This window comes from Manis pentadactyla, chromosome 8 (genome assembly GCF_030020395.1).
Source record: "Manis pentadactyla isolate mManPen7 chromosome 8, mManPen7.hap1, whole genome shotgun sequence".
Taxonomy (NCBI): domain Eukaryota; kingdom Metazoa; phylum Chordata; class Mammalia; order Pholidota; family Manidae; genus Manis; species Manis pentadactyla.
This window is the reverse complement of record NC_080026.1, coordinates 118,280,708-119,390,450: the sequence shown is the minus strand read 5'-3', so window position 1 is coordinate 119,390,450 and position 1,109,743 is coordinate 118,280,708. Positions and strand designations below refer to the sequence as shown.

The 1,109,743-nt window shown below is 38.9% G+C and overlaps 1 protein-coding gene across 7 annotated transcripts; it reads left to right on the top strand.

Moving 5' to 3' along the window:
• The first annotated feature begins 355,673 nt into the window (after positions 1–355,673).
• On the top strand, positions 355,674–909,568 carry SORCS1 (sortilin related VPS10 domain containing receptor 1). Of its 7 annotated transcripts, none has more exons than XM_057506303.1 (27): positions 355,678–356,773; positions 581,548–581,615; positions 670,608–670,707; positions 724,137–724,295; positions 739,155–739,228; positions 774,703–774,767; positions 797,825–797,943; positions 800,392–800,481; positions 807,485–807,664; positions 816,682–816,828; positions 824,013–824,115; positions 824,382–824,458; positions 826,288–826,379; positions 827,639–827,746; positions 829,209–829,326; positions 830,803–830,933; positions 834,048–834,161; positions 846,304–846,475; positions 864,364–864,550; positions 869,571–869,704; positions 871,778–871,901; positions 877,735–877,847; positions 880,500–880,631; positions 889,206–889,305; positions 901,869–901,974; positions 902,097–902,257; positions 906,990–907,254. In XM_057506303.1, the coding sequence occupies exons 1-27, from the start codon at positions 356,216–356,218 to the stop codon at positions 907,067–907,069; spliced, it is 3,612 nt and encodes a 1,203-aa protein (XP_057362286.1). In that variant the 5' UTR covers positions 355,678–356,215; the 3' UTR covers positions 907,070–907,254. The 7 variants fall into 7 exon arrangements, with proteins under 7 accessions (XP_036762360.2, XP_057362286.1, XP_036762361.2 ...); XM_036906466.2 differs by having other exon boundaries at positions 355,679–356,773; positions 904,016–907,254; XM_036906467.2 differs by lacking the exon at positions 906,990–907,254 and adding an exon at positions 903,746–903,865 and having other exon boundaries at positions 355,777–356,773.
• The last annotated feature ends 200,175 nt before the right edge of the window (positions 909,569–1,109,743 follow it).

Here is a 1,109,743-nt window from a genome sequence, read left to right as displayed (position 1 = left end):
AATTATGTTAGAGACAGTTTATTGTAATGGAAGAGTAGATTTATTATTGGAATAACTCTCCCACAGACAAGCATACATTCTGATAAATATTATACTTAGAAAAAAAAAGGCATGAAAGAAAAAAGTAGAAGGAAGTTGACTCTTGAAATCAGGTAATGCCAATGAAGATTGCTTGCACTGATACAGAATTTCACCTGAGCATATCCTTGATGTTAGGCAGGGGAGAGTTAGAACACAAAGATAAAACAAAAATCTTACTGGACTAAGACACTAGAGGGCTGAGTTTGAGGCCACCAGGTAGACTAGAAAATAGAGAAGAGAATTTCCAGGAAGGACAAAGACACAGGAGAGGGAGGAAGCATTGAAATCTATGTGTAAATTCAGTCTAGCTCCATGAGTGACCCTGAAATATCCTTACCTTGGCTGCCCTTCCCCTATGCTAACCATGTATATGTATGTGTGTATTCATACATATGTGTGGGCAGGTGTGTTCACACAAATGTTAGGATTTCTACAGAAATACAAGCATCCAAACTCTGGATATCCATATTGAAAAATAATATGTTTAGTGATTAAGCAGCAAAATCTATTAATTAATTAATTAAAGGTAATTGAATGCATGTCTCTGTAATTATTGTCAGAAATAAATCAGAGCATGTAAAAAGACTGTTTAAGGTTCAAGTGAATTCTGAGGATGAGCAGTTTACCTAGATGGATTGATAGTTTCTGAGACAAGTTCATTGTGAAGCAAATATATCTCCACCTCAAGCATGCCTTCCACAAATATTGATTGATGATTAGTGTCAGCTAGGAGTGAGCACCTTGGCGAACAAAACCACCAGAGCCTGTCCTGCCCTAAAAGAACATATTCTAGCTGGGTGTAGGGGTACATGGAAATGAAGTAAGGAACACATTAAAAAATGTATGTGTGTGTGTGTGTGTGTGTGTATATTATATGTATATATATATATATATAAATTCAATCGAAATAGTAAAAAACTGCTGCTATCAAGAAAATAAGACAAGATCATGTAAGAAAGACTTACCATGGATTTATTGTTAGACTGAGTGGCCAGAGGAGACCTCTCTGAGGAGGGTGTCACTTTCACCTAGTGTCTCAGCTTTGAACTCACCCTTGTATACTCTTCCCACCTTGAAAATTGCTCATCATGCCAAGAACCAGGAAGATCTTAAACTGAGTGCAAAAATCAATCAATTGATGCCAATATCAAGATGACAGAGAGAGAGAGAGAGAGAGAGAGAGAGAGAGAGAGAGAGAGAGAAAGAAAATAACCAATTCAGAATATTGTCCTACCCTTGGGTGTATTTTCAGACTTCTGTTGTTGGTATACAGCACACAAGGTAGAGAAGACGCAGCAAAAAAGGCATTATGATTTTTGGTTTCCTCAAGCTCGGAAATGAAGACTTCCAAATCTAGGCTGGAATACCTAACCTGAGGTTCATATGACATTTGAAAGGTGGGCAGGTGGCTTGATCAGGACATCATTGAGAGGGTTTTCCTAGGGATTGCAAGCTTAATGTGTGCAATAGAATCTCAGGAAAGACACTGCCGAATATTCCCTTTGGGGAAAATTATCCCTCAGTTAAGAAATAGTGATGTAAATAAATCTTTAGCCTAGTATTGTGGTCAGAATTCCAAATCGAAAATGGAAAGATATTTGGATGAGAGTTCTTCCACCTAGAGCAATGGTGTATGCAAGAATGATTGGCAGGACAGCTACTGAAGGTGGGAATTATGTCTATGTTCTGAGGGGGTTCAGGGCACATTGCCCCAGGTTTGACACCTTGTCATATTGAATTTAAGGCGATAGAGTTTGATAAAACAACAGAAGCAGGAAGGTCTCTCCAACTGTCCCCTCAAACCACCTCTCTTAAAGCAGGTTCTCATTTCAGAGGACCCCTGTCTACCAGGAGAAAATGAATACACTTATCCCCAAGGAGATACCATTTCTTCAGGTCTTCATTTCCTTCTGAAGGTTCCCATGTCAGGTAAAATATATGTTATACAAATGCATATTCTTTTGTCCTGTTGATCTGTGTTATTCAGTTTAATTTTCAGACCCAGACAGGGTCTCTAAGTGGGTCAAGGAAAACTTTTTACTCCCCTACAGTTTTTATCTGTTGTATCTCCAGAGCCTAGCCCACAGTCAAGATAAGAAATTGACATGGATTAATGAATAAACCAATGAATGTCAGTGAAAATTTTTGCTTGCAAATGGGACTTGTTGAATTCAAAGTTCTTATAGATATGTTCAATGGGAAAAAATTAGACTTGCTGTGTTTGATGTTAGAGATGTTTTCCCAGAACAATGAGTATAATTTTAGGAAGGAGAGTACTGTTTCAATTAAGGAAACAGGCTATGTTATCTTGGATGATTCTGTTTTATCCCTTAGTATATTCTTGCTTCTCTGGGGTAGGAATCACATATTCCTTGATCACTGCTATGTTTCCCTTGCTAGCAAAGTGAATGCTAAATAGTAGACTTTTTTTTTTAATGATACCCATTTATAAGTGAAAACGTTTAAAACTCTTCAAATAAAAAAGTAGTGAGTCCCTGATCATTGGGGCTATTTTGGCACTCCCCAAATGTCTTTACAATGGGGATCTCATAACAAGGATGCAGGGATCAGGTAGTAGTTGAGCTGTGTGATATGTGGACTATGTATCTATTTTGATACTTTAGAATTCCATCAAATTTGTGCACCTAATTCTTTACACAATTGCTAGGAAAATCTGTCCCTCCATCTGTAAAGCATTCCTCAAAAAACAAAACTCCTTAGACCATGTGGGATGAGAGAGCTTGATTGTTTATGGGGAGACCATGTGGTAAACTTTTTATTATGGATTAAAAATACCTTTCCTTTATTCTCCTTCCAGATCATCTCACCCTGTTACATGCATTTCAAAATTTTCAGCTTTCTCATATCTGTGATAGGAGCCCCCTTACTAGAGGCTATCTGAATAAAATTTTCTTCCTAAATGGTGGCTGATTATGGGGTTTCTGTTGGGGAATACACTGCAGAAGCCAGGCCATCATCAATAAAACTTATGTTGTTAAATGTTCCTGAAGTGTTACTCCGAAGTGCCATACAAACATTATATATTGTGATGTGTGTGCTTTCTCTTCCTTGCGGATGCATTAACAGAGTACCCAGAGAGCCATAACAGGAGTGTCTTTAGGGCTTTCTAGCTCCTGGAGCACCTTTTCTGGGGACAAAATCATGCTGGCTGAAATTCTTTTTCTGGTGAAAATGCTCTGTGATTCTAAGACATCCCCAGAGTAGCAATGTCTGTTGCCACAGAAGAGCATCTTAGTTTTAAAAATAGCAGAGGCTTAAACCTGCAAAGGTTTTCTTAATCTGCCTGGAAACAATTGTGTGCCATTTGGGCATTTGCCTATTTGTTTCATCTCTCATGCATATATTTGCTCAATGGAAACATAATTTACTGTTTTCATTTTTTCTTAATTTAAAAGTATCAGCTTTTGAGAGTGAATAGAAATAACAATTAGCAATAAATAATAGTTGCAGAATGCTGAAAAATTGGCAAAGGAGACTGTAGTATATTTAAAAAAACAGTCACACTAGTTTGCAGTACCTCTGATTGAAAAGATGAGGTTTGAGTCCCCACCCCTTTCTGCTGTGCTGTGGTGTTTTGACTTCATGGCTGAGGTGACCTGCAGGTTCTGGGCCTAGGCTTCATGATGCCTTACAGCTTCAGCCTGGCTGCTTTTGAACTCCTGCACCCGTGTGTGAAGAAACTGCAGCTTGCAGGCCCCCAGTGCTGCCATAGTGAACAACCTGCCAGATGCCAGATGTGGGAGTAAATGTGTCCTAGTTCACCCAATGGCTAACCAGTCTGTTAGCTACAGTCAGACTACAGACTTACCCCAAGCCCAGCTGAGATCAACTGACTCCCATTATTGTGAGCTCAAAAAAGGTTGTTTTAAGCTACCAAACTTGGGTATGATTTGTTACACAGCAAAAAGATAACTAATACAGAAATACTTCATAGAAATGAGATAATACAGAAACAGATCTAAACCCTGTTTCTATTTTTTAACTTCTCTTCTAAAATGTAATCTAAGTAGAAGCAGCAACTTCATCTTACTTGCTGGTGGCTGTATCATCAGTTAATGGATTCAGTTTAGTGGCCAATACTTTCAGCATGAAACTGTTTTAATTTTACAAGATTCTGTCCTTCCTTATAATCTAGGAAAACTTATCAAGGGGTTTTCTATAAGATGAAAATATAGTAGTGGTATAAGAGACACAGCTTTCAGTTGTGGTTTAAGATAACTATATTTTGAATAAGAGTAATACTGTGTGCACTTTAGGGGCCAAACTGCTCTTGAGTAGACTGTAGTTTGGGAGAAGAGAGGAACTAGGGATTATATTTCCTTGATTAAGTACGGCAGATAGAGACATATTATCCTGACACATTCATAGAAGGTGACAGCAATCTTATAAACTCTGTAAACACAGACAGTCCTGACAAGTCTCAAGCCAACATCAGATGGCTCATGTCAATGCATACTCATGAGAAAAAGACAAAGCAAAACAAAAAACAAAACTGATCTACAGTCTAAATCAATAGGAAAAGATTAAAATGTAACTTAGATCTTAACAAAATGCCAAACTACTTAAATGGTAGCTATTAATTTCAGGCTCAGTTCACTAATTCATAGTATAAATATGTTTATATAAAAGAAAGGGGGGATCACGGGAAGATGGCGGCATGAGTAGTTCAGAGGAAATCTCCTCCCCAAAACATATATATTTATGAAAATACAATAAATACAACTATTCCTAAAAGAGACACCAGTGGACGCAGTAAAACAGCCAGGATACATCTACATCTGCGAGAACACAGGATACATCAGCATCACATGAAGGGGGTAAGATACAAGCTGCGGCCAGGCGGGACCCAAATGCTCCCCCACCCCAAAACCTGGCGGGAAGAAAGGAGTCGGAATGGGGATGGAGTGAAAGCCCAGGACTGCTAAACAACCAGCTCTAGAAATCTGCACCCAGAACGCAGACACAAGGTGCACAGGGTGCTGGATATTAGAGAAATGGAAAAGCAAAACCTGTGGGCAGGTCCCCGCAACCGGCGCCCCTGAGACAAAAGAAAAGTGAGTGCTTTCTGCAAGTCTTAAAGAGACAGGGACCCCATAGCTGGACAAAGTTGTCCCTGCAGCTGGGAATACCAGGGAAACTTAGGCACCCTAAGTGGAGGCAGTGCAGCTCTGAAGCCCCTCACAGGACTAGGCAGCCTGCCAGTCATTCCTCCAACTGGTGTGGAACCCAACACACGGGCCCAGTAGCAGGAGAGTGGGAGCATGCGCCAGGGGCGGAAGCACTAGAAGGAACCGAGAGCAGATCCATGCGTTGCAGGGCTAGCCCGCAACGGTGTGACCGAACAGCCCGGAGGGCAGCTCATGTGCATCGGCGGCAGTGAAGCCAGAGCCCAGTAGAAGCCTGCACGGAAAAGCCCCGCGCGCACCGACAGTGGAGCCACAGGGAGCAGGCATGCTCCCAGGAACCGACCAGAATTCCAGCCCAATGCACAGCCGCCCGTGCCAGACCCAAAGGCCGCTGCTGTCACACAGCTGCCCGGCAGGGTCGCCGCTAGAACAGAGGAGCGCACCTGGCGTGCCTGCCACTCCCCGCAGGACTCCGTGCTGCTCTGATGGACACCCCATCCATAGCAGCTTAGGATACTAACCCGATGGCTGCTCCAGGAATGCAGGTAGCCGTCATAGACAGCAGAAAAGGGCAAGGCATCCAGCAACCAGGAGAGGACTTTCTTCTCCCAGCTGACACACCCACAACCTGCCTACAGCCACTGCAATCACCATGAAAAGGCAAAAAAATCTGGTCCACACCAAGATAGTTACACCTGAGGAAGGATCTGCAGAGGCAGACCTAACCAGTCTCCCTGAAAAAGAATTCAAAATAAAAATCATAAACATGCTGATGGAGATGCAGAGAAATATGCAAGAGCTAAGGGGTGAAGTCTGGAGAGAGATTACAGACGTCCGGAGGGAGATTACGGAAGTGAAAAAAAATCTCTGGAAGGATTTATAAGTAGAATGGATAAGATGCAAGAGGCCATTGATGGAATAGAAAACAGAGAACAGGAATGCATAGAAGCTGATGCAGAGAGAGATAAAAGGATCTCCAGGAATGAAACAATATTAAGAGAACTGTGTGACCAATCCAAAAGGAACAATATCCGCATTATAGGGGTTCCAGAGGAAGAAAAGAGAGAAAAAGGGATAGAAAGTGTCTTTGAAGAAATAATTGCTGAGAACTTCCCCAAACTGGGGGAGGAAATAGGTGCTCAGACTACGGAGGCACACAGAACTCCCTAGAGATGGGATCCAATGAGGTCAACACCAAGACACATAATAATTAAAATGGCGAAGATCAAGGACAGGGACAGAGTATTAAAGGCAGCCAGAGAGAGTTAAAAGGTCACCTACAAAGGAAAACCCATCAGGCTATCATCAGACTTCTCAACAGAAACCTTACAGGCCAGAAGAGAATGGCATGATATATTTAACGCAATGAAACAGAAGGGCCTTGAACCAAGGATATTGTATCCAGCAAGATTATCATTTAAATATGAAGGAGGGATTAAACAATTCCCAGACAAGCAAAAGTTGAGGGAATTTGCCTCCCACAAACCACTTCTACAGGGTATCTTAGAGGGACTGCTCTAGATGGGAGCATTCCTAAAAAGAGCACAGAACAAAACACCCAACATATGAAGAGTGGAGAAGGAGGAAAAAGAACAGAAAGAAATAATCATCAGACTGTGTTTATAACAGCTCAATGAGTGAGTGAGGTCAGACAGTAAGGTATTAAACAAGCTAACCTTGAACCTTTGGTAACCACAAATCTAAAGCCTGCAATGGCAATAGGTACATACCTTTCGATAATCACCCAAATGTAAATGGACTGAATGCACCAATCAAAAGACACAGAGTAACAGAATGGATAAAACAGCAAGACCCATCTATATGCTGTTTACAAGAGACTCACTTCAAACCCAAAGACATGCACAGATTAAAAGTCAAGGGTTGGAGAAAGATATTTCATGCAAACAACAGAGAGAAAAAAGCAGGTGTTGCAATACTAGTATCAGACAAAATAGACCTCAAAATAAAGAAAGTAACAAGAGATAAAAAAGGACATTACAAAATGATAAAGGGCTCAGTCCAACAAGAGGATATAACCATTATAAACATATATGCACCCAACACAGGAGCACCAATATATGTGAAACAAATATTAACAGAATTAAAGGAGGAAATAGAATACAATGAATTCATTTTGGGAGACTTTAACACACCACTCACTCCAAAGGATAGATCCACCAGACAGAAAATAACTAAGGACACAGAGGCACTGAACAACACACTAGAACAGACGGACCTAATAGACATCTATAGAACTCTACATCCAAAAGCAACAGGATACACATTCTTCTCAAGTACACATGGAACATTCTCCAGAATAGACCACATACTAGGACACAAAAAGAACCTCAGTAAATTCCAAAAGATTGAAATTCTACCAACCAACTTTTCAGACCACAAACATATAAAACTAGAAATAAATTGTACAAAGAAAACAAAAAGGCTCACAAACACATGGAGGCTTAACAACATGCTCCTAAATAATCAATAGATCAATGACCAAATTAAAATAGAGATCCAGCAATATATGGAAACAAATGACAACAATAACACAAAGCCCCAAATTCTGTGGGATGCAGCAAAAGCAGTCCTAAGAGGAAAGTATATAGCAATCCAGGCATATTTAAAGAAGGAAGAACAATCCCAAATGAATAGTCTAATGTCACAATTATCGAAATTGGAAAAAGAAGAACAAATGAGGCCTAAGGTCAGCAGACAGAGGGACATAATAAAGATCAGAGAAGAAATAAATAAAATTGAGAAGAATAAAACAATAGCAAAAATCAATGAAACCAAGAGCTGGTTCTTCGAGAAAATAAACAAAATAGATAAGCCTCTAGCCAGACTTATTAAGAGAAAAAGAGAGTCAACACACATCAACAGAATTAGAAACGAGAAAGGAAAAATCATGACGGACCCCACAGAAATACAAAGAATTATTAGAGAATACTATGAAGACCTATATGCTAACAACCTGGAAAACCGAGGAGAAATGGACAACTTCTTAGAAAAATACAACCTTCCAAGACTGACCCAGAAAGAAACAGAAAATCTAAACAGACCAATTACCAGCAACAAAATTGAAGCAGTAATCAAAAATCTACCCAAGGACAAAACCCTCGGGCCAGATGGATTTACCTCAGAATTTTATCAAACATACAGAGAAGACATAACACCCATTCTCCTTAAAGTTTTCCAAAAAATAAAAGAGGAGGGAATACTCTCAAACTCATTCTATGAAGCCAACATCACCCTAATACCAAAACCAGGCAAAGACCCCACCAAAAAAGAAAACTACAGACCAATATCCCTGATGAACGTAGATGCAAAAATACTCAACAAAATATTAGCAAACCGAATTCAAAAATACATCAAGAGAATCATACACCATGACCAAGTGGGATTCATCCCAGGGATGCAAGGATGGTACAATATTCGAAAATCCATCAACATCATCTAACACATCAACAAAAAGAATGACAAAAACCACATGACCATCTCCATAGATGCTGAAAAAGCATTCGACAAAATTCAACATCCATTCATGATAAAAACTCTCAACAGAATGGGCATAGAGGTCAAGTACCTCAACATAATAAATGCCACATATGATAAACCCACAGCTAACATCATACTGAACAGTGAGAGGCTGAAAGCTTTTCCTCTGAGATCGGGGACAAGACAGGGATGCCCACTCTCCCCACTGTTATTCAACGTGGTACTGGAGGTCCTAGCCACGGCAATCAGACAAAACAAAGAAATACAAGGAATCCAGATTGGTAAAGAAGAAGTCAAACTGTCACTATCTGCATATGACATGATATTGTACATAAAAAACCCTAAAGACTCCACTGCAAAACTACTAGAACTAACATTACAATTCAGCAAAGTTGCAGGATACAAAATTAACACACAGAAATCTGTAGCTTTCCTATACACTAACAATGAACCAATAGAAAGAGAAATCAGGAAAACAATTCCATTCACAATTGCATCAAAAAGAATAAAATACCTAGGAATACACCTAACCAAGGAAGTGAAAGACCTATGCCCTGAAAACTACAAGACACTCTTAAGAGAAATTAAAGAGGTCACTAACAAATGGAAACTCATCCCATGCTCCTCGCTAGGAAGAATTAATATTGTCAAAATGGCCATCTGCCCAAAGCAATATACAGATTTGATGTAATCCCTATCAAATTACCAACAGCATTCTTCAATGAACTGGAACAAATAGTTCAAAAATTCATTTGGAACCGTCAAAGACCCCAAATAGCCAACGCAATCCTGAGAAGGAAGAATAAAGTGGGGGGGATCTCGCTCCCCAACTTCAAGCTCTACTACAAAGCCACAGTAATCAAGACAATTTGGTACTGGCGCAAGAACAGAGCCACAGACCAGTGGAACAGAATAGAGACTCCAGACATTAACCCAAACATATATGGCCAATTAATATTTGATAAAGGAGCCATGGACATACAATGGGGAAATGACAGTCTCTTCAACAGATGGTGCTGGCAAAACTGGACAGCTACATGTAAGAGAATGAAACTGGATCACTGTCTAACCCCATACACAAAAGTAAACTCCAAATGGATCAAAGACCTGAATGTAAGTCATTAAACCATAAAACTCTTAGAATAAAACGTAGGCAAAAATCTCATGGACATAAACATGAGTGACTTCTTCATGAACATATCTCCCTGGGCAAGGGAAACAAAGGCAAAAATGAAAAAGTGGGACTATATCAAGCTGAAAAGCTTCTGTACAGCAAAGGACACCATCAATAGAACAAAAAGCTATCCTACACTTTGGGAGAACATATTCATAAATGACAGATCTGAGAAAGGATTGACATCCAAAATATATAAAGAGCTCACATGCCTCAACAAACAAAAAGCAAATAATCCAATTAAAAAATGGGCAGAAGAGCTGAGTAGACAGTTCTCTAAAGAAGAAATCCAGATAGCCAACAGGCACATGAAAAGATGCTCCACATTGCTAATCATCAGAGAAATGCAAATTAAAACCACAATGAGATATCACCTCACACCGGTAAGGATCGCCATCATCGAAAAGACAAACAGCAATAAATGTTGGTGAGTTTGTGGAGAAAGGGGATCCCTCCTATACTGCTGGTGGGAATGTAAACTAGTTCAACCATTGTGGAAAGCAGTATGTAGGTTCCTCAGAATGCTCAAAATAGAAATACCATTTGACCCAGGAATTCCACTTCTAGGAATTTACCCTAAGAATGCAGCACTCCAGTTTGAAAAAGACAGATGCACCCCTATGTTTAGTGCTACACTATTTACAATAGCCAAGATATGGAAGCAACCTAAATGTCCATCAGTAGATGAATGGATAAAGAAGATGTGGTACATATACACAATGGAATATTATGCAGCCATAAGAAAAAAACAGATCCTACCATTCGCAACAACATGGATGGAGCTAGAGGGTATTATGCTCAGTGAAGTAGCCAAGTGGAGAAGGACAAGTACCAAATGATTTCACTCATATGTGGATTATAGGAACAAAGAAAAACTGAGGGAACAAAACAGCAGCAGAATCACAGAACCCAAGAATGGACTAATAGTTATCAAAGGGAAAGGGACTGGGGAGGATGGGTGGGAAGGGAGGGATAAGGGCGGGGAAAAAGAAAGAGGGCATTACAATTAGCATGTATAGTGTGTCGGGGGCACGGGGAGGGCTGTGCAACCCAGAGAAATCAAGTAGTGATTCTACAGCATCTTACTACACTGATGGACAGTGACTGTGAAGGGGTATGTGGGGTTACTTGGTGAAGGGGGGAACCTAGTAAACATAATGTTCTTTCTGTAATTGTAGATTAATGATACCAAAATAAAAATAAAAAAATAAAAAATAATTTAAAAAAAGAAAGGGAACAGCTGATATATGATAACATTCTGATTAGTAAGCACTACACTTATACCACACCCTTCTGTACTTGAATCCTTAGATCAGCAGCCATTAGAGAGAAAATATTTTAAAATCAAAGCTCACTATTTTACTACTACAACAAAAACATATATAGACTGGTTTGGAAAGAGGTAATCACTCTCGTCTGTTCATTTAGCGCTTATTTAATGACTGATGCCATTTAATCATGGTGAGGAAGGCAGGAAGAAGGTATAGCAGCTAAGGAGTAGGAAAAAAAAGCCATTTAACCACCCCCCTCCCTTTTCTTTGTGTTGTCTAGTAACAGAAACACTAGCCAGTATTTAAGTATAGCTTTAAATATATATTAATATACACTAAATAAAAGTAAAAGTTCAGTTCTTCAGTTGTACTAGCCACCTTTAAAGGTCTTGGTACCTGTATGTGGCTACTGTCTGCCATTTGAGACAGTCCAGATACAGAGTATTTCATCATCTCAGAAAATTCTATTGGACAACACTGTTCTAGAGTATGATTCCTCCAGTCTCTAATGTCACTCAAATGAAAAACTACATAGCATGATCAAAAATGGGCCCAATTTGAAATAAAAAGCTAACCATTTCAAACAATAAGGCTTCTCTCTCACTTACCAACTTAACATTTCCCTGTATGGCCCCGGAAGATGACTGGTTAGCCAGAGACGGGTAAGATTCCTCAAGGGAGGAACAACCTAAGACAGGCACAGTCACAGGGGGGCCATCAGGTGAGAAATTGGGGATCAACAGAGGTGAGGCTTTGAATCTCACCCCCCCGTTCTGAGAGAAATCTTCTGCATACGTGGATGTTTTATTGCCCTTGTCTAGCTTGGATTAACACATAGTCTACAGGCACACACCTGATCATCTACATTTGCCCTCTTACAGCACTAAACTATGTTTTCTACCTTTATCTTGCATCTACCTACCACTTCAGCATTTTATTAAAAATAATAATAATAAAGAGAGAAATGTGTTATCCACATATAAATCAAGTATAAAAGTCAAATGAGTATTCATATTTGAACTGACTGTTTATAATTCATAATGCATGAGCAAAACTGAAGGTTTCTGTGATGGCTGCCCTTGTAGTGTTCACCATGTAAGAACTTATTCACTATGTAAGAATTTGTTCTCCATGTAAGAACTTGTTTGTTATGCCTCAGGAGATTGGAGACTGATGAAAATTAGGCTTGGGGTGGATTAATGATTGTGCATTGAGCATTGACTCCCCTATACAGAATTTTATTGTTGTTAACAACCATTTGGTCAATAAATATGAGAGATACCCTCACACACACACACAAAAAAAGTATACACTTCCAATGGTAAAATAATAAGTAACCGGGATGTAATGAATATAGTCAAGATATTGTAACAGCTTGGTATGGTGATAGCTGGTACCTAGAATTGTCATGTATATAAATGTTGAATCACTATGTTGTACAACTGAAACTAATGTAATGTAATACCGTGTGTCATCTACCCTTCAATAAAAAAATAATTATAAAAAAAAAATGGGCCCAATTTTTGTTTTACATAAAGACTTTTATTCATATTGTAAATATAGATGAGCATTTCTCAAGTATTATCTAACAGAACTGTTCTATTGTGTGATTGAGAAGATTACCTATTTTGCTGTTGTTGGGTGAATTTTTCTAGAGATGTCTATTAAGTCTAGTTGATTTGTAATGTGGTTTGGGTTTTATATATCCTTTCTGGTCTTCTGCTTAGTTGTTCTTTATATTATTAAAAGTTACCTGAACTTCTGCTTTTGCTATAACATGTAGAGAGCTTGGGAGTCATCACTGGCATCCTGTAATGAGAAAAAACTGAAAATCTGAAAATCAGCAACCATGAAATCCAACTGAGAATTGAAGGCACAGGACAAAACGAATGTCATGGGATCTGGAGAGACAGATAAATATGGAGAATTAGAACATAATAGGAGCTCCAGCTACTGTAGGCTGAAACTTTTAGGAAAATGTATATTGTAATTGACAAATTTCTAGAGGTTCAGAATGGACCAGTTTGAGAGTTAGAAATTCCTAGGGGTCCAGTCTTAAGGAACTCCACACTGTTGTGAGATATACGTCTAGGCGCCTTACCAGTTCTGAAACTGAAAATCAGATAAAAATCCCCTTGTGCTTCCATTAGGGTACAATAAAAGTAACCATTTACAAATATTTCTGGAGTGTTCTAATCTCACCTTCCCCTAAGGGAAATAACTTCACCAAAGCCTAATTGAGATGCAGAAAAAGAAATAACTCCACACCCTCCACATCCTACTCTGTAAATTCTTAATTTTTTGTCACTTGGTAACTATTGAAATCTCTGCTTGGTAAGCTCAGTGGTCAGCTCATTATTCAAAAGAGATTTTCTTAGTCCTTGAACCAGTAAATCTCCCGCCCTTTGCTGAAGGCCTGTGTGTGTGTGCTGGGGCACATCTTCAACATTCCAGCAGTTTAAACCTCTACGTTAGTCTTCATTTATTTCTTGTACAGAGTCTCAAGGTCAGAGGTGAAAGATTTCAGCTTCTTAGATTTTTTCCTGGAGGAGAACACAGCTCTATAATGTCTCTGGCCTTCTAGATCCCCAGAATATATCAGAGCTTTAAAAAGTTCTCTGTAGACATCTCATTCTCCAGATTTTCATTTTAAGTTTACTATGTAGTCTTTTTGTTTGACCTAATTCACTCATCATTTCAGGTACCTGCAGTATTAAGTAAGTGTTGGTTGTTTCTAACAAACACATTAGGGTAGGGCTTTCTTCCATGGACAGGATGTGGGAACACGTAAGACTAGCCTTGTGAATGGAACTTTTCCAGTGAGTTCCCCAAAAAGTCAAATAGTGACAACTCCCTGGGGTGACACTTTTTCTTTTGGTGTGGCAAGGCACCAAATCCACTCCATCCTCTTCAGTGACTGTTAGACTGATTTGCACAACTTCCGTGGCTCTGAGGCTACTAGTTTTCAAGTTTACCTTGGACTACTGGAGACGGGTGGGAGTAGAGCAAGCTACAACATTGCTAATCTCATTGTTCTTTTTGATTTAGCCATTTTTCTTGAATTAGGGCTCTTTAGATTTTTTGTAAGACTGGTTATTTTCTGGAGTTCTGAAAATAAGATTTGACAAAATTTGCCAGTGTTCTCATTGCTATTATGGAGAAGCAGGTTTTGGCAGTCCTTACTCCATTATTCTGGATGTGTTTCACTTATTTATAGCTTTTAATTGGAAAAAAAAATCTAACATTAAATAAGTATGTTTAATGTGTACTTAACTAAATAAAGTTAAGTAGGTATGGCTTATACCACAGTCTTTCATGTACATATTCATGTTCAATAGGACTTTCTAGTTAGGAAAAGGAAAAATCTTTCCTTAGTATAGGAAAATCTTCCCCAAATTACTTGACTACAAGTAACTTATTTGGAACCTTTGTTTGCTTTTTCTTTGTTAATGGGATGAATACTTTGCAGAATATATTTGGAAAATTCTGGGATAGGTAGATTTTGACTATTATCTCTAGGCACTTGTACTCAAATTAGCTGATTCACTGAATAACAATCCAGAAATTTCACCCCTCTGAACAGACCAAGGATCTTAGTATGTGTGTGCCCAGTTAAAGTTTCCTGCCCTTGATCAAGAGGATGGACTTGTGTAAAAGAAGTGCCTGAATGTCTTCTCACCTTACGCCCTACAGGTTTAGTAGTTTGTTAAAAATCAAATCTCACAGTAATAGCAAAGCTTTCTTTAATCTCTTGAACTAATTGAGAGGGCAGTTAAATAGCTAAAAATCAGTAGCATTGTAATAAATTATAAAAGCTTTTAAAGGGATCTTAAATCTCCTAAAGGGGATGAAGATAATGAACACTCAGAGTTGTCTGTGTTGCCAAAGGATAATTAGGACATGCTAATAATCTATCCTCTGTTTTAGGCTAATATTTGTACATTACCTACTCTGTGAAAGACAATATGCTAGCAGGACAGGCTAAATAATTTTAGAGGATAAAAGTTAAATGTGAACTCATTTATTCAAAATTATCAAGAATTTCATGTCAGCAACAGCAGAGCTTTAAACCAAGTGTGGGACCCTTCTAAGAATGGAACCATGTTTGACAGTATGGATTGCATGTTCAAAATCTGGCCCTCTGTTCTAGCCACACTCATAGGTTGCACCATATTTAGCAAGGTAAACTTTTTAATTTAAGCCTCAAAAAATAAATTTTTGCCCAAGTTATACAACTTGTAAGTGGTGAGGTTAGGATGGGAACCCAGGGCTTCTGGTTTCAACCAGTCCCTTCCAGCCTGCCAAATCACACCACGAATCATTTCAACTTACCCTTCTTTGTGGCTAGGAGAAGGGACATAAGAGTGATACATGAAAAATAATACATTTAAAAAATAGGAAAATAAACTGCTAAAATGAAAACGTTTTATGAAACATCATGTGGTAGAAAAGCATGAGGCTTGTTAATAAAATAATAACCATTAATAAATGCATGTTTAAAAGCATTGAGCCAAGTGCTGTCACAAGCTATTGTGTCACTTATTCAACATAATATATGATCAAGGTGCTACTATTATCATTCTGAATTTACATAGGAGTTAACTGAGGCTTTTAAAGAATGAATTACATGTGAAAAGATAACAGAGTTTGGGACTGAAATTTGAACCGCCTGATCACTGTATGTTATTCCCCTTGGGTACAGTCAGGAGGTCTAACCTCCAGGTCTGAGGCTCTTCACAGTTCTGTCAGAGACTCAGGTCATGAACTTCAGACAAATCACTGCCCCTTACTTGGCTTTTGTTTGCTCACATCTAATTAAATACATGGTGCTTGGATGCTTCCCACCTCTAAAAGGCACTGGTTCTGTAAAAACAAAAGTAGTAAGATGGGAAATGAAACAATATCCTATTTTTTTCTTTAAGTGTGTTTTTCCCATTGACAACCCCAGTTGAAATGAAAACACTTCCTATAATCAAGTATAAGCACATTTTGCTTATATCTGAGAATTCCTGTGTACCATCAGCATAGATTTTCATTTTGTGAATATTTATCTTATGATCTAATTCCTCAGAATATTACTAGATATTAATTGCGAAATGGTTTCTAGCATTAATAGTTTCCAGGTTCTAAATTCATTAAAAATGCTTATAGCAAGTGTTTGTGCTCCTTGTGGTTCTTCAAGAAGGAATGTAATATATGCACTGATTCCTAAAGTTATTTAACCCAAGAAACCTATTTTTTAAAGGTTTTCACTGGGCCATTCTTATTCAGCACTCAGAGTTCTGTTGGTGACACTCAGCTTGCTTTATCAGAAAGTGCCAGCCAGCAACACATTTCCGTGACCCTCCTCAGAAGGCCGCAAACCTCAGGACCTGCTGATTCTCTCAGATTCCCTCCTCTCCTAAGGATTTAGGATGTCATTAAAACTAAACTCCTCAGCAGTAGGCATGGTTTCTCCAGTCAATGACAGAAGCATTTACCTTGGTACTTACATTCCATAAAGAAGGGAAAGAGTGACAGAACTCCAATTAGATGTCTGTGTCACCAGAGGTTTAGTAGAATCTGACTTATGGTGCATGGTTTCCACCATGCACCATATTCAATATTCACTGAATACCTACTGTGTGTCAGGCAACCTGCTAAGTAGGCACATTTATGCATGGTGTCCCATTTAGACCTCCTGATAATTGCTCAAGGTCTTGTTATTCCCCTTTTCAGTAAGCACCAAACTGTAAGTAATTTAAATGTTTCCCTAACTTACAAGCGGTGGAGCAGAGATAGGAGCGCAGAGTTTCTGATCCAAAGGCATTCTGCACTTCTTCAGCCACAGCCCTGACCAATGCAGTGGATGCTTCTTGGTGGGAGGAAAAGGAACTTTAGGCTCCTGCAAAGAATAAGAGCTGAAATAGACAATCCTGTTTAAGAAAGAGTGCAATAAAAGGTAAATAGCAGTCACTGGTCCATCGTGATTCTGGTCTATCGTGGACTGATATTGAAGTGGAGCTGGAAACATCATGCCTATTCCTTGATAGGGTCCAGTTTTACCACCTGAGAATGATTCTCTATAGCTTGTGGGTCTGCTTTCTTGCTCCCTGGTTCAGTTCTCTCAATCCTTTTTTTTTTCCCCCTTAATTGCAATTCTCTTAAAACCTTCATCAGATTCTTCTGAATAATTTGCACTTCAAGGTAGTAAAAGAAATCACACCTATGGATCTCTTCAAGACCCTGTTGCTCTCTGCTTTGGCTGGGAGCCAGAATGCAGGAGACAACCCACCAGATTCTTAAAAGTCTCTATCTTATTAAAAGGGTCTATGAAGCATAGCTTTAAATCCTTTTGAAATCTTAACAAAGGGCCTTGGTTTTACATTTTTTAAATCTTATTTATCCTGATAACATTTCTTTGAGAGGCTTTTGCCTTTGGATAGGCTGGTAATGAAAAACAGCTTTATATTTGAATCCAGAAAAGACTGGCACATTACTTTTTTTATATAAATTTTGCCTGAAATCAGAATAGTTCTTTGTTTATATTTTGTTTCTCTTTCTAGATACATAAATCCATATCTTGTCATCAGTCACTGAAAGGGACCAGATGGTACTTTCAATGATCTGCCTAGATACTTCCTTAGCAAAATCTCCAGTTCATTAGTTATTTTTTACATTTTCCATTTTATTTTTTATATTCCCCATTTGACAGTGTTGCCGAACTTCCTGCCACCGCATTGCAAGGGTTGCCTTTTATCCACACTCCTAATAATAGTAATTTCCTCCCAGTCCTTCTGGGCTTCATCATCACTCTGCCCAAGCCTTTTGCAACTTGTCTGCTGTCCAGTGCAGTTGCAGTGCCATATTTTGCAAGCTTTTGTTAACAGCAGTACCCCACTTCCAGGTACCAAATTCTAGTCCAATAAGATATGCTGTGTAACAAACTATTCTAAAACCTAGTGGCTTAAATTACAAGCATTGGAGGTAAGGACTTTGAGCAAGGCTTGGCTATATATACTTCTGTTTATGTAACATTAATGTAGGTCAGTGGATTGTATTCATCTGCTGAATGAGTTGTTCTGGAGGGTTCATAATGGTGTTGTCCTTCATATCCCTTGTACCTTGGTATGAATGGCTGGCTTCCTGGGCTCATATGGGAATCTCGAGCAAAACACTTACATACTCCTTTTTCAGCATGGAGATTTCAGGTTTGGATTTCTTACTTGTGGTCTCAACATGCCCAGAGGCCTAAATGGCAGCAACAAGGTTTCTAGTGGCCTAACCTCAGATGCTTCAGAACATCAATTCTCTGTATGGATTTGGTCAAGAAAGTCACCAATACCAAACTAGATTCAATAGTTTAGAATTAGATCTGCCTTCCTATAGGAAAAGTAGCAAATGATTTTTCAGCCATCTTTAATCATAAAAGAGTTTCCTTGTAGACAGTTTTTCATGGGAATGTGCAGTGTGGGCTCACACTGGATGAAAATGTCAATTGCAGAGAAATTTTTGTTTTCCATAGAATTTTCCTTTCTCCAGTCTGTTTTTTTCTCTGAAACCTCAGTGTTTCCCCAACTTTACATGTTTGTTCAATAACCAATTGGATCCTTTATGTTACAAGTGACTGAAAATCTGACTAAAGTCATATTTTCAGATACAAAAGTGAAAAAATCTTGGTCAGAAGAACAAATTTTCTGATCCAAGAAGTGGGAGGGATAGTGGTGGCTGGCTTCAGATGTGGCTTAAAGTAATGGACCAAATGTCATCAGGTATCAGTGTGATGCAATAAGCCTCAGGTCTATGCAATAGCAAAATTTATATTTTTAGGCCTATATGTAGTCCCATGTTCAAATCCAGTGGAAATAATGCCTATTTTTTTCAGTAATTCAAAAAGAAATCTGAGAAATAGTTCTGATTGGACCTTAACCAACCATTATGGATAGAAAAATAGAATAATGAGCCTAGATCATATGCCTATGATCCCATACACTCCTGGAGTAAGGGGCTGTGTGAAGCCATCTGGAGTCAAAAAGCATGAGAGTATGCCCAGTGCTTCCACAGAAGACAATGGGCTGTTGTTGTCAAGAAAATAATGACCTCATGCCAAGAAGCAGGTGCAACTTTCCATCACACTCAAATTCTTCCTTCACATGAGGAGCTATCCCTCACTGTCTCTGTCTGCTGGATCCTGCCCATCCTCTCAGGTCTTTCTAAAATGTTACTTTCTTTTTGAAATCTGTCTTGCCCCATTCACCCCTTCTATTACCAGAATTAGATGTTCTCCTCAATTTAGGTCATATTGAATTTTAACTCTCATGTGGCTTTATATAATGATTTAATCTTAAGCTGTTCTTGTACTTACTAGATTCTCCACAATCACCTCCAATTCTTAAGAGTAGAAATTTTGATGCCTTTGCATATTCAGGTCAGTAATCTATACTTAACAGGTATATTATAAAGATGTGTTAAATTATATGAACTCAGTGACCCCATGATTATAAGATAGGAATTAGGCTTCTACTATATATTTTTAAATTTTATACAAGACTTTGACATAAATTTGTACAAGTAGTCGAAGACATAGCATAATAAACACTGTATATTCCTGTCCAAGAATCAGCCCTGGTCATTAACTCCTTCTCATGTGATTTAGGGAGGAAATAATGGTTAGTTTAAACCAAATCACACATTTTTTTCTCTACCCCTTTTTTTTTGCCCCTGTGATTAGTATAAGGGTATCCATGTGACTATGTGACGGATCATAAGGTGTGAGGAATGAGTGATCTTCCAGAGGGATCTCTGAGTAAAATATCTTTGCTCCTAAAAAGAAACACATGTGAAGAGACAGTACTGTTTCCTTGGTTAGATCTTTTCATCTCTCTATGACATATGAAACTGTAGCAGACATTTTGTGACCATTAAAGGAGCTTGCTTGATGGATAAGGAAAATACAGTAAAGCTGAAGAGCTTTTACAGAGAGAGCACAAGCTCTGATGATGCCATAAAGTTGCTGTCTTAATGATCCTTGAGCTATCAGACTCTTCATATGATAAATGTGTTCATTGTTTAAGCAAGTTGGTATTGAGTTTCCCATCTGTAGCCAAAAGTATCTTTAATAATGACCAGATTCAAGAATGGAATGTGAGTTTATTGATTCCAAGCTCAGGAATTTTTCCACCAGATCTTTGCATTTAGTAAGAAGGAAGAACTTTGCCCAGAGCATGAAAGCATGGCAACTTGTGGGTCTGGCCTATATTGGTGGAGAAGGCTGATCACCTAGACAGCAATTCAGAGATTGAATGTGTAAGAAAGGATATGCTGGAGTCTTGAGGTATCCTTGGAACAATACAACAACATTGAGATCATAGTTTCTGTCCTTCACGATCTTTCATTCTTACCATATGCCTCAGGACTGAACTGCCCAGATTCCTAATGCGTGTCACAGCAGATTTTTCTGTTTCTTCTCTCAGCCAAGCCAGGTAAGAGTGAATGATAAGTTGTCAGTCACTTGATACACACAAGATCATTGGCTGATTGTGTAACTCCAGGGAAAACAAATCCCAAGAAGCAGAGGAGGAGAAGGGGAAATGCAGGATAGATAGAAAAACTTGGCCAATTCCATTACTGTGGTGGAAACATCCTAATTTTTACTTTGAAATACTATCAGTCCAAGTCTCAGAAATTGGCAATGACTCACCCTTAAGAGTTCTGAGTTCCCATGCGGATGAATGAGGAACATCTACTCTACATTAAGAATTATAAAGCAGAAGCTGCTCATGTAATGCCTTCTAAATTGCCATCTTAACATGGTGATTATGTTGTGTAGGTATGCCCTGAAGAGAAATTTAAATCCGGAAGCAGAGAACGGAGTACTAGGAGAGACATGTAATGCGACAGTAATGCTTCTTTGTGCAGGCTTTGGCTCCTTAGAGCTTAGGTATGTGTTTCATAAACATATCACAGAATCAGTTGTCACATCCTCCTAGGGATTCGTGATACCATTAAAACAAAAACAGAAACAAAACTAGCCCATGTCTTCTCATTTGTCATGATTTATTTTTCCTGCTTCGTAAATTAAGCAGCACAGTAGAATCCACCCTGACCTCTAAGTGATGGGCAGATGAAACTGAATTGCAATTGAACTTCTGCAGTTTAAAAATGTATTTTATTTCCTGGGGAGAAATACAGCTCTGAAATAGGTATTTTCTTTTTTTCTTTTGAGCTGATTAAGACCTTTACAATTGACATGACTGAATGGACTCTCTCTTTTTATTATTTGTTTTGCATTTGTCAAGAATTTATTCATTACCTATTTATTGAACACCTACAATGTGCTAAGCATCTTATTGGATGCATTAGTTTCCTATCACTGCTGTAACAAATTACCACAAACTTAGTGGCTTAGAACAGCACTTAAGAGTTTTAGAGGTCACAGTCTGGGATGAGTCTTACAGGGATAAAGTCAAAGAGTCAGCAGGACTGGTTCCTTCTTTTTGGAGGCTCCAAGGGAGAATGTATGTCTTGCCTCTTCCACTTGTAGAGGCTGTTGGCATCCTTTGGTTCATTACTACATGACTCTGACCTCTTGCTCTGATCAGTCTCCTACTACTCACTCTCATCTCCTGTCTTCCATTTATATGAGTCCTTGTATTTTTTCACATGGATAATTCAGTATAATCCCATCTCAAGATCCTTAACTTAATCACATCTTCAAAATCCATTTTTCCATATAAGGTTCATAATGTTTGGGGATTAGGAAGTGGACATCTTTTGGGGGAAGAGAGGGGCACTATTTAGCCAATCAGCCAACCACACATGTAAAGAAGGAGATGGCATGTTTCTTAAGAATTACATAGTCTAGTAAGGGAAAGTAATATGCTTAATTACAATGGTTTATAAAAATAAATGCCAAGAGAGAAGTACTGGGGAAATGTGAAGTCAGAAGCAAAAATGCTCATATCCATTGAGAGCACAGGGAATGTTTCCTGGAGGAGACGGTTGAGCTGGAATTGGAAGGATGGGGATATTTGGAGCTAGAATGATGAGAACTGACATATTTTGAGTACTTTCTAAAAGCCAGGGAACTTTGGTAAGTGCTTAATGAATTCCTTTATTTGTTATAAATGTCTCATAACGTAGGGGATACTATTATTCCATTGTAACAAATGGTTAAAGGCAGACAGAGGTTAAGTTATTTGCCCAAAGTCATAGTTCATGAGTAGAAAAGCTCTGCTTCAGGACATTTCGGGCCGAGGTAATAGCAGCTGTAAAGGCAGGGGTAGAGCGGTAAATGGGAAGTGGCTTTAGTTCCTGCAGCCCCTACAACCACCACAATGCCCTGTCACAGACAGAAATCTCAACACCTTATCCTATTTAGGCGGGGGAGGTGGCTTGTGCAACAAGAGGAAATGTAGAGACTAGAAATGTGGAAAAAAATAATTTACCTTCAAACTCTTAAAAACTCTGCTTTTGTTTTTCCAGTTTTAAAAGATCCTTCTAGAAGGTATTCATCTTGCATAACTGAAATTTTGTACTACAGTGTGACTTCAGTTAACAATACCATATCATATACTTAAAATTTGCTAAGCAGGTAATTCATAAGTGCTTAATTGTTCTCATGGAAGGAAGAAAAGTAAAATGGTTGTGAGGTGGTGGATATCTATTAGCTTGATTATGGTGATTATTTCATAGTGAACATATATCAAAACATCAAGTTATATGTGTCAAATACATATAAAATTTTATTCATCAGTTATACCTCAATAAAACTGGAAAAAAGTGACTTCTAAGTCACTCTTGTCACTGAGCCATAGAGCCTCTAACATGTGTGTCCAGAGCATCCTCATTGTAGAGGGAAGTCCCATGCCAGCCTCCCCACCAGACTATAGGAGTGCAATAAGAAAGAAACAACCAGGCGCACTGGCTATATCCTCATACTTACAACACAGCAGTGGGAAGTTGGCAACATAACTTCTATCTATGCAATAATTAAAATGATGTGAATCTATGTGTACAGACAAGGAAAGATATCCTATCTTGTTAATTGAGAAAAATAGGTTACGAAGCAGTCTCACAGCATCTCAGTTTTGTTTAAAAATATGTGTGCTATGAATAGATAAATGTTGGGAGAATAAACAAGGTGTTAGCAGCAGTTATATTTGCTTGATGAGAGTGTAGGTGATTTCTATTTTTTTCTTTTCTGTTTGGTTTGCTGTATGTTCTATTCCTTTTTTTTTTACAGTGGACATGGATTTCATTTATAATAAAAAAAGGAAATGATGCCAATAAAGACCTTTTGAAAAGAAGCTTCATATTCTTACCCACCTCAGTCTCACCCCAAATGCTATAAATATTTTATAGGATTATCTCAGGGATTACCCCTGGAGGCTCAGGAAAACAAAGGTTCCAGAGCAAGAAGCCAGAATGTGAAAATGTTTGAGGAAATAAAAAAATTTTGGTGTTTCCCAGCACTGTCTTGTGGTTTCTCAGTGGGATAATTAGAACAATGAAACAGGAAAAAAAGTAGTTCAATTATATTTAATTAGTTCCAGTGGCTGTAGGCTATTTTAACCCTCACCTATGAATACTATTAGCAGGCAGAATGAATCTTGGGTTGTAACCTGCATAAAACAGTTTTTTTTGTTTACTTGCTTATTTCGTTTTTATTCCTTATTTGTTTGCTTTCCTTTTTCTTGGCAGGATTATAGATTTGATTAGTGTTAAGCCTGTTATATGATATATTATTTTAGCAGCGCATGTAAGACAGTAATGAAGAGAAAATTCAATAGTATTTTCATGATAAAGTGAAAACTATTAATAAGGAGGAAGGGTTCATCATAGTCATTAGATTTAGAGTGTTGAAAAGAAGCATGATATGTTAGGGGTTGGCAATATTGCATTACAAAGTCTTTTAGTTTCTATATGGGTTTTTTTTAGTGAGTAATTAGTATAAATAATTCTGACTGGTTTTAAAAACCATGGATACTAGCAAAAATAAAGGAATAGATGATGGGAAGCAGATGGATCATTTAATTTATTTCTCATTACATTTGACACATTGGGCATAGAGATCTGCAAGTCATCTATTTCTTTATGGTTCATTTGCAGCTGTGTTTATTGGCATAGCAAATAAACATATTATCTCATTAATGAAACACTGAATAATTTTTATTCCAAAAAACACATTCACACACAATGCTTATGTCCCACAGAGAACACAAAAAGGGGAGAATATTTATCCAACCAAATGCAACAGAGGAGTAAGGCCTGTGTGGAGTGATGGCTTCAGAAAATAAGACGTGGTCACAGCAGAGCGTGACGCCCTTTTAGATATGATCTGTTAGTAATTAGGATGGTTTTCTTCTCAGATAGCCACACTGTCAAATGGAGTCACATTTGGAAATCTGTGCACTTCCTAGTTAATGTGTATTGCATCTGAGATGCCGATGGGTAACAAACTTTATTAGAGTCCGTTTTAGTATCTCTCTTCGACTAGAAATGCAAGAAAGTGGAGGAAATACCTACCTCCGGGGCTACATTTAAAGTGGTAGAAGCAACACACATTGGGTGAGGAGCAGACGGGTCCTTCATTCCTCAAGTGAGCAGATGGACTGTTACATTCTCCGTTAAGGTGATACAGCTGCTGGGGTTGTGGGTGAGGTGGTTGCTAAAGTTGGATCTAATGATCAAGAAACATGTAAGTATTGACCACCTACTACTTCTTCACTTTGTATGGGGAACTCATCTGGTCTATGAGTATTCAATGTTGACAATGGTTATATAAATGGATGTGCTATTGAAACATGCTGCTTGGCTTTGCTTGAACCTATAACCTGTATATTGACCCCATCATTAATTCCCTTGACTACTTTATCCTCTGTTAACTGACCATGTGGGCCACCTTTCTTCAATAGCATATCTTACAATTTATTCAAACCAAATTTTAGGAATATTAGGTGAGGTGTACAGAATCAAAAAGATGTGTATTCAAAATTCAGAATTGCACATTTTAGTTTTATGACCTTGGATTATTAATCCAATATTTCTGGGGCTCAGTTTCCTAATATGAAACATAGGATGATAAAAGTACCTATTTTGTTGGATTGTGACATTATAATAAATTCCTGTGAAAGCTCAGAAAAGTGTCGAGCACTGAGTAGGTGCTAAAATTATTATTTTGCATTACAAGATACATGGCTACATTATCACGTGTTCATATTGCATATTGTTATAATCTTTAATTTATAATTAACCCCCAATACTTGATAAAGAGTAGAAATGTATCATATGTGTTATGCATCAGCTTCCTCAGGGTGTAAGCTTGGGCATTTGGGCTGGTGATTTTCTTAAAGCAGACTATCTGTGTACCAGTTTAAGATATACAAAAATGACTCCTGTTCCAATAATGCATGCTAACCCTCAAAAGACAAATTCAAATCCTTTGTATCTCTGTGCTATGCTGAGGGTGCTGTACAGACACTCAAGGTTAGCAGGGATTGCCCATGGTTAGGCTAGTGTTAAGACTTTGGTGTGATGACAGATTTGATGCCATTCAAGAGGTAAAAGTCAGTCTAGGAAAAGCGGTTTGTATGCCAGCAGATAGGAATATTTGATGCCTTGTTAATCATAATTTCTAAAATTCACCAACTATTGTGAACGGCGAAATCCTTACTATGTTGCAGGTTGAGTTCATTCTCCTCAGCCCTTGTCCCCACCACAACAAAAAACTGAAAGGCAGAGACACAAAAGCCAAGCAGACTGAAAGCTTTATTTGAATAAACTCCAAGGGAAGCATGGGCCAGAGTCAAGGTAGACAAAGGCTCTGAACTTTTAGAGCAGGGTCTTTTATCATGACCTCACTGAGAGGTACTTCTTTGATTGACAGGGTGAGGTCATTTGATTGATAGTTCTGGTTATAGACCCATTCCTCTTGGTGTGCATGTCTTTTCCCAAAATGCATACAGAAAAGCCCCTAGGTGGGGGAGCAAAACTGCAATTCTATTTTAATGAGATTATGATGAGGTGTGATTTGAGTGGTTATTAGTTTTGTTCGACTGTGCCCACACTGGGACCTGGTTGGGACAGGTTTGGCCTGCTCCCAATAGGCAAGAAGTTATCTCCCTGCAAAGCTTTTGTTGTCTTCATGTGGGGCCTTCTACTTGGACAGAGTTTGGGCAGTTTTTTCCTTGAAACTTATCTTCCCTTTTCCTCACCCCCTTCTCCACTCCTCATGTCTTTTTCTACCTAACAGATAGACCTATTTCTCTCTCTTTCACACACACATGCACACACACACACACACACACAAATCCAGAATTAAGGGTGTCTTTGCATTTTCAGAGATTTGATGATGCATAGCTGCTCATTCCAGAATACTCCCTGATGAGTGTCTAATGGTGAGTCTAGACCAAAGAGAGAGGCTGACTAAAGAAAAGAAAGGAGAAGTTAGCAGAGGAGAGAGGGTTGAACTGGATTCTGAGCTGTATGATGCTAAAAAGAATTTCAGGAGGAAAATATCTAATAACAGCTAATAAATTGACTACACTGCTATGGTTTGTCATGTGGTTGATGCTTTCTTCATGACCCCTAAGTCTTTAGTGAAGTAAAAGTGGGTGAATTAACGGTGCAGTGTGGTTTTAATGGAGAAAGCATTAAAAGGTTATTTTAAGTCTGGGTGAGGGTCCAGGAAATAAATAAGGTACCAGCCCCAAGAAGCAGGGCAGGTCAAGGAAACTGAGGCCCAGATGAAATTCACCTAAATATTTTGGACTCCCACAGGCCATGGAATTGTGTGTGTCCTGAATTTAAGGCAATTTTGCCTAGATCTTTCGTTTCCTAAACCCTGGGCAACCATCCGGTTTACTGGTTTACTGTTATCATTTTCAAGACATTAATCATTGAGAGCTTGCCCATAGGTAAGCCACATGATTGAAAGCATGCATCTCCAAACAGCAATGAGGAGAAAATGTAGCCACAGCAACTTGTGCCTCCATGGACTCACCTTTGCAGAGGATATTTTTATCTTTCACCAAATGATGAGCAAAGAAAATGCAGCTTACTCCAAGTCTTCTCAGAAGTACAGTCTGTAAAACTCTGGGCTCTTTTTCTCTCTGTGAAGCTTGATTTTCCTGAGTTTACAGTTCAGTTTAACTCATGTGCAAGCTCAGACTATCAATCTCTTAATCCTGTTTCAGTGGGGGTGTTGCATGAATAATGGTGACAGCTAAAGACAAGCAGCTCTGGGGAACAATTGTGGAGAAGCAGGGGTGGATGGCAGTGGTTTTCAGGAGTGTGAAGGAATGTGTGGGTTCCTTTAAGATGCCAATTCCATGAGTCTTAGTAGGCTGCAGTTGGAAGGATAAATGGGGAAACAGAGGAGTTTGAATTTCAGGCTTAGGTCACAATTGCAGTAAAAATGGGTGACAGGTGGTGGCTGCTTCCTTACAGCGATTTTAAACTCATTTAAAAATTATGTAACTTGGCCATCATTTGGCAAAAAAAGTAAGGCTGGATCAGACAACTTCTAGTTTTTAATCCAGTGTTGCCTTCTTTGGCACGTATCATTTCTATATCAAGTTAGAGCTAGGATTGGGTATGGATTTGTGCATGTTTAAAATACAAAATCTTTGAGAGAGCATTAGAAGTATCTGACACAGCAGTCCATGGGCATGTCTGCATTTTAGAACTTCTCACAAATGATCGCTTAATCCTAGCAAAGTGCATGATGAAATTTATCATTTCTTCCTAGAAATGGATCATGAGTCCTGTAAGAATTAAGTTTTGGAACTAAAACAGAAAATTTCCTGTTCATTATCATAGTTGTACCCCTATTCATTTGTCCTCTCCAAAGCACTTAGTTCAAGCAGTCTGTTAGATGGTGTCAGTTATGGATTGTTTTAGAGTGTACATAACAGAAGCTCTATTATAATGGCTTAGTCAAATGGAGATTATTGACGCTCATCACATAACAAGAATCCAGGGCTAGGTAATCCTGGTTTTGTGCAGCTGCTCAAAGAACCAGGCTCCTTCTATTTTCTTACACCTTAGTTCATAGCTTTCTTTCTCACTTTGCAAGGCTTTTCCTCCTCTTGCCTTAAGTCGGTATTCCAGGTCGAAGACAAGAAAGAAGCAAAAAGCAATGGTAATGCTTGCATTAGAAAAGTGAAAGCATTTCCAGGATTTCCTACTATATATTGACTTATATTTCCTTGGAAAGTACTGTGTCATTAAGACTCTCATACCCTCAAGAAAAACTGGGAAATGTAGTATTTTAGTTAGGCACATCACTGACCAAAATAAAATAAAGGTTATAAAAGAAAACAAAGGTAGAAGGGATATTGGGAAGATAAAGAGCCATGTCTGCTATACCTGTAATGGTCTCATGCAGATGAGCTTCTGCTATGGAAAATCCAAGCCATGAAGTAATTATACTAATTTATTCATTCATACACTAATTTACCCTTAAGCAAATGTAGATCATGTTATTGTAATGGTTGTGCTGTTGGTACACAGGTTAGATACAGTCTCTTCCTTCAAGCCTACTATTAACCAGTGAGAGGAATTAGACACATAGTTGATTGCATTGCAAGATGGTACCCACTCTAAGAAGAGAGCCATAGGGCAGCTAAGGAAGCCCCAAGAAAGGGCAGCTGAGCCCCTAGGGAGAAAGTAAGTGAAGACTTGTGTAATGAAGTGCTCTCTAAAGAAACACTTGCACTTCAAATTTCAAAAGATTGGCCTTGAATATCATGTCAATTAAAAGGTAGAAAATTTCAGAGCAGATGCCACTTAGCAACAATCAGCCAAATTGCTTCATTTGTCTGAGCATCAGTTTCCCTCTACTGTTTTTACCAAAATCTTAGGGCTAATGTCAAGATCAGATGAGCTCATATTAAGTGAAATTAACTTGCCCTAGTAAGTACTGAATCAGTGTTGATGGAACACAAGACTAATTGCAGATTCTCCACTATCTCCATTTCATGGTTAAGGGCAGTACAGTTCAGAAAGGTTATGTACTGTGTTACCTGCTTCACGGACAGCAAGTGAAGGAGCTGAGGGCCCTGACCCAAGACATCTGACTTTAAAACCTATCTGTTTCACACCTTCCCACTTCCATCTTGGGATTCAGAAATGCCCAGTAGAATAAATTACACTGTGATGTTTACACAATGCCTGTGAAAAAAATATATCCTGTCTGTTCTGTGCAATTTGACCTTTCTTTCCCTTCATTCACCTCCAAGTAGTGTGATTCAAGCAACAGGATACCGCTGGGATGAAAGCACTGTGAAAGACAGAAAACATGCACTGCACATGGTGTTCTCTTTAACAGAACATTGATTTGTATGTTGCAGTATTTTGCTTTCTATGAATGTCTAGTTTATTTATGATTATTAGTTATTCTCCTTTCCTCACGAGTTCTCAAAAAACACTTGAAGTAGTGTTGAATAAAATGCACAAATACCAAAATAGGACAACACACAAAATTTCCAAAACAACAACAAAGCTCAAACAAAGCTAAATATAACCACCCACAGAGAAGGACGAATTAAGCAATAATGAATAATAATGATAGGGATGAAATCAGAAAATCTAAATTTAAGAATTTTAAGATCGTGAGATATAAAACTCAGTATTGATCTTCCTGAGATCCAAAGCAAACAATGAAATGAGACATATGACAGAGTTCTTATTACATAATAAAAGGATGTGGCTTTTCCTATATAATAAAAAGAATGAAGCCAGATTTTAATTTGTTTTACCAGTTTTGAAATTATGTGAGTATGTTACATGACTTCTCATGGAAGAGGCACTTAAAGGCCTAATTTATAAGGGTTAGGTTCCTGGTATTTAAAAATACAGATGATCTATTTATCAACTGTTTTAAAGAATTGTTTGAAGAACTGTTTTAAAATAGGTAACATGTCCATAGACTTGTCTAAGACAAAAACTGGTTTGATCCTAAGATACAGAGTGGACAGAGGAGTCTTTTGGGGAGCACATGAGCTCTGTTGCTCTGTACAAGTAAGGATCTGTAATTGTGCTTATTCTTTAATATCAACAAAGCCTCTAGCATTAGTTAAGGCTTCCCAGGTAGCTGTGTTCAGAGAATAAGCCAGTTATATCTTGGAGAAAGGGACTGGATCCTGCCTTTAACAGACCCAATATTGTTTCCAAACATCTTTTCCGAATATCCTTGGGTATTTGAAAAACAAAACTTGTTCTATGCCAATTTCATTGAAATGAAGTAAGAAGAGAAATACAGAAACCTCTAGTACATTATCAGTCAGAATTGTTTTCAAATAGTAATTTTAACATTTTTTTAGGGATATTCCTATCATTTTAAAGTTTGTATTCATTCATTTTATTCTGAGCTCTAGGTGGGTGACAGCCAAGTTCAATGTCTCTTCAAGGGAGAATATTTTGTGATAAGGAAAACCTGAGAATGCGAGGGTGTGTTTATTAGTATATGGCTTCTGTGCTTCTCTAACGAAGCATTGGAATGTCATACCAGGAAAATGGAAATGGAAATAGAATCCTTTTTTTGTGTGTGTGATTGGAGAACTGGATGTGGAGAGACTTGGAAGTGATCTTAATTGGCAATCAGTGTCTGAGAGGGGGAAATAAAGTCCACACGTTCATTAAAATCACGGAACAAAAATCTCGGCTTCATATGAATAGATGTAGTGTTTCTGCTATTTTATTTTCAATATATTTATGAGAGGAAAAAAAGCCTCAATTCAACACTGACAGTTATGTCAGAGCATTTTTGACTTAAAATTGACATGCAAATGGCCATGACAAATGTTCAACAGATTCATCACTCTTCCAAGTAGAGGAATATTCCTGAGGGAGGGAGAGCAGAGTCACTGACCTGCACCTTATTAAATCCACATAATCCAGATACAGAAAGTACCTTTAAATGCTCTCATTGGTTGGGGAGGGAGTATTCTTTGCCACTGATGTGAAAGTTAGCCAACCATGGCTTTGTTTTAGGTCCCCACTTCTAAAGATCTTCTGCCTCAGCCTCTTGCTGTCTATACATCTCACCCAAATGTTTCTCTAACTCTATGTCAATTTCTTAATAGTAATAGTTATAGTTCCCTGAATAATAAATTCCTATTGTTTCATGCCATTGCACCACCATTCAAACAGATCAGACAAGAAAATAGCTATAAATGCAGATTGTACTTCAATGTTCTGGAGTACCATATATAAACTCAAAGAGCCTCTACTTTGTTTGAACATGACTGCATGCACCATATTTCATTTCCATCAGCATTTAACATCATATGTGGAACCAGCACTCTCTGTAATGTTTAAAAACTTACTCTGTGAGATAAGTAAAGTTTATACTCAGAACAACCCTTCAAATGTCAATCAAAAAGTACTCTTGGTATCTTCTATGAGAAAGACCAACAGTAGTCTTTCAGGAGACTAACAGACTGGTGTTAATCTCCAAAAGACTTGAAAATTGCATCTTTGCTATCAATACAGAATACAAGGAATAACAGGACAATCACAACAAACTGGTTCTACTATAAGTCGAGCATTAGGAAGTAAAAAATAACAGTACCTATTTGTGTATTGATTCAGCCAACATTCATGATCATTCTGACCTAGCCACTGTGCTGGTCCTGCAACTACATTAATGAATAAAACACTGAAGACTCTTGCCTTCCTCAAACTGCCAGTGTAATGAGGGGACAAACAATAAGTAAGTAATCAAACACATAATGCAGCATCAAATTCTCATGAAGGAAAAATCCAGACTACTATGAAAGAGAAAATCAGGCGGACTATTTATATTGGACTCCCAAGACTTCCTGCCTGAAGATGCTAATACCGTTCTCAACAATGGGAATAAATGAAGCAGGGAGGGGAAAGAAGGGAGCGAAATTCTAGAAATAAGAAATTGCTCAGATCCAAGGGAGACATGATCTTGGTAAACATTTAAGAAACAGGAAGAAGACAAATGTGACTAGAGTATGCCCCAAGAGAAAGTACATGTGGTTGAAGTTGACAGGAATAGAGCTTATGGAAAGAGAGAGAGCTTGCGTCTTGGTGCTCATATAGAAAGCAATCTCCCTTTTATGGGGCAGGAGTTTAACCTTCTCTTAACCATGCTTTCTCTTTAGCACAGCAATGGTCTGTGATGTAATAAATTTCTTCAGTTATCATCACCCATTCTGAAGAAATTTTCAGAGAAGTCTCTTGGAAAAGCAAAATGTGAAACAGATTAAATCAAAATGTATCTTGGAGAAGGTCAGCTGTTTGCTTTTAAATCTTCCTTTGCTTCCCATGTGAAATAATAATATTCCAAACTATTTCTCTTCAGATATTCTTGTTGTGTTTCATTGAAAGAAAAGGCCTGTGGGGTTGTGGAAACTGACGTTCACAATATCCAGTCTTTAAAGCTCCATGTAGAAATACCACTGAATTGATTCAAACTTACTTTTATTGGTCACCTGGACTGGTGAATGGGCAAAGGGCTTTACATATGCTAATTTTTTAGAATTCCATCCAGGGAAGACTAAATGCAATTTTAGTATCTGCATTTTGAGATTGTTCTTTGCAAGCAACTCATTATTTGGAAGCACCACAATCTCCTCAGCCTACCTGGGAATGAAAAGTTTTGCATCCAAAACATCAATTAGAATGGACTTTAAGATCTCATTTTCAAACAGAGCTTGCAGATTCGCCACTGGGAGCATTTTTGCTTTGAGAAGACAAGTATATCATTTACCATTCTCTTGAATCAGCCTGGATTAATTCTGAACTGCAGTGAGAATAAGCATGAACTAAGATTCCCCCTTTATTGATAAAATATATATGCGCACACACATACACACACATATCATTTTACATATGACATATATATAATTATAGGACATATAATAAGAAGGATCATAGGCCAGACATAGTTACAATTATGTGAGCCTACTTCCCACAGGTTCCTGGCATTCACAAATGATCACTCTCTCATGACAACCACATCATTCACGTCATGGATATACTGGCTCACAAAGATGTTCCAAATGCAAGCACTGTTTACTTTGAAATTTTCAAATCATACTCTTAAAGAGAAAGCAATAATAACTATCATTTATTGAGCATTTACTGATGTCTCACACTGGGCTAAGCACTTTACAATAATTAATTTGCTATTTAGAGCAACTCTAAAACAAAGATAAATATTATATCTTTTTCATGTAAGCAAATTAATGGTTACATAGGTTCCTTAGCTTGCTCAAGAACACATGTGTGTGATATATCAGTATTAGAAACCAGTCCAGAATGACCACAGAATAATACAAGCTTTGAAATATCTATGAAGAAGATGGTAATATATAGGGAAACAGCCATGGATTTCAAGACAGGAGGACTGAGTTTCAATCACAATCACCCCAGTTTTCATATGTCTCTCTTACTCAACCATCCCAGTTACTCAGAGGCAAACCTCTGTGAAGTATAGTTTTCTTACTTCAGAAGAATGGACAAAATCTCTGTGAAAAGTGCACAGTATATTACCTGGCATTAAGGTAGGAATCCATTACTTACCTTGAACTTTATAGTTGTACCAGAAGCCAGACAAAAGTCTGTAATTTCTGCTCATGTGTGACTGCTTTGTTGCAATAGTTCAACATAAGTTCATGAGTGATGAGCCATTCATATTCTCCCAGCAGTTGGAAAATCCTACCTTTGATGACACTGACACCATTAGTGTCCAGAATATTGGGTGGTCAGGACTATGTGTGGAAATAATCACATGGAATATTGAGTTTTAGATGGCCTAAACTCTATTGGCAATGTTCTATTTCTTTAGCTGGGTGGTAGGTAAATGTATGGCCATTAAGTTACTTGTTATATATTTTACCTATGGGAAAAAATAAGTAAAAAATTTACTATTGACAAAATGAGTCCTCTCGATGCCTGTGATTTTCAGACAGAACACTATTCTACTTCATATTACTTGTGTTCGCCTCTCCCAGAGAGAACTCCCAGAAACAGATACCTTTCCCTTAAGTTAGTGATCCTTTTCTAGACTACCGTGCTAAAAGTCTTGTGTGGTTCATCATTACGCTGTTTCATGGTGATTTTAATGTCTCCAGGTAGAGCACCTTGAGAACAGATGTGCATCTTCCAATTTAGTGTTTATTTATTTATGGCATAAAGGTAATTGCAGACCCAGGACTGAAGACCCCAACTTTCCACTCTATCTCCAGGTCACATTGAGCAAGTCACTGCATGTCTCTGGGCGTAGGTTTCTTCCTCTGAAGAATACAAGTGTTGGGTTTGAATACTGTTTTTCTTTCCCAGATAGCATTCCATGATCCTGTGAGGTCTTATATAAAGATACCTATATTACTGTCCAGAAAAAAGCAGTTCTCAAAGTCTAAGATGCCTGCCAAATCATAATGTAAGCAAAGATGGCTTTCAAAAATTTACAATAATTATGGTGAAACTATATAATTTTGGAAACAAAACTTCTGGCTTGGAAAGAAATAAAATAGTGACAATCTTCATTAAAATCTTATCTGTTTCTAACGGCTACAATTCTCCTTTCCAAACTCTGGCCGTTAAATGCCAGGCCTCAAAGACTCCTTCTGGACGTCATATGTGACATTCACAGTGCAAGCACACCGGTTTTTGAAACACTTGCCTGCCAAGGAGCCATGAAGCTTCTGAACTGAATTTCTGAGCATCATTCACTGTAGTTTCCCAGATGATTTCCCAAGCAAATGAAATACTTTGGCATTTGGCCTCTGGCTAGTTCTTGGATGCCCATTGATAAAACAGCGTTATGGGAAAAGCCGGCCCTGAAGATCCCTGCATGTCTTCCCCATCTTGAATTTCTGTGTCTTCTCCCCATTCTTCCCACTTCAGCATTTGTGCAGAGTCCTCTATATGAACGGTTGTAACTTGAATGTTTAAGGCTCAGGGATGGTACTACTTTGAGCTGAAGTGGTTTCATGTCTTTTGTCTCTCTCTCTCTGCTCCCTTTATTGATTATAAAGGCTGAAAATTCAGATAATATACTTGATTTTCTAGCCTACTTTGAGGTTAGTTGGGACCTAGAGTAAGTCAGTGGGATCATAGAGAGTAAGAGAGAATACACCTAGAAAAATCAGCTCGTGGAAGGTAAGACAGGAGAGGTAGACAGGGAATTTCCAGAAGAGATGCACCAGGACCCATTCTCTGTCTTGCCAATGAGTGCAGACATGTGAAAGCATGCCTATAGCAGGGGCAACCAGCTTGTGGTTTGTTGTGATCTGGAGGGCACAGACTGGAGGGTTGAGACCAGCAAGCTGAAGAAGGCGGAGGAGAAAGGAGGAAGCACATGGGCACTGATGAGGCTGTTGTGAGGCTTAGTGAATAAACCCTGAGACTTTACATATCTTGCTTAGTGACAAAAGAAACACACTAATTCTAAGCTGTTTTTAATTGGAATATTCTATGCATTACAGTTAAAATCTTTCTAATTTAAATATTAATATTTTGAGTTTTTTCACTCCACTCCTTTTCGATCATGTTTACTCACAGCCATGCAATAAGGGAGGTAATACATTCTCTTTAAATGTCTAAGAGTTGAAGGACATTTTAAATATAATAAATGAAATTAACTATGAAGAGTACTACATGGAATGACTAAATTTTGAAATGAAAGTTAGAATTATTTATTCTGAAATTGTATAAAAACACAGTTTTTATTAAGGTAGGTATAATGTGAAAGGAAAATTTGAGCACAGAAGAGGCTGGATAGGCAACTCCATGCGCCAGGGGAAATAAACATACTGTATTGCAAAATAATAATTTAGAACCAAGGCTCATGACACCGACGTTGATTTCACCCTGACACGTGAGTCAGGCAGGCTCTTAAGGCCTGTAGTTGGTCCTCTAGTGGGGCTGACTATCATTTAAATGTGGCTAAATTGAGAACCACTACTCTCTGTCTCCTTCCTCTTGTCAACAGCACTCAAAGGTTTAGGGAACTTCATTAAAGCAATAATAATCACATATCCAAATTGTGGCCTTTTTCTTGATTTAGTTACCTGTTTGCTCCCAAATTGTCCCTTGCAAATAATATTGCAATTAGCCAAAAGATAGTACTTGCTTTCCTCCGTACCCTGTAATCAACAAGTATCTTCTTTAGAATAATTTCATGCACAACTCCAGTTCTATCTGAGAATTTTGGGAATTTGAAAATGGCAAATTAGTTATTACTTGTTTATATTTTATTCACTAGGGAGCCTTTCTAATTTGTTTAATTATTTTGAAGGTGGCATTTGCCTCATATTCACTGACTTCAGGAAGCTTACTGTGATCCATGCATCGGCTGTGGCTGACTGACCCTGTCAAATATACTGCTCTTAATTATTAGTTTGATACTTAGAAAACACACAAACAAAAAAACAACAGAACAACAGAGACATTTTTATTATTGAAATAAAATTTAAAAGTGCATTTTATTTCTGAGGACCTAAGCTGGTAAAATGAAAATGAGGGGAATATAGTTAGTGAATTCTTCTCCACAAATGCACTGTGTCCCCTGGGCTGGGTCGCTGTTCTTGGTGGCAGGCCTCATTGCTTAATTGCTTTCATCAGCATGTCAGACTGAGGTTGAAAAACAGTGTTTCAAAATGTCTTCTCTTCTAATTAATTATGACAGAGTAATTTGCTTCAATCTTAAACCAAGTCAGAGCTTGACAATATTTTTCTTAAAATGTTAAGAAGAAATTTATAAAAGCATAGAATGTGTATATAAAAGAAGTTTATAAAAGCATAGTATGTTTTTTTTAATGATGTCCAAATTTTTACAATTTTACTGAACTACCTATTATAAATATTAACTTTTTAAACTGACATAATCCTTATACTATCATTAATGAACTATGGAAAATGAGGTCTAGATGCTGAAATAATTTGGCAATTATTCAAATAGTTATAGTGTCTTCTCCCAGGAAAAATTAATGAAAGGTGAAGTATGAGTGTTGAATGGGAACATATTTTATACATTCATCAGTAATTGGGTAATCAGTGGAGTTATTTCTGCTGTTTGGAGTGCTGAGAAATTTTTACATAGACTATTGAGTAGACATTCAGTTCAAGAGATATTTATTAGGCCTTCACTGTGCTTAGGGGAACCATCCCTTATGTCCAAACCCATTCCCATCCATTTAGTTACAAAACTGAGATTATATATAGTGTCCTATTCAAGAATAAAAACACCTCTCAATTACCAAGGGCACTTAGGTTCATAAAAAGTCTGTAATACTTTAAGCAATTCTATAAGGAATTACCACAATGTCCATTTTATAGCCATGGAAGCAGTTTACAGATCATGTTCTAGAAGTTACTGAACCAGGACTCAGACAGAGGTTTCTTTTGTTATTTCACAACTAAACTCTAACCCTCCATGCAATAGAACATGTGCATGCACACACACACACACACGCCCTCATGCACATATGCTATGAAAAAGACTACTGTAGTGCTGATGGCTAATTGCAATGAAGGGAAGAGAAAGAATTACATTCTAATAGGAGAAAATAATTAATGTCAAGGCTAGTGGGTCCATTAACCTTCTCTCACCAAATTCAGAAAGGTTTTGGTGATGTCACAAAGAACAATTATGAGGCCATATGACTGTAGCCTCCAAATTGAAAGCATGAAAACAAAATTATGATGCACTTCCTGTGCCCAGAATAATAAATGCCCTGGAAACTAACCAAAGCAAACCAGTACACACAGTACGAATACATAATCCTACTAGTATTTGCTTAAAAATACTCACCTTATTTATACTTTACTTCTTAAATGTAAGAAATGATTTTAGATACACACTTTAAAGACTACGTTGGTCTTATTTCACATTTGATTTATAGAATGAATATGGTTAGCAGGAAATATATCATGCTCAACTTAAGGATACTTAAAACTCAAACATCCAAGACAATAAAATCTTATTTTTATTTTTTTAAGTATTATTTAAAGATACTATGAATCTGGTTTGGGAGTGGAATTATATTAGATTTAAAAAGGACAGTTAAGTATACATGACAGTAAAAAGAAACAACTAGAAGAGTGCCTAGCACATAGTTAGTGCTAACTGAATAGTTGAAGGATGGTTAATTAAATGACAATGGCAATGTATTAAACTATTGTTTGTGTAGTATATGAACATTTACTATGGCATGGAGTTTCACTGACATTGGCAAAATGTTGTATCTTGAGATTTTTATTCAAGAAATAATACTGAAAAGATGTTTCATTCTGGGAAAAACAGAAAGAAGAAATTTTGCATTTGAATCATATGCTAAAATATTAATGTTCATAAATAATTTAGAAAATATTTCCAATGACTTGTCTCATTTTGCATTAAGACTGAACAAATAATCACTATGAAATTCTTCAAGAATAATGAGTATTGCCTATTCCTCAAGGAGGATACACATGCACAGAGAGAAGTTTCCCTTTTTGTCAAAATGATTTTTAGATATTTCATCTTATAAAATTATGTAGGAAAAAAAATCCTATCTGTTAATTATGTTATGTGAGGATTTTTTTTTTTGAGTCTAAAGCTTTCCAGGTGGAAAATAATCTTAAATTGAGTTTTGTAAGGCTCTCGTTTTTTAAACACTGATTTAAATAATATAAAAACAAGGAGGGGTCCCTTAAGAGAGATTCAGGACCAGTCTTGTTTTGATGGTGACTCTTTAGTGACTTGCATAAAACAAATCAGTCTTATTGGAATAACCGGAAGTACATAACAAAATACACTTAAGATTGATTTTAAAGTAAGCATGATTGTCTGGTGACACAACAGAAGAAAATATTCAGCTCTTCTTTGTTAAATTATTAATCTAGTTCCCTTTTATAAAATCATTAATATTTGTGTTAGAGAAGGGAAGAGGGTGTCACAGTCTGACTTTGCTAGCCAGCAGCCTTGTCAAAAAATGAAATTACTTTTATTTAAATACATTTTATTTGCATTAGGCTTATTATAGTCCAGATAAAAGATTTATTCCTCATTGTGAAAAATAATGTTTGGCATGAAATATATAACAAAAATTTACTCAAGTTTTTGCTTAATTTTGTGTTATTCCCAAATCCACAGATTTTTTTTTCTGGATGAGTCATAATACACGAATAAATCTAGTCTATTCTGTTTGCACAGATGTTAACAACAGATCCTGGGTGGAGCACTGATTATATATGCAAGACACGATGTGTTCTAGCATTGTAGTTATATGGCAGCTCTGTACTCCGAGGCGGCTCACCTATGTAACAAAAGGTTAATTCAAAAGATAGTTATTTTCTGAACTGGCTAAAAAAACCACTCTCTGACTCTGTTCTAGGAAACTGAGAGTTGGCCACTCTGACAGAATTGGCACACTTCTTAGACCCCCTTAGAAGCATCTCACCCAAATTCTTGTATTAGGGAAATTATTATGTCCCTTGCCCTGAATATTTATCTTTCAAATTGCTCTCAGAAGGTTATTTTGGTATCATGGGTTTTATACATTTCTCTGATGGACTGCCTCATGTCTGTTCTTCTAATTTTTACTCTGGCATCCCTAAGTGTCCTGTGTGGTTATATGGCCCTTACCTGGGCAGAGAAACATTCTCTGACAGGAGATTGACTCTAAGCTCTATATCACTGAAGGGAAGTGATTCCTTGTTTATTAAATCATCTTCCTGACATGGCCCTATCTTACTATTGAAGACATAGGATATTTGTGGTTGCCATCCAAGCACCTGACTTGGCACAATTTCAAGGATGAGTCCAGTCCTTGACATTTCTCATTCTGGTGTCTCTCCCCAGCTCTAGTTTTCTTTGGGTCTTACGTGCTTGTGTGTGGGTTATGATTAAGAATGGATTCCTAATGCTTTCCCCTGTTACAAACATGAATGTAATAGGAATCTGAGGGTACTGAGAGAGTAACAATTGTAGTTTGTTTATTGACTTAGCTCTCTGGTGTTGTAGACTTCTTTCACGTCAGAGGTGCAAAGGAGAAGGACTTTTTACTCTTTAAAAACAGCATTAATAACATGGAAAAGATTAATAAGATAAATGAAAAAGTTTATTTCAAAGACTGAACTCCATATGCATTTAAACCACTTAAAGTTTGAGCAAAAGGAACTGGTGAAGCTGGCTTTACATCTTAAAGGACAGCATCAGAAGTTAAGGGCTGGGGCTGTCAGCTCTTAACAGTCAGCCCTGCAGGCTTCTTCTGCACTTTATGCCTGCGGATGACAGAACAGTCAAATCGAGGTAATCCAAGTACAGGCAAAGTTGGCTGCCCTGCACTCTTTAATCATTAGTCTTCCAACCCATCACTCTCACCTCAGTACTATGTTTTCCTCTTTTTCCAAAACTCCAGCTACAGAGGGACCATCTGCAATAAGGAGAGCATTTTGGGGTTCCCATAGGCAGAATGTAGAAGCTGCAAAAAAAGAGAAACATTGTGACTAACAGAGAATCAGGTGGTCAGGAGAGAGGCTTCTCGGAAGTCTGGAGTATCCCAAGATGCTGAGATCAGGACAGGTGTGATTTTAATGTGTTAGGTATTTCCTTAAAGGTTTCTCTGTGCTGAGGGGGAATCACTTGCTTTATAGCTGCATTTGGAAGTTCATCCTTTGTCCTGCAGTCAAAGGTGGAAGTGCTTCTTTTCTTTGAAGACTATCATATTTTATGTTTTTGATTAATTATTCAGTTTCATTGCTGAATGTTGCATCTTATTTTCTTTGTTTCCTTTTTGCCTCTAAAGTTCATTGTTGGGATTAATTATAATCACTTTATAATTAATTACCATATTATAGCAGTATGATGTCACATTAAGCCATTAACAATATCACTTTCATATAAAACTCACCAAGTCTCAGTGATAATCTTTAGTGTCCTCATAGTGGCCGATTTCTCTTCTCAGGCCCTTTTTTTTTTTTTCAAACAGATTTGAAGGTGCTTTTGGACTCATTGTTGGTCTTAGGTCCTACCCTGTTAGTAATCCATAATGTCCACAAACTTCTTATGGAGTCTTTGTTCTCAAACACAGCTTTGTCTCACTTCATAGATAATTATAATCCTCCTTTCTCCTTCCAGGTTGAATTCATTATTATTCTTTCTGAAGAATATAAAAAAGGAAGTGACAGTTTCAAAAACATACTGCTGTTTTGTGACTTCCCTCAGGACTGGCCTCTTGCCTCCTAATGTCAATTCCCATGCTTGTCATTTCACTATTAAGGCTTTAGTGAGCCTGGATGTCTTTGTGTATTCTGGATCAGAACCCAGTTAGAGGAGCACTATGCAAAACTGGGAGAGAATAGGACTCTTTTCAAGAAGATTTCTATTTTATTTCCACCCACACTCTATTTGAGATTCTTTGTAAATCATGTCACCATTGTTAGACCTTAGTTTTCTCACCTGTATGGTATAAAAATGGGCAGGATAGTGATGAAAATCCATTACAGCGCTATTCTTTTTATTATATTCAATTTAAACACAATTATATCCAAATGGCTTACAGGCTAAATGAGCCCAATTGCTAGGTTTTATGTGCATAAAAATTATCCTTCCTTTTATCATTTTCTGAAAATTAAAAAACATATATATCCATGTTGGTTTTTAATGCAAATGAGACTACCCAACAGTTGTTTGCACACAATCAAAACAATTATATGTAGTGGCCCCATTAAAAAGAGAAAAAATAGAATAAAACACTGTATGCCAGTTTACCTCTAGGCAGGGATTAGCAGGTACAAGATAAGCATCAATGTAAAGAAAGACATGTAAAAGAATTCCAGGCAGATGGACAAAGTTTCTGATGTATTGATGAGATATGGCAAGATGTCAGGATTATTCTGGAACAAAGATGACAGTGAGGTTCCATCTAGCATGCTTTCTTGAATTTATGGTGGTGGACATTGTTTTGAGGGGGATTCTGAGGTTACACCCAGGCAGTCTCTCCTGTAATACTTCTTCTCTCCAGTCTGTTCCCTGGAGGAAAGGAGGAAAGTCCTTTTTAATGATTTAGATACACTTATCTTGGTATTTCTAAGTTATATATATATATATATCCCCATTGATAAGTCTTAATTTTCTTAGTTTGTCAAGTTTCCACATTATCTACTTATATCATATCATGTGGAAATACCACTCTTACAGATAATTTTTCACTTGCATTGCCTGTAATATACTTAACATTGCTTATTCCTATCACTACTAATGTCAATCAGTAGTTTTGCTATTGTTATATTTTGCTCTTCCTTGACTTGGTTAAACCTTTCAGAAAATCTATAAATTCCCTTTTTTTATTTTTTTAAAATTTCTCCAGCACCTTCCTTCCTGGCGATTGCATCTTGCATTGATTGGATAGGTTGCTTTTTACCTACTTCAGAACGACTGTTTCCTTAACTTTGTCTCTTCCTTTTCTGGATTTATTCCCCACATTTTGTTGGGGAATATTTGTAGCTTTGTCAGAAAAAAATCTGGGAATTAAAAAATGAATCATTGCATATCTTAAAATTTTGTTCTATCTTCATATTACTAGCTTGTCATTTTGGCTGAATGTATAATTCTAGTTTAAAATTATTTTCCCTCAGACCATTGCGGAAGATAGGTATTTGATGTCTTCAGTAGCTAGGGCTGCTCTTATGAAGTTTTATGACATTCTGATCTCTATACTTTTCTAACCAGTGTGGAACCTTTTAGGGTCTTCTCTTCATCCCTTGCATTCTGAAATTCCATTCATTGGGCTGAGCTAACATTAAACTGTTTCAGTCTAGAACTTAATGTCACTTAGTTTTCAGAAGTTGGAAAAGTTTGGTTAAGTTATCAGTTCCCATTATGTTTGTTGGAAAGAAATTCACATTTATTTGCACCATCCCTGCTTCTTTGAGGCTCTGGAGACATGTTTGGTGTCACTATATGATTTCTAGACTCATGACTCAATCCCTTCCACCTCACACCATATGCAGCCCAAACTTTATGTTTTTTCAAATCCTCTCCCTTTCTCTCTTCCATCCATTCAAATTCTGCTTGTCTTCAGTGCTTGACCGAAGTCCCATGTGCTCTAGCAACGCCTCTGACAACTCTAATTTTCATGTCTATTACTTACAGAATCCTGTTGGGAGTAACTCACACTTTAGCACCAAGTTAGACACATGGCCACAGATACAAGGAATTGTAAAGTTATTAGTTTTTCCTAATCTCTTTAATTACCTTTACTTGCCTCTCTGTCTTTCTCCCAATTTCACTGAACATCAGGTGAATTAAATATCAAATAACTAATGATGTTAAGAACCATAATAGATCAAAACTTGAGTTTCATAGAAAGTTTAATATTTTTTTATTGCTTTCATTTGATATCTTCCTCCATCATTTCATCTCCCAGATCAACTATGCAAGTTCCTTCCAACTTTCCCAAGGAAAAATGTTGCACTGCTGCAAACTACCAGGAAGCTTTCTCGGAGGAGAAGACAAAATATATTTTTTTAGTGCTTTAAAAAGATTAAATTTAGAAAATGAAGCTCTTTATGGTGAATGGAATAAATGTACCACACTCCAATGAAAATAAGCATAAATCAATTTGATATTCTCATTGAGCTGCAAACTTTATTATTGTCCCTCTAGCACGATATAAATGCCATAAACCACATTCAAGTAGGCAGAAGAAATTATTTCCATGAGATGTTTTCAGCTGGATGAAACTTTTTGGGTTTCTCTGTACTACCTTGTCAGAACATTTTAATTTAAATGTATTCTTAATCATAGTTTAAGAAAACTCATCTCCTCACAAACTAACCAAAGTGCATTAAGTTCTAAATTAATGGCATATTTTAAAAATGTATCCAAAGTATCCTTAGTCAAGTTCTTTAAATATTCTACTTGTATTATTTAAAAAATTTATTCAATTGTGTTTGTAATTTCATAGAGTGTTTTTTTAGTGGAATACATGATGTGATGCAAACTTCCCAGCTCCCATTTCCAGGCACATTATCAGAAAAATCCATGAAATAACAGAAAATTTACCAAAAACAGAGGCTTTCTGGAAGCCACCAAATGAAGATCAGGAAATGCAGACTTTTGAAGGTTAAGTCAGACAAACGTAATCAGATATGAGAAAGCGAGGCGTGAGATAGGAATAGAAGACATTCTGACTTGCGCACAGTACCTTGGAGAAGGTATGATCTGCTGAAATAAAATGCCAGCTTCCTGATTTTCATATTCATGGTGAATCGTCACTTTCCATGCCTTCATTTCAAGGGAGTCTGCTGGGGATGAGGGGGAGTGGGTTAGTTTTGGTATATGAGTGCTAAAAATGATAAAAATGATACATCCTCCTAAGGACGAACTGATTGGTTCCTGCAAGAGAGTGTGCTGACACTTTCTACTGAGACGTCCACTCTTGGAATTTAAGTGGGCACATGACTTGTGTGTAATCAATAAAGTATAGCAGAAAAGACACTGTATGACTTTTCGGTCAGTTGCAGCTTCTGCCTGATTCTTTAGAGCCTTGAGCTACCATTTTAAGAACTTCCATGGGTTGAAGAAGCTAAGCCAAATAGAAATACGACATGTAGACCTCAAGGCTGGCAGTACTGACCTTCGAGTCACTGCAGCCAAGTGAACTATCCCTTGGGTGATTCTAACCTCCAGGCATATACAGGCCCCTGCAGTCTCTGAGCCTACCCACCTGAGGCCTCAGACATCATGAAAAAGAGATAAGGTACCCCACTGAATAATAAATTCCCAACTTGCAGAATTCCCAAGACTAATATGGTTACTTTAAACAAATGAGTTTTGGGGTAATTTTTTACACAGCAAATTGAACCAGAAAAAATAATTTGTCATTTGCAGTTTGGGGCAAAAATACATATATATACATATATATCCATATATATCCACTACCAGTGGATAAGGAACACAGTATCTTATCGGTTTAGTTTTTGTTTACTAATTTTTTGACAGGGGAAGAGTTGGAGGTATAGAAAATGTAAGTAATAATAAACCTAGAAATGTTCATTTGAACCACTCTGTCCTTCGAGTAGAATTTCACTTTATATACTATTTCAAAAAAGGATACAGAAAGGCCTTCCTTGATACCCTTTCTCTTTGTATTCTTGAGCAGATCTTGCCATATTAAGCCTTAATTTTAAAATCTAGTACCAAGATTTTGTTCTACTTTCCAGAGTATCTCAAAGAATGCAGAGGTACAGAGCTATTGCTGGGCTCTTTGAGTATCACACACACACTGACCATGAATGCCATGCTTTGGAGAGACCCTTGGACTAATTAAGATCCCAAATTGTGATGCTTATGGATTTCAAATTGTTTTTAGTCAGGAGACAGGCCTGTAATTAAACCTTTGACTTTTACAGTGATGTGCTCTGCACCAGCCTGGACCTTGATTTGCCATTGATCTACTCCATTCCATTTTACTCCATGCCACTCTATAGGTTACAGAGTGCTTTTCTACTTTTTTTTTTTTTTAAAGCATGTTGCCTTTGAATTTGGAATGAATGCTTTAAGGCAAGTGCGACAGTGAAATTTTTCTGAAGCTCCAAAACTCAAAAATAGAGCTAATTTCCAAAGCTATCAGCTGTAACTCATTCAAGACTAGAACCCACACCATAGAATTTAGGAGGTAATTTAACATTTATTGAGCACTTCTTGTGCTCCAGGTTCTGGGGTTACAAAGACTAATACAACATTCTCCTTATTCATGAGGACTCAAAGCTACCTACAGAAAAGAGATTTTGCAATCAGAGTTTTAAGTGATAAAACTGAGGTCTGAAAGTACAGTGAGATACAGAAAAAAAAGCAAATAACTTCAAGCCAAAAGGAAAAGCTGGTGTTCCTTAATCAGAGGATGAAAATGATGAGCCAGTGAGGAGTGGAGGGTCATTTAAATGTGTTCCATTCTCAGAGAAGAGAACAAGCAGGGCATGAAGTGCCCAGCATGTTGAGGGCACAGAGGGGGCATGCAGTGCTACTGGTGGGAAAGCCAGAAAAATATAGGAAGGGCTGTATGAGCAGGCTAACATCTAGGTGTCCCTTTAGGCAATTACAAATATATATTGATATAAACGCACGCACACACACACACACACACACACACACACACACACAAATACTTATTTACTTAAAATCGGGTGGCTCTTTGTCCACTGAGATAAAGGCCAACGAGAAGGACTGTGGAAAACTGCCTTGTTTCTATTATAGTGAGACGTTTGCCTCTACCCTAACATCACCTCTAGCCAAATTTCTGTTTCGTAGTTACTCTTGTCTTAGATGGAATTGTGAACAGATGATGGAATTCAAGCTTGCATGTTGGAAGTCTCACTACAGACCCGCGGCAGTCCAGCAAAACATTACTTAGAACCGTTGTAAACTTACCCCCAAATTAGATGTGCTCAGTGAAATATTTTTCTTATTGTAACAGTTAGAGCACTATTTTGGTGCTCTTGATAGATTACTGTCCTGGGTAACCAGTTTCCCAGCAGGCCCCCACAGGCTGAAACGTAGGGAGAAAAATGGAACAAGAGGCAGAGGTGAAGGGGAGGGTGAGTGGCTTTGCATGTCAACTTAAAACATTTGGACTAAGTTTTGCAGCCCACTAAGAGAGGAAAAAAAGATTGTGTGTGTCTGTGTGTGTGTGCACAGAGCCTAACCTCCTCTCAGTCTGCCACTAGTTCTTGAATGCCAAGCGGATAGTCTGATTGGTTTTAGTTAGCCTATAATGTTAGATACAGCTTGGAAATGCCCTAACCTATTTTAAACCTTTGTGCAATAGATTAATAAACTCAATAGGGTTTCTCTTTCTTTCAGCTTTATTCTTAACTTTAGATATACCTTCCTTCTAAATTCCATCTCATTATCCCAGTCTCCCTATTCTAAGCCCAGGATTCTTTTGATAATACTATACAGTTTCCAACTTTATTTTGTAATATGGAGGCAAAGTTATCTTTGCCTGATCAAGTCAATAAAGAAGACCAAATACTGTAATGTGTGAAAGCACTTCTCTTGGGGAAAGAATTACCTACGCGATCTAAAGTCACTGAATCACTAGTTGTTGACAATCTCAGGAAATAAGATACACAGAGGACCAAGTGCAATACCATTTCTACAGGCGCTCTATAAATAAGTGCTTAATGACTAAGTCTCAGAAGACTACTCCAAGCAAAGGTGGGTCTTAATATAACTTTGTTCCCATTGTGACAAGAAAGGAAATTTAAATTCATCATCAGAGGAAGACTTCAGTTACCAATGTGCCCCCCATCTGATGTAATGCTTTGTTTCCTTCATGTAAGAAAAATATGTAGTGTCATTTCATTCTACCAAAATATTTGAGCACATGATTTCAGGAGTTGAGTGGGAATCTGAGAACAGAGAATAACTCATGAAATTGACCTTGGTTACTTCCTGAGACTAGAACCTAACAGTGTGCCTACCAATGGTGTGGTGCATTTGAATGATTCACAGTATTTATGTTCAGACCATGATTCCATAATCTGAACAAGGCAGGCAGGCATTATCCTGGTGCTTAGTATCATTTGTTTCCATTCCATTTAAGTAAGCTAAAAGATTAATCAAGTTTCAGTGACTAAAACTATTTGCCTTGGAGGATCAGAAATTATTCTCTTCTTCCATGGTGTGTTATTACATGATTTTCTGAAATATTGTTCAATCTGGGGACAAGATTGCTACATAACACAAGGTAACTTTCAGATCCAAATTGGTCACACTTAAAGCTTTGGGAAATCTAAGAAGTAACTCTACAGGCTCTCTAGTCCCTCTCTGGAAGGAACTTCAAAATTGTTTATTTTCATGATTTCCAACCTATAAGCTGCTGACATTTTTTCCTACATACATATCAGTCTTGGCCAATTAATTGAACACAAACAATATATAGAAGCCAAGTGCTCTGATTAGAGATGCAAATTTTCACCTTAGTTCTTCCAATTGTTAAAACATGTAATTAAAGTCACTTAACTTCTCTGTGCCTCACTTATTTTCATCTTTGAATGGGAATAATAATGCCTGCCCTATGTCACAGAGTTGTTATAAGACTCAAACATAATTCATGTGCAAATAACTTAAAAATATCATAAGATATTATTACGGCATGAAAATGAAAATACAAACTTAGCACATTTTAAAGTAATAAATTGTGTTATAAACTAGGAGTGTTCTAAAAATGGAGAGAAATGGGTATTTTATGTAAGGACATTGGACATTCTTTGTTTTCAGTGATTAGGATTTAGCATATCCTGTTTTGGGGACACGCTTTTTGCCGTGCATGGGAAGGGAGGTGCTGTACATTCGCCACCCTGTCCTCGATTATTTTCTTGCTTCCCTCCTCCTATTCCAAGCTCTCCAGTTTGGTTCCTTGCTGTTGGTACCCATGCTGCTTCTCAGGACATACAGGGCACACTATTCACAGTTGCCCATGAAGCTGGAAATCACACACTCAAGCTTTCATCAGCACAATCTGCGTCTCAGTCGTCAGAGTTGCTGTTGTGAGTTCCAGCAGGCTGGCAGCTCCTCAGTGTCCCTTGCCATAGTATATACTCTCTTTAGGCGAAGTGAAAAAATTCCATTGGGATTCATACCACTGGGGGCTGATAAATTTAATAATGTAACATTGTAAAGCTTCCCTCTTTGTAGCACATTTTGAACAGGAAATCAAGTGCTCTGTGCAGGGAGAGAAAGAATAAATAAATATGTTCAACAGGATACTGAAATAAGAACATAGGTGGGACTTGTCTGGGAATGTGGCGATAACTTTCTATGCTATGATGTGTTCGTTTGTTTTTAAACCTGGGCCACCTTCTTGGCCATTGAGCAAAGGAGCAGGAGGATGAGAGGGACAACCCTGTGGGCTTCCTGTTGACATGATAGGGAAACAAATCCCCTGCGTCCCAGAGGCAGTCCTGCTGTCGCATATCTATTGACTGCCACAAAGCCAAGGGTCTCTGATATCTTGGCAAGCATTCTGCTGCTCATAGCAATAATCCAAATTATGTGAAGGGAGAGGTGGTGACAACACATTTCTGTGTCTCACTCTTGCCCTTATAATTGTGATGGCTCATGAAGATACCGGCTTTAAGTCTGTCTTTTGAATCAGCAGAAAACAACCGTTTTCCATTCTGAATCAGGCACAATGACTGATTGGAGTAGGTATAAAAATCACTTTCTGTTTTATGATGTGTGGATTAATGAAAGTATTAAACCATTCTAATGATAGATAAGGAAATTATTTCCACTGTAGCTGAAAGAAATAAAACTGTTCCATCTTAAATTAAAGAGGTCTAAAACTTTGCAAGCTCATCGAAAGTGCATGAGCAACAAAGAAGTACAAGTTTATAACCCATTCTGGAGCACCTTAATTTCTTAACATCCATCATTTTTCTGCTTCATTACTGTTGCTGTGCTTCTCAAAAGCTTCTGGGAAAACTAATTTTTTCAGAAAAGGATAATAAATATGGGTCAGGCTAATAACTTTTTTTTTAATAGGGAACACTGGGATTTCCCCATTTATTAGTATATTGCACTGTTAATTTTATTTCATTGACACTGTTGCCTTTGTAGCAGCTGGGTCCTAAGCTTGAATGGCATGATTTACTACTCACAGATTAAATCTATCCTTGGGCAAGATCCAGGCAACATCACTCCTGAAAAAGTTACAGCTTGTATGCATAGCCCCTCAAATTGGTGAGGTTTGGTCAAGTTTTGTTTATAGAGTCAGCATAGGCATGTGGAAAATAAGATACAGGAGTGACACCAGAATATACATATCAAGCATCTCCTGTGCAACTCTTTCCTCTGATTCCTTCATCTGATTTCAGGAAGAGTTGTGGACCCCAGGTCAACACAGCCTGTGACCAGCTTTGTTCACATTCAGCCTGAGGCCCTGGACCACTTGCTCCTTGCTTAATGAAGCTGTCGCCTGGGAAACTCATAAGAACTTATTTGGCATTTGTGTATACACAGGTGGAAAATCTGTCAGTTAATGACATGGAGCTACCCTTGACTAATGGGCCAAGGGCTTAGGAAGTCAAGCTTTCACTTTTCAGTCCGGGGACAAGAACTTTAGAGTCATTTCAAAATCTCCTCAGGGGATGTCCTGAATTGAGTCATCTTTAACAGTTGCCAGATTAATAACTTGTCCTTGTTCGGGCTTAACTTTGTTTCCCGTGTCCCTCAGCCTGGCTCTATGAGATTACATTAAAAAATAAATTACCTTCTAGGGAGCCTTTGTCTCATGTTCAGCTGTAAGGGGGAACCATAATAAGATAGTGCTTCTCCTACCCTTCTTCAGAGACGCTCATTCGGCCGCTTGTGCTGCTGTTCTCTCCCCCTGCTCACCACTAGTGATCGTAGAGCTCTCCTGCACTCCGCCAAGGAATGGCCTCACAGACTCCAGTGTAAGGTCTGGTTAGATTTACTGCTTGTTGTAATTAACCTCCTTGCCCTCGGTCCACTACCTCAGCTCCAGAGGGGACCCAGGGTTAATGGGCCAGTTTCTCTTTCTGAAATCAGCTACTTTCTGTAAGTGCACCAAAAACTAAGACCTACATCCCTCACCATGTACTTCTTTCATGTGTTTTGTGTGGCTGCTGGGCAGCCAGCAAGGCTACTTTTTTAGCTCATTTTTCTTTCTTACATGTCAGTCAGTGGCATTTTGGGTTCAATTTTCTGTCTCAGAAAGTATTACTCACTATTGGATTTTCAGAGCCAGTGATACAAATAGAAACTTCTAGTGTCACCTTGAAAATAACATTTTTCTACATATTGCCAAGAACATTTGTTCCCTGAACTCAAATTAGTTCCACCTCTGTACTTAAGTTCTTCCAAAAAACCTGCATTTTTGAGTTCTAGACTTTTATCTTCAGTACCTTATCATTTTCCTCTGTCTTACTAACTTAATATCCAAAATTTTCAGTCTTTGTTTTACTAAATTACACCCCTGAGATTCTAAACCTTGTCTTGACTTTTTTTGACTGCAATTAATTTTCTTATTTCCTCCCTGATGTGCTTGAAAAGTGTCCTTTAACTCAAGGATGAAAAACTTGTTTCCCAGAACTAAGAATGAGAGAAGTATGACAGTACAAAATTTCTGATACCTCTTTTTCCCCAATTACTCCAAAATAATGTGAAGGTGAGGGGTCTTTCTGGCTAATTACTGTGTCCTTCTTAACATCAGTGCCATTAAAGATTTATCATAAGTAATTCTAGAAAGAAATTATTAATGGGAAAATCAGTAGTGACTGGAAGAAAGCCAATAATCATGTAGGATGTAGATACCCTGACAAAGTGAATGAAATGAAGACTTCCAGGCAACAGGAAAGAGAATTGTTCCTTGAGCTCACATCCTATAGGAAATTACAAACTCCTGAAACAGGCCCTGAGAATTTCATTTATAAAGAACCTGAAGGGAAAAGGCGCTTGTCCCAGCATCTAAATATAGATGGGTAGGTATGCTCTGGGCGATATCACCTTTATCCATACTCACCACTTCTTGCTCCCTATTGTATTCTAGTCACTGCGGCAGCAACCAGTTGCCTGGAGATAGAAGCTGATGGCATTTCCCCTGAGCTGCTTGTTTCTACTCCAGTAAACTTTTGCCAGTTCTGAGTAAGATGCCTGTAGAAACTAACTCAGTCATTTTTATGTATATTCAAACCAAGGCATAGTAAGTATTTAACACCCCAATGAAAATCCTGTGGTCAGTGGGAAAGAGAGCTAGTAGGTATCAGTCCCTCTCTGTCTCTTTAGTAGAAAATTCTTATTTTTATTCTGCACAATACCTCAGAAGTTTCATAGTGGGGGAAATCACAGTTGTGATAAACTCTATAGCTCATTCTTCAATTACTTTTCCTTCCTTTCATTTTTCACTCTTGTAAGACCCAGTCTCCAACTCCTTGGGGTCACTTCCAAAAACAAACTAAATACATGCAGTTCTTCATCTCAGGCTCTGTTTTTGTGGGTCTTAATTTAAGATGTTTGTGCCCTGAAAAGCAGACCTTCAGGACAGGATTCTGAAACTAGACCACTCACAATTCAGCAACGATAAGGTTATTAATACTGATGATAAGTGGTTTGGTGACAGCTCCTGGCATATGAAAGCATCGTGATAACCAGCATTGTCATGGATTGGAGTTAGATTAAGTAAGGTGAAGTACTAGCTCATATTGAATGGTGGTACTTAAACAATATGTGGGCATTTAAATTATAAATGTTTTAAAGTTGACTGGAAGCTTTAGAAGCCTTAAAAAATGACTACAACATATTCAAAGTTAGCCAGCTATCAACTCAAGGGAAACTATGAAAGTTAGAGTGGCTCCATGGCAGTATTTAAATAGACCCTTAACTCCAGCAGCAGCAGAGTGAGTGTGCTGAATATTAAACTCAGGATTTAACTGTAAAACTAGCAGAGCTACACCAAAGACCCTGAATAGCCAAAGCAATCCTGAGAAAGAAGAATAAAGTAGGGGGATCTCACTCCCCAACTTCAAGCTCTACTACAAAGCCATAGTAATCAAGACAATTTGGTACTGTCACAAGAACAGAGCCACAGAACAGTGGAACAGATTAGAGACTCCAGACATTAACCCAAACATATATGATCAATTAATATTTGATAAAGGAGCCATGGACATACAATGGCGAAATGACAGTCTCTTCAACACATGGTGCTGGCAAAACTGGAGAGCTACATGTAGGAGAATGAAACTGGACCATTGTCTAACCCCATACACAAAAGTAAATTCAAAATGGATCAAAGACCTGAATATAAGTCATGAAACCATAAAACTCTTAGAAAAAAACATAGGCAAAAATCTCTTAGACATAAACATGAGTGACCTCTTCTTGAACATATCTCCCCGGGCAAGGAAAACAACAACAAAAATGACCAAGTGGGACTATATCAAGCTAAAAAGCTTCTGTACAGCAAAGGACACCATCAATAGAACAAAAGGTATCCTACAGAATGGGAGAATATATTCATAAATGACAGATCCGATAAAGGCTTGACGTCCAAAATATATAAAGAGCTCACCCACCTCAACAAATAAAAAGCAAATAATCCAATTAAAAAATGGGCAGAGGAGATGAACGGACAGTTCTCCAAAAAAGAAATACAGATGGCCAACAGACACATGAAAAGATGCTCCACATCGTTAATTATCAGAGAAATGCAAATTAAAACCACAATGAGGTATCACCTCACACCAGGAAGGATGGCTACCATCCAAAAGACAAACAACAACAAATGTTGGTGAGGCTGTGGAGAAAGGGGAACCCTCCTATGCTGCTGGTGGGAATGTAAATTAGTTCAATCATAGTGGAAAGCAGTATGGAGGTTCCTCAAAATGCTCAAAATAGACTTACCATTTGACCCAGGAATTCCACTCCTAGGAATTTACCCTAAGAATGCAGCACTCCAGTTTGAAAAAGACAGATGCACCCCTATGTTTGTCGCAGCACTATTTACAATAGCCAAGAATTGGAAGCAACCTAAGTGTCCATCAGTAGAAGAATGGATAAAGAAGATGTGGTACACATACACAACGGAATATTACTCAGCCATAAGAAGAAAACAAATCCTACCATTTGCAACAACATGGATAGAACTAGAGGGTACTATGCTCAGTGAAATAAGCCAAGTGGAGAAAGAGAAATACCAAATGATTTCACTCATCTGTGGAGTATAAGAACAAAGGAAAAACTGAAGGAACAAAGCAGCAGCAGAATCACAGAACCCAAGAATGGACTAACAAGTACCAAAGGGAAAGGAACTGGGGAGGATGGGTGGGTAGGGAGGGATAAGGCAGGGGAAGAAGAAAGGGGGTATTATGATTAGCATGCATAATGGGGGTTGGGAGAAAGGGGAGGGCTGTACAACACAGAGAAGACAAGTAGTGATTCTACAACATTTTGCTATGCTGATGGACAGTGACTGTAAAGGGGTTTGTGGGGGGGACCTGGTATAGGGAAGAGCCTAGTAAACATAATATTCTTCATGTAATTGTAGATTAATGATAACAAAAAGAAAAAAGAAAGAAAAGGGGGATTACTCCCTGATAGGATAAAACTAACTGCAAATCACCGATTAATGCATGCTTTAAATATCCTTAATTTTGATCAGTTAAAGGGTGTCAGATGATCAGCTATGGAAGTACATTTTTCTGATAATATTCCTTTCTCTTAAAAAAAAATAAAGCAGTTCCTGTGTGTTGATCTCCAATAAGTTCTTCACAATGATATAAAGGGCATATCAAAGTGTGGGCAATGGGTTTGTTGGTGTTTATACAGAGGATCAAAGCCTAATTTGGCTACCCAGAAAACGAATTAAGATACGATATGAAGAAGAACTTCCAACATCATCATTCTCTGGAATAGTCATTCCAGTGGATGATCATCAATAAACTTCAACAAAGATCCTGGTGCTGTTGCAGTTGTAGCTGTATTCATCCCACCAGTTCCTGGACTTGCCATTGGACTGAAGAAGGAGATATCTAAGCTGGCCTGTGCATACAGTAAAACAACAAATTTGACTGGATCTATACTGTCGGAACTCAACCAAGAATTAGGAGAAGTGCAAGTTGCAGCGCTCCAAAATCTTGCAATTATAGACTATCTACTGTTAAAAGAACATATGGGATGTGAACAGTTCCCAGGAATGTGTTGTTTTAATATGTCTGATTTTTCTCAAACTATTCAAGTTCAGTTAGACAATATCCATCATTTCATTGATAAGTTTTCACAAATGCCTAGGGTGCCTAACTGGTTTTCTTGGTTTCACTGGAGATGGCTGGTAAATGTAGGTCTGCTTTGGTTATGTAGCTGTACTCCTATTATGTTAATGAGTGCACGCAATTTAATTAGTAGTTTAAAACCTATACATGCTTATGTTACACTACAAGAAGATACATCAAAGAAATAATCAATCTTCCCATGTTTTCTTCCGTCTGCTACTTCTATAGCTTTTCTTCTTCCTTCCTAATTACAACCCTTAAGTAGAATTCGTGCCTCATATCGAAATTACTGAGTATCATAATTCTTCCAAGTGTTAAAGATACCTCAAGACAAATGCTGGGCGTAGAAGCCACAGGGCATAAATATGCAAAGAAGTAAAAAGCTAACCTTTTCAAACAATAATGCTTCTCTCTCACTTACCAACTTTACATTTCCCTGTATGGCCCCGGAAGATGACTGGTTAGCCATAGATGGGTAAGATTCCTCAAGGGAGGAACAACCTAAGACAGGCACAGTCGCAGGGGGGCCATCAGGTGATAAATTGGGGATCAACAGAGGTGAGGCTTAGAATCTCACCCCCCTGTTTTGAGAGAAATCTTCTGCATCCGTGGATGTTTTGTTGCCCTTGTCTAGCTTGGATTAATACTTAGTCTATAGGCACACACCTGATCATCTACATTTGCCCTTTTACAGCACTAAACTATGTTTTCTACCTTTATCTTGCATCTACCTACCACTTCAGCATTTTATTTAAAAATAATAATAATAATAATAAGGGAGAAATGTGGGATTCACATATAAATCAAGTATAAAAATCAAACAAATAATCATATTTGACCCAATTGTTTATAGTTTATGATGCGTCATCAAAACTGAAAGTTTCTGTGATATGACTGCCCTTGCACTGTTCACCATGTAAGAACTTATTCACTATGTGAGAACTTGTTCACCATGTAAGAACTTGTTCGTTATGCTTCAGAAGATTGGAGACTGTTGAGAATTAGGCTTGGGGTTGATTATATTGTTGTTAACAACCATATGATCAATAAATATGAGAGATGCCCTCTCAAAAAAAAAAAAAAACTAGCAGAGCTAAAAAGTAGAATGAATGCAAACCTCAATAAGTTTGATATGATACAGTCAGGATTATGGGAGGAGACATTGGGATCCTGAGATCTGAGAAAAGGACATTTTCACAAATCAGCTGAAGTAAAGTGAATGCCCATATTCCCCTAAGTCCTTATGGCCAGAAGAAGCAGCAATCTTCTCCATACAAGAAGTGGCCTTGAGATATGGCCAGTTGTTACCCTGAATCAGATGCATAAAAAAATTGATGCCTGCTCTACTCTTAGTATTGATCCCACCTTCCTTCCCTTATTGCAGCCACACTAATAACCCACATTTCAGCATAGTCCAAATGGGGAAATATAGTGCATACTGTAGAAGAAAATAGTGCATACTCTTCCCCCAAAAAATATTGCAATATCTGTCTATTGATTCCTGGAAGAAACTGAGGCATATGTGTCAGGATGAACTTTGAGGATGTTGGACCAATGAGGCTGAACAAAATGCTAGGTAGGCAACAGACATTAGATCTAGTGAACAGAGGCTAGCTACAGGTGCCACAGTGAAAAATCATGGCCTCTCATTGAATTTTCAGAGGTAAGCTAGTTTTCATTGATAGAAAGGAAGGCTGTGTCCCCTTTAGGAAGGGCTCGGCAATGCCACTGTTTGTACATATGATATATAGTGTTCTATAATTTCCCCATAGGGACTTGTAGTCATTTACCAGAAAAATAAACTCTAGAGATATATTCATGCTCATCATTACCGTGGCTAGGACCTCCAGTTCCAAGTTGAATAAAAGTGGGGAGAGTGGACATCCTTGTCTTGTTCCCAAGCACAGGGGTGGTTCACCAAGAAAAATGAAGCAGCAGTGCCTATTACAGGGGCAGTGGATATTGATCAGGCAGAAGCCACAAGGGGCCACTGCTACTTCAACCCTCTCAATCTTACTCCTCAGCCCCTTTTCATACATAACACGGGAGCTTGTGTTTCTCCCTGCCCTAACCTCTATGCCTAAACAAAACACAAAGCCCTCCTGCTAGGATTCCCACTTCTCTTCTGCTGCTCTTCCTGGGAAAGTCATATCCCTCTACAAACCCTCCATTAGTTTTTATATTTGCCTCTGTGATCAGGTGTGCTGAATAGCTTCTCCAAGTTGTGCTAACACATCTCCAGTGTTCTCTGTGAGATTCTCCATTTCTTTATAGGACCATTATTCAGGGAAAGTCACTCACTTCCTCAAAATCTTTTAACACCATTTGCTTTTGTGCAGGTGAAAGCATTCAAGCAGCCACAGAAGCCTACCAAGGTCATCAGAACTTCACTCATGCATTTTGTCAAGGACCAGCAAGTCTCCATAATAAACAGAAATAGGCTGAGATATTTAAACTACTCAGTTCATCATGGAACCAACAGGACATATGAGAAACACAGAAGGGAAAAGGGAGAGAGACAGTGCTAAATATGTCTAGCAAAGCCTCTTTTTTTATGTTTACTGCACAAGGTTAGGACTTGAAAATGAATTGGCTTTTCAAGAGTCATGCAACAACTCTGTCTTGAATCTCAAGTAAAGTTGCAGTCTCTCTTCTTTGCTGCTTGTCTTCTGTGCAGTGGGGAAAACTCAGCGATGGAATCAGGTACTTCACCTGTTTATGTCAAAGAGACTGAAAAAATCTCTCAATGATACTAGTAAGTCGTCCATGGTTGGTGCCCAGTGTAGAGTCTACAGTGAAGGATGCCATTCCTGAGTGTCCTAGTTAACTTTAGTCCCTATCCTGGGCTCTAACTAAATTCTTACTAATCATTTTTAAAAATACCATCATTTTGTCACAATGTGAGTGAAGGAAGAGAACATATTTAGGTCAGTGCATAAGAATGTACCCTACTGGAAAGGGACATCAATATGTATGATTTATTCATGTCAGGAATGTCTTTCTCAAGGTAAAGAATACCTGGCAGTTAGAGCACGATCCATGCAGGAGCAGGTGAGGAAGGCGGCAGTGGACTTGCCAGAACTCTCATCTCTTTTTATAGCTACAGAAAGAAGATGGACTCCTTAGAGTGTTAAAAGTGTTTTTCTTGGCTTCCTGTCTGGCTCCATGTCGGATCTTCATTAAATGGCTCTATCAGAAGGATTATGCTACCATATCCCAGAGTTCCAAAGAACTTCTGTACAGCTGGGAGCACTTGTTCTTCCCAAGCTGGATTATGTACACAATCACATCAGACTTAAATATCACACACGGTATCTCCACTATGATTAACCTTTCTCCTGGTTTTCCATTGCCTATAGATAACATTTCAAATTATTGGCATATCATGTTAAAAATTTTAGAATTTTGTGCCAATCTGACATTCCAACCATAGCTACAATCATGTTCTGGCAATTTCCCAAATATACTGTGTTCATTGATCTATTACACATGTTTTCAGTTCAGTCAGAAATGACCTTCTCTGATTGGTCATGTCCTGTGTCCAATCAAAATATTCCTGAGAAATCTTTCCAAATCCTTGAGCAAATTTTAGCCTTTCCTTCGTCTTTCCTCTCAAGGAAAGAAATTTTTAATTTATTAACATAATTATGCTACCAGAATTAGCTTTTGTCACTATGCTTGACATAAATAGTTTTAATAAATTTTACTTTGTTTATTTAATGCATTATTGCATGAATAATGAATTATATCTTAAAGATTACATGTCACTAGTACCCCTTCTGCTATTATAATAACTTCTTTTTCCTTTTTCCTTTCTTTTTTTTGTTTTCCTTCCTGCTTTTACCTCCCTTTCTTCCTTCCTTCATCCTTGGTTTATTCTTTATTCTTTTCGCTTTTAATTTAGTATACTTATACTTACTATATGTATAACTTTACCACATGTGCAACACTGAAAAAAAGGACAAAATCCCTGGCCTCTCAATATTTTCATCTTAGTAACATGAGACTAAACGTGCCTCGTTGGTGTATGTTGAATGGAGATATGGGTGATGAAGAAATAAAGCAGCGAAGATTGACAAATTGATTTTAAATAATGTGGTCAAGAAAGGTTTCACATACATGTATATATTTGAGCAAATTGCTGAAAATGAGGGAGATACCTGTGTCTATCTGGGAGATAAACAAGGACCAGTGACAGTAACATACCTGGTATGTTTGTGGGAAAACAAGGCAGCCAGTGTGGCTGAAAGGGAGTGACTGTAGTGCCTAATTTAACAGAAACCGTTACCGATGCCTCATCCTAGATTTCCAGGGCAGAAATATGACTCAATCAGTTAACATTGCTATATAACAATTCATCCCCAAATTAGAGGCTGAACACATTAGATATTTATTATTTCTCTTGAATCTCATGAGCTTCACAGCTTAGCTGATCTAGACCAGATCTGGCAAATAACAGTTGGGCTCAATGTGTCTGCAGCCTGCTGGCATCCGTTAGGAGACAGGTAGTCTTGGATGGCCCCTACTGAGACAACTTGGCTCTGACCTGATATCTTTTGTCCTCTGAGAGACTAACTCATCCTTTTCCTCATGGTGGAGGCAGGTATCCAGGAGGAAGAGCAGGGGTGTGCACAGCCTCTGGACTTGGCACACTGTCATTTATGTCACATCCTAGGAGCCAGAGAAAGTCACAAGACAACTGCAGACTGAGAATAGAGGAACAGACTCCATTGCTTAATGACAGGGCCTGCAAAGTCATGTTGCAAAGAGCATGGATATGGACAGGAGTAGAGAACTTGCACAATTTTGACAATAAATCTGTTACCCTCTATTCTCTGGCTACAGTTATTGACATCCTCTCATGTGAAAAATGCACTCACCCCTCCCAAACCCTCTAACTTCTAATCTAATGATGTATTTAACTCAAAATCCAAGATCTTTTGATCTACATCCCAGTATGGCATTAATTAATTTGAAGAACTGTGAATAAAATAGATATGTTTTCATCCCTCCTTCCAAATATATAAAATAGACAGTGGTGAATAGGAGCAGGGTAACCATAATAGACACTCTCATTCAAGAACGGGAAGCATGTACAGGACATAGAGGTACCTCATACATCACAGCTCCATAACTCTGGGAGGTGTTGCTGGTTGCCTCAACTCTCGGGATTGGGAATATTTATTGGTCAGGTCCCAGAGCTCTGCAGAAGCAGCATTGTGGTCTTGTTATTTGCTGGTTGCAGGTGTGCCTTCTGAGATGACTTTCCTTATCTGCCCTCTTTTGTTACTTATGAAGGAGAGAGAGAAAATGTATCTTTTGAATAACTTTCTCAACCTGCTTTCAACCCACAGAAAATTTGAGACTTCAGAAGCCTTTTAAAATTATAACCAGGGATGGCATAACCTTTTGCCTTTATAAGTCACTTAGCACTTGGTGGAATTTCTGTGAGCTTGATATTGAATGGAAGTTCACTCCCTGTGAACTTGTCTTTATCAGTGCCACCTTGGGTATGACAAGCTACTGTGGGATAATTCCGTTGAATTCTTACAAACCATTTTATCTAGATAAGGGATGTTTTAGTTAGGCTTTTCCAGAAAAAGAAAACAACAGAAACAAAATGAACCAATAGAATATGTGGTGTGTGTGTGTGTGCATGTGTGTACGTGTATAGAAGGGGAGAGAGAGAGAGAGAGTTATTTTAGGGAATTGGTTTAAGGGATTATGGCAACTGACAAATCCAGCATCTTCAGGGGGCCCAGGAAAAAGCCAGTATTGCAATCCAAGACTGAAGGCTGTCTGCTGCTGAATCCTTGCTTGCGGGAGGTCAGTCATTTGTTCTACTCAAGCCTTAACTGATTTGATGAGGTCTATTCATGTAAATGAAGACAGTCTGCCTTTCCTCAAAGTCCATTGATTTAAATGTCAGTCATCCCAAAACAATCAAACACCCAGAGCAATGTTTGACCACATAGTAGGGCACATCACAATGGTTTTACTAGATACTATGTTAATTCTTTAAGAATTCTTAACAAAGAATCCTATGGCACATCTTTAATTTAATCTTTGTTTCCCAGGCTTCATTTGACTCAAAAGATTTTAACAAGTGGGAAACTGGGAAATGGCAAGCAGTTTTTTTTTCTTAAGCATTCTTGGCTTCTCTCTGTTCCCTTTAAATTCTGCTTTCAATCTGAACAGTTCCTTCATTAATTTGCACCTTTTTTCTAATTTCTTATCATATGTAGTTTTTTCCCCAAAAGTCTAATTACTCATATCTATATAATTGTTAGATAAATACTCTGCCAAGTTACTGCAGATGATTGATTTACCAATAATTTCACTACTATATAACATAAATTGACATTTTTCCTGACATAACAATTTCCTCACCATATTTCCATCCCATGTCTGTTGCCTGGTTTCAATGACAGTGCTACGAATGTTAAGTTTTTTGTCATGACAGCACCTCATGTCTAGCTGTCAATTTCTGTATCAGTTAGTTATTTCTGCATAACAAACTGCTTCAGAACATAGTGGCTTATTGTTACCACTTATTATTGCTCATGAATCAGCAGGTTGGCTGTGCAATTTCGCTGATCTCAGCAAGGCTCAACGAGTGTCATTCAGACTCATGTGTGCTCTGTAATAGTGAGTATGTCAGCTGGGGGGAGCCACAGCAAAAATTGCACCTGAGAAGTTCAACAGGCAAGAAAGACTTTATTCAAGACTACTGCAATAAGAGAGAAAAATCAGAAATCAATCTAAATTCAAATTTGCCAAGGAAAGAGTAGGAGAGTTTTTAAGCCTTTGAGTATGTTAGTGATGATGTACTGAAAGACAATGGGGTAGTCATAGGCCATCTGTGTTTGCTAATTGAGTTTCTCAAAGGAAAAATAAACTCAAAACTTTTTGACAGGAGATGGTTTTGCAAATTGGAGGAATGTGCCCTGCCCGTGATCGTTAGGCTTCTCTTCTCCTACAGAGACTGGGAGATGGAGGGTTCTATCTTCATGAATACACATCAGGAGAGAGAGTTTCCAGATCCTTGAGAAAGACCCTAAAACTGACAAGAGGTGTTTTTTTTTAAGCTTTACATCTCAAAGAGGGCAAAGAATTTACAATTAGAGGTTTTCTAAAGAAAATGCCTTAGAAAAGGGAGGTCATGGGCATAGAGTCGGGAAGAAGCCTGTCTAAAATTTCAGTAAGCTGAGGGCATATTAAGGCTGACTTGGACTAGGATGACTGGGCTAGGATGACCTCGGGTGAGACGACTTTACTTTATTCCAAGGAGCCCCAAACCCTCCAGTAAACTAGCTCAGATTTGTTCTCGGATCAGATGCACAGGTGAGAGAGTCCAAATAAAATCAGGAAAGGCGTCTTCAAACCTAGGCTCAGAACTAGCACTTCTGTTCACTTCTATTGCCTTCTATTGACCAAATTACAAAAGGGTTTTATAATGGGGCCAAAAGTGTGGCAATAAATTCCACCTTTAATGTTAGGAACCAGGGAGATGTGGGAATACTCAAGGCACTTTGCAAAACAGTGTGAGTTGTAAAATTGGAGCATTTTGCCATTTGATCAATCAATCACAGTGATTCTCATTGCAGGACTGTAATTGTAATGGCATATATATATATATATATATATATATATACACATACACACACACAAATGCCTCTGAAGACCAAGACTTACTGTCTATAATTGGGAAAGATGGATCTTTAAAAAGGCACATTCTGAAATTTTCTCATAACCATTGGTGTAGAAAACACTTAGTAATCCATGAAATATATTTCAATGGTCACAAAGTAACTTAGCTTAAATTTCAAAAAATTAATGTATCTCTTATGCTTATAGCCAGCTTGTGCAGTCAAGTATTACACACTCTTAATACAGTGCAGAGAGCATGCCAACTTGCTTATTGCCTCTACAATAAGCTTTCTCCCTGTGGCTCTGTCTGTACTTTCTCCATCTGTGTTGTCACAAGTTCAACTCTATTGAACAGACTTAGATGGCTTGGGGGAAAATGGAAACTTATGGAAACTTTTCAGTGTTGTGTAATTCACAGGACTAAAGAGTCTAGAGTCATGCATGCTGATAATGATATTATTGATACTCAATTTCAGCACCTATAAATAAAGATATTGGACTTTGTCTTTTCCATTTTTAACATTGGTTGTTTCTGGGATTTAGTATCTTTATGCAATTTTTAATGAAATTATTAATTTCAGAGAACTTTGTAATGTTCTTTAAAAAATCTTTGTAGTGCATGATGATATTGTAGGTGCACTATCTGGAGTTATTGTCATTATTGCAATCTTTTACTGAGTGCTTTTGATATATCAGACATATATTATCTCATTTAACCCTCCCTGCAGATAATCCAGTAAGAGATGTTAGATTATCCTAATTTTATAACTGATATTCAAGCAAAAAAACCTTGAAACTCAGATCTTTCCCAAGGTTTCCATAACTAGGAAAATAGAGAATCTCTGTCAGGTTTGGGTCTGTATGATTCAAAGAACAACCTCTTGTCCACTCAGCTCTATTATCCATGAATGCAGAGTAAGAGTGACCACTGCTGGGCCCTCTCAGGATTCTTACAAGATCCAAAAACATGGGAGGGACAGGTTTTCCCATTCTTGACCACTCCCACTCTAGCAGTAGACACCCACTGTGTTCTTTAAAACCGATCCTCTATATCATGAAAATAATCTCAGACACCTGATAATACTAAGATTTCAATATTTGTAATTTAAAAATATTTCCCATACATATTTTTCAGTTTTGAATCTTCACTGGCTGAGACCTTGACTTCTGTGCTAGAAATTACATATAGATATACACAATCTGTATATAATCTCTATAGTATAATCTGTAAAGGGGTTTTATTGTTACATTAAACCCCTATGGATGATCCATACATTAAAAGCCAAAATTCAGAATGATCAGTGTGCTAATGTTCTCAAATTGCAAACAAACAGCGGAACAAGACCCATGAAAATTTTTTCCCTTGCACTGAACCTACTTATTTTAGTCGTACTTACTACTTAGTCGCATTTCTTTAGTGTTGGAGCTGGTCATTCCCTTTGGGCACCACTAAAAGATGAGGAAAGCAAATAGTCCATAAACAGCTACATAGGAATCTTAAGTTACTCTCCAAAGACTGAAGCCACATGGAGGACTGCTGGAAAAAATGGGCGTATATTGCTTGCCTATGTTTATTTAATACTCTGCTAAATATGTGCCTATAATCTTGATTTATATATTCAAAAATCAAATAAAAATTCCACTCATTTTGAGGAAGGAGACTCAGCAAGGGTGTCTCTGTGGCGGCAGTCGCTCTGTACGTTCTCGCCGTGAGGGGAGGGGCAAAAGTAGCAGAGCTATGCGTCAGAATCAAGCAGGAAGAGGCATATGCTGACTCCCCAGCACACGCTGCTTCTGGGCTTGGAAGCCCCGTTCTTGAGTGATGTGTCACGCCCATGTGGATGCATGTGTGTGTGCATACTGTTTATTTGTTGTATATCTCTAAAGGATAAGTGATTTAGAGACATTATCTCACGTCAGCCCTATCAGGTCAGTCTTGATTATTGCCCCTAGTTGGTGGGTCACTAAGTAATTGATTCAAAATGTGTAGTTTTTATATAATCAGAGGATTGGTATGTAGTGTGCTAGGTGCAGTAGATGATAAAGACAAAATTTGTAGTATTGTTGTGTAACTAAATATGGAATGAAATGTCAGTAAAAGAAACACAAAATACCTGTTTTAAACACAAAGTTGGTTGTTCCAGGCTGTAAAGGAGTTTTTAAGCAAGGAGAGTGAGGGGAGGTCTAGTGGGTCTAGTAAGGGAAGGGCTTTCCCTGCATGAGCAACAGCACAAGCAGAGACATTCAGGTGGAGAAATGTAATCACAACACAGTGAGTCCAGTGATTTGCATTCTATATCACATACTAATATTAGGAAGGAAGGACTAGACATAAGGGAAAGAGGGTTAATCTGGGAAGAATTCTCCAGAAAACAATGTGTCATGGACTGTGTCACTTTAATGAACTTTCCCTTCTCCCTGTGATTTTGCGCTGGCTGTCAATCAAGGGATGCTCACCTTCCTCCCTAGGAAAGAGTTTGCCTCAGATCAGCCAATCACAGACCACTTGAAGACTGAGGTGGACGAACCATCTCTGAGCGCATGAGTGTTGAGGACCATTAGGAGCGCAGCTGCTGGAGTCAGGGTGCTACCACCACAGGACCGACCTTCCTGAGAGAATCCAAGCAGGGGCCGCGAGCCGAGAATCAGGGAGAGACGGAATTCTGATGATGTAACCGAACCACTGGTCCTTCCCACAGGGATAATTTCAATTATTTTGTTTTGTTTTGTTTTTGTCTTTCATCGTGGAGAATTTGATAGCTTTAGCTACACTGAGCAAAAGACTACGGGATCTCTAAACAAAAGGCAAATCAGGATAACACTAATATTTACTACAAAACCTTCAAAATAAGAGTTGTTCCCCTGTGTCTTATTTAGAAGTATTAAAGTGTGTTAGAAGCCAGGAAGAGATGCATTTTTCAATAACCAAACATCATTTATTTAATTTGCGTTGCCAGTTGATTATTTCTTTTATAAGACTCGTTTCACATCCTGCTGCTTTCAAGAGAGCTGCGGCCTCCCCTTCACTCCTCTTACCTCTTCCGTTCTTTCAGTCAGTCAGTCAGCCTATGTGTTTGTTGCTCTTTTCCTATATCTTCCTCCTCATTTTCCATCTCAGAGAGTGAATCTTCTAACTCCGAACTGGGTAAATGACAGGGGGCCTAGGAAATTGTTTTCTTAAAGGGGCTGAATTATTTTTCTATATCCACTGAATGCCATTTTCTATTCTGCATCCCACACCTAAACAAAGCCGTGACCTGCCTGCCTTCACTTCTTAAATGGAAGTAACCTTTGTCCACGATCTCTGTGTTTTACAGTCATAACTTATACGAATAAAAGTTGATGTAGTGGGTGGGGTGGAGGTAAATTTGAGTTTGTAATGAGGATGATCCTTTGTTGTTCCCAACAGACCATGTGTACTCTGTGTAGGCAATGATTGAATAAGTGTCTCCGGGCTCATAAAAGCATAAGTAAGTTACCTAGTAACAGACCTTCAGTGAATCTAGGCTGGGTCTGAGTATAGAATAACTTCTTAGGCTTTTTTTGTAAAGAAGCTCTTCCAGAAATCATCCAGGTGGGGGAAGAGATTGAAGTAAGTTACGGTCCCAGGTGACAGCCAGCTCTGTTCTCACGTGTCCTCAGAAATGTAGAAGCCTGATGGGAGCTACTGCAGCTGTTAAAGAAGGGCACAGAAGATCTCTGAGAAAGCTTCAGATTCAAGGAGACACTCTCACAGGATAAAATGTTCAGTCATTAGCCTTAATAAATAGTGATTATTTGTGCAAGAAGGAATGAGCTGCCTATGCACTTGAAAGAAGTTAGGCTAGGCAGTAGTAAAAGCTTCTGACCAGGTAAATGTGTGGATTTTAGAGTGGAGGCCAACGGTAGTGACTGAAGCTATCTCTCTCCAGGTCAGGGCAGGACAGTGCTCACTTGTGATAGGAGTTTCCACAATGCCCTCACAAGATTACTTTCCATTACAGAAATAAATGTTAAGGCATATGTGTGAGAAGAAGGCGTAAGGAGGAATAGATGAGTTCCTGCTCTGCCTGTCTCTAATTCCCGGCATAGAGGAGAAAGAGCTGAAAAGAGAATGGGGGGTGGCATGGAGATAATGATTGAATGAGAGAATGAATGAATGGACATGGAAGAGGGGTAGCAAGGAGAAGGAACAGGGACGGCAGCAGGAAAGCCCCCAGTGCGTGCATCCATCATTTGGAGACCTGCAGGACAGGTACGATCAGATTGAACTGAACATGAACAGTAGGGAGGAATGAGAATGGAAACTGCTGCAAGGAAACAACTTCAGGCCTGAGAGCTGCAGTGTGTGGCAGCCAGGAGAGGGATGTGGCAGCCATCCTAGTTTTTTCTCAGGCTTGGGATAATTTATATCTGAGGGGTTTCTTGTGAACTGCATGAATCCTGGATTCCTTTTGTCCATCTCTTGGTAATAACATTGTGCTTTTTCTTTCTCTCCCTTTACTCTCCTTCCTATTTCAATAAATTAGTGCATCAAATCATCTGATTTTTGAGAGCAAGTGTCTCAGTTTGACACATCCTGATTGTGATTTGAAAATAAAGGAAAGAGTAAAGATCTGGCACACGTGATGTGGATGGGGACAGCAGTAAGACAGGTCTAGGTGTGATGTCTTACATAACAGTGTATGGATGCTACAGCCTTACTGCGTTTGTTAATCTCTCTGAGACTCAGTTTCCTAATCTTTAAAGTGTGAATAAATTCATTTATTTTAGGAATATAATGAAGAATGAAATACAAAAGTGCTTGACATGGTTCTTGTTATTGAATGTTATAAAATCCCATAGAAATGAGGTAAACAAAGAATCCAAGATTGAATGCTTGATATTAAGGAAGAGCAACAGGGAGTAGAGGGTTCTAAGAAAAGCTTTGGCTTAGGAGACAGGCAGAGTTCAGTTAAAATTCCAACCCTTTGGTGTACCAACTCTTTGCACTAGTTAGGTCATTTAAATTTTCATAACTGCAGTTTCCCCATCTGCAATTGGAAATAATAAAACCTACCTTCTGGCTCTTGGTAGGATTTTTCATAATGCTCAGGGAAGAAGAGCTTGATCATGAAATTGAATGATTTAAGGAAAGAAGATATTGGAAAGAGCATGTGTCCTTCTTATGCTATCTCTTGATGCAGGCTACAAAGATTGGGGTGATACTGAATAGTCTAGGTAAAAATAATCAGTCCATGATCAGGAGATGAAGAAATTGAGGCTTGAGGAACATCTCTCATTGGCAGTGGATGTCTATAGGTTAGAGATGGTAAAAACAAAAAACAAAACAGGGTAATTAGGTGAGTGTTCAGAGCTAACAACTACTAACATGATTGTCCTGTAAAAAAGGAAAGATAAGCATAAAAAGTAAATCCATCAAATTACTTACCTTAACAAGCAGTGTTTGTTTCTCTCTCAGATTCAGTCTGACTTGTCTTCCTAACTAAACATGTAGCCAGATCTCCAGAAGGTTCCAGATTTCCAGGTCCCAGGGAACTAGAACTTTCAGGAATCCAGGACATAGCTATTCAGCTTCTCTATATTCCTCATTCCCGCTTCTCTGTTTCTCTCTAATTTCTCTCTCTGTCTCTCTCTGTCTCTCTCTCTCTCCTCTTTATAGAACCCTCTGCTCTGGTCCAGGGCCATTCTTCTGGTGGTGGAAGATAGCATCCCTCAACTCTGAAATAATACATGGTGTGAATCCACACTCATTTTGTCCAAATCATCTCCAAGTCTGCATTAAAAACACCTATTACAGAGAAGACTGTTTACTCAAGTTGTATCAAGTGTCAAAGGATGGTTCAATCAACTGAGGCGAGAAGGTCAGGGTCTTTCTGTAGTCAAGAGAAACAGTGACCTGGTGGATACACAAAATGTAAATAATCAACAATTGCTTAAAGGGATAGGCCCACAGCTCCCAGTTTACAAAGGACACTTAGTGAGTGGCAGTTTTTCAGACTCACTTGCTTTGTTCAGGTGAAGTGATGGGAGGTAGAGTACTGCAGAGAAGAGATGCTCACCTGGGCAGAGTCAGAAAGAAAAAATATGGTGGGTGTTTGTTTCCCTCTGCCTGTCAGAAGAATAGAGTAATAGAAACTTTTGCATCTCTCCTTCCATATTTCAGTTTCCCATCAGGCAACATTTATTTTTTATTTTAGGCTGAGAATTTTCTTGGGGAGTTGGAGTGAGAGAAGTTTCCTATCACATCCTGTTCTAATAAGGGACTGTAGCTAGAGGGAAGGCACCAAATCCAGCATTAACATAAACATAAACCCAGTATTAACCCAGTGATTAATTTCATACATTTCCCCACTCATTAAGGCTAACTGCCAGATGACATTCTCTGCATTTTCTGTCTTCCACACCCCAAGTTACACAGATAAATTCTACTGGCATTTTTAGGGAAACACCTGTATGTATCTGAAGCTTTCATTATGTCAGCTTTTGCATAGATAAATCTCCAAAATTAAGTAATTTTAAAGTCTTATAAATCACTACACTGGGTTAATGAAGAATGACAGGGAATGAGTTTACCAGAAGAACAGGGAGTGTCAGTCAGTCTTTGTCCTCTTCCTGACCACTTCAGCCAACATCCCCTCCTTCCTCCAGCATAACTCTTCATCTGCGCTGCAGTTGAGAATTATGCCCACACAGGGCTGGCAAAGTGGTCATATCTCAGGTCCTGAGATGGATTAACAACGCTGTCTGTAATATGTGTTGAGAAGTATTCTGAGGTTTTTATCTAGGCTCAATTTAGAAGGAATGCAGGGATATCATTGCCTTTCCTAGAATAGAAGAGATTTCCAATTATGCCATTCAGTATATACTGCTGCCTCTGTCAAAAGGAGCCTTAAGCCTGGGGGACTGTTGTTGTTCCCATACTAGAATTACATCCTTCGGCATGTGACAGACACTCAACATACGTAATTATGCTCAACACAATCTCTGTTCCCTCTCTCTCTGTCACTCTCCACTAATTACACGATGAAGTAGGTGCTATTATCCTTACAGGAGTCTGAAGCGTTGAGAAGTAACATTCCCATAAACACATGGCTAGGGAGTGGTGGAACTGGGAATGTAGGCCAGAGAATCGGAGTCCAGTACTCTTTAACCCCTGTGCTGCCCAGGTTCTAATGCACTGGGCATTAACACTCACTGAGACATGGATGCGGGACAGTCAGGTAGACGTTTATGAACTTCATAATGGGCTCCTGCACATCAGCTTCACTGCTAACTTGATTCAGATCCCTCACTGTCTCTCTTACTTCCACAATAACCCTATTGGATAGCTATAATTACTCTTAAATATTCATCTTTAGACCTGCTTGCAAATGGTGAAAATTGTGACAATTATAACCATAAATGACAAGGAGAGATTCAAGTATCTCTTACTCTATAGTTAAGATACTAGCATTTGGAGGAGGGTGCAGTAGATACAGGAAGGCAGACACACTTGCAAGTCCCTATTAAGTCTCAACAAGGGTATGTAAAGGGACAAATTAAAAAGAATTCTGGTTGCAATCGAGTGCTATGTTTGAGTATACTTATTGTCAAACAGTATCAAATCTACTTCACTGCAGGTAAATATTTTATGAACTCATTTATGTTTATAATTCATTATGTATCACCTCTCTTGCCTGTCAGTATTTATGGTTTATTTAAAAGGACAACAAATTCATAAAAATTAAGTATTAGCAAAACCTTCCCTACGCCACTTCTCCCTCCCCTAAGTAATTTGTGCCTAGAGCATCTGTTTCAGGTTGATTTATTATTATCAAGCCTTTGCTTGGAAAAGCCCCTTTTCTGCTTATGACTGGTATAGATAAATCTTGGTCTCCTCATTCCTAATCCATTGCCTAGGCAACACACACAGATGGTCAGTAGTTCACACAAGTATGTCACAGACCATGTAAATAAACCTTCAAATTATTACTAGTACATTTTAGTAATAAAACCAAAATTCTGCATAAGAACTGATTGCATGTATACCCCTCCACATTAGTCCCTCTGGGAAAGGCAACAAGTAGGCTTTCTAATGCTGTATGATTTCAGCCTATGATTAGCATGGCTGCTTCACCAGATAGTCAGTGAACATCAGAGAAAGAAGCCTCAATTGGCAGAAAAGAGGTTTCCTTTTCTGTACCCCTATTTCAAAGTCATACAGGTTTATATATAAGAAATGACAGAAAAGGGGATATGTCAGTGTGCCATGCAGAAAGCTGGACTGGCACCTGCAAACCAAATATAAGACAGGGAAGGCAGCCCCATGATGCTGTAGAGTAAGCCAGGGCTGTCACAGACCTGCAGCCTGGATCAAATGCTCATCTGACCATTTACGTCCTGGGAGGCCTCTAGCAAGTTACTTAATATTGCAGAGACTGTTTCTTCATCTGTGAAGCAGTCATATGATGGTTCAGATTATTGTGCTGATTAAGTTCACAGCACTCTGGCTAAATGTCTACACCAAAGTAGTTGTTCAGCAAAATCCAGTTCCCTGACTAGTACTGTCCAGCACCTCCAACAGAAACTAAGATTTAATTTGAGTCCTACGCCTATCATTTCAGCAAAGACCTTTTCTTAATTGCCAAATGAACAGCTCTACAGGAAGAAGTCAGCCTCTTTTTTGTTAAATACTAATAACGTCAGGGTTGATATTTCTCCTGTGTGTTTGTGAGAGAATGATAAAAAGAAATATTCTGCCTTTAATCCATTTAGCTCCCTCTAGTTGTTTAACTTCTCCTTTTCTCTGGGTAATTGTACCCTGCACTCCTCTCTAATAGCATCTTGAGAAATCATCCCCTTCCCATCCTTTGTCCACTTAATTCAGGTTAGGTAAATTGTACATTCTGGTTCTAGAGGTAAGCATGGAACTCAGGCTCGGGTTAGTGAAAGCTTTCATTGCTTGTTTTATTAAAGCAATTTCAAAGGAGTATCTTTTACTTCAGAGATGGTGGACCAGAACCTAATATATGAAGAACATTTCTCCAGAATTAGTCTAAAATTGGAACAAAGGGTAGGGGGGGGAGAACAGGTTTTGTTGGCATGATTCTAGACCTTAGATCCAGCTACATCTAAAGTGTGGACCTTTTGATATTAGCACAAGTTGCTAAAGGGTGAGGGACACCTAATTGAGGCTGATGCAGAAAGCCAGGCACAAGTATTTGGGCACGGTTAGCCAGGGAAATAATGTAGGTACCGTGAGACTCTAAAAGGTAGCACAGGTGCACTGCTGTGTTAGTATGAAAGAAGATAGAGGTTGTGACAATGGGAAAAAAATTAAGAAAGATTGCTGATACAATTTTACAGTGTAGTTCTGTGGCGAAGCATTTTTGTTGGTGGTACTTTCATATTTTCTTTTTATAACTCATCATCCCTTAACTAGAAAAGTGAATGATGGAAAAACTCCTATAAATGAGTGCAAATAATAAAAACTGTATGTTTCTGAGGAAGGAGAGCTGAATTATCTGGATTATAAAGCAGTTCAGAGAAATAAGGGTAACAAAATATTAATGGAGAAACAAATGAGAACAGTATTTATTACCAGCAGGATGGTTAAAAATTCTTACTGGGGGCACAGAGGCATATTTTCCTTCATATAAAACTGTGCCTAAATGAGCTTCTCATGCATTATTTAAAATATTCCTTCCTTCCACACCATATCTGTTCCCTCCATTAATGTATTCCTTTCTATCTCTTGAAGAAAGCTCTGGAAAATTCTTTCCATATAAGCCCAGCCTACCACTTAATCCTTCTCTTCCACCATTGTGTTTGCCATTTTCTTCACCAGAGTTCAATAAATACTTGTCAAATGAATATTAAATGAATATTCATTGAATAATTTGTTCATCTATTCAGTAAGCAATTACTAAGCCCAGACTATTGGGCCCTGGGATTATGGAAATAAAAGAATCAGTCCTTGTCCTTAAGTCACTGACACATGATTGCTTACCGTGGAGAGCTTCCTGAGAGCACGATTTGTTTATTCTTTACCCTGCCTTCTCTGTATATGTCTAGAGCCACAAGATGAAACATCTAGAACATGAATAAATACTAATTGATTTACTCTTTTCATTTTATGCCTTATGGAAAAGGAAACAAGTAATTTTCATTTCAAGAGAAGTGGAGTTGCCAGAGAGGTATGGTCAAGCTATGTATTCACAGGATTCCTCAAAACGTCTGCTATGAAAATGAATGGAAACAAGACAAAGATGCCCAATCTCTCTACTTCTATTCAACGTAGTACTGGAGGTCCTAGCCATGGCAATCAGACAACACAAAGAATTAAGAGACATCCAGATTGGGAAGGAAGAACTTAAACTGTCCCTGTTTGCAGATGACATGATATTATACATAAAAAACCCTAAAAAATCCCCTCTAAAACTACTAGATCTAATATCTGAATTCAGCAAAGTTGCAGGATACAAAATTAATATGCAGAAATCTGTGGCATTCCTATACACTAACAATGAATTAGCAGAGAGAGAAAGCAGGAAAACAATTCCATTCACAGTTGCATCAAAAAGGAATAAACCTAACCAAGGAAGTGAAAGACCTATACTCTGAAAACTACAAGACACTCATGAAAGAAATTAAAGAAGATACAAATAAATGGAAACATCCTGTGCTCATGGATAGGAAGAATTAATATTGTCAAAATGGCCATCCTGCCTAAAGCAATCTACAGATTAAATGTAATTCCTATCAAAATACCAACAACATTCTTCAACGAACTAGAGAAAATCTTTCTAAAATTCATATGGAACCACAAAAGACCCTGAATAAACAAAGCAATCCTGAGAAGGAAGAATAAAGCTGGGGAGATTATGCTCCCCAACTTCAAGCTCTACTACAAAGCCACAGTAATCAAGACAATTTGGTACTGGCACAAGAATAGACCCATGGACCAATGGAACAGACTAGAGAGCCCTGATATAAACCCAACCAAATATGGTCAATTAATATATGATAAAGGAGCCATGCACATACAATGGGGGAAATGACAGCCTCTTCAACAGCTGGTGTTGGCAAAACTGGACAGCTACGTGCAAGAGAATGAATCTGGATTATTGTTTAACCCCATACACAAAAGGAAACTCGAAATGAATTAAAGACCTGAATATAAGTCATGAAATCATAAAACTCTTAGAAGACAACATAGGCAAAAATCTCCTGAATATAAGCATGAGCAACTTCTTCCTGAATGCATCTCTTTGAGCAAGGGAAACAAAAGTAAAAATGAACTCATGTCGCTACATCAAACTAAAAAGTTTCTGTATGGCAAATGACACAATCAACAGAACAAAAAGGCATCCTACAGTATGGGAGAACATATTTGTAAATGACATATCTGAGAAGGGGTTAACATCCAAAATATATAAAGAATTCACATGCCTCAATACCCAAAAAGCAAATAACCTTATTAAGAAATGGGCAGAGCATATGAAGAGACAGTTCTCCAAAGAAGAAATTCAGATGGCCAACAGACACATGAAAAGATGCTCCACATCACTAATCATCAGGGAAATGCAAATGAAAACCACAGTGAGATATCACCTCACACCAGTAAGGATGGCCAGCATCAAGAAGACTAAAAACAACAAATGCTGGAGAGGATGCACAGAAAGGGGAACCCTCCTACACTGCTGGTGGGAATGTAAGCTAGTTCAACCGTTGTGGAAAGCAATATGGAGGTTCCTCAAAAAACTAAAAATAGAAATACCATTTGACCTGGGAATCCCACTCCTTGTGATTTACCCAAAGAATACAACTTCTCAGATTCAAAAAGACATATGCACCCATATGTTTATTGAAGCACTATTTACAATAGCCAAGATATGGAAGCAACCTAAGTGTCCATCAGTAGATGAACAGATAAAAAAGATGTGGTACATATACACAGTGGAATACTATTCAGCCATAAGAAAGAAACAAATCCTACCATTTGCACCAACATGGATGGAGCTAGAGGATATTATGCTCAGTGAAATAAGCCAGGCAGAGAAAGGCAAATACCAAATGATTTCCCTCATTTGTGGAGTATAACAATGAAGCAAAACTGAAGGAACAAAATTGCAGTGGACTCAGAAACTCCAAGAAGGGACAAGTGGTTACAAAAGGGGAGGGGTGTGGAAGGGCGTGTGGGAAGGGAGGGAGAAGGGGATTGAGGGGTATTATGTTTAGTATACATGGTGTGGGGGATCACAGGGAAAACAGTGCAGCACAGAGAAGGCAAATAGTGAATCTGTGGCATCTTACTACACTGATGTATAGCGACTGCATTGGAGTATGGGTGGGAACTTGATAATATGGGTAAATGTAGTAACCACATTGTTTTGTCATGTGAAACCTTCATAAGAGTGTATATCAATAATACCTTAATAAAAAATTTTTTTGAAAAAGAAAGAAAGTGAATTGAGAGTAGTATAATTCCAAGTATGCTGATTTGTTCAAAGCTCAGCACTCAGTTTCTCTCTGCTACAGAGCTAGGTGGAGATTAAGATATAAGTGGGCAGCAAGGATTGAGTCCTGCCATCTGTAGTGTGAGCAAATATTGATATCTTTATGAGATGGTTAACTGTCCCTTCTGGCTGCAGTAGGGGAAAATGTAGAGTCTGAGAAGAGGGAAAAAATTTGCTTTCAGTGAAATGAATCTTTAATGCTAAATTTCTAAATTAATGTAGGATTAGTAGATTTGTCTGAGTTATAATTCATAAGTCATACTGAATCAACTTTGAATATTTTAACTAGATATGAGCTGGAATTATATGTTCACTACTACATAAGATATTTTAACACTAGATTCCTTTTTGTTGGTAATTTATTTCTTTTGCTTTTAAAGTTTCTGTTTTTTCTTAAAGAATATATGGCAATGAAAAAAAAAGCAGATGATGGGTTTTTAGTTCTCCTTTACAAGATAATAGGCTTTTGACTGAGAAAGATATATATTTTCTCTTTGCCTCTATCACCTTCTCTAGAAAATAGGGATGAAACTCCTGGACGCTTGAGCTGAGAGGTTATTTAAGATCCTGTGACCACACTTGTGATCACTCCCTTTTCTTAACATCCCTCTGAATCATTCTTTTCCTTTTATGTCAAGTTCTGAGAAACAGTCCTTCACAGTGTCTTTTCTTATTAGATTATACAATCAGTGAGGATAAGGAAAGGGTCTTATTATATAATATCATATATAATCACAGCACACAGTGGGTGCTCAGTTAATGTACTTGGAGGGGAGAGAGAGAAGGGGGCAAAAATAAAGAAGATGTGGTAAATATACACAGTGGAATACTCATTTACTTTTTCAACAGTAAATGTATTCATTTACTCATTCAACAGTTACATGCCATATAAATACCAGGAAAAAATACCATATAAATACTAGGTATTATTATGATTTACAGCCAGTAAGACAATGTGATTTCAACTTCACCTCTCCCTCTTTTGTTACACCAGCCTGTCTTCTTTGTGCTCCTCTGAGCCAGCATCCTGTGGGTATTATGTCCATTTTTTCATTCTACAAAGCTCTTAGAAACCTAAAGCAGTGATACTTAAATATCTATTGCATAAACTGAGGAAAGGAAGGACAAAAGAGGAAGAAAAGGACTGGTTTGAAGGTGATAGGAATTTTTCCCAGCTCACTCTTCTGAGTACTAGTTTTCTCGAGCAGATTTGGGCAAGGATCCTTGATGTCTGAAAAAGAACTTCCCCTTATTGCTCCAGTCTGCCCTTTGTGCTAAGGAACACATATTTCATATAACATAAGTGTTTTATTTTATTTATTTTTTTATTAAGGTATCATTATTGTACAATTAATTTTTTTATTAAGGTATTAATGATATACACTCTTATGAAGATTTCACACGAAAAACATTGTGGTTAGTTAAAGATGGCGGGGTGAGAGGTGAGACAGAGGCTTCCTCCTAAAATCACATATAATGTGAAAATATAATTACCACAACTAATCCTGAAAGAGCAACAGGAAAGAGGACTGTGCCTGACTGCATACACCTGGAGAAAAGAGCAGACCTCATGGAACAGAGTAACATACCAAAGCTGTGGCCCTGCAGGACCCAAGCCCTTCCTCCATGCCAGCTCACCAGTGGGAGGAAGAGAAATGGAGCGGGGAGGGAGTGGAGGCCTGGGACTGCTGAATACCTAACTTCGGAGATCTGCTCTGGGAGCACAAACCTACATTTCATGGTGCTTGCATGGTACTCTCATGATTACAGGGTTGGAAAGCTAAGATAGGCAGAATTCCTGGAAAGACTGAGATTCCAGCCACTTGTGGAAAGCAGGGATCCACATCCACCTGCTCTGGGACAAAAGAAAGGTGGGAAGTCTGAGAGACTTCCTAACAAGGAAGCCATTAGCAAGAGGGCTGCTAAAGGGGCAAGGACTGCACAGAGGTTACTTCTCAGGAGAAAGGACAGGTAGACAAAATTGTCCGGGTGCACTCTGCACAGCAGGTTCGGGGCTTTCACAATCTGCAGGTACTCCAGCCCCCTCGCTGACTACACAGTTCCACGACCCCCTCCATGATATGCAGCCTACTATGCCTTTCTCCCGGCCAGACCCACCTGGCTCGCAAACTGGCAAACCCTACCCTGGCATTAGGCCAGCCAGAGGGAAGATCTGTCTACAGCAACTACAAATGCAAAGCATAGAGGCTCATACCTGTGTGCTTGACCCACTGGTTCAGGCAGTGGAGACAGGCTTAGTGGCCGGGAAGCAGGAAACAGCTCTTTCCTCCTTCCAGGCACAAGTACTGCTCCCCTGTGACCCCTGACATTGCTTCAGGGGCTGAGCAGCTCCAGAGAGTAGAGCTTCTGGGTACTAGAGGGCACCATATACAAATATGAAACAGCAAAGGAACCTCGTTGAAAGTAAAATTATTAATAAAACTCTTGAGAAATATTTAAATGACATCAACCTCATGACTCTTCCTGAAAGGGAGTTCAAAATAAAAATCATTAACATGCTCATGGAGGTACAGAAAAATATTCAAGAACTCAGGAATTAATTCGGGTTGGAGATCCAGTCGTTCAAGAGCACAATGGAGGGTGTTAAAAGCAGATTAGATATGGTGGAGGCAGTGATAAATGGAATAGAAACTAGAGAGGAGGAATACAAAGAAGCTGAGGCACAGAGAGAAAAAGGATCTCTAAGAATGAAAGAATATTGAGAGAACTGTGTGACCAATCCAAACAGAACAATATTTGCATTATAGGAGTAACAGAAGAAAAAGAGAGAGAAAAAGGGATAGAAAGTGTCTTTGAGGAGGTAATTGCTGAAAACTTCTCCAGTCTGGGAAAGGTGATAGTCTATCAAGCCATGGATATCCTGAAACAAGGGACACAAAGAAGACAACTCCAAGACTTATGGTAATTAAAATGGCAAAGATCAAGGGTAAGAACACACTATTAAAAGCAGCCAGAGAGAGAAATAAGATCACATACAAAGGAAAGCCCATCAGGCTATCATCAGACATCACAGTAGAAACCTTACAGGCCAGAAGGGAGTGGCATGATGTATTTAATGCAATAAAGCAGAAGGGTCTAGAAGCAAGATTACTTTATCCGGCAAGATTATCATTTAAATTTGAAGGAGGGGTTAAACAATTTCCAGATAAACAAAAGCTGAGAGAATTTACCTCCCACAAACCATCTCTAAAGTGTATTTTGAAGGGTCCGCTATAGATGGAAGTGTTCCTAATATTTAATAACTCTCAACCAGAGGTAATAAAACTACAGTAAAAAAAGTAGAACAGGTAATTACAAAACATATGCAAAATTAAATTAACTATTCCCAAAGTCAATCAAGGGATAGACAAAAAGTACAGAATATGATACCTAATATATAAAGAATGCTGGTGGAAGAAAAAGGAGGAGAAAAAAAAGAACCTTTAGATTATATTTGTAATACTATATTAAGTGCATTAAGTTAGACTCTTAGATAGTAAGGAAGTTAACCTTGAACCTTTGGTAACCACAGATCTAAAGCCTGCAATGGCAATAAGTACATACCTATCAATAATCACCATCAATGTAAATGGACTGACTGCACCAATCAAAAGACATAGAGTCACTGAATGGATAAAAAAATAAGACCCATCTGTATGCTGCCTACAAGAGACTCACTTCAAATCCAAAAACATACACAGACTAAAAGTGAAGGAATGGAAAAAGATATTTCATGCAGCTAACTGGGAGACAAAAGCAGGACTTGCCGTACTTGTATCAGACAAAATAGACTTCAAAACAAAGAAAGTCACAAGAGACAAACAAGGACGTTACATAATGATAAAAGGGTCAATACAACAAGAAGATATGACCATTATAAATATCTATGCACCCAACACAGGAGCACCTACATATGTGAAACAAATACTAACAGAATTAAAAGGGGAAACAGAATGCAATGCATTAATTCTAGACTTCAACACTCCACTCACTCTGGAAGACAGATCAACCAGACAGAAAATAAGTAAGAAGACAGAGGCACTGAAAAATACATTGGAACAGATGGACCTAACAGATATCTGCAAAACTCTACACCCAAAAGCAGCAGAATACACATTCTTCTCAAGTGCACATGGAACATTTTCAAGAATAGGTCATATACTAGGCCACAAAAAGAGCCTCAGTAAATTCAAAAAGATTGAAATTATACCAACCAGTTTCTTAGACCCCAAAATATGAAACTAGAAATAAATTACATGGAGGAAACAAAAAATCCTGAAAACACAGGGAGGCTTCACACCATGATCCAAAATAACCAATAGATCAATGACCAAATAAAAACAGAGATCAAGCAATATATGGAGACAAATGACAACAATAATGCAACACCACAAAATCTGTGGGATGCAGTGAAGGCTGTCCTAAGAGGAAAATATATTGCAATACAGGCCTACCTCAGGAAAGAAAAACAATCCCATATAAGCAGTCTAAACTCACAATTAATGAAAGTAGAGAAAAGAACAAATGAGGCCCAAAGTCAGTAGAAGGACGGACATAATAAAGATTAGAGCAGAAATAAATAAAATTGAGAAGAATAAAACAATAGAAGGAATCAGTGAAAACAAGAGCTGTTTCTTCAAGAAAATAAACAAAATAGATAAACCCATAGCCAGACTGAAAAAGAAAAAAAAAAAGAGAGTCTACTCAGATAAACAGAATCAGATGTGAGAAAGGAAAATTCACTACAGACACCACAGAAATACAAAGAATTATCAGAGAACACTATGAAAAATTATATGCTAACAAACTGGATAACCTAGAAGAAATGGACAACTTTCTAAAAAAATAGAACCTTCCAAGGCTGACCCAGAAAGAAACAGAAAATCTGAACAGACCAATTACCAGCAACAAAATTGAACTGGTAATTAAAAACCTACCTAAGAACAAAACGGTGGACCAGATAGCTTCACCACTGAATTTTATCAAACATTTAGTAAAGACCTAATACCCATCCTCCTTAAAGTTTTCCAGAGAGTAAAAGAACATTGAGTACTTCAAACTCATTCTATGAGGCCAGCATCACTCTAATACCAAAACCAGGCAAAGATACCACAAAAAAAGAAAATTACAGACCAATATCCCTGATGAACATAGATGCAAAAATACTCAACAATATATTAGCAAACCGAATTCAAAATGCATGAAAAAAATAATCCATCATGATCAAGTAGTATTTATTCCAGGGATGCAAGGATAGTACAACATTCTATCCATCAACATCATCCACCACATCAACAAAAAGAAGGACAAAGCCACATGATCATCTCCACAGATGCTGAAAAAGCATTCGACAAAATTCAACATCCATTTATGATAAAAACTCTCAACAAAATGGATATAGAGGGCAAGTACCTCAACATAATAAATGCCATATATGACAAACCCACAGCCAACATTGTACTTAACAATGAGAAACTGAAAGCATTTCCTTTAAGATAGAGAACAAGACAAGGATGCCCACTTTCTCCACTTTCATTCAACATAGTACTGGAGGTCCTAGCCATGGCAATCAGACAACACAAATAAATCATCCAGATTGGCAAGGAAGAAGTTAAACTGTCCGTTTGCAGATGACATGATATTGTACATAAAAAACCCTAAAGAATCCCCTCCAGAACAATTTAACTCACTTAGTATACCATTACAAATACAATCTGAAGGGTCTTTTTTTTTTCCTTCTTTTTCTTCCTCCTCTATTCTTTATATATTAGGTGTCATATTCTGTAGTCATTGTCTATTCCTTGACTGACTTCGGGGGTGGTTTGTTTGATTTTGCATCTTCTTAGTAATTAATTGGTCTACTTCCTTTACTGTGTTTTTTTTTTTCTTCTGGTGAAAGCTATTTAGCCTTAAGAACACTTCCATCTATGGCAGTTCATCTAAAATCCACTATAGAGATGGTTTGGGGGAGGAAAATTACCTGTATTTTAGCTTATCTGCAAATAGTTTAATCCCTCCTTCAGATTTAAATGATAATCTTTCCAGGTAGAGTATTCTTGGTTGTAGTCCCTTCTGCTTCATTGCATTAATTATATCATGACACTCCATTCTGGCCTGTGAGGTTTCTTTTGAGTAGTCTGATGATTGCCCAATGGGTTTTCCTTTATATATGTTCTTTTTTCTTTCTCTGGCTGCTTTCCATACTTAGCTTATCATTGATCCTTGCCGTTTTAATTATTATATGTCTTGGTGTTTTCTTCCTTGGGTCCCTTGTGTTGGAAGATCTGTGCTCCTCCATGGCCTGAGAGACTATCTCCTTCCCCAGATTGGGGAAGTTTTCAGCAATTACCTCCTCAAAGGCACTTTCCCTTTTTCTCTCTCTTCTTCTCATACCTCTATAATGTGAATATTTTTCTGTTTCGATTGGTCACACAGTTATTTCAATGTTCTTTCATTCTTAGAGATACTTTTTTCTCTTTGTGCCTCAGCTTCTGTCTATTCCTGTTCTCTAATTTCTTTTTCATTTACTGTCTCCTCTACTTCATCTAATAAGCTTTTAAATACCTCCATTATATGTTTAATTTCAGATACTGTATTCTTTAATAATTGAATCTCATTCCTGAATTATTCCTTGAGTTCTTGAATATTTTTCTGTACCTCTGTGAGCATGTTTATGATTTTTATTTTGAAATTTCTTTCAGGAAGATTGATGAGTTTGGTTTCACTTGTTCCTCTTTCTGGTGTTTGTGGGATTTTGGTTTGAACCAGGTTCCTTTGGTGTTTCATATTTTTGGGTGGCACCCTCTAGTGCCCAGAAGCTCTACTCTCTAGAGCTGCTCGGCCCTTTGAGCAATGGCAGGGGTCTCAGGGGAGTGGTGCTGGGTCCTGTCAGGAGAAAAGAGCTGTTTCCTGCTTCCTGACTTCAGTGCCTGTCTTCACTGTCAGGGCCAGTGGGCCAAGTGCCCAGGTTGTAACCTCTATGCTTTGCATCTTTAGGTGCTATAGGCAGGGCCTCCCTCTGGCTGGCCCAGTGCAATGGTGGGGGCAGCTGGTTTTTTAGCTGGTGCCGGCCGGGAGGAAGGCAGAGAAGGTTGCGTATCATGTTGGGGGTCTCGTAGCTGAGTAGCCAGCTTGGGTGATGGAACACCTAAAGCTCCCAAAAGTTCCCATCCTGCTGGGCAGAGTTCACCTGGACAATTTTGTTCACTCTCCTTTCTTTTGAGTAGCAAACTATGTGTAATTGTGCCTCTTTAGCAACCATCTCATTGTTTGGAAGTCTCTTAGACTGCCCACCTTTCTTTTTTTCCAGGTCTTCTGGATATGTATTCCTGTTTTCCACAATGGGCTGGAATCTCAGTCTCTCCAGGTATTCTGCCTGTCTTAGCTTTCCAATACCCCTGATCTCCAGAGCACCATATAATGTAGTTTCATTCTCCCAGAGAAGATCTCTAGGCCTGGGTGTTAAGCAGTCCTAGGCCTCCACCCTTCCACACTGTTTCTCTTCCTCCCTCCATTGAGCTGGGGTAGGGGAAGGGCTTGGGTCCCTCTATATCATGGCTTTTGTATATTACCCTTTTCCTTGAGGTCTTTTTGGTTTCCCCAGGTGTAGACAGTCTGCTGCAGCTGCCTTTCCTGTTGCTCTTTCAGGATTTGATGTATTTGTTATATTTTAGTAATATGTGTTGTTTTGAGAGGAGGTTTCTGTTTCACCTCTCATGCTGCCATCTTTAATCCAATCCTGATGTACAATCTAATGAATGGTTCACATGAGCAACATTGTGGTTACTAAATTCACCTGTATTATCAAGTCCTCCCCACATACCCCATTATAGTCACTGTCCATCAACGTAGTAAGATGCTATAGAGTACATAAGTATTTTATATATTAACAGGTATATATTTGTAAACACAGAGTGTAGTGGATGGAATGAACATGTATTTTAGAAATAGCAGATCCTAGGTTCAAATCAAATCTCTACTACTGATAATCTGTGATCTTAAAAATATAACTTCTTTGAACCTCCTTTCTGTCCTCTTAAATATAACATAACAATACTTACTCATGGTGTGCATTAAATGAAATAATGCATGTCAGTAGCCTGTTCTGTGTGTGGATATTGGATAAGTAATAAATATTATAAAATCTTTAATATTCTAACATGCCAAAATTCAGAAATCAAATTTGAATAAAATTCACAATTTTTTAGTGAATGTCACTAACAGAGGTTAATCTGATTTGTCATAATCCTCAAGGAAAGCCTATCTGTCTTTATTTAGTTCTTTGTTGGTATGAGAGGGTTAGACTCATATCAGCATCAAGGCCTTGACCTGACAACCTCCCCACCACCCAGAATCCAGTCTTGGTAGAGACACTTGTTTTAGGAACATCAGCTGTTCTCAACTGGATCATGCTGTCATGAGGGAAGGGCTGTCTGTGGATGGCTGACAGAATGTCTTGGATTATTCCTCAAATCAGGGAGCTGCTCCTGGTACCGGGCTGTTTTGTCCTGAGATTCTTTAATCACTTAGCATCCTATCTCCACAGATTTAATCTTTTTTCCAAATGACCTGGAAGTTGCAGATAAATGCTTCCTCTGGTCTGGGAATTCATAATGGGAAGTAATTAATTACAGGTTAAGAAAATAAAATAGAAAATAAGGTAGTAGTTTCAAAGTTCTGAACAGAGAGAGTCAAGGGTTGGACCTGAACTAATTGGTTTCCTGATAAAGTTTTCCACCAGGGGCTCTGAGAGACCTTTTACTTTAATGAGTATTTGCCAAGATTAATGGCTTCTCTAAGCTACTGCCAACCAGTTACCATGAAAAAAGGTGGACAAGTCTAAAGTCAGAAACAGGCTCCCAAATTTCCTGTATTTAAAAGGAATATTATACGAAGAATGACACTGTAGTTGGAAGTGATTAATTTGCCCTTCTCTGAGTCACCACCCAAGGGAACTTATTTGAATTTTATTATTGTGCAGACTCAGATTTGTTAGGATTTGGTGGGATTTGCTTTGTCAGAAGTTTCTGAATTATGGTGCAGCCACTATGGAAAGCAGTATGGCAGTTCCTCAGAAAACTAAAAACAGAAATGTCATATGATCCAGTAACTCCACTTCTAGGAATTTACACAAAGGAGACAAAAGTCTCTGGTTTGAAAATATATATGCACCCTTATGTTTATTGCTGCATTATTTCCAATAGCTGAGATATAGAAGCAACCAATGTGTCCATCAATAGATGAATGGGTATAGAAGATGTGCTACATATACACAATGGAATATTATTTAGCCATAAAAAGAAAAGAACTGTCATTTGTGACAACATGTATGGACCAACAGGGTATTATGCTCAGTGAAATAAGCCAGGTGGAGAAAGACAAATACCAGATGTTTTCACATACATGTGTTCTTTAAAAACAAAACACAACAAAATAAAATGAACAAAACAGTAGTATATTCAAAGACACTGAGAAGTGACTGGTAGTTCCCATAGGGGAGGATTTGAGGGGTTTGTGTAGGGTGTATGAGAGGGATAGAGAGGCACCGAATCTTAATCATAATATAAGGTGATCATAAGGGTGGAAGTGCAGCATGGAGAATATAGCCAATGATTCGGTAACATCTTTCTATGTTGATAAGCAGTAACTGCTCTAGTTGGGGTGAGGAACAAAACATAGATGTTTTGTACTTGAAACCAATATAATATTTTTCAATTCAAAAAACAAAAAGCTTCTAAGAGCTGAAGATTTCTGATCCCCAAACCTGAGCCTCTACCTATAGCCCCTCTAAGCCAGTTAATTAAGAAATGTTTGTAGTTTTATCAGTTTTGAAATAATTTATGTTTCTAATATTGATATACTAAATGACCCTTTATACCCTAAATTGATCAGTGAATTAGCCATTCAAAGATGTTCTTCTAAGGCCTCACTGTACGTTTCTAGTTTGGGAGACAGGATATCACATGCAAAGTGATAGTAATAGTATTTCATGTTGTGTTAAGTATTGAAGACAGTAGTTCTGACATCACCAGTGTCCTCTGTGATAAGTGAGGATTTCCCAGAGGAAGTGACAGTTAACTGTGTTAAAAAAAATAGGACTTGGATGAGTGGAAAAATAGGGTAGTCCTGGGAAGTGGTATTTCATTAATATTAATGAAGAATCTTAAAAACACAAAGATTTGTTTGGTGGCATAACACTTTTACTTGTCTCCAATCAAAAGTTGGAGTCTATTCCATATCCCTTGAACATATCCTGGCCTGAGTAACTTGCTTATAAAAAATAAAAAATGACAAAATGATGCTGCATGACTTCTAGGGATAAATGATAAAAAGTGGTGTTACAGCTTCTGCATAACTGTCTTTTATGGCATAAGGACTTTGGGATCCTAAACTGCCATGTACAAACTCTGACAACATGAAAGCCTCCATGATGGGGAGACCAGATGGAGAAACTGCATTGAGAAAGATGGAGATGCTACAGAGATCCAGCTGATTCAGGCCCCGGATCTTCAGGTCTTCCCAGTTCATGCACCAGATATGGGAATGAAGAAGCCTTCAATAAGTCACCTGTCTTAAACTGCATGAGAAGCCCAGGCAAAGAATGCCTAGAAGAATGATAGTAAATGCTTGTTGTTGCTCATGTCTCTAAATTTGGGTATATTATTACATAGAACAGATAACAGAAATGAGAATAGTGACAGGGTCAATCTTGCTGCAGAAAAAAATCCTGGGGACAAAAGTGAAATAAAAGTAGAAAGCATTGTTAGACCAGACAAACAAAACCTTGAATGTTGGGCTGAAAATTCAACTTTTTCTCTTTGACAAAAGCAAAACATTTGGCATCGTCAGAAAATAATTCTGGTAAGTTCATGCAGACCATGACTTGGAAAGAGGTGACTGAGTCTGGGTAAGAACATTACTGAAAGCTCTGACTCACAAATAGCACAATGAAAACCCTAAAAGAGTGGAATAATGGAGATGGAAATAAAGAGATTGATTCTAAACTCAAAAAGAACACCCCCAGTTTGCTGGCACGTCAAATATTCCTGCCTTATTCTTGTTTTTATCCTTATAGTGCCTTCCACATTCTGACACATGGTAGGACCTCAACACATATTTATGGGCAAGAAAGAAATCATGGCTTAATAAAAATTTTTCTGGATTAAGACAGGAAGAGCATGATTCTATTTTTGGCTTCACAATTTACTGATCATGTAAAAAGTAAACTCCATGGGACTAATTTTCATCTATCGAAAATACAATGACACTATCTGCCTCATAGGCTTGCTACAAACGAATCATCTTCCTTTTAACCTCCCCTTAGCCAGTTATATCAATATCCATGGTTTCTGCTACCTTGTATAAGTATAGCCTTTTAAACATACATCACTAACCCCAATCTGTCCCCCTAATTCAGACCTATAGACCCACCTAACATTTCTATCAGAATGTCTACAGATAACTCAAAATAAACATGTCAAAAATGAAATTGGTCACCTCCTTATTCTGATGTCCCCATTACTACCACAATCTAAAAAAATGGTCTTTCAAAGGATCCATGACTTAATCAAAATAAATAAGCTTTAATGACAAAGTCTGGCTCCAGTGAGAGAGTATCAGAAGAAAAATATTTATTTGAGAAACAGTCTGGCATTACTTACAGTTCCCACCATAATAACTAGCTATCTCTTCTAACTAAATTTAGGTTTGCCCAAGTTACCTCTTAATCCCTGCACTTATTAAGTATTTATTAAAATGAATGAATTAATGAATGAAAGCCTGAATGTGGCTTACACATTCAGTGTATACATGTGTAACTGATGAATTTAAAAGTTACCTGCACACATACACATATGTGAGTGCAACTACAGCTGAATCAGCTGCATCCCAAAACAAACAACAAAAAGTAAAATAAAATATATAACCAGATGTGTAAGACCCAACGGCCTTATTCCGGTCTGCGCTTTCCTCCCCAGTGAGGAGATGAAGGCCACGGCAGATCGATGCAACAAGCAAGAGGTTTATTGTTATTCCAGCTAGCTGGGGTCCAAGTGTCTGCCCGACACAGCGGGTTTCAACAAGGACCCCGAGCACTCAAAACCAACGGTTTATATAGCATTTTGAAAACACTTAACTCTTAGTAATTTTCCACAGCTGCACATTATCTTTGCAAGACATACATCCTGGGGTTAAGCGAGAGCAAGATAAGACCACTCCTCAATTGTTAGGGAGGTTCTGCACGATAAGCTTGGTATGTAGGATTAACTGACCAAGGTTAGCTGACCGAAGGCCACAGCTGCCCCCATCCCGGTGTTCATGATTAACTTGTTTTCCAAGGCCTTACCCAGTTCCAGTTTTTTTCTTTTAAGTCACAACCTCAGAAAACTGCTTCTAGGCCCTTAAAATGGCTACTCTTATGCTAACTTATTCTCATTCTTACAGATGGCTAGTGATACCATAGACTGCATAGGTATTTGTGATCATAAATTCATTTCCTTTTGTGTCTAAAATATGTCTTAATTTCCTTTACTTTGAAAACACAAAGCACCTGACTACCTGAATGTTTATTCAATGTAGGCTCAATGCATTCTTTTCCATAACAAGGAATGTGGAATAAACTATAGTTCCTCATTCTAGAAAAGCAAGTGCGATGGAGAGTTTTGAAAAGTTTTTTCTCAGTGACTGCTTTTAAAATTATTCATTTATTTTTAGCAGCCTGAGCTGATTTACCTCTGGCAGGTTTGGAGGTAGCCCGGGCAAAAAGCCCAGGTTTACTGAGGGTGACTGGGACAGTTTAGGCTGATGGAAAGCAAAAGCCAAACTCTACAATCTGCATAAAAGGAGGCTAGGCTTGTGACTACCAAAGATGCCGCCTGTTTTCTAAGATCCCAGACTTGCTTCTGTCTTGCTTTTCAGATTCTTCTGTATATGAAAGTTTCAGGTGTCACCGATTCCCAGGAATAAGTCGTATCGTGACTGCATGATGACGTCAGCTACTTCTGCACCCTACACGTACCATGGTGACATCATTGCTACACCCCAGACCCTTAAAAACCCATTCTTCAGTTGCTGGTTAAAAGATCCAAGGTCATAATAAACAGATAGGAGGTTTTTTTTTACTAGTAGGAGGAGAAACTGATATTTATGTAAACCAAACTCATTACCAAAACATATTTAAGCTCAGTTAGAAGCAAATATTTACCAGAGTCATTTAATCACTACATTTAGGAAGTTTTATTTATCTGAAGAACTAAGCATAAGCTTTAGCTTCACCTACTCTTAGGTCACCAGAAAAATGGGAAAATATGGAAAAATAGTGATTGCACATATTAGAGAATGACAAGAAGGCAGCAAAAATTCAAGGCCAAGGAAGGAAGAGGCATTTTGTTAGAGCTGTATTTCAAGATTTTATCCTTGGGGCATTCCACATTACTATGGTGTACAACTCATGTAGTAGACTGAAGGCTTATTGGTTTGATGTGGTAGAGGGCACAGACTACTGCTGTCATAGTGACTGGAAATTGAGAGAATAATACTCAAAAGGAAAGAGCCACAATTGGGGGAGCCTCTAAATTTGCATATGAATTCCTTTCAAATCCATAACTGACCTCTGGATTTCATGCATAGGGGAAAATCCAAAAAACCCAGTAGGAAACAATAACTACAAAGCTGGAACAGCTGAATAGAACTTTCAGCTTCTCACCACTATAGGGGGAAGAACAGAAATTTGGAGTTTGATTCCTACTAAATTAGGTAGGCATGGTAAAAACATGGGGCTTTCCACTGAAACCCCAGGAGGGCTAACTAAGTTTAGGAATAAAGGCTGGATCCCAGGACTAAGAATTCACCTAAAAATAAGGGCAAATCTGAAGGAAAAAAACACACACACACTCTTACAATGTATAAACTTAAGAATGCACAATTTTAATGTGATTAATAATTTACTTATTTATTAGAATAAAAACAAACACTCTTCTGAGGAAGATAGCTGAAGACAGAGTATACATTGTGTCATTTAAAATGCCCAGTATACAATCAAATTTTTCTAGGATTGCAAAGAACCAGGATAATTTTAGCTAAGATTACAAGAAAAAGCATCATGATGCATGTGTTATATTAGCAGAAAAGAAAAGATCTCAAGGTGAAAAAAATAGACAGATAAATTAACTACTTGTAAATGAAGTAAATAGAATGTCTAGGATCTCAAATTAAAATGTATGAATTGAAAAATGTATTGACTGAGCCAATTGAACAACAAAAGAAAACAGGGTCAGTAATAGTAAAAACAGATCAGTAAAAAAATACTTGGCAAGAAAAGAGTAAAAAATAGATAAGCAAAGCCTCAGTAACCATGAGATGATATACAATGACTTAGCATATGTATAATAGGACCCGTGGAAGGGGGGGAGTTGTGGATTGCTTATTAACAGTTATGATATTTATCACTAATACTTACTAAGCACTGAACATGTTCTAGGCATTATGCAAAACCCTTTCATATATAATATCCCATTTAGTCCTCTTATCAACTCCATGTGTTAGGTATTCAGACATGCCAGTTTCATAAATGTATAAAATGAGACTCAGAGAACTTAAGTGGCTTTCCCAAATTCCCTCAGAGATAGAAAAATCTTATTGCCACACATATCTTAAGTCTACCTAAGCCCACACTTGTGTTCCCAACACATCTTACCTTCCAGTAATAAATGTATGAAATATTTCAAATATTCTAAATCTACCCCTACTGAAGTTTTAATGGAGATTTTATTCTTCAGACTCTCCTGACTAACTGAAGAGGAAATGTTTCAGGCATCATATCATAGCAACATTTTACAGATTGAAAAAAATGAAATGTAGTGTTTCAGAGCCAGTTTGTGTGAGCTTACAAGAGACAATTGTACACATTTCTCTCCAGGTGCGCATGCAGGGGCATCAGGCTAGTAACTTGAAATTGACATGGCAGTGTTTACACTATGGAGATGGGCAAACACTGCACATTGGAGCTTCCCCCCCATCACACTTCCTCTCTTCACCCCACCCCGAAGAGCCAGTGATAAACATTTGTGAGCATACCTCCGACATGTACCAACATAGCACTGAATCCTCTCTCGGTGACTTGAATTAAAACCTATTTTTCCATGAACACACACTACAAAATTAAAGACAACATATATATTCACATGTAGCATGAATCAAGGGCAGCAGATACATGGTATCTTCAATTTATTTTCTCTGTATGTATAGGCTTCACTTTATTCTCTTCATTGACTCCATTCTCAGACAGGCTCTCACTTAGTGATTAAAAGATGACTACGGAAATTCCAGGAGGAAAATAAATTTTAAAAAAGCATGGTTATCCCAGTGACATCCTAAGATTAGTTTTATTGGTTACAGCTTAGTTCCCTAACTACCTGTGTATCGAATTTTGTGGCCAAAAGAGGTTCAAGCCTAAGTCACATGCCTCTTTTAGGAGCTAGAAGTGGAGCCAGCTCTGCCCAAAGCGCAGCTTGAGATTAGAGGAACTGCAGTTCCTCCAAGAGCAGTGAGGGCAGGTTTACCAAAAAGGGGGATTCCGAGTTGCATGGCTAAAGGAACAGCAGACTTGCAATACTCAGCATACACATGGGTATTCTATTTTAAATGGTGTGAAATAAGAATTACATTATTTCCCAGACCAACACAGGGAATAAAACTGATAATACCTCTCCTCTCCAAGATTACAGACTTCTGGCCTTGCTACATTATGCAGGTCTTTTATGCCCACAGGAGGCCTCTCTGATGCAATACCTTCCTTGCTATGGAACAAATTAAGTAGGATTACAATCAAATTTCTTAGTAGCTGACATTTGTCTACATAGTGTCTTAGATGCTGAGTGGCCATCTAGCACAGTCCCAGAGCAGTGTGGATGAATGGACACTCACCTGGATAAAGGGTGAAAAAAAGAAGAAAGGAAAGCAAGAACTTTATTTGTCTAATGTTACAAGCATATTTATATATAAAAGAGCATGAGTTTAATCTGTGGGTTTTTCAAGTGATCTGGGATTTAGCATAAGAAATATTAAATGCAATGTGAAACCTTGTGAAAGAATGTGATTCTATGTTTTAGTTTTACTTAAAATGAATGAGGCTGCCAGTTCCCATTTCAGCAACAATATTTTATAAAGCTCTGCTTTGTAGGTTGATCCTGCTGCACACATGGATTACTAGAGAGGTACTGCTTGGGTTTCCAGAGCGGAGGAGTAGTCCTTGGAGACATAGTTAAAGAGGCAAACAGAGACAGGTAAATCTCTGCTTTCAACTTATTTTCTTCTTTTTCACTTTGCTTTGTTCTTTGAATAAGGTTACATTTGCTGTCACAGATGCTTCATTCTGCCTTGAATATGTTTACAATCCATTCATCCAAAGTAAAGCTGGTCCACATATTCCCACACTAGAGTCTTGGGTGGGATTCTTTTGGTCAAATGCCTGTTCAAATGTCACTATTATAGAAAGATATGTAGAGAAAGACATATATCTATATGCTGGCTCAAGATGATCTTTTCTCTAACACAACAATGCACTTTGAAACTTTTGTACTACAGACCTTACCCTTACTACTTTGGGACACACTACGTAAATTTGTATGCCCTTCCCTTCAATACATCCTTTAACCCTCCATTAAACTAAACCCTATTTGTTGCCAGGCAGCGCATCTGGGGAAGTCTCTCCCTGTGCACTAGGTGAGACCTCAACCTGGATGGGGCAGGGTTCTTGACTCTGAACAGGAAAGAATTCTCAAGCAGGTTGCACAAGTGTAGGTAAAGAAGAATTCATTAAAGCAAGAGCAGCAGCTAATGACAGCTGCTTTGCAGGCAGCAGAGAGCAAAGAAGAACAGAGGGAGAAAGGGAAGTTTTTTAAATTTCTGCATAGGGCAATCCCTTGCCAACTCCTAAAGCCAGGGTCACCTGGCCTCCAGTGTCTGCTTGAATCTGCATGGCCTGGAGACTAAGCCCCTTACCATCCCAGGCCTGGGGGGAGCCACAGAGCACTGGGTGGAGTGAGATGGTTTTGAGAACTTCCCAAAGGCAAAGAAAGGAGATTTGGGGGCAGGCTACTAAAAAGCATGATCGTACAGCTGCAGTCCTGTCAGGGTCAGCCGGGAGATGGGAACTTGCAAGCCCAAATCAGAGATCTCAGCAGCCCTTCCCTACTTGTCTGAAGTAAGGCAGAGAGAGTGAAACTTGTACTTAAGTCTAGAAAATAGAATGAAATAGCAAAGTAACAAAGACTCGTACCACTGGAAGAGCACAGAGACAAAACTCTAAGTTGAACAGAGAGAAGTTTTTATTTAAGGCAAGAACTGCATACTCAAAGGGGACTGTGGGTAACCTCAGAGAGGAGGCACACTTAAGGGCTTAGGATTCTGTCTTTTAAGGCTTTCAAGAATGGGGCAAAGGGCAGGGGGCAGGGATTTGTTAGGCATAGGCTTAACTTGTTCTCATGATGTCTGTCTCTAGTGAGAAACATTATGTCACTATCCATAGTCTGTCCTCTAGATATTCTGTAAGAAAAACTTAACACAAGGAATTTTTTGATACTGTTCTTCTCCAAGATTGTTGTTGCCCTCAAGCAGTGGGGATGTATCATTTAGGACTACTTGTCCCGCCTTAAGATAGGACCGGTTTTTGTCTGACTACCATAAAACATGTTAGAGGTCTTACCCAACTCTCCAGTTTTTAAAATGGAATCTTAGCCTTAAGATGGAGTCCCTTCTGTTCTTACTATACTATTTATATCTTGGCATTTTTAGAAAAACTAACCATGTTGCTTGTCCCATGTCTTTGCCCTACTTCACTGTATTTATTTTGCAATGTCACATTTATTCATATCATTCCTTTTCCTGCCACAAAAATTTTTCTCCTTCAGACATCAATCTAAATACTGTCCACATCCTAAGACCTGTTGCATATCTTATACCTCCTTCCCAAATGATCAATTTGGTATCAATTACCTACCAAATTGTTGGGGAGGAAGAAATTTTCTTACCCCTTGAGGTTCTTTCAGCTGGTCTAAGAATCAAATTGACATGACACAGATTAACAGGAGAAAAAAAGTCAAGTTTAGTAACATACATATGAAGAAGCCATAGATAGGGGTTACAAAACATCCAGGCAGAATGAGGTATATATGTCATCTTGAACCAAGAAGAAGAGGGTAGGGGTCTGAGACTTCAAAGGAAAAAGGAAGCAATTCACAAGAATATGAAAAGAGTAAATGTTTGGTAAGCAAAATACTGATGGGCCACAGAGAAACAGTGAGGGAGGACAAAGGAACTTTAATACTCTTAGCCACATCCCTCCCTGTCTACCACCCCTAGTTTACATCATAATGTAGCTATCTAAGGTGATACTCTCTTCCCGAGCATCTAAATTCTTTTTATGCAGTTGGGGGTGGGAGATCAAAGTTTCTTTCTGAGTCTTCGGGGCTTTGATGGTTTTCAGCTCACCTGCATGTCACAACGACACACCATGGGGTGCCCTGCCCTTGGTTCCTGCACCATCTACATTCATTGGCCCGTAACTGAAACCCTTTATCACTTATCAGCATAATTCATTTTACTGTTTATTCATGGAAGTTTTTTTTTCTTATGTATTTCTTTGTTTTGTTTTGCCTTTTACATTTTCGGAGCCAGAGCAGCCTCTGCACTCCTTAACAGCTGGGTCCATGACTTTGCGTCCCTCTTATATTTAAGTTCATAGTAACACTTGCTGCTGTAGTGACCCCAATTCTTTCCTCATATGTTACCACATTTTTCTAACTACTGATTTCTTAGTTCTCAGATTTGGTGTATTTCCATAGTATATGGGGGATATGGAAAAGTATATGTAAAGACACATTCGTGAGATTCACTCCTGAGGTTCCAATTTAGAAAATCTTTGATAGATTCAAGGATTTTGCTTTTATTTTTATAAAATTAACCCAAATTATTTTGAAGCTAGAGAGGCAAGACTGAATTTTGAAAAAATGTTTATGAGGAACTTTGGGCTGATTCCTTTCAGAGTATTCATGAAGTATTAGTAAATACTTTCCTAAAAAAATGAGAACAGCTCTGATCTCCACATACCACACGGCCCTCAAAATTCTAAGCATTAAAAAAAAAAAAAGACTGGAAGTAAAAGAGATTGCTTTTGAAAATGTGAAGTTTGAAGACACCCAGCTGCCTTTGTGCCTGGAGATTCCCCACCTGGGACAAGTTCCCTATGAATTCAAGGATACTGAAAGAGGACAAGGGGAAGGGCAAACACTTCCTCTCTGGTCCCCAACCAGCAATCCTGCTGTGTCCATCCCTCTGGCTGCAGCACTCGCTGTCCTGCCTGCCCCTTCCAGGAGGGACTCCATGGGTAGGTCCCTGGTGACTGGCAGGTACCAGACCAGTTAATGTACCAGGAATGGAGGGGAGGAGAGAATGGCCATTTTCTCTCCAGCCCTTGCCCTACCTCCACCAGAGGCTCTACCACGTAAACACTCATTGTTGTGCAAATAGGTTAAGACCAGGCAGGAAAATTTGGAAATTGTGGGTGAAAACTTCCATTTACCCCACAGATGCTGAGTAACCCAGGTTCATTTCACAAGTGAATTTTCCATGCTGGTGATTCCACAGAGGAAAGCCATGTACTTGGGTGGCCAGTCAGGTGTGCAAGTGTCATCAGCTGGAATCACAGGCTATCATTTACCTGATAAATCATGTTGTTTGATTCTCTCATTTTTTATTCAATTGCAGTTGTTGCTAAATGGTCATAAAAGAATCCAATCCTATTCACAATCAAAATATTTTTATACGATCGGGGGGGTCACCTGCATATTTACCAAATAAGCAGCTTTGGGGTCAGGCAGGATGTTGTGCCATTGGTGACTCATCCAGTGCCCATTAACAGCTCAAGAGAGATTTTCTCTTATGAAGCTCCAGAAACTGGACTAGGGAGCCATGAGAGACACAGAGGTAGAGCTGAATGGCATGATAGGAACGGTGCCATTTTGGTTGCAGGAAGCATGGGTTCTGGTTCCCAGTCTGTCTGAAATAATGATAGCTAACTTCATTAACACTTTTGCTCAGAGTTTTTCTTCATTTTCTCATTTGCGCTTCACAATAATGTTGCATTCTCCAGCCAAAGGGACCATGTTAGGATTAAATGATTATGCAGAATTTGTAAGTGATAAAATGGAGATTTGAAGCAGGCAGGCTGATTCTGGAAATTACTCTGTAGAAAACATGGAAATTCCATGGCCAGGATTCTCACCTGATCTTAATTTCACCCCTTGTATATGTGTAATGAAGTAATACTTAGACTGCTGCACACATATCTACTTGCATACTCATTGGCAGTAAGCTATTTATGGCCAATGTCACTTTAAGAAGAGTTCCGCCCAGTGTTAGGAGCAGAGGAAAGCAGCAGAACCTTGTGCTAAGAAGCCGGAGAGCAGAGCCTATAAAAGAGGGAAACAGCAGAGTCCCATGCTAGGAAGAGAGAAGGGAGTCTAGAGAAACAGCAGGAGAGAGTGAAATGGAGCCACAAATAGTGGCAATGGCTGGGGAGCAGAGGCTGGAGCCAGGGCAGAGGCTGAGATGGGTGGACAGGAGTCTAGGGCTCAACCTACTGCTGTGAAAATAAAGTTTGGTATGAGTCCCTCTTTATTCACAGTACTCTGTTGTCATTACTTGGTCTCAGCAAATTCATAGTGAACTTGCCCAGAGCTGAGGACACCCTCCGTCCAGAGCTACATTTTGTGTAAGTGGTAAAATGGAGTTTTCAAACAGGCAGGCTGATTCTGGAAACTACTCCAAACCACTAAAATACTGGAACCCATGTTAGGAATCTCATATAACTTAATCTATACACATTTATAATATAAGTTACATATATGCATATGCCAGTTTTGTGTATTGCATAAGATTCACTTATAGCTCGATTAAAAAAGAGTTACAAGTGAATTCAAGATAAAATTAAATGCCTACAGTGTCCAGACAGGTAATGTGGAGCATGTAATTATCCTGTTCAAATGAGTATGGAACATTTCCCTCTAGTCCTCTGTTACTATGTGGGAATACTGAGATAAAATTGCAAGGTCTCTCAATATTTCTTCCAGAATAATATGTGAAATATTTGACTTTTAAAAATTATCCAAGAAAAGCTGTGACAAATAGAAAATCATATCTGTAACATGCTAGCTAGCCTGAGTTCTATGCATTATACAAATGTAGTATTATTAGTAGAAGTAGCCTTTTTACCAGAACACTGCAGCAAATCACGTAGTTTACCCAGATCACTGGTATCTTGTATCTAAAATGGATCTGAGTGTAGAAATTTGCACCATATATTTTCTTAAAGCCTTCAACTCTCATTCTGAATTTTCAGATTCTATATGAAAAATCATACTCTTGATTTTGAGCAATTTACATTATGATTGGGAATATAGAAAACACATAAATAAAAATGTTTTTATTTTCTTTGAAAAATTTACAAAGAACATTCTCTTTTTAGAATTTGTTAGAAGAAGAAGTAATTGGAATAAGACTTCTAAAAAAGTTTCAAAGGGCAGGCAATTATCAGAGAACTATAAGGATAAAGCAACTGAAATTCTAGCAGTGGGAGTACACTTGGCAAAATGTAGGAAACAGGAAGCTAGGATTCTGGGACCTGGGCTTTGTCAGAATACATAGCCATCAGGGAGAGAAGACTGAGGAAGATACACCTTTTCAAAAAATTGTAGGGTTTTTGAAGGAACAAAAAAGCAGCAGATTCACAGAACTCAAGAATGGACTAACAGTTACCAAGGTGAAAGGGACTGGAGAGGATGGGTGGGAAGGGAGGGATAAGGGGGAAAATGGGGCATTACGGTTAGCACACATAATGGGGGGGACACGGGGAAGGCGGTATAACACAGAGAAGACAAGTAGTGATTCTACAGCATCTTACTACGCTGATGGACAGTGACTGTAATGGGGTATGTGGGGGGGACGTGGTGAAGGGGGGAGTCTAGTAACCATAATGTTGTTCAAGTAATTGTACATTAATGATATCAAAATAAAAAAAAAACGGAAAAAGAATTGTAGGGTTTTCCAATAGGAAAAAAGGGTTAAATTTGCTCTTTATACTTACAAGGATTAAAATTAGCATCTGAAGACAGCTTTTGTTTTTTTTAAAGAGTACTTCTCAAACCTATGATGCCTATCCAAGAGATAAGTGAGTTCCTTGTTACTAAAAACATCTGAAGAGAAGCAAGAGGAATAATGAGGCTGCTAAAAGAGGGATTTGAGCATTAAAAGATAAGGTGAATGCAGTACTGGTGCACAAAACTGATCATCAGGATTGTCTAGGAAGATCTGTAAATATGCAGCTTTAGACAATCTGATTCACTAGGTGTAGGGGGAGCCTGAACTTGTGTTGGGGGCAAACAATGCTGTTACTGTGTTGTAGACTCCTATCATAGGAACCAGTGGACTAAGTTCTCCAAAGCTCCTATTTCAGAGTTAGAATTCTCTAAAAGAGCCTTAAAAATGTTTACCTTGTATTGTGCACACACAGTGTGCAATGGACTTTGATATTTGTATTTCATTCATTATCTTTTCTAATGCTTGCCTCATGCCATGGAACTGGTTGTCCTTTATAAAAGAGGAAAGCAATACTTTTTGAGCTTATGTAGCGATGAAGTAGAAAAACTACTGTACGTACTTGCTGAATGCATGCTGCGTTGTGCCTAAGAGCAGAGTTACTCCTGGAATCAGGGGATCTGAGATAGAAGAAAGGAGGTGTCTACAGGTAACAACCGTGCAAGTTTTGAGCAAAGGCTGAATAGTCCTTTAACTAGTCTCCCAAACCACCCAAGCACCAAGTATATGAAGTATATGAAGTTTTCTGTAGTATATGAAGTTTATTCAAGGGGCAGGGAGAAAAGGGAAGGAGAGTGCAACAGAAGAGTCTAGAAAAAAAAGTATTTTCCAAATGAAATGAGTTTTATCTGATTAATGCTATGGCTTCCTGCCAAAATTTAATGCATTTCAGCACTTAGAGGCACACAGAATTTTCTCAAAAGTTGCTGAATGAGGAGGAATGTGATGAATATGTATAATGAACCCAGTAACACAAACACCATCAGGGTAACAACCAGTTTCAGAGGGGCAGTGTCTGTGGTAATATAAACTTCAATTTCTGTTGCCTTCTCAAATTCATAAAGGCAGCATGGGCACTTTGTGATGATCAGATGGCTCGATTCATGTCTTTAGTTAATTTTTTCCCTTCGGGATAGGAGAGTAGAAATAAATTCTGCCAATTTTTTCCAATCCAAACCAGACCAAATTTTGCTAAATTAAAATGATTCTGGATAAGCAAAGGTCAATCAAGTTTAAGGGCTCTTTCTTCATTAATAAATATTCAACATCCAGTTTTTTTGCTTCCAGCGTTTTTTTTTTTTAAATCAAACGGAGATTCTGTGGCAGATGCCATGACCAGGGCCCAGGGAAGAATGCATTACATCACTAGAATCATAAGCAGCTGGGGCAAGAGCCAATTATTATATATATAGTATATATTCACTTAATAGCGTAATAATTATATTATACTGTTTTTAAATAATACCATTTACACTAGAGATAATGACTTTTCTGGAAAAAAATGAAAGGGCAATTGTATTACACATTCATGCTTACTGTAGCTCTGGGCCAGAGGGTGTTCCAAAGCAGGTTCTTCCTGCCTTTCACTGATGTATGTCACTGGCCCGAGTAAGCATTGGAGTTCTCCACTCAAGGAGCTAGTAGAGAAGGTGGTACTCTGCTGTAGGTGCTTGTCCAACTTGGCCAGTCAAGGCATCCACAGCTTTTGGGTCCATTTTTGCACCCAACCCATGATGGGATAGGTGGTTATTGCCTTTATTGGGGCTGTTCTGCCAATCGGCTCCATAGCCAGCAAGATGTGGTACATGACAGCCAATTGTTTCTCTATTAAGGTGTATTGTACCTTTGTTCTTTTCCAGAGTTGTGATCAGAATCCAATAAGTTGACAATTTTATTCAAGCCATTGCCAGAGACCCCAGCCATAACCATCTTCAGTCACATGGACATCCAGCTCACAGGACCTTGATGGGTCTATTACACTCAAGGCTTGCACAGCCTTAACTGCCAATTTTGCAGCAATAAAAGCAGATACACATGTCTCATCCCTATCCCACATGACACCCTTTCATACCAAATGATATAAGGGCTTCAGAATTTGTTCCAAATGTGGGATAAGCACTCTCCAGTAGCCTAAAAGGCCCCAAAACTCTTGCAATTGTGCCACAAAGTTGGAGGGGTAGGGATGGCCCAGACTTTATCTATGACTGCTTCTGGGATAACTTTGGTCATGCCTGACCAACCAACCCCCAAGAATTTGAGTGAGAAACCACGTTCCTGAAACTTGGTGCTGTTCACCGCCCATCCTTTCTCCTGTAGATGTTGCAGCAGTCTAGGTGCTGCACATTCTAGGTTTGTAGGAGAATCAGACATGAGCATGATACCATCAATATAATGGTACAGTGCACAGTTGGCAATTTCTCCCATACTGACAAGTCCGTGACAGATGGTGGGGCTGTGGAGGTAGCCCTGTGGAAGGACAGTGAAAGTCCATTGTCATTCTTCCCACATGAAGGTAAACTGTTCCTACTTTCCAGTGCTATGTCAATGGAAAAGAAGGCATTAGCAATTATCACATAAGATAATGATGTGTCCCTAGTTCATGACTGAGGGTGTCCATAAGGCCTGAAATTCAGGGGATGACAGAATGCAGAGGGGGTATGACTTTATTCAGTTTCCATAATCCACAGTCATATGCCAGATGGCCTCCCGGCTTTCTTACTGGCTACACCAGGGAATTAAAAGGGCTATGGGTGGGCTTTATAATACCTACCTTCTCCAATTCCTGGAAGGTTTCCCCAATTTCTTTTTGCTCTCCAGGCAATTTGTATTGCTTGGTATTAGTCACCTGCTGAGGCATAGGCAAAACTATGGGCAGATGCTTAGCATGTCCCCTCAGAACTGTCTTCACATGTATTCTCAGTCTGAACTCACTTGCAGTGGTCTGTAACCATAGGCCCTGCAGGATATATATCCCCAAAATATCATTGGTAATGGGAGAAATATACACAGTATACTCCTTTGAGAGTATACACCCTATTCCCAGTGGAATTTGGGCTTTTTTCATCCTGATAGCCTTACCTCTGTATCCATTCATAACAGTGAGGACCTTGGGAAACTGATCAGGATTGCCATAAATCAGTGAGTGTTCAGCTTCTTCGTCTACCGGAGCCACAACACATTGTACAATCACTGGGAACCAAGAAACTGCTATTTCAGTGTGTGGTTTCCAACCCCATCTGGTTCCCCAACATGTGAGCCTTGACCCTCCCCTCAGTGAAACCTTATCACCCAATCATCTTCCTGTGCAGGTTGTGGTAAGGCCATCTCACTCTCCAGTAGGAAGTCTTGTAGACACACAGACCAGACTTGTGGCTCTGTTTCTGACCTCTGCTTGTTGGTCCTCAGCAGCTGAAACCTCTGCTCCAGCTTCAGATACTGCCACAGCTCCAGTAGGATTCTCTTTGACTTCCCATTCAATATCTCTTTGTCTGCTCCTGCCTTTATTCAATCAACCCACATCTGGGTCCTCATGACCTTCACAGGGCCCTTTTATCTCTTCCTCTAGGTAGTGGACTACACTCCCTTCCATGCCTGCATCGTATCAACCTCCCCCAAATCTATCACAGTACAGATAACTGCATTTATGGACTGCCCTGTGTGAGGGGCAAGAATAGCCACTAAGGGCCCAAAGAGGGATGGGGGAGCTGTTTGCAGCACCATATCCCTCATCCCATCCCTAAACAGCTCCTCTTCTTGGCCATGAATTACTGGGGTATAAATGGCTTTTTTCATGCCATCTCCTGTAATACCTTTTGGAGCTCTGCATAAATCTGCCATTTAATAGGGAAAGATGGTAAATCACCCTGATTGGGCCATCCAGTGGCAAGTGCACTCATAAGCCATTCGTGAAGGGATTGGTTCCCTGAGGTCTGATAGGCATTTTGTAATTGTTGCCTCATGCAGAATGAGTTGTCAGGGAAGCCAGATTTCCCATTTGTAACCTGGCCAGAATAATCCCATCTGCCCCTACATCCCAAAGCAGCAGGATCCAGGCCGATTTTGGCTCCAAGGCCTTCTGCTGAAGCTGGGAGCCCAATTCACCAGCTCTGCCTGTGTATAAGGGTAGAATGTATCGCACTCCGTGACCTGGGAGGAGGTTGTACCTCCCCTGGAGGAACCTGCAATTGCTGCATCTTCATTTTCTTAGCTGCTAGCAGGCAGGATTTCAATAGAGGTGGGGTTGATGCCTCTGGCACCACCTCTGCCTCCTTGTTTTCCCCTGGCATATCCCCTGCCAGTTCCGGAGCTGACAGCAGATGTCTCACTGCCCCAAGAGTGCTTCCATCTCAGTCACCACTACATCCATTTCCTTCACAGAGCTTTGCAAAAACCCCGCCTCAACTTAAACAAACCTTTTACCTCATCCACAGCACTCAGAGCTGCATTCTCATGCCTCCTCTTCTTGTGGTTCTCACAGGAGTATGCCCTTCTCCTTCATGGCCTTGATACTGTGAGAAATAGTCAACCCATGGCTCCCACCACTGTGTGGGCATCGCATTTCTTTAAGGATTTCCCAACCTTGTGGAGGGCCTCCACCAGTCCTCAGGCATCATCTCCTCCACCCAGTCCTGGGAAGGGGCCACTCCTCTAGGAGAACCAGCACTTCATGCCCAGGGGGGAACACTCAGGTATATGTTCATTCGTAGAGGCAACCTGCAGATTTGCCACATCTGTAGGGGCAGCCCACTGAAGTACCCCTTCCACAAGGGCAGCTTGTTTCATTTTTCAGTCTTCAGTGAATCTTGCTGACTATGCCAAAATGTAGCTCTGGTCCAAAGGGTGTTCCCAGCTCTGGGAAAGTTCACTCTGGATTCAGTGAGACAAAAATGACAACAGAACGTTATGGGGTAAAAGAGTTTATACCAAGCTTTATTCTTGTGATAGCAGTTTGAGTGCTAGAATCATGCCCACCTCTGGCAAGTCTGCATGCAGCAAGCTTTGTCTCTGACTCTGCTCCAGGTTCTGCCTCCTCTCCAGGATCTGTGTTGAGCACTGGGCAGAGCTCTTTATATAGCAACACAGGCAATAATAGCTTATTGCCAACATGTGTGCAAGTGTGAGTCTGCAAAGTAGCCCGAGTATTACATCATTGCACCTACACAGTGAGCAAGTAGATGAGGATCAGTTGAGGATCCTGGCCCTGGAACTTCCATTTTCCCTACTCTTACTCGGTGTTTTGTGTTCTTCAGCAATAAGACTATAACAACAGCAGATGTCAGATGGTTGCTGAGACAGGTATGACAGTTTTTGTTAAGAAACAAAATTCAACTAAAGTTTGAATATCTAATTGGCTTTATTAAATGATTCATGAATTGGGCAGCATACTATTTAGCAAATCAAATGTAGCTCCATTGAGCTGGAGGAAACCAAAGGTTTTTAAAAGCAGAGAGGGTGGGGGGGGAGGAATTTGTTAGCAAAGAGTACATTGTTTTAAGGAAGGTCACCCTCCTAAGGAGAAAAGAAGAGGTCTATCAGAGAAGTATCTCCTAATGTTGACTAGGAACTTTCCATTTGGCTGATTAAAGGTTACATTTCTGGGGATGCTGAAACTGCTGTTAGGTTAGGTGTTAAGTCTTGGTTTACTGACATGGAACCTTAACATAAGCAATTCCTTTTGGAGCCTGTGGTTTTCTTTTTCACATTCTTTAACCATGAATTGGGTTCTGTCACATTGTCTTTGTAACACAAAACATTTATAAAATATCTAGAGAGAGTATCTTCAAATCTTGTCACTAAATACATGCTAGATGGTGTAGAAAGTAAGTAGAAGTAGGAAACTCTTTAAAATGAGGAAGTAGGAATATTACTAAAAGAGAACTAGGACATTGAAATGTTTAAGAATTTAGTTGAGTAAAAATCAGTTTGAATTGGGCACTGCCAAACCAGAAATGGTTAGCAGTGCTCCAGCACAAGTAGCTAGGGGACAGGCTTTCATAGAGAAGAGACAGAAGCAAATCAAGGAAATTGTTTGATAGGCTGCAGCGTGAGTGGTTGCATTATGCAAAAGCCTGGATGGATCTTTGTGATTGGTTGTCCAGGTTTACATTTTTAGCCTTGAGGCATTACAGGCTTAGGTTTTGGTTTGCTTACATAGGCTGTTAGAGCATTAAAGTGAATTCAGTGGAATAGCTTCCTTGTTTAATAAATTTAACAGTACATAGTAGTAGACATCTAGAAGACTTGCTTCAGAGATAAGATTTGTACCTTTTACTATGTCAAGTAAATATCATTGCTCAACAACCGTTTGTTGAGCTGATTTAAATTTGGAATTTGATTAGGCAGAGAAGTGAGAAATGATTATTAGGCATAGTGCCTATATCAGGGGTAGGCAAACTGCTTCTCAGGGCCAGCTGCCTGTTTTTGTAAATAAAGCTTTATCCAAACACAGTCATGCCCCTTTGTTTACATATTGTTTATATTCGCTTTTGTGCTTTAATGACAGAGTTTGAATAATCATATCAGAGACCACATAGCCTTCAAGTCTAGAAGTCTGTTTATTCTCAGGGTGTTCATAAAATGTTTGCTGACACCTGTTACACATATTTATAATCGCTAATAGTAAGAAACACAAAAGGAGGTTTAAGAGTAGTTAGCAGGTAATGTTATCACTAAGAAAAACAAAAAAGAGGGTATAAAGTATAGATTATATGTTATCAGTATTAAAATATTCTCTATATTTAAGAAATATGGAAATTTTGAATTTTTTTTAAACATACTAGATACTAGATTGCTTAGTAAAGTGTAATCTTGTAAATGATTTGGAAGAAATAAATAACACTCAGATGTTATGAAGGAAAATGAATAATCATCATCATCACTTTTTCACACATCTTGAAACTGTTTTATGAACAATAAAAAACAGATCTATCAGAATTGTGTATTAAAGTTCTGTCAGGAAGTTAAAACTCTGCCAGCTAATTCAAAGGGCAAATTTATGACAGGGTTTTTAGACAGAGAAAGGGCAGATTAGAGCCTTTTGATACTGGCAGTCAGGATGTGTCTGAACAAACTCATAGACTCAGAGAAACTCAAGAGTTTCAGGATTCTTAGTCTCAACCAAATTCATCCAGCCATTCCTAACAATTTTCAGAAACCTACACCATCTCTGTCAATGCCTTAATCATCACATAACAGACACAGCAAATCTGTGAATTCAATTTATGCTATAATTCTGCAACCCAAACTATATTTTCAGTGTAATCATCCTAGCTAATATAAGGAATTAGAGAATCTTTCAAGAACTTCAAAGGTGCACTCTAATTCCTCAAAAATGATTTAAGTTAAGGGTTTAAAAAATCAGAGCTTGTGTTTTTCTTTTTGTAGCTCTCCAGTGCAGTCACAAATAGCCAAACTGCTTCCATAGCTTTTATAGGTATTACTGCAACCACTACAGTGACGTACTTCCCTCCCTATGTCCCCCAGAGCGTGTGCTTAGTAAGGAGATCATTACATTCAAACTTATAGTGAACCTCAGTACATTCACCTACATTCTGCTACAAACATTTTGTTGTATATACTTTACTAGTCATCTATCCATAAGTCTGTAACTTTATCCATCTTATTGTTGATGCATTTAAATAAATGCCATACATCATTACCTGTCACTCTAAAGATTTACTAACTAGAGTATAATACTTGTTTAAAGCTTCCAACCCCCACCTTTTAGATTTACATACAATTATATAAATGTTAAGTGTCATTTTGACTCAACCTTGTATATTTAATTTGTTTCATTGTTTTAAAGTATACTATGAAATACTATGATTTTTAAATATTAATAACATCCTGTGGTCTTGCTAAAAGCATTTACTTGTTCTAGCAGTTATTTTACAGGTTTTAAACTGTTCATGGAAATGGTTTATTAATTTTATTTCATTTTCTTTATTTCAGTGATATTTTACATTTATTTATTTCAATTATTGGGACCTCCTGTGTGATGTTGAATAGAAGAGAGAGGGATCATATATGATTTGTTCTCAATCTTAAGGAGGAAGCTTTCAGTATTTCACCATTCAGTGTATGATGTTAGGTATAGTTTTTCTGTTTAAAATATTGAGGAAATTCTCTTCTGCTCTTAGTTTCTGAGAGCTTTTATAATGTATAAATGTTGAACTTTTCAAATTTACTTCTGCAAACATTGAAATGATCATATGGTTCAATAAACTCTTGCCATATTTCTTATCATTAAGTCATCTGGCAATTAATTCTCTTAGGTCTATTTGATTGTTTGAAAAAGTCTTTACTTGATTTATTTTTGACATTTTTGTTTTATGATTCTAGAACTCTGACCAGGTAGCATTTTGTTCTTTGCTTTTCCTCACTTTTCAATACTTTAAAACTTTAAAGAAGTTGCTTCTATTTTCTAGTTTGCCCAATTTCTGAAGAGGGATCTGTAGTAATCCATGTATTATTTTCTTCTGTATTTTATGTTTCGTTTTCCTCTGGCTCCATTCAAGGTTATTATTCCTTTAGGTTTGAAAAAGTTGACTATGATATGCCTGTTACGTCTGTTGTGTTTAGTTTAATCTGTTTTCAGTTTTGTTGTGTATTGGGTTCTTCAAATTCTCAGTAGGGATTTCTGAGCTGCACGTATCTCTGGCTTGTTGTAATTAATTTTAGAAAAGTCTTGGCCATTATCACTTCAAATATTTCTTGAACAAACCTCTTTCCCTCTCCTCCATTTGGACTCCAATTATGTACGTATTAAGTGTAAGATATTGTTCCATGTTCTGTTCAGTACTTTCTTGACTGTTTTTTTCTTTTTTTTCCTTTAGGTAATTTTTTTGTGGGCCTATTTTCAAAGTTGCTTATTCTTCTTCTCTTGTGATCTGATTGTTGAAAAGTCTTTTGAAAACATCATATATATATATAAGAAATGTGTGTATAGGGGTGGTATTTCTAGCATATTTATTTCAGTCTTTTTCTTGATTACTCTTGTGGTAAGCAGAATAAAAGCCACTCAAATATGTATATAATCCAAACCCTAGAACTGGTAAAAATGTTGTATTACATGGTGAAAGGACCATTGATGATGTGACTAGACTTGAGGCCTTAAAGTAGGGAGAATTTCCTGGATTACCTGGGAGGGTCTAATCTAATCACATTAACCCTAAAAGTAGAAACTTTTTCTGGCTGGAGGCAGAAAAGATGTAGCAGAGGTGAAATCAGGTACGGCTGAAGTATTATTTAAGTCTTAATATGTTTTACTGGAGTTTTGTTGTTTTCAGCATCCAGATCACAAATATATTGCAGGGTTATAACAAATCCATCTTTTTCTTAGTAATGTAAATGGTATTTTAAGAAGAATATACTTCCTAAAAAAATTGTTTTTGGAGGTTGCCCTAGAGTTTAATGCATTGAACATATTTATCTGATTTTCAAGTATTTTTATGTCACCCAAGTTGCATAAAGTCCAATGCAAATGAATTCTCTCAGTGGTTGTATGAGAAAGTTTTTATTTCTCTTTCCTGTAGGCATAGAATTCTGCTCTGTCGTGCTATTGTTTTTGTGTTGTTTTTCAATTCATCACTTTAAAGATATTTCATTTCCTTCTCCCTTGCATTGTTTCATACAAGAAATCTTCTATAATTCTTTTATATTAGTTTCACTGTTGGCTACGTGTCTTTTTTTCCTTTGGGTGCCTTCTATCTGACTTTTGTTTTAGCAGTTTGAACGGGATATCGCTGGAATTTAGTGTTCTTGGTATTTATTCTACTTGGTATTTTCTGTGGTTCTCAAGTCTGTTGTTTGATGTCTGGTGTTAGTTTTGGTAAATTTTCAACTATTATTTCTTCAAATGTCCTTCAGTCCCATTTTTCCCCTTTTCTTCTGTGATTCCAGTTGCATATATTTTAGATCATTTGGTATTGTTCTGTATATGCCTTGATGTTTTATTCTGCTTTCTGTTTCTCTTTCTCTGATTTATTATTTCAGTTTGATAATTTCTAATGACAAATCTTCAACTTCACTGATTCTTTCCTTTGCTGTGTGAGCTCAACTGAGGAGCAGTGGAAGGCCCTGTTATTCCTGTTATGGTTTTCATTTCTAATACTTCCATTTAATTGTTTCTAATAGTTCTCATCTCTCTGCTGAAACCACCTATCTGAACCTAGGTGTCGTCCAACATTTCCACTAGAATCTGTATCATATTGAGCATAGTTATTAGAAATCCTAACAGATAATCCTACCTTCCGTGTCACATATAAGAATATGATTCTGATGAATGGTGTGTTTTTTTTTTGTAGTGCTCGTTTTCCCCATGTTTTTCATACCCTTAATATGTTAAGACATATTGAAAACAAGATTATTTTGTGCAGGACAGTAAAGACTGAGATAAACAGCTTTTAGGCCTGGAAATGGGCACATTTCTTTTTTCTTTGTGCTTGGTCTTTATTGATGAGTTTTGATTGAATGTAGTTAGAAATTTCACTGATATTGAGATTTTTTTGTTGAGTGGTTACTTACAATGCATCACATTCTTCAGTTCCCTGTCATTATTCCCTTTATTTAAAGAGGTGGCTGATTTGCAAAGGTTTTTTTTTCAATGCTGCCTAACATTGGTACTGTGTCTTTAGTCTTGAGAGTGGAGCTACTGTGGTCTTACTCCTTACCTTGTCTGTAGTTCTGAACTCGCCATTCATTCCTTCCTCTCCTCTAGGATAGGGACTCTTATTTCTGTTCTCTTCCCTTAGTTACAATGGGGTTTCACCAGGTTTTTTTTTTTTTTTTTTTGGCCTTCTCCACACAGATTAAGGCTTTTTTTCCCTTGAGGAGGAATTTTCTCCTCTACTTGAACTCCTGGTACCCTCTCCCTGCTCTCTATCATAAAGAACACTTTTCTTCAATTTTTTTCCAGTCTTCTCTGTGAACAACCAATGAAGTTCATGGAGAAAAAAAAATTCCCAAAAAAAGTATAGAATTCCTCAATTTCTGTGACTTTCAGGGGCTTCACACTCTATCAACAGTATAATGATCAGTGCATGATCCACTGATTTCACCAATATTCTTTGCTGAGCTGTATGATTGGTATCCACTTGTGTCTATTCCAGGTAATCCATTGTTCACATCTCATCTCTCCCTATAGGTATTTGACCCTTCTTCAATTTTAGGCTGAGAATTTGCCCAAAACCTCAGATATCTGATGAATTCAAGAAAACCTATAAAATTTCATTGTGTCTGAGTTAAATTTTTGTTGTAAGAATAAGCATGGTACTTTCTCTATCCTAAGTAGCACGATTAATTTTGGAAATTTAAATCCACATTGAATTTCTGGAATGTATAAATGATAAATTAATTTGTAGCAAAACTGCTTGCTATGAATTGCTAGTTTGCAGCTTCACTTTTATAAGGAGCTCATTCTGTGTTCAATAACCACACCAAATCCAGAATTCCAAACTTTGAGTATCTGTTCTCTAGGGCCACTACCGGTATTAGGGCAGTATATATAAGGGACCAACAGGAAAAATGGAAATCACATCCAATAATTCAACAGTGAATAATTACCTTAAAATATCATTCAATGAAGTTTAGGAAAAGCAGAAATAAATTATGGTAACATAGAAATAATAACTGCAGAAAGTATCTCTCATGAGGCTGGGGGAACAAATGGAGGAAGGTAGAATTATCTAAACCTAGAAATTCAGATGAGGAGTTAGCAGAGTTGGAATTAAGACCAGTGAGTAGGCGGGACCATGTTTGCTTCCAGTATCACAAGAGCTTGGAGGACAGACGTCTCAGAACTGGGGGTGAGACTTTTCTAGAGTAAGTGTTGTTCAACTATTGCTCAAACTCAGGATATCTTAAAAGGGTCCTGTGGATCTAAGTTGAGATTTCTAAGGAGAGAGGGCTTCTTAGCCTAATTAGTACTAAGGCTGATAAGACTGGTCTTAATTAAGAGTGCTGAAAGAAATCAAGGACTGCTAATGTCTTAAATTCCTTTGTTGAGGTGATGCACACAGGGGTGGCAGAAAAAAGAACCACATCATTTTCCTTCTCTCTCTGGAGTTTCACTTTTATTGGTAGAAACTAAAAGGAAGCCATATAAGAGAAGAGAAATATTTTTGCCTAATTAATTTCTAATATCCTAGCACAGAATAAATAAGTGATTAACAGAGATCATAGCATAATAATATGGGCTTTAGAAAGGTTTAATGTCACATTTAACTTTATTTTGTACAAAATTTGGGAGGAATATATAAATTCAAGGAAGAGGAGAGAATGTCATGTAGTTTTTTTGTAGGAGAGGAAAGAGAATAAACAAAAATATAGTCATATGTTATATATATTATGTGTCAATATGGTTGTATTATTTTGTGATCCTAGTTATGAAACCTTGGTGCATATGTTTGTGTGGAAGAGTCCAGGTGCATGTGTGTTTCTGTATTCTTACCCTTCCCATAGTATTTTAACTTAAACAGTGGGCTTAACTCATATGCATACTTACTACAAATGGAATCAATTCTCATTCATTTTGTAATAAAATTGTCTTACTAAATTTAAGTAAAAGAAATATAACCAATCATTACATAAAAAGATATCAAACAAATATAAAATATAAAAATATTAAGTAGTGTGAGCTTATAAATTACTTTATAAGAGGTCTTCTTTTTCTAAGTGGTTTATCTTTCATAATGAAGCAGTGTATGGGAACTCATATTCAATGTCATTTGTTCTGTAATAAGAGCCATTTGAAATTTTTCACTCTGTGTCTCATTATTCTTCCTGTATAAACCAAGAGATATTGTGGACTTGGTGAAAAATTACTACCTTTACAGAAATTTAAAGGAATTAGAAGTATTTTTATAATAGTTAAATATTACAACTCATGTTCTCTTAAATAAAGACAGACAAAATCGTTATAATATTTGAAAGGTTTTAAGAGAGAGAAATAAGGAAAGCAAGAACTAGATTCTGAAACTTGAACTACAAATTGGCAGGCAGAAATTCTGGACTTCTTTCAATTCCTGTGTCTACAAATAATTACACCACTAATTGCCAGATAACCCAGAGAAATCAAAAGGAAGAGCTACAGAAATAATTTGGAATCAAAAGCAAGGATTTATGAAATGAGACTTGTTTTTCATAAAACAGTGAAGATCCTGAAATCTTAGATGAAAAATCCTGCTAAGAAGTTTGGAGGTTGAATACATTGTTAATTCTGCCCCTCTAGTGTATTCTCTGATTGATGAGTAAATTCAGGCAATTTGAATAAGAAATAAAAGTTAGGGGAAAACCATCTCCTCTACAACTGTAGTGCTCTCTCATGGTTAAAAAGCATATTCTTACCACCAAAAAATAGTGATCTTTTTAGAAACAACAATGTGGTCAAACTAATAAAGGACTTCTTTGAAACCTTACATGATTAAGTTGGGAAGTGGGCCCCATTCCCATGTTTATTGATCTTGAAAATTTAGAACAATTATCATATTCAAGGTGGCTATAACTTTTCCATCAAATATTGATGATACTAATTCCAAAAATTTTGGTTTCTCAATGTTGATATTTTTTATAATAAATCAAACTATGTAGGATTCATTGAATGACACTGGGTTTTTAATCAACTGAATGGTTTAGAATCAATGTCAGCTCTCCTTATTTTGAGCCAAGGTTGACTGGACTACAGTTGTTTTGATCCAAGGTTCTTGAGGCATGCCTGGGTTACAGCTCTTATGCTGGTCAGTTGTCAGCTGTCAGGATATGACTTGAAAACTGACTGAATAAATAACTCTAGTGAGCCAAGAAATTATAGTCCCCAAGAAACCTCCTCATCCATGATTTCACATATTCATTCCTGCTAAGGCTGGGCACTGACATTCCATGTCTTTGCAAGGGAAGCTCATATTTACTGAACATCTGCAGTGGACTATACACTGGCATGAGGGTTTAAAGGCAGTATAAGGCACCTATCCCTCAGGAGACTTACAGTCTTCTTGGGGGGATATAGGCAAACAGAAAAAGAAAAAAATTTCTGTATTATGTAGTATGTGCTATGATGGAGGTATGTCCAGGGTTTGATGGGAACCCATTAGAGAAATGAGAATGAGATAGGGTAGTAGAATTCCAGTCCAAAATAGGTACTCAGGATGTACGGTTTAAGTTTTGAAATATTAAAGGCCTTCAGAGATAGAAATATGAGGGGATATAAATATTAGTATCAACACTTAATATTGCAGAATGCTTGTGCCAGTACCTATGCTAAGTTATTTGCATACATTATTCCATTTAATACCCTAAGCAAGTCTATGAAGTAGATGTCATTACTATTCTCATTTTATGAAAAAGGGCAGTTTAGTGAGATTAAGTATGAACTCAACATTAAGAATCGGTATTGGAGATTAAAGATGGTGGCATGAGAGGTGACACAGAAACCTCTCCCAAAACCACATTATAATATGAAAATATAGTTAATACAAATAATCCTGAAAAAACAAAAGGAAAGAAGGCTGCACCAGACTGCATAAACCTGGGGAAAACAGCACACCTCAAGAAAAAGGAAAATGTACTAAAGCCATGGTCTGGAGGGACCCAAGTCCTTCCCCAACCCCAGCTCACCAGTGGGAGGAAGAGAAATGGAGCAGGAAGGGGGTGGAGGCCTAGGACTGTTGAACATCCAGCTGTGGAGATCTTCTCTGGGAGCACAAACCTACATTACATGGAGCTCTGGAGATTAATGTGGTTGGAAAGCTAAGACAGGCAGAATACTTGGAGAGACTGAGTTTCCAGCCACTTGTGGAAACAGCAATCCACATCTGGCCACTCTGGGACAAAAGAAAGGTGGGCAGCCTGAGAGACTTCCTAACAGCAAAGGGGCTGCTAAAGGGGCAAGGATTGCACAGAGCTTGCTGCTCAGGAAAAAGGACAGGTGGACAAAATTGTCCAGATGCACTCTGCCCAGCAGGTTGGGAACTTTCAGGAGCTTCAGGTGCTCTATCACCCTGGTTGACTACACACCTTCAAGGGCCCCCATGAAACCCAGCCTGCTGCACCTTTCTCCAAGCCAGCACCACCTTAAAAACTGGCTGCCCCCACCATTGCACCAGGCTAGCCAGAGGGAAGCCCCACCTATGGAAGCTAAAGGTGCAAAGCATGGAGGCTTCTATCTGCACACTTAGCCCACTGGCCTTGGCAGTGAAGACAGGCGCTGCAACTGGGAAACAGGCAACAGCTCTTTCCTCCCAACAGGCACCAGTGCCCTTGCTTCCCACCCCTGTCATTGTTCCAGGGGCTGAGCACCTCTAGAGAGTAGAGCTTCTGGGCACTAGAGGGTACCACCTACAAATATGAAACTTCAAAGGAACCTGGTTCAAACCAAAGTCCCACAAACACCAGAAAGAGGGACAAGTAAAACTGAATTCATCAATTTTCCTGAAAGAGAGTTCAAAATAAAAATCATAAACTTGCCCACTGAGGTACAGAAAAATAGTCAAGAACTCAGGGAAAAATTCAGGAATGAGATTCAATTATGAAAAAGTAAAATATCTGAAATGAAACATACAATAGAGGGATTTAAAAGCAGATTAGGTGAAGTAGAGGAGACAGTAAATGAAATAGAAATTGGAGAACAGGAATATAAAGAAGCAGAGGCACACAGAGGAAAAAGGATAAGTAGAAATGAAAGAATATTTAAAGAACTGTATGACCAATCCAAATGTAACAATATTCACATTATAGGGGTACCAGAAGAAGAGAGAGAAAAAGGGATAGAAAGTGTCACTGAGGAGGTAATAGCTGAAAACTTCTACAATCTGGGGAAGGAGATAGTCTCTCAGGCCATGAAGGTGAACAGATCTCCCAACACAAGGGACTCATGGAAGACAACACCAAGACATATAATAATTAAAATGGCAAAGATCAATGATAAGGACAGATTATTAAAAGCAAGCAGAGAAAGAAAAAAGATCACATACAAAGGAAAACCATTAGGCTATCATCAGACTTCTCAGCAGAAACCTTACAGGCCAGAAGGGAGTGGCATGACATATTTAATGCCATGAAGCAGAAGGTACTCGAACCAAGAATACTCTACTAGGCAAGATTACCACTTATATTTGAAGGAGGGATTAAACAATTTCCAGATAAGCAAAAGCTGAGACAATTTACCTCCCACAAACCATCTCTACAGCATACTTTGGAGGGACTGATATAGTGGAAGTGTTCCTAAGGCTAAATAGCTGTCACCAGAGGACATAAAACCACAGTAAAGGAAGTAGAACAATTAATTACTAAGAAGATGGAAAACCAAATCAACTGCCCACAAAGTCAGTAAGGGATAGACAAAGACTACAGAATATGATACATAATATATAAAGAATGGAGGAGGAAGAAAAGGAGAAAAAAATTATTTAGATTATATTTGTTATAGCAAACTAAGTGAGTTAAATTAGACTGTAAGATAGTAAGGAAATTACCCTTGAACCTTTGGTTACCATGAATCTAAAGCCTGAAATGGAAATAAGCACATACCTATCAATAATCACCCTAAATTTAAATGGTCTGAATGAAAAAATTAAAATACATAGAGTCATTGAGTGGATAAAAAAGCAAGACCTGTCTATAGGCTACCTATAAGAGCCTCACTTCAAACCCAAAGACATACACATACTTAAAGTGAAGAGATGGAAAAAGGTATTTCATGCAACTAATAGGGAGAAAAAAGCATGAGTTGCAGTACTTGTGTCAAACAAAATAGACTTCAAAACAAAGAAAGTAACAAGGGACAAAGAAGGACATTTTATAACAATAAAGGGTCTGTCCAACAAGAGGATGTAACCATTATAAATATCTATGTACCCAACATAGGATCACATACATATGTGAAACAAATACTAACAGAAGTAAAGAGGGACATAGAAAGCAATGCATTCATTTTAGGAGACTTCAACGTGCCACTCACTCCAAAGGATAGATCAGTCAGACAGAAAATAAGTAAGGAGACAGAGGAACTGAGCAACACATTATAACAGATGGACCTAACAGACATCTACAGAACACTCCATCCGAAAGCAGCAGGATACACATTCTTCTCAAGTGCACCTGGAACATTTTCAAGAACAGATACTAGGCCACAAAAAGAACCTCAGTAAATTCCAAAAGATTGAAATGGTACCACCCAGCTTTTCAGAACACAAAGGTGTGAATCTAGAAATAAATTATTCAAAGAAAACAAAAAAGCCCACAAACACATGTAGGCTTAACAATGTGCTCCTAAGTAATCAATGGATCCATGATGGAATATAAAAGATATCAAGCAATATATGGAGACAAATGAAAACAATAATTCAATACTGCAAAATCTGTGGGACACAGTGAAGGCCATGCTAAGAGGGAAGTATGTTGTAATACAGGCCTACCTCAGCAAAGAAGAACAATTCCATGTGAATGGTATAAACTCACAAATAATGAAACTTGAAAAAGAAATACAAATGAGGCCCAAAGTAAGGAAAAAGAGGGACATAATAAAAATTAGAGCATAAATAAATAAAATTAAGGAGAATAAAATAGAGGCAATGAAAGCAGGAGCTGGTTCTTTGAGAAAATAAACAAAACAGATAAGCCCCTAGCCAGATTTATCAAGAAAAAGAGAGAGTCTACACACATAAACAGAATCAGACATAGGAAAGGGAAAATCATTACAGACACCACAGAAATACAAAGAATTATTATAGAATACTATGAAAAATTATATGCTAACAAAGTGGATAATGTAGAAGAAATGGACAGCTTTGTAGAAAAATACAACCTTGCAAGACTGACCCAGGAAGAAACAGAAATCAGAAAAGACCAATTACCAGTAATGAAATTGAATTGGCAATCAAAAAACTACCTAAGAACAAAATCACTGGACCAGATGGCTTCACTGCTGAATTTTATCAAACATTTAGTGAAGACCTAATACCCATCCTCCTTAAAATTTTCCAAAGAGTAGAAGAGGGAATACTTCCAAACTCATTCTATGAGGCCAGTATCACTCTAACACTAAAACCAGGCAGACATACAAAAAAAGAAAATTACAGACCAATATGCCTGATGAACATAGATGCAAAAATACTCAACAAAACATTAGCAAATCAAATTGAAAAATACATCAAAAAGATCATCTGTCATGATCAAGTAGGATTTATTCCAGGGATGCAAGGGTGGTACACTATTCAAAAATCCATCAACATCATATACCACATCAATAAAAAGAAGGACAAAACCATATAATCATCTCCATAGATGCTGAAAATGCATTTGACAAAATTCAACATCCATTCATGATAAAAAATCTCAAAAAACTGGGTATAGATGGCAAGTACGTCAACATAATAAGGACCATATGACAAACCCACAGCCAACATCATACTAAACAGTGAGAAGCTGAAAGCTCTTCCTTTAAGATCAAAAAAAAGACAAGGATGCCTGCTCTCCCCACTTCTATTCAACATAGTTCTGGAGGTCCTAGCCATGGCAATCAGACAACACAAAAGGCATCCAGATTGGTAAGGAAGAAGTTAAACTTTCACTGTTTGCAAATGACATAATATTGTACATAGAAAATCCTAAAGAATCCACCCAAAACCTACTAGAATGAATATCTGAATTCAGCAGTGTTGTAGGATACAAAATTAATACACAGAAATCTGTTGCATTTCTATACACTATGATGAACTACCAGAAAGAGAAATCAGTAAAACAATTCCATTTACAACTGTATCAAAAAGAATAAAATACCTAGTAATAAACCCAACCAAGGAAGTGAAAGACCTATACCCTGAAAACTACAAGACAATCATGAGATAAATTAAGAAGATACCAACAATTGGAATTAATATTGTCAAAATGGCCATCCTGCTTAAAGCAATCTACTGATTCAATGCAATCCCTATCAAAATTCCAACAGCATTCTTTAATGAACTATAACAAATAGTTCTAAAGTTCATATGGAACCACAAAAGACCCTGAATAGCTAAAGCATCCTGTGAAGGAAAAATAAGACTGGAGGGATTACACTCCCCAACTTCAAGCTCTACTACAAAGCCACAGTAATCAAGACAATTTGGTACCGGCACAAGAACTGACCTATAGACCTATGGAACAGACTAGACAGCCCAGATATAAACCCAAGCATATGGATCAATTAATATACAATAAAGGAGCCATGGATATACAGTGGGGAAATGACAGCCCGTTCAACAACTGGTGTTGGCAAAACTGGACAGCTACATGTAAGAGACTGAAACTGGATCACTGTCTAACCCCATACACAAAAGTAAACTCAAAATGGATCAAAGACCTAAATATAATTCATGAAACCATAAAACTCTTAGAAGAAAACATAGGCAAAAATCTCTTGAATATAATCATGAGCAACTTTTCCCTAAATGTATCTCCTTAGTCAAGGAAAGAAAATAAAAAATAAACAAATGGTACTACATCATGCTAAAAAGCTTCTGTACAGCAAAGGACACCATCAGCAGAACAAGAAGGCATCCTACAGTATGGGAGAATATATTTGTAAATGACATATCCGACAAGGGGTTAACATCCAAAATATATAAAGAACTCACACACCTCAACACCCAAAAAGCAAATAACCCTATTAATAAATGAGTGGAGAATATAAACAGACACTTGTCCAGGGAAGAAATTTAGATGGCTATCAGGCACATGAATATATGCTCCACATCACTAATTATCAGGGAAATGCAAATTAAAACCACAATTAGATATCATCTCACACCAGTTAGGATGGCCAACAGCAAAAAGACTAGGAACAATAAACACTCGTGAGGATGCGATGAAAGGGGAACTCTTCTACACTGCTGGTGGGAATGTAAAGTACTTCAACCATGGTAGAAAGCAATATGGAGGTTTCTTAAAAAACTGATCACAGAAATACCATTTGACCCGGGAATTCCACTCCTAGGAATTTACCCAAAGAAAACAAGATCTCACATTCAAAAAGACTTATGCACCCGTATGTTTATTGCAGCACTATTTACAATAGCCAAGATATGGAAGCAACCTAACTGTCCATCAGGAGATGAATGGATAAAGAAGAGTGGTACATATACACAATAGAATACTATTCAGCTATAGGAAGAAAACTAATCCTACTATTTGCAAAAACATGGATGGATCTAGAGGGTATTATGCTCAGTGAAATAAGCCAGGCAGAGAAAGAGAAGTACCTAATGATTTCACTCATTTGTGGAGTATAAAAAAGCAAAAGTGAAGGAACAAAACAGCAGGAGATTCACAGACTCCAAGAAGGAACTAGTGGTTACCACAGGGGAGAGGTGGTGAGGGAGGGAGTAAGGGATTGAGGGGAGTTATGATTAGCACACATGGTGTGGGGTATCATGGGGAAGGCAGTGTAGCACAGAGAAGACTAGTAGTGATTCCGTGGCATCTTACTATACTGATGGACAGTGACTTCAATGGATTATGGAAGAGATTTTATAATATGGATGAATGTAGTAACCATATTGTTTTTCATGTGAAACCTTCATAAGAATGTATTTCAATGATACCTTAAAAAAAAAGGTCAAGGTCTCTAACTCTGTAAATACTTGCTTTTAAATACCATGAGCCCTGCCTCTCTTTAATGGAAGAAGAGCACTGGAGGCAAATAGATGTACCTGTGATGACAATGAGTTGGGAAAGAATATAGCAAAGCGATAAATGACAACATTGGAGGGACCTGAAAGAACTGGATCCAATAAGACCTTGATGCTACAGTGCAGACCTGTATTTTTAAGTGGAAAGCATTTGTGGGCCAATTACATTTAGCTAGACAAATGCCATGGTCATATTTGCATTTTAGAATCTTATTCCATCAGAAGTGTGGATTAACTGGATTGTACATAGATGAGACCAGGGACCGGGAGACAAATCCAAATGTTGTATAATCCAGAAGTTATTGTACAAAGAGAACCTGAATTAAAGCAGGCGCTGTGAGATGTATAGGTGAAACAAGAATTAAAAGTCATTTAAAGGTGGATAATAGAATATATCGAAAGTTTGAGCCAAGGTCTCAAGAGGAATTGCTTGCTTTCACTTGCTGTCTCTTGGAACATCATCACTTTCATGATAGGAAGTTATAGCTAATGTGCTGGACCATGAGAGGTGACATAGACAAAAGTCCCAGTTGTGCAGGCCTAAGCCGTTCCAGACCGATACACTAGTTGAGGCACCAACTGTAGCACAACTAAGTCCTGTGGAACTTCCCACTGACCTATAGACTCGTCATCAGTAGTAAATGCTTGTTGTTTCAGTTCACTGATTTTTAAAGATATTTTGATGACTGATAAAACTTTTAATGTTTAAATCATCTTTGGAGCTTTCTGTAGTAATTCAGGGGGAAAAAAGAATAAAAGTTCTAAAAAGATGTCAGTAATATTGAATAGTTATTCAATTATATAGAAATTCAGCTTTCATGTTTTATTTTTCATATAGACATTTAGGTATGACGTTTTCATATATTGGTGTGGTTTGAACCAGGTAGAACACAAGTATCACCACTCTAAAGGGAGCTTTTTTCTAGAATCTGAATCACTTGTCATTTAGAAAGAGTGATAATCGTGCAGACCCTTGGAAGAGGCAGATCTGTGGCTAAATCCCCACTCTACACAGTCATTATATCATGACTGAGCAGAACCCCTTTTGCTCTCCATTTTCCTCTGTAATTTTTTCCTATTTGTAGGGGAGCTCATGTGATGATTTCTCTCTATAAGTGTGGGCAACTTATCCCTTAAAGAAGAACAAATAAAGTCAGATGAATTTTCACCAAAATAGCCATAAAAGGATTCTACTCTGCCTCTTCAATATCCTGTCCCTTCAACATCCCTTTAAGAATTGTTTTTTTTTTAATTAAAAAAGGATTCTGATAAAAGATGTTATGTTGATCACACATGGGCTTCTCTCACTTGGAGCACATGAGAAGAGAGCTACAGATTACAGCCCCTGCATAGCTGCCAAATGCTTGGTTTTAGATCCATTTAGACACATTGATTGACTGGATAGAAGATATTTTTCAGGAAAAGATTTTCAGGCCCCAATCAGTCTTCTAGCCTATTTACACCATTATTTATTTAGATGTGCTCATGTCCTGGATTTAGCAAGTGGTACCCATGAAGCTGGTATTCCTTGAGCACTTTCTTTTTTGGCGTAAAATAATATTGTAGACACCTCTTGTTCTCTTCCATCCTATTGCTGAAATCAGCCATTTTTCCAAAGTATCCTAGATCTTTAAATGCAAAATGTACGAGAAACCAAGATCTGGTCAGTAGGTATGCATACTGCTGCTTGGGTATCGTTGTTTCTAGGCTATTTCAGTGCATAGCACTGAGGAAACACATGTACATACAGATATGTATACACAGATATATCTATATATGCATATATTTAAGTATTTCTCAACATATCTATACTTATTTTTTTTCATATCTATACTTATTGATATTATATAATACAACCATACACATATACACACACACACACATAAATATAGATATAAAGCCAAAAACATCTATAATGATTTCTTTATTTCTATTAAAATCATAAGTTTATGTAATACCTTCAATTCCAACTGAATACTAGAGAGGTCATAATGTCCTTCTCCTTTTCAATATTTTTAACTTCTGTTTATCACAATAAGAAATCTGGCTTCCATTTTCTATAATACAGTTGATATTTACTTAGACCTAGAATACACAGAAAATAGTTTTCAGAATCGTTTTCCCACCACTTTTTGAAAAAGAAACCTGCAAATCATAGTACTACATATTTTATAATTAATTTTGTCTTTAGCCTAGGACATATAATGTAAATATTGAAAAGTTGAAGTATTACTAAATCAATGTAATAAGTGAAACAAGAATTAAAAGTCATTTAAAGGTGGATAATAGAATATATTGAAAGTTTGAGCCAAGGTCTCAAGAGGAATTGCTTGCTTTCACTTGCTGTCTCTTGGAACATCATCCCTTTCATGATAAGAAGTTACAGCTAATGTGCTGGACCATGAGAGGTGACACAGACAAAAGTCCCAGTTCTGGAAAGGCCAAAGCCATTCCAGACTGATACACAAGTTGAGGCACTAAGTGTAGCACAACTAAATCAAGTTCTTTTTTTTTTCTCTCTCCTTCCACTTCGCTTACACTATTTCTCCAAATATGGTTTAATGGGCTTCTATTTGTATTATATTTTAGCATTTCCTTCATACATGTTTACTTATTTCCCTTTTTCTTGATAATTTTAAACATAGTTGTAACAGCATAGTTGTAAAAGTCAAACTGTTAAAAAAAAATGGTGGTTTTATCAGAGAAACATCATTTCTCATCCTATATTCTGAACTTTCCGTCCTTTTTGCCCATGCCACATAACAAATTTCATTAATCTCTAGTTTATCTTTCCTGTATTTTGTTATACACAAATAAAAAATACACGCATATTTTCTCATGTCTCCATTTTTTGCATGGAAAGAATAGCATGCTTTGTATAATTTTTTACATTTTGATTTTTTTCACTTAATTGTATATCCTGAAAAATCACTCCATGTCATAGAGATTTTTCTCATCTTCATTTTTTTTTTTTTATTCTGGAGGCATTGTACTCCATTATGGGGTTATACCACAGTTTACTCAATCTGTTCTGTATATAAGCATATAAATTGTTTCCAATGTTTTTCATTTATAATCAATAAGGCAATAAAAACTCCTACATAGGAATTTTTCTATTTTTGGAGCTATGTCTTCAGAATAAATTCCAAGAAATTGGGTTGCTGGGACATAATGTAAACATACATGTAGTTTTGTTGAATAATAATAAATTCTTCTCCATGAGTTTATTACCAAAGTGTATTCTAAACAGCGTCACATGAGTATTGGAGTCACTGTTTCTCCACATCTTCACCAGCAGAGCATGATGTCATATTTTTTTATTTTTTGCCAATCAAATATTTGAGAAATGCTAACCCAGCATAATTTTATTTTCCATTTTTCCATTAGAGGGAGATTATATATCTTTTCATATATTTATATCTTTCTTGTAAATTATCTGTTAATGTCTTTTGCCCAATTCTATATCATATTTCTGGTATTTTTTCACTCATATTCAGAGTTCTTTGTATTTATGAATAGTAATTCTCAATTTTTTGTGAGATATATTGCAAATATTACCTTGCAGTTTTACAGCTGTGTTTTGAATTTTCATATGGGTTTTTTTGCCACTAAATTTTATTTTCTTGTCAAATTTATTAATATTCTCTTGCATCTAGACATGAAATGACTTTCGATATGATTCTAACCCTATTAAGTAGATGAGAACATTGAGTCCCAGAGAGACTGAATTGTCCAAAGTCAAGCTTTTATATATATATATATATACACACACACACAAACACACACACACACATACTGCATATAACCAAATATTCTAGCTCTAATGAAATTGTGCTCTGGGAAATATATTGTAAGGGGGATTACAAATATTAAACAAATACAGAACAATTATAGCTAGTTATAATTTCACTTTTGTATTATTAAGAGCATATAATAGAAATGATTGTCCTTGTTAGGATGGTTATTACGAATATTTCTAAAGAAGTAAGAAATGAGCTTGGATTTATAAGATGAGTACATGTTAATTAGGAGGCGATTGAGGGGGAGTAGAATTGTGGACCAGAAAGAAGATAACTGTGTCTGCAGGGAGTATGGCAAATGTAAGGAGCATGAAGTAGACCGGTAGTTGTCAAATTGAGAGAGAGGGCAGAATCTGAGATATGGTTGCTTGAGAGACAGATTGGCTAATTGATGTGGTTCTTAAAGATCAAAATTCTAAATTAAGCTGAAGAAAGGAAGATAATATAATATTATTTCATTTTATAAAACATCCAACATAGCAGTAAAATGGAGAATTGTTACAGTAGGGCAAATTTGGTTGAGGAGACCAATTCAGAAACTCTTTCTGTAAGCCAGGCTTTTACTGGAGTGTTGATGATAGAGATTCTTTAATTCGTAACTTATGTATTGAATTCCTGTTACATGCCAAGCCCTGAGTTAGGGACTGGAAATGAAAAGAAGTAAATAGATAAGAACAATATTTAAGAGTTAAAATAGACAGTACATGGTGAGACATTGGATAATAAGTGTAAAAGGTAATGCTCAAGTTTCTGGCTTGTCGAATACAGAATGTATAGTGGTTTTGAAAGGAGGCCTATGTTTGGGGAGGAAATTCAAGCATTTGGACTGGATATTTTGAGAACATACGAAGACTTTGAGACATCTTTTGGGAGTTGTCAACATCCAGGGAGTTCCGAGCTCAAGGAGATGTCTGAGTCAGAGATGCAGGCTAGTTTGTGAGTTGCCTGCAAATAAATGACATTTAAAAGTGTTGGTGTAGGTGAGATCCTCTAGGGAGAATGGAGAGAAGGAAGAAAGAGCAGAGTGTATACTGAGCCTTGAGGAACACCAGCACTTAATTACTGTGAGTGGAAGGAAATAAACCTGGCAAAAGAGATAAAAGGGAAGCTAGAATGGTATGGAATCCTGGAGACTAATTGGCTATAGTTTTTAAAGAAGCAAGGATTTATTGATAACGTCAAATACTTCTAATCGATTAAGTAGAAAAGGACTAAAACTGTTTACTTGGTTTAGTGACAGGGAGCCCATTCTTGACTTCAGTAAAAATGGGGGGAGTGAGGGAGAGGTGAGGAAGTGGGAATGGGGATGGTTGGCTGTAAAGCGGAAAAAAGGGAGATTGGAAGCGGGCTAATTTTTAATGAAAACATGCAAATTTGCTCTGGGTCTGAGAGTCTGAGTTTTTGCTGTTGTTGTTGTTTTTCTTCCTTTGCTTCATAAAACCAAAAAGGTTTGGATCTTAGGTTCTCTAGGAAATGCCCCCATAGATAAGTTAAGAAAATCCACCCTGGTTCTGAAATACACATGAAGATCCCACACTAGGCGAATCATCTCAGGGAAGAAGTACCCAGGTGGCTATTCAAAGGGTTCCCAGGATGGGAAGATAACATTTGACAACCAACATAAGGATTTTATCTTTATTAACCAGAGTGCAGCTCTGAGGAACATCTCAATATGAATAAATGATATTTTTGCTAATGCAGCCAGCATTCAAAAGTAACAAATCCACGGCTTTACATGGCAAGCAATAGTGACAGTTCTGTTTTCCTAAATAATCAGTCTCATTAACTGGGGCTGTCGACTTTCTTAGCACTAACTCACTTAATGCTTCCACTTGGATAAACACAAACTGCTCAAAACGATATATATTCTTCAAGATCCCCTAAACTCTGCATCTCTATGGCTCCTTTTGTTTCTATTGAGTAAGTTTAATCACTGCAAGAAGGTTGCAAATGGAGACTTGTCATTTTCTGGTGGCAATAATTTAGCATCTTACAAGCAAAACTCATAAACCCTGGCGACGTTCAGTAGCTCAGAGCTGATGCTGGGGGTGCAAAAGGTATTGATTTTAAAACAGAGTGAATGTGACTACGAAATTGAAGTTAGGCTGAGAAAGCACTCTCCAATACGTATACAAGAAGGAACAAAAATGAAATACTGAGTTAATATTACTGTAAGGTGTTAAACCAGCTGATGCCATGGTAGTAATATTAATAAAATAATAATCATGCTTTTGATAATAGTCCTCATTGATAAATTGATAAAGCGATGTAAACTATGGGGTCACACCCCACAGCATGGGCTTGGCACGTGCAAGGTGCTTCATTATTACCTTATACATTGTGCAAATGTCTTCTTGAAACTCCATTTATAAATCTGAAAAATTGAAATAAAAATAATGAATGAAGTCACAAAACAAACCTCATGTCACTGAGATAGATTTTAAATTTGGGTTCATTGTTCAAACGTTTAACCATCATGTTCATCATTGAACTAGTAGTAAGGATTCTTCCACATCTGACTACGAGTCAACCATGTGACTCAGTAAGAGAGAGGTTAAGAAAGAGGTTTCCATGTGAGTTGCCCCATACATAAAATGAGATTAAACTAGATAAATTCTATAATCCTATTCATAATTAACCATTTACCCTTTTATATTGCTAGAAACTTCTATAGAGATGCTACTTCTTAAATCCCTACTATCGCCACTAGGGAAAATAAAACTTAAATAGTCCTTCACAACTGAAGACCAAGATGTATAAGTGAAGGATTGAATACGTGAATGAATGAATGAATGAGCAAAGCTCTAGGTATATGGTGTTATTTTAATGGGTGCAGAGAATCAGTGATATATGAGGCTCAGAGTGATTATCATTTCTCTCTGACATCCCTAGCATGAGTTGTTTCTTATGTAAGAATTCTCAGGCTGAGTGGAATACTCAGATGTCATCAAAAGGATCTGTCCCTAACATTATCTTTAATTGTACTTGTTACCCAATATTATATTGGTTTCAGGTATACAATGTAGTGATTCAACAGTTAACTACATTATTAAATCCTCACCTCAGTTATTATCTGTCAACATAGGAAGATATTACAGTATTATTGACTATATTCTCTATGCTGTACTTTCATCCCATGACTAATTCATATTATGATAGAGATTTTGTGCCTCTTAATCTCCTTCACCTATTTCACCTCCCCCACCCCAACCCTTTCCTCATGGTAACCACTAGTCACTTCTTAGTGTCTATGAGTCTATTTCTATTTTGTTTGTTTTGATTTGTTTTTTTAGATTCCACATATTAGTGAAATCATATGGTAATCTTGCCGGATAAAGTAATCTTGGTTCCAGGCCCTTCTGCTTCATGGCATTAAATACATCATGCCACTCCCTTCTGGCCTGTAAGGTTTCTGCTGAGAAGTCTGATGTTAGCCTGATGGGCTTTCCTTTGTATGTGATCTTATTTCTCTCTTTGGCTGCTTTTAACAGTCTGTCCTTATTCTTGATCTTTGCCATTTTAATTACTATATGTCTTTGTGTTGTCTTCCTTGGGTCCCTTGTGTTGGAAGATCTGTGGATCTCCATGGCCTGAGAGACTATCTCCTTCCCCAGATTGGAGTTTTCAGCAATTACCTCCTCAAAGACACTTTCTATTCCTTTCTCTCTTCTTCTTCTGGTATCCCTATAATGTGAATATTGTTTTGTTTGGATTGGTCACACAGTTCTCTCAATATTCTTTCCTTTTTAGAGATCATTTTTTCTCTTTGTGCCTCAGCTTCTTTGTACTCCTCTTCTCTAGTTTATATTTCATTTATCATCTCCTCCACCATATCCAATCTGCTTTTAATTCCCTCCATTGTGCTCTTCAACAATTGGATGTCCGACTGGAATTCATTCCTGAGTCCTTGAATATCTTTCCGCACCTCCATTAGCATGTTAATGATTTTTATTTTGAACTCCCTTTCAGGAAGAGTCATGAAGCCCATGTCATCTTTCTCAGGGGTTATATTAATTTTCCTCTGGACCAGGTTCCTTTGGCGTTTCATATTTGTGTACGGCGCCCTCTAGTGTCCAGAAGCTCTACTCTCTGGAGCTGATGAGCCCCTGAAGCAATGTCAGGGGTCGCAGTGGAGTGGTATTGGTGCCTGGCGGGAGGAAAGAGCTGTTTCCTGCTTCCCGGCTGCCTTGCCTGTCTCCACTGCCTGAAGCTGTGGGCTGAGCACACAGGTATAAGCTTTTGTCCCAGAGCAGCCGGATATGGATCCCTGCTTTCCGCAAGTGGCCCAAATCTCAGTTTCTCCCTGAATTCTACCTGTCTTCGCTTTCCAACCCTGTAATCACGAGAGTATCATGAAAGCACCATGAAATGTAGATTTGTGCTCCCAGAGCAGATCTCCGGAGCTAGGTATTCAGCAGTCCCAGGCCTCCACTCCTTCTCTGCTCAGCTTCTCTTCCTCCTGCCTGTGAGCTGGGGTTGGGGAAGGGCTTGGGTCCCGCTGGGCCACAGCTTTGGTATGTTACCCTGTTACGTGAGGTCTGCTCTTTTCTCTAGGTGTATGCAGTCTGGCACTGTCCTCTTTCCTGTTGCGCTCTCAGGATTAGTTGTATTTATTATATTTTCATATTATATGCGGTTTTAGGAGGAAGCCTCTGTCTTACCTCTCATGCCTCCATCTTTAATCTCTCTCCATAATGCATATCTTATATATTGTAAACTTTATATTCTAATCAGTTTTGTCTGATATATACTAAAATTGGATTTTTGGTTAATATTTTTTGGGTTTATTTTTCCTCCCTGTTTTTATTAGGCATATCTCTTGTTATCAATATATAAAATACTTAAAAAATGTGAGACACATTTTTTAAACATGCAAGTGTAGTCAATTTAAATTTGATAATTTGCTATTTGCATTTATATTTCTACTAAGTAAAATAAACCAGTCACAGAGAGACAAATACTGTATGATTCCCCTTCTCTGAGGTACTTAGACTGGCCAAAATCATATGCAGAGAGAATAGAATGGTAGTTGTCAGGCACTGAGAGGAAAGGAAGAACAGGGAGTAACTGTTTTATGGATATAGAGTTGCAGTTTCACAAGATGAGAAGTTCTAGAGATGGATAGTGGTAATGGTAGCACATTTTGAATGTGTTTAATACCACTGAACTATTCAATTAAAAATATTAAGACAGTCAATTTTATGTTGACGTATTTTATCAAAAAAAAAAGGGCATTCGTATTTTTCTGTTGAGAAGTTTTTACATTTCTTCTGCCAGGAATCCTGAATTCATGGGTCCTAGATGAGTTTTGTGTCAATATCTCAAACAGAAATTTCAAACTTATGCAGCTCTTGAAAATTTGAGTCAGTTATATGTGGTCCAGACATAGGGAAGGAATTTTTAGTTTTTTTCCCCCCAAATAAACCACTTTAAGTCCAAACACTACCACAAGTACTGGTTATTTCAGCAACTATTATGATAGGGATCATCTCATCAGTTTAACAAAGAGAAAGATGAATTTGAGAAGGAAATTAAACTAGGCTATTCATAATCTGACAGGGAAAGTGAAATAATAGTTTAGTCTTGTATTGATTGGTTTTTAGTTACTTCATATCTTTATGTCTTTGTTTTAATTGAGGTATAATTGACATATATTTGTTTCAGATGTACAATATGATTCAGAATTTGTATATATTGCAAAATGGTCATATATTTTAAGTCTATTAACATCTGTCACCATATATAGTCACAGAATATTTTTGTGATGAAAACTTTTAAGATCTACTCTCTTAGTAACTTTTGAATATGCAATGCAGTTGTATAACTAGTTGCCATGCTGTACATCACCTCCCCTACTACTGATTTTGTAACTGCAAGTTTGTATCTTTTGACTCTCTTCATCTACTTCCACCTACCACCCTCATCTCACTCCCACCAATCTGTTCTCTGTATCTGTGAACTTGGATTTGTTTTGTTTTATTTTGCTTTTAGATGGCACATATAAATGAGATCATACAGCACTTGTCTTTCCCTGGTCTGACTTATTTCACTCAGCATAATGCCCTCAAAGTCCATTTGTTACCACAATGGCAAGATTTCATTCTTTTTTATAGCTTAATAATATTCCTGTGTGTGTATGTTTGTGTGTGTGTGTGTTGTATATGCACCATATTTTCTTTATTCATCCATCAGTGGACACTAAGGCCATTTCTATATCATTTACATAGTTATTGTAAATGATGTTGCAATGAACATGGGGGTAAATATAACTTTACATAGGTACATATGAACTCATGTCATAAGTTGAAGCTACAGACTTATCATGTGGTAAAGTAAATAAAAGTATCAATTTGAAGAAATTTTAATCAAAATGTATGTTTTATGCCCTTATGTAGATCTGATACTTTCACCCTAGGAATTAAAAGATGTAATTGAGAAAGTGTACAAAAAATAAATATAAGAATGTTCATCATAACATTGTTGAAAGTGTTGGAAAATCTGCAACAACACACTTGTCCAACAATGAATAATTGTTTAAATAATGATATCTATACACTGGAATATGATAAAAATATTAAAATGTTATATAAATATATTCATCAAGGTTGAAATAAGTTCATATTTAGTTACTTTAAAAAGTTACAAGTTATTATTGTACAAAGATTTTTGAAAAAATATTGTAGAGATAGGGATATATGTAGAGGTTTACATATCAGAGTATACTGGGATCATTTTCAGTTGGTTGGTGCATGAGTAATTTTTTGCTTCTTCATGCTTACCTTGAATATTTTATTTCCTTTAATGTATACATAACTTTTAAACAGTAAGATAATTTAGAAGACTAAAGGATGTATCTATGAAGATTTTCAGCATTTAAAGGATTTTTCTCAGGCTTTGTTGGAATTATTGCTTACAATTGGCTAATAAATATGAAACGTAGAATGTTGCAATTGTTTTTGTCCAACTGACAGCCAATTAGTCAAACTAATATCCAGCCTTTACAGTTAAAATGTGACCACCTGAATAATTCATAAATTAGTTTTTCATGCTTCCCTGCTGGGGTCATGGTATCCATATAGGCTGACCAAAGTTGAAGAGGAAACCGACAATGTGTTCTCTTGGGTGAGAGCTACAGTAGGAATGTCATATTCATTCTTATCGTGAGTCATTGTGCACCCACTCATGCATCTCTCCATTTTTTATATCTTATGTTTATTCGGAGGACACATTTTCTTCCTTCTCTGATGCTAAGCCATTTTAGGCCAGAATTTGTCATTGCTGTCTCTGTACTTGGCCTCTTTTTCTCTAATAGTGACTCACACAGTTCTTCACATAGATTAGGAATTCAATATAAATTGATTAAATGCAATACTTTATACATTAATGAAAAAACATTGCCATTATGCATGCTTTATATTATTCATGTGGTAATAGTCTCATGTTGACATGTATTATTTGTAAGTCTTTTTAATTGAACAGTAAATCAGTTGAAGAAAGTACCTATATCTTGTGTATATTTACACATGCTTTACTTTTTTCCATTTCTGTGTCTGAAGCTGTAGATCTCGATCATCCCTTCATTATACATTTTTTGAATAAATGTATTAATAAGTATTTGCATAAATGGACCCCTTCCTATCTTTCCAGTCATTCATTTAGTCACTCAGTCATTCTTGTTATTTACAGAATATCCTCTGTGCTAGACATTAGCATATTCACTACATATCCCAAGCATTCAGCACAGCCCTGCTCGGAGCCACCTCTGTGGTGTGTGTGTGTGTCTGTAGACTCATAGAAGAACATTACTGCTGGGAGAGGGTAGAAGAAGTAGGTGTCATACTTACACTTACGAGAAAGGAGAGCTCTTAGTCGGCTTTCCTTTTATGGTTCTGGTAATGATTGAATATGTGCAGAGGGTATGGCCAGAAACTGAGTTTCCAGCAGGAAGGGTTAGGCTGCTCTAAACACAGACTCACACTTGGGTTTTGGGTACACACCCCGATAACGGGGTTGAGAGATCAGCCTCAATGTTTTGAAGGAGCTAGAAAATCTCAAGGCCATAGTCCAGGCATAACGTCTACTTGGGAAATTTTAGCAGAGAATCCATGACTGGCACCGCTCAGATGTGAAGGAAGTCAGGTATTTGGCATGGGGAATCTGTTCTGAGCCATGACTAAAGCTTTATTTTAAGGAGCTAGAATTAAAGAACAAGAACAACAAATCATATTCAAAGAATGCATTAAAGAAATGAAGCTATCATGCCATCAAAATTTAACATTCGTTTGATAAAATGAAGAAAAACATTGGTTCTTTGGAACACTAATAATATAACATTCTCCAGCAAGACTTATCAAAAAGTAATAATATAACAGTCCCCGTCAACACACTCATCATTTAAAAAATATGTCTATGTCAAGATTAAATAATGGTAGATCATTTCAGATTTAATACCTATTTAGGTATTAAAGTGATAAAAGTAAATAATATGAACAAATATGATTACCGGTGGTGAAACATTAAATGATTTCTCACAGAGAGATGGAAAAAGGAAAAGATATCCTCTATAATCACTTTAATATAACATCATACTGGAGATTTTAACTATTTTAATAAGATGAGCAAAAATAAAAATAAAAGACATAAGTTTGGAAAATATTTTTAAAAATACCTGCCAGTCTTCTCTTTCTAATGATGAATATGCCCTTGGAGTATCTAAAAGAAATATACAGAAAAATATTAAATTAATAAATGAATTAAAAAAGACAGTAAGGTCTATATGTAAAAGTCAATTTTATTTTTATATATCTACAGTAAAAAACATAACAAGAAATGTAAAAAATCAGTCCCATTTTAAATGGCAACAAATAGCATCATGTTATTAATATAAAATGTTTACGATTTTATGAACATACCTATTTATCTTTTACATGGATTAGAAAAATTGATAATGTGAAAAACTGAATTTTTCTCATACTGGTCTATAAAGTGAATATAAGCATAAGTCCTATCAGGGAATAATGAAATTGTAAGGTGATTCTAGAATGTATCTGGAAATTCAAAGTGTGAAAATCAGCCAACATAATATTTCAAGTGAAAAAAAAGCTGGAGAACTTATGCTGCCAAATAACAACACATGTTAATAAACTATAGTAATGGAGATGGTGTGGTATTTACATAAGGATTGACAAATCGACCATGGAGAACACAACAGAAAAATCTTTAGCAGACCCCCATCATATGGTCTTATTGTACAAAAGATCATGCTGTGATGTAAACAGGAAAAGATATTTCAATAAATCATGCTGATCAATAGTATATCCATATTGAAAAAAATATGTATATGTAGAACTCTACCTTCCAGAATATTTAAAAAATAGGTAGATTATAATCTCAAATTTAAAATGAAAAATAATAAATCTATTTAAAGAAAGCATAAGAGACTGTGATGTTAAGGTTGGCAAGTATTTTTTCAAAGGAAATATAAACTGTTGCTAAACTGGCTTCATTAACATTAATTTTTTTTAATCAAGAAACATTTAGATAGTGAAGGTGAATCTTAATAAATGCTGGGTCAGTTTTCCATATCTATATCTACGTATCTATCTATGTATATATCTATCTATACTTATTGACATATATACATAGATATATCAATATGGATAGATGCAAATAAATAATATATAGATATAAACTTCACCCCCTCTTTTCACCATAAATTAACAAAATTAATTTGAAATGGATAATAAATGTGTAAAAATAGTGTATCTTCTATAAAATAGAGAAATATGATCTTGGGGAATGATAAGATTACCTAAATATAAAACAAGAAGGACAAACCACAAAAGAAAATACTAATAATATTTTCTTTAAAATTAAGAACATTTCTTCATTCAATAACGATACTAAGAGATTGAAAAGGAGAGCCACAGACAGGTAGAAAATATTTTTAATACATTTATTTAGTACGTGACTCACTGCTAGATATACAAATAACTCCTTCAAATTAATGATTGAAAGGCAAAACCCAATAGAAACTGAATAAAATGATTGAACTCATCTTCACGGTATGAGATATAGAAAATAACCAATTAAAAGGTGATAAAATTCATAAGTCATTGTGGCATGTAAATTAAAAACTACTATGAAATTCTTCTAAATATTCACCAGAATTGTTAAAATGGTAAAGACAGGTGATATAAAGTGTAGTTAATGGTGAAGAACCGGAATACTCACTCAGCGCTGGTGTGAGTGTAAATCGATTGAAACACAATTTAAAGCTGTGGCTGCATCAACTAAAGCTGAGTACATGCATACCTTATGCAGTGTTCCCACTCCCAGATATCTATCCAGGAGAAATTCTGAATCTCCTAAAGGTCTGCACAAGCATTTCCAACAGAAGTCTAATAAATTGTGATACACTCCTGCTAAGTATTCTTAGCATTCTTGAAATTCTAACCATTAAAGGGAATGAGTATACTACAACTGCGCACAGCGATGGAGATGACTCTCACAGTCCACACGCTGAGGAAGAAAAGCCAGACACAAACAAGTCCATTCTAGATGAGTTCATTTAGATCAGGTTTGAATACAAGCAACAGTAATCTGTAGTGTTAGAAGTCAATGTAATAATGAGGGCTGTGGGTATGTAGACCAGAGAAAATTAGACTTTTAGTATTATGGAAATTTTGTTAATTTAATTTTGGAGGTGGATTTACACATATACTTTATGAAAATTCTTTTTGCTCCATATTATAATTTTCACTTTTTGTGTAAATATATAATATACATTATTTTTAATGATTAAGGTCATGCAATGCTGGGTGCTTAGGATACAGCTCCCAGCCTCACAAAAGCTGAGTGAGGAATCCATAAAGTAAACTGATGATTGCAGTTGAATGACTTTGCTAGGATTCCCATAACAAAATACTGCAGATCGTGTGGCTTAAACAACAATTTGTTTTCTTATATGTGGAGGCTAGAAGTCCCAAATGAAGGTCCATCAGGATGGGTTTCTGGTGAGATCTTTCCTTGTGGCTTGTAGGTGGCTGCTATCTTCCTGGGTGCTCACATGACCTCTTTTTTGTGCATATATGGAGAGAGAGATAAAACCAGCTCCCTGGTATCCCTTCTTCTAAGGGAACTAGTCCTATTGGATGCAGGCCCCACTCTTATGGCCTCATTTAACCTTAATTATCTCCCAAAGACCCTACCTCCAGATATAGTCACATTGGGACTTCAACCTATAAATTTGGAAGAGATAAGATTCAGTCTATGGTAAATGGTCTTACTGCTCTGTGTGTGCATCCCTGGTGTCTCTTTGTGTGTCCACATTTCCTCTTCTTGTAAGGACACCAGTCAGATTTGATTAGGGTCCACCTTAACAGTCTGGTTTTAACTTAATCACATTTTTAAAGGCTCTATCTCCAAATACAGTCACATTCTTGGGTGCTGGGGTTAGCATTTCAACATATGAATTTTGGGGTGATAAGACTAACAGCAATATAATGTGATAAGTGACAAGATGGGAGATTTAGAAGCTTCCACAGTAGCATATATAAAGATGTAGCAGTGACTTACAAGATGCCCCTTTAAAACCACTTTCTCCTCATTTTGTATCTGGGCACCTGGCCTCACAAAATAAAAATTTCATTTCTTAATTACTCATTGTAGCTAAATTACCACGTGCAAGATTTTTGGAGAATCATACATGTGTGGTAATCATATGAACTATATTTGTGTTTTTAACCTCAAATCAATGAGACATCTTCTCCCCTTTCTTCCTACTTGCCACTGAGTGATGTGTTATCTTGTATATCTGGCTGTGAGTTGTCTTGGACCATACATATGAGAGTAGAAGATTAATATTGGAAGAGAATAATACAGCAAATACCTAGGTCCTGACATTATGGAGTGTCGTATTCCAGCCCTGGACTACCTAAGCCCAAAATGTTGCATGACAGAGAAATGAACTTTTATGTGGAAAATAACTATCTATTTTTAAAAACTATCTCTTAGCAGCCAAACCTATTAACTTATTACTGGACTAGAAGAGAGAAAAATCTCTTCTGGTCTTAGCTGGTGATGGAAAGTTCCTACTTCAGAGCTGATGCCTACCAGTAGAAGTGTTGAAGAGGGAGAGTTTGAGAGGAGAGGGATGAAGAGTATAGGGTTAAAAGTTCCTGGAGGAGCAAGCAGTCTGGATACAAACGAGGGATATGCAGGAATTACTCCGGATACCAAAAAGTGGGTCAGCTAGCATGAATTCTGAGTATGAGTCAGTGAGTAGTAAAGGATAAAGGCAGGAATGGTTAAGTTTATATCCAGTATGAAAAACTAGGATTATAGGTGGTATTAAAGTACTTGGACTTTAGGATGGAGAATTTGATGAATACCATATAAAGTTTGATGACTGACAGATAAGATTAGTCTTAATAACCGTAATAAATTTCTGAGGTGTACTGGAAATCATTAGGCCATAATCCACTCCCAAACTTATTTTAATCCTATCTGGATTGGGGAAAATGCACTTTATGGTTTATGATTTAAATTTCAAATGTGCCACATTAAAAAAAAATTCTCTAGAGGAATTTCCTAGGAGAATAATATCACACTGGGGATGTCCTTGCCTACCACTGTCTGGATTTACATGCCTATTTTTTAACAACAGCATTTCAGCTTGGCATGTTCAGGTTTATAACATGGCTCATGGCCAGAAGGCCTGCAGTGGAGGACATCTAGCCAAGGCTGAGCCTGAGCCGATATCTCACCAAGTGGACAGATACAGAAGCTCAGCAAAGGCAGGACTAACCCCTTGCAGTGCCATGTGAAGCCAACAAGGTGTTTCTGGCCTAGAAAATCTGTAAGCATATGAAAGCTTATTTGACATTTTCTTTCTTCATGACTTTTTCTTCTATTGCTTTCCCCCTCAATTTCTCTATAGTATTTTCTCCTTCACTTCTGTTTTTCTTCTATCTCCTCTCTGCACATTTTATCAGTTATAACCTGCTGCTCATCCTTTCTTGGCACTCTTTTACTTTCCTAGCTGTTTTAGTCTCTCCTTCCTTTTATCCTTTGACAAGTGGTCACATACTTTTTCTCCTATTCCTTCTTTGAAAGATTTCCAAGGCTGTGTAGACAGCCTCCCTTTCTCTCTCTGCCTCTGTTTCTGTCTCTGTCTTCTCTTCCTCCTCATATTTCTCCTCCTCTTCTCCTGTTCACCCACAGACTATAAGTAATTCAAGTTTTATTTAGAATGGGTAAAAATAAAAATGCTTCAGGGTTTAGACCATGTAGGCCAAGCTTTGCCTGGAGACAGTATTTACAGCTGAATGATAAATTGGGATTGTTATCAAGGGGTTGACAGCCAGTTAACTAAAGCAAGGCTGGAACTATTGCCGTAAGAATTGCTGAACATGAGAGAGTGAATACTTAATGGCTCCTGCAGTAAAAACAAATTGGCAAACAGAACCAACATAATAAGAGTTACAGTGGTCAGTTTGGGGATAGAGTTGTGATTAAGTTTTGGCCTGTGAGGATACTCTCACCTGGACTAAGACATCACCTTTAAAATAAGACAAAGATTAGTTGGAGTCCATGCTGACAGTTTGCTACATGGTTATCTGAAAGCTGGTCTTTGGACAAGTAGTGGCTAACAGATTTTCTAAAGATACCGTAGATTCCTGTCTCAAAGTACTGGAACTATAAAAAAGGTTAGGACTTAGACACAGAGAACAAGGCAAGAAGGTTATTTCTTTGGACTGGAGCACAGGTTTTTTTTTTCCAGAAACCCAGAAGTTACTTGTGAGATTCAGTGAATGAGATCAAGTTCTTTCTGTGCTCAGAGATGAACCACATTTATCAGTTTCCCTTTGCTATGTGTTCTTTCATATACAACAACAATAATAGTATTATACACAGCAGTAATAGTAGTGTAACTCCATTCAGGCTCCTGGACCCGATTCCAGAGTGTGTTTGTGTGGGAGAAGGTCTTCCCATGTATAACACCAAGCAATTCTCAAACACCAGCAGGGTGTTGGAGAACTCAGCTCAGTTCTGATGCTATCTGCTCAGACACAGCCCCCGATTAAGGGTTCTCTTCTACAAGACTGCCCTCCATTCCCCACTCCAGATGCTGGTTGCAAGCCCGAGGCTGTTACCTGTGCTTCTGATCTACTGTTTACAGACTGGACGTTCTCCTTAGATTTGATTCATTTGTTGGAGTGGGTCACAGAACTCAGTAACCCTTACAGTTACCAGTTTAATGAAGGATACCATAAAGGATAAAAGTGAACAGTCAGTTGAAGAGATACACAGAGCAAAGTCCCAAATAAAGGAACGTCTGTCCTTGTGGAGCTTGGGTCCTGACTTGGTGGCACATGGAGAGTTCTGGTTCCCCAAGAGTAGAAGTTCTCTCACCAACAGAAAAGCAAGATCCAAGAGAGTGATAAGCTCTTCTCAGGGGGTTTGTGAGGGTTTCATTAGATAGTAATGATTGACTAAAATTATTAGATATTGGCTGATTAAACTTCCAGCCCCTGCCCTTGGGTGGGGTCTAGAAGTCTCTCATTAATAGGACAAAACACCCATTACACCCTTAAGACCCTGCATTGTTTTCAGGAACTGTGGATGAAGACCATATATACCTGGGAAGTATGTATTTGTTCATATGAATGACCAAATACATATTTCTTATGACTCATTATGTTGTACCCTTACAGTGAAGTTTAGCTATGCTCCTAATTTGTGACCCGTAAAATGTAGGTAGAAGTCAAGTAAGTACCTCCAGGCCTCCCCATCTGACACTCCCACACATATTCCCATCCTCCATACCTTCCCCTCACTGTGGCCTGTTGGAGAAAACTTGGGATGGTAGCTTTTGAGATAGAAGAAGCCTGGAGGTTGAGTACTTCTGAAGGACAGCCATTAAACAAAAAAGGGGATAAAGGAAAAAGAAATGCACAGACACATGCCCCATAACAAACACCAAGAAAACTTGCATCAGGCTATACACTGAATAAGAAATGGGCATTTATTTTATAAAGAAAATAAACATCAGACCGAAATTAGTCTACCATGACAAATACAAGATAATAGAGCATTTGATAGCAAGGTTGATCAGGATGAACATGAGTTGATTGTGATCTTTCAGCTTTGCCATCCTTAATGTTTTTATTGCTAGAAATCAATTCCCAATCTCAGTCCATATTAAGAGGTGGCATAAGACTTGGGCCTGTATAATCAGCATATTCAGTCTCTCTGCCTCCCAGTTATACATTGATCCATAACCAAAAATGGCCCAATCAAAATGAAACTTGAGACTTGTTAGCATCAACAGGAAAGAAGTCTCTCTTTCTGATGGATGTGTACTACAGAAACGTCAATCTGAATCTTCTGGGGGTCTCCATAAAGGGAAAGCCTACTTCAAAATAAAGCCAAAATAGTAAGAAGCAAAACTGAGCGGCACAGAGAGCATTCTGACAAGACTGTTTGATTTGAACACCCGAAGCCAGCTATTCCTAAGGTGAGGTAGCTTTGAACTTTTTTACTTACATAGGCAATAAATTCACTTTTCCTTTAAGAAAGTTCAAGTGGGCCTTTCTGAGAATCAACTGAAATCATTGTTTTTAACTTTCACCTCCTATGGCTATGCTTCTGCAGATTTGGTGATGTGGCCCCAGATTAAAGTAAACATGGGAGGAGAAGGTGCATGGGGCAGGGTACCTCTCTGTTGGTCATCATTCAAAGGGACAAAAAATACTGAGCTTAGTACATACAGAATACTCAGTTAATGTTTTTAACCAGTTTTTAACTCAGTTAAAGTTAATACCATATAAATAACATTTGACTCTGATTCTTTGATTTCTTATACAATCTTAATCATAAAATTTCCTTATGACTATTATGACAATGTGATTTATCATCAAAACAGAGATACTTTTGAGAGTAAAAGAAAGCACTATTAATAATCACACCATAATAAGATGGATAAACTGAGACCTTCTTGGGCAAAGCTGGGCATGTGTTTCCCCACACTTAAATAAGGATTATTGATAGAAGCTCATGTATAAACCTTTTCATTCAACTCCCAGGAATGATACCCAATTCTGATTTATTCTCTCTAGGAAATAAACAATAATAAAGGTAAGTATGGGTATGTAAACAAACAAACAAAAATAAACATAAAAAAACAAAAATAAGTATGAGCCAGTGAGATTTTTTTATTCCTTCTGAGATAAAAAATAATTCGTGGGTATATATAACACATTGAATTTTTCATGAGGAAAATGGTCATAAGAAATTGTAGCATTGTGATCTTCTTCTGGAAACTAATTCTCACTCAATGCACAAATTCTTAACTAGCAGATCTAATGCTTGCTTGCTTGCTTTTTTTCACTCATCCATTCATTAAGGAAATATTTATTGAATCTTTAATGTTCCATTCACTATGCTGAGACCTAGGTTAGTCATATACATTTAAGGAGAAAGGAAAAAAAAAAGAGAAAAGCTGAAAGGAGTTCATTGAAAGGCAGCAAAAGGATGTGTCCTGTTAGAAGAGGGACATGTTCATTATGACTTACATGTTGCATGAGCTTAGCGGGTATTTAAAGGAAAGAAGTAGAATGAGTCCACATCTTGAAAGGCAAAATATTTGAGATTTTGCCTTCATATCTTCAGTGAAGTCAGCAGGAAGGTCTTCAAATATATGAATGATACAGTTCTGAAGACTTTTTGTGATAGCTGGGATGTCATAAGGCTGGCATTCATGATGAAAATAACAATGGTGATGGTAAGCATTTACCAGGCTCTTACTATCTTCTGGGTACTTTCACAGGTGCTTTACATGTTTTAACTCATATAATCCTTATTCAGTCCCATTAAGTTTGTTACTTTTACTAGCCACATTTTATATTGGAGGAAACCAAGGCACAAAGATTATAAGAAACTGTTCAAAGTCATAAAGATTGCCAATAGTGTTGCTGGAATTCAAATATAGACTCTTGTTTTTCAAACCCCACATGGAAGTGATAAATTATAAGACCTTCTTGGGATGGATAAAGCCTCAGCTAAAGGGAATAACCTTTGGAAACATGTGGAGAGTTAAGATATAGGATACAACTTTGGAGTGACAAGGTTCTGATGTCTTGATCATATGGCAGTGTAAGTTGTAAGATCCAAGGAGAGGGAAGAATTGGGAATAATCTTAAATTCTGAACTTGGACTATTGAATGGATGATACCTGAATCTCATAGAGCAAAGAGTAACAAGACTCTACAGGACATAGCTAAGCCAGCAAGCAGGTTGGTTGGTAATAATTCCATAGGTGCAAAAAGTACACAGTGGGACTCAGTGGATCAGAATAAGAAAAGATACCACTGCACAGTATACAGCAGGAATATGACCATAGCAGTACCACTGCATTGTCCCCAAGGCCACAGTGATGTGATGGGTTCAGATGGCAGTTACACACAGAGTGGGTTGCACTGCAGCTGAAGAACTCAAGGCCAAGGGCCCAGTATATTTTAGAGCAAACGATGAGTAGAGCAGTCCCCAGGCTCCAGGGAGGGAGCAGTTGTACTATGGTCATGCTGCAGCCGTCTGGCCTACTTTACTGCTTATATGACTAACAATAGAAATGGCTCCATGTCAGAGGACATTAAGGCCTTGAGGTTTGGCACAGCCAGCAGGAATGGGGGAGGACACTTGGGACCATGATAGACAGCCTCTTCTAATACATATTGATGACCTTAGTCAAGATAGGAACTATATTTAGTGTCCATTTTTTTTTAAAAAAAAGATAATATTCTCAATATGTGTGGGAATGTATTGAATTTGAGATCTTGTTAGGACACCCATAGAGAGCTACTTTCCTAGAACCAGTGAAAGGCCCTGGGGGTGAAGACTCACATACAGGAATTATCAGTAAGTAGTTAAAGCTACAGCTAAAGAAAAATTGAATAAGGTATTTTTTTCTTGTTACAATTAAATATATAGAGAATTACTCCCAATTTTCTCTCCCTCTCCCTCTCTATCAATTTCCTATTTACCCTTCAAGGTCCAGTTCAACATGATCTCTAGCACAGTTCTTGGGACAATATTGATATTCACTAATTTTAGTAATTGACCAACTAGTAGAGAGATTGATAGACTAAATAAAACAAAAAATTATCCTAGATCATCCTGTACCCTCATCTCAGTTTCTACAGTACTTGATATCTTGGTCATTCATTAGTCCCCATGTGTATACAAACTTTTGCAACTCATATTTTTCCTACTTATGTTTTACTGGCTTGGAAGCTATTTAAAGGCAGAGGCTACTAAATAAATGTCATAGTATTTCCCACAGCTTTTACCAAATACCAAACTACCTTGTCCAAGATTAGCTCTAAATGAAGGCCTTCATTTTGACCCAAATAGGCAGAGACTTCATACACATTTTGTGTTTGTGTTTATGTTCCCGAAAGAGGAAAACACCAAATAAATAGCTTTCATTTTTGAACATTTTGTATGTGTTCATCATAATACTCATATTATTATATACATTATCTCACTTAATAACATTTACTCACAATAGACCAGAAAGGCTGGCATTATTATCTCCTTTAAGCAGATGATGAAATTGAGACTCAGAGAGGATATATAATTTGCATAGCAATATAAAGACAGTGAATAGCAGAGTTGGGTTTAGTATCTTTGTATACACCATTTCAAAGCTCTTCTTAAGCACAAATGGAACTTACTACCTTTTTTATGCTTCTGCTTTCTTTTAGAAAGACATAGTTCTTACCATTATTTCTAGAATATGAATTTTAGGGGCAAGGTTATCTCTTTGCAGGACAGCAAGTTTCCTGACCAAAGCCCCTGAGTAAGCCTAGAGTGCAGCCAAAAATTAAGACAGTGGGTGCCATAGGGATTAGGGAAGCCTGACCTTGTCCCAAGTTCTTGGTCTGCCCCACTCATCCTACATGGCAAGAAAGGGCTGCATCTGCTCTTCCAAGGATGAAGGGGTGGAGGTGATAACGGCAGATCCACCATGTGCTCTCCTCTGTCTAGCTCACACTCTTATCAAGACAAGATTAGTAGTAGTAGATGTAAACAAACTTCTGTCCACCAAGTCCTCTTAAAACCCCATCAATGAACTGAAGTTTCAATCTCAGGCAATTGACTAGTGGCCAGTTCAGACTGTGGAACATAACCATTCAGGATGCATTACTTCCATGCTTTATAGAGGCTTACTTGGCAGCCTCCAAAATGCCCCCAGTAGCCTAAAGTTCTTTTAACAAATCATACTCATCTCTAATCTTTGTGCATATTCACTTGTATTTTATAAATCCTTATTTCCTACCAATAATTAATTATGACAAATATTAGAATTGTTTATAAATAATTAAGTTCAAAGCAGACACCTTAATTATCTTCACAGAAACCATGTGAGTGACCTTATGTTCCCATTTTTCAGATTAGAAAACTGAAGTCCAGGGACTCCAAGTAGCATGCACAACTCACTCTGTCAGTAAATGAAACAACCGGGATGTGAACTTACTTCCTGCTAATCTGACTGTTTCTCTACAGATTCTCTAAAGACATGCCTGCCAAATAACAGTGCTTTCCATTTGTTCAGTGCTTTATGATTGAACAATTTTCCCATGTAAATCATCTGACTCCATCCCCATAGCAACATCCCTTCTTTCATAGATGAAGAAATCAAGGCCAAAAGCATTTAAGAAGGTATTTGTCTGCGGGTACTTAGCAAGTGAGTAGCTGGGTCAGAACCTAAATTGCTCTCAGGAAAGTTCTACCACTGCTCTCCCCAGTGCATCACTGTGTGCTCATTCACTCCAGGAACTTCCATTTTATAACTGTGTCTTCTCTCAATGGCAAGAAGACATGGTTGTATAAATTTTTAAGAGAACACATAGTTGACTGAAAAGAGAGGGGAAAGAAAGGATATTCAGTGGCACAGGGATAAAGCAGAGGGAGGACAGCCAAATAGGGGTGACTTGGGTGCCCTGAGGCCCAAGTCTCAAGAAGCAGTATGCAGACAGCAGGCCACTGGCTTCAGGGTCTCTGTGGTGTAGCCAGAAAGTCCTGTAGCAAAGGTTTGTAGCCAGACTTCGGCATCTAACAAAGCTGGAGTACTTCACGGAGAGGCTGGGGGTGGGTAGTAAATGTACATGGCAGTTGCATATATGGTATTTGCCTCCAAAGGGGAGAATGAAGTGAAGGTTCATGTACCAATGGTGGTGATTTGTGTGGGGTTGGCATGGACAGGAAGTACACAGGAGGCTAAAGTCTAGCTCTCTCTACTGCATTGTTCCAAGAAATGACTTCAAGTTCCACTATCACATCTGTTTTCCTCATTCTTAAATTGTCCACAACAGTATAGAAGGGACTTTCATAGACATTGATTTCTTGGTTCTTCACAGCCATCCAAGTGAAGAGACAGTGGAGAGAGGATACTTCCCTCATGACCCATTTTGTATTCCCCATGTAGACCCTGTGAGATGTGGACAAGGACATCTATTGAATGACTAGTAGGGGAGGGCCAAGAAATCACTTTTTTTTAGCCCAATATACCCAAATTGGCAGGACTTCCACAGCTCAGCCAGAGAGTCTAAGCTTGAGGTAAATGTTGGAAGTGATCAACCCATTTTCCACCCACATTGGAACTTCCCTATTGTGATTCTGGGGTTGGGGATATCCCCACAATCTCAGGCAGCTCTTTTCTTTGCTGGAAAATGCTCCTACACCTGTGCTCAAACATGCCTCCAGGCTCACATTCTACCACTAACCTGTAAGACCAGTCTTACTCTCTCTACTCAACTAAACAAGGGGAATCTGCCCCACCTAAGAGAGCCACTCACTGACGGGAAAGGAGCCACCATCCCAGATACCCTGCTCGGTTCCCTCCTAGGTTGGGAATGTCCTTTCCTTCTGTTTCACCCATGACAGATATGTTCCTCCTGTAAGGTCTATATATAGCTCACACCAATTTCTCCTTTGAATTTTAAGCACATAATGTTTATACAATTTGTGTCACTATTTATCATAGAATGACTTAAAACACCATCAGCATATTCACACCTTGCTATCCTACCCATGTTGCCTGCTCCTTAAGGGAAGGAATAGTCATTTTTATTTTCTGTCAACCTACATTGTATAGACTGGTACCTAGAAAGTATTAAGAATTTGAGAAATATTAGTTGAATAACACATTTAAATTAAAAAGGAGAAGAATGTTTCTTGGCACTGTGATTGACTTGGCACAGAATTAATGTCCCAGATAGATGATGTGATGATGACAATCAAGTGCCCACTTCTTGGGCCTTCATTATTTGACAGGCTCTGTTCTACATGTTCTGAAGGGCTTATCTGGTCTTATAATTACAATAATTCAACCTTTGACAAAACAGAGGAAGAGAGATTAAGTAAGATGTCCAAAGGTGATGGAATTGAGCTTTGATCTTAGGTAGTCTGACTTTGGTCCACATTTTGAGCTACCACTTTATATTGCTCTTCAGTACTTGGTAGACCTGGGATTCCTTTACATGTAGTAGATACTCGTTTAATAAATGATTTTTGTTGGTGGTGATAGTGTTGACTGGCAAGATGCCATGGAGGAAAGCTGTTCTCACCTCAGACTCCTGGAATGTAATTGCACCTCAATAGAAAATTTTAATCTAGTTTATGTTCTGTCAGATCGACCGTGAGGGAAGAAGTGACATTGTATGTGTCTACTTTTATACCTGGTTCCAACACCTTAGCCCCAAACCCCCTTTCCATAATTATGCATACGTCTTCCTTGCAAAACATGCAAATGCCCAGATAACCTGAATGGAATTTCATTTTCCATGGCAGTTCCCTTCAAGCTATAATAGGCCAGATGGCAAATATCTCTAGAACATGGTTAAAACATATATTTTTATCTGTAATACTTGTCCCCTTAGGCACAAAGTGAGAGAGAGAGAGAGATCTATTTAGTGTGATTTTGCTCTTAAAATGTATGGCACTTTCTCCCCTTCAAAGAAGAGTTTCAGTCTGAGGAGCTGTTGGGTTTTGTGACCATGATTTTTTTTTTAATCACTTGCGAGTTTCTTTATAGTCTTGGCCTATTTGGAATTCAGAGTTCTATTTTTAAAAGTAAAGAAAGGAAAAGAAAGAGAAATACACTTTACTCTCATGTTTTTCTCCGGAAGGTCTAAGGCCCCTCCTCCTGTTAGTGACTGCAGCTCGGCTCCTGGAGGAGCAGCCTCCTAACTCAGCTCCGTGAATGGAGGCAGCGCTGGGTGGGAGGGGCTCACGGACGTGACAGAGAACACACTAGCGAGAGCTGTCCCCGTGTCCTCTGGGTCACACCAGTGTCAGCTCACAGTCTTGAGACTGAGAACTGGGGGAATCTCAGAGTGGGAAATCCCAAACTGGGGAACAACTGGGGGAGAGAAGGAAGGGTCAAAGGAAGTTCACTTCTCTGCAGTCGCTGTAGTGTGGATGGCTGCCTGACCTGCTCCGACTCCTGCTCTCTGAAGCAGTCAGTCTCCTGTGTCCTTCTCTTGGGTCTGATTCTCACTCATATTTGCTTCAGTAAGCCTTTCCTTTACCATTCCCTTGTCCTGGACAGTTTCTCCTCACCCTCCGTGTCTCAGCTCAGTCACTGCTTTCTTCATTCATTCACTCAAACCTAATTTTCACTACCTCTTGAGTCACCTGCTATCCTAAACACAGTGGACAGGGCAGGGAACAGAAGCAAGTGTCATCTCCTGCAGCTTACATTATATTTTCTGAGAAAGAAATCAGTATTCAAATAAACAAACTCATATATACTATTTACGGGGTTCAGAAATGCCGTGAAGAAAAAGGAAGCAAAGTAAGGCTTGCAAGGTAAGCAGGTAAGGCCAGGATAGAGGAGGCTTATTTTACTTAGGTTGCTCAGGAAAGCCTCCTTAATAAGGGGACATTAGAGTTGAGACCTGAAGAAAGTGAGGCACGAGCCAGGCTAGTATTTAGAAGAAGTGTCTGGGCAGAGGGAACAGAGTTACAAAGGCACTGGGGCAAGAACACTGTAGTGGGCTTGAAAACATCAAGGAGGGGAACGTGGTGAATGGGAGGATGTGCCGGAAGAGGAATGAAGTTGGAGCGATAGTGGGAGCCAGATTATAAAGAAGCCTGTGGGCCATAAGGATTTCGGATTTTATTCCAAGTTAGGAAGCCATTACGGGTTTTTGAAGAGAGATGTGAAATCATGTGACCTTTGGTTTAATGGGATGCTGTGAGGCAAGTCGGTTGACGGTGGAGTGGGCAGCTGGGAGGAGGTCAGTGTGACGGTGCTGTGATCCTTAGGGAGAGAGCAGTAGAGGTGCAGGTATTATGAAGTGATCATATTTTGAAGCTGTCTCTGCAGTAATCAAGATTTGCATGTGGTATGAGATAAAGGGGAGAATTAAGGGTGACTTTAACATTTTGGGTCTGAGAAAATTAAGAATGGGAAAATGAAATTGTCATTTCCTGAAAGAGGAAGAATATCAGCAGAGATAATTTGGATGAAAAATCAAAATTATACTTTTGAAACTATTAAATTTGTGATGCCTATAACATATCAAGTGGAGAGCATACCCTTATTTCCTCCTACTAAAACATAATTTTAATTAAGGACAAATTCAGAGAAAATGACAGCTCCTCATGACTCTCGAACTGCCTGGTCTTCTCTAGGAGTTTCCAAACCTGGCTGTTCATAAGACACAGAAGGAAACTCTATTTCTTTGCCAACAATTATGTTACCACTTGTGTAACCACTTCTGACACAATTCATTTCAAGAACCTCACGACCGCACTATGATACCTGGAAGGAAGGTCTCAAAGGTCTCAGCATATGGTTTTACTCATGGCCAAGATTTATTGCAGGGACACAGTAAGGATACACAACCAGATCAATAAGGGAGAAAGATATGCCAAGTTGTGTCCAGTGTCTAAATTCATATGGAGACTTCCTTTGCTCTCCTACAGAGGCCACACAGAGCACACACTCCCTCCACCCCTGAAATCAGTACCATATACACAGCTATTCTGCCCAGGGCAGCCCATTTGAATTTCAGAGGCCAGGACTTTTATGGATAGTTTACAGAGGCATGGTGGCCAGCCATAACTATCAAACTCAATCCTTCTACAAGGAAATGAGGTGATTGCAAAGGGTACAGCAGACAGGCAAACATTCTTATCTCTTAAAGAACTTTATAAAATGTTAAGTACCCAGTCACCAGTCAAGGGCCAGCCATGCAAGCATATTCTTCTCAAGATTAGGCTGTCTGTATTAATTTCTTCCTGCCTAATTATAGATTTTTCAGGGCAAGGACACTAGCATAGATTCATATATTACAAGTGGGACTGGCAAACCCATGGGTTTTTAGAAGATTTATAGCTAAGTGTAAATGATCACCCAGGTTTGGGAACCATTAATTTGAGTCACTTGCAATTCATTGCAGCCAAGCCCAATTAAAAGAAGCAGTATGAAATGAGAAGATACCACTCTCTTGGCCAATGCCCTTCCCCATGCCCTTCCCTCACCTTCCTTGAAATCCAGAAAGCAGAGCCATTGTCTCCCCTCCATCTCTTGAGGAATGCCTGAGCTGAGTCATGCTGCCTTTAACAGATTTCCTCTCCACATTGTCACAAGTGACAAGACAATTTTACAGGGGAAGGAGGAAATGTACTTATTTTGTAGGAGTGAAAGAGAGAGATTAAAACTTGAAGAGCCACAGGGCCTTCTGGGAGACTTCAAAGACAAGTCTGCCCTACGATGACTGTACTGATCAATCTTGGATTCTCAGGTCAGGGTGGCAGGGGAATCCACCCACCCTTTTGCCTATTTTCTTTCTGTAATCTTTTATGGTCTTCATGAGAAAACCTCAGCCTGCATGTTACCTGCAGTAACCAAGATGAAATAAGAAACTAAAGTATGTAACTCTGTCATAGAATTAAAAGATGCTCCTGCTAAACCTTTTCCTTTACACTTAGGGGTTACCAGAGCTATTGGCTTGATCTAGGTCCCCTAGCCACTAAGGTGTAGATCAGGACTAATAAAGATAGTAACACCTAACATGTATTAAACCCATAATAATGGAGTAGGTAGCCAATAATAATATAATATAAGGCAAGTTCTCTTCAAATTCTCAGCTTTAAAGAAAAGTACCTCTTCTTGGTTTATCCTTCCTCTGTTTTGCTGTCTCAAATTCTTCCTGTCTCCTGAATCGTATCAGTAAAGAGTTGACCCTTAAACAACACAGACTGGGCCAACATCCCCCACATACTCAAAAATCCACATTTAACTTTAACTACTGTTTAGCCTACTGTTGACTATAGCCTTACTTACATCATAAACACTCAGTTAACACATGTTTTATATATGTATTCATACTGTATTCTTATAATAAAGTAAACTAGAGAAAAGAAAATGTTATTTAAAAAATCATAAGGGAGAGAAAATTTACTTACAATACTATATTGTATTTATTGAAAAAAAATGTGTATAAGTGGACCTGAACAGTGGACTTGTGTTGTTCAGGGTCAACTGTACAGCATATTAGTGTCCCCAATCCTAAAAAACTCTCTTCTGGATTAACTTTCATCATCAAGTCATTTTTTTGTAATTCTTAATAGACAGAGTTTTCAAGAGAGTCTTTTAAACATGCCACCTCAACTTTCTCACCTCCTATTCACTGTTAGATCTACAATAAAATGGAATTTCTTCTTTACTGTTGCCATGATATCTGCTCTCATCAGGTATATCAACAATCTCCATATTGCTGATCCAGTACAAACTTACAATTTTTATGTCATTCAATCTTTTGAGCACATTCAACATTGTTGACCATTATTATCTCTAGCTTCTGTGATACTCACCCAAGTTTTCTTATTACTTATGGACCATATATTCTCTTAGTTATACAAATGCACATATGTGTATGTATGTGTATGAACACATGTGTATATATAGTAGTACAATATGCATGAGTAAAAATACTTAGTATGCCAGTTCAATCAATTTTTATATATACATATACTTTTGTAACTAAATCCCAGATACAATATTTTACAACCCAAATAGAATATTTTCAGAAGGCTCCCTCATGCTATTGCCCAGTCAATATACTTCTACTCAAAGAAGTCAATACTATTTTGTTTTCTCTAAACATATATTGCAGGGTTACCAATAGCAGCAAGAAATGGCAAGGCCTATTGACAAGCAGTTTGCATGCCTCTCTGTGAGACACACTTTTCTAATACACCATTGATGAAATCAGATAACATGGAAAAATCTAGTTTACAGTGGATTAAGAGACGCACTTCTAATTGGGAATAGCTGCAAAGTCAGATTGCAAAGGAATGTTCCCACTTTTGCTAAACACAGAAAGAGAAAAGAAGTGAGAGATTTGCTTGTATATTGTCTCCCCACTTACTACCACTCCAGCTGTGAGTCACAATATGTCATGACAGGGACTAAACCTACCATGTTAACAGTTGGTATCTAGAACCAAGTAATGTAATGTGGTTATTAATAAATATTTTGTTGAAGAAATTAATGATTAGTGGTTCGTATGTATTTAGGCCCAGTTTTCATAACCCTCATTTGATGTTTAGAGAATTACCCTAGAATAGCATCTTTGTAGATTGCAGAAAGAGGAACCCAGGGAGGGGTACAGGTTGCAAACACAGTGGCTATTGCAGATTGAGCTGAGGTGACAATTTCTGAAATCTCTGCATTCCAAGGCAGGGAAAGATCTGTATTCCTTTGTTCTTTCAAAACTCCCTGTTTGTTTATTAGTTTTCTGCTGGAGAAATTCTTTATTGTCCCTTTGGCTTTTGATTACATGCAATAATTACAATAATAATAACAACTAATATTTGTCAAGTGCTTAAAACATGGCAGGCACTGTGGTACATATCATGTTATTATATTTAGTTCTTAAAATATTTCTATGTAGAAAGATCATTGTTATTCTCATTTCACAAGCTAGAATATTGACACTTAGAGAAGTTAAGTAACCTGTTCTAGATCTCAAAGAAAATATGTGGCAGAACTGGGGCTCAAGCACAGGATTATCTGATTCTGAGCTCATTATCTTAAGCACTATGCCATCCTCACTCTCTATATTTGTTTGGAGGATGTATTTGTTTGGAGCTTTTAAAGTTAAAAATTTACTGGGATTTATCTAGATTCTTGGGATTGTACATGACTTTAAATGTCATCTAAGTTCTACACCAAACATTTGAAACTTCTTTCCAGTATACTTGACAAGTCTTCACCTGGTCATTTTTGTAACCCCTCCAGTAATAAGGGACTAAGGACTCTATTAGAAACCCATGACACTTCTAGGGTAGGAAATGTATTTCATAATCACAGTGAAGTTGAAAGCCAAGAGATCATCTCGAACTTTTACATCAGCCATCCCAGTGCCAGTAAATTGGTAACAATCAAAAAGAAGAATCTAGTGGCGATTATGTTGACAGTGCACTTATTTTATTACTGGTAAAACTGAATTAGAGAATTGTTTATAGCTTCCCACCTGAGCCCTGATTAAATTTACCCTCCAGATCATAAGTGAAGAGACTGGGAATGGGAGATTTACTCAATTGTGGGAAGGCAGGGAAAAGAGCAAAAGGATCTGGCCATGTGAGGCTCCGTGATATGGGGCAAGTGCTCAAAAGTCAAGAGAGAGAAAAATAGATGGTCCTCCATCCCCAGTATTTCAATTTAGTACTATGCCTTCCTGTCTGAGACAATCCATTTGATGTCAGATTCTCCCCCAATCTCTCTTTTCAAATTAGGAAATTCCTTTTTTAGAAGGGGCAGAGAGTGAGAGAATTGGCAAATGAAATAGAAGTGTTTACTCAGAAAAGCCAATTTGGAAATGTGCATGTGTGTCTGTGCACACTTGTGTATATGCACTTATGTGTGGACTGGGGGAGCTGAAAGAAACAAAGATCTGCAGGAATCATGAAGCAAAAGGAGTAAGTGTCCCGCCCCCACCACAACAGATACTCAGACACCATCACTTAGGAAGGGGTGGGGCTTCTCTTCACAAAGCTGAAGTAAAGAGTGGTGAACATAAGGGAAATCCGGAGTGTGATTTCTTTAGATAAATGTTGTTCCAGATCTGTTTCACAGAACATTTTCCCTGTAGTTGGTCCCTGAAGAAAAGGGTTTATTCCACACTTCCCCACCTTCTTTGGGCTTAAAAATCTGGGGAATGCAGTTATCCTTGTGTTTGGAAATCTATAAAACTCATTAATATTTTAAGGGATATAGCAAGTACAACAATTGAAACAAAGCTAACAGTAGTTAAACATAACTACCAAACACCTATTTCCCCATATAAAACTTTAGTAGTCCATGGAGCTAGTGTCTAAGAAAACACAGGCTAGCCTATACTGTTGTTCAAGTTGTATACTGTACAAGTCCAGAGGTTGCCTTTTACCTTGCTGTTCTTATAAATTTATGTGGCTATTCCAGTTTCCCAGCAGATGGCAATAAAGTTTCTTAAGGAAGGGATATCTTCAAAAAAATTGTGTTTCTCATTCACTTAAATTTACCCTTTATAGAAGTAGGAAAATACCACCATGCATCTCAGAAACATGCCTTTCACTGGTATTGGAAGAAATTGTACAAACCAAGACATGGCCCTTTTAAGTGAGTAGCTGAAATGGATTCCTTCAGGGTCTTTAGAAAACATAAAATTGGTGTTCCGGGAAACATTAAATTCAATTTCCCTCAAACATCCCAATACCTCCAACTGGAGGTACACTTTTTTTCTTCTTCTTCAGAACTTAATAAAACCAGTCAGCAAACACATGGTTTTCATCTCTGACCTAGGCCAGCGAGCCATGCCAAGCACCAGGGTTCTATTCCCTGAGGCAGTGGGGTTCCTGGACTTCATTAGTTTTAGGAGTCCAATTACCTGTGATTTATAGAAGTGGCCTGCTGCTGTGATCAGGCAGTGAGTTGGCAGGCAAGGCGTTTTGGTTCTAATTCTGACTTTGTGACATACGTGATTTTGGCCTATCAGCGTCCTTCCGTCTGCTCCAGTTTCCTGCTATGGAAAGTTGAAGTGATCATGTCTGCCATTCCTACCTTTCATAATTGTGGAACTGATCATAAAACGAGTTGTGAAAGGACATTGTAGGTAATAATGTACTACATAAATATAAACGTTTTTAAAATATCATTTCAATAGTCTCTAAGGCAAAGGTCACAAACTCTAGTCTTTAAAGGATTTTAGATAGTTGTGTCATCGGTTAAACTATTGACTCTCTGCTTCCAACAACCCTCCTTTCTTTATACTCTTTTGTAACATTAGACTCTGCAAATGCCATTTTGGCTCAGCACTCTGCTATAAACTCTGCCCACAGAGGGCCTGCAGGGAGGCTGCCAGGTTAGCAGAGGGTGGAAGAACTTGCACCTTTCAGTTTGCTTCCTTTGCACCTTTTATTTCCACTCCTGTTGTCATTCTGTTCCTACTTTTGCGTTTCTGTTTCTGTCACTGACAGCATAACATTTCTTCACCCCAGTATGAGCAGTACATTCCCAAACTAGAGATTCACTCCAGTTTGCAGATTTTCCAGCCTTTGCAGATCAAACCTCATTGTGCCTCCTCAGAGACACCCACCAACCTGTGCCCCTTTCCACAAGGGTCCTGGTTGCAGTTTCTGAGTGCTCCTTCTCAGAGGCTGATTTCAAGGCTGCTGGGCCTCCCACAGACCTTCACATTTTAACAAGTGCAACCTTCGTCCTGTTTTTCTCCCAGTGTTGCAGGGGCCAGCTGTTTCCTGCAGTTATATGGGTCCTGTCTCCTCACTGGCTCCTGATTAATGCAAAAATATAAATTGAGCAGGCTAGGTACAATTGTTTTTCTTACATATTCACTCTTAATTTGCATAGTAAACATATAATAGTCTCGATTTCCAAAGATTATGTGCTCTATCCCCTCTTCCTCTTTTTCTTGAAGCATATAACTCTCTTGTACTAGCTTAATTTACCCATGTCTGCACAACATGTGTATCCAATGAATATTTCACTTTTCTTTTAACATTAGTGAAAAATTTGAGCACAGTTGCAACAGAAAAAGACAACTCCTGCTGAACTCAGTATTGAGAGAAAAAAGGAGAGATGAGGGCAGTGACGAACTGGAGAACAAGCGCTGAAGGAGAGGACAGAATCAGCTCCTGCTGATGGTTACAAGGAGACATGTGACTTCAGTGTTGCTAGGTCTCCCAATTTTTCATGAAAAGCCAGAAATTCAAAGTTTTGTGACCTTAATTTAAATGTTTATAACTCATTGGAAAATAATATTAAATACTGTGCTGGCTAACATTGTATGGCCCAAACAATAGCCATCTGTGGCCCAAACAGTATCCACATGTGGGTCATAATCTGGCCCAGTGGTTTTCAAAGTTGCTTTACACATCCAATCCTGTTTGCATAAACCAAATCTCCATAGTCTCAGGTAATAACATTGCAGCATAAGGAGGCAAACACCCTGCAGCCAAGAGGAAAAGCTCAGTTATGAATGTAAGTCTTTGATCACATAATCATCATTTTAGAAAGACCTATTAAGAATAAGTACTCTTTATTACTGGAGCAATTTAGGAAAAAGTTGCTGTTGAAAGGTTTTGAGGAATAGAGGCTAGGTTGGAAAGAAAACCCTCTAAATTACTTTTTAAAGTCACTTGATTATATTGAACATAATTGGCATTTCCTTCCAAAACATAAATCTCAAAATAGTAAGGACAATTTCCAGACTCATGAAATAGTATAGCAGTTATTTATACAGAGCAACTGCTGTTCGTGAGGGAACCTCTGACAAGTTTTGGAAAATATTGAAGGCAGGTACAATTTTTCAGTAGTATATGATTTGTGAACTTTTTAATGTAGATTATTGTGCTGTATTTGTTGTAAGAGATCCTCTTTTATGTGATGATAGATTGTGAACATAGTATTTCCAATGGGGAGATAGAAGCTTTAGTTTACAGTCAATTTTTCAACAAATCATTTAGTAGGAACAGTTGCTAGTTGACTGAGAAACTGTGAACAGTGTTTTCCTACTACTACTTCACTTGTGCTCAACCTGTTTCAATTGCCTATATTCCCTCCCTATTTTATTCCATTTTCACCTGTCAGAGCATTACTGAATTTTCACTGTCTTCCTGTCTAGATAACATTTTTTAAGACTTTTTTTTTAGAGCAGTTTTAGATTAAAAGCAAAATTGAGAAGAATGTATCAAGATTTCCCAGATATTGATGAGCTTACATTGGATGCATAATAGTCACCCAAAGTCCATACTTTACATTATGATTCACTCTTGGTGGTGTAGTTTCTATGGATTTGGACAAAGGTATAATGACATGATTATAGTATCATACAGAGTATTTTCACTCCCTTAAAAATCCTCCAGGTTTGGCCTGTTCATCTCTTCCCCCACCCAAACCCAGTGTAATAACTGGGATAAATAAACCGGGAACTGAGGAACATCTTGGTTGCTTCCAATCTTGGGCAATTATGAATAAAGCTGCTATAAATATCCATGTATAGGTTTTTGTGTGGACATAAGTTTTTAGCACCTTTGAGTAAATACCAAGGAGCATGATTGCTGAATTGTATGGTAAGAGTATGTTTCCGTTTTGTAAGAAAGAGCCAAACAGTCTTTTAAAGTGTCTGAACCATTTTGCATTCCTGTCAACAATGAATGAGAGTCTCTGTCACTCCACATCCTTAATAGCATTGGTGGTGTCGGTGCTCTGGATTTTGACTGTTCTGATAGGTATGTAGTGATATTTCATTGTAGTTTTGATTTGCATTTCCCTGATGACATATGACATGGAGCATCTTTTCATGTGCTATTTTTTTGCCTTTTTTTGTGTGTGTCTTCTTTGGTGCAGTGTCTCTTAAGATCTTTGCCATGTTTTGATCAGGTTTTTTGTTTTCTTATTGTTGAGTTTTTTGAGTTCTTTGTATATTTTGGATAACAGTCTTTTTAGATGTGTCTTTTGCAAATATTTTCTTCAATCTGTGACTTGTCTTCTCATTCTCTGATCGTCTTTCACAGAAAAGTTTTTAATTTTAATAAAGTCCAGCCTATCAATTATTTCTTTCATAGATCATACCTTTAGTGTTGCATCTAAAAAGTCATTGCTATACCCGGGGTCATCTAGGCTTTCTTCTTTGATATCTTCTAGGAGTTTTATAGTTTTGCATTTTACATTTATGTCTGTGATTCATTTTGACTTAGTTTTTATAACGGATGTAAGGTCTGTGTCTAGGTTCAATCTTTTTTCTTTTCTTTTTTTCATGTGGATATCCAGTTTTCCCAGCTTAATTTGTTTAAAAGACTGTATTTGCTCCATCATTTACCTTTGCTCCTTTGTTGAAGATCAGCTGACGCTATTTATGAGGGTCTGTTTCTGGACTCTCTGTTTGTTCTTTAAGCTTATTTCACCAACCTCACATTGTTTTGATTACTGTAGCTTTATAGTAAGTCTTGACAGTGGGTAGTATTGGTCTGTCCTCCAACGTCATCTTCTCCTTCAGTTTTATGTTGGCTATTTTGTATCTTTTACCTCTCTATATAATATATAACCTTTTTAATATCCTTCATTTATTTCACCAAAAAATAATTTCTTATATTTCTTCTCTTTTATTAGTAAGCTCGTTATATAGTTGGCCTTGATAATTCCATTTAAGTATCCTTTGAATCCTTTAAGTGAAGCATTTCTATTGCCTTTCCTAAAATATTATATTTTCAAGGTAAAATCTATAGCCTTTTCCTTTTTTCTCCATACTCTTATCCTGAGAAATTTCATCTATACTCCTTGCTTTAATCCAGTCTATGTTCTGATAGATCCTGTAGTGAAAGGTTTGTTTCCAACCTGTTTTTTTTATTTCAGACATATCACTCTACCTGGACACCCCCAGCTTGCCATCAAATAGGCTCTACACTCCAAAATCATCACAGTAAGCCTTATTGTCTTTTTCCCTTCGCCTTGGAGTTAAAGCCAATAAACCTGGACATTCACCTTGGCTTGTCCCTCTCTCATCTCTCAGAGCTATTCAGTCACAAGACCTACTCTTTTCTTGCCTCTTAGTATTTTTCAAGTCTCTCTAACTCTCCCTATTCCTACAGCTGCTATCATCTCAGCCAAGGCCATATAATTCATCTCCTATATATATTCCTGCTCCGATCTGTGAATAAATCTTGCAGGCGTCAGTTCTGCCATAAACCAATCCATTCTCTACTTTGTGGCCAGAGAAATTTTGCCACAGCACAATTATGATCTATAACCCTGCTTACAAAACATGCATTGACTTGGTTTATAAATGTTTTGTCATCTGGCCTATAATTGACTTTATTTTCTTTCTGTGTTTCCCTTTGCAGCCTTTACTCCTGTGTTCATATGGGATCACTCTCTTTTCACTAAGCTTGCCTTGAACTTGAATTTCATATGTCAAATGCCTGAAAAGCCATTCCCAACCTCTTTCCTTTTTTTCTGTCATGCATTTAGTATTCTCTTCTATCCTTTTTTATTTCTTTCAGTGGTGAATTTATCTATTTGCTTGCCGGTTTCTCCAATTAGACAAAGAAAAATATAAAGATTATAATCTACGTACCAAATCCAATTAGTTGGTAGATGTTGTATGAAGCTCTGTGTTGACAGGATTTCTGAAGATTAATTGGACTCACTAAAGAAAAAATAATATGATTGATTATTATTGTGTGCTCCAAACAAGAGACTAACCGACACATTTCTGCATTCCGTGTCCTAGAAGGCATGGTAGAATCATATTTATCTAAGTACCTACTACATGTAAGGCACTATGTGAGACCCATTATATTTATTATTTTACTCTTACAATCATTATCTGTGAAACATAACCCTACTTGTTCAAATGAGAATGAAGTTATCTTCTTGTATAAGAACACGCAAAAAAAATGACGAAGGCAATATTATCCTTACATCATCTAACTCCAAAAGCCTGTATGTCTTTCAGAGACACATGCTGTACCCAATGTTCCTAAAATTAAGTAGATTGAAGGGAGTGTCTGATATATATAGCCATGTGCCAAATATTTTAATAATATAAAGGATATAAAAGAAGGCATTGTCCTCTAGGAGCTCATGTGAATGTGACAGAATGTCAAGTAACTGGCAGAAAAAATAAGCCCTAAAACTTATTCTGCATCCTTGATTGTGGGGGAAAAGCAAATGAGAGAAAAGAAGAGGGGACATTTTTAGTTGCAGGGCTGTAATGATGGTGATAAAAATGCAGATGCATGGAGTCTCTCATGAAGATTTAATTACCCCTCATTAAGACAAATTTCATTCTTTTTTAGAAAACAAACTACCTTATGTCCATTAGATTAGGCCTTGCTATTTTGAGTAATCTTCAGCTTTCTTGAGGAAAGTTAGAAGGGATGATAACCTTGTTATTGGAGCTATAATTAGCCGGTAAGAAATAATTACCCTTCCCGTGTGCAAAATACCATCCAAGATACTGGAAAGAACCTTGATTCAAAGTCATCCAGATACCAGTGCAAAGTTTTGTTTTACCACTTACTAACTTCATAATTTTGTGCAGTAACATAATTCTCTCTGAGTCATCCATAAATTGAGGAGATAATATTTAACTTGCCAGGATTTTTGTGAAGATTAAATGAAGTAATACATGCAAAGTACCTGACGTGCAGTAGGTGACCATGAAACGGTGGGTGAGAGTTGTGATGGAGTAACAATGATAAAGATGGTGCCAGTGGCCACAGTGACAGGGTTGATGTTGCAGTGACTTTGGTGGGGACACAGGCCTTCCAGCTCTGTATTCCAAATACAGGTCTGATGGCTGGCCAGTTTCTCCAAACTTCTTTGGCCTCCATTTTCTCAAATCTCCTTTTCTACAGCATGTAGAATCTCTATCACATGTTCATTTCAGGAGCTCATTCCCTTGAAGAGTAAACTACTTACTGCTTGGTGAATTCTAATATTAGATTAACAACTATATTCTGAGTTTCATAGTATTTGGTAGTTCACAGATTTTTTTCTAATTAACTCAATATACAGAATACATTTGAAGGAAAGCCAAGCACATAGTAAGTCCTATATAAATATTAGCTGCTATTAGTGTTAATGTTATTGTCAATTTATTTGTTAGTTCATCTGTTTCTTGCAATAACATACTGTGAAAAAGAGCAGATTTTTTATTTTTAATTAATTAATTAATTAATTTCTAATGTTAATTTTATCGAAGTTTGGGCAAAGCATAAAACTGCTTACATAGAAAGCAGCTGTAGAGCAGATTTTTTTATTCAAATGAACAGATTAAGATACCAGATCACACAAAAGTTTAAAGATTGCTAGCATTTAGCTCTGTGCTCAAGGGCAGGGAACTTTGATGCTTAAGAATACTTGTAGCACTTAGCGGCTGGCTGCTTACACAGCAGGTGCTCGGTCAATTTGTAAAATGCTTATATGGCTAATTTATACAGGCCATAGGAACACACAGGTTTGGGGGTCCATTTAGATCTAAGGCAAGTATAACAATTCTTATTAGTGTTAAAAATAAGAATAAGTTGGTTCAAACATTTGTATGCAAATAAAACAAAAGACTAATTAAATATAGACACTGTATAAACTGCATGAAAGCTATGCTTAAAATCACAAGGTCTTGAGCATCCACTGACCCTTCAAATATCCTCAAATGACTTTAATTTACTTGCTTTTGTTATAGTTAAGTAAAGTCTGAAAAGGTTGGTGATCAATACTGTCCTTACAGAGTTTGATAAAAGAAGTAAATGCCCAGGCCTTTGCCTGGGGCAAGAATGATTGAGACACTCTGTGTTTATCTCTTCAGATAAAGGATACATTTAACTAAGCAGACCTTGGTCGTCCCCTTGATAGGATGTGGTAAAATAGGCAGAGACCTAGAAACTGACAATTGTTTTGCAACAACTACTTCTTACAGAACCATGTTTAACTAAGGTTAAAAAAAAAGAAAAAGCTCTTAAATTACTTGATCCAAATGCTAAGGGAACGTGAAATTCTCAACTTGCAACCAGCGTGAGGCAGGCTTTGCACTAGGTGGGGTAGGGAGGGTTTGTAGTACACAAATACTTCAGAGAACTTCCGTCTATTTTTTTTACAACCATGTGAATCACTGTGTGTATCATGATTTCAACATATGTACTGTGAGTAAGGTGCTCACTGGACCAAACTTAGCAAAGAGAACAGTGGAGCAAGGCTTTAATGATGGTCTTGCAAGATCCGGTGTCTGGTGAGCAGGTACGCTCAGGGAGGTTACAACAATCAATTTATTCCTTAGCATGTGAGTCCCTCCCCTAGTTCCTCATTGGCTGAGTGCTACAGGGTTCACATTCTTTCCTGGATGTCGCCTAAGCAAAGTATATCTATATTAGGCTGTTTTTTACGTTTATTTCATTGGCTGGTTTAAAATTTTTCTGCATTTTTTTTTTCTCCAAAAAGGTGCACAGCCCTCACTTTTTTATCTTAATCTCCCTCCCCCTCCCACCCATAGTGACTCCCTGGTACATGTTGTGACATGTAGGCTTCTTGTTAATACCCTTTTTTAAAAATATTAATTCCTCTGGGAATAAATTACATTTAGTTTTATGCCATTTCTAACATGTACCATTACAATATAAGCTGATAACTGATAGAGTTACAATACAGAATACTCTGTATTGTTTTTACAACTCTTCTATAAATCTAAAATTATTCAAAGATAAGAATTTTATTTTAAAATATCTGACAAATTTCTTATGTTAGGGTAGCATGAGAGTACAGAGAATGACTGTGATAGTCTTGGTTCATTTTCATGAAAGGGTGGTAGTTAATTGGAAGTTAAAGAAAAGCGAGTACTGGTGGAGCAGAGGTAGGGAAGTAGGTGTTAAGTAACCTAATCTTTTTACCAAATAATATATTGTTATGTTGATTGCTCTATATATCACTTTTATTGGGTTCATTGTAGTTTCTGGAATAAATGTACACTATTGCTTTATGAACACTTAGGGTATTACTGTTTTTCATTCCTTTATAACCACATCTATAGGAAACTTAAACACTATGTCCACTTACATTTTAAGTAACTATTTGATTTTCTCCCAGTAAACTTTAATCTTCCTAAGAACAAAAGCTGTGTTTCTTTTATTAAGTCATTAGTCCCTGAGATACAGTATGACACTCTATTAAACTTTATTGAATGAATGAGGTTGTATCATAAGGAAAAAACATGGGCAGAATAAACAGGAAGGAATGTAAGAGACTTGCAAGTAGTTTTCTATAGCTGGAGTAAAGGATGCCTATTGAGAAATTTGGGAATAAGGGAATGAATTGAAAGGTTGACATTCACTCTCTAATACAAACAGTGACATGTTTATTTTAAAACCTATGTTTGGATCAGTCTGTATCACACACTGTAACTACAAAGATGAGAAAGACATGTTTGCTCACCCAGGGAGTTTGTGGTATTACAGGGGCCACAATAGGATTTTTTTCTTCTTTTCATTGTAAAAACTGTAAGAAGTCTGAAGTATTCTAAGTAGTAACTTTAGAAATATCTTTGCAAAAGGAAACAGAGAGAAAGGCAATATAAGGATGCAAAAGCGGTTAGACATCAGTTGCAATCCAAGTAGAAATGATGAGTGCTTCCACTAAACCGGCTGTGTGGAGACTGAGAAAGAGTGGCTGGAGGGGTAGCTGAGTTTACGAGGAGGATATAACATGGTAGCAGCTGCCAGAGGAGAGTCAAGAGGAGGAAGATGAATTAAGATCCATCTGGAGGTAGTACCAGCTAGCCTCTGAGACTAATTTGATGTGGAGGATAAGGTGCACAGAAATGGGAGTATGATTCTCAACTTAATGGCTTGCAACCCTGGGTGGTTGGAAATAGTACACACTGAGGAAGGTAAGATAAAAGACAGTGCAATCTGTTGTGGAAAGGGAATGGGCTATTTGGACACACTGAGTTGGAGGTAACTAAGATTTCGAGGTGAAGTGCCGGGTAGGCAGTTGAATACACTCGTGTCAAGGAAGGGAGTGGTGGGCTGAAGATGTTGATCTCCAGTTGACCAGCATATTAGTAAATATTGATTCAAAAGGCCGTATCTCTAGCGTTCCTTTTATATAACAGTTGTAAAAGAGATCACTCAAGAAAACTAAGTAGAAAAGCATAAAAGGAATTCAGAGTGGACTCTGGAGAATACCAGCACTTAAGATGGAAAAAGGGCAGCATAAGAGAGAAGCACATTTGTGAGAGTGGTGGGGGTACTAAACACAAATGATTTAGGAGGAGGCCCTTGAAATATTGTTCAGGAAAGAAGGGTGATTAAACACTACCAGGTGTGAATATGGGGTCAAGTGATGAATCTCCCATAAGTGATAGGATTTTCAATAATCTTTTCATAGTCTTAATTGGAGCAATGCCGGACTCTGTGCTGATTGCTTTACATGGAAAATTACATTTAATTTATGCAACACCTGATGAGGCAGGTAATACAATCCTAATTTTACAGATGAAGAAGTAGTAGCTTAACTAACTGACTCACTGCCTCACAACTAGTTAGCAGTAAACCTGAGATTCAGACCAGAGAAAACTTACACTGCAACTGCACCCTGAGTAACTAAGCTCTCCTGTGCCACCCACTGACACATCTAATTATTTTCAGTTCTGCACTTGACAGTTGAGAGTTTTGTTTTGTCCTCCAATTTTTCAGTAACATATTAATTCTCCAGTGCTATTCTAAAGCACCCTCAGGATGGAGACATATCATATTCTTCTGCATGTTTTTAGCTCAGAAACACATACCCATAGATTTCCTACAAATTCCAGTCAGTAGATGATATTGAAGAGAAATTAGTATTATTATAAAGGCAGACCACCCAAATTGTTCTCTAATGACTGAAACAATGGATCAAGAGAGCAGTGTACCTACTGATTATACTTTCTGTTCTAAGCACTAGATCATTATGTTTCTCAATGATTTATGTGCACAATTCCCAAGATTATAAGAACAGGTCACACACAGACCTTAATACAATGTAATGGGTTGAAAAAACTTCATGCATGACAAAGCAAATTACAGGAAATGTACAAAAGAGGTCAAACTCACATCCTTGGTGGCAGTTCCTTTGAGCTTCTACAAACTGCTGTAGAAGAAGAATATGAAGAATACTTTACATCTTCCATTTGTTTTATACTTTAAAAGATCTGAACAGCATCCCAGAGCTCTGCAAAGGCTTTATTCTCTAGTGCCATTGGCACACAAGCCATTGTCTTAAGTGTGTACATAATCTCATGCATAAGTGATGCCATGGATTCTGCACCCTTATGAAAAATGGCCACCATTGATATCTCTTGCATAGAACCGGCTGCCATGGTACAATTAGAGAAGAAATAAATCTTACCATCTTGATGACAGCCTGTGTAACCAAACTAGGCAATATAGATGGCTTTGAGAAAATGGAATCGTGTATTCTTTGACAGCGTAATTATTACTCTGTCAGCTTATTCTGCTTTTTCATAAAAATCACTTAATACTTCATAAAGATATTACTTTTGCCATCAAACATCACTTTGGGAAACATTAATAATTTAGGGACTTCTGTATTTAAAAAATGGCTAATTCACCAAATGTATGAGATACCATAACCTGAGAGTCCTCCCATTCTTAAATTTCTGTTTGAATAGTTCAGTCCCAATGTAACACATTGGATAGAAGAAGGGGGCTGCATTAAGGGTGTCCTGTCTGCTATTTAGAGCCCAGATGGTCAATTCAATTGCAAAGTATTTAGGAAAGCAATGCAAATATTTTTAGAAGAGTTTTCCTCTCTAGCAATAAAATTCTATGTTATTATATGCCTATGTTTTAAGCTTAAATTTGAAGCCTTGTCTTTAAAGACTTTTCTCTTTGAGCTAAAAGTACATTGACAATGGAAAACATTTAGTTATTTAGTTGATTTTTAAAATTTATTTATATAAAGTAAAATTCCCTTTTTTTGGTGTAGACTAATTTGAGTTTTTACCAACATATTGAGTCTTCTATTCACCATGATCAAAATACAGACCAATTCTTCTACACCACAAACCCCGAATTCCTTTACAAACAACCTCTCTCTCTATCCCAAGTTCCTGGCAACCATTCACTAATGTTTCCTATTCCTATAGATTTTCTTTCCACTATTATATAAATGGAATTATACAGTGCAGTGTGCAACATTTTAAGTCTGGAAATTCTTTCACCTAGAACAAGGTATTTGAGATACATATGTATTGTGTGTTATCAATAGTCCATTCTTTTTTTATTTTAGTTTTTTGAAATTACAGTCACTAAAATTTGTTTTTCTTTTTTACTTTTTTTTTTAAGGTATCATTGATACACACTCTTACGACAGTTTCACAAGAAAAACAGTGCAGTTATTACATTCACTCTTATTATTGAGTACCCCAATGCAGTCACTGTCCATCAGTGACTGTGTGTGCAGTAAGATGCCACAGAGTCCCTATTTGTCTTCTCTGAGCTACACTGTCTTCCCCGTGACCCTACACACACCATGTGCATCAATAATGATACCCCATAATCCCCTTCTCCCTCTTTCCCCACCCACCCTCCCCAACCCTTCCCCTTTGGTAACCACTAGTCCCTTCTTAGTCTGGGAGTCTGCTGCTATTTTGTTCCTACATTTTGCTTTGTTGTTATACTCCACAACTGAGGGAAATCATTTGGTATTGGTCTTTCTCTGCCCGATTTATTTCACTGAGCATAATACCTTCTAGCTCCATCCATGTTGTTGCAAATGGTAGGATTTGTTTTCTTCTTATGGCTGAATAATATTCCATTGTGTATAATTACCACATCTTCTTTATCCATTCATCTACTGATGGACACTTAGGTGGCTTCCATTTCTTGGATATTGTAAATAGTGCTGCAATAAACATAGGAGTGCATATGTCTTTTTCAAACTGGGCTGCTGCATTCTTAGGGTAAATTTCTAGGAGTGGAATTCCTGGGTCAAATGGTATTTCTATTTTTAGTTTTTTGAGAAACCTCCATATGCTTTCCACAATGGTTGAACTAGTTTACATTCCCACCAGCAGTGTAGGAGGGTTCCCCTTTCTCCACATCCTCGCCAACATTTATTGTTTGTCTTTTGGATGTTGGCCATCCTAACTGGTGTGAGGTTATATCTCATTGTGGTTCTAATTTGCATTTCCCTGATGATTAGTGATGTGGAGCATCTTTTCATGTGCCTGTTGACCATCTGAATTTCTTCTTTGGAGAAGTGTCTGTTCAGCTCCTCTGCCCATTTCTTAATTGGCTTATTTACTTTTTGTTTGTTGAAGTGAGTGACCTATATAATTTGGATGTCAACCCCTTATGGATATGTCACTTATGAATATATTCTCCCATACTGTAGGATGTCTTTTTGTTCCACTGATGGTGTCCTTTGCTGTACAGAAACTTTTTAGTTTGATATAGTCTCACTTGTTCATCTTTGCTTTTGTTTCCCTTGCCTGGGGAGATATGTTCATGAAGAAGTTGCTCATGTTTGTATCCAAGAGATTTTTTTGCCTACGTTTTTTTCTAAGAGTTTTATGGTTTCATGACTTGCATTCAGGTATTTGATGTATTTTGAGTTTGTTTTTGTGTATGGGGTTAGACAATAATCCAGTTTCATTCTCTTACATGTAGCTGTCCAGTTTTGCCATAACCAGCTATTGAAGAGGTCGTCATTTCCCCACTGTACACCCATGGCTCCTTTATGGTATATTAATTGACCATATATGCTTGAGTTTATATCTGGACTCTCTAGTCTGCTCCATTGGTCTATGGGTCTGTTCTTGTGCCAGTACCAAATTGCCTTGATTACTATGGCTTTGTAGTAGAGCTTGAAGTCAGGGAGCATAATCCCCCCAGATTTATTCTTCCTTCTCAGGATTGCTTTGGCTCTTCAGGGTCTTTTGTGGTTCCATATGAATTTTAAAACTATTTGCTCTAGTTAATTGAAGAATGCTGTTGCTATTTTGATAGGGATTACATTGAATCTGTAGATTGCTTTAGGGAGGATAACCATTTTGACAATATTAATTCTTCCTATCCATGAGCACAGGATGTTTTTCCATTTATTGGTATCTTCTTTAATTTCTTTCATGAGTGTCTTGTAGTTTCAGAGTATGAATCTTGCACTTACTTGGTTAGGTTTATTCCTAGGTATTTTATTGCATATGTCTTTTTGAATCTGAGTTGTTTTCTTTGGATAAATTCCTAGAAGTGGACTTCCTGGGTCAAATGGTATTTCTATTTTTAGTTTTTTGAGGAACCTCCATATTGCTTTCCACAATGGTTGAACTACTTTACATTCCCACCCGCAGTGAGGAGGGTTCTCCTTTCTCTGCATCCTTGCCAGAATTTGTTGTTCCTAGTCTTTTCTATGTTGGCCATCCTAACTGGTGTGAGGTGATATCTTATTGTAGTTTTAATCTGCATTTGCCTGATAATCGATGTGGAGCATCTTTTCATGTGTCTGTTGGCCATCTGAATTTCTTCTTTGGAGAAGTGTCTGTTCATATCCTCCACCCATTTTTTATTTGGGTTATTTGCTTTTTGTGTGTTGAGGCATGTGAGTTCTTTATATATTTTGGATGTTAACCCCTTGTCAGATATCTCATTTATCAATATATTCTCCCATATTTTAGGATGCCTTTTTGTTCTGCTGATGGTGTTCTTTGCTGTAGAGAAGGTTTTCACCATGATGTAGTCTCATTTGTTCATTTTTCATTTTGTTTCTCTTGTGTGAGGAGATGGATTCATGAAAAAGTTGCTCGTGTTTAAATTCAAGAAACTTTTACCTGTTTTCTTCTAAGAGTTTTATGGTTTCATGACTTACATTCAGGTGTTTTATCCATATTGTTTACTTTTGTGTATGGGGTTAGACAATAGTCCAGTTTCATTCTCTTGCATGTAGCTGTCCAGTATTGCCAACATCAGTTGTTGAAGAGGCTGTCATTTTTCCATTGTATATCTGTGGCTCCTTTATCATATATTAATTGACCATATATGCTTGGGTTTATATCTGGACACTCTTAGTCTGTTCCATTGGTCTTTGGGTCTGTTCTTGTGCCAGTACCAAATTGCCTTGATTACTATGGCTTTGTAGTAGAGCTTGAAGTTGGGGAATAGTCCATTATTTTGTATTGATGAAAACTATTTTATTGTACAGAATACCATGGCTTGTTTATCTGAATAAAAATGCATTTGTAGTACTATGATGGCAATGATAATAATGACATTTGGCATTGTAAGAATGCTTATTTTATATCAGGCATTGTTCTTGCTCTGCCCACATAACACCTCATTAATTTCTTCATCATATGAGAAAGGCTTTATCACTCTTCTACTTTATGGAAGAGAAAAGGGAAGCAAGGACATATTAGTAACTACTGCAGATCACACCATTTATATATGTCATAGTCTCTATTAGAATCTGGGCAGTCTAACTTCAGACCCATCATTGTAACCACTTTCATAAACTGCTTCCCAGTAATAGCTACCAATTTTTGAACATTTGCCCTTGGGCCATGGCAAGCATTTCTTCACTCCATTTTCACATGAATAAGGGTAGGTTGAAAAAAATGAGACTTGCAGAAATTATGTAACTTGTCCAAAATCACCTCACTAATATTACCTAATTTAAACCAAATTGTCAAAACAGGGTCTACGTACCTTTAAAGGTATTTAGTTTTTATCACTTTCTGAGTTTCAATTTTTTATTGTTTCCTCCTATGACATTGTATTTCCAATTCAACTCAACTCAGCATGCACAGAGCCTTTAGCAATTGGAATAGGTTGTTGGTCATGGGTACAAATCATTTTACAGCCTTTAAGATTAGATAATAAAATATATTTGGTACAAAAGAGACCTAGTCCCTATCTTGATTTATCTCTGCCTGTGGGGAATTGAAGAAATAGAGAAAAAATCTACTATCTTGAATTGAACTACATTCTGTTGACATGTGGAAAACATTTTTACATTCATTTTAACTTCAGTTTGCTCCTAAAGAGGTTAAGTCTTATTGCAGAATTAAGATAAAAGCAAAATTTGATGCTGGATTGCTTATGTTATCACCTCATCATGAGCACTATAGAATTAGGAACAACAATTTACAATAGAGATGACTAAAAGGAAGATGTGATTTTATTTACCAATTGCGTTTATAGTATAGTGGTAATTTACTCAATTTAAGAATGGCCTTAAAGTACTTTACATATTTTAATTAACCCTCACCATACTAAGGACAGAGATAATATATCAATTTTACTGGAGCCTAGAACATAGAAAGCAAATTTGAGTTCTTAGGGTCAAAGTCATCGCCCACTGGCAATAATAATGTTTTGTGGTGGACACAGATATGTTAAATAAAAGAACAGGAAAACCACACAGCAAATTCTGTGGCCTGACATTTCAGCAAAAATACACCCTTGCACATCCCAGTAGTCCATTGGATGATTAATTTTTCAGTAAGTTTCCATATAAGAAACATCTCCTGAATACTCTTTCCTAACCTCCTTTCTGGATTCATTTGTAGGATGCAACTGTAGAATAGTGAGGAAATGTGAAATATGGGGGAAAGTATCTCTTTTCTGAACAACCTTAAACATTCTGATCAACTCTCAAGTGATTCTTACTTACTAGACATTTGGATACCTGTGATTTTTAAGTCCTATATACATTTGGGTTATTATGGGAGCTATGACATGCAACACAATATATGTTCTGAGATGAGGTTAATGTAGGACCAGTTGGAGCAAGGATTATGGAGCAGTTCTGAGGTCTCCATGTTGTCAGCTATTTACAAATTTCAGCTCAATATAAGGGTGATTTTTTTTTATTAGATAATTGGAGCTTTTCAGAATAGGCTATCTTGTCATGAAGGCAGTTAATTAAGAAGAATCCTTTCTGCATCCAGTGGATTATCTGACAGGATGCAAACAAGGCCACATCTAGTTCTAAGAAACTAACTAGAAAATTAGTTTAAACTTTTATAAATAGCTTTGTTGAGGTATAATTGACATACAATAAAGTTTTTGTACTTTTATATATAATTTTGCCATCTTCACCATTTTTAAGTGTATAGTTCAGTAGTGTTAGTATATTCACACTGGCATACAACTAGATCTCTAGTTCATCCATGTTGTACCATATGGAAAAACTGAAACTCAATAATCATTAAACAACTCCCCATTTCCCCCACCCACCAACTGTTGTAATCACGATTCTACTTATTGTTTCTATCATTTGCCTACTATAAATGTGTTACATAAGTGTCATCCTATGTATTTGTATTTTTGTAGCTGGCTTATTTCACTTAGTGTAGTATCCACAAGGTTCGTCTATATTGTACCATATGGCAGGATTTGTATGTGTGATATTCCATTGTATGCTTATATCACATTTTGTTTATCAATTCCTCCACTGATGGTCATTTGGGTTGCTTTCTCCTCTTGGCTATTGTGAATAATGCTGCAATGAACATGGGTGTGCAAATATCCTATTGATGTCCAATTCTTTTGGATGTATACCCAGGAATGGAATTTCTTGATTATATGCTAATTCTATTTTTAGTTGTTTGAGGAACTGCCTTGCTATTTGCTACAGTGGCTGCACCATTTTACATTTCCACCAGTAATGCACAAGAGGTTCCAAATTCTCCACATCTTCACCAACACTTGTTATTTTCTGTTTTTTTCTTTTTTACTATAGTAGCCATCCTACTGGTTGTGAGGTATAGTTTAAACTTTAATAACTAGCAATCTTGTGAATTGAAAACCACACAAGTATTCTAGTTCAGATTGTTTCAGTCTTCTATTAATTATAAATTTGACCTTGTAAAAGTTAGTTCAACTCTCCTTGCAATTTTACCTGAGGTGTTAAATGAGAATAATAATACATATCCTAAAAACAGTTTTGCATATTATGTGATATAATTGTATGGGACATAATATGGTTATATAGGTATAGTATATAGAGAGATATATAAACATAAATATAGATGATTACACGTGATGGGTGATCATATGTGGTTAAATCCTTATATACAATAAGATGTAGGAAACAGAGATATGGTAATTTCCTTGGCAAATTTCACTATATAGCTCCCTTTCTTCTTCTGTCTCACTTCCCAAATTATCTCTGTGCCTAGAGTCTGAGGGCCTGCTTCTAGGGGAACCAGACTAATATAAGAACCCAATCACTTTATCATTCAGATACAGTATTTATTTAAAGCATGAATTAGGAGGAGTGTATCTGATGGACCTAGAAGAACTCTTGGCAATTTTCTTCATTTCTCATGTTACTGTTCTGATTGTTATATTCATCATATAGTATGAAGAATGAATCATAATTTTCTACCACCAACCCCCATCCCTATGTCTTCAATAGAGGACAAATGATATCCATGAATAGAGCACTACACAATCAGAGGTTGAGAATCTCAGACTGGAGTGAGACTGATAGCAGCACAAGGGCCATTTTCTCCATGTCTATTAGCAAATATAAGCACTGTCTTCAACAGTCTCATTTTTGCCTCTACATTTTCTCTTCTAATTATTGGAAGAGGAGACGTGATGAAAAATAAGAGTAGTAGAAGGTGAAATTAATTCTGTGTAGGTTTAAAAAGAGTTTGACCTGGGAACTAAAGCTTGAAGATGGCAATGTGAGAAGTGTGACAGAAACCTCTTCCAAAAGCCACTTATAATATGAAAATATAGCAAATACAACAAATTTTGAAAGAGTGACAGGAAAGAATACTGTGAAAGACTACCTACGTCTGGGAAAAAGAGAAGACCTCGTGGAAAAGGGTAAAATAGCAAAGCTGTAATCCAGTGGGACCCAAGCCCTCCCACCAGCCCAGCTCACCAGCGGGAGGAAGAGAAATGGAGTGGGGAAGGGGTAGAGCCTAGGACTGCTGAACATCTAGCTCTGGAGGTCTGTTCCAGGAGCACAAACCTACAATACATGGTGCTCTGGAGATTAATGGGGTTGGAAAGCTGAAACAGGCAGGCTACTCAGACAGACTGAGATTCCAGACACTTGTGGAGAACAGGTACCCACAACTGGCTGCTCTGGGACAAAATAAAGGCAGGCACTTTGAGAGACTTCCCAAGTGAGAGGGCTGCTAAAGGGGCAAGGATTTCACAGAGTTTGCTGCTCAGGAGAAAGGACAGGTGGACAAAACTGTCCCAGTGCACTCAGCCCAGCAGGCTAGAACTTCCAGGAGCCTCAGTTGCTCTATCCCCCTGGATGACAGTGCAGCCCTGAGGCACACCAATGTGATATATAATCTGCCACTCCTTCCTCCCAGCCAGCACTGGCTTGCAAATCTGCTGGCTCTGCCATTGTGCCAGGCCAGCCAGAGGGCAGTCCTGCCTACGGCAGCTACAGTGGTGTAGCATAGAGACTCCTCCCTGCATGCCCAGCCCACTGACACTGGCAGTGGAGGCAGGCACTAGTAGCCGGGAAGCAGGAAAGAGGTCTTTCCTCCCCACAGCACCAGACTGTTTGCCTGTGATCCCTGCCATTACTTCAGGTGCTGGGCTCCTCAAGAGAGTAGAGCTTCTGGGCACTTGAGGGCACCACCTACACAAAGTTATTATTCCATATTATTCATTACAAATATGAAATGTCTAAAGGTCCTGGTACAAACCAAATTCCTATAAATAGAAGAAAGATGGCTAAATGAAACTGAAATCACCAACCTTTCTGATAAATATTTCAAAATAAAAATCATAAACATGCTCACAGAGCTACAGAAAAATATTCAACACCTCAGGGATGACTTCAAGAAAGAGATAGAAATTTTGAAAAGAAAGTATCTGAAATAAAACATACAGAGGAGGGGTTTAAAACCAGATAACAGGAGGTAGAGTAGATGGTAAATGAAATAGAAAATAGAGAACAGGAATACAAAGAACCTAAGACACAGAGAGAAAAAAAGGATCTCTGGGAATGAAAGATTGGTAAGAGGACTGTGTAACCAAATGGAACAATATTCACATTATAGAAGTACCAGAAGAAGAAGAGAGAGAGAAAGGGATAGAAAGTGTCTTTGAGGAAACTATTGCTGAAAACGTCCCAATGTGGGGAAGGAAATAGTCTCTCAGGTCATGGGGGTGCACAGATTTCCCAACACAAGAGACCTAAGGAACACAACAACAAGACCCATCTATATTCTTCCTAGAAGAGACTCACTTCAAACCCAAAGACATGCACACACTGAAAGTGAAGGGATGGAAAAAGATATTTCATGCAACCAACAGGGAGAAAAAAGCAGGTGTTGCAGTACTTGTATGAGAGAAAATAGACTTCAAAACAAAGAAAGTAACAAGAGGCAAAGAAGGGCATTACATAATGATAAAGGGGTCAGTCCAACAAGAAGATATAACCATTTAAATATCTATGCACCCAACACAGGATCACATACATATGTGAAACAAATACTAACAGAATTAAAGAGGGAAATAGAAAGCAATGCATTCATTTTAGGAGACTTTAGCATGCCACTCACTCCAAAGGACATTATCAACCAGACAGAAATAAGAAGGAGACAGAGGCACTGAACAACACATTAGAACAGATGGACCTAACAGATATATACAGAACACTCCACCCAAAAGCAGCAGGATACACATTCTTCTCAAGTGCACATGGAACAACTTCCAGAATAGACCACATACTAGGCCACCAAAAGAGCCTCAGTAAATTCAGAATTGAAATTGTACCAACCAATTTCTCAGACCACATAGGTATGAAACCAGAAATATATTATGCAAAGAAACAAAAAAGCCCACAAACACATGGATGCTTAAGAACATGCTCCTGAATAATTAATGGTCAATGACCAAATAAAAACATAGACCAAACAATGTATGGAGACAAATGAAAACAAAACTCAACACTGCAAAATCTATGGGATGCAGCAAAGGCTGTGCTAAAAGGGAAATATATTGCAATACAAGCTCACCTCAGGAAAGAAGACAATCCCAAATGAACAGTCTAAATTCACAATTAATGAAACTAGAAAAAGAAGAACAAATGAGGTCCAAAATCAGTAGGAGAGAAATAATAAAGATCAATGCAGAAATAAATAAAATTGAGGATAATAAAACAATAGAAAAAAGTCAATGAAACCAGGTGCTGTTTCTTTGAGAAAATAAAAAAAAATAGATAAACCTGTGGCCAGAATTACCAAGAAAACAGTAAGAGTCTACAAACATAAACATAAACAGAAATTCAAAAGGAAAAATCACTACAGACACCATAGAAATACAAAGAATTATTAGAGAATACTATGAATAATTATATGCTAACAAACTGGATAACCTAGAAGAAATGGACTTCCTAGAAAAATACAAACTTCGAAGATGGATGCAGGAAGAAACAGAAAATCTGAACAGAGAAATTATCAGCAATTAATTTGAATTGGTAATAAAAAACTACCTAAGAACAAAACTCTTAGACCAGTTGGCTTCACTGCTGAATGTTATCAAACATTTGGACAAGACCTAATAGCCATCCTTCTTTAAGTTCTCCAAAAAGTATAAGAGGAGAAAGTACCTCCAAACTCATTCTGTGAGACCAGAAGAAAAAGACACCACACACACAAAAATTACAGAGCAATATCCCTGATGAACATAGAATCAAAAATACTCAACAAAATATTAAGAAACAAAATTCAAAAACACATCAAAAATATCATCCATCATGACCAAGAGGCATTTATTTATTCCAGGTATGCATGGATGGTAGAATATTTGAAAATACATCAACATCATCCACCACATCAACAAAAAGAAGGACAGAAATTAATTTTCTACATCACCTCAACAGATATAGAAAAAGCAATTTACAAAATTCAATATCCATTCATGATAAAAACTCTCAACAAAATGGGTATAGAGGGCAAGTACCTCAACATAATAACTGCCATATATGGCAAACTCACTGTCAACATTATGCTTAATAGCGAGAAGCTGAATGATTTTCCTTTAAAATCGGAAACAGAACAAGGATGCCCACTCTCCCCACTTCTATTCAGCATAGCACTGGAGGTCCTAGCCATGGCAATCAGATAACATAAAGAAATAAAAGGCATCCAGATTGGTAAAGGAGAAGTAAAACTGTCACTGTTTGCAGATGTCATGATATTGTACATAAAAAACTCTGAAGAATCCACCCAATAACTACTAGATCTAATATCTGAATTCAGCAAAGTTGCAGGATACAAAATTAATGCACAGAAATCTGTTGCATTCCTATATGCTAACAGAAAGATAAATCAGGAAAACAATTTCATTCACTATTGCATCAAAAAGAATAAAATACCTAGGAATAAACCTAACCCAGAACATGAAAAACTTATACCCTGAAAAGTGTGTACTTGTACAAAAAGATACCAATAAATGTAAATACATCCTGTGCTCATGGATAGGAAAAATTAATATTGTCAAAATGGCCATCTTGCCTAAAGCAATCTACAGATCCAATGCAATCCCTATCAAAATAACAACAGCATTCTTCAGTGAACTAGAACAAATAGTTCTAAAATTCATATGGAACCACAAAAGACCCTAAATAGCCAAAGCAACCCTGAGAAGGAAGAATAAAGCTGGGGGGATTATGCTCCCCAACTTCAAGCTCTACTACAAAGCCACAGTAATCAAGGCAATTTCTTACCAGAACAAGAAGAGATCCATAGATCAATGTAACAGACTAGAGAGCCCCAGATATAAACCCATCCATATATGGTCAATTAATAGATGCTAAGTGATCCATGATTATATAATGGGGAATGGCAGTCTTTTCAATATCTGGTGTTGTCAAAACTGGACAGCTACATGTAAGAGAATGAAACTGGATTATTGTCTAACTCTATATGCAAAAGTAAACTTGAAATGGATCAAAGACCTGAATGTAAGTCATGAAACCATAAAACTCTTAGAAGAAAACATAGGCAAAAATCTCTTGAATATAAACATGAGTGACTTTTTCATGAATGCATCCCCTCAGGCTAGGGAAACAAAAGCAGAAATGAACACAGGGGAGTACATCAAGCTTAAAAGCTTCTGTACAGCAAAGGACACCATCAGCAGAACAAAAAGGCATCCTACAGTATGGGAGAATATATATGTAAATGACATATGCAACATGTGTTTAACACCCAAAATATATAAAGAACTCACACACCTCAATACCCAAAAAGCAAATAACCCAATTAAAAAATGGCAGAGGATATGAACATGCACTTCTCCAAAGAAGAAATTCAGATGGTCAATATGCACATAAAAAGATGCTTCACATCACTAATTATCAGGAAAATGCAAATTAATACCACTATGAGATATCACCTCACACCAGTTAGGATGGCCAACATCTAAAAGACAAGGAACAACAAATACTGACAAGATTGTGGACAAAGGGAAACCCTCCTACACTGTCTATGGGGATGTAAATTAGCTCAATCTTTGTGGAAAGCAATATGGAGTTTCCTCAAAAAACTAAAAATAATAATATCATTTGACTCAGGAATTTCAATCCTAGGAATTTGCCCAAAGAAAACAAGATCCCAGATTCAAAAAGACATAGGCACCTGTATGTTTATTGCAGCACTGTTTACAATAGCCAAGATATGGAAGCAACCTAAGTGTCCATCAGTAGATGAATGGATAAATAAGATGTGGTACATATATACAATGGAATATTATTCAGCCATAAGAAGAAAAGAAATCCTATCATTTGCAGCAACATGGATGGAGCTAGAGGATATTATGCTCAATGAAATAAGCCATGTGGAGAAAGACAAGTATCAAATTATTTCACTCACTTGTGAAGTATAAAAACAAAGCAAAACTGAAGGAACAAAACAGCAGCAGATTCACAGACTCCAAGAAGGGACTTGTGGTTACCATAGGGGAGGGTGGGAGAGGCAGATTGTAGGTTATTATTATTGGCACACACAGTGTGTAGGGGTTCACAGGTAAGACAATATAGCACAGAGAAGACAAGTAGTGACTGTGGCATCTTGCTATGCTAATGGACAGTGAGTTTGGCGGGATGTGGGGGGAGCCTTGATAATACGGTTGTATGTAGTAACCACAGTGTTGCTCCTGTGAAACCTTCATAAGATTGTATATCAATGATACCTTAATAATAATAATAAAAAAAGAGTATTGCCTTACTGAAGCTGATTCTTGTAAAGAACTGTGTAGAGGTTGGATTTTTCTGCTGGTAAGACCTGTTTTAAACACTGACCTTCCGAGAATGGGTGGAGAGATAAATGAGTGCCAGACAAAATGCACTATGGTCTTGAGGCTGCAGCTTCTAATTTCCTTATGAAATCCTTCCTCACTGATTTCCACCTGCTCTATTTTATCTCAATAATCATCTTTTCCACTGCCTGTAAGGTCAAAAATGGAAAAAAGAAGTATGTTACATCTCTGTCTGACAGCATCCCCTGCACAACTCAAGTACAAATCAAAGCATCTTCACTAAGTCCTCCGTAAAATTCCCTCATCCCCTGGCCATTTTTTTCCTTGTCTTTTGTATGTTTCCATTGCATTCTATACTTACTTCTGCCGTAGTGATTAGTATTTTGTATGAAACTCCATCTACTCTCACCCTGGATTGAATGTGAGTGCCTAGGGAGTAGGAACCAATTTTTCTTCTTCTTTCTTTATCTGGAATCCAACATAGTGCTTGACATATATGCATAGATAAAAGTTTAATATCTATCATTGAATCTATAAACCTTTATTTCAGTTACTCAGGGGAGCAGCTGACATTATTGACCACATACTCAGTGCTAGGCGCTGTGCTAAATGCTTTATAAATTCATTTAATCTCACAAATGATCTATTCTTTATATATTGCTGCAAAACAAACCATCCTAAACTTAGTTTCTAAAACAAAAGCAACTAAGCCTTTGAAGCTGATGATCAGAGGGCACAACCTTGGGCATGTGCAAAGTCCACTGAGATGGCAGTGGTTTTTGCAGGTATCCCTGTGACTGTCTATTTCCCTGACCTCTTTGTTCTCTGTCTCTTCTAGTATCACACCCACCTCTTAGCCTCCACTGTATGCTGGCTAACTCTGTTACAGACAGTGTCCTGGGCATAAATGGCTACTCAGTCTGTGCCAATTAAATTTGGATCCATTCACTTAGGTAGTTTTTGAAACTAGTCTTTGAGGTTCTTCTGATGGGGTTTGATGTGGTGGGGTGTTGGAGGGATCCTCTTAGTTGTTTCCATGGTTCTCTCTGATGAACTATTTGGCTTTGGTTTAGCTTGTTTTCATGAAGCTATGTGACTCCTCTTTTTTGCTTACTATCAAAATACCATTTTGGGGTTGGAGCATGGCCTTGGACTTTATGTACTCTATGCTCTGTTTCAAATAAAGTGAGTTTACTGGAGGACAGCCACAGGACTCTCTGCTCTCATGGACTACCTCCACCCTGGGGACATTCTTCGAGCTGATGATCTGGACCTGGAGGTTCTAGAATGGTGGTCTGTTTTTCTTGTAGACCTCCTGTTTAGTGAGAAGGGAGCTGTGTGGGGGCAATAGCTTCTGGTCTCGGCTTGCCTCTCCCAGTGTGGAACCCTGCCCTGTGAGTAAGCTGCATGAGAACAGCTGGGACCCTCTTATTCTTACCTAGTGTGCCTGACATAGGGCCTCTGCTCTGTTTGTAAGAGGAGGAAGGCATACAGTTTTGACCATGCTCACCGCTCACCAGGAATTTAATCTCTGCAATTCACAGCTGGGAATGTGGGTAGATGAGAAATGCTTACTCCTTTTCCAAAAAAAAAAATGGCAGAAGTAATGCCACATGTTCCATGATGATACCATTGTGCTGAGGTACTTAACTGAGCTGAACTGTCGTCACCCCATCACTCCTGCTTCTGTACTCTGAACGTGCTCTTCCTGATGCTGCCCCCACCAAAACAGATTCCAGCATGTTCTTGCATTCTTGATTTGTGGTCTCATGAGCTTTCAATCAAAGTTGGGTTTGGTTGTAGTTGATTTGCAGAACCTAGGCTACCACCCTCCCTTCTAGCTCTAAGAGAAGTTGGGAGAGTGAGCCTCTAGTATGTTCATCTCTGTTTTGTGAAATTTGCCTTCTATCAATACTCACGAGGTTATAAGTTGCTCGTAAGTAGACAGGGAGTACATATGCTAGTTATACATATCTTTGAAAATCATATGTTGAATTGATAAATAACAGAACTGGAAAGAGTTATCAAGAGAGGTCATACTTAACTGTTACTGTGGATTTCCCTCAGGTCACTTCCAAGGATGAAGACTAAGTTCACAATGTCCCCATCCTCATAAGAAACGGATGAGAGGACTAACCTGAGTTTCATTGTTTTCACAATTCTTTATCAAATACTTCTCTTGGTGGCCATGGGTCATGTAAATGGGATTCAATGGAGAGGACAAGCAGACTTGTGCCTGCAATGATGGAGATTATAGTCTGAGAGAAGAATCCTGTTAATGTAAAAAAAAATGTAAATGTGTAAGTATCTTACAAGTGTTACAAGAGTTGTGTTATTGGGATATGATATAAGCAAAGGATTCAGAGAAAGCGTATCTGGGAAAGGATGGACTGAACAAAGATCTGAAGGGTAAAGAGAAAATAACTATATGAAAGGGGAAATGAGGATGGTAAATGAAAAGCATTCCTCATAGCAGAAGAAAGACAATTGTGATGGTCATAAAGAGGCTGGAGCCAGGGTCCCTCTGAGACATTGAAAAAGAGCACCTATTGACTGCCAGACGATTTTGTGCAATTTCAGGATGCAAACACAGAAACAGAACACTATTGAATTTTGGAGTACTTATTAAGGATAGGGATTTTTATCCTAAGAACTCTGAGTTACTAAGGCATTTTCAAGAAAGAACTCTTCGTCTTATAATCATATTTGTGTTTGGAAAAGGTAACTCTAGGCCCAGGGAGGAGAGTGGGTTGAAGGGAGGAAAAGGGTTTGCAGGATAGTGAAGAGGATGTTGAAGTGGCCTGGAGGAGAAAGGACGGAGGCTTAGCCTGGGTGTTGGTGGTAAAGACAGAAATGAAAATATACCCACCTTGAGCTGAAGCTGAAGGTGATGCTGGAGAAGTAGGTGGGAAAGAAGTATAGACACTGGCTTTGTATTCATTGAAGCCCGAGTTAATGCTGTACACAGGATGGCAGTTGAGAGTCCAAGTAGGTCAAACTCTCCTCTAACTTCATTATCTGCTGCTACTGAAAATGAACTTTTGGCATATGAAGGAAAAATACTTATCTTCATTCCTCTCTATTAAATATATATTCTTTATTTTATATATGTATTACACATATTTATTTTTACTTTTTTAAAATCAAATGTACATTACAGTGGTTCAATAGTCTCCCTACTCCTACCTACCACCCCCACCCACTCCTCTCCCTACTTGGTAACCACTAGTCATGTTTCAGTGTCTATGAGTCTAATGATGTTTTGTTCCTTCTGTTTTGCTTTGTTTTTATATTCCACAAATGAGTGAAATCATTTGGTTCTTGTCTTTCTCTGCCTGACTTATTTCACTGAGCATAATACCCTCTAGATCCATCCAGGTCATTGCAAGTGGAAGGATTTCTTTTCTTCTCATGGCTGAATAATATTCCACTCTGAATGTGTAAACACATCTTCTTTATCCATTCATCTATTATTGGATACTTAGGTTGCTTGCATATGTTGGTTATTGTAAACAGTGTGGGGATGAACACCAGGGTGCATATATCTTTTAGAATCAGGGATCTTGTTTTCTTTGGGTAAATTCCTAGCAGTGGAATTACTGGGTCAAATGGTATTTCTATTTTTAGTTTTTTGAGGAACCTCCATACTGCTTTCCCAGTGGTTGCACCAATTTGCAGTCCCACCAACAGTGTAAGAGGGTTCTTCATTCTCCACATCCTCTCCAGCATTTGTTTTTCCTTGTTTTTTGGATAGTAAGAACCCTAATTGGTGTGAGGCGATATCTCATTGTAGTTTTAATTTGCATTTCCATGATTATTAGTGATGTGTTGAATCTTTTCATGTCCCTGTTGGCCACTTGTATTTCTTCTTTGGAGAAATGTCTGTTCAGGTCCTACATTCATTTTTTAATCAGGTTATTTGTTTTTTGGGTGTTGAGGCATGTGTGTTCTTTGTATATTTTGGATGTTATCCCCTTATCAGATGAGTCATTTACAAATATGTTCTTCCATACTGTAGGATGCCTTTTTGTCCTGCTGATGGTATCCTTTGTTGTACAGAAGCTTTTTGCTTGATGTAGTCCCATTTGTTCATTTTTGCTTTTATTTTCCTTGCCCAAGGAGATGTATTCATGAAAAAGTTGCTCATATTTATATTCAAGAAATTTTTGCCTGTTTTCCTCTAAGAGTTTTACGGTTTCATGACTTACATTCAGGTCTTTGATCCATTTTGAATTGACTTTTATGAATGGAGTTAGACAATAATCTAGTTTAATTCTTTTACATGCAGCTATCCAGTTTTGCCAACATCAGTTGTTGAAGAGGCTGTCTTTTCCCCATTGTACATTCATGGATATTTAATCATATATTAATTGACCATATATGCATAGGTTTATATCTGGGCTGTCTATTCTGTTCCACTGATCTATGGGTCTATTCTTGTGACAGTACCAGTTTGTTTAGATTAGTGTAGCTTTGAAGTAGGGCTTGAAGTCAGGGTACATAATCCTCCCAGCTTTGTCTTTCTTTTTCAGAATTGCTTTAGCTATTTGGAGTCTTTTGTGGTTCCGTATGAATTTTAGAGCCATTTGTTTGTTCTAGTTCACTGAAGAATGCTGTTGGTATTTTGATAGGGATTTCATTGAATGTGTAAATTGCTTTGGGCAGAATGGCCATTTTGATAATTCTTCCTATACATGACCACAGGATAGATTTCCATTTTTTGGTGTCTTCTTCAATTTCTCTCATGAGTGTCTTGTGGTTTTTCAGAATATAGGTCTTTCATCTCCTTGGTTAGGTTTATTCCTAGGTATTTTACTTTTTTTGGTGAAATTGTAAATGGAGTTGTTTTCCTGATTTCTCTCTCTGCTAGTTCATTGTTAGTATATAGGAATGCCACAGATTTCTGTGTATTAATTTTGTACCCTGCAACTTTGCTGAATTCAGTTACTAGTTCTAGTAGTTCATTGGTGAATTATTTAGGGCTTTCTATGTATAATACCATGTCATGTGCAAATGGTAAGAGTTTAACTTCTTCCTTACCAATCTGAATGCCTTTTATTTCTTTGTGTTTTCTGAGTGCCATGGCTACAACCTTCAGTAAAATGTTGAATAAAAGTGGTGAGAGTGGGCATCCTTGTCTTGTTCCCAATCTTAGAGGAAAAGTTTTCAGTTTTTGGCTATTAAGTATGATGTTGGCTGTGGGTTTGTCATATATGGCTTTTATCATGTTGAGGTATGTACCTTTATACCCATTTTGTTATGCAATTCAACATCACAAATGGATGTTGAATTTTGTCAAATGCTATTGAGATGATCATGTGGTTTTTATGTTAATATGGTATATAATTTTGATTGATTTATTAATACTGTACCATCCTTGCATCCCTGGAATAAATCCCACTTGGTCGTGATGGATGGCCTTTTTTTATGTATTTTTGGATTTGGTTTGCTAATATTTTGTTGAGGATTTTTGCATATATGTTCATCAGGGATATTGGTCTGTAATTATTACTTTTTGTGGTGTTTTTGTCTGGTTTTGGTATTAGAGTGATGCTGACCTCATAGAATGAATTTGGAAATATTCTCTCCTTTTCTACATTTTGGAATGCTTTAAGATTGGTACTAGCTCTTCTTTAAACATTTAGTAGAATTCAGCTGTGAAGCCATCTGGTTATGGAGTTTTGTTTTGGGGGAAATTTTTGATTACCAGTTTGATTTCATTGCTGGTAATTGGTTTGTTCAGATTTTCTTTTTCTTCCTGGGTCAGTCCTGGAATGTTCTATTTGTCTAGGAAGTTGTCCATTTCATCTAAGTTGTCCAATTTATTGGCATAAAATTTTTCATAGTATTCTCTAATAATTCATTGCATTTCTGCTACACCCATTGTGATTATTCCTTCTTTCTGATTCTATTTATGTGTGTACACTCTTTTTTCTTAATAAGACTGTCTAGTGGTTTATCTATTTTGTTTATTTTCTCAAAGAACCACATTCTCATTTAATTGATTTTCTCTACTGTTTTATTCTTCTCTATTTTATTTCTTCTCTGATCTTTATAATGTTCCTCCTTCTACTTACTTTGGGTTTTATTTGTTCTTCTTTTTCTAGTTTCTTTAATTGTAATTTGTTGTTTATTTGGGATTGTTCTTGATTCTTGAGGTAAGCGTGTATTGCTATGTACTTTTCTCTTATAACTGCCTTTGCCACATCCCACACATTTTGGGCTGTTGTGTTTTTGTCTTCATTTGGCTCCATGTTTTACTTGATTTCTATTTTAATTTGTTCAATGATCCATTGATTATTTAAAAACATGCTGTTAAGCCTCCATGTGTTTGTAAGTCTTTTTTGTTTTCTTTATATAATTTATTTCTAGTTTCATACCATTGTGTCTGAGAAGCTGCTTGATACAATTTCAGTCTTTTTGAATTTATTGAGGCTCTTCTTGTGGCCTAGTATGTGATATATTCTGGATAATGTTCCATGTGTACTTGAGAAAAATGTGTATCCTTCTGCCTTTGGGTGGAATGTTCTGTAGATATCTGTTAAGTCCATTTGATCTAATGTAATATTCACTTCCTCTGTTTCCTTATTTATTTTCTCTCTGGTTGATCTATTGATGTGAATAGTTACATGTATTATTATACATCCAGTTGATTCAGTAAAATTCTTAATAACTCCTTTTTTATTTCTTTTTTTTGTAAGGTCTTCTTTTAAATATTTTAAGTAACGTAATTTATTAGAGATATTTTTTAACGCACAATTATTTCATTAATTATCACTAGCTTTAACTCAGAATCAAGTTATTTCTGACAAATAATATATTTTGCTTAACAAATATAATTTCCTCTGAAATTATTTAAGGTTATTATTAGGTGGGCTGAGATATTCTGGTGTTTATTTTTAGATGTTATCTCCTTTGCCACGAGTGAGACAGAACTGATCTGTTATCAAGAAGCAAGGTGGGATTGACTATCTGCTTTGTTTCCTGTGGAGTGTGAATGTATGTGATCATGTATGTTTGTTTCAGTTTGTAGGCATGCATGTGGTTGAGCATGTGTGTGTGGGGGGCAAGCATCTAGAGTATGGTTTATTGTGGTAGGAAGACAAAGAGACAAAGTTACCATTGAGGCTTCAGGAATGTTGAAGAATTACAGGGTGCTTGAGTGCTTGAGGTTGAAACAATGTAACAATGTATTATTCCCCTCCACCAGGACTCAGTGGTATGGAACAGCTTGTTGATAATATTCATAGAGATCCATTAGTTTATGGGAGGGTATTCAGGTAATCTTTACAAAGATAGATTAAAATATAACTAGCATCCTGGGTACAACTGTAGTGACCTAATAGTTCCCACTGCAATGATTCCTGGGTTACTCTTTTTTCTTTTTGTAGATAATTATTTTTTATTGAAGGGTAGTTGACACACAGTATTACATTACATTAGTTTAAGGTGTACAACACAGTGATCCAACATTTATATACATGATAATTCTAGGTACCAGCTATCACCATACTAAGTTGTTACAATATTTTGACTATATACCTTATGGTATACATTACATCCCGGTTACTTATTTATTTTACAATTGGAAGTGTATACTTTTTTTGTTGTTGTTGTAGTTGTTGCTGTGAGGGCATCTCTCATATTTATTGATCAAATGGTTGTTAACAACAATAAAATTCTGTATAGGGGACTCAATGCTCAATGCACAATCATTAATCCACCCAAAGCCTAATTTTCGTCAGTCTCCAAACTTCCGAAGCATAACGAACAAGTTCTTACATGGAGAACAAATTCTTACATAGTGAATAAGTTACATGGTGAACAGTACAAGGGCAGTCATCACAGAAACTTTTGGTTTTGCTCATGCATTATGAACTATAAACAGTCAATTCAAATATGGATACTCATTTGATTTTTATACTTGATTTATATGTGGATACCACATTTCTCTCTTTATTATTATTATTTTTAATAAAATACTGAAGTGGTAGGTAGATACAAGATAAAGGTAGAAAACATAGTTTAGTGTTGTAAGAGAGCAAATGTAGATGATCAGGTGTGTGCCTGTAGACTATGTGTTAATCCAAGCTAGACAAGGGCAATAAAACATCCACATATACAGAAGATTTCCCTCAGAACATGGGGGGGTGAGGTTCTAAGCCTCACCTCTGTTGATCCCCAATTTCTCACCTGATGACCCCCCTGTGACTGTGCCTGTCTTAGGTTGTTCCTCCCTTGAGGAATCTAACCCGTCTCTGGCTAACCAGTCATCTTCCGGGGCCATACAGGGAAATGTAAAGTTGGTAAGTGAGAGAGAAGCCTTATTGTTGAAAAGGTTAGCTTTTTACTTCTTTGCATATTTATGCCCTGTGGCTTCTATGCCCAGCATTTGTCTTGAGGTATCTTTACCACTTGGAAGAATTATGATACTCGGTAAATTTGATATGAGGCACGAATTCTATTTAAGGGTTGTAATTAGGAAGGAAGAAGAAAAGCTATAGAAGTAGCAGGCGGAATAAAACATGGGAAGATTGATTATTTCTTTGACATATCTTCTTGTAGAGTAACTTCAGCATGTATAGGTTTTAAACTACTAATTAAATTGCGCACACACATTAACATAATAGGAGTATAGTTACATAACCAAAGCATATCTGTAATTACCAGCCATCTCCAGTGAAACCAAGAACACCAGTTAGGCACCTTAAGCATATGTGAAAACTTATCTATGATATGGTGGATATTGTCCAACTGAACTTGAACAGTCTGAGAGAAATCAGAGAAATTAAAACAACTCATTCCTGGGAACTGTTCACATCCCACATGTTCTTTTAACAGTAAATAGTCTGTAGTTGTAAGATTTTGGAGTGCTACAATTTGCACTTCTCCTAATTCTTGGTTGAGTTAAAACAGTATAGATCCAGTCAAATTTGTTGTTTTACTGTATGCACAGGTCAGCTTAGATATCTCCTTCTTCACTCCCATGGCAAGTCCAGGAACTGGTGGGATGAGTGCATCTACAGCTGTAGTAGTGCATGGATCTTTGTTGGGGTTTTTTGATGATCATCTTCTGGCATGAGTCTTCCAGAGAGTGCTGATGTTGGAAGTTCTCTTTCATATCGTATCTTAGTTCATTTTCGGGGTAGCCCAGTTAGGCTTTGATCCTCTGTATAAACACAAACAGACCCTTTGCCTACACTTTTTTATACCCTTTTTACCCTTGTGTAGAACTCACTGGAGATCACCACACAGGAACTGCCTTTTTTTTTTTTTTTGGTATCATTAATCTACACTTACATGACAAATATTATGTTTACTAGGCTCTCCCCTATACCTGGTCCCCCCCACAAACCCCTTTACAGTCACTGTCCATCAGCATAGCAAAATGTTGTAGAATCACTACTTGCCTTCTCTGTGTTGTACAGCCCTCCCCTTTCTCCCACCCCCACCATGCATGCTAATCTTAATATCCCCTTCTTCTCCCCCCCTTATCCCTCCCTACCCACCCATCCTCCCCAGTCCCTTTCCCTTTGGTACCTGTTAGTCCATTCTTGACTTCTGTGATTCTGCTGCTGTTTTGTTCCTTCAGTTTTTACTTTGTTCTTATATTCCACAGATGAGTGAAATCATTTGGTATTTCTCTTTCTCCACCTGGCTTGTTTCACTGAGCATAATACCCTCCAGCTCCATCCATGTTGCTGCAGATGGTAGGATTTGCCCTTTTCTTATGGCTGAGTAGTATTCCATTGTGTATATGTACCACATCTTCTTTATCCATTCATCTATCGATGGACATTTAGGTTGCTTCCTATTCTTGGCTATTGTAAATAGTGCTGCAGTAAAAATAGGGGTGCATTGGTCTTTCTCATACTTTATTGCTGCATTCTTAGGGTAAATTCCTAGGAGTACAATTCCTGGGTCAAATGGTAAGTCTGTTTTGAGCATTTTGATGTACCTCCATACTGCTTTCCACAATGGTTGAACTAATTTACATTCCCACCAGCAGTGTAATAGGGTTCCCCTTTCTCCACAGCCTCGGCAACATTTGTTGTTCTCTGTCTTTAGGATGGCAGCCATCCTTACTGGTGTGAGGTGATACCTCATTGTAGTTTTAATTTGCATTTCTCTGATAATTAGCGATGTGGAGCATCTTTTCATGTGTCTGTGGGCCATCTGTATTTCTTTTTTGGAGAACTGTCTGTTCAGTTCCTCTGCGCATTTTTTAATTGGGTTATTTGTTTTTTGTTTGTTGAGGCGTGTGAGCTCTTTATATATTCTGGACGTCAAGCCTTTATCGGATGTGTCATTTTCAAATATATTCTCCCATACCGTAGGGATCCTTTTTGTTCTATTGATGGTGTCTTTTGCTGTACAGAAGCTTTTCAGCTTAATATAGTCCCACTTATTCATTTTTGCTGTTGTTCTCCTTGCCCAGGGAGATATGTTCAAGAAGAGGTCACTCATGTTTATGTCTAAGAGGTTTTTGCCTATGTTTTCTTCCAAGAGTTTAATGGTTTCATGACTTACATTCAGGTCTTTGATTCATTTTGAGTTTACTTTTGTATATGGGGTTAGACAATGGTCCAGTTTCATTCTCCTACATGTAGCTGTCAAGTTTTGCCAGCACCATCTGTTGAAGAGACTGTCATTTCCCCATTGTATGTCCATGGCTCCTTTATCAAATATTAATTGACCATATATGTATGGGATAATGTTTGGATTCTCTAGTCTGTTCCATTGGTCTGTGGCTCTGTTCTTGTGCCAGAACCAAATTGTCTTGATTACTATGGCTTTATAGTAGAGCTTGAAGTTGGGGACTGAGATACCCCTACTTTATTCTTCCTTCTCAGGATTGCTTTGACTATTCGGGGTCTTTGGTGTTTCCATATGAATTTTTGAATTATTTGTTCCAGTTCATTGAAGAATGTTGCTGGTAGTTTCATAGGGATTGCATCAAATCTGTATATTGCTTTGGGCAGGATGGCCATTTTGACGATATTAATTCTTCCTAGCCACGAGCATGGGATGAGTTTCCATCTGTTAGTGTACCCTTTAATTTCTCTTAAGAGTGACTTGTAGTTTTCAGAGTATAAGTCTTTCACTTCTTTGGTTAGGTTTATTCCTAGATATTTTTTTTTTGATGCAATTGTGAATGGAGTTGTTTTCCTGATTTCTCTTTCTGTTGGTTCTTTGTTATTGTATAGGAAAACCACAGATTTCTGTGTGTTGATTTTGTATCCTGCAACTTTGCTGTATTCCGATATGTTCTAGGAGTTTTGGGGTGGAGTCTTTAGGGTTTTTTATGTACAGTATCATGTCATCTGCAAATAGTGACAGTTTAACTTCTTCTTCACCAATGTGGATTCTTGTATTTTTTTGTTTTGTCTGATTGCCATGGCTAGGACCTCCAGTACTATGTTAAATAACAGTGGGGAGAGTGGGCATCCCTGTCTAGTTACCGATCTGAGAGGAAATGCTTCCAGCTTCTCGCTGTTCAATATAATGTTGGCTGTGGGTTTATCATAGATGGCCTTTATTATGTTGAGGTACTTGCCCTCTTTTCCCATTTTGCTGAGAGTTTTTATCATGAATGGATGTTGAACTTTGTCAAATGCTTTTTCAGCATCTATGGAGATGATCATGTGGTTTTTGTCTTTCTTTTTGTTGATGTGGTGGATGATGTTGATGGACTTTCAAATGTTGTACCATCCTTGCATCCCTGGGATGAATCCCACTTGGTCATGGTGTATGATCCTTTTAATGTATTTTTGAATTCGGTTTGCTAATATTTTGTTGAGTATTTTTGCATCTACGTTCATCAGGGATATTAGTCTGTAGTTTTCTTTTTTGGTGGGGTCTTTGCCTGGTTTTGGTATTAGGGTGATGTTAGGTTCATAGAATGAGTTTGGGAGTATCCCCTCCTCCTCTATTTTTTGGAAAACTTTAAGGAGAATGGGTATTATGTCTTCCCTGTATGTCTGATAAAATTCTGAGGTAAATCCATCTGGCCAGGGGTTTTGTTCTTTGGTAGTTTTTTGATTACCGCTTCAATTTCATTGCTGGTAATTGGTCTGTATAGATCTTCTGTTTCTTTCTGGGTCAGTCTTGGAAGGTTGTATTTTTCTAGGAAGTTGTCCATTTCTCCTAGGTTTCCCAGCTTGTTAGCATATAGGTTTTCATAGTATTCTCTAATAATTCTTTGTATTTCTGTGGGGTCCATCGAGATTTTTCCTTTCTCATTTCTGATACTGTTGATTTGTGTTGACTCTCTTTTCCTCTTAATAAGTCTTGCTAGAGGCTTATCTGTTTTGTTTATTTTCTTGAAGAACCAGCTCTTGGTTTCATTGATTTTTGCTATTGTTTTATTCTTCTCAATTTTATTTATTTCTTCTCTGATCTTTATTATATCCCTCCTTCTGCTGACCTTAGGCCTCATCTGTTCTTCTTTTTCCAATTTTGAAAACTGTGACATTAGATCATTCATTTGGGATTGTTCTCCCTTTTTTGAATATGCTTGGATTGCTATATACTTTCCTCTTAAGACTGCTTTTGCTGTGTCCCACAGAAGTTGGGGCTTAGTGTTGTTGTTGTCATTTGTTTCCATATATTGCTGGATCTCCATTTTGATTTGGTCATTGATCCATTGATTATTTAGGAGTGTGTTGTTAAGCCTCGTGTGTTTGTGAGCCTTTTTGCTTTCTTTGTACAGTTTATTTCTAGTTTTGTGCCTTTGTGGTCTGAAAAGTTGGTTGGTAGGATTTCAATCTTTTGGAATTTACTGAGGCTCTTTTTGTGGCCTAGTATGTGGTCTATTCTGGAGCATGTTCCATGTGCACTTGAGAAGAATGTATATCCTGTTGCTTTTGGATGTAGAGTTCTATAGATGTCTATTAGGTCCATCTGCTCTACTGTGTTGTTCAGTGCTTCTGTGTCCTTACTTATTTTCTGCCTGGTGGATCTATCCTTTGGGGTGAGTGGTGTGTTGAAGTCTCCTAGAATGAATGCATTGCAGTCTATTTCCCCCTTTAGTTCTGTTAGTATTTGTTTCACATATGCTGGTGCTCCTGTGTTGGGTGCATATATATTTAGAATGGTTATATCCTCTTTTTGGACAGAGCCCTTTATCATTATGTAGTGTTCTTCTTTATCTCTTGTTACTTTCTTTGTTTTGGAGTCTATTTTGTCTGATATTAGTACTGCAACCCCTGCTTTCTTCTTGCTGTTGTTTGCTTGAAATATGTTTTTCCATCCCTTGACTTTTAGTCTGTACATGTCTTTGGGTTTGAGGTGAGTTTCTTGTAAGCAGCATATAGATGGATCTTGCTTTTTTATCCATTCTATTACTCTATGTCTTTTGTTTGGTGCATTCAGTCCATTAACATTTAGGGTGACTATTGAAAGATATGTACTTATTGCCATTGCAGGCTTTAAATTTGTGGTTACCAATGGTTCAAGGTTAGCCTCTTTAGTATCTTACTGCCTAACTTAGCTCGCTTATTGGGCTGTTATATACACTGTCTGGAGATTCTTTTCTTCTCTCCCTTCTTATTCCTCCTCCTCCATTCTTCAAATGTTGGGTGTTTTGTTCTGTGCTCTTTCTAGGTGTGCTCCCATATAGAGCAGTCCCTGTAAGATGTCATGTAGAGGTGGTTTGTGGGAAGCAAATTCCCTCTGCTTTTGTTTGTCTGGGAATTGTTTAATACCACCATCATATTTGAATGATAATCGTGCTGGATACAGTATCCTTGGTTCAAGGCCCTTCTGTTTCATTGCATTAAATATATCATGCCATTCTCTTCTGGCCTGTAGGGTTTCTGTCGAGAAATCTGATGTTAGCCTGATGGGTTTTCTTTTATAGGTGACCTTTTTCTCTCTAGCTGCCTTTAAAACTCTTTCCTTGTCCTTGATCTTTGCCATTTTAATTATTATGTGTCTTGGTGTTGTCCTCCTTGGATCCTTTCTGTTGGTGGTTCTATGTATTTCCGTGGTCTGTTCGATTATTTCCTCCCCCAGTTTGGGGAAGTTTTCAGCAATTGTTTCTTCCAAGATACTTTCCATACCTTTTCCTCTCTCTTCTTCTTCTGGTACCCCTATAATATGGATATTGTTCCTTTTGGATTGGTCACACAGTTCTCTTAATATTGTTTCATTCCTGTAGATCCTTTTATCTCTCTCTATGTCAGCTTCTATGTGTTCCTGTTCTCTGGTTTCAATTCCATCAATGGCCTCTTGAATCCTATCCATTCTGCTTATAAACCCTTCCAGAGTTTGTTTCACTTATGTAATCTCGTTTCTGGCATCTGTGATCTCCCTCCGGACTTCATCCCATATCTCTTGCCATATCTCTCATCCCACATTTCTCTGTATCTCTATCAGCATGTTTATGATTCTTATTTTGAATTCTTTGTCAGGAAGACTGGTTAGGTCTGTCTCCTTGTCTGGTGTTGTCTCTGTGATCTTTGTCTGCCTGTAGCTTTGCCTTTTCATGGTGATAGGAATAGTTTGCAGAGCTGGGACGAGTGACGGCTGGAAGGACTTCCTTTCTTGTTGGTTTGTGGCCCTCCTCTCCTGGGAGAACAGCGACCTCTAGTGGCTTGTGCTGGGCAGCTGCGCACAGACAGGGTTTCTGCTTCCTGCCCGGCTGCTGTGGAGTTAATCTCCGCTGTTGCTGTGGGCGTGGCCTGGCTCGGGCAGCTACTTCAAAATGGTGGAGTCGCGTTGGAGCAGGAGCTGCTGGGAGGCTATTTGTCTCCGTAAGGGGCCTCCCTGCTCCCTGCAGCCCAGGGGTTAGGGTGCCCAGAGATCCCTGGATTCTCTATCTGTGGATTAATTGTCCCACCCTGCCCCTTTAAGACTTCCAAAAAGCACCCGCCAAAACAAAACAACCACACACACAAAAAAATTTTTTTTTAATTAAAAAAAAAGAAAAATAAATAAAAAATGGCTCCTCGTTTTTCTTTATTCTCCGGCACCAGCCTCAGGCATCTGCTCACTGGTCTTTCTGCCCTGTTTCCCTGGTATTGGGGTCCCTATCCCTTTAAGATTTCCAAAAAGTACTCGCCAAAACAAAATAGAAAAAAAAAAATGGCCGCTCTCTTTTCTTATGTCCTCCAGCACCAGGCCTCTGGTACCTGCTCACTCTTCTTGCTTCCCTGTTTCCCTAGTATCCAGGGCCCCACGCACACACTGTGTCTGCGCTCTGGCCCGGATGGCTGGGGCTGGGTGTTCGGCAGCCCTGGGCCCCGTCTCCCTCCCGCTCTGCCTGCTCTTCTCCCGCCGTGAGCTGAGGGGAGGGGCGCTCGGCTCCCGCCGGGCAGGGGCTTGTATCTTACCCCCTTCGCGAGGCGCTGGGTTCTTGCAGGTGTGGATGTGGTCTGGATGTTGTCCTGTGTCCTCTGGTCTTTATTCTAGGAAGAGTTGTCTTTGTTATATTTTCATAGATATATGTGGTTTTGGGAGGAGATTTCCGCTGCTCTACTCACGCCGCCATCTTGGCTCCCTCCTCCCTTCGTGTGTTATTCTTGTAGTGAATGTATGAAAGGCATGTCCCTGCTGCCTTTGGGTAGGAATCCATGGAGCCAGTGCTGGCACAAATAAATGCTGCTTCTCCCCAAATGTCCTGGTGTCCCAACTCCTTGTTCGTAGTTCCTGCGGTTCTTGCAACATTATCATAAATGAAAAGTGTGTTTCACCAAGAGATAGCCTAATGTTGAGAAATTACACATATTGATGGCTGGCAGTTGCAATAAGTGGTTGTCTTTATGAATACTTTTCCACCCCAAATCCACACCTCATAATACCCCTCTCCAGGCTCTGTCTCTGTACCTGAAATGTCTTTGTACTAAATAGAAATATTCCTTATAGAAATGTTACTGGAAATTGGGATCAGCTTGTAAATGTTCAATGGGATCATTATTACCAGATCCCCTGTATTTGGCAGTGGTGGAAAAAAATCACAGAAGCCATGGAGCTTTCAAGGATAACCTGTCAAAATCATAAATTTGTGGCCCATGTCTTTCTGGGAACAGTAATAGAGAAATAGAGGGGACTGGACACTTGTTAGTGGATAATGATTGTGCGAAAAGCTAACAAAACCTAAACTTAACTAATTCCACAGAATTGGTGGTGCCTCCCCTGCCTCCTACTTGTTAGTATTCCTAAGACTTACCATGGCTCCCTTTTTAGAAATAGATTTGTGATCCTTCAGGGGACAGTGCCTCTCACAGTATGGTCTCTAGACCAGCTGCATAAGCATCACCAGTGAACCACATTCACCCCTCAAATTTATAAGTAAAATATACTTTACTGGACAATTTAGGGAAATCAGAGGAAGAGGTCTGAGTGTACAATCTGCCATCTTTGTAAGCTCTGCAGTTAGGTCTACTCTTTATAACTCAACTACCCTGTGGGTGGGCACTTATCTGTGTTTCAGGATAAGAGAATAAAGCTCAGAGAGGCTCAGTAATTTTTCCAAGGTCATAGAGCAAGTGAATGACAGAACTGAGATCCCTCCCAGATCCCCTAACTCCAAGGCCAGTGCCATTTAAAGAAATATTACTAAGGCGGTGTGTGATGAGGAACACATTTCAGAAAAGAGCCTTATTGGTCCTAAGGTGGCCCTTTATTTTCTGAAGGTTGGAAGGAAATGGTGGGAGGTAGGAGTGAATTTCTCAGGAGATGAAGCTCAACACAGCAAACCCTCACAAGTGCTCCAGGGTCTCAGTCTACACTGAATTGAGTGGTGGGAAGTGCTCATAGCAAAGAGCAGCTTGTGAATCTTTCTAAACTCTCACAGCATCCCCCTTTTTGGGGCTGTGAATTGTATCCCCAAATATCACAGCAGGGGCGGGATAGGTGGGAAATGAGTATTTCATTCTTGAATGTGAGCCAGTGCACCTTGTCACTTCAGCCAGTGCCTAACAGCTTTCTTGGCTGAGATTTATGTCCATTGATTATGTCCCTGATTTCCTGCTGGACATCTAACCAACATGTGGACGCAGAATACAATTGTGAAGTGAGGGATGAGTGAGGTGAGGGGATCAAAATGAAAAAGAAGGAAGAAAGGAGAGTGGCCATATGCAATGTCTAGCACACCATTGACTCCCATTTACCTAATCCAGTGGCTGGCACAGAGGTCAGAAGAGTGGCCATAGGACACAAAAAATTGGAAATGCCCAGGGCCTCAGGAAGCCAATGACTTAGTTCTGAATCTGCCAGTACCTCCCTGAGGGACCTAGAGGGGCAGCTTCTTCCCTTCGGGTCTCGGTGGAGTCACATGTAAAAGGAATGGCTTATTTCCTTCATATGTATGTATGTTTCAGACAAACTTACTAGAAAATTAAATCCTTATTTGAAAAAGACTAAGTATAAAAACATGCGAAAATAGAAATTATTCAAGCCCTCTATGACTTCTCACTTTCTTAGTAGGGATTACCTGTTGATATAGGAACTCTGGAAACAAAATTCACTGTTGGTAAAGAAAGAAATATCATTAGTACCCTCAGCTCTGAACTAGAATGGATTTTCTAGGCAGTAAATTTTTAAATGATCATTTAAGATAGGTTTCTCTTTGAAATAGAGCTTGACTACTACAGAATTCAAATTGTTTTAATAAACTTTATTCTAGATGCTAGAATCTTAATAAATTGAAGATTAGAGGCACTAAGATGAAACCTAGTTAGTTATAATGACCACAAAATCATATCAACCGTGTTATTGCTTGGGATGCTGTGATCTCACAACTAACAAAACAGGATATTAGAATATCAGACAACAGGAAGACCAGGAGCATATGAACTGGTTCCCACAGGTAGCATTTAGATAAACAAAGTCTTTCTCTCTCTCTCTTTCTTTTTTTTTGGGGGTCTAAAGGAGGCAAAAATCAATTCTATTAGAATCTGTGTACAAAATGAAAAGCTTGGAATAATTGAAGGTGAACAGAAGTGAGTTCTTAAACCCTGGACAATGAGCAATCATAGTAGTCTTAGCTCATGCAGCTATAGTAAAGGAATAGGAATTCTTTTAGGTCAATTTAGGTTGGAGCTCCTATTCTTGAACAGACCACTGAATGTTTCTTAAGGGCATTGAGACACAGCAACCTTGGCAGAAAGAATATCCACTGATAGAAATCATTGCCTAAAGTACTAAGACACAGTGTAAGAAAACCAGAGTATATGATATATGGAATCATTGGAAAGCAAATTGCACAACCATTTTCATAGGTTACCTTATAGTCCCTTGAAAAGTTGAGGGTAAGAAAGCCTGCTACTGGTAATTACATTTTGGGGGTTATCCCTAGAGAAACCTCACATACATACACAAAGACATCTATAAAAGTGTCCAATATTTTTTAAATATGAAACAATCTGGATTCCCATCACTGTTGGAATGGATAAATAAGTTGTAGTATATGGCTGTGTGATGGAACACTATTCAGTAGTGAAAACAACTCAAATAGAAGAACATTATCTAAGGTTGGATTCTCCAGAAAATAGACTCTGAGTCACACATTTCACACACCAAGTTTATTAGGGATTGCTCTTGGAAACAACATCTATGGGGAAATGAATGAAGCAGGACTGAGCAGCAGCAGGTGTTTTGCTGTAACACAGTCCCCAAAAAGGCCTCCATTAATCCCATGTGGAACTTTAACATGAACACAGCTTTTCAGAATCATCCAAGATCCAGGGAAAGGTGCCAGACCTTTGTATCTTGCTTGACTAGTCATTAGGTAGTTGCTCCTGGGGAAGTGTAACCTGGGGCAAGACAGATACCTTTGGCTGAGGGCAATCCCTAGAGAGGACAATCCCTAGAAAGGGTCTCAGCTGAGAGTAATCTAGAGCCAACATATTTATTTGCTAAGGGAATGATTGTCTCAATTCTGAGAGTTCTGAAAGAAAATCTAAGTGGCATAAAAGTGCATCCACGTGTGTAAGCATGTATCCACATGGTTTTATTTCCTGAAATAATGTTGATGTGAAAAGCAAGTTGCATAATGAAACTGAAAAATGCAATGTAATAACTGTAAAACATTTTAAAACATGTGAAAACAATGCTGTTAGTGCTGTTAGACATCCATAAGAAATATACAACAATATGAGATAAATGGAAAATATCAAATTCAATATAATAATTACTTCGGAGTACAAAGGGAGGTGTATGTAGATGTTCACTATCTAGGTGTCTAGATGGCACATTTGGTAACATTCTTTACAAATGTTTATACATTTGACATATTTCATTAGAAAATCTCAAAAGTTTAATCTGAAAAAATAAAATAAGGATTTCTCATATATGCATTTATCTATCCATTCATTCATTCATTGTGATACACATACACAGACACACACACACACACACTTTTTTTTTTTTAACTGAGCTTAAATTTTAAGATGAACCTCCTTCTGAATGCAAGAGAGAAACCAGAGAGGTACAAAATCTGATCCTTGTTTTCAAAGGGTTTTGGTCTAGTTGGGAATACAAAATATATAGGGCAATTAAAACAATAACAAGATTTATAGAAAGGACTCTGTGAAGTTAAGATGCAGCTTTAGAAGTAGCATATAATGCAGGCTATCTCTCAAGGATCCAGCTAAAGATAAGAGAAAGCATGAATGTGAAGCAAGAACACAGGAAAAATAAAACCCTTTCCAGGATGCAGAAGAATCCATTAATTTGACAAGTGCTCCCATTTGAGCCTCTGTTATTTCAAACGTTTCTTAAAATGGCCCAAAATCCTGCACCAAGAGTAATTTCCATTCGTGGCTTGTGCTTTATCTAAGTAGCACAACTCTCTAGGAAGTGTATCAGTGATAGGAGCTGTATTAATCAGTGTTATGATATCTTGTGTTAGGTAATATTTATAGCTATTTTTCTACCTAAAGAACTTTTTTTTAAGAACATATGGGGTCACACAGAACATATTTTCCTCCTTTACTTCTTCTCACAGGAGGACCAATTGATTTACCAATTGTAGGAGGGTTCTGTGTCCTTGACAGCCATTTTTTGAAGGATTGTGTAAAATGGATTTACTTTCCACTTAAGGGAATGTCCTAGAACACCAGGGAGGACCTAGCCATACTGATACCCTTAGCTTCGGCAATCAGAAGTGAGGACTATGTCATAACATCACTGACTGCCTTTGGGAATTGTTGTCCTGCATGAATCTCTCTAAGCCCCAGGATCCATTGTAGTTGTTATTGTTTATTGTTTATGAGGATATGCTTTTGATAATATTGGAAGTAATAATGTACATCCAAAAATGACTTTCATTCCTGTGAAGATGAGGGGAAGGTTTATTTTTCTCCTCTGTCCCCAAATGATGTTTGAGATTCAAAGGAGAGTTCAATGTTCTGGTATTTTAATACTCTAATAATTCTCTGAAAAATGTTCAGACATGTTCAGAGGTCATTAAACATGACTGAGGTTATCTCACTAAACTTCACCAGTAATACTGCGGTTACTAGGGAACTGGGGTTGGGAGAGGTGGTAAAATATTGGTCAAATAGTACAAAAGTCTAGTTACATGGGATGAAAAAGTCTGGAAACCTAATGTACTATGATGACTATAGTGAATAATAATGGATTCTTTAACTTTACTAAGAGAATAGGTCTTAAATATCATAAACACATAAAAAAGGTAACTACATGAGGTGATGGATATGTTAACGGACTTAATTGCAGCGACCATTTCACACTCTGTATGTTTATTAAAACATCGTGTTGTACCCCTTAAATATATTTATTTTTTATTTGTTTAGTATATCTCAATAAAGCTGGGGAAAATATAAAGCAAGAGAAACATTGGATATTTTCAAATTTGGGGTATCCCAAGGAAATTCTATTACCTCATTTCATCCAAGTGCCATTATTAGGGCTTGTTGGCCAATGATAAAGGATTTCGTGAACAAATGAGCTGGGATAAACTCAGTCAAATAATGTGAAGTATGTTTCTATGCTGCAGGAATTTTCAGAGCCTTTTAGAATATTAAAGGTTATTCTCTGAGCATAGATACAGGGGATATTGTGTGTGTGTGTATATATATATATATATATATATATATTTTTTTTTTTTTTTTTTTTTTTGGCAGATTTGTTTGATCACAGAACTCATTTGGTTATTGCTTTATCTTGCCAAACACATTTTGGGAAACACTGGTCTAATCCAAGCCTATTAATATGTAAAATGGGAAATTAAAGAATAGTGAAATGGAGTGTTTTACCCAAGGTCACCCAACTGCTTAGTGAATGATACCAGAGAGCGGTGAAAGAGGGAGAATGCTCATTGTATAGCATTTACCCAAATAGATCTGAAAAACATGCAGCCTTTTTTAATAGACAGTGTATTGCTAATGAGATTTACCAACCCATAAAACCAAATAGTAATACATGACTTTTTCTCATATTTTTAAAGATCTCCATCATCATTAAACAGCAGACAGAACACCCCAAAACAGATTATGGCAACAATAATACCACTCTTGATGAATACCTACTGGACATCTGGGACTCCTAGGAGTAGCTGAACGTCGCTGACATGGTTCTCCTTTCACATGTACCTCATGTAATAATAGGCGTGTCGCTGTTAAATTATGCTTCCGTGTTCATAGGGTGTCAGTGGAGATTGAGATCTTAGAGAGCTCTTATCCTAAACTTTTGTCATTTTTCAGAAATAAAAACAGACCCATTTTGGGTAAACAGCAAGGTCGTATGGCTAATTTGTGACCACAGAAACCTGGAATCTCCATATTTCCACAGAAAAGTGTTTCCAACCCTGTATGAGTGTGCGTGACAATGCCAAATTACTGGCGTTTGCTCATAAGGTGCCACACTTAATTCTGATCTAAACTTGGGTAGGTTTTTCATGAAATACAACAATTTCTAAAATAAGATGGTTTGTCATTCCTGGGCAGCTAGTTCCCTATTCAGTTGAGCCAGAAAGTGAGGCCCGTGGCTTTCCCCCTGTGGTCAGCAAGAGAGGTAGCGTGCAGCGGCCTGCTTCACAGAAGATTCACCAGCCACGGATCGCTGTTGAAGAAATATTCCATACAGATCTTGCGTCTCCCCTCTCTGGGGGAAAAACAACCCCTCTATTTCATCTGTAAATGCCATCTATGCTACAAAGCACAAATAAGAGCAGTAATAAGAAAAAATAGGAAGGTGATGTAGCTCAGAACAAAAAAAATGGTAGATGGCAAATTCAACTTCTCCATATAATATACAGTGGAGAGAAATACTGAGGTGCATTTTGTTATTATGATTTTTGACTATAGGGGAGAGTAAGATTAAGAGTGTTGCGTTTCAGCCACTTGAACATTTGTCTTTGAGCAGACTTGGTGTCGTCTCGAAGGCTCACAGAGTGAGACGAAGAACCACATGAACTCTATTAACTTCACGACAACCGACCGTAGCTGCCTTATCACTGCAGTTTTACATTTAGGGAAGACCAGGTAATACAGTGTGGCACATATTGGATTCACCTTACAGAAGATTAATTCTCTCTCCTAGGGTTAGGGAAGTTAGTGAAGATTTTTTTTGCACGTATATACTCAATGACACATACATTACACATGTGGTAAAGATCCATATGTAAGTACAGAGCTCATGGACTTTCCACAAATTGAACTTAGCCATGCAATCAGCACCCAGATCAAGAAACAGACCTTCAGTAGCACCACCATTTTTTCCCTTGTGTTCTTTTTCAATCACTGAGCAAATACCAGCCTTACTTCTGACAACTTGGATTAGTTTTGACTGCTTTTGAACTTTACATGTGTGCTATCATATGGCGTGTGTTCTTTTGTGGCTGATTTTGTGCCTCAGATTGCTCAGCAGTTTATTCATACAATTTATCAATGTTGTTGTTCAATAGATTATTCATTTGTAATGCTTTAAATCACTTCACTGATGATGTTTCAACGATTGATTAGCAACTAGGGACTTAACAGTTTTTGCCTATTATAAGTACTGCTGCTATGTACATTTTAGTTTATGTTTTATGATTTGTATATATATGAAAATATATGAATTTATTTTGAGTAACTTAGCAAAGTAGAATTGTTGGGTCATCTAGAATGTGTGTGTGTGTGTGTGTGTGTGTATGCTGTGTGTGTATATTTACTATATATTCAATTCTAGTAGATACTGCCATACATTTTCTAAAGTCATTGTACCAATTTATACTCCCACCAGTACTGTATGAGTACTGGTAGCTCGTATCTACATCACTTGATACTATTAGTCTTTTGTCATTTGGCTTTTTGGTGGGTGTATAGCAGTATTTCACTGTGGCTTTTTTTTTAATTTTTAGCTTCATTATGATTCACTGTGGCTTTTTAACTGAGGTATAACTGACATATAGCATTATATTGGTTTCAGGCATACAATGTAATAAGTCAACATTTGTATATGCATTAAAATAAGGCTAGTTCAGTGTTTTCATCTGGCTTATCATATTGATTACTGAATTTGAACGGCTTTTCGTAGGTTTGTGGTCCTCTTTGTGACATCCTTGTTAACATTTTTGCCCAATTTTTAACTATTTTTTATTGATTTATAAAAGTTTACCATGTGTGTGTTTGTGTATAATGAATACAAATCCTTTGTCATATATATGTACTATAAATATATTTTCATTTTTTAGATTGAACTTTCATTCTATTAGTGCTTTTTGATAAAGAGAATTTCTTAAATTTCATATAGCCCAATTTGTCAGTTTTTTCTTTTCTGAATAGCAAATTGTGTGTCCTATTTCATATATATCTTCTTACTCTGATATCATGAATACATTCTCTTATGTTTTCCTCTCAATGTCTATGATTTGGGAATGGTGTAAGAGATAGGTGGGATATATTTTTCTCTGCATATATCCATTGAACTATGTGTTAATTTAAAAAGAAAACCTTTTCCTCACTGCAGTCCCAGCTTTGGTCATAAATCATTTCAGTGTATTTCTGTGGAACTTCTTCTGGATTGTCCTATTCCTTGTTTCATTTTTTTATCCTTGTTTCAGTACTCAGTTCCATCTCATGTACTCTGCTTGTACAATGGCCCTTTCTATCTGGTAGTGTAAGTCCTCTGGCTTTTCCCTTCTGACTATTCGTGGCCATTGCGTTTCCGTAATTTCATAATCAGGATGATAGAAAAAATAAACATGCATCGTTTTGATTAGGATTGAATGTGGGTGAATTGATATTTTTACAATACGGAGTCTTCCAATCTGTAAAAAGGATGTATCTCTTAAGTCTTCTTTAATTTCTTTCAGCTAAAATTTGTAATTTTCAGAGTAGAGATCTTGCACATCATTTTTTCTTTTTAGATTTATTCTGTTAATATGTTTTATGGTATCGTGGGAGTTTTTATTCCATTTCCCATTTGTTTGTTGTAAAATCATAAAAATAAAACTGAATTTTTTGACCTGGTATTTTGACATCTTGCTAAAATCACTTACAAACTTTAAATTTGTCCTTAGATTCTTTTGGATTTGGTAAGTACACAATCATGTATCCTGTCAGTAGTAACTACTTTACTTCTTGTTTCTCCATTCTTACTTCTTTTATTTGATTTTCCCAGCCTTAATGCAGTAGCTAGAGCTTCAGCAAAATTTTGGATAAAAGCACTGAAATCAGATTTCAATCTTTTTCTAGTTCTCAATCATAAGGGCAAAATTTTAATTATCTCATGACTATGTATGATGTTTGCTGTAGATTTTTTTATAAATATATCTAATCAGATTAAGAAGTTCTTAGTTGGCTGAAAAGTTTTATGTTAACAAGTGTTACACTTTGCCAAAAATTTTGGCTCCATGTGTTGAGATGATCATATTATGTGAAGTTTGTCATTGTGGAGTAGGTCTTACGATTCTATATTGTTATACACAAACATTCATACATGTATGTACAAATTAGGTCAAACATGGCAGTTTTATATATCCTCTGTCTTTATGGACTGTATCAGCTAAATTGCTGTCAGAGAAATAGCCACTGTTAGGTATATAGGCATAAAGGAATAGGGTAGGAGAAGCTAAGGAACATAATATATGGAAGGGAATTACACAGCATCAGAGAAATAATCACTAATCAGTCTGCCTCAAGTATCAATGTAGGTGTAGAAAATGAAACTTACAGGGAAAAATTTAAAAGCCAAGCATTTCAACTCACCAACATGGGAACACAAAAGAGTTCATGAAGAGGTCTTTGGGAAATTTTGCATCTGTGGACCTCTGTGGGTCCAACTGTCACACATCTGGTGGAGGCCTGGCACCATCTTTTTTTTTTTATTAAGGTATCATTGATATACACTCTTATGAAGGTTTCACAAGAAAAACAATGTAGTTATTACATTCACCGTTATTATCAAGTCCCCCACCATACCCCATTGTAATCACTGTCCATCAGTGTAGTAAGATGCAACAGAGTCACTACTTGTCTTCTATGAGCTACACTGTCTTCCCTGTGACCCCACACACACAATGTGCACCACTCATGATATCCCACAATCCCCTTCTCCCTCCCCTTTGGTAACCACTAGTCCCTTCTTGGAGTCTGTAAGTTTAGTGCTATTTTGTTCCTTCAGTTTTGCTTCATTGTTATACTCCACAAATAAGGGAAATCATTTGGTATTTGTCTTTCTCTGCCCGACTTATTTCACTGAGCATAATGTCCTCCATCTCCATCCATGTTGTTGCAAATGGTAGGATTTGTTTCTTTCTTATGACTAAATAGTATTCCATTGTGTATATGTACCACATCTTCTTTATCCATTCATCTACTGATGGACACTTAGGTTGCTTCCATATCTTAGCTATTATAAATAGCTGGCACCATCTTTTATAAGAGTCAGCAAAGGAGAATATCAGACAAAGTACATTCTAATGCAAGAATGATTACTAAAGTTAAAGGGAAATCTCATAATGACAAGTGGCTAATACAGTATGAAGATATTAAATTCAAATTTGTCCAGTAACATAGTTTTGGAATATACTGAGTAACAATTGACAGAACTTAAAAGGGAAAATGGAAAATCCCATAATCATAGTGGGCAATTTTAATAAATCTCTCCCAACAGCTGATTGGAAAAAGCCAAATAAAAAGAATCATTTGTCCAATCCTGTAAACAATAGTTCCCAGAGCTGCTTTTCCACATCATTCTGGGTTACAGATGACCAATAGAGAAACCTGCAATGTTATCTAGAAGCTAAAGCGGAGCAGCAAACATTTCTCTCAGGAGTTTCCATGATTAGACATGGCAATGGACAGATGTGAAAATGCCCCATTTCTGAAATTCAGGTTCCTGCAATGCTCTGCTTGCTATCTTTTCTAGTCTGCTCATCTTTTAGACTCATTACCCTGCTTATCAACTGCATCTCCAAGCCTTGACTGTGAATCCATAGAAAGTTGCCAATGATCAGACATGATGATGGATAAATGTAGAGGTGCCTGAGGTACTCCAGAGAAGAGAGCCCAGGTGCTGCACCTCGTAACACCTACCAGGATGTAAGAGGTGTGGTGCTTGAGGGGCCTTTTTAGATTTGAAGGCAACACATAACACGTTTGAGTGTAATCTTTCAAATCATCTACCAAGTAAAATAAAACTGATTCTTGATGTTTTAGGAAATTGGCCACTAGAATTGAAGTATTTATATTATATAGATTTTAAAAATATGGTAGTAAGCTTCTGATATATTTAATTCCTAAAGATATTGTGATGAAATAGCTACAGAAAACAAAGAATAGCTTTGCTCCAGAACCTTAGAGAACTCCTTATTAAATCTTTCTAGTAGATCTACATGGTGTCCTTTTCTACTCAATGCAGACCAAACACTGTGGTATCTACTGGGTCATTTCATTCAAGAAACAGAGCTGCATCTACCACAGCCTCTTTCTTCCTCTGTCTCCCATGCAAAACTGACAGCTATCCACATCACCCAGTAAATGAGATATAGCTGTATTCCTAAGAGCAAATATTTGCACCCTGAATTGGCCTAACAAGTTCTGTATTCTATTTTTTAATGGTAGGAGGTTCAATATGCAATAGCTTATCCTTGACATCGGAAGGATGTTCTGGTATGCCCCCAATCACTTAAGTCCTAAAAACTTCTCCGGAATGGCAGGGCTCTAAGTAGTTGCAGGGTTTACCTCCTGCCGTCTGGAGTATATATCTTACTAGGGCATCTAGAACCCTTGGTACTTCCTGTTCAGCAGGTCTTAAGTCATGAATATAGATGATCACCATGATGGTCTCTGGAAACACCGGGTGATCCGGGTCCTTTCAGACCACACTGTAAGAGAGGAGAATAACCCAGCTGTGAGGCAAAAGAGTGAATGTTTACTGTTGTTCATCCTAGGTGGATGTGAATCTCTTTGGATCCCCTGTCATGATGACTGTTGAATATAATCTATCAAGCAGATCAATAGTCAAGTTTTGTGTGCCAGAGGTCAGGCTGATCAGTTCAATTAAAAACATCTTATCTGGCAAAAAGCTGCATTTAAAGCTATTAGTTAGTTTGCAGTCCTCTAGTATCCATCATGAAACACTTGGTTTTCATGGGAGTTATACAGGGGAACTAAATATGTACATATATATATGAGTATGTACATATGTGTATATGTGTGTGTGTGTGTGTGTATAAGACCTACCTTTATATCTAACAGTTTTATATATATATATATATAGTGATGGGAACCATTCCTGAATCCTTTAATTCCTTCATGGTGACATTTATCTGTACCTTTTGATTTAAGATAGCCAAGACAGGTATTTTCAAAAGCTTGCATCTTTCCTGGTACAATAGCTTTTATTCCTTATGTGAAGAACCAGTGTGAGGTTTCAGCCAATTGGTAGTTATGTCTATTACAAGTATGCATTTGGGAAACAGGAAATGACTATGTGCTACAGTGTAAGCCAGGAATTCATTAATTATTTGACCTCATACACTCTTATCTTGTCATATGTTCTTAACAGTGTTTTGCTTCTCCTAACATCTGGTCTTGTTTTATAAGCTCAGTGTTATAATATAGCATCTCTTGAATGATTTCAGTTTTCACAGGTACACATCTATGAATCAATGAAATTTCTATATGGCAAAAGACCTAGGCATGGACTGACTCCATTTATAACTTGAACTCCATATGCTTTACTTTTTTGGAGTGAGCATATATCAGTCAAGGTTCTGCAGAGAAACAGAACCAGTAGGATGTTCAAATTATGCAGGTTGGGCCAGCAGGCTAGAGATCCAGCAGGGGACCCATGGAGAAACAGAACCAGTGTTGTAGTTGATTTATGAACGTGCTCTGATGGAAGAATTCTCTCTTGCTCAGAAGTCAGTCTTCTATTCTATCCAGGCCTTAAACTGATTAGATGAGGCCCACCTACATTATGGAGGGAAATCTGTTTTAACTCAAAGTTCACCAATTTAAATGCTAATCTCATTCAAAAAACATCCACGTAGGAACATCCATAATAATTTTTGACCATGTATCAGGGCACTGTGCCTAGCTAAGATGACACATAAAATTAACCATCACAGAACCTTATGGCGTTTTGTTTCTATTTATTTCTGTAAGACCTACCTTTGTATCTAACAGTTATTAAATTATCTGGGCATCCTGCCTTCTCTTATCTACAGTTAGTCATGTAACTCAAAAAAGTCTTTTCTTTTTAAGAAAGAACAACTATATTTGCAATAGCTGTGCCATTGCTGGTTTGTTTGTTCATTTGTTTCCTCAAGTTGGCCTTGCCTCATTTTAAAAATGTATTGTATGTCTGAGAACAGGCTTTGATTTGAAACTAGGCAAGGCATCATGACTTTTACTGGTGTGGTTGATGTTAAGCTTTTGTTAATCCATTTTTATCATATATGTATATCTCAAGTCCTTGTCAGCTGCCCATCTAGCTTGAACCCAAGCTGACATCATCTGTAAGTCACCTCCACAAATCCTTGCAGGTCAGGGTCCACTGAATGCCCTTTACCATAATTACATCCACCTTACTTTTGATTTTTTTGAGCTATTACCTGGCTTCTGCTATCCCAGAGTTCTATCAACCCCACTGATACTAGGTAGCCCAGTTTCCTAACAGTATCTTCTACTGTCATCTCTGACCTAAAAAGGATATCCATGGCTGAACTGCTTACCAGCATCAATGTCTTCTTTACCAGAATATTCCTGACCATTTTAGTAGAGGGTATGCCTTTTGAGCCCTCTTTTTTTTTTCAGCCAGTAATAGGTGTTTATTCATAAGTATTTATTACATACCTAATGACATCCTGTAGACCTTGGGTTCTGAAGAATACATTTAGGCAAAACTTGGATAGACACAATAATGACAGGAGGGAAGTGGATTTGGGGCAAATAAGAGAGGATAACCCTGAGAGTACAGAGATAGAAAAATAAGAAACAGTTCTCTCTATAGCCTGGTGATAAGAAGGATGAGAGAGAATCTAGATGGGGAGTGAGTCAACAGGATGCGTTGTGGTGACTGGAATGTGGTTGGAGGGTGATTAATTGTACCTACTGGTCTTCTAGGTTCCCATTTAGACTTCAATGCAAAGGTGTGGATCCCTATGGGATGGCTCATAAACTGATGTCTCCTCATAATCTTGGATGTGGAGGAAAGGAAATGTCAGACAGCTAACTTAACTAACATTATGTCTGACTGCTAGAGAAGCAATAAATGAGAAAAACTGAAAAATGATCACCATGATAAATTTCCCTGACATATTTATTACAATTCTTTCTGGAAACATTGTGAGGGAGACATTGATGAGGCCTGGACCATTTTGCACACTTAGCCACGTTCTCTGAGTTGCTTTGGAGAAGAGAGTTTTCAGTGCAGACAAATGTACCCTATATAGGCAGGACATTAAGCATTGTGGTTGCTCCTGGGTACGCATCTCATCTTGCCCAAGCCGACTGAAGTCTTCCATGGGCTCTGGGTGGGCCACCTGTTCTGTTAGATTCCTGAAGCTTCCATCCAAGATGAGAAATAGCCCAGCAACTTGCTTGGATCTCTCATTCATCCCAGGTCAAAATTCCCTAGGGCCTGGGGGAGTTACTCAGAGAACAGCAGAGGCAGACGCAGGTGGTAGGTGATGAGCAGCAGAAGATATTCCTGGGAGCTGTGCTCACACACTCTGTGGGCTGATTGGGTGAGGAAGGACGTGCTGGCAGCTTCACAAGGACCAGGCATGGCTCCTGTGCTGACTGCTTGCATGTGTTCTGCCCCCTGTTCTTAAGCTGGCCATCTGAGAGAAGTCAGGCAGCAGAGGCTTGTGTGCTCTGTGGATGTTTTCTGCTCTTCCTGGAGCTCTCTTAGGGGCGAGAGAAGGTAGATTTGCTCCTGCAGAGTCAGCTGTCCACACAAAAGACACGCCATCCATGCCAGTGAGGTGCATGGACATTGGAGGTGATTTCAGGGCACAGGAGAGGATCAGGTTAACTCTGTGATCTTCCCAGGACACGCAGCATCTTTCCTCATTGTTGTTCTTGGTTTTTTGTACTTTAATCTGTGGGAAATGTACAGCTGGGACTTTCAATGAGCTTATAGATCCTCAGGAAGGTAGAAGAGAGAGAAGCTTGGTAAAGATGAAAAGAGCTGGTTATCACTGATTCCTGCGAACCCAAACCCCCCTGTACTTGGGTCTGTTTCTGTACCTTCTGTTCAGCTTCCTCCATCCGTCCAGTTCAATGTAATTAGCAAACTGCCTTTTGAGCCCTCTTGAAGAGTGTAGATGATAAATGTTCAAGTCTTATGTAAGAGGTCCATTCTAGCTTTCTAACTTCTCTGAGCCTTTTAATCTCTACCTAGCTGTTCTGGCATCTCTACCCACTTAATGTGAGCTATTATTTTTTTTCTAAGAGCCACCCTAGAAGCAGATTAGAACCAGTGCAGGGGTGCTGGCCTGGGTACCAAGTCTTTAGATTTATATAGACAAAATCTATTCTGAGGCATAATCTCTCAGGTCCTGCCTGGATATGTTATCCAGATCCTCCTCCTGTGTAATCCTGAACATAAACCCTCTCTCTCCATAGCTGGTCCAGCACTTCTCCAGAAAGACCATGTTGAGACGACCATGGTTGTTGTTGTGATATTTAGAGGGAAGACCCTGCAGGTATTTACCTCACTTGAGGTCTCTGTAGTCTTCAGCCAAAAGATAGGCTGTGTATCTTTAGCAAGCAGGGAGCAAAGTGCTTCTCTTTGGGCAGAGGCTCAGAGGAATCTGGAGGTTCAAAGTTCGCAAGTAAATCTAACCAAATATCCCCATCCCAAGTCTAAGTGCTCCACTGATTCCCTGTCAGGGCCCTGATTTTGGCATTAGAGACTTACCATGCCTGTAAATTGTGCCTCCTATCATTATACTACTTCTACAATTACGTCCTATCTTACATTTTGCTGTCTGGCTACTGGTGAGTGCCACTTTAAATGCGGCCGTGTGAACCACCAGGATTTCAGACATTACCTTACACTGTTACTTGGTCAATGGAAAATTGTAATATCCAGAATATCTCACTTGGCTTTAGTTCATCTCCAGATGAACGGGTGTTCCTGAGGGGTGGAGAGAAGTAGTTCATCGGCAATATCAAGGGGTAATTACCTGGGTGACCAAGGGCTTATCTGAGCTGAGAGGTTGGTGGGAGGTCTCGCTTGCTTCTGCCAGAGCAGGAGAGAGAAGAGGCCCTGGACTGCAATTTTTAAGCAATAAACAGGTTTTAAACTTTATTTCTCCCTTTTACTGATTTCATTTTTAGAGGCATTTTGCCCTGGAATTTCTTCTCCCCAGACTTACAGTCACATTTGTCATTTTCTCTCTTCAGTGCCTTGGTGGTGCTCAGTGCTAACCACCCAGTTCTGTTGCCCTTCTGATTTCTATTTTCTCCACACTCCAAATCCCAGAGATGATGCACAAGTCCTTCCATTAGTCTCCTGCCCCAGTTCAGCAGAGATGAAAGCCTAAGCAGTTGTAATGCTACTGCATGCCAGTGGTTATCAGCATTCCACTTGTCACCAATAACGGGTTCCTCATGGCCAGCTGGCCAGTGAGCTCCAACTACAGAATCCTTTTCTTAGAAGTACCAGCTGTCTTAGGCCAAATTTCTAAAAGGAATCACCAAGGTTAGCATACATATTCAAGTGGTCTATTAAGTAAGTGTTCCCTGGTGTGAAACTATCAATTGGAGAAAGTACATTAGTGGAAGAGAAGGAGCTGTGTTAGTACACAATTTCAGTTGAAGCCCGATCCCAGTCTGATCTCATGAAAAGCACTACAATCTAAACAGCTCAGAATTTGTCCTATGTTGAGAAATAAAATTGAGCTTTTGTATTCCCTCACCAAGTATTTACTGGTTGTGAGCTGCTGTGGAACAGGCTGAGCAGTATAACTCCCAGGAATTTCTGGATCTCTGTAAAAACAGAGTGCCCCTAGTAACCCAAGGGCTCACTCTGAAGGAAGTTGTGGGTGGAAGCCCTTAATAAGAAAGCTAATAGGAGCTGGAATATGGTTACAGAGTTGTGGTAAAGGGGATCAAAATGAACCTGGGCAGAGCACCAACAGCACCTGCTGTACTTCCATAGTTTGGCACCCAGAGAGCACTGTGGTGCCAGAAGATCAGACTAGTAACAGTGCCTAGGAATTAGCATGGCATTAAACATTTTTTACATTCAATATGTCTTTCATATTCACAATATCCAAGTAGAATAGGCAGGAGAGATATTATCTCTTATGATTGTTGAAGAAACATAGTTACAAGGTCATCAAGTTAGTGAAGTGCTACAGGTAGCACCAAATTCCGGACCAACTGACTCCTTGCCCGAGTCTCTGGTGCCTCAGTGGTATTCAGAGGAATCTGAAGTTTCAATTAATGACGTTATCATAAACTTAAGCATCCCCCAAACTTGTTATTCACCTGTGCAAAGCCACCTTCTCATCTATGTATCTTTTTATCTGTTGTAAGTCAATTTTCAACACAATTGATCATTTGTAGAGTACCAAACATCAAATGTTAGTAGGATTGACATTCTGCTTGAAGACACAGGTGACACAGATGAGGATGAGAGCACCTTCCTTGTCTATGAAGGGCTTATAGGCAGTTATGGGTTGAATTGTGTCCCTCAAAAAGATGTTGACGACCCAATCACCAGTGCTATTGAATGTGACCCTGTTTGGAAATAGGGTCTTTGTAGACACAATCAAATTAAGATAAAATCCTTAGGGAGGATCTTCATCCAATATCGCTGGTATCCTTATAAGAAGATGGCTATGAAAAGACTCTGAGACACAGGGAGAATCCGTGTGATGACAGAGGTGGAGAGAAGTGATGCAGGTGCAAGCCAAGGAACAGCAGGACTGATGTCCTCCAGTGGACGCTGGAAAGAGACAAGGAAGGGTTCTCCTCTACAGCTTGCAGAGGTAGGATGGCCCTGCCACCACCTTGATTTCATACTCAGCCTACAGAACATGGAGATGATAAATTTCTGTTCTAAGCCTCCCAGTTTATGGCACTGTGGCATGGCAGCCCTAGGAAGCCAGGACATGTTCCATGTGAGGAGAGGAGGTAAGAGCCCTCACGGTAAGACTCAGCATTAAGTCTGATTACAAGTGTAATAAACGAACATTAAAAGACTGACTTTAGAATCTTGAATCCACAATGTCTAGGTTTTAACTTTGTATGAATCATTAGTTTTCCCTGAATAAATTCTCCAGAATAAGTTGTTTTGTTCCTTCCCTCAGTCCTAGCACTAAGTCAAGCAAAGGAGTGGTTAAGCAATGAAAAGTGAATAGTACTTCTTGCCCAATTTCTGTTTTATCTTGAGGGGAGACATTTGCTTTATTACATTTTAATGCTGATATAAAAAGTAAGTTTCTTAATATTATTTCTTCAAAGATATTTCAAAAAGCAGTTCAAAGATGCAAAATGCTCTCTGGAGTTGAGCTACGTTTAACTTCCCTTTGCAAATTTCCAGGGACTTACAGGCATTTGGTTTGTTTAGGTTCCTTGCTTCAACTGACAAACATTCCTATACTTGTGCCATATTAAAGCGAAGACAGAGATTAAAAGAAGTGGACATTGTTATGACACTTAGACAATGACAACTCATCAGGAAAAAGCCACTAAGGAGATTAAAATCTATGCAAAATTGTTGGAAATACTTACCCCCCTAGAATATTTTACAAAGTTACTGTGTGTAAAAGGGAGATGTTTGGAACACAAGCCCTCCCAGAGAGTGGAAAGTTCTAAATGTATTCACAGCTGTCTCCCCTCAGGGTTTAGGTTTTGCTCCAGAGCAAGTTTAAGAGTCTTATTTCAAATAAACACTTTTACTCAATCTGTAATAAATCGAGATTCCAGCAGGTAAAAATCATTGGGGAAATTGCTTCCCACAATGATATATGAGTCATTCATTCACATCTCTGAGCTATTTAAAAGAAATTATCCATGGAATTGTAACATTAGTTTAAAAGCTGCTGTAATTGTTGTGGGTTTTTTTTTCTGCCAGTATAGTTTTAAAACATGTTAAGAGTGTTCATGGCAAAAATGTATCTGAAAATGCATCTAACTCTTTCCCTGTTGCTGAAATTGGGGTATCAGAGGTTTTTTTTGTTTTTTGTTTTTCATTTGTAACCAGTTGATTAGGTAAACTTGAGAAGATAGCCCTCTGCTACATGTCACAAACTATAATCCCTTGTTAAGTCCTCTATTAGAGAGACTTTGCCTGGTCTGGATATAGTGAGAGAGAAAGGGTACCAAGTTCCTTTCTTGAAATCTGTTCTATATTTTGGTCATCTGGACGTATCAGTTCAGTTTCTGAGTTCCACAAGAATTTGAGCTACCATTCCAAATTCCAGATGGAATTCAAATTATTCCTCTGGGTTGCATGTGCAGTTGTTTTTGCTAATAGGACAAAAATGAAAAATCACATTCATGAAGGAAACACTAAAACACCAGCAAAAAAAGTGATGGGGACATTATATCTACATAGCATGTCATCTGGGTTTTCCTGATAAAGGACTTTTAAATGTGTAAAGGAAGCAAGTGAATAAATATCCAAATAAATAACACCAAAAAAGCAAGTGAATGAACATTGAAAGAAAACCTAGTTGAAGCTTACTATGTAAATTTGTGCTTCAGATAAACAAAAGCATTATATTTTTTGCTTGCTTTGTTTTGCTTTGCTTTCCCTGCAAGATATGTGTGTTGGTCTACATGAAGAGAAAGTAACTTTTCTTCCTAGATTATTGTTATAATATTTAATATATAAAGTTTGTCTGTTGTAAGCAGTTTATAGTTGCTTTTTGCTTTTATATAGCCTGAAAATCTTAAACTTGTCCCCCTGTAATAATTCGTTCCATTACAATTAGTGCAATTAATGATTTAGTTTGTATTGCCTATCTTTACGTTCTATTTGGCCTGGGTTCTGATCTTTTTTTTTTTACTCTATTTTTCTTCATTTGAATTAATGTATTTTTAAGTAATCTATTTTATTCTATTAACATATTACTCAAATTTTGTAAGTTTTATTAGTTATATTAGAAATGACAGAATTCATCCTTGATTGATTGCAATTTAATGCAAATCATTCCTTTTACCATTTGCTCTTCCTATTACAATGTTGTAATTTTTAAGCAGCATGGACCATCTCCTGACTTGTAAATTATTTTTCACTGGCTATCTGTCTCTAAGACATTATTTTCTTCTCGATCTGACCATATGTATTGAGAAATTAACTCAGTTCTATTTTTCCTTTGAAGATAATGTCTTTTTTATTCATCTTGTGTTTCTTATAATATTGTTTCTTTCTCTTTAGATTTGAGCATTTTTGCATGATATGTCAAAACATGTATTGGGTTTGTGTGTATATGTGTATGTCCTAATTAGTGTATAAGTTTGAGCTCCTTAAATTTTTAGGTTTATACCTTTTACCAGTTTTAATAATTTTTCAAACATTCTGTCTTCAAATACTATGTTTCATTCTCTCTTCTCCATCTGTGACACCTATATTATAACTTTTTGGTATGCCCCAAATCTCTCTTAGACTCTGATCTCTTTTTATTTCCTACATTTTATTATTCTCTATATGATTCTATTTGGGAACTTCTTTTAGAATTGGTTGGCTTTTGAATTGATGGATCTTTTGTCCAGTTAGGTGACAAATCCATTAATTAAATAGTTTTCCTTTCTTTTCTCCACACTTCAATTGAAGTACAATTTACATACAATACAATTCAAAAATTTAAAGTGTCTAATTCAATGAGTTTTTATAAATATACACAGTTTTGTAACACCACCTTAGTTGATATACAATATTAGTTTCAGGTATATGACATAGTGATGCAACTATTAGAAACATAATGAAATGCCACAATAGGTGTAGTTACCGTCTGTCACTGTACAAAGTTATTACAATCATGCAGCATTGGAAATCCCATGGTACTTTGTGGAAATCTTAGAGAACAGCACAAAAATCCAATTGGTGGTGATTAAATTATTTTACCTGGGTATTTATTTTCAGTGAGGCTCTCAGTGGCTTTCTGAATTACAACAATAAATAAGAAATAAGTAGCATCATATGTACATACTTTGTCACATTAAATTGAAAAGACTCTAAGATGATATCTGCCATCATCCAGCAAGTATAAAGCTCTCAGAGATGCATATGTAAAATACGTGGGGTGAGAGGGGACTCTTTCTAAATTGAGGGAGGCCAACTTTGCACTACCATAAGTGGCAATAATATGACAGCTAATAGTTTTTGAGTGTGTGGTATATGTCTCCATAATAACCATTTGGAATAGCTAATATGGACCAATATGTATATAGATATATATTAGGAAATTAATGTTCAGAGGGACAAAATAATTTACCTGTGGTCAAACAGGCACTGAACAGCAGATATGGGATTTGAAATAAGAAAGTTGAGTCCACATCACAAGTAACTAACCACTGTTCTGGTGCATTTCAATATGTCACTACATATGGTTAGATGGAAGTTCACCAACTTCACAGAGCAATGTGTGACAAGTGGAGGTGACATTTGGAGAAGGACTATGCAGATCAAAGAAAAAGGTCAAGGGTTAGCTGAAAAAGCCATTCAGTGTTTCTCTTTGCCTGCTGAAATACAGAAAAATATCAGCCAAGAAATTAATTACATGTGTGGGTGACACTTGCTGCAGCAGTCCCTTGGAGAGCCTCTGTGTTCCAGAAGGTCATCAGTTTTTGTCTTTTCTTTTGCCTAGGACAAGAGCTACTCTTTCTAGAGCTAAAGGATATATATCAAAAACAAAAGAAAAAGAAAACCGATCTGTGCAAAATATTTATAATATTGATACTGTTTTGGAGGAAACAATAGCAGGAAATTAAAAATTTTTTTCCAACTTTTTCGCCATTTGGCTATTGTTAGCTCTCAAAGAACAGCCACAGGCCCTAATAATGTAATTAATCCATGCTGTTTAATGTCTCATTAGTTCAGTGTATATTATTATGCATTGCTAAGATACAATAAGAGAAAAATTAAGTAACCAAGAAGGCATAATTTATGGAATTTTTATTTCTAAAGCATGCTTTTAAGTAACATTCAGTCAGAGAAGTGTCATCCAAGGTATTTGGGTATTGAACATTGTACTGTTAATAAATAGTTTGGGTAAGATGGATTGTATTAGTAGTGGCAATACAAGGTATATTTCATAGTGTGAATAAATGGGACCTCCTTCATCTGTTCGCCTGTGTAAGCTATGCAAGACAGGAATTAGGAAAATGTCAGAAGATCTGTGGAGATCGGGAACAGGAACCACTACTACCCCCAAATTCAAATACACTTTGAGAGAGAAGTATGACTTCACCAGACTTGGGGGGTGGGGGGAGTCAGCTTCCACTTCCTTCCTGCTCCTTGGAGACAGTTACGATCTCAAAGACCATGCTGGATAAATGAATTATCTGGCTCTAGGATGAGCCTTATGGCTTTGGGCTTTGAGTTTCATTATGAACTTCACAGCTTCTTTTATGATTATGTCTGAACATCTATTATGTGCAAAATCTTGTTTCCCCATGTAGAGGAGAACTGAAGAGAACAGGAGAGTGGAGTAATGTGTGGGTAAGAAAAAAATAATAAGAACTAAGAGAATGCATTTTCTTTCAAGATTTGCAGAGCCAAGAAAGATGAAGTACATGAGAAAAAGGAAAGTAAACTTAGAAGGATGGAAAAGAAGGCACCAGCCCCTCAGAGGACAAATAGTGGTGGAATTGGGGACAGCTGGTGGACTTCATGTAGCACCACTCAGGAGTACTTGTAGAGAGGGAGTGTACAACTTTGAGATCAGCTCAACTAAGAATGGGACTACTTTTTTAAAAACCTTTGACGTGTAATTGAAAGTGCACATACAAGTATGTATAGCTTGGCAAATTTTTATAAACTAACCCATCCAGATCAAATATACAGTATTACTAGTACCCAGAAGTCCTGCTCAAGCTGCCTTCCAATCGCTGTCCCCCTAGCATGACCACTACCCTGATTTCTAACAGTACAGATTAGTATCGCCTGCTTTGATAAATGGGTCATGTTTTCTTTAGCATCTGGCTTCTTTCCCTCAACATTATGTTTGTGAGATACAATTCATCCTTATGGTAGCATCATAGATTGTTTATTTTCACTGCTCTGTTATATTTTGTTGTGTGATTAGAACACAGTTCTTTTCTCCATTTTGTTCTTGATTGAAACTAGCATGTTCCCTTTTTACCTATTGAAAAATACCCCTCTATAAATCCTCTAACTCACGTCCTATTGTGAGCTTTTGTACACCTTTCCCTTAGGTTTTAACTAATAGTGGTATTGTTCATGCAAAGCATTCAAATATGTTCAGCCAGTTTTCAAGGCAGTTATACCAAAATTCCCACATACCATAAGTATATAAGAATTTTGTTTGAATATTGTAATAAAAAACTTGGTTTTTTCTCTCTAACATTTTAGCACTTCTGATGGAGCTATAGTGTAATTTTATTATTGTTCTAATTTGCATTTCACTGATGATATGTGAAGTTGAATGCTTTCACAGTTCCATTGGCTGTTTTCATATTTTATGTGTCTAATCATTTCTTATATATCTTTTCTACTCTGTATTTTTCTTACTGAATTTTAGGAGTAAATGATAAACATGATTATTATCTTTCCAATAAACCCCAAACATCTTATTCCATACAGGCTGCATTTTCTCTCTCTCATATTGTGTCTTATAATTAACCAAAGTTCTTCATTTTTAACATGCAAGAATTTATTACTTCCTTTTTTTTTGTTGTTAATGCTTTGATTGTCCTATTTAAGAAAATCTAGTCAACCCCCAAATAATCAAGTTTTTTCCTATGCTTTCCTCTAAAGCTGTTATCTTTCCTTCTTAATTGAGGTTTGCAACTACTCAAACAATTATTGTTGTATATAGTATGAAGTAGGAATCCGGATTAATTTTTCTCCAATTTGGATATTTAATTTGCATAGTATCTATATTCAAAAGACTATCCTTTCCTACTCTTTTTATAAGTTAGGTTACCAAGTAACTGTGGGGCAATTTCCAGAAACTTTATTCTCCTCCATTGTTTATTGTGTGTATCCTTTGGACAAGATCATGCTATAATATTTACTATAGATTTTTTAAAGTATTAATATCTGCAGTGTAAGTCCACCAGTTTATTTCTTCTTCAAGATTGTCTTGTCAATACGTGGCCCTGTACATTTCCATACACATTTTTAAAAAGGTTGTCAATTTCTGGGAAATTTATTGGGACTTTTACTGTCATTATATTATGTTTATGGGTAATTTTGGAAGAATTAACATCTTTCCAGTACCTAGTATGCCAGTCTAAGAATAGGACCTATCCCTCATTTTTTTCAGATCTTCCTTAACTTCTTTCATTTATGTTTTATAGTTTTCAGATATCCTGTGCATGTCTTTATTAACATTGATCCTAGATGATTGAATTTTAAAACTGAAATGATGTCGAGACTGGAAGCAACCAAAAGTGTCCTTCAATAGAAGAACAGATAAACTGTGGTGCATTTATATAGAAGAGTTAATTAGCAAAGTCTGCATACTTCATGATAACAATTAAATGACATTCTGAGAAAGACAAAATAGTGATGGCAGAAAGATCAGTGAGTATTAGGGGACCATGAGGAGGGGTGTAGGAGGAAGGGTTAAAGAGGTGAGTCATAGGGACATTTGAGGGTTTTGAAACTATAATTCTGTAAAGGTGGACACATGATACTATGTATTTGTCAAAACTCATAGATATCACAGCACAAAGAGTAAACTTAATGTATGCCAGTATTAAAAAGTCATTTAAGTAGTTGGGGATCCCAAGATAAAATAAAGAATATGATAAAAGAATCTAGCAGTAATACAAATGTGTAAAACAAATTCACTGAAGTGTTTGGGAGAAAAGATGCTGATTAAGAAAACTTTGAAATTAATGGTAGCTATAATACTAATGGCAAAAACAAACTTTATATGAGTACCATACTGTAGTTGAAAAAGCTGTTTCATACCACTGGTACATGCTTAGTAAAATGAAACAATTAGTGAAATGGACCATGGATGGTAGGAACCAGATTTCACACTTGGAGTGAAAGTTTATAGGTAAACAAAGACAGAAAGGTAGAATGATGCATGTGGTAACAGATTAGAGTTGGAGACATCAGTATGAATGCCTGTCTAGACTAATATCAATACAGATAGTTACATATAGAAATATTCTAGATATGAGTATACATGTGGTTTAGTACATACATACATTTCCTTGCTCTGCCAGCTGAGAGAACCTAGAAACAGTAACATTCCAGGAGTAATAAGCACACAAAGCAACCAGTACTGGGTTTCTAATGTCATTCCTTAATACAAAGAACTAGGACTCCTAAGAAAAAGGCTTATTTTAGGACTGAGTAGGGAATATAAAGATAAATGTGGAGCATCTTATAGAATCAGGAAGTACAAAAGTACTCAAAGAAAAAACAGCAGGATAGTAGTATGTGAAAGATCACAGAAGCCAAACGAAAAAGGCTACAATGGCCAAAGCAGAATCTATTTGGGCAACAAAGTAAAGTAATACTAGATTATAACCCAAATGGAATAAATATCCATGAGTCTATACTAATACAAATAAATGATTGAATAAATAAATAAATAAATGGAGAAGAGATAAGTCCCCCATGCAGAAAAATTCCAAATACTTTATGTATATATTCTGTTCTCTAAGACGTGAGCTTATCTCTCCACTCTTTAAGTGCAGGCTGCACTTAAAGACTTTCTTCCAAAGATTGCAGTGCAGAAAGTAGGGAGGAAGAGGGGAGAGCAACTTTATAGTGGAGAAACCCAACAAACAAAACCTCAGCCAGGTGGTCAAGGTCAATGTCATTAATGATACTCCTGTGAATAATACCTATTTTTGATACAATGTGATGCCAATGACCCTTTATTGCTGTGTTGTTCTTCCTCCTTCTCCAAAGCCAAAACCTAGTCTAATCATGAGAAAAATATCACTCAATTCCCAACTGAGATACATTTTCATTAAACTGTGAGGAATCAATTATATATTCATAAAAACCATATGATTCACTCCTAATACAGAATGTTTAATAGAGATGAATCACCTAGTAAATATGAAACTACAACTATAGATCTTCTAGAAGAAAACGTAGGATGATATTTTTACAACCTTAGAATTTTTTAAGCAAGCTACAAATGCTCTAACCAAAAGAGGCAGAGATAGATAAACGATGATAGACAGATAGATAGAGATAGGAAATAGGCAGATAAATAGTAGACAGAAAAATGGAAAAATATAGATAAATGAATAAATATAGGTAAATAGATAATAGATATTTCACTAAAATTAAGAACATCTGTTTATCAAAGAACATTGAGAAGTGAAAAGGCAAGCCATAGACTTAGAGAATATTTTTGATAACTGAATATATAAATAATTTTTAAGTATCAGTAATAAAAAAAACCCACCCAATTAAAACATGGGTAAATTTTTAACAGCCCTTTCATGAAAAAGAATAACCAAATGGCTAATAAGTACATGAAAAGTTGGTCGACATCGTTACTTAACATGAAAATGCAAATATTAGCATAATGTGATACCAATACAGTCCCACTAGATGAATAAAATAAAAAGACTTACGATGTTAATGCTGGCAGGATTGGGAAAAACCGGAACCTTGGAATTTTTTTTACATGCATATTTAAACATATCTTGGAAAGATTTCCATGTAAATTATATTGAAAACAACAATAGAGTTTGGTACTCAGACTTTCTAAACAATAAGACATAAAATTGTAAAACTCTTCTGAGTTTATTTTCCATATTTCCTTTCTCTAAGCCATTTACTTATCACTTTATATACACTACTTCCTGGTATTATCTTTTTTTTTTAATAAAGGTATCATAGATATGCAATCCTATGAGGGTTCCACATGAGCAACATTGTGGTTACTACATTCACCCATATTATCAAGTCCCCCCAACACCCCATTGCAGTCACTGTCCATCAGCATAGTAAGATACTATAGAGTCATTACTTGTCTTCTCCATGCTGTATGGCCTTCCCTGTGACCTACCTATATTGTGATTGCTAATTATAATGCCTCTTAGTCCCCTTCTTCCTTGCTCCCCACTCACTCTCCCCAACCCCAACCCTTTTGTAACCACTAGTCCCTTCTTGGAGTCTGTGAGTCTGTTGCTGTTTTCTTCCTTCAGTTTTGGTTTCTTGTTATACTTCATAAATGAGGGAAATCATTTGGTACTTGTCTTTCTCCACCTAGCTTATTTCACTGAGCATAATACCCTCTAGATCGATCCATGTTGTTACAAATGGTAGGATTTGTTTTCTTCTGAATAATATTCCATTGTGTATGTACCACTTCTGCTTTGTCCACTCATCTACTGATGGACACTTAGGTTGCTTACGTATTTTGGCTATTGTAAATAGTACAGTGATAAACATAGGGGTGCATATACCTTTTTGAATCAGGGATCTTGTTTTCTTTGGGTAAATTCCTAGGAGTAGAATTCCTGGGTCAACAGGTATTTGTATTTTTAGTTTTTCAAGGAAACTCCATATACTTTCCCCAATGGTTGAATCAATTTATATCCCCATCAGTGGTGTAGGAGGGTTCCCTTTCCTCCACATCCTTGCCAGCATTTGTTGTTTCTTGTCTTTTGGATGTTGGCCATCCTGACTGGTGTGAGGTGATATCTCATTTTGGATTTAATTTTCATTTTCCTTATAACTAGCAATGTGGAGCATCTTTCCATGTGCCTGTTGACAATTTGAATTTCTTCTTCAGAGAAGTATCTGTTCAGATCCTCTGCCCATTTTTTCATCAGGTTATTTCCTTTTGGGTGTTGAGGTGTGTGAGTTCTTGATATATTTTGGATGTTAACCCTTCATTGGATGTCATTTATGAATATATTCTCCCATACTGTAGGATGCCTTTTTGTTCTGTTGATGGTGTCCTTTGCCGGACAGAAGCTTTTTAGTTTGATGTAGTCCCATGAGTTCATTATTGCTTTTGTTTCTCTTGCCCAAGGAGTTGTGTTCAGGAAAAAGTTGCTCATGTTTATATTCAAGAGATTTTTGCCAATGTTTTCTTTTAAGAGTTTTATGGTTTCATGACTTACATTCAGATCTTTGATCCATTTTGAGATTACTTTTGTTTATAGAATTAGACAATAATCCATTTTCATTTTCTTACACCAAGCTGTCCAGTTTTGCCAACACCAGTTGTTGAAGAGGCTGTCATTTCCCCATTGTATGTCCATGGCTCCTTTCTGGTGTAATAATTGGCCGTATATGTGTGGATTCATATTTGGGATCTCTATTTTGTTCCATTGATCCATGGGTTTGTTATTGTACCAGTACCAAATTGTTGCTTACTTATGGTTTTGTAGTAGAGCTTGTAGTTGGGGAGCATAATCCCCCCAGCTTTATTCTTCCTTCTCAGGATTGCTTTGACTCTTCAGGGTCTTTTGTGGTTCCATGTGAATTTTAGAACTGTTTGTTCTAGTTCACTGAAGAATACTGTTAGTATTTTGACAGGGATTGCATTTAATCTGTAGATTCATTCTGCTTTAGGTAGGATGGACATTTAAACAGTATTCATTCTTTCTATTCAGTAGCATGGGATGTATTTCCATCTATGGGTGTCTTCCTTAATTTCTCTCATGAGTGTGTTGTAGTTTTCAGGTTATAGGTGTTTCACCTCCTTGGTTAGGTTTATTCTTAGGTATATATATGATGCAATTGTGAATGGAATTGTTTTCCTGATTTCTCTTTCTGTATAGTACATCATTAGTATACAGGAATGCAGCATATTTCTGTATATTAATCTTGTATCCTGCAACTTTCCTGAATTCAGTTATTAATTCTAGTAGGTTTGGAATGAATTCTTAAGGGTTTTTTATGTACAATGTCATGTCATCTGCAAACAGGGACAATTTAACTTCTTCCTTACCAATCTGGATGCCTTTTATTTCTTTGTATTGTCTGGTTGTGGTGGCTAGACCCTCCAGTTCTATGTTGAATAAAAGTGGGGAGAGTTGGCATCCTTGTCTTGTTCCTGATCTTAAAGGGAAGGTTTTCAGTTTCTTGCTGCTAAGTATAATGTTGGCAGCGGGTTTGTCATATATGGCCTTTGTTATGTTGAGGTACTTGCCCTCTATACCCATTTTGTTTAGAGTTTTTATCATGAATGGGTGTTGTGATTTGTCAAATGTTTTTCAGTATCTATTGAGATGATCATGTGGTTTTGTCCTTCTTTTTGTTGATGTTGTGTATGATGTTGATGGATTTTCGAGTATTTTACCATCCATACATTCCTGCAGTAAATCCCTCTTGGTCATGACGGATGATCTTTTTGATGTATTTTTGAATTTGGTTTGTTAATATTTTGTTGAGTATTTTTTCATGTATGTCCATCAGGGATATTGGTCTGTAATTTTCTTTTTTTGTGGTATCTTATTCCTGGTTTGGGTATTAGAGTGATGCTGGCCTCACAGAATGAGTTTGGAAATACTTCCTTCTCTTCTACTTTTTAGAAAACTTTAAGGAGGATGAGTATCAGGTCTTAGCCAAATGTTTGATAAAATTCAGTGGTGAAGCCATCTGGTCCAAGTATTTTATTCCTTAGGTAGTTTTTTTTATTACCAATTCAATTTTATTGCTGGTAATTGGTCTTTTCAGATTTTCTGTTTCTTCCTGGGTCAGCCTTGCAAGGTTATATTTTTCTAGAAAATTGTCCTTTTCTTCTAGATTATTCAATTTGTTGGCATATACTTTTTCATAGGATTGTCTCATAATTCTTTGTATTTCTGTAGCATCCATGATGATTTTTCCTTTCTCTTTTCTGATTCTGTTCAAGTGTGTACACTCTCTTTTTTCCTTGATAAGTCTGGCTATTAAGCCTATTTTGTTTATTTTCTTTAAGAATCACTTCCTGGTTTTGTTGATTCTTTCTATTGTTTTATTTTTCTCAGTTTTATTTCTCTCTGCTCTGATCTTTATTCTGTCCCTCCTTCTACTGACTTTGGGCCTCATTTGTTCTTCTTTTTCTAGTTTCATTAATTGTGAGTTTGTACTGTTCATTTGGGATTATTCTTGTTTCTTGAGGTAGGCCTGTATTGCTATATACTTCCCTCTTAGGACAGCCTCCACTGTGTCCCACAGATTTTGGGGTGTTGAGTTGTTTGTTTCATTTGTTCCATATATTGCTTGATATCTGTTTTTATTTGGTCATTGATCCATTGATTATTTAGGACCATGTCGTTAATCCTTCATGTGTTTGTGGGCTTTTTTGTTTTTCTGCATAATTTATTTCTGGTTTCATACCTTTCTGGTCTGAGAAGCTGGTTGCTACAATTTCATTCCTTCTGAATTTAATGAGGCTCTTTTCATGGCCTAGTATGTGATCAATTCTGGAAAATTGGAACCTTTGAATTTTCCTTGGAATGAAAATTAGTTCAACCATATGGGAAAACCATTTTTTAGAATTTACTAAAGCCAAACATATACTTGTACTGCTGTCCAGTATTTCCAGTCCTTGAAACATTCGCAGTAGAAATAAATATGCCAAAATGTGAGTGTAACTTTATTCATAATGGCCCCAAACTAGATACTAAAGATGCTCAGTAACAGTGGAAGTGGCAAATTGTTGTATACTCATAAAAACACAAAGTATTGGTACATGCAACATGGATGAGGTAAAGGAAATGGAAATTCATGACGAGGATTCTCACCAGCTTTAATATCACCCATTGTGTTCATAAAGAGCATGTTTGCATATCTATGGGTGGCAGGATGTTTAGTGTCAGCAGAGCCACCAGTCAGTCATGGGAGTACTGGTGCAGGGGAGGGGTGGAGAGGAAACACGCAAGCACCTGGGCGTAATTGGTTGGGCGTCTGCCAGTCACCATAGAGACTTGCTCACAGAATTTCTCTCAGTGTTTGGGTGGGGAAGGCAAAAAGTGTGAGTAGAGAAGTGGAAGCTTAGGGGGCAGAGAGAGGGAGCAGGAAGGGACAGCGCTGGAACCAAGAGGGAGTGAACTGTCTTTGCCACTTGTACACAGCAGGCGGATGCTACTTTAGCTCTTGACCCACTGCTATGAGAATAAATATGGTATGAGCCCCTTTTGAACCCCAACTTTCCCTTGTTTTTATTTGGTCTTATCAAATTCATAGTGAACTTCCCCATACTGGGGAACTACCTCCTCCTGGAGCAACAAAGGAAAATAATAAAATTTATGGTCAAGTAAAGAAGCAGGAACAAAATAGTGGACGTTTTATGATTCTGCTTATATGATGCTTAAGAAAAGGTTTAAATAATTTTAGAAATGAAATTTCTATGTGTTAGTAATTTTCACCTAAGAAGATAACCCTGCGGGGGTATTGAATTTAAATGGACGTCAGAGGATCTTCTGGGATTCTGGAAATAGCCTGTACCTTGATGTTTTTGTGTTTACACAGGTGACTGCATATGAAAAATGCATTGAAGAGTGTACATAAGATTAATTTACTGTGCATGTTCACTTAATTAAATGAATAAATAAAGGTAGGAATATATTACTGACTAATGATTGACTGAATGAACAAATAAAGCAGCATATGCTACACTAACTCATCTTGGATATATTAACACCTGACCACAGCACAGATTATGTGATCAGAGCTGTCCATAATGTGCTGAGTCTCATGATATCCATTTTACTGTGAAAGAGATAACAAAATGCACATGACCATGTAATCCACTCATCCTACTATATACTATGCCTCTCAGACTCTACCAGCTAACAGAAGAGTGAAATGACTTCATAAAATCTTATCTAAGGCACCAGATGAGGATGATCCTCTAAGGGCTTCAAAGCTTGCTTTATAATTTATTCAGCCATTATATGGGCTTATTTCCCTAACAGGTAAAAAAGTAGGTGGGGAAACCAGAAGGTGGATTTAGGAATGGATCTCCCTGTCATCACTGTCAGTGATACATCTGGAGACTGTTATCTGCTGCATTAGAAATTCAGTTTTTAAAGGTGAGAATGCTTCTAACAGATAAAGGAAAAGTTCTGTTAAACTTGAGACTATAGATGTTGTTGTTCATGGTCTCTTATTGTCACTATATCAGCAGGCAAAGAAAGGATTTTGCTATTCTGGTAATTGTGGTCTTTCCAATTATCATGAAATCTGTTTAGTGCTACATAATGGAAAGGAAGGGATGTCTATAATTTAGTGTGTTCTCTGGTATATATTTTGGTACTTCTATCCCCAGTAATAACCATGAATGGGCAGTTACAATCAGAGCTTCACAAGGGCATGACAAATAGATCAGACTCCATAGGAATACAGATCTGGCTTATGCTAAGAAAGCTGGAGTAGCCAAAGTGATGGACAAGTTTGAAGGAGGTTTTTGAATGTTTGGCAGAGGGGAAAATGTTGAATAGTAGCTGGGGATTAGCAACAGCCACAGCAGCAGAAACTATATTCTCTCTTTCTCTGCAATGTGATAAACTATACATTGAAGGATTAGTGATGGGATGAAGTAGATTTCATGGCTCCTGACTGGATGTATGGTACAGAGATGGATTATAGTGTAGGCTGTGCTGTCCAGCTTATATGCCCTCTGAACCCTACTCTGCATTATCTGCATCTCTTTGCTTGAAAGTATTCTATGCTTACTTCTTCCAGTTCTGCCTACCTGTCCAGTGAGCTGAACATTCCAGATGGTCAGTACCAACTGGGAGCAACCTTCCACAAATGAGTAATGGCTAGAAATTACAAATGCTCTCTTATTCTTTGGGTGAAATAGCTCTAAGACATGAGCATTAATTACACCGCTTTGAAGACTTTTTTGCAAGGACTAAGCCTGTACACCTAATGGAACCTTGCTTGACAATGCATCCTCTATTGACTGCCTCCTCTTACCTATATATACCCTCTCCCCACTTACCTACCAATGTACATATCAGAATCACTTCCCAAATAAAGTTCCTGCTTCAAAGTTGGCTTCTGAAAGGAAAGTAAGTACAGTGCTATATGCAATACTGCCTGATATATCTTTAATAATAATAAAAATAAAAAGACTATATGACCCTAAATAAGCTTCTTTTGCATTTTGGGGCAACTATAAAAAAAGCAAAGCACTGGATTTAGGAGATAGGGACTAAAGTCCCATGTTTAGTTACTGAGTAACCTTGGAAATCTTGAAAAGTCAAATAACCTTTCTGGACGTCATTTTTTCTGCTATAAAATGAATGCTTAATGATGTAAAACCCAGCATTTTATAATTCAATACTTTGCATTATTCTACAGAGGACTGAAATATTGTTTTTCTTTCCCAACCTCTTTCCTCTGTTCCTGCCAGTCATGACCTCTGCACCACATCATTTTCAAATATATTATACAAATTATATTTTTGTCTAGTTACCATGGTGATTGGTGCAACTCAAATCCTTAGATAGGAGTGCTGAATTTTGTTCTCATCAAAATAGTACTTACTGGTCCTGTTGCATCATATGAGGAGTTGAGGAACCTTAGAGCTGATGGCTGATGGCAATAGGGAATCTGAGTACATGTTGAAATCCTCTGCGGTAAGCAAAGTAGAGGTATGGAAGAAAGAGTATACAGTAGCAGCACCCTTAATAATTGGGAAATAAGGTTCTAAAGGGTTCACTGATTATCTGTGAGTCTGGGATGATGTACCTCTTTAATTTCAGCAGTGAAACAATTAACTGGGTGAATTTTGCTTACTGAGATACAATGACATTTGAAAGCTGCAGTAGAACTTCAGGTTAGCTTTTCGTATGCATTATTCTTGTCTCTTTAAGTGTTAAATGATAGGCACATGTGATTTTTGCTCTCCCAATCTGTGACCCCAACCAGAAATACTTTTCCATAATGTTTCACAGTAGAAATAGAACTCTTTATACTTCCTTAAAATTTGAGGTTTTAGTCTTCTGAGAGTACACAATAGCAGCCCCTGGGCTATATATGGGCCATGTATGAGTTCTGTAATGAGGCTGACTTAATAGTCCCAATTTGCCCAGGAGGCAGGAATTTCAGTTTTCAAATGGACTGTCCTAGGTGAATCAGGATGAGTTGTCACTCTAAAATTTTTTTTAACTACATTGTATTTTTTTAAAATATATTTTTGAGTCAATATCCCACATACAAAGATTCAGAAGTTTTGTATACTTATTTAGAATTTGAATTTTTCTTACAAAATTATATCTGTCAAACCTTTGGTCTTCAAATCCTCATAGCAGTGAGTATTTGAATAGCAGCTGTTCCCTTTATAGAGACGGGTCTTGATAACCACCCAAGTTTGTAACTATGGCCAGTCTCTCCCTATTGTCTCGCAGCAATGAGTTTGAGCTGTTATCTGCTCTCTTATGCTATTTGTTGTACCCTTGACCTACTTCACCTATTTATGTTACCTGCTTGGCCCATAGAAATTTTGAGATCACAACTGATGCCCTTCAAATATAAATATATACATGTAAAATGTACTATATAGTATTACATAATATATAAATTATTACAGATACTGCATTACATATAATAAATATGTTCTATATATATTATATATATGTGTGTGTGTGTGTGTGTGTGTGTGTGTGTGTGTTTTCCCAGGAAGGCTCATTCTCTAGCTATACTCAGAGAACACATTCTTATCTTTTAGAACAATTCAATCATGCTTTGATATTCCCTAAAATTTGAGTTGATTATTTCCTTTTCTATTTTTCCTCCCTGCATATCCACAGAATATTTATCACATGATGTCTCAATTATTTATAATTTCTCCATCCCCCCAAGACCATGACACAGAAGGAGAGAAAGGAAGAGAAAGAGACAGAGATAACAAAGAGACAGAGGCAGAGAGAATGGGCAAGTAATAAACATTTAATGGATCATCAATTCACTCTTACAACATTTGCAAAATGAGAATTGAAGTAGGGAGGTTATGTGGACTAAGTATTGGAGAATGAAAACAGCTCATTTAGAAAGGTACAATCCTACTGATGAGAACATAAATTTGCAGAGGCACTTTGGATAGCAAATTGAATGAGAAAAAAGTCTATGGTCCTAATGATACATCATTTTCACTTCTCAGCATCCTACTTTAGAGAAACACACTGACGACTCAAAAGGCACACACAATGACACTCATTTTAGCATTTGTTCAAATTGCGAAGATGGGGAAACAAACTAAATTACAAGGAAAGAAGGAATAGTTAATAAACTGTAGTGGTGTCTATGTTATGAAATATTATACAGCATACAAAGAATAAGGTAGATCCTTACCTTCATAGGTAAAGATCTCCATAACTTAGCAACTTAAAAGGCAAATAGTAGAGTAGAACAAAATATGCAGCACCAAAATATTTCATAAACCCAAATAAAAATGAAACTACATATAGATAAGTATATTAGGACATGCATTAAAAAGAAAAAGTCTGGCAGGAAATATACCACCCTGGAAGCAATGAATATCTTTGTGATGGGAACAAGATTTTGGAAATCATCAAAGCAGTTTTATTACCCTCTTTTCTTAAAAGAAGGTGATGTAAAAACACAGAAAATAAAGGAAAAATAGGGAAAGCCATATGGCTAGATTACATATTGCTATCATTGATAATTAACCACTCTTAACTATTGCTTTTTGCTTCCACTTTATTGTTTGTAAAAATAATGTGTTTATTATAAAGATTTCAAACAACATTTGACACCATTAAAAAATAAGTATCTTTTATATTAGATGGACATTGTTCCACAAAATCTTGTATATATGTATGTATGTATGTATGTATGTATATACACACACAGAATTATTTTGTATGACTTCAAATTATAAATAAATGCTTTTTTAATAAAAAGTACTCATTTCATTTTTATTTAAATGAAAATAGGAGAATAAATAAAGTAGTTCTTGAATGTAAAATATGTGCATTACCAGAGAATCTGGTTCTTAAATTATAGCTTTAACACCAAGGAATAAAACATTAACAAAAAAAATGAGCATAAAACCATAATGTGTTTCTTTAACCTTGTGTTTGAGTTTAATGTAACCTACACTCACTCTCATGAGGGAAGATGAAGGTAATGGACTGCTTGTTTTTGCCTTATCTTTGCCCTTCCCATGTTTTAAGTTGCACTGTTATTTTATAATGTCGACTTTAATAGGCTGTTCTGTTAAACACAATTTGATGTACTTTTATATATAAACTTGTTAACTGCACACTATCAGTTCTTTTGCTGTTTATCCATTAGTTTAAAAATATCTTAAATTACAGTATATGGTCATTAGAATTTTTTAATTCAAGAAAGATGCATGGGTGCTTTATTCCCTGATATATCATATTTGAGAATGCTTGCCTTTTGCCTTTGCATTTGAATATTCTTGGATCACTCTTTCTGCCTTCAGAACAAAAAGCTGCTATAGAGAAATCTTAAGCCCACCTGACTTTCTTTCTTACATTGGAAGTTTTTTTTTCTTTTTCTGATGCCTGTAGTTTCTTTCTTTATTCCTGAAGCTCAGTAGCCTAACTAATAGTGTGAATGTTTTGTATCAAATGTTCATAGAATATTTCATGATCTTTCAATATTTATATACAGTTCTCATTTTTTAAATTTAGGATATGTTATTACATAATTGAATAAATTTTGTTTTGTATTTACTCAAATACTCCAGTTGTTCTTATATTGAAATGTATTTATCAAGCTATTTTTCTTTTTTATGTACTTCTGCTGTGATTAGTTTAAACCTGTCCTTTGTCAAAAATTTTCTGTTTTCTACCTCTTTATTTCCATTCATTTATTACTACTGCTGCTATTTTTCTCAGGTTTGCAGTGTTCTGTCCCATTTCCTTCTTTCTTCCTTTCCTCTTGTCTTTCTGAGTTAAAATTATTTTTATGTAGTGACATAAAATAAAGAAATTGTAAATAATTTCCCTGTGCTCCTTGAAATATATTTTCATTTAGATCTGATTGTTTTTATTTTTTGTGGTTTCTTTCTTTCCTCCTTCCTTGCCTTTTCTTTCTTACAGTTAGGTTACCTTGACAGAAGGAACCTTTCGAAATTATATCAGTTCTGCATTTCACTCTGTTACCTCATTCTCAACATTTGCAGAGGCAGGCTGCTTGTTCGCTTCTTCTATCAGTTTGCAATTCTCATAGAAGTCAGAAAAACGTGAAACTTACTAATTGTGCTTCTTTCCCAGTTGGGTGTACTAGTAAGAATTCTCAGAATATTTTTGGCACACACAGACTATTTGGAGTGTTGGGGGTCCAAGTAAGAATCAAAGTGTCACTATAGCTCCCTGCTTCACTCCAGAATCTTCTATTTGTTTCATTTGCCACCTAATTTTTTGAAAACAAACATTTCAGTTCTAAATCCTAGATGAGTATTAGACTGTTGGGAACTTAATTTATTTTTAATGGAAATACTTAGGTTCTCGCTCTCAGAAAAATCTTCTTTAATGGGTCTGAGGTGGGATCCAGGCATTCTTATTTTTTTTAACTACCTAAGAAATTCTAATAAGCAGGCAAGTTTGAGAACCACTTTAGTATTCTCTGCCTTTCCCCTTTGACTCCTAGTAATAATTACCTTTCAGGGGGTAGAGCTAAATTTTTCCCAGTTAATTAAGGGTAAGAGCCTGAAACACAGTATCAATTCACTCTCTTAACCTTGATACAGACTGCGTATTTTGTAGAACAGGCTAGTCTGTAACAAATGGTCCCCGGTCTCAGAGCCCTATGACAATGAAGGTTTATTTCTCTTACATTTTATATGAAAAGTCCAATACAGATGTTCCTGTCTGTGTAACTCTACTGAGTGCCTCAGAAATCACAGCTGTCAAGGTTATGGTTCCACCAAGTTCAACACACGATTTGGAAATTATGTTGTCATCGTCCAGGTGGCAGTTGGGGACAGCAGAGAGATGATGGAGAAAGCATGCCCACCCCTCACTGTCGTGGCCAGGGAGACCCCTTATGTGAAGTGAAGTAGATGCAAGGCAGGGGGCCATGAAAACAAAATAGGTTTGGTGAGCAGCCAACCAGTCTCTGCCACACTGGCTCACTAATGTTTTCATATTTTTCCACAACAAATATTCATCATTTGCTATTAACTAAATTTAGAAAGTAAAGGGGAAATTAAATAATTTTGACAAAGAGATCTGGCAATGAAGAGACCAGTCTGCCTAGAGAAGAAAGATTTCTAGAAAGAAGGGAAAAAATGGTGGATTGGATAGAATAAACAAACCCCGAACATAAGGAGAACCTAGACATTCAGGCCGAGGAGCTAAAACAATAGAATTGGAAACAACAGACACGAAGTTTCTTGAGCAGGGGAGGAAAGATTACATGTCAAACCAACTGAAGTTAAAGTGCAGAAAATTAGGTAAGATCTTTGCCAAATTCCCCCAAAGAAATCAGAAAATGATAGTATATTCTTAGAACCCATAGCTTTTCTTGTCCCAGTTTGTTCCCTGCTTCCTGGCAGAACAGGTAAAATGGAACTTTGTCTTTTGTGCTCCCAAATCATTTCTTTGACCTTCCGTTGCAAAATTAAAAAGAGGCAGGAAAGTTTACAGGAAATGAAAAAGCATCCAGAAAGCAAACATCATCTCCCAACAAGAGCCTCCATTTTTATTTTGTGTGTGTGTGTGTGTGGAAAAAGCAATAATAAAGCTAGATAAATAGGATCCACGTAATCTTAGATAGAAGAACGGTTTTGTTTCCTGCAGGTGTTTGGAACAGAACCATCTCCTGAAACAAAGTGACACTGACTTCTCTCCCTGACAAATTCCCAGAACTTCCGTCTAAGAGGAAACTGGTAACGTAATCTGCAGCACAATAAACTCACAATCTGTTTCCATCCTTCCCTGCCTTACACTGATCTTTCAGAAGCACTGAGAATGATGGCTCCCTGAAGTGAGGTACTGTATAAGGTAGGCTGGGCCCACTGGACAGCCCAGCTCTATCCACCTGTTCCAGAATTAGGACACTGCACAAAGCCTTCCTAGGTACAGAGAACTGGGCTAAAATTTAGAGCATCTCACTCTTCTTGCTAAGCTATGAGCCTTTGCTCTCTGCTCCCTAAGGTGGATACCCAAGGAGATTTCCTTCACACCATAGGGGCAGGGTTTTCTAATTGCTCTTCTAGGAAAAGTGACCTTTTGAGGGTCTTTTCTAATTTGTACTGAAGGTCACATATGATGACCTGTAAACCATCCTAAATAAGAGACATTTCTGACTTTTACTTGGTTCGAAGTGAATCCTGTCTTTGAGATGTATGACAGGGGCTTTATCATTTTACCTTTCTGGTCATGGCTAGACTTGAAATAACCTTTTCTATCTTCTCTCACTGTACATGTGTATTTTCTTGCCAAGGATACAGACATAGGACTTCGCACATTTTTTCCTGAGGCCTATCGGATTCATCACTGAGAAACCAGAAACTCAGTGCTCTTACCCATATCTAGGATATCATGGTTAATATTTTTGAAGACTTTCTATAGACCACTGTCTGGCTTAGTCACTTTATATCCACCAGTGTACCCAGACCATGCAAACAGTCTTGGAGGTAGATATTATTGCTCTCCTTTCAAGAGGGAACACACGGAGAAGTTAGGTAACTAGTGTGTGGTCATGCTTCTGGTAGGTGCAGGTAGATCAGAATTGGAAATCATGTTCCCATGACTCAAAGGCCCATATACTAACCCAGTTTCCCTATATGCTTCCTATAGAGTTCCACTGATGCTTCACTGAGCTAGCATTTGCAAAATGTGCTGCATGAAAGGAAACTCGGTCTATATTCACTGGTAGTTCTCTTTTAGTCCTCATCTGTGGTGTGATATAGGTCTGTCATAAGCCTCTTTGAATTTAGGTCATTTCTCTGTATATTCCAGATTTAATCCTTAGTTTCTTTCTAACATGGTTACTTAGAGGCCCAGATTTATTTATTCATTTATATTTCCATTACATTAAAAATATTTTTGAATGCTCATTTGTGTCAGGAAATATTCCCAGTGCTGGGGATACAGTGATAAATAAAAAAGATAGCATTGCCCTCGTGGAACTTATATTCTAGTAGGAGAGCCCAATAAAGAATTAATTGTGTTTATCTTGCTCACAACTATGTCTCCAGGGTCATGGCACAGTTTCTGGCACATAGCAGCGATTAGTATTATACATGAATGCATGATTATCTACTGTGTCTTTTGGCAAATATTCCAGAAAGGATTGTATAATAGAAATACTTTGGAGTCCAGAGAACTGAATCCTAATTTCTTCTCTGCTTTTAACTTACAGTGTGACATTGGCTCATGCTGAGGGTTTGCAACCTGAATACTCAGCTGGTCTCCAAGATCCCTAAGCATCTGACATTCTGTTGTTCTGTTTCTTTGCCAATTCTCTCCTCAGTCTGTGTCAGAGATCATAGATAAACAAAAGAAGAAAATAATAGAAAAAGAATAAACAGTTAGTATGATCAGAGCCTACAAAAACAAAATGGTTTTAACCAGTGCCTTTTTATTACATGAACTTTTCATAGTCTGTATTGAAAGCAAAAACATCTCCAACCCACCTTGTCTATGAAATGGAGTGTATAGAGCACATATTACCATTAACTGGGATACCAAGTATGAAAGTAATTCCTATTGCCAACATAAATCAAACAAAAGAAATAGAAAAGTTGATGTCTCAATGTTTGTTATCTATTTTAATAGAATATACTATTAAAATTTCATGGAGTAGCCACATTAATCTGTCCATATTTTGTCATCTGAAATTATTCCTGCCCAAGGAGTTCATCAAGAAGGGAATACTAATGTTTTGCACTGAAATTAATCTGGCAGGTGGTAGGGTGGGGGGCTGTCAGGTGGCCTTAACTGCATGTATAATCTCAAAATAATCAATACATATACATTCCTAAAAGAAAAATCTCTGAGCAATATTTGATAGTCAAAAATATTTATTGAAATGATTCACCACTTGAAATTATAAAATCTCTGTAAAGAAAAGCTCAGTATGTTTTAAATGAAACAAACTGGCCCTTCTACCTTCATAATAGTTTCTTCATTTCCTGTTTGAGTAATGTTTAATGACATCCACAGTGCTGACTTTATCTTGTTTCCATTCACACTACTATAAGTTACAACCTTGGAGTATTTCAAGTTTTGAATTCAGTTGCACTTAATAATCACAAATTGGCAATGTAACTCTAGGAAGTTACATAATATCCTGTGTACCCAGCCACAAAAAGTAGTTAATATATTATTGACAATAGTATGATAAATACCGTGAGAATTATTAATAATCAGATTAACTGCTCATTTGATTGTTATGATATGTATTTAGTAGCCATATACAGAAGTAACTTTATGTTGGTTACTGCTTAGAAAGAAAATCAAAAAATCATAGCAGCTGAAGTTGTTATTCTTGAAAATATAATGTAATCCTTTCAGTCTACTTTTTACCCTAGAGTCAAATGTCATCAGTAAAATTAAGAAGGATGTAAGGTTATCTTCAGCATTTTCCCAGTTCTCCTTTCAAACTTTTCATCTCCATGTGGTATCACATTCAGACATACCACAGTTAAATCTTGCCTTCACGTTGTGCTCTGGATGTCCAGTGAGGATCCATACATAGTCCAGGCCTCTCTGATTGATCATCCATGTACATAACATCTCCAGTTCCTCCACATTAACTCTTGCTACTCAGTGAAGGTCTACTCATTGCTGTCTTCTCTTAGGTATCAGTTGAAAAGGACTGGTGGATTTCAGAAGTGCTGGTCATCCTGCTCTGTGAGAAAAAAGTATTGAAAATATGCTTCCCATCTTCAATTGCCCTACCCTTCACTCTTTTTCCTATATGAGCAGTGAGTTATCTGCCTTGGTAAATCCAATCTGACCTTTAATTTCCTGCCTGTGCTGCATGCCCTGTGGAGTAAGTGGGAAGCCCCAGGGGATTTTCTTCGGTTGTCTCCCATTCGGTAAGCAGACCAGGGTAGACAGGATTGAGGAAGTCCACTTGCTCCCAGGTTCTCACTGTGTCACTAGGTGAGGGTTCAGTCTACTTCAGTAGGGAAAGAACTAGAAAGGCCTTCTCTGTCTTTTGGTCTCAAGCTGAGTTTCCATTTTAAGCTTACCATTACCAGCATCTCTTTCAATTCTCACTGAATTTTAGGACCCAAAGAAGAGGAGAAATACTCAGAAAAACCTGATAGGTACAGCAAACTATTCAGTTTTGCACTGAAATTAAGATAACTAAAGCTTAGTTACCACAATGAAAACTATCTTAAAATACATTTTATTTCTCACTGATAGAGCAATGCAAAAGATACTGAGGCTGGGAAATTTCTTCAATGCACAGTAGAAACAGCAAAACAAGTATCTTACCATCTCTCTACTCCAAAGGCATATTTAAAAATTGATCATGCCATCAGATTTTATATTATTTTACTTAAAAAATGCATACTCTGGACCCAGTGTATCTGGCTTCTGTTCCCTGCTCACCTGTGTAAAAGATCAGTGACTCAGGGCAAGTTACTTAAATTTTCTATACTTCTGTTTGCACATCTGCAAAATGTGGAAAATACTACCAAACTTACAGGATTGTTTTCAGAAGTGAATACATTAGCACCTAAAAATTCATAGAATAATACCTAGTACATAATAAGCCTTCAAACTCAATAAGGTTTGCTCTTATGATTCTTATACTGATTATAATGAGGATATTGTATTCCTTCTTCGGCTCTCGTGCCTTTCCCTGTACCTTCCTCCCTCCCTCCCTTCCTCCCTCCTCTGTCCTCACAAGTCTATCCTTCATGCTTCCTATAATGTACTGATCACACATTTTCTTTCTCCTTGGAGTGTGTTCTCTTCTGGGGTTTGGGGGAAGTTGACATTCACAGTTCACAGTAATGTACTGAACATTAGCTGGACACTTGGAATATTCTAAGCAACTTAAAGTGTTGGGGACATTTAAAGGCATTAAAACTAATTACTCCAACTGGAATTTATCCAGAACAGCCATGGAAAATTCATCGTGAAGATTTTATTGACTGTAAGCTACAAAGACCTTGATTTTATGTGCCCTCTAAATGACAACACCTCCTTTCTTTAAATTGTCTGCTGCAAGTAGAGGAAGGCAAATCAGACTTCTTGACAGAGATTATTTGGGCCTAAAATGTCACAAAACTAATTCTTTTCAGGGAAAGGAGCAACATATAAAATATGTGGGAGGCCAGGTGGTAGAGACTCGAAGTCTGGGTTTCCTTGGCTTCTAATTCCCAGCCTGCTAACAGCTGTGAAGCTCAGACAACTGACTTAATGCTTCAGAGTCCCAGTTCCTCATCTGAAAAATGAGAATGAAAACATCTACATGACAGGCTTGCCATGTGGAGAAAAGGAAGTGAGATTAGTAGTGTGCCTTGCACAGGGCCTGGATCAAGTAGGCAATCAATAAACATCATTTTTATCCAGCTGATTTCAAACCTTCTCTTCCTTTGAAATTTCACTTTGATTGGAGTTTGAGTGAAGTCACCTCTTTCAGGTATCAGTTCTCAAACAGAACAAGCAAACAATATCCTCAAATCTGGGTTAAAGTTCAGAAGGCTCCCTTTTTGAGTTTTTACATATTCTACTGCTTGTGAGAGACTCTTGTCCCTGGTCAATAATCAGGATGCTGAGGAATTACTCACTGATTTGATGCATTAAATAAGCACCGTTGTGGACTAGGGGCTAGTCAATATATCGATTAAATAGGCAGCCAAGGCTTCAGCTCTCAGAGGGCCTGGCTTCTAATGATGGAGAGTCAGAATGAATGAATGAACCAACAAGCAAGGCATTTACAGAAACTCAAGAGTGCTGTGAGCTAAAACAAGAAACTCTGAGAAACAGTGTCTGGGTGGGGGATAACATTTTATTAATGAGTTTGTTTGATAAATGCTCAAACTCACAATTTCTAAGTGATGAGAGGAATCCAGCACTGAGCCAGTGTCTGGGAAGAACCTTCCAGGTAGAGGATGGGGCAAGTTCAAAGGCCTTGAGGGGAGAATGAGCTTAGATTATTAAAAGAACAGAAAGAAGGCCAGTGCGGCTGTAGCACGGTGACCACACGGAGGAGTGGCCCAAGGGGGGCCAGAACCAGATCAGGGGACTCGAGATGATGAGGTGTGCGATGGGAAATGACTGATAAATTTTAAGCATGAGAAAAACTTAATCTAGTTGCTTTTAATTTTCTCTTTTGCTGAGAAGTGGAGAAAGCTATAGATCCTGGAGCTGGAAGAGACTAATACGTCTTTGGTCTAAAATCCCTCATTTTAATGATAAAAATGTGGCTCACACACACACAAAAATGAGAGTATTTCAAAAGCTTATTATACATCTTACTAAAAGAGCAGGAACTAAACATGGAAATTTGATCTCTTGGCCTCTGTTCTTCCTAAACCAGGGTCCAAGACTCTGCTCACTGCCACCCAAGTCCTCAAGACTGTTGCTTATAGGAAAATAGACAAAGTACTCCATCAGAGCCCTCCCAAGAATCTCAAAAGGTCTCCAGGGGCACCTCCACCTCTCAGCCACCAGCCTGTCCAAATCATCTTCCCCTGCTCTGTCTTACTCTTGTTCACTTATGTGCTTGTGAGGACACCAGTGCCTGTGTCTGCAGTGTTGGCCTCTGTGCTCCCAGGGGCATCAGTCCTACGGGGGTAACAGAGTTCCCTGCAGCACTGGGGAAAAGGGTTCTTTTCCAGCCCCACACAGAATTTTGTCTTCTAGGTTCCAAATTGACACTACTTGGGCCATAGGCTCCCCCACTCTCTCCCCTAAGCATTCTCTGGTCAGGCACCAAAGCTGGAAAAAGTTACTGGGCAAGGGTATGCACCTCACATTTCTCACTTCCTCCTCCTCTCTTTCTCCATCCCTCCTGCATCAATCAACAATCACATATATTCCTGTCTGAACAAACCAAAACCTATTCATTCCAGTTTACACAGTTGAGTGCTCTAAGGAATCAGTTCTCCAGGATTTGGTTTTTCAAACAACCCAACTCTGGATCCCATACCAGATCACTCAAGATCCCCTGCTAAATGAGAACAGAGGGAAATCTGGCTGCTGATTGAGATTGCTGACCCTGCCCAAGCCCTTCTCCTGTGGCTTTAGAACAGAAAATTTTGCTTTTCAAGAAGGTGTCACCTCAGCAAAGTGTAGCCTTGTAATTCTCTGTGACTTAAGCAATGCCATTACTGCCTAGAGAGAATGGTGAGAGAGGGGATTTACTGCTTGGAAGACTTCTTAATAACTCATTGGCCTCAGCAGAGGTACTTTTCCTTAATTTATAGAGAAAGTGATAAGTCACTAGAAAATGCATCCTGCTCATTAAAGTGAACCATTGGCCTCCTGCCAGCTCATCCCACTGAACTGGAGGGTCTGGGCCCAGGGCATGTGGGACATCCCCTCTCTGCCATTGGTTTTCAGGTCACGGTTATGAATTTTATCATTGCATCAGGGCCCCTAAAACCTATAAAGTTGCTGGGATTTGGAAAACAGGTATGCAGGATGAAATGATAGAAAAGGAGGTTTATATTTCATAAGGCAAAGTGAAAGAAAAGAGCATCTCACTTTTCCTGAAGGTATAAATGACCCTAACTATGCCTGTGGACATAAGATTTAGATGATGGTCAAACTAGAGGCAGTTAGATGTACAATGAACATGGAGTTATCAAACCCCTAATCCTTTCTTTTCAAAATAAGGGAAAAGGGCAGGAGGAAGATTGGAGGAAACAGGAAAGCAAGAGGAAGGCAGGAGGCATGAAAGAAAATATAAAAATGGTGTTTCAAGTCAGAGATAGAGGAAGGTGAAATCTAGACTCATAATGTGTCTGTAATTGCTCAGCAGTCTGGCAGGCCTGACCCATATCTAATGTCCTTATTTTCAAATGCTGAAGCACTGAGAGATACCTGTTTCCTGTCCCTGTAATTTGTGTAAATGGAAAAACCCAGACACCAGGGCCACGTGCAGATGTTCCATGTCACAGAGGCATGAGCTCCTTCTGGATCTTCTGGCCACACAGAGGCGGCTCTGGGGCTGCTGCCTCCTAATGTGCACTTCCTGACTGTGAGCTCCTTGCCCTCCAGAGAGGGAAAAGGATATGGCCAACAAGAGCAACTGAGGAATATTTTGCTATCCTGCTATCACCAAGGTATTGCTCTAAGATCCTCCACAGTCTAATTATGAAGCAGCCCCCTAATAATTCTTATTTCTTGCACTCAAAACTTTCGCAGGATAATTCATCCACCTTTCTCCCAATAGTCTACTCTCAGAGATATCATATACACCAAGACATTGGTGGATGTTCCTGCCATCTGTATTTAACCCTAACTCTAAACAAATTAATTCCTATAGAATTTAGTTACTATCTAGTCTTAGTAAGAGTCTGTAGTCATCTGGAGTTCAATGAAAACATCCTTGAGAGTCTGTGGTGCCATATTTTTTTCCTTTAATATTGAGGAATTGTATTAAATACATCTCAATTTAAGATATTCTTTGTCATTTTTTCTTAAATATGTGATAGCCCTTTATTTTATTGAAATACAATATTATATTGGTTTCAGATAGACAGCATAGTGATTAAAAATTATAGATATAGATTAAAGGTGGCGTGAGAGGAGAGACAGAGGCTTCCTCCTAAAACTGGATACAATTAGAAAATTAAATTGGTGCAACTAATCCTGAGAGAGCAACAGGAAAGAGGATGCATTAGACTGCACACACCTGGAGAAAAGAGCAGACCTCAGCGAATGGGGTAACATACCAGAGCTGTGGCTCCACAGGACCTGACCCCTCCCCCACCCCAGCTCACCGGCAGGAGGAAGACAAACAGAGCAGGGAGGGAGGGGAAGGCTTGGAACTGCTGAATACCTAGCTCCAGAGATCTGCGCTGGTAGCCCAAACCTACATTTCATGATGCTTTCATGAGACTCACATGACTACTGGGTTCAAAAGTTAATACAGGTGGAGTTCCTGGGGAGACTGGGATTCCGGCTGCTTGTGGAAAGCAGGGATCCATACCTGGCTGCTCTGGGACAAAAACTTATACCTGTGTGCCCGGCCCACTGGCTCAGGCAGTGGAGACAAGCACAGGAGGCGGGGCACAGCTCTTTCCTACCCCCAGTACCGCTCCCCTGCAACCCCCAACATTGCTTCAGGGGCTCAGCAGCTCCAGAATAGAGCTTTTGGACACTAGAGGGCGCCATATACAAACATGAAACGCCAAGGGAACCTTGTCCAGAGTAAAACTGTTAATACAACTCCCGAGAAAGATTTAAATGATACGGACCTCGTGACTCTTCCTGAAAGGGAGTTCAAAATAAAAATAATCAAAATCCTAATGGAGGTACGGAAAGACATCCAGGAACTCAGGAATGAGTTTAGGTCAGAGATCCAATCATTAAAGAACACGATGGACAGTATTAAAAGCAGGTTGGATACAGTGGAGAAGACAATAAATGAAATAGAAACTAGAGAAGAGGAATATAAAGAAGCTGAGGCACAGAGAGAAAAAAGGATCTCTAAAAATGAAAGAATATTGAGAGAACTGTGTGACCAATCCAAGCGGAACAATATTTGCATTATAGGGATACCAGGAGAAGAAGAGAGAGATAAAGGGATAGAAAGTGTCTTTGAGGAGGTAGTTGCTAAAAACGTCCCCAATCTGGGGAAGGAGATAGTCTCTCAGGCCATGGAGATCCACAGATCTCCCAACACAAGGGACCCAAGGAAGACAACAGCAAGACATATAGTAATTAAAATGGGAAAGATCAAGGATAAGGACTGACTGTTAAAAGCAGCCAGAGTGAGAAATAAGATCACATACAAAGGAAAGCCCATCAGACTAACATCAGACTTCTCAGCAGAAACCTTACAGGCCAGAAGGGAGTGGCATGATGTATGTAATGCCATGAAGCAGAAGGGCCTGGAACCAAGATTGCTTTATCTGGTGAGATTATCATTTAAATTTGAAGGAGGGATTAAACAATTTCCAGATAAGCAAAAGCTGAGAGAGTTTACCTCCCACAAACCATCTCTGCAGTCTATTTTGGAGGGACTGCTATAGATGGAAGTGTTCCGAGAGTTGGATAGCTGTCACCAGAGGTAGTAAAATCATGGTAGAGAGGGGGGAGCAGCTGATTGCAAGGAAAATGAAAAATAAAATTGACTATCCCCAAAGCCAATCAAGGGATAGAGGAAAAGTATAGAATCTGATACCTAATATATAAAGAATGAAGGAGGAAGAAAAAGGAGGAGAAATAGAAAAGAACCTTTAGATTGTGTTTGTAACAGCATACTAAGTGAGTTAAGTTAGACTCTTAGATAGTAAGGAAAGTAACCTGGAAACTTTGGTAACCATGAATCTAAAGCCTGAAATGGCAATAAGTACATACCTATCAATAATCACCCTAAATGTAAATGGACTGAATGCACCAATCAAAAGACATTGAGTCACTGAATGGATAAAAAAACAAGACCCATCTATATGCTGCTTACAAGAGACTCACCTCAAACCCAAAGACATGTACAGACAAAGTCAAGGGATGGAAAAAGATATTTCATGCAAACAATAGGGAGAAAAAGCAGAAGTTGCAGTACTAGTATCAGACAAAATAGACTTCCAAATGAAGAAAGTAACAAGAGATAAAGAAGGACATTACAAAATGATAAAGGGCTCAGTCCAACGAGAGGATATAACCATTATAAATATATATGTACCCAACAGAGGAGAACCAGCATATGTGAAACAAATACTAACAGAACTAAAGGAGGAAATAGACTGCAATGCATTCATTTTAGGAGACTTCAACACACCATTCACTCCAAAGGACAGATCCACCAGATAGAAAATAAGTAAGGACACAGAGGCACCGGACAACACACTAGAACAGATGGACCTAATAGACATCTATAGAACTCTACATCCAAAAGCAACAGGATACACATTCTTATCAAGTGCACATGGAACATTCTCCAGAATAGAAAACATACTAGGCCACAAAAAGAGCCTCAGTAAATTAAAAAAGATTGAAATCCTACCAACTAACTTTTCAGACCACAAAGGTATAAAACTAGAAATAAATTGTACCAAGAAAGCAAAAAGGCTCACAAACACATGGAGGCTTAACAACACGCTTCTAAATAGTCAATGGATCAATGACCAAATTAAAATGGAGATCCAGCAATATATGGAAATAAATGACAACAACAACACAAAGCCCCAACTTCTGTGGGACGCAGAGAAAGCAGTCTTAAGAGGAAAGTATATAGCAATCTAGGCATATTTAAAGAAGGAAGAACAAACCCAAATGAATAGGCTAACATCACAGTTATCAAAATTGGAAAAAGAAGAACAAATGAGGCCTAAGGTCAGCAGACGGAGGGACATAATAAAGATCAGAGAAGAAATAAACAAAATTGAGAAGAATAAAACAATAGAAAAAATCAATGAAACCAAGAGCTGGTTTTCTTTGATAAAATAAACAAAATAGATAAGCCTCTAGCCAGACTTATTATGAGAAAAAGAGAATCAACACACATCAACAGAATCAGAAATGAGAAAGGAAACATCACAATGGACCCAACAGAAATACAAAGAATTATTAGAGACTACTATGAAAACCTATATGCTAACAAGCTGGAAAACCTAGAAGAAATGGACAACTTCCTAGAAAAATACAACCTTCTAAGACTCACCAAGGAAGAAACACAAAATCTAAACAAACCAATTACCAGCAAAGAAATTGAAATGGTAATCAAAAAACTACCAAGAAAAAAACCCTGGGCCAGCTGGATTTACCTCAGAATTTTATCAGACATACAGAGAAGATCTAATACCCATTCTCCTTAAAATTTTCCAAAAAAGAGAAGAGGAGGGAATACTCCAAAACTCATTCTATGAAGCCAACATCACCCTAATACCAAAACCAGGCAAAGACCCCACCAAAAAAGAAAACTACAGACCAATATCCCTGATGAACATAGATGCAAAAATACTCAATAAAATATTAGCAAGCCAAATTCAAAAATATATCAAAAGGATCATACACCATGACCAAGTGGGATTCATCCCAGGGATGCAAGGATGATACAACATTCGAAAATCCATCAACATCATCCACCACATCAACAAAAAGAAAGACAAAAACCACATGATCATCTCCATAGATGCTAAAAAAGCATTCGACAAAATTCAACATCCATTCATGATAAAAACTCTCAGCAAAATGGGCATAGAGGGCAAGTACGTCAACATAATAAAGGCCATCTATGAAAAACCCACAGCCAACATCATATTGAACAGTGAGAAGCTGAAAGCTTTTCCTCTGAGATAGGGAACAAGACAGCGATGCCCACTCTCTCCACTGTTATTTAACATAGTACTGGAGTTCCTAGCCACAGCAATTAGACAAAACAAAGAAATAGAAGGAATCCAGATTGGTAAAGAAGAAGTTAAACTCACTATTTGCAGATGACATGATATTGTACATAAAAAAACATAAGACTCCACGACAAAACTACTAGAACTAATATCGGAAATCAGCAAAGTTGCAGGATACAAAATTAACACACAGAAATCTGTGGCTTTCCTATACACCAACAATGAGCCAATAAAAAGAGAAATCAGGAAAACAATTCCATTCATAATTGCTTGAAAAAGAATAAAATACCTAGGAATAAACCTAACCAAAGAAGTGAAAGACCTATACCCTGACAACTATAAGACACTCTTAAGAGAAGTTAAAGAGGACACTAACAAATGGAAACTCATCCCATGCTCTTGGTTAGGAAGAATTAATATCATCAAAATGGCCATCCTGCCCAAAGCAATATACAGAATTGATGCAATCCCTATCAAATTAACAACAACATTCTTCAACAAACTGGAACAAATAGTTCAAAAATTCATATGGAAACACCAAAGACCCCGAATAGCCAAAGCAATTCTGAGAAAGAAGAATAAAGTGGGAGGGATCTCACTCCCCAACTTCAAGCTCTACTACAAAGCCATAGTAATCAAGACAATTTGGTACTGGCACAAGAACAGAGCCACAGACCAGTGGAACAGATTAGAGACTCCAGACATTCACCCAAACATATATGGTCAATTAATATTTGATAAAGGAGCCATGGACATACAATGGGGAAATGACAGTCTCTTCAACAGATGGTGCTGGCAGAACTGGACAGCTACATGTAAGAGAATGAAACTGGATCACTGTCTAACCCCATACACAAAAGTAAATTCAAAATGAATCAAAGACCTGAATGTAAGTCATGAAACCATAAAACTCTTAGAAAAAAACATAGACAAAAATCTCTTGGATGTGAACATTAGTGACTTCTTCATGAATATATCTCCCCAGGCAAGGAAAACAAAAGCAAAAATGAACAAATGGGACTATATCAAGCTGAAAAACTTCTGTAGAGCAAAGGACACCATCAATAGAACAAAAAGGTACTGTACAGTATGGGAGAATATTTTCGTAAATGACAGATCCAATAAAGACTTGACATCCAAAATATATAAAGAGCTCACACTCCTCAACAAACAAAAAGCAAATAATCCAATTTAAAAAATGGGCATAGGAGTTGAACAGACAGTTCTCCAAAGAAGAAATTCAGAGGGCCAACAGACACATGAAAAGATGCTCCACATTGCTTGTTATCAGAGAAATGCAAATTAAAACCACAATGAAATATCACCTCATACCAGTAAGGATGGCCACCATCCAAAAGACAAACAACAACAAATGTTGGCGAGGTTGCAGAGAAAGGGAAACCCTCCTACACTGTTGGTGGGAATGTAAATTAGTTCAACCATTGTGGAAAGCAGTATGAAGGTTCCTCAAAATGCTCAAAATAGACTTACCATTTGACCCAGGAATTCCACTTCTAGAAATTTACCCTAAGGATGCAGCACTCCAGTCTGAAAAAGACAGATACACCCCTATGTTTATCACAGCACTATTTACAATAGCCAAGAAATGGAAGCTACCTAAGTGTCCATCAGTAGATGAATGGATACAGAAGAGGTGGTATATATACACAATGGAATATTATTCAGCCATAAGAAGAAAACAAATCCTACCATTTGCAACAACATGGATGGAGCTAGAGGGTATTATGCTCAGTGAAATAAGCCAAGTGGAGAAAAACAAATACCAAATGATTTCACTCATCTGTGGAGTATAAGAACAAAAGAAAAACTGAAGGAACAAAACAGCATCAGAATCACAGAACCCAGGAATGGACTAACAGTTACCAAAGGGAAAGAGACTGGGGAGAATGGGAGGGTAGGGAGGGATAAGGGCGGGGAAGAAGAAAGGAGGTATTAAGATTAGCTTGTTTAATGTGGGGGGTGGGGGAAAGGGGAGGGCTTTGCAACACAGAGAAGACAAGTAGTGTTTCTACAACATCTTACTATGCTGATGGACAGTGACTGTAATGCGGTTTGTGGGGGGGACTTGGGGTAGGGGAGAGCCTAGTAAACATAATGTTCTTCGAAAAAACAAAAATAAGTAAATTAAAAAAAATTATAGATATAAATGCTCACCACATTAAGTTTAGTTACCATCTATTATGGTCTTGATTTGCATTTCCCTGATGATTAGCAGTGTAGAGCATCTAGTCATGTGCCTGTTGGCCATCTATATGTCGTCTTTGGAAAAATGTCTCTTCTGGCCCTCTGCCCATTTTTTAATTGGATTATTTGGTTTTTTAGTGTTGAGTTGTATGAGTTCTTTATATATTTTGGATGTTATGTCCTTGTCAGATACATCATTTATAAGTATATTGTCCCACACTGTAAGTTGCCTTTTTGTTGTATTGATGGTTTCTTTTGCTGTACAGAAGCTTTTTAGTTTGGTGTCATTCCACTTGTTTAGTTTTGCTTTTATTTCTCTTACCCAGGAGCACATGTCTAGAAAAAAAATGCTTTTACTTATATTCAAGAGATTTCTGCCTGTATTTTTTTCTGAGAGTTTTATGGTTTTATGTCTTATATTTAGGTCTTTGATCCATTTTGAGTTTACTTTTGTGTATAGTGTTAGATAGTAATCCAGTTTCATTCCCTAACATGTACCTGTCCAGTTTCCCCAGCATCATTTATTGAAGAGACTGTCTTTTTCCCATTGTATAATCTTACCTCCTTTGTCATGTACTAATTGACCATATATGTGTGAGTTTATATTTGGGCTTTCTATTCTGTTCCATTGATCTATGGGTCTGTTTTTGTGCCAGTACCATACTGTTTTGATCACTATAGCTTTATAGCATAGCTTGAAGTCAGGGAGCATTATCCCCCCAGCTCAGGATTGCTTTGACTATTTGGAGTCTTTTGTGGTTCCAGATGAATTTTAGGATTATTGGTTCTTGTTCATTAAGAAATGCTGCTGTTATTTTGATAGGGATTGCATTGAATCTATAAGTTGTTTTGGGTAGGATGACCATCTTGACAATACTAATTCTTCCTATCCACGAGCATGGAATAGATATCCATTTATTTGTGTTGTCTTTAATTTCCTTCATGAGTGTCTTGTGGTTTTCAGAGTATAGGTCTTTAACCTCCTTGATTAGGTTTATTCCTAGGTATTTTATTCTTTTTAATGCAATTGCAAGTTAATTTATTTTCTTAATTTCTCTTTCTGCTAGTTGTTGCATACAGGAATGCAACAGATATTTGTATATTCATTTTGTATCCTGTGACTTTACTGTATCTATTTATTAGTTCTAACAATTTTTTGGTGGAGTCTTTAAGGTTTTCTATATATAGAATCTTATCATCTGCAAATAGTGACAGTTCTTCCTTACCAATTTGGTAATCTTTCTTATCTCTTTTGTCTTGTCTGATTGCTATGGCTAAGAAGTCTGGTACTATGTTGAATAAAAGTGGTGAAAGTGGTCATCTTTGTCTTGCTCTTGATTTTAGAAGAAAAGCTTTCAGCTTTTTTGCCATTGAATATGTTGTTAGATTAGGGTTGGTTGTCTATGATCTTTATTAAGTTGAGATACATGCCTTGTATACCCATTTTGTTGAGAGTTTTTATCATGAGTGTTTGTTGAATTTTGTCAAATGCTTTTCAGCATCTATGGAGATGATTGTATGGTTTTTATCTCTCCTTTTGTTAATGTGGTTTTTGAAGTTGATTGATTTACAAATATTATACTATCCTTGCATTCCTGGAATAACTCTCACTTGGTTGTGAAGGATGAATTTGGTTTGCTAATATTTTGTTAAGGATTTTTGCATCTATGTTCATCAGGAATATCTGTCTGTAATTTTATTTTTTGTAATGTTTTTGTCTGGTTTTGATATTAGAGTAATGCTGCTCTCATAGAATGAGTTTGGAAGTATTCCATCATCTTCTATTTCTTGGAATACTTTACGAAGGATGGGTATTAGCTCTTCTTTAAATGTTTGGTAATTCACCTTTGAAGCCATCTGGTCTTAGACTTTTGTTTGTTGGGATTTTTTTGTTATCACTTTGTTTTTATTATTGGTAATCAGGCCATTCATATTTTCTGTTTCTTCCTGGGTCAGTTTTGGAAGATTGTACATTTATAGGAATTTGTCCATTTCTTCTAGATTGTCCTATGTATTGGCATACACTTTTCCATAGAATTCCTTTCATTTCTGATTTTGTTTATTTGTGTACTCTCTCTTCTTTTCTTGATAAGTCTGGCTGGGGGTTTGTCTGTTTTATTTATTTTCTTGAAGAACCAGTTCTTAGTTTAATTGATTTGTTTCCATTGTTTTTTATTCTCTATTTTATTTATTTCTGCACTGATTTTTTATATCCCTCCTTCTACTAACTTTGGGCTTTTCTTGTTCTTTTTCTAGTTTCTTTGGTTGTGAAGGTAGACTATTTATTTGGGATCATCTTGTTTCTTGAGGTAGGCCTGTATTGCTATGTATATACCTTTTAGAACTGCTTTCACTGTGTCCCACATATTTTGAACCATTGTGTTTCTGCTTTCATTTGTCTTCGTGTATTGTTTGATTTCCTCTTTGTTTTGTTCATTGATCTATTGATTATTTAGAAACATGTTGTTTAGTCTCTATGTATGTGTGTTTTTGGGGGGTTTTCTTCATGTAATTGATTTTTAGTTTTACACCATTGTGGTCTGAAAAGATGCTTGATACAATTCAATCTTTTTGAATTGACTTAAATTTCTTTTTGTTTCCTAATATGTGGTCTATTCTGGAGAACATTATATGTGCAGTTGAGAAAAGTGTGCACCCTGATGCTTTTGGGTGGAATATTCTGTATATATCTGTTAAACCCAGTTGGTCTAAAATGTTGTTCAGTGCCTCTGTTTCTGTATTTATTTTCTGCCTAGGTGATCTGTCCATTGATGTTAGTAGGGTATTAAAATTCCCTAATATTATTGTGTTGTTATTTCTCCCTCGTGGTCTATTAGTATTTGTTTTATATATTTAGGTGCTCCTATGTTAGGTGCGTGGATATTGACAATTGTTACATCCTTTTTTTTGGACTGATCCCTTTATCATTACATAGTGCCCTTCTTTGTCTCTTGTTATTTTCTTTGTTTTGAAGTCTATTTTGTCTGATATAAATACTGCTACTCCTGCTTTTTTTCTCCCTGTTATTTGCATGAAATATTTTTTTATCTTTTTTATCCCTTCACTTACAATCTATGTATGTCTTCAGGTCTGAAATGAGTCTTTTTTAGGCAACGTAGATGGATTTGTTCATTTATCTATTCTGTCATCCTATGTTTTTCAATCGGTGCATTTAGTCCATTTATATAAGGTAAATATAGAAGGCATGTACTTATTGCCATTTTATTAATTGTTTTCAGGTTTTTTTTTTATAGTTCCTATGTTCTGTTCTTCCTCCCTTATACCTTTATACCCTTCTCTTGTGATTTGATGGTTTTCTTTAGTGTTATGCTTGGATTCCTTTTTTTCTTTTAAATCTTTTGTGTATCTATTACAGGCTTTAGGTTTATGGTTACCATAAGGTTCATAGATAGTTTCCTAAGTTTATAACAGTTTATATTAAGTTGATGGTTACTAGATTTCAAATCCATTCTAAAAACATACTTTTTTTTCTTCCTCCTCCACACTTTATGAATAAGATGTCATAATCTACATCTTTTGTGTATCCTTTTATTAATTTTGTGTAAAGTTGGTTTTACTAATTTTACATTTTTAACTTCATATTTGCTTTGTAAATAATTGCTCAACAACCTTTACTGTAGGTTTATTTTCACTGGTGAAAAATATTTAGAGTTAAGAACATTTCCTTCTACAGAGGTCCCTTTATATATTGTAAGGCCAGCTTAGTGGTGATAAATTCTTTAAGCTTTGTTTTATCTGGGAAGTTTTTAATATCTCCTTCAATTGTAAATGATAAACTTGTTGGGTAGAGAATTCTTGGTTGTAGGTTCTTCTCTTTCAATACTTTGAATATTTCATGCCACTCCCTTCTTGCCTGTAGAGTTTCTGCTGAGAAACCTGATGAAGCCTTATAGAGTTTCTCTTATAGGTAACTGTCTGCCTCTCTCTTGCTGCTTTTAAGATTCTCTCTTTACCTTTAATTTTTGCCATTTTATTTACTGTGTGTCTTTGTGTTGTCCTCTTGAGGTTCTTCTTGTCAAGGGCTCTCTCTGTTTCCATGAGCCGTATGTCTATTTCCTCCCCCAGATGGGGAAGTTTTCAACTATTATTTTTTCAAATAGACAATCTACTCCTTTGTCTCTCTCTTCTCCTTCTGGGACCCCTATTATTTGAATATTTTTTTGTGTGTGGAGTAGTTATACAGCTCCCTTAATATCTTCTTATTTTTAGAAATTATATTTTTCCCTCCCTCACTTTGGTTACTCTGCAGTTCTCTGTCTTCCATTACACTAATTCTTTCCTCTGCTTCCATCAGTTTGTTATTCATTCCCTCCACTGTAATTTCATTTCAGTTATTGTATTCTTCAGCTCTGAGTATCTCTCTTTCATATTTTCTCTTTCTTTGTTGAATTTCTCACTGAGATCATCTTTTCCCCACTTCAGTGAGGATCTTTATGACGGTTACTTTGAATTTTTTATCAAGAAGATGGCTCATTTCTCTTTTATTTAGTTCTTTTTCTGGTTTTAGCTTGTTCTTTTGTTTGGGACATTATCCTCTGCTTCCTCATTTTTCTCTGGGTTCCTGTGTTTCTTCCTGTGTGTTAGATAGGTCAGTTATGCTTCCTAATCTTGAAAGTAATGACTTTATGAAGCAAGTATCCTGTGGTGCCCAGAAACTCAAGACTCTTTTCTCACCAGTGCATGGTTCTCTTTGCAGCTGAGCTGCAGTTGCTATTGATGGACTCTGGGCAGATCTGCCTTTCTGCTTGTCTACTGGCAATGTCTGATCCCCACAGCTATTCTCCATATGCCCTTTAGCTGATGTGAGGTATGTCTGCTGGCATTCATTGTGGGCGGGGCTCTCCTCTGCAGCTCAGCAATGGTCGACTGCTTCTGGGCTGAGTGTGCCAGGTGGAATGGGCATGCTGTGAGGTGCTGGTGTTGAGCCAATTGGGCAGGTGGGAAGTTTAGAACTAGCTCCCTGAAGCATCTGGCCAGTTGGGCTGAGGGTGGGCTGGGAAAGCTGGGAAAGTATCGTGTGCCCTCCACCTGCCATTCAGCAAAATAAGACTGCTGCTGGGCTGGGAAGGCTGTACACAGCAGGGAGGGTGCACAGGAAAGCACCTCTGTGGGGTTGAACCACCAGTGAGGAAGAGGCAGCATTTTGGAGCTTGCTTCTGCCAGTGCCTGACCAGTTGGGCTGAGTGAGAGTTAGGAAAGTGTCATTCATCTGCCTTTTCTCCTTTGGAAAGAGCTCCTTCCAAGCTCTGGCACTGTGGCACACTTCCTGCTGCTGATAAATCTTTCAAACTGATGCCTCTGTGTTGGGTTTCAAAAGGACCAACAGACCATACCTGTCCTCCACAAGCAACAGCAGTCTTGGCCCCCCAGAGTACTCCAGCTTTCCTTTCTGTCCAGTCTCATTAATCACCAAAGCCCAGTGCAATGTGGACTCTTTCCTGGAGCAGATCTCCAGGGCCAGGTGTGCCAGATTCCTGAGTGCTTATCCCCTCCCCATTCTCTTCTTCTCCCTCCCTCTTGTTGGTTGGGATGGGGGAAGGCTTGGGGCCCTATCAATCACAGGTTGGCCTCCTTACCCTTCTCAGTGTGGTCTTTTCTTCTTAACCTGGTGTAGATGGTTGGTTCTGCAGTGTTCAGGTCGTTTTTAGGGTTTGTGTTATTTGCTGTAGTTGCATTCTCAGTGTGCATGTAGAAGGAGGTTTCTGCTTTGCCATCCTCCTCCACTGTCTTTTAGCCATCTCCCCTCTGCCCCATTATAAGCCAATTTAACATGTAATTTTAAGCCTTGTTTTTGGTAACAAATGTACTTAGAATTATAATATTTAATATTCACTCTGTTTCTGTACTTTGACATTCTTTTTTGGAGCTACCTTTATGCTGTGTCTTCTTGCCTATGTTTAAATTAACACTTCCTCTTGAATCATTTTTTTGTTTATTTTATTTTTGCCTTTTTATTCAGTCTTCTGTTTATTCATAGTTAATTATAATTTCTGAATCTACTATTTTATAATTTTATTTATAAACCTTTATTAAGATACTAATGCATATCCAAATGTTTCTAATTATGATTAAGTTATATTTCATACCTTATTCCATTATCTTTATGTAGTTATCACCCTTTGAAGTATGTTATAATTCTCATCTCATTTGGGGTCATGTTTTCAGGCATGCTTACCTTGATGTGAAAATATCATTTTGCTACTTTCTTTTACTTAGAGAACTTTGTATAGGATTTTAATCCTAATATTTTCATTATTCACTATATTAAAAATAAAGGTTTTTTTTTTACCCATCACTTTCATGGCTTTAGCATACTCTCTTCTGTTGTTTTGTTGTGATGTTCAAAATATGTTTTCTTAATTTCTGATCCTCCTAATCTTATTCCACTCCTCCACTTTTATCTGGACCTTCTTTTTTCTATGTAACACCTCCCCTCAGTTAAGGGTTTTCCTGAAAGAGAGTTTTGGATGACTCAAAATGATGATTTTGAGAGTTCTCAGTAACTGAGACTCTTCAGCCTCTTTCTTTTTATATCAGCACCTTGCATTCACTCGCTTTTGGAGTTGACAAAACCCCTACAATTTAACAGCTGTTCTCAGGTGGCTGTCTAAGGTTTCCAGTGAGCACATGTTTATTCGTACAGTTTTTTGTGTTGTAAATGATTATCAAGTCCAGCAGATGCTTAGCCTTTTCTCCTTGCTTCACTGTGCAAATTTTATAACATGATTATTGTGTCTGATGGTGGTTTATATCTCCATTCTTGTATTACATGGTCACTGAAAAAAAATTTTACTAGTATTAATGCAGATATTTTCCAATTTGGTATGTCATTTGTCTTTGTTGCTATATAGAAATTATTTTTTCCTGGATCATTGGAAAGAGTTTAAATTATGCTATCATTTCCATTTTTAAGAAATTCCTTGAAGTATCTTATTTATTATTTTTCACAGTCCTTGGAGCTATTTAACATTATTATCTTCATTTCATGGGGAAGGAGACAGAGCTTTAGATATTAGGCAAATTTTTCAAGGTCAAACCTCTAGTAAAAAAAACAATTCAGATCTGCATTCATCCTTTTGTTCTGCAGAGTACTATTAAATACCTTCATAAGCTGCTTCTAAGTGTAATTGTAGCTGACAACAGAATGATAAGTAAGAAGTGAACAAGTGAAGAACAGGCAGAAACTCATTCCATGTGGAGAGACAATAGAATTGTGAAAAAGCCCTGATGCTTAATTTTTGAGAAATTGAAAGAAGTTCAGTGAGGTCAGTCTTATGGGCTAGGAGAAAACCATGAACTGACAGGTAGGAAGTCAGCAGTATATATATATGATTCAGAACATTGTAGAATGTAGCTATGACTGGATTTTATGGGATTCCATCAAAGTGTTTTAACATGTGCAAAATAACATGAAAGCTAAGATAAAGCATAAATTAGGTGTTTTGTATCTTGGACTTTGACTCTTTCATAGATTAGCAGTCCAAAAGGATGGGACATGTATAGAGCATTCATGGATCAGTGGGATGTTAACCAACCCTGAATTAAAGTGTTACCCAATATGGAGAGAAACCACAAGAAATGAGCTGGAGAGTTGGACCAGGTGAGTCTAGCCCATGAGGCCAGGGGATCATGGGAACTGTGACTTGATTGTCAGAGTGACTGCTGTCAGGCAGAGTTGTCCTGGAGACCATGAAGCCATGTTGCATAATCAGCAACTGAACAGAACAACTGCTTTAGTCAGAAATAGGAAAATACATTTTTTTAAGAGCCACATTATCTTTTACAGTTTTTAGAACCTGCATCAGAACCTCCATAACATACTCATGTGAAAATATTGTGGCAATGATGACTTCACTTCCTTGCTTTGTCTACCAGCTATCTTTTACTATTGCTACTGGCATTTTATGAATTGGTTTTGTGATGACTCTTAATATACTGTAACATTCTGTACTTTCTACATTCTTATTCAACAGTGCACATGCATCAGGGAAAACTGGAAAAGAAAATGCCTGTGACTCAGATATTACCTTTATATGCAATCAAATGAGTGAGGATGTTGAAACTCTGTTTATATAAGACTTAATATGTAGCATCACTAAAATTTAAAACTAAAGGAATATATAAGTTGAAGCCACAGTTTCACACTCTACTGTCACTTTAGCGTTAACAGAAGTTTTATGTTTCAATTTACACTTTGGCTTCTTCTATGTTTGGGATATGTGGGAAGTATTTGCGTAAAAGCCACTAAATAATGTGATGCCAATTAAGGGACATTATTACCTTCAAGGAGGTAGTTAGTCAGCAATATTTTTAAGGAGGTAGTTTGAAAGATTCTGACATTGTTCTAAATTATGAGTCATCTTACCGCCTCCAATGAGTTGAGTGATTGATTGTATCTTATGCATCTTTACAGGCTCAACTGCATTCTGTCTGGATATAGAATTATGATAGTTCCAAGAAAACACATACAACTGGACTACCTAATCTTTGACAAGTTCAGTTCTTGATACTGGAGACTATAGAGACTCTGAAGATGCTATACTTGATTTTAGCATACAGCTTATATACTCAAATTTAGACATTATATAAACAGCTTTAGATAAAATAATAATTTGATACATGTTATAAGTAGTTTTTTCTTGTGTTATTCCTTTATCTAAAACCTCTGTTAGAGCATTGAGTGGATTCTAATCAACTCTACATCTCTCAAGGTACCTGAAACTTAATATATTTTTGTTAAAATAATCATTGTGTTGGGAAAACAAAGTAAAAACACCTGAAAAACTTTCACAACATTATGAAAATAAAATAAAAATGCAATTCAATAATTCATAAATGATAAAAAATTATAACAAATACTTGTATACCTGAATTCTATTTTGGAAGACCATATAAAAAATAGAATTTCTAGTTCCTTTTTAAAAATAGATGTTGCAATTTTATAGAAAAGTTGCAAAAACAAGCACTGAAAACATTCTAGGACCATTAGGAAGAACATGCAAGCACACTGGAATACGAAGTGCATGGGGTCAGTTGTAGGTGGTGCAGGCTGCTTTCTCTTCAAGTGTTTTCCGGTAGTTTCACTGTCTTTGGGAAGCAAGGACCTCTGCATCATGGTTAATGAGTGAGAAGGGGGTAGTTGAGGTTAGGCAACAGGCAGTGAGATCCTAAAAAAACAGACATTTGCTTTGAATTTATTCATGTTACAAATTAGCCACAATATTTGGCCTACCAGAGCATTTTGTAAAATATCTGCTCCTATAGTTCAAAACCATAACATCTCACTGGTCATCAGAAAGCCATTTGTCTCTTGTTTCATCCCTTCAGTTAAAATTGATTGTTTTTGTCTTCAGATTTCTCTCTTGGAGTACTTAGTGGGTTTAGACACTTTGTTAACTCTTCTCTATGAAGTGCATTTTTCTTTTCAGTCTAAAAAAAAAAATCTCTTAGTTCGTGACAACTGCTAAGAGAGACAGGTTGAGTCATTTGGATAGTGTGTTCTGCTCTACTGCCCATTTAAAATGTCTCCAGTGCCCCACACAGTTCGCCTACATAGTGAATTATCAGTTTTCTCCTCTATGGATTTTATCATTTCTCCATCAAGTAGTGTTAATACTAACTCCCACCACATCTTCAGGGTCTAATGACCCTATTTTATTTCCTGCTGGTTCCAAAATAATCCTGTTCTCCCAGAATTCTATCCTCTGTGCCCCTAATCATCTCTCATATCCAATGGGCAACACTGTAATCCATCCTGTGAGACCATGAGCCCCTGACAATAGTCACCAGGTTTTATTTTTCCATGATCCTGCCAACCTGGCCTTAGGGAAAGTTTGGACTGCCTGACAGAGGAAGTCGGGGGGCATTCTTGCTGCATTTTTCAGGTTCCTGGCAGTTATTACAGGAAAGATTATGTACAGGAAGAGGACAGGGTTGAATTCAAGTTTTATGGGGCCTGAGCAAACAAAACTCTATGAATTTTCAAGAAAAATAATCTGAAAGTATCAATAGTAATCAGATATAAAGTAATTATTAAAATAAGAAAATAGGGAGCTTTGTCTTAATGTGGACATGCGGACTCAGCCATGTCTTCAGTCCTGGAGTCTCTTATAGGCATAAATCCTGGGATGAGGAAAATATTATTCACTAGAAAGTTTCTTCAGGGCATGATGTCTGGTTAGAAGGTAAAGCCCCAAGTGCAAGCTCAAGTACACAAGTATAGTCACTAGACTGTTTTGGTATGTCAAGAAAGGAAACCTGGGGCTACTGACAGAGGTTGTAGAGGAGGACAGATAGAAAAACAAGAAATGAAGAGGCATGGTAGAATATTGTAGTATTCCCCATGGGGTTCAGTGGTCAAAAAATATCTTTAGGCAATATAATTTCTAACAGGTGGGTTTTAGGTTGTACAATATAAAACATCCCCACTGCTATCCTTATATCCCCCATGAAGTCTTCAGTAAAGGCATTCTTACTCACCAACATATTAGATGAGACTGGAGGAAACACCTTGTTTTGACTCCAGAAAGTCAACATTAAGAGACAAAGGCCAAGCATAACTGCATTCTGTACTTTACAGCCAGAGTAAGTGTGCGGCTCATGGCAGGAATGAAGCAATAAAATGGGATAAATTCTTTTTTTGTGTTAGCCTAATGCAAAAGCACTTTTGTTTTACCTCGAATGATTCCCCATTATACAGTTGTAGAAACTAAACAAAAACCTAAGAGAGTGTATGCTCTGTTTAAGGTACATAATGTTCATTCCAGAGCACAAGGCCTTCGACACCAAGCCTAGCTTTCTTCATGTGGACCAAACCATTCTTACTTTGCCTGGCTTAATCCCTTTTCTCTCCTATTAGAGACTAATGGGATGTCTGTGCCCTGCACTAAGATCTGAGCAATGACATTGGCTGGGAATCTATAGACAGAGGCAGCAGAAGCCTTGGAGCATTGTGTTCTCAAAGTCTGTGCATCAAAGCAGTGCTGACTTGGTGTAGAGACATGGGAGCACCTGTTACCGGTTCTTTATACTCAAGTTCCTTGTGGTCTCCAAGGCAGGTTTTTATCAAGTGGGGACTTAACTTAGAAGCATTGAGCATTGATGAGACCCTTTCCAATAATGCCATTGTTTTAAGTTTAATGATTAAATAAGAAGGGGAAAAAATGTCACATTTCCTACTTTGCATATTATTGACCAGAACTCATCATTATTTAGGGGTATCTCTAGATATTCTGATAATTTTCATGAACACAATAAAATGCTGAGATTTTCTCTCTGTCTTGGATCTATATATATCCTTTTTGGCAACTTGAAGGTAATTTAACCACAGCTGGTCTCTGCTTCACCGTGTTATCTATTCAGGCCCAAGAGAAAGACAAATCAGGAAAGGTATGGGTTTTGACCTTTCTGTCCTAGCAGTTTGGCCTAGGACAAGAAATTCAACTGTATCTGTCAGTTTCCTGGATCACAGAAACCCAAGTTAAACGTGGAGATGGAAAAGGATGGAGAAAATTAATGGATAAAGAACCAGTAGATCTCACCTGAAATCCTTTGGCCAATTGCAATTTTGAGATGCCCATTTTCTATGTGTATAAAAAATTTAAAGTCTGCCAATTATTCTAAATTTATGGTTGAGTAACAGAATACTTTGAGTGCCAAAAAAAAAACCATTCAAAATTCTTCTCTAACATGTCTTGCTCTGTCTTTAGAATCCAGACTTAACTGAGGAAACTTCAGATTTATCAGGCTTCTATAGGGTCATGCCTTTAATACTTCTGAGAATCCCCTTGTCCAGATAAAATGATAGAGTTGTATGACTTTAACCCTTCCAGAGGTTGTTAATGAAAAATGTGAGCACCATATTCTACACTTCCTTTACCCTTAGGTTGTACCTTAATAAAAGTGTCCAGTTTACAACTGTGTCCTGAATCTTTGTTTGAATGGCCAAGCCTTTGAAATGATTGAAAAGTTTTTTTTAACCTGCAAACTGTGGAATGATATATATTCTCTATCAATTACATTTGTAAATCTTTTTATTGGAGCTCATTTTTTTGTAATAATTACTTTTCGAATTCATGTAGTAGCCACCAGCTCAAATGTAAATATTTTATTAAAATATCATTGATATACACTTTTATGATGATTTCAAATACACAACACAATGGTTCAGCATTTACCTCTATTATCAAGTCCTCACCCATTCCATTGCAATCACTGTCTTTTCACATAGTAAGATGTTATAGAGTCATTAACAGTATTCTCCGTGCTATGCTGTTATCACTGTGACCTATGTATATTGTGTTTGCGAATTATTGTGCCCCTTAATCCCCTTCTTTCTCCCCCCTCACCTTCCCCAATGCCTCGCCTTCGGTAACCAGTAGTCCCTTCTTGGTGTCTGTAAGTCTACTGCTATTTTGTTTTTTCTGTTTTGCTTTGTTTTTATACTCCACAAATGAGTGAAATCATTTGGTATTTGTCTTTCCCTGCCTGGTTTATTTCACTGAGCATAGTACACTCTAGATATGTCCATTTGTTGCAAATGGTAGGATTTCTTTTCTTTTTATGGCTGAATAATATTCCACTGTGTATATGTACTACTTCTTCTTTATCCATTCATCTATTGATGGACACTTAGGTTGCTTCCATATCTTGGCTATTGTAAATAGTGCTGCGATAAACATAGGGGTGCATATGTCCTTTTAAATCTGGGATCTTGTTTTCTTTGGGTTAAGTCATAGGAATGGAATTCCTGGGTCAAATGGTATTTCTATTTTTAGTTTTTTGAGGAACCTTCATAATGCTTTCCACAATGGTTGAACCAATTTACATTCCCACCAATAATGTAGGAGGGTTCCCCTTTCTCCACTTCCTTGCCAGCATTTATTGTTTCTTATCTTTTGAATAGTGGCCATCCTAACTGGTGGCAGGGGATATCTCATTGTGGTTTTAAATTGCCTTTCCCTGATGATTAGTGATGTGGAGCATCTTTTCATATGCCTGTTGGCCATCTGAATTTCTTCTTTGGAGAATGATCTGTTCATGTCCTCTGCTCATTTTTTAATCAGGTTATTTGTTTTTTGGGTATTGAGGCATAACACATTTTAAATATTATGACTCAAAACCTCCTAGCTGAGGCATAAAGTCTATTAATATATCTTCTGCATTCCACAGGTGATAGAGTCACCAAATACTTTGTGATTACATAACATGAGTTACCACTTTCCCAGCATCCCATAAGTGCTTTCTTACTGCTCATTCCCTGTCTCAGAGACAGTATTTTATTCTTCTGTTATGGCAGTACACCACTTTCAATGCCAATTTCTGCATCAGTATGCAATTACACAATGATATTGTATACTATACCATCCTAAATGGTATATAAAGAGCTTATAACAATGAATACTTAATCTTATTTTATGGGTCTGCACATGGGCTGCAGTTGGGCTTATCTAGACTGGCTCAGTTGTAGGCTGCAGGTTTGAGTTATCTGTTCCACATATATTTATTCTGTGGTCCATGCTGAAGTGGTTACTCCAAGCATGTTCTTCTAATCGCAGATCACTGGAGCATAAAAGGACAACCTTATGAGCACAATTAAAGCTTCTGCTTCTATCATATCTATTTAAATCCCATGAACCAAAGCACATCTCACGAGCAGTGTTTGAAAATCCAGAGATCTCATGAAAGTCCAAAGAACCCATCATGAAGCCATCACAATGGTGTGGATGTTATTCTTCTATAGAGAAATAATGAATTAGGACCAATAATTTAATCTATCACAGCATCCTACTCATGTTGAGCCAATCAGAAAATTTTCATTGACATTGAACTTACTTTTGATCTAAAAAGCCAAAGATAAGCTTTTTGTACCTTGTATGTTGTTTGGGGTTAGGGGTAAAGCTGCTCTACAGAGAAAGAGAAGAATGAAGCAGAATGACCACACAAAGCAGAAACGTGAGAAGGTGCCGAGGGCTCTCTTGTTTCCTGACAGCTTTCCCTGCCCTGAGTCTGGTTCCGTTACAATGCTCCGCCGCTTTCTTCTGTTTCTTTGAGCTTCTTGCCTAATCCTTGAAAGATATTCTGATTTTATTCTTAAATTAGGTCAAGAGGTTTTCCTGTAATTTGACCCTCAGCATTACCAATGAAAACAGAAGAATGCTAATGAGGGCAAAGTTATGTATTAGACCCCATTGGATTCAATATCCTAGTCTTGGCCAGCATGAAAGGAGCTAGACGGTCCACCTGGTCACTCCTAGCTTAGGAACTCCAGAGGAGGTTCCTTGCAGGGATCTGGCTGTCATGGGCAACCTGTTCCCTTCCTCATACTGGCAAGTGTTGCCATTGTCAGAGAAGACAGCCCAAAAAGGGCGGGTAATTCAGCATACTCCTACACTACAGAAACAGCTCAAAGTGTGTGTATCTCTCCTGCTAGGGCATAATGGTTATCTAGGCATCCACTGTGTACCTTCTTTCAGGGTCCAGAATAAACACTTTAACTCCAGGATTATTGTCACTTTTTATGTGAATGTGAGAAAAAAAAGGCCCTCTGCAAAATAATGAACAGGAAGCAAAATGAGATCGCTTACTAGAAGGTAGGCTTCACAGAGCAATGAGCTGTGTGTACAACATTGCTTGGGGTAAAATTGCCTCTTCTTTCGGGGCACACTGCCATTCATCCAGTCAACTTAACCTACTCTCCACTTCATCAGGAAACTGGATGGCAAGTTGAAGGATTTTGTCCTTGGGGATATTGTCACTGAACTTGGCAGAGATGCTGTCCCATGAGGAGGGGCAGCCGGTCAGTTGCTCCATTTTGCATCTGCCTAACATGAACATGGTTTTTCTTTCTTAGAGCGATGCCATTGACAGAAACACGTGAGCTCCAGATTTTTTTCACACACCCCAGAACAAAAGCTCCTACAGTCTTTACTGAGACAGTTGGACTACAGAGTCCCCCAGTGTGCATCCAGTATTAAACTCAGCACTTTGATAAAGAATATGGTTTAGCACCAGTCTCTATCCTTCTTAGTTTGGCAGTGTTATTTGAAGGAGATTTGGGTTGAAATATGCTATCTATAATTTGTTAGTGATCTCACATTAAGCTAATTACTTAATCTGTTTAAGGCTCATGTGTAAAGTGGAGAAAATAATGCCTACTTCACAGAGCCATTGTATTATAAGGAGATGATACGTCTGCATTGGTCAGCACGGTGTCTGGCAAATAGTAAGATTATTTTTTAATACCCTTGCTGCCTTGCTTTTATCTTTCCCTATTGCAATAACATTATATATGGATACACTACAGACGACACACCTATTTTTTATTGAAGTATCATTGATATACAATCTTATATTGGTTTCAAGTACAACACACAGTGGTTCAACAGTTACCCATACTGTTATATCCTCACCCCAACTAGTGCAGTTACTGTCTGTCAACATAGGAAGATGTTACAGAATCATTGGCTATTATTCTCCATGCTGTGTTATCATCCCCATGACTAATTTATATTATGATTGAGAATTGTGCTCCTTTATTCCCCTCACCTTCCCTACCCATCCATCCCAATCCCTTTTCCAAGGTAACCACCAGTCACTTCTGAGTGTCTATTAGTCTACTGTTTTGTTCATTTTGTTTTGTTTTGTTCTTAGATTCAACAAATAAGTGAAATCATGTGGTATTTGTCTTTCTTCACCTGGCTTATTAAAGTTAGCATAATACCCTGTAGGTCCATCCATGTCACAGTGGCAGGATTTCTTTCTTTTTATGGCTGAAGAATATTCCATTACATATATATATACCACTTCTTCTTTAACCATTCATCTATTGATGGACACTTAGGTTGCTTGGCTATTGTAAGGAGTGTGGTGATAAACATAGGCATGCACATATTTTTGAATCAGGGATTTTGTTTTCTTTAGGAAAATTGCTAGATGTGGAATTACTAGGTCATAAGGTATTTCTATTTCAGTTTTTTGAGGGACCTCCATAGTGCTTTCCACAGCAGCTGCACCAATTTATAGTCCCACCAACAATGTAGGAGTGTTCCCATTTCTCCACATCCTTGCCAACACTTGCTATTTCTTGTCTTTTGGATGGGGCCCATTCTGACTGGTGTTAGGTGCAACCTCATTGTGGTTTTGATTTGCATTTCCCCAATGATTAGCAATTTGGAGCATCTTTTCATGTGCCTGTTGGCCATCTGCATTTCTTCTTTGGAAAGATTTGTGTTCAGGTCCTCTTCCCATTTTTTAATGTTGAGAAATATGAGTTCTTATGTATTTTGGAGGTTAACCTCTTATCAGATAAATCATTTATGAATATATTCTCCCATACTGTAGGTGGCCTTTTTGTTCTGCTGATGGTGTCCTTTGCTGTACAGAAGCTTTTTAGCTTGATGTAGTCCCACATGTTCATTTTTAATTTTATTTCCCTTGCCTGAGGATATGTGTCTAGGAAAAAATTGTTCATGCTTATGTTCAGGAGATTTTGTTTGTGTTTTCATCTTAAGTTTTATGGCTTCATGTCTTACATTTAGGTCTTTGATCCATTTTGAGTTTACTTTTGTGTATGAAGTTAGACAGTAATCCAGTTTCCCTCTCTTGCATGTAGCTGTCCAATTTACCCAACACCGTTTATCAAAGAGACTGTCTTTTCCCCATTGTATATTCTTGCCTCCTTTGTCATATATTAATTGGCATGTATGTGTGGGTTTATATCTGGGCTTTCTGTCTGTTCCATTGATCTATGGGCTGTTCTTGTGCTGGTACCATACTGTTTTGATTACTACAGCTTTGTAATATAGCTTAAAGTCAGGGAGCATAATATCCCCAGCTTTGTTCTTCTTTCTCAGGATTGCTTTGGCTATTTGGGGTCTTTTGTAGTTCCATATGAATTTTAGGACTATTGGTTCTAGTTCATTGAAAAGTGCTGTTTGTATTTTGATAGGGATTTTATTAAATCTTAAATTGCTTTGGGTAGGATGGCCATCTTGACAATATTCTTCCAATCCATGAGCAGTGGATAGATTTCCATTTATTTGTGTCCTTTAATTTCTCTCATTAGGGCTTTATAATTTTCAAAGTACAGGTCTTTTACCTCCTTTGTTGGGTTTATTCTTAGGTATTTTATTCTTTTTGATGAAATTGTAAATATAATTGTTTCCTTGATTTCTCTTTCTGCTAGTTTGTTAGTATTAGGGACCCAATAGATTTCTGTGTATTAATTTTGTATCCTGCAACTTTGCTGAATCCACTTATTAGTTCTAAATAGATTTTTGGTGGAGTCCTTAGGGTTTTCTATGTATAATATCATGTCATCTGCAAATAGTGACATTTTAACTTCTTCCTTACCAATTTGGATGCCTATTATCTCTTTGTCTTGTCTGGTTGCCATGGTTAGGACCTCCAGTACTATGTTAAATAAAAGTGGTGAGAGTGGACATCCTTGTTTTGTTCCTTATCTTAGAGGAAAGGCTTTCTGTTTCTTACCACTGACTATGATGTTAGCTGTGGTTTTGTTGTATATGGCCTTTACTATGTTGTGGAATGTTCCCTCTGTACCCATTTTGTTGAGAGTTTTTATCATTAATGGGTTGAATTTTGTCATATTCTTTTTAAAAATCTTTTGAGATGAACATGTGGTTTTTATCCTTTTGGTCAATGTGTTGTATGATGTTGATAGATTTTCAAATATTGAACCATAATTCTATCCCTGTAATAAATCCTACTTCATCACAATGGGTGATCCTTTTGATGTATTTTTGAATTCAGTTTGCTAATATTTTGTTGAGGACTTTTTAATCTATGTTCGTCAGGGATATTGGCCTGAAATTTTCTTTTTTTAGTGTCTTTGTATGGTTTTGGTATTAGAGTGATGCTGGTCTCATAGAATGAGATTGGACGTACTCCCTCCTCTTCTACTTTATGCAACATTTTAAGAAGGCTAGGTATCAGCTCTTCTTTAAATGTTTGTTAGAATTCAGCTTTGAAGCCATCTGTTCCTGGGGATTTGTTTGTTGGGAGTTTTTTGATTACCAATTCAATTTCGTTGCTGGTAATTGGTCTGTTCAGATTTTGTGTTTCTTCCCAAGTCAGTCTCATGAGGCTGTATATTTCTAGGAATTTGCCAATTTTTTCTAGGTTGTCCAATTTATTAGCATATAACTTTTCACAGAATTCTCTATTACTTGTTTGTTTCCATTTTTGTTTATTTGTAAACACTCTCTTTTTTTCTTGGTAAGTCAAGCTAGGGGTTTGTGTATTTTGTTTATTTTCTCAAAGAATTGATTCTTGGTTTCATTGATTTTTTTTTTCTTTGGTTCATTTTTCTCTATTTTGTTTATTTCTGCTCTGATATTTATTTTGTCCCTCTTTCTAATAACTTCAGGTTTCATTTGTTCTTCATTTTCTAGTTTCCTTAATTGTGAGTTTAGACTATTTCAGATTTTTCTTATTTATTTAGGTAGGCCTCTATTGCTATGGACTTCCCTTTTAGAATGATTTTTGTAGTGTCCCACAAATTTTGGACTGTTGTATTTTTGTTTTCATTTGTCTCTATGTATTGCTTGATTTCTGTTTTAATTTGTTAATTGATCCATTGATTATTTAGAAGCATATTGTTTAGCCTTCATGTTTTTGTCAGCTTTTTTGTTTTGTGTAATTTGTTTCTAGTTTCATACCACTATGATCTGAGAAGCTGCCTGACAATTTTAATCTTCTTAAATTTATTGAAGCTCCTTTTGTGGCTTAGTATATGACCTATTCTGGGGAAGGTTCCATGTACACTTGAGAAAAATGTGTATCCTGCTGCTTTTTGGTGTAATATTCTGTAGATATCTGTTAATTCCATCTGATGTAATGTGTTGCTCAGTGACTCTGTTTCCATATTTATTTTCTTTCTGATTGATCTGTCTATTAATGTGAATGTGTGTTAAAAATCTCCTAAAATAATAAGTTGCAGTTTGTTTTCCCCTTTCATTCTGTTAGTATCTGTTTCACGTATTTAGGTGTTCCTATATTGGGTGCATAGATATTTATAATGGTTATATCCTTTTGTTGAACTGATCCCTTTATCATTATGTAATGTTATTCTTTGTGTCTTATTATTTTCTTTCTTTTGAAGTCTATTTTCTCTGATATGAGTACTGCTACTCCTGCTTTTTTCTCTCTATTATTTGTATGAAATATCTTTTTCTCTCTCTTCACTTTCAGTCTGTGTATGCCTTCAGGTCTGAAATGAGTCTCTTGTAGGCAATGTATAGATAGGTCTTGTTTCTTTATCCATTCTGCCACTCTTTCTTTTTTGAATTGGTGCATTCAATCCATTTACATTTAAGGTAACTATTGATAGGTGTGTATGTATTGCCATTTCATTTTTTTCTGCTTGTTTTTATAGGTCCTCTCTTTTCCTTTCTTCCTCTATTCTCTTGTTATTTGATGGTTTTCTTTAGTGTTGTGATTTGATTTCTTGTGTGTATGTGTGTATATGTGTGTGTGGATGTATTACAGGTTTTAGGTTTATGGGTACCATAAGGTTCAAGGATAGCTTCCTAATTATGTAACAGACTGTTAAGTTGATGATTGCTATATTTCAAACACAATCTAAAAGTACTTTTTTCTTCTTCTTCCTCCTCCACACTTTATTTATTAGATGTCATAATATGCCCTTTATGTGTATCCCTTTACTGATTTTTGTGTGTAGCTAATTTTACTACTTTTGTTTTGTTTTAATTTCATGCTTGCTTGGTAAGTAATTGGTCTAATACCTTTTCTGTGGGTTTATTTTCACTGGTGAAAACTAGTTAGGCTTAACAACATTTCCATCTACAGAAGTCCCTTTAACATATCCTATAATGCTGCTTTGTTTATTTATCATAAATTCCTTCAGCCTTTGTTTATCTGGAAAATTTTTAATCTCTCCTTCAAATTTGAATGATACTCTTGCTGAGTAGAGGATTCTTGGTTGAAGGTCATTCTACTTCAACACATTAAATATTTTATGCCACTCCATTCTGGCCTGTGAAGTTTCTGCTGAGAAGTCTACTAATAGCTCAATGGGGTTTCACTTATAATAATCACTTTTTCTCTCTGGCTGCTTTCAGTACTATCTTCTTACCCTTATTTTTTTTGTCACTTTAATTATTATATGTGTTGGTGTTGTTTTCCTGGGGTTCCTGTTTTTAGGAGCTCTCTGTGCTTTCATGACATGGAGGTATGATTCCTTCCCCAGATTGGCGACATTTTCAACAATTATTTCCTCAAATAAACTTTCTTCCCTTTTGTCTCTCCTCTCATTCTGATACCCCTGTTATGCAAATATTTTTTTGTTTGTAGCTGTTACATAGCTCTTGTAGCATTGTTTCATTTCTAGAGATTCTTTTTTCTCTCTGTTCCTCGGCTTCCTTGTTTTCCTGTTCTCTTATTTCCTTCTCATTGATTATCTCCTCTACTTGCAGGAATCTATCATTCATTTCTTCCATTGTGTATTTCATTTCAGTTACTGCATTCTTAGCTCTGAGTGTTTCTTTCTCAGACCTTTTGTATCTTTTATTAAGTCTTTCCTGAGATCTTGGTACTTTTCTGCAGTCAGTCAGCATATCTTTGACTGTTACTTTGATATCTTTATCAAGAAGAATCATGATCTTCGTTTCAGTTAGCCCTTTTTATGTTGTCTTATTCTGCAGTTTTGTTTGGAACATATTCTTCTTCCTCCTTATTTTCTCAGGATTTCTATGTTTCTTCCTTTGCATGAGATGGGTCTGCTGTGCTTCCTGGTTTCGAATGTAATGACTTTATGACAGAAGTGCATGTGGTGCCCAGAAGCTCAAGACTCTACTCACCAGTGCCTGGTTCTCCTTTGCAGTGGAGCTCCAGTTGCTATTGGTGGGCTGTGAGCGGGACCACCTTTTTGTCTGTCTGCCAGCAGTGGTCTGTCTCAATCTGCCATGGTTGGCAGTTTGCCCCAGGCAGCCCTTTGTAAGCAGAGAAGCAGTGCTTCTACTGGGATTGCTATAGATGAGGCCACCCTCCCCCTGCCCTGCAGCCATGCTGATGGCAGCTGCCTGGACAACAGGGTGGATGGGGTGGTCACATGGCTCTGGAGCAGGCACTGGGTGGCTTCAAGTCCCACAGAGGCAATGATGGCAAGTAGCACAGCCCAGGTTATGTGGGTGCACAACAGTGGCATGGCACCAGGCTGGGCTGCCCACAAGGAGGAAGGAATGCTCAGAGCTGGCTCCTGCAGGTCCCTCTAATTGGGCTGAGACAGTCCAAGAAAGCTGGGAAAGCCTCAGCCTGTCATCACAAAGTCTGATGCTGCTGGGCGGAGAGGCTGGCGAAGGTGGGGATGGGGTGTTTCACAGGGAAGTACATAGGGGCTGAGCCACCAAAGAAGGATATGGGTCATCTGGGTCTCCCAAGGGTGCCTGACCTTTGTGGTTGAGGGAAGGCTGGGGAAGTGTCACCCACCTGCCCTTTCTTCTGTGGAGAGAGTGCCTTCTAATATTCATCCCTCTGTCACCCCTCACAATGATAGCAAATCTTTCAGACTGCTACCTCTCTCTGTTTTGGGTCTCAGCAGGACTGGTGCATCATGCCTGTCCTCCAACAAGCTGCTGGAGTCTCAGAATTCCAGAGTGCTTCAACTCTCCCTGGTGTCCTGTCCTCTAATCACCAGAATGCAGTGCAGTGTGGACTCATGTTCTCAGAGCAGATCTCTAGGGCCAGGTGTGCAGAGTGCCTGGGTGCCTGTCCCCTCCCTGCTAATTCCTCTTCCTCCTGCTTATGGGCTGGGATGGGGGAAGGGCTGGGGTCTCAATGGATCATGCCTCTGCCACTTTACCCTTCTCTGTGTGGTCTTCTCTTCTTCATGTGTAGGTTGTCTTTACTGCAGTCTTCAAGTCATTTTCTGGTTTAGTTGTATTTGCTGCATTTGCTTTTTTGGTGTGTGGGGGGGAAGAGGTTTACCCTGCTTTCCTACTTTGCCATCTTTTTTCCCCCTTAAATTGACACACCTTTTTTTAGGAGAATATTAAAAGCCTTACCTCTTGCAATTTAGTATCTATTGATCTTTACTTCAATCTTATCCAGGTATTAACTGGACTAAAGCAGTTCTGTCCCTTTCCGTGGCTTTCTAGCTTCTCTGCTATGTCCTCATAGAATATTAGAACCAGAACCAGCCTTAAAGTTATTCATTTTGTAGATGAAGAAACAGACAACAGTCATTCAGCTGGGTAATGGCAAGGCTGACATTATACTGTATTCTAATCCATATTACACTGTGACAGCCAACCTGATGTCTGAAAATTCATTTTGTACAAATTTCTCTAGTTAGATTCCTGCTAATTTCTTAGCTGAAACCACAACAAAAATTTTAAAAGATAGTATCAAAACGGAAAAAAGGTCTGTTTTCCAACTTCTTAGTTTCAGATTACGGGCTTATATATTCATCTAAAGTTGCATGAACAACAGATAGAAACACAAATAACTGGGTAGATTTCAGAAATTAGTGTGAAGTAAATAAGTTCGTACAGCACAGATAACTCTAAAAAACCAATAGCCTTTGATGGCTCCACCATAGGATCCAATAAGAGAATAGAAGGGCCTTACAGAACCCAAACAAAGCTTCGGATCTGAGAGCATGCCACAGGAGCAGAGCAGCTATGATCTAGAAATACGCTTAATTAAAGCACACAGCAGTGTACAATGCTGGACCATGTGCATTGCTGAGACCTGAAATTTGTTTAAAACAGAATAAAAGAGAAAAAATAAAGAGAAAAAATATTCCAGTGCTTTCTTAGCACCGAGGGAGATATGTTGCAGTTGATCTCCTTCCAGTTATGCTCCATGAGAGGGTGTCTGCATGAAGTAGCCATCCTGAAAATTTATAGCTGTCCAATTAGAAGTTCAGCTTTAAGATAAAAATATATGAAGAGTTGGTAGAATGTGACTGGTGATTGCTAGTACTGTAGGTGGGAATGATGCATTTGACTTAGATGCAGAGAATAGCTATTTTCTATATTGAGACATCTGTAGGCACCATGTTTTGTGCCATGCACAGAGGTAGCAAATAGCATGGCTGAAGATGCTAGATTTGAAGATAATGACCACCAGAAGCATCAAAACCTCAGTGCCTGGTGAGCAAAGCAGGCAGTGAATGTAGTAGCATCTCAGTGAAAAGAGTCCACTAGGGTTGAGGGGTGAGGAAAGACTTCACACCAGAAGTGACACTGAACTTAGTTCATACTGGTCCCATATATACAGGCTGAGATCTCTCCGTTTCTTTTTCTCCCATGTTTTATTGGGTCTTTTGGTCCAGTTGTTCGCAGTTCAGTTTGGGTTTTTGTGCTTTCACCTTTGCTAAACCTACAGTTCAATTCAGACATTTTCTAAAAATTGTGACTCTGAGACCCTATTTCTGAGATTGCCTCTATGTTTTCAACCATCAGTACCATGCAATGTGGAATGCTCTTTACCAACCCATACTTAGCACACTGTTTTTATCTTTCTACTTACACACTTTCCAAGTGGCTGTGTCTTCCTAACAAAGGCCATTGAACACTATTTATTGTTAATGTTCTACAAATATCCCTGTCTTTTTACCCCAGTAGCAACTCTGGAATAGATTTCTTCTCCCAAATCAGTAGCTTTTTAATGCTGGATTTTAAATTTGCCAGTTCTCTTTATTCATATTTTTGAATGATTTAGCTTCTGAATGATTAATGAATTGTTCCCACCTTTAACAGAGAATCTCTTCACTATTCTAAGACCATCTTTATATCTACATAATTTGAATATCACAGTTAGTAACCCACTAACTGTAGACTGCTCTGAGAGCCTTTTAAGTTTCTCAAGATATAGGCAATTGTTGTTACCCTTAGCTAGTATAACAAGTTTTTTGCTGGTAGGTATTTAACAACCAGCTCTCCAGGGAAAACAGACCTGATTTCTAGTGTTTGCTGATTTCCATGCTGACTATTTCCCACCATGTCTGACTTTAAACCACATATTTGATGTGACTGAACACAGAATTGGGACAAGAAGCTCACAACCAGCTCTTTCAAGCCAATGTGAGCTGGCTCTAGCATGCCACTGAATAAGTATCATTTAGCAATGCCCTCTCTGCTGTAATACAATAAACATGTCATTATTTCTCTATGAATTTAAAATTTGAATAAGAAAAAATACACATACATGCAAACATACATATACACACATATTTTATGATAAGGTACAAAGCATAAGGGGAACTTTTCTAGATCCACAGTGGAGAAGTTACTTTTAGTGCAAATATTTTAAGTGTATGGTAAGCAGTGAGTGGACCGTCATGTTGTATGAAAAACCAGGAATTTCTATTACAAGATACATGTACATGCTTAGAACATTGCTTTGAAAAGGCAACCAACAAATTTACACATGGAAAATGTTTTGTTTACTCCTTTCTATTATTTTGAACAGCCACCCACTGGTCTCTAAATTTGGGCAGTTACTCGCTAGTCATTCTTAGTGAGGGTTGTAACATACAGACTTACTTATCCAACAGAAAGCTGCATGCTGTATGCTCTGTACCAGGCACCACACTAAGGGCCTGTGGTACAATAGAGTGAAATAGACAAGACCCTGTCTTCATACAGCTTGCTGAATAGAGAGTGTGTGTGTGTGTGTGTGTGTGTGTGTGTGTGCACGCGCGTGTGCGTGTGTGTGTGTGTGGTGTGTGTTGGGCAGGGGGGCAGAGGCATCCCGTATTTACCTGTGCAGTTGTGTGATTATATCTTTTATGAAAGGAATGTACAGGGTATTTTGAGAGCTCATGACAGGAAAATTCATCTAGTATGGGCGTAAGGGTATTCAGAGAACTTTTCTCTGATGATGAATAATTAATAATATGAAAGTGAGTCTATTTTAGTTTTGGAAAGTGGAAGGTAGTGGAGGGTACAGTAAAAGCCAAAGGAACTGTAGCCTGTTGAGACTTCCCAGGCATGGAGGGTATCAATTTAGAAAGTTAATGTGTAGACAGGATATAGAGAAGACAGCCTGAGATGAGGCTGGAAAGACAGATGAAGGGCAGACCAGGCAGGGTCTGGTGGATGGTGTTCAGCACTTTATATTTTATTCCAAGAACTAGGATAGTTCCTGGGCTCGGGTGTGAAGGAGGGGTGTACAGGATAGTGATAGACCAGAGGTGTCCTGAGGGCCTTGACACTATGGCAGTAAATGTGTACAGCATGGAGAAGTCTTGATTCTACTTAAAGCATTTCTGCTTTGGGGTGATATAAAGAAATACTTCATGCAACACCATTCCTATTTCTGGGTCTCTTTTTACAAAAGAATCCTGAGAATGTCATTGGATGCTTTTATCCTTGTGTCATCCATCTGGAAACCATACTCTGGACTACTCATACAGGTGGGCGGGGAAAAATCTGGTGCTATTTCTCTCTGGGGACAGTAGATTTCTTGAATGCTACCTGCCAGCCTCTTGTTAGGTGCAAAAATTGAGTACTTTGAGAACTTAGTTCCAAAACTGATAGACATGAGAATGTCTTCTGAAAGGGGAGGGGAGTAGAGTGGTTGTCTGTGAGAAAAGTCCCAGATATTTTACAGTTTTTAGAATTTGGGAGAGAATTAAGCTAACTCCTCACCAGCATTCCCCAGTCTCTCCTGCACAATGTTCAAACTTCTGTTCTGCAGGTTTTATAAATGGTTAAATATCAATTGAAGTTAACAACCTGAGATTTGACCAATCCAAAGAAATTACCAAAATCAGCACCTTGAGGTTCATTTCACACAGAGAGAGAGAATTAGAGAAGGATTTGCCATTGATTCTTCACTGCTGCCTCCTTAGATCCATTCTGAGGGTTTATTTGTCCATCTCCTTCACTCATCCTTTCTTTTCATGTATCCTGGCACAAACAATATAAAACACCTCCTTATCCCAGTTAATCTTAATACCACTTTCTTTTCTCTCCTTTTTATTTTTATTCCTATTGATTTCTTTATGGAGGTAAAACTGAGTAAAAGAAAATTTCTCCAGAATTTAACACAAAAATGTAATATGAAGAACTTCCTAACAGTCAGCTCCATTTGATGGTGAAATTAGACCCCAGGAGAAATAGTAAGGGGCAGTCATCTTAGTTATTTAAAAGTCACCTGGACAAAGTCATAGAATATGTGCTACCAGGAGCATTACAGCCAAATGGGAATGAAGAAAATGAGCATAAAAGATTTATTTTCTATTCTCAGTTCAGTTTTTCCCTAGGCCGAATACTGTAGCTCCTGTTAAAATCAGCTATATCCACAGACAAAAAAATTCCCTGTTTCTCTGCTATTACATTCCTTAAACAAGGGGAAAAAGTACAACAAATGGTCCCTCTTTCAATTATCAACGAGTAGCATAGACTCATAGACTCATTGGTAAGAATTTTAGGACCCAAGTTCTAATTTCAGGCCTATTCCCAATTCTATAGCAGTTCTATGGAAATCATATGGCAAAAGGCAACTATGCAGCATTTCAACAAATGTGGTGCCTACTTCTACATCACTTTCTGCAATTTCTAAGTGTCATTTTCATTTACAAATGGGTAATGCTTTCTTCCCACAAAAAGTATCTATTTTCTGACTACAAGGTATTATAGCAATTACTCTGAGGTCTATTTATATATTTGTTTGTTGGTTTTTTGATATTGAAGAGACTGGCTCCAGGTCAGTAACCTAGGTGATGTGTCAGCCTGACCATAGGCAAGTACACGGCTTGCCTAAGAGGCCTCATGGGAGGAAGCCGTCTTCCCCACACCACACTGCATGAGCAGTCAGTGCATTGAAGTTTTCTGTAGGAAGCTGAGGTCAAGAACATAGGCTTAGGCACCTCCATTCACACATTGAGTCCATTCAGTGGCATCTCTCCGGAACTTGTGCCAAGACCTCCTCATCAGGGGCCTTGGCCGATGCACTTTTCTTCATTCTGATTGGGTTTTTCTTCACTTCTACCTTTTCCCCATTCCCTTCCTGTGCTTCCTGGCTCCATAAAAAGGCAGAAGCCTTTTCTGCAGGGCTTCTCAGAAGGAAGATGTTTCCCTTGTCCTTACTCCATGTCATCTGACCTGAGCCTGTTGCCATTCTGTGGGGAAAAAGGGAACACTGGGGAGCTGGACTTTATTTTGCCTCTTGCCTATACTTTCTCAGTAAGGGAATAAAGGCTTGATTGTTGGCTTTCTGTTTTTGACTCCTTGTCTCTTCATCAGTATTACATAATGTTACAGAAAACTTTTCTGACCCCACATATGTGAAATAAATGCATTAAGGCATTGAGGAAAATCCATGTCCCTGTCACCTAGTATCTTGCCAAAGGGTTTCAGCCCCGGGCAAGTTCACTATGGATTCAGTGAGACCAAGGAATGACAGTGGAATGTTCTTGGGGTGAAAGGCTTGCTCTCCCGGCGATAGGATGAGCACTAGAATTATGTCTGCACCCAACAGTCTGCAGGTCTGTATCCTCCTTCATCTCTGCCTCTGCCCAGAGCACTGGGAAGAGCTCTTCAAATAGTGACTCAGTCAATAATAGCTCACTGCCTACAGGTGTGGAAGCAGTAGCCTAGCAGTAGGCCAGTTACATCATCAAGTAGTTAAGGTTCAGGTGAGGATCCTGGCCATAGGAACCTTCACTTTATCCACACCTAGCCCTCTAGGTCCACGGAAAGGTGAAGTGGCTTTCTATGACAATGGTGAAAGAAAGATAAATACAGCTCTTATCCTTCTCCAAAATTCAATAAAAATCCAATGTGTTCTCATAGTGCCATGTGCATAGCTCTCATAGTTTATGGAACTTTGTGTTAGACCGAGTAATATTCCCCCTAGAAATGTCCACATCCTTATTTCTGGACCCTGTGGATATGTCATAGTCCATGGCAGAAAGGATCTGAAGATGTGACTAAGTTTAAGATCTTGAGAGGGGGAGATGATCTTAGACTTTTCAGGTGGGCCCAGTGTAATTGCAAGAGCTTTGAAAAGTGGAAAAGAAAGGCAGAAGAGGAAGTCAAAAGGATGTAACAGAGAAGGACTGGACCCACCACTTCTGGTTTTGAAGATGAGCCCTTGAACCAAGGGTTAGCAAAGGCTTCTATGACTTAGAAGGACCAAGGAAATGGATTATTCGCTAGGACCTTCAGAAAGTAATGCAGCCTTGCTGACTCCTTGATTGCACTGCATGGAGCCCTGTGTTAAGCTTCTATCCTACAGAACTGTAAGACAAAAAATGCATATTGTTTTAATCCCCCCAAGTATGGGGTCATTTTTGTAACTGCAATAGTCAGCTAATACAGGCTCTTTCACAGGTATCCCTTCCTTTGATCTTCAAAACAGTTTCATGAAATAGTTTTATTATTATTTAGTGTATTTGAAAAATTATTTCTTATTTCTAAGCTTTAGGTTGTGCATTTTACCTGAAGCTCGGCCAGGGGGTACTAATTTGCTTTATGTTGCACAACTAGTAAGAGGAAGACCTGAAACTCACACATAGATAAGCATGAATCAAAGTCATGTCCCCTTTTATTATATCCTGTGTCCTCCTCAAGTTTTTTTAGGGCCCAACCCTCAGGAAAAATTCAGAGCTTTATTTCTAAATATTCACTGCCTCCTACCCCAGTCTTCTCTATATGCTTGGACAAATAACCAAACATAAATATAATGTGTTAATCATCACCCCAGAAGCAATTACTGCGTGTCTCCTTGCAATCAATTTTAAAGCACAGGAGAATTCTCCTGCAAATTCTCTTGGATTTTGTGCCATAGGATGAAGAAATTAACCCTGCACCTGACCATCATAGTCATCACTTTACGGGACTCTGTTACTTGGCTCCCTTATCAGCTTCACCACTGCGACCACCAGGCCACATCACCTAAAGGTCTTCCCATGTGCTTTGAGGAAGCAGCATGTGTGGACAGCAACAACTTAAGGTTGGTTAGTGGTAACAGAAGGGCCAAGCAAAGTTGGCCACCCTGCTGTCATAAGCAGGGGCACACTGTCTCCTGCAGCTGACTGGCTCCTTTTGCCAAGCACACCTAATCATCAAAACCCTCAAAGCCCAGACCTACAGGATGACAGAAATAAAAGCAGCAAACTGGTGGACATGGAATGAATACTGTGAATATTGTGAATCCTGCACAGGAGGAAAATGTGGCTGAATAAAGAAGTTAATCAGACCTCTACTCAGTTGTCCTTTGAGGAGGAAATGCTCTGTGTTCACCCTGCGTATCTCCCCAACAGAAGGGTTCTAGCATTGCCACCTGCCCACATAGCTTTGTGTCTCTAATCTACTGTTTATCTCTCTTTCTCATGTATTAATTCCAGTATTATTCAACCAGGCCTTCTGCTTTTTAACAGATTCATCTCAGAAAAAAATAATAATACTGATTATTTCTCTCAATTTTTATCTTGTGGTTCCTGCTCATATGTTGCACTGAGAAAAGGCTCACCTTTGTGGGAAACAGCTTCCTACACTGACAGCCAACAGAACTGAGATCCCAGATGCCAGGGCAGGGAAGTCAGCAGGCATCACTCTTTGGATTCTCTAGAAGTTGCCAAAAGATGGAGTATTTTGAGTTGGTTCTGTTATTCAGGCCCATTGTAAATAGTGGTGATGGTATAGTAAAAAGTATAACAGCATTAAAATATAATAATGACAGTCTTTTACTGAGATTTTCCTTTGCTAGGAATAATGAGAACATTAATTCATATTCTTACTTAATCATCACATAAATCCCCACAGGCATATATTAATATTCACTGTATTTTCAGATGAGAAAGTTGAACTTGAAGAAGTTAACCATATTTCTGAAGATCACATTCAGACCTATGCTTGATTCATAAGTGAATACTCTTTCTACACTGCTGTGCAAAGTGAGAATGCATGACCGGCTTTCACAGTAGGTGACTTCTTTGAGCCATATGTGTCTGATTTCTTTCCATCTCATAATTGCTGCTATGATGAGCAAGGACTGGACTCAGAGAAAGTGGATAGAAATCCATGGAAAAATGAGAAGGAGCCCAATGTAAAGGCTAGGTAACTTCTAAACTGAGTTAGCAATCTAAATGGTTTAGACACAAAAAGGGAATCTGTATTCAAAGCTCATGGTACAGAAATGAGCTCAAAGAGAAAACGGCCAAGTTTGGGGCAGAAGGTAAGTGATAGAGCCTGGCTTAATTCCCCAAGCTGACTGGCTCCAGGATGGTATTTAATTATAGTGAAAACATGGCTCTAGGGCTTAAGAAGACAGGGCTTCATATGGAGCTCTTATGAGAATATTGTTTAAAATAAGGAAAATTCTTTATTAACCAATTTAATTGCAGCATTCCTGACTACAGGAGACAGATGATTACACATTTCATTGAGCAGTATTTCCTGTGATTCCCTTATAAACTCACAAATTTGCTGGTTTATTTAGGTTTGACAAAACAAGGGAAAGATAAAGTACCTATTGTTTGTCCTCAAGAAACATAGTCTATTGTGAGGAAAAGATAAAACTCACAAAACCAGTTGGCAAAAAAACAATTGAGTGTGAACCTAAGAGTACCTGGTAGTATATTAGCGACGGGAGGAAACAGAGAGGAATGACATGGCCAGAGAGGTTTCACAGAATGGAAAGAGGCATAGTCTGGCCCTTGAAGGATATGCTGAATTTGCCTAAGTATGGAGGAGCAACACAGGAAGCTGAATGTTGTCATTCAAGGTGAAATGAGTATGTTACATCTCTATAGAGCTATTCAGATGAGGTCGGCAGGAAGTGGGCAATAAAGAAGTAACCTGATACTGAGATCAAGTAATTTAATCAAAATTACTATGCTTAAGTAATTCAACCAACATAAAAGCCTACTTGGAGTTTCTCTGGACTGGTAATGACAAAGATATTTCACATTCCACCAATTTTCCTTTCATGAGTGATAGGGCTCAAAATTCTCTTATTTCAATTATTTTCCCTAAATATGAAGTCTAGAGTGATGGAGGCAAAAATATTCATTGGTAAACCCACTAAGAAATGACATAATAAATGCTGTGTTCTGGGCACCATACTAGCAGACTCTGAGGATGTCAGAATGTATGAAAAAATATCCTTTTAAATAAAAAACTCATAATCTAGGGAGGGCAACAAATAAACATCTGAGTATAATATATAATGAAAAGGATATGGGGACAGTTACAGGCAGAGTTCAAGGTATCATGAAAGAATTAACCAATACTTCCTGATGGGCCAAAAGACTGTTAAAGATGGTTGAGCACTAACTCAAGAGACAAGTAGACATTTAGGAAGTTGATGAGGTAGGGAAAAGAACTGCAGGAAGAGGGAATCCCATTGGTACAAGCAGGGAAGTAAGACACAGCAGTGTTTAGAGAACAGTTTTTACTGAAGTACAGGTTACATTGAAGTTGAAGTTAAACAACTGAAGTCACCAAGAGAAGCAGAGATCCAGCTAACTGACTTGTGGATTAGATTAATCTTGCCATAGACATGCATTATAAACACACATACACACACAAAACTAGCCAAGTTTTTAACCTGACAAAATACAAGAATCCTAAGAGGGAAAAATACAAAAATGCTTCATCTAGACAAATGATGCACAAACAGTTAAAAACCAAAGACAGTGATAAATTAAGAGCATCCAGAGGGGAGGGAGAAAAGACAGATGGATTACTGTCTTGCCAATGGGTTTCAGCCCTGGGCAAATTCACTATGGTTTCAGTAAAACCGAAGAATGACAATGGAACATTCTTGGGGTGAAAGGGTTTATTACCTGGCTTGTTCTTCTGGCGATAGGTCGAGCACTAGAATTAACATCTGCATCCAACAGTCTGCAGGTCTGTATCCTCCTTCATCTCTGCCTCCACCCAGACCACTGGGCAGAGCTCTTTACATAGTCACTCAGTGAATAATAGCTTATTGCCTATGGGTGTGGAAGCAGCAGCCAAGCAGCAGGCCAGTGACATCATCAAGTAGTTTAGGTTCGGGTGAGGATCCTGGCCATAGGAACTTCAGTTTCCCCACACTCCACCCCTCCAGGATTCTTGCCTCACAATGTACACACTCTCAATCTTTCATGATGGTCCCTGTGTAAGAAAACTGGAGCATTGTAAGCAGATTCTTCAACAGCAACAGATGATAACAGCAACATGCAGATAATAACAAAAATTATGATATGAAAAAATTTTGATACAGGTAACAAAAATTATAATTATCCCTAAGCTTTAGGAGGTTATTCCAGGTATATTCAAACCCACTTCGACTCAGATGAGTTCATGACTTACACTTTGTTGAGTTACTGCTAGGGAGCTCCATGCACTCTAGCCAAGTAGCAGTTTTTTGCTATGGTGTGTGCCCAATCCACAAAGACTTTAAGGTTCATAAGACACATGTTTTAATGACACCAACATAGGTAAATCTTGTCCATCAGACAGGATGCAAGCAAAAGAGTGGTCCTGTGATAGGACTGTGGCAGGAAGGGGGTCCCATCCAGGTCTCGTATAACATACCTTTAACCCTCTCCCCATGGGGGTTACTGAGGGGTTTATATATACTGCTACTAGAGGTGCATGCAGTAGCCATAATGATAAACTCCCCAGTAAGATGCTCCTACCTTCTGGCCATTTAGGATATACTACTGTAATCTTTGGGGGTTCACTCTGCTGTTACTCCAGAAATACACAGGAGTCCAGCATCCAGGTCTTATCCTAAAGGTACCAGGAAGGCCAGCCATCGCTGGTCCATGTGAAATGTCCAAGGCCATGTCCACTCAATGGAGTCTCCAGGGTTTAGTGCAGTTGGTGCTGGTAGCAAGATATTGTTCTGGTGGCCAAATTTCAGCTTCAACAGTTCCTCCTTGGTTTGTACTTGCAGTTGTATAGGGAGGCAGCAATATGCATTAGGATGTCTACAGGGCTTAGTGCTTCTTTTTGGGGTAACTCATTCAAATGCTGTAGCACTGTCCTTAAGCAGACTGACTGCCTTGTAGACTGTTGGTGTCTAACTTCAGTCCAGATTTTAACAAACCATTATACCTCTTTATCATGCCTGCTGCTGTAAGATCATATGGCATATTAAAATTCCATTTGATTCCTATATGTCCAATAAAGTGGGTGCCTTGATCACTCTCAGATACCTGTGGTCGGCCATAGGCTGCAAAGAGATGCTCCAGGCTTCTTTTGGTCATCTGTTGGTCAGCACAATGTGTAGGAAAAACAAGCAGAAGTCCAGTAGCTTTGTCCACACAAGTCATGGCATATTGGTACCCTTCTGACATGGGCAGAGGGCTCAATATATTCTATCTGCACTTGATGAGGGGTATTGGCCCCTTAGATATTGCCCCATGTTGCTGTGAACCTGAGTGTAAGTCCCTTTTAGAGCATACAATGCATTCCTGCCAGGCTCTGCTGACTTCTTCAAAGGTCAAAGGCAAGACACATCTATGGGCTACAGCCCACATTGTCTTTTGCCCCACATGCAATAAATGTTGATGTAACCATTGGGCCACATCAGAGGCAGGCTTTCCTTCTAGCCAACACACCTGGGCCAATCCATCTGCTTCACTGTTTCCTGGGAATGCCAGCAGTAAATGACCTTTCACATAACATACGGTAACCATTTTAGTCTGACCACAGGCCCATAAGTCTTGCCACAATTCTTGCCCCCAAAGGGGTCAGTGATCAACCAGCCAGTTTGCATGGAGCCACAGGGTCAAGCCCTGATATAAGGCCCAGCTGTCAGTATTGGGGAAGGGCCTTCTGGCTGATGACAAGCCACACTGCCCACAACTCTGCCCATTGACTGCTCTTCCCCTCTCCGTCTTCCGTCCACATTGCCTCTGTCTTAGGATAGAAAGCTACATCCCTCCGTTTTGTTGGCTGCTCTCAACTGGAGCCCTCTGTGTACCATGTGTCTTTGGGTATAGGGGCTCTTCCCTCCCACTAAGGACTCTCTACTACTAATGGTTTTAAACTAAATTCTTCCTGCTTTTCACTAGCATATATATGTCACTGGCCTCAGTATGCATTGGGTGTTCTTCACTGAAGGGTCTAGTAGAGAGGGTGCCACGCTGCTGTATGCACACATGGCCAGTGTAGCCATCTGTACCAAACCACTCCATGGCTTTTGGGTCCAGTCTTGTGCCCACCACATGATAGGATAGGTGGTTATTACCTTTATTGAGGCATTCCAGTGATGGGTTCTGTAGCCAGCAAGACCTGATATATGGCAGCCAGTTGTTCATCTATCAAGGTGTATCGTATTTCTGCTCCTTCCCAGAGTTGCGACCAGAATCCAATTGGTTGGCAAATTCATTCAAGCCACTGCCAGAGACCCCAGCCATAACCATCTTAGGTTACATGAACATCCAACTCACAGGCCTTAATGGGTCTGTCACAGTCAAGGCCTGCACAGCCTTGACTGCGCATTTTGCTATAGTAAAGGCAGAGGCACATGTCGCATCCCAGTCCCACCTGATGCCCTTTTGTACCAAACAGTAAAAGGGCTTCCAAATTTGTGCCTAGTGTGGGATAAACACTTTCCAGTAGGCTATAAGACCCCAAAACTCCTGTAACAATGCCACAGTTGTAGAATTAGGAAAAACCTTGAGTTTATCTGACTGCTTCTGGTATAACTTTAATCTTACCTGATCAGATGACCTCCAAGAATTTGACTGACATACCAGGTCCCTGAACCTTGGTGCTGTTCACAGCCCATCCTTTCTCCTGTAGATGTTGCAGCAGTCTAGGTGGTGCACCTTCTAGATATGTAAGAGAATCAGATTTGAGCATGATAACATCAATATAACGTACAGCTGCACCATTGGTGGTTTCTCCTATGCTGCCAAGTCCTGGGCTAAAAGTCTGTGGCAGATGGTGGGACTGTGGATGTATCCCTGTGGAGGACAGTGAACATTCATTACCATTCTTCCCACATGAAGGCAAACTGTTCCTGACTTTCCACTGCTCTGTCAATGGAAAAGAAGGCATTAGCAAGATCTACAACATAATGGTGTGTTCCTAGTTTGTGACTGATAGTATCCATCAGTTCTGCAGTAGAACTGCAGCATGCATAGGGGGTATGACTTTATTCAGTTCTCTCTAATCCATGGTCATATGCCAGGAACCATCTGGCTTTTTTACTGGCCACACTGGGTAATTGAAAGGACTATGGGTGGGCCTTTAATACCTATCCTTTCCAGTTCCTGGAGGGTTTCTCCAATTTCTTTCTTCCCTCCAGGCAATTTGTATTGTTTCATATTCATCACCCACTGAGACACAAGCAAAGCTATGGGCGAGTGCCTTGCATGTCCCCTCATAACAGCCTTTGCCACCACATGTATCCTCAGTCTGAACTCACCTGCAGTGGTCTGAAACCACAGGCGCTGAAGGATATCTATGCCCAAAATAAATTCAGGAATTGGAGAGATATACAAAGTATACCTTTGGAGGTATATGCCCTATCCCCAAAGGGATTGGGCTTATTTCACTCTGATAGCCTTACCCTGGTATCCATTTATAATAGTGGGAGATCCCTGGGAACTGTTCAGGGTTGACATAAGTCAGTGAACATTCAGCTCCTGTGTCTGCCAGAGCCAGGACACATTGTACGTTCACTGGGTACCAATCGATAGATACTTCAACATGTGGCCTCCAGTCCCCTCTGGTACCTTGACCTTCCCTTCAGTAAACCGTGTCCCCTTATCATCGTCCTCTGTGGTTTCAAGCAAAGTTGGCTCACACTATAGCAGGAAGTCTTGCGACACACAGGCTGGACTTGTGGCTCTGTCTCTGGCCTCTGCCTTTTCATCATTAGTGGCTAAAACTGCTGCACCATTTTCAGTTGTTGCTATAGCTCCAGTAAAATTCTATTTGACTTCCCATGTAATTTCTTTCTGTCTTCTCCTGCCCCTATTAAATCAGCCCACATCTGGGTCCTTATATCCTTCATAGGGCCCTTTAAATTCTTCCTCTGAGTACCAGAACTTGTTTCTTTCCATGCTTTCATTACTTCAGCCTCTCCCAAGTCTGCTACCATATGGATAAGCTCACTTATGGGCTACCCTAAGTGAGGGCCAAGAATGGCCACTAGTGGCCCAAAGAGGGATGTGGAAGCCATTTGAAGCAAGTTTCTCATCTCTGCAGTAAAAGGCTCCTCGTCTGGGCTGTAATTCTCTGTACTTAGATGGTATTTTTCATGCCTAACTCTTATACCATCTGTTTGAACTCAGCATACATCTGCCATCTAGCTGGGGAGGATGGTAAAATCACCCTGATTGGGCCATAAAGCACAAAGCACAGCCATAAGCCAATCGAGGAGGGAGTGATTTCCTGGGTCTGATGTGCATTTTGTGATCACTGCCTCAAGGCAGGGTGTACTGTCAGGGAATCCAGCCTTCCCATCACTGATCCAGACAGAACAATTCCATCCCCCACTAAATCTCAAAGATTCAGGAGCTAAGCTGATATAAACTCTGAGGGCTTCTGCCAAAACCAGGAGCCCAAATCCATCAGCTCAGCCTGAGTATAGCAGTGGAGCATAGAGTGCTCCACGACCTGGGGAGGGAACTGCACGTCTCCCAGAGTAACCCTCAGTTGCTGTGTTTTTATTTGCTTTACAACCACTGGGCATACTTTCAGTACAGGAGGGTCAGTAACCCCTGGCACCACCCCTTCATCCTTCCCCAGCTCCTCAATTTCTGGGGCTAATTGCACCTTTCCCTCCACTCACCCAAGTGCCTCCTCTGCTACACTCTTTATCTTTTCTACAGTGCCTCACAGCAACGCTAGCTCAGTCTTCAACAGCTCTCTTACCTTCACCTCAATACCTCACAGCCTACGTTCTTGAACTCCCTCTACCTGTGCTCCCCCAGGAGTACCTCTTTATTCTCCTTGGACTTTGCCCCCGTCAGAGCACCTGGCAGCGCTGCTGTCTCATTCTGTAAAGAATCTTTTATCTCCTCCACTGGACCTCACAGCTCACGTTCTTGCACTGCCTCTTTTTGTGGTTTTTGCAGGGGTCAGTCCTTCTCCTTCTTGGTCCTTACCTCTTCCACAGCACCTTATAGCAACACCATTTCATTTTTTTAACAAACCTTTTACTTCCTCCACAGCACCTCGAAGCCAGTGTTCTTGTGCTGCCTCCTCTCATATCAATGCCATTTCAGTCTTCAATTAATCCACAGCAGTTTCCAGCTTGTGTTCTCATGCTGCCATTTCTCAATTCTCTTTCAAGAGCATGTTCTCATCTTATTTTAATATTGTAGACTTTTTTAATACTGTTAGATACAGCCAGCCCACAGTTCCCACTGCCTCAAGGGCACTCTGTTTCTCAAAGTGCCTCCTTATTATATACCAAGGGCCACCTCTACTGCCTCAGGTGTCACTTCTACCTGCCTCCATTCCTGGATTGGGTCCCAGCCCTCTAGGAGGCAAGCCACCTAAGACCACATGCCCACTGGGAACACTAAACTGTCTTCACATTCATAGAGGCAGCCTGCTGAAGCACCCCTCCCATAAGGGTATCCTGTTCTGTTCCTTAGTCAACAATGAATCCTACCAACAGTGTCAATTGTCTTGCCAATGGGTTTCAGCCCTGGGAAAGTTCACTATGGATTCAGTGAGACCAAGGAATGACAATGGAACATCCTTGGGGTGAAAAGGTCTAGTAATAGAATTACATTACATCTGCATCCAACAGTCTGCAGGTCTGTATCCTCCTTCATCTCTGCCTCACCCAAAGCACTGGGCAGAGCTGTTTAAATAGTGACTCAGTCAATAATAGCTTATTGCCTACGGGTGTAGAAGCAGTAGCCTATCAGCAGGCCAGTTACATCATCAAGTACTTTAGGGTCAGGTGAGGATCTGGTCATAGGAACTTCAATTTTCCCCCCACTTTCAAGAAAGCATTGACAATGTGTTGGCTATTTTAACCATGTGAAAGATTAAAAATGGAAGCCAATTAAATGATGTATCTAAAGTACTGAAAGGGAAAAAAAAAATGTGTTTTTCTAGAATTTTATCCCAGGGAGAACATGTCCCACAATTGAAAGCAATTTTTAGATATTTTCAGATTAATGAACCTGGAAGAATTTGTTTCCCATATATGTGCCTATAATATATACTAAAAGCTGAAATATAACTCTCAGATATAAATTTGGAACTACAGTAAAAAAAATTAAGGTCATAATAAAGGGAATATATGGGGATGTCACAGGTTAGATTTTTTTAGGACTGTTCCCATCACTGGGTAGTACTCTCAGGAATAATATCTTGTAATGTGAAAGAAGCAGGATTGGGCAAAGGAATTTGGCTGCCCTACTGTAACACAAAGGCCTCAGCTGATCTGGGACCTGCTACTCTCATATCTTCCATTCACTGGATGAGGCCTGCCAGGAGATAGGGGTGATCTTGGATGACTCTCTTCAAACAAGAACAAATGCAATGAAGGGAAACCAAATAATAAATAGCAATAAAACAGCTGTTGGCTGTTAACACTAACAGCAGCTGAGTGAATGAGCATTTCAGTCCTAGAGGTAGTTCTGGGCAGTGTAACGCCATGTCTATTACAGTCCACCTCTTGAGAACTTGGACCTTCTTATATCTTGTATGTTCTGGGAGCAGCTTCTTCAGGATTCTGGTAGGCTTTTCTTTTCTTTTCTCCTGGATGAATACTGTGATGAGAATATTTGTGGTTGCAGTTAGAGCTCTAACTACTGCAGCTGGTTTCTAGGTCAAAGTTAATTCTTATTGTCTTCTTTATCTACCATTGATTTCAGATTCCTCTTATCCTAAGGCTCCTGCCAATATAAGGGAATTACCTGGTGAGATGACAGATCCTCATTCTTGATGGAGTTACTAGGGTGTTCTCTGGATCAGGTTGCTATGTTTGCTCATTAGCTATCAAAGCTGGCCAAGAGATTCCCATGTGGATGATTTAGGTACCAAACATCTGCTTTCCAGCCCCATTTTATAACAGTAATCTTAGTTCTTCTGAATGATTGGAGCCCATGACAGGCACCAGGATGGTGACTCCTTTCCTTGTCTGGTGGTTTGAGGAGCTGAGAAACTTTAGGTGGTAGTTTCCACATGCAGTTTAGTAACACAATCCCCTCTGAGTTTACAGAACCAGGATTGTGTTTTCTCAGCTGGGCCTTGTGGAGCTGAGATTATGGCAGGGACCTGAGGATTCATAGACTCTTTAGAATCATCCTCCATCTGCCACATGATACGGGAAGAATCTGTTCCAGCCTCTTTCCAGGAAGGAGAATACCAAGTTTTCCTTTTCCTTCATCTGTGAATAGTAGAGAGAAAGATGAAACTACAGGCAGGAAGCTGCGGTGCTTTGCAGTTCTTGGAAGAATGCCAGCATGAGTTACCTTCTCTGACCTCAAGAGCTGCACATGAGGGGCCTGTGCACGTGAGATGTTTGCCACAACAGTCAGCCTCCCCTTCAAGCCTATACTTTCTCCAGTGTTGCCATGTTCCAGCTTGGCTCCCAAGGTGTGATCTGCTATTTACTGAGGTGCATCATGACTAACATGAAAAGAGAATCAATAAGCTACCCCTCCTGCATTTGAAGCTAGAGTTTGCCTTCTTGTTCCTCCACCTTCTCCATGCTGCCGGCTGCTGCTGCTGCCTTGCCGCCAACTCCTATCACATCCTCACTGTCCTTCTTGGTATGTGATAAGGAAAGTCAAGAAAGCCACCAGGATTTCTTGTTTCCTCTGACTCAGTGTACACCTTCATCATCCTCCCTACATAGTGTATCTAGCATATTACTGGAGACAGTTGAAATAATAGCAAAAGGATGGAATTTGAAATGTGCTAAGCTAAAACTCTAATTTTCCAACATCACATTGAGCAAGGCATTTTCCACCTGGGACATCAGGTCCCTCATATCTAAAAGGACTGAGTTTAACTGAAATATTATCAATTTCCCTTTCAGCTAAATAATGTGTAATTCTATCACAAATTCGAAGGTATTTTAGGGATTTTAATTTGCCAGAGATTTTCCAAAGGGAATAAGTATTCTTACATAATCTTAAAACTTTCTAAAGATGATATAGGCCTCTTAATGCTCTTATTTCTGCTACAGGACATCCATTTGATCAAATTTGGGCTAGTGATTTTTGAATGGAGTTTAGTTTCTTTAGCCAGCTGATTTCATGAACATTATGGTATAATGAAAAAACATTGAATGATAGTGACATGGGACCGAATATAGGGTGAGTCGTGTAACATCTGCCTGGCCCTAATTAAATCTTAGCTTCCTTGTCTGTGAATTAGGGACAGTACCCACTTCACAAGGTTTCTGTAAGGTTACATGATTGAATATTTGTAAATCAAATAGTTCAGTGCTAAAGTATGTCAACAGTTTAATATGCAGTACCATTTTCCTCAGTTTTTTAACATAACCATGATTTTAAGGTCAGTAATTTATAAATAGCAAGTAATATCCATGTCAACAAAGGTTAGGGAGAATGTTCCTCTTCTCCCTTTGACTAATATGTCTTATTAACAGGGCTAAGAAAATACTGAGCTCTAAAACCCTCAGCCCTCTTACATAAACAGCAAAATAAATGAATACTTAAATAATTTTTAAAATTTATCGATACTATACAACCAAAGTAAAGGATGGGGAAATGGAATCCAAAATGTGTTCATCTCTCTGAAATTATTATACAGCCACAGAGAACACTGATTGAACTGCAGAAGCCCCTACCTTGTGCTCCCTAATGTCACAGCACCCCTCTGGGTAGCTACTGCCCTCACTTCCAAGAGGATAGTTTATACTAATTTTTAAACTTTTTCTAAAATACAGTTCGTAAGTTTCATAAAGTCTTTTTAATAATTTTTTTCTCTTTTGTAGTTCTTCCTTATTAGGTCCTATCTAAAAAACCTATGATTTCCCAGTAGCCATGAAGATACTTCCTATAATTATTTCATGTTTATGGTTTTACTTTCATTATATGGTCTATTTTGAATAAATTTTGCATATAGTGTGAGGTAGAGGTCAGAATTTATATCTTTCCCAAATAGATATCTGTTTATTCCAGTTCCATTTCATGAACAGATTAGTCTTTCACATATTGAATTATTTTTGACATCTGACAGTTTTACTGAAAATCAACAGATATATATATATGTGTGTGTGTGTGTGTGTGTGTGTGCATGTGTGTATAAATTATACATATATGCATACATACATATATACATACACACACACACTTCTGGTTTTCCCATTCAGTTCAATTGATCTATGTATCTATTTTAATGCAAATATAATATTGTCTTAACTGTTGAAGTCAGGTAGTGTATAGTTCCTTCAGTGTTTTTCTTTTCAAGTTTATTTTGTGTATTTTAAATCTTTATTTTTTGCATTTTTATAAAATATGAGTATCAGATTTTATCTTTTTTTAAAAATGTGGCTCATATTTGGACAGGGCTTGTTTTGAATCTATAGATAAATCTTGACAATTTGAAGTCTTCCAATCTATGATTAATGTATGCTGGGCCCCATCAGTTCTTTAAGACAAGCCAGTCTCTCAGTAGCACCTGGAAAAGAGGATGCTAGATGAGCAGTCCAACTCTTTCCCTCCTCAGGGAGAAGCTGGAAACTGGGGTGTTATCACCCCTTTCACTGTTGTGAGCCAAGTAAGGAACTATGGCAAGTGCTGTACACTAGTTTAACCACCACTATATTCTCTGTAACCCCACTAGTCTAATTTGTAAATGGTCCCATCTTCATTGCAAGACAGGTGAGATAATAACCAGTCCCTCATTTAGCAGTCAGAGAGATTGGAATACTAGACATACAATCCAAATCCTTCTCTGCTCAGGGAGTAGCTGGGAGCTGGGGGTTCCTTCCCAACTATATGGCACGGTGGCAAGATAGGGGACAGAGGGATGTCTCTGCTCTTTCTGTCTTTTTCAATGTGGTTGGTTTCACAATTGCCCAGAGTGCAAGAGCCTCTCAACAATTGCCTGAATTTCTCACAAAGGAAATTGATCTGTGTTGCTGTTGATTTAGTGTGTGAGGGTAAGAGTTGAGAGTTTCCTATTCTCCCATCTTGCTGATATCACTTCTTGATCATTTTACTATTGTGATGCATCCCTCTTTATCTTTAGAAATATTTTTTTGTTTTAAAATAAATTTTTTCTTATCTTAGTATAGCCACTCAAACTTTCTTATGTCTGCTGTTTACATGATGTATCTTTTCCATCTTTTTACTGTCAACTTCTTTATATCTTTAGAACTAAATTGTGTCTCCTGTAAACAATATATATTTGTATCCCTTGGATTTTTTTTCATACATCCTGACAACCTCTGTTTTTGAATAGATTATTTAATCCTTTCATAATTAATGCTATTACTGATACAGTTGAATTTACATCTGCTACTTTAGTTTTGCTTTCTATGTCACATTTTTTATGTTCCTCTTTTTTTCTTTCTTTTCTTTGCTGATTTTGTTAACATTAAGTAAATAATTTCTTGTGTGACATTTGTAATTCTTTGATTTTTTACTTTTTTTAGCTATCTTCCTAATTTTTTCCCTAGAGCATAACTTGTACACCTTATCAGAAACTTATTCAGATTTATAACTTAACTCCACCCTGAGATGTAGAAATATTCTTCCTATATAGCTCTATTTCCCTTTCCCAACTTTTCATGCCATTTTTATTTATATATATATTTGTTTATAGATTTTACTTATTTATTTATTTAGATTTTAGTTATTTGATGTAAGATTTTAAATCTATGCATTTCCCCTATAAACTTTGATTTAGCAATGGGGACAAAGAAGTTTCAGCAGGTAAGAATAGGAAGGGAAGAAGCAGTTTTACATATTTTTTGTTACTAACTTGACTTGAGAGCAAGTTAAAGCAAATGATCTGGTACACCAGTCTGCCAAGAGGAATATGGATGCTTCTGATTTCTTTGGTACGAACAGACATAGCTGATCAATGAGATGTTAGATTTCAGTATGAGTTGAGAGAGTAGGAGGCTGAAACATCTTTACACAGCTAAAAATACCCTCACCATCCACTTGCCTGTCTCTTTCATTCAACCATTCCTTAATGAGTACCTAGTCTGTGCCAAGTACTGGACTAGGTCCAGAGCACTCTACAATCAACAAGGCACTGCTGTCAAAAAGTTCAAAACCTCAGACACTGACTATCTTTGTGGAGGCTAAATTGGATTTCTAGATAGGTAAACACTTAAGACTTGATATAATAAAGAAGTGTCAATTTCCATACCTAATTCTTCAAATTTCTAGCTGTGTAAAGTTGAAACCAATTACTTCTTTTCTTTGTGTCTCAGATTCTTTACCTTTAGAAGCAAATTAGAATGTTATATACCTCATATAGCTATGGTAAAGTTATTAACTATAAAGCCTTGGTAACATAGGTATTACTCTATTTTCTGTTTCTGTCATCAATGGTTATGTCTCCAAAGACATCTGAAAGGACATGGTAAAGAGGATTGTCCTCTGTTCAAGGAATGTTAGGGAAGCTAGAGATAGAGATGCCTAGGAAGCCAGACTCGTGTACCTAGGAGTTTTAGGTACAAAACATTTAATTTTTCCATCTGTGAAGAATTTACTTTACATAAGAAATCTGCTAAATCACTGCCAGGATGACAAAGTGATTCCTTGGAAGTGGGAGCATTTTAGAATTTGTAGGGCCCTTCAACATTGGTCTCAGTTCGGGGCCCTATTTCTTTCAAGAAGCATTCAGGTGTCGGGTTTTACTTCAAGGTTCATATTGTTTTTTTCTATTAATTTTATATTGCTCTGACATGTTTTGTTGCCTGAGAATATGTCCAGCCTATGAAGCTTGGAATTAAAATCCTAATTTACATTTTCATGAAGCCAGGGATGCACTTTTCTTCACGAGCATATGTCAGTTACTTGTAAGAAGAAATAAATCTCAAGAGAACATAGAATGACGTGAATATTTCGGATGGAAATCACAGATAGGTGAACTTGTGGGAGATCACAATGTTTTAAGGAGCCCTCTCAGGAAAAGTCCCTATTGTATCCACTGTTGGCCAGTGTAGATTCTGTGACTTCTTGAAAAAGAGATACGACTAATTATTCTCAGATTTTAGTTGATGTGAAAGACCATATGTCTGTGGGAGCCCATGGATGTCTTAGCTCTTGACCCATGTCCACATAGGAAAGAATGAAGGGCATAACCAGAGAGGAAGGAGTCCAAATTTATTTGGTTCATAATAGTGGAGCCTAAGATTTTTTAAGTCCAGCACCCACAAACATTTTCTGGAAAAGCATTGCCCAAAGTTCATTTGGGAAATCACCTTTTACCCATGCTCAGCTCATGTGTTTTCAAATGAGTTGGATGCAGTCACATCACCATGGTTAGGTCCTAAATTATCTGAACTGAGTTTTGTCAAACAAGTATTCATACTGGAATTATATAGGGCACTTTCAAAATGAACTGCCTCACTCCTAATTATTCTGACTTAATTTCTTTAGGGTGAGAAACATACCTAAGTATATTTTGAAACTCCTCAGGAGATTCTAATGAGGATTCATCCATATTTTAGAGTTTATGGCATGAGCTTCAGCAGATCTAATCTCACTTGCAATAGTGATTGGTTCACAGATAGGAATTCAGCCTACCTATAGCCATCTTGTAACCTTGAAGAAGGCATCCAAAAATAAAGCCAAAATACGAAGGAGGGTAACGCTGAGTTGAGAGATATAGAGAAAGGAATCCTGGTGACATTGTTCCAGCCACACCTGAAACCAGCCCTGCCCTGTCTCTGGACTTAACAATTCTGGGAGTCAGCATATTCCTTTTTGTCTTAAAATATCTTGGGTTGGATTTCCTAACACTTGCAACAGGAAGTGTCGTAAGTAATGCAATGGCATGGAAACTTAGACCACAGTTTATTTTCAAACTTCATCTCTGAACAATAAAATCTAACAATAGACTTACTAAAATTAAGGGTTTCCAATCCAATGTTTTTAGTATAGAAATGAAATGATGACAAGCAGAGTGACTAATTAGTGACAAAGCTATATTTCAAATTCAAAGTTACAGACTAGAACCCCAGTGCATTGTCCACCATCCTACACTGCTTTTGTATTTTATTAAAGTAAATTTTATTTCTTGAAAGCCAATAATATGCTTAGTTCTATGTATTATTTAGTGTAATAGAGGAAGAATAAATAAATGGGCCTATACCCAAACATCAATTCATTGAACTATTTTCTAAAAATCTTCTATATGCAAGAAAATTTTAAGATATGGGAAAAAATATAAAAGGTATATGATTCTTGTTCTTAACAAGTTACATTTAACCTCAGAAACCAAAGAAACATTGATTGGACATAGTAATGGATTCCCCAACTTCTAGAAGAGAAGAACTATGTAACATACAGACTTAATATCAAGCACAACCACTATCTTGCCTCCTTCACTTGCTAATTTTTTACCTTGTACAAGCTACATAACCCTTTAAAGCCTCCATTTTATGGTTTTAAAATTAGAGATAACCATGTATACCTTTGTAAAGATTAAATGAAATATTATAGATTCAGTGCTCAGCACAGTGCTTGATAAAAATGTTCAATAAAATAATATTATTTCCTTTATGTACGTAAAAATACATAAGGAAATGCATGTCTCAAATATCATTATATCTACTGTGGGATGCAAAATATATCACAACATAACAGATGCATGTTACTCAGAGGATATAAAAGGGCAGCTTGTTGGTTGAATATGGTCAGTAGGTCATTTTGTTGGCCTATATATTGTATTTTTAAAACACTCTAATGATTTGCCAATATCTGAAAATAAGACTTCACATAAATATCTGGATTATTGTCTTCTCTTGGAAAAACCGAAAGATTTGAATACACCATACCCGGATTTCTCCGCAGCAGCAGCCTGCTGGAGCAGAGCAGTAGCTACCCATCTTCTTTTTCTCTTCATCAACATGAGCTTCCCTATTTGTCAAAGTACTGACCTTCTTTCCTTTATTCATTTGCAGTATCTGCCTGGTCCTTGTAGGCATTTAAATTTGGGGATACTAATGAATGTGTATCAAAAAATATCATCAGTTCCATGATAATATGTTAAATAGGTTTTACTTACACACATAATATGTATACACACACACACACACACACACACACACACACACACACACACGAAGAATTACTCAGGTAAAAGAGTTCAATGTGCTTCATATTGAAACAACCCCTTCCTGGAGCATCACAATTGACTTAAGTGTGTAAGAAATGCTTAAGTAAAGAAAATTGTTTTTTAAATTAACTTCAATAAGTTTTCCAAGTGTTTTTCCCCCAAAGAGGGCTTATTATAGTGCTAAGAAGTGGTATTAGTCTAACATAGTTTCAGTCCACTGGTACAGATATATGTATACCTGTGGGTTCAGAAGAGGGAAAAATTAATAAAAGGTTATTTATATCATGTTTTTCTGATATTTAGAAACATTCTCTAAAACAGGACTTGAGAGTAGAATTAATAAATAATCTAAAATGTAGAACATAAAATAAAATTGATATTTTTAAAATAAAAAGTTAACAATCAAAGAGTAAGGAAATTTTAGATTCAGGGGTGGGTATAAGTAATGTGAGATGAATGTTGTACTCATGTAAAGTGAGAGTTATAGGAGATTACCCAAGTAAGTTCTGACACAATTCCTTGAGGTAAAAGGTCTTATGATAATAACACTGTATTTTAATGTAATCTTAATTTTGAACTATTGTCAGCTTTGTGTGTTTCTCATTTTCCCCATATTTTACATTATGATGATCATACAGTCTCTATTTGAACTCATTTCTCCAAGAACTGAGTATTTTTTGTTTGTGGAAGATTGAAAGATGGAAGGGCTAATGATTTGCTTTTATTCTCTGACATGAACACACAGTAATCAGTAAACTTTCACTTTAAATCTTTTGTCTACTGATCTTAATTTTCTCTTTTCTCTCTAAGGGATGTTAAAGAACCATGATTTTGCTCTGCACCCTGGCTTTACTTGGTAAGTTTTGAAATATTGTGAATAACCTATAATGAGACTAAGGTATTCAATACATATAGTAGACAATTTGTAAAGTGCAGAATAGAATAAAGACAATGAAAAATAATAAACTAGCAATAGTATTAGGTAATATTTTAACATGTTTCCCATGACCACAATGGTCTTAAAGTTCATTCACCTCAGCTTAACTAAACTTCAGACAGGTTTCTTCCTGACTACAGAGCAGTGCCCTCCTTCTCTGAGAACATTTCCTTTAGAAGACTCACAGTTGTAAATTTTTTCTATGCCTCATTGAAATGTAAATCTTCTTCCAGTCTCTTGCAAGCTTTACAACCCAGGAATGTCTTTCTCCAGGACCTGGAAGCTATCCCTTTGAAATGCAATCATCAAGAAAGACAACTAGAGGCCATCTACAAGGTCTTTGGGAGCAATAAGAACCATAGACCAACTTCCCCATAATATCTGCTGGTACTTTAAACTGCCCGAATGGTTAAAAACCATTCTGCCTTTTGTTTCAGCCAAGTTAAGTTCAGTCTCTCTCACGTATTGTAAAAGTTTTGATTGAAGTCTTCTTTTGCCTATTTAATTATGTCTGGTGCAATTTTTTTTGACACCTCTTCCTTTGTCTTTCATGAAGTACAATTTAACATAGTCCTTACGTTTTGTATTCCCATATAATATGTATTTTAACTACAGGATTATAAGAAGTTCACTCAAACACCATTTAAAATTAATCTAAGAAAACTACTCAAATGTCCATCAACAATAGAAAATTGCACAATAGTATATTTACAAATATAATATGCACAATAAAAGTAAACTACAACTACACGCAGAAGTATGGATGGTGAGCAAAATAAGACAGACATAAAAGAGTAGATATTCTATGATATTGTTATGGGAGTGTTGTATATTTTTCTTGGTTCTCGTCCCCGCTGCAACAAATGACTGAAGAGCAGAGACACAGTAGTGAAGCAAAGTAAGAGAGAAATCTCCTGGCTGCTCTGGGTGACATTCCCTAGGGCCCAATTTTAACCTGCCTTCTAGGGAGGGGTTCCCCGCAAGGCAAGCACAAGTGGGCACTGCCTCCAGCTGGGTCTGGTAGACATCTCATGACCAAGTAGATCATGAGATGGGGGTCCTTGGGATTTGTCCCAATTAGCTGAACAGCAGATAACACAAAAAGCGTGGAGGAAAGAAAAGAAATGCAGCAAGTAGGAGAAATCTGAGAAGATAGAAAAGGAATTCTCTGCATGGACATTGTCTTACAGTCAGTGAGGGGCCTAATGCAATCTTCCATGACCAACTTATTTTGTCATGGGAGTCTTCCGGCGAGCACCCTACAGCCTTTACTGCTCAACCCATGGCCAAGGTGTGGCTGTTTTTGGTCCATGAGAGACAGAGAAGAAAGGAAAGGATCCCCAGAGAAGAGATAGATAGTGAATGAGTGCCTCATCAGGGGGTGAGGCACATGTGGTTTACCAGGGGTGGAAATCCATCCAAGTAATGGCACCAAATATGTCTGGGGGGGCGTTCTGTATTTTCCTGGCTCCTTGTCCCCACCACAACAAAGAATTGAAGGGCAGAGACACAATAGTGAAGCAGAGTAAAAGTTTTATTTAAAGTTACTTAAAGAGAGGAAAAGTGCAGGAGACCTCAGGGAGGAGAGGTGTCCTGAAAGTTTAGAGAGAGAAAGTTTAAGGCTGCACACTTAGGAAGTGAGGGAGACCTCAGAAAGAGGTGCGCTCTGAAAGGTTGGAGAAAAAAATCTGTGCACTTAAAAAGTGCGGGTGATCTTAGAGCTGCACCCTGAAAGGTTGAGGGCTGGGGGCTGGGCTGAGTTATTATCTGTTTGCTAAAGAGTAAATTAAGAATCTTACTTCTTAACTTCCTGGGTTTTAAAAATGCAATCTTATCTTTAAGATGGAATCCTTCCTGCCTTTTACTATGTGTTTTACAGTTGGGCCTTCTTGCTAAATTAGTTGCCCAGATTGCAAATTTACTTGATCAGGGGATGGGGGAGGAAAAACAGCATATAGGTAAAGCTGGGCTTTTTAGCAGGCTAAAGTGAATCTTATAATGTCATGATCTAATGGACACAATGAAGACATGGGCTCAGATACTTTTCCTTATCTGGGGAATACTCAAATATTCCAGGCCAAGCTGCTCCTGGCCTTTTGAGCTTTAACTGATCAAGTCATTAAATTTGAGTCTTTTCTGGATGTCTGGTTTTAACTGGTTAACATTTTGAGTCCCTTTTAGTGGGCTTTACTGGCCTTAATTCTCTCTCTACCCTGCTCGTATCTAATTTCCTGCCTAACAATATCGTTGATATAAATTCCAAATTAGCAAACAAATTTGTGTTAATATAACTAAGGGTAGACATTCCCCTGGGGTTGCTAAGGGATGGGAGAACATATTGTGGATTCTGGGATGGGGGAAACAATCTGAGTTTTGATCTGCAGTGTTTAGCTGTGCCTTTCTGATACAGGTTTTCCTAAATGAAAAATTTTTTTTAATTACACATCTCATACATCATACAAAGTATATACAATGCAATGATACTGTATCATACAAACTTCAGCATTCATATATCAGAGCCTTTGAAGGACATCCAGGTGCAGATGAAGGAGACATTGTTTTCTTCTTTTCTTTCTTCTCTTACGTCTCCTCCTCTTCCTCCTCCTCCTTCTTCTTCTCCTTCTTTCATTTGGTGATGTTTATTTTATTATTGTACTTCATACTATGTTAATAAGTAATTTTATATGACCAGATATTACATAATACAAAACTTTTTAAAGTCACTAAATAGATTCCTTAGGTAAACAACAAACTAGGAAAAATATCCCATAGACAAAAAGTTAGCACCTTTAAAAAATATAAAAAGTCTTTATAAATCAACAAAAAAAAAATCAACAAAATACATGAATAGGCAAGTCACAAAAGAAAAACACAAGTGGACAAAAACATAGGAAAATATTCTACCTAACTAGTAAATAAACAAGTAAGAAATTAAATGATACTGTTTTGCATATCAAATCAACGAAGATATAAATACTTAGTGTTGATAAGATTCAGAAAAGAGATACTATCAGCCACTATTGGTTGGAGTATGAAGTAGTAGTTCAATTTTACTTACTTGTTTATTATCTTTTATTTGTCAACTATACCACAGTAAAGCTCAAAAAAAAAAAGAAGGAAAGGAAGGAAGGGAGGGAGGGAGGGAAGATATCTGTGGGGGAAACAAATGCAGCAACTGATAGTCTGAGAGACTGAAGCTCTTCTTTAAGAAACAAATGGGGAGGTGGGGCGGAAGATGGCGGCGTGAGTAGAGCAGCGGAAATCTCCTCCCAAAACAACATATATCTATGAAAATATAACAAAGACAACCCTTCCTAGAATAAAGACCAGAGGACACAGGACAATATCCAGACCACATCCACACCTGAGAGAACCCAGCGCCTCGCGAAGGGGGTAAGATACAAGCCCCGGCCCCGCGGGAGCCGAGCGCCCCTCCCCCCAGCTCCCCGGGGGAGAAGAGCAGGCAGAGCGGGAGGGAGACGGAGCCCAGGGCTGCCGAACACCCAGCCCCCGCCATCCGGGCCAGAGTGCAGGGCCCTCGATACTGGGAAAACAGGGCAGCAAGAACAGTGAGCAGGCACTGGAGGCTGGGCGACAGAGGACATAAGAAAAGCGCGCGACCATTTTTTTTTTTTTGCTTTTTTGCTGCTTTGTTTTGGCGAGCGCTTTTTGGAAGTCTTAAAGGGACAGGGACCCCAATATTAGGGAAACAGGGCAGAAAGACCGGTGAGCAGAGGCCTGAGGCTGGCACCGGAGAATAAAGAAAAACGAACGACCACCTTTTTTTTTTTTAATTAAAAAAATTTTTTTTTTTTTTTTAATTAAAAAAATTTTTTTCTTGTTTTTTTTGTGGTCGTTGTTTTGTTTTGGCGGGTGCTTTTTGGAAGTCTTAAAGGGGCAGGACGGGCCACTTAATCCAGAGGTAGGGAATCCGGGATCTCTGGGCACCCTAACCCCTGGGCTGCAGGGAGCAGGGAGGCCCCTTACGGAGATAAATAGCCTCCCAGCAGCTCCTGCTCCAACGCGACTCCACCATTTTGGAGTAGCTGCCTGAGCCAGGCCACGCCCACAGCAACAGCGGAGATTAACTCCACAGCAGCCGGGCAGGAAGCAGAAACCCTGTCTGCGCGCAGCTGCCCAGCACAAGCCACTAGAGGCCGCTGTTCTCCCAGGAGAGGAGGGCCACAAACCAACAAGAAAGGAAGTCCTTCCAGCCGTCACTCGTCCCAGTTCTGCAGACTATTCCTATCACCATGAAAAGGCAAAGCTACAGGCAGACAAAGATCACAGAGACAACACCAGAGAAGGAGACAGACCTAACCAGTCTTCCTGACAAAGAATTCAAAATAAGAATCATAAACATGCTGACAGAGATGCAGAGAAATACGCAAGAGAAATGGGATGAAGTCCGGAAAGAGATCACAGATGCCAGAAAGGAGATCGCAGAAATGAAACAAACTCTGGAAGGGTTTATAAGCAGAATGGATAGAATGCAAGAGGCCATTGATGGAATTGAAATCAGAGAACAGGAACGCATGGAAGCTGACATAGAGAGAGACAAAAGGATCTCCAGGAATGAAACAATATTAAGAGAACTGTGTGACCAATCTAAAAGGAGCAATATCCATATTATAGGGGTCCCAGAAGAAGAAGAGAGAGGCAAAGAGATGGAAAGTATCTTAGAAGAAATAATTGCTGAAAACTTCCCCACACTGGGGGAGGAAGTAATCAAACAGACCACGGAAATACACAGAACACCCAACAGAAAGGATCCAAGAAGGGCAACACCAAGACACATAATAATTAAAATGGCAAAGATCAAGGACAAGGAAAGAGTGTTAAAGGCAGCTAGAGAGAAAAAGGTCACCTATAAAGGGAAACCCATCAGGCTAACGTCAGATTTCGCAACAGAAACCCTACAGGCCAGAAGAGAATGGCATGATATATTTAATACAATGAAACAGAAGGGCCTTGAACCAAGGATACTGTATCCAGCACGACTATCATTCAAATATGACGGTGGGGTTAAACAATTCCCAGACAAACAAAAGATGAGGGAATTTGCTTTCCACAAACCACCTCTACAGAACATCTTACAGGGACTGCTCTAGATGGGAGCACTCCTAGAAAGAGCACAGCACAAAACACCCAACATATGAAGAATCGAGGAGGAGGAACAAGAAGGGAGAGAAGAAAAGAATCTCCAGATAGTGTATATAACAGCTCAATAAGCGAGCTAAGTTAGGCAGTAAGATACTAAAGAGGCTAACCTTGAACCTTTGGTAACCACGAATTTAAAGCCTGCAATGGCAATAAGTACATATCTTTCAATAGTCACCCTAAATGTTAATGGGTTGAATGCACCAATCAAAAGACACAGAGTAACAGAATGGATAAAAAAGCAAGACCCATCTATATGCTGCTTACAAGAGACTCACCTCAAACCCAAAGACATGTACAGACTAAAAGTCAAGGGATGGAAAAACATATTTCAAGCAAACAACAGTGAGAAGAAAGCAGGGGTTGCAATACTAATATCAACAAAATAGACTTCAAAACAAAGAAAGTAACAAGAGATAAAGAAGGACACTACATAATGATAAAGGGCTCAGTCAAACAAGAGGATATAACCATTCTAAATATATTTGCACCCAACACAGGAGCACCAGCATATGTGAAACAAATACTAACAGAACTAAAGGGGGATATAGACTGCAATGCATTCATTCTAGGAGACTTCAACACACCACTCACCCCAAAGGATAGATCCACTGGGCAGAAAATAAGTAAGGACACGGAAGCACTGAACAACACAGTAGAGCAGATGGACCTAATAGACATCTATAGAACTCTACATCCAAAAGCAGCGGGATATACATTCTTCTCAAGTGCACATGGAACATGCTCCAGAATAGACCACATACTAGGCCACAAAAAGAGCCTCAGAAAATTCCAAAAGATTGAAATCCTACCAACCAACTTTTCAGACCACAAAGGCATAAAACTAGAAATAAACTGTACAAAGAAAGCAAAGAGGCTCACGAACACATGGAGGCTTAACAACACGCTCCTAAATAATCAATGGATCAATGACCAAATCAAAATGGAGATCCAGCAATATATGGAAACAAATGACAACAACAAAACTAAGCCCCAACTTCTGTGGGACACAGCAAAAGCAGTCTTAAGAGGAAAGTATATAGCAATCCAAGCATATTTAAAAAAGGAAGAGCAATCCCAAATGAATGGTCTAATGTCACAATTATCGAAATTGGAAAAAGAAGAAGAGATGAGGCCTAAGGTCAGCAGAAGGAGGGACATAATAAAGATCAGAGAAGAAATAAATAAAATTGAGAAGAATAAAACAATAGCAAAAATCAATGAAACCAAGAGCTGGTTCTTCGAGAAAATAAACAAAATAGATAAGCCTCTAGCCAGACTTATTAAGAAGAAAAGAGAGTCAACACAAATCAACAGTATCAGAAACGAGAAAGGAAAAATCACGACGGACCCCACGGAAATGCAAAGAATTATTGGAGAATACTATGAAAACCTATATGCTAACAAGCTGGGAAACCTAGGAGAAATGGACAACTTCCTAGAAAAATATAACCTTCCAAGATTGACCCAGGAAGAAACAGAAAATCTAAACAGACCAATTACCAGCAACGAAATTGAAGAGGTAATCAAAAAACTACCAAAGAACAAAACCCCCAGGCCAGATGGATTTACCTCGGAATTTTATCAGACATACAGGGAAGACATAATACCCATTCTCCTTAAAGTTTTCCAAAAAATAGAGGAGGAGGGGATACTCCCAAACTCATTCTATGAAGCTAACATCACCCTAATACCAAAACCAGGCAAAGACCCCACCAAAAAAGAAAACTACAGACCAATATCCCTGATGAACGTAGATGCAAAAATACTCAACAAAATATTAGCAAACCGAATTCAAAAATACATCAAAAGGATCATACACCATGACCAGGTGGGATTCATTCCAGGGATGCAAGGATGGTACAACATTCGAAAGTCCATCAACATCATCTACCACATCAACAAAAAGAAAGACAAAAACCACATGATCATCTCCATAGATGCTGAAAAAGCATTTGACAAAGTTCAACATCCATTCATGTTAAAAACTCTCAGCAAAATGGGAATAGAGGGCAAGTACCTCAACATAATAACGGCCATCTATGAAAAACCCACAGCCAACATTATATTGAACAGCGAGAAGCTGAAAGCATTTCCTCTGAGATCGGGAACTAGACAGGGATGCCCACTCTCTCCACTGTTATTTAACATAGTACTGGAGGTCCTAGCCACGGCAATCAGACAAAATAAAGAAATACAAGGAATCCAGATTGGTAAAGAAGAAGTTAAACTGTCACTATTTGCAGATGACATGATACTGTACATAAAAAACCCTAAAGACTCCACCCCAAAACTACTAGAACTGATATCGGAATACAGCAAAGTTGCAGGATACAAAATCAACACACAGAAATCTGTGGCTTTCCTATATACTAACAATGAACCAACAGAGAGAGAAATCAGGAAAACAACTCCATTCACAATTGCATCAAAAAAAATAAAATACCTAGGAATAAACCTAACCAAAGAAGTGAAAGACTTATACTCTGAAAACTACAAGTCACTCTTAAGAGAAATTAAAGGGGACACTAACAGATGGAAACGCATCCCATGCTCATGGCTAGGAAGAATTAATATCGTCAAAATGGTCATCCTGCCCAAAGCAATATACAGATTTGATGCAATCCCTATGAAACTACCAGCAACATTTTTCAATGAACTGGAACAAATAATTCAAAAATTCATATGGAAACACCAAAGACCCCGAATAGCCAAAGCAATCCTGAGAAAGAAGAATAAAGTAGGGGGGATCTCACTCCCCAACTTCAAGCTCTACTATAAAGCCATAGTAATCAAGACAATTTGGTACTGGCACAAGAACACAGCCACAGACCAAAGGAACAGACTAGAGAATCCAGACATTAACCCAGACATATATGGTCAATTAATATTTGATAAAGGAGCCATGGACATACAATGGCGAAATGACAGTCTCTTCAACAGGTGGTGCTGGCAAAACTGGACAGCTACATGTAGGAGAATGAAACTGGACCATTGTCTAACCCCATATACAAAAGTAAACTCAAAATGGATCAAAGACCTGAATGTAAGTCATGAAACCATTAAACTCTTGGAAGAAAACTTAGGCAAAAACCTCTTAGACATAAACATGAGTGACCTCTTCTTGATCATATCTCCCTGGGCAAGGAAAACAACAGCAAAAATGAACAAGTGGGACTATATTAAGCTGAAAAGCTTCTGTACAGCAAAAGACACCATCAATAGAACAAAAAGAATCCCTACAGTATGGGAGAATATATTTGAAAATGACACATCCAATAAAGACTTGACATCCAGAATATATAAAGAGCTCGCACGCCTCAACAAACAAAAACCAAATAACCCAATTAAAAAATGGGCAGAGGAACTGAACAGACAGTTCTCCAAAAAAGAAATACAGATGGCCAACAGACACATGAAAAGATGCTCCACATCGCTAATTATCAGAGAAATGCAAATTAAAACTACAATGAGGTATCACCTCACACCAGTAAGGAAGGCTGCCATCCAAAAGTTAAACAACAACAAATGTTGGCGAGGCTGTGGAGAAAGGGGAAACCTCCTACACTGCTGGTGGGAATGTAAATTAGTTCAACCATTGTGGAAAGCAGTATGGAGGTACATCAAAATGCTCAAAACAGACTTACCATTTGACCCAGGAATTGCACTCCTAGGAATTTACCCTAATAATGCAGCAATCAAGTTTGAGGAAGACCTATGCACCCCTACGTTTATCGCAGCACTATTTACAATAGCCAAGAATTGAAAGCAACCTAAATGTCCATTGATAGATGAATGGATAAAGAATATGTTGTACATGCACACAATGGAATAGTACTCAGCCATAAGAAGAGGGCAAATCCTACCATTTACAGCAACATGGATGGAGCTGGAGGGTATTATGCTCAGTGAAACAAGCCAAGCGGAGAAAGAGAAATACCAAATGATCTCACTCATCTGTGGAATATAAGAACAAAGGAAAAACTGAAGGAACAAAACAGCAGCAGAATCACAGAACTCAAGAATGGACTAACAGGTACCAAAGGGAAAGGGACTGGGGAGGATGGGTGGGTAGGGAGGGATAAGGGGGGGAGAAGTAGTGGGGTATTAAGATTAGCATCCATAGCGGGGTGGGAGAAAGGGGAGGGCTATACAACACAGAGAAGGCAAGTAGTGATTCTACAGCATTTTGCTATGCTGATGGACAGTGACTGTAAAGGGGTTTATAGGGGAGACCTGGTATAGGGGAGAGCCTAGTAAACATAATATTCGTCATGTAAGTGTAGATTAGTGATAGCAAAAAAAAAAAAAAAAAAAAAAAAGGGCAGTTCCTCTGTGGTAACCTCCAACGAGTTCTACACAAGGGTATAAAGGGCATATAAAAGTGTAGGCAAAGGGTCTGTTTGTGTTTATACAGAGGATCAAAGCCTAATTGGGCTACCCCGAAAATGAACTAAGATACGATATGAAAAAGAACTTCCAACATCAGCACTCTCGGGAAGACACATGCCAGAAGATGATCATCAAAAAACCCCAACAAAGATCCACGCACTGCTACAGCTGTAGATGCACTCATCCCACCAGTTCCTGGACCTGCCATGGGAATGAGGAAGGAGATATCTAAGCTGGCCTCTGCATACAGTAAAACAACAAAATTGGACTGGATCTATACTGTTGGAACTCAACCAAGAATTTGGAGAAGTGCAAATTGTAGCGCTCCAAAGTCTTACAACTACAAACTATTTATTGTTAAAAGAACATATGGCATGTGAACAGTCCCCAGGAATGGGTTGTTTTAATTTGTCTGATTTCTCTCAGACTGTTCAAGTTCATTTGGACAATATCCACCATATCATAGATAAGTTTTCACAAATGCCTAAGGTGCCTAACTGGTTTTCTTGGTTTCACTGCAGATGGCTGGTAATTACAGATATGCTTTGGTTATGTAACTATACTCCTATTATGTTAATGTGTGTGTGCAATTTAAGTAGTAGCTTAAAACCTATACATGCTGAAGTTACTCTACAAGAAGATATATCAAAGAAATAATCAATCTTCCCATGTTTTCTTCCGCCTGCTACTTCTATAGCTTTTCTTCTTCCTTCCTAATTACAACCCTTAAATAGAATTCGTGCCTCATATCAAATTTACCGAGTATCATAATTCTTCCAAGTGGTAAAGATACCTCAAGACAAATGCTGGGCATAGAAGCCACAGGGCATAAATATGCAAAGAAGTAAAAAGCTAACTTTTTCAAACAATAAGGCTTCTCTCTCACTTACCAACTTTTCATTTCCCTGTATGGCCCCGGAAGATGACTGGTTAGCCAGAGACGGGTAAGATTCCTCAAGGGAGGAACAACCTAAGACAGGCACAGTCGTAGGGGGGCCATCAGGTGAGAAATTGGGGATCAACAGAGGTGAGGCTTAGAACCTCACCCCCCCGTTCTGAGAGAAATCTTCTGCATACGTGGATGTTTTATTGCCCTGGTCTAGCTTGGATTAACACATAGTCTACAGGCACACACCTGATCATCTACATGTGCTCTCTTACAACACTAAACTATGTTTTCTACCTTTATCTTGTATCTACTTACCACTTCAGCATTTTATTAAAAATAATAATAATAAAGAGAGAAATGTGGTATCCACATATAAATCAAGTATAAAAACCAAATGAGTATTCATATTTGAACTGACTGTTTATAGTTCATAATGCATGAGCAAAACCGAAAGTTTCTGTGATGACTGCCCTTGTACTGTTCACTATGTAACTTATTCATTATGTAAGAATTTGTTCTACATGTAAAAACTTGTTTGTTATGCCTCAGAAGATTGGAGACTGACAAAAATTAGGCTTGGGGTGGAATAATGATTGTGCATTGAGCATTGACTCCCCTATACAGAATTTTATTGTCGTTAACAACCATTTGATCAATAAATATGAGAGATGCCCTCACAAAAAAAAAAAAAAAAAAAAAAAGGACAGACTTCCAATGGTAAAATAAATTAGTAACCGGGATGTAATGTATAGCATAAGGAATATAGTCAAGATATTGTAACAGCCTGGTAGGGTGATAGCTGGAACCTAGAATTATGTATATAAATGTTCTACCACTGTGTTGTACACTTGAAACTCATGTAATGTAATACTGTGTGTCAACTACCCTTCAATAAAAAATAATTATAAAAAAAAAAAAAAAAAAAAAAAAAGAAACAAATGAGCCATTCCCTAATTGCCCTCCTCCGGCCCTCTCCTCCTCTCCTTGGTCACCATCATTGCCTTTATCAGATAAATCTAAACACTGCCCCATTCTTTAGGTTATTTGTTCACTGGTAACATTAAATTGACAAGTCCTTAAATATATAGATATACACACATACATTTACATACATTATACATATGTATGTGTGTGAATATATAGAGTTATTTTAAGTAGGATCCCAGTCTGCAGTTGGAAGCAGATAACTCCCATTTTGATAACTTTCACATTACTTTATCGTAAGAGAATTAATTTCTGACTCAAATCCATAAATTAAATTAAACTTTCTATTTTTAAATTTTACCAAGGAGTTGTCACCCTCTCTTGGTTCAGGTTTAGACATGGTGTTCTAGATTCATAGAAGTCCAGGATAATTGGGCCCATCTCATGCTTTTACTTACTTTTAGTTGGCTCAAGCAAAAAGTATATTATGCCTATTCCAAGAATCATTCCATTTGGTAAGACAGATTCTTTCTGTGTAGTTGGTAGGACTGGGTTGGCAATGATCCATAAATATGGACTGATATTTGCTATAGACTGAATGTGTTCCCTGAAATTCCTATGCTGGGAACTAATCCTCAGTGTGATGGTATTGCAAGGTTGAGTCTTTGGGAAGTGATTAGGTCATGAGACTGGAACCCTCATGAATGGAATTAATGCCCTTATAAAAGCGACCCCAGATAACTCCCTGGGGTCTCATGAGGACACAGCAGGAAGATGGCTGTCTGTACACCAGGAAACAGGCCCTGCCAGAACCTTAATTTTGTATTTCCTAGCCTCCAGAACTCTGAGAAATGAATTTCTGTTTTTTATAAACCACTCAATGTAGGATATTTTATTATAGCAGCCTGAATAGACTAAGACACTATTCTATGAGTAACAAGTCAGTTTTGGGTTTTTGTTTCAGTATGGGTAATCATAGCATGTGCTGTCAAGTGTAAATACAAGGATACAAATGCATTGGTCCCCTTGAGGTTAATTCATGTTTCTCATGTGAAATTGTTTCTCTCAAAAAGACAACATACTGGTGATTTGGTGTGTGCTGGAGCTGAAAAATTATCTTCTGTGGCATGCAGTTGTCACCTATGATGACTAAGAGATGTGTCCTTGAGATGGTCCTCCAAACTGGAGATTGTGTTCTTACTTTTAATTACTTTTAAGTAAATTCACCCACTGGGGAGTGGGGCTCCTCCCTTCCTATCCCAAGAGATAGAGACAACATTCTGATTAAAGACAGCATTTAAGACAAGATCCTGATTTAAGGCCTCTGTAGTTTCTTTATTCTCATTATGGAAGTGTTCTTCCAAAGGCTGCAACCTAGGGAGAATTTCTTTTTGACCCCTAATAGGCTTTCACTGAGCATGAGAGGGCAGTAGGAGGAAAGTAGGCAAAGCATTCCCAGCAACTTTTGTAGTAAGATATATTATTTTGCCATATAATCTTGGCACTTGTTACTATTTATTGACCTCAGACATTCAGAAACTCAGACGTTCTTCTTAAATGGAAAACACGGTTATTGACAGTAGCAAACAGAGCAAAGCTTGCAATTGTAAATCTAATTACTAAGAAAAACATGAAAACAATGGGTAAAAATTCTAAATGAAGTTTTTCAACAGCTTATTGGTACCAAGCAAGTGACATACCTACCATAAATGCCAAGGAGTGACCGTGACATCACTTTTTACAAACTGGAGAAACTTTTCAATGCATGATGTCTACCTACCTTGACCACAGATATCAAGATGCTCCATTTGGTTTGGGGAAGGGGGTCCGTGGTGGAAAGAGTTGTCTGCTTCTGCATGAGCAGATGCGCTGGCTCTGTCCTCACCCACATTCGGGTTATTTGATGATAACACCGGGGAGGGTGGAGTTTAAAAGCTAAACACAGCTCAGCTTCTAGAATTGTTTCTATTCCCTTAAGTACCTTTGCAAACAACCATATTTCATATTAAAATAGGCAATTTGCATGAGTTTGAAGAAATAGAAGTCAGTATTGTAGGGAATTTTGCTGATTTTTGTAAGTTGCTTAGGTTGTGCCCCAACCCACAGGTGTTTGCCTTCCCTCCTCTCTGCCATGGAGAAAAATATCAGATAACAGAGTAAGCTGCCTTTTCACCAACTTTGAAATGTCAAAAAGGGGACTGAGAAAACTAAAGTAACTTTTCCAGACCACACAGCATCTATGGGCAGTGCTGGAGCTAGGTCTCTCTATCTCCTCCTCCGAGACCCTTGCACTGACCCACACCAGGGTGGAGAGGCTGCAGCAGTGGCCTGATCAGTTACCTCTAAAATGAGTGATCAGAGCAAACTATTGTTGGCATTCTTGATTTCAAGCCCTATTACCTTTGGGGAGAAACCACTCTGTGCTGACAAATTGCAACAGTTATGAACATAGTAATAACATAACAAGCATAATCAAATGCAATTGAAATGAAAATGTATCAGTTCAAGCTGGGTTTCAGCTCTTGTTACGTTCATTCAAGTTTAATGAACTTTATGATTTTCTGGAAGCTATGATAGACTGGCTTCTGTAGTTTGGGTTTGTTTAGCAATTTGTGTTCACTACTACATCCTCAAGTTTTTAAGAGAAAAAAACGAACCTACATACTATCATCTGATTATATACAAACTAAGCTAGGGCAAGGGTAATGAAGGTTGGGTAATTTATATTCATGTTAAATCCATTATTATTATCAGGCTCAGATTGGACTAGTATAAGTTTATGTATAAATAACCTTGGAACAACAATTTGCTCAAAACTTGGCCCTTTTATTACTTCTGTGAGGCTGGTCAGAGATCATAGAATCTTGCTCAGTGTTGATGTTCTCATTCTAGCTGCTGTGGCCATTTTACTCTCTTTGGTTGGTGACAGTTTCTGCCATCGTTCTTCTATTTTTACAGAAGGGGGTGCAGTCAGATTGAAAGTCAGGTTGGGGGCTATCCGACTTGTTTTGAAGCTGCATTTGTTACTGAGATCGATGCTGGAGAAAAATATGAGTTTGATGGCACAGCTGTTGGCCTCCCAGGTCACCCCTCAGTGCCACCAGTGGTTGGAGTTCAGGTTTCTCTCTCTTCCATTGTAACAGGGTGAGTTTATCCCAGTGGCTGATTGTATATTGTAGTTCAGTGTACTGTGCACACATTCTGTAAATAACCCAATGAAAGAAGACACTCTGGTGTAGGACATCTCACATCAACAAAGACTTAACATCCCCCCATCTGGCTTCTCTCCCATTAACTGTCTGTATAGGAAAAAACAACCAGAAAAATCCTTCTATTATCAAAATTGGACCATAACTAGAGTTTGCTACAGTAACCCATTTCCTGATCAACCATTTTCCCAACAAAGAAATACAACCTGAAAACGCTAGATTGCCAGGCTGCTGAAGTCAGCTGTTGAATCCATTTACCTTGGCTGTGTCCTAAAATGGTGTTGCAGTGTATGTCTTGTTAACCTCTGTGCCAAGCATGTAACTTGTGATGCTCAAATTCACCTCTGTGTGGGGCAAGAATGGCCTTCTCTAGAGCTCCACCTGTCAGTTCTTGATGAAAATAATAGAGGACCCATTCTGATTGACCTATTCTACTATGGCCTCATGTACTCATTGGGGGCCAAATCTAGACAAGTGCCTCTTCTATTTTGTGTGTGTGTTATTTGTATGATTGTATTTTAAACACACAGGTAGAGTTTATTATAAGGATGCACTGGTGTCATGGATGCTGGATGTAAGACAAGCCTTTATACAAGGCATTCAAATTAGGCATCACTCAATGGTGAATTTCACTAACTCATTATTTTCCTTTGGTTTTATTTATCTCCTTCAGGTCATTGTCTGCTTTGTAAATAAAGTTTTTCGAACACAGTCATGCCTGTCGATTTATGGTTCCATGGGAGAGTTGAACAGTTATGATAGAGGCCACATGTTGCCTGCAAAACTTATAACATTTACTAGCATAGCCCTTTTCGGGAAATGTTTTCCAACTCCTTCTCTGTTCTGAGCAGCTTCAGGCACAATCATCTCACCCCCTTGTATATTTTACAGAAGTAAAACAGTATGGGAATTTACAATGAATTTAATTTTTCTTGCAATGCAAATGAATCAGAGAAATATTTGAGAATTAGCATACTAAATTACCCTTAACCTTACAGTTAAGAGAAACAGAAACACATTATTTGTATTAGCATTACTATTACTGGTACTGTTATTAACATGCATTACCTGTGTGAATGTCACTCTTCAGAGCACCTTACAAATCATCTTCTGAAATCCCCACATGAATCGCATGAGACAGTTAATGTCACTATGCCCGTCTCATAGATGACGAGATTGAAATTCAGCCCCGCAGTGCAACATGCCCACAAGATGTACTTCCCCATGTACATGACAGCCAAAAACCAGAGTCTAAGCCTTTCTGGCCCAAAAGTCTATGATTTTAACAATGAAAGGGGTGCTTTCCATAGTTTCATTTGGTAACTTTAAATTCATTTGATTGCAGTGGATTCAATATTGATATGAACTCCTTACTTACTCTAGGTATTGAGGTAAATCCTGAAGGATAAGAAACATGAATATGACACAAATATGTATATGTGTCTAGGGAGTTCAGTGTTGGTTAGTGTGTGCTCTCCTTTAAAAATGCTCCACGAATGATACAACTTCATTTTGTTTACCTCAAGTTGAATGTGTTTTATTAGTTTTCTTTCTTTTAACCCTTAGCTAAATAGATGGGTTTCAGTGGAGGGGTAACTGATTGAGAGCTGTAGCACTTTCTGAATATACATAGAGACTGCAAATGTGGTTACCAGGAGAGTGAAGGGACATGGTTCTGAGCTGAGGAGTATCACAGTATTCCACAAGAACTGACTGCGGTCAGGCCTGGGCCATGGAAAGCAGCATGAGTACCGTGGGTGTCTGTGCAAATGAGATCATGAGAAGCAAGAGAAGACTGAAACACTGAACCAGGAGGCCCTCAACAGCAAACTTGCCTACTGCGCAGTTTAGTCAAAATCGAGGTGAATGGGAGATTAGGTGAGGTAAGGTGTCCAAGGGCAGTTTTGAGTATCTTTAGCCTGTGCCCGCTGTACATGGAGGGTCCAGTTAATCAGAGGGCCGTGTCAGGTTCTGAATCTCTGCTGAAGCATACTCCATGATGCAACTCGGGTGGCTCAAACAATAAGGATGGTACAAAACCACCTCCGGGGATGCCCCTGGTAGAGCAGTCTGGGAGGTGATTGCCCTGGCGAGGGATCTTATTTTGCCAGCTCCTCTGTCTCTGTGTGGGATGATCCCTCCTGATTTCTGGTCTATTTGGCATTAGCTTGGTGCATAGCCATATATCCCACGCACTATCTTAGCAACAATGTGGCCGTTTCTGGGCCTGGAACTCTCCCAAGCTTTCAAATTAGAGAATTTCAAGTCAATAAAGGGGAAAACGCTTTCTTCTGCTTTTAGGCTGCCAACGTTCATTTTTCCTGATGTCTTTGTCTCCTGTGTTCTGGGTCTCATCTTAAGATGTCAGTATGAAAATAAAGGCTTTGAATATACCAAGACTCTCTTGAAAACTAATGTTAAAAAACCCAACAACCTTTTAGTCACAAATGGGTGCAATACTGGAGTCATCAGGAGAAATGAAGACTGACAGTGTAATTTCACTAAACACTTTAAGAGAAGGGATGTCAGCCATGACGACCAGTGGGCCCGCCCTGGGTGACAGCAGTAGTCTCCGCTGGGGAAAATTAATAGTTTTTAAAAAAAATCTTTTCAAGATTTTGTATAGAAAACCCTGGAAATGACTCTTCTGGGTCAAGACTTCAGATTGTATTTTGCCTCTTTGCCCCTGATTTCAGTCTACCACAGTGGCTGAATTGTGCTTATTTATTTATGAGTGCATGAAATGGAATTCCAGAATGCCTCTTCGTGTTCATGTTGGCCGGGCGGTGTGCCCGCTGTGCATCCTCGGTCCACACAGTCTTTGAGGACGACATCTCAGCAGCGACGAGCACATTTACAAGGCTCAGGGCTTCCCCATTCAGATGCTTCTCAATTTAGAATCCGTCAAACACATCAAATGCAAGAGCTTTGACATTATTGAAATAGGCAAATAATACATGCCATGTGCTTACATTCGCTTGGAGACAGCAACTGCAACCTTGAAATTAATTGCAGAGGGCAAGTTCTCTCATCTGAAAGAGTAGAACCAGTATTGCAGATAGAAAATGGAACTCCACACAGCTGGGAAGCAATGATAAAAATAGACAATTTAACCTGTACGTAAGTAAGTGAGAGTATCAAGAGTGAGTTTTAGGGTGGGGATGGTGTGTGGAGAGCATCTGTCAAAAGTAAGAGTGCCTGGAAGCTGACTCCTCTGGAAACACCTGTGGAAGAGTGAAGGAGGCAGAATTTTCTGGGAAACACTGGGTTTTGATGTAGTCATAATAAAGAACTCAGCTGATCTTATGGGGAACCCCGAGGCTCAGGTCAGCCTGTAAGAGCTGCTCCACTGTGGGATGAGTTGTTCCAGTTTATATCTCCACGTCCATCCCCAGAGGAGAGGTGGTGATGCTGGAAAAGTGTCTATTCAGCAGGTAATGGGCTGCAAATTCAGCCTGCAAAACCATTGGCAACCAGAAGAATGAGGGCTTCAGTTCTGAAGTGAGGGAATCGGAGGGTTCAATGCAGCATCCTTGGAGCTCTCTCCAGGAGTCACTCAGATTCATTTACTTCATTTAAGTTCTGGAAGCCACCACTGCACTCATTTCCTTCCCCTTCTGTTATCCAGTCTAGATTTTCCTTTGTCTGGGTGATAACTGGGGTTGCCTAGATCCTTCTTCCTTAGAGCTAGAGACACTTCTCTGGCTGTGGCTACTGTACTTGTCTATCAGTTACCAACATTGGTATCAACAGACAACTATGTGGGTAGGTAGTGAATCTTCTGGATCTCCTTTCCTTGCCTGCTGATCCCTCAGTTCAAGAGACCCAAAGTGACTGACATCAGCCAGGGGTTATTTTTTTCTTTTAAGGTTTCATATAGTACTGTAAATTATATGGTCTTGCTGCAGAACTCCAGGATAATACACTGTAAATCTCCTATTTAGGATTTCCAGAATTTTCTAAGCATCTTTTCTTACCACAATTACCTCTAATAAACAGGGTTTGGAATGTCATATAGACAAAGTAACAGGGCTTTTTGCTCCAGACCCTGGTCATGCTACAGGACCATTTCCTAATGTCTTTGATGTGACCTGATATGTGGGTTAGTACAGTATTCTCAAGGGTACAATATGCTACCTCCAAGCCAAAGAGGTCTAATAGGCATTGTGCTTCCTTGGTAAGCATTGTGAGATGCAATAGTTTGTCCTTTATTTTAGAGGTGATGTCCTGGCATGCCTCATTGGTTCCCTAAATAATTCACTGATGTAGCAAGTTCCTGAATAGTCATGGCCTTTATCTCCTATTCTCTGGAGTGTATATCTTTTGCCAACTCCTCCAGTGAACTTGCCACTTCTTTCTTACCTGGTCTGATTAGCATAATATCATGATTAAGTCCATCACTGTGTTGCTCTTTGGGGTGCCCAGATGGCCTGAGCTTCTTCAGACTATATAATAACACAGGGTCAGAGAGGGTAGTGACCTCTGAGCTTCCCAGAGAGGCTGCTTCCCTGCTCATCAGCACATTTCTATCACTTTGTTAAGTGGGTGGTCCTTTAAGACTTCCTAAGGAAAAATGTTCATCTGGTGGTTTTTCAAGAGTAATGATATATGATACTAAAAAGTCTACTTTTTTGAGTCTCTTGAGTCTTTAATCCACCTTCTCCCACAAAAGTTCTGGCACTTTCTTTTCACTCAGGCATTCTCATTGCCTTCTCCAACTCTTGAGAGAGTTCTCCTGTATCAATAAACTCTCCAAAATCTAACTCCATATTCTGCCACCCTTGATCTAACACCCTCAGAATCTTGTTCCCTATGTACTGTCCCAACTCCTGCCTATCTTTGTTTAGTAGTCCTGCAGGTCTTTTTGAAATACAACCTCAGCATTCACTGGCTAAGTGATATTATGCATTATCTAGTTTTTTATCTTGTAGACAAGAGCAGAGGTTCTGCCTAGAAAAGCAGATAATTCTACATAAACTTAAAGTAAGGGGGATGGGAGTAAAAGAAAGAAGTGGTACACTTCTGTAGGCATACAGAGAATTTAAGGGAATCTAAGGGGTCAACATTTTTTTAGGACATCAACCCAATTCCATTTCTCAAGATCCCACTCCTCCCCAAATAGGATCCTGACCTTGGTTTAGTAAACCTGTCAGTTAGGGAGAATCTAGCCTTCTTTGAAGCTCTTTGGTCTTAAGAGTAACTCATGGGAATTGTCCTAATCTTTTCCAGCCCTCCAGATGCAGGAGATATGAATCTCTTTAAATGCTACAAAGGAGGTCCTCCAGCTTTTAATCTTAGCTTTTAATTGCTGGTAACTGGCCCCTCAGCCTTTTATTATCTTTCTTCAAAGCATCTATTTCATCCAGCAGTGGAGTCCTTTGTGTTCTTATTTTTCCAGCATTTGTCAAATACCTGATATATTGCACCTGCTAGTGCATTTCCTTTCTCAGTTCATCACAGGTAATGGTGTTGAAGTTGTGGTGCTGCCTTGTGGCAGGACTTCTCCTGCTTCACATGATACGAGGAATTAGGTTCTCATTGTCATCCTCCAAAGGATGCTTCAGCCCCCAAATCCCACTGTAAGACTTGATCTCTCATAGCACTCCTGAACACAACTGTCACAGGTTTTATTCCTGGGAGTCAGACTCTGAGATGGAGATTGGGGTGCAGTCAGTGTGTTGCGGAATGCTCTTGGGTTTAACTCCTGTGGGGGAAGTGAAGGAAGTATGATTGGACCAAAGAAGTTTGGCTGTGAGACAGTCACAACAAAAGCCTGAGACAATCGTCTAGGAAATTCTGATGGTTTTTCAGGGTTTTCCCAAACTGGGGCAATGACCTTCAAATTCCAGATCTACTGGTCATACAGTGGATGCCCCATACAGTGGGAAAGGCAGGGCGATCTAGACAGGATGGCTGCTGTCAGTGCAGGGCGTTCTCTGGAGGGCACTCAGTGACAAGCTGAAAGTAGCTCTCAACCTCGGAGAGAATGATTGTTCCAGTTCCCGACTTAGTGGGTAAGTACCCAGAAGTGACGCTGCTGGATCATACGGTAGTTTCATTTTTAATTTTTTGATGATACTTCATACTCTTTTCCTTAGTGTTGCAACCATTTACATTCCCACCAACAGGGCACAGTTTCCCTTTTCTCCATGTCCTTGCCAACAGTTGTTATGTCTTGCCTTTTTTATAATAGCCATTCTAAAAGGTGTGAGATTGTGATTTTTATTTTGACTTCCCTGATTATTAGTGATCTTTTCATATAAATGTTGGCCATCCGTATGTCTTTTTTGGAAAAATGTCTATTCAGATCTGCCCATTTGTTAATCATATTTTTTTCTTTTGCTATTGAGTTGTATGCATTCTTTATATGTTTTGATTATCAGCCCCCTATCAGATATATGACTTGAAATTATTTTCTCTCATTCAGTAAGGTTATCTTTTTATTTTGTTTATAGTTTCCTTTGCTGTGCTGCAGCTTTTTAGTTTGATATAGCTCCACTTGTTTATTTTTGCTTTTGTTGCTTTTGCTCTTGGTATCATATTCAAAAACTCATCACCAACACCTGTGTTAAGTAGCTTACCACCTATGTTTTCTTCGATGAGTTTTATGGTTTCCCATCTTAAATTATTTAATCTATTTTGAGTTAATTTTTGAGATGGTATAAGATGGTGACCCAGTTTAATTCTTTTGCATATGGCTCTCCAATTTTCCCAACACTATTTATTGAAGAAACTGTCCTTTCCCCATTGTATATTCTTGGCTGTTTTGTTTGAAATCAATTATCCGTATATGTGTGAGTTTATTTATGGGTTGTCTATTCTGTTCTATTGATCTATGTGTCCATTTTATGCCAATACCATACTGTTTTAATTTTTATAGCTTTGTAACATAGTTTGAGGTCAAGGAGCATGAAGCCTCCAGCTTTGTTCTTCTTTTACAAGATTGAATTGTATTTATATTCATGATCTATATTTTAAAATAAATCAATGTCATTATTTTATAGTCATACTTCAAATTCAAGAAATGACTCAAAACTTTGATAAATCTTCACCCTAGTCACTACAAAATATCAGGCACAAATAAGAACTTAATAAAGCTTTGAGTATACAGTCATAGATTTTAAGGCCTTTTCCAGCTTCCCCTTGGAGAAAAAAGTGCATTGAGTTTCATGATCCATATTAAATTCCACATTCCCAAGGATCTGTTAGGTACCCTACCATTTCTCTATCATCACAGTCATCATGGAACTTTTCACCTTCATCAGAGCACTTTTCAGAGTGCCCAGAATTAAAATTACCTAAAGTTATGTATCTCTTTTCCATTAGACTGTGAGCTCTCAAAAGTAGAATGATTCATTTATCTTTGTACTAGGTAGATATTAAAGGGTCAATAAATATGTGTTGAAATTTATTGAATTAATAGGTGCAAAATGTATGCCCCCCACCTTACTGATGATTGTCTGTCTGTCTCATCTTCTCTTCCTTTCCCTCTGTCTCTCTGAAAGTATGCACACACTCACACACACACTTTTGGCTGTTTCTTTTCAAAGAAATACTGACCTTTTTATCTGCACTAGCTCTCTAGTTGTGGTCTATTCAAAAAGAGGACTAGAAAGAGTCAGAAAAAGAGGAACTACCTTTAAGATTTTTTAAAAAGCTAAATTGAATTTTTGAAACACATACTATACATATTGTACACATCTCACTGATGACATTCATTAAAGAGGTGTAACAGTGAAAATAGAGATTTTTGTGTGTGTGTGTTTCTTAGGTTTGGTTCCCCAGAAACAGTCCCTGAGATGAAGAATTGCATGCAAGTGATGTATTAAAGACATGATCCCTGGAGAAATCAGGAAGGGAGAGGAGGATAATGACAAGAAAGGGAAGAGGCAAAAGACCTAGCATCAGCATGATCCCATAGGGCACTCTAGAACATAAATTTATAACTCAGAGTTTGCCCCACTTCCAGGCAAGGGAATTATGATTTCATACTCCTGTCAGTAAATGGCCAAGGGCTGCTAGTGAGCCAAATAGTGCTAGCTTCCAGGAACTTGTTTTTCTGTATCTACAGATGAAGAGGCTCCAGTAGCTCAAGGTCAGTTCTCTGAAAAAATTCACAAGGGCAAGCGATTAGAATCAAGCACATAGAAGCTGGGGGTCAGGGCACAAAACAATAAAGTGAATGCAAGAGAAAAGGAGCGAGACAACATTACACCCACTACAGTACACCACTTGTACCACTAAAATCCACTCATTTCTTACATTATATATATAGATATATAGTTATATTTCTGGATGGTCTGTTCTGTTCCATTGAACTATATGGAACAGTATCCCTGTCTTTATGTCAATAACCCATCTTCTTGATAACTGTAGTTTTATAGTAAGCCATAAAAATATTATCCCGATTAAAAAATTACCTGAGCTATTCCAGTCTAATTAAATACAAATTTCTGAATCAACTTGTCAAGTTTTATTTACAAAAGCCTGTTAAAATATTGATTGGCATTTCATCCCATCCATAGGTGAAATGGAAGTTAATACCTTAGAAATATAGAGACTTTAGATTCATGGAGAGAGCATATACATCTTTTTTTCAGGTTTCCTTTTTCTTTCTCTCTGAATTTATTTTTGGTTTAGATACACAAATTTTGCACATCCTTTATTAAATTACTCTTAATCATTTCATATTTTGACACCATTATGAGTGGCATAATTTTTAAATTTCAATCTTAAAATTGTCCATTGCTCTTATCTAAACATTCAACTGATTTACATGTTGCTCTTTTATCTCCCCAACTTCGTAAGTTCTCTCTTTAGTTTTAGTCATGTTTTTAAACATTATTTAGGAATTTTTATTTACATGGTGATGTCTGAGAGTAAAGTCAATTTTACTTTTTCCTTTCCAATCTTCATGACTTTTATTTCTTTAATTGCTTCCTTGTACTAACTATGACTGCTAGTATTATGTTGAATATAAATGGTGAGAGTAAATATCTTTGCCTTATTTCCAAAGTTAAAGAAAGACATTCTGCTTTTCCACACTAAGTATTATATTTTCTGTAAGATTTTGTAGTTGCCCTTTCAGAAAGTTACATTTTATTCTTATATTACTAAAAGTTTTATCATAAATATATAATGACCTTTGTGAAATGATTTTTCTACATATCTTGGTATATTAATGTTTTCTTTTTTCAGAATAATATATTACATTCTGGAATTTTCAAATGTTAAACCAGTCTTTCATTTTGAGGATTCTTGACTTGGTCATAGTTTGTTTTTTTTTTTGTATTGTTTCATTTGCTTAAATTTTGTTAAGAACTTCTGCTTTTATGTTAAAATAAGATATCAGTATAGAGATTTATTTTACTATATGTCCTTGTCTAGTTTACTATCTGGGCAATATTGGCCCCATAAATTGATTTGGGAAGCATTCTCTTCTGTTATCTAAAAGAGCTAAGATTATTATTTTTTAATAGACTTCACCAGTGAAGCTATATGAGTATTTATGCTTTTAAAATTATGAATTTCATTCTTAGCACTCTTTAAGCTGCATCATAAAAAATTTATGTGGTGTTTTGATTTTAATGTACATGATTTTTTAAGTTTCTTTTCATTTTTCTTTTGACCTATGGAAATTTTAGAAGTATACTGGTAAATTTCTAAATTTGGAGGAATAGTCACTACATTGTTCTTTTATTAATTACAAATTTAATTATGTTTTGGTTAGGGATCATACTTCATATGATTTCAGTCCTTTTAAGTTCATTGAGACTTATTTCATGGCCCAGAATTTAGTCATTCTTGGTGAATGTTCTGTGTGCACATGAAGACAATATGCATTCTACTGTCTGGGATTTGAATATTCTCTTTTATCACTTAGGTTGACGGTTCTTTTGAAGACAATTATATACTTGCTGATTTTCTTTCTACTTTTCTACCAGTAACTGAGATAAAAGTATTGAAATCTACAACACTAATTTTGCATTTATTAATTAAAATTTTTAGTTTCGTTATTGTTGGTTTCATGTGTTTTGAAGCTCTGTTATGGCACATATACATATTTATGTGTTACATGATTTTGTTGAGTTGGCCCATTTATTATCATACAATATCCTCTTTATTCCTAATAATATCCCTTGTTCTGAAGCTTACTTCATCTGATAATAAGAGGGGTACTGTGTTTTCATATTATATTATTTTTAAGCCAAATGTACCTTAAAGGGAGTACATAGTTGGTTTTGGTTTTTGTTATCAGTGTAACATTATCTATCTGGCAGTTAATGTGTTTAGAACATTTATATCTAATGTAGTCTTCAGTAAGGTTGGATTTAAATCTACTATATTATTATTTGTTTAACTACTTACAGATATTTTTTCTTTCTCTACTTTCTGTTGGATTATTTTATTCAGCATTTCACTCTAACCGCAATATTCGTTTATCAACTATACAACTTTTGTCTTATTTATTTTTAATAGCTGCTGCTCTAGAGGTTCTGATAAGTATGCTTAACAATCTTCAAATGATATTTTACTATTTTATGCATATTTTGAGAATCTTCCAAGTGTTTAATCCCTTGACTCCATTTTTTGGGTTATTGATATAAGTTTTACTTTTGTATACTTTATAAATCATAAGTAGTAATTATTTTTGCTTTAAATAGTTAATAATTTTTAAAAATTTTCTAAAAATAGTAAAATTTTTTAAGTGCTTATCCACACATGAACCACTTTTAAAATACTTACTCAGATACTAAGTTTCCATTACTTCATTTCTTTGTGTAAATCCAAGTTTCCATCTGGTATCACTTTCCTTCCTTTAGAAGAATTCCTTTAATTATTTCTCTTATTTCAAGTTATTTCAACTATGTTTTAATTTAAAATGGTTATTACTTTGCCTTCATTATTGAGGGATACTTTCACTATATAAAGTTCTATGTTGTATAGAATACCTTTTCCTTTCAGAATTTCTGGCTTGATTGGTATCTAACAAGTATTTTGAAGCAATTCTTAGTTTTCTCTCTATGATTAATGTCCTGTTTTGATTTTGCTCTTAGGATGTTCGTTTTATCACTAACTTTCAAAAATGTGATTGCCATTTAGTTTGGTATGGTTTTCTCTGTGTTTATCCTGTTTAGGTTTCGTTCAGTTTCTTCAATTTGTGCCTTTATAATTTTCATCAAATTTACGTTTTTCTCACATTATTTCTTCATACATTTCTCTGAGACTTTTCAAGCTTCTGGGACTTTCTAATAAGACCCACAGGGGAATACTCACTGGGTTACATGTGACTGGATCAGCAGTGGGCACCTCAATCAGTCAGGGCCACTAAGAGTCTCTCTCCTCAAAGCTGTAATTCCTGTGAGTTTTCCTTCTGCACTTGAATTGGAGAGATATGTAAGAAAATAGAGTGTATTGACTGACATGTGTGCTTGGAATAGCTCAGAAAACCTGTTCATATATAGAATAAGGAAAATATGCACAGGAAAATAGAGAGGGAGAGCAAAAGAGAAAAAGAAACAGATAGAGCAGCAGCTTTGGTTCCTGGGGTTTCCAGATCTGGTTGAAAGACTTCACTAGGCCTAGGTACAAACATGGGTTTAAGGAGATTATATATCCTTGAGACCTTCTAGTACATCCCCCTTCTTTGCTAAACTACAGAACATTAGAATTACAAAGTTATCATTTTGTAACTTTCATGGTAATAATTGGATCAAGTAAGACTCATCAATGGATGCCAAACCTAAAGGGAAAATTTGATGTAAACCAGGATATATTCATCACCTTGAAGGGAATCCCCACCAAATATTTATTACTTGCAAAGGGGAGAAATAATTATATAGTGCAAATATCAGATAATACTGAGTAATCAAAATTTAAAGAGAGAAATATAAGACATAATGTGCTTTAGGACATGATACCTAGAGAAAAACAAAACCTCATCTATATAGTATTCTGACATGGAATACATATCATAATCAAATTATAAGCAAACATCAGGCAAACACAAAATGATAGTGTATAAATAAAGGAAGAGAGTGACTGTATTATTTTAAAATATTAATGTTATTTTTTTAAAAATAGGTTTTGGAAATGTTCTAGGTAGAGGCTAAAAACCATGGCACTCAATGTGATAGCTAGCTTTAGACTGGCTTGTCGTTTGGAGGGGAATTAGTGCTCTCAAGCACATACTCGGTCAACTGATGAAATTGGAGCACACAAAAACAGTATTAGATGGAAATATGGCATTAATGTTAAATTTACTGGAACTGATAACTGTATTGTGGTCATGTTAAGAAATTATAATCATCATTAGCAGTAGTTTAATTATTCTTATCCGTAGTATTACCATTAATTGAGCATATGCTGTACTAAAAGCTCTGTGTGTGTTGACTCCTTCAATCCTCACAAAACCCCGAGAGGGAGACAATCCAGCAGTGGTTTGTCCTTGCAAAGATTTTCTAATGTGGATGTCTCTGGGACTACAGCCCGCTGATGATCAAATCCCGATTAAGAGAGAGTATTTCTGTGGTGAAATGTAGTTTATCTTAAAAATAAATTTTGTCCCTCAAACTGAAGCACATTAGAATGGACTTAATGAAATCAAGGTGAGAGTCTCAGGAGGATACACTTGCTCACACATGAAGTGGGAATTTGGAAGAGGGATCAGAAAGCATTAACCAGTGATGTCTTTACTGGATAATATGAGGGAAAAGGCATGACAAGATGGACATGGTCAAGAGTACAGTATAAACTGTGAGGTGGTTCCTAAGAGAGCTTTCCTGAAACAGCTGTGGCATTAATCAGATTTGTTGTGTGTTCCTTGGCTAAGTTACTTGACACTCAGAGCTGACTTTCTTTCCTTGTAAGTGATAGTATGAGACAGTTTCTTAAAATTGGCTGCAGATTAGAGAGACCAGGGGAGATTGCCACAGGAAAATGGCACCCAGGCCCAAGGCAGGATAGACCAATTAAATCCTTCTTTGGAGGATGGAATCTGGATATATATATAATGTATATTATAATATTACGTGTAACACATATAATGTAATATTACATATTTTTATATATCATATGTATATATATCTCCAAGCAATTTTTGTTGTTGTTGGGTTATGACTTACATGCAATAAGGTGAACAAATCTTAAGTTTACAATTCAATGAACTGTTTAACATGTATTCACCTATATGTTATAATCTCCTGGATCAAAAATATAGAAGAAAAATGCCATCACTCTAAAAGATTTCTTCAAATTCTCTCCGAATCAATAACCACTCACCCTCAAAAATAACCACCATGCTGATTTCCAACGTCATAGGCCAAGTTTGCTGGCTTTTGAACTTTATATAACTGGAATTAAACAGTGTGGCTTCTTTTGTGTCTATTTTTTTTCACTCAGTATTAAGCATGTCCAATTTTTCCACAATGTATGCAGTTCATGCATTTTTTTATTGCCTCACAGTATTCCATTATATGAACATACCACAAGTTTTTAATCATGCTATAGTTGATGGATACTTGTTTCCAAAAATCTTACATGTTATAAATAGTATTGTTGTGAACATTCTTGTACAAATCATTTGGAAGATACACATACTTTTCTTTTGGGTGTATACTTAATAGAATTGTGGGAGCATAGGGTAGCTCTGTATTTACCTTTAGAAACACAGCATTTTTCAAAGTAGTTGTACAAATTTAATTTTCATCTGCAATATATGAGTTATTCAGTTGCCCCACATCTTTATGAATATTTGATATTATTGTAATCTTAGGCCTTCTAGTGAGTGTGCAGTTGCATATTGCTTTGTTGTTTGGGCTATTATTGTTTATTTGTTGGTTTATTTTAATTTTTTAAATCTCACTGATGACTGGAGAATTGAGCACTTTAATCTACGCTTGTAGTCCATATGGATAACCAATTAATAAAGTATCTTTTCTAGTTCTTAATTTTAATATAATTGTCATCTTATAAATTTGTAGAAGTTCTTCATCTATTCTAGATGCAAGACAATTTTTGGATATTTGTTGCAAATATCTTCTCCCAGGCAGTGATTTGCCTTTTTACTCTTTTAATGGTGTCTTTTAATGAATGTAAGTTCTTAACTTGAATTACTTTACACAGTTTGGGTTCTCCAAACAACAGGCTTGTTCAGGATGTTTATAGACTGTCCTTTGAACCAAAACCCATGGGAAGAAGGGGAGAAAGTCAGACGTCTGGCCTTGTTCATCCCCAACGGTCTCAGTCAACCACAGGGGCCTCTGGAGCATATGTAACCTCTTAGAGTTGTCCTGCATTGGTCCAGAATGGTGTAACTTTTATACCTCTGCCTGGATCAGTCACTGACGGTAGCTGACTCTGGAAGAGCATGACCTTGGATAAGGTGGCTCTCTGCACTTGAGGCAACCCCTACGTTGGGATAATAGCTGAACACTGTTCATTGACAGCCCTCCCAGCTGCTGGGGCCTCAAGTCCTTCCTTATAGGGGAATCTGGGTATCCCATCTCTATGTCCACCCCAACACCCAATTCATAAGTCTTTCATCTTATGGTTAGTGCTTTTTGTGTTATGTTTAGGAAATCTTTGTCTGCTTCAATATTATAAAGGTTTTCTTCTGGAGGCTTTTACATTTATCTTTCATCTTTATACCTTGTAATAAATCTAATTTTTGTGTATAGTATGAAAGAAGAGTCAAAGTTGCTTTTTCTCAATATAGATATCTAACTGAACTAGTTCTATTTCTGTAAAAGACCATTGTTTGCCCACTGCATTTCAGTGGCACCTTTTATATTTTAACATGCAACCAGAGTTGTGAATTGATGCTAGAGATGAATTTTAAGCAGACTTTCAGTTCTAAGATTCTAGATACAAGATAAAAGGTATTAGAGTATAAATAAAGGGAAGTTATACCATTGGTTAACCTGAAAGTAGTCAGTGGTGAAGGTGTGTAACAAATAGAAGTTATGGCAACCTAATAAATTTGGGAAAGAGTTTGTGAGGCTGAACCAAACCTGATGAAATAGTATTTGGGCTCAGATAAAGAAAATTGAAGTGGTAATGACAAACTTGTTGGCTGTGTGCGAGTCATGAAATATAGTTGAAAACACATATAAAATAGGTATGGATAACACTGGCATAGTCCTTCCATTCTCTTTAGAGACAATTAGATACACGATAGAGATGCTAGTAAGTTTTCCTTTGGGCATCAAAAAGAGCTTTTTGAGAAGGCAATATTTTAATAAAGAGTAGAGAGTGAAAAATATGCACATGGGTCACTCAGTAGTAAAGGCTGAAGAATAGCTGAGGCAGGAGGAATCCTGTAAACAAAGCTTTTCCTTCCATCCAGCAACACTGAACCCTGATTGGTTCTCTACTCCCTTCATTGCCATTATTATTATTTTTTAATCCTCTTGTTCTTGAAGAGTGTCTGAGGTTTACCTCCTCTAGGAAACATCTCTTGTTCATCTTTCTCCCAACTCATCGCTGTTTGCCACTAGCATGTTTGCCACTCCAAATCCTCAAAGAGGCTGTGAGGTCTTCAAGGGCAAGAACCATGAATTATATCATTCCTCATTGTCTTGTTCCTAGTGCCTGCTAGAGGGCCTGGATCACATTAAGTTATCAATAAATTTTTGTTAATCTGGACCTAATTTAACAAAGATAAATCAAATGGTGTCAATTCTCAGCTCAAAAATCTAAAATGGCTTGACACACAGTAGGCGCTCAGTATTTTTCTGCTTAAGTGAATCCTGGTCACAGTGTTCTCATTTCAACACTATGTTAATAATCACTTTGCAATATATAAGAGCATCAAATCAACCCATTGTACACCCCACACTTACACAATTGTATATGTCACTCATATCTCAACAAAGCTGGAAAAAATTAATTAATTAAAAATATTTTTAATTTAAAAGGAACCAAAAAAATGTAGAACTGAAAGTAGCTGTGTAGGAAATGACTTGTTGTGTTTGATTAATTTTTCATGTTTGTTACCTAGAGAAGTGAGAGAAAAAGCTTTAGTGGTACCAAATCATGGGAGTGGAGGCGGTTAACCTAAAAATACCAAATCCCTACATTTGCTTTTCTGAGCAAAAATAATAGCCCAATAGATGAAGTGGGATAGACTCCCAGAAAACTGTGACTGACTTTCTGGAAGTTCGTGGTTCACAAAAGTTATGCCTTTCTCAAAAAAAGCACTCCTGATTTTGAGGAATCGATAAGCTGTGGCTATGCATTTTAGCTTTTCAGATCTCTCATGCATAAACAAGCTAGGTGATTTTTAAACAAGACATTGACATTTAAGCCACATACTCAGAAGGTTTCACTTTTAAAAAGAGAAGATATACTTGTAACCTAGAGAGAGTAGTAAGTATAGCCTTCCTTGTCATCAAATCAATAAAGAAATTAAGAACACTAATAAAAACAGTGAGTTCTAGAAGATATTTCCAATTGTTATTTTTATTTTTACCCTTGTTATAACTAATTACAGTATTTTTTGGTAGTCACAAGTGTAAAGGTTCCTTGAATTAAAGCAATAGTAAGATATAGAAAAGATTGCATTTGCCTGAGTTTTATGAAGCTGATACCAATCTTTTGTTTCATAAACTTCAGGCTGGTTATTACCCAAAATGTGGGCTTTGGTGCATTCATAGTGGCACTGACAGGAATACAAATAAGAGAATTCCCAAGGACACTGAGCTGGGGGCTGGGGAAGGACTGACTTTCCTCTCACACCTGGAGAATGGAATTCAGGAAAGGTCACAAAGTAGCTAGTCTTCGGAGATAAATTTGACTCAGATAAAATTAACCAATTCAATAAATGAGTCAGAGGTACAGTTTTTGCTGTTGTTTCCCAGTAAAAGGAAAAAGGACAAAAGGTTAGATTAAGCCTCAGGACAAGGGTGGCACAACTGAAAGGACCTAGGACCAAACTCAGCTCTGGAGGAAGGTTTTGACCCAGCTTCTCAGGGTCCTGTGATCTTGGACACGTCATCCAATCCTGGGGGCCTCAGAGGTGTTTGGTCTGGCTTTGTTCCATTCAGTTTTTTCTAATATGTGAAATGACAGTACAGAATAACTAACCTTGAAAAGCCTTTTCTGACATAATATGTTTTAAGGACCTGTAGCTGTAATCGTTAATGCGTGTGAAATACCTGACCACACCAGCTGACCATTCACAATTTTGAAGAACTGAGAGTAGATATTATTATCCCAATTACATAATTGAGTAAACTGAAACTATCCTAAGCAAATGACTCAAAGGCTACAACTTGATGACTCTGGCTCTGGGTTTCATGACTACCAGCACCTGCCTTTTCTACTTTTCTACTTTCCCACCCTGCTGTTTGATAAAGAAAATGCCAGTCCTGTTTTAACTGAACATTTAACAGGGAAATAGTTCACTTAGTTTCCTGGTACGATCCAAGTACAAGGGAAGCAGGAAAGTGAAGTCTTTAGCGAAATGACCCCATGGTCGACTAAAACTATTAGTATCTAAGAATGGAAGATTGGATAAATAGGGATCCACCAAAAAAATCAGTGGAAAATGGATTATTAGGACTCAAAAGAAAAATTAGCTACTGAGCCATCAAGTCTTTTAAGCAGTGATGTGATTAAATAGTGGAAGGATTGATTACATATTTACATTATCACTAAGACATTTCAACATACATTATATAATTACTTAAACACCTTTTTCAAGAAAAGTTCAAGCTAGAAATAGTATATATAAAAAGGAAATGTTACTAAGTATATAAATCAAGCAATAAATCCTTTGGGCAGTCAGAAGGCAGGGAGATTTGTGTAAAGAAAGGTTACCATGGAAAGTTTCATGCAGGGAGCGGAGCTAGAGAACAATTCCCTGGCAGGATTGGGCGGGCAGATCAGAGTGGCGAGAGCTCCTTTAAGTAACAAGCAGCTTGATTTTTCCTTTATAGAACAGGACAACATTAGAAGTAGCCAGGTAGCAAATTTCAAGTGTAATGCGGTCTGGATTAGTCTTTAAAAGGAGAAATAAGTTAAAAGATGCAAGCTTTCTTCAACAGAAGGGATTCTTTCTGGTGTATGGAGTAAATATCCACTATGTCCATGTAAGACACCATGCTAGGCACTTCGCATTTCATTTAAATTTCAGTTTTGTTCTGTTAGCACAATATTAGCCTTCCTTTGTAGAGGAGGGAATAATAGTTGATAAAGGCGAAAGTAACTGACTTAGGGCACCCACTAGTCAGTGATTTAATCTTAGGTCTCTGAGACCCTTGTTTAGCAGAAGATAGAAGGAAGTTGCAGCTGGAAATATCAACTGTCCCTTTTCCCCTGTGTCATAGACTGCCAAGTGGTCACCACATACGCGTTCACGTCGTCCTGAACGTAGACCAGGTGGAGTCTCTGCCATAATCAGCAGGTAGCCATCCAGGCCATCACAGTGGCTTTGTGATACCATCCAGCCAGAGTGGGGGAAAAGCATACAGGAATAGGCAGGAAAGTTTCTTCTATGGGTCATGTCTGGGAATGGTTTGATGACTTTGTTCACATCCCATGACTACAACACAGTCCTTGGCTGCACTTACTGGCAAAGCGTGGGTCACACTCATGATAGCCCTCACTGCTTCACCAAGGTCATCTCCTTCCTGCCAAGGATGGAGTAAGGCACAAAGCACTGAAGAATTCTCTCTCTGTACACCTTCATTTTTACAAAGAAAGGAGTTCATTTCTCACAGCCCCAGTCATGCACATAACTTCCCACTCTTACAGAGCTGATGATTCTGCTCTGCTTCATGAGTTTGTCCAGACTGTGATGCTGGGAAGAGTACTTGGAAACTGGAGGTTTTTCTTTCCTTTACATCCCTCAAGAAAATGAGGAGTGCTTGTTTTAACATTGGTGTAAGTGGATAAGAAAATTGTTACATGATTTTGAGGAATTTCCCCATTGCCCACAGAATAAAAATCAAAATCTGGAACTTGGCTTTCAGGGTCTTCATTTGGCTGTTTTTTGTTTCTTGCTTTCCAGTCCTTGTCTAGCAACTACAAGTGTTCTCTATTCCAGCCCTATGATTTCCTATCATCACAGTTTTACTCACACTATTTGTTTGTCTGTAATGGTCTTCACACTTACAATAGACATCTTATCAAGAACCAGTTCCTTGTTCTTCCAGTGTTCCTGGACATTGTCTCTGTCTGTCTCTGTTTTTCTCTTCCTTTCTGCCCCCTAAACATTTATAGGAATGTTATTTCCCTCCCATGTTATAATATTTTCTGAACTTCCCTTATTACCCTTATTGAATGCTGTATTCCTTCAGAGGCACTTCTACAGGATGTGGAATTTGGGGTACAAGGCAAACATCTATATTTCCAAGATCCCAGGAGACCAAGTAACATGCTCACTTAATAGATTTGGTTGATTGCGCAGAGCCTTTAAGATAATTAGTGTTTAAAAACATTTGTTGACTTTTATTTTGTTTGCTTGCTTGATTTTTTGAGGCCACATTAACATTAAAATTCTTTCACTCATTTTTAATCTGTTAATTAAAAATCTGTTGCCAAATATGTATCATTTGTTACTATTTCAGTGCGATATTATTCTTATCATTAGTTACCACAGACTTAGTGGCTTTAAACAGAACAAACTTAATGTTATATAATTCGGTTGTTAAGAAATCTGGGTCTCAATGGACTAAAATTAAGGTGCTGGCAAGATTGTTACTTCTAAAGACTCTACAGGAGAATCCTTTTCCTTGCCTTTTCCAGCTTCTAGAGGTTGCCTGCATTCATTAATTTGTGGCTTCTTCCTCCATTTTCAAGCCAGGAGCATATCATCTTCCAACGTCTCTCTCTTATTATGTCCTCTGCTTCCATCATCAAGGTTCCACTTCAAGGTTCTTATCCACATCTGCTAAGTCTCCTTTGTCATGTAAGGTAACATAGCCATAGGTCCAGAGATTAGGATGTGGATAGATTTACGATGGCAAATCTTTGAGGGTCATTATTGTGTCTACCATAGATATCAAAACACATCTGTGACCTAGCTAAGGATTTGTAATTAGAATTTTTAAAGCACTTCCTCCTAGAATAGGGGAGAATTATGGATCACTGCTCTGGAGTCTTTCCCTCTGTCTTTGGTATCACCAAGAGACATTTGAATTTGGCCCTAATAGATAAGAAATAAATGAACTTTAGGATGTATTTTCAAAGTTCCCATATAAAGACAAAAAAGAAACTTTTTCATTTTGATTCTGTTAAACACTACTCAGCTGACTACTAAAATATACTTACTCATAGTACATTTATAAAACCATGAAACATTTACAATCCAATGCCTGAGGCAGATGTTATATAGTATATTTATTCCACATTTCAGCAAATTATGGATATGACCACTCAAACTGATACCTTCAAACATGTTAGTGAAAACAAACTTTTCCTTAAAAGTAGGCTGTTTACTTGGGAGTTTTTATTTTTCATTCTGAAACATACTGTTTTCTAGACACACTAACATGACATAAATAAGCCTACCTTGTAACATTTTTTTGGCCTTTCTTTATTTTGATATCATTAATATACAAGTACATGAGCAACATTGTGGTTACTAGAATCCCCCCATTATCAGGTTCTCACCACATACCCCATTACAGTTACTGTCTATCAGTGCAGTAAAATGCGATAAAATCACTACTTGTCTTCTCTGCATTATACTGCCTTCCCCGTGCCTCCCTGCTATATTATGTGTGCTAATCATAATGCTCCCTTTTCCCCTTATCCCTTCCTTCCCACCCATCCTCCCCAGTCCCTTTCCCTTTGGCAACTATTAGTCCATTCTTGGGTTCTGTGATTCTGCTGCTGTTTTGTTCCTTCAGTTTTTGCTTTGTTTTATGCTCCACAGATGAGTGAAATCATTTGGCACTTGTCTTTCTCCGCCTGGCTTATTTCACTGAGCATAATACCCTCTAGCTCTATCCATGTTGTTGCAAATGGTAGGATTTGTTTTCTTCTTATGGCTGAGTAATACTCCATTGTGTATGTGTACCACTTCTTTATCCATTCATCTACTGATGGACACTTAGGTTTCTTACATTTCTCTACTATTGTAAATAGTGCTGCAATAAACATAGGGGTGCATATGTCTTTTTGAAACTGAGAAACTGAATTCTTAGAGTAAATTCCTAGGAGTGGAATTCCTGAGTCAAATGGTATTTCTATTTTTAGTTTTTTGAGGAACCTCCATACTGCTTTCCACAGTGGTTGAACTAGCTTGCATTCCCACCAGCAGTGTAGGAGGGTTTCCCTTTCTCTGCATCCTTGCCAACATTTGTTGTTCCTATTCTTTTCTATGTTGACCATCCTAACTCTTGTGATATCTCATTGTGGTTTTAATTTGCATTTCCCTGATAATTAGTGATGTGGAGCATCTTTTCATGTGCCCGATGGCCATCTGAATTTCTTCTTTGGAGAAGTGTCTGTTCAGATCCTCTGTGACTTTTTTTTAAATCTTTTGGCTCTTTTATTTCAGTATAGATGAGATGACATTCTAGTTATGGTATGGTCATGCCACGTCATGGCCCATAATTTAAATAGATACCTTTAAGTGTATTTTGTAGGGAGATGGAAATCAATATATAGAGAGATATAACTGTAAGTATAAATTTCTGCCAAGCTGATTTTCCTAGGGCTCTAAATAACTCTCCACTACTGTTTTGGTGTATCAAAAGTTGTTCTGGCTATATAAATGAGTTTGTATTTCTTGAGAAACTAGAAGTTTATGACAATAGGCACAAAACTAAATAAACAAACAAACAGATAAATAAATATCATACAAGGAAAACTTCCTTTGTAGAAGATTGAAACTGTTTATAACTAAACTAAATTTATCTTTTATATTCTAAAGATTCTACTTATGATTCTGTAATCATTATTTATTTTCCCTTCTCATTTTAAGCAACTGTCACAAATTTAGTTTTGTAGTTCTCTGTCAATACTTATTTAATAAATATAACATTATTTCAGAAACTTATTGTGTATCAAATACTGTACCAGGTCCTGGGATAAGAAACTTTAGTTCTGGGATAAGAGAAAAATGACATTGCTCCTGTCCTCATGGAGCTTATAGTCTTGCAAGGAAGATAGATGTTAGTCAGATTATCACAAAAATAGAGATTTATGTCTGTGATAAATGCTAAGAAGGAGAGTCATGTAGTGATGTGAGAGTTTTACGATAGCAAATCATGAAGTCCTGGGAGAGCTGTCCTGAGAAAATGTACTTAAGCTAAGTAAGATTTGAAGGATAGATAAATGGGGAGGGTCCAGTGAAGAAGAGAGGAGGTAAGCATTCCAAGTGTAGAGAACAGCATGTGCAAATCATGTGGGAAGCTACTAGCGCTGAAAGAAGGGTTGTGGAAATGGGACCAAAGGGCTTTCAGGTCAGCCTGATGAGAGGTTAGTCTATAGAGGCCAACATGAGACAATGCAGGTTCTAACTCTGTGTTCCAGGCTCTTTGTTCTAATATCTGTGGGAAGCTGTTGAAGGATTTTAAGCATAGGGGCAACATGATCAGTTTAGATTTCAAAATGAATGGTTGGGGTTTCAAAACCAATGTGGAAATTTTGAAGACCATATACAAAGGAAGGAAGGTAGCAGAACTTCATGGTCAGAAGAGGGAAATATTACGTAAAGGATAGTAATATTAACACAGTTTCATTCATTTCTTTCTAAACTGTGTGCCAGTCATTTTGTTAAATTGTCATATGTGAGCCTAAAAAAATCTGTTTCAGATAAATTCCAATTTTATCTTTGGCAGCCCAACATCTTACTGGCCTTTTGACCTTCATAGATATTATCTTTTCAGTGAAAATAATGAAGGAAAAGTAATGAAGAAAAAGTCATCATTATGTGACCAAATATTTGAAAGTATGATGCTTATGTCCCTGCTCATTGGTTATTTCATTGAGCATGAGCTGGAGACCAGAGTTCAGAGAGAATCGGCTGGGCAATCCCACTGCCTCATGCGCTAGCCAGTAAGCTCCAGATTCCCTGCTATAAGGACCATTATGTGAATGTGGGTCTTTGTATGAGGACCAGCTGGCAGAGCGCCATCGCCCCTGCTGAATCTAAGAGCATATGACTTATCTAGTGTAGGTCAATGGCATTACTTTTATAAAGAATGCGTTGAACATTTATTTATCACTTAGGATATTAATGCAAATGATACCCAGTAGAGTTCTGAATTTCTAGTTTATGCTGTAAAACTATATGTTATGTGAATATAGCTTAATAAATACAAATTTTACCATCATGACTTTGATCACCTTTTCCTTTTTTTATGAGCTGGATGTTTACATTGTAATTCAGTTACCAGTACTCGTTATGTACCAAAGGCATTCTGATCCAATATTTGAGTCTACTACTCTTAATTTTTGCTTTCCTAATTAAAATGAGCATACTATCTCTTGAGGACAGGTTATCATTATTTGCCAGCTCTACCAGATTTGTGAATCCAAACACAACTCATTAGCTTTTCCTTGTCCTTTATTTCAGTTGAAATCCCACCCAAACTTCAAGGTCAAGGTCAGTACCACATCCACAGAGTTTTGCTCTTCAAGCAGCTCTGGTGGTTGTCTCCTCTGCATCTTCAAATCTTTCTCCTTCTCTTGTACGAACTGAGTCACATGCTGTTATCCACACATACTAGGTGCTAAGGTACTAAAAGGCAGAGGTTTTCCCCTGAGAAGTACACACGTAATGCTGCACATGGTAGATGTTCAGTATACTGAGTTTCATCCTAAAGGAGTTGAGGAGAACCCCCGAGACCCCTGACTTGAGGCAGTGCCCTCCCACGGTGCTTTGACTCTGAGGGAAAATATGCTTCTCATGTTAAAGCTGGGCCAGGCCTCCCTGCTGCCAAGCTAATAATAAACATGAATCCAGGCTTCTTAACTGAGAGAAGCTGTTTAGCTGAAGTGATTTCAACCCCAAGTATTAAAATGTGTGAAAATAGCCAAAAATAACAATGAATGTCAATTACTGTGTATAAGGGATTTCTTTTTTATTCCTATTTTTTTAGCAGTTAGTTTTTGTTCTTCTTATGGGAAGACATTTTATGAGAGGAGCAGGGCTTGCATTTGCTTGTTTGTTGGTTGTTGATTTGTTTGTTTCATTACCTGCCTAAGAACATCTTTAACTCTCTAATACAGTGGTTGCCATGCAGAGCTAATATATAGGGGCTGTAATATGGACTTTAAAATTTAAGAGTTCCACAGTATGGAGAAAAGTGGTCTATCTAAATCAATAAACCTATTAAGAAGGTTATACTGAACATCTCTTTCCTATATGAGGCCCTGTGCCTCTTAAAAAATGTGAATATTTTCATAGTGCTTATGACATGGAGAGCACTGTTCTAAATACTTTATGTACTCTGCCCTATACATTTCCCTGTTTTATCTTCCAACAACATAGCTGTCATTACTCCATTTTAGAGACTGAACTGAGGTACCGAGAGGTTAGGCAACTTCCATGAGGTCACACAGGTAATACTCTGTGGAGCTGAGATATGAGGTCAAACAGACATAAAGATTCTGCTACATTATGTGGTAAAGCATGAGACATTCCAAAATAAAGAAGTTGAAAGTGCTTCAAATACATTAGAACTATTGTTCCAAGGTATGAAGTAGAAAGTACAATAAAATTTTATGGAAGATAGATGAGTGTGGTTTAAGCTGGAGAGTTGGGAAGGCCCTTTAACTGATGTCAATACTATAGACTTGAATTTGGCTTTGAAAATAAGGATTTAAGTCATCAGGGGGAAAGGAGAAGTCATTACATGTAGAAAAAGAAAGACAGACAGAGTGCACTGGCAAAGGCAGGGGCAAGGCCAAGCCTAACATGGAGTGACCTGGAGGCAGAGGGTGTGGGGCACCTTTCCTTGCAGGTGGTGGGGGGAGGTTCATTGGCTCAGCACTTCCATTATGCCAGACCCTGGGCTTACTTACTTTATTTTTAAAGTTCTATGTAATTTCCTTTGCCCAAGGCAACTCATATGTCCAAGCCTCAGTAAGTGTCTGAGGGAACCTGAATATACCTCTTGGTGAAAGATGTGGGTGTCTCAAAGTCAGATTTTAATTTGTAGAGGTGACCGAGTGATGACAAGAGAGGCCAGTGCCATTGCAAGACAAATCTAATGTTAGAGTTCTGCTAGAAATGAAAGTCACAGCACACCACAGAGGGCACAGAAGGAAAAACAGTTGTCAGTTGGGACAGAAAGGAGCAAGGGAAGGCATAGGCTACAGCCTTTGTTGGGGTTTCTGCAAGTAAAGAAGGCAGAGCAAATATCTTGGGATTGGCTAGTTTGAATAGTTCCTGAAGACTCCAGGACATAAAGGTTGTCTCTCATTGTCTGGTACCTGTCCTTGTAATTTAGATCAGGGGAATATTGACTTGCTGTGTGAAAGTTAGATAACAGAGGTGGTGTGGGGTAGGATTCAGAATTGGTTGGTGTGTGTATGAATGGTGGGCTCAAGGACAAGTTACTATCTCTAGGAATCAGGGAGCCCAGGCAGGGGCTAGCAAAGTCCCCCAAAAATGTCAAATCATCATAAGACAAAGAAAATTGAAAATATGATGAATACACTGGGAAAGATTTTGTGCCCACTATTAATCTGGGTGACCCAAGCCTCAGTGTTCTGTTTGTGTGGCTCATTTCAGAAAAGGATTTGGTAAATTTCCTTTTCTACAAACAATAATAGTGACAGCTAGAACTTTTTGAGATCTTACTGTTTGCCAGGCATGACGCACATAGTTCATTGCGAATTAAAGACCGCTCACCATTAATTTTCACATAAAACTTATACCATAGGCACTATTATAATCTCCACTTACCAGGTAAGTAAACCAGAGTTATAAGAGGTATTTTTTTTTTTCTGATTTCAGGAGCAGAAAGCTGACTTAACCAATCTCTTTAGTGCAGGACACATTATCACAGATGTTCTATGCAATAAACATGTGTTCTTACATGAGGGGATTGCCTAGTGCTGGGGCAGGGTTAGGGCTTCCTCTAACATCTTTTTATCAATGTCTTAACTGTCATAACAAAATGTAATCTTGAAAAAAAGTGATGACTAGGGACCATTTTTGGAGAATTTCCATTGAAATTCTGACCTTGGTCTGTCTGACTCTGAGGCTTAAACATTTAACCACCAAATTCCATTATCCTCAGTAAGCTGTGGATGCTGTGTATATTCTCCCAAATCAGAGAGATTCGGTTCATGTTTCCATAGTTTAAGTAACTTCAATTTAACTACAAACCTAACTCCTTTTGCTTATCTTTATTGTGCTTAATCAGTCAAATCTTCTCACTAATGGAAACACTTTCAACAAACTGAATGAAAAAATGAGTGTGTGTGTGTGTGTGTGTGTGTGTGTGTGTGAAAAGTGCGTAAAATGATTCATCTACATTATTAGCTAGCTGTCTTCACCTAGAATCCTCTGAAATTCTTCCCCCTTTTTTTGGGGGGGGTAAGTAACATTTGCACACTTAACAAAATCACTTTACGTATTCCCTTAAGTGCAAATCTGGAGATCATTTCTGAGTATCTGAGACTTTTTTTTTCGAACTGTGTGTTTTGTTTTCCACTTTTCTCTTTAAAAAGCTAACTTCAAGAAGCAGGTAGTCCCCAGTGTTGAAATGACATTCCCTGAATTTTCGGGGTTCAGTTCTAGGAATTACTGCCATAACATTTAGAAGTGGAGAGAAAGAGAAGTAAACACAGTTGCATCCTCATCACAGAGGCACAGGGTTGCAAGAAAGATCTTGGGAATTGCTACATCTCTGCCGATTGGAAGCCTTTTGGTAGGTAGCATCATTTCTCTTCCGTGAGAACCAGGGAAGAGAATCTTAGGCAAACAAAAAGAAAGCTGAAAGCTAGGAAACCAAGTGTACCCTTGTATTTTATAAATTACAGTATTGAGAGCACTAAACAAGCAATAATTCTGGCAATTTTATACACCACATAGATATGCCAAAATCCCACCTAAAATTAACTTAAACATGTTTATTTACCAGTGAGCAACCACCACCAACTCCCAAATTCCAAACATACCAATACTGGAAAAATCTTTAAGACCTTCTAAGAGATGTTCTAAGCCATAAAAACAAATGCATTCCCTACTGCATTTTACTTTACTAGTCTGAAATCTACAAGGGAACAATTCAGATGATGAAAATGTTATTGTTTATTGGCTCAAACACTTTGAAGTCAAAGGTACAAGAGCAAAAGGAGACCCAGTTGTGTCAAAATTCTGGAGAACAAATGTTCAGATTTTTAAGTTAAGGAATGGTTTAAGGGGACTTTATAGCAAAACAAAGGATCAAATAAAAATGTAAATGAGTAAGCTGAGCCATTGTGGGGTTATGAAATTTTATATATATGGCACTGAAGATGTTACGTGAAAGAATTTTGTACATGCAATATTATTAGTTGGTTTGAAGTTTTTTTTTTTTTTTGCACTGTGAATAGTGAATCATCCCACTTTGTTCTTTGGAAACATTTCCTACATTAGTTTCTGAGTAGGAAATGGTTAGGAAACAATTAGCAAAGTTAAATTCACAAACATATTTTCACTTGAACATCATTCAAGTGCAAGTAAGAAGGCAGAAACAATATCTCCTATTTTAACAGAGAGAAATTAATGTGATATGTTGTTAATCAGGCATTCTAGAGTTGAATAAAACAAAAAGAAGGATCTCATCTTTGACAGATGCAGGGGCTGAGGAAACAGCTAACATTCCCAGGACTGGGTGAACAATGGGAAGTTGGAATTATTAAATCTGGAGCTTTGAAGAAGTGGCTGCTGGGAGCTGGAATTGAGGTCCTTGAGGAGGAACTCACTCCTTGACTGCCAGTCTTACCTCAAATCTCCAGAGCAGGTTCATGTAGAGCTGAGGGACCAAAACCACTGAGTGGTTGCTTCTAGACTATTGGTAGTAGTTAAGGAACTTGGAGCTCAACCCCTGTGGAGTTGAAACACAAACCACTATGAAGAAGGTGCTATATGGCTGATGGCTCTCTAAACTTATGGATTTCTCATAAAGTCTTGCAGTGGCATTCTAGAAGAAGTATAAATTGCCTGCAGGACACAAAAATTCCCACTAAGCATTGTGACTCCTATTTAATAGTATCAGTGCATGATGAAGCAACTTGACTCCCATCAGAAGGGATATCTCAGCATAGCTTCAGACCATTGGACCTTAGGGTATTTCACAAAGATACTGCATCACTGAACCTTCATAGAGGTCAAGTCCCACCATCTGGCTTGCATACTGCTTCCTAAAGCAACTGAAATCATTGCTATTTTTTGTTCCTCTAGTAGTCTGGTTGCCACAATGTTATTGGTATAGTGCATATTGTAAGAGATCTGATGTTGCTATGAGGCAAGTTTGTAGAGATGAATTGTGGGGTAAAATCAAACTATTTCTGATAGATGGATCATGTAAACTGGAAAAAACAAAACAAAAAACATTTGCTAGGTAAATAGCTGCACTCTAGGTACCAGAAAATGTGTTGATTTGCTCCTCACATTGCCTTACATATCTGAAACAGCAACTCCATTTGGAGTTGCCACTTAAGTTTATGATAATCACAGTTGCTCTCAGAGATCCTTTTCCCTTTAAGCCTCAGAGTCAGACAGACCAAGGTCAGCTAAATAGGATATGATAGGTATACATACTCATAAATATTTCAAGTTTTTGATGATGCAGTAAACTTTGCAGTTTTCATAGGGATGTGACATGGTTCTTCCTTATTTATTCTGATAGGGGAAGGGAAATATCAGGGGTTTCCACTTAGCTTTTCCTTTCATGATAGCCTTCAATCACTGGGTCAGAAAGACATTATGTAAATTCTGATATTTGCTACATTTGTATATTCCAGTCATTTCAAAAGTGGGGAAATATATTAGAGTGAATTTATAATTATATTAGTCCTACTTTAATTCAAATTTCAACCAAATATCCATTTATTGCCTAAACTCTTTTGGCTCTTAACTAACATGTAGACATTTACATGACACATTTGGGATTCCCAGAAATCATTATCAGGTCAAATACAATGTCTACTGATCTTGACAAGTGCTAAGTATTTCCATTTTTATTTATGAAAGGACTTCATGCCCCTTTGGAGAAGGTTTGGAGGGATATTTACATACACACTTGTGACAGTGTGTCACAGCCTATCCTTAAGGAAAAGAGATTCCCCTACTATTCAAGCAGGTTCAGGTGTGTGAACTGGCTATGACCCAAAAACTAGGTCAATGGCCATGGTTTTCCATAGTGGACATTAAAAATCACCAGAAGTAGAGTTTTTCTTTCTTTTTTTTATGTAGAGCAAGTAATTTATTAGATAATCCATTTGTTTTATTCATAGAGGCATCATAATCAGTTAGTGACCTTAAAAGTTCCCAATAGGTCCAAATAGTCTGATTCCTACTACTCCTCACTGCTGGTGGTGGTAAATGTCACGCCTCGTCTGTGGCGATTCTGTCCTCTCTGGGATCCTATCATCCCCCTCGAATGAGGAAGTCATTCACCGTCCTCACGCCCAGCCTAGACAGGGAAGCTACCGCAGAGCTTCCCAAGGGTACTAGTGCTCTCATCATTAGTGGATTCCTCAATGCCTCAGTGAGGACGTTGTCTTCTGGGCCCTCTTGGGGGATGTCGTGGGGAACTGAAGAAATGCAAGCCTTGACTATTAATTCCATTCCACATTTCTACCTCTCTGAACCTTTAAATTCTTCTATGCAAGTTCTGACATCTCAATCACATAAATGAGGGAAAACCAATAAGTTCAAGATTTAGTCAACCATCAAAGCTATTATAAACTCTTCCAGATTGGTGAAATGTTAAATTCGGAATTTCTGGTAAATGCACCTATATCTACATATTTAGGCTAATCAAGGGTTACATTATATCCTGCCTTATCTTTAAAGGGCACCAGAGAATGGGATACCATTCTTATATATTCCCTGATTTCTGCTGGTATAAATTAGCAAAATCTTGAGAAATTTTTAGAGTATTAGCTATTTTCTGCTGGATCAGATTTTGAGCTTGTTCTAGAGGATTCTAAGATATTACCCCTAAGATTCTAAATTACAACTCTAGTGGCAATAATAAGTGGGTGTTGGTGGGACTGGAGGATAATAGACCTCCCTCTGTAAAGCAACCCCCAGATGAAGCTATTATAGGGTGTTTAGGCAAGACATATCTAGACTCCTAAGACATAAGAGGGTAATATGTTTTGATTGCCAAGAGACCCAATGTAATTTGAGAATCAAGATTCTCAGCCTCATCTGAGTCCACTCAGATATTCCCATTCCAAGTATAGTGGCCCCAGTACTTTTCAGTAGAAGTCCTAACTTCACAGGAGATACTTGACAAAACTGTGAATCCAACCTAAATTGTAATTCTGCAACTTACACACATTAATGTTTGTGTCTGGATTTGTTGATCTTAACCCTGTGGTCCTTTGAGGGACCACCATAGAAGAAGCCCTTTGATTCCTCATTTGTGACCTCAGCTTTTCATCTTTAAGCATTCCACAACACTCAGGAGCAGTTAACCCACACCTTGCCATCATAGTCAAATGTAATGGGTATTTCATCTCCAAAAGGCCTTCTTCAGAAGTCAACTCTCACAACAAACCATAGGTGATAAATTAATTAATCATTATGTCACTAAATGCAATGGATTACTGGCATCCCAGTTCTATCTCAAGGAGCACAACACACTGCATTCAAACCCAAAGACACAGACAAACCAATCCCAAATTCCCATCTTTGAGGGTTTGTTTCCTGGGACCATTCTTATTACCAATTTCTGTATCATTTGGGTTCCGAGGCAGGATGCAGAATACCCCACCAAGTTTTAACAGTACAAATTTAATGTAAGATGTTAAACCAGATTAATTAGATAACCATATAGGTAAAAGGGATCACTGAGGCACCACGTGGTAATAGCTTCAGTAAGGCCCTAGCTCCTGGGAGAGCAAAAGGGAGGAGATGGGAGAGCAGGGGTCCCACAGGGCTGAGACTCAGTACCCTGAGGAGGGGGCACCAGTCTTGGAACTGAGAAAAGCTTTGCTGTCAGAGTGGAACTCAATCCTCCAAGGAAGGGGAGCTGGTATTTCTGAGGGAGCACTGCAGAGCAAACTGGAACTAAATGCTGAATATTAACACTGAAGTGCTAAACACTGATACTAAAACCAGCTACCACAGTCAGGATCAACAGCCTCTGCCAGGACACAGATAGTAAGTAGCAAGTTCACCTGTTATTCTCCCGGACTCCATCTAGCTTCCCCTCTGGTTCCAGCCTAACAGGAAGCCAGCAGGCAGAAGAGAAATGTAATGGGCACAGTCCTAGCCTGACACCACAGGGTAAAAAAGGGTTGGTTTGAAAAGCAGAGACACTAGCTTGATAGTCACCACATACTGAATAATTTGAATAATCCCAATATCAAAACAAGTTACAGGTGTTACCGAAAAACAAGAATAAAAAGATATACTTTGGCATTAGCTCAAAACTTATTTAATGTAGGAATAGTTTCCCTTATTAATGTGTAAAGAATACTTTGTTTTTCTTAATGGCAACAGAACTAAGAATAAAATAATTATGTGCTTTAAAAAAAATCTGTCCCAATTAAAGTGAAATGAATTTTGCAGTAATAAAAGTGGTGAGATTCTGGGATTGGTGACTAAGTATTTGCTGAATGTCTGTGCATGAGATATTTAAGAAAAGAGTATACCATCTGGATAAGAAAAGGATGAGCTGTGGAGGAAGGAGCAGGTTCTCTGGATAACCTTTAGAATTTCTTCCCCACTCATGGTAGCATTTTGGTATGTTTTTTAAAAAAATCAATGTTCACTTCACATCATTTTAGAATATCTATCTTTAGCACCACCAAAGCTTGCAGAGGGTGTTGAACTTTTAAAAAATGTTCACACTTGTGTTAGTTTTCTGTGGCTGCCACAACAAATTACCACAAATTTAGTTGCTTAAGCAATACAAATGTGTTATTTGGAAGTCAAAAGTCTGAATGGGTCTCACTAGACTAAAATCAAAGCATTGGCAGGACTTGCTCTTTCCTCGGGGCCCTGGGGAAAAATCCGTTTCCTTGTCATTTTTAGCTCTAGAGACCACACATATTCCTTAGCTTGCTGCTCCTTTCTCTGTCTTGAAAACCAGCAACTTTGCATCTCTCTGACCCTTCTTCTGTGTTCACGTCTCACTCTGACCACAGCTGGGAATGGTTATCCAGGTGATCGGATTAGGCAAACCTGGATAATCTCTTCATTTCTAAGCCCTTATCTTAATTACATATACAAAGTTGCTTTTCCCATGTAAGTTAATACATTCATAGTTTGGAGGAATTAAGACATGGATTTTTTAGGCCATTTCTTGATGAACTGTCCAGACACCTTGCAGGGATTCAAGGCAGGTATTTTATGGGTAAGGCAATAGTGACTTAGAGAAATTAGAAAACTAGCTACAGATCCTACTTCAAGTTAATGGCAAGAACCTAAACTAAGGTGTATTTAACACATTAATTAATTTTTATAATGATGCCATGGAATCATAACTACAAAATTTTAAATTATCCAACCTATTCCTCTTTACTACAGATGAGGAAACTGAGGCCAGAAGAATTAGTGGCTCCTTGATACAACATGCTAGGGAGCTGCAGCCCTAGTACTTCAAGAGAGTAATGGAAACAAGGCAGAAAGTCTACATTTATATACCACTTAGCCCCAACAAAGTTGCTCCACGTCTTTTATAAACTATTTTCAACATAAAATTCACAGTCAACATTTCTTTGGGCATCTAGGCACGTGTCCACATGTGGACTTGCTGTAGAACTGGCTTCACGTGCACAGAGCTGGCTCAGCTCTGTTTTTTTTTTTTTCATAGAATTTTTGGACTTTAACCAAATTGTTTAAAGCTCAATCTGTGTGTAACCAGTATGTTGAGCAAGCACGACTCCTGACATAATCAAAACACAACTTTATTTTTGTCTCTCACTATTCCTCTAAAATGTGTTCAGTTGTAATCATATTTCTCTGCTCCTGGATGAAAACTTGAAGACCATGATATTTTTGCTCCCTTCTTTTGGTTAAAATATCCTGGAGTCAATTTAAGTAACGAGCTGACCCTAATTCAAAAAATAGAATATCCAGTTCAAGATATTATATGTAAACTTTGCAATTAATTGAGCATTAAAATACCCCCACCTTCCCAGCCTGCAAAAACCTGCATCTCCTAAGAGCCTGCAGAGGAAAAAAGGAGGATGGTTGTTTTATTTTCTATTTCCTCACCTTGTATTTTCACTGCACTCACCCCACCTTGCTAGTTTCTGATTCCTACACAGTTGGAGCAGAGTGAGGATGGAGTACAGAAGAAAAGTATAATCTTTTGTTTAAATGGTACTTTCATAAGGTAGTTTTCTGCTCCCTGGGCTTGGCAACAGTTTAGAACTGATCCTTTTTCTTTGGATTTGTCAGAGATTCTGCAGAGTTTCTTTATTGGGTTCCTCTGTCTATAGAGCTTATCCCTGGGTTCCTATTGTGAATGGGGGCTGGTCCTAACTTCAGCAACCCCTGGGGATCCAGGGTTACCCCTAATTTTTTACTACTGGGACCTCAGTCTCTTATTCCTGAACTCTCTCCATGGCACTCCTAGACTGAACCCAAGTTGACTCCAGGCTGGATATTATTCTCCCACATGGCCCACCTCTGGCCCAAGCGAAACACCTACAAAACCTTTGTACTGACCAGTTTGGAGTGCAGGCTTATTTCAAAATAACCACAAAGCAGCTCCCATAACAGTTTCGGATTTTGCTCATGGGAGTTAAGAGTGTAATCTTTGACCACAGAAATCATATGTTAGGTTTCCTTTATTCTCAGGCACACACATGCATATATAGATATTATCTAGCTGAAAGTTCCAAGAGTGGTAAACTAGTTTAAAGACTTTCTTTTTTAAAGACTTTGAACATTTATATATATTAATTTGGAAAGTTACTTTGGAATTTTCCATCTCTTGTACATTGGTGCTGAGTTGAAATATCACCTCTAACTTTTCCATATGATTCATTACCGACTTATTAAAATCCATATCCTAGAGCAATGGTTCTCAAAGTCTTGTGGGAAATGGGATTCCTGAAAGTTTGGCAACTTTCTGTTTCTGATTCAGTGGCTTTTAGGTGAAGACAAATAATTTACATTTCTCAGGTCGTGTTAAAGTTATTGATTCTGGGGACCACACATTGAGAACCACTGTTGTGGGACAACAGGATGCCAAGGTAGCTCTGCGCTAGTACTCTTTTGGAATTAATATTTGAGAGATTTAGAATACTCCAAGTGTAGACTTCTCCAATAAGATTTAATACATGTAACCCTTCCTCCCATCATCTCTGATTCTAGTGTTATATTTACAGTTAGGAAATTTCTTTCAAAATTGCAAATGATTTTATATAGCAGCATTATTATTTCATTTATCAATCTACCTATTTATTCTACTATTCAACAAACATCTACTGATCACCTATATGTGTCAGATACTGTATCTCTGGGATGGTGTTACTCAAAGTGTGGCCTCTGGACCATGAGCATGATCAGTGGTTCTTCTGTGTGAATCAGAATTGCCTGGAGGGCTTGTTAAACACAGATGGCTGGGCACCAACCCCAGTTCCTAATGCAGTAGGTCCAGGGCAAGGCATAAGAAACCGTAACTCCAAAAAGTTCCCTATTGTTGCTGAACAAAAGTCAGTAGACACCTCTAAACTGCCTTGAAGTTTAGAAGCTAGGCATTTCTGTGTTCTTCCTAGTTTTTAAAAGTAAGGAGAGAGAATATCTTTCTTTAAAAGTGAAAGTCCATCTAAATCATTTGAAATTATGTGCCAGCCAAAAAAACTGCTTCTATTTAGCAGCACAGAACATACCTTCCATAATGATGAAAAACTATAAATTTAGTTCACAGATCTTTATATTTTCAATCTTCTCCTTTTTCTCATTATTCTCTTTCCTCCAATTAGCTCTTTCAAAATCAAGTTAGGGGATATAGAAGACAGTGATGAAGAAAAATATCTATCATCTTGTCAATAAAAATAAATCCCCAGCATAAAGATGTCATATTCTTGTTGGCAATAACTAAAATCCAATGATGTATTTAAAAGGGCCCAGTGGACACACAAAAACAAAATAGCACTACAATACTTTAGATTTTGAGTTATAGCCAAGGTGTAGGAGCTTGAATCAGAATAATGCCCCCTGTTGAAAACAACTGTAAAACTTTGGTAATAACATGAGATGACTGTTTCAAAAGGCCTTGGAAATAAACTATGGAGAGGACTCAAGGGGCTGCAATTCACATAATGAGTTGGGCTCCATATTCCCAGGGTTTTATTCCAGAGTCCATTTGTCAATTCATGCTCGGAGGAATATTTTCCTTCAAAAGGCAGTAGTCACATTGGTCCAAGGAGACAGAAACATGAGGTTAGGGTGGGCAAAGCAGCTAGGACTTTTAGGGAAGATACTTCAGATAAAGGAAATAAATAAAATGATTTAAAAAAATGCATGTGTCTCTCTTTGAGCAATTCATGATTTGCACATTGTAGGATAAAATGTCAAGAAGAGCAACAAAATGTAACAGCTGCTTGGAGATTTTGAAGTTCAAGGCCCATCATGGTGCATTGATCAGGGTACACTGAACAATCCCAAAACACATGAAAATTAAACAATGGGTTTAATTCTAAATAACATATGGGTCAATAAGGAGATCTCAAGAGAAAGTAAAAGATAATTGGCCTAAATGAAAATTAAAATGCATTCTATGAAAATTTGTGGAATGCAGTGAAAGCAGGGAAATTTACAGCCTTGAATGAATATATAGGAAAGAAGATGGTCATATTCTGTTTCTACCTCAGAAAACCAAAAAAAGACAAGCAAATTAAATCCAAAGTAAATGGGATAGAAATTAATAAATAGAGAAGAGAAATCGATAGAATTAACAGAAAATCAATAGAGAAAATCAACAAAACCAAATGATATTTTTCTGTTTTTAAAGATCAGTAAAATTAATAAACCTCTAAACTGGCTAATAAAGAGAAAATAAGAGACAAGTTACTATTATCAGAAATTAAAAAGGGGACATTACTACAGATCCTATGGAAAATAAAAGGATAATAGAGGAATACCATGAACAACTCTATACCCACAAATTTAATAGCTTAGATGAAATGGACTTAATCCTTGAAAGACACAGTCTGCCAAAACTCACACAAGAAGAAATACACAATCTAAAGAGGCCTATGTTTAGTAAAGAAATTAAATCTATTATTTGTAACCTTCCAAAACAAAAAGTACCAAGCCCAGATGGGTTCACAGGTAATTTCTACCAGACATGTAAGGAAGAAATTATAGTAATTCTTTATAACTACTTTCAGAAGATAGAAACAGAAGGAATATGTCCTAACTATTCCTATGAGACCAACACTATGCTAATACCAAAAGAAGCAAGACATTACAAGAAAAGAATATAAATGTAAAATTTTGCAACAAAGTATTAATAAATCAAATCTAAAGAAAAGTATAAAAAACAATTATACACCCAACCAGATGGCTCTTTTCCCAGTTATGCAAGATTCAATTAATATAATCTATCACATCAAGGGAGTAAAAAAAGAAAATCATATGATCATATCAATAGATAACAGAAAGGACATTTGACAAAATCCATTCATGATAAAAACGCAGTAAACTAGGAAGTAGTAGAGGGGAACTTTCTCAACTTGACAAAATCTATCTACAAAACCTACAATTAAGATCATACTTAATGATGGAAATTTGAAGTTTTGCCATTAAAATCAGATACAAGGCAAGGATGTCCCCTTTCACTACACCTTTTCACCATCATACTGGAAATTCTTACTAATGTAATAAGACAAAAAAAGGAGACGGTACACAGATTGGGAAAGAAGGCACAAAACTGTCTTTTTTCATAGATGGCATGATCATCTATGTAGAAAATCTGAAAAAAAGTCAATAAAACAAATTACTGAAATCAACAAGCACCTGTGGCAAGTTTCAAGATATGAGGTTAGTATACAGGAGGCAATTGCTTTTCTGTATATGAACAATGAGCAAGAGGTATTTGAAATGTAAAACACAATATCATTTACAGAGCACCCTCCCCCCCAGATAAAATATACTCAGGTATAAATCTAATGAAATATGTACAAGAACTATATGAGGAAAAGTGCAAAATTCTGATGAATGAAATCAATGAAGAAGTAAACAAATGAAGAGATATTCCAAGCTCATGAATAGAAAGGCTTGTCAAGATGTCAGTTCTTCCCAACTTGATGTGTAGATTCAATACTATCCCAATGAAAACAACATCCAGTTATTTTGTGGATATTGAAAAACTGATTTTAAAGTCTATATGAAGAGGCAAAACACCCAGAATAGACAACACACTACTGAAGAGCAAATTTGGAGGACAGATGTTACCCAACTTTAAGACTTACTGTAAACCTTCAGTAATCAAGGAACTGTGGCATTGGCAAAAAATAAACAGATCAATGGAACAGAATAGAGATTCCAGAAAAAGACTCCCATAAATTTACTCACCTGACATTTGACAAAGAAACAAAGGCAATATAATGAAGCAAAAAATAGCCTCTTCAACAAATGGTGCTGGAACAACTGGACATCCACATGCAAAAAAAGAAAAATGAATCTAGCCAGGGATTTTATACACTTCAGAAAAAATTAATAGAAAATGGATCATAAATCTACATGTAGAGCATAAAATTATAAAATTGTTGTAAGATAATAGGGGAAAACCTAGATGACTTTGGGTATGGTGGTGCCTTTTTAGATACAACATCAAAGATACAATCCATGAAATAATTGGTAAGTTGTAATTTATTAAAATATAAGGCTTCTGCTCTATGAAAGGTAAAAATCAAGAGAATTAAAAGACAAGTCACAGACTGGAAGAAAATATTTGCAAAACACATATCTGATAGCAGACTGCTGTACAAAATATATAAAGAATTCTTAAAACTCTTTAAAAACTCTTAAAATGATAGGAAAACAAACAACCCAATTTAAAAATGAGCCAAAACCATAACAGACAGCTCACCAGAGAAGATGAACAGATGGCAAATAAGCTTATGAAAAGATGCTCCACATCATGTGTAATCATGGAAATGCAAATTAAAACAATGAGATACCACTATAGGATGGCCAAAATAGTGAACACTGGCAACACCAAATGCTGACAAGGATGCAGAGCACCAGAAACTCCTATATACTGCTAGTGGATATGCAAAGTGGTACAGCCACTTTGGAAAATAGTTTGGCAATTTTTTATAAAACTAAACATACTTTCACCATGTGGTACAGCAATCATGTTCGTTGGTATTTACTCAAAAGAGTTTAAAACTTATGTCTACATAAAAAGCTGCACAAGGACCTTTATAGCAGGTGTATTCATAATTGCCAAAACTTTGAAGCAACTAAAATGCCTTTCAGTAGGTAGATGGATGAATAAACTGTGATACATCCAGGCATTGAAATATTATTCAATACTAAAAAGAAATGATCTATCAATCTATGAAAAGACATGGAGGAACCTTAAATGCATATTACTGATTAAAGCCAATCTGGAAAGGCTACATTCTGTATGGTTCCAACTATATGACATTCTGAGAAAGGCAAATTGTGAAGACAATAAAAAGATAAGTGGTTGCCAAGGGCTAGGGCGTTAGGAGGAGATGAATACACAGAGCACGGAGGATTTTTAGAGCAGTGAAAATACTCTGATATTTTAATAATGGATGAATATGTGCCATTATACATATATTCAAACCCATAGAATGCACAACACGAAGAGTGAACCCTAAGGTAAACTACACATTTCTAGTGGTTATAGTGTGCTTCTGTAGGTTCATGCTTGGTAAGAAATGTAGAATTCTCATCAGTGATGTCAATAACGGGAGAGGCTTTGTATGTTTGTGGTGTATAGAAATCTCTGTATCTCCCCCTCACTTTTGTTATAAACCTAGGATTGATTTAAGATGAATATAGAATTTTAAAAAAAATGAAAAAATGAGAATAATTAATCTATCCAATTTCAAGACTTATTATATAGCTAGAGTGATCAAGACTGTTATTAGTGCAGTGCTATGCACACATATCAGCAGAACAGAATTGAGTTCAGAAAATGTAAACTACGATATCCAACCAATTTTTGATAAAGGTATGAAAGCAATTCAGGAAATAGACTTCTCAACTGATGGTGCCAGGGCATTTGAATATCTGTAAAATAAATAGGTGAACAAAAAATACCTCAACTTAAGTCTTTCACCTTATGCAAAAATTAACTCAGAATATATCGTGGACTTAAATGTAAGCGATAAAATTATAATACCTAAGGGAAAAAAATAGGAGTAATCTTAAGAATCTAGACAGAAAAAGATCTTAGACTTGACATAAAAACCAAAATCTATAAAAGGAAATATTGATAAACTGGACATCCACAAAATTAAAAATGCTTGTTCTGTGACCATTAAGAGAATCGAAAGACAAGCTCCAGAGTGGGTGAAAATATATACAAACCAAGTATCTGATAAAACGCTAGTATCTAAAACATAAAATCCTGTGACTCTACAGTTATTTCAAAACAAAAAAAGAGATTAATTTTTAAAAAGGCAGGAAAAAAGTCTTAAAAAATGGATTTTGACTATAAGGAAGATTGAAAATGAGAGGAGGGAAAAGAAATGCAGTGTAACACTTTAAAAAAAAACAAGCATAACTATATTAATAGAATACAGAGTTAATTTTAAGGTAAGAAATAATACTGGAGACTGAAAGGAGCATTTTATAAATGATAAAAGGAATGAATTTGAAAAGAAGTTATGACATTTCTAAATATATTTGATACTAATAACACATTTCCAAAATGTGTATAAAACAAATTGAGAAAAAAATAAAGGTGAAATAAACAAATGTAATTGGAAATTTTGTTAAACTTCTCTTAATAAATAAAAATTAAGCAGAAACTAATCAATAAGATCATGGAATGTTTTAAATATACAGTTAACAAACTGGACATAATGAACTTATATAGAACACCAAATATAAATATTAGATAACATATTCCTTCAAGTATGCTTGGGACTTTTATCATACTGATCATAGGATAGACTATTAAGCAAGTTTTGACAAATTTAAAATAATTAGAATCATGTATGATATTTTTGCTGATCATAATGGAAGCAAACTAGAAATTTAAAACAGTGATTAGAGAAACATAAATAGTTGAAAATTAAAAATAGTACTTGAGAAATTCATATGGCCCACAGGCACATGAAAAGATGCTCCACATCGCTAATTATCAGGGAAATGCAAATTAAAACCACAGTGAGATATCACCTCACACCAGTTAGGATGACCAACATAGAAAAGACTAGGAACAACAAATGCTGGTGAGGTTGTGGAGAAAGGGGAACCCTCCTACACTGCTGGTGGGAATGTAAACTAGTGCAACCATTATGGAAAGCAGTATGGAAGTTCCTCAAAAAACTAAAAATAGAAATGCCATTTGACCCGGGAACTCCATTCCTAGGAATTTACCCAAAGAAAACAACTTCTCAGATTCAAGAAGATGTATGCACCCTTATGTTTATCACAGCACTATTTACAATAGCCAAGATATGGAAGCAACCTAAGTGCCAATCAGTAGATGAATGTATACAGAAGAAATGGTACATATACACAGTGGAATACTATTCAGCCATAAGAAATAAACAAATCCTACCATTTACAACATGGATGGAGCTAGAGGTATTATGCTTAGTGAAATAAGTCAGGCAGAGAAAGACAAGTGCCAAATGATTTCCCTCATTTGTGAAGTATAACAATGAAGAAAAATGGAAGGAAAAAAATAGCAGCAGACTCTCAGACTCCAAGAAGGGACTAGTGGTTACCAAAGGGGAGGGGTTGGGGAGGGTGGGTGGGGAGGGAGGGGGAAGGGGATTGAGGGGTATCATGATTGGTGCACATGGTGTGTGTGGGGTCACTGGGAAAACAGTGTAGCTCAGAGAAGACAAATAGGGACTCCGTGGCATCTTACTACAGTGATGGACAGTGACTGCAATGGAGTATTGGAAGGGAGTTGATAATAAGGGTGAATGTAATAACCACACTGTTTTTCTTGTGAAACCTACATAAGAGTGTATATCAATGATACCTTAATAAAAAAAATTACTTGAAGATAGTGCATTACTCAAAAAATTAATTAAAATGGAAATTAAAACATTTTAAACTGAATTATAATGAATGGAACATATTAAAATTGTAGGATTGTAGGATGCAGCTAAAGCAGTGATTAGAAGGGAAAAAAAAGTTTTAAATGTATGTGTGTGCATATGAAAGAAGTTGGAAGAAATAAACTTCTACATCAAGAGAAAAATAACATAATAGTAAATTAAGTTCAAGGTGGAAAAGAGAAAGAAAAAATTCAAAACTGGTATGGCCAGAAGTTGTTCTAAATGTTAATAAAATTGGTAAATTTCTAGTCAGATTGATCAATAAAAATGAAAGAAAACAAAAATTACCAATATCAGGAATCAAAAAGAGTATATTAATATAAATAAATGGATAGCAAAATAAGAAGAGTAGTATATGAAGATAACAGGAACAAATTTATGGAACAGATTTGAAAATTCACATTCAATGTATAAATTATTTGAGAAACTCAATGTACCAAAGTGAATGTACCAAAAAGAAATGAAACATATATATAATTGAAATATATATATTATATGTATATATATGAAAGAAACTGTGTATATAAGTAAAAATTTTCCATAAACTCCAAGCCCAGATCATTTAAATAGTAGTTCCTTGGAACACATAAGGAAGAAATAACACCAATCTTACACAGAATCCCAGAATAAAGAGAAAGTGGGAACACTTAATTTGTTTTATGAAGTCAACATAACCTTGATTCCAAAATCTGGTAAGGGTATTACACAAAATGAAAATTAAAGGACATGATATCTTATGATTATAGAGGCAAAAATCCTAAACAAAATATAAGCAGATCAGATTTACCAGTGTAATAGAATAGTAGATTATGTTCAAGTGGAGTTTGTTCCAGGAATGCATTCCATAATCAATTTATAACAGAACAAAGGAGGAAAATAAGTGACCATTTCAAAAGATGCAGAAAAAGCATGTAATAAAATTCAAACCCTATTCATGGCTTTTAAAAAGGGAGCAAACTAAGAATAAAAGATAATTATTTAATGTGACAATGTCATTTGTGAAAAAATCCCCACTAAAAAACCTATTTCACAATGAAATAATGAAACCTTCCCCTTGATTTTCTAGCCCACTGCCATCATATAACCTAGCTCACTGTCACCATTTCTGCTCAGCATCATATTTGACTTCTTAGCCAAAGCAATAAACAATACATGAATAAATAAGTATATGCTAGAAATATTGAAGGAAATAGAAGTTTAATTTGCATATGATATCAGGCACATAGAGATTCTAAAATATTTTAAAACTAATAGAATAAGTCAAATTAACAGGGTCACTAGATACAAAATTAATGTAAGAATGAACTGCATTTCTATATACTAACAAATGCTAACTGAAAATTAAGATAAAAAGATAATATTCACAATGCCACCAAACACCTCCAATATCTGGGAATAAATTTATTGAAAGGTGCACAGGACTCCTACACTGAACACTAATAAATATTCCTTGATAGAACTGAGTCTAAATCAATGAAGAAATGTAATCAATTATTGGAAGATTCAGTATTTTTAAATGTTAATTTCTCCCTAATTGATCTATAAATACAATGTAGTCCCATTAAAAATTCCAACAATGATTCTGTAATATCTTCCTATGTTGACAGATAATAACTACACTAGTGAGGGTGAGGGTTTAATAATATGGGTAACTGCTGAATCACTGTGTTGTATACTTGAAACCAATAGAAGATTGTATGTCAATGATACTTCAGTTTTAAAAGTCCAGCATTTTTTGAAATTACCAAGGTAATTCTGAAACAACCTAAAAGAACTAAGGAGACTTCACACCAGATATCAACATTTATTATACTGCAGTGTTTTATTAGCCAGAATTTGGCAAACTGATCAATTAAGCAGAAGAGAAAATCTAGAGACAGACACACACATACAGTTGCCTGATGTACAATTATCATGTCACAGTAGTGTAATGGGAAAAGAGTGTTTTTTTAATTAATGGTGTTGGGTTAATTGGTACCAATTTGAAACAATATTAACTTTCATCCTTACCTTATACCATACACAAAAATTAATTACAGATGGATTATATAAATGTGATAAGTAAAATAATACAGCTTACAGAAAAAGAAGAGAATGCCTTCTTGAACAAGAGGTAAGAAAATATTTCTTAAACTGAAAATAAAAAAACATTAGCCATAAAGAAAAGTTTTGAAATGATTGATAAATTAGATAACATAAATATTAACAACTTCTATTTATCAAAAATAAAATAGCATACAGAAAAAGCAAATCACAGATTGGAACATTATACATAAATTATTACTATTATCTATCAATTAATTATACATGGAAAATAATTTGTATATAAACTAACATAAAACTTCTACAAATCAATAAGAAAAAAGCTGACTGCCCAATATTTTAAGAACTGACCAAAGTCTGGAGCAAGCACTTCAGAACATAGGACATCCAAATGGCTGATATATACTTTGAAAATAGTTGGCATCATTATTCTTCAGGATAATGTAAGTCAAATGACTATTGGGTACCTCTAAACTCTCACAAAAATAGCTAAAAATTAGGTGTTGGTGATGTGGAGTAACTGGCACTCTATCTCATTGCTTTTTGGAACAAACATTTTGAAAAACTGGCACCATATAGTAAAACATGCTTTCCATAGAATTCATTGATTCCAGGCCTAATGTATCCTAGAGAATGCTATGTTTACCACATGACGTGTATAATGATGCCACAGCAGCTGTATTCTTAATAGCCAGAAAAGTCAAAACCTCCTAAATGTCTGTCAACAGTAGAATGAATGCATAAATGGCTGTATATTAAAATGGACCAGTCACTACTACAATCTACATAAGGAATCTCACAAATATAATATCAAATGGTAAAAGCTTGACAAAAGAATATTTACTGTTTGATTCTATTAAATTTGTTCAAGACAAGCACAATTTTTGATAATGGAACTCAGAATAGGCATTCCTTTGTCAGAGTGGATGCACACTGGTGTTACTGACTGCTAGGGTTCAGGAAGCCTTTGGATGGTGGAAAATATTTCTATATCTATGTGTGTGTAAAAATAAAATCATTGAGCAATATATTTTTAAGATTTAGACACTCTTATGGGTGCAGGTTAAATTTCAAAAAATTTTTAAAAGTATTTTAAGCGCTAAAAAGCATTGTTGTTTTAATTGGGCAAGATTCTCTTCAAACAAGTGCAGCTAGTAGCAATAGGTTGGAAAGCATTGACATTTCAGTTAATTTTTTAATTGCTTTATTTATTGATTCATCTTAGATGTAAATTTACATCTTAGATGTAAATGTGGCTTTATGTGACACTTGTGGTCGGTGTCTCTGATTCATCTTAGTGATGATTATCTCATGGTATTTATAAAGACTAGCGAAAGTATGAGAACATCAGCTTTGTTATTCGTTCATTCAACGAACACTTACTAAATGTCTACTCTGTGTCTACTTTGAGTTATATACTCAAGCTAACAGATAAATATATAAGATGTGTAGTACCCTTAACCTACAGGAGTTTGCAGTCTAATGGAGGAGATGGGTGAATAAGAAAAATGACTATAACAATGAAAGTATAATTTCTGAATAGATTCAGGGTACCAAGAAAATATAGAAAAGAGATACTGGTTACCTCTTTAGCACTGAAATATATTATAAGGTAATGTCCATGATAAAAACCCTTAAAAGCCTACAGATAAATTCCAAACATTCCCTAATCAAATTTCCATGTCTAGGGGTGGTGATACAGGATATGGCAGGCAGGGAACAAGAATTAGACTTCAAAGAAGGGTGACTGGTAGGCACCATGAAGCCATCAATTCAAGATTAATCCATGGTCAGCAGATGTCAGGGAAACAAAAGTGAGTAATATAAGCCTAAATAGGGAAGAGAACCAGAATCTAGAAAATCAGGGAATTGGGCTAGGAGATGGAGAAATGGAATAAATGATTTTGGCACAGGGCATCTGCAGAAGTCCAGCATTTGAATAATGGGCATCAAGCATTAGCTTAATTCTGAACCAGATGCCTTCTTAGGTAGGTGTTATTATACCACCACTACTAGGACCACACTTAACTTTAGGAAGTGGACAGACCTCAGCCCACAGTGTGAGTTGTATACCTGGTGATAACCACTGAGCAGATAAAGGAAGTGAGCTGAGCCCTTCTTAATAGCAGATATTCAAGGCAAGCAATCATGGATCTACATCTAGGCATTCATCTACACTTATTCATGTCTTCAGACTCTGTAGTATCTCTTCATGATAAATTATATGTATTTACTCCATGATGTATTAAATAAGGGAGTCCCTCTGATCTTTCTAAAGTTAATTTTTCATACTGCAAATATAACTCAGGTACACTGCCACCCAATCTACTCTTTATTTTCTAGAAGCTTGAGTGCAGATTCCTTACACAACGATTCACATAGATTGGTTCGACAAGAACTAAGAAGGTGGTAGTGTGTTCCAACCTTTCAATTTGCTTTCAAAACACAATTTCTGAATTTCAACTCCTGTTCTCTACTGTTAACATCTTATGGGATATGGTGATCTTTAATTTTATTTCTGGAGGGAAATACATTTTTTTTTAATCGACTGGATTTTCACTTCTTGTCTTCCATTTAGGGAAGCATGTTGGAGAGCAGTGTCATACAGAATTTGGTATTTGAAGTTTGAAATAACTTCAGCAACAGTTTACAGGGATTGAGCATTTACTCTGTGCCATATAGAAGAGCCTTCCATGAGGAAAAGTGATAAAATTCCATTTTACAGATTAGGCAACAGAGATTGAGACAGCCAAATGATATTGATCAGCTAGTGAGTGGCATACAAAGGACTTAAAACTAGGATTTCGACTTCAAAGTTTAGGACTTTAAGTCTCACACTGTACTGCCTCCAAGTACCAGAGGCAAATAGACACAATAAACTTTGGGCTTTGATCGTTTCTCTTCCCTTCCTCTTCAGGGTACTGCTGTGCGCCTATATGGATTAACATACTGCCAGGAATACCTGTGCTCTTGGAGGCTGCAGTGTATCTATTCTTTGTCCTGATCAGAGGAACGGGACGCAGCACAAAGCAGTTAATGTCTGCCCAGCTATACTACTTATTCTTTGATTTGTTTCCTCCTTTTCTTTGCAAGCTACTCTTGTGCTCTGAAAGAGGAGTCCCAAAGATCTTATTTTGCAGTGGCTACTGTACATTTTATAGAGTTGTATTCTGCTGGTATATTGTGCCCTAGAAATCTATTGAATTTGCTTTCTGTGTTAACCTCATTGATCTTGTGGAAGAGAGAAAAAAAATAACCAAAGGCTTTGTGTGGTCTGGGAGTATTTTGTTGTCATCGCAGTGGTCCTTAAAACATTTACGGGGGTGGGTAGCTCTCTGTGCCTCTTCGCTCCTATAGTCTGTACTCCCAAAGAAACAGAAGTGAAATGTAGCCCCACCTGAGCTCATTTCTTCCTACCTGTACTTACAAGGAGATTGGAATAAAAAAGTATTATGAAGTTGGTTTTGTGATTTACTAAGTCGAAGCCTTTTTATGTTGGACTAAACCTACTAGAGGAGGACAGGAGATGACAGAAGTTACTTTTTATAGTTCCTAGATCATTTTAAGACTATAATGAATTTTTAAAATATATCCGAAGACTTTTTGATAGAGGTATATTTTTAAAGTCTAATAATGCCTCTCTAAATAAACTTACTTAGTCGCAGTGTACAGTTTATCTAGTTCACAGTAGGTATGAATAGGAAATATATATATGTCTCTATGAGTTCACACAATGACAGTGATATTATTTCATGCATCTCTCTCCCTATTCAATTATACAAACCATCTTTTGAAACCTGCAATGATTGTGTAAGCAGTGCATAGTAGCTAAACAAAAGTAATGTGGAATTTTAATTTATGTATGTACAAATTGGAAAAGGCAGTTCCAGACTGAAGGCAGGGGTTGGGGAGGTGAGGATAACAAAATCTGGTTTTAAGTTTTTTCTCTAACTCTATGACCTTGGCAAATTTCTTTTTATTCTGTAAGATGCAGGCAAAAACTGCCCCCTACCTATCTTTTGGAGCTGCTGCAAGATTTATTAAACTAAGGGAAAAAAGCCCAAAAACTGTTTAGAGGTCTGTTGAGATAGGAGTTACATAAATACAAGGCAGTATTGTTATCTTCAAGTGGTGAATGAAGTTGAATTAACTTTCACAGCATTCTTCTGAGTCACGTAGAAAATCTTAGACCTATTTTTACAGATAAGAGGGCTTATGCCTTTGTGTTAAAGCTTCATTTGGGTGTATGAGAATAAATACCATTACTGGATTTAAGCCTAGGCCAGTATTTGTTCATATGAAAATAATCTAAAGGGTAGTTTTTAAAAATCCCATCATCCCCTTGGAAGGCAATGAGAAGGGTCTGCATATTTTTCTCCCCTGTTTTCTTTCTGTGGTTCCTCATGAAATTGATCTGAAAAGCAAAACACCTTGTCTCAGTGGTATCCAAGGGGAGCCAAGTATTTTGAGAGCTTATCAAAAGACATTGTTCTGATGATGGAGCTTATACTGTGATTTAGTGCAGCTGAAGCCAAGGTGTCCATCAGATATGGGGAGACCTAGGAAAGGGGAAGAAGAAAAACCAATGTGACAGCTACTGTAGTTTGTGTAGTAAGGTTTGGGGGTAGTGAATACACCACTCTATTTAATGTTACCCCCAATTCCCCACCAAATAAGAGCAAATGTAAGTTGTTGAATACAAATGCTCCCTTCCATTCAAACTTGCTTACTTGTTTCAAAATTGCTTGCTCAACATTACTAAAAATTACTCAAAATATTAATTATACTACCTGGCACATAGTAAATCATCAATAAACATCATCTGTTATTAGTTGGATTTGGAATAGAAATAGTATTGTGTAAAGTCAAGAACATATTAGGAATAAGATGCCTGGGATGATTCCTTACCTCTTGCACTAAATTGCCATGTGACTCTCTGTAGTTATTTAATGTGATCTGTAAAGTGGGGACAATGATAGTACTTAGCTGAGGTAAATTTTGTAACAAAATGAATGAGGTGGCACACATAAAATCCTTTCTGGCACATGTACACGTCTGATTTACAAAGTGTAAATGACGAGAAGTTGTGCAGGTAGGGCTGCTACACAGTGGGGCACAGCCAGCCAGTTGTTATTTATTGACATCTACAATGAGCCAGGCACTGAAGGAGGTGTTGGGGAAAGAACATAGCAATAAGCAACATGTATCCTTGTTGCATGTAGCTTTTTGGGGAGTATTGGCAAAGATATTCAAATAAAGTAATTGAAGGCTAGGCTATATGCTAGGAAGGAACTAATAAGAGGCCGATACAGAAAATGGGAAAGGAATTTCTTTAAGGGTAGGGAGTTAGGGAAAGTCTCTCTAATGTACATTTATGGTGAAGGTCTCAAAGAAGAGGAGTCAGCTGTGTGAAGTGGGAATGGTGTTGGGCATTCCAGGAAGGTGGAAAAGCATGTGAAAAGGTCATGAATTGGAAAAGCTGAGCATAATGGAGGAAGGGATTGCCCAGGGTGGCTGGAGCCTATGGTGAAGAGGGTAGCTCTGCTAAATGTGAATGAGGAACATGCAAGACTCAGCTCCAGCAGGCCTGATGGGCTACGGTCAGGGGTATGGATTTTATTCTGTTTGCTGGGGTGAGTCAGTGAAGGGGTTTAAGTGGTTGCAAACAATGAAATTTTTTATACTTTTGAAAGGCCACTTTTATTGCTTTGTAGGGCAAGGCATCTGAACTTTTTTGATCATCCATACTACTCAGCAAGTGGCTCCCAAATGTTTATATTCTGTCTTTGTCTTCATCTCTCTCCGTTTCTCTGTCTCTCTGTCTCTGTCTCATTGTCTCTCTCTCTCTCTCTCTCTCTCTGTATAGATAAATTTACTATATGTATGTTAATCAGTAATTAACTATTTACAAAGCTGTTATTTTTTCCTTGCATACAATGAGTTATATTGTATCACCTTTTGGGTATTTGTACCCCACTTTGGAGCTGACTGTTGTAGATAGAAGACAGAGCAGAGCAATTGTGGAGTAGGGAGGTGATTAGGATGCTGTTGTGCTGGTCTAGGTGAGAAATGACAGTAACTTACAGTAGGTGGGCATATTTTTCATATGCATAATGAAAACTCCTTATTGGTATTACAGATCTATGTTCTGTATGGGCCTTTGATTTGTTTCCTATTAAATGACCCATTCTTAATGCATCATATTAATTAAACCTTTTGGGTTGCTTAGTGGGTTGCTGGATTAAAAAGACCGTGAAATAGACAAGCCCACTTTCCCACATAATAATCCTGTTTCTTAAAGTCTTCTGGAAAGCAAGGATGCTTTAGGGAATTACTGGTACTTACCCTTTCTGCTTGTTGACAAATGTCAATGGGGACCAAAGCCATAAGAAAGAAAATGAATTTATTAAAAAAAAATACTTGGAGCCAATTTTTTCCACATCTATGTAACCTGTTTCTCACATGAATAATTAAAACAGGCATCAAAAAAAGTCCTGCTCTCCATGCATTCTTAGCAAAAGGACTGCAAATGCTTTAACTTTAAAAAGATTATTGTAATAGGTGTGTTTGAAAAGAAGGAGTTGTAAGCTCTCTGAGGATGAAAAATCAGCTCTACTTGTACCAATTCTTCAGGAAGAAATTCATTTTGTGACTAAAATAATGTAAATTTTGGCAGGACGACAATAGATTAAGACCAGAATCCATGAATTTCTTCTCCATTTTGCTTTCTCCAGCCCTATATTTGGATAGGGATCTATTTGGGTTCTGACTCTTTAATCTGGTTTTCCTCTCTTGGAGGAATTCTCACACACTTACCCAGACTAGAAAGAGGTTAGCAGGGCATAGAAAGAAGAATTAAACAAATGACACTGCAAAGCTCCGAAAACCTTTTTGAGGAGAGGAAAACAGCTGCCCTGGACTTTGACAAAGAGTACTTGCAATTTTGGGAGGAAGGAGGACCTCTGTCTGTCCTCTCCTCCATCTAGAAACCACAACATGCCACACAGGTGCTCTTTCTCAGGAGGATCCAGGCTTTGCAGTAAAGATGTTTTTGGAAGAACAGTCTGTGTCTCTTTTAATGACAAACAGGACACTCTTTTGTCCTTTTAAGTTCTCACATTTAATGGCTGCCCTCCTTGCATTTGAACACTTTTTTGGATTGGTCAGAAGAGCAATATATTAATTTTTATAACATGACTCTGAGTTGGATTGATAAAAGATAAATTCCTTTTGGACTGCACTGAAAAGGGCATCATTATTTGAAGAATAATTATTGTTCTGTTACTTTGAAGTTGGTTGCACACAAACTCAAAATTTAGATTTTTCATTGAGGTTACCTTAGCAAGTGTGAAAATGAACAGAAATGCCATTAGAAACTGTAAAGTATGCTATTTTGTTGTGGCATTCATTTATTTAATCAGTAAATATTCATTGACTAATTTAATGGTTATATGTGATAAGGAAGTATTATCAGGCACATGAAAACCATAAAGAAATCTGAAGGTATTTCAACCTATAAAAGCAAACTTTCTATTTGAAAAAGCCTTGGATTTTGAGAAATTCTTTGTAATTTTCAAAGCCTGTTCACCTACTATAAATCTTCATCTGAACTTTTGAACAGTAGCAGGGGAGCTGGGCTGGGCAGACATTATAATCATACAATTACAGAATTTTAGGAGTGGGAGGAATTTTAAAGGTCATCTAATGCAATCACTTAATTTTAAAGTGTAGGAAACTGAGATTGCTACTTGTCTGAGGTCCCACAACAAACCAGTGGCACAGCATCCAGCAGAGTTTGCCAGTCCTTGAAGTTTGCTGATAAAAATCTCAAGTAGCTCTGGGCTAGGCACATATGACACGGGAAAAATATACCCCCATGACTCCCTTCTTGTATTTATTTGCATACATATACATTTAATAGACTCCCAGCAAATATTTGTTGAATTGACTGATAGATATCCTACCGTGTAGGACACTGTGTCAAGAATTAAGAGTAACACGGCAAATTAAACTTGTCACTTCTTCCAAGTTGATCACAACTTGGTCTTCCTGTCCTCAATGCGTTTGCAGTCTTCTGGGAAACCAAGATACCCACAAAATGCAGGAAGATCGGGTTCAAAAACAAATACAGCTGAGTGCTTTAGGAAATAGGGGAAAGGAATGTAAAGGTGGTAGTTGATAGGAAAATACTCCACCCCGATCCCCCAAACACAGCACACACACAATCGTTTAGCTACATTATTCTCTGCCGTTGCATTTCTGGGGGATCCCCCAGGCCAGGGCACACAGCTCTGCTCAAAGTAAGGTCAAGATGCCAACTCCTGGAGACTAAGAAGGGAAGGAGCAGGAACCCACCCAGTGCTATCTTCTAAAGTGGAAAAGACCAGGGGGGAAAAAAGGAACAGCGACAGAGACTGACAGAAACAATAAAACAGGAATAGCAAGTCCCCAACGCAGTGACCACTCCGCGCGCTCCGGACTGACCTCCCCCACCCGAGGGGCGCGCGGGCTCGGCGGCCGCGGGGGTGCAGAGCGGGACGCAGCCGCGCGGCGAGCGCACGGGGAGGGTCGGCGGCGCCTCCAGTCTCCGCAGCCACCCGCGCGCAGCGTAGCTCGGGAGCGGGGAGCGGGACGCGGCGTCCGGAGCCCCGGCAGCGCCCGCCCTCCTTCCCGCGTCGCCTGCCAGCTCGCCGGCGCCCGCTCCGCCCGTGACTTCAGTTCAGCTCCACCCCCGCGTGGCGGCGGCTCGCTCCGTCCGAACCCGCGCTCGGCACCAGCCCAGCCTGGGCAAGCGGCCGCCACCTGCCCAGCGTCGCCTCCGCCGGCCCCACCGCGGGCCCAACTTGGATGGAGTTGGGGTCCTGAGCGCCTGACCCCACAGCCGGCCAGCGAGAGCCCTGCGCCGCCATCTCCGGTCCGGGACCCTCCGCTGCTCTCCGCTCCTGCCATGGGAAAAGTTGGCGCCGGCGGCGGCTCCCCAGCCGGGCTCAGTGCTCTCATCGCCAGCGCGGGGCTCTTGGTGCTCTGCGCCCCGGGCTCCTGCGGCGGCGGCGCTTGCTGCCCCCAGCTGCACCCGAGCTCGGCCCCACGCTGGGCGCCGACCCCAGCGGGCTTCCCTCCCCAGGGGCCGCGAAGCAGGGCTCCTGCCACGCCCCCGCCCCTCCTCGGGCGCCCCCTGTTCGCGATGGCCCCCGGAGACCGAGCGCTGGCCCTGGAGCGGGCGCCGGGCACCGGGGCGTCCGCGGCGGCTGCTCCACGTTCTGGCCGCAGGAGACGGAGTGGAGCGGATCCGGAGAAGGAAGAACGGGGAGAGGGCGCGAGTAGAAGCCCCCGGGGAGTGCTCAGGGACCAAGGGCAGCAGGACTCTGGGACTCTGGAGCGGGACCTGGACAAAGCCACTCGCTTCCGGCTGGAGGAGCTGAGACTGACCAGCACCACGTTCGCGCTGACGGGCGACTCAGCCCACAACCAAGCCATGGTCCACTGGTCTGGCCACAACAGCAGCGTGAGTAGAATGGGACTGAGGGCAGAGGGGCTAAAAGATGGAAAGGGTTGAAGTGGGCTGTGTGATCTGATGCAGAATTCGGGGAATTGGGGTTTCTGGACCTGAAAGAGGCTGCAAATTAAAGTCTTCTCTGCCTTCCTCCCTCTGGAGTTAATGTGACTTGTTAGGAGACCACCAACACCATCAGAGGCCTCTCCAACCCCCTGAATAAAGCTTCCTGTTTCATTGGTTACACAGGTGTAGTATGGATCTGAAGACAGGCAAACAGATGGGGTTAAAGTATTCTGAATGCGGAGGTGAAAGGGTTAAATTTCCAGGCAGGCTGTCATTCCTTCAAGTGACTTTTCGCTTACTTGCTGGACTAATGAGTGGGTGCAAGTAAAATCATGAAAGATTTATTTGTAAGCTTTGTATTTTATTTTTATGCAGGGATCCTAACCTCCTCTTTCCCTCAGGGAAGAGATATGCAGTGGGTGATAAGGTGCTCACTGTTTCTGGAGACCAAGTGGATGCGAGTTTCAGGATGGGAACTCTCCAGCATCTTCTAACAGCAACAGCCAGTGTGTTTTGAGAGCTGGGGCTTTCCAGCCTGTGAATGAGTGGTTGTTCTCTGGTATGATCAGTCCTAGGGAGATCACATATATCCCAGTGACAACAACTCCCTGTTCTTCCCCACTGCCTGGCCTCCTCCAGTGAAGAGCACAAATACTTAGCCCTCCCTTTATGAAGGGAGAGGAGGGACTGCTGAATTCCAGGAGGTGCACACTGGGGCACTGGGGAGAGTGTGTGCAAGTGCATGAGCTTTGGCTACATCAGGGAAGGTTTTAGATTTTGGAAGAAGCTGCATGTCTGCATGTTAAACTGCATCTGCAAACTTCAGTGAACTGAAACAGTGAAGAACCAGCTTTGATGGTAATAACTGAAGACAATTTAAAAGTATGGAAACTTCTCTAGGCTGCTATTAAGCAGGCAAAAAGAACATAAAAACCAAGAATGGGTAAAATTTTAAAAAATAAATGAAAAGTTCGAGCTACCATCAGGTTTTTGAGATTGTACTGTTTGAAATGCCGTCCATGCAGCCTGTTACCTTCCGAAATGTTTTCAGTTGTGTTATAACTGACAGAATCCTTCCTAGGGAAGTGCCACTTTAGTGAGTTGTGATTACTGTCAACTTTCTAATGAAAGTTGTGAACATTTAAAAATAATAGTGTGTTATACAGATTCCTTAGGTATATAGATAGATATAAACTGTGTTAAGGCAAATCATGATAAATAGTATTTTGTATTGATGTCTAAGTCCTGAGAGCATCAGCAGGGTTTTCCCTACAATTCAGATTTCATGACGGAGGCTATGGTTTTTACATGGTTTTCAGGAATGGTTTAATTAAATAATTGGAGTTGAATTCTAGCTATTGAAGTTCAGCAGACCTTTGTCCTCATTCCTTACTTTAACTTTTCTATCTTTCATATTAAAACCACTAAAATTAATCCCTCAATTTGAACTTGAATCTTCTTAAATTGACTGAATAACTTTCATACTCCTTTAAGTGATTAGCTCAAAGCTTCTGGCTTTAAGGGGAGATTTTAAACACATCAAACATACTAGATCTTGTTGCATCACGAAGCAAAGGACTTTGGATTCAAAATATTTCTGCCTTTTAATGTAATTCAAGCTGTAAAATATCACTCACCCATTAGACCTCTACTTAACTTTATCTCTTGAAAGATCTTGGAAAGAGCAAGAAAAGGAGAGTACATCTTTGGCAAACTTTAAACTCCATTTAAGAAATGGCGCCAAACACTGCCAGCCATTTTCTTTTGGTGGTTTTTCTTTTTAATGGTGCTGTGAGCCCAGTAGGGCTTATTAGGGTCAGGGCTTAGATGGGCGGCATGCAGCAAAGTCTGAGATAATGTAAGAAATAATCAAGGTGGTGCCTGTAAAAGGTTTGAGTACTCAAATCATGTTAATGAATGAGATTTCTACCATCTGGATTCTTTTATTCTCTGAGGAGACCTCCTGCCCACAATCCCTACCTGCTTACACACAAATTGTTGTTGTTTTTAGTGTATGCATGTAGATGGTAGAAATGGATACAGATAAAAGGCCTTTATCTAGGTCCTCCAAAACAAAGCTGGTCCAGGTTCATAGGAGAGACAAAATATTAAACATTTTTTTAAGGGAAGGAAGGCAGAAACTTTTATGGGCAACTTTGTGACATGAAGCTGAGTGGAAACCTGACTTCTAGTTCTGCTCATTTGTGGTTTGGTTTTGGCAAGTTGATTGCACTCTGTGTGAATTTCCTCACCTCTAAAATGGGGGCAACACCTGTCAGATTCATTACAAAGAATTAAGCATCAAGATAGACCCAGGAGGGCGTTGTGGCCGTCAGATACGGTACACCTGCTGGAAACTCTCATTTCAGCGCACTTCACTTTCCCCCGGAGAAAGGAATCCCTGCCTTAAACCTGAGGACAACACTGTGGGCTCTCATTTTTTTCACATTTAGATGTGATGTTATTCCCCATAAATCTGCCCCATTCAGGGCCACAGGAAATCCATGTTAGCTAAAAACCTTTGCTAAGTTGGGCTTTTGATTACAATAACACCTGCATTAAAGGTATAAATGTATGGTAATTATAGGCTGCCTGTCAAACTTGTGAGGAATTCTGGATACTTCTCTTACCTCCCTCCGTTCTCCTTCCTCCACTGTTGGACTTACGCTGTTGTGTAAAGACCTGACCGCTTTGCCTCATCCGTGGGTGTGATATGATTCCTCTATACTGCAGTCTAGCTTGATGGAAACTGTTGCTAAAGTTGGTGGAACACCTGGGGGGATCTTTTGGCATGAAAGGTGCTGGATATGAATCATTTGTCATGAGCTTGGTGTCGTAAGCAGGAACATATTGTTCCTACCCTACTCATCTTAGGCATGCTGTGCCCTGATCTAAATTTACAGTGTAATCCTTAGTTTGTTAAAATATATATTTGTCTGCTTATGTATGTGTGATGGGGCATGTGTTTATTTCTTATTTCCAAGGAATTTCAAGATGCTACACTCATTAATCCTTATAAAATCATTGTTAGGTAATAGGTAGGTAGTAAGTGTACGTCTTTTTCATATTTTTATGCCGGAGTCAATGTGAATGTTTTAATTCACCACCTTGTCCCTCTCTCACTGGAAATAATGTTATAACATTTGTTAACAGAAGCTTCTACTTGACATATTCTGCCATCATGATACTCTAATGCTGCACTTGTCATACAGCAGGACGGTCTGATTGATTTCTACGAACCTGTTTGCTTTTAGTTGCTCTGGGACTTGAACCAGCCAGCCTTAGTGAATAAACTGAGTCCCAACTTGGATCACATTTTTTGGGTAGATGCCTTACATTCCGTCATCTCACTTAATTTTCACAAAATGTTGTAAATAGGTATTATTTCTGCCATTACATAGAGAAGGAAACAGAGGCTCTGGAAGGCTAAATACTTGTCAAGGGGATACAAAAGGTCAGTGGCAAAGTGGGGACTGGCAACCAGAGGATCTGACTCCAAAGCCTCTTAGAATGGCTGCTGTTACAGACTGTAAGATAGGACAGACGAAGGCAGACTTTTGGAATCTGTATTTTAAATAATCATATCTTGAGTGGATTTCAGATGATGGTGGAGGAGGGCATAATCTTAGCTGGAAGCTTCATTTCCTTGTAGAAAAGCAAGGACTTTAACATATGTCTGTCACATTGCACTCTTTACCTTAAGTAGCAATTTGGTTGTTCTCTTATCCGCCCACCTCTTCATCTTTAGTGAGACATGGAATCTGTACCTGGTGATTCATTGAGCACCAGGTAACCTGTCGTCATTCAGCTTTCAGATCTGTTCTTCAGGACTAGATCCCTTTTCTAAATTAATTACATGTCTGATTTTATAGAGAAGTTGGATATGAAAACTTGATTTGACCATACATTTTGAAATAGTTTTTTTTAACCTTTTTAAAAAAGTAAAATGATAAGAGATTTTGGCTCTCTATAGCAAACCCACATAATTTCTTCTCTGAGTAGTGCTTTATGCTATTAATGAGTGTTAATGTGTGATGGCATGGAAGGCAGGGCAGTGGGTTTGGAAGCAGATTTGAGTTTGAATGTTAGCTCTCTTGCTTACCAGCACTTTGCCTTGAGCACAACACTTAAGTTGTCTGAGCCTCAGTTTCCTCAACTAAAATGTGGAGATAGTATGTCTCTTACAGGCTTTGTCCAGAAGATTTGACATCATATATACAAAGTGTCTGGTATATAATAAATGCTCAATAAATGCTATTTTTTATTTTAGCTACCTCTTATTTCTTCTCTAGTGGGAATTAAGAAACCTGATTGGCAGTTCTGGCTGTACACAAAAGTCACATGATGTAATCTAAGTCTATTAAAATTTTGTGGCCTTAATTTGATCCTCTGTAAAATGATACTGATAGAGTACCACTGAAATCCCTTCCAGGTGGAAATTAACTTAATAGTTTGTTCAGCCTGTAGGTATTGTACACCTACTACATATAAGTAAAATGTGCTGAGAGTGTTAGAGGTGCAGAAATGATACAATGACCTTATACCCTTAACCTGTAAATGAGCAAGCCTTTTATTTCATATGATTCTTCCTTCTTCCATGGTTCAGATGCATATTTATTTATAGGAAATCAAAACATTTGAGATCTAAGCAGGCCTTCATTTTAATGTAAATTTGCAGCAAATCATAATTTATTAGATTTATTGTATCACATCTTCACATTAAGGAATTTCCTGTCTTTAGACAATGAATTGCTTAATATGAAATTGGAAAGTAAACTTTTCAAGGTATTTAGTGAGATTTTGTAGAGTGAAGTGACATGAATGTTTAATCTGGGAGCTATATCCATATCCTTTCAAAGACGGACTCTAGGAGCTCATAGACAAGGATACAAAAGCTAATGGAATTATTCAACAGTTATTAAATAATTTATTTAAGAGAATAATAATTGCTTACATCCAAGGAGAGACTGTCATGTGGCAGCATTATGCTAAGAAGCTTACACAAATGATCATATTTACTTTTAATTCTACAAATATGTATTGAGTCCTAATATTTGCCAGGCACTCATAATAGTGATATAAGTGGAATTATGATGCACAAAGATGAAAATAATTAATGCCTGCCCTCAAAGCACTTTCAGTCTTGTACCCAAAGGACCTTCTGAAAAGGTGGCAGAAGAGAAGAGCCCTTTGAGGGCAGAGATGCTGTAGTCTAGAGGAAGGATGGATATCTGGCTGGGGTGGTCTTCAAACTATTGCAGAGCCAGTGCTTCAACTGAACCTTGAAACATAGAGAAATTTTAGTTAAGAGGTGGAGCTTATTACAAAGATATTTTGAGCTAACGGATGATGGGAGTAAAGGTCGAGAGTAAAGATGTAAAAATTTCTATCTGTATCCAGGAAATAACCTATGTTAAATGTATACTATGCTTAACTAATAAAGTTTTGATCTTAGAAATAGTTTTTAAAAAATGATTTAAGCAAGAAATATTCACATCCATCTTCTAGTAAGTTTAAGTCTATTCCAAGACCAAAGAGAAATAAAAACCTGTATGGTCACTCAAACACATGACTGCCCTTGTTTGCCCATTAAATCTCAGCTGGAGTCATTGTTATTTAATTTTTACCGTAACACTTTGCAACATACCGTATTTGCAACAGGGCTTTTCTTTTGTTTAAGTTCTTGGTCAGAAGTATCACTGGCCAGGAAGGCTGGAGTGTAAATTAATTGGTTCCTTGCCAGCTTATGTTAAATCACTAAATGTATGTAAACTATTTGTCCTGTCTTCGTAGATGTCTCAGTTACTGTCCAATATCTCTGGCTGGAAAGGTTAGAGAATGCATTTGCATATCCTAGAAGGGAAACTGGTCAGTGTCCCTTAAGTGTCCAAAGAGGATTGCAGAGAAGACAATATGAGGAGGAGCCAGGCAGAAATGTTAATCTTGAGGAGTATGCAATCTGCTCAGATGGGTTGGCTGAAAGAGTCAAATGGTTGGCAAGAAAAAAAGGTGGAATCCTACGGTGCAAGGTTTATAAGGAAAGAACAGAATCTTTCCTAAAATATAGGTAGGGAGAAAAAAGGATGAGAATGCTCTGTTGGAAATCCCATATGAAATGTTGCATGTGTGTAAAAGATACTGTGTCTATTTCTACACAACTCCTGAACATTGTTGTACCACTTTATATAAACTATAGCTCTTTTTCCTCAGCAAAATGCTTCAGTTTTCAAAGATTGGAACATTACTTCCATGACCTCAGTTTTATTCTCACCAGTTCTATGAGGTAGGACAGAAAAAGATCATCTACATTTCTCAAATAGGGAAGTCAAGGTGAAAGAAGAGGGTCAACAACATTTGTCATACCATTCAAATGATTCTTCGCTTGGTCCATTGCTGGCTTCCCACAGGCAGAGTAAGAACACAGCTGCATCCTAGCCTCATGGTTTGCCTGAAGCCTGGGCACCTGTGTCCATAAAGTTTGTCATTGTGGGAAGATGTATGAACATTGGCCATGGAGCTTCTGAGTTCTAGACTCAATAACTATTCAAATTATTTGTCCAGGGCTTCAGAGCAAGTGGCCTCATCAAAAGTCATGCTCTTGACATTTGTTGGCATTTTTGAAACCTTTAAAAAGAGCCTTAAAAAGAGAAGATGGCACTTTCTGCCAGTAAGGTCTCTGACAATAACCTGTCTACCATTTGTGTTCTGCTGCTACTGCTAACGGATTTCGGAGATTCGTGACTGGGCTTACTGCCGCAGGAGGTGGGGTGGGTGAGAGGGATAGCTACCTTTTCCGCTCTTTAATTGTCTAATGGAGATGAATTCTAGTTTAAATAATACTAAGTATAATATCAGTCAAGGGAACCCAGAGAAACAACATTTTGGAGCAAAAGCAGTCAGATTGAAGGGGTGCCCCTTTATACTAATAGATTTTATTTACTCAAGGACTGTAATTGAGTTACCAGTTATTGTCCTTTCTGCTTCTAACTTTTTGTGGTAGGAATGGGGGTAGTGGGGGAAGGGATCAAAGGAGAGTTTGCTGAATGCTAGGGACAGCTCTCTGTAGCCAGATAAAATATATTGATTATAGTCAGAGTCCTGCTTAACAATAGTAACAAATAGCCACCACTTTAGTGAACAGCTTCCCTGGAAATGAATTCTTGAGCATAACCACATTATTTCATTTCATCCTCACACCACCCTTACAAACTAGACATCATTATCCTCATTCTAAAGCTGTGGAAGTCAAGGCTTAAAGAACTCACCCAAGGTCACCCAGCCAGATGTTGGCAGAGCTGGAATTTAATTTTTGTTCTTCCTGACTCCAAAGCTTTTTATTTGATCATGTTGTGCCTATGGAAGGGTTTATTTCTGCATTTCTTTAGAGAGAACCCACACATCAGTGTAGTGGGAGAGTAGGGGGATGTTGGCATGAGCACCCCATCCTCAGGGCTCTCCCTTTTAAGTTGCCCTGATCTCAGAACACTGACCTGATACACTTCACTTGGTAGTAAGCTGCTCTATGACGGAGCTTGGTCAAAGCCCTAACATCTGACTGTCCCCATGAGCAGCTTGCCTGGGGTTATTAATATGCATTGTCTTTATTATCCCTAGAGGAGATGTGGGATGTGCTGTTTTGTCTCTCTCTGCTGGCTAATGACACTAGAGTGACAGTGTGGACAATTTGTACACTTTTTAAAGAAAGTGCTAGTAAGAGTCACATTACCAGACAACCAGTAAACCCTGCTGTGCCCTGAAGCCAATGAGTTGATGCCTCTAGTCATTTTCTCTAAACCAGTAGCAGGGGTATCGAGGCACAAAACTGTGACTCATGGGTCTTTCTGTTCCAGAACCTATGGGCTGGCCAGCCAGGAGCGGAGTGGGGGGAATGTTAAAAGTAAAAAATCATCCCCTTATATCAACACTTCCCAAAATGCACTCTTGATTAAAATCATTCAAGGCAAGAAAGGGCTATTTTAAGCATGGTTGTCATCCTGCTTAGAAACCTATCCGCAGCCCTACTTACCCTGACTTGCATTTTGCTGAATCAAAGGAACAGCTCTTCATTGGGCATCCATGGGCACCTGGGGCAGTGTTTCTCAAAGAATTTTTCCTCACGGGGCCTGCTTTTGAATCTGCCAATAGGTACTAGAAATCTTTATGTTTACAGATTCCCTTGGGAACACCAAAGTTTGAAAATCATTGCCCTAAACTTCATGCATAAGTCCTGGGGCCCATGAACGCCTTCCCCTGTCCACAGTCTTATGTCAGGATGTTTTACTTCTCCCGGTTGAGAGCTGCAGCCCACAGCTTTTGTCAGCTTCTTGAAGGAAACTGACCCCAGCGGTGAAGACCTGGTGGGAAGCTCTGTAGGAGGAGGAGAGATGATTACGTGGAACAGCCCAGGGCCCCAGACAGAGGGAGATGATGCTTTCTGCCAGATGGTGCTATTTCTATCTCTGAGTATATTTTAGACAATTATCCTTTCTGGATGTCCATATGACCATAGGCAAAACATGTCTTAAGTGGCTGAAAGAGTACAGTATTTTAAATAGAACATAAAGCTTAGAGATTGGCTTGAATTTCCACCCCACTATCTACTAGATATATGAACTTAAGCAATGAACTCTGTAATTCTGTGCCTCAGTTTCCTCATCTATAAAAATGGAAAGAATACTGGTACATTTTTTATATGATTTCTTGATGATTAAAGGGGACAAAAGATATAAAAATGCTGAAAGTGGCACCTGGCATATAGTAAGCAACAATGAAGGTTTGCTATAATCACTATTATTGATAGTAGTAATATTATCTAATACTAAAAAAACAATGATAATAGGCAGCACATATCTTAAGTGGTTAAAAGAGTACATTATCTTATATAGAACATATAATGTTTAGTGACTGGTTTATTTATCATTATCATCATCATGGAAGTATTATCATCATTATTTTGTTATATCAATACTAGTACTAATAATGCTCAAGTATGACCTTTTAAAAGATGTTTGTAATATGTGGCTCATGATTATGTTCTTTCATTCAAGTTCCATTTTCTTATAATGAGGCCAGGGCTCTGTCTTACTCTTTTTTGGCACCCTTCTAAATACCTCTAGCTATTTACACTTAATAGTTGTAATAGGGATCTGGACCCAGTTTCCAATGTGTGTGTGTCAGGGGTAGGGGGTTCTACACCAACAAGCAATTCTGTGACACCAGCTAGGTGTCCTACAATTCAACTTCATTCTGACGTTATGTACCCAGAGAGAGCATCAGATTACAGGTTAAGAGCTCATTTCCACAAGACCCTCCAGCTCCCCCACCCCCATTTGAGATACCAGTTGCAAACCCAGGTTATCACCTCTGCTTCTGACAGATTCCAGCTATAGATTGAAGCTCCCAAGACTCCCTCCTTGGGTTTGGTTAATTTGCTAGAGCAGCCCACAGAACTCAAGAGAAACATTTCACTTAGTAGGTTGCCTGTTTATTGTAAAAGGACCTTAACACAGGAACAGTCAGATGGAAGAAGTGCCTGGAGCAGATACGGGGAAAGGGTGCGAGCTTCCGTGCTCCCTCCAAGCTCAGCACTCTCTCTGGATCTCCACATGTTCACCAACATGGAAGCTCTCAGAACCTTGTCCTTTTGGGGTTTTATGGAAGCCAACTTATATAGGCATGATTAATTAAATCACTGGCCGGTAGCCATTGATTCAGCCTCTATTCCTTCTCCCCTCAGAGGTCTAGCCCTCCAATTATATGATCGGTTCTCCTGGCACCAAGCCCCCATCTTTAGGTGAAGTTCAAAAGTCGCCTCATTAACATACAAAAGACACGTTTATCTCTCATCACTAAGTAAATTCTAAAGGTTTTAGGAGTTCTATGTTAGAAACCAAATATATATTTCTTTTTATAAATCACAATATCACAACTAGCTTACTAAATATTTGCTGTTTTATTTGTTATTTCCATGGGAGAAAGTGACATTTTGCTTAGAACAACCCACCCATGATCTTGCATGAGTATTGCAGAAGATTCAGCCATTAAAAGATTGTTTATGTATCTATATATATTGAATTGCAAAACCTCCAGAAAATACCAGAAAAAAAAAGCACATTAAAAAATAGTACAAATGTATATTGTTCCCTTGTATATTCCAAGCCCCTAGAAATACATCTGAACATAGAAGAGGCTCACTACTTAAACAAAAGAAATATATTGTGTACTATAAAATTCCATTTTTGTAAAAAAAAAAGAAAGAATAGAGTAAGGGTATGATTCAAGATGTTTGCCTGTGATTATGATGAATCTGGAAATTATAGGTGATTTTTTTCTTTATAGTTTTGCCATTGTTTTTCAATAAACATGCATCACAAGCTGTTTTAAGATATTTGAAAAATGAAAAAAAAAAAAGGAGAGCAAGCAAGTTTGTGAACTTGGCCTCATTAGAATTGAATTCCAGGCAACTGAACTTGAACAAAGAGCCCACGTTCAAGTTGCTTGATTTGCTTCCAGTCCTTATTATTGGGAGAGATCTGGTGCCCAGGGTTTTAGCAAAGCTGCAAGATCACTCTGTCTCTCCTCTGGGTGTACAGTAGCAGGGGCTACCAGGCCTTCTATTTATCATCCTCTCGGTTGATTCCAGAGAGAGAGATCTGGAGGTATTTTCACCAACCTGACTATACCTCCCAGAAATTCTAGTAACTTCTATTCCCCAGCAAGGCAGCACGTATTTCAGTTTGAATCTCATTCTCTTTCTTGATCTTGCTGTCCATCTTAACATCACATGCACATGTGAATGCATACATAATAGACCTGCATCTCTATACATTCACAGCAACTTAGGCACTGATTGTTGCACAACATTTATGTCTCCACTCTTAAAAATGAAATATTAGATATTGTTTTAAGTTCATAGTAAAGGTTGTTTACTGATTGTGAGAGCTGAGTGGAAAGCAGATCTCCAGAACAAGGACAGAGAAAAAGAAACCAGGAGGAAGAGACAGACAGAAAGTAGAAGCAGAGAAATAGAAACAGAGAAAGGGTAAGGGAAAGTGATAGAATATTATATGACTGAGGCTGAGAGAGGCACACAATTGAGGTGGACTAAGAAAGCAGCAGAGAAAGAGACGGTGAGAGACCATAAAGAAAAGCAGATGATGGAGACATGAAGGAAGAGTTATGGAAGCGTGGGGACACAGAGTAAAGCTCAGAAAGAGACTAAGCCATGAAAACAAGAGAGGGAAAGTGTCAGTGGGTAAAGAGAACTCATCAACTCATAACAAGTGAGTCCTAGACCGACTACCCCTCCTGCTGTAGTGACAGTACTTCTCTGGCCTTTTGCTCTGGGGGGGTGCCCACCCAGTCATGTCATGTTGCTAGCATGCTGACACAGCCAGTCTTTCATGTATGACAGCTTTGAGACCATATATAGTGGTTAGCTGGGAATGGGGTGGAAGGGGTGCATGTAGTATTTATGCATTTTTAAGAATGTCTCTTAAGAGCCATGTCCTTGGATAAATGGAACTGATGGTCTGGATAGTGGAAAGCCAACTTTTAACCTTTCCTTTTACACTAGTCTGCACTGTTTTGAATTTTTAACATGGGCATGCATTTCTTTAATAATAAAAATACTGAAACATGTTTTAAGTGGCTGTTGTGTCAGCACTGTGCTGAGCACTGAGAATAAAAGATGGATAAGACCTGATCTTTACCCTTGAGGGTACATATTCTGGTGGAAATAGACAGACACATAAACAGATAAATTGCAATTTAGCGTGATAAGTGCATAATAGCTGTAATAGAGTTTTTGGCAAAGTGCTACGGGAGCAAAGATGAATGGGACACAACTAATTTTGCCTGTGAGTGGGAGTCAAGGCTTTAAAGGAAAGTGACATTTAAGTCCAGTCTTAATACAAGATTAGGAGTTTTGCAGATGGAATAGGGATGCACCGGAGGAAAGGCCACTCTTGCTCATTTTAAACTCTCCAGATCTCGGGTCTCAGGTTCATGTTAGGTTGTTAGTACAGTCAACAAGCTGTGGCTGGGATGGCACTCTCTTTCTTCACCATCTCAGTGCCCCAAATATTTTGAACTAAGGCTTGCAATATGTTTAAATATCAGATTAGGCTCCATAAGATTAGATCCCTTAGATTAAAATACCCTGTAACTTCTTGGCCTCAAATTAGCTAAAGGAATCGCACTTTCTCAAAAGACGAAAATGTTTCCCTGAATCTTTACACATCCATGCACATGTACAGGCATAAATGCAGAAGATAATTTTTAAGTATTTCTGTCTTACAATTTATTTGACAGAATAACTTAATTCACATAATTTAATTGACTAAGCAATGATGGGATTTCTTTTTGGTTATTCTATATGTTTCTGCTTTTAAAGAATTAAAAGTGGGTGTTTATGCCAATTTCTTGCACATGATTTTCCAAATCAATATGAGGCAATGGGTGCATTGGGGTGAGATGGATGGTCAGCACTTAAGATTGCAGTATGATTATTTGAGGGGTAAGAGAATGCAATAGAGTATTCCATACCAGTGCTATCTCTGCTTAAGTAGTATGCCTTGCAAATAAGCGCACACAGATGAAATACAGAGAAAATCACCAAAGATCAAATTTAGCTTTGACTTGTTTAGCACCTGTTCCTCCTTGTCTGTCTTCTAGTTGAAAGGAAAAGAGCAGAAGGGATAGCAGGTGAGGAAAAGCATGGTCAGAGATAGAGGGAGCATGTAGTCTCAGAACTGGCTCGCCAAAGCCTATGCGTGGTTGAAGAGACACTTCCAGGACTTCACGTTCCACCCTTTCTACGCATGTAACTCTCAATAGACTGTGCGTTGGGATGATGTTATAAGGTTCAGATCTGGCTTTGTGGTATTGTGACAGGAATTTTTGCCTAGCATTTTATGCTACTGTAGTAAATTAAGTAACTCAGGGATTTTATCATTTTGATGACTTGGGAATGCGCTTCCCAGCTGATAATGAGTATGCCTTGAGACATGTAAATGACTGTCCCCAAAGAGTAGGAATAAGCTCTGCTACAATCTAAATGCTCGTGTCCCGCCAACAATTCATATATTGAAACCTAACACCCAAGTTGACAGTATTCGGGGTGGGGTCTTTGGGAGGTGATTAGGTCATGAAGGTGGAGCCTTCATGAGTCCGATTAGTACACTTACAAAAGTGGCCTTAGAAACTCCTTTCCCCTTTCTACCATCGGAGGACACAGCAAGAAAGCACTGACTGAGAACTAGGAAGTGGGCCTTCACCAGACACTGGATCCTGCTATGTCTTGGTCTTAGACTTCCCACCCTCCAGCACTGTGAGAACTAAATGCCTGCTGTTTATTAGCACTCAGTCTGTAGTATTTTGTGATAGCAGCCTGAATGGACTAAGACACATGCCCTTCTGGTCACCTAAGTCCTGATTTTATTTCTTGTGTGAGATTTTCCTTGTTATTCATTTAACTTAGATTAAAATTTTAGGAAAGGAAAGCAGAATATAATATTTTCCTTAAAACTTACCAACTTTAGAAGTACTCTAGGACTTCTTACTTAGTCTAAATGTGGGTCTTGAAAATATCTGTAAAGAAGCAAAAGTTACAAGTCTCATAATACGGAAATCCATTAATTTATCTATTTTTCAGGTGAGATTTGAAGTCATTTATTTAAGACAAGGGTCAGCAAACTATGAAACATGGGCAAAATGTGGCCTACCATGTGTATTAGTGTGGCCCATTAGCTATGACTGATTTTTACATTTTTAAGTGGCTGAGAAAAATGGAATAATTATTTGTGTGACACATGAAAGTATATAAAATATTATTGGAACACAGCCACCCTCATTCATTTGCATCTTATCTCTGGCTGCTTTTGTGCTTCAATGACATTTAAGTAGTTGTGATGAGACTGTATAACTCATAAAGACTAAAATTTTTATCTTCTGATGCTTTGTGGGAAAGTTTTGCTGACCTCTGATTTAGAGAATTAGAGAGAATGTGGGCAGTGAGGTACAGTGAAGATACTGAGATAGAGTAGGGACATGGGACATGCATCATAATTAATTTTTCCTGCCTATGATGAAAAATGCTGGGATATAAATAGTATAGTAAGAACAGGTGGGACTCCATCTTAAGGCTAAGATTCCATTTTAAAAACCAGGGAGTTAGGAGGTAAGATTCCTAACACATTTTATGGTATTCAGCCAATAACCTTCCCTATCTCAAGCAGGCAAGCCCTCCTAAATGATATGTTCGCAGTGCTTGAGGGCAGCCTACCTTGGAGAAGAACAGAATCAGGAAATTCCTTGTGTTAAGTTTATCTTACAGAATCTCTAGAGGACAGACTATAGATGGTGATGTAACATCTCTCACTGGAAATAGACATCATGAGATTGCATGTCAAGCCTACGCTCCCCACTACAGCATGATTACATGTCATGCTGTATTCTTGAAAGCCTTAAGACAGAATCCTAAGCCTTTAAGTGCTCCTCCTCTCTGAAGCTGCCCACACTCCCCTTTCTTCAAGTGTGTACTTGAAGAAATACCCTTAAATAACAACTTCTTGCTGCCCAAATTATTTGTGTCTCTGCGCTCTTCTAGTGGTAAGCATCTTTGTTACTTCGCTATTTCATTCAGTTTTCTAAGCTAAAGTACAGGTCTTCACTATCTTTGTCCTACTTCAGACAAATAGGGAAGGGTTACTAAGACCTCTGATTTGGGCTTGCAAGTTCCCATTGTCTTCTTGGTGACCCAGATGAGACTGCAGCTGTAAATCACTGTCTTCCGTAGCCTGCCAGAAAATCTCCTTTCTTTGCTTTGGGAAGTTCTCAGAACATAATCTCACTCCATCCAGTGCTCTGTGGCTCCCCCAAATCCTGGAGTGGTAGGGGCTTAGTCTCCAGGCCATCCCGATTCAAGCAGACACTGGATGCCAGGTGACCCTGGCTTCAGGAGTTGGCAAGGGATTTGCCTGATGCTGAGCAGGAGTTCAGTGAACTTCCCTCTCCCCCTTCTGTTCTTCCTTGCTCCTTGCTCCTTGCTCTCTGCTGCCTGCATGGCTGCTGCTATCCACTACTACTCTTGCTTTAGTGAATTCCTTCCTTACCTACACTCATCCATCCCGTTCAAGCATTCTTTCTCTTTCAGAGTCAGGAACCTCCCCCGTCCAGTTTGAAGTTTCACCTACTGCTGGGGGAGAGACCTCCCCAGAGGCAGCTGCCTGATAACAGTACCACAGTTGCCATCTGCCTGTTAACTTGAGGGCTGTCCTTTGACCTTGGCTTTTTTGCCTCAAAGGCATATGTACAGACTCCTAGCTGTTGCAGATTTCCAGGCACAATGTGGACCTTTCATTCTCTGTTCCTGTGCCTTTGCTCCTGCTACTTCCTCTGCTTAGAAACATCATCAACCACCTCTGTGTCCCATTATATCCAAGGAATTTCTCCAATACTTCTAAGAAGAGATGCCTGAATTTTATGAGAAGAGATCTTACATGCCAGGTCACTCTCTTTATGCCTCTCTTCAAGCACTAAGCATTATCTGGCTTGCATTACAATGATGAACTAATTGAGGGCAAGGCTCTATTCATTCATGTGCATATACCAATATTGGGCACACAGGAGGTGCTTAATAAGCATGGTTTAAAAACTCAGAACACTAAAGCGGTAGAGGATCACTTTATTGACCTTTTTTGGCAGGGAAGATAACTGGCTAGCATTGAAATACCATAAGCGTGTGCTGCCTGGATATTTTCACTGTCTCGATTCATGAAGTATTAACTCTCTGGATTGCTTCATTCTATTTGGATGTAGTAAAATGGCCCAAAATTAGACAGGTAGAGAGAGAAAGCTAGAGTGAGAGAGAGGAGAAAGAGAGGGGGGTACTGAGCAATTGCATAGATTCAAACCAAATAAATCAAATTGTGTTGGAGACACAGCTCTCTCATCGCAGGAGGGGTAGGGATGCGCCTTAATGAAGCCTGACGTTTCAGCTGCCAGGAGGTGCTGATGGCTGGTAGGGACTAGCATTGCCTCGGGCCTGAGGAAGACAATAACTTCATGCTCCTCATTTTTAAGGAGTTGAATTGAGAATCAGCCTCCATGATACAAAAGTCTCAGCAGAGCCAGAACATTTGAGAAATGATGAAGACATTTGCATTGAGAGAAATAAAATTGCATTTATGATAATGGATTAAACTGCCAGCCTGGAGACCAGGAGTAAATGATTGTGGGTTAAACCTACATGGTCTTTTAGGCACATTTAGCTGACAGGGTGACTTGAGAGTTGCTGGGTTTTCAAGTGAGTTTGGACATAGTAGAATTTCAATCAAAGGTGGGATAAGACTGATATTTATTGAGGGTTCAGGCGATAGTTAACATAATAGCCCACACTTATTGGGTGTTTAAGGTGTCCCAGGCACTATTCTTGGTAATATACATATTGTCAACAACAACAATTAGATACTGTCATTATCCCTGCTTTAGAAATAAGGAACTGAAAAATGAAGAACTTAAGTAACTCACCCAAGGTCACAGGAATAGTAGAATATAGAATTGGGATTTACATTTGAACAGTTGTGGTTTAAAAAGCTGAGCTCTTAGCTGTTCTGTTCTACTGTATTTAGAACACTATGACATTTCATCTTCAAGTATGTTCAAGTTGTTTATGTATTCAACTCTTAGTTATCAAGTGCCTAATACATGTCAGGCATATCCAGGCCTTGTGCTTTATTCATAATCAAAATCAGTAACCGTTTTCACCCTCCATGAGCTTAGCACTTAGAGGTCTATCCACTGACTCTCTGTAGGGTTTAAGAGGTTGTAATCCAGGACTCCTTTTGAAAGGTAGATGTTTCAGAACCCCAGAAGCTTACTCACACCTTAGGGGTTAATTGAAAAAATGTGGGGGAAACTTATTTTTAATGAGATGAACATTGTTAGGCAACAAGTAGAGTGCTGGTTGTCATGGTTGAAATAATGTGAAAATGTATTCATAGAAGTCTAAATCTAAAGAGATATAAATACTTAGTATTCTCTTTATCATGGACATTGTCAAATTAGTGTTTTGCATGTGGGTAGGTGTGAAGGACATTTATACACACACACACACACACACACATCTCTGCTTCTGCCTCTATATTATTAGCCACACTTATAGCTGGATAGTCTCATTCAATGTCTCTCCTTTGTTTCCAAATTTTGAGGCAAATTCTATTACCTAAGGATATAATACAACTACAGTGCTGCTTTTCTATGAAAACCAAAATGCTTGCCCCAGTTGTAAGATTAAGCAAATACTTATGTGTAGATTTTTTAAAATGATAAAATTATTTCAAATCCAGTAGTATGAATTAAAAATAGTGCTAAAGTGGGAGGGGAAAAAGATGTTGGAGTAAGAAGGCAAGGCAGAAACCTCCTCCCACATGCACATCAAGGAAGCAACTGCAGCAAATATAACTAACCCTGAAAATGAACTGAAGACCACAGAAAAGACCATGTAAAACTTGTGAAGAAGAGAAGACCACACAAAGAAGGGTAAAGTGGTAGAGCCATGATTAATTGGGACCCTAGCCCTCCCCTCATCCCAGACCACAAGCAAGAAGAAGACGAATGGAGTGGGCAGGGAATAGGTACCCAGGAACTCTGCACATGTGTCCCTGGAGATCTGCTCTGGGAACACAAGTCCACATTATATTGGGCTTTGGTGATTAGCGGGTTAGACACCAGGGAGAGTTGGAGAACTTTGGGAGGCTGAGACTCCAGCAGCTTGTGGAGGACAGGCATTCTCCACCAGTCCTGCTGATACCCAAACAGAGGCAGCAGTTTGAAAGATTTACCAGCAGTGGGAAGGGTACCAGAGGGCCAGGGTTGGACAGTATTCTCTGTGGAGGAGAAAAGGTAGGTGGATGAAATTTCCCTAGCACAAAATTGGATTAAAGATGGCAGTGTGAGAAGTGAGACAGAGGATTCCTCCTAAAACCACATACAGTACAAAAATATAATTAATAAAACTAATCCTGAAAGAGCAACAGGAAAGAGGGCTGTGCCAGACTGCATACACCTGGAGAAAAATATAAACCGCATGGAACAGAGTTATGTACCAAAGTCATGGCCCGGCGGGACCCAAGTCCTTCCTCCACCCCAGCTCACTGGTGGGAGGAAGAGAAATAGAGTGGGGAGTGGAGACCTGGGACTGCTGAACACCTAGCTCTGGAGATCTGCTCTGGGAGCACAAACCTACATTTCATGGTGCTCTTGTGATTAGAGGGGTTGGAAAGCTAAGACAGGCCAAATACCTGGAGAGACTGAGATTCTAACTGCTTGTGGAAAACAGGGATCCATATCTGGCTGCTCTGGGACAAAAGAAAGGCGGGAAGTCTGAGACACTTCCTAACAGTGAAAGGGCTGCTAAAGGGCCAAGGATTGCACATGGCTTACTGCTCAGGAGAAAGGACAGGTAGACAAACTTGTCCAGCTGCACTCTGAACAACAGGTTAGGAACTTTCACAATTTTCAGTCGCTCCAGCCCCCTGGCTGGCTACACAGCTCCAAAGCCCCCCTCCATTATACACAGCCTACTTGGCCTCCCTCCTGGCCAGCCCCTCCTGGCTTGCAAACCTGCAAAACCTACCCTGACGTTAGGCCAGCCAAAGGGAAGACCTGTCTACAGTAGCTGCAAACGCAAAGCATAGAGGCTTATACCTGTGTGCTTCACACTCTGGTTCTGTCAGTGGAGACAGGGATAGCAGCTGGGAAGCAGGAAACAGCTCTTTCCTCCACCCAGGCACCAATACCACTCCACTGCGACCTATAATATTGCTCCAGGGGCTGAGCAGCTCCAGACAGTAAAGCTTATGGGCACTAGAGGGCACCACATACAAATATGAAACATCAAAGGAAACTTGTTCAAAGCAAAATCATGAAGACACCAGAGAAAGATTCAAATGAAATTGACCTCAGAAATCTTCCTGAAAAATATTTCAAAATAAAAATAATTAACGTGCTCATGGAGGTACAGAAAAATATTCAAGAACTCAGGAATGAATTCCAGCGAATCATTACAGAACACGGTATCAGAAATGAAACATAGAATGGAAGGTTTTAAAAGCAGATTAGATATGGTGGAGTAGATGATAAATGAAATAGAAATTAGAGAAGGGGAATACAAAGAAGCTGAGACACAAAGAGAAAAAAGGATCTCTAAGAATGAAAGAATATTGAGAGAACTGTGTGACCAATCCAAATGGAGCAATATCCGTATGATAGGGGTACCAGAAGAAGAAGAGAGAGAAAAATTGAGAAAAAGTGTCTTTGAGGAGGTAATTGCTGAAAACTTCCCCAATCTGGGGAAGGAGAAAGTCTCTCAGGCCATGGAGGTGCACAGATCTCCCAACACAAGGGACCCAAGGAAGACAACACCAAGACATATATTAATTAAAATGGCAAAGACCAAGGATAAGTACAGACTATTAAAAGAAGCCAGAGAGAGAAATAAGGTCACAAAGAAAGGAAAGCCCATCAGGCTATCATGACACTTATCAGCAGAAAACTTACAGACCAGAAGGGAGTGGCATGATGTATTTAATGCAGTGAAGCAGAAGGGCCTGGAACCAAGATTACTTTATTTGGCAAGATTATCATTTAAATTTGAAGGAGGGATTAAACAATTTCCAAGTAAGCAAAAGCTGAGAGAATTTACCTCCCACAAACCATCTCTACAGTGTATTTTGGAAGGACTGCTATAGATGGAAGATTTCCTAAGTTTAATAGATGTCACCAGAGGTAATAAAACTACAGTAAAGAAAGTAGAACAGTTAATGACTAAGCAAATGCAAAATTAAATCAACTACCCCCAAAGTCAATCAAGGGATAGGCAAAGAGTACAGAATATGATACCTAATATATAAAGAATGGAGGAGGAAGAAAAAGGAAGGAAAAAAAAACACCTTTAGATTGTGTTTGTAATAACATGCTGAGTTAAATAGACTCTTAGATAGTAACAAAGTTAACCTTGAACATTTGGTAACCACGAATCTAAAGCCTGCAGTGGCAATAAGTACATACCTATCAATAATCACCCTAAATGTAAATGGGCTGAATTCATCAATCAAAAGACATAGAGTCACTGAATGGATAAAATGACAGGACCCATCTACATGCTGCCTACAAGAAACTCACTTTAAACCCAAAGTCATACAGAGACTAAAAGTGAAGGGATGGAAAAAGATATTTCATGCAACTAATAGGGAGAAAAAAGCAGGAGTTGCAGTACTTGTAACAGACAAAATAGACTTCAAAAGAAAGAAAGTCACGAGACACAAAGAAGGACATTACATAATGATAACGGGGTCAATTCAATGAGAGGATATAACCATTATAAATATTTATGCACCCAACACAGTATCACCTACATACGTGAAACAAATACTAACAGAATTAAAAGGGGAAATAGAATGTAATGCATTCATTCTAGGAGACTTCAACACTCCACTCATTCCAAAGGACAGATCAACCAGACAGAAAATAAGTAAGGAGACAGAGGCATTGAACAACACATTAGAACAGGTGGACCTAACAGACATCTACAGAACACTCTACCCAAAAGCAGAAGGATACACATTCTTCTTAAGTGCACATGGAACATTTTAAAGAACAGATCATATATACTAGGCCACAAAAAGCCTCAGTAAATTCAAAAAGATAGAAATTGTACCAACCAGTTTCTCAGACCACAAAGGTATGAAACTAGAAATAAATTATGCAAAGAAAGTGAAAAATCCCACAAACACATGGAGGCTTCACAACATGCTCCTAAATAACCAATGGATCAATGAACAAATAAAAACAGAGATAAAGCAATATATGGAGACAAATGACAACAATAATTCAACACTGAAAAATCTGTGGTACACAGTGAAGGCTGTCCTAAGAGGAAACTCTATTGTAATACAGGCCTGCTTCAGGAAAGAAGAACAATACCAAATGAACATTCTAAACTTACAATTAACGAAACTAGAAAAGGAAGATCAAATGAGGCCCAAAGTCAGTAGACAGATGGACATAATAAAGAGTAGTGCAAAAATAAATAAAATTGAGAAGAATAAAACAATAGAAGGAATCAATGAAAGCAAGAGCTGGTTCTTTGAGAAAATAAACAAAATAGATAAATCCCTAGCCAGACTTATCAAGAAAAAAAGAGAATCTACACACATAAGCAGAATCAGAAATGAGAAAGGAAAAATCACTATGAGCACCACAGAACTACAAAAAATTATTAGAGTATACAATGAAAAATTATATGCTAACAAACTGGATAACCTAGAAGAAATGGACAACTTTCTAGAAAAATACAAACTTGAAGGGTGACGCAGAAAGAAACAGAAAATCTGATCAGACCAATTACTGGCAACAAAATTGAACTGGTAATCAAAAACTACCTAAGAATAAAACCCTGTACCAGAAGGCTTCACTGCTGAATTTTATCAAACATTTAGTGAAGACCTAATACCCACCCTCCTTAAAGTTTTCCAAAAAATAGAAGAAGAGGGAATACTCCCAAACTCATTCTATGAGGCCAGCATCACTATAATACCAAAACCAGGCAAAGACACCACAAAAAAGACAATTACAGACTAATATCCCTAATGAACATAGATGCAAAATTATCAACAAAATGTCAGCAAAACGAATTCAAAAATACACGAGAAAGATCATCCATCATGATCACATAGGATTTATTCCATGGATGCAAGGATAGTACAACATTTGAAAATCCATCAGCATCATCCACCACATCAATAAAAAGAAGGACAAAAGCCACATGATCATCTCCATAGATGCTGAAAAAGCATTTGATAAAATTCAACATCCATTCATGATAAAAACTCTTAACAAAATGGGTATAGAAGGCAAGTGCTGCAACATAATAAAGGCTATATATGACAAACCCACAGCAAACATTATATTGAACAGCAAGATGCTGAAAGCTTTTCCTTTAAGATTGGAAATAAGACAAGGATGCCCATTCTCCCCACTTTTATTCAACATAGTTCTGGAGGTCCTAGTCATGGCAATCAGAACACAAAGAAATAAAAGGCATCCAGATCAGCAAGGAAGAAGTTGAACTGTCCCTGTTTGTAGATGACATGATATTATACATAAAAACCCTAAAGAATCCACGCCAAAACTACTAGATATAATATCTGAATTCAGCAAAGTTGAGGGATACAAAATTAGTATACAGAAATCTGTTGCATTCCTATACACTAATGATGAACTAGCAGAGGGAGAAATCAGGAAAGCAATTTTACTCACAATTGCATCAAAAAGAATAAAATACCTAGGAATAAACCTAACCAAGGAAGTGAAAGACCTATACTCTGAAAACTACAAGATACTCATGAGAGAAATTAAAAATAGCAATAAATGGAAACACATCCCATGCACATGGATAGGAAGAATTAATATTGTCAAAATGGCCATCCTGTCTAAAGCAATCTACAGATTCAATGAAATTCCTATCAAAATACCAATAGCATTATTCAATGAAGTAGAGGAAATAGTTCTAAAATTCATATGGAACCACAAAAGACCCCATATAGCCAAAATAATCCTGAGAAGGAAGAATAAAATAGGGGGGATTAAACTCCCAACTTCAAGCTCTACTACAAAGCCACAGTAATCAAGACAATTTGGTACTGGTACAAGAACAGTCCCATAGACCAATGGAACAGACTAGAGAGCCCAGAAATAAACCCAACCATATGTGGTCAATTAATATACGTTTAAGGAGCCATGGACATACAATGGGGAAATGACAGCTTCTTCAACAACTGGTGTTGGCAAAACTGTACTTCTACATGCAAGAGAATGAAGTTGGATTTTCTTTTAACCCCATACACAAAAGTAAACTTGAAATGGGTGAAAGACCTGAATATAAGTCATGAAACCATAAAACTCTTAGAAAACAATAATAGGCAAAGATTTCTTGAATATAAACATGAGGGACTTCTTCCTGAATGTATGTCCTCAAGGAAGGGAAACAAAAGCATAAATGTACACATGGGACTACATCAAACTAAAAAGCTTCTGTAAAGCAAAGGATACCATCACCAGAACAAAAAGCCATCCTCCTGTATGGGACAATAAATTGGTAAATGACATATCTGACAAGGGGTTAACATCCAAAGTATATAAAGAACTCATATACTTCAACATCCAGAAAGCAAACAATCTGATTAAAAAATGGTCAGAGAATATGAAAATAATTCACCAAAGAAGAAATTCAGGTGGCCAACAGGCACATGAAAAGATGCTCCACATCACTAATTATCAGGGAAATGCAAACTAAGACCACAATGAGATATCACCTCACACCAGTAAGGATGACCAGCATCGAAAAGACTAAGAACAACAAATGCTGGTGAAGATGCCAGGAAAGTAGAACCCTCCTACACAGCTGGTGGGAATGTAAGCTAGTTCAACCATTGTGGAAAGCAATATGGAGGTTCCTCAAAAAACTAAAAATAGAAATACCATTTGACTTGGGAATCCCTCTTCTTGGAATTTCCCTGAAGAATACAACTTCTCAGAGTCAAAAAGACATGCACCCCTATGTTTATTGCAGCACTATTTGCAGTAGCCAAGATATGGCAACAACCTAAGTGTCTATCAGTAGATGAATAGATAAAGAAGAAGTGGTACATATACACAATGGAATACTATTGAGCCATAAGAAAGAAACAAATCCTACCATTTGCAACAACATGGATGGAGCTGAAGGATATTATGGTCAGTGAAGTCAGCCCGGCAGAGAAAGACAAGTGCCAAAGGATTTTCCTCATTTGTGGAGTATAACATTGAAGCAAAATTGAAGGAACAAAAGAGCAGCAGACTCAGACTGCAAGAAGGGACTAGAGGTTACCAAAGGGGAGGACTGAAACCACATGATCATCTGCATAGATGCTGAAAAAGCATTTGACAAAATTCAACATCCATTCATTATAAAAACTCTTAACAAAATGGGTATAGAGGGCAAGTAATTAAACGAAATTATTTTTCAAACTGCATTCAAGCACAAGTAGTTCTTTGAGGCCTGGAAGTGATTGTTAAAAATAATATTGTTGGGAGGGAGGGAAGGAGGTAGGTGGGTAGATGGGGACTGAGTTGTATTATGTTTATTATACATGGTGTGAGGGGTCACGGGGAAAACAGTGTAGCACAGAGAAGGCAAATAGTGACTCTGTGGCATCTTCCTACACTGATGGACAGTGACTGCAATGGGTTATATTTGGGGAGTTGATAATATGGCTAATATTACTAACCACATTGTTTTTCCATGTGAAACCTTCATAAGAGTGTATATCAATAATACCTTAGTAAAAATTAATAAAACATTTTTCCCTCGCACTCTCTCAGCCCAACATGTTGGGCATTCATGGGAGCCTGAAACATTCCATTGTCCTTTTTGGGGGCTCAGCACCAACGCACTTCCCTGTGTGCCTCCCTGCCCACCTGCTCCACCCAGCAGCTTTAGATTTTGCTACTTAGCAGGCAGAAGGAGGCTATCATAGCTTTCTCAGCTCAACTAGGGAGGTGCATGTATGAGTCAGCTCCAAGCCCTCCTCCTTCCTTGCAGGTGGCTCGGCCCAGTGCCATGTGTCCATGCACCCTTCTTCTGTGTGACTACATGACTGCACACCTCACTATTGCACACCAGTGTGTTCCAGTGCAGCAAGACCTCTCTGCCCACTCCATTAGTGCAGTGGCACTGCCATCACTGCAGGACAGACAGAAGGTGGCCCCAACCACAGCAGTCCCTTCAGAAGTGCGACTTCCAGGCTCACCAAATGCCTCCTGCAGTGAACTGCCATCCATGGCAGTGAACTGAGATACAGCTTTTCTGGCAGGAGACAGAAAAGCAGCCCTATCCATGGCCCAACAACAACAACTAGGGCACCATTTGCAGAGGAGAATCAGGCACTGTAAAGTAAAGAGTCTTGAGGTTTTGGGCACCACAGGATGCCTTCTTCATAAAGCCATTACTCTCCAAAGCAGGAAGTATGGCAGATCTATCTAATACAGAAGAAGAAACACAGGAATCCTGAGAAAATGAAGAGGCAGAGGAGTATGTTCCAAACAAAATTATAGGATAAGGCACGAGAAAGAGAGATAACCAGTATTCTTCATAAATATTTCAAAATGACAGTCACAAATATGCCCACTTGTCTTCAGAAAAGTATTAATGATCTTTGGGAGGACTTCAACAAAGAGACAGAATAGTTGAAAAAGAACCACTCTAAGAATACAGTAACTGAAATGAAATATACAATGGAGGGAATGAATAATAGGTTGCTGCAAGTAGAAGAGACAATCAATGAGATGGAAATTAGAGAAAAGGAAAAGAACAGATGAGGAACAGAGAGAAAAAAGAACTTCTATAAATGAGAGGATGCTAAGAGACCTATATGACAATTCCAAATGAAACAATGTTTGTTTAATAGGGATACCAGAAGTAGAAGAGAGAGACAAGGAGTAGAAAATCTCCCTGAAGAAACAATTGCTGAAAATTTCCCCAACCTGGGGAAGGAAATAGATACCCAGGTTCTGCAAGTGCAGAGAACCCCTAAGAAATGGAACCCCAGAAAGATAACACCAAGACATATAATAATTAAGATGACAAAGAATAAGGATAAGGAGAGGGTATTGAAAGCATCCACTGAGAGAAAAAAGATTACTTAAAAGGAAAACCCTATCAGACTATCAGCAGATTTCTCACAAATAATTTTACATGGTATGAAATATTTAGTATATTACTTCAACAGAAGAACCTTCAACCAAGAATCCTCTACCCAGCAAGAATATCATTCAAATTTGAAAGAGATATTAAAATTTTTGAGATGAAAGAAGCCTGAAGGAATTTATAACCACTAAATCAGCATAACAGGGTATGTTAAAGGGACTTCAGTAGATGAAAATATTCTTAAACCTAAATAATTTTCACCAGTGAAAATAAGCCCACAGTAAAGGTAGTAGACTAATTACTTACCAAGCAAGTACAAAATTGAAACAAAATAGTAAAACCAACTATACACAAAATCAGTAAAATGATACACAAAAAAATGCAGATTGTGACATCCAATCCAAGTGTGTAGGAGGAAGAAAAAATTTTAAAGTACTTTTAGATTGTGTTTGAAATAAAGTGATAATCAATTTAATATAGACTGTTATATAGATGGAAGCTGTACATGAACCTTATGGTAACCAAAAACTTAAAGCCTATAATAGTTACACACAAAAATTAATATAGAGAAATCCAGTCACAACCCCATGGAAAACCATCAAATAACAAGAGAACAGTATAAGAGAGGATAAAAGAAACAAAGAGAAACTACATAAACAAGCATAAAGTAATTAATGAAATGGCAATAAGTACAAACCTATCAATAATACCTTAAATATAAATGGACTTAATGTACCAATCAAAACACAACAGAATATCAGAGTGTATAAACATGACCCATCTATATGCTGCCTACAAGAGACTCATTTCAGACCCAATAACATACCCAGACTGAAAGTGAAGGGATGGAAAAAGATATTTCATGCAAACAATAAGGAAAAGAAAGTAGAAGTTGCAGTACTTTTATCAGACAAAATGGACTTCAAAACAATGAAAGTAATGAGACAAAGAAGGACGTTATGTAATAATAAAGGAGTCAGTCCAACAAGAGGATATAACCATTATAAATATCTATGCACCCAATATAGGAGCACCTAAATATGTAAAACAAATACTAACAGAATTAAAATGGAAATAGACTGCAACTCATTCATATTAGGAGACTTTAACACACCACTCACATAAGTAGATAGGTTGACCAGATAGAAAATAAATAAGGAAATGGGCATGGAGCAGCACATTAGATCAGATGGACCTAACAGATACCTACAGAACATTCCAGCCAAAAGCAGCAGGATACACTTTTTCTTAAGTGTATATGGAGTATCTTACAGAAAAATTACTAGGCTACAAGAAAGCCTCAACAAATTAAAAAAAGATTGAAGCTGTATTAGGCAACTTCTCAGACCACTATGGTATGAAACTAGAAATAAATTACAAAAGAAAAAATTCCCCAGAAATACATGGAGGCTAAACCACTTACTTCTAAGTAATCAGTGGATCAATGAAAAATCAAAACAAATCAAGCTATACATAGAGACAAATGTAAACAAAATTGAATAGCCCCAAATCTGTGGGACACTATGAATGCAGTTCTAAGAGGGTAGTACACAGCAATAAACTCCTACAAGAACAATCCCAAATAAACATTCTTAAATCACAATTAAAGAAACTAGAAAAAAAAGGACAAAGAATCCCAAAGTCAGTAGAAGAAGGGACATAACAATCAGAGCAGAAATCAATAAAATAGAGAATAATAGAATAGAATAAAAATCAATGAAACCGGGAGCTGGTTCTTTGAGAAAAATGAACAAAACAGATAAAACCCTTGCCACACATATCAAGAAAAAAGAGTGTACACACATAAGCAAAATCAGAAGTGAAGAAGGAATAATCACAATGGATATCACAGAAATACAAATAATTATTAGAGAATATTATGAAAAATTATATGCCAACTTAGAAGAAATGAACAGCTTCCTAGAAAAATACAACCTTCCGAGATTAACCCAGGAAGAAACAGAAAATCTGAACAGAACAGTTGCCAGCAAAGAAATTGAATTGGTAATCAAAAACCTCTCAAAAAACAAAACTCAGGACCAGATGGGTTCACAGCTGAATTCTACCAAGCATTTAAAGAAGAGCTATTATCCATCCTTCTTAAACTATTACATAAAGTAGAAGGAGGGACTATGCCCAAACTCATTCTATGAGCCAGCATCATTCTAATAACCAGAACTAGAAAAAGAAATTACAAATAAAGAAAATTATACACCAATATCCCTGATGAACAGATGCAACAATCCTCAGCAAAATATTAGCAAACTGAATTCAAAAATAGATCAAAAGGATCATCTATCACGACCAAGTGGGATTTATTCCAGGGATACAAGGATTGTACAATATTCGTAATTCAATCAATGTGATACACCACATTACCAAAAAATATGGATAAAAATCACATGATCATTGTGGTTTTAATTTGCATTTCTCTGACAACTAGTGATGTGGAGCATCTTTGCATGTGTCTGTTGGCCAACTGAATTTCTTCTTTGGAGAACTGTCTGTTCAGCTTCTCTGCCCATTTTTTAATTGGATTATTTGCTTTTTGTTTGCTGAGGAGCATGAGCTCTTTATATATTTTGGATGTCAACCCTTTATTGGATCTGTCATTTATGAATATATTCTCCCATACTGTAGGGTACCTTTTTGTTCTATTGATGGTGTCCTTTGCTGTACAGAAGCTTTTCAGCTTGATATATAGTCCCACTTGTTCATTTTTGCTTTTGTTTCCCTTCCCTGGGGAAATATGTTCATGAAGAAGTCACTCATGTTTATGTCCAAGAGATTTTTGCCTATGTTTTTTTCTAAGAGTTTTATGGTTTCATGAGTTACATTCAGGTCTTTGATCCATTTCTAATTTACTTTTGTGTATGGGGTTACAGAGAAGACAAGTAGTGATTCTACAGCATCTTACTACGCTGATGGACAGTGACTGTAATGGGGTGTGTGTGGGGAACTTGGTGAAGGGGGAGCCTAGTAAACATAATGTTCTTCATGTAATTATAGATTAATGATAACAATAACAACAAAAAAATCACATGACCATCTCAATAGATTCTGAAAAAGCATTTGACAAAATTCAACCATTCATGATAGAAACTCTTAACAAGATGGGTATAGAGGAATGTACCTCAGCACAGTAAAGGCCACATATGACAAAACAACAGCCAACATAATCAATGGTGAAAATTTGAAAGTGTTTTTTCTTTTAAGATCTGGAACAAGACAAGAATGTCCATTCTCAACACTGTTGTTCAACATAGTACTGGAGTTCCTAGCCATGACACTCAGACAAGATAAAGAAATTGAAGGTATCCAGATTGTATCCAAGGAAGTAAAACTGTCACCTTTTACAGATGACATGATATTACATATAGAAAATCCTAAAACTCCACCTAAAAACTATTAGAATTAATAACTGGATTCAGCAAGTTTTCAGGATGCAAAATTAATACACAGAAACTTGTTGCATTCCTATATACTAACAACAAACTGGTAGAAAGAGAAATCAGTAAAACAATTCCATTTCTAATTGCATCAAAAAGAATAAAATATGTAGGAATAAACCTAACCAAGGAGGTGCAAGGCCTGTACTCTGAAAATTCTAAGACATTCATGAGAGAAATTAAGGAAATCACAAATAAATGGAAATCTCTGGTCATGGAAAAGAAGATTTAATGTGAAAATGGCCATCCTACACAGAGCAATTCATAGGTTCGATGAAATCTGTATCAAAATGCCAAGGCACTTTTTAATGAACTAGAGCAAATCCCAAAATTCACATGGAACCACAAAAGACCCCTAATAGCCAAAGCAATCCTGAAAAAGAAGAACAAAGCTGGGTGTATTATGCTCTCTGACTTCAAGCTATACCACAAAGCTACAATAATCAAAACCATGTGGTACTGGCATAAGAACAGATTCATAGATCAATAGAACAGAATAGAGAGCCCAGATACACATGCATGCATATATGGTCATTTACTGTACAATAAAGGAGCCATTAATATGCAATGGGGGAAAGACAGTGTCTTCAATAACTGGTATTGGGAAAACTGGACAGCCGCATGCAAGAGAATGAAACTGGATTACTGCCTAACTCCATATAGAAAAGTAAACTCAAAATGGACTGAAGACCTAAATGTAAGACATGAAACCATAAAACTCTTAGAAGAAAACATAGGCAAAAATCTCTTGAACATAAGCATGAACAATTATTTTCCTGGCTACACCTTGGACAAGTAAAATAAAATAAAAAATTCCTAACTCAAATTAAAAAGCTTTTGTACAGCAAAGGACATCATCAGCAGACCAAAAAGGCAACCTACAGTATGAGAGAATATATTTGTAAATTATTTATCTTATAATATGCTAACATCCAAAATATATAAAGAACTTCATACACCTCAACACCAAAAAAACCCCCCAAATAACCCAATTAAAAAATGGTCAGAGAACCTGAACAGACATTTCAGGAATTCAAATGACCAACAGGCACATGAAAAGATGCTCCACATTGCTAATCATCATGGAAATGCAAATCAAAGCCACAATGATACATCAGCTCACACCAGTTAGAATGGCCACTACCCAGAAGACAAGAAATGTCAATTGTTGGTGAAGTTGTGGAAAAAAGAGAGCTCTCCTACACTGATGGTGGGAATGTAAATTGCTACAACCATTGTGGAAAGCAGTATGGAGGCTTCTCAAAAAACTAAAAATAGAAATGCCATTCAACTCAGTAACTATACTTCTAGAGATTTATCTGAAGAAAACAAAATCCCTGATTAGAAAAAAATTATATGCATGCCTATGTTTATCACTGCATTATTTACAATAGCCAAGCAACCTAAATGTCCATGAATAGATGAATGGATAAAGAAGAAGTGGTTTATATATACAATGGAATATTCCGCAGCCATTAAAAAGAAAGAAATCCTACCATTTGCAATAGCATGGGTTGGACCTTCAGGGTATTATGCTAAGTGAAATAAGCCAGGCAGAGAAAGACAAATACATATGATTTCACTTATTTGTGGACTCTAAAAACAAAACAAATCAAAATGAACAAAATAGCAGTAGACTCATAGACACTAATAAGTGACTGGTGGTTAAAATTAACATGGGGAAGGGTATGGATGGATGGGTGGGGAGGGCTAGGGGGATAAGAGGCACAAAAATTCTCAATCATAATGTATGTTGGTAACAGGGATGGTAGTACAACATGGAGAATATAGGCAATGATTCTATAACATCTTCCTATGTTTACAGTAACTGCACTAATGGCGGAAGGATTTAATGATATGGGTAACTGTTGGAACCCCTGTGTTGTGTACTTGAAACCAAATAATATTGTGTATCAACTATACTTCAATAAAAATGAAATAGAGCTAAAGTAACAGTTAGCAAAGAATTTGGGGTCATTCCCACTGTCAGTAGTTCCTTCTGTCACTTAGATAATACTCCTTTCTATTTAACTAGAGTCCCTGGTTTCTTTTTTTTTTTTTTGAAAGCATAATTGTAGGTTTTAATTCACTATAATAGCTGAGCCAATATTCAAAATAAAGCTAAAGGAGAGTGATAGCATTAACAAATCAGAATTACTATACACAAAAATGTATTCAATATAACTTATTCTCTAAAAAGATAAGATATCTTATAGATATTCACAGACAAATTTTAAAATCAACACTTTTTTCCTGATTATAAAAGTGACACTGGCTTACCAGAGAAAACAGATAACATCCCTGTTCACATTTTGGCACTTTCAGTATTTTTAGTTTTTCTGTGACCAGAAATTGTTTTTTTTTTTGAGAGGGCATCTCTCATATTTATTGATCAAATAATGGTTGTTAACAACAATACAATTCTGTACAGGGGACTCAATGCACAATCATTAATCAACCCCAAGCCTAATTCTCAACAGTCTCCAATCTTCTGAAGCATAACGAACAAGTTCTTACATGGTGAACAAGTTCTTACGTAGTGAATAAGTTTTTACATGGTGAACAGTACAAGGTCAGTCATCACAGAAACTTTCGGTTTTGATCACACATCATGAACTATAAACAATCAGGTCAAATATGAATATTCGTTTGATTTTTATACTTGATTTATATGTGAATCCCACATTTCTCTGTTATTATTATTATTTTTAATAAAATGCTGAAGTGGTAGGTAGGTGCAAGATAAAGGTAGAAAACATAGTTTAGTGCGATAAGAGGGCAAATGTAGATGATCAGGTGTGTGCCTGTAGACTAAGTATTAATCCAAGCTAGACAAGGGCAACAAAACATCCACTGATGCAGAAGATTTCTCTCAAAACAGGGGGGTGAGGTTCTAAGCCTCACCTCTGTTGATCCCCAATTTCTCACCTGATGGCCCCCCTGCAACTGTGCCTGTCTTAGGTTGTTCCTCCCTTGAGGAATCTTACCCGTCTCTGGCTAACCAGTCATCTTCCGGGGCCATACAGGGAAATGTAAAGTTGGTAAGTGAGAGAGTTTGAATATTGTTTGAATATTTTTGAATATTGTTTGAAAAGGTTAGCTTTTTACTTCTTTGCAGATTTATGCCCTGTGAGTCCCTGGTTTCTTTATCCAAATCAAGGACTATTTAAGGTAGAGTGTGTTAGGTGCAAGCTGCTACATTTCTTTGTAACAGCTAAGTTGCCTTAATTCAATCAGAACACATTTGAATGAACTGACCTTGATTTTTTATTAAAAATACCCTATACCCTATAGCCAATTTTTTTGTGTTTTAGTGGACTTGCTTATTTTTAGTCTTGCTTAAATTTTATTTATGCTAAATTGCTTGCAAAATCATGGGTTTCTAATTAAGATCCCTTGTCTTATTTAAAACACTTGGTGCATGCTGCTTATTTTTCCTGAACAGTGATTTAGTATTGGACAGAGTTTCTTAAATTGCAATATTTGGATTGCATTTGAGACAGAAAACCAGGATAGTAAATGAGTTTTGCATTCTTTAGACAAGCCCATCTCTGCAGTATGTCCATCTAGAATGACTGACAGAATGTTTCCTTCCCAGAAGTTGCTGGTCTTTGGCCTTTCTCCAGTCTCCTCATTTTCTTCTCTAGGTGATTCGATTCAGCAACTTTCACTTCACTATTCCTGGTAGTTCAACTATCTTACACTATCAGGAAATGCCTAATGTATTTGCCCAAGATTTTCCTACCAGTCTGCTTTATTCACTGCTTGCCATGTTTTAACACCATCTACCACCCACTTCAGCATTTATCACATTGTTTGATGATGGATATGAGCAGAGAAATCAGAATGCTTTCACACCTACCCTTTCATCTGTAGGAATACAGAGATTATCACCACCTTGCTTAAGAGGGAGATAGATGAAATAGTACCCTGCACCCTAGGGGCTTAATCCTTTAGAAGAGGCACTACAGGAAGTCTTAGCATATTGACATAAACATTCTTTTTTTTTTTCTATTTTCAAGAGTCAGCGTGGATATTTGTCACAATATGTCCTTATAATCCTGTACAAAATATAGGCAAGTGACTGAATGCAAAAATCTGTCTCTCTCTCTGTTCTGTGATGCTGTCATTTCCTAAAAAGTGTGACCACTCCTACCCAGGTTAGAGGGAAACTGCTGAAGGGGTAAAGAAGAATGTGAAGTCATTCAGCAGGTGGAGCTGTTCCCTATGAGAAGTGCTGAACCTGGCTCCTATGTGGGACCTCAGCCACTACTGCTGAGTGCTGACTAGGGCAAGACCACGGGCTCTTATTTGTTTGCCAGAGACAGGCTAGCTGCAGGATCATGCTCTATCTTTAAATCTCAGGCAATGTTCCACATGAATATGTCCTTTCATACGGTGAATGGGGTCAGCATGTGCCTAGCTCTGGCTGACCTCATTCCTTCTCATACTCAGGAACATCATTTATGACCAGTAAAGGCTTATTAGGAGGAAGGAGAGGGTGCTAGTTAAACATATGGACTGTGGTGCCCCATGGCTTTTTTTCATGTTTATTGACTCTGCCTTTTGCTGTAGCATCAGTAAACCTACCATGTGCTTAACACTCTGGTGTGGCTGAGAATACAGAAATATTTCTCCTCTCAGGCAATTCACAGTCTAAAGTGGGGAGGGGCATAATAATTAAAACACCATTTGGTAAGTGCAATGCTCGAGTATTTGCAGGGGAGAAGAATGTGGCCAAACAAGGGTGGGGTGTGGTGATAATATCAGCAAGAGACTTCCAGGAAGAGGCAACATATCATGTCCCTGATGAATAAAAAGGATTAATAGAAATTTTCAGTGAGGAAATGAAGAAAACATACTACACATGGCAGGTTTAGCACATGCAACAGCTCAGAGGTAGGAGAGGGAACAGCGCATGAAAGGAAGGGACAGCACCGTGTGGAAGGTAGGAGAGGGAGTGAGGCTGGAGGAGCAAATTAGCCTCCTGTCCTGAAGGGTCTTGCAAACCAGACTGAGGAGTTCAGACTTCATTCTGAAGGTGTTAGGGGAGACATCATCAGCATTTCAGTTTGAAAGAAACAAAATATGGCAGCAATGAATTGGATGGACAGAGTATTGGCAAAAGAGAACTGGTTTAGAAATTCCACTTGTGAAATTCATCCTTTCCTCAAACCCATTTGCAGGGCTCTGTGTGAGCAGCTGAGTGCTGACTGTGGATGCCGATGGTGCTCTGTGATTTCCACACATAGATTTTTATGACAGCACTAGAGCGGGCAGGGCCAGTGCACACGGTCTATTCGGAAATCTGTGCCGTCACTAGCGATAGCTTCTGTGTTATGTGTTTTGTTCTTTGCCTGTGGCAGTGTCCCATGCATTACCTCAGCAGTGCCAGGAGCCAGCAGTCAGGATGCCTAGGTGTGGGCCCGCTTCCACCACAAACTTCTCATGTACCTAATGAGAATCATTTTAGTTCCCTAAACTTTTCTCCATTTCAAAATGGAAATGCCATACTGGACAATAACAAGGGTCATAAAGGTGATCCTCCCTTTAATCTTGTGATGAGAAGGATTTGAAATGGTATTTAGGATGAACTGGGAGGAAAGCCATGAATGAAACTGGAATAGACTGAAGTACTAATGAATGAGAAGACTTAGCAGGGATAGAGAGCATGAACTTGAACTATGCTGAGACACTTTAATCTACATCACTACACAAAACAGCATGTAAATGGAGGCTGCAGGAACACCTGAGCATACAGGTGGTGGTTAATAGATATTCAAATTCATTTTAGACCTTTTCAAGGAACAGATGACATCTATTTTCATTCCAGTCATCACATGTAATGAAATGCCTTTCTCACACTAGTGCTTGAGCATTGTCAGTTAATGAAGATAATTTCAAATGTCTTCTGAGCATTGTTGAACATTGGTGCAAGAGCAACACTTGTGGTTTTTGGCTGCTTCTTGCAGTGTGGGTCCTCTGTGCCACAGAGTCCACGCTCCTACCACAATTCGTAGCAAGGATTCATAAAACCATTCCTCCTTAGGAACTCTCCTAGAATCCTTATCTCCCAAGGCTCATATTTAAATATATTTCCTCCTTGCAAACTTCCACTGCATTTGGACGCAACAAGAACATGGAGAATGGCCCCTGGAAGGCAGCAAATGAGAGGACTAACTCAGGATCCATTTTCTCAGACCTGCATGGGATAACCTTGAAAGAATAGAGGAACTGGCTTAGCTGGGGGGAATAAAACAAGGCCCCCAGTCTCTTTCCCTCCTCCACCATCTTTCCCCACTGCTTAAAATGAAGGAGCTTTAGTGTTTAAAGTCATCAATAATCGTTCCACATCACTTTGCAAGTCAGAGGGAAAGAATGGGGCTGTTTTGCAGGAAGGTGAACACTGGCGTTTTTGATTGCATTGTATTCGGGGGAAGCCAAGGGATGGTGCTGAAGACACAAAATGACACTGCTGCCTCAGCAGAGTTCCCTGAGCGTGGGACACGCCGCTGGGACTGAGCTGGGGAAGCTCCTGCTTTCAGCATGAATCCAGGCATCTGGGGAGTCGTGATCAAAGGTGAAAACTCCTCTTTGCTACAGCCAGCCTTTAAAATAGACCCAATTAGGCCCTTAACTAGGAACTCAAGGGATTTCTCGGCCCCATGCCTGTCACCACTCCACACTACCTAGGACTTCGGCATGCACACAGACAAGAAACAGTACTAATAACTTCTTTGTGTTACATCATAAAGAGCCAGGAACAGTTTTGAGTTAATGATCTGAGCCCTGCCCCAAAGCAAGTCTGCATTGCATAACTACCACCTTCTTGAAAAACAGCCCAGTAACCCCTGCTGGGCACACTTCATTCTTTCTCTGCTTGTTCTGGCTTGGAGAATACTAACAGTGCTAACAATTGGCCCAAGGAGGAAATGCTGAGATTTTTGTTTTTGCCTAGAAAAGACAGTAATCATTTTAACTTGTTCTAATGTGTGTGCCCCTCCCACCCCTCCCTGATGTTTATATCTGGAAAAGTGGCCAGGATAAAACTTTACCCAAGGGATGCTCAGTACAGATTCTTATGCACTTAGTTTGAGTGCACATGGGAACTTTGCGGGATGCCTTCATTCCTTGCTTTCCACCAGCCTGATTTTGGTAATTGAGTGTTGTTAACTATTGTGTCCTTCATGAAGCAGAAAGACCTCTGAGGTCATGCCTTCCAGTGCTCTTATTTTATAGATGAGAAATCTGAGAACTATATATATTGAACCAAATATCCTGTGGAGGACTTCAGAGAGTGGAAGCCCTTGATTTCTATAAAGGTGTCACAACACTGGAAGTGTATACATGATGCTTAAAGACTGGGTTTGGATTCTTGGGTCTGCCATTTACTAGTTGGGTACAGTGGATAGGTCATTTAATTTCTCCAAGATAGTTTCTTCAACCATAAAATGAAACTAATATTGCATCTACATAACAGGATTTATGTAATTATTACCAGAAATCACCCATGTAAAACATTTTGCACAAAGTCCAGGCCAGATTAAGTACTATATATGTAAGATGCTGATATATTGAAAGGCTTATTAAGAGGATGTAGCTATAGATGTCTTGAAAACAATTTGCCACAGGAATATGTATATATAACATTTTTTTCTATATTACAAAGGTTGATAAGATAGCAGACCTTCATAACATAAGAATTTTTACTAAAAGCAGGTTGTAGAATGCATTTCACCTAAAAAGCAACATTATGCATCTGAGAGCAACAACTAACAACATTCAGAACTTCAGTCTCTGACAACATGGTACAGTAAGAACAAATGTGTGTTCATTTATTTGAAAATGCACACTTAAAAGTCAACCACAAAGAAACAAACCTCAAAAATGATAGTGTGAAATAAATTGTTGCTGACACTCAAATTGAGTATGTTATGATATTAGAAGTTTAAATTTTAACACCTTCTAATATAGCATACTATTTCTGCTCTCGTTATGAGCTCTGTTTTGTTGATTCATTTTGTTTCTTAGATCCCCCATATAAGTGAAATCATAAATATTTGTGTTTGTCTGATTTATTTCACTTAGCACAGTACCCTAAAGGTCCATCCATGTTGGCATACATGACAAGATTTCCGTCTTTTTTATGGCTGAGTAGGATTCTATTGTGTGTATATACCATATTTTCTTTATCCATTTATCCACCGATGGACCCTTATTTTGCTTCTATACCTTGGCTATTGTAGAGAATGCTGTGGTGAGCACAAGGATGCATCTATCTTTTTGAATTAATGTTTTTGCTTTCTTTGGGCAAATACCAGAAGTGAAATGGCTGGATTGTATGGTATTTCTATTTTTAATTTTTGAGGAAACTTTATACTATTTTCTATAGTGACTACACTAATTTGTATTCCAACCAACAGTGTACAAGGGTTCCATTTCCTCTACAACCTAATACTTATTTCTTGTCTTTTTGGTATTAGCTATTCTGACAGGTGTGAGATGATGCCTTATTATGGTTTCAATTTACATTTCCCTGATAATTAGTGATGTTGAGCATCTTTTCACATGCTTGCTGGCTACCTCTATACCTTCTTTGGGAAAATGTCCAGATCCTATGCCCATTTTTTAAATTGAATTGCTTGATTTTTTATTATTGCATTGTCTGAATTCTTTATATATTTGGATATCAGCCCCTTATCGGATATATGATTTGTAGATATCTTCTCATGTTCAGAGGGTTACCATTTTATTTTGTTGATAGTTTCCTTAACTGTGCAGAATAGTTTAATGTAATCCCATTTGTTTATTTTGATTTTCATTGCCATTTCATTTGTGATCAGATCCAAAATATACCACATGCCTATAGCAATCAAAAACAGTAGGGTATTGGCATAAGAACAGATACATAGCTCAGTAGAACACAATAGAGAGCCCAGAAATAAACCCACACAGATAAGATCAATTAATTTATGACAAAGGAGGCAAGAATATATAATAAGGAAAGGACAGCCTCTTTAATGAATGGTGTTCGGAAAACTAGACAGTCACATACAAAAAAAAAGAAACTGGACCACTGTCTGGGCACTAAAGTTATTTTAAAATAGACTAAATAAAGACTTGAATATAAGACCAGGAAGCATAAAATTCTTAGAAGAAAACATGGGTGATAAGTTCCCTGACATAGCCCACTTTTTAAAGGCTTCTTTGAAACTCTGTGTTGCTGGAATTAATATGTATGGAAGAATTGTGATGGTGGTGATAAACCCAACTTCACAGAATTTTGCAAGGAAATATGATCGCCAAAGTGTGAGATATTTAGTGTGTGTTCAGATAAATATAGATATACACTTATTTATTTATTTATTTATTTTGAATGGTAAGCAAATGAAAAGTGTGGAATGACTGTGAGGTCAAAATTGAGATTGTTTGATTACTGGATTAATTTGAATGCTTTTTTGTTCATATGAAGAGTGGAATGTAATGGTTAAGGGAATCATTAGGCCCACAAATCTCTACTGAGACCTCAGTTTCTTCACATGCAAAATGGGCTGGATAAGCTCCACAGGACTGTTGTGAGAGACAAATGAGAGACATATGTAAAGGACTTTTGGCTTCATGAGGTGTGCAAAGATTCTGAATACCTGCCAGTTATTATTATTAACTATGTTTGGGCTATTATTATTGTGTTTTGGTGACTCCAGTTTTCTCATAAAGGACTGTACAATCAAGAGAAATGTTCAAAGATGATCCTGCCAAAAGACTGTTCCACAGGATTGGTTATATGTTTGTATTATGAAGTATGAATTGTAGCAAAGCAATCATTTGACAGTGGAACTGCCTAATGTATACAGGTCTCATTCACCATTCTTTAAATCTTATGTATATATATGAGGGCCTGAGTGTCCCTTGAAGGATCTGTTTTTCTGTTTTCCCTCTATCTTTTTTTTTTCTCTCTCTTTCTCCCTCTCTCTTCTTTGCCCCTGACCTTTGTGTCCACATGAATTTGCTAGGAGTTCACAACTAAGTCACTATTTGATTACAGGGTCAGACCACATGGTCTAGTGTAGTGTCCTTATTTCACTTAGAAAGATTTTAGAAATTTCAACAATAATGGAAATCGTGTTTTGTCTTAGATTTTTTTCTCCCAAGACCTTCCAAATAAGCTTATCTTCCACCCATAAATCTAAAACTAAGTGTACACCTCTGCCTGTTACCAGTTTAGTTTCTAATTAAAAATTTATGTTTGTGTGTGTCTTTCCAAAAACAGTGACATAAATGTCCTCCTTTCTACCTGGAATTTCTTTTTTAAAGAAAGAAAGAATATCCAAATGATTTAAGCAAATGAGAATTTAATTCATCAGATTTAATCTTATTTCTGTACTTAGATTCATAGCTTTAATCTGTAAACAAGCACATCATTAGGGAGACAGGTAATTACACAAATTAGATTGGAGAAAGTTTGCCAGGGTAGATGGATTGTGTTTACCTCATGTGTTTGGTACCAGAGGAATTTCTCTCTTGCACAAACTACATCTTGTGAGGCTAGAGAAGGGGGAAAAGAGTGGGAAGCCTAGGAAAGGACCTGCAGTCCCTAGGACTAACTCTTGTAGCAACTGGCTCTTGCCGACCTCTTCATGGGGTCAGTCTGGAGTGAATAACAGCACAAGGTGTGGACTAAGATGCACTAAAGTTTCTACTTCCCAGGAGCCTGGCACATATTTGTTGCTCAAAATATATTCTTTGGCTTAAATGGAAAATCTAAAATTTTAAGATGTGTTCCATGCATGCTGAAGTGCAGCCATGAACAATCAGTCAAATTGCCCTGGGCATCTTTGTTATTAAAAAGAATTTCTAAGGTTTAGAGAAGATATGTTGTTCTCAGAGTATACAAGGTCTAATGAGAAGGAAAATATAAATATGAATTCATGCCTATCTCTGTTCACTTATCTTGAAAGTAGTGACTAGCAAAAGCTTCATGAGTGGTGTAGACTATTATCAGTGTTGGAGGAAGTATAGGCAGGTAGAATTATTGAGGAATGAGGAAACATACCGCATTTGGACAGTTGAGTCCTCATAAAGAATAATAAACAATAAATTTGCAAAGGTAGCTATGATCCTGGACACCAAGTGTTGTTTTTCTCTTATGGACATTAGAAAGCCAGCAAATTCTGTAAGTAGGAAGTGGTCTAAAGAAAGTCATATTAAAATAAGAGTGGCCAGGCATGAAATTCAGAATTGGAGGAATGGAGAGATTATTTAGGAGGTAAAGCATTCATTTGTTTATTTTAAAAAAATATGAATTGAACACTTACTATGCACTAGGCACCATACTAAAAACTGGAGATTCAACAGTAACAAAGCAAGTATGAATACTTCCCTGAAAAATTTTGGAAATCAAGACCTGAGAGAGATCATTATACCCTTGATTATTTTGGTGATCATGAGAACAGAAAAGAAACTCTTCATTCATCTGTTCAATACTTTACTCAACAGTCATATTTACAGAGCTTATTATATTTATATTTCATATAATAGGAGATAGAAGTCCTGTGATGAAGAGGATACACATAGTCCGTGCCCTCATGGAAATCAGAGTTCAATAGATAGAGAAAGATATGAAGTGCAGAACAGTATTGGTTTTTTTTCCAGTAAAGGATTATTGAAGTATAATACATAAGTCACAAATGGCATATTTTTGCATAGTTAACACACTTGTGTAATCAGCAGCTAGATCAAGAAATAGAATGTTATTAGTGCCCAGAAATACCTTTGTGTTCTCTCCCAGTCATTCCCCACCAGGGGTAATTACTATCTTGCTTGTAAAAGCAAAAAATAAAAATAAAAATGATGTTGCTTATTTTTGAACTTTATAAAAGTAGAACCATACTCTATGAACTCTTTTGTAAGACTTCTTTTGTGACATTCATCCACGTTACTCCATGTAGCAGTAGTTTGTTCATTCTGTTGCTGTATAGTATTCCATGGTGTGAATATAACCCAGTTTACCCATTTTCCCAAAAATGTGTACTTGAGTACTTTCCAGTTTAGGGCCAAATACTGCTGCTGTGAGCATTCTTATAAAGAGCAATATTGCAAAAATTGTGATACGTTCTGTGAACACTAGTATCAAAGGGTTTTAACCCAGTCTGGTGGGGTGGAAGGAACTGGCTGAGGTAGTGGAATTTGAGTTGGGAGGAATGCAGTCCAGACAGAAAATTGGTATGTGCTGACTTCCAGGACAGGAAGCAGGTTTGATTCAAGAGCTCCTATAGGGCAAGACTGGCTAGGGACTGCGTGTGATCCATGCGGCAGGCCTCAGAGGCCCCAGAATCTGCACCATCTACTGCCCACACCCAAGGTCTGTGCCATCCCCTGCCATTCCCACCCCGGATCCCTCTCCTTCTGGACCTGCTCCCAGACTGGAGGAATAATAACTGCAGCTCCAGGTTGGTAACTACAGAATGTAGGGATTCCCTGGCGGGAGACAGCAGATGAGTGGGGGCGGTGGGGAGTCATGTGACCAGAGAGCTCCAACTTTTTGAGTTGATGAAAACTTCCTTTCCAAACTGGAGCACTGGGTATGGTTTTTCATTAGAAGAGGTGGCTAGACCATGTTCTTAGACTGTCTGGTGGAATGATTTGGAGGGAATTTGCTCCCGAATAGAGTTAGATGAAACAGATTGGTGCTCCCAAATTTGTTCTGAAAATGGGAGGAAGAGAAGTACAGGAGGTGCAGTGGAGTGTGAGGAAGCTGGGTTAGAGGAACTATGGAAGGACCAAGAGAACAATGGTATTTTGTTAGAAACGTGACCTGGCATATTTTTCTATTTGGGTGTGAGGAAACAACAAATGGCTGAGTGGCTTGCTCAGCAGATACCAGTTCCTGAGGAGAGGCAGTGTAGCAAAGGAGCTAACAAATGAGCCCTGAGATCAGATGGCCTGGACTTGAACTCTGACATGCCCGTTTACTAGCTGGGTGATCTTGATCATGGTGCTACACCTCCTATGTCTCCATTTCTTTACATTTGATGTGGATATCCTGAAAAAGGTGGTTTTGAGGATTAAATGATATATACAAGGCATTTAGAACAGCATCTGCTTTATCCTAGCATCATGTAAATGATAGATATTATTAATTAAGCCCCATCACTCACCAGTTTGTGACTTTGACCAAGTCACATTCCCTCTCTGAGCCTCAATTTCTTCATCTGCACCCAAACTCTGAGGTCTCCAAGGCTCCTTTTGATAACAGTTATGATTTTCCAAAACTAAAATCGTATGATCACAACCTGGTGCCAAAGTATATTTTGTATGCTCTCGATGTTGACAATCACAGCTCCAAATTTGTCTAACAAAACCTAGTACTTTCAGTCTTTGATGGCACATAGTCTGAACTTAATGCATTTTGTTTTCATCGAAGGCTGATTGGAACCCTAGTTTGGAGGAGTAAAAAATAAAGGTTCATTGTTTGTATTGAATTTTCTCATTCCCTTTAGTTTTTAAGATTTCAAGAGCTCACTCACATGAAGAGAAGCGAGCATTCTTTGCCCCTCTCCTTTGCTTAGGGGTTCACAAGCCACTTCTGTGAAGTCTTGGGTAAAAAAATAACCCCATAACTTTTGTATAAACAGATTGCTATCTTTCATCTTCTTGATTTCAAGTCATCTTTTCCTTTCAGCCCCTTTTTGCTTCTCTCTCTGTTTTCCCCTAGGACTTCAGAATCATTACTGCTAAACAGGGGCCACAGTTTACTTTAATCACAACTTAAAAGAAAAACTGGAGGTAATTTATCTGGAAACAGGATCATGGTGAAGGGTGAGAAAAAGAGGGAGTTTAGGATGTGCTTTCAGTTGCTATAACAACCATATATAATATCTAGAATTTCTTCCTTCTTTGCTTTTAGTAGCTTATCTAATCTATCTTCTGGTGTCTGATTCTAAAAATCACTGGAGATCATTTTATGAAAGGATATGTTGTTTTTAACAATGCTTGAAAAAGAAACACAAATGTAACCATGGCTTTCAAGTATTGGGGGTGGCTGTCCTACCTGCCAGGCTCTTTACTGTGTGTTTATAAATGTCATTTCTTTGTAATTTTGTCTTTCTTTCAGAACACTGTAGAAGGTATATTACTTTCTGGAGAATATAGTGTTAATTTGATATAACTGGAGCCATTAGGAAACTCAATGTATGTTGTGAGCTTCTAGAAGGAGCACCCTTATGGGTTGCCAGGTGTTTAATAAGTGTTCTTTCATGATTTTTCCAGGGACTTCAGTTTGTTTTGTACATAAAGTTGTGTTTGACCACATAATTGTCTGGGCATCTTTCTCCTTTATTGAAGGGAATCCTGATCTGGGTGACACTGTGACTTCTTAAATGCTTAAACAGAAGAGAATGTAGACTGAAGTTATACCTCAGTGCATACTTGTGGAGGTACTATATGCCAAGTGCTGCATTCAGTGCCATGTTAGAAGAGTATAGTCTGCAGTCTTCTGCAATTCATACTCCACTAGGGGGAAGGATCATATACATGAAAAATACAAATAATCTTACACTGTGGTAAGTCTAGAAGAGATAGGCAGTAATTAAAGGAAGCTGAACACCTTACTTTCTTCAGATAAATTTACCATCACAAAGATTCACCTGCCACTGAATAGTAGTTCTTTCTCATGGTCCCTTTTTGGCCATTTGAATTCAATTCACAAATATTCAGGGAGCAAGGACTCTGCGTCTCTGCATTAGGCTCTCTGTTCAGCACAGGGTTTACAGTGGTAAATAGGACTGGATCATCTCGATCAGTCAAAGATATGTTTGTATATAATTTTCACATGCAATAGCATGAATGCGATTTTCAAAGACACTTCTCCAGCTTTCCAAATTTCTACCATATTGTATGTTCCTTATCTTAGGCAGAGCCACAGACATACAACTAATGGCCCAAGACACACACCTGAGCAGTCAGGTTTTTGAAGATCAATTTGATTTTGTTACTCCTTAACATCCTACAGGGTCCTCTGTTGCATATCTGGGACCAATAATGATGTGTCCTCTGCTGATCTTTCCATGGCCCACCCGACCCTACCCCTCACCCTGTGGTCCAACTACATTAAACTACTGTGGAATGACAAGATGTAAATCTTCAGTGATACATCCTAGCCAGAAGTGGAGGGAGGAAAGGAATTGGTTGGTAGGAATTAATAACAGAACTTTAAAAAGTTATAAAATATTTTAATAAAGTGATAGTTACTTTATGTAATGAATTGTACTCATGTAATTCCTTCTTCCTTATATCCGTTTCCCTCCCCCACTCCTCGCCCCTAATGGAGTGAAAGTAAGCCCGTGACTTTGCCCAGAGCCGGTGAGACCCTCTGACCCTTCATTATTTATAGTGGCCTCAATAGCAGCAGTCCTCCATGACTCACACAGAAATGTTAGCAGTTTGGAGCAAAGGTTGTTGGCATCTCTAGTGCAGAATACCTTCCCTTCTTCAGCAGGTCTTCCACACGTAGTGTAAACGGGCACATGAGCCGCTTGCTCATGTCTGCAAGAGTGAAACAGACAGAAGAGAACTAACTGGATTTGATATCTGGGGATTCATGTAGGATTTCCATTCCCTTCCAGAATGTGGCTAGATGCTATTTTGGTTCGCAAATTCCTGTCTTTCTGATTATTAGAGATTTCCAGAAGTTGAGGTTGAATTCGAGTGCCAAGAGTAGTAAAGGAGGCATGCAGAGATGGATGTGGGAAAAGCAGCAGGGCTGAGTCGAGAGCGCTTCCCACAAAGCCCATCCTGCAATCCAGATTTCTCACTCCTTTAAAGACCTGCTATATTCTTGGCAAGGGAAAAGCAAAACAAAACCTCTCTATGACTCTTCCAAACTTGTGACTGCTTTTTCACTTTTTTTCAAAGCAATGGAAAGCTTGTGTGTGTGTGCTGTGTGTAAAGACTCATTTTTGTAGGTTTTATTCTTAAAATATATGGGAGAGAGGAAATAATAGCTGAAATGTGGTTACGTACACAGAGTGACAACAGGGCTGTTGAAGATTCCTCTTAGTGAATCTTGCTGGTGTTTTAACAAATGGACAATAATCACAGTCAGCACATTGATTCTTTGAATGGAAGCAGCCACTGAAGTGCTGCTTAAAATAGTGTGTTGATTTTGACATAAAAGTAGGCCAAACTCTCTCTGTTTACAGTATTAATCTGCTTAGCAAGCCCTTTATTTCATTGACAGTAAGGAGATAAGCTTCAGCCCAGCTGTGACCAAATTACCAATCCAGCAATAAGTATTTGTTGTCTGCTGTCTGTGTGCTGCAGATGCTGAGCTCCATGGTGGATACATACTATAAAAAACATGTAATAACTCCAGGTTGTCAGGAGGTTGAGTCTAGAACTAAGGAGACTCTTAACTAACATAAAAATTAAATGCTACCTTGTGGAAATGAACATACAGCATAGGAAATGAGAGCAGAGAGGGTGGCGTAGTGCCTTGTAAAGCAAAGTGGGATTCTCACTGGCTGTTTAAGGAGAGGTGGGATTGGGTAGGAAAAATGTGAAGTTTTCCATAAATGGGTAAAGGCTGGGATATAGGCATAAATAATGGGTGCTCTGGAATTTAGAGAAACTTGACTCTGCAGTGAGAAGGAGTGGATGAGGGGTGGGAATGATGAAAGAGAGGAAGGGGAAGGGGAGAGGGAGAGAGACTGAACCGTTCGGGAAGCCTTAGAATGCCCAGCAGAAGAGAATTATCACACCTTCCTAATCAGTGGAGTCTGAGAGGTTTTATTTTACCACTTTCTTCTTCTGAAAGAAAGCAACTCTGATAGAAGACAAAGGCTCTGTTATTTGGTCAACAGCAGTGTTGGAAGAAGGCAGGGAAAGGGCAACAAGGAGGGAGTGGTCAAGAAAAAGAAGGGATTTTCTCATCTGTGATTGTGTCTCAGCTGCCCAGTTTGTAAAATGAGTGGAAGATCACTCAGCCACAAAGGACCATCATAGCAGAGTCCTTTATGTAGGACAGACTCTGTCTAGAAATATCCTACATGATAACAGAGTGAAGTACCTTTTCCAAGGTACCACAACCTCCAAGAGATGGGCCGGAGCCACAGCTCGGGAACAGCAGTTTTTGAAGAAGGCTCTGCAGTTGGTACATTAGTTAGAAGAGAAAGGTGAGACCCAGAGGAGCTAGAATTGGGTCAGAGCATAAGGCAGAAATGTGTTCTGAAAGATCTCAGTAAGAGACCCAGGGAAGGAGGGCATACCAGTAATAACGGCTATGCCAACACCATTGGACAGTCATAAAAAAAGAGCCCAAGTGCAAGATAGTTAACTTAGAGTCGGGGTAGGTAATGCACAGAGTACACAGGGCTTAGCTGCTTGCATGTGATGTTTGTAGCAAAAAATCACTGAGGAGTGTATACAACTTCTAGCCCTTTGCACTTACACCAGGTACCTAGTAATAGGCAAAGTCATGGAGACAGAAAGCAAAACAGAGGTTACCAGGGGTTGAAGAAGGGAGGAGTGGAGAATTAGTTTTATGGGTCCAGAACTTCCGTTTGGGTTGACAACATTCTGCAGCTAGGTGGTAGTAATGGTTGTGTGACATTGTGAATGTACTAAATGCCTCTGAATTGCACACTTAAAAATGGTTAAAATCATAAATTTTACGGTATGCATATTTTACCACAGTAAAAAATATCTGTGTTTTCAAGATTAATGAAATAATTATCTGCTTCTAAGGAAGTCTGAGGCTCAAAGTTGGTAAGGAAATCTATCCAACCTCATGTTGCAGAAGGGACAAATCAGGAGAAGTTGACACCAGACCGGTCCTCAGTCTCAAGGTCTTGACATTGCTGTCCTCCTGACCTTGTCTGTGTGCTGCACAGAATCCTTCTCTGCCAGGCCACCAGCGTGACGCTGAATTACTCCTGAAACTCCAAGTAATTTATCCCCAGTCATTGTGCTGCTGGGTAGGTTTTGGAAGGATTTCGTTAATCATTTAAAAGACTGTTTACCTCTTAAGGCTATTTAACTCTGACACTGTTTGGAGAATTTTTTGTATTTTCCACTTTTAAGATATTTGAAATATCAAACTTGTTTTCAAGAAGTGCTGATCATTTGTGCTATTCTGTAACCCTGTTCCCTCTGCAACTTGTTCCCTCGGCAAATAAAAGCAGTCCTAAAATGAAGTTCCCCACTCTTTTGAAAAATTTACTCTGCCAGAAGGGCTGTTGAGTGGCTAGGTTTTCCAGATTTTCTCACTGTTGGTGGTTCTACTGAGTGTTTGGGTTCTTAACTCACAATGAAGTCTCAGTTTCAGTACTGCAAACCATGATCCCTTCCAGATGGTCAGTCCATTATTGCATGGGAAGCTCATCCCTTTGTCCTTAATAGGTTGGTCTTTTTTTCTCTAGAATATACAGAAAATTGGACATATCTGGAGACATTATGAAGTCTGCTGTATTATAGAGAATGGAATCTTCTTTGTAATGCAGAGTAACATAATTGCATCTCCAAAAAGTCACTCTCTTTATTTCCATTTTGCAGACATTGATAGCCACAGAAACTCCTACTTGACCAGGGCAGAGCTTTTGTGACTTCAGAAAATGATCATGGTCTCTCCCGTAGAACTCAACAATAGCAATAGTGCTAGTGACGGGAAACTAAAAGCAATAAAGAAAAGAGATTTCAGCCAAAGCATCAAAGAGGTTATTAGGTTCAGTGAGAAAGGAGAATTAGAAGAGCAGTTGAAGGGTTTTTTTCAGAGAAAACTCTTAAATATAAGGTGACAAGTCCACACTCCTCTTTTCAAATTAAATGGCAAGTCGAGAAAAGTGGACAGTAAAAACTTAAATCATGCTTATGTGAGCCATCTTCCTAATTAATAAATTAATCCATCTTTATCCAGTTTCCCCGGATGAACAAAGGCAGTTGCATTATTGTTCAGGCTCGTGTGAAGCCTGTAACAAAGGTTATTTGTACATCCTTTATCCTTCCTCATTTTCATACTAGTGTCCAATTGAGCCCAATCATTGTATTTCACTTTAATGTTGAAGGAAATGGCAGCTCTTGCTTGAGCCTGCCTGATATATTCCATGTTCTTTTCATCCCACAGCAACTAAATTCTAGTTAAATTTATTTTTGAACAAAGGTAGTCAGCCTCCAAGAGATCCTCTTTTACATGAGTGACAGCAGACAGTTGCAAGACCATTCATTGGCTTGTATCTATTTGCTGTATCTAGACAGCTATTATGCATGTGGTACTTCAGAACAATCTCAGTCTGCTGTCAGCTGCTTCAGCTGCACTTGTGCTTGGCATCTTGAATATGAACTGAAACTTTCAAATTGCCTGGACATTTGTACAAGTTCATGCTTAGAGATTGGTGTTGGGAAAAAACTTCCTTATTTGCAAATGATGTATATATTTCAAGGGGCTTTAAATGTGTATGAAATGGTTTTTGGCAGTCATCTTACAAACAAATTCACACAAATGAAATGTGGCCCTCCTCCGAGCCTGGTTACTAGAAATAATGGCACCACCTGGGAATAAACCCAGGAAACCTTATCAGGTAGTGAGATGTAGCCAAAGAGCAGGAGGGAGAAATGCCAGAGAACTACTGTTGCCCATCAGAATTATGAAGGAAGGATAAGACTCAGGGAAATGCTTCATCTCCAAGTTCAAGAGATGTTGGAATTAATGAAGTTCCAGCTAGGAAAATGTGTCCTGCAAAATAATGTTGTCAGTTGTTCAGTAATACTCTATGCTGTGGTTAGGGTCTTTGTTTGTTTGCTTCTTGGCTTTTGCTATGTACATTATATGGATTTCATTGTTAGAGATAATCCTCACAAGGCCCTCTTTTTATTTCCATTTTTCAGAAGAGAATCCTGAGGTTCAGTAAGGTTCAGAAACTTGTCGAAAGCCAAAGAGCTGGTAGATGGTGGAGATGGAGCCAGGCACTTAGAGGCCTGATGGTTCCAGAATTATAACTTAAGTCCCCTTTTCCTTTCCTCTTTGTTCACACTAGTGATCTTTCACTATTGCTTCTTGCAGACTTCCCTAGCTGTGAGAGAAGAATAGAGGGCACTGTCATCCTTATTTCTTGTTCTCCCAAAGGACATTTTAGTCTCTTGTTGCTTTTGTGTAAATTCTTTCTCATGGTTTTAGGTTAAGTTTATCTTTATCTGGAAGAAGGGATTAACACTCCTGAGCAGAAATGTAACTGTTGTAGAATTTTTTTTATGCCTGCAAAGATTTGTAAGACCTTATACTTAACTTGAAGAGCTTACAATCTAGTAGAAACATTGGAAGAAGGTAAAGTAATATTTGTTAAGAATCTCTGAGTCTCAGTCACTTTCATTGCTATTTTGCAGAACTACTTTTGTTCAATCTTTAAAATAGCTGAAGTCTCTGTTAGTGTCCCTTTTTTACAAAGATAAAAGGTTCCAATATGAGACATGAATGGCCCAATGTCACACAGCTAGTAAATAGGAGGGACAAGATTTAAACCCAGGTATGCCTGACTCCAAAACCAGTCTTTATTGCCATGTTCACCAAAGTCCATGTTATATAAGACAGTGTGCCATCAGATTCAGATAGAAATGGGTTCTGCCTACCAGTTGGAAGGAATCAGAGCCATACAGAAAGGCAAAATTTGAGCATGAGGACAGAAGGGGAGAGCAGTCTATGCAGGAAGGAAGCCTAAGTGAGGTGATATGGAGTCAGAAGGGCATGGGGCACAAATTACCCACTCCTAACCCGGGAGGCAGTGACAAAAAATAACAATACAGGACTGTTTTGAGGCCCTGTAATTGGGATGAATCCACTTTAAATCCTTGAGTGAGGATCCATTGGAGGGCAAGTCTGCCAACAGCTGCTGTAATTCCAGCTACAATAGTGTGTATTAAAGTTGCTGCAGTTAAAAAACTCATAGTTGGATCTTGGGAGCCGGCAGGTGGTCAGCCACGAGGTGAGCCACTGCCCATCCCCGCCCCTTGCCTCTCGGCACCCCCTCGATGCTCTTAGCTAAGTGTCTCATGGGACCCAAAGCGTTTAATTTCAAAAAGTTAGAGTGTTCAAAGCAGGCCCAAGCCACCTGGATACCACAGCTAGGAATAATGGAATAGGACTGGGTTCTGCTGGTTTTCAGAACCAAGGCCGTGATTAAGAGGGACAGCTGGGGGCATTCGTATTGCACCACTAGAGATGAAATTCTTGGACCCATGCAAGATGGACCAGAGCAAAAGCATTTGCCAAAAATGTTTTCATTAATCAAGAATGAAAGTCAGAGAACACGATTAGAGCTTGTTCTGTTGAAGCTCCACTGCTAGCTGCGGGAAAATGATCCCAACACCCTACTTTTTTGAGAATTAACCAGACAGTAGGCAAGGTTATGCCATGTGGGAAAGATACACAGAAGGACACATGGACACTTAATAAAATGAACTAAAAGATGTGCCAGTTGCACAGACATGCCTACAAACAACGTATCTTCCAAGAAAACCGAAGTAATGGTAGGGTCAGAATGGTGGTGGGTCATGCAGATGTGTCCTGGACAATTAGAACTTGAAGCACAGAACTGAAAGCAAAGGGAGCTCTACACAAGGGAAAGCACATTCATTGGTTCAAGCAATATAGGAAAAAGAAATGTCCTATATGGCAAGAAGAATTCTGGGCCAGTTAATTTCTCTTGCCTGGCAAGATCTGGCTCATTATCAGCTAGCTTCCTCAAAGAGCCAATGTACCATGTGCATTTTGTGCAATTACACATCTCCTCTGAATAATCAGCCTGTCAGGAACAGGATTGAGGCTGGCATCTCATTTGCTGCCGAAGCCACCAAAGATCTGTAAATCATGTTAACCACTGCTGGGCTCAACTGAGCGGTGGCAGGAGGATGAGCTTCTTGCCTATGGTGCTAAGTTGTAGACTGTTCCCTCACTGTTGCTTTTTAGGGCAAGCCGAGTGCTTGCAAATATTCTTCAAATTCGCTCATTAGTTCCTAAGAAATCTTTTAGACTCCTTTTTCTGTCATGGACAGACTGTGTCCCCTCTGCTTGGAATTGATTCATTAATACAATTATGTTGAGGTCACAGATCCTTGCTCATAACTGGGATGCAGGGAAATGCCCACAGTTAGAGGACATAAAACCCACATCCATCAAAAGAAGGGCCCTGGCAACGAGAAGAACTGTTGTGTCCCCTCTGCCTGGCATTTCATGATGTGGCTAGAGGCATGGAGACAACTCTCCACACACATGCAGGGCAAGGGTCCCAAGGAAGATTTCTGACTTCCTCCGAGAGGATAAAAATGATTTAGGTCAAATTACTGGAATGCAAACCATCACAGGAGCTCTTCTCCTTTAAAGGTCAACAAGAGGTCTGATTATTTGTGTTTCTCAATAAAGTTTGACTTCAATCTAGAATCCAAGAATTTTAATAAAGTAGATACCTGTCTAAGATTTTTTCTTTTTTATGAACCATAGTACTCTGAGTGGTCAGGGAAATATTCAAAGATGCTGACCATATGTCCTAGAAGTCCCAGGAAGTCAGCTTTTTCTAGGCTGATGATCCAAGTGTTTGATTTAATTGCAGTTTTTAAATTTAGGAGCAGGCATAGGAGGGCTTAGTGCAGTTGTTTGTTTGCTTTGTTTTAGACAGGGACAGGTGACTGTTGGTTTCCTTGAAGGAGGTCAGGCTTAAAGTGAGCTAAAAATGAAAAGGAATATTGTGATTCAAGGAACTCTTTCAAGGCAAAGACATATATAGAAGGAAAGAGAAGGGACAAGTAGGTCAAAGAGGAGATAATATAGTTGAGCAGAGATAAATGTGACCTTAAATAGGTATTTAATCAGATTGAATCATGTTTAATCATGTGTTATAGACATTTGCTGACATGTTAGTTTTTTGGCAAATCACCTTAGGGACGAAGGAAGGAAGAACGTTCCATTTTAGAAGCATTGGTAGCATTTCTCTGGGACTTGAAGCATTTCCCATAATGATGGTTTGATACAATTAATCCCATAATTGATGGTCAATTACCTTTCTGTAGGAGCTGGGGTTATATGCTACCTTGCTGGAAATGTTAAACTCCCATTAAACTTCAGTTATTAGTGCAGAAGGGAAAAAACAAAAACAGAAAACAAAACTGAGTGATTCAATTAAGACACAAGCGACCAGATGTCTATGGCACTGAATTAGTTTAGCTGTTGTGACCAAGAAATACTGCTTTTCAAGCTGGCTAAAAGCTTATTCCTCTTTATTCACCATAATTATTAGCTTCCCAGCCTTCTGATGCTGCCCCGGTTGTCAGATTTTCAGAGATTTAGCCCATATCTGAACACATGAAGCAATTCCTTCTGTGCACAAAGATGATATAGCCACCACTAGGAGGAGGTGAGCAGGGACTGAGATAGGATGTCCATACTTCCTCCCTTTGTTTCCAGAAGATAGGCAGCGACATATTGCCCATCTATTGAAATATTGCTTCTTGGGGTAAAGGAACAAAATAACTACCTGACTTAGGTATAGGGCACATTTTTGTATAGCTCTTTAGAAATTGAAATTTCTAAGAAACAAACAAATCATGTGCATCTTCAATCCTTTTGCAAAATAACCCACAAATTTCAGTGTTTGTTGGGGGAGAAAATCACCTCCAAAGAATGCTGACTTTTAGATCATAAATATTTTTGCTAATATTTAGTGGTGGCTAAGGTGCTCAATTCTTGAGAACACATGGTTTTTCTTTTTTGCTTGAATTGAAGAGATGGTTTTACATGATTTCTAAAATCCTTCCAGGAACGGTGTGACATAATTTTATGAAATGGTTCTACAAACACCAGGAAAGCCCAAAACAGACAATGAAAGTATACAAGAATCATAAAATCTGCGTATTAGATACCAGCGGATTTTCCCATAATGGTCATTCGTAATTGAATCTCTTGTGTTATTTGGTGGGCCTGTAGGTCTCTTAATTATTAAGTTTGGAGGAATCTAGCTTGATTTTAATCATGTTGTGATACTCAGATGTTGGGTGGATGGATTTATTCCAGTTAGTCATTAGTTTATAATTGATTAATATTACATTGGTAACATAAAATCAGGCTGTTCTACCAAGCTTGAATGAAGCTCAATATCAGTTTTCTTTGTGGTTAATAAGGAGATCCAGAGGCACGCCCTGATGATTGGACACTCCTAGGTAGTGAGAGCAGGCATAGCCCCGTGGGGTGCTTTAAATTGCTCCCAACTTTCAATGGCACGGCCAAAGTAATTTTGATGTTGAAATGGTCAAATGCCACTATAAACCTTGCAAATTTCTGGCTGAGAAAATTGGTGAAGCTCCCAGGCCTTTCTGAAATAAGGAACATGGGCATTTTTGTTTTGAGAAAGCTGGGAGGAGTGGGCAGTGAGGGAGAATTCAGTTTTCAACAATTGCATTTAGCTGACCAAAAGGCTGACAGTTCTCGTGATCAGGTTGGAGAAATGCTGTGAGCTCTGTAAGTTTGATAGAGACAGTTACACATTTCATACATAGTCTGGCTGGTTATTTACCAGGCTTTGATGTTTACTGCACTAGTACTCAGATAAGGCTGGCTACCAGTTCTCAAGGAAAGTAGACAGGAAAGAATTGACATGGTTAATGATACATTTACCTTCCTTTTCAGTTTTCTGTGCTCAGCTGTGAACACTTTGGAGCTAGCTTCCATAGCCACCAGCCTGGAAGAAACACATAAATTTAAAGACTGAACAGGCTTTATTTTGTTTTACGCCGGCTCTATGAAAGATTCCCCATTACGTACCTGATCCTATCATTGTTATCAGGCTTGCCGAGGGAATAAGACTTAGGTAATTTAACAGAGGCTTGTCTCCACTTCAGACAGAGGTCAGAACTGGGAATTCTAGTGTTGGGACACGCCATGCATATCGAGGCCAGCTGCACCCATCTCCTCTCTTTTTGAAGCTGCCATGCTCAACAAGAATAGTGACACGCATGCCGTACATACACCAACACTGCGGCATAGTGCAAATGAGTTTTCACACATTATGTTATTTAATCCTCACTCTAACCTTCATAGGTAGTTTTCAGTGTGTGTCCATTTGCAGAAGAGGCAACTGAGGCTTACAAAGGATAATGTGCCCACGTGACCCATCTAAGAAATGGTAAGGCACAGATTTACACCCTTATTTGCTGTTTTAAGGGTCCCCAGATTTAAACACTAAGCTGTCATCCTACAGTAAAAGAAAATTCTCACATTTTGAGTTAAACATTCTAAAAAATTATCATCTAGTGATAATGCCATACTCAACTCTGGATGGATCTCACATTTTTGTTTATTATCTCAACATTAATTTACAATACCTTACATTTATCAGTTGTGTTTAATGTGCTGGGTCCTGGGCTAATTGCTGTGGCATGAAATTGAGTTTAGGCATATTTCATTTGTCTTGCTCTCAAAGTGTTCATGTCTGTCTTGTGATTTTCCATCTATTCACTTCAAGGTTCTTAGTTGAACCCACTATCAAGAATTAACATTCACATAGTTCCAGTTCACTTTCGTTTCTGTTTTATTTAATTGAACAAGATGGCTGCCATATTGTTTCATTACCAATATGCACATTATTTCATCTATGCTAAGCACTCGACATCATTTGTAGACAAAACTATGAATGCAAGGACCAATGATTTCATTTATTATTGGGGAGGTACAACTTCATTTAGAGTCCTTCATCATGTACCCATTTCTAAGTTGGGAATTGCTTTGGCTCTTCAGTTAAACATTTTGGGCCTCACTCCATTTGTCTGCTCGTTTTCTTACTTTTTTTTTTTTGCCAGTTTGTTTCTGCCCCTTAATTTTTAAAAGTTAAAAGAAAGTGAAAAAGAGAGAGAGGAAATTGTGGATGTGCAGGAATGTATTTTCTTGTCTCAAATGTGAGTGAAATCATCATTGGGAAGACAGTAACAGTGAACAGAAGGGGCTTGTCAAAATGACTGATATTGTCTGTGCATCTCTAACAATGCCTAGGATGACATCAACAACACTGAGGATTTACTTATCTTTATTCCGACTTAAGTTTTCATTCCTGTTCCTCCTCATGCTCAATTCATAGCTTATCTCCAGCTGCAAATCCAGGCTGTAAGACAAATGCTAAATTGGTGCCTCACTTTGGATCATGAAACAAGATCTTCCCAGTTTTTGTTTTCAGCTTGTAAAGAGATGACAGACATTTTATAATGACACTGAGGTTTTCCTGAAGCTGCCGTTGTATTGTGCTGTTAATATCAAAGCTATAGAAAACGATCTTAAAAAATCCTATTATTCAGTAAGAAATAACTAAATACTATAGCTGTTCATTTATGAATCATTTAAGATTAGGGTCGTGTTGTTCTTTCCTTCTTCAGACTCACACACACAGATACACAAAGTCAAAATGCTCTATTTTTATCTATAATTAATTTGAGTAGATTCTTCCTCACCTTTCCTGGTTTAGCGATCAGAGAAGCAGAACCCTGACATTAAAGTAGAACTCCTGCTACTTTCTGCTCAGCAGTTCTTTCTGAATGTAAAAAAAAAAAAAAAGGAAATGAAAAACTGACTTCTGATGGTTTTACTTGAAGGAAATAAAGAAAAAGAAAAACAAGGAAGAAATAACCAGGGTTGACCAAGGTCAGGAAAGGCAGGAACTCAGTTGTTATAGGGCTTAGACATGAGAACAGGGAGATGGAAATAAAGATGTAGTTTGAACAGATATTTTCCCTTTTGAGGTGACCTTATTGTGGCTTCTGGAATAGAGGAAGCCAGAACTAAGCTTCCTAGCACATCTCTCACCTGCCTTCAGTGCAGGCTGGCACATTACATTCATGGAGACTTCTAGTTGCTCTCCTCCCCTGGGGCATGTCCTGCACACCAGCCAATTTGTGCATGTAGATGTGCTTGCCTTCACTTCCTTTTCGCCTTTATTTGGTTATCAAATTAATACATGAGCACATTTTTGTTGTAAAAGATATAAATGATCAATAAAAATATTGGATTACTCTGGTTCCCTCTCCCTGTGCCCAAAACAGAGTTCTTCTACCAAAGGGAGCCACTATGCTTTTTTTTTCAGATAGTTTATATTTGTTTGAATAGAGATACATATACAAGGAAATAAAAATGCATTGTCTTTTGTTTCTTAAGTAACTAGTTTCATACTGCATATACTTCCATACAACTTTTGTCTTCTCTCTAAATGCTATTTCTTGGGCAATTGCCATGATTCTACTTAAAGAATACCATGCGACTTTTACTATGAAATGGTGTTTAATAATGTGAATAAGTCACAGTTAGCAATTTTACTATTAATGTATTTAACAATAAGGTTATAACAGACACCATCAATATTTCTCTCTTGTAACAACTGGAAAGCTGGATGGGTTGGGATCTTCACAAGCCCACCATTATATGAATTTTGCATTGTGAAATGGAGAACAAGGAGATTGTTTATGTTATTATTGTCATTTCAGCTCTGAACTCCTGCTCTGCTTCAATCTGCACATTTAATGGATCTTTTCAAAATTCCACACCTTTTTGTTTAATTAAGAATGTTTCTGAGGAAATTCAGAAAGGAATTATAATTTACTGAGCTCCAGTTATATGTCAGACACACTTATAAATGACCTTATGTCATCCTATGGCAATTCAAGAAAGAGGTAATACTGTCCCCAATTTATAAGGGAAAATGAAACCCAGAGAAGTGAAGCAACCTGCCTGAGATTACACACTCTCAATAAGTGGTGCATTATAACTTTAAATGCTCTGGCTCCCAAGACATTTGTGACTTCCATGATGCTCTGTTAACCTTCTAACTTGAACTTTAATTTCAAAGTGCTGGTTATTTTGCCCTTTAACGTTTTCATTTACCCATATAGACCCTCAGCAAAGCTATTATAGCCCCATTTTCTTCTGCTTCCATGTGTATGTAGGTCAATGCTTGCTGCTTTTTGCACTTGATACTTGAAATATGGAACCTAGAGATTTTTCTTGCTGTGGTCTCCCCTACAAGGAGCATGTTACAAAAAGAGATGTTCTATGGAAATTAAATGGGTTTTCTTGAATGTGGTTAGCCTGCTTTTTGCATTTGTAGTTGTAGCAATTTTGGTGCCAGTGATGCATGGCTGGTTTAAGCATCGTGCTTTGCCTCTCAAGTTACTCATCTCTGGTTTCATGGAAAGAATCCTCCCTTAGAGAAATAACAGGTGGGAAAGATCTATTAGGTTATCCTGGGCATTATGAGATTGCTTACTGCTGTGAATTTGTTGGGTCTTTGCTTTAGCTCTGTTTCAAGTGACCCATGTTATAAGTTTCTGGTCTCTTTCTATAAACTAATAAGTATCACTGTTGCAATTTGCTTAGTCTGAATGTCCTCTTATTTTGAATCTGCCAGTCTAAATCAGACTTTTACCATCAGAGAATAGAATAATATAGTACTATGCAATTATTTCTCCCAGGCACTTGGCTGCAGGCAGGCAAGTTTCTTTTATTAGTTTGTTTCTTTATTCATGTCTTTATTTATTTATTCAGCAAATACAAATGAAGCACCTGCTGTGTGTGTAACACTGTAAGAGATACCTTATGACCTATCAATGTGTGACATATTTTATGACATATGATGGCATGAAGTAGTTAACATCCAATACCTACCCTCAAACAGTTTGTCCTCTAAATTATTTTTAATATTAAATATATTCACTTGCCAAGTTAATGCCAATATGAGGTAGAATTAATGACAATGATAGCATAGGAGAATGTTACAAAGCAGACCATGATTAAAAGCCTCGTATTCATCCCAGATTGCATGTCCTTTGTGCTCTGAAAGGTAGACAGAATGACCTGGAAGAGGCCATGAAAGGCTCTACTAAGTGAGTGACAGGTTTCAGAAAGCTGTGCTCGGTCTTGGCTCTAAATGGATAACTCCATACATGGAGACTCTCCGGGCTCCTTTATTTTCCACCACTGCATTGTCTTGATGAGCAAAACGCATATTATTTTTATCTATATGAAAATTATTTTGATTTAATTTATTACAACTCTACGTGTTTGGCCCTCAGGAAATATAAAACTATTCAGGACCAAGAGGACTCACAAGACTTTTTTCTTTGCTCTACTGACCAGTTTTGGGAGATGGACAACTAGGTTATCTCTCTGGGGATTAGACTTTTCATTTGTAAAATAAAACGTCTGGGGAGGCTTCTAGCAATTATTGAGCTTGTTTTCTTGGCCAAGGATTTCTTTGCATTGTTTAATTTGATTGTCTCAACAGTACAGGCACAGGTTAAGTACAGTACTCTCTATTTTACTAATAAAGCAAAAATCAAGGCCAAGCAAGGCATTGTAAGTTTTTCAAGGTCTTAGATATAGTCAGGTATTTTTGATACCAAATCCCATGCTTTATGATTCCTGTGCAAGGCTAAAATGGATTACTACTAAGGACCCTTGAAATGCAAACTCACATAAACCATGTCCTTTCTTTAAAGCCAACCGTGTGCCTCAGCTGAGTGCATGAAGTGTGTAAAGCAGCAAGAATCTGTAGGTAAACAATAACAGAACCTCTAACAATTCTTTGCTGTATCTATGTCCAGCCCCCAAATTTTTGTCATTCATCTCTGAACACTTCCTAATGCTTCTGCACAATTTTGAAAGCATACTTCAAAATCTTCAATGAAATCTTGATGTTTTACCTTCTTTTGCTTCCTGTACTAGCTGATTAGGCTCCTTCGGAGGATTGTCTACTACTTTTATTTTACTGGTTCTGCTGCATTTCATTATGGCATAGGGCAGTCAGGATAGAATAGCTCAGGATATAGTAACAAACCCAAATTATTAGAGCCTTAAAATGGGAAATGTTTGAGTGTTATTTATATTATTTGACCAGTGTGAATTGTATAATTTGAGGGTTCTTTTCTGCATAGTTGTCACTCAGAGACACAGACATTGAGGATCCACCATCTGCAACTTTGTTAGTTGTGGAGGCTGGAGAAGAAAGCCATGGAGGAGCTCACATTACAGTTAAATGTTCTGATCTGGAAGTCGTACCTGTCACTTCCTGTTACTGCCCATGCCCCCATCTAGTCACCTCCCTATGGCGCCTAGAAAAAGAGGGAATAATCAGGATGTGCTGATGTATTCAGTACATGGCTATTACAAGAGAAAAATGTGGTTAATATAGCAGGTATCCTCAAAAACTAAACGGAAGTGGAAGTGAACAGGGACATAAAGACCTGAATAGGTATTAATTACCTGACTATCAAGTTCATGCATTGATCTGTTTATCTTTTTATATTATATACATTTTTACAAAGTCCCTTACAACCTTATGGAATAAGCTAGGGATCATTTTTAAGTAAATCAGTGGAGGAAAATAATAAAGGCCAAGGATAAATCTGTCTTGGGCATACACATATGATATGAGCCTATTCGATTGATGGATTGTGCCCCACATTCACTACAAACTTTCTAGTAGCTGAAACAAAAATTATACACATGTATTTATAGGAATAATTAATATTAATTTGATTTAAAAATGTGGTCAAGGTGAAGAACCTTAATTCCTGATATGAGAGCTGAGCGTGATTCTTTTCTTCCGGACTCTGCAGAAGCCATCCCCCTCAAGAGATAAAACAGCTCTTCTTATAATGCCATTCAATATGTAGATGGATGGCTTATAGGAGAGTAGCACCTCTTTGGTAGCTAAATAAGTGTAGAATAATTAGGTAGTTTTCAAGTCTGATCCCAATAAAAGTCATTTTAAACTCCTCTGTCTATAACATCCATTCAATAAGCATTTATTGAGTTTGTGATATACTGGGTACTTTGTAAGATTTGGAAAAAGAAAAGATTAAGTGCTCACTGTGTAACTGGACTGATTGATCTATTGCATGATTACTATTGGGGAAAAGCATCTTGCTCTAGTCAAATGTGGAATGATGATTGAGTTTGTCCAGCATAAAACAGTCTGAAGAATGAGTCTCATTTGTATCATCTTGATGTACATGGCCATGGGTGAGCATGTTTGGTGAGGAGATCCCAATCCTAACTTCTCATTATCTGTATCCAAGAGCAGGTGCATAATTCTCTTGCTGTGATCAGCTCTGGGGGCCAAGGAAGTTCAAACCTAACACAGCTTGTTAATGTGTTTCATGTTCTTAATGTTTTGTTTTTTTCTCCCCTTCTGACCTTCTGAACTTGTTCTACTCTTCTCTTCCTTCATTCTACCCTTCTCATTCAGTGCTTTAACCATTAAGAACTGCCCTTTCCTTCCTGATCTCTGCATTCTCAGACCTATCACAAGGGCTTTGTATACACTTTACTTTGTAGATCACTCTCCCTGTACACTCTGCCTTTTACATGCCATTCAGATCTTAACTGAGATACCATCTCCTGTCCTAACTCTCCAAATAATTTGAGCCACTCCTATGTTCACCTGCAGAACTCAGTTCCTCACTAGGCTACATATGCTAAGCACAGTGATTAACCCATAGTACTACTTAATACACATTATCAGCCTCACTGTTGTTATACTTTCAAAATAAATGTTGATTATTAATAAATAAAATTGGGCTTTCCGTTCAGCATTTCTTTTCCTTGTTATTCTTTTGGAAACACAATGAGCATTCAGGTCATTCTTGATCTTGTAGCTCTGCTCTGTCTGAGTCTCTATCCCACATAACTGAGGTTGTTTCACACTTGCCAGCTCCCTGTTACTAGGTCAGGCTACCAATTCCTGACCTGACCTTCCCTACAACCTAGATCCAGATGTGACTCTTAAAAGGTAAGCGATACCTGTATGTGCAAGTGGAGCTTACTTGCACTCCTCGGAGAATTTGGTGAAGGAGGGCTGAGCAAAAGAAAGGGCTGTTTCCATACTAGGATGAGAGGAGGTTGAGTACTCTTCCAAAGTGCCGAGTCTTGGAAGGTCCTTTGTGTTTCCCTTTCTGGAGCTGGTATCTTTGGTTTTGGCCTGCCAAACATACTTTTTTTTTCTGGGATAATCATGTTCACGTTCCTTTCCCTTCCCTGCCTCACTCCGTGTGCTTATAGTAGAGCAGATCCCACACTCCAGACCCTGAAGGCACATGCCTCTGGCCTGTCAGCGAGAACATAATACCCCCTTGTCCAGAAACATTATCTCGAGAAAAGGAAGGCAATCAAAGCCAGACCTTTCCGGCCCCAGAGACAATTTGTAGACTTTTGCTGGAACTAATGGCTTATAGACATTTTTCAAATTAGAGCTGCTAAGCAGATGAGATATAAACACAGGCCGAGAGAGGACCAACCTGGTGAGCATGTGTTTGAGGTCAGTTCAACAGCAGGGAAAGCTGAGCAGGGAGGCGGCAAGAAGCTGACTCCTGACGACATTTGAGCGTCTGAGGTGCCCCTGGAACTTCTCAGTTGCACGGGCAATATATCTTCTTTGTTGTTTCCTCTTGAAAGAGTTGGATTTCTGTCATTTGTATCTATAGAGGTTATGACTAACCCACCAACAATGAAAGCAGAGGAAAAGCTATGTTGCAATACTTTTTCCAGAGGCTTGAACTGTGCATCAACCAGCGACAGAACGGTGGCCTGATTAGAACTTGAGCTTGCTCTGCTCTGTGGTGGTGCCCATGGCACCTGTCACAGGTGGTCAGGAGGAGTCAGTCTGTGAGTCACACATGAAGGAGCACAAAGGGGCATCATCTGGCTAATAGAGTCCTCTTTGGAATTCCCTTTTTTGCCTTCCTACTGAAATGTAAAAGCCTACACAATGCAGATGGCGTATTTAATTAATACAAACAAGTCCAGGCAACAGATGCTTCAGGGACTAAGGGGAAAGGAGATCTCTGTATTTCTCCAACAGTAGCAACTCCAATGACAAATTTCTCCCAGTGAGCATATTGAACCAAGAGCAAAGAAACATAGTGTTCAAGCCTTAGGCACTCTATGGTATTTACAAGTAGGAAGATCAAAATCAGTATTTTTGGACAAAGACTGCTTATGCAGAGGAAGCTGTGATGAAAAGGAATGAGCAGCAGGAGTAAGGCATGCTCTATGGGTTTCCCAGGGTTTCAGGATGGCCAGGACTCCTAGTGTTCTGTATGCCTAAAGAGCATATATTAACAAACCTTAGTGGGGCTACTGTCCTCTATAATGACAAAATCAAGCCAGGCCAGTTATTTGCACATCAAGTTCTAGGTTAGAATGGCTCCTGTTCCTTTGTTTCTTATATTGTTTTGTGGAAAATGTAATGCAGAAATGATTAATTGCACAGCAGGCCCAATTCTCTTTCTATTTGCAATCAGGTTAAATCAAAATGCCCAAGTTTAAATTAGGAAACTATGTTAAGGTACAACAATTAAAGAATTATAAAAATTGCACAATACTTTCTGATCATATTCTCCTGAGCTCATTGTGACTTTGGACAACTGCCCAGGCAAGAGGGTAGAAGAGAAAGAGGTATGGGGATAGACAAGATAACATAGTCAGAAAATGCTTCAGTACCATTGTGGTGCTATTTTACTGAAGAGGGAAGATTGATAGCAAGCATTTGGAGGCAATATTGCAGCAATTTTTGTGACTCCTCAGTAGGGTAGGCATTATGATGACAGCAATGATAGGATATCTTTCTGCTCACAAAATGTAAAGATTCTGTATTACATTTTAGAGTATATATATAGATATGTTCTTTAAAATACCCCTGTAATTGTGCGTGCATTTTTAGCCTATTCAGTTGTCAGAGTAGGAAATGCTGAGTTAGGCTGCAGAACCACAGTTCATAGCTTTGCATCTAATAGGTAGATGCTCAGACTCCTCTGATTTTTCTTTCTTTCTTTTTTCTTTTTAGGGCTAAAGTAAAACCCTAAGGAAATTCCCACTGAGATATAGGAAGCAAAATAAAACACCGTTAACAAATCCTGGTTCGATTCCCTTTTCATGTATAACTCAAAAGAGGTGATACCATTAGAAGTATGAACCATTTATGATTCAATACCAGGCATGCTGCTGGAAATCAGTTCACTTGATAGAACTTCCTTGTTCCTACTGTCCTGGCCCAGATCTCAAACACCTGATCTTTTCCCTGGACTTCAGAGGTATCCTCATATCCAGCTCCAGGAAGACATGACATACAGATTTGGTTTGCATGAGAAAGGCTGCAAGCTTTTATCTTTCTTGAACTTTAAAGCCTCTCTTATCCACAGGGTTTGAATGAATAATAAAATAAAACAGTGAAGGCTCAGTAATGGTAAGTTCCTAAAATGCAATGACTATTATTAACCAGTCATTTGTTCTCTACTTATTTTTTTTTTTTTGAGATATAAATATATATTTTATTTTAGAAGTAGAGAATTAAAGCTCTGTGATATAAAATCATTGTCTAAGATCACAGACTAAATAGTGGAGATAATATGGTACCCTAAGTTGCTTTTGTCTTTGTCTTTTAAGTATGTGCATTACTTTAAGAAAATAAAAAAAATTAATATACAATAAAATTTATTGCTTTGGTGTAGAGCTTTATGAGTTTGGACAAATGTGCAATCCTATAACCACTACCACAGTCAAAGTACACAGTAGTTCCATCATTCTCCCCAAATGCCCTCATTTTACTCTCTTAATCAACTCCTCTCCCCAACTCTAACTGCTGGCAATCACTGATCTTTTCTCTATCCTTGTATTTTTTATTTTTCCAAAATATCATATAAATAGAATCATACAGCATGTAGTGTTTTGGTTCTGGCATTTTTGTTTTCATGTAAGGTATTTGTAATTTATCCATACTGTATATATCAATAGTTCATTTATTTTTATCAGTGAATGGCATTCTTTGTATGGATATATCACAGTTCGTTTATCCATTCACCAATTTAAGGGCATTTTTTTTCTTTTTTTTTTTTTCAGTTTTTCATGTTTATGAATAAAACTACTATTAATATTCATGTACAGGCTTGTGTGAAAATAAGTATTTATTTCTTTTGGGTAAATACCTAAGAGTGGAGTTACTGAGTAACTTTATGGTAGTTTAAGTACCTTAGAAACTTCCAAACTATTTTTCAAAGTGGCTATACTAGTTTACATTCCTACCAGCAATGTTTGACAATTTCAGTTGCTTTGTATCCTTGCTAGCACCTGCAACTGTCAGGGTTTTTTTCCCCTTATTCTAGTATGTATGTAATGGTAGCATCTCATTATGGATTTATTTTTATTTGCATTTTTCTAATGATTAATGATGACTAGTGATGTTGAACTTCTTTTCATGTGCTTATTTATCATCTATATATCTTTTTATTTTATTTTTTTTTAGATAATTATTTTTTATTGAAGGGTAGTTGACGCACAGTATTACATTACATTAGTTTCAAGTGTACAACACAGCGATAAAACATTTATATACATAATTCTAGGTTCCAGCTATCACCCTACCAAGCTGTTACAATATCTTGACTATATTCCTTATGCTATACATTACATCCCGGTTACTTATTTATTTTACCATTGGAAGTCTGTCCTTTTTTTTTTTTTTTTTTTGTGAGGGCATCTCTCATATTTATTGATCAAATGGTTGTTAACGACAATAAAATTCTGTATAGGGGAGTCAATGCTCAATGCACAATCATTAATCCACCCCAAGCCTAATTTTCGTCGGTCTCCAATCTTCTGAGGCATAACAAACAAGTTCTTACATGGAGAACAAATTCTTACATAATGAATAAGTTACATAGCGAACAGTACAAGGGCAGTCATCACAGAAACTTTTGGTTTTGTTCATGCATTATGAACTATAAACAGTCAGTTCAAATATCAATACTCATTTGGTTTTTATACTTGATTTATATGTGGATACCACATTTCTCTCTTTATTATTATTACTTTTAATAAAATGCTGAAGTGGTAGGTAGATACAAGATAAAGGTAGAAAACATAGTTTAGTGTTGTAAGAGAGCAAATGTAGATGATCAGGTGTGTGCCTGTAGACTATGTGTTAATCCAAGCTAGACAAGGGCAATAAAACATCCACGTATGCAGAAGATTTCTCTCAGAACGGGGGGTTGAGGTTCAAAGCCTGACCTCTGTTGATCCCCAATTTCTCACCTGATGACCCCCCTGCGACTGTGCCTGTCTTAGGTTGTTCCTCCCTTGAGGAATCTTACCCGTCTCTGGCTAACCAGTCATCTTCCGGGGCCATACAGGGAAATGTAAAGTTGGTAAGTGAGAGAGAAGCCTTATTGGTTGAAATGGTTAGCTTTTTATTTCTTTGCATATTTATGCCCTGTAGCTTCTATGCCCAGCATTTGTCTTGAGGTATCTTTACCACTTGGAAGAATTATGATACTTGGTAAATTTGATATGAGGCACGAATTCTATTTAAGGGTTGTAATTAGGAAGGAAGAAGAAAAGCTATAGAAGTAGCAGGCGGAAGAAAACATGGGAAGATTGATTATTTCTTTGACATATCTTCTTGTAGAGTAACTTCAGCATGTATAGGTTTTAAGCTACTACTTAAATTGCGCACACACATTAACATAATAGGAGTATAGTTACATAACCAAAGCATATCGTAATTAACAGCCATCTCCAGTGAAACCAAGAGAACCAGTTAGGCACCTTAGGCATTTGTGAAAACTTATCTATGATATGGTGGATATTGTCCAACTGAACTTGAACAGTCTGAGAGAAATCAGACAAATTAAAACAACCCATTCCTGGGGAATGTTCACATCCCTTATGTTCTTTTAACAGTAAATAGTCTGTAGTTGTAAGATTTTGGAGCGCTACAATTTGCACTTCTCCTAATTCTTGGTTGAGTTCCAACAGTATAGATCCAGTCAAATTTGTTGTTTTACTGTATGCACAGGCCAGCTTAGATATCTCCTTCATTCCCATGGCAAGTCCAGTAACTGGTGGGATGAGTGCATCTACAGCTGTAGCAGTGTGTGGATCTTTGTTGGGGTTTTTTGATGATCATCTTCTGGCATGAGTCTTCCAGAGAGTGCTGATGTTGGAAGTTCTCTTTCATATCGTATCTTAGATCATTTTCGGGGTAGCCCAATTAGGCTTTGATCTTCTGTATAAACGCAAACAGACCCTTTGCCTACACTTTTATATGCCCTTTATACCCTTGTGTAGAAATCATTGGAGGTTACCACACAGGAACTGCCCTTTTTGTTTTGTTTTGTTTTGTTTTGTTTTGTTTTTGGTATCACTAATCTACACTTACATGACGAATATTATGTTTACTAGGCTCTCCCCTATAACAGGTCTCCCACATAAACCCCTTTACAGTCACTGTCCATCAGCATAGCAAAATGTTGTAGAATCACTACTTGCCTTTTCTGTGTTGTACAGCTCTCCTTTTTCTCCTACCTCCCCATGCATGTTAATCTTAATACCCCCCCACTTCTCCCCCCCACCTTATCCCTCCACAACCACCCATCCTCCCCAGCCCCTTTCCCTTTGGTACCTGTTAGTCCATTCTTGATATCTGTGATACTGCTGCTGTTTTGTTCCTTCAGTTTTTCCTTTGTTCTTATACTCCACAGATAAGTGAAATCATTTGGTATTTCTCTTTCTCTGCTTGGCTTGTTTCACTGAGCATAATACCCTCCAGCTCCATCCATGTTGCTGCAAATGATTGGATTTGCCCTTTTCTTATGGCTGAATAGTATTCCATTGTGTATATGTACGACATCTTCTTTATCCATTCATCTATCGATGGACATTTAGGTTGCTTCCAATTCTTGGCTATTGTAAATAGTGCTGCGATAAACATAGGGGTGCACTGATCTTTCTCATACTTGATTGCTGCATTCTTAGGGTAAATTCCTAGGAGTGCAATTCCTGGGTCAAATGGTAGGTCTATTTTGAGCATTTTGATGTACCTCCATACTGCTTTCCACAATGGTTGAACTAACTTACATTCCCACCAGCAGTGTAGGAGGATACCCCTTTCTCCACAGCCTCGCCAACATTTGTTGTTGTTTGTCTTTTGGATGGCAGCCATCCTTACTGGTGTGAGGTGATACCTCATTGTAGTTTTAATTTGCATTTCTCTGATAGTTAGCAATGTGGAGCATCTTTTCATGTGTCTGTTGGCCATCTGTATTTCTTTTTTGGAGAACTGTCTGTTCAGTTCCTCTGCCCATTTTTTTTTTTTTTTTTTTTTTTTTTTTTAGATAATTATTTTTTTTGAAGGGTAGTTGACACACAGTATTACATTACATTAGTTTCAGGTGTACAACACAGTGATTCAACATTTATATACATGATAATTCTAAGTACCAGCTATCACCATACCAAGTTGTTACAATATTTTGACTATATTCCTTATGCTATACATTACATCCCGGTTGCTTATTTATTTTACAATTGGAAGTGTGTACTTTTTCTTGGTTGTTGTTGTTAGGGCATCTCTCATATTTATTGATCAAATGGTTGTTAACAACAATAAAATTCTGTATAGGGGAGTCAATGCTCAATGCACAATCATTAATCCACCCCAAGCCTAATTTTCGTCAGTCTCCAATCTTCTGAAGCATAACGAACAAGTTCTTACATGGAGAACAAATTCTTACATAGTGAATAAGTTACATGGTGAACAGTACAAGGGCAGTCATCACAGAAAGTTTTGGTTTTGCTCATGCATTATGAACTATAAACAGTCAGTTCAAATATGAATACACATTTGATTTTTATACTTGATTTATATGTGGATACCACATTTCTCTCTTTATTATTTTTAATAAGATGCTGAAGTGGTAGGTAGATAAAACATAAAGGTAGAAAACATAGTTTAGTGTTGTAAGAGAGCAAATGTAGATGATCAGGTGTGTGCCTGTAGACTATGTGTTAATCCAAGCTAGACAAGGGCAATAAAACATCCACGTATGCAGAAGATTTCTCTCAGAACAGGGGGGGTGAGGTTCTAAGCCTCACCTCTGTTGATCCCCAATTTCTCACCTGATGACCCCCCTGCGACTGTGCCTGTCTTAGGTTGTTCCTCCCTTGAGGAATCTTACCCGTCTCTGGCTAACCAGTCATCTTCCGGGGCCATACAGGGAAATGTTAAGTTGGTAAGTGAGAGAGAAGCCTTATTGTTTGAAATGGTTAGCTTTTTATTTCTTTGCATATTTATGCCCTGTGGCTTCTATGCCCAGCATTTGTCTTGAGGTATCTTTACCACTTGGAGGAGTTATGATACTCGGTAAATTTGATATGAGGCACGAATTCTATTTAAGAATTCGTTGTAATTAGGAAGGAAGAAGAAAAGCTATAGAAGTAGCAGGCGGGAGAAAACATGGGAAGATTGATTATTTCTTTGACATATCTTCTTGTAGAGTAACTTCAGCATGTATATATTTTAAGCTACTACTTAAATTGCGCACACACATTAACATAATAGGAGTATAGTTACATAACCAAAGCATACCTGTAATTACCAGCCATCTCCAGTGAAACCAAGAAAACCAGTTAGGCACCCTAGGCATTTGTGAAAACTTATCAATGATATGATGGTTATTATCTAACTGAATTTGAATAGTTTGAGAAAAATCAGACAAATTAAAACAACCCATTCCTGGGCACTGTTCACATCCCATATGTTCTTTTAACAGTAAATAGTCTGTAGTTGTAAGATTTTGGAGCGCTACAATTTGCACTTCTCCTAATTCTTGGTTGAGTTCCAACAGTATAGATCCAGTCAAATTTGTTGTTTTACTGTATGCACAGGCCAGCTTAGATATCTCCTTCATTCCCATGGCAAGTCCAGGAGCTGGTGGGATGAGTGCATCTACAGCTGTAGCAGTGCGTGGATCTTTGTTGGGGTTTTTTGATGATCATCTTCTGGCATGAGTCTTCCCGAGGGTGCAGATGTTGGAAGTTCTTTTTCATATCGTTTCTTAGTTCATTTTCGGGGTAGCCAAATTAGGCTTTGATCCTCTGTATAAACACAAACAGACCCTTTGCCTACACTTTTATATGTCCTTTATATCATTGTGTAGAACTCATTAGAGGTCACCACATAGGAACTGCATTTTTTTTTTTTAATCATTAATCTACACTTACATGATGAATACTTTGTTTACTAGGCTCTCCCCTATACCAGGTCCCCCCTATATACTCCTTTACAGTCACTGTCCATCAGCGTAGCAACCTGTTGTAGAATCACTACTTGTCTTCTCTGTGTTGTACAGCCCTCCCCTTTCTCCCACCCCGCTATGGATGCTAATCTTAATACCCCCCTACTTCTCCCCCCCTTATCCCTCCCTACCCACCCATCCTCCCCAGTCCCTTTCCCTTTGGTACCTGTTAGTCCATTCTTGAGTTCTGTGATTCTGCTGCTGTTTTGCTCCTTCAGTTTTTCCTTTGTTCTTATATTCCACAGATGAGTGAAATCATTTGGTATTTCTCTTTCTCTGCTTGGCTTGTTTCACTGAGCAAAATACCCTCCAGCTCCATCCATGTTGCTGCAAATGGTTGGATTTGCCCTTTTCTTATGGCTGAGTAGTATTCCATTGTGTATATGTACCACATCTTCTTTATCCATTCATCTATCGATGGACATTTAGGTTGCTTCCAATTCTTGGCTATTGTAAATAGTGCTGCGATAAACATAGGGGTGCACTGATCTTTCTCATACTTGATTGCTGCATTCTTAGGGTAAATTCCTAGGAGTGCAATTCCTGGGTCAAATGGTAAGTCTGTTTTGAGCATTTTGATGTACCTCCATACTGCTTTCCACAATGGTTGAACTAACTTACATTCCCACCAGCAGTGTAGGAGGATACCCCTTTCTCCACAGCCTCGCCAACATTTGTTGTTGTTTGTCTTTTGGATGGCAGCCATCCTTACTGGTGTGAGGTGATACCTCATTGTAGTTTTAATTTGCATTTCTCTGATAATTAGCGATGTGGAGCATCTTTTCATGTGTCTGTTGGCCATCTGTATTTCTTTTTTGGAGAACCGTCTGTTCAGTTCCTTTGCCCATTTTTTAATTGGGTTATTTGTTTTTTGTTTGTTGAGGCGTGTGAGCTCTTTATATATTCTGGACGTCAAGCCTTTATCGGATGTGTCATTTTCAAAGATATTCTCCCATACTGTAGGGTTTCTTTTTGTTCTATTGATGGTGTCTTTTGCTGTACAGAAGCTTTTCAGCTTAATATAGTCCCACTTACTCATTTTTGCTGTTGTTTTCCTTGCCCGGGGAGATATGTTCAAGAAGAGGTCACTCATGTTTATGTCTAAGAGGTTTGTGCCTATGTTTTCTTCCAAGAGTTTAATGGTTTCATGACTTACATTCAGGTCTTTGATCCATTTTGAGTTTACTTTTGTATATGGGGTTAGACGATGGTCCAGTTTCATTCTCCTACATGTAGCTGTCCAGTTTTTCCAGCACCATCTGTTGAAGAGACTGTCATTTCGCCATTGTATGTCCATGGCTCCTTTATCAAATATTAATTGACCATATATGTCTGAGTTAATGTCTGGATTCTCTAGTCTGTTCCATTGGTCTGTGGCTCTGTTCTTGTGCCATTACCAAATTGTCTTGATTACTATGGCTTTATAATAGAGCTTGAAGTTGGGGAGTGAGATCCCCCCTACTTTATTCTTCTTTCTCAGGATTGCTTTGGCTATTTGGGGTCTTTGGTGGTTCCATATGAATTTTTGAATTATTTGATCCAGTTCATTGAAGAATGTTGCTGGTAGTTTCATAGGGATTGCATCAAATCTGTATATTGCTTTGGACAGGATGGCCATTTTGACGATATTAATTCTTCCTAGCCATGAGCATGGGATGCGTTTCCATCTGTTAGTGTCCCCTTTAATTTCTTTTAAGAGTGACTTGTAGTTTTCAGAATATAAGTCTTTCACTTCTTTGGTTAGGTTTATTCATAGGTATTTTATTTTTTTTGATGCAATTGTGAATGGAGTTGTTTTCCTGATTTCTCTTTCTGTTGCTTCATTGTTGGTATATAGGAAAGCCACAGATTTCTGTGTGTTGATTTTGTATCCTGCAACTTTGCTCTATTCCGATATCAGTTCTAGTAGTTCTGGGGTGGAGTCTTTAGGGTTTTTTATGTACAGTATCATGTCATCTGCAAATAGTGACAGTTTGACTTCTTCTTTGCCAATCTGGATTCCTTGTATTTTTTTATTTTGTCTGATTGCCGTGGCTAGGACCTCCAGTACTATGTTAAATAACAGTGGAGAGAGTGGGCATCCCTGTCTAGTTCCCGATCTCAGCGGAAATGCTTTCAGCTTCTCGCTATTCAATATAATGTTGGCTGTGGGTTTTTCATAGATGGCCTTTATTATGTTGAGGTACTTGCCCTCTATTCCCATTTTGCTGAGAGTTTTTATCATGAATGGATGTTGAACTTTGTCAAATGCTTTTTCAGCATCTATGGAGATGATCATGTGGTTTTTGTCTCTCTTTTTGTTGATGTGGTGGATGATATTGATGGACTTTCGAATGTTGTGCCATCCTTGCATCCCTGGGATGAATCCCACTTGGTCATGGTGTATGATCCTTTTAATGTATTTTTGAATTCGGTTTGCTAATATTTTGTTGAGTATTTTTGCGTCTACGTTCATCAGGGATATTGGTCTATAGTTTTCTTTTTTGGTGGGGTCTTTGCCTGGTTTTGGTATTAGGGTGATGTTAGCTTCATAGAATGAGTTTGCCTCTGCCCATTTTTTAATTGGGTTATTTGTTTTTTGTTTGTTGAGGCGTGTGAGCTCTTTATATATTCTGGACGTCAAGCCTTTATCGGATGTGTCATTTTCAAATATATTCTCCCATACTGTAGGGATCCTTTTTGTTCTATAGATGGTGTCTTTTGCTGTACAGAAGCTTTTCAGCTTAATATAGTCCCACTTACTCATTTTTGCTGTTGTTTTCCTTGCCCGGGGAGATATGTTCAAGAAGAGGTCACTCATGTTTATGTCTAAGAGGTTTTTGCCTAAGTTTTCTTCCAAGAGTTTAATGGTTTCATGACTTACATTCAGGTCTTTGATCCATTTTGAGTTTACTTTTGTATATGGGGTTAGACAATGGTCCAGTTTCATTCTCCTACATGTATCTGTCCAGTTTTGCAAGCACCACCTGTTGAAGAGACTGTCATTTCGCCATTGTATGTCCATGGCTCCTTTATCAAATATTAATTGACCGTATATGTCTGGGTTAATGTCTGGATTCTCTAGTCTGTTCCATTGGTCTGTGGCTCTGCTTTTGTGCCAGTACCAAATTGTCATGATTACTATGGCTTTATAGTAGAGCTTGAAGTTGGGGAGTGAGATCCCCCCTACTTTATTCTTCTTTCTCAGGATTGCTTTGGCTATTCGGGGTCTTTGGTGGTTCCATATGAATTTTTGAATGATTTGTTCCAGTTCATTGAAGAATGTTGCTGGTAGTTTCATAGGGATTGCATCAAATCTGTATATTGCTTTGGGCAGGATGGCCATTTTGACGATATTAATTCTTCCTAGCCACGAGCATGGGATGAGTTTCCATCTGTTAGTGTCCCCTTTAATTTCTCTTAAGAGTGACTTGTAGTTTTCAGAGTATAAGTCTTTCACTTCTTTGGTTAGGTTTATTCCTAGGTATTTTATTTTTTTTGATGCAATTGTGAATGGAGTTGTTTTCCTGATTTCTCTTTCTGTTGGTTCGTTGTTAGTATATAGGAAAGCCACAGATTTCTGTGTGTTGATTTTGTATCCTGCAACTTTGCTCTATTCCGATATCAGTTCTAGTAGTTTTGGGGTGGAGTCTTTAGGGTTTTTTATGTACAGTATCATGTCATCTGCAAATAGTGACAGTTTAACTTCTTCTTTACCAATCTGGATTCCTTGTATTCCTTTGTTTTGTCTGATTGCCGTGGCTAGGACCTCCAGTACTATGTTAAATAACAGTGGACAGAGTGGGCATCCCTGTCTAGTTCCCGATCTCAGAGGAAATGCTTTCAGCTTCTCGCTGTTCAATATAATGTTGGCTGTGGGTTTATCATAGATGGCCTTTATTATGTTGAGGTACTTGCCCTCTATTCCCATTTTGCTGAGAGTTTTTATCATGAATCGATGTTGAACTTTGTCAAATGCTTTTTCAGCATCTATGGAGATGATCATGTGGTTTTTGTCTTTCTTTTTGTTGGTGTGGTGGATGATGTTGATGGACTTTCGAATGTTGTACCATCCTTGCATCCCTGGGATGAATCCCACTTGGTCATGGTGTATGATCCTTTTGATGTATTTTTGAATTTGGTTTGCTAATATTTTGTTGAGTATTTTTGCATCTACGTTCATCAGGGATATTGGTCTGTAGTTTTCTTTTTTGGTGGGGTCTTTGCCTGGTTTTGGTATTAGGGTGATGTTAGCTTCATAGAATGAGTTTGGGAGTATCCCCTCCTCCTCTATTTTTTGGAAAACTCTAAGGAGAATGGGTATTATGTCTTCCCTGTATGTCTGATAAAATTCCGAGGTAAATCCATCTGGCCTGGGGGTTTTGTTCTTTGGTAGTTTTTTGATTACCGCTTCAATATCGTTGCTGGTAATTGGTCTGTTTAGATTTTCTGTTTCTCTCTGGGTCAATCGTGGAAGGTTGTATTTTTCTAGGAAGTTGTCCATTTCTCCTAGGTTTCCCAGCTTGTTAGCATATATGTTTTCGTAGTATTCTCTAATAATTCTTTGTATTTCTGTGGGGTCCGTCGTGATTTTTCCTTTCTCGTTTCTGATACTGTTGATTTGTGTTGACTCTCTTTTCTTCTTAATAAGTCTGGGTAGGGGTTTATCTATTTTGTTTATTTTCTCGAAGAACCAGCTCTTGGTTTCATTGATTTTTGCTATTGTTTTATTCTTCTCAATTTTATTTATTTCTTCTCTAATCTTTATTATGTCCCTCCTTCTGCTGACCTTAGGCCTCATCTTTTCTTCTTTTTCCAATTTTGATAATTGTGACATTAGACTATTCATTTGGGATTGCTCTTCCTTTTTTAAATATGCTTGGATTGCTATATACTTTCCTCTTAAGACTGCTTTTGCTGTGTCCCACAGAAGTTGGGGCTTAGTGTTGTTGTTGTCATTTGTTTCCATATATTGCTGGATCTCCATTTTGATTTGGTCATTGATCCATTGATTATTTAGGAGCGTGTTGTTAAGCCTCCATGTGTTTGTGAGCCTCTTTGCTTTCTTTGTACAGTTTATTTCTAGTTTTATGCCTTTGTGGTCTGAAAAGTTGGTTGGTAGGATTTCAATCTTTTAGAATTTTCTGAGGCTCTTTTTGTGGCCTAGTATGTGGTCTATTCTGGAGAATGTTCCATGTGCACTTGAGAAGAATGTATATCCTGTTGCTTTTGGATGTAGAGTTCTATAGATGTCTATTAGGTCCATCTGTTCTAGTGTGTTGTTCAGTGCCTCTGTGTCCTTACTTATTTTCTGCCCAGTGGATCTATCCTTTGGGGTGAGTGGTGTGTTGAAGTCTCCTAGAATGAATGCATTGCAGTCTATTTCCCCCTTTAGTTCTGTTAGTATTTGTTTCACATATGCTGGTGCTCCTGTGTTGGGTGCATATATATTTAGAATGGTTATATCCTCTTGTTGGACTGAGCCCTTTATCATTATGTAGTGTCCTTCTTTATCTCTTGTTACTTTCTTTGTTTTGAAGTCTATTTTGTCTGATATTAGTACTGCAACCCCTGCTTTCTTCTCACTGTTGTTTGTTTGAAATATGTTTTTCCATCCCTTGACTTTTAGTCTGTACATGTCTTTGGGTTTGAGGTGAGTTTCTTGTAACCGCATATAGATGGGTCTTGCTTTTTCATCCATTCTGTTACTCTGTGTCTTTTGATTGGTGCATTCAACCCATTAACATTTAGGGTGACTATTGAAAGATATGTACTTATTGCCATTGCAGGCTTTAAATTCGTGGTTACCAAAGGTTCAAGGTTAGCCTCTTTAGTATCTTACTGCCTAACTTAGCTCGCTTATTGAGCTGTTATATACACTATCTGGAGATTCTTTTCTTCTCTCCCTTCTTGTTCCTCCTCCTCCTCGATTCTTCATATGTTGGGCGTTTTGTGCTGTGCTCTTTCTAGGAGTGCTCCCATCTAGAGCAGTCCCTGTAAGATGTTCTGTAGAGGTGGTTTGTGGAAAGCAAATTCCCTCAGCTTTTGTTTGTCTGGGAATTGTTTAATCCCACCATCATATTTGAATGATAGTTGTGCTGGATTCAGTATCCTTGGTTCAAGGCCCTTCCTTTGCATTGTATTAAATATATCATGCCATTCTCTTCTGGCCTGTAGGGTTTCTGTTGAGAAATCTGATGTTAGCCTGATGGGTTTCCCTTTATAGGTGACCTTTTTCTCTCTAGCTGCCTTTAACACTCTTTCCTTGTCCTTGATCTTTGCCATTTTAATTATTATGTGTCTTGGTGTTGTCCTTCTTGGATCCTTTCTGTTGGGGGTTCTGTGTATTTCCGTGGTCTTTTCGATTATTTCCTCCCCCAGTTTGGGGAAGTTCTCAGGAATTATTTCTTCTATGATACTTTCCATCTCTTTTCCTCTCTCTTCTTCTTCTGGGACCCCTATAATATGGATATTTTTCCTTTTAGATTGGTCACACAGTTCTCTTAATATTGTTTCATTCCTCGAGATCCTTTTGTCTCTCTCTATGTCAGCTTCTATGCGTTCCTGTTCTCTGATTTCAATTCCATCAATGGCCTCTTGCATTCTATCCATTCTGCTTATAAACCCTTCCAGAGTTTGTTTCATTTCTGTGATCTCCTTTCTGGCATCTGTGATCTCCCTCCGGACTTCATCCCATTTCTCTTACGTATTTCTCTGCATCTCTGTCAGCATGTTCATGATTCTGTTTTTGAATTCTTTGTCAGGAAGACTGGTTAGGTCTGTCTCCTTCTCTGGTGTTGTCTCTGTGATCTTTGTCTGCCTGTAGCTTTGCCTTTTCATGGTGATAGGAATAGTCTGCAGAACTGGGACGAGTGACGGCTGGAAGGACTTCCCTTCTTGTTGGTTTGTGGCCCTCCTCTCCTGGGAGAACAGCGGCCTCTAGTGGCTTGTGCTGCGCAGCTGCGCGCAGACAGGGCTTCTGCTTCCTGCCCGGCTGCTGTGGAGTTTATCTCCGCTGTTGCTGTGGGCGTGGCCTGGCTCGGGCAGCTACTCCAAAATGGTGGAGTCGCGTTGGAGCAGGAGCTGCTGGGAGGCTATTTATCTCCGTAAGGGGCCTCCCTGCTCCCTGCAGCCCAGGGGTTAGGGTGCCCAGAGATCCCCGGATTCCCTACCTCTGGATTAAGTGTCCCACCCTGCCCCTTTAAGACTTCCAAAAAGCACCCGCCAAAAGAAAACAACGACCACCAAAAAAAAAGAAAAAGGAAAAAATTTTAAATTAAAAAAAAAAAAAATTTTTTTTAATTAAAAAAAGAAGGTGGTCCCTCGTTTTTCTTTATTCTCCGGTGCCAGCCTCAGGCCTCTGCTCACCGGTCTTGCTGCCCTGTTTCCGTAGTATTGGGGTCCTTATCCCTTTAAGACTTCCAAAAAGCGCTCGCCAAAACAAAACAGCAAAAAAAAAAAAAAAAAAAAAAATGGTCGCCCGCTTTTCTTATGTCCTCCGGCACCTGGCCTCCAGTGCCCGCTCACTGTTCTTGCTGCCCTGTTTTCCTAGTATCGAGCGCCCTGCACTCTGGCCCGGATGGCTGGACTGGGTGTTCGGCAGTCCTGGGCTCCGTCTCCCTCCCGCTCTGCCTGCTCTTCTCCCGCTGGGAGCTGGGGGGATGGGCGCTCGGCTCCCGCGGGGCCGGGGCTTGTATCTTACCCCCTTCGCGAGGCGCTGGGTTCTCTCCGGTGCGGATGTGGTCTGGATATTGTCCTGTGTCCTCTGGTCTTTATTCTAGGAAGGGTTGTCTTTGTTATATTTTCATAGATATATGTGGTTTTGGGAGGAGATTTCCGCTGCTCTACTCACGCCGCCATCTTCCGCCCCTCTTGTTCTCTACTTATTGATATTACCAATTTATATTAATTTAGTCATTAGGAGAAGATGGTGAACAAGGTTAATATGGTCTCTTAAGGTCTAGGAAGGAAAACTCCCTTTCTGTTTTGTCTAATCTGTGTCGAAAATGCACACTGAATATTCCATTGCAAGACAAAATGACAAGTAGAGTTATTGTAAATCAAATTTCATACTCAAAAGACTAAGGGATCAGGTAGGTTACATATTTGTACAGATTGGGTCATGTGTGACTTGATAGGTATCATGGAACTTGTAGTTGACTGGAAAATACCATGCTTAAAAACATTCAATTTATTTTTATTTAATTTAAGAATATTTTGTCAACTTTCCCCAAACATAAACACACATACACACACATTTACTTTCAAGAAAGACTTGTTTCTGATTACATTTTATTCAACATTCTTAAACTTCAGTTACTGCTTTTCATTTAAGAATATATGTACATTGTTTCTCAACAAAAGGAATTAGTATTTTCTTAATAAGAGAGAATTTTTAAGTAACATTAAGAACCTTGGCAGATAACCTTTTTGCTGTTATATGGATATTATCTTGTTTTTTCTCCTGAGAGGGTAATCAAGAACCAGCCCACTAAATGCCAAAGTCATGAGCTAGAACTAGTTTTTGCTCCTCTGAGAAATGTTCAGCCTAACTAGCTGAATGTAAGAACTGTTCTCTCACCAACTAGGATGACTTACACTGACCTAGCCAAAAGCTTATTTTCAAGCTCTTTTTTTGAGATTCTCACTAAATGTTTTCTCTTCTGTCTCCAGATTCAAGATAGCTGTGGCTCTATCACATAGCTTGCCCAGGAGACTTATTTTCTTACCTATGATTACAGTTTACAAAATGCATCCATGTTTGAAAAACTTGTATTTGAATCTGAGGTAAGAACACTAAAATGTTTATTAATAAACTCACACCTCAAAAACCTACAGAAATTTCTGGAAGGGAATTTTTCTGTAGTTAGCCAGAGTGTTTATGTGACTCAGAAAGATGATAGCCTCTCAGGGGAAAAAAAAATGTCTGCTCCTTTTGCATCCGTAAATGTAAGAGAATGACCATTTGTTGTTATGATTGCAAGAAGATTAGAGGTAAGAGTAAATAATCAGTCACATTCTTTTAAAATTACATACTTTATTGTCTGTATTCCCTCTAGGTTTTAAGGTGAACCAAGTCAAGAATCATGTCTATTTTGTTCATTGTATCTCCTGATATAAGTACAATGCCTGGCATATAGTAGGCTCTTAATACATATTTGTAAAATCCATACAGAACAAATGAATAAATGAATCCAGATTACTTTCAGCTATAATATCCTTATTATTTTCTATTTTGTGGTTTTAGTATAGGAACCTATGTATCTTTAGTTCAACAATTTTATGGAAAATATATTTCAAATATACTAGCACTGTTCAATAGAACTTTCCATAATGATGGAAAAGTACTATACCTGCTCTGTTCAATATTGTACTAGGCACATGTGGCTATTAACTGTTTAAATGTGACTAGTGTGATTGAGAATCTGAATTTGTAAATTTAATTTAAATTTAGTTTTACTTAATTTAAATGTTAATAGCCACGTGTGGCAAGTGGTGAGCCACACTTCAGAGCACATAGACCGTTAGTTAACTTTAGGGAATAATGTTTAACAATTGACTAGGAACTCAATGTTTGGAAATGCTTGTAGAAAGGATCACATTTTAGGAGATGAATGTATAGAATTCTTGTATTTTCTAGTAGTTTCTCCCTTAAAAAAAATCTCAATCAAGAGGACATTGCGTTTGAGTCTAAGTTAAAATACAGAGAGATACATTATATAGCATTTAAGCATTATACAGCATAAAATAGAAAGAAATGCATTAATAGGGGAAGAAAACATCTTGTTTCAAATTGCCTCTGAAGAACTCATACCTCCCAATCAAAACTTACACCAGCTCTTACTCACTCCTCTCTGGAAGTTTTCCTTCTCTGTTTCCTCTGGAGCTCCACAGAACTTTGCCAATATCTCTGAAACTGCTCATGCCTCTACTATCGGCTGTTTTCAAGGCAACTAAAACTTCCCTAATGGAATGAACACTATATCGTATTAACTGTTTTTGTGCAGAAGCTCATACTAGCCCTATTCAGTATCTCACACAAGGTTGGTCTTTCATTAATAGTTACTGAGTGAAGAAGAATGAAATTTGGGATTAAAAGGTCTGAGTTCCAGTCCTGTCCCCTTGATGTACTTAGTGATCTTAGGTCTAACATTTAATGCCTCTGAGTTTCAGTTTTCTTATTTTTAAAACAATATTATTAATATATTATTCCCTTGGGTAATGCATGAGGATCACATGGGAAAAAACCAACATGTGTAAAGCTTATGAAAAGTAGACCTAATTGTTGTCAGTATGGGACTTCAGAATGATATCCCCAAGAAACTGCTATCATTTCCAGGGGAATGTCATTCTAAGAGTGTTGGAAGTTATACCACACTCATTAGTTAAATTCCCCCATTCCTGATAAAACAGTGTCACCTCCAAGAACAAGGTGTTAGATGAGCCTAAACAAGAACAATAATTTTCCTAATTTTCCCACTTTCCTAATGGACATGCCTCCATGCCATATGATATTCATACACCAGGTCCTTTATTTATATAACAATGAAGATAGCCTAATACCTCACGGGGAGAAAACAAAACATGAAGTTATTTATCTAGACCGTAGAGATTGCTCACCAGACTGTATTAGAAAAACTGACTAGTTCCTTTTTTAAGGCAAGCAGCTCTTGGAAAACAGTGGTTGTTTCTGGGCCTCTCATTATCTGCTGAGTGACACACTAGATGTTTAGAGAAGGCCTGTGGGACTAAGGGGCTGGGATGGACTGACGTGGAAAGAAAGATGAAAGGAACTAAATATAGAAGAGTTGGCAAAGAAAGGCCTGATGAGAAATATAACTGCCTGCCAGTAGTTGTCTAACATAATATAAAGAACAACCTGGACGGTATGCCAGAAAAAAAGACAGATATAAAAACTGGCTTCTGTACAGCTTACCTAATGCCTGTCTGGTATGACTAAGACATGACCTGTGAAGGGAAGACTCCTGTCACAATAGCACTTTGCAGAAAATGCTGTTTCACATGTAGGATTTAACAGATACTCATTGATGGCACAGAATGTAATATTTTTACTTACTTTATCTCATATCATTTTCACAATGTCACAGTGATACAGACTTTTGTAAGAGTCTATCCTAGCAGCAAAGAGGTGGTTCCCTCAAATACAAATATAGAAATACAGGAGAGTTTAAGGAAGGGACTGTGGAAGGCTTTTGCCCAAGTTAAGGGAAGCCAGGAAGCAACGAGGAGGCACACAGACACCAGCAGCAGTGCGCAGCTGTCCCCTCTGGTCCCGTAGAGGCAGAGAGCTGATGTGGCGGCCGGCGTGAAGGTGGAGCCGTAGCAGCAGGGGAGACCCATGGGAGAGTTGCAGGCACAGAGGAACATGGATTGTGAATCAGTGGTCTGGGGGAGAGGCAGGTGGGGAGGGGAGAGCCATAAAAACTTTGGTTCCTCTCTTTTTCCAGCCTTGGGACTCCTGCCAGTTCCTCCTGTTCACCCAACCAGAAGCCACAGGGCAGGGGTGCCCAGCTGATAGAGTCCCAGATGTCAGTGTCCCACAGCACGCAATATGGGCAGGAAAGGATCTGGATGGGCTAATGGGAATTATCCAGCCAGTTTTTGCCTTTATTTTGCAAATAGGGAAATTGAGGCCCAGAATGAATAAATGAACTGCTAATTCGCATGCAACAGAGGAATTGAACCAAAAAATTCTGATTCCAGAAATTTTGTTTTTGGACAAATTAGACTAGGTTCCCTTCCAGGATCCCATCCCCTCAGCACAGAGGGTTTTATTTAGCTCCTTGATTGAAGATGATGTGCTAACATTGACTGTTGTTCAGAACTTCACACTCATCACCAGTGGATATGGTGAGAGTGAGTAAGCGTTTGCTTGGTCTTTGAGTTAAAATCTCAGCACCAAGAGAGGTTACTCTCTTTAAAATGCAGTAATTGTTGTTTGATATAGTTTTGGGGTTTGGGGTAAGTTAACGTTGGGATAGCATAGAAAAGTGCACGGTAAAAATGAAATGGATGGTCTAACTGGGGATCAGGCGGAAAAATGTTTGTGGAGAGAAACTTGGATTAAGAGTGAATTTCTGATTGGTTATGTTAGTAATCTGGCCTTTACAAATATTGATAATTGTAACAAACCACTACTGAATGCATATGAGATGGAAAGCTGTGTGCTAAAGCTCAGTCTTTGTGTACGTAGCCTCTATATTTTCTATGGTTAGTTATTTAGTCACTTACAGGTGAGAAAATGGAGGCATCAAAGAAGCTGGAATCAGAGCAGTAGAACACAGTAAACAAGGTTTGAACCTCATCGTCTGGCTTACCTCATGGCCAGTACCTTCTACTTTTAACTTACTAAAGCAAAGGAAAACACCTTTAAGATCTTATTCCTCATTCCATAAATGTAAGTGGAACATAACTGTCTAGTTCTTCCTTCTGAAGTACAAGAATAACTCAGCCATATATTGTCTGCATTTAAAGTGACCACAAAAACTGGGTAAGATGTAATTCATCTCTTTTGCAAACATGAGTAACTGTGTTAATTAGTGTATTTTATAAAGGAGGTGGTTGTTTCTGGTTGAATAGAAATGGGGAATAGGCAGTGAGGGTTTCATACATGCAAGTGGAAAATTCCTGGGCAAGTTGTGAAGGGTGTCTTTATTCTTGTGTGTTTAGGCAAGTTGAAACCCGCATACCATTTGGAGATAACTATGTTGGGATATGGCTTATTGCAAGCAGGGCACATGACTATTTTTCCTATTTGGCTTAATAATGTTTTAGCTGAATCACTTTTACCATGCCTCCTATGGTGAGAGAGATAACTTTTTTTTTTAATTATTCCTCATGATTTCTGCCCTGTCCTTAGTCATTTGGTAACTTTATAAAATTTTATTTTACTGTAAAACTCATCACTGATAAATCACTGGCCCTTATATAGAAAGTAGATTTAAAATTTATATACTGTGACTCAGGTGGGTAGAAATATAACTGTACTTCTCTGTAACTGAATGATGCTTGCTCACCAGCACCCATTTCTGCTGAAGGAAGGAATACTCATAAGCCACTTGAATTTGTCTCGCTCACTTCTGGTTTGAGTCTACCCTTCTAGGTTAAATCCCTCTCACTAGAGAAGATACTCCCTCATTCACCCCTTCTCTTTCTCTTTCATCTGGGTTCAGGGGACTATGAGCTGAAGGGCCACAGGGAGCACAGTGAAGTGGGGAAGACATATCAGGTCAATGTACTGTCCAGTTTGGCCAATTTCCACTGAAAGCTGTCACCCCTTTGTCTTTTGTGTTGACTCTGACTCTGATGAATTGTAGATTTTTGTTTTCTGCTCCTTTTGTGTGTTATTCTTGGAGATCACTGCTCTGGTAGACTAGACGTCCAACTTAATGCCTACTTGTGCAACATTTTCCCCTAAGACTGGCTGTGACGGCTGTTTCATCTCCACCTTGGACCATCTACACTAACTCTTTCTCCAGTCACATCACCTCTTGCCTAGTGATCAGCTGGTGTTCTTAGGAAACATCTGTGTCCTTACTATGCCAGGGGGAACTTCCACATCTCTTTACACCACAGGGTTACCCCATGTTGATGGGGAGACACTCAGAAAGACTGCCTTCCCCCATGTGACAGAAAGAAATCAGGTGAGTCCCTCCTGCCACAGATCATCAAACCTATCTGTGAAGCTTTTATTGTTCCCCAACTGAAGATTTTTTTCTCCAAAGGGTGCAAGGCTGGCTGTGTTAGGGATCATACTTATGCCTAACTATGTTGTTTCTCTGATTCTCAGGATTCTGCCCTCTACGTCAAATGCTCTGTCATTTTGAGGCTGGCAAACTGCTCCTGTATCTTTCCATACTCAATGCTTATCCTTCTCTCTAATTCTACCAACCACCGATTTATGGAGAATTAAAAAGCAATTCAAAACAAAAACCACATCTATGTCCTGTTTCTAATTATTGCCAATAAAGGACCTGTGGTCTAATCTCTTGTAGAAGCTGTGGCTTTGAAAATAAACAATTTTTTTGGAAGTTACAGTTTTATTTCTCTAGTCTGTATCTGTTGCCCCCTCTTTGGAGACTGTATGCCTCACCTTCCTGTCTATTGTTAAAGAGGAAGGACTACTGAAGGGAAAAAAAATTACTAAAGATGAACATAATTTGAGTTATATTTAAAAATATTAGCCAACTTTATTAGTAGATTGGAGCTGCTTAATGTCATTTTGGAAGAATACTTAATAGAAAGGATTCCCCAGTGAGTTAAGATTCTCTGTATGATTGGCAGATGTCTCTTAGAATAATAAGACTATGTATTATGTATTCTACGTCAAATATTTGTCATGCATCCCTATTTGTCAGCTGGGGTTTAGCGGCGAACAAAATAAACAAAAACAGCTGCCCTTTATAGAGTTGATATTCTAGAGAATAAATAGAACACACATATATATATAAAGAAAATATGAATGACATTATATGGTCGTCAGTAGAGAAAATAAGAAAGAATAGTAGGAAGTCTGGGAAAATCAGGGCTTTTCCAGTTTTAAATAGAGGGATGAGTTGAAGCATCTTGAGGTGAGGGAGCAAGCCCTGTGTACATCTGAGGGATGGGGATCTAGGCAGAGAGAATGGCAAATGGAAAGTTTCTGAGGCAGGACTGACCCTGCTGAGTTCAAGAAAGAACAAGGAGACATAGTCGCTGGAGCAGCATGGGGGAGGAAGAGCATAGAAAGGGGTGAGGTCAGAGAGGCCATGGAGGAGGAGGCAGTGACAGGCAGAGTGTGTATGGCCTTGCAGGTCATCATAGGGAACGTGGCTTTTATTCTAAGGGACATGGGAATCCAAGAAGATTTTAAACAGGGAAAATGAAAGGCTCATTTTTTAAAACAGTTGCCGTAGTTGAGCATAGACTGGAGTGGGAAGGGTGGAATGAAGCAATTCCATTCAGGAGGCTGTTTCAGGAACTGAGCAAGTTCTAGAGCTGGTCCAGACCAGGGCTGCAGCACATGGGTTGCGTGGGCCCATGTCGGATGTTTATGTAGTAATCACCCACACATTTTGAGATCCGGCACTTCATTGTAGTTTAAAAAACAGCGACTCTGCTCCCAGGCTGCTTGGGCTCAAGTTGTAGCTCAAGCTGTCACTCACTATGAAATCTTGGAGAATTCTAGTACAGCCTAAGACACATGGAGCTTTTATAAAGATTAAATGAGAAACGACATGGAAAAGCAATGAAAACAGTGCCTGTAGCTCATAAAACTCGAACTGTTACCTGCCATTATTATTGTCATGGATTTTTTTATCACTGAACTTGAGAAAAGCAAAGTTGGAATCATGAAGCATTTAGGTTCTTTATTTTTTTCCCCATGGCTTGCTTGCAGCCCATGAGTCTGTGACTATTTTCCAAAAAGCTTTCAATGCTCTCAGGATTTGTCTTGTGTAGGTGCTTAGAAGTAAAATATAGAACCTTCTCTTTCTCAAATCCTGCACTTGGTTCTCAAGTTGAAAGCCACACAAAGTTGCAGTTGGCATCTTGTGGTTACTGAGAAAAGAGGGTGTACAAAGAAAATTGTGATAGGTTTCCCACACCACCTTACTTTAGTTCTCAAGCTAGTTCTTTGTTGATAAGTAGTACATATTTGGTTCCTGAATTGGGACTCAGTAGGAAGAATGAAGGATCTCAAGAGCCGTTGCCTGTCAGGCCCGTTGGACTGCAGTCTTCTCATGTCCAAGGCAGTGATAGCAATGCCACTGTGTGTCTGCACGGACAGCGCCGTACACTCAGCACTTAGTGTGTGCTGAGCCCCATGCCACATCTGTTAATTCTCATCCTGTGATATGGATGATATTATTCCTATTTCCCAGATAAGTGAGAAGTGAGGCTCAACTCTTCTTACTTTCCACAGGCAATAACAGCCACGTCTGAAGAACCCTCGATTTGCATCCTGGCTTTCCGCTGCGGGGTAGCTCCCTCCAGTCTTGGGCAGTATCAGCCCTTGAAGAGTCCTTGACACCGTGCAGTCTTACTGGGGATACATCTAACAGTCAGGGATGTCCCTCTATTTTCTGAGCTCACATTTTCCAGCTGCTCTCAGCATGGCTTCCTGTCCTTTGTGCAGGAGCATATCTGGCTTTCGGGTATATGCATGTGTTCTTGTTCCTCCATTTCCATAGTTGGCTTAAGTGAAAGATCTTTTCATTTTCCATCATAATCAACTTTCAGTACTCTTCAGTCATTTTTGCAGCTCTTCTCAGAATTCTCTTCAATTTAATGACATTTTCTAGTCCTGTAGATGCTCCCATTTGTACCGAGGTGAAGAGTGTTGTGTATTCTGATGGCATTACTGAGGGGCTCGCTTGTACACAAAGACAGGTAGTCAGAAGTGAGTGATGGGTCGTGAAACCATATGGTAGCCACTTGGCTATTAGGGGATACTATGGTTTTTTCATTTCACCATTCAGAAAAGTGAGATGAGTTGAAGAATATAAAATTTGGCCATATAGAGCATTTAGGTTTTGAGGGAGAAGAGTCCAGCTCTTAGAGACAGCTGGGGGTCTCCAGTGGTTACTATACCTTCAGCATTCAAAGGCTTAAGGCTAGGGGTTCAGAGGTAAGCTTATTGTAAAAGGTGGTTGAATCTTAATGACTTATTCTCCACCTGACACCTTAGTGTAGCAGCAGGTGAACTCAGTCTGTCTCTGAAATGTCAAGTCTGTGCCCATGTATAGACTGTTAAGGATGACTTTAAAAGAGACACTCCATTCATTTCCTGAGTTCACAGGACTGTCAGAAGGCCAGAGGCACAGGTTTAGAAACATAAGAAGAGTTATCCTCTGGAAATGGGAATTAATGTCACACCTTAACTTCAGACATCCTCCTCTGTTTATATAACTCCATTAAATAAAGGAGCAATGGATTATCATGATCAGGGCTGATTCTATAAAACAGGGAGTGGGAGCAGTGTTCACTTCGAATCCTAAGACATCAGTCATCATTGGTGCTAGGGACTCATCAGCAAGTGGTGTGGACTATGGGACTTGTCAGACAAGGCTTAAATGGGGCTACTCAGCAACTCCATTGCACAGGCAGGGAGGGACTAATAGAAGAGTTATGTCAGCCACAGCCACAGGACAAGGTTTGTGACAAAATGCGGTAAAGGACAGCTGCATTAAATATTTCTGTTACATTTTCCCAAGTGGCACCATACCAGAAAGGTTGGGTCTCCCTTACTGTTTTCCTTCAGAAACCCCATGGAGGGAATAGTTTTTTCCAATATGATTGCCCTCTTTTAGGTCACTGGCTATGTCTCATTTCATTTCACTCAGCAGAGTGTGTGTGTGTGTGTGTGTGCTTGCGCGCACGCGCGCATGCACACATGTGCACCCAGGTGTGTGCATGCACAGTAAAATAGATTTCTGGCTGTGTTGTATTGGCCCATCAATCCTAGATCCAGGGTTTCTCCTGACAGTGTCTCCCCATATCATGTAGGTGTGAAATCTTGGTGTAGCGAACAAACGGCAGTAGAACACAGAATGAAAAGCCCTGCTCCTGTTTCTCGTAAACCTGGCTTCTGCACCCCAGCTCAGCATCTTACTGGCCAACTTTTCTGGAACCCTGCTTTGAAAAAATAAAGGCTCTAGTCCATACTAAGTGTGCAGTCAGTGAAGCTATTATTTTTTTGTCATCTTAGCGTTCTCCCACCGCCAGAATCTCCCAACTCAGCTGAGCATCCAGATTTGGTGTTGCACACTTGAAAAAGGAGAGCTAGCAACTACTCCAGCTTTACATTTTGTGAGGCGATCGCATTCTCATTTAATATCTTCAGAAATACTGGAAGACAGAAAGTACTATTATTATTTTCAGTTGTCATCATCCTCATCACCATTACTATCAAGATCTTACACATGAGAAAGTAAAGGTCAGTGAAGCAGTGACCCAGCATAAATGACAAATCCAGACTACTCTGCTCTCTTCCTGTGTGGACATGCTAAAAATGACTAGTCACACCAGGGAAACATGTAATTTCACCCCAGCTTACACAGTAACTGGCAGCTGATACCTCCTATCCCATTTTCTCCCCGTCTCTGCTTCCTCCTTCATGGTGTCCAATTAGGCTCAACTTCCCTAGGGATTTCTTGAGGAATGGCTGAACTATGACCAGCCACTGGCAGGAAGAGAACTCCTGATGCTCTCCCCTTACAAGGAATCGTGAGTGAGAGGGAAGGAGATCAAGAGGGCTTATTCATCCCAGAGGGAGCCCCGAGCGCCTCTGCGGGGTGTCCATCCAGGCTACACCCCTCATTCTCTCTCTAATGCCGCTGTGTCACTATGGGCTGATTTACGAGTGAAACAAACACAGACTTAAGGGATTTACTGGGTCTTTGGATAATTCTTTCTTCCTAGTTTCCTGTTCAGGATTTTAAGTCTGAGAAGAGCTTTAGCAGTCTTACAGTCCTTTTAACAATTGTTAAGATGAATGGAATAAGTATTGCTAGACTTTGGTGGATTTAAGACTATAAGAACTTAGAGTAACTTGAATCTAATTTTGTGCCATTTTTCTGAGTTCAACACTCTAGGATAGAGCTGGAGTTTGGGAAGCTTCTGGAGGTGACAGGTAGCATTGCATTCATTTTGCACCTGGGGACAGCTGGTTTGTCTTTGCCTGACAGCATCAGACTTGAATCCTGTTGTCTTTTTGTTGAATTGCTTTACTTCTCTACTTTACTAATTTAGTCCTTTATTAATTTAATTATCTGATAGCCAGTTTGAGCCCCTGTTCAGGTTTGACTCTGTACTTAGTGATGGGGACACAGCAGGGAGGGCGAATACTTTCTCACTCCTCAGTGATATATAGGCAGTATGTGTTAGATGATAGTAAAGCATGGGAATATATTTCAGTTTCTGCAGATTTTTCAAGCCAAGATAGATTTTCATGTGCCTTGATTAATTTAGACTAGTTTTCCCTGAAGCTTAGAGGAATAGACTATGTACAATACTAGTATTATTCGTGTGAAAAATCACATAAAAGCTAGAAAAATCTATGCCATTTTTTTGTTTACTCCATTAAACATTCTTAATTCATGTCACACCAGCTTTATTATTAGTTTATTCTATGAAAACTTTGGCCTCAGCTTTATTTTACAAAGGTGCCAACAAAACAAATTAACAAGTACAATTCTCAAACAAATGATGAGGCTTTTCATGTCCTTACATTTAAGGTATAGGCACTTGATTTTGGGTGGTTATACCTCCTGATGTTTTAGAAATTAGCCATAAGTGCAGACTATTTTTCACGAGTGACACTTGCATATCATGAGAGTCTAAGTCAGGTTGTAATTTGAGTATAGTTAATAGCAGCAATTAATATTAGTAATAGTAATAAGTTTTAGTAACATTAGTAGTAATTTTCTCAAATTGGCTTAGAAAAAAATGGGACACTAATTGCAAAGGACACAGATTTCCCTCCTATAACACAGGGAAAAGCTGAATAGGAAGGTTCCAGGAAAATGAGGAATCATGGCAACTTCAGGGGCTATAGAAGAAGTTGTTCATAAACTTTTATTCTAAGGCCCTACCATTGGTATAACTTAAACTCTTCATCTAAACCACAAATGACTAAGAGAGACACTCTAGTGGTCCTAGTTTGCTTCAGCTGCCTATGAACTGTGCCCAAAGGGAAAGAGGCAAAAAGCTGCTTAACACCCAGTACTGGCTGTAAGAGCTGACTTTCTGAGAAAAATGCAGCAAATGACTGACCAGTATGGCTGTTTCATGACACCTCTGGGCCCGCCGTAGCAATTCACACTACTTTCCCTGTGTGTCGAAGCTGCCCCAGCTTACCACGATCGGTCTTTCTCACGGAGTACCAGTCATCCCCTACCCAGCTGGGAAAAAGCCCAAGCAGAGGCTCCATCCAGATGCAGTGCAGTGAGCCAGTGTAAAAGTTTCCTAGGCAATGTGCTCACCTGCCTAACGTTTATTTATACCTTGTCTCACTATTCCGAGATCTGTGGGTAAAATGGTGAAATTGACAAATCACTGGTACAACCTATGTGCGGCATTTGGGGAAAAGAGTGGGGAACAAAGCAAAATCAAACCATTTTAAAAAAATGAAATCTTCAGTTGTGAGACAGTTACCCAATCCATAGCAACTGAGAAACTCTAGGAACTGAAAGAGAAACAGGTAGAGACAAGGAAGCTTCCTGCAGACAGGAGTCCTTCACTAATGCTTATTTTTCCCTCCCCTATTATTCCTTCCGTCTTTGCCATGTGTTCTTCATGATGAATGGAATGTTTATTCCTCAAACTTCTGGCTCCTTAGTGATCCTGCCTAGATACCATTCTAGTAATCTTCCTGGTAATGTTTGTTACTCGGCGTCATGAGCATCATCACTACTGCATTGTACTGAGCGCTCACGGGCTCTAGGAGTCAGGCTTGGTGATAAAGATACATACATATACATGTAAATGTAAATGTAAATGTAAATATAAATATAAATATAAATATAAAAATAAATATAAATACAGTTTTTGCAACAATGTAAGAGACGTACTATTTTTTTTTAATGGCTACTCAGGTACATTAAAACTTTGCCTCATATTACAGCTAGGAAGTAATAGAACCATCTACACAGGTCTTCCAGGATCTTAGTAATATACTATGTTGCCTTTTACTCATGCAATGAAAACATTTTTCTCCAGGAAAACTGAACATATGGAGCAAGGATAAAGTGGTTTAATAAAATCAGACTGGCTAGTGTCACTATGGAGTGCCATATTTTCCAGAAAAGAAAGGGCTCTAAGCCGCTAAACTCCTGGTAATGCTCCAAATTTGAGAGGCCAGCCAGCCACATGGTGGCAGGTTAAATGCAGTGGGCTTCTTGAACTTTATACAGGACAATTATTTGTCTTTACCAAGGACAAGACCATAACTGATTTAAAGTAAAAGAGAGGAAGTCACAGAAGAAGGAAAAACGAAACCTAACTTTTGTAACTCTATCTAATGCTCTTTCTATTAATTCTAGTATTTTCTAGGTGACATTAAATAGTGTGATTAACAATGTGTTTTGTTTTCAAACCATCCTGGTGGGTCATTTAATCCCCCCCAGTAATAATGATTTGCATGTTGTTTTAATAGCTTTTTTTTTCTTTTTTAACAAGGAGAAACAAAAACCCTAGAGAATGGCTAGTTTGCCTAAAGTCACTACAGCCAAGGGTGACGAAGTTAAAATGTTGCATCGAGACTTACCTGACTCCTAATTCATGGTATTTTCATTTTGACATATTATTTATTGATTTGTAAATGTATTATTTGAAGAAAAAAATCTAGGATAAAAATTCAGTATGTCTCAAAATTTTAAACTATGTATAGTAACTTACCTTAGTTATTAAACACTGTCATCTCTTAAAGAGTTTCTATAGCCCCACTTATTCCCCCAAAAATAATCCATCTGTGTCATTAAATGCATCACCTACCCCACTGGAAGTTTGAGAGTGGATTAAATTTCAGCATCTGTATATTCGCATCTTGGACATTTTGTGGTCTTGGCTAGATTTTACTACAATGTGCAATGGGCTAGGACTTCCGTGTGAATTGGAAACTATTAAATGATTTGTATGTCTCTAGAAAGCAATGAGCCCTCTAGATATTGTGGTTGTATGAGATTACCCAGATGCTTCTCCAGTGTCAGAATTCTTCACTTTGAAAGCAACCTTTGAAAATCCTTATTTTGACAGCATCTGTGGAAGTGCTTTAAACCCCAAGTCACTTCCAGGCTTTGAACTTCTTTATTTAGTCACATTCTTCTTTTGAATAATATGGCTTAGAAATTTGTTTGGTAATGGGGAAAAGGCCTTGGTTTGTTTTATTGTCAAATTCCAATTGCTTTGTGAGTGATTGTAAAATGTAGAGCTAGTGTCTGTAATGCAATTGCCTCGGCATAATACAAAATGCTCATTGTCGACTTCTCCTGAGAAAAACACTGTGTAACTGTTAAAAAGGATTCTGCTTATGCTTCTACAATGTTCAGCCAAGTAGGATATTTAAGATACATCTTCAACATATGACATATGTTTGTATGTCACCAAACTTCTGTATTTTCTGGGTGGGGAATCAGAGCAAATGCTTCCAGGAGCTTGATTTATTTGCCCTATTTCTCTTCAAAAGAGCCCCTGGCATATTTTTCTCCCACATTTCTCCAGGGCCACATTGTGTGCCCTTATTGTAGTCTCTAATTAGAATGCTATTTGATAGCAAATAAATTATTTAAGAGTTTAATAAAATACAGCACAGAGTGACTTGTCCATAAAGGACAAGCTGTAAAATGAGCTTTAATCATGTTTCTGTGTTTTGAAAGTAAATTTCACATTTGTTTGCAGAAGACTAACCATTAAAATCTGCATAAAATAAGTCAGCCCGATTTGAGGAGACCCATGTTGAGTCAGTTCAGATATTATATGTTGATGCTCTAGCCAGGTTTTTTTATCATTGTGTTTAAATGAGATTACCTAAGGACAAATTAGGCTTTCCTAAAAATCAGACAATATAGTTTTCAGAGCTGTTTGAATGTGATGATTTAGAACAGCCAAGAGTCAGAAGTGACCTTAAGTGGCATCTCTGTCTCTATCTCTTTCTCTCCCTGTCTCTGTCTCTCTGTTTTGGTCTCTCTTCAAATGTGAATAGGCTAAAGGACTTGCTTCACGGGTCCCTAAGATTTTATGTGTCTGGAACCTGAGGTCTCTTCAATAAAATAAAGGCTTTGAAGGCTTTATATTTCTCTAGCCTCTCATCAAGACCTGATACTGGTATTGAGAGATGAGCCCACAGATTCCTAAACTGAGGTTTTGAAAATTTGCCTGCTCTTGAGTTTATATCAGGTGGCTCATCAGTGTTTAATAAACTTGTAATCAGGATCTTGTGAACCGTGGTCCCTGTGTTTTTCAGACATGGAGTAGATTAGAGCCCCACATAATTTTGGAAGCTGTATTCTTTTTAGATAAATTCAAAATGTCTTTTGAATAAATTTGTCTTCATGGTTTTATAGCATTTACTTATCCCTTTATGGGGCAGGAAGTTAGTTGAAAAATACGTCAAAGAATGCAGTATTGTACTTGTACTCTTTCAGATGAAGAGGCCAAAGAGTGCATTTGATTAGTTTGCATTTGTAACTCCATTATAACCATTAATAGATGAAATTACATTTCAATTTCCCAAGTCCTATTCTTTTATACCAGAAAATTAAATTCAATATTTTCATTCTCTTTACCTGCTTCTTTGTTTCTCTCTCCTCACATATATGTACCCACATACACACTAACCTGGGTACTCATTATACAAACTGCGGCTTTCATGAAGATTGGTTTCTGACAATAAACAATTGATAAGATTTTGAAATAAGAAATTAACTTCTTGTTTATTTTTAACATTTTCCCCTACCATAGATGTTCACATTAGCTTCAGGTGTTATTCCTTATAGTTTTAGGTTATACATTTAAAAATGTTTTTGTAGCTAGACTATGGGAAGATATGTCATACTCATCCAATCCTAGATGATATCCAACACATTTCCTTACATTATGCCCTTAACAGCAGCACAAAAGACCATGTGCTGGGGCCCTACTATTGTGTTCAAACCATTTTGCAGTCAGAATCTAAGTAGAATGCCATGGATTTCCCATTCCCATAAATGATTCCTGTTAGAATGCCCATATGGAACTCGACTCTATTTAAACTCTTTCTTTTAAAGATGTAGATTCCTTGTGAAGAAGAAAGGCTTTCACTTAGAGTAGTTCTGACTCATTTTGAAGACCAGGGGTAGTTTAAGAATGTTCTAAAGCTGTGTCCAGTTTCCTAGAAATGGGGGGGTAATTGGGTTGAGGGATTACTTGAGTAATCCCATAACAAAATGGTTATGAACTCTACTAATCCTTCTGAAAGTAAGGATAAAAAGTTATTACATTCTTGTACTTTAAATGGCAGTGTCTCAGGCATGAAGGATGTTAATTTAAAAAGCCTGTGGGATGGGGGGAAAAAAGCCTGTGAAATGGGATTGGAATAATCATTAAAAAAAAAAAAAAACCGACAATTGAAATAAAATCATTTAAAAGTCTAATGGAAAAAAATGAAACAACCAAACCAGAAGTCTATTTTGAAATATATGAGTTAAAAGATTGGCAGTCCTCCAAGATTTTTCATCATAGGATATTGCTTTAGACTCAAATATTCTCTTCAAATAGGCGCACCAAAATTCCAAGATCCCGTTAGCAGTGGTGAGAACAAGCCCTTCCTGTAAAAATACTAAACCTTTTCAAATATTCAAGCATCTGATCCCTGTAGATGCCTCCTCACATCAGGAAATCCAGCCCTTGGATTTTAAGGATCTTTCTTATATATATAGAAAACTACTCTGTGTGGTAAAAAATCTTCACCTTTGAACAGAAAAGGTTTATGAAATGAAAAAAATAAAGGTATACCTAAAAAATAAGTAGAATAAATAAAACAAGCCCCTTCTAAAGTGTAAAGAAAGTAAAGTTTCAAATATTTGAAACCATTTCATTTCTGCCTTAGGGCCCCTGAGGGCCGACAAGGCCCTGTTCTGACAGCTGGGAAACCACACTTTGACACAGGAAAATCTCTGCTCTGAGAGTTTCTGGAAGTGCAGGTGTGATTAAAAAATAAACAAACCCTGAAATTAAAATGAAGGAAAACGGGGCAATTCCACAACAAATTGGACAATTAAAAATGACACTGTTGTTTCAAACATGCCAAATGGGAAACTGCTACTGTCTCTATACAGAATCTCTTTTTATCAGTTTTGAACTGATTTTTTTCTTTACAGACATACAAACTCAAACATGTTTGTGATATTTGCTGGAAGTTGAAAGACAACAAGAGGATATTTCTAGCACTTTCCCGTTGGTCCAGGTAGCTCGCAGCAATGTTTTGTTTTGTGAATTGTTCTCTACGGTTTTCTGGATCATGTTAACAAGCCGCGATCTGGATAGCCACAGAAGGGGCCAGTGATTGCTGAGGAGCTCTTGCTTTTTTTGTTTATTGATCTTATTCATGTTGTCCCTTTTTATTCTACTTTTCTTGTTGTCCTTTTCCTTCTATTTTTCTTCCCATTTTACCTGTTTTGTGTTTCTCTTTGTGTCTTTGTATATTTACTAGCTCTAAAAATCTGCTCTATCTCGAAATAGACTAAATGACAGACATTAGCAGGCAAGACATAAAAAGTGAATAACTTTTTCTAAATAGGGCAGGATGTAATTGTTACAGAATTCAAAGAAAGAAAGTAGCACTTTGGGAACTAGGTTCTCAAGTCTTTCACCCACCAGAGCCTGCTTGGGGTGGAGCAAACCTATTAAAGAACAATTCTCAAAACAGCAGATCTTATTATAATAGTTTATACAGCAGATCAACATTATAGCAGTTTAGTGGTAGGCATGTTGCTGAATTCACAACCTGTTCATATCACACATAAAAACAAAGTAATCAAGTCAACTGTGTATTTCAGTGAACTATAGAAAATTCCCTATGAGGAAACATACAATGATTTCCTCTTAAATAATTCTATTTGGGGTTAGCCTGGGACTTGGTGACCTGAGACTTGCTACAGGATAGGTTTTCCTACTTTAGCATGGTCCACTGAGTCATGAGGTATGGTGAGACTGGACTCCTGTAGAACAGAGAGGGAAAGATTAAAGAGGTGGTCTAGCAGGGTGTGTAGGCATATGAGTTCTAGACTCAGACAGATCTGAAACGGCCTTACTAGTTTTGTGACCACATTGACTAACCTTTCTGAACCTCTGTGGATTCACTTATTAAATGGGAATATTGATAATACCTCTTAATACGGTTGTAAGACAAAGTGAAATGAAAAATGTATGTACTTGCCACACTATGCTATAAGAAGTATATTAGCTATAATTATGTGAGGCAGAAAGGGGGAAAGAGAGCAGACTGTAGGTATAAAGTAGCACCCTGGGGACCAGTGATAACTTTTGAATTTTCTATCAGATTTTATTTGAAATGGCACACTTTGTTCAGCCAATGAGCACAATCAGTATCTTCAGGTTACAATTAATTTAGGAGATTATACATCATTTTTTTATTGTTTTAATCAAGTTTTAAGGGTGAAGAAAAAGCAGAACTAGTTAAAATTTGCTTATCTAATTATCAGCAGTGGGGTAACTTTTTAGCTCTTGCATGCAAAGAGCTTCTGATGCCAGTGCAATACTCTCTTAATGTTTAGATTATAGAACTGCTGACGGTCCTTCACATGTGAAGCTCTCTATAAAATGATGCACTATTTGATTGAAGACATTTCTTATCAATAAGGATGTTGTTACCAGACACAGGAACTTGGAGAAAGGATTGTGTGATTTTCGATCTAAGGAAGCAAATTGTCCTTAAACTGGAGGTGTCATTGGTGTTCAGAAAGTCTTTTGGTTAATGCTGAAATGACATGAGTTTAAGAAAGATCATCTCATTTTTCTAGTTGCCTGTAAATTGCAGAAGGTCTCTCAGGGAGAGATTTAGTGGTGATGAACCTAACAGAAAGCTCTTACTAGGCAGTGGGAAGACTACACACTGAAAAAGATTATTGTTTGGTGTCAGCCACTCAGGAAAAGCACTGGGGGTTTTGTCATTCAGTGGAAGACTGTGAGGGTGCTAAGAAAATACATTAGAAGCAGGTTGTCCAAAATGGTTCTAAAAATGGAAAAGAACCCAAATGTTTATTGCAGCAATTTTATTGCTGGGAAACACAGGCTTTACGACCAGAGTGTTTATAATATATTCAGTTGGGTCTCTGAGTAATTTCAGACTGAGAATTATTTAGATTGCATGAGCATAATTATGTTACAATTTGAGAGCTAAATCTCTCTTTGTTTTCATCATACATTTTATTTTATTAATCTTTTAGGTGGGAGCAGCCTGTGAGAAAAATTGTAAGCCAGCCAAAGCAGGAGCTGGGGTCCCTCCAAAATACCTTCATTGTTGGCTAGTAAATCCAGGTTTTGTGTTAACTTGGAGTTCTCCTCTTGGCAGTGTTTGCATGGCATCTGTGCTGACTTGCACCAGCAAAGCTAGTCAGATGGAATGAGTTTCTCACACAGGACCTTCCTGCTTTGTTTCTGGAGAATGTCTTGCCTCAAATTTCTATTATCCGTTTTCCAGAAGTGGGGGGCAAACTGTCTTTGGAGGGTTAATTAGCTGATATTCCAGCATCTAGCAAACTTTCCCTTACCATTCTTTGCCTTAGGCTGAAGAGGTAGCACAAAGTCTTTGGTAGTGGTGGTTACCGGAGGGTGTGGTGATTGTTCACTTTCATGATACCTCCTTCAAGAATAAGTGCTAAGACCACATGAGACAGCAGAACCCATCCTGCGCTCTCATCAATGTTACAGAATGTCACTGTTAAGATACATAGTTCTCAGTTGCTTAATACCAGTGACCCAATTCCAGATATAACTCAAAACAATGGTGAAAATTCTGTATAGACTGAGAGGGATTATCTGCTTCAGAGTACTACCTTATGATCTCACCACCATTTTTAACCAGTTAACGTCTTAAGTGCCTTTTATGCATTTTGTGAGGGATACAGTATAGTAAAATGTGTCAGTGGGCTCAGTGAATTTAAGGCTAGTTGAAGAGAGTACTTTACGTTAATACAACCACCATGAAACAATAACCGACCTTACTGTTGTTATGAGCTAAATTGTGAGATATGGGACATTGTTGCTTTGGAAGCTCAGAAGAGAGGAATGTTGATTAGTCAGTCTTTCTGGTGGTCCTGGAAGAATGATCCAAGTACAAAGGTGGAGGTAAATACAAAACGCGAAGAGCTCTCTAAACATAGCTGGTGGAGAAAAATGCAGGGAGTAGCCTGTGCAGGAAGTTGGGTACTGGGAGAGTGTTAAGTCACTGGGTGGAATGAGAGAGATGTGTCTAGACCAATGGCATTTATTTTTTGGGGATTGTTTTCCTTACCAGAGAACACTTTAGTCTGGGATCTGGGCAAGACTGGGATGCAGAAAGAATTCACAGGCAAAGTTCCTACCCTATAATTCAATGTCAAAGGCAGGCCTCCCTCCCTTAGGTGATAAATTGCCTTCTAGTTTCTAATCTTGTTTTCATTACTCTCAGCATGCTGAACTAGAACTGGGTTGAATTGACTGAGTGTTTTTTTTTATCCCAAATACTTATACTACTCCAGGGTTGAACCCCTTTTTGCTGGCTGTAAACTACTTAACATTGTAAACTTTGCTCAGAAAAGTTAAAATTGTCACAGTAGAGGGTTTACTTGGTGAATTAATAGAAACAGAACCACTGTCACAGAGCATTTTACAATAATATTTAATGTAGTGCATCACATAGGGAAGACACTTCAAAGTTAATATTGGGCTTACTCTAAAATTTTCTAATTCCCTTTACTTACATAACACTTTACATTGATTGTAAGTGATTAAGGAAAAGTAGTTACATTTAACTGAGGGGAACCATGAGTTGCCCAGACATCAATTGATGGCTTGGAATTTCAAAATTAGAGAAAGGGAGTTTCCTGATTCCTAAATTCTCACCTCTTTCTGAATATTCTGTTCTCCCCTAATTGCTACATTCACATCTATGCCTTTTCCTTTCCCCTTGCTCTGTGTAGCATATACAAAGTAGAATGTCATTTTATAGAGGCATCAAAACGTTGTGATGCAAAGGGAAAGCTCTGGAGTCAGAGACCCAAGCTGGAGATGTGGCTCTGTGTTCCACAGCAGTGTGGACTAGATCCACTTGTTTCTCTCTTCTGTGTTTCAGTTCTCTCAACTCTAAAATGGTTATAGTAATGGTACCTAGCTGACAGATTGTTGTGATTAAATGAGATATGGCATGTGAAATACTTAATACAATGGTTGTTTATTAATTTATTAACAACTTAATAAATACAATAAAGATCTGTGTATGTTTTCCTAGTGTGGGGAAAATTGTTCCAATGGCCAGGATTCTCATGTCAACCTAAACTAGTTAATGAGGTAATTGGTCTACTGCTAGGCTACTGCTTCCATACCTGTAGGCAATAAGCTGTTATTGACTGAGTCACTATATAAATATATAAGTGTACACAATATATAAGTGCTGTGGGTAGAGGCAGAGACAAAAGAATTACAGATCTACAGACCTGTTGGATGCAGATGTAATTCTAGTGTTTGACCTAGAGAATAAAGCTGGGTAATAAACCTTTTAACCCCAAGAATGTTCAGTTGTCATTCCTCAGTCTCAGTGAATCCATAGTGAACTTGTCTGGTGCTGAAACCCATTGGTAAGACAGTTGATGATGTCAGCAGGATTCATTGTAGACTGAAGAATGAAACAGGCTGCCCTTACGGGAGGGGTGCTGCAGCGGGCTGCCCCTGTGAATGGGGAAACAGTTGAGTGTCCCCCAGTGGGTGTGTGGTCTGAGGTGGCTTGCCTCCTAGAGGGCTGGGCCCCACCCCAGGACTGGAGGCAGGTGGAGGTGACACCTGAGACAGTGGAGGTGGCCCTTGGTATAATAAGGAGGTACTTTGATAAACAGAGTGCCTGTGAGGCAGCAGAAACTGTGGGTTGGCTGTTTCTCACAGTATTAAAAATGTCTACAGATGAGAACTGCTACTTAAAGAGACAAGAAATGGCAGCATGAGAACATGTGCTGCAAACTGCTGTGGATTCACTGAAGACTGAAATGGCATTGGTATGAGAGGAGGCAGCACAAAGCACCAGCTGTGAGGTGCTATGGAGGAAGTATAAGGTTTGTTAAAAAATGAAATGGTGTTGCTGCAAGGTATTGTAGAAGGGGTAAAGGCCATGAAAGAGAAAGACGTACCCCTGCAAGAAGCACAAAAAGAGGCAGCGTGAGAACGTGAGCTGTAAGGTCCCGTGGAAGCGATAAAAGATTCCTTACAGAATGAGCCAGTAGCTCTGCCATGTGCTCTGAAGGAGGCAAAGGCCATGGAGGAGGACAACATACTTCTGAGGGAAGCAAAAGAGGCAGAACAAAAATATGAGCTGCAAGGTATTGATGAGAAGTAAGAGAGCTGATGAAGACTGAGCTAGCATTGCTATGAGGCGCTCCTCTATTGAAAGCATGCCCAGTGGTTGTAAATAAAATAAAGACACAGCAACTGAGGGTCTCTCTGGGAGAAGTACAGCTCCCTCCCCAGGTCGTAGAGCACTCTATGCTCTGCCCCTATACTCAGGCTGAGCTAGTGGATTTGGACTCCCGGTTTTAGCAGAAGCCCTTGGAGTCAATATCAGCTTGGCTTCTGTATCTTTGGAATTTAGGGGGTATGGAATTGTTCTGTCTGAATCAGAGATGGGAAAGCTGGCTTCCCTGACAGTTCATCCTGACTTGAGGCAGTGATCACAAAATGCACATCAGACCCCAGGGAGTCACTCCCTCCTCGATTGGCTTATGGCTGCACTTTGTGCTATGTCCCACAATCAGGGTTATTTATCATCCTCCCCTACTAGATGGCAGATATATGCTGAGCTCCAACAGGTGTTTTGGGAGCTAGGCATGAAAATACCATCTATAATCCAGAGAATTACAGTCCATATAGGGAACCTTTTACTGTAGGGATGAGAAATGTTGTGCTTCAAATGGATCCCACATCCCTCTTTGGGCCTCTAGTGGCCATTCTTGTCCCTCACTTAGGGAAGCCCACAAGTGAGGTTATTAGTACAGTAGCAGTGAGAGCATGGAAAGAAATAAGATCTGCTACTCAGAGGAAGAATTTAAAGGGCCCTGTGAAGGTTACAAGGACCCAAATGTGGGTTGGTTTAATAGGGGCAGGAGCAGACAGAAGAAAATCAGATAGGAAGTCAAATAGAATTTTACTGGAGCTGTGGCAACAACTGAAACTGGTGCAACAGTTCCAGTCACTGAGAACTACAAGGCACAGGCCAGAGAAAGAGTCACAAGTCCAGCCTATGTGTTTGCAAGACTTCCTGTTGGAGAGTGAACAAACCTTGCCTGAACCCACAAAAGAGGATGATTGGGGTTTATGATTTCATTGAGGGGAAGGTCGAGGTACCTGCCCTGAGAGACCAGGGGGAACTGGAGGCCACATGATGAAATAGCTATCCATTAGTCCCCAGTGAATGTACAATGTGTCCTGGCTCTGGTAGACACAGGGGCTGAATGATCACTGATTTATGGCAACCCTGAGTGGTTTCCAGGGACACCCCACTGTTATAGATGGATACAGGGGTAACATTATCAGAGTGAAACAAGCCCAAATCCCTTTGTAAGTCTAACTCCAAAGGAGTATACTATATATATTTTCCCATCCCCAAATATGTTTTGGGAATAGATATCCTGCAGGTGTATGGTTGCAGACCACTGCAGGTGAGTTCAGACTGAGAACACATGTGGTGAAGGCAGTCCTGAGGGGACAAGCTAAGCACCTGCCCATAACTTTGCCTGTGCCTTGGTGAGTGACTAATACCAAATGATGCAAATTGCCTGGAAGGCATAAAGAAATTGAAGAAATCCTCCAGGAAGTGGAAAAGGTGGGTATTATAAAGCCTACCCATAGTCCTTTCAATTCCCCAGTGTGGCCAGTAAAAAAGTCAGATGACTCCTGGTATATGACTGTAGATTGCAGATAACTGAATAAAGTCATACCCTCTATGCATGCTGCCATCCCTTCTATTGCCGACCTGATGGACAGGCTCAGTCATGAACTAGGATCATACCAGTATGTTGTAGATCTTGTTGATGCCTTCATTTCCATTGACAGAGCAAGAAAGTCAGGAACAGTTTGCCTTCATGTGGGAAGAATGGCAATAGATGTTCCCTGCCTTCCACTGAGTAACTACACACCCCCACCATCCATCACAGACTTGTAGCCCAGGAATTGGCAGATTGGGAGAAATCACCAATGGTGCGGCTGTACCACTATATTGATGATATCATGCTCATGTCTGCTGCTTTCCATTTTAGAAGGTGCAGCACCTACAGTGCTGCAACATCTATAGGAGAAAGGATAGGCTGTGAACAGCACCAAGGTTCAGGGACCTGGTTAGTCAAATTATTCGGGGTCGTCTGGTCAGGTAAGACTAAAGGTATATCAGAAGCAGTCATAGGTAAAGCCCAGGCCTTTCCTACCCCTATATCTGTGGCATTGTTACAGGAGCTTTGAGGTCTTCTAGGCTACTGGAGAGTGTTTATCCCACACTTGGAAAAAATTCTAAAGCCCTTATACCATTTGATATGAAAGGACATCAGGTGGGATGGATGAGACATGTGTGTCAGCCTTCATTACAGAAAAATAGGCAGTCAGGGCTGTGCAGGCCTTGAGTGTGAAGGACTCATTAAGTCCCTATGAGCTGGATGTTCATGTGATCGAAGACAGTCATGGCTGGGGTCTCTGACAGAAGCTTGAATAAACTCATCAACCTAATTGATTCTGGTCACAACTCTGGAAAGGAGCAGAGTTATGATACACCTTAATAGAAAAACATTTGGCTGCTATGTATCACTCATTGCTGGCTACAGAACCCATAACTGGAGTGGCCTCAATAAAGGTAATAACCACCTATCCCATCATGGGGTGTGTACAAGACTGGACCCAAACCATGGAGTGGTGTGGCACAGACACCTACACTGGCCAACGGGGCATGTACCTACCGCAGCATAGTGCTCTCTCTAGTAGCCCCTTGAGTGAAGAGCTCCAATGCTTTCTGTGGCCAGTGATATATATATATACTAGTGTAAAGCAGGAAGAATTTACTTTAAAACTGTTAGTGGCAGAGAGTCCTTATTGGGAGGGAAGGGCCCCTGTACCCAAAGATGCGTGGTACACAGATGGCTTCAGCCATGGGCAGCCCCCAAAATGGAGGGTCGTAGCCTTCTATTCTAAGACTGAGACAATATGGATGGAAGATGAAGAGGGGAAGAGCAGTCAATGGGCAGAGTTGCAGGCAGTGTGGCTCATGTTCACCCATTTTTCCCTATAGTTGTCTGCACTGACAGCTGGCCATCTATCGAGGCTTGATTCTTTGGCTCCCAACATGGTACCATGCCAACCTAATGGTCGGTCACTGACCCCTTTGGGGGCAAGAATTGTGGCAACACTTATGCGCCGGTGGTCAGACTAAAACAGTTACCATATATCATGTGACAAGTCATTTGCCACTGGCATCTCCAGGAAAAAATGAAACAGACAAATTGGCCCAGGTACATTGGCTAGAAGGAAAGCCTGCCTCTGATGTGGCCCAATGATTACATCATTTTTTGTTGCATGCAGGACAAAAGATGATATGAGCTGTAGCCCATAAGTGGGGCTTGCCTTTGACCTTTGAAGAAGTCAGCAGAGCCCTTCAGGAATGCATTGTATGCTCTAAAAGGGACTTACACAGAGTTCCACAGCAACATGGGGCAATAGCTAAGGGGCTGATTGTCAGGTGGCAGATAAACTATATTGGGCCTCTGGCCCTGTCAAGAAGAGTACCAATTTTCCATGACTTGTGTGGACACAGCTACTGGAATTCTGGTTGCTTTTCCTACACATTGTGCAGACCAACAGACAACCAAAAGAGTCCTGGTGCATCTCTTTGCAGCCTATGGCTGATCACAGGTAATTGAGAGTGATCAAGGCACCCATTTTACTGGACATATACTACAAGGATGGGTACAACAGTTAGGAATCAAATAGAAGTTTCAAGTGCCATACAGTCCTACCATGGCAGGCATGATAGAGAGGTACAATGGTTTGTTAAAACCTGAACTGAAGTCAGACACCAATATTCTGTGTTGATGGTTAGTCACTTATGGACAGTGCTACTGTTTTTGAATGAGAGACCCTGAAAGGGAGCTCTGAGACCTGTAGACATGTTAACACACATTGCTGCCTCCCCTATACAACTGCAAATACAAACCAAGGAAGAATCACTGAAGCTGAGGTTTGGTCATCAGAATAATATTTTGCTGCCAGCACCAACTGCCCTAAACCCTGGAGATTCCATTGAATGGACATGGCCTTGGACATTTTGACACATGGAACAGTGATGGCTGGTCCTCCTGGAACCTTGGGGAAAAGACCTGGAAGCTGGCCTCCTGTGTATTCCTCTAGTAACAGCAGAATGGCCCCCCAAAATCACAGTAGTATATTCTAAATGACCAGAAGGTAGGAGCATCTTACCTGGGAGTTCATCATTATGGCCAGTGCATGCACCTCCAGTAGCACTATATATATATATATCCCTCAGTAACCCCCATGGGGAGAGGGTTAAAGGTATGGTACTAGACCTAGACAGGACCCCCTTCCTGCCACAGTCCTATCACAGGACCACTCTTTTGCTTGCATCCTATCTGATGGACAAGATTTGCCTACATTGGTGTCAGTAAACATGTGTCTTATCACCCTTAAGGTCTTTGAGGATTGGCACACACCATAGCAAAAAACTGCTACTTGCTTGGATGCATGGAGATCCCTATCAGTACCACTACTAAGCTTGAGTCATGAACTCATCTGAGTAGAACTGGCTTTTAATGTAGCTGGAATAACCTCCTTGGGCTTAAGGATTATAATTTTTGTTAACTGTATCAAAAATTTTTTGTATCATAATTTTACTCTCTACATGTTGCTGTTATCTTCTGTTGCTGTTGTGGATTCTGGTTGCAGTGCTCCAGCTTTCTCATACAGGGACCATCAGGGAAGATTGAGAGTGTGTACATTGTGAGGCGAGAATCCTGGAGGGGTGGAGTGTGGGGAAAATGGAAGTATGGCCAGGATCCTCACTTGAACCTAAACTACTTGATGATGTAACTGACCTGCTGCTAGGCTACAGCTTCCACACCCATAGGCAATGAGCTATTATTGACTGAGTCACTGTATAAAGAGCTCTTCCCAGTGCTCTGGGAGGAGGCAGAGATGAAGGAAGATTGCAGACCTGCAGGCTGGTGGATGCAGACGTAATTCCAGTGCTGGACCTATCGCCAGAAGGACAAGTCGGTAATAAACCCTTTCGCCCCAAGAACGTCCCATTGCCATTCCTCAGTCTCACTGAAACCACAGTGAACTTGCCTGGGGCTGAAATCCATTGACAAGATGCCTAGAGCTCATCCTGCACTTTTTTTCATGTAAGCATCTGAAAACTACCACAGTAAAATTGTGTCAATTTATAAATTTGACAATAACTAGTGGTAAATAAAACTAGTAGTAGCAGTTTATAGGAATGATATGATTTTATCAAATGTTTTTTAAACATTTGATACTGAATTTAGAATTTATACAGCAGGTAACATGTCACCTAATTTGAGCTAGTTTTTTAGGTTATATTGCTAAGCTTACTTCAGAATGTTTTAATGTGTTCAATTTTGAGAATTTGAATACCAATTAGATGTTTAAGTATTTTAAAAACTGGAAACATGGCTAAAGCACCTATAATACCTCGGAGACACCATGGGAGAAAAGCTAGTAAATCATCAGAGGGTAAAAATGAAACAGAAACACACAAAATTCTAGGTCAGTGAGACACAGGGTATGAAGGAATATAAGAAGCATGATTGGAAATTAAAATATACAGCAAATCCCTCTGAGGCACAGTCATTAGAAGTAACAGATACATATAATCAATAATCTGCTTTCTTCTTGAAAAAGCGTTTACTACAGGTAGAGGATGCATATCAAATGTGAGTGCTGCAATATATGATTTTTCACAGAATTAAATATATTGAATAAACACACTATTCTCATGATGAAAATATTTCATTCATTCTGATGTCCCAGATACTTCCAGTATGGTGAGAAATAGCATCAGTGATGTGAATGGAATAACAGTCTCCACTAGAACAATCAGAAAAATCAGCTCCAGGCATACCTGGAAGAGCTCCTTCACTATGACGTTCACCTCAACAGGAGCCAAAATGAAATATTTGCTGTTTCCTCACAAATAGCTATACATTGCTTTCTCAAAAGGTCCATCAGTGGGATCCCCAGGTGTTGACTCAGAAAAGGAGAATGAATTATGCTTAGGCTGATGAACCAAGTGAATAAACAACTTGCCTAATATATTAATTATTAGTAAATATTTGTTGGATGAATGAATCAACGTAGCATGTTATGCAGGGTGGCTCACTGGGGTACTGTGCTTACTGTTTTGGAAGTAATTGCTAGGAGGAATATCAGTGCTACAGGATATTAGTGTGTGTTAACAAAAATGTTAAATAAGGCTTTCATTGTCAAATATGTTTGGGGGACGCTGGCTTATGCAATATCAGGTAGATTGCTTATGCAGTTTAGAGACTTTAATATGCTAGTGTGCACTGTGAATCACCAAGAAGGCTATATTGCTAAGCTTATTTCAGAATATCTCATAGTCCTGGTGTTCTGCTAAACACAGGGCCAAAAACCCAGCAATAGACTTTGATATTCACCATGTTAGTAACTTGTGGGCAGCCTTCAGAAGCCTATCAGCTTATGTAACTTGTAATTTTGTTCAAGTTAGTATTTGAATTTCGATTATCCTATTTTTGTAGTTATGCCTTGAATATCTACTACCTACCAAAAAAACCTCAATAAATGCGAGTTACCATTATCAATGAAAACTGTCATAAAATGCATCTCATTTAAAAGATATCCAAGCCTACATTAAATATTATGTTCTCCATGTAACCTCTCTCATCACCCAATTTAGAAAAAAATCTTTCCAGTCCTTAGGTGTCCATTGTACTATATGACATTTAGCATTTCTTTGTTGTTATTACAAGAGGCTTTATGGCCCAGCTAAGCACAGAGGATTTGGAGTCAGGGTGCCTGGAATAAAATGCTTCCTGTGCCATTTATTAACTGTGTAACTTAGGCAAAATAGCTTAAAATCTCTGTACTTCAGTTTCTATACCTGTAAAATGGTGATACTAAGAATATATGCTTTATAAGTTGCTGTATTTAGTGAGTTAGTATGTTAGGCACTTTGAACAGTAACTGGCAGGTGTTAGTACTCGACAAAAGGTAGTTGTAACTGAATTCATGTCCCAACCCTCCAGTGGGTTGTAAGCTCCTTAAGGACAATGGGCATACCCTGTTCATCCCTGCCTAGCACATTATATGCACTGGATAAACATTTTTTGTGGAATAAATACATTGAACGAATGCCTACAGAGATTTTTCTCACAGTTTTAGTGTATTTTCATGTATTTTTAAAGAACCGTAAACGTCGGGTGAATGCTCTTTAGAAAATTAGTTGCCTCTCTTTACCCTTTATTCATGGCCTTTCCACCTTGGCCAATCCCATCTCCCCAAATCTTTTCCTCTGTTTAAAGTGGCATCCTTAGGGAAGAATTATGTAAGAATATCTGTGCTACTTGTAATTGAAGCAGTAGCTCATTGTAATTAAAAGTAATTGAGACCATACAGTGAATGGGTTTTAGGAGGAGCACAGCAGGCATCCACTAGACAGAGTGTCCCGGTGCTTTCTGAGCCCACTGAACTCTAGTAACCCTGCAGCATTGGGGCACAACAAGGCCTTTGTATCAGTGTCACCAGATACCACTGTGTGCCTGACTGGGGAAGAAGCCTCTTAGACAGAGATCTGGTGTGTCCATTGCTGGCTTAGGATTGTAGTACAGAGTAGTTAAAAGCACAGGGTAGAGGGTCATATCTGCATACCGCTTCTGGGGCATTTGTTTACTTACCCAGTCATGTTAGTTCCTTTTCTTTGCTTGTCATTTTGCTTTGTTTAGAAATTAGTATTATACTAGATCTCTGGAGTTGATCCTAATAATGCATTCATTTTCATTCTCATTCTCATTCTCTTTATGCAAAAAATCTCATTTTTTTCTCTCTGTGTACCTGTATCTATATATGTGTACTTATGTATATATGTCCTGTGTCTGTAGAGAGAGGAAGGAAAAATTCATGTTATGGGGATTAAATAGCACAGATTAAATTAACTAAGTCACTACACTCTTTAGCATGTAGCTGGCTCTCAATGCATGTTGTCAGTGTGATTAAGCATTCTAAGGCATCCATATACGTTATGAAGAAGGAACTTCTTTAATTACTGATTTGCATTTTTTTTTGTTTTAATCTGTACTGTGAGAGATTGTGGCTTGCCAGTCATTATTGGCTCCAAACTCACCACTACGTGTTCCGCTATGGGAAGCTGAGGCTGGGCCTGGGCTGCCTTGCGGCTTTTCCTGGGGGCTCCGTGTTAGGCTCTGCCCGTAGAGGGCGCTACAGGAAAACTGCGAGGTTTCAGGGGAAGTGCGGGCTTGCTCTTTCTGGGCTGCCTCTGGGCTCCCTGCTCTCCTGTTACCATGAGCATCAACCTAGCAGTGCTTCTCTCCCTGGGCAGCAAGAATGAGTTCTGTAGCTGCAGCTGAATCCACACTGCCGTTTCACCAGCACTCAAAGAACCAACCTCATCGTGCCCCTCAGAGACGCTGCACGCATGAGCCGAGCAGCACCCGCTCTGCACAGGTCTGTGTTTCTAAGTTTTGGTCATTCCAACCTCATAACATTTTCCCCTCAGCTTTCCGCAGTTACTACGGATAGTCCACGATACCCTTAAGTTCTCTTGATTCTGCCAGTTTCCTAGCTAACAGCTTTATGTCTAGCTAACAATTCTTCATTTTTAATTTGTCTCTGTTGAAAAAAGTGACGTGCTCTTTGGTGGTTGGACTGACTGATGTGTGAGCATTAGGATTCTTTGCTCATAGTACCCGACTGCCAGTGGGCAAATGCTAATTGGGTGGTGGCTTGCTAAGTACAGTTCTTAGATCCGAGCAAGTGTCTTGATCTGGAGGGACAGGTTTCCAGAGATAGTGGTGTCTGCAATGCTAAACAACGGAATTACCGTTTTTATCCTATGAACCTTAACAGTTGTGGAAGATAGTCTCTCTCTTCCATATAGCAAATGCCACAGAGGTGAAACGACTCACCCTAAGATAGATGTCCCTGAGGAGGTTCATAGGTTGCTTCCTGGGAGTTCACAAAATCTCTTGGATTGTGTGCCAAAGCTGAGTGCACAGACACTTTTGGGAGAGGGTTTTCCTTCCAGGAGGTTTTTCTTTAGCCCATAAAAACTAAAGAAACACTGTTGCAGTGGGGTTAGTCAAAAAGAAAATATATATGGGTTTTTTTAAAGAAGAAGCCTGAGAATTATTTTGGGAAGGAACATAAATAAAATTAACTACATAAAAAACTAATCAGGGTATTTCCTGCCTTTGAGGCTGGTGTTGGAGAGAACAGCTCCTCTTCTCTGCGAAGGTCTGTGCTCCCTCTTTTGGCAACATGATTCTGAGCCAGATGGGGTGTGATTCCTGCTCGTGTGGGTCATCTGGTGTGCCCAACCTCAGACTGGATAGAGCCACAGCAAATTTTTACATTTTGCATCTTTCCATTATTCAGTGTTAACACCTAGTAGATGCCAAGTGAAAACTTCTGGTCACTTGACTCAAGTCAATAGCAAGCTTCATTTATAGGACATTTCTTTTTTTGAACGATTTTACATTCTCTCTTAAAATGATCATTGGGTGATTTATATATCATTCACCTTATATAGCATACATAGTCACAGGATGAATATAAATTTATATACATTTATAAATATAGATATGAATTAGATTCATATATTCATGTGTGAACAGATTCAACTATTCAGTAGTATAATTAATAATTTTATTTTGAAAATTTTCAATATATAGAGTCATTACAAACCCATGTATTATTTTTCTGTATTACTCATGCCCTATGAGAGTTGGTAGAGTGGATTAAAAATATTTTAAAAGGTGATGAGGGGAAAGTAACTTATTTTCCTTGAGACTGATTTTGTAGCCATGAAATCTGAACACAGTAGGAAGCCTCAGAAAAGATGTTTTAAATTGAGGATAAGTGTTCAAACCTGAATTTTTAAATTCTTCAATATGCTCTGCTATTTTTCATTAACTGATTCTCTCAGAGTGAGGAAAGAGGCCTTTAAGTGGAAGTGTAAAACAGTACAGCTGCTGCAGAAACAGTTCGGCAGGTCCTCAGAAAGTTAGGCATACAGTTACCATGTAGGCCAGCAATTCCTCTTGTGTGTATATACCCAAAAGAATTGAAAACCTATATTCACACACACAAAATTGTACATGGGTGTTCATAATAGTATTATTCCTACTAGTCAAAATGTGGAAATAACTCAAGTGTCAATCAGCTGATGAGTGGACAAACAAAATATGCTATACCCATAATATGGAATATTATTCAGCTATAAAAAGGAATGAAGTACTGATACATGCAACAACATGGTTGAACCTTAAAACATGCTAAATGAAAGAAAATTTTCACTTAGAAGGTTACACACTATGGAAGTTCATTTATATTAAATCTCCAGAATAGGCAATTATATTGAGAAATGAAACAGAAAATAAGTTAGTGACCTGGGGAAGGGAGAATGGGGAGTGACTGATAAGGAGTGTGGGGTTTCTTTGGAGTGACAAGAATATTCTAGAATTCGCTAGTGCATTTGGAATCGATGACTGCACAGCTCTGTTAATATATTAAAACACATTGAATTGAATGCTTTAAAATGATAGATTTTAGGGCATGTGAATGATATCTCATTTTTAAAAATTTGAAAAGGTAGTTGATAAAAATCAGTCCTTTGCACTGAAAGAGAATCATCACATAGGACATTGTTTGAAATCTGTTCTCCTTCCTCTTTTCAAACAAAAGAGATTTTTAGGGATAGGCACATGATTTTTAAAATTTAATCTGCAATGAAATGCTGGAAACAAGAAATTGATAGAGAAGCAGGTGGGGTCAGCATGGACATCTTACAGTTTTGTGACCACATCCAGCTTCCCAGGTCAGACCTTTGTGCTCACACCGGGGGATGCCCTCAGCAGGAGAATGCTGAGTTTGCCCAGAGGTGCTTGTTCCTTCAATAGCTACACCTACAATGGTCAAACCAATACAAGACAATCTTATATTAAGAATTAAGTTTATTGTCAGGAAAAGAGATGAAATAAACAACAGCAATACAACATACTGTGGGCCTTAGGGAATACTGGGAATCTGCTAGCTATGTGTTTTCTCGCTGACTAGATTTTGTATATAATTAATTATTGTTGTACTAGGGAGATGTCCCTCCTATGCAAAAATCATAGCTTTCCAAGGAGGTTGGGGTGGCGGGGCTCTTAAAGTTTGAGAATCAGACTCACTTATGCCTAAAGTAATGTTTGTTTAAATACTTACTAGTCATATAACCTTTAAAAGTACTAGTTACTTTATATCCAGTTCTTTGTGGTTTGCCATGAGATTTAACAAGTATAATGCATGAGTAACTTGATGATATTTTGAGGAATTAATCTGTTGTCCCTTTTTCACTTTTTCCAGCCTCACCAAATTGAGGCAGGTAGTGTGCTTTCTGTTCAGTTGCCTCAATGAGCAAAGTGGTAGGAAAAATGATGGGTATGGTGTACAGATCTTCTAGGCTTTTTCCTTGCAAAAGCCCAAGCCTAGAGTGGATTTAGGACTTCTGGTAACAGGCTTCCCTAGAGTAGATAAAAAAAAATATTCTTCCAAACTAGGGAGGGGAGGAGGATTACAGTTAGCAAAAACTAGGCAGTGCTTGCCTTGTTTCCCAGCAGTACCCTCGTGATAGTAGCAAGGCCTTGGAGAAGGAATGAGAGAGGGTTCGTAACAGGACTAGCAAAATTATTCTGTACCAAGCTTTCCATGGAGGCATAAGAGCTGGCTTCTCTTTCTTCCCTTTTTTTCCTCTTGACAACTTTGTGGGAAAGGGGCTTAGATTTACCATCATCGTCAACACTTAAGACAGTTGTCTTGATGTGCCAGGCATTTTCTAAGCACTTTACACGTACTCCTTTATTTAATCCTCACAACAACATATGAAGTAGGTACTATTTATCATCTCCATTTTATTAATGAGGAAATTAACTGAGGATCACAGAGGTTGAGTGAGTTATCCAAGGTAATACAGGTAATAACGGAAGATGTCGGGAGCCCGTCCGAGCCGCCAGCCTGATGACACAGTCCGGGCAGCCGGATGGAAGGGGCTGCACAGCGGCCTTCCCAGAGGGGCAACCCTGATATCCCTCCTGCTCAAAATGTCCCTCCTGATAAATTTGCTTATTTTGGTTTTAATTCAAGCTGCCCTTTCAGGGAAGAGGCCATATCCAATTCTCCCTGCAAATTTTGGGTACTGGCCCTAAAGGAAATCGGAAAAAACCACTACTGCCCTTGTGACTACCCCCAATGATGGGAAAGTGAGACCCCATGAGAACTGGACCCAAGTTTATAGGGGAAAAAGATATAGAAGATTTGCCTGGGTTGAGGTTCCTTCTCCTGCCCTTACGTGGCCTCCAAATAACATATTCGATGATTAATGGCAACAGGTGGGTACAGAGAACAAGTGATATTCTGTGGCTAGCCTGCCAGAGAACAGCCTGGCAAACTATAAAACAAATGAGAACAGGGCATTACCTAACTCCAGATCAGAAAAATCTCCATTGTAAGTCTTAACTGAAAATGGGTCTGAGGCACAAGCCATAAAATTTGTCCCTGCCTGCCAAACGGTCGTCAGGTCCTTTTGGAGAGAGTCTCTTTCCTACTAGAGATGAAGAATGGGAGTATAGCTATGAAAGAATGAGGGCCCTACATAAAAACAATAGAATAGTGAACTTTAAATATTCATCTGTAAAAAAACCAAGAGTCTGGCACCTACCTAACCATTGGAAGACTTTTTAACCACAGTGACTAGAAACAAAGCTTATTCAGAAAAAAGTAGACTGCTAGGACATGCCAAATGATTTAATCTCATTTTCCAAACTCATGTAACCATGCTATGTGTCAAATAAATGATCAATGCCTGTACTTTACTTTATGTAATCAAAGAGTATATAAATGAGCTGCTACTTGTCATTAAAGACCAGGCTCAGCTTTTGCTAGTGTCTGTGTCCTCATTTATTTGGTCTGTCACCGATGCCGTTCCTTCTTCAGGGGACTCCTGGACTCGCTGGAGCTGGACTCGGACAGGAAAGGACAGGCATTTGAACCTAGACAGTCTGTTCTGTTTGCCTTTAGGCACCGTGTTATAATGGCTCTATTGAAGAAAAGTCTTGTGTGAAACAGAGAAACAAATAGTTCCTAAAAAGCTGTATTTATGGACCAAATTACATAACTGCTCTGCCTGAAAAAAGCACATTGCATTCCATAAATCTTATTAATATAGTTACACGCATACAAAAACAATACTAAGATGTTTTAGAGTGCTCGAGTAATTGACACCCTATTCCAAAAGGAATGTTCTTGTCTGGTGCCTTGCAGAAGGGACACGTCAAAGAGACGAATATCTTTCTCCCAGACCACAGGGCAAGGATCAGAAGATGGTCATCCAGACACTGGCCAGCAACTTGTTGCCTGAGAAAAAAATGTTGAACAAAGTAGCTGCTTTTCTATCCAGGGTTTGGATTTGGAAAATGGTGTCATTTTAGTAATAGGAGAGAAGGCAGGCTGCATTTACCCAGCAGATGAGTCTATGAATGACAGAACCCAGGGAAATGACCTAAAAATCCCACAGCTAAACTCCCTGGAACTGCCTTATCTCTAGATGATTTGAGGTCCACCCCAGCTCACATGAAACCATGTTAAGCTGTCAACTCTTCACAGTTTAGGCATTTTCCACCACATTCTCCATTTTTTAAAAAGCTTTGGCTTGTTTGCATTTCTCAACCTAGCAAAGAACTGTGGCCAATACAGTAGGTGTTAGAACGTTTCTGTATTAACCCATGTTTTCAGTGTTAGGATTGGCTAATCAGGTAAGAAAGATCACATTGCAGAGGGCCCAACTATGGTCAGAAAGAGGATTTTTCACATCCCAGGGATTACAAGTCAACATCTGTCATTTCTCCTTTCCTTCTACTCATAGGCTGGGGACATGCTATTCTCCTCTGACCCAACTCTGTTTTGTGTATTTTCCCTAGAAAAGTTTCTACAGTTTGGAAAATAAAAATAGAAGTGATTACATTATTATAACAAAGTAGGCATTTTGAATCTTTTGATATAAGAGACAAGGCTTAATCAGTGTTAACTAAATGGCTCCTGATCATTGAACTGCATTTCTCCCTAGTCTTAGGTCTCCAGTGCCTAGTCAAATAGATTCATTTCTGGAGCTGCATAGCAGATGGCTGGCTTTTCACTTTCAGATAGATGTTATCTTTGAAAAGGAAAACTAAAGATACTAAGTAATATTTCCAGATTTCCTTACGGTTTGCATAACACATTCTTATTTCACTCAAAAACATTTTTGTTTGTTTGGTAAAGCAATTGAACAATAACATGGTGGCAGCTCACAGAGTAGTTTTCTGTTTGAGGGGACTTGAGGCTGTTGGAACATAGGGCACAGAGACAACTCCAGCGTGGGATGTAGGAACTATTTCATGGCTAAATGGCAACAGAAAGTGTTCATGATGCTTGAAACCCCAGGGGTGGACTCAGAGTTACAAATGCCCTCTTAGTTTCAGACAAAATGAGAAAATGAGCCATCTAGATTGATTTGATGTAACCTTAAGACTTGGAAAAAAAAGTCATAAAAATATTAATGACCATTAACATTTCTACATCTCTTCAAAGACGCAGTCTCCGTAGGACCTGAGAACTTCCTTTATGAAGGTTGAGAAATATGTTTTCGTTATAATGAGATGGTGATTAAGTTATGGGTCCTGGCATGAAACAGGTTGGATTTGAATCCTATCTCTGCAATTTATTAGGCTTGGGAGCTTGAGCCTCAGGTTTTTTGTTTATAAAATAAGGGAAATAATAGTACCTATCAGAGTTTCTGACAAGATTAAATGAGATTATGAGAGTGCTCAGCATAGCTTGAAGCACTCACTAAATGTTAACCGTTGATCGATTTTATTTTCTTTTACTTCATTCTCATGGCTGAGTCAAAACATTCTAGTTAGAAATGCTGAGTGTGGCAAAGCTCCTTAGGAGTGGTGGTATTGGTGAGGGAAGAGAATGCTCATTCGAGTTACAGACGTTCTAGGATTTCAAAACAAACTGGTGTTGCCTTTCTACTCTACTTTGCCACTGTTTAGGTGGTGTCATTAAGCAAGAACCCTGAGATACATGTTTTTCCATTTAAGGGGAATCAGTAAATGACAGTTCTCATTGTCTTAAAAATGGGTGGAGATTATTGGGATAGAAGCTGTTTGCAAAAATGTCATTATATAAATATACTTCCTTAAATCCATACCAAGATCACTAGGGGTGTATAATGAAGCTTGTGGACAGAGCTTACAGAGATGGTATAATTACACACAAAAAATAACACAGTGCGTCAACAATAAAACTGATTGCTGTCAGCAAGAGAAAAAGAAAGGATCCATGCCTGCTGACGGATGGGTAGTATGAGCAAGGGAGATGCCATTTCTAGATAGATTGACAATAAACACACCTTCAAAGTGCAGGTCAGTGTGCAGTAGGCTGTTTACATGAACTGGGGCTTGATAGGAGTCAGGCTAGAGGGAAGGCTTCAGAGAGGAATCACTACTGATTATCACTTTTCCTCAGCACTGTTTTCTTAGGAACAGCTGGTAACTGAACTGGTGCTCCTCACTATTTCTCTCCCTCAGGTAGAAAGTGTATGGCTTTGAGTGACAGGCTGTTGAAGACCTAGATTGAATCAAATGTATGTCAAGCCAAATGTATGTCATTTGATTGGGGGTATAAGGCAAATTTCTCCTACAGGAGGAGGACAAAGAAGTCTAGATAATTTCTAATGGCCCTCCCGATTGAGAGTTTAGGGCTCTAAGATGGCAGGCCCAGCTGCTGGTACCTGAATCAGTCTTTTCTGTTCTTAGCCAAGATAATTGTTTAAATGTTAAAACAGAAAGGAATTGATTTACTTGGGAAAGGTGTGTGTGGGGGCGGGGGCAGTGGGGGGTGTTGGGGGTGGGGGGTATTCAAGTACAGGTAGCGGCCTAAAGTAATTCTAAACATTTGTGAATAAAACTGTTAATGGAGGGGGTAAGGATGGAGTGGGGATATAATGAACATAGTTAGTGTCTTTCAATTCAGTGAAGCTTAGCAAGTGTTGAATTTCTACTGAAATCTTAAGCCTGGCATTTTTACTGTTCTTTCTATTTTTCATTTATTTCAAGTATTTAAAACATTCACTGAGATTTCATTACAACCAAAGAGTTACTGTCATGAACTTGTACAAAATCCTAGTGAGTTCCCCTTTTTAATTGAGGATGTGGAAGAAGTTGCAAATTTCATTCAGATGCTTAACTATGGTACGAGAAAGCAAAGGATTGATATCAAAATCTTACCATCTATATTCATATATGTTTATAAAATGTGAGTTGATCAGCATAAAGCTAAGTTCTTTTCATTAAGAATGCAAAAAAATGAAAACCAGGCTTACTTTATCTACTTATGGCCAATGAGAATTTGGTTATTATTGTGACCATCAGGCACCATAAGATTTTTGGATTGCCTTTCCCACAATATCCAAAAAGATTTAAATCATGTAAAACATCTCTGATTGTCACACATCCTAATGCTTGAAAATTGATTTTCTGCATATGGTACACATGGCTACTTTTTATTCATGATAATTGAGAATCTACCACCTTTTAAGGGGTCTTAAATGGTTTGTTCTGCAGAACTTTGTGAGCTGATTGTGATGTTGGAGAGTTCTCTCATAGAAAAAATATTTAAGTGTTTAAATATCCTAATTTCATCTAAAAGTTTTTTTATACTGTTTTATAATAAAGCTACTACCTACTCATTTTAGAAAATATGAAAATAGACTCATAAAAACACAAAAATTTGCTATTTTCCCACAAATATATAAATAACATGTGAATAAACATACATGAGTATAACATTGTCATGCCAACTTTCTAGTGTCTAGCAGTCATTCCTCTGGTGAGCTGCTTAGGTTCAAAGAAAGGTCATCCACTTCCACTGTCTGATTTTATGGAAGCATGTTTATTGCTGTATAATTTGAAATAGCATTATAGATTTTTTACCTTGGCAGGGATATTTGAAGAAACAAAAACAAGTATCCAAAAGAAAACTTGCTGAACCATGATAAGACTCCTATGTCTTCATGCATCCTTACCACTGACTTGACATTTCAAGGTGCAATATCCCTGGCCTTGTTAAATTTATGGGAACTGAAGAGAGAAGGTGCTAATGTGAGGAGAAAGGAAGTGATACAGGCATGACATAAATCCAGGTGGTTTACAGATCAGTTCCTCTGCATCTGTGGTCTGGCTTCATCTTTGTGGCAGTCTCTCTGGGTTGTCTGAACAACTAACTGACCTCTATTTTTCTGGACACTGAATATATCTCATGACTCAGTGAGGCTATATTAATTATTCTGAGCTTTGGCAGGTAGGTCATCAATAGTTTTAGCTCCCTTGGTTGTGTTGACATTACATCTCCTTCTGTTTTAATGAAAAAATTGCCTTTAGTTGGCTTTAATTAAAAACAAAATGCATCCCACCCCAAATTAATTTTGCCTACCTTACTCATCTTCAATATTGTGATTGAAATGATAGAAAACAATACTATGGGGGTTTTTATAAATTATATAAAATATGAATATTAATAAAAATATGAACATTAAAGGGGTGGCTTTTGATTTTTCCATCAACTTTAGAAGAAATTAAATTCAATATTCATTCCTCTTATGAATATTATTATTGTAAGCTCATTTAAGTTAAGAAAATAACCCTGCACTTAAAATTATATACATGTAGCCCCTGCAACTGTATGATTTTTGACAGATTATGTAACTTCTCTGTGCTTTCATCTCCTTGTTGATAGACAAGGAACTGGGGGCTGAATACATTCTTTAAGGTGTGGTTATGAGGATTCATTGATATAATAGAATGTCAAGTACATTTAACAGTGTCTGATACAGAATAAAAACTCAAACGTTAGCTACTAATATTATTATCCACTCAGATTAGCTTCTAATATTTTTTTCACATTTGTTATTGACTTAACCTTACTCTGTTAATGTATTTCTCTATTGCAATTAATCAGCATTTTTACAGTTTTTAATGATTCATTCATGTATTATACCCTACTTATTTCCAAAATAATTTTAAGATATTCTATATTATATAGTATAGATAAAATGAAGCCGTAAGTTATATGAATGAAATAAAAGAACCAAACTATTAAAGGAATGAAAGAATAATTGTATCAGAATGGAATTAGGGAAGCTATTACAGTGGAACCCTGGATTTTGCTGTGAACTGCTCACAAAAAGAAAACTGAATTATGAGGCTTGTGCTGTCTTATAAAGGGAAGCATGTTGATTTTTCAGTTCTTTCTCCTGTACTGCAGTTTAAATAGACTGTATTGCATTGGACTTTATGTAAGGGATGTTGAAAAACCTAATGGATAGTATCTTTATTAGTTTTATTATAAGAAAGATCATGACTAATCTTAAAGTCATACTTTTTGCCTTTTGTAAGCTGGAAATAAGCATTTTAATTAAATATGTAGTAGTTTGTCAGGATGTCAGTGACATTTGGGAATATATTTTTACTTTATTTTTCATGTGATAAACATCCATTATGGATGTTTTTGAACCAATTATTTTTTCACTTGTCTTTGATTATATATTTGTATATATTCTTCCCTGAGACAGATTATAATAAGTGGTAAAAATTCTCATTGGGTAACGTTAGGTTTCTTGGTAAAGAGTCTGAACTGGTTCATTTTTTGTGTGTGTGTGTGTGTGTGTGTATTTTTTTTTTTTTTTTAGATAATTATTTTTTTATTGAAGGGTAGTTGACACACAGTATTACATTACATTAGTTTCAGGTGTACAACATAGTGATTCAACATTTATATACATGACAATTCTAGGTACCATCTATCACCATACCAAGCTGTTACAATATCTTGACTATATTCATTACATCCTGGTTACTTATTATTTTACTATTGGAAGTGTATACTTTTTTTTTTTTTCTTCTGAGGGCATCTCTCATATTTATTGATCAAATGGTTGTTAACAACAATAAAATTCTGTATAGGGGAGTCAATGCTCAATCATTAATCCACCCCAAGCCTAATTTTCATCAGTCTCCAATCTTCTGAGGCATAACAAACAAGTTCTTACATGGAGAACAAATTCTTACATAGTGAAAAAGTTCTTATATGGTGAACAGTACAAGGGCAGCCATCACAGAAACCTTCAGTTTTGCTCATGCATTATGAACTATAAACAGTCAGTTCAAATATGAATACTCATTTGGTTTTTATACTTGATTTATATGTGGATACCACATTTCTCTCTATATTACTATTATTTTTAATAAAATGCTGAAGTGGTAGGTAGATACAAGATAAAGGTAGAAAACATAGTTTAGTGTTGTAAGAGAGCAAATGTAGATGATCAGGTGTGTGCCTGTGGACTATGTGTTAATCCAAGGTAGACAAGGGCAATAAAACATTCATGTATGCAGAAGATTTCTCTCAGAACGGGGGGGTGAGGTTCTAAGCCTCACCTCTGTTGATCCCGATTTTTTCACCTGATGACCCCCCTGCGACTGTGCCTGTCTTAGGTTGTTCCTCCCTTGAGGAATCTTACCCGTCTCTGGCTAACCAGTCATCTTCCGGGGCCAAACAGGGAAATGTAAAGTTGGTAAGTGAGAGAGAAGCCTTATTGTTTGAAATGGTTAGCTTTTTATTTCTTTGCATATTTATGCCCTGTAGCTTCTATGCCCAGCATTTATCTTGAGGTATCTTTACCAGTTGGAAGAATTATGATACTCGGTAAGTTTGATATGAGGCACGAATTCTATTTAAGGGTTGTAATTAGGAAGGAAGAAGAAAAGCTATAGAAGTAGCAAGCGGCAGAAAACCTGGGAAGATTGATTATTTCTTTGACATACCTTCTTGTAGAGTAACTTCAGCATATATAGGTTTTAAGCTACTACTTAAATTGCACACACACATTAACATAATAGGAGTATAGTTACATAACCAAAGCATACCTGTAACTACCAGCCATCTCCAGTGAAACCAAGAAAACCAGTTAGGCACCTTAGGCATTTGTGAAAAATTATCTATGATATGGTGAATATTGTCCAACTGAAATTGAACAGTCTGAGAGAAATCAGACAAATTGAAACAACCCATTCCTGGGGAATGTTCACATCCCTTATGTTCTTTTAATAGTAAATAGTCTGTAGTTATAAGAGTTTGGAGCGCTACAATTTGCACTTCTCCTAATTCTTGATTGAGTTCCAACAGTATAGATCCAGTCAAATTTGTTGTTTTACTGTATGCACAGGCCAGCTTAGATGTCTCCTTCCTCATTCCCATGGCAAGTCCAGGAACTGGTGGGATGAGTGCATCTACAGCTGTAGCAGTGCGTGGATCTTTGTGGGGGTTTTTTGATGATCATCTTCTGGCATGAGTCTTCCAGAGAGTGCTGATGTTGGAATTTTTTTTTCATATTGTATCTTAGTTCATTTTCGGGGTAGCCCAATTAGGCTTTGATCCTCTGTATAAACACAAACAGAACCTTTGCCTACACTTTTATGTGCCCTTTATACTCTTGTGTAGAACTCATTGGAGGTTACCACACAGGAACTGCCCTTTTTTTTTTTTTTTTGGTATCACTAATCTACACTTACATGACGAATATTATGTTTACTAGGCTCTCCCCTATACCAGGTCCACCCTATAAACCCCTTTACAGTCACTGTCCATCAGCATAGCAAAATGTTGTAGAATCACTATTTGCCTTCTCTGTGTTGTACAGCCCTCCGTTTTCTCCTACCCACACCATGCATGTTAATCTTAATACCCCCATACTTCTCCCCCCTCTTATCCCTCCCTACCGACCCTTCCTCCCCAGTCCCTTTCCCTTTGGTACCTGTTAGTCCATTCTTGAGTTCTGTGATTCTGCTGCTGTTTTGTTCCTTCAGTTTTTCCTTTGTTCTTATATTCCACAGATAAGTGAAATCATTTGGTATTTCTCTTTCTCCGCTTGGCTTGTTTCACTGAGCATAATACCCTCCAGCTCCATCCATGTTGCTGCAAATGGTTGGATTTGCCCTTTTCTTATGGCTGAGTAGTATTCCATTGTGTACATGTACCACATCTTCTTTATCCATTCATCTATAGATGGACATTTAGGTTGCTTCCAATTCTTGGCTATTGTAAATAGTGCTGCAATAAACATAGGGGTGCACTGATTTTTCTCATACTTGATTGCTGCATTCTTAGGGTAAATTCCTAGGAGTGCAATACCTGGGTCAAATGGTAGGTCTGTTTTGAGCATTTTGATGTACCTCCATACTGCTTTCCACAATGGTTGAACTAACTTACATTCCCACCAGCAGTGTAGGAGGGTTCCCCTTTCTCCACAGCCTCGCCAACATTTCTTGTTGTTTGTCTTTTGGATGGCAGCCATCCTTACTGGTGTGAGGTGATACCTCATTGTAGTTTTAATTTGCATTTCTCTGATAATTAGCGATGTGGAGCATCTTTTCATGTGTCTGTTGGCCATCTGTATTTCTTTTTTGGAGAACTGTCTGTTCAGTTCCTCTGCCCATTTTTTAATTGGGTTATTTGGTTTTTGTTTGTTGAGGCATGTGAGCTCTTTATATATTCTGGACGTCAAGCCTTTATTGGATGTGTCATTTTCAAATATATTCTCCCACACTGTAGGGTTCCTTTTTGTTCTATTGATGGTGTCTTTTGCTCTACAGAAGCTTTTCAACTTAATATAGTCCCACTTATTCATTTTTGCTGTTGTTTTCCTTGCCCTGGGAGATATGTTCAAGAAGAGGTCACTCATGTTTATGTCTAAGAGGTTTTTGCCTATGTTTTCTTCCAAGAGTTTAATGGTTTCGTGACTTACATTCAGGTCTTTGATCCATTTTGAGTTTACTTTTGTATATGGGGTTAGACAATGGTCCAGTTTCATTCTCCTACATGTAGCTGTCCAGTTTTGCCAGCACCATCTGTTGAAGAGACTGTCATTTCGCCATTGTATGTCCATGGCTCCTTTATCAAATATTAATTGACCATATATGTCTGGGTTAATGTCTGGATTCTCTAGTCTGTTCCATTGGTCTGTGGCTCTGTTCTTGTGCCAGTACCAAATTGTCTTGATTACTATGGCTTTATAGTAGAGCTTGAAGTTGGGGAGTGAGATCCCCCCTACTTTATTCTTCTTTCTCAGGATTGCTTTGACTATTCGTGGTCTTTGGTGCTTCCACATAAATTTTTGAATTATTTGTTCCAGTTCATTGGAGAATGTTGCTGGTAGTTTCATAGGGATTGCATCAAATCTGTATATTGCTTTGGGCAGGGTGGCCATTTTGACGATATTAATTCTTCCTAGCCATGAGCATGGGATGCGTTTCCATCTGTTAGTGTCCCCTTTAATTTCTCTTAAGAGTGACTTGTAGTTTTCAGAGTATAAGTCTTTCACTTCCTTGATTAGGTGTATTCCTAGGTATTTTATTTTTTTTGATGCAATTGTGAATGGAGTTGTTTTCCTGATTTCTCTTTCTGTTGGTTCATTGTTAGTGTATAGGAAAGCCACAGATTTCTGTGTGTTGATTTTGTATCCTGCAACTTTGCTGTATTCCGATATCAGTTCTAGTAGTTTTGGGGTGGAGTCTTTAGGGTTTTTTATGTACAGTATCATGTCATCTGCAAATAGTGACAGTTTAACTTCTTCTTTACCAATCTGGATTCCTTGTATTTCTTTGTTTTCTCTGATTGCCATGGCTAGGACCTCCAGTACTATGTTAAATAACAGTGGACAGAGTGGGCATCCCTGTCTAGTTCCCGATCTCAGAGGAAATGCTTTCAGCTTCTCGCTGTTCGATATAATGTTGGCTGTGGGTTTATCATATATGGCCTTTACTATGTTGAGGTACTTGCCCTCTATTCCCACTTTGCTGAGAGTTTTTATCATGAATGGATGTTGAACTTTGTCAAATGCTTTTTCAGCATCTATGGAGATGATCATGTGGTTTTTGTCTTTCTTTTTGTTGATGTGGTGGATGATGTTGATGGACTTTCGAATGTTGTACCATCCTTGCATCCCTGGGATGAATCCCACTTGGTCACGGTGTATGATCCTTTTGATGTATTTTTGAATTCGGTTTGCTAATATTTTGTTGAGTATTTTTGCATCTATGTTCATGAGGGATATTGGTCTGTAGTTTTCTTTTTTGGTGGTGTCTTTGACTGGTTTTGGTATTAGGGTGATGTTAGCTTCATAGAATGAGTTCGGGAGTATCCCCTCCTCCTCTATTTTTTGGAAAACTCTAAGGAGAATGGGTATTATGTCTTCCCTGTATGTCTGATAAAATTTTGAGGTAAATCCATCTGGCCCGGGGGTTTTGTTCTTTGGTAGTTTTTTGATTACCGCTTCAATTTCGTTGCTGGTAATTGGTCTGTTTAGATTTTCTGTTTCTCTCTGGGTCAATCGTGGAAGGTTGTATTTTTCTAGGAAGTTGTCCATTTCTCCTAGGTTTCCCAGCTTGTTAGCATATATGTTTTCGTAGTATTCTCTAATAATTCTTTGTATTTCTGTGGGGTCCGTCGTGATTTTTCCTTTCTCGTTTCTGATACTGTTGATTTGTGTTGACTCCCTTTTCCTCTTAATCAGTCTGGCTAGAGGCTCATCTGTTTTGTTTATTTTCTCGAAGAACCAGGTCTTGGTTTCATTGATTTTTGCTATTGTTTTATTCTTCTCAATTTTATTTATTTCTTCTCTGATCTTTATTATGCCCCTCCTTCTGCTGACCTTAGGCCTCATTTGTTCTTCTTTTTCAATTTCGATAATTGTGACATATGATAATTCATTTGGGATTGTTCTTCCTTTTTAAAATATGCTTGGATTGCTATATACTTTCCTCTTAAGACTGCTTTTGCTTTGTCCCACAGAAGTTGGGGCCTAGTGTTGTTGTTGTCATTTGTTTCCATATATTGCTGTATCTCCATTTTGATTTGGTCATTGATCCATTGATTATTTAGGAGCGTGTTGTTAAGCCTCCATGTGTTTGTGAGCCTCTTTGCTTTCTTTGTACAGTTTATTTCTAGTTTTATGCCTTTGTGGTCTGTAAATTTTTTTGGTAGGATTTCAGTCTTTTGGAATTTTCTGAGGCTCTTTTTGTGGCCTAATATGTGGTCTATTCTGGAGAATGTTCCATGTGCACTTGAGAAGAATGTATATCCCGCTGCTTTTGGATGTAGAGTTCTATAGATGTCTGTTAGGTCCATCTGCTCTACTGTGTTGTTCAGTGCTTCCGTGTCCTTACTTATTTTCTACCCAGTGGATCTATCCTTTGGGGTGAGTGGTGTGTTGAAGTCTCCTAGAATGAATGCATTGCAGTCTATTTCCACCTTTAGTTCTGTTAGTATTTGTTTCACATATGCTGGTGCTCCTGTGTTGTGTGCATATATATTTAGAATGGTTGTATCCTCTTGTTTGACTGAGCCCTTTATCATTATGTAGTATCCTTCTTTATCTCTTGTTACTTTCTTTGTTCTGAAGTCTATTTTGTCTGATATTAGTACTGTATCCCCTGCTTTCTTCTCGCTGTTGTTTGCTTGAAATATGTTTTTCCATCCCTTGACTTTTAGTCTGTACATGTCTTTGGGTTTGAGGTGAGTTTCTTGTAAGCAGCATATAGATGGATCTTGCTTTTTTATCCATTCTATTACTCTATGTCTTTTGATTGGTGCATTCAGCCCATTAACATTTATGGTGAGTATTGAAAGATATGTACTTATTGCCATTGCAGGCTTTAAATTCGTGGTTACCAAAGGTTCAAGGTTAGCCTCTTTAGTATCTTACTGCCTAACTTAGCTCGCTTATTGAGCTGTTATATACACTGTCTGGAGATTCTTTTCTTCTCTCCCTTCTTATTCCTCCTCCTTGATTCTTCATATGTTGGGTGTTTTGTGCTGTGCTCTTTCTAGGAGTGCTCCCATCTAGAGCAGTCCCTGTAAGTTGTCCTGTAGAGGTGGTTTGTGGGAAGCAAATTCCCTCAGCTTTTGTTTGTCTGGGAATTGTTTAATCCCACCGTCATATTTGAATGATAGTCGTGCTGGATACGGTATCCTTGGTTCAAGGTCCCTCTGTTTCATTGCATTAAATGTATCATGCCATTCTCTTCTGGCCTGTAGGGTTTCTGTCGAGAAGTCTGATGTTAGCCTGATGGGTTTTCCTTTATAGGTGACCTTTTTCTCTCTAGTTGCCTTTAAAACTCTTTCTTTGTCCTTGATCTTTGCCATTTTAATTATTATGTGTCTTGGTGTTGTCCTCCTTGGATTCTTTCTGTTGGGGGTTCTGTGTATTTCTGTGGTCTCTTCGTTTATTTCCTCCCCCAGTTTGGGGAAGTTTTCAGCAATTATTTCTTCTAAATACTTTCCATCTCTTTTCCTCTCTCTTCTTCTTCTGGGACCCCTATAATACGGATATTGTTCCTTTTGGATTGGTCACACAGTTCTCTTAGCATTGTTTCATTCCTGGAGATCCTTTTATCTCTCTCTCTGTCAGCATCTATGTGTTCCTCTTCTCTGGTTTTAGTTCCATCAGTGGCCTCTTGCATTCTATCCATTCTGCTTATAAACCCTTCCAGAGTTTGTTTCATTTCTGCGATCTCCTTTCTGGCATCTGTGATCTCCCTCCGGACTTCATCCCATTTCTCTTGCGTATTTCTCTGCATCTCTGTCAGCATGTTTATGATTCTTTTTTTGAATTCTTTGTCAGGAAGACTGGTTAGGTGTGTCTCCTTCTCTGGTGTTGTCTCTGTGATCTTTGTCGGCCTGTAGCTTTGCCTTTTCATGGTGATAGGAATAGTTTGCAGAGCTGGGACGAGTGACGGCTGGAAGATCTTCCCTTCTTGTTGGTTTGTGGCCCTCCTCTCCTGGGAGAACAGCGACCTCTAGTGGCTTGTGCTGGGCAGCTGCGCGCAGACGGGGCTTCTACTTCCTGCCCAGCTGCTATGGAGTTTATTTCCACTGTTGCTGTGGGCGTGGCCTGGTTCGGGCAGCTGCTCCAAAGTGGTGGAGTCGCGTTGGAGCAGGAGCTGCTGGGAGGCTATTTATCTCCGTAAGGGGCCTCCCTGCTCCCTCCAGCCCAGGGGTTAGGGTGCCCAGAGATCCCCGGATTCCCTACCTCTGGATTAAGTGTCCTGCCCTGCCCCTTTAAGACTTCCAAAAAGCACCCTCCAAAACAAAACAATGACCACAAAAAAAAAAAAAAAAAATTTAAGTTAAAAAAAAAAAAATTTTTTTATTTTAATTAGAAAAAAAAAAAAAAAGAGTGGCCGCTCGTTTTCCTTTATTCTCCGGCGCCAGCCTCAGGCCTCTGCTCACCGGTCTTGCTGCCCTGTTTCCCTAGTATTGGGGTCCCTATCCCTTTAAGACTTCCAAAAAGCGCTCGCCAAAACAAAACAGCAAAAAAGAAAAAAAAAAAAAATGGTCGCGCGCTTTTCTTATGTCCTCTGTCGCCCAGCCTCCAATGCCCGCTCACTGTTCTTGCTGCCCTGTTTTCCCAGTATCGAGGGCCCTGCACTCTGGCCCGGATGGCTGGGGCTGGGTGTTCGGCAGCCCTGGGCTCCGTCTCCCTCCCGCTCTGCCTGCTCTTCTCCCGCCGGGAGCTGGGGGGAGGGGCGCTCAGCTCCCGCGGGGCCGGGGCTTGTATCTTACCCCCTTCGCGAGGCGCTGGGTTCTCTCAGGTGCGGATGTAGTCTGGATATTGTCCTGTGTCCTCTGGTCTTTATTCTAGGAAGGGTTGTCTTTGTTATATTTTCATAGATATGTGTGGTTTTGGGAGGAGATTTCCGCTGCTCTTCTCACGCCGCCATCTTCCACCCCTGTCCTCATTTTTACATCTAATTCTCCATAAAGTTGTCTTTCCTTTTTCTTGATGGAGTTAATCACTAGCATAGCTTTTATACTGTCAGGTAAGATTACTATTTTTTTTTACCCTTAGATGTATCTGGGTGGAATAGAGACAGAGATAAATTTTCTTAAGTTAACTTGGAAAAAGAAAGAGAAGGTATATTTGAAAATGTGAGTAGTTGATCTGTATACATTTATTGAGCATTTTTAAGGCATGGGCTTAGGTGCTGACGATTATATAAAATTAGCTGAAATGTTTTTTTTAAAGCTCCTTAAAATTTAGTGGAAAAGAAAGACAAACATGATATGAAACAACAAAGAGAGTGCTAAAATAAGTTCCTTTTTTTTTTTCATGTAAAAAAGATACATCTAAGAGTAAACACAATTCCAAGTGTCAAAAGAGGATGAAATTGTGACCTGGGGACTTGTGATCACAATTACAACAAAGTAAAGGAAAAGGGTTGTTGACAAAGATATTGAATTGGCCAGATCCCTTTCATGATCACAAGGCATTGTCTTTGCTCAAAAGGGGGTGCTCCAGGGCTGAGAGCATGTTGGGGAATATAAGATTGGAACATAGGGCTGGCAGCAGGTTTGGCAAAGCTGAGACCTCACTCAGCATATGACAGTGAAAATTAGAGCATGCAAAATTACTTCAGTCTCTACTTTATTATCTTCAAAGGCTTTCACATCTTTTAATTTTAACCTCTCTAGAACCTTGAGTACCATTATCCCAATTTTATAGATGAGAAAAAAAGGTTATATGGGCTATAAATTATTGAAAATTGGAGAAGTAATGCTGAAGACAGGGGTGGAATCTGGACTTTCTAAATCCTTATTGCCACTTCCATCCTTTTCTTTGCATTTTAATAGTGGTATACATATATGATTATGTGTGTATGTACGTGTGCAACGAGGTCTAGCAGGGGATCTGTTAGCAGTTGAGCCATGGCTGTCACTGATAAGGATTCTGTGAATGAGGACAAATGATAAATTAAAGATCACTGTGTCTGTCAGAAGCATTCTTTGCCTATCATGATAATCAAATCTCTGGCATTCTGATGTACTCCATAATTGAATTTTATTTCACTTGGTAGAACATCTACTCTTGAGTCTGTGAGTAGATTACTGAGGCTTTTATGTTGTTTTTTTTTTTTTTGACATCCGAAAACATAAAGTATTATCTCTACTGTCTGGGCTTGTGTAGCATAAGCTTGCTTGATGGCAGGAGGATGGGCCAGATGGACTTGTGTAGTCCCTTTCATTTTACAGATTTATTATTGTCTCATCTCCTGTTTCTCCAGAGGTCCTTTCATAACAAAGCTCATAGTCAAAGCACTAAACAGGCCCATCCTTTATACAGAATCCCCTGTGTTCTTTACAACAGCAGGACAACAGGTCCTTGAATGTGACATCCACAGCATTTCTGCGACTTTTTCTTCTCATTGTCAGTTATGACCTCAAGGGAAATCTGGGCTTCTTATTTTGCTGGGATTTTGAACATCTCTTCTGCCATCTGAGCAGTTACTAGGCAGCATAGAGCTTTTTGTCTGAACCAGAGATAATGCTTTTAACACCGTCATACCTAACAAAGTAATTGCTTTTGTTTTAAGGTCCTTATCATGGAATAGATAACTGGAAAATAAGATTGTGTGGGAAACTATAGCCATATCATGACTCAGTTTCAGCAGAACTAGACTGTTTGCATTTGTCATTTTTGCTGAAAGAGCGTCTTTATGATGTGTGCGTGGGATCTGCTTTCACCGCACTGTAGGGGCGAGCTCTGTGGAGTGGAGTCCCTTGTTCTGAGCTTTTTGGCTGGCCTGCCTGTAACCCTAGGCTCCAATAAGAAAACAACAAAGAAATGTTTTATGTTCTGTGTTAGAGATGATTTAGATTATGTTAAAGAATTTTTATACAGACACTAGACATAGGAAACAATTTAGATCAGAAAAAACATAAAAATCGCTTACTGGTTTCCTGTTACAAGATGTGTTACAGGGAAGAGTTTCAGCACATGAAAAAAAAAAAACCAGGGCAGCACTATTAACTGTGCTTTAATAGTTGTCAGTTGCCCTAGTTTTCTCTGAAAAGTAGAAATGTTTTGTTTACCTTAATGCCATTTGATACCAAATACATTCAGATTTGCAATGCTTTAAGTTGTACTACTTAAAAATAAAATCTTATGCAATTGCAATTATAAACCAAAATTCTGTGTCAACCTGTACTTTAATGTACTGATTCTTAATATTTGCAGTATTTGTGATTGCTCACACTTACTTTCTGGTTCTGTGTCTGTAAGTCACAGTCGTATGTGTGCTAATTCATCACTCTCTGAGGTGTTGTCATTCACACTTAGCCATAAGGAAACTGAACCATAGTAATGGCGAGCAGTTTACACAAGACCACACAGAGCATAGCTGAGGCGTTCTGAGTCAGGGGTCCATGCTGCCTAAGCCAGTATAACAAACAGCTCCGAGTGCCTTCTGAATCATCACAGGAAATTACGGCAGATAATTTTATTGTTAATAAGCTAACACATTCTGTATTTTTGAATGACAATCTATATTGAGTATTTGAATAAAAATCCTCTTTAACCAGAGTTCTTACTAACCAGAAACCCTATTTCTCTGTCACGTTGAATAGTTACTGACTTCAGATGTCCCCAGTATTTTTGAAATAGGACCAACAGACACATTTCCACTATTGAAAGATTTTTTTTCCTGTCCTAAAATAGCTGAACTGTAAAAGGTTCTATGTACTCTTTTTCCATAGACAGCTACAAACGTGTTCTGCAAATCAAATAGGTTTCTAACATTTAAGGTGCTACAGACTATTTTTGTCCCCTCAAAATTCGTATGTGGAAACCTAATCCCCAGCGTGATGGTATTTGGAGGTGAGACTTTGGGGAGGCAAATAGTCCTTGAGGGTGGAACCCTCATAGATGGGATTAGCACCCTTACTAAGAGGCCCCAGAGAGCTCCCTTGCCGCTTCTGCTATGTGAGGCCGCAACTGTCCACGAACATGGAAGCAGGCAGAAGAATTGGAATTAATCTGTTATTACAGTGTACTTCTATTTTCATGTATCATCTAAGTATGTAATTTTAAAGTGAATTAATTTGGTACTTCTAAATAAAAACTTACCTAGTAGTTAATATTTTTCCTATTACTGCCTTTTGTTAAATGGTGGACTCTATGGGCAAAATAAGATACTGAAGTTCAGTTCTGTTAGACATTGTAAGAACCTGGATTTAGAGAAGGAGGGTGAGAAAAGGAGAGGCAGCCACAGCTCATGGTGAGAAGCTCTATACCTGACTCTAGTTTAATATGAGAAGAAATTACTTTGTTTCTTCAGGTTCTGGAGTTGAGTGCAGTTGGACCCTTTTGGAGGAGGTACAAATTGGGAAAGGTGATTTGGGGCAATAATTATAATGCCCAAGAGGCAGACCCTGATGATTTTAATGCCTATTTATAAAGGAGAGGCCATTATAATAATTCCTTTTTCTGACAAACTTATTCATTGAGTTGTGTTTGTGTGTATAAAAGCAGTGTATTTGCTGGCTTTATGATGTTAATCACGTGAAGTTGAGATTTGTGTTCAAGAAACTCAATTATAGGTGATTTGGTGGGGGGGTTGCCTGTATTCCATGAAGTATATCTGAGAATAAACATAAATATATAGCAATGCTGATTTCATCCTTTCCTTGTCTTTGGAGCTTTGGTGGCATGTTTTTCACTTCTCTGTGTGTCCAAGTCATGTTCTTTGGAATTTTAATGATGACATTTAGAAGAGGGAGAGGTCAGTGGTCAAGCAGTTAAGGATTTGGAAAGGGGAAGTTAATAAGGAAAATTTCTGAGCATATGGTGGCAAGAAAGGGCATGGGGAAAGAGGGATAGAATGAAAAGACATAAATAGAAAATAGCAATAAACCCAAAATGTCTCGTTTGTGTGTATATCAGTTCACTGTGGCTTCTGAGTGACATGAACCTCCCCTGTATGACTGGGCCATGAATAGTCATTATACAAGTATAGTAAGATTAGAGATAGAACGCCAGCTTTCTCTCCCTGCCCTGGAAGAAGTTTGGGTGAGCAGAGCAAATTTCACCAGCACATCAGCCAACTGGATCAACTTATTTCCCTTATTCCTTGCCCTCTTGCCCTTTGTCACATATAAATGAGTTGAATGAACAAGAAAAATGTTATTTTGCTTTCTGTAGATCTTTGAATTAGCTCTCGGGGTTATGTGCTGATTATATGATTAGAGATAGTTGTCTCCTGTCCTCACGAGCCATTTCCTTCCAAGCTCAAGTTTCTGTGCCACTAGAATACGTGGCATGTAGTTCTCTTTCAAGTAATTGGCAGAGAACAATCAAAATGAAAAGAAAAGCTCAGTGGCAAAGGAAGGACATTACATCTGTTTCTCACAGACTGATGGCCTGTGGCTCTCCTCCTGGGCCACCCTGCAAGGTGGGGCAGCAGTCGTGGCCCCTGCTTCCCCAACGAGGCAAGAAGCAGAGTGTGAAGTGACTTGTTTTTCCAGGACATGGTGGCGGTTTGGACTCTCTTGAGTCCTGGCCCATTGCTCGGCTCACTGAACCGTACGAGCACACGGCTTCATCTAAGCTCCTTTATGGGGTTCTTTACCATTCCTGAGCACATTTTTTATAATGGTTGATGGGATGTTTATCATGATTAAAGCCCCCTGGATGTCTGTACTCTGTAACAACCCATGTCTACAAGGAGCTAGTTTCACAACTTCTAACATTCTTTTCTGCCAAATGTCATGAAAAACTACTGGTTTCTGAAATTAAATAGCTTTGTTTCTCCATGGCTGGAGCTCAAATTGTCAAAGTGGAGGGCATGTAAAGAAGGATAATCTCTCAAAGTAACCCCTCATGGGCAACTTCAGCCTTCAGAAGAGAAAAGGGAGTTATGGACTGGGTCTGATAGCAACTTCTTTGAGTGGAACATTTCCCCTTGTTCCTGCCCTGATTTGGCTTATGCTGAAGCAAGCTGTGCTCTCAGCACACAGGTCCCAGGCATATTCTGGTAACTTCTCTGTTTCTGAAGCAACCATGAGGCAACTCCAGGTGTTAATTAGAAATTCCAGCTGTTTTATTTTCTCTGTCTCCTGTCACTCTGATGGGCCTCCCCTTCCCTGTGAATCATCACTGCCTCTCGGGTAGGAAAAAGGCTCAGAACTCTGTATTAATGGACAAGTTCCATCACCACATGACGTCCTGCAGAGGGCCCTCCCAATGACACTAATGTGCTCCTAACAACATCCCCTGCCCACGCTGCACTATGAAAATGTAAGAGGGGCATTGCTTTAAAAATTTTTTTAAATATTTTTCTTATAAGTTATAAAAGTGTATCCAAGTCATCTTCATTGCAAGTAATATAGGAAATTTGGGGCACACATTAAATTCTTCTTTGTTAAATCCTGCCTTTATACACTGAACTTATCAACTACTCCTTTGAGTCAGTCTCCGTTCTCTGGTGCCAGATCTGTGCCTCTCCTCTGCCTTCTGGCTTAACATGAAAGGGTACCCGTGCCTTGCTCTTGTTTAGAATGCAGAGGTAACAGGGATGGAAGAGTTGGTGGTACAGCCAAAATAACCCAGAGAACAGGAGGAGGATGTTTGTTCTTTAAGGTTTCTCTCAGGCATTGTTTCTTCCTGTGAAGTCCTCTCTGGTCCCCTGATTCAGAATCAATCCCCTTTCACTCTGCGCTCTTAGAGCCTTTTATTTCAGCTCCCCCACAGTCCTCCATGCATTCTTTGTTGCATCCAAGGTGGCCGTGTTCGTGTCTGGTGTCTGACCATATGGTAGGCTCTTGTGAGTCCTAAGAGTAACTAACACTTATTTGGCATATCCTAGTAGCAGGGGCTCAACAAACATGCTTACTATGATCTTGTACTGGTTAGGCACTGGTAGAGTATCCACTATTTATTGCTTTAAAGATAAAGCAAAGACATTTTTGCTTAAGTTAGCTAGGAAATAAGTATTCAGACTAAGTTTGACAACCTAGAACTCACTCTGGTCAGTGCATATCTCCTGCCCTGTAATTGCCACTTGGCTCTTGATTAATAAATGTCCAAGGGAGTAGAGTTCTCAGCACTCAGCCAGCCCAGCTCACTCTCTGCCCTGAACTGTCAGGTTAGTCTCTCAGCACGGCTCCACAAGTGACATTCCCTGGTTTCAGAGTTGAAGTCTCTTTTGCACTCAGTTCCAACTATTTTCCTTCTCCTTGTCCACTGAACATGCCCAGCTCTTCTCTGTCACCCAGGTAGTGTGTGTGTACTGATGTCTCTTGAATCTTCCCTCTGCGATCGGTTCATTTCTTCTCCTCCTTCAGATCGCAGCTGACACTTCCTCAGGAAATCTCCCAACACCAGCCCTCAGTTACATGCTCTCACATTACCGTGCACATTTTCTTTTAAAAAAGTTACTACACTTAAAATTCTACATTGTTTCAGGACCCACAGATGGTTATGATCCTCCTCACCTATCACAGTGAAAATATTAAAGTTAAAAATATTTAAGTTGTTCACATTCCCACTTGCATCTTACCTGTTTCAAAGGTTCCCAATTCCTGTTTCCCCTTTCTGCACCATATCCCATATTTTTCTTCAACCATTTGTTGTGGAGGCATTTCAAAATAAATATGATCTGAATCAGAGTACTTCAACACTTGGTGCATGTTAAAGTCAACTAGGGAGCCTTTAAAAATTCTGATAGCTGGGTCCTACTCCTGATCAGTTAAGTTGAAATCTTTTTGGGGTGGGTTCCTGGTATTGGCATTTTTTTATTTCTTGAAGGGATTCTAAAGTGAAAAAGGATTGAGAACTACTGATTTGATTGGTGATTAAACACCATAGGGACCCTGTATAGAAATGCTCTTTGCCAACCAGGGGTGTGCATTTCGTAAATGTAGACAAGTTATGTGCAGCAGGAGGTGAGCTTGTGTGATTGAAGAAACTTTTGCAGTCTCCTAGTGATGATGGTAAGAAACCATGATCTTTATGAGACACCAGGGTTTCTGCTTATTTGTGTTTTTTTTTTTTTTTTTTTATTGAAGGGTAGTTGACACACAGTATTACATTACATTAGTTTCAGGTGTACAACACAGTGATTCAACATTTATATACATGATAATTCTAGGTACCAGCTATCACCATACCAAGCTGTTACAATATTTTGACTATATTTCTTATGCTATACATTACATCCCGGTTACTTATTTATTTTACAATTGGAAGTGTGTTTATATATATATATATATATATATATATATATATATATCTATATTTGTGTGTGTGTGTGTGTGTGTGTGTGTGAGGGCATCTCTCATATTTATTGATCAAATAGTTAACAACAATAAATTTCTGTATAGGGGGGTCAATACTCAATGCACAATCATTAATCCACCCCAAGCCTAATTTTCGTCAGTCTCCAATCTTCTGATGCATAACGAACAAATTCTTACATGGAGTACAAATTCTTACATAGTGAATAAGTTACATGGTGAACAGTGCAAGGGCAGTCATCACAGAAGCTTTCGGTTTTGATCATGCATTATGAACTATAAACAGTTCAAATATGAATACTCATTTGATTTTTATACTTGATTTGTATGTGGATACCACATTTCTCTATTATTATTATTTTTAATAAAATGCTGAAGTGGTAGGTAGATACGAGATAAAGGTAGAAAACAGAGTTTAGTGTTGTAAGAGAGCAAATGTAGATGATCAAGTGTGTGCCTGTAGACTATGTGTTAATCCAAGCTAGACAAGGGCAATAAAACATCCATGTATGCAGAAGATTTCTCTCAGAACATGAGGGGGGAGGTTCTAAGCCTCACCTCTGCTGCTCCCCATTTTCTCACCAGATGGCCCCCTGCGACTGTGCCTGTCTTAGGTTGTTCCTCCCTTGAGGAATCTTACCCGTCTCTGGCTAACCAGTCATCTTCCAGGGCCATACAGGGAAATGTTAAGTTGGTAAGTGAGAGAGAAGCCTTATTGCTTGAAAAGGTTAGCTTTTTACTTTTTTGCATATTTATGCCCTGTGGCTTCTATGCCCAGCATTTGTCTTGAGGTGTCTTTACCACTTGGAAGAATTATGATACTCGGTAAATTCGACATGTGGCACAAGTTCTATTTAAATGTTGTGATTAGGTAGGAAGAAGAAAAGCTATAAAAGTAGCAGGCAGAAGAAAACCTGGGAAGATTGATTATTTCTTTGACATATCTTCTTGTAGAGTAACTTCAGCATGGATAGGTTTTAAAGTACTAATTAAATTGTGCACACACATTAACATAATAGGAATATAGTTACCTAACCAAAGCATACCTGTAATTACCAGCCATCTCCAGTGAAACCAAGAAAACCAGTTAGGCACCTTAGGCATTTGTGAAAACTTATCTATGATATGGTGGATATTGTCCAACTGAACTTGAACAGTCTGAGAGAATTCAGATAAATTAGAACAACCCATTCCTGGGGACTGTTCACATCCCATATGTTCTTTTAACAATAAATAGTCTGTGGTTGTAAGATTTTGGAGTGCTACAATTTGCACTTCTCCTAATTCTTGGTTGAGTTCCAACAGTATAGATCCAGTCCAATTTGTTGTTTTGCTGTATGCACAGGCCAGCTTAGATATCTCCTTCATCATTCCCATGGCAAGTCCAGGAACTGGTGGGATGAGTGCATCTACACCTGTGGTAGCGCGTGGATCTTAGTTGGGGTTTTTTTTTTTGCTGATCACCTTCTGTCATGAGTCTTCCCGAGAGTGCTGATGTTGGAAGTTCTTTTTCATATCGTATCTTAGCTCATTTTCGGTGTAGCCAAATTAGGCTTTGATCCTCTGTATAAACACAAACAGACCCCTTGATTGCACTTTTATATGCCCTTTATATCATTGTGTAGAACTCATTGGAGGTTACCACACAGGAACTGCTTTTTTTTTTTTTTATCATTAATCTACACTTACATGACGAATACTTTGTTTACTAGGCTCTCCCCTATACCAGGTCCGCCCTATATACTCCTTTACAGTCACTGTCCATCAGCGTAGCAAACTGTTGTAGAATCACTGCTTGTCTTCTCTGTGTTGTACAGCCCTCCCCTTTCTCCCACCCCTCTATGGATGCTAATCTTAATACCCCTCTTTTTCTGCCCACCCTTATCCCTCCCTACCCACCCATCCTCCCCAGTCCCTTTCCCTTTGGTACCTGTTAGTCCATTCTTGAGTTCTGTGATTCTGTTGCTGTTTTGTTCCTTCAGTTTTTCCTTTGTTCTTATATTCCACAGATGAGTGAAATCATTTGGTATTTCTCTTTCTCTGCTTGGCTTGTTTCACTGAGCATAATACCCTCCAGCTCCATCCATGTTGCTGCAAATGATTGGATTTGCCCTTTTCTTATGGCTGAGTAGTATTCCATTGTGTATATGTACCACTTCTTCTTTATCCATTCATCTATCGATGGACATTTAGGTTGCTTCCAATTCTTGGCTATTGTAAATAGTGCTGCGATAAACATAGGGGTACATTGGTCTTTCTCATACCTGATTGCTGCATTATTAGGGTAAATTCCTAGGAGTGCAATTCCTGGGTCAAATGGTAGGTCTGTTTTGAGAATTTTGATGTACCTCCATACTGCTTTCCACAATGGTTGAACAAGTTTACATTCCCACCAGCAGTGTAGGAGGGTTCCCCTTTCTCCACAGCCTCGCCAACATTTGTTGTTGTTTGTCTTTTGGATGGCAGCCATCCTTACTGGTGTGAGGTGATACCTCATTGTAGTTTTAATTTGCATTTCTCTGATAATTAGCGATGTGGAGCATCTTTTCATGTGTCTGTTGGCCATCTGTATTTCGTTTTTGGAGAAACGTCTGTTCAGTTCCTTTGCCCATTTTTTAATTGGGTTATTTGTTTTTTGTTTGTTGAGGCGTGTGAGCTCTTTATATATTCTGGACGTCAAGCCTTTATCGGATGTGTCATTTTCAAATATTTTCTCCCATACTGTAGGGTTCCTTTTTGTTCTATTGATGGTGTCTTTTGCTGTACAGAAGCTTTTCAGTTTAATATAGTCCCACTTATTCATTTTTGCTGTAGTTTTCCTTGCCTGGGGAGATATGTTCAAGAAGAGGTCACTCATGTTTATGTCTAAGAGGTTTTTGCCTATGTTTTCTTCCAGGAGTTTAATGGTTTCGTGACTTACTTTGAGGTCTTTGATCCATTTTGAGTTTACTCTTGTATATGGGGTTAGACAATGGTCCAGTTTCATTCTCCTACATGTAGCTGTCCAGTTTTGCCAGCACCATCTGTTTAAGAGACTGTCATTTTGCCATTGTATGTCCATGGCTCCTTTATCAAATATTAATTGACCATATATGTATGGGATAATGTTTGGATTCTCTAGTCTGTTCCATTGGTCTGTGGCTCTGTTCTTGTGCCAGTACCAAATTGTCTTGATTACTATGGCTTTATAATAGAGCTTGAAGTTGGGGAGTGAGATCCCCCCTACTTTATTCTTCTTTCTCAGGATTGCTTTGGCTATTCGGGGTCTTTGGTGTTTCCCTATGAATTTTTGAATTATTTGTTCCAGTTCATTGGAGAATGTTGCTGGTAGTTTCATAGGGATAGCATCAAATCTGTATATTGCTTTGGGCAGGATGGCCATTTTGACGATATTAATTCTTCCTAGCCACGAGCATGGGATGAGTTTCCATCTGTTAGTGTCCCCTTTAATTTCTTTTAAAAGTGACCTGTAGTTTTCAGAATATAAGTCTTTCACTTCTTTGGTTAGGTTTATTCCTAGGTATTTTGTTTTTTTTGATGCAATTGTGAATGGAGTTGTTTTCCTGATTTCTCTTCCTGTTGGTTCATTGTTGGTGTATAGGAAAGCCACAGATTTCTGTGTGTTGATTTTGTATCCTGCAACTTTGCTGTATTCCGATATCAGTTCGAGTAGTTTTGGGGTGGAGTCTTTAGGGTTTTTTATGTACAGTATCATGTCATCTGCAAATAGTGACAGTTTAACTTCTTCTTTACCAATCTGGATTCCTTGTATTTCTTTGTTTTGTCTGATTGCCGTGTCTAGGACCTCCAGTACTATGTTAAATAACAGTGGACAGAGTGGGCATCCCTGTCTAGTTCCCGATGTCAGCGGAAATGCTTTCACCTTCTCGCTATTCAATATAATGTTGGCTGTGGGTTTTTCATAGATGGCCTTTATTATGTTGAGGTACTTGCCCTCTATTCCCATTTTGCTGAGAGTTTTTATCATGAATGGATGTTGAACTTTGTCAAATGCTTTTTCAGCATCTATGGAGATGATCATGTGGTTTTTGTCTTTCTTTTTATTGATGTGGTGGATGATATTGATGGACTTTCGAATGTTGTGCCATCCTTGCATCCCTGGGATGAATCCCACTTGGTCATGGTGTACGATGGTTTTGATGTATTTTTGAATTCAGTTTGCTAAAATTTTGTTGAGTATTTTTGCGTCTACGTTCATCAGGGGTATTGGTCTGTAGTTTTCTTTTTTGGTGGTGTCTTTGACTGGTTTTGGTATTAGGGTGATGTTAGCTTCATAGAATGTGTTTGGGAGTATCCCCTCCTCTTCTATTTCTTGGAAAACTTTAAGGAGAATGGGTATTATGTCTTCCCTGTATGTCTGATAAAATTCCGAGGTAAATCCATCTGGCCCGGGGGTTTTGTTCTTTGGTAGTTTTTTGATTACCGCTTCAATTTCGTTGCTGGTAATTGGTCTGTTTAGATTTTCTGTTTCTTTTTGGGTCAGTCTTTGAAGGTTGTATTTTTCTAGGAAGTTGTCCATTTCTCCTAGGTTTCCCAGCTTATTAGCATATAGGTTTTCATAGTAGTCTCTAATAATTCTTTGTATTTCTGTGGAGTCCATCATGATTTTTCCTTTCTCATTTCTGATACTGTTGATTTGTGTTGACTCTCTTTTCCTCTTAATAAGTCTGGCTAGAGGCTTATCTATTTTGTTTATTTTCTCGAAGAACCAGCTCTTGGTTTCATTGATTTTTGCTATTGTTTTATTCTTCTCAATTTTATTTATTTCTTCTCTGATCTTTATTATGTCCCTCCTTCTGCTGACCTTAGGCCTCATTTGTTCTTCTTTTTCCAATTTTGATAATTGAGACATTAGACCGTTCATTTGGGCTTGTTCTTCCTTTTTTAAATATGCTTGGATTGCTATATACTTTCCTCTTAAGACTACTTTTGCTGTGTCCCACAGAAGTTGGGGCCTAGTGTTGTTGTTGTCATTTGTTTCCATATATTGCTGGATCTCCATTTTGATTTGGTCATTGATCCATTGATTATTTAGAGCGTGTTGTTTAGCCTCCATGTGTTTGTGAGCCTTTTTGCTTTCTTTGAACAGTTTATTTCTAGTTTAATGCCTTTGTGGTCTGAAAAGTTGGTTGGTAGGGTTTCAGTCTTTTGGAATTTACTGAGGCTCTTTTTGTGTCCTAGTATGTGGTCTATTCTGGAGAATGTTCCATGTGCACTTGAGAAGAATGTGTATCCTGTTGCTTTTGGATGTAGAGTTCTGTAGATGTCTATTAGGTCCATCTGTTCTAGTGTGTTGTTCAGTGCCTCTGTGTCCTTACTTATTTTCTGTCTGGTGGATCTGTCCTTTGGAGTGAGTGGTGTTTTGAAGTCTCCTAGAATGAATGCATTGCATTCTATTTCCTCCTTTAGTTCTGTTAATATTTGTTTCAGGTATGTTGGTGCTCCTGTATTGGGTGCATATATATTTATAATGGTTATATCCTCTTGATGAACTGAGCCCTTTATCATTATGTAATGTCCTTCTTTGTCTTTTGTTACTTTCTTTATTTTGAAGTCTGTTTTGTCTGATACCAGTATTGCAACACCTGCTTTCTTCTCTCTGTTGTTTGCTTGAAATATCTTTTTCCATCCCTTGACTTTATGTCTGTGCGCGTCTTTGGGTTTGAGGTGAGTCTCCTGTAAGCAGCATATGGATGGATCTTGCTTTTTTATCCATTCTATTACTCTGTGTCTTTTGATTGGTGCATTCAGTCCATTTACATTTAGGGTGATTATTGAAAGGTATGAATTTATTGCCGTTGCAGGCTTTAAGTTTGTGGTTACCAAAGGTTTAGGGTTAGCTTCTTTACTATCTTACCGTCTAACTTAACTCGCTTGTTGAGCTATTATAAACACAGTCTAATTATTCTTTATTTCTCTCCCTTCTTATTCCTCCTCCTCCTTTCTTCATATGTTGGGTGTTTTGTTGTGTGCTCTTTTTAGGAGTGCTCCCATCTAGAGCAGTCCCTGCAGGATGCCCTGTAGAGGTGGTTTGTGGGAGGCAAATTCCCTCAACTTTTGCTTGTCTGTGAATTGTTTAATCCCTCCTTCATATTTAAATGATATTCGTGCTGGATACAGTAGTCTTGGTTCGAGGCCCTTCTGTTTCATTGCATTAAGTATATCATGCCATTCTATTCTGGCCTGTAGGGTTTCTGTTGAGAAGTCTGATGATAGCCTGATGGGTTTTCCTTTGTAGCTAACCTTTTTTATCTCTCTGGCTGCCTTTAATACTTTGTCCTTGTCTTTGATCTTTGCCATTTTAATTATTATGTGTCTTGGTGTTTCCCTCCTTGGATCCCTTGTCATGGGAGTTCTGTGTACCTCTGTGGTCTGAGAGGCCATTTCTTCCCCTAGTTTGGGGAAGTTTTCAACAATTATTTCTTCAAAGACATTTTCTATCCCCTTTTCTCTCTCTACTTCTTCTGGAATACCTATAATTCTTATATTGTTCCTTTTCGTTTGGTCACTCAGCTCTCTTAAAATTCTTTCATTCCTGGAGGTCCTTTTATCTCTCTCTGCATCAGCTTCTCTGCGTTCCTGTTCTCTGTTTTCTAGTCCATTAATGGTCTCTTGCATCTCGTCCATTCTGTTTTGAAGTCCTTCCAGAGCTTGTTTTATTTCTGAATTCTCCTTCCTTAGTTCTTGCATATTTCTCTGCAAGTCCATCAGCATGGTTATGACTTTTGTTTTGAATTCTTTTTCAGGAAGACTGGCTAAATCTATCTCTCCAGATTCCTTCTCAGGGGAAGATGTAGCAGATGCCGAAGCTGTCTGGGTTAGTCTTGTCTGGATCATATTTTTTTGCCTTTTCATGTTGACAGGTGCTATTGACTGTCAGCTGGGAGGGCCAAAATTTTCACTTGCTACTGGCCTTTCTTTACTGGGACAACTGCGACCCCTAGTGGCTTTTGTTGGGTAATTGCGTGTAGACTGGGTCTTTGTGTCTTGCCTGGCCGGAAGGGAGAAATTTCCCTTTCTGTGGGCGGAATTTGTCTCAGGCTGCTTCTCTGCTTTCGCAGCGCCCGGTGGGGTAATGGATGGGGGGGCTGCTTGACTGTTTGCCTCCGTGAGGGGTCTCAGAGCTGTTGCCCAGGGGGTTAGTGCACCCGGTTTTCCCTATACTTTCCAGCTCCTGTACTGTGACCTGGGTTGTTTCCGTCAAGCTGTTAAGTCCCTGTCCCTTTAAGACTTTCAAAAAGCCCCCGCTTTTCTTTGTCACAGGGGCATCAGCTTCAGCACCCGCTCAGAGGTCTTACTGCCCTGTTCCCCCAGTATCCAGGGCCCTCCACCCACGCACTGTGACTGTGCTCTGGTGGGGGTGGCTGGGGCTGGGTGTTCGGCAGTCCTGGGCTCCGTCTCCCTCCCGCTCTGCCTATTCTTCTCCCGCCGGGAGCTGGGGGGAGGGGCGCTCGGGTCCCGCAGGGCCGGGGCTTGTATCTCACCCCTTTCACCAGTCGCTGGTTTCTCGCTGGTGTAGCTGCAGTCTGGCCACTGTCCTGCGTCTTCTGGTCTCTCTTTTAGGGCTAGTTGTGTTTGTTGTATTTTCAAAAGTATATATGTTTTTGGGAGGAGATTCCCACTGTCCTACTCACGCCGCCATGTTGGCTCCGCCCCAACCTGCTTATTTGTGTTTTTAATGAAATCTGTTTGGCTTCTGAATCATTTGATTTGCTTCTTCTTTTGTGATTTTTGCAAGCATTGTCAATGAATCAGGTAGGAAGGTTTTGTACTGCTATCCATGGGTAAGTTTCAAATATTGTAAATCTTCAGAGTTGCAAGGCAACCTTCTTTTCCAGTTAAGAGTCACTTTTTCAGTTGACTAAAAATGTTTTTCTGAGTCAAAAAAAAAAATACATAAAGAATAAATATTCATACCTGGCTCACTCTACAGTTCATATTTGACTACCTACTTAACCTTCTGCCCATCCAACTTCATTTACCTGTGGCAAAATATGACCTGCAACTTTTTAAGATACAAAGATTTTTTTTTTAGAAATAAAGATTTTAAAGGTTGCTAGTAATGGCAATAAGCCTGCTAAAAGCTGTTCTTATTTCAATATAATAAGTCATACGTGTATACAGTGTATTTTCCTGGAAATATGCATTTTAAAGTTCAAGTGGGGGGGTACATATTTGGAGAGATCAGTGCATCAGTACTGTGCTTGTGGAAATTACACTTAGAGAGTTTAAATAGGAGAATTTGGTTTGAGATAAGCTGTTGAGTGAATGAGTGGCTTTAAGTGAGGGAAAGCAATGTTTTTTTGTCTGTAGGCTTTTAATTTATACACAGGAAATGCACTCCCAAGTTAGATATGTCATTGCCTCATTTTGACATATATAGAAAGTAGTTGATTCCTCCTTTGTATTGTTTATGTCCTTAAAATAACCGCATGGCTTTCAGTAAAAATGCTGAGAAGAGCGAGCAAAGGGAGAGTTCCTTGGTTTGCAATGAGCTTTCTGTAGAATTCATTGAGAAAAAGATATTTTTTTTTACAAATATTGATTTCAGGCCTTTTTCTATCACTAATGTTCTAAAAAAGGGCTTATTCTACTAGAATATTATCCACAAAATTTGATGCAAAAATGTTCCCATTGTAGGAAAAAAGTTGACAAGTAACAGAGAAGGAATTAATAGGGCCAAATGAAGACAGCAGCTAGGAGCATATTTAGGATTTCTGTAATACGGTTATTCTGAAAATGCGTCTGTGACTGTGGAGGCTAGAATTCAACTTACAGCTTTTCAATCTCCTTTAAGGTGATGACATATGTATGTCTATACCTGCCCATAGTGAATGCACAGTAAGTGAACATGGATCTGAAGATGCAGAGAATAAATGTGATCCTATATTCTGGCTGGTCCTAGAGGATTTCAGTTTATCTGCTGGGCTGGGTAATTATTCACTGTGCCCCTTTTAAAAACATCCTAGCTAAATGATAATTTATATGGTTACTTTCCTTAGAAACAAGGAATCTTACCTTTTGGGCTTGATTAACTGAGGTGCAACTGATAGGACAAATCCTGAAATTTGATAATGATCCTTGATTTGGACTAAAATGTCATTCTCATATTTGAGGTTGTCCACAGATTCCTAACTGCTGAGAAATGATAAATGAGTCTATCCTGTAACCAGCGGGTCTCTGCAGGGGTGGCTCAGGACTAGAGGTATTTAACTGCTCCATTAATGACCCGAAAGAGCTGTGATAAGCAGCTTGCTAATGAAAGCTCTGGATGATACTAAATTTGTAGGTGTTGGAAGCAACAATTGAAGCATGAATAAAAAAGGATCCAAGCCCAGTCAGGGGCTCAAACATGAAAGTCCATTTAGGGTGACTTTTTTTTTTAATTGGAATAAACTTGATATACAATATCATACTGATTTCAGATGTACAACACAGTGACTTGATATTATAGACATTACTAGATGTTCACTATTGTAGGTGTAGTTAACCCATTACTATACCAAGACATTACAGTGTAGTCTATGTTGTACTTCCATTCTATGACTAACTTATTTTACAGTTGATAGTTTATCTTTATCCCCTTCACCTATTTCACCCATTCCCTCAGCCCCTCCCTATGATTATCAACAGTCTGTCATCCATGTTTGTGGGTCTATTTCTGAAGCGATTTTCTAAATCAATTCTATGGAACATCACTAGTATATAAGGCCAGAGTGAGTCAGTGCACAGAGGTGACTTACATCATTGAAAAGTCTGTGGTGACAAGTCTCTTCATCTCTAACTCAGAGAGAAGACAGGGACAAGACAGGAATAGCATCAGGAAAAATTGGGTTCAAATTCTAGCCCTTTGAGGGTTCAACATGTTTTGAGCAACTCACCACATCACCAGGACTCTGTTTTCATTTTTAAATATTTAATTAGTAATGTATCTGATAATGCTTGTCACAATCATGCAACTCAATACAAACTAGTTAAAACAGATTTTATAAGCAATATCATTCTGTCTTCCACTATTCCAAGAGCCCATGAGTCTCCAATAAATATGTAGATGAGCCTCCAGAGATTAGTGAGGTAATACCCCTGGGATATAAAATCGGTGAGATCAAACTGAGATAAGATACCAACTAGTTGTTGTGTGCCAGGAGCGTGGCTTCATGTATGGTCGTGTATGTCATGGTGTTGACAGCTAGAAGCACAGTGAGAACCTTTCTACTGGACAGAGGAGCTTCTGGTAAATTCTTGTTGAGAACTCCAGCCACCAGTCCAGCTTTCTGAACCTTCAATATGGCAAAAATGGCTCTCAACTCAGAGCCTAGGTGTTTGCTTTTTCCTTGGTTATCCCCCAGATATTTTCATGGCTGGCAAAACTTTCAGCTCCTTGGCAAGGTCTCAAGTGTTACCACATATTCAGGCACTCTCTGTCACATTGCCTTGTCTTGTTATTTTCATAACACAAGACTAGCTAGAGCGTGCCATTTTCTTGTCTGTTATTTCTGTTCGCATGTGTGCTGCCATCATTTGAACTACAGGCTCCTTGAGAACAGTGTCCTTGGCTTTCTTGCACACTGCCGCATGCCTGATACCTAAAGCTGACCCATAATAGGTGCTGAATGGTTGTTTGTGGCAGGGATGGAGGAAGGAGAGAAATAACTTAAATGATTTTAATGAATGAAAGACCAAAAGGATGTATAAATGTGTAAATACGACTCACTGAGATTGTTGTAAGACGTGGAAGGGAGGATGATGCTGAGCAAAGGGAAAATTCACTTTCTTTGGCACAATAGAGAGTTTCCGCTTTCCAGCCTGCAAAACATTTTACATTATTTAGTCCTTAAGTAGTTCTGGGTGGTGCTTCTGGTTCTAAAAGGAAAATATCTAGTTATATTTCCTCTGTTTTGTAAGAGTGGACTGAGTTGTCCGTTGGTCCATTCCTTGTATACACATAGGAGGTTTGGTTCAACTACTGACAAAATGAACTCTTGGCATATTGAATTCTATCCAGAATTCAGTTTTGAGGAGCTGTTCCACTAAAAGCATTTTGTGCGTCCTTTCATTGAGCAGGATAGAAAGTTCCAGAAATAAAGCTTAAGTGGAGTAGCCTTTTTATCACAGGGGTTTCTACTGAACTGCTCTACAATCAAAAGACATTCTTCAAAATCAAAAGGCAGTGTCTTAGATTCTCACCCTCACAGAATCAACCTCTTCTGATTATGGAGAAGGAATTTTCCTTATGGCTGAAGCCTAGACTCCTGTTTTTAATTGATTGATTCATATCTCCCATCTGCTTTTCTCTGTCAGGTATTTAAAAGTGACCATTTTCTCTGAAAGCCTGTAATTCCTGGACAGGTAAGTTGCAGAATAAAAGAAAATACCTGCCCCTTATATGTGAGCATCAGCTATTGAGCCAAATCTACCAATATAAAGATTCAGAAAGATTAAAAATAATATTTGTTTGGTGAAATCTCTGCTGTAGGCTAGTTTTTAGAAGTTAAGGGTTTTGGTTGCCTAGATCTCCTCCTACAGGAACATGTGTTAATGGGCCAGGTTTCTTAAGACCCTTGGGTTGTGCATGTGTACTTCATGGAACAACAAACCCAATTTCATATACTAATATCCCTTATCAAATGGGCTTGGAGTCAAAATCCTAAAGTGGGGCATATTGCATTTGTTTACTGAGAGTATTCTTCACACTAGCCATGAGCCAGAGCTGAAATTTTAGCAACATCATATATGCCAAAAGTACTGGGGAATTTTTTTCCTGAAAATCCAGATTCATTTTTAGAGCCTTATAATTTTTACTGCATAATTAACAATAATGTTTGATACTGTCATCCTCTTGACAGAATCTAACTTGGAGCATCTGGTGTTATTTAGCCAAGAGCCTAGTTCTATTCTCCCTGTACAAAAGCATTCTGATTAATTAATCATTGCCCAACCTGAATAATACATTAAAGATAAACTTCAATGCCTAGTAAAAAACAAAGGAGAAAGTTTTCTTGTTATGGAATAGAGTTTCCTATTCATAGAAGTATAACAACGAGTAAGCTTGAGTGCTTACCATTGGTCCTTAGCTAGACATGAAACAGGCAGAGTGCTTTCTTAGATGGCTGTGATTTTGGGATTCAGCCAGCAAAACTTCCCACCTGCCCTGGGGTGGGTATCCTGTGCTCCTCTATGAGCCACCTCCTCTTGCCTTCAATGCCTTTATCTCACGCCTCGTACTTCCTTGTGTAAATGTCAAGAAGGACTCAAAGAGAGGGCAGTTTACTGAGAATCTGGATTGTAAATTCTGTTATGAACTTTATCTGTTTCCTTCTCTATTTGGTGCCCACTGCCCCATGGAGTCCCTGTCACCAGTAGACACTCAGTGGATGGGTGTTCATTTGGCACATGGGAACCCCTTTGCTGTGCCAACTAGTGGTGTCACAGCTTCCCAACCTATCAGTGTCATCTTCTTATGAAAGGCGAGACATTGGCATAGTTTATCAGTCTGCCTTTTTTGGCCTTTATGAATGTGGCTCTGTGATGCAAAGGCTTCCTATCCTCTGTCTTCAACATGCCTAAAGTGCACATAAATCTTCATTAGGTTAAATAAGTTAATGACTTATTTATGATTTGTGTTGTTTAGTTCCCTTTTTTAAGAGGCCTTAACATAGGTTTTTCAAACACAGAGTCTCTGTTCTTGTCATTAAATCAGGCCTTGTTATGTGGCTTTATAAAAATAGCTCCTTCATAGAATCTGTCCTAGTCGGTTCCCTTCCGTGGCTTTTCATTGAGGCCTCATACATATTACTTTTCTACTGTATTAAAAAATTCTCTCATCTACATTCTATTAAATAGGTGTGAAAAGTTGCACTTAACTAAACTTACATAGGAGGAGATAGCTCAACTCTGAAGGTCATGAGACATTTTCCATTTTCACAGATCCCATAAAATACTTATTTATAAAGACCTATCAGTTATTAATTCACTCAAAAATATTACATCCCGGGCAAGGTTCTAGGCACTGGAGAAAACAGCAGTGAACAAAACTGCTGGCTTCTACTTTGGAGCTTACATCCTACTTTCTAGACACATTAACAAATGTGGGGCATACTATTTCAAGTGGTGTCACGTGCTGTGAAGAAAAGTAAGACAGAATTAGTGGAAAGAAGTGAGGTGATATTTATTTGTGTTGTTACCAAGGACCGTGCTTGGCATGACTAAGCACCAATCATATGTAGCGCTTTGTGCTAAAAGCCCATTCTCTGTAATGCACATTCAGTCTAATGATGGAGATAGAGAATGCATGAAAACAGCTAAGACATAATGTTGAAAATAATTGAGCCAGTAGCAGAGGTACAAGACAATCTCAAAGGGCTTTGAGAAGGAGAAAGGTCCCATCTGAGTAGCAGGACCATAAGGGCTTCCCAGAACCAGGCTATGGGAGATGGGCCCAGGCGACCATGGGGCTCCATTCACAGGGAGAATCGGAGCCGGGACATGTTGGGAAAATACAGGCCATGCACTGTAGAAACAAGTGGTCCACTTTGGCTGGAGTGCAGTGAAAGAGATGGTTACTGTTGAGAGAGTGGTGGGAAGTTCCCTTGTGGCCAAATTTTAAAAAGCCTCAAATACCAAAGTGAGAAATTTAAATACAAGAGCAACTTTACAAAATACATATTTAAGGCATTTTTACTGATTATCAGAATAATATATTTTCGTTATGTAAATACAGGCAGTTCATAATAATAAAGTCTTAGGCAGAAAGGTGTGTTAATCAGAGCTGTGATAACAAAATAACTTATCAGTGGTGTATATATACTCTTAGCATGAGAAGAGTTGCAAAATATGTGTTTATTGATGTCACCTATGGTAGTTTTGTTCTTAATTACCTGCCCTGCTGACATCTGGTTTCTGTCTAAAATAACATTGAATGCAAGATCGGCCTTTCCCAGAAACCTTATGGGATTCAAATCTGTAGCCTCTATCATGATTTAGGGAGTGTTGGAGAGACCCACACCACCTTTGCTGATGGCTCTTTCTTGTACCCTGTACTCTAAATGGTTGTGCAGAGTGTTATGAGTCCTCAAATGACACTGATCCTAATTAAAGGTTTCATTTTCTGGAAAGATTTTAAATCCCAGCAATTAGTACTGGAAACTAGAAAGTCAAATGAATTTTTCCCTGAAATCAAAGTCTTTCCTCTTTTCAGACTCTGCTTCCTATTGGAATAACAAATATGTCTCCTTTACAAACGCTGATATGCAAAGATTTATGTTGGCCCAATATAGAGTTATTAAACCTTTTGCATTTTCTCACCCTCTCTTCCTGGCCTGCATGATGACTTTTACAGGCTTTAATCACTTTGTGGCTCCTTTCTCTATAGAAATGTCTCAAAATTATATTTTATGAGTGCATTTATATAAAGACAAATATATAATGTATTTATTTAAACATTTTCTTTCAACTAAAACTTATTTCTATTCTTATTTTTAAGTAAATTAAAACATTGCCCTGGTTCCCTAAAACTAAGCTGAGCCTTAGGTACTCTTCAGACTGTGCATACCAGGCAGACTGGTCGTTCTTCCTTCTTGTGGAGAAGTGATGATAAGATGGACTGAAAATCAACATGCATGGCTGGGCCCAAAGTTGTTCATGCCCCATAAGACAACAAATAGGGACTTCAAGTCAGGTATTGAATATTTTGAAAATAGCTTCCAGTTGTATAGCAGGAACATGGGGAAAGGTCAGATGCATTTTACTGACCTTTTCATTCTAGTCAGTAGTGGAAGCTGTAATCTCTTTTTTGTAGCTAATTTAGGAAAAATATGGGCCTCCGAGTACTTACTTGAGAATCACTAGGGTCAGTTAACTAGGCCCCTTTTCATGGAATTTCAGTTTTTTTGGCCCCACTTAATGGAATCAGGTATTTGGAGCAGCATCTCAGTGTTTGAGATGTGTCAATCTCATGCACACTTAAGCTTGTAGCCACTGTCCTAATAAAAATTTATCTGGGTTACTCCCTTCTAGTAGTTCTCCATTGTAGAGTAAAGCCCAGCTCTTTAACCTGGCATTGGCTGTCCTTCACAATGGAGTCTGGTACCTTGCAAAGCCTGGCATGTAGCCACACTGAGGCACCTGTTGTGACTCACATGCTCACTCAGCCTGTTTGGGCCGAAACCCTTCTCTCACACGCTGTTGGTTTCATAGGTGTTCTCAAAGGCACATGCCAAGAGCCGGTCTCTCTCCAGTGCTTGTGTTGGCCCCTTGGTGTGAAGTGAGTTCCTCTTTCTTTGGGCCCTGCCCACATATCCGATACACCACTATGATTGCATTTGTTTAGTTGTGACTTCCCCCTTACAAGTTAAAATGTTTGTTTCTTTAAAGCAGGGACTATTTTTTTACTATTTGTCTGTTTGTTTTACAAATTATAATGCTTGTCTCTTAAAAGCAGAGTATGTTTCTTATTTATACTTGGTTTTTATATGTATATGACTTATTTATTTATCTAGCTAATGTTAGGCACATAAGGCAAGATACCTTGATTCCTTCCTTCCTCCTCCCCTACAACATTTTTCGTTTGTCTTTTTTCCCTCCTTTCCTCCCTCCCTCCCTTCCCAAATAAGGAAATAGCCAGGCATGTATTGGGTTAGGTAAGATTGAGATTCAGAAACAAGGTGAAAATCAATCACTAGAAAAATATTGAAAGCAAACAGTTAAAAATGAAAGGCCCCTGACTTTATTATAAACAGTTCTCCACCACAGGATTGCTGTTTTGTTTGTTTCCAGCAGGATGGAGAAGAGAAAAATTGGAAAGGAAGCAGCATCGGCTGTGTGGGTGGCTGCTGTTGGTACAAGCGAGGTGGGAAGCTGCCGTGGGCACGGTGTGAGTGCCTAGTCGGGGGAACATGGATAGGGATAGGCTCTGTCATCCCTGCTTTGGGGGAACCCGCAGTCTAATGTAGACAGCATTGCGACAGACCCCGACTCGGAAACTGGGGCTTTTGGAGGGTCAGTTTAGTTCAATTAATAGAATATGTTTCAAAACCAACAAAGACACATCTTCATTCATGGTGCTTTTAGCTCTTGTAATTAGATAGACTTTAAACATCAAATCCTACAGTTAAAAAGGTAGTTGTCAACTCTAGTGCGCACTATTGACAGTTTCCTGTGGAAAGGCAGGGCCTGGAGGGAGCCGGTGGTGCAACATGAGGCTGGAGGAATAAGACAGGGCCAGATTTTGGCAGTGAGGAGTGTGGCCCGGAGGCCGTGATAACTTAGAGCATGTTAAGGCAATGGTGAAAATAAACATTCAGCAAGCTTTTGGGCCATGGAGGAAAGGGAAGAAGCCCAGCACAGTGAGTGCTAAGGAAGGCCCATTAACTTGTTAATAATGTTAAAATCAGAAAGATTTTATGCTTTGTGTGTTTGGAGAGCTATTCTTCCTAGAAACTCAATGTAGCCATTTCCTGTTTCCCTTGTTTCTTCAGGCAAAAAGCGTCATTTCATCTGGAAAGGGAGAATATGAACCATTCAAAAGGTTAGATTGACATTATGAGACTTATTTAACATTATGAAACCTACAGGTTGAATAAGAACGTGTGACAGAAAGGACCAATTAAACAACCCATTCCCAAGATCTACTTCCTGAGGACATGAAAAAAGGATTTTTTTTCCTTAGATGCTTTCCAGATCTTTACCTGGACTGAATTTTAATGACTGAGGATCCAGAGGTGTTATCATTTCCCTAGAAATGTTTTCCTGCTATCAAATTGGCATGTCTTGAAGGATTCTTTTTTTTCCCCTCCCTCCTGACAAAGATTCCTTTGCTTAATTTAATTCTTTATTTGAAGTGTGGCAGAAAATGAAGAGGAATGAATTAGAAGCATGGGATCTTTGAGATGAGAGTTGGGAAATCTAGCTCAGATATTCTAACAAATAAGCTTTATTTTGGGTTAGCCACAGAATCTGCAACAGGGAGTGCTTGCCTACCACAGGTGCATCAGTATTTAATCAAACATGGAAGTTTGAGTTAAGTCAGGGATTTCCTATACACATTCACACTATACTAGGATGGCCTCAAAAAATATTCACTGCCAACACATAAGAGAGAAAACTTATTTGCCAGCCTGGTTCTACATGATCTCCTGTGGTTTTTTTGGAACTCTAGATTATGTGTGTTTCCTCAAGGTCTTGGTTTTAGAATTTGGTAAATACCAATCCCCTTCCTGCCAGGCTAGAGCTGTTCATTACTGTTATTCCTGCTCATAATTTTTGCTTTCATTGTTACTGGATTATTTTTCTCAGTACAATGCCAGAAACAGTTATACCAGAGTAAAATCTAATTCACATTCTAAACCACAACAGGAGATCTGTGGCTGCCTGGTTTGTCAGCACCTTTTATTGAGTTCCAAGCATAATTACAGAGGATGTACTTCAGAGTTTGCTCTACTTTAGGGTTGATAACACAGAAGTTTTGAAGACTATCATATCTTTGCTTGAGATGATACATGTTAAGGTTAATGCAGCTTTGTTGTGGACTCAGATTTGAAACTGAAACAAAAATTTTAATTTTTAAAAAGCTTTACATTTCTCCAAATGCCATAACTGTTCTTTTCTGTGTTGCCAAAATCTAAAAGGTAGATAAGAAATATATTAATATTCCCATTTGTGATAAAGAAGTCAAGGCAATGGAAGGTTAATTGCCTTGTCTAGGGAAGCACAGATACATATTCCAAAAGTTGAGAGTTCTGAGGTCTGTGATTTCATTCCTCCTCACTTTTCACTGCATACCTGGATTTGCATACTGGGCTTTTATGTAAAATTCTATTTGAATGTAGGGCTGGAAATATTTAGAGACCATTGGTGTAGAGGAAGGAGAAATGAGCTTGAAATTTGAGTGTAATTTCCTCTGCAAGTGAAAAAAATGAATGGGACTCAAACTGACTCCAAGCAGGGGGATTATCGCTTCTGTAACTACAGTGTCAAGCGTTGGCCCAGCTTCAGGCCCCTTGGGTCAGTCATCAGGAATCTCCCTCCCCAGTTTTCCCATCAGCCTTAAATATGTTTCACTCTTGGCCAGGATCTTTCAGAAGGTGGCAAAGCTAGCCGCCAGTCATGAGATGCTTAACCCACAGCAGGGAGACCCTCTTTCCCAGTGGTTTTAACCAGAGGCCTGTGGCTGCCTCTCGCTGTGGTAGACAGGCTTGTGTGCTCTCCAGGGTAAATCACCAGGTAGGAATGTGTGTGGTGTAATATGCTAAATTTTAGTGTTATTTCCCCCTAAATACAAATTATACTATACTTTGTTCTGTACTTGAATTTTTCCTCCCACTTAACAATACCTGGTGCAGATGTTTTTGTGTGTAGTACATGCAGGTCTATCTAATTCTTTCCAACTGTTACATGATATTACATTGTACAAATATAATACTGATTATTTAAGAATTTTATCAGCAATGGGTGTTTAAGTTATTTGAGTTATCTTGTCGTAGCAAACAGTACATCATATCTATGACCTTTTACATACCCCCTTGGGCTGCATAAGAGATTACCTCTCTAGGATAGGTACCAGAGGTAGATCTGCTGGCTTGAAAGCTGTAAGCTTTCCAACTTTGACCACTGCCATGTGACCTCCAAATATCTCACCAGTCTCATTAATTCTTCAGGTTGTAATAAAGTTGCTGCTGCTAATAGCAAGTCCTTACTGAATACTCACTCTTTTCCAAGCCCTATGCTAAGTCTTCTCACTTAATCCTTAAAACAACCCTGTTAGGGTTACCCTTTGAGATGTATGTTAATATTATGGCTATTGCTTTACAGAAGAGTGCGCTGAGACTTACAGAGTTCTGGTCACTCGCCTAAACTTACGTTTTTGTCTTGTGCTGATAAACTTAAGATGAAGTTAGAGGGTATATTACTTGGATCTTCCCACCTGCTCAGGGAAGAAATTTGTACAAGTCTTGGGCCAAATATGTTAAGGGGAAAATCCACAAATGTATCCCTGTGTTCCAGATATGTGAATTGGATCCTATGCAGTGTTTCTGCAATTATTATCTGATGTGATTAAATGTGGGATGAAACACTGTCTTGTCAATGGGTTTCAGCCCCAGGCAAGTTCGCTATGGATTCAATGTGACCAAAGAAATTGACAGCAAAACGTTCTTGGGGTGAAAGGGTTTATTACCCAGCTTGTTCTCCCTGTGGTAGGTCATGCACTAGCGTCTCTGCCTCCGCCCAGAGCACTGGGCCGAGCTCTCTATGTAGCGCAGTAATAGCTTATTGCCTAAAGGTATGGAAGTGGTAGCCTAGCAACAGGCCAGTTACATCATCAGGTGGTTTAAGTTCAGTGAGGATCCTGGCCATAGGAACCCCAACTTCCCCACAAACACAAAGTCAGTAAGAGAAAATTGCTCTTAAGATGTTACTGATCTGAGCATTAGCAACCCAGAGAAAATTAACAGGGCCAGGAGAAAACTGGGAAAAAATGCGCCATCAGTTGAGTAGGGTGTGTTTCTCAGAGGAGTCACTGGCTGTTGGGGAACAGGATTAATGTGGCGACAACAGCAACCTAAGAATCCTTGAAGGGTGTGTTATCACTTTGTCACTGGCATACAGGAGCCAGTTAGTATAAAGTACCCTTTTTTTGCTTAATTTTGTGATGAAATGCATTTATTTAACCTTCAGTTATTGTGGTCAGATGTTTAGTTCTATTTAACATAGATTGCAGTAGTGAAAGCTTGTCTGGTCTCTTTAAAAAAACAGATCTGCTGCCGAGCTCTTAGGAGGTGGTTAATTGGTAACTGCTGACTTGAAAAGGCACCCCGTGCCTCCCAGCTGAACCCCGAAGAAGAGAGCCAGACGGGAAAAAAGGCAGCTTCCAGCTGTTCTGGGGAGAATGGGTTGATCTCAGTTATTGTGAGAATCAGGAAATAATCAGACTGGATAAATTTAAGATACTTTGGCTCATGCTAGAGAATATTAAAATATTCGTGGCACATTTAAATTTTAGAGGTTTCTGTAGAGCAAATGAGAAAGCAGTGTTATATAGGGCCAGAATTTTCAGTGAATTTGGAGAGAGGTTTGGCATACTTCTTATTTTACACTTTCTGGGCTACCTTCATACTGATCCTTAGCTTGTTTTTGTTTGGTATTTTGTTTTGCTCTTATAAATGACCCTTTATTTTGGCATAAACTCTTGTGGCATGTCATTAGTATTTTTTAGCATTCTGGACCTAAAGGCTATTATGCTTTAATGTTGGCATTTTTTCCTACTGTCCTCAAAATAAGAACCAATCACTGCTGACCTCTTGGCAAGGATTAGAAGGTAGAGCATCATATTGAATATTATCAATCTTTTAGCTAATTCAGCCAGTAGGAGGCCAGATCCCCTCCTATTGATGATGAATATTGGAGCATGTTACAAAATGTCTGTCATGCTAGTTTATGTCTCTTTTCCAACAGGAGGACTAACATTTATAGCTTTTATTGCACTTGAAATGTGTGTTACGCACTGGGCAATGTTAAACATGAATTATCTCATTTAATCCTCACTCTCTTTACCCCCAAACGCCTATTCAGACAGGTTCTGTTTTCATCCTTATACCCATTTAGCAGTTAAAGACAAGGAGAAATTAAGCAGCTCATCTAGGACCATAGTTGTGAAGCAACCAATTCAGAGCTTGAAGTCACCCTGTCTGGCTGCAGCATTCATTACACTATCTTGCTGAGTGTTTGCTTTCCTTTCTCCTCTGCCTTTACACACACACACACCACACACACACACACACACACACACACACACACACACATACATACACACACACACACAAACACACACACAAACACACACACACACATACACATTTTACAGCTTTAGGAAATATTTGGTTTTGCTTTTTTGTTTTATTTTTCCATCTAGAGAATCTTCTGAAGTCTCATTTTGGTACTTTTTAACAAATCTCCTATTTCCTCTTTGTCTCTGGTGACACCTGGCCATCAATAACTAAGTGGAGGAAGGAACAAATAATCTTTCCCCTTAAAACAAAGTATGTAGAAAATTCCTTCTTTTAGAATTTTATTTGGGACTTGATGACCAAGTTTTTCCTATTAGCTTCTCCAACGGAAGCATCTGGGACTAATGATCCTTTTCCAATGTTTACCTCAAAGGGATGTTAAAGAATTGGATGAGTCGGTTGCAGAAATAACAATGTAATAGTCAATATTTTGAGAATTACATCAAGTTTCCTCATGATTTGGCCTGGAAATGATCTTATCTGAGAAAGACATTGGGTTTCTGTACTCTCATAGCTCATTTATAAAATATGCCAGTGTTTATTCAAGCTTCTTTGGGTCCAGAAGCCAGAGGGAAATGCAGCCACATTATGGTTAATTCTTACTGGCTACCACTAGGGCTGTATGCAGCCCTAAAATGAGCACATAGACATCTCTGTCCTCTCTAGAAGCCTGCTTACTAGTGTGTCCTCATGCACTTCACAGTTAGTCACATGATTCTGTCACCGTGGGAGCATATCAGTCATGGAACCTGTTGAAAGACTAACTTCATTTCTTTGGTGCCTAATTTAAAACATAAATGACCAGATAGAAAACTGGTAACAATGGAGGCTTCCTTTTAGGTGGAACCCTGAAAAATGAGGGAGGATAATGATAGCACCCAATAAATATGTTAGAACCTGATATTTTCTTAACCAAGAGATTTCCTTCACCCAAATGAGAGTTGGGTGGTCTGAGTCTAGGTATTTTAATGGGATATTTGGGAGATGCAGAAAAGGAAGATACACTAATTAAGGAGGTCACAAGTCTTAGGTCTGAAGCTGTGGCTGATTGGAATAACTGTAGTTCTCACCTATGCTTACGTCTCTGTTAAGAACAGTCAAGTGGAATCATCTCAGAGTAACGATCTCTGGGGCTAGCAAGCTAATAGCTTGATGTCACCTACAGCCTTGGTGGGCCAAAGAAGTTAAGTTCACTTACATAAGTTTTAGTAACTCCCTTCTCAACGTACTGTGTGTGTATGTCTGTGTGTGTACCAAGTATACTGGCACTGGTTCAAGGTTCCCCGTTTCTACTTTGTAGATACTGTCCCTTTAATTGTTGTCTAAAATGAAAGGGCCTAAAACCTGTCATTTCTTATTACCAAAGTATCAAACACCTTTCCCTTCACACTGGCTAAATTAAACAAAAAACATGCTTCCAGGGCAGGCTTTTCATATCATTCTGTCCTTAGCATGTATAACAGTACGGCAAAGATGTAGGCTCAGGAATCACACTGTCTTGGTGCAAAACCTGATTTTGCCACTGCCAGTAAGTATGATTCTGAGATAAGAAGTGGGGATAGTAATTGTAATGTCCATCTCACAGGAAGTTCATGGGGATTAAATGAGACCATCCAGAGAACTCACTTAGATGTCAGAATTCAGCAAGTGTTATCCCTTCAACTGTTAGTCTGTTCTAAAATACATGAGAGCTTTAATGATCCCTGAATGTGAAATAATTTTTAATTGAGTTACAGGACTTACCATTGACAGGCAAAAACAAGTTAGAAGAGGAGAAGTTCCACATTACAGGTGATGTTGGCAATCAGTCAGTGAGCCTGCGCCGCGTCTCTGGAAAACCTCATTGACAATGAAGCTGCAGATGATTGAAAACCATGTATCATATCCCAATTAACTTTTAATCTGTTCCTAGTGATAAATACAAGGTTTTCCCTCCATTCTTCTACCACATCATGCTTTTGCTGGTATGATATTTGCTGAATGGTGGCTCTAAGTCACCAAGTACAGTTGAAGGTACTTTTTTTTTTTTTTTTTCTTCTTGGTTAAAACTGTGTTTTTTTTTGTTTTTTTTTTTTTAATAATTATTTTTTATTGAAGGGTAGTTGACGCACAGTATTACATTACATTAGTTTCAAGTGTACAACACAGTGGTAGAACATTTATATACATAATTCGAGGTTCCGGCTATCACCCTACCAGGCTGTTACAATATCTTGACTATATTCCTTATGCTATACATTACATCCCGGTTACTTATTTATTTTACCATTGGAAGTCTGTCCTTTTTTTTTTTTTTTTTTTTTGTGAGGGCATCTCTCATATTTATTGATCAAATGGTTGTTAACGACAATAAAATTCTGTATAGGGGAGTCAATGCTCAATGCACAATCTTTAATCCACCCCAAGCCTAATTTTCGTCAGTCTCCAATCTTCTGAGGCATAACAAACAAGTTCTTACATGGAGAACAAATTCTTACATAATGAATAAGTTACATAGTGAACAGTACAAGGGCAGTCATCACAGAAACTTTCGGTTTTGCTCATGCATTATGAACTATAAACAGTTCAAATATGAATACTCATTTGGTTTTTATACTTGATTTATATGTGGATACCACATTTCTCTCTTTATTATTATTATTTTTAATAAAATGCTGAAGTGGTAGGTAGATACAAGATAAAGGTAGAAAACATAGTTTAGTGTTGTAAGAGAGCAAATGTAGATGATCAGGTGTGTGCCTGTAGACTATGTGTTAATCCAAGCTAGACAAGGGCAATAAAACATCCACGTATGCAGAAGATTTCTCTCAGAACAGGGGGGGTGAGGTTCTAAGCCTCACCTCTGTTGATGCCCAATTTCTCACCTGATGGCCCCCCTGCGACTGTGCCTGTCTTAGGTTGTTCCTCCCTTGAGGAATCTTACCTGTCTCTGGCTAACCAGTCATCTTCCGGGGCCATACAGGGAAATGTGAAGTTGGTAAGTGAGAGGGAAGCCTTATTGTTTGAAAAGGTTAGCTTTTTACTTCTTTGCATATTTATGCCCTGTGGCTTCTATGCCCAGCATTTGTCTTGAGGTATCTTTACCACTTGGAGGAGTTATGATACTCGGTAAATTTGATATGAGGCACGAATTCTATTTAAGGGTTGTAATTAGGAAGGAAGAAGAAAAGCTATAGAAGTAGCAGACGGAAGAAAACATGGGAAGATTGATTATTTCTTTGACATATCTTCTTGTAGAGTAACTTCAGCATATATAGGTTTTAAGCTACTACTTAAATTGCGCACACACATTAACATAATAGGAGTATAGTTACATAACCAAAGCATATCTGTAATTACCAGCCATCTCCAGTGAAACCAAGAAAACCATTAAGGCACGAAGGTACTTTTTTTTAATCAGTGGGAAGAGACATTGTTGGTGTGAAGCAAAGCATCTGACTCCCTGTGCTTCTCCAACCTGAAAGTGACCCTGGATAATGTTGTATGTGTAGACTTCTTCCTGGAAAAATTCACTGAAGCAACATGTTCTGAAAAACCTTCCAAAAGCACTGGAACAGAATCTAAACTGTCACATCTATACAGATGTAACAGCAGTGTGTTCCAGCCACTGTAGAGATTAGTTGGGATTAAATAGGTAGTAATAAATATCACAAACTTTTAAAAAATATTATAAATGCTCAAATGAAATTATACATACATTTGCATTCTTACACAGAATAGCTAAACCATTTTGATTTTGGCTGATAGTCCTTTAACATGATATGCTTATGTTGATTATATAAAAGTGATCCCCAAGTCAGGTTACTGTTGTTATATAATTAATAAAAATGAGTAAATAGATAACTCACTGTATATTTATTAAAAATAAGAAGACGGTAAAGTATGGTGTTTATGAGGGAAAATTGTAAAATGAGTTCTAGCAGAAAAACAGGAGTCAGTGTCCTAATCATCCATCCTCCACGGAGAGACAGGTATTTCTTCCATTCTTCAGGTCTTGCATGGAGCTGAGGGAAGGCTCATTTTTCTCCATTAGAATTAGTAGCACTGTTTTAAATTGAAGTATAAAGGAAAGAAAGATAGCAAGCTCACAAATGCATCTCAGCACACTTCCTCAAGTAGCCTCCATGCACCTTGCTTAGACTCTTCTGTGCTTGGAGCATGGCCAGCCTTATGTATTGACTCAACAGCCTTGAGCTCGCTCCCTGCCCCTCCCCACCATTTCTGTTTATGAGATCTTCTTTACTATACAATCTAACTGAGTCTTAACCAGGGTGCTTCCAGTTATGACAAGAGATTTACCTGTTAAATTGGACTGGCTATCTGGTCTTTCCAAGCTGTCCTGTGGAAATGTCTTACCAAATGTGTTTATGATGTTGAATAACAGTTGCTCTGACCTATGAGCTAGGGGATTAACTGACTTATAATTGTATCTCACTTCTCCCAGAGCATCAGGAGTGATTAATGTGCCACATGTAGCTGCCTTCCCCAACTCTGATTTCATTATCCGGGAGGCTTACCAGCTCCAGCCTCCCTTACTCCACATGGCTGAAAAGTTCTGCAAGTAGAAAACCGTCTCATACTATAGACAGCAGAACTCAGAAAATAAGGTAATAGGGGTAAGAATTTAAGAAAAGCAGCAAGAACTTCATAAACCTCAAGGACGGAAAAACAACCAACCAGTTAAATCCAGAAGCTTTCTATATACTGTTAGTGGGACTATTTAATCTCTCTCATTGGTACTCTTCTCTCTGTAATATGGCAGATTCCCTACTTTACTGAGTTATTGCATGACCATTTGCCAATTAATTGAAGTAAGAGTTTAGCATAATTTTGGCATTTAGACATTAGTGTTCACTTTAAAACAAATCAGTGTATCTGTTCAAGATTTTCATCATCACCTGTTGGCTGTAGCAACCAGACATTTTGCACAGCCTGTGCTATGCCCCAGACAAGAATCAAAACATTGTCATTTCATAGCTGTGAGACCAAGGCTCATTGGGAAATAAGACTGGGGAGGTATAGCATATTGTATCGGTTCTTGGAACCACGCCGCCCTTCAAAAAGGAAGAAGACAGGTTTGTTCTGTGGGCAGGTGTTGGGTGGACAAGTTTGGTGGTGATTATGGCAAAAATCCTTCCAGTGGTCAATTTTTTTTTCTAGACAGATGGCCACAGCAGTGAGTTTTCCAGTGTGAGGTAGTCTGAAGTATGCTGAGCAAGGAGGGTGTGGACGGGAGCCCTCAACCTCATCTGATGGCCTCTGTCAGCCCAGGTTGGGGTAATGACAGCTCTGTTGTCATTTCCTTCCACTTGGACATGACATGCGGACACGTGGAAGACCACATAACTCACCAGACCCTCTTTTCTGGAGACATCTCCACCTATCTCTGGGGCAAAATGGGAAGTTCCTAGCAGGCTGTTCATAGTAAGTGACCTGCCTCTCCTAACTAAGAGCTGGTTGAAATCAGCCCAATTTCCCACCCTAGAAAACTAGAATTGGGACTAAGGGAGAATAGCTATTTCCATAACTGGCAGAAACTCTGGTTGTCCTGGGGAGGCCATTTGCCACGCAGCATGTAGAGTGAGGAGCATAAGGGGGAAAATGCAGATAAGCAGAGAAAAATCAAGAAAAATGTGGACATGGACACTCCTGGGATCTTCATGGTTTTCATGCCTGGTTTTAGCCCCAAGGCTTTCAATCCATGCTATGCCCCTTTATGCATGTAGTAACTTCCCCTTTATTTTCTCTTTCTTGCTGAATCCAGTTCCATCTGGTGTCTGTTAATTGTTGCAACCACAAGAGTCCTTACTAATAGAGTATGTCTATATGTCTTATGTGTATTTATGTGCCTGGAATGCAGCTCCGGGTAACAGATCCAGCTGAAAATGACATCGTCTCAGTCTCACAGAGAAACAGTGAGGCTCCACTCTTGGGTCCAACTATGTAAAGGTTACAGATGCTCTGCTGATTCTGATGGGCTCCCCTTCCTCTCTGTTGGCATGACGAGATTGTGCATGTGCCTGAGATTCTGAATGTGATAGAATAACATATGAGAAGAAATAGCATATCAGAGTTGGTCCAGATGTCTAACTTTGGAAAGCAGAAACATAGGGTCCTACTGCAGAAAAGTTGGGAAAGGGAGCCAAAGGGAAGCAGAGAAGATGCTGCATTGAGTGTGAAATACAAATATGCTCTGAAATCTCAGAGGAAAGTCCAGAGAGGGTGGCCTCTGAACAGCTAAAAATAATGACCTGAAAGCCAAAGCTAAATTTGGAATGGATGTCATTCACATTTTGAGGCTATTAATGCAAAGTTCTTCCATTCTACCAGTATCATGGACACCTTCCAAAAAAGTCGGTCATTTTCAGTAAGAATGGAAATAAAGTAATTCAAGGCAATTTGCCAAATGGTGTTACTCTGTGCTTCCAAGCCCTAGGTATTGATTCCCAAAATGACTATGGACATGATCAGTTGCTTGCAGATTGCTAGTTTGATGAGTATTATGGGCTATGGCTAGAAAAAAAATGCATTAGAAATGGAAAAAAATATATAACAGGAGCTGGAAAGGATCACTGGAGAGTTACTTTTTGATGAAACCAAATGAGGTGGTTTTGCCATAAATGAAAGAATAAACTATTGATGCACCTAATTGTACTTAAGATCTACAATGATTTCAAGGTTTAGGGAAAGAAGAGTTTGTTATATCAGTATTTCTACACAGAGATAGGTAAATTCTGACATTTGGTATGACTTCATCTGTTTAGACATCTGCTTCAGCCTGTATGGTAATGCCCCCAGGTAAGCTAAGCTCTCCTATTCAGAAACAAGCCAGTTTCTGGGAACAGGATGGCTTTGGAAACTATGAGCAGTAGTATTCCTCTAATTGTTTCTCTAAGGACAGCTGTGAGAGTCGATGAGCTTCTGAGATTCAGGTGAATCACACCAATGTTAGTTAGAAGACTCATTGTCCCCTGTGTGTCTCCACATTGTGGCACTTTTTGCTCCTAGGGTTTCTCCTGCTCCCTTTTTGTCTTTGTGACTTGGTATCTTTTTTCTTAGGTCTTTATCAGTCCATTTTTTTTCTCTCATACTATTTCCCCCTTATGCCCACTTCCCTTTTCCTATATTTTAAGATCTTTTCAGTATAAAGTAAAAATGAGTTTTTCCTTAAAATGTCTATTGTGTTAATTGAGCAGAGTTTTGTTCCTGCTCAAAATTGAATTTGGCCATGAATATGCTTTTACTTCAGCCTTTCATTACCTCTCTAAACAAAGAAAAATATTGTTATTAAAGTTGCTATTTCACTTAAACTTAAAAGGGTGAAATTAGGTTTAAATGAGATTTAAAGGATAAAATTAGATTTAAAATTAGATAGTAAAAGGTCTTATTAATATATGTCTACACCTGTTATATTTATGATCCCCCTTTGTCCACATGGCAGAGTTATGGGTGTGGAGAGCTGAGACAAAAAGAACAGGGTGTAAATTAAAGCACAGGGGATTTTGAATTGTACAACTTTGGATTTAGATGTGGTTCAATTAAGGTCAACAGTAGTATGACCTCAACAAGATATTTCACTCCATTTTATCTTTTACTTAGGGATCAAAGTAATGTCTAGCTCATGGTATAGATGGGGGAAGAAGTACCATGTGATGTAGGTAGGGTACTTAGCCCAGGTCTTGAGGCATTCTCAATGAATGAGTATCCTTATCATTATTAACACTATTATTAGACTTGTGGGAGGTCACCTGGCACTAAGTATTGAATGTGGGGACTGGCACTTGCCAACAAGAGATGTTCTTATGACTAAACAATACAACACAGAGTAGACCACCCTTGATGCCTTTCATTTTTTAAGTGGCAAAATGGATAAAATAATTCTAGAATCTGTAATTGTAATGGCAATCCTCTCTGGGTCTGTACATCTTTCCAAAGCTTATCTTAGGTCTTCTGTTTTCCACTAATTTCAAACATATCTTTGTTTTATCAATTCTTTCATTGCCACAGTGTTTCTTCCTGCCTCAGAAATATCACACAAGCTGTTAGATATGTGTCTAGCATATCTCCTGGAATGCAGCTTATGTTTTTAACACTTAACACCAGTAAGTCTCTGATACAAGAATAAAAGGCCTGCTTCCCAACCTAGAACTTGGATGAGAGTGGGATAGAGACAGAATGAGTTTGTATGTCTGTCTATATATACAACTATGTATGCTTGTATTTGTTATCTGTTCCCAACCCTTCTTTGTAATGCCTGTGAAATCAAGGACCTACTCTCTTTACCCCATCCCATATCCCAAGTACATAGTTCTGGCCTGACACAAAATAAAAGTTCAATACATACTTACTGGATTAATTGAATGATCTGTTGAGAATTTAGGCAATAGGCTTAAAGTGTAGAGGCTCTCCTCTCAATCTTGGGGCTTCGTTGGGAGTGAACTAACATTTACTGCATGTTTACTGCATACTGTGGTTTGGGGGATTTGCAGGAAGAGCAACATCAAGACTGATTTTAGCAACTGGATGCCTGAATGAGTAGTGCATGGTAAGGAGGCTGTGAGCTCCCTGGTGAGTAGGTCGATGTAGTGGGACTACTTCTGGCCAGTGTACTCCAGAAGCAGTAACCCATCCTCCTGACTTGTCACAGGGGATATTGACCAGAATGCAGATATCTTTAGGTACTCTTCCAGTATTAAAGAAAGATACCAGTTTGCCAGTAAAAGACCCAAACATCTGCTTACATTACGAAGTCAGGCTTGCCATAGGGAATTTGTTTTAATGAGATGTAACAATGATTGAAATCCCATATAAGCGCAGCTAACACAGTGTCTGTATATCCTATGGGCTTAATAGATATTAATCTTCTTCCCATTTGAGCAAAGTTAAGAAAATTATGGGGCTTCATTTGCTTAATATCTTTAACTGGGCTGACTTCTTGATTTGGTATCTAGAAACTATGAAAATTCATTTCCTAGAATCACAGACCATTGAGCAAGAAAGACTTTACAGATTCTCTAGTCCAAGTGGTTCATTTTAATGATGAGCAAAGAGAAGTAAGGGGAGGTTAAGTGACTTAGCAGAGGTCTGCTTCTTTGATTCAGAAGTAGTATATGTAATCTTTATGTCCCCCAGTGAAAAAAGGGGGAGAGAGAGCATGGGGATTGCTTGGAGATGAGAACCTCAGGGGTACACCAGCAGATGTAGCACATAGTTACTGGAGTTCACAGTTCTCTTCCCATAGTTGGTTGGTTTTCTGTAACACTGACCAGTTGAATTATAATAGCTTTCCTGAGGACTTAGTCAACACAGCCAGCCACTCACAGAAACCAAATATGCTAACCTCTCTCAAGAGAACTGATTGGTTAACAGTGCTGTCTTCCACTTACTGAGCACCTAAGTCCCAGTCAGTATCTTAGAACCTTTATGTTCAGTATAGAATTTCACTTAAAGTAGAGTAGTCACTACAGTCACATGTGGTGTACACGGATTTTACAGGTAAGAAAAGTGAGGCTTCAAGAAAATGAACACATTGACAAAATGACAGACATAGGAAGTGGTACAGGTGGGAGTCTGACCCAGATCTGTCTGAATGTGAACCACTTTCTCTTCTCTTTCTGCTATTTCACATGAGGAAAGGATGGGAAATTCAACACATAAAGGTAAAAGATGAGAAAATATTTAGTGCTGCCATCTGATAATATATGTTAGCCTAAATCTTGAAATTCCTTTTGAACTGAGTAGTTTTACCAGGTAAAGACGATCCACCTGGCCAGAGTGAGTTGATCTAGACAGAAACTTCCTTTCCTATCAATAAAGCTGGTTAATTAGTTCAATTTGCAAGGGATAAAATTTTAAAAATACAAGAAAAGAAAATTCAACTCCAATTTCCTATTTTCTTTGGTATAATAACTGCTATGTCATTTAGCAAAACTCATTTATTCCTTTATTCACTCACCAAACATAGTTTGGTGAACATAGAACCAGACTCCAGGTGGAGAGCTGAAGATACAGATGAGTAGGTCTCTGTTCTTTCCATCAAAATGTTCACCTTCTCACTGGGGGCACACAGGCATGCCAACAAATATTATGCTGCAGTGGTCCGAGTACCTTGATGGAAATCCATTTGCTATGGAGCCACTGGGCTGCATTTGGGACTCAGGTAATTCTGTATATAAGGATTACATACAGAGGAGGAGTTGAGGATGGTTAGCCCTTCCCTGCAGTGGCAGGTGACTGAAACTTCTGTGGTGCCCAGGCTGGATCCACTGTGCAGTTTTCCATGACTGTCCTTGAGGAAAGGTGTCATACAGCTGCTCGGAGATGAGCATAATGGTTTATGACTGTAGCACCTGAAGTCCTATCACACAGCAACTTCCCTGGAGATGGTGATCATACAGAAAGAACATTGCTTAGCTGGTGATAATGTCATGCCGCCACACTGAATTACACGGATTGCCTGATTCTTGCAGCTAAAAAACTCCTGGTTGATTAATCCCGTTGCCATGTAAATAGAGTCGGTGTCAAGGAGATCATAAATGAGAAAATGGATGCTCGGATGGGGATATTAGTGAAGAATAGAGAGCCACCATCCCCCCTCTCATCGCGCAGTCAGTCCCTGACATCATTACCCAGGTGAGAGGAGGCACATCACTCAGCCGGATTCTGGAAGGCTTCCAAATCTCCCCTCTCCCCACCACTCCCCCAGCCCGATTTTAAGCTGTAAATATTTTACAAATCATGTAACCAGGCTTTCTCTTGTCATGCCTTGAGGGAGGAGTTACAGGACCATCCCAGTTTAAGGAAACCCAGTAGTCAAACGCCTTAATAACCAACCCAATTAAATTAGGGCATGAGTTATTTATATTGTTACATGAGTCATTAGAAATTCCTTTAAGAGATGCTCTTACCTTTGACTTACAGAAATTTAATTGCACATTATAAGCTAAATTTCAGGTTTGCTGATACTCAGCTCTTTAATGTGTTTATACCCAGAGCCATACAAGTCCACCCACTTCAATCATCTTGTATGGTAATTGTACTGCCAATGTGAAGGGTCTCAGGGTGGTATCACATCACACTGGGCATCGTCTCCCACCACCACGCTTATGCTTCTCTTTTCTTTTTTTTCCTGGTCCTTCCTTCCCTTCGTGTCCTCTCTCTCTGTCTCTCTCTGTCTCTGTCTCTCTCTCTTTCAGGGGGGCAGAAATCAAGGGCAGCTTCTGCTTCAAGCTTTAGTCAAAGAATCCCTTCCAGATAAATCCATTGCTCTGTTCACCTGAAGAAACTCATATTGTTTAAGAAATTCAGGTGAACAACATTTTTTTTCATCTTGTTAAACTTTTCAGAAACAATCCAGGGTGTAAATGAAGTTTAACTGAAACTCATTTGAAAGGCATCTCTTCGTGGACATTTGGGGTCACGTATTCCTCGCCACGATGCTCAAGGTTTCCATTTAGTGTGGATGGTCACTTTCCTGCTGCAGATGCTGTTTTTCTAGGTTGGCAACCACGGAGTCCCGGGTAGAAAAGAGGAGACCTTTTAAGTTGTGTGAAGAAGGCTGAGGTAATTCACGGGGCTGACATTCAGCTGCCCTTCTTCAGCCATTCCAGGGCTTCTCTCTTCCTGCCAGGATTACCTGAGCAATCCCTTCCCTGGTCCTCCCGCTTGAGCCGCTCCCTCTTGTCACTGCTGTTCTCAGATGCACCTTCCTCAAGGGCTCTTTATCCCATTAAAAACTCCAGGTGGCTTCCGCCTGCCTGTGGAATTAAGTTCTGGTTCTTGAGTCTGACATCTAGGGTTTGTCAGAAATTAACCTTCCCCTTACGAAATTCATCTTCCTGATACGTGCCTTGGTTTTTAGGTTCCCCTTGGAGTGCCCTTAAGACATAGAAATTAACCATTTTGTTATACTCCATTGGTTTTGTTTTGGACCTTGTTACCAGTGTATTTGATTTTCTTCATCTTCTCTATATTCAACTATATTAAACTTTATAAAACTAAATGCATCACCCCTCTGTCCCTCTCACCTGAGCTCCCTACACAGTCACAGTGTTTGGTCCATGGTCAGTCTTTGGCTGTGATGTCAGTCATCTGAGTCAACAGAGCAACATTATGCCTGAAGATGCTCTGGGGCAGTACGTCTGTCTCCAAGTCTAGGCTACATATCTGAGGTTCAAGAACTATTTATACCCAACCTGGCATTTTGGGGTTTTGAACTTTTCTTTTAGACAAACTTTGCCATAATGATAGTTCTAAATCTCTGTTTTAACTAAAATTTGCAACTGGGGTGTTATACATTTAGCTTTCTCTAAAGCCTACCCATTCACTGACTTTTTCAAAAATTGTATTTTAGTTTTAACATTTTAGTATTTATATGCATATATATGCATTTATAGTAATGCATCCCTCCTCACTTTTTAGATTTAGGTGTTGTGACCCCTTATACCACACTGGACATTTGAAGTCATTTGAAATAATTTATATTATTGGTAATATGCTGTGCTTTGCATCAAGTAATTCTATGGGCGCTATTCAGCTTCACAACTCTCCAGTACTGAGAAGACAAGCAGGCTACTTAAATCTGCAGATTCTTAAAACATGGACTGTTTGTCTTCCTTAACTGTTCAAATCCTTCCAGAATATTTCATAATATTCAGGAATTAGTGTATTTTTTGATGTGGTAAATGTCTTGCAGTTATTCTTTTTAAGAGACCATGTCTTTTAAAGCTGTGCCCTGTGAAACAATTACCAGTGAGATAATAGGGTTTCCTTACAATAATCCAAAAGGAAGGTGAGAAATAAGGTACCAGGTGAACAGGATGGACTGTGTGCTGGCAGCTCCTGACCCTGGGTGATGGGCACTCGCGTGCTCATCACCTCGTATGCCTCAGACCTGAAGGTGCATAAATCACCTGAAGATCTCGTTGGAATACAGATTCTAGTTAGGGCATTCTGGGCTTGGGCATGGAATTCTATTTCTAATGAACTTCTCTGTGATACTGATGTACCAGTCCTCTGGCCACACTTTTGAAATCTTTGAGAAGCAGGTATTATGATATTCTCTTTTCACTAGTAAATATTCGGAAATTTCCAAACAGCAACAGCATACCCCTTCCACCCTCCTCTGCCTAACTTGGCGTCCACGGTTTCCCTGGGGTCTCTGTCCCTTATTTTAGGACAAACCAATTTCCCCACAGCTAGTGGCAGGAGATAGACCTCCTAGTCTCTGCTCTGAATGGATACGTGACCATGTGCTGTCCCAAGTTGTTAGTTGAAATTTAGGTATTATTTTTCTGAGACAGCAGACATTCCCTTGCCATAAGCTATGTCACATGTCTTCTGTACCCTAATGCCCCCAGCACATGTTTATAGGGTTAAATTTGACTCACTAGGGGAGAAAAATAAAAAGATACTGCCTAAATGTTGAAAGGCTGAAAGGAATACAACCAATTTAAAACCCCAGGAAGACAGTTTGGGGAGTGGCAGAAAGTGAAAGAAAAGTCGTTAGCCTCAGATGGAGGGTTCTTGTTCATTTCCCTTTGAGGTAGAAAAGTCAACATTTCTCAGAGACTGTTGTGTGTGGGTGGAAGAGCACTGTACCGACAAGCTGGGGCCTGGGGTGGGGGGGTCCTCCCAGCACTAATGGTGAGCTGCGTGGACTATGTGCAGCTCATGGTGAAGCTCAGTAGATGGGGCTAGAATAGAAAACCACACCCTAGACTCAGTAATTGGCATGCATTCTCTGATCTAACTGCTAATAATACTGCAGGTAGATACTATTCTTGAATGCATTCTTCACTGTGTACTTGACAGGCCACTTAACCTCTCCAAGTCTGTGCCCACATTCGGCTACAAACCTTGACCTCTGACTATGGAGCCGAGCTCTTCATTATTAGGGTCTCACTCTATTGGAAAGCGTCTCGAGTATGGTCTGCTGAACATGAGGGATGACCACCTGGGCCTTCTGCTCCTTCCTCCCTACACCCTGAGTCTGAATGTCTGGGGTGGGACTTAGAAATCTGCATTCTAGCAAGTTGTACACGTGCGTTTGGGACCCTCAAGTCTGAACCTCACCGTGTTATTCTTCTGGCTGGCCAGGTTACACAGACACACTCCCCTCAGCTTTACTCTAGACTGATGTTCTGCTGGCTTTAAGCATGCCCTCTGGGTCAGTTTTCCTATCACTGTTTTCTTTAATTGTTGTGAGGTGTAGTTCAGATTTTATATGTAAAATATCAGGCACACAATAAACATCAGGATGTTCTTCATTTTAAAAAGTGTACCTCTCCCCAGCCCCCCACCTTTTAATGGAGAGGGGAGCAATCTTAGTTATGCAAACATAAGTTCTCTATCTTGTAAATGTGTTTATTGGGTGTTTGTAGAGAGAGTTAGTGGGTTGAGGTAAGATAGATTTATTTGAGAATTAAGTTCCCCAGGGGAAAATCCCTGAAAAGTCTAGGGATTACTGCTCCGTGTTCCCCACAATTTCTTAAAATTACTTTCTCAGAATCCATCACTCGATCAAAAGTGTGAAATTTTACATAGTCTCCACATCCATTAGAAAGGTCTGTTTCTAAATATTTAGGGAAGAGAAACATGACACTGAAATTCAGTGCATTCGTTTCCACACCGTCTGAGGGGTTTGGTGCAAACAATAAGTCCTGGAAGAGGATTCTCTTAAAGTACCTTTTGAGGAACATTGATTCCATCTGTGCTAATAGATGAGCTTAATCAGAAAAAACACTTAGGAATGTCAGATTTGAACTGATTTCCTCATTGAAGAATTGTTTGGGGTCTTTAATATGCTAACATATATGGGAACAAAAGTTAAATTTCTCAACATATGGATATCAGACAGCAACCCTCCCCGTCTTCCCCTCCAAGCACTGTGGAGAACAGATAATCCAGGGAACACATCAGGGCATCCACATTTTGAACACAAACTTACAGGCTAAGTCATTTTGGATTGTTCTAGTTCCATATTGCAGTCCATTTACTACATGTAATTCTAAAGGAGCTTTTTTTCTTTCTGTTTTTTTTTTTTCTTAAGCCCATTAGTGAAATCCTGAGATTAGAGGCTATGTATTTAATTAGCATAAAGGGTAAAGGCATTTGTCCTATTTGTACCTCCTTTCAGTCATTCTTGTCCGGGCAGAGTGACTTGGATAATTTGAAGTAAAAGCACTCATCCCAAATGGACTTCAACTGAGGGGTCGTTGCCATAGGGGACGTGGGCTGACTTTCCCTGGGGAGAGGGAACACAGTGGCCTTGGCTCATTGAATTTTAGGTCCATATTGTCAGTGATGGCGTTGCTTCTAAAATGACTTCTTGGATTCTCTGCAGTTCACTGTGACTGCCCCTTCTTGGAGTCCCAGAGCACTCATCTGCCATTCTTGCCTGGCATTTACTCTCCTTGTTGGTCCAACAGAGTCCTGTCTTCGAGCTGCATCCCTAAGTAGATCGTAAGTTCCAGAAGGGCAGAGTCATGCCCCAATGGGCTCCACACAGTATACCCCCCGCAATGCATGTCTGATGGATCCCTGCTGTTGGAACAGACACACGGCCCAGCTGTACGTGCCTTTGGTATTTGAGAAATACCAGTGTGACACATTTTGATTGAATTGTACCTTCCCCACTTGGGCTTTTTAAGGGCTTTAAAAGAGATGACTTCTAGAAGGAGCCATGCAGAGTCTGAAGTATGTAGCCCAGGGAAAGGAATGGCAGAGTAAATGGGCTTCCTTTCCAACAGTTCCTGACTGAACCCTAGTTGAGTCCAGAACACTGCCGTCTGATTGCCTTTTCTGATTTAGACAAGTTAGATAACAATCTTTATAACTATATTTTGTGGACTCCAAACTCATATTCCTTTAATAACCAGTCTAGCAATAAAAATGAAGGGTGGAGACTGGTAAGCCTGAGACTATATGGGCTATTAGAGAGGAGCAACTATATTCACCTTCACTCAGCTGTTCCTCAGGGATTTAAGCAAAAGATTGCAAGATCTTCAAATGTTATAAAAAGAAAATAATAATAATATAAAACAGTGTTTATAATAGCAAATCTCTTGAATATTACAAAGTTTGTATATTGAAAGTTTATATTTACAATCTAGAACTCAATATACAATATATACATTAGTCTTCATCATACACTTATATAATGCTTTAGAGTTTATAACTGCAATTCCTAATTATTATCTCATTTTGTTGTTCTAGCTACCCTTTGAGATGGGCAGGGATCCTCTTCACAGATGTAGAAACTAAGGTTCAGGTTGGTGGAGTTACCCGAAGCAATACAGATCTTAAACAACAGAGCTGGGGCCAAACCCTAGAACTCCCAATTTTTTGGTTTGGTGTTCTTTCCACCAAACTGTTTTATCCTGTCTATATTTATTTTTTTATTTCACTTTTCAAAATATATTTTCTTATTAAACATAGCATATACACATAACAATGCACAAACCATGCATTCACTGCTCAATAAATTATCATAAAGGGAACATGTCTATCAAACCATCTCCTCTATGAAGAGACAGCATACTCACCATGACAGAGACCCTTGTCACGTCCCTGCCTTTAGCCTCAAAACTCACCACTCTCCTGACTTCTAACTCAATTGTTTTAGATTTTGCCTGTTTTTGTTCTTTTTGTAAATTGAATTATACATTCTTTATACATTCTGGTTTCTTTTACTCAGAATTGTGATTCTGAGATTTATTCATGTTTATGTCTTGAGAGCAGTAGTTTGCTGTTTTCACTGCTTTGTGGTATTCTATGATATAAATATTTCACTGGTTATTTATCAGTTTCACTGTTTATGGACATGTGAGTTGTTTTTAGTTTTTGGTTGCTACAAATACTGCTGAAGTGAACATTCTTACTCTTGTCTTTTAATGTATTTGTGTTGGCTATATCTAGGAGTAGAATTTCTGGGTAGTTGAGTAAACACTGTTTACTTTTAATAAACACTGCTGGAGAGTTTTCCAAGATAATTAAACCAATAATCACACTCCCACCAGCAGTGATGGAGAGTTCCAGTGGCTCCACGTTTCACCAATACTGTGTATTTTTACGTCTTTCTAACCTTAACTATTCTAATGGGTTCAGGTATATATCATGATGGCTTTTATTCGCATTTGAATAATGCAAATAAGAATAATGAAGTTAAGCATTTTTCAAGTGATTATTAGCTATCTGGCTCTCCTCTTTTGTGAACTCCTCATTCATGTGTTCTCTCTTCTGTTACATCATCTTTTCTTTCCATTGAGGGGTTCTTTATATATTCTAGATATGAGTCCCTTAGCTGCTGTATGTGTGTGTGTGTATATATATATATATTGCAGTCTCTTCCCCTTGACTCTTTCCCTTTTCAGTCTGTTAATGACGTCTTTTGATGAGAAGAAGTTTCTCATTTTAAAATAGTCAATTTACCATTTTTTGCTTTTCTGGAAGGTACTTTATGTGTCCTGTTCAAGAAATTCCTTGTCTACCCCAAGGTCACAAAAATATTCTCGTATATTATCTTCTAGAAATTTCATTGTGTTGTCATTCACATTTAGATCCACAATCCACCTAGAATTAATTTTTGTATATGGTTGAAGTTAAGGGGCAGGATTTGTATTTTCCCATATGGATATATCCAGCTGACCCAGCACCATTTATTGAAAAGACCATCTTTTTCCCCATTATTCTAAATGCAACCTTGACATAAATCACATGGTTCTATCACTGTGAGCCTGTTTCTGAATTCTCTAGTCCTTCCTGTTGGTTTATCCTTTTATGCTGTCTTAATTTTTGTAGATTTATAGAAAATCATGATATCTGGTAGTGTAAGAACTCTAAATTTTCATTCCTATTTATGATATTCTTGTATCTTCCTGGCTGATTGTGTTACCCTATTAATTTATAATCAACTGCTAACGGTCTATGTTTGACTTAGGTATTTTCTATCTAAAGTTGTTGCTCTGAGACCTTTACAAATTGAATCTTTGCAATCAGAAGTGATAGAAATGAAACCCTTACTCATAAGCTTATGTACATGTTCATAAGGAGATAATAGGGAATATTCCATGCCAAATACCTTTCTTCATTCTTCAATACTGTAGTTCGTTCAGAGCTAAGGAAGCATGTGTTAAATGTTACTATATTATTTTAGTTCTTATTTTAAAATAATTTCAAATCTGAGTATTATTTTCAAGTATAGCTTATTGATTCTCCCTATTTTGATTACAGGAGAACTGTCCTGTCCAAGCCAGGGGTGCTTCTACTTTTGAGATTGGCATGTCTAAACCCTCACGTTTTTCTAGACCTTGCTTAAGCACCACTTTCCCAATGAGACTTAATTCTAGTTGAAACTACATCTAATCCCCTTGTCCTGCTTTATGTTTTTGTGTGTGATTACAGTAACACTTGTCCCCTTTCTGATGTGCCTCTAGTGTGTTTCCTGATTACAGGCCATTTATTACCTGTCTATCCATATCAGCAGAGGTCTTAGCTGATATATCTCAGGGGAAGAATAGTACCTTGCACATAGGAGGTGCTCAAAAAATACTTGTACAATGAATTGAATGAGTGAAAACTTTCCTTCTTAAGGCTAATCTACCTCTACCTGTGATTTAGACAGATATAGGGCAGTCTGGTGAAAGAGCTCGGCTTCCCCAGAGAAGTCAGTGTACATGCGGGTTGAGTTTCCTTGAAAGAATTCATCCTAATACTAAACCTGGCATTTCAATCTAGTGATATACTGTTTTGTGGTTGTAAAGGAAGGATAATTCTGACTATAATACTGCTGTTCTTTCCTTTAGAAATTTATTTTTGCATCCTAGAGTGAGGGAAGAGGCAGATTAGAAATAAAGTGAGACTTTTTTTTTCCTATAAAAATTCTGTAAAATAGAAGTTCTCAAACTTGAATGTGCATCAGAATCACTTGGAGGCCTTGTTAAAACACAGACTGCTAGGCTCCAACTCCAGTATTTTGTTATTGTTCTGACATGGGGCCAGATCATTTGTATTTCTAGCAAGTCCACAGGTTATGCAGATGGTCCAGGCCCCACACATTTTGAGAGCCACTGTTACACCAGAAAGTAAGTGCGCTCGGCTTTGACACCCTTTGGGTGTGACCTTAAAAAAGGAAAGAAGAATTTTGCCATTTCCCTGTCTCTCACTCTGCCACAGAAAACTTTCCAAACTTTGATACTTTGAAACATTTTAACAGCTCCAGACATCCCCTGAAGTGGATAGTGGTCCCAGTAAGAAGGCTAAGGCCCCGCACCATTAAGCAAAGGTCAGGGAAAAGGTGGGAGAAAATGGTGGGTGTTGCATAATGGAAAATATTTCCTTTCTCCCCCACCTTCTCTTTTTTATCTTTATATTTTCTCTTCCTTCCTTTCTTTTTTTAGAGAGCATATTTCTGAGAAGGCCTTCTTTGTGGGAATATAGAGATTCTGAATTAGCAGGGGTGGGAGTTAAGAGTTACACAGGTTCCATATTTTACAGACCTTTTAGCTCTGATAACCTTGTTAGAAACAAAATCTTCACAGCCTGGACCGTCATCCTTATAGCATGAGGAGGTGTCAAGCACGTTGGCAGGAGGAGGTATGTGGGGGAGTATGTAGTGTCATTGCAGTCGTGTTTTATTTAATTCTGTCTTCCAACTACTGGCCAAAGTTAGCCTGCAAGCTGAGGTGGCTCTGCATTCTAATAAATATCCCTAAAGAGCACTTCCGGTTTCACCTAGGCTTAATTACAATATATAAATACACAGAGAGCCCCTCATTGATGTTGATCTGAGTGCTAATGCAGGAAGGGAGAGGAGAGCAAGTAAGTTAAGTGTGGGTGGGTAATGACCTCTTGCTAGCCCGTCCAAAGTGAGGGTGAGTCCCCTGCTGGCTACCTGTGATTCGCATTCCCCTCAGAACTAATTACCTTTGTCTTGGTGCTGGTTTCCATCTCAGGGCTCTGTGGAGTTGCTGGCTAGATCTGAAACCTTTTCATGCCATTTACTTTAACTTCTGCAAGCCTTCCCATTGAATTTCAATGAGGCCTGGGCTGTGGGTTAAATACCACCCAAGTACCCAGCTTTCCCACAGGTCTGACTCCTTACCCTCCCCCAAACCTACGTAAGGCAGATGCAGTTTTGTGAAGGGAGCCTAGCAAGTGCTACCGGGCAGTGCCTAGACTTTTTGTTCACTAATTCAACTTTAATTAGCCTCCTACTGTGTAGCAGGTACTCTGGAGCCCCTGGGATATGGAAGGGAATGTTTTCCCCTGCTCTTCAGGAGCTCAGTCAAGGGAGGGAATGGGGTGCATTGGCAGATGATAGCAGAGATACGAACAGGTGTTAAGGGATTACTGAAGAACAAGCAACTCAGCCTGGGAGGGGCTGGTACAAGTTTCTTAATAGGTGACATTGTGAGATGCATTCTTACTTTGTTGTAGGAGTTTTTGGGGAAGTGGGGAGAGAGAGGAGCATGCCAGTACAAGAGTTATAAATGAAAACATAAACATGATGAATCACATGGTATCTATGGACAACTGTAACACTTGAAGGCTATAGAGGAGAAGGGATCATAGTGAGTTATCAGTCTTTCAGTTTTTGTATATAAAGTAGTGGTAGAGTGGTAGGATTTTGGAGGTAGATTGCCCTGGTTCATGATTCTTGTACCAATTAGCTGTGTGACCCTGGGCAAGTAAGTTAATCTTTCTGTGCAGGTTGCTTCACCTCTTTGTGCCTTAGTCATTGCATGTAAAGTAGGGATAGTGATGTAATGTCTTTCTCACATAGTTATTGTGAAAGCAAAATAAGTTCACATATGGAAAGTGTTAGCATAGTAAGAGCTCAATAAATACTAGCTGTTAATATTATGTATTATTAATAAGCACTTAATATGCACCATCTCCATTATTGTTCCCAGCAAGCTTATGAGCTTCTTGGACTTTTTTGCAAGCCTGTCCAACTCCAGGGCTTTGACGTTTAATCATGATACTACATTGCAGTTTCACAAACCTCTGCTGGTATGCCTCAAATGTCTAGCCAGAAAATTGGTCAGGGAGTATGATTGATGAAAGTAGATTGATACTCAAGGTTATTCTTGAGGCTAAACAACAACTTGGAGTATAAAACACAAGTATAGAATTAAAGCCAAGCAAAGTCCCCATTGCAGTTTTAGACAGGGTTGCACAGGACTCATGAAATCCAAGTCCACTACACTAACAGTTCACTCTGTTGGTTGCCCGGCCACATCCACGGAGTGGTCACGTCATCCTCAGACAATTACCTTGGATGTTAAAAATTACCAAAACAGAATGAAGCAGTAAACATATTTTGTAATTTTTTTTCCTTTTATAAATAAGGATCTCCTTATCTCACTGGTCATTGCAAAGATAAAATAGTGAAATCTTAATGTTTGAACAGATTCATCTTTAGCAGTCTCATCTAACCTAAAACATTCTAGGTATGGTAAATTAACTCATTTTCTGTGGCATATGCTAATAGAGACTGGGGAGAAAGTTGCCCCCCGCCCTCACTGGCCCCCTGTCTCCCCCTCTACCACCCACAGGCAATGACTTTTGGTGTTAGGGAAGTCACAAATAACTGTGGGACTTAAGCAGGGAAAGGCAAACAATCTGTTGTATTAGCTGACAAATCTCTAAACACTTCCACGGACAAGGTTTCAAAGAGGTGGGGACTTGTCAGGGTCTCCAGAGAACTGTAATTCTGCATGAGATTGTGGCTCGCAGAAGGTATATAGCTGTGCCTGTGAAGATTGGATGAGATGCCACACAGCATCTAAAGGAGACATCGGGTGGTTTGCAAGGCAGAAGTAGGGACACTGTATGTACAAAACAGAGCAAGCAACTGTTTGAAGCTTGCATGGATTTCTATTAAGAAGACAAGAACGTGCTATTCTATCTTTTATGGGGAAGGTCTTGTGTTTCATAATCTGCTCTGGGTGAGTTCAGTCTCTTCCTTCCCACTCAGACTCCCAAGGAGTTCATTCTTTCTGCCCGAGACGGCATTTGAATATTGAAGGAGTGGAGAGTGGTTGAAGAATATGAACCAGCAAGTTTTTCCCACTGTGGATGATGCTCTTCACATGTGAGAATAGAACTAAAGCTGTGCCCAAAAGAAGACTTTATTTTGTCCACAGCCAAAAAGTGGAGAGGTCAATTGAAGGGGCTGCTGTACATTGGGTACCTATCAGCATTACCTGGTGATTAGGGCACAATTACCTTTTTTTATCCCTCCTGAGCTTCCTCCGCTCAGCCCAGCATGCAGGAATTGCCCTCGTCATCTAGGGGGGTCCTACAATGTGTCATAGAATAACCAGGCTCAGCTCTGTATGGTTCAGTTGGTATATACATTTTCTGATGGGGTGTATAAAAATTCACTGTGTTCCTGTGTCTGCTGGGGTATCTGATTTGAAAACTCCAATGTAAGAGAAGCTAAAATTAGCTGCAAGACATGTCCAGTAGAGCAGGAAATAAAGATTCAGGACCACTTTCCTATAAGCACTGCTGTTGCCCAGAATGGCCGTCAGAGCTTTGAGTTTTGCCTTAGACAAGAGAAGGGGTGACTGACTTGTGAGCCCTCCCTACATGACCACAACCCTAATTTAATTTATTCCATCTGTCCTTACTCACGTTTCTTGAGTTCAGTTGACTTGCAAGTTTTATGCCTGGTGACAAAGGGAAAACGCCTGACAGAAGCCGATGCCACGGTACTTGACAGCATAGAGCTGCGGATCAGCACATTGGCAGGAGAGATGAGCTCACTGATGGAGGGTGTTTATCTGAATGGCATTTTCTTTTCAAGAGTCATTCAGAGAAAACTGTAAACTCTGCCTTGTGAGCCAGTAACTAGGCCTTAGATCAGTGGAGCATGATCAACTATGGCTGGGGCTTTCTTTCATGTTTTGTCCCGCAGAGCAACTGTTTGAAATGTTTCTGGCCCAGTGGGCTTTCAAACTTGTTTAGTTGGGAACCCATTGTATAAATGAAACCCTTTGTGAAATGCCCCTTTACTGCATCCATCCAAAAAGATTTGAGCATTTCATTTAACTAATTTATAAATTCATATTTACGTGTACTTTCAAAATCCTCAACTTCATACATTGAGGTTATTTTTATGAACAAAAAAGTTGAAAACAGGCATTATGGATGACATTACTGATTTTAGAGATGTTTGATTTTGTGATTGTTTTTCAGAAATAAAAATATACTTGTTCACATAGTTAAATAGTTACATATCATAATTATTCAATGCTCAAATCTCAATCTCAAGGTACACTTTAGTTTTCTTTCTGATCTTTCCAATTAAATCCACTGAATGCATCGAATCATTATCATCATTTAATAATTATTTGCATCTCTTGATAGGGAAAATCCCGATTTAAAGAAAGTTAAAAAAGTTTCCTCTAAGTTTAAAATCTTTTCGTTTGCTGGAAAATACTGTATACTATAGAGATTGTGATATTTTCAGTCGTTTTTTTATGTATCATGTATTTTAGTGTGTTTCTCAGTGACTCAACACTTCAAAGCAGGAAATTTTATTTTGCTTTGTATGTTGAGTATAAGCTTTAAATTTCTACTTTACTCCAGTCAGTTTGGCCATAGTTGTAATCTCAATAGCATTATGTCCTGCATTGCCAAATTGAGTGTGTTCTGCTTAAAAGAACTTCAACAGGAATCACAACATTGACAGTTTTGGTGATAGATGGCATCTTAAAAAGTGGCACCATGCATGATACAAAGACTTTTGAACATATTTGAGGAAGAGCATTTTTTTTACAGGGGTCATGACATTTTATAGTTTTTCCTACTGTTCTTTCAACTCTGTACAGATGTAACTATGTTGTATATCTTTTAAACTACATTTTACAAACCTGATCCAGATCCTTCAGTTTCTAAAAAATTATTTAACTAATCTTAATCTTCCTGACAGCTCTTTGCCTGATCACAACTTAGCCAAATAAGCAAAAGGGGAGAGAACTACAATAACCATTTAACCATTTTCATGTACTCGTGAATTCTTATGATCCCACATAGTCCAGGCTCCAAGTGGATTTACCCAGTTTGTGGAATTCTCTTTCTTAGTTGCATCTCTGTGCTAGTGTTATCAAATAATATATCTAATTATATTTTTTAATGTGACCTATTCATCAGACTACTTACTACAATGTCAATGTCAACAGGCATTAATATAATAAACATTTAATCTCTTGTGGGCATATCTCGCTTACATTTCCTGAAACAGTTTATATTGAACAATGTTGAGTAATGCTGTAATTGCATTTCCATCAACATATTTAAATTTTCTTTGCATACACTCCTTCAGTAACAGTTACATGTTTAATGGTCCCTGAGAGAATCTAGGAGGTATGTTTGTATTTTGTGTAAAAATGACCTTGTTACTTGGCTAGAACACTATTTTGCAAGAAATGCACTGCATAAATTACATTGAGGGTTTGGATTTATATCACCTTAGAAAATGAAACCAATAATAAATGTTTATTATACTATCTTATTATAAGTCTCTTTATGAAAAGTATCAGGGACACTGCTATTTTATATATTATTTAGGCTGTCATTGGCACTAGTGAAGAATCACATGATGTCAGTATAGTATAAATTGCTCTCTTATTCTGAAGTTCGTCAATGTCCTCATAGTAATTCTAATTAAAAAAAATTATCTGAAAATATAATGATACATTTCTAATATGAGTGATTATTTAACCTGCAATAAATAAAGTAATATCAAAATTTAGACAACATGCAAAATTTTACCGTAGGAGTACTTAAAACTTAAATAAGCCCTGAAATTCAATAAGAACATGTATTCTTGTGTTATTGCACACTTATCAGTCACAACAAGGGCTGGAGCCATGCACAGCATTAAGTCGGATGTGACATGGACATACTGAAGCAGTGTATTGCCTGCTAGGAAACTCGTGTGTAATAGACAAGCACAGATCTGATTTTTAAAATATCTCTTAAAGACTCAGGCAGAATATGCCACTTACCTATTTCCAAATTACCAACCACTGCAAAACATTGTGACCTAAGCCCCCAACAGTTTGGTCATGAATCTGCAATTTGGTCAGGGTTGTCAGTGGCTCTGCCCTTCAGTGTCATTTGGTGAGGTTCAAATGGGGCTGAAGGATCCGTTCTCAGGAAAGCGCATTCACATGTGGGCAAGGTGGTGCTGGCTGTTTCCTGGAAGCTCAGCCAGGGGCCTTCCGTCTTCTCCATTGGAGCCCCTCTATAGAGCTTCTTGGGCTTCCACGCAGCACGGAGGCTGGGAGTCCAGAACGAGTGTTTCCAGAGACAGGAAATGGAAGCAGATAGCTTGTTAAGGCCTATCCTGGAAGGTGGCGCAGTATCACGTCTGCTATATGGCATTGTCAGGGCGGTCCAGGAGCCTGCTCTGATTCACAGAGATGAGCCTGAGACCCTTTTCCTTGGGAGCAGCGTTAAGGAATCTGTGACCACGTCTACCACCTTGATAGTGAGTGAATCTTGACAAGAAATTCCAAATAACATGGGATTTACTGGAGAAGCCTGAGACTGAAGTTAAACCTAATAGGGACTTGACTTGAAGGAAAAGTGAACTCTCTGATTGTCTCTGGAGTGTCAATATTTGCTGTGAACACATTTAAGTATGTAAGTTAATCTTTTAATTATAGCCTTTAAAATAATGCAAACATTTTAAAAGGAATGAGAATAATAGAAGAATCTGGGGTTCTGTAGAACATAACTTGAAACTTGATATTTTCACATACTTTTCTTTCAAAGCCCAATTTTTTTCTTTCCATAAAGATAAACTTCTGAGTGCTACTTGTCATCCTCCTGGGTTTCTTTAAATTCTTTATTATTTATATAGTGTCCCTGTGCAGTGTGTTATTTTGTTGCTCTGATTTTATATATCTTCATGTATTGATTCATTTAACAAATGCCTATTGGGCACCTGTTAGGTGCCAAGCATATGGCAAGCCGGGATACAGACAAAAGGACATAAATGAGAGTTTTCTGTCTCTTTTTTACCCCCACTGTTCCATTACCAGGACCTAGAACAGGGTCTATGTTATGTAAGTTGTAGGTAAGTATGTATTGAGTGCATGAATGAAAGTACACAGTCATCAAACCTAATAGGGACAGGTAGGTAAGTAGTTAAAATTTGCTATGCTATCTTTTACAATAGACAGACAGGGTGTTATGGACCCATGAAGGGAACCCTAAATCCAGCCTAAGATTATACATCCCAACCATGAACGAATTATAACGTAATCTAGAATGGACAATTGATACAATTTTCTATCATGACAGTATACAAATGAATATTTATTGATTCTAACTAATTCTTTGTTGATACCTAAGTATCAACAGATAGGTAAAAAAAGGACCTGTGGCTTGATTCAGTTTTAATGTCAGAAGATGTCTTAGAGCCATATACCTGTTTTTGCCATTCATCTTTATTTGTATGATCCCACCTCATTAAGCAAATAAAATTCCCTTATGATTAAAACAATAAAATATTCTTATTGTAGAAAATACATAAGTTACAGGACGGTGCAAAAAGGAAAATAAAATTACCTAGAATTCCACCAAGAAATAACTATGCTAACATTATATATGTTTATCTACCTATCAATATGTATAGAAAAATAAGAGAAAATATAATTTTTGGATCATAATGCTTATGCAGTTTTTAAAATTCCTACATGTTTCAATTAAAGTTCTATAATTAGCACTTATTAGTGAAGTGCTTTTCAAAGTCATGATTTCTTATATCTATATGATTCCGTCATAATTTCCATAATTTAATCAACTCTGTTTTTAACATTTATAGGGTGTTCAGCTTTTGTTTTCTGTTATAAATAATGGTGTGATAAACTCCCTTACATATATTCCTTTGACCATATTTCAATTATATGCTTAGAATTGTTTGCTATATCTAGGGGTTTTTTTTTAGTAATATCCATGAACATTCCAGGACTCTATGTATAGCATATTCTTTGCCCGAATTTTGCATTACAGCACCTGTCCAGGTACTCTGATAGGGAGGCATTTGGAGGAAGATTCTTCACAGTAGATGACTTGCTGTTTTTGCCGTTTTTGTTTTGTTAGGTCACTGCTTTGGTGCTTTGGCTATGTTTAGAAACTTACAACACACCAGCATTCTTAAGGAGATTCATCTGTTTCATCTTTTACAAATGCCTTGACTTACAATGGGGGTGACATGTTCCACGTTTTTACGAATACCCTGCCCACAACCCAAAGTATGGGCCTATAGAAGAGGAATCTAAGGGGGAGTCCCAGGAGAGCAGATCCTTGATCTAATTGTGAAGAATAATTAGGGATTAGCCAAAGAAGGGAACTGAAGAATAATTATAGAGGCCTGTTTCAAAAATCCTTTTGTATATGGGGATTTATTACACCCAATGACATATCCTTTAAAAAGGGATATGCCATGGATTGCTTTTTATTTTGGGGGGAGTTTTAAAGAATCTCTATTAATTTTCTTTATGCAGTGCTCTAAAAAATCCAGTTGATGTCATTGAAAGTATCATCAGGTACGTCATTCGATGATACTTTTTTTTTTTGAGTATGTAAAGACAATGTTTATTCATACAGTAAAACAAACTATAAGGATTGTTATGGTGAAATACCTCTGTATGTATTTATAATGGAAACATTGGTAAATTATACATTAAAAATAGACAACAGAGGTATAATTAAATCATTCCTTTTCTGAAAAAAATATATATTGAATGTGTACAGTGTGATAGTTTGATACACACAAGGCTCCCTAAATCCCTAAATTAGTCTCAGGTAGCATTGTGGAATAATTGCCAAGATCAAGATAATTAACGTATCCATCACATCACATAATTCTTTTTGTGTATATGTAGTGAGAATGCTTAAGACCTAGTATCAGCAAGTTTCAAATATACAATACCAAATTATTAACTACAGTCATATGGATTTCTGTTTAATTGTGAGTATCTGTAGTCATAATATTTCCCTCCCTCTCCACCCTTCTCTCCCTCCCTCTCCCTTTCTTCTGCTTCTTCCTTTCTCCTAAATATTCAGGGAAATACTAATTCTATAATGAGACGCACAGTGGTACTGAGCTGAAGGTAGTATCTTCTCTGTGATATGGCCTCCATCCCATAGAGCTTCCATCCCTCACAGCAGGCCGAAGACTCCATCGAGAATTATGGAGATTTTCTGCCAGCAGTGTCATTACCCTGAGGATTGCAGTGCAGTGTGATGGCATGTTTTCATGGCTGTGATTTCAGAGCTGGAAGAGAACACCAAGAAAGCATCAGATCTAATATTCTCTCTTGGGCATTTATTTAAATGATAGCAGATGCAAGTCTCCAGGAGATGGATATGTTAATCAATTGATAATACGTAGATATGTTTTATGTCTATCTGTATACACACTTTAACCTTACATAAACATATATGTTCTTGTGTTACTCCATTGGAAGAATGCAAGGTGCAACTATTTTATTTATCTAACTAGGTACCTTTTGCAGGATAACTTTTTATAGTGATGGGTGGGGCTGAGCAATACAGCCGTAAACAGGTTGCTGGCAGAATGTCAGTCCCCTAATGGAATCTCAGTGGCAGCTCCCACACTGCATGATGCATATCCACAAATACTGGGACAACTGCCATGTGGCACCTTTATACTTTAAAAAAGAAATCTATGCTATTTCTTCTAGGATTTCAAATCAGAGGTGTTAAGAGACAATAGTGGAACCTAATGGCTGAGCTCTTGATAGATGTAGATGAGATTATCTGGACAGAAAGCAGCCTGGATTTGCAGACATAATTATCTTAGTTTCTGTGTAGGCAACTCCAACATACATACAATTCATGTGATACAGCATATTCAGGGAAGTTGCACTGTGTTTTCTTAAATTCTCCCATGGTTTTTGCAGCTATAGAAATGAGGACTCATTAGCTACAGTTTCTGCTTCAGGATGTGCGGTATAGGCTGGAAGGAGTTGCATACTGCGAGATAGGGCATCTAACAGCCCAAAAGAGTGACTGTTTCTCAAGGCTCCCTAAATTAGTCTCAGGTAGGAGCTTTCCCAGGACCTGGCTTTGACAGAGTAATTAAAGGAGTTTGTGAAGATTCACTCATTCCGTAATTATTTTTCGTTCCAATATAGTCTGACCTTACTAATTCAGAATTATTGAGAAAGATATTAGTTTGGCTTAATGAGAAGTATGAAAAAATGTAACATTTTACATTCAAAGAGGGCTGTATTACTTGGGGCTATATTCAAAAATCCACAGACTAATAGCCCAACACCTTTTGTGGTGATGTTCCAGGGACTGCTTTAATGATGAGGTAAAGATGATTTTATTTCTCTCAGGGCCATTTTTTCCCCTGATTTGGCATACAAACCCAGTGAATTTTGCTGTGTTCATTTGCTGTATAACACATTTTTAAAAGTGTATATATTATTGGAATTTTCTTCCTTCAAAATCATAAAAGTAATAAACATATCACAACCACAAGAAGCCGAAGGCAAAGAAAATACATGAAGAATAAAAGTTAATAAATTTGTTCTCTTCCAACTACAATGTCGACTTTAACTGCTAATAACAGTTTGGTGTGAGTCTTTTTAGAGCCAAATTTAATGGCCTTAGCCAGAGCACACACTAGATGCTCAATAAATGGTTGTAAACGGACCCACTCATAACAACCTAATTCTTTTACATTGCCCCACTTTTCCTTCCTGTGACCCCAATGTCAGCATGAACCTCCATGGCTTTGCTTTTAGCTAGACTCCTGAAATTGCTTCCACTGGGTTTCCCCACCAGCAAACTTGTCCCTGTTCTGTTCTGCATATGATGTTAGAGTAATTGGTCTGCAATGCACCTTTTGCTCTATTTCCCTGACCAAGAACTCTCCCACCACATTCTGCATTGCCTAAAGAAAACAATGAAGTTCCGTTGGACATCTCTGCATCAGGACCCCATCTCACATGATCTCATTTTCCTTTCAGTTTTCCCCCTCCACATCTTACATGCCAAATAAACTGGACTTCTGAAATTTCTTGTCTACACCTTGCTGCTTCCTGCATCTCTATGTATGTTTATGCTCGGCCTCAACCTGGGACTCAACTGAACATTAATTTTAAGGAACTACTTACTGTGTTCATGACACTAGACTGGTCATTGCAGGCATTGCAGAGAAAAGTAAACATTCTTACTATGCTTCAGTCTAATATGGGAGATGTTGAGATAATTATCCAAGAAGTTCTAATAAAATGATCTCCTCTCTACCTCTCCCTATTTTTGTCCACACAAATAACATCCCATTCTAGTTTTCTTTCAAAATATTAGTGATATCTTCCTTTCCTACCATCCCCCAAATTGGCATTGATCCTTCTCCTCATCCATGTTCCTACACTTCATATTCTGCCCCGTATTACAAGTTGTCCCTGACTTAGAGTTATTCAACTTAGGATCTTTTGACTCTGTGTTGGAGTGAAAGCAATATGCATTCAGTAGAAACTGTACTTTGAGTTGTGAATTTGGATCTTTTCCCAGGCTAGTGATATGTGCACAAGCCTCTCTCATGATGCTAGGTGGGCAGCAAGCTACAGCTCCCAGTCAGCCGGTAATCATGAGGATAAACAGCTGGTACACTGACAATCATTCTGTACCCACACAAGCCTTCTGTTACTCACTTTCAGTATGGTATTCAATAAATGACAGGAGCTATTCGACACTTTATTATAAAGTAGGCTTCGTGTTAGGTGATTTTGCCCAACTGTAGGCTAATGTAAGTGTTCTGAGCACGTTTAAGGTAGGCTAGACTAAGCTATAATGTTCAGTAAGTTAGTGTATTACATGTGTATTTTAGTGTATTTAGTGTATTTCCAACTTACGATGGGTTCATCAGGACATAACCCCATCATCCTAAGTCAAGGAAGATCTGTGTAATTCTTTGTCCACATCTTATCTCTCCCACTGGACTGTAAACCCCTTGAGGACAGGGACTACATCAGTCCTTCCATGGGTCTTCAGAAGCAAGCACAGTGCTGATAATAATGTCTTAAAAATATGAGTATCATTTGTTAATTTGTATGTGTTCATTGTTGCTTGTATGACGCATGTGGCACCTTTACATTTTTGTTTAAAAACAATTAATGTTAAGAATTCTAAAATTTAATTCTTTTAATATAAACACATAGTTTGAGCAAGCAAGATAAGCTTGAGACTTACTGAAATTTAAGTTTAGGGTAAAAGTCATTCATATAGTTAATGACCTTCCTAAGGTTTTTCTCAGTTCTTAGATGAAGGTGGGCGTACATTTTCAGGACCACATAGACATCCAGTCCCTGGGTGTGTAACATACATAATAAAATATAAATCTTTACCTGGCTTCCACAGTAACAACTTTTTTTTTTAAATCCCATATTTCAAATCTTTGTTAGTTTTATGGACTTAATTGAAAATTTGGCAGAGATGGAGAGAAAGGGGCAACACAGGAGCCCAGGTTTCTACCAGGGCTCTGGTTTGATTTCTCCCTTACCTCCCCACCTCTCTACTCCTCACCTGCACATTCCTAGATTGTCCCAGAAACTTTCCTTTCCTATGGCCCAGCTGGCATCTGCTGAGATCTTCTTTTAAAACAAACAAGTAGGACAAAACAAAACAAAAAATAGCAACAACCAAAAAACAGGATCCAGATCTATTTCCAAACAGACAGTTTTCCTCTTCAGAGGAATTCTGGCATCACTTGTTAAGATAATAAAATTTTCCCTATCCCTTTATTATCTTAAGATAATAAAATATCCCTATAAGGATAAGATAAATCCCATTTTCATCATGCATAAGTAACAACTGAACTCGGCCTTTGCCTGGATTTGTAAGGCCTGAATTAAGGAGATATAATTTTAAGGCTACTGCCTGGTTTGGAAACAAGAGTGGCTCGCAAGGACCTGAAGCTAAGCTACTGTTTAAGAGAGCTGAGCTTATGCAGGTGCAAATGGAAACAGTATGTCTTAGAAGTCAACTTGAAGTGATTTCTCTTCTGACAAAGTGAAGATGCAGGAGAATAAATATGTATCCTGAACTCCCAAATCCTGTTTCTGCTGTGTAATATAAGACCAGGGACTAAGCACAGTTTCTTAAATGAAACAAATGGTGCTATAAATGGTAATAGAAACAATGCATCTTCACTTTTTCATGTGGCACTGATGAGCTCCTGTTAATGAAACAGGACACGGCAGATGCAAAATGATCAGAGTAAAAGACAGGAGATGGATTTCCATCTGAAATACAGACCCTAGTGCCTGGAAATCTGATGTTAGAGCAGAAAAATGTTTCTGTGCATGTGTGTGAGTGTGTTTGTGAGTGTTATTATGTTTGACAGTATATGTGTGTATGGAGGTGTGTGTATTTGATGGGGATGTGTGTGCATATGTGTACATATTTAGTGGCCTGAAGGTGCTCGGAATTACTGTGCCTTTCCATTAAACCTGAATAGTGTAAATCTAAAGCTGTCATTTGACACAGGCTCTTGGTAGGGCATTTTAGGACCTGCCTTCATTTGACCAAATGAGGTACTTTAGAAGTTTTGTTACAAAGTCATTTAAGATTTTACGCAGTCATTCCTTGCCAACCTCAGATCCGAAGAATTATTCAGCACTGAAGTTCTATAGTCAGTGACAAATGAGACAACTGAAAAACAGTACAAGGAGCTGCTTTTTAATTGCTCATTTATTGTCTTTACTGTCTGATTCTACTCTCGAGACTGTTAGCTTTACTAACCACAGAAATTAGTTTTTGCAAAGTCCAAAACTTTAGGAGCTCAGTGCATCAGAGAGGTTATTTTTAGAACAGATGGAACTTGCTCGGTTGTTTAAAATGAGGTAATGGTAAGTGTAGGAGGGGAGGGAGTTTGGAAACATTTAGTGCTAATGAATAATTCAATTTGATTTACTGGGGAATTGAAAGGGGATGGCATTCTGCCCTTCTCTTAATGTAAAAAAGATAATGGCTGCTTCGCTTTAACTATATATCTGAAAGTATCTAATACAGCTTATTTTTATTCCAGGTCAGATCATCAGCCTTTAGAAGTTGTTTAAGACTGGCTGTCATATTAAAGTACACTTTTAAAAATAAAAGAAGTCTAAGATGAAATTGTGCTTAGTTGTTCCTTTACCCCACCGCTATCCAGATCTCCTTGCAAAAACAAAATGTGTTTCTTAATTGAACACTAAAGACATGAAAGAAACCAGAGGCTAGGAATCCTGATTACAAGAAAGTGAGTGACCCCAGTAGGTCAGGTAACCAAGCCAGCTTAATTAGGGCTGTTGTGCAGACACCACAGAGTCAGGCACTCTCAGAAGCTGAGCTGTTCTTTGAAGCTCTTGTTTTGCACAGAAAGTTCTATACTTCTTGACTCAGGCACATTTTTAACAAAAGACTAACAAGTCATGCAAGGGCAGTGGGTATGAATGGGTGAAAGCATGTGTTAGAATGTGCTCATGACATATTTTCCTGACATTATCAGTCCAAGGAGGTTTGGGATATTAGATTTCTGTTCATCTATTTGTGAGGCTGCTCATCTGTTGCATTCAGTTGAGGTCTCCTAGTGGAAGGCGGATAGTGCTAAGTATATGCAGAATCCCTGGGAAGTAACCAGAACGAATGGTCTTCAATGCAGAGGCCTTTTTCTCTCCTCTCTCTCCCAAGCAGCTGTGAAGAAGAGAAAGGGGTGGTCAAGAAGGGGGTCTTTAGCAGGTAGTGGAAAAAGAGTGACATTTAGTGTGGTAGAGAGAAGTAGTTCACCAAACGGAAACACAGATTTCAGTTTACTCAGCAGTTTTTTTGCTGCAAAAATGGCCAAGTCATATCCTCACACTTTAAACCACAGTAGATTTGAAGACATTTAGGAAAAGCCTTTAGTAGAGTGGCACACATTTCTCTTATTTCTGATGCATTTCAGAAGGTTTCCTGAGAAAGGTAAATCTGTCTGGGTTATTATTTCTCTTCAGATGACTTAGGTCATGCCCCCTATTTGCATGAGTGTAAAGTGCCTGGAAATGAGATGAACTGGGATAGTTATATGACTGGGGGCTGGGCTGGGGGATTGTTCTGTGGCAGCTTATCCACAATACTGTAGCCCAAAGAATTTCTTCTGAGAGAATTTGTGCCAGCAGAGAAGTGCTAGGAGCATGACAAAGCTGCGGGCATGGGAAGTGAGTCAGAAATTCAGAAGCAACACCACTCAGGAGCAGGAGTGGTAAGTAGAAGTGATGGTGAGCACACAGTGAGTGGCTTAAGAGGAATACTGAGAACAAGGTGAAGGCTGAGTTCACCAGCCATTTGTAACACCTACTGTGTGCTAGGCACTGTGCTAATAATGTATAGTTTTTGCTCTCAGGGTAGTTAAAATTACTGGGAAAAAGAATACCAGAGGACTTTTTTTGTGGTACTAGCTTTGTGGTCACAACATTATAGCTACCGACTTAAAGGCACAAGGCTCTCCTGGTGCAGCTTTATAAAGAAAAAGATGTGAAAAGAATTTCATGCATTCCTCCTACTCTTTCCTTTTCCCTAAATGAAAATCCAAGAAAAATAGCAATGGAAATGGAGTCCCATATGCTTCTCCTGTCATTTTTAAACATATTTCCTTTCTTTTTTAGAAAACATCATAGATATTCCTTTATAACTGCCATGTGGGCCCTAGTCAAGGATCCTGAGTGTTAGAGACATTGAGTTTAAGTTTTTTATAAAGTGGGCTTTATTCTTTTCCCAAAGAGTATCAGCACTAGTCACACTGTGTAAGTAACACACTCTGGTCAAATCATCCAGAGTGAGCACCATGTGGTCTATGTGCCGTTACGTCACTGGGATGCCTCATTTGCAAATGGGAAAGTTGTAGCTCTGATATGCTTCGGATTTCTTGGTGCAAAGAAAGGCTGGGGGTGTTTGGGGTAATGGCTGAGAGAAGTTATGTGTGCATGAGTTCAATGTAGGATTCGAACCCATTTCTAAGGATCCTGTGTTCCCACTTTTAGCTCATATAATTCACCGAAAAAGGGAAAAATCTGTGCCTCAATGAAAATCTTTACGCTGTCTATAATGTACCCTTCTGGTGGTTACCTGATTCTGATTTTATGAGAGCCATTTTATAATTCTTTAAATTGTGGATAAATGATAGCAATGCAAAATAATTTTTGCCTACAGACAAGCAAATTCTGTCTTGACCTATAGAGGCTACATTGATGTTCCCAACCCTCTGAGGGGAGTTTTCTTTCATTTGTATATTCATTTCAACATTATTTTAATCTGTATAAATAGTGCTGTTTGGGATTTCTCCTCTGACAGGTTGTAACATTTGCCAGGTTCTCTCATTGTGAGTTAAAAAAAAAAAAATCAACCTGTTCTTTTTATATCTTTACCAGAATCATGATTTTACTGTTTTTTGAAAATTATCTCTTAGGACTGTATTATCATTGTACTGTAAAAGCAGCACTGCTGTTGTGACTGTCACTGCTGTTGCAACTGCTTCTACTGTGATGGATACTTTGGGGACAGTGTTATGCCCAAAGTCCCAGGCAGCCCTACCTTAGGTAGAAATGAGCAATATAATGCTCCAGAAAAACAACCCTTTGGGTAGCGTTTATTAACATACTTTACCTGATTACAGCAAAGGTGAAATTCCATTCCTGCACAGACTTTTCCCCCCTACCTTTCCCAGTTTATAGGAAAACCTGGTGTTAGCATCGTCTGTGCTAATCCTTGCCAGAACATTGCAGAAAAAATACAACTTTTGATGAATGAATCCATTAGTTTTCCTGCCCATGTAGACAGGTGTGTAACTCCAAGATTCAGTAGTACCTTTTGATTCAAATTCCTAATTCATTCCTAAGGTGGCTCTTCTCTGTTATTTTCAACTCACTTTTTAACCCATTATAGCCCCCTTCCCCACATGTGTTTTATTCCCTTTTTTTCAGTTATCACTAACAGTCATTCCGTTGACAAGGTTTTCATTTGGTTTTTATAAGATAGACTGGTAAATTCCCTTTGCTTTCTGTGCACGAAGGGTGGGGAGAAGGCAAAACACATTTTGCTGCCTGCCTCTAGGGCATTTGTCACCTCTTGGGCAGAGTAGTATCAGTGAGTTATTGCTGCTTCATCCTAGCCTTCTCAGAAATACTCAGCACCGTATCAGAATGATGTATCCTGAGTTTGTTAAACCTTCACCAGTATTTTGCTTAATAGCACATTTGCCAGCAAAATGTAAAGTGAATCTGAACTATTACTTTTACTTTAGAGCACAAACAGCTCAGTAGCATTTACTTCTGTCCAAAATAGTTTTAATCAGCTGCTAAAATCAAAATCACCATTTAACTTAATAGCATTTTCAAGAAAAATGGTTTCAGAATCTTTTCCCTAATTATCTGCTGGCTTAAATATGGGTCAATTGCTATATCTGTGTCACTGTGATCTTTATTTGCTATTTATATGATACCCTATTTTTATATTCCGTGATTACTTAGAATTGAATTACATACTGAATAGTAACTTACTGGTAGAGAAACAGATACCTGATTGTATTATTTTTCTCTGACTCCTCTATCTTTCAATACCCTCAGCATATTTCCTAAGGATTTTTGTCATGCTGTGGTCATTCTACATAAAGAACTAACCTAAAAAAAATGAATTCTGTGGTTAGAGACTTTCAATATCATGTAGATTCTTGAAACTCCTTGGAACTAGATTTAATTAGAGTTTTAATGGGCCTATATTAATAGCGAGTGAGTTTATTTTTCTTAACAAGATCATGAATTTAGAATATGTTCATTTCTAATTTTCCCTTCTATATATCTTATTTCTCCTTCGTCATCACATCCTTGGATGAATACAATTTACTAGGTTGATTATTAACATCCTAAAGGGTATTTTTTTTCTCCTATATGCAGTCAAATAAAGTGCTGATAGTTTAAACTGTGAATGTTAGGATGTGATACCATACTGGGTTGGTGCTGATATTTATAGAATGAACAAAAACTATTATCCATTCTTAGATTTAAGAAATCATTTGTTTAAAGAAAAGGAATTGCTATGCACTCCTTTGGAAGTCAACAATTCTGACTCAGTGTCCAGCCTCCATTATTTCCCTTATGTTCTTGGTAGTAAAATATTTTTTTAGCCTCAATTTTCTCATCTGGGAAATGGAGATGATAAATAGTAACAGGACTGCTTTGAGGGTTATACTAAAATGAGAGTGTAGTTTGCACTCACATATTAAAACTACCAGTGGAGCTACATCTAAAGTTATTGTCACAGACTAAAGCAAGTATGCAGTCTGTTTTCAGAGCCTGTGCATGAAGACCTGAAAAGAGATGCATGGGAACAATTCCCAGCCCAACTTGGGGAACTGAAGAGGCGCCTAGGAAATACTACTTAGACCTGGCATGAAAACCCTATAAAATTAGCTAGATTTTAGAGTTGACAATAAAGCCTAGTACAGGAGACTGCAATAGAATCATTAGAAACCACTTTATATTTTTCCTATATGGAAAAAAGCTTTGGTAAATATATAATACTTTGCACTCTATTGTAATCCATTGTTGTTAAGGCCAAAATCTACTCTGTTTTCCTGGCTTGAGTCTGTACAGACGACCACATCAGTTCCTCATTATATCATGACTAGGAGAGGAAGTGTGAGCACTGTAAATGTTGGGGACACCTATAAAGCTAGGGCTTCTTTGGCAATGCCTGTGCTTTTAAACCCATGCAGACTCTAGTTCTTGAGAGATGTACCAAGAAGCACATTATAAGCAAGTATCCAACAGCCTATCCATTGTGATCCTGTGTTGATTGCTCAGTCCTCATCTTTTTACTTCCTGTACCTCTCTACACTCTAAGTTATTGAGACAGCATTCACACTGAGTCACACTGTAACATACAATTTTAATTGCATAAAATATTTCATCTCTTTCAGATCTGTCACTGGTAGAAGTGGAAATAAAAAGACCCAAAAGAGTAATTTACTTTTACCATCAGAAACAAGTTCTAAATGTAGAAATTAATGAGACGTTTGCATAGTTTTAAAATGAAGCTACAGAAGGAAAACACAAAAATGACTTTATACAGCCTCAACTTCATGATTTCTTGTCTCTCCTCTTTCCCTCTCTCTTTCTCTCCTTTTCCCCTTCTGTACTCTTTTCCCTAGTATATTCTTTTCCCTTTCACCCTTCTTGTGTTTTCTGTAACCTACCTGGGAGTTAAAATCCAGCTCTGCTCTAAGGGAATGATTTTTTAATCAAAGGCTGATAATTATTAGTGATGTTCAAGGCTGAAAGTCATGGATTAACTTTTCCCTGGTTCTGTTGATTTTGTTCCAAAAGGCATAACTACTTTTGTCAGTAAAGCTGGCAGGCTCACATTTAGGACTCACACAGAGAAGATCTGTTCAGAGAAAATCAATTTTCAAGTTAAAATTGCCCAATACAATTAAAATCTGTGTGCTTTCAAACCCTTCAGCCCAGCTCACCGGTTAAATCCAGCTAAACTGTGTTCTCATTGTTTCAGGTTTTGGTTTCATATATTTGAGGAATGGATAGGCTAGGGTGAGGGTGTCATCTCCCCATCCAGCTTGTCAAATACATCACTGTGGGGAGAATTATTGAGACCTTTGACTTCTGCAACCAGGAAATGGGAGAGCTGAAGTAACACTCTCCCTTCTAGAATACATGCTGAATATGCATCGGTTTGGGTGGAAAGCTCTCCTGTATCCCAAGGGCCTGATATGTCAAATATCAAATGTAAGTCAAAGACAATGCAACATGAAGTTCTGTGCTATACCTGTACTTGACAAATGGCTGAACATAAGTCAGATTAGGCTCATGGAATACTAAACAGTGAAAAAGTGACAGCTTTCTTTTCAAAATGATGTAGAATAACTGAGCTCTAGTCATCATTGGCTATGGGTGAGACTCCCTTTAAACAAACCCATTTTGTCCATAATTATAACTGTGAAAAGCACAAATTAAAAATTATTTATTTTACAAAAGGTAATTCACCTCAGTTAAAAGAAGAATCCATAAATCTCTGTTATAAACACTTTGAATAGAGTTATAATCATTTTTGCATTTTTAATTGGTGGTTTTTGTTTGTCTATTTTATTTTAGGAATCAATTTACTCACAGGCTTTTACATGTAGACCTGTTGCATTAACTGTATGTGTGCACGGAAAATTAATAGGAAAGTGGCAAGGGAAGACTTAGGTTCCCTCCAGTCTCCTTAAATCCTGTTATTCTTAATTGCAACCGTTTGGTTCCATTTGCCTTGTTATTTCTACTATCATACACCATGACACCATGACATTGGTAGCAGCATTCATTCTGAAGAAAAAGCAATTTGAAACATGCAGTAGAGTTCCAAAGTTGTGTAGACTGTGAGAAGGTTTAGAGTTTTCAGAGCAAAATGAAAGCTTACTTCAGTCAGGTCTTGACTAGATAAGACGTGCTAGCTTTAAAGGGACCCAAAGAGACTACCTCCTTTCCTATGGGCTTCTGAACAGACGATTCTAAGGAAGCTGTGTACTATTTCAGAGGTATTTTCCTTGCAAGAGAATTTTTTACAAGGCAACCCTCTTAGAATCTGTTCAATAAGTGACCCTTATTATCAACAGCAACATGGATGAAGCTGGGTTAAGGAAGCATGTGCCCATAAGAGAAATTTTGCTTTAGAATGGGTTGTATCAGTGGAGCCATCCCCAGTACTAGTTGCTTCAGCTTGGAAGTCCTTTGTGATATGGGAGAGAGGGTGACAGTGATGGACAATGGGAAGAGACTGTGCTGGGGACACTGCATTACGGTGAGCTTTAAGGTGTCGGTGGTGTCCTGCTGAGTGGAGACAAGGAAGAGAGCAGGCGTGAAGTTGGGTGGTAGAGAAAGGAGTGAGAGGGGCTGACTCGCTGTACATCAAGGTTCTGCTTGCTGTCAGTGAACTTGACAGAACGAGTGTACTGCCGAGGGAGATGGACAGCCAGACGGGGAGTTTTAGGGAAGACACCGGCAATATTCTAACGATATTTAAATTAGAGGAAGAAAGCCCCTCCTAAGAACATGTGATCCTTGTTTCATCAGTACAAGACTGTGTTTTATAGAATAGTCTCCTCCACTTTGCTCACTATACTGTAGTTTTACATGATGGGACTTCTGACTGTTTCCCCTGGGAGGTTATTACAAAGCCTAAATATTTCTGTGTTACAATTGTGTTAAAAAGGTACATTTTGAGACCTGATTTTATTTATTGTAGAGCACTGCAAGCGTTTATACTGGTATATGAGTGTTAAATATTAATGCATTTTTCCTACTCAACTGATACCCAGGCATCATGTGAGTGTATAATGCTGGAAAAGTAGTCAAAAACTTCCAGGAGCTACCCTGCTTTACTCTTAAAAGGATGCCTCTTGCAGATAATGCTAAAAAAAAAAAAAAACTTGATTACCCACTTTTCAACTGAGTGCCTCCCTAGAAATGGGTTTCTTTCTGGAAGTAGACAGATTTTTCTTGGATATTGAGAAATCAAGCTGAAGAAGTGGCATAATTCTCAACCTTCTAGCTCCAAGTTACACTAAAGAGTCTTCCCTCAGCCAGTGAGAAGCAGAGAGAATGTGTTTTTCATCCATCTTTCTTCTTGTCACCTGGAATATGGATATTGCCCTTCTTGTGGTACCTCTCTGAAAAAGCAAGTAATTTAAAACCCGCCACTGTTTTAGATCTTGGGAGTAGGTAGATAGATCCCTTTGCCCCATGAGAATGTGTGTATGCAATGTGACTCACATTTTATAGAATAAAGATGCTCTTCAAAGTTGATATGTAAGATAGAGGTCCATTTCTGCCTTTCCAAGTGCTTCTTTTTGGGGACTTAATTAGATATGATGCAGGAAATTCACTGGGCATGGGAAGAAATAGCATATTGATGGCTTCCCATATCTTCTGTAATGCAGTGAGAGGAAAAGAGGGTGAGTGCAGTGAAATGGCCTTACTTTAGCAGCGTTAGTATATTTCTGTTTTTATCACTTTTTGTTAAAGTTGGCCCTGAAGGAATCCACCTTGCACAAAATGAGAAAAGAATAAAAAGTATGCTAGAACATAAGTAATCAAATGATTTTGTTATAGTAATAACCATCTTTCAAAGGTTGTTTAAAATAGAGCTGAAAAAGGGTATAGCAGTTAAAAGAATTTCTGTTTTATGTTTAAGAAGGAGCCCTAGTGTGTTAGAGGAGTAGCATGCATTGGACTATGCTCTTGGTAGATGACAATTAAAAACTCTAAAGTTAAAAAAAAAGTACTTTGAGATCTATGTTTATATAGCTTTTCCCTGAGGGCACCCCCCAGCTACACGACTAAGGATGGACAGACCTCAGCAGAGAGACACTCCATTTAAGGTGTCGCTGGCTGGAATCAGGGGCTTCCGAAGAGGCTAGTGACTTTGGAGATAACTCAGAAATGAAGACTCCGGAGAGGTGGGAGCCTCTACATCTGTATCAAGTACTTGCTACTCCTTGAATTCTTAGGAGCCAGCAGATGGAAACAGCTTTAAGACTGAAGACGCTGACAAGGGGGTTCAGTTGCTGCTTACTATGAAGGAAACAGTTGAACTCGAATTCAGCCCAACCTAGAGAGGCTTAGTAAACCTTGAGACTTCCATTAAAACACAGAAGGAAGATACATTAGTAATAAAGACTATTAAAAGAGTTTTCCAGAAGCCTAAGTGAAAACGCAAACTGTCTCATCCTGATAAAGTACAAAGCTAAGCTTCCCCAAGCTCCAGGTGATCAGCCAGTCATTTTTTAACAGCATATTGGAGAAGAAAAAAAATCTTCATTAAAAAGATAACAAAATCCATTTCCCTGCAACGTATCACCAACAATGTTCAGTGAACAATAAAAGATTACTAGTCATACAAAGAAAGTTGAAAATATTCCCTATGGTCAAGGAAAAAAAAGTCGAGAGACCAACCTGAAGGTGGCCAATGACAGAGGCAACAACAGAGATTTTAACGCTGCCACTACAGATGCATTCAAGGACTTAAAGAAAAAAATGGTCATTCTGAGGGAACAAATGGGGAACTCAGAAGAGAAATGGCAAGTATCAAAGAGCTAAATGGACATTCTAGAAGTGAAAAAAATATATGAAATGAAAATAATTATTGAATGAGGATTTTGTTTGGATAGAGTGTAAGGAAAGATAAATAAACTTGAAGATGGGTTACTAGAAATTATCCATCCGGAAGAATAGAGGAAAAAAAACTCCCTCTCGAGTAAACAAACAGAGCTTCAGTGACCCATGAGAAAACATCAATTTAAAATCTGTTCCTTGGAAAACCAGAAAGAGATGAGAGAGACGGAGTAGGGAAAAAATACGTGTGTGTGTCTCAAATTTGATTTTAAAAAGACTTAAATATCTAAGAAGCTCAGCAAACCCGAAGTAGGATATATACAAAGGAAACCACTTAGCCATATTTTAGGCTGCTAAAAACTACTATTTGTGTATCAAAATTCATTTTAGATAGATTGATGTCTGTTACGGAGTTGATTTTTAAGATACTTTGAACTGCTATATTGTGATCAACAATAGAACACAAGTTGTGGAAGGAACATGCTAGATCTGTGAACAAACAGACCAGGGTTTGAATTCTGGCTCTGATGCTTAATGACTGAATCCTTGGAGAAAGGGACACTCTATTTCACATTTCATCATCTGTAAGATTGTCAGTAACCATAGGTACCCCATAGGGCTGTTACAAAACTTGAATAGAACTTGCACAGACTTAATGCAATGCCACATATGGGATGCTCTGTAAATGTTTCCTTCCTTCTTTCTTCTTTGTAGGCGTTTAGAGTGCTTTTGATATAAACGATTCTTGTTATTCTGTGATAAGACGTAAGGGTATATTTTATGAGAGAACAATCTTTCTAGTGGAAGGCCACTGTGAATTTCAACTTGGGTTTTAAAATATTTCATATAAAGTTTCCGCTTAAAGGCATGTTTCCACTTGCAAGGCTTTGGAGCACATGCATAGGAAACATACAACTCTGAAAATTTGTTCATCCATATTTTTAAGCAACTTAATGAGCAGGTAGTTCATGTTTGCTAATGTTTTCATTGTATTAATGTGTCTGTGAGTTTTGAGAATTGACAGCATTTCTGAAATATGGTAAGTGTGTACCTATAAAGATAAAATTCACCTTGGTGTCTTTTAGTACCACAAGCATGATGGTGAGAAAGGTAATTCTTATGATTAAGAATGGTGTTCACTCTTTCATTTATAAAAAATTAAATTGGTTTAGTTATGCCCAAAACTTCACAGGGAAATCTGAGAAATACTTGAGACATTGGGTAGGCAATTTACATGTTAGTAGGTAAGTTTGTGTCACTGTAAGTACTTATGAATTGTTTAGAAAGATAAATTAGTAACTCTCACTTATAAATTATCATTCTATCTTTTTGAAATTTCACCTTCTAATTATTGAAATAATGCTTCTCTGGGACTTGTTACATGATTCTCTTTTATAATAGATTAGACTGTGTCAGCCTGTTTAAATATGTGGTTCCTTATTATGCTCTAGTTTCTCTGTTACCTAAAGTACATTGGTAATTTCCATTAACCCAGAAATTGGTAAAATCAAACAACTGATCTTTTTCAATTTTTTACTTAATTTTTAATTTTTTTATTGAAGTATAGTTGATATTCAATGTTATACTCTGGTTTCAAGTGTACAACATAATTATTTGACAGTTATACATACTATTAAAAGCTTACCCAACTACTATAGTTACTATGTCAGCAGAGAAAGATGTTACAAAGTCATTGACTATATTCTCTATGCTGCTTTTTCATCCCCATGACTAATTTATATTATGATTGAGATTCTGTGAACTGGCCTTTTTTAAAAAAGAAAAAATCATTAGCCTCCTTATTATCACTCTACTTATGAACATCAAGTTAGATGTGACCTTTGTAAGTTGCCATTAGGGTTCTGGACAACTTAAAGGTAACAAGAATTATTCCATTAGTTCCCCTGCTGGAAAATTCATCATAATTGCTGCTGTTTAGATGATTTAGGTTTCTGTTTTGCTATTGCTGTTATTTTGCATTTAGTTCTTCAATTCAAAATTTTAAAGTGAAGTCAAACACAGAGATGACAATGCATTATATGGACTTAAGTGAACATTTACCAGTGCTTTCTCTTCATAAGAATGACTAATATGAGTGCAATCTGGTTTCCAGCACCATGGGCAGGGCTGCTTATCGGAACTCTAGTAGTGGTGACACAAAGGCGATTCAGTCCTGGGAAGGAGGAAGCACTATTTACTTGAATGGCTGACCACATTCAGTTATTCCACATCATAGAAAAAAAGAAAAAGTAATGCTCTTTTTGGTGGGGTCCCCATTGTCTTACAAAAAGAACCACTGTCTCTGATTTTCAGAATTCTATACGTTGGACTGTCCACTACCCATAACATAGATTATATAAGAAAAAGAATACCAGAATGTAACTGTATATATAATTATTTTGAGTTAGTGAGACAATAAACTGCATGTTATTGTCAAAGTAAATATCTAAAAGTCAGCACTAGTTTTGATGTCCTTTTTTTAGCACCTTTGGTATTTCATTCATTTTACCAACAGTTATAACACCCCTATGCTAGAAGCTAGGCACTCATGATGTAAGATGGATTAGTTCTCTAATATCGAAGAGCTCTCTGTGGGCTGCCTTCAGGACTAATCAAATGATCTTTATTTTTTTTTTTCTTTGCTTAAAACAAAATTAATGACAGTGGGAACAACACATTGATGAAAGAATTTTAACTAAACTCTAATAATATTCCAATAATATTAAAATACAGTTCTAGTAAGCTACAACCAGAGCTTTGCCTTTTCTGGAATATTTAATTGTCCTGGTTTTATGTATCTTTTACCCATGATGCTGATAACTTTAAGAATCTGAGAGCAAAATAAAACCCATAATATATAGAATAAAGAGAGTTTGTCTTAACATTTGAGTACCTTGAGAAGACATTTTTCTTAACTGTTGACTTCAGATAGATTTCTGGAAATGGTAATAATTTGATGAAAGATAAGTTCTCCCCCTTAAAATCTAAATTAGTTTGCTCATCCTTGAAACTGGGCAGAGCTCCCTGTTTGCATTTTCACATTCCACAGACTAACATACTGTGAAATTTCAAGCTTAGCTGTCTTGGTTAATGAATATAGAAGGTGTTGAAAATAAAAAAATATCCTTACCTTGAAAGGCAGACACACAATTTTGTTAGCAATTCCCTGTATCAATATTTCTTTAGCTCTAGTGTCTTATATGTATACATATATTTAATATGTATTAATAATTTTATTCTTATAACTCAGCACAGTGAGAATTGCAGGCATTAAGTTGTGGTTGAGTCTAATGATTATATTTTCCTTTATCAGATTTCAGTAATAGGTTTTCTTGTGGTTAAAGAAACCAGTTCAGCCTCTTACAATCTAAATCCAAAACTGTGTCCTAACTCTTCTAATTATACCTGACTACTTTCAGGTACCAAAGTCTTTACATAAATGATTATCATGCTTAATTAATGTATTGATGTCTGATTCTTGATGACCTGGGATTTGGAACTCTACAAAAATGATGGAAACCAATAGGTTTGAGTGGATCTTGGGTTCAGAAACTCAGAAACCCTTAGTGTATATTCGGTGTATATAGCATTTTCTGAGCTTCTCACAGGAGATGGATGAGTTTCAAACCCTAATGGACACAGAAGAGTCAAGTAGTTGGGAGAGCATTTCCAGGGAAGTAGGGGACAGGAAAAACAAACAACAAAACCAATAGTCTATTAAATACACCCTGGTACTGTAATGGGGAGCTCTGTCCTAACTGTCTTCTCTTCAGATAACTGGTTATTTTTCTGAGAACTGCCATTTTTTATGTGCTTCAGTCTAAAGTTGGAGACAGGGAAAAATTCTCAAAGAAGAAAAACCAATTATCATTTGAATCCTCTGAGATTATAAATACCCATGAGAAGTGATTATATCATCTGCCTCTATCTTGAAAGCACATTGGTTACATGAGAAAGATCTTCTGCATCACTATATATATTCACTATATATAACCAGTTATTTACCCAGAGTTAAATAAATGACTGATCTTCATTTATTTGGAGCTTCAGAAGTTGCTCCAAAATTTTGTGTATAGTCATTGATCATTAGAAGTGGTGTGGTACTGTCCATAGTTTTCATCAGATACTTGAAGAAGCCTGTAATCACCACAGAAACCCGGGTGCAACAAGTCCGGGACTCAGAGTCTCACTAGAACTCAGATTTAATTATTCTCCCAGATAACGTATTGGGATTCCTGGCAGCAGACAATTATAGCAAATGCATTCTTGCAAACAGGTTGAAACTCATTTAGCTCGTGTATTTGGTGTTTTTCAGCAACAGTTGCCTCCCACTTTATTTATTTACATATGTTTTTTGGCAGGGGAGGGATGGATATTAAGCCTCTTATATACTGACATTTTCTGGATCACTGGATTCCTGGAAAATAGAGTTTATAAATCTCTCCTATCTGGACTGTGGCCTTATCATTGGTTCAAATCCTTTGAAACTTGTGAAGGAATTATAATGTTTCACCTGTTTGCGGTTTTTTTACCCTCATGAGCAAATGAAACCTTTAGTTCAAAGTTCAAAGAATCATGTGTAAATGAAATAAATTAAAGCTCTTAGAGGATTGAGTGCTGAGGGCGAAGAATGAAGAATTGATGACCTATTAACACTTGTAATTCTTCACCTTGAATTATTGACAGCATGTGACATTATGACCTTACAAAATGCAATCCATAAACAGCTTAGAAAACACGACCTTTACATTCCTATTGGTCTCACAAAGCTGTCAGTTTATTACGAACAGCTGCCACCAACATATTTTCTTGTAGGCTACAGAAAAAAAGGAAAGGATATAACCTGAGAACTGGATGATATTTAGACAGTGCTCAGCACAGCCACTTACAGGCAGAAGTGATGGATGATGAGTGGCAGCAGGCTTCTTAGCCAGGGTGAAGGTATTAAAAGTTTGCTTGTCATTGATTTACAGTCACCGAATAGAAAGAACTAATTAGCCAAAGTTGGTTGACTTAGCACTTTTACTTCTCCACTTTTGAAACAGACAGGGACTTAGAATTCATAAACAGAATGACAAAGCTCCAGGGTATTTTTGCCAGTGTTTCTACCTACATTTGTTCTCTAGAGGATAGACTGCAATTACAAGTCACCAAACTTTGATTTGAGATGTGGCTTGGTTTTTACTCTCTGTCGCAGATGGTAGAATAAATGTTTAAAATTCTTTATGTGGTTTTGGCACAAAAGTAAGTCACAGACACAAAATTATTACATGTGTGGTCCAATATACAACATTTGGGGACAGTCCATGGAGATGGTTTCACATATTGGCCCATCGTCATATCTGACTTGTTCTTTTTACTTTCTCTTCGTGGCTCAGACCCTTCTTTGTTAGGCTTTTCAAACGTCTCCACTGTATTTGTGTGCAACATATAGAGAGTATTGGAAATGGCACTGGAGTCTTTGATAAATGAGTTCTGTTGACAGTTATGTCACCAACTGACAGTGAGGACTCAGGCAGTTCATGTGACTTCCTGGACTTTGATTTCCCATAATGATAATAATCAGAATATCTAAGATGTACCAGTGCTTTACATATAACATTTCACTTAATCCTCATAATCACCCTATGAGATAGGACCTGGCATTATTCCATATTTTCAATATGAGGAAACTGAGTCTCAAGGCAGTGACCTCCCACAAGAAGGTGGCAGAGCCAGGACAGCCACCTGGCAGCCTGACTGCAAAGCCCAGACACTGGAGTCAGGGCTCACAAACTCCAGTGCCTGCTCAGGCTACACAAGCGGTGTCAGTGGTGCTGCCGTGGAGTTTGCTCCAGCGAGTGGAGAGCCTGCACCCTGTCAGCAGGAGCTGCTTCATTGTCCTTCCAGTAAATTTTGTTGTGTGGGAATATAAGCCAAATATTGCCAAAATCTAAAAATTCAAATTAATTTTTCCCAAGAGAGGTGAGATTTCCAACTTGGTATTTAAAGTCCTGATTTTTAAATGCTGGCAACTGATCCACTTTGTTTTTAAAGTGTTGAGAGCCAATATCATATAGGACAAAAAAATGGTTTGGGGCTGCTGTGGTGTGACAACCATCTGCTTAATAATCTCTGATTTAAACACTACCCACATTCCTACATTGTAAAATGATAAATTCAGACTAAATCTCTAAGTAGCCCCAGCACCAAAATTCTCTAGAATTCTTTGATTAGTACAAGTTTCTTGTCCCCATATGTGCATGTTTTCACATTGCTTTCTTTCAAACTGTTTAGGGGTGTGTTTTCCCCAGATGGCTCACAAGGAAGACCCTGTCCTGTCCACAGTGCCTCTGTTCTCCTAGGGCTCTTTTTTCAAAACCTTAAAAAGTTACCTTAGATGCTTCCTTATTTTTTCCCTACTGTATCTAATTAGTCCCCTCTCTCCTCCCACTCCCTCCTTACCCCAATCTCTGTTTCTTTTGATCTTTTCTTTCCATTTATACCTCTACACCCTAGTATAAGCCTGCAAAAGCTTACATCAGTACATTTAAATAGACTCTTAAATGTCTTCAGAACTTTCAGCAACTTATTGCTCTAATCCACAAGTTGGCAAATTACAGTCTGAGGGCCAAATTTGGCCCATTGCCTGTTTTTATGAATAAAGGGTTTTTGGAATACAGTCACGCCCATTTGTAGACATACTGTCTATGGTGCTTTCATGATACAACTGTGGAATTGAGTAGTTGTGACAAATATTTTGTGGTCCATAAGCCGAAAATATTTATGATCTTGTTCTTTAAGAAAATGATGATACCTGCTAATCCATTCCTTACATCACTCAGATTTAACTTTGTATCTTCACTGTTGTATATATTACTTGTATTCAAAATCTTTAATTGGTCTCCATACTTCACATACACAGACACACACATACAAAGACTTCTAGAAATGTCTCAACCTGGCATTAGAGATTATCCAAAAATGATCCTAATATCTTTGCAGCCATATATTTTTTAACATCCCTGTGATCTCAGGCAGGTTTAAATGATGAACCACAACTTATCATGCCTGCCTTAAATGAACTTTTGACAATATGCTGCAACGATTCTACAGTATAATTTGCAGCCTATCAGTCTTTGAATCATCATATTCAGTGAAGACTTATGATTCTAATTAAAATAATTATTAGACCCTACAATGTATCAAGGATGGCAGTAGACTTGCATATAAAAAACAATTCACTTGTTCTGAATTGACTTATATTTTTAAACATACATGTTTGTACAGTGTGTATTTATTCATTGGCCATATTCTGGGAGTTCTTTTATGTCAGGCTCTATCCTAGCTCAATAAATTAGATATAAAAAACCTCCAAAATTCAACACCTAGATCACCTTCTAATGACAGAGACAAGTAAACGAGTAATCTTGTGCTTAGGCTGTAATAGAAACATACAGTACTACAGAAGGAGGCAAAGTAACAAACTTTCCAGAGATGGGATGGTTTCATGGAGGAGATGGTTTCATGACATCTAAGCTGGGTAGTAGAAACTGAGAAAGCTCCAGAGGCCTGAAAATTCATGATGGTTCAAAGAATAGCCGCAAGGAGGTCAGGTTGCAGGATTGCAAGAAGTGGCAATAGATAAAACTAGAAAGGAGATACTACATGCTATATAGAAATGACCTTGGATGTCTTGTTGAAGAATAGGGAGTTGATCTTGTAAAGGAAAGGGAACCTTGAGTGTTTCTGAACAAGAGAGTGACAGTCAGATTCTACCTAGATTGCAAATTCCTAGGTGGCAGAAATAACATCTCATATGTCTCTCTGTCTCCCATGGAGTCTATCAGCTCTGCCTTGGACACAGTGAACATTTGTAGAGAGTTGTTCATTGGTTAATTTCTTCCTGAGGGAGAAGCATTTCTGGCTGGCTGGTAGCCAACAACATTTTGAGTTTTCACTGAGCTTGGTAAAATGCTGACACCAAGGTAGTTTTTTTTTAAAAAAAGGAAATATCATTAAGGTGATGAGAATCATTAAATTCATGACATTTTTTAGTGCCTGTCACCTTCACTCTAGTAGCCGAAAGTGTTGTTTTCTACTTTCAGCAAATATTTGGCAAAGTTGAAACTGAAAGAGGCTGAAAAGTTCATTCTTTCTTAAACCACTAAAAGTAGGGTTTGGAAATACTGGTTTTCTAATCCTTGAGGATGACCTGCTATTTATGATGATTATTTCAGCCAGAGGGACCTGTGATGATTCAGCAAGCTTTGATGTGCTTGATCGCATGGAAGTGTTTTGCTCTTCTTCCACGTGTGCGAACACCAAGCCCTTAGCCTTCTGTGCTGTGACAGGAATTATAGCCTATACTAATTGTCACAAGTTGCCAGGAGTAATAAAGGGCTGCAGGCATCAAAGCCTTGAGTGTAAGACCTCAGGTTATGTCTGTGACATTAGCTTTCAAGAATGAAGAAAAGACATTTTGAAATTTGTTCTCTGAGATAGTTTAGCCCTGTGGGTACATTTTGTTTCTTTCCCCAACCAAAACTAGGACCATGGTCTCACTCTGAGAACTTCATAAAGTGGAGGCCACAGAGCAATTCCACCTCAACTTGACTTTAAGGAGAGTACCTGAGTCTATGCTTTGACCTGGACCAGTTTTCCCTGTGCAGACAGATTTGGTAATCAGCAGGGCTGATAAAGAGCATCAACAGCCTCCCTTTGCAGACTGAAACTGGTTCCCATTTCTGATTTGGGGCCAATTCATCTGGGAGGCATGGTGTGTAGGGCCCATGAAGGTCGCCCAGCATCCTGCTGATTCTCCCTTTAAGCCTCTTCTCTTGCCTCCCTTCTCTCATTTCCTTCTCCAGTCTTGGAGAGTTGTACCACATTAGCACACACCCACTGCATGCACCCAAGCATCATGCAGGTTTCACACTTGCATGCTAGTAGGCAAGTCTTCATAGCATTTTGTACACACCATTGTCATAATACTTATTATTTTGTGTAAGGTGGCCTGAAGCCCAACCAAACAGTGATCAAGTCAAGGGCATAGAACTCATTGTTTTGTTTCAGTGGCATAACCTCAATACTTAGGCTCTGCCCTTGGCCCACAGTCACTGTAATGATAAAATAATAACAGCTATAATGTAATGAATAAGTTATGCTGAGCTAGTTATAATATCATATTATATTATATGTTAGCACAAATAGGTGCTCATTTAAACCTTGATAAAAGGGAAGGGTCTCATTACTGAATCTCACTCAAATGTAGCTTCCTCCAAATCCAAACACAGTCCCATTGTGCAAGGACATCCCCTTTATCTTTATTGTGCCTGCCTTCTCACCAGGCCCTACCATTCAATAATTCTGCCAACTGGTATCTTTTCCTCACGACAGAGTGCTAAACAGTGATTTATTGCTTGGGTACACATTGCTTTCATGGAAGTGATTTGTTTAAAACAACAGTAAAGCACTAAATAAATTATTCATTCCGTGCTAATTCTTCACTTTTATGGGCTGTAGTAAGCATCAGAATAAGCAGCCTGTGGGGCATTTTATTTTTGCCACATTAATCTTGGACAGTTTAAAGAAAGATAGGAGGAAATCTAAAGAAGAGGGTCCATATTCAAAAAACCCATTTCTTTTTTCCTAGCCTCCTGTAGAAGCCAGACAGAGAGGTCTGGCGATGTGCTTTTCCCTTCCCGCTGTTGCTCTGCGCCAGTTATGAAGTCCAGACTAGGCGAGCGCCCGCTCACACTCCCGCTCAGCACTGTGAACGGGGTAGCTCCTTTTCTGTGCGCTGAGTCCTTTGCGATGGCCCAGGCCCCGTTACAAGGTCAGGGAATCCCGTTCTTTCCTGGGAGATTTGAATTTCCTAGACAGACAGGGTGTTGGGTTTCTAAATTTCACTGGTGTCTTGGTTTAGGATTAAAGGATTAAAAAGTGAGAGAAGCAGCAGTGACATACTTACCCACTTTTGCAAGTGATTTCCCATGTGGCCTAGAGGTATCATTTGCTTCTCACCACCTTTCTTACCCTTCTTTGCTGAAGCCTCATTTCCTGAATTTGAGTTAAGGGACATTTGAGTGATTTTCCATCTATGAAGTCCTTCATTAGCAGAGGAGTAGGTAGATGGCTGTGTTGTAGATTCTTGGGAAGTTTCTCTCCTCTTTTCTGAACTCGACCCCTCTGTGTTTAATGCCTGTTGGTGGGCAAGGGGAGCTGTGGCTCTCTGGCCTGTGAAAGCCACAGAGGTCTCAGAGAATGAGACGCAAAGATAACCCCTCAGCTCAAGATGGTGGAAGAGCTAATTTAGTCCATCCTTCAAAGCCCCAGCTCCAGGTCAGAAGGTAAGAAAATCTAGGCTTAAAGGTATGTGACCTGAGCCCCAACCTATTCCATCTCCTATCTGAGCATAACAAAACCCATCTCCCCAGCACTGTGAAGTGAATTAAATGGCATACTGTGTGTAAAGCTCCTGCCTTGTTGTGAAAGGTTGAAAAAGTCCCATTTACATCTATGTAGGGATTGCTCCTTCCTCTTAATTCCCATAGTACTTAGTTTCTAAAGCATTCACCTCTAACCTGTCTGCTTCATGAGACATGAAGTGTGTGTAATGAAGGCAGGAATCTGTTTCCTGTTTTGCATCCTCCATGGCACTTAGAACACTAGGATATCCATGGGGGTCAGTTCCTAGAAAACCAGTTGAATAGCTGCTAGGTAAGACAAACAGAGCTTGCAGCCAGGGTGATTGAAAGCAAGAAGTATAATCTTTGAAACTCTTTAAAGCTCTGTCTTTCCCTCTCCAAGAGATCAGTGTAATATGGGGGTTAAGCACATGAGCCCCAGGCTTGGTTTATTGGGGTTCCCAGCTTTCCTACTTATGTGCTAGCTAAGGTTGGACAAATTCCTTAATCTCCCTAATCTGCCATCTGAAAATGGCCAGAAACAAAAAAGAAAAGAAGTATTGGCCTTGTAGGACAGTTAAGAATGTATATAGATGATGTTACTCAAACCACTTAGCAGAATGACAAATTTTTAAAAATGTACTCAAACTGGCAATGATAATCCAGTTAGAAAGAGAATTTTATCAATCCTATTTAATGGAAAAAAGGAAGAAAAGAGTTAAATGAATTGACTAGAGTCATATACGGAAGGAATTACAACTGGCTGTGTAGCCAGAATACAGCTCTCTCTTCCTCCGACTTTAGGCTTCACCCTACCACAAAAAAGACTTTATTTGGCTTTTGTTCCCATTTTACTGAGGAAGCAATTTTGAGAGTCCCATAGGAAATAGTTGGAAGACCCAGAATACAGACTTTAATTTCAAATCTGTACCTAATGCGTTTGTACTCTCCCAGGGCTGTCCATTCCTGGACAGAAGACAACTCACAGGATGGGAAGTGGATCTCCACAGTGACCAGGCCAACCTTCAGATCTGTGCATGAGAATGAGCACTTTTGAATGAAAGGACAGAAAAGTCAATAAACCATTGGATTGGATCATAGACATGTTTTACAGCTGCTCAGTCCTCCCTATAGATACACAACACTGAATTATCTGTAGCATTTAACCCTTGAATCAGCCTAAAATTCCAAGAGGAATTGCAAAGTTTGGAATATCATTCCTAAAATTGGAATTTCATGAAATGGCAGTGTTCTTGTGTTGCACTTAGATTTTTTAATCCCTCTCTATTCTAGAGGCTTGCTACTATAATTGCTCCTGTAACTGGAACATGTTGTTTATGCCTGGAAAAGTCTATCACCAATATAACTGCAATCAGTCAGACCACCAACAGTTATTGCAGTTCTTTAGGTCAGCAGGAGAACATTGTGTCTAAATTCACATGGTGTTGTAACAGTAAAGAGGGCATTGGTATGACGTTGATTTGAATGTGAGTGTTGGAACCGTATGGTAGGTACCTGGCCTTGTAGGTCTACTATGAAATTTAAACTTGCAATCAATGAGAAGCTTCAGAAATGTTTTAAAGAGTGGGAAAGATGACAAGGTTGCTATTTTTAAAAAGGATCCTAGTGGTAGCAGCGTAGAGGGTGACTTGAGGGGAGCAGGGCGAGATGCTAGCAGTGTTGTCAGAGGCCAGCCCAGGTTGAGATGAGGTTAGATGGGAGAGGTTTATTAGGACTTCATGACCGAGTAGGTTAGGGAAGGAAACTGAGCTCTAGCTTGAGCCATGACGATAGCGTTTACTAATCCTGGCAACCCTGCAGAGAGCGTAGATTGAGGTACTCAGCGTGGAATGGTATTATAACGGGAAGAGACCTTACAGACATGTAGTCAATCATGGAGGAAAGAGAAGTCCAGAGAGGTACAGTGGTTTCCTCTGTGTCAAATTGTGTGTTAGCAGAAGAGCTCAGGCTTGAGTCCACGTCACCTGATTCATAGCCCAGGAGGCTGAAATGGATGGTTCCATTGAGAAGGTTTAATGCACATCTGATGTGGAACCCCTCTCAAATGTGGCTTTACAGTGAGCTGATGAGGCTTGGGGTTCAGAGCCTTCATAGGCCTGGGCTCCTGTGAGCGCTGGCAGTTTTGGGGAGTTGTGGATTGTTTCAGGTGGAGGGGGAAAGCTAGGTTATAATCTGAAAACATTTTGTTTTGTCTTGTTTCTGCCAAACTGCCTGAAGGTATCTCAGAAGAAGAGTATGCAAATCTTTAAGGCATTGGTAAAGCATTGTTAAGGCATTGTTGTGATCTAATTTGTCATTCTAATAAATATGCACTGTTGTTTGTAGTTTTGTATTATTTTTTTTGAAAAGAGACCCCTAACTTGAATGACTTTCATCCTCACAAACCTGTATCTACTATGCCTGATCCTACTGGTTGCAGTGGGTCTACCTCTTTCAAATCTGCCATAGCAGAGCCACACCACCCCTTCCTTCCTTCTGTACATAGAACTTCTGCTTCATGCACCACATCAGCATATGGTGTGAGAAGATTATTCTTTACTCTCAGAACCCCCTTATTCAAGAACAGATTCTTTTGAAAGTGAAACCTACACCATTTGTCAAATGAGGTGGTTGGACTTAAATGATCTTTTCAGTCCTTCCCAATTTTGTTTGAAGTTTCTTTTAAAAGAGTGGCAAAATGCTAATTTTTTTTTATAACCACCCACCAGCCATCTAGATACCATTGTAGAGGATCAGAACTGGAAGCATGTAGAAGCATTTTGTTTCTGTGATTAAATGACAAGGAATACATAAAAATCACTTAACTTCTTTGATTCTATTTTCACCAATAGAAATCTTTATTAATACATTTTACTTGGAATGTCAAGATATTATTTTAATTTCATTTTCAAACCACCATTGTTAAGCTTTGAATTTCCTTTTAGGAAAATTGTGTCCAATTAAGATCCTTAGCAGTCAAATAAGGCAAAGGAGAGATCTGCTCGTAGAGAAGTCCGTTGTTAATTGTTTATTTAATTACTTATTTTTAAGAGAATAGAATGTTTCTCTTCCTCTCTGGTCCTCCTTAAGACTGCCCCATAGTGAAGGAAAATATTTGAACTTGGCTCATTGACTATCTCTGGTGTTTCCATTCTTGTTGCTTTTGTTAGTTGTACTGTGTGGTAAGTGAGAAGAGAAAGTGGAAAAAAAAAGTTAAAAGCCTAGATTCTTCTCATTTTTTATTCCAATGTCTTATTGCAGTTCTGACACTTGACTCAGCATAATATATATATACCTTTACTTATTAGCTTTCTGTAAGTATGTCGTGTTAACCTTGAAGCCTAATAGTTTTAAAAATTGAGTTAACCTCTTCAGGCCCATGATAAACAGCATAAAAACCAAGATGGAGAAGTGGAAAGGGAAAGACTTGGTTCATTTCTCTGTATTGAAGATTAATATAAGGAAGCAGTGAACAGAAGGGCCCTCATCTTTAACACGCAGTTTGCTGCTTAATGGTGTGTCCACTTTGCGTGTAGGTTCTCGCATAAGAAGAGTCTTAATATTTATATAGTGTCTATTATTCAGACAGAGAGTGATTTGGGAGCTTAGGAAGATCTATCTTTCTCAGATCAGGGCTTCAGGGAGTTCGATTTCTCCATTCCACACATCTCCTTTTTCTCTCTCCTACCAAACTCAGGTTGTACTCCTTTTACTTAAGCATATGGAAGATTTCCTCTTTGTTTTCTAGATTTCCAGAGAGAAGAAAACACAAGAAATCTCTTCCTATTGTTTTGCCACTCTGAATTAATAATTCTCTGCATTATTTGTGTTTCTGTAACCAAATACTAGGTGCCCTAATTTGAAAAGGGAGCAACTCATAAGAGCATGGTTTGCATATTATCTGCATTCCCTGCTAAGGACTGTGGAGGGGAACATGGTACGCCGTGTTTCCTTGTCAGACAAACAGTGAACTTGCACAGAATGTCCTACTTGGTTTCCCTGAACTGTAGCTCTGCAAACAGCCAAGGAGTTGCCTGCTTCTCTCCTCTTACTCCTTAGCCTCAGTTGCTTTCCTGTCCTGAAAGTAAGACCTTAGGTCTCCAGGTCTGTTTTATTTTTCTAGTTTACTACCGATGTAAAGAGAGGCATTGTCTTCATATATGCATTTTTCTTGTATTTTGTACAATCCTTTAGCCTTGGTACACATTTGGTATTCCACTGATGCTGACTTTTTTCCAGAAAAAATATATATCACTTAATTTAGTATCTCCCTTTTTCCCTTAGTGTAAGGCAGAGGATTAAAATGGAGTATAATTCAAAGCAGAATAAATGAAATACAGGAAAAAGTATGAAATGGTTAACATTATCCACAAGGTATGGGCATATGTTTTGGGAATTACCCTCTCATTCAAAAAAGAAAAAGGAGGAGGAGGAGGAGAAGAGAAAAAGAAAGACACATAGGACTGAAGTGTCATGAGTCTTGTTTGGCGTTGTAAGATTAATAGATCTTGGAATATATGCTTATGCATATATTTGAATTGATAGTGTCCCTCACCTTGGGGAAGAGAAGAGCAAGTTCTGTTTTTAAGATTTACATCAAAAAGCAGCTTAGGTCTATTGGGTTTGATGAGCTAGCAAACACGACGGCAAGTAGCACCAAGTGTTGACACTGTCAGAGAAAATGGGTAAATCACGTGGGTGCTTGATGACATTGTGAAGTGAAATTTGCCCTGGAAGTGCATAAACTCTGGACCTCCTGTCGTATGAGATAATGCATCCCTTGCAGTTTGAGTCACTTTTAGCATTCTGTCTCTTGGCTGCTGAAGACCATAAATACGGAGCTAAACGAAGACTTGAAATCTCGTTTTCTGATTCCAAACCCTTTGTTCTTTTCAGCTGAGCACACTGCCATCCTAATATCAAGGCCCAGTAGAGCCACATGTATCTCTCTTTCCTGATGTTCTGTGTGTTCCTACCCATAATCTGAGGACTTGCTTGCTTCTGACAGCTCCGTGAGCTTCCACACCTCTGCACTGCTGTCCTCGTGCTCCCCTCTCTGAGAGTACCGTCTCTGCAGCCTTTCATCTCCATCAAAATCACACAGATCCCCTGGGATGTATTTTGAATGCCTTCTTTTTTAAGTACCTACTCATGATGATACTTTTCTTTCTTGCTTTCTGAAAGCTATAAACACATTTCTTCTGCTGGATTCCTTTTTCTTCCTTACTTTGTAACCATCTGTGTACAGTCTCTCCACTTCACTGTGAGCTCCCAGGAACTGGCATTGAGTCTCATTCTCCCATTGTGTCCTCACAGCAAATTTTTTATTCTTGCCTCTTAGATGGCTTTATAAATGTTTATTGAATTAAATGCATGGAATTTTAGAGCAGAAAGTTCTTTCTTCGGAACATTTTCTGGGAATTATAGAAGACTCTTATTCATGGATTCGTGACCCCCATAGGATTCAGGAAATCAGTGATACCATTAAAGTTATATTCAATGTTTCACGTGCATAGCTTTTATTAGATCACATGCTTAAAGAATTCATGGCTTCTCAAAAGGATGAGAACCTCTGTTTAAGTAGGAAAGTTGAATAAATGCTTTCTGAGCCAAAGACACAATCTGGAGCATGCATATTTTTAGAAAAACCACTGTTTTGAGTTTGCTTCTTATCTCTAAAACTGTAGTGCAAAGAAAACAATCAAAAACAAATTTATGGCTTTTAAACACGTCTCTTACATTTTATCAAACTCTTCGATCCCCATGAAAGATTCTTCCAGATCTCTTCTGGCCCCTTAAAATTCTCTGTCCCTATATTCACTTCCTTCCACATCTGAAAAACATCCAACTGAATGGTCTCTGCCAAGCTGCTGAAGTAAGCAGAAAGGTGGCCGTTTGAAATTAGGCAATACCAGGGCCTGCTGTAAGTTGCTGGGGGAGGGATGGAGGTGGCCAGCTCCAGCCACAGAACCAGCCTGCGGGCACCCTCAATGTTGCTTACCCAAGCCAGACCGTGGCCCATCCCAGGCAACTGGAATTATGAACGATAGCAAGGTTGAGCCCTGTGGAGTCTCCCCATGTGTTCCCATGACAGAAGCACCTGCCCAGTCCTATTCTGAATCACTAATGACTGAGGGGAATGCAAAAGAATGTGTCTTGTCTTACAGGCTAGGACCCCATCACCATCTACTCTATTTAGGATTTCAAACCATAGACCATCAAGAATGAGAGACCTCAGGATCTTACAGCCCAAGCTACTCACTGTCAAGGAGCCCAGGGCCACATTTTTCTTTCCCCTGGGATTAGAAGACACTTCGTCAACTGGACACAGAGAGCAAAATTAATGTAAATCATTAATAATTGAAAAATGAGACATGTCATGTTTTTGTAAGATTTCCTTGAGATGAGGTGAAGGGAAGTGGGCAGACCACGTGTCTTGGTAGTACTCAAATCTCTCTAAATGTCTATTAGTTCTCCCAGAGCTATCCAAAATTCATAGTTTCAGACAAAAAGTAAGCTTGCTAGACAGTCTCTTCCTTCAAGAATAATTCCCAATAGCCCTTTGCTTCCAACCAGGTTGCTACTCCTAAGCAAAAGAATTAGGAGACCACGCATGGGGGAATGTACATTCGTGCTTAGGTTTCAGGGGAGTGTGACATGCATTGTCTCCCCCTCCCAGCCTTCCACCTCCTTTCATCTGGGGTGCCTTCTTTAAAGTTAGCAAAGGTAAGTCAAGGCCCTATATCCTTTCCTTAGGAAAAGAGAGGGAGAATTCCTATGTTTTTGTTTGGGAAATGGGGAATACATTTTTGGTTCTCTACAAACTAGTTACTAATTAATTAACATAGATGTTTTCAAAAGTATACTGTGCAGAATCAGGCTAGTTTGGAGTTTAATTTCTAAATCATATTTTTGTGTTAATTTAAAAACATTGTCACACTCAGACGTGTCGTGTAAATACAAGGCATAATGGAGTCTGCCAATGTATTAGCGTGTTTTCATGTTAATACATTTTAATGCATACCTGGAAATAAGGCTTGTCTTGCTGTTTTGATACAAGGGAACATTTTGTACTAGTTTTTGCTATTTTACACTAGAATGTTATTAGTCATCCGCATACTAGTGTCTCTATCTCTATGCATGCTTTTGTTTTGTAACTGAGTGCAGAAAGAAGTTGGGCTTTAGAGGATGGAGTGGATTGGTATTTTTCTCCCACTGGGTCCATTGTGATATTCTTTTCCCAAGTTTCTTTGAGGAATAATTGACAAATATAATTGTGCTATAATTTTTTTAAAGTAACATTGATATACAAACTTATGTGTTTCACAAGCACAAAGCAGTGGTTTAATATTCACCAATATTATCAAGACCTTACCCTCTACTGCGGTCATTGTCTATCAACATAGTAAGACGCAATAGAGTCAATAATTGTATTCTCCGTGCAGTACTACTGTCCCAGTGACCTACCTTTGTTGTGACTGCAAATTTCAGTGCCCCTTAATCCCCTTATTCATCCACACCCACCCTCCCCAACACCCTTTGGTAACAACTAGTCCCATCTTGGTGTCAATGAGTCTAGTGCTTTTTTTGTTCCTTCTTTTTCACTTTGTTTTTATACTCCACAAATGAGTGAAATCATTTGGTACTTGTCTTTTTCCATTTGGCTTGTTTCACTGAGCATAATACTCCCTAGCTCCATCCATGTTATTGCAAATAGAAGGATCTCTTTTCTTTTTATGGCTGAATAATATTTCATTGTGTATATATACCACCTCTTCTTTATACATTCATCTATTGTTGGACACTTAGGTTGCTTCCATATCTTGGCTATTGTAAGTAGTGCAGTGATACACATAGAGGTGCATATGTCTTTTCAATTCAAGGATCTTGTTTTCTTCAGGTAAATTCCAAGAAGTGGAATTACTGGGTCAAATGGTATCTCTATTTTTAGCTTTTTGAGGAAACTCTATATTGCTTTCCACAGCAGTTGTACCAATTTACATTCCCACAAACAGTGCAGGAGTGTTCCCTTTGCTCCACATCCTCGCCAGAATTTGTTATTCCTTGTCTTTTGGAAAGTGGCCATGTTAACTGGTGTGAGATGATACCTCATTGTGGTTTTTATTTGCATTTCCCTGATAATTAATGATGTGGAGCATCTTTTCATGTGCCTCTTGGCCATTTGAATTTCTTCTTTGGAGAAGTGTCTGTTTCGGTCCTCTGCCCCTTTTTTAATCTGGTTATTTGTTTTTTGAGGGTGTTGATGTTTCTGAGTTCTTTACATATTTTGGTTGTTAACTCCTTACTGGATAAAAACTTTACAAATATATTCTCCCATACTATAGGATGCCTTTCTGTTCTGCTGATGGTGTCCTTTGCTATACAGAAGCTTTATAGTTTGATGTATTCCCACTTGTTCACTTTTGATTTTGTTTCCCTTGCTCAAGGAGATGTGTTCAGGAAAAAGTTGCTCATGTTTATATTCAAGAGATTTTTGCCTATGTTTTCTTGTAAGAGTTTTATGGTTTTCATGTCTTACGTTCAGGTCTTTTATCCATTTAGAGTTTACTTTTGTGTATGGAGTTAGACAGTAATCCAGTTTCATTCTTTTACATGTAGCTGCCCACTTTTTACATCAATTGATGAAGAGGCTGTCGTTTCCCCATTGTATGTGCATGGCTCCTTTGTCATATTTTAATTGGCCATAGTGGGTGTATATCTGGCTCTCTATTGTGTTCCTTTGATCTATAGGTCTGTTCCTCCACCAGTACTAAATTGTCTTGATTACTGTGGCTTTGTAGTAGAGCTGAAAGAAAGCATAATCCCCACAGCTTTGTTCTTCCTTCTCAGGATTGCTTTTGCTATTTGGGGTCTTCTGTGGTTCCATATGAATTTCAGAACTGTTTGTTCCAGTTCACTGAAGAATGCTGTTTGTATTTTGATGGGGAATTACATTGAATCTGTAGACTACTTTAGGCAGGATGGCCATTTTGATAATATTAATTCTTCCTATCCATGAGCACAGGGTAAATTTCCATTTATTGGTGTCTTCTTAAATTTCTCTCATGAGTGTCTTGTAGTTTTCAGGGTATAGGTCTTTCCCCTCCTTGGTTAGGTTTATTCCTAGGTATTTTATTCTTTTTGATGCAATTGTAAATGGAATTGCTTTCCTGATATCTATTTGTGATAACTCATTGTTAGTATATAGGAATGCAACAGATTTCTATGTATTAATTTTGTATCCTCCAACTTTGTGAATTCAGTTATTATTTCTAATAGGTTTTTGTTGGAGTCTTTAGAGTTTTCTATGTATAATATTATGTCATCTGCAAACAGTGACAGTTTAACTTCTTCCTTACTGATCTGGATGCCTTTTATTTCTTTGTGTTGTCTGATTACTGTGGCTAGGACCACCAGTTCTATGCTGAATAAAAGTGGGGAGAGTGGGCATCCTTGTCTTGTTCTCAGTCTTAGAAGTTAAGCTTTCAGCTTTTCACCATTAAGTATAATGTTTGCTGTGGGTTTGTCATATATGGCATTTATGATGTTGAGGTACATAGCTTCTATACCTATTTTATTAAGAGTTTTTATCATGAATGGATGTTGAATTTTGTCAAATGCTTTTTCAGCATCTATTGAGATGACCATGTGATTTTTGTCCTTTTTGTTGATGTGGTGTATGATGTTGATGGATTTACAAATATTGTACCATCCTTGCATCCCTGGAATAAATCCCATTTGGTTATGATGGATGATCTTTTTGATGTATTTTTGAATTTGGTGTGCTAATATTTTGTTGAGTATTTTTGCATCTATGTTCATCAGTGATATTGGTGTATGATTTTCTTTTTGTGTGATGTCTTTGTCTGGTTTTGGTATTAGAGTGATGCTGACCTCATAGAATGCATTTAAAAGTATTTTCTCCTCTTCTACTTTTTGGAATACTTTGAGAAGGATGGGTATTAGCTCTGCTTCAAATGTGTGATAAAGTTCAGCTGTGAAGCCATCTGGGTCACCAGTTTTGTTTTTGGTTGGTTTTTTGATTACCCAATTTTGATCAATTTCATTGCTTGAAATCGGTCTGTTCAGGTTTTCTGTTTCTTCCTGGGTCATCTTTGGAAGGTTGTATTTTTCTACAAAGTTATCCATTTCTTCTAGGTTATCCAGTTTGTTAGCATATATTTTTCATAGTATTCTCTAATAATATTTGTATTTCTGTGGTGTCCATTGTGATTATTCCTTTTTTGTTTCTGATTCTGTTTATGTATGTACACTTTCTTTTTCTTGATAAGTCTAGCAAGGGGTTATCTACTTTGTTTATTTTCTCAAGGAACCAGCTCCTGGGTTCATGGATTCTTTCTATTGTTTTATTCTTCTCAATTTTATTTATTTATGCTCTGATCTTTCTTATGTACCTTCTACTGACTTTGGGCATCATTCATTCTTCTTTTTCTAGTTTCTTTACTGTGAATTTAGACTGTTTATTTGGAATTATTCTTGTTTCTTAACATAGACCCGTATTGCTATGTACTTTCCTCTTAGAACTGCCTTTGGTGTATCACACAGGTTTTGGGCTGTTGAGTTATTTTCATTTGTCTTCATATATTGCTTGATCTCTGTTTTTATTTTGTCATTGATCCATTGATTATTTAGGAGCATGTTGTTAAACCTCCATGTGTTTGTAGGCTTTTTTATTTCCCTGTGTAATTTATTTCTAGTTTCATACCTTTGTGTTCCGAGAAACTGTTGATACAATTTCAAATTTTTAAAATTCATTTACACTCTTTTTGTGGCCTAGTATGTGATCTGTTCTGGAAAATGTTCCATGTATACTTGAGAAGAATGTGTATCCTGTTGCTTTTGGGTGGAATGGTCCATATATGTCTGTTAGGTCCATCTGTTCCAATTTGTTGTTCAGTGTCATTGTTTCCTTATTTTCTGCCTGATTGATCTGTCTTTTGGTGTGAATGGTATGTTAAAGTCTTCTAAAATGAATGTGTTATAGTCTATTTCCCCCTTTAATTGTGTTGGTTTACATATTTAGGTGCTCCTATATTGAGTGCATATTTATAATGGTTATATCCTCTCATTGCACTGACTTCTTTATCATTATGTAATGTCCTTCTTTGTCTCTTGTTACTTTTTTTGTTTTGAAATCTATTTTGTCTGATATAAGTACTACAACTCCTGCTTTTTTCTTTGTATTATTTGCATAGAATATCTTTTTGTGTCCCTTCACTTTTAGTCTGTGTATGTCTTTGGGTCTGAAATGAGTCTCTTGTAGGCAGCATATAGATGGGTCTTGTTTTTTTATCCATTCTTCCACTTTGTGTCTTTTGATTGGTGCATTCAGTCCATTTACATTTAAGGTGATTATCAATAAATATGTACTTATTGCCATTGTAGGCTTTAGATCTGTGGTTACCAAAGGTTCAAGGATAGCTTCTATACTATCTGACAATCTACCTTAAATCACCAATTACTCTCTCTCAAACATATTCTAAAGGTTCTTTTTTTCAATGTTTCCTCTTCTTCTTCTCCTGTCTCCATTCTATATATTAGGTGTCATGTTCTATACTCTTTGTATATCCCTTGACTAACTTTGTGAGTAGTTGATTTAATTTTGTATTTGCTTAGTAATTAATTGGTCTACTATGTTAACTGTGGCTTTATTTTCTCTGTTTACAGCTACTTAGGCTTAGGAGCATTTCCATCTACAGCATTCTCTTTGAGATAGCTTATAGAAATGGTTTATTGGTGGTGACTTCCATCAACTTTTGCTTATCTGGAAATGTTTAATCCCTGCTTTATATTTAAATGATGATCAGGTAGAGTATTCTTGGTTGGAGGCCCTTCTGTTTCATTGCATTAAATATATCATGCCACTCCCTTGCGTCCTGTAAGGTTTCTGCTGAGAAGTCTGCTGATAGCCTGATGGGTTTCCTTTATAAATTATTTTTTTCCTCTGGCTGCTTTCAGTACTCTCTCCTTGATCTGTGCCATTTTAATTATTATGTGTCTTGGTGTTGTCTTCCTAGGGTTCCTTTTGTTGGGTTGTCTTTGTGCTTCCATGACCTGAGTGTTTCCTTCCCCAGACTGGGGAAGTTTTCAACAATTATTTCCTCAAAGAGACTTTCTATCCCTTTGTTTCTCTCTTCTTCTGGCGGTTTGGATTGGTCACACAGCTCTCTTAGTATTCTTTCATTCCTATAGGTCCTTTTTTCTCTATGTTTTTTGGCTTCGTTGTTTTCTTGCTCCCTAATTTTCAGATCATTCACAACTTCTTCAACCTGCGTAAGACTATTAATTCCCTCCATTGTATTTTTCATTTCAGATACTGTATTCTTCAGTTCTGAGTGACTTTTTTGGAGGTCTTCTATCTTTTTGTTGTGGTCCTCCTCCCTGAGATCTTGAATAGATCTATGAACATGTTTATGACTTTTACTTTGAAGTCTTTATCAAAAGATTGGTGATTTCAGTTTCACTCAGACCTCTCTATGGTATTTTATTTTGTTGTTTGGACCAAATTCCTCTGCCTCTTCTTTTTTTCAGTGTTTTGTATGGAGTAATAGCTTTATGAAGGAGGCTCCCTCTAGTGCCCAGAAGCTCAGTTTCCTGTGCAGGAGTCTAAGCTGTTGGCATGCAGTGGGCAGGGCAGGCACCTTTATGCCCTGCTTGTAGTGATCTGATTTCAGGTGGCCTATGTGGTCCTTCGGCTGACCAGGCAAGCAGGGAGAATACTTGGAGCTGTACCACTGGAGTTGCTGTGGGCAAAGCTGCCCCCACCCCACCTTGCAGCAATGATGGGGCCACGGGAGAGCGGGATAGGTCCCTGCCACGAGGAAGGAACTCCCAGAACTGGCTCCCGCAGTACTTCTGCAGCTGGGCCAAAATAGGACCAAGAAAGCTGGAAGGATCCCCCTCTCTTTTCCTGGCTGCATTGCCTGCCTCCACTGCTGGGTCAAGTGAGCGACTCATGCAGGGAGGTGCCTCCATGCTACACTGCTGGAGCTGTTGTGGGTGGAGCTGCCCTCTGTCCTGCCTCCTGCGATGGTGGGGCCGCTGGCGAGCAGGACTGGTGCCTGCTAGGAGGAAAGAGCTCCTGGGGCTGTTCCAAAATAGGGCTGGGAAATCTGGGGGTTCTTCCTCTGCCTACCAAGGAGCAAAGTTTGATTGTACTGCTGTCTGGTTGGCTGCGCACCACAGAGTGGAGCCTCAGGACCGTGTTGCCTGCCAGGGGGATGGAGCATCTGAAGCGCCTGAGGGCTCCCAACCTGTTGGGCTGAGGGGCGGCTGGGAAGGTGTTGTCCACCTGACCTTTCTCCTAAGCACAGAGCACTGTGTAATCCTTGCGCCTCTGGCACCCCTTTTGCTGCAGGGAAGTCTTTGAAACTTCCCGCTTTGCTTTTTTTCCCAGGGGGCTGATAGAGTGTGCTTGTTCTCCACAAACAGCTGGGATTTCATCCTCTCCAAGTGTCCCGCCTGTCTCTGTTGTCCAGCCCCACTAATCACCAGGGCACCATGTTATGTGGGTTCGTGTTCCTGGAGCAGATCTCCAGGGCCAGGTGTTCAGCAGTCCTGGTCTTCTACTCCCTCCATGCCCCCTTCCTCTTCATCCCACCTGTGGGCTGGGGGACAGGGAGGGTTTGGGTCCCACTGTATTGCGGCTTTACCACTTTACCCTTTTCCGTAGGGTCTTCTCTTCCTCCCCAGATGTAGGTAGTCAGTTCTGTAGTCTTCAGGTCATTTTCAGTTTTAGTTGTATTTGCTGTATTTTTGTGTTCTATGTGATGTGAGGAGGAGATTTTTGCCTTGCCTTCCTACATTGCCATCTTTTTCCCAGAATCAACAGATAGAATTGTAATGTTTAAAGTGTGTAAGTTTAGGCTTTTGATATACATATGCATTGTGTAATAATTCTTATAATTGAAAGTTGGCGCTCCTTGACCTACATCTCCCCAATCCCCCTCTTCAGCCCCTAACACCACCATTCTATTCTGTTTCCATGGAATCTTTTTTGTTTCCTTTTCTTTAAACTCTGCCTATAAGTGATACCATACAGTATTTTTCTCTCTGTCTTCTTTCACCTAGCAAAATGTCCTTCAGGTTCACCCATGTTGTCATCGATAGCAGAATTTCCCTTCCTTTTATTGTTGCTGAATAATATTCCATTATGGTAATGGAATATTATTATGAATGATTATCCCATTCCATTTTCTTTACATAATGGTTTCTTAACACCTATATACAGAGGGGCAGGTGAAAGGCTGTACTTGGTGGAATTATACAGTAGGTTTTGGAAGGCTCTGGGAAGAGGGGTAATAGTTTGGTGAGCCCAGAAGGTGAAAATTTCAGTGCTTGGGAGGAAGCCCACAATCACACCCTTGAAGACCCTCACTCATCCCCATCAAGAGTCTGGTACAATTTCTGGTGCCTTCTCATTCTCCAAGGAATGGATGATTTGAAAATGTCAGCCTGGTGGGTGGGCTTCAGCATGCTCTTTATAAGTATAGACAAAGTGAAGTCACCCCTGGAAGCTTTGTAAGCAATTGGTAAGTCAGGAAGCAGCCATAGCAAAAGGTCAGGACAAATGGCATGTGATGATAACAGCTCTTAGGCTGCTTGAGAGATCCTTAGACATGTCACTGTGGAAAGTACTAGAAATAACTGGGTGCTGAGGTCCTGGCATAATGTAGGCAGAGATTTTCAAGCCATAAATATTTGGATTATAGCTATTTAAACAAACTATACTAAGATTTAAAGAGAATCCTACACAAGTTAAGATGATATGGTCACCATTTATTGTTTTGAATTGGGGATGTTGGTCTCTATAATGAAAACAACATATAGAAAGAAATGAGATGCTAATGAATATTCCATTTTGTTTGTTCAGAATATCCTTGATCTTATTGACTGGGTTTATAATTAAATGCTGTCCACTTGGACTCAGAATTAAATTTTTGCATGAAAGAATTGTTTACTGAGTGAAAAAAATACCATTTATATATTATTTAAGTACATATTGCATTTCACTTGATGAAAAAGTTCCATTGTTCTTTTTTAAAGTTGGTAAAGTACACAAAAATAGTAGACAATAGAGAACCAAATTAGGCAGGCAATTGCATTTTCCCCTTTTTCTAAATCTAACAGTGGTGATTTTGACTGTGTCCCCTTTAACAGGTGCTAATTCTGTTAAAAATATTGCAAAATAACCAGAGCAGTAAAACAAACAACAAATGATATCTAATATAAAGTGAATAGACAGTAAAGGAAAAGAGGAGAAAAGATTTCAAATAATCGATTGGAAACATAACTAAAGGTTAGCAGTTCTTTCTTGCTCTCGTTCTGAAAACAAATATTAGATTGATTAAAGCAGATATACTTTGAAATGCCATAAAGGGTGCCTCTTCTGGTGAAGTATTGATAAACTGCCTGAGTGTATCACTGGCATTTTCATTTTACTCGCCTAGGAAGGAGAGTCAAGGGAGTGGATTTTTACCTCTCTGCCCAGCCACTATGAATTGCTTAGACAGTGTGTGTGTGTGTGTGTGTGTGTGTGTGTGTGTGCATGCGTGCTGGGGGTGGGGGGGGTGTTCTACACTATTACATGCTAGGTTAAAAGGGTCTTTCTGTGGGGCCCCTCTGAATTCTCTTGTCAGATGGATGGGAAATGCAGCCTGTGATGAGCTGAACTTCGTTATTCAGTTTACTGGAGTTTTGTGTCAACAGCAACTACCTGGAAAGGCTTTATGCTTACACCCCATTTTCTTGGTGGGGGATTTATAGGCTTATTTGGCAAAATCATGCTGAGGTAGAGTTACTCTGTGTCTTCAAACAAACAGCCACCCCGCTGCCACTGATCAGTGTTCCTGGGATGGCGGTGATTGAAATTCAGCACTTAGAGAGACTTAATTGGCACATGATCTCTGTTAAGCATATGCCCCCACTACAGGCGTGCCATCTGATATACCCGTAGGGTGCCCAGCACCTCGCACATGCTCGCATTTTGCTAAAGAAGCAGGTTTTGAACAGGTCCTTGAAGGAAGCCTGTGCAGTGGTTTAGGAGAGGGGTGAGGGGTGGATCTGGAGCACAGATACTCAGATCTTGCCTGTCTTTGCGTTACCCTAGTTCTTCATTTCCTCGAACTCAGAACAAACCTAAGGAGTTCTGGTGTGCTTGCCATGAAAAGAAGTGTTCAGAATTTGTTCCAGAAGTTTCAGAGTCTGCTCTTGCACGTTCAGTAAAGCAAGCCCTATGCTAGCAAAGTGGAACTTGGAAGGACTCAGCTCTCTTTGGTAGCTTGCTGCCTTGGAATTCAATTTTAGAATGTTCTCTGCTCACTGTGGCTAGGACTGATCCCTTGGCCTTCAGATAAAATCCTGGAAATTGATATCAACATGTTCCTGCCGAGTTGGAAACAGCAGGACTGGGCCAAGTGTTCTAGGTTATGAGTATCAAGAGAGAACAATGAACCTCAGCAGGAAATAAAACAGACCCATTAGGTTATTTTCCTTACATAAGAAGAGCAAGTGAATAGCAAGAAGAGCAAGAAAATATCAGTGCTTGTATAACACACTGCTCTGTGGCTCTTCCCAAGTATCCTGTCACCCAGGTCCTTCAAGTAACCAGGGGGACCCTGGCACCTCTCTGCCCACACAGCTGTCCCAGTCTCTGTCCTCGGCACTGCCACAACTCCAGCCTCTGCTCTGCTCTCCTGCAGCCATGCAGCCCTGCCACTGTGTCGCCCAGAGCACTGAGCAGAGCTCTTTTAGAGTCACTAACATGTGTAGTGAGCTAGCTGACCAGGGCCAGGTGAGAATCCTGGCCACAGGAACCTTCACTTTATCCACACCTGGACTCCTATTAAATGCTTAATAAATGTTTGTTGAATTCCGAATGAACTAAATAATTTGGGTTCCTCTGAGTAAGGTTGAAAATAGCATTAGGTTATAATCAGAGGAGGATTTGCTGTGACACTAATGCAGTTTAAGTTTCTGTGTCTCTCAGTTGCACAGGTCAATTCCCAGGACCTGTTACTAAATTTGAATTCATACCTTTACATTCTGTTCCTAAAGCTGCACCCCCCACCCCAAACACACACACAAATTCTGTAAGGTGCAGGACCCATGAAACAGATTTGCTCCTGTTAAAATGCTGTCGCTAAGTAAGCCCTTGTGGCTTCCAACCATGGCTCTCCCGAAAATTGGGATATCAGAAGAAAATGATAAAGCCAAACCCACAAAGGACAAGGAAGGGAAGGGACATTAAAGAACCCCGTGCTCATTGAAGGGTGATTGGCATTTATTACCTGATTTAACATCTTACAGCAACCTTTTCTGAGCAATAGCATTGCTGTCCACCCCCACCTGTTAATAGGAGAGAGGAGAAGTTCAGAGAAGCTAAGTAACCTGTCCAGTGTGGTAGAGCTCCTAGGGCCGGGACCTACATCCTTGACCTTTCTCCTTCTCAGCCATCTGTTCACTGTCTCTTGTATAGCTCTGATTGTAGGCTGCATATTCAATAGCTCTACTAGCCTTCCCAGAAAGTGTTAAACCCACCAGAGTAAGAAATGTCTGTATGGGCTGCAGGGTGAGAGGGAGAAAGTTGGTGAGGGATTCAGGTTGAGCATTTAAGAGAAGCCCCTGGCAAACCCTTCCCCAGTCAGTGTGAGCTTAAGCTGTAACAATTCATTCAATTATGTTAAGCACCCATTAAAGGAATCCTAAACCCTCCCTTGGGCCATTTCAGTTCTATGAGATTATAATTGTTTGAGACTCACAGTGATTTCTTCTTTTGCCTTCAGGTGATTCTCATTTTGACAAAGCTCTATGACTATAACCTGGGGAGCATCACGGAGAGCTCACTTTGGAGGTAAGTAGATAAACTGAGCTAATGATTATTGTCTTATTTAAGCATGACACCATGACTGCTCTCCCAAACCTTTCTTCTGATGGAAGCATTTCTAGTTCTGTGTACTCCTTCCTTCTCTTCATTCTTGTCACTCAGCCATTGGCTGGCTTTATTTACAGGCAGGCCAGACTCTTGTTTCTTTATAGGCAACTGTTTTGGTCACAGGTCTTTTTGCTAAACTGTTCAGTAGGTTGTCTTTATGTATTTTGGTTCCCACAGTTCTCACATACCTTAGAGCTTATTGGAGCAGAAGCAAAAGAATGAAGGTTATCTTTGCAGTGGGGAATCAATGCGACCTCTAGTCTGCAGAGCCCTGGCAGCTCTGAATGCACCTTTCTCAGATCAGCTTCCCATCCACGCGGCAGCTTGCTAGCACCCTGGAGGCGTGCATACACACCTTTTATCTCTGGGTTCATGCTGTACTATCTCACACATAGAGTGTGCAATAAATACTTTTTTCAAATGAATGCTGCAGATCCTTTAGAAGCAGACAAATTCACCGAACACCATGTGCATTTAGGCTGCCAAGAGTCTGAAACCAGGAACAGCAAAGTCCTCAGAAACCCAGGCAGCAGCTGTTCTCCCCTTCTTTTCTTGGGGACTCTGTGCTGTTTGTTTCCAAGAATCTGCTTTATTGATCTTATCCTGCCTGGCTGTTTGCCAGCCTATGACAAGTGTCCACACTGAAGCCAGTTCTAAGCCTAAGAGCATGGTCTGTGATTGGTTAGGCCTGGATCGTGTGAAATCCCTGAGCCTCCGAGACAATGGAGACAATCTCAGGATGACATTCAGTGATCACTGGCTTGGCATGAAGCCCAGAGTCTGACTGGTCAGTGCCCGGATTGTAATGTTGGCTAAATGTGTTGAGTATCTCTTCTGATCAGCCACCCTTAACACATACACTTATGCTCACAAACTAGTGGGAGGAGTTATACCAATAACAGAAAAGTGGCAGAGGTCTCTGGGCAGTCTAGTGGGTGTGCACCTGTAACTCTGGGGTGGGGAAGAATTCTGGGGCAAAATACCTTTGAAACCGAAATCAGTCAAAGGGAGAAATAAAGTGCAAGAAACCCATTTATTTCTTACAAGCAGTCATCCACTTCTGCTGTCCCAGTGTCTCTTGCAACCTGGCTGCAGAAGAGAGGCCCAGTCCAGATAAGCTCTTCTCACCCATATAATTACCTATTGATATGGAGATGAACTACTTCTCTCCACCCCTTGGAAACACCTATTGATATGGAGATGCACTAAGGCCCGGCATGAGGTTCTGGAAATATTGCAATTGTACCCACAGTACCCCATAAGATCCATGGGGGATATCATCACCTGTCCATTCATGTGACCAGGACAGGCTGGCTGCTGTCTCTCAGTCTGAAGGCCAAGGACTTAGGGAGAGAGACTCCAACCAGCCCAGCCCGATTGTGTCGGGACTGCAACCCTGGTACAATCAGCAATGACCCGGCTGAGAAGGTTGATTTGCATAGATCATGGATTGAGTAAACACCCAACAGGAATCTACCATTCCCAACAAGGGGTTTGTTCATTAATTCTTTTTTTAAACATGATGTCTGTTTTCCATCAGGTTTGCACTATGTACAAACAAAAAGTTCTGTGCATTAGGAAAAACCCTACTTGATCAAAGAAAATGATAAATCCTATTCATTTATTTGTTGTGAGGCATTTAGATTATTGAACTCCTCCACCAAATAGGAGGTCAGTTATGCAGAATTCTGTCCCAAGCAAATTATGGAACTGAATTAAAGTGTGGGAAGTTTGGTAGGAGCCTCAAAAAGTACCATTCTTTAAGGCATTAAGGACTTGCCACTGCTGTCTTGTTTTAAATTCAATACCCGTCCCTCAGATTCTGTAACTCTTAAGTGGGCTTATAGTTCCTTGACAGATTTCTCTAATGTATGTACATATATGAGAGTAAAAGCCCGGTTTTATTCTGCAGCACATCTGCCATTTAAGTGTAGCTGGCATATTAGAAAGTTAAAAGATAGGCAGTTCTATCTCAGTGGGACAGAAGCTATTAATAGCAGCCAAAACTCTCAACTTGAGCAGAGGCCAGGGCATGCTTGTGGGACATGAGAAGCAGTTTGTCCTAGACTGCCAAAGTTCAGGTTCAGTGGGCTGGTTTCTCTGATGGGGCATTGTTACCTATGCCCCATCCTAGGAAGAATATTCTTTTCTCCTCTTAAGGGAGGGAGTTGGTGGAGTAAAAGTGACCCTGCATTCTGGTAGTATCAGGCCTCCCTTCTGAGGGAGCATTCTCCATGGGTTAAGCTTGGCAAAGCAGGGCAAGAATGAGCTGCTGCCTCTTCAGTCTTAGGATCAATTTCAGTGGAAGACACACACACGCGTGCACACACACACACACACACACACACACATCCATAGGTAAATATATATGCATGCATACATATGTATATATACTCATACACACTTAATATGGCCACAAATATATTTACTCATACACCTACAATAGTCTTTTGACATATGTCATATGTCATACATGTCATGTTTGGCAAATGACTATCATTGGTGTTCTATACCATTAGGACCACTCATTTATTTATTTATTGAAATAGAGTTGACATGCAATATCGTATTGGTTTCAGGTATATAATACACAGATTCAACAATTATATACATTACTAAATGCTCACCATGATAAGTGTAGTTATCATCTGTCAACGTACAAAGATATTACAATATTATTGACTATTCTCTATGCTGTACTTTCATCCTCATGACTAATTGATTTGGTAATTAGAAGTTTGTACCTCTTTATACAGTCATCCACTTCTCTCATCCCCTTGAATTTCTCATTTAATACTTTGGTAGACAAACACATCCCTTAAAATATAAATTAGAAAAGAAAAAAAAGGGAAGGAGAAAGAAAAATATTTAGAATACTGCACAAGTACTTTGGTGAGGTTTGCAGTTTGAGTGGCTCATGAAGCCCGTGTTTGGTCTTTAAAGAACATCTTTGAGGTTAGTGATTTCCTAGGAGTAGAGGAGGAGAGGGGCGGGTCTGTATGGGTCAGGGATGAGGGTTAGGAAGAGAGGTCCCCATGGTTCTTAGTCACCTAATTCAACCCTGCTTGGAGACTAACCTTCTAAGTGTGGACTCATTGGACTTGATTTTCTCCTTCACCAACTCTAACTTGTCAGAAAGTCTGCCTAGGTCCAAAACTGGGGGCTTGCTGGAAACACAGGATAGGTGTTAGGTATTCTCATGGCACCCACAGAACAGAGCTCTGGAGTTAGCACATAGATGATGCTCAGTAAGTAAATGTTTCATTCTAAGATGGAAAAGAGGACACATTTTTATTTAAGGCTTGACAAGTATCTGCTTTTACTCAGCAGAGGTTTTTTTTTTTTTTTTTAATTCAGATATCACTGATATACAGTCTTATGGAGGTTTCACATGACCAACATTGTGATTTCAACATTCACCCATATTATCAAGTCCCCCTACCCTACTGCAATCACTGTCTATCAGCGTAGTAAGATGCTATAGAGTCACTATTTATCTTCTCCATGCTGTATTGCCTTCCCCGTGACCTACCTATACTGTGTGTGCTAATTATAATGCTCCTTCTAACTCCCTCCCCACCTACCCTTCCAAATCCCTTCCCGTCAGTCACTGTTAGTTCATTCTTGGGTTCTGTGAATCTGCTGCTGTTTTTTGTTCCTTCAGTTTTGCTTTGTTGTTATACTCCACCAATGAGTAAAATCATTTGGTACTTGTCTTTCTCCACCTAGCTTATTTCACTGAACATAATACCCTCTAGCTCCATCCATGTTGCTGCAAATGGTAGGATTTGTTTACTTCTTATGGCTGAATAATATTCCATTGTGTATATGTACCACTTCTTCTTTATCCATTCATCTACTGATGGATACTAAGGTTGCTTCCATATTTTGGCTATTGGAAATCCTGCTGCAATAAACATAAGGATGCATATGTCTTTTTTAATCAGGGATCTTGTTTTCTTCAGGTAAATGCCTAGGAGTGGAATTCCTGGGTCAAATGGTATTTCTATTTTTAGTTTTTCAAGGAACCTCCATATTGCTTTCCACAATGGTTGAACTAATTTACATTTCCACCAACAGTGTAGGAGGGTCCCCCATTCACCGCATCCTCACCAGCATTTATTGTTCTTTGTCTTTTGGATATTGGCCATCCTAACTGGTGTGAGGTGATATCTCATTGTGGTTTTAATTTGCATTTCCCTGATGATTAGCAATATGGAGCATCTTTTCATGTGCCTGTTGGCCATCTGAATTTCTTCTTTGAAGAAGTGTCTGTTTAGATCCTCCACCCATTTTTTAATCAGGTTATTTGCTTTTTGGGTGTTGAGGTGTGTGAGTTCTTTATATATTTTGGATGTTAACCCCTTATTGGATATGTTGTTTATGAATATATTCTCCCATACTGTAGGATGCCTTTTTGTTCTACTGATGGTATCCTTTGCTGTACAGAAGCTTTTTAGTTTACTGTAGTCCATTTGTTCATTTTTGTTTTTGTTGCCCTTGCCCAAGGAGATGTGTTCAGGAAAAAGTTGTTCTTGCCCATGTTTATATTCAAGAGATTTTTATCTGTGTTTTCTTCTGAGAGTTTTATGGTTTCATGACTTATATACAGGTCTTGATCCCTTTCAAGTTTACTTTTGTGTATGGAGTTAGACAATAATCCAGTTTCATTTTCTTCCATGAAGCTGTCTGGTTTTGCCAACACCAGCTGTTGAAGAGGCTGTCATTTCCCCATGTATATCCATGGCTCCTTTATTGTATATTAATTGGCCATATATGTGCAGGTTTATATCTGGACTCTCTATTCTGTTGCATTGGTCTATGGGTCTGTTCCATTGGTCTATGGGTCTGTTCCATGGGTCTGTTCTTGTGCCAGTACCAAATTGTTTTGATTACTGTGGCTTTGTAGTAGAGCTTGAAGTTGGGAAGCATAATCCCCAGCTTTATTCTTCCTTCTCAGAATTGCTTTAGCTATTCAAGGTCTTTTGTGGTTCCATATGAATGTTAGAACTATTTGTTCTAGTTTGTTGAAGAATGCTGTTGGAGTTTTGATAGGGATTACATTGAATCTGTAGATTGCTTTAGGCAGATGGCCATATTGACAATATTAATTCTTCCTATCCATGACCATGTGGTGTATTTCCATTTATTGGTGTCTTCTTTAATTTCTCTCATGAGTATCTTATAGTTTTCAGAGTATAGGTATTTAACCCCCTTGCTTAGGTTTATGCCTGGGTATTCTTTTTGATGCAATTGTAAATGAATTGTTTTCCTGATTTCCATTTTTGCTAGTTCATTGTTAATATATAGAAATACAACAGATATCTGTTACTTTTGTATCCTTCAACTTTGCTGAATTCAGGTATTAGTTCTAGTCACTTTGGGGTGGAGTCTTTAGGGTTTTTTATGTACAATATCATGTCATCTACAAACAGTGACAGTGACTTCTTCCTTACCAATCTGGATGCCTTTTATTTCTTTGTGTTGTCTGATTGCCATGGCTAGGACCACCAGTTCTGTGTTGAATAAAAGTGGTGAGAGTGGGCATCCTTGTCTTGTTCCCAATTTTAGAGGAAAAGCTTCTAGCTTTTCACTGTTAAGTATGATGTTGGCTGAGGGTTTGTCATATATGGCCTTTGTTATGTTGAGGTACTTGCCCTCTGTGCCCATTTTGTTAAGTGTTTTTATCATGAATGGATGTTGAATTTTGTCAAATGCTTTTTTAGCATCTATTGAGAAGATCATGTAATTTTTGTCCTTCTTTTTGTTGATGTTAATGATATTGATGGATTTCTTATTATTGTACCATCCTTGTATCCCTGGTATAAATCCCATTTGGTCATGATGGATGATCTTTTTGATGTATTTTTGAATTTAGTGTACTAATATGTTTTAAAGTATTTTTGCATATATTTTCATTAGTGATATTGGTATATTGGTGTATGGTTTTTTTTGTGTGTGATATGTTCATCTGGTTTTGGTATTAGAGTGATGCTGGCCTCATAGAATGAGTTTGGTAGTATTCCCTCCTCTTTTATTTTTTTGAAAACTTTGATGATGGTGTTAGGTCTTCTGTAAATGTTAATAAAATTTAGCAGTGAAGTCATCTGGTCTGGGATTTTTGTTCCTAGGTAGTTTTATGTATTACAAATTCAATTTCCTTGCTGGTAATTGGTCTGTTCAGATTTTTTGTTTCTTCCTAGGTCAATTTGAAAGGTTGTATTTTTCTAGAAAGTTGTTCATTTCTTCTAGGTTATCTAATTTGTTAGCATATAGTTTTTCATAGTATTCTCTAATGATTTGTTGTATTTTTGTGGTTCTGTAGTTACTTTTCCTTTCTCATTTCCGATCCTGTTTATGTGTGTACACTCTCTTTTTTTCTTGATAAGTTTGGCTAGGGATTTATCTAATTTGTTTATTTTCTCAAAGAACCAGCTCCTGGTTTCATGGATTCTTTCTGTTGTTTTGTTCTTCTCAACTGTATTTATTTCTGTCCGAATCTTTATTATGTCCCTCCTTCTACTGACGTTGAGCCTCATTTGTTCTTCTTTTTCTAGTTTCATTAATTGTGAGTTTATGCTGTTCATTTGGGATTGTTCTCGTTTCTTGAGGTAGGCCTGTATTACAATATGCTTTCCTCTTGGAACTGCCTTTGCTGCATACCATGGGGTGTTGACTTGTTGTTTTTATTTGTCCCCTTATATTGCTTGATCTCTACTTTTTATTTGGTCATCGATCCATTGATTATTTAGAAGCATGTTGTTACCGCTCCATGTGTTAATTGGCTTTTTTGTTTCCTTTTCATAATTTATTTCTAGTTTCATACCTTTGTGGTCTGAGAAGCTGGTCAGCACAATTTCAATCTTTTTTAAATTTACTGAGGCCCTTTTTGTGGCCTAGTATGTGATCTATTCTGGAAAATGTTCTGTGTACACTTGAGAAGAATGTGTATCCTTCTGCTTTTGGGTGGAAGTTTATTGTATATGTCTGTTAGGTCATGTAATCTAATGTTTTGTTCAGTGCTCTTTTACATGATCTTTTTTCTCTCTGGCTGCTTTTAATGCTCTCTGCTTGTCCTTGATATTTTCCATTTTAATTACTATATGTCTTGGTTTTGTCTTCCTAGGGTCCCTTGTGTTGGGAGATCTGTGCACCTCCATGGCCTTAAAGATTGTTTCCTTCCCCAGATGAGGAAGTTTTCAACAATTATTTCCTCAAAGAGACTCTCTGTCCCCTTTTTGTTTTCCTTCTTCTTCTGGTACCCCTAGAATGCAAATATTATTCCATTTGTATTGGTCACATGGTTCTCCTATTATTCTTTCATTCTCAGATAACCCTCAGCTTCTTTGTTTTCCTGTTCTCTAATTTCTATTTCATTTAGTGTCTCCTCTACCTCATATAATCTGCTTTTAAATTCTTCCATTGTATGTTTCATTTCAGATACTGTTTTTTCAAAGTTTCAGTCTCTTTCTTAAAGTCTTCCATGAGATCTTGAATATTTTTCTGTATCCCCATGAACGTGTTTATGATTTTTATTTTGAAATGTTTATCAAGAATCTTGGTGATTTCAGTTTCATTTAGTCCTCTTTCTAGTGTCTGTTGAATTTTTGTACAATACTTTTTTGCCACTTCATATTTCTAGTGATTCCTATGGAATAATAACTTTGTATGTGTGATGCTCTGTAGTGCCCAGAGTCTCTACTATCAGGAGCTGCCCAGCTCCTGGCGCAACGGTGAGGGTAGCAGGCTTGTGGCACTGGCACCCACCAAGAGGAAAGAGCTTTTTCCTGCTTCCTGGCTGTAGTGCCTGCCTCCACTGCCAGAGCCAATGGGCTGAATGTGCATGGAGGAGCCTCTGCATTATGCCTCTGTAACTGCCATAGGTAGGCCCACCCTCCAGTTGGCCTGGCATGATGATGGAGGTAGCATGTGTGCAGACCTGTGCCTGCCAGGAGGAAGGAGTCACAGGATGTATATTGCGGTGGTTGGGGGGGGTGGGGCTCAGTGCTGTATTGCCAGCCAGAGCGGTAGAGTGTCTGAAGCTCCTGAAAGTTCCTAACCATGCTAGACTGAGTGTGTCAGGACGATTTTGTCCACCTGTCCTTTCTCCTAAGCAGCAAGCTCTGTGTAATCTTTGCCCCTATAGACCCCACTCTCACTGTTGGGAAGTCTTTCGAAGTGTCTGCCTTTTTTTGGTCCCAGAGTGTCCAGTTGCATGTACCTGTGCTCTACGAGAGGTGGGAATCTTAGTCTCTCTGAGTATTGCACCTGTCTTTGCTTTCCAACTCCTCTAATCTCCAGAGCACCATGTAATGTGATTTCATGCTCTTTGAGCAGATCTCCAGGGCTGTGTGTTCAGCAGTCCTGGGCTTCTATTTCCTTCCTGCTCTTTCTCTTCCTCCCACCTGTGGGCTGGGGTGGTGGAGGGCTTGTGTTCCACCATATCACAGCTTTGCTACTTTACCTTTTTCTGTGAGGGCTTCTCTGTTCCCTAGATTTAGGCAGTCTGTTCTGCAGTCTTAGGGTAGCTCTTTCAGGATTAGCTGTATTTGCTATATTTTCTTGTTATATTTGGTTTTGAGAGGAAGTTTCTGCCTCACTTCTCATGCCACCATCTTTTTCCTCTCTCTCTAAGTAAATATTTTTGAACAGAGCAGTGGATAGTACAGTTTTATCTCTAATGTTTGGTTCATCAATATGTAATTTTTCTTCCCATTCATTTATGCAACAAAGATGTAGTGATTTACAGCTTTAGGCCTTAGATTGTTCTTGTCCAGGGAGGGGAAAGCAGACAAGTACTTAGATAAGCAGCATGTAAGCTCTGTCCTTCAGGTTTGCTGTCCAGAGGCAGCAAAGATCTGTGGAAAGTTAAAGTGGGAGAGAAATGTACTTTGCCTGTAACCTGCTTAATGTAACTGTATTGAAAAGGTGCTCACACAGCCACCCAGAACTGCCAGATCCCAGAAGATAAACCTGACATAAATAGACACACTGTCATATAACCGTACATGTTGTAATAAAGACATGAGATAAGTGTTGCTTCTTTACTTGGCTCACATGTATATTTTCTCTTCTCAAATAGACCTTAAGTCCTTAAACCCAGCACCTTTTTGATTTAATGGTAATGGCAATGATGCTAGGATTCTAGTGATAAAGACTAACGTTTCTCGAGCCATTGTTAGGTGTCAGGAAGATCACTCAGTGCTAGACATGCATTATTGCATTCTCTCAATTCATTTTTACTGTTTGCCCAAGGTCACACAATTAGTAAACAATAGCTCACACACTTACAGGCATGTTGGCTAATAAACTTCAGTTGTTTCTTTGCTTACCTGTCTTCCAGAGTCCTTTTTGCCTTGTGATGGCTCTTTCTATGCCCAAATAAATAAATACAATTTTAATCATAAATACATAAAATAAGATTTTCAAAGTGCTATGACATTCTGAGCAGTATTTTCCCTACTCCAAAAACATACTGAGCAACAGGGAAATAGCTTCTTGTCCAACAAATAGATACATGCACTTTTCAATGGAACCCTTGTTCTTCACAACATTTTTCCGGCTGAATAGTCAGAAGGGGACAAGTGACAAATGCCTTTGGGATGTTAGACTAGGAGAGAAGCCAGGAGGCAGCTGACCTTGTAGTGATGTCCTAGGGCTTTAAACCTGGCTGGATCAAGCAGCCCTGGAGGACATAGTAAGAAGCCACCTACTAAATGAATGAGCTTTTGCTACCAGTTGGTCTTGTCATTGATTGATTACCTCTTAATCCTGGAGCCAGTTGTTGATTTTCTTTTGTTTTGTGTTGATGTTCACTCAGGGAGTCAAACTGAGAGAAGAGGGGGATGATCTGACACAAAACAATCAATGACACCTCAGAATCTTCTCCACTTTACAGTGGGTTAGGCTTTGAGATTTGGTAGAGCTGTTTCTTTTACCATATTGAAGCAAGATAAGCTTAAAGGTTGTGATAAATAAAATATCAAAATGTAGATTCAGTATCTCTGAGAAGAAGTATATTAATCTTTCTTTCCTCTTGCACCAGGGTAATCAGCACTTTGCTGAGAGAGGCTCAGCTGGTGAGAAAACCCTGGGCAATTCTGGAAGGGGCTGAAAGTATGAGTTTCAGCATCTGTGTGTTAGAGCTTGACTGACCTGGCCGACTTCTCCTCCAATTGAGTATCCTATTTTCGGATCCATGAAACATGAACTTCTAAATAGATCTCTAGAATTATGCACTACTCACACAGCCATAATGGCCTCTTTGCGGGGACAAAGGGGCATCTGGTTAAAGCAGGAAGAATGGGTCAGGCTTTCTGTTTGGTTCTGCTCTGGGAGCCAGCCCTGTCTCCTTATATCCCCAGAGCCACATTGTTTGTTCTTGTATGCGACACATAGCAGTTAAAGATAGATAAGCTTCCCACTGTCTTTGTGGAGAGTAGTGGTCAGAGGGTAGCTAGAGACAGTGTCTGCGTGGGCTTGGCCTGCAGCCAGTGCTCCCCAGAGAGCACTTGAGGTTCGTGCTGGCAGAGGCTGACCTGAGGACTGTGAGACTCTCTTGGAGCCCTGTGGGTGATTCCCATTAGCTGGAAGTCTCTTTTTCCTTCCCACTCCTCATCCAGGGAAACAGCAAAGGGAGGCTTAGGACGGATTGTTAGTTCCTGCTTTAAAGGACATTTTGTTCCAAAATCTAGCTTTCTGTCAGCTACAAAAATAAGGATTTAGAACAGGGATACTTACCTTAAAAAAGAAAAGAATAAAGATGGACTGCGATAATGTCCCTGCAACAGGACTCTTAATGTTACACAGACCCAAGGATGTTATTCACCCCTGTGCCTGCAGATGTTTAGTGCCTTCCCCATGGCCCTAGGAGGAGAGCCAGGCTCCCGAACAGGATCAAGGAGATACTTTGGATTCTGTATTCTTCTGAGCTTTCTGACTCTTGATCCCATCCCCATATTTGTGTCACATGGAGTTGCTTGTGGTTCCTGGACTTAAGAGCTTATTCTATTAAACCTTATTGTTATTTTATTAAATAAAAAGCAATGTATGACCATTATAATGAGCCAAACAATGAATAAAAAATAAGTATTAATAGTCTCTTCCTACACAGATCCAGGTTTTCTGAGGTCTGTGCTGCTAACAGTTTTGTGTGATTCTGTCCATATCATTATGACCCAACTCAGAAATGTCAGCATATGTCAGGACCACTTTTTGTTTAAGAAAACACGAGTAACAATTCACAGGACTCTGAATTATTTATTTATTTATTTATTTATTTCACATAACAGTGAGTCATGGGTGTCTTGCCAGATGAATACATTATAAGATAAATGGGTCAGTTTTATAAGCCTCAAATAGTACAGATGTTGTGTACTGCACTAAACAACTGCATCATTAATTAACTTCTGTAGTCCTTCATGTGTGCCAGGAAATGTTCTTAGTGCTTTTTATCCTTATAACAACACAATAAAATAGGCACTACTGGTATCTCAAGTTTATAGATGAGGGGAGTGAGGCTTAAAATTAAGTGATGTGCCCAGTGGTCATGCAGCCAGTAAGGGGCTCCTGAATCGATTCTCTCAATGCTTGTGCTCCATTGCCTCTCCATGATCTTTGTATGGATCTTTAGCTAATTTCTTCAATATTTGCTATTACATATAGTGCTTCAACAAACACATTTGTAAGAGTGTCCTTACTTTCTGGTAATTTTCTTCTTGTACAGTACTCTAGAATCCTAAAAATGGCATTGTTATATCAAAATAAATATGCATATATAATGTTAATAGACATCCAAGATTACTTTCCCTGAAGGCTAGAACAATTCATATACCCACAAGCAATAACAGATTGTACATTTCCTGATGATTTCACTAGCACTGGGTATTTTCAATACTTAACATTGTATTAGTCTGTGGATGAAAATGGCATCTTGATCTAAGTGTGTCTGAATGGCTGTTTCCCTGACCACTAGGGATATTGAGTATCTTTTCGTATGTTTATTGCTTTGTGGCATGGTTGACTCCTTCCTAACCTCCTCCCTCCAAACAAAAGTTATTGTTCCTTCTTCAGTAATTCTGTAGTGTGTTGTGTATCTTTGTCTTACAGTGGATATCAGATGTATATTTATTCAGTTTACTTTAACAAACATCTACCAGACCCTGTTCTATGCTAGGCACTTTGCTAAGTAGACACTGGGAATAAAGATATGAGTAAGAAATTGTTCCCTCCCTACAAACACTCAAAATCTAGCCAAGGGCAGACACTCGGTGGGTAATTATAGAAGTGTGGCAAATGTATTATTAAAGTTATGAACAAGTTATTGTCAGTGTTCGTCTATTTCCATACCAGCCTAGAAACCCAAAGACTGTGGCCATGTCTTAACTATTTTTGTTTGCTTGGCACCTAAGATAGAACTTGACACATATTAAGTATCATTATGTATTTTTGCTTAGCAGTATATTAAGAAATTGTTTGGTGTTTCTGAAAGCCAAGTCTATGTCTCATATTTGTTTGAATTCTAGATTTTAACCCAAGGCACTCATGTAGGAGATACTGTTTGGAATAATGTGCTACCAGTGCCGTTGTATTGCACTCAGAGCGAAGACATGCTGGCGTCAAGTGTGGAAAGCCCAGAGTCAAGCTGGGCAGTACTGTTCTGTCTGTAGAGTGCTGTGAATGCTTGTCAGACCCCTCGATTCTGACAAAATCTTGCACACCACGTGAAGCCTGTTTCTGCAAAGATCTGGTTGCATTCTGTCCAGAGATGCTGCAGGCCTTCCTGAGAGCTCTGTGAGTCTGGCCTCAGATGTGCCTCTGTACCCCTAGTTTGCCTCAGTGACTGGCTCTCTGCTCTCTTATTCTATGATGAATAAAATCATAGATCATGGCACTTACAGTGAATAAAAGAAAAAAAGAGCTGTGGTAGAAAGAAAGTAGAGAGCCTATAACCAGTGAATGAGAAAAGGATATGGAAACAACTCATTCATGGAAAAAGCTATGACAGGAAATACAGGGAGAAGCATAATTTTGCATATAGGAGGTCATAGACTAAAGGAATATCTTTCTTTCTTTGAGTGAGGACAACCCTGACCATGTTTTATGGGGTGATAAATCAGTGGAAAGACATTGAAATTTAGGAAAACTGAGGAGGGAATAAAACTGGTAGAGGACTGAGTGGTGGAGAGGTATGGATTTGAACTTGTCTGAGGGATTCTCCAGCCATGGTAGATCAGGGTAGGGTGAAGGGTGGGCAGGGTGGGGGGAATGTCTCTCTCACCAAGTGGGAACAGAGTGAGGGACAGTAGGTCAGCTTTCCTGGGAGACTGGGAGTTGAGGGAGCTCCTGACATTTGGGTGTATGGTGAGTGGGAAATGGACTTGAAACGAAGCTTGACAGTTTGGAAGAGCTGCTGAGATGCGAGCAGGGATTTCTCAGGGAGTGAGGTGAGGGGCTGGGCGATGCCCAGATCCCAGCTGAGTTACAACGTGATAGCAGGGCTGTTCTTTGACTCCCCTGAGCCTTTTGCAATACTTGAGAAGGCAGTTGGTTATGTAGTTCCAGAGAGGTGTCAAAGTGAGGGGCTGAGGAGGTTGGAGGGTGGATGAGGGGCTTTGTGCTAAATAGAGAAGAATATGGAATGGGGACTGGGGAGAGGACAAACAATGAAACAGCAGGACCCACAATCCAAGCATGTTTAAGAGCCTAGAGAACACTTAAGAAATAGTATTAAGAGGAATGGGACTTTTTATAATATTAAACTTAGAACATATCTAGCCCCCAGGGAACTTTGTGAAAAAGGAACTGGTCAGAGCAGGTGGAGTTAATCAGAAAGCCTTTTATTAAAGTTGCTATTAAGAAATCCACTCAGCTCTGCAGGAGGAGCTATTTTTCTGCCTGTGTGTGGAACAGCTGGATCTGCCGGTCAGGTCCCCACATTCCTGAGATATTCTTGGGTGACAACTCACCTCCGCATCTTTGAGGAGCACCAAGCAGTCTGATCTGGTTATGATTCATTTTCTCTGGGCAGCTCCTAACTCCAAGACCTAAGAGCTGTATTTAAATTAGCCACATCTGGTAGTCCCTGTGTCAAGGTGGAAGGCCAGCCCAGAGGCCACTGAAGTGATGTGGATTTTCTTTCTGGTTGATTTTCTTTCTGGTCATTTCTTTTTTTTTCTTTTCTCAGTTTGCTCCAGAACCTATACCAACAATTCGCTTCTTTTATATGTAAAAGTCTAATTTTTTTAGTTTAATATTCTGTACTTTCAATTGACCTTGCCTTTGGCTTCTCCTACCCCTCTTCTTTTGGGTGTTCATAGTCCTGACTTTGATCACCCCATTTACTAGAATTCTAGTAAAGGAAGATCATTTTATGTCCCAGCTACAGTGAACTCCTTGTAGGTTCTGTCAACCACATGTGGTTGGAAAGCCGTTCTGTAAACAGGGCCACGTTTGGGCTTGAGGGTTGGGCTGCCTGGGCATGAATCCAGAGCTGTCCTCTCACTAACTCTGAGGTGATGGGGAGGATCCTGATCAACCTGCTTCATTTCCTCATCAGAAAAAGTGGCCATAATAGTATTTATATCATAGGATTATGGGACACTTATGTTAAATTTGCATCACCTACTAAACACCCAATAAATACAAAACAAACAAAAATATTGGATCTTGTAATTTTGTAGTCTTCTTTGCTTGAAATATCTTTTCCCTTGTATTCAATTTGTCTAAGAAATAATAGTGAGAGCCATTTATACTGACAATCTACTATGTACCAGGCACCCTTGTTTCATACATGTCAACTAAAGTCATCCCACAATAACCCTAAGAGTTGATACTATCATGAAGTCCATTTTACAGATAGCAAAACTTGTGTCCAGGGTCACAATGGTATTAAGCAGTAGAGAAGACCTGAATCCAGGCTGGGGGCAGACTTTGAACCCACAGAGACCATCTCTTCTGTGAATGCTGACCACCCCTTTCCACTCAGAGAATAAATTACTGGTCATGTGCTAACTCTGACTGCTGGACTTATTTCCCCTTTTCAATGCATTACTTTGAATTATAAGCATGTCTGCAATCCCCTTAACTGGGACTCTTTTGAAGGTTGCCTGTTATCTTATTCTCTTTTGTACCCATAGCATCAAGTACAATTTCTGTAATAAGAAGCACCTCAGGACAAATATATTGGGGAAAGATTTGTAAAAAATTACCTGTGTCATCTGTGAATTTAATTAATTGATGTAAAGCTTGTCCCATACCATATGTCACAGGTAATTAAAGGTTAACAGAAGGTAGTTTACCTAAATGTCAGGTCTTGCTCAAATTACTGTCACTGCACATGAAGGAGGTGACAAATACTAATTTGATTTCAGCATGTAGATTAACACTGTTATGCTGTGCACCTCTAATGATGCTTCTGTGAGTGTTAGAAGCTGGTATGATGATAAAGTGGAGGCGAATTTATCCGTATTAGTGTCTCCAAGTTTATTTTCCTTTTCTCTTTGGAGAGTTGGGCCCACATCAAGTCTGAGCGCTGCACACTGTACTGTCACCAGATAATTAACTTTAGGTGGGGGGATATGGGACAACAAACAAACCAGGCTCAACTGTGAACAAGTCCAGGGAGCTCTGCATGCCAGCAAAGCTGGTATCCAGAAGGTTGGGGGGCTCTGCCCTCTGTATGATAGGGCATGAGGAATGAAAGCAGCATTACTGGAGAATTTTAGAGAGCCCTTTTTCTTTTCTCAGGTGAAGTTTCCAAAATACCATTAATCCATAAATAGAGCTGGGGCAGTTTCGGCTCTGTTCTCCTCTTCCCAAGGGGAAATGGTATGCTGAAGAGTTATTCCTCCGCACGGCTTTCTTTCTTTCTCCTGCTGGGATGTATTAGCAAGGTCATCACCTTTGGTTTATTGGCTTCAAACACTCTGTGATTGCAGAGGATTATGACTTCTTGGTTTGCAGAAGCAGGAGATGCAATCAATTCATGAAAGGCCTAGGACCTTTTTTTTTTGTTTTAAAAAATGTATATTTATTTCTGCCAGCATTTCTGGGGACCAAGACTTAAAAAAGCTTTTTGAAAATGATTTATCTTTGAATGTCTTGCTTCATCACCCCTTTCAAATTAGAACATTAAGTCAGGGTAATGTGAACTTAGCTTTAACTCTTTGAGTTTGAAAGAAGTAAGATAACTTCACAAAAGTCTGTCTTCCGCGTACCCAATTGAGATGTGTTCTTTCATATACAACAGCAGTAATAGTAGTGTAATTCCGTTCCGGTTCCCAGACCTGATTCCAGTGTGTGCATATGTGGGAGAGGGTCTTCCTATACATAACACCAAGCAGTTCTTGAGCACCAACAGGGTGTCAGAGAACTCAATTCTGATGCTATCTGCCCAGAGACAGCACCAGATTCCCCAGGTTAAGGGCTCCGTCCTACAAGGCTGCCCTCCACCCTGCCTCCACATGGCATTTGCAAGCCCCAGGCTGTTACCTGTGCTTCTGCCCTACCAGTTATAGATTGGAGGTTTCCAGGACCTCCCCCGTAGCTTTGATTAATTTGCTAGAGTGACTCACATAACTTAGGAAAACACTTACATTTACCAATTTAACAAAGGATACCATAAATGATAGAAGTTAATAGCCAGATGAAGAGATAACATAGGGCAAGTTCCCAAATACAGGAACTTCTATCCTCATGGAACTTGGGGCTGGCTCAGTGGCATGGGGGGGTGTTCTGGTTCCCCAGGCATAGCTCTCTCACCAACAATGGAGAAGCAGGATCCAGGAGAGCTATAAGCTCTTCTCAGGGGGTTTTGTGAGGGCTTCATTGCATAGTCATGACTGACTAAATTATTAGCTATTGGCTAATTCAACCTCCAGCCCCTGCCCTTGGCGGGGGTGGAGGGGTCCAAAAGTCTCTCATTAACATGACAAAACACCCATTTCACCTTTAAGACTGTAGTGTTTTCTGGAACTGTGGATTTCCCAAATGTACCTGGGGAATATATTTGGTCATATGAATGACAAAATATGTACTTTTTTTATTAAAGTATCATCGATATACAATCTTATGAAGGTTTCACATGAACAACATTGTGGTTTCAACATTCACCTGTATTATCCAGTCCTCACCTCCCCACTGCAGTCACTGTCAGCATAGTAAGATGCTATAAAGTTACCAAATGCGTATTTCTTATGACCGATTAGATCACACCAACTCTAAACCAAATTAATTTGGAAATTTACACCCATTGCAGTATGCCGAACACATACTCTGAAATAATTGGGACTTGGATTAGCTATGCCCACAGATCAGTGTGTAAGCTCTCTTCTTTGGTGGGGCCAGGAGATTTTTTTTTATCTGAAAACCTTTAGAACTTGATTAGTATTTATTGTGATATGAGCTTTCTCACTGATATTGCCATCATTTCCCAACTTCCTGGTTCACTCGTTCTCAATTTGCTGCTTTCTCCCAGTTAAGAACCTATCACATCTGACCTCAAAGAAGAATCAGAGTTTAAACCTCTCTCTTCCTTCTACATTGCATGACTCATTTCCTGTTTTGGGGTTGCACAGGACAATCCCGGTGATGTGTCTCTTTGAAACTTAGCGAATAAATGTTATAACATGGAGACTATACTTTCACCAGGACACAGTGGGTTCCCTGCCCCCGACTCCCCCTCCATGGCCTTAGCAGTCAGTTTTGCTGACACCAGGCTTCTAGTTGCTGCTGCACACTTGATAGAAGTCAGGCCTCTGATTCCCCCTTCTTGGCAGCTCTGCAAAGGTCAGAGGCTAATGCTCTGATGCTGAGATGACATAAAAATCTATGGACTCTGACTATACCCACCACTCAATTTTTATTTGGGTTTGTTTTAGAGTATCTGCAAAACTAGAAGACACTTACTCAAATGAGCACAGCTTACTTATTCATTGGGCCATCTAAAGCACATGATATAATTGCTCCTCCAGTCCCCAGGAAGCAAGTGGAATGGGAAGGGAGCAGTGAACTCAGCTACTGTCTCAATTCCAGGCAGCAGGGATCATTTAGGGACGGCTGCTTCCATGACAGTCCTCAATAGTTTAGCATCAGTAGCCAGTGTGGCAGCCTGAGGTACTTCAGTTTTGCTACCTTTGCTCTTGGGTACTAATTCATCTATGTTCCTCATCTTTCCCAGATTTAAATCTGCAGGATATATTCAAACGGAAAATTAGGGTCAGTTCTCTTATCCAAAGACCTATTGTAGGCACAGCAAAAGTCAAAGTGCAGGTACTGATGTAGCTTATCAGCAAACAGCAAAGCCGATGGGTGCACTGCGAGCCCCCGAAGCAGGTCTCTAAGCTGCAGCAGACGGAGTTGTGGGTTGTAGCTTCTCTTCCTCCCACTGCCTGAACCAGCTTTTTTCACTGACACTTTCCTCATATGGTACTTTCTACCACCCAATAGTCCCTATTCCCACTGGAAATAATGCCACCTTTCCTTTCCTTTCCTTTTTTTTCTTTTATAGATTCTCCATCCTTATGGAGAAAATAGGGTTGAAATGGTTACTTAATTATATCAAGCCTTAGTTAATGTTACCCTCTGTGATCTTCATTTTTCTCATCTGGTAAATGAAGCTGATAAATGTTAACATTTCAGATTCAAGAGAACACACGTATGCCAATTTAAGATTAGACTAACTTTCTATTGTATTAACCAAGGGCAGAAATTTATCAAAAACAGGGTGGTCACAAAGAACTGCTAGTGATTTTGTTTGTGAAGGATAGTCCCCTGCCATATCTGAGAAGTCTACTATTTTGATTTTCCATGATTTTAGAGCTGAGGTTTGTATTATATTCAAAAACAATCTTTGCACTCAGTGCTCCCTTTTAAGGGAATGAAGATATCATGTTCCTCCGGGGCTTATGCCAGACCTGCCATCACCAAGGCCAATTTTTATTTGTGAAGGAAATCTGCTTCTAGAAACTTCCCAGTGTCCAGGAATATCAAATCCCCAACAAGTACATCTCATATAGTTTTATGGTGAGGAAAAAATGTATTTGGAGTCCCAGATGTCTAGAAAGTTCTCATTAAATGTAAGTTCCTTCTATTCATAGCATTTTCCATACATTCTTCATTTCTTAATGACTGAAGATGTTGGTTTCCAGCCACTAAATGATGCACAGGGCTAAGAGAAATCCTGGTCTTAGTTTGGCCAACCAAATCTAAGCTCTTGCCTTGGGCTTGACTGTCTCTTCACTTGTTTCATCTCAGTTTTATGCTATTTTCTGGGCAAAGATTCTGGGAAAGTGAGTTAGTAGCCATCCTGTTGTGTTGCCTCAGAAAATTATGCCATGCCATTTGTTCCTACAGGATACCACTCAGGACCCAAGTGTTTCGAAATAGGAAAGTAAAAGCTCAGTGAAATAATTATGTTACAACCGAGATGGCTTGGGGCCAAGTTGGAAGTTAGAAGAGGGGAATTGAGATTTTCAACAATGACTCAATTTTTAAGAGTAGTTAGTTTCCTGCACCAAAATGCAAAGATCACTTTTGCAGACTTCTAGGAGGTAGTAAAGAACAGTTACAATTCAAATGTGGTCCAGTCAGATAGTGATAGGGATGTGCATTCAAAAAAATGGAGCTTACAGGCTGCCAGTTCTTACACTTAATTAAGTTTCAAAATTCTAAATGAAATTGAATAAGCTTCATCTACTTGAATTTTCCTGGAACTTTGGCAAATGCAATCAAAGTATTAAATCTATTAGAGAGGACACTTTGAAAAAAGTAAATGATATGTCTTGTGCCTGCTTGAGTGTTTGCATGAATATGTCTTGTGTTATGATCTTAGCATTGCCACTAATTGTGCGATTTTAGGCAAATTGTCTTATTTCACAGAGTCTTAGGTACCTTATTGATAAAAATAAAAGTGTGTACAAGATGGAGTCTCATTTCTAATCTAGCTTTAACATTTCATTTCCAAGAATTGTTGCCTCAGGTATTTGTCTTGCTCAAAGCAAATATCCTCATATATTTTGCTAATGCTAATGAGAAATATTAATACCCCTATGTCTTCTAGGATTTTGTTCCTTAAATGTGTCCATCATAACTTATTACTAGCTCACTAAAGGCAGAAAGAGACAGGTAAACTCACTCTGGTTTTGCAGGTAGGAAGCCTGGTTTTCCTGGCCACTGAATGAGAGAACCCATATGCCACATTAGAAATGATAGGAAGTAGAAAATTACTTTGACTCCGTTAAATTAGGTCTTTGAACCTTGATTTCCATATCCTATTGGGGATAATAATAATCCCATCAGTCAGGTTACTATAAAGAGTAAATAAAAAGTTTTAAGAGATTCTCTGGAACATTTTAAGTTGTAAATTAGACCATAACTGACACTCAAGTCTTCTGATTGTAAAGGCAAAGAGGGAAAAGAGCTAGCTATCATTTATTAAAAAGCCTGTGTAAGACTCAGTTCCCTCATTTGTAAAGTGAGGATTCCAAAAGTGGTTTCCTTTTTTATGATTGCTATAAATATCTGGTAACCAGTTATCATGATGATCCATAAGCTCTGTAGGTTGTATAGTGCTCTGTGGATGCTTGTTATCATTAGTTGGGAGTTGAGGTAGGGGAAACAACATTTGTGCTTCCCTCCACCATATAAGGGGGCACCCTAGATGCAACTAAGTAGATATTAGACTCCTTGAGAGTGTTGAGTTTGCAACTTTTTTTTTTTTTTTTTTTACCTTATAGCACTGGAGCAGAGAACTCTAGTTACATAGTGATTACTCAAGTATCTCTTTAATGAATCAGTGAATTAATAAATCACTGATTTTATTTTAGTGTCTACTCTATTGATCATATGCCTGGCAACACACTAAGTATATTTCATACTCAGTGGCTGTTAATCCTGGGCACAGTAAAATCTCCTTGGGAGCTTTTAAAAATATTGTATGTGTGGTTCCACCCAAAACTAATTGAATCAGAATCTCTGGGACAGAGCCCAAGACATAGGTAGTTTAAAGCTCCCCGAGTGATTTTAATGTGTGACAGACACACAGAATCAATGAACTCTTGATCCATTGTTTTCTGGGGGTTTGCTTGACTGGGCTGCTCACTAATGTTGCCAATTACTTCTGGGCATCCAAGTTTCAGTAAACATGTTCTCCAATCTTGCCATTTGTCATGGCTAAAATATTCTACATTAACAAGGATGCAAATTTATCATCCACATTAAGAGTGTAATCTCTTTTGCATCTAGTCCTGAAACCAATCGTGCTGTCCATGTAAATCATAAACTTACATCCTATTGTAATGTGAAAGAAAACACGTAAATCAGGATGGAGAAAATTAATGTTGGTGAAGATCACTGATAGGTTGTAAATTGCAGGGGCCTGGGTCTCAAACTGGTTTCAGAATCACAGCTATTGGTAATTGCTCTATAGCATTATGAAATGAGGAGGCAGTGCCTGGAAGGTGGCTTGAATGGGAGGCCAATTCCTAGTTAAGCATCTGGTTTGCAGCTGTGTTGGCACAAACCCACTAAATACTGCCATGGCCACTGGGGTGGGGGGAGTGCCCACCTGGAAGGTACTTACGATTCTGTGGCAGACAGAGCCAACAGGCACATTTTCTTGTTTATTGAGGATGTCCTTAGAGCAAGACCGTGTCGGGATTCTTTGGAATTACATTGCTTTTTTTTTCTTGGGTGGTTAACATTTTCATTTTCCTTAAGTTTCTGAGTCCCATTAAAGTGTCCTTTTCGCCAGGAAACAGACATAAGTCATGTCATAGACAAGCATATACACATGTGGTGAGAACTCGGGGGAAAGATTGCTATCACTCTAAGGCAACAGAATATACCTTTGCTTTGTCACCTAGTGACAAAGTTAAATAACAACTCTAGATTCCAATAATAACACAGGGTGACAGCAGTGCTGCGAGGGGCTTCAAGGAAGGGTGATTAGATGCCAAATGAGTGGTATCAGGGAGCTATCAGCAGCCACATGAGAAGTTATTTTTACTCAAGGCAGTGATTTCTACTCTGTTTTTAAAAAACCTTAGGATATATCCAGGTATTTCAAAAAAAAGTCATACAATACTCAAAAATAATAATATGCCTGTAGAGTATATTAATACCATAGTATGCTTTTATCAGTGAGCATGGAGGTGGATGAAAATTCACATAACATCACTGCTCTACAAACAAGGGATCAGGTGGTCAGCTGATAGGTTTGACACATCATTTCCCCATGAAAACCCACCCAGAATGTAACCGTCAATGTCCCCAAGCCCTGTGCTTTCTTGAGCCTTCTGGAACTATGCAAGCCTGTGACTATTTCTGCTGTTCTGGAAGAATCTGCATATTTTTCCTGTCTCATTGTCACATGGGACCTGGATTTTCAGTGCACTTATCTCCCATTTATTACCTTTTTGTTTCTCTCTTTGCTCTTACTTTTGATTGCAGAAATGTTTTACAAAAACTGGATGGTAGTTAGTAAACAGCATAGCAGGCAAGAATAAAAGGAACAGCAGTGTGTTCATTTTGACAGACTATGGTGTCTGCAGATAATTTGCCAGGGCAGAGTGCTGACATACGCAGCCTCACAAGAAGGACTTATCCCTGATCTTAAACCAGAATCCCTCTTGAAAATTTCCATTATTCATAAGGCATGATCCATGAAAACTGCAGGAGGCTGTCCTGTGATGATGCCTCTGAGCTGGTGGCTCTCCGGTTCAGGAGTTACAAAGAAGCAAACATCTGTATTTGTGCACTTGGGGAGGTTGCCAACTTTTAGAGAAAGAACTTTGCACTAGAGTCCAGCATGGTGAAACTGAGTTTTCTGCCTTTATTACCAGGTATTTGCACTAACCCCTTCCATGCTCTCCCCAGTGAGTTCTGAGACCCTGCTCTTGCAGCTGCTTTTCACTCCATCACATATATTTCATCACTTTTCTGTGTTGCCTCTACTGGAAACCCTTGATGATAGAACAATGTTTCTTTGTGTGTCCCTGGCCTATTGGAGTGCCTGGCACATTAAATAGGCTCATTAAAATTAATTAAATGACTGAATGACTGACTGAATGAATAAAGGTCCAAAAGAATATTTCTGGAATGTTCTAGGTAGAACCTAAGGGTAATACTCCTCCCAAGTATTATTGAATCCTTAGTCTCTCAAAAGAGGAAAGTCAGGACAAGGGTTTCCAGGACTTTTCAAAATCAGGAAAGAAGTCAGTCAGTTAGTATTTATCCTCCTAGTATTTTTCTTCCAGAAACACATAGTTATAATTTGTGGAGATCTCAAGGCTACAGTATCTACATTAAAACCCCTCATAGCCAGCTCTCCCAGTGTGACTCTAGGAAATTCTAACCACAAAGCCACACCAAAGTCTGCTGAGATTATCCTGTCTTTGAAAGGAATATTCCTTCAGGTCTGTCTTTGGTTACTGAGGCTTTTGAGCAGATATGATTTACGGAGGAGGTGGGAAGCATTAGGATGCTACATTTCCTGGGCTTTTGATAGAAATTTCACTTAGAAGCCTTAACTGACAAACAATGTAATTAAACAAAAAGAGTCCTGACTCCTAAAAACCACCATGTCTTCCCTGCTTCTGTTAAGATAAAACAAAACAACCCAAAGCAGGGGGCACCTGATCCAAGCCTGTGGGCCATAGGGTGGAGTTGTCCCGTCTTGGTGTGCAGGCCTGGGAGCTGGTTGTTTTCTTTAATACAAAGACAATCATTTATAATGAGATGCACAAATGCATACATACATGCATAACGCTATACATGCCAGCTTCTGCATATTCCCAGTGGCAGAATGAGGCAAGGCTAGCAGAGGGTTCTACAAATAATTTGTATTCAGATATACAGCAGCCCTGCCGCTTATTTTGCAGGGTAAGCTGATGACTGTTTACTCTAAGCATAATGACTCTGTTAGGAGTGACCTTTCCTGGTGATTTTCTAACCAATCCCTCTTACCCCTTTAATGAATTAATTTTCTTAAGCAAAAGGGTACCTCCCACCACTTCTCTCTTAACAATCATTCATTTTACATCATACTCAAAAATTATTAGTTCAGGAATTTTAATGACCATATTTTCATCTTTCTGGCTGAGATCTCAGCATGTGAATGTTCTGATTTTATATTGTCGTATGTGTTTGTGTGTGTGCATGTATGTGCATATACCCTTGAAAGTGTGTGCGGTCATTGGTTTGTTATAGAAACCTTGCTGACTGCTCCAAAATTCAGCCAAGAACAGCAGCTTAAGTGACAAAGTTTGATCTCCCATACACTCAGGATACTAAAACAGTGGAGAGAAAATGAACCAGAAAACCTGTAACATAGCCTTTTCTGGGTGATAATGCTTTTCCAGAAGCTGATTTGGACTCTGATCTGTCTCTCAATGTGGCTTCATTATTAGAGACAGGGAAAGAGAAAAAGAGACAGTGTCTTTTTTTTTTTTTTTTAGTAAAAAGGCCACTTTAATTGGGAGGGAAAGTAAACAAGCCTTATCTCTGTGGATCTCAGCTTTCTCTAATGGGCCAATTCACATATTTTTCTATTCTACAATCCCAGTTCTTTTTTCTGTCCTTTTCTTATGATTTGAATTTTTCTATTAACTGTTACATGTATAGTGAAAGAGAGATGGAAAAAGGATGAGCAATCTCAGAAGATCTTTGAAATCTTCTGTTCTGGAAAAATACATTCTCTTCTGATCTTTGATATAATCCCCTTCTAGTCCCTTCTCTGAAGCTAAGCCACCTGCGAACATGAAGCATTTCTTAACCACTGAAGCATATTCATGGAGACAAAGTGACACAGGACGAGCCATTGATTTCTCACCTGTGAGAGTCTGGGCTTTGTCTATGGATGTTCTAATGTGTCTCCATCATCAGTACACTTTAATAGAATTCTTTAATTGGATGTAAGTATAAGTAAAAGAAAAAAAATGTTCTTTTTTCCTATAAAATCACATACCCACAGTTACTTGTAGAAAAACATTTGAAAATATATAAAGTCTATTTGCTAAGAAAAGACAAAAGTGAGAAACAGCAGACATGGTGGGTGGGTGGAACCTATTGACTCCCCACCCCCCACCCCCGTGTGGGGTAGCCTTCCGTTTCCTTACTCCTCATGCATCCTCGGAGGAGAATGGGGTGACTCCGTCCCTAGTGCTTGAAATGCCAGATCACATGTCAGATGGGGCTCCTGCTTGGAGCCGGGACAGGACCCTGCCTGCACTTTCTTCTCCTCTGTCTTCTCTCTTTTGTCCATGTACATAGCTTCGAAGAACAGTGGCTACAGCCTTGTACCATATACTATTTTTCTTTTGTGTTCTACTCCTAGGAACCGGATAAACTCATGTTATAACTGACCTAGGTATTAGTCATTCTCTCTTGGTTATATACTTATATACCTTAGAAATTTGGGGGGATAATGGTTGAAGACTTTTATTCTAAATATCATCTTAATGCCACTAAAATTATTTAATAATTCTTTTATTTCAGCATTAACTGTTAGAATTTTTTTGCCAGTTTTGACTTCTGGATGACATTTTTACTGTCTAGTTTTATATCCTGTCTTCCTTCCTAATATTAGTTGCAACCATATGAAATTGTCAAATTTTCATCATTTTTGAACGATAAATAGTTCAGTCTAATAAAGTAAGTGCTCAATAAAAAATGACTTTATCATTTTCTAAAGACTTTACAAAGATGATCTTATTTGATTCCCACAACAACCTGCTCAGGGAAATACTTTTTGTAATCCTGACTTTTCAGATGAGACATTTGAGACTTAGAAAAGTAAAGTGGCTACTTCAGTGTTAAATGGCAGCAGGTAAGAAGGCAAACCAGTATTAAAACTCAGTCCTTTTTTACTTTAGAGGTTTTTTTCTATTTAAGGCACACAAATTATTTTAAAAATACATATCCTTAATGGCTGTATAATAGCTTACTGCATGAATCTACTTTAGCATTTTTATCTTAAAAGGATTAAATCTCCTGATGATTATTTTTGTTGTAGCTATTTTTTCATTACTATGACAAATGCTGTGATGAACTCCATATACATACAACTATGTGCTTTAGCTGGTATTTAATTCATTTGCTTTCTCTAGATTTATTCCTGTTTCTGGCTAATCCAATATGAGCCTCTAGATTTACCAACAAGGAAGTTACCTTTTTTTTAAGTCATTTTTTACTTTCAAAATGTTTTATTTTAGGATCTTTCTAGTGGCAAGGCCCTGGTAACATGTTTATATGAAACGTTAACTTTGTGCATATATTTTCAGGAACACAACTGTTTTAGAGAGTCTGATGTGCCTTACCTGCAGCTCCTTTCTATCATTAAGAAAATCTTAATGATATCACTGGCTTCACTTCTCCCTGGAACATACTGTCCCCTGGGTTCTAGTATTACCCCCAAAGATGTAGGACAATTGTTTTCTATTGTTTGTTTTGCTGGGAAGGAACAATTTCATCAAACACAGAAATAGACTTGAAGCAATTATATGTTGAAATGCTGCATGAACAAATTTCAGGTTATCTAGGCATAAAAGGAAACACTAATTGTCTGGGCTGAAACATTCTTCTCTCAAACCATTGTCAATGGAGGAATAGTGAAGGGGGAAATTGCTGTTCAGGGTTGGAGAGATTCTGGCCCTTGTCTTGGGGTCTCAACCAGTTATATATCAATAAGCAAGTCTGAGGCCATCAAGAGGGGCTATTTACTAACATCTGCATTTAAAGCCAATTTCGTGCTAAGCAGGGAGCCTTTGTAATCTGGGTGTTAAATTTCTGCTTCAGGGACAGCCTGTTAAGTGTGATAGGGGTCCCATCCAGAAGTCTAAAAGCAGAGGGTGAATGCTGTGCCTTGTGGAAAACGAATCATGCAGAGGGGCCAGCAGGAGTCTTGGCAGGCCTTGGATCTTGGGGGAAGTGTGAGGCAGCGCAAGGTGCAGGGGAAGACAGGATAGGAGACGGGGCCTTTGTGCTACCCAATGGAAAACAATATAGAGGACAACCATTTATCCAGGATTATGAGGTAATTTGCCTGCTTCAAATTAGCACTAATTCCAGAGTTTTGCTACTTTAATTCACAAGGACTCAATGACTGCAAAAGGGTATTTTTCATGCAAATATGATCCATACCACGGGACCAATGAGTAAAAACATAATTTTTGAAGTAGATAAGTTTAAGAAAGTATGTGTATATTTCTTTAGTATAAATACATTTTGTGAAAGAGCAAGAGTTGGTTTGTCATTCTGCAAAAATGAGGACATCACTGAACTTTGTTGAAAACAGAACATAGATTTATAAAACCCTAGATATTTATGAAAGTTATACAAGAACTACATTTGTTCATCTGTTCTTATTAAAAAAAAAAAGAACTTGAATCACAACTACAGTTCTGTCACCTTAGAATGCAAAAACAAACAAAAAATGTAGTTAAATGTAAAATATTTTTTATAAAATGAGTAGGGGATTCCTATGTAACTAAGTTGTCCTTTAGTGGATGAATGAATAAGTAAACTGTGGTACATCAGACAATGAAATATTGGCACTGGAAAGAATGAGCTATCAAGTCATGAAAAGACCTGGGGGAACCTTAGGTGCTTATTCCAAAGTGAAAGCAGCCAACTGGAAAGGTACAGATTCCAACGACATGGCATTCTAGGAAGGGTAAAACTATGGAGGGTATAAAAGGATCAGTGGTCGCTAGGATCTTTTGGGGGTGGTGAATAGTAGAACATTGAGGATAGTTAAGGCAGTGAAACTATTCTGCAAGATACTACAGTGGTGGATACATGTCATTATACCCATTGTCAAAATCCATACACTATACAGCAGCAAGAGTGAACCCTAATGTAAATTGTGGACCTGTAATGAGGACGATGAGTCAGTGCAGGCTCATCCATTTTCATATTTCCCACTCTGGTGCAGATGGTGATAGTGGGGAAGACTGCACGTGTTTCAGAGGCCACAGGCATGTGCAAACTCTGTGTTCTTTCCACTTAATTTTACTATAAATCTAAAAACTGCTCTAAGAAATAAGACCTATTAAAAATAATGGAATTATTTAAAGATCTTTTTTATTTGATATTTTTAATGCTTTGACTTCTGATCCATAGTTTTGTCTATTTGCATTGTTTGTTTACTCTTATAAGCCCTTTAGAGGGGGATTGAGGATTTGTCCAGGTGACAGAACTTGCTGGAATCTTCCATGTTGAGTTGAAACTATCTCATCCCCCAGGTTCCTTGCAAGGCAACAGTATAATTTCTTACTCTGTTGTGGTGGTTCTACACTGGTGCTCAATAGAGGTGGTATGTTGACCAGTGACACATGGAACGTGCCCAAAGGAAATCTAAACTTTGTCCTTGATGCAGAATTAAAGTGCCCTAAGTAAACGCATCCCTTTTCATTCTTTCTTAAGCCCTAATGTTCACCATCTGAGGAGACCTGTCTTTTATAAGACTGCCCACTTACAAGTGACATTCTCAGATTCTTGACCTTTTATACATTGCATAACATTTTTTACTTCTGGGACTTTAAAAGTTCAGCAGATCAGAGGGGATTTCTCAACTTTGTGCAAGACAGCACACAGGAAAGCAATTTCTTAGATTTCCCTTGTGGAATAAGGTGCTTGGATTGTATGAGGTTGGAACCTTGAGAGAGCTTTTCTGGAAACCCAGACAACACAGAAAGAAATAAGCATTGTTCAGATTGAATTTATAATGGACAGATGAGGGATGTCAGGCTGGCTTCACCTGTATCACCCCAAATTGGTCAATACAAACACTGGCACTCAACTCTGAACTGAAACAGTTAGAGTAGTTTTGGACTGGGGTCTCACCCCTGCCTGGGGAATCTAAAGCAAGAGGCGAGAGCTGGCCACCTACTGGGTGACAGGTCAGAGAGGGTGCTGCCGCTTTGGTGCCTTGGGTCCGGCGAAGTGGAGGTATTGGGGGTGTTTGAGGGAACACCCTAGAGGAGAGAGTCCTCTTAGGTCTTGTTCAGCAGACCTGTCTGAAGGGGCAAGGAGACCTCACATAGTGGAAAGACTTGGAGTTGGGCTTCGAAGTGACCACCAGTTGGGGTGGGGGTCTCCGATTATTACTTGAACTAGAGATGCAATGGCCATGGGAATGTGGTGTGGGGGTGATGGGCGAGGAGTTGCAGGGGGCTCTAAAGACCTCACCAAAGAGTCACTGTTACCATCTGCTGTGCCCGGCGTGCCGGGAACCACCCAGTAGTAAGAGTGGCCTGTGTTCCTGCCTCTGCCTACCTCTCCTGGCCTCCCACAGCCAGACAACAGGTAGAGTTAGGTAAGCTTGACTGGACTGCTCAGAGAGCCTGACCCCTCCCTTCCACAATGCAGGGGGAACTCTGAGAGGGGATGGGGGTTCGGAGTGGGAGGTGGGAGGGAGGAGGAGGAGGATTTAGTACAGTCAAAACAGTCAAAGATCGCTTTTGGATTCCTATCTTCAAGTGGACATTTTATTCACTGAATTAAGACAGAGCTTGTGATTTAAATTGACTTTGGGGCTATCTATTACATTAAAATAAACAAAAGCCCAGGGATCTGCCAGAGATTTCATCCAGGAGTCGGGCAGATTGCTCCCAAAAATAAAATTTAGGGGAAGATGAAACAACCATGTTTTAAGTCACTAGTAGTCATGTTTGCTTCACAGTGTAGTTGCAGACATAGGTGTGAATGTGGATGTTGGCCCTGGGTCTCGGTGGGTGGGCTGGGGTCCCCAGGCTCATGCTCAGCACCTGCATCTCTGCAGTGTCATCGTTCCGTGGCATAGTGTGGCGATGCTGTAATGGTGGTGGGCATGCAAAGCCCCTTTTTTAGGAATATCGTGGCCTCTGAAGAGAGGTGAGGGCTTTGTCACCCACTCCCTAAAGTCTATCTAATATTCTGAACAACTTATGGGAGGAAACATATAGCCATTTAAATGTGATTATACATGAAACTTGGTAATACAGGAAACCAGTCATAGACATTGTGAAACTAGAACCGTATTTACCAAGACTGTGTAATTTAGCTTTCAACCTGGGACCCTTTTGAGAGAGAGGACAATATGCATAATCATGCAGAGGAATAAATTGGGATTGTCCTGAGCAGTCCAGGACATGTTGGATCATTCTGCCCATTTTCTGCCTCTTCTATAGAAGAAAGAGGTTCTTTTTTTTTGTTTTTTTTCTCTTTCTGAAAGTGAGAGCTGAAATCATATCCTGCTTATCCTGCTTCTGTGCACCTTCATGAAATTTACTATGTAGTACTGTTAACCATCCCCTGAACCAAGTAGCCCAGGGGATTTAGCATTTATTCACTTCATGCATGATGGTATTGTGGGTCATACACACACTTGCTGGGATCCAGCCAAAGCCCTAAAAGCGAGGTACCAGGTCAGGAAGCAGAGCTTATCTCCACAGGAAGGCTGACACTCCTGGCTAGAGGCACCTGCACATGTTCTTCCCCAGGCAGACCACATTCAGGGTAAGAGGGAAAAAATGGTAGGGTGGAAGATGAGTCTGTAAAATGAGGTGTGCTCCCTGTAAAAGTCATTGGGATCAGGATAAAGAATATTTAAAATTTAAAATCAGAAGACCTGGATTTAAGTGCCTTACGCTGGTACTTACTGTGTGAGATTTAGCCAGTATTTAACTTCCACCAGAAAAAGGGGCATTGTTATCGTGCCGTCCCCTCCTTTTAAAGAGGTGTTCAAGTGGTTGGTATTATAGAGGACATCACATACATACTGTGTAATACGACGTCCAAGGCAGTCACTATGAAAGCTCCTGTCAGTTCCTCTCACTTACCACAAAAATTAAGTGAAAAAATTTTCAGCCTTGTCTTTTCCTCTCTGTGCATCTGAGTTTAGATGTTGAAACTTCTGGTAAAGAGGTAATGATTTGTTTTTCACTCTTGGTCTCTTGGATCTTCCAAAATGCGTATCTGCCAGTTTCTAATTTTAGACTACTGAATACACTGTTCACGTCATAGTCTTCCTGTCTCTCTCTTTCAACTGTTTGATGACATAATCCATGTAAGAGTGCACAGTGAATGGCAGAGTTCAACCAGATACTCATTACTGAGAAGCCACTTTGCTCAGGTGCTCTTGTGTCTGGCAGAATGCACTGTAATAAAACAGTCGCGGATTCTTAGCCCTCGGAGAATGTAGTGGACAGGAAGATTAAAAAAAAAAAAAGTAGTTACAATGAAAACTTAATTGGCGAGTTCAGGGAATAGTAAACAAGATATAAATTTACCTCATGTTCCAAGAATGTTCAAAATGAGCTGTAGCTATTACGAAAACAATTGCTAAGGAAGAAGTTAGCATAGGCTCCCAGCCAATTTGGCTTCAGTTCCTAGCACTTGAAGTGAACGGCACTCATAGGATCCGTCAGGTATTTTTAGGTACTTGTTCTACTCCTTGGCTGCAGTGGAACAACTTCTCTAAGAGTTCAAGGGACCCTTTAGAACCCAGAGATTGCCAAGCCAGTTTGCAATCCATTAATCAACACCAACTGAGTTAAACGCTTACCCCGGTGCTGCTTAGTGGGGTGCTGGGGAGGATTTTGCCCACAGATGTCACCTGGCAGTGTCTGGAGACATTTGTGATGGTTATGACTGAGGGTGAGGGTTGCTGGTGGAATCTAGTGGGTGGAGGCTAAGGATGCAGCTAAACATGCTACCCACACAACTAGGAGTGGTTGGTCCCTAAATGTCAACAGTGCCGGAGCCGACAAACCCTGGCCTGCACTATCGCAGGTTTAGCACTGTGGGAGACACAAAATGTGATCTTTGCCCTGGGGAGATTTAGGCCCCTTAATGTGGAGACCAGAACAATATGCCCATTAGTTGAAATAATTCTGCATCTTGCAGTCTTCACTGAGCACTTACTATGTGCCTGGGACTCTGGAAGGTTTTAGTATAATTTATAGTTGTGGTAGTACCTGTCCTGGAGAAGCTTAGGACTTACTGAGGAGAACACGTTATGAAAGAAAATACAAACAAAATTCAGTGCATAATAGGCTAAATTATATTTGGAGGGGAAATCAGTGTTGTCCTGAGAGAGAATAACAAGAAGACTTGTCTTTAGGTTGGGCTGCCAGGAGAAATCTCCCTGAGAATATGTTTAAACTGATAAAGAGCTGGCCAGGTAAGAAGTAAAGGAAGAGGAAGCCATTGGCCCCAGGCCCTGAGACAGGAGAAAGCTTACGCTTTTGAGTGATTGTGGGTGGGGTGGGGTGGGGTGTGCCAGTATGTGTAGATGAGGTATATTGTAGACCCAGTAAACCTGGTATGAGTTCAGAGAAGGGAGAAATAATTCTGGATAAGAGTCAACAAGAAAGATCTAGAGGGGAAAATAGGGAGTTGGTTGTGGGGGGGGAGGCCAGGCAGTGCACAGATAATGGTCTGGAGAGAGAAATAAGCATGTCTGCTTTATAAAGGACAACAAAAGAATCTGACCTGCCTGGGGTAAAGCAGGATAAGAGAAAAGTGAACTTTTATTTTCATTAGAATGCTTTTTAAATGGCCCTTTCTTTGGGGACATTGTATGTGAATGACGGAGAAAATGAAAATTTTGGAAACGTAGACTCTTTTTATTCATTAAGGGACTGTGCAGGCAACATTATGTCAAAGAGATCTCTAGCAGGGGAGAGTCATACAATTAGAGGCAAGGCCATGGGCCTAGAATGACTGATGGTGGGATGAAAAAAATAAGACTTACTGCTATCTGCAACTGCCCACTTTGTTCACTCAATAAATATGCTAGAGTGCCTTTGATGTACTAGACCCTGAAAACATAGTGGTGGGCAAGATCAGAAATGGTTTCAGCTCTCAGCAAGTTTACCTTTAGTGGGAGAGACGCTTACCTTCAGTGGGAAGAGCTGAAGGAACGCCAGCGTGGCCGAAATGGAAAGGGGAAATGGGAATTAGGCTCTGCTTGAGACCACACTTGTAAGGACGATTAGAGGGGAGGGAGAGAGAGGAGGGGATGGAGTGTGGGTGATGCAGGAGCGAAGGAAATGGGCAGATATGCATTTTGGAAGATCCAAAAGAAAATGCTGCCAAGCCATGTATGAAAATACTGCAGAAAATCAGGAGACGATGCTTTGATCAAGGGCGTGCTGCTGGGCTGGTTCGTGCATATTCAAGGCATGCTCGGGGGGCGGAAGCTGAGACTGAAGGATAAACTAGTGAAAGGAGAAGTGGGACATCAAGGGCGGAAGCTGGGTGCCTGGAGTGCCTAACAGAATAGACAGTGGTACCTACCGTGCACTGAGAGGAGACCCAATACAGGACCCGTGTGGGGACAGGTCACAAGTTCCAGTTTATGTAAGTTGATTTTGAGGTGCTTTTGAGACATTGAAGAAGAATTAGCCACTGCAGGTCTGGAAGGAAGCCTGGGCTGAAGATAAGCAAGCACTGTGCCCCTTCTTAATTAAGAGCTGACAGTCTTGCCTCTGCAGAGCCTGGTACCTTGCTCCCATCACAGCTGCATGTCTGTGAATCTGCACTCTTGAAAAGGGTGCAGCCTGCCCGTGCAAGCTGACAGCACCGCTGATCTGAAACTGAGCAAGGAGCCGAAAAGGGTTTAAATCCCAGATCAGTGTTGAGCACGTGTGAGGAGAGACAATGAAGAGTTAGAAATCAGAGCTGTCATTGTGAAGGGGGAACACTTCTGCCCTACATAATTTGGAGGGAAGAGAATTGGGGTCTCATATTAGCTGTTCATGTAAGCACTAGAGTAGCTGATGAATGCTGTGCTGGCTAATAAGCTAACTGGATAATAGGTTTGTGCTTTGGAAAGATCTTCAGAGTTATCCAGATCAATCTTGCCTGAGAAAATTGAAGTCCAGAGAGGATAAATGACTTATCCAAATTCATCTCCCATGTTAATGACAGAGCGTGGCTACCATCTATCCCAGTTAATTCCACTGTCCAGCATGGCTCTCTCCCCCAGCATTTTGGCTGTGGAAGGAACAATGCACACTACTGGGCACTTGGAGAACAGATGTTGGTCGAACAGCCCTAGGCCCCACTAGCTGGAGGAGAAACTGTTCTGTGGCTTTGTGCTAGCGCACGCTTGTAAATCACCCCCCTGAAATCCAGAAGAGCTTGGGTAATGATATGAACCTTAACTACAAATTTAGCAGTCCGTTATGGCATCCAGCAATTTTAGTTTATTACTATCCCAAGGGGAGAAAGGGGGAAAAATCAGTATAAGAAACAAGCTAATAAATTTGTTTTTAAAAGCCAGCATCCTCCTCCCTCCCCCAGCAAATGTTGTAAATTCTGGGTGTTTATGGTTTGCTTGAGAAAGCAAGCTCAATGTCAAAAGTGTTTTAATAGCCTTTGATTTACTTTTCAAGTGCTTATTAGGATGATTGATGACAGCGTTTTGAAGCCAGTCACAGGCTTGGGAGAGACAGGCAGTCATTGCTGTCTTCCCTCTGACTGGTGTGCGCATTGGCTTGGGGAGGATTTGCAAGCAGAGCCAGAATTCAACCTGAGTTTCCTTTTCTCTAGGAGTGGCCGGTGGCTCTTACTTTTCCCTTTCGTCACCTGAAAGAATTTGGTTTTGATATAACGACATTTCTTAGGCTTCTGTTCCTCCAATGCCCAATTCCAGTAGCCACCCACTGAGTGGGAATAGAGTGGCTGCTCTGGGGGCTTCACCCTGCCTTCAAGATTTACAGGAAAAATTATCCATTTATGTTAAGTCGTGAACTCAGACAAGATCTAGCACTCCATCTTGTGCCTCAAAGTCCTACTGAAAAGCAAACCAAGCAGCTGGAGCCCATTTGTTCGGGCCTTAGTAACTGCCTCACCATGCACAGCGCCCAGCAGGGTGAGCTGTGAAACCTCTCTCTCCTTAATAGACACAATGAAGTTGTGCTTCATCCTGTGTTCATTCTCCAAATTCCCAACGGCCTGCAGAGCTGTAAAGGAAGTGGAATGGGCTCTTGAGATGTAAATACAATCGCCTCCACACAAAAATCCACGAAGTCAGTTCCTAGGTCTTTACTTACAAGACATTAATCTGAAGAATCAGTGTATTTCAGTTCCAGCAGCATTTTTCTTCCCTCTAGATCCAGCGCCGGTGTTCATGGTGTTCATCAATTTGTTTAATAAAGCCTGGAGAGCCTTTGGTTCCCACATTGAACTGCACATTCGGAGTGCCTGCTGCTTTAAATATTGTCTAAATTTGTGTTCCCTTCTGTGTGAAAGGCAAATTGACAGGAAGGAAACTTTCTTTTTTTCATTATAAAGAGAATTGACATACAGGAGTTTGTTTTGGTAAGAAACCTGGCCAAGGAAAAGATATTCCAGCAATAGAGTGCCTGCCCTTTTCCTGCTCACAGTACATTGGTATCTTCAGGCAGCAGAGGCTCACGGGCTGACTGTTTATCCTGATCCTATATGAAGCTTTTAAAAAGCTCAGTAATGCAGGTTCCATACCTGTATGCCTCGGGTAGAACTTTGGTGCTTATATTTTAAAGCTCAAATGGTTCTGCTTGTGCTAACTGAGTGGAGAACCTCAAAAGGATTACAGAGCCAAAAAAGGATTGCACAGCCCTCTAATTGATGTAATCATGTAGAGAACAGAAGTCATAAATTATGTGGACTTAACATGCTCTGGGGAGCCTGTTAAAATGCAAATCCTCTGGCCCCAGAGACTGATTCCTGTAGGTCAGGAGTGAGGACTAGGAATCTGCGATTTAACAAGATCTCCCTATGCAAGAAATATAAGGGTCATCTCATGAGAAAAGGTGGCACAGGCAGACTGTCAAGGGTTGCTGCTACTGTGTTTTGCTTGTTTTTGTTTCATTTCTTGTTTGGTTATTCTGACCTACAGGATTTGGCCAACTTAAGCATGTTGATTGGATTTCATCCCTAGTTCTCTGCACACTCAGTAGGTGCAGCCCTACTGCCTGGCCATGGTTAACCAGAACAGTGGTTCCCAAGCAGGCTTCCTATTTGAGGAGCTTTTAATATAAATGGGTGCCTGTGTCCCTGCCTCTATCAAGAGATCCTAATTAAATTGGTTTGGATGGGGCCCAGATCAGTATTTTTAAAAATTTCCCCGTTAGAGGGTAATGTGCTACCAGGATTGAGAATCACTGGCCTAGAAAAATGTACAAAGCCATGGGAGTTCTTGAACTGGCAGAGGCATGCAGAGGGGTCTGCTGTGAACGGAGGTACTGACAATACCGAGGCAGCCAGGCCTTCTGTCTACAGGCACTGCTCTGCCCAACACTAAGCTTAGGGTCCTGGCTCCCTGATGCTGACATTTAGAGACTGATAATCTGCAGAGAGAATAGGGCTGACAGTATGACTGGAAAAAAAGTCAAGAAAATAAGAACATTTGCAGGTTTTGTTCTCATTACTGAACTCCAAGGGTGACACTCTATCCCGTTACTATAGGGAATCCCAGTGTGCCACTGGTTTGGGGTATATTCCCTCATGGAATCCTAAGTGACCCATCAACCAGGGAATTTAGGGATAAAGGAAGTTCTCTTCCTTTTGCAAAGCAAACATCTTGGGCATTAAAACCCATCTACATATATCAGCAGCAACAAATAGATCGTGGGCATCTGCTGAAAATCAACACCAGGCACATGCACAGCACTTCACAGTTGAAAAGACACTTTCACACACAGTTTTCCCTTGACAAGAGATTTGTGAACTGTGCCAAATGAGGCAAGTTGAACTTAGAGAGTTCAAATGAGTTATTCAGTGACATTCATCATGCATATATTGGACAGCACTCCAGTGGGATAAGAGTTGAGGTCTTATGATTCTGATTGAAGATGCATGTAATTGTCATAGTTAAGGCAGGGACAGACATTTAAACTGTTGGTATTGCTACTTATTTTGTGCACACTAATCAGTGATTAATCAAATAATTTAATTAGTGATTAATTAAATGATAATTAACAGTGCATCAGACCGATGATTATCTTAGACCAGACCTGAGAAAAATACTTAAGCTGATTTAAAGAAGAAAACAAAGTGGAGGGAATAATAGCACATGATGTGGTCCAAAGATCAGGTAGAATGCTGGTGGTGGCACAAAATGTCCATAGTTGGGGCAATTACTGCTCCAGTCATGCCATCATTATACATGTATACATGTATACATGATCAGTAAATTATAACCATTGGATCGGTCAAGTGAAGAAAACTGCAGTTTAAAAACAACTTACTAGGGCTTCCTTTGCCTTCCATGGGAGATGGTTGCACTAACTGATATCATTGGTAATGAGATATCTGCACACTTTGCACTTCTTGCAGTGACTGATAAAGATGAGATGAGTAGTTGCATGCCTAAGGCGAGCACTAAAGAGAGTTTACTCTCTGCCAGGCACCTGAAAAGTATCTTTCCTGTGTCATCATGCCTCATGCAACCCCATGATTCAGTGTTGCCATCAGCCACATCACATATACAAGAGATGAATGCACAGCTGTGAAGTAGACCAGCCCAAGTTTCACACTAGTAGAAAATCAGACTCCTCATATCTAGAGACCAATTCCCAAGTGCTTTCCTCCACCTCAACCATATTAAAGACTTTCTGCATATGCAAAGGGGAGTTGAATCAGATCTAAGTTTGGAGATAGGGGCCACAGAGACCAGAACTGCTCTGCATTATAGATTTAGAGCAGCTATTGTACTTTGCTAAAGTAGAATGGTGATAACTAGAAAAAAATATGCCAGTAAGTAGGTGAGGGTGAGTGACAATCACTAGAGAACTTTTACAGTCGTTTCTCCTGCCACGATGTACAACATGGTTTCCTTCCCTGTGCTGAGTTTTGGAGACTTGACTGTCCTCCCAAATCAGTCACCACATCACAGCAATACCTGCACACATATATTGTGTAGATGGGTATTGTTTGGTCTGTGTGTATATCGTGTGTGTGTGTGTGTGTGTGTGTGTGTAGAGAGATCAAGGACAGAGACTGACTTTCATGGTTGACAACAATGGGAATAGCCACTAGATGTAGTGGTTGAGAAGGATGGAGAAACCAGATTGAAGTTAGAAGTAATATTGAAAACTAAATATATTCTGAGAATGCATAAAAAATTGGGGAGGTATACGGGGAAAAGAGATTAAGCTGTTAATTGGGATAAGTAAGCACACACATGCACACGCACACACACACACACACACACACACACACACACACTAGTAATACTGTAGTGCACAGTAATTAGGAAAGGCATACCCATGTGCTGTTTGGCAGAGTGAAGTAGGGAAATGAGTATGTCATTTTCAGAGTTGGACCAATGCCTTGTTCCAGGGATAAAGAATTCCTCTCCCTGTAACTGTGTGCATATGTGTGAGACTGCATTTCTCTCTCTCAGTTTCTATTCCTGAGTGTATTGTCTTTCCTCCTCTCTTGTGGTTATTTCATATTCTCCTACTTTATACCTATAGCCACTTTGCCAAGGAAAGATGGGGACTTCTGACAAAAGGAAATACATTTTTTCACCCCAGTGAAATCAGTGAGGGTCCTCAGCATGAGAGTGATAGAGTGAGGGTGAGCAAGGCAGCCAGCATAAAAATCAAATGCAGTCCTCAAAGACCATGTATTCTGTGGATTTTCAAAAGGCTGTGCCAGAGCCTCCCTTCCAAACACTGATGACAGCTTGAACCCTCCACTCTGGGAAGGAAGGGGGTGGGGGGCAAGTTACTGCTTGCCTGGTTGCTCTTGTATGACTAGCTGAGGTGTGCATCTCCAGGAAAAGTGGGCCCTGGCGGACAGGCATGCATCTTCCAGAGCATCTGAAGGCACAAGGAAGACAGGGAGGATATAAGTGCCATGGAGACAAAACATGGAGTGTATGGAATGTTTAAAGGTGGTTGGATGGAAGGATTTGGGCAGTGGGGACTGAATATTTCTAGCGCAGACTTCAACAGTTTCCATAGGTGCCCACTGGGATGATTCCTGAAGTCACACATGAAGCCTCAGAAGCTGACTGGGAGAAGCAGAGCAGTGCACCCTGCCTGCCTAGGATGGCTTCCATTGACTTAGAGGGATCAATTATGGCTCAAGGTCTCAGTGTCCAGGGAATGCTGTGAAGAGCTAGTGGGCCCTTGGGAAAGAATGGACAGTGTATCCCACTGACGATGCATCCAGTTTGGACTTGGGTGGGAGCACACTCACCAACACATGAAATTCTTCAGTTTTACAGCTAAAGCAGAGAAGCACTCCCCACCTCAATCACACTAGCCCACAGAAGGGACAAAACCGGTCACTGGAATAAAAGAGGATCAGAGCTAAGAGCTCCTGGGAGTCCTCAGTGTTGATAAGTCACATTAACTTCAAGTTTTGTTATCTAAATTGTACCTACTTGTGTGTTCATGGAACTTCTTGGTGCACCTTAGTGGCAAAAACACCTATCCCATGTATTAGACATTCCCAAGATTGTTGGGAAGTTAGGACAACGGGAACTGGCAGATGCCCACAGGTCACAATCCATGGAGCTGTTACATAACAGTATTAGGTGGGAAAATACAAATAGTTGGGTGTGACAATATATAAGCTGCCAGGCTAGGTACGGAGGTGGGTGGGCAGTTATACACACATATGAAGACATATAAATATAAGCATATAAATCATGATTGCTGACCACTATAGAGATACCTGTACCCAGAGAAAGTGGCTGAACAAGAACTCCAGGCAGCATATCCTGAGAGTCAAATGATGGGTATGTTCAGGACTTCAGAGGAAGGACAGAAGTCTGTGGCTGTTAATTAAGCTGTCTTAGTAAATTTGGAACTAGGATTGTACTAACAGTATGAGTAGAGTTTCTGTACATGCAGCATAATCATTTTTTACTTCACTCATAGATACTTTAATTTTTGTTGTCAAAATGGAAATAACTTTATTACTTTGCTAATTACCAGAGTAAGTTAATAATTTTTAAATACTAGAAAAGTGAAATCATATGTAGTTGGCTATAATCTCATCCCAGAACCCTAGGAGAACTTTTTAATGTTTGTGTATATATAATGCTTATTTCTGTCTGTGTAGACATAAATAGAGCTAGCGAAATCATAATATATTTGATCTGAACCCCTTATTTTTTTCTCACATTAGTTTGTATTAATCATATGTCCATGTCAATAAATATCAATCTGCATCATTATTTTAATATGTGACAAGTTTTTCATTTAATGGATATATAAAAATATTTATTAATGCCTCCATTATTGGACACTGGGTTCTTTCTGGTATGTTACCGTTGTATGTAACACAGGACAAACTACTTTGCCCTAACGATTCCCCTGTTGGGAACTAATGAGGAAATCTTATGAAGATCCATGCAGCACGGTGTGAAGAGTTGCTCTCCAGAACAGTGGCACTGGATGTATACCTTCCCACAGTTATTTGGGTGCCTGTTTCCCCACACATTTGGCAGAAATGAGTATTATTATTCTTTTTCTATCTTTGTCAGTCTACTAGCTAGGAGAGAGGGCAGGGTGAAATGGCATTTTTTGGTTTATATGACCTTTATAGTGTCTGGAGGCTGATTCTTTCATATAATGGCAGGTTGATCACTGAGCACATCCCCCATCACAAACTCAGCCCTTTTCTCCAGGAGGTTCCAACTGACCATTTCACACTCTGTTAACTCCCGATGCTTTGGGATCCAAGCAGAACATTGAATTTCTGTGTCTGGCCTCTTAGCTTTGTATTTAAACCAGGGTCACCTATTATTATAACTTATAGTTCCTAAACCCCCACATGTTTCCCCAAATGAGAAAAAGGTGTTGATATGAGATAGATGAGATAGGGGTTCTAAGAGGATAGAAATTGACTTAGGTATAACCTCAGAGGTACTACAAAGAGTTTGTGATAAATTATGGGAGGTTCCTGATTGTGAGATTGTTTTACAGCATTCTAGAGCTTCCTGATTCTAAAACTCAGTGTTTCCATGGTTGAAAGTAGAACGGGCTGACATTTAGTATAATTCCTCCTTCTGATACACACACACACACACACACACACCTACACACATGCACGTACACACAGGCTCACATGACCAGTGCTTGTATTGCAGAGGTAGAAAAAATCAGAGATGAAAAGTAATTGGACCACAGTTGCACAATCAGTTATTGGAAAATTAGAGCCCTAAACTCCTAGACTTTTTTACAAATGTATTCTCTTTGCCATGATAGCTGACCATATAAAATTACTTGGAGTGAAAAATTACATAATATTTTTAATCACTTGCAAAATAGCCTTATGCTACAATAGGAATAGATAGGGAAGAAGGACTGATAGTTTGTTGACTTGTGATAATCTTGTCCCATAATTCTGGTAAGATTTTCAAATTTTTCTTGATTACTTTTTGATAATATCTATTTTCTTAGAAATGTATTTATTTACCTAGATTTTCAAATATATCAACATCAAATTGAATAGAGGGATTTATATATTATTTAAACACTGTGAATTTATCTTTTCCTTCTCTAATTTTATTTATTTTTCTATTAATAAATTCATTGGATTCATATATTAATGTGCTAATTGTGTTTCTCTAAAAAGCAACTCCAGCATTAATTGAGCAAATTTAATGTTTTTCCTTTTCTCTCTTCTCTAAGGCATCCTATTCCATCTTTATTTTTATTTCCCTCCTTCTATTTAGAGTATTGGAGGGGTTTTTTAACCTTCTTAAATTTAATAATTGCTTGTCTTAACCTTCATTTTAACTTCTATTAAAGCATTTAAGGTCAAACATTTATTTTATTTGCTCAGTGGAGTTGTGGTGTTTCCCACATTTTGATAGCAGTGTTTGGATTTTCATTACTTTCGAATTAGTCTGTAATTGTGGTTTTTATTTCTTCTTTAACTCAGTACTACTTTTTGGAGAGCATATTTTATTTCTTAGTATATCATCGCTTTTATTTAAAAATTTGTTTAATAACCCAGTTTTCCTTCCTGATGTTAGCAAATTATGTGGCTCAGAATGGAAGTCATGGGTCACAACTTTCCCCTTATTCTACACCAGATGTCTAAATACAAGTGGGCCAACAGGGGTCTACCCTGTTGGGCATATCTGAGGGATAATTAGGATTTTTCCAAACTTGGCATAGTGAAGCTGTAATCTCATTTTCCCTCTATGACTGCACATCTTTCTGTGATTTCATAGGTTTGTCCAAAAGAGGTGAGGAAGATCTGGATGCCATTAAAACTATGGAAGTTCTGTCAAAAGCAGTTAATGACCTATTTCAAGTCCCACTGTTAAGCACCATGGATACTTGCCCTCATTCTCCTCACAGCCCAGGGCTGTGATTTGTCTCACTGCTAAACTCCCAGGGTCCTTGGATACATTCCCCTCTGTGGCACTTTTTGCTGTTCCTCTTCATAGGGCTGAGACATTGGTATGTGGATCTTCACTTCTCCATTAGGAGGTAAGCTCCTAGAGGGCATTCTTGTGTGTTCTGGGTTCTTATATGCCTTGACATAGAACTGAGCATACACTATGCACATAATAGGCACTGAATAAGGATTTTGTTGACTAAATATTGAGACCAAGTTTAAGTTTTAAATTTGATGTAAATCTGATATTTTGCAAATTTCATAGGCACCTAAGAGAATGGTGGAAATAGGCAGAGCTGTATCTTCATTTTTTGGAGGATTTTCTGGTGTCAACTATTGAAAATGTTCAAGGAGAAATTTAAAGGAGCCAGACAATATCCATGATTCCAGTAGCAAATATGCACACTTGAGCAATGTCATTAACTTCTCTCTGCTTCATCTATAAGCAAAAAGCAGCTCTGTTTTCTTTTGAACTAAGAGTCCTAATATCTAGACTCTAAGGGGGCTGGGGCAAAAGGGTGATTTCCTAAGTTGTTAAGGGCAAACAACGGCAGTGATTCAGAACACATCACATGTCGCCGAGAAACCACAGAACACAGGCAAATAAAAGTATTTAGTCCTATGCATACAACTGTGGACATAAATTATGAGATTTACAGAAAGCTCCAGACCAGTCCCTAGAACAAAACCGAACAAATAAAGAAATGGTATCTTTTCCTAAGATAATGAGGAATCTCATAAGTTGGATTTGATTTCTTTGTCCCACTGAGAATGTTGTTTTTAATATAATTTAAAGGTAATTAAAAAAGCATTTGGTTTGGTTGTTTCCCCTTTAAAATCTTCACTCTTCCTTGTCTCTGAGGAAGTCCTGCTGAGTCAGTTTGATCTTCCAAAATAAACATTTTTCATTAATTTACAGAATTGTAGGCAAAATTGTTAAGAGATGATGGTGTGGGAGATTGCAACACACAGCCAAGTCACAACAGGATTGCCTGGGATTATATATTTTTGATTTCTAACAGTTTTCTTGCTGTGACTCTTGGTGATGGTATGAAGCAACTGACACAGTTAACCTTTTTTTTAACTCAGGAAAACAGGTCATCCCGGGTGTATCATCTCTGCTTTGCTGCTGCTCAGGCATGACAGATGCCATCCTAATTGCAATTGCAGAAACAAATGCCTTCATAGGGAACCACAAGCCCTTAGAATCAGCACATACCTGTTAACCACAGGACTCTCCAGTGACTTAAAACATTAAAATGGAAGAGGAAAGGAGGCATGGACTACCCGGATTTGGAGGATTAATTAGACAAAGGGAACACCATGTAAATTATTTTATTTTACCTGCTACTATTCATTCTTGATTCAATGCCTGGTGTGCCTTTAAGCAGGAATAAACACTCATAGATTCATTTCCCAGGCATAGCCAGTCTATATTTCCAAATAACTTCACATAAAAATAAAGTTATGCATGTTGTATTACAGAAAGTTTAGAGATTTCGTAAGTGTATATAAGAAAATGAGTCACCCATAATCCCATTACAGTTTATAATTATGAATCACATTGTGTTTTCCTCTTGACTTTTTTTCTAGGTTTATTATTATTAAAAATATAAGTTCATACACTATATAAAATTATAAACCCTAAGTCTTGTTAAGCTTTATGCATTTTTCCATGCCATTTCCATGCCATTTTGTAGCTTTCAAAAACCTCAAATTTTAATGTGTATTTTAAGTATTCTAACATATTGCTTAATAATAATTTATTTACTTATTTTTTTCTTGGTTAGCATTTAGGTGAGTTCTTTTAAATTGACTCTTATAAATAAAATTGCAATGATTTTCAGGACACATTTTTGTTCTATATGTGGGTGTGAGTTACATCCTTAAAGCAAATCTATAGAGAAAAAATACTAGATTAAAGGTTAGGGACTGTTTTAAAATTAATGGGTCAAACTTAAGGTCTATATTAAGGCCTCTATTATAAAACGCTAAATTAATTTTCAAATATGTTCTCCCAATTTATACTCCAACTGACATTACATCAAGTGCCTATTTTACTAAAGTTATATAAGCATGCATATTATTTTAATATTTGCTTCTAATGTAATAGAATAGTAAAATCTCATTTTGAAAACTCTGTGTATCTTTGATTGCTTAGGAAGTTGAATACTGTAATGTGTTCTCCTCTCTGTGTTTAATGCTGTAGATAAATTTGTGTCTCTTACATACCTTCCTACCTTGTCTGGTTATTGTTAGGCTGGAGAAAGGGAAAACAAGGGCATGCAAACAGAACAGAGAGATGCCATAGGGGAGAACAGACCAGACCCCAAAGTCCATGCCGTATATGGAAAGTGGACAGCTCTTCCTGAATTCCATCCTGATGTGCCAACTGGGACCCGGATGTCAGCCTCCTCCCTCTTGGAAGGAAAAAAAGTTTCTAGTTGACTATTATGTCACCTTTAGCCAATCATACCTCTCAACACCCCCCTAAGATAGTTTGCCCACTCCTCCCCCTCCTAACCCCTTATAAGCCCCCACCTCCCTAACCGGGTGTGACTTCTCTGGCCTCCAGCAAGAAGCCCATAGAACCTCACCCAGGGGGGATTTTAAATAAATTACCTGGCCCTTTGTTGCCTCTCTTTGCCTGCTTTTTTCGGCTAGAATTTATCTTACAGTTATCATTAAAAAAAAAATCTATAGAAAAGTTTTTTTGCTTTGTATATGGTGTTGAGCTGCTTTCTACTAACTGTGGATGAACCCCTCATGTCCCAGGGGACTGCTGTGATGGCAACACTGCTCCTACAGTGATCTCTGTGTCTGGTCCTACCGTTCTCTTAGAGGTAGGGTTTAGCTTGCAACTTTACTAACTTGCCACACTCAGCTATGTTAGTGCCCGGCTACACACCTCCTCCAGAGGGCAACAACCTTTTGGATGCAAGGTACTGTCAGCAACTGGTATGTGAGCTTTTTAACTAAAAATCTTAAACAACATTGGAAGAACTAAGCTGGTAGAGGATAAACCCATGCATCCCTGTTCAAGGTAGATTGTCCCCTGAGCTATGTGCTCTAAACTCAACAGAAGTTTAACTTCTCCACACCTCTGTTTCCTCAGGTATAATAAGGAATTAGTTCCTGCTTCATAGACTTATAGAACTGTTTTCAATCTTTAAAAAATAGTATCAGAGACTGTCACAGTTGAGTCTGACACAGGAACAGATTCTGAGAATAGGACTCTAGTTTGAGACATTTATTCTGAAAACAAGATTTGGAGAGCAAGAAAGTGAGACAGGCAGAGAAGTCAGCCAATAAAGGGTATGTTTTCAGACCAGTCAGCAGTGTGGGTGATTGGAGCTTATCACCCCTGAATTACCCTATATAAGGGGTGAGGAGATAGGTTTTTATATACCAACTCTTACCAGCCATTGATTGAGGACTGCTGCAGGGTGCGTCAAATCTCTGGCACTTCCTGCCTGCTTCTGCAGTCTCTGGAGAAGAGGGGAGCTCCCAACCCGAGAAAAGCCACAGGCAATTGGAAGTAGGACTATTAATACATTACAGTGGTGAGGCCAAGGAGATATAGGTAGAGGTCTAGCAGTTTTGCTACTTCATTCCAGTACCAGAGAGGCTAAAGATCCCTGGACAGTCCACATGCCCTGCCTCAAAAACAAGCACTGTAACTTCTCACTTCAGTTCTCGTCAAGAGATGTTGTTGTCAGACACTGTGAAAGCCACTGGAGATACAACGACTAAGACATGGTTTCTGAACTCAAGTAGTTCAAAATCTTGTTATTATAAACAAAGGAGTAAGCCAATAAACAGTGTGATAAATGCACACTATTTCAAGTACAAAAACAGGGTGTAATGAAAACTCATAGGAGGCCCAACCCTGAGACATCATGAGGGGGAAGCCACATGTGTTTAGTGTGTGGTGTGGAGGGTGGTTCCAGTAGAAGTGACTTTTGAGCTTTCTTTTGAGATATGAATGGGTGATAGCCTTTCAAAGAAGGAAGAGCTAGAGATCCCAGGGAGAAAGTCTATTTAACATAATGTGCAAAAATATTGGTGTATTTGAAATAGTTCAATATTGACATACTTCAGTATTGACATAGTGGTATAGCATGGCTAAGTCTGGGATTTGCAAGTACTTCCATATACCTAGAAAGAAGGGTTCATTCGGTCGGGTGGTAGTTGTTGAGTCTAGGGAGCCATGCTGGTGCCAGGTCGCCGAGGAGCCTGCGAAGGAAGCTGTGAGGAACTTGTAAAGGACTTAGGGAATCATCGAAAGACTGTACGCCAAGATCTCTTGCAGTGCTGTTTGGAAGATACTTTGTAGAAATGTGATCCTGAAAACAAGGAGACCACTTCTGTAGAAATTTTAGCCAAAAAAATAGTAAGCCCTAGTGACAGAATGGAGTAAGTAATAATGAAGAGGGGGACACAGAAGGGTACATGGAGTGACATGGAGCAGCCCCTGATGATTTTCAGGGTTTCTAAGCAGCTGACTGCATCGTTATGCCACTCATCCTGTAGATACTGGAGAGAGAGAGTGACAATTTAGGAGATGGAGGACTGGACTGGATGATGTAATAGGGCTTCCCTCTTTTCTGCCCCATTAAGTGTCTAGTTAAATCCTCAGTCTCAGTAGAAAAGATTTGACCTTTCTTGCCAAACCTGTATCGTTAAGTCCCTAGGGCTCAGTGGGGAATCCATACAGGGAACTGCATGCTTGGCACTTGGGTTCCTGTGAAGACCAAGACTAAGAAAAAAATCGTTTGAGAGAGGATTGGTTTTTAACTACTACAGAAAACATGCTTTGGTCCTGACCTCTTGTTCCAGCAGTACCCACTACCTACCTGCAGGGTTCTTCGCCCTGGAAAGATTGTTGTGAGAAATGAATGACATAAGGAGTAAAAATCTGCCCTGCAAGCCTTAAGGACCGTTAAATATAAAAACAATTAACCATAAACTAAGGGAAAGAAATTAAGTGCAAAACCAACACTACTCTGAAGAGAGAAGTCAGGACCCTGGGTCCCTTACTTATGAACTTAGGGCAGAGTATAAATAATTATGCTTTAAAGTCTGTGGTAAACAGTGATAATAATGGCAGATATGAATGACTTAGAACAGAGTAAGAAACCATCAGAATGGTAAATAAAATCAGAAGCTGTTTCTTGGGGAAAAATAAGTAAAGGAAACAGTAAGAGTGATGCAGTCAGGCTGGCATCCACATGCATCTTTCCCTCCCTGACAAGTCTGGCCCTGGCTTCCGCCGTCTACAGTCATACCACTTACATCTTCTCAGCAGTGTATGTAACCTAGATCTGAACTGTGAGAGCTACTTCCAAGCTCCCCACACAAAAAAATAGTCTTCTAGCCAGTGACAGTGGCCCCCATTTGTTTGACACTGGGACAGCAACTTCCTGTGCCCTGCAGATTTGGGGATGGTTGGAATGGTGGTTCTTTCATGAATAAAAAGAAGATTATCGATGTGGGTAGTTAGGTAGTTACTAATCTACCTATAAAACTCCTGCATAGAAAGCCCAACAGAAGGGCAGAAATCCTGTTGAAGAAGTTGGCTGTCAGACATTTAATTAGGGAGGTTGATGAGCAGGCGCAGTGCTGTAGATGGGTTTATTTTAATAGTATCTGGGACGTCGTTCAGCAGAACGACAACTGATCAGCATGAATTTAAAGAAATCTAAATCACAAGATCGGAAGTAGAAACATGCACACATTTTTAAAACCTTTCCTAACAAGAACCAGGAGGATGAGAGGCATTCACAGTGCTGTAGGAGCTTGTTGAGGTGGCAGCCACAGCATTGCTCTTTTGAAGTTGCCTGTGCAAATACATAAACATTGCTAGGTAGTGTTTTCTATTTGCAAGCAACAAGAACCAACTCCGGCTAGTGTAACTGAAGGGAAGTTTACTGGCAGGATAGCTAGTGCTTACGGAATCATTAGGGGTGAAGTCCCAGCTTGGCAGTGGGTGGTGGTCAGGCCTACACCACAGAGCTGAAGAGCAGGACCTTCAGTAACCGTCAGGTCAGGATGCTGAGAGAAATGTCCAAACTCAAATGTTTCTTCCGTTCTTGTATTTCTCACTTTAAAAATCTGGACTAGTGTGTCCCTTTGGCTAAACTTTGGCTACAGAATCTCTCTGTTGGCTCTTGGAAGGAAAAGGATTTTGACCCCTTGAAATTCTACGGAGAGAAAAAGATACCTATTTTTAACCATCCCACCCAAGATTCTTCTCAGTGGTGGAGAGGTAATTCCCCAAAAGGAAATAAAGAAGGAAATGGATTTGAGTTATACACACACAAACATATGCTTGTGCACACACACACACACTCACAGGAAGGCAACTTTCCAATACGGAGGTGGGAGAAAAGTCCAGCCATTATTTTTATGTGGGATTTCAAAATATTAAAATTTCAGGCCAACAAGGAATGAGTAGAAAAGGTTCATCCCTTTCTCTGGACTGAAAAACAGAAAAGTGAGAAAGGCAAGAGCAGATCATTCAAGGACAACCAAATAGTCTCAAAACCTTCTACCATTTCTGGGCCCAGGTGCATAAATACAGTGGCATTTGGGTCATTAACAATGGAAATAGAGTGGGTGGGTGTCAGAACACCTGATCCTGTAGCCTTGAGTCGGTTCGCCTCTCGCCATAAACTCAGCAACACTAAGGTCCAGCTCTAATATCTGTTATGGGTGGGTATTTTAGTTGGGGGAAAATTTCCAGAGAATATGGACCTAGTATGTCTGCAAAATTCATTTTTATCCTTTTTTAAATTATGTTAAAGAAAACATAAAATTTATCATTTTGACCATTTCTTAAGTGTACAGCTCAGTCATGTTAAATACATTCACATTATTGTTAAAACACATCTCCAGAACTTCATCTTGTATATCTGAAACGCAACACCTGTTAAACAATCACTGCTCTTTTTCCCCCTCGCCCCACCCCTGGTAGTTACCACTTTACTTTCTGTTTCTATGAATTTGACTACTCTGTAGCTCTCAAATATAAGTGAGAATCATACAGTATGTCTTTGTGACTAGCTTATTTCATTTAGAGAAATGTCCTCAGGGTCCATATGTGATGTAGCACATGACGGCATTTCCTTCCTTCCTCACTGTGTGTGTACACACCACATTTGTTTATTCATTCATCCATTGATGGGTATTCAGGTTGCTTTCGCCTCTTGGCTATTGCGGATGGAGCTGCTATGAACATGGATGTGCAAGTATCTCTTTGAGACTCTGCAATCAGTTATTTTAGACAAACTCAGAAGCGGGATTGTTGGATCATTGTAATCATTGGTCGTGGTAATTCTATGTAATTTTCTAAATAATCATGGTAATTTAATTTTAATTTTTTGAGGAATCGCCATACTTTTTTTCATAGTGGTTGTTCCATTTTATAATTCCACCAACAGTTCACAAGGGTTGCAATTTCTCCACATCTTCCCCAACTTCATTTTTTATATTTTAAACAAAACTCTACCTAAAAGTCATAGACCACGTACAGAAGAATTAGTGTCTAGAGTAGGTGGGGCACCATAAAATGTTTCCCATCATTTCTTGGGAGCCCCCACAGGTTTCAAAGTCTGAGCTACAAAGGGATGGGACAAAGAAAGCTCAGGAGGGATTTGAGGAAGGTAAGCAAGAAACCCTCTAACTTCAGGTTCTTAACTGAACTGACAAATGAACTAAGATAAGTATAATCTAAAAACTTGACTTGACCAAGTTTATTTGGTGTCTCTGTCAGGAATGTCCCCAGCTGATGTGCATGTTGCAACTATTATGAAAAAAGCTAATATGTTGGAGTACTTACAAAAAAGAACCTCATACAATCTTCTCAGTAGCCCAATGAATCACGTACTCAGATTATCTTTACTCTGTGAGCTGAGAAAGTTGAGATTTGTGGGAAAACAGCTTGCTCAATTTTATACTAGTACTGTTTCTGAATCCAGCCAGACTCTTAGGTCTTCTCCTAGAGTTTGGGGTTCTTCATAATGTCACTTTTTGTTTTACCTTTTTAGAGAGCTTTATTTTGCTTTCTTTTTCTTTAGATTTATTTAAAACTAGGTATAACCTTGAAACTAGTGAACAGCTCACTTTCCTTGGTGGAAAAGGTCAGATCGACAATTCTTTCAGTTCGAATTCTTCCTTCATAGGCTAAATAAGTTCATTCCACACACTTTTTGTAATCTCACTTTGGAGGTCTCCAGCATTGCTGTTGTCAGTCTTAGGGCTGTTTTTGTGTGTCCATTCCTTTAAGGACCTGCACTGAGATCACCATATCTCCTTTAATAAAGATGGTCTCTCCAGCCCTTATGATTGCCTTAGACGGGTCTCAACATGGACTGAAACTAGTAACTTAAAAGGTTTTCTACATGGGACATGTAACAGCAACCTTCTTCCTCCCTCACCTTCACCACAGAAGCCTTCCTGTTCTTTCTATAAAAGCACTCACACACGCATGTACTATGCATGCCCCACTCACTCCCCACTTGCTGGCAGGTTTTCCCAATGTGCTGTTCATTAAGTTATATTAACTGTGGAAATATGTCACATGATAAAATGTTATTAGATAAAAATGAATTTGCCACCTGCTGCTTCACTCCTGCCCCTCTGGAAAGTAAAAGGAATTGAATTTTCTGAGAAATTCCCCTGACTTGAATTTCCCTTTCCCCTTTAAGATGACCCGTATGCCAGGGAGAGAGCCACAGCTGCAATAAGTAGTTGAAAGTCCATCTCTTGTTATTAATGAAGAACTATGCAAATAAAAAGCTCCACTTTATAAGATAAACTTCCTGTTTACTTGCAAACTCATGTTTTATATCAGAATTGATGATGTATTCAACCTCATGCTGTTGGCCTAAACAGCTAGGAGATAATTAGCGATTTCTGAAGACTACGAAGTGGGGAATAAAAATGTTTATTTAGGTTGTTATTAGAGCAGAACTCCCCCTTCATTCTTCTTTCTCCTATTATTTTCCATTCACTTTTTTTTCTATGACTCTTCTAGGGAAAAAAGAGAAAGCTACCTTTACTAGCCCTTTGAAATTATCGGAAGTACCTTTCTATGTGTTTTTCATTGGACTAGATGTAGCATGTAGTAAAGGCATCTTTTAATTTGATGGCTATTAGAGTTTTTACAACTCTGGGTGTGTAAGACAATATTGCATTAGTTTATGTCATTCATTAATTCATTTTATCCATTTCATAAATAATGATTGAGCATGGTGCATGCCAGGCATCATGCTAGGTGGAGCTACACATCACTGTTCAGAAGTACACATAGTCCTTGCACTCAGGGAGCTAAGTAGCTTTAAATGAATGTATCATTATAAATTCTGAGCCAAAGTTAATATTTTAGATCAAAAGAAGTGTTTCTCTCTCATTTTATTGACTTCATCCATTACAGTTTTTTAAAAGTATTCATTGAATATGACCTAATTTGGCATCTGATGGCAACAGCTCTCCCCCTGGGTGAGAGTAGGAGAATGACAATTGATAATTGTCAAGTGGGTCTTCTTTTTTTTTTTTCTCCTGCAATTTTATTGAGAGGATTTTAGAAAATATAAAAAAGACAATAAAAATTTTACATTTGAAACATGGAGTTCAGTAGGTAATAGGGTTTAACTTACCTAAAGCCCTTGAAAATGTTAGTACTACACCCTATGGACTCTTAAAGGATAGGAACTATCTTTATTTATATTTACATTTTGCCTGGAGGAGACTCCTTGAAAGATTGTTGAGTAACTGGAATGGATGTATAAATGAATAAATGAATAAGATATCTACCCTACAGCATTTGTTACTCAGGTTTAAAGGCTTTTAGTTGAGAGAACACTTTGATACGTGCTGGCACAGAATCAGGAAATAACGCTAGTAGGTGTTCTACAGAATGCAAGAATGCAACAGTCCCAGAGCTTTCCCAGTTGTGGCATGATTGAGGACATTGTCTAAGGACTATTTGAAATGGGTAAACGATCATCTGTTTAAAATAAGTCAAACTCTAGGTGATTTAGAATAAAAAGTTATTTTCAAATGGAATAAATAGCATATTGTTGCAATCCTGTTTGAACTGTTGCTTAATTCTGCAGTCACCAAGGAGTGTCAGTGACCTGTTGACAGGTATCCCAGTTGATTTGACTACAGGGGGAAGTCTTGGTCCATTTCATCCAATCTCATGTCTGCAGATTAGCCTAGTAGTCAACTCATATAGGGCATAAAATGTCAGGAGACTTCACTGAGAGATCTAGAGAAGGCTTTGTGTCAGACATATTCAGGGTCACATGTAGCTGAAATCTGTTATGGAATGTTGGAGTTGCAGTGAACTGGTCAGAGCTAAGGCGATGCTGACGCTCACCGAATCGGGAAAGCTGTAGTGCAAGGAATGGTTCAACTTCTGCACAACAGAAAATGGAAGAGCGATACATCAAGCGAGGTATGAGAACAGATCGTCGAATAAAGCGATAGGTCTTCTAATTCTTCACTTTGTCTTTAAAGAGTATCAGATGGAAGGATTTGTTTAGTTGAAGCCCTAAATTAAGACAAAAGTCATGGTGATGTGGATTCTCTTTTGATCTGTTTTAATCTGTTATTCTATGTAATTTTCAAAGAGGAAATTGTTATATTAAATTTAAAGAAGATCCAAATTGAAACGTGATTGCTTTGGTTTAGTGATTTATGGATCAGGGGAACTATAAACTTAAATCGGTGCCCTCATTCATGTATTTAGCAACTGTTGTACACAGGACCATTGTTCATTCTGATCACTCCATCAGCTTTATGCTAACTTGTTAATTTCTTATCCAAAAATACTTTTTCTTTAAATTTCTAAGGGGCCACTGGTTAATAGCACAATTTACCAGGTGCACTGTAAAAACAGATTCCTATTCCCTGTGGACCAATCATCAGCATGATTAATTAATCTAATCAGACACTCCAGTGTGACAGTTCATCCTAATTAGCTAATAATATTCTATTTCTCAGCCCTCTTGGGACCTAGATAGTTTCGTTGTGTAAAATAACAAAGTCACCATATTGCTTTTCTGTTCTTGAAAGTCTGGGGGCTACCCAAGTAACATAAGTTCAGAAGATATAGTCCAGGGAGTGAATCAGGGAAAATGGATTGTAAATAATACTAAAATAATAATCTTTGAATCTGGAACACATGCTAAATGCTGGTCTTTTTTGCTACAGCAGCCATGGCTAGTACGATATGTATCCATGCTCTGAATTCTGCTTCATAGGAAAAGTTATTCATTCCTTTTTGTAGAGATATGGACTCAAGATTCTACTTTGATCATAGTTGTCTAGAAAAAAAAATCATTCACATAACCACAGATGGTACCAGTAACTGGTATCCTACTTGGGTTCATAGTGCCACAAATCGGGCCAGTAACTATTGCTGTTGCCACTGTAAGCCAAGAGTGGATTTTGTAATTTCAAAGCTACTAGTGAATTAATAATTGAGAAAAATCTCTAATGTTTCTGTTCAGCATTCTTCCCTAGTAGCCGACTGATTTATGTGACCATCTTGTGTTCCTTTGTCTTCCCAAGATGTCATTTAGAAAAGTTTTCCTATCATTAATGCCTCTCAGGGCTGATTTTACATACTCATTGCCAGCGATCACATTTTAATTACATGGGCCTTTGTTTTGTTTTCTCCTTTTTAATAAGACTTCGCTGAGGAAATCTTCCCCTTTCTGGGTCTAATCAGGTTGTCAGATCAATTAAGGTAATTGACTGTAGGTTTATCACATTCCTTAATCAGGAGTGTAGCCATTTTATTAGAAGAAAACACTCCCCAGATGATTTAGAGATAGGAAAAAAGGTTCAATCTGTGTAAGTTGAGGGAAAAAGAAAGACAACCTGAAATGTCAGAGTTCTGAATGAGAGAGGGAAATGAGACCAAATATATAGCTGGTGTCTTCAGAGCCCATCTCCATAGATGATTAAGGCACTGATCCCCAAAACTGAGTGTCCATCAGAATCACCTGGGTGATCAAAAAATTGAGATTACTGCTCCCCATACCATGAACTTTAATAGGTATTTGGTAGAGACCCCAAATCCATGTTTTTACAAACATCCACAGGATTCATTCCAGAAAGTGATCCTTTGCACAGGGCACTTTGAGAAACATATCTGTAAATAAATGGGAAAAGCACTGTTTTAAAATCAAGCCAGGCTTTAGGCAGTGCATCTTATGCCTTAATGTACACAGAAATCATCTATTTTTGACCGATTGTGATTCTCTTTCACCAGGTAGGTGTGGTGTGAGATGGTGAACTACTAACAAGCTTGCAGGTGGCAGTGCCCCCGCTGCTAGGCAGCAGAGTGCAGTTGACGTGGCAAGACCCTTGAATTTGGGTCCATTTTTCTTGGTTCCCCAGTGCTGTGCTGACTGGAGAGTTGGCAGGGCCAATGTCCAGGTTGTCTGTCCATCAGAGCTACTAAAAGTCATAAGGCAAGAAGAGGCTTTCCACCAATGTCTTGGCTGCACGGGACCAGGGAATGGGGCTTAGTCCCAGAATGCCACACCTACTGTCTCAGAAAATAGCATCTTGAGTTTCCCTAACATTCTCTGAAGCTATGAAAAGATTATTTCGAATTTCGAATGTAGAACAAAGACAGGCACTTGTTTTTTGTTTATTTAATGTTCTTTTAAATCTACCTCTCACTGCAGGAGTTTATCAGAAAGACATTAACGTTTTTATTTTATTGAAGTATAGTTCATATACAATATTATATTGGTTTCGAGTATACAATATAGTGATTCAACAGTTATATGCATTATCAAATGTTCACCCCAACTATTGTAGTTACTCTCAACATAGAAAGATGTTACAGAACTATTGCTATATTCTCTATGCTCTACTTTCATTCCCATGACTAATTTATATTATGACTGAGAATCTGTGCTTCTTTATACCCCTTTACCTATTTTACCCCCCTACCTAAACCCTCCCCCATGGTACACACCAATAGCTTCTCAATGAATCTATGAGTCTACTGCTCTTTGTTCATTTTGTGTTGTGTTTAGATTCCAGATTTAAGTGAAATTGTATGGTATTTGTCTTTCTCTGCCTGGCTTGTTTCATTAGCCTCTAGGTCTGTTCATGTCTTCACAAATGGCATGATTTATTTCTTTTTTATGAGTGAATAATATTCCATTGTGTATATATACAATATCTTCTTTATCCATTCATCTATTGATGGACACTTTGGTTGCTTGTATATCTTGGCTATTGTAAATAATGCAGCAATAACCATAGAGGTGCATTTGTCTTTTCAAACCAGAGATTTTGTTTTCTTTGGGTAAATCCCTAAAAATGGAGTTAACTGGGTTACATGGTATTTCTGTTTTTAGTTTTTTGAGGAACCTGCATACTGCTTTCCATAGTGACTAAGCCAATGTACATTTGCACCAACAGTGTAGAAGGGTTCCCTTTCTTTTGCATCCTCACTAAAACTTGTTACTTCTTATCATTTGGATAGTGGCCATTCTGACTGGTATGAGCTGATAGCTCATTGTGGTTTTGATTTGCATTTCCCTGATGATTAGTGATGTGGAGCATCTTTTCATGTGCCATCTGTATGTCTTCTTTGGAAAATGTCTGTTCCGGTCCTCTGCCCATTTTTTAATTAGGCTATTTGTTTTTTTGGTGTTGGATTGTATGGGCTCTTTATATATTTTAATGTTAACCCCTTACTGGATAACTCATTTAGGAATATATTCTCCCATACTATAGGTTGCTATTTTGTTTTGTTGATGGTGTTCTTTGCTGTACAGAAGCTTTATACTTTGATGTAGTCCCACTTGTTTATTTTGCTTTTGTTTTCCTTGCGCAGGGAGACATGTCTAGAAAAAAATTACTCATGTTTATATTCATGAGATTTTTGCCTATGTTTTCTTCTAAGAGTTTTATGGTTTCATGTCTTATATTTAGGTTTTTAATCCATTTTGAGTTTACTTTTGTATAAAGAATATAGCTGATAAAACTAAGGCCCAAAGATTTGGGGATTTGCTTCATGTCACCCAAGAGGTCAATCATAGAGGAAAACACAGAAACCTGTCCTAGGGACCACACAGTCTGGAGCTTTTTCTGCATAGCCAATTCATCTTCATGTGAGAGAAAGGACACAGAAATGCAGGGCATTCAGTAAGTTGCCCACACTTTAGGAGACGATGCATTTGTAATGAAAATTATAGTCATTTAAACATTACAGAATGTAGCTAAAGAAAATAAATCTCTGAAGTGTTCAGTAGGAGAGCCTATTTCTTTTTTAGAGTGATATTGTAGCTGTCACATGGGCCTGTGTTTTGTAAGTGAATTGTCTTACTAATATCAGTTAGCACTGATTGAAAGCCTACTGTGCGCTAAGCACTTTGTATCTGCTTCATTAGTGGGAGGTTTTACTAAAATTTAGAGTCTCATTACTCTGCCACAGTAATAACATTTTTCATTTTCTAATAACCCTTTAATCTACCTGAGATTACTGAAGGTCAGCTGTCATTTTGCCATCTAGATCTCTATATTCTTTTTAACTCAAAATACTGTAAAGGTGATGATGTAAATTATCGCTGAGATCAGATAGTGATGTTTTCTCAAAATAGTGTAAATTGACACATTTCTAATTTCATTTTCTTTTTACTTTACATTTCTGTAGTTTTAACAGTTTATTGAATTTATTAAGTTTATTGAAATATTGCAATCATGATCAATTGTTAATCAATATTAATTTAACTAATATTAATTAGTATGTGTGCATTAATAGTCTCTTATGGACTGACATGTGTCCTTAGGCACTTCATTGTGTTTATGAATCTATCGTAAGACCTGCTGTAACTGATATTTCTAATTCATTCATAAGCCTTTGACCCTAGTCTATGCAGACCACCATGATTTCAAGGTCATCGGCCTCTACTATGTCCTTGGTCATCTCTTTCTAAACATATTCTTTTTAGTATCTGTCATAGTCTTGGACACTTGATAGCTTAATAAGTAACTGTTGGCTTTTGAATACAACTACTTCCATCCTGGCTTAACTCATTTATTTGTATTATTTAATTAAGTTTAGCTTCCATATCACACTTTGAGAGTAGGTGCTTCCACTTACACTTGTCTGCACTTTTGGGCATTAGAGGTTCTAGGTTCTGGAAAGGGAGTGGATCTGCTATGTGATCTTTTTATGTGCTTGGAAGTCAGTACATTTAGTTTACTTCTAATGAACGATACCTGCACAGCAGCTACTCAAGATCTTTAATAGCATCCATCCTTCTTTCATGAGCAGCCTGGTAAGGTTGAGTTGCAATGAGCTGAACAGATCGATAGTAATCACAGGGTGCTTTGAAAGGACAGCCTCCTCTGTAATCTTGGGACAGCTTAGTTAGTGTTGCCGCTCAACACAAGACAAGCATGTGTGTGTATGTGTGTGTGTAACATTTGATTTTAAAGATTTCTGAGGAAAAATTAGCATGCTACCCCTACCTTATTTTCCTCCTTATTAGAAAATAAGCATATAAACAATGTACATGCCTGCTTTCCCTGCTCTGAGGCTATCTGTCACTTCTTTCCCCAAGTGGACCTCAGAAATAACCTTATTAGTTACTCAGATTTGATGGAACAATGAATGCAGGCTTTTTGTAAGAACTGCCAAATCTTAGTCCTTTGCTGCTGACCTCATAGACAGAAATCATCTTTAGATGTTTGGCCATGAATCCTTTTCTTCAGAGTAAATTATGAACCATTAGTAATTGAGAGCCAAAAATTAGAGAAACCAGGACATCCAGTCCTATCTGATCTGAAAAGAAATTTTAAAAGAATTCTTTTTTTCTCTTACTCAAGCTCATTCTGCCTCTTAAAAAATGTTTATTATCTTTCAAATGAAATAAGTCATGTAGGATGTACGAAATTAGAACTAAAAGGAAAAATTAAACATAAACACCCACAGTGTGATCACTTGGCACTTACTATCTATCTATCTTATCTAAATTGGCTGTTTATGATATACTTTCTGTTGCATAAAACTTTCCCCAGAAATCCAAAACATAAATTTCTGCTGTCCAAAGCATCATCCTGTCTTCAGGATAACATCAGAATAAAATGATTTTGTTTATCAAACTTTGTCTTTAATGACACTTACATGTTAATTTCCAGTTGTTCAGATGCCTTTTTCTCCAATAAGATTCATAAGCTTCAGTAAGGGCTTAAAATCTCCCCCTACTTCTTTGCTCAGTAATAGGTGTTCACATGCTTGTGATAATTTAATTATCCAGTAGGGTCAAGTTTGTTTTTTTTTCCCGTTACCATCTCGAGATAGCTTTTGAGTATATAAAAAAAATTTCTAACTCTTGAATAAATAAATATTCAGGTCTTCTTTAAAAATGTTCTGTCTCTGTTGTTGTTCTGGGTGGTTTTCCTAATTGCCAACCATGGGTGCTATCCAGCATTGAAGGTGTTTGTGCTCCAGACAAGTGGAGGAAAATTTAACTTGTCCGGTGTAAACTTTAAGTGACAAATGTTAAAAATTGACCTTTTCAACAGAAATTTACTTGGAAGTCCTAAGCGAAGCCCTGCTTTAAGCTACATTTGCCACCAAGACATGATTGAGTTCTTTTAAATGTAGATCAATTGCACATATTATTAATGGGAATTCAAATCTTCCTAAATGGCGTCCATAAATTTAAAAGGGCGGAAGGATGTGAAGGTTAAGGTGCCTCCTCCTGCAAGCGGATAATCTTATATTATCTTAGAACTGTATTTGAGGGAAAGAAAGTCATGCATTTCCCAGTAGGCTGTGGCTGGACTATTCAGCGTCTTAACTGGAATCCAAGAGCCTCACATCTCATGACACAAGGTAAGAATACCGTAAATATGTTTAGAATGACAAGAGGAAAGAAGGAAGAAGAGAGGTACAGAAGGGATAAGGGGGGAAGGAGTAAGTTTTGACCACATTCCTAGATTCTAAATAGCTCACAGAATCAAGAAGGAAGCACTGTTACAGAGATGTGACCTGAGAAGTGATTGATGTTGTCAGCAGAGAAATAACAATTCATTGGGCCAGAACTCCAGCTATGGGTGTTATTATGAAGATTGAGCAAGACCTTGTGCCTTGATTAGAGGTGTGAACATGTAAAAGAGTGAGCAAACCAGGTTCTTCCTGCTGTGACACTTTATGAAGTGTCAACTTACCTGTGCAAGGTCAGAAATATCATTTTCTTTACCGTGGTGAGTCAGAGAAGCTTAAGTGAAAGAAATGAGTGGAGCTGGCAACAGGGATGCAACCAGGCCCATATTATATTTTCTGTGTTCCCCAGTCGTTGAGCATGCCATAGAGCCTGCAAGATGAAAGAGAAATTCAAATGGTAAAAGGAAAGAAAAAAGTGAAGGTGTTTTGCTGATAATATATTCTAAATTCATGAAACTCACCCCTCCCTCAGAGGTACTTTTAGGGCTTATAACATGCTTATGTAGATCAGACACATATCTCAGGTTATCGGCAAGTGGCTCTTCTAAAATCAAATAAATTGAAAGACATCTGCTTACTTTGAAATGTCAATGACTTTCTACAAATGGCAAGGGAAACAGGCTGGGTGGATGATCTCACAAGCATACTTGGGACACCTTATATTGAACCTATCTGGATCTTTCAACAATTATTTCTGCCTGTCATCTGACTTTTGCGGGCAGAGTGATATAAATTCTAATGTATATGTGGTGGCAGTTGTTCAGTCTAATCAGAATGGAGCTTGAATCCATGAAGGTGTTGTGGGGATTTTTTTGTTTTTAAATTGAATCATTCAACCTCAGTAGCCATCAAGAGGTCATTTAGTACAGAGCTCCAAATCCAGTCTTGGGCTACATCTCCAGATAATGCACTTTGTTGTTTATCTGATTCTTACTGAAATTCTCTAGGAAAGCCCTTTATCAGAACTACTGCTTTTGTTTTGTTTTGCTTTGTCATTACCCTCCCTCCACCTTCATTAGATATTCTGTGCATGTGTGTGTGTAAAATCTCAGTATAAAAATGCTAAGGCTCAGTAACTAGAACTACTGGTCTAAAAAATAATCTAGAATCTAGAAAAGAATCAGTATCAGCAAGCTATGGTCAAAATCTGCATGCCACCTTTTTTCAAAAGTAAGGGTTTATTGGAACACAATCTTATCCATCTGTTTACATACTTTTTATGACTGCTTTTCTTCTGTAACAGTGGAATTGAATAATTTTAGGGGAGGCCCTATGACCTGTAAAGCCAAGCATATTTGATGCCTGGTCATTTCTAGAAAAAAAGAAGTTTGCCAAACCATGATCTAGACCATATTCCCAACAGTATGTCCAAATTCAGTATCCCTAGAACCAGGTGAATTGCAAGCCATTCTGTAGGTATCTTTTTGAAGAAGAGAAAGATACATATATAATCCTGGAATAACCACAGCAATTCCAGAGACAGCAAATATCAATATTTCCTGCCTCCAGTGAGCACTTGCAAGAGATAAGTTAGTATAGAGAAAATGGAAGTTCCATGGCCAGGATCCTCACCTGACCTGATACCCATGATATATGTGCAATGATGTAATACTTAGCCTACTGCACAGGTGCATAATTGTGTACCTGTTAGCGATAAGCCATTTTTGCCTGGGTTGCTATATAAAGAGCTCCACCCAGTGCTAGAGCAGAGCAGAGGGAAGCATGAGAGGGATCCTAGAGAAGAGAGTAGAGCTTGAGGCAGAGGCTGAGCTGTGAGCAGAGATGGAGGCGACTGGAGTCTAGCATCCGACTTACTGCCATGAGAATAAAGCTTGGTATGAGCCCTTTTTTACCCACAATGATCCATTGTTATTTGGGCTCACTGAATCCACTGCAAACTTGCTCAGAGCTGGGAACACCCTCTGGCCCAGAACTTCAGTTAAATTTCATGTTAGGTCAGATTTTCCTAAGAGATGCCAGAGAGAAATGGACCAATTTGTATTCATTTTTGTGTCCAAGGTATTTACAGGATGTGTGGCATACAATAGAATGCTCAGTACATGTTTGTTGAATGAATACAGGCATATCTTGGGGCAGTTGGCACCATAATGATTATAAATCCATTGGGGATTAATAGGATACCAGGTAAGAAATCTATTCTAAGGATGGTGGGTTAGTAGGGTGGCAGCAGATTGTTCTTTTCAGCTCTTGCTGTTAAGCCCATTGGTTACCTTCCTTAATTGTCTCATTTTAATTTTTTTTCTCCATAAGTACATGTGGTGGATGGATAATAAGCTTGAGTTTTATTAGGTGGGATATGAAGAAGGCATTCCTGGTACAAATGATGTTACTGGAATAAATGACTAAGAGATGCTAATGAATTTCCTTTTCTGGCTTTTAAAATATAATGAATGCAAGCTTTTCTCTGGAAAGGTTAAAGACCCAGGGGCAGGGATTAGTGAACTTCTAATATATTTATAACCCTTGAATTTGTTTCTAACAAGGAGCAGACAGAAGAATAGATATTTATTAAACAGCTACGGTGTGCTAAAACGGAACAGTTCTTTTACTCTTCAGAACAACCCTAAGAATTAGGTACTTTGTTCTCATTTTTCAGAGATAGACTCTAAAACTTAAGAGAAGGTGGAGAAATTACTAGTAGTCACCCTGTGAGTGAACTAGCCAGGACGTGAATGAAGGTTTAACTGTCTCCAAAGTCTAGTCTTTCCACTGGACCATTGTAACCTTTCTGATCAAAAGTAATTGGTTCTTGTTGCCCTTTTTGAATGGATTTACTCTGCTTTTGGGAAGTGGAACTACTGCTTGATTCTTAGGCTAGCACCTGATTCTGCGCACTTGCATAGTTATTTTTGTTTCACTTTTTTTCTTCTACTCATTGTTTGTTAACCTATTCTTTGATCATCCTGTAGAGTTGCAAACACTCTAAACCTTTTCTCAAAACAGACTATTCTAAATTAAGAACTTTATGAAATTACAGATTCCTTAGCACTTCTAGGACCTGTTGGGCTAGACGCTCTGGGGAGAGATCCGGAAATCTGAATTTTTAACAGGCTCCTTTCTTCCACCCTCCATCATAAATGTCAATCACACTGCCCTTTAGAGAGTTGACTGTTTATTGCCCTTCAGTGACATAAGATTTAGGAACTCTTCAACTTAGAATTATTTTCTTAATTCTGTTTTTAAGTATTTTTTAAACACAAAAATATAATTTTGTAGTTCTTTAGTTCCATGGTGGTCTAGTTAATATTTTTAACTACAATATGACCGAAGTGCAGTAATTCCTGTTATGACTCTGACAGCCAGGAAAACAGAGCATGTTTATGAACAAGTAAAATGGAACTCTTGTACACAAAGACTTTCTCTTGAACTATCATTGGAGCCTGATCAAAATCTGTCCCACACCAAGTAGGGATAGTAATTACACTTTTTTTTTTTGCATTCTGACCATCTTAGCTACCAGTGGCCTAAATATCATCATTATCAATCTTACCAGAACTAATATCTCACATGAAACTGTATTAGGTTTCTGTTGCTGCCTAACAAATTACCATAAGTTTAGCAACTTAAAAACACATTGGCCTCCCATCTGGGGGTTCTAAGGAAGCTTTTTCTTCCATGTTCATTCAGGTTATTAGTAAATTCAGTTCCTGAGGCTATAGGTCTGAAGTCACTCTTTCTTTTCTGGCTTTCATCTTGGCCTATTCTCTGCTCTCAGAGACCACTCACATCACTTCTCATATGGCCTCTTCATCTTCAGTCCAGCAATGGCGCTGAAGTCCTTATGCTTACTCTTTGGGTTACTCTTCTGCTTTTTATCTTGTGCCTTTAAGAGTACATGTGATTATGTTGGGACTATCCAGATAATCCAGGATAAAATCCCTGTTTTACAAACAACTGATTAGTACCTCAATTACATCTGCATGTTCCTTGTGTCATATAATCTAACATAGTAATTAATGAAGGACATCTTTGGAGGGGGAGACAAAATTCTGCCTGCCACTGTGATCTACATTTATCATTAACAGTAAATAAAAATAGACATCCTACTTATAATATAGAGATAAAATAAGTATAATTAATAATAAATGAATGCACTTTAAAATGTGTTTTAATATGTGAGTATTTAAATACTACAGTATTATAGAAACCAAGTTGTTAGAATGAAGAGTGTTTTAAGATTGATACAAGGGAGTAAGGGTGGCAACCCAAGTTCCATGAACAGTCACCAGTTATGCAGTTTTAAGAAATGTTAAACAGTTTTGAGTAAACTTCTCAATACAATTAAAAAAAGAATACAATCTTCCTTTGAGTTAAATGGGAATCAGAATCTGTAAAAATTTAGTATATGTTAAAAATGCAAAAAATAATTATGTTCATATGTAAAATGTAGTTTTATTCTTGAAATGTTTTTCCAGCTACATGAAAGCCTAGTGGGATATTTGAAAATTATGTAATGACATCTAGCATTCCCAAGAAACTGCCCTGTACACCTACAATCACGATGATAATATTAAAACATTTCACAAATTTACAAAACATTGCCTAGGACCAGATGGCTTCACCACTGAATTTTATCAAACATTTTGTGAAGACCTAATACCCATCCTCCTTAAAGTTCTACAAAAAGTAGAAGAAGAGGGAATACTTCTAAACTCATTCTACAAGGCCAGCATCACTCTAATACCAAAACCAGACAGAGACACCACAAAAAAAGAAAATTACAGATCAATATCTCTGATGAGCATAGATGCCAAAATAGTCAATAAATATTAGCAAACTGAATTCAAAAATATGTCAAAAAAATCATCCACCATGATCAAGTAGGATTTATTCGAGGGATGCAAGGATTGTACAATATTTGAAAATCCATCAACATAATCCACCACATCAACAAAAAGAAAGACAAAAACCATATGATTATCTCCATAGATGCTGAAAAAGCATTTGAGAAATCCAACATCCATTCATGATAAAAACTCTCAACAAAATGGGTATAGAGGGCAAGTACCTCAACATAATAAAGGCCATATATGAAAAACGCACAGCCAATATCATGCTTATCAGCAAGAAGCTGAAAGCCTTTCCTTTAAGATTGGGAACAAGACAAGGATGCCCACTCTCCCCACTTTTATTCAACAGTTCTGGAGGTCCTTGCCACAGCAATTAGACAACACAAACAAAAATAAAGGGCATCCAGATTGGTATGGAAGAAGTTAAACTGTCCTTATTTGCAGATGACATGATATTGTACATAATGAACCCTAAAGAATTCAGTCCAAAATCACTGAATTTGAAATTCAGCAAAGTGGTAGAATACAAAATTAATGCAGAGAAATCTATTGCATTCCTGTACACTAACAATGAACTAGCAGAGGGAGAAATCAGAAAAACAATTCAATTCACAATTGCATCAAAAAGAATAAGATACCTAGCAATAAACCTAACCAAGGAAGTGAAAGACTTATACTTTGAAAACTGTAAGAGACTCGTCAGAGAAATTAAAGAAGATACCAATAAATGGAAACACATCCCGTGCTCATGGATAGGAAGAATTAATATTGTTAAAGTGACCATCCTGCCTAAAGCAATCTACAGATTCAGTGCAGTTCCTAACAAAATAACAACAGCATTTTTCAATGAACTAGAGCAAATACTTCTAAAATTCATATGAAACCACAAAAGACCCCGAATAGCCAAAATAATCCTGAGAAGGAAGAATAAAGTTGGGGTGATTATGCTTCCCAACTTCAAGCTCTACTACAAAGCCACAGTAATCAGGACAATATGGTACTGGAACAAAAACAGACCCACAGACCAATGGAATAGACTAGAAGGCCCAGATATAAACCCAACCATATATGGTCAATTAATATATGATAAAGGAGCCATGGACATACAATGGGGAAATGACAGCCTCTTCAACAGCTGGTGTTGGCAAAGCTGGACAGTTACATACAAGAGAATGAAACTGGATTATTGTTTAACCCCATACACAAAAGTAAACTCGAAATGGATCAAAGACCTGAATGTAAGTCATGAAACCATAAAACTCTTAGAAGACAACATAGGCAAAAATCTCCTGAATATAAACATGAGCAAATTCTTCCTGAACACATCTCCTCAAGCAAGGGAAACAAAAGCAAAAATGAACACTTGGGACTACATCAAACTAAAAAGCTTCTGTATGGCAAAGGCACCATCAACAGAACAAAAATTCATCCTACAGTATGGGAGAATATATTTGTAAATGACATATCCAACAAGGGGTTAACATCCAAAATATATAAAGAACTCATATGCCTCAACACCCAAAAAGCAAATAACCCAATTAACAAATGGGCAGAGGATATAAAGAGACAGTTCTCCAAAGAAGAAATTCAGATGGCCAACAGACACATGAAAAGATGCTCCACTTCACTAATCTTCAGGGAAATGCAAATTAAAACCACAATGAGATATCACCTCACACCAGTAAGGATGGCCAGCATCAAAAAGACTAAGGACATCGAATTGCTGGCAAGGATGTACAGAAAGGGGAACCCTCCTACACTGCTGGTGGGAATGTAAGCTAGTTCAGTCATTGTGGAAAGCAATATGCAGGTTCCTCAAAAAACTAAAAATAGAAATACCATTTCACCCAGGAATCCCACTCCTTGGAATTTACCCAAAGAGTACAAGTTCTCAGATTCAAAAAGACATATGCACCCCTATGTTTATCGCAGCACTATTTACAATAGCCAAGATACAGAAGCAACCTAAGTGTCCATCAGTAGATAAATGGATAAAGAATATGTGGTACATATACACAATGGAAAACTGTTCAGCCATAAGAAAGAAACAAATCCTACCATTTGCTACAACATGGATGGAGCTGGAGGATATTATCCTCAGTGAAATAAGCCAGGTGGAGAAAGACAAGTGCCAAATGATTTCCTTCCTTTGTAGAGTATAACAACAAAACAAAACTGAAGGAACAAAACAGCAGCAGACTCACAGACTCCAAGAAGTGACTAGCGGTTACCAAAGGGGAGGTGTGTGGGAGGGAGAAGGGGATTGAGGAGTATTATGTTTAGTACACATGGTGTGAGTGGTCATGGGGAAGACAGTGTAGCACAGAGAAGGCAAATAGTGAATCTATGGCATCTTACTACCCTGATGGACAGTGACTGCAATGGGTATGGAGGGGACTTGATAATATGGGTAAATGTAGTAACCACATTGTTTTTTCATGTGAAACCTTCATAAAAGTATTTATCAATAATACCTTAATAAAAAATTTTTTTAAAGGTCCTCTAGAGGGTGGTGGCACCTGTGCTAAGAAACACCAGCAGAGTAAGAAGAGGAATTTTTCAGCTTGGAAATATTGGTTGGTTCTATCTTAATGTTAAAAAAAATCCCTGTCTGTTCCTGGCCTGTCATAAAGGTGTAATAACTCATTAAAAACAAATTCCCTAGGTCACATATGACCTGGCCATTTATACCATAGGGGCATGCATGGGGAGGAAGTGAGGGTCAGGGAGATCTGCAGCATTCAGGTCATTCTGGAGTCACATGTTGGGAAGATAGTATAGGGCAGTGGCGACAGCAGGTATGGACTTTGCAGTCAGACAGGTTGAAGTTTGAAACCATTATCTGTTGTGTGAGTATGGACAAATTCCCTCAATTCTTGGACCCTTGTTTTCACCATCTGTAAAGTAAGGAAGTATGTCTGTAGGAAAACCTTGGCAGGTGCTATGTAAGGAGACCCCTGCTTTTTTCGGGGGGCATGCCCCCTCCTTTACTTCTCTGCACCACAGCACTGGAGCAGGGTTCTGTGTATTTTATAATCATCATATTCCTGGTTCCTTCTTCAGAATTCTCATTTAACAGGTCCTAGAAGTCATGAGCAGATCAAGTTTTTATTTTATTTTCCACTACTTACCAAACTTCGCTCATGATTTTTGCTGAGGGCTGCATCCATTTTTTGAATAGTTTTGCCTCTTCAAAAATAAGTAGACTGATGCTTCAATTTTTGCCTAAAGCCCATTAAGCCGTCTGAGTTTTGTTCTCTGTGTTTTAAGTAAGATTGCTTATTATTCATAATTTGTATAAAAACCCAGCTGTGGCAAAAAGAAAAGGTCTCCCTCAGGATTTTCAAACACATTTTAAAGCAAGGGTAGAGATGTCTTTAGAGGTATGACAATGCCAACTGATTCTCATTAGACTCATCATTATAAAAAATATTAGGTAAATGCTTAATTACTAAAGCCTTGTGCTAGGCACTCTACAAAGGACACTGTGCAGGCCCAGTCAATATGAAAGTACCATATCTTTGAGCACCAGGAAGAAAAACTGATTAAGTTGGTGCTCAGGATGGTTTATTTGCAAAAGACACAAGTTGCAATGTAATGTTGTATGGAAGTTTAGCTCTCAGCTAATTAAATAAATGATGCTTAATAAAGAGCTGAAGGTTGAGTGAATTAAGTATTGAGTCCTGGAGACCTCTTTCTGAAAGCAATCTCTGAACAGGATTTTGGAAGATCATACTTCATTTTAAGAGAACAAGGCACCTGTTTTGAGGGAACACGCACCCTGATGTGTGGATGCTCTGACATCCTATCTGTCATTTCTCCATCACCCTCCATGCAACTTTGACACACAATCCACATTAATGACCATTTTTCTTGGAAGCAGCCAGAGAGCACATTCCCTCAAGCACTTGCATTGACATTAATCTCCAGCTATGTGCTTTCATTTCATTCCTGTAAAAACCCATGTGTAGATCCTGTGCTTGACCTAAGTTTATATGGCAGGGAAACAAAATACTGATTCTCATGGCCAATAACAATTGTTGTTATAAATAGTAAGCTTTATAACCTGACAGATCCCTTGGATGCTATAAGTGATGGATGAGCTTCTGCTTATTAAAAAAAAAAGTCCATAACTCTGAAACTACCGCTCAAGTTGAAGTTAACTAATAATAAAGCACAACTAATACACTGCTGAATTATTCATGTTGATTATAAAAACCGCACTCTCAGTGTCAAGGAAGCCACTTTCCTTGCAGTTTATCTGTAAAGAGAATGTCTCAGGAATTGTCTGGTCTTAAGTGAAAATGAAGGTTCAGGCACTGAATCAGGATTATGCCAAAGATGAGTATAAATTGAAGAAATTATGATAAGTTATAACTAGAAAATATAAATGATAAATGGAAATAATTATGCATTGTTAATAATTATATGTTACTATGTTTTGGTGCAAATGATAACTTGATGATAGCCTATAGGTGTTCCTCACTGGAAAGTCAAACCCAGGGATGACTCCAGGCCTCAGACTCTTGTCTAATCCACCCTTACCACCTACTGGGACTCCCTGCTTTTTCTACTTCTACCATTATCTAGTTTATTGTCAATGCAGCAGCCAAAATCATCCCTTAAAAAACGTCCATCTCACACATGAGAAAATCTAAATTTCATTCGTATACTCCAAAGAAGGCCTCATACGGCCCAGCCCCTTCCTGCTTCTCTCTGGTCATCACCCTCTGAGCCGTAAGGACACACCTTCCTGTGGTTCCTCCAGTACACCTTCAGGCGTTGGTCTTGTAGTTTTTTTCTGCTTCCAGGGCACCCCAGTCCCCCTCCCCAGCTTATGTTATATGCTCAGAGAGGTCTTCCAAGGCCATCCAACCTAAGGTAACCACTACACTGTCACTTTTTACAGCAACCTGTTTTTTTTTCTTTCCAGCTGAGTGCTCATATAAACAAGAAAACATCCTATAATCTTGTTAGTGGAATTGACTCTCTTTCATGCTAAAATGTATGCTAGTTGAGAGTAGGATCCTTGCTTCTTTTAGTGAATATTTAATCCCCACTATCTAGAACAGTGTCTGGCATGTATTGTCCTCAGTTCATCTGGTTTGTTGAGTGTTAAGTTCAGTTGTACACACACTTTTTTATAAGAGCGTTACATATACTTTTTTACCTGCATACAATTTTACCACTTTATGGACTGCAGCCATTCGATTCTTTGTCTAGTAGGGTGCTGATCTGATTCATTCCCATCACTGAGGATAAGAAATGTAAAATCATCTCAGAATGCTCCTAGACTTAAAGTTTAAGAGAAAAGGGCTATTTCAGGCACAATGTTGACTGTTATTCTAGAGTCCAGACAGGGTTTTCAGTGCTTATGCAAATCTTATGGCTCTCAGCTACAGTGATCTCATTGTATATTAGTAAATATTTATAAAGTGTTCTCTATTGACTAAGTATTTCACAATCAGGTTGATTAGTGATTCCTCCCACAACCTTGTGAAGTCAATCAGCATTATTCCAGAACAGCCCAGAGAGGTTGGGCAACTTGCCCAAGGTCACTCAGCAGGTCCTTGGCAAAGCCTGCAATGGCAACTTGAGAGCCCATTACTGTGACAAGCCCTGGTGGTGACTCCTCTTGCAAGGATGACCCCTAATCGCTTTTCTTGTAAGGTAGGCATATAAACACTAAATGTTCTAAAGTGAGAGAAGTATAAAGGCCTTGCATTGAAGGAGTTATTGGTTCAATTAGAAACTAGAGCCAGCTATTGAAAATTGAAAATGCTGCTTAATGGAGGTGAATTGGAGGACATTATTTTTGATAGAATGAGAGAACTATAGTCTGAAAAATAGGAATGTACAGAGCAGGGAGTTGCATAGAAAATTAATTTGGGTTGCTTTGGAGGGTAAGAAATAATGTTACAGGGCCAAAATATTTTAGGAAGAATCTGGGTCATGGTATCAAATATAAGTTTTGTTCAGAAGTGAGTTGAGTTCTCCCAAAGAAGATGCCTCCTCCGCATCATCAAGCAGTGCTTTCTGATGTTTTAACAAAGTGAAATTTGAAAGTCAATTCCATGGAAGTAAGCATCAGCTGCACTAATAACTGCCATGTTGATAACTGCTTATACCAAATGGAGAACTTTCCAGGGGCATCTCATTTATCCCTTCTCATAACCCTATGAGACAGATAGCATTTTTATCCCCATTTTATGGACAGGAAAACTAAGCTCCCAAGTGTAAATCCAGGACCTTCTTTCTATGAAGACCTTAGTAAGGTCACGATTCCCATCCGCAGAACCTTCCAGAGATTTCAGATGGCATTCAAGGCCAGTGTGGTCTCCGTGCTGTTATCTTCATGAATGACCAGCTTTGTTATCATCATCCTTGGTAATAAGGTTTGCTCCAGGCATGCTCAGCTCTTTGTTGTAAGTTACCCCCCTGATCTAGGACCCGACTTACTGGCCTTTTACTTGCTTTTTTTTTTTGGTATCATTAATCTACAATTACAGGAAGAACATTATGTTTACTAGGCTCCCCCCCTTCACCAAGTCCCCCCCACATACCCCTTCACAGTCACTGTCCATCTGCATAGTAAGATGCTGTAAAATCACTACTTGTCTTCTCTGTGCTGCACAGCCCTCCCCGTGCCCACCACGCACTATACATGCTAATCATAATGCCCTCTTTCTTTTTCCCCACCCTTATCCTCCCTTCCCACCCATCCTCCCCAGTCCATTTCCCTTTGGTAACTGTTAGTCCATTCTTGGGTTCTGTGATTTTGCTGCTGTTTTGTTCCTTCAGTTTTTCTTTGTTCTTATACTCCACATATGAGTGAAATCATTTGGTACTTGTCTTTCTCCGCCTGGCTTATTTCACTGAGCATAATACCCTCTAGCTCCACCCATGTTGTTGCAAATGGTAGGATCTGTTTTTTTCTTATGGCTGCGTAATATTCCATTGTGTATATGTACCACATCTTCTTTATCCATTTATCTACTGATGGACATTTAGGTTGCTTCCATATCTTGGCTATTGTAAATAGTACAGCGATAAACATAGGGGTGCATCTGTCTTTTTCAAACTGGAGTGCTGCATTCTTAGGGTAAATTCCTAGAAGTGGAATTTCTGGGTCTAATGGTATTTCTATTTTGAGCATTCTGAGGAACCTCCATACTGCTTTCCACAATGGATGAACTAATTTACATTCCCACCAACAGTGTAGGAGGGTTCCCCTTTCTCTACAACCTCGCCAACATTTGTTGTTGTTTGTCTTTTCAATGATGGCGATCCTTACTGGTGTGAGGTGATATCTCATTGTGGTTTTAATTTGCATTTCTCTGATGATTAGCAATGTGGAGCATATTTTCATGTGCCTGTTGGCCATCTGGATTTCTTCTTTAGAGAACTATCTATTCAGCTCCTCTGCCCATTTTTTAATTGGATTATTTGCTTTTTGTTTGTTGAGGTGTATGAGCTCTTTATATATTTTGGATGTCAACCCTTTATCTGATCTGTCATTTATGAATATATTCTCCCATTCTGTAGGATACCTTTTGTTCTATTGATGGTGTCCTTTGCTGTACAGAAGCTTTTTAGCTTGATATAGTCCCACTTGTTCATTTTTGCCTTTGTTTCCCTTGCCCGGGGAGATATGTTCATGAAGAAGTCACTCATATTTATGTCCATGAGATTTTTGCCTATGTTTTTTTGTAAGAGTTTTATGGTTTCATGACTTACATTCAGGTCTTTGATCCATTTCAAATTTAATTTTGTGTATGGGGTTAGACAATGGTCCAGTTTCATTCTCCTACATGTAGCTGTCCAGTTTTGCCAGCACCATCTGTTGAAGAGACTGTCATTTCCTCATTGTATGTCCATGGCTCCTTTATTGTATATTAATTGGCCATATATGTTTGGGTTAATATCTGGAGTCTCTATTCTGTTCCATTGGTCTGTGGTTCTGTTCTTGTGCCAGTACCAAATTGTCTTGATTACTGTGGCTTTGTAGTAGAGCTTGAAGTTGAGGAGCGAGATCCCCCCACCACTTTATTCTTCCTTCTCAGGATTGCTTTGGCTATTCGGGGTCTTTGGTGGTTCCATATGAATTTTTGAACTATTTGTTCCAGGTCATTGAAGAATGCCATTGGTAATTTGATAAGGATTGCATCGAATCTGTATATTGCTTTGGGCAGTATGGCCATTTTGACGATATTAATTCTTCCTAGCCAGGAGCATGGGATGAGTTTCCATTTGTTAGTGACCTCTTTAATTTCTCTTATGAGTGTCTTGTAGTTTTCAGGGTATAGGTCTTTCACTTCCTTGGTTAGGTTTATTCCTGAGTATTTTATTCTTTTTGATGCTATTGTGAATAGAATTGTTTTCCTGAATTCTCTTTCTATTGGCTCATTGTTAGCGTATAGGAAAGCCACAGATTTCTGTGTGTTAATTTTGTATCCTGCAACTTTGCTGAATTCCGATATTAGTTCTAGTAGTTTTGCAGTGGAGTCTCTAGGGTTTTTTATGTACAAGATCATGTCATTTGCAAATAGTGACAGTTTGACTTCCTCTTTACCAATCTGGATTCCTTGTATTTCTTTATTTTGTCTGATTGCCGTGGCTAGGACCTCCAGTACTATGTTGAATAACAGTGGGGAGAGTGGGCATCCCTGTCTTGTTCCCAATCGCAGAGGAAAAGCTTTCAGCCTCTCGCTGTTCAGTATGATGTTAGCTGTGGGTTTGTCATATATGGCCTTTATTATGTTGAGGTACTTGCCCTCTATTCCCATTTTGCTGAGAGTTTTTATCATGAATGGATGTTGAATTTTGTCGAATGCTTTTTCAGCATCTATGGAGATGATCATGTGGTTTTTGTCCTTCTTTTTGTTGATGTGGTGGATGATGTTGACGGATTTTCGAAAGTTGTACCATCCTTGCATCCCTGGGATGAATCCCACTTGGTCATGGTGTATGATCCTCTTGATGTATTTTTGAATTCGGTTTGCTAATGAGTATTTTTGCATCTATGTTCATCAGGGATATTGTTCTGTAATTTTCTTTATTGGTAGGGTCTTTGCCTGGTTTTGGTATTAGGGTGATGTTGGCTTCATAGAATGAGTTTGGGAGTATTCCCTCCTCTTCTGTATTTTGGAAAACTCTAAGGAGAACGGGTATTATGTCTTCTCTGTATGTCTGATAAAATTCTGAGGTAAATCCATCTGGCCCTGGGGTTTTATTCTTGGGTAGTTTTTTGATTACCACTTCAATTTCGTTGCTGGTAATTGGTCTGTTTAGATATTCTGTTTCTTTCTGGGTCAGTATTGGAAGGTTGTATTTTTCTAGGAAGTTGTCCATTTCTCCTAGGTTTTCCAGCTTGTTAGCATATAGGTTTTCGTAGTATTCTCTAATAATTCTTTGTATTTCTGTGGGGTCCGTCATGATTTTTCCTTTCTCGTTTCTGATTCTGTTGATGTGTGTTGACTCTCTTTTTCTCTTAATATGTCTGGCTAGAGGCTTATCTATTTTGTTTATTTTCTCGAAGAACGAGCTCTTGGTTTCATTGATTTTTTTCTATTGTTTTATTCTTCTCAATTTTGTTTATTTCTTCTCTGATCTTTATTATGTCCCTCTGTCTGCTCACCTTAGGCCTCATTTTTCTTCTTTTTGCAATTTTGATAATTGTGACATTAGACTATTCATTTGGGATTGTTCTTCCTTCTTTAAATATGCCTGGATTGCTGTATACTTTCCACTTAAGACTGCTTTCTCTGCGTCCCACAGAAGTTGGGGCTTTGTGTTGTTGTTGTCATTTGTTTCCATATATTGCTGGATCTCCATTTTAATTTGGTCATTGATGCATTGATTATTTAGGAGCTTGTTGTTAAGCCTCCATGTGTTTGTGAGCCTTTTTGCTTTCTTTGTACGATTTATTTCTAGTTTTATACCTTTGTGGTCTGAAAAGTTGGTTGGTAGGATTTCAATCTTTTGGAATTTACTGAGGCTCTTTTTGTGGCCTAGTATGTTTTCTATTCTGGAGAATGTTCCATGTGCACTTGATAAGAATGTGTATCCTGTTGCTTTTGGATGTAGAGTTCTATAGATGTCTATTAGGTCCATCTGTTCTAGTGTGTTGTCCGGTGCCTCTGTGTCCTTACTTATTTTCTATCTGGTGGATCTGTCCTTTGGAGTGAATGGTGTGTTGAAGTCTCCTAAAATGAATGCACTGCAGTCTATTTCCTCCTTTAGTTCTGTTAGTATTTGTTTCACATATGCTGGTGCTCCTCTGTTGGGTACATATATATTTATAATGGTTATATCCTCTCGTTGGACTGAGCCCTTTATCATTATGTAATGTCCTTCTTTATCTCTTGTTACTTTCTTCATTTGGAAATCTATTTTGTCTGATACTAGTACTGCAACTTCTGCTTTTTTCTCCCTATTGTTTGCATGAAATATCTTTTTCCATCCCTTGACTTTAAGTCTGTGCATGTCTTTGGGTTTGAGGTGAGTCTCTTGTAAGCAGCATATAGATGGGTCTTGCTTTTTTATCCATTCTATTACTGTGTGTCTTTTGATTGGTACATTCAATCCATTTACATTTAGGGTGATTATTGAGAGATATATACTGATTGCCATTGCAGGCTTTAGATTCATGGTTAGCAAAGGTTCAAGGTTAGCTTGTTTACTACCTTGCTGTCTAACTGAACTCACTTTTTGAGCTGTTATAAACACAGTCTGATAATTATTTCTCTTCCTTCTTATTCCTCCTCCTCTATTCTTCATATGTTGGGTGTTTTGATTTGTGCTCTTTTTAGGAGTGCTCCCATCTAGAGCAGTCCCTCTAGGATGCCCTGTAGAGGTGGTTTGTGGGAGGCAAATTCCCTCAACTTTTGCTTGTCTGGGAATTGTTTAATCCCTCCTTCATATTTAAATGATAATCGTGCTGGATACAGTGTCCTTGGTTCAAGGCCCTTCTGTTTCATTGCATTAAATATATCATGCCATTCTCTTCTGGCCTGTAAGGTTTCTGTTGAGAAGTCTGATGATAGCCCAATGGTTTTCCTTCATAGGTGACCCTTTTTCTCTCTCTGGTTGCCTTTAATACTCTGTCCTTTTCCTTGATCTTTGCCATTTTAATTATTATGTGTCTTGGTGTTGTCCTCTTTGTGTCCTGTCTCTCGGGAGTTCTGTGTGCTTCTGTAGTCTGAGCAACTATTTCCTCCCCCAGTTTCAGAATGTTCTCAGCAATTATTTCTTCAAAGACACTTTCTATCCCCTTTCTCTCTCTTCTTCTTCTGGTACCCCTGTAATGCGGATATTGTTCCTTTTGGATTGGTCACACATTTCTCTTAATATTGTTTCATTCCTGGAGATCCTTTTATCTCTCTCTGCTTCAGCTTCTATGCATTCTTGTGCTCTGGTTTCTATTCCATCAGTGGCCTCCTGTGTCTTATCCTTTCTGCTTTTAAATCCTTCCAGAGTTTGTTTCACTTGTGTAATCTCCTTCCGGATGTCTGCAATCTCCCTCCAGACTTCATCCCTTAGCTCTTACATATTTCTCTGCAGCTCTGTCAGCATGTTTATGATTTTTATTTTGAATTCTTTTTCAGGGATACTGGTTAGGTCTGTCTCTGCAGGTCCTCTCTCAGGTGTTGTCTGAATTATCTTGGACTGGACTAAATTTTTTTGCCTTTTCATGGTGATAGCAGTGGCTGCAGGCAGGTTGCAGGTGTGTCAGCTGGGAGAAGGAAGTCCTTTCCTGCTTGACAGATGTCTTGCCCTTCTCTGCTGTCTGTGTCAGTTACCCTCACTCCTGGAATAGCCACTGGGTTAGTCTCCTAAGCTGCTGTGGACGGGTTGTCTGTCAGAGCAGCGCGTAGCCCTGTGGGGAGTGGCAGGCACGCCAGGTGTGCTCCTCTGTGATAGCAGCGCCCCTGCCGGGCAGCTGTGTTCCAGCAGCGGCCTTTGGGTCTGGCCTAGGCTGCTTTTCGTTGGGCTGGGGTTCTGGTTGGCTGCTGGGAGCGCACCTGCTCCCTCTGGCTCCACTGCCACTGGTGCACCCAAGCTGCACCGGGGTGTTTGGTCGCCGCCGCTGCTGGCTTGCACAAGCCTATCCTGGTCCCCTCTGGTGCCGTTGGTGCACGCAATCTGCTCCTGGTCCCTTCCGGTGCTGCCGCCCCTGGCACCTGCTGCCACTCTCCCACTACTGGGCTGGTGTGTTGGGGTCCGTGCCAGTTGGAGGAACGACTGGCAGGCTGCTTAGTGCCATGAGGGGCTTCAGAGCTGCGCTGCCTCCCTGGGGTTTAGGGCGCCTAAGGTTTCCCGGGATTCCCAGCTGCTGGGTAAGTGTGCAGGGACGACTTCGTCCAGCTATTGGGTCCCTGTCTCTTTAAGACTTGCAGTAAGCACTCACTTTTCTTTTGTGTCAGGGGTGCCGGTTGCGGGGACCTGCCCACAGGTTTTGCTTATCCGTTTCTCTAATATCCAGCCCCCTGTGCACCTTGTGTCTGCATTCTGGGTGCGGTTTCTAGAGCTGGTTGTTTAGCAGTCCTGGGCTTTCACTCCCTCCCCGTTCTGACTCCTTTCTTCCCGCTGGGTTCTGGGGTGGGGAAACGTTTGGGTCCTACCTGGCCGCAGCTTGTATCTTACCCCCTTCATCTGATGTTGAGTTCTCACAGATATAGATGTACCCTGGCTGTTGTACTGCATCCACTGGTGTCTCTTTTAGGAATAGTTGTATTTACTGTATTTTAATAAATATATATGTTTTGGGGAGGAGATTTCCTCTGAACTACTTATGCCGCCATCTTCCCTTGATCCTCCTTTTACTTGCTTTTCCCTCTGTCTGTAACACCCTTTGCAACATACACACATGCCCTGCTTAGAGCATTTAGGCTTATTCTCAGATGCCTCACTGGAGAGGCCTTCTATGAATATGCTGTGGAAGGCAGCCACCCCATCTTCCCTTGTTGTCCTTTTCCATTATTATCATCACCTGAAAAGTTACTTATATGTTTGTTTATGTGTTTATATTCTGTCTCTTCCCATTGGAACTCAAACTCCACAAGAACAGCAATCTTGTATTCCTGTTTTCCTTTCTCTGTTTTATTGCCAGTTCCTAGAACAAGACCTGGGACCTGGGAAACACACATAAGTAATTGTTGAATGAATGAATGAATGGTGGACCATCACACTCTAGTGTTGTGCTATATTTCTAACAACTAGGTTAACTTCATAGAGGTTATACATTATGCGTGTTTATGAAGAATCAGTCTTGGGCTTTAGTTGAATGTTTTGTACTATCTGTAACCACATATTCTGGTGCTGCCAGTGCCAAAGAAAGATCAAGTAAAGAAGGATCTGAGTGTCTTAGTTTTTACTGTGTTCATCTTGAAGCATTTAGACTTCAGGGAAGGGACTATGGGAAGAATATGGATAGGATTGCCAGTTTTTTCTAGATCACTTTGCTTTTTAAATAAATTTGGAAAAGCTGAGGATAGTGGGACCTGGCAGTTCTCCTAGGTACTTGTGGACAAATGTCAGTGTGGCTTAGAATGATGGCGTAGATTAGAACTCCATCCCCAGTTGGCTGGACCATCCAGATTTGTGAAAGGGATTTTTCCTTTGGAGCAGTTAGATATCACTGCATGTAGACTGGAGTGGACAGAGTTCAATGATCGAAGTGTTGTCTCTGGGCTTTAAAAAAAAAAAATCTCTGTTCCATGAGGGATGCTGGAATACATATTCCATAAGCATTCTATATAATTTTTTATTTTGAATATCCTCTCTGATTGACTAGTCCTGGTCCCTTTCTGCAAAGTAACCACAGTTTTCAGTTTACTATGTTCCAAAGTGCAGCTATAAAACTTTCTTAAGCTTTTGGTGTTTTAATTTGTTTGTTTACTCTTTTGTTTTGGAGAATCAGGTTTTTTATACTGAGTATCATGTCCCTTTTTTACAGTACTAATTAATTCTAAGATGGCTGGGCTTTACAAAATGATTTCTTCTCTGATGAGATAAAGGCACTTTCACATATTTGATAACCTGTAATTCTGAGAAATGTCTTCGCACAAAAGTCAGAAAAGCCAGGTTCTCTTCATAACTTGAGTTTCAGCTAAATACTTAACTTACTTTAGCCTGAGTCTCAACTTCTTCATCTGCAGAATCATAAGGTCTGACTTATTCTGTTGTATGGAAACTGTACTTAATGGATCCCCAAATGTTGCATGAAAATGTTAAAGACTTGAAAAAGAGGGAAACTAGGGCATATATGGGGATGGGTTGGGAGGACAGTAGGGCATATAAATGAGGAAAACCCCTTATCTGTCTCATATATAATTAACGGAGGCTTAAATGCTTGTACTGCTTTAAAACAAATGAAAACCATTGAAGAGATACTTTATTGAAACTCTAACATTCTAGGATTTTTAGCTTTCCTCAAAGTAGTAGGGAACAAAAAATGGTGATACTGTAAGACATTGCAATGATATGCAATAATGAATAAACCATGTTTCTGATCAAGCTCAAGCTTTTCACCTGAAAGAAGCTAAGTTGAAAACAGGTCGTAGCAGAGAGGATATGCATCCATCTTGACACTCCAACCCCTGGTTCTCCCTGGTTTGGGATGATATCTGTCTCTAAGCCTTACTTCTCAGAAGCGTGTTGCAGGTTTCATTATGGATGTAGAGTTCCTTTAAAGTCCTCTGGCTACAGGAATTCTTGAATGTTGAAGTCCAAGCTAGAGATCAGCTAATCCAGTCCTCTCCTATTACAAATATGGAAGCAAGTCACTCATTTCCACTTCCCTTAACTTTAAGAAAATTAAAGGTAGCAAAAGCTCAGTTTTGCTCAACCATGTGAGGCTGAGGCTCCCACCATCTGTAGTTAGAAACAAAAAAACAATCCAAACTAACAATGTGGCTTTAGACCATGACACCCAGAGAATAACTTCCATACTTCAGGATACTTGAATAACTTAGTATCAGCAGATCAAGGAAATCCCATTGTCATTGTTAAATATATATTTGCTTAGCTTCCAGGACACATTTTTTCATCATTTTCATATGTATGTTCTGAGTGAGGAGCTAGGAGGACCACGTAATATTGGCTTCATTTGATAAATACTTTACTAATCTCTGCATATTCCCAGGGCAGGACAGTCACAGTGCTTCTGCAGCCAGGGAGAGTGCCAAGTGAGAGGAGAGTGAAGTACTCGGGCAGAATAGCACGTGACAGTGAGCAATTGCAGCTGAAATTCATTTTCTGACAAGGATTCTAAAACAAGGGATATGCGTCTGTTTGCCACTGCAAACCTGGTGCAGTCCTTCCTTCACACCTGGGGAAAATTCGGCAGTAGCCCCTACTTCCGTCAGTACCTTTGGAGTCTTGCTGTGTTCGATGGTTGGTCTAGGGGTCCTCATTTGAACAGAGAATTGACTTCAGGATGATAACTAGCAGATATTATAAGCAGTGGTGGTTCATTGTTTGAGAGGCAGGTGGTCTAATTTCTGCAAGCTCCACTGGGAAATTCCATTTTCTCCCCAAACTGTCTTTCCATGAAGAGCATGACACTTGAATGGATGAGCCATCACCTTTCTGATGCACGCCGTCTTTGGAAACTGACTGCCTGGACTTGAACCTGGGCCCTGCCCGTCATTGCCATGTGTCATTGGCAAAGTTGGTCATCTTCTTTAATTCTCCTCTCTTCATTCTTAAAATGGAGATCATACCACTACTGAATTCAGAGGGAGTTACGAGAATTAAATGAGGTCATCTTCCTAAAGTGCCTAGGCCTGAGTGTTGGTGTATTTTAAGTAGTCCGTAAGTGTTCACTATTATTATTCATAAACCATTGGCACAGTTGGTATGAATGTAGGATAGTGCGGCCCATGAAGATTGACCTCAGTGTGATGATGGGCGCCCTGTGTGTTGGATCAGAAAGGCCTGGGATTAGGGTCAAGTCAAAAGAGAGAACCTTTGTAGAGCTGAACCAACATGCCCCTGCCCTCCTAAATATGTCTAAACCTCTGTCATTGAAAAATTGTGTTATGTTTTCCATTCTTAAATTTATATATACTATTTTAATAAAGCAATGCATAATACATTTTACATATACATTTGTATGAGTTCTTCCTAAGTAAGTCCCTAAATTCTTTTATATTTAGGTCTCATAATTACTCTTGCTTGACACAGTCTCAGCAGGGAGCCCTGAAGTTTTCTTGCTCTCTCACCCTCCAAAAAGAAAAGCAAAAACCAGATGTGAAATGTCTCAAATTATATTTGCTATGAATAGAGGAGAATATTTAAGTGTGGTGTGTTCAATTTAATCAGTAACATTGAACACCTTCTGGAATGTAAAAAGCAGCTATGGTGTTGGAGAGAGAGACAGAAGACTAAGCATGAAGACAACGTACTCTCTAGATGGCCATCAGGTAGCGGGGCTGAGACCCATACAAGGTAATACATGGCAGAATATAAAAAGCAACATAGGATCAGTCCCAATGAGTTACGTGGGATATAAGGGAGAGAATCATTCCATTCAGGAGAGGGATGTGAGAAAATTTTGTAAAGGAAGGGATATTTGATCTAGCCTTCAAGTAGAGAAATTAATTTTGATGAGCAGAATAAAGGCTGAAAGGGTAAATATGAACTAGTTCTGTCTTCAGAGAATGTAGTATATTAGCACAGGAAACTGAACATTGACAATTTCAGTACAATGAGAGGGGTGTGGGATGAAGACCACTAGTGGACTGATACTGTCTGGAGAGGCATCCCAGAGAAGGTGACGGTGGAGTGTCATGTTGAAAGATGAGTAGATGCCCTCTTCCCTCCCCACCACCAGCACCGTGTCTGCTTTGCAGTGGGTATTGCATTTTGAAAGACATGAGACATGAGGAGGCTGCATCTATGAGAAAGAACGAGTAGTAGTTTTCCCTAGACTACTGCAACAAAGGCCAGCCATGGCAGATGCTGACAGCCTACTCCAGGGGTGGGAGTAGAACTGAAGTACAGGGTACAAGTAAGAGACGCCAGAGACAGACAGCCATGTGTATCTAAGAAGGAAGTTGTGGACATCATCTCGTTAAGGATAATATTCTCCCTTGTACCTGCTCTTGAAAGAGAACCATCTACTTATGAAGGAAAATTCTATTTAAATTTATTTGTCTTCCATTTCTCAGGCAAAATAGTCAGTGCTAGTTTTGGTTATTTTTATATTCAAAAAATGAACTGGAAGATATTTCAGAGGTAAAAGTAACTCCTATCTTTATTGTTTGGGTAACAATTTACCTACAGCAGAAAGATATGGCACATGTGTGCCGATGTGCTGTGCACTGTGTGGCTGCCTTTCCGTCAGAGCTGAATACATAGAGTCACCATCAATTATATTCAAGTGCCTCTTCTCAACTGCCCTGTATGACTGGAAGTATCACAATGCAGTGCAATGGTACAGAAAGGAAAAGAAGACAATGACATGGAAAGGCCAGAAAGATGAGAGGGAACTCCTGCAACTTACTAGCACATAGGAACCCGTCTCCTTCATTCAAGATGTAAAAATTTTTATTACAAATTAAATTACAAATTCTGTGATCTATGGCACAATAGAGCTATCTTTATATCACATTGACATGCCTCCCCCTAAAGCCACAATTTAACCCCTTTTGCTCTAATTCTGCAGGTTAACCTGATGAGCTCAGGGCATTCGAGAAACAGAGGGAAGCCTGTCCAGCTCAGGATGCGCTGTAACATCTCAGTAGCACATGTAAATCATATATTTAGGCTGACAGGCAAGCGTATTTCAGGGCAGAATCCTTAGAAAGCAGGAGACAGTTTCCTTCAGCTCCACGTCATCGTTGGATGTAGATTGCCTATTATATTCTCAAGGTATTATGAAAAATGGATTTGGAGATATTTTCTTGACAGCGGGTAGACTAATGGAATCTGGTGACAGTATTTAAAATGTGCAGGGGTTTGTTATAACATGGTAATAGAAATATCAATTGCACTGACAGGTTAAAAAAAGATCTGTCAATGAATGATAATGAAGTTATTTAAATGTCGGCTCACTCACAAACATTTTCCAAACCCTAAATTATTCTCACTGCTTTAACCTCATGCATCCTAAGTTATTAAGGAACAGAGTCTGAGATGCAGCCAGTGCGCCTTTGGCTTTGGAAGCTATTTTTATGCTGCCAAATGCAGTAGGAGCAATGAAAGTGGCTGCTCTTAATGATTTGAGGAAAGAAAGAAAACACAGAAGCCACAGCTGCTTGATGTAGAGGTGAATGCTGTTCTGCTTTCAGACATCTCTTTGGCACTGATTTGAGTAATGCCCTGGTGCTTCCTGTCCCCATGCTTCCCTCTACAGCTCGAGTCTTTGTTTTGTGACCTTGGCAATATGGCTCAGAGTGGTGTATCTGGGATAGGACATCATCCATCTCTGGAGCCTGGAGGTGGAGGAGGAGGAGGAGGTCAGGTTATTTGGCTATTTTTTAAAGCCTTTGGAAGAAGTAGCCTGGCTCATCCTTGGTTCGAGAGTGAGTCCACTAGGCTTCATGCATTCATGCATCCACATTTGCATACAGAAAAGACAACTATCTGGTGTGCCAGCACTGTCCTGAGGACTGGGGGCTTGGGAATGAACACAGATATGTTCTCTGCCCTTATGGCACTTAGACTGGTCAGGAAATGGGTGTAAGGCAGAGCATCTTGATAGGAGAGACAGTAAAGGAGCGTGGAACCTGCTCACCACCTGGCCCCCCTCGTCCTGCACAGCTGACCGCATCTGCTAGCAGCAGGGACGCAACAGTCCTTGCCAGACTAGATGGGCTTCCTCACTTCGACTTAGTAGAAATCTAGTTGGCCACACAAGAAGGGCAAGCCTCCATCAAGTCTGCCAATCAGTCAGACACCAATTGTGAGTGCCTGCTGTGTCCCGGACACTCTTCTGAGTGATCGAAGCAGACATCTGTCCTGCTCTCACAGAGCTTACATTCCACTGAGGAAGATAGTCATTGCCAAATAAGTAAAAATCTACTGGGTGGGGAAAAATACTAGAAAGGGAAGATAAAAGAGGCTAAGGAGATTGGAGGATATGGGGGGAGCAAAAGGGGTGCTGATTCATATAGTAAGACTAGTGTCCACAAAGAAGTGAGGGGCCCTCTGAGGAAAGGGCCTGCTAAGTATAGGAATAGTGAGGCTGGTGTGGGCAGGGGTGGGGAGCAGGCAGAAAGCAGAGGGATTAAGCATTGGGTGTCTTATAGTTATATTGCAAACCTATTAAATTAAAAGGTGAATGTGACTTGTCCATAGTAAGTCCAGTGTTTATTTGCTGAGAAAACCAGGACACTGGTGGGTGCCTGAGTCCCCTGCTTTTTTGACTTCTAGGACTTGGTCTCTTTTAGACTGTGACATCTTGGGATTCTTCATGAGACATCATCAGATCATCAGTGGGTTGACAAACTCAGGTTGTCCATATTTCTAGCCTTTCCAGGGGCCGGGGTAGACCAGATCAAAGACATACCTTTTTTTCTTCTTAGATCATTGTAAAAGTTTCTGCTTGTACTTTTCTTAGACTTGATTCTCTCTGGCAGGCCCTCTGTCTTTTTATCTGGTATGAAGAATAACCAGGTTTTGGTCTATACCATATAGAACTTCAGACTGTTTTAGTTCATATACCTCTTATAAAAGAAATGCTAAACTAGATTTTGTAAATCTATTTCCTTTTCTTCTCATGGCTTTTGAGTGAGAAAGTTCCTTGGCCTTCCAAGTTCTTCCAAGAATCTTCCAAGTTCCGTGGCCTTCAGCAGGTTGGCTGTGTGCCTGGGTCCTCCTTATGTAATGTGATTCATAGCAGTGTCCATCTCATGGGATTCTAAATGGGAAGAGTGTAGATCATGTTGTAAGTACCTGATAAATTTTGTTATTACTATCTGTTAGGTTTTCTTAAGCATAGTAGTCTATTCAACAATAGAGACTGGCACGATTATTGTAAAAACAGAGTGCAAATTCTTTACCTCACAAATTCTAGTTCTTACCCGTACCTTACCAATACAAGTCTCATACCAAAGTTCTAGTACACATATTCTTTAAAATATGATAGATGAAGTTCAGTTACCTTTTAAAATGGGAATAGCTTCATGAATATCTTTTCTTCTACTCACACTAAATCTAAATCATTTTCTGTGACTGAGATTTACCTTGTTAAGGGTTTTAGTAAGTGTTAGGTAAGGACTACCAAAAATAACAATCAAGAAAGAAATGAGTGATAAATCACAAAAGCTATCATTTATAGATTGCTTATTGCATGGCAGTCATTGTGCTTAGCACTTTTGATGGATTAATTTAAATTACAAATGATTCTGTGCTTATTTTTTATCTCATTTGATGGTAAAAGATTATAGTAGAGGAAATTTAATCATATATTTTATTTCTTCCATTCCTTGTGGAAACTAGTCGTGTCCTGTATTGATTCCTTCTTCAAGTGTGATGCTCAAGCCATCTCAAAGAGACCATAACGTCTTGGAAGGCAGATGCTATGCTTGAATGGGGTTTCTCCACCCCTCAAGGTAGCTCACTTCAGGTCTATGCATATAGCAAATACTTAAATAAAGACTTGCTTTCAAATGTTCTAAAAGTCACTATTTAAGACATGTTTGTAAAAGGGGTTGATTAAAGATCAAAAGCAAAAAAAAAAAACCCAAAAAAACTTGTGAGCCTTGATTTAATCACTTCCACGTTTATTTTCCTGTAATGCATGTTTTTTAAGCTTTGTTTTGCACAGCATAGATGTTGACAGAAACTCTGTTTTTCCTCTGTAGTAAGTCAGTCTGTAAACAAAACCTGGAAAAAAAATGCTTTCTTTGGAGTGTTTTCAAAAAATGGTACAAGTTCAGGATTAAGGCTGCTTATATTGCATCTTATGTGTTTGTGTGTAATATGTTTTTTAAGACCACTTCCATTTTTTATTTTTCATTTATAATAAAAATCATTTTATGGTTAGCATAGGCTGGCATTTCTCTTTGCAAATTTAATTTGTCTTAAATATTTTTATTTTGCCCCCTTTTCTTATAAAACCAGATCTTTGGTCTCATAATTTGTGCTTTGTGTGTGTGTGTGTCTTTGATGTTGTTTCCCAAAGTACATTGTTCATAATGCTAATCTCATTAGCTATCCCTCAAGAATGAATCTTGTAATCAAATATATTTGGAAAATGTTTCATGAAATATGCATTTAAGACATTCACAGTGTATATTAGAATAATAAAATTTATGTATGTATATTAAAAATCATAAAATGTATAAGTTCTGAAGTAAACATTAAATATTTTGCCTAATCAAGCAGTTTCTAACAATTTTTTTATCTTGGATAACAGTCCTCTCCCTTATACCTAGGGATGATACTTAAAGTATTTAACAGCCAGTACATTGGCTCACCAGCCAGCCTGCTGCTCAACTGTCTGTCTCTCCTCTGCTCTTTCAGGGCCCGTGTCCCTAGGAGACTGCAGTTCCTACAGTTGACCATGCAAGGATAACTGAAAGCATCTGTTAGCTGTGAGGGGGGGTTGCTAATGGACACTAGGAATTGCTTCCCAGGGTGGAGTGCCTCCTCCAAGGTCACTCTCTCCGCTGAGACTCAGGCTGGTTGGTTTAAGCACTGACCAATCAGAGCAGGTGCTTGTCATAGTGCTGAGCAAGTTTCTTGAGGACCTCTGCTGTCTAGCCCTCAATCTTTTAGTTACTGAACTGTGAAAAGATCTAGGTTTCCAAGAAAGAGGCCATGTGGTGAGGCTGGCAGAAACGCCACTCAAAGAACTTGGTGCACTACTTAACGACTGGTTTGCAAGTATTGAGTATTTTCACTCCTGTACCATACATTGAACCAATGTATCCCAGCTGATTATTAGTTTTACCCATGACACATATAATATTCTATCTAATTCCACTTCTGTGGGACAACCTTGGACAATTGCTAGTCTATGCCATTTGGGGTATGTGTAAATGTGTCATTTATTTCTCTATCGTTTATTATGATGTCTTAATGTTTAAACACATAGCTCTTTTGGAATTGAGAACTAACAAATTTTGATTCTGTTTTTGAGCATTGAAGATAGTCAAGGGGCAACAGGTGGAACAAAGAGTAATAGCAGATACCTTTGAAAGATCTGGATTAGTGATGTTTTAGTAAGAGTGTCTAGTACTATACTTTTAGGCTTCTGAAAAAAAATTGCTAATGTCAATCTGAATTAATCATTATCATTATCATATTGTCACATTAGGATTTAAGTACCCCCCCACACACATATAGTTTATATGGATTATATATGTGGAATCATCCTCATTTATGCTTCTAGAGTATGCTTTTTAAATGTAATATAGTCATAAAGTATCTCACGGATGAACTTAATAGAAATTATAAGAAACTATATCACCCCTCTATAGTCTGGTCACTACTTCTCTAGCCTCCTTTCCCATCATCACACTAGTACACTAGTAAAATAACCCTTCTCTCATCTCTGCCACAGTCCTACTGATTTCTACCTACCAATAGGCAGAGCATGTGAATGTAGCAGTGTTTTACCTTTCATCCTCCTCCTATCTCCGCTGCAATAGATTTTGCCTTTGTTTGTTCTTGAACTTGTGAATATCGTTGAGTATAATGAATAGAAAAAGTAACCTCTAGTAACTCTATCTCTAGTTTACTAATGAAAGGCTACTGAAATTTTGGAGACAAGCAAGTAGCAGTAAGAAGTGAAAGGTGACCCAGTAAAGCCAAGGTAAGAGTGGGGAAAAAAATGCCAAACACTGAGATTGGATTGAGTAAAGAAAGATGTCTCAGATACATCTCAGAAAGTAGGAAGAAATTTCACATTGGCATGGGTTTGAGAAGAAAAAGATAAGAATATGGAAGGAGGATTTAAAGAAGTTTGTTGTAGTTCATGAATAAGATCTCCTATAAAAGTTTTGGAATGCTTTGGGATGTTCTCAGCTATCAAGCCAATGCCTGTCTGATTGAAGAGCCCCGATCCTGGAGGAAACAGTTATGCACCTGGGTTTCACAAGGTGCTTTCTAGTTTGTGATGCTCTTACTACTTTTCTGTTATCAAGCTCTACCCATTTTTCATTTTCAAGGTCCATAGTGCTTCCAAGAAGCTTTGCAGAACACCCCAATCTTCAGTGATTTGGAGTATCATCTAAATTCTATAAAGTAGTGACTATTTGATTTCTATATGTATGTATGGATAGATAGATAGGTAGACAGATAGATAGATAGATGGATGTGTGTATAATATTATGTAATACTATGTAATTATAATAACATGATATTACTTATATTAGTGTATACAACATATATAAATGTTAGGGGAAATGGTGTCCTGGATTCCCAGCCAGAATAAAGTCTTAATTCCTTAAATTCAGGATCCCATATTATACAGCTTTCTTGCTTCAGTGCCTGGTCCAGAGTTGCCCTTACTACGTAGTGATGAGGTCATTAACACAAACTTCTATTTAGTCTTTATGGCCTATAGGAATTTGTAACTTTTATCATCACCAGAAGTAAATTAAAATGATTCTGTTTTTGTGTTTTTCTATTTAAATGCACTTTCTAAGCTTTGTTAATTCTTCTCTGTAGTATGCACTTAATATGTTATACATTGACATTTTTGTCTCTGAGGTAAAGCTGTTAGATTCTTGAGAGTAGGGGCAATGTGTTGTATCCTGGTACTTAGCACAGGGCCTGGTGTATTTCACGAGCTATACAAATGTCAATGATGAGTGAATACAGTATGAATGGATGGATTACATTGGCGATATCTTCTATGCACAAAGAAGTCTGAGAGGAAATCTAGCTTACCTTTTTAAAAAAGCTGTCAAAATTGTATAATTCAAAAAAAATAAAGTGGTATAATGTAACACAGGGCTTAGGGTGAGAATACCTGGATTCAAATGCTAGCTTGCAATTTACCAGCTATTGTCTTTGCAGGGTTCACTTAAGTTCTCTCAACAACTTTCTTGAAATACAGATAATATTAGCTACTGTACTTGATTTTATGATGATCTAGTAAGATGACAATTCTGAAACATATAATAGACTTTCTCCAGAGGAGGTTATTAAAGCCTATTTTTTCAGTCTAAATTAACAAGTTATTGACCAATGACTAGATAATGAGAGAATCTCCAAAAACAACAGTGTCAGTTCCATATAATGTCCTCCCAACTCCAGGTTGCTTAACAGTGGAAAAGTCTACTGAGTAAGACTGTAAAATTTCACTTACTATTAAGACATTTTCTTACTCTTAAATAAAAGGAAAAGAATGAATGACCTTTAAAGGGACTGACCCACCATATATTCTGTGACTCATAAAAGGAAACACAATTTGAAGACAAATCAGAAGAGCCTGCTTTTCCACTGTGCCAAAGATAAAGCAAAATTTTGAAAGTAGCTAATCTGTGTAAAAACCCTTTATTTCTGTGGTCAACTCAAGGGACACCCTCATTTATTATTCTTTTAAAATTAACCACATCTTTTATGCAATGTGCGTACGTTAGGGAGTAGTAGAGATATAGAGTTTTAATTTTTACCAATTCAATTTAAATGCAAATGTTAACCACTCACATGATGCTCCTGTGTACATAATTAAGCATCATTATATACTGCATGAATCATTTAAAAATCTCACGAGAGCCATTCTGCTAGGTAAAACATGCATTTATACTGACAAGCAACCAGATGACATATATTTCTGTCCACATTAATGCTTCTTTTGAATTATAGGTCAACAGATTATGGGACAACCTATGAGAAGCTGAATGATAAAGTTGGGTTGAAAACAATTTTAAGTTATCTCTACGTGTGTCCTACCAACAAGCGTAAGGTAAGAAATGTATATTCAACATGGTACTTATTCCTGATAAGACTTCTGCCTTGATTGGCTAACCTCTCTAGTCACCTAAAAATACATTACAGTTAAGCTGGAATTAGAGAAGTAAAGATGAGTTGATGGATATTAAGGTGGCAAAATGTCTGACACATCATAATTTTCAGATCTACACCTTGTAAGTATAGGAGGCAAGGGGTAGGTGTATCATTAACATTTCCTAAAGGCAGCTACAGGGAAGGACTTCTGTTGAGTGGATGGTGCTCAGAATGAGCTTTGACAGGATAGAGGAAAGGGTGGGTTTTTCATTTGATATCCCCATTCCCCATTTTCCCTTAACATGGAGTAAACAGATTAATTAGAATTGAAATGAGTGCATTGTCCTGCAGCAGATTGGAAGTTGCATTTCTAAAGTTTGTTCAGCCTGCACACAAATGTCAGGATGAAGGCATTGCTGGAAGGACCCATAGAAATCATTATATATCACACCCTGATTTTATGCATGAGAAAACTAGGTTCAACAAACGGTAATGGTTTTACTCCATTGCAGAATTAAGGGCACAATGGAGACTAGATTTCAGGTTTTTTTTGAGTGACGGTCATACTATTTTCACATTATACTGCTCCTGTTAAGAGAGATTATCTACTCTTCAGAAAGAGATGCTATTTTCTCAGGAAGAAAATACTTGCTTTTAAATGATAAAGACTTGTTTATCTCCGGAGGAGAGTGGTGTTACATCCATTGTTTGATTTTTATAAACTTGTGTTCTCAGATTCTGAATTCTGACATACAATTTCTTAGTGTTATATGGATTACATGTAGTAATAGTATCCATCAGGAAGTAGAAAACTGCCATTCATTAATATGTCCCAGGCCATATACAGGTATGGTAGCTCTGATATCTAGGTCCTCATTTTAGATCTGTCAGTGATTACTGTTATGATCTAGAGTAGGTTCTGCACTTTGTTATCGGGACTGTGGAAGGTGGATGAGAATATCTCTAAACAGTCATCGTCAACTCTGGCTACACATTCCCAAATGTGCATTTGATTCCTAAATGTGCAAACCCTGCTGATGCCCCTGTTACTCTGGATTAGAGCTCAGATAACTATACCTTGAGCGAGCTCCCCAGATGTTTCTAGTATGTATCTAGGATTAAGAACCACTTTTATAAAGTGTAATGTTCCCTCTGGCTCTAAACATTTCAAGTTCTTCAGTAGAAGCAATATAACTTACCAGTCTCACATAGACTCTGGGGTCAGATAGCTTGAATAAACACTCAAATAAACCAATTAACAAATGTATAAGTATGGTGATTTACTTAATCTCTCCAAGCAATGTCATCACATTTAAAGTAGGGATAATTATAGTACCTACCTCATGAGAAAAACTTGTAAGGATTATATGCAACAAGGCATTTCAAGAGTTTAGCACAGAACAGTTAAGACTTAAGAAATGTTTTCTCTTCACTCTCTTCTCCCTTACTAATCTTTCTCCTCCTCTGTATACATATAATTATTAGGAGTTATAGTAGTGATTAACCTCTATAAATAGCAGCACTCATTAGAACTTTTTGAAGTGATAGAGATGTTCCTCTAAGCTGTCCAATACGGTGGACATTAAACTTGAGGCTAGTGAGTATTTGAAATGTGATGTGAAATAATGTGATGAGGAACTGAATTTTAAATTTCATTTAACTTTAATTAATTTAAATGTAAATAGCCACATGCGGCTGATGGCCACAGTATTGGACAGCATAACTCAATAATGTCAGCTGCACAAATTTACAGATAATACCCTGAGCATTCCTATCATTTTTGTGGCTGATTATGAGTCCATCATCAACAATTACATCTAAACAATTTTGATCTTCTGTATACAATCCTAAATCGAGGAGCTGAATTTATATCCTTTGTTTTTATAATGAGATTTAGTTATGTTTGTTGGCTTTGAATTGATTTTTGTAATCCCTATTGATTTTTCCGCTAGTTCCCATTTTTTAGTAAATTTTGCTTAACAATCAACAAACTGTAGGCACCATAGGCTATTAAAGATAAATAAGCCAGCATCTCACCCTCGAAGGTCCTGTATGCTAGGAATAAATGCACTATGACTTTTTATAATTAAAAAGGTCGCTTGACTCTGCTTCTACCTAGCAGCTGACTTTGGGTGAGATATTTCTATTTTCCCATTTGTTAGGTGATGAAGGTAAAAAACAAGGGAATTTACAGCTGGAAGAGAACTTAGAATTGTTCTAATGTAGTGATAGTGTCTGTTTTATTGTTGGCATTAGAAAGGAATGTGATGAAAAGAAATAAAATGCCAAATATTGAATGTGAGCACAGGCTTTTCTGTAGCAGCAGGATATGTGGTTGTGACCTGGAGACTCAAGATTGTTTGCAGGAGCAGGACTTGAAGAAGGATACTGTCAGGTCCTGATGTAGCTCCTAAGACCGGAAGGAAAGCTTAAATGGAATATTGCAAGGAGCCCTTCCATCACATCCACTCATGCCAGTAAACCAGTGTCGGCCAGGCTGGATACCTAATCATGGCTATTTGGAGGACTCTGAAAAGGGCACTTGGCCATGGGTATTGAAATGAAATTAAGACTTGGCAGACCCTGTTTTCAGAGAAAGAGAAGTTGTTGCCCGTGACTATGAGAGAACAGCTTTCTCTGGGCCGATTACCTTCCAGAAGCAGAGGCAGACCTGTGCTGTTTAAATCACAACATTTATAGGTGAACCTAAGTGAAGGGATCTTTTCCTCTACAGATGAATGAGGCCTTCAGGGTCGCTTTCTGAGATGTGGATAGATTTAAGAAATATTGGAGGACGATGAAGGTCTTCACAATGGTGTAAAAAATCAATAAAGTTGACATAGCAGTACATTTGTGTATAGTTTTTCTACTTATGAGGTGAATTTATCACCATGAAATATGTACTTTTGCCCCCAAAGGGACATGTTTGAGCCAAAGAGATAGTACCTGTAAGCATTATAAACTGTGAATGTATTTCTCCCAATCAATGAGACCTTATGTTAAAAAGAAAAAAAAAAGAAGAAGAAAATGAAGAAGAAGAAAAGAAATACCAGGCACTCAAGGACAAAGGCACTCAAGGACAAAGGCACTCAAGTTCGCTCCTACTCTCCCAGGACTTCTGAATCCTCCCGTGAAAAGGCAGGCTCCTTTTTAGGGCTGGATTAATTCTTTTAGGTCTCTAGGGTGCTACCTAGCAAGTTAACGTCTTTTGTACCAGATTTGTCTCTCTGCCTTTCACATCAGTGGGAGCAACTGGAATAAAACTGACATCGGGGTAACCATCTTGCGTTTCCAGAAGCCTGTTTGCCGTCACGTTCTTACGGCTGTTTTTAGCTGCTGGTGAGGACAAGGACAGTTCTTCAGTCAGCACGTCTCCCCCAGTGGGCATGATGCCCTGGCTTTGCAGGCAGCTTGTTAGGGGCATATTAGGATCAGAGTCTAGAGCAAAACAGGCCCTTATTTACAGGGCAAATTGTGATCATCCATTGGCTGTTTCTCTGCACACCTGCTGTGAAGTACAGCAGTCTTTCTTGAATACATCTGTGACAGTAAAAACTGTAATGTCATCATAGGTCAGCTGAGGAAATCCTGACTAAGAGACATAGAAAGCCTGCCGCAGACATTATCCTAGCTCACGCATACTCTTTGGAAGGAACTCTGCACCTGGCCTCTGATGTATGAGGAGGCCCAAAAGAACAAGAATGAGTGGATCCTAGTGCCAGAGGAGAGGCAAGCTTTCTGTCCCTATGTCTGCAAGGGACAGCACTCCCCCACCCCCAGTTCAAAGTAAATCCCAAGGCTTGTTGGTGTCAGCAGTGGTTTATTGGCTACATAAGCAAAATCTTCTGAGAAAAGATGATTTAACCTGCGTCTGAAATGAACAGCTGAGATGTAGAGAGTGATGGAAGGAACTAATACAGATGTAACAAAGAAAAAAAGTCAATGCTGAAATCTCAATCTCACTCTTAAATTCTCACTGAGTTTATTTGTATTCAACCTAAAAAGAAAACTTCTTTCTACTCTGTGCGTATCTATCAGCCATACCTTTCCCATCACCCACTACCAACCTTAGCTGTTCTCCCTTCACGAGGTGCTGTATAACATCTTCGAGAATTAAATCATACAAAATCCCAAGTGGCATTCACTGGGGAAGAGAAGAAAAAATGTGTTTTGTGTTTTTAAACTTGAAGCAGCCAATTCATTTAGTTGTGATATCCTCGTACTCTCTGCACATTCTGTTCCCAGCAAAGAAAAAACCTATAGAGAAATTGTTCTTTTTATTTCCGGTGCCCTTCCATACCCCAGCCCCCTCTCCTTTCTGTGTTATCACCACTCAGTTAATATCCTTCCTTCTGAGAGAGGCTTCTGAGACTTTTGTCCTATACATGGGACCCTAGCTCCTTGAAACACGTCGATCACTCTTGCAGGTCTCTTGGTACATGCCAGCATCAAACACAGCTTGCATTTTCTCCAGATGTGTAGGTTTTGATTATCAGACTGTCTTTTGCACTTTCTAAATAAGTGTTTGATGATTGACCTGTCACTTCTTCTCTTTATATTCTAGGCATGCTTATTTCTTCCTGTTGCTTGCTTGGGTGGTCTATATGATGTATGTGACTTGTGAGGACAGAAAAGAAGTGTGGGTGATCGTGTCTACCAGTTTCTCTTAATAAAAATTATTGCATCATTAATCAGAACCTAAAGGATGTCAGAGGTATTCAGATTCTGCTTTCTCATGTAACCAATAATGAAACTGAGTCCAGAGAATTTAGCAACATACCTGAGGTTGCATGCGACTGGTGAATGAAAAGCTAAGATCATTTGGTCTTTAATGTAAACCCCAAATGCCCCCAATTCTATAAAATCTAATCAGTTCCACTAAGGAGATGTCTTACTCCCTATTGTGTCCCAGGCATCTGCTGCTTCTCTGTTCTAGCACTTACCTCTCACTTCTGATTACAGTTGTTTTTGACCATGTCTAATCCCCCTCCTAAAAGGCAAGGTCCTAGATGGGATCAAATGCCTTGATCCTCTTTGTAGTCTCTTGCATGCCCAGCACAGGGTCTTGGAGGACAGTAGGTGTCCAACACATGGCTGAGGGTTTGAACTGAACCTAGGTTGGGTTTTGGACTCCTAGGCTAGTACTTGAAAAAGAAGATGCTTTGTGAAACCAGCTTTAACTCATGTAATTTTTCTAATTATAAAATTAATTCTTTAAAGTGTATATATAAGGATAATAAAAAAAAAATCCCTGTAGATTTTAATCATTTCTAGGCCAAAATGTATAATGTTATATTTCCTAGCCAAAAAGGGCAGAATTAATAATTAAAATGCCAGGGCTTTGCCTAGTACTCACTCAGTGTTATCTAGCAAGGCCGAGGGGAACTAGCATATTGTATAATACATCAAAGGGGGTGCATGACATTTCCCTTGACAGGGCCTCAACACTTGCTCATTCCATCCAGCCTCTTTTATCTGCCCCTCTGTACACAAGATCATGCATTTGCCTCTAATCTTTTAAAAATAACCTATGTTTCATTCATAAGGAAGTATCAGAGATATAATGGAGGTGGCATTTTCCAAACTTCAATAAAAGTGACTTTTTTAGCAAACACATACTTATTTCCCTACACTTCACCTGAGCAATGATGGCTATGGGAGAGTTCATCTTTTTGATCCTGCCTGAGTACAGCTGAGTTATACTGCTTTGGTCTATCCCGCATTGTTCTATTCCCTTTTGAGCACTCAAAAATCAAATCAAATCCAAGGAAGCATGCTACATCTGCATTTTTTTATCTGGATGATTTTCCAGCAGCCATCCAAGCCCCTGGGTTTTTCAAGCTACTGAATATATTAAGTGCAAGTTGTTCTGTTTGAAACAGGCAGAGTGCCAGGAGCAGGGCCCACTAGCGAACCCCCTTGTTACCCCAAAGTAGCCCTGGGGAACCTTCTGGAATTCCTGAACTCCATAGAACACTGTTGAAAAAAAAATATTGATCTAGGCCATCCTCACTGTTTATACTGAGCTACACCTGAAATAGCCATATTTCTTGTACTGTTTTATAAAAATCAAAGCACCCATAATAACATTTATAGATAAATAAAGACTAATACAACCACAGACTTTCTCATCGTGACATATAGTATGTTACACAGTAGGTACCTAGTGGATTTTTATTGAATCTTATCTGTGTTGTCTTTTTAACACTAATGTTAAAAACAAAAAAGAAAGGAAGAAAGGCAGGCTCAGAATGTACCTGATTTCTCCAGACTGATTCGGTTAACTAGTAGTTTACTGTTTTATTTCACATAGCATTATGTAGTACTAAGTACTTTTTTATTGGAAAGAAGTTTCTTGCATAATTAACATCACAGACTTATTATTCCTCTTTTGTGGGATGTTGTATCTATCACATATGATAAGCATCTAATACATTAAATGTTAATCATGAATTGCTGATTTTTAAAAAACATCTAAGTTAGTACTCTAAGGATCAAATTTCCTTGATGTTGCTGTTAAAATTCAGAGTTTTATTAGCCATATTTATGCCTAAAATATATGCAGGTAACTAGCTAACTGAACAGGTAGGTAGATGACAGATCTATAGATCTATAGAAGACATTAGATAATGTCTTCTAGTTGGCTTCAAGCGGTATTTCTTTACCAAAGTTGGGGAAGGGGAGAATTAGAACTCTGCCTTTTGGTTTCATTCCTTTGTAACAAATGAAGTTAATGAGGATAGAGATTATCTGAAGTTGTCTCCCAATATTATGAAGTAAGACTGACCTGGAAACTGCAGGTCTGTTATACCACTGACTGAGTCTCAGAAGGTAGGTTGCCTCTGTGGCCAGGAGAAGAGCAGCTGTCAAAAATGAAAGGAAGCCTGGTTCAGAGGCTGGTCATTCTTCAAATACCCATTACAGACTACCTGCTTACCCTTTTTGTTTTATTTATCTGTCTACCCACTTATTTATTTCTTCCCTGTCATCTGTCCTTATTAGAACTTGTGTTCTCTGAAGTCTGGCTGGCCTGATGTTAAATGCTCATCCATTACCCTTTCATGAAGGTCAAATGTGTTATTTCAGGTTGGTTCCCAGTTAGAATCTGCTGTGGAAAATGGACAGAGGTCTTTTCCACATTCTGGTCTCTTTGCTTCAGCACACTCCATGTGGTTTCTCAGAGGTTTCCATCATCTGGTGTTTGACACACTGTATCTAGAACATTTGTTTCTGGTGAATAGCCCATGCTGCTGTCATGATGGATGGAGATGAATGCGCTGGCCACTACAGGAAATTTGCCATATTTATTAAGGTGGGGATGTTTCCCTCCAATATATCAGATCTGCCCCAAGATTTCTGTTGATACTGTGAGGAAAAACGAAGTCAATGTCTATGAATCTTTAATAAAACCGTGTTTTTTCCTTCCCTGGAGAAATTAAGAGAGCACCACCAGCCTCAGGGGCTAAATCATTTTGGTTTAAACATGGCTTTTTCTGACCTGACCTTTCTCTTGACCAAATTGACTTTTGATGGTTTTGTCCCTGTTTCTCCAGGCATCCACCTCCAGTTTTACTGGGTCCCTAACTGCTAATGGGTTTCTCATTTGTTAACCCTCCAAGTCAACTCCTTAAAATAACATTTGCAGAACAAAATTCTGTAGCTTGTAGGTAACAAAATGGGCTTAGGTCTTCATAGGTGAAAAGGCCTGTAGTACAGCACATAAGGTGTAGTGACTGAGAAAGAGCAATCTCTTCTTTAGCTGTTAGGGGCTGTGTGGGTATGTTTGGGGACTAGAATACCAAGTATTGCCATGATTGTCAGCATCTGCTGCTGGAAATGAACATGCCTGTAGTGGAGGCAAGGACAATTTGGGTGAATCAAAAAATAAAAAATGGGGGAAAATAAAACATCCTGAATACACAAACTCCCACAAATAAGAAAAAGTATAGGAGGAAAGACAAAGCTAAGCCAAGACGGGAGACAGTATGATTACTACCAAGCATTTAAACTAACAAAATAGTGAACAAGAAAGCTAATATGAAGGGCACAATGATGACATAAGGTAGAAGACAATGAAATAATAAAATCATAAATGTTTTCAGCAGTAGATTAAGAATCTGTTGAGATCTCTCAGAGAGAGAAGGACTAATTTATCAGGAACTTACTAAAACTCTCAGAGGGAGTACAGTTTACCCTTATTTTTCTATTCTTCTTGAGTGCTTTCAAAGGGGTAAAAGATGTTGATGGTCGTGGCCAAAATTGGTTTTACCAACCAGGAAAACACAATTACGACTCAAGCATGGGGGAGTAGCAGGCCTAGATCTGGGCTCCGCAGCAGCAGATTCAGATACCATTGCTGCTGCCTGTACTTAATGAGCTTTCTTCCTTCCCATGCGATCTCTCCTAGCTATTCCACCATCCCTCTGTGGAACAGCCTCCCTCTTCTATTTATGTGCATACCTCGTAGTTTCTGCCCTTGTCAGGTGTACTAACTCAGCGCCTATTTGCAGTCACTGTGGAGCTATACTTTGTCATTTGAAGGTGGTCATTGTGAATGTTTGCCTTGTGGACTCATTAATTGTGATGTAATGGGTAATATACTGGACCCTGGAGGGAGTCAGCCTGGCTTTAAATTCCAGCTAAGCCGCACATTTGTTGTATGCCCTTAGACAAGGTTTTATTTGTTGGTTGATTGGTTATTAACCTATCTGTGACAGTTTCCTCATCTCTAAAATAAAATACACTGATTGGGTCAAAATCATAAGGTAGTTATGAGAAGAGTCAAAGCAGGCAAAGAAGAACAATGCCTGACACACAGTAAGCATTTGATAAATGTTAGTCTCATTATCATTATTATCTGTTGCAAACTATATGGCCATGCCTTATGCTGTCATTTGTCAACTCAACCAAAATTATTTCATTCGTGTTGTATGCCAGATCTTTTTTAAGAACTAAGAAGTAAAAAAGAAATATAAGACATTGTCCTTGCCCCTAAGGATTGTGCAGCCTGATAGAGATGAATGTATACACTGTCAGTTACAATACAGGGCTTATATATCATACTAGCCATGGATGGTCTATGTACATATCTTTGGAGGCTCAGAGAAGGCTTCACAGAACAACAAGTATTTGCCAAAGGAGAAGGGAAAAAGAAGATGAAAACTGTCTTTCAGTGTATATGTTATAAGAAACCAGTGTTCACAGACTACTGTGTATACATAGCTTGACTGATTTGCAAATATTAAATAAATAAGCATGTGCCTCCTTAGACTCTTCCATTAATATCTGACTATACTAATTATACTAAAAAAGTCTTCATGACCCAATTGAATTATAATTTTAACATAATAACACAATTTATTTTCAATCGTAAACATTTTTTCTGCCCTGTTTATAAAATCAATAAACGGGCAGTGGTGACACTATTAGGATTGAATTAATAAAACTAAATTTTACCTTATTATAGATTTGACATGTTCAGCATTTCTCTTAAGTAACCAGTCATCAGTCAGAAGTATTGATGAGATTTGCAGGTGCAATTTTTAAGAAATCAATTGGCATATTTTATTGAACACCAGCTTGTGCCCAGTTCTTTGCAAGCATGTTGGTGAATTAAAAAAAAAAACAAACCAGGGACCTTGCCCTTGTGGAGTTAGGTCTCTCACTGCAGGGATGCAGTTAAAGAACAGTGCAAGACAGAAGATGAGGGATTGCATGGTACAGGCGACAGAAGCTCCACGAGTCTGGGGAGGATGGCTGTCTGGGATAGTCAGGGAATCAGCATGAGAGGGCTGAAATTGCCATAAAGCAGACTGGTGGGACACAGTGTCGTGGCATTCGGGACAGAAAAATATAATTCAGCTGAGCCTTAGCACTTTTTGAGTGTTAGGCAGTAGAGGTACAAACTTGCGTAAAATAAGGCCCTGCTACAGACAGGGAGATGTGTACGTAGAGATGAGCATGGAATTTACATTGGTACACCCACTGGCCCTTTCATTTCCTGAAATCTTAATAATTTGATAATATCTGTTACACATCCTGAATTCTAAAAGTGCTCCTTTGACAGATTGTTAACCCTTGTTGTTGATTTAGAAAATACTTGTCCCTTTAAATTCTTGAACGCTTAGGAGAGTGGGTGCATATCAGTGTTGATGGGGAAATGAGAAGTATGAAGTGAAACATGACAATAAGAGAAGCAGTCAAGCATTTGGGAGGATCAGCAGGAGCTTCTGGTATTCCAATGACTAGTAATTTATCATATTTCCACTGCTTTCTAAAAGGGGCCTGGATCCTCTTGAAAAGCAGAACAGCTATAACTTCTTAACAAATGCTGGTGCTTCAGCAAACCTGTATTTCACTGGGGTGAAAGTGGCTTTAGGAGCCAAAACCATCCAGATCGACTCATATAATTATAGTGTTTGAATTTCAGAAGATGGCCAGGAAAAAAAGCTGACCTTTTACTGGGGAAAAATATGTTGCTTCTTCGGAAGGCACTTGTCTGATAATGGAGGCAGTCTGTTTTCTTTTGAATTTGTTTTATGTGGTGTGGTGGTGTGTGTCTACCCATTGTGCTTTATTAATGCATGATTTAACCAACAGATCTACATATTTTCCTCACCAGCTAATGTTGTCCTTGTTCCTTGCGTCCAAGCCCTTTGTGCTTCCATTTGGAAGTGCATTACTGACATTTACAAACTCCCACAGAGGATTCAGTTACCACCATAGATGCCCTTTGTTCCAAGAGAGCTGACCTTTACCCCTAGGCACCAATTAAAATGTACTAGTTCTTACCCCTGCAGTGCTTGCTGTAATTCTGGCTCAATGCCTGGTGCAACTGGTGAGATGCATTCTCCTTAGTTGCCTTCTCCTTACTTTTCTTCCCAAAACAAGAAGAGAATGATCTGCAAACGAAAAAGTATGCTTTGTCTGGAGAACAAAGGAGCAGACCACCAGAGTTAACAACAGTTTTCATTTTTTGTGTCTACCCAAATGAAGACCCTAAGAAAATAAAATAATAAGGCAAAATTTGGACATTTCTGCCAGTTTATTCCAGATTCACATGTCAGCAGAGCCTTCCAGTTACTTCAGGACAGCAGTTTGTTGCTATTTACAGGGCTATTCTATCTTAGGCATAGCTGGGCCTGCTCCTGGCAATCCAACAGAGCGACCTAAGTCCCAGCTTGCAGGAAATCAGGGACCAAGCCCTCTGCATGTCAAATTATATGTTACTAGCACACTGCTAAAATGGTAGCCTGATATGTAAATTTAAGTTCCTTTCTGTCATGGAAGTTGAGATCAGGGCATTTAGAGCTAGAAGTAGTTTGTCTGACATCACAGATGGTCATGTTAAGAAGATTGCTATTTTTGGTAGACTAATAGCCACGTAAGATGCACTAATTTAGAGAAACAAACATGGCAGCGTATTGAGAGTCATATCATCTCCTCTATAACACTTTCCACTCTTTACTTCTATTTCCCCCACCTTCTGTTGTGCTTGGGGTATGATGATGCTGACATTTTAATGGGGTATGAAGCCAAAGTCTAGTGACCCAGTTGTTTTGGTAGAAATGGTGATTATGTAAATACAATGGCCCCGGAACAAGTCTGTCCACACTCAGATTGATTTGCTAAAAGTAAATGGAGCCTGAAATTTGCCTTTCCCTGTTTAGTTTAAAATTCCAGTTCTTAGCAAGTTAAAGTTTGACAGAAAGCACTGTCCTCTTCTTGTAGAAACAGCCTCTCCCTCCCACCACCTCCCTGCACTGTTAATGCAAACAGCCAGACAGAGAGAAAGCAGTAAATTGTTTGAACTGCAGAGAAAATGGTTCCTGCAGTTATATTATCTCCCCCTTTTCCCATCTCTTTACCATTTGAAATTTTAAAGACTTGTGAAGATTATACTTGTATGAGGGCTTAAAATTTCCCAAGAGCTACAACATTCTGCTTTTCCACCCCACAGGCCTTGGTACAGCCTGGGAGTGTAACACGGCAAGTGGGAAGTCACCTGGCTCCCTAGAGATGCATGTCAGCATTCCATTTCCCAGCAACCAATGGGAACTGGTTAAATTCATACAATAAAGCCCAGAAGATTATCAAACCCAGACCATTTGGCTCCATTTATTACAAATACAAGGTTTCGCCCATGGTTCATTATGTTCCTCCCACACAACCCCAACTCAGGGGAATTACAAAGAACTCTGAAATAAATATGTGGCAGAGAGTGGTTTTGAAATTGGTTATTACCTGTATACAACTTCTAAGTTTATTTCTTCTTTCATTTCCTTCCCTTCTTCCCTCCCTCTCTTCCTTTCTCCCTTCCTTCTTTTTTTCTATCTCTCCTTTCTTCTTTCTTCTCTCTTATTTCCTTCCTTCAACTACTCTTACCTTTCTTTCTTTCTTGGCTCATTTATATGAAAGAGGGAGTAACAAGACCATCTTATATATGTAACACAGACTATATTTTTCAAAATGATTACAAAAGTATGTGTGCATGTGTGCAGCTAAGAAGAATGCATCTCATCCATACAACAACCCTGTGTGTGGGTGGGTAAGAGAGGTTACTGAATTTTGTACCTGAAACCTAGTGAGTGCCTGGTGGTCTTTAAGTAGAACCCAGATCTTTGTTTTCCTTGTCTATGTTTCTTCTGTCATAGTTTACCATTCTCCAAACATTGTTTCAGCTTTCTTGACTGGGAAGGTTACCTTCACTACTGTTCTTGAGACTAAGTGCTAATTTTTCTATAGACCTTTAATCAATTTCATGTTTTAAATATGAATTATATAATCTGAGATTAAATGCAAAGCACAGAGAAAATGTAAAGGCAAACCGTATGTCACGGTTTAAGTCAGTGTATATAAAAGCATTGAGCCTCTTGCTTATCATTTCATGATAGCTTTGTGGTTAATAAGCCTGATGCTTTCAGAGATCTGAAAAGAACTCCACATAGAGTCCCAGGGAAACCACACTTTATCTCCAGGTTCTAATACTGGTTCCCAGGAAGAACTCAGTAAATACTTGCTAATAAATAAATGATAAATGAACAAATGATAAATGAATAAATGCAAAGTTAGTGAGTATTTTCCTCCTAAATATTTCTAAAACTAGAGTTGACAACAATAATCAAGCTAGATTTGCTATGTCAGGAGAATGGACAAAATAATCCTCATAGAACTTAATAACAGTAATATTATAGTACTATAAGTAATAGCAATATAGTACTTAGTAATAGTACTTAGAACACAGTAATTCTGTCATGCCATTCCTGTAATTGAAACTATTCCTTATCCGGACTCTGAGCTTTCCTGGTGGCCCAGTAGGCTACCTCTGTTTACTCACAGTATATGTTTGTGTAGTCTGGGTTACTGTTTTCAATTAGAGGGAATACAGATCAGAAATGTACACATCCTGCCATCATTCCTGTGACCAGTGACCCGACAAGCAAGACAACTGGCCATTGTTTGGTGCAGGGATCTTCTTAGAGGTAGATTCCATTGTCCTGAATGATATTCCTTGGAGAAATCACAACTGAGAACTGGTTCTCCCATCACTGAACTGCACGTGTACCCTGGGATAGACCTGTTCTTCCCCTTGATTAGCTTTATTTATGGGCTCTATTTAGACCTTGTGCCTCATCATTGCCTTTAATCTTTGAGCTATACCATCATTAAATCTGTAAACACCCACCTTTCCTACAGGAGCTACTATTCCCACTCAATTCCTTAGAATAAAAGGTCATCTTCTTCCAAGTAATTTTTTCTTGACTCAGCAGTAGGGAAAAAAAAAAAAAATTACTCTCTTAAGATTAGACACATGGCCCTAGTGAATAAACTTCCTCCCCTACCCCACTTTCTTTTTACTTTTTTCAATTTCAAATGTGTGAAGGAAGCTATTAAAACTATGAAAGGGAGAGATATAAAAAGAAGTATTAGAAAGAAACTTACTTAGATGTAAACTGGAACCAGGAATCTCCCTTTGCCTCTTGAGCTAAGTGGTGTTAAAAGTAACCCAGACTCACACTTTCTGAAGCACAGAATAACAGTGGTTCCTATTTCTCAAGTTAGTGATTATAATAAACCATAAGTTATAAGATACCCATGTGAAATGTACAAGAACATCCCCATGCATGATGATAATTGATGCAGAAACAAAACAAAACTCCAAAATCAACCAGGTAAATACCATAAACTCCTTTAACTTTAAGAAAACTAAAGCTCAGAAAATGGTTGTCTAGGTCCTCTCTCTGGTGACTGCACAAGGACTAGGCAACACAGAGAATTTCCTGAGCTTCTTGGTTAATATTCACCTTCTCTACATATTAACTAAAGAGTATCATTTCTCTAGAGCCACTGCTATTTCCCCTCAGGGTGCACGGGAGATAATAGCATCTGCTCAGTGAAGCAAGCAGTAACAGTAATTCTGTTTTTTAGCTATTTATAGAAGAGTGCTGTAGCTTGAATGCTGTAATATCTTTGGATTCTCTGATAGAGAAGAAAATCCTTAAAAGATATGTCCACCTGCCCTTAATGCAATTAAATTAGTGAGTTAGGAATTAGTGGAATGAAGTGGCCAAATTAGTACTGAGGTTCCTAAACCTCAGCATATATAAGAATCATCTAGGGAGATTGTTACAATATGGGTTCTGAGGGCCTGTTTTCTCGAAATTCTTCAAGGAGGTACCACCTCCATCTCCCCGAAATTCTTCTCATATTGACCTAGAACTACACTTTATTGAGCAGATATGAGCTGGAATGACAGTAAGGTAACATTTTTGAATGAATCTTTTTATTTCATTTTTCTTTTTAAAAATTGACTGAGTAGGTAAAGTTTCTGGTGTTGATGACTCAAGTATGAAATATTTGAGTTTTGTATTTGGAACCTGCTGCCCTCTACTGGATAATGGAAGGTTTGATGTGAAAAAAGACTATTTTCCTCCCTTTGACATTAAAACTAGGTTCCATATTCCCCTCGTATAAAGATTATTGTATTATGCATTTGACCCCTGGGTGGGATAAAGGTCAAGAGCACATACACACACCCATAGCATCTCCGACATTTAAGGAAATGGGTTAGCCACAGTCTTTAGGAGTGGATTAGGAAAACTCATGGTGTGAGAGGCATGTTGCCCTTCTGCTTTTCCACTTAGGAATGAAGTAGAGGCTGAAATAAATCTTAGTCACTTCATGGCATAGAGCTGCTCACTAGTAATTTAACTTTGCAGAGTTGTGGGTGGCTACTAATACAGTGTTTTCAAAGACACTTGTTAAGCTCAGGGAGGGGTCTTCTTGAAATTTTATTTTTTGAGAGTTGCACTGCATTATTCCAGGGTTCTAACTTCAGTCCTTTGCACAGCAAGTGCCTCTGTCTTGCTATGAAAAACAGGCAGCCCACACAGGCTTATTAGGTGCAAACTGCTATTCAATGAGCCCTTGACAGAAGAACATGAAAAAAAAATGCAAGTACTTTTTGAAAAACAAATTTAGAAATAAATTCTAACATGCCATTTTCTGCAAAAAGAGTGAAAGGAGGGGGTTATCATTGTTTTGAGTTTGGACCAGTGAAAGGGCAGTTTTAAGGAAGCCTGGGTGTGTGATCTTACCTCTGTCACTGAACTTGAGCCCTCCCTACTTCCCAAAAGAAAGAAAGGTGATATGTGAATAGGGATATTTTTATTTCACATCCGTGATGCCTTCCCTTCCCTACCCACAAGCACTAGATCAGTGAAATAAGAAACAAAGAAAGAAAAGGATGCCTGTTTGAAAAGAGACAGGCATGAATGCAGAGAGGGTTCTCTCGCTTTAATCCAGAGCCAGGTGCTCTGTCAGCCTACCCAGTAGATTCTGGAGATTTTGCACATAGTGAAGACAGTCTATGAAGGCTGTAGATGAATGGAAGAATAAATGGTTTGGATACTACCAGATGCTCCTTCCCAGTCCCTCCTTTGTACTCAGCAGCCTTCCTCTGCCCCAGCATTGCCAAAGCTTTGCTGTCACTCATCTCCAGTTTGCAGTTTGGCTGACATGTCTTTCGAGTTCCTGCAGTGACAAGAGGAACTGAACAGGGCTAGCAGGGGCATCCTGGCACTGTACGAGAACCTTCCTGGGAGACCAGCGCAGACTGGATCCCGCTGTCTTCTCCAAAGGGCAGCCTGGTTGCAGAGCATATCAACCAAGGGAAGAGTAAGTTCCTCCACCCCTGGCACTGTCTGTCCCTGTGCCAAGTCCAAGGTCAACCTTCATTTCCAATGTCCAGGAACTTAAAAGAGACTTGTAGTCTGGGACATCTTTGGTGCTTTATTTTGTTTCGTTTCAAATTGTATACCAACAGTCCTGCCCCCCTCACTGCCCCACCCACCCCACCCAAGGAAAGAAGAAAGAAAGAAAGAGAGAAAATGTGCCCTGGCGAGGAAAAATAGACGCAAAGATTGAATCTGAGTCTGATGACTTGGCTCAAATCCCGTATCTTGTTTTCTTTACAACTGGCAGTAAAACGGACAACTGCTTCAAAACCCTCTTAGCTTTTCTCTGAAAGAGTTCAATATCCTTTTATTTCCTTTGCTCATCTGGCTTAGCTCTAAAGTTTTGTAGGAAAACAAGAAGAAGCAGTGTGACTGCTGTATGTGGCAGCAGGAAAAGAATGAATTGGGGACGTGGTGACTTGGTCCCACCTACATTTAGGCGACGCTGAAGGGTGATTAAGGGCCAGGCTCCGAGAGGCAACCAGTCTCTCCTCACGGCCACTGGTGTGCATGCCTGAGGATGCACTTCTCTGTGCAATAGGGAAGATAACATGGATGCAGGATGTGGTGAACTTTAAATAAAACACACACACAAAGCAAGTGGTGACTATCCTTGAGTATTATGAAATAGACCGAAATTTTCTTTCAAGGTACCAAGTTCTGCCTTTTGTAAACTCAAAACCCAATGGTCATTTCATTCCAATGTGCATTCTGTAGAAAAATTCCAAAGTGCAATTGCAAAGGAGATTTTTTTCCCAGTTTTTTCCTCCATGGAAGGTAGTCTTTACCTGCTATTATAGGGAGCTTTCACTGCAAGGGGCAGATGGTTCCTATTTTAGGCAAGTATGGACTATTGTGGGACCAGTTTTGGAGAAGGTGAGGTCCAGCAGGATTTGAATGTTTTGTCTGAGTTGCATAGTAGGCTGTTTAATTTCAGAACTAGTAATAGAATCCTGAACCTCTTATCCCATTTGGAAAATACTAGTTCTCCTGCCTCTGAGGATTATTAAGAGTAAAATGCAACCATATATGAAAAGATATTTTGATATTTAAAACTAAGGTTCACATATACAAGATTGATGTTTTTATGGTTACTCAAGACAATTTTTGGAACAATGTCACCATGAAGAAGAATGGGGTGCTTTCTATGGAAAAGGCTCTAGTTGAGATCTGGAAAAATAGATATATAGCAGCGGGTGGGGGGGGGGTGATTTGTAGAAAGCAGATTTCAAGGATTACATCTTACAGCCATTTTTTTTCCCTGCAAAATTAGGAAAGGAAAGTGCCATCAGTTTCAGAAAGGGAGAGGGAATTTCAGAAAGAGAGAAAGATCCCTAATCAGGATGAAGGCAGCATAGTCTTCTGATTTTAATTACCACCCCAGATAACAAAAGGCATCCATTCATCATTTTGCCTTAAGGTTACTATTTCCTGTTGTATACGCAAAGCCGTGTAGTTTTGGCTGCTACTATTTCTTCATCTGCGAATAGGGATAATAGCACGGAACCTGTTAGCTCACTGCATGGGGCTGAGACCAGGAAATCACAAACACAAAGGGAGGGATGCATTTTTATTGAGCTGAATTCAGTATTTTAAAGCTGCATTTTTACCATTGGGAGGAAACGGGAGAGGATGTTATTAATTCCTACATGATAGGCTTTTGAAGGACTCTTTGGAAGAGAAATTTTGTGCCAGACCTTGGAAAATGGTGAGACTTAAAGGATACTTTGACATTGTAAGCTAATGGGGGGACTATTGCAGGTGACAAAGGAGTCTGTGGTGATTGGGACCACTGTACATATGCTCCAAATGATTTAGCTCTGGAAATTCTGTTTTGACCCAAGAATAGTTGGAGCTCAGCAGCTGGTATATTATTGGCAGAGGAGCCCAAGAAGATGGCATGGGAAGAGGCTTCTGTTACAAACTGCCTGGTGGAATGCAATTACTTGGAATGGAATCTGGCCAGGGCATTGCTGTTAATATCACTACACTTGCAGAAAGTTTCCAGGGAGCTGTAATGGCTCTGAGTGGTCAGGACCTCTGTTTTACATCTCAGTGAAAAGACCGCAAAACCACGGTGAGAAATCACCAGCCAAGAGAAATCACTATTCTTGCACAGATCTGCAAACTCCAATCTGAGTCCAGATGGGAGGGATAAGCAATAAGGTATTCCAGCTCCTGGGAGAAAGATGTAAGCTGGAGTTCCAGTGTTCAGTCAGTTAAACAGTTTAAAATATCCTGTCTTAAGTGCCATTTAAGCAGAAGTTTTTATTTTCAGGAGTAGCTTCTCATTCAGTATCACTATTTGGTCTCTGTCTAGACACAATCATTAGGAGGAGAAAGTTTTTGTTTTTGTTTTTAATATTTACCTTGCATTCTCCTAACTTATGAATTTCTCTCTCTCTTGCCTCTTTCTTTCCTTCCTTCCTTTCTCCTAAGCAGATTGATATGTTGGCAGAAAACCTTTTGATAGTCACTGACCTACATTATAGTTCCAGCTAAGCAGCTATAAGAAGTAATCCAAAGAGAAAGATGAGAAAGAAAGGGAAAACTAGTTGGGTTCCCCTGAGTTAATCTCACTGTGCTAAATTTCCAAGAGAAGAAAGATGGCAAACATATGTACTTTTCTCCCATGACTATATTGATATTCTGTTCAGACTATGAGAATTAAAATACAGTGTCTCAGCCCCACTTATAGCATGATAGTGAGTGGGACAGGATGTTGAAAGGAGCCAAGCAATCATGCATTTGTCATGAGTAATAGGGAAGGTAGAGTTTTCTTCTTTATTTAAAAGGCCTCCTCTCCCATCCTAAGGGCTCTAGTCCCACAGGAGTTTGCTTGCTTTGTAATCTGTAGCATCAGCATTGTTCTGAATACCCAAGTGTAGAGGCTGATCTATGAAACACTCTTTTCTCTATTTCTGTTAGATTATTGTGATGAGTGAGATACATATATCTAGGGGGGGAAAAACCTAATAAATGCCATAGCCAGATGCCACATGAGCATATAAATCAGCTCTCTGATAGCATGAGTTCACTACTATACTGGGAACTCTTAATGACCAGCTAGTCAATAGGCTGAGTGGCCTAGGGCAACTTGTCTAATCTTCCTAGCATATGGGAAAAAAATAGCATCATAGGATTTTGTTTTAAATGAGTTAAATGGATAGTAACCTTAAGATCTCATATAAATGCCATGGGGTCCTTTCTACTTAACATATTCTGGTTCCTTTGATGTCTGCTGCAATCTGCTCTCTTTACCTGACCTTTACTTTGTAGAACTAAGTAGTAATTTGCAGCTACTGGCTTTTTGCATGCGGGCCCTGAAGGTAATAGATTCTACTTCTTGCCAGTTCAGAAAGTAAGTTAATCCTTTAAAATCACTGTTAGTTCCTTATCAGGTTTTCTGATACTTGTTTGATAATATCCTTTAATCTAACCAATTGATTTGTTATCTCTAAACACCATTTTATTCTAATTTGCAGCCATGATGCCTATTACCAACTGATTACAGGATTAAACTTAAATGCTATGTACTGAGATAAAACACTGTCCTTTGAAAGGCCTGGGGAGTAATGAATCTATACTACACAGGAAGGCCTGAAAGGTTATGACAATTGGATACTGAGGTTGATACAAATGGTTTTAAAAGTCGGTTTCTCATATTTGTAGTTTGCCCATAATTTTAGGGCATCAGTGAAAGGTCAATTCTGGAAATACTGAATAACCAGGTACTAATTTTCAAAAGTAAATTTAAATTAATACCCTTTTCTTAGTGCATTTATATCCCATAGAAATGAGTTACTTATCTTTAAAAAGTCATATTCTCTCCTAGAACATGTGCTTTTCCTCTGAGTAAACCTCTGAGTAAACCTCTGTGCCATGGGGCTGCTGTGATATGATGTGTTTATTAAGAGATGCACAATTCAGTATCTGGCTGCCAATGCCAGGGGTTTCCACACTCAGAGTGGATTTTCTTGATGAGAGGCTTACTTGGAAGACAATAGTGCCTTTCCTCCTTTTATTTTATTTAAAAACATTTCAAGGTTATATTCTTCCTTATGAAACAAAGTATTCTCTATTTGTTACTTCCTTCTTATAAACTTATCACTGTGTTTTTATTCTTTGCAGTAGTTGTGGTATATAAGTAACATGTTTTGTCCCTCTTGACTGATTGTTTTGTTTTGTTTTTTTTTTCCCACTGTGGCTAACTGGCTTTCCTTGCTTCTGTTTACTGTATGGAAGAATTTGTCCTTGGACAAGTACCTTTTTATAGCTACATTGTTAAGGTTTTCATTTTGCTACTTCTCACAGGGAATTTTTAAATATGAAATGGGATACAATGAAATGTTTTATAAAGACTTAAATCAAAACAATTGTATTTTGGTTAGCCTCCTATTCTAGTGGACTTCTGTGCACCTCTTAACTAGTGCCTCTCATGCTAACCTATAGCTTCTCTCTAACAAAGAGCATGATTCTTTCTTTTTTTTTTTGAAGGTATCATTGATACCTCTTATGAAGGTTTCACATGAAAAACATTGTGGTTACTACATTCACCCATATTATCAAGTCCCCTCCATACCCCACTGCAGTCAGTGTCCATCAGTGTAGTAAGATGCCACAGAGTCACTACTTGTCTTCTCTGTACCACACTGTCTTCCCCGTGACCCCCGACACACCATGTGTACTAATCATAATGATGTCGGGGTTCTTGTTTGCAGAATCAAAGAATGAACTTAGCAAACACCCAAGGTAGGAAAGCCAGGGAGAGGCTTTTATTGAGAGATATAGTGAGAGGACAGAACTCCTGGCTCACACCAGGAGGGGACAAGAGAGCCTGGGGTAGTGTGTTGTCTAGGGGATTTATAAGCAATTGAGAATTTGGGGGAACTGATAAAGGGCTTAGAGGTGTGGACCTGTTAAAAGTGGTCTTAGGATGTTTGTCCTTGATGAGAAATTATGTCCCTTTTATCATACTAAAGTGAAACACATGATTATAAGTGATTACCATAATACAAACATGGGCTACTTTCCTTTATCTGGGGAATATCAACTGATCTTACTGAAGAATGATCTTAGAGCTTAATGTTTAACACAGAGTTTTGGTAGGGGGTTTCCTTGCATGTAATTACATTGCTCTGACTGTAAGTATCCTGCCTTGCTTTCTCCAGAGCCCCTCACCCTACTCTGACTACACCCATGGTCCCTGTCTCAATAATACCCCTCAGTCCCCTTCTCCCTCCCTCCCCACTGGCCCTCCCCACCCCTCTTTGGTAACTGCTAGTCCCTTCTTGGAGGCTGTGAGTCTGCTGCTGTTGTGTTCCTTCAGTTTTGCTTCATTGTTCTACTCCACAAATGAGGGAAATCATTTGGTACTTGTCTTTCTCTGCCTGGCCTCTTTCACTGAGCATAATACCCTCCAGTTCCATCCATGTTATTGCAAATGGTAGGATTTGTTTTCTTCTTAAAGGCTCATTCTTTTTTAAATGGCATAAATGATCCCAGCCTCACTTTCCATTTCCATCCCACACCACTTCCAGATAGGGGTGTTTGCTTATCATTGATTCATCACCACTGAGACTCTAACTTGAGCCCCCCAAACTTCTAGGATGCAGCTTTGCTAGAGTGACATCTATTTGGAAGTTCCATATAGGTCTGCAGAGTATAGTCACCCAGCACACACTGAAGCAGAGAAGAAAATGGGTACCTTCTGAGTGAAAAAGAGAAACAAGGAACCATGTTCTTGTCCCTGCTTCCACCTTCCCTTTCACCTAAAATGGATGACAGAGTCCCACAGAGATGGGCCTTGCATTTACCAGGATGGCATTCTTCTCAGGTTGGGTCAGAGCCTTCTATTGAAGGAACACGGCCTGAAATCACAGCATAACCCTCCACTAGTGATGCTCAGAGATGACTTGATGTGATTCCTATTCGGGGGGGGGAGGGGAAGTTAATGATGGACTAGACGAGGCAAGATGAAGTATAACTGAAGGGAGACAAATCCTACCATGGGTTTTCAGATTGCTTTCAGGCTCCTCAACCATATTTGTCAGGATTTTATGATGCTGTGCAAAATGCCCAGCTCTGTCACAAGGCCATGCTCTTTAATTGATTCAGCCATCACTTACTAAACATCTACCGCCTGTGAGGCAATAGTTTGGGTGTGGGATAAGATTAGCAGGATACATTTTCTCCATACTTTGCAGACTAGTTATAAATGCATATTGTGTTATGTAGTAAATACTTAATTGCTCAGGTTATGCCACACAGACATCAGGGTTCCTTAAATAAAAGCCCATGAAAGGAATACCTCTCCCAGATTTAAGGTGAGCAGAGGGTCAGGGAAAGTATGTCTACATAGAAAATAAATAAAGAAGAATTAGTTTACTCTTAGTAAGGATAAGAAAATATGTCTGGCTAAGCAAACAGTAGTGAGAAAGAGCATTCCCAGGCTCACAGACAGTTGAGAGTGACTTAGATTTTATGGGAGTAATAGAATTTATTCAAGGCTGAAGAGGGAAGCAGGAGTCATATCATAAGCATTTTGTATACCATGCTGAGGAGTTGCAATGGGATGCTGAAAGGGATAGGAATACACTGGAAATTTTAGACAGAAAATGAGCATGATCAGACCTCTAACTGGGGAGTCAGAGAGGACAGAGGTGGAGGCAGCCCAAGGATTTAGGAGCCTGAAGTAGTAACCTTGGAAAGAGAAGATGCATTTTTACTCCACAGGCAGCTGAGTTTGAGAAAAGTCAGTTAGCATATGTAATCTACTACCTAGATAATACCAGGTCTATATTAGCTGCCATGGACAAGGCAGGAAGAAGTACCTGTAGTGGACTGGAACCAGGGAAGTGATCCAAGTACAACAGTCCCCAATGTACGATGGTTTGATTTACGATTTCTCAACTTTATGATGGCATAAAAGCCGTATGCTTTCAGGACCAACTGTACTTTGAATTTGGTCCTTTTCCTGGGCTAACACCATGCAGCACAGTCCTCTAGTGAACCTGGGTGGTCAGCAAGCTGCAGCCCCCAATTACCCAGTAATCATGAGGGTAGACAACCGATGCACTGACAACCTTTCTGTACCCACACAGCCATTCTGTTTTTCACTTTCAGTACAGTATTCAATAAATGACAGGAGATATTCAACATTTTGTTATAAAATGGGCTTTGTGTTGGATGAGCTTGCCCAAGTCTAGGCTAACGTAGGTGTTCTGAGTGTGTTTATGGTACTAGGCTAAGCCCTGTTGTTCAGTAGGTCCGGTATATTAATGTACATTTTCTATATACAATATTTTCAGCTCACAATGGGTTTATCAGAACGTAAACCCCATTTGTAAGTTGAGGAAGAACTGTAGAAGTCCAAGTATATTTATGAAATATGAAATTTATAAGATATGAAAACTTGAGGTTTGGGGTAACTACGAATAAAATTACCATTATATTGAGTAAAATCCTGGTATTAAAGGCTGAGGGTGATATAATCTGCACCCTGAAGAATTGCAAGAATTCTCGCATTCATACATTGCCCTTCAGAAATTCTGAGATGAAAACCCCTTTCCCACTGATAAAAGTCTTATAATACCTAATATTTATTTACTCAGACACTTCTGGAGAAGGATTTTTTGGTGATTTAAACACAAAGTCCTCTGAATTGAGAGTAGTATTACCTGACCTTCAATTTCTGTGGGATTTTAGGGTTATCTGTGGGTGTTTTACTTTTCTAGAATAGAGTCCTTTTAGGGTTTTGGGGTGTGTATGCAAGTAACATACCTTCCTTCATCTCTTATCCCAGATGGCATCCAGGAGGTATGTAAGCTTGGTCCATGACATCACTGACCTAAAAGTTTCTCCTTCTCAAGCAGGTTCCACATGTCCTAATTTCAAAACGTGATCTTCCAGTGTCTCTTCTAAAAAACGTTTCACTATGCATTTTTCCCCAAAAGCATGAGATTAATTATTTCCATACCCACAGTTGTTACTTATGTTTCCAAACTGCAGCTGGTGGGCAACTAGCCAAATTAGTCCCTGTACACATTGTCTTCTCTTTTGAATAAGAAGAGATTTTCTTTGAAGCAACAATTATGACAAGTACTTTTTTACTATTTCTCCTCCAACAATTTGTTTGAATGGCCTGCACCTTGTCCAACTGACTTCTTTCTAATGAAGCACCAAGTATTTAAATGCCCTCCTTTTTTGACATTATCCCCACAAATTGGCCCCAAATCCTCCTCAAATTTTACTTGTAAGATAAGCTGATTGTTAAATTGTTGCATGTCAGTTTCACTGACATGAATTATCTGTACAGTAGATGTTTGGAGATTTTGATGTGAAAAATGTTCTTGTAGAAATCAACTGTAATAGGAAACTTTCCCCAGCAATTCTCTGCTGTAAGCCTAGATTGGGAGCTAGGGAGAAGATGCACAGTAATCTATCTCATTGCATCCCGTGGCTGTTAAGATTGCAACAGATACTGAGCTCAGAACCTCTTTTATCAGTTGTTCATAACTTTCAGAGAATGTTCTACTCTCCCTGCTTTATTCACATCAATCAATAAGCAATATACCAGCTGGAGAGAAGCCAAGCTATGTCATTGAGATAATGAGGCCTAAAGAGCTGATAGATGTTGGAGAAGTTGATAGGGAGCATTACCAGTGTGCCGTACAACTTGGATTCTGACTATCACCATTCAGCCATGCTATCAAGAGGACAGAATCTAATCGCTCAGATGCACCAAGTGTTGTGAGAGTGAAAACCACTTCCAGCCATCAAGATTGTGGTTTCTCTGTGTGCATGTGTAGGTGAATAATTGTAGCCTCTTACAACTACTACACTAGTAAGTGTGGTTAGGTGCCCCAATTTTGCCTATTTCCCCTCTATTCAATATTTTCCAAAGAATTATGTGCTTCTTTTATAAAATATACTTCTTTGTAAAGGCATGGGTATTTACAGGAATGAGTGTATTGTCATAAACCTTTCACCAAGATTCTACACCCATTCTCAAACCATGATTTTCATATATTGACACATAGATTAAGTGTCTCCTCTTGAACTCATAAGCTAGGTGATTTTGCTTTGGTCAACAGAGGTCTTGGTCCAACGTCTGGGGTGTGGTGTAGGTTGCTTTTGATTTATGTTGCAGACAGTGAGGCCATCACACGCGAGCAGGTGAAGAGAAGTGGCTCGGTCTTCCTGATCAGAAGGGGCAAGATCATACCTGAGTGGAGAATGGTCATTTCTTTCCTGTGTCACCCACATTTAAACCATTTTCCTGATTTTTTTAAATTGGATAAAATCAAGTTTTCCTTGACATCCATTCTGTTATACATGCTTTTCTCTACCTTCTCTATAGGCACATCTTGCCTGGAGCAAAGCTTACCTTATCTTCCTCATATACTTTCTATGACTACCCAGTCTTCAAACATTTCTTCTAACCCTGTACTTCTACAGTATCTACACCCTGCTTGGGATGTTGTCTGTACTCCTAGGATGCTTGCTTTCCATTTTAGAAGATGTGACATATATTCAGGACATATATTCAGTAAAGGAACTGACAATAGAAGGCCAGGCATCATGAGTCAGTGGCTTACAAATGTATATCCTTCGTGTGCCTGACTGACTTCAACTTTGTGCTCCATAAATGTTTACAAATTCAGGATGAGGCTGCATAGTGTAATGGGTGAAAATGCTGACACTGGGACTAAATGGCTTACAGTAAATGTTGGTTTGGCCATTTATTATCTGTGTGACCTTAGGCTGGGCACTTAACCTCTCTGTGCCTTAGTATATTTACTGTAAAATGATAATACTAATAGTAGTTGCTTGATAGAATTATAGGCTTACGTGAGTTAACATATATAAAGCCCTTAGAATGGGTCCTTGCACATCGTAAAAGCTATTAAATATTTGTTATTAATATATTTTATGAATAAGTAAAAAAAATCAAAATTATAGTCTAATTATAGTGAATGCATAAAGCACATACAGGAAGTTAGTTTAATACCCCCAAATGATGCTATTTAGAGATGTTCTCCCCTCTTCCTCTCTTTTCTCCATGTTCTTCTTCCTTCTTTATTTTCCTCTTTCCCTTTCTTCCTTTGTCTCAACTGCTCCCTTTAAAATTATGAACAGTGACATATTACATTATGTAACATAATGATATATCAATGTTAAGTGCTCATCTAAACACTTAGTGAGTTAATTTATGAATAAATTACCCTGAAATACAAAACAAAATTATGTTCCTATCCATACTTTCACCAAATACTGATTCACAACTTACTGTGCAGAAAGCACTAGAGGAAGATGCAAGATTCATTGTTTGGTTGTTATTCTGTCTGGTAGAGGAGACACACAAGAGAAGCAAGAACAGTTATGCTGAGCAATTGGTTTAGGGACATTATACCCAGTGTGCTTTTAAGGATTGAGGAAAGTCACCTAAACCAGCCCGCTGAGGGCACGGGAGACTTGTATTTCTTTTCAAGATTGCCCTACAGCCTGTTCACCATTTGGCCCCTCAGTCTGTGGTGTTGGTGGCTCACGGGTTAACTACAGTAAATAGACATGGTAACACCTTGTATACGGTTTTATGTCACTGAAAGTGTTCTGGAAAGCAGAGATCCTGGACTTTAGGAAGCCTTGCATGCATATGTTGACTTTATGTAAGTATTGTTTAAGGAATACTCCTTATTTTCAAAATGATTCGTGAAAGTGAGCAATTATTTTCTGTGGTGTGTGAGGCCAACTTGCACATTTAGTTATTTACTAAATGTAGTAGTCCATCATTTCTTGCTTCATAGATTGGAGCTGTAGGTTAGAGCTAGTGTTAGAAGACACCACTCACTAGAGATCAGTTGCAGATAAGACAACATATCCAGCTACAGTGGTGCATCACAGTCAGGAACTTGGTCTACAGTGTAGCAAATTAGGGTGGGCAGACAAATCAGATTTCCCATACTAGGGCCTGCTTGATCCCTTTAGCCATGCCGTGTTTGTGAAAATGTAGGTGACAGTTCTGCCTTTAGTCATACATATCGTTGCCTGAATATGAGAATCCTAGGCTCCCTAGCAGGAGATGGAAGAAAAGAGTGATGGAAGACATCCCCTTTTAGGACCCATAAGAAGTGGTACCTTATATTTCAAAGAAAGGTTTGAAATTTATATTTCAAAGTAAACTTTTTGTGTCATATAGCTTTACTTCTTTGCCCATCTATGCCTACTTTTCTTTTTTTTTTTTAAAGTGTGTGTGTGTATACATATATGTGTGTGTGTGTGTGTGTGTTTGTGTGTGTTTATTATATATCTATGTATGTGTGTATATATATATATATTTTGGAGGATTATGTGGTTAACTTTAATTTCTACATCCTGTGCTATGCTGGGGTTACACTGCTCCCTGGGTGCCAGGCTACTCAATCAGAGCCCCGACCTTCAGAAGCCATCAGCTGGGAGTGGCTGGCTGCATGGACTTGAAGGTGTTAAAAGGAAACTGACCATCTGTCTGGGACTGGGGTAGACATGTGATAGAGATGATGCTGGACAATATGCAGATTGATGTTTTACCCCAGGGGTGGTTGGAGGGGTTTTGTTTTGCATGTTTTTCAGCAGACCCAGTTTAAAAATTCATGGATACACCTGGTTTTTCATATATTCTGGCACAGCCAAAAGCCTCCCCTGCAAGAGACTAAATTGAAAAAGGGTTGTATTCAGAACTTAGAAGAAAATCTGTGCAGTTTTCATGAAAACTGCCTAAGCACAGTTCTGTGAACTGAAAAGATGTGTTTCTCAGGTCAAGATTCCCACGAGTTAGCACCGTGCAGTTTACTTTTCAATCAGTCTTAGAGAAAAACACCCTTTAGCCAAATGATATATTTGAAAAATGGAAATTTGGTTTGGGTCCTATTGCCTATGAATTAATTCCAAAAGGCTTGGAGGGGTTTGATGCCCCAGATGCAGACAAAGGGCTGGACCAGTAGATAATCCTACTGAAGTTCTTTGAGTAAAGATGGTATATCAATGAGAAAACTGCTCATTATCCAATTAGAGAAAGGTGCTGTCTCTTCAATGTAAGATTTATTCTTGGTTCTAAGTAAAAACTCTGGTTCAACTATGGATGAATCAAATTAAATTTGGTCAGGATCCAGGGAACTCCAGATCAGTTCATCTGAAAAAGCTTCTATTTCCCAAGCTTCTCTGTCTCTCTCTTGCCAGGAAAAGTGAAGAAAGATATTTAGCCTTAAGACTGAGCTTTAATAATCAAAGTGACCTTTATATTTTAGTCAAAGAAGTACATATAATCTTACAGCTTTCATTGACAACTGAGCCTTCTTGGGATGGGACTTATGGGTATAATGCAACACTGGGAAGAATTTACCTTCAGGGAAAAAAATGAATTTGGCAAGAGACTGGTGGGAAACACAGTATGTCAAGAAGATTTACATCTTAAAAATTTGCAGTCTTAGATTTAGAAGCATGCTGAAGTTTCTGCAATTTAAAGCTTCCATTCAGCAGAAACTTTCTTTCTGTTGTCCTTGTTACCATAGATTTACCACGATCTCAGAAAAACTGAACATGCCAACATATAAATTAAGAAATTCTTCACTTGACACAAACAGCGCAGTCTTCTTTTAAATAACAGGTGTTCTCATACATTCTGCTAAATAAAGGCAAAACTTAAGACTCAAATGCCAGGATCTAGTGCTAAGAAAATAGCAATTAAAGGTGAAAAATAGTATTTTGGGGAATGGTAATATAATTTATAATATGTGGAATTTGATTCACTAAGCTTGGACTTGCCTATAACCTCATTAGAATGTACCTTTCACTTCAAAAAATTATATAATGTTTGAACTGAAAGAGACACTACAGACTATCTTTTGTTCCAACCCAGGGTTTTCAGATGATGAAATTTAGACTCAAGTTAAGTGACTTTCTCAATGTCCCAAAATGAGACAGGGGCAGAAATGGACCTCCATTCCCCCTTCTGCTGCACACCGCCTTCCCCCATTGTCTCTCAAGCAGCTCACCACCTTCACAGAACGTTGCTGCTTGGAACATTGGACCTCTCTCCTAGTCCTATATTTGTAGCAAATTTATTTACCTTAATCATGTTGGATCCTTTGAGTCAATGTAGTCAACATGTTGTTCCCAATAGGTAAATGTCGAAGATAACAGAAAAGTCCATTATTCCACGGGTGTAGAATAGATGTGGGCTTGGTCCTCTATTCCAAGGAGCCCTCTATAAAGCCAGGGCTCCTTTCCACACCTGTGCCCGGCGGTATCACCCAATCTGCTACTTGGTGTTCCCATACTGATTAGTTTGTGTCTGGTTCTCACAGGTAGGTTTTTGAGAGTCCTAAGATTGATCTGAAGCCACAAAAGTCTAGAGCCAGTTATAAGAGAGAGCTGACAGGTGAGGCTGTTACATGTCTTCTGTGAGCAGGCAGCTTAGATAGTTGGTCTGTATGTCCCAAAATATGTTCCCCAGAGCCTACTTTTCTGGAAGCTCCATATATGAAAACAGATTCTGTCTTTTAACAGATTCAGCAAATGTTAACAAATTGATCCTCCTCTTTTTGTTTCACGAAAGTGTGCTTTTTAGATTTTATAAACCTTTCAGAATATTTTATTTTAGTATTCCTCAAATTTGCATGATGATTAAATCTCTATGACGTTGTAACTGTTAATTTTGCTTGAGAATTGCTGTGCTCAGTGCTTTGGTTCCATGTAGCCACTATAAACATCTACTCTGTGAAGCGGGCCTTTTAGTCCCATTTCATAGCCATGGAAATAAAGGATCAGATATCATATGTAATTTCCCAAGGTTGCATGACTAGTATAAAGCTGAACTGAGAATCAAAGTTGAGTCTGTGCTCTTAGCTCCCACAGGAGCCTCGATTTGAATCCCTATTGGCTTGAACAGGTTATTGTAGATTAGTAAAACAACTAGAGACTCTTTGTTGTTGTTGTTTTTTTGGCACAGGCATTTTATTAAAAAAAAAAGTGGGGGCAGAGAGAACAGAATTGTGGGAAGGGAGGAATGGCCTCAGTGTCTTATATGCCATCTTCTCACTGTTGTTCATTGCCCCATGTTGAGAAATAACAAGGATACCACACTTACCTGTCATTGGAGCTCTAAATTTATGCCGTTTTTTTTTTCTTATATTGATGACAAATACCCAAAGAGACCAGCTTCACTGTTGAGAAGGCAAAGCAGGATGACGTGGACGGTATAACCTGGAAAGTATGTGACACCACCCTGTAGCGGGTGGCAACTCTAAAGCTCTTGTTGATTATGGCCTTATGAGAATAGGGTCTCAGTCAGTTTGGCTGTTAGAGGAAACTGGCAGATAAACAGTGCTTTTGGGGCCAACATTGTCTATATCAAACAACTTGAGTGCTGGTTAGAGTCAGCCTCTGAGCCATGGGGTTTTAACCTCTGCATTTCACTGTGCTACTTGCCAGGGAAAAAAGTCTCTCAATAAAGTATTTTTTTTAGCCTGATGATTTCTTCTGTGGCAATCCCACATTCTGTGGCTTGAGGAATTTGTTTAACATTGAAAAGGCACATGTGCTATTTACATTGGCAAGTGTTAAATTGGGGAGACATATGTTTTCTTTATTCTCCCCTCCTCTTAGATCTCTGAAGAGTGTTGGTTGTTAGACTCAGCTATAATTTCCCAAGTGGTGTGCTTCTGAAAATCCTTTTTCAGAATCTTCAATACTTATAAATTTGGCTTAAAATAACTTGGATGATTGGAATCCCAGTGGATTGGAATCCTTGTGGTAATGCTTAACGGCCCAGCTTTAGGGATACTTTTATATGGTCTAAGATAGTGTGGTGTTCCTGACACTTCTTTCAGCAGAACCATTGCAAAAACCTCCCAAGTGAGCTCCCTAACTTCATACTCTCTTCTCTTGAATCCAACTTCTTTATTAGCTCCAAAGAGATCATTCTAAATGATGTATTCTTCTATTTTCTGCTTGGAAATCTTAAATTTGTATATATAGCTCAGAATAGGTTCTCTTGCTATTTAACTCAAAACCTCTTTGCATGGTTAGTGAAGCTCGTTCACCTTGGCTGTTGACTGCCTCACCTAACTTCTGCCATATGGAGGGACTTGCTGTTCCTTGAACGTGAATGCATGTTCACACTCTCATCCTCTCGTATGCTGGCCCCTCTGCCATGAAATACTTCTCTCCCTTTCTATCAAATACCTACGCAAACCTCAAAACCCATATTAGTGTCTGATTATGTAGCTCCTTTCCTCTTTTATCACAGAAGAAGAAAAGAAACTCTTGTCTGTGTTCTCACAGTATATGTATCAGTTAGTACTTATACAACTCTACTTTTTCCACTGAATTCTGTCTCTAATTTCTGTGTCAGAGCCAATTGTAGAAGGATTCACAGCCCAGTAAGGTACTCAGTGTCTCATCCATCATTTAATCTTGTCTTTAGCACAGTAGCTATCAGTTGACGCCTAATACTACTTAAATAAGTTACAGGAAAAAAAAAGAAAAAAAGGAAATGAGCATTTGAATAGCGAACATATGGCCACCCCATAAGGAGTGAAAAATTGTTCTCAAAAAACACTTTATATTACAAAAGTCATGTTTTTTTCTTTTTTTTTCTAGAGACACAGAAAAGTTTGCTTTAATTACCAGCAGGAAAATCTTAAGTAACATTTGCAAAGTGTAGATAGTACTTAAATGTAAACATCATCTATGTATAAAATCATAAATAATAGTTTAGCAAATTTGAATTTCTTTGTGCAGTGAACTATTTTTTTTAACATCTACCAGTTGATAAACAGATGAAAGTTTACTATGAGTTGATGACAGTCAAAAATGGAGAAATAATGGTTTTCCGCAGCTCCTTTATTCAGGGAATGCAATTACTGAAATGCTGTGCAGTTCAGAGTTTCCAATCCTATAATTGCCTTCAAACTTGAAATATTCACCTGAGGTAACCTATGTGTATATGTTTATAATATGTGCAGAATGATATACTTTATTTTTTTCCAGAAGTTTAGATGAGGACCGAAAAATGCATATAAACAGGCTGTTAAAAATAGACTATGAAGTAGGAATAGCAATTTACATAAATCAATAAGAAAACAGAAAAACAACCATGATTTAAAATGGAGAAAAAAATATGAACTGACAATCTACTAAATGAGAATATTCAAATGACTAAACATAAATGACAAAAGGAAGAAAGGGAGGGAGGAAAGAAAAATTCACTATCACTAATAATATGTATTGACACAAAAGACACCTTTTCTTCCAGTCTACTTAGAGAACGGTATAAAAAGAAAGAAAAAAAAACTTAGTGTTGGTGATAGGTACTTCCCAAGTGTCTGCCAAGGATCTAGGAATTATATTCTTCTTAAAGATGTTTGGTAATATGCATCAAAAGGGATTACAAAATTCATACTCTTTGATTCATAAATTTTACTTAAAGGAAATTACTTGAAGAAACAATTGATGTACATATATATTAATGTCATTAAGTCATAAGATGGTATTAGAGAAATTTGTAAACCTCCTAATAGAGGATTAATTACATAGTGGCATATTCATACATTCAAATTCTATGTAGCCAATAAAAAATGATATTTTACATAACACAATGATATGTTTTAAATCATATATTAAATAACACAAAAGAATATTTAATAGCCTGGAAAATGTTCGCAATGTAGTTTCAAAGGGGAAAAAGGAGATTGAAAGGCAGAATCACCTGTGCTCTCTCTTGCTATGTGAATCAATGTCTCTCACTCTCTGTTTTCCCCCACATTTACATACACATATGTGTGTATTTATCTATGCATAGCAACAAAGACTGGGAAAGCAAACTTCAAAATGTTAATGATGCATAATAATGTCTGAGTGGTTTTTCTTTTCTTTTACCCAAGTACTTTTTTGAGGGCATTTTTAAAAATTGTCAGCAATGAATACATGTTAACTCTTGCACATATTTGAAAAAAATCACTAATTTTAGACAAATAAGATGAATAATTTGGAAGAAACAAAATGATTGTGTCACTGCCACATTCATATGTAGCCAAAAGTAGACACCTGCCAAGTAACTTAACAACAACAACCTGCACTCCTATCCCTAGACGTCTTTTTTTTCTTCATTCTTTCATTCTGAATTGAGGAAATTAGGTCAGTTAGGTCCAGGACCAGCCATTTGTGAATTGAGAAAGGACTTGGTCTAAGGGGCTCCCCAGTGGCGAGACTAAGTATCCACAGTTAAAGTGTGGATACTTCACTTCAGTGGAAGAGATGGTGTTTGGAGGGACTCTAAAGAAGAACCTGCCAGCCTTGTAGGCTGTTCCACACACATGAAAGTCCAGAAGGTTTAACAACAGAGAAGTAGCCACTCAGTGTTTTACAGGTAAAGCTTCACTTGGTGATCAAGATATTTGAATAAGGTTTCTAGAAAAACAAATTGGTTCTAAGACAGGTTTGACTGAAAATGTGTTCTTAATTTAATGAAATATGTCACCGGGATAATTATTTAGATTGAAGTAGAAGAGAGAACTCTATTATATTAGAAAATTTTATTATATTAGATTTCTAATATTGTAACAGAGCTTGTTTGACTGTGGAAAGGTCTAGAGGTGGGATTGGGGTAAGGAGAATGATTTGAACACAGAAAACTATTTCCTGTCTGGAGGAGAGCTCAGCACACTTCAATAGTTCTAAAAGCATTATATGTTGGAGTCAAAATAATTCACTGAGATATGTTTTCATGACCCCAAGTCTCAGAGAAAGGTAAATGACATCTGCTATATTGTTAAGAAAGGGATGGGTCTATTCATGAATCTGAAGATTTTTTTTCCCTCTCATTAAGAATGGTTACTTCTTTTTTTTTTAATTTGCTCAGTTATCTAGAAAATTCACTTCTGGGAAAAATTTTCTGAGGGTTTCATCTCACTAGGATGGTCATGTAATTTGTCATCCAAACCATAAAGATACTTTTATAATTAGATCACATGATAGCAGTTAATCAGGAATTAGTGTGATTGTTAAGGGTGCTAACTTCTGAGCAATTGTAGTGACTAGATACATGAAAGACATTATTAGCCTAGATACATTAAAAAAATCATGTTATTTGCAAAGGATCTATGAAGGAAAATTTTTTGTTCTTTCTGAAACTTTTTGGGGAAGTTTTTTGTTCCTTTTGAATAAGGGTGCTGAAAAATACCACTGAAGAGAGGTGTTTCTGTGGTTATTTTCTTGAAGTCTGGGTTCCCTGTTTGTAGTAACTTGAAGCAGTTGAGTGCTTTATAGGGCTGGCATAGTAGCAGTAGGAATTGAGTTACACAGCAGGATGCATTTAAAATAAAAAACATAAAATAAAAAATTTAGATGGTTTTGCATGGGCCTGGGCATGATAAAAATTGAACTTGCTGCATGATTCTGGGGTACATTTACCATTCAACGATTCACCCCTGGACCCAATTGGCCTTTTGTTGTTTATCTTGGTCCAAGGTTACCTTAAAGTCAGTTGGTTTATTTTAAGACCCAAGAGAACAAATATCCTGTTTCCAATTGCTATGTTATGCTGTATTTGATATTGGTGTTTTTCTTGTGAACATAAAGGGATGAAGACTCTTTCGCTCATAAGAAACCCATTTTTTATAGTATCAGATCCTTAATTAAATGCTGAGATTATAATGCATAGATATAGGCTCTCTTATTAAAGAGTTAGTTATTTTCACCTTAATGGACATTTAACAGATCTTTCCTGGTGTAATTTAATCTGGGTAATTTATGCACCCTGAAAATCCTCAGCCTGAAAGTTCTTGCCCTTGGGTTTCTTGATGTCTCTGAGACTGAGTAGCAGTAAAATTCATTTGGCCTTCAATAAATATTCACCTTGAGTTGATACCAGATCAGAAATTTACAGCCTGCAAACGGTTAAGGTAGGAGAGTTATTTCACAGCCAAAACCAAATGAAAAATATGACAACCTCAAGTTATATTCCAAATATGTTATGATTATGAGTAACCTTGTTGGATATAATAATACACTTTTGATCCTATCCCCCTTCTTTTAATTTTTAAGAGATAAATTGTACAGAAAGTGGTTGTTGTCATGTATCTCCAAGACAGCTGCCACCAATTCTTTCAGTACTTTTGTAGTATGTATATATGTTCTTCCTCCCTTAAGAGACAGAGTCTACTTTACCCCTTCCTTAAGTCTATCCCAGAGTTGGTGCCTTGTTTGACCAACAGAACACAGCAAATGAGCGTCCTGGGACTTCTGAGCCCGGGTCATAAGAAGCCTTGCAGCTTCTCCTGGAGTCCCTCGAAATGCTTGCTGCTGGGACATGCACACTGCATCACAGCCACCAATTAAGAAATCCAACCACCACGAAAATGCAGCGCTATGTTGAAATTCACACTGCATGGAGAGGGTGGGATGCCATGCAGAGGGAAAGGAAGAGACAAAGACCAAATACATCAGTGAAAAAACCATGTTGGAAGAGGAACCTCCAGTTCCTGTGACCAGAGTTGACACCATGTGGATTTGCAGCTAACTCCCCAGCTGAGCTTTTCCCAAATTCCTGACCCACAAAACCATGAGCAAAATAAATGGTTGTCTTAAGCCACTATTCTGAGATAGTTCGTTGCACAGCTGTAAATCAATGGAACACAGGTCCTTTTCTCTTTAACATACTATACTAGTTCTGCTGCTTCTGAAATAATTTTGAGATGGAATTAGCCCAAGGTATAGAACTTGCGATATCACAGGGAAAATGCAATCATAGGAAAGAAAATCATTTTCTTAAAATACTGCGCTACTGTATCACTTGCTCTAGAGGAAGGAAAAGTAGAAAGGGGAAAGAAAAACAGCAGATAATGTATTCTCAGGGGCATGTCAGTTAAACACATTCACCCTTTTCTGCCTCTCAAAAACAACTTGAGATGGTCAATGTCTGTCATTAAATGATTGGAAAACTAAGAAAAAAATTCATATGAAATACATCTCCTTGTTTATAGGAGGCATTTCTTCCTGGGTGATTCCCGCCAGCTCATCTTCTGAGAGCTCTGCAGTGGGGCTGCAGAGGTGATTCTCACTTCACTAACCTGCAAATTCTGTTTGAGAGAAACCCCTGGTTGTCTCCATGGTCTTTTCAGGAAAGCTTTAATAGCCAAATGCATTAGCAAGGTCTCATGTGGCTGAGACTTCATTAATCTTCCCCAGTGCACCCCGAGTATATTTGCCCATTTTCTATGAAGAATTAACACAAGTAAGTAAAATTAAAACACACTTGTCAGGATGATTCTACTGGTAAAGCAAGGAATGAAGAATATGAGTACCTTCTGTTCACTAATTTTTAGAATGGATTAATTCCTATGGGCTCTCCTTTTCATTCTCCTGACTTTCAACTTGACATTTATTTAAACTACAAAATCAAATGCACAACTTGGAGATTTTGCAAAAAATGGTATATGTCTCTCACCTAAATCAATGTTAAAATATACTGCTAACTTCTCTTTCTTGGTCTCTCTTCCCCCCCACTGCATCTCCTTTATCATTTCTCGTGGGATACAGAGATTTCTTATCATTAAATGAACATCATTTCTTGTAAAGTTTCCCATGAGCAAAGAAGATGAATGTCCATTTCTCCTAACATCACAACTCCTTTTGATAGCAGCTAACATTTTAAAATGATGTAACCTTTTGGCATTTATAGATCTTTGGGGATTTAAGAGAGAAGTTACTGTGGGACTTGTAATGCCCATAGAAGTGTTGTTCTGACTGAGTTTGAGCAGAGGCAGCGGGATAATGCTGGGATGTTTAAGGCGGCTCAGATAATCTCAAGGTATTTAATCAGTCTCCACAGTGACTGCAATAATAAAAGTGTCTCAAATTTGTACATCATTCTTTTCCTCTGAAATGCCATTTTTTAAAACCAGATGACATAGTGCTAAGCATTAATGACTATTCCATATCCCCTGCTATCCCCTTCGTATGATAATAGCTATTTCTCTGGCAAAATGAATTCATTTTCTAGATGCCAGTTTGACATATGATCTGTTTATTAGGAAAACAGTTACACTGTGATGATTCTTACTAGTTTTAGCATCAACTTCTTTGAGAACTAGCTTGTGGGGGAATCCTTGTTACCCCACCTGTACTATCATTAATTCAGAGCTTTTTGCCCATTTCTTTTCTTTCTTTCTTTCTTTTTTTTAATCACCTGTACATATGATAAAGCCTAAAGCCAGTCTCACAGAGGCATGATGCTGGGGGTAAGGAAAAAGAGGCCAGGGTGATTGTGGCAAATCTGAGTGTCAACCAGGTCTGGGTATTTTAATTCCCTAGATTTATATTTTAACTAAAAAAATGATCTAAGTTTCTTCAAGAATAGCATACCCATCATCTTGTTATTGAAGGTCTTTATTATCTAGCTCCTGGTTCATATTGCCATCCCTCCTTCCCCCATCAAGGCAATATTTTTATGATATATTTATAATATAATCTCTCCCCCATCCCTCTCTTTCTCTAAATAACTCAACTATGTTTTAGCAATACATACAGTACTAAATGTGCCATCCTTTGTGAAGTAATAATAGTAATATTTTTATTCAGCTTAACATTGGTTTCACACAAATGACCTGTTTTTATCTTAACACTAATGTACCCAGCATATGCTGCAGATAGCTTTATCTCTAACTAGCTTTGAGGCCTTGAGAAAACTGCCTTGTTTCCTTATCTGCCAATTGGACATAATATCTACCTGAAGCATTTGTTAACAATTTAGTGAAGTAATATATTTTAAAGGTTTAATAGAGTGGCTGGTACACAACAGATGCTCAATAGACGTAAACTTTTTTTATAGAATCACTATCCTCAACAAGAAAACGGAGGCTCATACAAAGATTAAGTGAACGAGCTCTTCAAAGTAGCATAACTGATATATGGCCAAGATGAAACTCAAATCCGTTGTTGGAGTCAGGCCCGCCGTGCTATTTCCTGGGAGCAGATATCCTCCTTTTCATAGCATGAATGGCCTTCACTAAACACGCCCCCTTTCTTCCTCTTTTCTAAGGAAGGGTGCACATGTCCAGCAACTTGACGAGGCTCAGGTTTGGGATTTGGTCATGTACTTCTTGTGAAAAACAAGTCTGTGGGTTCACAACTCCCATGCTCAGCCCTGCACATCAACCCATACATCTACAGGTGCATATGTTTCCTTTGTGGAGGGTCAGTTTTATCCACAGTAATGGAAGCAAATACTCATAGTGAGATGCTGTTTTTAACTTCAGATTCTCTAAATTTACTCTTAAGGAGAGGGTGCCATTCAGTAGTCCCAGGGGAAATGAGAATAAATCTGTACACTGTCTTTGTTGAATCCTCTTCCAGTGTTGTGCTTGGTGTACCATACTCTTTTTTTTTTTTTTTGAGAGGGCATCTCTCATATTTATTGATCAAATGGTTGTTAACAACAATAAAATTCTGTATAGGGGAGTCAATGCACAGTCATTAATCAACCCCAAGCCTATATCTCAACAGTCTCCAATCTTCTGAAGCATAACAAACAAGTTCTTACATGGTGAACAAGGTCTTACATAGTGAATAAGTTCTTACATGGTGAACAGTGCAAGGGCAGTCATAATCACAGAAACTTTCGGTTTTGATCACGCATCATGAACTATAAACAAGTCAGATATGATTATTCATTTGATTTTTTTTTTTTTTTTTTTTTTTTTTTAATAATTATTTTTTATTGAAGGGTAGTTGACATACAGTATTACATTACATGAGTTTCAAGTGTACAACACAGTGGTAGAACATTTATATACATAATTCTAGGTTCCAGCTATCACCCTACCAAGCTGTTACAATATCTTGACTATATTCCTTATGCTATACATTACATCCCAGTTACTAATTTATTTTACCATTGGAAGTCTGTCCCTTTTTTTTTTTTTTTTTTTTTTTTTTTTTTTTTGTGAGGGCATCTCTCATATTTATTGATCAAATGGTTGTTAACGACAATAAAATTCTGTATAGGGGAGTCAATGCTCAATGCACAATCATTATTCCACCCCAAGCCTAATTTTTGTCAGTCTCCAATCTTCTGAGGCATAACAAACAAGTTTTTACATGGAGAACAAATTCTTACATAATGAATAAGTTACATAGTGAACAGTCCAAGGGCAGTCATCACAGAAACTTTCGGTTTTGCTCATGCATTATGAACTATAAACAGTTCAAATATGAATACTCATTTGGTTTTTATACTTCATTTATATGTGGATACCACATTTCTCTCTTTATTATTATGATTTTTAATAAAATGCTGAAGTGGTAGGTAGATACAAGATAAAGGTAGAAAACATAGTTTAGTGTTGTAAGAGAGCACATGTAGATGATCAGGTGTGTGCCTATAGACTATGTGTTAATCCAAGCTAGACCATAGCAATAAAACATCCACGTATGCAGAAGATTTCTCTCAGAGCGGGGGGGTGAGGTTCTAAGCCTCACCTCTGTTGACCCCCAATTTCTCACCTGATGGCCCCCCTGCGACTGTGCCTGTCTTAGGTTGTTCCTCCCTTGAGGAATCTTACCCGTCTCTGGCTAACCAGTCATCTTCCGGGGCCATACAGGGAAATGTGAAGTTGGTAAGTGAGAGAGAAGCCTTATTGTTTGAAAAAGTTAGCTTTTTACTTCTTTGCATATTTATGCCCTGTGGCTTCTATGCCCAGCATTTGTCTTGAGGTATCTTTACCACTTGGAAGAATTATGATACTCGGTAAATTTGATATGAGGCACGAATTCTATTTGAGGGTTGTAATTAGGAAGGAAGAAGAAAACCTATAGAAGTAGCAGGTGGAAGAAAACATGGGAAGATTGATTATTTCTTTGATATATCTTCTTGTAGAGTAACTTCAGCATGTATAGGTTTTAAGCTACTACTTAAATTGCACACACACATTAACATAATAGGAGTATAGTTACATAACCAAAGCATATCTGTAATTACTAGCCATCTGCAGTGAAACCAAGAAAACCAGTTAGGCACCTTAGGCATTTGTGAAAACTTATCTATGATATGGTGGATATTGTCCAAATGAACTTGAACAGTCTGAGAGAAATCAGACAAATTAAAACAACCCATTCCTGGGGACTGTTCACATGCCATATGTTCTTTTAACAATAAATAGTTTGTAGTTATAAGACTTTGGAGCGCTACAATTTGCACTTCTCCAAATTCTTGGTTGAGTTCCAACAGTATAGATCCAGTCCAATTTTGTTGTTTTACTGTATGCACAGGCCAGCTTCGATATCTCCTTCCTCATTCCCATGGCAAGTCCAGGAACTGGTGGGATGAGTGCATCTACAGCTGTAGCAGTGCGTGGATCTTTGTTGGGGTTTTTTGATGATCATCTTCTGGCATGAGTCTTCCCGAGAGTGCAGATGTTGGAAGTTCTTTTTCATATCGTATCTTAGTTCATTTTCGGGGTAGCCCAATTAGGCTTTGATCCTCTGTATAAACACAAACAGACCCTTTGCCTACACTTTTATATGCCCTTTATACCCTTGTGTAGAACTCGTTGGAGGTTACCACACAGGAACTGCCCTTTTTTTTTTTTTTTTTTTTTTTTGCTATCACTAATCTACACTTACATGACGAATATTATGTTTACTAGGCTCTCCCCTGTACCAGGTGTCCCCTATAAACCCCTTTACAGTCACTGTCCATCAGCATAGCAAAATGTTGTAGAATCACTACTTGCCTTCTCTGTGTTGTACAGCCCTCCCTTTTCTCCTACCCCCCCATGCATGTTAATCTTAATACCCCCCTACTTCTCCCCCCCTTATCCCTCCCTACCCACCCATCCTCCCCAGTCCCTTTCCCTTTGGTACCTGTTAGTCCATTCTTGAGTTCTGTGATTCTGCTGCTGTTTTGTTCCTTCAGTTTTTCCTTTGTTCTTATATTCCACAGATAAGTGAAATCATTTGGTATTTCTCTTTCTCCGCTTGGCTTGTTTCACTGAGCATAATACCCTCCAGCTCCATCCATGTTGCTGCAAATGGTTGGATTTGCCCTTTTCTTATAGCTGAGTAGTATTCCATTGTGTATATGTACCACATCTTCTTTATCCATTCATCTATTGATGGACATTTAGGTTGCTTCCAATTCTTGGCTATTGTAAATAGTGCTGCAATAAACATAGGGGTGCATCTGTCTTTCTCAAACTTGATTGCTGCATTCTTAGGGTAAATTCCTAGGAGTGGAATTCCTGGGTCAAATGGTAAGTCTGTTTTGAGCATTTTGATGTACCTCCATACTGCTTTCCACAATGGTTGAACTAACTTACATTCCCACCAGCAGTGTAGGAGGGTTCCCCTTTCTCCACAGCCTCGCCAACATTTGTTGTTGTTTGTCTTTTGGATGGCAGCCATCCTTACTGGTGTGAGGTGATACCTCATTGTAGTTTTAATTTGCATTTCTCTGATAATTAGCGATGTGGAGCATCTTTTCATGTGTCTGTTGGCCATCTGTATTTCTTTTTTGGAGAACTGTCTGTTCAGTTCCTCTGCCCATTTTTTAATTGGGTTATTTGTTTTTTGTTTGTTGAGGCGTGAGAGCTCCTTATATATTCTGGACGTCAAGCCTTTATCGGATGTGTCATTTTCAAATATATTCTCCCATACTGTAGGGGTCCTTCTTGTTCTATTGATGGTGTCTTTTGCTGTACAGAAGCTTTTCAGCTTAATATAGTCCCACTTACTCATTTTTGCTGTTGTTTTCCTTGCCCGGGGAGATATGTTCAAAAAGAGGTCACTCATGTTTATGTCTAAGAGGTTTTCGCCTATGTTTTCTTCCAAGAGTTTAATGGTTTCATGGCTTACATTCAGGTCTTTGATCCATTTTGAGTTTACTTTTGTATATGGGGTTAGACAATGGTCCAGTTTCATTCTCCTACATGTAGCTGTCCAGTTTTGCCAGCACCATCTGTTGAAGAGACTGTCATTTCGCCATTGTATGTCCATGGCTCCTTTATCAAATATTAATTGACCATATATGTCTGGGTTAATGTCTGGATTCTCTAGTCTGTTCCATTGGTCTGTGGCTCTGCTCTTGTGCCAGTACCAAATTGTCTTGATTACTATGGCTTTATAGTAGAGCTTGAAGTTGGGGAGTGAGATCCCCCCTACTTTATTCTTCTTTCTCAGGATTGCTTTGGCTATTCGGGGTCTTTGGTGTTTCCATATGAATTTTTGAATTATTTGTTCCAGTTCATTGAAGAATGTTGCTGGTAGTTTCATAGGGATTGCATCAAATCTGTATATTGCTTTGGGCAGGATGGCCATTTTGACGATATTAATTCTTCCTAGCCAGGAGCATGGGATGAGTTTCCATCTGTTAGTGTCCCCTTTAATTTCTCTTAAGAGTGACTTGTAGTTTTCAGAGTATAAGTCTTTCACTTCTTTGGTTAGGTTTATTCCTAGGTATTTTATTTTTTTTGATGCAATTGTGAATGGAGTTGTTTTCCTGATTTCTCTCTCTGTTGGTTCATTGTTAGTATATAGGAAAGCCACAGATTTCTGTGTGTTGATTTTGTATCCTGCAACTTTGCTGTATTCCGATATCAGTTCTAGTAGTTTTGGGGTGGAGTCTTTAGGGTTTTTTATGTACAGTATCATGTCATCTGCAAATAGTGACAGTTTAACTTCTTCTTTACCAATCTGGATTCCTTGTATTTCTTTATTTTGTCTGATTGCCGTGGCTAGGACCTCCAGTACTATGTTAAATAACAGTGGAGAGAGTGGGCATCCCTGTCTAGTTCCCGATCTCAGAGGAAATGCTTTCAGCTTCTCGCTGTTCAATATAATGTTGGCTGTGGGTTTATCATAGATGGCCTTTATTATGTTGAGGTACTTGCCCTCTATTCCCATTTTGCTGAGAGTTTTTAACATGAATGGATGTTGAACTTTGTCAAATGCTTTTTCAGCATCTATGGAGATGATCATGTGGTTTTTGTCTTTCTTTTTGTTGATGTGGTGGATGATGTTGATGGACTTTCGAATGTTGTACCATCCTTGCATCCCTGGAATGAATCCCACTTGGTCATGGTGTATGATCCTTTTGATGTATTTTTGAATTCGGTTTGCTAATATTTTGTTGAGTATTTTTGCATCTACGTTCATCAGGGATATTGGTCTGTAGTTTTCTTTTTTGGTGGGGTCTTTGCCTGGTTTGGGTATTAGGGTTATGTTAGCTTCATAGAATGAGTTTGGGAGTATCCCCTCCTCCTCTATTTTTTGGAAAACTTTAAGGAGAATGGGTATTATGTCTTCCCTGTATGTCTGATAAAATTCCGAGGTAAATCCATCTGGCCCGGGGGTTTTGTTCTTTGGTAGTTTTTTGATTACCTCTTCAATTTCGTTGCTGGTAATTGGTCTGTTTAGATTTTCTGTTTCTTCCTGGGTCAATCTTGGAAGGTTATATTTTTCTAGGAAGTTGTCCATTTCTCCTAGGTTTCCCAGCTTGTTAGCATATAGGTTTTCATAGTATTCTCCAATAATTCTTTGCATTTCCGTGGGGTCCGTCGTGATTTTTCCTTTCTCGTTTCTGATACTGTTGATTTGTGTTGATTCTCTTTTCTTCTTAATAAGTCTGGCTAGAGGCTTATCTATTTTGTTTATTTTCTCGAAGAACCAGCTCTTGGTTTCATTGATTTTTGCTATTGTTTTATTCTTCTCAATTTTATTTATTTCTTCTCTGATCTTTATTATGTCCCTCCTTCTGCTGACCTTAGGCCTCATCTGTTCTTCTTTTTCCAATTTCGATAATTGTGACATTAGACCATTCATTTGGGATTGCTCTTCCTTTTTTAAATATGCTTGGATTGCTATATACTTTCCTCTTAAGACTGCTTTTGCTGTGTCCCACAGAAGTTGGGGCTTAGTGTTGTTGTTGTCATTTGTTTCCATATATTGCTGGATCTCCATTTTGATTTGGTCATTGATCCATTGATTATTTAGGAGCGTGTTGTTAAGCCTCCATGTGTTTGTGAGCCTCTTTGCTTTCTTTGTACAGTTTATTTCTAGTTTTATGCCTTTGTGGTCTGAAAAGTTGGTTGGTAGGATTTCAATCTTTTGGAATTTTCTGAGGCTCTTTTTGTGGCCTAGTATGTGGTCTATTCTGGAGAATGTTCCCTGTGCACTTGAGAAGAATGTATAACCCGCTGCTTTTGGATGTAGAGTTCTATAGATGTCTATTAGGTCCATCTGCTCTACTGTGTTGTTCAGTGCTTCCGTGTCCTTACTTATTTTCTGCCCAGTGGATCTATCCTTTGGGGTGAGTGGTGTGTTGAAGTCTCCTAGAATGAATGCATTGCAGTCTATATCCCCCTTTAGTTCTGTTAGTATTTGTTTCACATATGCTGGTGCTCCTGTGTTGGGTGCATATATATTTAGAATGGTTATATCCTCTTGTTTGACTGAGCCCTTTATCATTATGTAGTGTCCTTCTTTATCTCTTGTTACTTTCTTTGTTTTGAAGTCTATTTTGTCTGATATTAGTACTGCAACCCCTGCTTTCTTCTCACTGTTGTTTGCTTGAAATATGTTTTTCCATCCCTTGACTTTTAGTCTGTACCTGTCTTTGGGTTTGAGGTGAGTTTCTTGTAAGCAGCATATAGATGGGTCTTGCTTTTTTATCCATTCTGTTACTCTGTGTCTTTTGATTGGTGCATTCAACCCATTAACATTTAGGGTGACTATTGAAAGATATGTACTTATTGCCATTGCAGACTTTAAATTCGTGGTTACCAAAGGTTCAAGGTTAGCCTCTTTAGTATCTTACTGCCTAACTTAGCTCGCTTATTGAGCTGTTATATACACTGTCTGGAGATTCTTTTCTTCTCTCCCTTCTTGTTCCTCCTCCTCGATTCTTCATATGTTGGGTGTTTTGTGCTGTGCTCTTTCTAGGAGTGCTCCCATCTAGAGCAGTCCCTGTAAGATGTTCTGTAGAGGTGGTTTGTGGAAAGCAAATTCCCTCAGCTTTTGTTTGTCTGGGAATTGTTTAATCCCACCGTCATATTTGAATGATAGTCGTGCTGGATACAGTATCCTTGGTTCAAGGCCCTTCTGTTTCATTGTATTAAATATATCATGCCATTCTCTTCTGGCCTGTAGGGTTTCTGTTGAGAAATCTGACGTTAGTCTGATGGGTTTCCCTTTATAGGTGACCTTTTTCTCTCTAGCTGCCTTTAACACTCTTTCCTTGTCCTTGATCTTTGCCATTTTAATTATTATGTGTCTTGGTGTTGCCCTTCTTGGATCCTTTCTGTTGGGGGTTCTGCGTATTTCCGTGGTCTGTTTGATTACTTCCTCCCCCAGTGTGGGGAAGTTTTCAGCAATTATTTCTTCTAAGATACTTTCCATCTCTTTGCCTCTCTCTTCTTCTTCTGGGACCCCTATAATACGGATATTGCTCCTTTTAGATTGGTCACACAGTTCTCTTAATATTGTTTCATTCCTGGAGATCCTTTTGTCTCTCTCTATGTCAGCTTCTATGCGTTCCTGTTCTCTGATTTCAATTCCATCAATGGCCTCTTGCATTCTATCCATTCTGCTTATAAACCCTTCCAGAGTTTGTTTCATTTCTGCGATCTCCTTTCTGGCATCTGTGATCTCTTTCCGGACTTCATCCCATTTTTCTTGCGTATTTCTCTGCATCTCTGTCAGCATGTTTATGATTCTTATTTTGAATTCTTTGTCAGGAAGACTGGTTAGGTCTGTCTCCTTCTCTGGTGTTGTCTCTGTGATCTTTGTCTGCCTGTAGCTTTGCCTTTTCATGGTGATAGGAATAGTCTGCAGAACTGGGACGAGTGACGGCTGGAAGGACTTCCTTTCTTGTTGGTTTGTGGCCCTCCTCTCCTGGGAGAACAGCGGCCTCTAGTGGCTTGTGCTGCGCAGTTGCGCGCAGACAGGGTTTCTGCTTCCTGCCCGGCTGCTATGGAGTTAATCTCCGCTGTTGCTGTGGGCGTGGCCTGGCTCGGGCAGCTACTCCAAAATGGTGGAGTCGCGTTGGAGCAGGAGCTGCTGGGAGGCTATTTATCTCCGTAAGGGGCCTCCCTGCTCCCTGCAGCCCAGGGGTTAGGGTGCCCAGAGATCCCGGATTCCCTACCTCTGGATTAAGTGACCCGCCCTGCCCCTTTAAGACTTCCAAAAAGCACCCGCCAAAACAAAACAACGACCACAAAAAAAAACAAGAAAAAAAAATTTTTTTAATTAAAAAAAAAAGGTGGTCGTTCGTTTTTCTTTATTCTCCGGTGCCAGCCTCAGGCCTCTGCTCACCGGTCTTTCTGCCCTGTTTCCCTAATATTGGGGTCCCTGTCCCTTTAAGACTTCCAAAAAGCGCTCGCCAAAACAAAGCAGCAAAAAAGCAGAAAAAAAAAAATGGTCGCGCGCTTTTCTTATGTCCTCTGTCGCCCAGCCTCCAGTGCCTGCTCACTGTTCTTGCTGCCCTGTTTTCCCAGAATCGAGGGCCCTGCACTCTGGCCCGGATGGCTGGGGCTGGGTGTTCGGCAGTCCTGGGCTCCGTCTCCCTCCCGCTCTGCCTGCTCTTCTCCCGCCGGGAGCTGGGGGGAGGGGCGCTCGGCTCCCGCGGGGCCGGGGCTTGTATCTTACCCCCTTCGCGAGGCGCTGGGTTCTCTCAGGTGTGGATGTGGTCTGGATATTGTCCTGTGTCCTCTGGTCTTTATTCTAGGAAGGGTTGTCTTTGTTATATTTTCATAGATATATGTTGTTTTGGGAGGAGATTTCCGCTGCTCTACTCACGCCGCCATCTTCCGACCCCTCCTTAATTAAGTTTTAATATTTGTTTTTCACAGAATCCCAAAACAAAAGAGCAAATTGAAAATCTGTTACGAAATGGGATGAACAAGGAGCTGCGAGATCGTCTTTGTTGCCGAATGACTTTTGGGACTGCAGGACTTCGTTCTGCTATGGGGGCAGGATTTTGCTATATCAATCTATTCATTTGATTTTTATACATGATTTATATGTGAATCCCACATTTCTCCCTTATTATTATTATTATTTTTTAATAAAATGCTGAAGTGGTAGGTAGATGCAAGATAAAGGTAGAAAATATAATTTAGTGCTGTAAGAGGGCAAATGTGGATGATCAGGTCTGTGCCTATAGACTAAGTATTAATCCAAGCTAGACAAGGGCAACAAAACATCCACGGATGCAGAAGATTTCTCTCAAAACAGGGGGGGTGAGGTTCTAAGCCTCACCTCTGTTGATCCCCAATTTCTCACCTGATGGCCCCCTGCGACTGTGCCTGTCTTAGGTTGTTCCTCCCTTGAGGAATCTTACCTGTCTCTGGCTAACCAGTCATCTTCCGGGGCCATACAGGGAAATGTAAAGTTGGTAAGTGAGAGAGAAGCAATATTCTTTGAAAAGGTTAGCTTTTTACTTCTTTGCATATTTATGCCCTGTGGCTTCTATGCCCAGCATTTGTCTTGAGGTATCTTTACCACTTGGAAGAATTACGATACTCGGTAATTTTCGATATGAGGCACTAATTCTACTAAAGGGTTGTAATTAGGAAGGAAGAAGAAAAGCTATAGGAGTAGCAGATGGAAGAAAACATGGGAAGATTGATTATTTCTTTGACATATCTTCTTGTAGAGTAACTTCAGCATGTATAGGTTTTAAACTACTAATTAAATTGCGCACATACATTAACATAATAGGCATACAACTACATAACAAAAGCAGACCTACAATTACCAGCCATATCCAGTGAAACCAAGAAAACCAGTTAGGTACCCTAGGCATTTGTGAAAACTTATCAATGATATGATGGATATTGTCTAACTGAATTTGAATAGTTTGAGAAAAATCAGACAAATTAAAACAACACATTCCTGGGAACTGTTCACATCCCATGTGTTATTTTAACAGTAGATAGTCTATAGTCGCACAATTTTGGAGCACTGCAACTTGCACTCCTCCTAGTTCTTGGTGGAGTTCCGACAGTAAAGATCCAGTCAAATTTGTTGTTTTACTATATGCACGGGCCAGCTTAGATATCTCCTTCTTCATTCCAATGGCAAGTCCAGGAACCGGTGGGATTGGTGTACCATACTCTTTTGCTGTATTCTCTGTAGGTTTGGGCAAAAAGGATATTGAATGAATTATCATCATTGTTACATAATAATTAACAGGTAGAATCTTCTGTCAAAGCCTTTAAGAGACATGTGAAGGGCTGAAATTGTGAAAGTTTCTCTGCAATTTTATTGAATCAACTTTCAGGTCACAAGTAGATGGTCTATTGCCCAAACATTCTCTTGGTCTCTTAGTACTGAATGACCCTACTTTGTGTTAATGAATATGGATTGTGCATTAGGTGAGCTTCACTGAGCTTTTTGGAGGGTGAGAGTAGCATTCGGACAAGTGATTGCACACTGTGTTCATCTTTGTACAGTCTTTTCTCTATCAGTATATACTCATTTGAACCTTTTCCCATTTAATCGCTTTCCCTTCCTTTTCTCACTAGTGTTTATACTTCAGTAATTCCCTTTTCGTGGGTCATTCTGGGATCCTTTGTAACTTTCCCTAATACTGTCCTCGAAACAGCTGCCTGTTGATAAGTGCTCATTGCTCTCACCCTCAACTCATCTGGGGAAGGATAAGTGCTCAGCTCGCATTGGGAATAGGCGCTTTCCCACCCACATTGGTCAGCAAATTATTTACTAGTTCTGATTGTATTTTGCTTAATTTGCTTTTAATATTGAAACTGGAGGTTTGCGAGTAGCCTCTTAAAATGTTTATAGACATATTTTTTGTTTTACTAAAGTGGTTAAATAACTGGAGTACCCAGTTGATGCTATTGCTGTTATTCTTTGTGATTATCATTAGGAAAGGCATTTATTATGCACCTGTGATATGGACCTATGCATTGGAGTTAAGCTTTGAACAAAGCAAAAGAGAGAATCCCCAGTATATTACCTTTTCTTGATTCCAGTCCATGGATGACAAGGAGTAGACAAATGAGCAAAAAAATAATGAACAACACATAAGTACTCTTTGCTTTAGGATGAAAGAAATATGGGAAAAAGTGTATGCCTAGATATAGTAAAGCTGTCCCTTATTAATACTGTCTCATAGGTAAGTGATAAATTCCAAGAGCAACACACCTAGGAAAACGATCTGGAAAATTAAATGGCAGGAAACATTCCTCTGGGAGGAATGCCCTCAGTCGACACCTGGAAGGATCAGAAGGCACCCTTTGTAGAATTACATCGTGTAGCTATGTATGTTCAGTCTAGAACAAGTCAAAGAGAGTGAAGATGCATTTAATTTTTGATGACACTGAGCTGTCGGAAGGACTAATACCAAAAAAAAGGAGAAGTGACATTTGAAATCTATAAATTGCATCTCGTGTTCATTTGTCACCTCTAGGAAAAGCAAATAAAGTTTCTTCCTTCTCCCGAAGTAGACAATGAATGATTGCTAAGAGTGGGGTGGCGGGAACCTGTGTCACCATTATTGACTTTCTATGGAAAACAATTCATCTGCAGATAAGTCAGTGAAGTGTTTGCACATCCTGCAAGGCATAAGTAAACTGGTTCTAATCACTCATGGGCTGCTCTGAACAGAGAATAATTACTTTCTGTTAAAGGTAAACTCTTCTCCTTGCTCCACCCTCCTTGCCTCCAGGTAGAACAGGGATTTGTTTAAGAGGACTCAGACTCTCAGTGTCACAGGGGTCCGTGGACTGCATTCACGGGCAGGGATGAAGAGTACTCACTTACTCCTTCATTTGTTCATGTACAAAGATGTATGGACCTACTACAGACCAAGCCTTTTGCTAAGCAAACAATGGCTCCTCTTTTTAGAAAGTCCATTTCAGAGATTGTGCAAAGTCTGGATTCATACCTTTCACAAAGTTCTCCTAAGATTTTATCACTCAGATCATACTAGAATGCAGAGGATTAAACACAGCAAAACACCGTTTATTTAAAATTATATGAAGAGCCACAAAGGTGTTGACAGCCGGTATGAACCAGCAAAAAACAAGGATCCTTAAAGTTGTTTAAGGAACATAATCTATTTTTTTAGGGGTATTGATTAACTTGAAGTTGCAACTTGAAATAATTTCCCAGTAGAACACACCCTTCTTTAGAAGATAGAACTTAATAAACAACAGTTATGTCTAAAGATTGGATCACATTTAATATCTACATTGTCTCTTTTTCTCAAATAAGTTAAACATTTTCTATTTCGGTCTTACTTAAAGTCTATATTTACTTACTAACTTACTTTTAATAACCCATATAATGACAGAACAAACCATAGCCCATTCAAAATAAAATTACTAAAGAATTTGAATTTGAAGACTGAAATATAAGATTTCACTCAATTAGTTTGTAATAGTTCATTAAATACTATGGGTTCACCTACTGCACTGAGTGTAACCTAACTATGTTGAAGATTGTGATTAAATAGTTGAAATATATTGTTCACAGTGGTGTGTATTAATGTGTGTGCATGCATTTGTGTGTTTATGGTACAGCTGAAAATGAATATAGGCCATAATACTGAATAAAAAAATCCATTATGGGGTACATAGATGCTAGTAAAGAAGTAGAAGCACAGACATGGTTTAACTTGCTGAAGGGATAAGGTCTTAAGCAATTTATTTTTCTTTTATTTTGAATTCTGCCAGAGATCTTACCCTGTTGTTTGTGCAATAAAAAAAGGATAAACAAAATGGATCCAGATTGACCTGTTTGTTTTGAGTGGATTTGAGCAGAGATTTGAGAGAGAAACCATTGGAAGGTTTGTATAGTACAGACATATCTATAAATCTTAGAAGGGAAATTACCTGATGTCTCCCATCAATTCCAAATGTCAAATTCCCAGATAGTTTCAGGTAAGAACTGTATAGAGAAGGTGGATTTTGGTCTACATATTTTCAGTTCCCAGAATAAAAGCCAAAGAAGCCGGGAGTTCTATTTATTAAGTTTTTGTATGTTTGAAAATATTTGCATTATCCTCCCTGTCCAGTATTACCTGGATACATACTATCTCATACAGTCTAATGACTTAAAATTTAAGTATCAAAAACATTTTAAATAAGTGATACATAAAAATCTCTTGCTATGAGGCTATGCTGTCAGCCCAGTGTTTTTATTTTGGTAAGGTAGTCTGCCAGGAGAAACAGGTGGTGAGATCTGTGCTCATGGGAAAAGAGGAAAACATACTCTGTTTAATGGGGAGGTAGAAAATCAGAGGGGACGAAAATCACCGTGCCTGAGGCTATAGATGCTCCATAAAATTGAGCCATTTCATATTATCTTGGAAATTACTTTTTTAGCAGTAGTGATGAAAGGTTGTCATGTGTTATTGTTAATTGTAGTTGGAGTTGCACAAAAAATAATCATTTGATGGCTTTTTTGTTACTTGGAAAACAACAGCTTTATGTGCCAGTAAATATGAAATCACCTGGATATATTCTTGTTAATTTAGGGGCAAACACCCTTGCTTAATGCATAGATTTTTTTTATTAAAATATCATTGATATACAATCTTATGAAGGTTTCACATGAACATCATTATGGTTTCAACATTCACCCATATTATCAAGTCCTCACCTCCCCTCTATCTTAATGCATAGATTTTAATGAAGCCACGAGTTTGTACTTGGCTGATTGCCTGATGGTCTCTGTCAGCCCTCCACTGAGCAAACACTTGTCTGCTTGGTGAATGCGAGACAGAGAAACCTATAACTTCGTCAGAATTTTCAGCTGGTGGGTAGTGGCCTCACCGGAACAGGAAATGAGAGGCAATTCATCTCTATTTCCATGTGCGCTTTCCATCTAGTTCAGAGCGCGGCTGACAGCCACAGCATTGCGCTCACCCCGTCACATCGCTTTCTCCTCTTCGGAAGACCAGGTTGAAAGAACAGCAAAGAGCCTTCAATTCATCCTGATCACATGAACACAGTTCAGGCTGTGTGTGTCTGGGGTGTAATCCTCCTGTGCCATTTGCAGTGACAGGACAGCAGTTTTGAAGACGACACTAACTGTTCTGAGGTTTTAATATAATTGCCTCCAAATGCTTGAGGAAGCTCTGTGTGTTTGCCTGGCACTCAGCTCTTTGATATCATGGCTCTTTCTTTCCCTTTCTCTTTCTCTGTCTTCTTTTCCTACAACTGCTGCATCCTTGGCTGATAATCTTTAAACCCCAGGCTGCAGTGATTTCTCTTCATACAGCCACATATTAAGCATGTCTTTCATGCTTCTCTGTACCAAACTCAGGAAATGCCAATTAAGAAGTTGATAGGGAAGAAGGCAGTGGGTAGCATTAAGGCCACCTGTCTGGAGGCATGAGGTGTACACTTTGAGTGAGTGAAAGGCGATCTGCTGAGAGTTGGGAATGAGGTGCTTTATCAGGCATTCCTAGAGGCAGAAAATGAGAGAATAAAAAGCCATTTCCAGAGCAGCTCTTCCATCTTGTTCTGATAGACAATAAAATAAGTAAATTATGTAATGGGTTAGAAGGTGATAAAGTAGCCTTTTTACATTCCCCGAAACTGTGTTAGAATGCTCAGCCTTTGACTCAAGGCTCAGAAAACTTTGCCAAAGAGAAGAAGCCATGGATATTGTTGGTGTGAGCAAGAGGGCTTACAGTCAGATAGAAACCAGTGGGTGCCATCCTCTTTCTACTCCTTTCCTCCTTTCCCACAACATACAGTGATAAATCTTGCTCTTATTCCCCCAAATGGAAAGTACACAGGCACAGTAGGAGGGAGGGTTAGCAGGTTAGGAGAAGAGTGGAAAGCATTTCAGTTTATGGACACATCCTCAGAAAACAAGAAGTGCTACAGAAGAGAAGAAAATGCAGTCCTCTCTCTTCCTTTCTCCCAACTTGTCCTGCCTCTTTTCATTTCTTAGTGACAGTTATTTCATGACATTGGTCCAAGGTAGGAGAAGAAACCTGACAAATCAGGGCCCTTACTTGGCCAGGATTCTTTGCCTATTCCTTTTTCCTCCCTTATCAAAATTTTAGCTCCTTTTTAAGTTTTGTAAATTTGTAAACTTAACTTTCTGTTGTTTTTCTTTCCCCACCAATTCTTTGCTGCAGATTATGTTACTCACAGACCCGGAGATTGAGAGCAGTTTATTGATCAGCTCAGATGAAGGGGCAACCTATCAAAAGTACCGGCTGAACTTTTATATCCAAAGCTTGCTTTTCCATCCCAAGCAAGAGGACTGGATCCTGGCATACAGCCAAGACCAAAAGGTGAGCGTGATTATCTTGTTTGAGACAGTGCTGCAGGGAAAAGACCACTGGTATTCGCGCCTGCATTTCTTCTCAGTGATCAGTCTTGTTCTGTGCTGTAGCCTAAATTCTGTGCTAGTAGAGTGAATGGCAGTGAGGAAGATCTCCAGCAGCTTCTTGGAGCTCTGTAACTGCCTGAAATGGCATGCAGAGGAGAAGCTTGACACTGAGGAAGACATTGTGGAGAAGCAGTTCTTAGCCTAGATGTTTCAGGCTGGCAGGAGCTCCCAACTCCTGTGGAATTTGAGACAGTGTTTTGTGTATGTGGAGACGTGGTCATTTTTCTGGATAAGGGATGGCTAGCTTTTCTCAGAGCCTCAAAGTGAAGAATGACCCAGGAAGGTTAAGAACACTAAGTGGGGATAACTTGGGATTTGCTAAAACAATGAGGGAAATGGTCAGAGGAACAATATCAATGCACGTAGATAACATTATTCACAGCCAGGTAATCTCAGAACATTTTTTCTCTTGGTAGGTGGGTTGAAGGAGAGGTCTGCTTTTGAAGAATGCATTGAATGAGGTTATGCTAGTGTGTGTGTGTGTTTAGTATGTGTATATATTTTATGGGATGCATATTATAAAATATATCATGTATTCTAATACTACATATAGACTGTAAAATAAATATAGCCCCTGCTTCTTATGTTCTCAGGTAGACTATAAGGCTAACAACATCGAATACAATCAAATTAAAATTAAAAGAAACAAAATTTACACAGGCAAATATAAGAGACACTAGCTATAAAAACCAAAAGGAAAATAGGTGAAATACTGAAATGCTCTTTTTGAAATGCATAATTCAGTGAACTCATTCTGAGCATTCTCCTTAGAGGAACTGTGTGTTGAATATTACATATATTTAAAGGAATACTGGACTTAACTTGAGTAAGGATGATATTGTAGGTTTTATCTCTCTGAGGTGGTAGAAATGTGTGGGGTTCTTCCTGAAGGAAAGGAACAGCATAAGTGACTTTCCAAGATCTCCACTGACAGGAGCATTTTGGAGGAAGCAAATTAAAATTCTTAGGATTGGAATTTTGTTCACGATGCCCTTACTGCCAAATAAAACGCACATTAAGCCTAAAAATAGAAAAGACTTACAATTAGTATTTTTTCTCCTCTTGAGCAGTCTGGCTACCCTTTCAGCAGAATGTACAATTTCATTCCTGGAGTCAAGCCACAGTGCATCTGGTCCAGGACGGCACAGTTACCAGAGGCAAGGCTGAGTATTAGTCATTTAATCTGCTGGGTTATTGTATTTTATTCGACAGTTGGTTAAATTCCCCCCTGATGCCAGAGGCACAGTGAAGGCAGACTTACCTGGCTAAGTGGAAACTATGCATCTTTTCAGTTGTGCTGGAGGAAATGCCCAAAACTGTAACTCTTCCTGTTCCAGCATTTTAGACAGTACCTCCCATGGTCACGGAGGCAGAATGAATAACCCTGGAGGAGTGAGGACACGTGGTCTGTGGTCCCAACTCAGCCACTTATGGTGAACAGTATGTGGCATTGGCTTTCTTTGCCTTAAAATGTGTTTACATAGATAATTATAATTGCAGATGCACTTCCAATGAGATTGAGGGAAAAAAAATTAGACTCCACATCTGTTTTAGGCACTCAGTTTTAGATGCAGTGTTGGTCTAAAAGAACTATATCAAGGAACACTGAATCCATGTGGGGAGAAAAGATAAATACACGTGGTTTTGCCAATAATCTGAGAGACCAAAAAGGCAAGGCCTGCAGGCGCACATGACACACACTCAGCCGGAGGAGCTGGGTGAATTATTTGAAATTGGCAGCCCAGAGATTGGAAGATGGAAAGCTTATGAAATGATTTCATGTGGACCTTAATAAATATGTCATATTTCTTTTGTGGGAAGGACACATTTTACAGAAGAGAAGTATCACAAACAACAATATAAACTCAGAAAAATCACGTTTGCAAAATTGTGCGTGTGTCTATATGGCTGACACTGAAATTTGGTAAAGTTATGTATGTACTTTTGGAACCCAAACTTGATATTTTTGACTTTTTGCCTACTTTACTATTCTGCAAAATAATTTCTGTTTTCCTTATTAGGAGTCTTTTGAAGATATTGTTCAGTGCATTGATGTGCTCAGAGCTATAAATTACAAAGATTAATCTGGTAGTAATGTTCAAATGAACTGTGGTAATATGAAGGTAAAAGTAAGAAAATTAGTTAGGATGATATCACAATAGTGCTGGTCTGGACCAAAAAGTAACTTTAGTGATCATTGATCAAATGAATTCTATCATTTTAGAGCTGAAAGAAGCCTTAACAGTCTTTGCTGTGTATATAGCTAATGAATCAAAAATCTTGAGAAGTTAATGAATTGCCTCAAGGGTAGAAACCATCACTGGTATCACATGTCAAAGTTCAGTGAATGGAATTAAGCCTCATGTCAGATTTCATAGGGTTCTCATTCTTGATGCTGACTTCTTGAGATGAGCAGATGAGCAGAAAACAGCCTTTCTGCCAATCTGTTTCTCTAAAGAAGAGAATGAAAGAGGAATCATCATGGAAAAAAGTTGTGATAACCTGCTAGTACGAGTACAGGTTGGAGAAGAACTCCACATCTCAGGGCTTGAATCACAGAATACCGCATGGATTGTATTAGCTGGGAGGGAGTGGGCTATAGCCAGCAGATGAGCCATCAACTGATGGCATTGGCCAGAAGGCAAGTTGAGAGGGTTGGTGGCCACTCAGGTGGGTCAGTGATACAGAAATAATAGCTGGCAATCACCCATGAATCATGGAGCTTCTAACACTGATAAAATGCAACAGTAGGCACCAAGGAGGGCCCCATGCTGGTGTTGGCAGGCCCCTGATTGTATTTGCCCAGGAAAAGGGAACATTTATTCTTTCATGTAAGAATCGCTCATCAGTTTTTCTGTGACAGCTGCTATTGCTGCTACAGAACCCCCAGCTAAGATCTTCGCCTCAGTGCTAGTATTCGCTCTGCTGGGGGCTGTTTCACACCAGCCTGTGGTGAACAGAACCCTTAGACAAATGGATACTGTCTCTTAAGTATTTTGTTGCAATGGCAACCCCTTCAGAACTCACCTGTGAACAGAGTCCTCTTCTTCTCTTGTTTACTGTCTTAGATTTGTTTTCAGGCATATTCTCCCTCTTTTGAATACATAGCCATCTTTATTTTTCCCCATGTCCCTGCCATTGCTTTTTCTCCCCTTCAGTGAATGAGACTTGTAAGGCCCTGAGGACAGGATTGGGATCTCTGGCTTGCAGGATAGAGCCCATATGGGCTGCACTGTTCTGCCCTGACTGCATTTCACTTTGAATGCCTGGATGCCCAGTGGCGGCTTTTTGAACTGAGTGTTTTAAGGGACACAAAGAGTTTCATTGACCAGACTGTCCTTCTGGCCCTTGTGATATTTTAGTCTCTTTTTCTTAGTGAAATACATGATATTCAAGGTCTAGGTGGTTGCCAAGACATAAAAGCTTTCTTGAATGGCCATGTGGCTCTCCAGACACCACTAGAATGACCGAGGGGAAAAGATTTGGAGCCTTTTTCCCTTTGAAGTTCTAAAAGAAGTAGCCTGATGACTGAGGAAGCCCTGTCGGGGGACTCAGGTAATAGGACACAGGAGCCAGACTCCTTGGCCTCTGAAGGGTTTACGTGAGGATGCTCCTTTGGAAAGCCTCAGAATTTTGAGAAAAATAAATAATATAGACATGGAAATTTCATGTCAAATGGGCAGAGGGATACTGGTCACATAAAGTCACACCGTTTAGAACTCTTGCAAAATAGCAGCAAATCACTGCATACACTATGAAGAATTCCACAGCATTTATTACACTGAAATCTTGCATTCCTTTATTTATTTATTTATTTATTTCTTATTTTGGGAATTAAGCAGTAGGCAAAGCAAACATTCTGCTTGTTGTTTTTGTTTCTTTGCACTTGGAAATGAAGCAGGCAGGAGAATGGAGAAAGTGTTCACTTCATTGCTAGTTTTCCCCCATTTTCTTGCCTCAATACAGGAAACCACCCAAAGAAGGCTTAGCAGCAGGCTAAATCTGCCAGATTACATCTTTATTTTAATTTGGCAATAAACTAGTGTACAAACTGTGCTATAAAACATTGCCTCCAACGGCATCTCTCAGTCTGTCTTAAACACCTCACTAAACATGATGTGTTGGGAAACATTTGAAATAAGAGAAAACAAAACGCAGATGTGACTTTAAAAAAAAAAAAAGGAGAAAAGTATGAGAATACGCCTATACCTCAGCTCTGCCAACAGCTGTGCACCCTGGGTGCGTGGCCTCTCTGTATTCGTGGGTCACTGTTAAGGGGAGAGTGCCATGTTGTGAAACCAATATGAACACTTCAGGGCCTCCAGCGATCTAGTGTCTGGGCAGAAAAGGTCCCGTTGCTTTGCTCGTCCAGGCTGGCAGAGCTCTGCAGGAGGGGCTGCTGTCCCTGACCATGAGCAGGAGGGACCACTTTTCTCCAGTCCTCTGTGGTGTGCTTCTGATCCCACCCTTGTGGATGTCCAGGTCCATCTAGGCCATGAAGTCAGTTCCTGCATAGACAAGCAGGAAATCTAACTGAGCACAGCAGCTGAGTCTGAGCTGTGGGAAACTGGTGAGCAGTTGCTCATGTTGAAGGCCGTGCCAACGGGTGTTGGTAAGCTCCAGTCTGCTGTTCCTGCAACTAAGGAGGGCTTGGCTAGTGACACCAGACCTTCATATTTTTTCAAGAGAAATAATCCTACTTTGTTTGAAATGTGATGTATTTTTTTACTTTTAAGTGTTTACCACTAACTAAAAAATTTAAAACCGAAAATTGTGCAAGGCAAAAAAAACCTCATCTGCTGCCTTGTATTAGTCCCCAGATCACTTTTTCCTTCTGTCTTTTCCATCCTCTTTGTTTTTCTGCTGTTGTTCATGGATCTCCCTGTAAATTTTATTTCAGGAGATATTAAGTTGTTTTGTAACTTTAAAAAAATGCACCTGAATGAGTGACAGATTGTGTGGAAGGAAGACAAAATCTCTAAGACAGTTAGGTGGGCCACCCTGCATTTTGTGGCAGTTCTAGAATATTCACAAGTTTATATTGTCTCCCTTATTCCACTCTATGAGTCTGCATTTCAAGAAATATCCTGTGGGGATCTGCATTATTTCTGATCTCCTCTAAAGTCTAAAGAATCACAGTTTATAAAAGAAATAAGAAATCCTAAGACTTCCATGTTGGCCCCAGCTTTAATATTTCAGTGTAAATGTGTGAGACACACCCAAAACCAAAAAGGCTTTAAAGGGGGAAATCATATTTGTATAAGGAGACTCTTTTCACAAATAATTAAAACCCTACATATTAACAGTCATCATTCTTGGTGTAAACAAAGGCTGTCTTTGAGTTAAAATCATATGCTGAAAGAAAAGGAAAATAATAATGCCAATATGTTTGCGAGTATAGAATGGAATTTTAGTAGCTTGCATAGAAGTAATGTTTTTTTAAAAAAAGGTACTTTTAGGTCTCTCCCTGCTCTCTCTACGCTGACCCTACAATTTTATTTAAATCACTTTATATCCATTCTTTAAAAAAATAAAAAATCTTCCCTGTATTTTTTAAAATCTTTCCTACTCTTCCTGACTGAGCCCTAACAGAGGATTGTTGCCCATTATGGTTGCTTTGAATGCCAGGAAGTCCCTGGGAAATAACAATTACTTGATAAGGGCCTAGATGAAAGCATTTGCCAAAACTCAGCCATACTGATTTCTCACCACTGATAGACAGTGTCAGCTCTCTACTCTGTCCCTGCCAATGGCTGTGTGACCTTCTGCAGGCGTTTTAACTTGAGAACTTATCCAGCTATAAAGTGGAAGTAATAATAGCAGTGCCTGCCGCACAGGACTTTGGGAATGCTGAGCTATATGTAAAACACTTAACACAGAGCCTGGCACATAGCAAGTGTCACGTAGGTACTGCCCAATGTGTTATTCAAAGGCCTGACACATGGCCACCTGGCATGGAGTAGCTTTAGACACAAGGTTGCTTTAGCAGTAGTCCAGGGTGTTCCCAGTACCTGAAGTTCTAGACACTTAAGTCAATATTGAATGCTTTCTTATTCAATCACTAAAAGATACCATGGACCCAGGATGGATGAATCAAAGAAGAACTGATACATGGTGCTCAGAAAATATTATTGATTATCATACCACTAAGCCATTAAATATTAAAGTATTTGTCTTCACTGTAATTTTGCTTTTGAATAGACCTACCAGTTCCTTAATGTCAAAAGGGCAAGACTGAAGAAAAAGATAAATGTATCCTTGAAATTCAACCCCATGGAGATATTCAAATGATTTCTGTATAAGCACAAACACTAAGGAAATTGATGTCTAACTAATACCATCATGTTTCCTCAAGGCATTGCATTAAGTAAATAGGCTTTCAGTTATTTATAAGAAATACGGTGAGCATTATATACCATGCTTGTTTGGTAGGATTTCCATGTGCTTGAAATTTCCCAAAGTCAGAGCTGGTTTCTAATTTCACGAATATGTAAATAATTTAAATATGTAAGTACAAAACTGGCAATTAGAGTGGAAACCAGGGAGCTTGCTAAATGTCAGCCCCAATGCTTGTTTATAAAACAAATTCTCAAACTGAAATGCCATCATATGCAAACAAGGAATCCTGTTTCACCTTAGATACCTTGTTTTAGCCGGGTTGTATCATTATGTTCCAAATGCTACCTGGAGCAGTTTCATCTGCTTGTTCCTAAGGATTTGAATGTAATAGGCTGTAATAATAAGGAGAAATGGACATTTTAAAAAATTGACTGGGATTAAGGTTTAGACAGACATACTTAATGCTATTTGGTGGCTATTTAAACTTTGAAATAGAGTTATGTTTTTGCCTGTGCAACATTTTAGTCATCTCTTCTGATGTGTTCTATCCACCACACTGGTCTGAATGGATTAAAATGCCTCCTTAATCCAGCACCAGTCTGGGAAAGTTTGAAGGTCATTTGACCTCTTGAGAGAACGTGGATCTCTTTCTCAGATGAGCTCACGGAACACTCAGAAATGACCTTCTGTAAGAGTGATGCATTATAAGTCCAGCTAAGATTTCCCTGCATTTTTCCTTGTCAGGTGTGGTTGCAGCCAGCGATGTTGCCGAGCAGGGGAGTGGTTTTGGGACAAGGAAGTCTTGGTTTTGTGAATAGACACATTTGTGAATTATGATTCTGTGGTTTTCCTACTTTAATTGAATATTCAAAATGTTATCTTGCCCAACCTTCTTCCTACCTTCAGTATAATAGGATTGTAAGTATAAATTACAGACAGCACATTCAGCATACCGAGAGATGGAGAGGCCCAGCCAGGAGCTCTGAAAGACAAACCATCAGTCAGGTACCCTCCTGAAATTGCTAGGGTTCTTTACTGAGCTATATACCCTTACTAGAAAATTTCATCACATGAAAAGGTACAAATACAGATCTCCAAAGCTCTCATTTTCCTGACCTGCTTAACTCCAATCCTGGCCTGGTTGCTCTAACTATAAGCAGGACAAGAAAATATCCCAGAACAAGAAGACTTATGATCCAAAGTCAGACAGCCCTAGTCACTCAGGAAAGGCCTTGCTAAGCAACATTCAGCCTCAGAGGCCAGGGATGTAGAAAACAGTGTCTAGGATCCTTCCTTGCTTCCTGAAAGTCTAGATGAAAAAAGCAGTCTGTTTCTCCCTGCCATCTGTCCCTTTCTCAGGGTCTTTGGACATCTCAAGCCAAAGGCCATGATTGGCAGCAGAAGGGGGAGAGAGAGAACTACTACTGACCATGTGCTCTGTAGTGATAAGCACTCTGCTAGGCTTTTCCTATTGAACATTCAACTATAGTCTTATACCAAATATTATATTTAGCATTTGAGGCATCTGAGGCTCTAAGGAGCTAGGAAAATTCCCTCAGGTGGCATATGAGGTGACTGGTAGAGCTAGGGGTCTACCCCCGGTTTGACTGTCTTCATGTGCAGTCCTTACTGCACAAAAACACCTGCTTCTCCTAGAAAAGTCATTAGGATTTTTGTTTCTTTCATTGCCAGTTTCTTTCTACTTTTATTTAATTATCTCCTCCCTGTCCATGAGACCTGTTTCCTGTGACAGATGCTGCAGTACCCATTTGGGAGCTGAGTTTCACAGCAGAGGGAGGGCTGTGCTTTGAAGATCACTCAGGAGAAGAAGGCAGAAAGAGGGACCTCGCAGCAAGAGGGCAGTCACTCCTGCCTGGCTCCAGGCACCCAGCAGCCCCTTATGAGTCATCGGACCAGCTTTTGACACTTTGAGAGACACAAGCCCTGGGACCCCTGCACATGTGCTTCTCCGCCATTGCACCAGCTCAAGCCCTAAGCATCTGCTGGGGGTAAAATCTCCCCCCGCTCAGGCAAAATGACAGGGGCTTTCAGAAGTGACTCTCATATGCTTTTGTTCTTGTTTTGTTTTGTTTTGTTTTGTTTGTTTATATGTTTGTAAAATCTTCCATTCTCTTCTTCTCACATCCAGGATCATGACTAATCTAGACCCTCATCTCTCCCCTGCCCTACTGGAGTCACCTTCTAACTGATCTCTCTCTTCCATCTTTCCACTGCTAATGGATCCATTTTACCACACACAGTTCCAGTTGTGTTCCAAGTGATAGTTTTCTCCTTCTGCTTATTCTGTTCTCAGAACTGCTGCACTTCTTCATCTATGCATTTAAATAATGATATGATTGTATGGTAATGGGGAGATCCTCATTTCTTTCTCCCCTAAGTGTCTTGATATTGAGGGATTTGTGATACAGATCCTCATCTTAGCTTCTGATTAGGCATCTTATATTTATTTCCCCCACCTATATTAGAGAATTTTTAAGACCAAGATTCCATCTTATAATTTCCCTAGATGCCTCCAGGCCCAGGTGCACAGAAATTGCGCATAAATCCAATCAGCCCACAGTCACGTATTGATGCTTCCAAGCCAGTCCTTTCCCATAGGTCTAATCCCCCAAGCCTGTTTCAAAGTGCCATACCTACCTGTGGGGCCTGTGACAGCCTTCAGTGATGGCTGGGGAATGGCCAGTGGCAGATGTGATCAATGCAAGCCTTGGGAGAGACTGATGGAGCCAGTGGCAGGTCAGCACTCCTGCTCACCCTTCCTCAGCAAAGCCCGGGTGCTCAGCCTCGGTGCTCTTGTCTGTTGCCCTTTTGACACTTGAATCGCATCCATCCAACCTGCTTCCAGGCCCTGCTTATGCAGCCTCTGCTCCCACCTTACGTTTCTTTACGTGTCCCAGCCAAACTGGGTCTCCTACAGTTGAGGAAAGATGAACAGAAACAGCGCTCTGAGCTTTGCTGCTCTGTGCATTTGCCCAGACTGACCTCTTTGCCCTGGAGAACTCTTTTTCCACACCTTCTTATCAAGAGGCCCGCCTTGAAAGCTTTGGCAGATTCCCACCTTTTCCTTTCCTACACAGGCTGCCATACCTCTCTGAATAAAACAGTACACATCTCCATGCATTGTCTGTCATATGCCCTGATAAGCTAGGTGCTTCTTTGAATAGCTCACATGTATTGGGGGCGAGTTCTGGCCTGGAGTGGTTATCATGGTTCTCTCACTGTTCATCCCACTAAACCCCCAGCCAAGGAAAAGACTTGTGTCAGAATGTAGTAGAGTTTTATGAAGGTATTTTAGGTGCCACAGACTGTGGTTTCCCCTGGGTGTGAGTTCTGTCTGTCGTCTGTGCTGAGGAACCAGAGCATCATATTTCTGAAGACCAGGGGTTTCTCCAGACTGATTCTGTCTTCCTGTTGATGCTAATGGAGGAAAGAGCTTGATATGTGCAGTGCCTCAGGCCTGGCATTAGGAATTCATTTGAAGTCTTCAAGGCACCTTCTTTCTTGCTAAAAAGAATACAGTAACAGCAGCGAGAACTGGAGAATCATGAGGTAGATGAGTGCTTTGTACCCAGGCCATCCCCAGGGCAGTATTAGGATGAGACAAATAAAGTAGAACTGGCAGGGTTTTCTGTCAGCCTTTTCAAGAAGTGCAATTTGTAGGCCTCCTGCCTCTAAAATGTTAAGAACCAAGAAGCAAAAAAGAGTGAGCAGGCAACCTTGAAAAAAGCCGGCAGCAGGAGGTGTTCTGCCCACATGGAAGCCTCTCCAGGCACCTGTGCGGGGGAGACCCAAGGATCTGCCTCCTGTGGGGGAAGTCGCCATGGGGAGCTTTGTGGTGAAAGCACATCCCATCAAACCAGGACTTAAAACGTGCTCACTCTTACCCGCTACCACATCCTTGCACCGATTGATTTTCTAGCTGCAAAAGAAAATTCCTAATATGTACCCATCTAACAATCTAGAGAGGGGCTACACCAATCAGATTTAGAAACATTACGAAGACTTTCCAAGGAAAGTGATGATTGTAACTTTTCCATCAACACAAGGAAGAAAGATGCTACTCAGCTAGGGATTGAACCAAAATGTAAAACAATGGAAGGTGAAAGTTGGAAACAGCTGCTCCCATACCCCCTTGTTTTACCCTCTCTTAATCTGCGGTAGATTTGGAATCCGGATCCCTCCCCAAAGCTCTCTGCCCACCCCACCCCCCAGCATCCTTCTCTGCTCTCCTGGGAACTGGGCCTGTCACCCAAATGGCAGCTCTGTGGGCCTCCCGAGGAGGGCATTGGAGGTGATTGAATGATGCATGAAAAGTGCCAAAGAAAACTAACCCTTGTACTTGCGTCCTTTGCAATTAACTGTATTTTTATATTCATTCTTCTTATAGCAGACAAAGGCAGATGGCAAGAAAATAAGCCAATGTGAGAGATGTCTTTTTAGAAAATGAAATTTAAAAAATCCTTCAGGAGAGGAGTGTGGAAGGAAGAAGTGTTGACAGCCCCAGACCAGCATAATGACGGAGTGGAGAGGGTGAGCCCCTAGGCTGCTAATAGATTTTGAGCATAGATGAGCATTGGGTCTGTGCTCATTAAGTTATATTTACTGAGGCAGGGAGGTGGTCTCAGACAGTGGAGGAGGATTTTAGACAGGAAGGATTTTCTGCCTTGCATCCTTAGTTAACCAGATTCCTTTCCCTGGTTTTCTAAAATTTGTACTTCTTCCATTTTTTTCCCCAATATTTGGTACCAGTGTTCGGAGAACCAAACCAAAACCAAAAGCCCTCCAAGAATGGCAATCTGGGGTTGTGAGGGTTACTAGATTGAACATTGCCCTCCTAAAACTAGTTCAGATCTTTTCTCTTCCTCTCCCTGTTCTTTCTCTCACTTTCTCAAGGCTTGGCATCACTGCGGAGAGCTACCAGTGCTTCCTCTGATGTGACAGATAGTGATGATAGCTCTCAGTTCTGTGGACTGACAGTCAAAAGGAACCTTGGAGCTGGAGACAGACAGGGAGGAAAATAGATCTTGTTTTGGTGCTGCCAACACTATGAATTTTATTAAAGGACATGGACTTGTTCTACACCAAAGCCTTCCACTGGTGGCTGAAGATAGTCATTGGGTAAAATGCTTTGATAGTGTTCTCTTCTTTGTGGAGGAGAACTTTGCTATCAGACTCTGCAGGTTTAATTAACACATTAACTTGAATGTCCATGAGTTATCATTTTCTCCTTTCCTTGGTATCACACCAGGCTGGACAATGAACTTCTCAGGGGAAAATGTTTGAAGTAGTCGGTGGAGTATACAGAGCAGCTTTGTTTAGGCACAAATATACAAGGCCCTGCTTGCAAATCCTTGGGAGTTTCAGATGTACTGATATTCATCATCATTTTAGTTTGCTTTTTAGGTACAGGCCTCTAGCTATGGATCCATGGAGATAAAACATATTTCTTTGATAAATTAGCTTTGCCCATCCATTGGGAAACTTGGGTGCTTACTAGGTAGATTCATCACTAGGGAATTTACATGACACAAATGTAATACATTTTTCCCTTGATCATCTCCCGTGTGCTAGGCACTGTGTGGATGGGATTCCCAACTCCTAAAAGCTTCATGACCTCGTCAAAGAGGCAGAAAATGGTCTTGGATATTTTAGAGTGATTTTAGAAAGGAAGGCATTTCTGTCTTGCATTCGTAGAAGGCTCTTTTGAAAGGCTAGTAAGAAAGTTAAATATAAATATGTAGCCTGTAGTTTGATACTCTCTGTTAGACCAGAGTTCTGTGGAAAAGAGGCCCTGGGAATTTTAGTGTAGAGGAGAGGGTTCATAGAAAAGGTACTTTTGATCTGGGCCTAAAAAGAAGACTGGCGTTGAGGTAGGCAAGTCTTCAAGCCACGTCTGCCAGAGTGGGTGGCATCAGTGAAGTCATAGCAGAGGGAATGCGCTGTGGGTGAGTGAGGCGGTGAGGCAGAGAGTCCGCCAGCACTGGGGGTGCCTTTAAGAGAGAAAACTGGGAAGGATGTCGCTGAGCTAAATAAGGAGACTTGGTTTATAGGGTTGTTTGGTAACACCTGCTGCTTGAGGGGTCTCTGGATGCTCACAAATAACAAAGCAGCCCCTCGAAGAGGATAAAAGCAAATATCACGGGACATACCTGACTGGTCCACAGTTTCTCAATTCAAGCCTAGGGGATCAATTTAAAAAGACACAGAAGAAGAAAAACACAGACACTGACACCCAACAGTTCCTCACAGAGACGAATTCTGTGTGGGAGCAGGGGTAGCAATCCCTCTGTATAGCCATATGAGCCCTGAGTATATATATATGATTTTTAGGCTATATGTGAGTCCAGCCTTCACACATACACATAATTATTATTATTTCAAACCACCCTGTTTCTGTTACATATGCATACCTCTTTGTATATAAATATAAAAATATACATTTATACATAGGCATAGGCACACACAATGGTGTGAACTCAGTTCCCTTTAAGCTCATAGAAAGAAGTGCAGCTCTGGGTTTAAAAAAAGATAGAGCAGAAGAGGAGAGAGAAGCAGCCATTCCCAGTCAGGTGCTTGCTGCTATATAGCCTGCATATCAAACCGCAAGGTATTCAGGACATGCTGGGGACCAAGACGTATGCTGTGCTACTCTGACTGCTTGGCTTCTCAATTAAGAGGAAGTGAGTTGTCCCAACCCCTGTTATCTCTCTGAGGGGCGCTGTCTTCCCATCTTTCCTTGGCACTCCTAAGATGAATCAAGCATAAAAGGTACCCTAGAAAACTCTGCCCCCACCAGGCATGATGAGGCAGAGAGAAATAATAAGACTTGAAAGAAAAATCCACAGATTTTCCTTGGCCAGACGCCCAAATACTGTGTAGTTGGAGCCAATCGAGCTGCTTGCTTTAGTAGCCAGATATTTCAGCTTTTTGTTGTTGTTGCTGGCTTCAGGATGTGTTTTGATGCAACGGGCACAGTGTCACAGTGAGCTCTTCTAAGGGTCAGTAAATACTCTCTTGCACTGACTAGTTCATTGGACACACCCCATACATCTGCAGTGGTGGTGAGTCACCTGCCCCTGCAGGGAGTGCTGGCGCTGAACAGAGGACCAGGCTGGACAGTCAGGGTACTCAGTACAGGGTGACTGACCCTCCTTTCTCTGTGGGGTTGGGCAAACATGATGGGGGATCATCGGGGTGTGAGAGGGTCACAGACCAGGCCCATAGCAGAAAGGAGATGTTCTAAATGGCATTTTTCAAATCAAAAGCCATGGGAACCAGAAGGCCTAGAGCAACAGGAAACTCTGGGCTGCCATCAGAGAATACTTCCAGAGGCAAAAGGGGTTCCGTGGTTCTATAGAGATTATTGGAGAGAAGCAAGGGTGTGGTGTGAGACAGGAGGAAGAACGGGGCATATGAGAAGAAAGGCATTTGGAGGGACGGAGTGTGTGGAGGGCTAGACCTGAGCAGTTTCTTTGAAGTTGCTCTTGAAACTTACTGAAGCCATGTAGCAAGTGGAGTGGGAATCTTACCAGTTGTATAACCATCTGCAAAGTGGCCACAGTAACTTCACCTATCAGAGGGACAGTGTGTGGATTACATGGAGTAGTACTTGGAAGCCCTTGGAGCATAGTAAGCATTTAGTCATGCAGGCTGCTGTTGTAGCCTGAAGTTCTTTCACTTACTGTTAAAAAAAGACCATTGTCTTGCCTGCAAGATCAATTCTGGGTTTTTAACTTGCCATTCAAAGCCTGTTCCCAAGTTGCCTTCAACTATTGTATCTATATTTATTTAGATAAGCCAGGTTTACTCGCATATCTCACTACCTTGACCCATGTTGTTCCCTTTGTGAGTAATACTTGTCCCATTTTTGCAGTTTGCTGCCATTCCTTCAGGTCCCACTGCCTCTCCACACATCTGTGAACCACCCTGATTGGCTCCTCAGTCTCCCTCCTTGGCACTCTTCCATCGTCAGAGGCTTCTGCATTCCTTGTTTTGGTCAGGTTCAGGTGATGCTCTTTGAGAGGCAGGTCTAGGTTTTGTACTTCTTTGTTTCCTGCATACTGATCTGTATCTTGTGTCAAGTGATACAGCTGACTTTGTAACCGGGAGAATGGGGTGTGAATCCCAGGTCATTCTAGTATTTAGTGGGCATGTGATTTTCAGCAAAGCAATTAACCTTCCAGAGCCTCAGTTTCTTTGACTATATAATGGGGATATTAATATCTGCCTTGCAGAATATATGTGAGGAGTAGAGATGATATGCAGCACACACACACACCTGGCATGTGGCAGATGTTCAGTAAATGGCAGATGCCATTACTTTTGCCAGTCCAATGAGCTGCTGTTGGTGCATTCAGTGTACAGTAGGATCACGGTACTTAATAATTTCTTTTGTTTACAGCTCTACAGCTCTGCTGAATTTGGGAGAAGGTGGCAGCTTATCCAGGAAGGGGTTGTGCCAAACAGGTTCTACTGGTAAGTCTCACTGCATTGATAGCACATTATGATATCACCCACTAAATGAGCATTGGAATATTTTTCTCACCCAGAGCTGTCATAGGCGGTCTGTGCTTATTGGGATAGGCCTACACCCCCCAGGGCAGGACGTCACATTGGAGTAGCAAACACTTCAAGGGGATGTTAAAGCAGTGTCGCAAACTCTGCAGTAAACCCCAAATAGATCACTGAGATTAGTGAATTGCAGGGGCTTTTGTAACTGTTGTTCTGTTATATTTTGATGAGGCTTGTGAAACAGGCTTTTAAAAAAACATTCTATTAGGGATTTTTATTATAGCATTATGCACACATATATTACATGTTCAAATAAAGGTTTTCAATCTAAGTGTGTAGATCTTATTTAATCTAAAAATCTATCTTCCTCCCATTCCTGATTTCAGGAATTCTAGACCTTCTCATCATCATACGGGGCACAACCAATGTTCTTAGTTTCTTACTTATACTTCCATAAATGTTATATGAATTACCAAATGTACACATATACACATACCTATCTATCTGTCTATCGCCTTATATATATTCTTAGCTTGGGCTTCTATAACAAAATACCATAGACTGGGTAGCTTAACACATTTATTTCTCAGTTCTGGAGGCCAGGAATTCCAAGGTCAAGGAGCTGGCAGATTCAGTTCCTTGTGAAAGTCAGGACATTGCAGATGGCTGCCTTCTTGATGTGTCCTCACATGAGAGAAAGAAAAATGATGAGCAAAAAAGAGAAGACAAAATATTATTATTTGTTTGTTTTTAACCACTGTAGCCCATCCCCTTGATTAAACTAGAAGGGACCTCCCTCCATGTGAATAGGTGCCTCCAATTGAAAAGAAGGGAAATAATAGAACTTCCTGTAACTCTGGTGGGGACATCCCAGGACAAAATACCTTTGAAACCAAAATCAGTCAAAAGGAGAAATTTAAAGTTTAAGAAACCCCTTTATTGCTTATAAGCAGTTGGCTCTCATCTCTCTTGACCTCGCTGCTGCAGCAGAGCAAAAATCTCCACCCCACCTCTCTGGTCCCTCTCTGGCCTTGTAACTACCTATTGATATGGAAATGAACTACCTTCTCCACCCCTTGGAAACACCTATTGATATGCAGATGCATTAAAGCCAGGCCAGAGATTCTGAAAATACTGCAATTTTACCCACACTTCCTTTTGGCCTTTCAGTTTCCAAGTGCCTAGATTCTAGTAAAATAAGAACAAGCTATCAAGCATTCTAGTGTAAATTTTATGTTACTTATCAATCTCTTGAATTTACAATCTAAACCCTGCCAAAAGATGTGACTTTACTTTACCTGATTCATCTAATCTGCCTAGGGAAAAGATATTTAGGTTGTTTCCAGACTTGCTGGTAGAAACAGTGCTATAGAGAATCAGCTCAGACAAGAGTTTAAATATTCCTTGTTCACATCATCCAAAATCATTGGGACCATGACCTTTTAGGAGCCAATGAGTTTTCTGCAGTTATGACAGTAAAAGGTATCTCCCCTGTCCTCCTCCTGAAACCACACTGCCTCTCATTAGCCTTTGGACTGACATGCACCTAAAAGCTCCCCATCCCACCTCAATTCTCATACTTCTAAGAGGAATTAATTTTTGTCTTTCTCATTTTCAAACATTGCCCCCAAACCCCTCTGGGAATCGAAAGCCAGAGAACTGCATTAGAGAAATATGGTAAAGTTCTGGTGAAACTCCCTGAAAAGGTGGATATGGCTAAAATTGTAATATTTCCAGAATATCTCACCTGCCTTTAGTGTATCTGCATATCAATAGGCATTCAGAGGTGGAAAGAAGTATGGCTTTACTGCATTTGCATCATTCCTCAGGGGTGGAGAGAAGTTTATCTCCATATCAGTGGGTGGGTAATTTCCTGGGCAACAGAGGGCTTATCTGTACCTGAGAGCTGAGAGGGAGGGCTGGTTTTGCTTCTGCTGGAGCAGGAGAGAGAGAAGGCCCCAGACTTCAGTTTGTAAGCAACGGATGGATTTTAAACTTTATTTCTGCCTTTGACTGATTTTGGTTTTAGAGATATTTTGCCCCAGGATTTCCTCTCCCCGGACTAACATCAGAAGTCAAGTAACTGGCAAACAAACAGGCTCAGAGATAACACACGAGGCTTCTGTATGGAATGGTATCTTTTCCTCCTTTGCTCCGAGCCTTCCCTACACTCCCCAATCCCCCATCATGGAGGGTGTAACTCCGGAGGGGGAGAATCCCAGAGCAAAATACCTTTGAAACCGAAATCAGTCAAAGGGAGAAATAAAGTGGGAGAAACCGTTTATTTCTTACAAGCAGTGCCCACTTCTGCTCTCCCTTGACTCTCACAACCCAGCTGCAGAAGAAGGGACCCCACCCAACCTCTCTGGTCCAGATAAGCCCTCCCTTGCCCTTGTAATTACCAATTTTATCCACAAGAGACATTTATAACTAAAGAAAGTTTTGTTGCATAGAAGCTATTCACCTGTTTGTCACTGCCACTCTTGCTCTGAAATGCCTTGATCCTTGCTTTTGGTACTCAAATGGGCCTTTTCCTCCTCCAGGAATTCAATTCTAGCTATCACTTAGTCTCCCTTCTCTGACCAGTATTTCTTCTCTTCCTCTCTTACTCATTTTGTCCCTTATTTATGAGACACTTTACATGTTTTACCTGTAAATCATAAAGTCACTTTTTGTAAGAAGTCGATATCTTCTTTTATTTCTTTCATTCTCTCTTTTACTTGGTGTTATATGTGCATAGAAAGGCCTCAGAAATAAATGAAGGAATAAAGTAAATTAATGTCACAATTCACAGAACACTGGGCAAAGTTTATTTCTACCAACAGAAACAAACATTAATTAAAAGATGAACTTAGAAAAAGAACTGAGATGACACTATTTCCCATGTAAGTAGTATATGGGACACAATATTTTCCAGCTCACTGAAGAGCTTACTGACACACAGCATTATGAGGTGAACAGATCCCATCATTGCTTTGGCTGGTGTTAATTGCAATCTCTTCTTATCTGTTCTTTGAATGAGGGTCTCCTATCTGAAAGCCTGATTAGCAAAGCCCTTGTAACCAAATGTTATAATATCATTAGCTTTATAAAAATTTTACACATGATTTTGGATGAATTCTAATTAATTTGTCTGTAAAGTAAAATTAAAAATACCCCTCCTTTTGCCTTTGGGAACAGAGAGACATATCTTTTCCATTCAAGTCCTAGCATTGTGATAAGCATTATTCAAACTTAAGCTATTCAATCCTCACAACAATTTTATGAAATAAGCCTTGCATTATCATCATTAACAGATGGGGAACCTATGGTATGGAGAGGTTAAGTCATTTAGCCAAGGTCACACAGCTAGAAAGTGGCAGATCCAGGATTCAGTTGCAGGCAGTTTGGCTCTGAAGCCCAGCTTCTACTAAATCAATGGAATCTGTTGCCTCTGCCTCTTGGCCTTTTTCCCTGGACTGAGGCTGTGAGCCCTGGAAATCCAGCCCATTCAGGCAGATGAATAGGGAAAACCCTTCAGCTCTTTTGGCCCCTGTGCCCGCATGTGCATCTCTCCAGCTAGGCTCGGCAAATGGCCCTCACGGGTCCTTACAGTCAGTGGGTTTTTCCAGAAAGGCATAAGACTGTAAATTGCACAGTGCACGTGACTGTAGACAAAAATCTCTTGGTCCCTAGATGCACTGTCTGTATTTTCTGACTCTGAGCAACTTCCAAAGGCTGAAAGAAAAGTGTCAATCAAAGTGTAACTCCGGGGGAAAATCCGGGGACAAAATACCTTTGAAACCAAAATCAGTCAAAGGGAGAAATAAAGTGGGAGAAACCTGTTTATTTCTTACAAGCAGTCCACTTCTGCTCTCCCGTGTATCTCACGACCCAGTGGCAGAATTCAACCTCTCTGGTCCAGATAAGCCCTCCTTGTCCTTGTAATTACCTATTGGTATGGATATGGACTACTTCTCTCCACCCCCTGGAAACACCCATTGTGTGGAGATACACTAAAGCCAGGTGAGAGATTATGGAAATACTGCAGTTTTACCCACTCCTGGAAACAGGTTGCTTCGAATCACATAGAAACTATGGGGCTATCTAGGATTATTTGGCAAACTTAATTAAAAGAGCCTCCCTTTAATCATTTCTGCTTGGGGCCTGGTAATGGGGGCGTGAAGGGACTGAGGGGAGTTTCTCTAGTGCTAAAGCAAATTATTGAAGTGACCCTGGCTAATGACATAGCATTTCCCATAGGGAAAAACGATGAATTTGCTATTTTCCTCATCACCTAGTACATCTGAGAAATATATTTTGGGTGGCAATAGTAATGTCACCCCTGGAAGTAATCAATGCCAGTTGTAAAATAATTATGGAGTGCAAGATCTTATTCTTATGCTATCACAGTGGTTGCTATTAATACTAGCATAACTAACAGAACTATGAACTTTCTTCTAAGGGGTTCAAATTGCTTCCAAAGCTGATTTACATGTATAGGGCATCTTATAAAACACATTTTAACACAGTATTTCCCTTAATAGAGTAAGTGTCCTTTTTGTTTATCTGTGATAGCAGTCTTGTTCTTTACTGTATCAGAAGTCAATTACATTGGGAGGCAGTGCAGCCTGGAATTAAGGGCCTTGAAGATGCTGAGGTGGGAGTTCTAGCTTTGCCATTTGCTAAGTAAGGAATCATAGGGAAATTGCTTAACTTCTGTATGCCTCAGTTTTTTCCTCTGTAAAGTGAAGATAATTAATACCTACTTCATTAAATAAGGTGCTTGTGTGAGTTGGTTACATGGCTGGCACCTAAGAATTGTATTAAGTGCCCACTGACTAATAGTAATAATATTATTAATAGTGGTTGACTTTTTGCATCTATTTGTTTCCATTCCACCCATGTTGGCTTCATTCTCAGGCTGGCTTTCCCCGTTTGTGGCAGTGACGAGCATCATCAGCCACAGCTTAGCGGCCCCATCTAATCATTCTGCCTCTTTCCCTTTATTCCCAGGGATTTAATCTGAGTAGTCTGGCTTGGATGAAAGCTATACAAGTGGTACATTACTCATGAGCTCAGACGCATGATCTACCCCGGCCAGGGAGCTGAACTAGGAAGAGGGGTTGAGTCCCAGTCAAACTGCATGGTTCAAGGTTCGGGGAGAGATGATTCCTAAAAAAACAAAAAGAAAATCTGGTTCTCTCATCATGAAAAGGGAGGACATATTTTCATTATAGGGAAAGGAATTCAGATGGGAAAACTGAGTGTCAACAAGATGAAGTTCTTTAATAGGGTTTTGTATTTGTTAAGTAGCTGCAGTGGTCTGGGCACATGATAAATCATGCCATTTGATCCTCGTAACAAGATTGTGAGGTAGGGATTCTCATTCTCATTTTGATGAAATAGGAAAGCAGTACAGTTTGTGCAGCATAACACACATAATTTATAATACAGCCAGGTTATGAAACCTGGCCTGTCTGGGTCCATGACCCTTGCTTGCAGTAGTAAAGAACATCCCAAAATTCAAAACTTATTTCCCACTCACATCCTACAATAATAGCTGCTAGTTTAATCATTCAGTAGATAAGAGCCAAGGTATTGTGTTTGACATCGAAGAATTTGGACTTGGAGAATCAGTAGTGTAAGATAAATTCTAGCCGAAATAAGCAGGCGAAGAGAGGCAACAAAGAGACAGGCAGTTTATTTGAATATAAATTCCCGGGTGATGTTCCACGGTCTGGCTCTCACAGGCCAGGGAAGTCACACCCCGTCAGGGAGGTGGGGGCTTATAAGGGGTTAGGAGGGGGAGGAGTGGGCAAGCTGTCCTAGGGGGCGTGGAGAGGTATGATTGGCTAAAGGTGACATAATAGACAACTAGAAACTTTTTTCCTTCCAAGAGGGAGGAGGCTGACATCCGGGTCTTAGTTGGCACATCAGATGGAATTCAGGAAGAGCTGTCCCCTTTCCATATAAGGCACAGACCTTGGGGTCTGGTCTGTTCTCCTTTTATGGTATCTCTCTCTTCTGTTTGCATGTCCTTGTTTTTCCTTCCTCCAGCCTAACAAGTAGTACCCGAATGCCTCAAATAAGTGAAGGTCCTGCCAAAAGCCAAATTCATTATTAGAGGTTGATGGATGTGGTTTATTGTGATCTGATTCAAGCTTAGTACAAAGCAATGGAAAGCGGTTTTCCTTATAAACCACTCAGCAATCTATTATCTCTGCGAAAGACAAGGCAACTTTAGAGCTATTTCACTTAATTAAATATAAGTTCAAACTTATTTTATTGATTATGTTGTTCTGATATATATGGGGCTGGCTGGAAACAAGGACAGCTGAATGGTGATTACATATTTTCTGTGACTAATTCACACATGGAAGATTAAGAGCTGGCTCAACAATGACCCTTTCTTATTCTGGAATGCCAGCTTTGTTTCAGTGATGTTCCTCAGGGGGCATATGACAGCTATATTGTATAGCAGAGAGATACAGAAATACTTACAACTTCATACCCAGTGTGTCTGCACACAAAAACACATTCTTATTCTATCCCACAAGTCAATGCCAGTCAGTATGAATGACTTCCCTTTCCACTTCTTTGGCAACAAGTCCTGTTTCTTGAATGTTTATCATGGTGCCAAGCCCTGTGCTAAATGCTTTGCATGTGAAACAATTTACTGAACAAAACTCTTTTACAAGAAATGTGATAGAAAAATGCAACCTGTTTTAAGAAACAAAACACTTTTAAAAGATGTCAGCTCATGACTCTGGAAATACAGAAGTTGTAGCTTCATTGAGACTCCACTTGATTCAGAAGCTCACTAAAGTCACTGGATCTTGCTCTCTGCCCATCACTCAGCTCTGCTCTCCTCTGTGTTAGCTTTACTCTCAGGCAGGCTTGTTCTTCCTGATGGTCTCCAGCAGCTTATATCTTTCGATTCAATACAGTGGTAAAGAAAATACCTGCTTGCTTGATTCTCCAGAAAAACTTCTGGGATTAAGTCTCATTCCTGATTAGGTAACATGCTCACATCTAGACCTGGGGGTTGGATCAATTCCAGCAAGCCATGTGGACAGAAAGTAAGGAATGATGATGGCCCAGGAAGGGCTGCGGGGCTCTTACTGCCGGAGTCCAGCTCCAGCGAGTCCAGGGATCCCTGAAGGAGAAACGGTGTCGGCGAGTGATGACACAGACACTAGCAGAGATGCTAAGCTGGCCTGTTTATTGACAGAAACTTCAAGCAATATATAGGAGATTGGTTGCATGAAATCATTATAAAATCATCATAAAGCATGTGTCATTAGGTGATTTATGGCATAATCTATTTCTTGGAATGTTTGCCTGCTTTCCCAACCATGAAAGGTCATTATGATCTTTTCCTCAAGATTTTTCTGTTGCTCTAATCTCAGGTTAAAATTCTACAAGGCACCACAATGTCTTCTGAATGTGTCTTAAAACTTGCTTAACCAGACTCCCACCTAGGCTCACTGTGGGGGGTGTGTTTTCCATAGTTCCCTGAAGCCATTTACAGTAGAATGAGCAGCATTCATTCTATTGATCTGACTATAACAGTGCGTGCTATAATTTCTATAGTAATGATTCATAAGGGGACTCTACCAAGATGTTCCTACCTGCTTTCCTGACCCACACCCCATGTTGGTCACCTGTTGTTTCTCCTGGGGGCCCAAGTTGGCCTGGGAGCTGTACCCTGAAGTCACCTGAAGTTTCTTCTATTTCCTAATCCAAGGATATTAACCCACCGGCCTGAGGGGAATGTGCAGTGTCATGAGCTGAGTTTTATGATTGCCCTACAGCTCCTAACAGTCCTTTGTCTAGGGGCTTTTTCTGATTCATGAAGGCTGTTTGAATGTAGGGGAATAGTCAAATTAAGCAACAGAAGAGATATCATCAGTAGCCTTCCCTCTGGAGGCCTGCTGTGCGGCACCCATCCATCGCCTCCTGGGCTGTGCCATCAGGCAGGCGGAGTTGGTTGGCTCCCGGCATTTTACCAAGGAAGGGAGAAGGTTAATGGGAAGGCATCATCAAGAGGTTCCCATTGCCAATAGGTGTTTTAATTTGCATTTTTAGATGATAAATAAACCAGAAGATAAATATGAAAACAAAACCCCAGATAAACTAAATAATTTTGCCTAATCTCATATGTTAATAAGTTATGATGGAATTCTAAGCCCAGCTTCAAATTTACTATTTGGGTGTTATTTAAAAACTGCCTCACCTTCCTGAGCTTCAATTTCCTTCTCCCAAGGCTTATGTTGAGAATCAAAAATATTTAATTTACATATTGTTATAATTACTATTAACTTAGCACTCAGTATGTTCTCCATAACCATCTTTTTATTTCCTCATTTTCCTCTACTGCTGGAAGATAAAGTACTTAAGGACCAAGGCTGTCTTTAGCATATTTCCATCTGTCTGTGTATGACAGTAAATGGCATAGCAGAAACATGTACCCACACACTTAAAGGACTCAAATGCTCTGAACACATGTGTGCACATATGTGCACACACATAAACCCACAAACACATGTAGATTGAAACATGTCTTGAAGGGACTGCTTTGTTAAATTAGGGAGACATAATAGATGATGCGTCTTTCCTACCAGCATGAAAATGTTAGACTTCTAAGCCATCAAAGTATATGTGGAAGGAGGGAAAATTCCAGATCAGTAAAAGGAACACTTCTCCAGGCAGTAGGCTATTTACTAGCTCACCAGGCATCCATGTAAGCAGGGGAACTTAAGCACAGATAGAGTGATAGACTGCTCTTACAGGGAAGTGTGCCCTACACTGACAGTGTTGACAGATCCTTTATATATCAGAATATGGGATTCAAGAGAAGAACTGAAGACCCCTTTTTTTGGAGTATGGACTTTATTCTCTCTTCTCTTACACTCTCCCTCATCCTCCCAGACAGTCTCTGGTGACTCTAGCCCTCTGCCCTCTCAGCTGAACCTTGTCTGTGGTTTGAGTAAGGAGCAGGGAGAAGAAACAGGAAATCATTCCTGAGTTCACATCCCAAGAGCTGCACTGGGGCATTTCTGGTACCTGTACTAAGAATGGAAGGTAAGAGGGTTTTCATTATCTTTTCTCAAAGACCTGAAGCTTCACCTTTTTTTAAAATTCTGTTAGTGTTCTTCACATGGGTACCATTTTCCAACCTTCTTGTACCTTCCTCCCCCTCTTAATCTCTTCCTATGATTAACAAGTTTTCCCTGCAAATTAAGTTTAATTCCCCCTGCTGTGGTGTGAACCCATTACTTTTCTCCCAGTCTTCACTCACTAATGGCCATCATTGATTCCTGTCTTCCTTATCTTGATGATTTCCTGTCTCCATGGACCGCAGCTCCTCTGTCTCCAAGCAAATGAGATTCATTTCTCCAGATTTCCACTAAGAACTCTTAGGATAGTACAGTGCAAGAGAGGGCAGTGACTGAGAATGAAAGGGGGAGAATCCTTATAATTATCGTCACCTAATTTAGAATAATATTAAAAGAAATTGACTCAAGTCCTAGTACTTAGACCTCACTTAGCATTCGAGTTCAAAAGCTTCTGGGTTTACAGTGTCTGCGTGTGTGGTTTATCTTTCTCAGTCAATCACATACCACACTTGTATGTTGCCTTTAGTCAGTAAAAGATGGTCTTTGGTGTCTAAAAATGGGAGCTCTGGAGTCAGAATGCCTTTGTTAGAATCCTGTTTTCAAGGAATGTGACATTGAGCTATTTAATTAACTTCGTAAGACTTACAGCCTTCATCTGTATAATGTCATCATAATAGTGCCCTCCTCATGTTTGTTGTTAGGATTAAAGTGAGAATTCAGATTAAACTCTAAACACATATAATACATAATAAATAAATATTAACTATTAAAAAGAGGAATAGGGTAGAGTTGGACATCAGTGAGTTTCTGAAATATGGCAGTCTAATTTCTGATATTCAATTTCATTATTTATGTTTTCAATGAGAATTTTTTTATATGTACATGAATTTTGCTTCTTTGTTGCCCCAGAATCAGGAGCAATGGATAATCAGCCTACTGTTTTATTTTAAGCTTCTCAATTACTTGAAAATTCTTGTGTTGCCCAGTTCATTTAATTTATATTGGCTGAGTAATTTTCAGAGCTGATTCCTGGCCATGAATGTAAAGGAAAGATAGTCCTTACTATGTTTGGACTGCTTGGAGATGCAGTGGGAGCCCTACAGAGGTATATGGAAGGGTACTGCTCTGCATAGCTGCCCTCTAAGTCTGCAGCCACGCATCTGGCTTGGGGCCGGAAATCACAAGGCTGTCCTATTGAAAGAAAAGCTAGATGGAATTGGGAAGGAAAGAGCAAAGATGGACTAGAACCTGCCAGCACTCTGCACTGCCTCTCATCACCTCTAACCAAAATGACCTTCAGAGTGAAATGGCTGCTGCTTTGCTCCTATCTTCCAAATCTCACATGTATTTCCTCTTGATCAATTCTAATTTGAAACCATATGGAGACTCTGGGAAACAGACTTGTAGCTTGGCCAAGGTGATCCAGTACAAAGCCATCACATTGTACCCTTTGAAAACTTGCACCTGGGCTCATCTTTTTAAACCATGTATAATTTCAAAATAAAAATAAAAGCAAAATTATGCTTCTACCTAGCATGATGGGATTTCCCTCCATGCAAGTTAAAACATGATACATACCTTCCTGAAAAGATCAGAAAAATTTGCATATGTCACATTATCTTTGAGATGAATTCCTCTTCTAGCTGAGTAATACTTCCCCTGTTTATATTCTGTAACCAAAATAACTGCAGTGTAAGGTTGGCCCCTATTAGCACATCTTCGGTAAAAGCATAGAGGAGTGGGAGGGAGGGAAAGGAAAGTAAAAGATTCACACAATGTATACTCATATTAAATTAAGACTGGAGGGCGGTGGTTCTAGGGAATAGCTTCTACAGAAAGGGATTTGTCTTCATAGACCGAAGATGAGAAGGAATTGGCCGAAGAGCCAGGCTAGTGAAGCGCCTTGGATAGTGCCTAACGCGCAGCGCACAGCACTGAGCCTAAAAGTCTATGAAATGAAGATATACCCTTATGTTGTTTCTGTCAAAAAACATCTGCCAATTAAACTTAACCATTTCAGTGATTTTAAGATGTCAGGTGACTTAGTGGATGTTAAAATGAAAGAAAAAAAAAAGCATTTTGGAACTGGTAAAATGGGTGACCAGTAAATATTTGTTGAATAAGTAAAAAATGTGGAGGCAAATGTTGGGAATAAGGGACCCAGATATTTATTTTCAAGTCAAAGGTTAGGTGAGGTTGTCTTGGTAGATAACTAATAAGATGTGAGATGGTAAATTCTAGACAGGATGAAAGAGAAGACCCAGCCACTGGCTCATTTGACTGGGTAGGAATGAAAGGCAGAGCCGTCAGAGGAAGACCCTAAAAACAACGATTTGACTAGTGAATCCATGTCGATGAGCAGTTCTGAAGTGTTTATGAATTGGAATCTCAGAATTCCTAGAGAACTTAGAAGCTACCTTATCTGACCTCCTATGAGTTGCAAGAATCCCTTCTAGACATTTCTAGGTAAATGGATGAAAACAGCCTTTTGGTTTGAGAATGGAACTTTGTCTATCTGTCGATAAGGATCTATCTTCATCTAAAGAGAATAACCAGAGGAAATGGACCTGTCCCACTATTTTTTATTGTTGGTTCTGGCACTTAAAACATCAACACCTCTAAACAGAGCAATTCCTTCATTTAGAGAAAGCTGTCACGGTTTTCACATGCATGGTGAGATGTGCCCTGGGGTGGGGGACAGAATCTGCTGCAGCATTTAAGAGATTTATGCTAAGGGTTTTACATGAATGCCCAAGTTTAAGGCAGATAAATACCAGAAGACAAATACTACCAACAATTGAATTACAAAACCATTATCATGTGCTGAACAGAGCAATTTTATGACTCTACTGTGACATGATGAAACTTGTTAGAATATTTATGTGCCTGGGATAGCATCTGCATCACCCATCCAGAGGACAAACTGGCTCTTCCAGGTGCCTCATATGAGCAGTTAGCCTGCCTTAGTAATTCAGTAGCCATAGAAAACAAGAGGCCTGAGAGAAGAATCCAGAACATAGTATGCAGCCACATCAAGCACAAGCCTCACATTTGACCTCACATTTCAACAGCTCCTGGGTGGAGCTTATGTATGCTCTCAGTTGAAATCAAGCTCTTCCCTTAGTAAACAGGGCAGCCCTAGAATAAAAACTCTGGCTGCCCACCTTGTTTTCTACTTCTGAACAAATGCATCCCAAAAATAAGAACCACTCTTCCATCTTATCATTTTAAAAAAATAATAATTTATTTTTTGTGATTTTTGAAATCTATGAATCATAAACTAAAGACCCCTGAAATGCTACAGTAATTTACCTGCTTTACATAATGAAATGACAACATAACCAGTCCATTCCATGTGATGACAATGATTTTGTACCAAGAGATCACTTTCCTGTTTATAGTAGATTTGATGTAATTGAGTATAGCCTTATGAGATTTGGATATAGTTTTCTCCCCTTTTTGTTCTGAAATAATTTATAGTTACAGAAGAGATGCACAGACAGGACAGAGAGTTCCCATATACTGTACTCAGCTTCCCCAAATATTAACATCTTATATAACTGTGGTTCAGTAGTCACAACTAAGAAATTAACATTGGTAAAATATGTCAACTGAGCTGGAGATTGTGTTCAGATTTCCTCAGGTTTTCTGATTTCTTTTTTTCCAGTCCAAGATAATCCAGAATCCCACATTGCATTTCTTTGTCATAGCTTCACATTTGTAGCAGGTCCTCAGTCATTCCTTGTCTTTGATGACCTGGACAATTTTGAGCATACTCATTAGGCATTTTGTAGAATGCCTGTCAAATTGAATTAGTCTGATATGTTCTCATGACTACAGGGTTATAGATTTGGGGGAAGAATATCACAGAAATGATGTGCCCTTTTCATGACATCATATCAAAAAATACATCTTTCTACCAATGCAAATATCGATGTCTTACTACAAGTGACATTACCCTTGATCACTTGATGAAGTGTCTGCCCAATTTCTCCATTGCAGAGCTTCTATTTTTCCTGATCCAAACTCCATTTGTTGGAGGCAAGTCACTAAATCCAGTTCATGCTCTGGGAAATAGAATTAAGCTCCAACTCCTGGTAGGAGAAGTATCAAAAACTGTGTGAACATATGTTAAAATCACCACAATAATTAATAAATGTTTTGGGAGAGATATTTCAAAGCAATGCATTTTGCCCACTAGTTTTAGTATTCAGTCGATCTTGCCTGCAGCAATTATTACTGTGGTGTTCTAATGGAAAATTTCTATTTCAGTGATTTCTTGTATATGCATTCATTGGAATTTTTCTGTAAGGAATAATTGCCCTGTCTTGGCCATTTATTTATCTGTAGCATTGTTCTGTTGCTCAGAGAATAAGGTGACCAGAAAAGGTGGTGAATAAGCCCAATTCTGGATTATGTCCTGTTGTTTCTTCATCCTCTCAAGAATCTCTGTGCCCTGGTTCTGAGTTAGTGGCCACATAATCCCTGTTAGACAGTAATGTGCCATTAAGGTGTCACTTGCTAGTTAAGGTCAAGACATCCCTGGTCAATGAAGTTCTTTCTAGAGGAACATTGTAAGGTCTGACCTGGAATGAAGACCTCAGAAGGAAATGTATTTTCCCAGTGTTGCATCCCTTTTATTGGCCATGGAGGCAGGGATTCCCCCCAGTAGTTCTGGCTTGTCCCTGTTTGTTTTGTTGGGCATCTCACAGCACCTTCACTAGAGGGAGGGTGACATGGGGGTCCTCAGGTACTCACCGTCTCACACACACAAACACACACACAAAATTCTTCTTTTCCATGTCTCTCCTTTGTCCTAGCCAAAAAAATAAGACACGGCTTGCTGCTCTTTAAAAACAAAACAAACCTCTTTGAAGGGTGCTGACCTCTGGTGCTGAACAGTGACTATAATTCCCAAACAACCAACAGCAGGTTCCAAACTGACCAGTTGAAAACTATGTGAAAAATACAGTACAGGGAATAGGTAAATACCCTAAAGAGTTTAAGCACTCTTATCAGTGCAGAAATGTGTATAAAAACATCTCCATAAATATAAGGACCAATAATGTGAACAGGCAACTTGTAAAAGGAAAAAAATGGTGATTACCACAAAATATTTAATCTTATAAATAGGAAATAAAAATTGAAACATAAAAGACATACCATTTACTAATCCATCAAATGGATAGAATTTTTAAGATGATGATACTTCATTTTGGTGAGAACATAGGAAATGGACTCTTATATGTTGTTCATAGGAGCATAGATTGTATAAACTTTCTGGAAGATGGTAAGATAATATAACAGGCATCTTAAATGAAAGCCCATTCTCTTTAAGCCAATGAAATTCCCTCTTTTAATAATTCTAGCTATTGAAAAACCAAGAGATTAAAGAGACATGTAAATATTTACCTTACAAAGATTATCAGTGCAGTATCATATATAGACACTACCAATATTTCACGGCAGAACACTAGTTAAATAAATGATAGAATATCATGCATCTGGCAAAAAAGTACATTCTATATTGTAGTATGCTGTGCTGTGTTAATGGTGTGATGCCAAAATTGTTTTTTTTTTAAAGGAATGCCTACACAAACATAGGAAAGGTCCTAAAGGATCAACATGGCCTAGGTGGAAGGAGTGTGTGAAGGTTTTATTTTGATTTTAATACTTTGGAACACTTTCCATTATATTTTAAATGAAGATATATTACTTTTACAATGGGATTTTCTTTTAATTAATTTTTTAAATAAATTATACCAATTATAATAATAAAGCAGCCAAGCATACTTCCCAGTTGGTGGGGAGTGGTTGGTAGGACCTGTGCAGAGGGAACCACGGAGAAGGGGGCCTCCCCTTGCCGCCTCCCTTTGTCAGCTTCCTCTGTGAGTCTCCACCCTGTCCTCTGCCCGGTTCCCCTGCTGCTCCTTCGCATCTCCTGTTCACTCCTTCCACCCTCCTCTCCTCTTCCCTCCCTCTCCTCCTCCCTAACTCCCCCAACCCTCTTCTCTTCTCTTCCCATCGCACTCAGATGTTTTCAACTCCAGGAATTCACATCCATAATAGAGTAGTGTTTGTTTGTTTTTCAAATGATAAATTGAAAGGTGTTTTTATGCTATCATCACGTTTATTTCCTTGGCCAAAAATCTTTTCATGGGATATCATCTCTGTACTTTGCCTGTTCCAGATCCCTTCCCACCTTGTCCTCAGAACTCTAGAAATTCTGTGTAAGTAAGCAAAGTACTAAGGAGAATAGCTGTCATTTTGCCACCTCAGGAATGTGTCTCTGCTGTGGAGATGAATATAATCTCTTCCTGTGTCTAACCTGATTCTCTCCTGGCTCCCCTCCAAGCTTTACCTACTGGATCACTTTCTCTTCCATGTTGAGGGGCTGGTGGATGATAGCCTCTTCAGGTATTTTCTTTAGAAGTACCAATACCCAACAATAAAGTTTTAGTGGCTGGAAAAGTGTAGAGGAGCCATGTAAGAATGGTTAAACCAGCCTCCTGTGAGGGACTTGACAGCCCAGTGTGGAGACTGACAGATACTGTGTTTCTCAGAAGGGCCAGTATTTATTAGTCATTTTGCAGAGAAGCCATCTTCCAATGTAGAAGCCCTGATATTTGGGGGCCTAAATTAAATTTCATATGCAGTCTGTTCACAAACTCTAACACATGGATCCCTCTCAAATATGCTTAGGCTCATGCTACTCTAATCCCCAACATACATGTCTTAGTCCCTCTGGGCTGCTGTAACAGAATATCACAGACTGGATGGCTTATAAACAGCAAACATTTATTTCTCACAGCTCTGGAGGCTGGAAGTCCAAGATCAGGGTGCCCACATGATAGTGTCTAATGAAGGCTCTACCCCAGGTTTCGAACACTTACCTTCTCGCTGCGTCCTCATGTGGTGCAAGGCAAAAAGGGACTCTCCCTGGCCTCTTTTATAAGGGTACTAATCACCTCCCAAAGGCATCATCGCCTAATATCCCCTTCTTGGATGTTAGGTTTCAACATAGGAATTTTGAGGGGACACAAACCTTCAGACCATGGCAACACATAACCCTCTCAGGATGTCAAAATGTCTGAAGTTTTCCCATTATTTCACTTTACTATTTTAGTGAAAGATACACACATACCTTCTGAGTTAACACTGTCTTTCCTGAGACACTATGGAATGAAAAGAGAAATTTTTTTTTTTTCCATGAGAAGGATAACTGGAGCCAGCCAAGGGCCTGGGCTGGTAGTTCCAGCCTTGACACTCTCTGAGTGGTGTGACCTGAGATGAGGTGTTTAACTTTCCTAAAGCTTTGGTTTCCTGAATTGTGACATGTGATGTTTTGACTAGTTCATTTCTATCAGACTTTTCCATCTCTATAGGATCCCTTAATTCATACTATTGACAATAGTGGTAACTGGACATGCTATTTATTTTACTCTTCGCAACCATTTTATTAAGTATTATTATTATTATCATCCTTTTTACAGATGATACATGGAGCTGTAGGGAAATTAGAAAGCTGAGGTTCCAGTCTGATTGTGTCATTTATTAGCTCTAGTCCCTTAGGCAAGAAAATTGCTTTTAGAGCTACCGCTGCCTTTCTGTTATCTCCTCATTATTTTTCCTGAATGTATGTCATGTGTGAATTTCTAGGCACACAATATGTATCCTTATCCAAGCTGTTGACAGTTGATGAGCAGGACAGCAGCAAGGGCACAGCCCCACGGGCCCTGTATGACAGCAGTCCCACACTTAGCAGATGAACACCCGCCGTTGATCAGCACCGCATGACAGTAGTTTTGTTTTTTGTGTTTTTTTTGTTGCTGCTTTTTTAAAAATGTAATTAAAGCCCTTTTTGGTTTACATATATATATATTTTTTACACAACTTTCAAGAAATATTGTCATTACCATTAGATATCTTACATATTTTTATTTATTTGCACTTCCCCTGTTGTCTTCATTGAGCTGGAAACTTCGTGAAATGTAAAGATTATCCTATGTCCTATTCATTGCTCAAGCCTAAGCACCTAGAATTGCCATTGGCTCATTGTCAGTATTCAGAAAATACATATTGAATTCATTCATTCATTCATTCATTCATAAATGTAATTGAGATTAATTGTCTGCCCTTGTGTATACTAAGTGTTAATGATACCCCGGGAATCCTCAGTCTGGAGCACTAGTCTTCATGGAGAGCCCCCCAGGAATATACAAGATGATTCACTGATACATGGGAGAAGATAATTTCTGAGGAATTTTGTTCCTATTTTAGTTCCTATTTTGGGTATATTTTCTAAAGTTAATATATTTACCTTAGTGCATTTTCTCAACTTAATCACTAACAGAACGTCATATAATGGATATGTACTCATTTTTTTTTTCCTTGTTTGATGTATGCAAACAAAAAATTTGGGGAGTGCTGTCCTTATAGTTCTCTTATGGAATATGATTTCTCTGGTTCAGATTGTCTTTAGCAGCAAAAAGCTCAGGTTTCAATTACTTTACACACATATTTGTTCTTTCCTCTATCTGAATGTGTTGTCCTTAATAGAATTAGAAAGAAAGAGAAGTGGTTAAGGTTCTCTCCTCTTCTTGCCTTCTTTTATATGGTCCCTCTAGTCCTGAGCCAGACCTCCACATTGTCCTCTCACACTCTGAATTGAAGATCAGCACACGCACACATCTTCTAGTGTCTTTAGTATCGCTTTGCCGCTGAAGCTTTTACACGGCTTTAGCTTTGCAAGCACTCTTCGATGGTGTCAGAAGGGCAAGTATGCTGAGATGTGAGACGTCAGAATAGTAAGTATCCAGGCCTGCTCTCCATACACTGTTCATTCATCCCCGCTCTCTATACCTTTGTGATTTGCACACAGTGATCATGCCCCTCTTAGGCTTTGTTTTCCATACTAAAGAAACTTTACTGTTTTTAATAATAGTACAGATTTATTAATGTTAGTTGTAAGAGTAATGCATAAATGCATCTTCCTTTTACGTTTTTTTGGTTACTGATAAAAATGATGATACCTTTGACTATTACCCCTAATTCTAAAACCTCCCAGAGGTAGCTACTATTATGAATTTTGTATATGTATTTCCAGTTTTATAGTACATACATTATATATATTATATAATTATTAATTACATATTTAAGTATATATAAATATTATTATAATTATTGTTATATAATTATAGTAAGTATACTATATTACATGTATACACTCATTAAACAATATATAGTGTTATGTAATTAATTATGATATATGTGTGTGTATATATATTCACACACATATTTTTGCTTTGGGTAAATCAATAGACAATCATTAGATAAATTAGGTATTTTCATTTAATAGATTGCACTAAAGTAGAAATCTGTCCCATCAACTTTATGTTCTGGCATGGAACAGTCTCCAAGATATATTATGGAGTTAAATTAACAAGTTGCTAAAAATACATAGGGAGTGATACCACTAAAGTTAAAAAGATGAAAAGAAACCTTATTAAAAATATTGGGAGCCGGTCCTTTGCCACAAATCCCAAGCTGTCCTGATACAGATACGGGCATTTTGATCACTTTAAATATATTTCTCTACATCTCACTGGCACTATGATTTCTGTTTCAGGATCAGGCTCATGATCTGGTCATGTTCCTTGGTAGGATCCCCTCATCCTTGTTCAGGAAAAAACCAAGTCAGGAAGGGGCCATAAAATGGGGAAATAGGAAGGAAAGAGAAAATGTAAACAATGGTGTTAGAAGCAAATCCATTACATTAGAAAGAGGGAAAGGGGGCCAGGGAAGAGGGGAACTGCAGTGAAATGGTTTGTCTTGACCAACTGAGACCTGGCCATTTTGATGCCTGGAGAGACACAGGTTGCTTGTTTCCATGCATTGCTTTTTCTACCAAGTGCTTTGTACAACAAACTTCCTCACCTCCTGACTACTTTCCTGAGCTTTATGTATTCTTTGATTCTGGGTCAGACATCCCATTCTCCCTCTGCCCCCCTGAACACACCCACACCCCCACACCCACAGCTCTGCACACACCTTGCATGCACTTTGTTGCAGGTAGGTCATATGATATAACAGCTGGGCTTCCAGCTTGTAGAATAAGGATGACAAATACAGAATCTGATGGGTTTAAGGACATTGGCCTTGCTGAGTCTCAGTAATCATTACACATTCAAGAAACTAAGCATCATTTTTATTTGCCTGTTTTTCTGTTCATTTATCTGTAGTAACTACCTTTGAGTCTTGGAAACCAGTGTGACAGTGTGAAGACCCACAGCAAGCAAGCATGCTTCTTAGGCTTCAGGGAAAGGTTCAAATAACAACTTTAGGTTGCTTTTTATTTATTTAGTTCTAGTCCATTCCCTCTAAATGGGCAAGCTGCCCATTTGTTCAAAAATAAAATCTGTGGCATTAGCCAGGACTTCCCTGGTGATGTTTGTCCTGAGAGCCTAACTATGGTGACAAGTGGAGGGGAAACCCTTGACTACAAAATAGGAGTCAAGCGGTGACTACCTGCCAGCACCTTGTTCTTTGTCTCTGCAGCACACAGAACCACTTGCTTCTCTGGGCCTTCCTTGTAGAGAGAGATCGTGGGAGCCTGAGTGTTGCATCTAAAACACAAAGAAGGAAGTCTGCCTTCTCCAACTCCCCAGCCTCTGCTCCTCTGCAGATCCCCCCTCATCCCCTTATATGCTATTAACTATAATTCTAAATCTGAATAAATAGGCACTATCCCATCATGGTGTTTATTTTTTAATACTTGCTCTGTGGTTATCTATAACAGGACATTTTGTGGCTCTGCAGCATTTATTGAGCACTATATTAAACTGGTATAAACTCAGACAAAATGCCAGGAGAACGATAAACTAGTGATGTTTCTGAGTTTCTCTGTAGAAAGTGTCTACAAAGACTGCATTTGGCTGATTGTATTTCAGGAGGCTGATGCTGCACTGCAGACATCACTATGTACTGAATCAGGGAATGATGGTTTTATTTGCATTCTTGACTTTGCTACTCCTTAGATTTTATTCCAAAATGATAAAATGTGAACACCACGTAAGATAACTGGACTTATAGATGCGTGAGGCTGGTTTTGTCTTTGCTTTCACCAGCAGAGCTGGATCTAGCATGGCCTGAGGGCCTATACCTTATATTTTTGTTGGACAGAAAGACCTACACATAGATAGATGGGGGCAGAAGTTATTTTCAGTTATTTATAAACTTATGTACTTACCTTTCTTCAGTGACTTCCTATGGCTTTTAGGATCAAAAACAAAACCTTAGCATGATGCAAAAGGTACTTCATGATTGGACTCCTGCCTGTTTTATCTTCACTGTTCTACTCTGAAAACCTTAGATCCACCTTATTGACTTACTAGTAGATGCCTGTATGGACCATCCTCTCTCTGACCTTGGGCCTTTATAACTGCTTTATCTCTAAATAGAATCTTCTCCCATCTACTCTGTCCATTGATCATATTGCATATCCTTGAAGATTCAATCCATTTATGCTAAATGATTCCTGGACCTTCCTTCTTCCCCAGGTTTCTATCAGCAAGTGAAAGGTCATTCCTCCTACATCTTCAAATAGCACCTTGAATATTAGAACTCTTGTTTTGTTGGATTATTGTCTCTTCTATAGCTCTAAAGCTCTTAAGGACAGAGAATACGTACCCCTTTTTTTTATCACATATTAGGAGCTTGGAATGTTTCACTGAATAAAAATATTGATCAACTTATCTGTATTGATAAACTGAAAATCCGATTTTTTCATATAATTTATCTCTGGGCTATTAATTGTTTTTTGTCTACTAATGCAGCACCCATGATATCCCAAGAAGCTTTTATTACCAATAGTAATTTAAATTTTCAGATGAGTATTAATATTCCCCTCTCTCCTGAAATCAGAAAGGGAAAGAAGAGAGGCAATGCTCAGCTGCATTTCTCAATCCTTGCTATGTGCCAGGTATCTGCTACAAGATTTAAGGAGAATTTTAGGAGAATTTATTTTCACTTCACTTTATAGATTTAAAAAAAAAAAAACAATCAAAGCTCAGAGTAACTTACCAGATGCAATACAGATAAATTGATCAATGATGATATGGCTGGTTGTGTACTTCCCTTTTATCCAGAGCTAGTCAGTAAACCTTTATTAAATGGATAAATACATTGGAAATACAGAAATACTTGGAAATTATTTGGCTTGGAAATACAGAAAGGCTTGAGCTTATCTGTCAATAAAAGAGACAGATGAGTCACTGATTGAAACATGGCCTAGTTTATGCTGTGGGAAAGTATGTACATGGTTCTGGAAGTCTCGGAAGGGATAACCAACTTAGCTTAAGTGGCACCCCCATGGGGAAGCCTGTTTTGAACTTTACTCATCTGCAGCTGAGCCACAGACTGTGTGAGTTAAGAAGGCAGAAGAAGGGCAAAAGAGAATTCTAGACAGAGAACACTCCATACAAAGGCATGAAGACTTCCCTTCCCTTCCGTAAAATTCACTTCAGGAAAGAAATTTGTTTTCCCAAATAGACATAAAGGCTATATAAGATATACATGACACAGTCACCTACTGCCTTTTTATATAATTAAAGGATCCTTGACCAAATTTTTTCATCTCATATTATAGAGGGGTCCTTCCTGAGTCGTGGAATGGAACAACCCGGTATAATCATATATTATAGTAAATACTGACAAGTGTAAAAACGTTGTCTCTCTATTGATTAAGGAAGCATTCTTCTGTGTGCTCTGGCAGGCACAGCGAATTCAGTGATAAAAGCAGAGCACCTGCCTTATGGGAGATCAGTGAAGTGAGACAGTAATTTATGCGAAGACATCCAGCAAACCCTCATGACCCATGACATGGATATGCCTGGGGCGATCTAGAAACATACGACAAAGTGACTAATCCTTTGTCTTTCATACCAGAAGTCAGACTTACTCATATGCTTGGACAGAAATACTTGAAGCCGTTCTTGAGATCTATGCTGAAAATAAGATCATCAAGAGAACATTTTGAATTAAATTTGATGTTAATGTTGTTTTCTTTGATTTTTTGTGGTTTTTAGTCTTATTGAGGTACATATGACAAATACAGTTACTATATTTAAAGTGTACAATGTGATGATTTGATATTTGTATACATGGTAATAGCATTTCCACAGCCAAGTTTAACATCCATCACCTCACCTATTTACCTTTCTTTTTTTTTTGGTGAGAACACAAGTTCTACTCTCTTTGCACATATAGTACAGTATTACCAGCATGCTGTCCATTAGGTGCTCAGACCTTATTCATCTTACAACTGAAAGTTTGTACCCTTTTACCACCCTCTCTCCATTTCCCCTTCCCCTGCCCCGGGCAACCACCTATCATCACCACCACCACCACCACCACCATCATCAGGTACAGCAGTTGGACTTAAAACATACAGAAAACCTCCAAACTCTGCAGTTCCAACCCAAATGTATAACTGGCCTAGGGAAAGATCCTTTGTCGTTCAACTGTAGCAATGAGCAAGGTATCTGGTCAATAACAGGACCCTTAAAACCAGCACCTCTGCAGACATTTAGTATTGGCTTCAACTCTTGAGAATTAACCAGTGAATTCACAATAGAAAAGCAGCAACAATTTTTATAACATGTGACTGCAGATCTAGAGGTGCTCTGAGACCTCTAGGAAAAGGGGTGACAATCAGCAAATAAAAACTGTGGGAATGACTGGTTGGACTTTAAAGTTTTATTTTGTTGTTGCAGTTGTTTTACTGTAGATGGAAAAAAAATTAGGTAGTGTGAGGGAGTTGGTTAGCCCCAGTAGACTGTGGAAAAAGAAAAGGCTCTGATTTGTCTCTGTCTCTTTTTATTTGTTGTTAAGAAGGAAAATGCCACTTGAAACAACTGCTCCTGCCTTTAAAAGTAATAAAAGATCTTAAGAGACTACCGCTATTATTGATTTGAGTCCACAGGCACATGGAAAGATGCCCCTCGATGCAAGGTAATTATTTTGCTTCCCATTGGCACTAACCATGAGCCAAGCAGATAGGCTTGCATGCCAGTTCTTAACACTGTGTTTCTGGTATGCTGACTGTCCCCTGAGTATAACAGGTGTGAGTCATTTTTTTTTTTTTTGAGAGGGCATCTCTCATATTTATTGATCAAATGGTTGTTAACAACAATAAAATTCTGTATAGGGGACTCAATGCACAATCATTTATCAACCCCAGGCCTAATTCTCAACAGTCTCCAATCTTCTAAAGCATAATGAACAAGTTCTTACATGGTGAACAGTGCAAGGGCAGTCATCACAGAAACTTTCGGTTTTGATCATGCATCATGAACTATAAACAGTCAAGTCAGATATGATTATTCATTTGATTTTTATACTTGATTTATATGTGAATCCTACATTTCTCCCTTATTATTATTTTTTTAAATAAAATGCTTAAGTGGTAGGTAGATGCAAGATAAAGGTAGAAAACATAATTTAGTGCTGTAAGAGGGCAAATGTAGATGATCAGGTCTGTGCCTATAGACTTAAGTATTAATCCAAGTAGACAAGGGCAACAAAACATCCACGGATGCAGAAGATTTCTCTCAAAACAGGGGGTGGTGGTGAGGTTCTAAGCCTCACCTCTGTTGATCCCCAATTTCTCACCTGATGGCCCCCCTGCGACTGTGCCTGTCTTAGGTTGTTCCTCCCTTGAGGAATCTTACCCGTCTCTGGCTAACCAGTCATCTTCCGGGGCCATACAGGGAAATGTAATGTTGGTAAGTGAGAGAGAAGCAATATTGTTTGAAAAGGTTAGCTTTTTTTTTTTGGTAAGTCAATCATTTCTTTCTCTTTTATTACTTACTATTATCCTGCCTAGATATGTGATATTTGCAGAAAACTGTAACTACTAGTTCAAGAAAACATACTTTTATTGATCTTAATATAAATTTAAGATAGGCTTTACTGTGAGTTCTATAGTCTGACATTTTTTGGATTAAGAGAGTACTAAATTCAAGGAGGACCTGGTTGTCCACTGAGGTGGGATGACATATTCTAGAAAAATAGGATCAAAGTCTTATAATAATATTGCCCTATTTTATTTATTTATTTTTATTCATTTATTTTTTCTGAGAGGGCATCTCTCATATTTATTAATCAAATGGTTGTTAACAACAATAAAATTCTGTATAGGGGAGTCAATGCCCAATGCACAATCATTAATCCACCCCAAGCCTAATTCTCATCAGTCTCCAATCTTCTGAAGCATAATGAACAAGTTCTTACATGGAGAACAAATTCTTACATAGTGAATAAGTTCTTACATGGTGAACAGTACAAGGGCAGTCATCACAGAAACTTTCAGTTTTGATCACACATTATCGAACTGTAAACAGGTCAAATATGAATATTCGTTTGATTTTTACACTTGATTTATATGTGGATCCCACATTTACCCCTTTATTATTATTATTATTATTATTATTTTTTAATGAAATGCTTAAGTGGTAGGTAGATGCAAGATAAAGGTAGAAAACATAGTTTAGTGTTGTAAGAGAGCAAATGTAGATGACCAGGTGTGTGTCTGTAGACTATGTGTTAATCCAAGCTAGACAAGGGCAATAAAACATCCACAGATGCAGAAGATTTCTCTCAAAACAGGGGGGGTGAGGTTCTAAGCCTCACCTCTGTTGATACCCAATTTCTCACCTGATGGCCCCCCTGCAACTCCGACTGTCTTAGGTTGTTCCTCCTTTGAGGAATCTTACCCGTGTCTGGCTAACCAGTCATCTTCCGGGGCCATACAGGGAAAATAGGATTGTAAAGTTAGTAAGTGAGAGAGAAGCTATATTGTTCGAAAAGGTTAACTTTTTACTTCTTTGCATATTTATGCCCTGTGGTTTCTATGCCCAGCATTTGACTTGAGGTATCTTTACCACTTGGAGGAATTATGATACTCAGTAAATTCGATATGGGACATGAATTCTATTTAAGGGTTGTAATTAGGAAGGAAGAAGAAAAGCTATAGAAGTAGCAGACGGAAGAAAACATGGGAAGATTGATTATTTCTTTGACATATCTTCTTGTAGAGTAACTTCAGCATGTATAGGTTTTAAACTACTAATTAAATAGTGCACACACATTAACATAATAGGAATACAGTTACATAACCAAAGCAGATCTATAATTACCAGCCATCTCCAGTGAAACCAAGAAAACCAGTTAGGCACCCTAGGCATTTGTGAAAATTTATCTATGATATGATGGATATTGTCCAACTGTACTTGAACAGTCTGAGAGAAATCAGACAAATTAATACAACCCATTCCTGGGAACTGTTCACATCCCATATATTCTTTTAACAGTAAATAGTCTGTAGTTGTAAGACTTTGGAGCGCTACAACTTGCACTTCTCCTAATTCTTGGTTGAGTTCCAACAGTATAGATCCAGTCAAACTTGTTGTTTTACTGTATGCACAGGCCAGCTTAGATATCTCCTTCCTCATTCCCATGGCAAGTCCAGGAACTGGTGGGATGAGTGCATCTAAAGCTTTAGCAGCGCCTGGATCTTTGTTGGGGTTTTTTGATGATTATCTTCTGGCATGAGTCTTCCAGAGAGTGCTGATGTTGGAAGTTCTTCTTCATTTCATATCTTAGTTCATTTTCGGGGTAGCCAAATTAGGTTTTGATCCTCTGTATAAACACAAACAGACCCTTTGCCCACACTTTGATATGCCCTTTATACCGTTGTGTAGAATTCATTGGAGGTCACCACACAGGAACTGTTTTTTTTTTTTTTAAGAGAAAGGAATGTTATCAGAAAAATGTACCTCCATAGCCGATCATCTGACACCCTTTAAGTGATCAAAATTAAGGATAATTAAAGCATGCATTAATCGTTGACTTACAGTTAGTTTTATCCTATCAGGGAGTAATCCCCCTTTTCTTTCTTTCTTTTCTTTTTTTTTTTATCATTAATCTACACTTACATGAAGAATATTATGTTTACTAGGCTCTCCCCTATACCAGGTCCCCCCTATAAACCCCTTTACAGTCACTGTCCATCAGCATAGCAAAATGTTGTAGAATCACTACTTGTCTTCTCTGTATTGTACAGCCCTCCCCTTTCTCCCACCCCCCTGAAAAGGTTAGCTTTTTACTTCATTGCAGATTTATGCCCTGTGGCATCTATGCCCAGCATTTGTCTTGAGGTATCTTTACCACTTGGAAGAATTATGATACTCAGTAATTTTCGATATGAGGCACGAATTCTACTATAGGGTTGTAATTAGGAAGGAAGAAGAAAAGCTATAGAAGTAGCAGATGGAAGAAAACATGGGAAGATTGATTATTTCTTTGACATATCTTCTTGTAGAGTAACATAAGCATGTATAGGTTTTAACAAACTACTAATTAAATTGTGTACACACATTAACAGAATAGGAATACAGATACATAACAAAAGCAGACCTACAATTACCAGCCATATCCAGTGAAACCAAGAAAACCAGTTAGGTACCCTAGGCATTTGTGAAAACTTACCTATGGCATGATGGATATTGTCTAACTGAATTTGAATAGTTTGAGAAAAATCAGACAAATTAAAACAACACATTCCTGGGAACTGTTCGTATCCCATATGTTCTTTTAACAGTAGATAGTCTATAGTCGCACGATTTTGGAGAACTGCAACTTGCACTTCTCCTAGTTCTTGGTTGAGTTCCGACAGTATAGATCCAGTCAAATTTGTTGTTTTACTGTATGCACAGGCCAGCTTAGATATCTCCTTCTTCATTCCAATGGCAAGTCCAGGAACCGGTGGGATGAATGCAGCTACAACTGCAACAACGCCAGGATCTTTGTTGAAGGTTTCTGATGATCATCTTCGGGAATGACTCTTCCAGAGGATGTTGATGTTGGAAGTTCTTCTTCATATCATGGGTAGCCAAATTAGGCTTTGATCCTCTGCATAAACACAAACAAACCCTTTGCCCACACTTTGATATGACCTTTTTACCACTGTGCAGAACCTATTGGAGACCACCACACAGGAACTGTTTTTTTTTTTTAAGAGAAAGAAATATTATCAGAAAAATGTACTTCCGTAGCTTATCGTCCGACATCCTTTAAAAGATCAAAATTAGGGATATGTAAAGCATGCATTAATCGTTGATTTGCAGTTAATTTTATCCTATCAGGGATTAATCCCCCCCTTTTTTGTTATCATTAATCTACAATTACATGAAGAATATTATGTTTACTAGGCTCTCCCCTACACCAAGTCTCCCCGACAAACCCCATTACAGTCACTCTCCATCAGCATAGCAAAATGTCGTAGAATCACTACTTGTCTTCTCTGCGTTACACAGCCCTCACATTTCCCCCACCCCCCACTTTATACATGTTAATCATAATACCCCCTTACTTCTTCCCCACCCTTATTCCTCCCTACCCTCCCATTCTCCCCACTCTCATTTCCTTTGGTAACTGTTAGTCCCTTCTTGGGTTCTGTGATTCTGCTGCTATTTTGTTCCTTCAGTTTTTCCTTTGTTCTTATACTCCACAGATGAGTGAAATCATTTGGTATTTGTCTGTCTCCGCTTGGCTTATTTCACTGAGCATAATACCCTCTAGCTCCACCCATGTTGTTGCAAATGGTAGGATTTGTTTTCTTCTTATGGCTGAATAATATTCCATTGTGTATATGTACCACATCTTCCTTATCCTTTCATCTACTGATGGACACTTAGGTTGCTTCCATATCTTGGCTATTGTAAATAGTGCTGCGATAAACATAGGGGTTCATCTGTCTTTTTCAAACTGGAGTGCTGCTTCTTAGGGTAAATTTCTAGAAGTGGAATCCCTGGGTCAAATGGTATTTCTATTTTGAGCATTTTGAGGAACCTCCATACTGCTTTCCACAATGATTGAACTAATTTACATTCCCACCAGCAGTGTAGGAGGGTTCCCCTTTCTCCACAACCTCACCAACATTTGTTGTTGTTTGTATTTTGGTTGGTAGCCATCCTTACTGGTGTGAGGTGATACTCATTGTGGTTTTAATTTGCATTTATCTGATAACTAGCGATGTGGAGCATCTTTTCATGTGTCTGTTGGCCATCTGAATTTCTTCTTTGGAGAACTGTCTGTTCAGTTCCTCTGCCCATTTTTTAATTGGATTATTTGCTTTTTGTTTGTTGAGATGCATGAGGTCTTTATATATTTTGGATGTCAAGCCTTTATCGGATCTGTCATGTACGAATATATTCTCCCATACTGTAGGGTACCTTTTTGTTCTATTGATGCTGTCTTTTGCCGTACAGAAGCTTTTCAGCTTGATATAGTCCCACTTGTTCATTTACTTTTGTTTTCCTTGCCTGGGGAGATATGTTCATGAAAAAGTCACTAATGTTTATGTCTAAGAGGTTTTTGCCTATGTTTTCTTCCAAGAGTTTAATGGTTTCATGACTTACATTCAGGTCTTTGATCCATTTTGAGTTTACTTTTGTATATGGGGTTAGACAATGGTCCAGTTTCATTCTCCTACATGTAGCTGTCCAGTTTTGCCAGCACCATCTGTTGAAGAGACTGTCATTTCGCCATTGTATGTCCATGGCTCCTTTATCAAATATTAATTGACCATATATGTTTGGGTTAATGTCTGGAGTCTCTAATCTGTTCCACTGGTCTGTGGCTCTGTTCTTGTGCCAGTACCAAATTGTCTTGATTACTATGGCTTTGTAGTAGAGCTTGAAGTTGGGGAGTAAGAACCCCGCCACTTTATTCTTCTTTCTCTGGATTGCTTTGGTTATTCGGTGTCTTTGGTGTTTCCATATGAATTTTTGAACTATTTGTTCCAGTTCGTTGAACAATGTTGCTGGTAATTTGATAGGGATTGCATCAAATCTGTATATTGCTTTGGGCAGTATGGCCATTTTGACGATATTAATTCTTCCTAGCCAAGAGCATGGGATGAGTATCCATTTGTTAGTGTCCTCTCTAATTTCTCTTAAGAGTGTCTTGTAGTTTTCAGGGTATAGGTCTTTCACTTCTTTGGTTATGTTTATTCCTAGGTATTTTATTCTTTTTATGCAGTTGTGAATGGAATTGTTTTCCTGATTTCTCTCTCTATTGGTTCATTTTTAGTGTATAGGAAAGCCACAGATTTCTGTGTGTCAATTTTGTATCCTGAAAATTTGCTGTATTCCCATATCAGTTCTAATAGTTTTGGAGTGGAGTCTTTAGGGTTTTTTATGTACAATATCATGTCATCTGCAAATAGTGACAGTTTAACTTCTTCTTTACCAATCTGGATTCCTTGTATTTCTTTGTTTTGTCTAATTGCTGTGGCTAGGACCTCCAGTACTATGTTAAGTAACAGTGGGGAGAGTGGGCATCCCTGTCTTCTTCCTGATCTCAGAGGGAAAGCTTTCAGCTTCTCGCTGTTCAGTATGATGTTGGCTGTGGGTTTATCATATATGGCCTTTATTATGTTGAGGTACTTGCCCTCTATTCCCATTTTGCTGAGAGTTTTTATCATGAATGGATGTTGAGTTTTGTCGAATGCTTTTTCAGCATCTATGGAGATGATCATGTAGTTTTTGTCCTTCTTTTTGCTGATGTGGGATGATTTTGATGGATTTTCGAATGTTGTACCATCCTTGCATGCCTGGGATGAATCCCACTTGGTCATGGTGATGGTCCTTTTGAAATATTTTTGAATTCGGTTTGCTAATATTTTATTGAGTATTTTTGCATCTGCATTTATCAGGGATATTGGTCTGTAATTTTCTTTTTTGGTGGGGTCTTTGCCTGATTTTGGTATTAGGGTGATGTTAGCTTCATAGAATGAGTTTGGGAGTATTCCCTCCTCTTCTAATTTTTGGAAAACTTTAAGGAGAATGGGCATTATGTCTTCTCTGTATGTCTGATAAGATTCTGAGGTAAATCCGTCTGGCCCGGGGGTTTTGTTCTTGGGTAGTTTTTTGATTACCACTTCAATTTCTTTGCTTGTAATTGGTTTGTTTAACTTTTGTGTTTCTTCCTTGGTTAGTCTTGGAAGGTTGTGTTTTTCTGAGAAGTTGTCCATTTCTTCTAGGTTTTCCAGCTTGTTAGCATGTAGGTTTTCATAGTATTCTCTAATAATTCTTTGTATTTCTGTTGGGTCCGTCGTCATGTTTCCTTTCTAATTTCTGATTCTGTTGATGTGTGTTGATTCTCTTTTTCTCTTAATAAGTCTGGCTAGAGGTTTATCTATTTTGTTTATTTTATCAAAGAACCAGCTGTTGGTTTCATTGATTTTTTCTATTGTTTTATTCCTCTCAATTTTGTTTATTTCTTCTCTGATCTTTATTATGTGCCTCCTTCTGCTGACTTTAGGCCTCATTTGTTCTTCTTTTTCCAGTTTCAATAATTGTGATGTTAGACTATTCATTTGGGATTGTTCTTCCTTCTTTTAGTGTGCCTGGATTGCTATATACTTTCCTCTTAAGACTGCTTTTGCTACATCCCACAGAAGTTGGGGCTTTGTGTTGTTGTTGTCATTTGTTTCCATATATTTGATCTCTATTTTAATTTGTTTGTTGATCCATTGATTATTTAGGAGCATGTTGTTAAGCCTCCATGTGTTTGTGAGCCTTTTTGTTTTCTTTGTAGAATTTATTTCTAGTTTTATACCTTTGTGGTCTGAAAAGTTGATTGGTAGAATTTCAATCCTTTGGAATTTACTGAGGCTCTTTTTGTGGCCTAGTATGTGGTCTATTCTGGAGAATGTTCCATGTGCACTTGAGAAGAATGTGTATCCTGTTGCTTTTGGATGTAGAGTTCTGTAGATGTCTATTAGGTCCATCTGTTCTAATGTGTTGTTCAGTGCCTCTGTGTCCTTACTTATTTTCTGTCTGGTGGATCTGTCCTTTGGAGTGAGTGGTGTGTTGAAGTCTCCTAGAATGAATGCATTGCATTCTATTTCCTCCTTTAGTTCTATTAATATTTGTTTCAGGTATGTTGGTGCTCCTGTATTCGGTGCATATATATTTATAATGGTTATACCCTCTTGATGGACTGAGCCCTTTATCATTATGTAATGTCCTTCTTTGTCTTTTGTTACTTTCTTTATTTTGAAGTCTGTTTTGTCTGATACCAGAATTGCAACACCTGCTTTCTTCTCTCTGTTGTTTGCTTGAAATATCTTTTTCCATCCCTTGACTTTAAGTCTGTGCGCATCTTTGGGTTTGAGGTGAGTCTCTTGTAAGCAGCATATGGATGGATCTTGCTTTTTTATCCATTCTATTACTTTGTGTCTTTTGATTGGTGCATTCAGTCCATTTACATTTAGTTTGACTATTGAAAGATATGTACTTATTGCCATTGCAGGCTTTAGATTCGTGGTTACCAAAGGTTCAAAGTTAGCTTCTTTAGTATCTTACTGCCTAACTTAGCTCGCTTATTGAGCTGTTATATACACTGTCTGGAGATTCTTTTCTTCGTTCCCTTCTTATTCCTCCTCCTCCATTCTTTATATGTTGGTTGTTTTATTCTGTGCTCTTTCGTATTTCTATTAACTGATTTTAGTGTTTAGTTGATTTTATTTTTTGCCTTTAGTTAGTATTTGGTTGGTCTGCTTTCTTTGCTGTGATTTTATTTTCTCTGGTGACATCTGTGTAGTCTTAGGAGTGCTCCTGTCTAGAATAGCCCTTCTAGAATACCCTCTATAGGTAGTTTGTGGGCAACAAATTCCCTCAACTTTTGCTTGTCTGGGAATTGTTTAATCCCTCCTTCATATTTAAATGATAATCGTGCTGGATACAGTATTCTTGGTTCAAGGCCCTTCTGTTTCATCGCATTAAATATATCATGCCATTCTCTTCTGGCCTGTAAGGTTTCTTTTGAGAAGTCTGATGATAGTCTGATGGGTTTTCCTTTATAGGTGACCTTTTTCTTCTCTCTAGCTGTCTTTAAAACTCTGTCCTTGTCCTTGATCTTTGCCATTTTAATTATTATGTGTCTTGGTGTTGTCCTCCTTGGGTCCTTTCTGTTGGGAGTTCTTTTTACTTCCATGGTCTGATCGATTATTTCCTCCCCCAGTTTGGGTGAGTTTTCAGCAATTATTTCTTCAAAGATACTTTTTATCCCTTTTTCTCTCTCTTCTTCTTCTGGTACCCCTATAATGCAGATATTGTTCTTTTTGGATTTGTCACACAATTCTCTTAATATTGTTTCATTCCTGAAGATCCTTTTATCTCTCTGTGTCAGCTTCTATGCATTCCTGTTCTCTGGTTTCTATTCCATTAGTGGCCTCTTGCATCTTATCTATTCTGCTTATAAATCCTTCCAGAGTTTGTTTCACTTCTGTAATCTCCCTCCAGACGTCATCCCTTAGCTCTTGTATATTTGTCTGCATTTCCATCAGCATGTTTATAATTTTTATTTTGAATTCTTTTTCACGAAGACTGGTTAGGTCTGTCTCCTTCTCAGTTGTTGTCTCTGTGATCTTTGCCTGCCTCAAATTCTGCCTTTTCATGGCAATAGTTTGCGGAGCAGGCATGAGTGACAGCTGGGAAAACATCCCTTCTTGTTGGTTTGTGACCCTCCTCTCCTGAGAGAACAGCGACCTCTAGTGGGTTGTGCTGGGCAGCTGCCCACAGACGGGACTTCTGATTCTTGCCCGGCACTATGGAGTTTATCTCCGTGGTTGCTGTGGGTGTGGCCTGCCTCTGGCGGCTGCTCCGATACAGCAGAGCCGTGTTGGAGGTGGAAAGGCTGGGAGGCTATTTATCTCTGTGAGAGTCCTCTGAGCTGCCCTGCTATGCAGGGGTTTAGGGTGCCCGGAGTTCCCTGCTGCTTGGCTAACTGTCCCAGGACGCTTCCGTCCAGCTGTGGCGTCCCTGTTCCTTTAAGATTTTCAAAAAGCACTTGCTTTTCTTTGTTCCCAGGGCGCTGGCTGCGGGAACCTGCTCACAGGTCTTACTGTCCTGTTTCCCTAGTTTTCAGCACCCCACACATGCACTGTGTCTGCGGTCCGGTGCGGATGGCTAGGGCTGGGTGTTTAGCAGTCCTGGGCTCCCTCTCCCTCCCCGCTCCGACTCCTCTCCTCCCGCCAGGAGCTGGGGTGAGGGGCACTCGGGTCCTGCCAGGCCGCGGCTTGTATCTTACTCCCTTCATGAGGCGCTGGGTTCTCGCAGGTGTGGATGTAGTCTGGCTGTTGTCCTGTGTCTTTTGGTCTCTCTTTTAGGGAGAGTTGTATTTGTTGTATTTTCAAAAATATATGTGGTTTTGGGAGGAGATTTCTGCTGCTCTACTCACACCGCCATCTTGGCTCTGCCCCCAGGTGCGAGTCATTTTAAGGCAGAAACTTGGAGCAGGCAAGGTGCGAGGTGAACACATGTAACTACCCAGTGATGATTTGCAAAAAAACAGTTACCTTTCTAACTGCTGAGCTTTCTAGTTTGAAAGTTGTCAGAGGACTTGATTTCTTTTTCAGTCTAGTAACTGTGGTCTTATCAGAAGAGGTCACCTGCAGACTCAGAGTGTCGTTGTGGGAAGTAGGGAGTCAGCGTCCACCCCTAGACCAGCAGTCGCTGCAGAACTTGACTGAAATCATGGTGAAAGTGTCCCTGGATGCCTGTGCTTGCATCCCAGTGATGTGAGATGTCCAAGTGCATGTCCCCTGTCTCTGCAGGGGAAGTTATAAAGCCCTTATTAGGACATTTCTGCTCCTTCTGGGAGCAGAAAGCAGGGTTTAATGTTTCGAGCAAAGACTGAATTTTAGGCCATGTGTCAGAGAAAACTTACTGACAACCATAATAGAGCCTTTAAGAGACTTCTTTTCTTGAGATGAAGAGAAAGTAAGCTAGCTTCAGCCTGTTTGAGCTGGGAAAATGAGTGCAAATAAGAAGAGTTCTGGGAATGCCCTTAGGACAGTGATTATTTACTTATTTCAAAGAACTCACAAACCATTATACGCTCTCTTCCTCTATCCGTTCATCCCTTCATTCTTCCATGCAACACATGATTCTGGCTCAGGCACTGTGTGTGTGTGTGTGTGTGTGTTTATGTACGAATATAAAGTGTTTAAAACAAAGCTTCACCAGTAACTCAGTTTGGGGGCTGTACGTGTGTATCTGTTCATATTGCAGGAGAGACTTCTCTTACATAGGGAAAAACACAAAAATAAAACTGTTACAGTATTTATATAAAAAAGAAATGTGTGTTGGTAGGAGAGTGATTTTCCTGGTGTAACTGGGAAATCATTTAATGGAGGCAGTGACTTTTCAGTTATGTTTTACAAGAAGAGTGAAAGAAAATTAGATGAAGCTGGAGAAGGGCATTTCAATCTGAAGAAAGTACAGAGGGCTTCAGAAATGAATGGGACATTTTCAGGGAATGCTGTATCTTTCCTTAGCAGGAGAGGGTCCTGGCAGCCTAGGATTTTAGGTACTAAATAGAGTCCCAAAGTAGTGAGTGTTTTAACATCTTTATCTTCATGTATGGATTTAATGGTTTAGATAAGTGTCTCAAGGCAAACAGGACCAGTTTTAGGGCATGTGACTATTTTCCATGTAGAAATGGAACAAATGAAAGTTCTGAAAATGCTATGCAAAAAAATTATACCTGATCCCAAGTTTAATTAATCTTGCTGTATAAATGTCTTAGAGATAGAGTATGATTGCCCATATTATTTATGTAACAGGATAATTATTTTCTCTCTAATATGCTCACTGCAAGATTACACTAAATAGTATGTTCCTCCAAGGCATTTTAAATAGACTTTTATTTTACTTACACTTACAGTTTCAGGCACACATGATAGTGCAAGGTGGTCTGCATTTTCCCCTTACACTGGTTCAATAATACAGAAAATGATCACTCTGTGCTGTGCTGACCCCAACATTGGTTGGGTTACATGATTGGGTCATAGTTCATAGGGCAGTACTAAATGTTTCTGCAAATTTCCAATGAAAAAATCAATTAGATCTGTCTGCTATATGAATTGCTGTTCAAGTCACCCAGCTAAAGCAGCCTGCCTGGCATCTGCCTGATAAGACTTTAAAGTTTAATATGCTATTGCTGAGATTCTTCCAGAAGGACACGTAAGCCATGTGTAAGTTATCTGCAAGTATGAGCTAATAACACACAGTATTCTTGCCAGAGTTGAACCTGGTCTTCATTAAATAATGTTTTCATTATCATTTTTATTTGACATGGACATTTTACAGTCAGGCAATATAAAAAAATACACTAGATATTAATAGTAGGGGAACTCTGCTGAGGAGCTCTAAGGCATGCGTGAAGTCAGTAATGTTGATGTTCCTTTTCATGTTTTTCCATTTTTAGGTCTGTGATGGGGTCAAACAAGGAGCCAGATATTGTACATCTCGAGGCCAGAACTGTGGATGGCCGTAAGTAAATCAACTTTCCCATGGTGTTCGTAATGATCCTAGTTTTATCTATCTGCCATGAACTAAGTCTGTGTTTAGGGAAATCACAGCGGCAATAATCCAGATCATTTGGACATGAGGACTTTTCCTGCCTTTAGCAATCCATTATTGTCTCAGTGATTTTCAACATCTCTCATCCAATCAGGGTGATTTTCTTTCCAGGTAATGAGAAAATTCCTTAAATTTGTAAAGTGTTTTATTGTTATTATTGTGTTATTGTTGCCATTTCATTTTGATTTGTTTTCTAGTTTCCTTATTTTATCAGACATCACTCAGGCAATGCCTCGTTTTGTTTGGAGATTCAAAAAGCACTTGGGAAGAACAGGCACAGTAGAATCATTGTGTGTGTCCTTCATCCTAAGTAGCAGGAGAAGACTGCTGAGTCAGTTGTTTGCCCATTGGTAGTCCTTAACCTCATTAGGTTGTCTTTGCTGTACACTTCACATGGAAATTGTGGCTGGAGGTACATGATAAAGAGATCTAGAATCCAAGCCCATGTCTTGGTGACTCAAGTTCACTCCCTAATTATGTGACCTTGGAAAAGCTAGTTAAACTTTCTATGCCTCAGTTTCTTCATCTGTAAATTAAGTAAGTTAATAATACTAATTCTTGTAGTAGCTGACATTTACTGCACTGTGTAAACATTTTATATACTTTATCAGAATTATTTTTATTAACAATGTATATGTTTATTAACAATATTTTTATTAACAATGTATAAAATCACAATCCTCACAATGATCTGTAGGTTGTTATTTCCATTTTACAGATGATTTTACAGGAAACCAAGGCATAGAAAGTTTAAGTAATTTATTTAAGGAACAACTATATAAGTGTCCTTCCTCTTCTTTGGTTCCAGGGGTCTCCAGCAGGGCTAAGCAGCAGAGGGGCCACCGCTAAGCCTATGACAGGATGCTATAGGTGAAAGCAATAAAGGACAAAGAGAAAAGGGGGAAATGTACACAAGAATAAGGATGAGGATGAAGAAACTGGTCTCAAGTGTGGAGGAGGGAGAAGGAATGGGCACAGGTACACTGAGCAAGGAGGCTGTTGTTGGCTGCCTGGCACTGATCCAGACGATGAGGATCTAATTGTTGAGCTAGTCCCTGTTTGGAAAATAGCCCTCACAATTTGAAAACTTCATCATCGATGTCTCCTGTGCCTGTCTACTCACCATCAGCTCATCTGAATGCAAAAGGAGAAGATGCCTGTACTCTACTAGCTTACAGCTACGAGCAGCAGATTATCTCTCAATCCAAACTGTCCAGAAACCTCACCATCACTATGCACACACCTTGAGAAGTTTTATCTCCCAAGATTTTGCTTCTCCTTTTGGGGAATGAATATATTCTTTGGAATAATAGGGGTGGGGGGATGAAGATCAGGGTCCAAGTTGACCATCACCTTCCTCTTTTATAAAATAGGCAGGGCACCGTACGTAATATGCACAACACTGTGCCTGACACATAATGAATGCAAAGGTTTAACGCACCTTTCCCACCTCTTCAGTGGGCTCTCTCTGGTGGTGAGTCTTCCTTTTGTTGCCCTGGAGCTGATGATGTTATCTTAGATTCAGAGGTCCAGCTCTTACTACATAAAAGCCAGAACAGTTTTTTCCTAAAGCAGAAGTAATCTTGTCATCTATTGAAAGCTTTGATTTACTTCCTGTTGCTCTTTTAAAGAGCAAAGTGCTCACCTTGACCTGCAGCTCCAGCATTATCTAGTGCCTGCCCATTTCCTCAGCCTCATCCCTTGCTCCTTGCCTGCAGACCTGTGCACTTGCTTTCAGTCCTTGGCACATACTGGACCCTGTGTCTCACCACAAGGCTCTGATACCTGCTGTTTCCTCGCCTGGAATTCCCTCCTTTCTTCCCCTTTCCCTGACCAACTCAGTGTAATGAATCACTGTGGACAGTTCACATTCTCAGGTTAGGCATCCATTTCTTTTTTTTTTTTTTTTTTTGACTTTTTATTTTGATATAAAACTTACGTAAAAGTTGCAAAAATAGTACAGAGTGTTCCCCCATACCCTTCACCCAGCTTCCCCAAAAGATAATATCCAGTACAACCACAGAGCAGTATCACAACCAGAGAAGGCATTCATTTCTTAGGGAAGTCTTTCTTGAACTCTTAATCTAAATGAGTTTCTTATTTTTTCTGCTTTCATCCAACGCTGTTTTTCTTTATGTGTTCATCTCAGTTTGAAATTACTCATTCCATTTACATGACTATTTGATCACAGCGTCTCCTCCTCACGAGTCTGTGTAAGTTCTATGAGTGCAGGAGCTATGTATACCTTTGTTCAGTATTGTATCTCCAGTACATGCCACAGTGTTGGGTGTAGATCAAGCATAATGAATATTTACTGAGTGAATTAATGCATAGTTAACTAATTGTCAGAGCTGCTAGCTCACTCCCCACATTATGTGAAAGTTTTGGCGTGTTGTATTGCACACATTAACTGCATACAACCCAGGGATCCTGTGAACATAAGGATTCTGGTTCGGTAGGGGCCCAAGAGTCTGCATTCCTAACAAGCTCCCCAGCGTAGCCCATGCTGCAGATCTGGGGAACATGTTTAGAGTAACAGAGTTCCATTACAAGAAACCAGTGAGCGGGCTTCAGGGTATGTCTCCCATGACTGCAGCTCTTTTGCAGAGAGCTCTAGATGGAATTGATAACATCCCAGATTGCTTTTATTTTCAAGCTTTGGGGGATAATGCTGCTCTCTGGCTCACGGCTTCTCATGCACATCACCCCAGACCCTGAAAATAAGGCCATCACTTTCCTTGATCTGCACGTTGGCTTTAATCCAACATTATTCCTGTGCTCCTTGCAGGCATGGAGGTTGGTAATACCAAACTGTCATCTCAGGCTCAGCTCTCACAAGGCATGAAATACATCAGTTCTAATTTTATTTATTTTATTTTACTTTTTTTTTTGCGAAGGCAGCATCTTCAGAAACTATTCAACAGTGAAAATTCAGTAAAGAGATTTAATTTGAAAAGTTATCCCTGTCAAAACAAAAAAGAAGGAAAAATCACCAATTGAAATAAAGGACCTAAGCCTAACTCCTGATCTGACTGGGTATTAAAAAAAAAAGATCTTCTCTGTAGCATATCCTTTCTCCCTCCCTCCATCTTTCTCCCTCTCTTCTTCCCTTTCCCATCCCTCTTTCTTACCTTCTCCCCCAGCCCCCTCTATCTTTTTCTCCAAGGCAGTCAGCAACCATGGTTTCGGGTCAAAGAAACAGGAGGAGGCGAGAGGGGAAGAGCGATCACAAAGAGAGCAGAGTTAGCAAGGTCTTAGCAAATGTAGACTGGAGTGTATTTATCAAAACCGGGCTTTGACTGGTTAGTTGCTCCAAGAATTCCAATATCTAGATCTTACCTCTCTTCCTGTTCCCTCTTCCCATTCCTCTTGTTTCTCCATCTCTTCATTATTATTTAGTACAAGATTTAAGTGTACAGAAGTCCATCGTTTATATTCTAGGTCACATATCTTATATATGCCGAAGTAATATAATGTACATATGCTTTTTACTTTGAACAAGCTTTTTTTTTTCAGATTATAATGGGTTTAAGAATTTTGTAGCTAAGACACTGAAACATTTGACACAGGAAAAAAATCCCACACTAGCTCATTTGGCTCAGCCCCATGGGGTGACTTACAGATGCTTATTTGGGCTTATTATTCCAAGTTTAGTTTTAGTTTTATTTCATATCTCCCTAGATTACATTTTATAATTAATTTCTGTTTCCCTTGAACTGTCCATATTTGATGGTTGGTGAGCTCTGGGAGGTTTTTGCTCTGTGAGGGCCTATGGCTGGCATAGACATTTCTTGTCAACTGTGCTCTGAAATCTGGATGACTTGTAGTTCACACCATTACAAGGATGTTATCTTTTCCATCATACCTCTCTGCCTTGGGAGGCAAGCCGAAGAGAGCAACCTCAATTACAATCAATCACAGTAAGTATTACTGGAAAATTTTGAACCTATTTATTGGGTCTGGCATTTGTTACTGGCCTCCACATTCAACTGAGGACAAATTGACAGGCCCTCATCTAGGAGACAAAGATTTTGCTCTTTAAATACTGTGTGGGTGAATGTGCACGTGCATATGCAGTTTTCACCCAGCACATTAAAACTGCTACCTGTGCATTCAAACAGCGAAAAGGAAACCTGCATTCTATTGCTTTATTTAATGTAAGTGCATTTGTGTATGTGTATGTGTATGTAGTGTGTGTGATTATAAAGTACTGACCACACTGTTGGGCTGAAAGCTCTGTGAAGAGTCATATGTTACTTCATCTTGGTTCTAAGAACAATAAAAGCTCAGAGCCTGACACATGTTTGTTGACTTAATAAATATGTGTGCGTGTGTGTGTGTATGTGTCATTCTCTAAGCATATCATCTTAAAGAAGGGCCTTTTACCACAGGGTCTCTGGAGTCCTGTGGGGTAATGGATGAATGTAAAACCCTCATTAACTCCCTGAAATTGTGTGCCACATATTTATATATATATGCAATTTTAGAAGAAGAACATAACTTTAATCATAATTCTTCATGTTGCAGTTATACAAGGATGTATAGTCCTACATTTGTGCTCATCTGTAAACATCATTTTCTAAGCACCAAGTTTGACCTTCATTGCTTCTCCCTTTTGCTCCTGAAATGAAAGAACTAGCCAGTGGCCTGAATATTTCCATTCTGGAGGTGATCCATGCTGGTGTGGACAGGCGAAAGGGGCAATTACTAGTCTCAGTGTCTATTTGCATGAGTAAGTAACCTTGTAACAACTTGCCCAAGGACTAATCTCTTACACTGGGGAAACCACCTTGGCCCTCTAACCAGCTCTGAAAATGACTATCCAAAAACTCCTCCTGACATGAACTCATCAAACTAGAATTTTATAAGAGGAAATAAAAATCAAAGGAAACATGGCTTTATATAACCCTTATCCCACTAATTCTGGTCTCAGATGAGAACTGGACATCTCATTTCTACTTCCCATTTTCCAGGCCTCCAGTTGAATTTCCATACTGAACAGCATGCAGATCAGTGTCTTGATAGGGCCTGCACTTCTGCAGTGCTTGGGGAGGTGATGGAGACCACTTCTCATCAGTCCTCAATGTATTAGTTATGGGGAGCTTGGAGATGTTACTGTAAGAATAGATTACTTTTATAACAACAAATGTTGCAATGATGACAATAAAAAGGATGAGCAGTACTCAGGTACTTCAGGTGAAAATCCATTTCCTGACCTTCACCCCCAACCCCTCTTAAGAGGTAGTATTTTTTAAAATATATTTTTCCAGATATTGCTTGGGCCTATACAGATAAACATGTATGCTTATACACGTACAAACGTACTCACAAATGTCCGTGTTGTAGAACCATGATACCAGATTCAGTGGTGGTGACTACAATAGCAACTTAACATTTTTTCCAAATCAGCACATAAATTTAGCCACTTAATGACCAGTCCCTACATAGAACCCCACTATAGTCAACTGTAATTTAACTATAACCATATTTATCAACTATAATTAACCACCTTCTCATTAATAGGTATATAGTTGTTTGGCTTTTTCAAGCAGTGCTGATATATACACGTATACACATATAACTCATTTGGTATAGTAAGCATTCAGACTTTGCAGGTAGCAAGCACTGCCAAGAGAGCGATTACTAAAGGTAAATCCTGAGTCCAAGAGTATATACATTTAAGATTTTCACAGACATTGTCACATTGCCCTCTGGAAATCAGTGCATACTCTGTCGATGTGAGAATGCCTGTGTTTGCAAGCCCTCAGTAGTCTAGGATAGTATGAAATATTTTTTTAAACATAACATATCTGATGAGAAAAAAACTTAGCATTTCCATATTGTTTTAATTTGCATTTAAGAGTGAGGTTAATAATTTTTGTCTATTTTTCTTGGCTATTTGTATTTCCCCTTTAGTGAACCTTCAGAAGATATCAAATCTCTGTAATATTCTAGAGAAGATTAACACTTTGGCATTTATATACAAATCTATAAAACATCAAACTTGTCACCCCCATGCCAGCCGAAGACTAACACTAGCACAGCAGTGCCATTATTAGAACCTATACGTCATAGGCTTCATTAACCTCCTTTTTCAATCTATTTATTAATGGCTTCTAGGATGGGGCCTAGAAAGAGGTCAGAACTTTCCATTTCTGGGCAGCTTCAGATTCTGATTGCTTCCCACCATTTCCCAACACACTGAACAAAAATGTATTCTCACCACGCTTCTCTCATCCCCATATCAGCATGGAGGATTAGATAGTACATGAATGGAAACCAGCACTTTGCTTTTCTCTCCAAGAATGTCTTTCTGACCCCATTATTCATGTTGCAAGTCTCCCCTCAACCACTCATGATTCACCTTGGCCTCACTGAATTGGTAGCCTTAAAGATAGCCCAGAAAACCACCCAGAAAAGCATAAAATAAGGTAACACAGACCCCACACAACAGTGAAAAACTGGACAGCGACAGTGCAGTAAGAGGCTCTGTTGGGCAGCTTTCAAATTGAGTTCTTTGTACCCATTATGTACCGCTTCCTCTGTGTCCTGCGTGCCCACCCATCTTTGAGGAGGTCTGTGCCCTTATGTCCATCCTGAGGATGAGAGGACAGGGGTGCACAAGGGTACCTTGCCATCCCCAGGCTTTAACTCTAGGACAAAGTTCCTATTGGGTCCTCAGGGTCCCCAATACACAGCAGCACCAGATCATATGCCATGTATGTGTGGCAGATTCTAATTTCCCATTAGGAAAATGCCTAATGCTTCTGGCTTCTGCTTTAAAAAAATATAAAAGCATTGTGAAGATCCTGGCACATACTCACACATTTCCCTCCTTTGCCTGTATGTCCTCAAGCCCCAGTGATGCGCCTATCATGCATTGTATTCCTGGTATTTGCTGAGCTGCTGCTGCACTGGATACTTCTCGGCTGCACTGCCTACACCAATGCTTGGAAGCAGACCCTCTTGTTATTTTTCTCCTTTTAACTATGAGGAAAACGAGGCTTACAATGATTAACTGTTTTTGTTATTGCTTCTGGGCTAGAATTTGAAGCCAGATCTGGTTCACTCCGGACCCATTGTTCATTCATTTGACAGGTGCTATAGGATATGTGTGTCTGCCAGGTACTCTTCAAGGCATGAATGAGGGATGGTAGGGCATGTTGCGAAGACCCTGCTCTCATAGAGTTTACCTTCTAGTTAGGGGATACAGATGATAAGTGTATAATGCCAGGGGTGATAAGTTCTAGGAAGAAAAAGAACAGTAGGAAGAATAGATGGTGATTGAAGGGGGAGCGGCTGTCAAGGAAGGAATCCACGATATGGTGGCATTTGATATTTGGGCCAAGTCTTTATGGTAGTGTCTGCCTGGTGGAAAAGCATTCCAGACACATGGATCCGCACATGTGAAAGATACAGAGTGTGGGCATGCTTGGCGTGCTTGTATATAGCAGGGAGGCTGGGTGGCTAGAATGTAGAGAGCAGACAAATGACTTGTCTAACTTTGTTCATTACATGTGAAGGCAGGGATTGTGCATTTCAGTCTTTGTTGAATATCTGCCATGTCCTAAGTATGATACTCATTATCGAGGTTGATAAAAATAGAAAATTTTTACATGAAGAAATAGTGTATAGAATATACCCACATCTCTTAGAAGCAGCCCTTTGAACCGACTCTTTGTCCTGAAATTAATCATGTAACATGTGAATATATCTAAATAAATATTTTACACCCCTCCACCAAAAAAGCCCTGAATAAATTCTGTAAATTTTCTGCCCCCATGCCCAAAATTGATTAATTTCTTCCTTCTTTCCTCCCTTCCCTCCCTCTCCCCTTTCCACTTTCTTTCCTGCTTTCCTTCCCTTGATTTGTCCTCTTCGTCTCTCTCTCTGTGTTTACCCACAGCACCCGGTTTCATTGTAAACTCATTTGGGATGTAAACACATTTACTCAAATGTGGTTCTCATGGGTAGGTGTGACCTTTGGGATAACTCTGTGTCCTTTCTCAACTTAAACCACACTTCTAGTGTAGCTGGTGTTCCCCAAACGTGTCTCCCAGTCTCTCTCTTATGCCCATGTTCTTGCCCAGTGCTCCTTCTTTCTGGAATGACGACTCATCCTTGTCACTAGCAGCCTCCCAGGCTTTTCTTGGCTCCTCCATAAAGCCTTCCACGGGTGTCCCACCATCAGCCCCACACAGGTCCCATATGGGAGTTCGAGTGAATAATACAGTAGCCTCCATCCTTTAAAGTACTATAGGCTATGGGGTCATAATTGGTCCACAGTTCTGTGTGATGCAAAGTGAAATAAATGCAGACCCACAGGAGAAGTCCTAGCACAGAGCAGACTGCCTATGGAGAGGTATGCATGTTGGATGTCCTTCACCTGTGAGCCCACAGCACCCGCACCTCTCCCAGAATGCTCTCTTCACACTGCCTCATAACTGGTGGGCAGTTTTTCTGCATTTCTATTAAATTATTATGCCCTTCTGTTCTCTCTCATGCCTCCAATTCCTAACCCTGTGCCTGACAAAAAATTTCTGACCCCAGAACTTCCCCTGTTAGTAATCATGGCTTCCTGAGTGTCTAAAGGCTAACAGTGAAAGATAACACTTAGAAAGTTAAACTGGGCCAGAATCCAGAGATTTCATAGATGAAAGCATTGTCACAAACCTCCTCATGCCAAAAGTGAACATGTGATGTAATTTTATAATTTTCACATAAATTTCTTGTCTTTTACATAGTCCTTCATAGGCCAAGGCTAGAGTCTCACTTTTGCAGATCTCATTTTCTAACTGTTAACATGCCACAGAGGGCTCAAGAACCCTGATAGAAATGGAGTTTATATGAGTATGTTGACACATGTGTGTGTGTGTGCGTGTGTGTGTGTGTGTGTGTTGGCCGGGTACGTTTAATAGGAAGGTTCTAAAAAAATAATAGAATAATAAAGAACAAGACGAAGATTTATATGTAGATATATAGGCTTTAAAAACTGTTCTGCTTTACAGCTGAAAATTAATGGGGGATGGAGTTTTAAAGTGCTCGTGCTTGCATAGTTTATGGTTTTGTTTAAAATTAAACTTTTATAATATAAGGAATATTATAGGATTTGGTGTTAAATAAATATTTGTTGAATGACAGAATCAATGGATATTGTCCTAGAGATCTGTGATATATATTTTTGCCCTATCCTTTACTAGCAAAAAAGCTTGTATAAATCTCATCCTTTAGTCTAGAGTTCTTCACTGTAAAAAGTACCTCTTTGCAGACTTCTTAAACAAAATTTAAAAGAGAAAAAGCCTGTGATCCATTTAGCACAGCACCTGACCCAGAAGAGAGGTGGCCCGGGTTGGTTTGGAGGTTAACGTCGCCGCTGCTTCCAGTAGAGACATGCAGGGAAGGGTGAGGTCGGCCTGAGCCTCAGAAAAAACTCCTCGGAAGGCCCAGGAAGTACTCGGACAGTAGAGCAGGAAGGAGAAGGCGGGTCAAGCCAGGGGAACTCGGTGAAAGGCATGAACCAGGAATGAACGTGCTACTTAGAAACAAGCAGACGCCCTGAAGACGCAGACCTGCCGGCGACGTGGTGGACTCAGGCAGGAGTGGAAAGGAAACGGGTGTCGATGGTGACGTGGTAAAGACCGTCAGACCATCACCTTAAAGTAATAGTCTGATTTGTTAACATCCATTTTTTGCTTCTACAATTTCAGTACACTTCTAAAACTCTTACTTAGAGAAACAGTCTGAAGCCCAGCTTGGTGAAGTGTCACACGGCACGTGGAGACAGAGCTAGGACCCGGAACTTCACTCCTGCAGGAGGAGCGCTTGCAAACAGCGTGGCTGCAGGCTGGCTGGCCCTGTGTGCAGGGTGACGCAGTGACTTACACATCTTCACACACCTAGTTATTTTCCAGTTCTGCCCACTGACCACTACCTTATACTGCCTGCACAGAGTATCTGTTAGCTATTAATTATTCAAGAACATCATTTTTCATTATGTTTTAAAAAATACTTTTAAAAAACCTTTAACCTAAGCCAAACATGGAATATATAAAGAAAGGTGTTGTCTCAGGTGGAAATGTCTGTAGAACTTGACAGCTGGTTCGCTTGAGACACAGTGAATAGCGCTGGCAGTTAAAGAGGGAGGACTTCCATGCAGCTACAGCTCCCATTATGTGCCCACAGTCTAGCCAGGCACCCGGCTGCACACATTCTGTGACTGCGGTCTTCAGTCCTCACAACCACTGGTGAGATGGCTCCCGTTTGTTCCCATCTTAGAGATCAGAGTTTAAAGAGGCCAAGTGATTGCTGGGGTTTACCAAGCTAGCAGGCCTTGAGCCTGCACTTAAGCCTGTTCCCTTGTGCAAGCCTGACCTCTTACAAGCCTCTCCACATCAGAGGTTTTGCAGGGGTGGAGGTTGCCTCATTCCGAGCAGTAGCCGCTGCCGAGAGTGAGGATGCTGATGGGGCAGCACAGGGTCCTGATTTCCTACAGCATGGGAAACATCTGTGCAGGAAAGTAATGAAATTAATTCTAACGTCCAGCCGTTGCATACACTAATTGACATTAATTAATACCAAATTACAAGCTACTTCTTATGGAATCACCGCATACACTCACCAGAACTGAATACGGAAAGTGTTCATCATACTTAATGCTATTACAGCAAGCCCCAAGGGGCGTAAGAGTGATTGGTCCCTTTTTAAGAAGTGCAGCCAATTTCTTCCTGTTTCCCTTACGAGGAGAAAGAGAACGAACCACGAGCACTTTACCAAGGGCAGGCAGCTCAAGACTGATCATTACTCCTTCAGCTTGCAAATTTCACTTTGATCCACTCTAAGCAAGAGATGGTTTCAGGACCTCTTCCTGGTGCTTTTCCTGTGTCACCAGCTGTACCTTTTGGAATTCTCAGCCCAAGGGCAGGCCTATTGCAGTATGTGGCATGGGGAGTGGAGGAATATAGTACAAACAGAGGAGTTAGAGTTCTTTAATTCTTGTGTGATAGATCTCACAAGCCCACCACAGACCACCTGTCCCTGAGAAGTGCTGACCCAGGTTGTCTGCCTCTCTCACCTCTGCCTCTAAACTATTGTTGACATCTCATATACATCTTTTATTCATTTTTTCCGATGCAAGCATGCATATGTAGATGTCTATATATACAACTCACACAAAATCAGGTACATTTGCACATATTTTGGTAACCTACTTTTTAAAAACTTTTATTTTGGAATAATTTTAGATAAACAGAAAAGTTACCCAGACAGTACAGCTTTACCTAGCTTCCCCTAATGTTAACATCTTACACAACCATGGTCTATTTTTTAAAACTGGAAAGTTTGCATTGATGCAATATTATTCATTGGTAACCTATTTTGATAATATAAAATGGCTTTTTTATATAAAATAAAAGCTCTTCTGTAAATCCTCCTACACACCTTAGAGGCAGATTTTAATAGCAAACTGAACCATCTGCAGTTACTTAGTTATTCCCCAATTGTTCATTTTGTTTTCTCTTTTTTTTTTATTATAAACAACATTGTTGAATATTAGAGTGGCTGTATCTTCGCATACATCATTAATTACTTCCTCAGGTAGAATTCCCAGAAATGAACTTGATATCAAAATATATCATTTTTTTAAACATCTTGATCCATATTGCCAAATTACCCCCAAAATATAAATTTACAGGTCTCTTTTTTGTATCTAGGTGTATCCATTGACACTTAGGTCATAGCCAAAATATATTTCACAAAAACTAACCCCAAACTTGCTGGAGTTTTTCACATAACACAGAGGAGTGGAATAAACCAGCTTCAGAGCCAACCAACTTTGAAATCCCACCATGCCATTTCTTTTTTTTTTTTTTGTAGATAATTATTTTTTATTGAAGGGTAGTTGACACACAGTATTACATTAGTTTCAGGTGTACAACACAGTGATTCAACATTTACATACATGATAATTCTAGGTACCATCTATCACCATACCAAGTTGTTATAATATTTTGACTATATTCCTTATGCTATACATTACATCCCAGTTACTTATTTATTTTAGAATTGGAAGTGTGCACTTTTTTTTTTTTTTGTGAGGGCATCTTTCATATTTATTGATCAAATGGTTGTTAACAACAGTAAAATTCTGTATAGGGGAGTCAATGCTCAATGCACAATCATTAATCCACCCCAAGCCTAATTTTCATCAGTCTCCAATCTTCTGAGGCATAACAAACAAGTTCCTACATGGAGAACAAATTCTTACATAGTGAATAAGTTACATGGTGAACAGTACAAGGGCAGTCATCACAGAAACTTTCGGTTTTGCTCATACATTATGAACTATAAACAGTCAGTTCAAATATGAATACTCATTTGATTTTTATACTTGATTTATATGTGGATACCACATTTCTCTCTTTATTATTATTATTTTTAATAAAATGCTGAAGTGGTAGGTAGATACAAGATAAAGGTAGAAAACATAGTTTAGTGTTGTAAGAGAGCAAATGTAGATGATCAGGTGTGTGCCTGTAGACTATGAGTTAATCCAAGCTAGACAAGGGCAATAAAACATCCACGTATGCAGAAGATTTCTCTCAGAACAGGAGGGGGTGAGGTTCTAAGCCTCACCTCTGTTGATCCCCAATTTCTCACCTGATGGCCCCCCTGTGACTGTGCCTGTCTTAGGTTGTTCCTCCCTTGAGGAATCTTACCCATCTATGGCTAACCAGTCATCTTCCGGAGCCATACAGGGAAATGTAAAGTTGGTAAGTGAGAGAGAAGCATTATTGTTTGAAAAGGTTAGCTTTTTACTTCTTTGCATATAAATGCCCTGTGGCTTCTATGCCCAGCATTTGTCTTGAGGTATCTTTACCACTTGGAAGAATTATGATACTCGGTAAATTCGATATGAGGCACGAATTCTATTTAAGGGTTGTAATTAGGAAGGAAGAAGAAAAGCTATAGAAGTAGCAGGCTGAAGAAAACATGGGAAGATTGATTATTTCTTTGACATATCTTCTTGTAGGGTAACTTCAGCATGTATAGGTTTTGAACTACTAATTAAATTGCGCATACACATTAACATAATAGGAGTATAGTTATGTAACCAAAGCATACCTGTAATTACCAGCCATCTCCAGTGAAACCAAGAAAACCAGTTAGGCACCTTAGGCATTTGTGAAAACTTATCTATGATATGGTGGATATTGTCCAACTGAACTTGAACAGTCTGAGAGAAATCAGACAAATTAAAACAACCCATTCCTGGGGACTGTTCACATTCCATATGTTTTTTTAACAGTAAATAGTCTATAGTTGTAAGATTTTGGAGCGCTACAATTTGCACTTCTCCTAATTCTTGGTTGAGTTCCAACAGTATAGATCCAGTCAAATTTGTTGTTTTACTGTATGCACAGGCCAGCTTAGATATCTCCTTCTTCATTCCCATGGCAAGTCCAGGAACCGGTGGGATGAGTGCATCTACACCTGTAGCAGTGCGTGGATCTTTGTTGGGGTTTTTTGATGATCATCTTCTGGCATGAGTCTTCCAGAGAGTGCTGATGTTGGAAGTTCTTTTTCATATCATATCTTAGTTCATTTTCGGGGTAGCCCAATTAGGCTTTGATCCTCTGTATAAACACAAACAGACCCTTTGCCTCCACTTTTATATGCCCTTTATACCCTTGTGTAGAACTCATTGGAGGTCACCACACAGGAACTGCCTTTTTTTTTTTTTTTGGTATCATTAATCTACACTTACATGACGAATATTATGTTTACTAGGCTCTCCCCTATACCAGGTCCCCCCTATAAACCCCTTTACAGTCACTGTCCATCAGCATAGCAAAATGTTGTAGAATCACTACTTGCCTTTTCTGTGTTGTACAGCCCTCCCCTTTCTCCCACCCCCCATGCATGCTAATATTAATATCCCCCTTCTTCTTCTCCCCTCTTATTCCTCCCTACCCACCCATCCTCCCCAGTCCCTTTCCCTTTGGTACCTGTTAGTCCATTCTTGAGTTCTGTGATTCTGCTGCTGTTTTGTTCCTTCAGTTTTTCCTTTGTTCTTATATTCCACAGATGAGTGAAATCATTTGGTATTTCTCTTTCTCCGCTTGGCTTGTTTCACTGAGCATAATACTCTCCAGCTCCATCCATGTTGCGGCAAATAGTAGGATTTGCCCTTTTCTTATGGCTGAGTAGTATTCTATTGTGTATATGTACCACATCTTCTTTATCCATTCATCTTTCGATGGACATTTAGGTTGCTTCCAATTTTTGGCTACTGTAAATAGTGCTGCGATAAACATAGGGGTGCATTGGTCTTTCTCAAACTTGATTGTTGCATTCTTAGGGTAAGTCAATGGTAAGGTCAAATGGTAAGTCTGTTTTGAGCATTTTGATGTACCTCCATACTGCTTTCCACAATGGTTGAACTAATTTACATTCCCACCAGCAGTGTAGGAGGGTTCCCCTTTCTCCACAGCCTCGCCAACATTTGTTGTTGTTTGTCTTTTGGATGGCAGCCATCCTTACTGGTGTGAGGTGATACCTCATTGTAGTTTTAATTTGCATTTCTCTGATAATTAGCGATGTGGAGCATCTTCTCATGTGTCTGTTGGCCATCTGTATTTCTTTTTTGGAGAACTGTCTGTTCAGTTCCTCTGCCCATTTTTTAATTGGGTTATTTGTTTTTTGTTTGTTGAGGTGTGTGAGCTCTTTATATATTCTGGATGTCAAGCCTTTATCGGATGTGTCATTTTCAAATATATTCTCCCATACTGTAAGGTTCCTTTTGTTCTATTGATGGTGTCTTTTGCTGTACAGAAGCTTTTCAGTTTAATATAGTCCCACTTGTTCATTTTTTTCTGTTGTTTTCCTTGCCTGGGGAGATATGTTCAAGAAGAGATCACTCATGTTTATGTCTAAGAGGTTTTTGCCTATGTTTTCTTCCAAGAGTTTAATGGTTTCATAACTTACATTCAGGTCTTTGATCCATTTTGAGTTTACTTTTGTATATGGGGTTAGACAATAGTCCAGTTTGATTCTCCTACATGTAGCTGTCCAGTTTTGCCAGCACCATCTGTTGAAGAGATTCATTTCCCCTTTGTATGTCCATGGCTCCTTTATCAAATATTAATTGACCATATATGTCTGGGTTAATGTCTGGATTCTCTAGTCTGTTCCATTGGTCTGTGGCTCTGTTCTTGTGACAGTACCAAATTGTCTTGATTACTATGGCTTTTGTAGAGCTTGAAGATGGGGAGTGAGATCACCCCTACTTTATTTTTCTTTCTCAGGATTACTTTGGTATTCGGGGTCTTTGGAGTTTCCATATGAATTTTTGAATGATTTGTTCCAGTTCATTGAAGAATGTTGCTGGTAGTTTCATAGGGATTGCATCAAATCTGTATATTGCTTTGGGCAGGATGGCCATTTTGACGATATTAATTCTTCCTAGCCACGAGCATGGGATGAGTTTCCATCTGTTAGTGTCCCCTTTAATTTCTCTTAAGAGTGACTTGCAGTTTTCAGAGTATAAGTCTTTCACTTCTTTGGTTAGGTTTATTCCTAGGTATTTTATTTTTTTTGATGCAATTATGAATGGAGTTGTTTTCCTGATTTCTCTTTCTGTTGGTTCATTGTTAGTGTATAGGAAAGCCACAGATTTCTGTGTGTTGATTTTGTATCCTGCAACTTTGCTGTATTCCGATATCAGTTCTAGTAGTTTTGGGATGGAGTCTTTAGGGTTTCTTATGTACAGTTTCATGTCATCTGAAAATAGTGACAGTTTAACTTCTTCTTTACCAATCTGGATTCCTTGTATTTTTTTGTTTTGTCTGATTGCCGTGGCTAGGACCTCCAGCACTATGTTAAATAACAATGGGGAGAGTGGGCATCCCTGTCTATTCCCGATCTCAGAGGAAATGCTTTCAGCTTCTCGCTGTTCAATATAATGTTGGCTGTGGGTTTATCATAGATGGCCTTTATTATGTTGAGGTACTTGCCCTCTATTCCCATTTTGCTGAGAGTTTTTATCATGAATGGATGTTGAACTTTGTCAAATGCTTTTTCAGCATCTATGGAGATGATCATGTGGTTTTTGTCTTTCTTTTTGTTGATGTGGTGGATGATATTGATGGACTTTCGAATGTTGTACCATCCTTGCATCCCTGGGATGAATCCCACTTGGTCATGGTGTATGATCCTTTTGATGTATTTTTGAATTCGGTTTGCTAAAATATTTTGTTGAGTATTTTTGCATCTACGTTCATCAGGGATATGGGTCTGTAGTTTTCTTTTTTGGTGGGTTCTTTGCCTGGTTTTGGTATTAGGGTGATGTTAGCTTCATAGAATGAGTTTGGGAGTATCCCCTCCTCCTCTATTTTTTGGAAAACTTTAAGGAGAATGGGTATTATATCTTCCCTGTGTGTCTGACAAAATTCTGAGGTAAATCCATCTGGCCCAGGGGTTTTGTTCTTTGGTAGTTTTTTGATTACCGCTTCAATTTTGTTGCTGGTAATTGGTCTGTTTAGATTTTCTGTTTCTTTCTGGGTCAGTCTTGGAAGGTTGTATTTTTCTAGGAAGTTGTCAACTTCTCCTAGGTTTCCCAACTTGTTAGCATATAGGTTTTCATAGTATACTCTAATAATTCTTTGTATTTCTGTGGGGTCCATAGTGATTTTTCCTTTCTCATTTCTGATACTGTTGATTTGTGTTGACTCTCTTTTCCTCTTAATAAGTCTGGCTAGAGGCTCATCTATTTTGTTTATTTTCTCGAAGAACCAGCTCTTGGTTTCATTGATTTTTGCTATTGTTTTATTCTTCTCAATTTTATTTATTTCTTCTCTGATCTTTATTATGTGCCTCCTTCTGCTGACCTGAAGCCTCATTTGTTCTTCTTTTTCCATTTTCAATAATTGTGATATTAGACTATTCATTTGGGATTGTTCTTCCTTCTTTACGTGTGCCTGGATTGCTATATACTTTCCTCTTAAGACTGCTTTTGCTGCATCCCACAGAAGTTGGGCCTTTGTGTTGTTGTTGTCATTTGTTTCCATATATTTGATCTCTATTTTAATTTGTTTGTTGATCCATTGATTATTTAGGAGCATGTTGTTAAGCCTCCATGTGTTTGTGAGCCTTTTTGTTTTCTTTGTAGAATTTATTTCTAGTTTTATACCTTTGTGGTCTGAAAAGTTGGTTGGTAGGATTTCAATCTTTTGGAATTTTCTGAGGCTCTTTTTGTGGCCTAGTATGTGGTGTATTCTGTAGAATGTTCCATGTGCACTTTAGAAGAATGTATATCCTGTTGCTTTTGGATGTAGAGTTCTATAGATGTCTATTAGTTCCATCTACTCTACTGTGTTGTTCAGTGCTTCCATGTCCTTACTTATTTTCTGCCCGGTGGATCTATCCTTTGGGGTGAGTGGTGTGTTGAAGTCTCCTAGAATGAATGCATTGCAGTCTATATCCCCCTTTAGTTCTGTTAGTATTTGTTTCACATATGCTGGTGCTCCTGTGTTGGGTGCATATATATTTAGAATGGTTTTATCCTCTTGTTTGACTGTGCCCTTTATCATTATGTAGTGTCCTTCTTTATCCCTTGTTACTTTCTTTGTTTTGAAGTCTATTTTGTCTGCTATTATTACTGCAACCCCTGCTTTCTTCTCACTGTTGTTTGCTTGAAATATGTTTTTCCATCCCTTGACTTTTAGTCTGTACATGTCTTTGGGTTTGAGGTGAGGTTCTTGTAAGCAGCATATAGATGGGTCTTGCTTTTTTATCCATTCTGTTACTCTGTGTCTTTTGATTGGTGCATTCAACCCATTAACATTTAGGGTGACTATTGAAAGATATGTACTTATTGCCATTGCAGGCTTTAAATTCGTGGTTACCAAAGGTTCAAGGTTAGTCTCTTTAGTATCTTACTGCCTAACTTAGCTCGCTTATTGAGCTGTTATATACACTGTCTGGAGATTCTTTTCTTCTCTCCCTTCTTATTCCTCCTCCTCCATTCTTCATATGTTGGGTGTTTTGTTCTGTGCTCATTCTAGGAGTGCTCCCATCTAGAGCAGTCCCTGTAAGATGTTCTGTAGAGGTGGTTTGTGGGAAGCAAATTTCCTCAGCTTTTGTTTGTCTGGGAATTGTTTAATCCCACCGTCATATTTAAATGATAGTCTTGCTGGATACAGTATCCTTGGTTCAAGGCCCTTCTGTTTCATTGCATTAAATATATCATGCCATTCTCTTCTGGCCTGTAGGGCTTCTGTTGAGAAGTCTGATGTTAGCCTGATGGGTTTTCCTTTATAGGTGACCTTTTTCTCTCTAGCTGCCTTTAAAACTCTTTCCTTGTCCTTGATCTTTGCCATTTTAATTATTATGTGTCTTGGTGTTGTCCTCCTTGGATCCTTTCTGTTGGGGGTTCTGTGTATTTCCGTGTTCTGTTTGATTATTTCCTCCCCCAGTTTGGGGAAGTTTTCAGCAATTATTTCTTCCAAGATACTTTCCATCCCTTTTCCTCTTCTTCTTCTAGTACTCCTTTAATACGGATATTGTTCCTTTTGGATTGGTCACAACATTCTCTTAATATTGTTTCATTCCTGAAGATCCTTTTGTCTCTCCCTATGTCAGCTTCTATGTGTTCCTGTTCTCTGGTTTCAATTCCATCAATGGCCTCTTGCATCCTATCCATTCTGCTCATAATCCCTTCCAGAGTTTGTTTTATTTCTGTAATCTCCTTTCTGGAATCTGTGATCTCCCTCCAGACTTCATCCCATTTCTCTTGCGTATTTCTCTGCATCTCTGTCAGCATGTTTATGATTTTTATTTTGAATTCTTTATCAGGAAGACTGGTTAGGTCTGTCTCCTTCTCTGGTGTTGTCTCTGTGATCTTTGTCTGCCTGTAGTTTTGCCTTTTCATGGTGATAGGAATAGTTTGCAGAGCTGGGATGAATGACGGCTGGAAGAACTTCCCTTCTTGTTGGTTTGTGGCCCTCCTTTCCTGTTGGAACAACGACCTCTAGTGGCTTGTGCTGGGCAGCTGCGCGCAGACAGGGCTTCTGCTTCCTGCCCGGCTGCTATGGAATTTATCTCCGCTGTTGCTGTGGGCGTGGCCTGGCTCCGGCAGCTGCTCCAAAATGGTGGAATCTCGTTGGAGGCGGAGCGCCCGGGAGGCTATTTATCTCCGTAAGGGGCCTCCCTGCTCCCTGAAGCCCCGGGGTTAGGGTGCCCAGAGATCCCTGGATTCCCTACCTCTGGATTAAGTGTCCCACCCTGCCCTTTAAGACTTCCAAAAAGCACCCGCCAAGACAAAACAACGGCCACAAGAAAAAAAAAATTTTTTTTAATTAAAAAAATAAAAATAAAAAATGGCCGCTCATTTTTCTTTATTCTCCAGTGCCAGCCTCAGGCATCTGCTCACCGGTCTTGCTGCCCTGTTTCCCTAGTATTGGGGTCCCTATCCCTTTAAGACTTCCAAAAAGCGCTCGCCAAAACAAACAGCAAAAAAAAAAAGAAAAATTGGCCGCTCACTTTTCTTTTTTTCTCCGGCTCCAGCCTCCAATACCCGCTCGCCGGTCTTGCTGCCCTGTTTCCTTAGTATTGGGTTCCCTGTCCTTTTAAGACTTCCAAAAAGCCCTCGCCAAAACAAAACAGCTAAAGAAAAAAAGAAAAAGAAATGGCCGCTCGCTTTTCTTATGTCGTCCTGTGCCAGGCCTCCATTACCCTCTCACCATTCTTGCTGCTCTGTTTCCCTAGTATCCAGGGCCCCACGCACGCACTGTGTCTGCGCTTTGGTCTGGATGGCGGGAGCTGGGTGTTCAGCAGTCCTGGGCTCCGTCTCCTTCCTGCTCTGCCTACTCTTCTCCCGCCGGGAGCTGGGGGGAGGGGCGCTCGGGTCCCGCTGGGCCGGGGCTTGTATCTTACCCCCTTTGCGAGGCATTGGGTTCTCCCAGGTGTGGATGTGGTCTGAATGTTGTCCTGTGTCCTCTGGTCTTTATTCTAGGAAGAGTTGTCTTTGTTATATTTTCATAGATATATGTGGTTTTGGGAGGAGATTTCCACTGCTCTACTCACGCCGCCATCTTGGCTCCACCCACCATGCCATTTCTATAAGTCACTTTCCTTGAGCTTCATTCTCTTTATCTGAAAAATCAATTGGTATGTTTTATAATATTGTGAAGATTAAATGTACTAAATAAATGTGAGCATGCTTTAGAATACCTGGCACATAGATGCTTACACACACACAAAAAAAATGTTAGTTTCTCACTTATTTTCTCCCCATATCCCTCAGATTCATAATTTCTGTACAGGTATGTTATAAATATGAAGAGTGTATTTTTATATTTTCTAACTTAGGCTTATTCAAGGACCTTTGAAGAGGAGGTTGAGGTCTTGAGAAGGAAACTCTTATAGCCCGTTACAAATAAAATAAGCACCACATATTTACCAAGAAGTCCTCATTAGGTGGCAATCCTCGAAATTCTAATTGGAAGTTATATTCTTAATTGTATTTCCAGACATAATCAGGAACCTGTGATTCAATTTGGCTAATCATTGTTTTTATGCATTGTCTCACTTAACAAAAAGCACCGAGAAAGGGGTAGCTCTGGGCTCAGTAACTCAATGATGTCATCAGGGACAGGTCCTTTCCATCTCTTTTTATACTCATTATGTAAACTGGCTCCTTTGAGGAACGTGGAGGTGAGAGCAGTCCAAGGCATTACACTGAGACCAGTAGTATTGTACTGAGATAGAAGAGGGTCTGCTCTGTATCTCCTCATACCTCTCTGCGGCCCCTTGAAAGATCTCTTTTGCATCTCACTTACTAGACCCAGGTTTAAATGCCCTTTCCTAAAACAACCAGTGGCCAGAGGAGTAGATAGACCTTGAATGAGCACAGACCCAAGACGATTAATCATTGTGTATGGGAACTTCTGAGTCACATGAAGAATGACCAACAGATCCAGTAATGGCTTTTCCAGCAAAGAGGCAGGGAAGAATGACTATTAGACAGGTTACCAATAGGGTCTGTTGCAGAAATATAGCTGAAGTCCTTGAATTCAGTTTAACCAGTCTTTTTAAGGACCTACTATGTACCCAAAATTGATCTAGTCATTGTGAAAGGTGTCAAAAGAGAAAACAGGAGTATTGCCATTACTGAAAACAACTGACGTTTGTACCCATTTGAGTTTCAAACATTTAGCATCATTTCAGGTAATTCTTAGAGCCAAACCACAAGGTGGTTGACGTTGGCATCCCCACTCAGTGGATGAGGGTAGCAAAGCTGAGGAAGAAGAACTAATTTCCTTTGAACTCTGCTCTACTCAGTGGCCACCCCAGAACTCAAGCCCGGGTCTCACAGTTGAGGATCTCCATTGTTTCTATGACCCCAAGCTATCTTTTGAACAACAGAAGTCAACTAAAAGTTTTAAATGGGTCTGTTTAAGTCTGAAATTGTGAGGTAAAAGCTTTGTGTGCTATGGGGAGGACTCTTCTGGGAAGGGATGAGTCTCACAAGTTGTATTAAAGGAGAAAAATCTTTAGTTACGTCCTAAAATGGAACTATAAGAATGTTTGAGAAAAGAGGAAGCATGAGTAGAAGGCTCTTGTTTAGTTTATCGTTTGAGGTGGTTTCACAGGGACTGGATGGATTAAAGTACTTGAGAGCTATCCCCATCCCCACAGATGGCAGCACGGTGAAGGAAGATTGCCACTAAAACTCTCCTGTATCTGCCAGCTCCCACCCCGCCCCACTTAGTAGCAACTACGTCTTTGGTCAGATGGGGCAAATACGCATACCTCCCCCTAGTGGTGTTCCTTGTAGATTACAGGTTTACCAGTTGCATAAATAAAGGTGATCCTGCAATTTTCTTAAGAGAAGTCATTGGTGAATCCTTACATCCAACTCAGCGTGCTGTTTCCCACCCCCATTTCATGTAAATAATCATCTCAGGTTTTTTTGTTTATTTGTTTTGTTTTTCATTTATAAGAGTGGATTTTTGCATGCATCTCTGATGCTCTAAAATCAAACTCACCCATTCATTGAGCACTTTAGGCAGCAGGAATGCAAATGAACAGTCTCTTAAGTGCTAGGAAGTTTGGCCAAATTTTTGAACGCAGAGTAGGCCAGATTAGAAGAATCACAGGGAAAGAAGAGATTAGCATGAAGGGAGGTTGTAGTGGTGGGCAGTGAAGGGTTTGAATTTATTCAAATCAATGAGGCAAAAGGACCTTTAAGTAAGGAAGTGATAATCTGATTAATAGAGAGGGCAGAATAGTTGTAGTTGCAAAACAGGCACAGCCTCCCCGAAACAATATACTTACCATGATAGATATCAAATTTATATGAGTTATTATTATTGACATGTTTTTCATCTGCTATAGAGTCATAGGTGGGATTCAGGGTCTTCATTTACTCACCTATAAAATGCAAGCAAAGTTTTTGACTCATGAATCTTCCCTCTGTTCTGTTTTAGTTATAGTTAGTAGTAGAAGAAAAACCTTTATCTTGACATAATAGTCTTATTGTTTTTAACAGGCATCACTTCTAGCATGAGATAAGTGATGATTGCATGTATGTGCATGTTTCTCTATTTGTCAATCAAAGGTCAAAGTGTGGAGGTAGAGGCTATAAAGGAGAAAACATAACTATGAAATCACAAGTATTATTGCCAGTTTTTATAAATATTTTTATTTGGGTGGGGAAAATTTAATGAGAATTTAGTATTCTAGTGGCAAGGGTTGATGGAGGCACTGAGAGATAATGAAGATGGTGTTGATAGCAAGTGAGTAAAATAATAATGAAAATAATTTTACAATAATAATAATAACAATAATGTAGTTAACAAAGAGTGAGAGGTTTGTTTAAAGACCTGGAGACAGCAGGTGAAATAGAAAATGCCCACTCTGACCCTAACACTCAGTGTGTATATCACCCCTCCCCATTTTTTTTTTTCCAGATTCGCAATATCTAACTTGCCGAATGCAGAACTGCACAGAGGCCAATAGAAACAAGCCTTTCCCAGGCTACATTGACCCAGACTCTTTGATTGTCCAAGATGATTATGTGTTTGTTCAGGTATGAAAGATCCACTTCTATTGATTGTCTCAAAGGCATTTCTTTTCCCTGCTTCTCTCCCTAATGCAACCTCTTTTGCCTGCTTACTGCCCCTTAAGAGGAGAAATAAAAGAACATTATCTTTTCAACAAAAGGAACGTTACCAAGTGTGGAAACTTCTGTGCTAGTGGAATGTTAAGTAGTTCCTTTGGGCAGCATCTAGAGGACCTTATCAACGTGCAGTCACGGAGTCATTGCTTAGTAGGACAGAGGTTGCCTCCAGAATGATGCACACTTCCATTCATCCCCCTCCTATGCAGTCCAGCTCCCATCAGTCATCAGCAGGACCGAGCAGATATGACAGTCTCTTCCTAGCAGAACAGTCAGCCAGTCAGTCTCCTCCCCAGTACCCACCTTAAAAATAGAGAACTGGTGGGAACCGGGAGCTGCGGCTTAGCTGGAGGTGGAGGGAGGCAGAGGCCAGGTGGCGAGTAATCAGCCGTTAGTATCATGCAGTGACTGTGATTCGGATCAGGAGAATTTAGATGGGATGGAGTTAGCCAGGTTTTCTGCCTCAGAAGAGAGCAGGAAACAGTTTGAGAAGCTGAGAGTTCATGTGTGGCTAGAAGAGAGGGAGCATGTATGCTTTGCTTTGAAGGAATGTATTAGACTTGTCTGGACAGTGTATTTGCAAATTCAGGTATTGCTTTCCATGTTAAAAGTGACAAAGTTACCATTGCTAACTAGTTCATATATAAAAATATAATTTCACTACGAGACACATTCTAGACATTATTGTATTTACTTGGACAAGAAATCATCATTGGGAATATTTAATCACATATTAAATATTGACTGAGGAAGCACAAATTCAAAATACCCAAAATCAGCTATGTACTTTTTAAATGTTCTATAAATTATTACACTTACACACACACACACACACACACACACACATACTTTCTTTTTCTTCAGGGGAATGAGTAATGAGAACTCTGATAACTTCAGCATCAAATGATTAAGTGTCATTCAAATGCTTACATGTATTCATTCTATCTATAATTCATTTCTCTATCAGCATTTCTCTACAACCTTTGCTGTTTCCTAATAACAATTTATAATGCACATATATGACTTACAAATGCGAATTAACTGAATTTACAGTTTCATGTATTTTCTACCCTCACCACTGTGAACATCACCCTGTAACCCGTCACTAGGACTAAAAGGTGATCTGGCCACATAATGGTGAATACAGTGACTTACAGTCACATTTTTATGTCTCTGACAAGCATATATCCAAAGCACTCTTTGACACGTTCTGAGGATTCAAACTCCTGCTGACATTCAAACTCCAGGTATTATATGGGTTAAGAATGGCTGCACAAACCTGTAGTACCAGAGTAGAGTAGTGGTTTCCAGAAGCTGAGGTGTGGGGGAAATGGGGAGATGCTGGTTAAAGAGTACAAACTTCCAAACATACGATGAGTAAGTTCTGGGGGTCTAATGTTCAGCATAGTGATTATTGTTACCAATACTGTGTTACATACTTCAAAGTTGTTAATGGAGAGTAGATAAATGTTATCACCACATGCACAAAAATCACAATTAAATGAAGGGGTGGAGGTGTCAACCTAATTGGGGTAATCATTTCACAACATATACATGTATCAAATCATTACATTATATACCTTAAACATACATGTTGTAAGTCAATAATATCTCAGTAAAGCTGGGGAGAAGAAAAGAGTGGCTCTGAAGGAGAGAGAAGGGCAGTGTAGCCCATGCCACTACCCTGAATGGGGCTCATGCTGAGGGAGAGACCCCACGCCTCTCACCCCTCCCTCATCACACCTGTGGGGTTCGTTGGGCTGTATGTCCCAGACACACCTAAGTGAGGTAGGTCCTCACAATTCTCTTCTGGAAGATGGAGCTCTAGGATGATTTTGGAGCACAGTCCTGGCCTGGCTTTCTGTCTAATGTGTCAGCAGCACTGCTCTGTGTGGACATGCTCCCAGTCACCAATGAGAAAGCTTCAAAATGGAATTCATTGTGCCCAGAGATGTAAGACTCCAGTTCTGCCATGTGGACCTGAACCATTTCCTTCTGACATGGCATGGAGACCTGTTTGTCTGGCCATACATGGTCTTAAGGCTGGAAAGCTGGGCTGCTGATGGACACTGAGCCAATAATATACCCTGAGACTTTGATCATTTAAAAAAAAAACAAAAACTGCTGGCTTCCAAGCCACAGTGCAAATTGAAGAATTGTACCTTCATCCAGTGGGTTCAATGTGGGCCTCAGTCCAACTCACACACACTTTATAAGTTGTTTTTTAACTGAACGCCAATGCTTCACACTTGTCCACAATAGATATTCACACTGCTGTGTTGGCAACTACAGCCTTCAATTCTATGGCCTATACCTGTCATAGCAGCTCCTTTAACAGCCGTTGTGTTTCTGATCCAGCTGACGTCAGGAGGACGGCCACATTACTACGTGTCCTACCGAAGGAATGCATTTGCCCAAATGAAGCTGCCCAAATACGCTTTGCCCAAGGTATGAACTGAATGGATTCCTTCGTTTCCGGATTTCCTCTGATTCACATGTTCCCACCTCACCCTCTTTCCCAAGGACTCTTCCAGGGTCTCATCGTCAATTTATTTCTTTTCATACCCCATCTCTGTTTCTCAAGTTCTCTCCCTCTGGACTCTTGCCATAGGAACATCTGATGACTGATAACTGATTCACTTTTGCTTTTTGGTAGTAAAGATTCCCAAGCAGTATATATCGGTTTTCTAGCAGGATAGAAAATACATTTTAGATACACAGGATATCAGTGTAGCTGGCGTGATGCAATTCTATGCTATTGTATTAATTATTGAGAGGTAATGCAACTAGGTGGCCTCTGACCTTTGCTTTCTCTCTCAGTGGAACTTAGGAGATTGGTTGTCTTTAGAGTTCTGGGGCACAGCTAATTCTTCGACTTCTCCAAACACACGCTACTTTGAAAATAGTGGCAGTTGAAAGTTAAAGACCCTCAACTGCTGACATCCCCCGGCTACCTTGCCTTAAACGCTGAGGAACTGTGTTGATATGGAGCGCCACCTAGTGGAGGTCAAACTGACTTGGGAGCGCAAAGCCGTGGCTTTACTGCCGTGGTGATTTGATGAATTTTAAGTGGCCTGAAGTAGTTGTGTCTTGATCTTAGAGCAAGGAAGATGCGTGTGGCTGTAGGAAGGGGACTCTGTAGGTTTAAATATAATTATAGCTCAGCTTTGAAACCTTTGAGCTCAACAAAGAATATCAAGAACTTTTTTCTTTGAGTTTTCATGACCCTCTATCTTATATTTTTATCAATGACTTCGTCGTGTGCTGTCTTGGACTAACACAGGAAATCATGTAATAGGTAAACAACAGGGCATTTCAGGCCTCCTCTCCCAGGAGAACGAATCGCAGCTGATTGTTTTGGCTTTTCCAGGCAAAATTCTTCTTAGCCCTCTCTCTGTCCCTAACCATAGCATATTAAAAGGTGGGCTGAAACCTCAGCTCATTAGAGATAATAACACACATTAAATTGCCCTATTAACTCCAAAGAACTATGTCCATGTTAGTAGTTATTATTATTTTCAGCTGCTAGGAGATTAATGACAGTGGCAACTGCCCAGAACTATATGTCTGTGTCTATATGCATTCAAAGTGTTTTCCAACAAGACAAACACAACTTTGGAGTTTTGCTTTAGATGAAACTGGTTAAAGTCAGTATGTAAAAGGAAAACTGAGTGTTCTTAAAATGACCCTTAGTAACCTTTCGGGAAGGCCCATGAGGGAGATGGTCATGTGAGTCCAAGGAAGCTGCAGCTTTCTTCCCCTTGAGTGAGGACATAAATTGCTGTTTCTTTCATTGATCAACAAATGAAGTAGTTGGCCTGGAAGATTTACACCTTTAAAAACAAGAGTGAAACTCAAAGCCATGAGATGCTCTTGTTCAAGAGGCATGTGGGAATTGAGACCAGATCAGGAGAGAGCAAATTAGAGTCATTCATCTCATTCTCACTCTTGGGAATATACTTTTTGAATAGAATAATTCTGGCCAAACCAAATGCTATTGGCAGCAGAATTGGGGCTAGATCTCAAGTCTCCCAAACCAGAATTTTTTGTATTAATACTGTTTTTCCCTTGAACTAAATTACCAGCTTATTATTAAAAGATAACAAATATTTTTCAAAATCTTGATTTACTTAGGAGCATCAAGAGGAAAAGTCCCATTGATCTAAGGAGATCAGTAAGGGTAGGTTAAAATCTAAGAAACATCTTTGGGTCCATTGTAGAGTATTAGGAGACACATACTTTGCATTGCTTGTTCAGAGCTGTCACACAGATCACTCTTGATGGTTGCTCCCAGTGGCATCTAGCCAATCTGGAAGGAAAAGTTTTACTTTAAACCTGAATCAGCTGTCACTCCCATCCCCCTGCTCTACCAGATGAGCATTTTCTATTACTTAGCCTCATCCAATCTCTGAGGATAGAATGCAGTGATTAATTTAGCTTGTCCCCAGAAAAGTAGGAGCTAGTACAGCAAATGAATATATTATTGGGTCCAAGCACGTGTTTATTATTTAAGGCAATGAGCTGCCCTGTTACAATCCCATTATACCTTCAAAGCAAAGCCCCAGCCTTGGTGGAGTGATCTAGGGTAAAGGTGTATGTATTTTGTGGCCTTCTATCAAAGCCAGGGCTGCTGCGGCTGGAAAGGAACAAAGCTTCGGGCCTAGCAAAGGAATCGAGATAAATCAGCACTTTCATGCTCACATTTTCTTTAATCATCTACTGCCATTGTATCAGCTCTTGAAGGACCACGGTCACCTTGAGCTGTGTCAAAAAAAAAAGAAAAAAAAGATTTAATATAATGGTAAAGATGACCAGAGTGGGGATGGGGAGATTTTAATGTGGCTGCTGCCATTAAGAGCATGACGGTCTGGGAGACGTAGTGACAGTTCCTTCCCTTAACTTACTTGGAGCTCATTCTGAGCTACTCAAGTGCGATAAATGAGGCAATACATATGAAAGTGCTTTGAGCATTTTGGAGGACAGATACTCCATAAAAGCAAGATAATATTATCAGTATGGATCTAGTTGTCTGTGTGGTAGAAGATCGATGTGAACCGTGGGGTGGGTCGTGGGAAGGCTGCCTGATGTGCAGCAAAGACCCAAATTCGAGACCTTGATCTGTCACTAACCTTCTCTGACACCTTGGACTGGTCTATCAGTTTCTCTTTCTCTGTTTTTTTTGTTTATTTGTTTGTTTTTGCATTTTTAAAGTAAGGATCTTGGATTCATGGCAATATTTTCCCCAAATGTGTTACTCAGAAAAAAAATGTCTTTAGAAATGCCTCATGAAATTTGTTTCTATGATCAAATAAGTTGAAAAAGAGAAATAAGCTTCATTCTGCATTCCTGGCCTAGAGAATAACAGTAGCTTGCTAGTATGTTGAAGTTTCTAGGGTGAGCAAAAAAGCTGTATAGTTAAGCATTAATCAAAAAATTTTACAATAGGACCCTTTAAATAAATAAATAAATTATATATATATATATAATCCAACAATGTTAGTATCCTATGGAACAGACTTTGGGAAACACTCTAGTAGGTCATCTCAAAGATCACTTCTTCTTGGTCTAAAAATTCTGTGTCTCAGTAAAAGCATTCATTCAATGTATAAAGTACCACTTAGGGAAAAAGAGTGTATTTCCCTAATAGAGGAGGATGTCAGAAGGAAAAAAAGAAAGATGGCTTTTAAATATGGAAAACCTTTCAATTACAATATTTAAGACAAACATCATTTTTTAAGAAGTCTGTTCAGTGTATTAGATTATATGGAGAGGAGATCTAATCTTGGCCCTTACCTAGAGATGAACATTTCACTCTGTTTTGTTACACAGCTAGTTCTCTAAGTGACACTTGATGAATCTGTGTTTTCAGTTTTGCATCTGAAAAATAAAGATCTGAACAAGTTGAGGTAGCACAGATAATCTACTCCAGTCCCTAGGATTTATTAATAAGACTTCTGTTGTGACCCGGACCTCAGAGGTTTGCCAGTATTCAAATTTCACTCCAAAGACACGGAGGTGGGAATTAGTTACATGGGGGCCATACTAGTGCTAAAATACTGTAACTTGAATTCAGGGATGATGCATCATACTGCTGACAAGAAAGGAAACATTAACTGGAGATAGTTGTTTGAGATTTCTAAATGCCAGAATAAGGATTTGGGCCCTGCTCCTCTAGGAAGTGGGACATCATAGAAGGTTTGGCCATCAATGGTTAAATGACCCTTGGCCTAATTGCCACATCTAATTCCCTTCATTAGAAAGAAATGAAACACTTAGATGAACCACTTTTTATTGAATATATTAGTTAGTACCCTAACATATGCAATTAACAAATCAACCTTGCTTAAACAACAAAGGGGGTTTAAGGGCTTGCTTAACTAAAAATAACTAGCATGTATGGAGCATGTGCCAGATACACTTACTAATGCTCAACAGTTACTAAGTGATTTAATCCTCACAGCTCCATGGAGGGCATCCTATTAACTTGTTTCACAGGTAAAAATTCTGAAGCACAGAGTTTAGCTCACACAGCTAAATTACAAAGCCAGAATTTGAACTCAAGTAGTTTTACTTCAAAGTCTCTTCTTGTAACCATTTTGCTGTACTGTCCTCTGTAACTGAAAAATTTGCAGGTGGGTGAGCTTCTTAGCTGTCCTTGTTCAAAAGCTCAAAGAATGTCATAGACTCTGGCCTTTCTCTAGCTTTTGAGCCTATTTTCTTCAGAATTGACTTCATCTCTGCCTCCAAGATATTTCTCCAACAGAACTAGATTTTTAAAATTCTTACTGCTTACAAACTAATAGTAAGAGTTTTTATTTTTTCTCTAATAATTCCATGGTCATTCTACAAGAAATAACAAGTATTGGCGAGGATATGGAGAAATGGGAACCCTCCTACACTGTTGCTGTGAATGTAAATGTCCATCTCTGAGTATAAAGCAGTATGGAAGTTCCTCAAAAAACTAAAATAGAAATGCCATGTGACCTAGTAATTCCACTTCTAGAAATTTACCCAATGAAAATAAAATCCCTGATTCAAAAATATATATGCACCCCTATGTTTATTCTGCATTATTTACAATAGCTAATATATGGAAGCAACCAAAGTGTCCATCAGTAGATGAATGGATGAGGAAGGTATGGTACATATACATAATGGAATATTATTAAGCCATTAAAAAAAGAAATCCTACCATTTATGACAAGATGGGTGGACCTAGAGGGTATTATACTAAGTGAAATAAGCCAGGTGGAGAAAGACAAATACCATATGATTTCACTTCTCTGTGAAATATAAAAAAAACAAAATGAAAAAAATAGCAGTAGACTCATAGACACTGAGAAGTGACTGGTGGTTTTCCTGGGGGAGGGGTTGGGTAGGTGGTTGAGGGTGATAAAGGGGATAAAAAGGCACAAAAATTCTCAATCATAATATAAATTGGTCACAGGGGTGGTAATACAGCATGGGGAACATAGCCAATAATTCTGTTAACAGTAACTGCACTAGTTGGGGTGAGGATTTAATAATATGGGTCACTGTTGAACTATTGTGTTGTATACTTGAAACCAGTATATGATTGTATATCAATGATACTTCAATTAATAAATATATATGTGCATGTGTGTATATGTGTGTGTGTGTGTGTGTGTATGTACCATAAAAATAATAATGATTCCACAATCATTCCAGAATCATGTCAGTCGACATTACTCAGGTCTTATACCCATCACTAATTCAATCACAATTATCAGGGAGATTGAATATTCTGAATGTTAGGCTACAAGCTCACTTCTATTGCTGAGGATAAAGAAAGTAACAGAGATTGAGTGTAGGGAGGAAATTTGGCTGAGAGGGATGCATGTGTTTCTCAAAGAACATCAAGCTACAATTATCGGAAGAAATGTAAGTAGACATTGGGCTAATACAAGCAATGTCCAACTTCTAAACCAAACCTTAGAGTTCATTGACCACAGTTAATTAATGGGTCGTGTATTTAATAATTCATTTTTGGCCTCCCTCTCTATATTCTTTCTGCAAAAACATTACCCAGACTCTAGAGTATGGCATATGAAGCCTAAGTAGGGTTCAGGAATACGAAACCCGTTGAATAAGGACTTCTTGCTTCTGGGAGCACAGGCTGGGAGCATCGCTGGGAGCTAGGCTAGAGAGGAGGGAGAGAAGCATTGCTACATGTCTAAAGCAGAGTCAGAGCTGAATTGCTGATTGATGGATTGATCAAGTGGACCTGGGCATATATTAAAATGAGAAATTTAGTTTAGAAGTTAGGTAGAACTTTCCAGCACTGGAATTGTTGCCAAGGAAGATTAACAGATGTCCTGAAGCATTTCAAGGAATAGATGATCCACCTGGGAAGATATGAGTACTAAGCTACACAAAGGGTGCAAATTTTTCCACATTGTCATTCTACCTTTGTGCTTACGTGTAATTCTGTTTTTGTTTTGTTTTGACTTTTGGTTTATGAAAGTTATACCAGTGTGTACTGCCTTGGGGAGAGGTGAAAGGCTGCTAACAGTGTGTGAGCAGGAGACAGCAAGTCTTGGTCTGAGAGAGCCGGCTTTGGTCAGAATTCCCTTCTCTGGAATTCTGAATGGGGGAAAGAAAGGACTTAGGTCATCTGCTCCCTGCCTCCACATGACCTTTGCCTTGTGTCTGTCTTTCAGGACTACAGGAGTCTGAAAACATCATCAATTGTGCAGACTCTTTTTTCCCTCTTTACCTAAGGTTTCCTGCTGAACTTCTGAAAGCAAAGGTTTAGATATGGAACAAGATCCTTGCACACTCATTGACATAAGATTAGTGCTTTGAGGTCTCAGATGAATGTTTTTCTCGGGAGCTGCTGGGGTTTCTGAGTTTTAGGGCAGTACTTTTCAAACTTAGCATGCATATTAATCCCCCAAGGATCTTACCTACATACAGACTTTGATTCAGTAGATGAGACTGAAGTTCTGTGTGTCTGGCCAGCCTGCAGACAATGCCATGCTCTCGTCCATGGACCATACTAGAGATGCAAGGCATGTGTGTGTTCTTGCTTTCCTTCCTATTTGCCCTACATAGGCCTTCTGAACATGTACTATATTTGTGCTTGGCAAATACATCAGGATGATTGATTCTCCAAAGTCATACATATTTGAAAAAGTATCCTTCAAATTATCTAATGAGGCAATTAAATTATAACTCAGCTCCCAAGCATCTCTCTGTCCAATTTTCTCATGACCTTACTGCCTAATTCCACGAGTGACAAAGGGAATGTGTGATTAACACTTAACTAATTTATTATTTCACAAATGTGCAAAAAGAAAATCTCTATCTTCCATTACAGTGCCAAAGTGCCTATTCTGGTTTTCCTCATTAGAGTTCAAACTCTTTGGACACATGCCAGGCTAATTTGTAAAACTCTTCTTCTTCCTCACCTCCCTGTGTCTATCTTCAGGACATGCATGTCATCAGCACAGATGAGAACCAAGTATTTGCAGCGGTCCAGGAATGGAACCAAAATGACACATACAACCTCTATATCTCAGACACTCGTGGTGTCTACTTCACCTTGGCCTTGGAGAATGTGCAGAGCAGCAGAGGCCCTGAGGGCAATGTCATGATCGACCTCTATGAGGTATGTCACAGGGCACGGGCAGTTGGAGCCGCTGCAGCGCCTGGCGTGCTGGGTGAGGGGCCACTGGCTGTTGGTGCCTTGTGTGGCCTCGCATGATTTGGGAGGTGGAGGGATTATAGACCATTGTATTGCTCCAATCCACGGAACATCTCTGGGAGAGATTCTTTTTTGACCAAGTCCACAGGCCATGTAGTCTCAGGGGAACTGGAGAGTGTGGGGAAACACTCAAACAGTTACAGGGTTTGAACAAGAGGGATCCTTATGTGAAATTTGAAAATAGTCTTGCAGGGCTACAGGGTATCAGGGTGTGAGCAGAAGGGTGGTGGGCAGTGCTCCCTTGAGAGAATGAAGGGGAGGTCCTTGCATTGCATTATAAGACACTCCGGGTAGACTTGAAGACTTTTCTGACTAGATAACCTTCCCTGGCTGATTACCATCCTCTCATAGGTCCTGTGAGTAAGATCAGATTAATAGGTCTTTCTCCCCTAAATCAGGTTGGGGGAACAAAGCAGAGTTTACCATGCTTCCCTAAGGAATCTATGGCTTTTTGTTTCTTGAAAAGACTAAGATTCAAAATAAAATCATATATATTATATCACTTAGCTTTCATGACAAATATCAACACTTTAATTGCCATTTAAAACACAGGTAGGTAGAAAGCTAATATTTTTTAGGATGGATTTTAGCCATTTGACAGTCTTATCTTAAACTATGGAGGATTTTTAATGGATTAAAGTGAGCCATTAAAAAACATATTTAGAATATGGGACCTGTATGTTATATCCTATCTGAAAAAAAATTCTAAAAGTGATTTAGATATGTACAGCCACCATGATGCTCTCTTTTGGTTGAGTATAAGTTCAGAGTGGCAAGAGGTTTTTTTGTATAACGAGAGACAAGGGAGTTACATCCAGTCTATCCAAGAAAGAGCTCGATTTCACTTAAGAAATTTAGACCTGTCATTGTAATTCCTTGTATGCTGCCTTATATTCCATCTCCTGTAGGAATTCTTGGGGATTTTCCTCCAGTTCTTAAGCTTTTCTGTGTGTGTAAAGGCATGCCAACAAACTGTATGCCCAATTCAGAGTCCAAGTATTTGTAATGGAAATTACAGTAAACTATCATAGGATATAGTTCATGTGTGTATATTTAGAAAAATGCACTACAAATTTTTTATGCGTTCACATGTTTCTTCTACTTTCTTTCCTGCCCATGTTTCAGATAAATATAGTATCATATATCTTGGCTCCAAACTGAGCATGTATTCTGGAAAATATTTACACATTCTGGTGATTTAGTTTCTAATTTATGTATGGTTTAGAGTATAAATTTCATAATCAGGTTGCCTGGGTTTAAATCCTAACTATACCACATATATGTATTCTTGAGACAAATCCAATAACTTCTGAGCCTCAGTTTCCTTGTTTAGATATTAGATAAATGTGTACCTACTTGGCAGGATTTCTCGGAGGATTGTATAAATTAGTGTTAGAGTACTGTGAACAGTGCCTGAAATAGAGCAATGCTCAACAAATTATAGGTACCGTAATTAATATTGTCTTCCAGTGAATTTAAGCCCCAAAACAATGTTCTTTCTTTCAGCCTTACAATCTGCCCACATTGTTTAAATGTCCAACACATTTCCATTATTGTGGATCTGGATCTCTATTTCTTCCCATACTGCAGTTAGCATGGCCATATGACATTGAACACCAGCTAGTCCTCTTATAAACAAGTATAAACTGACACGTTTCTTTCCTCATTTGTAAATGTCTTATAAACATTTAAACTTAAAGTGTGTTTTACTGACCTGCCATGCATTTTCTTCCCCTGATCCAGCACTTAAAATGGAAATATCTTGCTTCAAGATTCTGACTGGTACCCAGTCAAAGCAGCTGTCACAGATCCATCACCCAGCTTGCTTCCCTGGCCTTGGCTCTGTCCTTGCTCTCTCAGCAACATTTTCTGATTTTCAGGTTGCATTCTTCCCTTCCTGATTATTCTGTCCCCTCTTTCCAAGTCAATGTAGAATAGTTTCTCTGGATAATTATTTTCTGCCAAAATAGAGATCATTTTAATTGGTTGCTTGATGATGGAAACAATGACAGATTGGGACAGGAAAGATTTTGCAGTGTCCTTTTATTTGCAGCTGTTTCCACAAGTGGTTTTCTGAATTCAGACATCACTGACCAGTATGGAGTGAGGAGAGGAAACTGGGTGACTTCTGGACATAGCATACCATTTTATGGTTAATCCTGTGTTTCCCCTTTGTGTCTCTCTTGAGGTTGGCTATCTGTAGGGAAACTGCTGGCTCTTATTATCATCACTTTGAGCAGTGGTGTGACTGTATTATGTGAAGGTGTTCTGCATCCTGGGGCCTGGGGAGAAAAGTTTTTGTTTTATTAGCCTGACAGTTCACAGCAACTTGAATTGAAATTGATGTGATCAGAACGGCAATGCCATATCTGCTGATTACCTAGATAGAAAGAATATTGGCTGACATGGAACCTGGTGCAAATGTTCCTTAAATCTGATTGTTCTGGCTAGCAGGAAGCTGAAAGCCATACAGCATGAATTTCCCAGTAGAATTGCAATAAACTGATGAATGCTTAGAGATAAATGAAAAATAAGAAAATCCATAAATGCATTAATAAGGAGCAGAGATGAGTAACAAATGAACTGGGGGAGACAGAGATAGAGTATGTGGAGTACACATCTGCTTACATTTGGGGGTGATGAGGATGATGGCATGCATTCTTTGCTTGTGTGCTTCTGCATGCCAGTTACCTGCTATTTCTGTGTGCTCTTTAAGCTATTTTAGCATAGGTGAACAGTGTAATGTACAACCATATGATGAGTATTTATATCAAGAATATGTGTTATTGATGAATCTTTGTGGGAAATGCAGAGGGAAGCACAGTTCTCATTAAAGTCAATTATTTTATTCACACATGCATTAGAACCTTACAACAAATGTAGTTCTCTCGACACTAAGAACTACATGTGTGTATATGTGGAGATGGGAAATGCTGGGCACAAAGTGTTGGGTGACCTTCTTACATGGATTAGTTATTGCAATACCTATTTTATCTCAGTGTGAGTTGGCCATTGGACATAGACCCAATTCAAAACAGTCAAGAAAAGTGATCCAGGAAAGTTGGCTAAGAACGGAAATGCAAGAGAGTGATTTTTGTTGATGAAAGATCATGATAATAATAGATGATATTTTGGGGGCCATTATGTGCCAGGCACTGTGTAAAGAACCTTCTGTAAATTATCTCATTCAGTCCACACTTTTCTGTAAACTGTTGCCTACAAACAATTTTGTATCTCCAGAAAGATCAATATTTTGGCTTGTATCTGATAGGGGTCAAGTAATAACCCTAAGACAGGAGTACACTAAAAGGCAGGATAAATAGTATTAGACTTCATCTAAAAGTAGAAGACACCAGACAGGAAGAAGATAACAGTTTGGGGGAAGAGCCAACATGAACAGTTCAGTAGATGACTGCTCCGGACCTGGGCACCAACTTCTGAATTAAGTCCTGAGCCTACAGTTGCAGCTAAGCTCAGGCAGTATTATCATATGCCTCCCAATTTTTCCTGGTGGATGTGTTTGTGGAAAAGAAGCCTAGACACAAGTGTCCTAAAATTCTCTTATTCCCAAATGACACAGATGCTCCAGTGGTACCACGGGGATGGGTAACAGAAGACAGCCTGCCTGATGGTGGCCAGAGTAAAAGAGATATGATGAGCAGGTCTGAGGCATGTTATTCATAGTACTTTCTCCTGGTGTGGATGATGGGAGGGGATCTGACAGCCTTGGACAACACCTTTCCTCCTCCGGGAAGGGAATATTAATGATGACGAAGAGTACTTCATCTTAATGGACAATGACAGGTCACCCCTGCCAAGTGGAAAGCGTTGTGTCAGGAGTGAAGCCACATGGCTAGCAAATTCAGAATACACAGAATGTGTATATTCCTGGGTGAGCCACGGTGGGCATCATGAAGGACATAACCAGTAACTACCACATGTTCTGTTACACACATGTGAATGCTTGTTATGAATACCCTGTCTTTAAAAGACAGAGCTCAACAATTGTGATGATATAGGTTATACCTGGACTTCGTGGGGAAATACTACTTCTTACAAGCCAGCACATGAGGTAGGGAAAATAAACATGCTGCCATCCAGGACCTATCTCTTACAGATCAGAGAATACCATCTAATTATTTAAACCTATTCTGTTCCTAGGAGGATAGTACTGCCTGATCAAGGTGACGGGGAAGAACACTTAGTTATCTTTTTATTTGTTTGGCATCAGGTTCCCTGATTTCATGGTCACCCTTGGCCCCTATGAGATGTCTTTCCTGACTGGGACCCTGTCTTTAGAGGAGAAATATATCCTATGTCCAAGGCCCAAAGAAATTATGGTCATGAATATGTTCTCTTTCTTGTCACCATTGTTAGTTCATCTTTTAAAATTCTCTCCGAGTTTTGATGCTTTTGGATTTGTAATGAAAGTCTGAGGTATAGAGGATGGGAGCAATTACTCCCAATCAGCATCAGAGGCAAAAGTAAGCAAAAACTCCTGTACAAGGGTCTTTCCAACTTAGCCTCCAGTGGGACATTTGAAATATTGGAACAGGAGAGCACCCTCCAGAAGTATATATCAGAAAAGCAAAGGAGATATTGGGTGGGGTTCTTCTTCCTTTACATCACCAAAGAAATTTAAGTCCCAACATCTAGTACATTCTAACTCTCAAAAAAAAAAAACAGAAACAAAAAATAACCTGATTGAATGTAGAGTTGCCTAGACATTCTAGGCACTATATCCCCCGTGCTTAGAAGAATGCGTAACAAATAATAGATGCTCAAAACCTCTTTTCTGAACAACTATTGAGTAAATCTACTGAGGAATGCATAAAAGACAGCTTCCTGTAAGTGTGGTACCTATATCTGTCTATATCTCTATATCAGATATTTCTCTCAGGATACTCTAGGATGAGAGAGAAGTTTTAAGAAATAGTATGGCCAAAGGGTAAAGTGTGTGGGCTCTGGAGTTAGATTGATTTGGATTCCAGCTCTAAGGTTCTCCAGGGAGTGACCTTAGTCACGTGACTGGCCACATCCAGACTTTGGTTTTTGCTTCCATGAAATGAGGATAACATTGACTGCCACTTACATTTCATGGAGAGACCAGTGTGCTCAAGCTTGTAAAGCCTTTCATGTAATGCCTGACATTTTGTAAGTATTCAATTAAGTTGGAGTACTGTTATTGTTGTTAATATCTTCTCATGCAGCTTTCTTACTACCTATTTTACTAAGAACAAAAAAACAGGACTTTTTGTATAAAATGACTTTTCTATTCATTTTAATGAAGGAATATGGTGGATTGAATGATAATCCAAAAGCTCTGTAAATTAGAGTGGGAGGCCATGGTGTGAGAGATGACAGGAGAGGCTGTGCAGAATGAGCTCCTGGTAAGGAGTGTAAGTTCCTGACGAGTTTTCAGGAAGACTGATGCCCTGGTGAAGTTCCCACAGTTGTTGGGCCAAGGTGCCATCTCTATGAGGAACAGGTTGGAGGACAGAGATGAAGACCAGGGGACAGTCAGGCTCAAAAAGAGGCTCTGGTGTCTGGAAAAATGACTTACTGCGCTTCACCTTGAGAGACACATCAGGACTTATCCGAGGGAGATGGGGAATAGCCTGTGTGAACAAAGATAGTAAAATAAGAGAAGGGCAGGGAGCGCTTTGAGGCTGCTGTCCTGGGGCCCAGTCAAGGTGCTCATGTGCTTCACTTTGGCGTGAGGTTTGAGCTATAGATTCAGATTTAAAGTCTAATCAAAATGAAATTTTGGCTCCCACGATGTTAGAGGATAAGAAGTGATTACTAATTACCTTTGAGACTTCTGGTATCAAATTCCCCATAGGAGAGACAATGAAAGATAAGTGGCTTCTTATAAACACTTGGTATGTTTGTGCAAAATTGAGAAAGGAACAAAAGATAACAGGTCTTCCCCCAAAGGAAGAGGAGCTCCCCATAGTGAGATGTATCATTCCCATAGGGGTTTCTTCCTTAGGAACTCCGCGTCTATGTGAACACATTCTTCCATCAGCAATGTTACTTTTCCCCACTCTGTCCCATCCTTCAGCTGCACCCCATTCCACAAATATGCACATACTGTGGATACATAGGAAGGTTACCTGGCAACAAAAACATCTCCCCTCCTCCTCAATGGAACCCCAGAACTTACATGTACACATAAGAGCACATGCCCATACATGTAAGTACACACATTGTACATTTTGGGTACTAATACTGCTCCCTTGATATCCCAGGTGCCTTAGTAAGAGGTTAGAGATTCAAAGAAATGTATTTATGAGACCTCACATAAGGGCCCTTAGGGACAGTGCCTCATACATAGGGCACACTGAGACACACAGAAAGATGGCCTTCTCAGGCTCAGAGCAAAAGAAACAGTGAGTGGTGCAAAAATCCCCTAAGATTAGGGGTCACCATCTTTGCAGACTAGACCAAAGAAGCAAAAATAAATGAAAAGACATCACAAATGGGATTTTCCCAAAGTGCCGTGGCCCCAAGAGGAAAATAAGCAGAGCCTCTCCAGCTCTGAACCCTGTTGTCATACATTCCCTCTGCTTTGGCAAGTTTTTATTCCTCAAGATAAAACTGAAGGCCAGGCTGCCAGAGAGGAATTACAAAGCTCTCGGCTCAAGTGGCATTTGATAATGGCAAGCAGTCAGGGGCCAATCAAGTCCCTGCTTCTGCAAATCAAATGAACCAGCTCCTAAACATGTCTAACTCGGCTCTGACACCCTTGCCAAACGAGGGAGAGGGCAGTGAGGAAAATGGCAATGAAGCTACTGGAACAGGTAATATTTTTATCCCTTCTGGATTATTGCAACCTTCCAGAGTGTTGAATGGTGAAGACGTGGTTTCTCATACTCATAGTGAGTATGTCCAGGGAGAAAAAGGCAAGTCTGACTCTCTGAAAATTCTGATTTATGAAATTTAATTTTTAAAGAACTGGCAGTATAGTCATGTTTAAATACGTAACAGCCTCTGGAACATATGCAAAACCAATATGGGGTTTCCTGGTGAGCAGTCCTTATGGAGCTAGTATAGTGAATAAATATTATTTGTAATTAACATACCGGTGTTGGGAGGTACAGTGCTCCTGGAATTTATGTCTTCCACATTTGTTGAGCATCAACAATGCATAAGAAACTGTTCCGGCTGCTGTCAATTGCCCAAAATGAAGCTTGTTTTCCTAAGTAGTTCAAAGTATTCCTCCCAGCAACTCATTTATACCATTTATTTGCTTAACAAACTTGTTGTTCCAAAAAAGTACAAAGTTGGCCCAAGTCTAAATTATCTCATATGCTAAATCAGCAGGTACACATTAAATGAGGTTTGACTGTGTCAAAAGCCACGGTAAAATGTGCATATTCTATTGATTGAAATCCAGCCTCTTTGAGTTCACAAATTCAGGACTGTATTTGTTGAAAGAACATTAGAAGTCAAACAGATTTGAGTGTGAACCCCAACTCTCTGTTAAGCAATTAAATTTTCTTTTCACCTCAGTTTCCTCATCCATATAATTGGGGTAATAGCTGTTATACAAGTTCATAGTGAATATTGAAGGTTTTATATATAAATAACTGAGCATAGTGCTTGGTGGATGGCAAACTAATGCTGTTGCTTCACTCTTCTGCTTAAAAATGTCCACATTATAATTAAAGGGCCTGAAGTAAGTTAAATGTAGGCTCAAATATGCTTACTAGCTTATTTCTTACTCCCTCTCTGTGCTCCAGAAAGCCACTTAAGTTTCTCTTTCCTCATCCTAAAAATGTGGCTAATGATAACTATATCTCATGGTTATTGTGAACATTAAGTGAGATAATCTGTGCACAGTGTTAGAACACATCATTCAACACATTCCAGACCCTTTTCTCACTGTCCTCTAGTTTCCCTGGGTTGTCATAATTTCAAGCAGAGTAAAACAGTATAAATGTGTTTAACAAACTCTAAAATACACAGGAAGAAAATAAATGCATGATTAATGATCTGTTCTTGTACAGTTTTGGCAACTTACCAGTTATTAACCTTTTTCCTAACATATAGAAGAGAGAAAACAATCATATTTTCAGAGCCAAATAATTAATAAGAACTGTTAATAATGGGAACAGTGGTGTTATAGGAATGGGGGGGGGATTATTTGAAAATTGAGGGAAGCCACTGCTTCTTTTAAGTTTAAAAGCTGTTCTCTTTTGTTGAATGTATTTTGGTGGCTTAATGGAGCAATCTTTTACAGGAAAAAAATAGAAAAAAAAAGGCAATAGTAATTGGATCAGGAGCTTTAACTGACCTCTTTCAACTGCCCAAAGCTGTAGATAGCTCAATGATCTAGATAGTCTTTAAAGCATGTGCTGTGAAGGCATAGAATTCAGGGTTAAAAGCCCAGGTCAGTCCCTTATTATCTGTGACCTTAGGCGCTGTGATCTTGGACAAGTCACTTTAACCTGAATGAGCCTCAATTTCCTCTCATGTGATAGAATAAGTGATACCTATCCAAGAGGACTCTTACAAGGATAGAATAAGATAACTTGTTCAAAACAGTGGGTGCTATGCCTAACATAAATTAAAGTAACCCCTATTTATTTATTATTTACCAAACAGAGGAGCTGAAAACACCGTAGCTTATCTCTAGTAATTGCAAGCTACCACCGGCCTACCTTAGGGAAATAAGAAGCCTCTGTCAACCTTGCCTCAAAACCCCTATACCACAAGGGGTGCAGATCTGTTGTTTTCTGTCCCGTAGCCCAGCAAGTCATTCTGCTTCAGCTCCACCCCTTCTGCCTCCATCCTCACCCTCTTTCCTCCCAGCCAGTGCTCACAGCTGAATTTCACAGTCTGCTTTTTCTTTTTGACTAAACAAATACATTCTTTCTCAAATCGATGTATTTTTCAGCCATGTCAATTTTTCCCAGGTAGCAGGCATAAAGGGAATGTTCTTGGCTAACAAGAAGATTGACAACCAAGTGAAGACTTTTATCACGTATAACAAAGGCAGAGACTGGCGTTTGCTGCAGGCGCCAGACATGGATCTGAGGGGAGACCCTGTGCACTGCTTGCTGGTGAGTCTTCCTGCTGGAGAGGATGCCCTACGCAGTGGAGGGCTCAGATGCACATTAAACAGGCAGATGGAGATGGTTCCAGGGCTTCTGTCTCAACTGATGAACAAAATGCAACAGGGGAGGGGGTGAAGGCAAAGTGTGTAGCCTTTTTTGCCTTTTTGTAGTCAGCTCTACCTTTTTTGATGGACCAGAGATAAGAGAACATGAGTCAGTTTCTTGCTTACTTCAGGATGTTCAGTTGCAATCAAATTCTGATGAGGACCTCAAATTATAGTTTAGGGGAGAATATGATAGTTCTATCTATGGTGGGGATCTGCACCCTTCCCTTCCCTTGAATAGGCTGTTATAGACCTAATGACACATCGGTTTAGCTGCAGAATTGGTAAAGTGAACGCAGAATTGTGTATGTATTTCCAGAAGAGGTGTTAAATCATGTTTTCAGAGGGATTTATGCCTCGAGGAAGGGTACGAATCACTGATTTAAATGCTTTTTGGTACTCTTTATATGTTCGTCTTGTCCTATAGCTGGGGCCTATGGGACAAATATGGCCACAGTGTGTTCCTGAATAAAGTTTTATTGGAACATACTCATGCTTTTCATTTATACACCATCTGTGGCTTCTTTGGCTCTGCAATGGCAGAATTGATAGACATGACAAGGACTGTATGGTCCATAAAGCCTAAGCTATTTACAAAATGGCCCTAAAAAAGCTTTGCCAACCTCTGCTTTGAAGTACAGCTTTCTTTTAGTTGTCCAGCATTGAGCAGTAAGTAGATCAGCATGAATTTATTTACATATCTGATTATATGGTGGCATCCAACAGAGGAATCAAAGATGGGTTTTGCCTTAAAGGAGTTTGCAGTTTACTTGAGTGAGACTAGATTAATAAATGAGAGATTATAGGGTGATACCTCACTCTCCATGGTAGCTCTGGTGCCTGCCTGGTACTTAACACATGAACAGATATTGAATGACTGCAGAAGGAGGGGAGGAGGGATTAATTGCAAAACAAAGTATAATTGAGTGCTAAAATCTGTGAAATGATTCAGAAGTTGAGTTTACGTTCATAAAAAAAGAGAGACCAATATGCAAACCTAGAAGGAAGACTTCTTAATTTTAGTAAGGAGGGTTTGGTGTATATGTATATATATGTATGTATGTGTATTTATCTATGTAAATAGTCTTCATACAATTCTGACTTTGATGTTATCCACACTCAGCTTATTTCCTTCTGTCCCATGAAATCTGAGCAGTCACTTTGCAGGTTCATCTCACACAACTGTAAGCAGGTCACCCTCCTACTCGAGAAGATGCCAGCAGCCATAGCTTGACCTTATTAGCCACAGAGGATATCACAGCTGTCACTGTGCATCAGGAAAGCAGTCTGAAATTCAGCCTCCCACTCAGCTTCCAGCCTTATTACTGGCAACTTACAGTGGGGGGAAAGCCAGTTGTTGCAGTAAGTGCACAAAGCCAGTGGCAAAGTAAATTAACAATTATTTACTGAATACCTACTCTATGAAAGGCATAATTCACTAGCATTTTAAAAAACAGAGCCACCTTCCCAGTTTAACAATTCCAAGTAGGAGCATCATGATGCTGAGCCAGAGGTGCATGGGATGCACCAGTGGTCCTCCATCCCACAGTGCATTTTGGAGATTAAATGTCCATGAGGGAAAATTAACCGTCTCACCCAGAGAGTCTTGTCTGTGGTCACTCTGGCATCATAAACGGACCATTGGAAATGCCTCTGAAGCAAAGCACTTAGTGAGGTGTTCCCTACTCCACCTTCAGCCCAGGGCTGTGACTCCAAAATATAAATGAAGTATCAGTTTTCTTCCCCATCTCCACTGGAGCGTCCGAATCCCAGCCACCATCATTCCTCGCCTGCCCTGCAGCGACAGGCTCCTGACTGCTCCTGCTGTCTACCTGGCAGTCTCTTCACACAGCAGCCAGTGGAACCTTTTTTGTTTTGTTTTGTCTTAAATACAACTTTCTTGAGGGAGAACAAAAGTACCCATTTGAAGAGTATAGTTTGAAGAATCTTGACAAATATATATATCCATGTAACTACTACCACAGTCCGGATAGAACGTTTTCAGCAGCCTAAAAAATTCCATTGTACCCATTTGTAATCAGTATATAGCCACATCCCCTGCCCTAGACAAACTGCTAACCTGCTGTCCTTTACTATAGATTAGACACCTTGTTCCTAAAATGTTATGTAAATAGAATCAATTAGAGCTTTGAAAATGCAGAGCATGTCCCTCCTTTATTTAAACCTTCTAATGACTTTCTAGTTCAGGAAGAAAATTCAAATACTCTGTGATGGCCTGCAGGATCCCATGTGGCCTGGCCTTTGTCTGCTTCCCCTACCTGGTCTCCAGCCTCTCTCTCCGTCCTTCCTTGCACATAGGCCATCACAGTGGCCGAGGAGCATGCTTCTTTCCAAATGATTAACTCACCATATTCATTTATGTCTTAGGCTCTGCATGTGCCATTATTTCTCTTAAAGTGCCCTTTTCCTATCTGGCTTTTTCTTGGCATTCAGATCTTGGCTTGATTACCTTAATTTCACACAGCGTTCTTGAGCTTTCTCTGAAGTTTTACTTGCCCCAACTCCTTTGCATTCACAACCTTGCTCACTCCTGAAACCACGCGTGCGCCTGCTGGGTTCTTTGTCCACCTTCCCCTGCTAAAATATGAGCTCTGTGAGCATAAGAACTTGGCTGACTTTTTGGCCTCTCCAAAGGATCAACTCAAGAATCATACCTGCCCCATGGCTGGTGTCCAACACATGTGCTGTTATTAGCTTCTTGTATGTTATTTTGTGTTTTTGTGAAGTAGATGCTCCACTGATAGGTGTTGAGTTTCCTGTTTGGATTTAGTGGAAACCTTTCATTCCCACTGTCAACTGCCCTGAAGGATTTATCATCATAACATCTCTGAAGGCCATGGGGTCAAGTTGACCCCAAAGTTAAAATCAGTAGGCTCATGAAGATTGAGGAAAGAAGAATTAAGGGGATACAGATGTAGCCAGGAGTTTTTGGTCTACCTCCCACATTAACCCTGCTATTTCATGTAGTTTCAATCTGTTTTAGAAAACAGGCAGCGGGGTGAGGAGGGGAAAATGACAAAGTAGAGAGGAGAGACAAACATTACTTTATAAAAATCTGCCAGAGGCAGAAATTAGGAAAGGCAGTCTTTGAGTTACAGGAGAACCCAGACTGTTAAAAACCTTCTTTAGACTTGGAAGCTGGTAGCAAAAAAGATAAAAAGTGATTTTTGATTGTGAGTAGTTGCAAAGTGACAGTGTCACTGAAAGCACAGCCTAGTGATTAGAAAAGAGATTTTCCAGCAAGGCTGTTACAATGTGGAACAAGTTCAGAATTACAGCCCCAAATGAAATGTTCCTGGTAAAATGTATTCTGTAGAAATAAGACATCCAGGGTAATTGGGGCTGTATTTTTAGGACTTTCAGACTGATTGCCTGGAGGGCTCAACTGGGATTTCTTTCCCCTGAAGACTGTGTTGTACACTTAGAGAAGGTATTACAGGTCATGGTCCACCTGCTTCCAAAGCCTCAGATTGGGCTCCCATGAGGCAAGATGTGAGCTGGGCCCGTGACAGACCCTGGGGCACCTAGGGAAAGCACAGTGTTTCATGGAGAGAGGCCGTGATTTTATGGATTCAGTTGGCAGATTTCTGCGGGAGCCAAGCAGCCAGCTATCCCAGGAGGTCCTTGGCTCTGCTCTCATTCCTTGGCGCTGGGTGTGACTCTCTGTGTTGTGCTGGGTTGGAGCAGGGCTGAAAGGCCTGTACCCAGTTAGACCGGGGCCTCCCTCTTCTTTGCCACTGACTTTTACTGAGAAGCTAATGCATTCCTAGCTCCAGTCCAGGGTGAGAACAGCATAAATGTATATGTGTAGGGGTTGGATTTGTGGAATATTGTTTCATAGTTTACCTGGTGCCTTATTATTTGTCAGAGCTCTGATCTGGCTTTTCAGTACAATATTCAGATTAGGACCCCTAGGGATAAAGGTACCATAAATGATGAAATTTAAAGACTGTTAATACAGAGATTGGGGAGAAAAAGTTAATGGAAAGAGAAGGTGGTTGACTCTCAAATAATCTAACAGTTTTTTAAGTTGATTTATTTCATGGTAGGATAATGTCTCCATCATTTAGTAATTCTCTATTGGCACCCGCACTGCTAGGAAGACCATAGCTAGTTAATGGATCAGTTGAATCCAAAGGCATTTATTAAACACTTGCAGTGGCCAAAGAATTGTGCTGGTTGATATACAAAAAAAAAAGAATATGGCAAAAGAAAGGTAATACAGGACCTCGAGGTCCACAGTGGGTTTCAGGAGTTTGTTAAAGACTAAGGATCTAGTTGCTCCTAGTATTGACCAACAGGTGATATTCTATACCCTGTGGCTGTGTGTGACTGAGGGTACAAAGGACAGCTTCTCAACAAGTGTGCAGGTCCAGCTATTCTCCCTAAGTGAGCTGGTCGATTGTGGTGGTTTCGGTGTACAGTCCTGTATTTTCTGAACTGGAAAGAGAAAATAGAGAATTACCTTTGGGACAAGCTATGCTTTGACTCTACTGAATTGGAGATAACTCTGGAGAGGTAACTCAGGTACTCAGTACATGCTTCCTAATGGGAGAAAGGAAGGCCAGGGGGCAGGAAGGAAGGAAGGAAGGAAGAGGCAAAGAGCCCCCAGCCTGGGCAAAATACGCATGAGAGCTAGAGGGACTTGTCTTGTTTCCTCTGGGAGTTCGCAGTGGCTTGATAGTCTTTATAGCAAACATCTCTATTAGTTTTTGGAGATTTGACAAATTTTCAAAACTAGTTAGGTACAAAAGTTTAATTTAAAAAGTGTAGATAAATCACTTAACATTGCTTTCTTCAAACATTGTACACTTCCTTGAAAAAATGAAAGAAAAAAAAAAAGCCACAGAATATTCTCCTTGTACCAGCTGGGGGCAATCCAGTACTGCAAATGTGAAGGTAGAGAAAAAAGTGAACCAAAGAGATCATTTCTACCGTTCCTGCGACAGCATGAATTGGTGTCTTTTCTTCTCAAATTAATTTATCTGGGGCCTCTGAAAGCCATAGCAACAGAGCAGGGCTGAGACAGCCAATTGAAAATGCCTTCTTTCCTTTGTAATGGCAAGTGCCCTAAATCAAATAATCCTTGGGTCAGCTGGCCGCTGAGCTTCCAGTCCTCCGGACTGCTGGGTGGTGGAGTATGTGGCTGCCTCAGGATCGCAGACTGGGAGCCCGCTCAGCCAGGGCTGTCCCGCTCTGGTGGCTGTTACAGAAGGCCCTCCATTAAGCATGCATGTCTGAGCGTAATCCCAGGGAGTGATGCACTTCTTGAAATGCCATGGACATACAGCCCACTGACTCTGTGGTTTATAAGTAAGCCCATGTACTTCTGGCACTTTTCTGAGTAAATGAGTAAAGCAAGGTCTTTCATGTCCTAACAGAAAGCATCCTTTGATATTTCAAGTGTTTATTGACCGTTTTTCTTTAGATTCTATACGAGATTCCACGGAAGACACAAAGTAGGTCTTGATGTTTTCTCTTTCTTGTCAGAGCACAAAGCTTAGGGGGATGAAACTGTGCATACCTCAAATAGATAATACAGAACTGTGCATGGGAAAATAAACGGTTGTAAAGCAGAGAAGGGAGGATCCTGGTAGGCTGCAGTTATCAGGAAAACTTTAGTGGAAAATGGTTTGGCCTCCTCTTACCTGTCTAAACCTCTGAGTGTTGTGTGGCACTTTGCTGGGAACCCTGCAACATGCAGTAACCTCTCTTGTCTTCCTCTTCAACAAAAGGAAACCAGGTGTTTGGGCCTGTTTCTTCCTTCTGGGGCAGTCTTTCCTTAGTCTTGTGAAACTTTACAAAGTACAAGTTTCGCTTTGGAAAGCTTTGTATGAAAATTCCATGTAAAACCAGTAACTTACTACTATCCTTATTCCTTGAGAGTTCATTCTCTGTGCTGGCCATGAGGAAAAGACCTTGTGCCCTCCTGTTCATCTCTCCAGTGTTTTGGCTGCTTTTATTCCTGAGTTTCATTTTTAGTTTGTCATTTACTCTATCCCATATAAATTTAATCACTGTATCTCTGTAGCTGTCCGAATATCTGCTGGCTGAGACGTACAGAGCAGAATGAAAGTAATAACAGAGATGCATTGGTGATCCCAAAAACTCAAGCCGATAAGATTAGAAAATAATCTTCCTGAGAGATGAAAAGAGATGTGGGTCAGACACAAACTTGTAGCTTTTGACAACTTGGTACAAGAACTATTTTAAATGCAGTTCAAAGATTTATTATCCTGTTTTTGAAAACTGTTGGTATCTTAAAAAATTTGATCAAGGTTTTTACACACAGATAACAAGTGCCTTAAATTTTCATTTACATTGTTATTACTAGTGCATTTTTTCTATGCATTCAACTTTTATATTGAATAATGCTGATTCCAATAATACCTGAAGCACACACTGTGCCGACTGTCTGGTGGATGTTAGGACAGTTTCACGTGTCGTACAGTGTCTTCTATACAACTGAGACCAAGGTCTCAAACAGAGAATAGCTAAGAGATGCGAGCTGACTTCTTGAGAGCCCTGCCAGCCTGACCAAACAAACATACTTTCCTCATTTCATATCTCATTTCTCCTACTCCGTCTTACCTGAGGCAAGACTGATCCAAAGTTGGACATAGTCTCATCATCCTGAGGAATTTCCTATCTTGTTGGCACTGATCTTACAGCTATTACAGTGTCCTTTCCTTATGATAATCAATAGAAAGACATTAGATTACACACTCTGTAATGGCAGAGGCTAACTTTTGATCAATGTAACTCTCATAAGATACACCTAGTGTTTTACATGTAAAGTACTAAAAGGTTTGTTGAATGGCCAAATGGCAATTAAGGCAGTAGATGAGACTTAAAAAGAAGGTGTTCTCTCCTTTATCAGTTTGGCAGCTATCTTATTCTTAGTGGACACCACATATTTGTGGCATGAAAAAGGGGTGCATGAGTGGGTGCATGGATGGGTGGGTAGATGGGATGGTTGGGTGCATGGATGAATGCTCTGCAGCTGGGCTTTAAATAGCCATTTATATTATGTGCTTTTATGATACTCATTTCTCCTCCTCTCAGCCCTATTGCTCACTGCACCTTCACCTTAAGGTCTCTGAGAATCCTTACACATCAGGGATCATTGCCAGCCGAGACACAGCTCCCAGCATCATAGTGGCATCAGGTAAGAACCCTGCCTTGTTTGCTTCCAGTTGTAAATTGTGTTTATTTTAAGAAGCTAGATATCTGTGCTTGGGACTTAATGAGCAAGCTAAAAATATTTTTGAAGGGTACCTAAACCACTGACCCTGAAGCAACTATGCTGAAAACTCCTGAGCAGATACAATGTTTGCAGTCTAAATCTATCTCAGGCAATGCAGACTGCCAGGATAGCCCATTGTTAGCTTTTGCAGAAAGTTCCCTTCACTAATGGTGATGTGCTCTTTCTAGGTAACATAGGCTCTGAGTTGTCAGATAGCGACATCAGCATGTTTGTGTCTTCAGATGCAGGGAACACTTGGAGGCAGGTAAGAAAGGGTCCTGGGTCAAGTTGCTGAAGTTTAAATGACATAAAAATTGTCCAGTTGGTTCAGTTGTAGGAACTTATTCAGCTATACTTAAATTCCGAACTTTGTCCGTGTGTTTATTTTCCCTTTTGCCTTATGAAAGTCTTAAGTCTTTGAATGTGGCAAATATTTATGCAGTTTTATTTTTTTTGTCATTCAATAAAAATGACCCTTTTTCAGAGCCTTATGTAAGAAAGTTTATAAATGACAATGAAACCTAATTAAAGCTGACTAAAATTTTCCCATAAAAGAAAACCAGAATCTCAGAGTTTATCCTATAAGGAACATGGAGCCTGGAGGGAAGATAGTATAACTAATACTGTTTCCTCCATAAATTCCCCTTGCCTTGAAGTTAGAATAGAAAAGAATGCAATGATATAGAAATATCCATTACCCAGGTGGTATTCTGAGATGTTTAAATCCCATGTGCAAAAGAGAGAGTAATAATCATCAGGGTGCATATGTTAGGGAAAGTAGAAATGGAATCACTTTAAACCAGGGCGTTTAGCTTAAATGCTTCCTCGCTTTCTTCTAAATGAAAATTAGATACTCATAGCTTATAAAACAGACATTTAATGAGGTTTAGCAATCATAACAAGATATGTGCCTAATGCATGGTTGTTACACTTCAATAAATATGTTTTAATAACCACTGACATTTAATTATCATACAATAACTAGCCCTGTAAATTGAAATCTAATGCACAGGTAATCACACAGCAATGAGAACACTCTGCTCTAAATTTTAGACAGAGATGTGCATGTTATGGTCCAGTTATCATTTCCTAGCTTCAGGCCCTTTATAGGTCCTCAGTGTAATTTGCATGTTTTGAGAAAAGTAGGGCAGAAAATAAATTTGCTTAAGAAACCCCAGGGCTGTTGATCTTGGAGGTATGTATGAACATGGATTATTAAGCTTCCTCGGGAGAATGAGAGAGCCAGGATCCCATTTTGTTCCTTCCAGCACCCCAAGAAAAGCAAAGATGTCTCTACTTTTACAGTCCTGGGATACATTTTAGGTGTAAGAAGTAAACAGAAGGGAAAAAATATGTCCATAATGTAACCATAGACAAGGATTTGTGACAGGGTGACCCATAGTGTAGCAGGCATTTCATATAGACAGGACTTAGAAATTTCCATTTGACTTCAGATTAGCTTCTCCACATTTGTAGAAAGACTTAATGAGACATGCACCTAAAGATGATGATTCCACTTTGATCAGAGCTATATGACTTGGTGAAGAATCTGTGAATTGAGCAAGAACACCTTTTCTCTGAAATACTTGGAAACTTTGAAATAATTACATCTGGAAAGGACCCTCTAATACTGCAAGTCCCAACTCCATCAATTATAATATACATAGTATATATATAGTAGTATATACTTAGTAAAGTCACCACATCTGCAAAAATGAAAATTTTGGAATAAAGTGTCTCTAAGGCCTCTAACACCTTAAGATGTTACCCATTATGGCAATTATCCAGTATTCTGACACCACCATATATGGGAATCAATAGAACTTAACCACAAGAAGATGGGAATACAAGCGTGACTGCATAATGATTAATTCTTCAAATTTCTCTTGCAGTGCACCTAAAATAACTTTTTTATAACTCCTGTGGTACATGTAGCCCACCTTGGGAAGCATTGGTCATAACTGTGTTTTCCCAAAGATTTTGGGAAACTTAGTTTCATCAGGAGAGGGATTTTTCTCCCCACATGGAGACTCATCTGCTGAACTCTGGGTGTGTGTGGACGTGCATCCATGTGTATGTGTTTTCGTCTCTCAGATCTTTGAAGAGGAGCACAGCGTTTTGTACCTGGATCAAGGCGGAGTCCTGGTCGCGATGAAGCACACGTCCCTCCCGATCCGGCATCTCTGGTAAAGGCACCGATTGCCACGGCTTTGCACCTGACGTTCCGCTCCGCTGAGACCCGTCTAGGAGTCAGGCTGGCAGACTGTGACTGTGTTGTAGTAAAATGTCAAGGTCTGCTAGAACATAATTTATACCTTTGCTCTATTAAAATAAGATTGTTGCCTGCAGTTTCACAAAAGGAGGAGGAAAGGGCAGAGAGAGGGGGCAAGCAAGGGGGAGAAAGAGGGTGAGAGAGAGAGAGAGAGATGGACTGGTTCTGCCCCTGAGAGCGGCCTGGCCTGGGGAGTTTCAGAGGGGACAGTGCCCTCCATGGGGCGCCATTCCTCCAGCACAGCCGGGGGTAGAGTGAGGTGTCAGGTACAATCTCTGTCTAGCCGAACTTCTTGCAGCTGCCTTTCCCAAGTAACATCTCCTGGGGTTTAATATTTACATCCATTGTGTGTGCTCTGCATGGAGATCAGCAGTTCCTGACACTTCTGTCCCTATCTCATTCCTCCTGATCCTACTTCCTTAACTTCCTCTTGGGGGTGACATTCTGCAATGCTGCTGGAGGTCTTGTCCAGATGGACATGCAAGCCCTCGCTTCTGCAAGGATTTCCAATGTTCTCCTTCATCTGTGCTTTTGGACATGGCTGTCTCCAATGTGAGCCTGTTCAAAGTGGGAAGCCTGACTAAAAGGAAAGCTACAGAAATAAGAGAAACAGAAAACAGAGCAAAAGAAACATCCAGTGTGACTGTCAGAGTTGCAGACTTTTCTTACTCTCAGAAGCCTGTCCTGCACCCATTCCCTCTCTGAATCAAGCAGGATTGGTAACAGTGCAAGACGGATGCTGCTGAGGCCTGATCACTTCGGAGTGGCTGGCTCAGGCCCACCTAAGTAGGTCCCCTGAGGCCATTGCTCTTCAGAGTCCCCTGGAAGGCCTGCTGCTGGGCTTCAGTGAGGTTTTAGAGGGACTCACATTGAGATCTAAGATCTAATAAAATATCCAAATTAAGACAAAATCCTATCAAAGACTTATTATTATTATTCCCATTTCACACAGCTCTTCCCTTATTGATGTTATAACACATCTTAGTCCCAAATCACTTGGCTAATTTTTTTCCTACCTTCTGATGTAATTAAGAACGCTTACCCACATAAAAGGCTCACTTTGACAATGCCCCGGGTACTTTTAAAATGTATTCTTTCCTGGTTGATAGTACATTTCCTTTGAAAGGATATTTTTTCTTTTGAGATCTGATGACTTATTTTTTCTGTCATTAGGTTGAGTTTTGATGAAGGGAGATCTTGGAGCAAATACAGTTTCACATCTATTCCACTTTTTGTGGATGGGGTTCTGGGTGAGCCTGGGGAAGAGACCCTAATCATGACGTAAGTAGAAAAATGTGATGTCTTCTAGTCTTAATATAAATCCAAAAAACATGTTGTTTTCAGCTGAGCCTGTTCTGTATGCTACTGTTAGGTTTGAAGTTGCTAGTAAATTCAGTACATCTGACTTGATGGCTCCCCGACAAAAAGGAAGGAAAAATGTGGATGGCCATTTTTTTTTGGCTCTTAACTAGCTATTAGGAGACTCAGACTGTGGGCTGACAGCAAAATGGCCCAGTTAATTTCTTCCAACACTGAATGGGCTAAGGGAAGTTAGAAGTGATTATTTTAATTGAAAATGAAACTATAAAACTTTAATAATAAACAAACAAGATACAGAAAATCACAGGCATATGAGAATGATTTCGCTTTAAGGCAGAACACAGAACTTGGTCAAAACCCCACAAAGGATTTTCTTTTTCCCTGGCTCTTTACCTAACCCAACTGTGAGGCATATCAGGAAGCCATGAGAACGATCTGTTCCTATGAAATTGCATCTGCACTCATTCTTGTCTGGAAAGTGACTATCATTAGTTTGTGAAAGACTTGATTAATGACTTGCCTGCTTATGGGTTTCAAAACGTGAGCTTTGAATTTGAAATATGAAACTGATTTTCCCTTCCCCTGGAACATTGGCCATGGAAAACAGGGAAGCTTTTAAAGTAGATCCTATCATCAATGAGAATTTTAAAATCAAAGTGAGTAGTTGGTACATTTACTAATTATTCCTTCCCTCCTTTTTTTTAATGGTAAAAAAAGACCAACAAAAGTTTAATGTGCTTAATAGCTGCACTTTTGCCCATGGTGAACATAGTTAGATTTGCCGTTTGTTCCATAACTGTTTCTATTCAGTTTCTTTATTTGGAAAACACAGATGAAAAAAAGCTGGCTGAAAAGGCTACTTTGTGGCTTTTATCCACAATTGGTGGTGCAAACACCTCATTAAAGACCTGCGTCTCCCTGAGTGAGGAGAGCAGACCACACAGTGTAGGTGACAGTTGTTCCTACCAACCCTGCTGCCCCCTCTCTCTAGGGACTGTGGGAAGGTAAAGTAGCATGGAAACTATGGAAACCATGGACATTAGAAGTGAGCCTGGACCACGTAGGATACAGCATTTGTGATTGTTGCCACTCCACTTCTTTATTTGGTCAACTGTTGTTGTGGTACAATATATAGGGGTGGGCTTTTAAGTCAAACAACCTGGGTTCTGACTCCACCAGTTCTTGGTGGTTTGACTTAGGTTTTTTCATGTTAGTGAAATTATTTGAGCCTCAAGTTACCCATAAGTGAAGTGGAGCCAGAAATGGTAACCCTCTTCTTAAGTGTGTTTTGAGGATTAAACAACATGAGCAGTGTAATGTGCTTAGTGTTATTCTAAACTTGAGTAAACACTCAGCAAATGCTACTGTTACAACTATTGGCATTGTTACTGTTGGATTATTTTTATCATTATGAACTCTGTAGAGTGTTTGGACACTTCAGTCACCGCTCTGAATGGCAGCTGGTCAAAGTGGACTACAAGTCCATTTTTGATAGACGGTGTGCCGAGGAGGACTACAGACCCTGGCAGCTGCACAGCCAGGTAGGAGGGAGAGAGCTAAGGTTGAGACCTGGGCAGGTGACAGAGGTGCGTTGAGGAGAGCTAGTCATTGAAGTATAGGAATTGGGATTCTCTAAGCTAAAATGTCCATGTAGTGCTTTCTTATGTGTTTTATGTGCCACAGCAGTAAATAAACCCAACATTTATAGCTTGTTGTGAAGTGATTTCTGTTTTTATTGTACTAGGATATAATGAGATAAGATTCAAATGTGCTTGGTTTAGATTTACAATTCAAAAGGCAATACCAGCTCAGCATGGAGATCCAGACATAATTTATCCAAGCATGTCAAATGGTTGTAGGGTGGGGCAGGGGTAAGGAAGGGATCTTCAATTTTATCTATGCAAACAGAGATGTAACAAAATTGTTTTCAGTGGACAGTGCCAGTAAATCCTTCCTTCCCACTGCTGTGATTCCCAGGATTAGGTAGTGCTTCTTGCCTTCTTCCAGTACTCAGTGTACAAGAATGCAGAATTATTGATAGAAAACTACTTCATCCTGGTTCCTGGGTGATTTCACTCATATCAAAATGCTCTGCTCAAAGTATCTCACCTTTGATTTCCCAAGACAGAGTTGTCCTGCAGGTCTCCAAGGAAGCTCTCACTGCAAAGCCATCACTGTATTCAGGTAGTGATACATCATACAACCCAAACCTGGACTAAGTAATATATTCACATGTAGATGTGCCATGGAGCTCGTTAAAGTGAGTTTGCTCAAGAAAGATAGCTTATAGTAGCTTAGACAAAACTCTGTTCTCGTTCTTCAGCTACACAGGAGAGCTGTGTTTGGCAGTGGGGACTGTACCAGCTAGAATCACCCACTCCATTTGGAGACTCAACATTAAAATTATTGCTCATTTACATTGCCAATACTTTCACCTTTGGGATATATAGGCACTATGATATTCAAAGCTTTTATTTAGTTTATGGAGAAACACTGAATTTAGTTCCCTTGCTTCTCTTGTAGACAGACATAAAATCTGTGCTATAAAGTTGTGTGGGCAGAGGCATGAATAAACTGGGGCAAATGGATCTTTATATTTCTTAGCAATACTCTTTCATATGCTCATAAATGAAAAAATGCATAAATCTTTTATTACAGAAGAACTGAACTTAATTACTACAGATTGTTGGCAGATATATTTGTTACAGGCTGTCTTAGTTAACTGTGTCTCTCGTAAATAGTACCATGCTAACATCTTGCCAAGTAAAGGTTTGCTGAATACATAAGGATCCTGTTAAGAACATTTTCTGACATACCCTCAGTGCTTCTTAGGATTGCCTTTATAGTCACATTCTATATTCACAGTGCTCTGGACATGGAAAAGAAAATGTTATTAGCACAAAGCAGGTTACCTAAGTCCAAACTATGCTAAGGTTGGAGGATATCTCCCTGAATTGTCCTGGTGTAGAGCAGAGAAGCTATGTGCCCAATTGTGTAAGGTCCTTGTCTCCTTACAGGGGGAAGCATGCATCATGGGAGCCAAAAGAATATATAAGAAGCGAAAATCAGAGCGGAAATGTATGCAAGGAAAATATGCAGGAGCTATGGAATCTGAACCCTGTGTCTGCACAGAGGCCGATTTTGACTGGTGAGCTTGTGCTGTTACCTCACGGAGTCGTTCAGTTTATCAGATCCACAAAGGCCTTAATGAAAGCTTACATTTGAAATAATAGTAACATTTATAGAGCTAAATGACAAGCCTCATATTCTTGTGAAATTACCTCTTGGGGATGTCGTGGCTTACTAGCTATATGCATGTGTATATGGAAAAACCAGGAGTTTCTTTGGACTTAAAGAGAATTCAGAAGATGTCTGGTAATTATCTTCACATATTTGATATCTCTCAGGACAAAAAGAGAAACCAGATCCACCCTGAGCTGCTTCAGACAGCAACACTGAAAGCAGTAAGTGGACTTTTCAGGGAGCAAACCTATTTGAGCTTTCTAGAATCTAAGCCTCCTCGCAATGGAGCAGTAGTCTTACAAGACAGAAAATTCTCTATCCCTGGAAGTTTCCAATCACTGGTTACCTGACTGTCTTATGTAAACAGTGGAAGCCTTTCCTGAATTCAGTGCAAGGATGAACTCAAAGGCATTGGTGATCTGTGGCTGTGAACCTAGTGGTTAAGGAGACTTCTCCTTGTACCAAGATTAAACTAATTTAAACTGGAAAAGAACTGAGATGCTTAGAAATTAAATAAACTCAGAGTGTCATAGTGTTTGTTCTGAAGCATGAGTCAAGAAGAAAACTAGCTTGTGGGCCAGTGATGACCTCACTTGGTTCAGGTGAGGTTGAAAAATTATTGAGGATAAATAGGTGATAAACTCCCTTGATTATATCCATCGCATTTTCTGTTCCTTTTCTTTCTTCTTGTTTTTTTTTTCTTCTTTATGTATATGTTTGTGCTTTAGAGAAACAATTGCTAAATATGTATGCAATGTTGAAAGGTTAATACTTGACCTGCATAAGAACAAAGTCATTCCTATAACAACTTCTTTCTAGCAGTCATAGGTCACATACCTCATCTTCACAGTATCAGTGATTGGGCTGACATACTGCCCACATTCACATCACACAGCTTAGAAGAAGTAAGTCTTCTCTCATGGTAGACGTGTGGAGACATTCTCTGAATAAATAGTACTGGGCGGGCCTCGCGAAGTTGGCCGCCTGCACCCAGACCAGTAGCCCTGGGATGTCCCTCTCTTGTCGGTGATAAGCCTGTGCTGTGTGTGTCTCTCCGGTGAGCCAAAGCGCAGCAGCGCTCCAGTTACAAGGGAACCCACAAGGAGCTCTTCCGGGGCCTCCCCAGCTGTGACTTCCCTTTTAGTCAGTGCCTTATTATTACAAGGATAAAAGTTTCTTATCCCTGTCCGACTTTTCTGGAGTGATGCCCTGAAATACATTCACAGGGAAAATTGTCATGGAATTTTTAAGTCATTCATCACGTGCCTGTTTCTTAAGCCTGACTAGTTCATCCACTCTGTTCAAGAAGGACTTGGAAAGGAAGTTAACATTTTATCTTACTGGTTTAACTTCGGCCTCACCAGTCAATTCTTTTGCAGAGAATAAATGTATTTTCTTGTAGAAAAGCAAGTGTAAAAGTGAGGTGAGATGTCCCAAGCCCTGATTTCTCCTGGAAACGTTGGTTCCTTTGGGGAATCTTTTCTATGAGGTTCCAAAACAAGCTTATCTTTTCTTGCTGCCATTGTCATTTGTTAATTATCTTTTTCAGTTTTAAGCTAGTCTAGAATGAAGGGAACACGGGGGTAAGGAAAGCAGTTGCTTGCTTTCTCCCCTCCCACACCTCCCACTCCCCAACAATCTTGGCCCAATTCTTGCATTCATTTGGGGCTGGAATCTGCTACTCATTGCACAAAGTAAAATGCATTCTAAAAAGTGGGGAATGAATCACAAATGAGCCCATTGTAAAGTTTTCTGGTCAAATGGAATTTCTGTAACTGCATGATTTCTGAAAATACTCTGCAAAGCTCACCATGGGCTTGTTGAATTTTCCACCAGTAGAAACTAGAGCTTTGGTAATTCTCTTTGATATAGCGTAATGAAAGGTGGCTGTCATTGAGTGCTCCCTCTTGACTTAGCTCTTCCTCTGGACAGTCCCCCCAGTGACCTTGTCCTCATTCTCCAGCATTTGTAATGTAATTTCCTGAGATGTACACTGGATGTCCCATAGGCAGCATTTCTGAGCCTTCCCACCCATGCTGTGTTGGACCAGCACCAAATCCAGCTGGTGTGTGCAGAACTCTAAGTGCCAGCTGCCTGGTGACAGGCCCCTTGGCTGAGCCTATTTCTCCCTTCCCAGCCCTGGCACACCAGCATCTCACCTCCATAACAGATGCACCAGTTCATACCACACTTGCCGCCTGCTGCCTGCGATTTGTCTGTTCGTGCCGAGGTGCAGTTTGCTGTCATCCTTGTGTCTGGGTTCATCTTGCAGGAGCCAAGAGTATCAGCCACTCACAGGCCTCTGGAGGCAAGAAAGAGAACAGGCTGAGAGAAAAGTCTTTGGCTATTGCCATACTGGAGAGCAGATTTAGAGCGGATGGTCCCAACTGGCAGTTGGTCCCAATTGGCAGTCCCAACCAGGACTAAACTTTCTCTTAGGAGAATGCTCATGCCACTTCTGAAGGACATTTCTTTTTCTGATGACTTTGAAGCATATGGCTGTACACAGAGAGACCTGGCTCAGTTCTACTCGGTGGATCCAGATGTCCTGGAAGAGCACCCCAAAGACATCAGCAGTAATGCGAATTCGCCACATGTGGCTGGGTGAAACTTCTCAATGAAGTTTTACGTTCAGGGTTGAGTTTCCACCGCTGCCTGTTTTCTAATTACAGCTTTCTCTGGGCCCAGCCACAATCTGTATTGTGTATTCTAATAAGAACATAATCTACTCTCCCAGCTTTTGATCGGAACTATTGGTCATTGAGCTTCATTTCTACACAGGCATCTCTGTTGCCTCCAAGTTAGCATTTCTCAAAATGGGTTCTGTAGGATATTTTATGGGGAATTGATAGATGTTCCATGCAGGGATAATGTTCCACTTTTAGAAAGGCTTCACTTCTGTAAATGCCTGTTTTTTGACTGATTAACTAGAGTAGAGGTTGGCCACTGACTAAGATGAAATTGTTCTCAGTAATTTTGCCACCTACTGGAAGGTTTTTCTTGGCTCTTTCCCCAACAGTGACTATGGTTATGAACGACACAGCAGTGGCCAGTGCCTGCCAGCATTTTGGTTCAATCCATCTTCTCTTTCGAAGGACTGCAGCTTAGGACAAAGTTACCTCAACAGTACTGGGTGAGTGTCTGAAGCAGTGACCTTGATAATTTAACCTTTGCTGCTTTTCAGTGTGTGTTAAACTTGCCAACTTACTTCTGATTAAAGACCAGGCCTAGTTCATTACAGCGCAATTTATTTGCTTTTGTTCATTTTAATAAGGCAGCATAGATTTGCATTAATAGTGTGAATTTCTTCTGAGAATAAGACCCCAGATACAAATAAAGAAACAAACAGGTTCCTTAGAGATGATGATGATAATATGTAAATTTCTTCATTTTTTGAGGCTTTATTTCAGAATTGTTTAATCATGTGAGGCTACTTTTTACCCTCAATGCATCCCTGTGAGGAAGGCCTAATAAATATTTCCTGTGTGCATTTCTGTTTTACACATATGGAACCTAGAACCAAAATGACGCTCATTGACTCTTCAAGAATATATGAGAAAAGAGTGGTGGTAGAAATGTGTTTCATTTTCTATGTCAGTCTTGACACTTTTAAGACATGCATTCTAATCCTGATAAACCTGAAATCAGATATTAGAACTTTGTGTTTAATAACCTGTATTGTTAAGTTTATCCAATACTATTTAAGAAATGCCATAAAAGGGAAAACTTTTTATAACTTTTCCACAGGTTTAATTGATATTTATGGACTTTGAGAAAAGGTGTGTGGAACTTACTTGGATTCTAATTTAAACCATCTGTAAAAAGACATCTTTGAGCCATTTCAGGAAATTGGATATGGACTGGTGACTAGGAAACATATTAGTCATAGTTCTCCAGAAAAACAGAACCAATATGAGACATACTCATTATAGGAAACTAGGTCCCGTGATCGTGGAGGGGGGCAAGCCCAAGTCCCGAGACCTACAGAGAGAGTCGGCGAGCTGGAGGCCCAGCAGAGCTGGGAGTGTGTTTCTAGCCAGACACAAAGGCATGGGAACCAGGGAAGCTGCAATGTAGTTCCCGCTGGAAGGCCAGTAGGCTCACAACCCAGGAGGAGCCAAGTTTTGTTCTGAGTGTGCGTCATTTGTGCATGCTTGAAGCAGTCTGGCAGAAAGACTTCTCTCCTCTTCAGGGGAGGCCAGCCTTTCACTCTCTTCAGGCCTGCCTGCATCGGGAAGGACGATCTGCTTTACTCACTCTACTAGTTTAAATGTGAACTGCATCCAAAAACAGCCCTCACAGAAACACCCAGAGCAGCGTTTGACCAAACATCTGGGCTGTCCATGGCCCGACCAAATTGATGCATAAAATTAACCATCACTGGTGATATTTGGATATGTCTAAATAGAAATGGAAATATATTTATTGTATTTACTAAATGTATTATAGTTTTAAATTTAGGTATGATAATGGTATTTTGGTTAGTCAAAAATAAAGAAACCTTACTTTTTAGAGATCTATGATATGTGACATTTGTGTTAAAATATTAAGAAAAGGGTAGATATTCATAATTTTGAAGGGGAGTAAATGGGGGCATGGGTGTTTACCGTACTCTTTTCTGTCATTTGTGCATGTTTGAAAATTCTGATGTTAAAATGTAAAGAGAGACGAAGAAAAGACAGAAGAAGAAGAGGCGGGGAGGGAGGGGAGGAGGGCAGGAGCCTCACCAGGGTGCCAGCCGTCTGCATGGTCATCGCTCTTCTCGTTCCTCATGAGAACTGCATCACAGCCACACTTCCATTGATGCACTTTTGTATTGGAAATGTTTAAAGTTTGTAATTTTTAAAAATTACTAAAATAATATATACTATTCTTAAAGAAGGGATAAAACACAGACAAGCACCTCAAGTATTCTTATCTCTGATGTTAGGGATTCCTAGGGCCTTTGAATAAGGGAATGATAAGCTCTGATTTATTTGAACCATAACACAAAATCTGAGGAAAGCACAAATAAAATTTTTATAGCAGTGGGTCAGTGAGGTCTTCAGGATCTAGTACCATGGGGCAAAAATGAAAAGGGCTGATGAAATAACTAAACTTAATGATGAAGGAATGCCAAAGAAAGGGGGTTTATTACTTGCATGTGCCAGTGTGGTTAGACATTGTGAAGGGCACTGGAAACCCTTAAAGCTAATTTCAGAATTGATTTTTTGTCACTAACTCAGTTAATCAAGAAAGTTATATTATGCTCTTTTTGGTATTAGTGAGAGAAGGCTGAAGTACAGAGGGGTCTAAATTGTTCCAGATGCTACTCAAATCACTGGAATAATGCAGAATAAAGTCTGATGACCCCTCACTTTTCAGTTTATTGAAGACACACACACATACACATATACATACATACACACACATACAATACACACACAAAATACATATACATGCACACATGCACACACACATATACACACAAATATACACACATACACACATACATACATAACGCACACACCTACACACATACTTGCATACACATACATACACACATACACACATACACACATGTACTCACACATATACACATACATACTCACATATAAACATTTTTAAACCACCCCTAAATAGTTTTTCACTATGCCTTTGGTATGTTCAGTATGTGAAATCCAAATAAATCTTGGCTCAGATGAAATGAAACATCAGAAATGATTAAAATATAATATTTTACCCAAAGAGATTTTTCATCTATGCCAAAATTGAAATTTTAATTAAAATGTGATTCAGTGAAGTGCCCAGGTATATATTTGTTGTCAGTGCACTTGTGTTTATTAGAGAATCACAACCATTACTTCCTAGAACTTGACCTGCACTTTCAGACAGTTGTTTATCATCAGAAGGTATTGAATGATGTGTCTGACCCCAAAGGATTTTTGTTAAGTTAGCACATCTACTGATTTCATCTATTCCCTTCAAACTTTCGGCAGAAAAGTATCAGCATCAGTTAGTGAGCTTGTGTAAAGAGAACATATGATGAATACCAGCCATTGGCAAGTAGGATAAATGCCCTGCTCTCAAAAGCAGGGTGCTAACAGGTGAAGAGTGACCACACACATAGGGCCCTACAGGCTAATGTCAGGGGGAAGGGTATCAAAGCAGCCACACTGATCAGCATATTGCCTAAACTACACATTTTTCCTGAGGAACAAGAAGTCCCTTAGCTGGAACAGGGCCTGAAATCATCTTCAGAGAAGGCCTCTTACCATCAGATACCCTTTTTCAATGTCTGCAGCCAACTCAAGAGTTGGCAAGAGTTATGTTTTAAATGAAATTGAAAAGGAATTTTCTGCCTTCCTTGATCTCACTCCAGCCCTTTGCCCCAGAAGTCACTTGGCCAAGTGCTTATTCATTGACATTTCATAAGCACAGACTCAGTATTTAATGTTGTAGCAAGTACAATGCTGTCATTGAACATTAAGTTTTTTTCATTTAAAAATTTAGTAGCAAAATCAATATATACATATGTTGTTTATGTTAAAAAATCCAATTTAGATCATCACCCCAATCCTGGCCCCCTTTCCCACACAACTGTGATCTGTTTGGTATGCATGCTTCCAAATGCTTTTCTTTGCATTTATCAAGAAAAACATATACAAAATTAATTTACGGTTGTTATTATGTGTCATTTCCTCCTAAATACATTATTCTTCTCTATGGGACTCTCTTCCATCTAATTTCTTTTAAATCCATAGTATTAAAGCATCTGTAATTATTTAGACATCCCTTTCCTGGACACTTGGGTTATTCCTATTTTCTGTCACTATAAACAACACTGCAGTTAACAGTGTCATACCATAATGATTATCATTAAAAACACAGTAAGATAATTAGAGTCTCTTTTGGTAATTGGAAGTGTTTCTGCTAACTTGTAAAGCAAATTCCACCCTGCTAACTGGTTACTTCTTAGACCTGAGTATCCGGGAACTGCCGCTTATCTCCCTCTTAAGAACCACTCACTTCTTGCTCACACACTGCCTGTGGGTCCCACACATTAGAGACACTTATACTAACTGCCATCTTCCTATCAAATACAAATGCCAGTGGATTCTGTAAGGGAAAGCTGAGAGGAAGGCTGAGTAGATTTTGCAAATTAACAAGGTGAATAATTTGTCACTTCAGGCAATAGGAACAACAAGAGGTGACCCAGGGGCTACCTGGCAGTTTTCTCAAGGATGAGCCCTGATGCCAGTGAGTGCCTGGCTGGCTATAGAATTAAGGAGCCACAGTGCACCCTAAGTCTCTCTGATGCCAGTTTCAACCACCCATGGGCACCTCGTGCTTTGAGTACAGAATCTGTATTGGTTTCAAGCTAGGGTGGAGTGCCCAGAAATCACAAGTGCAAAGTCAGCCTGAGGGTGAGAGCTTCCGTATATTGTACTCCTCAGGTGCCTGCCCGGCCTTTCCCACCCCTTGTAGCAGAGCGCTCGGTACAGGCATGCTGTCAGAACCTGACTTGGATGGGCTCTGCTAAGCAATCACCCCGTCATTCAAGCCTAACTAGCAAATTCCAGCGTCACATTTCTGAGAGTTTAGTTGAAAGCATGCAGGTAAACCTTCCTTTCACTTCTGGGGCTCTCTTGTCCCTTCCTGGCATGAGCCAGGAGCTCTGGCCTCTTGCTTTATCTCTAAATAAAAGCCCCCGCCTTGCTCTCCTACAAAACAAAACAAAACAAAACAAAACAAAACAAAACAAAACAAAGCAAAACCCTTCCCTTCACTTTTGTTTTAAGCCTCACTTTATAAATGGTAATGGTTGCTTTCACAGTCAGCGTATTACCCTGTATATACAACAGTGTTCTCGGGTTCATGCACTTCACCAGGATGGAAAAATTATAACAGCAGTTAGTCTGCCCAACAGAAATGCTGTTCTAAGGAGATGCCAAAGGCCAAAAGTTCTGTCAGCTTCACTGTGTCAGAACAAATGGTTGTATGATTTTTGATTGGGTTCTTGACTAGGATGTGGAAAAAGTAGTTGGAATAAGGGGGAGAATGTCCTTCCAGGTGGCTGTACAGTCCTTGTCCCTGGTCCCATGGTGACAGGTTTCTAATGTCCACATCATGGAACAGCATGTGAGCAAAGTTCTGCTGTGTTCTCTGCTGTGAGCTCCCTGCCCCTGTTCACCCTGTGCCCTCTTACCTTTTCCATTCTGTGGAAAGCAGGCTGGTCCTGGGTCCTCAGCCTGTTATGGATAGAAAGTGAATTATAATGTGGCATGTTTTGTCTGATAAGAAAGAGAGTTATTTTAGAATGAAACAAATAAGGCTTTTAATCCAACCTCTGCCATTTACTGTTTTCTTTAGCTAGTGACTTCCTTTCTTTGAACCTTAACTTCATAACCTGTACAATTTTGCTATTTACTTTTAAAAATGTGACGTGTATATAAAGCATGTAGCATAATGCCTAGCAGATAGTAGTCATGTTGCAAAATGCAGATACCATCACCAGTTATCACCATAGAAGGGCTCCTCTGTAGTGAAGGGAAAAGAGGGGAAACTTCCTTTTATCTGTAATCCAGACATTTATTTGATATTTAATAGTCACTGCAATACTAAGATGTAGGACATAATTAATCTAAACCCCTGATTTGTCATCTGTAAAGGAGAAATAATCACCTGCAAAAGCTCATAAAGTCACATAATTAGAAACCACTATATATCAAAACATGTTTGTCCCTCTATACCGTGCAAGATGATAACACATTTATCTGACTAGTAAACAGTTCCTTTTATTCAAATGAAATCAGTACTCATTTCTCTATTTTCTTGCACATTATTGCTGCAGTAACCCTAAATTCATTCATCTTTGTTTCTCCATCAGTGTCTATAAATACCTGTTTTCACACATACAAGGATGAACCTATTCAGTTGTACTTATATATGGTTAAATTTTGTTTATGCTGTTTGGAATCCAGGGGACATGCTGCAAATTTAAGTTGCTAAATTAACTGAGACATTGCTTGTTTCATGCCAACCATAAAAGATTCTGCAAATACAAAATAAAGTAGACATTGAGCTGGTTTATTCTAAGAAACCAAGATAATCTTCTCAAGGGACAAATTTCTTCTTGCTATGAAGCTAGAGGTAGTTCTAGATACGTTAAAAAGAAAGGTGTGCATATAGAAATTTGTGGAGTTTCTTTTGAAGTGCCATTAATTGCTCCTGTAAGAAAGTACAGTGACAGCTCATATTGTTCCTCAGGGTTAATTTCTCAGTATCCAATGGGAATATTTACTCAGGAAGCTCAAAAAATGATTTTAAAATAGCACTGATTCAGTATCTGTGTAAGAATACTTAGTGGGTCCAGGAAACAATGTATATACCTTAATTCTAGCCAAAAATCAGTCTCCATATTGTCAACATACATTTGGAACTTTTCTAAAATGCTTTCTGTAAGCATAGTCTTCTCTGCCTCAGCCATAAGATGACTTAGACCTTGGCTAGGATGCCACTGCCCAGGAATTGCTATTTCCAGGGCCTTTGAGGGCTGTGGTCTTTTCCTAAGTGATCCCATTCCTGTGCCTGCAGAGGATTCTGATGTTCAGTCTGATCTCCCAGCAAGATTTGTCAGTGTGCATCATGGAAAGAAACTGGTCCTAAAGTGGTGCATGTGTTTAAAGTCCAGAGAAAGAAAAATCACTTGCATTGTTTACAAACTCTGCTGCAGGGACCTGTGTAGCTGTTTTCTGGCAAAAAGCATGCAGTCTCAACAGCAGACACTCCTGACTGTTGCTCTGAGGTTGACTCTTCAGCATACCTTTCTCGGATGTGATGTTCTAAAATTTCATGGGATGACATTGGGGTTGGGAAATGAAGAAGGAGAACATCACTGTATGTGGAGACCTAGTTCCTCACACAGGTGTTCTTGCCCACGTCAGTGGTATTGTCATTAATAATTGTCATCTAGGTGATACAACATAGTGGCAAGAGAACACCAAAGTCAGTCCAGAGGCCCAGAAATGCTGCTCACCATGTGTGGCCCTGGGAAACTCTCTGCACTGTATCTCCTTTTCTTTATGTGTAAAACAGAGGGATTGCATTGGGTGATCTTTGAGATCCCTTCAGGCTTTGACATGTCCATGACCATTTTGAAATGATTCAATATTAAGAGTCCTCAAACTGCAGGTGCTCAAAAGAAGGGAACATTTCTTTATATAAATTAGTTGTACAACTTGTTGACTCAGATAGTGGATTCTATGAGTCATTCTTATGATTCTTGATTTTAAGTCACCTAGTTCAGCATGGCCATATATCCCAATTCATCAAGTTGGCATTCAAAATGAAGTCACAGTCCATTTACTATTCAAAATAAATGACATGCTTCCTCTTGCTGAATACAGGAGAAGTTTTCTTCCCTGCACCAAGTCTTTTGTCTCATATAATCCCCTGATCCCAAGGTCTGTTTACTCAGTTTAAGGGAAAAGTCCTGAGATCTATGGCCTGAGGAGAGAAACTTGGAGAACCTGCTTAGTTAGCCATGGAGCCTCACAATTTCTGAATATTGATGTTGTGGCTCTGTTATGATACTCAGAACTAGCCCCGTTCCTATCCCCAAGGCTTGTGCCATTTCTTGTTTCGACTTAATGTGCACATTAAGTCGAGTGTCATGGCAACCAAGCAGTTTTCCCTTGAAAGCAGAGGCACGGGACACTACTCAAGAGATTCAAGTATTTAAATTCTCACTGTGAGCACACAAGGGACACCATAGCTCAGTGACAGTAAGACCTATCTTAGCTACCATAAGACCTTTAGAGTGCCATCTCTACTTTGGTCTTTCCATGTGATAATTACTGTTAAAAAGGGAAGAGACAACAGAAGACCATGATTTCTATGCTGATTTTTAGAGTGAGTAGAAGCCTGATAAGGAGGTAAGAGCATCCCAGAAAGAATGATCAGCACAGACAAAAGAAAGCATGTAGACTTCAGCATGGTGGGAGCTCAAGAGCCATGTTGGGTGTTGGGCGAGACCTGATGGTAGAAAAATGCACTTAGGGTAGATCATAGACCTGTACTTCAAACCTGAACTTCATCCTTTAGGAACAAGCTCATGGGAAGTTTTTAATAATTTTAAGAAAGGAATTGACATGGTATGACTTGATTTTTAGATAATCTTGTCAATTAGAATACAGCTTCAGTTTTCAGGGAACTTGTATTAATAAATACCAAGTTAATGTTCAATATTTTAAATACTAACTTTTGATATTTTAATATTTATTGAAAGTTCTTACAGTGTGCCAGACTCTATGCTAAGCCCTTTTGCATGCATTATCTCATTTAATCCTCCCAAGAACTTTATGAAAAGATTCTGTAATTATCCCTGTGGTACATGCAGAGAACCCAAACACTAGAGAGAGGTTAGTTAATTGCCCAAGTTCGTATAGTAAGTGCGTGAATTTAATCTCAGTGCATGTGGTTCCACCATGCTAGTTTTAACCACCAGGGCAATGCTCTTTAATCCTGAATGTACCACACCATGGGAACATAAAAACAAAAACACACTGATGCCCAGAATTCTCAATTAAATCCTAACTCCTGGGGACAGGGTCTTGGCATCCATTTATTTTAAAAGTGCTGCCAAGTGATTCCAAAGGGCAGACTGGGTTGCAGTCTACTGAGTTAGAACTGTACCATCACCTTAGCAAACACTGAATAGTCATAAACATCTGTATTCCACCACCACCCCAAAAATCACAAGGGAAAAAAAAAAACTACTAAATAGTGAAATCACAGAATATGAAGACTTTTGATGCTTTCTTCCCAGCTTTACTTTCACAAAGGAAAACTAGGGCCTTCATCTTTTCTACGACCGTCAAACAGCACAGAGGAAGAATCCAAGAAGGTAGGGATAAAAAGGAAAAGGTGAGAGTGTATCGTGATAGGGAGGCAGAGAACAGCTGAAATCCAGGGTGATGAAGTAATGAGACACTGTCTGCTGATGAGCAGCCAGTAATATCAGAGGCGCATTAGCAGAATGTTTCCTTTTCAGTAATTGTACAAAGTCTCCGCAGCCATTACAAAGCATTTTTCTTCTGGGTGGATTGAAGAATGCTTTACCAACTGAATGCATCCCCGTAATATTCAGAGCTAAGGTCCAACATAATCATAAGTTGCCTTGGTATTATGGAGGTAGCAGCCCCATTTAATAACATATTAAATGCATTATTCATTTATGTAACTCAGATCCAGGGACAGCTGCTGGGATGAAAATAGAACCATTCTGTAATGCAAAAAGCAGGTGTGTGCTTACATGAGTAAATAAACTCTGTATTTCTGCACAATTTTCTTCTAAATTTCAGGGACAGTTTCTGTAGGGCTAATGTGATGCCATTTTCATCCAGGAAATAAAATGGTTTCAGAATGTTTTTTCATGAGCATTTAAAAAAAAAAATTGCCAACAGTCTTCTCTGTGGCAGAATCCCAGGAGGATGGATTCGTGCTTTGGATTTAAGCAGAACTGTTGCTACCGGATTTAGGAAAGCCTGGGGCAATGATTGGTCAAAATAGTGACAAACAAAAAGAATGTCCCCTAGCCGATGATGCCAGTGGTGGTGGTGAGCCCTGCCTCTGTAGCTGCTCCCCAAGCTGCTCACAGGTGCGCTTGAATGCTAAGCGATTAAAAATCATAGCCCGACTTTAGTTTGCATTGCCTTGCCTCTGATACATGCAGAGTTTCTGATCACAGTTAAACTCACTGGGATACCATAGTTACTGTGTGATATTACCAGTCATTTTCTTGCTTCCATTGCTGGGACTGGAATGCCACCATTTTCCAATGCACCCCCTTTTTTTTTTCTTCTTTCTCCCACCTCTTTTAATCAGCATATACTCATAACCATCTGTAATGAATTGTTTAAAATATCAGATGGGGTGACGTTAAAAATGTTCAGAAATGTCAACCAGTTAGAATGGGTAGGGATCTTGTGCAGGAGCAGATTTTTGGAGGCTGCCTGATGTGCTAGGTGTTAACCCTTTAGTTGCTGGAAAGTGAGGAGAAGCAGAGACTCTAAAGAGAGGGATTAGCACAGCTGGGCTAGTGGGTGAGATGTCTGGATCCTTGGTGCATTGGTAATCAACTGCTATGTAGGTATTCCAACCTTTAAAATGGTGTAGTCATCCCCATGTGGACCTTCTGATTATCAGCTTTACCTGTACAGGATACAAGGACACCCTCAAGGAACTTAAAGTTCACAGTCACACACACGAAGATAATCATATAAGGCATAAATGATTTCTATCAAGTACATCATAAGGATTCCTTTAAGAATTTAGAGGAGGAATGATCCTACTCCATTTAAAGAAGCAATACAGTGTAGTAGTAAAGAGAGTATGTATTTCTAGAGACAGATTGTCTCGGTTCTTGGCTGTGTGATCTTGAGAAAACTACTTAACTTCTATGACTCTTAATTTAGTCATCTGTATTTTGGGAATGATAGTATCATCCTTCCAAGGAATATTTCAAAGATAAATGAGAAAATTAAGATCTTAGCACAATGACTAGACCACAGTAAGCACTCTATATATGAGCTTCTTACTATTTTGCTCAGTATTTACTGTCTTAGCTCATTTTCTGTCATAGTCAGGAAAAGACAGGAGATAAGCTGTAACATAAAGTGTGGTTAGGTTTTAGACCTCTGATGGAGCATGGGAGAGGGCACAGAAGCAGAAAAAGCAAAAGAAAAGTACTTTCAAGAGAATTAAAGAGAGAAGTTTGACTAGGGCAGAATGAGCTTGTTGGAAAGAAAGGGTCCAGAAAAGTAAAAGGAGGTTAACTTGTGGAGAGCTTCATGCATAAGATTATGGTATTTGCAACTTATCCTAGGATATTTGGAAGCCATGGAAGTTGTAAACAGGTAGGAGAAATATTAATACATAAAAATTGGTAATGTTCACAAGCACTTGCTAGTAGAGTAGTTTTAAATACTCTGTGTACATTAATCCTTTTAATCCATACAACTACTCTGTGAGGTGAGTTAAATATTCATAATTGACCTTGGGATGATCCATAGTGTTAAAAGCACTTTGTCAGACAGTATTTAATTTGACTTTCTCAACTATTCTTTTAAGTAATCAATCCTGAGACTCAGGAACAGAGGAAAGGACACTGGCTAAATCTGAAGGCATTGCAAAATGATAGCCTTGCATATCAAATCTGAAACACAGCAAGTTTTTATAAATAAAGTTTTACTGGAACCTAGCTGCATCCATTCTTTTGTGCATTGCCTGTGTCCACTTTCATGCCATAACCAAAGAGTTGAGCACTTGGGACAAAGATCATATAGCCCATAAAGCTAAAACATTGACTGTATGGCGCTTTATGTAAAAACTTCATCAATCCCTGGTCTTGGAGAGTGGAAAGACCTTGGGTTTTATTTCCATTTAGGGCTTTAACTCTAGGCAGGTAGACTTGGGAAATCCAATATATGAATGAATCCACAAAGTGGTTGCTGTGTGCCCCACACAAAAAGGTAATGAATAGATAACACTAAACCTCAAAAGTATTAAGTGTTAGCCATCCTAAAACCACAGATTCTAAATTATTATGAATCTGATAAATTGTCTAGGAGAAATATTTATATATATAGGATAATTCTTTTTTTTTTTCTACTGAAGCTAAAAAAGAAAGAGCTAAAGAGTTAGGCAGGATTTTACTGAAGTCCACTTAATATGAGGTTTCAGTATTTAGCCAACATAACCCCTCATGAAATATAGAGTAGAAACTACCAAATTTTAGTTGACTTTCCATGCTACACCATTACTATAGCATCCTGTATAAGATCTAATGTAAAATAATATAATCTATAACAATCTATTCTTTCTGAATAAAAAATACCCTTCCAATATGAATTACTCATTCTGACCCTGAATTATGTAGCCTTTGAAGCATCACTTAGATCATGCACATATATCTCTCCAAGATTATAAAGTTAGTGAAGACAAGGACCATGTCTTCTACTGCTGTGCATTTCCCATAGCTCCTAAGTGAAATGATTCATCTAATGACCAAATGAATAAAAAGTATGCTAAAGTGCTAATAAGAGGTACAATATGTTACTATGATGATTTGTCTCTCTATTGGGTGCTTTTTATGAATTAGCCCTAATCCTCAGAGCAACATGAAACGTAGTTATTCATAGCTCTCAGAGCTAGGCAGTAGGTCCGACTTGAAATGTAGGGAGTGATCTGCATTATAATGAGCTGGATTACAACTTGAGCTTTTCTCCATTTAGGTATAGGAAGGTGGTTTCCAACAACTGCACTGATGGAGTCAGAGAACAATACACTGCCAAACCACAGAAGTGTCCAGGGAAGGCCCCACGGGGGCTCCGGATTGTCACCGCTGATGGAAAGTTGACAGCCGAACAAGGGCACAATGTTACTCTCATGGTACAGTTGGAAGAGGTAGGACGGAATCCCCTATCACTCTATCTTCAGGGGCGAATGATTTTTCCTAAGTAACTATGATTTTGTTTACATATCTATTATTGTTCACATATATACTTTTTAATTTTAAATGTTTAAAATTTTTATTTTATTCTACTTGTTCCTTGTCAGTTCACCTTCTCTGACACATTTCCTCAGTTATTTTCGTTTCACTGCAAGTTGCTCTTCACTCTCAGTATCTCACTTTCTTGGAGTTCATTTTGGATTTAACCTTGCTTTGTTGGCACTTTTTGCAAAAAGTTTTCTCAAAATTTATTAATGGTATTCCTAAAATAATTAAGCACACAAATACTCAGTCATCATAAAAGATACTAATGCGGCCTTCCTCTTTCAACCTGACAGCTTGGATTGTCTTTTCCGAAGGCAGCATGCTGGCCTGACATACAGCACTAGGGCCAATCTAAACACAGTTGAGTGTACTTTCTTTGGCAATTGAGAGTTTGCATTTTTGTGGCACCTCAGGGATATCATTAGGAGCGTCAACTGCTTTTTGCCAAATTTTGGTTATCTGAAATTTCTGAATATTTATATGGTTGAAAGATGAAATCTATGCTATGTACACAGGTACATAGAATATACACCGGTGCTTTGTCATCTTGTAAATGAAGATGATGGTCTCTAAAGGATAAACAATTTAAATGACCTCAACTATTAAACCAGACAGTCCTACATTCAACCATGTTTTCTGAGTACCTAAAATATGGCCAATACTCTGCTAGGCCTTGTGAATAGAGAGGGATTTAAAAAGTTACTGCACCAGGATTAATATGTACAACATTGACTTCCAACTTCCTCTTCTGATAGCCCAGTGGCTTTCAATCTTAACATGTCTAAGAATCACCTGGTGACTGCGTTGAGAGAGTTTTCTGAGCCCGATCTCCAAAGATTCTGATTCAGTAGGTTGGGATGGAGCCCAGGAAAATACATTTTTTACAGGGTCTTAGGATATGCATTGTGCTTTAAAAAAAAAAAAAAGGCAAAGTCAAGGGTGATAGAGTTGTCTTGAGAGGCTCTGGAGGCTCTGGAGTGTGACTCGGAGGGGAAAAAGACAAAGCAATTAGGATCGCCTTGTCATATTTGCTCAAAATTATTAGTGTTTTAATTGCTGCAGAAAAGGCAAATGTGAAAGAATGAGTTTGAAACTCTGGCTCAGATGATATGATGCCTCTGGTCCAGGGACCACTTAGCAGCTACTGCTCTAACCTACTGCTCCTTTCTAGAAGTGCTTTTCAGCCATACCCAATTTTCTAAAGACTGACATTTCCCAAAATTTTTCACTTGGAACTAGAAAGACACAGACCAATTTAGGCCAATTGAAGTTCATTTTTCACAGAAATAAAATCTTTGGGGACTTGTGCCTAAAGCTTTCACAGGTTTTTTAGCAAACCAAATACATATGTGAATATTCAGAGGAAGTGAGAATAAGAGCCTGAGAGAGAAGGAGGAAGATGATGACCAGGAGACAATTAGCAAGAGGATTTGAGAAGCCAAAATTCTTTTCTTGAGAGATGGACAATTCATTGTAATAAATCCACCATTTTATTCTGTTTTCCCTCAAGAACTTTGCCAATTCATACATCACACTGTAGAACATGTCAGATTTCAGATTCCCAGCAGAAGGCCAGATAGAAAGTGTTGGCTAAACAGATGCTGTGGGCTCATAAGGCTGGGATCATAAATGACTGGCGCTACCAAGGCAGTCGGGCCCCGTGAGGTCAAATCTCAGAGGGAAGGGAAGCATAGAGAAGTAGTAAAATATTCTGTGCATTTTTTGCTCAAGTTATTTGTCAATATCCAAGTGGTACTGGCAAAATACAAAGTAATCACCAAGCATAGTTTTTAGAAGTATCACCTTTTTGCAAAGTGAAATTTTGAGCTCAGGGATTTTCAAGGAAGAGAGCCCTGGAGAACAATACAAGACTAGGTTCTTAGGCTCCTAGAAAGCTCTATCCTAGGAGTAAGACAAAGCACGGTTAGACCAGGCTCCATAAATTCTGAAAGCCAATCTCAAATCTCAGTCTCTGAGTGGGTTGGGCTGATTTCCCCCCACTCTAAATGTCTGTCAGAAACTAAAACAAACCTCTTTAGAGAAAAATAACATAAATCAAATATAAAATAAACAAAAACTAATGTACTTTTTTTCATATGAAATGCTGGACATTTAATTTTTTAAATTACAGTTCTATCTCCAGACACAGGACCAAGAGGGGGAAAAAGCAACAGAAAAAACAGTAATTATCTAGGATACATTTGATTGTTAAAAACATTGTCTGAGATATGATTAATCTTTTCATGAATAGGAGACAAGGTAGAAATTTAATCCTACAGCAGTGCTCTGTAGGAAGTATTAATCAAATGGAAGAAAGTCTTAGAAATAAAGATATAATGACTGACATTAAGAACTTAAATGAATTCATAGCAGATTGACCCAATATGAATTGAGGATGAGTTAACTGGAAGAAAGGAGAAATGGAAATTGGGAGCATAAGAGAAAAAGGCTAGGCAGTAGAGAAAATATTAATAGGAGACAAATGGGAAATGTTGAAAGGGCTAATACAGAAGTAATTGGAATTCCAGAAGAGGAAAAGGGACATAAGGAGCCAGAATCATTTTTGAAGAGATAGTGTCTGAGAATTTTCCAAACTGATAAAAGATGTCAGCATATCAACACACAGATTCAAGAGAGTCAGCAAACTCCAAGTAGCATATATAGAAAGAAAAAACACACTAAGAATCATATTCAAACTCCAGAAATCTGAAAAAAGAAAAAAAAAAAAGAGAAAAGAGAGAGAGAAAGACATTGCATAAGCAGCCCAGAAGAAAATGGAAAGACATCTTTGAAGTACAGGGGAGAAAAGCAAACATAAAGTGAAAGTAAAATAAAGACATTTTTCAGATAAACAAAAACTTACATGAATCATATAATCTGATTTTTATAAAAAGAAACCCTAATAATAATTTTTCAGGCATAAAGAAAATGACCCCAGACAAAAGCACAAAAGTAATAGAAAGAATGAAGAGCAGAAATAGAGTGTATATGTAGGTAAATTGAAATTAATAATAACCTTGTAGATTGATAATAATATTCAACTGTGGGATTTAAATATCTATAGAATTAAAATACATGATACTAGTAATACAGTATGTGAAGGGAATTAGAGTTTAAGTGCTCTAAGTTTAATGATTATCTGTGAAGAGGTAAAATTACTAATTTATATCAGACAGTAACATGTCCAGAATGTGTGCTTTAAACCCTAGAGAGTAACAACTGAAAGGGTGGTGACAGAATATTTAAGTTATCAAGCTGCTGACACGGGAATTGGAATAATAGTAAAAGTGCCTTATTAATCCAGATACTTCAAGAAAGAGAGAAAAAGGAACATACTACAGTTGAGACTAATAGAACAAATCATTGAAATGGTAGATATAAACCCAAATGTTATCAGAAAATATGTAAAGTAAATAGTGATCTTTGTTGCATGCTTAGGAAGTCTGTGTCTAACCCAAGATCGTGAAGATATCATACCGCGAGTTTGTTTTGTTTTTTTGTTCTGTTTATCTTTCACATTTACATCTATGGTCCATCTTGAATAAAACTGTTTCAGGCAGGGGCCAAGGTTTATGTATTTTTCTATTACATATCCAATTAAACCAGCACCATTGAAAGATAAATCTTTCCACACTGAATTTTTTGAGCCTTTCATAAATCAATTGACCATTTATGTGTGGGTCTATTTCTAGTCACTTTTTTTCACCATTGGTATGATTTTCAAACTGTGTTAATTGCTAATTCCAAACACATTTTAATTACTCTAGTTTTAGAGTAAGTCAATATTTGGGCATATAGATCCTCTAAATAAATAGACATTCATCAATAAATAGAAAATCATGTATGTATATATATACACATGTGTATACAATGTATCTGGGAAAGAACACCTGAAAAATCTACGTGAATGGAGAGCTAGACCCTGATTGTGGAATGGACAATGCATTATTATGAAAAGATGCCAGTTGCCCTCACATTGATCTTTAGATTCAAGGCAATTTCAATTAAAGCTCCAGAATATTTTTAAGAGTTAAAATTGACAAGATGATCATAAAATTTGTATAAAAATGCAAGGACTCAAGAGTGGCAAAGGTAATCTCAAAGATAACTCACAAAATTGGATGCCTTACATTACCAGGTATCAATTATCAATATTTAGTATAAAGCTATAGTGATTAAGAAAGTGTGGTGATGTGTGTGTGTGTGTGTGTGTGTGTGTGTGTGTGTGTGTGTGTGTGTGTGTGTGTGTCCTAAGTCCACAAGCTAAGAAAGGGAACAGTGAGTTAAGAAATGTATCTTTATACACACACACACACACACACACACCTACTTTATTATATGACAAATGAGACACTGCAGTACAGTGGATAAATTATAATATTTTTAATAAATGGTGCTTTACGTTGGATGTCCATGTGCGAATACATGAATCTTTACCTCTCATAATACACAAAAAATTATAAAAAGATTGCCAATCTAATTTTGAAAGATAAAACTAAAGTGTTTATAGGAAAACAGAAGAGTATCTTCATGACCTTGGGTTAGGCAAAGTTTTTTTTAAGAGAAAACAAAACTCACTAAGTATACAGTAGAATATGTTTTGACTAGACTACATTAAAATTAAGATTGTCTTTCCTTCAAAAGACTATTTTGAAAATAAAAAGATAAGCCCTAGAGGGTAAGAAATTATTTTCAGTACATAAATTTCAATAAAGAATTCATACCCAGAAAAACATAAATGAATCCTACAAATCAATAAGAAAAATTCTGGCAAGCAATAGAAAATGCACAAATAATGTAAAGAGATTTCTCAGAGAGAGAATCAGCCAATAAGCATATGACAAATTCTCAGCATTACTCTCATCAAGGAAATGCAACTTTTAAAACTATAAGATATTACTATGTATCCATCAGGAGATTTGTATTTAAAAACTAATATCAAGTGTTGTTGGGGCAGCTGATCATTCATACAATGCTGTTTGGAGTGTAGATTGGCACCACCATTATTATGGCTGAGTACGTGCATAAACCATATGGCCCAGTATTTCCAGTCCTAAGTATGTACTCATCATATATGCAAACAAATATACACCAAAATATATGTAAAATAATATACATAGCAGAGTTATTCATAATAGCTTGAAGCTGGAAACACATTCATCAACAGTAGAATGAAGAAGTAAAGTACAATATGCTTATAAATGGAATGCTACACAATAATGAAAAATAATAAAATATTGCTACCTACAGAAACTTGGATGAATCTCATATCCAATATTAAGCTAAAGAAATCAGACTAAAGAATATACATTGTATGAGTCTATTAAACTGCAAACATAGGCAAAGCTAATTTATGGTGATAGACATGAAAATAATTGTTCCCTTTGGAGGGGGAGTGGCCGGGGGATTTAAAGTTATTGGGCATTTTTAATTTCTTGGTCAATTTGTATATTTAGTGATTTGTATATTTTTCTTTATATTATGCTTAACAAAAAGCTTTCTTAAAATCATTTTGGAAATTCAAATAAAATATAATACTTAGTATTTAGACCTTCAGGAAAAAAGGGGGAAAAAGAAAATTCTGGGGGGACTCATTGGAAGGATTCATTGATTCATTTTCTGGGCCAGACCTATACTCTGTGTTTCCCTTCCTGGTGAATGGGAAGAGTGCTTTCTCAGACATAAGGAACTGGATTATGAGACTCAGAAGAACATCATCTTTTGAAACAGCAGCTTTTTATGCTGGGGCAGGCTTCAGAATTCAGATTTTTGTTCCATTTCTAAGAGAACACTAGAGTAAGATCTGAAATAAGAATTCAATCCTGGTCAGCTCTGCCCTTCATACACCCTCCAGGGACAGAGGCTAGACTCTCTCATCTGTTCAACCTGACTTCTTTCCATGTGACAAAGATCATCTCAAACTTGGCTGAGTGATGTGAGAGCAGACTGGGGAATCTGGTTCTAAGATTTGTAAATTCATGCCTTCTAGGCTCAACAAGGGAAAAAAATAACAAGTCTGTTCATTCCACTTGAGTGGGCAGAAGGACAAAAGCAGGGAGGAAGCCAGCCTGCAGCTGTCAGACCTGCCCCTTGATGCCCTTGTCTCCTAGCACAGGGCACCGAGTTGAAAGGACCATCCCCACGTCAGGAGGCCCCGGGGACCTCACACTGCACTGTGGGATTCTGTGCTCACGATTTACAAGGTCTCCTTACAGAAACCAACTGTTTCTCTGTGAATCTCTGGATTCCACACATAGGTATGGATGACACATGTGATGACTGAAGCACAATGAAGGAAAGCAGTGTCTCCGAGAAGTGGGGGGCATTGAAACTTAGCACAGTGATAGCAATTCAGATACCCAACATTTATGGAGTGCTAACTGTGGTTTATGGGTGCTTTCATGAATTTCCCCATTAGATCTCAAAGTGTCCCTGTGCGAGCAGGTGATGTCATCATAATTGTCATTATATAGATGGCACAGCTGAAGCACAGGAAGGCAGAGTGACTTACCTAAGATCACACAGCTGCTAAATACTAGGACCAGGAGTCAAAACCAGGCTCTATGGTATCCTGCTTTTCTATTGCTTCTCTATGGTGGAGTTAACCATTTTCTGGGAAAGAACTTCATGTAGTTTCTAAGGCTTCCTAGAAATGCTCAGCTGGGGGCAGATAGTAAGATCACGTTGTCAAAAGAACAGGCAAAATTATCGAAACCCAAGCCAGCCTGGTCTGTGGCTGCTGCTGGGTTCTTAGGTACTAACCAGTTTATAAACCAAGATTTTCCTTGAGGATTTTCTGAGAATATTCATGGCTTGGGATCAGTTTGGTTGACAACCATTTCAGCAAAGAGAAATCCCAAGTCTTCTCTTGGGTTTTCTCCTCCTTCTAAAACTGTGACTTTATTGACTACCCCCCAGGGATAGAGGCCATGCTCTCATCTGTTAGCTTTGCTTTCCACTTAACAAAGATCATTAGGCATCTCAGACTTGGCTGAGTGAGGCTAGTGTGTTTTCTGGTACTATTTCCCCCATTCTAAAGAATATTGGGAGACATAGGGTGTGAATGCAGCACTCAAGGACTTTATATACCAAATTCTCCAGAGTCTTAGGTAGGAATTATATTGTAATAACTTTTTAAATTAAATCCAAATCAAAAGTGAACAAAAAAACCTTGACATGTGCCACTGGTAACCTGTCCGCAAAAATCTCTGAGTCTGCTTCTCATCTGAATTTGATACTCTTTAACTTTACTTTGATTATATTGTCCAACTATTGCCAGCATACCTAGTGCCAGTTCTTTAAAACAATAGGAATATTAATGCCAAGCATTCTGTGCCCCTAAAGCAGCATGCCCTCTAGGTGCCAAAAAGACAAAGAGATGTCTGCTCATTCTGATATACTTCTGATTAATGTAGACGTGGCCAGAAGTCTCTCCAGGTTACTATAATACTTTGTCATTATACTGACCACCAAATGTCTCATGGCTCACTCATGGTCCAACTTTCTCCTGTAGACTTGTCTTCTGTGGGGCCAGGTTGGGCTGGGAACTGATAGAACCTCCCTTTCTTTGTCCCCACTTACTTGAATTCAAACCCCTCTGTGCAGACTTCATCTCCTATGCATATTGACTGAAGGAAAACCTGAGGAAATAGACATCCCACCAGGTGGTTAGACACGTATGTTTGTTTATTCTTCAACAAATATTATACTAAATTCCAGTTTTATATTGTATTCTTCATGAGGAGACACATTTTAGTTTGTGGAAATACATGATTTGGGTTAACTATGACCTCTGCTGTACCATTTTAAATAAAAATCTAACCACATGAAATAGAAAATACTAGATCTTTTATATTCATTCAAAACAAAAAGAAAACCTAATTTCCTGCATTATATTGTAATAGTCTTTTTTTTCTTTGCATCCCCCAAGAAATTATAAATATTATTAAGATAGGAAATATGCATGTCTGGTGAAGCTCTAATCTCTACTCACCGTGCCTAACATATTAATAACTCAATAAATATGTGTGGATTTTGATATGCTTCCCCAAGGAGTGTACTGATAAAGCCCAAACTTAAAAGGAAAAGACTCTTTTAAAAATGTGAATAACACCCAAAACATGTTAAAATCTTCATTTGAAATCTAAATCTCTTTCTTTATTCTGTACTAGTGTATATCCTAATTCTAACTTAAGGATATAAATGAAAACCATGCTAAATACAGAGCAAAGAAGAAAGCGTTTTATTAACATTAGATAATCAAAGGCTAGGTACACTGATACAAGCGTGTAACTCCGTGTATCAATATTATGTGCCCGAGACAAAATTTTGCAGATTTAACATATGCAAAAAATGGAATGCCTTCCAGCAAACAGCATGTGAGGCCATCCTCTGCTTCTAGGTGACAAAAATGACTCCATAACACAATTCCTTCAAAATCTCACACCTGTTTCTGTTGGCTCACCCGTTTCTCAGAGAACTAGGTAATTCTGTTAAAGTTGATATAAATCCCCATTGTCAGGAATCCCATTCCTACTGCTTTTAGGGTTTTCTCCAAAACTACTATAGTGAAGGAACCTTCTTTGGAAGCAACAAAGCAATGGAGTTGCAGTCTTGTTTCCATCCCAGACTCACTCCTTGTGGCAGATCCAAGAAAACACAACATGCTGCCCACGCACACACGCATGCACAGCTACATAAGTGGTGCACGTAGACATCATTTTTTTTCTTAAAAACAAAGACTAACCAAGATGGGAGAGGAGGAGTCCATCAGGCTGTGTCTAAGACACCAAGCATTTTCCAGCTTAGCTACACCCGAGTTTTAGGAAGCCAGTTGAAGGTGTTTTGCATGGAAACCCAAGCATCCAGTGAGAGATGGCATCTCTCTCTCTGGAGACTCACTGAAGATGGATGTTCCCTGGACCGCTAATAAGTACCTAATGAGCCTACAGACTTCCAACACAGTAGCTCGGCTTCCCTGAGAAATCCAGTGCAGGAACCTGAAGGCATAGGATGGATGGCAGAGGGCCTAATCAGTCTTAAGAATTTAACAAAACCAATTTGGAAGGCATTCATTCGAGAGGACTGCGAGGCAGAAGTAGTGTCTGCATGCTATGGAAGATAATTAAATCTGCTTTAAACAGCTGTAAGAATAAAGAGATGCAATTCACTGCATAATTTAAAACTTTTAAATTAAATCTGAGGCAAGGGACTAAAATTAAAACTTTGATCTGTATCTCATTGTTTTAGTGCTTCAATTTACATACAAAGACTGGAACTTAATAAGGAAAATTCATGATTATAACTTCTTCTGTGAGATTTAACTCTAAAAAGTGAAGGCTGTGTCCTCATTAAATGGATTTCAGTGATCCGTAATTTCACACACATTGAAAGACTTAAGGCTGCAGACCAGTACTGCCCTGTAATAACACTTCATAAATATTGCACAATGATGCCATCGGATGGTAGAGAAGACGACTCTTGATACAATTTTCTGTGAGATGCTCATTTGTTGAATTTTTTAAAAGAATTTGACCTACTTGTTTCATCTGGAGAAAAATTGGGGCTTTTAGGGATGGCATGAAGACCTAGCAGGCATTGTTAAATCTAGGCGGGTATCAGTCTCTAAGCCAGCCCAGCTCTAAGAAGCCTCAACTGTTTTTCAACACAAAGGAACAGGATCTGATTTCAGTGAGCCGTGCACATTTAAGAGGCTTCCTCATGTATTATTCCTTACTCCGTTCAGCTTTATTCTCTTTGACTCTAGCAAGATAATTGAGCCACTTCATTTCTTCGCCCTTGTGGCTCTGGGTTAAAAGGAAGGAAGGAAATGAGGCAGGCAACAGAGGTTGTCTTTAGCCAGAGGCCTGGTGTCTCATGTTCTAAGGCTCCACTTTTCTGTGCCCTCATACGTTGGGGTATTGCTGTTCTTTAAGGCTTCAGGGGAATGGATGTTTGCAAAGAACCTCAGTCTGCCTTGACAAGCAAAGAGAGGGCACTGGCTCATTACTGAGAGTTCCAGTTCAGTGACTATCCCAAGGCATGGAGTCAGCCACGAAACAGTCCTCTATTTGGATGTTCAGACTCTCAGGCTGTCTAATTAAGGCCCTGAAACACTGATGTCTCAGCTCATCCACTTGGGTGGCCACCGCCCTTGAATGAGGGCTGCAACAAAGTACAGAGTTCTTGCCCAAAAGTGTAACATCCTCAGTTTTCTGGCTTTGCACTTGGCCATCATTATTCTACAACTCTGCTTTACCAGCTCATTCCTCAGTATAATCTACCATTAATGTGCAATGGGAAGTCTCTGCCATATGACAATGCACTTGAATAAGTCAAGCATCTTCCTCTGAGAGCTGAGCATTTTCAGTCTCCTCAAGGAATCTTGGGATATGTGTGGATGCCCAATAATGCCAATAAGAATAATAATAGAATTACGAAAATGACAGTTTACCTGGACTAGAACTGACAATTAAGCTCATCATCATTCTGCTCCTCTCTAATTGAAACGTAGAGAAATTGAGGTCCAAAATGCATTTCAATGGGCATATAACCAGGTCTTCTTACCCCCAGGTCACCAGGACTTTTGTAGGGTATCTTTTCCACATATAGTACCTCTGTAGATCTCTGTAAGATCACTTAGATCTCACCACAGTCTAATGATTAGGAAAAAATGAAGTAACATCCAGGGCAAGAAATCATATATCCATTTCATAGACAGGATCTTATGACTTGGTTAAGTCCACCAAGGGATGCTAGATAAAAACGTTTTGAAAGGTATTTTAAAATGTTGACAGTATAGCATAAAACACTATAATGATTCCAGTGTTGTTGTGCATTCTCGTTTGTTAATAGGCTGGACCAGCTGAGAGTGTTACACCAATCTAACAGTGTAATGTCTGGGTGGTGCACTTATGAGCAGTTTGGATTTTCCTTTTTCTCACTGTATATATTTTCTACATTTTCTCAATGAATTCATCATGGCTTTTCTTTTTCTTCTAATAAAGCTAAAAATTTCTGTTACACATTTTACTACTATGAAAAATGCATTAGATTTATTCCTAAAGGAAACTTCTTGCCTTTTTTTTTACAGAGTATAATTTTGTTCTTATTACATACCTGAATGTTTTACTTTTAGAGTAATTTTTTAAAGTCATTTAAAAACATTTATATGATTTACATCATTCGGCAGCCCTGTAGTTTTCCACCAAAGCCTGCTGAAGTAATTCCTGAAGACACCATGTAGTGGTAACAATATAGCAATGCCTTTTATCACCTAAAAAGTGTTTCTAAAGTATAATGGGTCAAGGTTCTGACGTTTCTTATTCCACAGTATCTAGTTGGAGTAAAGAGATCCTGGCGTATAGTCATTTATCTGCTTTTAGAAGCCAAATAAATATTCCTCCTGCCTTATAGTATCCATTCTAACCTAAACACCAAGTACAGAAAGCATAAAAAGGAAATTTGGAAATTTTCTGTTCATTCAAACACATGGTGCTATGGCTCATTTACAAGTGAAGGATGAAACCATTTTGTGATGCTCCAGTTGGCAGTTTGTGGTCTGAGAGTTAGATCCAGGAACATTTGGATATTCAGTCAGGCAAGCCCCGAGGATCAGCCCTCAGAGAAGGGCCCGGCCATCTGCATTTCATCAGAGAGGAGGTGAAATATGTATCCAGTCGGTGGGTCTGTGGTCCGGGCACCCAGGCCCCACTGGTCTTGTCAGCCCTGAGTTCTCTGGTGGAATCATAAAATCCCATGTGCTGCCTCCTGGGAATTGTTGTGCATGTTCTCCAGGCCAGAGCATCCCAGTTCACTGTTGTCTTTGTTCACAGAGAGGACTGGGGGTCTACACATAATATAGAGATGCCTGCACTATAGAAAATCATCTCTGAATGGGTAAAAAGAGGGGGCTGACTCTATTCTGCCATTATGCTGGTAACCAGCTATCTTGGGATTGTGTCCAGAGTTCAGTTTTGAAAATGAAAAGAAGCCCACAGGGCTTTGAACACTCATATCAACCAGGTGGTCTTCACAAATGCATGTTGCAACTGCCATGGTGATTTATAAGCACCTGGCATATGACTCCAGATTCCTCTTACATCACTATGTAATGAAGCATCCCATCTACGCTGGCATTCCTCTAAGGGGTTTTAGTTACTGAAGCTTATGAAAGCTCTCCAGTTTCACATATGAATGAATCCATTCCTCAGCACCCACCTGGGAATGGGCACAATGGAATCATTTGAGTGTCTTCTGTGAACAAGTAGTAGGAGCGCTGGACTTGCAGTTAAGAAGAGCTTAGTTCAAACTAGGCTTGTGATTCCAGGCAAATTTTCAGTCTTTTAGGACTGAACATTAAATGAGATAACTATGTAGAGAGCAGTTATAATTTCTGACACAGTAAACTCTCAGGGAATGTTCTTTTCTTTTTCTTTAGTGACCAGCAGGGGATATTCTTTTTTTTTTTGAGAGGGCATCTCTCATATTTATTGATCAAATGGTTGTTAACAACAATAAAATTCTGTATAGGGGACTCAATGCACAATCATTAATCAACCCCAAGCCTAACTCTCAACAGTCTCCAATCTTCTGAAGCATGATGAACAAGTTCTTACATGGTGAACAAGTTCTTGCATAGTGAGTAAGTTCTTACATGGTGAACAGTGCAAGGGCAGTCATATCACAGAGACTTTCGGTTTTGATCACACATCATGAACTATAAACAATCAAGTCAGATATGATTATTCATTTGATTTTTATGCTTGATTTCTATGTGAATCCCACATTTCTCCCTTATTTTTTTTTAATTGCTGAAGTGGTAGGTAGATGCAAGATAAAGGTAGAAAACATAATTTAGTGCTGTAAGAGGACAAATGTAGATGATCAGGTCTGTGCCTATAGACTAAGTATTAATCCAAGCTAGACAAGGGCAACAAAACATCCATGGATGCAGAAGATTTCTCTCAAAACAGGGGGGGGGTGAGGTTCTAAGCTTCACCTCTGTTGATCCCAAATTTCTCACCTGATGGCCCCCCCCAGCAGGGGATATTCTAGAACAATCTTACTTGTACACCTTGTGTAAAAAGCCACATGCCAGAATTCACTCTCACCGAGTAAGCCAAAGGTGGACAGCACTTCTCTCCCAGACTCCTTTCCGTGGGCTGATGATCTCTTCTTTGAAGGCCAGAGCACATTGTACTGGAGTTGCCTCCTTTCCTGTCTCGTTCAGGCCTCGCTAACCTGAGTGTAAACCTACCTGGAGTAGGGTATGCAAGGCAAAGGCTCATTACTTTTATTTCATGCACTCCACCCTGCCTAAACTTCTTTAGCCAGTAGCAGAAGGGGTGGAAATACCTCATTTTTGTTTCTGTCATTCAGTGATACTTAATGGTATTTTTTAATCTTTCGTTGTAGTCAGAAGAGCAGTAAAATAGCAACAGAAATCTAAGGTCAATGTTGGCTGTATCTCATCATCCATCTAGCCAATGTTTGTATTACCTTCTGATCATTTCCCATATACTTAATGAACATTAAAATATTTACAGGAACAGGAGAGACAGAATGTTGTGGTTTTGCAGTACTCCTTGTGTTTTACCATACTCCCTGCTTCTAAATTAGTGAAACCTTTATTTGCCCTCATTTACTCCCTCTCTCTTTTAATTCTGCCAGCCTCCCTCTGCCCTTCACTGCACCTCACCCCTAGGGTAAGCAGTGTTAACAGGCTGGCTTACAGTGTCCAGCACCTTTATGCTCAAACACACACGCACTTAAGGTACATATACTCTGTTATCTGTTGATATTTTTGTTGTTGTTCTTACAAAAATGGGTTACACTATAGTCCATTTCCCTACAAGGTTGTTTTTGCTACATGAACTTTAAAAGTCCCTTCCAGACTGGATTTCAGGGAAGTGTGAGCCAGGCCCACTCGCCAGCTCTGCAGGGATCAGGCTGTGACAAATAAGCCCCATTTCCATCTGCGGTGGGTCCCCAGTGCCTTCAGGAGCAATGTGGAGTCTCCTTTCTGGATGAGGCTGTCAGTGTTATGTGATTATAGCATTTGTTTTCCCATTTTTCTCTGAAGCCATGTTATAGGAACTGATAGGTTCACACGCCTTCCATTCCTGAGGTCAATCTTGGCTGCGTTGTGGCCATTTGATACATTTGTTTTTCTATTACAGAAGTCAGCCATACCCTTGGAGAATTCTCAGTTCTGTGTCTGTATTAGGGCATGTGACTGAAGAGCATTAGGTCTGAAGAATTTTATTTAATGGTCTGGATATTTGCCAGCATAGGCTCCATTTCAGGAATGATGGTTTGGGATTCACTAGATTGAAATAACTCTCAATTATAATTACAGTCTACTATGAATACCTGTTGTTTCCCATATTCTCTATCTTCTTTATGGCTTGAACGTGATACTGCTTCACCATAGGGAAGACATGAGAGTGGAGCATGGAGTTCATGTCCACTCATCTTTCCACTTCTAAGCAAAAAAATCAGAGGGGGAAACAGAGTCAAAGCCAGGAAGAGTCTAATAAGGAAAGAAAGTGATGGCTTCCCTCTGTTACCTCCTTCCTCTCATTCTAAAAGGTTTTACAAATAACTTCCAATTTAAGAAGTTCAACAAGGACTGAGCTGCGTGGATAAAGCTAAACCCCAGATAACCTTAAACCCTTTATTAAGTCTTGCACTGGCTGTGGGACTTCAGGCATCTTACTTAACCTGTCTGTGCTTCCATTCTGCTGGTACATTAAATAGAAATAACATCTGCCTTACTATCTCCCTGGAGTCCTAACAGCCAAATGAGATAATGTAGAAGAAAGTACACATTAAAAATGCACAATATTCAAAATGTATTGAACAACAAAAAAATCACATTCATGTACTTTATCAGATCCTGAGGATATCTCAGCCCTTGGGAGTTTAGACAAACTACCCTCATATTATCCAGCAACTCGTTTTCCTAGAGAAGTTAACCACTTGATCCGTATGTATTTGGAACCTTTGCGATGGGGCACCAGTCACTAACAATGAGTTAGTTCTCCCACTCCTGGCTGTATTAATGCACCTTTAGCACTTAGAATCCTAAAGCATCCCAGGGAAGCTTTACCATCGTACCAAAGTTCATTAAGAATAGCATCAGCTTATGCTATGTTACATTTATCTTCAGATGAATTTGTTCACAAGAAAACCTGACATTCAATGACCCGGACCAAGGGCCTCAACCTCTGGTGCAGCCCAGAGTCAGCTGTGGACCTTCACAGACCACAGCAGGGCTGAGCTTCCTCCCCAGGGTGCTGAGCCAGGAGGTGGTACCTGGGAATCAACATTTTTCTTTTAATTTCTGTAAGTCATGCTCATGTCAAAGGCCAAGATTCATTGATTTCGAAGTCAATAAACTGTGGGAGTTAATTTTGACAGGAAGGCGTATATAATTTCCTGTTACAGCTCCTGTTTCAGTCCCCCATGATCACCTGACTACCCCCTAATTAGCTGCCCAAAATACTTGGGCCTCCTTCCAATTTACCCTCCATATTGTAGACAGAGTGAGCTTTTTGAATTAAAAATATCATGCCATCTTCCCCCAGGCCCCTGCTTAAAATACTTTAATGCATTCTCATTGATCTTAGGAGAAACATCAAAATCAGAATCTTGGTCCACAAGTCCTAAAATATCATTTTCTCCCCTGCAGTCTAATGTCATAACATGTTCCTACTGTATCTTCAGCTTCCTTTAACAGCACCACCCACTTCTGCCACAGGGCCCTTGCAGTCCAGTTCCATCTGTCCCGTTGCCTGGGCTCCTCACCTGCATCTCACTCATTCAGGTCCTTTTTAGGTTAATTTATTTCTTCCCTTTAGGTCTTCTCAGTTCAGACATTACTTCTTTTGGGAAGCCTTCCTAGAAGTTCTCAGTCAGATCAGATTTTCAGCTCTCCACCTCTCCCAATGGTCCCTCTCCTTCCTTCTGTCTCTGTCTCTCTCTCAGAAATTGCATTGCTCGTTTTATTCCATGGTTGACCCAGTTAACCCTAGCTACTCCTGTTATTTCCCTAGTTACTTGTCCCAAATGATGGAAGTAGATTATAAGGTCGTCCCTTCCTCTGTGCCCAAGTCTGGAGTTGGCTGCCTGCCACTCTGTTGAGTCCAAAAAACATAGCAGTAGAAATTGACCGGAAATAGAATGAAAAACTCATCAGTGTGGTTTGGTTATGCAAATGAGGGACAAATCAGCAAGAATGGTTGACATTTATATTTATTAGTGAAGGATATTCAAGTAATTGCATAATGTCTGGGCTTGTGGATATTCATTTTGTAGTTTTGAATGAAGTTTCTTTTTCCTACCCCAGGGGATAATTTTTGCCTATGTCCTTCCTGAGAGTTAGGTGCTGTGTTTCCCCCACACAATGCTTGGCTGCGCACAGATCAGAAGAGTAGGTCACATAAATTCATAGGATTTAAACTGCTTTTCCCTTCCCTGTGAATTAATCTTTTAAATGTCAGCATTTTAAACTTGGCCTTTTCAAAAAATATGATACCATATGAACCTCAGTTAATCGAAAATACATTTCTAGTTCAAAGGTTTTTTTTGTTTTTTTCTCCCCCAAAATGGGAAAAGCTAAGAAAAGCAAATAAAAATCTTGATAAAGGATGGGCTGTGAGGGGAGCTGTGTTTTGTCACTTGGTCTGAGAAACTTTGTTCTTTAAGAATCTCAACTATAATCCAAAGGCCATATTTTTTTACAGGTCTGGGGTGTTAAGAAGCCAACTAAATCATCTCCTTGCCTACCTGTGAGAAATTTAGAAGGATATGATTCCGACCAAGATTTAAAATGGATATTGCAGGTCTTTTAGAGCTGTATTTTTTACAGTCATTTGTTTTGGCATATAATTTTGCCAATTACTAACTACTCATATGTCTTTTATAATGGCCCTTTGAGTGAAGACAGTAAGGTATTATTATTATGCCCTTCTCATAGATTAGGTGACTGAGATGGAGGGAGGCTGAATGACAAGCATGAAGTCATCCAGCTTGTTAATGGCACAGTAGGATTCATGCCTAGAAGAGCCATCAGTGCTGTTCCCACCTGTAAGGAATGAAATGCAAATCCAGAGATGGGTCAGGATCCCGGAACTGCCACTAATCAGCTGTGTTAACCTTGGGCAAATGATTAAACCTTTCTATACTTCAGTTTCTTCATCAGTAAAATGGACAAACATTACCTGCTTTTCTCTCCAGACTTATACTCTGTGAAGGATAAAGTAAGATGATTTTGGTAATACAAAATGCTGGGGTATAAAGGCTTTGACTGTCAGTAAGGGCTGAGTCCAACATTGTATCAGGTGTCAGGCAAGGTATCTCGTATCTTCCTCCAGTGTGGTTAGGGAACCAGAAACAAGGAGATTCAGAGATCCTAAACACATGGGAAGTGGTCTGTGATCATGTCAGATAGGCTGACTTTTTAAAACTGTGTGTACACCTTTTATTTGTGTAGATGATAAAAGTATAAACAGCCATCAGAAATTGAATATCAGATTGGAGCTGACAATTAAGCCCTTAATTTTCTAAATCTGGAAACTTTGGGTAGTCCGTGCCCTTCACATTTGGACAGCATCCGCCTTAGTAAAATCCTGTCTGCAGGAATGTCACTGGGATGCTGTCAAACACAGATGCTCGCAGCTCTAGAGGGCGACAGGGCTGCGGTTATCCCTGAGCCAGGGACCAGGACAAGCCGCAGCCCCTGGAACAGAAGCAGCCGTGCACTGACTCCCTCTGATGTTGGGCTGTTTTTCAGGGTGATGTCCAGAAGACACTCATACAGGTGGACTTTGGCGATGGCATCGCAGTGTCTTATGTCAACCTCAGCTCCATGGAAGATGGAATCAAACATGTCTATCACAACGTGGGCATTTTCCGAGTGACCGTACAGGTGGACAACAGTCTGGGGTCTGACAGCGCTGTCCTGTACTTACATGTAACTTGTATGTTATTACTGTTTTTGGTTTCTGATGTATTTTCAATATTGTGTCATTTGAAAATATAATGCAAAATTTCATATCTAGAAGAAGCTCACTAGTTACCTGTTAGCAGAAGGGGAAAAGAGAGTAAGAGAGACACATGGGGAGAAATTAAGAAAATCAGGGAGTGAAAGTTGAATAATCCTGGAATCTGGTTTGCTCCAGATTGTCCTCATTGCACCTGCTATGCCCTCCCAGGTGCCTCTGAGATGCACCTGTGTCTGGGGGCTGAGCCTGAGCAACTTGCTGAGCGAGCAATCTGATTGAATACAAATTTGGCTTTGTCGTCACAGATGTTTGAAAACAATCCATATGTATGGCCCGATCCAATGTGTTGATAATTAGCATAAGCAATGTAATTTCTCCCCATCTGAGTATTCTTCTCTTCCCGTTATGTCTCACTATTAATAATTCTTTCTTAGACTTTTGCTCCTTTAAAAAAAGTGTGTTCCTTGGTCTTTCTTCTGCAAAGATTTTGTGTCAGAAGGTAGTACAGAGGCAAAGAGTGTAAACAATGTGAAGCAAGTTATGTTAAGGAGTTTCCCAAGAAATGTTAAAAAAGCTTTTCCTCCATGGAGGAATCTAAATAAGTGCTAACATGATGAGATAACGATAACTCGTAAGTTATGTTTAGTGAGAATGTGTACCATAAATGCCTCTTCCAGTAGGTGGATGGGTGTCCCTAAACAGACATAGGGTTTGTTTAGATTGCTAGAGAAAAGGTTTAAAATGAAAATAGCTCCTTTAAATGAATGGTCTTGTTCAAATTAATTTCAGGTTCTAGGCCAAGAGTTGCAAGGCCAGGCAGTATGCCATGCCTCTCACCTGCCCCTTGCTCATTAACCCAAATTGAATAGAGAAATTACCAGCTGGGATTTTTTTTTCAAGCTGCTGTGGTTCACTGGAGGACCAAAGACTATTTAGGGATCCCTAAGACATTGTTACTGAGAATTCCTGCCAAGCCAATAATTATTGATCTTTCTGTCCTCTGCACTCGTGACGGAGGTGCTTTGAAGAAACACACCATCCCTTCTTTGGTTTACATGAAGCTTTTCAAGATTCCCACTTTGCCAATGAAATTTCCCCCTTTCCAGTGAAAGTTATTAAGCTGTTACTGTGTGCCAGGCTTTGTGCTGAACAAGCTCTTTAGGTGTATAATCTCACTTCTCAAACCAACCCTATGAAGGAGACACGGCTAGATATCTATCCTACTCTACAAAGAACAGTAAGGTCAGAGAGCTCAAATAACCCCCTGGAAGCTGCAGACCTACGACCTGGCAGAGCCAGGCTTCAGACCCAGGTCTGCCCGTCCCAGGAATCCCTGCTCTTGGCCATTATTTAGGTTGTAGTCAGTGCCAACGACGACTTGAGGTTTGAGGAGCTGAGTCTCCACCAGGCCTCAGCCCCTTTCCATCTTGCAGGTTATCCCAACAGAACATGGACATTTAGGTTAGAAGCACCATACTTGTACAACTACATAGGTTTAAACACATTCCAGAGGCTCTCTCCCTGCTGACTGCCACCGCTAAGCTGCCCTGTGTAGACCTTCTAGAATTGCCTCTTCCTAAGAAATAATCTCCAATGATGATGTCATGGAAATAATCATACAATTTTTCAAAAATGCATCACAAACATTGATTATTAGCAAAAATAACTTGCAACACAAATGACAGGATATTTGCTGAGAATGGTACCCAGCAGCCTATTATTGGCCACAATTCATTCTGTAAGGGGGACTTTTGTTAGAGGTCTACTCTCCTTAGGAATTAGTTATCTTATTCTGTACCCTACATATGTATTAAACACCTATCATATCTAACCATGGGTAAATAGTGATTTAAAATGCAGCAGCAGCTTTTCATCTCAATTTCTCAGGGTCTCATAGAGTCATGCACACCCTCCCAGTCCTCCTGTGATTCTTACCACTAGAAATGATCCTTTCCCTTGGGGGGTATCTTCCTGCCCCAGTCGCCCCCGCCCACATTTACTAACTCCCAAGATGGAGACCAGCCAGGAGCTTGCCTGACTGAAGCCATGCCTTCTAAAGAAACGAGCTGCTTTGTCCACTGGCAGTGATTTTTGTCTCATTAGTCTAATTGAGTGGCTAAACAATTTGACCTTAACCTTAGTGGCAGGTAATTTGTAATGGGAAGTTTTGTGTTCTGATTTTAAATTTTGTTAGATTCATCTTGGCTTAAGTGGTGGGATAAACGTGACTCAGGTACCAGAACCCCTTTCTAAGCCTGGCCTTGGAAACAAGAATTAACACTTTTTATACTAACTATATTAAAGAAGGTTTATTTTTAAGCTTTCATTAACTCCCATACATCCAAAACCCATGTCATGAGCAGTTTCAGCGGGTTCTGACCTGTTTGCTTAGCACCTCGCCCCCACAGGACCTATCCTGCTTCACTGCACACATGAATCCTTTGCTTACTCCAACACCTCTGCCTTGACAGGCAGCCCTGGTCCTTTCTTTCAGATGGAGGAGACAGGGTTGGGGAGGTACTGCCACTTTGACACTGTTTCACAGCCAGAGGAAGTCAGAACAAGACCATAATTGATTCATATTCCCCCAGATCTCAAACCTGAAGGGTATCAAGGCAGATTGTGGTGTCACACTGCCAGGACATAGAGACGGGCTGGCGGCGATGGCTTTGTAGAGGAAACAAAAAGCAAGCACTGGACTGAGTTGGGAGTTGCCAACTCAGTCTGAACTGAGATGCTGGTCTGAACTCTTGGTGAGGCCATTCCATTTCTCTGAGTCTAGATTTTCTCCTCTGTCACATGAGGAATGCACACCTTAGTTCCCAAAAGTTCTATTAAGCAAAATACACTGTGCCCTGTCAACTGGTAATACTTGGTTTTCCATCACCACAAAGTAGCATGAGCATTTGTACTTGGTGGGCTCTGAGCAGCGGCTCTTAGCTCACCTTGCTAAGCCTGCCCTCTACCCTCTACCCTCTCACTAGACACCCCTCCTCCCTAACTGGGGTCCCTACCATTGCCTCCCCTCCACTCTCTATTTCAGAAAGGTGATTTGTTTCTAAATCAGAGGTTTATAGATAGAAGTTTGCAAAGGTCATCAGAAACAAGGGGAGATAGTGTTCTGAACCTTTTCCAGGAGTGGTGGCAGCTCTCTCCAGGCGGCGCCTGGGCGGTCTGCTGCAGCCTGACGGTTGGAATTTCCTTGGAGGTATTATTCACGGTGCTCTGCCAGTTTGTGAACTAACGAGACGTGGTACAGCCAGTGTTTCCTTCAGCTGCATGGGGCAGAGAATTTAGAGGACATGCAGATTTCTGCTCAGAAAGCCCCAGCTCAGCCAGTCTTGCATCACTAAAAAGTGTGCAGATTTGCAGAATGGGAGGTAAAAAATTAAAATTTTTAAAGAGAAGAGGTGGATTTTCTAGTTCTTCCTAAACCTGTCTCTTCAACTTCCTCCTTACATAAGCACCATTTGCCAGTGTTTTTTGGTCCACATTTTAGGGAAAAGTGATCAGTTTCTATAAAACCTATGTAGCTTTGCAATTTTTCACACAATCATTAAATTATATTGGCCAGCAAATGTCAGACTTGGGTTATGTAAAGTGTGATTTAATAAGTCACTTGTCCCTGAATTACAATATAAAAATATTGTGTTCCTTGGCCCCGTCCTGGACCCTACAGAATTAGAATTCATGGAAGTGTGGTATCATAATCTACTTTGAACAGATTAGTATAATCCTTGTACACACTGAAATTTAAGGAACTCTGTTTTAGGAACTCATCTTTATACAATGAATTATTTTTCTTTTTTTCTAGTGTATTTTTTAATATTTCAAACAAATAGCAATGTGATGCATACACAGTATTTAACTTTGTGGTTAGAGGAGGTCTTCAGAACAGAACAAATGCTATAAGTAGGCCAGAGCAGTTAGTGCATGCATGCATGCACATGTATTCGCCCAGGCACGCACACACACACTGACAAATAATGTTCAGTCTCACAGACGTTGACTTGTTTCCTGCAGCGCAAGAGCATTAAACGAGAAAAGAGAAGAGAAACCCAATTAATTCCCGGCTTCCCTCAACTGCCTTGCTGGCAAGATTCATATAGAGTGATGCAGCACCACCTGCCGTCCTTTTTGTGCATTGCAGGCACCTGTCTGACGGAGCCACATGTGCCTGCTTGCTCAGCTCTTGGCTTAGGGCACGCAGCCAGCAGGGGAGTCTCCAGGGGCTGAAATTTCACTGCTGTGGCTCCCTTTGAAGAGAATGCACCCTCTGTACAGAAAAGAGATGCTTTAAATATAGGTTTTGGGGCAGTAGGAACCAGGTATGTTAAACACATGAAAACAATGAATACAAGAGGACGTGGGAATCTGAGAGCTAAATTCCACATGCTTGTATCAATGTGTAATGTGTAAACATGGCAGAATGAACTCATACAACCACACGTATGCGTACTTAAGGGCCTACAAGACTGATGAGTTGTGTCCTGGACACCTCTTAGATCTCATTGGCTTCCACTCTTTCCCTCCATCTCTCCACTGCCGCTTTTGGGGTTTTCTTGCTATTCCTCAAACATGGCCAGCACAGCTCCTCCTCAGGGTCTGTGCACTTGCCCTCCCCTCAGCCAGGAGTGTATACTTCATCCTAGATGCTGGGGACCCCTGGCATCTGTTGCAGCTTATGTATTATTGAGGGGGGCAGGCATTGAACACGTAAAGCGGGAGGATGGATTTGAGTCGGGGCAGGTCAGAGGCAGGAAAATGTGTGAGAGAGTTGGATTGGTCCAGGTGGGAGGAGTACTTGGTGTAGGAGCCAGGGAAGGCCTGGGGAGGCTGAGAAGAGCTCCAACCAAGAGAGACTTAGGGAACCCCGTCAGCAGTTTCCTATGAGGAAACTTGGGTTCTCTGAGGTTTTCACCATCCTGGTTGACCAGGAAAGTGAAGCAGAAAAAGCTCTTCTTCTCTATGCCTCCTGTTTTTTCTCATGCCTCAGGTCCCCTGGAGCATGTACACCTGTCTCTTCCCTTTGTTACCACGAAGAACAAAGAGGTCAACGCAACTGCAGTGCTGTGGCCCAGCCAAGTGGGCACCCTCACTTACGTGTGGTGGTACGGAAACAACACGGAGGTGCGTGGGCTTCCTCGCAGGCTCTAGTGGCCTGGCTGATGGGAAAAAGAAAGAAACAGCTTATGTCCTCAAGAGTTGAGTGGCAGTGCTAGTTTCGGGAATGTGGGCTCCCAGGGCGCCAGTAATCTCATCAGTATGTTTTCTGTGTCTCCCTGTCTCCTTCTCTGATCTCTTCCCCTGCCTTCGCCCATGTTAGCACTCTTCTCCACTTGTGCGTTCTGTTGCAAGGACTCTTAGCAGCAGCCCGAGCTTTATGCTTCCTCGGCCTAGCAGAGAAAATAAACTGTCTCTGCCAAAAGTTCTAACATAAGTCCCAGAAAGGAATGATTAGCCAGGTCTTGATCTACTGCTGGAGGTGCAAAAGAGCCATTAAAGTCAGCCTCCTTAGAACCACATGGACCATGAGAGGGGAGGGCATGGTCCCCAAAGGAAAAGAGGCCAGTGGATACCAGAAGGGGGCAGCAGATGCCTATGACACCCCAACCCCACGTGGCCTCCTCACCCTGAATCAGACATGGCTACTTCTTCATCTCAGCTTTACCCTTTATGTTTTCCCAAAACAGTCCCTGAGATCAAAATTCAGTAGCAGTTTTAAAGCCAGTAAAGACCTTAAACCTCATTTACTCAAAGTCCTTCATTTTACATGGAAAAAGTGAAGCCAACGACTTGGCTTTTTGCCCCAGTCTCACTCAGCTGCCTCACACAGAGGCTTTCTCACTCCTGCGTGAGTTCCCTTCCCTCCCACAAGACGGGGAACTCATTCTATCCTGAGAAATTAAAGTCCGCTTCCAAATGTGAGTAAAGGCAGGAGGACCGAGGCGTCCCCAGAGGCCACTGGCAAGAACTGCTCTGCTCTGGAAAGCATCGTCTTCCTCCCGCTGAGCTGCTTTCATCTGGTGTCTTTGCCCTTCAAATGCAATGCATCTTTGTTCTAATACAAAACTTGTTTTTAATCCCAGAGCTGAATTTTGGCTTTAACTAGAGGCACAGTTTTGTACAAAGCCAGGGGGGAAAACCTCTCCTGACCCCAGAGCTGCCACATGCCTGAGAGTGGAAGGAATCTCTCACCTCTATTGCTAACATATTCAGCTGAAAAGAAGCCCTTTTATATTTCTTCTGAAAGTATGCTTGTAAATTTGGCCCAAATTGGGCCCCCTACCCACAGTGGAAGAGGAGAAATCTTTTATTTGCCTGAAAGCTAGTTCTGGAAGGTGATTGTACTAACTTTCTTCCATGTCTCTTGCTCTCTTACCTTTTAGCAAAAAAACAAATTCTCTACAGCTTATGTCGAATAGACTTCTGCTGGGCTTCAGTCTTGCCTCTGCCATATAGTTAAGTGAATTTGGATTTTAAAATTAATTAAGAAAAGAGAGGAAATAGTATTCATGGGGAGTGAGTTGAGGGAGGTCAATAGGCTAATAAACTTTTCCACCAGGACCCAGGCATCTGATGGTGTTACAGGCACTGCTCCAAATCTTTTTTTTTTTTCTGGAGTCCTCAAACCACTATCCAATTAGTACTTGTTTCTATAGCAGCTACTCCAGGAAACCGCTGATGGGGCTTCTCAGAGGAAGCCAAGCCATACAAGGCCACTCCTGTCTAAACTAGCATGGTATCCGTGGTTGCTGTGTTCTATTAAAATTTTATATAAATAGCATACCCTGGAGATGAACAACTGGCAGCATATAGATTCTCAGCGACTACTGCTTAGATCTGGATTAATGTAAGCCCCCTGCTTTAGTCTGATTTGAATGTTTCCTTGTACTAAGGGATTTGCTCGATCTGAGTAGGTTTTCAATAAAGAAATACCTGTCTCACCAGCAAGCAAGACCTGTCCATCTCCCTAGCCCTGTGAATCAGGATGATACCGGAAGAGAGGTGCCAATTCACAAGGAAGGGGGTAGTCACTCGAGGTCATGGCTTGAAGAGCCCCTTTCTGGCCCAGATCTGAGATGATGGGGAGGTGCAGATGGAGGCAGCCGCACTGCATGCACCACAAAGGGCCTCGGCTAGTGGCTGTCTCGTCGTCAGCCGAACAGCTTCCCCCTGACTCTGTGCCGTCCTTTGTTTTAGCCCCTGATCACCTTGGAGGGAAGCATATCATTCAGGTTTACTTCTGAAGGCATGAACACGATCACGGTGCAGGTCTCAGCTGGGAATGCCATCCTGCAGGACACCAAGAGCATCGCGGTCTATGGTGAGCGCTCTGTCTCCGCCATCTCATTGCCTCCCTCGGGCTCAGCATAGACTTCTGGTACCATGGGCTGGAGGCCATCCCGTCCTATGAGCTCTACCCAGAGAACAGAGGGGAATGGTTGAGATACAGCTGCATCTGGTCTCCAACTTGGGGGGAGATGTGGCTCACCAACAAAATAGTGATTCCAAGACCCCCAGAGAGTTTATTGTTTTGTTCTCTTAAAGTGGCCCTGGTGCACTTAGAGCATTATCTGCTCACTCACCTTAGGAAGGGAGTGAATTTCATTATGGTAAAGCAAATTCACTACGTTTGGTATTTTGATGGTGTTTGAATAGCTTAAATTCCTTAGAAAAGAAAATGGTTAATATTGAGGGTTTTTTTCTTTTAGTTCAACTTTAAGAGTCTTGATTGTTAAAAGGAATCTACCAATATCTGAATACTTGGAAAATTTCTTCCACAGATACGTATCATAAAAAAAAATCCTCTGCTAGATTAAAAGTGAGGGAAAGCTCTTAACAAGGAGATGTCATGCATCATCATAGACTGGATACTATTGTGAACAAACAGTTGTACAGGACAGTCTTATAATCAGTTGGGGAAATTGAATATAGTCAGAGTATTACATAGAATGAAAATCAACTAGAATGGAAAGGTGGAATCATCGATTGAAAATGGGAGATTAAAAAAGTAGTTTATACAAGTTGATCTCATTTAGGTAATTTTTTTCTGCTTACAAAAGTAGTCACATGGATATGAACTAAGTGTTATTAGTGGATGGTAGAAATGCAAACTTTAATTATTAATTTGAAAGTGGTAATATGCATCTTGGAAAATTAATGTTTTTAAAAGAAGAATTTTAAAGTAGATAGGGAAAGTAAACGCTGTACAGAGAGACAGCAGAAGGATTAAGGGAGGGTGGGAGTATAGACAGAGACTGAGAGCAAAAGAAAAGCGAAAAAGTGGCCAAGTGGCCCAAATGATACCAGTTGCCTCGGCTCTAAAATTAATTGATTCTGATGCCAGTTCTGTGTTCCATTTCTCATCTTGCCAACTTGACCTTCAGATTCATCTGTAAGCTGCTGTGAACGTGTCTGAGGACACCGCTTCTCCCAGGGGCTGGATGTCAGACTTCACAGCGTTCCTCCTTCCCTCCCCTCCACCCTGAAGAGGCTCGATGAGCCCAGACAGTCAGTGGGAGCGACCAGGGCTGTGGTTCCCTGGCAAGGCTCCACCAGTGAGATGACCTTTCAGCCAGGGGGCCACAATGAGGAGAGTTTTAGCTCCTCTTTCCTTTTCCATCTCCATTCTGTGCTCTGGGAATACTCTTAATCCTCATAACAACCCTAGTAGAGGGTAGGTGATATTATTCCTCTCTTCTTTTTCAGAGAGATAAATAACTTGCTCCAGCTAGGAAGTCGTGGAGTCGGGCTTCCAACCCAGCCCATCTCGACCCAGGCCCATGCTCTGAAATGAAACCCTAACTGACTTTCATGTCTTCTCCAGTTGGTGTTTGCTTTCCTCTCTGTGCCACCTGGTTGTCCCAGGTGTCACTAATGGGCACTGACCCACTGGTGCACACCTGTCCTCTTGGCCAAGCACACCAGTGATCTCCTCTCTAAGAACCACAGTGAAAACTTTAAACCTAGAAAGTTTTGGGGCTTATCTGGCCATCCCAACACTTTAAAGCTAGGAAATCAGGCTGCAGACGTGGGGAATGACTGGCTTAAAGTCCTGCTGTTCAGGGGCAGCGCCAGCAATAGTAATGGTGATGGTGGTGGTAGAAATTAACATTGACAAAGCCTTACTAGCATTTGTACTTGATATATGTGATCTATTTCACTGGATCCTCTGAGCAGGCTTATGAGAAAAATACTATAATTATTCTTGTTTTATAAATGACAATATAAGAGATAAGTATAATAAACAGAGCCTAAAGAGAATTTCTAACCACCTTCCAGTCCCTTGCAATGCTTAGTTTCTCCCTCCTCCTAAAATCCCTTTTAAAGTATCACCCAAAAGTGGGGTCACTCTCCATCAAAAGGGCTATCTTCATGAAAAACATTCTCTCCATTAAAAGCTTGAGCAGGAAGTGGTCTCCCTCCTCTAACCAAGTCTGAGTGATCAAACATCCTTAATTTGTCTTCAGTCACATGAGTTGCTCAGAGTTTCATATATATGTGACTAAAATTTTAATGAAAGGTATGACCTATTAAAGGCAAATCACGTCACACAAAGTTAAACAGGAAAGATTTAACTCAACTAGAACAAAAAGCAGGAATGTTTTTAAACTCTGGGATGAGTCAGTGGAAAAGTACTGGGGGAAGTTGGGGGTGAGAGGATTGTCAGTGTGATCGGCCACCCGTGTCTGGTTACTGGGGCTTGGAAGTTACGCTCCCACCCACACAGAAATGGACTTGCGGTGCTCGCTGTTCTTTTCTTTCTTTTCCTCTCTCTCTCTCTCTTTCTCTTTCTTTTGTTCTTTCATGTCTTTCAATTCTTTCTTCATTTGTTATACATGGCAATAGTATATTTACCTTTTTAAACTGAAATATAGTTGCCACATTAGTTTCAGGTGTATGGCATAATGATTTCATATTTGTAATATATTGTGAAGTGATTACCACAAAATGTCTAGTTAACATCCATCACTGCACATAATTATGTTCCCCTTGTGATGAGAACTTTTAAGGTCCACTCTCTTAGCTACTTTCAAATATGTAGTACAGCATTATTCATATGTCACCATGCTGTATGTGACATCACCATGACTTACTTGATAACTGGAAGTTTGTACCTTTTGGTCCCTTCACCTATTTTGCCCACCCTCTATCCCCCACCCTTCCTGGCAATCCCCGCTTGTTATATGGAGCCATGAGATTTTTTTTGTTTTTGTCTTTGGATTTGGGATTTCAGATATAAGTGAGATCACGGGATATTTATCTTTGTCTGACTTATATCATTTAGCATAATGCCCTGGAGGTACATCCATATTGTCACAAATGTCAAGATGTCCTTTTTATAATGGATGAGTAATATTTCCATTATATATATATATATTTATATGTGTATATATATCAGATTTACTTTATCCACTCATCCATCAATGGACATTTAGGTTGTTTCCATATCTTGGCTAGTGTGAATAATGCTGCCATGAACATGAGTGTGCAGATATTTTTTTGGGATAGTGTTTTAATTTCCTTTGGATATATACCCAGACGTTGGATTGCTGGATCACACAGTAGTTCTATTGTTAAATTTTTGAGGAACCTCCGTACCATTTTCTGTCTTTCTTGATGATCACATTTCAAAGAGATGATTAATTACATTTCAAAGGTCCTTGAAAATGGCATTCCCGGGTTATAGAAGATTGACATCTCAAAAGGGCAGAGAGAGAATTTGTAATCACGAGTTTTCTACAGTAAATGCTCTAAGAAAAGGGAGGTTAGAGGCCTGCAGTTAGAGAGAAACTTGTCTGAAATGTAGTTCAGCTGAGGGGAACATGAAGGCCAGCATGGTCAGACCGAAGGAGGCATCTCATCTGGGAAGGTGACTTCCCAAAGCTGCCTGTTACAACAGACTGGGGAAAAGAAAATCTAGTTTGGTAGTTCTCCTTAATTTACATCAGGGCACAGGCTTGCTTTTAAATGCAAAAAAGAAAATATAAATGTGTGGCATTCCTCTTTCACAGCAGCTGCAATATAAACACATGTGCGTTTGCTTACTATTGGTAAAGCCTTCTCAGCCCTCCCAAATGCATTCCCTATTTGTGCAATAAACTGAAGGATAACATTTCTTTGCCCTGCTGTTTCACATGCTAAGTAATTGTGGAGGGAACAGCATCATTTTTCTCATTTGTGTCCTTATATTAAGATACATCTTCCCTTGTAGATGAAGTCTCTCCAGCTGGGTAAGAGGTTCGGGGAAAGTGATGATGACATAAACTTAGACGTCTCCAAAGCGAGAAGTTAGGACTCAATGGGCAATTCCTTGGTGTTGCCATTTACCACGCTACTAATTAATATGCATTTCATTATTCTCCATCAGGACAAAGTGGTGTTATTCATATAGGTGACCAGTGACTCATAAAATAGTCCAGGTTTGAAAAATACGTCTTTGGAACAGGCTAACCACGATAAATAGATACTTTATAATGTAGGAGTCTTCAAAAGCTGTGTTTGATAAGCCTTTACCATTGTTAGGAAAACACAAGTGGGCTTTTATGTTTCCTGAATGAATAATCAGCTTCACTGATATCACTGAGCCCCAATGGGTACACAAGGATGCACTTAAAGCAAAAAGGAAATGTTTGTTGAATAAATATATGCATAAATTACAGAGAGCCCCCCACTGTAACTTACACATTTATTTATTCAACAAAAGCTAATTAATTAAATGACTCCTAGATAGTACTGGGCACTGTCCCAAAGGACTAGGAACACAGTGCTCCTGTCCCCACCAAGCTTATGTTCCAATGTGGGAGACAGACATAAAAACAACAGAATATAAATTGCAGGAAGAGTGAAGACTAACAAACGGGGCCCAATGATGAAGGGTGTCTGAGGTGATGGAGGGCAGATAACCCAGGTTGCCAGTGGGAAAGACTCTCCTGGGAGAGACTGTATGATGAGAAGGAGCCGAAGAAGCTGTATCTGGGGAAGCGGAAGCGAGCTAATGTGGGCAGGATGGAGGCACAAGGGAAGGACTGCGTCCTGGGGTGCAGGGAAGGTGTAGGATGTGACACGGGAGAGGCAGTCAGTACTGGCTTATTTTAGACCTTGCAGGCCATGGTGAAGAAGTTGGATTTGTATTCCAAATGCAGTGGGGACCACTTGCCGGTTTGAGGGGAGCAATACCATCTGAGCTGTTCTGGGCTAAGATCTTCACAGCTGTGGTCTGGAACCCATCACTGTGCAAGGCCAAGCCACGCCTTCCATGGGCTGTTCCCAGCCAGTGACTAAGTGTAGCAGGGACACTAAAGCAGACCCATCCTGGGACACAGGGGACTCCTCTGTGCTGCCTTGGCTCAGTGACGCTGTGACAGCCTTGCTGAACCGGCCTCAGGCTGCCGGGCAGGCACCCAGCCTGCCTCCTTCTCTGCCGTAAGCGTCATACAGGCATCTAGGTCTGATGGTGCTCCAGCCCCCCTGGCTTCTTCCCCATTTCCTCTCATAGATGATTCTTCTTATAAAATCCTTGCCTTTTTAATTCTATCCTACTTCCTGGAGGACCAAGACCAACTTTGGGGCTACAGAGTCAACTAACAAAATCCTTGAGTTAAGGAGCTTAAAATTTCATTAATATAAACTTCCATGCAAACAAAACATAGCAATGGAATGATTACAGTAATAATTATAATTACATAATTATACAATTGTGTAATGATAATAGAAGTATATGCAAAACACAATGCCATAAAAAATGAACATTGAAACATAGTAGAGAGGTATTGTCAGTAAATGCTCAACCAGAGCTTGAGTATTGTGTGCATGGAAGGTGGGAAGGATGGGGCATTCTAGGGAAGGGACAGTGTGTGCAAAGGCCTAGGGGCCTAAAACTGCAGTGCATTCAGAACACTCCAGGTCTTCCAGTGTTCAGGAGTGCAGAGTCTAGAACCAGGGATCAAGGCATAGACTGCAGAGCTAGGCAGAGGCTAGCGCCTAGAGCTTTGGTCTACAATATGAGGAGTTGGAGGATAATAGGGATAGGATAGAAGCATATCTCTGGGGTGAGTATAGAGGAAAAAGTATCTCCATTAGGGTTTTGCATAAAATATAAAGGGTGATACACTTTTGCTTGACTTAGAGTAATCACCCGACTGTTGTATCCCCAGAGGAATTCCGATCTCTTCGCCTGTCCTTTTCTCCAAACCTGGATGATTACAACCCAGACATTCCTGAGTGGAGAAGGGACATCAGCCGAGTCATCCAAAAGTCTTTGATGGAAGTAAGTGCAGACAGTTCCTTCTCTTGCACAGACACATTTCCTCTCTGTCCTGGAAGAGCATCGTAATGAGGGGACCCTTATGCAAAGCAATGACAGGAAAGAGCTGGAGCCATGGGAAGTCTAGCTAATCTGTCAGACATCTGCAGAGCTGAGCACCCCAGGGCTGTGGGGGGAGTGAAGCTGTGAGCAAACGTGCTCCTTGCCCCTTGTGAAACTTCTCTTCTGTTTAGAGAAGAAGAACATGGAAACCTGTGGCAGTCCTATAGCAGCGTCAGGGTTAGGTCATTAGTGTAAAATTGACTGCCGTGCATAATGCTGAAGGACGCAGCGTGTTGCTCATTCGTGAGTGCAGTGCTGGGTTCCAGCTCCACAGCCTTGAGTACAACAGCACAGGAAGCACTCAGCACATGATAGGCACCTTCTCTGTCCAAGTTCTTTTAAAGGCATGTCTCTCCTGTACCAGCCCCAAGAGGAGGGTATTATTGACCTCATTTTGTAGATGAAGCCACTGAGATTCAGAGAGGTTAAGTGACTTGCCTGACATCTCCCAGCTATTAAGTGATTAAGCTACAAAATTGAAGTGAAGGGTCCGGGTTTATTTGTATGAAACACAGCCCCCAAAGGTTTCTGGGAGAATACCAAAGTGGTATGCCACCGACCATTTGCTAAAACACCTTCTTTTAGGCACATCTCGTGCTCACTCCCCTTTCCCGAGTGAGCAGAGGAATGGGTTATGTGCTCATGAAGCTATTTGGATTTATTACACAAGCCTAGAAAGTGAGAGATGAACTGCTTTTCCCTAGGGTATCTTCCTGCCCAAAAGGAAAATCAATTTAGTGTGTTTCATACATTTTTTTCCTCCACCCAACACATGGTGCCTCATGACACATAGAAATTATGGGATAAAGGCATTCAGATACCACTGCTCAGAAAACACCCCTCCCATCCAGCCTCTTGGCAAAGGGTGGGCCATTCCCACATTTATACCACTATCTTTGTTGATATTTATTTAGCCCTTAACAATATTTCTTACAACTCTTCTCAGTGCTTTGCACTTTTCAACACATTTAATCACCAAAAAAATAGCCTATGGTGTAGATACTATGATTATTTCCATTTCACAGGTGAGGAAACTGAACATAGAGATATTAAGTAACTTGCTCAAAGTCATACAGTTAAAAATTGTGCTCTGGAGTTATACCATCAAGGTTTGGATCTTGATTTTGTGGTTTCCTAACCTCTCCAGTCTACTACCGTTCTTTGCTACATGGAGAGCAGGGACGAATGGAATAGCGGGGTGGGGAAGTACCTTTACATGCCTCTGGGTAAATGCTGTCGCACTTTCGTCTTCCTGACACAGCATGCATGACATTATTGGTGGATAAACATTATGGCCACCAGGGGGCCCAGCTACCAGGCTACCGCCCCTCTGCCCTGGAGCTGTTTGTCCCTTGTGTAACAGCTGTTTGTCCCTGATTTCTCCCTTCTGCTGTCCCAGAGAGATGATAAACCCTGCAGCGAACCTGCGACCCACCTCCTTCAGTCTGCAGCGTTGCAGGAACCCTGCCCCACAGGCCTCCTAGACAGCTGTCCGACTCCACCAGGTGGTTTATCAGCCAGGCATTTGCTCAGCAATGACCAATCTTCCCAGCTGATTTCTCTTCACTTTCAAAGTCTAGTGATCAGATGCCCTGGGCCTGCACCTTTCCACCAGCTGTCCAGGAGGCTAGAAATTACTCCTACTTACCAGTATTTCTAGGCCGCTACATAGCATAAGTAGCTATGTGCAGAATGAACAGGTCGGCATGACATTGCTCAGGTCAGGGTGTGACGTGGAGTAGAGAGGTAACAGCCTCCCATTTCTAAGACCCCTGTTTACCCAGACCCAAGAGGCAGCTGACCCAGCCCCTGGTTCCCAGCATCCCACCCTGTCTTTCAGATCAGTAATGACACTTGCCTACTTTCTTAAACCCTGAAGTACCACATTGCCAAGTACACTCTAATAAACCCTGTAAGAGGTACAACGAGGTCAGTTTATTTGCAGTTTTCTTCCTATTCATCATGCGACAGAATCTGATATAAAATCAGTTACCTTTACTTCACCAAGTGGGGGTTTTCTGTCGACATTTCACAGTGAAATTTTTAATTGAGTGTCATTCAGTAGCGGTTTGTATATAATGAGGGTGATACAGACATAACTTGCGAGTTTAAAATCTAGCAGGGCTGTGAAACCGTATGAGGTCAGCTGTGGCAGGAGCTGCTGGGCGACGGTGTCTGGGGCAAGGAGGCAGTGGGGCACTGATTAAGAACAAAGGCCTCGTGTCCAAACTAAGTGTCACCACCCACTACCTACATGGCCTTGAGCCGCTGTTGAGCCTGTCTCCATCCACCATCTCTCCCGGGTCGGCGATGCTGACGCACCTCCCAGATCCCTGCTCAGGGACAGGCTGCTTGTTCCCTTAGCCATTGGGAGTGCTGTTGGCGAGGCTTCAGCGGCCTTGCACCACTACATCCCTGCCAGGATGGCCCCATCCTGCCTGCCTGGGGCGTCCTGCCCGCTTGCACACCCCGCCCCACTTCCCGCTGAACACTCATCCCTTCTCATCACCTTTCCTGGCGGGACTTACGTGAGCCTCTGCATCTCTCCCTCAGGCCTCGGGGCTCCCAGGTCAGCACATCCTGGTGGCCGTGCTGCCTGGCCTGCCCACCGCTGCTGAGCTCTTTGTCCTGCCCTATCAGGATTCAACCGGAGACAGCAGAAGGCCAGCCGAGGACCTGGAGCAGGTGAGTGCCCAGTGACACTGCAGCTTTTCCCAGCCGTCTGAGCCGCAGCCCTGCAGCAGCCCCGGCCGGCGTCGCGCGGGGCAAGGGCTCGGGCTCCAGCTGTGCGTGGAGTCTTCGGCTTTCCGGTCCTGTTTCTCATCCATAATCTGGTGACCCTATTTACAGCTTCACCAGAAAACACGCAGGAGTGTTTGTTGTGGGCATTGTAGGCAGAGGCTAAATTACTGAGAATATATCCACACCGTGGAACCCTCTACAGTGTCCACAGTGAAGTAGGTAAGTCTGTGTGTACCGGCATGCCAGACTGTTCAAGTTATTAAATGGGAAAAACAGGTAGCTGAGCAATACCTGGAAGGTGGAGCCATTCGTCTCTTTACTTACTTTCATCACAAGAGTGTTATGAGAGTCATGGCTCCAGAGCAACCTCCCGGCGAAGGGTCCGCTTTCCCCTCCTCCCCTCCGCCTTCTGGAGTACTAAGCACCTTTGTGTGTGTGTGTGCATATGTATATGTGTGTGTTTCTCTCTCTCTCTCCTGCCCTCTTCCACATTTTTTTCCTCTCTCTCCTTCTTTTAACTTCAAAAGATTCTCCAGTCTCTGTAGTGGGGACTATTAAAATTATGTTGTTGTTATTCTTTGTCCATTTACTTAAAATAACCAGTCTTGGTCTGATTACCATGTTAGAAACTACATGATTTTGGTTTCTCAATTCTTTCTGGCAGACAGATTAAAAATAGGAATCCTCTCAGGCACTAAATAAATATTGGCTTTTTCCCTTTCAGTACTTGGAGCTTTTCACTTTGCTTAGAATAAACCCCTAATCTAGTCGCATGATCTCTAGTCTTCCAAGAAGGCTTGAGAACTTCCTGTAACAACCTTATTAACAAAACCCCAAATTACTGCATGGCTCATCTCCTAGAATACACCCTCCTTTCAGCTGCTGCTTTTTCACTTAGCAGAAGACTCACCTCTGTAATTTTCTCCATGTGCATGTAAGGAAGAACAGAGCTATCATGGAAAGCCCTATTGAACCCATTTCTGAGTGAACTGCAATTGAAGGGCAGGCAGCCGGTAACCCATCAGATTTGCATCTGACCTTGCTCAGCCCTGGCACTCAGCTTCCCATTATATTCTACAAGTTATTATCTGTATACCTGCAATTTAGTGGGAGAAAGAATGGATTATTTATCACAGCACTGCTGAGAACCTAGAGGGGAGATAGATCAGTAGCCTGAGGCTTTTAGGCACAAACATTGACTGTTATTCCTGCTCTGGAAATCTTACTGATTTTCCGTGAAATCCAGATTATAATCTTTTCAAGTATGAAAGAGAATCCAGATTTAATTTAGAACCAGCTAACTTCCTAGATACCAAATCATCCGTGCTTCTTTTTGTCACACCCTCAGTTTTTCTCTGAGAGAATATTTTTTAGATGTTTCCTTGATGGGAAACGTGGAAAGGGGAGTGGTACATTCCGTAAAACTTCTTTTGCTAATGTGGAAATTATCTTGTTTTGACTATCTGCTTTCTTGGGAGGTCCTGTTTCCCTTTATTCTTTGACTTATCTCAGTGTCTCCTCCAAAGGGCAACCTCAGAGTTGGGTGATTGTCCCTGAGACAGGCTGGTATCAGTCACTGGGGAACCATTTAGTCAGAGATCTGAAGCAGCTGGCTGGTTGGGGAGTTGTGTGACTTGGAATCTGGCAAGCATGCAGGGAGACGAGCCATTTGATTAGAAAGAATGCAGGTGTGAAGAAATATAAGCCAGGTTTCTAGTTTCAGCTCTGATATTCACTGTGTCTGTTTTATAGATGAGGAACGTCAGGATTAGAGAAGTTAAATAATTGAGCCAAAGTCACACAATCTGTAATACTCATCTCATTAGGGTGGTTGAGAGATCATTAAAGAAATTATACTGTAAAGACTTCACCTATAATAAATGCTTAAGAAATGGTAAATAGATGATAGATACATTTCTGGCCATTTTATGATAGAAAGAGAATATATGGAAAATGAAAAAAAAGTTGAAGCCTCGTAAAGAGACTATTTATATAGTCAAGGGCACATATCAGAAGAAAGAGGATGGCAAGAGTAAGGAAAAAAGGAAGATTAATTAGTGAAATGACACAAAATACAGAAGAGAATGAAGACAATAAGAAATAGAAAGAACATATATGAATTATTAACCTGGAATGAGGACACATCTAAGTTATCATGCAAATTTATAACATTAAAGGAAAACAAACTACCTAGCTAAATATTGTAACTCTGTTTAAGGAAATTGTGAGTATATAGCCTTACCTGGGACTCAAACCAAAGCAGATACTCTGATCAAATGCCAAACCAAGGACATAAGAAATCAGTGTCCTTGTTGTGGAGAATATTACTACCCTGATTAAAAAGTGCAGTGATGAATCATCACATAAAACTGAGCCAAGGGTCAAGACTGAAGCAGGGCTGCCCATGGGAAACCTGTAGTTGCCAACCTCAGAGGGGTCCTTCGATCCTTCTTTCTGACTCAGTCCCTTTAAAATGAAGGAATTCAGGCCCCGGCATGGAGGAGTGACTTTCCTCAGGGGACACAACCCTTCAGGAGAATGTGATTATCATTCTTTTTCTGCAGCCAACTCTCAAGCCTAGTGGCCCCCGTCCATGGGCCTGAAAACACCAAGGCTATTGCGTCAGTAAATGAATGAGAGATACTTCGTTTTGTTTTAAGTTTTTGCATTTTTCTAAATTCCTGATGCAACTGAGAGTTACTTAATTCTTACAAGGGGAAAAATGTGAAATTATGAGCTTATTTAGTTGGGAAGTCCAAGTTAAGGTACAGTTCAGACCTGGATGAATTCAGCACCACTCAAGAGCATTATCAAACCATTCCCCTCTCTCCCTCTTCCTCCATCTCTTTTCTTTGATGCTACATGAGAAGTCTGCCTAATCATGAAACAACACTTAGGAAGACGAGCATGGCCACAGGAAGCCCCAGCTTCAGTTAGTTGGTCTGTCAACCCCATCCGAAAGACTGCCTCTCCCTTGCTGGTACCACAAGAGCTCCTGCTGGACCATTCTCACCAGACAGACTTGGGTGAAGCAGGCATCTCTTAACGGACCTCTGTAGACAGAGGGGTAGACACCTTGGGTGTTGTACACCCCTTCCGGATAAGGGGTTTAGAAAGCCCCTTCAGGACCAAATGGACAGAGAAAAAAGAAGGACACGTTTCCTCAAAGGAAAATGTGAAGGAGGGAGAAGGAACAACAGGCAGGTAAAAGCAACTGACAACTGACTTCCTTTGTAAAAAAATTACCCAGACATTTTAAATGAATGCAAAGCAAAACTGAACAACAGAAAGGAACGCCCTCCTTCGAAGGCTGCTCTCCATACCCCAGATGGGACTTGGGGAGGGCTGAACTATCCCCTCTCTTAATGTTCTGGCCTCTTTCTTGTAAGGATACAGCCCAGAACCCCAGCAGGGGGAGAAGTGGGACCCCGGCCAGATGGCCCCTGAAGACTGTGAGGGCAGGACCCCAGCCCAGGGCTCTTGGCCAGCCCTTAGCTTCCTTAAATAGCTTTCTTGGGTGAGCAGGAATGCTGGCTTAGATGGAGCTATCTTGTCTCCAGAATAAATTGAAAATTCCCCAACTGCGAGAAGTACTTGACCTTGTTACCAGGATAAGGTGGGCAGGGTTAATCAAGAGCCCTCTGCTGGGACGGTTCTGCCAGTCTTCATTTCAGATCTCCAGTGAGTGGGAAAGGCTCATTTGCCCTGAGCTGGCCTCAGCAGGGGCAGCGCATCCTGCCGCCCCGGCCCCCTGCTTCTCACCTCCCATCCTCGCATGCAGCTCTGAGTCCTCGGAGGTGAGCAGATCGCATCTGCCTCTCCTGGAAGGAGGGGGACCCTCATGCTGCGTTGAGGCGGTGTGTGGTGCTGCGCTGTGAGATACGGAGCCCGCATGTTGTCTTGCAGAATCCTTACAGGGCACAAAAATATTTAAGAGGAACTTAAATGTTAAAAAGACTGTAGAAAAAAATGTCACCCCCCAAGAATGAATTTCCTCCTCAGCTGTTTGTTTCCCATAGACATTAGACAAATGCAGGCTCCAAAATCCAGAAAGCACGGTGCCCCTGGTAATGGAAGTCTATGGGCGGCACTTGAAGCAATTAAAGATTAATTTGGAAATACAACTGGTAATCTCAGACTGTTTCCTATATACCCACATACTCTGCCCTGTCCAGATTCCTTGACACAGGTTGTGAATTATAGAAATACTCTGGATTTACAAGGAAGGTCGCTAAAGCAGGAAACTGAAATGAAAAGTGGAGTAGGTAAGAGTTGGTCCAAAAGGAATATGGCAGAGAGAGACAGAGAAGCTTGGGGCTGGAGCTGGAGACACAAGAGAAGGAAGAACATGTGCCCTGTTTGTTTCCTCATTATGTCATCCATGAAAATTAAGCATTTTAATCAAGCTGGTTCTTTTGTGCTGAGAAAGAGGGAACTGAGTGAGCTAGTGCTAACTAGAATTAGTGTTTAGTTCCACTGCTTTTCCCATGATTTAATCCAGAAATTATGTTGTATGTATTCAAAAGATCTTCCTCTGTTGAATTCTAAAGGAATATTCTTCAACTGCTATTTGAAGGGACCTTAATAATGTAACAGGATCAGGACTGATGGGCTAGGTCAGCTCCAAGGTCATCACAGGCAAACATCTCTGCACCTCAGCCCCAGAATGCTGTCTATGTTCAGCTGGGTTTACATCCCTCCAACCAACTTCAGAGATAAGTATTTTGGTCCAGGGTAGCTTTGTCATTAACAAATCTGCCAAAGGCCATTTTGAATCCATAGTTGTACCACTTCTTTGGGTTGCATGTTTCATAAATTTACCAACTGCTCTGTTGTCCTTAAACTCTTCCTTTGTAATGTTTCAATGTTTGATACTTCCATTCTAATAATCTAAGTGTGTTTTCCCCTATTGGTTTCATTAAACATTGTTTAGATGTCAGATGTGTTCTTTGTGTGTCAACACCACTGCTGTTGACTCAGTACGTCCAGCTCCCTGCCTTCTGGATACATGGCAGGGCTGTACCCATCAGTCTCTTCTGCGGGAAGAACCAAATGGCTAATTCTGGCCAGGGACTTGGGAGCAGAAGTGATATGTGTCACTTCCAAGCTCAAGTAATCAAATGCTGGCAGGTCATTGCAAGGTCCTTTTCCCTCCTCTGGGGCTTTGAATGGAAACATTTGAGGTGGCTGCTGCTCCACCAGCGTGTGTCCCTGTGTGACCACAATAAGCAGAGCACCATTGCCTGCCTACTATGGATTCGAAGTGTGAGCAAGAAATATACCTTCATTGTTTCAAGTCTCTGAGATTTTAACATTGTTACGTCAGCCTAACTGAGCTTGTTCTGACTGCTACACTTAAATATCCTATATCCTGGAGAAGCCAAGGAGAATTGGTATTTTCCTGTAGCAGGTCCCTCCCACCACATCGTTTTGGTGGCAGCTTTCCAAATATTTGCACTGAGTTCCCACTGACTTTTTAAGCAGTATTTTAAGTGAAGTGTGGGTTGCATTTGACTCACAGGCATGTTCTACCAATGGGCAGATACCACCAATAATATGTTGTTTCTTTGATCATGATTATTTAGCTGAAGGAGAATAGAAAATGGACTGTGTAGAAGCACAGAAGAGGGATGGCAGCACAAAGGATAAATGGAATTTTCTAACACAAACACACTTTCACTGGATAGAAAACGAAATACATTCAGCTTGTTCAACAGATTCAGTTTTCCATCAACCACACGTTATTTCACTGGAGTCTATTATGTGGGGTTTTGTTCTCATTTAGCCAGACTTTTCTATGGATTCCAGTTTATTCTACTCATTTCCTAGCCAGAGACCTTCCCAAACATTACGCATTATATTAACTGGTGAATGAAATGTGGCAATCCTAAGGGTAGGGTCACGAATCACCTGTTCCTGTAGCTCATATTGGGCAGCTGACATGGGACTGGCATTACAAGTTGTGTGCTCCACAGATGAAGAGGAGATGGCAGCAAAATTAGTGATATGCTGCATTTTTAAAAAATCTCTCAAACCAGCTCAGCCAGACCTCTTTTCCAAATATCTTCTGCTTATTCTCCTCGTCATTTGGTTCAAGGAAAATGTTTTTGATAGAAATGCCCTAGGATTAGGACTTAAACAAAACTGAAGCCTGGTCTCAACTGTTCAAATATTAACTGGGTAAACTTAGGTATGTCTTTTAAGCTCCATGTTCCTTTCCTGGAGAGACCAGCACTAATATCTAAGACATGCTGTGGTAGAAAAATAATAAGAAATATACAACTTTGCCAATATAAAGTGTTCAATGCTTATATAATATACTTAAATTATATATATATATATATATGTATATATAAAACAAGTCATGATCTGACTTAAAACAATACAGAATAAACACTTCTGTAACTATGAAAATCTGTTCGTTTCAAACTCATTTACTTGAGAAGCACATGGTTCTAATTGCGATTATTTGTGTATGCAATGTAAATTTTATTTAGTTTTGTTTCTGTGCATAATTTCTATCCCAGAAAGTATGTTTTTAATGCATGTGCTTTGATGCAAGTTAAATACATGAAATACACTTTCTGCTGCCAGATTATTTTTGCATAGCCTGGTTAATTTTGTAAAAGACACAGATAAATCCAATGAAGCAATGTGATAAACCAAAACAAATCTGGGAAGTTAATTATTTTCACAAGGGATTCTCCTAGAGATTATAAATTAGAAATACGTTGTTCCGATGAACTCTTATTTTCTGCTTTAGTTATTTATATCCCTCACTTGAGAAAAAAAGTTTTCAAGAATAAGAAATAAATATTTCAATTGGTTGAAAGAGTATCTTTCTTGCAAGAGAAATCATGCAAATACATAGTTCCCTTTTGTTCACTTGATGGACTCTGCAATTCCTTCTGAAAAGTCTTTCCGATTTGAGTTAAAGTATTTTTTTCTACAAATATGTGTGCACATATGTGTACATTCATATATAACATATTTCACAAAAATATATATACATTTTGTGTATTTACATGTGTCTGTGTGTCTCATAGCCAAATCCTTTCTGACTGATCACTACTAAAATTCCACTGTCATATTCTTATAAAGACCTTACCTACTGAATTATAAGAATAAGATTAAATAGGAATGTATGCATTGCAGCCCTTAGGGAACACAGAGGAAAAACATTCTACTCAGTCTGCGTTAGAAACCCACTTTTCCATAAACCTGGAGCATTCTGGAATATTCCCAGTGCCCAGGAAAAAAGAGTAGCTAGATATAGAAAATAAAGTTGTTTTCAACATAAATTATCTCACAGACTTGTTTTTCTGCATGGTTTTCCAAATGAAAACATTTGAGAGGCTGCGCTTGTACTGAATCGCAGATGCTCAACCACAGGTCACTGATAGTCATCCAAGTTCCTGCTGTTAAGCAAAGATGTGCATCTGCAGGGCAGTTCAGCTCATGACCAATCAGTGAGGTCTGCAAGGGACACTCTGCCTCAGAACAAAACCATCAGAACCTGGTTAATTGATGGAAGGATCACAGGTGTCATTTTGGCAACTCAGTGGACTAAATGAAACTCAATAAATGCAGAAGGAAAAAAAATAATTTAGCAGAATGATGGTCAGAAAGCATCTAATTAGACTCAGTTAACATATTAAATAAAATACTAAAATGATGAATAGAACATTAAAAATAAGCAAAGAGTCCAGATGAAAATAGTAACAATGTGGGTTTTCTCTGACAGCTTTTTAGGAATTGCTTTCACGGGTAAGTGAAGGAGAGCAAACTGAGCTGAGTAAATGGAGTTTTACCTTGTCTATAAAACCTTACTTTATACTGTTGCTACCAAAACAAGGTTCTTTGCCCCACGTTGGGGTTGAATACTTCATGGCCCAGAACCCTGCAGGTCTTCCCAGTACTGGCGCCAGTGGGAGGAGCATTCAGCTAATGTGAAAGGATCAGCCAAAGCACTAAAGTTGTGGTTACACTCTGTTTCAGCTGTATGATTTATTATTTTAGCAGAACTCTACTTAAACCATTCAGTAAATATTAATAAGCTATTCTGTGAAAGCTAGACTAGTATGGTTTAGAAAAGGGGAGGGAAGCTAAGGTGGAGTCTACCATCAAGAAATAACATAAATGTATGCAAATCTCACCAGAACATTTGAATGATACATACTGACTTATTTAAAGTTCTCGTGTCTAACAAATGCTCTCTCAAAAAACTGGGGGTGACTTTTCTAAGATAATAAAGGATAATTTTTTAAGAGTGGGAATTACTCAATCTACTGATAGTTTGTCCTATTTTGTAGCAATTAGGATGTAAAGTCAGGCCATGGTTTAAAAATAATTATATATATATTCTAGGGAAAAAAAACCTCAAAATCATATAAAACTCATAATTTACAGGTGCAATATTGGGGCAACTTAGTAAATATAGTAGATATTTCTCAAGATGTTTGTATATGGTGGGTATGACAACTTTGGTGGCACTGACTGAGACACTTGATCTTTCAGATATCAGAACTCCTGATCCACAAGCTCAACCAAAACTCGGTGCATTTTGAGCTGAAGCCCGGGATCCAGATCCTTGTCCACGCAGCCCACTTAACAGCAGGTCAGTTTTATGATCCTGGGTTCTGCCCAGTGGCTCTAGCAAAGGGGGATCCCAGTCTGTTCACAATAACAAGACTAGATGGTACCTGCGCTAATCAGAAATAGGGTGTCAGTCTGGAGGTTCCCTTTACTTGGCATTTTTGCCTTAATGGGGACCCAAAAAGCAACAGAAAAAGGTGACTTATCCTGCTTAGTCCCTGGTAGAGCTGGAATCAGAGCTGGAAAACGGGGACCAAAAAAGTGGATTAACAACTGAAACTGGTTAGGCCAATAGGTTGGCCAGGGAAACCAAGAACCTGAAACAGATTTGAAGCCAAGGCGTCCATGGATTCATAGTTTCATGTGAGAAAGAAAGTCCATTCCTGATAACCATGAAGGGTTAATCTCACTGGTGTAAGTTCCAGATGACCAAAAATAATGCAAAGTTGAGAAGATCAGGAAAATTTCTCCTGTTGATGATCATAGTTCATTCCATAGCTGGGAATTTGGGGAGCAATAGTCAGTGCCCAGGGAAGAAGTCCCAGCAAAAAGGAGGTCTGTTACTGGGAGCTCAGGTAAGCACACCGAGGTTTGAGGGAGGGCCCCATGCAGTACAGATACGCATGATGTCAGGTTACCAAGGGAACAAAATAAAGATGCAGTGTGAAGCAGAAGCCTGATGTTAGACTGGGCCAGTTTGGAGAAAGTGAGAAAATTCTCTAGCTTCCAACCATTGTGGTTGTTAAGGCTTCTCCCTTGTTAGTTTTGATGGCAGGGCCTTTTGGCAGAGTAATTCCAAACCTGATCAACTGACATTATTGAGCTTCCTTGTATGACTGGCTCAGCTACTGGAGAAAATGTAGACTTGTATATGGATAATATGCTCCAATTTGAAGAGTCAAGGAAGAGAATGTCGAAGGCTAACACAGTAAGAGCATTGGAAACTCACTATATTGAGGTTAGCCACATTTGTCATAGTAATATTAGAATTGGCAATACCCCCAGGTGCAAAGTCACTCTCAGCCAGACTTTCACATACAAAAGGCAAGGTTCATGTTAAGGTTGGCATTCTTCAATGATTGTGACAAGGAATTAAAATATGTGAGCAATCAGCTTCCCATTGAAGATGGTTCATAAGTTAGCTCTTGCCATCTGATTTTTCTAAAAGCATTTGAACAGGGTGCGGGGCACTACCAAGACATTGGAGGGAATTCTCCTTTCACACAAGGACAGACACCTTGGCACATTGGGTGGAGGGGTCAATGGATTGAGACACTTGCCTCAGTTTCTTTTATTAAGCTGAAATTAGCATTCATACATGAATGGCTAGGAAGAAAAGGAGGAAAGTACCTGGAGAAAAGAAGAAACAGTGGGGGAGAGTATGTGATGGGGAACTTCTGCCTCAGCTCCCTTTTCCTTTCTCTGATCCTCACTGCAGACAGGAGGAAATAAAATTTAAAAAGAGAAAAAGGGAGAAAGGACCACTGGTTGCAACATTTCATGTCTCATAAGCAGGATTGCTAATACCTTCCCAGGGACCATTACAGCACGCTGTTGCATTCCATTAATTGCTCAGCAGATGTTCAGCAACCTTCTTTTAAAAATGTTTGAGCCAGAGCATGTTGCTAGTGAGAGAGGCAATGTATAATTTGGGCTGTCTCCAAGGAAAAAGAACTGTCTCCTTTTAGGAATTTACTAGCCTTATTTTGTTTTTCAAATTCAGTTCCCTGTTTGCTTTTATGGGAACACAAGGTAAGCATTTCCAGATACCTGCATGTCATTTAAGACTGAATTTAGTTTGTTTTCCCCCCACATGTTCTGTTTGGGAATTCATTAAGTTTGGTATCTAAGCTGAGCTAAACTTTGACCACAGTCCTGGTTTTGTTCTTAGCCATTCCTGTGCTTCTCTGTGTCTATGCATTTCCTCTTGAGGGCCTAAACACTCTTGACAGCTATGTTTCTGAAATTCTCTTTGCACAGAGAAGAGATCTGAAATTGTGTTAGAATGGGGAGAAACCGAGAGGCTATCATCAAAAGGGTCCAGGGAAGGCCGTGGCCTGAGTAGCTCTGGCTTTTAGGACCTGGTGGCAGCTGGCATCCATCTTTAGCAGACTGTGTTGTCACAAAATAACCCGGAGAGCTGCAAAAGAGAGTAGAAATCAATCAAGCTGGGTATTAGACTGGCAACACTGGTGTTTTGACTGTGGGTGTCTTTGCTCATGCTATTCTAGATCAGAATAGTTCTCCCCACTTCTCTACCAATCTGCATCCCCTAAGCCTATTTGTATTTTAAGGCTCAACCTAATGCTAGTATTTGCATGGCATCTTTCTAGAGATTTTTACCTCACCATCATTTATCCCTTGTCTGAACTCACATGGATTCTTTAAAATCTGTATCTGTTTGATGCTGATGCTGGTGACGACGACAATCGCCATTGTACCTGGAAGAGATCTTGCACATATCAGCTACAAAATAGATATTTGTTTGATAATCAATTTGTAATCTGTAGAGATATATTCAAAAATCCCATTTCCTCAGTTAACTTTCAGGTTCAGTTTATCCCATTGTGAACCTGTTCATGACATGCTACCTCTCCCCAGTAGCTGGTTAGTAGAGTGTTGCGTTCATTTACCCAGTAAGCATCGAGGGAAAACCCACCTGTGTGTTTTTCTCATGTCAGGTATCCCTCCAAGAGGTATGACAATTGTTCACATGTACATTGTAAGGAATGGGTACGTTGAAGGAAAGTTAGAGTTCTGTGTGCCAGAACAAGTGATCCTAGAGATAATGGGAGAAGGACTGGAAAGAGAACTGTACCTAAAAGACACTGAAGCAGATACAATGTACTGACCCTTATGCTGCTGCTCCCGTGTCTGGCAGAAGTGTTTCCAGTATCAGAGAGCAGCCTCACTTCATGACACACGTCAGGGTCACAACCTTAGGTCTCACTATCCTGACCTAATCAAACAAAGCAGCCCTTCTTCATGTCTTCTCTGATATGTCTTATGAGTTCTCTCTCGTCCATGCTCATACCCTGGCCTTCTACTATTTATTTATTTATATTATTTTTTACTTATTGTATTCTTCTATATTGTGAGAAGTGTGATATCCTCTTAGGGATAGTTTTTCCAGCAAAGCTTGCAGGAATACCCTGAATCTGATGTAGAATATTTGATCACACTAGGTGTTTATGGAAGAACAAACCCGAGCCTTTAAGAAAATACCCCTAAAATGCCAATAGTTTTCTCATTCCCTCTAACAACTTGGAATTTACTCAAGGGCAAGGTCCATTTCAGATTTATCATATTATTCATCACATGCCTCGCTTTGCAATTATTCCTTTAAAACTGTGGTCCACCCGGGGATCTGAGATGAATAAGGACCCTCACTCAACCCATAGTGGCTGGACCTGAGGCACCAATACTAGTTGCATGAAGCTTTACAAATTCTAAATGAACAGGATAAAAAAATATTCCATGCAGAAGGTTTGGTAAAGATGAGCCTTACTGTTGAATGTGAGTTCACCAAAGGGAGAGAAAATACACACACTGGCAGAGGTACAGCAAGGTGCCGCATGGTTTATGCATGAAGTGATGCAGTTTGACAGGTGTGGGCAGCTGGATACATGTCCTCCAATATTTCTAACTGGTCTATTTACTGAGCTGAAATTATAAACAGAGGAAAGAGGGATAAAATTCAGGGAAACCAAATATGCCATCATTTGATTTCTCATTTATATTACAAACTACTCTTGATCATGCATGCATGCCAGTGAGAAACTCTCATTAATGCCTGTTTGAGATTACAAAGCACGATAAAATGGGCAAGGAAAGAAGGAGCACACATGAAAGTATTTTTTAAGTAATAGGTTTGGGTAACAGTCAATGATTCTTTCTCTTTTTAACAAAATATTTACACATTTTACAAGTTTTCAATCCAACTATTAAGAGATGGTAATATATCTGATAAAGATGGAGTCGTAGGAGTGGGAGCCTCTTTTTAGTTGCCAAAGCTGAGTTCAGTGGTTCACATTGGATTTGATGTCATAAAACGTATAATTGAAAAGCCCCACCAAGAAGCGAGGAGACCAGAACCAGGCTACACAGTAAGAGTTTTAGTTTCCTGCATTTTAGCAGATTCCCAGGTGAAGACATTAAATAATGAATTAAAGCCCCAGTTGCTAGTACGAATCTTTCAAGCTCCATCAAACTCTGTATCTTCACTGCTCTGAGGACCCATAGTCATAAGTAAATTCAGTCATTGTATTTGGGAGTGGGAATAGGGGAAAAAACAGCTTAAAAATGTGTTAATTCTTTTATGCTGAGTGAGGGGGAAAGTTAAAGGCTGAGCAAGTCGGGGGTAACTGACATTTTCCTTGAGAACACAAAATCTGACTAGGTGGATTCACAGTAAATTACAAACAACAGCACATCAGGGATTTCTTACATTTCACAGGATTTTATTTGGGAGGCGCAAGCAAAAAAGTTAGATGGTAGGACTCCTACATGGAGGGACTGGAAGAGCTGGGGGTGACTGGGTCCCTTGAAACATTTGGCATAAATGATACCCTGTTCTGTAGTTGAAAAAACTTTGGGCAACCCAGGATAGGACTCCCTGCTGTGAAACAGCTGTTCTGGAACCTGACTCCACCTTGCACTTCCCTAAGAAGCTTCATACAAGAAGAGAATTTTGGGAGCCCTCACTGCTCGTACCCTGAATCAGAATCAGGGAGTGATATCTACATTTTTAACAAATTCCCCCAAATGATGCTTGTGCATCCAGGCCTCTCACCAGTCTCCACAGCCACTGTATAGAGCATTCCATGGACAGAAGTCCATCTGCATAACAAGGGAAGGTACCCTCTGTCTCCTGCAATAAATCTGATTTACAACTCAGGGCATCTCCTATAACAGGCATACATTAAAAAAGAAGGGCCTATGATATTAAGCATAGGAGGAAATTAGTAATAAACATTAAAATCTAATTTCTCTGCCTATCTGGAGCCAGCCTAATTGGTGGAAAGGGTAGATGACAGTGGGAGTCAGTGAAAAAAAATGAAACAGGTCTCTGAATCTGAGATACACTATATCCATAATCCAGATGAATGGCTAAGGCCAGCCAAGAGCTGTGCCCACGAAGCAGTTGAAAAATGATTAAAGTGTTAACCAGAATCCTAGTGGCAGATGTAATTGAATAGCCATGAGTTTTATGAAAGTTAAACAAATGGCATTATCTAGATGCCATTAATGTGCTAGCATGAGCAGAAAATGATACATCTGCATCTCCCTATATTTCTGCCTATGTTAGAGAATTAGGGTGTTCCTTCTACCCTAAGCTTTCCACTGGGGTCACTTGTTCTTCTGAAGTTTTGGATACATGTGATAAAAAAAATGTCAAAGGATAATATTTCTCAAAGGAGGAGACCCAAATCCTGCGTTGATTTTTGTTTTTTTAAATTTTATAATACACAGTACCTGCTCCCACCCCTCCTGTCTGTCAGCAGTTGGCTTGTTTAAGCTGTTCCATTTAGGAAAACTGCCCTTTGTCAAGGGTGTGTGTGGGTTTTTAATAAAACTGTTATGTTATCTTGGCCTCTGTGGTTGCTACTGACTGGTTTAATTTCTTTTTCAGGTGTGATACAAAGATACTATCACAGAGATCTTAGAGAATTAATATTTCCAGGCTTCAGTTGCTAGAACAGGATATGTTACAAGTAAATGTGGGAGGAAATAAGGAACTCAGAATTGCAGCCTAGTCAGGACACATCGTGAACTCTGCATAACAGTTTCACACTGAGAAAGACCCTTTCCACTTGAAGGCAGAATCACCATTAGTTGACAAGCTTTAGGAAGTACAATTTAATCCAATCCACATCGTTATAGATGCAGATGCCAAACTGTGGTGGTGTGGAACTCTGAACTGTAAAGTGAAATAAATTGTGGCAGTAACATTCCTATTTAGGGATGAAATCAGTGCTAGTGAAATTCTTCTGAAGCCAATAAATATATCTGTCCTTTCAGTTGCTTTATTATCTATACAAATAGCATTTATAAATCTTCCATGAATAAAGTCATCCTAGTGGTATTTTTCCTTTCTTCTATGTTTTCCCCCCACATAAATATATTTTTCCTCCACAAGTAATTACACAGTTTCTCAGACGCATGGACCCAGTGGCTTTTGGCAGTTATTAAGCCATTATGATGTTATGATAAAGTAATAACCAAGATATCTAAACATATCCTTTTGGATTAAATGAATGTGATACCTGTATAAATATGCCAGGTGCCAGCAATGAGGTTGCTCTTTACTTCTAACAGATGTTTTCTTCACCATTTTTTTCTAAGATTTCCTGGGCCCATAAAAAGGCCTGAAATGACTACAGGTCACTGTCCTGAGTTGTGCAGGCCTGAGAATGTGCCTAGAACCTCTTGGGTAAAGAATGGTCAGGGAAGAGTGATTAGATAAACAGCTCAGGAACAGGGTGCAGCTTTGCATCAGGTTGGAAATAAATGGTAGTTAAGATTTAGGATATATAGTTCCCCAAGAGGAAGGTGAGGCAGATGGTACAGAGAAATTGGCAGGGAAAAAAAAAAATGCAGGAGAGCACATACAAAGTACAGATAGCAAATACCAGAACCCGGGACAAGCCACCTTTTAGACACCAAGCTTCGCATACCTGAGGCAACCAGGACTGTCTGGGGTGATACCTATTGTGTGTGCATGAGCCTTAATAGCACTCGCTTTCATTCTTAAATTGTGTTGGCTTAGAAGAGAACATTTATGGTTATCTTAATTATATCCTGCCACCCTGGCAGGGGGAGCAGAAGTCCATAGCAAGAATCGGTAATGTAGAGCAAAAAAGGTAAAAACTGCTAATTGGATATTTAACCTGTTGAAAGAAAAGAGTTTTGAAGAGAAGAGGCATTAGTAAATTATTGCTAGTTATTATTAATAAGGAATTAAAAGGTATTAGTAAGCTATGTAACAAACCACCCAGAAATTCAGTGGCTTCTCAATAAGCATGTATTATTGATTGAGTCTTTGGATCAGCAGGGTGGTTCTGGTTGTGTCTGCTCACTGTGTGTCTATGATCGGCTTTGGATTGTTGGATAGGGAGTTCTGATCTTAGCTTGGCTGTCCCACATGATGCGGGTGTGCTGGCTCTGCGCTGCTCTAGAACAGCCTTGGTTGGGCTAATTAAGCTCTCCTCCATGTGGCCTCTCATCCTCCATCAGGCTTCTCTGGGCTTGTTCACACCTGGCAATGACTGGATGCCAGGAGAGAGAGCCACAGTGCATCAGGCCTTGAGGCTCACCATTGACACCCCATCGCTTCCAGTTCATTCCCCTGCCAGATCACACTGTAGTGCTAGACCAGATTCAAGCTGTGAGATTTCACCTCTTGGGAAAAACTTCAACTCAAATTACATAAATCTTAGGCGCAGAGAGGGATAGAGAATTGATCCAGTAACGTGAGTAGTCTACCCTGGGCGCACCGCTCTCATAGGGAAGGCTTGAAATGCTTTTAGGTAGTTTAGAAAACTCTTCCTGGATCCAAAACCAGGTTGAGCTATTATTAGCAAACAAGGAGTGTGCTTTTTGTTTTGTTTTAGTGACCCAGAGAATACAGAGGTCAGGTACACTCTAAAGGACTGGATGTTGATGAGTGGCAGTGGGTGGGGCCTACTGTGCAGCACTCCAACCTGGGGCACGTAACAGGGGTCTCTTAGCTTATTAGGTATATAGAAGTCATGGATCCATGTTCAGAAACTGCTTTCTGTTTTCAAGTGAAGCTGAGGAAACTGCACTTTCACAAGTTCTCCAGGTGATTCTGGTGCTGGTGGTCTGTAAGCTACACTTTGAGAAATACAAAGTAAGCAGGTTCCTCATGGATTTGCAACCCTAGAAAGTTGAAAGGGTCCTTCTCTCCCTGTCTATCGGTTACGGTGATAAGTTTGGTCTATAAGGCACCCATTTTTGTCATTGCTCTGCCGGGTGACCTCAGCTCCCTGTGGGGATGTTCCTGAAGACCCATCCTCAGTTTAAAAGTAGCAGCAAGGCTTTTCATTCGAGCCTTCCCTGGAATTCCCACACAGGATCTTGGTGTTACGTCAGTAAGGTGTAGCAATCCTTAGGAGCCATAATCGGATGTGGATTTGAACTGGAGGAACAGCCTATTGGCCAAGTGAGGGGGCTCTGTAAAAAATGAAAACCATTCCACTCTTCCTGCTCTCTAAATAAACTTTCTCTGTGCCATTCCCATATTACCCTAATTTTGAAAAAGAGATTTCAGACCATCTGGATTTTGTGATATTCAAGGCATGTGACTGAAGCCTGGCTTGAATTTGCTTTAGAGGCAGGAGAGGAGAAAAGGTAATAAAGATATATAAACTTCCTTTCGCAACTTCTTGGCAGCACTAACTTCTTGATTAGAAATGTGGTAAGAGTTCAAAGTTAGAGTCACAGGGCAGGTAGGAGTGTTCCAGAAAACCCCTTTGCTAGAACGGGGGTGAATACAAACAGCGATAGGGCAGTAAGGACATGCGGCTCAGCTTCCCATGGGGATGCTGCTCTAGCGTTGACTTTAAAACTCAGAAATAAACCAAGCAAAGGGGCACGGCTGCAGCCAAGGGGAAAGTGGGACTCCAGGTGAGGCGTTTCCTAATGTGTGCTGTGTGGGACCGGGTCTGCAAACGGCCTGTGGGCTGAATGATTTTGCAAAACATTATGGTGAAGTTAAATGAATTCCTTTCCTGCAGAACTGCTCTGAACTTTTAATATACTGCTTAGCATCGTGAATTTCCAGGATAGAGAACACCATATATACTAGTTCCCAAGATAATATGACCGTGGAATGCTCACATCATCTTTCCAGGCTCGTTTTCTATAGAATATACTTCCAGAAATACGACAGCTGTGATATGATGGGTTAAAAATAATGGGAATGCATATGTGCCAGACTATGCCAGAGCTTCAAACATGCCATCTTGTTCTGTCCTCATAACTTTCTGAAACAAGTGCTGTGTCTCCATTATGCAGATGAGGAAACTGAGGTTCAGTTTACATCCCTTAGCCCATAAGTGGTAGAGTCAAAATCTGATTCCAAAAAGGAACACAACAATTAGTTCATCCCAAACATGGAGTGTGGAACTGCTCTCATACATGCAATGCGCGGCCACTTACTTAGCCTTCACTGTATATCAGTCGCTTTTCTCAAGATGGTTGTTACCGTAAGTTTTGCTGTTAAAATCACCCTAGGTCCTCCTGAATAGAATATAATAATTCAGTGCATCTCTGAGTTCCTTGAAGGACTTTAGGAATGATGTGTACCAGCACCCAGACTCAGAACTGTCGAGTCACTTGCAATATTGCTGTGACCATGTTTTACGTTGTGCTTGAATAATAGCAGATAAGCTGCTCAGCACTTTCCCTCATGCTCCTACTTTGTTTAGGCTGCAACTGGAGAGGGATTAATTTATGCTAATTCCACATGACAAGGTAAAGCCTGTTTATCACAAGTTTCCATTCCTCAGCGAAATATGCACAAACACACCTTAGTGTTGGGAACGCTCAGATAATGCAGCTGGTGTTTGTGGAGCAGTGATAGGCCTGTTTATATGCAGGCACAGATCAGCAAGCAGAAGCTGACGGGGAACACAGAGCAATGGCATTCAATCTCTTGCTGCTGCTTCCTGCTCGCCTGCCTCTGGGAAGTGACTGAGAGGCGGAGGCGGGGAGGCCAAGCCAGGAGGAGCACACGCTGGAAAACACAGCATCCAGAAGCTTACTTTCCCAAAATAGTATGCTAATTGCCTGACTGTGTTAATACAGCTTGTTTATGAGTGATGATTTCAGGAGCAATGATTTAGAACTAAAGATTGAAGCTTGTGATGGGGAGAGAAAGGAGAAGGAAAGGAAGAGAAGGGAAATAGAGTCTGTTTGTGTGTGTGTGTGTACATGCACTGTGTGTTCACTTTCTGTTTCAGTGAGAGCCTGGCCAAAGCAATTCCCCTCCCTTTGGTGTTCCATTCATTTCATATGCCAACCCTTTTAAGCAGGCTTAGTATTTTTCCTGGTTGCTCTGTTACACTGGTATTCCACTTATTCTGAAAGGCCTTCAGCTAAGAATTAAGGGTTTAGCTCATATAAAAAAGCTAACCTACCTCTATCTGAACTATCTGCAGCTCCACTGTGAGCCTCCAGTTGTTCCCTGTAAAGTTAAAGGTTTGCATTAGATTATCTGTGAAATAACTGCCCATTATTATTTCCTTAAGTGTGATGATAGTATTGTGATAATGTCAAGAGAAAGAGACCTTATCTTTCAGAGTTACAGGGGAAATTATATGATAGCTGAGATGTGCTTCAAAATAATCCAGTGTTTGGGGTAGTAGGGACTGGATGGGGGTAGAAATGAAATAATATTTCTGTAGCTTGGTGGTTACTGCAGCTGGGAGGTGGGTACGTGAGACTTCATTTCTCTGTGCACACATACCTCAAATACATCTACACATATCCATTCATACTTACATATACATGTCATCCAAGTTTAAGAGCATGTGAGCTATGATTCTAATTGGTCCTTTAATATTTAATATTTTAAATTGTGTCACTTAATTTGTTTCTAATGCTATTGTTTTAGCCTTAATCCCATTTTCAGAAATATCTTTTTAAATTTCTGATATCTCCCACTGAAATGAGCCCAGAGCTGAGCATACAGAAAATGTGTATGTGTGTGTGTGTATGTGTGTGACAGAAAGAGAGAGACAGAGCTGATTTGGGTTCAAGTCTTATCCTTCCATGTACTCTTTCTGAGTCCTTTGGAACATTAACCAGTGAGCACCTCACTGTTCTTACCTCTTTATTGGAGATCATAGCCCCTGCCTTCCATTTGTGAATGTCCATTGCAATCATGTCTATGACAAATGGAAGGTGTTCTCTGCCCCAGTGGCACCCTATCCATTGTGGTGTGAGTTCGGAGTATTCTGAACCCCTTCATGATGGCACTGTGGTGCCTGTCAGTGAAAGAGCCTTTTATTGTCTCATTCTGGGCTGTTTGCCTTGGGTGTTCCTCTGCAGTGGACCAGCTCCTGTCTTCTCACACATGGCCACACACTGGCACTTCACAACTTAAATGCTATTTGGCTTATGGAGGAGAGAGAATCACAGCAGTTTCTTAATTTTAGTGCCTCCTAAAAGCTGGTTCTAGTATAACAACTTCCTGTTTCCTGAGAAAGAGGACTTGGCTTTCGTTTCTCACCAAAACTGTTCGGTATATGGAGTATGCTTTCCAGTAGTGGCTATTGAGGGACTCGATGTCATTTTACAGTAACCAGACAGAGAAACAGCATCCTTAAGCCTTGCCTGTGACCATGAGTATCGTAGTCACCTATCCTTGAACGCTTGTACCTGGGTGACCAGACTGTTGCCCTCTTGGCTCTCAACAGAGAAGAGCCACTGAAAATGGTGCTTAAAGGTCACCTGCTTTTCTGGATATCAAGCTTTGCTTAAATTGATGGAAGGTAAAGGTCAGCATCCAGGTTTCTAAGGGGTACACGTGTCTTGTCTTTGCTTGAGCTGTGCTGTATATGCAAAATGTCAGCCTTTGAGATGGTGAAAATTAATTGCAAATAAAGTAATCAGAATACAAGAGGTTCGATCCTGAGACGGAGCAGGTCTTGGAGGTAGAGATGTTCCCCAGAACTGTACTGCAAGGAAAAACTCAAGGAGGGGGAGTCTTTTGGTCTTTTGTGGACACAAAGGCATCTGTTTGGTTTAGAGAACTCATTGCATCTGAGAGGCTGGTGCCTTCTGGCAGGAGCTGCCAGCACTTTGGGAAGTTGTAGAGACAACACAGGATTGCACACCAGCCTCCATCATCAGAGCAGCAGTAAAATATTGACTTAACCATCAGTTTCCTGTGTGCAAAAGTTACCAGCAAGCTCCACTACTCTCCAGTTCTTTCTCTCATGTGCCAACTGCTGAGATAGGAGGGAGAGAATGTGGATAAATTATTAAACTTCTCCTGTTGGTGGTTGGTTATCTGCATTGCTCAGTGGGAAAAGCTTGCATTCTGAATACAGGAAAATTTAACAATTATATTTTTTACAATTATTAATTAGAAATAATAAAAGCAGCAATAGCCATAACAGCTAATACTTTGGGAAGACTTAATACATTCCTAGCATTGTTAATCAGCGCTTTACATTCATTAACTCATTTGACCTTCACAAAACGCTGATGAGATGCGTACTGTTTTTCTCATCTTGCCACATAAGCACATTAAATGTGTCCAGGATCACGTAGTCAGCCCATGGTGGAGCAGGACTGGAATCCAAGCAGTCTGGCCTCAGGGACTATGCCTTCAGTTGCTCCACTGCACTTCTTGAGCAGGCCAGCTGGAACAGCCTGGGGGCTGGGACAGGCTCAAAGGCACCCATATGCCAGCCGTGTGACATACACCCTGTAGGTAGATGCCCTGCATCTTCCCAGGACTGACCATGCCTCTTGTGTGAAGAGGCTGAGCCTCTCACGGAGTCGTGCCTGCCCTCGCCTCTGCTCACGGCCGTGCCTTGTTTTCTCCCTCAGCCCCGCTGGTGGACCTCACTCCCGCCCACAGTGGATCCGCCATGCTGATGCTGCTCTCGGTGGTGTTTGTGGGGTTGGCGGTGTTCGTCATCTACAAGTTTAAAAGGTAGATGTCCCTCCGTACATGTTTCTCCCCCCTCTTCCTTCCCCCTGACAGGTTCAGAAGCATGTGCTGCAGTGATACGTGCCTCCCGTGCATAGCAGTGACCGTCTCTGTTAATGTTTTAGGAAGATCCCGGGGATTAATGTTTATGCCCAGATGCAGAATGAGAAAGAACGAGAGATGGTCAGTCAAGTCAGTCACCCTGAAAGCAGGCCCCATGTCCCTCAGACTGAACTAAGGAGGCATGGCCAGCTGATAGATGAGAAGCTGGAATCACAGCTCCTAGGTAAATGATTCCCAGTAGCCATAGCTGTCCAGCCCGCGTAGTCGATGGCTGACTCTCTCTAACCCCTTTCTGGCTCGATAACCACTTTCTTCTGCTCTAACATTCCTGAGAGAAATAGCTAAGATGCCTCTTTCCCTGCTTCCTTCCATTGCAATGAGAAAAAAAAGCACCTTCTTGCTCCTATCTAGTTTTTTTCTCTTGTGAGTTTTATTACTATTTTTGTAAAACCCTTGCTAAAATATTGGGTGTCAAAATGTTCGTGGGCAGAGCGAAGAATTGCTCTAACAATATATGAGAAGGACAGGCCTCAGAGGCTGGACGTGGTGATCTGCAGGGCTGGGCGGATTTTGAGGGGCAGGATGTTTAGTGCCAAGGCAGCCTCGCCTCGAGAGAGCTCTAAGGAGGGCAACTGTGGTGGAAGAGTTGTGAACCAGTGACACTAGCAGAAGAGGGACAGACTGATCACACTGGGGTTTTTGTTTTTAATCTAGCAGCTACCTAAAACCTGTTTCCCAGCAACATGGAACCTGAGAATTTTGAGGCCGAGAGATGTAAAGTTTGCAGGACACACCAGGAGTGGGGTTTCCTGAGAGAGACCAGTGGAGGATTAGACCTTACAGAGCAGGCTGGCCGACATCCTTTTACCTGCCTCCTACCAGAAGTCTTCAGATAGACTTCATCCTATTCCAGTAGAGCCACTCTGCTTGTGCAATAAGCACGGGAATCCACTGGCACAAAAGAGCATCTCAGGTGTGATTGCTAAGTCTCACTGTTTATTGCAGAGGAAATTTTCCAGAGTTAGGCAAATGCATGGAGTCACCATTGTGATCCATTTCTTCCCTTGTTTCCTCCTGTCTGGTGGCCTCAGGAGTTGAAGCTGGAAATGTTCCCATCCAGAACTTGCATTGCTGACTATGGTGGATCAATTAGTATATAACCATCCTTGCCTCACTCTGCTGTGATAAAGCCAGACCTCCTAGAAGGCCCTTCCCTAAGATTTGTAATCTGTTACTTGGGGGAAAAAAAGAGTACCTGAACGGAACCACAGTGTTCTCTGTAAATGCATATGGGAAAGTTGTGAGGCAGTGTTAAGGGGAACTTGAAATGCAGCGACTGTCACAGATGGGCAGTAACAATAATAACCGCAGCCACAGCTGGCATCCAGTTTTCAGTGTGCTTTCCGTTATTTGGGGAGACAGGGTGATAAATGTGTAATTGCTTTGGGTTAAAAAGAAAAAGGCTTTTCTGTCTTCAGGCCCGGAGACGCATTTACCCTGTCTGTTCACTTCTAAAGCCTCTAAGTGCATTTTTGTGGGTCATTTGGTTTGCAATCCCATTTCCATGGAGTACGAAGCACAGCCGGTGTTTTCTTTATTAAAGTAGCAATCCCTCCTTCACCAGGAACATGTCACAGCACATTGCAAAATCTCTGACACCTTTCCATTTCCAGTGTCATTAAATGAGTAAGTGTTACACGTTTTCTCTTAGGAGAGTAGCTTTACCCTCCCCTCCCTCCCCTTCTACTCAACCTGGTGACTCATCTCTCCGATTGCAAAGAACAAGACGCGCCACTCCACCTTCAACGCCAAAGCGGGGATCTGCTGGGGCACAATTTGCAATTTAAGGAAAACCCCCAAAGGCTACAGGCGACCTGCTGATCAGGAAAGAATTTCGCTCTTGTCAAGTGCATCATCCTTCATGACCACTAACTTTATGTTTTCTTTCTTTCCTTTGTTGTTCTGTTTCCTATTTTGCCAGGAAGTATTTCCATAGTTGCTGAGAATCAAAGCACAAAAGAAATCCCTACCTATGTAAATGTTTGAATGGAGGACGCCAGTAAAAACAAAAACAAAAAAAAAATAAAATAAAAACAATCAAAATCCAAACAAACAAACAAACAAACACTCACTGCATCTGGACTTTTTAATTCTTCAGACACAGACAACAAGGGTTTTTAGCTTTAAGCCTGTGCATGTGGACAATACCTGGAGAACGAACGTGCTTGTGGGGGGGCAGTGTACAGGTGCTCTATTTTAATGGAAAACACTCCCCTCCCCCCTTCTCCTTCTCTCTCTTTTTTCTGATCGGTCGTGTTTATAGAAAATTCTTAACATAAAGGCCAAGGAAATCTGCATGTATTTTTGGAAATATCCTTGGCTCTAGATTTAACAGCTCTTTTAGCACTACAGGCAGATTAGCCACCCGAGCCCCTTTCATAAAACACAGACATGCACAGGAGTTTGAAACCCTGAGCTGTTTCTCTGCTCCACTCTCCTGCTTGTCATTTCCCCTCCTAAGTTGTCTTTGCTAGCTCTGTTGGCCAGCGGTGGCCACAAAGCTGCTTTTTGCATTCTGTGCAGCCATAGGGGCCAAGAAGCGAGTTGAAGTTCATATGTGCAGGCAGAGTAGGGAAGGAGGGCAAGCGAGTCGAACTGTAGTTTTGTTTCCTGCTCACCCCTTCCCATCATGACTGCCTTCCCTACTCCTGCCGCACATGGTGTAGAAAACAGAATCCCAGTTGTGCACTGTGTTGTCTTTCGCTGGTTTGCTATCCATGTGTGGTCATGATCAGTTGATGTCTTTGTATCTCTTCCTCCAATTCCCAAGTCAGCTTTCAACCACTCCAACTTTTTCTCCTCAGACTTGTTGTAGATTCTGGACATAAACCCTGACGTTCCCCCAATACTGGCCTAGCCTCTGCCAATCTTGCCCCCACCGCCCACTAGTTTTTGATCCGTCAGTTTTCTGCACTCCCGAGCATGCCAGCTTCCATACACACTGACCAAGCTGCATCCTGCCCTGCAGGGTTCAGCTTCTTGTAGCCTGTGTCTCCTCCTGTAGAACCTCCCTCTTCCAAATATCCTTGCCTTGTCCCACCTGGAAACATAATGATGTGTGTAAAAGAGTTGATATATGCAAAGCGATTCAAACCTGGCCGCATACATTGGGAAGCAGATGGATAGTGGTATTCTCACACCTTAACAAAAATCTCTTGCGGTCAGATTCTACAAGATTCTTGTGGAAAATGTTTTGAGCATGTTACTATGTTGCAGGGAAGCTGCCTCCTATTACCCAATATTTCCTCTCTCACAAGAGAGTAAAAATATTTGTAAAATAAAACAGATTTTAACCAGAAGAAGAAGCAGGTTAATGGATTTCGTGTTTAAGAGTGTCAAAAAGTCTGAGATTGTATGGCAGTCTCGTCTCATATTAGGATGAAATTTTGATTATGTAGGATGATCCCAGACATTTCATGTGTGTGCTCTCTGATCTCTGCGTATCATAGCATCAGCAAAGGAAAAAATTAATAAGCATAAAGTGGAGGAATTAGCTGACTGACTAAAGTGGATTGTCTCAAAGCATGAAGAAATCCCAGTTCTCCCAGAGCAACCATGAGAAAAGGCCCAGGGAAATAAAGAAACAAAAGTATGTCCAGCAGAAGCCCAGGAATATTATGCATTGGGCAAAGCCCACTCTGAAATGTAGGAGAAAGCAGTTTTGAAAAATCACTCAGAGGGTGCAGCCTCCTTCCTGGTGATGTCCCCAACTCAACAACAGGGTGCAGTAGGGCCCTGGTGGTAACTGGGTGTCCTAAAGGTCCTGGCCCCCTGCCTTTAGGTAGCTCGGGTAGGGTGAAGTAACAAAAGGTGCAGTCAGAAGTTAATCAAGCCGAAGGTTTTATGGTTGAGGATGCCTCGTATGAATCTGGGAAATGGATTATGCCTGAGGCAGCCATCTATTTGCAGAACTAAATTGATCCCCAACCTGCCAGGCTTCCTATCCCATAGGAAACATCCTCATTGATCCTCCTCAATTGAAGCCTCCCAAATTTAATCTGGAAGACAAAATGTTTGGAAACCACATGAGGCTCACTCAAGACAGCACAGGGAGTCTTCAGAGTTGCAGTCCAATTAATTTTGATTGGGAAATTATGAAAAAGGGAATAACACTCTTAATCCAGCACAGTGCCTTGCCTAGTGTCGGTATTAAGAAAATTATTTGTTGAAGGAATAAATAAATGAATACACGTGAAGATACAGGGAGAATGGGCTCGTGCATTCTACTTAAAAATTGAGGTGGAAACTACATGCCTGGCATTTTGGAAAGTGACCAAAGATGGACAGCTCTAGATTCAGCATCTCCAGGGTCCTCATGTGCCTCTCCTCAGAGCTCCCTCCCACCTGCAGGAAATTAGTGAGGCAAGGCTATGCTCAGAGGGTACCTCATTGTGGGGATCTAGCCCCATGGTTCTCAAGGTGTGGTACCTGGACCAGCAGATGAGCATCATCTCAGACTTGTTAGGCAAATCTGGGGTACCCCCATCCCAGACCTGCTGAATCAGAAACTCTGGGTGGGGTCCAGTAGTCTGTTTTTACAAGCTCTTCAGGTGATTGAGAACCACTGTTCTAGGCCATTCCATCTCAATCCCAAAGACAAGGTAGTAATGAGAGCCTACAAATGGGAGGGACCCAAGTGCCTACCTTCTCACAGCAGATGCAGACCCAGTGAGGAATTTGGTGGGCTCAAGGCCAGAGGAGTGCGTGGGGAGGGATGGGTGTTGAAGGTAAGGTTCAGAGCCAGCTGGAAGTCTGGTATTGCAATGTTTTCTAAAATCTCAGAAGGCAAACTGTGCATTCTGTACCTGAACTGCCCAACCAACATATCCTCCTTTGCCTTATTCCTGATTGGATTCATGGTCCAAAATGCAGAGGTTTGCTTTGCTTTTTTTCAGAAGTTCCAAACAGCAACTTTGAGAGCAATGGGGTGTTTGGCAGCTGTTCTGTGTTTTCCAGGATTCCAACTGAGCATTGAAATCCCTCATTTGCCAACTTATTTTTATAGGAAGCCGATTAAAAAAAAAAAGTTTTCTTATAGTATTGGAACTACTTCTAATTTTAAAATGACTTTTTTGATGTATTTTTTTGTTAAATACTATGTAGTGTAATGTATAATTGCTCTTGTTTATTGCTTTTACAATCATATTTATTAAACAGATAATGTCTCTAAAGTCTCAGCCTCAGGGTGTTTATTTTATGCCAAACCTTGTTCAGTCTTGATATAGAATTTATGCGTCTATAGGATTTCATAAAGCCTAATTGTGTGAGACTATATTTCACACCACAGGCTCAAGGTTTTTGGTTTGTTTTTGTTTTTGCTAACAAATACATTCTGCTACCTGAATTCTACCTGAATTTTGATTGCCTCTGTACTGTTTGTTGCTTTATTATTAAATTACTGCATCCTACTTAAAATCAGTCCAAACTGTTTACTTTGGAATGAGTAATATGCTCACTCTTGCTAGCCCAAAACTGGAAATTATTATGGTACAAACCCATAATTGTTATTGGGTTATTATTGTTAATAACCTTGTAGTTGCCAAAGGACCAAACCTGTGTATAATGACCTGGAAACTGGGGAGTGGTACAAGCTTGAATGATAGTATAAAAATGGCCTTGAGTCTGGAATAGGACAGTGGAATTCTCCTTCTGGCTATGCTAGTTGTGTGACCTTGAACAAAGCATTTTAACAGACAAAGCTGCAGTGTCCTCATGCATATAATTTGAAGGAAGGAGACAGCTTCCAGTTGAGGTATTCTGCGTGGGCGAGTCATTACCAAGAGTCCCAAACTGCTGATTTAAACTTGGTGGGAAATAAAGAGATGGATTGGACCCAAATCTTTTTAGCCGTGTGGTTTGCCTATGTAAATAGCATCTCTTCTTGGGCAACATTTTGCCCTTAGGTTTGGTTGAAACATCTGTGCAGGAACAAAACCCTCCTTTACCTTCCCCCAGACCTGCCAGGCCGAGAATGGCCTGCCCTCCGCAGCAGGGGCTCAGCATGCCTGTGCATTCCTGTTGTTTTTAGGTGCCTTGATGCTTCCTTACCCACAGGCTGATTTCTTCCTTCCAGCCCTTCGTTCTTTTCCAGGCCAGGGCCTATGCTGCTTTCACACACCGTGAGTAGCTTACCATCTGTGTCACAAATGATACGGGCAGTCAAACAAAAAACATCACCAGATGTTGCAAATAGAGTTTAATACAGGGAATTTCTTGCTAGGGTAACTGAAGAGCCAAGACACCAAATAGGGGAAGGTGAGGTGACTCCCAGATTAGCATCAAGAAGCTTCGACCTTACCTGGCTGGAAGGATGCCCGGATTCCCAGAGCCCAGGATTCAGGCAGCACCAACAGACTGAAGCTGAAGTCGTGGAGGGTGTGTCTGGCCGTTGTTGGAACCACAGAGGAGACTCAGCCATAACCAGCAGTGCTGTCCAGGGAGAGGAGGTGGAGAAAGGGAGCCTGCCTTTTCCTGGTTCTGGCCCTCCATCTCCTGCCAGTGCTTCCCACTGGCCAAATCCAGCTTCAAGCCTGTGGGGCGTGGAGCCCAAAAAACATGGGTTTCTGGTATACAGAGCAAAGCAGGGAAAAAGCGGGGCGAGGACTTCAGAAAGCCCAGGCAGGTAACTGTCACAGCACCTCTTTCACGTCAAGTTCAGCCCACACCAAATCCCACAAACCGCCCACAACCCAAAGGCACTCGGGTTACTAAAAGCGGGCGCTCCTTTCTCCGTGACATTCTTTCACAGACTTCCCTTTAAACAACACATTTAAAATTTGGTATTATGTGTATGTGTGCATTTCCTGCCATTCTCAGCGAATTCTATGCTCATTTTGGGAAGGATCTTTAGTTTCTGTTTTACTCGTTCAGCCTCTAGCCCTGGACATTTCCATTAGAGGGCACTAGACAAATGTTTGCTGAAACTCAAGCCTGGAGTTCCAGCTTTGTGGTGACAGCAAGTCCATTTTATTTAGCTGAGATCTCTGAAGCGCCGTCTCAGTCCAGATCCCCTTACCCAGCTAGCACCTCCAATTACATGTTCAACTGCAGTTTGTCAAGAGGCAGCACATCCTCTCCCTTCTCCTCTGTTACCACTCAAGCAGCTGTATTCAGGGAGCTATTCTTAGATATTAATTGAAGTGAAATAATTGCAGTTTAGAAAAATAAAACTGGTTGGAAAATAGCATGAACAACAAAGGCTTACACTTGGTTTCAAAATCAATATGAAATTTGTTTACCTGTCTCTTAAGACATAGTAGTATTTTGAAAATGCATGTTAGGCTGATGTTTTGATAATGGGGGAAATCTCCAAATAATTCCAGATGGACATACAGAAGGAAACTGCTGTTACAGTATTCATGTTAAACACATGAAAAGAGATCTTTGGTTTACAGAATACAAATATGTATTAACCCATATGTGGTACAGACTTCTTTAGGTGGTGATAACACAACTATTAACAAGGTAGATATCTGCCCTCATAAGCATTTATTCTAATGTGGATAATGTAAAGTAAAATTTAATGTAACATACACAATATTTAACATATATATATATATATATATATATATATGATAATTTTAAGATATTGCTACATAAAATAAACACAGGGAACAGAGTGGCTGACAATGGAGGTGGGTGGGGAGGGAATGATGGGAGACCCTGTCTTCTCTGAGATTTGAAACCTGAAAGAGAAACATTTGGAGACCCATATATTGTTCCAGTTAGTTCAAAGTCAATCTTAGAAGAACATCTGTGTTTGTAGAAAACAAACAATTTTGTACCTTCACAACAATTATAAATGCTTCTGAGTTTAAGGAAAAAGAGCTTTCACAACGTTCATGGACAGGAATTTCCCCAGGGATTCATCTCTACTGTCAACTATTTTATGTGATGTGTGTGTTCCTAAAAATCACCTGACTTTGCAAAATAGCACAACAAAACTCACAAGGCTTAGAAAAGGAAATGGGACTGCGACACAAGACACAAAAAACTTTCTCCTGTGTCAGCATAATGTGTAACGTATCAGAGATGAGACATTAAAAGTGGATACAAACCTGTCTTAGTCCTTCCAGGCCATTTTAACAATCCAGAAACTGGGGGCTTGATAAATAATAGAAATTAATTTCTCACAGTTCTGGAGGCTTGAAAGTCCAAGATCAGGTGCTGGCAGATTCAGTGGACCTGTTTTCTGGTTTGTAGACAGCACTTTCTTTCTGGAAAGGGCAAAGGATCTCTCCAGAGTCTTTTTAAAAAGGGTGCTAATTCCATTCATAAGGACTCTACCTGCATGACTGACTCACCTCCCAAAGGTCTAATACCATCCCCCCTGGGCTTTAGGTTTTTCCCCATGAATTTTGGGGGAACACAAACATGCAGACCATGGCAAAACCTAAAAAAATAAAATAAAAAATATGGCACAGTTTTATGCATGTTAAATGGCTTAAGAAATGCACAAATAAAACACATATCTTGAAAAAGACTTGACATCACTTGTAAAGGTGGGCATAGGAGTCCTTATGGCTTCTGACTTACTGTAAATTGGTGGAAGGTGAGTTATCTGAAATCCAACATAAAGTTGTAACATCAAATGGATGGTGTGACTCAAGACAAATTAATGTAGCCAGTAGATATTTGATGTGTGTATGTGTGTGGGTCTGGTGTGTATTTTTACAGAGCTGAATTCAGCTGAGTGTAGTTTTCTGTGTTCACCTAGTGTTTCTCACTGGCAAAATCAGACATAAATAAATGCAGAATTCACATTATCCTTACACACTTGGTGAATAGCGGGGACTGGCTCAGCCAGGTGTTCGCTGAATAGCTGCGGGCAGGATGTTCTCATCGGCCACTAGGACCACGAGGGAAAATTAACAGCCAGCAGTTTAAGCAAACTGAATTCATAGTGTAAAGTCCAGGTCCAAGCACGGAGAGTTAGGTCCAAACTTACGAACAGTTAAGTCCAAAGGGTCAAAAGTTATCACAATTTTAATTCTCAAGCTAAGAGTTCAGGGTTACATCAAAGTAAAAGATGCAAATGTAAAAGTATTATAAGGAAATTGTGAATGAAAAATATACTGATGATAATAAAAAAGCAGCTACCATTTTTGAACATAATGTATTATTTAAAGCACTGAATATACATTATCTCATCTAATCCATGCAACTTCCTAAAGTAAGAATGATTTTCTTCTGTTAGATTTGGTGAAAGTGGGGCTCAGGAAAGTGAAAGGACTCACTAGCGATCTCAGAGTAGCAGGTCTGTATGACATCAAAACATTTGCTTTTTCTTCTGTGCTGTACTTCTTCCTAAAAGATGAGTGGTGTTTCAGACACAAATCTATGGTCAGTAGGTGCCAGGTTAATGATGTTATGGGCCAAGAGTAGTCAAGACTCAAAGAATGGCTAGGCCTGAGGCTTGGGTAGCTTAGAAAAACTGCTGGATTGGTTCTAAATCAAAGCCCTCCCATGTACTGGATTAAATAAAAGAAAGCTGTTTAATGCAATGAGGACCGGTTTCCGAATACTACAGCCTGCTGCATTTTAGATGGCTTAGAGGCAGACACAGTCTTCCTCAGTGGCATGCCTGGCCAAGTTGCTGTCTGGAAGAATGCCCAGATAAGATTCAGTTCTTCCTTCTCTGCAGAGTTTTTTTCTTGGTTGGGATTGAGTAGATGTCCCTAGGGATTTATGGGATCAAATCTCTGGGCATCCAGGGAAGGAGGGAGAACATAAATTGGTAAAATGGATATCTTGTACACATGTGTTTTGTTTTGTTTTGTTTTTTGGGGTTGGGGGGCAGTTGCTAGACTAACAAAAACAAGGGAAGTAATTAACATGAGATGAAATTTTTCCATAGAAATTATCTGAAAATGCTCTCAGGAAATCTAGAAGGACTGGTAAGTTTTTTTGTTTTTGTTTTTTTAATATAGCAGGCAAAGCAGTTATTTGGTCTGCCTAGTACACCATTCCCAGTTTCTAGATGTATTTCCAAATGTGTAATGAATATTATTTCTACTTTTTAGGCTCTTGATTTTATACAACATCTTACAAGGGTGTTGGGGCTGTGGGACAGAGGATGTGAAGGGTTTGAAATAAGTAGGGGATAATGAACTATATGAGGAGAAAAGAAAAAGGTGGTGATACATGGCACATTTGCTGTGTTATAAGGAATAATATAAAGCATGCAAATGCTTTAAGGTAGTATGTTCATTATGCAGACATCTTGGTCTAGAAAGTTTAAGTTACACATCCAAGGTCAAATAGCCAGTAAAGTAGTAAAGTCAGAATTTCAACCCAGGACTCCTAATGGACATGCCCACTCCTTTTTCAGTACCTACCCTATGCTCCAGTCCTCTTACAGGTAAGCTACAAATAGGAGATGGTTTAAAACATGAAAATTGCATGTTCATGCAGTTCCTAGATCCAAATATGGTTGTGGGAAAGAGTTAACACAAGGATAAGAGTTACTCTTTTGAAAGCACACATCAAATCTCATCTCAGTTCTTACTACTGAGTTACACAATCAGAGACTTACTCCTTTTGACCTTACTTGACTTGATGTGTTACATGGGGGAGTTAGACCATCTAAGCTCTTGCTACTAACTTCAGCAAACAAGTGGATATTGAGGAAGTGTTTTTCAAATACCAACAGTCAGAATTCTGAAACCCATGAGCTCATGCAGCCCCCACAGTAAACTACAGGTGTAGACGTGGTTTAAGCCATTGGACCCTGGACCTTCCTTCCCTACTGTGGCCCATGGAGTGAAAAGTTCTTTGTGACAATTCATAGTGAAGCCTTGTGGCTCTGTTATGTGTGGTCTCATTTGACTAAATGTGTTTTTGTTTTCATTTTTTGACTGATGAGGGTCCACTGTAGTCACATAAATGGGAAAAAAAAACTGGTTGGTTTGGGAGGTCTTGCCAACTCATGAAACTTCATGAGACTTAAGTGGGAAGGAAGAAAGGAGCCTGGAAAGGACTGGTAAGTCAGGGCAGATCCATCTGAATGGCTATGTCTTGAATTTAATGCAGCACCCAAGGAAGCATAAACATTTTTTATTGTGTACAGCAAAATCCCATAGGTGGAATGTTACCCGAAGATTCCAATCAGTGATTATACCAGAGGTCAGAGGAGCAGCCATAATCCAGGTGGTTCCTGGGTGTCCTTCATCACCAGGGTCAGTCCATTAGGAAAAAGAGTCCACTGAGGCACCTGGGTTCCATTTCAGTGGGCCGTTAGCAGGGGTCCGGAGTCTAAGGCCAAAAGCCTAGGTCTGAGCTGTGTGGTAGAGACAAGAGAATAGCTGGGATTCAGTGAAAACACTAGTACTGAGAGCTAATCCCGGGCACGCCGGACCCACAGCTAAAAACATCCCAACTTCCCCCAGAATGAAGAAGTGAGCTGGTGACTCCTAATACATTCTTTATCCTGATGGCCTTGATTCTGAGAGAGTGTGGAGTCCACTTCATCCAAACCCTCTGGGAATGGACTATGTGGTACTGTTAAGGCGGCTTTGACAGTCTTTCAAAAAGTAACAGGAAGAAAGAGCCAATAAATAAGAGTAACTACCCATTTATTCTCAGGCCCCGACAGATCTTGTTTGTACTTTCTTGCCCCACATTCTCCACACTAGTTCTCTTCCTCTGGTATCGGCACTGATCTGGGTCCTTGCTTTATATCGTTTTAGGGGCAACAAACCCGGTAAACTGTAACCAATTCACCTTGAACTCATTAGCAGGAAATCTTTTTAGTGAACAGGCACATTTGTATACTCTGTATAGACGTACTCATTTTAGTATAATAATGTATGGTAGGCAGTCTCTAGGAACAAAACAAAAGCAGTGCCAGGGCAGTTTATTAAGTGTATTACAGTGGCCCACTCGGCATAATTTCGGAGGTATTACAATTGAGATTGCCATCCATCCACTCATAGGAAGCAGAGGCCGAAAGTAAATCAGCCTGAGTCCAAATTTTGAGTGCTCAGGGAATGTCTCATTAAGAGCCCAGGGTGCCAAAACTGCTTTGCTAGAAGCACGAACTAAGAATTCTAGAGCTGGAAGGGAAATTAAAAATCATTCTCTAAGTATTTCTTGAGCACTGACTGTGTGCTGTGCATCATGCTAGACTATGGAATTGGCTTGTCACCTCATGTGATCAAGGTCCAGCTGTTTTCTCATGGACACAGCAGGTGAGCTGCAGAATAGAGACCCGTGCTTCATGGTTAAATCTGCTTTCCTACACAGTACTGTCAGTCTCTGTTCTTTGCTCTGTGATGCCTTCTTCCATCCTCATCTATGCAGAACACACCCAAGATCCTTGGAATGAATAGAAAAAGTATCCAGGAGGAGAAAAATACCTGCCACAAAACCCAGGCTTGGAGGATGTGGAATGGACCTAATTCCATAGGGGGATAAAAAAAAAAGGTTTTGTTTATTCATTTATGAACAAACAATGATCTAACTACTGAATCACGGGACAGTCTCTGAGATGTGTATTTTTAAAGAAGCCATCTAGTCATCAACTAGTATTTAAAAAAAGTCTAACCTTGCATCTTTCAAGGAATATTATTGGGAATGTGATTTATAATTCTAGCAACGATTTTCAAAAGCACTTTCTACATGCCCCAATTTACTCTTTCTTCCAATTGCTTTGGAGTTTCTCACAGCAAAAGCCTGACTTGTAACGTTTTATGTATTCTCCACTCCTATGTGCACCACCACCCCATGACCCATGGTTCTTTATTGTGTAAATTAATGCCAGTGGGGCTTAAATCCAATCTCTGGCCAGATCTCTACCCATTCACTTGATTCTGCATTCCAAAACATCTCCTTTTGACAGGTATATGAGAGGTAGGGAGGAGAGCATTTACACTTCAGCAAATCTTGTCTAAGAAATATGTATTAGTAAGTCGCATAAGAATTAATAAGAGGAAGTAGATTCAATACAATTTGGCAATATGTTAAATAAGAGAAACAAGAGATAGAAGTTGAACATTAATATGAGATTTGGAGCCTGGAGAATAATAATGCTGTTTGAAACAGGATCTTGGCAAAGATAATGATTTCAGATCCAGATATATTATATACAAGAGGTAATAAGGACCCCACCGTCAGAGATAGTGTGCAGTACCAGGAGATACTGTAAGGAAACTGAAACATTGTAAGTAGATGAAAATATAAAATCCCAGACTCCAGGGCTCTTGATTGCAGGGGAAAAAAAATCCTAAATACATTTACTTAGTACTGGAAGGTGTCTCTATGAACACAGGGATATGGTCATAATGATTAAGTCTAAAAGATGCATTTGAATTACTCAGAGTCTCTTTGGTTAAGGGGTGTAGTGAACATAGTACATTTTAGAAAAGCCTATTGATAAGTATTTATAAATAATTTGACAGTTAAAGTGATGTAGTTCAGTTGTTTTAAAATAAAAATAAGAAAATGTTATGTAAAACTCCTAATGCCACAGTGTTGCCACATCAATAAACTAAGTGAGGTGTTAACCTTCTATATTTCAATTATCTTAAGAAACCAACAACTCTGGAGATTTGATATGTAGATTGTCCTTTGGTAATGATTGCTCATCTCTATTTCTTAGTTTAGGTTTAACTCATTTTTCCCCAAGGTCAACTGCTTAGAGATTGCCCTACAAATGCTAGTGAACAGATTGTGCATCTGGATTCTTTGTGCTTGGAGTCCCTAAATCAGAGCCTCAATTCACAAGTTCCTGAAGGATTTCCTGCACCTAAGATAAGTGGCAGTATCCGTGTGACTTTTGGAGTTAGATCTGGATTAATGTCCTGCGTGTTCCTCTTACTGATTGAGTGGACATGGGAAAGAGTTCCTTTTTTTCCCTTTCCTTTCCTCTCCTTTCTTCTATTTGTTTTCTCCTTAAGCCCAATTGTATAAAATAAAATACATAACTTCAAACCGTTAATGTATGGTTTAAAAACATAATCTATGGAAAATGTCTAGTGCAGAGTCTAGTATGTAGTAAGAACTCAATAAATGCTGGCCATGACTCCTAGAAGTGAAATCTGGCCAAGATTACTAGCAGTACCAGTAGCATAAAATAGTACAAATGATCCTGTGTCTGGTTATTTAAGCGAACTGGTGATAAGCCTGGCTTAAGTGCAGTGTCATGTGTGTTAGGGTTCTCCAGAGAAACAGAACCGATAGGACATGTACATAGATTTAAATTTGTTCATGCAGTTAGTGGGGGCTGGCAAGTCTGAAATCTGCAGGACAGACCAGCAATCTGGAAATTCTGATGAGCTGTCACAGTCTTGACCCATAAGACAGTCTGGAGGCATACTTCCTTTCTCCTCTGGGGAGCTCAGTCTTTTCTCTAAAAGCTTTCCATTTACTGGATGAGGCCCACCCATGTTATGGGGCGTAATCTGCTTCACTCAAAGTCTGCTGATTTAAATGTCAGTCACATCTGAAAAATACCTCCACAGTGACATTGAGACTGTATTTGACCAAAGAGCTGGGCACCATAGGCAAACTGATGCATGAAAGTAATCCTATGTCATCAGCATAGCTCTCTGGATTAGGTACTGGTTGGCAAGTAGGTAACTGTGTCTGTCCCTTTGATTCCTCTTTCCTCCTGATGTCCTTGGTCAAGTCACTTATTTTTCACAGCCTCAGTTTTCTTCTGTAGATCTGAGTCAATTGTTAAATCACTTTCAATTCCTCATGCCTCTTTCTAGAGATTGTCTTCATGTAGGAAAGTTAGTAAATGGTCACCATGTGAGAAATATCACACAAATATGTAACAGTCTTGAAGAAGCAAAATTTTTTTTATTTCAGATATAAAACTTGTGGAGTGTGGTACTTCAGAAGGTTAAAAGTAGTTACAAGTCACTGCCCATTCTAAGGGCATATCAGAGGGCTGGCTCACTCCTGACTCTGTCATTGGAAAGTTGAACAAAGGCTTTGTTGATTCATATGAATGAAGTAATATGGTTTAAATGGACAGTGTATATCAGGACTTGAGATATCCCCATCATGAACCCAAAGGCAACAGGCAGAACAAGGTAAAAGTCTTCCCTTCCTACATCAACTACTGGTACCTGAGAACTGAACTAGTGTGTGTATATGTGTGTGTGTTTGTGTGTGTTCACTAAAATAAAAAGTATTAAATGTTTCTGCACAAGTACATTTTCCACAGGATAAAAGTATGAAGAATGGCACTTAAGCAGGAGAGAAATAAAAGAGAAGAAAGGCTAAAATATTGAAAGGAAGAACAAGGAAAAAGAGAAGGAAGGAGAGAAAGAAAAGGAGGAGAGGGAACTTCTTCTAGGCAGATGATGCATGAAATAATGCTCATCAGATGCATGAAATAATGCTCATCAGTCCACACAGTCATCACTCCATGTATGGTGAGAAGCATCTGGAGGGCTGAAGGGGGCATCTACCACTTTTGTTTCTATTGTTTCATGAAGCTCCAGGCAGAGTGGAGACCACTGAGACCCTCTGAGAAGGAGGGGTGTGTGTTAGGTATTTTTTTCTCTCAAAGAAACTAAGATGCTGAAATGCTTTTAATTGCAAGTCTGAGTGGAGGAGCCATAGAGTTAGAAAATAGCTAATTGAAGAAAAACAAGAGGAGTCATTCCTAAGGCCACACTGGGCATAGAGCAATTCTCTATTACTAGGAAGGTTGGAACAAAAGTATCAGGACCAAGCAGGAGCCAGGCAGTGGACATGCAGATAGGGCATTCCAGGAAGAACAGCTCTTGAGAAAATGGGCCCAAGCCACAGGCAAGAGAGGATAGAGAAAAGAGGACAGGGTCATACTCCGGACCAATCAAAACAGAATGACTCCAGTGTCTTTAACTGCAGAAAGACCAGATGACATACATTCTAATCCTCACCTTCCTTCTAAATTCTATCTTTCTGCTATACTTAAAAGAGAAGCATTAATGTCTGGATTTCCTAAAGGAAGAGAGTTTGAAAAAATGGTGAAGTAAAAGTCTCCATAATCACCGTAAAATGCCACAACATCCCTCTTTAGGAACAGTAGTGGGAACTTGCTTAATGTACATAGAGTGGATAATCTTTCAGATTGGCTGAAATATTAACTGCAATAGAGGATATTCTAGGATGTAAAGCTGAAGAGATCGTTTGGTGATATGTTGTAGGGGCCGTGAATACCAGCCTAAAAAGGCAGGACTTGATCTAGTAGAAAGTTCATTTCCAAAGCTTTTGGAAATTTTTGGCATTAAAGTGTCATTAAAGTGCCAGAACACTACTTTTAAAGTCTACAAGATGGATGGTAGATTAGCTATCTATTGCTACGTAAGATATTACTTCAAAACCTACCAGTTCAAAGCAACAAACATTATCTCAGTTTCCAGGGGGTAAGGATCCAGAGGTGATTGAGCTGGGAAGCTGAGTCAGGGTTCCTCATGAGGTGGTGACCAAGCTGTTAGCCAAGACTACAAGCATGTGAGGACTTAGGGCTGAAGGATGCACAGAGATAGCTCAATCTCATGGTTGCACAAGAATCCTTAGATTCTCATCACCTGGGCCTCGTTATGTGGCTGCCTGAATGTCCCCCTGACATGGTGGCTGGCTTCCCCTGGCATCAATGACCCAAAAGAAAGTGAGTGAGGAGGGAGCCTCCTGCTTTTAATGGTGCTGAAGTCACATGGTGCCTCCTCTGCTCTGTTCTGTTCATTAGAAGTGGATCTCTAAGTCCAGCCTACACTCAAGGGGAGGGTAATTGGGCTTCATCTCTTGAAGGGAAAGATAGCAAAGAATTTTAAAAACCCAAATTAAAGTCGACACAGATAATTTAGTATCAGGATATACTAGGGACTTTCTACCTTACATCTGATGCCTCCCATTCCAACAGGTATTTGGGACAGGAAAACAATTCGAAGACTAGTGCAGTGGTGAAGAGGACCAAACAAGCTGGTCTTAGCTAAAGCAGTGTGGTAAAAGGACTGTCAGGGGTGACACATGTGAGACACAGTATAAAGGAATTTTAGTAAGATATGCAGTAAAAAAACAAAAAATAAGACACTCAAAATTGTCTTACTTATACATTACCATGGTAGAAGTCTGATGATGATGTCATTGGCAAAATAAGGAAGTCAGAGGATGAGCTGAGGAAAGATAGGGAGATAATGTGGTTTTTTTTGGAAAGGCTGAGTTTGTGATACCAGTGGGCATAGCAGACTGTTGAAGTAGTTGAACTGAATGCTAAGTCAGGGAACTAGGGGTTGATGTGGTCATCATCCACACTGAGCAGTAGCATAAACCAACCAGTGGGTTGGCCAAGGAAGAGAGTGAAGAAGGCTAAATTCAGACTCAAGAGAAATAGTTACATTTAAAGGAATGGAGGAAGAAACAGAACTGTTGAAACTGACCAAGAAGAGAGTCCAGAACTGCATGGGACCCAAGAAAGAGCAGCGTTGTGGAAGGAAAGGGAAGGTAGGGTCAGTTTACACGCTGAAATGCTGAGCTCTCAGGAGGGATGTGGACTGCGGGCATAACTGTGTTTAGAAACATCGCCCTCTGTGGTATCTAAGGAAGGGTTATTGGTGAGATGGGAAGAGAGGCCAACACCATATGGTATGCAGTTTACTGGTGAGTGGAAAACTTCAGTGGTGTGCTGAAAAGGGTTTAAAAACTGGCTTTCTGGGTGGGTAGGGGAAGGGCCGTATTTGTAGCACTTGCTGGGTTTAATGATGTAAGTGCTTTCCTCATAGCCAATTACAAGCTATTAGTGATTTAACAATTAACTCAGAAAATTGCTGAAAATTTGACAACTGGTTCTCCTGTGCCTGTTGGAGCTGCTTGTAGTACATCCCTGGAAGAACTGAGAGATGAATGGGTGTAGGTAAGACATTCTTTTGAACTTCTTGGAAATAAACATGGTAACTTACACTTATGCACTATAAATGTGGAAAGGAAGGACATCCTCTCAGGAAGCTTCCAGAGCTCCTCATGGTATTCAAGGGGACAGAGGAAATCTTTTCTTGTTCTACTCTCTGTACCCCTTTCTATCAGTGTTACATGGGCACCTGGAGTCCACTTACCCTTAATTTCTCTCCCTCCTTCCTGTCCATCAGTCTTCCCCTAGAGCTGACTTCACCTCACAACAGCTACATTTTTACCAGTATGAATCTTTCGTTTCAAACACTCACATTCGTCATGGATGAAGTACCTAAAATAAACCGAGCAAACTTCTTACTTTCTACTATCTATCATCTCTCATAGTACAATTTTAGTATGTCACACTTAAAGCCTTCTTCTGCGGCAGGGATAAGAACAGTGAGGAATAAAGAGAAGGCGGAATGGACAACATGTCCTCCCACATTGAGAATATATAAAGTGAGAATTCATAGTAAAAGACTAGCTGCCCACTACCTCCATCTGCCAGAGCACTTGTATTTCTCACCACCATTGTGACTGTGGTCAGCGGTATCTTTGGTCCTGAGCCACCATCATCCCAAAGAAGAATCCCAACAAAGACAAGGGTTCTTTTCTAACCTGTACTTCTGTGCCAGAGGATAATGCACTTTCTGAAGAGTTTTGAAGAAACTCAGTGCCAACATTTACTCATGATGTATGTCCTTCCATGCCTAAAAATTGTCAGACTTGAAAGCTGTGTTAATTTAAAGCAAATTGATCAAGACCTCAACTGTTAATAAAATGCATGACTACAGTCTGTATATTAACTATGATCTCAGAGGAAACACATGGGGAATCTTATACCAGTATTTTGCACTTGAGCTTAGAATCCTTATATTTTTTTAAATGAAACTTTATTGTGATTATTAACCTGCAGAAATTTTAATTATCCTTTCAATGCTTGAAGGTTCATAATGGAGAGGTGCCAGAAAAATCCCACTGCTAATTAAATCCAACTGAATATTTCCTTTACCTGAAGATATAGAAGTGCTTCTTGTTTGTCAAATCCCTTTCAGCCAAATAACCACTTAACTAATCTCAAATTGAATATCTTATTTAAGGTTCTGAATTATCCTTTCTCTCCAGGGGGCTGCTGTTGAATATTGTAATAGCATCATCCAGGGAAATATTTCTTACCCTCCTGACTGGAGAAAATGAAAAAAAAATGTTTTTTTATTTCACCAAGTAGATTGAATTCCGGGAGAATGAACAAGCTGGCATTTTTAAGCAAAAGAGCATGAGTAGAGGATAGAAATGGCTTCTATTACTGCATATAAATACTAGTCTTTACAAAAAAAGAAGAAGGAGTTGGGTCTTTTATATTTAGACTAATTTAACTCTTCTTTCTGAGAATTATAAGTTACAACCATAGTAATCATGACTCTAAATTACCAAATAATGACCTGGACACCCTACGGGTTATAGGAAGGGGCAGAGTGACCTGGATGTCAATGTATTATGTGAGGGAAACAAGAATTAGATCTGGCTGTCACTTGCTGGTTCACTTAAATGTTTTGAATTTCAGTTCCAATGACATCTGTGGCATGTCTGAAATAGTGCCTGCCTTTCTATCATTTAGGACTGTTTTCATTGAAATACTAGCAATAAAAGCATACTGCAAAATTAACTCATGTTATTTTTCTGCCCATCCCATGGAATGGCTTGCTATTTCACTCAGATGAAAGCCCCATGTCTTTTCAATGGTCTGTGCTCTGACCCACAGACCTTAGCTCCTGCCTCTCACTCCTGTATGCTTGCTGAATAGCCAGCCTGGCTTCTTCCCTCTTCTTTAGAGAAATAAATATCTACACAAGCCCTCTGCACTCACTGACACCTGTTCTTGGAAGTTCTTCCCCTAATTTTCTAAAGGACTTGCCCTTGCCCTTTCACTTAAATCTGTGGAGTCTTCTGAAATTTTAACACTTCACTAGTGCTAGCATTTCTTCTCCTTTTTGTTAAAAGGTAATTTACTTTAAAATCCTTAGTCTCACATAAATATCTGTGGTTAATTTTATGTGTTAATTTGAATGGTGTTTTTGGAGAGATTAGCATTTAAATTGGTGACCTATGAGTAAGCAGATTGTCCTCCATATGTAGGTGGGCCTCATTCAATCAGTTGAAGACCTGAATAGGTTAAAAATATTGAAGAGAAGATCCTCCAGCAGATTGCCTTAGGACAGGAATTGCAACACCCACTCTCCTGAGTCACCACGCTGCCTTCTTTCAGACTGGAAATAAACCATCCTAGACCTTCAGGTTGCTGGCCTTCAGACCGGAACGGCACCATCGCCTCTCCTGAGTTTCCAGCCTGCTGGCACACAGTGTAATTTTTGGATTCACCAGCTTCAAAAATCATGCGAGCCAATCCTTTGTAATCAATTAATCTCTCTCTTTCCATATATACACATACATATGTGCACATGCACACACATGTACACATACAAATATACACATACCCATGCACTATGGCTTCTGCTTTTCTGGAGCACCCTGACCTATACAACATCAAATTAGTAAGTGTCAAATACTTTATTTAACTCATTAACTAATGAGTGAACAAGTAACAGGTAAAACCAGCTTCTAGTGAAAATTGCACTTACAGTTTTTGTGGGACAGTAGTCTGGATACAGCTTAATTGGCTCCTTTGTTTTAGTGTCTCACCAGGCTCATTCAAGGTGTTGGCCAGGGCTACATTATTGTATGGAATATCAACTGGGGATGATGGATCCATTCTCAAGCTCACTCAGTTTGTTGGCAGTAGTATTTTCTTGTGGTTGTAAAAGTGAGAATACTGGCTTCTTGCTGGCTGTCAGCTAAAGGCTGTGCCTCCCTCAGCTCCTAGAGGCTACCCACAGTTCCTAGAGACTGACTGTGGTTCCTTAAAATGTGGGCTTCAACAATATGGCCACCTACTTTATCAAACCATCAGTGAGAGCCTCTAGAGCAAGTCTGCTAGCAAGACAGAGACTTATATAACCTAAAGTAATTGTGGAAGTGATTCTCTGCCTCCTTGTCACAGACCTCAGTCATATTCAAGAAGCGGTGGTTATACCAGGGCCTGAACACCAGAGGGGTGGATCATGGAATGCACCTTAGAGTCATCCTGCACACAATCAAGACTCAAACTCCTGTGGAATCATATAAGCTCCAGAGGGTCCACGAGATAAAACCCAGCATTCCATTAGAAGGATACCCAATAATATTTTTTGCCCATTTCAGAGTCTTTTACAATTTTCCTAAAATCCTTCCCTGCTTTATTTTTCTTGGGACTTAGAACTTTCTAAACAATAAAAACAAAAGTAAGATAAGTAAAATCTGTCTCATGTCTCCTTCACTGGAATGTGAACCCCATGAGGGCATAAATTTGTGTTTTGTTCCATGCCGTAGCATGGCATCCAGAATGGTGGACAGTAGGTATGCAATAATATTTGTTGAAGGAACAAATGAATGATTACCCTGTTTTATAAGAGGTGTTGAAGAAGGTAAATATGTGCTGCAAAGAGGATTGGTTAGAATCCTGAAACCTGGGTGTGAGACTAGCTCTTACATTAACTACTAGTCTATCAGCTGCCCTGGCCAAAACACCTTTCCCTCAGATACAAGTAGGAATGGGGAAAGCTATAACATAGGGCTTTTCTAAGAACGAAGTCGATTAAAGTGAGATGTCTTATTTTAGCTCTGGCATGTAAAGAGGCGGAAGTTGTCACTCCCATCTTTACAACAACAAAATCTGAACAAATAATTGCGTCCGTCTTGATAACTGAAGTCATTAGGGCAAACTGCCAGCTTCAAATCTGAAGAAACTGATGAATCCCAAGAGTCACAGCTGAAATAGTGCTTACTTGGAGCAGAAGCCTTTGGAGCCCGAACTGGTAGGAACACTTCAATGGTAATTTTGATGGATTGTCGAGCATGAGTGTCGGTTCGCTTGAGAATGAGAAACTCTTGGGATCCTGAGTCTTAGGGGCCCTGAAACTTTTGTGAGTTTTACCTCCAGGATATGAACCAGGTTCTCATGGTTAAGAACCAAGAAAGATGTTCTCATGGCCCTGTTGGGGGATAGGGGAAAAGTAATCCTTGGGAAAAACACCAACAGCCTTCTCCATAATAAAGGACTACTCTCAAAGGAAAATACTTTACCTTTACTGACCTGGATTCAGGGGATTCCCTCGCTCCAGACATCCCTAGCTCTCCTGTTCTTGTAAGGGGAAATGCTAAGCAACAGCAAGAAGGTCGCAACCCAAGGACACAGGCCCACTAAAAGCCTGAAACATAAGATCATAGAACGCTTCCCATTCTTCACACCTCACCAGTGCAACAAGCCTCCAACATAATAATAGTGGATTGCAGCCAAGAGAATTGCAGGTACAAATTACATCTCAGGAAGAGTTAGGAAGTCCAAAGACAGTAGGAACACAAAAACAGGGACACTTAGATCTATGCGGAGACCAGCTCCACTTCCAGGTAAACCTGAGAGGAATGGGTGGAGATTAAGAAAAACACAGAGATAGATACAAGAAAGACACAGAAACCAAAGTCTGGATGAGGAGGCTCACTGACTGCTGGTGGCTGACCAGTGATGCCGTCTTATTTCCGAGCACAGCTTATATACACAGACTCATAATGATGCCACTTCCAGGCTGATCTCATATCCGGTAATCTCACTTCTGGCCCTCCACATCTCTCCCTTTTTTCTTTATTAAAAAACGCAGGTGGTAGATAGATATAAGAAAGATCACAGCAAGTAGAAAGTTTTTTAATACAACCCTTTCTTTAATTTCCCATTGTATAGAATAGTCCTTTTTTTGTTTTTAATTTCTCATAGTGAAAGATAGCCTTTCCTTTACTTTCCCACAGTGCAAGAGAAAAGCAGGAAACAGATTCCAGTGCAGTGAGGGGGTGGTTGTAGTTGGTCAGGTCTATGTCTACAGCTTGGGTCCCGATCTGAGCTGAGCGTGGGCAGCGAAGCAGCCATGGAGGGAGGAGACCTCTCTGAGATGGTGAAGGTTCAGGCCTCTGCAAGATTGGGGGTGTGAGGACCTGAGCCCCACCTCAGTTGGCCCCCAGGTTTTCTCCTGGTGGCCCCTCTGTGACTGTGCCTGTCTTAGGTTGCTTCTCCCTTGAGAAATCTTACCTATCTCTGGCTAACCAGTCATCCTTGGGGACAAACAGGGTGATGTGAGGCAAGTGAGTGGGAGAAGCGGCATCCTTTGAGAGGGTCAGTTCTCTGTCTCCTTGGTTGTCCACACCCAGGACCTGCCTTGGGGTTCTCTCACCAGCTGGCAGGGCCCCGGCTCAGGTTATATGTTGGGGAACTCAAGCTACTTCTTTATAATGTAAGATGTTTTTCTTGAAACAACAGGTTAGGGAGGTTCTAAAAATGGTTTGGGAAGGAAGGAGAAAAATTACAGCCCCAGCAAACAGGAAGAAAAATGAAAAGATCAGAAAAATCTCAGGGGGCTGGGAGCTCTCCCCTCTCTTTCTGTAATTGAAGCTGTAGGTAATGTAGATTCATTTGGTTTGCATGGATATTTTTCCTGAGGGCTCACCAGCTGACTAATACTAGACAAATTAAAATAATTATTACAGACACCAAAGCAATCAGGTACCAGAGGGTATGTTTTAGCATATTGAAAGGCTTTAAGATGATCCACAACTTGTTTGGCTAGATCTAGGGGATCTATCATGTCCAATCGAGCATTTTGAATGTCTAATGTTTCTTAATGTAAGTCACATAGATCAAGACTAAGGTTTGTGTGTTGCCATACTCCTAGGAGATGGCTGCAAATTTTGTTCCATTCCCATTGGGAATTATTATAAGGTACACTGGTAATGCAGATCCTTTTGAATGCAGCATGGCACTGGAGCTGTAACTGCCATTGGAAGGCTTCCACTTCATCACCTATGGCTAGTACTGAACTTTCTAAGGCAGCAAGTCGGCTCTCTATTTTTACATCAATGGCCTCTTGAGATTTTAGAGCTTGAGAGGTGTTATGGGCCAATGGATTGACATATTGAGCAGTCTGTATGGATTGTGAAAGGGGTGATGAGGACAGAAACAGCAGCCACTAATCTAGCAATTATGAGTCCAATAGCTCTCCGGCTCCTGGAGAGCTCATTTTTCCTTTCTGTAAGGGCTTGTGTCCCCAGGTCATCACACCACGGTTCAGATGAATTGGATGGGAGCATAATAGATGGTGGTTGGGAAAGGACTAGGATATTCTTTCCTTTGTTTCAGGTAGACACAGATGTGGTAAGGTTGCAGTTTATGCAGGTAATGTTATATAGGTTTCCCTGAAAAGAGACTCTAAAAGGCCCTACAAGCAACATATATGGAGGCTCTACACAAGTTCATACCCCATAGGAGTGTATAAGATTTGGATTATATGTGGAGGTGGAGGAAAAGTTAACATAGTCTGTGGTGGCCCAAATATGCCACAGCTCGTGTTGCATCTTACAGCGCAGGGTGGTGAGGATGGGTGATGCATAGACTCCAGGAGTAATCCAGCCTTGACTGGGCCCAGTTAAGTGATAAAACCAATTGAACACTAAGTCTGAAGAATGTCTAAGGTTGTGCTGGGTGGCCAGAGGGTGAGCACAGTCTATCCAGTGGACAGATTTGTCTAATTTTATAATGGTACTGTTTGTGCAGTAGGTTAAGGGAGGATGAGTTGGGGCCACAGCAACATTGGTATTAGGTAGCCCAATAAAAGAGACAGTGAATATGTATCTGCCCTTGTCCCAGGGCCCACTAATGGTTGCACCTCCCACAGCAGTTTGGTGAACTTGTCCTAGTAACAAACATCCATTTATGGGTTGGTGGACTCCACACAAAGGAGGATCCACTACCTGTCTAGAGTAATTAAATAGTGCTGATTGCTGCCAGCATGGCCCTTCTGGTCCTGGGTGCCCTCCCAGGACCCGGGTGTCATTAATATACACCAGGACTGAGTCATCACCCCATGTAACTGGGCGTAATACTGGGGTATGTGTGTAAAAGGTCCAATAAGTCTCTCCCTGTACTGATCCCACCTGGATGGTGATGACTAACATCTCCAAAAACAGCTTATCAGGCATCAGAGTCAGATCCTGTCATCTGACTATATCCTCTTCCTCCTGAGTCAACCTTTTGAGCTGTTTCCACGTCAGAGGATGGACTTTCTGCATTTGTTGTGATGTTGGATGTCGAGGGAGGTGGACTTCTGGGGTGGTCCTCATCCTCATCCTGTGAGCTGACTGCTGTATGATGATGTTTGACCAGCCGCTTGGAAAGCCAATGAGCAGCAGACTTTTGGAAAAACACAAACATGACCTCTCCCCCAGATAAGTATAGGGTCAGGTCCTTGCCAAAGACCTGTGAGGTGGTCTTTCCATCTGACCAAAGAAAATTTCTTGTTTTGAGGTGTCCAAAATATGTCTGCTGCTGTAAGGCCTTGCTCATCTACTGAAAGAAAATTTAATGTAAATAGGGAAAGGTTTAGTTGGTTTGCAGGGGAGGTCCCATATTTTCCCCCTTTCTGTTTAAATAATTAATTTTTAAGTGTGAGGTGGGCCCTTTCCACCATCCCCTGTCCTTGAGGGTTATAAGAAATTCCTATTACGTGTTGACTCTAAAAAGTAGAACAGAAATGGTGGAAGGTTTGTCCTGTGTATCCAGGCCCATTATCAGTTATATTGATTTTAGGGATACCCATTATGGAGAATGCATGCAGACAGTGGGAAATACATGTTTACAGGCCGCTCTCGACTGAAGGAAAGCACATATGAAGCAAGAATAAGTGTTAAGGGAAACGTGAACTAAAGGGATCTTTTTAAAGGATTTGCCAAATTTGATTCGAAACTATGCCTCGAGGGTTGACACCAAGGGGTGCCATAGGCAGCAAGGAGTGACGATTTTGGCATGTACAAACGATCTGTCTAGCCTGTTCCCAAGTCATTCCAAACTGTTTTTTAAGAGTTCTGGAATTTTGATGGAATAATTGGTGAGAGCATTGAGCTGCTGAGAGTGGAGAGTCTGGGACTGAAGTTAAACCTTCTAGAGGGAGCTCTCGGGTGGTGGCATTAACAGCTGCATTGCCAGTAGCCAAAGGTCCAGGAAGACCGGTGTGCGCACGGAGATGTCTGACATACACTGGACGGGTCCGTCACCTAAGAACTACTGGAGCCTTATGGAAAAGATGAAAAATTTCCTCAGCAGTGGTTTGAGAAAAAGTGGCTGTTTCCACAGTACGGAATACTGTGAACGCATATTTACTGTCAGTGTAAATGTTAAGGGGTTGCTCTGGGTACAACTCAAGTGCCCAAAGCACCACTTCCAGCTTTGCCCTTTGGGCAGAGCAGTGGTGAGTGCAGTGGGAGTGAGTGCCATCAGGGGTGTGAACAGCGGCCGTACCTGAACTGGAACCATCCGTATAGATGGCGATTGCCTTGGGAATGGGATTGCAGTGCATAGTTCTAGGAAAGATTACAGGAGTGTCCTTAAGAAATTGTAGAAGTTTGTTGGACAGATAGTGACAGTCAATTTTCCCAGGAAAATTAGTGAAAGCTAACTGCCACTCTTCAGAAGTGGACCACAACCAAGCTTGCTGCTGGGCACTATAGGGAACAAGAGTGAAAGAAGGTTCAGCAGCTATAAGCTGTCTAAGCTGAGCCCTGACCTTATAAACTGCATCACAAACCAAGACATGATGACATGATAAGGAGTAAGATGTTGAGGAGGGGAATTTGGGAGATGAATCCATTTAAGTGGTCCCAGGGGTTGCCATAAAACGCCTGCAGGAGTTGGGCTAGTGGTATAAACAATAATTGAGACAGGTGCCTGGGGATCAAGGCAAAGCAGTTGAGCATGCTGAATGGCATCCTCAACAAGTGTCAAAGCATTTGTGGCTTCAGGTGTCAAATGTCTAGAGAACGAAGTGTCAGGGTCACCCTGAAGAATTTGAAAAAGAGGTTGTAACTGTCCTGTGGTGAGTTTTAAGAATGGTCTTCATCAACTGATGTCTCCAAGCAGTTTTTGGAAATAGTTCAGGGTATGTAAGTGCCTAGTTTTTATGTCTACCTTTTGGGGATGAAGGATTCTCTGCAAAATTCAAGTTCCCAAATAAGAGAATGGAGCTTGCATTTGCACCCTTTCAGGAGCAATGTGGAGTCCATGGGTATCTAACTGAATTTGAAGCAGCTCGTAAAGCTGAGACAAAACTTCTGGGTCTGCGTGAGAACAGAGAATGTCATCCATATAATGGATAATGTATGCTTCTGGATATTTGTCATGTACCACTTGAACGGCCTGTGCCACAAAGGTTTATGGTGGGGCTGTTAACATAAGGTGGGGCTGTTAGCCATTCCTTGAGGAAGAACTTCCCAGTTATCTTCCTAAAGTTAACGAAAGGCAAACTAAAGGCAAAGCATTTCCTATCCCTTGGATGTAAAGGAATAGAGAAGAAACAATCTTTCAAGTAAATAACAATGAGGGAGTGTTTCCAAGGGGTCATGGCGGGGGAGGGCAGTTCCAGTGGGGGTGCTCCCATTGTAACCATAACTGCATTAATCTGGCAGAGGTCCCGTAGGAGTCTCCAGTGACCAGATTGTTTCTTTCTTATCACAAAGATGGGAGTATTCCAAGGACTAAGGGATTCCTCAATATGTCTGGCTTCCAATTGTTCAGACACAAGTTGTTGGACAGTTTTTAGTTTCTCCTGAGTTAGGGGCCATTGGTTCACTAGATAGGCTCATCAGTTAACTACTGTATTTTTTAGAGGCCATCAATATCGGGGAGGCAGGAGATACCAAGGCCCCTAGGGTAAGTCTGTATGATACCCTAAGCCAGAGCGATCTTGATGGGGCTGTGGAGAAATCAGGAGTGGCTGACCTTGGTTTTTACTTCTTAGGTCAGTCCTGGGAATGCGCTCTTGATTTAGCACCATTTGAGAATTTGAGGACTAGGGCTAAAGAGTAAAACTGACATTTGAGTTAAAATATCCTGTCCCCATGGATTAACAGGGAGATGGTCGAGGATGTACGGTTGGAAAGTCCCTGTATGTCCCCCTTTGTCTGGCCAGGCCAAAGTCTGAGAACTCTGTAAACAACCCCGTGCCATGCCAATAACCTGCCGATCAGTCATAGCCTCTTGAGCGGGTCAAGTGGTGGGCCAGTGCCTTGATCAAACGATGGACACATCGGCTCCAGTATCCATAAAGACCTTCCAAACACTTCCCATCAATCCAAAGAGGCAAAGTAGGTCGTTCATGTCCTACCATTGTACCCAAAAGGCATCCAAGGAGCTGAAGCCTCAGTTTCTAGTATGGGAGGACTGGCATTTGCCAGTTCGTACAAAGGGCAGCACAAGTTGAGCTACACGGTCAGAGAATAATATTTGAATAATTTTAAAAAGTGAGCAACACGTCACTTTAATTTCACCTGTGTGGTTGGAATCTATGACTCCGGGCTGCACTTGTAGTCCTTTCAAGTTCCAGATACTCCTACCTGGAATAAGGTCTACTGTGCCAGGAGGGAAAGTGCCATATACTCCAGTAGGAACAGCTTGTGGTCCCATATCAGGAGTTAATATGAATTGGGAGGTGGGACTGAGATCCAACCCTACGCTCCCTGAGGTTGCTTAACAAAGTTGTTGGATTGCTTTGCATTGGGGAGGACAACTGAGGGAGCCATAGGCAGGGACCCCATTATTTGCCAGGGCTGGGGATGGCCCTGTGGGGAGTTCCCCATATGTCAGTTCGTGACATACATTCATTGGCCCAATGCTTGCCTTGGCAGCACCGTGGACAAACTTCAGGTTCTTTATTTGGTCTTTCTTGGGACAAGATGGTAGGAGGTGCCCTCGGATGCACTTTAGGGTAAGTCCACTCTGCCATGAAAACATCCACCTTTAAGATGGTGTCTCTTCCCTTGTAGGGGCAGAGTTGCTGTGTCGGGCCAAATGTTTTATGTAATGTGGCTTCCAACGCTGCACCTTGCATGTAGGAAGGTCCCACATCCGCACAAAGTTTGACAAAGTCGGAAAGGGTCCCCTTTTATCTAAAAGGCCGAATGAGACCCTGGCACGTACTGTTCGCACTTTTAAAAGCCAATTGTCTAGCAAGAATATTCCCAGCTTCAGAATTAGGAACCATTCTGGATATTCCCTGCTGTAAGCAAGACAAGAAATAAATTCCTGAAATGGCTTGTCTGGGCCTCCAAATGCTGCTGAGCTCCTCAGTTTTTGCTCCTGCGGTGGGCAGACTTCTCCAAGCCCTGCCTCTGCAAATGTTAATTTGCTGATTTGCTTGCAAAGTAAACTGAAGTTGATCTACCAAGGCAGAATACTGCCCTTCCCCAGTCAGCATATCCAGGCTGATAAGAATGTTATGTATTCGATTTCTATTGGCCTGCTGTGCACACAAGTTTAAAAATTTACTTTTCCATAGCAAATAATCATCTCCAGAGAAACATGCTTTAGCAAGCATTTTCCAATCATTAGAAGCCAGAGCATCAGTTGATATTCCCTCCAAGAGAGCAAAGGTAAAAGGAGCAGTTGGACCATATTGGGAGCAGGAATTTTTTAGCTCTTTTAAAGTATTGAAAGGAATAGGATTATGTTGTCTGATATTTCTATCTCCTTCCCGCCTTTCAATGACTGATAGGCAGATGGAGTGAAACTCAGATGTATCTTCACCTCGCCTTTGGGCTTCTCGGATGCTATGCTGCAAAGCTGAGCAACAAGCAGGACTGGAAGTCACTCTAGTAGCAACAGAAATGGAAGGTCCCCAGTTAGATTGACATCTAGGGGGACGCAGAGGCATGGAGGGGTTCCCTGCTTGTAATTTGTGGCTTTGAGGTCTATCAAAACAGATGGGTGATTGCAGGGGTCTACAGGAAGACACATTCAATTTTGAAAAAGTGGATAAAACAGATCTGTCATCAGTAGGAGGTTCCAAGATGTTAGAAAGCCTTGTGTGGCTCTATCCCTTCATATCAAACTCTGAGGAAGTAGATTTCTCTGGCTCACAACGTGAGTCCTCCTGGTCGCCATATTGGATGCTATGTTGCTCATGCCCAAGGGGCTCCTTCTCACAATGCTGCTTCTCTTTTACCAACCCTTGTTCATACTTAGGAGGCAATAGCTTATTGTCTTGGTCATATTTGGGAGGTAACAGCTCATAGTCCACAGGAGCTATGGCATTAGCCAAAGTCTCATAACTGGTGACCGTTTGTTGTGATTGCTCGACTACAGATCCTTCCTCTGGAAGTCTATCAGGCAAATGGGTAACTTCGAGAGATAGATCCAAAATTTCTTTTACTAAATTCCACAAAGCAAACGCATTTACCAGAAAGCCCCAAGGCCCATGAAGGGTGAAACACTGTTTAAATTGCTGCCCCATCTTTTGCCAAATATGCTCATCTATGGTTCCTTCTTTAAGGAATCAGGGGCAAGTTTCCTGCATAAAAGTAAGAAAAGCATCTAACTGCCGGCCATACACACTAGTACCACAGGCATTAAGTTTAGCTTTAAACATATGCACAAAAAGTGCTCAGTCTTTTGACCCAACTGTCCCATGTTTATAACTTTAAGCATATATACAAAATGTTACAGTCCTTTGACCCTTACTGTCCCAAGTTTTACTCCTGACTCTATTGCTCCCGTACCACCCTCTGGAATTTATTATTACTGTATCTTATGAATCAGTGCATCTGCCCCTCGGGTCCCCCTCAGGGAGTCTCCTCACCTAAGCCGCTGGATGCCTTGCAGAGTCAAGCTCTGTGGGACCCCATTTTTTCTGGTCCCTGTCACTCCATTCTCAGGTCCCTATTTGGGTGCCACCTGTGGAGACCAGCTCTGCAATCCAGCTGAACCTGAGAGGAGTGGATGGGAAATTAAGAAAAACACAGAGATAGATACAAGAAAGACAGAAACCAAAGTTGGGATCAGGAGGTTCACTGACTGCTGGTGGAGGAAAAGTGATGCAGTTTTATTTCTAGCACAGCTTATATACACAGGCTCATAATGATGTCACTTCCAGGATGATCTCATATTGGGTGTTATCATTTTCGGTTGCAGTGTATTCGCTTCTGGCGATATCGCTTCCTGTGACTGGATCTGGTGATCTCACTTCCAGCCCTCTACAGATCTAAAGAGCTGTCTCTCACCGACGATTATATGCAAGTGGGAAATAGGCATATGAAAAAATGCTCACCATCAAATATCATTAGGGAAATTAAAGTTGAACAATGGGATATGATTTCATACCTATAACATGCCTAAATTCCAAAAATCTAACAACACCAAATGCTAGTGAGAATGCAAAACAATGATTCCCATATATTACTGGTGGGAATGCAAAATTGTAGAGCCATTTGGAAGACAGTCTGTCAGTTTTTTACAAAGCTCAACATAGTTTTATCATACGTTCATCAAGTTCCTAGGTATTTACCCAAATGAGTTGAGAACTTATGTCTACACAAAAACCTGCACTCAAATGTTTATAGTAGCTGGATTCATAATTGTCAAAAACTGGATGCACAGGATGATAGGGCAGAGGAGGAAGGGTTGAATACAATAGTGAAACTATTCTGTATGATACTGCAGTTGTGAGTACATACATTAAGCATTTTTCAAAACCATTGAATTAAAATGAAGAGTAAATATATATATGCAAATTTTTAAAAACCCTGTGAGAGTTGGGGAGAAACCTAGGATGGACTGCAGAATGTAAAGTGAATTAAATTTATTCTTAGGCAAATTAGGATATTTTTACTAATAAGCAAATAGGTGGAAGAGGAGAAAAAAATTGTGGCTTGCCTAGCAAGTCATAGGTCCTTCACATGTTAACATGTTTGATCACCACAACCACCCTCTCAGAGGGTCCTTAGTATATCCTCATTTTACAGATCAGGAGTTTGAGACTTAAGGAGGCTAAGTCAGTCCCCCAAGCCTACACATCAAATATAGCCACAGTTATTGATTTTGAAGTTACTGCTGTTTCCCTAACTTTCCTCTTCCTATTGATGTTTCTCATATTGTGATATGAGGTATATTCTCAGTGAGTTGGAAGAAGATTGTATTATTAATTTGCATTTATATCTGGGAAACAAAATCAGAGGCCCATGACATTATTACTCAAAGTCATACAACTAATAAGTGATGATTCAAACCCCAGAGGCCTACAATTCTTTTTCAGTCACTGACTATTGCACTCACCTATTTTTTCTCTTTATACCATTTATTGACTTGTGTTTGTGTTTTACTTTTTAAAAATGAAGTATGGTTGACATAAATATTTTATTAGTTTCAGGTATATGACAGTGATTTGACATTTACATTATGAACTGAACACCACAGTAAGTCAATAATATTCCAACATAATTGACTACATTCCCCATGCTGTACTTTAAATCCCCATGACTTACTTACTATATAATTGGAACTTCTGCCTCTTAATACCCTTCACCTATTCTGTCCTTTCTACCTTCGCTTCTGGAAACCACCAGTTTGTTCTCTGTATTTATAAGTCAGTTTGTTTTGTTTTCTTAGATTCCACATATAAATGAAATCATACAGTATTTGTCTATCTCTAACTTCACTTAGCATATTACCCTTGAGGTCCATCCATGTTGTCACAAATGGCAAGATTTCATTCTTTTTATGGCTGAGTAATATGCCATTGTGTATACATACTACATCTTTATCCATTCATCAGCCAGTGGATACTGAGGTTGCTTCCATATCTTGGCTATTGTAAACAATGCTGCAGTGAACATATATGAATAAGCATATATGTTTTTGAATTAACTGCTTTTGTTTTCTTCAGATAAATACCACAGAAGTAGAATTGCTAGGTCATATGGTATTTCTATTTTAATTTTTTGAGGAACCTCCATATTGTTTTCCACAGTAGTTGTACCAATTTATATTCCCACCAACAGTTCTTGAGGGTTTCTTTTTTTCTACATCCTCATGAATACTTGTTATTTCTTATCTTTTTAATACTAGCCATTCTGATAGGTATGATGTAGTATCTCATTGTGGTTTGATTTATCTTCCCCTGATGATTAGTGATGCTAAGCATCTTTTCATGTCTAGTGGCCATCTATATGTGTTCTTTGGAAAAATGTCTATTCAGGTCTTCTACCCATTTTTTAATCAGATTATTGTTTTTGGTGTTGAATTGTATCAGTTAATATATTTTAGATATCAGATGTGTCATTTGAAAATATCTTCTTCTATACAGTAGGTTACATTTTCATTTTGTTGAGGTTTCTTTCACTGTAAGAAGGTTTTAGTTTGATGTAGTCCCAATCGTTTATTTTTGCTTTTGTTGCTTTTGTCTGAGAAATCCAAAAACTTATGGCTAAAACTAATGTCTAAGATCTTTCTGCCTATGTTTTCCTTTAGAAGTTTTATAGTTTCAGGTCTTGCATTTAGGTCTTTAATACATTTTGAATTCATTTTTGTACCTGGTGTAAGAAAGTGGTCCATCTTCATTCTTTTGCATATTGCTACCTAGTTTTTTAAAAACTATTCAGTGAAGAGACTGTCTTTTCCTTCCAGTATGTCTTTGTTGTAGATTAATTGGCCATATACATGTGGGTTTGCTTCTGGGTTCTCTATTCTACTCCACTGATCTGTGTCTGTTTTTGTGCCAGTACCATACTATTTTGATTACTAGAGCTTTATAGTATAATTTGAAATCTAGTAGCATGATACCTCCAGATTTGTTCTCTTTTCAGAAGATTACTTTGGCTATCATGTCTTCTGCAGTTCCACAGAAATTTTAGGACCAGCAGCTTATAATTTAACACTCTTAATCACATCACCAGAATAGAATAGAACCAAAGAAGCCCTCCCTCCTCCTAACCACCTTGATGTGGCTTAAATCACTTCACACCTAAAAAAAATTGCCATGTCTTTTGTCCTACATCTATTTATTCTTTGTTTTCATTTATGAGATAAACCTTTAGGAGCCAATAAGTAAATTCAAGTTATATACCTGGTCTTCATTCCTTTGGGTTTTGAAATAATTTATCATGTCCTCCTTATCCCCAGAGATATTAGAAAACAGATAATATTAATCTTAATATTCAAAGCATTTAATGAAATTATCCAGTGCACTTCTTGAATGAGTACTGGACTTGGTGCTCATGTTAGGACTCCTTGAATCCCTGTTATGGAAGGTGGTATTTAGGTCATGTCTGCATTAGAAATTCTGGAACATTCAACCTGAGGTTCTGGCAGAGAGGGTGTACTGAGATACAGAGATGTCTAAAGAGATTGATTTTGTTCTTCAGTGTCTTTTTTCTTGTGGTGGAGAGTTGGTTCTGATACAAAAGAAAAACTTAATACACCTTTCTAAAAACACATTCAAGAGTTTCATTTCCATGAGAAAGGAAACAACAACAAAAAATAAAATACCCAAGCATTTCCTTAGTATGTGCTACTGCACACAGAACCTTGAACTTCCAAATTTAGGGATGATGCAACTAACATAGTGATGGTAATGGAGATAGCACTTATTTATTGAGTATTATCTTCCAGGAATTATGGTATGCATTATGATAAACAACAAAGGAGAAGAAGTCCTTCTGATGGCCTTCTGGGAACTTACAATGAGCCAGTTGAGACATGAGATACAGGCATATAGATCTATGAAATAATTTAATATGGTATTGTATTATTTTTAGATCACTTTCTCTTGTAAATGACAGAATAACAGCTCAAACCAACTTAGACACAAAAGAGAATTTTGAACTTCTGGACTTGGCACAGCCAAATCTAGGGGTTCAAAGAGTGTCATGTGGCAGTTACCTTTTGTTCTACTTCCATCTATGTCTCTAGAATGACCTCTAGAGTCTTACCTTCTTTCAATTTAGTAACTGTAGTTGAAAGAATATATCCTCAGTAATTCCCAAAGACTTGAATCTAATAGCCCTACCTTTAATTATGCACAAACTCTGAAACCATCCTTTCAGCCAGTAAGAAGAAATTCTCTGATTGACTAGGTCTAGGTTGTTTGTCTGGCCTAGTGTTGGAGTGGGTCAGCATCATCCAAACCATGTGGACTAGGAAAGGGAGTTCCCCAAATGGAAATCAGATACTCTAACTAGATGAAAGAGAAAGGGATGCTGCCTGGGAATAGCAATAGAATCTTCTCCTATGATTACAGACCATATTATGTAGTATCATGTAGTTCTGCTCAATGACCTTCAGGTTTATCATAGTAACATCAGCCTCACAAGGTATGCTCACTTTGTGGATGACATTGTTTTTTTTTTGGCCTGGATCTAGTGTGCATCTTCCTTCATAGCCAGTTGGCTTCTAGTCCAGGACGTTAACTTTTTAATGTATACTGCCAGTAAGCTTCCAAGTTCAAGTCAAGATGTTGACTTTTAATACATTATAAAAATCTGTAAATCCGTGGCCACTGAAGTAGCAATAGTAGAATTTACATTTTTGGTTCTGTAGACCTAGCTGCCTCATACTAATGGCTAAAGTACAGCCCATCAGACAGACAGCTAGATTATAGCCTCATTTCTAGGGCTCCTACCACAGTCCAAACTCCTTTTTTTTTTTTGTCTCCCATTCATCAGAGCTTTGAAACAAAGTTTGATTTAACATATTCACTGACAAAAAGATCTAACATTAACATCAGCAAAGTGAAAAGATCATAAACTCTGGAAGAGCCCTCTTGTTTTTGCTTTCTGCTTCAACTGCCTTTGTGTCCATGTGTCTATTGTTTTATTTTGTTTTTTTTTCTAAAGAAAACCCCATAACATAATATTTACCATCTTAACCATTTCTGAATCTACATTAGAGTAGTGTAATAGATCTCTAGAACTTTTGTAAGACTGAAAACTCTTGTAAAATTGAACCTCTCTTTGTCCATGGAACAACAATACTGTTTCCCATTTTCCCCCACTGCCAGCCTCTAGAATTCATCCTTCTCCTTTCTGGCATCTCTTTTTATAAGGGCACTAGTCCATAATCATATGACAAATAATTGAGGGACTAGAAATGGTTAATTTGGGCTAGTGTATGCTTATGAGACTTGAGAACTATTCTCATACACCAAATATCTGCCATGCATATCTTCTGCATAGACTAACTTAGAAGCAAGTAGGGTGTGAATGACTTAAAAAATTAAATTCTGGAAAATTCCATTGGCCAGAATAAGGGCCAGATATTAGAAAATACAAGAGCAAAGAATTTAGGCCAATTTAAGTTGGCACTTTGTAACAGAGTTGTCATCACGAGATAAGAGTCCTCTGGGAAGAATAGAGTTCCCCACCATTACGGATGTTCAAATATAAGCTGCTTATAAAACAAAATGATTTTGTAGAAGGTCATATAGACATCATGTAAGAATTAACTTAATTGATCCCTTTATTCTCTTCCAACAATGAAATTTCTTTGAAGATTTGGACCAGATAAAGTTGATGGTATTAGCTATTTGGCATGACATAAATAAAATTCAGTGTTGTATAGAGACACAAAAAGTTGAAAATTCAGACTGTCTTGTGAATATACTTAACCACAGTATACATTACCAAAATTTAATATATATATGGGATGTCAAGGGCTTACTTCCATTCCTGGTCATAATGGAGTGTAAAGAAATACCATAAACAAATTTAAAACTAGGAAAAATATGTTAACTGATTGTATTCATACATTGGACACTAGGAAGTCCTGGAATATGATGTCTGAGAGAAGGGAAATAAATGAAGTTAACTGTTACTTCCCCATATAAATACCTAGAGAATTTCTGAACAAAGTACAAGGAAGGACAAATGAGCAGGGCCTGGAGAATTTGCTGAATAGAGGAGACAGAGATCAAAATTTAAGGAGACTGAGGCATCTGGAAGTGTAGGTAGAACCCTGAAAAAGAGCAATGTAGAAAAAGAACTCTAGAAATCTTCATAAGGGTACTCTTGAGTTATTTCTGAGTAATAAGTACCCCTCACAAAGGGTGAAACTACAAGGATGAACAAATAAGGGTTACAGAGCAATAAGGTAAACAAAACTCAAACCTCAAAGAATCTAAAGAAGAGATGTTTAAGCTCCAACCAGCCAGAATGGAGAGTCTTTGTGATGCCCCAGAGTAATGAGTCAATTCCCCTGAAATTTCATGCTCTAGTCTGGCTTAACTACTCAAGAATGAAGGCTGTTCTAGCTCTAGATCCACCTAAAACCCTTAATTCACACTTACAAGAGATCAAAATCTAACTGCCTGACAGAACAAAGCCCAGTGCTCTCTAGTAGAAGAGAACAAAATCTAGACAATCAACAATATAACATTCACAAAACTGAAGTATTACCAGACATGCTAAAAAGCAGGTAAATGCACTCCATAACTAGAAAAAAAGATTAATCATTAAATACAGATCCATCAAAGTTGAACTAAATAAATAGAGAAAGATTCCAAATTCATGGATAAGAAGACTCAATATTATCAAGATGTCAGTTCTTCCCAACTTGATCTAAAGATTCAAAGCAATCCAAATAAAAATCTCACCTAGTTTTTTGTAGACCTTGACAATAAATATCTAAAGTTTATATGTAGAGGAAAAAAACCTGGAATAGCCAATGCAATATTGAAGGAAAAGAACAAAGTTGGAGAACTGACACCACCCAATCTCAATACCTACTGTAAAGTTACAGTAATCAAGATAACATGGTGTTGGTGAAAGAACAGGCAAATAGATCAATGGAACAGAATAGAGAGCTAATAGGTAGACCTACATAATAGAGTCAACTCATCTTTGACAAAGGGCCAAAGACAATACAATGAAGAAAAAACAGTCTTTTGAAAAAATGGTACTGAAAAAACTAGATCTACATGAAAAAACATGAATCTAGACTCAGACCATATACCCTTCACAAAAATCATTCACAAAGTATCATAGACCTAAATTAAAAAAACAAACCTGTAAAATTTCTAGAAAATAACATAAGAAAACACCTAGATGACATTGGATATAGTAGGATTCTATCAATGCCCAAAAAGCAAATGATCTGATTAACAATGGGTGAAAGATCTGAACAGACACTTCTCCCAAGAAGAAATTCAGATGGCCAAAAGGCACATGGAAAGATGTTCCACATTGCTAATCATCAGAGAAATGCAAATTAAAACCATAATGAGATATCACCTCACACCAGTTAGGATGGCGAACATCCAAAAGACAAACAACAACAGATGCTGGCGAGAATGTGGAAAAAAGGGAACATTCCTACACTGCTGGTGGGAATGTAAATTAGTTCAACAATTGTGGAAAGCAATATGGAGGTTCCTCAAAAAACTGAAAATAGAAATACCATTTGACCCAGGAATTCCACTCCTAGGAATTTTTAAATTTTTTTTTGTATCATTAATGTACAGTTACATGAGTAACATTATGGTTACTAGACTCCCCTTATTATCAAGGCCCCACCACATACCCCATTACAGTCACTGTCCATCAGTGTAGTAAGATGCTATAGAATCACTACTTGTCTTCTCTGTGTTATACTGCCTCTCCTGTGTCCCTCCCCCACTACATTATACATGCTAATCGTAATGCCTCCTTTCTTTTTTCACCTCCCTTATCCCTCCCTTCCCATCCATGCTTCCCAGTCCCTTTCCCTTTGGTAACTTTAGTCCATTCTTGGGTTCTGTGAATCTGTTACTGTTTTGTTCCTTCAGTTTTTGCTTTGTTCTTATACTCCACAGATGAGTAAAAATCATCTGATACTTGTCCTTCGCTGCCTGGCTTATTTCACTGAGCATAATACCCTCTAGCTCCACCCATGTTGTTGCAAATGGTAGGACTTGTTTTCTTCTTATGGCTGAATAGTATTCCATTGTGTATATGTACCACCTCTTCTTTATCCATCATCTACTGATGGACACTTAGGTGGCTTCCATTTCTTGGCTATTGTAAATAGTGCTACGATAAACATAGGGGTGCATCTGTCTTTTTCAAACTGGGCTGCTGCATTCTTAGGGTAAATTCCTAGGAGTGGATTTCCTGGGTCAAATGGCATTTCTGTTTTCAGATTTTTGAGGAACCTCCATACTGCTTTCCACAATGGTTGAACTAATTTACATTCCCACCAGCAGTGTAGGAGGGTTCCCCTTTCTCCACATCCTTGCCAACATTTGTTGTTGATTGTCTTTTGAATTGGCCATCCTAACTGGTATGAGGGGATATCTCATTGTGGTTTTAATTTGTATTTCTCTGATGATTAGCGATGTGGAGCATCTTTTCATGTGCCTGTTGGCCATCTGAATTTCTTCTTTGGAGAGGTGTCTGTTCAGATCCTCTGCCCATTTTTTAATTGGCTTATTTGCTTTTTGCTTGTTGAGGTGCATGAACTCTTTGTATATTTTGGATGTCAACCCCTTATTGGATATGTCATTTATGAATATATTCTCCCATACTGCAGGATGTCTTTTTGTTCTATTGATGGTGTCCTTTGCTGTACAGAAGCTTTTTTATTTGATATAGTCCCACTTGTTCATTTTTGCTTTTGTTTCCCTTGCCCGGGGAGATATGTTCATAAAGAAATTGCTCATATTTATGTCCAAGAGATTTTTGCCTATGTTTTTTTCTAAGAGTTTTATGGTTTCATGACTTACATTCAGATCTTTGATCCATTTTGAGTTTACTTTTGCACTCCTAGGAATTTAAGGAAAGAAAAGAAGATCCCAGGTTCAAAAAGACATATGCACCCCTATGTTTATCACAGCACTATTTACAATAGCCAAGATATGGAAGCAACCTAAGTGTCCTTCAGTAGATGAGTGGATAAAGAAGAAGTGGTACATATATATAATGGAATATTATTCAGCCATAAGAAGAAAACAATTCCTGCGATTTCCAACAACATGATGGAGCTAGAGGGTATTATGCTAAGTAAAATAATCCAGGCAGAGAAAGACAAGTACAGGATGATTTCCCTTATTTGTGGAGTATAACAACAAAGGAAAACTGAAGGAACAAAACAGCAGTAGACTCACAGACTCCAAGAAGGAACTAGTGGTTTCCAAAGGGGAGGGGTGGGTGAGGGTGAGTGGGGAGGGAGGGAGAAGAGGATTGAGGGGTATTATGATTGGCACACATGGTGTGGGGGGGTCACAAGAAGACAGTGTAGCACAGAAAAGATAACTAGTGATTCTGTGGCATCTTACTATGCTGATGGACAGTGACTGCAGTGGGGTGTGGGGGGGACTTGATAATAAGGGTGAATGTAGTGGCCACAGTATTTTTCATGTGAACACCTCATAATAGTGTATATCAATGATACCTTAAAAAAAAAAGAACAAAATCTTTTTTAAAAAAAAAATAGTAATTGAGATATTCTGCTTCCAGGCGGCCAAAGCCCACCAAGTCTTTGTAGTAAAATTTGCCATGTGGTCCGAAAGCCTCTAGGACTTTTAGGAATAAATATTCTTCTATTTCTTCTCTGAGCCTAGAGCAAAAGTACTGACTTTTCCCAGGATTAAAGCAAAGTTGTACTGAGCCATCTACATTTCATTTCTGCTCTGACAGTGACAAAGAGCTCCCATTTACACAGGGCTCATATAGGAATGATATGGCCCAATAGAGCACGACTGAGTTTGCCTACCTTTCTGCACAGGACTTTGGTCTCCTTTAGTATAATTAGAAGGGTAAAAGGATAGAGTTCAGGAACTCCTGGAGACCAGGAGAGGCACAGTAACCAACACGTGATACTCAAGTATAAGTTCAGGACCTGATCCTTTTTGCTGTAACTTTAACTCTGAGCAGGATCTGTGCCAGTAAGCAAGGCCTGAGCCACCACGAAAAATAGAAGTGACAAGTTTTACAATTAATTAAGTGAATTCAGTATAATGTGGCTTAGAAAGCCCTTCACCACCCAATTTTGCAACACTGGTAATAACTTCAGATCTCTTTCTCTCTCCCAAAGGGAGTCTAAAACCGTTCCTTGATAACAAAGCTCTGTGTCGGTACACTGCCCTTTGAATCATAAAGCATTTTATTTTGGATGAACTAATGTAATCTAGTTGTCTCATATAGTAAAGTTGGTTCCTAGCCACACCTTAAGTTTCTAAAGGCCCCTGGCAAATCTGAATTCTAAAACGTATCTCCCAGCAGTGCTCTGTTTGGTCTTAGAAGTACAATAAGGAAAAACATTCTTATCAAGGACTTAGCTTTTTCATTACAAGTCCACTGACCTTTAATGTCACTGACGGTGAGTCTCCTGGAACAGTTTCTTAATGTGTGCTGTACAATTTACTGACGAGAAAGACACAATTTCAGATGCTACACGGATCACATTTTAAAAACTTTTAATAGTTCTGTGTTTTGGTATGCTTTATTAAATATGTAGTAGAATATAAATGCAGTAGTTTTACAGATGACATTTTTATAGCCATGGCTTGAGGCAGATATTGAATTGAAAATAGAGATGTAAGTAAAAGAATTAATGTGTGGGAACACAGATGTGGCAAAATTATGAAGGTGATACGGAAATGCTTGGATTTTATGAGCAGGGTAACTACTTAAGAAACATACTAAGATGATTTGTTACCTAAACGTAAGCACTCTGATTTTTAGTGTTATATTACATAGCCACCTCCTTGCTGCAAGCACAAAGCCTCATTCCTTGGCCACAACCGCAGACACGTACACATACGCTTCTAATGATAAACACCCCAGCCAGCCAGCCAGTTTTAATGACTGAAATGTCCTACTCCTGAACCTAATGGGTTCTAAGAGTAGAGCCCACATCTGAGCTGACCACCTGACCTCTTGCAGGTACCTAACTCTATGGTTTACCAAGAGGAGACTCCAGCAGATGAGTTTCAGGGTGCTTGTGGTGATTTATGAGCTTACAAACTAGGTCATGAGTAGGAAATATGTGCCATTTATCAGTTCTCCAGAGTCATGGCAGAGAGCTGGAAAAAGAGTTGGCTGCTAAGCCTCAATAGCTACCACCTACTCAGAAGGGGCAGGGAATACAGCTCAACCGTAGTCAGAAGCAGAGACTTCATCACATTTCTTATTAAACACTATATCCACCAACTAATTTTTCAGTTCCAGTTAGGAATCTCAAAAAAAAAAATGGACATGTCAAAATTAATGTTGAGAATTGGTGTCATGAATAAAAAATTGTGCCAAATTAGCACTTCAGATTTAATGTTATGTGTAGCATGCTGCCAAGCAACTTGAAACATTTGCAGGCTGTTGGGAAATAGTTACAAATGACAAAATCCTCCTCTACCCATCTCCCGGAGAGCATCTCCTTTGGGAGGGAGGCAGTGCTGAACTGGAGGCGGTTGGGGGGAGGATAGATCTCAGAGGGACCTGGGGGAACAGTGGGAAATGGTTAGATTGTTTCTAATCTGCATTTCATAAGAAGGATTTTCAGGTTCCAGATTTTAAACAATAGAAACTGCTTAAATTCAAAATTCAGATCCCTGTACTTGAATTCACTTTCCTTGAGACAGAAACAATAAAGAAATCAGCCTATCTTCTTAACCTGCTCTATATGAGAACCTGTAACTACAACATTGCATGACATTCCTCTTTCTCAGCTAAAAGAATCTTTTTTAAATTAAAATTTTTTTTCCATAAATTATGAAATACGTTAACTTTTACTTCTTATTTTGAACACTATTCTGAAGTAAGCCTGAATTTGTGTCTCATGAGACCTAATCCCTTTTCCTCTGTCCCCCACATTCTGAGCCCAAATCAAGGGAGTCTCTGATAATGTCAAATCTGGACTGAATTGTTTAAACTTGAACTCACTCACCCACTGAGGTGGGTGTCAAAATACTTCTATTTTTTTTTTTTTTGAGAGGGCATCTCTCATATTTATTGATCATATGGTTGTTAACAACAATAAAATTCTGTATAGGGGACTCAATGCACAATCATTAATCAACCCCAAGCCTAATTCTCAATAGTCCCCAATCTTCTGAAGCATAATGAACAAGTTTTTACATGGTGAACAAGTTCTTACATAGTGAATAAGTTCTTACATGGTGAACAGTACAAGGGCAGCCATCACAGAAACTTTCGGTTTTGATCACGCACTATGAACTATTAACAATCAGGTCAAATATGAATATTCGTTTGATTTTTATACTTTATTTATATGTGGATCCCACATTTCTCCCTTTATTATTATTATTATTATTATTTTTAATAAAATGCTGAAGTGGTAGGTAGATGTAAGATAAAGGTAGAAAACTTAGTTTAGTGTTGTAAGAGAGCAAATGTAGATGATCAGGTGTGTGCCTGTAGACTATGTGTTAATCCAAGCTAGACAAGGGCAATAAAACATCCACATATGCAGAAGATTTCTCTCAGTACAGGGGGGGTGAGGTTCTAAGCCTCACCTCTGTTGATCCCCAATTTCTCACCTGATGGCCCCCCTGCGACTGTGCCTGTCTTAGGTTGTTCCTCCCTTAAGGAATCTTACCCGTCTCTGGCTAACTTCTCCTATTTTTAATCACCCCCTTCTTCATGCTGATCTGGCTTATTATGCTATGCATTTTTATACATATACAATTTATGTTCACATAATTGTACATTTTGAAAGAATCTGAGAGGACATCCAGTTTACCCTGTTTTATATAAGGGAAACTGAGGTCAAGGAGAAGTAGCTTCCCCAAGCTACCCCTGAGAGTGACTGATAGGAATTCTTGCCCTTCCTACTGACAACGCAGGCCAGGACGTTTTCTGTGACACATCTCTGACTCACATACCAGGGGTGGGGGTCTCTTTTCAAATCAAGACTCTGCTTTGTTCCCTTTAGAAAGAATACCTTGGCTGTTTGGCCATCATTTTTTTTTTTCTTTTGCACACTCAGCCTCAAAGCTACTCTTGAAATTTTAATGTGTTTTCCTGTCAGTCAACCAAACGTCCAGACTCCTGTTCTGCTTGTGTGCCCTGGAGTCTAACAGCCGTCAGCACTGCCAGGGTGAGTTTTATCCTTTCTTAATAGGCCACAGTGGAGGGAAAGGTGAACACTGGGTGCGTAGTGCATGCCTCAGAATATGAGAAGGGAAGATGCTGTCCACAAGCTAGGAGACAATGTAAATGTCAGACTCTCATGGGGGCAGAAGAAAAAGCAAGTGAAATATTCAGAGGAAGCTTAACAAGAGGTCACACTCCAGGATCCAAGTAAGTCACCTATTTATTAATTTATTCATACAACAAACATTATCGAATGCCTGTTACATGAATGCACTCTCCTAGGTAGGTGCAATGGAGAATGCAGTAATAAATAGCTCATATATTCTTATCCTCAAAATAGAATTAGAAAGTCACCCCTGAAAAAAATTCTAGAAGAAGAACTTTCAAAAGCAGAAAAAAGTTAATGCTAACAACCAAATGAGAGGCACAGCAAAAAAACCAGTTGTATAATTTCCACATAATGAAAAAGTTTATTAGGGCTTTGGATATTACAACCTGCAGCACTAATTGGCATTTCTTGTTCACTTACTACATGTCAAACACTGTGCTAAATATATTTACATATGTTAGTTTTAAATTCTTACATTGGGCTCTATATTTCCCCTTTTAAGGATACATTTACTAAACTTTGGTAGGTGTTACAAAACTAGCCCCAAATCACATAGCAATGAAGTCTAAGAGCCAGAAGTCAACTTCAGGGATTATAATTAATGACCAAACTCTGACCAAGGAAGATTGTCTGGAAGGCATGACAGTGAACCAAAGATTGTGATTTGGGTAGAGGAGGATTTACAGAGAAGGACAAATCACTGAAGGACTAAAAAGAAGGGGCAGAGAGCTCAGTGGTTTAGGAAGCTTGTAATTTATGTCAAAATCACACCTACTGGGATCATGTAATTGGCATGCTGGTGGTATATTGCCATAGGGCCCAATAGGGTGGCTGTTTGGAATACTGTGAACTAATGCACAGAAACAGATTATATCCCATATCAAGACAGATGACTTCCAGAGTTCTCTCCACTTGTTACTTCATCTAGAACAAGAGAAAGACAAGCCTGTTGAGTCATTCTGTTGTCTCTTATTCCATAATTTCCTCTGCCCTGGGCTCTGAGTGATATTTCTGATCAGATAGATACTCACGCCCTGAGGAAATTAATCTTGGGGAGAAAAAAAGGACACAAATAAATAGATGTTTCTTCCAATAAAGATATTCTTCATCAAAAAACAGAACAAAAAAGCATTGCAGTGTTTTAAAAGTAATTCTTGTTCTGTATAATAGGAGACAGAGATGAAATGAGTTACATAGCTGAAATTAGAGATCATATCATCTAACAATTGAATAGTGTCTTATTCCTTTTCTTAAGTTGCTTTTGACATGTTTTATTTGTAAATTTGGTCTAGTAATCTATCTCCCTCTTCACAGATGAGGGATCCGGGGCAAGAGAGTATAAACTTTTGCCAAGGTCATGCTGATGTTCGCAATAGAACTAAGCTGGACTATGAGTCTTCCAGATTCTTCCTGGTCAAACTAGATGGTGCATTCCTTTCCTATTAATTTTCTTCTATTTACATTATTGGGTGTCTCTTATTTTAAGTAAAAATAATTTTTTTTTGGTCAGAATTATCACTTTTATTCCTTACAGTCAAAATGTATACTTGTTACATATTTCTGTCTTTTTCCACTAGGAGTTTCTTGAGCATTGGGACCATGTCTTAAGCATCTTAGAACTTTTCACAGCCTCCAACATATACCAGGATGCCCTGCTATATGCAGTAAGTGAATACCTCATGTTACATGTGCCACTGAAGCAAAAAGGTAGCATGATATAGTTAATCAATTGTGCATAAAAGACCTGGCTGTATTATTTACTGTAGATAGAGTTTAGGGCAAGTTGATTCACTTTTCTCATTTTTCTGTTCTTTTTTTTTTTAATTTGTCAGATGGAGATACTAACAGAGCTTAAAGCTCATAAAATTCTCAGAATTGAAATGGATTAATGCATGTAAAATTCATAGCACTATTTGTGACATTAGGTTTTTGATTGATTGTATCTGTTATGATCAAACTCTATATGTTTGGGAAAACAAGAGTCAAAAAATCTTGCCATGCCATCATACATAGGTGGCCATTAATAAGTTTGAATATGTAATGATTTCAGTGAGTCAAAAATCCACTCCCCTTGAAAACGACCATTTGAACTCAGCAAAACAGCCAAAAAAGTGAGTGTTAACTCACAAAGAAGTGTGCTATGTTCATTGAAAACACAATCTTGAGTTTTCTATAGGGTGTGTGAGATAACTGAATGATTGATTCTCCTGTTATTAATGCAGGAAAGATGTTTCTTATAACTTTTTTGTCCTTTTCACCATGGTAGCCCGGCTTTCAGGAGGCTGTAGGCTGTGATGATAACACTGAATGACAACACCTTCCAACTTCCCTCCTTGTAGCTCTGAGGTTTGTTTTGTGTTCCAGTCGGTGAGTAGAAGGCCTCACTGCTCTTCAGAACGACATACGCATTGCCAGTAATTGCTTTCCTAAAATGGAAAGGGAATTAAAAGCCTGAATGTAGAAGGGGGTGGCAGGTTTTTTGAAAAGTATATTAGCAATTTGAAGCATGAATAATTAATTTTGTCTTGAGATTAAGTTCAGTCTGTGTTTATGATCTGTTGAAAAAAAAAAAACTCTGATGGGTTCTAAATAAATTCAGTATCAATTTAAACTATTAGAGGAAGTTAAATCAAAATAATTAGGATATTAAAATACTTTGTGCATCTCCAATCACTGCCTTATTGAGGCTCTGGATCTTTTCCAAGGAACAATAATAGCATGAATATATTAGGATGTTTGGTTCCCTTAGAATGTGACTGTTTGCTCATGTAAAGATGATTGAGAACTTGCAGGAGACAGAAGCCAGACTGATGTGTTGACATATTGAAGAGATAGGTGCTATATAAATGATAAATTATTTTGTACATAGAGTTTAAAAATAGCACAGTGACAGTTTACTGTTAAAATGGTTGAACTTGATTATTCCTTATTTATAGTAATTGCTTAATTTCACACTGTAGTAAGAAAGGCATTATTTTTATGACATTTTCAATTACTACAGAATAAGTTGGTAAAATCTGAGTAAGATTAAGAGGAATTCTAATACAACCCAAAGCTTGGACATTTGTTTAGTTTGCTTGTGACTATCAACTCTCCCTGTAATTTAAATGAAGATCAAGGGAGTCTTTCTCTTTGTTACTTATTTGGATTGCCCCTCCCCACTTTATGCTTGTTTACAGCCTAGCAAGCATGGAGATTATAACTAATATAAAAGATTCTGAAATACATTTTGCCCCCCTCTGTGAAACAACAGCTCATTCATGTGTTTGTAAATAATTTTGCTGAATCTACTTAGTGACTGGCATGGTGGAATGTCTATCAACATTCAAGACCTCATGAAATCTCTGCTTTAAAAATGTGTTTATTTCTTTTCTCCTAAGCTTTATCCAGTTTATTTACATTTATTATTGTCTTTTAAAAGATATTATTAATTGATACAGCATAAACATGTTTTAATAACTGGATATCAGAGCTGCCAGACAATTATTGTGGCAATTTATAGCTTGCTTTCCTATATTTTCCAGAGAGAGACGGAGTGAAAACAGGATTTTGAGGCCCCTAGGTAATTCATTCTAAAAGGTGAAGCTTTGCATCAAATACTTTGCCTCTTGGAGAATCAGAGAAGGTAGAATTTTTAAAAATGGATCCTTTCTCTCCAACAGATGTCATGAAGTATAATTCTTAGTAATATTTACAAGTGATCCAGCAAAACAATAGCAGTTTGAGCTCCAAAGAGCTCAATGAAACTATAAACAAAAATTAACAAGCAACTGCAAATTATTCTTAGTAAAATATGAAAATGTTTGCTATGTATCTTAATGAGATTGAATAATGGATACTTTAACTGTTTATATATATATATATAGTGAGTTTCTCTTGCTTGAAATACCCTTCCCAGTTTGTAATGTTTGTGAAAATGCATTGTTTCTCTGCCTCATTAGAAACGGGTGGTTATGTTTTCAAAACAGAAGTCTTTATATTTTCTAAAACAGGGCTGAGCAACAACAGCTGGGAAATTGTATCTTTAAAGCCTTTTGTCTCACTTCAGAGGTTTCAGTTGGAGGAGGCTCTAGTGTGGAGGAGGGTGAGCTTTTTTTCTGAATTCATTTTCACAGTATTTCTACTACAGAAACAATGTTGGCATCTCTCCCAGGGCTATGCCTCCTCATCTCTGTCACTTTTTTCCTTTGGGATCTACCTATGCTTTGATTCTTCATACATGCAATAGAGCTAAAATCAACCTCTTTCAGTCTCTTCAATATGTGGATAAATACTGTGTGAGAGAAGCCAGAAAGGTTGTCAAGGGAAGGTAGGTCAATATGGTGGGAAAGGAAAGGGTTTGGAGTCAAATAAGTCTTGGGTGTTCTTGCTGACATCATCAGCAGCCTTGAACAAGTGGCTGTATTTCACTGAGTCTCCATGCCCTTGCTCATACTATAAAAGTAAATTAAAAATACCTGCCTTACAAGGTTCTCATAGGCAGTAGGAATGATCTACATTGTGTCTATTAACATGGTAAGTAATGTGTACTCAGTAAACATTGTCCAGTAGTTGTAGAGGCAGTCCAGGTCATAGTTGTTACAACTGTACCATTAACATCCAGGCTGTTGTCATTTTGCTACGGGTGATCATCAGTCATGTATTGAAATATTTTTTTAAATTTCAGAATCTTTTAAATCCAGTGGGTACATGTGCCAGGTAGATAGCCTAGATGAGAGGCTCAGATGAGGTGTGATGTGAAGAATAACACCTGGCTTTCCGGTTCCTGGACAGGAAAGCAGCAAGCAGCTGTGGAGCCTGAGCAGCAGAAAACATAGACTCTGCTTGCTTCCTGATGATTTTTTCCCTTTATAGAAACAAAGTTTCCAGTGCTAACCAAGTCTTCCACTTTTTTCCAAGACAATCCAGAAATCTGTATTTAATGCAAAATAGTCTCCTTTAAATATTGGCAACAAGCTAAAAAGTATTGTGTTTATCAACACTATTAGGCTGAATGCAGCATGATTGCAAGACCCATTCAGCCTGTGGATGGCAGTTGGAAACCTCTCATCTATGTGATAGACAGTAATACGGTTAATACTTTATAATACATACCATATGCTGTGTGGGCATACTTTCAAGTATCTTGCATATATGAACATATGTAAGTCTTCCAGTGACTGAGTAAGATAGGTATTAACTTATCAGTTTTATTATTATCAAGTCCATTTTACAGATGAGCAAACCAAGGAAAAGAAAAGTTAAGTGTTGCCCAAGATCTCAATTATATGGCAACAGAACTGATATTTGAACCCAAGTGATCTGACAGCAAAGATTTTGCATTTGACCTTGGGGTTTACAGACTAAAGTAAAGAATTCCTCAGGAACCATTTTTTTAATGTGGTCTTGAAGGATAAAAATCTATAGAAATTAAATTTCATGTTAGGCATGAATCTTTCAATAACATTTATTGAATATGTGTTCAAAATGCAAAGCCCTGAATAAGGAGCTGTTAGGAGGATAACAATGTATCAATCATGGTCCTTGCCTTCAAAGTTCTTTTAGTAAGAGAGGAAATGTGTGACTAGCAAAGTATTGTAATATATAGATGGGTTCCACGGGTTCTAAAGATCTTTGGTGTTAGAGGGGGGGAAATTTGATTAGCAGGTAATGGATGGTTTAATAGACATGGTAGCATTTTACCTATATATTGAAAAATAGGTTATATTTCAATGGCCAGATATGAAAGTACTAGGGGTATGTGCAAGCAATGATTTAGTAGCAGAAGAGACTAAATTTTAGCAAATATAAAGAACAGTTTAGCTATTCTATGATTACGATTTGAGAAATAGAGGAAAAAGACTACCTAGAGCTGAGATGTACCTGCTAATGTGTTCTGCTTTTTCCCTATTGTAATTAGGAGTCCATTCTGTGATCATCACACCACATACACACTCACACACTCACAAAAACAATAATACCAAACTAACATAAAGTTTGCAGAAGGGCCAACATATCTCAAACAATTCAGTAGGGTCAGTTTTTGAAACGATTTATTATTAGTGCCCCACAAAAGAATTGTGAACAATCAAAGATAAAACATATTTTATGTATATAGAGTATCTATCACAGTACCTGGCCTAGAAAACTGTTCTGTGCATTTCGCTATGATAACAATAATACTTGTTATTATTATTTCTATCATCATTAGCAAAAGATCTTCTCCCAGGCTGCTTTGGAAAACCCATACCCTAAATTAATCTTGGTTATTAACCTCTCTTGAGATGGTGATAAATTCATGAAGTCTGACAAAGCAGAGTTTGGACAATATCCTGTGGAAGGCCATTGAATTTCAGCACCAGTCACTGTGAATCTATTTACTTGCTGCCAACGCCTTTAATTTGCTCTGTTAAGTCACAGCTGTAAAAATTGTCAACCCGAACTTTCCCCATCAAATATAAAGCATTAAAACACAAATTACATTTTTAAAGGACACATTTCTTATTCTTTCTTATTTCTTTTCTTGCTATATCATTTTCCCTAGGGGGTGGGAAAAGTGTGTTTCAAGAGGGGCCTGCCTTTGAAGTTATGTTAATCTTTATTCTCTCTAGTCCTTTCCTGGACTCATTTAATCCACTTGATTTTTAAGTCATGATTATATCCTCCAGATACCAATTCATGACACCCTTCCAAAGAATTGTTCATTAAAATCTAATTTTTACCTTCTAATGCTGGCTTTTTAGCTAATGAAATCTGCAGTAATTATAAATATCCATCTTGTAAAACCTCAGAATTATTGGCATTTATATATAAAGTCAAGCAATGAGAGAATGACATTAACACTGAAGTTGGCTCTTTTCTTTCCATTTCAATCAAGTGAAGTTAGTACACATACAGTTATGTATATTTAAATAAAAGAATCTCATTTAGCTTCTTTCAATATTTTTATACTGTCATTAAGAACTCTTTTGAATGGTACCCAGGGGAGACCACATCTAATTTAAACTTCATGGCAGGAAAGACATCAGGAAGCTTCAGATTCATTATTTAGCTTGATGATCTGAGAAGATAGCAGAAAAGTTCCTGTGATATTGGGCTCTGATCTACCCAAGGTGCCCTGTAGTGATAGCTTTCCCTCATTTTTTATGACTTATCAGATGGAATTTTATCAAAAAGACAGATCATTTATGAAAAATTGGAACAGTTTCCTAGCTCATGAGTGTAAGCTTTTGCATAAGCAAAATAATAAGCTCTAAATGCCCTTGGCACTAGCAGTGTAAAAGCAAAGGCACTTGTCCTTATGTGACAGGCATAAATCTGCAGAGAGCTCAATGCTAAGCCATGTCCAGTCTGCAGAGGCCAGAGTAAATGTGGAAGGTGCACAAAATATAAGTTCCTTGGAAGTCAAGTGTATGTCGGAGGGGAAAATGGATGTGTTATGATGTAGTGGAAAGAGGATGCACTTTGCCCAGAGATCCACAATTAGAAAGTGGCAAAACCCTGATTCAAATCCAGGTTCTGTTGGATGCCAAATTTATATAATGTATCTGAGCCTCCATTTCATTATCTGCAAAATGAGAATAAGAAAGCCTCCTTCAATAGGACTGATCCAAAGGTTAGATGAGTCGTTATCCACCATTTGTTGAATGCTTTCTATATGCCAGTTTATTGTTTTCATTTAATACCAAGTGTGCCCTGGGGACTAGAATGGGAAATTAGCTGCTGTTCTTTCAGTGATTGAATAAAGTCCATTGCCCACTAGAACAAAGCATGAAATGAAGCCCATTGTTCACAAGCACAGAGGCTTCAGTCTCTTTCCCTTAGGCTGGTGCTTCAGACTCATGCAAATATATGCTTCATATATCTTCCTTGGAGATAATTGAATAGGAAATACAAACTTCTGGGCCCCTGAACTGAACTTTTGCTTTGGGAGGGCAATTAAACTGACATCAGCATCAAAGGATACTTTTGATAAAAATGATTTTTATTCTTCTAGCACAAAATGAAAGAAGACATAACATAACCAGGTTAATGTAGTTCCTCTTATTTCTACACCAGACTTAATTTCAAGCACCTTGGCTAAATCTGATAGTTTTCTATCCAATATTTCTTAAGGTGTTATACTGGCTGAAGTTTTTTAATCTCATATTAACAATGCCTTAGTCTTCAAAGATTGAGAAAATCCTTCATATTATTTTGCCTATTTATTCCCATTTTGGCTTTATAGAAAAAACGAGTAATTTTCTTAGGGCCTTCCAAACAATTTATAAGATTCATAGTGAGTTGAAATCTATGGTTTTAGGACCATGTACTCAATATTTTTGAGATTCAATGTTACCTTTATGGGGTGGGGGTGGGGATGTACAGCAAGCCCTGTGTTTATTCATTGTGTTTATTCATGTAAATTAGCTTAACATATATTTAGTATTAGTGTGCATTCAGAAATCTGCAGAGTTAAAACAATAAAAAAATGTATTTTTTCTTTTTCTTGCCTTTTCAGCTCTTAGGGATGATTTAGGAAGTTATGATTGACAAGTAAAACCAAGTTACTAGAGAACAAAAAAAAGTTATGGATGTAAAAAAGACAATGTATTCCTCAAAACAATAGTTATCACTTAGTAAATGATAGCTATGTACCAGGCGCAGTGCATTTATTATCACATATAAAAATCACATACAAACTTCACCAAAATTCAACAAGGTACATACAAATGGTCTCTTTCTAAAGAGAAGAAATAGAGACCATAAATGTTCACATGGCTTGTTAAGCCCACTTGCCAAGTTAGTGGTAGAGATAAGACTAGAACCAATCACAAAAGTCTCTTCAGTCTTCTAGATAGTCTCCTAAACATAAGAAAAATCAAACCCAAAGAAAGCCAAGGGGAAATCACTATGGAATGAGATTACCTGAAAAAAATTCCACGGAGGATATATGTATTCTCTCTATACATCAATATATGTGCCAGTTAGAGTGCAAGCTCCTGTAATGCTATATACCTTTGAAAAGCAAGTTATTTATTTGTTTATACTGATACTGAAATGATACATTTTTCATAAGTATTATGGTCTTTGGAGGTCTATGGATTAGGAATATGAATTCATTTACTGGGTAAAGTGAGAATACATCTGTAGTTGGGGGACTCATAAACCTGAGAGGCCATTTAAATCAAAGTTTAACCCTTTGTTTTATAATTTAAAAAATGGAGATTCAGTAATGTGTTCAGTTCTGTGGATGCATTTTTAGGGAGAAGATTGTAAAACTGGAATGTGTTTTAAAAAAACCAAATACATAATACTTAACATTCTGAAAAAACATTTTAGTATTTCTGTTTAGTTTATTCTGTTATTTTGCCCATTCCTTCTACACATATATATTCTGTGACTCTGTGCCAGAGGTGTGTGTATATATTGTACAACAAAAAAGTAAAGAGTTCACAGTCTGCTAAGTAGTGAAAAAGCCATGAGAGATGAGTCAAAAGACTAGCCTTCCAGTCAGCACTCTGCCAGTTAATAGCCATGTGACCATGGGCAACCAATTCAAACTTTCTAAATTAACCTTGTGACTGACACTGCTGGCTGACTTCCCCCAAAGCCATTTTCCTCTTTTCTCTGCTAACAGAAGACTGACTTGGTTCAGTTGTCAAGCTGGGCAAAGTGCTTGTGGGGAGGTAAGCTCTCCCTTCAGCTCTGAGTAGCTTCAGAGGTCAAATCAATTTTACTTATGCTAGTCATGATAGTTCAACCGTCCATTCTCTGTCATTGATTTGGGGAAGGACATGTGGCTTATTGATGTCTGACAAGAAACAATGTTGGCTGAGTGAATTCTGGGAAATATTTTCCATCCCATGAAAACACAAAGCTTCAGGGAGAGAAAGATTTCCTCCTTTATTCTTACCCTTCGTGTGCTAAAGGCTATCATATGAGTGCATAATATTGCTGTAGCCATCTTGTGAACATGAATGGAGATTTTGCTAACCAATATGGAAAGGTAGAAAGTTAGAAACCCAAACCTATCTATCTTACCTTGCTTTATTCTTAATAATTATCACTACCTGCTCTAACATGCAGGGCATGTGCACGTATGTGTATGTATGTACATATACACATCTACATACATCTATCTACATCAAATATCTGTCATCTATCTATTTGCATTTGTCGCTACTTCTAAACATAACTAGAATGAAAGTTCAAGAAAATAATAATTATTTTTGTTCATTGCTGAATCCCCAATGGGATAAATGAATGAATGAGGCTTTAACAACATCATTACTAATGTACATGCTTCCAGATTTCTTATAAACCCCTATTCTTTAAGTGGCTTTTGCCCTGGTACTCTGTTACTTGCCAACACATATAATTTATATAATATGTAACCCAGAATATTCTAAACCTATTTTTTATAAAACATACAAAGTTTTAGACTATTTTGTATAAAAATTGTATCCCATTGATTTATTTTACACACCTTTAACAATTTGTAAGATTGAATATCTTTCCATACTTTTAGTGTCTACTTGTATTCTCTCTGTATGAATGATCTGTTTCTTCCCGTTGTGTAAATCAAGGAAATTTGAAAAGAGAACATACTGAAGAATGATGTCAAAAATAATTTGTAATATTTTGTTTATTTTTATAAATCTAGGCGTCCATAGGGAGAAAAGAAAAATTGACTTTAAGAATTCCTGTTCTAGGCAGTCGGGAAAACACAAACACAAAGCAATCAGGCCTTGTTCTTGTCCTCAAGATGTGTGTCCTCAACCTGAAAACCAAATAGAATACATATACAATGCAATAGAATACAAAAAACAATAAGGCAATAAATATACGGTAATATATACAAAGATATTATAAGAGTTCTAAATGTACTCCCATAGCCATCTGTGTACATTTGGGTTTGTGCTTATCTTTCTACATCGACTTGTTTACTTGCTGATCTTTGAACAAGTAAACTTAAAACTTGGGCCTGCATTATACTGGTATTTGCATCCTGGCAGCTGGTAACTCTGTATGTGAGCACACAGTAAGTTATCAGTGAATGAATGAGAGATTAAGGAGACATCAATAGTCAGAAATGACTTCACAGAGGCCCTGAATCTAAGACTGAAGACCGAATAGGACTTGAAAGGACAGAAGGGAGCCAGGGTTTTTGTAGCGTGGAGAACTTGATGGCATAAATCACAGAGACAGGAATGCCTGCTGAATGATCATGGATCAGTAAGGCATGAGCACTAATGAAGAGCTTTGGGCAGAGGAGTGAGATAGTGAAGATAGTGACCAAGCAAGAGAGCCAGAAAGACAGGAAAACTAACCAGACAGGCTGCACGTGACTGGTGTCAGCAGCAGAGCAGTGACATACGACTTCCTGTAATCTGACTTCATCAGTGTCAGGTACAAAGGCCATTTAGTCTAATGAAAGTAGATGTATGCAGCTCTGCTGAACTCTCAAAACTGAAAGCTTCATTCATTCATTTATTTAATACACATTTCTTGAACATTCCCTCATATGTCAGGGAATATGTGATTTGTGGGGACACAAAATTAGAAACTGATTAAAGCTATTGAAGTACTCTGCCTCAAAATGTTCAGCTCAAATCCCTAGTTAATTTTATCTATAAAATTTTTGAACACAGGACTCTTCCTTTTTATGTTTTGAAATCAATTATGTCTTTTATACCATTGCACCAAAATCAGTTGTGTTATACTGATATGGGGCAATTTTGGGGATCCTGTCTGATGGCATTACAGCCCTGAACTTTTATTAAAGCAATAATTAATGGAGCCAGTATCATCCTAGACTTTCAATTTTCTGAGAAAATGACAGAACTCCAGTTGTAATAGCATACTGAAAAACACAGAAATGGGGCTGCACAGAGAAGCTTAAAAAAATGCATCATTTTGTCATTGCAGTTGGTTTTACTCTGCTAATGACATGAAGTTATATCCCAGAGGTCAGTTTTAATCACTGTGTTGGTTCCTTCAGAGAAGGTAGACTGCTAAGGTACATACTGAGGAAATTCAAGAAAAAAAAGTCCTTAGCGCTCAACTCAGATAAGAACAAATTCATCTGAGGCAGTCTAGATACTTTGGTGGCCTAGCAACTCCATGTTTCTAGGGATCCATTGCCTAGATTTGCAAATAGACATATCAGGAAAAACTGACTTCTAAGAAATTAGGGGAAAAGGGCTTATTTAGGAAATAAGTCAAAAGAAGTAGGGTATTCATAGTATGCTAATGTGAACTTAGAAACTAACGAGACTATCCCACTTAATAGTAAACATGAGATCACAATAATATTAATAGGATTTTTTGTAGTTATTGTTGTTCATTGTGTTCACCTACAAGAATTTCACTTTCCTCTAATTCTTCCTGATTTTGATAAAGTCACAGTGAATTATATTGGCTGTAATTGTGCCTTTTCTATTATTTTCCCTACACTGCTTATATATTACTCATCAAATCAGGAAAAAATGTTACAAAAATGTAATTCAATCCAAATAGTGACCGAGTCTTCAAGAGGGTATCTTAGCTTATGAAATTCTGCTTATTTTTATTTGCCTTGTTTTTGTTTCTCCTGTTCCATCACCTTCTTCTGAGGCCATCAAAAACTTGTTGATATGCAGTGCCTTCTCCTTCGTCCTCTGATTTACATCTTTGCTGGCACTAACTTCCATATTTCACAATCTCCACTACACAATACCAAGAGAGCTGATGTCACACCCTTACCTTTCATGGATTCAGTTACCCATATTACAAAGCAGAAACACCTCATTCCTCAATGCTTTCACAAAGTTCAGTAAGACAGTTCTTTTATTTTTACTAATTTAAAAAATTCTCATCAGTCTGTTCAACTGTCAGATATTAATTCATGAAGACTGGATTATAAAGCTGTAAGTGATCAATACTCCACTCAAATCCATTCTTCCTCTTTAGCATTATTCTATTATCCTTGGACCAGTTTGGTGCTCTTCAACTCTCTTTTCACTTGTTTGCATTTGTTTCCCAGAAGGCTACTGGATTCATATATAAGTGGGCTTCTGGAGAATCACCCATCTTCAGACATGATCATATAAATCTGAGACCTTGAAAGAATGTAATTTGCTTCCAACTTGAAAGCACCCACTTTAATATATAGGTGTCCTTTTATTTGTGTATTTTACATGTAATATATTTTTTCATTGTGTACAACTATCTCCATGTAGAATAAATTTCAATTTCAATATTACAGAATCCCTGAAAATGTTTTCATGCATTGATAATGCCATTTCATATATTTATGATTATGAACAGAATGAGGATCAAATTTAGATCATTGTTACTTTAAATTTTAATATTTTAAGATTTAAGCATTTAATGGTGTTTTTATGATTTGATTCTAATTATCTTAGAATATACCTCTACTCAGAATAGTTCATATCTTCTTCCCTAAATAGGCAATAGGGAGAACACAGAGTGACATAAGCAGAGATATTCCTTTGCTGATGCTTGAGTCTGAACTGTGAAAGAAGTTTCATCTATAATATCGTAATGCAGTATTCAATCTCAAAAGTAGGTGTATAAGCCATTGTAACGTACATCATACCCTGAACTGTATAACTGATAGAATTATTTGCTTTGGGATCACATAGCTGTAATGTTCATGTTAAAATAGCCCACATACTTTTTAATATCCATTTGCAATTTAATAATTATGGAAACTTTGTATCCCTTTAAATTTATTTTAATTTGAAAATTTAGAGTGAGGTTGAAGGCACTTGTATGCTGTAACTGGTGCTCAATGACCCACAGTGTAGGTCTGATTCATTATGCAAATAGAGGCAGAATAATATATTCTGTTTAATCATGCAGAATTTTTTTTTGTTTGATGGAGTGTCCAGGCACACAAGTGTATATTCTATGAATCCAAAATCAGCTTCAGAAAGGAAGGTATTTATGTAGGGGGTGGGGCTGGATAAGAATAAGGTGCCATAACTGTGATTTACACAATATGCTTGGTCAGTTTTAGAAAACAGTTTGTCTTTAAACAACTGAATTTTGTAATGAGAAAATTACCAAAAGCTTTTAGCTAGTCAGGTTATTTAAGTGAAAAGATGAATTCATCCGTTATGAACTATAAAACCCATTGATTACTTGACTTGATTATTTAAATCTCATGGCCTGAGCATCTTGTCTGACTGATATATTCCCCTTTCACCCAGAATGTATTATTGAAGGATGATTTTATGATACTGCAGCATTTCAGGTAAGCACTGTTCTCTCAACAAACATGAGGAGATAATTCACACAGGCAAAAGATAATATATTTAGAGGCCAGCAGCATATCTTGGCCGCTATAACCATTCTCACACCAGTGCCAAAAATCACACCTCCATTTTAAAACCTGAACTCACTGGGAGAACCATGAGTAATTTTGTTTCTAGCATTTTTATCAGGGTCCAAATACCTTCCAGCAAAATTTTCTTTTTTCACATAAGGACAACTACACATATCAGAGAAAAATAATTTGGAAAATGCTGAATATATAAATGATTGATAGGATTATGTTGATGTGGACTGTTTGGAGAGGTGAGAACAAATAATATAAAACTTCTTTATTCCTTTATGCTAACCTTTAAGGTAGGTACTATTATCCTTATGTTATAAATGAGAAATCTTCAGAGAAGTTAAGTAACTTTTCCAAAAACATTCAGCTGAGAAAAAGCAGTTACGATTTCAAAGTGGGTTCTCCTTTTTTGTGTGCTCTTAAAGAAGGCACATCAGTGATTTCATAGTTTTATTTTTACAAACTATAAGAAGAATGTCATAGTCAAAGTAATATATAAATATATACACATGGAAATATATACAGAAGGAAACAACCAGCAGAAATATAAAAATTGACCAGGATGTGTATATTTGTATATGTAATGTATACTTATATATACATGATATATTGTTATTACTAATATATTGTTAACATAGTGCCAACATACTGCAAACCTGTATAATTTGATAATTGTCTTTTAGTTCATTTAAAAAATCGGTTTGTATTTATGACTAAGGTAATAAAGATTACAGTATTCATTGCAATTATCTAGACCTAAACTCAGAAAACTTCTTCCAGATTTCCTACTCTCTCAAAAAACCATGAGAAATTAATGAATTCTCTCAAGAAGAAAGTTTGGGGAAAAAAATTACAATTTGCCCTCAAACTGGCAGATTTTAAAGCTATGTCATTGGTCAGGTCTGAAGGAAGACAAGGCCAAGTTTAACTCATGGTGTTCTTAAAATTATGATGACTATTAGCTTTCCACTGTGTTAATGTAGAACCAAACTCTGAAAGGTGTTCCTCATCACTGAAATAATAATAATGCAAGGTTGTGCGAACTGTGTTTATTTGAGTGCTGCATCTTAAAGCCTTTGATGCTTCAGGGTCACCTCTAAGAAAAGTGTTGAATAATGTTTTGAAACAATTCTGGCTATTTACTACCTCCAGTCTTGTTCATATTGTCCTTTTTCTTCTCTTTTTTGGTAATTCTACCAAAAGACAGTTGAATGAAGACATAATTTTTGCTTTCAAACATTCATCTATATCTACTGCTTTATTCCTACTTGAAGTTATCAATGTTTTCTGTTTTTATCATCAGTCATCATGAGGATGAATGAACTGCTGTGTTCTATATGATGGGGAGTTTTCTGATTCTGTGGTTTGGGGAATAGAAAGATCAGATTTCACAAAATCCCCCTCATGCCCTTGTTTAAAAGAGGGACAAGAATTGGAATGAGAAATGGATCCCTGAGGATGGCTGCCCACATGGTTTTTGATCTGGCCTTTCTTCTCTGTAGCTGTGCTGTCACCAGCACATCCTTCTTTTCACGGCTCCGCATGCGCCATCCTGAGGCAGCTTTAGATAGTAGGAAATGCAAAGCACAAAAGGGATTGGATGGGATCTACTGGTTGGTAAAGATCATGTACTACTAAACTTTAGCCATTTGTCTATGATCATTCAGAAATTATCTGCAGTGCGTAGCACAAGGTAAGAAGCCAGTAATTTTTATTTAGAAGATGAGACAGGCAGTTCCGCTCTCTGGTACTCTCTCCATCTAGGTGTACTTATACCTACAGTGTGTGCTTAGTTAAGGGACTGGAAACTTCTTAGGAATAATAACTAGACTGCTTGGTGGAGCTTGTTGAAGAAGGAACACCAAAGTTTGGGGGTAATTTTGTATGTTATCAAAGGAAACAAATTTGGTGCAGGTGAGATAGAACGATGGACAGGGGGATAAATAAATTGCAGTAGGTTCTTTAACAGACATCTAAGTGCAGTAGGACAGAATAGCCAGAAACTGTCAAAAGAGATTTGAACCAAACACCTGTTTCAGTGACCTCACAGGGTTATCATGAAAACACTGTGCTTTGAATCATATAAAGAACAGTAAATACACCAAACAATATTTTGAGGGGGTGGTGGTTAAAGCTGCTAGTTAGTCATACACATTTCCCCTTCAAATCCCCAACCAATGGGGCCAGCTTCATTTCTGTCTAATTTGATTAAAGAACATAGTAGGAATGTGAACTTAGACTAGCTTTCCTAACAGATCATCTCTCCTGTCCAAGTCTAAAATTCCGGTGGGGGGCCCACATCTGCACACACTGACCTGGATGGCCACGTGGAAGACAGTGGCCAACCCCAAACTATCAAGTATAGAAAGGCCAAGATTCCAAGATTCAAGTAGCACATTCAACCTTTAACATCTTTGTCCTGCCTAAGAGAAATAAGGACCAGTGGCTGTAGTACTCCAGGAGTCTCACCAGTCAATTAAATCATTGCCCCTCCAACAGGGAGAAGCTCATAAGAGAAGGAAGAAGAGGTGGATTCTTTCTCCCCATTACCTCTGAGCAATGGAAGTTCCTCTAGTATACAAGTTGGCAGGAATTAGGGGGAAGGAAATGATTTCTACTCACGTCAGTATCCCCCTTTTCATTACGGCCTCCCCTCTCTTTGCAGTGACACAGAGTTCAGCTCTGTGAGGATCTTCTGGGTCTAGGCTTGGTGACCTGAAGGACTGTAGGCATTTTCTCCGTGAGTGGAGGAGGAGCAGTGGGAGCTTTTAGCCTGATTCCTCTCGAGCTACCATAACCCATTCTAATGAACCAAACAGTAAAATCTAGACCACGGTTATTCAATGCTCTGGCTACTGCTCCTAGTCACTCACCTCCCTAGGAATTCCCTGCAGGAAGGACTGGGTGAAAGTATTTTGTAAACTGGGGGATTATGAAAACTAGAGAAATCGTCTTCACAGATTGACCCCTCTTTGGGTCAGTTGACCTCTCATCATAATTCACACAGACAATGACATTGCTATAAAATTAGAAGGACACAGTTTAGTCTTAGTAGTGTCTAGGTAGTTCACCCTGTCTGTCTGTCCATCTCTCTCTCACACACACATGCATACCCATGTATACACACAGCCAGAAAACTGTGATGGCATGGTTTATAAACCTTTCTACATAAATGTGTGTGTGTGTGTGTGTGCAGAGGGGCTATTCAAGAATGATTCTTTACTGTGAGATACACATGACAACAGCAGCTATAATTATAAGCCAATTAGGTAGATAATTGACAACACAAGGGCCTTAAAGTTGTGTTCCACTTGTTTCAATTGTGTTTACTGGAAGTGGCATTATGTAGTTTTCACAAAGTGTGGCTTCTAATCAAGGCAAAAATGATCTTCTAATTAACTGCTTTTGTCTGATCCTCTGGAATGAAATGTAGTTTTGTTTAGGGAAATCAAGTAGATGTTAAAATTATCTGAGCCTTCATCATGAAGTTTCTCTGTCCATTTTCAAATGGCTGTGTCATCAGAACCAGAAAATTAGAGCTCATGCTTTACTGGCCTCATGCAAGCACTGAGTAAATCATGACAGTATCTTTACCAACCAGGCATATTACAAAATTCTGGACTGCGATTTGGGCATATCTGCTAATTTTATATCCAGTGGCTTTGATTGTCATCACAATTAGTTTGTAAAAACATTTCCTAGCCAGTGGTTCTTAAGCCTGACTGCACACTAGAATCACTGGAGAGGTTAAAAACCACAAATGTCCAAGTTCCCATTCCAAAGCAATGTATTGAGAGTCTCCAGAGGTAGGACCTGATGGTAGGTGATTCTAATGTGCACCAGAGTTGAGAACTGATATAATCCAAAGGTCAGCATTTTTCTCTCTATAAAAGGCCAGATGGGATGTATTTTAGGCTACTATTGGACTCTGTCACAAGGACACAACTGTGTCATGAAAATAAATAGTAGTAAACGAATGGGTATGGAAGCATCCCAGCAAAACTTTATTTACAACAATGATATTGTGATTTATACTAAAGAATACATATTTGGTCTTTGTCTCCTTTCAGGCACAGAGTTCCTAAAAATCCTTGGAATTTATACGAGACCATAATGGTATATATGCCTTTTCTGTGTTAATGAGTGACTTTTAGAATGGGCCTAAGGATGGGGACTGGTTGTCAGGAGAACCAATTGTGCAATTAGAGGGACGGAACTTTCAATTCCACCCCCTGACCTCTTGGAAGGTCAGAGCACCTCCCCCCACTTAGGTTGAGTCAATCTTCAATGGCTGTTGATTTGATCTGTTGATTTGATCAGTCATGACTACATGATGAGCCTCTATAAAAATCCCTTCTGGGTAGATGAAAGGTGGAGATCTGGGAAAAGTGGTGTATCAGATGGAGCCTGGAGGCACCACACACCTTTTCCCAAACTTTACCTTGGTCATATCTTCTAGGGCTGTTGGAACCTCCATTCTGAAGCAGGCTAGTCAGAAGAACAGGTAGGACCTGGCCTTGTGACTGGCTCTGAAGCATCTGTGCCGATGGGGTAGTGGGGAGGGGAGGTTGTGAGGGTAATCTTATAGGACTGAACCTTAACCTGTGGACCCTGATGCTGTCTGTGGGTATATGGTGTCAGTTTTGAGATGAATTGTAGGACACCCAGCTGGTGTAGGAGAGAACTGTTTGGTGGGTAGGCCCCCCCAATACATGCACATTGTAACTGGACCCTAGAACACTTTCAATAACAAAAGACAACAAGTCATATTTGGCCTGACATTAAGAGTTTGGATTAGCAACCAATTAATCCTAATTTTAGCCTCAAATTCCAGTAAGGTTTAATACACAAGTACCTATCACTGACAGACAGAAAAATATACTATACAGAGCATTAGCTTTATAGTCAAAATATCTGGGTTCAAAACCTTTCTTGCACTGCCACTACTTGCTGGATAAAAACATGGAAATGTCACTTAGCCTGTGTGAGATGAAACTTCTTTACCTCTAAAATGGGAATAATGACACTTAAGTCAAGGGGCCATGGTGCTGCTGAATATCTCATGAAAATTCAATAGTTTCTCTAGCTAATAATACCTCACGTTTATTGAGCATTTACCATATAGCAGGCACTGTTCTAATCATTTTATATTCATCAACTTGTTTCATTCTGCTCTGAAAAAGAAAGATGAAAATGGCACACACTTGTCTTCCATGCATTTTCAGCACAGTGGAGAAAAACTATATTCATAAATTGCTACATGTCAAGAGAGAATGTGACGAAGTGGTAAATGCTAAAAGATTTGCTGCAATGTGTTAGGTACTGTGGATGGAGAGGTTAATTAAAAATCTTCGGAATAACAACTGGTAGCTGAAAGCTGGGTCTAACTGCATCTTACAGATCTGGGAGAATGGGAGGAAGAGAGTGGAGAAAAGGGCATGGAAGTGGGAAAGCATGGCAGGTGTTTAGGGCTGGAGGCCTGTAGTATGGAGGTGTACTGGTGGAGTTGAAGGAGGTGAGGCAAGAAAATTATCCTAGAGCCAGAACATGCAGGGCTCTGATTACCAGGTTAGGTAGTTGAACTTATAAATAAATAGAGAAATGTTTAATATATTTATTGGTGAGTGCTATGCTTTGAGCTGTGAGTTAGAAAGATTGATCTGATAGTGGAGAGAGGGAACTGTGGTAATTTTCCATTATTGTACTCATTCCACTTGTTGGTGTAATGATTGAGTGAGTTACCAGGTAAAGTTCTTAGAGCACTGTCTGGCGAAGAGTGAGTACTATGTAATTGTTAGTAATTATTATTCCATAAATAATGGTGAACCGTTATCTAGCCTTCTTCTTACTGTTTTTGTTTCTTTTTCTTCTTCTTTTCGATTTGTTTAGTTTAACATAGCTCTAGAAGGCTGTAACTCCAGGGGGAAAATCCCAGGGCAAAATACCTTTAAAACAGAAATCAGTTAAAGGGAGAAATAAAGTAGGAGAAACCTGTTTATTGCTTACAAGCCATCATCTACTTCTGCTCACCCTTGTCTCTTGCAACCAGGCTGCAGAAGAAGGGACCCCTCCCCACCTCTCCCGTCTAGGTGTGCCCTCGCTGGCCCTTGTAATTACATATTGATACAGAGATGGACTCCTTCTCTCCACCCCTTAGAAACACCTATTGATATGGAAATGCACTCAGGCCAGGCGAGAGCTTCTGGAAATACTGCCATTTTACCCACAAAGGGAATTACAGATGTATGTTCATCTTACATTCTTTACTGAGTTTAAGGAAAAACTGCCAACACTTAGAAATAAGGCAAAGAATGTGGTGACAAGCCTGTCAATGTCATACCAGTACATTGATAGGTCTGCGTGTGGATTATTTAACTTAGACCTCGTACCTTTGCAAAGGAAGCCACAGCTTCAGATGAAGACAGGACCCATGTGCCTAGAAGTGAAGAGGTGGAATGTCCAATGGACACAAAAAGGAGCTATGGAACCAGAGCTCAGGTAAGCTTTCCAGCTAAATTATGAGAATCTTAATTACTGTGGTGGCAGTAGATTTACAAAGGAAAACAGGGATTCAAGAGTCTAGATAAGTCTAATGCCATTAAGAAGTAGAGGATGATTCAGAAGAATTAAGGAAGAAGGCTAGATCATTGGTTTTTTCAATAGTGGAGTCATTAGCAAAACTATGTAAGTCTCAAGGAGATGATTTGTGGTGAATATACTTGTGATAGATTCACTGGAGCTCGGGTAAGCTTATGTTCTATTAGAGGTATTCAGAGCAGAGTTGTCTTGCAGGCAGCTAGAAATGTGCAAACTAATCAGAACCAAATAGGAACCCTGTAATTCCATAAACTGGATAACCATGATCAGGTTTCCCTTTGGAGATATTCCACTGTATCTCTTTGTTTCCTGTTGGCTCAAGATTTGGTCAGAGCAAACAAGTGATAAAAGGGTATACTTGATGTGCAGGAAGCCTAATGCACTCCAGCAAGTCACTCATCTGTTCTGTGTTTTTTTCCCAACTGTCTCCATTTAGGGGAGTTTTACTTAATACTTCTTGGGGCAGATCTGTATTTCATAGTAAGCTTGTTAGTTTTTTTCTGTTTCCTCATTTCATGGTTGATCCATTTGATACACTTATTTACTCAAAGAGAATAGACACCAAAAATTTGAAGAAGTCAAAACAATCAACTATAAAATATTAAAATGAGAAAATGTGCAAAAATCCCACACAGCTCTCTGACCAATTCCTAGGGAACTGTGGACTGGGTGATAGAACTTAACAGAAGATTGCATTAAAAAAAATTGTGGATGAGAAAAGACTAAGAAGCTGAGAGTAATGTTTGAGGGTAACTGGGAATCAGAAAAAAGTTTCTGAGATGAGTATTTGCATAGTCAGATTTCATAATGTGGTGTATACTGTATTGCAGTTAAAGGGAATGGAAAGGAGACAGGTGGGCTAGGGACCTCTTCAAGTTGGACATGAGATTGTGAACAATGGGGAAATACATGAAAGACCCTGCAAAAGTGGAATTGGTAATGTTTAGAAAATTGTTAGCTGAAGAGAAAGGATAGTGGGAAGCATGAATCTAAGCCCATAACATTTTTGTAAGCCAGAGTGGCTGAAGGACGGTGGTACAATTTAACATGTCAGGAGAGGATGTGATTTTCTTCTTTGTTCTGGAGCAGGGAGGCCTTTGAACATGAACATTGGATTATCTGCTAAGGGCATTTAGAGAAAGGGGAGATGACTAGCAGTGATGATTAGGGAAAGCAGGAGGACTTGGGTTGTTCTTTGGGATGGAATTGAACAGAAGAAGTGGATGTTTTGTTCTGTTTTTTGAAGGGGATGTTTTTGCTTTACAGATGCACTAAATGATCCATTAGTGACTCCAACTCCAGTGTCCTGAGTCCAACTTCTAGAAAGTGTCGTTCTGAGAGACTACGTATCTGTAGTGAGCCCTGGCCCCAGTGAGACCACGGCATACTTAATTCATGGGTCACCGCTTCAAGGTCATCAAGAGCAGGGCTGGGAAATGTGTACAGGCAAGGAGTGGAAGCTACTAGAGAATTCAGTGCATATATCGTCTCTGAATACTGTTTGAGTGCTTCTTTTTCATTTTGCCTTGATTTTTTCTTCTCAGACAATTCAAGACTGCCCACAACACATTTGACAATTTTTCTATATGAATGTCTGCTAATACTACTGCAGTACTTCAAGAAAAGTGCAGGTTTTCCTCCCCTCCCCAAATAACAATAAAGTCCAACCCTCTGTATTTTACTTTCCTGTTTCATTGAAAAATGTGTTATTTTCTTTGGGGAAAGCTACATTTTTTTTTTCAGTTTTGTCTTACACCAATGAGTAACCTAGCAGATATAATGGCTGCTGATAATAGGTTATGCTTAAATAATTATAAAATGATGCTCCTTATTATGTATGACCTTTATATTTAGGAAATTGAACTAAACCCTCCATTGTTCTGTGGCTACAACCCTTCCCCTCACCCAAAAAAATGAGATCAACATCAAACAAAGCAACAAGACAAAAAAGCAGTTGCACTTGTGAATTTCCTATGCAGTTTTACACAACTAGTTAGTAATCAATTGTTGAAATATATTCGGCTGGTATTGTTACTTAGCATTTTTGGCCTGTAATCTATTTTATAGCCCTTATTTACAGTGAACACATTTCTGAATTGGGCTGATTAAGCTGCTGCTGCTATAGTCATTTTTTTCTGCAGTTACATCCAATTCAGCTTCATTCTCTAGCCCTTTTGAAAAATCATCCTTCGAGTGAATAGTGTCAGAATCCTTGTCCCCACAATCGACTACAACCACAGCCTGTCCAGGGTCCCTTTAACAGTGGCTGTTGACCTAGTTACTTTAAAAATAACCAGTTGCTGAATTGGTTATTTTTAACTAACAAATAGTATTGGTAACTGAAGGCACTTTTATACTTCTCAAGGGGGATTTATTATCAGGTTAAAGAAAACCATTCCATTTGATGGGAACAAATACCTTTTATTAACATCAGTCATTTTTTATTATTATTACTGTCTGATAGGTTTCCAGTTCAGTAACAGTTTCTAGTTTTATTATCACTTAAAACATGCGAATCCTTACCTAGCTGTGCCTTCATCCTAGTCCCTTTAAAAAAAAAAAAAAGTAGCTTCCAGATTCGGGGATGAGACAAACAGCTTCCTGAAGAGGGAGACAAGAGAAACCTTTCTCTATTTCGCTGTGGCTAGTGGCTCCACAGCCAGGCACTTTCTCACCAGTAATTATTTAGTGGCAGCTTTCATTTCAGAAGGTACCAATGAATGGAGTCACACCAATCCATCTCTAACACTGCTGACAGGTCAATGAAAATAAGTGAAATAGCATGGGGAGAAAAATCCTGTTTCTGAAACAAAACAAAGCATACAGGGTCCCTAAGAGGACTGTTTGTCAGCACATACAGCAACACTTTACTGATGATGACTCACAGAATTAGGAGTAAAGAGGCTCTTGTTCTTTGTAGGTGTGTTATAAAGCAGAATATATGGCCATCATGCCAGATGTTGCTGCTGACAGTACTTTAAAAAATAGAGGTTCTTTTAAAGTTCTTTCTTTGTTCACGTGGGGCTAATGTTATCTTCTCATATTTAACCCCTCATCCAGAATAACAAGCTCATCATCAATTCCTTAGAACACTCAGCATTCCCTACTATTACTTGAATGCAACCCACCTCAACAGGGCTTAAGCAAAACGGAATTTCTTGCACACCCTCCCTTCTTAAAATCATGTCACTGAAAAGCCCATTTGGAGTTTGCTCTGTTCACAGCTACACTCAGGACCTCAGCTGATGTCTGTAGAGCTTAATCTCTTTCTCTCCACATACCAGTTTGTCCTCCTACTGGGCTATATGCTCAGGCAGGTTCCCATGCTGTCATGGTCTGTGCAGCTCCGGGTTTTTATTGTATCTGTTGAGCATAATCAACGATTCCCACACCTGCGTTTCATTGCTGTGGGTCCCAGACCTATCTCTGAATCAGTCATTCCATCTGCATGGCATGAAGTGCATCTACTTGAACAGGCCAACACCATTTGTTGCAACTTGGGATGAAAGTAGGGGTGTTTCTCATTGGAATGTCAGGGTGCAAAGACTGGGACAAGGTGATTGATGTTAAACGCACACAAACAAATAACATCAAAATCTATCAGCCTTTGAAATGTTTTAGCCAGTCACTCTTCTTGACTTCCTTTGTGAAGGAAACCCCTTTCAGTCCTTGGTCCGAGCAAATCCCTCACCACCCAGCATTTTTAAAGCACTCAACTATGTTTGGACCACAGCCTTTACTACATTGCCACATAATGGTCATTGGCATCACTATTTCCTTAGACATCTCTCTCCTGCATACAAGTGTGAGATTCAGGAAGGCAGGGAAGGCAGTGTATTTCTGTAAGAGCTCCAGGAGTGGTCCTGTAGTGATCCTCACAGATGTTAGTGCATGGATGATTTCATCATTGGTTCTTATGTATTCAAACTATCAGACTTCGGGTGCCATTTTTTTTTTTTCTTTCAGTGAGTCCACATTTTTCTTCCTTTTAGAAAACTGCACCAAAGGTTTTACTTGCTATTTTTTTAAATAATGATATTTCTGAAATTTTATTGACTTATTAAATCAATAAAGGAAACCTTCTGTCATCTCCTCCATGTAGTCTTCCTTAGTCCTCCTGGACTTTATAGATCAGGGCCTGTTTATTAAATGTGTTAACTAGTAACATCCTTTCTTGCTATTTTAGCACCATGTTTTGTTTTTTTATATCATGTCTGATCAATAGTCTACTATACTGAAATGTTGTATCTTACCTCATATTCTTCTGTAGCTCTTCAAAGTCATTCTCTGAATGCTTGGTTAATATATGGCATATTGAAAATCATGAAACACAAGAAATCAAGAAACCAAGAGGAAAGATATATTGTGAAGCTTGGGACAGCTGTAAAGGTCTCAGGGAAATATATATGTTAGTGATACAAAGGAGAATAGCATTCATCAAATCTCTCTGCAAGTGAATACAGGTGCGTTCCTTCCTTTCATAGTTTTCTACCACAGATATATTCTCTTTATGTAGTTAGAAAAATAGCAGGTTTTTAAAAAATCCAAAGGGGTAATTTGATTTAATATTATTCATGTTTATTGCAATAATTTTATCAATATTAATTGTCCTGTTATGTGTGTGTATCTATGTGTGTGATACATAGGATTTGTGAAGGTAAACTACATATTAGCTCCTAGTCATAGGTATTTCAAATTCTGATATTTCAAATTAATAATGACTTTGCACTCTTGAATTTACTATTGTATTACTTCCCATACAAAATTCAATAGCTAACAATCTCTTTGCTTTTAGCTTTCCAAAGATAAAGGAATAGTCTTTAAATAATACTATTTAAATTTAAATAGTCTTTAAATTATCTCCAAACATTAAATCGTAACCCACTGGAGAAATAGAAGACCTAAAAATTGTATGGAATTTCTCAAGCTCTGGGTGAAATGTTAGGCAAGGAAGGATCACAGTCAGTTTGTGACACACATATGTGATAAGTATCTCACATGCTTCATATCCTTTAATTTTGATTAACGGGTACACAGCTTTAGACAATCACATGTACGGGGGCGGGGCGCTTAAGTTTTTATTCTACTCAGATATCCCATTTGTTTTCTTGATTGAGTAAATAAAGGGATAGGGAAGTCAAAGGGGTGTGTTTAAATTTTCCTGGGTTAATATTCAGTTGAGACTCCAAGAGTTTTGTGGTATTCAACTGTGGAAAGACAGTTTATACATAACAGTAATAGTAGTATGTGTTTCACCCTAACTGCTATTGCTATATGAATGTCTCTAGGGAGCTTAAATGGTCATTGAGAAAATTTACTGATTGTCTATACTTAGTTACCTTGCTCCAAGCAGGATGCTTAGAGCAGAGGATGAATAATACACAATAATTTTATTAGAGACTTGAAATACAGCAGAGGGAGATGATACGTTAGAGTGTGTCATGTGCAATAATGATAGTGGGTTCAAGAGGCTCTTTTTATGGTTTCCAATAAAAAAACCTGATGCTGAGAACTCCAAATTGTGCCATGCCTCTGAGCATAACTGATCATGATTATAGTTCTTTATAGTAAACAAAGTAAAATTAAAATTATTTGACATGGATCACTTATTTTTTTGGAGAGTATCTACTAAATATGATTTTTGTTTTAATTTAGTAGGTGTTAAAGTCTGTTTCACTGTAATTTATCAATGAATCCAACATCTTAAGGTATCTTTAAACTTACTAAGTTTATGATTATAAAATCACAAATCACCATTTTGCTATTCTTGACTTATTTGCTATGGCAGATAAACATGATTTTAAATGATATAATGATTACCTCCCATTGTTTGAATATAATTTCAAACATAGGAGTGGGTAGTTAAAATATAGATAGGCATTTCATATATAATGTAAACTATAAATGTAATATTTTTCCCATTTCTGATTCTGACAGTTTTTTTAATAGGCTGACTTTGAGACATTCTAGTTTAGGATTTGTACTAAAATTGTAAAACTTGGTTTAGCTGGTATCTGTGGAACCTAAGGCTCATAAGAGATCAGGTAATAGTGTAAGTGGTCTTTCTTTGTTCTTAATCTTTGTATCAGTGAGGTTAAAAAAATATAGGAATGTTTAGTAATGGAAAAGTTGTACTTAAAATTTAATTTTTCCTTATGAATAAGATTAAATGAAAAATTTTAATCTAGCATTTTTTTAAAAAAGAATTTTGGGATGAAGTCTAAAGTGTTGTCTTACATTTTAATGGGCTCTAAACATGTGTTAGGATCATGTTTTCCCCACTCTTGATGTTTCCTTCCATTTGGGTGAATATTATTTGATAGAATACTTCTTACTTCTCTTTGTCTCTTTACTCACTCTGCTCCCAGGAGTTAGAGAGATACCTGACTGGTTAGTCTAGTCTGTTTTTTCCAGATCCTTTTTCTCTCTATCCAGGTGATATAACAAGGGTATTATGCTTTCTCTTTTGTTTTCCATGCCACATTTCTTACAGGGGTCAGCCTCTGGGATGGGAGAGGTGGAAGAGGTCCTGTCCAGCGCTCCCTGAGACAGAATGAGTAGCTGTAAGTACTGAAGGTCATTGTTAGGAGGGCTATTTGCCTACAAATAGATATGGCTACTTATATATAGATATTGACCAGATTTATCATAATAAAAATATTTATGGCCACTATATGATTTACCCCCTTATAACAACTTTTTATTTTTTAACTGAGGTATTTTGAAACAAATGTTAATGGGTTCAGAACTCTGGCAGAAGCAGAAGCTTTCTGTTTGGTATCTTTAAACTCCACCAATGGGATTAACAAAAAGGATTTACCTTATTTTACAGTCTCACCGAAGCAGACCCTGAGACAAAGATTAGAGAGCAAATGAGGGCAGTGAGAAGGAAAAGGGAAGGGGATGAATAAAGGATATGTTTTTAAGCCAGTTTCCACAATCTCCAGTGGAGGTTTACCCAGCTGGGGAGCTCTGGTATTGTGTAGAACATGCCCCAGAATGATCCCAACGGAGGGGAGGGCTTGGACTGCTTACCCACCAACTTCCATCAGTCATGATTTGGGAGTGGCTCCTGATGGGCATGGACCTCCTGACAGCTGAGGCCTGCAATGCCCATGGGCAGAGAGGCTCTGGACCCATAGAAATACCTGGCAGATTCATGTGCTGGCAATTGAAATTCTAGCCCACATGCACTGAGATAGTAAAGAGCAAGGTGATAAATATGGGACTCAACAGTATCTGCCCTAGAGCTGCACATGAAGGCTTTATTAGGGTAAATTGTATAGTGGGCATTGAACCCCTCATTAAAACAAAATCTTAATAGTTCCAATGTTGAGATCCCCTGAGAGCTATGTGGTTATGTGACTAATAGATAACATTAAATAGATTGCTATACCAAGTCTCTGCTTTAAAGATCCAATGTACAAAATCTGGGGAACTGTTTGTGAAATCAACTTAATATCCCTATTTAGCTAACACTGAATGCTTACCAGGTATCAGTTACAATATTAGTCACTTTTCCTATATACATTTCTGTAATCAAAACTCAAAATAGCATGAGGCAACCATCATGTGTAATATCTGTAAGCTGGTATGGTACAGTTGGAATCAGATATTTTGATTCAAGCAGAACTAGATTCAAATTCTAGGTGTGCTATTAGGTAGTTATTGTCTCTGGCCAAGTTACCTAATGCCTTTAAGCTGCAGGTTTCCAGCTTATATGATGGAGGTAATATTAAATACCCAACAGATCTGACAATTAAATGAAGAAATGTACATACAGCACCCGCAGGGAGCCTGGCATGTAATAGACATTCAGCAAAATGTGTTTCCAGCACCAAGAAGAAATGAGTATTAGAAAAATAGACTTTCAAAGATCATACAGGTAGTAAGTGAAAGGAAGGAGCGACACACAGCAGCAATTCACCGGAGAGTACCACTTTATTGGGGAAAAGTACTAGGTTATATAGGGAGGGACATAAGCTGATTGAGGTGTCACTTCAATGGGACTGGTGGCTATTGGCTAGGTGCTGGGATTAGGGGGGCGAGGGGTGATTGGGGTTCAGGTGGCGCGGCGGGAACCGAAGACCCGGAAGAGAAGCAGGAAGTTCGCCATCTTACGGGTGGGGGCCCTTCATTCCCCCCTTTCTCCTCTATGGGGTTGTGGACGTTGCTTTCTCTCTGACTGCTTCCTGCTGAACAGGGGCAGAGAAGGGAGTGAGGGCTTGAGGACCGGGTGGAAAGGGTAGATAGGACTCCCCACAGTAAGGACGAGTAGATGTGGACTTCTTCAGGTTGGAAATCAGTGAAGGTTCCCTGTAACCATAGGTTGAGGACCTGTTGATTCCAATGGTGCCAAGAGGATATGGGTGTCAGGAGCCAGGCGTCTGTGGCCATTGTTTCCAGGAACAGTTTCCAGCGGAGAGAGGGGTCCATCTCAGCGTGTGGTGAGGAGGTCACGTGAGGGTGAGGGATCTTCTGTGGCCAGAAGCTGATAGTTCCTGAGTAAAAGCTGGTTGAAAGTTTGATTAGAGGTTTTTCTGACTTGGGATTTGATGAACTTTATTATACAGGGTAAGAAGAGACAGGCGAGAAGAATGATTATTATGGGGCCTGCATTTGGCCAGAGCCAGGTAAGGAGGGGGTTTGTTAGTATTGAAGAGAATGGGTTGGAATTGGAAGCAGAGTGGAGGCTGGAGGCAAGGTCGGTGAGTTCGGTAATGTCAGTTTCTACAATGCCGGATTCGTTGATGTAATAGCAGCACTCTTCTTGAAGGAAGACGCAGGTGCCGCCCTTCTCAGCTGTAAGCAGATCTAAGGCCCGCAGGTTTTGAAGGGTGACCTTAGCTAGCGAAGTGACCTGTCTTTGGAGAGAGGCCAGGGAATCAGCAGTGGATGTCAGGGCTCCCTCAAGTTTGGTGTTGAGATCTTTAATTGCCCACAGAGAGTGACCCAAGGCTCCTCCCAAAAACCCTGCCCCAATGGCTGAGGTGGTCAAAGAGATGCCGACCATGATGGGAAGGAAAACAGCCCTTTTTGTGCGTGAGGGCAAGGGAGGTTGGAGCTCAAGAAATTCTGCCATGCTGTAAAGTGCAAGCTGTGGGATTAAGGTGACGAGAATGCAGGGTATATTGGAGTTGGAAGGCAGTGAGTTGAAAAGACTGCCATTACACCAAAAGAAGTGTCCTGGTTGTGTAAAAGTTTTAGAGTCGGAGGTGGGGGTGTAGAGAGGCAGTGAAGTGCGCTGGAGGGGGGTGGAGTTGGGCCTACACAGTGGTGGATGGTGAGATTATCTGAGTATTCTGGTTCCCATAGGGGTATGTCTGCCAGGGGGCGGAGGGGTTGTCCTTCTGCATGGAAGGAGTAGTTGGAAGTATTAAGGGGCACGGCGGCCAGCAGTGGGTGCTGTAGTGATGCGCACAAGAAACAATTGGCGGTGTTGAGGGTGTGGTTGAGAAAGATGGTGGTGTCTTGAATGAGCTGTAACCAAGACTAGGAGAAATTAGAAGGGTGGGAATAGGAAGATGAAGAGGAGCCGTCAAATGTTTGAATAATGACTTTTTCGGAATGTCCGATATCTGATGCAACTTGAGAGATCTGGAAATGAGAAGGAACATACTCTCGAGAGATATGAAGGGTACCGTGGGGGGTTGAGGACCCCCTGTAGTAAACTTAGGCTGTGATTCCGGCAGCCCATCGAGGGTCCCAGGGATCAGGGATTGATAAGGAGAATGAGCTGTTGGGATATTTTATGAAACGGTTGGAGGAGTAATACTGTGGGTACCGAGAGTCACCCATGTAGTGAATGACGCAAGACCAGTAGGGACATCCCCGTAGGTGTCTGGCCACTGCCTGCATGAGGATTGTTTTTGGTCATAGAGGAAGCAGAGGTAGGGAGTGAAAAGGGGTCTGCTAGTGAACACTTCGGTGGAGGGAGGAAAGTGGAGGTACAAAGGCTCGGAGCAGCCTTTCAGAGGGCAGTCTGATGTGGTAATGAGGGTAGTGGTTTTTGTTTGATGCTGTGTGTAAGTCTGTCTGACCTTGAATCGCCATACAAAGGAGGCTGAGGTGACAGGGAAGACCATAGAAATGAGGAACGAGAGCGAGAGAGCAGTAAAGGAAGAAAAGGTCATGATTTGGGTATGGATGGCAAAGGGGGTGAACAGGAGATGTGGAGTTTCAAGGGATCAGAGGGATGAAGCATGGAAGAGTAGACAGCGTCTTGGGCTGTATCCGAAGGACTCTGGGTTGGGTCTTGGGTGTCCAGAGAAGGTGGGTCCTGGGTGTTTGGTTTCAACCTGGAGATAGGAATCCAAGGGGTGACAGAGTTATCAGGCAGTGAGAGCTTAGCGGCTGAAGGGTGCAGAGAATGACTGGGTGTGGACCTTCCCATTTTGGGGTGAGAGGGGGCTTATTTTCTGGAGGCTTATAAAACACTAGTTGACCGGGTCGTAAGACAGGAAGGTTTTGGGAAGCGGATGGATCCAGGAGGAGCCAATCCTGATATTTCCATAATTCGGTGCGGAGGAGAAAGAGTAGCGGAAGGGCCATGTTGGGAGGAATTGGTCCTTTGTGGGGAGGGACCCCTGGGGGTAAAATTGGGCGGCCGTACATGATCTCAAAGGGTGACAAGAAGGAAGGTTTTTTCGGGAGGGCCCGAATGCGGAGTAGAGCTAAGGAAAGTAAGCAAACCCAGTCAAGGTGTAATTCCAGAGATAGTTTGGTCAGGATGTCTTTTAGAGTCCTATTGGCTCTTTCTACTTTTCCTGAAGCCTGTGGTCGATAAGAACAGTGTAGATGCCAGGGGAGTGAGAGCGACTTGGAGAGGTTCTGAATGATTTGGGCAGTGAACTCAGGGCCGTTATCTGATTGGAGGGAGGTGGGCATCCCGAACCTAGGAAAGATCTGGGTGAGGAGGATAGAGGCAACTGCGGACGCTCATTTGTTAGTGGTGGGGAAAGCCTCGACCCATCCGGAAAATGTATCTACTAACACAAGTAGTTATCTGGTACACCGTATGGGGGGCATGTTAGTGAAGTCTATTTGCCAATCTGCGGCGGGGACATTACCCCTTGCTTGATGAGCCGGAAAGGGTCGGGCCTTGAGGGGGGTATTAGGGTTAGTGCGTTGGCAGATGGTGCACCTGCGGGTGATTTGGTCAAGTAGGGTTTTGTCTTCAGGAGAGAGAGAAAAAAAGGATTGTAAAAAATGGATCAAGGATTGGGGGCTAGGATGGAACAGATCGTGTAAGAAGCGGAAGAGGGACTCTTTGTCTTGGGAACAGAGGGTGTGTTGTGATAAGGCTAAAACCGCAGGGGCAGACAGATCATTGTCTGGTGCTTCTTCTGATAGGGCAATCGACTGGGCTACTCTGTCAGCTTTGTTGTTACCCCTTGTAATGGGGGAGTCATCTTTTTGATGTGATTTGCAGTGGACTATGCCCAGTCGGTGTGGGAGTTGTGAAGCCTCTAGAAGTTTAGTAATTAAGGCTGAATTAGTGATGGAATTTCCTTTTGTGGTGAGGAGGCCTCATTCTTTCCATACTGCCGCGTGAGACAAGAGAATGTGGAATACATATTTGGAGTCAGTGTACAGTGTGAGAGACGTGTCCCAGGCTAGAGTGCAAGCTCTGGTGGCTGCAATGAGTTTGGCTTGTTGATTGGTTGTACTGGGGGGTAGGGCTCATGCCTTGATGACGTCTCCGAGGGAGACTACTGCGTATCCTGTGTAATGGGTGCCCTCATGTTTAAAGGAGGACCCATCAGTAAACCAGATGAGGTCAGAGTGTGAGAGGGCTCCTTCGGAGATCGTAAAGTGGCACGGAAGGAAGTTGTGAAGGGCCTCCAGGCAATCATGCGAGGGAGTATGAGGAGAGTAGGGTAGAGGAAGAAGAGTGGCCGGATTCAGGGGCGGGCAGGGGAGGAAAGAAATGTCTGGATTTTGGAGGAAAGAGGACAGTAAGGTCAGGAGTCTGGAGGGAGGGAGAGTCTGTAAACTTTTGTAGGTTAAGAGATCCTTTAGGTGATGTGGGGACAGAATGGTAAGGGGCACCCCGAATGTCAGTTTATGAGCTTCCTTCTGCAAGAGCTATCCAGCGGCTAATGCCCGTAGGCAGGGTGCCCATCCCCGAACTGTGGGGTCTAATTGCTTGGAAAGATAAGCTACTGGGGCAAAGGATGGGCCATAATATTGACCTAGGACTCCTAGAGCTTGACTGGACCTCTCATGAATGTATAATGAGAAGGGCTTCGACAAGTCAGGAAGATGGAGAGCTGGGCTCGACGGAGCTTAATGAAGGAGTGTCGGGGTGAGGAGGATAATGGTTCTTCAGGGGGACCCTTGCTGAGGTCGTATAGGGGCCTTGCCATCAGGGAGGAGAAGTTAGGGATCCACACTCTAAAATACCCAGCCAGGCCTAGAAAGGAAAGGATTTCTGTCTTGGTTTTGGGAACGGGCAGGTCAGAGAGGAGTCGTTTTCTGTCCAAGGTAATGGAATTTCTTTGTTGAGATAGAAGGAATCCGAGGTAAGTGACAGAAGGAGAAGAGATTTGAGCTTTGATGGGGGATACCCAGTAACCTCTGGAAACTAAAAGGTTAAGTAGGGAGGCAGTGTCAAGTTGAGACTGTTCCCATGAGGGACTGCAGAGTAGAAGATCGTCCACGTATTGTAATAAGGTGGACTCGGAGTGATCATGATGAAACTGTTTGAGGTCCTGAGCTAGGACCTGTCCAAAAATATGGCGACTATCTTGGAAACCTTGTGGCAAAACTGTCCAAGTGAGTTGTTCAGAATGTCTTGTGTATGGGTCCGTCCAGGTAAAGGCGAAAAAATCTTGGGAGGAGGGGTCCAGAGGGATAGAAAAAAATGCGTCCTTGAGATCTAGGACTGAGAAGTGGGAGGCCGAGTCAGGGATCCGCGATAAAAGGGTGTATGGATTTGGAACTAAGGAATGGATAGGGATGATGGCCATGTTAATGAGGCAGAGATCTTGGACTAGGCGGAAAGATCTGTTGGTTTTTTTAACAGCTAATATGGGGGTATTAAACAGAGAGTGAGTGGGTCTGAGGTAATTTTTGTTTAAAAGGTCCTGAATGATGGGTTGGAGGCCTATGAGGGCCGAAGTGGTTAGGGGGTATTGGGCCTGACAGATATACTGTGAGGGGTCCCGTAATTTAATAGAGGCAGGAGGACATAGAGCCATGGAGGGACTTGTAATGTCCCAGACCTTGGGATCTACAGGGTGTATGAGGGCGAAACTGGAGCTTTCATCGGATAGAGGGGGGTCTTTGGCTATGAGGGCCATCAGAAAGGGGGTACTGGGGGCTGTGGGAGTGGATATAGTTATGGAAACATGGAGGAGAGAAAGGATGTCCCATCCTAGTAAATGGATGGGACACTGGGGCATAACCAGGAAGGAGTGGGAAAAAGGTATGGGATTGTCCTGGATTGTGCATAAAAGGAGGGGGGTTTCAATAATAAGATCTGTTTTCCTCCTACCCTGACTATAGGAGTAATGGCTGGTGTGGTAGGGCCCCGGTATTCTCGCAAGACCGAGAAGGTGGCTCCTGTATCTAGGAGGAAGGAGATGGGGCGACCGTCTACAATTAAAGTAACCTTGGGCTCCTGTTTGGTGATGGAAATGGTCGGGCGAGAAGACCCCGGGCCCTGTCAATCCTCCTCCGCCAGTCCCACTACGGCGGGCTTAGGGTGGGGGTTGTTCGTCCAGTCTCCCCTTCGGGTGGTTGGGCAATCAGACCCCCAGTGGCCCTTTTTGTGGCATCTGGGGCATGGGGTGGTAGCCCTTGACCAATGTCCTTCTTGTCCGCACTTGAAACAAGCTCCTGGTGGGGGCTTGTTTGTGGAGGGGTGCCCAGGTTGTGGTTTTATCAGCTGGGCCAACATCTGAAAGTTGGCCTGATCAACCTTTTGTTTACGGTGTTCTTTCTCCTCCTCACGGTTACGGAAGACTTTAAAGGCCACTGTTAGGATCTCAGTCTGTGGGGTAGCGGGGCCCTGTTCTGACTTTTTGAGTTTAGCTTTAATGTCGGGGTAGCTTTGAGCCAGGAAGTATGTCATAAGGACATGTCTTCCGTCCGGCGTTTCTGGGTCTAGGCTGGTAACTGTAATAGGGCTTGGGTGAGTCTATCTAGGAATTCGGAGGGAGTTTCTTCCTTTTTTTGAATTATGTCCTGGAGCTTTTGAAAGTTGACTATTTTACAAGCTGTCTTTTACAGACCTGCTGTTAAGCAGGAGGCGAAAATATCCCGAGAGCGGAGACCTACAGCGGTGTTATAATCCCAGTGCGGGTCTTGTTCGGGGACAGCGGTGGGGCCAGGGGGGTAGGTGGGGTCAGTCCTGTGGGTTTCGGTGGCGTGCGTTTGGGCGAAGTCCCAAACTCGTCTATGCTCTTCAGGAAGGAGGGTATTGGCCAGGAGCATGAAAATGTCATGATGTGTGAGGCTGTAAGTCTGGAGGGTCTATTGAAACTTCCTGATATATGTCGTGGGATCAGTGGAAAAGGAACCAAGGCATTTTTCAAGTTGGGCTAAATCCCCTAAGGAGAAAGGGACGTGAACGCGCACGATGCCTTCGGATCCTGCTACCTCCCGGAGGGGGGCGATAATTTGGGGAGGCCCCCGGGATCGAGTCTGAGGGGGACTGAAGGGTTCTGGCTCAGTCTGTGGGGGAGAAACAGGTGATGAGGGCAAAGACGGAGGAGGCCCCCGGGACCTAGTTAAAGGGGGGCTGAAAGGCTCAGGCTCAATCCGAGGGGGAGGGGCAGGTGAGGGGGGCGAAGGTGGAGGAGGTGAGATGGGGGAGGAGATGGTGGGAGAGGAAGGGGGAAGGGCTGTTGTAGGAGAAGAAGGGGAAGGGAGTGGGCGGGAGGCCTCTGCCGGGGAGGAGGTGGAGGCGGCAGCGACGGCGGCGGAGGGGTTGTAGGAGGGGGAGGGGCTGAAGGGGGAAGCCTGTATGGCGGAGGTTCCTCGGCCGGGTCAAAGGTAATCAAAGAGGGACTGGAAGTGTGTGTTGGGGAGGGAGGCAGCTTGCAGGCTAGGAGAACTTGGGGCGGGGAACAGGTGGTGCAGAGGCTGGGATTTGGAGCTAGGAGGCAAAAAGCCTTGATATAGGGAATCTCCTTCCATTTTTTCAGGCGCTGGCATTAGTTAAAGAGATCGCGAGTGATGTTAGGATCAAGAGTTCCCCCTGCGGGCCATTGGTTGTGATTGTCTAGGGGGCATGTCGGCCAATCTTGGGAGCAGTATTTACGGAGAAGTTTTGGTTTTATATCAGGCGTCAGGGAGAGGGTGGCTAGATGCTTGAGCAGGCATTCAGGAGGTGAACTTTCAAGGAGGGATGAGGAGGCTCCCATGGCTAAAGGACAGAGAAGGAGACAAACAGGGGAAGATGAACGGAGACCCTCGGACTGGGAGCAGACGGCAAGGAGACAAAGGGCGTCCCCGATGATCCTTGGTGGTCTGCGGAAACTCGTATACGAGTCGGTTTCTTAGGAAGTGTGGGTCGTCACCTGGGCTTCTCTAAGAAGGCAGAGTGCCGGAGTCCGAGGTACCTGTACTAGGAATTTTCAGCGGAAGGAACGGAAGGGGGGGGAGCGTTCTCATCCGCAAAGGAGTCACCTCGTTTATGGCTGTTGAAGGGGGGCCTTAGGGTCCGCCGCAGCCGTGAAGGCCTAAGGCGGGGAGAGTTCCCTCCTCGTCCCCGAGCATCAGGGCCTTGCCGGACGATCACGGTCAATGGTGCTGCGATAGCTCGGGGAAGAGTGGCCCACTCCGGGGGAAAACTTACCCAAAGGCCAGAGAGGAGTGGTGAGTGTGATGAGCCAGCACCGGAAAAAGAGGACGAGGGCAAGCTGCTGCTGGTGTCGGGGGGAAGACGGGGCCCAGTTGGGGTGTCCTGTCTCCTGGGTTTTGGCACCAAAATGAAAGGAAGGAGCGACACACAGCAGCAATTCACCGGAGAGTTCCACTTTATTGGGGAAAAGTACTAGGTTATGTAGGGAGGGACATAAGCTGATTGAGGTGTCACTTCAACGGGACTGGTGGCTATTGGCCAGGTGCTGGGATTGGGGGGGGCGAGAGGTGATTGGGCCTCGGGTGGCGCCGGCAGGAACCGAAGACCCAGAAGAGAAGCAGGAAGTTCACCATCTTACGGGTGGGGGCCCTTTAGTAAGTGCTGGAGCTAAAATTAAATCCAGATTTAGCAGTAAGTGCTGGAGCTAAAACTAAATTCAGGGGTCAGTCCACAGCTCCTGGTCATCAGCAGAAATCTGGGCCTCTGCATATTCACTTGTAGGTGCTATTTCTTTGGCAACTCTAATTATTGTCCATGAAGAATGCAACCAAGACCTCCCACTGAGATCTATTATAATCCAATCTATGTTTCAGGAGTTTAAAATGCTAATTGAGTAATTTCAACACAACCTTTATATTTGGATCTTAGCTTTGGAGCGCTGTATGCATCGTGCAATGGAAATGGCATATATTTAACCCTATAATAACACTTAAATTTTACTGAAGTCTTGAAGCCAAGAATTTGGGTTCTGGAACTAGACTGGGGTTGAATCCTTTTCTATCATTTACTAGCTGCATTTATGTCTCAATATCCCCATTTATAGAATATACAGATTCCTTTCACCATAGAATTGCTGTAAAGATCAAACACCTGAATCCATATACAGTGCTAAAAGAGGTGCTTGTTTGCATAATAAAGCTTCAGTATTGTTAGTCATTATTTGGGAGACAAGCTTCCTAAAAAATGTTGTGTGATGTTACCATAAGATTAATCCATAAATACAGGTGGGGTTAGGAGCCTTGACTGGGAATTTAAGTCCTTGGTGTAGTCATTGAGAAAAAAGAAATAAGAGGATGATCAGGACTAGAAATTAGTTTTTCATAGTCATGAAAAAGAAAGCCATGTAGACAACAAGATGGGAAACTACAACCAAAAAAATTCAGGACTCTTGCCTCCTGCATAATGCTTCCACAAATCTCAAGTTAAGGCTGGTTGGCATGATTATGTAGTGGCCAGTAAATTCCTTAAGAAAATGGAAACAAAATCAGGAAATTGAATGGGTACTTAAGAGATGATACCAGATATGACAGAGAGCAAAAATAGCAATCCTTTGTGACATATATATTATAGACCTGATAATATATCTTCTGCCTTTTCCCAAGACAGTTGTATGTTGTGAATGAAACAGAACCGGGAGGGAAGGAGTCACAAAACCAAGAAACATATCCAGTGGCTCTCACCTGATAGGAGCAGGGCCTGAGTAAGGAGATGGTGAGGCAGGGTCTCACACCATATTTGGGATCAGGATCGCCTCTGGCCCTGTTATGCAACCTGTTCAAGTCTTCAGTAGCTGTGTCTGTACACATGGGGGTTTTCTTTGTTTCTCTCCTTTAAGACTGAACTCCTTTACCGTACCCAGGACACCCTGGAAGTTAACTCCACTTTTGGGTACAATTCCTTCCCTCAGCTCTCCATTGACAATCAAAAGCTGTAGCTGGGGATCTGTGTCACAGAATGTTCAGGAAACTTCGTAATAGCCATTAAATGTTCAAAGACAAGCTGACACACCTACAGAACTGAGAAGACCTCTGAGAGCAGTTGTCTAATTCTAGAAGTCACTCTAGCAGCATCTTATCTTTGAATCCATTGTAGTGTTACATTAACTGAATTGATTATACTGCATATGGGTGTTACCAGGGTAACACAGATGATGCTTTGAGAGTTCATCACAGAGAGAATCTGAGTTAGACTGGGAAGGGACACTTAAACTGACCTGCATAAGTAGGAGTGAAGTAACAAGACCATTCCAGAGGGTGAACTTTAAAGGGGGAGGACTCTTGGCATTTGAGGAGTTGAACTTTGATCGAGCTTTATGGGTTAATCTACAGGTAAGTAGTAGCCAGACTTCCAGAGCTTAGAGGTTACAAGACCTCTATAGCCAGGAATATAAGCAAATTCTGTATTTTGATGGCCCATTAGCTTGTCTAAATTCATGCTGCTCCCCAAAGCAGTGCTTGTAAAACATCTTTTGGGTGAGATGCATCTTACACACCTTAGAGTAAGTGAAAGGGTATCAACAAGGTCATAAAGAAACAATAGGATGATGCTAAGACCTCTAAATCCAGTCTGCTTGTCCTTAGGTTGGCCAGAGATGATAGAAATAGGCCTTACCTTATGCTTATGCTTCAACACCTCTTCCTGAGCAATAGCATCTTCTTTTGTCTACTGTTTCGTTTAATGCCATTTCATTATGGGAATCAGAAAAGTTATAAAATGACCCACATGAAATCATGGATTTATATGTACTTTCTCTGTGATTGTAGATGAAACTATAATGGCAGTAGGAAAGACTGAATGAGAATGAGAAGAAAGAAGCTACTGATATCAGGATGTGGCCTAGTGGGTGCATCTGCAATGGAGCTGGCAGCTCTACGGGAGGGACCCACACCTATAACCAACTGTCACATTATCATTGTGTAGAATCTTGCTGCAGCTCAGGGATTTTTGGCTTTTGATATCTTTATCCAGTAGTGCAGCTTGAATGATAGGTTGTTGAACCTTCATGAACTAAATGATAGTCATCAGTTATTATTTAACCAGCATCACCTAGTGAACCCAATAGCCACACACCCAGGAAATAACCAACATGTGGAAATGTTATGTTCAGGAAGGAAAAACCATTCCACTGAAGTAGTTTTTCTGCAAGGCTAAGGTCTGTTTCTATCATTTTTGGCTGATCTGTGGGGGTCATTATATTTATCCTGAAATCTCAGGGAATAGGATCCCTAAACATGTTCCTTGTGGCTTTAATGTAGTGACCGAGGATTGAGAGTATTTTGGATGACTTCCAAGCAGATGCCATGAAAATGAAAACAGGGAAGTATTTATGGTAGTGATACTAACATGATTGCTTTTGAATAGGTAAAGTCAACAAAAACACAGGCAAACTGTGGTAATGCTGGGAAAAAAAGACAATTCATGTCCTCCAGTCATTTTCCAACATGTTTGTCATGGCGCTGAGGTACCAATGAGGCCCACGTGATCCACAGTCTGCTCTGTTTGGGAAAATGCTTCTGTTAGGATCAGTGTAACCAGAAGATGTATAATCTGTGTCCCAGAGTACAGAAGGATTCAGAACCCAATTTATACATTGTTTTTGTTCCAAAATGTGGTTGTAACTTGGTTATTGCAAAGTCTTAATACATTTTCTTCAGAAAGATAATTCTGTTATCAGGCCAGGAACTGATTTAAGTTAAACTGATCATACTTACAATGCAACTGAATGCATATAATGTAGTTGGTGGTTGAATCTTTGAATCAAAGAATCAAGGTAGGGGGAAGAAGAGAAAGAGAGGAGAGGATGAGGTGAGGGACAGTGAAGGAGAAGGAAAGTAGAAAGTAAATAGACAGAAAGCACACAAAGGCAGAGATAGTAACACCAAGGGAGCACAATTTCTCCCCACTTCCAGAAGCTGACCCCAGGAAAACTGAGTAAAAGTTATCCTGGAAGCCTTATATACTACATCTCTATAGCTCTCTCACCTTCTACCTAACCCCCTCACCTTTATATATCCCTAACCTTCCCACTGTAACACCCCATCCTTGCCTACCTCCCATCCCATGGTACTTTATGTTCCAGGAGTACATCTCTCTCATGTCCGTTTCCTTAGTGCATCTGGTCTAACCTATTGATAAGAGAACAATAAACTGACCTAATTCACACTACATTCAGAGCTACTGATAGAATGAGAACACTCCCAAAGGCACTTCTATTTTTCAAAAGCTAATCAGAAGTTTATTTAATTGATGGGATTTCAGATGTTTTGAGTATAAGTGAACAAATTCAGGTGGCTTGGAGGAAAGATATTTTAAGGTTTGGAGGCCTAGAAAACATGCAGACCTACCCCTTCTCAGGAGACTGTTCACAGTCTAGGTGTTCTAGACCTTTCATTACTTCACTTTAAGCTCTAAAAATTCTAAGGTTTTCAAAAGACCTCTATATTCTACTGCTGGACTATTAGTGCTATTGAAGGTGGGATGATGTTATGTCATCTTTGTGCTCCTTTATTGTTTCCTCTATCTTTCAGTCCCTACCTGACAATAAGTATTCAATAACTAATGATCTTCAAATGTGTAATGCCTTTTCGTTTCTTCCCTTTAAGGGTCAATGCATTAAAAATATTTTTTCTGTTGTTTTTTAAAGAAAAGAAAGCATGTTTTTCTTTTCCTCCTCCTAAAAATAGAAAGTCATGATTGCATTTATCTGTGATTTAAAAAAAAGGAAGTTTCCACTGGAAGTATATACAGACATAAGAATCTGGCTTTATAACCGGGGCCATTTTCCCTAGATGTGGATTTGGAATAACTTGAAATCCATTCCCCACTTGAAATCAAATTCACCTCCTCTTCAAAATAAGGGGGACATTGTGAACATGTCTCTGTAAATAATTAAAGACATCAAATCTTCAAAATGCTCACTGTCATTCTCATGGCATTTGATATAGGAGAGCCTGGGATGGAAAGGGAAGTTTCCAGGCATTGGAAAGATCTGTGGACTGAAATGATATTGGAGGGATTCAGTAATGAGGACAATAAAAAAGACCATGACACTGAAACAGAGGGGTTTTGATTATCTCAGCATGTGGTCTAATAGGCAACAAATTCAGCAAGATGAAGATTAGCATAGTGTAATGTGACCAGAATTAAGGAACCAGAAAACTAAAAAGAGAGTTTGAAAAGGTGCTTCACTAAGGCAAGACAGATGAGGGTAGGACATGAAAGAAAAGAGAGACAATTCCTGTCAGCCAGACACCATATTCTCTTAGAATGGGCCCCGTCCGTACAGCCTACTTCTGAGGCAAGAGTCTTAAAAGCCAAGATAGTTTCTAGATATTTTTCTATGTGTCAAGATATTTTTCTTTCTGTTGTAATTCAGACAACTTAGGGAAATGAGATTTTTTTTTAAACAGACACATTAAATTCCATTTGTGGATGGCTCAGTAACAATGCCAAGTTGTCAGATTTTTAAAACCCGCGAGGAAAGATGGAAGACGTTTGCTTCACAATTACTGGGATTTGGGTGACATCACGGGGTGCTAATTGCTTCTTCACAATTGAAGAAGGGGCTTGTTAAAATTGATTTAGTTGGATTTAACACATAGTCCAAGAGCAGATAAATGGAAATGATGTGCTCTTTAAAGGAGGTGCTTTTAGGAGAAGCAGATTATTGTTCATGATGGGACTTCATAAAATAGGCATAAAGAAGTTAAAATAGACATAAAGAGGTGATGAACAATTACAAGCTGGAAACAGGTGAGTCATGTCCTAGGAGACAAATGGGAATTTATGACGTTTATGATGTACTTTTGAGATATTAAGGAAGAATTTATGGTATTTCAAGCCAACTGTGATTATTTTCCTTTCCTTAAAGACATATTGACTTCATGTGGTTCTTTTGATATTCTTACTAAGTTTTCTCTTTGCTGACCAACTTCTAGAATAAAGGACATCCGCAGTGATGGTCAAAGTGGTAAGGGTGAGATTTTCATATTTGTCCTTTTCAAGAAGGTATTGTACTGTTATATTATTTACTTCAAAGAAGGGGGTATGTTAAGTGGTCTTTACTTTGCTCTTAGAATGATTATGGATCATTATGCAGTGGGCCTATTAGGTTTTCTTAGGGCTTATCTCAGCATGCAATAATATTTGGGAGGATACGAAAAAATTTACAATAGCTTCTGTGCAAGGCTTGGAGCAGAGACTAGGAAATGAAGTGAAGAGAAAGCTCTTTTTGTTATCAATGTATCTCACACTTCATGTTCTTTCTCTTCTGTTTTGGGGGGATGAGGCATTTAGGGAATTCATCACATGCTCTGTAAGCAGTTTTTGCCCTAGAATGAAAATGTGAGGCAGAGTTCTGGCAGCAATCTCTCAGATGCTCTGAAGAGGTGGTTGGAACATTCCCAAAGATTTCAAAAACTGGACAAAACATCTACGGTAATAATGGCTCTATTTGCCTTTGCACATTTGCATATTTTTAGATTGTGTTTATGCCCCCTTTTCTTATATGAACCCAGGATGGAATCTTCATTCTTTATAGCTTTCATCATGTAGCTAGAGTTAGCATGTTGTCTGTCTCCCTCTCTCCCTCCCTCCCTCCTTCCTCTCTTCCTCCTTCCTTCCTTCCTTCCTTCCTTCTGTCCTTCCTTCCTTCCTTCCTTCCCTCCTTCCTTCCTTCCTTCCTTCCTTCCTTCCTTCCTTCCTTCCTTCCTTCCTTCCTTCCTTCCTTCCCTGCTTCCCTCCCTCCCTTCTTTCCCTTCTCCCTCCCTTTCTCTGCCTGCATCAGACATTAGATGATACAAGAAATTAAAGGCAGCACTAGATCAAATTAATCTTGGACTTGAGGTAGTACATTATTTTGTGTTCTTTTGTTGCAAGTAATATAAACCAATACTGTTGAACTCTACTGGATCCCTAGGATTCTGGAAAACAGTGAAGTTTAAGAAATCCTGTAACTCTTTCATGTTTTGAGAAACGGTCTACTACAGAGAACCACGCTTGCCCATATAACTTAAATAGACTCATTAATGCCCCTCTTGTTTGCTTATGATGAGACCAGATACAGAGTCTCTAAATTCCCATTCTTTCTGGCTGTTAAATGACTAGCTAAAATGCTAGTCTCCACTGATGAACTGGAACAAAATGTTCTTTAATCAAATTTGGTTAAGTTTCTTTCCTTCCCTTAGGCTCCTGAACTTTTACCCATCCTCTGCCTGAGCTAGCAAATAATTTCTTCCTAACAGCCCTTGGAGAATAGTCTCAGGGAAAACATCCTCTGATCTACTGTTCATCAAAGCATTCTTTCACCTAGCTTTTCTACACCTGGTTCTTTCTCAACTTGTCTCTGCTCTATGAGAGAAATCTTTTTTTGCCCGACCTTTGAACACTTGGATATCTTATGGTCTGACCATTTTCATTATTGCAAATATGGAACTGATCAGGTCTATACATTTCTTGCCCCTGCACTGTGCCTCTCAAAAGACAAATTCCAGAGACGGAGAATTAGCTTTGCCTGCCTCAAGCCACCGAATGGCATTCAGGGCTCTTTGGCAGGAAGTCCCACCAATACCATATGCAATGGAGGAAAGGTGACTCTCCAGATAAAGGCTGTGATCCTATTCCAAAAAGGGAGGAACATGTTGGGTAGATGAAAACAACAGTGGTTTACTACAGGTATGATATTTACCTGGGAAGCTTGGCACATTTAGATTTTCTACAGAAATTGGAAATATACAAAGGAATTACAGATTTGAGAACCCATACAAATGTGGACCTATGCCAAGAATTTTCATGGCTAATTTGCAAAGTAGCCGCTTGTTGTCACTTTGATATATATTTTTTCATTCTTTGTCAAACAAATATTAATAATTATAGTTACAGAACATCATTCTTCTGTATATTTATATAACATGTATCTCAGGAACCCAGCTTGTGATTCAGTGGCAGGGGAAGTGATTACTATGCAGGTGACTCTTTGTAACGGATGTGTAACCATGTGTCTACATAAAAGAGATACAGTGTCCTCTAAAATTCCCTGACAATCTTCAGTTTTATAAGCAACTGTGCAAAATTATTTCTCTCTGGACTTACATTTTCTTTTATTTATTTTGGCAATGTACAGCCATGGACTAAATTATGGAAGCTTTTCCCCCACCAAAAAGCATGTTAAATTTCATGTTTAATAACTTAGCCAGAGTTTGGTCTGTTGGATTAAGCCTAATTCTTTTAGTCAAAAAGCAAGATACTTCAAGAAATTTCCTTTGTGTGTTGGAGAGAGTAGGAGAGAAGGACAAGGGGAGGGAGAAAATGGAATGGGGGAGGGAGAGAGAGGTTTTTCATTTAAAAAGGATTAAGTGATTTTTACCAGAGGCATATTGCCGCAAAGACTTGCTTAGAAATCACACGTGTATTTTCCATGTAGGGGAGTTACTAGAGCTGTTACTGAGCTAAGCCTGGTAGTTAATTTCATGTAGGGCTGAAATGAATGTGGCAAGATGAGCATCCTTCATTTCTAAGGTTCATTATGGAATGATAAGTCAGGGTTCAGTTTGACTGATTCACAGACCACATGAATCAGCTCAGATTCAGTTGATATGAATCCAGTTGATTCATGATTCAGCTGATTTCATTGCTGAGATATAATACTCAGGAAACTGACAGAGCCATAAGGAAAACAAAACAAAACAAAATAAAACAACAAAACGAATAACCACCACCACCAAATTTTTGTGGGAAGCCCTAGAGGAGATAGAACAATTTGTCAGGGTTAGAGAAAGGTCACATTTACTGACGGTACTTCTAGAAAGTGGAAAGTATTGCCATAATACTAATAATAAAGATGCAACAAGCTTTTACAAATTTATTAAAGCAGATCTTGCATATCAGCAAAAACAGTATTTCTGTAACTTATTCTGAAATATAGACTTTGAACCTAAACTTCTTTGTTCAAATACTGGCTCCACAATTTGCTGATTATATAACCTCAAACAAGTTACTTAAAATTGCTGAGATTATGCACCTGGAAAATGGAGATAATGAGAGTAGCTACTTAGTAGTTTATTTCTGAGAAGATTAAATACATTAATATATCATAGAATGCTTAAGAGTGTTGGTCACAGTAAATTTCCATTAAGTGCTGGCTATTTTTATTACTATTATTGTTATCCCATAAGAACTCATGGAGAGCAATAATTATTTGCTTTGGAAAAGTCAGTTTCTCTGAACCTGAGTTGCCTCTCCTATAAAATGCAAACTTTAACCATTGATCTCTGTAATTATTTCTAGTTTACAGAACCATTTCAAAATATGATGTCGTGCAACTCTCAAAACAATTCTAGGAGGTAGAGAAGGCAGAAAGATTGTTTTCTGTTTTATGGATGAGACAGTGGAGGCTCAGAGAGATTAACTGACTTGTACAACGTCAATGTATTGCCATGACTTAAATGCAGTGTTTGTGGCTTGAAGTCCTGTACACTTTCTACCATGATTTCTAGAATTTCCCCAAATACAAAGATGCTTATAGAATTTTGCTGAAGCTTTGAAGTTAGTAGATAGGGAGTCATTCATTAAATATCTCTCTGTCTCTCTGATTTCATAGTAGCCATAGGACTACATAACAGTTAACCTTAAAAATAAGTTATTTTACTAGCAAAATTGGTTTATTTAGGAACAGCAGAAAACTGCAATCCAGGACATGCAATCTACAGCAAAACCATTGCCACTCTTCAGAGACAAAAAGAGAGGAGCGATCTTTTATGGAAGAAAGGGCCGAGCTTGGAAGGCCGTTTAAGCAAAAACCTGGTTTGAGTGAACTGGGAGTCCCACGTATCATGTCAGCTCATTGGCTGGGCTGTTTGTTGGCAAGAGGCGGGTGGTGGAAGGCAGAAACTTTTTCAACTCCAGCTGGGTAGTCAAGTAGCTGAATCAGTGTGGCGTAGTGTTCCAGTGGGGTCTAAGATTTAGGAGGAGTGGTGGGCACAAGAGCTTCCGCTGCTGGCCTCCCAACACCGCGTCAGTAAGTTTTCATTTTATTACCTTTTCATATAATGTTATTATACTCAACTATAGTTAAGTGAGTTTGGGCCCGAGCCGTTGGTGTACTGCTAAGAACCCTGCACCCATGTGATTCTGCTCCTCTGGTTTATGCAGAGCCACTCATTTTCATATACATGCTAAAGTGATTATTTCGCCAATACCTCTGGTGTCAACTGGTCTTGTGATGAAGCCAGAGCATGACTCAGTCACCGGCTGTGAGTAAAAGCCACTGGAGATCTTTAAGGAGCTTGTTCAGCCTAATTTCCAATGTCATGGTTGTTTTTCATAGCATGAACTACAATGCCAAAGTCTTTTGCAGTGGTTTATTAACCTGTCAGAGGTATAGCTATGCATAATAATGAAGTGAAGGATACGATATTTCCTTGCAGCTGAAAGAGTGTGTTGAAGAGCTTTCTTTGCTTACCCTCAGTTCCATCCTGTAGAATATAATAAACTGGAGCAGGAGCTCTGCTCGCAAGCTGCCTTGCTGCCTTGCATTCCCTCAGCAACATAACACCGGTGTCCAGCCCCCAGCAACCAAACAAACTGTAGTATTAGATCATCATTGGTAACTTGTTACAAGAAAGGAAGGATTCCTTTAATTCCCAAAAGGCACAGGTGTGCTCTCTCTCAGCAGGGATTTTAATAATAGTATCAGTTACCCTGACAGAACAAGCTCAGGTTGATAGGAAATGTCACACATCAGCTTCTCAAGGCTCTATGAAAGCTTTTATGTGTCTTCATTCACCTTTAAATAAAATACAGTTAAAGCTGACACTCAGATAGATTGTAATGAGAGGAATACCATTGGTATTTTCTGTATAGTAAAACAGGGAACATATTCTGAAAATTCCCAGCAAAGAAGAGCCATCATTTTTAATGGGAAATAGCAGTCTTTGGGTACCCATTTTATTCAGCCCTCAGCAGCTAGACACTGTGTGGGAGCTTTAGAATAAGTAAATGAAGCAGAGTTGTCCTTTAGGAATTCATGAATTCTCTGGGGAAGTAAAATGTATGCTGGAAATAATTTTTAAGACTTATAAATGAACTGAATGCTAAAATGAACATAGGCAATATGTGTATAATAAAGGGAATATATATCTCAAATGCTCAGGAAGAGAATAGCTATCCTGGAGGAACTAAGTATGGTCAGGAGGAGATATTAAATCAATTCCTCTCTGACTACCTAACATACAGAAGGCTGCGTGCTAACCATTTTGTTTATATTGGGTGGACAAGGATAAGGGTATGGTCATGAGGAATTCCTAGGTTAATTGAATGAAAGGCCCCCACTTTTCACTTTGCTGTGTAGAATCATGCCTCTACACTAACGCCCTGGTGTAGAGGCGCCTTCCCCTAGCTTCGCCTTGGTCATGTGACTTCTTTGGCAAAGGACTGTTGATGTGATGGGAGCAGGAGCTTGAAATGTGCCGGGGTGGGTGAACTTGCTCTCATGTGCCTTTTGATCTGCCATGTAAAGCAGTTAACTTAAGTACGTAGTTGCCCTTCTGCCCAGACTTGAGAAGGAACATAACGTGGAATAGATCCAAGCCCAGCACTAGACCATATCCAAACACTGCTACAGCCAATTATCCTGAGATACTTCCCAGCAGAACTCAGGTTCCGTCAGCTAATTTGTTTTTAAATTGCAGACGAAGAGCGGAGAATAAATGCTCTTGTTAGAAGCCACTTAGATATTGGAGTTTTTTGCTACACAGCAAAAGCTGACATACAGAAATTAAGGTTGCCCTCATTCACATTTTAATCTAGAGAGGAAATAATGGTTTGTGTTTAAATAACTATACTGTTCAGTAAATAGAAGTGTCTTGAAAGAAGCATATTCTGGGGAGTAGGGATCACAGAGGAGGTGAGAGGCCTCAGGTCTACAAAGACTAGAAAAGTGACAGCAAAACTCTTGAAGGAAGGGTAGGATTTATCAGGTTATGGAGGGGCAGGGAAGGATTGGGAAGGCATAAGTCTATAGTGGAAGCACCTGACAGCTTTTGTTTTTAATTGCAATCCAAGTGCCTGACATTTAGCTGTGGCTTGCTGAGACAAGGCATCCTCTCAAACACAGCAGTCCCCAGTATACACACCACCAGATACCTGAGTAGGGAAGGAGCCAGGCTACCCCATCCCTGGGGTTTCTTTTGTTTTAAAGACTCTGGTTGACTTAGTAACTGACATTTGGTTGCTGTTCTTCCCTTTCTGCTCTTCTGTTTTAAATTCACCAATAAAGAGTGAACCTGTGAAACTTCAGGCAAAGTTGGATAAAATGAAAGTTCCTGTGATCAGGATTCTCACCTGGCCCTGGTTGGCTGGCTCATTACCCCACGGCACCTGGCAGCCCCAGGTGGAGTGCCCCAGAAATGGAGTGTGGGCAATACATTGCTACTGATTAAGAGCTCCGCCCAGTGCTCTGGGTAACACAGTGGCAGGGCTGCAAGGCTGCAGGAGAGCAGAGCAGAGGCTGGAGTGGTGGCAGCACCAAGGACAGAGGCCCAGAGGCAGAGACGGGCTTGCTGCATGCAGACTTGCTCTGAGTGAACAGGATTTTGCTGATTGACCTGCTACCATGGAAATAAAGTTAGGTATAACCCTTTCACCCCAAGAACATTCTACTCTCATTTCTTTGGTCACATTGAATCCACAGTGAACTTGTCTGGAGATGAAACCCTTTGTGACTTCTTTGGCAAGACAATTGGTGACAGTTGGCAGAGTTCATTGGTGACCAAGGAAAAAGAACAGGCTGCGCTCATAGAAGGGGTGTTTCAGCAGCTGCACCTACGGATGGGGAGACACTCAAGTGTCCCCTGTGGACATGTGGTACTGTGAAGGGGTGGGGGTCTGGGGTCCACCCCAGGAGAAAGCTGACTGAATTGGTGTCACTACAAAGTGCTGCGGCCCGAGAGGAAACAGCACGAGAAGCAGCAGTGTGGGCGTGCGGGCTGCCAGGTGCCCTGGGGCAGGTGGAGGAAGAGGCCCGAGAAGGACGGGCACGAGAAGCAGCAGCACGCAGGCTGCCAGGTGCCGTGGGGCAGGTGGACGATGTAGTGGAGCCGTCAGCCCCAGAAATGGAGGAGCAGAGGTTTGATGAACAGGTGGGGGTGGAGGCCCTGCCGGTGCTGGAGGCATCAACCAGCCCCTCCTGGTGGAGACCCCACCCGGTTGAAAGCTGGTGGGAAGCCAGAAGGACTCGGCACCCGCGGGTTCTTCCAGGAGAGGCGCAGCCCCTCCTTGGGTCGTGGCGCGCTCCGAGCCCTGCTTCTATCCTCAGGCTCCAGCACAGAAGGAAATACGGTCTGCTTCTCGAAGGAAGAATTTAAAGGGCCCCGTGAACATTGCGAGGACCCAGATGTGGGCTGGTTTGAAAAGGCAGGAGCAGACGGAAAGAAACTGAATGGCTGGAGCAGTGGTTCCATTGGCTGAGGATGAAGCAGAAGGCAGACAAAGCAACAAGATCGGCCTGTGTGTCTGCCAGACTTTCTGCTGGAGAGGCTGGAGAAGGTGGGTATTGTAAGGCCACCCATGGTCCTTCTGGTTAACTCCTTTGAGTAGAACTGGTTTGAATACGGCAGATGATCACTTGGTGGCAATGGATCTCCTCAGGTTGGAGGGTTATTATAATTTGTTGCAATTTTTGTTATTTGTATATTGTCATAGCCTCTATTATTACAATGCTCCTGCTTTCTCACACAAGGACCATTGCAGAGGATTGAGGGCACATAGATTGAGAGGAAAGAACACTGGAGGGGTGGAGTGTGGATAAAATGAAAGTTCCTGTGGCCAGGATTCTCACCTGGCCCTGGTTGGCTGGCTCACTACACACGTGTGGGCAATACATTGCTACTGACTCTATATAAAGAGCTCTGCCCAGTGCTCTGGGTGACACGGTGGCATGGCTGCAAGGCTACAGGAGAGCAGAGCAGAGGCTGGAGTGGTGGCAGCACTGAGGATAGAGGCCCAAAGGATGGCTGTGCGGGCAGAGAGGCCCAGAGGCAGAGACTGGCTTGCTGTGTGCAGACTCGCTCTGAGTGGATGGGATTTTGGTGATTGATCTGCCACTGGATATAAAGTTGGGTATAACCCTTTCACCCCAAGAATGTTCTGCTGCCATTTCTTTGGTCACGTTGAATCCTTAGTGAACTTGCCCAGGACTGAAACTCATTGGCAAGACAGTTTGTTTGTTTTGTTTTTTCAAATTTCCCTGATGATTGCTGCTGAGGCATGTCTTGCAATCAAAACAAGAATCACAACGGCTGTTCCAGCCACAACTTGGCTTTGAAAGGGTAAATGTTTGTGGGGGCTCGCCTGGGGCCCAGGTGTGTACCTGCAGGCATTTCTAGCCAGAATTATCATTGTGGAAAGGCTAAGACCCTGGTACAGAACATCCCAGTTTAGAAAGTGGAATACAATGGGTAAAGAAAGCGTGGAAATGGGTGGCTTATTTGATTTCTATTGCTGCCGTTACAAATTACCACAAACTTAGTGGCTTAAAACAATACCCATTTATCATCTCATAAATGTGTAGGTTGGAAGATTGGTGCAGCACTGTTTAGCTAGATACTCTGCTTGGCATCTCACAGGGCCAATAGAAAGGTATTGGCAGAGGTCTGTGGTTCTCTCTGGAAGCTCTGGACATGGATGCATATCCAGGCTCACTCTGGTTGTTGCCCAGATTCGGTTCTCAGCAGCGGTAGGACTGAGGTGCCCGTTTCCTTGCTGGCATCAGCAGGGGATGGTCTCTGCCCTTAGTGGCTGCCTGCATTCCTCCCCTGCTTTACATGTGGCCTCCCTCCAGTAGCAGTGGTTGGATCTTGAGGTGGAGTCTGGTATCCTTCCAAATCTCTTTTCTCTTCCACCATCTCTCTCTGGCTCTTTTGCTTTCCCATTCTGCTTTTAAGTATTGATTTTGTTATTTTTTATTTCTTAAATTGAAATACAGTTGATTTACAATATTATATTGGTTTCCAGTGTTCAACCTAGTCTCATTCTGCTTTTAAGGGCAAAGCATGTGATTACATTGTGCTCACCCAGCTAATCAAGGATAATCTCCCTGTTTTAAAATTAACTGACAAGTAAATTTAACTCCATCTGCATAGTCTTTTCACAGCATTACCTAGATTAGTGTTTGAGTAACACCAGGACAGAAGTATGGGGTGGGAGGTAGGGAGATTTCTTTTGAATTCTACATACCACAGGTGGTACATTTGAAAATTAATACTATTTGAATAAAATTAAGGAAACACATAAGGGAGAGTAGAGAGATAAGCCTGGACAGATAGACTAGGGTTTGAAATTAGAAAAGCTCATATATCAGGGCAGAAGTGATAGGGAGCAAGGACAGGTTTTTCAATTGCAAAGTAGTCATGAAATAAGAATTCTACATTAGGATAGGAGATCGTAGAACATCAGCGGCCCACTTTATTTGGGAGAAGTTGCAGGAAATAGAAATTTCAATTTACAGGTTATTGCATTCTCCACTGTCATTTTAATAAGATTTAATTTTGTCTTTGGTAGTAAATATAGTGAGAAGGACTGATATGAAAGTCCACCAGGGTCAAATTTAAAAGCCTGGCCTCTGAGTAATGAGAGTGGAAATTAAGGGAGGAGGGAAAGGGTCAGGGAGAACTGATTTTAAGCATCAGTAGTTAGGAAGAAGGTAGTGCTATTAACCAAAGTAGGAAATAAAATGCATGAGAAGAAGGCTCAAGTTCCTTTGGATGGTTTCTGAGAGGAACTGCCTGAGAGGCAGTTGGCAATGTGTAGTGATCTGGGCTGAGAATACTGATTTGGCAGCTCTATCTGCAAGGAGAGCCATGCCAAAGTTTGGGGGCACAAAAAATACCAGTGAGCCAGCTTGGGGAGGAATATGGAGGGAGCAAAATGAGAGGTTGAGAACAAAACTTGAATAATGTTTATGGGTTGTGAATAGAAATAAGAGCAGGGCCCAGGGAAAGAAACTGAGATAGAGGAGTGAAATTCACAGATGGAAATTCCGGTGCCAAAAAGATGAAGAGGAGTAAATTTTAAGGAAATAATCAACAAAAATGTAAACTGCAGAAATATTAGTTTACTCATATCTTTGGCGAGCATTAGAATTTGACCTGAAACCAAGTCACTCTAACAGATGGGAAATAGATCCCAAGTGCAGTATGATAGTAGCAACATTGTGGAAAACACTTGTAGTCTTTCTAACTGTGCCCCTCCTATGCTCAAAACTCCTAAATGTTGCCCATTAAGAGTCTCTCACAAACAAAAATCTCTTGGCTTCAAAACACCTACATAATTCAGGAAATGGTGAAGAAACAGAAATCAAAGATTTCGTTCCCTTGGATTTTTAGGGGACAGAGGTTTTCCTGAAAAGCACCCTTTTAGCTGCCAGAAAGAGGCAGCGATCTCTGCCCTGGAAAAAACACTTTTAAAATGGAGTGGCATGTTTTCAACAGCTCATGGGATACTCATTGGTGAAATATTTCTGGTGTGAACAGAAAAAAAAAATCAAAATGATTCTTAATTTGGTTACTCCTGACCAATGAGAAAGCTCTCCCAGACTGTATGATACTCTGAAGTAAGCCTCACTCACCCTCAGATCCAATGTAGCTCTGAAGTACTGCCCACCACCCTCCAAACCCCTCATTATACATGTTAGGGACAAGGGTGCACTGAAAGGGCACCATCTTCTGTGACTCCTGGGAGGGTAGTTGTTGGGAGTACAGTTTCCCTGGAAACAGCTTAAACTGCTTATATGCTTTTCCCTAGGAATTATCTAGTACAAAATCAGATGAACACAAATACATTATAGTGTTATTTATAATGTTCAAAACTGAAAGTAATGTAAATGTTTAACAATACTAAGTTGGCCACTGTATTTGCATTGTAGGGGTACTGTAACAAATTGCCACAAAGTTGGTGGCTTACAAGAACAGAAATTCATTCTGTCAATCTGGAGGTCAGAGGTCTGAAATCAATGTGTTGGCAAGGCCACACACCCTCTCTGCAGGCTCTGGGAAGAATCACTTTGCCTCTTGTGGCTTCTGGGGACTGTTGGAGTTCCTTGAATTGTGGCTACATCATTCTAGTGTCTGCCTCTGTGGCCGGGTTACCTCTGCTTTCCTCTTTCTCCTTACAGACACTTGTCATTTGTTTTAGGGCCCACCTGGATAATCCATGATGAGAACCTATTCTCCAAATGTCTTAAACTTAGTAACATCTGCAAAGCCTCTTTTTCCAAATAAGGTAACACTTTCAGGTTTTAGGGATTCTGATATGAATATAGCTCTTTTGAGGGGCCATTATTCAAGTCACTACAATGATTAAGTTTTGGTATATCCAAATGTTGAAATATATAGTCACTAAAATCATTTAATTTAAATGGCATGAGAAAATGACACTGAGAATATCATTAATTAAATATAGGAAGATATAATTATATGTGCTATATAATTCCAGTTTTGCAGAAAGAAAGCAAAGAAATATAAACACACATAAAAAAGTGGATGTATTTGTATCATGATGTACCATACTTTCTAAGCTGCCTCTTAATGGTGGTGTTTAATTTTGCTATTGTATTCTTATTTTCTTTCAACAGTTTTCCTTTATAATAAGGACATATATTTATTTTATAACAAGAAGTTTGTTTTATTCTATTGTCCATTGAGAAGTAGAATGAATGAAGACCAAAGAGGATTTGAAAAATTGATTGAAACACATATGAACAAGAAAGTATTAAAGAAACCAACTGCAAATGAATGAACAAAACACACAGGTTTTCCACATACTAGTAATAAATTAGAGAATATTGTGGTAAAGAAACAATGTTTTTTTTTTAAGTTTAAATAAAATCTATACTGTACCTACATGGGAAAACTATAAAACTACTGAGAGACAAAAAAATTGAAAAATGCTGAGATAATCTGTATTATTTGCTGGGGAGATGATGATGTAAAATGCCATATCCCTTGAGATTTGAGGATTCAAGATGGTGTGAGAGGTGAGAAAGAGAACTCCTCCCAAAACCACATATATTATGAAAATATAGCTTATACAACTAATCCTGAAAGAACAACAGGAAAGAAGGCTTCACTAGACTGCTTACATCTGGAGAAGAGAGCAGACCTCACAAAATGGTGTAATGTACCAAAGCCTTGATCCCAGGAGACCCAAGGCCTTCCCCCACCCAAGCTCACTGGTGGGAGGAAGAGAAACAGCAGGGATAGGGTGGAAGCCTAGGACTGCTGAACACCCAGCCCTGAAGATCTGCTTTGGAAACACAAACCTACATTGCATGGTGCTCTGGATATTAGTGGGGTTGGAAAGCTAAGACAGGTAGAATAATTGGAGAGACTGAGATTCCAACCATTTGTGGAGGACAGGAAACCACATGTGGCTGCTCTGGGACAAAGGAAAGTCGGGTGATCTGAGAGGCTTCCTAGAAGGGAGAGGGCTGCTAAAGGGGCAGAGTTTGCACAGAGCTTGCTGCATAGGAGAAGGGATAGGTGGACAAGTTTGTCAGGGTGTGCTCTGCCCAGCAGGTTGGGAACTTTCAGGAGCTTCAGGTGCTCCATTCCCCTTGCTGGCTACTCAACTCTGAGCTCCCCCCCCCCCACTGTGATACGCAGCCTGCTGAGCCTTCCTCCTGGCCTGCCAGCACCAGCTCACAAACCAGCAGTCCCTGCCCTGGCGTCAGGCCAGCCAGAGGGAGGGCCCACCTATGACAGCTACAGATGCCAAGCACAGAGGCTTTCACCTGTGTGCTGGCCCACTGGCTCTGATACTGCAGACAGACACTACAGCTGGGAAGCAGGTAACAGCTCTTTCCTTCCCCCGGGCATGAGCACTGCTCCCCTGTGATCCCTGACCTTTCTCCAGGGCCTGAGCAGCTCCAGAGACTAGAGCTTCTGGGCACTAGAGGGCATCACGTACAAATACGAAATGTCAAAGGAAACTGGTTCAAACAAAATCTTGCAAACACCAGAAAAAGGATAAAATGAAACTGAGCTCAGCAATCTTCCTGAAAGGGAGTTCAAATTAAAAATCATAAACATGCTCATGGAGGTACAGTAAAATATTCAAGAACTCAGGAATGAATTTAGGATGGAGATTCAATCATTAAGAAATTCCATATCTGAAATGCAAGATACAATGGAGGGATTTAAAAGCAGATTAGACATAGTAGAAGAGATGATAAATGGACTAGAAATTAGAGAAGAGGAATACAAAGAAGCTGAGGCACAGGTTCTCTAAGAAAGAAAGAATATTTAGAGAACTCTGTGACCAATTCAAACAGAACAACATTTGCATTATAGGGGTATGAGAAGAAGAAGAGAGAAGAAAAGGGATAGAAAGTGTCTTTGAGGAAATAATTGCTGAAAACTCCCCAATCTGGGGAAGGAGGTAGTCACTCAGGCCATGGAGGTGCACAGATCTCCCAACACAAGGGACCCAAGGAAGACAACACCAAGATATATAATAATTAAAATGCAAAGATCAAGGTTAAACACAGACTTTTAAAAGCAGCTAGATAGAGAAAAAAGATCATATACAAAGGAAAATCCATCAGGCTAACATCAGATTTCTCAACAGAAATCTTACAGGCCAGAAGGGAGTGGCATGATATATTAATGCAATGAAGCAGAAGGGCCTCAAACCAAGAATACTCTATCTGGTAAGATTATCATTTAAATTAGAAGGAGGGATTAAACAATTTTCAGATAAGCAACAGCTGAGAGAATCTATCTCCCACAAACCACCTCTACAGTGCATTCTGGAGGGACTGCTATAGATGGAAGTGTTCCTAAGAATAAATAGCTGTCACCAGCAGAAATAAAACCACAGCAAAGAAAGTAGAACAATTAATTACTAAGCAGATGCAAAATCAAATCAACTACCCCCAAAGGCAATCAAGAGATAGACAAAGAGTACAGAATATGATACGCAGTATATAAAGAATGGAGGAGGAAGAAAAAGGAGGTAAAAAAAAAAGACCTTTAGGTTGTGTTTATAATAGCATACTAAGTGAGTTAAATTAGACTGTTAGATAATAAGGGAATTCCCTTGAACCTTTGGTAACTACAAATCTAAAGCCTGCAATGGCAATAAGTACATACCTGTTGATAATTACCCTAAAAGTAAATGGTCTGAATGGACCAATCAAAAGACATAGAGTCACTGAATGGATAAAAAAATAAGACCTGTCTATATGCTGCCTGCAAGAGACTCAGTCCAAAACCAAAGACATACACAGACTGAAAGTAAAGGGACAGAAAAAGATATTTCATGAAACTAATAGGGAAAAAAAATGCAGACAGTACTTGTGTCAGACCAAATAGACTTCAAAACAAAGTAACAAGGACATTACATAATGATAAAGGGGTCAGTTCAATGACAGTGCCTGCCATTGAAGTCGAACAGTCTGAAGGGGAGGTGTGGAACTGAATAAATGTATAACTCACTCTGAGAGGACACCCCACATTGGGTGCCAGATGTAGGGGGCCACACGTTTTCTTTGGGTGAAATGAGAACAAAAAAAACAGACAACACAGACAGACAGACAATGGCTGCAGCCCCGATGTGGCACAGCACCTTTATTTTTATACTGCCTTTCTCAGACCTAAGCCAAGTGCTATACTCATCTTTTCCCTTCTCAGGGGGGGCAGGTCAGAGCACCTTGTTGATTTTCTTAGAAGTTGCCTGGTAAGCAGGAGCAGTGTTTTCACACGTCCTCAAGGTCTCCCTATTTTCAGAGTGAGGCGTCTTGGCTTGTCTTCGAGGACAAGATATGTTTTTGTGGGCAGATAACTTCCAAGGACTGCACCAGTTGTTCTCAAGCTTGTGCTTTCCTGTGCTGTGTTCAGACATGGGGGAAGGTGCTTTCCCATTCTGCCTTCAAACATGTGAGAAGACAAAGGCTGTCCCCTACAGTCCAACAAGAGGATGTAGCTATTATGAATATCTATTCACCCAACACAGGATCACCTACATCTGTGAAACAAGTACTAACAAAATTGAAGGGGGAAATAGAATGCAATGCATTCGTTTTAGGAGACTTCAACACACCACTCACTTGAAAGGACAGATCAACCAGACAGAAAATAAGGAGACAGAGGCACTGAACAACATATTAGAACAGATGGACATAACAGACATCTACAGAACAGTCCAAAAGCAACAGGATACACATTCTTCTCAAGTAGACATGGAACATTTTCAAGAATAGATCATATACTAGGCCATAAAAACAGCCTCAGAAATTCAAAAAGATTGAAATTGTACCAACCAGCTTCTCATATCACAAAGGTATGAAACTAGAAATAAATTACACAAAGAAGATGAAAAAGCCCACAAACACATGGGGGCTTAATAACATGCTCTTAAATAGTCAGTGGATCAATGACCAAATAAACACAGAGATCAAGCAATATATGGAGACAAATGACTAGAGTAAATTCAACACTGCAAAATCTGTGGGAAACAGTGAAGGCAATGCTAAGAGGAAAGTATATTGCAATACAGGTCAACCTCAGGAAAGAAGAACAATCCCAAATGAATACTCTAAACTCACAATTAACAAAACTAGAAAAAGAACAAATGAGTCCCAAAGTCAGTAGAAGGAGGGACATAATAAAGATTATGTCAGAAGTAAATAAAATCAGTAAGAATAAAACAATAGAATCAATGAAAGCAGGAGCTGGTTCTTTGAGAAAATTAACAGAATAGATAAACATCTAGCCAGACTTATCAAGAAAAAAAGAGTCTACACACATAAACATAATCAGAAATGAGAAAGGAAAAATCACTATGGACACCACAGAAATACAAAGAATTATGAGAGAGTACTGTGAAAAATTATATGCTAACAAACTGGCAAACCTAGAAGAAATGGGCAACTTTCTAGAAAAACACAACCTTCCAAGGCTAACCCAGGAAGAAATAGAAAATCTGAATAGACCAATTACCAACAAGGAAATTGAATTGGTAATCAAAAACCTACCTAAAAGCAAAAGCCATGGACCAGATGGTTTTGCTGCTGAATTTTATCAAACATTTAGTGAAAATCTAATACCTATCCTCCTTAAAGTTTTCCAAAAAGTAGAGGAGGGAATACTTCCAAACTCACTGTACAAGGCCAGCATCACTCTAATATCAAAACCAGGCAAACACACCACAAAAAAAGAAAATTATGGACCAATATCCCTAATGAACATACATGCAAAAATACTCAACAAAATACTAGCAAACCGAATTCAAAAATAAATCAGAACGATCATATATCATGGTCAAGTATGATATATTCCAGGGATGCAAGGATGATACAAAATTTGAAAATCCATCAACAACATCCACCACATCAACAAAAAGGACAAAAACCACATGATCATCTCCATAGATGCTGAAAAAGCATTCAACAAAATTCAACCTCCATTCATGACAAAAACTCTCAACAAAATGGGTAAAGAGCACAAGTACCTCAACATAATAAAGGCCATATATGATAAACCCACAGCCAACATTAGACTTAACAGAAGATGAAAGCTTTTCCTTTAAGATCGGAAACAAGGCAAGGATGCCCACTCTTCCCACTTTTATTCAACATAGTCCTGGAGGTCCTAGCCACAGCAATCAAACAACACAAAGAAATAAAAGGCATCCAGATTGGCTAGGAAGAAGTTAAACTGTCCCTGTTTGCAGATGACATGATTTTGTACATAAAAGTCCCTAAAGAATCCACTCCAAAACTACTAGATCTAATATTTGAATTCAGCAAAGTTACAGGATACAAAGTTAATACACAGAAATCTGTTGCATTCCTATACACTAATGATAAACTTGCAGAAAGAGAAATCAGGAAAACAATTCCATTCACAATTGCATCAAAAAGAATAAAATACCTAGGAATAAACCTAACCAAGGAAGTGAAAGACCTATCCTATGAAAACTACAAGACACTTATGAGAGAAATTGAAGAAGATACTGATAAATGGAAACATCCCGTGCTCGTGGGTAGGAATAATTAACATTGTCAAAATGGCCATCCTGTCTAAAGCAATTTACAGATTCAGTGCTATCCCTATCAAAATATCAACAGCATTCTTCAACGAACTAGAGCAAATAGTTCTAAAATTCATATGGAACCACAGAAGACCCCGAATAGGTAAAGCAATCCTGAGAAGGAAGAATAAAGTGAGGGGGATTATGCTTCCCAGCTTCAAGCTCTACTTCAGAGACACAGTAATCAAGACAATTTGGTATTGACACAAAAACAGAGGCATAGACCAATGGTACAGACTAGAGAGCCCAGATATAAACACAAGCATATACGGTCAATAATTAATGCACACGATAAAGGAGCCATGGATATACAATGGGGAAATGACAGCCTCTTCAACAGCTGGTATTGGCAAACCTGTACAGCTACATGTAAGAGAATGAAACTGGATCCTTGTTTAACCCTATACACAAAAGTAAACTTGAAATGGATCAAAGACCTTAATGTAAGTCATGAAGCCATAAAACTCTTAGAAGAAAACATAGACAAAAGTCTCTTGAATATAAACATAAGCAAGTTATTCCTAAATGCATCTCCTCGGGCAAGATAAACATCAAAAATGAACAAATGGTACTATGTCATGCCTAAAAGCTTTTGTACAGCAATGGAAACCAGCAGCAGAACACAAAGGCATCCTACAGTATGGGAGAATATATTTGTAAATGACATATCCCACAGGGTTTAACATCCAAAACATAGAAAGAACGCAGACACCTCAACACCCAAAAAGCAAATAACCCTATTAAAAAATGAGTGGAGGATATGAATAGACACTTCTCCAAAGAAGAAATTCAAATAGCCAATAGGAATGTGAAAACATGCTCCACATCGCTAATTATCAGAGAAATGTATATTAAAACCACAATGAAATATCACCTCACACCAGTTAGGATGGTCAACATAGAAAAGTCTAGGAACAACAAATGCTGGTGAGTATGTGGAGAAAGGGAAACCCTCCTACACTGCTGGTGAGAATGTAAACTAGTTCAACCTTTGTGGAAAGCAGTATGTGGAAAACAGAAAACTAAAAATAGAAATACCATTCGACCCAGGAATTCCACTCCTAGGAATTTACCCTAAGAATGCAGTATCCCTGATTCAAAAAGACAGATGCACCCCTATGTTTATCACAGCACCATTTACAATAGCCAAGAAATGGAAGCAACCCAAGTGTCCATCAGTAGATGAATGGATAAAGAAGATGTACATATACACAATGGAATACTACTCAGCCATAAGAAAAGGGCAAATCCTACCATTTGCAGCAACATGGATGGAGCTGGAGGACATTATGCTCAGTGAAATAAGCCTGGCAGAGAAAAACAAGTGCCAAATGATATCACTCATCTGTGGAGTATAAGAACAAAGCAAAAACTGAAGGAACAAAACAGCAGCAGACTCAGAGAACCCAAGAACAGACTAATAGTTACCAAAGGGAAAGGGACTGGGGGGAGTGGGTGAAAAGGGAGGGAGAAGGGGAATAAGGGGCATTATGATTAGCACACATAACTTAGGAGGGGTGCACGGGGCAGGCAGTACGGCACAGAGAAGACAAGTAGTGACTCTATAGCATCTTACTATGTTGAGGGACAGTGACTGTAATGGGGTACATGGTGGAGACTTGATTATGGGGGAATCTGGTAACCACAATGTTGCTCATGTGATTGTATATTAATGATACCAAAATAAAAAAAATGCCAAAAAAAAAAAATGCCATGTCTCTCAAGTTGCATGACAGCTTAGTAAACAAAAGAGAAAAATCATCAGAGAAACTCTGGATCGCAGTCCCAAGAAAGGGCTGTGCACAGTTTCCACCATCACAGTGAGAGTAAAGGAAAATCTTTGATGTTGTATATGGGTTCAATGGCAAAATCTGAAACCCTAGTTTCAAGTTTTAAGGCCTGAGTAAATTATTTATTCGAGCTGAGTCAAGTTTACTCAACTGTATAATGAGAAGGATAACAGCCAGCTACCTTCCAGGCTTATTGTGAGAGTCCATCAATGTAACAGATGTGGAAGGACTTGGTAAAAGTGTAAAGAAGTCTGTAAAAGTTATTGCTCTTTTTGCCTGAAGTACATGTAGTCAAGAGACTATAGTCTCTGGGGCTCATAGCATGTCAACTAAAGAAACCTTTCTTAAGGCATATTTTGATATTTCCTTTGTTCTCACTATTCTGAATTATTTCCATGACCATTTGTAAAACCAATTATCTGCCAGTTTCTTTGGTAGATACAATTATTACTGTTCTTTGAATCATCCATACATCAAATTTTTGAGGTAGGGGTGTACTTTGAGGTTACTTAGTGAAACTCATTTTATAGATAAGTAAATAGGCCCTCAAGATTTAAGCAATTTGCCCAAATTTCCCCAGTTGCTGCAGCTATAGGTAAAAATAATAAACAAACAGTAATGAATAAGTAAATGGTTATATTGTAGCTCAATCTTTTGTTGAAATATTAATATTAAACCTCTGGAACCTAAAAATGAATGAAGTCACTGTGTACATCGACACTAAGGAACATCCCATTGGACTACCCTTCTATAGCAAGACTAGATCTAGAGGATACCCGAGGAACTAATTCATTTAGTTGGTTCAATTAGAAGTTGAGTAACATGTGACTTTTGATAATAGATTTTGGTGGTCTTTGTTTCTAAAATAATTACACCAAGAGTTTGGTGTATCTAATTGATGAGACATTAACATTTATGAGACTCCATGAAAATTTCACTTATAAAGGAGGAATTGGGAGTAAGATAGACATTCAGTAGAATTAAGAAATGGAGTAGGTGCCTCAAAGTTGCCTTTTGCCCTAAAATTCAGTGGGAAAATATAAAAGATCTGGGTTATAGTAGGCAAATAGTAGAAAAATCAATAATACTTGGGATATAAATGAAATTTGAAATTAAAAGGTGGGGTCTCATGAGCTGGTGTGAGGTTTGTCTTGAGAATGATAAATAGTAGAAATTGAAGACTGTTTCTGTATGGGTCATACTGTTCCCCATAAAAAGGACTCTGGGCCCTTTGAGTAAATGGACTTAAGGGTGAACTCTACAGGGCTTTGTCAACTGTAGCTAGTTTGCTTATAATGCACTGAGACCAACTGAATTTTTAAAAATATACATTCTTTTACTTCAAAAGATTTGGACTTACACACTTCCTTAACTCATACATTCTTTCAAGAAGTTTTCAAGAAGTCAGAAGACAAATGGAAAGGAGGCGAAGGCTGTAAATGCTTCTGTTATGTAACAGGTTATTAGGTCATTGCTTTTCTCTTTCTTCTATACAAGGATAATTAAGGGGAAAAGTGTATGCACTGCTTTATCTTCCCAAAATCTGTTGGCTGATGGTAGCCTTAGGCATAGCATGACACCACGAGTATTAGGTATCTGCACAGTGTAAAGGCGTAGTGGTGGGTGGGATCATAGAGGTAGCATGTGTGCTTTGTTTTAATTTTCCATTATTACAGAAATGGTGTGCTGCTGAAGAAGTAATAAGCCCTGGTACAGCAAGCATTCCTTAGACAGTTCTATAATAGTCATGAAAATCACATTTTCCCCCTTGCACTTTAGTATTACCTTAAAAATTGTATTGAAAATATGTTGAGAACTTAGGAGAAGGGTCCATTAAAATGTTAGGTAGGTACAGAGATAAAGGGTGAGGTTCATTTCTCAACCTGACACTACTTAGTTTGAAGATATTTATCTATTTTATATATTATAAATCGTATCTATATATTAACTATATATTATATATGTATTATCTATCTATCTTTTTTTAAAATCAGAAATATCGAGTCCTTGGTGGTCAGAAATTTAGGAACTGTGCTTGGTCTGAAGAAGACAGGCAGTGCCCCTTGGGTCACAAGGTAATCTGCTGTCTGTTGCCTGTTTCTTAGAGTAATTTTGGGCTTTTGGCATCAATATTCAGATTTCATGCATAGGAGCATTAAGAAAATGACTATAACCTTGCCATATCTAAAACTAATTATTTTGCCCTGCCTTCTTTAGACTGTCTTGATCTTCTACTAATTAAAACAGATACATTTATTTTAAGAGAATTAAGAAATTAGTAGACTTTTTTTTTTGTTTTTCACTGGGGTTTGCAATCACACATTAATTCTGTGCTATTTAGTGAAAGCACAGTCCCAGGTCTACCCTCCCATAGGGCAAAAGCCATATAGACACGGCCATTTGCCTATTTAAAAGATTCTATGCTTTTGTTGGGGAAATTCACTTTCCTAAGCATGGTCATATATCTCACTGAGCCAGTCCTGGGAATCTCATCTTCCTCTCCCTGTGAGTGGGTCAGGAGTAGGTGTATAATATAATTCTGGCCAACAGCAGACAAGGGAAAGTCTAGTGGGGAGACTTCAGGGAATGCTTGCCGTATTCGCAATATGAAACACAAGAAAGAAACTGTCCCTCTTCTTATGTTGGGAAATTTTATTTCTAAAAGTTATACCTAGAATTGTGGAAGTCATTTGGTAACCTCAGGGCAAAGGCAGTAAGCTGAAAATGGCTAAGGGGGAAAAGGGATGATACATATGTCCTTGATGTTGTTGAGCTGATGAATGAACTACGTTGGAGCTGCCCTACCTTGGGATTTGTTAGGAGTTATTTTCCTTACTATTAAGGACGTTTTGAGTTGGCTTTTGTGTTATCATAAAGATGTATTAATTGATCATCTGCCAGTTTCTCCAAGAAAACAATAGGGGATGCTTAAGAGATCAGTAGGACGGAATAGGAAGAAATCTGAAAGTCTAGGCCATGGGATCATTTCAGCATTTGTCCAGGGAGTAGTGGGCCTTTCCAGAGAACTAAACACAAAACAAAAATCATGCCACTTCTTGTTAATATACATAGCTTCTCAGGTCCAATTTGTAAATAAGGAAGTATAGAGAAAAACTCTTTGAAAGCTAAAGCACAGTAGGACCACTAACTGTATCATTCAAACCACATATCAGGGATTCAGTCAATCACGACTTTGAATGCTATCATTATTTCAAAGCAGAAGGTTCTGGGCTTGGAGATCTCAGCAAGGGGGCCAGGGCAGAATAAGTACACAAAGCTCAAAACGATGAGGAATGAAACTTTTTAGATTTGTGTGGTTTCAACAAATTCATTAAAACTAGCTTGACCACAAACCTGAGTTCTTAGCATGAGTTTCTTATATGCCTAATTGGAATAAGATGTAATTTAGCATACACATACACACATTATTAATCCTTTTGAAGATTGCGACCACCTGAACAAGTAGTGCAAATTAGAAATTGTCACAAAGAGATGTACCATTTTGATGCACACTGAACCAGATGATTTGATATAATTACTGGTTGAAGTATAATTGCAAAGGAACTATACTCCTGATAAACTTTTAAGGCTTCACTGAGTTGCCAAGAGAGTATGTAATCTCAGACAGTCAGTAAAAAATGCATATGGAAATTACCTGCTTCCACCAGATTTATGTTAGAAACTTGACAAAAAGAAACCATACATTTTAGATCTAGGGGAAAAAAAGTACCAACAAAGCTCAATACAGCACTGACACCAGGATGCAAATTAAGAGAACAACCAATCCTTTATCATCTTGATGAATGGTTGGAGACAATTTTACATTGTTTCAATTCTTAAATTTCACTGTCCTTATTTTGAAGTTCAGAACTCAGATGATAGTTAGCTTATTTCCCTCTGAAAGTTTAGTTAATCCCTTGTTGAAGGCAAGGAATAAAGTTGAATATGTGATGTGTGTGTGTGGATGGTCTGTGTGTCAGGGAAAAGTGGAGCTCTTTTGGTTTAGGTTGATGTGGGTATTCAGCTTTGGTCACTACATCTGACGCACATCCAGGGGCGTGGTTACTGTACTGGACAGTATAGGATGATTTTGATGGGGTCACAGAAGACACTACTCAAAGTGGGCAAGAAATACAGAGGGTGGTCCTAGGCCAGGTTTAATGATATCATTAAAGATACAGATTCCGTTTTTTGTTTCTGCATTCCTTGGGAAATTGCCTTTGTATTTGAGTCCACTTCACAGAACAACCAGAAATCCACTGAGCATGATTTGAAGACTTGTCAACTAGATGTATTTTCATGTTTCCTTAAGTTTTAAAATTCTTAGTTTTCTCTACCCAAATATAATGTAGGGAAAGGCCCATATGCCTTTAAATCTGGAATCTCCCTCAGAACACCTTCTGTACCAAACTACAGTGCTGAGGGCTTTCATTCTGAGAAAGTCTTGTACAAAGGAAAATATGTTGGCAGAAGTTGTAGGCTAAACATGAATTTAATAGCACTTTAATGTTAGTAAGCAAAGAATTCATCAAGACTATACTTGAAAAAATGTTGTCTACTCAAATAATTGTAAAACAATTAATGTTCAACAAAACTGATGCAGTATCAGCATGCTTGGTATTTCATTTACTCATGAACAGAATGGCCAGAAAAACCTTCATCTCTGTAGTTATGGTTCCATGACATATTTTCAAAGGAGACAGTTGTAGTTTAATAAATTCATCCATTGGCAAAGATTTGGAATATAGAGGTATTAGTGTCTTTTGGCTCACACGATAATGATGACAAATCTTCACTATTTTTGTATTGTGTAATATGAAAAAAATTCACTAGCTACTATTAGTATTTGGGATGGCCTCTAGGTAAATTTCAATTCAAGGAAGCAAATTTAAAAGCCTTGAAATATGTTGTTCACATGTATCGCACTGCACATTTGACAGACTTTCACTGGCATTTTAAACAAAGGGCCTCCATTTTCAGTGCTTATGAACAGGGTATGCTGAGTGTCTCATGGGTCCAGTCAGTCTAGAAATGTCTCAAGAACAGCTGTTCCAACAGAATTTTGGCTCACTGGGTTTCTGTCAAAACTCAGAACTACAAATATTGCTCTGAAGATGGGAGGCAAGGGGAAGCTTCAAGAGAGAAAATGATTTTAAAGCTCAAAATAGCTCGCATTGACTATGGCATGAGAGGGTTTAAAAATTTTTTTTTCATTCCTAACTTAAGCCTATTCAGGGTCCTTTATAAATAGAGTTTGCAACTTCTATCAAAAATCTCATTATCAAGCAAGCTTATTTTTCATTTTTCTTTCACCACAAAGGAGAGAGGAAGTGGGGCCCGCCCATCAGAGGTAGGTAGGAGTAATATACACCGTGGTTTAGCTGTTTTGATAGACTTTAACTGGGGTTATATATTTATTCCTGAAGACATTTTCAGTTCTTAAAAGATAATTGATTTTACTTTGGACACATAGCCAGCAAGGTTGTTAGAGCTCCTAATTCTCTTAAATCTCTGGGCTTTAAAACCAGGCTGCCTGGGTTGAATTCCATTTCTGCTAATACTTGTAGTGTGATCTTGGGCAGGTTGCTTAAGCCCTCTGCACCGCAGAGCAAAAGAGACCAGTGGTAATGCCTCTTCTTGGAGCTGTTAAGAGGGCTAAGATACGTAATACACACAAAAAACAGTACTGACACATGATAAATACCATCATTAAATGGCTTCTAATTTAGTTTATTACTAAGAACTCCCTTTGCTTGCTATACCCAAAGAATTTATGTTTTCATCTCTTAGAATATTTTTATAGGTAACACTCACTTCTTTAGAACTACTCCAGTCATCAGAGCAGAGATCTCAACAATCTTGATGACATTTCAGTGTTCAATGGATAGAGGGGAGTCCACACACCCTCTCAGGAGGGCCCTCCAGCATTCTGTTTCAAGAGGTTAAATGCACCTCTTTGACAGACTGAGAAGCACCAGCTCTCTGTGGTATAGTTTGGCAAATTTCCTAAAGTAGTTGTGAAATCTTTGGGTGTGGAGCAGACATGCTGTTTTGATAGACTTTAACTGGGATTATATATTTATTCCTGAAGACATTTTCAGTTCTTGAAAGATAATTGATTTTACTTTGGACACATAGCCAGCAAGGTTGTTAGAGCTCCTAATTCTCTTAAATCTCTGGGTATGAAAGTCCCTTCAGATAATATCACTTAGCTGGAGTAAGTACTAAGTGATTTGTTAACACAATGTAACTAGTAAACCACAGGAGACAGGTTAGCCTTCTAGGGCCTGTAATTTCAGCACTTTCACGTTATGGCAGTTATCTTCCACCCAAAGAATATATTTGGTTATTTTAACACTTGTTAAAAATAGGGAATGTGTAGGGTATTTGAGTAAGAGAAACTTAGATATTTTGGCCAAGACAAGGCCAGGTCTCTATTTTTTTGAGGTGATACTATTTGATCAAATGCTCTTATATATTTGCTTGTTCTTTTCTATCAAAGCTGATAATAAATTTACATTAAAATAATGCTATCATCTTCAAGAAAGATACTTTTATACCACTCCTTGGGAATGGAAAGTATTAGCTGGCATTAATTACCTGGTTTTTCATAAACTCCATGTCTTTAGCTACAGCTCTTCTTATTTCAAGAAAACTTAATAAAATGTCTTTGGGTGAACTTCTCAATCAGAGTCCCCATGATATGTAATTAGGTAATGAAGCTCAGATTTTTAGGAACGGCTTTGCATTGAATTAGAGGTAGGAGAAATGACTTAACCAGGGTTTGTACAAAGAAAAGTGAAGATATATGATGAACAGGAAGTCATGTAGATTGAATGACCAATAAACCTGTTCTTCTTTTAAATTCTAACATTATGCCTTGAAAAGGGGTCAAGAAAACAAAAAGAACAATAGTTGTGTTGTCTTTTTAAAAAATTGATTCTATTGTAAGACCTACAGGGTCTTACAATAAAAGATTTTAGTGCTCATAAAAATTAGTCCTGATGCCTATTAAAATGGCAGTTTCCTTGTCCCATCTAAGAACTACTAATGAGGAATCTGGATTTTATGGACAATGAAGTTTGAGATTAGCATGAAGAATTCCCTCATTTCCCCATTTTTTCTTGTCATCAAATTTGTCTTTCTTAATCTCTAACTGAAGCCAACTCATCTCCCATTTCTCTTCCCCCCCGACCCCAGCTTTACTGAGATAAAATTGACAAATAAAATTGTATATATTTAAAGTGTACAATGTGATGATTTGATGTCCATATATTGTGGGATGATTACCACCATCAGGTCAATTAACACATTTATCACCTCACTTATACCTTTGTGTGTGGTGAGAATATTTAAGATCTACTGTCGGGAAATTTAAATTATGCAATACAGTATTATTAACTATCGTCACCATACTGCACATCAGATTCCCAGAACCTATTCATGGTATAACTGGAGGCTTGCACCCTTCGACCAGCGTCTCCATTTCTCCTGCTCCTCGGCCCCTGGTAACCACCATTCTACTCTCTGTTCCTGTGAGTTTGACCTTTCTTCTTTTTTAGATTCCACGTATAAGTGAGAACATACAGTATATCTTTGTCTGACTTATTTCACTTACCGTAATGTCTTCCAGGTTCATCCATGTTGTTACAAATGACAGGATTTCCTTTTTTCTCCTGGCTGAATAATATAAAAATGTATAATAATATAAACCACAGTATCTCATTGTGATTGTGATTTACATTTCCCTGATGATGAGTGATGTTTGGCACTTTGTCATGGATCTGGTGGTCATTTATGTCTTCTTTGGAAAAATTTACTTTCAGGTCTTTTGTTCAACTTCTAATCAGATTATTTGTGTTGTTATTTTGTATTTATTTGCTATTGGGTATATGAGTTCCTTATATATTTTTGATATTAACCCTTTATCAGATATATGGTTTGCAAATGTGTTCACCATTTCTGTAGGTTACCTTTTAATTTTATTCAGTTTTATATGCTGTGCAGAAGCATTTTAGTTTCATGTAATCCTATTCATTTATTTTGCTCTGGTTACATGTACTTTCAGTGCCATATCAAAAATTCATTGCCAAGACCAATGTAAAGATTTTTCTTCATGTATATTTCTAAGAGTTTTGCATGTTCAGGTCTTTCATTTAAGTCTTTAATCCATTTTAAATTATTTTTTGTGAGCAATATAATTTTGGAGTCCAGTGTCATTCTTTTGCTCATGGGTATCCAGTTTTCCTAACAGTATTCATTGAAGATACTGTCCTTTCCCCATTGTGTATTTTTTTTTTTTTGCACCTTTATCGAAGATGAGTTGGCTGTATAGATAGCCCATTTCTGGGCTCTCCATCCTGTTCCGCTGATCTATGTGTTTGTCTTTATACCAATACCATAATGTTTTGGTGTAGCTTTGCAAAATAACTTGTCCTCTGGGGTTCCAGACCCATTCCAGTGTGTGTGTGCGCATGCACATGCTATGTGTGTGAGGGGTAATTGGGGTTCTCCACACATGACACCAGGTGATTCTCAAACACCACCAGGGTGTCCAGGAACCCAACTCAATTCTGTCACTATCTGACCCAACTCAATTCTGTCACTATCTGCCTGGAGACAGCACCAGATTCCACAGGGCAGGGGCTCTGTCCTACAAAACTGCCCTACCCCCTCCTCTAGGTGCCAGTCACAAGCCTCAGGATGTTGTCTGTGCTTCTGACTGACCAGCTCCAGATTGGGTGTTCCAGTGCCCTCCCCTAAGCTTCAATTTATTTACTAGAGAGGCTCACAGAACTCAGTTTAATAAAGGATGTAAACTAATAACCAGATGATGAGATACATAGGGCAAGGAGCTTCTATCCTTGTGGAGCTTGAGGCCTGGCTCGGTGGCACGTGGAAGCATTTTGGTTCCCCAAGTATGGAAGCTATCTCTGACAGAGATGCAGGACGCAAAATGGAGAACAAAATGTTCTTCTTGTGGTTTTTTGTGAGGGCTTCATTGCATAGTCATGACTGGCTGATTCAACTTTCCCCCCTCCCCTTGGGTGGGGTCCAAAAACCTCTCATTAACATAACAAGACACCCATTTCACCTTTGTTGCTCTGAAGTGTTTTCAGGACCTGTGGATGAAGACCACATATATCCAAGAAATATATTTTGGTCATTTGAGTGATCAAACATGTATTTCTCATAACTTTCTATATTGTAACTTGAAATCAAGCAGTGTGGTGCCTCTATCCTTGTTCCTCCTTCTCAGGATTGCTTTGGCTATTCTGGGTATTTTGTGGTTCCATATTAATTTTAGGTTTTTTTTTCTAGTTCTGTGACAAAATAACAGTGGAATTTTGATGGATAATGTATTGAACCTGTAGATTGCATTGGATAGTATGGATATTTTAACAATATTGATTCTTTGAATCCACGAACACAAGTTTTCTTTCCATTTATTTTGTCTTCTTCAGTTTGTTTCATCATTGTCTTACAGCTTTCAAGGTACAGATCTTTCCTTACTTGTGGTATCTTTTTTTTTTACCCAGTTGAAAATAAATTCACTCTTAAATATTCGGAGAGCTGAGATCAATAGGAACTTAAATTCAATCTAGTTTTTGTAACATGTTGTAACTCTGGGAGGAAAATATGTTCCTAGCCCAGGGCAAATAACCTTTGAAGCCAAAATCAAAGGAAGAAATAAACTGGGAGAAATCCATTTATTGTTTACAAGCAGTCATCTACTTCCACTCACTCTCATGATCCAGCTGCAAAAAGGACCACACCAAACCCCTCCAGTCCAGATATGCCCTTGTTTAGCACTCACTTTGTAAGCACTTGTTGATATGGAGATGGACTACTATTCTCCACCCCTAGGAAAAACCTACTGATATGGAGATGCACTAAGGCCAGGAGAGAGATTCTGGAAATATTTCAGTTTTACTCACACATGCATTTAATAGTGACCTCCTGTCAGGTATGGTACATCTGGTCTGGAACTCCAGACAAGGTCCTGCTCTCAAGATGCTTATTGTTGCATGAAGGATACAGAGAAGGTAACAGTTACTAAGGCTAGTTTATAAACTGTGCGAAGTGCTTATAGCAGTCTCTGAAAAATGACATCTAGTTGAGTATTGGGGATATGGGGAAGGTCAGTAAATACCTTCTAGAGGAGATAACAGAGGTGATTCTAAAATAGTGAGCAGACTTTTGTTAATGGTAATCCCTTTGGCAATAATCAGTCATGATCTTATTCAGAAATAAACAGATAAAATTAATGGGTAATATATTTACCTTAGCTGAAGCTTTATGCAGTGGGGTAAAGATACAGCATGCACAGGTAATGCTGCAATAGAGAATGTCTACCACACAGCCGAGTCAATGTTAAAATAACCTATTGCACATAGAAATAGTAGAGTATGGTGGTTAGGTATGCAAGGTGTGGATTCAGATGCCCTGGGTTATATCTGAGCTCTACCATGTTCTATTTGTATGACCTTTGATAAATAACTTAATCTCTCTAAGCTTTAGTATATATATTTTTTAGTCTGCATGATAATACACCTACTTCTCAACAGTAGTTAAAATTAAATGAGATAATATACTGATATGGGTTGAATAATTCTCCCTACCATCCCTCCCTCCCTCAAAAAAGATATACTGAAGCTTTAACCCCTTCAGAATATATCACCTCTTTAAATCATCTGCATCCGTGGATGTTTTGTTGCCCTTGTCTAGCTTGGATTAATACTTAGCCTATAGGCACACACCTGATCATCTACATTTGCTTTCTTACAGCACTAAACTATGTTTTCTACCTTTATCTTGCATCTACCTACCACTTCAGCATTTTATTTAAAAAAATAATAATAACAATAATAATAAGGGAGAAATGTGGGATTCACATATAAATCAAGTATAAAAATCAAACGAATATTCATATCTGACCTGATTGTTTGTAGTTCATGATGCGTGATCAAAACCGAAAGTTTCTGTGATGGCTGCCCTTGCACTGTTCACCATGTAAGAACTTATTCACTATGTAAGAATTTGTTCACCATGTAAGAACTTGTTTGTTGTGCTTCAGAAGATTGGAGACTGATGAAAATTAGGCTTGGGGTGGATTAATGATTGTGCATCGAGTCCCCTGTACAGAATTTTATTGTTATTAACTGTTAACAACCATTTGATCAATAAATATGAGAGATGCCCTCTCAAAAAAAAAAAAAAGAATATATCACCTCTTTATGACTGAGAATTTTTGTACCCCTTTATTCCCCTCACCATCCCTAACTGATCACCCCAGCCCCTCCTCCATGGTAACCACAAGTCATTTCTCAGTATCTATGAGTCTACTGCTATTTTGTTCATTTTGTTTTGTTTTGTTTTTATATTCCACAAATAAGTGAAACCACATGGTATTTGTTTTTCTCTGTCTGCTTATTTCACTTACCATAATATCCTCTAGGTCCATCCATCCATGTCATTGCAAATGGCAAGATTTTTTTTAATGGCTGAATAATATTCCATTCTGTATAAGAAACACATCTTTTTTTTACCCATACATGTATTGTTAGACACTTTGGTTGCCTGCATATCTTGGGTACTGTAAATAATGCAGCAATAAATATAGGGTGCATATCTTTTCAAATCAGGGATTTTGTTTTCTTCAGGTAAATTCCAAGAAGTGGAATTACTGTCAAATGGTATTTCTATTTTTAGTTTTTTGAGGAAATTCCATACTGCTTTCCACAGTGACTGTACCAATTTACATTCTCACCAACAGTGTAAGAGGGTTCCCTTTTTTCCACATCCTTGCAAACAGTTGTTATTTCCTGTCTTTTGGATAGTGGCCATTCTAACTGGTGTGAGGTGATATCTCATTGTGGTTTTGATTTGCATTTCCCTGATGATTAGTGCTGTGGAGCATCTTTTCATGTGCCTGTTGTCCATCTGTATTACTTCTTTGAAAAAATGTCTGCTCAGGTCCTTTGCTCATTTTTTAATCATTTTTTGGTGTTGAGGCAAAGGAGTTCTTTATGTATTTTGGATGTTAACCACTTATTGGATAAACTATTTACAAATAAATTTTCCAATACTATAGATTGCCTTTTTGTTCTGCTGATGGTATCCTTTGCTGTTCAGGAGCTTTCGAGTTTGATGTAGCCCCACTTGTTCATTTTTAATTTTATTTTTCTTGACTGAGGAGATGTGTCCAGGAAAAAATTGCTCTTGTGTTCAAGAGATTTTTGCCTCTGTTTTATTCTAAGAGTTTTATGGTTTCATGTCCTACATTCAGGCCTTTGATCCATTTTGAGTTTACTTTTCTGTGTGGAGTTAGACAGTAATCCAGTTTCATTCTTTTGTGTTTAGCTGTCCAGTTTTCCCAACACCACTTATTCAAGAGGCTCTTTTCCCCATTGTATATTCATAGTTCCTTTCCCCATTGTATATTCATAGTTCCTTTATTATATATTAATTGACTATATGCATGGTTTTATATCTGGGCTCTCTATTCTGTTCCATTGACTTGTGCACCTGTTCTTATGCCAGTACCATACTGTTTGGATTTCTGTAGCTTTGTAGTATAGCTTGAAGCCAGGGAGCCTAATACCCCCAGCTTTGTTCTTCTTTATCAAGATTGCTTTGGCTATTTGGGGTCTTTTGTGGTTTCATATGAATTTATGAACTTTAGGATTATTCTAGTTCACTGAAAAATGATATTGATATTTTGATAGGGGTTGCATTGAATCTGTTAATTGTTTTGGACAGAATGGTCATTTTGACAATATTCTTCCTACCCATGAGCATGGGATATATATCCATTTATTGGTGTCTTTAATTTTTCTCATGAGTGTCTGATAGATTTCAGAATGTAGGTCACTCACTGCCTTGGTTTATTCCTAGTTATTTTATTCTTTTTGATGCAATTGTAAATGGAATTGTTTTCCTGATTTCTCTTTCTGCTAGTTCATTGTTAGTATATAGGAATGCAACAGATATGTATATTAATTTTGTAACCTGAAACTTTGCTGAATACAGTTATTCTAATAGTTTTTTTGGTGGAGTCTTCAGGGTTTTCTGTATATAATATGTCATCTGCAAAGAGTGACAGTTTAACTTCTTTTTTACCAATTTGGATGCCTTTTATCTCTTTATCTTTTCTGATTGCTATAACTAAGACCTCTAGTACTATGCTGAATAAAAGTGGTGAGAGTAGACATATTTGTCTTGTTCTGATCTTAGAGGAAAAGCTTTCAGCTTTTCTCCTTTGAGTATGATGTTAGCTGTGGGTTTTTGTATATGGCCTTTATTATGTTGAAGTACATACCCTCTATGCCCTTTTTTTGTTGAGAGTGCTTATCATTAATAGATGTTGGATTTTATTAAATGCTTTTATCAGCATCTATTGAGATGATCATGTGGTTTTTATCCTTCTTTTTGCTAATGTGGTGTATGGGATGATTGATTTACAAATATTATACCATCCTTGTATCCCTGGAATAAATCCAACTTGGTCGTGAGAGATGATCCTTTAGATGTATTACTGAATTCAGTTTACTAATATTTTGTTGAGGATTTTTGCATCTGTGTTTATTAGGGATATGGGTCTAAAATTTTCTTTTTTTGATAGTATTTTTGTTTGGTTTTAGTATTAAAGTGATGCTGGCCTCATAGAACAAATTGGAAAGTGTTCCCTCCTCTTCTACCTTTTGGAATACTTCAAGAAGGGTGAGTATTAGTTCTTCTTTAAGAGCTTCTTTCCACCTTATGTGGAAATAGAGATTTTACAGAGCTAATCAAGTTAAAAGGACTCAGAGACAGGCCCACAGGGAAAACAACCTGTGAACATGAAGGCAGAGATTGGGGTGATGTATCTTTAAGCCAGGGGCTCCCAGGATTGCCTGCACACTGCCAGAAGCTGAGAGAGAGGCATGGACACAGCCTCAGAAGGAATCAACTCTGATGACACCTGGATCTTACACTTCTAGCTTCCAGAAGGGAGACAATAAAATTCTGTTTTTTAGCCATCTCATTGGTGACATTATCTTACAGCAGCCCTTGCAAACTACTATATACACATAAACTGTCTGGCATATAGTAAGTGCTCAACAGTTATTAACTTTTCTTATTCTTGTTCATACCGTTTTATCACAGTCCCAGCTTTCTACTCACTCTGCCTTATCTAGTATTGGTCATTTGGTGCCATTTGGGGATTGGACACTGTTCTGTTCTATGAATCAAGGGTAGGTAAAACAGAAGTACAAGGCAATATGTGATGCCCAGATACCTCATAGGCATGTGTATAAAGCACAGACATTCTGGAAGCACTGGAACCAGTTATTGGCTAGTCCAAGGTGGGGTTGGGATGGTGATGTGACAGACCAGCAGAAAAGGGCAAGGGCTTCAGAGATGAACAGACTAGGCTTGACATCTTCAGAAAAAGCAAACTAATCAACAAGTGAAATGAAACAATAAAACACAAAAAGCAAAACAATTTAATGAATTGATTATTTGATAAAGAGAAAGTTGAGCATATACTAATATGAAAAAGTTCAGCTTACATGGTTGTGCATCTTTATTTCTCTTATTTAAAAGTATGTACTTTTATATAGGTTTGACCTCAACTAATGATAAGTTACAAGAATAAGAGGGAAAAAATATTTAAAAAGAAGAAAAAAAAGAGAAGGGGAAGAAGAAAAAGATGAGTGTGTAGAGACACCAACCCTATAAATAAAGATGTTCTTTATTCTCAAGGAGGGGCTCTTGTTTGAGGTTTGTGAGCCCATTTGCTCTGGACTTAACATAATGGGGCTCAGGCCACAAACCAGACCAATCAATAAGGGAGAAGAGGGAGACAATAACTGGGAGTGTGTGTGTGTGTGTGGTAGGGGAAGTGGAGAAGAGTGATGAAAAGAGCAGGAAGGAATGGGAGGGACAGGGAGAAAGTAGAAAGTAAAGGATAAGCAAGTAACATGATTAAGTACCTAGATTCTGTGTACTAGCTCTCTGACTTCACATAATTACTAATGTCTCTTAAGACTGTTTCCTCATCTATAAAATAAAATAAAATTAATAATAGCACCTATCTTACTGAGTTTTTTGAGGATTAAATTAGCCAATGTGGAAAGCATGTTATTTTTATTCTTATATTATTACTCTGCTGGGCATCTATTAAGATGAGATAAATAAACTGTGGTATGTGGTATTATAAATAAACTATAATCTATGATACCATTAAAAAGGATCTGGTAGAGCTTCATGTGCCAGTAAGACAGGATGTTCATTATCAACAGTGACATATAAAAAACAAACTGTAGAAAATAGTGCATGATATCTGCTCATTTGCACGAGAAATGCATCTGCTTGCATATTAGTATATATGTATTTTTGGAAGAATGACCAAGAAATTGGCTGTAATGGTTCTTCTGTGGGAGTCTTGTAGAACACCATAGATTAAGAGTAAAAAGAGTCACATTTTTCTGTATTTCCCTTTGTTCCATTTGAAGTTTTATCATTTGCATATATTACTGTTTTTCAGTTGAAAACAAAATTAAATGAAAAAAAGGAAAACATGAGGGTGAGAATAGCTCCTGTCTCAGGTTGAGAGATTAAATGTAATGATATCTATAAAAGTTAACATTTTGCCTGGCAATTAAAAAGCTCTCTAAAATATTGACTATGATTATTACTAACAAAGGAAGTTTACTTTGGCTTTCAATGTAATTAAAGAATGGATGAAAAATGCATGATTGTGGAAGGATGGGATGCTAGGATCATGAAAAATGCTGTCTGTGTCATTAAGCTGTCTCCATTTGGTTAGGTAAGATTAACCACACTTTCTATGCTGTAGTTTATATGCATGGTTAATATTGGCTTATCTCATGGCTTCTTAATCTTCTGATGACCTGTAGTTCTGCCAGAGTACCCATTTTTGTGTTACCAGGCTAGAAAGAATTTGGAGAATTGAGATTCCAGGTGCTTTTGAGATTCTCCCATAACAGGTTTCCTGGCCCTAAGCTTCTCTATTGGGAGCTGTGAACCCATTCCATGCTTGGGTGACTGTTTGCAGTTGAAGAGGAAATCCCAGAAGAATGAATGCATGGAGCTAATAGTGCAGAAGTTAATTTTGGTCCTCCAAACTAGAATGTCAAAAAATAAATAAAAGGTCAAATCCCCTTAAGCCTTGGTTTGTTGCCATTAAGCAGCCATCTAGCAAAACCAGAATCATTATGGTTAGTTTGAAGTGTTAAAATTATGCACTGGATAAAGTCTGTTTTTATTTTAGTGCTGAATTAGAGCAGAAAAATTAGAGTCTTGAAGGGGCATCCCTTAGCTAGGTGGCTGACTTAGGCCAATTCTTATCTTGATCATTCATAGACATCCTTTGTGGGTTTATTTTAGGAGCCACCACAAGCCAGCTAACATCCCACTGAATTTGAGCAGACGGGTACTGGGAAACGTGTTTTGTTTTGTTCTGTTGTACCTAGACCAACAGGAGGCTCCTTTACTTGGTGATTTGTGGGAAAGCAACTAGACAGGAGCTCAGTGGAAATGAGTTGAGAAAGTTGCCCTCCATTGAAAACTTGCTCTCATAGTACACTCTAACATCATGTCATGTAAACTACACAAAACCCCTTACCACTGGGGAAAATACTTTGTTTTTCTTAAATGGCTATACTGTATACAGTTACATGTGCTGCTGCAGTAGGTAAGTATGTAGCCAGGATACTCACTTCACCTCTATGGGAACCATCTCTTCCTCTTGGCAAGGTATCATGCTCTAAAAAAGCACAAGAGCTTATGAAAGAGTGATGGTTCGAAGTTTTTCCCCTAGTGTATTGGGTTCCTCTTTTATTACTCTAGTTTTTAGTGAATTGTATTTCCCATTTCTCACAATGCATGGCAAACAGGGACCCCATTCATTGTAAAAGCATCTGTCAGTTGGTAAAAACACCCAAGAATATTACTTATCTTGGAACCAAGGCAAAGAATAATGGGATTGGCTACTCCTTTCAGTTGCTTTGAGAAATAGATGCTGTGGCAAGGTAACTATTAGGTTTTATTTTCTCAAGGTCCTACAACTCAGATAATCTGAACTGTTTACCAGATAGTTCTGTCTATGTCCTTAAGTGTCAACTAGATACTTAAACTCTAGTTCCTAAAATTGCAGCTTCAGTCTTGCTTATTAGTTCAATGCTCCTTTCAGATGATAATTTCATGCATTTATTCATGCATCCATATATGTTTTCAACCAGTGTCTATTGACTCCTTACCATAGTACATAGGTCCAGGTACTGGTAGAGAAGCTGGAGATCAAAATCTAAAGGACAAATAATGCAAAACCTGATATGAAGGCTCTTTGGTTTAGGAAACAGAAAAATAAATGATCCTACCACAGTGTCTCAGTAGTACATACAAGATATTCTAGGAATATAGAGGAGAAGCAGTCAACTAATTTAGACTGGGATGGAGGCGGGGGTTAGGGAGTTTCCAGGGAAAACTGACACTTGAATTGAGTCTCAGAAGGGTCAGTGCATGTTGGCTAGATTAAAAAGTGGTTGGTTCAAATTTACTTTTTTGAGGCTTAGAATGAACTCTCCTTACTATTTATGGGAATGTCATGATATTAAGAGCCATTGAAAAGACTCATGATCGGTTTATATAAAGGAAACATTGAACCACTAGCTCATTTGGCAGAGGAGAATCTGTAATGAGACTGGGTTGAGAAGGAAGATGATGAGGATACTTCTGAGTTTCAGCTTCCCCGTGAGCATAAGGATCAACTTTTAGTGATCTAAAGAATCATTTGAGATGCTTTTTAAAAATAATGACTTTTGGATCCTCTTCTCCATGAATTCTCATTGTCTGAAAGGAGATCTAGGAATGTGAATTTGTAACAAGCAACTCAGGTAGGTGCAAGTTTTCCTTCCCCTTAATTTTTATTACTATTACTATATGAAATCTCTCTTCTGTCTTTTTACTAGTACATCCACGAGAGACCTGTATTTTCAAAAAAACTTTTTAAAAATACCAAGCAACATAGGACATAAAATAAGAAACATACAAGTAATTAAGCCTATGCAGCATGAGGTCTTGCAGCTGCTTGTAAGTACAACATAGGCTTAGACTTAGACCAACTTTACAAGGCCAGTCTTGGATTTCTTTGCCTCCCAACAAATAACCGTGAGACAGCTCACAGTCTATTTACTGTACCTAATAGTCTGTCAGTTCATTTTACCTCTAATCCATTTGAGCATAAACATCTACTTTCAACTTTATTACCTACCTGCAGTCCTTCACTCCATTTGAGTTTCCAACTTCAAGGAATGCCCTCATCCTTAGCTGATTGTAAAATATATATTAATATCTCAGAACAGCTAAGGTTCTGTCCTACACAGTGAGGAGTCATTGTTGAATCTTTCCTGATGAAAGTGCCATAGGTTATAAATACCTTCACTGTCAAATAACACCTATGACAAAGTGCCTGTACAGATACCATGACAGGCATAGGCACGATGCTCAATTAGTATTTGCTAAAGAATGAATGAAGTTCATAATGGTGAGTCATCTGAGATGCCTGTGTCTCAGGATGCTGATATCTGATATCTAGGAACTCAAGTGTGATGTTTTCAAATTTTCTATCTGACATCAGGAAAAGTGGCATTGTCAGGGTGATATTCCAAGAACTCATTGAAATAAGAAGTAAACTTGCCCACCTATTTCAAGGTGTTATCTTACTTCTCGTGATGGTTGATCATCTAGGAATTATTGGAACATGGTAACAAGGCTGCTCCTGGAGAAATCAGAATTGTCAGTGTGAAATTAAGATACAGGTAGTTTGAAGATACGTTCACTTGACAAACATTTTAGGAGTGCTTTGCCATAAGATTCAGGGACAGACGACTAAACTACGGTTGTCCAATAAGAACTTACAAGTGGAACAAAGTCACACAACATAGCAATAACCACACTTGTATTTTTTTTAAGCCTGAATTTCTACTGCTACATATAAAGTATTAGACCTTTAGACTAAGTCTCAGGCACTGAATGGGGACCTTTCTTCAAAGTGAGGAGTCCTGGAGAAGTAATCTAGTCCGGAGATCTGAACTGGGAATACAGTTATTAAATGAAAGTCTGGATTATGCTGACAGGTCCCCAGTTGCCCAACAAACACAGAGACCAGGGCAGGGAGATTTATAATTTCAATCTGAGCTCAAAATCTGTAAGACAACACCTACTTTTACTTTTGAAAATTTAGATCTCTGATATGTCCAGTGCAACAGGGGGATAGCCTACAACAGGGCCTTTTGCTGCCTTGTCTGTCTTATTTTTCCTTTTGATGTCTCTGAGGCTGGATTCCAAGGATGAATCAGGTGGCTCATTCTTCTGAGAAGGCTGCTCAATTAGGAGGATGCAATAACCTTTAAAAGAGAAATATGAAATTCTGAGGAGCCAGCATAGGAATTAACATTTAAAAATTGCTTCTGTACTAGCTTACAATGTGGCAACAATAATTATCCTTGTTATTTCAGAAAGCTGTTAGTCACAGAGTGGGTGTGAAAAATCAAACAGAGGAACACACTTCCTCTGTTTGACATTTTGGAAGCAATTCTTTTTTACTCAAATTATCAACCTAGATTTATAGAAACAATCTCTCTCTGAAAAATCATAAGATCCAAGAATATATAAATTCTGTTAAAATGAAATAAAGGAAAAATTAAACCTAATCCAGATTACTTACTTATGGAAAAATTTTTCTTTCTGGCTGCACAGGCACATGGAAAATATATTTGAATGTGATTGGAAAATGCAAAATAAAAATATGTTGTACATATTAAAAAAATATCCCTGTGTTCTCAAAAATAATTCAGCATTATTTACTGGGAATATATTTGTGTAAACACTGAAAATGTAAATGTGTTGATAAGGGTCAAGAAGACAGATACGACCCCTGCCCTCTTGAAACTTACATTCCATTGTCCTCAGATCTCCTCACATCTCTACCTCTAGTTACTGCCTGTTCAGCTCCATCAGCCTCATGGTTTTAAGATCAAGTATAAACTGTTGACTCTCAAATTATCTGTAGTTGGGACCTGTGCCTCAAACTTCAGATTTACATATCTAATTCTGTGACTGGCATCTTCTCTGGGATGATTATTTGGTACTTCAAATAAATGTCCAAAAATGGAACTCTAATACTCTCATCATCCCTGTCTTTGCCCTTCTGTATTTTTCCTCTTCCCTTTTCCATCCACAAAATGCTAACTTCATTCTTCTGGTTGATCTGGCTAAAAAGCTTGGAGCCATCTGTAATCTTTCTCTTTTTCTCTCATGCAATTGCAGCACTTAGCTAAATCCAATCTACAACTGTATGGTCAACCTAAAATATTTTCCCAGTTTCATGGCTTCTAAAGATTCTCTCTACAGTTGTGTTACACTATGCCACCATATTTTAGTAGCTGGAATATTGTAATCATCCCCAGTTGGCCTCAGCTTGCATTGTTGACCCTCACTGTCTGTTTTCCATAGAGCAGCCAGAAGAGACATTTAAAAATTTTGGGCTCCTGAGACTCCACTAATTAAAACCGCCTAGGGATTTTCTGTCTCACTGGTAACAGTCAAAGTTCAGGTAATGACCTCCTGCGTGGTCGGCCCACACCCCTACCCCAGTTCTGTCATATTATCTGCCACTTTTCTGTTCATGTCCTACTCCAAGCACATTTTCTTTCCCAGATTTTGCACTTGGTCTTCCCTTTGCTTGGTATACTCTTTCCCACAAACACCTGAATAACTCTTCTTTCATTTTATTTAACTCTATTCATGTTTTACTTTATCAGACTGGCCTTCCCCTACCAAGCCATTTAGAATAACACATTCACCCTCCTTATCCACACCTTTATATATTTACTCTTAGTATTTCTCATACTTCTATTTCTATTTCTTCTTAGTATTTGTCATACTATTAACGTATCCCTTTTAAGTCTGCTGGCACCAAATTATTCTCATTTTTGTGCTTTCTGTTGGTGATGTCACTGTTTAAAATAGTTCAAGTGTATCTTGTATTCCTAAATGCAAGAAGGCTGTGATGTGTCTCATATAGAAAATACCTGTGTTAGATAACTGTCATTCAGGCATGAATTAAAAGTGTTGGCCATGAATTCAATGTTAGTGAATCAACAGTATATATTAAATTAGATGCCCTTAGACAGAAAGTACATAAAGCAAGGTTATATGTTTTGGTTGCTTATTGAAAAAGTTGTGACCGGAGGCCACATTAGGATTAGAGTTAGATACCCTATCCTCTCTTTCCTCTAAGAGCAATGGTTCAGGGCTCACCAGTTCAGTGTTTGTGGAGACTTTATAGAACATAACTACTGGGAGTAAGGAGAATTGGTTACATTTTATTTTTCTACTTTTTTCCCAATCCCATCTCCTTGCCCCAAGGAGACATAAATCTATGAGAGCAAGTTACTTTGTGACTACTCCTGTATATTCAGTGCTTAGGACAGTGCCTGACACATAATTGGTGTTCAGTAAATGTTTAATGATGTAATGAAAGGAAGAAGGAAAGGGGATCCTATTGTGAGAGAAATATTGTTGGTATTGTGAGAAATGCAATGAGCTAGTAAAAACCACAGTAAAAAATATAAGTTGTTATAGAGTCTGAGGGTGATGAGCAGGGTGAAGAGGTGGAGAAGCAATCCTTAGGTAGGGCTGGTGTGACTAGATCTGAGACTTAACAAGGGAAGAATAAGCCAGCCCTGAGAAGAAGAGGAAAGAGTATTCAAGGTCAAGAGAATAAGAAGGGAAGACACACAGTGAAAGGGACAACAGCAGAGCTTGAACAACAAAAAGGACAGAGTGAGCAATGGAGATGATGGTAAAGATAAGGTGGGAGAAGTGGGTTGATGCTAGGCCAGGAAAACATTTTGTATTTTAGTTATTCTAAGAAAACTAGGAATCCATTGAAACATTTTAAGCAATGTGAATTGATAAAACTGATTTACTCTCCAAATACAGAAGATGAAAGTAAGAGTGGTTAGTCAACTAATGAGCCCAATTTTTAGTGTCCATATATTCTGTAATTGCCAAATAATTATTTTGCAATGCTGTGTTACCTGGTTCAAGTATCTGGACAGGCGGCCATGGGTTGCTGCTTTGATTTCTTACAAATGGATTTGGAGAAACTATATGGGAATTTCTGGTGGATACCATGTAATGTTGACCAAAGAATTGTTCTCTACTTGGGAAGATCCTCTTCAAACGATTGTGCAAATTTTGTAGAAGCTATAAAGAAACAAATTAGGAAGAAAGGGAATGTTTGTGTAGTTAGAGTGATGTGTCAAATGAACTCTGATGATTTGGAAATCAGGGAGCGGCAAACATTGTGACCAGACTTACTCTGTTGTATTAAGGATGATACATTTTAAATGTCTGGTACGTGCTTAGCTCAGCACTTAGAATGTGCTGAGTAATTGATAGTGATTATTATACATTCTCATAATGAGTTTTATAGCCAAGTAGTTTTGGATTGTGTATGTAAGAAAAAATATTTGCATCCATAATATAGTTCTCTAAATATCCATATTCTAAAAAAAAAATGTTATTTAGGAATTTTTGTTTGGTTAGCTGGTGGTTGTTACTGTTTATATAGTCTCCAGGTCAGAAAGAATCTCAAAGATCACACTGCTCATTTTGTTGACATTAGAAAAGTTATGGGTATTAGGAATGTTCAGTAAGTTTAATTTATGCAAAGAACTCTGATTTCTAGTGGCTTCTCACATGACTATTTTGAGAAGGATGCTAATGCAGAATCTGGATTCAAATCTGTGATCAACTATTAATGTTTACTCTAGGGTTAGAATGGGGTATCCAGGCAATGTACCAAAGTTTGGTCATGTCTAAAGTAAACTATCCTGGAAAAATAACCTCTGCTAGAGCAACAGGATGTACTGAAGTGAGCATAGGATTCATATCAGACAAAATTGGCTGTGAGAGGAAAACATGTTGAAATGAAGATATAATTATTAAATATAATTTTCAGTGTTTGGAAAGAAATCATACATACTGTAAATCTGGGGCAGACCATGTCTGATTTTGTATGTCATCATCCAGCATGTTTTACTGAATACTTTCTGTGCACCAGGTATGGACTAAGAAAGGAGAGTGTGGCCTTTGTAATTCCTAATGAATAGAAAATGGCCAAGACTCAGTATCTGTTCAGTATTTGGCCACTGGTCATCACAGAACTTAAATGGCAAGTATTGTGGAAGAACTACGACCTGGAAGATCACCTTTTTCTATGACATGATCAGAGAACGCTTCATGGGGGAAGATGCATTTGAAATTTGCCTCAATGAATGGAAGGATCTATATAGATAGGAATTAAAGTAGAAGGGAGAGAACTTCATATAGAGTAGTAACTTATAAAAAATGCACCATGTGTTCAATAAATCATAAATAATCCACAGCAGCTGGATTTATAGTATATGTAAATATGGGACAGGCTTGGGCCAGATTACAGGGGGCTTTGAATGTGATGTATTGGTGTTCATGATTGATTAATAAAAAGAGACCCATTAATTAATTTTGAAGAAGGAAGATGGTTTAAAAGAGTAGTGTTTTCAGAAGAAAAAATCTGGTGTTAATATAGAAGTTGCACTGGAGTTTAGAAAGAACTGACTAGTAATATCCCTTCAGAGGTTAGTATTAGGATGAGACAGAGCATCTAGGACCTGAGTTAAGATAGAGTTGAAAAGTAAAGGCCATGAATGTGAGTCATATTGTAAAGGGAGACTATGTAAGAGTTTGTGAATTATTTTTACTTGTAGAAATATTTTAGATCAGTACCTGCATGTTAAAGTAACTCCCGGAGTAAATGTGGGTGGACACTTCACTTAGATGTGGACAGCCACATCGGAAATGCATTAGTGTTACTAAATGAAAAAAAAAAAAAACACAACAAACTTGTTGACATTTTCAATGTGGTTGAACTGTGAATAAAAACACACACACATATCTGCCTTATGTATCTGAAATAGTACATTAAATTTATGTTACAGGGAAGGAGTGAAAGAAGTCATCAGTGATCCATGTGAAATATGCACTTCAAGGGAGTGTGCATTGGGTGCTATTTTATCACATGTCCACACGTTTTTAGGTCAAACAAAATGACTTACTGGCTTGTGCTAAATTGCCAGCTCTCAGATAATGTATACCTCTGACTCAGATCATTTGAAAGGATTTATCTCCTGTAGCTTACTACAAACAAAGTATCATTGTTTTTCTTCTGTAACTTTGCTTACAGAAGAGACATTAAATACACAACACTATTGATTTTCCTGTTTCACAAATGCTTCCAAAGCTCTTAACTTGACCTTACCCAACCAAGGGTAATCGTTTTACATTTGTCAGTGATACATGTAGTTTCCAAACATTTTACTTAGGCTGACTCATTCTCTTTGCCTTTTTTACGTGATCAGGACTTGAGTCTGGATGCAAGGCAGAAAGGGAGAGTATGAGAAACAGAGTTTCAGATATCGAGAACCTAAAATTTACAGATTTCTGCAAGATTTTTTACTGTTGAATCTTCAAATCCATGAATACTGTATATCATTTTATTTATTTGGATTATCCTTCATTTCTTTTTTTGGTATATTTTCTTAGAATATAGATCCTGTATAAGGTTTTTTAGATTTATAACAAAATATTTTCCTTTGAAACTATTTTAAATGAGATTATTCATTAAATATCAGTATACAGTCCTTTATTAAGAGTAAGTGTATAGAGATATAATTAATTTTTAATGCTGACCTTGTATCTTATGACCTTGCTAATCTCCCTTATTAATTCTAGGAATTACTTTTCAGCAGACTTGTTGGAATATTCTAGATGGAAAATAATGTCATCTGTCAACAGGGACACTTTCTTCCATTCCAGTTTGTATTGCCTCTTTTTTTTTTTCTTCTTATTGTTAAGCTAGGACTTCTAGTACAAAGTTGATTAGGAATAGAGATAATGGACACCCTTCTCTTGGTATGGATTATTAGAGGAAAAATGTTAAGTCTTTTACAATTACTACTGTTAATTGTAGGATTTTTTGCATAAACGCCCTTTCTTAATTTTTAGGAATTTCATTTATAGTTTGCTGAAATATTTTATCAATTAGATGTTGAATTGTCACATGTTTTTCATGATCAATTGATATGATCATATATTTTTTCTCCTTTAATTAATATGAATATAGTGAATTACATTGATTTTTGAATTTTGAAATAGTACACTATTGGGTAAACTCTACTTGATTTTCATGTATTTTTTTATACACTGCTAAATTTAATTATATTTGGTTTAGGACTTTGGCATCTTTTCATGAGATATATTCTTCTGTAACATAGCATTATTTTCCTGTACTCCTCTGTGTGATTTTCATATCGTTAACTTTGGCCTCCTATGAGTAGGGTGTATTCTCTTTTAGATTTTCTGGAAGAGTTTATATAGGATTGATGCTATTTCTTATTAAGTGATTGGTAGAATTCGCCATTGAAACTCTGAGCCTGAAGATTTCTACTTCAGAAGGATTTTAACTATGAATTTAACTTATTTAATAATTATAGGACTATTCAGTTTATCTATATTATCTTGAGTGAGTTTGGGCAATTTGTGACTTTAAAACATTGGATTCAACAAATATATGTGCATAGAGTTTTGTAGAGTTTTCCCATTATGGTTTTAATATTTGTGGGATCTACAGTACTAGCCCTGATTTCAATTCTGATATGAATAATTTGTATATTCCTTTTTCCCCTGATGAGTCTTGTTTGAGGTTTAATCAATTTTACAGATCTTTTCAAAAACCTCTATTGTTTTTCAGTTCTCAGTTTCATTAGTTTCTATTCTTTATTTCTTTTTTCCTGCTTGCTTTAGGTTTATTATGCTCTATTTTTTCTTATTTCTTAAGGTAAAATCTGAGATGGTCGCTTTGAAAACTTTTTTTCTTTCCTCCCCTGTTTTATTGGGGTATAATTAACAAATAGAAATTGTATGTATTTAAGTAGTAGAACCTGATGTTTTGAAATACATTGTGAAATGATCACCACAATGAAGCTAGTTAAGATATCCATCATCTCAAATAGTTACTTTTTTTCTTGTGGTGGGAACATTTAAGATCTTCTCTCATCAAATTTCAAGTATACAATACAGTATTAACTACAATAGCCATGCTGTAAATTGGATCTTTGGAATTATTCATCTGTAACTGAAACTTTGTACCGTTTGACCAATATCTCCCCATTTCCCACATTCTCGTTCTTTTAAGTATAAGCTTTATTGCTATAAATTCTCTTTGTATGCATGCTCTTGCAGCACCCCATAAAATTTGATATGTTGTACTTCCGTATTTGTTTAGTTAAAAATATTTTCTAATTTCTCTCATTAATTTTTCATTGACCAATGGGTTATTTAGATATATGTTGCCTTATTTCCAAGTATTCTCGGAATTTCCTTTTATCTTTTTGTAACTAATTTCTAGATTAATTCTATATAAATTAGAAAACATTTTGTATGATTTCAAGATTTTTCACACTTGTAAAGGTTGATTTTAGGGCTCATTTTTGTGGATGTTTCATGTTTTTGGAAAAAAATGGGTATTCTGCAGTTGTTAGTCTTCTGCAAATCCAGTGAAATCCCATTAATTGATGTTGCTCAGTTCTGTATCTTGCTGGTTTTCTATCAATTGGTTGTATTGATTATTAGAAGTGTTTAAGTTCCCAACTATAATTATAGATTTGTACATTTCTCCCTTTTTTCAATTCCTGCTTCCTTATTTTGAAACTGTTATTAGGTGGGAACACATTTGACATTGTTACATCTTTTTGGAAAACTGATGTTTTGCTGTTATGCAGTGTTTCCCCTGATTCCATTTGTTTCCTTGGTTCTAAAATCTACTTTGTCTGCTATTAATGTAGCCATTCCAGCTATCTCCTTGTTTTCAATTTTACCACTTATTTTTATCTTTCTCAATATTGACTGTTTACCATCTAAGTAAAGCTAGGGTTTTTTCACTGATCCCTGCTTTAACTGTTCAAAAATGTTGTGTTTTCATTATTACAGTTATCACTTTTATTTACCATCATTCAATAGTACACTTTAATTGTATTGAATATTATTTTGATAATGACATTTCTATTACTTCTATCTTGGAAAATCTATTTTTAAAATGTGTGGCCAATTTTTGTACATGTTCTATAGATATTTGAAACAGTATTTCCTCTTTTTCAGGATTTATATACTTATCAGACACTACTATTTGTCCATTCTTTCATTTATAAATTTTTGATGGGTTCATAGTTTGTTAGAATAAAGACCGGTTATTTGACCTCCATGTAGCTATATGATAAGGCTCTGACCAATGGGATGTAAACATGCTGTCAAATTCTAGAAACTTCCTTAAGACACAGATGTCAGGCATTGTTGGCCTGTTTTCCTAAGATTTTTCATTCTTTATCTTGGAATATAAATATGATTTCTGATTATATTTACCACCTAAATTCCATGCTGGATCAAGAATGTGGGTTACTCCTTTATAAAAGTGGAATGGAAAACCAGAGGAAATGTGGATGCCTAACAGTCATATACCAGGGCTGAATTTATCAAATATACATATATATATATATATGTGTATATATGTGTATGTGTATATATATACATATATATGTATGGGTGTGTGTGTGTATATATATATATATATATATATATATATATATAATGTAATATTGACTTTTAACTTACTTAAAGCACTATTGTTTTAGGTTTTCTGTTGCCTAAGCATAATTTCAATTACATCCTTATATTGTTTTGTTTTTCTGTATTTTCATTTTTAGTATATTTCATATGTCATGGTGGTAGGAATCACTACAACATTGTGAATTTATGTCTGCAATTTTTATCAAGTATCTGTAGATGTTTCTATTTCCTTCACTTATTTATGCATGATGTTCTTCTGTCTTGTTTATAACAATTATCTCTTTACCCACAGGTTATTTAAAATATATTCCTTATTTTCTGTAGTTTTGACTCTTTCCTTTTTATCTCCATTCTTTATCTGGGAATGCCTGTTTACTTTCCATCAATGAATAAGTTTTGGCTTATTTGATATTCTATACTAATTGGAACATGGTTTCCTAGATTTCTGACTCATAAGTAAAAAGAGGAAGAATTTGCTCAAAGGAAGTACCTTGACTTTGAAGCCACTTAGATGACTTTACCTGTCATGGTGCTCCAGATGAACTGTGATACATCAAGGGTACAGTTTAGTGGGGTATGTATCCACCATGTTTTAAAGACCTAGAAGAATAGTTTTGGATGAGTTACTTTATTACTTTGTAGTAAAACATGTGCAACTCATGACCTATGAATATTTTAGCTTCTTCATAGTGCAATTACATTCAACTGAAGTCTTCATTGTTTTCCCCTATACAATCACTTTAACAATTTTGTAAGTATTTTCTTCATTTGCAGTCAACCCCTATTAAGTCTATGGGCTATGGGGTCAGGATTATACCAATACCTAGTGAGGGGAACGAATAACTGAACTCACAAATCTCCCACTAATCCTATTCTGCTATGGCTTAAATAACTGACTTTGAGCTCCAATAATATTAATCAGATGCACTTTCCAACATACTCTCTAAGTTTATTGGTTTGTAGATATAAGACTATGACTGAAGAAATTAGAAATTAAAAGCTGTCATCATAAACGATACCAGCTTTGTAAAGATTCCAGTTAGAAGATCATTTTACACTTTTTCTTAACACAAATGGATAACAAATAGAGGATTTGTATACTTAAATATTTTTGACCACAGTTTTACCATATCCTCTCAAAGAGTCTCTACTACTTTCCTATGGGTGCTGTAAGAATTTATCACATACTTGTAAACAACTAAAATTTATCCTCTTAAAGTTGTGGAGGTCAGACATCCAGATTCGTAGTATCAGCAGGACTGGTTTCTTCTGGAGGCTCAGAGGGACTATCCGGTCCACGGCCCTCTCCTGGAGTCTGGTGGCCTGCAATCCTTGGCATTCCTTGGCTTATAGCAGTATAACTCAAATCTCTGCCTCCATCTTCACATGACCTTGTGCTCTGTATGTCCCCGTTTCTGAAGTCTTTTTCTTACAAGGACATAGGACATCTAAATAAGGGTGATCTCACCTTGAGATCTTTAATAACATCTGCAAAGAGAACATTTTCCAAACAAGATCACATTCACAGTGGTTAGGTATAAGACGTGAGCAAATTCTCGTTTTGTTGGGAACAGTGGATCACTGTTCGACCCACTATAATGTCACCATATGTTCAGGTAAGTGTGATTCATCTTCACTTTCAGAAACTAAACATGTCCTGAGACATGAACAGGATGTCTTCCATACAGCCAAAGGGAGAGATCCAAGGTCGGAGCAGTCATAGCAGCGGGGAGGCCTCTCTAAACACAGACCTCACATGGTGTGTAATCAGCCCATATGTGTAGCTCCTCACAATATTGCCACTCTTATTGTACAGTGTGAATATGGGAATTACATTTCACGCAAAGAAATTGCTTTACACAAATCATTATTTTTACTCTAGGATCTCAATGAAGCATAATACTTTCAAAAATAGCTGTTGATTAAAAACAGGTGAGGGTACACTTGGGCAAAATAAGCATGCAGGGTCTGAATGATGTACCATCTAAGGTGTTAATGGATTTTGTTGAAAAAGTTACTGAAGCACTGCCGATGGTTATTTATAAAAATTTACTGAGAGATGGGAAATGACAAAATTGAATGCCAACATTGTTTCAATTTTCCAGGGTAGAAAGAACCACTGTCATGGTAATTATGGTTCAGTGAATATAACTTAAATCCTTCAATAATGGGACCACTATTAAAAAGAAGAACCTGTAAAAATCTCTCGAAGGTAACAAAATCATGAACAATAAATAGAATTGGTTTATAAAGAAAAATGTGACAGATGGAATTTAATAGCTTTTTGATAGGATTACCAAATTAATAGAGTATGGAAAGGAAGTGATTGTAATATCTTTTTATTTTATTATATGTGATATTCTCTAGTGAAATGCATATCATTTCAAATTTTCTGGAAAATGAGTAGTGCTTTGTGGGTGGAAAAGTACCTAAGGTCTCAAACAGTGAAAAATCAACAGCAGAGTATGTAGTTTGGGGAAGAATGGGCTATTCTGATCTATTCGGGTTTAAAGTGAAGCTGAATATTTTTCATCCAATTTTATTGAGAGAAGCTGAATTTTAATAACTCATTTGAGGTCTCAAAGAGACAAATTTTGTTGCTAGAAACTTTTATCAGTTTAAAAGGGTTAAAAACTTAGCACATCAATGAATGACAATGAGACCAACTCACAATGTCATTTTCCCTCATTTTTTTTCTTAAATCTAAAGAGAAGTAGGAAGGTGATAGAATTTGGAAGTAAAGTGATGTAGTAGCTAAAAGTAAAACAAAGAATTTGGACCTGGGCTTTAAATTAGCTCAGAATGCTGTATTTGGTTTAGGAAGCTCTCTGATGTTTTGCTTTCCTTCATTTCTTAAAAAGAGAGATATTTTAAAAAGACATTTCCTTGATTAAGGTGTGTTTGATTCTTAAGAGAGGTTGCCTTGGGAATGTTTGATCTAATACAGACAAAATAGATTTTTAAGTTTGAAGTGATATGAATTATACTTGTGCAAGTTAAGGATTTGGGGTGAGGTGAATAGGATTATAGACTTGAAGAATTTGAGTTGAGAAAGAATTGTGTCAAAACTTTGTATGAAACATAATATATAGCATTAAATATGATATCCACCAAGTTAAAAGACATTAAAAAATTGTAAGGTAAATTAAATGAAAAATCAAATATGAATGAAATTTCTATATAGCATGTGCTCCACTATGTAAACAGTATGCAAAAAAGTGGAGGAGATAAGTTTATAACCATTGTTATTGTAAGAATTATGAGCATCTTTTTTCCTTTTTGCTGACTTTTCCAGATTTTCTACAATGAAATGTAATACAGCATTAATCTACCTTCTGAAAAAGTATCATTTTTATATGTACCAATGAAGTTTCCTTGGGGTGGGACATAAAATTGAGGAGGTTAAGAACAAGCAATTTTTAAATATTTATTATGTGTTAAAAATGTGATAGGAACTTTATATACATTATTTCCTTTAATCTTTAAAACAATCTTTTGTGATAGAAGTCAATTCTAATTATTCCTTTGCAACATGGCTTTGGATTTTAGATAACACATCCATCGAAAGATGCCAAGTGAATAAACCAGAGACAGTTCAGAGAAGAGGGGAATGATTAAACAGCTTCAGGTGGTGATTTATGATGTGAGACTGAGTTTATAGAAATTTCTGTCAGGCATAAATGTAGTCAAAAAGAGATAAAATAAGGACATAAGATGAGAGAATTATTTAAAGAATACAGAGCAGGTAAAATTGGCAGGAGGTATTGAATTATCATGAGATAGTGGGGCCATAAAAAAAAATCCCACCAGGGAGTCCTATCTAAATCTAATGAGGGGCCTACAGTTTGAAAAAAATATTTGGCATTTCAAAATTATTACTTATTAGCAAAGTGATTGTTCTGTAATAGCAAGCGAAACTGGACAAATCCTAAGAACAGGTGTGGAAATACAGAAGTCAGAGTAATTTCCATTGGTGCACTAGTTAAAAGTGGTAGACAACCCTTAATAATAGGTTGAGGCAATGGATGCTAAATCCATTAAAAGATAAGCTGATAGGGACTGTTACAAATGATGCATCAGACTGACTACACCTAAGCCCACTTATCCTTGAGGTCACAAAAAGAGTCAACCAAAGCTTATGCGTCACTGGTTTGGATGGTATAGGTGACATACTAAACCACCTAATGGCGTGTTCTTGCAAAATAAATAAAACCTAAATCTGATCACACTTCTAAATTCAGTATTTAGTTCCAAGCAATATGGGGACTGAGAAACATGGAGGTGCAAGTTAGAAAAATCCGTAAAATAGCAGAGAACAAAAATCCAGTTTCTTTAACGTATTAATTGCAAGGGGAAAAAAATGGGAAGAGGTACATATTGATTACAAGACAGTTAAGAGGGAAAATGCCAGTTGCTCACAAGGCAGTGAAGCAACAGAAGCTGTCATTCATTGCTAATGGAATTCAAAATGTTAACATCCATTTTGGAAAACAGTTTGTTAGTTTCTTACAAACCTAAATGAAGTCTCACTATATGATGCAGTGATTGTGGTCCTAGTATTTACTCAGCTGATTGGAAAACTTACGTGTACTCTGAAACCTGCATGCAATCTTAATAGCTTTATTCATAGCTGCCCCAAACTGAAAGCAACCACGTTGTTCTTCAGTAGGTAATATACACAAACTGTGGTGCATCCATACAATGGAGCGTTGTTCAGTGATGAATGAGCTCTCATCCATGAAATGGCATGGATGAATAGCAGATGCATATACTGTGAATATCACATCCTATGGCATGCTGATTATCTGACATCCTGGAAAAGGCAAAACTGGAGATAGTAAAAAACATCAATGGTGGTCAGGAATTGAGAGGAGGAAGGAGGGTTGATGAAACATGGAGGACTTTTTATGGTGGTAAAACTATTCTGTGTTATACAGAGTGGGTATATAACAGTATACATTTGTCAAAATTCACTGAACTATAACACAAAGAATGGGCCTTAATGTATATAAACTTAAAAATCATTTAGTTAAGTGGGTGAATTCCATGATCAAATGGAAAATGGGGCAGAATAGTCTAACTTTTACAACTCACTGAAGGGGCTGAGGAAATGGGGCTAACATAAATAACTTTGGAAATAGTTTGTAAAAAAACAAAGCAGAATAAACCACACACAAGTATAATATGCCAATTGACAAGGTTGTTTACCATAGGGATATAGGCTAATAAATCTGACACACAGTACATGTACACTGGAATTGAACAATTCCATAAATGGATGGTACATCATGTGAGCCAGGTTTCTCGCTGAGGGAGGAGTTTACAGATAAACGAGAGGTGGCGAGAATGACTCAAGTGGTAATGAATTTGAGTTGGAAACATCAATATGAACTTATGTTTAGCTTAATGTTACAGCTGGTTAGAAAGACATGTATATATATATATATATACACACACACACATATATGTGTCTGTAGATATGTGAATATACATGGGATAATATACACAGTATGTTTCTTTGCTCTGTCAGCTGAGAAGCCCTAAAAGAAATATCATAGTAACAATGAGCCTAGCTAGTACCCAGATCTTGATTTCTAATACCATTCCCCAGTACAAGGAACCAAGATCCTTAGAGAAATGGCTGGTTCTTAGGACTACAGCAGGAAATAATACAAGATGAGGCTGGAGCCTCTCATAGTACCTGAAAGTAAGGAAGTGCTTAAAAGCACAACAAAACACAATGATGAGGGTATGTCGAAGGTTCACAGAAGTTCACTGAAAGAGCTCCCAAGGGCTATACCTAGAACAATGAGCAACAACATAAATTAGTAATGGATTATAAATACAAAACAAAGTATATTGGATTATAACCCAAAGTATATTTGTGAGTCCATACTGTTCATACTAATAAAATTAAATAACTGAATGAAAATATAAATGGAGGTGGAGAGTGAAAATATGCCATGGAAAATAATTCAAATAGTTATGCAGATATTCTGCCCTCAACAAGGTGGGACATAATCACCCACTCCTTAAGTGTGGGCTGCAATGAAGTGAGTGACTTCCAAAGTGCAATATGGAAAAAAGGGTGTTTGTGGAGCTGGGGGAGGAACCTCACGATGGAGAAGACTGACAAACCCTGCTTCTGCAAGGTAATCAAGGTCAACATTAACAATGTAAGCCATGTAGATTGTATATACGGGTGTGATATGATGAAAATGGCACCTTTCTCTGTGATCTCCCCAAAATCTGTAACCCAGTTTAATTGTGAGAAAAATCAAGACAAATCCCAGTAGGAGGACACTCTACAGAGTGCCTGAAAGGTGCTGTAAAACTGTCAAGGTCAGACTAAAAAGGAAAGTGAAAAACCGTCGTAGGCAAGTGGAGCTACAGAAGTCATAAACTGCATATATAACAAATATATATGGCATTTTGGATGGAATCCTGGGACAGGAATAGATGTTCAGAAGAAACAAAATCTGAGTAAAGTATGGATGCCAGCTGGTAATAATATACCCATTTTGGTTCATCAATTATAACAAATATGCCATAGTAATGCAAAATATTAATAATAGGGGAAACTGAGTATGACATATGTGGGAACTTTGGTACTGTATCAAATTTTCTTTACATTCTAAAACTGTTCAAAGATAAATTTTACTAAAAACAAATATAAAGATATAAAAAGACAGTCAAAGATATTTACACTAAATCTGTGGTACCTCACTGGATTGTGATTTAAAGAAAGCAACTATACAAAAGACATTTGAATAGTGCCTGGATATTTTATTATATTAGAGTTATTTGAGTCATTTTAGATATGGGAATGGTATGATTTTGTTAGTGAAAAACAAATTTTTCTTTAAGTTGCATACAGAAGAAATGACATGATAACCTAGTTTGGAAGGAGGAAGAGGTTGTAGGAAGTTTTACATAAAACAAGATTGGCTATGTTTGTAACTGTTGAAGGTGGTGATGGGTATTGGGAGTTTATTATACTATTCTCTCTACTTCTGGGTGAATTTAAATGTTTTAGCATTAAAAGTTTTTTTTTTAACTTGAGAAAACATGTATGTTCAAGAAAATGAAAGAAAGAAGAAATAACAAGAAACCTGAAAAGCCACTGTCATGGATTATAGGGAGTACAGTATAAATACTCTGAGTTTAATTCTTAACTCTGATATTGAGGCAGTTTATGTCCAAAGTGGTTTTAGATGTCTAGAAAGAAATGTACTACTCATTTAGGATGATTTCTAAAGGCAAAGGGATAGTTAGTTTCTGGAAAATGTTTGGTTTGACTAGTTTGGAGCCATTTAATCTACAGCACTTTTGTCTCACATTCATCCACAGCACTGGTCTGCCAACCATTCATAATCCATTGAATAAATTCATGGAAGTGCAGTGCAAATTCTGTTTTTATCACTAAGCCTTAAATTATTTCTCCAACACCAGACATTAATTCTCTTTGGTTTAACTTCCTTTCTAATCCACCTACACTTAAATGTCTTTATATATCTGTATGTGGAATTAAAGTCCTTTTCTCTGAAATTTTTTGCTGTTGGAAAAAATTTAAAACATTTTATGCTATTTTTTGAAAGTTAGTAGTAACTTCTTTAGGTTTAAGCCCAATCTAAACCTATAGAAGCCTTTAATGATATGAAAATAGCTTGATTTAATTTGGAAATGGGGTGTGATCCTGTACAGAAATGGGTGCTGTGACCAATTATGACCAGTTGGTATGTATTTTTTTTCTAATTTTTTTCACTTGTAAATGTTTTGCAGAATGTTAGGATATGGCCATAGAGCAAAGGATGAATTTTTGGCAAACTGCAAATAATAATGATGTTAGCTGGTTGATCCCAAATGAATTCTAATAACTCACTAGAAAATAGATATTTTATTACCTTGCTGTTGGCAGAAGATAAAGTTTATTCATTGAAAAATGTCCAATTACATCTAATATATTAAAAACATGGATTATGCTATGTAATTCTGGAAATATTAAGAAATTAATTTTCTCTTGAAATTTACTCCTTGTGTTGGAAGTAATTTTCCCAATGTCACATTGCTAATTAGCACCAAAAAGAAACTGAAATCCTAGCATCTAAGTTATCTTTCCCCTAAATCTCAACATCTCTATTGAGCTTTGAACACCTTATTGCTCTCTCTCAGCATGATCTCCTTAGAGGACAAGCAACAAGTAGAAATCTTTTTTCACTTCACATTGAGTGGTGTTTTCACATATGTGTGCTCACACAAAAGTGTATGTGTATGTGTGTATATTTGCTTTGCAAACATGTGACATTGCAGGCAGATGGAAAATGCTAATAATTGGACACTGAATAATGTCAAGTTTACTCACACTGAGTTTATAGATATTTATTTCACCTTTGTCTAATATCTCCATCAGTAATTGGTTACAAAATGTGCCTATTTGTGGTTAGAGCTTTTGTCTACCTTAAGAAACACAAACACGTCTCCATAAATTTGGTGTCTAACACCATGATGTTTTGTCTCTAGGATAAGACACTAAATGCTGGCATTCAGTCCATTCTTGGCCTCCATTTTTAGTATTGCCTATTATTCCTCAGCATGAACCATGTTTACTGTTTCTCAAATATGTCTTAATCTTTTATTTCTCTGTTCTGTGAACATCTATCTCCACACTCATTCTTTCTTCAGTAGTTCTAATCCTACCTACCCTAATGAGTTCCCCTTATGGACGATTTCTCTGCCTTCACAAGATCCCCATGACTTCTTCCTTTTCTGAATCTCTAGATCAATAACTCATAATAATAAATGTGAAGCTTTCCAGGTTGCTGGCAATATGGGACAAGAACCAAGTATTATGTATCTGTGTATATGTAAGCCCAGAGTTGATGTGATGTAAATGTTTATGAATCTAGTAAACAATAGACAGCTTTTCTAAGACACAGTGTTACATCCTGAACCCTGAATCATTAGGAGTTAATAAGAACAAAGAAGCAAGATCATCATCCTAGAGCAGTGGTTTCTAAAAGCCTATGAATTATGGATTAGCTAAGAGGGTTGTAACATAATTTTGAGGGTTTAAAACAATTATTCAGATCACCACCCCAGAGGGTTTGATTCTGTTTTGTGCATGTGTCCCAGAATTTGTAAGTGTATCCCAAGAGAGTTAACACTAAGGAAGGCATTTGTATTCATATAAAATTGATATCCTCTAGCTTTAGGCAGAACTTTTCTACCATAGCTGCATTACAATAACCTGGGATGCTTTCAAATCAAGTTCATGTTAGAACCTCATCTATAGAGATGCTGGTATAATTAGTCAAGAGTAGGCCTTAGTATTAGCATTTTTAAAAAGCTCCCCAGGCAGTTCTAATGTGCAGTCAGGATTGGGAACCATTGAATAGACATGCTTTTAATATTCTATCCTTCAAAACCACTTGAAATGTATCATTGGCCTCTAAGCCATGTCGTGTGCTTTTTCTTAGTCCACTCCACCTCCCACTAAAACCAGCTAGGTACTTTGTTCTTTATTGGAATGATTCCCCACTACCCCACCTGCCGTTGAGTTTTAAAGAATTTGTATTTGATGAAAATACCTAGTGTAATGAGTTTACCTCTGAAGGTGCCTGCAGGGAGTGTCAGGGGGAGTAGGTTTGTGAGGTGTTTAATAGCAACCTGTTTATCTTCTTAAAGAGCAAAGTAGCTTAAAAACCTTTTAAAAAATGCTTTTTATTACCAGATAACTACCTGTGCTTAAATAGTAGTGGAAACTAATTCTTTATGTCTTAAATAGGTTAGCAGAGGAGGTAGTTTCAAGAATTAAGGATAACAAACAAAATTGATCATGTTGTTGCTTTTCCTGGAAACCCAAGCTCTTTGGCCCCTCAATCCTTGATGCCTTTTACACCTGAAACCTTTGTATTTTCCCCCTAAAAATTCATGACTTTTGCTGGAATTGAGATTGGCTGTAGAAATGTTTCCATGCTAGGTCAAAAACACCAACAAATGCTTGCTTTGGAATCAGCCAGTCATCAGTTTGAGACCTGAATCTGATGCATAATTTATTCTCACAAAAGAGAACAAAGTATATATCTATTTTTTAAAGCAAGTCAAGCACTTGGGGGAAATTTCTGGACATTTACCTCCTTACAGATTTGTAGAGTGACAGGTATTGTTCCACTCATCCCTAGGATATCACATGTGAATGTGTTTTTAGCCTCAGATAATTGTGGTTGATAAAAAGAGAGAGGGAATATTCTATTTTGGCTTTCGATTAATAGGGTCCTTAAAGTACTAAGGGCTGAGCCTACTAGTTGAAGAAGCAAAAGAAAAGTTATGCTCAGAATATGAAGGCATAAGGATGTACACTACCTCATTCCGCAGGAGATTACAGGATAGTTTGTGGTTGCTATCTTTTAAAAGGTCCTCTATTTAAGGGTTGTATTTGCATTCCTATTGCACAGGCTTTTGATGCAAGGGTCATGGGTATTATCTATGGGGTGCTGATGAGGAAATTAGAGTTCCAGCATGTAGGTACTGATTAACTGGTTGTTATTGCAGTGATATTCCTGAAGGAAGCAAGGCCCATTAGTATTGCAGTACAAAATGAGTCCCAGAAAATGTCTGCCTTATTTTGAGTATAGGTTTTTAACTTTTTAGGCCTTTGGCATAAATTTTTGAGTTTGTAAATAGCCAAAGGGCAGTGTGGTAGACTACCCCTACCTTCTGGTGTACATACCCTTGTGGTGATCCCCTTCCATCTGCTTGTGCACAAGGACCTGTGGCTTTTTTTCTAACCAGTAGAATATGACAAAGGTGATAGGATGTCACTCCCCTGATTATGTTGTATAGCAAACATGGTGGGATGTTATCTTATTTTATATTATGCAATATGAGACTTTATCTTAGTAGACTGAGACTCTTTCTGTGAGTTTCACAAAATAAGTGGCCAAGTTGGAGAAGCCTATGTGGCAAGGTGGTACAGGGGACCTTTAGGAACTGTGGGTGGCCTCTAGGAGTTGAAAACTGCTCCAAGCTGACAGCAAAAAGTTTGGACCTATCAGTTGTAAGGAAATGAATTGGCCAACTACCTGAATGACTTTGAAGCTGATTCTTCCCAGTCAAGCCTTCAAATGAGAATGCAGCCCTCCAACTTGTTGATTGTAACTTTCTGAGACCCAAAGAAGAGAACTGAGTTAGGCCTTGTACAGACTTCTCACATGCAGACACTGTGGGGAAAACTGTTTTGTTTTGAGCCACTAAATTTGCACTAAACTATTATGCAAAAATAGAAGCCTAGGGCAAGCAGAGACCTCCTGGGAGCTTTTAAATTAGTAAATTATCCTAGTTGGTTTTTGCTTACCTGAACCATGTAATTTAAAAAATGGCAGTTTAAATATCACAATCAGAATTCTAAGTTGGCAATGGGTTTTATTATTGGAGAACTTTCACTCATTCCTACTAGACACAAAATATTGGGGAAAAAATAAACTTTTCTGTTATGTTCTTACCTGTTCTCACTGTAATACATTGGCATTACATGATTCCTTTTTGCTCTTCTCACAAAGTTTTAATCACAGGGAAGTGAGAGTAATCTTCATTTCTCATTGATGAAAATACTGTTTCTCATTTTGCATTTCCCAAGGATCACTTTTGAAAAGTAGCAAAAGGACTTCATCACAGAAGCTGGGCCTTGGAGGCTTGGTCATTTATTCACCTTGTTGTTAACCATTCCGTTGTGACACCTCAAAGTAGGTGTCTCAGTGGTTAAAACAGGATAGTAATATATTACAGTCAGTGACTAGAGAAAGTTGTAGCCCTCATCATGTAGAATTCAATTAGGTATATTGGCTGATAAAGAAGGTCTCAATTACTGCATACAGGTATAGATCACCCAGTTGTTAGATATTACTCCATTGCCTTCTCTGTCCAATCATATATTTTGGCTTATCAAACTTAAAAATGTAATTTAATTAGGTTTTCTTTATATATTCACAAGTCTGCTGCCAATTTTATCTTCTACAATCATCCAGAATGTAAATGCAGAAAAATTAATAAAAATATTCAAAATTCTCAGATGATACCAAGACAGAAAAAGAATCATAAATAATTTTACTTGATCCAATACCTAGCTTGATTTTTATCAAGTGTGTAGGGCAGGGCTGTGTTCCTTTTATATAAAATAACTAATTTGAAGTTTAGATATATGTCTGTCAGGTGGCCATTACTCCTCAGGCATAGCCTAAATCTGTGTTTTAAAAATAATAATTATGAAAAAAATCAACAGTGCTACATGCTGTCTACCAAACTCTCAATTTTATTCCTTTGATTTATATGACTTTTCTTATTCCAGTACTTACATTGTTTGGATTATTGTAGCTTTGCAGTAACTTCTGAAATTGAGAAGAGTGAGTCCTTCAGCTTTGTTTTTTTTTCAGTTTTGGCTATTCTGGGTCCATTACCTTTCAAAACTGTAGTCAGTTTCTACAAACAAGGCAGTTGGAATTTTGATCACCAGTTTGAGGAGCATTGCCCTTGTAACAACATTAAGTCTTCCAGTTCATGAAGACTGGATACTATTCCATTTATATAAACTTTCATTACTTCCAACAATGTAGTTTTCTGTGTATAAGTCTTGCACTTCTCTTGCAGGAATAAATTGATAAAATTTATTCCTAAGTATTTTATGGTTGCTGATGCTTTTTTAGATGGAATTATTTTCTGAATTTTATTTTCAGATCGTTTATTGCTAGTGTTCAGAAATACAATTGAATTTTGTATATGCATCTTTTATCCTTCAACTTAGTGAACTCTACAAATTCTAATGGTTTTTTGATGGATTCCTTAGGATTTTCCATGTATAAGTTCATGTCGTTTGCAAATAGTGATAATTTTGCAGTTTTCTTTAAAAAATGGATGACTTTTATTTCTTTTTCTTGCCTAATTTCTTGATCTGAAGTACAATGTTAAATAGAAGTGGTGAGAATGGACAACCATGCCTTGTTCCTGATCTTATAGGAAACACTTTTAGTCTGTTAGCATTTATTACAAAGTTATTGTGGGTTTTCATAGATAACTTTATCATGTTGAGGCAGTTCTCGTCTATTCCCAGTTTATTGAGTGTTTTTCTCATGAAAGTGTGTTGGACATAACCAAATAATTTTTCTGTACTTACTGAAATTGAGGTTTGCCCTTTATCCTATTAATAATTTTTTTTCTTCTATTAATATGTTATGCATATGTTGACTCAACCTGAGATTCCTGAGATTTATCCCACATGGTTATGGTGTGGAATATTTTTCACATGTTTCTGGATTCAACTTGTTTTTATTTTGTTAAGGACTTTTGTGGCAAAATTAAAGTTTTATGTTTTTGTTTTCATTTTAAATCTTTGTCTAGTATTGCTGTCATGGTGACCCTGGCTTCATAGAATGAACTGGTCTTTTTCTCATTGTCTAATTTTTGGCAGAGTTTGTGAAGGATTGATATTAATTCTTCTTTAAATGTATGGTAGAACTCAACAGTTAAGCAAGCTGGTACTGGAATTTTCACTGTGAGAATTTTTTAAATTGCTAACTCAATACCTTGTTATATGTTCAGCCAAAATTTTAAATTTTTGTATCAAGCTTAATGATTTGTGCATCTCTAAAAATTTGTTCATTTCATCCAAGTTATTATTAACAATTAAAATTGACATGCAATTGTTCATAGTAATTCCATAGAATTATTTTTATTTCTCTATTGTCAGTAGTAATGTCCCCTTTTATTCCTGATTTAAGTAATTTGAGTGTTCTCTTTTTTCTTGGTCATTCTAGCTAAAAATGTCTTGTCAGTTTTGTTAATACTTAAAAAAATTATCTTTTTGTTTTATTAATTTCCTCTAGTTTATTTCTATTTCCTATTTCATTTATTTCCTCTCTAATATTAATAATTGCTACCTCTGCTTGCTTTAGAGTTAGTGTGTTCTTTTGCTAGTTCCTACAGTGGAAGAATAAGTATTGATTTGAGACATTTCTTCTTTTATGATGTAGAATTTATAATATAATTTTCCCTTGAAGACTGCCTTTGCTATGCACAATAAGTTTTGGTATTTTGTATTTTGGTTTTCATTCATCTCAAAGTATTTTCTAATTCTCTTTTGATTTCTTCTTTGACCCATGAGCTTATTGTTTAGTTTCCACATTTTTGTAAATATCCTATACATTTATTTTTGTTATTCATTTCTATTTTATTCCAATATGCTCTGAGGACATACTTTTATGATTTCACATATTTTCAATATATTGAGACTTGTTTTATGGACAAGCATCTACTCTATCCTGGAGAATGCTACATGTACACTTGAGAACTGTGTGTGTTCTGATGTTACTGAGTGAACTGTTCTATAGACATGTTTTAGGTGTTGGTTTATAGTATTCTTAAAGTCTTCTATATCTTTGCTGATATTCTGTCTTGTTCAATACATTATTGAATTATTGTACTGAAGTCTCCTATTATTATTATTGAATTGTCTTTTTTGTCCTTCAATTATTCAGTTCTGTCGGTTTTTGCTTCATTGGTTTTGGGACTCTTGTTTTAGGCTTATATGTTTATATTTGTGATAACTTAACAGGTTGGTAGATTTATCATTATAAAATGCCTTTTTGGTCACTAGTAAACAAGTTTGTCTTAAAGTCGGTTTGTCTAATGTTGGTATAGTCACTGAAGGTTTTCTTCTGTTACTGTTTCATGTTATATATACTTTTTATCCTTTTGCCTTCAACCTTTTTGTGTCTTTGAATCAATATATAGTCGAGTTATTTTTGTAATCTTTTCTACAAATCTCTTCATTTAAACTGTAATATTTAGTCCATTTAAATTTAATATAATTACCTATAAGGTAGGATTTATGTCTGCCATTGGTTATTTGCTTACTATTTGTCACATATTTTTTATTAGTCTGTTACTGCATAGCTGCCTTAGTACATATTAAACAGATATGTTCTATTGTACCATTTTAATTTCCTTTTCATATCTTCACTATATTACTTAAAAAATTTATTTTGGTTTTTCCTCTGAGGATTAAAATCAACATCATGATTTATAATAATCAACTTTGGACTGATATGAACATAATTATAATAATATGTCAGAACTTTATTCCTTTATGGCTCCATTCCCTCCTCCTTTCTGCTGTTACTTTACTGTCTTATAAATTACATATTTATACATTATATGCATATCAGTCCAGATTTATAATTAGTACTTTATGCAGATGTATTCTAAACCAAATAGAAGACAAAAGTGTTATAGTCAAAAATATGTTTACCATTTATCTTTTATGTTTATTTATATAATTGTCTTTAATGGGTGCTGTTTAATTCTTCACATAGATTATTTTCACATCTAGTGTTCTTTTATTCCTAATTCCTTTAGATATCTTTTCATGGCAGATCTGCTATGGAAAAATTCTCTTAGATTTGTTTATTTGAGAATGTTATCTTATTATCAATTTCATCTTTAACGGATAATTACTTGATATCGAATTCTTGGTTAACAGTCTTTTTGTTTTTCTTTTTTAAGGCAGGTTGAGTATGTCACCCATGGTCTGTTCTCCGTGATTTCTGATATTAAATCAGCTGTTAATCTTTTTTGACAAGCCCTTATACATGAGCTGACTTTTTTGCTGCTTTCAAGATTTGCTTTCTGTTTTTGACAGTTTAATTATGATGTGTCTAGGTATAGTCATCTTTGAGTTATCTTATTTGGAATTTTTTGAGTTTCTTGGATATACAGATTAATGTTATTCATCATTGTGGTATGTATTACCCATTATTTCTTCACGTATTCTTTCTGACCCTTTCTTTCTCCTGTGTTCTGGGATTCCTGCAGAATGTGTATGCATATATTGGCACACTTGATGGTGTCTCACCCGTCTTTAAGCCTCTGCTCATTTTCCTCATTCTTTTTTTTTCTTTCTGTTTTCTAGGCTGGATAATCTCAATTGTCCTGTCTTCATTTTGCTGATTTCTTTCTTCTGCTTGGTAAAATCTGATGCTAAGCTCTCTTGATTTTTTTCCTTGGGTTATATTTTCCAACTCATAACTCATGTCCTTCAAATTTTTTTCTATAGATTTTTGATATTCTTTAGATGTGATTTTCATATTCCCCTTTATTTGGTTTCCTTTAGGGCTTTAAACACGTTTACTACACCTGATTTAAAGTTTTGTCCAGTAACTCCAGTGTCTGTGCTTCTTCCAGCTCAGTGTCTATTGATTAATTTAGTTCTCCCTCTTGGGCATATTCTCTTTTTTCTTTGTATGACTTGTAATATTTGTTGAAAAGTGGACATTTTAAATAATAAAATGTGACAACTCTGGAAATTGGATTCTTCCTATTTCCCATGGTTCTTCTTTCTTTTTGTTGTTTGTTTAGTGAATATCTGAATTAATTATGTAAAGTCTATTCTCTCATCCAGGTGGGGCCACTAAAGTCTGTTCATTTAGCTTAGAAGTCAGTTATTTATTAGATATTTCCTTTGATACCTGGAACCAATAAGTGTCTTTGTTGAGGGCTCCATGTATGTGTTTGGTATCTTTAACACTTAACCAGGCAATTTGCAAGGCCGCATGTACCTCATTTCTGCTTGCACAGAGGCTCAAGATTAGCCAGAATTGAGAGTTTAGGGGTTTCTCAGGTTTTTTCTGAGATATGCACTGCCCTATACACATATATGGCCTTCTAGTTTTCCAGAAGTATTCTGAGGTCATCAAATGCACTTATAGACATCTCATTCCCCAGCTTTTCCTATTAAGCTTTTTGATTAGATGATCGTTTGTCCTGTTACAATAGCACTTCAGCTAGTCAGAATGTTTGACAGTTGCCTCTGGTTTTCAATAAATGTCTTGGGGGAAAAGGCTTTTTGTACTGTGTGTGCTGAGTCAGGTTAAATAAAGTCAACCTTGAAAATGTGATCTTCCACAGAGCTGACAGGTCAAATAATGAGAATTCCTTGAGAACTAGGCTTTGGAAGAGCTATAATCCTGTTTTGCCTCCTCCATGTTGTTTATTACTTTTGGTGTGGACTATTGGTTTTCAAGGATGATAACAGATCTGGGGTGGGGGGCTTGGGAATAGTGAAAGTTAAATTGCCACAAATCAGGGAGTTCTTACTTTGAGTCAGCTGTTTCTCGTGAAGAAGTGTTCCCCAGATTACTGCAAACCGTTGGTTAATTTCCAGAGTTCTAAAAACGTTTGATTCTGTTTTTGCCAGTGTTCTTGCTGTTATAGAGGAGATGATTTGGGTTGAATCTGGTCTTTACTCGACCAGTATTGCTGACTGCAATAATCTACATCTGAACTTTTTTTGTATAGGCTTCTACAAGTATATTATGATTTTTCTACAAATTGTATTAAATAATTATGATATGTTTTAGAGATGATGTTTTTGAGAGAAAAAAACAGAGAAAGAGGGAGGTGTTTAAATATATATAAGCTTTCACTAAATTCTTGAATAACAGTTTTAAACTATTTCAGTTTGTGATGATATTAAACATCCCTGGATTGTCTGTATCTCAGTATTTGGTTAAATGATCTCTTAGAAGGAGATGAACCTACATAGAGTTTTGAACTAAAAATGGGACTTAGATTTCCATCTTTTGATACACACACCAAGGAAAATAACATGCTCACTACAAAGGACATGTCACATAGAACACCCTCTCCTCTTTCCTGCCTATACATCTAAAGCAGGAAACTTCCATGTTACTCTTGTGGGCCTTCTCCATTATTTATTAACTGTTTATGTAAAAACCAGCCAACCAAATAATGATACTATATTTCTTATGCAGGATAGGTTTTTAAATAATGTTGCAGGTTAACCTATTTCTGAAAATGTAATATATATAAATAATAAATAACCAGTGGATAGAAAGAAAAAATATAGATATGTGAAAGGAAAATAAACGAAAACCCACTTAGATTCTACCACCAAAAGATAATCAATTCTAAAACTTTGTTATAAATATTTCCAGATTTTCCTATGTAAATAAGTATGCAGACGTTGGAAATATATTAACGTGTATGTAGAATTTATATGTGGAAATATACTATATGTCATTGTTTTCAAAGTAAAATTTAAATGAGATGCATGTTTATAATTTTAGGTTGTCTATTTTTCATTTATATTCTAATATGATTTAAAGAATCACAGCTATTGGATATTAGGCTGCCTATGTTAATCTGAATTGTCAACCCATGACAAGAAAGGAGCTTGCTTATTATCTTTGAATATTTGATAATTTATTTTCAGTGACAAATTCACAGAACTATATAACTGATAGATCAGATGTCTTCTTTTAGACTTTGATACTTTTAACTTGATTTCTAGTACGGAAATAGCAGTTTACTTTCCAAGCAGTTATAAATACTGATTTCACTTTACCAAACAATACTGGGCCTCATCATTGCCATTGATCTTTGCTAGCCTTTCTATCCTACTGTTTTAAACAGCATCTCTCTGAAAACTCTTGCACCTGACTTGTTTTATCTGTTTTTAACTTTTTAAAAAATTTTCTCTCCCCATATTTCCCTGTTTATGTTCCTTTTTTTTTTGCCCCCTATTGATTTGCAAGAACTTTGTATGTATTTAGGATATTTACCCTTCTTGTTTTGTATGTTAGAGTTTGGCCATTAAGGTTATGTATTAGTTTGGGATTCTCCATAGAAATAGAACCAATAAGATTTGTGTGTGCACATGTATATGTATATGTATATGTATGCATGTGTGTGTGTGTGTGTATGTGATAAGATGTTTTCAGGACTTGGCTTGTGTGATTTAGGAATCTGGCAAATTCACAATCTGCTGGGGGGCTGTCAGGCTGAACACTGAAGAAGAGCTGATGTTGCAGTTACAGTTGAAAACCATCTGTTGGCAGAATTCCCTGTAGCTTAGGGGAGCTCAGTCTTTTTTTCTTTCTATTCAGCTGATTGGATGTGACCCACACAGCTTATGGAGAACAATCTGCTTTTGTTAAAGTCCACTGAACTAAATGTTAAGCTCATCCAAAACACCCTTAGAAACATCCAGAATGTTTGAACACTTATCTGGGCACCATGTCCCAGCCAAGTCACTTCATGAGTAATTTAAAAATTTTTTAATTGTGTGTAATTTACTAAGGTGCATAATGTGAAGTTTAAATATAATTTTATATTTTTAAGTGGTTAGGCAATTTCTCTAGGATTATGTGTAAATGCCACCCAAAGAGTAAGTGCCACTCAAAGATTTTCACTACTAATCGTACCTGCAGACATGTTTCCTTACACGACAAAAGGAATTTTATAGATATGATTAAGTTAAAGATCTTGAGACCCTTATCATTATTCTGGGTTGTTTGTTATGGGCTCAATGTAATCAAAAGAGTCCTGTAAAAAAAGACCAGAGGGTCAAACTTAGAGAAGGGTTAATGATGACAAGCAGACGTTGGAGCTGTGCACTTGGAGAATGGAAGAAAGGACCTGGAGCCAAGGAATGCAGGAAACTTCTAGAAGCTAGAAAAGACAAGGAAATGGATTCCTAGAACCTCTAGAATGGCACTGCCCTATAGACACTTTGATTTTAGCCTGAGACTGATTGTGAATTTCTGACTTTCAGAACTGTAAGGGAATAAATTTGTGTTCTTTTAAGCCAATAAATTTATGGTAATTTGTTACAAAAGCAATGAGAAGCTAATACATACCATTTATTGAATCATTTATCTTTTTTTTTCCTTACTGATGTGATATTTGGCATTTACCATGCTTCTTCCAGGATTACTATTTAGCAAATGACAAACTGGTCAATTTTAATTTTTTTTTTTTTTGGTAAATAATTATTTTTTATTGAAGGGTAGTTGACACACAATATTACATTACATTAGTTTCAGGTGTACAACATAGTGATTCAACATTTATATACATGACAATTCTAGGTACCAGCTATCACCATACCAAGCTGTTACAATATCTTGACTATATTCATTACATCCTGGTTACTTATTATTTTACCATTGGAAGTGTGTACTTTTTTTTTTCTTCTTTTTTTTGTGAGGGCATCTCTCATATTTATTGATCAAATGGTTGTTAACAACAATAAAATTCTGTATAGGGGAGTCAATGCTCAATGCACAATCATTAATCAACCCCAAGCCTAACTTTCGTCAGTCTCCAATCTTCTGAGGCATAACAAACAAGTTCTTACATGGAGAACAAATTCTTACATAGTGAATAAGTTCTTACATGGTGAACAGTACAAGGGCAGCCATCACAGAAACCTTCGGTTTTGCTCATGCATTATGAACTATAAACAGTCAGTTCAAATATGAATACTCATTTGATTTTTATACTTGATTTATATGTGGATACCACATTTCTCTCTTTATTATTATTATTTTTAATAAAATGCTGAAGCGGTAGGTAGATACAAGATAAAGGTAGAAAACATAGTTTAGTGTTGTAAGACAGCAAATGTACATGATCAGGTGTGTGCCTGTAGACTATGTGTTAATCCAAGCTAGACAAGGGCAATAAAACATCCACGTATGCAGAAGATTTCTCTCAGAACAGGGGGGGTGAGGTTCTAAGCCTCACCTCTGTTGATCCCCAATTTCTCACATGATGACCCCCCTGCGACTGTGCCTGTCTTAGGTTGTTCCTCCCTTGAGGAATCTTACCCGTCTCTGGCTAACCAGTCATCTTCCGGGGCCATACAGGGAAATGTTAAGTTGGTAAGTGAGAGAGAAGCCTTATTGTTTGAAAAGGGTAGCTTTTTACTTCTTTGCATATTTATGCCCTGTAGCTTCTATGCCCAGCATTTGTCCTGAGGTATCTTTACCACTTGGAAAAATTATGATACTCGGTAAATTTGATATGAGGCACGAATTCTATTTAAGGGTTGTAATTAGGAAGGAAGAAGAAAAGCTATAGAAGTAGCAGGCAGAAGAAAACATGGGAAGATTGATTATTTCTTTGACATATCTTCTTGTAGAGTAACTTCAGCATGTATAGGTTTTAAGCTACTACTTAATTTGTGCACACACATTAACATAATAGGAGTATAGTTACATAACCAAAGCATACTGTAATTACCAGAAATCTCCAGTGAAACCAAGAAAACCAGTTAGGCACCTTAGGCATTTGTGAAGACGTATCTATGATATGGTGGATATTTTCCAACTGAAAGGAACTTGAACAGTCTGAGAGAAATCAGACAAATTAAAACAACCCATTCCTGGGGAATGTTCACATCCCTAATGTTCTTTTAACAGTAAATAGTCTGTAGTTGTAAGATTTTGGAGCGCTACAATTTGCACTTCTAATTCTTGATTGAGTTCCAACAGTATAGATCCAGCCAAATTTGTTGTTTTACTGTATGCACAGGCCAGCTTAGATATCTCCTTCCTCATTCCCATGGCAAGTCCAGGACCTGGTGAGATGAGTGCATCTACACCTGTAGCAGTGCGTGGACCTTTGTTGGGGTTTTTTGATGATCATCTTCTGGCATAAGTCTTCCAGAGAGTGCTGATGTTGGAAGTTCTTTTTCATATCGTATCTTAGTTCATTTTCAGGGTAGCCCAATTAAACTTTGATCCTCTGTATAAACACAAATAGACCCTTTGCCTACACTTTTATATGCCCTTTAGACACTTGTGTAGAACTCATTGGGGGTTACCACACAGGAACTGCCCTTTTTTTTTTTTTTGGTATCACTAATCTACACTTACATATGAATATTATGTTTACTAGGCTCTCCTCTATACTAGGTCCCCCCTATAAACCCCTTTACAGTCACTGTCCATCAGCATAGCAAAATGCTGTAGAATCACTACTTGCCTTTTCTGTGTTGTACAGCCCTCCCTTTTCTCCTACCCCCCCATGCATGCTAATCTTAATATCCCCCTACTTCTCCCCACCCTTATCCATCCCTACCCACCCATCCTCCCCAGTCCCTTTCCCTTTGGTACCTGTTAGTCCATTCTTGAGTTCTGTGATTCTGGTGCTGTTTTGTTCCTTCAGTTTTTCCTTTGTTTTTATATTCCACAGAAAAGTGAAATCATTTGATATTTCTCTTTCTCCGCTTGGCTTGTTTCACTGAGCATAATACCCTCCAGCTCCATCCATGTTGCTGCAAATGGTTGGATTTGCCCTTTTCTTATGGCTGAGTAGTATGCCATTGTGTATATGTACCACATCTTCTTTATCCATTCATCTATTGATGGACATTTAGGTTGCTTCCAATTCTTGGCTATTGTAAATAGTGCTGCGATAAACATAGGGGTGCACTGATCTTTCTCATACTTGATTGCTGCATTCTTAGGGTAATTTCCTAGGAGTGCAATTCCTGGGTCAAATGGTAAGTCTGTTTTGAGCATTTTGATGTACCTCCATACTGCTTTCCACAATGGTTGAACTAACTTACATTCCCACCAGCAGTGTAGGAGGGTTCCCCTTTCTCCACAGCCTCGCCAACATTTGTTGTTGTTTGTCTTTTGGATGGCAGCCATCCTTACTGGTGTGAGGTGATACCTCATTGTAGTTTTAATTTGCATTTCTCTGATAATTAGCGATGTGGAGCATCTTTTCATGTGTCTGTTGGCCATCTGTATTTCTTTTTCGGAGAACTGTCTGTTCAGTTCCTCTGCCCATTTTTTAATTGGGTTATTTGTTTTTTGTTTGTTGAGGCGTGTGAGCTCTTTATATATTCTGGACGTCAAGCCTTTATCAGATGTGTCATTTTCAAATATATTCTCCCATACTGTAGGGTTCCTTTTTGTTCTATTGATGGTGTCTTTTGCTGTACAGAAGCTTTTCAGCTTAATATAGTCCCACTTATTCATTTTTGCTGTTGTTTTCCTTGCCCGGGGAGATACGTTCAAGAAGAGGTCACTCATGTTTATATCTAAGAGGTTTTTGCCTATGTTTTCTTCCAAGAGTTTAATGGTTTCATGACTAACATTCAGGTCTTTGATCCATTTTGAGTTTACTTTTGTATATGGGGTTAGACAATGGTCCAGTTTCATTCTCCTACATGTAGCTGTCCAGGTTTGCCAGCACCATCTGTTGAAGAGACTGTCATTTCGCCATTGTATGTCCATGGCTCCTTTATCAAATATTAATTGACCATATATGTCTGGGTTAATGTCTGGATTCTCTAGTATGTTCCATTGGTCTGTGGCTCTGTTCTTGTGCCAGTACCAAATTGTCTTGATTACTATGGCTTTATAGTAGAGCTTGAAGTTGGGGAGTGAGATCCCCCCTACTTTAATCTTCTTTCTCAGGATTGCTTTGGCTGTTCGGGGTCTTTGGTGTTTCCATGTGAATTTTTGAATGATTTGTTCCAGTTCATTGAAGAATGTTGCTAGTAGTTTCATAGGGACTGCATCAAATCTGTATATTGCTTTGGGCAGGATGGCCATTTTGACAATATTAATTCTTCCTAGCCACAAGCATGGGATGAGTTTCCATCTGTTAGTGTCCCCTTTAATTTCTCTTAAGAGTGACTTGTAGTTTTCAGAGTATAAGTCTTTCACTTCCTTCGTTAGGTTTATTCCTAGGTATTTAATTATTTTTGATGCAATTGTGAATGGAGTTGTTTTCCTGATTTCTCTTTCTGTTGGTTCATTGTTAGTGTATAGGAAAGCCACAGATTTATGTGTGTTGATTTTGTATCCTGCAACTTTGCTGTATTCCGATATCAGTTCTAGCAGTTTTGGGGTGGAGTCTTTAGGGTTTTTTATGTACAGTATCATGTCATCTGCAAATAGTGACAGTTTAACTTCTTCTTTACCAATCTGGATTCCTCGTATTTCTTTGTTTTGACTGATTGCCATGGCTAGGACCTCCAGTACTATGTTAAATAACAGTGGAGAAAGTGGGCATCCCTGTCTAGTTCCCGATCTCAGAGGAAATGCTTTCAGCTTCTCGCTGTGCAATATAATGTTGGCTGTGGGTTTATCATAGGTGGCTTTTATTATGTTGAGGTACTTGTCCTCTATTCCCATTTTGCTGAGAGTTTTTATCATGAATGGATGTTGAACTTTGTCAAATGCTTTTTCAGCATCTATGGAGATGATCATGTGGTTTTTGTCTCTCTTTTTGTTGATGTGGTGGATGATGTTGATGGACTTTGGAATGTTGTACCATCCTTACATCCCTGGGATGAATCCCACTTGGTCATGGTGTATGATCCTTTTGATGTATTTTTGAATTTGGTTTGCTAATATTTTGTTGAGTATTTTTGCATCTACGTTCATCAGGGATATTGGTCTGTAGTTTTCTTTTTTGGTGGTGTCTTTGCCTGGTTTTGGTATTAGGGTGATGTTACCTTCATAGAATGTGTTTGGGAGTATCCCCTCCTCTATTTTTTGGAAAACTCTAAGGAGAATGGGTATTATGTCTTCCCTGTATGTCTGGTAAAATTCCAAGGTAAATCCATCTGGCCCGGGGGTTTTGTTCTTTGGTAGTTTTTTGATTACCGCTTCAATTTTGTTGCTGGTAATAGGTCTGTTTAGATTTTCTGTTTCTTTCTGGGTCAATCGTGGAAGGTTGTATTTTTCTAGGAAGTTGTCCATTTCTCCTAGGTTTCCCAGCTTGTTAGCATATATGTTTTCATAGTATTCTCTAATAATTCATTGTATTTCTGTGGGGTCCGTCGTGATTTTTCCTTTCTCGTTTCTGATACTGTTGATTTCTGTTGACTCTCTTTTCTTCTTAATAAGTCTGGCTAGAGGCTTATCAATTTTGTTTATTTTCTCGAAGAACCAGCTCTTGGTTTCTTTGATTTTTGCTATTGTTTTATTCTTCTCAATTTTATTTATTTCTTCTCTGATCTTTATTATGTCCCTCCTTCTGCTGACCTTAGGCCTCATTTGTTCTTCTTTTTCCAATTTCAATAATTGTGACATTAGACTATTCATTTGGGATTGTTCTTCCTTTTTTAAATATGCTTGGATTGCTATATACTTTCCTCTTAAGACTGCTTTTGCTGCGTCCCACAGAAGTTGGGGCTTAGTGTTGTTGTTGTCATTTGTTTCCATATATTGCTGGATCTCCATTTTGATTTAGTCATTGATCCATTGATTATTTAGGAGTGTGTTGTTAAGCCTCCATGTGTTTGTGAGCCTCTTTGCTTTCTTTGTACAGTTTATTTCTAGTTTTATGCCTTTGTGGTCTGAAAGTTGGTTGGTAGGATTTCAATCTTTTGGAATTTACTGAGGCTCTTTTTGTGGCCTAGTATGTGGTCTATTCTGGAGAATGTTCCATGTGCACTTGAGAAGAATGTATATCCTGTTGCTTTTGGATGTAGAGTTCTATAGATGTCTATTAGGTCCATTGGCTCTTCTGTGTTGTTCAGTGCTTCTGTGTCCTTACTTATTTTCTGCCCGGTGGATCTATCCTTTGGGGTGAGTGGTGTGTTGAAGTCTCCTAGAATGAATGCATTGCAGTCTATTTCCCCCTTTAGTTCTGTTAGTATTTGTTTCACATATGCTGGTGCTCCTGTGTTGGGTGCATATATATTTAGAATGGTTATATCCTCTTGTTGGACTGAGCCCTTTATCATTATGTAGTGTCCTTCTTTATCTCTTGTTACTTTCTTTGTTTTGAAGTCTATTTTGTCTGATATTAGTACTGCCACCCCTGCTTTCTTCTCGCTATTGTTTGCTTGAAATATGTTTTTCCATCCCTTGACTTTTAGTCTGTACATGTGTTTGGGTTTGAGGTGAGTTTCTTGTAAGCAGCATATTGATGGTCTTGCTTTTTTATCCATTCTATTACTCTGTGTCTTTTGATTGGTGCATTCAGCCCATTAACATTTAGGGTGACTATTGAAAGATATGTACTTATTGCCATTGCAGCCTTTAAATTCGTGGTTACCAAAGGTTCAAGGTTAGCCTCTTTAGTATCTTACTGCCTAACTTAGCTCTCTTATTGAGCTGTTATATACACTGTCTGAAGATTCTTTTCTTCTCTCCCTTCTTACTCCTCCTCCTCGATTCTTCATATGTTGGGTGTTTTGTTCTGTGCTCTTTCTAGGAGTGCTCCCATCTAGAGCAGTCCCTGTAAGATGTTCTGTAGAGGTGGTTTGTGGAAAGCAAATTCCCTCAGCTTTTGTTTGTCTGGGAATTGTTTAATCCCACCGTCATATTTGTATGATAGTCGTGCTGGATAGAGTATCCTTGGTTCAAGGCCCTTCTGTTTCATTGTATTAAATATATGATGCCATTCTCTTCTGGCCTGTAGGGTTTCTGTCGAGAAGTCTGATGTTAGCCTGATGAGTTTTCCTTTATAGGTGACCTTTTTCTCTCTAGCTGCCTTTAACACTCTTTCCTTGTCCTTGATCTTTGCCATTTTAATTATTATGTGTCTTGGTGTTGTCCTTCTTGGATCCTTTCTGTTGGGTGTTCTGTGTATTTCCGTGGTCTGTTCGATTATTTCCTCCCCCAGTTTGGGGAAGTTTTCAGCAATTATTTCTTCTAAGATACTTTCCATCTCTTTTCCTCTCTTCTTCTTCTTCTGGAACCCCTATGATACGGGTATTGTTCCTTTTGGATTGGTCACACAGTTCTCTTAATATTGTTTCATTCCTGGAGATCCTTTTGTTTCTCTCTATGTCAGCTTCTATGCGTTCCTGCTCTCTGGTTTCAATTCCATCAATGCCCTATTGCATCCTATCTATTCTGCTTATAAACCCTTCCAGAGTTTGTTTCATTTCTGCGATCTCCTTTCTGGCATCTGTGATCTCCCTCCGGACTTCATCCCATTTCTCTTGCATATTTCTCTGCATCTCTGTCAGCATGTTTATGATTCTTATTTTGAATTCTTTTTCAGGAAGACTGGTTAGGTCTTTCTCCTTCTCTGGCGTTGTCTCTGTGATCTTTGTCTGCCTGTAGCTTTGCCTTTTCATGGTGATAGGAATAGTCTGCAGAACTGGGACGAGTGACGGCTGGAAGGACTTCCTTTCTTGTTGGTTTGTGGCCCTCCTCTCCTGGGAGAACAGCGGCCTCTAGTGGCTTGTGCTGCGCAGCTGCGCGCAGACAGGGTTTCTGCTTCCTGCCCGGCTGCTATGGAGTTAATCTCCGCTGTTGCTGTGGGCGTGGCCTGGCTCGGGCAGCTGCTCCAAAATGGTGGAGTCACCTTAGAGCAGGGTTCTCCCTGCTCCCTGCAGCCCAGGGTTTAGGGTGTCCAGAGATCCCCAGATTCCCTACCTCTGTATTAAGTGTCCCACCCTGCCCCTTTAAGACTTCCAAAAAGCACCTGTCAAAACAAAACAACGACCACCAAAAAAAAAAAAAAATTTTTAATCAAAAAAAAAAAAAGGTGGCCGCTTGTTTTTCTTTATTCTCCGGTGCCAGCCTCAGGCATCTGCTCACCGGTCTTTCTGCCCTGTTTCCCTAGTATTGGGGTCCCTATCCCTTTAAGACTTCCAAAAAGCGCTCGCCAAAACAAAACAGCAAAAAAGCAAAAAAAAAATGGTCGCGTGCTTTTCTTATGTCCTCTGTCGCCCAGCCTCCAGTGCCTGCTCACTGTTCTTGCTGCCCTGTTTTCCTAGTATCGAGGGCCCTGCACTCTGGCCCGGATGGCTGGGGGCTGGGTGTTCGGCAGTCCTGGGCTCCGTCTCCCTCCCGCTCTGCCTGCTCTTCTCCCGCCGGGAGCTGGGGGGAGGGGCGCTCGGCTCCCGCGGGGCCGGGGCTTGTATCTTACCCCCTTCGCGAGGTGCTGGGTTCTGTCAGGTGCGGATGTGGTCTGGATATTGTCCTGTGTCCTCTGGTCTTTATTCTAGGAAGGGTTGTCTTTGTTATATTTTCATAGATATATGTGGTTTTGGGAGGAGATTTCCGCTGCTCTACTCACGCCGCCATCTTCCGCCCCTTCCCTCTGGTCTATTTTAATTTTAAATCATGTTCCTCTGAAGCTTTCTATCTCAGGCCTATCAGGTCTTTAACTCAAAATAATGAGGAAGTAGATACTTGACTTTTTTCAGTAAAACAATCAGTTGTCTTTAGCAAGACAACCAGAGAGACATTTCCAAATTTCTTTAGTCTGTAGAGAACAAAGCCCAGGCTCAAATTTTTGTATTTCTCCTCTCTTGGTGAAAATGTCTCCCTTTACCTATTAAGGCTAGGCTAAGACTTGCTGTTAGAATAATATGCTGCAAAGGTTATTATAGAAGAGTTAATCTTTTCATTCTAGAAGGGACTAAAAGGAAGGAGGGGATTCCCTTTCCTTCACATCCTCATCAACACTTGTTCCTTCTTGTCTTCTTGGGTTTAGCCGTCTGAGCGGTGTGAGTTGGTATCTTGTCGTGGTTTTGGTTTGCATTTCTCTGATGATTACTGATGCTGAGCGTCTTTTCATGTATAGACTGGCCATTTGTATGTCCTTGGAACAATGTCTATTCAGGTCTTCCACCCATTTTTTAATTGGATTATTTGTGTCTTTTTGGTGTTGAGTTATTTATATATTTTTCATAGTTTTACCTTATTGTATATACCATTTTCAAAATTATTCTCCTATGTAGTAGGTTGCCTTTTCATACACATTGTGATGTGAATGTTGGTGGGGTACAGCCACTGTGGAAAGCAGTATAGAGGTTTCTCAAAAAACCAGAAAACCAAAAATAGAAATACCATATGACCCAGCAGTTCCACTTCTGGGAACCCAAAGAAAACAAAATCACTAATTCAATAAGACATATGCACCCCTGTTTATTGTAGCATTATTTAAAATAGCCAAAATACGGAAGCAATCGAAGTGTTCATCAATAGATCAATGGATAAAGAAGTGGTACATAAATAAATTGCCTGGATGCACTACAGTGCTGGTGATATATAAAAAAGAAGGAAATTTTGCTATTTGTGACAGTGAGGGTGAACCTAGAGGGTATTATGCTAAGTGAAATATATCAGGTAGATAAAGTCAAATACCATATGATTTTACTTATATGTGGAATCTGAAAAACAAAAACAAAAACAAAATAGTCAAAAAATGCCAACAATGGACTCTTGGTTGCCGAGTGAGTATGGGGATGGGTGATATAGGTAAAGGTGATAAAGAGGTGCAAACTTAAATTATAAAAAGAATTAGTCACAGGAATGGAAGTACAGTTTAGAGAAGATAACCAATAATATTGTAATATCTTGATATAGTAACAGAGGGAAATTACACTTACCATAGTGAGCATTTAGTAATGTATGTCATTATGGAATCACTATGTTGTACATATGAAACCAATGTAATACTAACTATGTTCCAATAAAAAAATGTAAAAAAATCAAGGGAAGGTGGGGAGAAGAAAGCAGTAGGAAGAGAGATGCTAACACGTACACCTGTGCCTACCTCCCTAGGTATGGGTGGAGGGGAAAGCCAATAGGACAGGTGCTTTCTCCCACACTGGCAGAAGCCCTTCTGCATAGCTCACCTACCTAATAATGTGAGACCCAAGCAGAGCTTGTGGGGAGGAGTATCAATGAGAGGAGCATGAATGTAGTAGTTTGTACTCAAGAGCCTCTCTAGGCTCCTGTATATTTTGACTACAGAGTTGGGAGTCAGTATATTTGCCTGGATGCACTACAGTGCTGGTGACAGCCTAGGCCAGAAGGTAGACAGAGAGTGTAGCTGGCTCCAGAAGTCCTGAGTGGCATATTTAGCATAGAGAAGCCTGCTTGGGCAGGGTCAGCTGAGTTCAGTGAAGGTCATTTGAGGAGGCCAAAGAGCTGAGAATGAATAGACCACATGCTCATCAGGTACTACTTGGTCTGAGCTCACGTTTGTCGTGTAGATCAACTTGTTTCTCTGTTCTCACTTGTATCCCATACAGTCTACTCTCCATTACATCAGCCAATAGTTGTTAACCCTCAAAACTGTCTAGAACCAGTGAGATGTTTTCTATGTCATTCAGAATAAACACCAACCTCCCAGTGACATCCCCTTCCATCTCTTCCACTTCACTCCTGCCACTTGCTCTCTCAGTGCCTCCTCTTCAGCTACCTTGGATTCCTTTATTATTCCTCTAACATGCTAAGTATACTTCCACCTCAGGGTCTTTGCACTTGTCTTTTCCTTCCCTAGAATGCTCTTCTTCCAGACATATGTATGACTAGCTCCTTCATTTCTTTCTAATCTCTACTCAAATATCATCTTATTACAGCATTTTCTCCCCATGACTTCATATAAAAGAACACCTATGTGATGCCTCACTCTGCATGTCCCTTTCCTTCTCATGACCCACCACCTGACCTGATATATTTATGCCATTATTTTTTAATCTCTTCCAACTAGAATATGGGAAGAATAGTGCTTGGGGCTTAGCAGAGACTCACATTTGTTGATTTTAATGCAGTAATCAGCCACAGCCAAGAGAACTGTAGAAGGTTGATGAGGAGATGTCTGTTCTTTAAAATTGAAGAACGAAGTGCAGTCATTTGGGGTATCTTTGTGTTGGAGTTAAATTTCTCCTGTTAGCTTAAAATAAGGGTCATATCTGTGTATTTCCAAATTATGTCCACTCAATATTTGGGTAACAGTCTTCTACAGATGAAGGAAAGAAAAAATTATAAATTCTACTTTAACCTCAATCTTTTTGTAAATTTAAATGAGGTCAAGGGGAAAGGCCTCTGCTTTTATAGAGCAGGAATATTCATGTCATCTTATTACTAAAAATTTTCCATAGGTTTCATTCTTTGAAGAGTACTGCATGGCTGATTACTTCCTCTCACATTGTATTTTCTTTTCCCTCCAATATAATTAAGCATTGCATGACAATGAATAGGGATGGTAAAATACATTTTTTTCCAAGAATATCACATAGGTCTGTGAACATTTAAATGTCATGGTATATCTGATCCCATCCTACTACCCCCCCAGAATATGCTGACAAGTTGCATGGGGTGTTTAGCTGTTCTTTGGCATACTGGAAAATTTTTTCAATGTATTCATGCTATAAGTCATGCAAACAAATGATGCTATGAGAGATGAGGCTATCTGAAATCGACTATTCCTCCTGAATCCTCAGAATCCCAGTTCATTGACTAGACCCAGAGAAATTTCAAATGAATAATTTATGAAAACTATTAACTGTATTTGAATCTAATGGTGATGTAAATATAAATAGCAAGTTTTAGGAGAAATGCCACCTGTGACATTAAGGCAAAGTTATGTAATCCATTTCTGAAAATCTTTCTAAACAGCATACTTTCTTAAGACAGAGGTCAAATTTGAGGATGGGCAATATGTAATGGAAGGCTCAGCATGGGACCCTTCATCTGGTCTAACTCAAGCTGGAAAGGATACGTGCTAGGCTGGGAAGAGCTGTGGTTTAAGAGTAACAGATCCGAGTGTTCCATTCCAATTAGATCACCAACTGTGTGACTTTTCAAATGCCTGTGGGCTTCAGGCTCTTTACGAGTAAAACAGTGGGATCATATGAATGACAATGAGGGCTCATTTGTGATGCTAGCTTATCACAAACTGATGACGTTACCAAAGAGGTGACCCTCTGATTAACTCATTTTAAAGGAACTGTGTTTGGATTAAGTAATTTTCATTTGAGGAGGGAGTGGTGAGGTGTAAGAAGGAACTCACCCTATTTGGGGTTACTATGATATCCTTAGTAATAGTAAGAGAATGCAGCAATTTGTCAAAGTGGACATAGAAAAATCCTTTTGGTTCTACCACACAGGGCTTCTGTAGCCCACCTACAATCCTCTCTTTTCTGGGCAACTTTTCCAGATTAAGAGGAGAAAAACAATTCTGTATGATTCGAAGACTTCAATTAGCTGGATGCTAGCCTTCAGAATATATTCCCCAATTTAAAAGTCTACCCGAAAAAGTATTTAGAACTATTTGCTTGTATTTTCTCTTCTTTTCTTCTTATTAATATAGTAAATAAATGAACAGAGAGACTTCTTTATTTTTTTTTTCCTATTTAATATCAAGTGCCTAATTTGAAGTGAAAATCAGACTTTGGGAATTGAATAACTCATCATTCTAAAACAGTGAATAACATACACCCTGTAAGATCAGGTTCTTGTTGCTCTTATTCTGCTAATAGCAGATTCCTGAAGTTCTAAGAATTAAATTCAACTGTGTTTCTGGGAATATGGTGATAAAATGGAAGAATAATGATCATTGATGAATTTATTGGAGGTGGCTTATTTCACTTAGTTTTAGATTGTCAGTATTCTGTTAAAAGCACTGGATTTCTATTTGTAATATGTTAGATTTATCTTTAAAACAAATGAATACTGGAGACTATCAGTGTCTCAGATACGCTCTGCATATGAAGCTTTCCGTCACATTTTGCCTACAATTTATTTCTTCTCTGAAATGTTTAAACAACTTTGTGAACTCCAGATGATTCAGATCATGACTTTCTTGAACCATAAAAGTTTTGGCTCTTGCACGTAAGGTACCCCTGCAGCCAAAGAGAACCAGGAATATTCTGCAGTGTTCCATAGCTAATTCCAGGAAAGAACCTTTTCAGTTGCCCAGAATGTTATATGGTCTAAGAGAATTCAATGAAGATTATTTTATGCTTATACAATATTGCCTCAGAACAAGGACAAATGACACCATCTGTGTATGAAAGTGACTTTTCCAAAGGCACACTTCATTCTAAATACCGAATTTAAAATGCCCTTTGACAAGCCCCTTGAAACTGGAAAAATAATAAATCAAAGACCCTTGAGTATGTAAGATTCATCTAGCTGCTCTGAAGAAATTTTGCCAGCAAGTTAAGTCATGATACTCAAGATACAGTATTTCAGAAAGCTCTGCAAATCTAGGGAGGATATAAGTCATGAAAAGTCATGTGAAAGCCAGGAACTAGCCAGTTAAAACATCAAGAGTTATGCACTTTCCTCTTCATATAAAAATATTTTTAGAGGAGGTATTTTCTAAGGATGGTATTTCTGGGTCCTGGCAAGTTAGGGATGGCAGAAGGGGCAGAAGCAGGGCACTGGTAGTAACAAATGATATTTCTGTGTTTCTGATGCCATCCATGCCTGAACTCATCATGTTCGGTATGAAGAGCATTTAGTTTGACTTGAAGTTCTTCTGTGGCAGGTGCTTGACATAAAATCATGATTTTAATGTTTAAGAAGAAAATAAGATTTCAGTGGGGTGAGAGGAAGAGGTAAATATTCTATTCATCAGAGGCAGAGACTTTGATCAGTTAAGCTGAGAACTTAACTTGACCTCTATGTTTCTATACACATTAGGCAGCTAGGGCTGCAGTAATAAAATCCCACTGACTTGGTGACTTCAACAGAAATAAATTTTCTTACAGTTTCAGAGACTGCAAATCCAAGATCAAGGTGTTGGTAGGTTTGGTTTCTTCTGAGGCCCCTCTCCTTGGCTTGCAGATGGCCACCTTCTTTCTGTGTCTCCACATGACCTTTTCTTTGTGCATGTGGATCTGGTTCTTAAATGAAAATCCGTTACGTAGGATTAGGATCTAATGGCCTCATTTTAACTTACCCTCATCTTTAAAGACTCTATTTCCAAATACAGCCACGTTCTGAGATAGTGGTTAGGGCTTCAACATATGAATTTGAGGGGAAAGGCACAATTCAGTCTGTAACATGTGAAAAATGCTTACTTGTTATGAACACTCAAAAAGAGATTACCTAATCTTGAGATTTTAATTGGGAATGCCAAGGAAATAATTCTAGACTCTTCCAGAGTGCCTTCAGTAGGCCACTTACACAAGGGAACCACCACTTTGAATCTGAAACAGGTACTGACTTTGTTTGTGGCCTTCAAAGAACTGTGATCACTGAATAGTTGCTATGCTCTGAGACAGTTTAATCCCTACAGCCAACTAGAAGAGACTCACTTACCAGACTCCCTAAGGATGCAGAGCTCGTTGTCTCTTACTATCCTAATTCGTTTCACATTCACTCCAATATCCCTGTCCCTAGGAAGCTTAAATATTAATCAGGGAAGACTAGAAGGGCTTCTCCAGTTGTAGCTATCCATAGAGTCTCATTTCTTTTTCCTGACACACATGATAATTATAACTGTAATTTTTCCAATGGTTTGTGCTTAATATTTGCCTTTGTACCATATTATTGTAGTCTTGTTGACAGCCCTATGTTTAATATAACATCTGTTATATAGTGGATGCCCAATGGTTATTTTCTGAGTGAATGAATGAATAAAAATTCAGTTAGTATCCCTTAGTCTCTCGCTATGTGCTCAGCACTATGGTTTTCCTATGAAAATAATGCTACGTGATTGCCAACCTCAAGCAACGGGAAACCAGGTTGGAAGACAAAGACATAATTAGTGAAATGAAATTAAGTGTTTGAATGTACAATGTTGATGAGAAGATCATCAGGGTGGAAAATATAAAACAAAGGTTTCTTGAAGTAGGTGAAATATAAACATGACTTGGAAGGACAGGATACATCTGGAGAGGGATTTTGAGTAGAGCCCACGCAATCCATGGGTCTTAGGAAGGCAAATGTTTTTGCTTTTATTTTATGAGATTAAGCCCTGTATTTAGTTTTTAAATAAAGTTCTTTCAAAAAAAGTGGCATGGTTCGCTTCTCATCACCACCAGCATTACTGAGCAGACAAGAGTCGCTGATTTTGACTAAATGAACAAAAATTATACACACACATGCACCTATACATACTTTCTAGGACTGAGACTATAGGAAAAGAATCTTGATCCTTGGTGAAGAAGGGTGAATGTCTAGATTAAGGAGCAGCAGATGTACAAAACTTTTACGTCTATTTTATATAGAGAGCCAGTTGTCAAAGTTTCACTAAATTACCTAACATGTTATTATTCTTTCTTTCCTTGAAAATCAACCAGTACATAAAAATAAATCAACCTAAACCAATATGAACTAGAACATGGTAAGAGCTCCAGTGAGATTTTTACTAGGAAAAGAGTAAAGATGAGGGCAGATAAGAATATCCTAAGCAATTTGACAAGGATAGACTAAGCTCCATAAGGATATAGGCTGACTGGGTCCATTTAATTCAAAATTATGTCCCATAGTTTAATAGAGTGCTCATACACAGGAGATGCTTAATAAATATTTTATATAGATGAATAAATGACTATATGAATAAATGTATAATGAATATTTACCATCTAATTACTTTAAATGTCTATCTCCATCAATAAATATTTACTGAAAATTTGCTCCATCAAATGCACCAACAATATTCAAGTGGGAATAATTCAGACAAGGATTAAAGTTGACATTCCAGGAAGCCCAGAACTAAGAACTTGATCCCAAACAACTGAAAAAATAACCTACCATGATTCTATGGAAGGATTAGTATTTAAAACCTAACTTCATGGGGATCTAAGCATGAAAAACAAACAATCTGGAGATAGAGGCTGAAATTCTACCAGGGCTCAGCTACAGGGCATTTGGGCTGATAACAGCCTCCAATGCATTGGCTTATTTTTCTGAGTGGCTCTATGTTTTCTTCCTCTTTTATGCAATTCTCTGTAATTACAAATGATCCTAGTTCCTAAGAAAAAAAGTGTCAGACTTCAAGGTGGTGTTTGTAGCTCAGGAAAATATAATACTGCTTTCTCTTTTAAAGCATCTATCATTTGATGGAGGAGGGATGGATCATCCTAAAATGCTGGCAAATCATCCTTATGAAGTTGTTTCCCTGGTTTCAACATTATATTGATGAGACTATGATCAGAAATCTAAAAAAAGGGAAAAAAAGAAAAACTAGGAATGAAGACATTGTCTTTTTCTTTTTATGATGAGCCTATTTGGATTTTATAAACAAAAACTTTGAAACACTCATTTCTCAAATCTCCCTGTTTTCCTAATTCCATCTCTCTTGTCTTTAGACTTTTCCAAGCTATCATCTTTGATGGGGAGATGGGGACCACAGTAGAGACTTTCCAACAAGTATTCTACTTTCACTCTTGCTTCTTTCCATTTTTAAAATTTACATTAGAGTCAAAATCATCTTACACTTTGAATTTCATCATGGCGGTCTCCTGCTAAAAATCCTACAGTAATTTCAAAAAGAAAGACAAAAATCAATGATCAACCAGCCACAAGATTACCTCCTGGTATTCACACTTTTTTAGCACTTTCATACACTGAATGGGGCTGATCTGTGTAGTTGGTAGGATTTTGTGGAAATGATAGGGTATGACTTCTAAGGCTAGGTGATAAAATACATTATGGCTTCTACCTCACTCTTAGATCACTTTGGAGGAAGCCACTACCATATCTTGAGGAAATTCAAGCAGCTACATGGAGAAGTTCATGCAGTGAAGAATGAAGGACTCCTGCCAAGAACCAATTCTTCCTCCCCAGGCATGTCATGAGCCTCTTGCCCCAGGCAAGCCATCAGATGGCAGCAGCCTGCACAAGAGCTTGACTGCAACTTCATGAGATACATGAGCCAGAACTACCAAGCTAACCCACTGCTGGATTTCTGACTCACAGAAAATGAGTGGGATAACATATGTTTATTGTTTTAAGATGCTGTTTTGGAGTAATTTGATATTCTGTAGGTTATAAATAATACACATGTCCTATAAGAATCCAAGTCGTCTTTCTTATACCTGCTCCTTTAGACTCATCTTGTATCACATTTCTCCTGGCACACAGAACTTCAATGATGCTGTTCATTGTTCCATTCCTGGAATGCATGAGGTCCTTGCTGACTCAGGGCCTTTGTCTATGCATTTCTATTCTGCCATTGTCCAGATAACTTACTTCCATTTCTCTTCAAAGTAACTTCTTCAGAACTTTCCCTCTTGACTAAGCAAGAATCCTTTCTACACATCATATGTTTTCTTCATAGTATTACAATTCTATTTTAAATGTTTAGCAAAATATTTTTTGTATATTCTGTCTATCCCACTAGACACTAAGTTTCATAAGCTCAGGAGCTATGACTATTGTCCACTGTACCTAAGCATCTGGTGTAGCATTTCACAAACAGGTAATAATTAATTATCTTTTGCCCAGAAGTGAAATGAAAGGAAGGTAGAGCTTCCTGGTTTGTGAGTAAAAGGTATGGTTATTGATACTAATTAATAAAAATTATAATATGCAAAGAGCACTTGTAATTTATTTTAAAAGGCAGATGATCCAAAAGAAAAATGGACAAGGAAATAAGGTAACTTACAAAATCAACTGCAAGCACAGTCCTTTTGTAAGTTACCTTGCAGTTGATTATTTTGTTTCAGAAAATCTCACCCACAAATAATAAGTATAAAACTGAATAAAATATTAAAAACGTATCTTTCTTCTGAAAGAATGAGAGTTACCAAAGGCTTTGATAATTTGCTGGACCAATGTCTAGAAGATGGGACTTAAAAAGAAGTAAGGGTATTTCCCCTTGAGGTAATGTACAAATGTTAGTATCTGTACCATTTCTGGCAAAGTAAAAGTCATGGCTGAAAAACTGAGCAGAGCTTTAATTAATCTTAAAATATGTAGGAGAACAAAACTTTGAAATTCATGGTTCACCAAGAAGGAAAAGCCCTGAAAAGTAACCAAGGCTTTTCCAGCCACAGCTTGGCCCTCCTTCCACAGTGCCCTCTACTTTTCACCTGCCCCTTCTGGGAGGTACTCCACTGGTGGTTTTTGGTGACTGGCAGATACCAGACCAATTACTAGGAACGGAGGGGAGGAGAGAATGACTGTTTTATCTCCACCCCTTGCCCAGGAGGCTGCAGAGATAAACACCTATTGGTATGTAAATGGCTAAGGCCAGTTGGGAGATTCTGGAAATTCTAATATTTACCCCACAGCTACATCCTAAGAATAAAAGTAAAGGAAATTGAAAACCCTCGCAAGGACTAAAGCTAAGTTTTGAATACTTTAAAACACTGATTGAATTAAGACAGTGGACCTCTGGCCTAGCTACATATCCAGAAGCAAATTAAATTCTTTTATCCAGAGACTTGAAGTTATCTTTGAATCAAAATTAACGACTAGTTTTTAGAGTGATTGTATGTAGAGAGATTCACATACACATCCACCCTCCCACATCCATAGTCTTCCGCATGATCAACATCCTCTAGAGTGATACATTTGTTACAACGGATGAGCCTACATTGAAACATCATGGTCCTCCAATGTCCTTAGTTTACACTGTGGTTCACTCTTCGTGTCCTATTTTCTGTGGATTTGGACAAATGCATAATGGCATGTATCCATAACTGTAGTATCATAAAGAATACTTTTTACTGCCCTAGAAATCCTCTGTGTTCATCCTATTCATCTCTCCCTAACGCTCCAATTCCTGGCATCCACTGATCTTTTTACTGTCTCCACAGTTTTGCCTTTTCCAGAATGTCATATATTTGGAATCACATAGTATATAGATTTTTCTGATTAGCTTCTTCCATTTAATAATATGCATTTAAGGTCCCTCCATGTCTTTTCATTGTTTGGTAGCTCATTTGTTTTTAACACTGAATAAAATTCCATTGTGCAGATGTAACATAATTTATTTATTCACCTACTGGGAGGACATCTTGGTTGCTTCCACGTTTTTAGAATTATAGATAAGCTGCTATAAACATCAGATTTTTGCATGGACATAAGTTATCAACTCCTCTGGGTAAATATCACTGAGCATGGTTGCTGGATCATATGGTAAGAGTATTTTTAGTTTTGTAAGAAACTGCCAAACTGTGTTTCAGTGTGGCTATACCACTTTCCATTTCCTCCAGCAATGAATGACGGTTCCTATTACTCCAAATCCTCAACAGCATTTGGTGTTGTCAGTGTCCCAGATTTGGGACATTTTAATAGGTGTATAATGGTATCTCATTGTTATTTTAATTTGCCTTTCCCTGATGACATATGATTTGGAGCATCTTTTCATATTTTTTTTTTATTTAGGTAGCATTGATATACATTCCTATGAAGATTTCACAAGAAAAACAGTGTGGTTGCTACATTTACCCATGTTATTAAGTCCCTCCTCATACCCCATTGCAGTCACTGCCCATCAGTGTAGTAAGATGTCACAGAGTCACTACTTGTCTTCTCTGTGCTACACTGTCTGCCCCATGACCTCCCGACACACCATGTTCTTTTCATATTTTTATTTGTCATCTGTGTTTCTTTGGTGAGGTGTCAAAATCTTCAGTCCATTTAAAAAAATCTGGTTGGTTGTTTTCTTACTGTTGAATTTTAAGAGTCCCTTATATATTTTGGATAACAATCCTTTATCAGATGTGTCTGTTGCAAATATTTTCTCTCATTAAATAGCTCTTGTTCTCATTCTCTTGACATAGCCTTTCACAGAGCAGTTTTTTATTTTAATAAAATTCAATATCAGTTATTTCTTTCATGGATTGTACCTTTGGTGTTGTATCTAAAAAGCACCATACTCAAGGTTATCTAGGTTTTCTCCTATGTTATCTCCTAGTGCTTTTGTAGCTTTGCATTTTACATTTAGGTCTGTGATTGATTTTGAGTTAGTATTTGTGAAGGGTGTAAGGTCTGTGTCTAGATTCATGTTTTTGTATGTGGATGTCCAATTGTTCCAGCATCATTTGGTGAAGAGACTATCTCTGATCTATTGTATTTCCTTTGCTCCTTTTAAAAATATCAGTTCAGTATATTAATGTGCATCTATATTTAGGATATCTGTTCTGTCCTACTGATCTATTTGTATGTTCTTTCACTAATACCACACTGCCTCGATTACTGTAACTTTGTAATTGTTCTCCAAGCCAGATAGCATTAGTCCTTTAACTGTGTTCTTCTTCAGTACTGTGTTGGCTTTTCTGGGTCTTTTGCCTCTCCGTAAAAACTTCAAAAACAGTTTGTTGATAAGCATAAAGTAGCTTTCTGGGCTTTTGATTGAGAATGCATTAAATTTATAGATCAAATTGGGAAGAAGTGACAGCTTGACGGTATAGAGTCTTCCTATCTATGAACATGGAATATCTCTGCATTTATTTAGTTCTTTGATTTCATTTGTCAGTTTTGTAGTATTTCTCATACAGAGCTTATATTTTGCTACATTTATATCTGAGTATTTCATTTTTTGTGATGCTAATGTAAATGTTTTTATTTCCAAATTAAATGACACTTGTTCATTGTTGGTATGTAGGAAAACAATTGCCTTCTGTGACTAACCTTGTATCCTATGACTTTGCTGTAATTGCATCCTGGTACCAGCAGTGTTGTTGTCATTTCTTTCAGATATTCTACATAGATGATCCTGTCATCTGCAAACAAATACAGTTTTATTTCTTCTTTCCCAAACTGCATACCTTTTAATTTTTAATATTTTTTTTTGCATTACTACTCTAATACATTGATAAAAATGAGTGGTGAGGGGGACATCTTTGCCTTGTTTCTGATCTTAGGAAGGTTTCGTTTCTTACCATCAATTATAATGTTAGCTATATGTCTTTTTAATATATTCTTTATCAAGTTGAGGTATTTCCCCTCTAAGTTCAGTGAGAGTTTTTATTATGAATAGGTGTTGAATTTTATAAAATGCTTTTCATGCATCTTTTGATAGGATCATATGTTGATGTGATAAATTAATTTTAACATGTGAAAACCATTTCAAATGTTAAAACATCTTTGCATACCTGGGTTAAGACCCACTTATTCATGGTATATAATTCATTTTATTCATTGTTGGATTTGGTTTGTTAATATTTTATTGAAAGTCTTTGCATCTATGTTCATGAGAGATATTGATCTGTATTTTTCTTGTAATTTTTGTCTGGATCCATCAAGGTCTGGTGTTTTCTGTTTTGTAAAGTTATTAACTACTGATTAAATTTCTTTAATAGATATAAGCCTATTCACATTGTGTATTTTTTCTGGTATGAGTTTTAACAAGTTTTGCCTTTCAAAGAATTGGTACATTTCATCTATGCTATCAAATTTGTGGGCACAGGGTTTTTCGTAGTATTCCTTGTTATCTTTTTAATGCCATAGGATTTGCAGAAATGGTCCCTCTTTCATTTTTATATTAGTAATTTGTGTCTTCTTTATCTTTCTGTTAGCCTGACTAAATGTTTATCAATATTATTGATCTTTCGAAAGAACCAGCTTTTAGTTTCATTGATTATTTTCTGTTGATTTTGTATTTTCAGAAATCTATTGACTTCTGTTCTAAATCCTTGTATTTTCTTTGGCTTGCTTTGGATATGATTCCTTTTCTAGTTTTCCAAGGCAGAAAATTAGATGATTGATTTCAAATCTTTCTTCTTTTCTTAAATATACATTCAATGCTATACATTTCCCTCTAAACACTGCTTTGGGTGCATCCCACTAATTTTGATAAATTATTTTCATTTAATTCAAATATTCATTTGGTTTTAATTTCCCTTGAGATTTATTCTTTGACTTATGTGTTATTTAGAATTGTGCTGTTTAATCTCCACATGCTTTGGAATTTCCAGTCATCTTTTTCTTATCGGTTTCTAGTTTATTCCATTGTCATCTGAGAGAAGACATATGATTTCCGTTCTTTTAAATATGTTAAGATGTGTTCTATGGCCCAGACTGTGGTCTGTGTTGGTGGGTGTTTCATGTTAGCTTGAGAAGAATGTGTGTTTTGTGGTTTTTGTATGAATTAGTCTATAGATATCAATTATATCCAGTTGATTGATACTGTTGCTCAATTCCACTATTTCCTTTCTGATATTTTGCCTGCTGTGTGTGCTTATGTGTCTCTACATGTACATGATCATCTATGTTTTATATATGCATGAGGAAAAATAGGGTGGAATACATCAAGTTGCTAACTTTGTGTTTGTGGAGGAAGAACACAGAGATTAAGGATAGTGGAGTGTGAGGAAAAAAGGGAGAAGATAAGTAAAAGAAGGAAAGAGAGAAAGAGAAGAAATCATGAAGAACAAAGGTGTTGAAATAAATCTACATATATATAAGAGTTGTCTTAAAATTGATGGTTGGTACCTCAGACTGAAGGGATTTTAGGTCATTTTAGGTTTATTTGCTATATTTTATTCTTTTGTTTGCTGTTTTAAAATAAGCATGCAATGTTTATGTTAATAGGAAAACTTAATAATTCTAATTCCAATGGATTGGAAAACTTTTTGAAGGAAAATATTATGGTTGAAAATCTAAAACTGTTCTTGTTCAAGTTAAAGAAAAAATCTTGCACCTGATGACTTTCACTATGAGGAATTTCAAAAGGTGACCAGCTTGAAGACAAAATTCATGGGATTAAAAAATATTGCTGTTTAAACTACAGCTTACTTTGGGAGATATTTATACAGGGAAATAACTTGGGGGTAAAAAAACATAACCACAAAAGCACTTTTATCTAAAGCTTTCTATTTTGAATATATGCATTATGTGTCCAAAGAGCCATCCCATGTTAAGTATAGGATGCCTTCTCTATTCTTCTTCCTCTGAGCAGTAAAGCTGTTAGAAGTCACAATACAGGCTATGCATAATGCCTGGTGAAATGGTGAGTTGTGAATTAAAGAACAATCATAATTTGCTAATTTTTAAAAAATGCATTTAAAAATCCTTTCACATTAATCTCTGTGATTCATAAAGATGGGAGGCAGGCTGGCAAAGTTTAAATGATTGAAAATGATGCTGGTGGCCTTCTGCAAAATCTGATTATGACTCTGATGATTGATAGCTTGCCATTAGCACAGAGGGGGGATAAGTCTAGAAATTGAACCTAGTAAATCAAGCAAAATCTTTCCAGTTTATAGTGAACACTTAGACATGATTCAAAAATGTTTTAACCAAGATTTCATTTTCTGTAAATATATGTTGCTTTCGAATGTGAAGTATTCATTTCAGTGACTTTTCCCTGAACTGCACTTTAATCTTGTCTTCAAGGAAGTCCAGCTTGCCCTGCCATCCTCTCCAGGCTTCAAGGCTGGTGTGATTTACGTAAATGACAGTGCACCACTCCATTCGTATTCCTGTGGTCATTGGCAGCTTCTAAAGAATGCCTGTTGCTGTTACTGGGGAGATATGAACACTGGAAAAATTCAGAGATGAGTAAAGTAAGGAATCTGCCTTTTGCTTGGAAACTTCCTTGCATTTGCTAAATGCTCTCTGTCAACTTGACATACAGGGCAAACTGCCACAGCTCATTAGTTTGAGCATTAGTGCATTGATTATACATTCATACCTCTCCATAACATCGAGGACCAGAAAAGACAATTCATAGTCTACCACAGCTACAAAGGAGTGATTCCAAAGGGATGTAATTAAGCACAGAATAGCTTTCATGGTAGGATTTACTATCAACTGACACATTACGCAGGCCATATTATAGCAAATTTCCAATAATTTGTCAGATGAGTTATGTATAGTTATGGAGAAAATATTTGTATCTTTGTACACCACCCTTGCATATATTAGTATTAGTAAGATACTTAGTACTGTATAAAAGTGTTGGGTGGCCCACCATGTTTTTATTAGCTAAATATACGTTTATCAACAATGGTGGTAAATATTTATTGACATTTACTGTGTTCAATATCATCTTTATGAGCACTTGTTACATGCCAACATTGTAGGGTCAGTATTTACAAAGAACCTGCAGTGTCTAGGACTGTAAACTCCTTGAAGGTGGGAACCACATCTATATTGTTTGTGTTGAGAATCTAACAAACTGCCTAGCACACAGTAGTGTTCCAGGCAAATGTATTTTTTAAATGAATAAACATATTAAAGCTATACCATTCTTGCTTAATTTCCAGTCCCCCTTCCTCACGAACCTCCAAAAAAAAATCTATGAAATAGGTGCTTTTATTGACCTTGTTTTAAAGAAATTGAAACTGAGACCTAGAAAAGATTATTACTTTTCCATGAATATCCAACTGATGAGTGTCTCAATGTATTGGTTTCAAGATGATTTGAAAACCTGAGGGTATAGTCACTGGAAACTGTTAAGAAAAATTAGATGGCCAGAGAAGAGCTCTTCCAAGAATTACGTGTAGGAATGGGTCAATGAGCCTCTTGACTATCAATATTCTCTCTATTGTTATCTTTCAAATTACTGAGATCGTTTTGTGTTAGTTTCCTATGGCTGCTGTAACCAATTATCACAAGCTTCGTGGCTTGAAACAAAACAAATGTGTCACCTTACAGTTGTGAAGGTCAGAAGAACAAAGTGGGTTTCACTCCACTAAAATGTTAAGTGTAGATGGGGCTACCTTCCTTCTGGAGACTGGTGGAGAATCTGTTTGCCTTTCTTTTTCCAGCTTCTAGAGGTCACCCATGTTCTTTGACTTGTGGCCGTCCTTCCAACTTCAAAGTCAGCCACAGCCAGTGAAGTCTGTCTTACCTTTCCACCCTGACTCTAGCTTCATCCTCAAGTTTCTTTCTCTGGCTCTTCCTTCCTTTTCACTTAGAAGGGCTCCTATAATTGCTTTGGACAATCAGAATGATTTCCTATCTCAGGATTTTTAGCTTAATCACAACCAAACAGTCCATTTTGCTATGTAAGGTCACATATTCACAGGTTCCAGGGATGAGAACAAGGACATCAGTGGGGGCTCACTGTGCTGCTATCTACCGTATGGGCCAGACAGAATGAAGGAGGTTGGAAATATATTTCAGAGGCTTTATTTGTATTTCTCAAGTGGTAAGTCAATTAACACCATTAATCTAAAGCAACTTAAGATTTTCACTGAGACATGTGTGAGTAAAATCAAATATAAATTTATTCAGTGCAATTTTACCTGTGTTTGGGATTCTAGGTGATAGTTAAAGATGTTAGCTGCTGATGTACATTCACATTGTCAGGGGTCTGAGGAAATCACTGTGGAAGAAGAGTTTCATGCATTTCATTTTGTACACAAATGCATTCACACTTCAGAAGTTGATAGAAAACAATACGGCTCCATTATCTTCTCTTTTGAAGGAGACACTCAGAGCTATACCCAAATTTGTGGTTAGATCCTTATTGCAAATCAGACCATCATGATTTCTCTGTAAGAATCTTAGGAGTGAATTCAAACTACATTTTAGTAATATCCATTTAATCACCTCACAGGCAGTATCTTAGTTCCCCAAATAAGACTCTCATTCAGAGTCAGGTTATTTTTCCCCAGCATGCATTTCATTATACTACTTTCCTGTTCAAATTCTTCAACAAGTTTCTGTTGTGTACAGGCTTACTCAGACTTGCATTCAAAATTCTCATTGGGCTCTTCCCAGCTGAATTTTTAAACTTTAATTACTCTCTTAAGGGAGCTTTTGTCTGTCTTGACTTTACATTTTACTCCAGAAAGTGCTAAGGGATCTCTGTAGATGCCCTGGAGCAAAAGGCATGCTCCTGGAAAGATCTCCAGATTTCTTTCCCTAACTTCAGTGAGAATACTGCAGCTTTATCTGGTTTATGTGTTGGGCTTCATTGCAAGATTATTGTTAAACATAAGTTTCTATAGGGGTGTTGGGAAATTAATTATAATGGTTATTTTCTATGAACTGTTTATTTTTTCAAATGATATCCCTCATTGATGAGCAAACATCTCACACATTCCGTCTTCTTACATTTACTTCTGTCTTTCCCCTCTCCTAGATATTTCCTCTCCTGATTCTTCATCCTCAAGGGCAAACTCAGGTTTCATCTTACATGTAATACTGTCCCTAATGATTTTAGTAGAGTGATCTCTCCCTCTGGAACACTAAGTATGACACTTACACATGTATTTATTGTCTGTGGTTATATCCCTTGTGCTATGCCTAAGGCATGGCATATAGAGGATACACAGTACATGGTATGTGATGGAAAGAAGGAAGGTGGCAGAAGGAAAGACAGAAGGAAGTAAGGAATTTATATTGCATGCATTATGTTAAGGTGTTACTGAAAGGCCATTTTTTCATTTAACCTTTTAGATGTAAATTAAAGTCTACCCAACTAGTTCAAGGGAAGGCCTACTACAGTAGGCTTAACAGTTATCAAATGCTCTCTGATTGGTTAGGTGCTTTATATGAATACTTTGTTAGTTTAATCTTCATAGCAATGATGACATGATGTTTCAGCAAAGAGGAAATTGAACCAGAGGGAGGTAAGCAACATTTCCCATGTCACACAGCACTAACAGGGCTTGAATTCAAATCCCAGTGTGTGTTGTACACATTTCCTCAGGCTCCTATGAAACTAGTCACTGCTTTCTAAATCTCAGAGTATCTAAGGAAGCAACTACTGATTTCATATTTTATGAATAAATAAATGATTGAATACTTGATTAAAGAAGGATGACATCAATGCCCTTCAGTAAAGTACTGCCCTTCTACAGATCTACTGCTGTCGTTGCCATCGCCACTGCCCTAGCTGTTAAGAGCCCAGGTACTAGGCTATTTTGCCTTGGATTCAGTTATTTCTCTACCAGGTACCAGATGATGTTCACTGTTAAGTTATTTAGTCTCCTATGCTTCAGTCTTATTTGTTATAGGAAGAAAATAATTGCATTTGGTTCATAAGGCTGAGGAAGATTAAATATATTTAGCTTAGTTCCTCGACCATAATAACAACCAACATTTATTGTGCACTGAAGTGCTACCACCACTTCTACCAGCATTTATTGGGTTTGCAATAATGCCAGGAATTATGCTTGTGTTCTCACTGTAAACCTCCTGGCAGCCCCATAAACTAGCTGTTGTTACCATTCCATTATAGATGAGGAAACTGAAGCATAGAAATTGTTTGCCCAAGGTCACCCTCAACTCGTAAATGAAAGAGCTAGACTCAAAGTGGATCTGTTTGACTCCCATGATCTAAATTACTGAGACTCTGTTGAATATATTGGCCTCTGACTTGTCTACCCTCGTTGGGCTCTTGGTGGTGTCTCCTTTGTGGATAATGCTATTCCTAAGAAATCTTATGTGTGTCAAGTCCCTTTCATTATACTCATTATTGTCCTGAGTCATTGCTTATTTGACTATAGTCAGTGAGTGTCTCTTTGACTCCCCTACTTTGTTGTCCCATTAACTGGGAAGGCAGTTGAATGCTGTCATTGCCATTTTTCTCTCTCTTTTTTTGTTGGTTTGTATCAGCTGTTACATATGCATACATGCACACACACACTCGTCTACTCTGTGTTCCTTGAGAAAATTATCTGTTGCTAAAATGGGATGACATTAGTGGCAGAACCATGGATTTCTCTAAGTATCCTTGTGGCTCAGGGGATGCCCTCACCTAAAACAGTGCTCCTGGGAGAGTCCCATTTAATTTCCCCAGTAAGGGCAACTTACTGTATGTAAGCAACGTTAGTGAGGCTAAGGGCCAAGTATGTAAATCTACTGCATGGAAATGATTTCAGCCTAAAATGAGCTGATCTCCATGGCTCTCAGACACTTGTGGTCTCTTTAGGAAGCGCCCAGCAATATGGTTGCACAGCCAAATATCTGAATGTGGAGGCTGTACTTCCAGGACTTTCAGAATTAAAGCAATGAACTCTCTTACCTTTCATATTCTCTTTTTTATCCAATGTAAAAGGAATCCACAGATTGTTTTGTTGCTTTGTATCAGCTGTTATATGCTGGTGATGCAGCTATCCAAGGCAAAAGGCAGCTAATATGTAGTTTTCCTACTATGTGCCAACATATATGCATTTACCTTTTTTTCATAGATACAGGGCCAGGAGCTTGAAATATAAACAAACAGAGTTTTAAGGAAATTGGAATGCAGTAAATACCAGATAAATACTGTGTGACTTAGCATAGATTTTTCTCATTTAATCCCCATAATAATCCTGAAAGAAGCAATTGATTATTTCAGTTTTTATGCATGAGCAATGAAAAACTCAGGTTTAGTATCTGGTATTTCACTTAAGGATATTTAACTCTGAAATCCATCCATTTTATACCATATCACTGCCTCTGCTGGTGGCCCCTGTGGGAAACCTCTGGAACCTTTTGTGTAGCATAGTACTTAAGACTGCAACTTTGGCATCAGATAGATCTTAATTCAAGCAGCAGCTTTACCACCTATACCTTTCATTACACTGGCTGCATGTATGCATGCATGCATGGACACATTTATACACATATGTATTATGCATTACATTAAACCCACAGCATAGGGTTGCCATGAGAATTAAATGAGATGCTATAGTAAGCCTATTCTAAATCTAGCACATAATGGATCCTGGTTAAATTGCAGCTACCATTATACTATTAATAAAGAGAGTTTATGTTGGGCTATCCTGGTTACAGCAGGGAAAACCCCAGTGTGAAGTGTAGCTCTATTCTTCCACAGAAATAAGATAAAGAAATAGAATTAGCTGGTGGGCAAAATTGAGTTTTATCAGCAGGGAAACTACTATTAACACAAATGAGTAACTCCATCCTTCTAAGTCCTTACCGTTTATTGTTCCATTTATAGAATGATCCTTTTTGGATCTAACAAAACAAAGAGAAAACATTCTCATTTATGACTGATTGACATTGGGACTGATTTTTGAATACTCCATGTAAACCAATAAAATATTGGAGAAGTTCCATTAAAATGCTATGCTTTTATTTAAATGAAGTGAGTCATGGGGAGGCTGGTAGAAAAATGTCCAGCGTTTTTTGCTGTGTCTGATGTCTTGGTGCATTTGCCCAAAGAAAGAGGAAATACCATCCCAATGATACTCCTAGGGGGCTTGTAGGAGTATGGGGGTAATTCTTATCTCTTTCCCTTAGTGATCTATTAGTATAATTTCTGACCTGGAGACTGGATACGGAATATACCTACTCATTTAATACTTCAACAAATCATTATTGAGCTCTTCTCTGTAATCCCTTGCATCACATGGAAATTTTACTCTTGAGCAATCCCCTTCTTGTATCCTTCATGCAGCACAGGTCACATTTGCAGGTGTCTGTAATGTGCTTATTACTGAATATTATAAATTTATATACAGTATTGTTATAGTTCTGAAAAAAAGATAAAGGTCTGTGAAAGGATTTGCAGAGAGTAATAACTATTTTGTATTGTGAGGCTATGGGGAATTTTGGTGTGTATGTTTCTGTGTATAGCTGTGTATATATTCATAATAGTATTAAACTTCATAGCATAACTTTGTCTATGACAAGACTCCTGAAGTCATCTTTGAGCTCTCGCTCTCTCTGCTTTATGTATATGATTTAATCTTCATTAATCATTTTTATTTATTTTCATTCTACACTCACTCCCAAGGTTATTTCATTCAGCCTCACGGCTTTAAGTGCCATGCATTTATTGATGACTCCCCAATTTAATTTCTAGCTGACCTCTTCCTTGAGCTCCACACACAACATCTAGTTGCATATTTGATACCTTCCACTGAATGTCTAATAGGCATCTTGATAGTAACATGTCCCCAGCAGAACCTCTGATACTTCCCTGACAAACGTAACTCTCCAGTTTTCTTATACACATCCCCTTTCTGAAAAATTTTAAGCACCACTTTTCAATGACTCATTCTAGTAAAAAAGCAGTATATCTTCCTTGATTCTTCACATACGTCTTCAATCAGCAAGTTCTACAAGCTTTATTTTCAAACATCTCCCCAGTCCAACCTCTTGTACTGTTACCGTGCTAATCTAAGCTGACGTTTTCTCTGATCTGCCTGGCCATGTTGGTCTCTAATCTAGTCTCCCTGTTTCTTCTCTGGCCCTCCTCACATCAATTTTCCATGTAGCAGCCAGGGGGACATTAAAAAAAAGAAAAATCAGATCATGTCATTTACCTTTTCAAGACTCTTCAGTGGTCTCCCATCACACTCAGAATAAAATTCTTACTGTGACTGAACAAGACTCTCTCTTATTGGCCACAGGTCACCTCTTTGGCCAGATCTCCACCCTCCCCATTCATGTTGCTTTCATCACACTGTCCATCACATGATTTCCTCAGCGCCATGCTATTCTCCTTCCTGGAATGCTATTCTACTACATCTTCATTTGGCTCATCTCCTCATACTTCATTTACATCTTTTAAAAATGTTACGTCCTCAAAGAATCCTAATCTGACTCCATACCTAGAATATCTGCCTCTTCTGCCTATTACCCAACTGCTGGTTACCATTCTTGAGTATCACCTGAAACTATATATACAGATAACGATACATGTAAGCACACACATATCCACATGCTATTGCATTATTTGAATTACTTTGTATATTTCCTTAGCATACCTTTCTTATAAAACTCTCTCTCCCTTCAAGATTGTAAACACCTCATAATCTGGGACCATGTCACATGTCTACAATAAATAATTACTCAATAAATATTTGTCAAATTGAATTGAATCAGTATGGTGCCCTTCACATTTATTATTTATTTGCTTGTATAGATTTTTTAATTGACTAAAAGATTAAACAGTCCATCTGTGCTGGCTCAAAGAAAGCATTAAAATAGTTAAAATAAAAATACAGGTTTAGCTCTCTGCTTTCAATTTAATGCCAATCCTTGCTTGAAAGAGTCACTCTAGTGGCTTACATATGTTGCAATCTTTGAGGTAGATACTAGTAAATATTTTTATTGCCCATTTTGACTTAAGGAAATTGAAAATGTACATTGATTTTAATATCATAAACTAAAAGCACAGATGAATACTAGAGATGAACTAAATTCACATAGAGATAAACCATAGCTAAGAATAACTAACTGAATTCCCTGTGCTCTTACAGACCTAGTGGACTAAAGCCAAAAAGATGAAGTATTGGCAGTGTTGGAATAAAAACACTGTTTCCCTGATACATGTTTTGGAGTTTTTCCATGAGTCTGTCTTGTCTTTTGTTCTTGCCTGGAAGGTGGCATGCTGGGGGGAGGGAGATCTGGTAGTGAAAATAGTGTGGATTCTTCGGCATTCCTCAAGACATCCACACTGACATCAAAGAACTAGTTTCAGTTAATAATAGATCTTGGCAGAAATGAGAATTATTTCTCCCCCTTTTCTCCCTCTTGTCTCTCCCAAGGTGCCAGGGTTCATCATAACATTTACTTTAATGAAACTGGATTGATATAAGAGTGGTTAAAGCAACATTTTTTTCTCATATATTGCTTATCTTGTTTACTCACTCTGACCATATGAATCATGTCTAAAATACCCAGGTAGGGTGTGGCAGTTCCATGGAATTATTTATCTTTAATGTTATTTAGACAGGATCTGAGGTTTAAGCTTTAAGAAAACAACAGATTAACTGAGGCTGAATGAATCTACACTATTGAATAAATATATATACCGTGCTACATAATTTATAATAGCATGACTAAATACGGCTGCTCTGAATGTTGTACAGAGGGTACTCCATTTTCATTCTTCTTAGTAGCTGGTAAAATCTCTTAGCTGGGGCTAGCCGAGGAGAGTGCCTCCCATTTTGATAGCACCCAAATTTCTACTTAATTTCTTCCTCCTGTCCTGTGACTAAGCAAGCACCTGGCAGTCCACACTGAGCTTTTACTTCCTCATGTCACCTTATGATTTTCAGGAGATTCTTGCCATTGCTTATACACTTACTTAAAGTTCACTTGAAGCCTTGGGAATCTCTTTCTTTACAAATTACAAAAAACCACTCAAAATGTTTAGGCCACAGAACAGACTTCATTATAAGGATATAGGACTTCCTCCCAGAACCCTAGGTTAGGAAGGGGGACACAAGCCTCAATGAGGTCTGAAACCTGGGCTGTAAAGCTGTCAAGAATCAAAGCAGATTTCAAGAAAGGCCTCCCTTTTCAGGTGCACGGTGCCATCACTGCTTTTCTCCTTCATCCCGCAGGTCCTTGATCTTATAGATCTAGCTCAAATGACCAGCCAAGCCTGATTAGCAGCCATGAATCTTCTTTCAGGTAACTAAGACAAAGTTGATTGACCAACTTGGATGATGAGATATCCTTCTCTGCATGAATCAGCAAGGGACATGTGGGTGGGGGGGAGACCACGAGGGCAAACAGGCTGCAGGGGCTCATTCCTCAGGTTGAGCAAGGGAAGGTATCACAGGAGGGAACCTGTGGGCCAGGCAGACACTGCTGACAGTGCACACTGATGGTACACATGCTCTCTATTAGATTTGCCGGGAGCCTTTGCTTTCCTCAAATGAATTAATATTTAGTCCTGCATGTTGCTAGTTTGTTCACTGGGAAAAGGCTTTGCTTTGTGTGCATAATCCAGTTTTCTACCATTCTCTCTTCTCTGAATGTCCAGTGTTCCCTTACCAGCATCTTATGGCTCTTCATGGTCAGTATTTACACAATTTGAGTTCTTTATTGAGCAAAAATTCCTTGGTTGCTCATGGCAAAGGTCTCTATGTTACAGAAATAATGGACTTTCCTCAAGATTACATTTTTCCTGCATATATGCAAATGTCAAAAATTGACAGGGAACCATCAAACATAGTGGTTTTGTTTATATTTATTCTCTATCTCAAATGTGACAGTATTCTCTAGGATTCCTACTACACTTGTCAGTTATGTATATTTTTCCACCCTCCAAAAGACTATATACAGCCTTATGACTCTCCTCAAGCCTTCTCCACTTCAACAGTCCCTTATGTTAAGCTGATATGTTCCCTCATAATTTATCAAGCTAATAAATCAATAGGTACTTCCTTATCTTTCCAACATCATATTTGTCTCCATATTTGTCCACCTGCATTTCTTTCTTCTCATTCTGGCTGCCTTTATCTGACTGCTGGATGTGTGTTCTTGCCCCTAGACAAGGCTGACCCTTCCATTAGGGCTCCTGAATCTATTCTCTCCTCGCTCCTGCTGTCTACACACTCTCTCCATATCATCAGTTTCTCCCTCTCTATTGGATGATTTCCCCTCTCACTGCAAAAGTAGGTTCCCCCCTGAAAAAAAAAGAAAGTGTGTCTATCACTATTAAAGTACATTCTGTTGACTCTACTGGGCTTCCTTTTAGCAATGCCATATTTGTCTATTCTCCTTTGTTATGAGATTCTTAAAAGTGTGATATGTGGTTGCTGTTTCCTCTTTATCATCTTGCATAATTTTATCAACCAGCAATACCTGTTTTTCCCTGCACTCCACTGAGACCATTCTTGTCAAAGTTCCCAGTGACATCCAAGTTGCTTCCCCAGTGGGATTTGCTCTCTGTCCTTATCTTAAATTCTCATAAGCACTAACCATGGGTGATTATTCTGCTACTGTTTAAACTGTCTTCTCCTGGCTTCTGTGACAGAGAACTCTGCTGGCTTTTCTCCTACTTTGGCGACCATTTGTTCTTGACCAACGTTGCTAACTGCTCCCCTCTTCTCACCTTCTAAATGTGGCATTGCCCCATGCTCTGTCCTGGACCCCCTTCTCCTCCCTAACTACTCACTCTTCCTACTTGAACTCCCTCTTCTGTCTAATTACAATCTACATGCATTGCACTTTCAAATACACTTCTCACAGCATGAGCTCTTCTTACAACTCTACACAAGTATATGTGACTGCCTAACCACCATCCCAGTCTTAAGAGAGATGAACTAGAACCCTTGATTGCCTCCCATTCTCACTCTACTCATCTTGTGCTCTTTGTCATTCAGGTTAGTGTTAAAACTACTCACTCATGCCAACAATCTCTGAGCAATCTTTAGCTTAAGATTTAGCATAAGATCCACCATCAAGTTTTTTTTTATTTTGGTATCATTAATCTACAATTACATGAAGAACATTATGTATACTAGGCTCCCACCTTCACCAAGTCCCCCCCACATACCCCTTCACAGTCACAGTCCATCAGCGTAGTAAGATGCTGTAAAATCACTACTTGTCTTCTCTGTGTTGTACAGCCCTCCCCATGTCCCCCACATACTATACATGCTAATCGTAATGTCCCCTTTTTTTTTCCCCGCCCTTGTTCCTCCCTTCCCACCCATCCTCCCCAGTCCCTTTCCCTTTGGTAACTATTAGTCCATTCTTGGGTTCTGTGATTCTGCTGCTGTTTTGTTCTTTCAGTTTTCCTTTGTTCTTATACTCCACATATGAGTGAAATCATTTGATACTTGTCTTTCTCTGCCTGGCTTATTTCACTGAGCATAATACCCTCTAGCTTCAGCCATGTTGTTGCAAATGGTAGGATCTGTTTTTTTCTTATGGCTGAATAATATTCCATTGTGTATATATACCAGTAAGGATCACCATCATCAAAAGGACAAACAACAACAAATGTTGGTGAGGTTGTGGAGAAAGGGGAACCCTCCTACACTGCTGGTGGGAATGTAAATTAGTTCAACCATTGTGGAAAGCAATATGGAGGTCCCTCAAAATGCTCAAAATAGAAATACCATTTGACCCAAGAATTCCACTTCTAGGAATTCACACTATCAAGTATTTTTTACTTTACTTCTGAAACATACCAAGTATGCACCCACTACTCTGTTTTGCTATAGCTTTCATCCAAATCACCACCATATCTGCCTTCACTTCTTTAATAAATACTTGACCTTCATTTTTCTTCACTAAAGCCTTTGTCTGTATACCTTTGTATTAAGTCTTATAAAAATTCCAATAACTTGACTCCTCTTGCTAAAAATAAAACCCTCTAGTGGAACTTTGAATTTTAACCTAACCCTTTACTCTTATTTATAAAATTCTATAAGACCAGGCCTCTGACCAATCCCTGAACTCATTTCATACCCAAGTATGAGATGGTCTTCCCCAACTTTGTCATAGTCAAGAAAAATAAAACTATATACACACACACATGCACACATTTTTCTGTTCTCAACACACCAACCTTGCTTACATTTCAGGGTGTGTCTTAGTTCCAGCTGCTAGAACAATATAAGAGACTGGTAGCATAAACAATATTTATTTCCTACTGTTCTATAGCCTGGAAAGTCCAAGACCTAGGTGACTGAAGATATGGTGTCCAGTGACAGCCTGCTTTCTGGTTTGCAGATACCTGACTTCTCTTTGTGCACTCATGTGGGGTAAGAGAGTGAGCTAGTTCCCTGGCTTCTATTTATTATGTCACTAATCCCATTCATGGGAGCCCCACCCTCATGAACTAATTACCTCCCAAGGGCCACCTCCAAATACTATCACAAGGGAGATTAGGGCTTCAACCTAAGAATTTTGGGAGGACACAAATACTCAATCTGTAGAAGGGTTTTCACACTAGGGGTGTTTGTTTTTGCGCTAGGGAATGTTCTTCCCCTTTATTCATGCTTAGCTACTTTTCTTGCCATTCATATTTCAATATGACTATTGCCTTTTGTAAAAATTTTCCTTTGACCATCCAGCCCTTTTGAACACATTGCCCTATTTTCATCACTTATAGAGCACTAATCTTTTGAGACTGAAACTATCTGTTACATTGTATGTGCTCAATAAATATTTGTTGTTGCTGTTTTTGTAAGCTATTGACATTGTAGGGCATGGATTTGTTTATTTTTTAAAGAAATAAGAGCAACATCTAATTTGAGTTGCATTAAAGTAAGACATAATACAGAAGTGCAACTGGAAATAAAGCGAAGAGAAAACTGAACCATAAATTGAGTATTTTTGGAGGCAACATGTAATTAAGCAAAGTGGAATGAGTTTTCTTTTGAGAAAACAGGGTGGGGATGAGAATCTGTAATGACTGCAGTTCTTAGGATCCTGTTTTTACATCTTATTTAAAAGAAAAATTTTTATACTGTAAGATCCCTTCTTACTGTCCATGAACTTCCAAAGCTCTGTGGTATGTTCTTTGTTGGAATATTGAAAATAGACTGGCACTTGGTCCTCTTATTTCATGCCTGGTCCTAATAGTAAGTGACTTAGGCAGGTGGACTTTGGGAACCCCAGTCATACCGCCGAATGATCTAGAGAAGTCAACAGATCACATAATGGGGACACTTAGCAAGTTATGTTTTTCCAAAGAATTGTTCTTAATCTTGCACACTGTGTTCATGGATGTTTCTTTCAAGAACTTAAAAAATGTGTATGAGGTAGGAGGCATTAGACAATTTACATGTCTATCTACTTAAATATCAACCGACTAGTCACTTGCCACCTGTGGTCACTGTTTATATTGCCCAGAAGCTATTCACTCTTATTCTGATAACAGTGGCTTAGTTTTCCTGTGGGAACCACCCTGTTACTCTACTTTCAGGTTACAGGTGTTCTGTGGAGTTAGCTGTATTGGCAGCTCCAGGAGCGGGTATGTTTCTTAGCCTGGCCAAGCAGAATATGCCATGCCCACGGCTGTAGTAATTGGTTCAGTGATAGGCAGGTAATCAGTCAAAAAAAAAAAAAAGAAAAAAGAAATGGGACTTTTATTGGGATTGCTGAGAGAAAAGCACTCTTTTCTATTTTTCTCATCTTTGTCATGACCGAATGGAGGCATGGATCTCTATACCATATTGCTACCCCAAAGGGAATGAGAGGCCCGGTGGACAGAGAGATTGGGTCATGATCTCTAGCTGTCCAGGCCCCATTCTTGGCTCTCTTAGGTTGTGGGAACCACTAAGTTTCTATTTTAAGTCATGTTTTCTGTTATATGGTATTGAGAGAGTGCTTCTCCTGAAATACTCAGTTTAGAATTTGTTTGTCTGCTTGGTGGTGTTTTTGTTGTCATCCTCTCTGCCTTACCACATGCCTTGCCTGAGGGGTTCAGCCGTTGGTAAGTTCACTATGGATTCAGTGAGACCTAAGAATGACGATGAAAGTTCTTGGGGTAAAAGGATTTATACTTGGCTTTATTCTCATGGCGGTAGGTCCAGCACAAGGATCACATCTGCATCCAGCAGTCTGTAGGTCCATAATCCACGGCCATCTCTGCCTCCGTTCAGAGCACTGGGTGGAGCTCTTTATACAGTGACTCAGTCAGTAATAGCTCATCGCCTATGGGTCTGGAAGCAGCAGCCTAGCAGTAGGACAATTACACCATCAAGTACTTTAGGATCAAGTGAGGATTCTGGCTATAGGAACTTCTGTTTTCCCCATACCACGTAAACTGAAATCAAGGAAAACAGATTTAATATCCTGCTTATTTTGATGCCATACTACATGTTGACTTGTATTAGCTTCCTACTTGTATTTATGGTTGTCTTTGTGGTGATAAAATAGCTTATTAAATATAGAGACATCATTGAGAATTATCTTCTTTGACTACTTTGTCGGTATTATGGCATTGAATCTTGAAGGGAGTAACAAATTGGTTTAAAATCCAGTCTTGTCATCCCAAACTTTCATTTTTGGTTGGGAAGAGATAGGATTGCTCACGTGAAGCAGCTGAGGGGGGAACAGCTTTATGTACTTATCATAATAAGAAGTACCGTTAAATGTGATGGTTCAGGAAAGGGATAGATGAGTACAGTTTGGGGTATGCAGAGAAGGATTCATGAAGGATGGGGACGGAATTAGATTTTATTTTTTTAGATAATTATTTTTTATTGAAGGGTAGGTGACACACAGTATTACATTACATTAGTTTCAGGTGTACAACACAGTGATTCAACATTTATATACATGATAATTCTAGGTACCAGCTATCACCATACCAAGTTGATACCATATTTTGACTATATTCCTTATGCTATACATTACATCCCGGTTACTTATTTATTTTACAATTGGAAGTGTGTATATATATTATATATTTTTTTGTGTGAGGGCATCTCTTAAATTTATTGATCAAATGGTTGTTAACAACAATAAAATTCTGTATAGGGGGGTCAATGCTCAATGCACAATCATTAATCCACCCCGAGCCTAATTTTCATCAGTCTCCAATCTTCTAAAGCATAACGAACAAGTTCTTACATGGAGAACAAATTCTTACATAGTGAATAAGTTACATGGTGAACAGTACAAGGGCAGTCATCACAGAAGCTTTCGGTTTGCTCATGCATTATGAACTATAAACAGTTCAAATATGAATATTCATTTGATTTTTATACTTGATTTATATGTGGATAGCACATTTCTCTCTTTATTATTATTATTTTTAATAAAATACTGAAGTGGTAGGTAGATACGAGATAAAGGTAGAAAACATAGTTTAGTGTTGTAAGAGAGCAAATGTAGATGATCAGGTGTGTGCCTGTAGACTATGTGTTAATCCAAGCTAGACAAGGGCAATAAAACATCCACATATGCAGAAGATTTCTCTCAGAACAGGGGGGGTGAGGTTCTAAGCCTCACCTCTGTTGATCCCCATTTTCTCACCTGATGGCTGAATTAGATTTTGAAGCTTAGGTAGGCTATGTGTAGGTGCAGAAGCTTCAGCTGTTTTTGGTGAGGGGCAAATAGCAAAATGTTGGTGCCTTTGGGGAACAATGAAACCAGTGTGATTGGAGCAGAGCATGTTCCTTGATAGTATGACTAATTTTTTAATGATGTGCCAAGTCATTGAATGATGTAGTTTTGTCTAATCTCAAAAAAAAAAAAAAACTTACACGAGAAGTTTCATGTTTACGATCCAGAAAATTCAGGTTTTGTGCAGTTATGTAACTTGCCCAAATTACCCAGTGTTTCAGGCAGAGTGATAAGTAAAATGTACCACATCTTACTTCAGAGTTTGTGCTTTTGAAGGTTGAATAGGCAACCAAGTGGAGCCAGTTCCTAGAGAATCTTCAACACTGGGGTGGGAAACTTGGTGAGAATTTGGAGGGGTCTTTAAGGAATTCTTTAGTTGCTCATAGAGTGAGGTTTTTAAATTGTCACAATTTTGGTGCAGTTTGAAATAACATAAGTGGTAAGGCATCTTCAGTTGAGTCCTTGATTTCACTCCGATGAGGAAGTATCTCCTAAGCTGGACAAAGGCTTCCTTTGCTTCATTTCATCCAGTCTCCCTGGGAGCACCCTGCTCATCTCTGAATCAATTCCCCAGCTCGTTCTCACAGGTTAGAGTGAAAATAGAATTATAACAGGAAGGTTAAAGCCTGTTTTGCATTAGATATATTTAAAGTCTATTTGTAAATTTTTCTAACAGCTGCAAAGTGGCTTTTTAACCTGTCCAGTAATTGAAATTATTTTGTAATGCAAGTCTCGTCATACATCATTAAGATCATCTTCCTACCTCTAGGCCAATTTTGGAGTGGCTCGGACATTTGGACTGCCCTGCTGAATAAACCTAATTTGTTTAAAGCTATCAGAAATGCAACATTAGGTTTGGTGATTCCAGAGTGACTGCTGCATTCAGATGCTCAAAGCCTTACCAGCTTTAGAGCTGTTTTGCAGAATGTATCCTTGTCTTGGTTACCAGGGTGTGGGAACGCCAGTCTCTTGTTACTTATTATAGGAGGTAATCTTTTCCCCTGAGATCTGTGTCACTGACTCTCACCATTAAATTTAGAAATGGAGAATTGCCTACAACGCTGTCCAGTGTTGGCACCAGTGTGTTTGCCTTTAAAACTCCCTTTCGGCTTTGCTTTGAGTTTTCTGACTATTTTCACTATCTGCAGCTGCTGTCCTAGCAGCACTTTTGCTCTTTTACATTCAGAGTGGTGTCAAGGAATCAGTAAGCTATGAACATGTTTTATTAGAAATACTGGTTACATAAACCTTTATCAGTACAAGCACAATAGTATTAAGGCAGAGGTACCATGTCATAAGGCAGAAGCAGGCATCAAAATACTCCTTTGAAGATGTGGAGAGCTGGAGAGCCTAGACTAGAGCCAGGTGATGGCCATAACAGGGAAGGAGGAGCAAAGCCAAGGTCAGCCCAGGGCTAATGAGTCAGAGTAACTCAGGGTGAAACAGAAGCAGAACCAAGAAGGTCAGTTCAGGTCAAACCCCAGCACACATGGGATGTTTCATCAGGAGCAAAGAGATAGAACTTCGCTGGGCTGGGCCCTGATGCTGCTGGATTCTGTTTTACTTATTTTCATCTGTTCCACATTCAGAAGCTTTTACTTCCAGAAATTCCTGAAGAAGCCAAGTGATTTATATCACCCTTGATTGAGAACCGAAGCACGATGCTCTGCATATGTTATCTCTAATACTCACAAGAACCCTCAAGGTTAGTACTTTTACTTCAGGTTTACTGATGAGGAATTTATAACTCAGAGTAATTTAGTCAATCTACCTAGGGTTATATAGTTATCGTGTGGCAAAGCCAGGGTTCATCCCTGTTGTGTCTGGATCCAGAGCTGCTTTGGTTTTCTCTGAACTCTCACCTGCTTTCCTTTTACCAAATGCAATTACAAGTCAGAATGTCACCTCTCCAGTTGGAATTAAAAAAATATACACAGGCAGAAGACAAAGAGATGAAACATAGATTCCAAGTAGCTTAACTTACTGTTTTTTTCAGACTAGCTCATAAAGGTTAAATAGCTCTCCAAGGTAATCCGTTCCAGTGTTGCCAAAACCATCACTCAAGCCTCAGTCTCTAGATTCTTAGGCCAGCTTTAGACCCCTAGACCACGGTCCCTGTAGACCATGGTGCCAACCATTGAGACTGTGAGGCTCTGGAGTCTTTGATATTTAGTTTTTCTAATGTCTTTCCTGACAACCTGTACATTTAGAATCCAGAAACGCCTTCACTGATTGACCAACATTTCCACCTTATTAAGGTTCAAGGGTTGTTGGCATTCAAAAAAATCACTGTAGGATTGATTTCACATTAGGGAAGTTGTAGGTGAGTTCATGGTGTCAAAAGTAATCCATCGTACATGGATAGGCAGCACATGATTATATTTTTTGGTTGTTGTTGATGGTAATAATAAATTCCTTTAGGCCTCAAGGGATTTGTTGCAGTTTGAGTTCGGCATGGAAAATTTCATCAGTCTAGTAGCAATGAAGTATTACTCTGAAAGAGGTGTACAGATGGTTTTTGATGTTGAGAAAACAACCCCCAGATCTAGTCATTTGCATGGAAATTAGATGAAGTCCTGGAACTTGGGACCTGATTTTGTTTGGGACATCACTGAAAGAGAGAAATGCTTACGTAATGCCAGGTACCAAATAACATTTTCGTTGAATCAGTTGTAATTAAAAAACTTTAAGAAGAGTGTAAGTAATATAATTCTTAGTTCTGCTGGCTAGAATTATTCTATCCACCAAATGGCCCCCTAAATGATCTAAAATAGTAGCTCTCAAAGTGTATTTCCTGGAGCAGCAGCCCCAGGTACTTAAGCATCAATGGTGAACTTGCTAGAAATGAAATTCTGAAGACCCACTCCAAATCTACTGAATCAGAAACTGAGGATGGAAGCCAGGAATCGGCTTTACCCAGCCTTTCAGATGTTCTGTTGCTCCCAAAAGTTTAAGAACCAGTGCCTCAAAATCAGTCCTGTTGGAGTCATGCTGGGTGTATGTATCAGGACTATGAGGTTTGCAGGTGGCAGAACTCAAGTTAGCTTAAACCAAGAGGATTTTTATTGCCTCCCATGCCAAGGAAATCAAAAGGAATAGCTCGTTCCCCCAGAGTTCAGATGGTGTCGTCCTGGCCTTGTTCCTCTCCAGCTCTTGGGGCTGCTTTCCTCAAGGTCATATCCTTTACTGGCAGGTTCTTTATTTATAAACAGGGCACTGGCAGCTCTAGGCTTCCGTAAGGCTCAGGGACTTTTTTCTGATAGCTTCAGGCAAAGTACCAGGCGCATTCCTCTCACTGGCCTCTCCTGGGCCACTTGCCCATCCCTGAACTCATAATCAGTGTAGCCCATTAGATAGAATATTCTGATTGACTAGATCTGAGTCAGAGGTTCCACATGGAGCCCTGAGCCCTATCAGCACTGCCCTGAACCACATCTACTACAATCATTTTCCCAAAGGAAGAAAATGTAAGACAGCAAGACCAGAAAAGATACACCTGAAATTATTTATGAAATCATTCCCCTGCAGGGACATTGTGGTTTGAATTGTGCCCTCCCCTCCCAGCTTCCTATGCTGAAATCCTAACCCCTGTACTTAGAATTTGGCCATATTTGGGAACATGTCATTGTAGATGTGATTAGTTTAGATGAGGCCATACTTGAGAATAATGGCCCCTAATCCAGTATGATTGGTATCTGTGTAAGGGGAGGTTTGGACACTGCCACATTCATAGATACTGTGTGAAAATTGGAGTCATGCCACCATAATCCAGGAGGCTTCTAGAAGCTGGGAGAGAGGCCTGGATCAGGTCCTTCCCAAGCACCTTCAGACAGAGAGCATGACCCTGCCGACATCTTGGTTATTGGATTTCTAGCCTTCAGATTTGTGACAGAGTAAATTTATATGTCAAGTCACCCAGTTTGTGGTGACTAGCACTTTTTTAAGCTAGACTTGGGAAACTAATACAATAGTCAAATGCTTCTTCCTCCTAATGGTATAAAAGGTTTATATCAGTACCAGCATGTAAGGTATATATCAACACTGCCTGCATGTTAGAACCACGTATGCAGTGTATCATTCAGGTTCTCAGGACACATGGTATAGCTATCGGGAGTAATGAAAATAATTTCATGCAGCTACTAGTTACAGAAATGTGGGCAGAGTTATGGAAACCACCAAAAGATAGTGAGCATCCAGCATTATTGACAGCAAGACACCGTCAGGAGCTCCACCTAGCTGGGAGAGGGAGGGTTGGAGTAGCCGGTTAGAGCAACAAGCCAAAGACAGAAGAGTTAAGCCCTTGGTCACTTACTGCAGTGGTAAAAGCAAGCATCTAAAACCTGAGAATGCTCAGAGCCCCCTGTTCCGTTTTCCCCTTGGAATGGCGCACTGGTCAAGGGTCAGAGGGGTTAGCACAGATGTCATCACAGGGGTCATCTCAGTGTTGAGGGAGCCACAAACCAAAGGCTCTGGGTGTTTAATGGACCCTGAGTCAGGGAGCAGTGGGGAGAGGGTGGAGGGGGGAAGTGCTAGGAATGAAGTACAGGGCATTGAGACAGAGTGGGGAGCAGGGTCTCAGGGTTTCCCTGTTTTCCCAATAAGGAAATCTCAGTAAAGGCGCCTGAAGAAGACCCCTGCCTAAGGCCTCAGATGAAGAAACCCAGCAATGGAGGTGCAGGCCTGGGAATGCAAATGCAGAAGAGCATGTCTGGTCAGAGGGGCACGGTGTTTGACTTCAACACCTTCCAGAGGTGGATTGCATTGGCTGTGCACTAGGTCTTACAGGAGCAGGGCAGCTTTCCCCCATGAAGCTCATCTCCAGGTAAAGCCATTCTAATGGCCTACTGCCCGGCCTGGGAAATCTCACACAGGTTTTTAGCAGGAGCCAGACTCCTCGAATGCTGTTACTCCTCCAGCCCAAAAGAGGCAAAAGAAGGGACCAGGTCAAGGTGAACCCAGTAAACGTCATTGTCATGGCCACTGGAGGAGCAACTGACATGCTTAGAAGCATCGGCAGGCCGGGAGAGAACGTGAAACAAGGAGCAGATACCCACACTCCTCCTCCTCCTGCCAGTTCCCCTGCCCCCACCGCCCAAATCCAGTGGGAGGGCAGGGGGCGAGGGGGCTGGGGTGGCGCAGGTCTTAGTTGTTGGCCTCCCGTAGCACAGATCGGTTGGCAATAAGTTCCACTTACTTTCAGGAGAAAGTATGGTCTCTGTCTTGAGGTAGAGGTTCCAAGGAGTGTCAGGACAGTGGTGAGGACCAGTTGAACGGATTTGAATATAAGGTGTGGCGTTAATTATTACCAGTTAATGACTCTGGCAGAATAAAATGAGGAAATGTTATTTTTGAAGGAAACAAAAGATGCCACATAAATAAAGAGCTGGGATAACAATTTCTAGTCATACAACTTAGATATTCAGACCTTACTGGATCCTACAAGCTCCTTTATTTTTAACATGTAAAAGATACAGAAGTTACATTATAAGGAAAGATAGCTCATTAACCCACACACACTGAGAGTGAAAGATGGGACTATAATGTGTAACTCAATCAAGCCTTATTTTATTTCAATTGATGGGCAGTAATTTCAAGTTTTAAATTCAAGTGAGACTTAGTTGACTCCTTTTACCAAGTCCAGTGATATGTAACTAGGGCCACATGATTTCAGTGGTCAAAATCCACTTTGTTCCTTTTTGCAGAGAGCAAATATATTTAGAACTTAGCTTGAAGAGAATTATGTGAGACAGAGATGACTCTTGGGGGACTCCTGTGTTTTTAAGAGAAAAATATTTATGAAATAAGATGATGCCCTGCCTACAGAATTCTGCATAAACACCAGCATTGCAGTGGCATCAAGATTGGATGGACATAGACAGTTTGTTTGTAGTAGAAGTCCTTTGTGTAGCAAAGGATCGCCAGGCCCCTTCTTTCGGTGTTCATAAATTACCTTGTTTTAATTACAGATAAAGTTATGCTGATGAAGTGAATTTCCAACTAATGTTCTGGTTGGAAAACTATTTCAACTAATATTTTCATTGGGAATAGTGGATCTTGAGAGCCTTCCTTTGAATTAGGCAATTTGCTACACAGCTTTCTTAAAGCAATTTTCTTTTTTGGAAATTAGTCTTAATTTGACATCTCAGTGCCATATACTCAAACTTTTTTCTGTTTTTAAAACTGTTTTGAGGTTCATTATTCTGGGCAAAGTCCCTAATTTTGTAGTTAATGTGACATTCACCATTCTCTTACTGTGGACAACATCTCAGCTCTGAAAAACAAAATAATCTCTAATGACTGGAATGATTCTAGGGTTTTGAAAGCAGACAGCCTTACAAATTTCCCTCAGATATCAGTCAGTGCCCTTGCCAACCAACCATGTCACTCACAGTGAGGGCTGGGAAGGTGGGGTTTGAAGAGTTTTAGGTTTGTACGAGGGGAGGTAAATCTATCAGTTCAAAAATTGTTTCAAATACACTCAGCTTGGGTGCCCGTTGTGACTTTTGATGAACAGTTTCCTTTGTCAAGGAGAGAATGAGGTGCTATGGTCTCCGTCCAATGCATTAGGATATGAAAATTTCCAAAATTCTTAAGATGCTTCTTCTAGACAGTGTAATGATAAGCAGGGGGGTGTGAGGTTCACAGGGCACTTTTCTCCAGATACCCATCTGTGGCCTATTACAAATGTAAGGCACTGCCTTCACTGATCTGTAGTGAGGGGAGAATATCATCAAGTCTTAATGTTATGATTATTAATTTTAAAAAGTTCTTTAATTATTTCTCTTTCCTACTTCTTGGTTTTAAAATTGTTATTTCTTTTATGACATATTATGATGGTATTTGATAGGAGTTATTGTTGCTGTGTTTTATTAGTGCCCTAACCTGAAAAAAACCTCTTTTAAAGTATATGACTTTATGTTGGGTGCCATTCAAATAAAAAGTCTGTTTTATAAATGGCAAGAGACTGAAAACTGCTATTTTACAGAATGGTGTTATGGATGGTCAGAAATATAAAAATGGATGGGGAAATCTTCATACTATCACTCTGTAGATTATAATATGTAAGTTATATTGTAGGAATAAAGGTTAGTGGGGTGTACTGCCAAGTCCCATTCGCGATTGACAATGTCGGTAGAATGCCATCTTTCTGTAGGTCAGTGTTCCCGTTGAGGAAAGGGTTTCCAGGAATATCTCCTCTACTTTCATCCTCATCCTCACCTAGACTGTACAAGGAGGAGTTGGTATGAATTTGTCTGATTATTGCATGGCTGCAATTATTGTGCACAGATGTAGCTATCTCTGCCAGGCTCTGCATTCCATGTGGCCTGAGAATGGGGAGGATTCAGGCCACGTGTGGATCTGACCGTCATTTCCTCTCTCTCTCTCTTTCAATCTCTCTCTCTCTCTGGTTATTCACCCAAGTAATTAGCTGGACTACAGCAATATCTGAGATTCATGTTTCAGTTCATTGGGGGAAGGAGGCCTCTTACAATACATTAAAGCTAGACTTTAGAGTTTGGGTATCATAATACATTGCTCTTCTACTTTGCGTTGCCACTATTTCTTGTGTTTGTAGCTGTCTTGAGAAAATTGGGGGTATGGATGCATTCTCTGACAGGACTTGGGTATTTCTAGATTTTCTGGATATATGGTTGACCTAATAGAAATTCAGGTAAGATTAACAGCTAATACCCCAATATCAGGACAAATGCCAACTTAACTCTTTTTCTAAGCAGAGATTTCTATAAAACTGAACACATTTCTAAGGTTATTAATGGCTGGTTTTGTGCTAACTTTCCCTTAGGAAACTCCATTAATTTGCTTCTCTCTCCCTCCATTGATCACCATTTACCTAATAGATTTGATTCTTCAAGGATATATTATGCTTCACTGCAAAATTTTGTTGGAGAGATGTGTCTCCTAAAACACTGTAAATCCTTGGGTGTGAGAGCTGCATTTCATTTATCTTTGTATCTCCAGCACTTATTGCTGTGCCTGACATGTGGTAAATATTCACTGAAAGTTGTTGAATGTGGACAGGAAGAAATAAATGAGTGATTCAATTAATTTCATCAAGTTTGCCTGTGCAATTGCAGTAAATATTTAATTGTATCAACATGTAACACCACCGTTTTCCCTGAATTCAACTTCATCAAGTCCTAGTCCTGAGAGTTGGTAAAAGGAGCCCTCTTTTCCAACCCTTGTGGGTTTGCAGATTGACTTTGGTTTGGCTGAGATGCTGTGGGACAGCCATAAAAATGTCAGTCATTTCCTTTGAGTGAGGCTGTCACCAGTACCTTCTCTTGTCCTTAAGATAAAAATGTGGTTTTTGCAATTCAGAGTAGTATGACATACATGCATGTGCTCACATAAATAACACCTTCATCTGATCTGACTTTATTTGGAAGAAACACCAAGTTCTTAGGCCCATGCATAGGTTTATTGACCTTACCCAGGAATCCAGAACTGCACAGTTTATTTCCATGTCTGTAATAAGAATTGCTAACAATAAAATTTTCTTTTCCTTTTTTTCTCCCTGCACATCTGTTTGCCTTATAAAGGCATTCTTTAAATGTTTATTCAGGCCCATGTGGATCATTTGTTGAAAAGAAAACCTCAGTGTGCAGAGAAACTGATTTTTTAGTGTCTGTAAATAGCTGTATTATACTTTTGAAATGTACTTAAAGTATGGGGAAGAAATTTAGAGCTAGTTACTTTTAATTACCAACAACTATAGCTTTATTCATCCAGAGGGGTATGGCAGTAGGTCTTCTTTATAATTTGTTATTGGTTTCTGCTGTATTTGCTAGTGTTACAATTGATTGAAGTTTAAATAGTTGCTTGAGACAGTCAGCCTCTTTTTTTTTATTTCAATGAATCAGCTTATTTGTGAACTACATAGAGGCACTCCCTTCTGCCCTAATTTACTCACCTACCAAATGGAGATTTCAACTAAAATTTTCTCCAACTCTAATACATATAAATCTACAAATATTTGTTATGTTTTCTCTATACTCCCAACTAGATCTTGTTACACCAACACCCTGGTTTCATTTTTCTACCCCCACTGAGGTACTTTACAATTTCCTGGTCAGAATTACATTTCTCAGAATCCCACAATCCTTTCAAACTATCTTGAAAGTGTGAAATGCTATGGATCACCCCTATGACCTGAATATTTAAAAATTTGCCTACTTAAAAATCCATGATTCTCACTTGATAACCAGTGAGTTGATAGAGCTTAGAAAGTAAAATTATTAATTTTATTCACAATTAACTGTCATTTCTAAGTCCATTAAAAATTCTGTCATTTTTATTTCACCAATCAAAATTCCTTTTTAAGCAAGAGTCACAATTTCCTTACATTAAATCTCCTCATTGTCAACATTATCGCATTTGGGGCTGGATAATTTGTCACTGTGGGGTGCAGTCCTGCACACTGTAGAGTATTTAGCAGTATCCCTGGTTTCTATCCACTAGATGCCAGTAGCACCTTCTCCCAGTTACGATCTCTTCAGACATTGCCACATGCCCTGTTAGTAGTTAAATCATTCTGGCTGAGAACCATTGCCTGACTAGATTCCTTTGCTCTGTAGGAGATAAAATTTCCAGTCAAGATCTTGTCATTTCCTTCACCATTTCTCAAGTAAGTCTTCTAACCACGCATCCCCTCTGTGTCTAGAGCATGTTGTACAGTCAAGCAACTTAAAAAAATTATTTTTTTCTTTCATCTTTCCCTCTTTTTGTATTAGACTTCTGCCCTCAGGTGAATGGGTTTTAAAGCAACTGTATATATTTAAACAGCTGTTCTACCCCTTCAAGGCATAACTGGGATTTAAAATCATAACAAAACAGTATTCTCCTTTTAAAAAATGTGTCATTTTTGAAGTGTTAAATACTGAGAAAAATACTAACAGTATAAACTTATACCTAGAGGTGAAATGAATGGTGAATACAATGGTATGAAAGTTTGAATAACACATATGCAACCTTCAGTGTGATTTGAACAAGGTTTATAAAGAAGGTAGGACTTTGGACCTTAAAGGAAATGTAGGATCAGATGGAGAGGCAGAGAGAGTGAGAAAGTCACAAATGGTAAAGCTGTGCAAGGGCACAAAACTCCAGAAGCAAAAGATTTAGGGAAGGGACACATTGTTTACCAGTTTAGCTGAAAAATAAGTTTCAGGGTGCATGGCAAACATTTTATTGGGTGGTGTATTAATTTTCTTGAGCTGCTGTAACAAATTACCACAAACCTTGAGGCTTAAAATGACACAACTTCACATTTTTACAATTCTGCAGGTTAGAAGTCCTCACAGGGCTAAAATCAAGCCATTGGCAGGTCTGTGTTTTTGTTGGGATTCGAGAGGACAATCTGTTTCCTTGCCTTTCCCAGCTTCTAGAGGCCAAGACATTCCTTGGCTTGCGGCCCTTCATTTTCAGAGCAAATGCCAGCAGGAAAAATCCTTCATATGCTGTTCTCTCGAGTTCTCTGTTTCCCTGAAAAGCACTCCAGTTTTAAGGACCCATGTGATTAGATTGGACATACACAGAAATTGAGGAAAATTGTCTATCTCATGGTCTTAATCACCTCTACAGGGTCCCTTTTGTCATATTAAGTAACATAATTGCTTTTTTAGGATTATGATGAAGGCATGTTTGAGGTAGGGCTATTATTCGACCTACCACGGATGAATTCACTAAATGCAGAGAGCCTTGAATAATTGCTCAAAGGGATTGCCTTAAATATGTAAAGAAGGAACAGCCATTGAAGGGGCATCAGGTTTCCTAAAGAGAGTCAGATCCTCTCACACATACAAAAGTATGTTTCCACGATGTTAGTAGGCTTTGGGTTTATTTCTGTTCCTCCTTTGGTTCTAACATTTCTGTGTCATCCCTTGATCCATCAGCACCTGGGACTCCCATTCAGCACCTGTGCTGCCAGTTACAATACAAACAGGTTCCTGCAAGTGCCAAATGATGTGATTGCGGTTTTGGCATCCCCCTTGTTTCTGTGCTGTGAATCAAGGTGGGAGGCAAATAAACCAAGGCTGGAATGCTCAGGGCAGGACTGGAGCAAAAGTGCTCGCTTGAAGTCATAAGGCACAGGCAGCCGTGGGTAAAGCAGAAGGCCAGATCCCTCCACAAGAGTGATGACGATGGACCAGAGGTTAAGGCATCTTAGTTTGTACGGGCTGCGTTAACAGAAACCATAGATTAGGTGGTTTATTAAACAGGAGTAGTTTATTTTTCACAGTTGTGGAGGCTGAGAAGTCCAAGATCAAGGCAGATGTGGGGGCTGATAAGCACCCCTCCCTAGTTCAGGCAGCCGTGTTTTGTGCTGTGCCCTCACATGGAGGATGGGGTGAGGGAGCCCTCGGGGTCTCTTTACAGAAGCACTAATGCAATCCCTTTCATAAGGATTCCAGCCCCATGACCTAAGCACTTCCCAAATAATATCACACTGGGGATTAGGTTTCAACATATGAATTTTAGGGGGACACAAACATTCTCTCTGTAACACACGTAAAGAAATATGAGCGATCACAACACACAATGAGTACAAGAGTTTAAAATTGAAGCCAAGTCTATCAGCCAGATGTCCTCTCACATTCCCTTCTTACAGTAAGTGTCAATAATTTATTTTTCCAAATCAAGTTAACTTAGGGCTCAAAATCCCATGATAAGCCTTTCTTCCAAGACCTGGAACTCTGTTGATAGAAGCATAGAATATTGGATATTAAGTGCATTTAATGATCTGCAGTTTCCAAACCTGCATTATATAATCTCCTGGGGGTGGCATGGGGGCAATTAAATACATATTCTCAGGCCAGCCCAACTTTCTGTATCACAGTCTCCAGACAGAGAGATCAGGGAATCTAATGCCTTTTAAATAAGATCCCAAACAGTTTAAAGAAAGCCTGGCACAGATCAATGGGCAGACTATGGAAATGACAGGCATGTTTCCTCATTTCACAGAGTGAAATTGAGGTCTAAAAGAGTTGATGTATTTTTCCCAAAATCACATTTAATAGACTAGAATTCCTCAGCCTAAATATCCGCAGTCCAGTCATGGAATATGACAGTTTGGAGTCTAGGAAGACCATAGGCACATATCTTCTGGCCAATGAAATTTGCATGCACCAAGCTGCTTCCTTGCCCCAGCCAATTTGGGACTTGGCATCACAAATACCAAAAACTAAAATGTGTCGCTCAAATAGAGCTGATATTATATGCCTGTGCAGATATATGCTTTCATTTGCTTCAAAGCACATATAGACAATTTCTGCCTCCATCATGAAGGAATGTAAAGGCACCAGCTCTAAGACCCCTGCCCTCTTATTTTCCTCACTACCTCTTTTTCTGAGTTGGTCTATTGTGCTTGAAATGTTAGGCATTCAGGACTTTCCTTAGGCCTGTAATACATTCTCTGAATTCATTCCAGAGGATGGAGATTTGATTAGAGTGATGTATTTGAAATGTCAGAGGTCTTTCTACCTCATCTGAAAGAAATCAGGAATGGTGACAGATGTGCTCATAGATAATAACAACTGAAGCAGATCTTCAGAAATCTTTATAAATTAACTCAGTTATTTAATTTTTCACTTTTCATTTTTTTCCTTTAAACAATGTAAGTAAGCAGATAGAGACATGAGGAAATACAATTTTTAAAGCCAATCAAACTTAAATTCTAATAACGTATGTTTTGTGTGATGTGGCCATCCTCCTGCATCTCCCCTCACTTTGCATGTAATGGCTAGAAAACTACCCCGTTTTGATTTTGCATTTGAAGACTAATTGGTAGTGCCAGAGTTCTTTGAGGCACAATTAATTCATGTTATTCAACAGGTATTTACCCTGCCCTATGTGGCCCCCATGATCTTCACTGCCTGGTATTCCTGCCATTATGTGACCCTCTTTGCTTGAATATGTACAGGACCTGTGACTTCTAATCAATAGAATATAGCAAAGGTGATGGAATCTATGTGATTATGTCTTGTAAAATGGTAGTGTATAGTGTTCATCTTGCTGGAATCTGTCTCACCCTGACTGTGAGGAAGCAAGTGGGCCTCTTGTGGAATCTCACAATGCAAGAAACTATGGGCAGCCTCTAGAACTATGAGTGCTTTCAGCCAAAAGCTGGCAAGAAATAGAAGCCCTCTTTCTTACACCTGCAAGGAACTAAATCCTTCCAACAATGTGAGTGTTGCTTTACTTACTGGAGGTACAGTGGGTACCAGCAGTGTGCTGCTGGTCCTTCCTGAAGAATGGATGCAGCATCTATAAATAGCAAGGTTCTCCCAAGAGGAATAATTATTTCTGTTGTATGTAATATGCAACCTGTTGACCCCAATAGCACTGATTTAAAGATTGATCTGAAATTTGATAAAGACATCATATATACCTCAGCATCACTGGTGCAAAATGAGCTCTTTTGTTTTGAAACATTAAAGTTCCAAAATACATGATATTTTTAAGAATAAATTTTATAAAGTGTAATTGAATGCAGAGAAATATGTACTTCCAATTGTTTAATTATATAACTGTTATTGAAGGTCTAGTTCTTTATACTCAGGTAGTAACTATAACGTTTTTACTTTTTGAAAAGTGTTATCTCTTAAAGTATGATGATTTAAAAAAAAGGGAACATACATCAACATAATAAAGGCCATGAATGACAAGCCCACAGCATCATATTCAATGGCAAAAAGCTGAAAACTTTTCCTTTAAGATCAGGAAAAGAACAAGTGTGTCCACTTTCACCACTGCCATTCAACACATAGTACTGAAAGTTCTAGCTAGAGTAATTAGGCAAGAAAAATAAATAAAAGGCATCCAAATCAGAGAGGAAGAAGTAAAATTATCCCTGCAGAGAATGTCTGACATATAAAAAATCCTAAAGACTTCACCAAAAAATCTGTCAGAAATAATTAATTCAATAGAACTGCAGGACACAAAAATCAGTATACAAACATCAGTTATATTTTTATATGCATAAACTACATAAAAAAGATAATAAGAAAACAGTCCCGTTTATAATGGCATCAAAAAGGATAAAAAACTTGAGCATAAATTTAACCAAAGAGTAATAAAATCTGTATACCAGAAACTAAAACACTGATGAAATTGAAGATAAAATAAAAGGAAAGATATTACATGTTTATCAAGTGGGAGAATTAATGTTGTTAAACTGTCAATAATGTGAAAATTGTTAAGATTCAATGATAGTCCTATCAAAATCCCTATGGCATTTTTCACAGAAATAGAAAAAAAAATCCTAAAATTTAAATGGAACCACAAAGATTCCAACTAGCCAAAGCAATCTTAAGCAAGAAAAACAAAGTGGGAGGCATCATACTTCCTGATTTCAAACTATATTGTAGTTTAGTATAAAGAACTAAACTATTATAATCAAAACAGTATGTTACTGGCATAAAACTGAAACATAGACAAATGGAACAGAGTAGGGAGCCCAGAAATTAACTCACACATATGTGTTCAATTAATTTATGGCAAAGGAGCCAAAAGAATATACATTGGGGAATTGTGTTGGATTGATTTTTTCTGGATATGTGTATGACCATTTTCCTGATGATGGATTAGCATAAAACTATTTATGTTTATCCAAATCAACCTATAAATTTTTACTTCCAAATGCCTAGACAACAAATACTGTCCTTTCATCCCTTCTCATGTTTGATTTCCCCTGCCAGCACCTTCTCTACATACACTTCTGCAGAGCCCAAAGCATGAGAAATGAGTAGTGTCAAGTGCTGAAGGACTGATACTAATACTACATCCTACTGTGTGGCAAGAGCAGTGTCTGCAATTGAAATGAGATTTTCAAATGTTAATTGCTCTTTATGTTTCTTGCTGACTACATAATAACTCTAGAACCAGGCTCAAAGAGATGTGAAGTTTTTTTGTGGGTAGGGTGGGAATGGGTCTCTTATCTATCCTAATGCATTATATAATTTTATTTACAAAGCAGTGATCATTATGATTTGTATTCTAAAACATGTGTTTCTTGGAGATTTTTCTGTAACTTAACAAAATATGTAGTTACATGCGGGAGACATGTTGGTGACATATGAGTCTATCCACAGTGGCTTTTGTTGATTGGAGCGTAAATGGACGGCTGACTTGGGGTTGGCATCTATTCATGTGTTGGTTAATTAAATCACCTGTTGGGAATTTGAGCTAAGAATAGAGATCAGAATCAGGCGGAAGTGAAAGGGGAGGAAGCACAGGGAGAAGAGGAAGTGGAAAAAAGCAGAGAAGAAAGAATTGCTGTCAGTATTATTTCATAGGGAAAAAATCATGTTAACAAAATTAAGTGGGGAAAAACATCTCAGGATAAAAGATACTTTAACATGAACATGCTTGATATAATAAACTCACTACATTATTTAATTTTCCTTATTTTACAGTAATTTGTTAAAAACTTAAACTCTTACAGGAGAAAGCTCTTCCTAATCTTTGGTCTGAAGATTGATAAGGGTTTATGGACTCTTACATATTTCAAAACCTGAGATAGAGACAACTGAAAACCAATTCCTTTGCTCATGCTTTGTGTTCACATAGACCAGTTTACTCCAGTAATCAGTGATGATTTCATACAGATGAATCATGTTGATTGGCAATTACATATCACCCTTTGTAATAAACAATAGTCATATTAAGAATTAAGGGATGCTATTTAGTTGACACAATCTTTCAAAATGTGAGGCTCATGGGGAAAATTTGTCATTTTTTATTCTATCATTTAAAAACTGTTTGGCAAACTGAGTTGGCAGTTAAGTCAGTGCTGATGGGACTAAAATGGCAAGTTCAATCTCCTTTGACTTTATCTTTTTGCCTATCATTATACTTCAGCGGTGAAGTGTTTTAAAAAGATGCTCCTGGAAAAATTAATAAAAGGACTGGCTAAGGAGAGTGAATAACTGTAACATCACCCATGCATATCCACACTCCTCTAGCCTTGTATCAAATGTGAAGGCTATGTACTTTCTGCACTGGCGTTTCAGGCACGGCTATGTGAAACCTCTGGCCAATTATGACGTACACCTCCTAAGGTACTCACAGCAAGCAACAAAAAGCCCCACCTATGCAAATTCATGTTGCTGTTAAGTAAATGAGTTCTTGCCCCGATTTTTTCTCCTTTTACGGGTCAGACATGATAGAAGTTGAGCTTTTACTGAACTGCTTTTTAAAAAAAAATTAATCAAGTGTTACATCAGCAGGCAGCAGATAGAGGAAAAGCCATTTGATGGCAGATCAGTAGCAATGTGCCCAGCACACGATATGAAGCACAGATGTTTATCTGGAATGGTCATGATGTTGGAAAATAAAAATTTGGAAGAAAGCTATTGAGTTCCCAAACCTTTCCAGTGCCATGTTGTAAACAGACAGGTTGGCCTCCAAGGG

Excerpts from the sequence above, each read along its gene's own strand:
- SORCS1 (XM_036906465.2), top strand. The coding sequence starts at position 356,216 with ATGGGAAAAGTTGGCGCCGGCGGCGGCTCCCCAGCCGGGCTCAGTGCT. Across the intron at positions 807,665-816,681 it reads TCATGATCGACCTCTATGAG|GTAGCAGGCATAAAGGGAAT; the intron begins GTATGTCACAGG and ends AATTTTTCCCAG. Across the intron at positions 826,380-827,638 it reads CTCCCGATCCGGCATCTCTG|GTTGAGTTTTGATGAAGGGA; the intron begins GTAAAGGCACCG and ends TTCTGTCATTAG.